The sequence below is a fragment of the Dermacentor andersoni genome, chromosome 1 (genome assembly GCF_023375885.2).
Source record: "Dermacentor andersoni chromosome 1, qqDerAnde1_hic_scaffold, whole genome shotgun sequence".
Taxonomy (NCBI): Eukaryota; Metazoa; Arthropoda; class Arachnida; order Ixodida; family Ixodidae; genus Dermacentor; species Dermacentor andersoni.
Window position 1 is genome coordinate 235374775 of NC_092814.1, and position 893026 is coordinate 236267800.

At 45.6% G+C, this 893026-nt stretch overlaps 6 protein-coding genes and 3 long non-coding RNA genes across 32 annotated transcripts; 4 read left to right on the top strand and 5 right to left on the bottom strand.

Annotated features, from left to right (window-relative positions):
• Positions 1–48030: 48030 nt before the first annotated feature.
• LOC126547941 (uncharacterized) lies at positions 48031–51189 on the bottom strand. 5 transcript variants are annotated; one of them, XR_008609140.1, is made up of 6 exons: positions 50377–50391; positions 50176–50240; positions 50014–50105; positions 49782–49940; positions 49065–49224; positions 48031–48245 (listed from the first exon to the last, which is right to left on the bottom strand). It is a non-coding gene; the product is annotated as an uncharacterized lncRNA (long non-coding RNA). The 5 variants fall into 5 exon arrangements; XR_008609138.1 differs by having other exon boundaries at positions 49782–49887; positions 50169–50240; XR_008609137.1 differs by having other exon boundaries at positions 50169–50240.
• Positions 51190–78845: 27656 nt separating this feature from the next.
• Positions 78846–170820, bottom strand: EndoB (SH3 domain containing GRB2 like, endophilin-B). Of its 7 annotated transcripts, none has more exons than XM_055063468.2 (10): positions 170531–170820; positions 169629–169770; positions 165714–165839; positions 159570–159703; positions 153397–153484; positions 151440–151483; positions 149743–149832; positions 143950–144050; positions 117794–117995; positions 78846–81548 (listed from the first exon to the last, which is right to left on the bottom strand). In XM_055063468.2, the coding sequence occupies exons 1-10, from the start codon at positions 170600–170602 to the stop codon at positions 81441–81443; spliced, it is 1107 nt and encodes a 368-aa protein (XP_054919443.1). In that variant the 5' UTR covers positions 170603–170820; the 3' UTR covers positions 78846–81440. The 7 variants fall into 7 exon arrangements, with proteins under 7 accessions (XP_054919443.1, XP_050051958.1, XP_072145935.1 ...); XM_072289834.1 differs by having other exon boundaries at positions 81413–81548; positions 117907–117995; XM_055063470.2 differs by lacking the exon at positions 78846–81548 and adding an exon at positions 81555–83172.
• Positions 170821–178309: 7489 nt separating this feature from the next.
• LOC140212797 (uncharacterized) lies at positions 178310–179884 on the top strand. Its single transcript, XM_072289836.1, has one exon. The coding sequence runs from the start codon at positions 178854–178856 to the stop codon at positions 179862–179864; it is 1011 nt and encodes a 336-aa protein (XP_072145937.1). The 5' UTR covers positions 178310–178853; the 3' UTR covers positions 179865–179884.
• A 5044-nt stretch (positions 179885–184928) lies between these two features.
• Positions 184929–192767, top strand: LOC126547934 (uncharacterized). The gene is made up of 3 exons (XR_011896105.1): positions 184929–186265; positions 191229–191344; positions 191877–192767. It is a non-coding gene; the product is annotated as an uncharacterized lncRNA (long non-coding RNA).
• Positions 192768–196917: 4150 nt separating this feature from the next.
• LOC126547922 (uncharacterized) lies at positions 196918–485935 on the bottom strand. 6 transcript variants are annotated; one of them, XM_055063464.2, is made up of 31 exons: positions 485716–485935; positions 484607–484628; positions 483650–483718; positions 472055–472095; positions 471884–471939; positions 467314–467436; positions 447001–447077; positions 437585–437672; positions 427915–427992; positions 416704–416970; positions 406107–406244; positions 391168–391293; positions 378011–378190; positions 368332–368424; positions 347775–348854; positions 347619–347693; positions 339211–339513; positions 336531–336834; positions 323309–323399; positions 323110–323226; positions 319128–319846; positions 315206–315369; positions 292048–292186; positions 287976–289380; positions 273652–273767; positions 263887–264330; positions 261262–261458; positions 240226–240366; positions 236125–236205; positions 210954–211002; positions 196918–197583 (listed from the first exon to the last, which is right to left on the bottom strand). In XM_055063464.2, the coding sequence occupies exons 4-31, from the start codon at positions 472092–472094 to the stop codon at positions 197462–197464; spliced, it is 6813 nt and encodes a 2270-aa protein (XP_054919439.1). In that variant the 5' UTR covers position 472095; positions 483650–483718; positions 484607–484628; positions 485716–485935; the 3' UTR covers positions 196918–197461. The 6 variants fall into 6 exon arrangements, with proteins under 6 accessions (XP_054919439.1, XP_050051934.1, XP_054919441.1 ...); XM_050195977.3 differs by lacking the exons at positions 483650–483718; positions 484607–484628; positions 485716–485935 and adding an exon at positions 478047–478297; XM_055063466.2 differs by lacking the exons at positions 483650–483718; positions 484607–484628; positions 485716–485935 and adding an exon at positions 478047–478295 and having other exon boundaries at positions 319749–319846.
• Positions 252785–271619, top strand: LOC129381020 (uncharacterized). Its single transcript, XR_011896109.1, has 3 exons — positions 252785–252874; positions 256557–256664; positions 271294–271619. It is a non-coding gene; the product is annotated as an uncharacterized lncRNA (long non-coding RNA).
• LOC129381021 (uncharacterized) lies at positions 476469–590927 on the top strand. 9 transcript variants are annotated; one of them, XM_072289843.1, is made up of 6 exons: positions 476469–476580; positions 494234–494377; positions 558950–559050; positions 566657–566743; positions 589067–589193; positions 590251–590927. In XM_072289843.1, the coding sequence occupies exons 2-5, from the start codon at positions 494305–494307 to the stop codon at positions 589070–589072; spliced, it is 267 nt and encodes an 88-aa protein (XP_072145944.1). In that variant the 5' UTR covers positions 476469–476580; positions 494234–494304; the 3' UTR covers positions 589073–589193; positions 590251–590927. The 9 variants fall into 9 exon arrangements, 5 of the variants coding, with proteins under 5 accessions (XP_072145944.1, XP_072145948.1, XP_054919449.1 ...); XM_072289847.1 differs by having other exon boundaries at positions 494261–494377; XM_055063474.2 differs by having other exon boundaries at positions 476469–476558; positions 494261–494377.
• LOC126547924 (DNA excision repair protein ERCC-6-like) lies at positions 504748–510581 on the bottom strand. Its single transcript, XM_050195981.2, has 2 exons — positions 510371–510581; positions 504748–508197 (listed from the first exon to the last, which is right to left on the bottom strand). Exons 1-2 carry the CDS (start codon positions 510423–510425, stop codon positions 504779–504781), a joined length of 3474 nt encoding a protein of 1157 aa, XP_050051938.1. The 5' UTR covers positions 510426–510581; the 3' UTR covers positions 504748–504778.
• LOC126547932 (ileal sodium/bile acid cotransporter-like) lies at positions 512816–757931 on the bottom strand. The gene is made up of 6 exons (XM_050195999.3): positions 756595–757931; positions 654302–654507; positions 569404–569608; positions 566716–566976; positions 547654–547804; positions 512816–513236 (listed from the first exon to the last, which is right to left on the bottom strand). Exons 1-6 carry the CDS (start codon positions 756763–756765, stop codon positions 513163–513165), a joined length of 1068 nt encoding a protein of 355 aa, XP_050051956.1. The 5' UTR covers positions 756766–757931; the 3' UTR covers positions 512816–513162.
• Positions 757932–893026: the final 135095 nt, after the last annotated feature.

An 893026-nucleotide genomic window follows, 5' to 3' on the forward strand; every position in this document is an offset into this window, starting at 1 on the left:
TGGTCGACTGTACATGTGCAAAAGCTAATGAATGAAGTCAAAAGCAGCAAACTTTGGACAGTGGCTGCAAAGAAGGTGAAATTTGAGGCACTGTTGCCCCACAAGGTGTTACTTGACTACGATTTACCTGGACACAAGGCTTTGCACTGTCACCACATTGCATAAGACATGCAGCTTCGCACCTTCAAAATTTCTGGCCGCCGTTTTTAGAACGTGCTGTGTGCTAAGCTCCCTTCAAGATTTCTAATGCACACGTTTATGTCTGTAAAAATGGCCCCGAAGTTCAACACATGCCACTGCTTTCGAAAGCAGAATCGTTTTACAATGTTGAGGGGCAAAGACAGGCTCAGCAGGTGACCAACCACGTGTGAAAGCTACTCGCACTCCAGGCTTTCCAGGCCACAGTGAGAAATTGGCACAGCGTCTTCTTCCCAGATGCTGAACACGTGTGTTCAGCCAGCTCTGGTGTTTTGAATGATAGCTGCCTTGGCAATCTTAAAATGCTGGCTGAAAAGGGATTCAGAGAGGATTCAGAGAGGGCTTAAAGTTGGACACTGTTTCTGGCACATGCACAGCATGCCAATTGGAAAATAACTTCGAAGAGTACTCATTTAAGGCAAGAGTGAATGTAGCAGAGTGGGCAAAAAGAAGTGGAAACTCAAAGCTATTCTCACAGAAGAATGCAGAATACAAGAAGGCCCCATGCTCCAGAGGAATTATGTAGACCATTAAAACAGACGTTTGGGCGAGTTGGTAAGACATATTTGAAACAGAACAGTGCGGTTTTCACGGGGACAAGCAGGCAGAAATGACACGGACGAGTGCTGACTTGCAACTGAAGTTTGTCGCTTGGAACGAAGAATATATAACAGCTCCAACCAACAGAAGAAACCAAAAAAACCATACATATATTCACAATCGATCATACACGCTGCACTGAACAGGGGAGATAACTGTAATCATCATATCCCCCCCCCCCCCCCCGCAATAATGCTAGTTCTTTGGATGTAATGGATAAGGAGGGGCTACTGACGCATGCATCTTTTGACCAGGCGATGTGCGCTGCTTCGATGATTTCATGGGTTAGTTGGTTACTATGTTTACTTAAAATTTGTGTTCTAGCGAAGTCAGGGTGGCAGGCCCTGGTGTCGCAGTCTCTACAGTGGATGCCCAGATGCCCTTTTACTGTATTATGCACATTGTTGTTGTGCTCCTTCAGGCATTCAAAGGGCATCTGGACATCCACTGTAGAGACTGCGACACCAGGGCCTGCCACCCTGACTTCGCTAGAACACAAATTTTAAGTAAACATAGCAACCAACTAACCTGTGAAATCATCGAAGCAGTGGACATCGCCTGGTCAAAAGATGCATGCGTCAGTAGCCCCTCCTTATCCATTACGTCCTAAGAACTAGCATTTTTAGCGGGGGTGATATGATGATTACAGTTATCTCCCCTGTTCAGTGCAGCGTGTATGATCGATTGTGAATATATGTATGGTTTTTTTTGGTTTCTTCTGTTGGTTGGAGCTGTTATATATTCTTCGTTTCAAGCAATAAACTTCAGTTGCAAGTCAGCACTTGTCCATGTCGTTTCTCCCTGCTTGTCCCCGTGAAAACCGCGCTGTTCTGTTTCAAATATATAGACCATACATGCAACTAGAATAATCGACATTTGGGCAAGTTGGTACTGGTTGAACATCTTGAAGGGGCAACGCAAGGCGACAAAAACAGAAAGCAGAAAAGACAGGACAACACTGAGAAAGCAAGAAAGACACAGGACAGAGCTGTCCTGTGCGTTTCCTGCTCTCTGTTTTTGTCGTCTTGCACAGCCCCTTCAAGATGTTCAACATGCAACCTCTCAACTTTAGAAGCCATTTTTCTGAGTGTTTTTTCACTGATGTTCTCTTTCAGAAAACCTATTGTTTTATATTATGCATGGTAGACTTGTTTGTAGGGCATTTTATGGTGTGAAACTTCATGCAGAATGCCACTGTGGACTCAGATTTCTAAGTTTTGCCTTTTACCTTATAGAACAGTTGCAATTTTGAGTGCAAGGTTCAAGTGACAGCTGTAGTGATGCCAAGCATACTTAATTTTTTTTTCTATGAAAACTACTAAAATGTGAAAAAATGGCTTCACAGTGGCATAAGTTGGGCCTTTCTAATGTTATATCAGGCACAAAAATGCTAAACTTTCCTATCTTCTTTAATGAAAGCTATCTTCATTTTTCTTCTTAACAGCAAAGAAAACTTGCCTGAGTTCAAACAAAAATAGTTTTTATGATGTTTAGAGTCCTCTACGGGTCTCTGGTTCACATAAAAGTGAGACAAGTTGGCCTGTGCCTGATATAATGTTGTAGATGGCGCAATGATCTGATGTATATATCGGGTAGATTTCCACGTGTCCAATTAAGTGTGAGAGGTGGTGACTGTATTAATGATTTCAAAAGAAGGCGGGATGATAGTGATTTTTCTTGTGATATCATAATGGTAGTTTTTGTGACTAACCATATACTCACTTCAACTTTTGAAGAACAAAAACTATTTGACCAAAAATTTTATAATGGTAAAATTTGACACCCGGCCCTATGCTGTTATTGCTGTAAACATGCCTTCCAGTTTTTTATTAAACTTGAGCCAGCGGTTCAAAAGTTAACTTTCATGGACCATGTCCCCCCTTACGAGAGCTGGATTTCCTGCACAAAACCAAGAGAGGTAGTTGTGCAACACAGTTTATGGTTCTTCTTTCCAACTGAATTCTCAGTATATGGTTGATCAATGCAGTAGCAGACCCCATTTAAAAGTCTCATTGCAGTTTTATTGAAGTAACATTAATAATATGTCTAATCAACGGCAGTTGTGTAACATGTGGTTTAGAGTTATTGTTTATAACGGAATTCTCGCTTCTAAAAGAACTATGAGCCATGTGTTGCACAGTTTTACTCAATGAATAAAGCTCCATCATTGTAACACCATGTGTGTAACACTGGTTTATGTTTCCCACCAAGATGCTATGAGGGGAAGTCAAACTGAACAAAAATATTGCCATGGCGGTGCTCAACTGAAAAAATATTTTTCTCTGTTATAACAAAAATAACTTTTCTTAAAATTTCTGTACTGAGTGTTATACTTTCCTATGATACTCACTTGTCGTAGCATGTTTTCAGGGACCCATCTGTGTGTTACTAACGTCTAACATAAGCCAAAATGACCTTTTTTCTTTTGAATTCGGGTTTGTTCTGCATCTGGTGTGCAATATCCAGGTGCAAATAAAGGTTTAGCAAAAAGTAAACATTAGGAACAGTTTTATAGAAGCAGCTTCAGATTTTCTTTCACAACCTTTTTTTTTGTGAATGATTTCTCAAAAATGGCATAATTTGGCCATTTTAACTTCTTGTTGAAGGAAGAGAAACCAAAAAAATTTGTCTGAAATCATCTTTTAGCAAAAGCACAATATCAACCATTACAAAAGTGCAGGCCTTGCAACCATATACAAAACACTTTATTTTTGGAAATGCTTTTTTTCTCGAGCCTGGTTTCCCGGCATTTTATGAAAGACAAATGACCCTCGCTTACCCCCAATTTTTTTTTGCTTGATATATCATAAGAATGCATTTTGTTATATCTAGTAAAAACCCACTATTAAAAAGAAAGACTAGATTGAGTTTTGGGCTGGTGCATTTGGTGTGAAATGACCCACTTGAGATGTTCTCACTGAAAACGTGCAATTCTAGTTATTTGCATACAAGCTTTGTGAGATAATCAAGCTTTCAAAAGTGAAGGCCAGCCTGTGGTTTTCTGTTCAGACTTTTAATGATCTCATGTCTGTTCAGGAACACACAATGCCTTTATGCTTATTAGATCATGTTAAGCTGCCAACCTGTATTAATTCAGAGCATAATCTATGAATATCTTCTATCATTAAAAAAATTTTGATGTTTTTAAGAGTACCTTGGTGAAGAAAGCAAACACATGGGCAGTATGCATATAGCTATTTCTGGCATTGACTAGAACTTGTGGGCAAGACCTATCAACGGTGTGCGGCGACTAAGCTAGGCTGACTGGATGGGCATTCACCGAGCATGAGAAGCTGCTGGAGTGAAGGTCCAACTCGTATGAGGTCTTCTGCAGCAAGGAAGCACTCAGTGGTTGAGACTTCAGGAAGGAGCCTAAAGTGCAGTCACAGGGAGCCCAATCGGGGACATCCCAGTGACGTGTGTTCAAGCAGGCGGCTCAAGTCCAGGATCTGAAAAGAGCATGGTTTACACAGAAAAATAGCTCTGGTGCGCTCACTTTATTTTCGACGTTACCAGTACAATAGTGGTTCCAGGAAATTGAGGCTTGCAAATGGCTATCAACATTCAAACTAGATATGATGTGTGGGGAAGCACCTTGATTCCCACAAAATAACATAGTTGGTCCAGGAATGCAGAGAGATGAAAATGCATATATTCAAATGTTCTTTAATGTTATACTCTTCAAGGCTGTTTAATGTACTATGAAAGGCTGTTTTCCTGTGTTATTTGTTCCGTAATTTTATAGATGGCTACTCTGCAAGTTACTGCATTGAAACACTTTGCTGTGTAACCATGCATCCTGTAGTTCTGGGTATGATTCATCCGGGAGGTATTTATGTCGTTATGGAGATAGGTTGTGCAGCTTAAGTATCTACTCATGAAAGGTGTTTTACCTATAAAAGAGCAGTACAAGGAAGACGTGCTTTCATTACTTCACCTTTCTGCAGTGAAGCAGTGTGCATAGCCCAAATATGTACTGCTGCGGCATTACCACTGGTGCAGTGCACCACTTAGCCTTCTTGTTTATGCATGTGATGCTGAGCATACCATATAGGCTTGTGTAGGAGCTGCACTTTTATTTCACAATTTTGGCAAGGTGGTGGCCCTTGCATAGGACCGAACCTTTTGGTGAAAATGGTGCCGGTGCAGCCGATGACTACTGCACACCCCAGATCCTCGGATGTATCATTGCACCAGTGGTCATTGCGCAGCCCTCATCATCTAGTAGCAGCACGCGGAAGTACGCAGTGCGCAAAAATTTGCCGATGCGTACACACGGCATCGGCGCACCAAACGCAATTGCTTCTCTGATGTAAATTTTGTTTACTAAATTTTGGGCTGCCAAGTTGGGGGTGCAGCACTTACACAGGTATGACCCTTATACGAGTCTATATGGTAGATTGCATCCCTTTGATAGCATTTGATGAACTGTCTTGCATCTTTCAACTTACGAAAAAAAAAAAGAACTCCACCTTTTCTTGGTAGGTTATTCACACAAGTTGCCTCTCACCTCCTTGATGCATGCCTGATGCAACACATTAACTTTTTTAAGCATGGATATTAGCACAGTGTGTAGTTATATGAAAATTTGGCAGCTAGTATAGTGTCACTGCTGTTGACTGTCACTTTAATATCATGCTTCATGGCATGAATGTAAATTTTTTATTTAATTGCCGTATGTTAGTGTCAGAGTGCAAGAGTGCATTTTTGTCATGGTCACTTATCAAATGCTGGTGTCATTAATATGTACTTAACATCATATTTACTTTTTCTGCTCTCTCTCTCTTGTGTGCATGTGTGTGTTCAAGTAAATCATCAAAGTATATGTAGTCCTAAATTTCCTCTGTTCCATTTATTTTCAGCTTCTGCCTAGGGCCTTAAGTGTTAATATCATTGGCATGGTGCCACATGAACTAGATTATTGACATTAGATTTAAAAGTTCCCTGAAACGGTTTGAACAAATTTTGCAGACACGTAGAGTACAGCTACAGTAAATCAGTCGCACCACAATTTGTGTGAAGCATCTCATATTAAGAGAGCTACAGACAATTACAAGTTACCCTGCTACATAGCCATGCATTTTCTCCAACACATTCGCCAAGTGATCAGGGCTAAGCTCTGCCTTCACTGGCCCTGCGTCATGTTGTCTACTTCCGGTTGTCTTAGAGCCAGCACGCGAAGCCTCTCCAACCTCTCCGCCAGCCGCCTGGCAGTTGATCCCAAGCGAAAGCTATCGAAGCAGCGTGCGTTGCAAGCATTCTGTTACAGTGCCAAGAGTGTTTGGTATTCCGGTAACCATAGGCGAGCTGGGTGTTTCGACGGATGGGTGGAGGCGTAAACTAAAGCCCCTTCAAACTACTATTACTGTGATGAAAGAGCTTTAGCATAGATGTACATGAGCAACCTGATCTGTCTAGATGGGTCTGCACAGTCCAGCCACTTGGTGGCGCAGAGCTTAACCAGCCAAACAAAGAGCTAATATTGCTCTAACCAAGTGTAAAGTATTTTAAACATTTAGAAAAAAACGTCTTCACGAATACGCTCATGCCAAAAATTTACACCACCAGCAAAGTAGAATACACTTCGTCATTGCTATACGAGTTCTGTGTTTTGTTGAGCTCTGTGCCACCACGTGGCTGCACCGTGCAGACCATTCACGTTTGTACCTCCATCTCGTGCAACACCTGGCCCAGTCTGCTAGCACTTACATTTACCCGAATACCGGACACGCGAAACACTGTTGCGGTAGTTAATCCTCTAGAGTAAAGTGACAGCCGCGAACATGCAAATCCTGCCGCCAATCGGATACCAACAGTTCGATGCGCAGCAGCCACTCCACTCATCTGCTGCCTTGCAGAAAGACATGATGTAGCAGCTTGACATATTGCCAGTCACTACATTTGCAGCCCACAACCTAACAAGGGTGAACCATGGTGCTCACGAAAAGAAAGATCGAGACCAACACAGACCACGTAGCTCTCGTCAACATGGGGCACGTTGTAACGCAAGCTGATGACGCTTTCTGTGTGCCAGAAGTCTTGAGTGTAGAGACAAATTGTTCTTGTGCATTCTTTTTCTGTTACTTTCTTTTTATAGAAACAAATTAACTAACATTCCAACTATTACAAACAACATTTATTTGCCATAAAGTTGAAAAATTTATCAATGATGCACCCTAGGCAGCCAATCGGATTGCTCGCCCTACTAGCGTCATATAGTCAACTCGCGTCACCTGGTCAGGAGCAGCTGAAAACTCAGCCGAGCAGTGTGCTCCATTCGGTAGCGATGTACATTTTTAAAACCTTATAATAAAGTACATGCCTTATGCAGAGCACTTAGATCTGTCAATTAATAATCAGAACTTACTCTAACGTCTTAGTATGTTTGTACAATATCATCAAAATCGTCTCAGGGTCCCTTTAATAACCTTATTCACGTTGTAAAGCTCTCCATAAGTCATTTGTCATCTGGCATACTCTTGATTATATTTCTTTTAACTGTCTGAACATTATATAAGAGCCAGACGCACCGCTGAGTTTCAGGCTGAACACCATTTTAATTTTTAATACGAACATAAGTTATTTTTGTGCTATAGAAAAAGCTGTTCTTTGCATACTTGTGGCCATAGAAACTTCATGCAACCTGTTGGCCATGGTGTGACAGTGCTAATAGCATGGAAGTAGCAGGCACCATCTTAACTGGTGGTGGGCTTTGTGTGTGACACCTATTGGCTGGTATGTTAACTAAAATTTGGAAAACCAAAAGATTGTGCACTATTCCCTGTGGACTGCCCACGAGTGCATTTTTAATAAACATGTGCATGTGCAACATTTCTGGTTTGCACACACCAGCTTAAAAGTCTGGATACCATGGTTAGTACAAGAATGTTGCATTTTTTTGCAGTATAGGCATGTTGCCTCAACTATATAGTAGTGCAGTGCACACTCACGGGTGTTACCAATTCAGTGCACTTCTCATTGACCAGCCAAACATGCAAGCCATGAATAAATCGGACTTTTGTGCAGCACCCATGTGGTACCTACACTACTGAAATGCAGCTCCTGTATGGTATTGACGTTTGCACCTGATGGTGCAATAGAGCCTCAACAAACATCTGTTTGATGAAATTCTTTCATTTATTTATTTGCATAGAACACTTCCGTAGAACGCACATTTTTCTCGATTTAGTGAAGTAGTTTTGCATTGAGAAAGGATAGTAAGTTACGTTAAGTCAAACTACATACAATAGGTCATACCTCTGGAACACAGCCAAGCCTGCTTGTGATTCATGGTTACGATACTTCAGCGCAAAGACAAGAGACAAAAGAAAGGAAGTGCACAACACGAGCGCCGTCTCGTAACTGAATTTTTATTGGGATCTACCCAGACTATTTACATATACAAAAAGAAACAAGAATCAAACCACTACGCAGCATCCTAGGGATAAAAAACAAAAAAAAAACAAGACATGATGTACTGTAGATCCGCACGTGCAGTCTAAAACGATTTATCAATGTAGTAGTATTCCGTGTCATGTAAAGTTAGTGATTCCTGGCTGACATATGCGCCCATGCACGCAACTGCGAACTAAACACCTCAGTGGTAAACGGTAGGAGCGGTGGTGGTTTCTTTCGTTATTTCATGGCATACGCAACAGATGGCTGGATCAGCGGCAAATACGATGCCATGGTGGCTTTTGCATGTTGCTACTTTCCAATTTTAGATTTTGAAGGATCGAAAAATTCCTTTCTTGATTTTACAAACTTCTCAATTTAACGAAATAATTCTAGCGTGGTCATCACTTCGTTGAACTGAGTTTCAGCTGTAGTTGCATTTCAAAAAATAGTCCGAGTAGCTCAAGATGATTGAAACAATACTCCATTCGCCATGTTTGCCTACCACTTTTTAAAAATGTTTGGTTTAAGTTATGTAAAACACCTAGTATACTGCACATATTGCGACATCAAGTGATAGCGACTCCAGCATGGAGCAACTTATTACAGTTACCAGATTTCTTTTTGTTCTTTTGGCAATAAAACACTGAGTTCTTTTCACTATTTTGGTTTCTTTATCTGATAAACATAAGATTTTTTTTACCACTGAGCAAATAGATGAAAGGCATTCGCAGTTCCCATTTTTAATGAATCTCAAAATTGACAATATTTTTCTTGAAACGGACATTGAAAAATATATATTTCATTAAGTCAATTAGTTTAAAGAAATCTTGCATCTCACATAAGGCCTGCTTCTGCATGTGTATTGCCTATGCCAACGTCAGTTTTCATGCAGTCTGTAACGTTTCCAGGTCTTCCGTTTTTACTTCAGCTAGAAAGAAAAATAGCCATTGCCTTTCAGGTTTTATTCATAGTGAGTTGCCTTTTATAGTAAGCTCAAAAGTGAGTTACCTTGTTTTCCCCCATCAAAATAGCTGTTTTGGTGATTGGTTGACCGCTATGGTAGCTGCAGTACTGGTGCATGCTTCTCATACTTGATGGGATGTGCTGTATTGGTGTAGGCAGCAGCCAGTGCAAAATACTCCTTTCACTCGTTTTTGTGAACTGACAATCTTCTGTGTGGTTCAGTATTGTGATGGCTTATTTTGCCCTTATCAGTAGCCTGTGAAATTGGAAGATTGCATCATAAGCATTTAAAGCCTCTCAGTCGCATGGAGAATCACGATTATAAAAAATCTTATAGAAGGACTTGGCCGTCCATCCTCCTTGGGGAAAAAAGAATTTTTAGCTTTGGTTGAGTACTGCTGTCTGAAATGGCAGACTAGGCTTTTCACTTGTGCAACTATTACCCTGTTTCTACTGTAATTACATTATAAAGTTCCTCACTCATATCATGTTAGCCAATGGGACAGTGCCTACTAAATCATGTAAATACTAATTTGGCTAAAATCACTATTTAACGAAGTTTTTAATGGCCAGTATGACTTTGTTAAATGGAAGTTCGTTTGCAATGCTGCATTGATATTGAATTGCTGTGAGCCTCAGCATAACTATTGTGTTTGTTGATGTGAAACCTAGACGAGTGGCACCAACTGCAAAAACAATGGCGTTAAGGAACTTAAGGCCTTCAACTTGGCTTATTACCTTGCTCCTTGACAGTAAAAGACAACTGATTATTATTAAAGAACTTTTTCTTTTTTTGCATGCATAAAGGAAGTTTGCATGTACAAAAGAAACTATAAATACATGAGCTACAAGCAAGCAAGCAAAAGAAACTGCATCAGTGGTCAACTGGCAGTGTAATTTGACCTAACAAAACTTCATTAGATTATTTTTTCTTGCGCCATGTAGCTGTTGCAGCATATTGTAAAGACTGTTTGCTGTGTGCTTGCAAGTTGGGCTTGCTCAAAGGCACCACTTGTTTTTCCTGTGCTCATTGTATTGATTTTGGCTTGCACTACTTGATTTTATGTGTTTGCCTCTGTTGGTTACCTTCCCTTCAACACCTTTCACTGCACTATTATTAATTACTTACTCTCATTTTGAAGCATAGCATTCTGTTCAGATCTTCCATGTGCCTTTGCTTAAAGCAGACAGGTGTGAAAACTTTGTTGTGTGTTGTCCTCCCACTCTGCCCTTGTAAGCTAGTGGTTGCTATAGTTACTGTCAGCAAAAACTTGTATTGTGGAAAAGGTTGCTTGGCAAGTTTGGCATCTCTTGTTGTCATTTATGTGCAATATTACTGTTATTCTTTATTTGTGTGGACAATAATTGTCAAACCTGTAATAAATTATTTGGCTGTATTATTTTGCTCTCTTGTGCATTTATAACGGTATATTTTCTTGAAGCAGCATGTTTTCATAATCTAGTTGGTCATACATATGACGTTGGCAAAAGCAACACAAAAGGTCGGTGACAAGAAGTGAGAGGCATTTATTCTAAACAATGTTGCACATAGGTAGTCTTATAGAATGGTTTAATCACGTTCATTCTCATGAATGCAAGATACAAAATATAGTGACTGGTACCTGTTGTTTGTGGGTACTTGTACCAATGTGACTTGCACCTAATTTAGCAGAAGTCGGTCAATGTGTGTCTTGGCTCTACACTTATGAGAACTGTTTGGAACATTGAATCAGCATTAAACCTGGTGAGAGTTTGAACCTAATAATGTTTTATTTTGGTCACGTACACTTTACAGAAACAGGCCTGCCAAAGCCAAACAAGCACTTGAAGGGCAGTGCATGGCACAGTAGCATATCTGGAATAAATTGTAGCATGAAAGAACATTATTATGTATTAATGGTATATTGCATAGGCAGTCACCCCCCCCATTCTATATTATATATTGACGCGTGTATTCTATGCAGACAACGACAATGGGGGCATTAACGGACTCCGTCTAGGGGGTCAGTGAGATTGGGCGAGGACAAAGAAGACGTGTATCTGTTCTGTTTGTTATTGAACAGGTTGTCCAGCTGTCCTTGAACATCTCCCTGTCTCCTGTCGGCGTTGTACCCCACACCTCCACCAGTGCCGCGGTACAGTGCGGACAGAAGACAGGGAGATGTTCTTCAAGAACAGCGGGACAACCTGTTCAAAAACAAACGGAACAGAGACACATCTTCTACTTCCTTGCCGAGTCTCACTGACACACGAGACGGAGTCCGTTAAAGGGAAGCTGAAACGGTTTTCAATTTCCATGAATTGCTGGGATTGGAAAGAACAGACCTAATAATTTACGGTTCCGTAATTTTTTTATTCGTTTTATTAATATAAGGGGAGGAAATCGGTTTCTAAATCACCCCCGCGGACACGCCCCCATCGCTTCCCGGAGCGCCGGGTGAGGTGGTTGCCAGAGGAGAGAACCGGCGAGAGTGACGTCACTGGCGGGGACCGAGCTGCCGGACCGGCGTGCTGGCATGCCTCTTTCCGTCTTGCGCTTTACTGAACGACGCTATGAGATCTCACGTTTGTTTTCTTTTGCGATTTTCGTAAGCTAGCTTGTTCTTTCCTTCTGTGCTGCGTGAGTGCCTACAGCCAAGGGCGCCCAACATGCCCTCGTTCTGTGCAGCATTCGGCTGCGCGAACACAGGCGGGCGAGAGGATGTGGTGTTTCACAGGTTCCCGAAGGACAAGAAGCTTGCAGCGCAGTGGGTCCAGTGCGGTGAGGAGAGATAAGTTCGTGCCGATGAAATCAACTGTGCTGTGCTCTTCATCTTCCATCAATACGCAGCACATGCAGGTGCACCTAGTTTAATGAAAGCCTGATTAGGCCCACATTGATGCACTCGAGAAATGCGAACATTCGCAGCCATTAACGTCTGGTAACACAGTTTTAGCGTAGCCGGATAGCCTTACGACAAATGCGGAAACGCGTTGTTGCTAGCGTTGCTATACTCCGTTTCATACATCAGGTGCAACGCTGTGGAGGCTTGAGATACTTCTTGCAGTGGCTGCGTTCGCACTTAGAAAAAGTTCGGTGTTGCTTGACCCGATTTTTGAGAAAATTTTCCATATATAAGCTCAGTTCTGAATGAAAAAAAGAAAATTTACCCATATAAACAATCTGTGTACTTATACGGCTGCTAACACGTTCTTTTAAGTCAATTTTCTTTTCGGTATTTTTTAATTGCAGCCCGTCGCGGCAGCTTCACGTGCATGCTCGCGCGAGCAAACGCCGCTGGCACGCTGCGAAGCATAGACGGAAACGCGCGCAGTAATAAATTTTGGTGACCGGACTTCGCGCGTAGCTTCCACAGCGTTGCACCTGAGGTATGAAATGGAGTATAGGCTTGCCTAGTGACATTCGACGTACGGTTGAAGTTTTCGTGTTTACCACACGGCGGTGCTAAAACTGCCTAATATCTTTATGTCAACACTAGCATGGAGCACGCATACCGATTCTTGATCGAGCCACAATCGCAAAGTCGTCGAACCATAGTATGAATATTGCACATATAATACCTCTGGCCATCTCTGCATTTGTATGATAAGCAACTTCCATGACTGTACCCCGCAGCACTGCATGTGCGCGCTTTGAAACGCGGCACTTATGTTCGCAATCGTGTATCAACACTCAAAAAACCACGGGACTACTTTAGACAAGCAGCGGCAAGGTGCTTGTCATCGCGGAATCGCACCCGTGTTCACAATCTAATGAGAAGTTAGTGCTTCGGCATTCTTTCAGCAGCATGTTCCCAGTGACACTTTAGCGCATTTTTTCTCCCGGCATTGGAACCTGCATCTACATGGAAAAAAAACAACATAAGTACCAGCTAAGATTTCCAACGCGCGAGAAGGTGCACACATCGCTCTCGCTGTTGGCACACTCAACATCGTCGTTGCCGCCGTTGCCGCCATCGTTTTCCGTATCGGCTGTCGGTTCGAACATGTACGGCGAAAATACAAGCTGTCCGAGACAGCGAGAACTTTCCATAATGCTTACAACTCGGCTATGAAGCCAGAACAGAACAGCGTGCTACGCTCTGAAACGGCGGCGCCGACCGGAGACTGCCGCGAAAGACGTCACAGCGGCCCCGACCAATCACGGGCAACAGCGGCGTTCGCGCGATGCCCTGAGGCGCTGGTGCGCGTTTTCTTGGAAAAACAGCCGCTTGCGTTTGTTTCCGCCCTTTGTGAACCAGATATTCGTGTTCAGGGGACTCAAAACTGTAGAATGCCGCAGAGAACTCATTTTTTTCGAAAAGTGTTTCAGCTTCCCTTTAATGCCCTGTTGTCGTCTACGTAGAATACATGCGTCAATATGTATGTGTACATAATTTCAAACAATGTTCCACGGGTCCAGTATGCCCACAGTTCAAAAACGAGGAGCACATTTACAGAAAAAGCATATTGCTTATGTTTCGGCCGTGGCACTACCTTCGTCACAGCACGGCCGAAACATCAGCAAGTAAATATACTTTTTTGCAAGTGTGCTCCTTCTTTCTGAAGTATATATATATATATATATATATATATATATATATATATATATATATATATATATATCATGAACATTAAGCCAACAGACAATGAAGCCAAGGAAAGTTTTTTCCAGACAAAAGCTCTTTCCTTAGCTTCATTGTCTGACCGCATACTCACATCAAACAATAATAGACACCCGTCTAACTTCCCACTCATTTTACAAAACGATATTGCACACATTATTCAAACTTCCAGCACAATTCAAATCATAGGTGTTTTCATGAATGCTTTGACTGTTCACTATGTTGGCATATACAATTGTATGCACAGTGCCTTATAGGGTTATGTTGCTCCTTCCTTTCTGAAACACATCTATTCACACATCCCACTCCCTCCTATCCTATCATGTTTCCGTCTCTTGTGGACGATGCCTTTGTTCCCCAGAAATAGAAGGAATCCTTCGTCACCTCTGTCCACAAGGGCCGAAGAAAACCCTCATTGTGAGATGGCCAACTATCGCCCAGTCTCTATCACCTCCATCCTTTGCAGGACATTTGAGCGTCTCGTCAACCGTGCCATTAGAGCCTTCCTTGAGAAGAATGGCATTCTTGCTTCCTCTCGGCGCGAATTTTGTCCAAATCGCAGTTGTGAGACAGCCCTAGCCACTGTCACACATTACGTCAGTTCCATCATGGACAGTGGCATGCCAACTGACCTGATCGTATTGCATCTCAGTATTGCATTTGATACACTCGACTACACCATTCTGGTGACAAAACCAGCTCAAGCTGGTCTTTGAGGCAAACTGCTCCTCTGGTTGGCATGTTTTGTAGTGGGACGCTCACAGCGGGTCTTTTACCATGGATCGCATTGCGAGCTACCCCGCCCTCTCTGGGGTCCCCCAGCCAGGGTTCTGTGCTAGGTCCAACTCTCTTTTCGCTCTATGTTAATGACATGCCGCAGTCGAATGACATTCTACTGGTGCAATATGCGCACAACATATTGATTTTGGCCCGTGTCCCATTATGTGGCAGCTCCTGTGCCCACCTGCGAGGCGAGCTCACCTGTTTCCTGATGCACATCAGTCAATGATCTCCATCAGCGAAACTGTTGTTCTCCATTTTCACAACAGCAAGAGTGGTATACCACATCCAGTTATGCGCTAGATGGCTCTGTCCTGCACAATGTTCCGTCAGCTGCAATCCTGGGAGTTCACTCGAACTCTTGATCTTTCACTCCATGTCTCCGACATAATGGTCAAAGTGTGTCACATACTCAATTTCGTGGTGCGCACATAGAGACCCTGTGGCCCGGAAGCTTTCCGCACACTCTAGACTGCCCTTATGCTGACAAAACTAGAATACAGTTCTGTGTGGAATCCCTTTCAGGCTCACCTGACCAATATGCTGAAGAGTGTCCAGCACTGCACCACCCAGATACTATTCATCCGCCTCGATTGCAGCTGCGACGTACTTCCACGACCTTGTATGGCAGACGCTTCAAGTGTTCCAAAGAACTGGAAGAATGCCAACATTATACGAGGGTTGATCCAGAAATAAGGTTCCCATCAATTTTAGAAATAGACAACATTGTTTATTCTCATAGAAATTACATCATTGGAAAGATGAAGCTTTGCTCTATTTTCCTACATAATCGCCATCTTTTTCTGCATTTTTGTAGACGGTGCTCCAATTTCTGTATCCCAATGTCGTAGAACTCCGTCGCCAACCCGTTGAAGAAGTGTTTCGCCTCTTCTTTGACTTCATCGTCGCTCCGTGAGCGCTGGCCACTCAAATGTTCCTTTAACTTGGCGAACAAGTGATAATCACTAGGCGCGAGGTCTGGACTGTACGGTGGGTGGGTCATAACAGTCAACCCAAGGTTTGTCAAAAGTTACTGGGTTTGACGGGAGACCCGAGGTCGGGTGTTGTCGTGAAGCAGCGTTACACCAGCTGCCAGTCGTCTGGATAACTCACCTGAGTTTTGTTAGTGTTGCACAATAATTGTCTCTTTTGATTGTTGTCCCGCGTTCCATGAAATCGATCAGCACTATCCCCTTACGATCCCAAAAAACACTGGCCATGACTTTGCCAGCAGAAGGAGTTTGTTTGAACTTCTTTGCTACTGGTGACTCCACTGTTTGGATTTTGTTTCGTTTCGGGAGTGAAATTGAACACCCACGTTTCGTCTCCCGTAACAATGGAGTACAACAATCCTTCCTTATCTTCTTGACACTTTTGAAAAATCTAGCGAGCACAGTCAAGGCGTTTCTCCTTGTGGTTTGATGTCAACAGCCGTGCTACCGGTCGAGCACAACACTTGTGATACCCCAATTTTTCAGTCAACGCTCTTTCCACTCTACCGTAAGAACTCCCAGGAATCTGAGCAACAAGTTCACGGACAGTGATCCTTCTGTTTTGAAGCACTTCGTGTTGGACCATCTCGATAATCACCTCCGAAACTGACGTTCTTCCACTCCCTTCTTTCATTGTGGACTTCCTTGCGACCAGTACTAAACTCCCTGCACCAGACGTGTTGAACGAACATACACTTGTCGCCATGGGGCTCTTGCATTGCCCAGGGGCGCTGCGAATGGGTGGGATGGATGTTATGAGCGTCCCCTTTGGAACGGGGCGGTGGCTTGCGCCACCAAGCTCTTGCTACTATGCTGCCTAATATCCTACCTAGGTTAACCAATGAAAAAAAAAAAAAACACTATGAACTACCACGTCCAAATTTTCTGATCCCCTATTGCGAACTGTGCTTTTGTACGTCTCCGTCTTTTGTCGTTTCCCTACTTTTCTTCCACCAATCCTCCAATCGCCTCTTACTGATGTCTATTGCGGACCTGTTTGCTTTACCACTGCTCCCGCTGAACCCAAGGGCTTCAAGGAGGCCAGTGGTGCCTAAATCGACCGCTGGGTACACGTCTTCACATTCTAATAAAATATGCTCCGTCGTTTCCCTAGCTTTACCGCAGCAAGCACATGCTTCTTCTTCCTTCTTATATCTCGCTTTATAGGTGCGTGTTCTAATTAAGGCATCCCGATCTCGCTTCGAAAAGTAATGAGCTTCCCTTTGAGTTATCATAAATGGTTTCTTTCTAATTTCATTTTTTCCTCATAAGTAGTTACTCATGGCAGGTTTCTTTTCCATTGCCGCCACCCATGAGATTAATTCAGCCTCTCTGACTTTCCGCTTGACCTTCTTTGTTGCTGTGTTGCCCACCCCACAGGCCGCATACTTGCTGGTAAGCTTCCTATAGTTCTTTTCCTCCACTGTGAATCAATGTTTTGCCTGTATAGATACCTGAACACTCTCCCAGCCCATTTACTTTCCTCCATATTCCTCAGCCGTTCTTCATACTCAATTTTACTGCGAGCTTCCCTCACTTCAAAACTAGTCCAGCCCATATCCCCTTGCACAGCTTCATTTGTTGTCTTCCCGTGAGCGCCCAATGCGAGGCGACCCACTGACCTTTGGTTCCCGTCGAGTCCTGATTGTACCCCTGATTTAAAGCAAACAACCGCATTTCCAAAAGTAAGTCCTGGAACCATTACCCCTTTCCACATACCTCGGAGGACCTCGTACCTATTGTATCCCCATAGCGCTCTGTGCTTCATTATGGCTGCATTTCTCTTCCCCTTGACTGTTATGGTTTTTTCCTGTGTTTCCATATATCCGTTGTCTTCGTTTATCCATATACCAAGGTATTTATATTCTGTTACCCGAGGTATTTCTTGGCCCTGTATCTCCACTGTCTGTTCACTGTTTTCATTGAATACAATAACACCTGATTTTCTAACACTAAATTTCAAACCTAAATTGTTGCCTTCCTGTCCACAGATATTAGGCAGACGTTGCAAATCACTTTGCTTGTTTGAGAGCAACACAATGTCGTCCGCATAAAATAAACCTGGGAGTTGCTGCTCTATTACTGTACCTGCCTGTTTGTATGAGAGATTAAACCCGATATTACTTCCTTCTAGCGCCCTCTCCATCCTCACTATGTACATCATAAACAGCAGCGGGGATAAAGGGCACCCCTGCCTCAGTCCCTTGTTGATATGAACTTTCTCCGCGCTCCTCCTCCCTTCCCATTCAACGCAAACAGTATTTTCTAGGTAAATCTCTCTCAAAAGCTGTAGACAATCGTTACCTAAGTCTTCCCCTTCCAGAATATCCCACAAAATGTTGCGGTCTACGTTGTCGTAGGCTCCTGTAATGTCCAAAAAGGCCACATACAACGCTCTGCTTTCTGCTTTTGATATTTCAATACACTGAGTAAGAACAAACAAGTTATCATCCAAACGCCTACCTATTCTAAAGCCATTCTGAAGCTCTCCCAAAATGCCATTATTTTCTGCCCATGCTTGAAGCTTTAATTTGATTGCCTGCATTGCTAGCCTGTATACTACCGATGTAATGGTCAACGGTCTATACGAGTGAATTCTGTCTTTCTCCCCCTTACCTTTATAAATTAAATTCATTCTACTTTGTCGCCAACTGTCTGGTATTCGTCTATCTTTTAAAGTTTTTTCCACTGCTTTCACCAGAGCTTCCTTACTTTTTGGTCCCAGTTCATTTATCAGCCTAACGGGAACCTCGTCTAGCCCTGTGGCTGTGCGCTTAGGAATTTTCTCTTCCGCTTTCTTCCAGTTTAAGTTTGTAAGCACCAGTTCCTTTTCCACTTGGGTCTCTTTCATGCTCTTTTTTTCTTCAAATACAACCTCGTCCTTGCCTTGGAAAGATTCGGCTGTTACTTTTTGGATGTAATTTATTGCTGCCTCTCCTTCCAGTCTGTTTTCATCTTCGTCTAGGATATGTTGTTGTATTGTTGTTGACTTCCTGCCTAATAATTTTATGTGATTCCAAAATATTCTAGGTGCGGCCTTCTTTTTCTCACGTATTTCTGACAACCAACGTTCACTTTCACCTTTTAATTTTGCTTGCACCACTATTTGAACCATAGACTTTTTCGCCCGGTATATTTCCCATTTACTGGTTACTTCATCCTGTGGCAACTGCGCCTTCTTTGCCTGCCTGTGCTCTCGAGATGCTTTCTGTCGTTCGGCGATCGCTTCTCGTATCTCCTTGTTCCACCAGCTTTTCGGTTTTTTTCCTTTCCAACGAACATGTTGTTTCCCTTTCCGTATTTCTGTCGTTACTACACTTAGAAGCTCACCATATTCCCACCCCTTACTTGGCCACTTGCCAAGTTCTTCCTGAACTCTAGTGACTATATTTGCAGTTTGTTCAGCGTTCAAATTTGGACTGGCCATTGTGCTTTCCTAGCTCTCTTTCCCAAATACATATCCCATTTTCAAAATGATGCGTTTATGGTCACTCCCTATGCTGCTAAACCCTTCCTCATCGATGACCATTTCTCTCAACTTATCATGAATTCCTTCCGTCATCAGACAGTAATCAATGGTCGATTGCCGGTTTCCCACTTCCCACGTGATCTGTCCTTCACACTTAGGCCCTGTATTCACGATCACGAGGTTATGTTGCTCGCAAAGGTCTAGCATTGACTTCCCGTTATTGTCGGTATAGCCATCTAAATCCTGTATGTGGGCATTCATGTCACCTAATAGGACAATCTCAGCACCATTCCCGAAACCCTTAATATCAGCGCTTATGCATTCCACTAACTCTCTATTCTTCTCTGTGCAATTTTTTCCGGTCCACAAATACGTAACTCCCAGCCAAGTTTCTTTCCCACTCATTGTACCTGGTAACCAAAGATGCTCTTGACATTGTGAATTTACTCTTTTCCATTTGGCTCCCTGATGGATGAGCATTCCGACTCCCCCTCCCTTTCTTTCCGGCTTAGTTCTGTTGCACCCTTCCCATACATAATTCTCAATAACTGGCGGCTCTTCTGAGTCTCTAAGGTGCGTTTGTGTAACCGCATACACCCCTATTTGTTCTCTATGTAACTGCTCCTCAATCTCTGCCCACTTTTCCTTTCTTCTGCCGCCCTGCATGTTTATGTAGCCTATTGCATGGCGAGCTCTTGTTCTTGCTTTCCTCCTTTTTCTGTTATCGACGGCGATGCTCTTCTGATGTTCCCCTAGAGGACGTTCTTTATTACTACCTACTCTGACCTCCTGAGCGCCCGCGGGCCCCCTAAAAAAGCAACAGCGCGACCCCCAAGTCGCCAGCCCACTTCTCGTGCTAGCCTGTAATTGAAGTGGATCCCATCTCGTTTAAAACTACCACAACTTCTCACTTCCCTGTTTACTTCGACAACCTCGAAGCCTTTCTCTCGGCTCATTTTCCATATTGCCTCATTGGCAGCCATTACGTCTCTTTGTACGTGACTGTCACGCACAGGCACCTCCGGCACCGTGCACACCACGATCTGCACCTGAGGGGATAGCTCGCGCAAGTCGTCCACCCCCTTCGCCAAACGCTGGGCTAGTCCTGGCCCTTTCCTGTTCAGGACGTCATTTAGCCCACCTGCTACTACGACAAGGTTGCGCACGTGGGCATTTTCCGTGAGCTTTTCTTTTGCTCGCTCCATGACAGAACTCAGTGTCCGCCCTGGAAATATCCCTACCGCCACTCCTTTGTCGCCTTTCACCCTCTTCACAATTGCTTTTGAGCACCCAGCCATGTCTGAGTCGCCAGCGATAATCACCCTTTCACTCTCTCCTACCTCTCCCTGCTTCCCGGTGTCCTTTTCCGCCTGATTCGGACTCGACAAAGGGCATTGTCCCCTGGGCTCCTGCTTTTTCCGCATGGTGGCCTCAAGGTAGGTGCCGCTCTTTCCAGCTTCCTCTGGCTGCAGCGTCGCCTCACTCGGGGCGTGTTGCGCTGCTTCACTATAGCTACGCCGATTCACCGGCGGCGAGCTAGCGACCGCTTGCTTTGGCTCCCTGCCTCCCACTTATCCACCGCTTTGGCGTCCTGACCCGACATTATCCGCTACCCGAGTCTCAAGAGCGTCGAGCCGCTTTTTCAGTTCGGCGCTCCTTTCTTTCGCTTCCTCAAGCTCGGCCACAGTCCTAACTGTGCGGCCTGGGCCGCCTCCACCTTGACGAAATTTTCAACTTTCGCCTGCAGTGCTACCCGCTTCTCCTGCTCCTCCCTCAGGTTTGCCTTAAGCTCTTCAAACTTAGCCGCCCAATTCCCTTCCAGTTTTTGGACGGCTTCCCTGACGCCCTCGCACGACCTGCACGTGAAGCTAGACCCCACCGCGTCTGCTAAATTCTGGAATTTAGTCTCGTCGAGGAAGCACCAGCGCAGGCACTCGTCGCACTGCACTTGCTCCCCGTCCCCCGCGGCCTTCACGTTCTTCGATTTCATCGCTAGGCCTACGTCCCTAGGCCCAACGAGCAAGTTCGCCAAATCACTCACGCAAACCCGACCTCGACCGCTATCCCAAACAAAAATAAAAAATTATCACTCCCTACTCCTTGTAAGAATCCGAAGAGCTAGCTGAAAGAATTAAATAAGCCTATCAAATAGGTCCCTCCTACCCCCTAGGCCTAACGGGGGAGCCGCCAGACCTAGACAAAGCCGGTACGTTTACTACTCCTACCAAGAATTCAAAATTTGCGCCAGGCCTACTCCAGGCAAAAAAAAAAAACACTTCAAAACACTAGCTAATAAAGATAAAAGAGTACTTAGCTACGAACGAAGTCGCTGAAGCCTCGTCCACAGGAGCGTCCGCGAGCCACGACCAACCACGACCACCTCCGAAAAAGGTGCTAAAAAGCGCCCTCTGTGCTAAAATGGGTCGTACTACCGTGTACTAGACAGCTCACTGTAGTCGTACCAAGCTCGGTCGTCTGCTTCGGAAAGCACGTTTACAATATGGACCCGCCACTTTCGGTTGTGTTGTTTCACGACCTGCAGCGAATATCGGGCGCCGAAGATTTTTTCAGGGGTGGCACGCTGCGTAAAGGCGAGAAATTATGCAGTGCCGAATACGTGTTCGCCGTTCAAGAATTAGGCGGCGAAGTTTTAGCACCGTGTCAATTGCAAGTGAAGCGAGTCGCGTACGAAGTGGAACTTCAGGTAAGGTTTGCACGCTAGCTGCTAGATTCAGGCGCACAAACGCGAAGAAATGCTTGCTATAAATGAATCCACAGCAGCGATAAGCAGGCATCATGTGTACGGAACTGCTCGAGCACACGACGGTACGCGCCGTGATGTACGAACTGCTCGAGCGCACGATCGTACGCGCCGCGACGGCAGCGGTCTTTCGACACGCCGCGAAACGGCGGGTCTCCTGCAATCTTTGTTGACTGCATGCCGCTAAACAAGTTATGCCTGCGTTGTAGTAGCGGCCATCTGTCCCTTTTAGTAACTGGTAATAACTGATGCAATGCATATGAGCTCGCACGTACGTGCGAATCGCGCTGCAGCGCGAGCGCGTGCGCTGCTCGCTTGATGTAGGTTTTAATGACAGCGCTCGAACATCGATGTGCTGTAATCAATACTGCCTTGCTGCGCTGCCTCAACGTGCTGGCTTGAGATCAAGGATGAGCGCATTTAACTCTTAACCTGTGCTGCTCGTAGTGGAGTAGTGAATTGTCATTGAATGAGCCCGACCATTTGTGCTCATTTGCACACACTTGGTCACCTCACAACTTCGCATCGGTCGAGTTGTTAATTGTCGCGGTGGCCGGGTCTCGAATCGTGAATTACCAGCCATGCCTGCTGCTATGTCGGTCTGCTGTCGGGACTGTAGGTGCAAAAGACCGAACTTTAGAACGCAGATAATCAAGCAAGCTTCAAGACAGGCGAAGCAGTCAGTATGGCGCGAAGTTTCGCTTACTCAGCGCGACGAACTGCAGCTATGCAGCGCGCCCGACGCTCCACTTCGTGAGGCCTTGGAGGAAAACGGTAGAATCTGATGGGATTCAGGCCTTCTTGTTGATGCCAGCCCACGACGCAGAAGTAATGACGGTGACGCCTTTTCGAGGCTGGGCTAGGTCTCTCCGGATCGGCGTCACCGATTCCTTCTGCTCCTAGCATTACGTCCCACGGCACACGGAGAGTCCGTTTTCGTTAAGCTATAGGCTGCGGCGAGCTCGCAGCGTGGTCGGCGTGGTCTGTGAGAAGTGACGAGCCTTTTCGCACTCGCAACAGGACAGAAAAAAGTGCGAATCGATGCAAAACTCGGCCTAGAAACGTGCTTCGCCACAGCCAGGGTTCAATACGTCCCAAGCTGGTACGACTTCCCGCGCCGCCACCAGGCGCCGCTACTATACCTCAAACTCCAGCGCAAGACGCCCATACACCTCTGTCAACTGACGATGAATACCCACGGGTGGAGTCCCTTAGCGTGCAAAAAGCGAATTACGGAACGAATCTTGCACTTGGCGGGATCAACATTGGGAACCTCCCTATCCAACGGCTCACGGAGGAAGGAAACTAAGGAGAGGCCCTGACGTCACTCTTTGTGAAGCAAAAGTGAAGCCGGAAGTTGGCGTTGCTCATGGCGATGCTCCGCCTTTTGTGCCACCCTCCTCTCTTGTTTACATCTTTCGCGAAACCACGCCGCGCTGCGCGTGGTTTCGCACGCGGAGCGCGCGCGCTCGCGCAACATCCGGCAGAGCACGGTGCAGGTAACACAGCGCAACAAGACACGGTGACTAACGCAAACCCGCCCACACAGCGCCTTTGCCACGGCACGAAACCTACCAGAGCAACACGTGTGCGCGCTCAAAAAATCAGAACAACGCCGCAATATTGTGGCCCAAAAGGCGTGGCCATGCAGCAAAAAAAATAAAAAAGCAGCAAAAGAAATGAGAACCTATACGTCATTTCCGCCACACTTTTCTCCTAGCGCGCGGAGGGGGTAGGGCCTCTCCTTAGTTTCCTTCCTCCGTGCAACGGCTGCTGAGCCAGAGCACATAGACATATGAGCTGAGAATGAGCGGCGCAGCGAAGCACGGCCATTCCGCCTTTTTCACGGTGCGACGGCGCATGCGCCCTACCCTAGCGGATTAGTCGCGAAACGTTTTGGAAGGGACGCGTGCGCGGCCAACGTTCTTAGACATACTAGTCTAGCCACCCTAGACATACTTCAGTTTCACAGCTCCGCTCGAGAGATGGCCGAAGTGGTGGTCACGCGAACTAGCGGCGCTGCGATCACGTCTTTCGTCACTTTTTGTTTCGTTTCTGATTGAAGTTGCTCCATTTCTGGTAGATTTCCGGTTTCCATTTTGAGAAGTAGTTATTTCACAGTTCTTAATTTTGAGCCTCTTTGTGAAAACTTGTGATATCTGAGCTAGGTATCGTAAATGCGTTTCTGGTAATGAACTTGAAACTTGACTTCTGCTTTCACTTCTGGTTTCATGTTGGTTGCGCAGCATCGTCTGCCGTTATCCTTCTCCGTTCTGTAGGTGTTGTGTGATGTGTCGTGATTTGCTCTCTTGAAAAGCTTCTCGAAGAAGCGTTTCCGCGTCTCATGACAGCAAGAAGTTCCCTATGCCGTGCTGTTTTGCCCCCGGCTGCACCAGCGGCCTGAGACACGATGCCGCTGGTCACCATTTTTTCGCACCGCCGCAAGGTGCTGGAGAGTTTAAAAGTTGGGAACGCATGCTACACCGAAAAGACAAACGCCTCACAAACAAATCAAAAGTGTGTGAACGCCACTTTGAGGACGACGACATTTTGAGATACTACAAGCATGTTGTGGGTAACAAAGAAATATTGATTCCTCGCGGGAAATGGATGCTTGTTCCCGGCCCACTTCTTCGGCTCTTTCCTGGGCTGCCCGAGCACATTTCAAAGCCAAAAAATGTGAAGCGAAAGCGACGTCCACCAAAAGAACGAACGCAAGAGCCGGCAAGTACATCGGGCGAAGCTTGTAGTGACAGCGCTTCAACTTCAAACCTGCTGTCGTGCTTGGAAGAAGGAACTTCAGAAATATGCGCTACACACTTTGTGCTCAACGAGCTCACGAACGTGACACTGCCTTCTGCGCTCTGGAAGTTCGAAATTGTTGAGGACGACGTTACACAGAAGCGATGTGGAGTATTTTATATGAGGCAACTGGTAGCCGGGCATTGCGAGTAATGAAAACTGTTGTGCTTGAAGAGGAGGGTACTTGCTGCATAAACGGCTACAGCAAAATTCACAAGAGGCTATTTCGAGCTGCGACTAGCATTGCAAGTGTGGAAAGAATCCTGAGAGAAGCAGACAGCTTGAACATATGTGTGCGGGCGTGAAAGCAGGCCAGCGTGACACGGCGACATCAGATAATATGCACCACAAGCAGTGCAATGTACTTACAAAGCAACTAGTCTGCGCGCGTTGTCTCCGTCTACAGAGTAAACTTCGACTGACCATTAAGGCTCCGAGCGCAACGCTCAAGCGATATCAGAAACTACGCAATGTGAAGAAGAGGCTGCTTAGGGCGGCTGCTCCGCATCAAAAGCAAAAAAAAAAAGAAAGGAAATTTTGGCTCTGAAGAAAAGGTTTTCTGAAATGCCCGATAACAGAATCGAGGAAGCGTTGGCCGAACTTCCGCCTTACAGCGACTTGCATTTATGACGTCGTTTAAACAGTTCAAAGCAAAGTCTCCGTGTGGCGCGCGGTACAATGCGGACTGGCTTCTGAATTGTTTAATGCTGAGGATAGCGAGCCCTCGAGCATAAGAGATTCTATCTGACATGAATATGCTGCCCTTGCCCTCCCTGAGCCGCCTCACACAAATTCTGAAAGGAATGCAATGGAATACCATGCAAGTATGGTTTCAATCCTCTCTCTATTTAAGCTATTGGAAAACAGCTGGGCAACAGAGCAGATGGGAAGAAATTCGGCACACTGATTTTTGGATGAAATTAAGTTACGCCAGGCGCACAATTTCAACAAGTCAACCTTCAAACTTGATGGTTTTGTCGACTACGGTGGTATTTCAAATGAAGGAACTGACCAACTTCCAGAGCATGCGCTCGTGCTGATGTTCGTACCACTTCTGGAGAGCTGGGTGCAACCGATTGCCACCTTTGCCACGAAAGGTGCTGCGCCTGGCAATATTTTAGCAGAGCTGGTGTTGCAAAGCAGTAATGCAATTGCATAAACATGGTGCTATGATGATCGCCGTAGTCAGGGACGGAGCTGGGAACAATCGCTCGATGTGGCAGCAGATGGGAATCAGCGGCAGCGTAACCTCACATTCTCACAAGATTCCACATCCATGCCTGCCAGAGCGCGCGTACCTTTATTTCCTGTGTGATGTGCCACATGCCCTGTAGTGCGTACGCAACCATTTGCTCAAGCACAAATATAGACAGGTGAGCTAGCGTAGTTTATTTCATGTATAACCTGTGCTGATTGGAGTCGATAACTCATTGACAGAGCAGGTGCAAGTAGCCAGAAAGAGGGCAAAATTGCTTTGAGCAAAAGTAGTTCATAATTACTTTTTGTGCACAAAGTAAATAAAAAGTGTCACTGTGTTTGTTTTGTTCGTCAAAAAGAAAATGAATTAAGCTTTGACCTGAATATGTTCATAGTATTTAACTTCGTCCTTGTCACTGCTCACAGATCACTTCTAACTCATTTGCACGTCCCATAATATCCGCGAACAACTATAAAAAATACATGTGTCAATCAAATTTATTAGGCGAAGAAGCGTTGACGGGGGTGGATCAATTCACCACAGCGATGTCTCAAGCGACTACTGGGCGTGATGCGTTAATGTCCCTACGTCTGCACAGGCGCTCGCCGTCTTTAATTACGACACATCTTAAGAATAAGCAGCAAAAAATAAAGCCCCTGCTGAAGGGAGCACCGTGGCGCTTTTATAAGTAAAAAGTTGGTTGAAAAGCGGAATCGCAGTGCACGACCGCTCATTTGCGGTGTAGTTGCAGCCTCTAAAGACTAGCTAGACATATCATTCAAGGGTCCTTGGCATAAAATATTGTGCGGGCAGCCAAAGCACAGTCGTCAAGGAGCGAACGGCACAGGCCAGTTGGAGAAAACGACCCACCGCAGAGATGACATCGCAGGAGTAGACGATGCGCGCTGCGTGACAGATGCGTCACTGCAGCGCCGATAGCGCAGACACCGTGAAGTCCCCGTTACTTACGCGCGGCAAGTTTATCACAAAACTCAGACTGCGTATCTAAACTACGGATAAACCGACGGATAAGCGCCTGCAGGCCAGTTGGTGCAAACGACGCGTCGCAGCAGGAGCAGACGACGCGAGGCGCATGACGAAAGACGCGACTGCAGCGCTGGTACTTTCAGTGACACCCGTTGCGGCCACGTCGGCCAATGGGCTCGCATAGGGAGCTGCGAAACTGAAGTATGTCTAAGAACGTTGCGCGCGGCCGCGCGGCCATTATCGGGGGAAAGTACCCCTATTCTATGGTACCCCGGAAAAAAGTAAGCGCTTGGACGCGCGCTGTTGCAAACGATCGTGCCGTGTACTGCGTTGAAACTCTACTGGTAGCTCGACGTCGGTGCGGTCCCGAAAACGCGCGTAAGACTGCAACTCCACTTTGAAACAGGAAAGGGCCAGGGCTTGGTCCGGACTGCACCGTGAACCACGTAGTTGCCGCCTTGCATTGACGGCTGTCAAATTTATCGATAAACCCCTGCGTTACACTTCGGCGACACTTCAAAAAACACGTTGCTGACGCAGTCTTCTTGCAGCATCGGCCCATTGTTGCTGGTGGTGGCAGCGCGTGCCTGAGTTCATATGTACTCTTTTAAACTGACAAGACGCTGACGCCGACGATTGGCCGACTCTTCAGCACTGTGTCACTGAGACCATTTGATCGTAATAGGCCGACAACGACGCAGCCGACGGGTGCGAGTTCTCATATAGCGCGACGGGCTTTTGTGTCGACGGCACCGACAAAATCGGCGTGCCGACCGTGATGGCTCGACCGAACCCTACGTGATCAGCCGTCGAACCGTCAACGCGATAGCTGCAGCTCATTCACTTGTAAATAAAAATTCGCGCTGAAAATGCGTCGACATGCCTTCGAAGTTGAAATGCACGAGCTTCAGTCCTCTCAAGCCATGCACGTGAAGTTTGAGTCAATGTTGATCCTGTTTAGCGAAGTTTGGGTTAGGCCTGACCCCGTCGAGTTCGTGCACCCGCTACCGATGGAGCTCGACTTAAAAAAAAATAAGCAGTCAGGACGAAGGAAAGCTGTTATAGTTAGGTTGTGGCCCTATGGCGATTTGATAACTACTCTTCACTTCCCACGCACGCGTACACAATAAGCGGCAAGCGGCGACACAGTGCTGTGCCAACATCTTGTACTTTGGTCGCATTCCCGTAGATGGTGGGTCTGTGCGTTTTGTTATGATGACATTTCTTAATTCCAAAGAAGCACTGTTTACCTCTGTGTGAAACGGGAAAGAAGAGACAGTGCATTTGGTACAGCAGCATAAACTCGCTCAGTTACGTTCCAATGGTGTCAGCGATGGCATCCGCGTTTTCGCGAGATAACTATATACGGCCTATAAATGAACCTATGCCGAGCAGTTGTCTCTAATAATACTTTATAGCACGCGCAAACCGTAAGTATGATGAAGTTAAACAAAAGCGAAAATCAGTAGTAAGAGCCCGTAATATACATGTGTCTGGATCACAGTTGCAGTTGTTTAAGGGACTCGGCCGCTCATACTGACTCGTCTGTATGTTTTGCTACGTTGAGATTATTTCACATCAGCGATGCGCCGTCTCTACAATAACCGTAGCTAACAGCGATTATGGGGCTGTAGAGGTAAACAAATGCACCGCTTTGGCTAATCCCACATGGGAAGCTGCGCTCGAAGGCTTCTTGAATATGCGAAATGTTTAATGAATGTGTAAAAGGAGTACAAAAAGCGATGTGCAATTGCAGACATCAGCGACAACGAACTCACGGTAGCCGCGTCGGTTGACGGGACTCGGCGTGCCTTTTTTTTAATTTATCGGCCGCGCTGTTACCACAACTACAGTGTACTAGAATGGTACCACAACAGCGCACTTCCCGACGCCATTCCAAAACATTTCCAGCGGTGTGCGTCAGAGGGCAGCCCAGGAACATGAAAGATAGAATCACTGGAAAAAATTTCTGAGTACCGCATTCGTTTTCCCCGCGCCGCCGACGCGTTCATTGGTCCAACCGTACCATGTGACCTCTGGGGTGCCATATACCTTCCAAGCGCCGGGCGGGCCGCCTGAGAGCGCAGGCAGCGCAGGTTCCCTACGTTTTTTTTTTTGTGTGTGTGTGTGTGTGTGTGTGTGTTCCGATTGTCGCGCTCGCATTTGACTGCAAGGAAATCATGCCTGGCTGCTGCGCCTTCGGATGCAGCAACCGAAGTGAGTCTGGAAAGACTTTTTTCTAGATTCCGACCGGGAAAAATGACCGAGAGCGTCGTTCTGCGTGGTTACACAGAATCGGCCGGGAGAACTTCAAGCCTACAAAAAATACCTGCGTGTGCGAGGTATAAGTACACCTTGCTTGTGCTTTCCGGCAATGTTTTAGAAGATATTTAAGCGAAGTGCACGCGGTGTTAGCGATGCTACGAAAATAGGAGTTCATTGCAGGGATCGTTCGCGTCTTGCACGCTTGACGCCGGTACACGTGTACGCGTTTGTTGCTCAACACACGCGGTTATTCCGTGCTCGTGGCACGCGAAGGCACACTTGTCTTGCGAGGATTCCGCGTCCTCACGTGCACCAGGTACTCGCATGATTTCTCCGCGCACGTGAGTGCGCTCGCGCCTCGAGTCACTCGACCCATATGGCACTTGTTTTTCGCAGATTGTGACGATCGCAGTCAATAAAAACATGGTCAATACGAGGCCCATGATACCTCCTTTTTTCCACTTATCCTTTGCTCATTTATACATACGCATTTCGAGCTTGAAACCAATGGCCAGGTGATATTTACAACACATGCTTCAAATTTTGAGCTTGTAAGCCGAGCACATGCAATGAACTGAAGTCAGCATACATTTTATGTTGAAATGCTACGGTGCATATCGAAATAATGTTGTGCTTGATGCATAACAAGAAATACAAAACAACAGAACACCCAGTAGCTTTAGTTACACTCTGTCACTATATGTTACATAAGCCGTTCTAAAAGCACAAGAATTTTATACATCGCCTATGTAACTTAGAAAAAGAAGTGCTGCGTCAGCAGCGGCCGCTCCTGCTTTTTTTTTTTTTTTTTTTACACAGGCAGCAAATCTTGGCAGTCTAAGAAAACAGTCATAAATAAGTTGAGAAGAGTAGCCGCTCATGAACGCACTAGACAGCCGCGTTCATAAATCGCAATGTAGCAAACTCGCTCATTATCAGTGTACAGAAGTACATATAGGTAGCTGTAATCACTCAAGTGGCTCATATTGGCCTTCCACAACATTTAGTGCGCAAAATGGTCATCTAAGTTGGTTTTTACGCCTGCTGTGCACAGATCGTCTTACGATCACGTCCAAACACCGGTGCGCACACGGCAGTCGCACTGTGTCGTGCGTATACGGCGGACAAAGTCGCCCTGCAGAATCGAGAACGCGCGGTATCCGTTTACAAACTAAATTAGATGTATCCGATTTAGCCTGTGAAACTATACAATAAACGTACGTGCCTGTGACACTGTCAGGTGTTAGTTTCGTCCTGTTTGGAAACCTTCAATAGAAGCCGACGGCGGTCCACGATGTTCATGCCCAAAAGCACAAGCTTGCCTCATTCCGGCTCGAAGTGACGAAATGTTTCCTTCGTAGCTCGCTCCGCGGAAGGAAAAAAAAAACGAGTGCATAAGCTCCCGATAGAACCGCTAAGCTGCTGCCCACAATCGTAGCACAGTTCCAGCAGTAAACACGATCGGCGTGCAAAACAACCACCGGCTGCATTACTTCGCACAACATAACATTTTATTTTCGTTCTTAGCAACCATTATCTCTGGGCACAAAGTATTTGTACTTCAGTAAACACTCAACCCGATGTGTCAGCGAATATCAAGCTCTTCCAACACAGCGGCCTTACCGCGACGCAGTCGGCTTGGAAGGTATATGGCGGTGGCCGCTCAGTGTTGCCAGTCAAAGTCCGACCTTTGCGGTACTCTGAAATTTTTTCCAGAGACTCCAATGAAAGATAAAATCCCTTGATAATTTGAAAGTAGCGACACTCTTTGAACTCTGCCACCGCCGCGCGACCTCCTCGCCTCCTCCTCGCCCCTTGGCGATCCCCCGCGGCAGCCAGTGTTGCCCCCGTTTTTCAGCACCATGATTGGTCTCCCTGCCGTTGCCCTTGGAAACGCGCGGATCTTGAGTTTTGCTTGTGTTTTTCTTTTTCGTTCGCGCCATTTTCCTCCTGAGCACGGCTTGCTCGGCGCTTTAGCTCGGCGTAGCGAACGTTGTACGCTGAGTTTCCTGCTCTGTGTGCTAGCGCTATGCCGGGCTGTTGCGCATATAACTGCAGCAAGAAGCCTGAAGATGGTTATGCCGTTTGTATGATACCACAAGGAAAGCGTGACGGCTTGCGCAGGAAGCAGTGGCTGCGTGACATTGGCCGAAAGAACTTTGTTCCGACAAAGAACAGTGTTGTTTGCGGGCTGAGGCGTCCTTCTTACAGCTCGTAGCAAGGCATCCCGTAATGCTGCATTTCTTTTCATTCTTCCGGCCTGCTCACCAGCGTTTTTGTTGCGGTTGTCCTCAGTATGCTTAATATTCTGGGGCGGCTCCATCAGCTTGCATGTCGCTCACTGTTGTTATTCAGTCGGAAGTGCAGCATTATAGATTCTGCTTTGCGCCCTGAAAAAATTAGTGGCAAGTATACCCGTGGTATTGCAGGTGATGAGCGTTAGCTAGTGAACATTGAGTTTTTTTTTGTTTTAAGGCGAAAGCCTTTGGATCTCTATGTTTCAAGGTCGCGTTGTAAACTGGAAGTATCACGTGACCCAAGGAAGGCCAGAGGTGACCCAAAGCATGTCCACCCCTGTATAAAAGAATGATTACCCAAGTTAATTAATTAATCATTAGTGATTGACATAAGGTGGATTACGGAAGATTAAGGTTGATTAGAGTGTATTGAAGAAGATTAAGGTGGATTAGAGTGCATTAAGAAGGATTAAGATGCATGAATAAAGATTAACCCTTTGAGGGTCGAATTATTTTGAAAAAAACTTTCCCAGGTGGTCAAATTATTTTTTTGCGGATCTTGAATGTCCAAAATGTATTAAGTTGGGAATAAATAGTCAAATATAATTAGGAACAGTATTTTGGTGTCGGCATCACTCAGAATTGCAAAATGTTCAATAGTATTTCCGAGCGTGGTACTCGTTGTAACACGGGTCTACGCACAGCGCCTTATCGAAGTCTGCACACCTAAAATGCGTGTCTGTTCTCTTGAAGCGAGGAGTTGTGTTGGCGCACACATGCCATCTCTGCGTGCGGCTGCCTTGGGCAGAGGTCTGAGGCACCCTCTTGCGTAAGCGCGTTGCCGCGGAGAGCGAGAATACCTCGTGAACGGCGCTGATAAGCAAGTGGTGATAACCAAGCTAAGAAAAGTGCCAATCAAGATAGAAATCAACTTCCGCCGCCCCTGCGAGAGCGTGCCGACAAAGAGAAAAACAACGTTTCGCGCGCCTCCGTTGCGATCACGCGGCGGAACCGAAACCGCGAAAGCGCGTTGCCACTGAGAGCGGGAATACCTCGCGAACGCGCTATAAGCAAGCTAAGAGCAGCGCCAATCAAGATAGAAATCAACTTCCACCGCCCTGCAAGAGAGTGCCGACAAAGAAAAAAATGACGTTTCGCGCGCCTCCGTTGCGATCACGCGGCGAAACCGAAACCGCCAAAGGGGCGTTGCCGCAGTCTGAACGACGCGCTGAAGCTAGCAATCAGCTCTGTTTATCTCCCCAAGAAGGTAGCACCAATTTCAAACGCATCTTGTAAGTGCTAAGAGGTGGCAGCACCTCCCGATGAGCGCTAATCGTCATTATGGCGCGAAATTTCAAACGGAGGGTCGGAACCGTACCCGTACGGCAAAGACCTTGCGGGACAGAAAACCGCCGCCGTACATGTACGGCTAAAACCTTCAAAGGGTTAAGGTGGGTGGGGAGGATTAAGGTGAAAGGTTGATGAAAGGGTATTAAGACCGATTAGGGTGCATGAACAAGGATTAGGGAGGATTAAGGTGGATAAAGGAAGGTTAAGGTTGATTAATGTGAATTAGGGTTGATAAAGGAGGATTAAGACCGATTAGGGTAGATTAAGGTGGATTAGAGACCATGGAGCTGGATTAGGTTTGATAGAGGTGGATTAGGGTGTATTAAGGTAGATTGGGACTATTAAGAAGGATTAAGTTGGATTAAGGTGCATGAATAAGGAGTAAGGTGGATGAAGGAGGATTAAGGCGTATTATGATGGATTAGGGTTGATAAAGGAGGATTGAGACCGTATAGGGTAGGCTAAGGTGCATTAGGGGCGATGTAGATTTATTCGATTGTATTAAGGTGGATTGGGAATATTAGGCTGGATTAAGGTGGATGATGGAGCATTAGGGTGGATTAGAGTGGACTAAGGTGAATTAGGGATCATTGAGTATTAAGACCGATTAGTCTACCATAATCCTCCTAATGCACATTAATCCACCGAATCCACATTCATCGACCTTAATCCACCTTCATTCACTTTAATCCGCCATAATCCACGAAAGTCCTCCTTAATACCCTAAACCACCTTCATCGACCTTAATCTACTCTAACCCTCCCTAATGCACTTTAATCCTCCTTAATCAGCCCTAATGCTTCCTCATTCACTTTAATCCACCATAATCCACTATAATCGTCCTTAATTCACCTTAATCCACCCGAATCCACATTCATCTACCTTAGTCCACCCTAATCCTCCTTAATCCACCCTAATCCTCCTTCATTCACTTTAATTCACCCTAGCCCACCATAATCCTCCTTAATATAATAATCTTTATTTCTCTCTTTCCACATAATACACTAATGCGCCTTAATCCTTCTTAATCCACCCTAATCCACTATAATCGTCCTTAATGCACCTCAACGCACCTTCATCCACCCTAATCTACCTTCATCGACCTTAATCCAACCTAGTCCTCCTTTATGCACCCTAATCCACCTTCATTCACCCTAATGCACCTTCATCGACTTTAATCCACCTTAATCCTTCTTAATACCCCCGAATCCATCTTAACCCAATCACTAATCAATCATTACTTTGCTAATCATTAATCATCTCTTATACGCGGCTGCACATGCTTTGTTTAGCTTCTCGCCTTCCTTCGGTCACGTGATATTTTCTGTAGCTCACAACGGGACCTTGAAACAGAGGTCTAAGGCTTTCGCTTAATAAGCCACACACAAAGGGATGTGTCACAAGCAATACTAGATCAGACGCACGCAGTAAATTATCTGATCTTGTGGCAGAAAAATTGTCTGGAGTATAGAACTCGCCTCAAAGCTCCCTTTACATCGGTGTACCCCGTTCATACGGCTTCAAGAAAAAACCAACCTCCTCATAAACGTTGTCTCCAGCATTATCGATGCTGTTATTAGCATTTCTAAAAATTTTCAACCCCACTGGGGCGCGCAACTGGCCCAAAATAACACGCCTCAATGGAATCCTGCGGCCCGTCCGCGAGAGCCCAGGAGAGAAGGAGATTCTTGTTGGTGGGAAGGAAGGGTTGGGGTAAAGTGCAGCGCAGTAACTGTCTCTCAGCAGAGGACACCTCAACCGCGCTGCACAGGGGGTAGGGAATGAAAGTAAAGGGAGAGAAAGTGTACCAGAAACAGCAGCACTCCGCGGAAATGCGATGGAGCTAAAGGCGGTCGGAAAAGCGCGCCGTGCGCAGCCAGCGGGCGAGGAGAATCGAGGAGGAAAGATAATGAAAGATAGGGTGCCTCGATCCGCGCTACGGCGGGAGGAGGCGCTCACATCGAGGCACAAGAGGCACAAGAGGCGGGATTATGGGGGAACAGCCGCGCGGCAGCAGTGTTGCCGGATTTCGCCTCGCACCTTCCCGTGTGTCTGGAGCTCTTTGGGAACCTTGCTTCTGGATCAACCCTCGTACTAATACGCAATTAAGAAGGGAGACGTTAAAAATAATAAAAAAATATAGGCCCATTAGCTTGCTTTCAGTATTGTATTGTTGCCCAAGAATAAGGGCAACACTTCAGTGAAAAAAGAGAACCGACTGGCGTCGGGAGGGATATTCTACAATGGATCGCATCAATGTCATCTATCAGGTAATCGAGAAATCTGTAAAGTAGTCAACCCCTCCATATGGCTTTCATAGATTAAGAAAAGGCATTTGATCCAGTCAGTGCCTCCTCTATTTTTCTGTGCCTGTGAAATGGAGCGCAGAACAAAGGGAACCGGCCGTCAGCTCTAGTACGGCTTTTCGCCGCCGCCGGAGTTGGATCGTCGTCGCTCATGGAAACGCAGAGCGCGACTGTATTCGCAGCTGTTAAATGGTCGAGCTTTCTACTGTATTCGCATTATTTCAAGTACAATCAAGACCAGGGCCGGATTAAGAAAAATTGGCAGGGCTGGATTAAGAAAAATGGGGGCCCTGGGCTCAGTGGCGTAGCTAGGTCGTCTGGCACCCGGGGCCCATAGGTCTTCTGTCACGCCACCCCCCCTTCCGGGTGTAGCCCGCGGAAGGAGGGGTGTCTTCAGACGTACATGACACCCCCCCCCCCCCCCCACTGGCCCCTTGCACCCGGGGCCCACGGCCCCCCGGCCCCCCTCGTCGCTACGCCACTGCCTGGGCTAATGCGCATGCAGGCCCCTTTCCCTTTACTGACCCCCCCCCCATGTCTCCTGCTACGCTACTGGAAATATGCCATGTTTCATTTTAATTCCACCAAATTAAAAAGAACGAAGTGCTATCAACGGGATTATTATTATTATTGTTATTATTATAAGGAAAATAACACTTGCTTGAAACGCGTGCTGTTGTAAACACCAACACATATGTTTTAAGCAAAAGCTAGGCTTTAAGGAAAAGTTTAGTGCACTCAAGACGAACAAGAACGTAGAAAAGACAACACAGCTCAGATGTCGATCCTTTTGAAGCTAGGCTTTGTTATTTGCATCACTAAGTTTAATCCCGTGAGGAGACGCATGGCTGTATCCAAAACATTCTTTATTAAAATTCAAGCATCAGACTGCAGTATATAGTCGTTATACACGTTACTCTATAAATTTGCAATAGGTATATACAATACTTAAGGCAATACAAACACACAAAAATTGCACCAGAATGCTGATGAAAATTACCAACCGTAACTACAAAACATTATTTGAAAATATTTTCGTTAAAGGTAAGACAAGCAAGGACGACACCAAATAAACGTGGCACTATCAAAAACAACAAAAATACAGTTCTTTATAAGCACGCTAAATATCACAAGAAGAACAAACAAGAGACGAACAACGAAGATTTGCATATCTTGAATTACACTGCTCAGCCTTTCATTGGCAACGTGGAGGCTGGGAGGCGACACAAAGAACTTATTGGAACAGTCCTTTTTTAAAATGGCATCTTTCGCGCCTTCGCTTTGGCGAAATCAGATATATAGTCTGTTCGAAGGATAGATCGCGGAGGAGGTCACTTTCAATGGACATGATAGCAAGCGAGTTCACTTTGTCGTCAAGGAGGCTCGAACGAAGGCGATTTTTTATCAGTGACAACTTGGAAAATGATCGTTCGGTCTCACAGTTTGCCACGGGTATGCTTAAGTACATTCGCAAAGCAATAGACATGTTCGGAAACACATCAATAAGCTTTCTTTCGTGCAGCAACTTCATTATTCCCAGGGGACTCGTGTCCTGGCACACAGAGTTGTGCAGAAAGTTCGCAAACTGAACGATTTCAGCGGAAAATGCTGGCTCCAGATTATTTTTGTAGGTTTTCACCAACTTAATTCTCAACCTGCTGTGCCAGAGAGGCCTCGCTCCCAACTTTTGTCAGCAATTTTCAGAATCCAAACCTTTCGCAGAGTTCAGTGTAGGCAGCCTTTCGCACTCGCAAAGCAGAGCCTAGACTGTCAAGTACAACATTGTAGGTCTCTACGATAAACTTCTTTTCTACCTTGTAGCGCACTATCGCTTTTTCCGTCCGGGTGCTTACTCAAAACGATGCGTTTGCCCTCATCCTGATAACATTGATTGGTACTTAGCGTGCGTGCTCTCTCTTCGAAGGTATCAAAGAGAGGTCGCAAGGAATTCACAAAGCCTTCTAGAAAGCTAAGCAGGTCTACAGGAGTTGAAATGTCTAGGCCTGGTTTCTGAAGTGCTACGTTCGTTTTGTCAAAGCGCTCCAAGATTTCACTCCAGAAAATCGCCATGAATGCAGTCTCTAGTTTTGCCATTTTCTTGTAGAGAGAATGCGCTTCGTTCCTAGTGTCACCGTTTTCTTCCTCGTTCTTTGATATAGCTTCAAGGCGACACAAGACTGCATTTAAAATTTTCAGAATGGCCTTACATGATTCAGCGTGTCTTGACCACCTGGTCTCAGAAGACTTTTCAAAACAAGCTGCTGGCTAGTTCCGCGCATGCTGTCCAAAAGATACCTCCATCGCTTAGGTGAGGCAGCAAAGAACATTAGAACACGCACCTATAAGGCGAGATATAAGAAGGAACAAGAAGCATGTGCTTGCTGCGGTAAAGCTAGGGAAACTATGGAGCATGTTTTATTAGAATGTGAAGACGTCTACCCAACGGTCGATTTAGGCACCACTGGCCTCCTTGAAGCCCTTGGGTTCAGCGAGAGCAGTGGAAAAGTAAACATGTGCGCAATAGGCATTAGTAAGAGGCGATTGGAGGATTGGTGGAATAAAAGTAGGGAAACGACAGAAGACTGAAACGTACAAAAGCACAGTTCGCAATAGGGAATCAGAAAATGTCGGCGTGGTAGTTCATAGTGTTTCTTTTTTCTTTTTTCATTGTTTAACCTAGGTGCGACATTATAGGCAGTATAATAGCAAGAGCTTGGTGGCGCAACCCACCGCCCCGTTCCAAAGGGGACGCTCATAACATCCATCCATCCATCCATTCATCCATCCATCGATCCACAGGACGCTGACTGACCGCGGGCAGTACGAAGCTGACGAATTCGTGTTTGCACCCGCGTTTTATTGCATTCCTGTTTTTCTCAGGCTTTTGCAGGTACGTATTCCGCATGCAGTCTGCCCGGCTGCGCTGACAGTGCGAAACTTGCATTCGTGTTTCATAGTATTCGTTTTTTTTTTCTCAGGCTTTTGCACGCACGTGTTGCACATGCAGCCTGAACATGTAGCAGGATATATAGTTGAACGCCGGCACTGGCTCCGTCTTCGATGACTGTTTTGACAGTGCCCTTTGACTCAAATCGCAGTTTCGTTGTTAGCAGTGTATTTGTGAAGGCGCTAGGAATCGCCCGATACCCAACTTTCAATGTAAGGCAAGTATTTCGCCGTTTTCTGGAACTTGTTCGCCGTCGTCGGTGCGGTGGTGAGCTAAGCCTAGGCTTGCTTCGCAGCCGCCGGGATTGGGCTTGACCCCGGCGTGGAACCATACGACATGGCGTCCGAGATGGAGACGGCCACGTCTCTGACGACATCGAGCCCTGGCCCCGGCCAGATGTGCGTCGAGGTGCAAGGGGAAGAGATTTCTCCTGAGAAGGCATCCCGATCTCGCTTCGAAAAGTAATGAGCTTCCCTTTGAGTTATCAAAAATTGTTTCTTTCCTGATTTCGTTTTTTCCTCTTAAGTAGTTACTCATGGAAGGTTTCCTTTCCATTGCCCCACCCATGAGATTATTTCAGCCTCTCTGACTTTCCGCTTGACCGTCTTTGTTGATGTGTTCCCCACCCTCCAGGCCATGGTGCACATACTTGCTGGTATGCTTTCTAGTTCTTTTCCTCCACTGTGAATCAATGTTTTTCCTGTACAGATACCTCAACACTCTCCCAGCCCATTTACTTTCTTCCATATCCCTCAGCCATTCTTCATACTCAATTATACTATACGAGCTTCCCTCACTTCAAAACTAGTCCAGCCTATATCACCCTGCACAGCTTCATTTGTTGTCTTCCCGTGAGCGTCCAATGCCAGGCGACCCACTGACCTTTAGTTCCCATCGAGTCCTGATTGTACCCTTGATTTAAAGCAAACAACCGCATTTCCAAAAGTAAAAGTAAGTCCTGGAGTCATTACATCTTTCCACATACCTCGGAGGACCTCGTACCTATACTGTATACCCATAGCGCTCTGTGCTTCATTATGGCTGCATTTCTCTTCCCCTTCACTGTTACTGCTTTTCCTGTGTTTCCATATATCTATTGCCTTCGTTTATCCATATACCAAGGTATTTATATTCTGTTACCCGAGGTATTTCCTGGCCCTGTATTTCCACTGTCTGTTCACTGTTTTCATTGAATACCATAACACCTGATTTTCTAACACTAAATTTAAAACCTGAATTCTCGGCTTCCTGTCCACAGATATTAGCCAGACATTGCAGATCACTTTGCTTGTTAGCTAGCAACACAATGTCGTCCGCATAAAATAAACCTGGAAGCTACTGCTCTACTACTGTACCCGCCTGTTTGTAAGAGATATTAAACCCGATACTATTACTTTTTTCTAGCGCCCTCTCCATTCTCACCATGTACATCATAAACAGCAGCGGGGATAAAGGGCACCCGGCCCTGTCTCAGTCCCTTGTTGATATGAACTTTCTCCTCGCTTCTCATGTATGCATCCCTTCCCATTCAACGCAAACGGAATTTTCTAGGTCTCTCAAAAGCTCTCAAAATCTCTCAAAAGCTGTAGACAATCGTCACCTAAGCCTTCCCCTTTCAGAATATCCCACAAAATGTTGCGGTCTACGTTGTCATAGGCTCCTGTAATGTCTAAAAAGGCCACATATAACGGTCTACTTTCTACTTTTGATATTTCAATACACTGAGTGAGAACAAAGAAGTTATGATCTAAACGCCTACCTATACTGAAGTCATTCTGAAGTTCTCCCAAAATGCCATTATTCTCTGCCCAAGCTTGAAGCTTTAATTTGATTGCCTGCACTGCTAGCCTGTATATTACCGATGTAATGGTCAACGGTCTACACTCTTAGGCAAAGTTACACCCTTTGGCTTGCCCCTTCTGCCACACAACAATAATCGTTATCTGCCTTGATGCGTTTCCTTTCTTTAACGCTGCGAGCCCGGAACTTTCCAGTAACGAACGGCACGCGCGTTATCAGAAGGGGCAATCCAAAGGGTGTAAACTGTTCTATGCTGATAACGGGCGTGCCGTTCGTTACTGGAAAGTACCGGGCTCGCAGCGTTAAAGAAAGGAAACGCATCAAGGCAGATAACAATAATTGTTGTGTGGCAGAAGGGGCAAGCCAAAAGGTGTAACTTTGCCTAAGAGTGTATACGAGTTACCGTTGACCCATAGAGTTTCTCACTATAACACCTAGAGGGTAATCTGGCGCCACCGTCTATGGGAGTTTCTTGAGGGGGCACCGTGCCGTCATGGGAATGAGGTTATATGTGTCTGCGAGGCTCGTGTTGGCTGGTGTTGTAAGAGGCTTCGTCTAAAACGTGGATATGGCTACGCAAATAACGCGTTCTCAAAGTAAAATCTTCATAAAATGTTTCCATTCACGCATATTACATCTTTACTCACCCACGATGCATGACCAAGCGAAGAAAAGCAAGAACAGACGACCAAATGTTTCAAAGCGACCGCGAACCTTGTCGTCTGTCTTCCAACTTTAGCGGCCCGCTGATACTTTTTTACGTAACATGTAGTCGTACACACAATAACAAGTTCTCATAGTTAAACAAAACATGTTTTCGCGTAATAATAAAGCTAAAACAGCTTTTCACGTGCTGTTCTAGTAGAAAATGAATCATTGTGACAGACGGAACGGTACTTGCCAAGCGCGTCTTCAAGGTGTCCTGTCTCTACGAGAACGATGCCAATCCGAATCCACAATGTACCGGCATTCCCATGCATACCACAGCGCAGCAGCGCCAGATTTCCCTCTAGGTAATGTAGTGAGAAACTCTATGCGTTGACCATTACGGATGGATGGATGGATATTATGAGCGTCCCCTTTGGAACGGGGCGGTGGGTTGCGCCACCAAGCTCTTGCTACTGTACTGCCTAATATCCTACCAAGGTTAAACAATGAAAAAAGAAAAAAAAAACACTGAACTACCACGCCCAAATTTTCTGATTCCCTATTGCGAACTGTGCTTTTGTACGTCTCCGTCTTTTGTCGTTTCCCTGCTTTTCTTCCACCAATCCTCCAGTCGCCTCTTACTAATGTCTATTGCGGACATGTTTGCTTTACCACTACTCGCTCTGAACCCAAGGGCTTCAAGGAGGCCAGTGGTGCCTAAATCGACCGCTGGGTAGACGTCCTCACATTCTAATAAAACATGCTCCGTAGTTTCCCTCGCTTTACCGCAGCAAGCACATGCTTCTTCTTCCTTCTTATATCTCGCTTTATAGGTGCGTGTTCTAAGGCATCCCGATCTCGCTTCGAAAAGTAATGAGTTTCCTTTTGAGTTATCATAAATGGTTTCTAACCTGATTTAGTTTTTTCCTATTAAGTAGTTACTCATGGCAGGTTTCTTTTCCATTGCCGCCACCCATGAGATTAATTCAGCCTCTCTGACTTTCCGCTTACATCCTACTCACACAGCGCCACCACGCGGCTGCGACGACGCGGGCGCCCGACGGCCTGGGTACAGTGGCCTACTGTAGCCTGGGGAGAGCGTTCGCCCAGGCACTGATCCAGTAGCGATATCAGCAGTCATAGAGGCATCACATAATCAACAAGTACAGGATGCATACTATTATATCATGGGAAATATCTACAAAGATTCCAAGCTACCTTGGTTCTCTACAAGTAGAAAGTTAACTATCAAGAAAGGAGTCAAGCATTAAGGAGACATAATCGATCCCTTCAATGCTATTCACTGCATGCTTGGAAGAAGTATTCAAGCTTGTAAAGCGGGAAGGCTTCGGAGTAAGGATGAACGGCCAATATCTCAGCAACCTTCGGTATGCAATGTTCAGCAACATTGGGGACGAATTACAACAAATAATTGAGGAACTTAATAGAAAAAGTGTAAGAGTGGGGTGTAAGATTAATATGCAGAAGACAAAGATAATTTTTAAGTTTCTGTATACTGTTGATTATTGTTTCGAATAGAGCACTGCCGAGTCCTCTGGGTGCTGTACAGATCAGTATAGAATTCTTCCGCGGCTTTTATTATACCTTCGAGATTGCTGATGATATTACCCTGCTTATATTTCAGTGCATACATCTTGGTTTGAGTATGTTTATCTGGGTCAATTACTCACAGGCGACCCCAATTATGAGAAGGAAATTTACAGAAGAATAAAATGGGTTGGAGTGCATACAGCAGGCATTGCCAAATCCTGACTGGGAGCATACCACTACCATTGAAAAGAAACGTGTACATTCACTGCATTCTGCTGGTGCTAACATATGAGGCAGAAACTTGGAGACTGACAAAGAAGCTTGAGAACAAGTCAACGACCGTGGAAAGAGGGATAGAACGAAAAATGTTAGGCGTAACTTTAAGAGACAGGAAGAGAACGGTGTGGATCAGAGAGCAAACGGGGATAGCTGCTATTCTAATTGACACACACACACACACACACACACACACACACACACACACACACACACACACACACACACACACACACACACACACACACACATATATATATATATATATATATATATATATATGGGGCTTTACGTACCAAAACCACTTTCTGATTATGAGGCACGCCGTAGTGGGGGACTCCGGAAATTTCGACCACCTGGGGTTCTTTAACGTGCACCTAAATCTAAGTACACAGGTGTTTTCGCATTTCGCCCCCATCGAAATGCGGCCGCCGTGGCCGGGATTCGATCCCGCGACCTTGTGCTCAGCAGCCTAACACCATAGCCACTGAGGCTCTAATTGACATTAAAAGTGTTGAATATTATGCTCCGAAAAAGAAGAGAAGAAGACGAAGTGAAAAATGAGCGTGGAGCCGAGCGCGCGCCTGCATTTTTTAGTTGTTTTTGCAAGCGTCGAAGAAAGAAGACGTTCTCTACTTCGGCTCCGCTTCCTGGTTTTCAACATATGGTGCCGTGACCAGGATATCAGATCTACAGTTGAAGACCCCTGACGATTAAGCGAGCTACCTGAAGAGGACGACCGACCGACGCGATCAACGCGACGACGCTGCGACAGAATCGAAGAACGATCCACGTCATCACGAAGCCACCGATTCCCGACGTGACGACATGGAAAGAATACGACGGAAGCGTGCTACCGTTCGAGCGGCGGTCACCAGGATCATCAACGACATGACAACTCTTATGCAGACGGAACCAACGCCATATGGTGAGCTGACCGACCATCTTAACCTATTGAAGATAAAGGAAACTATGCTTACGGACCTTGATAACCAAGTAGAAGAGCATGTTACGGATGATAACCTTGAGGATGAGCTTCAAAGCGTCGGACAGTATCAAGAATCTATCGTCCTCGCGAAATCCCGCGCTGAACGCATTTTATCCGCTCAGCAAACAACGGCTGCGCACGCATCTCACGATGACTTTCATCAAGCACGCGCACACGTTAAGCTACCGAAGCTCGATGTGCCGAAGTTTCATGGTGACCCCATTAAATGGCCAGAATTTTCGGATCAATTTGAGTCTACTGTTCACCAGAACCGATATATCACCGACGTAGACAAATTGAAACATCTTCGGACCTACTTGATGGGTAAAGCGGAAGGTGTCATCAGCGGCCTGTCGACAACTAACGAGAGCTATAGCACAGCTATAGAACTTCTCAAAGAAAGATTCGGTCAGAAGTCACTGATTGTTAACGACCACATGCGTCGCCTTCTAAACCTACGTAAAGTTCGTTCTTGCGAAGATTTCGAAGGGCTTCAAAGGTTGCACGAAGAAGTGCAGACGCGCGTGAGATCCCTGCATAAGAATAAGAATATGGAGTGCTTCTGAAAACTGCTATAATACAAAATCTTCCGCAAGAAATGGTACTCCGTTATAATCAGCGCATCTTGTCTTCGACAAATACAGGCGTTACTAGTGACAGGCTAAATGAAATGTCTGTTCTTCTAGACTTCTTGAGTCTTGAAGTAAGAAGCCGGGAACAGACTATAATGATGACTTCTGACAAGAGAGAACAAGCCTCAATAGCAAAACGACAATCTAATGAGCATTTTCAAGGTTCTGCATCTATGCTAACTGTGAAACTGACTCCAGAGAGTTGTATATTATGCGGAGACAAAAATCACTCGGTGGATGTTTCCACAACGGAACTAACATTAGACGAAAAGAAAGACAAACTACGCAAATTAGGGTGTTGTTTCCGCTGCGCTCGACAATTTCACAAAGCTAAGGAATGCCGAAACTGGAAGAGATTAAGCTGTGCAAAATGCAGGGGGCGACATATCACCACAATGTGCGACCCAAAATGGAAGCAGAAGAATACGGAAACGCAGACAATTGTTTCCAGCTCGTCAACAGATTCACCAAAGTGCACAGTTCTTCTGCAGACCGCACAAGTTTGGGCTCTGGGCACTGGAAGCAAATGCTTTGTAAGAATGTTGATTGATGGTGGTAGTCAACGCAGCTTCATCACGGAAGAATTGTCTAGGAAGCTGAAAGCCACTGTGTTAGCCGAAGAGCAGCTCACAATCTCGGAATTTGGAAACGTTTCAGCACCGCGGAAATATTATTGAAGAGTACGAGTCACGCTGCTTGGCCAGTACGACTCAAACTCACTTGAAGTAGAGGCTATAGAAGTTCCCGAAATATGCAATGACTTGTCAGCATTGACAGATACAAATGTACTTGCAAAGTTGAAAAGAACTTACGTTTGGCTGACGTCAACGCAGTTCAGGTCTCGCCTGAGCCTGGAATAAGCATCCTTATAGGTGCCGACTATTACTGGCAGCTTGTCAGCGGAAGAATTCATCGACTGGACGACTCCTTGACCGCCATCGAAACTATCATAGGATGGACACTTCATGGAGATACCAGAAGTCCACCTAAGTTCTACAAGCCGGAAACCGTAAGGAACTTCAACATATGCCTAACGGAAGCCAATGTTTCCCAGCAACTGAGGTCTTCCTGGGAAATAGAACATCTGGGACTGACTAACGAAGACAGACTTTCGAAAGATGACGAACACGTCCTGAAGAACTTCGTGGAAACAACTATTAGAAACAATGGTCGCGATCAAGTTGAACTGCCGTGGCGCAGCAATTGTTCCCAGCCTAAAAATAACCGGGATATCACGTTAAAGAGGCTGGAGTCCTTGCAGAGAACGCTACATCGAGAACCAGAGTTTCAGAAGGAATATGACACTGCCATAAGGAGCTACTATAACAAAAACTACGCTGAGAAGGTTACAATGAACAGTACGAGTGAACATATCACGTACTATATGCCACACCGAGCAGTAGTGCGACGCGATAGAACTACGACTGAAGTACAGGTGGTATCCGACGCCTCTTCTCATGCTCCGGAGTCACCTTCACTCAACGACGTCTTGTGGACAGGGCCGAATTTGAACCTCAACATCATCGACTTATGGCTGAAGTTTCGCAGCTTCAAGATTATAAATTCCGCTATCGAAAAAGCGTTTCTTCAAATATCGCTGGCTGAACAAGACCGAGACGCGTTTCGTTACTTCTGGTTTGAAGAAGGATCTTCCAATATTGAAGAACTGCGCATCACAAGGGTTCCTTTTTGTCCCTGCAGCAGTCCCTTTCTCCTTGCTGCAACTCTGCGACACCGCTTCCAACTAGTAGAAGACAAATACCCTTCTACTGCCAAACTATTGAAAGATCTTCACAGACTGGCGGTCACCAATAGTGTGTCGGCTACTCAAGGACAGTCATGGAATTCTTGGGCCGAAACTATCTGCTTCAAGAGTCCAGAAAACGAAGAAACCGATACAGAGGCAGAGACAGCGAAAAGAGAAAGCGATGCCATGAAATTAAGAAAAGAGGATATGGGACTTTTCGGATTTTTTCTAGCGTGGGATGATATTTATTTCGTTGTGTGTGAAATATGTAACCAAGTCACAAAACCACAGGCTCTGCGAAAGCACTTGGAGCAGCGGCATGGGAGCCTCGACACTTTTGGTATAGGGTGACCACTCTGCTGACACGTGCGTGCTCCACCCGGCGGGTGTAGGGAAGTCGTCGGGGCACAGCTCCTTGTCATCGTCGTCCTCATCGTCGTATTCAACGTTATCGTCTTCCGCCTTGCGACACTCGAGCGGGCTTGCCGGGCGCCCGTCGTCAACAGCAAAGGCTCCATCTGGGTCCTCACTGTCAGGGAGCCACAGCAGTGGGGTGAAAAGGCTAAAACGCAACAACCACACGCTGGCCCTCGTTGTCCAGGTGGAGCGAATGCCACTTCCACGACAGCCTCGAGCCATGGCCGCCCGCAACAGCTCGCCAGGCCTTGAAAAGGAATTACCTTCACCCCAGCAGCCACCACCTTTAACCCCTGGAGGGCTAGGAATGCTGTCTGGGCCGGGGCCAGGGCAGGCCAGTCACATAACACCCGACGCATCCACCAGCAGCACGTCAGCAATGGTGGCTGCGACGGCTTCCACTGCGGCACCTACGCCCATCAGGAAGACACATGCCAGCAATGGTTCCACCACGAACACAGCAAAGTGCTCATGGTGCCGACGGCAAATTTCGCTCATGCAAATTGCGCACTTCTAGTGGCAACACGTTGCGGAGACCGGCACAGATGCGGTACCACCTAGAATCTGCTGGACAAGCTCCGTCTTGAAAAGAAACAAGCATACGCAAATTGTTCGGCCGGGAGCTGTTGAATATTATGCTCCGAAAAAGAAGAGAAGACGAAGTGAAAAATGAACGTGGAGCCGAGCGCGCACCTGCATTTTTTAGTTGTTTTTGCAAGCGTCGAAGAAAGAAGACGTTCTCTACTTCGGCTCCGCTTCCTGGTTTTCACCAAAAAGAAAGAGATGGAGCTGGGCAAGCCATGATAGATAAATGGTGGACCATTAGATTTACAGAATGGGTGCCAAGAAAAGGAATTAAAGCGCAGTAGAGGAAGGTATAGAGTAGGTGGTGCTATGAAATTAGGAAATTCGCAAACGCAAGTTTGAATCACTTGGCGCAGGAGAGGGGTAATTGGAGATCGCAGGGAAAGGCCTTTGTCCTCCAGTGGACATAAGTAGGCTGCTGCTGCTGATGATGATGGCAGACGCTGCAGCACTGGTGCACTGCTGCCTGGATGGATCCCTTGGAGATTGGAGACTCCTACATCAGCACAGTCGTCCGCTATAGCAAACAAATGGGTCAGCCCGAACTCGTGTACGCGAGGACAGTCCGCCACCAGAATTCTCTCATTCCGGCTGCAAGGAGGGACTTTCCTTCCACACCCCGAAGTGAGCGAACACCCCTCCCTTTCGACCATGCAGCATTTAGGGAGTCGTGCAGAGCACTAGCGAGAAGCCTCCATGACGGAGCTCAGTTAATTAGTTAGTTCAATTAATTGCCTCGCGTCTACCTATCCGTCACGGCGTCTTCCGCAGCCATTCCCCCCCCCCCCTCGGGGGGGCAGATGGTTGGCACCTAGGCGCTTTGCACACGAGTTTGTACCTATCTGCTACGCCTAGTACGCCACGCAGGGCGATACCCCTCTTTACTCCTCTACAACCCCCACCTTTTTTTTTCTTTGACATTCAGCACAAATAAGGATTATTATTATTAATCTCTTCCTTGCTTTTTCCACCACTACTTTAAATGTATCTTGCTAATCTGAAATGTTGACTGGTTGATGCTTCCACCCAAGCAACAAAAAGACCGCGGCAAAAAGTCGGCCCGACGTCTCCGGCCGACTGCAAAACGGTTGGCCCGACCTCGGCAACCGAGGGCGGCCCAGCTTTGGGGATTGACATTGGCCTAACGTCGGCCGATCGTCGGCAATCGATGTAGGCCCGACCACTGTGGCCGACTTGGCCGACGGCGTCCCATACGAGGGCCTACCAAGGCTTTAGGTACGTAGTCAGTCGGCCAGCCGTAGGGCCATTCTATTTGGCCAACGCAGCCGAGCGCATGCCACACGCGGGCCAGCCATGGCCCTGACGACAATAATGGTCGGCATTGCACCGGCCCGGTGCTGAAAGCCGACGTTGCTTTTGACGCCCCGAATAATCGTAGCTTTTGCATCATGCATTTACAACAGCATGCGCATCATGCATCATGCTTGTGTGGTGGCCGGCATAGAAGTAGCACACGAAAGCGAACGCTTTTTTGTACTTTTCATGCCACATAAGTGCCAGGCAAAAGATTCTGATACAGGTCTTTATTTCTTGTAATTGTATATGTACACCGACACGTTCACAAGTTTCAAACACTAGTTCATATTTGGTGGGCTTGAAGCAGGGTCACGGCGCCTTCTTTCATTCCGGCCTCCATCCCTGTCAGCTGCTCCAACCAACCGGCGTTTTGCGACTCCAGCCACTGATGCTAGTGAAGCGTCAGGGAACGTGCTCCTCACAGATGCTGCAAAAAAGCGGCACATATAAGAAAGCTGCCCCCGCTTTATAGTTCAGTTGGTGAGTCGCATTCCATTTGAAGAAGTGAAACAATCAAAAAGATCATAAGTCAGATATTCACGAAACATTAAAGAAACGACAACAAAGCAATATTAGGGACGTGCAAATCAGTATCGAAGCTGTCAGGAAGAGTGGCTGGACGACACAAATCGTGTAAGTACCGGATAGTTGGTAATTTATATGTCGTTAGCAATAGGGGGAACTGAACACGGAACCATAGCAAAACACGCATACACAGTGGCTACTGTGTCTATAGGTAGCGCGGCTATTTACACCACGATAGGTCTTGTTGCTTCCCGTGAGCACTGTATGAAACAGCCGAGTTGAAACGCTGAGACAAAGAACGCGCCGGAGCCCGGAGCGCGCCAAGCGGCACAAGGAGGTGAATAGGTAAATGTCTGGAGAAGCAAGAGGGGAAGCTTATGGCATGATACATATACTTGCTGACATGATGGCAACGATTATAGGTCTATGTTTTGCAGAAAACAGTTAGCATACATGGGTTAAAGCAGAAACAGCATATACAGCATATATTATATGGTGAAGCAAAACAAACTCCTCAAAAGCAGTGGCAAAATATGGACGCCGCAAGTAGAACTCACTTATTACGGCATTATTTTATTAAAGAAAATGCTAATACTGGACGCAGCAAGATGCAATAAGCAGCAGCTTGTTTGAATGAAGAAAAAAAAAAAACTAAGCATGCAGTTGGTACCGATGTTCGCAACGTGCACTAGAAAGCTGATTGTTATGCCATATTTCTTACTTATATTCGTGATGGCCATGAGCTTCACGAAGGCGTGCTTCCTCCCCTGCGACCCTTTCCAGCTGAACTGCAGTGCAGCTTCATTTGTAAGTATGCCCTGCAGAATAGTGCTCACGGCACGACCGGTGTCCGTTCCTCCGTATCTGGAAAAAAAGTTCACCTGCACGAACCAGCGCACGTAGAGTTAAACCAGACATCCAAATACGTGGTTATCGTGGTCTGTAAAAAATAATGGCCAGGATAAGAAACGCTCTCGTTTTAAATGTTTTAACCACATAAAACAAATATATCTAGAAACAACGTTCTATGACAGAATGGCATATGGCTGCGGTATTGTATGAATGACAAAATGAAAATAAACCAAATATTAAACATGAATACATAGTTTCTCTAAAAAGAAAACACAGCATGTCATTCACCATCTGTTCCATGCGGGAATCTGAAGCTAAATATTCCTCTAAGATACGCTTTAGAGCCGCCCAAGGAAACATGAGGACAGGAAGGATAGGTTTATCGACTTTGGTCGGAATATCAGTGAAAAAAAAAACCATCCAAGCAGCTCGATAAATGAATACAACACATAGTTGCACAAACAAAATAGCACGCAGACTGCCACGAGACAAATGTATAGGTATACATAACGTCGAGACCGCGGTGACAAAGTATTACACGTAAACTACGAAAATGCAACAAAAGAAAAATTGAGGAAGAACTTACATATGGGCTATCCGCAGGGTTTCACATACGTGTCTTCTTGTCTGATGTTCCTAGATCTACTCTAGTCCACATGCGGTGAAGCGCGCCACACACAATCCATTCTTACCTGCAATGCACCAGACGTATATCATACAGGTATTTACAGTTATGTTTTTTCATCTGTGGGAAGGAACGAAAGCAACTTCTAATTAATTATGACTTTTCCGCAATAATAACCAGACAAGCGTCTTACCCAATTTCTTCCCGAATGGTGATAACAGTTCCGAGCGTAGCAGGTCATTCGCACACTGTGCTTCAATTTAAGCAGTGTCGTTCCAGTGTTTCCTAGAGAAAAATTAACGAGAATACAAGACGAAAAAATAATATTAGAAATATATGCATACGTACGTCTCACATTTCCCTGTCCCAACTCTCGAACGCTTGATCCGTTCTAATGTAAAGCCTCTTTTTTTTTTTTTCCTGTCAGAAAAAATAAGCCCGAAAGACAAGGAGTTTATCATACGTTGCAAAACCATTTACACAATACAAAGCGACCTTTGTTCACTTGAAAAAGACAGTCATGCATTACACAACGTGAAATTAAAATGCCACTTACGAGTACGCATATCTTGAACGGCGAGATACGGCGGCTCCACTGCATGTAAAGGGCTTGCGCTGTTCTTGTACATGTCACTTTTGTGTAGCTTGCGTTTATATGCGCAGTCCATGATAACAGAAATGCACCAACTAGTCTACCATGAGACGCGGAACGAGCTGGCATCCAGAGCTAGCATTTGGCGGCAACTCACGCACCCGCGCCATTTGGCGGGAACTCGCCTGCGCCCCTGCAAGCAAGCGGCGTTGGCCTGACGAAGAAAAAATAGACAGCAAGGAAAGTCCCGTTTCGCTTTCTCGCCCCGTCCTCGCTGGTGGGAGCTGATGCTGACAGAGAGAATCGCCCGTCCCTGCTTTCCAAGAACCTCTTCATTCCTTCTGGGAGAGGGAGAGGCGACAGCCCAAGACGACCTCGGTTCCCCACACTTTTCCTTTTTTTTTTCGTTTTTCAGGCGCTTCCTGTGAGCGCGTTGCCGTTTCCTTTTGGTGTGTGTGCTGTGCACGTGCGTGCGTGCGTGTGTGTAATGAAAATCTGCGTTCTATATTTTGCAGGGATTGGTAGCGCTATACGAATATGTATATACCTTATGTGAACAATAATTTTGACTTCTTCAACGTGTCGAACAGTACTTTGGGTGCTATGTACGTTAGCATGTAGGTTCTGTTTTCTTGTTTGGGAGTATTGTACAAATACCGTATAATCTTGATTGGTTTCCTTTTGTACTTGCTCAGTATTGTATACCTGTTATTACCGGGTGCAATTGTCTTTGTTTTAAAAGTGTCGCTGTAAAGGCTCTGCCAAGCGAAAGGGGGCTGCGGCTTTGTCAATCAGTATCTGACAGCTTTTTCTGCGCCTCTGCTGTCTGTACCTTTACAAGGCAGAAATAAATAATTTGAATTTTAATAAGTATTTATCGTCAAAGCATCACGTCTATATGTGCACGAAGTTCGATAGATGCATGCATGCATACACAGTCAATACGCTTTCCAGAGAGCTTTGCACGAAAATGGTAGATATGCTTCACAGGAGACGGCGCTTGAAAAAACACTCATGATATACCATGAATTTATTAATTCTTAACTGCTTGATTGTTGAACGTCATTAGTTAATTGAGCGAAAATTGGAAGAATTTGATCTAACTCTAGTTCTTCCCAATCAAATCCACGTCGACAGCAGAAATGTTCTATTTTATGATTTACATTGATTGGCATGCAGCCTTAATTATTCTTAGACGAATCGACAATAGCTAGAAAAATTGCAGATTTTGACATCTCTTCACAATTCGCCTTCGTATAATCGCTTCTTTCACCCTCCCCAGTGAAAACATTCAACTGAAATGTTTCCTAGAACTGTACAGTCCACGAGTCGCCTGCGCTTAGTTCGTTTGACGATTTTTTCTGTGCTGCGACAGGGCCGTTTACAATTAACGCGCCGTTCGCGAACAATTTTGCTTGACTCTTTCTGCAGTTCAGATGACTATTACGAGAACTGTCTAATGCAATATCCACTTGATTAAATTTTGTTCCCCGTTAAATAGTTATTTTCTCGATAGTTTAACTACAAAAGAAGAAAGCAATAATGAACGACACAATAGTGTTGCAAACATATCCGTTTTTGAAGTATTGAAATCTTGTGCTTTTTGGTAAAGCAAATGTAATACTTACGCGATATGTCTTCTTCTTGCGACTTGCACACTGGTCTCCACGTACTCTTGCTATCATAATAGTGGTCGTTGCATGCGCACCCGCATATATGGCGAAAATAAATTTGATTCTGATTTCATTATTCACTCTAATTACTAGAGTTCTATCAGTCCAGAACAAAATACAGAACCATCCTTTAGCCGGAAGGTGATCTAACTGCCAGATGAACTGTCACTGACGTCTGTATATGATGGTTGCTGTTTTTCCCCGTGTGATGAACCGCCGTCATCGCTTTTGTATAGCTGGTATATATTCCGTCATTATATATATTCGTCCTTCAACATTTGTTACGCAAAAGCAACAACAACAAAAAATTGCTGCCTCTCACTTCTTCAAAGGACTGCGCAGCCTGTCGGAACGCACTGGCGCGTGTGAACGCATGGCCTGAAGGTTCAATTTCAAAGTGTTGTTCAATTGCTGCCTGAACCACTCGTGAAGACCTTTCGTGCCCCGTTACTTTATTATGCTAGCTTTTCTTGTGACCGATGACAAGACATAAAATTTTGCGGCCTCTGCAAGACTAAGCTGCATCAACACAGCTTCTTAAATATACGAATTGGCTCAGCGGCTGTCGGACAGTGTGCATGGTCCCTTGTGGCACGTCACTAAAGAACCAATTAAACGCTTAGCGTATATGCACAAAATGATGCGACCACTAATATAACATGAGAGGGGACTTTCGGTCTCACAAAAAAAAACGATATATATATATATATATATATATATATATATATATATATATATATATATATATATATATATATATATATATATATGCGCATGATGCGCATGCATCATGCATCATGCTTGTGCGCATGCGCACTTCGTGTAATATATATATATATATATTACACGAAGTGCGCATGCGCACAAGCATGATGCATGATGCATGCGCATCATGCATCATGCTTGTGTGGTGGCCGGCATAGAAGTACCACACGAAAGCGAACGCTTTTTTGTACTTTTCATGCCACATAAATGCCAGGCAAAAGATTCTGATACAGGTCTTTATTTCTTGTAATTGTATATGTACACCGACACGTTCACAAGTTTCAAACACTAGTTCATATTTGGTGGGCTTGAAGCAGGGTCACGGCGCCTTCTTGATACCTGATAATATTTTTTTTCACTGGCCTCTTTCTATAAGAAGGACGAACATTCTAGGCAGCGAAAAAAGTACGAGACATATTTCGTCCTGGGGTAAATCTTTTATTCATAATATTCATTCCCAGAAAATATGATACAATGAAACGTTGATGCTTAAAAGCAAAACTTAAAGTTAAAGCGTTTTCAGATGACTGAGAAAGCGTAAGTCTATACGAGTTTGGTTTAAATGCGCAACGCAGTAAACAAATCCTTTAATGTAGTTTGCACCCATGATATTTCTTTGCTTGTTCTTGGCTTTAAGTTGGTTGCGCTAAAATTGGCCATATGCCGCCGGATATGTTACATATTGCATACCATTAAGGCATATGCACATCACTAGTGCCTTTTCTAGGGATGTGTCATCGCTCATCTCAGCGTTTTCCTGCTGACGGCCGCATATGAGGAGCCTTGTTTCCCCCCAGACACTGCATGACCTTATAAGGTCGCTTAGCGCTATCTGAAAAAAAAAATTCTTTATACGCAAAGTATAATACTTTAGAGATGAAAATATGTTTCCTTTAGGCTAAATGTGTTTAAACTAGTACCTCTTGCTTTTTCACTGCTTTAACATTGATTGCACTTCCGAGATTTCTCCTACTGACTGCTCTTAAAATGTTGCGGTCCGGAAGTTTTTAGAATTTGGGGATATGGGAAAAATGGTCAAATCACCGCATTAATGAGAGCATGCATTGCAAGCCTGCTTCTGAAGCGACGAATGAAGGCTCAGAAAATTTCAGTATTTTTGATAAGATCAGAAGGAACATTTTCAATTTTGTTCATTTTTATCAATCCTACTTCCAAACATTTATTTGCTTTCAAATGGGACCTGAAAAACAAAATAACGATGTGCAAAACGCAATTAGGTGAGTCACATAGCTGCAACTGATATTATTCCATTATGCTCTTGATAAAAATAAAGTTTAAAAGTTCGAAGACAAGTGGCAACGCTTTTGATAGAAGCTTTCATTATAGAAGCAAAAATGAGCTATAAAAACGCAGTTACGCTTAATTCTAAACCCAATGGAGATGGAAATTCTGACAAGAATGGCATTCTACGTGAACTTATCACACGTGAAATTTCACTGTGGACATAGACATGTTTGTAGCTGGAAATCAAGAGCTGCAACGGGCAGAGTACATTCGTGTTCATCGAACACAGTCACACTTCCTCTTTTTAAAGCTAAAAATGTAAAATATGCAGAGCTACACAAGATAGATACCCTAATGCAGAGTGCAATTGAGGTTACAAATTAAGTAGCGCGTGTGGTTGCAACCTCGCATGCAGCGCTTCGGAGATGCAGGTTACTGTCAGTCGACAAATAGCTCACAAAATTATGAATTTTCACATTATAGGCCGCAGTATACTATGAGCGGCATACGCGGCAACTACACGGCATACACGGCACACCACATCGATGCGTCACTAACAGAGTTCTAAACCATGAGAAGAAGCACAGTGCAAAATGCAGTGACAACTCCAAGCTCGCCACCCTTGCCCGAGGCGAAATGGCAGCGGGCACAGAGAGAACGGTGAGTTGGCGAAGATAAATTAAAAACAATAGAAATGGTGTGAATTTGGTACTTCAGCGCAATTAGCTGAACAATTCAGAAAAATCCAACAGCCCGGTGTTAAAACTTGTTAAACAAGCACGATGATGACTGCTATCTATTTCGATCAACGCTACTGCTCGCTTTTCAATAAATTCACCATTACGGCAAATTTTGCACCACACATCATACAAGCACATACCGGAAATCATGACCAATTGGCAGTCAGCCGCTATTTAACAAAAGCGAACCATGAGTATTGTTCTTACCTGTATATTTAAATCGTCCATGAATAGCAGGTGAGGGACCGCTACATATATCCATTATCCATATGGCGCTGCAGCCGTCAGACCGCGGTGGATTCTCTCTCGTAAACTCTCGTAAACTCGGCACAGTGCACAATGTCTGCAGACACCACCGGCGTTGTACGCCATGAAGGTCTGTAGAAGTGAGCGTGGCGATACTATGGCGATACACACCAACTCTGACAATTAGACCGGAAGCTCTGCGCTGCAATGAACGAACGTCGCTCGTGGCAGTCCGCCGGAAAATCCACACGAAAAATGGCCGGGTGCAGTCTTCAAAACACCACGGTCTCCTTCAGCCCCCCCCCCCCCCCCCCCCCAAGAAAAGTTTCGCATTCACCGCAGGGCAGTGAGAAGACACACAGCGTTGTTTTCCCTCGCCCACGCTCCGCGCAGATCCCGTGATATAAAACGGATCCGCTATTCGGATTTTTTATATGGGTGATGGAAAGTTCCCACGCGAGCGCTCTGCGGGATGTTAAGCGTGTAATTTGCGTTTCTCACGCGTACGCGGCTCGCTCACGCTCGCACAAGACAGAACCATGGCAGGCAGTCTTGTCCTCACGCTTGCACAAAGGAATGTCACGCTTATTTTCGGTCACGGGTGCCTGAAACGTCATCCGCGCCTCACTTACATGCGCGTCACGCTAAAACTCACAGTTTAGCGTGAGATTAAGAGTGGATTTTTTTTTTTTTTTAGTGTATACTGAGGTGTTTGTGTTCTTTTACTCGAGGTATTTCCTGGCCCTGTATTGATACTGTCTGTTCACTGTTTTCATTGAGTACTGTTTACCATAAAAGCTGATTTCCTAACACTAAATTTCAAATGTTAAATTCTCACCTTCATGTGCACATATATTCTACAGGCGTTGCATAACACTCCGCTTGTTAGCTAGCAACACAATGTCGTCCGCATAAAACGAACCTGGAAGCTACTGCTCTACTATTTTAACCGCCTGTTTGTATGAGAGATAAAACCCAAAATTGCTTCCCTCTAGCGCCCTTTTCATACTTACCATGTACATCACAAACAGCAGTCCCTAGTTGATATCAACTTGCTTCTTGCTCCTCATCCCTCCCCATTCAACGCAAACTGTATTTTCTAGGTAGGTCTCTGTCAAAAGCTATATAAAGTCGTTGCCTATGCCTTCCAGAATATCCCACAAAATTTTGCGGTCTACGTTGTCATACGCTCCGGTAATATCTAAAAAAGCCACATAAAACAGTCTCCTCTCTTTGGATATTTCAATACACTGAATAATAACAAATAAGTTATCATCCAGACGCCTATTCTGAACCCGTTCTGAAGTTCTCCCATACCATTCTCTGCCCATGTTTGCACTTGTAATTTAATTACCTGTATTGCTAACATGTATATTGCCGATATAATGGTCAACGGTCTATATGGGTGAATTCAATTCTTTTCTCCGTTATCTTTATACATTAAATTCATTCTACTTTGTCTCCGGCTGTCTGGTATTCGCCTATCTTGTAAGCCTTTTTCTACTGCTTCCCACAGAGCTTCCTTACTTTTTGATCCTAGTTCGCTAATCAGCCTAACGGGAACCTCGCCTAACCCTATGGCTGTGCGCTTTAGAATTTTCTCTGGTTCTCGTTAACGCTCTTCTTCTTTAAAACTACTTCATCATTGCCTTGGAATGATTTGGTCGTTATTTTTCGGATGTAATTTAATGTCGCATCCCCTTCCATTTTTTTTTTATCTTAGTCTAGGACATGCTGTTGTGTTCCAGACTTTCTGCTTAATAAGTTTGTGTGTTTTCAAAATATTCTAGGCGCGGCCTTCTTTTTCTCACGTATTTCCGACAACCAACGTTCACTTTCACCTTTGAACTTTGCTTGAACCAGTATTATAACAATAGATTTTTTTTTCTTCCGGTATACTTCTAATTTTCTGTCTACTTCAACCTGTGGCAACTGCACTTTCTATGCCTGCTTATGTTCTCGTAATGCTTTCTGTCGTTCATCGATCGCTTCGGGTATCACGCTGTTCCACCAGCTTTTTTGACTTCCTTTTTGTTTTCCAACAAACGTGTTGCTTCTCCTTCCTAATTTCTCTCGTCATTACATTTAGAAGCTCATTGTATTCCCACTTTTTGCTTGGCCATTTGCCGTGTTCTTTCTCGACTCCCGCGGCTATATTTGTTATTTGTTAAGCGTTCAAATTTGGACTGGCCATTCTTCGCTCCGTGCTCTCCTTCACAACTACATATCCCATTTTCAAAATGGTGCGTTTATGGCCAGTCCTTGTGTTACTACAGTCTTACTCGCCAATGGCTCAACTTATCTCAACTGATCTGAACTTATCATAAATATCTTCCGTCATCAGACAGTAACCAATAGTCGATTGCCTATTTCCAACTTCCCATCTGATCTGACCATCAGATTTACGGCCCGTAATTACGATAACGAGGTTACGTTGCTCACAAAGGTCCAGCGATAACTTCCTGTTGTTGTCCGTATAAACGTCTAGATCCTGTATGTGGGCATTCATGTCACCTAACAGGGTAATTTCGGCATTATTTCCGAAAACGCCTAATATCAGCACTTAGGCATTCCGCTAAGCCTTGGTTCTTCTCTCTGCAATGTTTTCTCGTTCATAAATACGTTAAGCCCAGCCAAGTTTTATTTCCACTCATTGTGCCTGAAAACCAAAGATGCCCTTGACACTTTGAATATGCTTTTTCCCATTTGAACATTCCGGCCCCCCTCCCTTTCCTTTCGATTTAGTTCTGTTGCAACCTTCCCAAACATAATTCTCAATGACTGGTGCATCTTTTAAGTCTCTAAGGTGCGTTTTTTATAACCGCATACACCCCGATTTGTTCTCTATTTAACTGCTCCTCAATTTAAAAGCGCTTTTCCTTTCTTCTGGCGCCCTGCATGTTTATGCAGCCTATTGCATGGCGAGCTCGCTTTTTTTTTCCGCCTTTCTCTGTGGTACTAATCTGAGGTACCGCCACCTACCGGCCGTGGCCACTCAGACAGACCTCAAATGGCAGCTAGAAAAGGGCTTTGTCTTTCAGTTTCCGCGTAACAGAATTATGTTTTCCCGCATACTCGATTTGCAATCCGAAGTTATCATGCCTGAAGCTTGTGCTTAAGTTGTATTTTACGCATTTTCTGACAATTTACCCTCAAAGATTCATTTAGTTCCATAAGGCTCTTGCGCTTGGCGGGGGCCATGTATGCTGCACTTCCGTATACATGCGTGCACGCGTTACGTACGTCGCTTGTGGTGTTAGTGGTGGTTGGTTTCTGAGTAACGTCGTCTAACGTCGGCAATCGTTTCGTTGTACATCCACTTTCACAGGGTGCAATGGAGGAGGGCTTTTTTTTTTTTTTCTAAGAATACTGCAGGGAACCTGCTGAGAAATATGCGCACAAAGCCACAAACGTGCGAAACCCGCGCACAGCGTAGGCAGAATGTAGCTGTGATACCTTACGTTCACACACTATCCCACAATTTGGAAAAGGTGGCTCAGCGTTACGAGTGTTCGCTGCTCCCCATAAGCTGTAAAAGCTTTGTAGAATGACCGACCCGGAAGCAAGCCAGTAACGTGACTGCGGCATAAAGCACAGGCCGCCTTTTATTGAATACGCATAAGGGGTAGTCTATGAAATTCTTTTAAGGTGCGGAATAGTGTACATTGGCCATACTGGGAGATGTGTTAATGATAGGTTAAGGAAGCACGCAAACAATGTAAAAAAATCCGCGTGAAGGAAAAGATTTCGAAGGTTTTCTGGCAAGTCATTGTCTGACTTGCAGGGACTGTTCGCCCGACCTTGTAAACACTTTCGTTATTAAGAAGAGTAAAACTCGTGTTATACGGGAAATCGCAGAATCTGAACCGATTTCTAGAAGTGAACTTGAACTTTATTTCCATCATCGATGGAGGAGAGGAAAAGAAAGCTGTGTAAGCATGGGGATGTGTCAACATGGCATCCATCACGCTGTCAGACAAATAGTTGGCATATTTACGAATGCGCAGATGATTACACCGGGCTCGGACAGCATGTATATATCCGTGATTCATTCACAATAAATGTTTTTGGAAGTTCAGCACTCATCCTTGTCCTCTCGTCTCCATCCGTGTCTTCTTGCGCTACCGCCTTTTCAAATTCTTAGGATATATCACGCACTTTCCACTGTGTGTTTTTCGGGGCAAGGAGTAGTATACGCGCGCCGGCGCGTTTCGGCGGCAGGAAGCCCGCTCCTCTCCCCAGCCCCGCTGTAACATGATCGCCGCCTGCACGGCATGAATGGTCCCCGCCTGCTCTCGCGCGACGTGTTGGTGGGGAGAGTGAGGGGGCTGTGTTCGTCTTAACATTCGGGGTCGCGGAAACCAGGCGGTTCGCTTGCCGCCGAACTCACAACTTTCTTTACCAGTGATCCAACAAGAAGCTGAAAAAGAAAGAAAAAAAAGGCCAGAACAAGTTTCGTCCCCTCAGGCTCCGGAGAAAAGCATTCCGTCCGCAAGCAGCAGCGCGAGTTCGAAAAGAAAGGAGACTTCACAGTCTCGAGCAGCGCCGCGCCGTCCGTCACGAATCACCCGAAGAAGATAATAATTATGGGGTTTTAACGTGCCAAAACCACTTTCTGATTATGAGGCACGCCGTAGTGGAGGACTCCGGAAATTTCGACCACCTGGGGATCTTTAACGTGCACCTAAATCTAAGCACACGGGTGTTTTCGCATTTCGCCACCATCGAAATGCGGCCGCCATGGCCGGGGCACATGCTCAGTCTGAAGGATTAGACTGAATTGCGCGCAGCCAGTGGCACATAGCGAATGATAAATCATGAATCTGAACATAAAGCACTATTCCATTAAGAGGTCGGTGTGCTGTAGATATACATATGAGCCGAAATCATACGTGTTAGATTTTTTATGAAGGAACGTATTTTTTGTTGCACCGAAGAGAAACGCGCTTACTGCGAGGATACAGTTGTCTGTTATGTATGAGTGCCTAACAGAGCGCTTGCCAGCCCAACTGGAACACCGGAAAGCGGCGTGCCGAGTGTCAAATCGGCAGCCCGCACCATGAGGGAAAACCTTGCATTGCTATTTGAAAATCGCCCACGCGGAAACTATGCGAGAAAACCTGGGCGAGCGCGAAGTGCTGCTGCAGAAGCGTGCAACAGAGAAAGTCTTGCTGGGACGCACTCGTAAAAAGGGATCCTCGAGCCTTTGGCAAACCATTTCTTGAAAGAAGAAACAAAAATTTAGAGAATGGGTAGTGGGACTCGGTGCCGTAGCAGATGAATTGCGCCGTCGTAGCAGCCAAATCATTTCTACTAAAAGGAAGAAAAGATTGGCTGAGAAGATTTCGAGATTGTGTTGCTGTAGGTGCAACACCGAAGTTATACTATTGATGCATTTACGTTACACAGTCCCGTAGCAAAGCAGGAACAGAAAACCCCTGGCGCTCCCCAGTCATCTCCTGCAAAATGAAGACATCAGCACTTTTATTAGGGGAAGTTAATTCTTAGTATGTCGCATAACGTTTGCTTGGGCTATTTGGCTCATGGGAAACATCATGGCGTGAAAGACGAGGACACAGGGCTCATTCTGTTTCTAGTCCTCTTTTTTTCTTGCGCCACTGTTTTTTTGTTTCCAGCGGTTTCCACATAATATGCATTTTCCTAACCGTAGTTCTATTCTTGGTTCAATACAATTCGCGTTCGCCTTTTGGCAAATGCTCAGCGTGCGTTCAGTGTTATCACCTCGTCGCGCATGTTCTTCCGAAATTTTAAATTGTGAATTCATATCTGACCAATTCATTTTGAGTAAACAATATATCTGCGCCAGCTGTAGTAAATAGATGTTTAACTAGTTTTCTGACACTTTCCTTACGTCAAATATCCAAAAGAGGAGGATACGAATAGTCTTGCCGTGATAAATGAAATATAAAAAATTCACTGTGGAGCAAGGCCTGCATTAGTTTTTCTGTTTGGGAATGAAAGCATCACCGCTCGGTACTGCCTGCTGAGCGGAATTCAAGGACTCCTAGCTCCACAGTCTGTAATAATTCGCATAAGTTAACTTCAGGCTGAGCATACGTATGTTCTGGTGCACTTGTCGTTCACACGAGTGAAAGCGCTATTAGTTGATGCATAAAGGAGCTTGAGGGAGGCAAAGAAAGATGCCAAGCATCGTAAAACGCGTCTCTTTTTAGTGGTGGCTGAATGCAGTGGGTGGGGAAGGCGCTTCTGTGTTGCAGCTCTTGGCGCGGAGGCGGAGAGTCCGGGTGGAAGAGGGGGGTGACATTTCTGGAGAGGATACGCTTGTGGGAGGGAGTAGGAGGAAAACTAGCAGTGCAGCGAACGTGGCAGCGCGCCGAGGGCAGCGCTAACAGAGCGATGCGATGTCTGGTCGCACTAACCGCTTCAGCGCTCCGCCCCAGAGATTCGTCGGCGCTCTATGATGGCATCTCGGAGGCCATGTTTAAGGCGGTAGGTACAAGTTTAATTTAGTGACGTATGCTTTGTTAAACCCCAAATATTTCTAGAAGTTTAGTGTTTAAATTACAGTAAAAAAGAATTAGCGAAAATTCATAATATATACCACAGCCCACGTGAAATTCCGCATGTTTACAGAATTAATCCTTGCAAGCATCCCGAGAATTTCCCTTAAAGAAGCATGGCCGGTTAATTCACATATTTACGCGTACGACGAGTTTCATATTGCTTCAGAAAACGGTCCCACACACATATATCGCTGTTTCTGAACGCATTGCGCTATAATGCAGCTGTGTATATATGTAATAGTCACGAAAAGTATAAATTATGTAAGCATAACAATGTATTACCTTCACCTATAACAAATTTCCCTAGTGAGAATTTTATAAGTATAGACCGACAGACAGGAATTGATATAAAAATTAAATTATGCTACTCATCGGCCTCGGGCGTTGGTCCGACGCGTTGCCATCGTACCGAGCCGGCGACCAACTGGCGGGTCGGGAGTCAGTCTGACAGAGAGGTTGGCAAGACGCCCTCTGCCGACTGCCCGCCGGTAAAGGCGGCGGCCGTTGTCATACCGACCTCTCGCCAACCTTCGCTGGCCAATATAGTAGTCGTTTGACGATCATTTCCCGACGATCGGCCAAGCAGCGGCAGTTGGCCAAGGTTGCTTGGGCATCCACTTTAAACCTAAGTGCTTCGGGAAGGTGTACGTTACCTATGGGTCTCACTGGGTGAATGGCTTTGCATTACAGCAGGATGTGCTGAGTGGTGTTCAGATTTTTGCTGCCACATACACATGCGTCATACTGTTGCGAATACTTGCTCTGGTTATTATTATTGTCATTAACCTTTTCACTTCAATTGCTGAGGGTATTTTTGTTCAGTGCGGATGTGCCGTGAAAAATCTCGGCCAACAGAGGCTAACAGCTTCGCTGTAAAAACAAGCACAGCACTTTTATTTGATTGAAGGAAAGGCAAATACCATCTAGCCACGTTTCAGGGGCACGCAAGTATTCTTGCATGCGCTCGCATAATGAATGAATATCCCCTGCGGAAGTAAAAAACTTTGTCATCAGCGTTAAATGCAAGTGCTAACGTTTTGACCACAAGGGATTGAATTAAAAATGTTCTATAAAAGTGGAGGTGACACCACACGTCTGAAATTTTCTGAAGAAATACCAGTTTATGTATATACAGTAAAACTCCCTGTCCTGTAAGGACTCGGAAGTCCACACTACAATATATCCAGGCAAACTAAAGTCATGCATCCTCTCCACTAAGGTGGAATACTCTACAATATTGTGCGATTACAAGAGTTATGTAATGTCTCTGATGTGCCAGCTGTAGCCTGCTCTCAAGACCAATATGAGTGCACCAGATTGTTAATTCCAGGCCCAATTCCAATTTGACGAGGGCTCAGCAATTCTCTACTGGTTAAATAAATCTTCATGTGGATGTTTAATATCCTTTCTATCAATTTATCAAAATTTGAAACTAAGGATAATGGCTAAATATTAAAGTCTGTATCCTCCACTGTTACTTATATAGCCACACTGGCTAGCTTCAACAGGAGGAAACCGTGCATTCTTGATAGAACGATTAACAGTTTGCAAATCAGGAGCGATTTCAAATAAAACATTTAACATTTCTGTTGTGATTTCATCAGGACCTAAAGCTGTGGCAGGCAAACTTAAAACAATAGAGGATAGTTATATAGCATAGAAATAACCTCAATATCTGCTCATGAGCCATACATTTGAGAAGAGGGTGGAAGACTGGTTGAGAATCGCGTCTCTAAACCCCCATCACCCGAGAGACTTAGCAATCTTACTGGTTGTTTGCACCATAAATCGAAAGCATACAGGTCACATAACGAGTTTTTGAAATCTTAAATACCAAAAAAGTGCACCCTTGGTTTTTAATTTAGAAAATTGAAGTAGCGAACACTGCATTAAGGGGGGACGTGGCTTTGAAAATCAACTTCCTTATTTATTCATGGATATTGATGAAAATTGGCACAAATGTTTAGAATGTCTCCCTGATGCTTCCATAAAAGTTTCAGAGCGATATCTTGAGAACATATTATTCAATTTTATTTAGCAGAATTTTTCTTTCTCTTACTTTCTGGAGAGCCTAGGGAACTCAAGAAATGTGATAGAAGGCTTGTTAAGTATTGAATGCATAGCTAAATGCGTGCTGAAGGTCGTGACATTCTTGCATTCTTTTTTTTCGCGACACAAATTTTTTGGAGTGCCATATTTTATGTTACCTTCACATCAAGCACACTTTCAGGGTAGACGAATAGCCATATCGTAAACTTACAAAGGGTCAAGATAAGAAAGCAAGAATGTCACGACCTGCACTGCAGCCCAAGGAACGTGACAAAAAAAAAAGAGTAAAAATATGTTAAACGGTAACGAAGAAATCAGCTCCAGAAACTGAGCAGAAAGGCAGAAAAACAGTTCTGAGAAAACGGCACCAAATTTGTAGTCTTTGGGGTGTTTTGTGATGTGGGGCTTCTTGTACATGTGGCCTCTGGTCTAGGGTGCTCCCCCCCGCCCCTTTGTCTTTTTATAGGGCATTTTTCGCTGCTGCTGCTCTACAAGAACATGGTGCCTAGGTTTCAAACCAAGTGATGTGTAGAACTCTGTGTGGGCATGAATACAGTTACAGTGTGCATTCAGGCAGCCTGTACCCGCAGGCTGCCAGACTGAGAGCAATCTCCAGTACAATCACTGAGGCTATTTTTTTTTTGTGTGTGGAATTGACCATGTTACTGTATGAAGGCTCTGAGAGTCAGCAGCCTCCCAAGTCATCTTTACTTGACAATGGCTGTAGAACTTAGGGTCAGAGAGCCAGTGATATATATGCAGCTGCTAGGTGCTCTCCAGAATTTTACTTTTGTATGATGCCTCAACCACTTCTGCAGCCACGTGTCTGTGCCAGCCCAAGGGGCCTAGTGAACAGAGCTCATGATGAGGTTCTCTTTAGAGAGTTTTAGAATAGGGGCCCCAAACGTTTTGGGGCCCCAAAGAAATAGCGTCGAAGCCACTGCGCATGCGCGAGACGCAAACTGCCTTTGGGTTTTGCGTTGGGAACGCTATTTCACCGATTTAGCGGGAGCTCAAATAGCGTTCCCAAAAGCTTTGCGTCAACAAACATGGCGGCACCCATCGAAGCGACGGCTCTAACCTAGCACCAAACCGGGTTCGATTCGCGGTAATGCGTGAAGTTCGCAAGCTAGGAGAAGTGACTGCAGTTATCGCTTTCTCTTAACTAGCGTGTGTTATCAAGATTGATTCATTAGACGCCGCTGATTCCGAATTCGAGTGTGGATTTTATGGCTCGTAGGCCTAACACGGCTAAGCTTGGCTGGTGAAGGCACGTAAAAGTGGTTTTGTTGCTCCAAACTAAGCACAACTAATTGTTTGCTGCTTGAAGAATAACCTCTAAATTGTAAGTAAACGCGAATACACGCAAGTCAAAATTACTATTCATATCATAATATGGTATACTTTATTTAATTATTTTTAATCGTTTTTCTTAGACGCCGTAGTGGCGCTGTCAGCGCAAGACGCTATCTGCAAACGCAAAGCCCTATTCTAAAACTCTCCACTCCTGCGTGCCCCAACGCTAACACCCGCAAAGCTCTTTGGGGCCCCAAAATATTGGGGCCCCTATTCTAAAACTCTCTTTTATGAAGGGGTGGTGTGATATTGTTACGAGCTATCGTGACAATATGATAATAGAGTGAAAGCGCAATATATGCTTGGTTGCGGGCCCGAGGTGCCGATGTGCGAAATGCCTAGCCGCAGATACAAGGAGCCGACGCGCGATGTGCTTAGTCGCGCAGTTCGAGGTGCCAACGCGCGAAGTAGCTAGCCGCGCAGTCCGAGGTGCCGACGCGCGAAATGCCTAGTCGCGGGCTCGAGGAGCCGACCCTCGATGCGCTTATTCGCACAGTCCGAGGTGCCGACGCGCTAAATGCCTAGTCGCGGGCTCGAGGAGTCGACACTCGACGCGCTTATTCGCGCAGACCGAGGTGCCGACGCGCGAAATGCCTGTCGTGGGCTCGAGGAGCCGACCCTCGATGCGCTTATTCGCGCAGTCCGAGGTGCCGACGCGCGAAATGCCTAGTCGTGGGCTCGAGGAGCCGACCCTCGATGCGCTTATTCGCGCAGTCCCTGGTGCCGACGCGCAAAATGCCTAGTCGCGGGCTTGAGGAGTCGACACTCGACGCGCTTATTCGCGCAGTCCGAGGTGCCGACGCGCGAAATGCCTAGTCGTGGGCTCGAGGAGCCGACCCTCGATGCGCTTATTCGCGCAGGCCGAGGTGCCGACGCGCAAAATTCCTAGTCGCGGGCTCGAGGAGTCGACACTCGACGCGCTTATTCGCGCAGTCTGAGGTGCCGACGCGCGAAATGCCTAGTCGCGGACTCGAGGAGTCGACACTCGACGCGCTTATTCGCGCAGACCGAGGTGCCGACGCGCAAAATGCCTAGTCGCGGGCTCGAGGAGTCGACACTCGACGCGCTTATTCGCGCAGACCGAGGTGCCGACGCGCGAAATGCCTAGTCGCGGGCTCGAGGAGTCGACCCTCGATGCGCTTATTCGCGCAGTCCGGGGTGCCGACGCGCAAAATGCTAGTCGCGGGCTCGAGGAGTCGACACTCGACGCGCTTATTCGCGCAGTCCGACGTACCGACGCGCGAAATTTCTAGCCGCGGGCTCGAGGAGTCGACACGCGATGCGCTTATTCGCGCAGTCGGACGCGCCGATGCACGAAATGCAGAAGTCCGCGCGCGATGTGCATGATCGCCGAGTCGGAGACTCCCTATGCGCGAAATGTTTAGCCGCGTGTCTGAGGATTGCGCGCGCGATGTGCTTCGTCACGAATTCCGAAACACCGAGTGCTGAAAGGCTTAGGCGCATGTCCGAGGATTCCGCGCGTGAATCTTGGTCGCGAAGTCCGTGTCGCCGATGCTCGGAATGCTGAGCCGCGAGTCTGAAACGTCCACAAGCGTAGGGATCGGCCACGCTACTGCGATGTCCGCGTAGCGCTCGTTTTGACACGTCGAGATTACGGCGAGTTGAGACGTCCATACCCGCGAGGCGCGAAGAGCCGAGCAGACGACGCGAGCGCCGGACCAATGGCGAACCGCGCTGGAGTCACGTGGCGGGCGCGGCCAATCGCAGACTTCAGCACGACCTTCAATCATTTGCTTTTTGTGCGCTTCTTTCTGTGTGCAGGAGATCGCTGAAGCGGCAGATTTGAAGACTGAGCAATGCGCTTTCCAACGATGCCAAGATGGCGTCGCTCGGTTGTGCCGTTCCAGAGATAGTGTGGCTTGAAAAACACCGTTCTTTCTTGATTTCCGCGAACTTTTTCGCCACCTTGGCTGATAAAACATTTTTTTAGAGCACTTCTACGTGGTTTATAGTGACGATCTTTCGGAATCAGATAGAGTTATATAAACTGAAAAAGTGATTTAAAAAAAAAATCGATTTTTTGGCAATATTTCGCGATGCGAAACCCGTACAGTACCCAGAGGAGTCGGAAAACCTCCATTCTAAGTAGTAACGAACAGGATACAGAAACTTCTCCTATAACTAGAGGTGAGGCCAGAAGGGCCTTGCAAGGCATGAAACGGGGAAAAGCGGCAGGAGAGGATAGAATAACAGTCGATTTAGTCAAAGATGGAGTAGACATAACTATAGGCAAACTGGTGGCTCTCTATACGAAGTGTCTATCGACTGCAAGGGTCCGAGAAAACGAAGAATGCGAACATTATACTAATCCACAAAAAGGGAGACGTTAAAGAATTGAAAAATTATAGGCCCATTAGCTTACTCCCAATTATACAACATTTTCACCAAGATAGAATAAGACAGATAGATAGAACCTTCAATAGAATAAGGGCAACACTGGACTAGCCAACCAAGAGAACAGGCTGGCTTCAGGAAGGGATTCTCTACAATAGATTGCATCCATGTCATTATTCAGGTAATCGAGAAATCTGCAGAGTACAAGCCTCTCTATATATGGCTTTCATAGATTACGAAAAGGCATTACATAATCAAGGAGTACAGACTGCTTACGTGAACATCTTGGAAAATACATGTATCTACAGAGATTCCACAGCTACCTTAATTCTGCACAAGTATGAAGATAGCTATAAAGAAATAAGACAAGGAGAGACATTCTCTCCAATGTGTTAAGAACGGCCCAGCTGAGGTGCAAGTTTTGCTAGCCAGTTGCGACAGGGGCGTCAACTTTCCTGGAACGCCACCGCAAACCTCTAGCCACGGCGTCACTAAGTCGACTGTGTGTGAAGAACAATACGCGCGTCCTCGACTCTCCGTCGCTGGAGCCAATATGAGTGCGACGAAGCAGGCTTTGTGCCTGAACCCACCACCGCCAACCTGGTCTGCTGTGAACGAGGGAGTCCCGAGGGAACGTAGTTCGAGGCTCCTTCCCACGTGCCGTTCAAGAGGCAAGACAATGCGCACCTGGCGGCGCGCTGCGGGGTTCAGCTCGGGGAATAAAAGGCGCCTTTCCTGGAGTAAGCCCCGAGTTCTACGAAGTCAGTCTGATGTCGGCTCCGGATCGTGAAACTGTGCGGAAGTGTGTGTGTGTGTGTGTAAGCCGTCCCGCAGAGAGGCGGCTTGTTTACGATGTCTGGACGAACGTTTCCCTCACCTTGGGATCGAGAGAGGACCGAGTGTTTATAAACCGCTGTTGTGCGGCTGCTCAGTACTTTCTCTCGCAGTCATGCTACACTGATGAACTGCAACATCCCAATGTAGATACTGTAAATAAACCCATATTCCTCGTTCTCGATGAGAAGCAGTCCTTCCCTTCAACAACGTTCTCAGCGAGGATAAGTTGGACGACGGCATGGGCCAGCTACCTTCTAATTCATGCCCGACTCCAATCTTGACAACCGATTACGAGCGATGGGATTGCGCCCCCAATCCTAACAACTGGCTGACAGCGGTGAGATGGACTTTGCGACGTGGTGCTGTGTCTGCGGTGAGTGCTTAGTTCTTGCTTTGACTCTCTAGGCTTCATTTTGTGGTTGTTCTGTTTAGAACAGTAGGGAAGCTAGATTGTTGAGTGTTAGCTAGGTTGTTTTCCTAGGTAGATTTAGCGAGCAGGACCAAGGCAGTAAAGCAGCAATCATGGAGTTAAGGACACTGCTGAGACGAATTGTTGATTGTTGGTGAGGAACCTGGCCTACATGTACACAAGGAAATGCTAAAATCGGAATTATTGGAGCTAATTTCCGAACAGGCCAGTGAGGAAGAAATCCAAATGGGAGAGGGCATAGTACAGGCATTGACCCGACGCCAAGCTCGTAAAATCGCGTCGCTTTCGGCTGAAAATGCACAAGCTGCTCCAGCGGAAGCAGAAAAAGGGATAACTTCAATACCCGAATCCGAGCTAGGCCCAAGGGTAAAAAAAAACAGTTGAGGAGAGCCTGCCAGCTGACCAGCTCAGTGAGAGCGTATCGCGAGTGTCAAAGTACAAGCCTGCAGGAAGAGCAAGCGGACGCAATCGCAAGCGAGACAGGGTCATTATTATCACCGGCCTCAAAGAACTTTGATCAGCTCTTACGTATGGATAGAGTCACTGGCAGCCAAACAAAAGAATGATGACAGCTTAGCTAAATTACATCACACAGCTAAAGAAGGCATTGCTAGGCGCAACATGACTATACATGAGAGAGGAGGATTGTTGTATCGGCACTACAGAGATCGAAAGGGTAGGATTTCAGAGCAGTTAGCCGTACCTACTAAGTACAGGGAGGACCTTTTGAGTCTCTGTCATGGAAATGGGTGGTCCCGCCACCTAGGCATAAACAAATCAAAGGAAAGATTGCTTATGGAATACTACTGGCCTGGCTGTTTCAAAGAAGTAGAAAATTTTGTAAGATCATGCGATGCCTGCCAGCGCTCGGGTAAACCAGGAGAGACATGGAAAGCTCCACTAAAGGTAGTGCCCTTAATAACAGAACCTTTCAGACGACTTGTGATAGACACGGTAGGGCTACCAAAAACAAAATCGGGTTACAGGTACTTGTTTACTATGCTGTGTCCGGCTACCAAGTTTCCAGAAGCAATCCCTTTGAAAGAGCTCAGTTCCACCGAAGTAGTAGACGCGCTTTTGACAGTGTTTGCACGAGTTGGGTTTCCAGGCGAAATTCAGGCAGATCAAGGGTCAGTATTCACGAGCGCACTGACTTCCACATTCTTGCAAAAGTGCGGGGTAAAGTTAATACACAGTTCTGTCTATCACCCTCAGTCACAGTGTAGAGAGGTGGCATTCGGTGCTTAAGCGAGTTTTGCGTGCGCTCTGTTACGAGCACAAGGAGGACTGGGAGAACTGTCTGCCGGCAACTTTGTTTGCTTTGCGAACGGTTCCACATGAAGCGACAGGGTTCTCGCCAGCAGAACTAGTGTATGGGAGGACACTCCGTTCTCCACTGAGAATGTTAAGAGATGTGGGAGGAAAGAGGGGAGAGTTCAACAGTGGTTGAATACGTGCTAAATTTGCTGGAATGGCTAAGCGCAACCCAAGAACTAGTCGGAAAGAACATGGGAATAGCTCAAAAGAACGCCAAATTCTATTACGACAAGAATGCGAGGCTTCGTACGTTTAACGCCGGAGACCAGGTAATGATCCTCAAACCTTCAAGAAAGAACAAGCTTGAAGTTCACTGGGACGGGCCCGTTAAAGTGTTGCACAACCTTTCAGATACTAACTATGCTCTGAAAATGCCAGGCCGCAGGAATGAGGTGAGGATATATCACTGCAATTTGATGAAGCCGTATATAGAGCGGAGCGGAGTCGTTAACTATACCATCAAAGAGCAGGATGGCACTAGTACCAAGTTTAAGGAGTATAGGGCGACCTCCAACTCTGAAATCGGCCTAGAAGAAGTAGTAAAACATTCGGTAAGTTCACACGCTCTTAGACCTGAGCAGCTAAATGAGCTAAAAGGGGTGTTAGGGGAATATCTCGACAGATTCAGCGATCGGCCGGGTAGAACCGAACTAATAACGCATCAAATAGAGCTGACATCGACCGAACCCGTAAGTTCAAAGCCTTACAGGGTGTCTCCAAGACAGAGAAATTATGGAGGTAGAGATACAGCGCATGCTAGAGTTGGGAGTTATTGAGCCTACTGAGAGTGACTACACGTCACCGCTAATACTGGTAGAAACCCCTAACAAGGACCCTCGTCCGTGTGTTGACTACAGGAAGTTAAATGCCATCACTAGGGATCAGCTGTACCCGATACCCAACATCGAGGAACGAATTGAAAGAGTTAGCGCTGCTAAATACATTTCAACTATAGATCTCGTGCGGGGGTACTGGCAAGTTCCCCTTTCAGAAAGTGCCAGCCGCTATGCCGCATTCATCTCACCTGTGGGCACTTTTCGCCCTCTCGCACTCAGCTTCAGGCTGAAGAACGCGCCGTTTAGCTTCTCTAAGTTAATGGATATTGTCCTAAAAGACTTGCAGGAGTTCGCCTTGCCATATCTGGATGATGTAGCAATTTTTTCGGACAGCTGGGAACAACACGTATCGCACCTCAAACAGGTGTTCTCACGGTTGAGGGAAGCCTGCTTAACGATGAAAGCGGAAAAGTGTAGATTTGGTTGTTCACAGGTTATTTATCTGGACCATGTTGTCGGCCAGGGCATGAGACGGCCGGCCGAGCTGAAGATAGCTACGATTGGAGAATTTTCTCAGCCGGGCACGAAAACAGACCTTCATTAATTTTTGGGACTTGTGGGGTACTATCAGAGGTACATTCCGAATTACTTGCAAATGGCAAGTCCATTAACGGACGCCCTCCGAAAGGGAGCACCGAGTAGCGTACACTGGGATAAGGACAAAGAGAACGCTTTCCAAAGTTTGAAAACGCTATTGATTTCTCGTCCTGTGCTTCGCGCGCCAGACTACACAAAGGAATGCATAGTTCAATGCGACGCAAGCGACAGAGGTATTTAGTCAGGTCGGCGACGATAACGAGGAGCATCCTATCCTCTATGCCAGCCGTAAACTAAATGTAAGAGAGGAAACCTACAGCGCTTCAGAGAAGGAATGCACTTGTTTAGTTTGGGCTGCCCAGACGTTGTCGTGTTACTTGTACAGAGTGAAGTTCATCTTCAAGTCTAACCTCTGTCCTCTGACGTGGCTCAATCAAATGTCACACAAAAATGGCCGCTTGCTCCGATGGAGTCTCACTCTCCAAGAGTACAGCTTCTCCGTTAGATATAAGAAGGGAAAGTTGCATAGCAATGCGGATGGTTTGAGCAGGCTAATTTGAATTCTGCGTTTAAGGGTCCCGCCTAAATTATAGGGTTATTATTGTTAATTTCGTTAAGCCAAGAAGATCCCCTCTCATTTAGCAGGATTCTCTCCGTGATTGCTGAATTTGTCAGCACAAAATTGCTTCAAAAATTGGCATAGCGAAATGCAGCATTTTTTGTTTTTATGCTTATGTTTTCTTTGAAGCCTAGCGGGTCTAAAGTGAGAGCCAAGGTACGTCATCTCGGCGCAGAGCCGTGTTGTGGGGTTCGTTTTGCAGTTGCCTGTCCTAATTGTTGGATGTTTTGGGGCGGTGACATCATTACGCAAGTGGTCGCTGCGAGCCAAGGCATCACCCCCTGGCCACCAGCCGTTCTCTTCCTGCCCAGCGGTTGTCAGCGCTGGACAGTCGAGATTTTCCGGGCCATGGAGGCGCTGTTAAGAACGGCCCAGCTGAGGTGCAAGTTTTGCCAGCCAGTTGCAACAGCGGCGTCAACTTTCCTGGAACGCCATCGCAAACCTCTAGCCACGGCGTCACTAAGTCGACTATGTGTGAAGAACAATACGCGCGTCCTCAACTCTCCGTCGCTGGAGCCAAGATGAGGGCGACGAAGCAGGCTTTGTGCCTGAACCCACCACCGCCAACCTGGTCTGCTGTGAACGAGGGAGTCCACGAGGGAGCGTAGTTCGAGGCTCCTTCCCACGTGCCGTTCAAGAGGCAAGACAATGGGCACCTGGCGGCGCGCTGCGGGGGTCAGCTCGGAGAATAAAAGGCGCCTTTCCTGGAGTAAGCCCCGATTTCTACGAAGTCCGTCTGACGTCGGCTCCGGACAGTGAACCTGTGCGGAAGTGTGTGTGTGTGTAAGCCATCCCGCAAAGAGGTGGCTTGTTTACGATGACTGGACGAACGTTTCCCTCACCTTGGGATCGAGGGAGGACCGAGTGTTTATAAACCGCTGTTGTGCGGCTGCTCAGTACTTTCTCTCGCAGTCATGCTACACTGATGAACTGCAACATCCCAATGTAGATACTGTAAATAAACCCATATTCCTCGTTCTCGATGAGAAGCAGTCCTTCCCTTCAACAACGTCCTCAGCGTGGATAAGTTGGACGACGGCATGGGCCAGCTACCTTCTAATTCATGCCCCACTCCAATCTTGACAACCGATTATGAGCGATGGGATTGAGCCCCCAATCCTAACAAATGCTATTCACTGCATGCTTGGAAGAAGTATTCAAGCTATTAAACTGGGAATGCTTAGGAGTTAGGATCAACGGCGAATATCTCAGCAACCTTCGATTTGCAGATGACATTGTCCTGTTCAGCAACACTGGGGACGAGTTACGACAAGTGACTGAGGACCTTAAAAGAGAGAGTGCAAGAGTGGGGTTTAAGAATATGCAGAAGAGAAAGATAATGAATACCCGGGCAAGGGAACAAGAGTTCAGGATCGCCAGTCAACCTCTAGTTTGTGAAGGAGTACATTTACCGAGGTCAATTAATCGCACTGCAGGGAACCCTGATCATGAGAAAGAAATTCATAGAATAAAAATGGGTTGGATTACATACGGTAGACATTGTCAGCTCCTGACTAGAAGCTTATCATTATCATTGAAAAGGAAGGTGTACAATCAGTGCATTTTACCAGTGCTGACATTTTGGGCAGAGACTTGGAGACTGACAAAGAAGCTTGAGAACAAGTTAAGGAACGCGCAAAGAGAGCGGTTTGGATCAGAGGGCAAACGGGTACAGCCGATATTCCTATTGAGATTAAGAGAAAAAAATAGAGCTGGGCAGGTCATGTAATACGCAGTTTAGATAACCGCTGGACCATTAGGGTTTCACAATAGGTACCAAGAGAAGGAAAGTGCAATCAAGGATGGCAGAAGACTAGATGGGGCGATGAAATGAGGAAATTCGCTGGCGCTAGTTGGAATTGGTTGGCACAGGACAGGGGTAATTGGAGATCGCAGGGAGAGGCCTTCGTCCTGCAGTGGACATGAAATGGGCTGATGATGATGATTATATTTGTTTACCATTCATACAGCGCATCTCTATTTAGTAATGCTGTGACGAGGGTTTGTTGATATAACATCATGGCTAGATGCACTGCTTCATAGCAAAACAGAGGAGTGGATAGTAACAAAGAGATACAAGATAATGCATGACATTTCTTCCTAATTTTGGGAGTACAGCAGAAGGTGCAAATTCCTGCTGTCCCAAATTCATGACAAAGTGAAAATCCAGGTATCCTTTTGCTAAACTTGCATTCTGGTCGAAAACAAAAGTCACTACCAGGCTAGTTGTCTTGATGCGTGCTTGCTTACAGTTCAGTTTATTGCCTGAAAGTGGCACTCCAAGATTTACATTGAAAGTGCCACCTATGGAGGACACACAAAGGCCAAAATGATCCCAGAATTTTTGCATGGCATACAGTCGAACACCTTTATAATGAAGCACTTGGGACCCCCAAAATCATTCGTTATACAGGTCACTTCATTGTAAAGATTGTGCACAATACTGCTCACTATAGAGCAGGCTAAGCACATTTGGCAAAAGAAAATCTTAATTTAGCATGAATTCAAGAGATAGTTGATAAATTAACTCCCTTATTTTCTTCTCGACACTTAGTTTGATGGAATGTGCAACTGAAGATGATGCAAGGTAGAACTGCAGAGCATCAAATGCCGCTATTGTCTGCCACATCAAAATTCTTGGCTAGTGTGAAAGCTTCTCACTACTGCTGCTTTTGTTGACCTTCATCTCCATCCCATACTATATGGCCTTGATGATGTCATCAGTTGTCAGTTTTACATAGATCGTTGGTTGAAAGCAGTGGGGCGGGCATAACATCTTGTCCCAACTCTCCCACACAGTGGCGCTCATGTGTACTGCAACTTGACGACAGCTATGGAGGAAAGTAGCGGTGCTACTATGTGCGTTCACTGTAAAGCAACGAGTTAGCCCTCAAGGACAGCCATACTACTTCATTGTACAGGCAAATTCGTTGTAGGGGTCTTTTTAGAGGAGTAGGGTTGTAGAGGTGTTCACAATACACATGACAGGCAGAAGTTCACCTCGAGCATACCAAATCCTTCGTTATACAGATCATTTCGCTGTAGATGCATTCGACTACATTCGGTACGTAACAAATCGGCAACATTAGGCATTAAGGGGTGAAGTTACCCGGAAAAGTAAAAAGTTTGCTGTTTGTCGTAATGCACCTATGAACCTCATTGAATTTGATTTGATGAGCAGAGTTCTTTGTACATATGGGCCATCTGCATTATAAACTAATCATAAGTGAGCACTTCTTCAGTCCTGTCTTCATTTTGGGCTTGTTTTATTTATTACAACATTAATTATGGTTTAGATAATAGGCACACAGCCAACACTGTACAATGCCGACTACACATTTGCGCTGCTTGACTGACAAGCTTGCAAACACCAACATTCACACCAGCAAGCCCGACCCACAAGTCACTACGCCGAAGTGTATTGTGAAAAATGAAACATTTCTGCATTAATGCTGTTTGTACACTTATATCTACTTTTGCACTGAACAAGTTTACATCTTCATGACTAAACAACACTAAAGAAGACAGGAAACCAATAGATTACTCTGTTTACATCTTTTTTCACTTCAGGAAGGCAAACATTTTTACTGCCTTCGGCTCAATTTAAGTATTTTGACAATGGTCTTGTAGAAGTTGTTGTAAAATGTATTGTGATGATGTTGGCTCTGGCAGCACATGGGCAACTGATTTTGTAGTGGCAGTGAGGCAGCCCAGAGTGAGGATGGCCGGCCCTCTGGCCTAAAGAAAGGGAAAGAACCTAGCAGTAGCAGTCTTGCAGTCCAGCTTTACATACGTAGTTCCACAACGACATCAACATGCACGAAATGTCAGCCTGAGTAGCCGGCTCAATCCTGTCATCCAAAAGTGGATGGGGGGCCCTCTGCGTTTCTTTCCGATGACTTCAAGGCCACAGTGGCATTCCCACAGCAGGTGGTGCGAAGTGGGGTGTGCTCCGATGTCACAAGCTCAACAGATAACAACAGGTGCAGTGAATGGCATATTGTCCCACAAAGGGGGAGCTTATTTGATGCTGCCTCTGGAATTGTGTGTTCTCCTTGAGATGGGCAGCTCCTGTCTTAGCATTATTGACCCGGATCAGAGAGCTGCAGGGGCACCTTTTGGGGAGAAGGTAGGCATGGTGCCGCACCGTTGCCTGAAGTTCCTTTTTAGCTGCAATCTTGCTCGACATGTCAAGGGTAGACCAAGTGCCAAAAGTGCCTTATCGGAAGCCGGTAAATACGCATCTTCACCCCATGCAAAGGCTAAAATTTAGGAGTGTGCAAATATTTTAAATTGTCAAATATTCATTTCTTTCAAATATTGGAGCCTTGAGGGAGGAAGAATGATTGTAGTAAGGGCTGTTCCGAATAATTTCACTGTAGAACAGCTGCAGTTGCTGTGCGGACACCAGTTCCTGAGCAAACACACCAGGCAGGTATCTCCAGTAAGAATACTTCAATTTTAGGCAGCCTGTCATTGAATTTGTTGTTTCGATTTATTATATGGACAGTCTCAGCAAGTTAGCATCTCTTTAAAACAGTGTTTAGTGCAGTAGTATCTACACTTCTCTCCTTTGACAAATGCAATTTTGTATGTGCATCTGGTGATGTGCTGTTCCCTTGTTTCATTACTGCAATGGTCATGGTGCCCTTGATAACAAAGCAGTTGCTATGTATTTACAAGCTCCTCAGTTGTCCAGATGTCTAATTGCAAACAATATTACTTACACATGTCAGTACATAAACCTAATTTTCTCATCAAAGTGGGTCTACATGAACTTCATACTTCAGTTCATTTTGAAATAAATGATATTCACTATTCTATTCAATTCAATATATGAAGGTAGTTCTTCCAGAATATCTGTATTTGATTCAATTAGAAAAATGCGCTATTCGAACACCTACACATTGGAAAACAACAAATTTATTTTCCGGCGTTTCGGCAGAGGACCACATGTGGCTTTCTTGATGTAGTGCTCCAAAGTACCAAACCATAGAGGTCTACAAGGCCTCCAGCATGCCAGTAAACATGGTCATAGTTTAGCCATTATATGTGCTATCACTGTTGCCTGTTTCATTCTCACACCCTGAAGATATTACACTTGTTTCTAACAAGATTAATCCAGATTTTCTATGCTACATTTTAGAGATTGCGTGTTTTAAAAACTTTCTTTTAAAGCCCATTTGCACTTCACACACTACCGATGATGTATTAATACAAGCCAATTATACATTAATACACAATCATGAGCAAGGTGCTGGGATCTTTATTATGATATGTGATACCAGAGTTGTGCAAGGGCTTCAGCTTGGCTTGGCTTCATTACTTTGCAATGGCTTGTTCGCTTTGATTAAGCTTGAACATAACAGTACTGAGAATGAAGGACAAGAGTTGACATGTATCAAGCTAATATGATGTAACACAGTTACGATTATGCTGCACCACGTGTTTGCAATTGGAATACTGTTGTTTTTATTTCAGATTATTTTCATATGCTTCATTTCTTGTATATACAGGGTTCTCGAAGTTAAACTATGAATAATTTCATTAAAACTGCTGCAACAGCTATGCAAATACTGTTTGTACAGGTGGTTTATTTGCTTTGGCAGACAATTTTTGTGAACAAATGCAGTCGGCAAATCTATAATGAACATTATGTTACTTTTTAAATTTTGCAGTTATGGTATATGAATATATGGGAAACTTGAACACAATTGTATTCGAGGGCAGCTCCATTTTATTTGACAATTCTGAAGTATTTGTGTTCCCAGACATTTGTAAACAAATGTGACACTCAATGTGCTTCACATTCAGATGTGGGAGTCTCATCACAATAATGAACTCTCCATTCCATGAAGCACGTAAGTCTAGAAGCCAGGCAGAACTGATAAGAGCTGCGGTCTTGCTCCCAGCTGGCAAGAACACGACTAGCTTCCCCCTTTCCTCTGCAAACAGCTGTGTCACAAGGTGTTCACCTTTGCATCGAGACTACTGCCTCTGAATGCAAAATTAGCATACAGAGCTTTAAATTTGATAATGAACATCTCGGAACACAAATGCTTTACAAAAGTAAAATGTTGTTGTCTTTGTATACAACTGTCTTCATGTGTCTAATATAAACATACACCATATTCCCAAAAACTTGAAAACCTAATTAAAAAAATTTTGTTAACCTCCTTAGTCATGGCAAAGCGACCTATTTTTGTCATTTCTGCCAATGACGTGCCAAATCATGGAGAGGTAGGCAAAGAAAGCTTCTCTTTAAAAAGAGAACCAACATATGGCTCACCGGTTCACTTGCTTTTAGCTTTGCAACTGTTTATGCATCATTTTTATTGACTGCTGCACCGGCACCGCGGTGGAGAGCATTAATTTTTTTTCACCGAGAGATGGCTTTCGGTAGCATGCGCTAACATTATCAGCTGGAGCAATTGAACTGGGAAACTACAGGACAACTATTTGTACGCAGGACTGCACAGAAGTAAAGTTGGGGGTGTATTTTATTATGTGAATGCATTCATTGTGTGCATAAATACGGTAAATAAAAAAGTGGAATTCACTTTAGTTTTTTTTTTAAAGTGGCCGCAGTACTGCAATTAAATTTTTCTTTATTTGTTCCTTGTACTTTTTGCCTTTATAATACACGCTTCTCTATGCTTCTCTCATAAGTACGTTATTCTGCATTCCCTTTCTAAATCATGTCTTCGTATCACCAAGCTTTGATCCCAAGCAAAGCTTGCATTTGAGAAGACTTGGCTGGGTCATGTGATCGCCAAGGGGTCTAAGACAGCAGAGTATAGGCTTGGGCTGGTTGGTAATACATAGTTACACTGGAAGCATAGCGCGGAAAGGACGATCGACAAAGACTAGACAGGACAAGCGCTAACTTTCAACACAGCGTTTATTGTGAAGAGGATCATATATACGCAACTGATTTTGCTCAGGTAAAGAAGGACATGTCCTTCTTTCCTGAGGCCCCCTTCTAAAGCAAGGCCCCCTTCTGAGGCCCCCCAGAGCCAGGCCCCCTTCTAAAGAGGGGGCCTGGCTCTGGCAGCTGACAAGACAAGCTGCTCGGGGGAAACCGCCTGCGTCTTCATAGGGGCCTGGGGCCCTAGTTCTTGGACTGTGTCGTAAAATAAAGACCCTTTGTAACCTTCACAGAGTTCGTAGTCTATACGTTCGTTTCGACACCTTATAGAAAATAATGCTCAGGACTTCAAAAATCTGGAACATGAATCTACACAAAGGCTGTTGAAAGTGAGTCCAAGAATGCATTGATACTACTCAGGGGTATTATATCAGATGTACTATTTTCTGTGATAAAAGTGAGCAAGCTTATGTGCAATTAAGTAGGGATCCATGTGACAGATGTACACTCACTAGCGGATGATGCTTGTAATGCTCTTGGCAATAGCAGAAAAATTTCAGTGGTCACGCAGTCAAATCAGTGTTTCAAATACTGTTATGGGCTGAACAAACGCCAATATCAAGACAGTTGTGCGGTCAAAATAAAATGCTGATCTAAGAGCACACAGGCATAATAAGTCTTGACAACCGCAGCAAAAGTATGTTAACAGTACTGCACACCTTGCAGCACCTCAGCAGGAGGGTGCCATCTGACCCACTTAGGTATATTTTAGCACAATGTATAGGGCCGCTTGCGCATGTGTCAGGAAATGCCACACATATTGCTCCTGATGACAGGGGGCTTTCATTTCAAAATCTTCTGAAAGTGAAACTATGACTACGTGCATAAGATAGAGCATTAAAGACTGAGATACAAATGTAAACCAGGAAGCGAAATTGACATGCCAGAATAAGGGGGTAAAAAACCAAATTTTATAAGTCGATTCTTGTATTACTGAAGAAAAGTATTAAAATACCAGAAATGCATGTAACAATTTTATTTGCACCTGGTAGCTTTGAGGTGTTAATCAGCAACTAGTACCACATCCAGAAATGTGCTCAAGATTTTATCATTTCTTAAAATGCAAAGCACTGATTCCCTGTGATTATTGGTTTAATGTTCAATAAATGTCATTACCTTTCTTTCTGCCAAACCAGCTACACTGCTTTCTCAATGCTACATGGGACTCTACAGAACTTTTCACCATCTTTAAGCTCAACTTTTTCTTTAGCCTTTTTATCTTCTTTTTATATACAGTATTTGTGACTGCGACTAAGGGAAATACCAGCATTAAAAAAAATTGTATGTTCATATCAATGTGGAGAAGGAAGGGTGCTTTATGTGAGGTGAAGCGAGTCACTGATACAAAGATTTCGCACTTTCACATGTTGCCTTTCATAGTGCTTACTATAGCAGTATGTTCTATAATTGACATTAAAGGTGCACGAAGAACCGGTATGTCCGAAAGAAGAAAATAGCCTTCAAGCATGCAACCATTGGAACAGTGCAGTAGTCTGCTTCACATGCACAAGTGCAGCAATGAGGAAAGAGAATGTTTTAAATAATGTGCTTCCAATAGAAAACAACTCTAAGCAATTACTAGTTGATATCGAATCACCACCTCCACCAGTATCATAACTACAGACTGAACTTTCATTTTTTACTGCAAAATTCAGCATGGTATTTGTAAGTTGGCCCACATAGACACAAGTACCTAGAGAGATGTATTAAAGCCATGTTTATTCATAATATAACCAGTTCTTTGAACACTCAAGAAAGATGGGAAGCATTGACTCATTCTTTTCAGCACTTAAAGGCAGCATGAGTTTGCATTGTTAGAATAGATGACAATTTTCCTACACACTCACTCAATAATGTAAAGTTGCATGTAAAGTATGCTAAGTTATGTACAAATGTGGGAATACTACTACCTTTTTCTTATAACTTGGTTCCAAGGATCATGTCAACAGCTTTTTTCTGATGTTTCCAACTATCTGTATGGTAAGCAGAATAACACTGTAAAGACTACTACTGGCAAGCACTCCTGTAGCAAGCCTCAACTAGCAGAGATTGAAAAAAAAAAAAAAGCACCAGGTTCATTAGGGAATGCACATTGCATTCTTGTTAACAGACAGCAAGCTGGAGGTCATGACCAAGATCCTGTTCATATAGTCTCCCAACATGTGGAATGCATGCACCACTAACTCTAAATAAGGAATGACTTCTATAACTTGTTAGTGCCGCTATGTACTGACATATCAGACAGTTGAACAATGAGCATTAGCAGTTTTGTAGACGTGCTAAATAGAGAACTAGCATGAAAGGCAATGGACTATGAAAACAATGTAGAAATGGCATCAAGAAGCCTTACAGGCCTATGTCAGAATTAAAACTGCTATGCTTTTCAAGGGCATTGTTGTTCTTCACTGTCTTGTCTAAGTTTGATTGAATAGATGTGTTGCATAGAAGCACAGGGAAAGCACTTAGCAAACAAACAGATCTGCCATATGGTTATGACTGTATCAACTATGCAAGCACAGTAATTTTTACAGAAAAAGCATGTTTATCTAGTCAGTTGAGAATTTCCAGGTATGCAATGGGGACCTTTCCCTTCTGTAGTCCTCGCTCCCCAATCATCCAGTCAGGGTCCATGTTCTCAGTCTGGGATATGATGATCACCTGCAATACATAAACCCCAATGCGATTTTTGTTTGAAAAAAGCAGCTATATAATCATGCTGCTTTTATACAGGTTCATTCATTTAGAGTAAGCTTGACAAACATAGGTTATTAGTCATGTAGTACAGTTGTATTTGTTAGTATGAACTCAACTCTATTTAAAAAAAATTGTATTGTGGGTTAAGGTTCCCACTCAGTGCCCGCATACACAGTTGAACTTGGATATATTCACTAAGTACAGTCGAGCATCTCTACAACAAAATGACCTGTATAATGAAGGAATAATTCTGTCCCAGTTCTATTGTGAGTTGTTCAGTGTTCAACCTTCCCAAAGAAGTGACTTGTATAACAAATGATTTCGAAGGCCCCAAGCACTTCTTTATAAAGGCTTTCAACTGTACTTGATTTTTCAAAGATAACAGCCCTGGCTTCCACTTTTGCCAAGATTTGTCTGCTGAAGCAATAGAGCAAACGGAGCCATGGGTTATAGCAATAAACAGTGCATAGAAATTCTTGAAGCCCTGCCAGCTTCTTTCTGTGACAGACTGCGTGCGTGAGGGGGTTATGGGGGGTGGATGGTGATGCATCTGAGGCGGCGGTTATTGAGGCATCCATTGCCTCACAACCACAATTTTCACATGAAGCCTATTATGTTTAGTCTACATGCAGCCATGATAATTCATCTGAAGCATGTTTGAAGGAATTACCTCTTTCAGGGTCAATGACATAAATATATGGCGCCGTGAACAAGCTCAAAATGGTCGATGCCGTATATTTACAACGCCGTCTGTACGTTTAAAAATCACGCCTATTTCCAAACTTTTTTCTTTTCTGGCATGTGCTGCCACTATGTGGGAATACAGGGAATTTTTTTCTCGCTCTTCCTTCTTTCGGTTTTTGTGTTTGTTTTAGAGCTAGTTTGCTTCGGAGCGTCTATATACTACTGCTCGCGCATTGGCGCGTGCGCAAGCTAGCGGTGGTTTGGGTTTTGTTCCGGGGGTGGTTTCGGCTTCTTGCGCTCGCAAAACTTATGGCCATCTCGTTACTAATCGCTCAAAGGGCGACCGCCTGTTTCTCGCTTGTTTAGTGCTCACAGGGGTGCGCATAGGAAGGATGCCGCCATGCATGTGTTTCCTCATCTTTTCTTTTTTGGAGACACGTGAAAACTAATTGCCTCTGGTTGGCAATAAGATGAAGACTAGAGGAAGTTTGTCACACTTTTTGCTTTTTTGACGGGCACACAACCACACAGTTTTCTTGAGTGCGCTCACCTACGCAGTTCGATTACGCTGAGGACATCAATATTAGTGCAAGAATAGGAACATTTGAGAGTTGCAAAATATTCTTGTGTGCGCATTTTCTAAACCTTGAACAATGTGTATAACAATGCATCAAATTTCTAATTCTTACAAGTTTCCTTTTTTCCTTTTTTTATTGCTGTTATTCATGAATAAACAGTACATATATACCAATGCAAAATATTTTTTTCTGACTTTATGGTGAGAAAAACTTTACCCCGGGCAGTCGCATATGACGAAAAAAATCGACCATGAAAGGGTTAATGTCACTACTGCAAGTACCTAGTCACAGTATACTTTCAGATTTTGCTTGCTTTCTTTGGAGCCCTGAAAAAATAAAACCACAACAGTTATCCACATAGAAAAAATTCACCTGGATATTTCTCAATATGCTCTACAACTTTGCACTGAAGATATTGCATTGAAATTATTACTTTGAAAGTTTGTTAACTGATTTACATTAATGACTTATGCTTATAATAAAAAACACTATAGCAAACAATAATGAGTTGGTTGCATTCATGTACTAGAGCACACAAGTTTTTTGAAGCTTGGCACAAGTTAGCTAAAATGCCCAGCATTTTCGTAGAAACATGTCTTGCGATGCTCATGCTGGTCACATTATTACCAGTGTATTGAAACTACTCAAAATACAGCAAAATATAGTTTTTTCTTACAATGTCTTCCATAAAACTGCACCTTTATAATGCCTTATTGATGTGTCATCTAAATTACTAAAGTACTGTATTTACCTAAATCTAACGTGCACCTTTTTTCTAAAAAATTGGGTCTGATATTGCCTGCATGCTACAATCGGGTACGACACCAGAACCGCATTGGCGGCGCTAACAACAGTCTACTGTCAGAGCCATCAGACACAGCGTCATTGTCATCACTAGATGGCGACAGAGCAGGTTTTTGTGAAGGTTTCTGTGGGTTCATTTTGTGCTCAACTAAAATCTAGAGTAGTATTCTTGGTCAAATCACTTTTGAAGATTTAACTTTCGCAAGATTTCATGCGACTCGGCAGCAGATGTGTCAGTGTATACGATTGCGAGCATTACTGGTGCTGTGCCAAGCTTGCTACATGCACACAATGCCAGGAATGCTGTCTGCTGTATACTTTCAACAAGTCCGGTGCAGAGTCTCGCAAAAGTGATAGTAGCATCTTCACAGAATGAAAAAAAATTACCCACTGTAAAGGTAAATTCTGCATGTCTTGTTTTTCCTGATTGCGAACATGGAGGGCATGCTATATTTTTCTTTTCAAAAGTTTCAAAATTCCAAAAGAATGGTAAGCTCGCTTGCAGCATTAACACCCAAAAGTTATGAGTACTATACCTCACGATCAACAAAAATTTGGGAAACGTACATGCTGAGACATCTGCTTCCTGGTTTACTCAATTACCTTCATAAACATACTTGTGATGTTAACGCATTCGTTAGTTATTTCGAATGCTTGGTTAAAAAATGTACCCAGTGTTTCATTCCATTAAAAACAAGAAAAATATGAAAATTCCCTGGATGACGCGAGATATATTACACCTAACATGGTGTGTTAATAGGCTAAGGTGTAAGAGGCGCTCAAACAATTATGCAGCCATGATAAGTTTTATTAAAGCCAAGGAGGAGCTTAGACTGAAAATTAACTCGGCTAAGGATTTCTTCTTCCGTGTGCAGCTGCAGGACCTACTAAAAACTAACCTGCATAAATTCTGGTCATCTGTTTTACCACATGATACGATAGCTACTTCTATGGTGATTAACAATGTTTCTACTAATGATCCATTTCATATATGAAATGCATTTAATGAGTATTTCCAGTCCGTTTTCACTCGTGACAACGTCATCCAACCAGACACCATTGCTCGTAGTAACATGCCCATCAATGACATTAAAGTTACCGAAGGTGTCTTGAATTTATTTTTGAAACTTGACAATAAAAGATCTGCTGGCCCAGACGACATTCCGAACTTGTTCTTGGTACGGTACTCATTAGGACCTGTCGTTACCTTACTGTCATATTTCGCAACTCCCTGGCATCCTCTACAGTGCCCTCACCCTGGAAAATGGCTCATGTTCTTTCTTTATTCAAGATCGGTGACAAACACATTATATGAAATTATAGACAGATTTCTTTAACATCTCATTCGTGCAAAATGTTAGAACACATTATTTACAAACACATTATGAAATACCTTCAGTCACATAAATTACTGTCTAATGTCCAGCATGGCTTCAGACATGGATTCAGCACATTAACACAGCTAAGTGAAATTACACATGACATCTGTATTAACCTCGATGCGGGCAACCAAATTGACACAATCTTCCTTGACTTTCCAAAAGCATTTGATAATGTGATTCATACGTAACTGATATATAAACTTGACACCATACTTAATAATCCCCGCCTTCTCAGCTGGATTTCTAGTTTTCTTTCCCATCGATCTCAATTTGTGTCCTTTAACAGAGCTAATTCCATGGTAGCAGAGGTGCCCTTAGGAGTGCCACAAGGTTCAGTGTTGGGTCCGTTGCTTTTCTTGATCTTTATGAATGATTTGCCTCATCACATAACCTCAAATTTACATTTGTATGCTGATGACTGCGTATTATATCATAAAATTTCCTGCATTTATGATTATTTAGAGCTTCAAAAATAACTTTCTGATTTCAGCTCTTGGTGCACATGCGCTACCTGGCAAATGACAATTAACATCTGTAAAACCATTGCTATGAATTTCACTAATAAAACCATGCCTTCCATTTTTTCTTACAAAATTGGTAATAGCCCCATTCAGAGCATTAGTGAATATCAATACCTCGGTCTTGTTTTCACACCCAGTATGTCTTGGTCCAAACACATAGATTTAATATCCTCAAAGGCACTGAAAAAGGTAGGCTATCTGCATCGCACATTGACCACGGCCCCAAGGGATGCTAAACTACTGATGTACAAATCTCTAATCCGATCTTTACGAGAATATGCTTCCCCTGTCTAGAATTTGCACAAGCAATGAGACATCAATCAAATCGAGGCCATCCAAAAGAAAGCGGTTCACTTCCATCCCTAGGCTTCTCAGACTGCTCTCAGATCGGCGACGAATGGAATCGCTCAAGTTCCTGCAATGCATTATTAACTCCTCTCGCCGGATTTCAACAGATAATTATCTAACTCCTGCTAAACCATCCAATACTAGAAGTTACCATCACCTAAACATCGCGCCTTATTTTGCCCGTACAGACACTTTTGAATACAGTTTATTTCCCCGTGTTATTGAATACTGGAATTCTTTGCCTGGTAATACTCGTTCTCTGCCTTTAAGCTTATTTTTAGCGACCATTGAATGGGGTAGTTATTTTCATCGAGTCTGTATTGTTCGTATTGCCTTTGTTATTTGACATTGTTCTGTTTTTCATACCCACTCCTGAATTAGCCCAATAGTGCTGCAAAATGTGCAAATTACAATAAATAAATAAGAGCAACTAAAGTTATTTAACATTTTTCTTTATTGTTAATATCTTCCGATTTCAATTGCTGTTTTGCTATCATCTGTGAAGGTGTTCCACATATTTCCTATTGTGTACCATTGTTTAGCTAGCTACAATATAATGTATATCTGCAAACAAGAGAACTGTTTTACGTGTACATCTGGTGACTATGTTGTGCTGTTTCATTACCATTTGCATAGCTACGTACTAAATGTATTTCCAAATGTGTACAAGTGTGTATTTGTAAATTACCATATGTATCAACCGACCGTTGTCCTGCCTTGTAAAGGGAGCCCAGAACTCATCAAGCTAAACTTTCTTTTTTTTTTCTTCTCTTCTGAACCCCATCTAGAGGTCTGCTGTGCAAACTCATTAGCTCTGCTAGGCCTAACCTTGGCTGAACAGGATCAACATTGGCTCAAACTTTATGTGGGCAGCTTGGGAGGGCTGAAGAATGTACATTTCAACTTCAGAAGTATGTTTTGACTCATTTCGACCATCTTTAAATATATAGTCAATGATAGATTTTTCGGACACCTGATTTTTTGGACATGCCTGATAACTGAGATGCCTTTGTGGCACCACCATGTGCCCGATAGAGCCATTGTATAAAAACTTCAGAAATTTCAGAACCTGAAACTCTTCACCGTCCGATTTTTTGGACTTCTTGTGATCACTGCATGTCCGAAACAGCATTAATTGAAACCACCACCACTGCCATTTTGACTACCTCACAGCCTCGAACAAGCGCTCTTGCACGCCAATCTACTGGCGGCCTAAGCATCGTTTTGTGCTGTTGTTAGGCCTAGCTGCTTTGACGTTCGCTATCAGGATTCCTGCTGTACAGTGTCGTGTTTTTAATTTAAAAGATTTGCCACTGTTAGCAATGGTGTGAACTCTGCCTTCGCCCTCCTCACCAGTGGCATCGAGGCACGGAAACCATGGCAAGGGTCTAAAGCACTGTATAATGCTGATTCCCAAAAGTCACCTTCCTCATAATGCAACAATGTTAAGCCTGTTTAACATGCTGCGACTGGAGCGAAAAAAAATCGGTGCAATTGCATGTGTCACAATGCGATCTTTAGAGGGCTCATTCCATACCATTCCACCTCATTCCATTCCCGTATCAGTTCCACCTCGTTAGGAATGACTTCGATGCGTGAGACAGGCAGCCGAGACCATGAGTTGTTTGCTGTACCGCCGTCAACACGTGACTAGTAAATTCCTGGTAAGCGCTGAAAGTTTATATTTTTCTCATTCTCTTTTTTTTCCCACACTACATCTAAGTATTGGTCAGGTTTGCCGAAAATTTATCGTATATCTAGCCGCGTTCATGGCCGCATGCGTACGGGTGACTCCGAAACAACGATGTTAGAACCATTGAGGAATACTATGCTGCGTCACCTACTGCGTTCAGCAAAGCCCCTATTGCACGGAAAATTTCAAGCATGTTTTCAAGCATTTGAGATATACGCAATTGACTTTGACTGACTCGAAGTGAGCGCATCGTGCACAATATTATTATTTTTAACTGGAGTCGGAGTCGGCTGTATAGTTTTTACCTAGCTGAGTTCTTGGCTGTCTGCGCCTGTGCGATTCCAGAACTACGCGGCCAGAAACGTTTAGAAATCGTTCTATATTGAGTTACCCATTTCGATCAGGCAAACAATTCTATCGCGGATAAATTAAAAAAGTTTTTAGGCATGTAGGGCCCTCGCGGCTGTACTTGTGGCGATAAGGTAGCCTCGCCGCCAGTGGGATTATCTGACTGAGCTATGTCAAATGCTCGGTTGCCATAGTCGGAAGTTCGAATCCCGTTATAAGAGGTTTTTTTTTTGTACGATGGTGAGCTTGAAGTTCACCTCCTCCAGTGCGCAACATCTGCAGGCTTGGAGTGACGCCTGTCACCGGCAAAATGTGCCGAGAGCAAGGGGGGCTATACTAATCCAGGTACAACCAAATAGGAAGGCCCACTAAGCTTCAACAAGACACTCCCTCACCAGAACAGGAATTGGCCTCCCTGGTGCAGTATTAGGCCACCCCCTCCCAAATGACTCCAACAACTAAACCATGGCCCTCAGTCCCCAGCAGCTGCGGAGCACCTGACTAAGGTGGCGGTCAGACCTGTAACACAGCAGAGTGTGCTAAGAATCTCTGGACTCGGACAGGCCGCCAATGGAAACTGACCCTGGCAACCTTCAACAGCTGAACTCTGTCGAATGAGGCTAGCTTAACAGGACTCTTTCAGATATTGTTTGGGATATCATTGACCTTAGAGAGATTAGAAGAACTGGTGAGGCTTATACAGTGCTGACTAATGGCAATGTCCTCTCCTATAGAGGTCTGCCAGATAAGAAGCAATACAGAGTAGGATTCATAATCCATAAGGACATAGCGAGCAACATTGACAAATTCTACAGCATTAATGAGAGGGTAGCAGTAGTCGTAATCAAACTTAGATGTATAGATTAAAGGTAGTACAAGCCTACGCTCCAAAATCCAGTCACGATGATGATGAAGTAGACCAGTTTTATGAAGATGTTGAATTAGCAATGAGAAAGGTGCCAACTCAGTACACTGTAGTAATGGGCGACTTCAATGCAAAAGTGGGGAAAAAGCAGGCTGGTGAACAAGCAATTGGCAACTACGGCGTCGATTCTAGGAACGCTAGAGGAGACATGCTGATAGAATTCGTAGAAAGGAATAAGCTTCGAATAATGAACACCTTATTCAGGAAACGTGGTAACAGGAAGTGGACCTGGAAAAGCCCTAATGGTGAAACAAGAAATGAAATTGACTTCATACTTTCTGCTGATCCCAGCATAGTGCAGGATGTAAAAGTGATAGGTAGGGTAAAATGCAGTGATCATAGGTTGGTGAGGGCTAGGATTCACCTCAATTTGAAAAAAGAGCAAAATTGGTAAAGAAGAAACAGGTAAACCTAGAGACAGTAAGGGTGGCTACACGAAGTGGCTATTGACTGCAAGGGTCCCAGAAAACTGGAAGACTGCAAACATTATACTAATCTACAAAAAGGGAGACGTTAAACAATTGAAAAATTATAGGCCCATTAGCTTACTCCCAGTATTATATAAAATATTTGCCAAAATAATATCCAATAGAATAAAGGCAACACTGGACTTCAGTCAACCAAGGGAACAGGCTGGCTTCAGGAAGGGATACTTTACAATGGATCACATCCATGTCATTAATCAGTTTATCGAGAAATCCGCAGAGTACAGTAAGTAAGCCTATCTATATGGCTTTCATAGATTACGAAAAGGCATTTCATTAAGTACAGATACCAGTGGTCACAGAGGAATTGTGTAATCAAGGAGTACAGACCGCTTACGTAAATACCCAGTAAAATATCTACAGAGATTCCACAGCCACCTTAATTCTACACAAGAAAAGTAGGAAGATACATATAAAGAAAGGGGTCAGACAAGGAGACACAGTCTCTCCAATGCTATTCAGTGTGTGCTTGGCAGAAGTATTCAAGCTATTAAACTCAGAAGGTTTAGGAGCAAGGATCGATGGCGAATACCTCAGCAACAATGCAGACGAGTTACAACAAATGATTGAGGACCTCAACAGGGAGAGTGTAAGAGTGGGGTTAAAGAGTAATATGCAGAAGGTGCAGCGGTGGCGTAGAGGTAGAGCATCTGCCTCGCGTGCAAGAGCACCATCGTTTGAATCACAGTGTCGCGAAATTTTCCACTGGAAACAAAAATCTGCGTGTTGATATAATTCCATAAACAGGCCTGGAGTGCGGCCTTATCCCGGTAACCAGAACCGGTAACGCACTCCCTCAATACAGCAGGATTGGCCACCCTGGTGCAGTATTGGCCACAACCACCTATATGAATACAACAATCAAACACCGGCCCTCAGTCCCCAGCAGCTGCGAAGCAACTGACCACAGCGGCGGTCAGACCTGTGCCGCAGCAGAGGGTGCTAAGAATTCCTGGATCGGGACAGGCCGCCATTGGAATCTGAACCTGGCAATGTTTAACGCTAGAACATTATCTCGAGAGGCAAGTCTAGCAGTGCTATTCGAGGAATTAGCGGGCAGTAAATGGGATATAATAGGGCTCAGTGAAGTTAGGAGGACAAAAGAAGCATACACAGTGCTAAAAAGCGGGCACGTCCTGTGCCACCAGGGCTTAGCAGAGAGACGAGAACTAGGAGTCGGATTCCTGATTAATAAGGATATAGCTGGTGTGACGAAGAAGATCGGCAGGCTGAAAAGCCCTGTTGCCATCGCGTGGCTCGTACCCAGTTCGTTCGCTGGCTGCGCCCTACCTGCTCATGCCGTGTTGGTCGCTGCTTCTCTACGACCCGAATAAACCCCCTTTACAATTGGTGGAGCTGCTGGGTACAACCAGAATTCTGGAACTTCGCAATCGGACACTGCAGCCTGTCTTCATTATGCCGGAAGAAGGACCACCGCAACCACAACCCGCTGCCCCGGTAACTACCGTGGTCTGCCCCGGCCCGTTGCGTCAACGCGACCCACCCATCTTCAGCGGTACCGAAGACCATGACATAGAAGACTGGCACGCTGACTACGACCGGGTGAGCATCCACAACCACTGGGACGACACCAAAAAACTGAATTATGTATCGTTTTATTTGAGCGGTGTCGCCAGCGTGTGGCACCGCAACCATGAACGTGATCTCACGACGTGGAAAGCCTTCAAAACAAGAGTGAGGAAGGTATTCGGGGCCCCGCTGTTTGCAAGCTTCGTGCTGAGCAACGTTTGCGCAGTCGTGCGCAACAATGCAGGGAGACATTTACAAGTTATATAGAAGATGTTGTCGACCTCTGCAACCACGTTGATGTCACAATGGCTGATGCTGAGAAGATCCGCCATATCTTAAAAGGCATTGAAGACGACGCCTTCCAGATGCTGTTGGCAAAAAATCCGGCGACAGTCTCTGAACTCGTCAGTCTCTGCCAAAGCTTCGACGAACTCCACAAAAAACGCATAGCCACCCGCCAATCTCCTCCTCAGGCGACTTCAATGTCGAGCTTGGCTGTTTCCCCGGATAACACGTCGCTACTGCTACAGATAAAGGAGTTCGTCCGTGAAGAGGTGGCTCGTCAGCTTTCTCTGATTCCCCTTACACATGGCCAGTCGAATTCTCCGTTGGGGCCCGCTCTCCAATCTGTCATCAAGGAGCAGGTAGCCGACCACATTCCAGATTCTCTCCAGCAGACTCCGGTTGCCACTCCCCTGACGTACGCCGAAGTCGCTTCGAGGCCTGCACCACAGACCTACAGTCCCCTTCGCCCGCCTTTGCGCCCGCCCGTATCCGCTCCAGTCCGGCCACTGGCGCAGTATGCACGACCTCAAGATCATTGGCGCACGGAAGACAATCGCCCGATTTGTTTTTATTGTGGCCGTGCTGGACACGTAGCACGTCACTGTCGCCTCCTTACACCAAACGTCCTCAACAATGTGCATCCATATGCGCCACGTTTCCAACAACGCCGCAACTATTCGGACACCTTTGAATCTCCTCCTGTCGTCGACACCGCATTCTCAGCCGCTCGCCATTCACCTTCTCCTCGCCGCCGCTCGCTTTCCCCCATGCGCCGTCGGCGGAGCCCTCTGCACCAGTAAAACTAAAAATCGCAGTTCAGGAGGCGAGAACTGCGATACCAGCGAAATGTATAAGGCCTCACACTTCCCCAAAGAACGTTATTGAAGTCACAATAGAAGGAATATTGACGCTAGCACTTGTCGAAACCGGCGCTGCAATTTCAGCGATAGATGCCCACATTTGCCGCAAGATAGGAAAAGTGACGACGCCGCTTTCTGGACTGTCTTTTCGAACTGCCAACGCGCAGCACGTCGAGCCATCCGGCGCCTGCACTGCTCGTGTCGTAATTCAGGAGGTCCTCTATATCATAGAATTCATCGTGTTGCCATCATGTTCACACGACGTCATATTAGGTTGGGACTTTCTCTCCGCACATCATGCGATCATTGACTGCGCCCGCGCCGAAGTCGAGCTGTTTCAGTTTTCGATCGATATCATCACTCACCATAAGGACCATTGTCGCAAAATCTGTTTCAGAAGACACCGTTATACCTGCCTGGTCTTCCACTCTTGTCAGTATCTCTTGTGACTATGTAGATGACGGCACAGTACTCTTCGCTCCGTCTGAACTCTTAGTTTGCCGCCATTCACTACCACTGCCGTTCGCCGTCCTCGAATTCAAAGCTGGCGCCTCTCTCATGTGCGTCTAAAACCCATCGGCTGAACCAATTACTTTACGCCGCCGTGAAAGCCTTGGCAGAGCAGAGCCACTGACCTCATCTTCAATATTTGACATGATGGACGACTCCACTTATATTGCTGCTCTCGAGGCATCGCGTCCTCAGTCACTGCCGCGTTCTTTTACGCCAGCTATTGCCAGTGACCTTACGACGACGCAGCGCGACAAACTTCTTCGCTTGCTCCAAGGCTTCTCTTCCTCTTTTGAGTGCCAAGCAACATCACTCGGCCGCACAACGACTGTTTCGCACACTATCGACACTGGGAGCCAGACACCAATTCGACAGCGCCCCTACCGAGTATCGGCGACTGAAAGACGCATTATCAATGACCAGGTGAACGATATGCTCAATCGCGGTGTCATCCAGCCTTCTAGTAGTCCTTGGGCATCACCAGTCGTCCTAGTTTAGAAAAAAAAGATCGCACCATACGATTTTGCGTCGACTATCGAAGGCTTAACAAGATTACCCGAAAGGATGTATACCCGTTGCCACGTATTGACGACGCACTTGACTGTTTGCAAGGAGCGGAGTTTTTTTCCTCCTTAGATCTCCGCTCTGGCTACTGGCAGGTGCCCATGGCTGACGCTGACTGTTCTAAAACCACGTTTGTAACACCAGATGGCTTGTATGAATTCACTGTAATGCCGTTCGGTCTGTGCAACGCGCCCGCCACTTTTGAACGCATGATGGACGGCATCCTGCGCGGCCTGAAGTGGCATACTTGCCTCTGCTACCTCGACGACGTTGTCGTCTTTTCCCCTGATTTTCCGATCCATCTTCGCCGTTTACATCAAGTTTTGACCTGTCTCCGGAATGCTGGTCTCCAGCTTAACTTAAGAAAGTGCCGATTTGCAGCTCGAAAACTGACTATATTAGGCCACGTTGTCTCCAAAGAAGGCATTCGTCCTGATCCTGATAAACTTCGTGCCGTATCTGAATTTCCGAAGCCCACTAACTTGAAAGCACTACGCAGCTTCATTGGCCTATGCTCCTATTTTCGACGTTTCGTTCGCAATCGCTACTGTGATCGCACCACTTAACCAACTTCTCCAATGATGCCTTTACGACTCTTCGTCACCTACTCACGTCTCCGCCAGTCTTGCGCCATTTTGATCCAAGCGCACCTACAGAACTTCACACTGACGCCAGTGGTGTCGGCCTTGGTGCTGTGCTCGTACAACGCAAGGACACTTATGCCGAATACGTAGTTGCTTATGCCAGTCGTGCCCTCACGAAACCTCAGGCCAATTACTCAGTCACAGAAAAAGAGTGCCTGGCTATCGTATGGGCTCTTCAAAAATTTCGTCCATATCTCTACGGTCGACGCTTTGACGTGGTAACGGATCCTCACGCTCTTTGCTGGTTGTCCAACTTAAAAGACCCGTTGGGCCGCCTCGCTCGGTGGGCCCTCCGAATCCAGGAATATGATATTCGTGTCGTCTATCGTTCTGGACGCAAACACTCTGACGCCGATGCCCTCTCGCGCTCCCCAATTACTTCAGACAGCAGCACTTCTACCTACAGACATGACATCTCACCACTTGACATCCTGGACATGGCATCGGAGCAATGAAAAGACCCATGGATCGTCATGATATTCGACTTTTTGTCAAATCCTCCGGCAACTTCGGCACCTCGAGCATTACGCCGACAGGCGCAGCATTTCACAATCCGCGACGGACTTTTATACCGCCGCAACTACCACAATGACGGCCGCAAATGGCTCTTAGTAGTGCCTCGCCACCTACGACAAGATTTATGCTCCGCTTTTCATTCTGACCCGCAGTGTGGTCACGGCGGAGCGTCAAAAACCTACACACGGCTTCGCCTACGATATTATTGGCGAGGGATGTACACCTTCGTCCACAAATACGTACGCTCCTGCATTGCCTGCCAGCGACGCAAATGTGTCCCGCATCTCTCCACCGCACCTCTCCAACCACTTCCTTGCCCAGCTCAGCCATTCGACCGTGTCGGCATTGATATATACTGGCCTCTTCCATCTACTGGCGCTGGCAACCGATGGATTGTTGTCGCCGTAGATCATTTGACACGGTATGCTGAAACCGCCACCTTGCCTGCCGCATCAGCAAAAGACATCGCCTCGTTCATTCTAAACAACTTCGTTCTTCGCCATGGCGCCCCTCGTGAACTGTTGAGCGATCGGGGCCGCGTATTCCTCTTGGACGTCCTGCAGTCACTCCTATCTGAATGCCAAATTATTCACCGCACTACTACTGCTTATCATCCACAGACCAATGGCTTAACAGAACGATTCAACAGAACTCTTCGTGACATGCTATCAATGTATGTTGCATCTGACCACTCCAACTAGGATCTTGTACTTCCGTTCGTCACTTACGCATATAACACTGCCTCTCAAGCCACTACTGGATTCTCACCATTCTTTCTGCTTTACAGCCACCATCCCTCCAGCACCATTGATACCGTTCTCCCGTACCGGCCGGACCCTGCTGAATGCTCACCTGTTTCTGCGATTGCTCAGCACGCTGAGAAATGCCGACAATTGGCCCGTTCTTTGACGTCCACTTAACAGTGCCACCAAAAAGAGCGCCATGACCTCAATCCTCCTCCTCACCCCTTCCCCGTCGACTCACTCGTGTGGATTTAGGTCCCGCCTGTTGCTGCTCCTGGCCTTTCATCCAAGCTCCTCTCGAAGTACCACGGGCCCTACCGCGTGGTTGCACAAACATCACCAGTGAACTACGTGGTCGAACCCGTATTGCCATCTCCCGATCTGCGTCGTCGGGGGCGAGAGACTGTGCACATTGACCGGCTGAAGCAGTATTACGATCCACCCACCTCTTCCTAGGTCGCCAGGATGGCTACTCTTCAATTCCGGGGGTGATTGTGACAAAGAAGATCAGCAGGCTGAAAAGCCCCGTTGCCATCGCGTGGCTCGTACCCAGTTCGTTCGCTGGCTGCGCCCTACCTGCTGTTGCCGCGTTGGTCGCTGCTTCTCTACGACCCGAATAAACCCCCTTTACACTGGTAACATACAGGAATTCTATAGCATTAACGAGAGGGTGGTAGGTCTTGTTGTGAAACTTAATAAAAGGTACAAATTGGAGGTCATACAGGTCTACGCCCCTACATCCAGTCATGATGACCAGGAAGCCGAAAACTTCTACCAAGATGTGGAATCGGCGATGGGTAAAGTCAAAACAAAATACACTTACTGTTGGCCATATCATAAGAAGCCAACAAACACTGACACCAAGGACCACATAGGGGAAATTACTTGTGCTTAATATATGAAATAAAGAAATGATAAGTTAATGGAAATTAAAGCGGATGAAAAAACAACTTGCCACAGGTGGGAACGGAACCCACAACCTTCGCATTTCACGTGTGATGCTCTACCAATTGAGCTACCGCGGCAACGTTTTCCCATCCACTTTCTTGGGTATTTATGTGTCCTAGTAGAACCCTGGGAGTGTTAGCCAGCGCCACCACTCACAGACCTTGGCGGCGAATGTGGAACGTCCTTTTTGCCGCAGGCATCACGAGAACGTGAACTTTTTGGGTGATGACAACTGGTCAATAAAATCACATATGCTACCTGAAGGCATCAGTGTTGCCGGATTCGAGACCCTCGTTATGTAATAAACAAGAAGAAATGGGGTTAACCGAGGGGCCCGATTTTTATTAGTCATATCATAAGAAGCCAACAAACACTGAGACCAAGGACAACATAGGGGAAATTACTTGTGCTTAATATATGAAATAAATAAATAATAAATTAATGGAAATTAAAGTGGATGAAAATACAACAGCGTTTGATTCAGTCGAAACCTCAGCAGTCGTGGAGGCATTACGGAATCAGGGTGTAGACGAGCTGTATGTAAAAATACTGAAAGATATCTATAGCGGCTCCACAGCCACCATAGTCCTACATAAAGAAAGCAACAAAATCCCAATAAAGAAAGGCGTCAGGCAGGGAGATACGATCTCTCCAAAGCTATTCACAGCGTGTTTACAGGAGGTATTCAGAGACCTGGATTGGGAAGAATTGGGAATAAGAATTAATCGAGAATACCTTAGTAACTTGTGATTCGCTGATGATATTGCCTTGCTTAGTAAATCAGGGGACCAATTGCAATGCATGCTCACTGACCTGGAGAGGCAAAGCAGAAGGGTGGGCCTAAAAATTAATCTGCAGAAAACTAAAGTAATGTTTAACAGTCTGGGAAGAGAACAGCAGTTTACGATAGGTAGCGAGGCACTGGAAGTGGTAAGGGAATACATCTACTTAGGACAGGTAGTGACAGCGGATCCAGATCATGAGAGTGAAATAATCAGAAGAATAAGAATGGGCTGGGGAGCGTTTTTTTTTTTTTTTTATTTATAAATACTGCGATCTTAAACAAGATCTTAGCAGCGTGGTACACGAGTAAGTTCACGAAACAATATAAATACAAAAATGGGGAATTGTACTCAAAAATTCTTCAGACAAGCGCTTTAAACAAGCGCTTCACACAAGCGCAAAAAACAGGCACAAAAAAAAGAAAAAAAAAAAACACAGGCGCAAAAACAAGCGCTTTAAGGTTACATCAGCGATGATCTGAGCAGGCATTCTCAGATCATGAACAGCAGGTTGCCATTATCCCTCAAGAGAAAAGTGTATAACAGCTGTGTCTTACCAGTACTCACCTACGGTGCAGAAACCTGGAGGCTTACGAAAAGGGTTCTACTTAAATTGAGGACGACGCAACGAGCTATGGAAAGAAGAATGATGGGTGTAACGTTAAGGTATAAGAAAAGAGCAGATTGGCTGAGAGAACAAACGCGAGTTAATGACATCTTAGTTGAAGAAAAAGAAATGGGCATGGGCATGTAATGAGGAGGGAAGATAACCGATGGTCATTAAGGGTTAAGGACTGGATTCCAAGAGAAGGGAAGCGTAGCAGGGGGCGGCAGAAAGTTAGGTGGGCGGATGAGATTAAGAAGTTTGCAGGGACAACATGGCCACAATTGGTACATGACCGGGGTAGTTGCACAAGTATGGGAGAGGCCTTTGCCCTGCAGTGGGCGTAACCAGGCTGATGATGATGATGATGCAGAAGACGAAGATAATGATAAATAACCGGGCAAGGGAACAAGAGTTCAAGATCGCAAGTCAGCCTCTAGAGTCTGTGATGGAGTACGTTTACCTAGGTCAACTAATCACAGGGAACCCTGACCATGAGAAAGAAATTCACAGAAGAATAAAAATGGGTTAGATCGTATACGGCAGGCCTCGTGAGCTCCTGACTGGATGCTTACCGTTATCACTGAAAAGGAAGGTATACAATCAGTGCATTTTACCTGTGCTGACATATGGGGCAGAGACTTGGAGACTGACAAAGAAGCTTGAGAAAAAGTTAAGGACCACGCAAAGAGCGATGGAACGAAGATTGCTAGTCATAACGTCAAGAGACAGAAAGAGAGCGGTTTGGATCGGAGAACAAATGAGTATAGACAATATTCTAATTGACATCAAGAGAAAAAAATGGAGTTGGGCAGGTCATGTAATGCGCCGGTTAGATAACCGTTGGACCATTAGGGTTACAGAATGGGTACCAAGAGAAGGGAAACGGAATCGAGGACAACAGAAGACTAGGTGGAGCGATGAAATTAGGAAATTCGCGGACGCTAGTTGAAATTGGTTGGCGCAGGACGGGGGTAATTTGAGATCCCAGGGAGAGGCCTTCATCCTGCAGTGGACACAAAACTGGCCGGTGATGATGATGATGATGATTCCATACTATTGCAATTTCAAGAATGTGGCTGGTATGACGCCCAGGGTTGCCTGCTGCCAGGTTTTGTAGCATACATCGCTTAACTTTTCGAATGTGATGAAAGATACCTGTGCATTATGATGTTATTGACCTATCTTTAACAGGAGTAAATGATAAGCATATTTTGTAATTCAAAAACCCTTTGAAGTTTCAATTTGTTTTTGAGTGTGCAACAGTGCTTCCTGAAGTTCAGTGCGAGGACACATGGTGGACGTTCACAGCTGTTTGCAGCTGGTCGTTCAGCGCTGTGTTGTCTCATGTGCCTTCTATGTCCGTGTTGATCTGCGTGTGTTACAACAAATTGCAACATGATCTATCAGCAAGCCTATATACAGGGTGTCCCAGATAACTTGGACCAAGATTTTGAAGAACACCTATGCGTTCTTCAGAACAGAAATCCTGTGGATGTTGTTAGCGTTTACCTGAACTTACAGTACAATTTTTTTGCTCATCTTCTTTTGAGTAAGTAGCCAAGATAAATTAATTAACTTTTTAAATATAGCTTGAAACATTCAGGCATCAATAGGAAAGTTGTGGAGCTTCACAAATATTGCCCAACCCAGGTACTTCCAACGAGATAGACTTGGCGTGGCCGTTTTTATTCGGGAAAAGCGAAAGCCCGCGGAGTTTAAAAATACCACATGACAGTGTGCTTCAGCCGTTTATTCCGATGTGATGAGAAGAGCAATTTTTTTTCCAGCGTTCAAGTCGATGCAGAATAGAAAAAATACACACAAAACATGCACCATACATTTGAAACCTGTGCGAGAGAGAGCATCATTTGTTATGACGCTTTTCTTCCAAGCTGTGCCAGTGGCTAGATGCATGTGAGCTTGACTGTCTATTACTGTCGTGCCATACAACCGTTTCGAATAATTTGTTTGCAGTGCCTAAAGCATGCCGTACTCAAGCGAGCAGAAGGCGAACATGGTCTTAGCCTTCGGAGCGGCACAGGGCGACAAGAGGAAAGCTGCCAAGGTATACCGAAATTGGCAATGTGGGAGAAGACCTAGCACGAACACAATTATCAGCAGTTACTTGACGCTGAAAGAAACAGGTAGCTTCAAGATGATGCGGCACAGAAAGGGGACCATCAACGAAGAGGCTGAAGGAGACAGTTTGGCTTTTACGACTGCAAACCCTCATTCCAGCGTGCGTGATGTGAGTGGTCAGGTTGGCATTTCAAATTCTTCAGTGTGAAGAGTTCTTAGGAAAGCTGAAGTGCAGCCGTATCACTTTCAACTGCATCAAAAGCTGCAGAAAGATACTTTCAATGGCGGCTTGATTTCTCAAATTGGATCCTTGTGAACAGTGATGAAATACCGGATTTTGTTGGCAAAGTGCTCTGGACAGATGAGGCAACCTTCTCCAGAAATTCTGAAGTCAACATCCATAATGCGCATTACTGGAGCGATACGAACCTGCATTGGGTGGCGCAGACAAGACACCAGTATCGATGGTCATTCAGTGCGTGGTGCGGTATCTTTGACGGAAGAATAATTGGCCCCATCTTTTTTTTACTACATGCTCACTGCTCAGCGGTACATGAACGCCATCTTGGAAGGCCCAGTCAAAGGTTTTCGCTGTGATCTTCCTCTTGCGTTTTTAAAGCAAACTTGGTATCATCAGCACAATGGTGCACCAGCTCACAGCAGCAGCCTTGCCCGAGCCTGGCTTGACGAAGCCTTCAAATGCCAGTGAGTCTGGCAGCATGGACCAGTGGCATGGCCTGCAAGGCCATCGGACTTGACACCTCTTGACTTCTTCTTGTGGGGACATGTGAAAGACAGAGTGTACTGCAAACCTACAACTGCACCAGAAGCGCTAAAGGCAGAGATTGCTGAGGCCTGCAGTGAGATACAGTCTTGTGCATCTGCGCACAAGACACATTTCGCGACTGGACACAAGGGGAACTGATGATCGCGGCTCAATCTCGCGTGCTGTATGCGGAGGAAAGCGGGGAGGCAGTGTGGAAGGGAAGGGGGGCAGCTTCGACTCCGCCAACAAGTGCATACTGTGCACATCTGTGCACGGTCGCGCACGCCACATCTTGAAAGTGATCTGTAGAAGGCTCATATGCATGTGTTCTCGCCGCTCTTGCATTGAAGTGATAGACAGCACGAAGGTCACTTCCCTCATTGCTGCTGCCACATTTGCTCACACCAGCGTTTTGACAGCCGAGTGTGATGTGTTCATGTTTGCATGTGCGTGCTGACACCATGCTTGTTAATGATAGTAAGCAAATATTTCTAAGTTTACACAGCTGATAAAACTACTATCCTTACTTTGTATAGCTGTCTAATATTTTGCTATCGCAATCGATGCTTCGCCTTTCACGTGACACAGGCTTTTTTTGTTCTGGTTTTTGTTCGTTCCACTGAAAGAAGTTCTGGTTCTGCTCCGTTAAAAAAAAAAAAGAAAAAGAAAAAATGATCCGCAATGGTTTATAACGGTTTTGGTTCGCATGCAAAATTTTTCAAACTAACAATAAAAACAGTATTTATTTTTTTCAATAAGTGAATTATGATTTCTGAGATCATGCTCAATGCCTTGACTCAAGGCACTGAGCACGAATTCACAAGCAGCACGTCATCGATTGTACTCGATGAAATGCAAGACTGCTGCTCCAATAAAACAAACATGAACGATAAAACTTCGGTAACAAAGCATTGTACCCGTAGAAAACGAAACAATAAGCTCTTCAGTGCGCAAGCTCTGGGTTTTGCGATGATACCAATCTGCTAGTGCACTGAGTGGCAGGCTTAGATTAGCGGAGCACTTGACCGGGTATCGGTCGCACTATCCTTGCCTGAGATGCGCGCTTATGTGGACCCCTGAGATAGACGTTAATTCTGACGTTGCCTGATGTCGGTTGTTTCGGATCGCAGGCTTTTCCTTTGAACCTAAACCTTATTAAAAATATTTTGGTTTCACTCCGAAACAAATAATAAATTATGTTTCGGTTACGTTTTCGTTCCGGTCAAAAATATCATTTTTGTTTTTGTTCCAACACACTGATCTGCTCCTTGCCCTGACATACTTGGCCTTTAAAGCAGAGGCTCTTCTCAAGCTGAAGGTTAAAAAAACAGGCCTGCCTCTTCTCTATTAAACACCTCTTGGGGGCTCATATCCCGGAATGAGCGATGGCAACACAGTCGCGATCCAGTCACTCATGACTGACTGGTCGTCTTTTTTTTGCTTCACCGGAAGCCTCAAACCCATTAATGCCTAAAGAAAGCGTGAACTTGTTGGCTTTTTCTCGAAGAACTTTACCGTCGATGTTCACACCGGCTGCAGTCACTTCTCTAAACCATGTTAATACGGGCTTCCTTCAGCTTAACGTGGCGGGCTGTCTTCGCCTCCTTTGCATCAATGCTGAAACGGAGCACATTCTTCATTATTTGATTACGTTGTACAACAATCGTGCACAATGTCGACAGTGCAAGGTTCAGCTCTTTCGCCAAGTTTGTGCGTTTTCTTTTGGGATCCTTGTCCACCTTTTGTAAAAAGTCAGACTTCTCTTTAAAGGAGAGGGCATTCCGCTTGCGAGACATGGTTGTTTGCTAGTGGGCACTGGCTGAAGCAGCCTAGCTATCACAGGGCACAGAGTACGGACGTGAACAGAAAGAATAAAAGAAAAAACTACAGGGCTGGAGTAGCCTGTCTCAGCTTGTACCATGACCTACGTCTGCGTGGCCTGTGCCATCTGTACTCGCAAAGCGAAGGCGCAGCTAGCAGGTGAGGCTCGCAACCCGCAAAATGCTGCACAGCCATTTAGCCAGACTGATGACAGCCGGCGCTGCTGTCCGTGCCGCAGCGCCGTTGCCTTGTCGTAGAGTCGGTGGAGTGTCTTCAGCGACCACGACTGTTCGTATCAAACGCTGCAGAACGAAAAGCAGTTTGTTACATCACAATTCTAGTATGTTGTACTCTAACAGAACATGGATGGGGCCAACAAAACATTCGTATCACCCCGAAATTCATACAAGCCATAATTGTATCACCGAGGTTCTACTGTATAGCGCTCATAATTGGCATAAGTGGTGCTTGCTTCTAGCCATATTCTTGCAACAAACGCAGCAGCAAGCACTAACCCAAAAGCTCACGTCTCCCCCAAAAGGGGCCCTCAACTACTTTTTATCGAAGTTGAGAAATGCATTTAAAGTTTAATTAGACTATTTCAGAAATACTTTGTTGCAAAAAGTACTTCAATGCGTTCAGCAGAAGCGAAGGTATTGGCAATCAAGATCGTGTTAGTGGTGCTTCCATTTCTTCTTCAATGACTTGCAATGCAGAGGCTGCGGTGGAGCAGGGCGTGCCCACAACGCTTTGCCTACTGAACATCACCATGGTGCACAGTTCAAATTTGATTTTGGATGTTCACGTAGACGCCACTATTTCCGATTTTGGTGCCTACAATGCGCCAAACCTGGTTGTCTTCAGCAAGCTGCAGTGTTCTCAGTGAACGGACTCATCGCGGCACCCCACCGCGGCTACGACATCTATGCTACGTAGCAGACCACAGCTACATGCAACTGCAGTGTGCATGCGCAGCGTTTGCATTGTGCACGACACGGTTCGGGTGCTTGTTCATGCTCGTATGCTTCAGTCTGGCTGTGCTGCGTGGTGTGGATTGGCTTTGTCCTGCACCTGCTTGACTGACAGATAGTAGCCACATCAACTTGCGCATTTTGAAGCGCTATCAATAGTCAATACGAAGCAAAGTCTACCAAGGCAGGAGCTGCCAGGAATGAGCGCATATTGGCAAGCGTGCTTGTGGTCCGACCTTATGTCTCCCGTGGTTATAGGCTGGTTGAGTGTTCAAAACTAGTTGAAATCAGCGAGACTTGACGGCTACGACATCAATAAGTACGGTGGCCAAAGTTTCATTCCTACGCGTACGGCCGCAGCGGAACGTGAGCAGGCGATTTGACTTCTTCCGGAGGTGCATAATTATTACCCAAATTTGAAAGCAGATTTTTGCTTATTTCAGCCTGTTTATTAAACTGCGTCAATAAATTTATACAGTAACAACAGGAAGAATCGCACTGATCCAAACGCCCTTCCGATTGGCCAATAGCAGCTGTGCATGGGAATCTGCTATATTACGAAATAAAGCATCCAGAAAAAAGTGAGGAACAGGCTTGTGTTTAAAAGAGAGCGTTTTAGAGAAAGTTGACTTTGCATTCTACTTGCAAACTCCACGTGCCGCGCATGAATGCAAAACTTGGCCGAGATGTTCACAGCAGCGTATGCTATCCGTGGACTGTGTTTTTTCACCAAGCCCGAGGGGTGGTTCAGAACCCCTTGAAGGAAGCTGCAAACGATTTGTGATTACTGAATGTGGAATGGCATTTCTATTGTGAACTTCAATGTTAGTACTAGCCTGGTTTGTCCATCGCAGCATCTGTGCTGTAATTAAGTATAGAAGTCCTCTCTGAATATTTTGAAAGGCGTAAAAGCCAACACCAAAAATTTTGCAGGAGCTGAAGTCACTTGTGTACATAGCATCACAGACATGGTCCTAATAGACATGGCCATTGTCTACTATCCAATGCAATATGGACTCCCATACAATGTTTGCTTATGCACCGCACAGGTCGACTCTTTAATGTCATGGAATGTATACATAGGTCGGTGAACTCTCAAGAAGCAGCTCACTAAGACTGGGACCAACTTATGAGGCTGAGTTCGTGTGAGCCTGGCTGAGTAGTATATTCATGAATATTGAGTCGGAGCAAACTCGGCTGAGCAGAATTTTGGGGAGTGCAGCACACACATGCCATCAACTCACACCATGGAATAAATCAGTAAGCAGCTGCATCTCACAATCTAGCAATAAGAAGATTCAGATACACAAATGTCACGCTCTCTTTGTACAGATATCTTGCAAGTTGCACGATTTAATTATAAAGGCAGTAATAACAGAATATGGTTATGCAAGTTTATGCAGTAACACATCTAAGTGGAAACTCATGAGCAACTTTCCTTCGCTCTTGTTGGGCATGGCTTATGCCTCGTGATACATCTGATACTTCATTAGCTGTGGATGTGCAAGAAATGTCCACACTTGAAAGGAAGCTATCACTCACAGGAATGGATACAACTGGCCGACTTGAATGTACGATTTTGATCTGCTTTCGTTTAATGTGTTGTCTACTGTTTATAAAAAGATGTTAGCCTGCTTTGTACATTTTTGCATGTGTTTAAAAGGAGGTAGAGAGAGAGAAGGGAGGAAAGGCCGGGATGTTTATGGCGAAGTATTAGTTTCTTAGAATATTGTGATATGTTACAACCAGCATAAACAAAAACAATTCAATGCACTGGAGTAAGTGCAATATGCAATTACGCTTTAAAGTGAGGGTTAATACAGGTGCAGTAAGGATACAAAGTCTGCAACATATTGAAGGTTTATTGGTTTCAGAGCAGAAATAAACATGATAATTCAGAAAAAAGAGATAACTGTTTAAATTATGCTTATTGTGCATTAACGCTTCGAAAACAAATTTATGATGCTGTTTATTCCTAGTCAAAGCATTAAATATGCTAGTGTAGAAAATTCATTAAGATATATAGTTTGCATATTTGCTTTGAGAGCTTGATATGCAATCGTATCTTGCACTGGGACTAACAGAACCTTGAAATGCCGACATGAACAGCCTGCAACAAAATGGCTGGGCATATAGCACAATGTTCAAACGTGGCATACTATGCTGTGATATCATCTTCCCTTGGCACTGCATTTGACCGTATTTGCATATTCTTTAAATTGCTCAGTCAAAAGCATAACACGCTACAACTGTGGCAATTTTGTATATGGCAAGCAGCTTGCATGCAACAAATCAGAAAACTGGGATGACAGCCAAAGGCCATGTCTTCTCGTGAGGGACACCTCGTAGTATTTACAACTAGCAGTGTGTGTAAATGACAGAAAGGCACGCAAAAGTACATATTATCAGCACCAGAAGCCAACGTGGAAAAAAAAAAAAAGAAAAAAACGTAGCTTGATTAGCAAAGCAACGTGTCAACAAACGCATGGAAATCACAGAACTAAATCTGACTTCAGAGTGCAAAGGGGCCACTGTCACAAGACATAACATGTGTTCCTTAATTACAGTGAAACATTGTTACTACAAACACCACATTAACGAACTTTTCAGATTAAAAAGCTTTTCATAAATCCCCTGCCGACTGCTTATATTCTTGAAGCACACTTTCACCAGCACAAAGAAGTCAAAGTCAAAGACGAGGAACACGAAAAAACTGTGTTTCTTTGTGTTCCTGAACAGCACTCATCTGTGTTTCTTTGTGTTCCTCGTCTTTCGTCTTGTTTTCTTCATGCTGGTGAAAGTTTGCTTCAAGATCATGAAGCAACTAACTCGCACCAGAGTCTTGCTATGACTGGTTATAGTTTCAATGTAAAAATACTTCAGTACTACGAATTTCAGAACAGCGACCTTTGCAGAATAACAATCGTTATTCAGTTTCTGTGTCATGTTAACAACGCCTCAGTATTGCAAACTAATATTCTGCAATTCTTCATTTTCATGTACCCTTTATGGCAGCCGGAACAGTAGGCTAGCAGATGACAAGGCACAAAAGCGGACGCTGTGGCATATAGGTTTGGAAAATGTGCAGCCGTGCCGGAGGAGAAAAACCCCGGGAGGAGACAGATTTCTTTCTATTGCAGAAGTGATGACGCATAAGGTTTTGCAAGAGTATGCTCCGCCAAGACAAGTGTTGCCTAGCAACAGAGGCGAGTGGCTTCCTTCTTTCGCCCTATATATGCCTGTACCAGCTACGTGCATGGAGAAATGTAACATCTGTGGTCGCGAGAATGTCACACGTTTGCACTTTCTTGACGGTGTCATTTACACACGCTTGCACTCTGGAATATGAAATTTACTTGAATCTAGGCCGGCCCTGATTCTAAGCCGACCCCCGAAAGTTCGAAGCCAGGAAAAAAGAAAAACAACTTACCTCAACTGTAGGCTGAACAAAAAAGCAAGGACAGCGTTTACAGAATGCAAACAGCATTTATTGTGTGCGAACAACTCGGTCCACGCCAGCGGCCCCAGTCCCGGCCGGCCGCACCCAAGAACACCTAGCCGAGCCTCAAACCACCGCTTGTGCTCACAAGTCACTTTGTCCTCCACTTCTGCGACTGTTGTCTCCGATGCCGGGGTTCCCACACTGCCCCTCCCTCTGCGAAGGTGATGATGGCACTGGCTCATGGCGGCTTGCAGCGATGGCACTGCACCCCTGGCGGCGGCCAAACCTTGCAGACTGCAGTACCAAACGAGGATCTGCGGAGCAGGCAACGTCTGACTCACCAAGGTCTTCCAGGAACCCGCAGGCCCTAAACCTGGCTGGCTTCCTGGACATAAGCTTCGCAAAGATGCCGCAGACCAGGTGGTGGAGCCTCCAAGTTGTCGAGGTTTTGCAGGAAAAAGTAGAGGCCCTAAACCATTTCCAGAGGCACACCTGGTCAGGTCGCCGGAAGTAGCAGCCGCCTGCTCTCTGCCATTCCATCGTACAGAGACCACACGTCACCGCACCATGCAGCTAACAGGAAGGGAAGATCACAGTTGTTGATGATCGTCGCTCGAACATTGCCGCTTTCACAACCATTGACAACTGATCTCAAGCGCCCATGAGGTTTTCGTCATAGCCGTCATCGATCTCCTCTTCTTCAGAATTATCGTCATCGTCATCTTCACCCCCACTGCCAGCCGGCGCCAAGGAGCCGCCACCAGAGTCCGAGACATCGCCCTCCTCGGGCTCGGACAAGGACGACACGCCGCTCTTGTTCTCAGCTTCGCTACCTGATGAGCAGTTCTTCCGAGCAATTTTCTTTGACAGCATGCCTTCGCATGCCTTGGTGGCTCTCTTACCGTCAACAGTCCAGTCGTCGTCGCTCTCCATCTCTGAGTCGCTGGACACGGACGCGCCGCCGGATTTGGAGCCATGCGTGGTCTCCATGCTTCGACAACTTGTTGCGTTGATGCAGTATTGCATCGTGCTGATGCAGTAACCGTGCCGACAGGTCCCTTCTCCAATGGTAGCGCATGGAGCTTCAGCAGCATGCAGGAAACTGCTCTGCTCCCATGTCCCATGCCAGACCCAATGACGGTGACAGAGGAGAAGCCAGCTGAAATGCTCCTTAACAAATGCCAGAGCTGCAACTCACACCTCGGAGATGGTCATGCATCAGGCCAGGCAGGTGTCACTACTGGCCGTGGAACGGGCGTCGCCCGCCTTCCCCACGATCATGGTCTATCCTGGAATGCAGCCGGGGCCCCATGTTACGGGCGCCAATGTGGGAACGGTGTAGTCCCTCTGTCCACGCCAGCAGGCCCCAGTCCTGGCCGGCGACGCCCAAGAGTGCCCAGCCAAGCCTCGAACCACGAGTCACTTTGTCCTCCACTTATTCGACTGATGGCTCCTATGCCGGAGTTCCCATAATTGAATATGAACATGCAGAGCTCATTTTACGTCATCATCGCTGCTGTGGTTTAGTAAATGCCATCGTCGTTGCGGCGCACGCAAAAAGCATCTCCCATTGCCCCCTTCAAAGATGGATGTTTTTCTCATTGATGCCAAAGTGTCGCCCGGCTTGAACATTTGACGATGCCTCTTGCGGCTAGCACAACTTTTCGTTTGAAAGCGCCATTATAGTGGCATCGCTGTTCGGTGCCATTATGATAACGCCGTGCCGCATGCCGATACGACACAGGTCAAAGTGGCGACATCACTCGTGTACTTCAGTTGGCTACTAGTGTGGCTAGTAGCGGCTGTGATACTGAATTTTCTAGATGGCTCTAGCTATGCGCCATATTTATCAAATTGAATAAATAACTGGCGCTTTTTAACATCCTCAAATCTAAGCTGACCATAGAGTTTGGTATATTATTATATGAAAAAAAAAAAAAAGAAAACTATCGGCCCAGGTTTGAATAAATACGGTAGTTCAGATGTCCATCTAGAGCGAGATAGTTGCGGTGTCCATGGCAAGGAATGTAAAAAAGAATCAAACAAAAAGAAACATTACGCTTTATAGGCGACATGGAGCCTCTTTGTTAATGATTTTCTCGGTGTCAGGGTCTCTTTTGCATGCGCCACTTTATATACACTGGTGCGTGGTGGTGAAATCTATGGAAAATAGCAACGGTGCGAGCCGAGAGCAAACCGTGACGTTTTCGTGGATAGCTCATACGGTGACAACTGATAACCGGATGGGTTGATGGGTGAAATAGTCAATTTTGGGGCTTTCACTATAACAACCTTTCAGAATAACGAACAATTTGCCGCGGTTCCTTGAAGTTCATCATATCGAGATTTCACTGTATACATGTGCGCACCCGCGTCACCTGTCGTCACAGCATGAGCACCAAGATGCCTACCAAGTGTACTGGCAAGCTTTTAAAGGGCCCCTCACCAGGTCTGGCCATCTTGAGCTGACAAGTGTAGTGCATACAATGTGTGCTCACAATCGTGTCTGCTAAGAATTGCATCTCTACATGCCAAGGAAAGAGCTGAAATTTCAAACTGAATGCTGTTTGCTTTTCTCCTCGAGTATGCCGCAGTCCAAGCTGGAGAGTCGACGCATCTTGCACAAGTGTGCCTACGTAAATGGCAGTGCTGTGACGTCGCTCATAGTGGCACGTGATTAAGAGAATTATTCAAGGCAACATCTGTTATTTGTGTAATCTGTTGCTTCAACAGACGAATTAAAGTTTAGATAAATAATAAAACACAGAAACCAAATGTATTCATGTTTTTTGTTTTACTTCGCACCGCATCAAGAGAGATGTACTTCTGTTTCGTCTACTTATTCACACGTGTAGTTGCGTGCACTGAGAGCGAAACTATGTCATTTTCTACTGTGTTCCAACGTGCGATCATGCTCTGTGATCAGCTTGCATCTGCCTCAGTGTTCGTGTACCACTGACTTAGGTATACTGGTAGTAAAGTGTTCTTGTGTACAGCACACAAAATCGTGTGCTGCGTGAAACGAGACAGACATAACAGCACGTGCACATGACTATCAGTGAAAGTGCGTTGCGCAGCCAAAAAGCAGGAGGGGGAAAACAAAGAAAAAAAGAGGAAAAACAAGGAAAGAAAGGAAAAAAAAAAAAACTAAGGTGAGATCCTGTGACATATGCATCACGTGATCCTCCAGCTCCGGTATGGGAATACGCAGGGAAGGAATTTCTCTTGCAGAGGCTAGACGGGGAAAGTGGAGAGAGCGTCTCCATTGGCAGTAGTGCTTGCCTCCCGAAATCACGGGTTTGCGGCACTAAACTATTTCTATCTCGGCTATTAATAAATATGGCAACACTGCCGTGGCAATGTCACCGACTTTGCCGCTCATTGTGCAGGCTCTAGCTGCGCGCTTTTGCATCAGCGCTGCTGCAACTTTCACGGTTGATGGACGCTGCCAGCTTGCATCGCTTTTGGTCTTGCCGGATTGCGTCTTAGGTGCACCCTTCAGTGATACCATCACATCACGGCTGCCACACGTGGACTATGGCCACAGCGCATCATCAACATGCACCATGACGTCTCCCGACCATCTTGGACCTGCTGACTTTCTGGCTTTAAAAGGGACGCCCGTTTCAGCAAACACCAGTGGACACGGCCATAGAGTTTCCTACAAAAATTACTAGAGGGAACTCTGGCGTTGTGGGAAGTACATGGATTTCCCTAAACTTCGTCCTTTTTGGCTTCAAACGGCTTTGTGACTTTGTAAACTTGTCATTTTCAACAGTGTATTGCGTAATAAATAATTAAATAAACATAATTAAAATTGCCCGACGGCAGGATTCGAACACAGGAACTTTAGCACAGAAGCCTGATATTGAAACCATTAAGCCACGGACGCATGTATCGGCAAGCGAATGAAGCACCCTTATGAATTTATCGCAGGCATGCCAGTGCCTTGAGATGCTTGGCGCATTTCAATTTAGCCACCTGGACAAGCTCAATCATTGCAATTAATAGCAATTGTACGCGTTCCCAGCGTCTTCTACACTTCGAAGAATACAGATTGCGCTGAAATATACGACAATAAGATTTATATAGCGTAATATACAAAGCCACAAGAACGTCTGAATCCACAAGCACGAAGATCAGACAAATCCATGTACTTCCCATCATTCCCATGGTAAGACAACGACTGCAGCACCAGAGTTCCCTCTAGTAATCTTTGTAGGAAACTCTATGGACACGGCAACACTACCGTGGCAATGTCACCGACTTTCCTGCTCATTGTGCAGGTTGGTGATCGAAAATATGGTTTTCGCAGCGATTTTCTATGCTTAGTCGTGTTGCCATGTCAATATACTCTCTTATGTTGTATATCTGAGTGTTTTGACGTTGCTTGTTTGCTAACGGCCCGCTTGGGAGATGTTGAAGAAAATCCCGGACCTATCACTGAAGAAATGTTTAACGAGATGATTACGACACAGAGGGCGGTCTTGGAAAAAGTGACTAATATTGAAAAAAACCAAGCATCTTTTGAGGCTCGAGTAGAGGGCAGGATTTCGAAAATAGAGGAACGATTAGAGATCTTGGGCGAAGCCTCAACCAGACTTGCTAACCTTGACAAGTTTGCCAATGAAACTGAAACTGCTATGGCAACTCTTGGTAAAAAAGTTGACCACTTGAACCGTAAATCAAATTCTGACAGTAATGCTCTCGTCAAACGAATTGATGACCTCGAAAATCGCTCTCTGCGAAATAATCTCATTATCAGAGAGATAAAGGATGATGTGAATGAAACTGAAGAGGCATTACGTAAGAAGGTCAATGTTGATGTTTTTCATACAGTCTTAAACCTAAAAATGAATTCAGTCGAACGGATTCATTGCTTAGGAAAGCAACAGGATGGTAAAGATTGGCCAATCATTTTGAGACTCTCAGATTTCCGAGATAAAACTGAAATCCTGCAAAACTACTTTATGATCCGGGGTAAAGAGATCAGCATTAACGAAGACGTTTTTAATCGAATTGTCGAGATCCGCAAACGGCTATGGGACTCTAGTTCTGAGGAGAGGAAAAGGGGGATCAAGGTGAAACTTATGTTTGACAAGATGAAAATAAATGATGTGGTGTATGGTTGGAATGAGGCTACTAATTCCAGGTACATATGTAAGGCACCTTCCGATAGAGATCACAAGCACGGTAACAACGATTGGCGGCGTCACAGTGCTTCTGAACAGTTTAAGATAATAAACATATACGTAAGAAGCATATTTAAATAAAGTTACGGTCATTGAGGCTCTAGTACTGGAACGTGATCTTGATATTCTGGCACTTACCGAAACATGGCTTAAAAAAGACATACTAGATGCCGAAGTCACACCTCCTGGATACAAAATCGTGAGAAGAGACTGCGAAATGAGAGGAGGAGGCATTGCGCTGCTAATTAAAGAATGTATTTTGTTCAGTATTCTCCTGCATGTCAGTGATGTTGAAGCTATTTGGATTAAAACCAAACTTATTAATCGTACAGTATTCATTGGTGCTATGTACAGACCACCAAACTCCCCAGTGAATATGCTTAATAAATTAAGAAGCTTTATGAACGCACACCTAAAGCACGAAGACAATATTATTTTATTAGGAGACTTCAACCTTCCTGGAATTAATTGATCGACACTTTGTGTAGAGGGACATGACGTCCCTAATTGTGAACAACTACTTGAGATCACTTTCTGTTATAATTTGACTCAGGTCGTCTCAGCTTGTATATGTGTGGGTCCAACTAGAACTTCCTCAATCCTTGATTTAATATTCTTATCTGGTTGGTTGCTCCCATTTCTTAACATGTGTGAAATTGATGAAGGCCTCTCTGATCATAAAATGGTTATGATGTCACTAGATGTGTATGTTAATATCATGCGTGAGAACGAGAAACTTGTGATTCCAAACTTTAAAGCCGCCAATGACCTGGCAATACTGGAATATCTGGAGCAGTCATTTTATTCTTTTTTGGAGTTGTACAGATCATCTGGTACTACTGAAGAACTATGGAAATTTTTCCATGATATGAAAGCGTTTTGCATACATTTCATTCCTCAGCGTTCTAAACGTGCAAGAAAAAGAAACCCCTGGGCAACTCAGGAAATAATACACACTAAAAGAAAGCTTAAACGTATGCGAAAGGCTTGAACCCTCAGTCCTAGTATCGAACAGAAACATGACATTCATCTTTTAGGTAAAAACCTATGGTATAATCTGAAGACATCTAAAGATAACTTTTATAACTCAACGCTGAAACAATTTCTCAAGGAAGCCCCAGATAAGTTTTGGAGGTGCTTGAATCCAACGGCTAAGTCGTACAAAAGTAGCAAGGATCAAGCGGAGGTATTGTGGGGTTCTCCTCCATGCTCTTGGGACAAAGGAACGACAACACAGTAGTGCAAACAATCACAAGGGCATTTATTGCACGTTTCATAGATCAATGCCTGCTAGCCGAGTTGCTATCCCCAAAACATGCCGATGGGCGCACGACAAATCTAGGAGTCCGACTCACCGTGACCGGATAGCAAGCGAATATGTTCGCCCCATGCTGGATCCCAACGCCTGGTCGTTCGCATGTACGGTCACGTGAACGGTGGCGCGTTCCAAGGCGGCCACGCGAGACGGTCTCGCAGAAGCATGGATCGGCGCACGCGCGGTATGGCACGTCCGTACTGCTTGCTGTCCCGAACCAAAGAGGAAGCGCCTTGTCTTTCGGCGCCCAAGTAACCTCGCCTGTCGGCGGCGTTAGCAGCGCAACACTCGCACCATTCTCTTGTACCGCGCCTCAACCACTCCGACCGCCACGGGCGCCAGGCCACGCGAGCCGTGCGGGAAAACAACATATCAGGGGACGCGTGAGAGTCGCGCATCCCCACAGTATTTAACTCCTTTTTTTCCTTAGTTTTTACCATCGATCACGGTATCTTGCCTACCATCAATGATTATGCGGACATACTTTCTATTCAGAATATCAAGATTACAGAAGAGGGTGTTTTCAATCTGTTGCTTCACATTAATATAAAAAAAAGTCCTGGTCCTGATGAAATCCCCAATGAATTCCTTTATGGATATGCTGAATGAAGATCCAAGTTTTTAACACTAATTTTTCAATCATCCATTTCTAGTGGCTCGTTTCCCACTGCCTGGAAGCGAAAAAAAATTGTGCCCATACATAAAGGTGGTCCAACCTCTGGCACTAGCAACTACCGACCGATATCGCTCACGAGCACCTGTTCTAAAATGCTAGAACACATTGTATCAAAGCACCTGTTCACCTATTTAGATGAACTTAAATTAATTTTTCCAGATCAACATGGCTTTCACAAAGGATTGTCCACTGTCACTCAGCTTATTGAACTTGTACATGTCCTTTCTAGCACAATTAATGCCCGGGGCCAAACTGATATAATATTCTTAGACTTTGCAAAGGCCTTTGACAAGGTGTCCTAAAGAAAGCTTTTACTTAAAATCAGTGTCAGTGTACCTTCTAAAATTCTTCCCTTACGCGGTGGTTCACTTCCTACCTTGCACATAGAGAACAATATGTTCAACTGGGACATCAGCAATCTAGTTTATCTCCCGTGGTATCTGGGGTACCTCAGGGTAGTGTCATAGGGCCCCTTTTATTCCTAGTTTTTATAAATGATCTGCCAAATGACATCATTACTCAAATAAGAATGTTTGCCGACGACTGCATATTGTACAAGAGAATAGCGTCACCAGGTGATCAGGCCTACCTCAATCTTGACTTACAGAAAATTAAGAACTGGTGCGATTGTTGGCAAATGCAGCTTAACCCAACTAAATAGGTTTTTATGTCCATCTCTAGAAAAAAGAATATTCTAAATTTCTCATACAGTATCCACGGTCATGAACTTGCTCGAGTTAATATATATACCTAGGTCTTATATTTACACCCGACTTGCGTTGGAATCTTCACGTAAATGAGCTTTGTGCAAAAGCTAACAAAGTATTGTGGGTGCTAAGACGTAACCTACACTGTGCCTCACCTGAAATTAAAATTTTAGCTTACAAAACCTTGCTAAGACCCATAATGGTTTATATTTAATAAATACCACCGTTTTCACTCTCCAACTGAATTATGTAAACTTGCAGAGCTACCACCTCTGCAAAATTGTACCGAGTATGAAAGGCTTAAATTCCTGTTCTTAGTAATTCATAACCATGTCAAAATAAGATACAAGTACTTCCAAATCAAGACACAGGAAACATCACGGCACAGACACAGTAAGTATATACCTCCTTCCACAGTGCACAATGACTGCTTCAGGTATAGTTTTTTTCCCAGGGCAATTCAGCAGTGGAACTCTTTGCCTGATTCAATTGTCCAGTTAAAATCAATTAATGCATTCTTGGAAGCAATACACTGCCTTATGTACCCTGATGCACCCTGATGTTCTGCACTAACATTGTGATATAATAAGTCAAATTGTGCTCTGTAATTATACTGTTAATGTGTTTCATATCAGCAGTGCTACTACATTTTCTTTTTCTTCTTTTTAGTGCATTGTTCAAGCGCACTAATGCACTTCTCTGTTTATGTATGTTAAATCCACTCCTGTAATAGCCCGTCGTGGGCTGACAGTATAAATAAATGAATAAATAAATAAACAAACAAACAAACAAACAAACAAACAAACAAACAAACAAACAAACAAACCAATTTGAAATATTTTGCGGGAGAACACTTCCTAGAGGACACATAACTTCCAGCATATAACTGAAATTTGCTATGTGGCTTGGTGAGGGGCCTTTTAAAGCTTTTGAGGCGTGGCTGTGGCAATTTAAGCCCTTGAGGGCAGTTAAAGGCACGCATTCATTTTTTTCGGACATTTTCACAGTCCTTAGGGATTCAGAAAAATTGGATGCTGACTGCATATACAAGCAAAGCTAAGCAGTTTGGCTATTGCATTGTCAGTTCACTAAGCGGCATTCGCACAGGGATATGGGACTATCAGCAGACTGATTTCGTAACGGCGTTGTCGGCTCAAAAGCCCTTTGCTCTATGATGACTAGAAGCTGTCAGTTGCATCGCTGCTGGCCTAGTATGATAAAATGGTCTGTCAACGACACAGTATGCTGACTGGTTGGCCTATCATTGGTGTATCGCCCCTTTAGTGTACCGCATCTCATGGAATATTCACACGACATACCAAAATCCGCAGACAAGCACTACACGGCTCAGCCACGCCATGCTTGTCCACGAAATTTGGTCCATAGTGTGACTACCCCATTAAGAGTCTGGAGGTCTGAAGGAGACCCGTAGAGGTCTGGTCTAGATTAATTTTTTTTTAAGTTCATTTAATGAAATTTGGTAATCTGACCGAGTTCTTCAAGCTGCTTTAAAAATTTGATTACCTTTTCTGTAGGTCAACTATTTCCAAAGATAATGAAAATGAACAGCACATGCCTAGATACTACAAAGCATAATAGATGCAATGGTAGGAGTATTCTACAGATGTGATAACTTTTTGTTACTTTAGAGCACTTTGAATTTCATGTTGCAAACATTGTCACTTGATGCTCTAGTTGAAGGGGAAATGCAAAATTTTCAGAAGCCAAATTTAAAAATTAACTCCTACCATTGTGTGCTCTACACATTCAGTGACATGCCACAACAAAAATTACAGCTCAGGCTGCTCTTAAGGCAGAGATACAGCTAGTGAATATTTGCAACCAAACCAAAATTTTAATTATCAGAAACTGAGAAAAAAGGTAATTTTTAGTAAACACCGCGGGCAACAGCTTCATCTTCAAGTGTCCCTGCCAGGTCTCAGTACGCATGCCGCCGTCTGATACGTTCATTATTGAAAAATATGTCATTTAGTGCCATTTGCTGATTACCGGTGCTCTGCATTTTATACACAGTGGGAATTTTCATGAAGAACAGGCTGCATGTTGAACTGGCTGCAGGCCACCATAGCATCACCGCAGCTAACCATCTTCATGGCGAGACAATAGTCATGTTCACCTTTGCCCTCTGTCACATTGCCACCCCACAACCTGCACATCACACAAGATAGAAGAGCACTTATATCGAGGCTTACGATAAGAAAGCATATCTCCATCATATCTGGACCAGCCGTGGCGGTGTCAATGCGAGCAAGAAAATCTGCTTTTTACTTGGTAGCCGACATTGAAAACAAGGTCTTGTAATTTTTCTTGAGTCTCCTTCTCTTTCTGCAAATCTCCAGGCTGCAGCAGTCATGCTGAAATGCCTGCTGAATGTGGCGGCTGTTGGAACTGCTTCCACCTCCCAAGCCTAGTCACAATCACGAGGGTGGGGTGGGCTCGGCACAGGAAGCAAACTGGTATTGCTGACATCTTTCGAAGCGACTATCTACTTCCAAAAGCTCAACATCCTTCATTTCTTTTTCTATTCACTGAATTTATGCTTTGTAGCAAACCTTGGCTATTAGTTCGACATAGTTGCACGTAGAGTTCTGCAGGCCTGCGACGTCCAAGCAGATGATGGCTAAAATCTGTCAATGGCATGCCGCACTTACGTCAGTCGACAAATTGAATTGGGCATAAGGACAGCTCTTTTGTGGGCTTTACCTTCATAGCCATTCGACGCACGTAGTAGTGTCGAATGGCTAAAGAGGAAGAGCGGCTATTTCACATAAGATCAAGATGGCTCCGATTGGAAACATAGAATGGCAGTTGCACGTTGGGAAACGAAGGCTTTTTTTGCATTTGTTGTGCTCTTGAAGAATTCAGGCTTTATAGTGCAACAATTGGGTCTACAGCTCTCCAAATTTAGCTTGCCAACATGATATAAAACACTATTATGACTAAAACATTGATTGAAAGCCTACGCCGCTTCTCGTTTTAAACTTGGGGTTGCAGCCTACAATGAGCACGCTGTTTGCATTGTACAAACGTGAAGCTATGAATCAACCTGCAAAGCAGCATACAGCATGCTAGTTTGCAGCAGCACACATTTGTGCACGTCCCAAATTGTTCGAACCTTTCAATTGCCTCCGAGATTGGGCAGCATGCGCTGACCCTTCCATTTTTTTATTTTATTTTTTACACTTCCTGCAGGGTAGAGCAAATATGCCATTGCAACGTGAAAAAGGCAGATGGGCAGCCTGTTTTGAACTGGTTGGATTGAAAGCTGGTGTAATCATTTGTTGTGCTCTTGAGGAATTCAGGCTATAGCACAACAACTGGGTCTACAGCTCTCCATTAAAAAAAGATGTAAATTTTGTAAAATCAAGGTTATATTCTATCCGCATAGGATTAAAGGGTACAGGACACAGAGGTACAGTTACTGAGGCATACTAAGACAAATGCAGAGCTTGTGAAACTTACTTCATCAGCCATCAGTGATAACTCGGAGTTGTCATGAGCATCATAGTCATAAAGGACACGTGCCCGCTTCTGGTTGCTGTTGATAAATGTGCTGACATCATTGGATGGACTACCTGCACTGGCTGTAGGTGATGAGAAAGCACCCTGGAAGCCACTGCGACTGCCATCACCACTGCTACCTGTTCCAACGGCAATGGACATGCTGCAGAAAGAAAAGGTGCCAATGATTTTAACAAGGCAATTGTCAAGCTTGAAAGCCTGTTTTAGTTCCAGTGCTTGTACATGAATCCAAATACAAGATTTAGTGTTTTAAGTAATATACCTGCTTCCCAAATACTTCGAAAGAGAAACTAATAAATGAGCACAAAGCATTTTGAACTATTTTAAAGGCCCAAACATGTTGGTTTAAACGCATACAAGGAATAGACACAGTGCTGTCATAGAGCATGCAAGCAAGAACACCAGCTAGCATAGAAGTATAATGACTAAGACAGGGCTCATTGTAGCTCAAAAATTACATGTAAAGTGTAAAACTTGTGCCAGTTAGCCATAAATGACACAGCAAATGAATGTTTTGTATGAAATTCTAAAGTCTGGCTAAATGTTTAAAGATGCTTTGAAACACTAGCTGAACATGATAAGTACACCTGTCCAGCTGTTAATCTCATAGTGATGAACATTCATGCCAATATTATTCTTCCATAAAAAGCATAGATCACAGAAAGCTCACTTAGAAGCTTGCCCATTCGTACGCTTTCTGAAATCATAATTTTTAGGACTTTTGTACTCATTTCCACGTTCAAGTAATAACACAGTCTTGCAGTTTCATCAGCACCAGAATGCAGCATGAGCTTGCATTGGTGAAATGTATCCGTTTCAGGTGCCAATTAATTCTGTTGGTTGAAAATTTAATTTCAACATATTCTTTATGTCTTCAGAAAAGGGAAAAGCATGCTGCTTATGGAGAACGTGCAGTCCATACCAGAAATTTCTACAGGAACGTCAGATATGAGAACATCAACTATTTCATGTCTGTCATACTTGGAAAGCACCCATCCAGCTAGCCACTAGAACCATATGCCAATATGTAAAAAATAGTAAAAAACAGTGAAAGAAGTGATCCCATTACAGTCAATGACTGATTTTTCGGATGCCAGGTAATTCAGGGGCCTTCGCGGCATTGCCACACACCCGATAGAGCCAAACGTATAAGAACATCTGAAATTGCAGATGCTGAAACCCTTCGCCATCTGATTTTCCAAACTTTTTGCCATGACCACAGGTCCGAAACAGCATTAATCGAAGCCACCACCACCTCCATTTTTATTATGCCACAGTCTTGAACCAATGTTCCCAGATGCTGATTCGCTGGCAGCCACAGCCACTACCGCAGCAACACTAGCCCTAGCTGCTTCAACATTTTCTATCAGGCTTCTTGCTGTTTAATGCCTTTCATGTTTTTCATTTCAAGGATTCACTGCTGTCGCCTTCGTCCTCCTCGCCAATGACGTCGAAGCACAGATAGCATAGCAAGGGTCTAAAGCACTGCATAAAGCTGGTTCCCGAAAGTCAGCTTCAATGCAATGCAACAGTGATGTGCGGTCAAGCATATACAATGTATTGCGGTGAAGGAAACCAAGAGTGGAAAGGAATCGCCCACATGAGACAGTGGGCCTCTGATTATTCGTCCTTGACAGTTACGAACTGCCTGAGGCAGTGGTTTCAGCCAATGAGCGTTGCGTGTGCAGCATTTCGCACAGTCTGGAACTGTCAGGGACAGATAAAAGAAGAGGCCCACTATCTAGTCAATTACACACGCGTGAACCCACTGTCGCCTGTCAAGTTAGGAGCACCAATATGCCTAATAAATGTACTCACAGGCCTTGGCAGGCCTTCAGAGCTATTTCAGACGTGCCTGTGGCAAACTGGGCCCTTGGGGGCAGTAAAAGGCATGCAATAATTTTTTTTTGGGCTGCTCAATTCTTTTGGACTTTTTTGTGGCCCCTAGACTGCTTGAGAAATCAGAAATTGACTGTATATCATGACATAATACATAATAATAGAGTACTGCAGGGAAGCTGCTGAGGTGGATGGTTACAGTTCTCATGATGTGCACCTCACGCCTTTTCTTGTATACATGGGATCTAGCAGACGAAAAACATAATACGATCCCAGTTTGGCAATGTACTAAATGTTGGTGCCGAAAGATTGTGTTTTCTGGAAATGTATGAACTAGTAAAAAAGAAACATATCTGTGCTGGTTCATTTTATGCATTCTCAATAGCGAACATTGGCGCCAGTAAATCATATGTAACAGGATCCTATCAATGATGTTCTACTGTACACACAATCAGATAATGTAGAGCAGGCACACATGCCAGATAATCAAACCATGTGGTGTAGTGATATCACTTATTGCCCTTTTCATTGAAGAAACAACTACAAAAATGGGCAAACAAAATCAACTTAGCAAAATTTCAAGTGTAACCATGACCCTCGAATGGTTTCACTATTGAACCATAGCGATTCACGTAAGCACTTGGTGCCTGCCTTGCTCATCACCAGTGTTAATGACTTGGAATTGAGCACAAAAGGCCCTGTAACCATTTCAGTTCCACCACAATCATCTAGGGATGCCCTAGGATTCTTAAGCTCAGAGGATCAGTCTTTGTTTCTTCAAGAACACTGTACAAGATCAATGCTTGGCTGCTCCCTTTGAATGCTGCTCCTAGTGCTTCTGCCTGTCTACCCCACATATCAAGCATGGCCAAGAGGCTGGCTTTATATTTGTGCATACTTTAGGCTACTTGATCCATGCCATACCTTCTGGCAAAAAGGGCAGTAGAAGTCTGGTAGAATGGTGCCTGTAGTGATTAAGCAACTGTTGGCCTCAAAAAGACTTTCTTTAGGAGCACAAAACAGCTAGGCCTTGAAGGCTTCAGTTGTTTTGGTTGCACGGGCAATGTGGCGCCTTAAAGAGATAATAAAGGCAAATATTAAGTCAAGCTAAAGTGATAGATCAGTGCTCGAGAATCTCCAAGGCAACACTGTTATCGCAAACAGAGCCTTAGTAATCAAGAAATTGAGGTAAATGGAGGACACGATTATAGACTCCTCCGGGACATTCAAGTACTTGCCTGATGATGAAGGCGCTCCTTATTTAAATTCTATCAATAGTCCTGAACTACTATTTATAAAAACATCATTGTATTGCATTATAAGACGAAAGGAAACGCTACTTGTCCAGTTCTATTTCATCTTTAGAAAAGAAGAACTCATTGACGTCGACATTGACATGACGCAGGTGGTCGAAAGGTTTCATTTTCACTTGGCTCTGCACCGCCCACGCTTTCGTGTTCCAGTAGTTTCGTTATCGTGTAATGCTGCACTGGTTTTGCTGGCTCGTGAAACTTGCACAAACTGCAAGTAGCAGAGAATTCCACTTCCACGTGATGTTGCGGGATGCCCGAACGGTCCATGCCACTTGACCAAAAGTAGCTGCAGGGGCGGATCGACCGCTCTGTCTTGGCTCATTTTCCCCATGACCGCGTGTTTTGTGCAAAAAACCATACCACCGTCTGTCGGCCGCCGTTTTACTCACTGAAGGCTGCAAAGGGCAGGGATGGCGTATGCAACGTCATCACTCCCCGGTTGGGTGGTGGGAGATTTGAGTTGCGATAAAGGTATTAAGACCATTCAGATGCAATTTTCTTGTAAACTAAGTCTTGGCACAAAACAAGCATTGCGAGGTTTTGTGGAATGGTATTCGAACAGTTCACATCGACTTAGTATTTGCCTTTAGTGTCAGTTTAAGTGTCTGCATATCAGTAGATACTTTGAAGGCATCATAGGTGCTGCTCTTTGTACATGCTGTCTGGTACATTTCCAGACAACCATCAACAAGAGTAACAAGTCGCTCAAAGTCACTAAACAGATTCACAAGCTCTAGCTCAACACTTTTCAACTCCTTGGTGCCCTTGGAAGAATTGTGATTCTTTCCAGCTAGGCTGCTGAAGTATCACAATGTGAAAGTTACAAAGAAGCCCACCATCCCAAACAGCACAGTTGGTGCTTTCTTTATTATAAGGCCTCAGCCAGCTGACGAGAGCTGAAGCTTGAAGTGTTCCTTTATGCAAGAACTAAAAGACTTACTGACATGTGCTTAATGTACAAACTTCATGGTTATATTGTGCTCAGTTTTACAAACACGATATTAAGGAAGGACAGGACTATTAACTATTAACAGTGATTTGTACTTGAAATATCACACTAACCAGCTTGTACGCAAATCAAAACTCAAGTTTCTTATTGTTGCATTTCAAGAGAATAATTTGTGGTCAGAACACATTATTTATTTATCCACTAAACTAGCTTTTTCTATAGGCATAATAAATAAATTTCGTTATGCATTACCCATTCAAGTAAAGCTGCTATTGTATTACTCTATTGTTTACTCTTATTTTTATTATTGCATACTAATATGGGAAACGACTAAGAAACTAAGCTAATGAAACTTTCCATACTCCAAAAATGAGTAGTATGTTCCTATTGAAAATCTGTCACTTGGTGACAGCACAAAGAATTCATTTTTAAAACACAGCTTACTGAACATTTCACAAACATATCTAAAAAAATTATCATTTATTAACAAGTCAGAAATTATAAACAATGTTTTGAGCAAAAGTTTTTAAATGTTAACACATCCTATAATTTTTGACAAACACTATGAGTTTGATACAACACGAACAAATCATGGCTTTCAAAAGCTTTCAGTTATTATAACTTGTATTTTAAACATTCATCTAGAAATTGATTTTCTAATTAGAAAAAATTTAAATGGTAACCTTCCTTGTAATCATTTTAACAGTTTGCTATTAGGAGAGATGTAACATACCAGTATCGTTACTTTTGTCTTGTTTTCATCTTCAGTGACTATGTTATGTTTCTCTATCAACCAATGATAAGACTTTTTTTTTTAACTTTTGTTTGCCATACTAAATATTGTTTTGAACAGCTGAAATGTATTTTAGCTTTGTACAGGCTTTTTTTGTATTTGTTCTTGTTATGTGTGACATGGATCATGTTCGAATTACTCTTAGTGATTTTGCAACCATTACGTGTAACCTTTTGTTAAATAGTATGCTGTAACCGCATGCGCTTGAATTACCGAGGAGAGGCTGGGCCTTTGTCAAGTGTCACAAAACACCTTTAGCCAAATCTTCCTCAGTTTGCAGTGTACACTATAACCAAAATAAAAAGTTTGTTGTTGTTTTCCAGGGACACAAGCAGCAAAAAAGCATGAGCCTCAAGCAGAACTGCTGTACTCTATGTAGCAATACATATGGACAAATGCCATGGCATATGAGTCATTCGCTGTGGCATGTACATGCTTGAGGGGTTGGAAGACGAGGACAACATTGTCGACGTATGTTTTTCTGGTAAAGACGTGGACTCCTAGCTGTCTCTGTTGTCTCGCCTGTGACATTACAGGTGGAAGTGCTGGGTACATGCACCTTTGCCCCCAATTTTCCGCTGTAACTTCTAGCACCTTACAGACAGCAACAGCTCCCACAGCAAGAAGCAGTTACTGCCTGCAAGGACTACCACCTGAATTCGGTCCCTTGCATCGAAACTGGAAATAAGGATGTCAACGACAACTACAAACCAGGTGAGCCAAATCTACGATGCCCAGTTTGCTCTCCCGTATGTTTTTCATGTGTCACAGACACACTTTTGAGGATGTTGAAGAATGGCTCGACCACTTCAATCGGGTTGCCAGCCTCAACGAGTGGGACAATGCTCGCAAGCTGAGGAGAGTTTACTTTGAGTTGGAATACTCAGTAAAGACGTGGTACGAGAACCATGAAGGGTCCTTTGTGACATGGCAAGAGTTTAGTTGACAGCTCCACGATGCGTACCACAACGCTGAAGCCATCTCTTCGAGGAACCAGCGGCCAAACAAGAGAGTCTCAATGTTTGTCGAGGACATGCCTTGTCTTTTCAGGTGCGCAGACCCTGTAATGCCCAAGGAAAAGAAGGTGCAACATTTAATGCATGGAGTCAAGGAACAGCTCTTCGGCGGACTCGTCTGCAATCCACCAACATCCGTGGCCGAGTTCGTGAGTGAGGCAACCACGATGGAGCGCACTCTTCAGTAGCGGTTGTCACACTACGAATGCCACATCACAGCTACTGCATGCCCTATTGGATTCGACGGCGAGAAGCAGGCCCTCGCAGACTTCACACGAAGTGTTGTGCATGATTAACTGCGGCAACTCCAAGCAATGGGACCAGTGGGACCCAAACGACCTGTGACAGCACTTGCGAACATCATCCGGAGTGAAATCAGATGGGCGGTGCAACCACTCGTGCCACTCGCACCACCAAGACCTGAGGTCCCCATCCCTAACATATACGGCAGCATTGAGGGCTTCTGCGCCACCATCTACACATCCTATCATGTGGACAGTGGACGAGGTTACACCTCTGTTCCCGGGCACCCCTTCGCATCCACTACTCAACTCAAGGTAGCCGAACGTACCTACATATCTACCACCTGGCACAAGAAAGAGCGCTAATACGGCAAGTGTATGGCATTCGTCGGCTAACCATCCGCACTGCTACCACTGTGGCAAAGCGGGTCATGTGTATCGCGAGTGCCAGTACCGCCAGCTAGGTCTCCGCGGCTTCCACCCTGACGCGCGGTGCCCATGCTATGGTGAGCGTCTCCGCGAAATCAAAGCGTATCTGACAGGCCAGCAGATTCCTGTCCAGTGCCGCCAATCGCGATCACCATCCCCTCGTCGGTCTGTGTTACCTAGCTTGCCCTCGTCATCCTACGCTCCCCTCAGCAACTGATCACCGAGTCCCCACAGGGGAAACTAAAAACCCCGACTTCTGGGGGTGAAGTCCCTTTCCAACGAACATTTAAAGAACCTCCCTCGACGCAACGACTCGACGATGACCGTTCCGATTACAGTCGAACTCACTTATAACAATACCTGTTTTAACAATATATCGGTTACAATAATAAGAAGCTGCTGCACCGTCAATTTTTGTATGTTTTCCATGGTGAAATAACCCACTTACTACAATGTCTCGATGCTGCATTATCGGTTATAACGATGAAGTCTGGCTGCTGGGTGTCTGATCTGAAAGGTAGTGAAATGTGAAATCTTTAAAAGGAAAATAACTAAAAATTTGAGCCGCTGCACAATGGGTCACTGCTTCAACAGCCGCCGCGCGCTCATTTTCCAGCCATCTCCGCATGCCTCTCTCCCGTCGCCCTCCCAGCTTTCTGAACACGAATACATAGCTAATACATAGCTAGAATACATACATGAACACCAGCCCATAGCTCTAAGCCGCCCCGCCCTCCGAAACACAAATGGACCGTACCAACTGCGCTACTCGTTGATTGCTCGCATGTTGCTCTCTAGCTCCTCATTTAGCACAGTTCTGCAAACAGCTTAATCGGTCATGTTCGTCTTTCTTGGTTGCGTCGAAATTGTTCCTGGCCATGCGGTCCTTGGCCATACTTGTGCGACCAGCAGTTGGTTTGACTCACAGCCAAGGGAGACGCTGCTAGCGCGCGACGGCGTAAGACGTGTGGTGTGTCGGCTCCGTCGATTTTCGGCTGGAGCCACGACTCAATCCTCTGCACCCCAGCAAGACCGACGTCAATCAACGCAGCAAACCGTCTGGACCACATGGATACTAATGTTCACCAGGTGGGACCACTTTTGAAGATTTTATGACCGAATTACATCCGCCTACGTGGGCGACGCCGTTAGGCCACATGGTGACGCCGATGCCCGGCGGCGTGGAACCGGCCTCCCGAGGTAAAATGGTGGCTCCCGCGTCATTCCTGAGGGGTTACGATCCCGACGCCATGGCCTGGACGACGGTTTCAACATTAGAAGATCAAAGCTCCGCTCCCATTCCGACATTTCAGTACCAATCTCTCAATGAAGCGGTCGCGCGTCGCTCGCTCGTCGCTTGCTCGTTCAAGCCAGGACGGTGGCGTCCATCATCGCCCCGGCCTTCGGCACACCGGCCGGCACGACGCAGCCTTCCGCCTCGCACGCTGTGGGAAGCAAACAAAAAGGCCCTTACCAAATGGAAACCTCGGCCATTTCCGAAACCGGGCCCTGACAACTTCGTAGTCGTGCTCAAGCCACGCGAACATGTGTCGCAGCACCAAGCCTTTTCGGAGAACCGCTATGATGCTGCCATTACGGCCTACCTCGGGCCTGAGGTGGCAAGGTCTGTTACGGTTCTGCTGTCCCGTGAACAAAACCTGATATTGATCCACACCCCGAACCCGGCGGCGGCAGATCGGCTCCTCGGGAACTTCTCAATCAACACCAACCGTGGGGTGATTCTGCTCCACGGATACCTTAGGCAAGACGGAGGCGATATCTGCCACGGCGTCATTGTCGTCAGCAACTCTGACACCACTGAATTGCTTCGAGAGCAGGTGCAATGGACAGCAGGCACCATTGTCGAGGTGAGGAAATTCGGCACCTCTAACAAAGCTCGGGTAACCTTCGCCGGGAGGGAGAAACCGCGTTTTGTGCACTATGAGAACATGCTCATCCCAGTGCAAACCTACTACCGGACAATCCCGGCCTGCGGCCTGTGTGGGGCTGTCGGCCACCGAGCGGATGCTTGTCCAAACACGCAGCAGAACACGTGCGGACTCTACGGGCAACAAGCCCCACTTGTGGAGGGGGTGCGGGCCCCTCGCAAGTGTGTTCCACGGTGCTCTGTTTGTGGCGGTGGACACGCCACAAACTCACGTGAGTGTGCGGCAAAATTCCGCCCACACAAGATGGCCGCCCCGAAGGGCGGCACAAAGAGGAAAATGGCAGCCAAGAAGAAGAACGGCCATCATGGCCTCCCCAGTGAGTCACCGAGCCGGACGACAGCAACACCGAGAAGCCGGCGCCATCTACCGGAGGAGCCGACAAGCGACCGCCGACGCAGCCGCCACCACACGGCGGCACTGGAAAGCTGTCGACGTCGCCACCACGAGGCGAGGCCAGGGCCTGGGCCAACGCCGTGAAACACGGAATGCAGGTGAGCGGTACAGGCAGGGCTGCCTCCTCTTCCCCTACCCCCCCCCCCCCCTACGGCACGCAGTGCCGAGCAACTCCAGATAGCAGCTCTCAAGAGCCAAATTGAGATGCTGTTAAAAAAAATTACGCTCCTGGAATCGCAGTCAAAACAGCTTACCACTCCCCCCTCTACCCCCGCAACTGAGGCTACGGAGAGTGAGCCCGCGGCACCGAATGCAGCACTGAGCGCGGAAGCTGCACTTGAGGCCCGTCTAGAGGCCCGCATAGATGCCCATTTCAACAGCCTAGAAAGTCAAATTTCCGCCGCAATCACCTCCGTCATGGCCAAAATAACTGAAAACATACTGACAATCATCGCACAGCACATCGCGCAATCCTCGCGTGGCGTCCGAAGAACCAGCGGTCTTATCAAAGGCGGTCTTATCAAAGACGTGTCTAGCCGCTGTCTGAAAACGTCGCGACGCACCATTGAAACTGAAGTAGAAGACAAGACAGCTGCTCGCTCTCCGGACTGGAGGATGCTCCCCTCCCCGCGAGTGCTGGCTCCGGAGCAGCGTCCCTGCAATCGGTCTTTCCCTTCAATGACCATGGCGGACAGCCCTCAAATTAGGCGCTCTCCCCGTACCAATTCGGCCACCCCCATCCAAATTACCCAATGGAACTGCCGGGGATTCCGCTCCCGTGCCAAGCGGGCGGACCTCCGGCTTTTCTTGTCAACATTCGTTTCACTCCCAGCGGTGGTTGACCTCCAGGAGCCAGGGAGCGGTGCCACCCTTACAAATTATACCACGTTTCAGCAGGACCCCTCTTCCTGTATGTGCGTAAGCAAAAATTATACAGCCAACCAGGTTGATTTGGAACTCAATACTGATTATTCCTATGTGATGGTCACCCTTCTTCCGCTTAAGAAACAAAACGCACCATTACATATACTCAACATCTATTGTTCTCCCAAGCTCAAAAATGTAACTTTCGCAGCCCTCTTCAGTCGCACCCTGAAGGCTGTGGGCAGGGACCCCCTGGTGATCGTGGGCGATTTCAACGCTCACAGCACACTCTGGGGGTACGTGCGTGAAGAAAAGCGCGGGCGCAAGCAAGCGGAACTTGCGTCCATGCTGGGCCTGACTCTTCACACCGACCCTGCATATCCAACGCGGGTGGGTAACTCCGTGACTCTGGACACGTGTCCGGACCTTACCTTCACCAAAAACATTAGACAAGCAGAATGGGCCAACACCGAGGGAACCCTCGGCAGTGACCACTGCATACTCAACACAACCGTCAGAAGCAAACCATTGGCAAGATCCCACGCCCAAGCCCGCCTACCTGACTAGACCAAGTTCCGGCAAAACTACACTAATTCGGCCCCTATCCACGAACAAAGTTACCACGCGTGGTCACAAGAATTGGTTGCACACCTTCGTTCGACTATCGGAGGCCACGCCGGAGGTGGACAACCACCTCCTGCACCTATGGGAGGCGCGGCACAGCCTCGTCCATAGGTGGCGCCGCCAAAAACACAATCGGAGAATCAAAATTCGCATCACCGAGCTCACCCAACGAGCAGCAGAGTACGTGGCCCAGCTCACCGACTCGAATTGGGTGGACCGATGCAACACGGCCGCTAGACAAATGTCTAGCCAAAGCAGAGCACCTGGCGTCTCTGTCGCGCCTTGATCGATCAGACTCAAACCAGAGCCGAGACACAAAAACATCTCCAACGGGCTATCCATAGCTTCGACGGAGACATCTCAAAATTAGCATGCAAACTATGCGATCAATACCTTTGTATACAACAGGACTCCTGAGGGCCAGCGTACTCGTATGCAGGTTCCGAGAACGTGGAGCTGGACCAACCGTTCCAGCTCCACGACCTGAAGGCGGCCCTCACTAAAATGAAGCGAGGAACGGCGCCAGGAAGAGACAAAATAACAGTGAAATTGCTTGTCAACCTTCCCGACCCGGCCTACGAGGCGCTCCTCGCATACATAAACTCAATCTGGCTCGGTGAGGCAATCCTCCCAATCGAATGGAAGACCGCCCTGGTCACTTTCATTCCGAAAGCCGGCAAAGCCATAACCACGGACAACCTCCGCCCCATCTCCCTCGCATCTTGTGCGGGAAAGCTGATAGAGACTATGGTGCGAGATAGGCTGTCCAAGTTTCTGGAAAACCAAAACGTTTTCGCAGACACCATGTTTGGGTTCCAGCCACACCGGTCCGCGCAAGATGTTCTGCTTCAACTAGACCTCGAAATTCTAAATCCCGTCATATACCCCCTCAATGACAAGGCAGTACTCGCCCTCGATTTGAAGGGGGCTTTCGACAATGTCACACACGACATAATTCTGACACAACTCTCCCACGACATAATTCTGACACACCTCTCCCAAACCCACTGTGGACACAACATGTTTCAATATGTTAAACAATTTCTCTCCGACCGGCAATCGTACATCCGGATACAAGATGAAGAACACGGCCCCTACCAATTAGACACCAGAGGTACCCCGCAGGGCGCGGTCCTCTCACCCCTACTATTCAATTTGGCAATGCTGAAACTCCCGGCTCAGCTGGAGAATGTAGAAGGCCTACAGCATGCGCTGTATGCCGACGACATCACCATCTGGGCTAAAGACGGATCGGTAGGAGACATTGAAGCCAACCTGCAGCAAGTGGCGGAGATCGTGGATGCCTACGCCCGCTGCTGCGGCCTTCAATGCTCCCCGGCCAAATCGAAATTTGTGCACATTTGCCCCTTGCTGAAGTGCACTACCAAAATCGAACTGTCCCTACCAAATGGACCCATCACAGAACACCATCAGATCAGAGTACTGGGTCTCTTTACTCATAAACACCGCCGAGTCAACACAACACTGGCCAAACTACGCAAGGTGGGGGATCAGGTGGGCCGCATGGTTCGCCGAGTTTCCAATAAATGCGGGGGGTTACGGTGCAAAGACACTTTGTGGCTGGCGCACGCATTCGTAACCAGTCGAGTGTTGTACTCGACTCCTTACCTCCACCTTCGCAGGTTTGACGAGAACGCCCTCGACGTGATTCTCCGTAACATTTACAAGCGTGCTCTCGACCTCGCGATCAACACGTCCAGCCAGCGCCTCCTCGGCCTCGGAATGGTCAACACCTTCGCGGAACTCCGAGAAGCACACTTGACGAACCACTACACAAGACTCTCAAAGACGCCGTCGGGTCGCCGCCTTCTTGCCCGACTACACATCCACCATCCAACACTGACAGAAGAGCGTGTGCGCATCCGGGAAATCTGGAGATACGCCCTGCACGTCCGCCCTCTTCCGGCCAACATGACACGAGACGACTATAGTAGCCGGCGCCTCACGCGGGCAGAAGCATTGGCACGTCACTATGGGAACAAGCACGGAGTATTCTACGTGGACGCCTCCGGCCTACACCATGGGGGTTGGTTTACGGCCGCAGTCGTCCACCAAAACACTGCGGTGAACGGCCTTATGTTCAAAGCACAAGACATAACACATGCGGAAGAGGTGGCCATCGCGCTCGCCGCCGCAGATCAGGACTCGCGGGTCATTATTAGCGACTCACGAGGGGCCTGCAGAAACATTGAAAGGGGCTTTATTCCCTATTTGGCGTACCGCTTACTTCAAGGCAGCAATTATCTCGGGGTCCCCGCGCCCCGCACGATAGTATGGACTCCCGCGCACGAGAGTCTCGAGGGCAATGAAGCGGCCGACGCCGCTGCCCGCGCGCTTGCTCTCCGGGCATCGCCCTCGCCTCTTGTCGCTGCGGACTCCGACCCCAATCCGGTATTTACCTTCAAGGAAATCACCCAACACTACCAATACGGCCATGCAATCTTTCCTAAGCCCTGTAAGGGCCTCACGAAGGCGGAGGAGCGTTTACTCCTTCGACTCTATACTAAAACACTGTTGTGCCCGGCAGTCCAAAAACATTTCGACCCTGCCTGCACAGGGAAGTGCCCGCACTGTGAGGAAAAATCCTCGGACATTTTCCACATGGTGTGGGCATGCCAATCAACCCCTCACCTTCCCCCTATACCCAACCCTGCCCGGGAGGAGTGGGATGCGGTTCTGCTCAGCTGCTCCGACCTGGCGAGCCAGAAGGCACTGGTCGGCCGTGCCCGAGCCGCGGCTACAGCCAATGGGCTCCTGTAATGGGGTGCCCACCTAGTCTGTATAAGGAACGGCCCCTTAAGGACTGCTCCACACGCTCCCTGTTAATACTTCGAACAATAAAGTTTTTCAGTCAGTCAGTCAGCCGCAGCCAAAACGGAAGATTGTTGATGCGCCCGCTGATCATCGGCAATGCACGACGTTGCTGGTGAAAAGAAAGTGCACCACTATAGATTAGGAAACTAAGTGCTTCTAACCGATGAGGCAATCGTCGCGAACGTGCATGCATCAGATAGCAACGACGGCAGCGATGGCGCGGTAGGGCAGGCTGCCTCAATGTTGTCCTCACAGGAGGCCTGGCAGATGATTCAGTCCCCCCGGGGCTTCGTTTTCACAAGAAACGTTTCGCTGCACTACATGGAGCACCTGGATGCCTTGGAGAAGGATGTAGGCAAGCTTCGCGTAAAGCATGCAAGGCTGACAGACATAGGGTTTTCTCGTGCAAGCCAGTGAGAAGTAGGTGGCAAGATGCTTGTGGCGATCTCGCCTCAGTGTTTCTTCTGTATTTCTCAAGCTGACAGGCTGCCGCGGCAGTCTCCTCGCAATTTTGAAAAGGCCCTTTTTGGGGCCACCAAAGCGATGCCTCGGTGGTGCTTGCATATCGCTTGCCACCCATGACCCCTCTTTGCAGTTGTTATAGCAGTGCCATTCTTTAACGCCGACAGCCACGGCTTGTTACACGTGATTGGAACACCTAGGAAGCAGCTAAATGAGTGAACACAATCAGCAACTGCATAGAAGGTAGTAGGGAGGGCACTGGCTTCCCCACCATTATAGTTTTCTCATATCAGCTCTGCCATCCGCCTATTTTGATTTTTTTCATGCAACCCGGTTATAACAATTATCGGTTATAACAATGGAATTTTCGTGGCACTTGAATATTGTTATAAGTGGGTTCGACTGTATTTTTTATTTTCCGACAGTAATCGTCGTATTTGTTGATAATGCTGTCACTGCTTTCATCGACAATGGCACCAATTATTCAGTTATGAGCGGCACACTCACATCTAAATTGAGGAAAGTCACCACGCCATGGCAAGGACCCGAGTTGCGCACGGCAGGTGGCCATCTGGTGATGCCAACTGGAATGTGCACGGCACGTATTTGAATCCGTGCGTTAATGTTCGCGGGGTTTTGCCTCCTATCACCTGTGTATTCCCACCCTGTAATCCTTGGAATGGACTTTCTTCGTGAATACGGTGCAATCATTGACCTACGTGAGTTGCTGGTGTCGTTCGAGGATCCTTTTCCTCCCGAACCTGAGAACGCCAAATTACCCAAGACAGCACTACGTGTGTCCGATAAATCTGTGGCTCTGCCCCCGCGAAGCAGCCTCTTTGTCAGTGTGGAACGTGAACAGGACGTCTGTGACGCTAATTGGGGAGGCAAATTTGTCTTTCCTTCTTGTACGCCAAATCTGCGTTGCCCGAGGCATTATTCAGCCTAGAAACAAACAGGCTCACCTGCTGGTCACGAACTTCAGCGAGGAATATCGTCATCTTACAAGACACACCACCATTGCATACTTTGATGAAATTGTCAATGCTCACGGTCCGCCAATACTTGCTGCTCTTTTGCCGTGTGACCATTCTGCCACTGTTGAATATTATGCTCCGAAAAAGAAGGGAAGACGACGAAGTGAGAAACGAGCGTGGAGCCGAGCGCGCCTGCATTTTTTAGTTGTTTTTGCAAACGTCAAATAAAGAAGACGTTCTCTACTTCGGCTCCGCTTCCTGGTTTTCAACATATGGTGCCGTGACCAGGATATCAGATCTACAGTTGAAGACCCCTGACGATGAAGCGAGCTACGTGAAGAGGACGACCGACCGACGCGATCAACGCGACGACGCTGCGACAGAATCGAAGAACGATCCGCGTCATCACGAGGCCTACCATTCCCGACGTGACGACATGGAAAGACTACGACGGAAGCGTGCTACCGTGCGAGCGGCGGTCACCAGGATCATCAACGACATGACAACTCTTATGCAGAGGGAACCAACGCCATATGGTGAGCTGACCGACCATCTTAACCTATTTAAGATAAAGGAAACTATGCTTACGGACCTTGATAACCAAGTAGAAGAGCATGTTACGGATGATAACCTTGAGGATGAGCTTCAAAGCGTCGGACAGTATCAAGAATCTATCGTCCTCGCAAAATCCCACGCTGAACGCATTTTATCCGCTCAGCAAACAACGGCTGCGCACGCATCTCACGATGACTTTCGTCAAGCATGCACACACGTTAAGCTACCGAAGCTCGATGTGCCGAAGTTTCCTGGGGACCCCATTATATGGCCAGAATTTTGGGATCAATTTGAGTCTACTATTCACCAGAACCCATATATTACCGACGTAGACAAATTGAAATATCTTCGGAGCTACTTGATGGGTAAAGCGGAAGGTGTCATCAGCGGCCTGTCGACAGATAACGAGAGCTATAGCACAGCTATAGAACTTCTCAAAGAAAGATTCGGTCAGAAGTCACTGATTGTTAATGACCACATGCGTCGCCTTCTAAACCTACGTAAAGTTCGTTCTTGCGAAGATTTCGAAGGGCTTCAAAGGTTGCATGAAGAAGTGCAGACTCGCGCGAGATCCCTGCATAACCTTGGCGTCGAAGAAAAAGAATATGGAGTGCTTCTGAAAACTGCTGTAATACAAAATCTTCCGCAAGAAATGGTACTCCGTTATAATCAGCGCATCTTGTCTTCGACAAATACAGGCGTTACTAGTGACAGGCTAAATGAAATGTCTGTTCTTCTAGACTTCTTGAGTCTTGAAGTAAGAAGCCGGGAACATACTATAATGATGACTTCTGACAAGAGAGAACAAGCCTCAACAGCAAAACGACAATCTAATGAGCATTTCCAAGGTTCTGCATCTATGCTAACCGTGAAACTGACTACAGAGAGTTGTATATTATGCGGAGACAAAGATCACTCGGTGGATGTCTGCCCAACGGAACTAACATTAGACGAGAAAAAGCAGAAACTACGGAAATTAGGATGTTGTTTCCGCTGCGCTCGACAATTTCACAAAGCTAAGGAATGCCGAAACTGTAAGAGATTAAGCTGTGCAAAATGCAGGGGGCGACATATCACCACAATGTGGACCCAAAATGGAAGCAGAAGAATACGGAAACGCAGACAACTGTTTCCAGCTCGTCAACAGATTCACCAAAGTGCACAGTTCTTCTGCAGACCGCACAAGTTTGGGCTGTGGGCACTGGAAGCAAATGCTTTGTAAGAATGTTGATTGATGGTGGCAGTCAGCGCAGCTTCATCACAGAAGAACTGTCTAGGAAGCTGAAAGCCACTGTGTTAGCCAAAGAGCAGCTCACCATCTCGGGATTTGGAAACGTTTCAGCACCGCGGAAATATTATAGGAGAGTACGAGTCATGCTGCTTGGCCAGTACGACTCAAACTCACTTGAAGTAGAGGCTATAGAAGTTCCCGAAATATGCAATGACTTGTCAGCATTGACAGATACAAATGTACTTGCAAAGTTGAAAAGCAAGAACTTACGTTTGGCTGACGTCAACGCAGTTCAGGTCTCGCCTGAGCCTGGAATAAGCATCCTTATAGGTGCCGACTATTACTGGCAGCTTGTCAGCGGAAGAATTCATCGACTGGACGACTCCTTGACCGCCATCGAAACTATCATAGGATGGACACTTCGTGGAGATACCAGAAGTCCACCCAAGTTCTACAAGCCGGAAACCGTAAGGAACTTCAACATATGCCTAATGGAAGCCAATGTTTCCCAGCAACTGAGGTCTTCCTGGGAAATAGAACATCTGGGGCTGACTAACGAAGACAGACTTTCGAAAGATGACGAACACGTCCTGAAGAACTTCGTGGAAACAACTATTAGAAACAATGGTCGCGAGCAAGTTGAACTGCCGTGGCGCAGCAATTGTTCCCAGCCTAAAAATAACCGGGATATCACGTTAAAGAGGCTGGAGTCCTTGCAGAGAACGCTACATCGAGAACCAGAGTTTCAGAAGGAATATGACAGTGCCATTAGGAGCTACTATATCAAAGACTATGCTGAGAAGGTCACAATGGACAGTGCGAGTGAACATATTACGTACTATATGCCACACCGAGCAGTAGTGCGATGCGACAGAACTACGACTGAAGTACGGGTAGTATCCGACGCCTCTTCTCATGCTCCGGAGTCACCTTCACTCAACGACGTCTTGTGGACAGGGCTGAATTTGAACCTCAACATCATCGACTTACGGCTGAAGTTTCGCAGCTTCAAGATTATAATTTCCGCCGATTTCAAAAAAGCCTTTCTTCAAATATCGCTGGCTGAACAAGACCGAGACGCGTTTCGTTACTTCTGCTTTGAAGAAGGATCTTCCAATATTGAAGAACTGCACATCACAAGGGTTCTTTTTGGTGCCTGCAGCAGTCCCTTTCCCCTTGCCGCAACTCTGCGACACCGCATACAACTAGTAGAAGACAAATACCCTTCTACTGCCAAACTATTGAAAGATCTTCACAGACTGGCGGCCACTACTAGTTTGTTGGCTACTGAAGGACAGTCATGGAATTCTTGGACCGAAACTATCTTCTTCAGGAGTCCAGAAAATAAAGAAGCCGATACAGAGACAGAGACAGCGAAAAGAGAAAGCGATGCCATGAAATTAAGAAAGGAGGATACGGAACTTTTCAGATTTTGTCTAGCGTGGTATGATTTGTATTTAGTTGTGTGTGAAATATGTAACCAAGTCACAAAACCATGGGCTCTACGAAATCACTTGGAGCAGAGGCATGGGAGCGTTGACACCTTTGATCGGGGTGACCACACTGCTGACACATCCGTGCTCCACCCGGCGGGTGGAGGGAAGTCATCGGGGCACAGCTCCTTGTCATTGTCGTCATCATCATCGTCTTCAACGTCATCGTCTTCCGCTCCGTGACACTCGAGCGGGCCTGCCGGGCGCCCGTCGTCAACAGAAAAGGCTCCATCTGGGTCATCACTGTCAGGGAGGCACAGCAGTACTGTGGAAAGGCTAAAACGCAACGACCACACGCTGGCCCTCGTTGTCCGGGTGCAGCGAATGCCACTTCCACGACAGCCTGAAGCCATGGCCGCCCGCAACAGCTTGCCAGGCCATCAAAAGGAATTACCTTCACCCCAGCAGCCACCACCTTACACCCCTGGAGGGCTAGGACTGCTGTCTGGGCCGGGACCAGGGCAGGCCAATCACATGCACCCGACGCATGCACCAGCAGCACGTCAGCAATGGTGGCTGCGATGGCTTCCACTGCGGCACCTACACCCATTAGGAAGACACCTGCCAGCAAGGGTTCTACCACGAGCACAGAAAAGTGCTCATGGTGCCGACGGCAAAGTTCGCTCATGTAAAGTGCGCACTTCTAGTGGCAACACGTTGCGGAGACCGGCACAGATGCGGTACCACCTAGAATGTGCTGGACAAGCTCCGTCTTGAAAAGAAACAAGCATACGCAAATTGTTCGGCCGGGAGCTGTTGAATATTATGCTCCGAAAAAGAAGGGTAGACGACGAAGTGAGAAACGAGCGTGGAGCCGAGCGCGCCTGCATTTTTTAGTTGTTTTTGCAAGCGTCGAATAAAGAAGACGTTCTCTACTTCGGCTCCGCTTCCTGGTTTTCAACAGCCACGGCATTTGCGAACACTCTGAATGTCAACCCGAGCTTACCATCATCACAACGAGAAAGCCTTCTGGATGTACTCAGTTCTTTTCAAGATTGTTTCGCTACAGTGATGAAGGTTAACCAGATGCCGCTTGCCCAGCATTGCATCATTACTGAACCTACCAAAAGGCCTGCTCGACAACATGCCTATAGGGTGTCGCAAACAGAACAAGACGCTATACGTCGCAAAGTTCAACGGAAGCTTACAGACAATGTAATCCAGCCATCGACCAGTCCCTGGGCTTCGTAAGTTGTGTTAGTAAAGAACAAAGATGGTACCTTGTGCTTTTGCGTCGATTATCGAAAATTGAATAAGACCATGATGATAGACGTTTATCCTCTGCCCCGAATAAATGACTCCTTGGATTGTATATGCAATGCTTGATACCTTTCTTCCATAGGTCTATGCAGTGGCTATTAGCAAATATCAGTTGACGTGCGTGATCGCGGTGAGACCGCTTTTATTACTCCTGATTTCCTCTATGACTTTAAGTTCTTCCTTTTGGATTATGCTCGGCTCCAGCTACTTTTCAAAGAATAATGGACACCATTCTCTCTGGGCTGAAATGGCAATCATGTCTCGTTTACCTAGACGACATGGTGGTCTTTTCAGACAAGTTTGAACAGCGCATCCAGTGGCTGCAGAGAGTTCTTCGGGCAATTCTAACGGCTGGACCTCCTCGAAAACTTGAGAAATGTCATTTTGGGTATGAAGAACTGAAGTTTCTTGGTCATGTTGTGAGCCATGCTGGCATCCACCCAGACCCTGGGAAAACGAGCGCTGTCACCGCATTTCCCGTGCCAAAGAGTAAGCGCGATATACACCAATTTCTGGGGCTCTGTAAATACTACCGACATTTTGTCAAAATTTTTTCTAATGTCGCTGAACCCCTCAACCAACTTACAAAAGAAGGCGTCCCGTTTGTTTAAGGTCAGGATCAGCGCCACGCCTTCGATACCCTCAGAAACCTCCTCCAGGCCCCACCTGTACTCGGTCACTTTGACAAGAACGCCGACACTGAGTTGCACACAGAAGCCAGCAACGTTGGACTTGGAGCTGTCTTGGTTCAGTGGCAAAATGGTGAGGAGCGTGTGACTGCCTGTACGAGCCGCACATTATCCGCTGCCAAGAAAAACTGCTCTGCAAGAGAAAAAGAATGCTTAGCCGCTGTCTGGGCCATCACAAAGTTTCAGCCATACTTGTACGGTCGCCCATTCAGAGTAGTCACTGACCACCATTCTCTTTGCTGGCTTGCGAATCTGAGAGATAGCTCAGATCATCTGGCCCGGTGGAGCCTTCGACTGCAAAAATTTGACATCACCATCATTCACAAGTCAGGACGCAAACACACCGATGCTGACTGTCTTTCCCGTGCACCAGTCGGAAGTCCTCACGCTGACCTTGAAGAGGATGTCACTTTTATTTCTGCTGTATCAGCAACTGACTTGGCTCAACAACAATGCGACGACTTGGAGCTCAGTCCTCTCATTGGCTAGTCTTCCTTGCAGTTTCACGCGCTTGCTAGCCTCGTTTTGTTTCCAGGATGGCGTCCTTTATAAAGAGAACTTTGACCATATGCAAGCTACATAGCTGCTAGTTGGGCCAAGCTCGCTTCATGACGATATTTTAAGCGCCTGTCATGACAAACCATTGTTCGGACACCTAGGCTACACAAACACACTGGAACACATTGGCCGCTCTTGCTACTGGCCACGTCTCGTAAAGACTGTGAAGCAGTACGTTCGCACATGTTGCGACTGCCAACGATGTAAGACTCCACCTGTGTGACCACCAGGACTGCTACAACCAATAGCCACACCGAAGACACCATTTCATCAGGTTGGTATGGACTTGTTAGGATCATTCCCTATGTCTTTGTCTGGAAATCGGTGGACTGTGGTTGCTACCGATTACCTAACATGGTACTGCAAAACAAAGGCACTCCCAAAAGCTACCGCAGCAGACGTCCCCCAATTTTTGTGCACAGCATCAACCTCCGTCACGGAGCACCAGCGATCATCATTACTGATCGTGGGACAGCTTTCACTGCAGAGATGCTACAGGAAGTCTTAAGGCCAAGTGGCACTGCACATCACAAAACGACGACTTACCACCCCCCAAACAACACCCAAACACCTGAACAAAACAATTGCAGATGTGCTATCAATGTATGTAGACATTGCCTACAAGAAATGGGATGATATCCTCCCTTACATCACTTTTGCGTACAATACCGCAATTCAAGAAAGTACAGGATTCACCCCTTTTCGCTTAGTCCACGGTCGAGAGGTCACCACGATGCTTGACGCCATGCTCCTTCCAGACAACTTGGGAATGTTTTACACGGATGCTGCCATGTTTGCTCAGCACGCCGAGGAGGCCCATCAACTCGCGCACTGCCATATTCAGTGTCGCCAAACCACAGATGCACACCGCTACAACCTTCGTCACCAGGAGGTTACTTATAATCCTGGCGGTGAAGTGTGGGTGTGGATCCCCGTTCGACAGCGCGGCAGGTCCGAAAAGTTGCTGCGTCGCTACTTTGGTCCTTACAAGGTTGTACGGTGACTCAGCAACGTTACCTACCAGGTTCTCCCAGAAGCCACCTCAAGAAACTCCCGTCGGCTTCCTCAAACTGATGTCATTCATGTTTCACGACTCAAACCGTATTTTTTTCGCTGTGACTCGACCGTCGGGTGACTTTACTATATTGACGACTTAGTGCCGTTATTTTTATTGTTTTCTGTTTGTTTTTGTTGTGCCCTGTCTTTTTTTTTTTCTTTCATTCCTGCTTTGACAGGCACAGATTGTTATTTCGTGTGACGACACATTTCTTTCATTTTTTTTTACCCTCATATACAGCATTGAGACGAGGCTTCTTTAGGTGGAGGGGTAATGACACATGCCATGGCATCTGAGTCATTCCCTGTGGCATGTACAGTGCTCACGGAATGAAACGCGTCAATTTAGGGCTAAGTAATGCGCATACTTTCACTTCAACCGGCTGCAGTTCGTGTCACATCAACGTAATTCTGGCGCGTACACTTACATCGGAGTCCTCGTCACCTTTGGTGACCAAATTCCTAGCGACATGACATTGTGCTCTCGCGTACTTTGCACATATGTAGAGTTGTACTAAATGCTCCGTGTCCTATTTCAATCCGTGAGCACTGTACATGCTTGAGGGGTTGAAAGAAGAGGAGAATGTTGACATTGTCTGTTTTTCTGGTAAAGACGTGGACACTTGGCTGTCTCTGCTGTTTCGCCCGTGACAATATGCTCATGACTGTCCAAGAAATGTGACTAACAGGCAATGTTCTGTTATGCAACTAAGTAAACATGTGAAGCAAGTTTCTGTTACCTTCCTTTTATTGCTTCCGAGTGTGTAACAGCAACAGTTCAGCATTCAATGCGAAACATACAGCAGCACTTCTTGATAAGGTCTAATAAACCACTACATCATCAATATTTAACATATTGCTACGGAATAGTATTACGCATGTTGTCCGTGTCGCCGATGGCGGAATAGCCCCCGTAATTGGTATGTGTGCCGCCCGTGTCTCCTTCGCCGACCGCTCCACAATTGTGCTATTCACAGTCATCGCCCACTGTCCCCACGACATCATCCTCGGCTTAGACTTCCTCTCCGCACATTCTGCTCTCATTGATTGTTCCGCCAGTACTCTCCGCCTTGACCTTCCTGTTCTGGATCCCGCTGAACCACACCACAGTCGCCTCAGTTCCGTTGACTTCGTTCGCTTGCCACCTACGGCACTGACTTACGTTGACCTAGTGTCATCCCCACCAGTGCCCGACGGTCACTATATCGCGGCTCCTATGCAAGACGTCCTCCTTACACACGGGATCACGGTACCTCATACTGTTTTATTTATTACGGCTAATTGCGTCTGCCTGCCAGTGGTCAATTTTGGCTTGACGACACAAGTGCTGCCACGCGGGATGTCTCTGGCCCAGCTTTGCTCATTCGAGGATCACTCAATAGCATCTATTGAGGTAGACGACAATTCAGCCTGATCCTCCTCTACCATCTCAGTCGACAACTTGTACCATCGCCGACTTACAGAAAATGATTGCGCCCGACATGCCGTCCGAGCACACTCGTGAGCTCTACCGCGTTCTGGTTTCCTACAATTATATTTTTTACTTTAACGATCGTCCTTTGGCCCACGCTACAACTGCTAAACATCGCATTAATACCGGCGATGCCTCTCCTATTCATCGCCGCCCGTATTGAGTGTCACCGGCTGAGCGTCAAGTCATTCACGCAGAAGTTCGCAAAATGCTTGCCAAGAACATCATAGAACCGTCATGTAGTCCATGGGCGTCACTTGTTGTACTGGTAAAAAAGAAGGATGGCTCATGGCGCTTTTGCGTGGATTATTAGCACCTTAACAGGGTTACCAAAAAGGACGTGTATCCCCTACCTCGGATCGGTGACGCCTTTGACTGCCTCCATGGTGCTCGCTACTTCTCCTCTATTGACCTCCGCTCCGGCTACTGGCAGATTGCCGTGGACGATCTCGACCGCGAGAAGACTGCTTTTGTAACTCCGGACGGTCTTTATCAATTCAAAGTGATGCCGTTCTGTCTATGTAACGCTCCTGCCACTTTTGAACGCATGATGGACTCCCTTCTTCACGGTTTCAAATGGTCCACATGCCTGTGCTACTTGGACGACGTCATAGTATTCTCCCCAACGTTTGCTATGCACCTCGAGCGCCTCTCGGCAGTCCTGGACGTTTTTCGTCGCGCCGGTCTGCAACTGAACGCATCGAAGTGCCAATTCGGCCGTCGCCAGATTACTGTCCTTGGGCATCTCGTTGACGCGAACGGAGTGCAACCGGACCCAGGCAAGATCCATGCTGTTACGCACTTCCCTGTTCCGAAGTGTGTCAAGGATGTGCGCAGCTTCATCAGCCTTTGTTCCTACTTCCGCCGTTTCGTGAAAAATTTCGCGGCCATAGCACGACCACTAACCGAGCTTTTGAAAAAAGACGCCCCTTTCCAGTGGGGCGATAACGAGGCCTCTGCATTCTCGCATCTAATCGACGTTCTCACAACGCCTCCCGTTCTGGCCCATTTCGATCCTTCTGCGCCTACCGAAGTCCGTACTGATGCCAGCGGTCACGGAATTGGCGCAGTACTGGCACAACGCCAGCGCGGCAATGACCGTGTTATCGCTTACGCCAGCAGGCTCCTCTCACCCGCGGAGCGCAACTATTCCATCACTGAGCGTGAGTGTCTGGCCCTAGTTTGGGCGGTTGCGAAGTTCCGCCCATACTTATACGACCAACCCTTTTCTGTTGTCACAGACTATCACGCGCTTTGCTGGTTATGCTCACTGAAAGAGCCTACAGGAAGAGTTGGTCGCTGGGCATTACGCCTCCAAGAATATTCATATACTGTCACCTACAAATCTGGCCGACTACACAAGGACGCTGACTGCCTGTCTCGTTACCTGGTAGACGAGCCTGACGACGCCGACAGTAGTACCTCCAACAGCATTTTCTCTGTGTCTGCCTTCGCTAACATCGCCGATGAGCAGTACCGAGACCTACCGCTGCGAGCACTCATCGAGCGTCTGAGCGTCTGCACCTACCGACGCGTCCGTTCGCCGCTATGTTCTCCAGGGCGGCATTCTGTACCGAAGGAACTTCCTCCCTGACGGATCTTATCTTCTTCTTGTCGTGCCAAAACATCTACGACAGACTGTGCTCTTTGACATGCATGACGCACCTACTGCAGGACATCTTGGCGTAACCCGCACGTACGACCGCGTCCGCCGCCGTTTCTATTGGCCTGGTCTCGCTCGCTCCGTCCGACGCTATGTTGCTGCCTGTGATACCTGCCAGCGTCGGAAAACACCTCAGGTGCTACCTGCCGGTCATCTCCAGCCGATCACTGTCCCTGTGGAACCGTTCTTTCGTGTTGGATTAGACCTCCTCGGTCCCTTTCCCACGTCATCCTCTGGGAACAAATGGGTAGCCGTCGCAACTGATTACGCCACCCGATACGCTATCACGCGCGCTCTACCTACCAGTTGCGCCACTGACGTCGCGGACTTTCTCTTGCGTGACATTATCTTACTTCATGGCGCCCCGCGACAGCTGCTCACTGACCGTGGTCGTAACTTCTTCTCGAAAGTTATCGCCGACATTGTACGTTCCTGCTCCACTCAACACAAGCTGACTACCTCATACCATCCTCAAACCAATGGCCTGACAGAGCGGTTAAACCGTACTCTTACCGATATGCTGTCCAAGTATGTTTCCAAGGACCACCACGACTGGGACATTGCCCTTCCTTACGTCACATTTGCTTATAATTCTTCCCGGCACGACACCGCCGGATTTTCTCCCTTTTATCTACTCTACAGTCGTGAACTGACCTTGCCCCTTGACACGGCACTTCCTCCTGCTTCGATCTCAACAAGCGAGTATGCGCGCGACGCCATCGCCCTTGCCGACCATGCACGCCAGCTTGCCCGTGCTCGACTGGCGGACTCGCAAACCACTCAGCAGCGTCAGTACAACGCTTGCCACCGTGACGTACAGTTTTCGCCTGGTGCGCTCGTGCTCTTGTGGTCGCCCTCTCGTCACGTCGGACTTTCACAAAAGCTCTTTTCGCGATACACACGGCCCTACCGCGTGCTGCGCCAGGTGACGTACGAAATTGCTCCTGTGAGCTCAACCTCGTCATCTACTCTGGCATCTAGTGATGTCGTGCACGTCAGTAGGCTCAAGGCCTACTACACTGCTTCAGAGTCCGGCCTTTAGTCGCTCCGGGACGGCGCTTTTGCCGCCGGGGGTAGTGCTACGGAATAGTATTACCGATGACGAAGAGGCGAGCAGTAAGAAGACGACGACGACGATTGGAGGCTAGCGCGGGCTGTTACCTCTTGGCCAAGTGCGACGTATTACGTTGTAAATATACTTGTATACAAGTAAATAGCTTTTCATCTGCGTCTTCTTACGTAACAATATGAAATGAACAGCATGAACTCAGCCCTTTTAAAGCAATTACAAACTCAATTATACCAATGAACTGGGCTTGTCTTGGTATGTGTATAAGAGGTAAATGTGTGGCCACTGCCCATTACTTGCATTTTTGTTTCTGTAGAAAGCACTCCTAAAGGCAAAAGCTGGTGCAATACTTAGAAAAGAACTTACTTGGCCAGTTCTTTCTGCAGGTCTGCCATGTACTGCTGACACTGAGCATAGTATGACATTTGGGCCTCTACGAAGTCACTAAGGCAGCGTAAATGGTTCACCTGGAAGCAGAATGATCGTGTAAGACTCCAGATACATCAACCTGTGAAGTTAATATCCCAGTCTCACACTCATCAGAAACAATTCACTGTGATCAATTTCTACTGGTGGAAGAAAACAAATCTGCATGGAACATTCAGAAACATCCATTTGCAGTGTGGGGATCGAGTGCCTTCCCATGCCTCATCCCCCAGCTCACGCATGGTGCTTTGCTTGATCTTCAGAAACCGCTGCCCCAGTCACAACATGGCAGGCACGGCTTGCATGCTGGAGCCAATTTTCCAGGCAAACCATGCTTCTCCCTCCTGGCGTCAAGCCACTACACAAGCATACATCACCGGGACGCACCCTAATTGGACTCCCAAGTGGCGGCCCCCAGGCACCCTATCCACCTGAGCTCTCTTCCGCTGAGCACTTCGTCGCCGTAGCAGATGCTCACAGGCCCGCAATCAGTTAATTATGTGGGACCTTTGCCCTGCGACTTCTCGTTCTCGTGCTTGATGGACTGCTACTCGACTACTCAATACTCGATTGGTCTTGCAGAGAGCTTTTGCTCATATGCGCTGTGACTGTTGCAGTGCATTGTATCTCGGGTAAATTACCCGTGTGTGTTTGTGATCTGATTCAAGAGCCTTTTCTGTGCCATGTCAGAGAGTTGACGAACCTTGCTGCAGCGCCTTTGTGTGTTGCGGAGTGGAGGAGTGTCATGCTCTTTCCTGACTGTCGCTCGTAAAATAAGTTTCATGTAAACCAACCTCCACAGCGGTCAGACAAAAAATTTTGATGCAGACACCAAGACAACTAAAAAAACTGAAGCACTTATATTGAGGTTTATGGGTGACTTTGCTTCAGCCAGACAATGCCCATCCTTACACAGCCCTAAAATGAAGTCGACTCTGAAACTTGGCTGTATACCATTGCTTCCCCCATGCATATCTCCTTCAGGTGCTAATTAATTGTCCTGAAAATTTAATACAATTCTTTCATCTTCAGCATCATTAAAAAACATGCAGCAGCAGATGATAATAATAATTTGATTCTTTAAATTAGTTAAATGTAAAGGTGTGGGAATGTCAAAACTTTTTAATACGAATTGCATACGAATACTTAGCATTGAATAATGAATCGAATTTTGAATAATGATATTCACATGAATTTTTTAGCAAATTGGTTTATTTTAACATGATGTTGGAACATTGTAATTCTGTTGTCATTGGTGAAAAAAAAAATCAACTATTAAGCCACCACAACCAGAACTGCCGGACCATTCTTTTCATTGAAATTTGTTTTCTTCTTCTTCTAGTGGCTGTTATACTAAGTTATTGTATATTTGGCACATGTAAGCCTTGGAGACATTGACTAATTTCCGCTAGTTACGTGTTCTCGCCAACCTGTGCCTTATTATACAGCATTAATTTACCATATACTCAGGGGCATGTGACCCTGCACCAGCCATCACTCATTGTATTTGCTGTCAAGCAATAAGCTCAGGATTGGGTATGGAGCTTGCAAAAATTTGGAGGAGCCTTAGCTTTGCCTTTAAGAGTGGAATGCGATAGCATTCAACGATCCCTGACTGCTTCTCACGTTTCCCGGCAACTGCAGCTTATGTAACCGTAATGTTTACCGGGAAACGTTGGTGGTGAACACTACGCACGAAGGCAAGCTTTCTGGTAGAAACGCGGCCTCTTGTGTGGGCCGCGATGTGGTGGAGGAAAGCGCCATCTAGAGATGTTGCAAGGAACCGGGCATGGAGCTCTGTGGCCTCCAAGATTTTTGCGCGCAGGCATGCACAAATCTCGAACGCCGTAGTCAGTCTATGAATGGTACAAATGCTGGAAAAGGGGTTTGTGTTTGAGTTTCTGCATAATAAAACTGTTTTCTCATATATTCAAATTACAATCTGACGCTATCATGTCTGTAGGTTGTGACAATGTCGTAAGACAATGTTGTATTTTACCATTTTTCTGACATATTTTACTTTGAGAAATTCAATTAGTTTATTAACTTCTTTGTGCTACACAGAGGGCCTGCGTGGTTGGGTATGTGTGGTTAGGTATGCGTGGTTGGGTTTGCATGGTTCGGAATGATTTTTGGCGTAACGACGGTCGACACTGGAAGTGGAAAATTTCGCCAGCAGCATGAAATTATAGCAAAAATCAGCACAATATCAGACACACTCTCTTAGATTAGATAGGAATAAACGCTAAGAACTATGTTAGCTCCTGCACAGGCAGCAATATATTCGATTTGTTTAGAATATTTGTACGCAATCAAATATTCGAAAATTTTCTAATACCTAGTTCTTGAATCGAATACGAATATTAAAAATATAATATTCAATAATATTCTAAATTTTGGAATATTAGCACACCCCTAGTTAAATGTAGACTCCATGCCGTAATTCTGAAAAGACATTTGAGGTATGGAAACACATTGACTATATCACATGCAGTGAGCTTCATAAATACTCAGCCATAAGAGAAATTAGCATGAGCAAATAATTAATTTAATGTAGAATGGAAGAGCAGAACCCACTACATGACCATGCTGGTGCTGTGAACAAATGGTCAGACATCTGTTCTCTTTTCTCTAACAGAGTTTGTGCATACTAATTAATTTTGCAACATGGGTCTACAGAAGTGTATTATGATGTATGCTGGACTTACCAATACTATGGCACAGCAATAAGGTCACGGACGATATAAACTACACATACAGGCACACCTTTTCGTGTTGTTTCTATCATCTGTGTCCTTATTGCTCCATCACAATTCTAGTCAAGATCATGCAACAAGCACATGTTTTTTATTTGTATGCAAGACACTTTAGATACCATTATTTTCATTAAGATAATTCTGATATTGAGCCATTGTTTTGCTGTGTCCACATATATACTCAGCACCTGAAAGGAATCTACTAATGATTTGAATAAAGATTTTCACTTCTTGGGCCCTTCTGTGGTGAATTGCATGGAATAAGGCTTTTGAAGGTCAATGTGTGACTCGCACAGTGAGAACATGGCTTTGTGCACAGATTACGATGTCTTACAGGGTATGCATGTATGCCCTAGTTTAATGTTTTTAGACTTGTATATGTGAAATAACTGCAAGCACAAATACATGATTACACCCTCTCCAGCTCAATATGTATGGCTGCAAAAGCTGATGAAAAAAAAAGAATGTTAGTCAGCCAGAAAGGAACATACAAAAACTAAAACCAACCGATTTGCAAAAAACATTGATGCTTAGGTAAGGACCCATGAAAGTCGTGAAGAAACTCGTATATTTTCTATTTTCTGCTGGAATGAAAAACCCATGGAAGTTCTCACAAAGAGATTGTTGCTTTCTCTACCTCTCCAAATGAAGTGCAGTGGCATGTGACAAAAGGTGGGTGCTGAAAGAGAACATGTGGCTTCCTGAACCACCATTACTGTACTAGACATGTTTTACATAATCTTCTGTCCAAATATTCCGCCTTTTTTTCACACATAACATAGACATGCAAAAACACAAAAACAAAACTTTCTGAGAGAACAAGGAGATTTAAATGCTTATCTCTCCCTATAAGAGAAGCAACAAATATGTGACAATAACACACAATTGTGTTGTTTGTCGGCTATTTATGGTTACTATTTCTGACAAATTCCAAATGAATATTTACATAACTGGTTATTAATCCCTGGACAATCATTAAAGAGGTACTGACATTATATTTCTGACTATTCATTTTTTTTTTCATCAATGAAAGACCTCTAATCTATACAAAAAATAGTGACAAGCTTCAAAGCCACGTAAATAATTTATTATAATATCCTTTCTACAGCCAGTGGGAGCCGGACATTGCGATATTTTGACAATCACTCCAGCTCGCTCAGTTACCTTGTATGCTTCTATTCATTGTAAGGGCTCATGTAGCAGCATACCAGACAACCAAATGAGCTGGAGCGAGTGTCAAAACATCGCAATGTCCTGTTCTTACGTGACCCCATACTGCGTTATGACATCACTACACATTAGAAACGAAACTGAAACTGGCTGTAAAAAAGCTATTAAATTATTTAGGGCGCTGCAAGGCTCGACAGTACCTTTTGGGGGGTTAGGGGTACCAGATCTTCACCAAAAGAAAAAAAAAGACTAAAAAATATTGTGTCGGTGCTCCTTAAAAATCCTGCTTTAGCAGAATTTGTAGATGCCTAAAGGGGCACAGTCTAACAGATACATACAAAGCAATTTTCTTTTCTTGCTGGGGTCCTTCGCTCTTCGACATCCTGCCCGAATCATTACAAAACGTTAACACATGTGGCAAAACAGCTGTGTGAAGTCCGAGAGAGTGGCACAGCCTCACTTTTAAGTGGCAGTGAGAGTTGGCCACATTTGTCAACTTGTATTACTCCAACCCTCAAAGAACAAAGTCTGCTAAAATTAATTCGTAAAGGTGTTTCTTTCACAGTGAACATGACATTTATGGGTCCAGTGTTCCTGATGTAACAGTGCCAGCTAGTGCAGGAATGCAGTGCAAACTGTGAAAGTATACATTACCCAATATTTGCACAAGAAGCAGTTCATGATGTCCACATTTTTCTGCAGTGCATCACTGAAAAGCCAATCAAGTACTCTCTCATTTGCCTCTAAATGCTGTACACAGGGTGTCCTAGCTGCTATGCACTAAGTTAAAAACATTTGAAGCCTTCGATGTGGATGAAACCAACTGCATTTCATTAACAGCCACCTAAAGAAGGCTCCACTATTTTTTTTTTCTCCTTAACTGATTGGTAGTGATTAGTTAATTTTCTAATTGTAAAAGCTGCGGCCAATATGTCAATACGAGGTTACTAAAGCATATTTGTAAACACAGTTACAGTTGTTTGCAGTGCAATATCTTTAGCGTAGCTCTATTTTCCATTTTCAGACGAAAGCTAGTAAAACTTGAAAAATGCCAATGCGGCCTCTCGCTTGCATCACCGCACCAGGGCTGCTTTCAAGTATACCACTCACAAACTAAACATGCTCCTGCCTAACTCAACAATTGCATCAATTTGATCAGCTATTTATGATGGTGTTGCTCATAAATCCTGCTAGCGGCGATTCGTGCATCTAGCTTAAGCAATCTGCAAAAGCTAAGCTACCACAAACCATGGTGCAGGCTCTTGATTTGCTGTGTGAAGTCAAAGCAAACAGCAATATGTATGCCGTAATTATAAGTAAGGCTGGCGATTACACGGGCAGAATTAGTTCATTCGCAGCATATTTGAGACTGCGTCAGGGTTTTTCAAATTTCACACGATCTTTGGCAAAGTAATGATTAACTTTATTTCTGCACGTCCTTTCATTAGGATTGTGTAAGTGGAGCTCCACATTAATCTGTGGGCACATCACAATTCTACTTTGAACTATATTTTATTCAAGTTCAGATAATTCGAACCCAAATCTATGGTTCTGAGGAGTTTGATCAACAAAAGTTGACTTAATAACATGAAAAAAAAAAAACTATCATTTTAATGCAAGCCACACAGTCCATATTTCAATGGAATTCTAAGTTTATACCCAGCATAAATTTACACTCTGGTGAACTTAATGATGCAAGTTTACTCAAGGCCAAGTCAGATGATATGGATAAAACTAGACTTTTATAAACCACTCAACAATTCATGAGAACTTTGATGTAACAGTGTATATAATCATGAATACATACATGAGTGCTTGAGATTCCTTCAAGCAGGAGCCTAGTGATTTCAGCTTGACGGTCAAAGTCAGACTGGCAGGAACGCACATCCTTCTCTGCCTGTTAACACGAGCAATGCAAATGTGCAGTTTTAAAATAACTAGAGACAGTGATTACCAATATCATGCAGAATAGCTATAAGCAAGACACTACATTTAAAGAATATTTTGACACCTTAAATGCAAGTACGTAATTGATAATCACAGACTCTAGAGGCTCTTTGCTGAATTACTGGGAAAAGCACTTAGGTACACTCAACTGCTCGACACATGTAGACACTCATATGTGGTCTTAAGAACCCTCCAGTGCTCCTAGAAAACTCCAATGCCACTTGAAAAGCTAATGAGGTTGCCCTCTTGGTTAATCATTACTGGGGATACATTTGCTTTTGTCCGTCATGGCATCTGGCACATCATTGGAGCTACGAACATTTTCGCCACAAGCTTTGCTGATTAGCATAACTATAAGAAAAGTGACATCCCCAAAAGTGATATGCTACCCAACTATCCAGAATATGGCCCTTAGAAATTCTGTGCAATGGTAAGAGGCTCCCCCGCAACCTGAAGAAGCATGCGGCTTGCATAAAGCAGTAGGTTGCACACTTGTCAGCAGTACTTTTCACTGACAAGCAGAAAGACATGTAAGACACACTCAGTCAGGGAGCCTACCATGAGGTAGCTTTTACGAAGTTTGCCTTTTACTCCTGGTACCTTATTTATTATACTTTGCACATGTGCTTCATGAACCTGCATTTGCTTCGTGAACCTGAACATGTGCTTGTCTTCTTTATGACTCAGCTTGTCTTCATCATGTTTCAGCACTGCTCCTCTGTAGCAATTCAGACCGTAATTATGTTACGGAGTCGACAGCTATCCATTAAAGAATAAAACTAGATAAATATTTATGACAGCACTCTTTAAAAAATCACGAGCCATTCCACTCTGAAGGGAATGACCATCGAAGTTGTTTAGCATACGACACAGAGGTGACACAGAATTTTTGACAAGGTATGAACTCGTTTACTGTCTTGATCCGTGGTCGTGATGAAAGGTATGCACACACATTTATTGTCATTCGCGTGGACGATGGGACCGCTGCCCTGTGGAGCCGTAGGAAACTAGACAAGAGTGATGTTTCAACGGGACCGCCACCATGGGAGAGCAAAAGGAAACTACACACACGAGCACTTGGAACGCCGACAAAGAGAGGGTGGTGCAAACACAGACATGGCCGACACAGGTTGGCCATTTGGGCTAAGATCCGATCGTAGTATCTGTTCTGACCCTTGTGCCTGGAACCTCTTTGGGTCCCAGGTGTGACAAGGTAGTTCAAGGGTGCGTTACAGGTCCCGGAGCCCACCACCTGGAGTCCACAGGGGTATGAGCCATTGCACTTGGACCCTTTCTGCACTATCCTCAGGATTAGCCCACAGTTTTTGCACATGCACGTGAAAAATGGACGGAGGCCTAACCAGAAACTGCTTCACTGTAAAAATTGACTCACCAACTCTTAATCTGGCCATTAATCACACCCCTCCAAATGTGCAATGCCTATTTTCTATAAGCAACAAATCCAGGCATGTGTTAAAGGATCAACAAAAACATCTCATCTAAGACAACTTGTTCATGGAAGTAAAGCTAATTTGTGTTGACAACAACCAGTTTTACCTGTTGAATTTCTTTCTCAAGAACGTCAGGATTGACTTTGGAGGCCAGTAAGCAGCAGGAAAAGATACAACACACAACAACATAAATAGTGACATATATACTTCAAAGAAATCAATGTTCACCAATTAACAAACCATGGTTATCAATGATAGAATTATCTCAAAATAGGATGCTAGGCAAGTAATTTTTTCATTTATTTCACACGTTATCTTTTCTGCTTTGAACACACACACACACACTTGTACACAAAAGGAATAATAATTAATTTACCACTGCACTTTGAATGAAGATTCTTGCTTACGTTACTCATGCTTTAACTCAAGAAGAAAAAAAAAAAGATCACAATAATAACACATGAATTGCATTCTAATTCAACCTATTATGTAGGTAACAGCTGTACAACAGGAAATCACATTTATTTTTTTGAACCAGTAGTGCTAGTGGTTGTAACTCTCCGAGATTCGCATGGTCTCAAGCTCTTAATCAGATGGTCTTGTCACTTCCCAAAAATCAAACTGCTTGCTTCTGCTCATCATCATCAGTTAAACTGTGTCCTTGCTGGTCTCCTTTCTCTGATGGAACAAGAAAAAGTTACTAGAAAAAAAAAAAGTATGGGAGTACAAGAAAGTAACTGTAAGCTAAATGGTCACATTCAAGTATGTATAGGAATCTAAGTTGGTGCAGGGTGCACTGTGATCTGGCACCAGAGATCAGGGATCTCAAACATGCAGTCTGCTGGCCACATGCATTAACTTGAAGATTAACCCTTTCGCTGTCACGGACGTACCGGTACGTCATCGCGCTTCCCCCCCACGGTGTCACTGACGTACCGGTACGTTCTCTATCGTGCGTTCAAAATTTCGCGCCTAAACGCAAAGCTGGCGCTCATGAATTGGCCACGCCATCTGTTGACTCTTTCTACAAGTTCGTATATTCTCCCCGACCTGTGTTAACCCATGTATTGAAGAGCACTGTGCGACTGCCACTCCCCACTTTCTCTTTGCTGAGTGGCGCGGTGGCTCCGCGTTCGCTGGATCATGCGTCGCGCGCGCGTGGTTATGGGTTCAAAGGTTGTTCTGCCATCTCTGCTGGTTTGAAGGTTTTTATTTTTCTTCTGTTGGTGTGTCTGCTACGCCGCGTCAAGTTCAGGCGCACGTGCCGTTGCCTCTCCGAAAAGGGTGACTCGATTGCTGCTTTCGCTCTCTCGCCGAACCCTCGCTTCCGATTTGCAGCAGTAAACGTAAAGCCCTTCGAACTTTGTTTAGCCTTTTTCCATCTCCCTCTGTCTTCTTGATCGCGCAACGTCCCATTTCTCTCCGTTGTGCGGGCGACTGAAAGCGCATCCTCCCAGCGCGTGGTTACTTTCGGATGGCTGAGCGCGCGGGACCTTCGTCTGCTCATTGGTGCGGTGGCTCAATTCCGATTTAGAATACGAGCCGAGCTCGGATTCGGACTCGGACAGAGTCGCATGCGAGGAAGAGGGTTCCGCATCGTCAGATTCGGATGTTGAACGGATTTTATAGTCAGGCTGATGATGATGATGATGTTTACTAACAGCAGCTGCAGAACACTGAAATGTGCATATAGCATTGACTACGTTATTTGTATACCAATCATAATAAAAAATAAATTGCTATGTTCATTCCCTGTTATGCTCGCTCCCTGAAACCAAGCCGACACTGGGGGTGCGTCACGGACAGAAAGGTCCGACAGCGAAAGGGTTAAAGACCCCCCCCCCATCTTATCAAGTATTGCTCTTTAGTGCCCCTTCTCCAATACAAAAGTTATGCTTGATTTTCTTTTTCCTTGGTGTACTGAGAGACAATGTAGTTGTGAACTGTACATTTTCAGTTCAAAACCTGTAGAACCTTAATTAAAATTAAGAATGCCTGGAATGTATTAAGTCAAGGAAGGATGAAGCATAAAACAGACAAAGAACAAAATCTGTCACAACTCACTGCTGGATCAGTAGCTTTGGCCTTACGAAGTCTGTTCTTTGCAGCATCTAGATCCAATCTCTTGTTTCCAAGCAGCCGACGCTCTTTCTGCATCAAGAAACAACACCAATATCAAAGCTCCTCTTTCCAGGCAACACATACTTTGAGCATTTAAAAAATGGGAGTGTAAGACAATAAGTAATGGCAGGGTTCGTGAAGTCGCTGCTTTTCACAATGCGCTGCTGCAAAGGCATTTATTCCATGCAAGTGCTACAGAACAGTCACATTCTCACAGACAAATGAGTAGGGATGTATAAGGCTATAAACATCACTTTGACAAACCTCTCTTGAATGAACATTTCAGTTGAAATCGTCTCTGCACAGACATTACATTGGAGCCTATTCCCCAAAAGTTTCAGTTGAATGAACCCAGTATGAGGCAACCCAGTATGTATGTAGCCTGATCCAGTTCATTAAGTTCCACGGAAATAACACTGTTCAGCAGTGCTGTAAGCTCTCCAAATGTGTAGTCAACTTAAATTGCAAATGATGCCCCGATGAAAGCACGAGCACTGTAAAAGAAACAGCTGTTCTTTCACTGGTTTAGGTCACTGAAATGTGCCTGAAATTTCCCAAGATTGTTTTTCTTGACTATTCTACATATGCTTTGTTTCTTAACACATTCAATGCATCTTGAGTCACCATTCGGTCATGGCCTGTATTCCTGCTAGGCGGCAGACAAATTACATGCATTCATCTGCTTGCACCTGCGATAACATTACGACACTTGAATCCAAAGGTACAATTTTTTGTTATCATCATCAGCAGCAGCTCATTTTTATGTCTAATGCAAGACTAAGGCCTCTACCAGCGATCTCCAATTACCCATCTTGCACTAGCCGATTCCAACTTGCACCTGCAAATTTCCTAATTTCATCACACCACCTAATTTTCTTACGTCCTCGACTGCACTTTCCCTCCCTTGGCACCCATTCTGTAACTCTAATAGTCCATCGGTTATATGTCCTATGCATTACATGGCCTGCCCAGCTCTATTTTTTAATGTGAAAGCATCAAATGTCCCATTGAGCAAAAAATCCCGCATCTGTAGCCGCGAAACGGCACCTAAATTCACATTGGCTGCGACACCACGTCATGTGCGTGCCTTGACGGAGCAAAGCGGCTGAAAGGGGACACTGCTGCTGCGCTGGCATGCAAGGTGTTGCGTGAAGGGAGATGGCATCGCCATGACACCATGTTACCCTTACTCTTGCTCTCGGAAGCCTGTGTTATCAGTGCATTCCTTCTCTGCGCAAGCTCTCACTTGCATTCTAACTTTGCCTCTGTAAACACTATAAATAAATTAATGTATAAAGAAACGGAATAAATTCGAAAGGAAAAACGTTGATGGTAGAGAGTTTCGAACCTGTCTTACCCACTGGGCTAGACCAGCGCCTCCTAAATAGCAGGCTTATGCACTCTGATTTATGACATCATGCTACTTGGACTGAAATTTCCATTGCCAAGCCCAGCGTGATGAAAACAGTGACGTTAAAATTGCCGCAGCTTACTCAGTAGTGTCCCCATTAGATTCTATGCCAGTTGGGAACGGTAGCAGGATGTCATGGATCAAAGCATACTGGCCTTGGTCATGAGTCTCGACGCGCTTGCTTGTCCGCGAGGAGTTCATAACTCGAAGGACCACTCAGCAGCATTCAAATGGACATTAATGCTCACGCATTCAGAACTTATAAGAAGTGCTTAGGTGTCTTCAGATTTTTTTTTTTTTTCTTTTAATGTCAGCTAGAATATCTGCTATCTCCATTTGCTCTCTGATCCACACTGCTCTCTTCCCGTTTCTTATCATTACGCTAGGGTCCTTCAACACTTTTCATCTGGTCATGAAGCTTCCCCGAAAGTTTCATATAGGGACAGAAGGTGGCACCAGAGGTGCTGGCATAAGTAGAAGGCAAACAATCTGCCACGCAAGATGGCCAGGCAGCGTGATAATGCAAATCTTTCACTAGGAAAGGCACCTCTCCCACATTTATTTCAGCATGTTCATAGAGTGAACACGCAAAAGGAACTTTAGGCATAATAATTTAATGTGCAATGCATTTGTGTTTAAATTAAACACATTTATGATTGACGTCGCTCCCCTCCCTCTAGTATCCTTCCTTGCAAAAACTTTTTCGTTTGGCTGTCTCCATTTGCACTTTATCTAGTTAGTTAGTTGGATAAGTCAGTTATATTTGGTTAGCTAGTTCAGTGTGTTAGTAATTAGTTGATAAGTTAGTAAGTCAATTATATTTGCTTGGTTATTATGGTTGGGCAGGTTACTACTAAATAATTTTGTTATTTCAGTTAGATAAATTAGTTAATCAGTTAGGCTTGTTCATTTGATTAGTTAATTTTGTTAGTTACCTTATTTAGTTAGTTTAGTTGGTGTATTACTTGGTTATTAGTATGTAATTAATTTATTGATTGGGTTGGTTTTGTTACTACAGTTTGTTATGTTACTTACTATTGAGTTTAGATAATTATTAGTTTGATAATTATTTTAACAATTACTAATTTGTATGGTTAGTTAATCAGCTGGTTAGCGTTGTTAGTTTAGTAATAAGTTTATTAAAATAGTAATAATTTAGTAATCAGTTGGTTAGCTTTGTCCGTTCGAAATGCAGGTTTTTTTACGTGCAATTATATAAAAGCGCAATGTGAACTTGCTCTGTAGTCAGTCTCTTAACGATGTAATCCACGTGTACAGTTAGAATTATGAATTAAGCCGTTGTTGCGAACGCAGTTGAACCTGGAAATAAAATAAGGTGTTGTAGTTGTTTCGACATTGTTCGCGTTTGAGTTTCTGAACACTGTACAGAAACAGGGACGCGATTTGCACGTTGTGTAGGCAGTCGACCCTTAATGTGCTTGTTCGTTGAATCCGAGGGGCCAATGTGCAAAATGCTTAGCCGCGAGTTTGAGGAGTCCACACACAATGTGAATTGAATTGATTTCTAGGGTTTTACAAGCTGAAATCATATGACATGATTACGAGGCATGCCATAGTGGGTGACTCCGGATTCATTTTGACCATCAGGGGACCCTTAACATGCCTCCAATGCATGGCACACGGGTGTTTTTGCATTTCGCCCCCATCAAAACGCGACTGCCTTGTCTGGGATTTGATCCCGTGACCTCATGCTTAGTAGCACAACACCATAGCCACCGCAGTGGGCCACGCACAATGTTCTCAATCGCCGAATACGAGGTGCTGCTGTGCGAAATGTTTAGCTGCGGGTCTGAGGAGTCGGTGCACAATGTGCTCGATCGCCGAATCCGAGGCGCCGATGTGCGAAATGCTTAGCTGCGGGCCTGAGGAGTCCGTGCATGATTTGCTCGATCGCCGAGTCCAATGTGCCAAAGCGCAAAATGCCCAGCCATGGGTCCAAAGAGTATGCACGCGATGTGCATGGTCGTGGGTGCTGAGGATTGCGTGCGCGATGTGCTTGGTCACGGCACCGATGCTTGAAAAGCTTAGCCACAAGTTTGGGGATTGCTTAAGCGATGTACTTGGAAGTAAACTTGGAAGCGAAATCCGAACTCCAATGCTCAAAAGGCTTATCCACGTGTCGTGTCCGACGGTTTCCCCACGCAAAGTGTTTGGTCACAAAGTGCTTAGCTCGGAATGCTTAGCCGTGAATCTGAGACGTCCAGTAACAGAGGAGTCAGCCGCACTTCTGCTATGTCCATGTCACACCCGTTCCAACACTCATCGGTATCATGGTGATGGCGACATCGAGAGCTCGCGAGGTGCAAAGAGCAGACGATGCCCCAATGGAGCGAGTGCCAGACCAACAGCAAACCACGCTGGAGTCACGTGGCAGGCACGGCCAATCGGAGACTCCAGAACGGCCTTCAATCATTTGCTTTTTGTGCGCTTGTTTCTGTATGGAGGAGATAGCTGAAGTGGCATGGTAAATTTGAAGATGGAAAAGTGCACTTTACATCAAGACCAAGATGCAGTGCTCAGTTGCACCATTTCGGAAACATTGTGGCTTGAACAATACTGTTCTTTCGTGATTTTTGTGAAATATTTTGCCCCCTTGATTGATACAAATTTTTCAGAGTACTTGTATGTCGTCCTTCGTGATGATATTTTGGAATCAGATAGACAAAGGGTTATAGAACTGAAAATGTTATTTAAAAAAAAATTATTTTTTTGGTCATTTTTCGTGATGCGAAAGCTGCATCCTGTCCCCCCTTAAGTGGCTGTCTGTTTAAATTTTCCATCCTTTTTGTGAATTATTCTTTCTTCAACTCTACAACAGTCGATCCCAGATATATCAAACTCCGATCTATCAAATTATTATAGATCTTGAACAGTTGTAAAATTGCCTTGAAAATCCCATGCGAAAGTATACCGATGTACTACGCAAACATTGAAATCCCGTTCACCAACACATTCAATATATATTGAGCACTGCACCGTGCCTCGCCCCTGCAAGTGCACTTCTAATGAATATACAATCACTTCTCACGTTGGCGTAAATATTTGCTGCCGACGAATTTGAAACGGCACTGTTTTGGCAGATGCTGTCAAACAAGATATTGACTCTGAAGGGCAGTACATGCCATAGAGGAAAAATGAGCAGTATGCTCCAGTTTTGCTTGTTGTACATATGGATGGCTTGAGCAAACTGTGGCCGTTTGTTATCAGCAAGAGCAGATCGCTACTCTGCTTCAAGAATGAGAAAGGCCTTCCAGTCTCATATGTGTTCCACAAGAAAGGGTGGATGACACCTAATTGTTTCACTGAGTGGCACCGTGCATGGGACGCTGAACTGGAAATGCTGTGCCACCGGGTTTGTCTTCTGGTAGACAAGAGCTTTCCATAAACGGCATTTTAGGATTCCGCAAGCAACCTCAACCTCCACTTGGACAGGTCTTTAGAATGGACTAAACCTACTGAATGCCACATCTGCCCTTCAGAGAAAGAGCCATTGCAGCAACAACGTGCAAGACTTGTCGCTGTGAGATTCATTAGTCCATGCTGAATGCGTTTCATTCGTGCACGCACAGTTACATGTCAGTAGGAATGGCCCCGAATGTCCTGAAAAGCTGAACAGCACTTTCTAAACTCACAGCGTGTGTGTAGTGTCGGGAGTCACCGACGCACAGAGGCCAGAGGGGAACGGCTCAGAACAAAGAAGGCGTCACGAGTGCTGAGTAGTATGCAAGAGACCCGCGGACTTTCTAGGATGGTCGAGAAGCGAGTATGGCTGGTTCCAACAGAAAGCCGGTTCCGAAACCCGGCACAACAGTCCACCCGGCTCGTTGCCCATGTATGACGATTGGCCTTTTAAATGGTGCATACTGAAACGGCCATGAGGCCAAGCACGTTCAAGCACGATTTGCAGTACAAGTGCACTGACGGCTGCAAGGTGCATATACATACAGGGTAGTTTGCTTCTGCAGTGTGTCTTTCTACCTTTTCTGGAATAAAAACAAGCAACATCCACTTCGATGCACACAAGATGCACCCCCACAGTTGTGTGTCTGAGCAATGAAGGCTTTTAGGGCTAGATTCCAAAGACCATTTCGCAGCATGTGTGACTTGTAAAGTTTGTGAGCAAAACATAAGCAATTTCTGTGCAGTCTATATTGTCTTGGAGAAGCAAATTGGTAAGTTCCAAGAAACTGTCAGGAATGTGAGGATATCTCTGATAAGATTCAGATAGTGATATTCTATATTTCGAATTATTGGTACATCAAACTATTTTGCAATTCCCTTCGAGTTCGACATATCCGGGATCGACTGCATTTCCTTTCCCCAAAGTGAAGTGCTGAAAACAAGTTTTGTCTTATAAAAAAAAACAAAGAAGACACCGACCATGATAAAAAAATTATTAAAGCTCGACATTTCAGCCCCCACAGGGGAGTTTTGTTCACAATGAGGGGGAAATTAGTTTTTTGTCAGACTCTTCACCAACCTTCACAAGGCACACAGGCCGACTAATCAAGTTTTGAATAACTTCTTCCTCTTGGTCGAAGTCTGTTTTGTTTTCTTGACAATTCTTCCCGACCAGATGAGATTTCTTCATACTCTTCCCCAAGTTTTGCCTTATTTTGACCAATTTTTGGCCATGGCAGTAATGGCCACATTTAGGAATGAAGAGTATAAGGGTTTATTTACCAAGATTGTCTTCATGTCTCCATCCAGAAACCTCCTTAGTGGCTGGACAAAGTTTGTGTGCACCAGGCGGCCAAACTCTCGCTCTGCCTGGCCCAGCTTCTGTTGAGCCTGCCCAACTTTGATGAGGGCACTCCCTTTAACCAAGTCAGATAACCAAAACCATCACATTGTAGTCAAGATGCACATGCTAATGTGATATAAATGAGCTCAGCAAAAACCTTCCTGGATGCATGTGAATCCAAGCAACTTACACAATCAAAAACGGCAGAGCTGTATAAAGGAGCTCTCACATCCGTTGGAAGTCCTAGGGGCCTGGCCTCCCACTGCCTAAAATCTACCCAAGACTTTGCAAACACATCACTATATTTCATGCAAATGCCCTGTTACACCCGATTATTTTTAAGTGGCTCACCATATCAGATCTTAGTGCTTCTATACTTTCCAGTATCGCATGTTCCTGTGTGTTCTGCCAGTGGCCATATGCCAGCACGACCTGGTCATATGGCCGTTAAGGGGTTGTTATGCAGGTTGCATTGCTGGTTGCTCTTAGTGATGGTCTGCGCATTTTCATCGACTCTCTGGTCATGCAGCCACTTCAGAGCTGCGACACAGGCTGTGTTGCTGGCTGTGTCAGCAACACAGCCAGCAACTATTTCACTATTACAGCTTTGCTGTAATAGTGAAATAAGTTACATTTCCTAATCGAATCAAATCCCAACAGTCAAGAAAGATAACCTGCGAATATTAAATGCAACACAGAATTTTTGCCAATTTCTAAACAAAGCAAAACAAAGTTTGCACGAAGGTCAATTTTAAAAAAAGACACTTATTTAGATTATTCGACACATGCATGCATGATGCCATTTGCAATTGGATGTACAGCCAACTGAGGAACTTAAAAATGAAAATCAACTGCTTTCAGTTATCAGGTATGCCATGACAATGACAGTAATGAAATAAGAGGACAACACGTCACAAGATGTGTGCAGTGTTGTGCTTGTTCAAAGAGAGAGGCCCGGTGCTACAGCACTGCGCATTGTTCTAAAAGAATGCAAACGTCGTAAGACTGGCCAAATAATAGATTGAATTGCTTAAATTACAACAAGTTCGTATTTAGGCTACCTAAATTTTTAGTGAACAACTGGAAATTACTGAGCAGAAGCCCAGATCTGCCTATGTGTTCGGCAAGGCAAAAATTGGGAATGTGCTGCGTTGACCACCATGTTTCGCGACAGTAACCATGCACTTTATTCAAAAGAAGCTAAAAAAATGCCAACAATTGCTGCAATGCCTGACAAAACAAAAGGTATAAAACTCATCACAGGTAAAACTATGGTGTCATCTTGGTGGCAGGAAAAATACCACTGAATTGATACAATGGAATTCAAGGTTAGGCAGTGCAGCACAAGTTCTTGGTCCGGCCACCCAATCTTGAACGCCATGCTGATACCAAAGCTCCACATTATGATAGGTGGAGCATCACAGGCAACCATCTGCATCAGCAAAGTGACAGTGCCGATGCAGATCATGTCATCTGTTTTCCAGTAGTTTGTTTAGTGTATCGTATTTGCATGATTCAAACGTGCCCCCGCACCTAGCGCACATTCAATTTTTATGGGCTTAATGCAAGAAAATAGAAGTGCACCTGAATGCAAGATGTACCTGAATGTAGCATGCACCAGAATGTAACATGTGCCCCATTTACAAAAGAAAAGTATAGCATGTCCCCATGCAGAAAAAACAAAAAAATGAGACATGCAGAATTTCACTTCACAGAAGGTAAAAACATTTTTTTAATGAACTTTCATAATAAAACAGTGCATCATGATCGCCATTTGTGCTTCATTGATCACAGATACCAAACACACATGGCTGTGTTCTCGAGTGATCACCATTTAGAGATTTTACTATCACTTTCACTCGATTTTATGTGACTCTGCATCAGACTTGTCAAAATAAGCGGCTGAGAGCGCTCCTTACACTCTGTACAGATAGTGAGGTTGGCACAGCACCAGAAACGCTGGTGGCTATATACGCCGATGCATTCAGTGCAGAGTTGCACAAAACCTTGCAAAAGTGATAGCACCTTCGAAAGTGATCGTAGACGTGCACAAAATGAATCTACAATTTAAGAAAACGTGCTCTGCCACCATAATAGAGTTAGTTTACTAAGTCTAGAGCAAAAGCTGGCCGAAAAAAAGTTGCAACCGCAAAGGTGGCGCCATGTTGCTATGACTTGTTTTTGTAGAACTAAGAATATTCATAATGCTATGCAAAAACAAGCATTTACAAGTATTATATATGCATGGACAATGTTTAAAGGTCTTTCCATATGTTTTTCAGAAAGATCGGATGGCTATTTATAAAATTTACAGTGCCTGAAAGGATGTGTTTGCAGGCACCTGAACTAGATGGCGCCACCATACTGAAGGAGGCTCAAGATCGTGTTGATCGTGCGTCTCGTCTGAATCGAATCTCGTCGCCTGCGCCTGCACGGGTAGCAACATGGCGGCGTCCTTGCAGTTGCCGATTTCAATGCATGGGCACTATGGGGAGCTTTTCCTCAAGAGTTGGTTATATTAACTCTATGGCTGCCGTCTCATGATGGCAATGATGCTACATCCAACAGCTCTGATGGTAAGCTGTTGCCAATGCCACGAACACCGTTTTGGTTTTGCATCCGATGCTGACGCACAGGCAATTGTCAGACCTATTTTTACATTTTATTTACATTTATTACATTCATGTAAATATAGCATGTATGTAATAACAACTTCCCTTTGCTTCACAGCTACAATGCGTCCATAAGTGCTCGTCTCATTGTTCTGATAAAGGAAATGATCCTGCTTCCTGCAGTCATCTGCACATTTTAATGTAACGAAAGTTATTGCCTATGTTGGGCATGCACTGTGTGATTGTCACATCCTTTATACGCCTTAGAAATTCCAACTTGCTTGCCACTTATAGTAAAAAGCAGAACAAAAGTTCAATGCTCTGCTAAGGCATCTGTCTCAAAGGAAAACTTTGGCCATTTGTACCTAATCCCACTGATTTACAAACTGACATTAGTTACTGGGCAGTGCAACACAAAAAAAAATAATGTTATTTGCATGCAATGGCATTATAATGTTAAAGAACAAAAGCTGGCAAAACAGTCACAGTGCGTGCAAAATGCATTTTCAACTACACATGTTTTTATTAAGATAACAATGATAGCTTTATGGTATGTACCTTTAGATCATCTTAACGCAAATAATCGAATTAATTTTATATCGTGTTAACGTAAATAATCAACCAGCATTTAAAGACACAAACTCGTTACAAGGCTCGAGCCTGGTATCAATTCATTAAGTTGTCAATAAAAAATATGGCAAACATTACAATTGTGATGAGAGTGCACAAATTCAGATTATCACTGACAACATAAAACACATAGTAGCTTATATTTGAAGCATTATATTTTGTAATTGTACCCATTTTTGTTTGTCTCTTTGCTGATGCACATTGTTAAAATATGCGTAAGGTTCTGAAACACCTCCAAATATATTCTTGAACTCATTCAATTGTGAATGTTTTTATCCAATGATGATCCCTGCATAGCAGCTTACTCTGATGGAATGTAATGGTAAAGGAAAAGAAGGCACTGTACTGCACAGCTACAGGCTTTCCCCCTCAACTTAAGAGGAAGCTTTAGCTCGGGCCCAACTCCGACGCGGCCTATTCAAATACATGTAAAAACGCAAAAACGTTTTTCTGAGATAACCCCTGGACCGATTTTAATGACATTTGTTGCATTTGAGAGAGAAAGTTGAATTCTAGTGACTGTTGGAAGCGGAATTTCGATTTAGGGCTTGAATTTTGTTAAAAAGATTTTCAAAAATTCAGAAGTTTGAAAAAAATAGAAGCACGAAGTTTACAAACTAATAGCTCTGCATCAAAAACAGATATCGCGATTCTGTAAACGTCATCCATTAGACCATTCAAAGCGGACAAATTTGATATGTCATTTTACATCTTACGTGAATTTGTTACGTTATTTACGAGGGTTTTGCAAAAGTTGTAATAACACATTGACACATTTTTTGAGGTTCATGTGTAACGTATCAATTTTGTCCGCTTCAGATGTGCTATCAGATACAATTCACAGAATTGCTATATCATTTTTTCTTGCTGGGTTACGGAGTTGTAAACTTGATAGTTTCGTTTTCTGAAAATTTGCGATTTTTGCCAATTTTTTATAAAAATATGACAACCTAAATAGAAAATTCGAAACCAACAGTCACTAGATTTTAAGTTTTTCTTTTAAATGCAGCAAACCCCGTCAAATTTGGTGCAGTGGTTGCCGAGAAAAACGAATTCTCCTTTTACATGTATTTAGATAGGAGCACCCGAGCTAAAGCTTCCTCTTAATCCAAGTACCAGTCAATTTAATCCATGCGCCAGTCATTTTAATCTAAGCGCCACTCAATTTAATCCAAGCCCCATTGAATTTAATCCAAACGCCAGCCAAAATAATCCACATACCTGTGAATTTAATACAAGAGTAACATGCTTCAAGAACCTTGTTTCAAAGCAACTGAAATTTTGTGAAAATGTTAGGAGTTTATGTTTTAATTAAAAAAAAGAAAGTGGGGACCAATAGCGTTCTTCCCAATTGACTAATGACAACTTTTGGATGCTTTTCTTTGTGTGTTGAAGGCGGGTCAGAACACAAATTCTCGCAGACAAGTCCAAGGAAATGTCAGCATAGGATCGTTAACTGAGTTAGTGATGTGGGTGCAATGTTATCTTGGGTATCAACTGAAACACCAAAGAGTTACTCAATGATGATCATTAGGTACTGATAGGCCTTGGTTACTAGTGAATACGAATAACTCTTTCTGCTGGTGCTATCAGTAGCTTTCAATCGAATACGTTGTCATCGACATGATTCAAATATTCATGAAATTAGCAATTAAGTGCATGATACACCTAACTGACAGGGTCAAGTCACTAGCAAGCACAAGTTACTTACTATGCTCGGTTCAGTGTTATCGTTTAAACGCGATAATGTCATGGATATCAAATGAAATGTCATGAAATTAGTGATTCAACACTGCCTTAGGAACTGGTGTGCTAAGTCACTAGTGATTATGAACCACTTATTTTCTCTGAGAGTGGCAGCTTTCATTTGTGCATGTCGTCAATGGTATCAATCAAATTGTTATAAAATGAGCTTTTTTTGTTATCATTGCCAATTGATAACGCCGAGTCATTAGTGATCACTAGTGATGCGCTTGGTTTGGTGCTCTCCTACTTTCACGCAGCATAGTGTCATTTATTAGTATGGTGTTAGGTGATGAATTCAACTGAAAGCGACCGATAGCGGCAGCAGGAAAAGCTATTTGTATTCACTATTAACCAAGGCCTGCCAGTGCCTAGTGACCATCATTGAGTCACTCTGTGTTTCAGTTGATACAGAACACAACATCGCACCTGCATCACTAACTCTGTTAATGATCCAACACTCGCATTTCCTCAGATTTGTCTGCAAGAATTTGTCTTCTGAGTTGCCCTCAAAACATAAAGAAGTGTCCAAAGGTTTTCATTAGTCACGTGAGAAGAACGCTATTGGTCCCCCACCTTGCTCTTCTATTTTGAATAAAATTAACAACCCCTAATATTTTAGAAATACTTTAGTTGCCGTGAAATTTGAATGTTCTTGAAGGACACTATGTTTGGATTAATTTGGCTGGTATTTGTATTAAATACAGTGGTTCCTTAATTAAACTGATTGGCACTTGGATCAATTGACTGGCAGTTGGATTAAATTGAGCAGAAAAACCTGCAGGTGAGTGTGAGAAACTTTAATGAAGTCAATGTATGCATCATAAAGCTAGGATCATGTGTAATTAGCATCAGCGCTTATCATGTGAACAAGGTCTCCAGTCTACCTCCTTCTGTAGTCTTCACTAAAGAAGGGTAATTCAAGTTGCTGTAACACACATCTCCTCTAAAGAAAAAGACAGCATAGAAACACACACACACACAAAAGAAAAGGCCCGTTAGCCACTGCCAGCAACAGCTGACTGACTTTCACTTTCTTGCAATTGGCTGTACATAGCAAAAAAACAAAACAAAAAAAGCAAAGAAAGTTATTAGTACCGTAAGAGGTGCCAGGACCAAAGTCGGTTCCAGCGTCTATCATGTCTTGGCCCAGTAGCTCAGTATTATTTAGCCTGTCTCGCTTCTTGTCAAGCTTTTCAAAGAGATAATCTTCTACCCGCACATCTGCAGTGAGTATGAAAGAATGAAAGGGTAACAATGTTATTAGGCACTTTTTGTGAATACATGTCAGGTCTGTACATGACCATGTTTACATTATAATGGTATACATGGTTAATGGCAGACATTCAAGATTTCGTAAAAGCAAAATGTTGCAGCCCATTTCGTTTTCAGGATCCACAAAGTGCACTTCATTAAAGCATGTCATATGCTAAAGAGTTTGTCAACTGGAACATACATTAAAGCATTAAACATGAAGTTCTAATGTCACATTTGACATCCTATGGCTGTTATATCATGAGAAATACTTGTATTTCCGGTGCATTACATTCATGTCACGTTGCCAAAGGGTGAGCATGGCTATTATATTTTACTATTCATATGCACTTCTGATAATTGTTGCCATTTGCTGAATAACTTTCTGTGGCAATGAGAGGAAAGCTACAGGGAAGTTTTACAATCGGAGGTCTACATTGTATTATTTTGCTGTTTTAAGATGTTTATGCTTTCTTTTGCCCGGCTTAAACTAATCCAGTTGAAAATGTAGGACTTTTTTCAGGAGTACTCTTACTTGTGCACGCTTTACCCCTGTAGCTTTCTCTTCATTGCCCCAGAGAGATGTCCACGAGCATAAGAGCAACAGCAACCAATTGTGAATGTAGTCCTCCGAATACTAATGAAGTTAATGCGTTCAGGAAATTAAGTATGAAATGAACTCCCAACATGTCATTTCTTTTTTTCTATAAAAATTGCAGTGTACCAACCAGGTCACTCAGGTCATCGTCACCAACAATACATACATTTTTAATGCGAAAGCATATAAGCCCCATTACACGAAAATCCGACATCGTAGTCTGTGACGTGACTGAATGATAGTACCAATAATGGCCAACAGCACAAACAGTAAAAACACGTAGTGTTCAACCATCATCCAGTTTTGCTCAACCAGTCAATCAGCACGCGCCTGGTGGCTGAAGTGACAGTATAGCCAAAAGTGATAGTCCAGGAATGCGCCCCCTGATTGACTAAAGGTGTAGCCTAGTGCGTGCGTCATTGGGCACGTGAAGGCGCAGTCAATGGGGAGGAGGTGGCCCCACATTATGAGTCTATAAAATGAGCGTATAAAATAAAACGCATTAATGTCCAATTGAATACCATTAAGCGGTCCTTCGACTTAGGGAACTCCTCACAGGCAAGTGGGCACGTTGAGATGCTTCGCGCATATTGATTTGGTCTAACCGAGGTGCAGTTAGTACGCAGGCGAGAATTTGCACAGACAAGGAACGCACGGAAAAATAGAAAAAAAAATTCACCAAAGGAACTATAATGCTGTTGCATTCCCATACTTAAGCAGTTTTAAGTGTCTCTGTCGAATTTTTTTCTCCTTTAGTTTATTGCAGTGTCTACAATTTTACGTAACCTATGCTTAACAAGTTTTTAACTTTGCAGCATTTTTCTTGTTGTATAGATACGGTATTAACATTCTTTGACTTCAGCCTATGTATTGTTGGGTTGTGTTCCTGCAGAGCGTAATGCCTCAGGTAGTGCAGGGAATTCTGTCTACTGGCTTAGTCAATCAACACTCTGTGAGACAGAATATGGTCCGAGGCTGGTTGATAAATTGCCAAGGCAAAACAGTCAGAGCTGTTTCGTGTTCAGTGCCTCCACTGTTCTGCCTTAAGTTTGTATTATAGTTAGGTTCAATTATGGTTGTCGGTTGTATTATGGTTATGTTTGTTGTCCTCCCTTTCCATCATCCTTGTGCCTCAAAAAGCACTGTATACACTTATGTAAATATATGTAAACTGCTGGTTGGCATCCACACAATGAAATAATCTGATATATTATTAGAAAAGTGAGCTCGCACATTAAAGCATGCACACCGAGCATATTTTAAAGGTCATGTGAACAACAAAGTATGTATGTGCATGACAATTCCCTGCACAGTGCAAGGCTAGATAAACCAGTGCTGGCTTGAAATAATGGTTATTTTTGTTCCTGTCACATAAGCGTCTGTCTGCTGCCCAAAATGCAACAACTGGAACAATAGAACAACTAAGGTTATAGATAATACGCACAATTGTACAAACATTGAGGCAAAAAAAAATGCACTGCACAACTGCAACACTCAGAAGCTTTCAGATTAGTCTGTTAAATGCAGTTGAACAGTATGCATGTACACAGATAAACATGAAAAATAAAGAAAAAGCAACAAAAGAGGAGACTGCTTAGAAGGATGAATGAAAAAAGAAATTCAGCACAAGAGCCACTATAGATCCCCTGCAAACTATTCCACAACTTAGCCTCCCTGCACAGCAGAAATTCCTTGTGTGGCTGCCACAGTGAAGAAATTGAGGCTGAAATTTGATGCAACAGTCTCCTTTAAGTATTAGGCAGATGGATGTGTGATCAACACAGATATATGCCACACAGTGGGTTGCCACCGCTGCTTTTTATATGCATCTGAGTACCACTGGCAAGAAAGTGCACCCCCTTATGGAGAGGTAGAGATGTCCGTGGCGTGGCAAAGGGTCATGCGTTACAAGACTCCATGCTGCACCTACAATACCTGACGTCATGGATTTTTATGGTGTATACTCAGATCTAGTTATTTGTTTATAGGTAAAAAGGACTTCATTTATTCTAAAGAAACCAGAGTCAGCCTAGCAAGTTTCTCTTTTAAATTTTTCTGTGCAAAAAATTGATCAACGATTATGATACTCTCTAATGCAAAATATGAGCATAACTCTATACGCATTTTCATTTCCCGATATATTGAGGCAAAGAATTTGAGAGAGACATGTAGCAGAGTCAGCAATCGTCTAAAATCTGATCTTCTAATCTATGAGTCAAGTGCATTGGCTTTTATACATGACTCGTAGAAAGTTCCAGTGTAATTGCTGGCAGCACATGGCTTCCAGAAAGTACTACACGATTTGTGGTGTGCATACAATCAGATTACAAAACAATTCCACACCATGACCATCGAAGTAAGTGCGAACGAGACCAAACCAAGCAAATCAAACAAGAGCGCACGACAGCTGATGCAAGCAGGCCATAGGATGAAATGAGCAGTCCGGCTACCATTACGAGTATACATCGAGCTGTTGGGTGGGTCCGCATGACACCAGTTTCCCGCGTGCACGTCACTGAAGGGGCAGCTCTTATTGGTCTCCGCCGTTCGTGGCTCGTGTCTTTCATATCCCGCTAGACGTTCACTCTTTCAAGTTTCGCTGTGCTCGTTCGCTTGGTTATGCCACCACAGCCGCTTGTCGCAGGAATGGGCGCCTAAGAGCGACGCTCTAAAACGGCCTAAATACAAGAAAATACTTTGATTTCTCAAGTAATACACTATAAAGTTTAAACCCTTTGGGGGATATCTTGTCCTCAAACAATAATTGTCATCTGTTTTGCTTTCGTTTTCTTACTTGAAAATTCTGCACTCACTACTTCCCTGTGAAGAATGCCATGTCACGCTGATAACGCACATGCTTTTCATGACCTGTAAGTACCAGGTGTGCAGCATTAAAAAAAGGAAAGGGATGCAAGGTAGATGATTATTGTTTGGGGACAAGATAAGCCCCAATGGGTGAAAACATTTCTTAGAGTGTAGTCAACCTTCCACAAAATGAATGAAAAGATGAATTTGAAAGAATAATTTACTAGCCTAAATTGACTTTTGTGTTGCTCTTTAGTGTCTCTTTAATAGGTCTCTATGAAGATGGAAGTGGGTGCACATCTGTTTTAACATGAAGGGCACTTCATTAATCTAATCTAAGCAGGAATTTCACTTACTTGGATTGGGTTGAAGGACTGCTTCTGTTTTACCAACCAGCCTTTCAGTCCAATACTTGGTTCTGTCAGAACGTTGAGCCAACGTCTCAAAGTGTGCATCAAGTTCAGTTTTGTCTGATGTTCCCAGTCGTTCCTCGGTGTACTGTTAGAGAAAAAGAGGTTACAAGCCTCACTGATATATTCAGGCTTCATCTTTTTCAGCTTCCGCGAGTCACCTCCAGCGTAATCTTCCCAGTTAACCTGTCTGGTTGGATGAATCAAAAATGTATCAGCCAGCATGGCAATCAGAAAAACAATGCACAATTTAGTACTCAGTTATAAACAATGCAGATGAAGAGTAACTGTAGTGCTTGATGAGCTAATTTTTTAATAGCCCTGTCGCTTTCACAGGTAACAGACAAACAGTAAAAGTTATAAAAAGTAGCGAGTGGCTGAAGTGATGCTTGGGTGCTGATACCAACATGCGACTGCTTTCAGTGCCACAATATGTAAAACATTGAAGTACAATAGGTTCTGCTATAAAAATGGCGCCTTCAATACACACGAGGGACATGGGAAAAACATGAAAAAAGAAAGTTGAACTCGTCTAGGGTCCCTGTGCCTGCTGCGATAAGACATAAGCGGTCGTTCATTAGGCATCGTTAGTTGGCTCAGACAAGACGAAAAATAGCGCGTACAACACCTTATTTAGCAACACGCGTTCTTTCCTTTTCATTAAAGCAGATGTAATCCGCGGTGCTCACAATAAACGCTACTGATGCTCACGATCATGCGGCGATCTCTGCGTTCGAAAGTACCCGTCATGTCGAACAGTAACGATAAGGCGTGCATAACAAACCAATAAGGGGCGCAAAACCTGATCACAGCGCACGTGGAATGGTGCATAACGTTGTTACTGTCACCTGAACGGCTCTGGTGAACACGGTTGCAGCTTCTGTCGCAAAACCTTTGAAAGACTTGACGCTAAAGTCCATCGCTCAGCTGCTCCAAAACATGCGTCAACACCAGCTGAATCACGCTCAACGAGTCGATGCGAGGACCTTGGCCGATTCCCTCCTAAGTCACGTCTCTTCAGAAGCTTGCTCTAAAGTTGGGTCAATAGTAAATTCAGTCTGAAACAAGAAATGACAATGATAAAAAATTAACGAGGGCCCCACAGAGGTTCGCTGCCGGATGGCCATAGAATTAAGAACCAACTTAGAGAAGAGAAACTGTACCTTTCGCAGTGGTTCGAAAATAAGCAGCGGCAGCGCATGGAACTTACTTAGGTGGACGCCAGATGACGTTGCTCAACCTAGGTAGGATATTAAGCAGCATAGTAGCAAGAGCTTGGTGACGCAAGACACCGCCCCGTTCCAAAGGGGACGCTCCTAACATCCATCCACATCCATCCATCCATCCAGCGGAAGTGCACTTTTTTTTTTTTAGAACAAAATCCAATGTGGCCGCTTTTCTGCGGTCGCGTACGCTGGTACGCGCCGTGCTTGTCCTGCCGGCTATGCGGCATGCCTCAATGCCTTCGCTGCCGCGTAGCTGGTGCGTCCTAAGTGCCAAGAGCCTCTACTGACGCCCATACAAACAAGCCACAAGTGAGTGAACAGAACGTGCGACTTTATTGGCAAAAGACAAGCAGTGTACATTCTCGTGCAATAGCAGAAATAAAATTTGCATGTCGAGATACACTGGAATCATTGACGCGAGCCCGTAAACGGCTCACCGTCGTCGTCGCACGTGGTGGTCAGGTTAACGAGCGACACCCAGCAGCGGAAACAGATTGGACAGTGTGCCACCTGTTTGCAGCGACAGTCGCCGTTAAAAATGCCCAAACTGCATTGCGAAGCAATCGGGTGACCCACGCATCTGCTGCCGCAGCCTACACAGCGACATGGACTACCCCGGATTTTAGCCGTTCACTCCTTTCCAACCTGCACGTTTCTTTTCATTCGGGGGCCGCTAATGTGTGGCTCACACTTCGTGTCTCACATAGTCTGAATATGGAGAAGTCGCTTTCGTGGGCATCGCTTTCATCAGCTACTTTTGCGCGCTTTTCCAACCATGTGGCTATCAACTTCATACGCATCGTACTATGTAAGCTCGTATGCTGGTCTCCGTTCATGCCTAATCGCGGCCGAGAAAGGCCAGAGGCACAATTTGCCCATGGCTGCAGCAGGAAAGGGCGAACGGGGAGCACGAATCACGGTGCATGAAAATTGGGAGTCTATGTCGCTGTGCAGGCTGCAAGAGCGAATGCTTACTTCGAGAGACTGCTTCCCAATGCAACTGAGCAGGCCGCCACATTCGAGAAGCATAACACGGCGACCATAACCAAGTAAGATAACATCGAAATTAAACAGCAATCAATCACCACATAAGGTTCAGACAATACATTATACATTGGCTACGAACCATATGGCAACAGTGAGCATTCACATACACGGGTCTCTTATGGTACATTCAGCCGCCCACCTACAGGCGTAGCGCTTGCCTTCGTCACACGTGGTGGTCTAGTAACGAGCAACAAACAGCAGCAGAAACAGATTGGACAGAGTGTCCCACCTGTTTGCAGCGACAGCCGCTGTTAAAGATGATCAACTTGCAGTGCGAAGCAATCGGGTGACGCAGGCATCTGCTGCCGCGGCCTACACAGCGACATGGAATACCCATCATTTTAGCATTGACTCCTTTCCAACCTGCATGTTTTTTTTCTTTCGGAGGCCGCTAATGTGTGGCTCACACTTGGTGTCCCACATCGTCTCAATATGGACAAGTCGCTTTTGTGGGCATCACCTTCATCAGCCACTTTTGCGGGCCTTTCCACCCAATTTCATGCACGTCCGACCATGTAAGCACATATTCTGGTCTCCGTTCGTGCTTAATCGCAGCCGAGAAAGGCCAGAGGCACAATTTGCCCATGGCTGCAGCAGGAAAGGGTGAACGAGGAACACAAATCACGGTGTGTGTAAATTGGGAGTCTATGTCGCTGTGCAGGCTGCAGGAGCAAATGCTTACTTCGAGAGACTGCTTCCCAGTGCAACCGACCAGGCCGCAATATTCAAAAAAGATAACACTGCAACCATAACCAAGTGACATAACAGCAAAATTAAACAGCAATCAGTCACCGCATGAGGTTCAGACAATACATTATACATTGGCTACGAACCATCTTACAGGCATAATGCTTGCCTTTGTCACATGTGGTGGTCTGGTAACGTGCGACAACCAGCGGTACAAACAGATTGGACAGAGCCTCGCACCTATTTGAACCAACAGTTGCCGTTGAAGATGAGCGACTTCCATTGCGAAGCAATCAGGTGACGCAGGCATTTGCTGCCGCAACCAACACAGCAACATGGACTACCCGGCATTTTAGCGTTAACTCCTTTCCAACCTGCACATTTATTTTCTTTCGAGGGCCGCTATTGTGTGGCTCACACTTTGTCTCAATGTGGACAAGTCGCTTTTGTGGGCATCCCCTTTCGCAGCCATTTTTGTGGTCCTTTCCACTCATACAGCCATCAACTTCGTACACTTCGAACCATGTAAGCACATATGCTGGTCTCCGTTTTGAGCAAATCATGGCCGAGGTAGGCCACAAGCACAATTTGCCCATGGCTGCAGCAGGCAAGAACGAACGGGGAGCACCAGTTACGGTGTGTGTATACTGGGAGTCTATGTCGCTTTGCAGACTGCAGGAGCAAATGCTTACCTCGAGGGACTGCTTACCAATGCAACTGACCAGGCACCCACATCCCAGAAACATAACACAGTTACCACAACCAAGTGGGGCAGCAAAACCAGATTCTGCAATCAAACACTTCAGTGTAGTTTGCGCAAAGACCCAGGCTATCGAGGAAGAAGAGAAATCATCAACGAGACTAGGAATATGGAAAATGAGAAAGCTTTCATTCAAGAGAGAAGCCACTCCGCTCTGCAAGCATTGAAGGCTAAAAACATCAATAAAAGTAAAATGGTGTATAGCACACGGTGCATAGGTTAATGCAAGACACATGCCGATGCTGCATCAGCTATTTCAGGAGAGGAATTGTGCATGACAACATACACTAGAAGATACTGCTACAGATATGTAATACCCCTGTCACACGGCAAATCTAATGTCATTTACAACGAATGACATTCGCTGATAATGCCATTTGTTTGCTGTCACATGGTAAAACGTAATGACATTTGTCGAAAATGACATTCACAAACGAATGAGTTCGCCAAACTCATTCGCATTCGTTTGGAACTGAATGTGTATCCTCGACATCATGAGAGTACCAGTGTTTCACAAAGGGTACATGCTTCTTTTTCGTTTTAACAAAAAATCACTATTGTTCTATAAATTTTATTACCTAATTATTGCTTTAACGACATTGAAGTCCATCACGTGCGTAAATACAGAAAACTACTCTCAGTCCAGTGACCAGACAACCGTCTAACTTTCGCTGCAGCAGTTGTGGACAAAAGTGGGTTTGAGGCGTGTGTTTTTTTACTATCGTCATTGTCATCATTTTCAAATGACATTAGTTTTCGCCGTGTGACAGCGCGCTGTGATAATGACATTAATGGCACAAATGTCATTTGTTGGAAATGACATTAGATTTGCCGTGTGACAGGGGTATTAGGCTACTAGACAGTGACTGGTATTAAGTATCAGCGAAGAATCGGTTGACTTTTATGTTTGGATGAGGATGAATGATCTCTAACAAAAATGGGCAATGAAAAAGCTTGCATTTATAGAAGAAAAAATACACTTGGCACAAACGGAATTGACATGGCTAGGAAGCTGATTAAGGGCAAACTGACGGAATTCTATCTTTTCGCCAGCATCGTCCGTGCTTGGTCGGATGTTGCAAGTGCATCTGAAGACGAATTTCTAGAAAGTCCTTTTTGAGTTACCTGGATGACTCAGCCAAATGTCCGTGCAGGTGGAATGGTGGCTGAAGCTCTTTTCAGTCTTAACACAGTCCTCTGCAAACTTGATATCTCATCCATATTCTTCTGCATGCGCTTCTTTGTTCGTGGTGTGAAAGCCTTGCAAATTCGGCTCCAGCCCCTTCCTGTTGGTGCAGATAGGAGCTCCTGTGATGGCCAAGATGTGCTTGGCATAGACTCTGTTGGGGCAGAACGGTGACACATGAGATGCAGCACAGATTAGTCAAACTCATGTGTGTTTTCTTTTATGTTTGAACCAATTATACTGAACCATAAATATGAACAAACATTCATATCTGCTGCAAACAGCAAGCCAATACAGCATATATCAAACATATTTATTTCTGAGCCACGTGTTGTTTACCTTGTAGTAGTAGCCAACGTCCACACAACGACCTTGTTGTAGCAGGCAGCAGCTTCTGTTTAGTGCGTGGAGTGTGTTGCTTTATACTGGTGCCGTCCTCATTACTGCATGTCTGGAACAGAAATTTTGACTGAATCAGAAATTGAAAAAGCAAAATTTTGCAATATGAAATGCAAAAAGGTGTGACATATATATTGTAATGGTTTGCTACTACAGAACACATGCAAATGTACGCTGTCTGTTCTAGGGTGCTTAAGCAGCATGTTAAATAAATATTGCTATTGTCCATAAAATTGATGTCTGCCTAACTACAATGCATGTCAACAACTTAAGTATTATTAAGATCACAAATGAGAACATTTGTGCGTTCATCTATACACTAGAAGAGATCACACTGCTTGTTCCACTAGCAAATGCATGAAAGTCATGAAGCTATTAGAACTGATGCATTATTTTTCTGCACGAACGTGATGCACCGCTTCACTACTGCGAAAATAAATGCCCTACGGTAAACCAAACTGAACAGCAAGAACATTTGGAACCAACAAGTACGAAATATGGGTGAATTATCATGCTTGCAACTGTTTAATACATTAAATTCTGTACTTTCACTTCATTTTACCAAAGGATTATTAGGTTTTGTGGACGAAAGAAGTTGCCGGCGGACTCGAAAAAAAAGTTTAATATGTATATTGATAAGGCTACTCAGTCACCTACGACCTCGGCTACAATAAGATGAAAAATGAGACGCGCGTTCCGATATCGCTCTTTCTTTCCTGCTTGTGTGTGTATAACGACAGCCTCGCAAGTAAAGGTTTATTTAGGAAACAACTGAGATCCTGACTGCCCATATGTAATTCAGGATCTAGTTCGTTAACTCATGCCCGCCTGGAAGGTAATGAGACGGATGTTATATAACGATTCAAGTAGCGGTGCGACTCACCGTTATTGCCGTTGTCAGCCGCAGCAAAATCCAGCTCCCGTTTCGATGCAGACGTGTTCCGAATGGCTCACGACCGAAACCCAACTTCCGGGCTTACATGTCCGCTTGCAAGCACGTAACTTCACCCCAAGTTAAATAACGCGAGACATCGAAGCGCAAGAAACTAGTTTTAGAAACAAAGAAGCAACCAGTCTGAGTGTACGAACGAATGAATGCGTGCAGCCCTGCACTCGAAAATACCGGTAAAAATTTTAAATCCAGGCCAGAGGTCACGTGAAAGATCGATGATGCTGAACGCTATTTGCGTTTATAATGACGAAGAAACAATAAACTTACTAACAAAGAGTACAATATCTAATTAGCAATGATAATTTTGCCCTGTTTTTTATGTAACAAAAATGCTTCGGTAATTGTAAGAGAAAGTTTGCAAGATAAAATTGCGCTTATTACGACGCCTCTAAAGGGAAATGTTGGAACTAACGTAAGCATCCCGAAGTGATGCTACTACGCTGGCTTTGTTAGCAGCGGCGCGCAGTCGATTTTTTCACCCTCTGTGGCCATTTGTTGAACTTGAGAGTGTGGGCTATGGATGTCACCCCCCCCCTCACCCGCAACAGCAAGTGCGGTCGGGGCCATAGAGTTTCATATTAGTATACCTAGAGGCAAATCTGGCGCTGCGATCGTTCAACCATCATGGGAATGATGGGAAGTACAGGCTTCGGATTGGCATTCTATTGACTGGCGAACTAGTGTACAAGTATTTTTTTTGGCAGTTTTGGTTTCGCTCCAAGCGCAATTGCTATAACCTGCAGTTGGACAGTGCAACGCAAAGCTATCTGCCTTTGTTATGTTGCTCGGAGTGGCGATAGCGCGCTGGGCCAGCGACTGGGACGATGCTTGTGTCGCGGTGTGGCGTCGAAGCCGTGACGAGAAAGCGGCGGCATCGTAAACGTTGAAAGAACATGTTTTGAGCGTTTGGACCTTTGTTTGTTAAGTGTGTTACGTTGGCACTGTAGCGTTACGTGCTTTATGAAACTTCAGAATAGGACAAAGAAGGCACTACTGATACAAAACATATACAGTTGTACTTCTAGTGGCTTGACAATCAAATTTTATTGAGGGCTTCATTATGTGCTCATTTATGTGCTCATTGAAATGCGTGTCTTAGGACTGTGAGAACACAAACTTACTTGTGGTAGGAAAGATAGCTGCTTCCTAGCTGTAGTCTAGTGTCGCACAATGGGTACCCGCAAAGCCACGCTGTAACGCTTCGGAAGCGGTACGCCAATATAAAATATGATGCAGCATACTCGTAGGAGGCCACTAGCGTCCTAGCTAGCACTGCAGCAGATGTGCTGAAAAGTACTTGAAGACGTTCAGCAATCGTGACAGCCGACGCAACCTTTCGAAAGAGCGAGAGAGTTCGCAAGTGCCTGTCGTCTGCGAGAAAAGACTCGCGTTTGCAGCGAGCAGGCGTCGTAGCAGACGACACTTGTAGCATTCCACTCAAGGGCGCAACACTTTGTCACAATACAACATTTTTATTTCCAGAAATACATGATGAGTATTTTATATAAGTACTTGCACGGTTGTTTTGCTGTTGAAAAAAATGAATAAATAATTATTCTTTGGCGTTAAATTAGGAACAGAATCGCACAAGTATGCATACCCTGGTGTGTCCTGGTGACAAACCATAGTAAACCATGCTTCCATCTCAAAGTCATACAAAGTTTATGCAGCGTGTTGTACATTATATAACATACTGCAAAATAGAATTAGATTTTACGCGATAATATTTGAGTATAGCTTTGTTTACTGCGCCAGAAACAAACGCCACTAGTCTAAAGACCGAAGTCAATCCGAAGCCTGTACTTCCCATCATTCCACGGAGGAAGGAAACTAAGGAGAGGCCCTACCCCCTCCGCGCGCTAGGAGAAAAGTGTGGCGGAAATGACGTAGTGGGTTCTCATTTTTTTGCTGCTTTTTTATTTTTTTTGTTGTATGGCCACGCCTTTTGGGCCACAATGGCGGCGTTGTTATGGTTTTGAACGCTCACACGTGTTGCTCTGGTAGGTTTCGGGCCGTGGCAAAGGCGCTGAGTGGGCGGGTTTGCGTTAGTCACCGTGTCTTGTTGCGCTGTGTTACTTGCACCGTGCTCTGCCAGATGTTGCGCGAGCGCGCGACACCACGCGCAGCGCGGCGTGGTTTCGCGAAACATGTAAACAAGAGAGGAGGGTGGCCCAAAAGGCGGAGCATCGCCATGAGCAACGCCAAATTCCGGCTTCACTTTTGCTTCACAAAGAGTGACGTCAGGGCCTCTCCTTAGTTTCCTTCCTCCGTGCATCATTCCCATGTAGGTTGAGGCAACGCGCATGAGAACCCCCGTAGACACTAGCGCCACATTTCCCTCTAGGGTATTTTTAGAAACTCTATGGTCGGGGCGATTCGCTCGCGCGCACCGGGTGTTCCAAGATGCGCTTTTGCTGTTTTGTTATGCTAATCATTGGAACTTATTGGTTATTTTATATTTTTCCAATTAATACCAAAAATGTTCCAGTGTACTAACATGGTACTATTCTAAATTTGTTTGGCTATGGTAATACTACGCAACTGACGCAACGAGCCACTTGCCATGTCTTGCGCTGTAGTTGTCGCGTGTTGTCGTTCGTAGTTGACATGGTAGTTGACCACGGTTGACAAGTTGTTCCTTTATTCTATGGGTTGACCATGAAATAATTCAAGTACTGAAGTGGGAGTACCTGCGCCGTTCCTGTTCCCTTGAACGTCGTGAATATAACATTGGAGAAAAACCCACGCAAGCGCTTCACCATTTCAAAGCGTACTGTGTGAAACGCCGCAAGTATTGTTAAAAATGCGTTTCTGAAGTTTTCATGAGGTCTTCGGCACTGCCATCGTATCATCACCGTGTGTGCATCACTGTGCAAAGAGTGGTCTTTGAGTGACTAGCGTGTGAAGCAGTGCAATGAGTGATAAAGACACTCATCTTGAAGAATGGGAAGCGCCCGACAAGTCATTTCGCAAAATAATTGTAAAGGCCGGGCACATTGGAAAGAAGCCTTTGCATGAGTCGTCTTGTCGCTGTAATGTTTTATCGGACGAGGAAGGAATTGTTGGTCTTGGAAGTGGCGTTCGGACTAAAACCTTAGTCATCGGGGATGTTTCGAGCGAAGTGGAACTGATCCTTGAAAAATGCTTGATGACAATGAACACTGAAGAGGTTTGCGATTTATTATTTACTCTTCCGCTAAGCATCACAGTGCCGTACGTACCGAAAGCTGCCTACCTCCACTGTGGCAACCGGCCAGCGACAGACCGCAGCAACGTCTCACGCGCACAAGGGGACACTATGAAAGACAGTAATAAGGAAGCTGGTGACGTGTCGCATAACAGAGGAGCACCACCAGAAAAGCCTGTTGTGACTCCTAAGAGCTACAGAGTTCGAATAGAACTGGAAACGTTTAGCAATGTTCCCCATGTCTGCGATATGACTAGTGCAGACAAGTGGCGACATGCATGTGAACACAGGGATAAGGGCAGTCAGTTATTCTCTACAAAGCACTACAGGTGGGCCTTCAGACACTTTAGCTGGTCATACAAGTATGTAATTTCATTAGAACATGATAATGTACCTGATGATGTGACCAGACAGCTAGAACTAGACATCCAAGGTTTGAAACTAAAGTGTCTGCTGAACCTTGCAGCATGTCAGCTACAGAATTATACCTACGATCACGCCGTTGAAAATTGCACGCTTGCCCTGGAGATAGACCCAAACAATGTCAAAGCCTTATACCGACGTGGCACTGCACTAATCCAATTACAAGAGTACGAGCGAGCTAAATGTGACCTTGAGCAGGCCAAGCATTTGGACCCTAAGAATACTGCTGTTGATACACAGTTGGAGATTGTTAAGGAGCGCACATGCAAGCTAAACAGATATTTTGCTGTAGCCATGAAGAAACTGTTTCAATAAAGCTGCTTAAATAAATGCAATTTACAGAAGCTTCTTTTATCCCTGCATACAGCTTATAATTGTGCATTGCAGTGGCTAAAAATGGTAGACGACCCTAATCTTTGACTTAGGCATCTATTAGTGGCACTTGCAGCACGGTGTTGGTGTTCTTTAGGTTAAGCGACTGAACCATAGAATAAAGAACGTCTTTCCCCTGGCAAGGTGTAGGCCCCAGCGAGCGGCGCACGAAGCGCATATTATGCGCCCTCTCCAGTGCCAACGTCAAAGCACGTAACGAGCGCACGCGCAGCTGTTGTGAGCAAGCGAGCAGGTGAGCGCTGGGAGAGAAGTGAGAGAGGAGGGAGTCGCATAACATCTGCTTTGCTAGGCAGATGTTGTCTATGCCAGGTAAGTTTTCCATTAATTAGCTGGTTAAATATGCCATATTCCTTTGTGTGACATCATTAGTGATGTCGTTACTTGTGCTTTCTACTTCCAGATTTCTAGGAATTTTGCCAAAGTAGTGCTCATATGGCTGGTCTCTAAAATCTATGATTCCGCATTTTGGTGTGTAGTAATCGGTGATTTCTAATTCATTCTAATTATTCCAGACACTTCAGTAACTCAACTTCTAACTAAACTTATGCTCTGATATATCTATATGAAATCCATGAATTTTGTACTGTACTATTTATTTTTCTATGTTTTTAAGATTTATTTTTAATTTTGTTTCTGGTCATCTTTGGAGGTGAACTGGAAGTGCTGCAAGGAAACAAGAATGTCAATCGCTGCTCGTGCCACTAAAATTGTGAAGTTTGTTTTACACGTTGCCATTTTACTTGCAAATTTGCATCTCCAAATTGCAAGTGCGAATTCTGCCCTTTTCTGCAAAATCGCATGTGCAAGTGGACTAATAATGTGGATCGTTAGACACATCACTGTGGCTGGCCTGCTCAGTTCTTGTTTTGACAGAGTAACAAATTCAAACACAAAAGAACTTTTCATGAAAAGTTCCTAGTTTGTTTTACTTTGTTTTTAACCAAAGCAGACTTAATAAGCTTACGCAATGTACTCTTCCACTAGGTGCTCAAGAATGCCAAAATTACAGCTGCCGTGATCGGTGCACATGAAATGGGCATTTGTGACAAATGCAGTGTAAGATCGCAGCATGTGAAATGGGCATTAGTGCTTAGTGGTTATGGTGTTGTGCTGCTGAGCACAAGGTCGCAGGTTTGATTCCCGGTCGCAGTGGTGGCATTCCGTTGTGGACGGAATGCAAAAGCACTCGAGTGCTGTATAATGGGTGCACATTAAAGAACCCCAGGCGGTCATAATTAATCTGGCGCTCTCCACTATGGCATCTTTCATAACCCAGTGTCCAGAGTTAATTTTTAACAGACATTATTTAGTCCGTGGTTGGGTAAATTTGTTTTGCCTCCCAACCATTCTTTTCATTTTTCCTCACATTTCCCTGCACACTTAGTGAAAGCAGTCAGCAATGAACACTGCATACTCCCTTGCATGAAGGTAAGAAAAAAAAATGTTAAAGTGAAGTAAGTTTGGAATGTCGTGTTATTGGTGGATACAGAAAAATATGTAATGCTCTGCTTCAGTTTTTCATAGTTTACAGTTTACTTTGCACGTGATATGGGCTGTGCATTCATGCACAAAACATTGTCCAATAATTTGGCACTGCAGTCAATGTGAAAGTAACACTGCATGATTTCAACTCCATTCATTTGCAGTTGGTCTGATACTGTAGCACATACTGGATCATAACTGTCCAGATAATCATGAGACTTGTTGTTTGCGACTTAATTTGTCACTTTGATGCAATTAATAGTGTTGATGTTTATCATCGTATCTAGCATTAGTGGTTTACACAGTCGCTATTCAATTTGTCCCCGTGACAGTATGCAACAAAAGGCGTACACTAATAAGCTGAGTAGGCATAATGCTGCAGAGGAGCCATTCAGATAACACTGGGGCAATCTGCAGTCAAAAGAGATTTTCTTGACTCTTTAGCATCAAGTTTCTGCTGTTCTATATGTGATGCAACAGCTGGTGGAAGTTGTGGCAGCTTTGGTACATGTTTTGCTAACCAAAATTTACAAATAAATGTTTAATTATAGTATCTAATCAATGTGCCTAAGGATAGTCAACTAAAATTGTTGTACACATTTTGTTTGTTGAACTGTTCTGTTTAAGAAATCTTTATTTAATGCTGTCTTTGTGGTTAGGCAGAGAAAACTGAATACTTTTTTATTGAATTAGAAAGTGCTGCATTGTTTTTTGCAATTTTCAGAATACTTCTATTTTACCTCAGTACCTATATTAGCAACAATGAGTAGGGCATAATATATCAAAGCTACATGAAAGATTTCTAGTTGAAAAGTAGGATAACTTACTCTTGCTTCCCAGCACCATCTAGAGGCGGCTGCGGCAGCCAGGATGAAACCATTATGTTCACTACGAGAAGACTAGCCACTGAGCTACCTCAGTATATTAACCTTGTTACGGCCTTAACACATTTCAGTGATGCATTCGTGACGTGCACACAAAGGTATAGTGCCTCAAAAGCAAAAGCACCAATTAATATAATGATGCTTAAAACGTGTCAAAACACATCTTGAGACATTTCCGGTTGGGTTTTGCTGCAAAACTGATAAATAGTACACGAAAAGTGCTTTAGGAAAAGGAGATGAAAGGTAGACATCTGTATATTTGTTCTCGGTGCCAGTATATTACCATGTAGCAGGTTTACTTCTTTCATTGTTTCTAACATCAAGGACACCACATGAACCGTTTATAAATCCTAGTGAACACTTCAACCATTCAAAACTTATTGTAGCACATTTGGAATACATAGTGTGCCAAAGGTTCTGTCACGTGTGCTTAGGGAAGAGTTCTCATTCACTAGCTTTATGCTGCTACATCTTTAAGTCCCATCCACAGAAAAACGTGCAACAAAATGCTGCCTTGAATGTGTATGCAGGACAGGCCTAACAGTCATTGCAGCGTAGATATAAAACATACAACGCCTTCATTGAAAATACACACACACACACATATTGATACAACTTTAGAGAATGTTTCTTGTCTTGCTAGATTACTGGTCAATCCAGAGGGGAGGCCCTCGGACGCCCTTCCCCGAGACATGCTGGCACTTTAGTGCCGACAGCGTTGTGTCATTGCCCCCTCCCCTTAAGGCTACCCTGGATCTGCCCCTGTGGTAGATGATAGGTGTCCACTTTTGCAATCTATAGTTCACTTGGCTTGGCTTTATTCAAAGGTGTTGGTGAACATGCTTGGAAATATTTTTGTGCGAGTGGACATGTGGGCAATATTTGATGGACCAACAACGGCTCCCACATGCACACCATTTTTTAAAGGCCCTTCATTGGTGTGAAACAAACTCTTCGCTGATCAAGAACATCCAAAAAATTATCATTTTGCCAAATGCAGCAACCCACAGTCAGTGTTCCTGCTAATTTTACAATCCTTGCAAGGGATGTGGTTTTGCCCGAGAGTGTCCAGGCAGTGTGCAGGCTGTGTAGTTTCTTCCCAAAGGCTGGAGCACACAAAGGCAGTTGCAATCTGAGCAGGGGCTACTAGTATTCAGCTTCAATTTCAATCCAATTTTATTGATAAGTAAATTAATATAAAAACAGTTATATACAGGAAGGGGTCCCAAAGTAAAAACAGCAGGCTTCTGAAATGTAGTGCATGGCAATGCACCTTAGGGTGAAAATTGCTCACATTTGCACAGAAGGAATAGGAAATAGTTTGGCAGTGACAGTGGAGTGGGCTGCGAAATGAACAGGGATCTTTGCTTTGTTCTTGTAGAAAAACCATAAATTTACCACATTCATAGCTGGAGCTGTCTGTACGTTCTACAAGCTCTCGTTTTTTTATTACAGAGCTTGTTTTAAGCAATTGTTTTGTGTCAGTGTTTGACTAACAGGTTGCCTTCTTTTCAAAGCACTGGGTCTTCAGTGATGGTCGTCCTCAGAAATGCTTGAAGCCATACTACTGGATTAAATCATTTGTATAAGCATTACTGCAGTAGAAATAGAGACCTTTGGGCAAAACAATTATTTACATAAGCTGATAATAAAATGTGTTATCAATAATTATTTAAGTGGACAAAATTAATTCATTAGATAACTTTTAATTAATTACTTTAGTGTGCATTCTGCAAAATTGAAGTCACTAATTGAACACACTCATGTTCCCTATATTGCGTCTGCGGTGGATAAGGGAGGCTATGTGGGAAAACAAGCATAATGTCAAATACACTTTCCCTGAAACTTAAGCCATTCGTGAACTGGTGCCAGACTTGGAATACCCCCTAAATGGACATGCCTTGAGCACTGACTGGCTTCAGTTCCATAATTGTAAGATGCGGAGTGTAGTCAATTAAAAATTTGTGAATTTCAGTGTTAAGTTTGGGTGCTGTGATATCCTGTGTCGGCTTTCGGTTTCGAATCGTTACGTCGGGGCGCCACTCAGTGCCAAACGCTGTAAGTATACCTGCGGCATTTTCCCTCGCTGCAATAAAGTCATCTGGTTGTTTATGCTATGGTCATTACACCAAAGATTCCACAGAATACCTATGTCATTCTTTGTTTGGTCCCCCGACTCGAGCAGTCCGGCTCTTCTTTGCGGTGCATCGCGCCCCGGCCATGCCGTAGGGGGGAACTGGCGTTTCCTCTAATGACCGTCTCGTGATCTTTCCACCTGTATTATGACATTTTCTTTTTGCTAGACAATACATGTACATGCACAAAACTCAGCATCACATCTTAATTGTTTCATGAAAAGGAAAACTGTCATCCATCCAGAAGCAGCTCAGTAGCTTAAATATACAAAACGGGTTTCCTTCGCAATTTTGTAGTGTGCATGGTTCTTATCCCCTTTCATAAGCTTCCTCCACCTTGCATATTTCCACAGAAGCCTTTGAGTTTATTCACTCTCACCCGGCCTCCTAGTTAGCTCAGTTGACAGAGCGACTGCCCTGGAAAGACATTGATGCCAGCCTGCCAGGTTCGATTTGTGGGACAGGGTGACTGTGAATAAGAACAAGGGGGGGCTGAGGGGCTCAAGTTTTGTTTGCCACAATCATATGAAGCCAAAGAAACCAAAAGGCAAATTATTTGTAGTTTAAATTGAAGTGTAGAAATGACAAGCTGAAGGAAAATTAAAGTGGATGAGACAGCAGTATACCGCCAGTGGGAACCGAACCCATAACCTCTGCATTACGCATTCGCTGCACTACCAATTGCGCTACAGCAACAGCTGTTCCCACATCCGCATTCTTGTGCATTTGTGTATGTGTACAAGATGTAACCCACCACTCATGGCCATGGAACATTCTTCAGATCGATGTCATCACATATGTCAACCTTTAGGAGCAGGCAGCCGACCAATAAACACTCTTTTGCTATTTGAAGGCATCACACCTGCCAGAGTCAAGACCCTAGCTATGCAATGAATGAGAATTTAAGAATGAGTATCAAGGCACCCGATTATCGTTGGTCACAACCTGACTCTGCTGCTTTTATAGTAGGTTTCTTTTGTAATCAGGAACCAGCAGTAATGTGAAAGAAGTTGAACAAAACTTGTGGCACAAAGTAAAATATGAATAGAAAAGAAAAAAAAAAGGCAAGCGGGAGCATCATGTGACAACCTAGAAGCCTAGTCATAAAAAAATCGGTGAACCTCAGGCATGTGTGGGAATCGGTGGATAAGTGAAGCTTGCTTTGATGTTTCCTGAAATGTCTTCTGTTCACTTCTCCTTCACATCTATGTAGCTCAATGCTTCTCACTCGATGCATGCTCTGGTTCCATTTTGTTCACTTTAATTCTTTTACACTTGGCTGCTTCCGTTGCATACTTCGACACTCAGATCTACAATGAACCAACATGATGTTACTAAGATTCAACACGCGATCTGCACATTTGCCATGATTTCCCAAGTGACTGCAGGGAGAAAATGGCATTAGAGGAGATTGCCTTGTAAAGGCTGGATGCCTAATGTCATGCTCCCTCCTAGTATTCTCTTTCCTCCATGGAAATTTGAGATACAAGAGAGGAAGGAGTGTCAACCTGCTTAGTTTTAAAATTTCAGGAAAATGGATGACTGCATTGGTACATAGCTATGGGTGCGACATCAGTGTGAGGAGAATCATTAGTGTTTGTGACGTGACGTCTTGCATTTTGTTGCGAGCATGACAGTGTGGTACACTGTTAAAGGAAGCACTGTTATGTTTGGCTCTGACTTTGCTGGTGCTCTAGCTGCAAGTGTAGGCTGAAAATATGTCAATGCACTGCACAGGTGTGTAGAAAGGTGCCAGTACCATCAACAAGAAGTCGTGCTGCAAAGCCAGGCAACTACATTTGCTAGGAGGAAACATTTCCAGGTGCTCTTTACTCAGTTTCATATGTGGTAGGCAATACTATGAAGGCTAGAGACTCGTCTCACTGCTTGCATTCACAACCAAAAATTGTTGGTTACATATGAAAGATATAGGTATGCGTCAAGGAATTCGATGTCTCATACTTCTAAGTCTTACAATGAGCAGAGTGGCGTGCTTTAGCTAGGGAGCTCTTATCTAAATACATGAGAACAGAGAAATAATTTTTCTTGGCAACCACAGCAGGCACGTACCCAGAGGGGGGCCGAAATAATTAAGCAGCATCCGGATGGGGAGTGCTTAACGCCTGTTTCACCTCTGCCGTGGGTCGGCCCGGCATTGCACTACCTTGGGGCCGAGCCGTGGCGGAGGTGAAGCACTTTGCTTTTCATTTGAGAGCTTTGACTGACTGTCATCAGCTTTCGCTGCCATTCCATCTTCACAGAGTGGAATGGTTGTCAATTTTTTCGCTCCTTTTGGATGGCGGTAATAATCGGAATCTCCTGGGGTGTGAAGGCCAGTTTTCTCCTCAATTTGGTGCCCGCCCGCGCGATTAACTCGAGATGAGTTCAGTTCTTACCATCTATTCAACAATCACGCGCATCACTGTTGCTTTGTTAGTTCAACCTTCTTTGTTTAGACTGTGCCTGGGACCAGGAAAGCGATTCGGTTCGTAGTCAGCTGGTCTGTATGCTTGTGCAACAAGTTGCGGCCGGAGAAAACACCAATTGCATTGAACTTTTCTTTTTGCTTCATTATTTCCTCGAGTAATGGCTCGCCGCGACGCTGGCAGATCTTCGGAACCATATACCCACGATATGGGTTAGATAAGGTGGAAAATAAAATAACGCAAAACAGCGTTCATCATCAGAGTCTGCAATAACCGTTAAACCCATAAGCAATATCATCTGTCACCCGTTACCTTGTCTGGCTTTTCCATAATCGTACAGCCCTTTTTGTGCGAAATAGGCAACTGGAAACAGTTGCAAGGAGTTGATAAATTAAGCGATCTACTAAAGGAGAAAGCCAAGGCAACAGCCAAACAGGAAGGAAAAGCAAAAATTAACAAATTTAACTGTTGTTTGTGAAAATATTTATGGATTAACATCTTTTTATTTAAAAAGGAAGTAGAGAAAATGCCACCGGCAGTGAGAAGTTTTCCGTGTTTTTTGAATGTCACGTCTACAGTCATCAGTCGAGCCATCTGATGTAGCCGCTTCTCTGCTGTACTAATGTGGGTGTTTTTCTAACCTTCCGCGGCGGGCGCAGTACGTCTAGAACCGCAGCGTCCTGCGCTCTATGCGGTTATACGGGACTGGTGACCACGAATCGTTAACCAACTTCCCAAATAACAACACGAGTCAGTTTTGGCACTTAAATTGGTAGAGCAGTAAAGGGATCCAAAAGAACTGCGATTGTTCCGCAAATATATATCTCTATAATCCTTCCAGAGCTAATTCAAGAAATGCTACTAGAAATCTTTATTCTACACTTTTGCTTGTTTACTTGTTCTTGGCAGTGTTCTTCCTGTGCTTCTTTCATGCGCAAGTCCATTTGATGTGGTTCCTTCTTTGCCAAGTAAAGGAGAGGTGTATCTCATAGGCGTACCTGTGAGATCACCTTATTTCAATTCTGTTGCAGGTTTACTCTTTTTTATGGCGAATGGTGGGCATTATTCACATTTGTACTAGTAAAGGTACCCCCCCTCCCCCCTAAAGAAAATTCTGGGTACTTGCCTGAACCACAGCACTGATTTTGACAAGGTTTATTGCATATTAAAGAAAAAGTTAAAATCTAACAACTGTAGGAAGCAGATTTTTAATTTAGGCCGTCAATTGTTTTAAAAAGATTGTTGAAAATTGCAAAACTGAAAAAAAAGAAGAACCCCCAAGCATCAAGTTTACAAAGCTGTAACCCTGCTTTGTAAACTGCATCTAAACATGCATCTAAGGTGGGCAAAATTAAGTATACACCACCCTGAAATACCATACCGCTAATTTACGAGTACGACTTCTGCAAAACACTCGTAAACATTTCTCCACTTTAGATGCTTTAACAGGTGCTGTTTACAAAACTGCAATACCTGTTTTTAGTGAAGAGTTATATTTGTAAACTTCATTCTTCATTACCAATTTTCGGAAATTTTTCGGGAAATGCTTAGACTGGTGGTGTTGTGCCGTCTATCCGATACTGTGAAAAAGACTTATCGCCGTTTTCAATCACACAGGTTCTTAAAAGCCTAATTATGTATCGTGCAAGGCTCACCTGCCATGCGAGCGCATACGCCGCTTCCACCATGCAAATGAGCTACAGATAAAGACTACACGTGCTTATCATGCAGGGTACTATATATGCATACCTCGTCTTGTTAATAAAGGTTCTTTGTTGCCGACTTCCCATCGTGCGGCATCTGATACATGGTGTCAGAAGTGGTTGCGTCGCTTCGCGACGCACACGCATGAATCGACCCCGGACAGCAAGCAGCAGCTGAGGAATACGACGCAAAGTTTGGGCAGGACGAATCAATTGCTCGCCAAGGATGGAACTACTTAAGGCACCTGACCCCCTGCTGCTATACGGAAACATAGCAAAGAATTGGGAACGATTCAAACATAAGTTTGAGCTGTTCTTGGAGGCTACGGCAGTAGTGAAGGAACCGAGGACTCCAGCCGTAAAGACCGCGCTTCTGCTGAGCTTTGCGGGAGACGACGTGCTCGAGGTATTCAGTGATTTTTTCTGCGGAAGAAAGCAAGCAATATTATGAGATCGTAGCAAACAAGTTCGCTGAATACTGCCAAGAGCAGCAGAATGAAGTTTTTGAGAGATACTTGTTCTGCTCGAGAACACAAGCAGAAGGCGAAGCTTTCAAGCATTTCCTGCGTGACCTCAAAAGACAGGCACGCAGCTGTAACTTCGATCCCTTGACTGAATCCTTAATACGCGACCAGATTGTCTTCGGTAGAAACAACGCCAAGCTGCGTGAAAAGATGCTCAAAGAAAAGGACATCGCGCTCCTCAAAGCTGTACAGACATGCCGTGCGGCGGAAGTATCTGCCCTACAGAATGAAGCGTGGTTGCAGACAGACGGCCGAGTTGCTGTGGTTAAAAAAATTGCAAAAGTACAGTTGCATCAAATGCAATCGGTCTCATGCGCAAGCAAGGTGCCCAGCTTCCGGAAAGACATGCTTTGTGTGTAAACGAAAGAATAATTTCGCTCTGTGCTGCCATAAACGAGTAGATGAGGTACACAAAGATTGTGACGACTTCGGTGTTCTAGATGTAAAAATCTCCAACGTCAGCAGCAGATAAGATTGGACGGTTAAGGCAGAAGTTGCAGGTGAAACGGTAGTGCTCAAAGTTGACACAGGTTCCCAAGCCAATTTGTTGCCCTACTCTATCTGCAGAAGATGCAAGGGAGACCTCAAGCTAAAGCCAAGTAGTGCAGTCCTTCGGTCATATAGTAGTGGCGTCATTAAGCACATTGGCGTAACAACTCTGCAAGTTGCTGTGAATCATCGGTCCGGCAGCGTTTCCTTTTGCATTGTAAAGAAGAGTAACCCAGCAATCCTTGGACTAATCGCAAGCAAAACGCTGGGACTGGTGTCATGCACAGTGGATACTGTCAGCAAGGATGGCACCGCTGACATCCTGAAGGAATTTCCAGATTTATTTCGGGGAACCAGCTGCTTGCAACGAGAGTACCACATGGTCTTGCGCAAGGATGCAACACCAATAGTAATGCAAGCGCGACGGGTACCACTGGCACAGAGAACCACTCCGGGATGAGCTAGATCGGAAGGAAAGCAGCAGCATCATCGAGAAGGTCAACGGACCGACAGACTGGGCGAGTCCTCTAGTCATCGTTAAAAAAAAAAAAAAAAAAGAAGAAGAAGAAGAAAGAAACGGAAAATTCTGTGTGTGTCTCAATCCCCGAAACATCATTGACTGTCTAAAGCGGGAGCATTATAAAATGCCAAAACGAGAAGATATAGAAGCACAGTTGGCAGGGGCCAAATACTTCTCGCGCCTTGACGCAAGCTCCGGTTTCCACCAAATCCCTGTAAATAATGCAACGTCAAATATCTGCACGTTTGGCACACCATTTCGGCATTACCGCTTCCTAAGGCTCTCATTCGAAATAACTTCAGTGCCAGAAGTATTCCAGAAGGCAATGAGTGAAATCTTTGACCGCGCCATTGGAGTGCACGTGTACATAGGTGACATTTCAATCTGGGGAGCTACTGCAATTGAGCACGATGCGCACCTCCGCCATGCTTTGCAGTTGGCCAGACAGGCTGGATTGATGTTCAATGCTGATAAATGCAAGTTCAGGCTGACTGAAATCGATTTCTTGGGTGGGGTCATATCTCAAGACGGCAAAAAGCCAAACCCTTCACTGAGCAGATTACTGGACGAAATGCCTCACCCGACAGACAAGGCGGCAGTGCACGGGATGCTAGGAGTGGCAAATTACTTGGGCAAGTTCATACTTCACCTGTCCGATAAAACGAACCTTCTACGCAGTCTTTTAAAGAAAGGCACTATTTTTGAATGGACTCAGCAGCATGCTCACGAATGGGCAGTTATTTGCAAGCATTTAAGCAAACCACCGTTGCTTGCTATCTTTGACCCGTCTAGAGAAACAAAAATCTCTGCAGAGGCCTCAAAATGCGAGCTAGGGGCTGCACTTTTGCAGTGTTACGGCGACGATTGGTGGCCAGTTGCCTATGCATCTTGTGCTACGACTGTCGCAGAACAAAGATATTCCCAGATAGAGAAAGAAGTGATGGGGGATTACATTTGGCTGCGCAAAATTTCACCAGCTTGTATATGGTCACAAGATTCTTATTGAGACCGACCAATGCCCGTTAATCACTATCGCTTCAAAAGTGATCAGTGACATGCCGCCACGACTTCGTTTTTTTTCTGCGCTTGCTTACATATGACTATGACCTTCATTTGGTGCCAGGCAAAAAGCAGCTCCTGGCTGACATGCTGTCAAGATCGTCGCCAGCTGCAGCTGGGGATACCACTGGGTCCAGCGAGGATGTAGAAGTCCACGCAACAAGCATTGTCTCGGATTTGGTAAGCTAAGTGACAATGGATCGCCTAGCGAGGGAAATCGCAGCCGATCCCGAGTTTAAAGTTATCAACTACCTAAACGGCAAGGGAAGACTCAAAGGCAATTTGAAACCGTTCGCATCCGAGTTAACTCTTGTCGAAGGCATTCTGTTTAAAGGATGCAAGGTAGTAAGTCAAAGGCAAAAGCTAGACGTTTGGTTTTATGGCGAGGTCTTAACACTGACATCGAAAGGATGCTACAAAGCTGTGTAGCTTGCTGCAAGTATGCTTACACGCAGCAAAGTGAACCTCTAGTATTAAGGCCTCCACCATTGTATGCATGGTACAGAGTGGGAGTCGACATCTTCCAGCAAGGTGGTAGTTCATACCTATGCGTATTTGATGCCGTGTCCAATTTTCGATAAGTCGAAAAACTGGTCGAATCTGTCATCGAAAAACCGAGTGCCATTTTTTCCAGATATGCTATCCCAGTAGAAGTTTGTAGCGATAATGGTTCTCAGTTTTCGTCTCACGAATTCGCATTTTTTGCTTCTAGATACGACTTCCATCATGTGACTTCATGCCCACGTTTCCCCCAGTCCGACGGCCTCGCCGAGAAACGTGTTCAAATTGTAAAACGAATTATGAAAAAGACTAGGGATTCGAAACAGGATTTTTGGCTTGGGTTATTAAGCTACCGTTCGTGCCCTCTCGAAAACGGTCGCTCACCGAGTGAACTCCTACAGGGAAGACGCCTACGCACAAGACTTCCGGACTTCAGCCAACGCTCAAGTATTCACGTGACTAAACATAAGCAGTCCGAAGCTCGGGGCCGATGCCTACCAGCACTCCAGAAAGGCGATGTCGTAAGGATCAAGGACAAGTCATAGACTCGCAAGGCACAGGTGCTAGGGCCAGCCGCACCAAGGTCATATGAGGTAGCTACGGAAGATGGCAGAAAGTCACGACGCAACCGGCGACACTTGCCGAGGACGTGCGAGAAGTATCGTAAAAAACCATTGAAAAGTGAGCTCTCGTCGAGTGACGATAGTGATGGTGCCACCGAGCTAGAATTTCCCCAGTGCGTACGCAACGAGGAAAATCGAAATCACACACCAGCTTTAGGGCAGAGTGCGCAGGCTGATAGCCAGGATTATCAGAGCCAGGATGGTTCTCAGAATTTCATTCCTCATCCAGTCCTACGCAGATCAGCGCGGCAGACACGACCTCCTGACCGACTATGCTACGATAGTAACTTTAATCAAGTAGCATAAACTGTTATGTGTCCATAAGGAGATGTATCATGCAAGGCTCACCTGCCATGCGAGCGCATGCTCTGCTACCACTATGCGAATGAGCTACAGATAAAGACTACACGTGCTTATCATGCAGGGTACTATGTATACCTACCTCGTCTTGTTAATAAAGGTTCTTTGTTGCTGACTTACGATTGTGTCACATCTGATACAACTTCCAAAGCTTTTTATTCACCCTTTTTATGTGTGTGCGAGGGGGGAAAGGCATGAGCATTGTGAACATGCAGCGAGTATATCTGTCTAGCTTCTATAACATTTTCTCACTTTGACCATACGCACTAGAAGGAAAAACACTGACAAAAAACACAGTACCACGTGCTTGTAGAAGTGAACAATAAGCAAGCTAGCAATTTGGTTGCAACCTTGCACTAAATAAAGCGGTCATATGTCCGTTCGAGTTGCCTGCACCGTGCGAACTGGTTCACAAGGTGCTGTACCCTGCAATTTGTTTCAGCGATGCAGCAATAATGCCCTCTAAATTATGCCATTCATTTCAAAAGGTGCAGGAAACATGCAGGACTGGTTAACGATTTTTCTGCACCCTCCCCACTGGTTGCACCTATTGGTGCAGGCACCCGCCGTGGTTGCTCAGTGGCTATGGTGTTGGGCTGCTGAGCAAGAGGTCGCGGGATCGAATCCCGGCCACAGTGGCCGCATTTCGATGGGGGCAAAATGCGAAAACACCTGTGTAGTACTTAGATTTAGGTGCACGTCGAAGAACCCCAGGTGGTCGAAAATTTCCGGAGTCCTCCACTACAGCGTGCCTCATAATCATAAAGTGGTTTTGGCACGTAAAACCCCATAATTTAATTAATTGGTGCAGGCATACAGGTGCGAAGCAGCAGTGCAGCAGATGCCACACATGGGCATAAGCACCACTGAATCCACGATTTTGTACATCAGCTGCATCCATGCATGTCTGTTGTTTACAAGCGTGTTTATGCACGTGTATACTAGTATCTTGCATATTTGCCAAAATTTGCTCTTAAGCTGTCTATGCTGGTCAAGCCAATGTTATTTCGAGTTAAACGTTTCTGTCAACAGGTCAACACTGGTGGTTATCCTTTTATTGCCCTAAAAAAAAAAAAAAGAAACTGCTCGTAGTTGAAGATATGTTCTGTGGTGCACATTGCTCTTAGAAATAAGCTGCTGGATCATTTGTAGTGCAAGAACGGTTGCATTCTGGCTGTTTTTAAGCTCAAGTGCCTCAGATGTCGGCTACACCTGTTGTTCGGGACCAGTAACTGTGCTGTAACCCACCTTACAAACTTATGCAGGTGGCATACATCAGGCAGACAAACATAAGAAGTTTGTACCGCATCTGGACCTCGGCATTAAAAATGCTACTTCGGCAGTTCTAAGTGTTGTGTTGTGCCTGCACCGCTGAAATTGAGCTGCACAATTTCTTAACTTCTTGTGCTCGGCAGTGAATTTATTTAGAACGCTACATCGAAATGCATGTGCAGTAAACCATTGTTATAATGAAGTGAACGGGATGGCGAAAAGAAATCGACATAAGCGCTAATTCGATAAAAGCAACTACTCCATAAAAGCTAAAGAAGTACTATAACTGAAATAATAGAACTCCGCGGAAGTGCAATATGGGTGTCACATGGTGCATTTTTGATCGCAATCGAGCCAGATTGAGATCGGAATCCAATTTCTCGGTCACAATTGGCTCCACTGGGCAAGCTGCGTGAGGGAGCCAATACGATCTTGGTTTGGGTGACCCTATGCGCACTACTTTCACAGCACCACGGCCATGGAAGGGTGTGCCGACGGAGAGGGTTGCTAATTTGTTTGGTGCGAATAATCCCCCTGAATAATAGCAAAGATAGCGACATTCTTTTATCTTTCCGCCCGAGCCGGCGAGCGAGGGGCTGTGAGGAGGTCCGAGGCTTATCGGCTTCTTTCTGTTGATGGAGCAAAGTAGCATGGTTGTGCTTGCGCAGTTTCTGCGGAAGCTTACGAGTGCTCCTGAGCACTGCTAACTGTGCCTTTTGTTTTCTTTCTTGCTTGCTTTATTTTTATTCTACTTTTTTTTGTTTTACTTGTGCCGGCGCCATGACAGTTGCTCTTGATCGTGGTGGACCCTGCGATTGTGATAGTCGGCATGCTGTGCAGCGCAATCGCCACAACAAAAAAGAATGATCTGAAAGGGTGAGGGTGAGTGGACACAGCGTGGAGGAAAAAGAGTGCACAGGCGGCACGATGGCATAGCTGGGCAACGAAGAGAATAGTTCGCTCGTCCAGTACAGAAAGCTTCGCTCGGTGTGAAAGGCACGGAGCGCCACCGCGAGTATTTGGGTCAAGGCTGGGGAAAATCTTGCATAAAGCGGGTTCATTATAACAAGGGTTTACTGTACGTGCACAAAATCCCCATTTTCCTGCATCACAAAAGAAAATTAACGCAACTTTGCAGCAATCAGTGCATTTATTTTTCCAGTGATGGCTGTTGTGGGCTCACTCCCTTGGTCGTTTTGATGCCTACCGATATCTATCGCAAGAATTGCGAGGTGCTTTGCAAAAATATCATTTAAAAATGAAAAGGCTAGTTATTTCGAGTGATTCAAACTATAGTCCCACAGATTCGGAGGTACTCCTTCTCAGCCACTTGCTGATGCCGCAGCAGAGAATACTGCACCTGGAGATCGCAGTCGCACCTCTAGCTGCTACGATTGGCTGACTCCACACTTTGCAGCTTACCTATAAACCAGCACTGAGGTGAAAGAACTTAAAGTCAGTGGTAAAATGCAAAAGCTAAGATGGAAAAGATGAAGAAATAGATTTATCTACATGCACCTGTGAATGTTTACTCCTACTAATGCTGCACGAAACTGTGCAAGACTTGCTGCACATAATATTGCGCTTCTGCCAATGCTACAGCAGAAAGGAATAATGTACCTGGACAGCTATAATTGCCCGACGCCACGACTACATAGACTAGAGTCAACAATGAAACAAGTTTTCTTCTCGTAAGCAGATTTTTTTTGTGCTTCTGCATATGTTTACTCCAGCTGATACCAGACAAAACCATGCAAGACTTACTATGCATATTCCATCGCTGCTTCTTGCATTACAGGCAAAATACACTTTTTTAATGCTAAAATAACCACAGCACACTGTTTTATGGAATTAGCATAGAGTAGACAAGGGGATGGTGCCAGGATTTTTCTATTGGAGAGGCAGATTGATTCTCCATTTTTTATGGGGATGCAGGTGAGCATTCCATCACTTGACACTATATAGAGGAAGGAGGGGAAATGGGGGGCAGGAGAACATGCTGGGGATTCAGCCTCTGGCCCATACCCCCCTTTAAAGTCACCCCCCGAGTAGATGCCCTACTGAACAGCAGCGTTTGCACACCAACACACATGCATGCATGGAAAACAAGAAAAAACCATTGTACAGCTAAGCAAAGCAATTTTCTTGAACAGCAAAGCACCACTGCAAGTGGCTGCACATTCCAGCACGGCAGCAGAACCCAGCCATACGCTAGATGGCACCACTTTCCCAAGATGACTGCACCAACTTAAAAAGTTTCATACACTGTTTGGAAGAGAGAAGGTAGCTGTGCCACAAGGATGTCTGAATAATTAAGCAGGTCTGAAAAATCAATTGGCGATTCCGAAGAAATTAGTCTGTCTTTGCTATGAGCCATGTCAATGGCAATAAGACTTGTTCACCAAACCTGAAACTGTCAATGGGTGATATGCAAAACGTGGCGTCCACAATTAGTTTCTGGCTTGGCAATTGCTTTCGGTGCACGCAGTCAGCAAAAGCACATCCTTTAAAATTGATTTGTTACATGGTGGGAGCCGTTACTGAGGTGTGGGCTTGAAACCACCTATTCTACTTGTTTTCAAGTTTATATTATATTGTTCCAAATATTCGCACCACCTTAGTTTTGTGCTCCTCATGGACTCCAAGAGTGGCGCCATTTGTATGTGTACTTCAGAAGCCTCAACAGGCAACACTGTAGCAGATAAAAAACAATGTGTGCAAGTACAAGAGATGGCAGTGTCCACTGTGAACGCCTGCTGTCACAGTAAACGAGTTCAGCAGCAGAAAAATTGCTCAAGTCTGCCAATTCTTTTTCCCCCTACCCTGTTTACCCGCCACTGCAACAGTGCAAAAGGCTGCATGAAGCGCATTTTACTTGTCCGAGTTGAGTGTGCTGGGGGCTGTGCGAAAAATTAGATTTTATCAAAAGCCATCAGCGATATGATTAGCCAAGAAGTCTTGGACAATCATGAAACAAGATAAACAAACAACACATAGTACTTCTTCAATGTTTGGCGTATATTTCTTTTGTGAATACATCTGTTATGTACAATGAGACTATCTTGTCACTGCAGTTAGTTACAAATGTTGCAGGTCCCACAGAATTAATGTGAAAATTATAACTGCCTACGTAAGATTGCATGTATGGTTGCTTAATATGCAGTCATGTGCATTAATACATGGGAACACTATGAGAGCTAAATGTTTCCTAATGTACGAAGCAAATTCCACAATTACAAGATAAAAATTAAGACAGAATGCTTCACAGAATACAAACATAGCTCCAATGAAGCTCACTGCAATAAGTAGGCTTTTAGCACTAAATGCACTAGACCACCAAATTGTTCTTAAAAACGATATGGCTAGAAATGATGTGGCTTTGTGCTATCTTTCCTCTTCTTTAAGAAAAAGAAAAAAAACTTGTGTATGAGAAAAACTGCGAATAAGAAAAAAAACTTGCATATGGTCTAAGTACACCTAACTAAAATAAAGAAATTGTAGTTGTCACCACTCCGTTATCTTTTACTAGTGTGACAGAAAATCATTTTTTTTCAGCCTTGGAGTTCCTTTCAGCCTTCGGGTCCCTTTCAGGTTTGGAGTCCCGGCTGCGCATACTCGTCAAGTTGCCCCTTGTTTGCTTAAGCACCATCTTTGTCTTGTTCACTGTAAAGACACCCAATACATCAATGTCAGTCCAGAATATTGAAATAACTAGCCAAGGAAAAATGGCACAGTGGCACCAAGTTTACTGCGCCATGTACACATTCTCTCTCACGTGCACACTAAAGGCATGATTTACTGACCCCTTAACTGCCATGATAAATTATGTTTTTCACAACTCTACCTTATTAATCCACCTGGCTCTAATATGTACCAACTTTAATCCACCTTATTCCAATTTAATCCCCCTTAATCTACCTTGCTCTAACTTTAATTCACTTTACTTCTCTCTAATGAGCATTAATTAACATTAATTACCAATAATTACTACTAATTAATGTTGTTATACCATTTGCTATCTTCTGTATTACTACTGATGTCATACAAGACGCTCTTGACATCACAGTGATTTTTGGTACCACTTGCTGCGGACAACGCCGACTTTTCTGCTTCATGGGACAGAATGCTTTTGCATTAACAGAGCGTTTTAGCTTGTCCGGTATTCGGGTAAACGCAGGTGGACTGGGCATTTTACCGGAGGGCCAGAGAAGTAAATGTGAGTGGCCTGTACGGTATAGCCACCTGGTGGCGCTGAACTCAACCAAACACAGATAATATTGCAGTAACCAAGTGTATTTTACTTTGCTGCGGGTGTAAATTTTACGCAGTTACGCAACTGCCGAAAACTTACACCAGCAGTGAAGAAAAATACACCTTGTTACTGCAATATTAGCTCTTTGTCTGGTTGAGCTCTGCACCAGTACGTAACTGCACCGTGCAGGCCTCTCGTGTATATGCCACTTCATGCCTCCGCCCTTCTGTTAAAACGGCCAGTCTGTGTGTGCTTACCTGAAAGATATTCAAGCGAAAGTGGTAGCTCACAATTGAATGATTACGGTGTTTACCCAATTCTAGAGCCTGCCTTTTTGCCCCAAGAAAATTGGTCCGAAAGTTGCCTGCACGGTACAATCGAATACAAAACCAAAATGATGTTCACGGCGTTTGCAAGAGCCTAGCATCAGAGTCAGCCAAGCCAGCATGATCCCCATTGCAATCACAAGATGTCAATCGAAGTTGCTCTTGCGCATGACATAGAGTTAATAGGAAACTGTATGGCATACAACATCCTCCATGTTCTAGTCTAGCGTGCTGATGATGGCACATCACTCTCAGTCTTTGATTATGAAAGCTCATCCAAAAGAGAAATTATTTTACATGCTAATCTAACAGCAACAAGTCGTGTCAGGTGTTTTTGGCATTCCCTAGAATCGCATGCATCCCAACACAAACTAGAGAAGTGGTTATTCTAGGCTTGGGCCAGAATCCCATCTGAGATGGTTGCAGTCATTTGATAAACATAGAATATCAAACGCACAATGGATCATATGGGCGTCAGGTTGTGATTCATACAGCAATAGAGTGCTATCCGAGAGTTCTGACGATGGACATTAGGTGCAAATAAATGTCTATTATGTGAAAGTGCAATTCGCTGTTCTGATCTTTTTCTTTTCTCATCACGAGAATCAAAGACGCACTACATTTTTCTTGCTAAAAATCGATGTGCGTTTGATTTCTACGTTGTTTAAAAGCTCTAATGTCATTTATACATTACTTTTCTACTTTGCACATACAGAAAGCAGGTACGCATTAGCTTCAGGGGTTTGTTAGAATTATTTAATTCGGCTTATCGCACAATTAGCTCAATTTGTTGGTCCTGTCAGGGTCCCATTAATGAAATTTAACTGTATAAGGAAAAAAAAGACCAACTAAGGCAGAGCAACAAGAGAAGCTCATGAAAAGTATCTTTGTTCAAGGACACTGTACTCTTTTATTCTTCATGAGTGTGGTAAAGCACTAGTCCCATTTACAAGAATTGGCCACATTCCCTTTTATCACCCAATCACAAGTGTTTTCTGAAGCTTAGACATTCCTGGACACCCAAAATGAGGTGGTTAAAGAATGCGCTCTTCCAATGGGGAAGCATATGGCCTGCAGAGTTAAAATTACCTAGACAGAGTAAACCTCCTCCTAACCCTCATAACTTCTTTGCACTCATTCTGCAAAAAAGAGGTGAGGCGTGCAGACAGGACACAAGAGTAGAGAAGTGGACAACACGAACGCCGACTATCAACTGAAGGGTACACTGAAGCGAAAAAGAAAGAAGACACAAAACTCATCTGCGCACGCTCAGGAATGGTATCACCACGTGCCAGTTGGGTACATGTGCCGGTCTACGTGAGAGATAACTGTTAAGGCACTTAATCTCTTCCTTATGTAAAGTAATCAAAGGCTGACTCACGCACGCACTTCCACCATTATAGATATGCCATGCCTCTACCATAAGACGCGTATCTACATTCTTATGCCTGTACAATATCGCGCATTCATCTAACTCTGGCGTGCAGTTACAATCTTGGCAATGTAGGGAAAGATTAGAAGGCGATCCACCGGTTAACGACCTTTTATGTTCCATTAGCCTCTGATTGATACACCGTCCCGTTTGCCCTACGTAGAACTGGCCACAGCTAAGGGGAATTTTATAAACCACACCCATCCGACAGTCATTAAAACTGTTGTTCTTATTGTGCTTCACTGGACAAATATCTGTTCTTTTTTTGCCTTTTACCTGCTCCTTTTTCCTCTGTACAGCAGCGCATATCTTACCTAGCTTATTGGGAGCAGTGAAAGCAACATTAACATCATATCTACTTGCAACTTTTTTAAGCCTGTGCGACACTGAATGAATGTACGGAATAGCCACTACTCTTTTTTTGCTATTACTGCTTTATGCAATCATGTCCGTTCCCCTCGAAACCGACTTCTTTAGGCACTCAGCCACAGTGGCCACTGCTACACTAGGATAACCTGCTTCTAATAGGCGCCGGACCTGCGCATTAAAACTGGTGATCATTTTGTGCATGCAGGACCTGGTGAGAGAAGACTTAAGGCACGACATGGCAATTACGTTTTTTACTACATTGGTATGCTTGGATTGAAAGTTTAGCAACAGCTTCGAAGATCTTGGGGAGTAGTGCCAACAAACGTGATTTTGTTCGAAGACCAAGGAAATGTCAAGAAACTTAATTACGCGTCGCTGAGGAAATTCCTTGGTAAACTTTAATCCTCCTCCATAAAGTTTAAATTGCTCACTTACTGAGGTAGCGGCGGAATCGAATTCTTCCCTATTGCATAAAATCAGGTAATCATCAACGTAACGAAATATCTTGATAACACTATCACCTAAGGCTTTCTCTAGGCAGCTGTCAACCTTACTCAGGTAAATATTGCTAAGAATAGGGGCAACCTTTGAGCCAATACAAATTCCTGATTTCTGCAGAAAAACGTCATCTCTCCACCCAATCAGCGTCGACTTCAAGTACATTGAAAGAATTTCTAGAAAAGCTCCTGTGGAAACACCGCATCTGTCAATAAAGGCCGACTCTTGCATTTGTTCTTTAATGCACTCATTTACGAAATTTAGCAATCCGTCATGCGGCAAGGACTAATACAGGTCTTCGATTTCCATACCAAAAACCGTAGAATCACCAGGACTTTTCTCTCTCAAATACTGAACTAGTGCCTGAGAATTATGCAAGCAAAAGGGGTCTGAAAAAACTAGTGGAGCTAAGCAGTTCTGTAGGTAACTAGCGACACAGACCTTAGAACGACAGAAAGCTGAGCTAGTTGGTAATGATTCATTATGCAAAATAGAAGTGAGGCGTGCAGACAGGACACAAGAGTAGAGAAGTGGACAACACGAACGCCGACTATCAACTGAAGGGAGCACTGAGGCAAAAAAAGAAAGAAGACACAAAACTCATCTGCGCATGCTCAGGAATGGTAACACCACGTGTCAATCGGGTACACGTGCCGGCCTACGTGAAAGATAACTGTTAAGGCACTTAATCTCTTCCTTATGCAAAGTAATCGAAGGCTGACTCACGCACGCACTTCCACCATTATAGATATGCCATGCCTCTACCATAAGACGCGTATCTTCATTCTTATGCCTGTACAATATCGCGCATTCATCTAACTCTGGCGTGCAGTTACAATCTCGGCAATGTAGGGAAAGATTAGAAGGCGATCCACCGGTTAACGACCTTTTATGTTCCATTAGCCTCTGATTGATACACCGTCCCGATTGCCCTACGTAGAACTGGCCACAGCTAAGGGGAATATTATAAACCACACCCATACGACAGTCAGTAAAACAGTTGTTCTTATTGTGCTTCACTGGACAAAGATCTGTTCGTTTTTTGCCTTTTACCCGCTCCTTTTTATTCTGTAAGGCAGCGCATATCTTACCTAGCTTATTGGGAGCAGTGAAAGCAACATTAACATCATATCTACTAGCAACATTTTTAAGCCTGTGCGACACTGAATGAATATACGGAATAGCCACTACTCTTTTTTTGCTATTACTGCTTTCTGTAATCACGTCCATCCCTCTCGAAACCGACTTCTTTAGGTGCTCAGCCACAGTGGCCACCGCTATACTAGGATAACCTGCTTCTAATAGGCACCGGACCTGCGCATTAAAACTGGCGCTCATTTTGTGCATGCAGGATCTGGTGAGGGCAGACTTAAGGCCCGACATGGCAATTCCGTTTTTTACTAATTTGGAATGCTTGGATTGAAAGTTTAGCAACGGCTTCGAAGATCTTGGGGAGTACTGCCAACAAACATGATTTTGTTCGAAGATCAAGGAAATGTCAAGGAACTGAATTATGCGTCTCTGAGGAAATTCCTTGGTAAACTTTAATCCTCCCCCATAAAGTTTATATTGCTCACTTACTGAGGTAGCAGCGGAATCGAATTCTTCCCTATTGCAGAAAATCAGGTAATCATCAATGTAACCAACTATCTTGATAACGCTATCACCTAAGGCTTTTTCTAAGCAGTTGTCAACCTTACTCAGGTAAATGTTGCTAAGAATAGGGGCAACCTTTGAGCCAATACAAATGCCTGATTTCAGCAGAAAAACGCCATCTCTCCACCCAATCAGCGTCGACTTCAAGTACATTGAGAGAATTTCTAGAAAAGCTCCCGTGGAAACACCGCATCTGTCAATAAAAGCCGACTCTTGACTCTTACATTAAAGAACAAGTGCAAGAGTCGGCTTTCTAAATTCTAAATCCAAGCATTCTAAATTAGTAAAAAACGGAATTGCCATGTCGGGCCTTAAGTCTGCCCTCACCAGATCATGCATGCACAAAATGAGCGCCAGTTTTAATGCACAGGTCCGGCGCCTATTAGAAGCAGGTTATCCTAGTGTAGCTGTGGCCACTGTGGCTGAGCGCCTAAAGAAGTCGGTTTCGAGAGGGACGGACGTGATTACAGAAAGCAGTAATAGCAAAAAAAGAGTAGTGGCTATTCCATATATTCATTCAGTGTCGTACAGGCTTACAAAAGTTGCTAGTAGATATGATGTTAATGTTGCTTTCACTGCTCCCAATAAGCTAGGTAAGATATGCGCTGCCGTACAGAATAAAAAGGAGCGGGTAAAAGGCAAAAAACGAACAGATCTTTGTCCAGTGAAGCACAATAAGAACAACTGTTTTACTGACTGTCGTATGGGTGTGGTTTATAATATTCCCCTTAGCTGTGGCCAGTTCTACGTATGGCAAACGGGACGGTGCATCAATCAGAGGCTAATGGAACATAAAAGGTCGTTAACCGGTGGATCGCCTTCAAATCTTTCGCTACATTGCCGAGATTGTAACTGCACGCCAGAGTTAGATGAATGCGCGATATTGTACAGGCATAAGAATGAAGATACGCGTCTTATGGTAGAGGCATGGCATATCTATAATGGTGGAAGTGCGTGCGTGAGTCAGCCTTCGATTACTTTGCATAAGGAAGAGATTAAGTGCCTTAACAGTTATCTTTCACGTAGGCCGGCACGTGTACCCGATTGACACGTGGTGTTACCATTCCTGAGCATGCGCAGATGAGTTTTGTGTCTTCTTTCTTTTTTCGCCTCAGTGCTCCCTTCAGTTGATAGTCGGCGTTCGTGTTGTCCACTTCTCTACTCTTGTGTCCTGTCTGCACGCCTCACTTCCATTTTGCATAACGACACAGACCTGCCATGTCCCTTTCTCTGACACTATAGCACGAAAAGGAATTTCTTGCTTATAGGTCTTCGCCGAGAAAAACAGTTCTAAGGTGAGGGATTTTGCTTTCTTGACATTAGAGACAGCCCTATCAAGATTATGTCTTGACAGGAGGTCAACCGCACGTTGCTTAACTGCCGACAGATTGAGTTTTACTGGCCGGAAATTTTTTTCTACTGCTGAAATCGCTTTTTCTGAAAACATGTCATCTGGCATAATTACGAAATAACCTTCCTTGTTAGATATTACTGGTCTGAGTTTATGCTCCACAAGGTAATTAACTAACGGTCGGACAGGGTCAGACGTCTTAAAATGAGAATTTGATTGTTTAATGCCAGCAATGCAATCTGAAATACAGCGCGAGCGTTCTTCTTCCGGAACGAGTCTGGTTATGCAGCGCCGTATGCTTAAAACGTCAACAGGCTTTACGTTAGGCTTAAAACAGTGTTTAGGAGCTAAAGCAAGGGTTTTTTCTATGGGTATCACTTACGATGGCATCTCCAAGAACCAGTATGTTATTTGATGTTAAATGAGCGCCAGTTTTAAAGCGCAGGTCCGGCGCCTATTAGAAGCAGGTTATCCTAGTGTAGCAGTGGCCACTGCGGCTGAGCGCCTAAAGAAGTCGGTTTCGAGGGGAACGGACATGATTACAGAAAGCAGTAATAGCAAAAAAAGAGTAGTGGCTATTCCGTACATTCATTTCGTGTCACACAGGCTTAAAAAAGTTGCAAGTAGATATGATGTTAATGTTGCTTTCACTGCTCCCAATAAGCTAGGTAAGATATGCGCTGCTGTACAGAGGAAAAAGGAGCGGGTAAAAGGCAAAAAAAGAACAGATATTTGTCCAGTGAAGCACAATAAGAACAACAGTTTTAATGACTGTCGGATGGGTGTGGTTTATAAAATTCCCCTTAGCTGTGGCCAGTTCTACGTAGGGCAAACGGGACGGTGTATCAATCAGAGGCTAATGGAACATAAAAGGTCGTTAACCGGTGGATCGCCTTCTAATCTTTCCCTACATTGCCAAGATTGTAACTGCACGCCAGAGTTAGATGAATGCGCGATATTGTACAGGCATAAGAATGTAGATACGCGTCTTATGGTAGAGGCATGGCATATCTATAATGGTGGAAGTGCGTGCGTGAGTCAGCCTTCGATTACTTTACATAAGGAAGAGATTAAGTGCCTTAACAGTTATCTCTCATGTAGACCGGCACATGTACCCGACTGGCACGTGGTGATACCATTCCTGAGCTTGCGCAGATGAGTTTTGTGTCTTCTTTCTTTTTCGCTTCAGTGTTCCCTTCAGTTGATAGTCGGCGTTCGTGTTGTCCACTTCTCTACTCGTGTCCTGTCTGCACGCCTCACCTCTTTTTTTGCATAATGAATCCTTACCAACTAGCTCAGCTTTCTGTCGTTCTAAGCTTCTTTGCACTGCATTGTGATTCCATGCCACCAGCCACACTATTTCACCTCAAATTTTTGATGATTAGTGGCACTAATATTTAAAAGCACACTCAAAATAAATGTAGTATTTTGGCAATACAATCATGGTTGATATGAATTTTAGAATGAGAGGCATTCTGAAAATTTTCCAGCAAAGGTTCATTGTGCACAAAAGCTTTGGGGTGATGTATGAACACTTTCACGCTGCTTTGGAGGACATGAATCCACCAATCACAATCATGAGCACTAACATAATGAGCAGGCCAATACACGTCTGCAGTTTTTACCACTGCAGCAAGAATGTAGGCTGTAACGTATAGATGGCCAGTCCCTTTGCTGTTGCAATGTCTTGCAGCTGTGTTACCACACAATAATAGAGTTTTAGAATAGGGGCCCCAATAGTTTGGGGCCCCAAAGAGCTTTGCGGGTGTTAGCGTTGGGGCACGTAGGAGTGAAGAGTTTTAGAATAGGTTTTTACGTTTGCGGATAGCGTCTTGCGCTGAAAGCGCCACTACGGCGTCAAAGAAAAGCTATTAGAAATAATTAAATAAAATATACCATTTTATGATAGGAATAATAATATTGACTTTCGTGTATTCGCATTTAATTACAACTTAGAGGTTATTCTGTAAGCAGCAAACAATTAGTTGCGCTTAGTTTTGAGCAAACCAACTTACTTGCCTTCACCAGCCAAGCTTAGCCGTGTTAGGCCTACGAGCCATAAAATCCACAATCGAATTCAAAATCAGCGGCGTCTAATGAGTCAATCTTCATAACACACGCTAGTTGAAAGAAAGCGATAACCGCAGTTACTTCTCCTAGCTTGCGAACTTCAAGCGTTACCGCAAATCGAACCCAGTTTGGTGCTAGGTTAGAGCCGTCGCTTCGATGGGTGCCGCCATGTTTGCCGCCGCAAAACTTTTGGGGCCGCTATTTGGGCTCCCGCTAAATCGGTGAAATAGCGTTCCCAACGCAAAACCCAAAGGCAGTTTGCGTCTTGCGCATGCGCAGTGGCTTCGACGCTATTTCTTTGGGGCCCCAAAACGTTTGGGGCTCCTATTCTAAAACTCTCTAATGTCTTTGCTTAACAGCCCGGCCTACGGCTCAAGCCCTATGGTCTGGCCATGGCACTCACTTGCCCTACCCAATCACCCCAGGCACACATGCATCACTAACACCGCAACTGCCATCCATGCTGTATGCAGTCTGTAAACATTGTACTGAAGATATTCACAGGCATACGCACACACAAATCCAACTGGCGGTCAGCTTCAGAGCTGTACTTCACTAAGTTTCTGTGTATGTTTATCGAGAAGAATTCAGAAAGTCAGACAATACAAATTATTTACCTATGAAATTGTGTTAGACTCATCGCAAGATTTCACAGTAATCAGCCAAGCTATTCGACGTGAGGACAGAGTGTAGTGCCGTCTTCCACCAGCGCCTGAATGACGTGTAAAGTTGTATCACATGCCGAAACATATGCTTCAGTGCCGTTGCACTGCCCACTGCCAGTTGGTGCGGTGGTTTCAGTCTCAAATTCCTCAATATATTGCTCGCGCCTTTGTTGTTGTCTTCCACAGCTGGCTCCGATGCCGCTCATCATTCCAGCGTTCCCACACTGCCCCTCCCTCTGCGAAGGCAATGATGACATCGGCCCACTGCCAGCCGGTGTGGTGACTTCAGTCTCAATTTCTTTGCCTCAATATATCGTGAAATGAAAACACAAATGTATACTGTTGAACCTCGCAATAACGAAATCGGCAGGTAACGAGAAAAAATTCGCTTTCATGAGAATTTCGTAGATGTTAAATGAGACAGCACAGATAGATGAGACATAGGGACATAAGGGTTGTATTGGGCAATAAAAATTAATAAAAGTAAAATAATTAAAATAGGAAACTAAGCCCTGCCTGCTGCACCGAAAGATAGATGAGACAGCACTTTACTGTCAAAATTCCGTTAGCCTACTTTGGGAAGCTTTGCCCGAGGATACAGAACTGCATTGCCGACAGTACAAAGTGCGCCGCATGTGTTGACCACCAGTGGCAGCACTGCCGTGGAGCAGTATTCTCAGTCAATTGCTTTTGGAGATACGATAATTTTTGCGAGATTTTGCGTAACTCAGCACCGGACACAGAGTGACAGCGCTCCACACACACAACAGCATTTCTCTAGCACACGCTGTCGCCCACAGGCAGCGATGCGTCTGGTGCCGAGCACGAAAGTGATCGTATCTCGTATACCAGAAGGAAATTGAACGAGATTGCGGCCCCTTTGCGCAATTCTTAGTCCGGCACTGAATTCGCACATGATGCCTGTCTGGTGGCACCATAACCAGCGTTCTTGAAGCAAGGGATGCGTATTCCCGGACGATAGTTCAATCACGATCCGATGTGTGGCACTTCATGGTTTGACTACCATCTAAGCGCCATAAACAATTCCACAATCGGTGGGGCGTGTATTTCCTTGTTCTTGCTGCATTTTTCTCATCGAGGCGCACATTATGCACTGCACCACATGTGCAAGAACAGTCGTCACACGTCAGTAGCAACATGCGCGCCGCTTGAAACAGGCGATCAACAAAGAAGATGGCCATCATGATGTGTTTCAGGTGCAGCGATCGCTTTCGGGGCTGGGTTGTTTTTATAAACAAAAATAGCGGCACCCATGCAAGTGTAATGTGGTGGTATTTTACGCAATTTTAGTGCAAAGCAATAACATTTGAGCACATTTTGCAGCTTGCTAGCCTTGCACGAGTAGGTAATATGCGGAGTTACGTTCCAGCAAATTTCGTTGATAAGGGATTCTAGTACAGTGACATTTTGTTATCGAGAAGTATGGAATTAATTGAATCCTATGGGCGTTCGCTGGGGATACGAAAATATTTCGTTGTTGCAAGAATTTCGTTGTCATCGGTTTCGACTCTATAACGAATGTGTATAATGAATGTACAAGACGAATGAACGTGAATCTATAAAAATAAATGTGTGTGTGCACCTTTCATCATGATGACCACCGATAAAGACAATAATATGTGTTCGTACCTTCGTTCAAAATTCTGTGTCACCTCTTTGTTGTTTGCTACACAGTTTCACTGGTCATTCACTTTCACAGAGTAGAATGGCTCACAATTATTTTTTTGTTGTTGTTGTACTGCCGTGGAATTTCAGTTGGCTGCAGTAGATTTACACAAGGTGCAAATGAGGAGTGCCTTTGTAATCGGGCAATTACGTGAATGTCTCAGAGGAGTCTCTTGATTACTAAGACTCTGTTCGCGATAATATAGCCGCCTCAAGCACTAATCTATCACTTTAGCTTAATATTTACCTTTAGTGTCCCTTTAAGTCCCGGTGGCAAAATTATGTACAAAATAACAAGTTCCATTTCAAGCAAGATATACGTGACTAATGCAGCCAGTCTGGTGCGTCGCAAAAAAAAACATATTTCGTAAATATACAGCCTTTGGTTGCTTTGAATATGTAAAGAGATGTTGTGCTTTCTTGCAGCCAATGTGTGCACATGCCTGTGTCGCATTGTTTGGTTCAGTTAGATCGTTACCATTGGCAGTCTGTACCATGAGATGTGGCTCCATTATCTGCATAACTTTATGCTGCAAGTGTACCTTCCTCATTTAACTTACTAGCAATATCTTCACCGGATCAACCTCTGTAGTGGCTTCCTCAAGTTTTATCACCCGTACAATGCAAGGCCTTCACGATCAGCGCCTGCCTTTATTAATTTCTAGCATAAGCGTGTCGTGCCACATAGTCCTGTCTCGTTCGCGAATGCAGCCCAGTGCAAAATAACACAGACAATGACACTTGTGTTAATCTTCCATTCTTAGCATAGCAGATGTCCAAAGAGAACAAAAGAAACAAAAAGCACAAAACTAAAATATAATGTGGGGAGCGGCCCTATTTTTGTTTTGCACTGTAAAAAATACATAACTTTATCTGCTTTTTGTATGAAGGCAGTTTTTATTTACGCTGATGATAAAAAATACGTACAAAAATATTAATTTCTGTTCACTACAAGAAACGCTATCACAAACTGTAAACTGGCTGCATTACAATCAACAATATTTAACACCTTACTCGTAACAAAATTCCAAAAAGGAATCTTTAACCCATTCAGGCTGTTGAATATTCTATGACCAGTTTACTTCTGCATAGACCAGGTCTTGTCGCTGCATTCCAAATTAACAATCTGACCAAAACATTACCAATCCCAGCCTTGTCTGGATATATTCCACAATGAGCGTAATTAGAAGCATCTCGAAGGCCCCGAGCAACTTTGTTCTGTTCTAATCCAAGGGCAATGTTTATGAACAATGAAAATGAAATGCACTTCCTAAATCGCAGAATAAAACTACCGCGTGCACTCTCGCTGTGGTGAAGCAATGTCAAACAATACTACTTTCGACACAAAAACTACTGCAGTGCCGGCACTTGCAGTCATGGCCCTCATGCCCAATATTGGTATATTATGCTTCTGTGACTGTTAATAGGCATATATTACCATGAGTAGAAGCTTTGAAATTCTTGTGCCTACTCCACATGACATCTGACATTTTGGTAGCATCTGCTCAACACTACTTTATGTTTTGCCAATAAAAAGTGATTCCATTGAATTTGTAAGCGATCATACACTCAGCCTGGCAATTTTTGTACTTTTCTTGCACAAAAGGGGCCCAGATATGCCAAACAAAATACTGCAAAAGCTGAGACTTCAATATGACAGAATTGACACTGTGGTTTGGGTGAGGAAATTAAAGAGCAGTTTGACCTTCAATTTCACTGCTACCAATCAAGCTTTTTCCACTAAAGAAATGCAAATGGGATTTTGAACCAACTTTTATCAGTTTAGACTGATTTAGTGCTCCCTAATTATTCACATTAATGCAGGGCAATAAATTTATTCCTAGGATGTGACTTGATGCAGGCAGTTGAGGCCCAGGTATTAGATACAAGAATGTACATTCAACAACCAATTTTTCAGACTTGCCGATAATTCGGACAGCTTTGCGGCACCACCACGGCACCCTATAGAGTCGATGTATAAGGACGTCTGAAATTTCGGACGTAAAAACCCTTCACTGTCCGATTTTCCGGACTTTTTACCATGACCACAGGTCCCAAATGGCATTGATCAAAGCCACCATGGCTGCCATTTTGATTATCTTGCTACCTCGAACAGGCGCTCTCGTATGCAAATCCGTTGGCAGCCATAGCCACCACTGAGGCAACGCTAGCCTAGTTACTTCGATGTTCACTACTAAGCTTCTTGCTGTGCGGTACCATGTTTTTCATTAAAACAATTCGCCGCTGTTAGCAATGGCACCAACTCCGCTTTTTGAATCCTCGCCAATGGCTTTGAAGCTCAGAAAGCATGACACGTTGCATAATCTGGTTCCCAAAAGTCAGCTTGCCTCAATACAGAAGTATTACGCGGTGAAGCCTACAAAAAAATGGGAAGAGACAGTTGTCACGGGACACAGTATGTATTCCTTAATTATACACATGTGCATCCGCCCCATCTCCTGCCACAGTACCAGCACCAATACACCTAGTAAGTGTACTGGCAGGCCTTCAGCGCTATTTCGGACTTACCTGTGGCGCTTTCAGACCTTGGGGCAGTAAAAGGCATGCATTAATTTTTTTGGACTGCCCGATTTTTTGGACGTTGACGGTATTCTAAATCTGCAACTTAGTCAGCAAAAGTAAAGTGGCAGTAAAGTGGCATGCACTAATAAGGTGCTACTATTCAGTAATCCAAGTAGAAAAGACTGTAGCCAAGATGAAAACTTACATTGGCGAGAAATGGCTTTCTCCATTCCTTCTTTTTTCTCCTTGAACGCCTGAAAGAAGACAAGCGAGCGTAAATAATTCACATTTTAATTAAATTATGGGGTTTCATGTGCCAAATCCACGACATGCCAAAACCACGATCTGATTATGAGGCACGCCGTAGTAGGAGACTCCAGAAATTTGGACCCCCTGGGGTTCTTTCATGTACATCTAAATCTAAGTACTACACAGGTGTTTTCGCACTCTGCCCCATCGAAATGTGGCTGCCATAGCCAGAATTCGATCCAGCAACCTTGTGCAGTAATTTGCATTGATAAATGAGAAAACCACTTGCCATAGTTCTCTCATCCAACTCTGCATTAAAATTAGGTGACGAGTTGGTCAAACATTACAAGAAAGAGCAAGTGATTTAAATTGAGCGGTATGGTATCAATGGTCTTCAAAAGTGCACTAAAGGCAAATATTAGGCGAACTTAAACTGTTAAAATGTTTTTGCAGGAATCTCGCAACATCTGATTTGTGCCAAGAAATGACTTAGTTGCAGAGAAAATCGCAACTGAAAGGGCCGCATTCCTCTGCCTCAATTCTAATCGCCCACGACGAGTGATGTAGTGTGACGAAGCATACATTATCACAACCATTTGCCACTGTTGGTGAATAAAACGGCACCTGAAATCCAGCACTATGGTTTCTTGTGTAAAACATGGAAGGGTGGGAATTAATCAAGCTAGGAGAGTGCGGTATGTGTGTTGACAAGGCCTAAAACAAACTGCATGTTTATTGTGAACATGACCTGCCAATCATCTTCAAAGACTCGTAGCGATCGGCCCTGTTGATTCCCTCAGTAATGATACTTTGGCTCGTGATGCTGGACTCAATTACAGCAATTTAAGCTTGCTGAGACAGCATATTTATTGCTGTTTGCAGTCAGGGTGAGCTTTGCAAGCCAGCAGAACCAGTGCAGCACTACATGATACCATAACTACTTAAACATGAAAGCACAGGCGGTGTGGGGCTAAGCAAAAACTAAGCTTTTTGACCGCCTGCAGCGTAATGTGAATAAGTTATTTTTGAGAATTGAATAGAAGTGGACAAGTAGCATTTTCTTCCATGTTAGAATGCAATGCAATAATATTGTGACGGAGGGGAGATGTAGGCAAAGGATAAATTTACAAAATATTTACAAAGAAAGCTATGGCAAGAGAAGATGTCTGATCTGGCCCATGTGGAAGTGTCCTCATTGTCGTCTTCATCGCTCTGCCAAACCTCGCGTTCATCCATGTATCGATCGATCCATAACATCAGCCCTTGTGGCAGAAGCACCGTCCTGGCACTTGCTACAAACGTGAGTGGCTAGAAGGGCAATATGGCTACAGCTGGGAAACATGAACAACATCAGTTGGTAGCGAAGAGTCGAAGAAGCAGTTGATGTCACTGAACTGATGCAGCACCTTCTAGAGCCCAGTGTAATGTGGGAGAAGCTTCTCTGATAGGCTAATGCGGTGGCATGGCGACCACAGGAGGTCTAGAGAGCCAGGCATGAAATGCACACTTCTGTGTCAGCTGTCGTAACGGGACTTTTGGGATTGTTGCGAAGCACAGAGTCGGTTGTGGGCTAGCTGACGAGCTACCCGAGCTTGAGCAATGACGTCACTGGTGTATTCAGCAGGCAAGTGAGGAGTCGATGGAAGGAGAGTCTCAAATGGCAATGCAGGATGTCTGCCAAACAGTAAATAAAATGGTGACTATCCAGCAGTGTCATGCTGTGATGAGTTGTACATGAAGGTAACAAATGGTAACGTGCTGTCCCAGTCACAGTGATCAGGTGAAGCATACATGGCCAGCATCTCAGCTAGCGTTTGATTCAGGCGCTCGGTCAAGCCATTCGCCTGTGGATGATAAGCAATGGTGAGCTTACGTTCAGTGGAGCAGGCACGAAGGATGTCATCTATCACTCGTGAGAGGAAGTACCTCCTGCGATCAGTGAGGAGCTGCCGAGGGGCACCATGATGTAGAATTACGTTGTGAAGGAGAAAGTCAGCGGCGTCTGTAAAACAACTTGTCAGGAATGCCCTGGTGATCGCCAAGCGCATGGCGCAGTCTGTTGCGACCGCAACCCACTTATTTCCCGAGATGGACAGAGGAAAAGGGCCTAGAAGGTCAAGGCTGACGCAGAAGAATGGCTCTGCAGGGATATCAATAGGTTGTAGCTGGCCTGCAGGCAGCGCTGAAGGGCACTTGGGGCGTTGGCAGCGTTCACAAGCAGCAATGTAGCGGTGTAAGTACACGAGACACCCAGGTGACCGGAAGTTGGTACGTCATGAAGCTAGTGAACAACACCGGAGCGTAGATGGCGAGATAGGACAAGCAGGAGCTCTGGGCCATCTGAGCCGAGATTACAGGCGAATGATGAGCCGTAAAGACACGTCTTGTCCCTGTTCGGTGGGGATATCATCTGAAGGAAGGATGGACAGTATGCAGGCGTCTGAGTCAGGGTCAATGAGGTCGGGAACATCGACAGGGTGGTGTGGCAAACAATCTGCATCTTGGTGCAATCATCCAGATTTATAGTGCACAACAAACAAGTATTCTTGGAGCCGTAGTGCCCAGCGGCCGAGATGTCCAGACATATTCTTGAGCGACGAGAGCCAGCAGAGAGCATGATGGTATGTAATCGTAGAAATAGTTTGGCCAAACAAGTAAGGTCTAAATTTGGTGACAGCCCGCACCAAAGCCAGGCACTCACATTAAGTGATGGAAAAGTTCCGTTCAGAGGATGAAAGAAGGCAACTGGCATAGGCGATGACACGTTCCTTGCTGTGCTGTTTTTGGCTAAGGACAGCCCCAATTCCATGACCACTGGCATTGGTGAAAAATTCTGTAGACAATGAGGGGTCGAAACAGGCCAGCATTGGCGGTGTAGTGAGTAGATGGACGAGGGCAGAAAATGAAGCTTCTTGTTCGGGTCCCCACACGAAAGGACCATCCTTCTTCAAGAGTTCAGTGAGAGCATGGGCGATGTCCACGAAGTTCCGGATGACTTTGGCTGAGCACGGTGCAGGAAATTGTTGCACTGCTCGCACCTTGTTGGGGTCTGGCTGAACACCAGCAGCACTGATAAGGTGACCAAGCATAATTAATTGGCGTCGCCCGAAACGGCACTTGGCAGAGTTCCGTTGAAGATCGGCTGGGCGCAAGATGGCAAGAATGGCCGATAAATGGGTGAGGTGGCTGTCAAACGTAGGCGAGTAGACAATGACATCGTCGAAACAGCATAGACAGATGGACCACTTATATTCCCGCAGGACACTCCAGGTGCATTTTTGCTGTCAGCGTTGCCGTGATGTTCCGTCATATGACCAACATACTGATAACATATGCTGCAATGCACGTTAGGCCCTATGGAACATTCTAAGGAAATCGTCGAGAGCTCCGATAAACATGAAACTTACTGCGTATAAAGCACTGGTCAGACCCATTTTGTAGTATGCGTCCTCGTTATGGGACCCTTACACTAAAACAAACATAGATGAATTGGAAAAAGTGCAGAGAATGGCCATTGGCTTCATTTGCAACTGCTGCAGAAAGACAGATGGCGTGACAGATATGATTAATATGCTAGACCTTGAGACTCTCCCGATCATGATGTACAGAACACAGGCTTAAGTTAAGTTCTTATATCTGTCATACAATAATAAGACGTAGGTTGACAAGGCTCGCTATCTCACCCCTGTATCACAAGCAAACACTCGCTATAACCATGAAAAACTCTTACAAGAATACCGGGTTTGTACCGATTCATATAAATATTCTTTATTTCCTAATACTGTATCCCATTGGAATAGGCTACCACAAAGTGTTGTTGACTCTAAGGATGTAGTGCATTTTATTTGCCTGTTTGAAAAGTGTAAATGCATTATTTTTTGTTCTTTGCCTTTGTACTTTTGTTTTGATTATGTTCCTGTGCCCACTCCTGCTTGAACTCCAATCGGAGTCTGCAGTATTGTCAAATAAATAAATAAATAAACTCCAAGGGTGATAACACCGGCGCTGCGCACCGTATGCTGTATGTGCGAGTGAAAGCGTGCAAGGGAAGCTGATGATCGCGGCTCAATCTCACTTGTGCAAGGGAGGAAAGCAGGAAAGAAGCGCACTGTATTCTATCGTGCACTAGGTTCCAGGGAAAGGGGAGGGAGGTGGGGGCGGTGGCATTATACTGCGTATTCTATGGCCACACACGCCATACAATAAAAGCTCGTTAATTCCAATTCCACAGGGATGCTACGAAAATTTGAATTATCAAAATTCGAACTAATGAAAGTCAAAGAAAAATATTGATTGGTTAAGGCGCGCGTGTATAGTCCAATGTAGCGTGAGAACGCGTGCACACACGGTCCTGTTGGCGTGAACAACAACGTCTACACTTCGTTACTGGCACAGCCAACATAACTGGTTGCGGACAACACAATCTGACGTGCCCGACGTTGAGATGGCTCTTGCTCCATCTGCGCATTCGTCGCACTGACTGGCGCGGAGAAATAAAAATTATGCAATTTCGCCCAAAAAGCGAAGCACTGATTGCGATAGCAAATTAGTAGATAGCTATACGAAGTAAGGATAATAGTCTTACTGGCTGTATAAACTTGTAAACGTTCACTTACTAAGTTAACAAGTATGGTGTCACACGTGCACAGGTAAACATGAACATATCTCGCTCGATGACCGCGGAAACTCGCTGAAAAACACTGGAGTGAGGAATCGCGGCAGTAGCAGCGAGCGAATTGACCTAAGTACAGCTCTTGCTTCAATGCAAATGAAACATAGAAAGCACATCGCATTCGAAGCTACCAGCACTACGTGCACTCTGCAAACATCGCAGATCGCTTTGAAGATGAGGCCCATGCGGGTGCGCACTTTGGCCATGTCGCAGATCGCTTTCAAGATACGGGGCCCGCATGGCCGCGCGACAGGAGAGGGTGCACATCCGCCCCACCTTCCTCGCTTGCACACGCGAGATTGAGCTGCGTTCACCGGCTCACCTTCGTACGCTTTCGCTCACACATACAACACGGTGCATGGCGACGATTTTATTGCCTTTGAGCTTTAGGAACCTCACAGGAGAGAAGTGACCTGCAACAGAGGCGTTGGCCATGCCATGACCTGGCACAAATGCGTCTCTCTGCAGTCAGGCCTAAACAAAGGGCCGCAGATGGAAAAAGCAAAGCTGCACAGCCCGCGCGGCGATGCCAGCGTCGCCAACGTGCTCTCGTGCACTAGCACTCTCCTCATCCACGATGGCACGGAGTTCGAATTATTGGTGGCGGCGCGGATTTCAGTGTGAATTAGTGGGATGTGTTACATATTGCTTTCAAGCTGATGAGGAAAACGAGAACAAGGTGAAAGCAGGAGCCAACGTTTCTTGCTTGAAGGCCCTGAAGAAGACAAGTCCACTTGTCGAAACGTTGGCTCCTGCTTTCACCTTGTTCTCGTTTTGTTCATTGTCTTGAACTTCCATCTCCCGCCTTACCCGTATTCCCTGGATATTGCTTTCAATACATTGCTGGATAGACCGCGGCAGCTACTTTGAATTATACAAAATTTTGAATTAACAAGTTGTGTATTAACGAGCTTTTACTGCATCTTGAAAGCGATCTGCATTGAGGGAAGAGTCAAGGCGCTTCGACGGCTCATACCTTTGTGCATGCTGCTTTCTGACCACTCAGTTTGCATTGAAGTGATAGACAGCACAAAGGTCACTTTGCTCGCTGCTACCGCTGCACTTCCTCACACCAGTGTTTTGACAGCGAGTGTCTATGCTCATCGAGTGTGATATGCTCATGTTTGCCTGTGCACAATGACACCATGGTTGGTAATTTAATTAGCGAATGTTTCCAAGTTTATACAGCCGATAAAAGTACTATCCTTGGTTGTATAACTGTCTATTTGCTATCATAATCTGTGCTTCACGTTCCAGGTGAAACTGCAACTTTTTTGTTATTGGCAGTAGACTACTAGTCATAGAATTTATAAGAAGGCAGTGTGATGTCATCGGGCTAGTGCTGATATGTCCCTGTCGAGTCCTGCGCACTTGCCTAAATTTCTCTTATACTAAAGCTCTGTCCTTGGTAATATTCATGCCTTAGACATTTTTGAGCATTACTCTATCACTTTACTTAATATTTGCCTTTAGTGACCCTTCAAAGGATGAAACTATATGAACATCATTTTAATTACATCATTTTTCTGTTAAGCTTTCTTGGCTCTGACTGCAAATGATGCAGTATGCACTTGCTACAGATTCTCTTTAGGTTAAAACCCATCTTAGCTATTTGTCACACAGCAAGTAGAACAACTTCCCAGAATATCAGTGTTGGTGATTTATTTATTCCTGTGGCAGAACTTGAGTCACACTGAGTGATAAAGGACAAGGCACTTGAAGCACAGGTATTAGCTACAAGGAGCAAGCTATTCTAAATCTAAGGGCTGAAGTTCTATCTTTAACACGTTCTGCTTCACCGAGATAATTCTACTGGCTTGAAAGAAGCACATGCCAATCCTGCCCATCAATCATTTTGTTTACGTGAATATTGTTCACGCAAGTACTACCGATGAGATGTGTCTCTGCTTCATTATTTAGTCACACCACAAGTACTGATAGAAGCAGACTATATAAATGCAGTTTATATTATAAATGTGAACATTTCATGAGCATGAAGACTTTGATGAAATAATGAAAGTTTAGTTGGTATGACATCGCACTGCCGAACTAAAAGTCACGGGTTTCATCCCGGCCGTGGGGGCTGCACGTCGTGAAAGAGCTCACTGCCTTGATAAGGATGAAAGTGAAAGGCATATGCTTAGCTGCCAATGGGAAACACATTCAGCAGAGTCAACATTAAAGTGAAGCTTTCTTTACCTACTTTCCTGGGTTTGGCGTGGTTACTGTCCACTGGGTCGGTCAGTATCTCAGCAGGTATGTTTGTGGATATACATATGAAGGCTATACGTGCGCCGAATGATAGTACGAGTGAATCAGCTTATATGCTTATATAACCCTTGTACGCTGCTGACCAACAAAGTAGTACGAGTAAGCACACCTCTGCTTTGCATAACAAAAAAATACATTCCGTCATAAGATCTGAACAAATAACAGGTATCTTAAAGCACATTGACCTAATAATGGAATGATAAATTATATTCAATGGATTCTTTGATTTACTTAATCTTCTATGTTTTATTGATTGAGCATAGCCAATGGTGTGTGCCTGCTCTTGGCCAATCCTCCAGAATGGATATGTGCCACTGTGACAAAAATTTAATAATTCTGTCACCACTGTGGTGGAATTCTTAAATGTAGCTAGACATGTGTCATACTTCTCTGTACACACACCTGCCATCATTCTTTTTCCCTCAACGAGTGCCATGCATTGCCTTCATTCTCGTGACATTGCTGCATAGACGTCTTACTGTGCATCCGCCAGATTTGGTGTCTCCATTTCGGCATGGTTTGTGATTGGTGCAGGGCATAAACATTAAAATTGCATGATATTAAAGATATCGCCTTTGTTATGGATAAATGTAAACATTGCATGACATTGCACACTGTACAGAATGAAAGTTAGTGCAACTGTACGTACTGTTGTTAGTTATACAGCATTTAATTAGCCACTACACTAAAGCTTCGTTTCACATTGATTCCAACATGTGTGTCGGATCTGCATCTTCTTTTTTTTTTCTTTTTGCACAATTTTTGTGCAAAGAGCAAAAAATATCTCAGTCGGCTCGGTGGCACCGCAAGGCGCACGATGCTAACTTTCGCGCTCTACTGTGTACAGGTTGGTGAAAAATATCGTCTTACGAAGTGTTTTAGAACTAGCTGTACATGCCTGGTGGTGTTCCCGAGCCCTGCCTGTTTGTGGTCATGTTGTATGAATGTGTCTCCCATGGTTCACTTATTGCTAATTAATTATGTGTGGCGCCATAGAGGAAAACCCAGGTCCTGATTCTGATGCACAGGGTAATCTTGATCCTGAGTCTGATGTTCTGCAACAGATTTTACATACCGTCACAGAAATTAAGGCTTCCCAAACTGAACTTCAAATAGGTATGCAGGGTGTCCAAACACGACTGTCTCTCAATGAGAACACGCTTGCAACACTCAAAGACTGCAAAGAACAAGTTGAAAAGTGTGAAACAACTGTTAGTGCGGTTCAAAAGCAAGTCGCACATTTATAAAGTAAAATGGACGACTTAGAGAACAGAAGCCGCCGGAACAATATTGTGATATATGGTATCCCAGAAAGTAGTGATGAAGGCCCTGCATCTTTGAAGAAATATGTCGAGAACGAAATCTTCAACAATTTGCTGAAAGTAAAAGTAAAGACTGTGGAGCGTGTCCATCACGTTGGCAAAAGATTAGCTAATCGACATCGACCTTTCATACTGAGGTTTTCTTATTTTGCAGAAAAAATGACAGTTCTGCGCTACTGTTCAAAGCTCAAAGGCACAGACTTGTTGGTGTCGGAGGATTTTTCATTTGCAGTTCGTGAAATGCGCAGGAAGTTATGGGAGTCCTCAAAACCAAACCAAGCATGCGGTGATAGAGTTGTGCTTCTTTTCAACAAGCTGAAAATAAATGACATGCTGTACGCATGGGATAAGCACGTGGAAAAGAGGATACCTCTTAAACAAGTGCGTTCTGAGATGACTGGTTGCGAGGGTAATAGTTCAAATGCATGATGCCAAGAAAGTACACCGTTGTTTTCTTTATTGTGTGTCAACGCTCGAAGCATAGTGAACAAAACAGATAAACTAGAGGAGATTTTATTGGCTTACGAGCCTGACATTTTAGTGATTACAGAGACGTGGCTACATCCCTCTATCCACGATTCAGAAATAATTCCAGAAGACTATAGCCTAATTCGCAAAGATCGTGATAGCCGTGGAGGCGGAGTGGCCATCGCTATAAAGAATGGTCTAAAGTTCCAAGAGGAACAAGGTATACCTAACGACGAGAGTCTCTGGTGCACTGTCACATTTCAAACCACACCTCTACTAACAGGTGGAGTATACAGACAGACTGGGGCACCTGAAACTTACCTTACGGAATTACACAACTACCTCCTCGAGAAAATGCATTATCGGACGAAGCTGGTACTTGTTGGTGACTTCAACTTGGCAGGAATTGACTGGGATAACCTGACCGCCAGCAATAGGGAAGCAAACAGCTGCAAACGACTTTTTGATACCATGCTAAGTTTTTCTTTATCCCAATGTGCAACGCAAGTGACACGCGTCCAAGGGCTTGTTTCTAATATTTTAGACCTTGCTTTGATTTCCTGCACAGTAGATACTGAAGTTAAGGTGGAAGATGGAATATCTGACCATAAATTGATTCTAATTCATTTTCCTAATCTTAGCCTGGCAAAAAGTAACGCTGAAAATTCACATATAGTTATTAAAGATTATTGCAGAGCAAACGATGAAAGCATTATTGATTACCTGGAAATGAATTTAGACTATTTTTAAGCTGAACAACTGAAGCGAAGCAACTGACCACGGCGGCGGTCAGACCTGCGACGCAGCAGAGGGTGCTAAGAATCCCTGGTTCCGGACAGGCCACCATTGGAATCTGAACCTGGCAACGTTTAATGCTAGAACGTTATCTAGTAAGGCAAGTCTATCAGTGCTATTGGAGGAATGAGAGGGCAGTAAATGGGATATAATAGGGCTCAGTGAAGTTAGGAGGACGAAAGAAGCATATACAGTGCTGAAAAGCGGGCACGTCCTGTGCTACCGGGGCTTAGTGGAGAGACGAGAACTAGGAGTCGGATTCCTGATTAATAAGGATATAGCTGGTAACATAGAGAAATTCTACAGCATTAACGAGAGGGTGGCAGGTCTTGTTGTGAAACTTAATAAGAGGTACAAATTGAAGGTTGTACAGGTTTACGCCCCTACATCCAGTCATGATGACCAGGAAGTCGAAAGCTTCTATGAAGACGTGGAATCGGCGATATGTAAAGTCAAAACAAAATACACTATACTGATGGGCGACTTCAATGCCAGGGTAGGCAAGAAGCAGGCGGGAGACAAGTCAGTGGGGGAATATGGCATAGGCACTAGGAATAACAGGGGAGGGCTATTAGTAGACTTTGCAGAACAGAACAATATGCGGACAATGAATACCTTTTTCCGCGAGCGGGATAGCCGAAAGTGGACGTGGAGGAGCCCGAATGGCGAGACTAGAAATGAAATAGACTTTATACTCTGCGCTAACCCTGGCATCATACAAGATGTGGACGTGCTTGGCAAGGTGCGCTGCAGTGACCATAGGATGGTAAGAACTCGAATTAGCCTAGACTTGAGGAGAGAACGGAAGAAACTGGTACATACGAAGCCAATCAATGAGTTAGCGATAAGAGGGAAAATAGAGGAATTCCGGATCAGGTATTTGGCCTTAACTGAGGAAGAGGACCTTGGTGTTGAAGATATGAACGACAATCTTATGGGCATCATTAAGGAATGTGCAATAGAAGTCGGTGGTAACTCCGTTAGACAGGATGCCAGTAAGCTATCGCAGAAGACGAAAGATCTGATTAAGAAACGCCAATGTATGAAAGCCTCTAACCCTACAGCAAGAATAGAACTGGTAGAACTTTCCAAGTTAATCAACAAGTGTAAGACAGCTGACATAAGGAAGTAAAATATGGATAGAATTGATCATGCTCTCAGGAACGGAGGCAGCCTAAAAGCAGTGAAGAAGAAACTAGGAATAGGCAAGAATCAGATGTATGAGTTCAGAGACAAAGCCGGCAATATCATTACTAATATGGATGAGATAGTTCAAGTTCTATAGAGATTTATACAGTGCCAGTGGCACCCACGACAATAATGGAAGAGAGCATAGTCTAGAGGAATTTGAAATTCCACAAGTAACGCCGGAAGAAGTAAAGAAAGCCTTGGGAGCTATGCAAAGGGGGAAGGCAGCTGGGGAGGATCAGGTAACAGCAGATTTGTTGAAGGATGGTGGGCAGATTGTTCTAGAAAAACTGGCCACCCTGTATATCCAATGCCTCATGACTTCAAGCGTACTGGAATCATGGAAGAACGCTAACATAATCCTAATCCATAAGAAAGGGGACGCCAAAGACTTGAAAAGTTATAGACCGGTCAGCTTACTGTCCACTGCCTACAAAGTATTTACTAAGGTAATTGCAAATAGAACCAGGAACACCTTGGACTTCTGTCAACCAAAGGACCAGGCAGGATTCCGTAAAGGCTGCTCAACAATAGACCATATTCACACTATCAATCAGGTGATAGAGAAATGTGCGGAATATAACCAACCCTTGTATATAGCTGTCACTGATTACGAGAAGGCGTTTGATTCAGTCGAAACCTTAGCAGTCATAGAGGCATTACGAAATCAGGGTGTAGACGAGCCATATGTAACAATACTGAAAGATATCTATAGCGGCTCCACAGCCACCGTAGTCCTTCATAAAGAAAGCAACAAAATTTCAATAAAGAAAGGCATCAGGCAGGGAGATACGATCTCTCCAATGCTGTTCACAGCATGTTTACAGGAGGTATTCAGAGACCTGGATTGGGAAGAATTGGGGATAAGAGTTAATGAAGAATACCTTAGTAACTTGCGATTCGCTGATGATATTGCCTTGCTTAGTAACTTAGGAGACCAACTGCAATGCATGCTCACTGACCTGGAGAGGCAAAGCAGAAGGGTGGGTCTAAAAATTAATCTGCAGAAAACTAAAGTAATGTTTAACAGTCTCGGAAGAGAACAGCAGTTTACGATAGGTAGCGAGGCACTGGAAGTGGTAAGGAAAACATCTGGTTAGGACAGGTAGTGACTGTGGATCCGAATCATGAGAGTGAAATAATCAGAAGAATAAGAATAGGCTGGGGAGCGTTTGGCAGGCATTCTCAGATCATGAACAGCAGGTTGCCCTTATCCCTCATGAGAAAAGTGTATAACAGCTGTGTCTTACCAGTACTCACGTACGGGGCAGAAACATGGAGGCTTACGAAAAGGGTTCTACTTAAATTGAGGACGACGCAACGAGCTATGGAAAGAAGAATGATGGGTGTAACGCTAAGGGATAAGAAAAGAGCAGATTGGGTTAGGGAACAAATGCGAGTTAATGACGTCTTAGTTTAAATCAAGAAAAAGAAATGGGCATGGGCAGGACATGTAATGAGGAGGGAAGATAACCGATGGTCATTAAGGGTTACGGACTGGATTCCAAGAGAAGGGAAGTGTAGCAGGGGGCGGCAGAAAGTTAGGTGGGCGGATGAGATTAAGAAGTTTGCAGGGACAACATGGCCACAATTAGTACATGACCGGGGTAGTTGGAGAAGTATGGGAGGCGCCTTTGCCCTGCAGTGGGCGTAACCAGGCTGATGATGATGATGATCCTCAACAAAGCCATCATGGACTACCTAGAGTCTAACAATATACTGTACCCTAAACAGCACAACTTCTGTAGAGGGCTATCCACGGTAATGCAACTTGCAAAAATAACTCATGACTTCGCTCGCATAATTGATTCTAAACTTCAAGCTGACGCAATACTCCTATACTTTGCAAAAGCATTCGATCGCGTACCTCATTCTAAATGAATAGCCAAGCTTGAATCGATTGGCATTAATAGCAAAGTAATAGGATGGATTTCGGCTTACCTTACAAATCGTACCCAGTATGTAAGTTTAAACAATGTAGATTCTGACTGCCTAAGCGTTTTGTCCAGTGTACCCGAAGGGTCTGTTTTAGGGCCAACATTGTTTCTTATATACATTAACGACATCTCTTCTTGTGCAGAACCAGGTGTAACATTGCGACTTTTCGCAGATGATTGTGTCATTTATACTGCAATTCGCAGTACTGACGACCAACTAAAGCTTAATTCTTGTTTACAAATCATTGCCCAATGGTGCAATACGTGGGGGATGGAAATAAGCGTCTCTAAAACAGCGTTCATCAGCCTAACCAAGAAAAAACGACCTTTATCATTTACGTACAATCTTAAAGGTTTGAATATTACACAAGTCGACAAAGTAAAATAGTTGGGTGTCACATTCTCGCAAGACTTAAAATGGAATAAGCACATCACCGATAGATGCGCCAAGGCATTCAAGCAATTAGGGATTCTACGCGGAAGACGGAGTAAAGCACCTCAGGCCGTAAAATTAACTGCCTATAAAACTCTGGTCCGACCTATTTTAGAATACGGAAGCATAGTGTGGGACCCTCATCAAAAGTACCTTCGCGATAAACTTGAAAGATTACAGAATAGGGCTCTTAGGTTTATCTATTCAAAGTATTCTTGGCACGACAGTGCAACGGACATGCACAATCAAGCGCATTTGGCAACTCTTTCCTGCCGGCATCATGTTGCATCTATGAAGTTTTCTGATCTCCTCTTTAACGAACACATCAAAATCAGAAATGACGACTATATTGATCCGCCTGGCCGTCAGTCTAGTAGGACAAACCACGATAAGTGCATCCGGCCATTTAATACGCATTGCAATACGTTTAAGTTTTCCTACTTCCCTCGTGCTGTGAACGCTTGGAATGCGCTACCAAGCGAAGCTTTAAGTAATCCAAAATTAGATCAGTTTTGTTCTCTAGTGGAGCAGCTAATGGACCCTGTATAACTACATTTCCTGTTGTAAAACGGCAGAAAGTATCTTGTAGTGTTGTATTGTTTTTGTCTGTACATTTTTCTCATGTATAGCATACGATCTATAATGCTAGATTTTCTCTTCTCGTGTATGCGAAGCGTAACCATGTAGGTAATATAATATTGATGCACTTATTGAAAAGTGTTCTGATCTACCTCATGTTTTCCTGTTGTCTTTTGGGGAATTTGTTGTATCTTATTACATGCCTATGATGATGTAAGCCCGCTCCCTGTATGGGTCTGCAGAAGACCTACAATATTGATAAATAAAAAATAATAAATAAATAAAATAATTTTTGGCCGAAAGTTAATAAATAATATTAGGGATGTGCAAATATCAAAATTTTTGAATACGAATTGCATACGAATACTCAGCATCAAATATCGAATCGAATATTGAATAATAATATGCACATGCATTTATTAGGAAGTTGGTTTACTTTAACATGTTGGAAAATTGCAATCACACTCTCGTTGGTAAAAAAAAATTAAACTAAAATTAAACTAGTAAGCCGTTATACTACAAGATTGTGTATTTGGCTCATGTTGCTTTGGAAAATTCAGTATGTACTAGTCGTCTGTTCTCGCCAACCTGTGCTTTAACATACCGCACCAATTTCCCCTAAACTCAGAGGAATTTGACACTGTACCAGCCAGCATTGGTTGCATTTGCTGTCAAGCAATAAGCTCAGAATTGGGGGTGGAACCTGCAAAAGAGTGCACCCACGCTGTTCGCAAACCCATGCACCTGGCGTCTGACAGGCTGGCTTTATTGTATAGCTTATACATCCAGTGCCTAAGAGTGTTCTATACGCGAAATTTCGCCAGCAGCATTAAATTATCCCAAAATTCAACACAAAAAAATACACTTCCTTAGATTAGATAGAAATAAATGCTAAGAACCATGTCTGCTCCTGCACGGCCAGCAATATACTCTATTAGTTCCGAATATTTGTATCCAATCGAATATTCAGAAATTTTTTTATACATAGTTTCTGAATCGATGCAAATGTTAAAAATATAATATTCGATAATATCCGACATTTCTGAATATTCGCACACCCCTAATAAATATGTATTCTTGAATTTTTTGCAGTCATATGTCTATAACACTTAAGACGATGAGCAAAACGAAAACATGGTGAAAGCAGGAGCCAACATTTCGACAAGTGGACTGTCTTCTTCAAGGCGACATATGCTTTCCTCGCCACAGTACATATAGGTGGGGTTCTTCTGAAGAGGAGAGGGAGTAAGGCGGGTAGGTGCGGCAACAAGCGAATGTGTTAGCATGTCAAATTGAGAATAAAGGAGTGCTGTGCACAAGGCCAGGGAACCGACCCTCAGTCAATAATGTGTCAATGCCCGTGTGTCAGCCGGCGTGTCAACGGCGCGCACAGCAGCCCTCTATTACCTGTTCCAGTGGTGGTCATAGGCTATCTTGTCTCTGAAAGAGATAATAGAAGGAGCGGCAGAAACCGGTGCTCGTAAAAAAGGAAGAAAAAATAAAAAGAAAATACTGAAACGGTTGTGATGTGTGGTGCGCGATGTGTGTATGCTCAGTGAACTGTGCCACTCTGTGAACTATGCATGCAACCTTACAGTGCAATCTCGTGGACAAACCATGACTGTAGTGTTGTGAACTATGTCGCGCACTGAGCGGCAGTTTTTCTTCAGAAAAACTTGTTAAAAAAGGGGCTTGTGTGATGTGTGGTGCGCGACATGGTGCGGTGATCACGACGGTCAAGAGCAGACGACACTGAGTGCACGCGCGCCGAGGTGGAAGAAGGAAAACAACGACGACGAAGAGCGTCCGGCACGAGAACGCGCGGCGCATGAAAGACAACTAAAAGAAGAAAAGCCTCACCAATCAAGAAAGACCACGGAGCGTCGGGCAGCCAATCCGAAAATGCCAAATCGGCCAGACCAAAAGAAAAAGCGTGGTGCGCTGGCGCAAGGGGGGGACACGCAAGAGGACACGCAAGAGCACACGCAGGGAGACGCCGGGGAGACGCCAGGAGAGTCCCAGAAACCGACGGTAGGAGGAGGTCAACCACCGGAGCGGGCGTTGAAGACGGGCCGTCGGGTTCCGGACCCGAGCCCACCAGGACTTCACCTGCCCGGGGCCTCCTGCCAACCTGTTCATGTGCGTCGCCCGTCTACCCGAGCGTGCCGTCAGCTCCTCAACGCCGGTGAGCTTCTGCGCCAGTGGGCAGGACGAGAACAGTCGGGCTTCGGGCCCGAGTTCTATGCCAGCTGCCCGGTCAGAACGCCACCCCCGTCTGCCGTGCCGCCTGCTGCCCGAGGCCGGCGTTCGAGCTTCCGCGCCGTGGGCGAGACAGGAGCAGTCGGGCTACGGGCCCGAGCTCTACATCCAGCTGCCCGGCCAGAACGCCGCCGCCGTCCACTCCTGCCACCAAGCCGCCCACTTTTCCTCGCCAAGCCAGAGCTGGCGCGCGCCGGTCGCCCGGTCGATCAGCTTACACCGCGACCCATGGTGAGACCGGCACCACTCCTTTCGCCTGCTTGTCGCCGCGTCGAGACTGTGACGCGTCCCCGCCCTCGTGGAAAGCCCGGACTCGTGCACCCGTTAACCTCATGCAAGCTCTATGTGTGTTCCTTGCCGCAATGTCTGTTTGAGTGTTTAGTTTAGGCATGCTTTCTATTTTCTTCTGTTTATCTTAAGCCTTTTTTAGTTTGATTAAAAGTATTTGTGTGTGTGTGTTCAAACCAACGGCTTTGTCCTCAATTGGGTTCTCGGAGGCTCCGCCTAAGAGAACCGTTAAAACATTGAGTACACGAACCTTTGCCCCATATTGGGGTCGTCACAAATTGGCGTCCGAGGACAGGACAAAGCCGTTCGTTTGGATCTTTTTTGTAAAGGCTAGGAACTATGGCTGCTAGCACACGAGATCTGTTAGCCCTAGCCGAACGCATGGGCCTGGAAGGTGCGGAGTTGAGGGCATGGTTGAACGAGCAGGAAGCGCGGGCACGAGAAGAGCGGGCAGCGGAGCGAGAAGAGCGAGCAGCGGAGCGCAATGCTAGGAGGGAGCAACTTGCATTGGAGGAGAATAATTTACAACTGCGGCTAAAAGTCGCAGAGGCGGAAGGCGCATATCTGGGCAAGAAACAGCCAGAAATTAGTTTGTCTGACTTAGCCACCGTCGCCCAGCGATTGGGTTTGCATGGGGCAGACTTGCACAGGTGGGTGCAAGAGAGATGGCTATTAATATGCGAGAAAGCTCAGAGGGAGTGCAACAGGCGAGTGGCAGAACAGGCAGCCGAGAGGAAACGCGTGGAGGAAGAGCTTCGCAGGGTGCGCGTTCGCATCGAGGCACTCGCGGATGCTTGCCCCGAAGGAATAAGATCCGCGGTTGAGGATGCAGCACAGCAGTGCAGCGGCGACCCAAGGGTTCCCTCCGACATGGCCTCAGGCCTCGGCGACCAAAAAGTGTCTCAAGGAGAGACACCTGGTAATGATGCCATGGTAGGCAAAGATACTGAGGTATGGTCACAAGATAAGGAGCATATTGCTTCCATACCTCAACTAGTGCCGCGTGAGAACAGCGCAGGCGATAACTGGTTCGTGCAGGGTTCAGAGCCGCCGTGTATGGGCCTGGTTGAGAAAGTTAGAGCAGAGAACCTCCTACAGGCTACATATAGTACGCCGGAGTGTTCGCACCATGGGCAAGATGAACCTGAAAATATCAGGGCTCCTGTGGAACCGTGTTTGGTTGCCACACAAAGTATTGAGGGGTCTTTACTGCGTCCCTCGAATCAGACAAAAACTATTTGTGAGACTATGTGCACTTGGGAGGGCTCAGGCATGTGTACCCCACCAACTTATGGCTTTGAGTATCCAGAACATCCTTTGTGTTTTCATGCACTCGTATGTGGTTCGACCAATGGCACTGATGTGGCAACCACGCGTTATAATGTTCACTACCTTAGAACGCAGGCAGTGATTTGGTCGACGCCATGCAAAGACATTAATGCCTGGAGCGTTATGGCCACAGACGGGCCAGTGTACTCTAAACGAGAAGACAGATGTCTAGTCCGCTTAATGTGGGAGAGGGTCACCTGAAGGAGCCGATGCTTCGCTTATGGCTCTTCACGGACTTTTGACCTCGGACTTGGTGACTTCAACTTGATTGTTTATAGAGTGTGTTGTGATAGCCTTTGGTGCTACAGTTTTTACTCTTGAGTTGTTGGGGTGGTTTTGAATGGTTAATGTCTTTGACCTGTATGCTCAGTGAACTGTGCCACTCTGTGAACTATGCATGAAACCTTACAGTGCAATCTCGTGGACAAACCATGACTGTAGTGTTGTGAACTATGTCGCGCACTGAGCGGCAGTTTTTCTTCAGAAAAACTTGTTAAAAAAGGGGCTTGTGTGATGTGTGGTGCGCGACATGGTGCGGTGATCACGACGGTCAAGAGCAGACGACACTGAGTGCACGCGCGCCGAGGTGGAAGAAGGAAAACAACGACGACGAAGAGAGTCCGGCACGAGAACGCGCGGCGCATGAAAGACAACTAAAAGAAGAAAAGCCTCACCAATCAAGAAAGACCACGGAGCGTCGGGCAGCCAATCCGAAAATGCCAAATCGGCCAGACCAAAAGAAAAAGCGTGGTGCGCTGGCGCAAGGGGGGGACACGCAAGAGGACACGCAAGAGCACACGCAGGGAGACGCCGGGGAGACGCCAGGAGAGTCCCAGAAAGCGACGATAGGAGGAGGTCAACCACCAGAGCGGGCGTTTAAGACGGGCCGTCGGGTTCCGGACCCGAGCCCACCAGGACTTCACCCGCCCGGGGCCTCCTGCCAACCTGTTCCTGTGCGTCGCCCGTCTACCCGAGCGTGCCGTCAGCTCCTCAACGCCGGTGAGCTTCTGCGCCAGTGGGCAGGACGAGAACAGTCGGGCTTCGGGCCCGAGTTCTACGCCAGCTGCCCGGCCAGAACGCCACCCCCGTCTGCCGTGCCGCCTGCTGCCCGAGGCCGGCGTTCGAGCTTCCGCGCCGTGGGCGAGACAGGAGCAGTCGGGCTACGGGCCCGAGCTCTACATCCAGCTGCCCGGCCAGAACGCCGCCGCCGTCCACTCCTGCCACCAAGCCGCCCACTTTTCCTCGCCAAGCCAGAGCTGGCGTGCGCCGGTCGCCCGGTCGATCAGCTTACACCGCGACCCATGGTGAGACCGGCACCACTCCTTTCGCCTGCTTGTTGCCGCGTCGCCGCGTCGAGACTGTGACGCGTCCCCGCCCTCGTGGAAAGCCCGGACTCGTGCACCCGTTAACCTCATGCAAGCTCTATGTGTGTTCCTTGCCGCAATGTCTGTTTGAGTGTTTAGTTTAGGCATGCTTTCTATTTTCTTCTGTTTATCTTAAGCCTTTTTTAGTTTGATTAAAAGTATTTGTGTGTGTGTGTTCAAACCAATGGCTTTGTCCTCAATTGGGTTCTCGGAGGCTCCGCCTAAGAGAACCGTTAAAACATTGAGTACACGAACCTTTGCCCCATATTGGGGTCATCACAACGGTATAAATACAGGGGGAAAAAACAGAACCAAGGACGACAAAAAAGAAATAAAAAAGGGGGGGGGGGGAAACGCTAAGAAATCGAACTAAGTGTTGTTGCCTATAGCTTGAAATTTAGCATAGCGAATAGATTCTAAAGCTCCCTTTGAAATGTTTATGCCTATTGGTTGCAATGTCTTGAACTTATGGATAAGGTATGCTTCTCTGTATTTTCTTTCTCGTTCAGAATGGAAATTTGACTGCAAGATGTAGAGTTTAAGTTCATCAATGTTATGACTTGGTTGGTTGAAAAGTTCGGCGACGGCTTTGGGAAGCTCTTTAGCTGTGTCCGCGCGATGTCCGTTTAGTCTGACGTTCAATGATTGTCCTGTTCCACCAATACATTGTTTCTTGCAGAAGGAACATTCAAGCATATAAATCATATCCGAACTTGTACAAGTGAAGCTAAATTTCACTTTGTGTGTATAACCATTTGCGGTGCTTTTAACTCATTAAAGACCAGCGTGACCATATGGTCACGTTAGTCTGCACAGTGGATTTCAATTAATTAAGATTAGCAAAACGGAACCAAAATCGCCTTTGGCATGCCGTTAGACAGATTAGGGTTCCCTTTATGGATGCCAAGTGGCAGCAGGTGTCAGTCGTTTTGTGGGAGCCCCTCGCAAAGGCGGGAATAAGTATTGCTGTGCGAGTAGCGTCGCCATGCATCACTCCAAGGGATAATGTTTTTTTTTTTTCGCTACTTGTCTGAGCTATAGTCGTATATCCTTACCTCCATATTGCTCTTTGAATATGTGACCTTCGATGAGCATTTGTGAAAGATTAATGTTTGAGTTATCCATGAACGAGCGTGTTACCTTGCGTGTTGCCATATGGTCACGCTGGGCCTTTAGGCTACCTAACTTTTTATTTTTTTAAAAACGGCATTCTCATCTCTTGCATGGCTGCTGGCATGGTCCCGCAGTAGTTATTTCTTATTTTATTGTCTGAATAGGTTGATGTTGGAATAAATAGCGAAGATACTCGAAGAAGACGATGACGATGTGTCAGTGATTTATATCGACCCGCGAGAGGCTAGCACCTATTCGGAAGAGTCGACTGATGAAGACTCAGGCGGGCTAATTGACAATCTAATCGGGCAGCAGCTATGAGCCGGCGCTGAAACTATTTTCTGTGACGCACGCCGCATTTGTGGATCCGACTCGGACGATGACGACTCTGGCAGGCTAGGTGACGGAACATAAGAGGTTTCTTCTGCTGTAGTTGGTGCGGCCATTCCTGCGAAATTATCCACTGCTTCTAAGAAGACGAACGGTCATCTCCAGAAAAGCCTTGGCATATTTCCCTACCCAAACTTTGCTGCTTACAGGGACTTTCACCTGTTGAGTTGTTCGAAATCTTTTTTGACGAAGCCGTCGTGGAGCTGCTAGTCAAACAAACAAGAAATTATGTGTTATTTTTCAATATGCCCGATCCAGAGGTTACCAACGAAGAATTAGGTTTTCTTGGAGCGCTCGTTTTGTGCGGCTAAAACTGCTTGCCAGGGAGAAAGTGCCATTGAGACAGCGGCTTGGATATGCGCAACACGATGGCCTACAATGCTATGCGAAGAAATTGCTTCGTACAGATAATGCGATTCCTGCACTGTGTGAAATGCAAGCCTAACGCTTAATGACAAGTTGGCAAAGTTGCGTCCATTGATGGCACTATTAAAAGCAAGGTTTCTGGAGCACTTTCAACCTGTGTGTCACCTGAGCTATGATGAAAGTATGATTGAGTATTATGGTCGTCATGGCTGTAAACAGTTTATACGCAGAAAGCCTATCCACTTCGGGTATAAAGTATGGTGCCTAAATGCCAAGAACGGATACCTTGTAAACTTCAAAGTGTATCAAGGCAAGCAGGGGATCCCGGAACATCTGAAATATATGAAAAGGACTTCGGAAAAGCAGCGGCGCCACGTCTTCAAATGGTGGATGAACTCGCAGCAGAGACGCACGACCTTCCTTTCTTTTTCTATTTTGATAATTTATTCACAGGCATGCCGCTACTCAGCCATCTCAAGGCACAGGGCTACGAAGGCACGGGCACAGTGAAGCAGAACCGTGTTCCCAAAGAGTGCCCTATCGCTTGACCACAATTCGTCAAGCGCCAACCTCGCAGCACGAAGAGCCCGTGCCGAGCGACAATGGGATAATTGTTGTCCACTGGATGGACAATTCTGTAGTAACGATCGTAAGCACCATTCATGACGTAGACCCAATGTCATCTGGAGAGAGGTACTCTCGTGTTCAGAAGAAGCAAATCAAGGTGGCCTGCCAAAACACTGTTGCTTAGTAGAAGTTTTATGGGAGGTATGGACCAGATGGATGCAAATGTAGGTGCCCATAGGATTGTAATCCGTGGCAAAAAGTGGTGGTGGCCGATTTTCCTTTGACTTTGTGATGTATATATCAGCAACGCTTGGGCGCTAATTCGTAGCACAGGGTTCAACGTCATGCAGGTGGAATTCCGCAGGCAAATTGCACAAAGCTACCTGATGCGATGGGACAATAAGCATAGAGGACCTGGTCAACGCAGAATCCCAAAGACTGGTGATGTCCTGACTGGTACACGGTATGACCAAGTGGCCCACTTTGTTGCACCAATAACCACTGGCAAGATGTGGAGGTGTTCATGAAATAATTGCAACAGCGCAGTGCACACACAATGCACAAAGTATGACGACGGCATGTGTATTCCATGCCAAATAAATGTTTTTCAAGTCGCGTATTTTACTGTAGCGTAAGGGCTCAGTGTGACCGTGACCATATGGTCACGGGCTATATTTCAAAAACTAATTAGGCAAGAGTAATAATTTTTTGCATGTGAATTATTAGTAAAAAGGTAAGTTAATATATTAGATTTATTTCAAGATAGGAAGAAAAAAAAAGAAACCGGTCCCTAACGGGTTAAGTTTAATGTCACATTGAAGGTGCCTGCAGGTTTTGCACCTGGTTATGTTAGAAAAAAAATTATTTGGCGATTTAGTGATAAATGCGAGAGAAATGCACTAGCATAATGTTGCACTTCTTTTAGGCCCCAGATCCATGATTTAAATCTCATTCACCCCATTGCAAAGTGTTGTTCAGGAGCTCACTCGACAAGCGTTGTCCAAAGTGAGCTCGACCAAAGTTGTCGAGTGAGCTCGAGAACATTGGTCGCAATGTCTAACAATGTTATTGCAAACAGTGAGTAAGGAAGGTCCAAAGTAAAAAGTAAAAAAAAAAAGTTGCAGTTTTGCCCAAGAGGCGAAGCATCAATAGCTATGTGAAGCAAGGATAGTAGTTTTATCTCGCTTGATAACCGCGGAAAGTGGCTGTAAAAATGTTGGAGTGAGGAAGCGTGACAGCAGCGACAAGTGAATTGACCCTCGTGCCATCTCTCGCTTCAATGCGAACTAAATGTCGAAAGCACAGCACATACGAAGCTACCGACACTGGGTGCACTTTGTCCACATTGCAGATTGCTTTGAAGATACGGCGCCCGTGCGGGCGAGCACTTCGTCTACAGCGCAGATCACTTTAAAGGTACAGCGGCTGCGCAGCCGCACCATAAGCAGCAGCTGCCAGAATGGGGCCCTGCTCTCTCTTGCCTCTCCAGTGCCTCACACGCAAAAGAAGACGGCACATTTCCGCCCTGCCTTCCTCTCTCACATGCGCGATCGTGGGCTGACCCTTGCAAGTCAGTTTGTTAGCCTGTGTCGACCCGGCAAAAGTACGTTTTATACGCCCGATTTTGAAAAAAATTGCCACTAGTTCTGTCCGCTGTAGCCCCGATAGTATGTTGTAGTGCAGTCCGTTAAAAGCGAACTTCGTTGCATTAATAAAATAGGTAGAACAAACTAAGGCTGAAATATGGTCCGTTATATCCGAAAGTCTGTTATACACAGGTCCGTTGTAACGAGCATAGACTGTGTGTGTGTGTGTGTGTGTGTGTGTATGTATACACACACACACACACACACACACACACACACACACACACACACACACACACACACACACACACACACACACACACACACACACACACACACACACACACACACACACACACACAGATACATACATATATATAAACACCTCTATCATGTGACCGGCTTCCTACACTTCACACGCATACACTTTTTTCCACTTTGACATTCCTAATGCTAATGCATCAAAGAGCTGATCATTATGTACACAATATGTCACATCGAATAAGGCAGCTGCACACTACTATGCGAATGTTGTGTTTTCTGCACAAATGTTGGCTCGCATCTGCTAGCAGTATCAAAAGGAAGTAACATTGCTAAAAGCAGGGACAACAGTAATTGCAAATTGAACACAGCATGTGCCAGTTTATGCTTTGCACGTCTGTGGTGTACTCGGTGCCACTATATTGTGGTGCTGCTTGTATTGGCCAGACTGGCAAACGTGTAAACACCAAAATAAACGGAACATTGAAATACTCTGAAGTGAAGTAAAGGATCATGCTCATCTGGTGGCTGGCTATTGAAAATGCAAGTGCAAAGTATGTTTCACACGATGCGACCATCCTTGCAACTTCGCACTTGTGATGCTGTAGGTGCAGCAAATATGCCATTGACCCCTTTGTGTGCACAATTTTTCGGTAAATTTTTGGAGAGGCTGAACTTCCCTGCAAAATCACACATGCAGCATGAACGGGCAGCAATGTCGATCGCTAGACACAGCACTATGGCCTGCCTACTTGTTTTTTATTTTGATAGTGTAATGAGTCAAACTCGAAAAAAGTTTTTACAGAAACAGTTTCTATTAAGTTTTACACTGTTTTTACTGAAGTGGACTAAATAAGCCTGTGCCAAGAATAATTCAGTCTTCCACTAGGTGCTTGCAGATGCAAAGATTGCAGCCATAATCGGTGCCTGTGAACAGCAATACAGAGTCCACATGTGTGGAAATTGCTGCAAAATACACAGTGCAATATCATTGCAAGCCACTATTTCAAAAAAATTTATATTGAATGTTGCTACCTCGACAAGACAATGCAGGAAATGCACGTTACCACATGAAAAAAGAAAATTAATTGTATATTAGCCAACCATCCTTGGCACTTCATGATAAATAAATAGTCTTTTCCCCTAATTAATTACGATGGTGATGTCTCTCCAACTGCAGTTTCATCTTTTTGTAGCGTGCTGATAAATATGGCTGTTTAAGGCCAGTTTGCATGTAAGTATGCTTGTACCATCACTTTCATAGGTTTTTCGAATAAACAGTCACTTGGTCAGTCACTGATCCTTTCTGATCCCCCTACATCTCTCCCTCTACATCTAAATTAAATTACGGGTTTTTACGTACCACAACCCCTTTCTGATTATGAGGCAAGTCATAGTGGAGGATTCCAGGTGTTTTCACATTTTGCCCCATCGCCGTTTGGTATTCGATCCCGCGACCTCGTTCAGTAGCCCAACACCACAGCCACTGAGCAACCACGGCGGGTCCCTCTACATCTCTGTGTGGTTGTGTTGTTTTCTTCTACCATGTTTAATGCTCACAACCTCACCCAGGTTTCACTGCTACAATGTGGTAAACCTCGCGTGCCACTGCTTTATGTAGAGTCGGGTCATTTTGGAATGGCAAAACTGCAGCTTGCTCTTTACTATTACAATGACAACATATTACATCCAGTTGCATGGACACCAATGCACAGGTACAACTGACCACATTGCACAGATTTTTGCTTCTGTAGCCCTCATAGACTTCTTCATTGCTAGGACATCTGCTCTAAAGCGTCTCTTCATACAGGTTGAGCCATCAAACATTTTCCAAAGATTAAACAACCATGCCCAGCGATGCTTCTCTACAGTCATATGGCAACAAAGAAAAAAAAAAAGAGAGGTTTAGGTATGTTAAGTTGCACAGCTATGCACTCACTGCGATCTCTTCATGCGCACTCTGAAGTTCAGCAGTCTGCTTGGTGTATTTGTCCTGGAGTTTGCTCAGTTCCAATCGCAGCTGCATGTGCCGAGAAAAAACAAAAAACAAAACAGATAATTAGCAATAATTTTTGGTATTACATATGTCAGCTCAAAGCCAGCACCACCTATGTGGCCCATGTAAACACAACCTCAAAAGCGAGCCTGGCACCCAGAGAAAAACCTTCCTCGAAGGTGATATGCTTACTGAAGGAGATCTTTGCCAGGTTTGACATACAGTAAAAGCTCTTTAATTCGAATTGAATTCCGTGGGGATGCTACGAAAACTTGAAGTATACAAAATTTTGTAGCATTTTGTAGACGTAGCATGAGCATGGTTGTTTTGCGCTCAGTTTTACACAGACGATATTGAGGAAGGACAGGACGTGGACGGACGTAGCGCTACGTCCGTCCACGTCCTCTCCTTCCTTAATATCGTCTGTGTAAAACTGAGCGCAAAATAACCATGACCGTTCACCAACTAGCCCCCTTCATTGCTTTACTAAACGTAGCATGAGCGCACGCACGCACACGCTACATCATGTTAGCAAGAAAAACAAGCACTGGTGCAGCCAATGCAACCAGACAGGGTCAACGCAGTCCGATGTGCCCGACGTCTAGATGGCTCTAGCTCCATCAGCATGTTCGTCACGCGAACTGCGCTGACCCACAATGCATGGTGCGGAGAAAAAAAAGTGCCCACACTGATTTGCCGAAGGTCACAGACAGCCTTTCAAAGCAGCGTACGGGTTGGGTATTGTTCTGCGCATGCTCCGAAGAGAGCAGCCTACGGTGCGCGCATCGAAGTCTAGAGGGGACCACATTTCGACTGGCACAGCCCAAGCGGCGTAGCTTGAGTGGCCGCAAGCGATGCGCGCTGACAATGTCAGAGTATAAACACAATTTTGTGCCACCGACACATGCCATAGGAACAAGAGCTGCGCTCTCAAATGCGCTCGCGAAACGCACCACAACCTGCTGCGATGTTGATCTCCACTGTACTTTCGTAGCTGCACCGGCTGCATGCTGCAGACTTCCACTATATGTATAGATGGCGTCCAAACATGTCCAGGTATTTGTACAGGGAAAACATAGATTCACAGTGGAGGAAAAGAACTAGGAAGATTACCAGCAAGTATACGACCTGTATGGTAAGTAACATGACAACAAAGAACGTCAAGCAGAAAATCAGAGAGGCTGAGACGATCTCATGGGTGGTGGCATTGGAAAAGAACCCTGCTATGGGTAATTAAGAGGAAAAAATGAAATCAGGAAAAAAACAATTCATGATAACTCAAAGGGAAGCTCTTTACTTTTCAAAGCAAGATCAGGATACCTTATAACACGCACTTATAAAGAGAGATACAACAAGGAAGAAGACGCATGTGCTTGCTGCGGGAAAGCTAGGGAAACGATGGAGCATGTTTTATTAGAATGTGAAAATATCTGCCCAGCGGTCAATTTATTTATTTATTTATGCCAAATACCTGCAACACCCAAAGGCATTATTGCAGGGGGGGGGGGTGAGTATATAACTAAGGCGAGTAAAAAAAACTACAAGGCATGAAAAGCGAGTACTAAATGAAGACAACTGCACTCGTTCATACATCTGATAACAAGGCCTGAAACATTGGTTCAAATCGGCACTCGACAGTTTGGGCAAGCAGTTTCATTCACAAACTGTAAGTGGAAAAAATGTGCTTTGGTAAGTGTTAGTTTTACATTTAATTTCTTTTATTTTCCATCCGTGACAAATCTATTCGACCTAAAATGTGCTGGAAGCAAATAAATATCTTTGTATATTTTTACAAGTACCGTGATAAATTTTATACAACATTTCTAACTGGAAGTTCATTCGGCGAGTACATAAAAGCTCCTATTCCAACGTTAGTTTAACGTCAGTAACACTACTAGGGAAGTTATAATCTCAATATAAATCGAACGGCACAGTTTTGTACACGTTCATGCATGTCAGTTAAATATAATTCCTTTCATCACTTTCCGCACTTACTTCCATGAAAAAAAAAAAAAAAGGTACAACCAAACTTGCCTCGGCTTTATTATTTGTAGGCTTCATAATGGTTTTGCTCAACAACAACAAAAACATAAAGGGCGCCTTTCGATTCTTCTCGTCTGTACTCGTGGGCACGCAACAAATCACTAGCGGCAACGATAGCAGCCACGTTTACACTGATACGTCAGAAGTGTACCCTATTCATACGCCGACGCTTGTAACACAGCTAAGATATTCACCCACCTTTAGCGAAAACGTGCCGTATTAGGATAGTAGTGAAGACAAATGCCGCAGTTTCCGCAGCATACCCACCATGTGTTTCAATGTCACTGGCAGCTAAGCACGGCCATCTCTGTTTCTGTCCTCTCAAAGTGGACATGGCTATGTTATTGTCGAAAACTTGCCGATACTAATGATATTATTCATTACTGATACGGAAGAAACTGTTTCAATGCACGTAATGTACTCAGGAGAAGAAAAATAATCGTGTTCGGCGCGTTCGGCTTGCTCTGTCGGCCGCCATTTTTGTTTTGGTCTCCCGCACTAACAGCGGCAGCCGCCTGCTTGTCATCCCGCAGCAAATGCGGGATGAAAAAAGAAAATATTTCTTTTCGTGGGAAATTTAACCCGCATAATAATCACACCCCTGAATCTGCATCAATTTTTTGTTACAAAGAGAAGTGCGATCATTATGCGAGTAAATACGGTATCGAACTCCGCCACCCCAGACCATGTGCGCTCTGTTGACAGGCGGTGAGCTTTTCCGCAACACCCTCGAAGATAGCGGTGGTGCGATGGGCGTTCCCAACTGCTGCCCACCATAGCTGCACCCATCGATTGCGCTGAGGGCGCCATTTGAACGTAGCAGCGTACGCACGCAGCAGCTCGGCTAGTTGGACAACATCAACGACACATTGCATAACGTTAGCATCGCATTTGTCACACAGACTCCTCCTCGGTGCCGCGCTCTGCACCTGCCACGCCTTGCGAGGACTGGCAGTTTGCATCCACAAAGACGCACGACAGCACGCGCTCATTGGGCTCACTCATAGATGCCTTGGCAGACGCCACTTCATGCTTTGTTATTGACAGTGTTTCAAAATGCTTCGATTGACGGACATGGAGATCATAGGAGAAGTAGTGGCCAAACGAAGACGCTGCCGAGGTTGATCCCGCAAGCGCTGATGTTGCCCCACTCCCAACTGCAACTGAGGCTGTAGAATAGAAGGCACCAGCCTATTGCTTGTGGATTGTTTAGACTATGTTGAGGACTCCGTGTTTAAGCACGCGGTTGTCAATAAGAAGCAGGCTACACTGCTGCAGTACATTCAGCAAAAGAAATACTTTGTGTGACGTGAGCATTTACTGCACTACAATTGGGGTGCAATTGGGGATTGTTGTTCGGAGTACGCATTTGGTCGCGCCACGCACGATTGGCCTAGGCCACGCAGACTTCGCGCGGCTGATGAAGTCGGCGCGACCTAGGCTAATTGCATGCGGCACAGTGGACCACACGTTCACGGCGGACGTAGTCGGCATGGCCTAGGCCAATTGCGCGCGGCCCAACCGAATGCACGTTCCAAACACCGATCCCCGATTACACCCTTGTTCATTTATTGAGTTGCGGAAGTTTTTGACGCATTTTTACGTGATTTTATATATAGAATTCTGGCTATATCGAACTATTTTGCGATCACCGCACTGTTCGATACATCGAGGCTTGACTGTATAAGTAAAGACGGCTACACATACTGACACAACCGCTTTCACATCAAGCCAGCCAGAGGTTATTCCTGTGAAAATACCACAGAAGACTACTATCCACCAACTGAAGATACCCCGATATAATGCCTGATGACACGCAGAGCAGGCACCATCCTACACTCAACCACCCCACAGTGCTCAAGGACTCCATTGTGTCAAACCGCCCATAACTTATCCAAATTAATTGCCTGAAAACTGAACAAGCACAGAGCACAAAACAGTGGGATGGCTGTGGCACTCTTCAAACACCTGGCATGCTTTATATAAGAATGCACAAGTCACCTCAAATGCAGACTCATCCCTTTGGTCTGGCACTGGGGCAATGGTGAAGCTGCAAATCAATCTGAAGCTATCAATGAGGCAACCTTTGATGGTCTGGCACCCCTTTTCAGCATCCTCAAGGAGGCTCTTGCATTCTGGAGGCTGCAGCAAGTAAAATACAAAATTAAGCAAAACAATGTGGCTACTAAAGAAACAACAACATACATTTTCATGAGTGGACATTTAAAATTTTAAATTTATAGACACTGGCCTAACAAATGTGCCAGTGGCTCTCTCTGTTCTGAAATATTCTCACTCCAACAAATATCTGCCTTAAAGCACATAGTTCTTTAATTAAAGTGAAGCTTCTTCTGTCTTTCTCCCCAGGATTTTGCACGTCTGCTTGGTCAATTTCTCAGAGTAAAGTGGGCAGACCCCGGAGACAATGTAGTGTAAACTAGGCCGATTTTGGAGAAAGTGTAACAGTAAACTGGGATGATCCTGACGATGGTGTAATGAAAACTGGGCCGATTCCAAAGACAAATCCACAGTTACAAGGGTCACATGGGTCGTGTGGTGGGTGTTGCATGGATGGGAGGACGTAGGTAAAGCTGAACATATAAAACCCTCATTGTGAAAGTGGGTGTGACATTTGCACCTATGTCATGGGACTGAAGCAAATTCTCAAAGCCAAGAAGAAGCATCTTGCTGGGCACGCATGTGTTTGCATTGCTGCAAAGCACAATGTAGAATATGAACAGTCACATGTGCGTTGCTGTGAAGCCAAGCGACAAAAAGATTCTGTGATGAGAGAAGAATGTGGCAGGCTCTGGCCTCATGTGTCTCTTTGCATAGCATTCAAGTGCAACATTCCAGCAAAGCTATGCTTAAGAAGAAGAAGATTCCAACAAGTCGTTTAACTCTTTAGTAGAGTAAAACCTTGTCAATTTGGGGAATCGAATAATCCAGACTTGCCCTCTGGTCCCAGTAGGCGTATGCATTATTTATTGGAATCAAACTCTCATTAAGGGATGTATTTGGCTGACACTGGTTAGTTCAGCCAACTCATGGAGCTTGGCATGCGTAGAGTGCTGCAAATGTTTGATGCAAAAGAGCAAAAGCGGCACTAGCGTCCAACTGAAACGAAGCGGCGGAGTCCACATTGCAATTGTCATCAGCAGAAATCATACATGAACAACAAGAACGCCAAATGCTTTGTGCCTATTGATGGCCTTTATAGCCTTTATTCTTGTGTTTACCACCGCGCATAACACTGCTGGCCACAGCCTACAGAATTGCGTTGTCATCGTCTATGATCGGGTTGATGGTGGCCACGGTTTTATCTGCAGCGGTTGCGGCCAACAGTAGTTTTGTTTTGACTCAGTGCAATGGCTACGCGTGCAATGTCACAAACACATATGGCGGAAGATGTCAAGGATGAAACGCGCCAGGTACATTGTGATAGACAGACGATCTGTTGGCAACCAGCTCACTGGCAAAAAAATAATCAGGATGTGTGCGTTGTAGTGAAAAGCGCATCTTCTAATAACGGCATAGTAATCGCCAACTCTTCTCAACTTTGCATGGAAGCGGTGATCCGTGCCGTATTAATGCTGACTCGCGTCACGTGAATATCACCAGCAATGATAACATAGCAACACATGAGCTGCCACACGAGCCAGTAGGCGTAGTGCATGTGGTGCCACATGAGGAACTCTGCAAAAACGAGTGTGTCGCTGTTGTGACCTCCAAGCTTGCTGTTAGGAATGGCCTGCCGAGGTGGCAACATGCAAGTTTTCTCAACCAGCTGCAGCTGCGAGCGTTGCGAGCTTCCCCGAAGCGAACCATGGAAACCTACCACAATTGCTGTGGTAACTCATTTCATAGAGACCTCGAGGTGCCGCTTCAACACCGCCTTGGCGCCGTTGTGACTAAATGCGATCGGCGGACCAACTATTGTTACTGAACCCACCACCGCCGACCTGGTCTGCTGTGAGCAAGGGAGTTCCCGAAGGAATGTATCTGGCGGCAACGTCGCACGCGCCTTTGAAGACGCAAGACAATGGAGAACTGGGGGCCACGTGGTGGGGGTCAGCTCGGGGAATAAGACACGCCTTTCAAGACTCAAGATAATGGACAACCAGCGGCGACGCTGCGAGTGTCAGCTTGGGGAATAAGAGGTGCCTCCTTTGGTCAAGAAGGACTGGTGATATGGTGCTGCTTCAGTAGGTAAGCGTTTGGTTTTAGCTGTAAGATTTACCAGGCTTCAATTTCTGTGTGTGTGTAGATTTTATTCGCTGGGATCTTTTACTTGTATTTTGATTTGCGTGGGTATCGCAGCAAGTATTGTGTGACAGCAGAGCCAAAGCTTAAAGTAGCGACCATGGTCCTATTATGTTTGACGAGAGCTGACCTGTTGTGGTTGTGTGAAGAGGTCGAGGTAGACGTAGAGGAGGACTTGACGGAATCAGAGATTCGTAAAACCATTCTCCAAAGTGACAATGATTTGAAATTCATAGAACAAATGGTTAAACGAATTCTAAGCAAAAAACAGAAACAGGAAGCAATTAGGCAAGAACAGGAAGAAATGAGGCAGAAACAGGAAGAAGCTAGCAGAAACTGAAAGGGATTTCGCAGGAAGAAGGCCTAAGAGAAGTAACAAGACAGTACGTTGCTGCATTGAACAAGGAGATTCAAGGTTTGGAGCAGTCAATCGAACGAAGTCAACAGCGGCTTGAGAAATCTGTAGGCTGGACGCAGCGAAAGTGGGAGGAAGTAGATAGCAGATTTTGGTTGAAAGCCGACAGAAGTAGTAGCACCTGCAAGATTAGCAGCACGTTCATAGGTGAACTCGAAGTGCTAGCAGCTAACGATGCCTTAAAGGCAGCAGAGGCCGTTAAAGGCCATAGTGAGAGCGACGAGGTGCTGTGCCAACAGAGCACTGTAGAGACAGCTAGGCCAGCTGCGAATGAATTGGCACAGTTACCGCGCGTGTGCGTCACTTGTAACGTTAGCGAGGTTGCTAACGAAGTACAGAGTACTGCTGACCCGACAGACGCGAGCACCCATGTCAGGTCAGATCTGCGTGCAGAAGTGAAGTGCCAGCTGGACGATGCAGTTGAGGGCAGGTTGCAGGATTGCGAGCTGCGTAGCTCAAGGGAAGTCAATTGCATTGTTCAGGGATCGGTGCAGCTGTCCGCCAGTCTAGGTAGCCGAGAGAACGATGATTTAGTTAGGAATCATTCGGACTGTGCGCGTGAGACAGCGATCGAGACCGACGGGCTGTGTGCCGAAGCACAGCGTGAGCTGGGCGATGCAGTAGAGGGCAATTCGCAAGAGTGCGAGTTGCATAGCTCGAGTAAAGCCTGCTGCAGTGTTCCAGAGTCGGTTGAGCTGTCCGCCAGTCGAGGCAGAGAGAGAGTAGATTTAAATGATAATCACTCAGACTGTGCGGGAAGGAGACCAATCCGGGCCAACGAGATGTGTACCGGCCAGCACGAGGCGCCAGAGGACGGCATGAAAGGGAATTCAAAGAGAAAGCGCCGTATAAAGAAGCGCGGTAAAAATTGGAAAGCGGTAAATAAAGAAGCGCGGCCAAAAACGGCGAAAGACGCAAAAAGCCAGGGCGTGAGGAAAAGAAAGGTGTGGTCGTCGTTGACGACATTGGCGCATCAAACACATTCGAGCCACCGGTCTAAAAGAGACCGAGAAGCATGTTCTGCACGGACGCGGACAAAGGGCACGGGGCAGTTAAATTCCTCATCGTTCCGTTGTTCTTTTCGGAATGCAGCATGTAGTACAAAGGAGCGCAAGGTGGCAAGACGAGACGAGGTGGTAGGGGGTCACGACGCGGTCAGTCGAGTTCGTGATAAAAGCGTGGCGCCAGGACGCAAATTGGCAGGAGACTAACATCTTGAAGCAGCTGATAGTGCGTCAGCCCTTTTGTTGTTCCTGGGTAGCCAGAGTAGCTTTCGAACCGCGACCACCTCGAGTACGGCTCAAAAGTATGAGTCAGACATAAACGTTTGGAACGGGAGGCCAAGAGAGCTTCCGTAAAAGGAAAACGTGTTTTTATTTTTTTTTTAGCATATTTAAAACTTTAGCGTTTTAAGTTTCTTTCAATATGTAAAGGTATGAGCTCTCTTTATGTTTTCGTTTGAGAAGCTCCGAGGTTTGAAAGAGGTGTTTTATGTAAACCTGTAGTTTCGCGAGGTGTTAGTTAATGAGTAGATAGGCTTTCTTTTTTTTGTGAGTAACCTGAGTGTCAAGGTTATTGGTGAGAGGCCTATGGTAACGTGCATGTGTATTAGTTAACCTTCCTTATTTTATAAGTGTTTATGAATTTTCTAAGGTTAAGCGCGTAGATTTTCAGTTAGTGCATCATTTGCACTGAGAAGAGCTCTTAGTTCCATTAGCGCGTGTCCTGTGCGGACGGAGGGAAGCAGATGATTTATGACTGGGTTGCTCGTGTGTGTTGAGGGTGGCCGTGTTCTGACTTCTTTAGTGAGCGTGCGTGGAACGAGTTATTATCAGACGCATTTTTTTTAGGGTTCTGCGGTGTGGGTGAGTTACGCAAGCTTAGTTGCTCGGTTAAGTTACGTGTCCTGTATGGGCTAAAGGAACAAATGTGAGTAAGCGTGATGAAATGCTTACATACGACGCAAGTACGCGTTCGGAATAGGGACCGCAAAGCTAGTGCGATTGTGATTACGTACCTGTGGAGTTGACCAGACTGTTCAGTGGCACCAGTTTGTGTGATAAGTACGCCACTGCGATAGGGTAAGAACAGGCTGTTCGTGAACTTAGGCTGCTTATGTTTGGGTATTGGTGGTTGAGAGCCTTCGGTTCAGTTCTGCATAAACCTTTGCTCTTGTGCAGCACGACAGTCAGATCTGGTTAAGCTCAAGGGGAACGTGAACGCTCGCTTTGGCGGCATGAAATTTTGGGGCAAAACTTGGGGTTCCCAGTTGAGTGGCTTGAATTGAAATTTTGGTAGGAAGCCTGGTAGGTTAACAGCTGATTCCGGGTGTTTGAACGCTGAGCGGCATTGTGTTGCCAGGATCGACTCTTCTGTGCCCGTTGCTGTGAAGATGGTTGCAGGCATTCCAAGTGCACAGGGGTTGCAGAGAGCAAAGCCATATTCTTGCTCGCCAGCCATTCTCTTCCTGCCCAACGGTTGTCAGCACTGGTCAGGCGAGATTTTCCGGGCAATGGAGGAGCTGTTAGAAAAGGCCTGCCGAAGTGGCAACATGCAAGTTTTCTCAGCCAGCTGCAGCTGCGAGTGTTGCGAGCTTCCCCGAAGAGAACCATTGAAGCCTACCACAATTGCTTCGGTGACTCATTTCGTAGGGACCTCAAGGTGCCGCTTCATCACCCCCTCGGCGCCGTTGTGACTAAATGCGATCGGCGGACCAACTATTGTTACTGAATCCGCCACCACCGACCTGGTCTGCTGTGAGCAAGGGAGTTCCCAAAGGAATGTATCTGGCGGCAACGTCGCACGCGCCTTTGAGGACGCAAGACAATGGAGAACCGGGGGCCATGCGGCGGGTGTCAGCTCAGGGAATAAGACACGCCTTTCAAGACTCAAGATAATAAACAACCGGTGGCGATGCTGCGAGGGTCGGCTTGGGGAATAAGAGCCGCCTCCTTTGGTCAAGAAGTAAGCCCAGAGTTCTGCGAAGCCCGTCTCACCTCGGAGGGGCAGTGAAACCTGTGCGGAATGTGTGCGTGTAAACCCCCTACCCCCTTCCCTCAAAGGCGGGCTGGCTACGATGACTCGAACGTTTCTCTCACCTAGGGATCTAGAGAACACGGAGTGTTTATAAGCAGCTGTTTGTCGCTGCTAGTGTGTGCTCGTCAATGTACTCGTCAGGGTGCTCGTGCTTGTGAGCTGCGTGCTAGACCAGCAGTGTGCTGGGTGTGTTTGGAGCTTCGTGCTCATATGCTATATGCTTCGTCTCACATGCTTCATTTGGGAGCCACGCTAGACTGTTGAATGTATCTCTTGTTTAAAATGTAAATACTGTAAATAAACCCTGTATGCCTAGTTCCACCCAAGTTCCTCTCTACGACCTACAACCCCTACAACTGGATGCCAACAGTGGGATCGACCTCTAAACCCTTACATTGCACGTGATGGTGCACAGAGAACTGTGCAAGGAGTGCTGTCGCCGTGGCCTCTAAGATAACACCGGCGTGCCTGACAGTGCTATCTCGGAGGCCACCACTGCCATACGCTTAGCTGCCTCACCCTGAAGCACGCTGGAGACATTACCTAGAAAGCATGGTTGAAACCGAGCTATTTTCTTTGCGGTTTCTGAAATCCGTGTGCGGCGCTCATTCATTTCACCGGTCGTATTTTCATCGCGGTTGAACAGGAGCAGGGGATGCACTACCGTGCACAAAGTCGCACTTCTGTGCTTCAGTTGTGTGCACTTTCCTTTTGCAGCAACAGGATTTGAAGTATTCACTGTAACAGTACGGCACTTTTGGATATGTTCATTGTATCTGGATGCAGTTTCAATAGGCACGGTCAGGAAATCTTAAGTGCAGTGAAATGTGGTCGTCCCAACTGATAATTTGTTACATCTGGGATCGTTATAAGTGGTTTTGACTGTACTAACATTAGAAGCTTGATGCTCACGCTGCAGCAGCAGTGCTTTGGTGCCACTACTATAGCTGATATACCCATATCTGTGTTGGTTATTACACAATATAAGAGAACATCAGCCAAGCCTTCATTATAGATGCTGATTTACAACTTTAGCCAACAGGATTGTCATGGAAACATAACTGCTCACAGCGCTATAACTGAGTAACTGCAATGTAACAAAATTTTGTATGAAATGTCATTTTTCATTCGAAGTTCCATTATCTAGCATGTTGAGTAAGAACACTGAAAAATTGCACACACTGGTGCTTGGGAAGTATAATCCCCTGTGCATCAAAAGTGTCAAAATACAGTAGAACATTATTGATACATTCCCATTATGCACATTTTCCCAGCACCAATGTTCGCAATCGAGAACACAAAAAATGACCCAATAGAGTCATGCTCATTTTTTACCGGTTCACACGTTCCCGTAAAACAAGATTTTTCGGCAACAATGTTGAATACATTGCCAAACTGTGATCGTATGATACGTTTGCCAGCCACTAGATCTCATGTAAACAAAAAAATGCGGTAGGCGTGCGCACGATTGATAACAGTATATAGCTGCCCGCCACGGCAGCTTCACCGCAAAACTCGCCCACCCGTCTCGATTGAAAATGCCGTCGCGTAGTCGGTTTCTCATTTCGGTACCAGCAAATCTTCTCCAGGGTTGTTGCACATGTTATTCACAGCTATCACAGCCAATCCTAATGTGATAAGCATCTTCGATTATCTGTTTCAGAGGGTGTGGTGCCGTCGGAAGCGTAGCGCACAGTTTTAACAGGCAATAACCGAAACTAGCCGCCGTTCCCTGCTGCAAGACTACGATAGCATACATTTTCTGGCTGCTAGATCCCATGTGAACAAAAAAGGGAGCGAGGCACGTGCGATCGAGAAAAGTATATCCATCTCACGTGAAAACGACAATGCGCACAGTTTCTTATTCCAGTACAAGCGAATCTCCGCCCGGGTCGTTGCATACCGCATTCACAGCTATAGCTGCCAAACCTACTGCAATAAGCATCTTCACCTATCTGTTTTACAGCGCGTGGTGCGCAGTGCCATCGGTAGTGTACTGCATGCTTTTAGTAGGTGTTAATCCCAACATGCCGCCATTCCTTGCCACAGGTGGCGCGATGTGAGCATCACGTTCCGCTTCAGTGGCATATGGTGTCGCCCACCGATTTCGTTTCGGTTTCCCATTGCCCTCTTAAAAACCACACAATAGGAAAACAACAAAATGCGTCTAGGGCCGCCGGAGCACCACCAGCTCAATGCGCGTCAGCATCTCGTGCAGCAACGATCCGCGCGACGCTTCATGTTACGTAGAAGTCAACAATAGTTGAATCTGTCAAATCTTTTTAGTTACTTCGGATCGTACGTTCTCCCGGTTAGTACGTTTTGTCACAATTTTTTTTCCAGAACATATGACCGAGGTTCTACTGTATTATTCATGTAATCCTATTCTCGAGCGTATTTCGACTAGCTCACGGCTCTGTCATGCTTCTCTATTTCTACTCCCAGTGACAAGCTTCTAAGTATAACTATGGATGTTTGTCGGAGTCATAGTGCCACTGGGTCTTGTGATGGTAAAAATTAAATTATGCGTCTTACGTGCGAAAACCACAATTTGATCATAAAGCATGCCATAGTGGGGGACTCCGGAATAATTTGGACCGCCAGGGGTTCTTCAACGTGCACCTAAATTTAAGTACACGGGCATTTTCGCATTTTGCCCCCCATCGAAACACAGCCACCATGGCCGGGAGTCTTGTGATAGTTAAGCCTGCTATCTTTCATAAAATCCTAACAGTTTATAAAAAGAAGCCCTTGGCTTTCAAACAAATAAACGTGCATGATGGTTAATTTGAATTAGAAGCACATCATGCACACTGCTTCTTGCAGATATCTGATATCTGAATACAAATTTAAATGTTATACTGCAGACTTACATTAATTAGACTTCAGTTAATTTGATCCTGGCCAAAGGTCCCGGCTGGCGCCCATGCATTTTTATGGGCCCAAACTTTTATTATTTCAATCATAAAATTGGCCTTCACCGGACAATTAGAACTTGGCAACAGCAGGAAACCTTTACTGTACAAAATATGACCAGCGGTCTTCAGGCTGGCCAGAGCTCCTATTCTATGGCTCCACTGGCATGAGCTCTTCGGTCCGCTTGGAGTATGACAGCCCTCTGAGCTGCCTCCTTCGAGCTGGAATCCTTCTAGCATAGTAGTTTCATTAATGTTTTCTTGAGGTGCCTCGGTGCATTCTCACATGATGTGGTCCAGCGTGGGCTCGGCCCTGCACTATGGGCACGCATCTGGATATCTCTCTCTATCTATTTTGTCTAGGATGATGATGAATGTGGTGTTTTGTGGCACAAGGGCCAAATGTGGCCAAAGAGTGCCAGGCCGGTGTTAATGTGATCGCAGTGGAGCTATGAATGACGAAGGGAAGATGTTACATGGCTGTAAAGGGGCCTAAAAAAAAAACAGTCGCTGTAAAGTGCATAAAACCTATATGATACAAAATTATGCCAATGGTTAATGAGCTGTACAATAGACATGAAAGATACATTGTGAAATAATCATGATATAGTGAAATATATCACAGATAAACATTTGCAAGAAGCACTACTGCCTTAACAGAGCCCTTGAGATGCATGGGCCTGGAGGCATGTGCTATACAAAACTACCATCACAGCGGCATCCTCTGGAAAGAGGATGTGCTATTAATTTATGGGGCTAAAAACTTGCTAGTCAACATCGTTCAAAAAACCTCGAATTGCTTTGGTGCCAAAGAACAGTTTGGCACCAAGAAACATTGGAGGATGGAGAGGGGTGTGCTGGCGATATACAAGAGGAAAATGTTTCTTTCTCTCAGCTTTGGCTTCCCGACACTCCAAGAGGACGTGGAGGACGGTCAGCCTCTCACCACATCTACCACAGGTTGGAGGCTCATTTCCAGTCAGTAAAAAATTGTGGCATAGGTGTGTCCTATCCTGAGTCGACAGAATAGGACATCAGTTCGTCATGTTTTCATTTTCGGGGGCCAGAAACCTAACTGTGGCTTAATCAAGTGAAGCTTATTCTTTGTTTCCACGTCCCACAAGCATTGCCAGTGGCTTCGCAGTTTCTTTCGTAAGAAAAGCTCCAGATCTGTGACAGGGACAGCAGCCATAGGAATTATAACTTGCAATGTGAGTGATGTGGCCATTTGGTCAGCTAGTGCATTACCCTTGATGCCTCTATGGCCAGGTACCCGGCATATAATGATATGCTGGTAGATATGTACGCTCTACACAGAACGGAGTAGAGCTCAATAAGTACAGGGTTTTGGTGTTTACAGAGTGAGTTCAGGGCTTTTACGATGCTTAGGGAGTCCGTAAATATGACCGTTTTTCGAAGTTTTGGTTTCATTATATGCTTCACTGCTGACAATAGTGCATGGGCTTCTGGTTGTAAATATACTAGTTTTTGGGTGCAGTGCACCGTATTCCGAGAAAGATGGGCCGATGACTGCATAAGAAACCCCTGCATGCGATTTCGAAGCGTCTGTGTAAAACTCAGTGAAAGAGTACTTATACTGGAGTTCTAGAAAATGCATTTTAATATGTGCCTCAAGTGCATGTTTCGTGACATCTACAAATGACATATCACAGTCTGTGAGCTGCCACTGCCATGGCGGTAACAGTTTCACTTGAGTCATAGTGCAATGTTCAAGCATTGGAACACCCATTTCCTCACTAAGGCTCCTCACACGTAAAGAGAACGGCCTTCTCGCTGCAGGTCGTTTATTGAAGAGTGTGGCAGTGGTCATATCGTTTATGGATGAATAAGAGGGATGTTCACGGTTTGAATTTACTTTAAGGAAATATGTAAAACTGCTATATGATCCAGTAGATGGAGTGACCATACATTTGCTTCTGCATAAAGGCTTTGTACGGGGCTTGTCCTGAAGGCGCCGGTCGCGAGGAGACGCAGGTGTAGGCAAGTTTTAGCTTGCAATCTCCTCCATGTTCACAATCACAAAGAAATCACGAAGGCAGAGGACTGTGCCCTAGAACTGGCTGAAAGCAATAGCAAGAAATTCTGCGAGTCTGGATGGAATGCTGAGTACGAGCAAAACCTGGTGAATATTCAGAGCCATCACAGACCCCACCAAAACTAAGGGCGAGAACAATGAGGCGCTAGAACGCCTGCTCCATATGTACACAAGCACGAAGGAAGAATTCCTGACCGAGGTGGAGGAGAAATGATTTGGATGAGGCACAGCATGCCCACCCTATGTCGCAGAATATCAAGGGAAACCGAACCATATGCTGAATGCCCCCATTAGCGAATTCGAGGTCCGCGCAGCCATTGGGTGCATGACAAAGAATACGGCAGCGAGAGCGGACAAAATCACCAACGCAATGACCAGAAACATGAGCAGATGCACAATCACGGCCTTTACAAAATTCATTACTGAGCACTGGGCACGAAGCAGCATCCCACAACAGTGAAAAACATACCAACAGTGAAACATGCTTAATCCTAAAACCTGGCAAGAAACTGGAGGTATCAAACCTGTGGCCCATCTCCTTCACGTCATGTTTAGGCAAATTATATGAGAGGGTGGTAAGCAAATGGCTGGACCATCTTGAAAAAGATAACCTGATGCCGCACAACAGCTTTGGCTTCAGTTCCACCTCTCAGCTCAGGACATCCTCCTCCAGCTGAAAGAGCAGATGCTGACACAACCCAAAGCAGGATGCGAGCACATTGTCAAGAGAGTCGACATAAAAGGCGCCTTTGGCGGTATGAGCCATCAGGGGATCCTGGACGGTCTTGCCGACACAAATTGCGGGGGAAGAATCTACAAATACATTAGGGCCTTTTTGCGTCATCGCACAGCTGAAATCAAGATTGGCACCCTAGAGTCAAGATTAATACAAGTGCCACATCACGGAACACCACAGGGGGCAGTAATCTCTCCAACCCTCTTCAATGTAGCTATACTAGGCCTAGCTAGGACACTCCAGAACCAGCCGCATATAAGGTCCACCATGTGTGAGGACAACATCACGGTCTAGATGACCACAGGCTCACTGGGGCAAAAGGAAGAGCAACTGCAGGAAGCCGGAGGCCTCATCAAGGCATACGTAACGGAAAACGGCATGCAATGCACCCTGCAAAAATCAGCGTTGATTAGGATATGGAAAGGCAAGGGCAACTGATTGGTCCTGACATACGTGCAACACAAATTAGAGGTCTACATGGCGGGGACGAAAATAGAGGAGAAAACCACCATCTGCATCCTGGGCATGTGGATTCAGTCAAACCAAAGGTGTGTTTTCAACCTCCACCGCATTCAGACATCCATAAAAGAGGTGTCTCAGATCATTAATACAAAGATGATTATGATGATGATTGGAGTTTATTGGCGCAAGGGCCAGAAGTGGCCAAAGAGTGCCAAGGCTATGATAATAAACTGTCATTGCTGAATGAATAATGATCATTGAGAAGTGGATGAAACACGGCTGTATAGAGGCCTAAAAGACATTCTTCGAAATGTGTGTAAATATATTCTTAATAAAACTGGACAATGATAAATGAAAAGTGCTATGGAAAAATTATGTACTACGAAGAGGTGGTATATTAAAATATGTCGCTACAGGTAGCACTACTGCCTCGCCAAGGACCTTGAGCACAAGGACCCGGAGGCATGTGCCATGCAGGTCGCTACTATTACAGCATCAGCCTCTCGTGATAGGATACGCTACAAATATTGTGGGCTTATAACACGCAATGCATCGACATCTTGTAAAATATTTTAAACTGATTTATGATCAAAAATTGGTTCTGCTCCAAGAAGCAGTACCGGATGATGGGGAATGTTGCATCGGTATGCTAGAGAAAAGTGCTTCTTTCGTTCAGCTTCTGCTTCTCGACGCTCCACCAAGATGTGAGGAATGGTCAGCCACTCACTACACCTGGCACAGAGGGGAGGTTCACTACCAGTCAGGAGGTAAGAATGCGTACTGTACGCGAGTCTTATTCTCAGTCGACAGAACATGACATCAGTTTGTCGCGCTTTTGTTATTGAAGGCCGATTTCATATGTGCGGCTTAATTAAATGAAGTTTATTAGAGGTTTCACAGTCCCAGAGGGATTGCCAAAACTTTCTCAGCGTTTTGTACAAGAAAGGCTTCAAGTCAGTGGGAGGGATAGCTATGGTAGTGTCACAGGTTCTCGTTATGGGTGTAGCAAGTTTGTCTGCAAGCATATTGCCCACTATGCCTTTGTGGCCTGGCACCCAACATACTATTATATTTTGGTTAGATGTATACATAGTGCACAGACACGAACAGAGGTCACTGACTACAGGATTGAGATGTTTCCGTAAAGAAACTAAAGCTCATACTACGCTCAGAGTCTGTAAATATGACAGCTTTTTGTAGTTTCAATGCCTTTATGAGTTTTACAGCTGAGAGTAATGCATAAGCTTTGCCGTAAAGGTGCTTGTTTCTGCGTGCAGAATATTGCATTCCGAGAAGGATGGCCCGGCTGGTGCATACGATACGCCATTAGGTGACTGATGCATCGGTATAAGATCCTGGACAGGAGTACTTCAACTGGAGTTCCGGAAAGTGCATACGGTTGTGCATTTCTGGAGCATGCTTTGTAACTTCGACAAAGGACGTGTCGCATTCTATCAGTTGCCACATCCACAGTGGCAACAGCCTTGTTGGAGCCATCAGTGGATGCACACGTAATGGGACATTCATTTCCTCGCTCAGCTTCCTCACGTATAGTGAGAAAGGTTTTCTCATTGAAGGTCGGTTTTGAAATACTGTGGCAGACATTAAATCATTAACGGCTTTATAACAAGAGTGTTTAGGATTAGATTGTACTTTGAGGAAGTATGCGAAGCTTATATATGTTCTTCGCAGGTGGAGTGACCACTCATTGGATTCTATGTATAAACTCTGTATAGGACTTGTTCTGGAAGACGCCTGAGGCCAGGCAAATACCTAAATGGTGAACAGGATCCAAAATCTTTAATGCACTTGGAATGGTGGTTTGATACACCGTGGAACCATAGTCCAGACGTGACCATAAAAGGCTCCTGTACAGGTTCATTAAGCAGCCCCTGTCACTGCCCCCCTGTAGTGTGTGCAAGAACTTTAAAAATGTTCATTGTTTTTAAACATTTGTCTTTCAAATGCTTTATGTGTCAGTTTAAAGTCAAGTATGACACCAAGAAATTTGTGCTGCGTGTTCAAAGGCAAGCGATCACCGTGTAGCTGGATATTGGGCTCTGGGACAAGGCCCCCTCTTCCTTGTAAGGAAGATGCGGGAGCTTTTTTTGGAATTCAGCTTAAAGCCGTTCTGATTTGCCCATGTTGAGACTTTGTTGAGCCCAAGTTGAACGCGTCACTCGCAGACTGCAATGTTACACAATTTAAATCCAATTTGCACATCATCGACATAGGCAAAATAAAACATACTTTGCGGAATATACGAATGTAAAGAATTCATTTTAACAATAAAAAGGGTCCAGCTAAGAACGCCACCCTGCGGTACCCCAATTTCTTGTGTAAATGAGTTAGACAGGGCATTGCCAATTCTAACACAGAAAGTACAGTGTGAGAGATAGCTTTCAATTATGCTGAGCATGCTGCCATGGATGCCACAGGAACAATTGTTTATGGCCAAATGCAGTGCGGACATTTGCCTCAATGCACACAAGATGATCGGTTGTGGATCTGCCTTCTCGAAAACCACATCGGTAGGGATCAAGTATGTTGTTTGATTCCAGGAAATGCAAAAGACGGCGATTTATAATTTTTTCGAGAAGCTTACACAGGCAGCTTGTAAGCACTATCGGCCGGTAGCTTGTTACCAAGGATGGGCCTTACCCTGTTTCAAGACTGTGACGATAGCTTCTTTCTTCTGCTCAAATGTTATTAAGTGTGAGCAATGTCATTTGTGTATCCGTGTGCATGTTCTTGGTCATGTCATACATGATCCTGTCTGCTCCCTGCGCAGAGCTTCTGCAGAGGTTTAATGCTGCTCTAAGCTTAGCAATGTTGAAAGGATGGCAATGTTGAAGGGGACGGCCCATTTAGCCTTCTGAGCGCATTCCACACTTTTTCCTGTGTATACGAATTGATTCCCGAAAGAAACTTCTCCCAGCTTGCTCTCCTAGCCTGCCATCGTGTGCGCCTTCCCTGCGATTTAGACTGCTTGAACTGAACAAGGTTTTCTGCAGTTTGATATCGGCACAGAATGTCCGATGCTTTGTTTTGCTTTTTTCGAGCTTGTCTATAGTCATCGTTCCACCAGGGAACTCATCTTCCATGTGAACGACCTTTTGTTTGAGGGATGAACTTTCCTGTTGCGTCAATGATAAAAGCAGTAAAATATGATACAGCATGATCTATACTAAGATTTATAAAATCTGTAGATATGCAGGCGGATTCTTTAAAACATTTCCAATTAGCCTCGGCTAGTTTCCAGCGAGGGACATGCGCAGGGGACTCATGTTGTGTTACTAGGTTTAAAGTTACTGGGAAGTGATCACTTCCGAATGTATTTTTAATTGCACACCATTCTAAATCGGGGAAGATAGAAGTAGAGCCAATCAAGAGGTCTATAGAGGAGTATGAATTATGGTGAGAATTATAATATGTTGGTTCCTTCTAATTGAAGAGGCACGCCCCGGAGTTTAAAAGGAAGTTTCCAATGAGTCGACCTCTTGCGTCGCATCCAGAGTCTCCCCACATAGTGTTGGGGGCATTAAAATCGCCTATGAGTATCTAGGGGTCCGGAAGCTGATCAATTAGGTTATAAAAATCGCTCTTTCCGAGATGATAATTTGGGGGTATGTATATGGAACATACAGTGATCAATTTATTAGAAGGAATCACCCAAACTGACACTGCCTCAAGGGGAGTCTAAAGGGCGATGTGTTGGCAAGTTACAGACTTCTCTGCTACTATTGCTACACTGCCTGACGAGGCGTTTGCCTCGTTGCGGTCTTTATGATAGATGGTGTACTGACGAAGAAAGTTTATGTGTGTGGGTTTCAGATGTGTCTCTTGAACACACAGCAACTTTGGATTATGCTTGTGTAGGAGTTCTGTAATGTCGTCTAGGTTATGAAGTCCTCTAACATTCCATTGCATTATTTGTGTCTCGATGATGATAAATGTGTTTTGTGTTGTGTGTTTAAGAGACGAAGATTAGCTCATGGGCCCTTTCCAGCCACTGTGACTCAAGCTTTGTCTTTTTTGGAGCCATCGCGAGAACCTTGCCGCTCTTTAAGTGCTGGCGGTGCCGTCTGGCTGTTCGTTATGTCCATTGCCTCTTGCAAGGCGCTGGACACGTGCTCTTCTGAGTGCTATGTTTGATGTGAAGGCCTCGACACAATGGATGAGACCTTTGAGGCCACCTGCCCGGAGGTCCATGGACCCTTCTGCTGGGGTGGTGGATCAGCGCTAGCTGCAACCGTCGAGGGGGCAGATGGCGTCGCTGCCGGCTCACTGCATGTGGGCCGGACAGCCACCGGAATCCGTTGTGTCGCCGCCCCCTGACGCGTCACATTGGCAAAGCTGTTTGGCTGGTAGAACAGCCGCCTCCGTGCTTCCTTGAATGAGAGGTTCTCCTTCACCTTAATTGCTACGATATCTTTCTCTCTTTTCCAGGATTGACAGGACCACGAGTACGCAGCGTGCTCCCCATCGCAGTTTGCACAGTGTAGAGGGTTATCACAGGATTCAGTGGGATGTTCGTGTGCACTGCATTTTGCACAGGTCAGTCGGCCTCGGCAGTTTTGTGAACTGTGGCCGAATCTTTGGCAATTGAAGCGACGGAGAGGGTTAGGGATGTACTGCCTTATTCAGATCTTAATGTAACCTGCTTCGATTGTTTCTGGCAGTACACTGAAACTGAATGTGAGAATTAGGTGCTTGGTATTGATTTCTTTCCCATCGCGCCTCATTTTAATTCGTTTTACATTGATAACATTTTGTTCCTTCCATTCATCCAAAAGTTCAGCGTCAGTCATGTCCATCAAGTCATCATCGGAAATCACACCGCAGATGGTGTTCATAGTGCGGTGTGGAGTTACTGAAACTGGGGTGTCCCTAATAGACACTAGGTTACTTAGTTTTTGATACTGGTTTTTCTCATGAAATACTAAGAGGAGGTTGCCACTTGCTAGTCTAGATGCCTTATAGCCTGGACCTATAGTCTGAGTTAGACATTTGGAAATGAGAAAAGGCGAGATCATTCTCGTTGTCTTTCCTAGTTTCTCAGAGTGAATGACTTGATAGTGGGGGAAGTTTTCAGGGTGTCGGCCAAAAAAATTAAATACTTCATCGGTGCGCCCTCGCTTCTGAGGGCTATCAGGGAGTGTTAGAAATGAACTATTCATAGTAAATGTTCAGTTTTTGGCAGTAACGGCAGCTGCCCACCATGGAACCCAACAAGGGGACGCCACAAGTCTTATAAAGGAGCAAGTCCTGCGGACACCAACTGTACGTTTCCGCTATAACCAAATATGTACAACCAAGGTTGGTTGTTCCACACAAAGTTAAACCCTTGCTTCCTGGAAAATTGGAAGTAAGGGGAAACCAGGAGAAGACAGGAAAGATGGAAAGTGAGAGAAAGATGAAAGTTGGAAGGAGAGAGACAGGAAAAGGCAACTACCGATTTCCCCCCAGTGGGTCAGTCCGGGGGTGCCATCTACAAGAAGCCAAGTCCAAAGAGGTGTGTTGTCGCTGCCGAAGGGCCGTGAAGTTCCAAACACCCAGCATTAGCTCAACCCCATCCCCTCTTACCCGGACACGGTTAAGACCCGCACGGTTAAACGTGGTAGGGTCCAACCCTCGTGTGCTCGGGTATGTGGTGTCGCAATGCACCAAACCCCTGCTGATGCAGACGCCCCTGTGGGGATTAATACAAAGATGGGACATAAGAGAAAACGGCCAATTCGGCTTGCCTGGTTGAAATTAGAATTCTATACAGTCTTGCCTACTACAGCTTGATAAAGTAGGAGAAAGGCTCCATAGAAATCTGTCTGCGGGGAGCTTATAAAACAGCCCTGCAGCTCCCCCAAACAACCTAAATGGAACTCCTTATGGCCCTTGGGCTCTCAAATACCTTTGATGAAGTCATGGAGGCACAGCTCAATGCGTAAAAGTTAACGCTCACCCAGTCAACAACGGGAAAAGACTGGGTTTCAGAGACTGTGCAGAACTCCAAAACAGACAGATGGACCTCACACCTACCTAGAGGGAAAAAAATCACCGTTGCATCAATCCTAAAAGGGATGCGTGCTGTCCTAAACCCGGGACGCGGAGAAGCTAGGGCTAGACGTTACAAGAAAACATATGAGGGCAGGAGTAACACATATTACACTGATGCCACAGTACACAGAACAAATGTACCATGGTTTACAGCGACAGCGATAGATAATAGTAAGAGAAGCCACCAGCACCACAGCGTGGGCCTACAACTTCTGCAAGGCCGAGGAGATAGCCATCGCTATGGCTATTACAGTGCACACAAAGACAAGTGAGGAAGCCCACACCCTGACGGACTCCATGCAAGTGTGTAGAAAATACCGAAATGGTAGGTTCTGCATGGCAGCTGTCAAGCTAATAAATAAAAACAAGGACCTCAGTGCAATCAAACCCATCTGGATACCAGGTCACACAGGCATTAGGGGAAATGCATTCGCCCACTTGGTGGCCACTGCGCACACAACATACCAATGCCACCCCAACAGTGAGGCGAGCATTGAATAGAGCCAATCAGCAATCCTCGAACATTACAAGAGGGCTCAAATTAAATTTATCTCAAACTTGGCAAGTCAGCATGCACACACCTGACCCCTACAGTGACTCCAATAGCAACCCCTTTAGTGGCAGTGTCTGTCTCGGCGGATCTTATGGAACAATGAATGAGCTGAACACACATGATCTCCAGTCGAAAACGACTATTATCCACCTGCCATAGGAAGATTTTCAACCAATCACCGTAGCTCACAATGTCTGATTATGGTATTTATGTGATTATAATGTGCACATTTTCTTTCTCTAAAAAATTGGACAGAAAATTGCCTGCATGGTGCAATTGGATACGAAACCATAACCACCTTTGCTGCGTTCAAATGCTTTACCGCATAACTAATATACTGCGGCGAAGCTGACTTTAGGAAACCGGCAGCCATTGGGCAACATATTTTTCTTTCTAAAGAAATCGGGTGCGCGTTAGATTTCTGCTTTGTTCAGCAGCTTTAATGTAATTTCTACATTAGTTCTCTACTTTAAACACAAAGCAAGTGAGCACGCATTTGATTTAGGGGCGTATATTAGATCCTGGCAAATACTGCCAAATGAATTGGTGGTGTGTTTTGATGTTTTTTACGAATCTTCTTTAATTCGACCCTCCGGATAATTAAATCAATTTTGTCGGTGCCATCAGTGTCAAATTAACAAAAGTCAACTATACTGTACTGTTGAATGCTTTGCCACATGAACATATTTCCTTTGCACCATCAACCCTCTCTGGTACAGTGGCAGACTAACAGATTCGTTTACAGCAGGCTCTGCAATCGCTTTGCAAATGATCAACGCTGTTCTAACTGCTCAAATCTAATTGTTTAAAACTTGCCTTGTAAATGTGTTTCTGAATATCTGTGAGGGTTTTAAATCTAGCTTCATAATAACCATTGTCCAGACTCGCAGCCAGCATTGCCCATTGGGGAGGGAGGGTGTTATCACTGGGTAAAACAAAGTCAATGCAAAGGCCCACTGTGCTCCACCAAAGGACCATGAAAGTAATGAAAAAAGAGCACATGTGTGTATTTATTCTTCCTGCATAAACAATTTCTTACCCTCGCTTGTGTTACATGCTCTGCTGTATCACCACAGATGTGTTGGACTGCTGCATAGGCGTAACTAACTGGACAGATTTGCGGGTTGGTGCACTGCTCTCATGTTCTCAATGATTTAATTCTTCTATGATAGTACATAACACTCAACCAAGACACATGATGTCGTGTGCACAAAGTTTACAAGTTGGCAGTGGTGCAAGTGTGTGGTGGCAAGGCAGCAGCAGCAGTAGCAGTGCGTGGAAGAGGCAGGAGAACAAGGGGGAAGAGAGCGGTCACCAACTTGGCAGCATGGACAGATTGGTGCAGTGCTAAAAGGACAACAGCTCACTGGAGTTTTGAACTGCTGCATCGATTGGGTTACAAGCAGTGTTACATGCCACCATATTTCAGCCTTATCAAATTAAACATCAGTAAATCTTAATTCTGAACTAAACATGGTTCATTATAGGCATTTAGGAAAATTTTTGCTTTGTTAAATTCATTTCATAATGCACGGGTTATTAATAGAACTTCAGGGGAACTTACTTTTGTTATACCCATTTCATTATAACGAGGTTTAACTGTACACTGGCCAATCAAATTTACGGACTTGCTACGTTATTCAGTGTCACGGCACCACCATGTTCTCCAAGAACTAATATTTAATGGTGGCCCAAAATTCAGACACCAAAATCTAAATAAATTGTGCTGCCAATATAACTCTTGTAAATAATGTAACTAGCTGCATTTCTCATAGTACTGAGATGTCTTGGCTTTTCCATGCTCTGCTTCACTGTTAGGCCAGATGCCAGAGTAGCTGATTGCATGAACAGTAAAGTGTACTTTTGCTCGCTGAAGTTATCATCCATGGTAGCAAAATCTCGGGAACATTCCTCTGGGTGTTATTTTTTTAGTTATTCAAGCCAGAAGTATTATGACATTGAGCACATTATATGTCACCATGTCGCACAGTGAGTCACTGTACTCAACAAAGACAGTCAGTGAATCGTGTGTCCTTGCCTGGCAATGCCTCATCAGAAGTGCAGGAGGAGGTCATGATCAGAAGTAGTTTGTTGATCTGCCACTGACAAATGGCAGATTTGTCTGAGCTTAGAGGGGGCCCAACAAAAACCTTGCATTTCATCTCCAGCATCTGCCAGGGCTCATGAACTACTGGCAGCATACAGCTGTGTCACTTAATTGTGACACCACCAAACTTTGCTGTTCTACCACAAAGATCGGACTGCGTATCTAATCATGTAAAATGGATACCTAACAAAAAAATTAAAGCAGGCATTGTTGCATGTGAGAGCAAAACCAAGCAAAATGTGCATTAGGTTTTCCTGGTTAAAATTAAATTTTCCCTATAATTTCGTTTTTTGGACTGCATGACTTTTAGCTATTCTCTTTGCAAACAAAAATATTGGTGGGCAACTGAGTACAACAGTAAATCTTTTCCACCTGTCACCTCATTAGTGTATGTGCACATTTTACATGTTGAAAAGAAAGCACAGAAAGCACGAACTAACCTCTGTACAGTCAGAAGCAAAGTCAGCAAGAGCGTCCAGTGCTTTTTCAACAATGCCTTCTACTCGGCGAATCAAGCAGATGCTCTCATCCACACGCTTCTTAAGCTGTTCATGATCCAATAACTGGACAATGGCACACATCCGAATACCAGGTGATGAAACGCTGCAGGACATTGCAGGAAGTCCACTCTTTGAAGCTAGACAAACAGAAAAGGTGACAACACAGTCATCAAATAGCCTCTCTTCCAATGCTGCAAATTGTTTTCTACCATTAAGCCGTCACCATTATATGAACCTCAAATAGCAGAGAAATTGAAAGCAACAATTATAAGAAATTGACTCTACAGAGTGACAAACGCTCATAAATTACAAGCTGTGCTTGCTAAATAAGAAGGGCCATTTTTCCTCAAATTTATTTACCCACTGCCCCTTCTCCCAACCCTTATTTTCAGCACAAACTGGACAACAAAAAATTGCAAGTAGGTATTGTGACACTAATTCTGATAAATTATAGCATTTTTCTCACTTCAATGTAAGACCTAATTATCACTTCTGCATCTCTGCATTTGCAGTTGTCATGGGAAAACATTGTGCATGACATTCCATAAGGTGTTCACATTAAAGATATCCTTCCGAACCTGAAGACAAGTGATGGACATATCGCTTTTCAAGTCTGTTCTTATTACCAACTGGTACGTTTGAACATGACAAACACATTATATATATATAGTCATATCATGAGAAGCCAACAAACACCGACACCAAGGAGAACATAGGGGAAATTACTTGTGTTTAATAAATGAAATAAAGAAACGATAAATTAATGGAAATTAAAGTGGATGAAAAGTGGCTCATCCACTTTAATTTCCATTAATTTATTGTTTCTTTATTTCATTTATTAAACACAAGTAATTTCCCCTATGTTGTCTTTGGTGTCAGTGTTTGTTGGCTTCTCATGATATGACTAATAAAATCGGGACCCTCGGTTAACCCCCTTTCTTCTCATTCATTATATATATATATATATTGCAGTTGGATACTGAAAGCAGAATTTCCATGCACACGGAGAAAGTTAACAGTTCTCTCGTGATTGTTATGGTAAAAACGGTATTCTTTGCCCAAACACAGGAATGAAGATGTAACATAGCGTGGTGGCTTGGCATGTAGATGCTACATCCTGTATTTTGCATCATATTGCGGTACTCGAAACACACTTCACAGGTTCTCTATGCCGTCTGTCCAATACAATGGTCTAAAACCAGGTAGTGCGAATTTTCACGAAAACTGGTAGCAAAAATCTGATTAAACCACTTCCATTAAGTTACGCAGGTACCCGGCTTTCTATCATGGATAAATATTTGATATTTTACGCAATAACTTCCTAGTTAACTTTGAACGGGATTGAAGGCAATGTGCAATATATAATGTACAAGGAGTTTCAGGAGGATATGCTAAATATAGTACTAGATCAGAGCTGGCAAAATGCGACACCAAGAAAGCATTCTCACTCTATAACATCCTCAGCTAAAGCAACTATACTTTTTAGCCATGATGCTCGTCAAATGGCACCTGTACGGCAGCAGTCTAGAATATAGTACTAGATCTAGTACTAGATCAGAGCTGGCAAAATGCGACACCAAGAAAGCATTCTCACTCTAACATCCTCAGCTAAAGCAACTAGCTATACTGTTTAGCCATGATGCTAGTCAAATGGCACCTGTACGGCAGCAGTCAATCACCTTTTAACTGGAATCTTCAAATAGCTGAACTGTTAAGGGTTGCTCCCAGCACTATGGCAACTTATTTCTTCTTTTAGTGAAAAGGAAAGTTGGCATCAGCCTGAATGCATGAAACTACAAAGAAAATCGTACAGGTTCCTCAGGAAAGAAGCCTCCAACTGGCTTTCATTAGATCGCTTGATTGCTCCATTTGATCGGTCCAACAGTTGATTGCTCCACAAGCTCACTCAATAAATATGTGTGCAAGAATGATGCCTCCTGCAATTGATCAAAATTTTTCACCCAGAAACGACGGTGCAAACAGCAAAGTTTTTCTGGCTGGGTTGGATTATCAGTGGGCATTTGAATCTACTGTTAAAAATTCAAGGTGCACTTAGTTATCCCTACGCGGATTAATGCAAAAGCATTGCGACCATCATGTAGACATTATGTCACGTAGCTTAGATATTATGCCACAATGCAAGGTCGTGGGTTCGACTCCCAATAAAGGTGGTAGGTTTGAGTGCTTTAATTTTATTTTAATTGACTGTGCCTTAATTAACACCAAAGTTCCTGGGATTGAGTGCCTTAATTAAGTTTACCCTAACACCAAAGGTTGTGGGTTCAAGTGCCTAAATTAGCCCTACCTTAATTAACTGTGCCTTAGTTAACTTAATCTTAATTACTACTAAAGGTCGTGGGTTCGACTCCAACCAAAGTTTGAGGGTTCATAGCCTTAACACCAAAGGTCATGGGCTCAATTCCCACCAAAGGTCGAGGGTTCGTCGCCTTTTTAGACCATCGTTTGGTCACGCCATGGTCACGCCATGTTCTTGCGTTAAAGCTCAAACCTAAATTTAAGGGCCACAATGCAAGCCAACTGCCACAGAAAAAAAGAAATGCCTACGAGACTGGGAGTCGGACCGGTCCAGCAGATCTCCAGCCGGGCATGTTGCATTGGCCTTCAGCTTCCATGAAGAAGCATTGTCCTTTCCTTGCTGGCAGAGCTGGCAGTTACCTCCAATGCCGTCAGGGGCCGAGTGTACAGTTGAAAGACTCCAATCAGCCCTCATGCGGTGCTGCCAGTGCTCGTTGAATGCTATCATTGAGTCAGCATGTGTTGAGTAGAACTCATGCTCTGGCGTTGGATCTGAATCAATACCCAAGTCAGGAGAGGTATGCTGCGACCTGGAGTGGGAAGTGGAATGACGACTGGCGCCCAGAGGGGTCACAGGCTGCCTCAAGGAAGAATCTGGAGTGGCCTGGTGGGGGCTCAATCGAGGAGGCGAGCTGCTGCTAACAGCATTGATGAACCGCAGTGATGCATCTGACATGCTCGAGTTTCCTGCACCTGGAGAGCACGACCATTTCATATTAAAGCAAGCGCTGGTTTACCAAGACATTCACACTGAATTACGGTCATACATGTTCATAAGAAATTCTGGTTGCTCTATTTTCCAGACAAGAACTATTGCTGTCTTGAAAAGGCTTGAAATCAAACTCCACGGAATACAGTTTTGTACTGACAGTAGTAGCATAGAATGCAGGATCTCTTTTTAGAATAAAAACAGCACAAAAGACGGGACGAAAAAGAGACACAAACACAAAGCCTTGTGTTTGTTTCTCCAGTCTCGTATTTTGCACTGTTCTTGCTCTAAAATGTTATGTAACAGTTAACCTAATAATAAACTCTCCTGCAGGATTCCTACTGCACAGGTGCCATTTGACGAGCATCGTGGCAGTAGAGCAGTAGGAATCCTGGCACTAGACATGCTTTAATTTCACAACAGCAAAGCACGCCATAATATAAGAGCCCCAATTACCTTTGTTACATCACTATTTCTTCACCATGCAAATGTCCTCCTTTTCAGGCAATCTAGCTGAAGTGGCAAAACTGAGCTATTTGCTGCAGGTGGTTTCTCTCCTTCCAAACTGAGGAGAAAAATTATGAAGGTGGGCCTGTGACGTACGCGCCACGTGGTCCTCGAGGTCCGGTATGGGGGAACGCAGGGAAAGAATTTCGCTTGCGGAGGCTAGTCGGGGCAAGTGGAGAGAGTCTCCCTTTACAGTGGAGCTTACCTCTTGAAATCATGGGTTAGCAGCACTAAAATATATATATATAGGCTATTAATGAGCCGATTTGAAACATTTTTGAGGCAGAACGCTCCTTAGAGGACACGTAACAACTTCCAGTGTATAACTGAAGTTTGCTGAGTGGCCTGCTGAGGGGCCCTTTAACCAATATGCCTGATATAAGCTACTTCCACTCATTCAAATGGCTGCTTTCCTAAACCATATTAGTGCAATTTTCTTGCACGCCTCGGCTAAACATATGCAAAGTTTCACTTTCTCTGTAAGTTCAGTAAAGTATTTGCAAACACTGTTCAAGGGACCCTGAAATAACTGCCAATTGTATTTGAATGCTGCATTAGGTTGTTAGATATATTGGTGCAAAGTCTGAGCATCTTGCAAAAGCCCTAAAATAGGTTATAGTCAAGCGCCTTTATAAAAAAGTGCTTGAGGCCTCCGAAATAATTCGTCATACAGGTCACTTCGTTGTAAAGGTCATGCGTCACACCACCCACAGTAGAACTGGGAAAGAATTATTGCTTCATTATACAGGTCATTTCGTTGTAGAGACGTCTGTTGTAGAGACGTTCAACTGTATTGCACTTCTCACCTGGTCACAATGATGACACTTCCCATGTTATTGCTTGCCTCTGCCCATCTCAGCTCAAGTGGGAATTCACAAAACTTCTACTACAGAAGTTCTATCTGCAATCAGCCATTGCCCTTGTGATCATCTTGTTATCACACCATCTGCTATTATGAGTGGCATGTGCTCGAACATCGGCCGATGAGGAAATGCTCTTATGCAAGATAAAGTTTTATGAACATGGAGTCCAACATGAAGCTGGCGAGCAATTTCTGCGTAAGATGACCGCTAAATCAAAACAAATAGGTGCGGCCTGCTGTGCTGCGCCGAAATGCATGAGCGCGGGCAGGAAAGTTTGTGTTTACAGTCCCACCTGCATTGACGCTAGTAGGCATACACTGCTACAAAATGGCACACAAGTTTCCAGTATGAAAACGCACATTGCAGCATGCGCAAGATATTTAAAATGGCGGTATTCATGATGAATCCTTCACATCTTGCCATATTTTAATATGCAAAGAATGCTGTGTATTGTTGTGTATTGTTGTATTGCTGTGACGCAACAAAGAGTCCTGTCTTGGGCTACCACAAGTTTTCGGCAGATGCTGAATGCCGGCAAGTGTGGCTGACTGACACATCTAGACAGGGATCTGTAGGGAAAGGAAACCAGATGGACAGTGTGTTATCTGTTCCTCTGTGGCTTTAAGGACACGAGCATGACCAACGTTATGACCATGTTGATGTGCCATGACCATGAGGATGGCCCAAAGTCTGGTTTTCTTTTCCTTTTTCTTTTTTACTTTTCGCACCAGAGACATGCACATTACCACTGCAAATAAAGAACACAAGCCCTTGTAGCAGAAAGGGAAGAGCTTTGCCTAATAAATTAAACAATTCAATCATTCACACCAAGCATTTTCTTCATTGTGGGACTACAGCTTGCACGGACACTGTGTAGAGCATATGCAAACATTATTTTTTATGGGCAGTACGGTTTATTTATTTATAGGTAGGGCTTCGTCCTGCGCTTGTCCTGCTTACACCTCCTTCTTGGTCCATGTTATTGTGCACTACCATGCCTTTACTTTCATAAAGAACCAATTAGTCCCAAAAAAAGTTATTTTAATTAATTTATTTTTCCTTTTTCATTAATCTTTTAGCTCTTTTCATTTCTTTCTTGTATTCGTTTTTATAGGCTCCCTTCAACGATGCATGCTAACTAGCCCAGTTGTCGAATGTGCTTTAAGGGTAATAAGCAAGAAAGAATGTATGTACAAGCTTACCAGATTACCAATATATATAGGAATGCATTCACTGTTTCGTTATCGCTAGAAATGTGCTCATTTTCAGTGCTTTTATGTTTGACGTTTTATTTCTCGACGTAGCAGTCGCAATGTATGCCGTAATACATAAAATTAAAGCCTGATAACTGGTGTTTAGAATATTTAGAATAGAGGTAAGTCAGTAATAATTAATTGCTCAGACAGTTTTTAGAATTATTATGTGAAACTTCACAGAAGCACCTCAGGGAACAAGAATGAAAGTAACAATTTGCTATTTTTAGTTTAGGTACTGAAAGTGAAAAAAAATCTAAAATATACAAAACATGCACCTGGTTCCTAGTTCTCAAGTATGGTAATTCAGATCACGCAAGAAAATTATTATGAGAATTTGTTGGCGTCAATACTACCCACAGTGATACTTCTACTACATGGGAAAGCAGTAGCTTTTCAAATGTGAAAATGGGCAAGTTCACATTGTACAGGGAGCATTTTTTTTTTTTTCATTGCAGCAGGCACCTGGTATGTCTTTTACTGAATTCTTTATGCTCGCAAAGCAATGGCTGTCAGGTCAGGAAGCATGTAGAAGCACCCTCATACTTGATTATTGTGTTCGATCAGCTTTTCTGTGCAAGCAAGGTGGTCTAGAGTGTGTTCAGCTGGTGCTGGAACCTCCACATGCTTTGTTCAGTTCCTGTACAGTGCTGTACAGTAATGAATAAGTACACCTGCACAGGTGGTGTTCGAAATGTAAGAGATTAGACAGCTAGTCAAGCTTTGGTCGAAGGTCAGTCTGAAATCGACTGCATGCTCTTGTGCGATTGAAAACCCCACATGATGGGGAAGATTGCTCGTAATGATTTGTACATACTGTCGAAGTGCTGATGGATAAAAGCAACCCTCGGTGGGGAAAATAAAATTGCACTTGATATTAGACCAACACAATTCTCAAAATAACATTCACTCAAGAGCATCTACCACAGTTTGAGACATTGTTAAAACAGCTTGGACGTCAGAGCAAAAAATGAGTCAACCCAAGAGAAGTTTCTGTGTCCTCACTGCTGCTGTCATTTCAAAATTATGTCACCGATTCAACCAAAGTGTAAACTTTGCGTCATATTATAGAGAAGTGCTAGGAGCACCTGGAGGCTAGCTTCGATGATACTTCCAGTCAAAGTTTTTATTTTTCAAGACTCCCCCCAATCTGCAAAACAGTGCAGTCATTTCAGATACTGCAATGACATCACTAGAAGAATTCCAACAGAAATGTTTAACAGCACCTAAAAAAACTGTCTCAATAAAGGCTAAAATAAATGTAAATAACTTTATTATCAGTGCCCAAATCCACTACGTTGTGGCCACTCCATGTCAACACGAGTGCAAGAATAAAATATACTCAAATTGCGAAATGCCTTTATATGATTGTGCCAGACAGCTTGTAAGTAATTTTGATGAGAATATAAGATTCACTTGTTGTAAGCTCACAGACAAAACAATGTCTTATTTTTAATGATTTCTAAATGAAATCATGAGAGCTGACAGTCACAAATAGTGTGAGTCCGCAGCGCTAAATCAGTTTGAGAAAAAGAGCTTTGATTAGACAGTACCGCTGCAATTCTAGCACACCTCTGTGCACTGCCAACTTGGCAAAACTAATTTATCTGCTCTACACACATTGTAAACTGGAGAAACATCTTTGAGAATGTGTTTGCTCCGCGACAATGCTGCTGCTCCTTTACCACCAGCCCATGGTGCCACCAGTCCTGACAGAAAGTGCATCCTGTGCTCCTGGCGAATTCGGCGCACACAACAGGCCGTACCTTGTGCATTTTGATTGAGTGGCTGTGCTATTACTATCAAAAACAACAGTGCGTAAATGTTCTTTTAAAGATGTAGTCCAGAAGACATGAGTGTGGCATGTAGTCTTTTTCTTCTTGGCCACCATTATCACCACCAAGTAAATGGCGCCTTCAGCAGGCAAGAGCTACTAAAGGCTCAGCAGAGCAGGCTGTTTTGTTGCCAAATCATTGACAAGTTTAAAGAGCTGAGCTCCCCAGAGGAGAGGGGAAGCAATGCCGTTGGGTGCACACGGACAGCTGGTATAGCTGTTGGCACCGAGTGTGACGCAACTGGTACTGTTGCAGGCACACTGGATATGTATCTACTTGACGCCAATGTATGAGCCATTCCTGATTATGTCGTTCTTTCTTCGGGAATGAGCTATTGCTGCTGGCATTTTTTGTACCATCCATCTACTTTTTTTTTGTATCACTCTTCTACTTTGTATCACATGGAGTTCTCGTGCGCTATATCCCCTGAAGAGGCTCCCCAGGAGTCTTTCGAGGTGTCGATACCCCGCAGTAGAAAGAAAGCCACACTGAGCTATTTTCATGACTCGTGGTTGGCCGGACATGTGAGTGGCCTTAAAGGGACCCTGAAACGCTTTTGACGATTTTCTACAAACGTATTGAGTCGTTAGAGTAGGTCCTTCTGATCATTAATTGACACATCTAAGTGCCCTGCGTAAAGCGTGTAATTTATTATAAGGTTTTAAAAATGCACATCGCTGCCGATCGCAGCGCACTGCTCGGTGGAATTTTAAGCCGCCCCTACCCATATGACCGAAATCACCCATACGACGTCAGTGGGGCGAGCTATCCGATTGGCTGACAAGGGCACGTGATCGATAATTTTTCCAACTTTATGGTAAACAAATGATCTTCGCAATAGTTGGAATGTTAGTTAATTTGTTTTTATGAAAAGAAAGTAACATAAAGAGAATGCACAAGAACAATTCTTCAGTACACTTAAGCACTCCTGGCACACAGCAAGTGTCGTCTGCTTGTGTTACAACGTACTCCATTTTGACGAGAGCTCCGCAGTCAGAGTCGGTCTCAGTCTTTTCGCGAGCACTATGATTCGGCTTTGTTGCCTTGTGGACTGCAAACGTAGCGACTGGCAATATGTCAAGCTGCGACATCGTGTCCCTCTGCAAGGCAGCGTACGAGCGAACTGGCTGCTGCGCATCGGACTGCCGCTATCCGATCGGCGTCAGGATTGGCGCGTTTGTGGCCGTCACTTTACACCGGAAGATTACTAACGCAATAGCGTTTCGCGAGTCCGGTATTAGGGCAAACGCAAGCGCAAGGGGACAGAGTCTGGCCGCTTGACTGGGCCGTAACGGGATGAGCCATGAGATGAGCAGAAGGGCAAATGTGAATGGTCTGCACGGTGCAGCCACCTGGTGGCACAGAGCTCAACCATACACAGTAGCAGCAACGAAGTGTATTCTTCTTTGCTGCTGGTGTGTATTTTTCGCAGGAGTGTAATCATCAACACGTTGTTTTTATAAATGTTTAAAATGTTTTACACTTGGTTAGAGCAATATTAGCGCTTTGTTTGGATGGTTAAGCGCTGCGCCAACAAGTGTGTGGACCATGCAGACCGATCAGGCCGCTCACGTATGTCTACGCTAAAGTTCCTTCATCAGCTTGAGTTTATGCCTCCAGTCATTTGCTGAAATGACCAGCTTGCCTGTGGTTACCGGAATACAAGACACGTTCGGCGCTACGACAGAATGCTCGCAACGCACGCTGCTTCAATAGCTCTCGCTTGGGGTCGACGGCCAAGCGGCTAGCGGAGAGGTCTCGCGCGAACAGGGGCGGGCTCCAAAACAACCGGAAGTGGACGATGTGACGTCGCGTCGTGACGCAGAACCAGTGAAGGCGGAGCTTAGCCCCGCTCGCTTGGCGAACGAGTTGAGGAGGAAAAGCGTGGCTAGGGAGGAGGGTAACTTCTAATCGCTTGTAGCTCTATTAATACGTAACGCTTCACTTAAATTGTGGTGCGAATGTTCTACTTAAGCTGTACCCTACGCGTCTACAAAATTTGTCCGAACTGTTTCAGGGGCCCTTTAAGACTTTACAAAATGTAGTGCCGTTCAGCTACTGGGCCAGGCATGAAGCACGATGCTCTTCACTACACCTGCTCATGCCGCATGTATTGCGTGAAGCCTCATGGGCACCCTTTCTGGTGATATAGGCAAGCATCTGGACTCGCATCAAGTGAAGTGACATATTCGCCTGTTTGAACTGCTGTGGCACCTTCTTCCTGTCCTGACCCTGACAAAGATGACAACGCCCTTTTAGACTTTGTCCCGCTGGCTTAGCCTTTCTCGCTGAGTCAACCTTGCCACTTGGCCTCGGTCAACCTCCTTGGCAGGCTGGCCTCAGTCTTTAGGAGGGGGAATGTGGGTATCGAGGTGCCTTCCTGTGCCTCATCCCCCAGCTTGTGCATTGTGCTTACTTCGATCTATGAGAACCGCTGTCCCAGAGGCAACATGGCAGAAAAAACTAACACACCAGAGCTATTTTCCCAGGCAAACCATGCTTCGCCCTCTCGGCGTTGATTCATTGTGTGAGCGGACGTCACCGGGACATATCCTGATTGGCCACCAGAGTGACGGCCCCCGGGCACCCTCTCTACCTGAGCTCGCTTCCGATGAGCGCTTCATTGCTGTGGCAGATGCTCACAGGCCCACTATGAGTTGGTTACGTGGGACTTACTCCCGCAACTTCTCATTCTCGTGCTTGATGGACCACTACATGGGTAGTTCTAGCGCAGTGGGCACACATACTAAATCAGTCTTGCGGTGAGCCTTTGCCTGTTAGCGCTGCGACTGTCACACTGTGTTGTATTTTTGGTTAATAAACCCATGTTTGTTGGCAATCTGATTCCAGAGCCTTCTGTGCCATGTCAGAGAGCCGTAGTACCTTTGTGCGTTGTGAAGTGGAGAAGTGTCACGCCCTTTCCTGACTGTTGCTCAAATGGTGAGCCTCGCGCAAACAAATCTCCACAAACAAAGCAGATGTGCAGGACGATGCTCATTCATACGACAACAAGTAGACAGCACTCATTCACAAGCTGGATTTGTGTGCTTAGTGGACAACAGCCGCATAAAGTAACATCTTAAGAGGAAGGAAGTAGGGGAATTTCTGTTCACATATGGTTCTTTTGGTGCACTGCACTGTGACAAGATCTATCATGAATGGCAGGTATTTATCATTTTATTTTATATTATAGTTATTTAAGCGATACACTTCATGTTTAAAATTATTTTGTTCGGCCAAAAAAATACAGTTATGTCTCATTAATATGAATACTGTGGCTCCTGACCAATACTGTCCATAAAGAGAGTTGTTCCCAATAACGAATCTTGATGGAAAACAAAGAACACCTACTAAGAAAAAGTACAGTAATTAGTGTTTCTGCTCATTACATTATTATGGTCGCCAGTGTATTCAAAATATTGTGGTGCAATTTGCAGTGCCTCACAGGTCATGAGTACTGTGACAGCAGGCTTCACGTTCATAGAATTCCAAAAAAGTGGTACTTTTGCTTAAAGAAAGTTACTACAAATGCAGTAAGGACAAATACAGCTTGTTGGTGAAGCTAGCACATACAACAAAGAGCTGTCATGACTGACTTCTGTGCATGAGGTGCCAATAGAACAGCTGAAAGAAATGGGAGACACAGCCCAATTTTCCTCGCAGAAAGCGTGTACACTTCAAAGAGCATGTGAGTACTCAATCTATCACATGGTTTCTGCAGCGGTAGAGGTGCTGGCCAATGCGGTAGCACCGACAATGGCATGTATTGCCACTACTAGCATGCCACACATTTTGCACCCAATGTGCATGAGGCTTTCAGCTCGTATCCTTTCTACTTTTTGTGCATTTCTGCCCTGTCCATTGTCCAGACAGTCGCTTTCTATATTAATGAAGTGCAACTGTGTTCAGTGTCCAGGAACACTGTCTATAATTCAAGTCATCCATGTTAACAAGGGTCATGATAATGAGGCACAACTGTAGTTATTTCAGGGGCCCTGGAAATAAACCACACTAGTCTATAAGCAACAGTTCAAGAAAATTCAATTCAGCTATAAATCTATGTAAAATCTTGCTCTGAAATACAAATGGGATTGACAAAATAGATTTTACTATGTAACGTTAATTTCACAATGTGACAATGCAATGCATTTAAGTTCTTATTTAAGCCGCGAATACTCAAACTTTTAGCCACGACCAGCCTTTCATTATTAGCTGTTGCTGCACCAGCCAAAGTTTAAGGTAGCAAAGCAACAAACGCACACTTTAAACTCAGAAGACAACTTTCGCCATGATATACAACAATCTGCACGTATGATGCTTAAGCATCTGGTTAAGCAACAACCAGATGTATGCATTCAACTGAACTATTATCTAATGTAAAACATTTTACTGTTGCATTACAAAACAGAAAGCATGGTGTACTTGACAGCTTAAGTAATTTACATGTACTTTTGATCATCTGCGGAGAAAAGGATAGGGTGAGGGGGGGCTACCACATTTGTATTGAAGTCTTATACTGCTAGTACAAGTGCAACTTTATTTTGTTTTATGCAATTTTCTGGGCTGACTTAATAAGGAAATAGCTTACATAACTATGGATATTGTGCTTCCTTCTACCAATGCAATATTCATTGTATAATAAATGTGTAGAACTCTGTCAGTGTTTCCAGCACAATTTCATAAAATGTTTTGTCCTGTTGTTGGTTCCTTTAAAGACAACAATATCGCAAGCTCATACTAGTAAAGTGATCAAGAGAAAGAAAGCTAGCATGAAAGGCAAAAAAATATAAATTAATTAAAAATGTGGAAGAGGGTAGTAGGAATGCAGAAAATAAGGAAAGTCTTACCTGTGGTGTTTCCAACTTGGAATTGTTCTCTTGCTTTGAGCTGAAACCTCAGGCATTTGTTTTCATGCACTGCCTTTTCTAACTTGAGCTCGAGCTCAGTCACTGCACTCTGCAAACTGGAATGGGAAGGTGGGAGGCACAAGAGGAAGAAAAACAGCAGCTGTAGAAAGTCAAGGTACCACTGCTTCCAAATGAAATGCTGTCCACACACTGAGTTTTAACTGAAATAAACTTTGAAAGACTCTGCAGGTATGGTATTTACTATGGCTTCCCGCTACACTACTATGAACATTAATATGTTCATAGGTGCAGGTGCCATTCAGCGTGTTGTATTTACTCTCATGAATGCATGTATACAGTCAGCTGCAAAAGATTGCGGGATCTGCAATGCGTGGTGGAGTGACGTAAAACTGCATTGCTGCGCCGTCTACTGTCATAGGGCGTGGTGTCGAGGCTTCCAGTACTTCTGCGCCAGGTGCACTTTGCGCAGCTTCGATACCACACTGTGTGACAGTAGAGAGCATAGCAATGCAGTTTTGCGTAGCTCTGCCACGCAGTGCAGATCCTGCAAATTTCTGCAGCTGACTGTACATGTGGATAAATGTCACCGATAGTCACACAGTATAATATAGGTACATAAAAAATGCTACAAAATGTTTGGGAATACGTGCAGCAAATTTACAAAGTGAGGCACTGAATTAGGTGCATAAAAACCAGTATGCAAAATGCAGAACACTTGAACTTCATCCTAGACTGAAATTATGGAGTGGAAACATTGTAACAAAATGGCCAATTGCATTCTTGGTGTCACAAAGTTGCACGAACAAGTTAAGAAAAAACATGCTTGGCATTGTTCCTATCAAAGCCAAGTGGAAATGTTATGCTTGTCTGAGTGAACATTTCAATATTAAAGCCAAAATGTGCTAGGTTGCAACTACAACCAGTGTAAAGTGAAAAAGTTCTCTAACACTACAAAGCGAGGCAGGTATAAATGAGGGGAGAGGGAGCAGACACAGGCTGTAGTTTATTACAAATTTATTGCTTCAAAGTGGTTACAAGTTTTGACACATATGAAATTGGTTTTTCACAGCATATCTCTTTGAGACGTTGAAATAACTGTTGAGGAAGGCATATCAGATCATCAGCTTGTGTGCTTCACATGTCGAACAGATAGTTCAAACAATAACGCGCTTAAAGACTGCAAATCCATCAAAAACTATACTAAAGCAAATGACGAGTCCGTTATCAATTACCTTGAACTAGCAGTGGAAGACTTCTCTGGCGATGATGTTGACTACCTATGGCTAAAGCTGAAATCCATTTGCCACTTTTGTATTGATAACTTCATCCCTAGTAAAATGAAGAAGGTGCACCAAAAAAATCCTTGGATCAATCGAGATATAATCTACCTCGTTAGAAAAGTAAAAAGATTCCGAAGGCAAAAGAAATTTGGCCCAGTATTCGACGAGCTAAAACAAACACTCACTAAAAAAATTAGAGCAGGTAGGCAGTTTTATTGCTCCCACACGCTCACCCAATTTCTTAAGACTGACCCTGAAAAATTTTGGCGACATTTGAACTATAAGAAGAGGCAAGCTCTTGACCACCTAAAGATTGATGGTCAGATAATTCAAGATAAGCAACACCAGGCATCCAAATTTAATCATTACTTCCATTCTATCTTCTCTGAGTCTAATCTGTGCTCTCCGATCATTGCTGAAGATGTGGAAAATGTAAATTGTGATTTTATAACATACGAGGGTATATTTTCTATGCTCTCAAATCTAAACACAAGAAAGACATGCGGTCCTGACGGCATTTCTAATGCTTTTCTTCGTCGCTATGCAGAGTGGCTTTCACATTTTCTTCTCGTAATTTTCCGCGCGTCCATATCTTGTGGCATCGTTCCATCAGACTGGCGGGTCGCTCATGTTGTGCCTGTATTTAAGAAAGGCGACCCTACATTACTATCAAACTATCGCCCTATATCACTGACGGTTATATCTTGCATGCTTTTAGAGCATATTATCTCAAATTACATGACGGAATTTCTTGAAAAACATGGTATTCTGTCCCTGTGCCAACACGGCTTTCGTAAGGGGCTGTCTACCACTACTCAGCTTCTCTCTAGCGTCCACGCTTTTGCCTCAGTTCTTGATAAAGCCGACCAGGTTGATGTTATATTCCTCGATTTCAGCAAAGCCTTCGATAGGGTCACTCATTTTGGTTTAATAACAAAACTAAGCAACTATGGGTTTCCACCTAACATTGTAAACTGGATCTGTGCATATCTGAGCATGCGCAGACAATTCGTCGATCTTGAGGGCCATTACTCTGGACGTCTCCCCGTAAATTCAGGAGTGCCGCAGGGAAGCGTGCTCGGACCGCTACTTTTCCTAGTATATATTAATGACATAACAGCATGCATAGACGATAGTGTGAGTATTAAATTGTTCGCGGACGACTGCTTACTTTACAAAGAGATTAAAGATGCCAATGATCAAGTGATCCTGAATAAAAGTCTTACTGCGATTTCTGACTGGTGCGACACCTGGGAAATGAAACTTAATGAAGAAAAAACTGTTTTTATGCACACTGCCAACAAAAAACACCCGCTAACATATCAATACACTATTACTCAATCCGCGGTTTCTGAAGCAGACTCCTTTAAATATTTGGGTGTAACCATCAACAATCATCTAACCTGGTCGCAACACATTGATAATGTTTGTGCGTCTGCTCGACGTAAACTCTGCCTACTGAGACACAAGCTGAAACATTCTCCTCCATCCGTGAAACAATTGGCATTCAACACACTCGTAAGGTTGCGATTAGAATATGCTTGCGTTGTCTGGGACCCATTCACGAAAAAAAAATATTAAAAAACTGGAAAACATAAACAGGCTTGCCGTCCGCTACATATATAATTGTTATGGACGTTAAGACTCCCCCTCTCAATTGATTAATGAAAATAATATTGCCACCCTAGAATCCCGAAGAAAGGTAGCACGCCTAACATTGCTTTTCCGCCTTTGGAAAAGGGAACTACAACTTGGTCATTCACCCTGTCTCCAGCCGCTACCAGCTAGAGCTACTAGAAATTATCACCCCGACAAGATGACCCCTATTTTCACGCGTACAAATTGCTTTAAATATTCCTTCTTTCCTAGAACAATAAATGATTGGAACTCTCTGCCGACCGATGTATTCCTGTCCAATAACATATTGCATGCCATTGAAAAACTGCATTTAAAATAAACGTGTGACCGCATGAGTACTTTCATGCGTGTTAGCATGAAAAACAAAAAACAAAAACAACCTGTGTAAACTGTGTAAAAACTGTGTAAACTGGTACTGTAAATATTTCTCTTCTTTCAATTCAATCCCTTGCATTGTATGCTTGCAGAATGTGTTTTTTTATGTATTTATATCATCCTGCAATGTACCTCATATGATTCAATGTATTTGATATTTCATATGCACTCCTTTCTTTGAACATATTTAATTGCATTACTGTATGAACGTATTCCCTCCTGCCTGGATCACAAGTTGGCCTGCAGTATTCTGTAAAAAATGTAAAGGGAGGTCCCATAGTCAGACTGCATTGAGACCTCCGTGCTTGGTTTTGTTTTTTGACCTTACATAGCGAATGCAGATTTAGAGGTTTGGTGGTTAAAGTTCGCATCCAAGTAGAGGGAACAGTACTGATTAGGGTTGCCAACCATCCCAAATTTAGCAGGACAGTCTCGACTTCCCTAGTAAATGTCAAGCCTCTTGATTTGACCTAGACTGGATGGCCAAATGCCCAGACGTTTTTTTCTACTGGGTAACAACAAATAGACCACATTTTCTATTTATAATGCGTGACAGCTCGTTTGCATATTCTTTTTTTACTGTTCTGTTACAGTGTTATAAACATAAAGGTGGTTTTGTTTTTGTCGTGCCTCTACTTCTGTCGTAGGTCATAACCGTTCACAATACCTCTGCTCATCTTGGTAGCCGCATTAGTTGGGCAAGTATACTGCACCTGTCTTGTTGTAAATGATGACAATGTAGGACTAAAAAAAAAGTTTGTTCAACTTCATTGCATGTACAAAATGGCAGCTCCTGGCACTCACGGTGCCAGGAGCTCAATGACTGACGGAGTCAGTCATTGCAGTGGCGGCAATGACTGTGTTAGACTGTGCAGAAAATTACAACTGTGTAGAAAACTGCATTATCTACACCACACAGTTTTTAAGCTGCAACATATTGTGACTTGATAACGCAATTTTTGCACTTTGTCTCAATTAAGATTTTTTTTGTGTGTGAAGTAGATGTATGTGGGAAAGGTAGTCTCGGTTCCATTGTGTGAAAGGGTTTTCCTGCCCAATATAAAAAAATTTTAGATAAAAAAAAATATATATACATTTGGCACGCCTTTTGGGACTGTCCTTATTTAAACAGATTCAGCTGACTCCTCCACTGCAGTGGTGTCATCGCGCTTTTCCACTAGGCTGGTGCATCAGTCATGGAGGATTTCCGATGGAAGGTGTAGTTAGAGAGTAGTGCCAGATTTAGTTTCCCCATACCAGCCTTAAACAGCTCACTGTGCATGCTCTCACATGCTTGCTACCGTAATGTACCGTAGCAAAAATATGGATACAGGAGCTCTAAAAACTCAAGCTCATTTCATTATTCAGAAGAAGCAAAATGATACAATCTGAGACTTTTTAATGCGATAGCGTTAAGGGTCCCGTGTCACAGAAAATCTAGTGTGGGCATCCGGCGCCAGGTGTCTTGTGAGTGAAAAATCATTCCGAACCACGCATACCAAACCACGCAGGCCCTCCTCATGGCACAGAAGCGTTACTGAACTAATTGAATTTCTCAAAGTAAAATGCCTGAGAAAAATTGTGAAGTATGACTTACACACAACCTACAGGCATGATAGTGTCAGATTGTAATTTGAATATATGAGAAAACATAATTCTGTTACACGGAAGCTCAAATACAAACCCCTTTTCCAGCATTTCTACCATTCAAAGAGCAGCGCACCCCACTCGGTTCCTTGCAACACCATCCAGATGGCGCTTGCCTCTGTGCGCCGCTGCCGCAAATGAAAGAAAGACTCTTGCCGCCAGCGTTTCAAAGTAAATATTATGGTTACGTAAGCATGTGCTGGTGGGCTAGTTGGTTAAGCATGATTACAAAGACGGCGCCGAATAAAACAACACACGAAGAAAGGAGACACGAGACAAGCACGTAGGCGCACTTGCGCCTACGTGCTTGTCTCGTGTTTCCTTTCTTCGTGTGTTGTTTTATTCGGCACCGTCTTTGTAATCATGGTTACATAAGCTGCTGCTACTGGGAAGCCTGAGAAGCAGTCAGGGATCTTGGAATGCTTTCGCGTTCCACTCTTAAAGACAAAGCTTAAGCGTCCTCCAAGTTTTCTTTAATACCAAAAAACAAGCTTGGAATGCAATATGAATGTAATTTTGTTTTACTGCATTCGCATTCTTAGGGTACTTCACGCACTTTCCATAGGCTATCTATCTGTCCGTCTCTGTGTGTGTGTGTGTGTGCGTCTATGTATGTAGAGTAAACCTCTTTAATTCGAAGTCATCAGGACCGCAAAAAATCTTCAAATTAAGCGGGTTTTCGCATTAACCGAACACACACAAAAAAAAATGCAACCCAGGCAAAAAATTTTGCTGCAGGAATTTGCTACCTTTATTCAGCTATCTTTGGATTAGTTAAAGTAATCAGAGATGCTGGTTTGCCGTGTCCTGTAGTTCGAGGCTCCAAGGGTCATGTTTTCTAGTTGGCCGACTATGTGCAGCATTTGAGAATTTCCACCGTGGCACTCAACAAAACTGCGGATAACGTTCAGCGATCTGATAACTCCCCGAGAGCGGGTGCTCGGGAAGGCTCGTTAGTATCATCATCATCGCTGTCATCGCACGTGGTCGCATCAGCGGTAGCTTCACTCTCTAAGTATGAGTAGCACATTTGTCGATCATTTTCAAAGTTCAGATATTCGGCAAAGCCAGCTGCACTGGATTCGCTATCCTCTGTGCAGAGTGCATTGATGCGGTCGCAATACTCTGCTCCTTCTTCACCAAGTGCACATGAATAGTCAGCATCAGCATCGACGGTGCTTTTCTTCGAGAAGTCAGCATGTTCAAAACACCGCATGATCAAAGTGGGTCCACCTTGCTTCCATGCATACACAATAAGACATATGGCCCCGAGGAGGTCGATGGAGTACTTCTTGCCATTGTTGTAGCAAAGCAGCACGTGTTGAGCAGGTGGTGGTGGTAAACCTTTCTCGTGTGGTGAATGACGCCTTGGTCTATTGGCTGCAAGATCGACGTGGTGTTCGCAGGAAGAAATACCATCCTGATAGCTTTCAGGTGTGGGATGTCACCATGTGGGCAATTATCAGCAACGGTAATACAGTCCTGCTTGTGGCAGCGAACTTGTAGTCAAGATGCCAAACGTAATCTTCAAATATTGTGCCTGTGACCCAGGCTTTTGTGTTGTGCCGGTAGATAAGCTCATCCCTTGGCGGCAGCCGTGCATTTTTTAAAGCAGCAAGGCTTCCCACTCTTTCCAACTACGATTAGCGGCAGCTTGTGTTTACTGCACATGTTCATGCTGAACAGAATGGTAATTCTTTCCTTGCCCTGCTTTCGACTCTTGACCACGGTGCCCTTCGAACGTTTTTGTGGGCAGAATCTTGTAAAAAAGGGCTGCCTCGTCAAGGTTGTACACATCGTCTGCATTGTACTCACTAAGCAATGGAGCCAACGCGTGTTTCTTCCAGTCGCCGATGACGCTCTCATTTGCGCTGCCGCTCTTGCCACAGACGGCTACGAAAGTCAAATTATTGCGCTCTTTAAAACAGCTGAACCATCTATTGCTACACTTGAACTCTTCGTGCCTAAGTTGTAGAGCCAAGTCGTTGGCCTTCTCCAGCAGTATCATTCCATTGACGGGAAGGTGGGCTGCGTTTGCTTTCTGCAGCCAGCGAAGTAAAGCTGATTCCACATCTTGGTACGTGAAAGCCCGTACGCACGACCGCTTCGAAGAATATGTCTTGCTGTAGGCCTCCAGTACCTTCGACTTGTTCTTAAATATTGTGGACAACGTCGAGAGGGGCACGCTGTGCCTTTCAGCCAACTCAGTCTTGGAACATGTGTTCTCACCTGCTTCTTGGATCAAGCAGAACTTCTGCTGCAGCGTTAAAGTCTTATACTTTGGCATCTTCGCTCACTGGCACTTCTGCACAGTTCAGAAAAAAAAAAGAAGAACACCACGCTAGCTGCAACACTTCTAACCACCACCACACAAAGAAACGGTGCAGACCGGCGTTGCGTATACATACGTCGCCGCAGGAGCGGAGAGAGAATGGGCGAACGGCAGACAGTGACAGCGGCACGGAACACGCACTGACGTTGCGACTGCGAGGAGCATCCGAAGTGGGGGATGAGAGCATGTGACAAAAACCGGTATGCTCGCTGCGTTGCAGTGAAGCAGGTCTTCTCTGCTGCAGGCGCGCGTTTCGGCAGTGCATGGGACGTACCGTGGACTGATTTTTGTGCTAGCAGTACTACGGGTCAGGTGCTTCGTCTATAAATAATTGCGATTGCTATGTGGCATCGCCTCGTGGCTCTGAATGGTCGTCGTTTCGTCAGGTTTGAGGTGAAATGGGGATTGGGAATTGCCGTATAGCACCCCAAATCTTTGAATTAACCGGGTTGGCCTAGGCCACCGGTTCGAATTATCCGATCAAATTTACATTGTAATATACGGGACCACAGAAAACCTTCCAATTATCCGGGATTTCGAATTAACAGAGTTTGAATTAACGAGGTTTTACTGTATGTATGTATGTATGTATGTGTGTGTGTGTGTGTGTGTGTGTGTGTGTGTGTGTGTGTGTGTGTGTGTGTGTGTGTGTGTGTGTGTGTGTGTGTGTGTGTGTGTGTGTGTGTGTGTGTGTGTGTGTGTGTGTGTGTGTGTGTGTGTGTGTGCATGCATGTATGTATGTGTGCATGTATGTATCTGTGCATGTATGTATGGGTGCATGTATATATGGATGTGTGAGTGTAACCGATTTCCCACCTACTTGGGTCACTGTGTAGTCAGTGGTAGAATGGGCAGTGCATCAGGCTGCTGTGCTAAGGTAACAGGGTTCGAAACCAAGCATCACACCAACTTGAGTCACTGAGTACGTGGCTATGTGTACATAAGTGCCGCTCTTCACGAACCTCTTTCATGCCAACGCGGGTTACTGTACATGCGGGACTGGGCAGGTACTGCTGTTCAAGGAAACTCTTTGATGAAGACTTGGAATACTGGGTATGTTCCACTAGGTCTGTGGTAGTCTCCAATGAACCTCTTTGATGCCAACTTGGGTTACTAGGTGTGTGCCAGTAGGTGCGTGCCGCTTTTCAATGAAGTCTTTGATGCCAACTAGGGCAGCTAGGTATGTGCCACTGGGAATGTGCCGCTCTACAATGATGAAAAAGATCTCTAAATTTCTCTGATGCTGAGCAGAATCGAATCCATATCACAAGGGATCCTCATGGACAGCAACCCGACGCATTAGCAGGCTGCACCACTTTTCATGCCACTTTTCAATGAACATCTTTCAGTGAATGCTTTAGCGAGCTGCATCATGAATGCACTAGGTATATGCACCTCTTCAATGAACCTTTCGCCAACTTGGGTTACCGAGTGTGTGCCACTGACTGTGCGCAAGCGAGGGAACAATTCTCAGCATTTGGAGGCACTGGTGCTCTACACTTCTCATGCGGACTTTGCGGCAGTGCCACTAGATGGTGCAGCGTGTCTAGAAAGCAGTGCAAGAAAGGAGCCTGGTTGCTGCATGTCATGTTTCTCAGTGTTCACACACACCGGAGTGTCATGCATTTCAGAGGTTACGTGCAGGCTTCGCGGTGCTGCTGCTAGATGGTGCCGAGTCTTCTTAGGGAAACGCGAAAGAGTAATCCCACTGCAGTACACGTCTCGTACATAATTCATTCCTACGTTGGCAATACATTGTGTCACTATATTGATGCAGTGCTAGTGCATTACCATTGACAGTCATTGCCAGATGGTTTCTGCCCCACTTTCTTATTGTAAGAACTACAGAGGTCATAGGAAAGACGATACAAGGTTCTAAAAAATAGAAAAAATAGAATAGTACATCGTGTTCTTGTGGTACTATATTTATCAGTCCTGCAAGAACGTTCAGTAAAATTTTAACGAAAATCAGCGACTTTTTTTATACACCCTTAAAATTAGCCAAATTTTGCTACTATTGCAATGTATGCATTCTCTGGATTTTATTATGCAATAAATATGTAATGGAGCTGCAAATTTTTTGCTTTAATTTGCAAAAAACTACTTGAAGATTTATCAGAAAAATTTTAAGCTTCGTCGCCACAGTTAAACGGCCCCACAATGCCACTGATATTGGGGTCAATGAGAAGCGCTTGCTCAAAACACGTTTGGCAATTAAAAAAAAAAAAAAAAAAAACGTTGGGGATGGCATAAAGTGTAAGCTTCCTTGGGCTAGTAGTTTTAATAGCTTAAACTACAAAAAAAAAAGAAATGTTTGGGGATGTACAATGTTTTAGTTTTGGAGTGACAGGTCTCCAAATTTGTAAAATCTGCGAGTTGCAAAAATGTTCTCGACCTCTAATGAATTACAATATTTTTTTCTCGAAATCCTCACTGCGTTTCACAAAAGAAAGGCTGGTTCCTTTTTACAGAGACATTTGCCCATTTCGTATAAAGTTTTCCTGAAAACAAAAAATTGTCAGTACCGCCTAAGTCTGTCCTTATCTGAACTACTGTTGAAGGATGCTCAGTGTAAACAGCACTTTTGTATTGGAATTAGCCTTAAATCTGTAGTAGCCACTGACACCGCAACGCAGGGTGCTTTCATCGACGTTCGGAAAAAAAATTAAGTTGGGCAGCACGTGCTCGAGGCGCAAGCTCGGCACACGCAGTGTCGTTCTAGAAGCCAGCCACGCTGGTCGCCGCCGCCGCTCCACCTTGAATTAAGTATAGGGACGATGGCACAGCTCAGTGGCCACCGTCACATCCTCCTACAGTGGTGACCCGGGAAAATGCACCTTGCACCGAGCGACATGCTGCTATGGCTCACTGGCCGGAGCCCCAGATCGACCCACCACTACGACCTTTCCAACGCACTTCGAGGCAGTTCTGCAGCTGAACATTATATGGCTCCACGAGTTCAAGTACCAGGTACTCCTCTACGTCCTACCGCTTGATCTCCAACTCTGCCTGAGCGTTACGTTGCCTGGCCCGTGCCCCTACGACGAGCTGCGACAGTCTGTCTTGCACTTCTACGGCGCTGTGTACCGCCCTCTTCCAGAGGTTGACCGCACAGTGCGAGACTCATCTCTGTCAGTGCCCTCAAGGCCAGCACCAGGCACCTCTCTTTCTGTGTCCGTGGGCCATCGTCAGCCAGCCGGCGTTCTTCCTTTGCCTTGCCACGACGACGTCTCGTCTGCCGACAGATGCGCTACCGTGCGATTCCTGGTCTCATCGTCTCTAATGCCACCAATGATGGCACGTGCCAGCTGTGACTTTGCCATCCAGACGTCGGCTCCCATGCTTGGGGCTGTCGTGAACACCATCGCTCCTGCCACTCGACCCCCGACCACCTCTTTACCTGATCCGTCCACGCCAGCCACTGAGCCAGTCTCAGAGTCGGCGCACAAGCTCGGCACCTGGTAGACTCCGCTGCCTCCGACCGTGTCAACCAACTTCACCTCACGCGCCTTCCCCAACGCTACACCGCGGCACCTAACAGCCAGCAAGAGCGCCGCAGCTGCAGCAGCGATCTCCTTCCTTTCCCAATGTTGCCAGTCCTCTCCTTCGGCCAACTTGCCGTCCAGCTCCTCTGGCGATAGCTCTGACAAGTCGGACACTGGAAACTGTGCACAATTGTCATGCAATGCGGATAGGGAAGATGGACTGCCACCACCATCCCGCGACACGATTCATGATGGTGTCTCGCCTCCAGCTCCTCATCCTGTCCTTTAAGTCGTGCCCGCATTGGAGCTAGGCAAAGAGCATGAATCAGCTGCTGCTGCTCTGGCTCTCACAGTATTTCGCCAAGTCGCACCGGTACTGTCATCAAGCGTCTTTTGACGACGACTTTCTCGCCAACACGAGCGCCACTCGCGTCCAAGGACAACACCAATGGTCAGACCCAACCTCCGCCTGGCGCATGCCAGACCCTCTGCTCGTGACAAGGGTGGTGTTGCGTGCAGAGGTCTGCAGCTTACGGCGGGTCCCCGTTTGTTTCAAATGGCCTGTGTCACCTGCTGCAGAGGCGTCTGCCTTCACTCTCTCCGTGCGGACGTCCTGTGTGCCGTTTGTCCACAGGGCCAGAGGGATGTGCTCGTCCCCTTCACTTTCCATGGACTCGCTTTACTTGGACTGCCCACGGACTCTTTTGACTCTCGGCTTACCTAACTTGCTTTATCACCGTTCCGTGTGGGTGGAGGGTCCTGTAGCGCCCACCAATGCCGCAACACGGGGCGCTTTTGTTGATACTTGGAGAAAAATAATATTGGGCGGCGTGTGCTCGAGGCGCAAACTCGGCACACGCAGTGTCGTTGTAGAAGCTGGCCACGCTGGTTACCGCAGCCGCTGCCCCACTGGCCACCTTCGCTCTTCTCCTGAATTAAATGTAGGGATGACAGCACGGCTCAGTGGCCACTGTCACGTCCCCCTACAAATGAAATGCTAATTACATAATTTTACATAAAGTAACAGAGAAAGTCATACTGCAGGATAACAAACTTCAGCTACCTAAGGTTTCTTTTTAAATGAAAAAACAAAACAGAAAGATCTATAAATCAAAAAAGCACTTGAAATCTTTTTTGTAAGGACTGCTACAGAGAAGGCATGTAGCATGACTGCAGTGCATAGATGGCACAGTGCACAGTAGGCATGCAGTGTACAGAAGGCCTGGACCTCTTTGCCTTTTCTTCAAGCATTTTGTACACATAATATATGTACTTTTGTGCTTTGTTCGCGAGATGTACCATTGAGTATACTCATTTGGACGCTGTACGACAGTTCAAATTGGATTGTAGGTTAATGAACACTCCTTTTAGCTTCCATAAATATGTGAGCATTGTGGGAAAGCTGACCTCTCAACATTCTAGCAACATGTGTGCAGATACACACATTGTCAGTATGCAACGTGAAAGTGCAACAATATTTAAAAGGAACATACAGCAGTCCAAAGGCTATATCTGCTCCAGCAATGTGTTTTTGAAGAAATACACACGACATCTTCAACTCTTCATTAATATGATGGTGTCAGAGCACACTAAATAATTTACAGATATAATACTTGCTTCAATGAACCAGTTTCGGTGTCCAGGAGATGAATGTATCATGACATCCTACATTAGCGTGTTTCATTTTCGTAATTGCCGTGGCTGCCCCATATGAGCACAGAGTGAAGAAATGCACGAAGCACTGTTGTACTTACTGTTGTACAATGTTGGCACATTTCACTTCGGGTCATGAAATCACAATAATGTGTATTCCTCAACATGCATACTTGTTATGTAGCATCCTTTTATGTGCGAGAAGCATGTGGTAAATTTTTTACATAAAAAATGAGTCATAACAGTAAAACCTCATTATTACACACGCGCTTAATAAGTATTTCCTGGTTAAATATAGTCGTGATGAATCCCACATCCTGTCGCCATTGAACTTAATGTATTGGCTGACCGCTTAAGCCGTAGTCACTTACTGCATGCCAAATGGTTAGTCCACAGTATTTACTTCATTTTTGGGAGTGTACAAGCCCGGAATCAGGGAAATGTTTGTGCAGACCCATAGATAGTCAATTTGCGGCGCATAAACTTTTCATGGACAGCATTCCTTACCGATAGTGACATCAAAACAGGTGTCATGGTGCGTTTCCTGCCCCCATCGATTCTGGCGCTTCCATGTCGTTCACAACAATGATGTGGAAGTGGGTGATGGTCCTTCAGTCTCTGATGCAGCATGCGCGTTAACCATCATGAGGGTATTCGCAGAGAAGTGGGGCCAGATGGAGAAACTGACTTGTGGCCTTGCCGAGTTTGAGGATGCCATCGTCGTTGCAAGGTCGCCACGGTGGCAAGCGAAAATCACAGACTTTTTGCAGCCTGCTTGCAAATAAAACTTGAGTTCGTGTGTGTTTGAGGGAGAATAAGGGGGGCACTTCTTTTCTCGCCGGTAAGTCTACACTGCTCTTGTACCCAGATCGGTTAATTAGTACATTGCTTAGTGCACACCTGAGCCATGCTTCTCGCCAACTATGTATTAAGGTTTTACTGTATTCCTTTAAGCCCCATCTGCCAAGCAACAACTGTCAATTTGCAAGTGCATATCACCCCTCAATGCAACGTGCCATTTGCTATTGCGACATGTGCACACGTATACACACATGGCCCATGCAGCTGGCTGTTGAGAATGTTCTATCCACTTCTTTTGATTACATCTCTGTGTGTCAACTAGGGGTGTACGAATAGTGATTTTTGAGACCGAATCGAATACGAATTGAACAATACCATGTACTAATCGAATCCAACTTTGAATAGTTTTTGAACAGCCCTTATCACAATTAATATAAAACAATGTTCACATCCTAGTATTCTTAATGTTATCAAATTTCTGTCGTTACATAGCACGTTCTGAAACGCTGTTTATTAGGAGCATAAATGTAGCATTAGGAGCAAACGAGTAATTTCTTTGCATGCACAGGAGTCTTCAGAGAGTGGGAATGATTGCTGTACATATAGCCTATAAAGTATGGTAACTTAAGCGACAAGCCTGAGAGGGTATTCTGTAAGTGTCCACCTAGTGGACACTTACAGTATACCCCCTTTCCTTTCCCCGCTCCACTACCGAGTCATCATGTTTTATGTCTATACTATGCCCAGAATTTACTGTACTTTTGCTCCAACTGTATGTTTAATTGGGTGCAGTTGATGTCTACAAATATTCTAAAACTATGCGAAAAATTTTCACATTTACGAATAGTGACTATGCAACTCGAAGACCAAATCGAATAGGACACTATTTGATTCATTATTTGAAAGTTTCGAATATTCGCAAACCCCTAGTGTCAACGATTAGTCAACACGCCAGTACACCCACATGTGCACTATGAAAATGCACTAGGCTAAATGGTTCAGATATAACTCACACCTGTAACTTACCTTCAAGATTCTGAAAGTGCAAGTTATACACATGAAATTGTGGTAGTTACAAGGAACTAGGCCTACCTTTTTTTACGATCTTCAAGTTCGACGATCGCCATCATATGCTTCTTGTCAGCCTTCATTCTTGCAAAGCTCTTGCTTTGTTGAGCCTCTCTCCCAACTGCCTCCAGTGTCCTTTGCAGCTCATCATTTTTCCACACTAGCTGTCTGTGTGCCTCCTTGGAAGCACCAAGTTCTTGTTCAAGATGGTCACAACGCGAGTTCATTTTCTCTAGTTGTACCTTTGTAGCACTGAGTTCTTTTCGAAGTTGCTCACTCAAGTGCTCAGATTCTTCAAGCTTCTCATTGGAAGCTTGCAAGACTGCCTCCAGCTCAATCTTTTGTGTCCTGAAGTTATTGCACTCCTTTTCACAATTTTGAAGTTTACTTGTGATCCGCTCAACCTCATCTTCCCCTGCACTGACTTCAAGGATCAGCCTCTGTTTCTCCTCATAAAGTGACTGCTTTTCACATTGCAGGCCATCCACATGGGATGATAAATCAGCTATTTTGGCAGCTAACTGGTCCTTTTCCATCCTCAAAAGCTTGTCGCTTTGGCTGTACTCCTCCGAAATTTTTTTCGTAGCCTGCAGTTCACTCATGGCTTTCTCTAGCTTTTCTTGCAGCTGACTCTCTTGCTTTCGCAGTGCCAGCAGAGAATCTCTTAGATCCTGGTTTTCTACTCGCAGCCCTTCCAGCTTTGAAAAGGCTGTATCAATATCAAATTGCAGGCTTGCCTTTTCTTGAGATAAGTTGTCACATCTCTCCCTCAGACCCCTGATCTCATCTTGTTGGTTCTTGTTCTGTGTGGATAGTGGAGCCAGCTTAGTCACTAACTCGGAAATCTTGTTGCTTGTGGAGTCAGCGAGTACTTCGTGTTCATGTTGTGCTGTTTCCAGCTTTTGTAAAAGCATTGCTTTCTCCTCCAAGAGGTTCACGACCTTCTCCCTAAGCAGTGCTTCTTCTTTGCCCAGTCTTGCAATCTCTTGAGCTTGCTGCTGAACCTGTGCTACCAAAATGCAATTACCATCACACACCATCCTTTGTTCAGAGTTGGACTTCGCAATGCTTGAACTCTTAGTTTGCTCCAATCTGGTGGGGCCGTCAAGCCTCTCAAGAGACAAATGGTGCTGGAGTTCCCTTGTAGTAGAATCAGCCCTCCTCTCAACAAGGGCCTTGTAGTCTCCTTCGAGAATCAGGTGTACTTCATGAAGAGACTGTAGTTCCTTTTGACAGTCTGCCAGCTCTTTTTCCAAATGCAATTTTGAGTTTTGCTCACGAACTATGGCTCTCTTCAGGATCTCCTCCCTCCTCTCCTTGCACTCGAGCTCCTTCTTGCACTGGTTCAGTTGCTCAGTAGCACTCACTCTAGCATCTGCTCCAACTCCTGAAGGAGTGCTGGCTTCTGCAGCAACCGCTTTTTCAGATGCTGCAATGAGAATTGCCTTTGTCAGATGCAAAGGAAAACCAACCCTGAGGTAAAAATTTATGAAGTTTAAAAATGTAGTAATATTTTTCCGAATGACAGCATATTTTGCAAAACATCAATTCAAGCTGGCAAAAATGACTGCCACACAGAAGCAAAAAATTTCCAAACCATAACACACCTTAAAAACCACAAGGCACATTTTAACCTGCTTTTATCTTTTTTTTTCTTTTTACATATAAATCGGTGCTATTATAAGTAACGCTGTCTCTAACTTGGTGGGAACATGCAGCTAAAGTCTGCACAGTACTTTTCATAGCAACAGAATTGGTTTAGCTACCGCTTATATCATGCCCCTCAGTGTGAAAATATTCATTTATTCCAAATGTTTGTGTCTATAGCTAACTCTTCACTTGCAATGCGTATTTTACCAGGTCAATGTCAATGAAAATGAAAGTCAAACTGCAATAAAATTTCACTTTGGCTAAATTTGTCATGGATGAGTATTACAGTAGAATTTCATTAAATGGAACCTCAAGGGACGAAAGAAATATGTTCATATTAAGAGGGATTCTGTTTGCTGAGAGATGTGCAGAGGTGTAGCACTATATGGCATACACCCTCTAAACACTGTTACACATGTTACGAATAAAGAAGTGAATGTAGCAGCTAGCTGGTCCCATGATTTGAGCATGGTAGGCATTTCTTTTATTTAGAGGAGGCAACGGCAACGCATCAGAGCAAAAACACCGATTTACTGCTCAACTCTGTGGCTGAATTAGCACAAGGTCGTGCTGATGGAGTTTAAATTATTAAACAGTGCGTTGAAAGGTGTCGGAAATTTCAGTCGTTATTTTGGTCGTCTATGGGGTGAGCGATGGTGCTGCAAAGCTGTCCAGACTGCGCATGCTGTGGATTAAATATCTATCGAATTTTTCGCTTGTTCAAGTCTTTTTCATTGCTTTTTAAGAATGGCTTTCTACGTAGAAGACAGGTGTCACAAAATAAAAATCATATTTTGACTTTTTTTTTGGGGGGGGGGGGGGGGGGGGGGACATACAGGGGACAAAAGAGAGAACAGAGTGCTGTTCTGTTGCACTTTCAGCACTCTCTCTTCTGTCCCCTCTGGTGTCCTTGTGCTGTTAATCAAACTTTAAAACATGTTTCACCAACAAGCCCAATCTTACACCCTTCTTAAATGCTTTAGAGCTTGTTTCTGTTGTTCCGTTTACTGAGAGTTGCAAACATTTTGGCTCCGATTAACGACAGTTTTCTTGCATTATCCACATACCAATATATATATATAGCAAATATTCAGTTTAATGAGCAATTCCGTTTAAGTGATTTCCTTTTACCAAGATTCTATGTATATACCATCAAAGAAATCTTGGTGAAGCCGTAATGCTGGTAATTGTCCTAATTTTATCATTAACTGCCTCTAGCCAGCACCTAAGCGGATGATGCAGGCACCTGGCGGTTAGTGGATATGATTTGGAAATCCCAGACAAGGTTCCTGAAATTTGCAATGTCCCGCAAGTGCTGCCCAATATCAAAGCTAATGCCTAGGCATATGCCATTTCTCAACGTTCCAGGTTTTGTGTCATTTCGAACAAGCAGAATGGTGGCATTTTCTTTGGGGAGGTAGGTGGGGGTTTTGGCATAAAATATTTTATGTGGTTTTGATGTACTGAAATTCCACAGTTGCTTAAGACTGACACCTGAGTGAAGAGTACTGGATTTTCACCACTTGTGGTTCTTTAACCCTTTGATTGTCAGATATTTTTTGCTGACTGCACATCAGCCTCTGCTGGGTTTTCATAGCATATTGGTTCAGCAAACATTTCATGCTACATTGAGGCAACTTCATCCTCACTTTCTCCCAATTGAGACGTCATCAACAGTTCCTAAGTTCCCTCGTCTGTCAAAGATCGGACGAACCTGGCAAACTATATTGCCATAGCTGCCCTGCCAAGTAAGGGAGAGAGACCCGAACGAGACATGCATTCTACCTACTCTCAGAAGTTTAGCTTACAAGTTTTGTTTGTTTAAACCACCTCTCCATAGATGGCACAACTGACACACAAAGGTCCTTGTTGCACGAGTTGTTGCTGTAGAGGCAGTAGGTGAGCGAGGGTCGGTCATCAAGATATCTTGGGAGTGAAAGGTTAGCGTGCACCCAATGCATGATTTTTGCATTTTGCCCCCATCGGAATGCAGCCACTAGGCCAGGATCGAACCTGCAACCTCATGATGAGCTGTACAACATCATAGCCACTTAGCTATCTATGTGAGTGGTATCATAAATGTTTATTTTGAAAGCTTTTCGAGAGTCACCCACTAATGTTTCAATTGTAAAATTTTTGCACGGATACTGCTCCATATCTACAAATATCTGAAATTACACTTATTATGCCGTCAACAATTTTGGTGCAGTTGGCCTTGAAGTGCTGCAAGAATTAAGAAAACTTATGACAAGGTATTGTTATTTGGCCTTGCACACAGCTCTCTCCATTCTGTAAACTGTAAAATTTTGCACCAAGGCTGCTCCATATCTACAATATCTGAAACTAGACTTCCTATGTGGTCAAAAAATTTACTGCAGTTGGCTTTTCAGTGCGGCAAAAATTAACGAAATTAATGGTACGGTAGTGTCATTTAGTCTATACACACCAAGATGTTCAGTGAGAAGTTCCTGCAGAACTTGGTTATTTATGAACATTTCCTCCAGACGAAACTGTAGTTTGCGCATTGAGTTGGCATGAGATTCTGCCAAATCTGTTGGCTTCAGTTGCTGTGACTCAGTGGCATCCTGAAACATAACAAAATAAAAATATGCTTCAACAATCACAGGAAATGGGTGGCTCGATTCAGTGATTAAAACTACTGAAATTTACAACAACATTATTATTCACAGTCATTATAAAGAGAAACGGAAAGAGAGCAAGACACTACCAGGGAGATTTGAACAAATATGAATTTAAGAAATGCAGACGTGATCATTTTTTAACAGATAGTGAGACTTTTAAGTCCTTAAATCACACAGTTTTAGCCATTTGTAAAGCAATGAACAATAATGTGAACTGCATAAAAGCACATCTCTTGTCCATGATTCAAATGTGTACAATTAAAAAAGATTATGGGGTTTAACATGCCAAAACCACTTTGTGATTATGAGGCACGCCATAGTGGAGGACTCCGGAAATTTCGACCACCTAGGGTTCTTTAGTGTACACCTAAATCTAAGTACACGGGTGTTTCCGCATTTCGCCCCCATCGAGATGCGGCTGCCGCAGCCGGGATTCGAACCCGCGACCTCGTGCTCAGCAGCCCAACACCATAGCCACTGAGCAACCACAGTGGGTAATGAACAACACTTAACTATAGCCTAAAACATAAATAACATGTGTCCTGTTTATGGGCAGCAAGTTTGCCACAACGATGAAATGCAGAGAGGCAGCTGCTGCGTAAAAAGTGATGAAAGAGCACTCTTTGCAGAGAAAAAGTACTTGGGCTGATTCCATTGTCATATTTTCACAGCACAGCTTCCGGTTTTTGGTAAGAATTTCTTTAGGCTTCAGATACAACCTAATTCATTATGATGTTAGAAAACATGTGCAGCTTTCCTTGCTACTCACCATCAGCTGGATAAGCTTCCCTCTGAAAGCAGGCTGATGTAGTGTTGAACACTGGACTACCGCAGAAGGTTCTAAATTACATGTTCAGCATTTCATAAATGTCTAAATCTGTTCACACAGTTAAGATTGCTGCAGGGGAAAAAAAACCGCTACAGAGAGTCACACCTTTCATTTGAGTGAAAACTTCACCATAATGAAACTTGCACACAATTATGTTGGATCACATGCTTGCTATAAGTGCCGCTCCTGTCATATTTTTCAGCTCTGCCTCTATTAATGAAATGCAAAAATAAATCTGGGTTTTTAAAAAAGCAAACTTTGCAGTTGCGGAAAAATTCGTTGGGGTCCGAGAATCAAACGTGGAACAACCGAAGATGATGTACTGTAGTGTGACTTGACAAAGTGAAGGTAACACAGACAGAATAAGTGCTGCACTCTGGAGCATTGCGCAGTCCGTTTTTTCTGGCCTGGGCCCAGCTTGAGCCTGGAAGCGCAAGCCCAGCCCAGCCTGACCTGGGTCCAGCTTGTTAGCTCTTGAGCCTAAACAAAGCATCATGCAATTCTCAATGGTCATGGAGAAGCCAGCCGTGTAGAGATGCTACAAACAGATTTGACTGTCAGGTTTTACACTGGAGTTGTTGCTGATAAATGACCATGCCGACAGCCGCCACTGATCTAAAATTTTGTGATGTCAATTTTTACAGTCGACAGCCTTATAAAGTTACAAATACCATAGCCAGGCCTGTTACAGGCCCAAGTGAAGCATGAGCTCCACCCAGGCCTGTGTCAAAACTTGCATTCCTGGCCCATGCCCATGCAGTGCTTTACTACACTTACAAATAAGGTTTATTCAAAGCGTCGTTTATGTAATAAACATGTTTATTCTCTCTCGAAGAAATAAAACACTTATGTACGCAAAGAATGCTGAGCAAGTAGATACGAGAAACTAAAAATAAAATAAAAATAGGAACAGTCTTGCACCACGTGTGGATGTCAGCCACAGCCTGAACACATCCATATTCTTGATCATCATCATAGCACAAGCACAAGAGAGATCATGGAAGTATACTTCATTCATTCTAGCTATGACACGTGTGTAAGTCAGTCTTCAGTATCACTGTATACCAAGATGAAATTAACTTTATAGACACCACATGTAGTGCATGTCTCTTGTTTTTCTTTTCCTTTTTTCTCGTATCTACTTATTCAGCATTCTTTGCATTTATGTGTTTGGTTTCTTCCATAAACCTTATTTGCAAGCAGGGTTTTCCCCAGAAATTTTTGAAGAGTAGACATCCTATGACCGGAGAAAGGGGAGTGTATTGTATTTGAGCCATTGGCACATACATAATAATTTAATTCTGGGGTATTGTGTGCCAAAACCAAAATATGATTAGGAGGCATGCTATAGTGGGGGACTCTGGATTAATTTCAACCACCTGTGGTTCTTTAACGTACCCCCAATGCACGGTGCATGGGGACATATATTTAAATCTGCAACCATAGTTTACACTTTAAGCCTGCTATCAAGTATGGCCCACTTTTCTACCATGTTGTTGAATGGATAGTTCTTGGAGTCAGGTCCTTAGCAATTCTTTTTTGTTTCTTAGGCATGCTTTGATGAGCTTAACACTGAGAAATCTACGCTGACGATATCAAGTAGCTTTATTTACATAGATTCCCTTATCTTTTGATCCCGTTTAGGAGCAACTGGGATGCATTAATGAAATGTGCACCTGCCAGGCAGGCCTTGAAGTGTTGGCTTCCCGTGATAACCAAAGGTTGTCGGAACAAAGAAATGTGCAGTTCGCTGATGTTAATATGTGCTTAAGGGGAGATGTGGGGCTCAAATCGTTACTTTCACCAGAAAATTGCATTTTCACATTTTGTTTGTTTTGGGTTCCTAAACAAATAAAGAAGCTTCTCACTAAGTTTGGTTATTACCTTCGCTGAGCACGTGCTGGCGGGCGAGTTGGTTATGCATGATTATAAAGACGCACCAAATAAAACAACAGACGAAGGAAGGTGACATTCGTGATAGCAAAGATCAAAATAAGCTTTTTTTACCAGCTTTTTTACATGTTTCTTGTCAAAGGTGCCTATGAGCAGCATTTTCAAGATGTGAGCGTAAAGTAGGAGAGGAGCCAAACATGAAATAAACTCACTCGTCAGAAATTTTGTTTTTCACGCTTCCTAGTGATGAAAGAGTTTCTGTTGAGAATACGGAAAGATACAGACAAAATGAAGAAAAACGTTTTTGGGCACGGCAAGTTAGGATTGCCTGCGAAATTGAAAGTGAAGCTTGGATTGGAGACATTCCACGTTTTCCACCTGTGGGGTTTTTGTGCCCAGCCTTGTTTTCATTATTGTTGGCACTGGTCATCTTTGTATTGCTCCGCATTTTTCTGCTAGTTCATTGTACTCAGTAGGTGGTCGGCACTGTGGTCGTCTATGCTCACCACGAAGTCTTCGACATGGAAAAGCTTTGAGACATGAAAAAGCACCTCAAAACAGACGTAACTGCCGCTTAGCAGCGTCGAGTTGAAGCAGAGGTCCCAACCTATTCAGCAGGCGGACTCGATTGAGCACAATTGAATGGAAAATAAAATGGCATGTTCAGGGTGTCTACCAAGTTGACATTTCCAAATTCCCTGAGTTTTCCAAGTTTTCCCTGAGTGCCTTAGCAATATTCCCTGAGTGATGCAGAACTATGTTTTATGTCAAGACGGGCTGAAACCATATTGCCCAATGCTGTCACACTCTAGTGGGCATAATAAAAAAAATTATAGAAAAAAACGACTTAATCCAATTTGAATACTAAGGAGTAGTGCTTGTTATTCAAAAAGAAAATAGAAGGGAGGGGTTAGTAAAATGCACAGCAAATAAATGTCCTTGAAAAAAATTGCAAATCGAGTCGGACATTCTCAAATACCAATAAAAAGGAGATGCATACAGAAGCAAATATTTTCAAATATGAGCTATTTCTATCAACTGACAGAAAGCTCAGTGGTATGAGCCCTGAACTTTGTCACAATTGAGATTCTCTCTCAACAACTCGTAACTCAACCTCAACTGTCCTGACATACTCTCAGCCCACGCACGACGCCTCAGTGTTGTGTTTCACTGCTTTAAAGAGATTATTTTGGTTTGGATGAGGGGCACCTGCATCTCAGCATCAGCCAACACTTTGTTTTTTGAGCTCAAGCTCCTTCAAAACAGCGGCAGCACGCTTCCTTTCCCGTTCATTCCTCAATGCATAGGTTCTTTCTGTTCTTGTCCTCCTTCTGCCACTCATTCGCCCCCGGACCATTTGAAGCATTTTCTTGGTCAGTTGCACAGTCCACGTCTGATTTTTCGAACTCCTTAGGGGCCGCAAGAACGTCCGAAAAATCGGCCAGTTCGAAAAAATAAATGCATGTCATTTACTGCCCCTAAGGGCTCAAACCGCCATGCGTACATTCGAAAACGCTCTGAAGGCCTGTAGGCACACGTACTAGGCATATCGGTGCTCGTACTGTGACAGAAAATGCCGGGTGCATGTGTGTATAATTAAGGAATACATACCGTGTACCTTGGCAATAGCCCCTTCCCACGCTTATTATGCTCGACTGCAATACTTTGCGTATGCTTCACCAAGTAACATTCCTGTACGAAGGCGAAGCTGACTTTTGGGAACCAGCATTATGCAACGCACCGTGCTTTCAAAGCTTCTAAACCAAGCGCGAGGACCACAAAGGCAGAGTCCGTGCCACTGCTGACAGCAGCGAATTCTTTCAATAAAAAACATGGCACCCAACGGCAAGAAGCTTCATAGCAAATGTAGAAGCAGCTATAGGTCTAGCGTTGCCGCAGTGGTGACTACGGCTGCCAGCGGTTCTGCATGCGAGAGCGCTGGTTCGAGGCAGCAAGGTAATCAAAATGGCAGCGGTGGTGGCTTTGATTAATGCCATTTCAGACCTACAGTAACGGCAAAACGTCCGGAAAATTGGACGGCAAAGAATTCGTACGTCAGAAGTTTCAGACGTTCTGATACATCGACTCTATGGGGTACGCGGTTGTGCCGAGAAGCCGTCCAAATTATCAGGAATCCAGAAAGCCGATAGTTGACTGTACACTGGCAACTCCTCCAGCCGATGACAGGACATCACAGACGATTCATTACGATTCCTGTCTGTTACTCGAGCCAGCATTACCGCGGCTTTCGACCTTTTCAATAAAATTACAGCTAATTTTCTCTGATAGAGGCACAAATTCCCTGAGTTTTCCCTGAGTTTTTCCAGACTACTCGAAATCCCTGAGAATTCCCGGTTTTCCCAGTTGGTAGACACCCTGATGTTTCACTTCTTTTTTCTTTTTGCACTTTTTTGGCCAAGTCGCATGTTTAGGAAAACTATAGTTTTGAAACTGCAATGACAAAAACTGTTTGCAAGATTGTTTTTAAGCTGAAAATTTGTGAGGAACAAGATGGATGCTTTGAATTTCTAAACTGCTTCTATTAAGAAAAAAATATAGACTATGTATAATATATATATTAGTATAATAACACATATATAATAAATAATATATATGTCGGAAAGAAACTGGAGACTGCCAAGATAGTCAGATTTGGCCAGAATATCTTTGGGGTCAAGTATAGGAAAGGGAGCCGAAATAAGAATGTGGACGGGCTGAGCTGGGGATGTTAGGCAACATAGCTCAGAGTATTTTATTAGGAATGTGTTTTGCACGAATCGCTATTGATGTTAATGAGGTAGGAAACCTATTTCTGTCTTGCAGAGAGCTGACCTTCGCAAGAAAGGAGAGAGACAGAGAGAGGGGTAGAACATTGTAAAACGATGTGGGGATCATAGCCTCTGGTATGCTTGTCGCTCAGGCACGTCTACCAGTATGTATGTGTGTTCCTGTGTATTCCCAGGGAGATGGACACAATGAAGCGAGGGCTGGGCTCTTGAGCTGCAGTGTCACATCAGTCATCACTACTAGAACAATCCCTGAGGCTGCGACCGAACATCAACACCTCAAGCAACCTGACAGCTGGCCACCCTCAGGTTGAATCTCTTGGCAGCAGAGGTGTTTGTTACGTGTCAACATGGCCAAAGGTGTTAATTAGATGTTTGCCACGAGGCAACCTCCACCCATCCATCAGTGCCTACCAAGTCAACGCAGTGTTGACCCAGACTGCTGACGGGTCCACAAGAGGCACCCCCCCACCACTACCTCACAGCCTGAACTAATGATGAAAAGGTCCAACATCAAATGCTACGGAAGAATGGTGCAAACCTTGGATTACTAGGGTGCTATCCTGCCATAAATTCCATACCATCAGAGGGAGGGATGCTTCGGAGGTGGGGTGCTGCAGAACTTTGCAATAGCATGAGCGTGGTATCGAAATCGATTCGACGATTGTGATTGACTGCGATACAGTAATCAGATTACCTAGTCGAGTCGCCTAGGGAAGACGGCGGGATAAAGAGGAGAATTTTCGTGCAGGGGAGCCAACGTGTACTGATGTGAACTCTGACGTCAAGTTGCTCCTGCACGGAGTGGGCTTTCGTAACTGGAGCCATGTAGCTAATGTCAAATAAACCCTTTTTCCTTCATTCCTGCTACTGGACGTATTAGTCTATGGGCTTGGTGAATTCCTTGCCCTAACGCCACCTCAAGCCGCAACACCCCTTAAAACAACGGGACCTGCGATTCAAATATGAGTCAGCCAATGGGAGCACTCCCTGTGCATCACGTGATGGCAGTAAAAGATCAAGATCAAGACCAAAGAACCTTCTTGATCTCAAAGCTAATTTTTCCTCTTTATGCTTACTTCTTTTGAATTAATTTTTAGGAGACAAAATATGCAAGTTTGGTTATCTGAAGCCTCAATCTCTCCTCTTTAGTATGATACAAAGATAGCGGCACAGCGTCAATGGAGAAACCAGTTATCTGCAGTGCAATGGCACCTTTTGAAACTCGATTTCCTATCCAATTTATTGCCCCTATTGCTTAGATTGCATAGCCATAGGAAGCTGCTCGCAAGTATAAGCAGGGTTTCTACTCTGAAGCAATCTTTTGGCAATTTATTCTAGGCTTGAAGAAATCCCTGCCACATCTGTTACAGAACTGTGTGCTTCTCTATAGCTTAAGTGCATAGAAAAAATGCGCCCTTTTTGAAGGCTCATGTAAGGATTTTTTATTCAAAACACCATCGGGCTTACAATAAAATGCTACATATCAATAGAAATAAAGAAAAGAAAACTTGCTTTTCAAAAAAGCAAGTTTCAAACACACATCTTAAGGTATAATGACTAACATATTGTTATGGAGGAGATGAATTTATTTACAAGATGATCGAGGGGACATAGAGATGAGATTGCTGGCAGTCAGGCATTTTCTACACTCTGTGCAGTTCTTCAATCTCCTCTTCTTCAGCTCCGCAGCAGCAGTGTACAATCTTCTTCCAGTGCAGACGAAGCTCACCGAGCGAGTTAGGGAACCACATGATTGATAGTGCTTGATTCGGGAACCCTATGATGGTAGTGCTTCAGGTGGGCCACACGAACCACCTCAGTCTTCTTCAACCGGCGATTAATGGAGGTCAGTTTTGCTATGACCTGGTTGACGTCACTTAATCAGTTGAGTGGTACGAATGGGCCATTGTACATTGAGATAAACTTGCGATACAAACCTTTCTTCTGTAGAGGTGTCCACAGTAAAACGTTATCGCCTGGAGCGAAAGTGACATGTATATGCCAGGCATCATAGCGCGCCTTGGTGGAACCTTGTGGAGAGTGTTCTTAGGCAAGCAAGCTGACAGGCTTCTTCGGCACGACATGTCTGTACCATGGATGCGTCTTTGTTCAGTGTGAATGGCAAAACTGTGTCCAAAAACGTTTGGGGACTGCGAGTGCCGCAGGGGTTCACCGCCAACTCCACGAAAAGTAGTCTTTTGGTCCCACGCGAACATCGCTTTGTGTCCGAAACGATTTTGCAATAAAACACTCATTACTGAAACTATACCACCGGTATCCAATAAGGCATCAGTATCGAAACCACGAACACAGACACACACTTTGTTTTTGAGCATGGTGAAAGGCGGAGGACAATGTGACCGTCCCGTGACCTCACCTCCATCGTTTGCACCATCTAGTTTCCCAGCTGGGATGGTGGTGAAAGTGAGCAAGGGCGAGGCAATGGCAAGTGGCAATAGCCCGTCAGAGGTGGAGCAAAACTGTGGTCGGAAGCTGGAGACTCACGCCGGGATACACGTTCACGCAGACGTCGTCGAAGAGGTGCAGCGGTCTGCCACGGCTTGCTGTCTTGGCCTCCAGATTGATAATCAGGGATGGCTGAAACATGGAGCTGCCTTCGGCGACAATACCTGGCAATATTTCTATGGATTCCGCAGCCAAAGCAAATAGGTGGATCGTGGTACACAGGGTAGTCATAAAATTGGGTTTGAGGCTGGCTTTATCAGGGAGAAAGGTGTTGGGGTGGTGTGACCTGACGGCGTTCGAAGGTACGCAAAGGATGCCGGAACTCTGATGTGTCGATGTGAATGCGTTCATCATGCAAGGGCCAATTTTCATTGTTTGTTTGCAACTGACAAAATACCGGCAGTTCAGGACAGAATACGCCAAGTCTGCATTGGTGGTACTCTCGTGCTGCATCTCTACCAGTGTTGCGGAGTTACCACTCCAGAATTGGAATGACTCGGGAATAATTCCACATTTTGATGACGCCGGAATGGAATGGGAACAGAATTAAGTGCCTTTAGCCCGGAATATAAAATGGGATTGCAATTGTCCTTTTTCGAAAATAGAGCACTTTTCCGTGTACGCGCTGTTTTTTGTCAAAATATGCCTTAGAACCAACCAGCCCACATTCAAACATAAGTAAGTAAGAGCCTCGAATTTAACAACAAAGCAGTATTTTTAATATGGCTTGGCTGATTACAAGCACGGTACATTTATAAGCAAGACGCCTACTACAATTCTGTCCTTATAGGCTGAGTTGCTCTGAAGTTTGTCTCGATTATTTGCGTAACCTTGGCTATATGCTGTTGGTTTCCATTGCACAGAACACGGTGGCTGGATACTCCCTCCCAACGCTTACGCCTTGAGATTTTTTTTTTTTACCTCGGCGGTGCCTTTGCCCGGGCCACCTGCTGTCTCCTCACTTCTTCGTTTTTGCTTCTGTTGCCGTTGGCAACTTGGACGCATATTGGAAAGAGCACTTCTCTAAGTTGTGATGCATATTGACGCTAGCGCAATGCTTGTGTTCACTGCAAGCTTTCGCATACCAGCTTGCAGACACACGGATGCCTCTGCCTGAAACTCTGTCGAAGAAGTTCTGCAGGTCAGCGCAGCACACAGTTGTACACGATGAACGGTGTGCCTTCTCCCTCAATAGAGAGAGAGAGAGAGAGAGAATACACTTTTCAAAGCATTGGTTCAGGAAGCCAGCCGAAGCAGGAGGGTCCCCGTAACTGCAGCCACGGCGGCGCCTCCCAGAGCCTCGACGCGACGATTTGCGTCGAAGAAAACCCACATTCGCTCTGTTCTAGGGAGCTCTGTTCTATGGTGGGGGGAGGTCCGGGTGGCGCCACTGCCGCGCTGGCGACTGTTGGCAGCAAGAGAAGCCCAGTGGTTCATATAGTAGCTAGCTCATACTGTGAATGCTAGACAATGCTTTGAAGCACCCTCCTCGGCTTTCTGTGCTACCACCCCCACCCTCCTTTCCAGCCTTCTTTTACAAATAAAAAGCACTTCCATAACGCACTGCCACACTGGCTCCTGTGCCCAGCGGCTCACACACGCAGTAAGTCTGCCAACATGGCACATTGGAAACAATTTTATGAAATTACTCGCAAAGAAAACAAACAAGCTAGACGCTGCAAGCTTTGCTCCGAAACTATACATGCTGTTGTTGGAGTTTCTACTAATTTGATTCGGCACCCAAAAGAAAGCATGAACGTGAGTACACGCAACAAGAGAAAGTGCTGGCAAGCCAGCCGAAGATAACGTCGGCCTTCACTGCTGGGCGCAGCTCTGTGCCTGTTAATCGAAAGGCTGCTCTTGACGACGCCATAATCAACATGATTTGCACTGACATGGAGCCCTTTCGTGCTGTCGAGAGGGAGAGATTCAAACAATTCGAAACGGTAAGTTTGACAATATTATAAGCCAATATTATAAGTTTCACCAAAGTAACTGTTTTGTATTCTTTCAGATTCAGGTCGTCGTCACGGCCTACAAGTTGCCATTGCAGGATGGCCTCGGAGAGAAGTTCCTGCCTAGGAAAGTATCAGCGCTGCAGACCAAAATATCGTTGTCTTTGGGGGGAGTGGAGTACGTCTGTATCGCACTAGATGTGTGGACGTCGCGGTCTACGGAGGGCTTCCTGGCTGTCGGAGCAACATTCATGGACAGCGACTTCCCGGCTCACATATATCTCCTCAGTTTCACTTGCTTGACGGGGAACCACACAGCTGCTCTGATCTGCTCGGAGTATGATGCAGCGTTGCTGCAGTGGAACATTGCTGACAAGGTGAAATATGTATTTCCGTACAATTTCGCCTGCGTTAATTGTTTTTATTTCATTTTCCAGGTTCTTCTCGTGGTGACAGATAACACTTCATCAATAATAAAGGCATTTGCACTTTTTGGACGGGAGACTGAAGAGGACGATGATGATGACAATTTCGATGACTGCCTGGAACGCTTAATCACAGAGCTCCCCAGGAGGAGCAATTTCGATTTGGCTGCGCTGCCCAAAGCCTGCAGTTTGCCGTAAAAGACACCATTCGACAGGTACGCGCTATTAAATAACATATTGGCTTCATCATATGTGCACTGGCACATCGTTCATTTATTACTATTTTCATGAACAACTGTTTGGGCCAAGCTTTGTTAACTAATTTTCCATGAACGCATGGGCGAAGAATGTATGAATATAATAATTTCCATTTGAAAAGTAAGGGCAGACAACTGTGCTTGTTACAGTTTCGTTGCTTTAAAGCTTTATTATACAATTACCTCCAGCTCATGTTTAGCTGAATTTTCGAGCATGCTTCGCTTTTTCATCTTGGGGATTTGTGGTGCATTTAAATTATGGGGTTTTACGTGCCAAAACCACTTTCTGATTATGAGGCACGCCGTAGTGGAGGACTCCAAAAATTTCGACCACCTGGGGATCTTTAACGTGCACCTAAATCTAAGTACACGGGTGTTTTCGCATTTCGCCTCCATCGAAATGCGGCCGCCATGGCCGGGATTCGATCCCGCGACCTCATGCTCAGCAGCCCAACACCATAGTCACTGAGCAACCACGGCGGGTGTGGTGCATTTGCTGCCATGGCCGAGGTCCCGAACTCTACTTCACATCAAATAGTGGCTGTAGATCATTTTTCTACCACAGGCCAGGCATCAAGCATACGCGAATTCGAGGTAAGCTCTCACCACGTCAACCAACCATTCTGAAATACCTCTAACGACAAACAAAAACAAAACCGGCACATCATGTAAAGAATGCCCACGGTGTCCCGAAGTTACATTTTAAAAGATTTTTATTTGGTTGATTTCTTGTTCAAGCTATTTTGTCTTATGTATTTTGTGCTTCTTGCTATCATTCTCCTTTCGTGATCTCCCTGTCCGTACAAAAATGCAGTGACATCATTGCATCTATACGAAAGAGCACCACCGACACGGAAGAAGTGTTGAATGTGACCGGTCTTCATATGGAATTTCACAACGCAACGAGTTGGCACTTGCAGCTGCGAATGATGAGAAAGCTCGTTACCACTTTTTCAAGTTGTCCAGGCCTGACAGAAACTGCACGCATGCAAAAAGGCTAAACTGTCTAAATATGAACTGAGGCTGGCAACAGACTTGATTGAGCTCCTCTTCCCTGTAGACGAGGAGCAAAACATGAACAAGGCAAAAGCAGGAGCCAACGTTTCGACAAGTGGACTTGTCTTCTTCAAGGTGACCTCAAGACAAGCAATCCACTTGTCGAAACGTTGGCTCCTGCTTTCACCTTGTTCTCATTTTGCTCATCATCTTGACTTTCCATCTCCCGCCCTCCCCCTGTTTTCCCTGGATCTACCTGTAGAGGAAGCCACGGAGTTGCTGCAGAAACGGCACGAGACAGCCAGGCTTTTGCTTCTCGTATTGAGAAATATCAGTTTCCCTTGTGAGAATCTTAAGCAAAGGCACACTTCTTTGCAGAGAGACGGCTAAAGGCCTACAGCATAGCCTGGAGAAGCGGTTCGGAAGCATGTGGATTGACTCTTTTTTTGATGGGTGCCCTCCTAGACCCACGTTTTAAGTCTTCTGGGGTTCAGGTGTAACAGCCGAGCAGATGCATTCTGCTGTGCTAAGGAGGGGGCCTCTTTTGGTTAGGTCAGGACAGTGCCAGCATTGTCACGAATGCAGACACTGAAGCAGGGCCAAGCAGGCTGATCTTGAAAAACATCAGGCGAAATAAAAATGCCCACCGATATGCCTGGATCCATTGCAGGAGAAATTTCTCTTTACCTTACAGAGGGAACTTGTGCAGACACGGTTAAGCCGCTGACCAATTGGAAAGCGAATGCTAGCCACTTTCCCTTGCTTTCCCACATCGCAAGGGCAGTTTTCCCTGTGAATGCAAAGTCAGCTGACGTGGAACGCGTGTTTTCTATGGCATCCCTCATAATGATTGCGAAACGAAATTGGCTGTGAAGCACCTCTTTCGAGCAGCTCATGTTTGTAAAGTGCAACACATAGGTAGAAGGCAATTGTTTTATCTCACTTTTTTTGTTTTTAGAACTAACCGTTGAAGCAGCCGTCATTTACACTTCGGGTTTTTAAAACTAAATGGCGAAGCGGCGATTTAGCTCATGACATTTTGTTTCGAAATTTCAATGAATAAAGCAAAATAAAGCTTCTTTTTGCACCTTGCACTGCTTGCAATCTTTATTGCAGCATTTGAAAGTCATGAGGACACTTAAGCAAAAATACGCTACGTCGTCATTTTAGCATTAACACATTTAAGCTCAAACAGTATTGACACATGTACTTGTATATCTTTTTTGGGTGACCACTTTTCACTGTCTAACAAACAAATGTTATTGCTCAGCGCAGGACGTGCTTGGTTGTATCAGAAGTTTCTTGAATGTTATTGATTGTTCTTTCTGCTGTCTGTTGTCACCCAAGCTTGTGTAATCTGAGTGAAGGTACAACGTGCATTGTGTAGAAATTTCTGGAAGACATGCGGGCACCAGCGATTACTTTGGAACCTTCGATGGCTCGTACAAAAGCCGATGCACTTGACCCACTGATCAGATTTTCTACGATCGCCGACTGTGTTCACCGCTGTCGCTGCTCTCTGAGTGTAGCCTGTTTTTGAGAGCACATGTTCGCTCAATAAAATGCTAGTTTCGTCATTCCCAGTTTTGCTACTTTCTTCACCGTCACTATTACGTGACACATCTGGTGGAGGCGCTTTGTGTTCATGTACCGGACGCCCCCACAAAGCTGTGACCCAAGCCCGAACGTGGAAGACAACACCAACGTCGCCAGAACCAGCGAAGTAGCCGCAGGCTGAAAAGACTACCACCAGAGCACGGACTTTTGTCTGAGATGACAAGGAACATCGTCGCCAAGTCAACCCCAATGGCAGCCCCAGCGTCCCCCATCGTGCTGCAACAGCCCAGGGAGCCACCGACCTTCCGTGGATCATCATTTGAAGACCCGGATATGGCTGGAAACATATGGAAGGGTCGCTGCATTCAACAACTGGAACTCTGACAACAAGCTCCGACATATGCACTTCGCCTTATAAGATGCCGCCAGGACTGCAACGCATGACAAAGAACCACCGACCTCGACATGCTTCTCGATGGCCATGAAGTCACCGCACTTGTAGACACTGGTGCTGACTAATCCATCATTAGTGGATTATTGGCTGCCAAGTTGGAGAAAGTCAAGACTGCATGGGACGGCCCTCAAATTCGCGGCCTTCGAATTCGGACAGCTGGACGACACCTCATAACACCAACTGGAATTTGCACGGCAAGAATTACAGTTCATAACTGGACCTACCCTGCGACGTTGGTTGTCCTCCAACAATGCTCGCGAGACATAACTCTTGGCATGGACTTCCTGAACCGAAGAGTGCGCTCAAGCACTATGCCAGAGCCCTTACCGAGTTTCAACGTAAGAATATGGAGCTGTAAGACAAGTCGGCGAAATGCTGCGCGACGACATCATCCAGCCATCGAAATGCCCATGGGCATCTCCTGTAGTCTTGGTGAAGAAAAAGAATGGAACCATAGGTTTATGCGTCGATTATCGCTGACTGAACAAGATCATGAAGAAGGACTTATATCCCCTCCCACGGATAGACGACGCATTGGACCAGCTCTGCAACACTCAATACTTCTCGTCGATGGACCTCAAGTCTGGCTACTGGCAAATAGAAGTCGACGAAAGAGATTGCGAAAAGACCGCCTTCATCACGCCAGACGGGCTCTATGAGTTCAAGGTTATGCCATTTCGACTGTGTTCGGCGCCTGCAATGTTCCAGCGCGTGATGGACACGGTTTTAGCAGGATTGAAGTGGCAGACCTGTTTTGTTTACCTAGATGACATCGTTGTCTTTGCCAGAAATTTCGACGACCACCTTAGGTGGCTTGCGATAGTATAGGGGGCGAGGACTTATGGAGTCGCCATCCGTCGGAAGGGATCATGTGGCGCGCTCCTCATAGGTTTCGCTTACGGCGCTTAAAAACACCGCGCGTCAGCCCTCCTGGACATTTATGTAAATACACTCAGAACGAGGGAAGTTTACGCTGTCGATATAATAATCTTGGGCAAACTGAAAAAGCATAGAATCGCTTACAGACGCTATCTCATTACCGAATACGTACAGTGAATGCCACTGGGCGTTGTCGCCGCGATGGAGTCTCCCGAACCGGCTTCTTGCGTGAAAGCTAGGGAAACGCTAGCTTGTTGTTATAGTGGGCTGTCTGTATAACCAAATGGAGCATAACAGAATGAAGCCTTAATGCAGTGATCGCACGGGTTCGCAGCGACCGACTGCACGTCTGCATGCATGTCCGCGCACAATGTTTTGCTTTCGCTGTGAGTGCGTTTTCGCACCGCGCCGTGACCTTTAGGCAGCAGCATATGAGCATTTGACAGTACACTAGCAACCATTGTTGCGTGGACGCTATCAGAACTGTTCAAAAATATTTTCGTTGTAAGACTGACACCTACGGCGACTGTGATGTGCCGTCGCGACGATTCAATCCTTTTTTGTCTTCTAAATTCTTGGACATTTCAATATTATTTCTCAAGTTGCATCGCACTGCATGTTTATCGGTCTTCTCAGTGTGCGATTTCCCTCTGCTTCTTTTTCGCAATCCAGTGCATTAATTCATAACACAAACATGACCATATTCCATGCCTTTTTTTTAATGTGCGGCTTACCGCTCCCTTTCTGTTCCAGTGAACTTGCTAGTATCTAGTATCAGCAAGCTCATAGACCAAACCGACATGACATTGGCCGGGGAGCGGGCACGGGCGAGCGTCTCGGTGCGCATTTTCTGCTACTCACTGAACATCGCAGTCCCGGTGCCGTAGCAGAAATCTTCCACGTGTCTGTGCTTTCTGCATACCTGAGTTGTAGCCGATGGCTGTCTGCTGGTTCCAAGTTTTGCGAGCCAAGCTTCACACAGCTCTTTGTCCTGCAGCTATGTGTGAATAAAGCTGACACCGGGCTCCGTTGTGTACGTCCGGAACTGCGGCGCCAAGCAGCAGCCTACCATGCTGCACGCCTCCAAAGGCAGCCACTACCTATTACAGCCCTTTCAAATATTGTCAAGCAGACACCAAGTTGGTAAAGCCTTACCACTTAATCAGAACTGCAATGCAGGTGGGACTTTAAACTTTCGTTCTCAGCTTGCTTCGGACGCCAACACGGCTGCTGTGTCCATGTGATCCCTCATGTCACGTCACGCCGACTGTGGCACCAGCTTTTCCAGTGGTGGAGGTCGCCCCCAAAAGAGGCCATCAAGTGATCAGGGCTCCCTCTGAAGCCTGAAAAGTGCCGCTTCGCTTATGATGAGCTTCTGTTCCTAGGCCACGTCATCAGCAAATCTGGAGTCCACCCCGACCCACAGAAAACAGCTGCCATCGCAAAGTTCCTGCAGCCCATTGACAAAAAGGCAGTGCGTAGGTTCCTTGGCATGTGTGCCTACTACAGGCGTTTTGTCAAGGACTTTTCATGCATCGCTGAGCCGCTGACACATATAACTAAATGTGATGTCGAGTTCAAGTGGGAAATGCCGCAGGCCGAAGCACTTAAGGAACTGAAACAATGCATGTAGTCACCACCAGTACTTGCATGCTTCGACAAGGACACCGATACCGAAATCCACACTGACACCAGTAGCCTAGGCCTCAGTGTTGTATTAGTCCAGAGGAAAGACTGACTTGAACGGGTGATAGCTTACGCTAGCCGGTTGCTGTCAAAAGCGGAAGGAAATTTTTCTACGAACGAAAAAGAATGCCTCGCCATTATTTGGGCTTTTAGCAAAATTCCGCCCTTACCTCTATCGCAGGCCATTCAAAGTCGTCAGCGACCATCACGCATTGTGTTGGCTAGCGAATTTAAAGGACCCTTCAGGACAACTGGCGCGGTGGAGCTTCAGACTGCAAGAATATGACATTACTGTAATCTACAAGTCTGGACGAAAACACTCTGATGCCAACTGCCTATCACACGGGGCCCCACTGACTGACGGGGCCCCAAGATGACGAGGATGACGATGCCTTCCTTGGAATAATAAGCGCGGAAGACTTCGCTGACCAGCAACAAGCAGACTTGAAGCTAAAAAGCCTCGTTGAGTATTTGGAAGGGAACACTGACGTTGTCCCTAGAGCATTTAAGTCAGGAGTGTCTTCATTCTCGCTTCAAAACAACCTACTCGTAAAGAACTTCTCACCAGTCCGCGCAAATTACCTTCCTGTTGTTCCTTCAGCGCTGCATCCAGAAGTACTGTACGCCTTACATGACGATCTCACCACTGGGCACCTCGGATTCTCCCGGACACTATCGAGGATACAGGAAAAGTATTACTGGCCACGCCTGACCACCGATGTTGCCCATTACGTCAAGACATGCCAAGACTGTCAGCGACGCAAGACATCACCGACAAGACCAGTGGGATTAGTACAGCCGATTGAGCCTCCTTGCCAACCATTTCAGCAGATCTGGATGGATTTGTTGGGACCCTTTGCGACGTCAACATCCGGAAATAAGTGGATCGTCGTGGCGATGGACTACCTCACCCACTTCGCTGAAACGAAAGCTCTGCCGAAAGGTAGCGCAGCCGAAATGGCGAAATTCTTTGTTGAGAACATCCTGATGCGACCTGGCGCTCCTGAAGTTCTCATCACCGACAGAAGAATGGCCTTTACAGTGAAACTCACCCAAGCCATTCTGCAATACAGCCAGACAAGCCACAGGAGGACAACTGCCTACCACCCCCAGACAAATGGTCTTACGGAGCGCCTGAATAAGACCCTCGCCAACATGCTAGCAATGTACGTCAACGTTGAACACAATACCTGGGATGCCGTCCTGCCATACGTCATGTTCGCTTACAACACAGCAGTGTAACAAACAACACAGATCCCGCTGTTCAAGCTGGTTTATAGCAGGAACCCGACGACTCTCAATGCCATGCTGCCGCATGTCATCAACGAATAGAATCTTGACATCGCCACCTATCTCCAGCATGACAAAGAAGCCCGAGAGCTCGCCCGCCTGTGGATCAAGAACCAGCAGGGAACCGACAGCCAACACTACAACCTTCGACGACGTTACATTGAGTACCAGCCCGGCGACTGTGTTGGGTTTGGACCCCAATACGCCAATGAGGACTTAGCGAGAAGGTTTTACACCGCTATTTTGGACACTACAAGATCATCAGACGCATTGGCGCCCTCGTCTATGAGGTTGTGCCAGACGGCATTTCGCTATCACAGCGCCGCCGCTCATGACCTGAAATAGTCCATGTTGTGCGACTTAAGCCGTTCTACCAATGTTAACGAACTTTGAGACATTGCATGGCTCAACTTTGCACTCCTTTTTTTTTTTGGACTGTATTACTTTGGACTTTGTTCATTTGTTGTTTTGTTACTGTTTAATAAGTGTCCTTTTGTTTTTTCGCTCTCCTGTTATGTTTGTAGCATCGGGACAATGCTTTTTGAGAGGGGGGCATTGACACGTGTACTTGTATATCTTTTCAGGTGACCGCTTTTTACCGTCTAACAAATGTTATCGTTCAGCGCGGGATGTGCCCACATGTATTGGAAGTTTCTCTAATGTTATCGATTGTTCTTTCTGCTGTTTGTTGTCGCTTAAGCTTGCGTAATGTGAGTGCATGTGCAACGCGAATTGTGTAGAACTTTCTGGAAGACACGTGGGCACCAGCGATTACTCTGGAACCTTCGATGGCTCATGTATAAAAGCTGACGCGCTCGACCTGCTGATCTGATTTTCAACGATCGCAGACTGTGTTCGTCGCTGTCGCCTTTCTTTGAGTGTAACCTGTTTTTGATGTCACAAGTTCGCTAGTTTCGTCATTCCCAGTTTTGCTGCTTTCTTCAACGTCACTACTACATGACAATATTAAAACATCACAAGCCGGTAAAATGTGCTGACCATGCAAATACTATAGGTAGCGAGAGAACTGCCCCTATGGGAATTAGTAGGGTGGTTGTACTGCACGAGACATATCACCAAGCTACTATCCCTCGACCTTGTTAACGTGTTTTGCGTATTTTTGCTGTGTTTAACGCGTCTGATGACATCAGCTTTATGGTGCGTCAATCGGTAACTCGATAAAGCTACCAAGATGCCTTTCCTACGTTGAGGAATTAAAGGAATGGAACTGAACTATGCGGCCATTCCCGGAGTGGGAATGGGCTAAGTTTTTTCATTCGAACGAATTGAAAGGAATGGAATTGCAGCAAGTTCTAATTCACCAGAATGGAATTGGAATGGAATGGGGGCGCCCATTCTGCAACACTGCTCTCTTCCTCCACCTTGTACTTGAAAGTGTGCAAATTCTTTTTTAACGAGTTGACGTACTAAAAAGGCGATGTCATGGGAGGTGACGTCCACGCCTGCGACTGTGGACACGTTGCCGAGCCTACCAAACTTTAGCAATATCGTTGTGTCTTCAGCGCCTCAAACGCATAACAGTGACGTCTTAAACCAGACGGAGTACTCAGGTCTTCCTTTGATATAAGAAAATTGTAAGACATCTTCCGAAATGCCCTTCAGGAGATGTCCAACTTTATCTTCATCCGAAACGCCCATGTTCACAATTCTGCCCAGTTTCAATACTTTTTCAATTTAAGTTGAGGATGTTCCCCCAGGCAACTGTGCTCTTTATGAAAGCTTATGCTCTGCCTTATTTCTTTTTAAAAGTGAGTCCCCGAAGCAGCTCTTGATTTCCACAATGAACCTTTCCCACATTGTCATCGTGCTCTTGTTATTATCGAACCACAGAAGTGCGGTTCCGGCGAGAAAGAAAATGACGTTAGCAAGTCATGTCATTCAGTTTCACTCATTGTGATTGCTTAACTCTTTCACTACTCCGCCTATTCAAATCGATCACCGGTGAATGATGCTTTAGATCGCCAATTTCGACTTATTGGAGCCGTTTCTTATCCATATAAGGCCATCCAGTAGTTAGTACAGACACTGCCCTTTCAGAATCAGTTTAAATTTTCGGACTCCAGCGATGTCGTGATTTTTGACAGGCCTTTTTGCAAACTAATGTGCGTATGTCGTAGCGCAAAGAGGAGTGGCTGTCACCTTCTGCCGCGCTCGAGAAAAAAGCATGCCACTAACGATTACGCCCCCACTAGCATGAAAATTTTGTAATCAAATGACTCCCACCATGTCTTATATCGCCGGCTTTGCCGTCCAACAGTGATGAGCGATGATAATTCGCCGAAAATGACACCACCTGCTCACTAGTGAGTTTTGGTTTGGACTTGTTTTTAAGTCGTTTTATTCCACTAAAGTGTATTTCTGAAAGTCCGCCGCACATCCAACATGTGGACCCAGCTTTTGCAACCAGTTTCCACAAGTTTCAGTAATGCTTCTCTCGTAAAATCCTGGCAAGGGGCGCTGCCAGTGTCACTGTGCAGTGATCGAAAGTCGCTCCCATGGCGTCGTCCCGTGTGGCTGCATCGCGAGAAAAGCATTTTGCTCTAAACTATGCTGCACCCGCATTTGAATTTAGTGATGAGGACTCGAGTTATGATTCTGAAGATGACAGTAAAGAAGATTTAAGCTCCGACGGAGACAATGCTTTGAGTCAGCATAGGACATCCGCAGCTGTTCACCGGCGAGTTTCCTTTACGGCCTTGAACGGTCTCTTTCCTTGTGTGCGCTTATCTGCCAATCTATTTCCCCAACCTGAGAGCTCTACTGATTATCTTCAGAGTGCATACTTCGTTTGGTCATGATGTGCTGCCATCGGCAGCAAAGAAACTTCCGTTCACGTTAAGAAGGCTGCTTGCTTGTAGCGTATCTCGGCCCAGCACTTGGGATCAGCGGAAGACAGCTTACAATGGCATGGGATATCTTTCTACTGTTCCCTACAGCGTTGATAAAGACAGTGTGCAAAAATGAAAACAGATATGCTTGGATGCCTAATCATGTAGTTGCCCAGCTACGCTGAAAGTGAAGGTGCATGACTCTAGACGAACTAGTGAAGTACGTTCCTTGGAGTTCTCATCAGACCATCCTCAGAAGATTCCGAAAAAGGTGGAACTGCAAGGTGTGTTACAAGGACCACAAAGTTGAACAAAAACCATACGTCTTGTGGGAAAATTACACCTATGCTTCACAAAATTCAAAAACTGCTTCACCGCATGGCGTGAGTGATGAACTTGTTTTAGTTTCTTTTTTGTATCCGAAGAATGGCAGTTTTTCAGACACTATTCCTGGGTATGCATATTCTGAATATAATTATTTTTGTACATATGTTTTCATTGTTCTTTTTATGAATTCCTGGGTATGCATATTCTGAATATAATTATTCTTGTACATATGTTTTCATTGTTCTTTTTAGGAATTTGCAGCAAAAATGGCACTTTCTAGAATTCTTATGTTTTACCTAATAATTTTTTTTTTTGGCAACATGTTTTTAGAAGGAGCATTTCATTATGCACAATATGCTATGCTGCAATGTGTGCTGAAATATTATTCGTAGGAGTAAATCATTTTTTTCGGAGACCTATAAAAAACTACCATTTTCTCGTGGTAACAAAAGAGTTAACCCTTTGATAATACTTCGGCCAGTCGTCGGCATACTCATCACCTTTGCCGGAAAAGGTGTCTAGTTCTGAGAGATCCAGCAGATGACCTGCCTTGAGTGCTCACTGTCATCTTGCATGTTTGTGTCACGACTTCCGCCAGCTGCTTGCGGTTTGTTCATGTCCGTGTCTTCAGGCGGCAGTCCAACCAAGCGCCGGCTTCACCGGAGGGTGCAAAGAAGGAGGTTTTCCAGAGCGATTACCAAGGACCTCCACCAAAGTTGTTACGGATGAGATGGATTTATTTACAAGATGATCGAGTAGGCATAGAGACGAGACCACAGGCAGTTGGGCATTTTCTACACTGCACACAGTTCTTCAATCTCCTCTTCTTTGGCTACGCCATGCAGTGTAACAATATACTTCATGAAAAACTAGCTTTATTGAAATGTATAGGAAATGTTTACAATGTTGCACTGCTAAAATAAAAAGAATAAGAGAGAACATATTTTCAAATATATACTAAGTGTTTTCACTCTGATTTTTCCTTACAGCTCATGAAAGTTTCAATAATCTAGTTCCTAAGCAACATGCTAAAAAAATATTTTCTGCCTAGAGGAAACTGCCTCTTTCTCATAGGACCCACAAATATTGGGCAAACATCGCAGTATGCTTGGCTGATGGCAAAAAACCTCCACTATATCCTGTAGAAACACTGTAGATAAGATATTTAATACTGCCAACATCTTTACGACACCTCAATCGGCACAAGAAATTAGTCAGCTGCTAAAGGCCTGAAAATTAATTGCCGGACAGCTAACGACTGTCTGGGCTGGTTGCCATAATCAGACATAATCAGACAGCTTCAGACCCTGCTTGCTATTACTTTATATACTCGTGTAAGCGTGTAAGGGCCGCACTTTTTTTCCAGAATCTTGGCTGGGTGCATCTCTTACGTGAATCAGACTGATGACGACCTGAGAAAGGTTCTTACTGTTTCCGCAACTGTAGCAGAGGGTAACGGGGGCGCAAATGACATAACACTGCAGTAAACGACCTTAGATGTCAGCCCATCATCCCTGATCATCGCTGACTCAAACAGGGCTGCCTTCCCCAGAGCTGAAAGGCCACCAATCTGGCTGGAAACATTGCCAATACAACCAAGATGACACGCCACATAAAGAAATAATGGTGCAGAATTGCCGGCCTGAGTGGCATCGACGGAAAAGCAGCTAGCATCATCTAGCAGCAACGGAATTTGCTTTACAGCAGGATGCTTTGAATTTTTTTTCCACAAATTTTGCCCTCCAAAGTGGGGATGCAGCCCTTACACGAGTATATACAGTATTAGCACCTAAACAATCATTTGAGAGTGCAGCAGAATCACGAATATGCTGTCGTTCTCAGAATGCTTAGCACTCGGCTACCGTGCCTGCCATCTTTGCGATCAATGAGTGCACAGCTCTGCGCACTTGCTAAAAAAATTGGCTAAAAAAACACTTGCTTAGAAAACTACCTAAATAACAAGTTTACTCCTTAGACTATGTTGCAGGTGTCGCAACAAGTCCATAAGTGTGTCGAGATCGTAGAAATAGGGCACGGTGCCCATGGGTCACCCGTGATCTATGTTCAATGGCTACAGTATAGCAAGAGTTAATAGAGGAGCTGAGTTTTAAAATAACTAAATTTCAGCAAAAATGACATGATGGAAATTAAGGACACACCTTACTACTGCAACAGCTTTATACATTCTTCAGTTAATGTGAACATATAAGCCCCAAATATTATCAAAGTAAGCAGGTCAGTGCACCAGTTTTGTAAAGACATTACATCAATAAAAACTTGAACACCAAAAAGTAAAAGAAAAATAGTGACCTTTGGGCTTTCTCCCAAGGCAGTCCCCAACAGTTTCTGGCATGATTCCTTATGCACAGCCAAGGTGTCTTCAAGTCTGGAGCTGCATTGTTGAATTCTTCGCAGGAGCTTTTCAAACTCCCGAGTTTTTATGTAGCTGGTTGGTGTGGCTCGCTTGCTACGCCCTGAAGTAGACAAAACTTTTAGTCAAGTTCCAGTCCGAGTTCAAAAACAAGAGCCAGCAACATCCTGGAACTATTGTATGACCAAAGCTTTAGACACTGGAGCTACAGAAGACATTAGGAAAATGTATTTTTTTTTTTTTTTCATTTTGGGTCATTGCCGAACACATGACGCAGGCTTGGCTTCCACTGACCACAAATTGTTTTCTTTTTTTTGGCAAGCAGAGGTGAAGAAAAAAGAAAGAAAGAAAGAGTGAGAGAAAGGTGTAAAGAAGCATCAGTGCAAGAAAATAGACCAGAGCAACTCCTAGGTAAAAGTGTGATGCAAGTTAACAAAACAGTTTTCCCACTTAATACTGAAAATGCTTCCTGTATACAAGGCAAACATTGCATTACAGATCTGCTCATGTATGTATATTAGGGTAGGCTTTGCCTGACACTGAGTGGCAGCTAAAGCATCTGTTCAACATGACTGACAAGTAATGAAGATACCAAAACTCATGCATTTAACAAGATTATTAAAATGACAGCAGTGGCAGTATGTGAAAAATTTCAATCGGCTCTGTCTAGAGCAATATTTCGTAATAATGATTTTTTTCCGGTCTAAGTGGCTCCTTCTAGTTTTACAGTTTGTAAAGTACCAAAAGGGGTTAGGAGCACCTTAGAGGTCAACTGCAACGAAACTTCACTTGGGCTAAATTGACTATAAATGCCGATTGTATACTCTCAAAGTAATCTTGGCAAAGCTGCAGGGCTGGTAATTGCCTAATTTTGTTGTTAGCAGCTCTTAAATAGCACCTATGCAGACGACGCATGCGCCTGGCGACAAAGCGGTAGCAATGCGGATATGGCAAATATTGAACTGTACGCAACTGTTGATCTCTCAGTTGCACCATGTTGCGCCTAGGCAGCCAGGTGCATTGCTCGCTTATCACTTATGAGTTGACGAGAGTCTCTCTCAGCGTGCGTTCTCCCTGTTTCGCTCCTGATTTGAGCTGTTGCAAAAATGTCAACACGTTGCATGGCCATTGGGTGCTTGAATACATACTCAAAGACGAGCAATGGCTGTGCAGCACACAATGCTAAGTAGAGGAAGGCCGAACACATCATTCCTGTCCCAGCTTTCAGAGTGGAAGTGTGCACCGTGGCGCAGCAGGCAAGTGCGACGCGGACCAGCAAATGTGCACAAAGCATATAAACTGCAGTTGACAAAGCTGCACAAGCTACATTTCAACAGCACAGTCACTTACCCATCAAGATCTGCTAGGCAAGCGCTTTTTCAGGTTGACAATAAGTCCTATATGCCATGATGGTGCACGCCAACTGAAGGTAGCTTTCAAAGGTAAGGTGCATATTCAAGGGCGATATTATGTAGCAATCATTTCCAGTAGTGCATCATCTTCAAGATATTTCGTGCATCTCTACATTGGACGCGTCAAAGTAGAAGAACGAAAGCTTTTCTGACACATCAGAAACGAGCAGGAACCGCATGCTGCATTCGTCAAGGAGGAGAATGTGACGTGGCGGCCATGGTGTAGATGCGGCAATAAGTCATGCAGGAATGCAGTGCCGCCAGAGCGAAATGGGTGAAGCTTTATCATGGCCGCAGTCTGGCCTGTCTGGTCGTGAGTTCACGCACACTTAGCACCGAGCCCCTCTAGCCCGGCCGTGCCAAGCCTCAGCTACTTATCCTTTACTACAGATGGCAGTAGTTGTCTGATCGGTTGACGAGTCCGGCACTTCCAGCTTGCCAGGCAGCGGCCAGTGAAGTTGGATACGCTATGCCAGAGAAGTGGAGATCACTAAAATTATACCCTGTGCTTTAAATGTCACCCGCAGGAGCGCGGCGATCAGTTGTTGCCGCTCGGACAAGTACACAGCGAGTGAGCACTTCACTTATCGAAAGTGCGAATGCAACACGTTCGCTTCAGTGAACCTGAACAGCATGCTGCTGGTCAGCCAAGCTAGCGCACAATGTTCCAGTTGCTCTGGAGTGCGATAGGACATGTTCTATTCCCGTGCCAGCTACACTAGACTGTAGAGCGTCCAATTTTCACCGATGTAGAGTAGCTGCGCCACGTGTGGATTGCATCTGCGTTAAGCCGGACTATACTGCACCTTTAGCTTGGCCACCCCTATGCACTCTTCGAGCGGAGGCAGAATGCAACAAGGCCCTACTTTTGAACGTAGAACACCACATAGAGAAAACCGGCTGTACTCGGAGAATACTTCGCATAAAAAAAAAAAAAACATTACGGCATCACAGGGCATGAAGCAGCTAACAAAGTATACTAACTTTGTGGCTAGCAGATGTGCGGGACCTGTTCACTGATACACCGGCACGGAATAGAAGTAAGGAAAGCCATATCCTCCTCACGAGGAGGCCTTGGGAAAGCAGGCAGCACAGGCACTGGTTCTCCACATTCTTCACTGTACGTCACTTCCACCAGGCGATAATGACGGCATTTTTTTTTTTTTTTCAGTTTCGGTATGGAAAACATCAATTTTTGTGAGCTCTTCATGACCCATTGACCTGTATTTCAAGCGCAAGATTTTGCACAGAGGCTACTGCAGGTCTAAATTATCTGAAACAGGGCTTCTTACGGGGTCAAAAATTTTGTTGCAGTTGGCCTTTAAGAGCTTTATAAATGCAGTGATTACGATGCGTGGAATATGAAAGGAAAATTTTCCACAGAGACACATTTTTGTTGACAAGTTTCACCAGTCTTTGTACAGCAGACGCCCATAAAATGACACACTAAGTTTAAAATAAATAATCATGCAGAAAAGCAGCAACAGGTAAACGACCATGCAGCTAATGTCAGCATAGGTAATCACATAAATGCAAGACAAGCAACATTAAAAAAAAAAATCACTTTACTGGAATGTAACTCTTATGATATGATTTAATGTAGCCATTAATTAAATAAAAAAATTACTATACCATTTTATCCCCCCCCCCCCGATAAGCAATGACATACAGATTAAGTATGGCTGGAGGCTTGTTAGAACTTGGCTGTGCTGAGCAGCTTGACACAGTGTGGTGATCCTCCCTTCCAGCCCCCTCCACCGCCCACCACCCGGACCTTAGCTTTTTATTTCATAATGAACTCCTTCTCCAGCTGAAAACCTGAGGTGCAGCTCTCACAGAGAAAGCTATCTAAAAGGTTGCTGAAATGTTTTTCAGTAAGCATGTATTCATATCTTGGAGTACATCTTGATACAATTAAGCACCTCTGAACAATTAAGCACAATCTCCTTACTGGCCATACATGGATGACAACACTGAATGTACTTAAAATGCACTGCAAGAGTCCAGCTATTTCATGCATCTACGGAGTAGCTGTACAGGCAATTTAAGTAGTAACAAAGGCGGTACCCTTAAACATCGCATCACAACACAAGCTTTGCTAATCGGGTTGCCAGGTCACATAATTAGTGAGAACCATTTTCATCATCCAGTCATGCTTACTTTGCTCCACATGGGGAATCACAACTGAAGCACAATGTCTCAAGCATTGGTAACCAAACAATAGGTAAGCAACTGACTGCAAACAGAAATAAAGAGTGCCTGCAACTTCCTTGTACAGGCATGTGAAAACCAGAAGTTAATCAGTGGAGGGCAACCAAGTACATGGCAGCAAACCAAAAAGAAAACAAAGCTTCTAGGAAATACAGACGCAGGTAAACAAGTCACTAGCATTCCCTCAAGGCAGTGCAGCAGGCTTGTGCAAACATGACATCCCCACCCCCTCGACTACCTCCATCTGCTGTTGGGCAGCTGAGCCGTTTCCCTCGGGACACATCAGGCAAAGTGTCCTTGGCTTTCTTGACACCTGTGTCTGAGCCTGGCTCCTGCCGTCCACCAACAACAGCCTTTCTTGCCTCCTTGGGTGACCTACGTGGCTGCTTGCTCCACTCTTTGTGGCAGACACCACCCATTCGCTGCTCAGAGACACTACGATCTGGCTCTGACCATATGTCTGAATCTGAAGACCAGCACTGGAAACGGCCAATGGGCACTAGGGGCTCTTGTGGTGCATTGTTTTCCAAAGCCGAATTGTGGGAGTCTTTCCATCGCAGCAAGGAAGGAGATGAAGAAGAGGAGTAGTCTGCATCTGCATCAGCCTCTTCTGCAGCTACAGCTGAAGCCACTGCTGGGAGGTTGGAGCAGTCTGTGTTATTCAGGGCTTGCTTTTGCCAAGTGCTCCGCAGGTAGACATTCTCGGGAAGGCCCCTCTCATTCAGCAGGAGTAGGATGTCATCACTGTCACTGGCTTGCACCAGAACTACCTGGTCCTGATAACGCCAGGATGCATCTGTGTCCTCCCCTTCACAGAGAGATGCTGGTGTGCCAGGATGGCGACGTGAAGGGCACCTACCTCCAGTTGCTGACGATGCCCTCTCGGGACACTCTTCCTCCAGACGCCTAGTAAGGGTCGAGATCTCACTCTGCTGCTGCTCCACTCGGTCTCGCAATCTGGTGATGTGCAGCAGAAGCATATAAATAAAGTTACCGAGTTATTGTGCAAGACATGGCTTCAATGTGTCTCCAGAATAATGATACAAGACAATAGGATCATGACGCTTTGGACTAAATCGTATGTTACAAAAATGAATAAGCAAGAAATATGTTTTTTTACAAGGAATATTTTCATAATTTCACAACGGCATGCAATTTTCAACTCATCTTTGAAATAGTAAAGATCTAGCAGCACGTAACACACTGACATGCTTATTATGAACGCCATTGCATTGACAAATTTTATGTCCCAAAGCTGCACTGCGAAGGTAACTGTAGCGGAAAACTCCAGATTTACTTTGACCATTTGGACACCTAGGTTTCGGTATATAATGTGCACCTAAGTCTCAGTACATAGGTGTTTTACGTTTCACTTCCACTGAAACAGAAATGCAGTAGTGGGGAATTGTATCAGAGGCCACATGCTTAGCAGCAGAACATTGCAGCTACATAGCCACTGCAGTGGATCGCTGCTTTACATGTCAAGGTTGAGTTTACCCAAGACATCAAACACAAAAAGCTTAACAAACTGGGAACAATAGGCATCCATGGTAATAAATGTGCTTGTTGAATATGTTGAACTTATCCCTCAGTCAAGTGCAATGTCTGCAGTTATGTGCAGCATGAGAGATACCTTACAAGGCAGACTAAAAGAGTACTTAACTGCAACAATAACTAACAAACTGAAAATGAAGCCCAAAAAACCACAGGGAAAATTTATTTTCCCTTTACTAATTTCTTCTGTTATCACCCACTTTATTGTTTTGTGGCTTGTTGCTGCTAATAAAAACTGGGCTTGTGAGGAAGAAGATCAGGATGTTTAAAAGCCCCATTGCCATCGCATGGCTCATACCCAGTTCGCTGCTGCTCTACAACCCAAATAAACCTCCTTTACAGGCTTTTCAATAGTCAGGAATTTAAAATAAACTGGAAATGATTGAAAATACAAATACAGCTATGAAGCGTATAAAACAGTAATGGTCACCAGCAAGGCATCTATAGGTGCTCAAGTTTCACCTTGCCCGGCGTCGGTGTCGGGCAAGGTGAAACAGTCGGCGTTGACTGTTTACATACCATTCCAGAAACATCGCAATGCTTGTTTCATGCGAAGAAAAGACTTAGTTTACGAGAAAATTGCATCTGAAGGGTCCGAATACCTTTTTTGAAATTCAGAATTCCCGCCACCTGACCGGGGGAGTGGTGACGTTGCATACGCCATCACCACCCTTTGCTGCCGTCTGTGAGTAAAACAGCGTCCAACAGACTGTGCCAGAAAGAGCGGTGGATTCGCCGCTGCAGCTGCTTTTTGGCCAAGTGGTGTGAACCATTCGCGCATCGCGTGACATCCCATGGAAGTTGAATTCTCTGCTACTTGCAGTTTGTGCGAGTTTCCGAGCCAGCAAAACCAGCAAAGCACTATACCATCAGGAAAGTAGTGAAATGCGAAAGCATGGGCGGCGCAGAGTCGAGCAAAAACGAAACCTTTTGACCGCCCGTGTCGTTGTCAACGATAATTTCAACGAATTCTTTTTTCTAAAAATGAAATAGAACTGAGCAAGTAGATTTTATTTCATCTTATAATACAATACAAGGATGTCTTTTGCAACGAGTAGTTGAGTACTAGAGACAGAATTTAACCGAGGAGTGCTTTCGTCATCGGGCAAGTGCTTGAATGTCCCGGGGGAGTCCCTAATCATGTCCTGCATTTACCTCAATTTCTCTATTAGTAAGGATCTGTTTCCGATAATTTAGATGCCTTAGAAATTCTCGAGCACTAATCTATCACTTTAGCTTGCATGTATTGCCTCTAGCGTCCCTTTAATAGGATTGGTGCTGTTAGCTGTGAATGCCACGAGCGACGATCCCGGAGAAGATTTGCTGGTACTGAAATGAGAAACTAAGTGCGCGCCGGCGTTTTTACATGCGACGGGCAGGAGAGTATTGTGGTGAAGCTGCTGCGGTGGGCAGCTATACACTGTTCTCGATCGCGCACGCGCCTCGTGCATTTTCTTGTTTACATGAGATCTAGTGGTCGGGAAATGAACCATACGATAGCAGTTTGACAGCGTACTGACCGTTGGTGCTGAAATATTGTGTTTTACAGGAACGTATGAACTGGTAAAAAATGAGCATAACTCTATTGGGTCATTTTTTATGTTTTCAATTGCAAACGTTGGTGCCGGGAAAACGTACGTAACACGGTATTTAGGTCTCTATTGTAAGCCATCTAACATCTGCTTGCATTCAAAATAAACAAATAAAAATATATTCATGGAAAGTGTCCCATTCCCCCCGGCTCTCCCCTATGTTTGTTACGACTTCAGGCACAAAATAAGCAAGCCATGTTTTCTCACTTTAGGTCGTCGCATTCAGCTGACCAGTTATACCATTTATTTTACCTAAAACAAAATTTTGCACAATAAAGGGAGTCTCATTTTTGAAAATGTACACACAGAAGAAAAGGCTTGGAAAAAATTCTACGTTCAATATGAGAGTAGATGCATCAGAAATGGCTCAGAGAAATCCCTACTTCTGAAACCAACTCTGAAAATGCCATTACCATTTCTGAAAGTGTTGCAGAACACAGTAACCAGACTTCTGTTTTAATGTGCCAAACAGCCTTTAAAAATATATTTTTCTTGGAAACTGCAACTACACAGAGGTGCCATTCAGGGACCCAAGAGTGGTAAATTTTCCTTTATTATTAGATGCCTAAATATATTGTTAGAAAAGCTTTCTTTCATTTGTTAATGTGGACTGCAGGTAAAAGTGGTATGCAAATACACTACTTCAATTATGAATATCCAGCCTTTGAACTTCTTTGCTGATGCCAGTAAATCATGCATTAACACATTCACTGTGACAATTTTTGAAGTCCAGATTCCAGTTCGGGATGACCTACCAGTGGGTCACTAGTCATATTTCTCAGGTACGTCGTGACCCACCTGTGAGTCACCGGGGAGTTGTGCTTCTTTGAAACTACCTCAAGCTGCGGAGGGCTGGTACCACAAGTCGTCAAATCAGAAGCAACAAGAATTTTCACTCTCCTTTGATTTCTAGCAAAGCCTTTACTTGCGTACTGCAGGAACACCTTGCACATCCGCACAGGAGGACTAACTGTCGTGACCCATGCCACAGTGAACTTGTTAAAATTAATGCCATAACAAAAATTTCAAGTCATTTGAGGTGCTAGTGCATAACTTTAAACTACGAACACATACATTTTCAGCTCATCTTCCATGAAGGCAAAATCTTCAGGAGAAGGTGGGATCATCTTGAGATCCAGTTTGCCCATTGGTGTCGGTGGCTTATTCACGAAAGCAGCCACGTCTTTACTTCTACGAAATAAAAATAAGAAAGAGCTAAGCGTAATCACACACTAATAGCACTTAACAAATTAAATGTCAGTGTGAAACATACTTTCTTGAAAGAGATAAGAAGGACTGCATAGTTTTGTCCAGTGAACCTCTCTTTGACAGCTGATCACTCAGAACACTGCTTGTGTCAGAACCTGCAACGAGAACATACGTAAAAAACACTGAATGACATAATAATTGAAGTTTAATTTTTCGAGAGTGCACCATGGGCTATGACTATAATCTCCCTCCTCTGAATGCAGCCATTATGAAAAAATGCAACGCTTCGCTAAGCACACATCTTGCAACAACCATATGGTTACAGTACAATAAGTATTCTCCAATTATATCATTAATTGGGAGCACTTCAAGCTTGTTTGTGCAAAGCACAAACACATCAGTCAAGTGTGAGCATGTACTTTGTCTGCATTCTTAGCATCTTCGTAATCTCTATTAAAATTGCTTTCATTAGAAGCATCGGAAAAACCTGATACTGAACCAATTCCACCTTTTTGTCCAGTCACTGAAATGAGTACAGAAAAATTTCTACAGGCATGCCATCAAGTGGAACTGGACATGTAGTTGATACCTTACATATGGAACCATACAGAGCTCCCTCAAATTACCTAAATGCTTAAGGTGGTGCAATTACCAATTACATCGAAATGCAGAACCAGAACTCTCAATCAGACTCATTCTTATCAACATTTTTAGCAGAATCCGCTAAATATTGCAACCCTGTTCAGATCAAATTAACAGAAGTCAACAGTGCAGCTGCAGTACTACTAGATACGTTTTCAGTAGCTGGAAAGGTAAACACCATGGCCGCCCAAGTGAAGGCCTCAAGAAGACACACACATTGCTTCATTACTCCACGGTATGACCAAACATCAAAATCACCGCCTGCCTGCTCGTGCCATGTTCAGGACTGTCTTCAACTATTTCCATTCCATAGGGTCTGTCCCCGTTCAGAAAGGAAAGTGTCCTGCCAACAAAAGTGAGAATGTGGCCATAGTTGTTCTAGTGTAGGCCAGCATTAATCTGGGCAAGCGTAAGAGAAATCACAAGGAGCTCTGGAAAAAGTAGAACTTCCATTTTGAAGGCTTTTTCCAGGCACAGTTATCTATCGAATGCATGCTACATCATGCCCAGGATCACAGAATGTTCCTTGGACTGATGAGGTGCACTTTTGTAGGAATTTCTATGTTAACTTGCACAGTGTACAGTGTACACTACTATACTTTATCTTAGTAGTTATCTGCAGCACTGTGGAAGCTGACGGACTCCTTAGCCAATAGGAAGGCCAAATGGCTCTCAAGATGTGTTCATCCACGCCACATCGTCTGTCCAGCATCTGCTTGCCATCCTGAAGATACATGCTTCACGGTTGGTGAATTCACACAACAAATGTTATGGCGTTGTAACAATAAGCTCTGTTTACATGAATGTGACAGAAGGGTTTCGATTCATATACACGCTTTCTCAGTAGTTTGTTGCTATCTCCTTAGCCAGTAGTAAGGGCTAAGTGTATAATTGTGCACCCAAGCTGCATCATCTTCTAGTGCCTATTTGGTACATGCTTGCCACTATCATCATGTATACTGAGTGTAGCAGTAAATTAATGAAGCAGTGAACAATTAGATCTTTATAGCATTCTGTGTTGTCAATGCATCACCAGTGCTAATGCTGTGGCACCATCTGCTAACTGGAAATCAAACCATTTCTATGGCTCTGTAGTCCTAGCAGCATCAAAACCAGCAGCTGATCTCGATAACAATGATAAAACATGCCTAATGTTTTGCCCTAAGTGCAAAATGAGATTCAAGCGACTGCAAATTTGGCCATTTATTTCTTGCTGTCAGGGCAGAGAGCCGGTAACAGGCATGAATTCGGATCGAAGCAGGCAGTTTGGGTTGTACGGGTGCTAGCATGTTGCTATGTTCAGGGTGTCTACCAAGTTGACATTTCCAAATTCCCCAAGTGTTCCAGGTTTTCCCCGAGTGCCTTTGCAAAATTCCCTGAGTGACCCAGAAATTTGTAAAATGCAAGAAAATGTAAAGATGGGCTGACACCATGTCGCTCAATGCTGTCACTCCTAGCAAGCATGTTGAAAAAAAAACGATGACTTAATCCAGTTAGAATAGTAAGGAGCTACATTTATTTTGCTCCAAAAGAAAACAGAAGGCAGGTGTTAGTGAAATGCGCAGCGAATAAAATATTTAAAAAAAATGGTAAAACCCATTGCAAATTGATTTGAGCATTCTGAAACAACAATAAATAGGAGATGCATACAGAAGCAAATATTTTCAAATATGAGCTATTTCTATCAACTTATAGCAAGCTCATTGGTATGAGGCCCAAACTTTGTAACAAGTGAGATTCTCTCTCAGCAGCTGGAAAGTCAACCTCAACTGTCCTGACATACTCTCAGCCCGCGCACAACGCCTCAGTGTTGCGTTTCACTGCTTTTAAGTGTTTATTTGGTTTGGATAATGGTCACCTGCATCTCAGCGTCAGCCACCACTTTGTTTTTTGAGCTCAAGCTCCTTGAAAGAAGCGATGGCACGCTTCCTTTCCCGTTCATTCCTCAATGCCTAGGTCGTCTGTGTTCTCGTCCTCCTTCTGCCACGCATTCGCCCCATGGACCATTTGAAGCATCCTGTTGGTCAGTTGTACAGTCAACATCCGATTTTTCGAACTCCCAAGGGGCCGCGAAAACATCTGAAAAATTGGGCACTTCGAATAAAAGAATGCATGTCTTTTATTGCCCTTATCGGTTTAAATCGCCACAGGCATATCGGAAAAAGCTCTGAAGGCCTGCGAGTACACTTATTAGGCATATCGGTGCTCCTACTGTGACAGGAGATGATGGGTGCGTGTGTGTATAATTAAGGAATACATAATGTGTTCAAGGGAACAGACTGGTGGGCTAGTTGGTACTACATAACTAGCACTGAGTCTTCGTTTCCTTCTCTTATCCTCGTTTTTGTTGTGCTTTGTCTCAACATAATGTGTCCCGTAAGAATTGCCTCTTCCCACACTTGTTAGGCTTCACCGCAATATATTGTTACATGTGGAAAGACGCAGATGAAAGAGGCTATTTACAGGCTATTTACACTGGAGCCAGAAGGCCAGGCCGACACTCGCTCGCGCCAAGGGCACAGACCCACTTCGTCGTCGTTCTCGCGGTGGCTCGTCCCTTGAGCATCACTCGATGATATCGTAATACTACCTCCCGGTGGCAACAGCGCCGTCACGGTGCTGTTAAATATTCAAGGCACGTGGAGAGTTGTAGGGATTGAGTCGGGCGACGTGGACAATGTCACTGGTTGTCACAGTGGAGGACGTAGTGGGCGTGGCTAGAACAATTTCATAGGTGACATCGGTCACTTGGCAGAGCACGCGATATGGGCCTGTGTAGCAGGAAAGCAGTTTTTCACAAAGGCCAGCTTTATGCGATGGTGACCAAAGCAACACGAGGGTGCTGGGCACAAAATGGACATCAAGATAACGGAGGTCGTAGCGTTGCTTTTGTTTGCCTTGAGAGACTTGTAGACGAGCACGCGCAAGTTGGCGAGCATGGTCAGCATGGGCGATAGCATCACGGGCATAAGCGCTAGTTGAAGCTGTGGTGGATGGAAGCACAGTGTCCAGTGGTAGCGCCGGTTCACGGCCATACAAGAGGTAAAAAGGCGAAAAGCCAGCAGTTTCGAGACGGGAAGAGTTGTACGCAAAGGTAATGTAAGGTAGAGCCTGGTCCCAGTCGCGGTGGTCGTCTGAAACGTATTTGGATAGCATGTCTGTAAGGGTGCGGTTCAAATGCTCAGTGAGGCCGTTTGTTTGAGGGTGGTAGGAGGTGGTAAATTTATGCTGTATTGAGCAGGCATGCATGATGTCGTCAATGACCTTGGCCAAAAACGTACGGCCACGGTCTGTTAGCAATTGACGCGGAGCACCATGCATCAAAATCGTATCACGTAGAAGGAAGTCCACATCAGTTGCGCAACTGGTCAGAAGAGCGCAGGTTACGGCTTAGCGGGTCGCGTAGTCCACCGCGACTGCAACCCACTAGTTTTCTGATGTAGATTCCGGAAATGGGCCGAGAAGGTCTAAGCCAACACGACGGAAGGGCTCAGCAGGGACGTCGAGAGGCTGCAGGTAACCAGCGGGGAGCTGGGAAGGCTTCTTGCGTCGTTGGCAAAGTTCACAAGCGGCGACGTAACGTCGTACGGAACGGGCAAGGCCCGGCCAGAAAACACGGCGACGTACACGGTCATAGGTTCGAGATACGCCGAGGTGTCCTGCCATTGGTGCGTTGTGAAGCTCTTCTAGAACGGTTGAATGGAGGTGTTTAAGTATGACAAGTAGGAACTCAGAGCCGTCCAGATGAAGGTTACGACGGTACAGAGTACCGTCGCAGAGGCAGAAGAGGTGTAGAGTGGCATCGACCGGAGAGTGTTCAAAACGGTCATGAGTGTTCTAATGTAGGCATTATGACGTTGCTCGTCGGCGAAATGAAGCAGCTGCGGTACAGAGAATACGCAAGCAGCACTGGTAATATTGGAGGAATCAGGGTCGTCAAAGGGGTAATGCGACAAGCTGTCAGCGTCTTGGTGCAGGCGGCCAGACTTGTACACCACGGAATATGAAAATTATTGTAGCCTCAAAGCCAATCGACCAAGCCGGCCTGCAGGATCTTTTAGCGATGAGAGCCAGCAGAGAGCATGATGGTCAGTGACTACGGTAAAAGGGCGACCGTAAAGGTAAGGACGGAACTTCGCACCGGCCCAGACTACAGCAAGGCATTCACGTTCCGTAATGGAATAGTTGCGCTCCGATGGTGCGAGGAGGCAGCTCGCATAAGCAATAATGCAGTCCTGGCCACGCTGACGCTGGGCTAAGACGGCACCTACGCCATGACCGCTGGCGTCTGTACGCAATTCTGTAGGGGCATCAGGGTCGAAGTGGGCGAGAATGGGTGGTGAGGAGAGAAGAGTGACGAGACGAGAGAAGGCGGCGGCTTCTGCAGTACCCTACGAGAATTGTATGCCTTTCTTCAAAAGATTAGTAAGGGGTCTAGCAATTGCCGCAAAATCTTGAACAAAACGAAAGTACGAGCATAGCCCTACAAAACTTCGAACGTCTGCGGCTGTCTTCGGAACCAGAAAGTCTCGGACAGCGCGAGTTTTGTCGGGATCAGGCTGTACTCCGGAAGCGTCAACGAGGTGGCCCAGAACAGTAATTTGGTGGCGGCCGAAACGACATTCGGACGAGTTAAGTTGCAGCTTCGCCTTTCAAAATACATAAAGTATAGCTGTTAAGACGCTCAAGGTGAGTGTCGAACATGGGCGAGAAGACGATGACGTCGTTGAGGTAGCAGAGACATGTGGACCATTTGAAACCTCGGAGCAAGGAGTCCATCATACACTCAAAGGTGGCAGAGGCGTTGCATAATCCAACCGGCATTACTTTAAATTGGTATAGGCCATCAGGTGTGATGAACGCGGTTTTTTCTCTGTCCATATCGTCAACAGCAATCTGCCAGTATCCAGAACGAAGATCAATAGAAGAGAAATAGCTGGAACCGTGGAGGCAGTCAAGGGCGTCATCTATACGTGGGAGCGCGTAGACGTCCTTCTTAGCAATGTTGTTCAGATGACAGTAGTCTACACAGAAGCACCACGTGCCATCCTTCTTCTTAACCAACACTACAGGAGACGCCCAGGGACTCGAAGAAGGCTCAATGATGTTTTTATCTAGCATTTTGTTCACTTCACTTTGAATTACTCAGTGTTCGGACGCAGAAACTCGATACGGTCATCGGTGAATAGTAGCAGCATCGCCAGTAAGAATCCGATGCTTGACCGCGAGCGTCTGGCCTAAAGGGCGATCGTCGAAGTCGAAAATATCTCGGTAGGACGATAATGCTTGGTAAACGTCTTCAGCCTGCGCAGAAGACAGGTCCGTCGCAACCATTTTCTGTATCTTGGGATCGGCGGCCGAGGCTGGCACGATGGGTCTGCTAAGCTCGCAAGAAGCATCAGTCGATAAAGTTGCCACGTGATGGTCGCCGAGACAATCAACGTTGGCAAGGCAAATACGTTGCGGTAGAATTTGCTTTGCCAATCCAAAGTTAAAGATAGGCATGAAAGTGCGGTTCGCAGTAATAGTAAGTATACCGTGAGGCACGGTAACGTCATACTGTAGTGGAATGTCGGGCAGAGGTGTGATGAGGTACTCGCCATCAGGGACTGGAGGGGAAGACAAAAGTTCAATATAGGCTATTGACTTCGGCGGCAGGTGAATGAAGCCGGCGGGGCGTAGGCGGCACTGGGGTGCGTCAGAAGGTTCTGCGAGAATCGGCAACTCAAGGCGAATGGTACTGGCAGAACAGTCAATAAGAGCAGAATACGTGGAGAGAAAATCGAGGCTGAGAATGAGGTCGTGGGGGCAATGAGCAATCACGGTGAAGAAGACAGGAATGTGGCGGCCGGCGATGCTAACACGTGCCAACTGGGGTGAGGAGCTTGTTCAGTCGTCGTCAGAAGGCAGCACTCATAATAGAAAGATGTGCTCCTGTATCGATGAGTGCCGTGACAGGATAGCCATCAACGTCAACGTCAAGAAGGTTTTGGTTCGTAGGTAACGTAAGCAGAGGATTTGAGGGCAGGGTGGACAACGCAGCTTCACCTCCAGAAGCTGCAGTGCCTAGTTTTCCGGCTGGATCCGGGAGGCGATAGGCGGCGGAGAGAAGCGACGGGGTTGGGGCGAACGAGACTGATGGCATCGAGGTGAGGGCGAGCGGCTGTAGCGAAGGTTCAGGGCAGGAGCACCAGCGGCAGTGGGTTCATGGCGGGAGGCATAGGGAACAGAAGGTCCAAAGGAGCGGGAATAAGCGGCGGTGTATGTCCGAGGAGGTGGTGGCCATCGGTTGCAGCAGTGACAAGTGACGTGGCTGATGCGACAACAGTGGAAGCAGATTGGCCTGTCATCAGGGGTACGCCATTCGGACGGCTGCGGCGAGGTATGGCAGAAAAGGACTGCCGGGGACGAGGAGGGCTGCTAGAGAACTGGGGAACCATGGGTGGAGACGACGAACACACAGAGTTGAGACCCATGTTCTCAAATTCCTGTCTGACAACGGCCTGAATCATCGCAATCGTGGTTGCTGGTGGATCGGGAGGCGTTGCGGAGAAAGCTGGCGAAAGGGCGGCCTCAAGCTCGCGGCGAACAATACGGGTTACGTCGTCACAGGGGGTGGTCTGACGCGGTCGACCCTCACATGTGGACGTAGCAGCAGTGTTGGGTAGCCGCGTGATGTGATGTGTGATACGGCGGTTCTTAGCTTGTTCAAGGCGACGGCATTCTTTGATGATGGCGTCGATAGTAGAGACATGGCCAAAAACCAGCAAATTGAAAGCATCGTCGGCGATGCCTTTTAGCACATGCGACACTTTATCTGCTTCAGACATAGTATCGTCAGCTTTGCGGCATAGAGCCAAGACGTCGAGGATGTATGAAACGTACAGCCCTGTAGATGTACGAGATGCAAGAGCCTTTCTCGCGGCAGCCTTGCGCCCAATGGGGTCGCCAAACAGTTCCCTGAGCTTTTCTTTGAAACTGTCCCAAATGCTTATCTCATCATCATGCGTTTTGGTGCCACCCGCGTGGGGTGCCGCCGAGATATAAGATGACATTGGCGAGCATGATCATTGGGTCCCACCTGTTATTAGCACTGGCGTGTTCATAGAGCTTGATCCATTCATCAATGTCCTCTCCCTCCAGGCCAGAGAACACACCAGGGTCGCGATGTTGGGAAACCGTGATGACTGGAGCAGTCGGACAAGCCGAAGCCGTTGCAGAGGCAGTCTCGTCACCGGGAGGCATGGTGACAAGCTCGATGTACCAACCACTCCGGTGTTCCGTGGTGAGGACGGGGATTGCTGACCACCAGAATGTTATGTGCGGAAAGACACAGATGAAAGAGGCTATTTACAGGCTATTTACACTGGAGCCAGACCGCCAGGCTGACACTCGCTCGCGCCAAGGGCACAGACCCACTTCGTCGTCATTCTTGCGGCGGCTCGTCCCTTGAGCATCGCTCGATGATATCGTAATAATATATTTGCGTATGCTTCACCACATGGCACAACTGTATTAAGGCAAAACTAACTTTTGGAAACTGGCTTTAGGCAACGCATTGTGCTTTCCCAGCGTCGAAGCCACGAAATAGCGATGACCACAAAGGCGGAGTCGGTGCCATTGCTGACAGTGGCAATTCTTTCAATGAAAAACACCGCACCTAACGGCAAGAAGCTTAATAGCGAACGTCGAAGCAGCTAGGCCTAGTGTTGCAATGGTGGTGGCTACGACTGCCATCGGATCTGCGTGCGAGCGCCGGTTCGAGGCGGTGAGGCAATCAAAACTGCAGCGGTGGTGGCTTTGATTAACGCAGTTTCGGACTTTCGGTCATGGCAAAAAGTCCGGAAAATCGGACGGCGAAGGGTTCTTGCGTCCAAAATTTCAGATACGTTTTCAGAGACGTTCTATGGGGTACGTGGTAGTGCTGCGAAGCCGTCCGAATTATCGGGCATCTGGTAAGTCGGCTGTTGAGTGTACACTGGCAATTCCTCCAGCCGATGACATGGTGTCAAAGACAATTCGTTGCGATTCCTCTCTCTTACTCGAGCCAGCATTACAGAGACTTTTGTTCCCTTACAATAAAATTACAGCTAATTTTCCATGAGAGAAGCACAAATTCCCTGAGTTTTCCCTGAGTATTTCCAGACTACCTTAATATTCCCTGAGAATTCCCGGTTTTCCCAGTTGGTAGGCACCCTGTTAATGTTACCATGGTTAGGGCGGCTATTACGATTAGCGGCACTAACTGCCACACTGATTCACACTATATGATATGCATGCCGAAAGGGCCTAACGTGCAACGTATCGCTGTCATACATCATGTACAAAGCAAAAATAAAACCAACTATTCCAGCCAAAATAAGACAGTTACACCTGGAACTAGTATATTCCGCTGCACAAAGATGTTGCCTGCGTACACCTCGTACCTTTGGCAGCGCTGCAAATTACTTGCGAGATTGAGTATAGTGTGATACCAATCCATATGTCTACACTAATACAAGCATTCAGTGAGATGGGCAGCGAATGCGTGGTGCAGGATTATTGAAGGCCATATTCTCACTCTCTACTTTAGTAGTAGAATTAAAAAAAAATACTTTAAGTACATTTTGAAAAGTGTGGTGCCCAACATCCGACATAGACATGGTTCCAGCACTTTTCCAATTCAAGCTTGAGTGTTCCTCAATCAAGTTTCAGGGTCAGAGGTAAGGATGAAGCTATCTACCAAGGTCACCAGATTTATCGCCGTTGAATTTTTAAGTTTGGGAATACAGTAAAACATTATTATAACAAAATGGGTTACAACAAATTAACGAATAATTGTAATTCCCCCTGAAATGCTCATTGAACGTTGTGCATTTAAAATCTTATTTTAACAAAGCAAAATTTCTTTTAAATGGATATAACAAACTTTTTTAGTAAAGAATGAACGTTTACTGGTTACCTTACACCAACTAGGCCGAAATCCGGTGTCACATGATGCTTGCAACTCAACTGATCCAACAATTGAACACTGAGAGATTTCGCCTACCTGGCAATGTGCCCAACTGGCCAAAGCTGTAGAGTCAGTGGCCATGCACACACACTGCTGCCACCCCTCCTCTCACCAGCCTCTACTAATGCTGCCAACTCCTGCACTCTGCTCACACAGCGTGGAGGCCCCTTGGTTGAAATTTGTGCACTACAGTGAAACCTCATTACTACAAACACCACATTAACAAACTTTTCAAATTAACTAACTTTTCACAAATCCCCTGCTGACTTCTTATACTTTCAATGTAAAAATATTTCAGTACTTTAAACTTCAGAATACCAAACTTTTTAGAATAAAGATCATGATTCAGTTTCCTTGTTATGTTAATAATGCCTCAGTACTACGAAATAATATTTCAAAATCTGTAGAGTTCTTAGACTTCCATGTATCCTTCACGGCAGCCGAAACAGTAGGCTAGCAGACGACAAGGCGTAGAGAGCGGACATCACTGTGCATGGGTTCAGAAAACCTCAGACGGTGCCCCTTGAGAAAAAAAAAAAAGAATGCGGGTGAGAAGAGGCAAGGAGGCATCAGGTTTTGCAAGTACATGCTCCGCCCAGAAAAGTTTTGCCTAGCAATGAAGGTATGTCTCTTCCTTCTTTCACCCTTCTTTCTGCGCACGCCCCTTCTTTTTTGCACTTCTTTTTCGAGCCGTACTCACTATGCGCGCAGTGAAATGTAACCTCCGTACTCGCTGGGATGCTATACAGTTGCACTTTACACTTTCCAGATGGTATCGCTTACACGCACTCGCGCTTTGGCATAGTTCAGGCATCCACCTCAAGCAAGATGGTTGCGGTGTCCACAGCAAGAAATGTGAATAACAAACAAAAAGCAAGAAACGTTGTTCTTTGGAGGCGAATGAAGCTACCTTTCTGTCGGTAGTTTTCTCAGCATCAGCGCATTTTGTGCGCGTCACTCTTATTATACGGTGCTTTGGCGGTGTGTGTGGCATGAAAAATAGTAACAGCGCGTGTCGAGAGCCAACATGACGTTTTTGTGGATAGCTCATATAACTTATAAAGTGATGGGTTGATGAGCAGAATGGTTAATTTCGGGGCTTTCACTATAACGATCTCAGAAAAACAAACAATTTACCACGGTTCCCTGAAGTGTGTTATATCGAGATTTCACTGTATTACGCCATAATGAAATAGAAACAGTGGAGCGCATAGCTTGCAATAGATGAAGAAAGGATTCTTCAATACATGCTGTGCCATCTAATCGTGGCTGCAATAATGTGCTACACATGCATAGTCAAGAGCACTCTGCATACTAAGGCCACATTATAATGATCCATTATCTTTATCAATAGTTCTCCCTTTGTCATTGGCTCAGACGAAGCCGTGCTGCTGTTATCGCGTTATCACTGGGATCACAGGCGCGGCAACTAGTTAGCATGAAAAAAATAAATTACTTTTTATAAAATACAGCCACTGCCCATATTCTTGGCAATCGCTCAGCTTATCATTTCCTGAACATGCCGGCCTAGTGTAGCAAACCTCCAACTTTGTACAACGCTCGTCACTGTATGCAAGGGGAGGCAGAGCTCCTGCAAGTCTTTTAATTTGCACTATGACTGTCGCTGGATTTCAGCATAAAGATATGCTTCTTTGTTTAGAAGTGTCTGCTTGTGAACAGTGACAAGCTTTGTATGAAATCGTAGGCTTACGACACTTGACCGGCATGCTCGCTTAACACTGCAACACGATATAATGCAACTATTTGTGGGTGCACGAGGATGGAAAAGATCGATTAGCATTCACAGCTGCAGAACAGCTGTATTTCATTAGAGAAAGGAGTCATCTCACTGATGAAGACATGGCAGAAAACTATCTTTACAATCCTTTGATGGTGCACAGCAAATTTTGCACCATTTTACTAAATGGTTACTAAGAGCAGCCCCCTCATCCTTTTTGGTGGCCAGTGTTAACCACAAAACCAGACAATCATTCTAACAAAGTAATGGATATAATGAAGTAAGTGTGGCTCCCCCTTCAACTTCGTTATAGTGAGGTTTTACTGTATGTGAAAAGTTCTTGCATTCAAACCCAATCTAAAAGCACTTTCTTCTTTATATTGCAATGGAGGAAAAACACCGATTGCCTCTTGTGATCATGATGCCGTTAGTGTTGCAATTCTCATTGCTTTTGTCCTGTAGTATAAAGAAATAAACTAATGGTTGCCATGACTGCATAGTGCTACCTCAGTGGCTACAAGTATCACTTATTTTAAAGAAAAATAGAACAAATCTTATCTTGCACAGTTCCTCTGCTTGAAGTTACTAAGCAAGAAAATGGGAACTTTTTACTCAGAAGCTTGTATTCCAAGTTGATTTGGTGAAAGCAAAAATGCAGTCAAATGTTCAGAAAGGGTGCAATCATTGCTTCTTACTCTACAGTGGGCAGATAGTGAAGTGGGGGAAAGGGGGGAGGGGGCTGTTTATTTCAGATTAAGAAGTGCAGGGATGCAATGCACTATGAAGCAAAGTTATTGGCAAGGTCAGCCCCACAGCTTATACACAGCCCCATACATCGAGACCAAAGGCAAGGATTAAGACTCATGGATTAATCTCGGGATTAAGACTCGGGATTAAGACTTGTGTCAAAATAAGGGAGATTGGCAGATGTCACTAACTGACATTTCTTGCATGTGTTGTTCCTTGTGCTCCCCAGGTTTTCCCATGGAGAAAAACGAGATTTCTTGCAGCAGCTGCGTGGGCCTTAGAGCGACTTTTTGCGCATTTTGAAACTGATAGCACATCAAGTTGTCAGCAGCCACAAACCCTCCATCATCAACAGCCACCTAAATACATTAACACCTAATAACATTAATTAAGGTTTATTATTATAAAACATGTTGCTGGGGCTAGCTTATGCCTGATTAATTGCCAGAATTGTGGCACAGCTAGAGATGAGGGACAACAGAAGCAACATATGACAGAGGCAACATATATGTTGCTTCTGTTGTCCTTTGTCTTTAGCTGGACCACAATTCTAGTAAATTATTATTTTACTTAATTACCAATAACATCACAACAAATTATCTGTTTCCTGAATGTATCATGAGAAGCCAACAAATAAAGACACCAAGGAAAACATAGGGGAAATTATTTGTACTTACTTATTATATTAAAGAAACGATAAATTAATGGCAATGAAAGTGGATGAAAAAACAACTTGCCGCGGGTGGGGAACGATCCCACGTCCTTGCATTACATGTGTGATGCTCTAACCAATTGAGCTACCGCAGCATGGTTTCCCCATCAACTTTCTTGGGTATTTACGTGTTACTACGAGAACTAACCTTGGGAGCGTTAGCCAGCACCACCACTCACAAACCCTGGCAGAGGATGTAGAACATCCTTTCTGCCGCAGGCGTCATGATTTTAATTTTCACTTTCACTTCGTAAGTACAAGTAATTTCCCCTATGTTTTCCTTGGTGTCTGTTTGTTGGCTTCTCATGATATGATTATAAAAACTGAGCCCCTCGGTTAACCCCCTTTCTTCTGTTTCCTGAATGGTCATTTAAGGAAGCCCTGCAATGCTACATGTGGATAGACAGGAACTGAGCAGCTCAGTTGTCTTTCATGGATATATGCACTGAGCTCACCAAGAAAGCTTTGTGAAATGGAGTGGAAGGAGTTGGAGATCTCCTTGCTGTCTGCGACGAACTGGCGTATCTTGGCCACCATGCCTGGCGAAAGAGTCACGGACCCCAATGATCCAGTCTCGTCGTAGGCCAGCAGCTGCCCTAGGAATTTTGCCAGCTCTTCCAACCGGCACAGAAGCACTACTGACATCTCCTGCATGTCTTGTAACTGCTGCTCCAGGGCAGCATTTTTTTCCAGCAGATGAGCATCTGTCAAGACTGCCTGCTCATATGCAGGTTCATCCTTACGCTTGGAGACCATCATCTGCAAAAGCACAGATGACTACTTCAATTTTTTTGTCACATTTCTTGGAAAAAAGCTACCAGGAAATGCTTTTCCCCTACTATCTTTTTTACAAAGTTCTAAAAGTAGACAGAGCATCTATAAACATTCTGTCACTGTCAGCCATGTTTCATGTTTTTAGTATTTATCTGTCGCTTATTAGTCTTCGATCCATCCTTACCCGCATACCCACTTAGTTCATATCACAAAGAACTAGCATGTATTACATCACAGCAATTTTGCCTATCCAAGGCCATTTGGAACAGATTTAGCACATTCATGGCAGACATTATTACATAACAAAAAGGCGTGCTCCAAATAATCACCCCGTCAAATGAGGACATTTTTTAGTTCAGAATATCAGATCAGAAAGAAAAAGAAAGCCTCAATTTATACAAGAAAGGATCAGTGCATTACTGAACAATGGGCTGCTGCAAACATGGTGTGGCAAGTTCAGCAGAGTTTTAAGGACAAGTGGTTTGACTATACCAGAGTTGCAGAGAGAAACCCTCCATCCATTTCTGGGGAGTGGAGATTATTCAGCTACTTTCAACTCCTCGGAATGGTGAGAGTTGGACCATACCCACTACTGAAATGGCTGAGGTGATTCATTCCATTCCTCTAATTGCAGTAAATGAATGCTTTCTCTAATTAGCGACTACTTGCATTGGTCTGCATATAGCTAAAAAGATATTTTTGAAGTGTTAAGAGCCGTAGTGCGCTAAGCCAGCAGACTCACCGCGGCAACCTGCAACGGACATAAGTGTTATAGACAATGTTACGGATAATTTTTTTTCGCAATAATCATGCCTGTTATTTGTTAAGCATGTTATTGCCTGTAATCTCTCTAATATCTACTGTAACTGAGAAGCCGTTTCTCAGTTGTGGTTCCGCTAAAAATCTCTCTGCCTACGTGTTGGCAAAATGACCATGAGCACTCAAAAGAGGCATTGCACGAACACTCGGATGGTAGAGCACATGTCTGGTCAATAAAGTACCCATACTTAGAGTCCTTATACACAAACCATATACAAGATGTACTCAGGAGAATGACGTGTGTAATAGTACTAGACAAAGAAACACGTAAAACAATATTACATAAAATTTATTCTCTCGCTTGTCAAATAGCATCAACAAACATATCTTAGGTGTGCAGGTTAGAAGTCATGAATATTTGATGCTGCTGCAAGCTATATTCAGTTCTTACGATCAAAATAACTTCCAAACATGTCACTTTGTGGTGACAACTTGTCATACAGTACCCTCTTCTGAAGTCCTCTGTATATAGGCTTCTTCAAAACCATAATGCAAAAAAGAAAGGTTTATAATCATTAATGCCTTCAGAAGTGAAATGACACTTCGCCATGTTTACACTGGCTTTTTTCAATTTAGCATTATGTTAGACATGACGCTAATTTCTGACATCATGGTGAACCGTTTTTTGAAATACTTGCCTAAGGCTCCCCACTAATGAACACTGAAGTTAGCTTCACTTTAGCGGAATCCGTGTTAGGTGGTTCACTACTACATCACACGCTATGATATGAGCACGGCTTGCCTTCTAAATAATCCACCATTTTCAATAAGCCTTAATTTTTCCTAAACTATTTTTATAAGAGTAAAGAAAACTACGAAATAATATTACACTGTTGTGCATGCCATGTATCCACCTATATTATTCTGTCACTTTTAGAATTAACATAAAAGCAAAACACGATATGTTTTGCAGGGCAACATTTTTTTTTTTTTTTGCCCGCTGGCATATTAATGGGCCCCATTTCTTCCAGGATTTCACTCAGACTACCTGTTATTCTGCATTCTAGATATTCGATAGCTTGCAAAAAAAACATGGCGCACATTGCAAATTATCATGGACTTGCGTAAGGTCCATTTGAGACTTCATTCTTGGCCTCAATCCCTGTGACGTAAGTCATGCCTGCTCTTGCTTAACTGAATAGTTCTTGACAATGCAGAATACTGTGTTATCAAGAATACTGTGTTGTCAATACTGTGTTGATACTGAAAGAACTGGTAGGAGAAATACAATATATTGGTAAAGTTTAGACTAAATGGCAAATTTATTGGTTTTGTAGTCTCACATAAAATTGACAATTAATGCTACAGTACTAGGTGCCAATTCCATTCTAACTACATTCCGGAATCTTGGGTTACTATTAAATTCCCATTCCATCTGTCCAACTCGTGCCATCATTCTATTCCCATTCCATGCCAGGTGCTCAAATATGTGAAATAATTTCAGAATCATTCAAACTCCAGAGTTGTCCCTCCACAACTCTGGACTATAGAGCATAAACAATAAAAACAATACAAAGTCACACGTTCAGCAGCATACATCACCTCAGAACATTCCTTCAGTTGCCTCTCCAAGTCTTCAATCCTCAGCACAAGAAAAAATATCTCCTCCTGGAGTTCAAACACATTTTCCGACAGACCAAACTCTGACATCTTCTGATTTGTGAGCTGCTTTCGCCAACGCCGATTGGCTGACAATGCAGACTTGCGGGGACTCTGACTGGCTAGTGAGCCATGATGGGGCAAGTTTTGGTCTATTTCAATCAATGGCTGTGCATTTGGACCAGTGGGGGACTCTGTTATCTTCACTGAGAATGAGTCCTTCAGGGACCTTTGTAAAAACTTGACCTATAGATATGGGACAGTGGGAAATGAAGATGAACAAAGGAAGAAGTCAGTCAAAACAAGAGGACACATTAAGCCACTCATAAGAGAGACCATCCCATGCTGCTGCAGCAAGGAGCTTGTTCTTTGCTACAGTTTAGCAGCTTTTACAGCTGCCCTGATTTCCAACTGTTGTCCTGTCCACTTCTTTCTTTTCCCCATTTCAACTTGCACTGGCTGAAATGTGTGATAACTTATGACACTAACTAGAACTGACTTGGGAATACTCCTTATCTGAAGAGAAAAAATGAGTGCCAGCCCTTTCAAGTAGTGACTAAACATTGCCTCAGGCCAAATGTGATAAGATGAAGCACCAGAAAGCTGCATCCTAATTTGTACCCTAAAACATTGATGTTTTTAGAACTTTGTTTCCCATTACCTATGCCAACAAAAGTGCAGCATTCTTAGGTAGCAATCTCGGCTGTGATGACGCTTTCATTCCTACAGTATAATATTGCAAAAACATTGTACCACATGATGTACATGCTCACTGACATCAGTTACTGCCATAATGAACAGTGGAGAGTTTTTGCATAAACTTTCAACCCTGTAAGACCTGTCACCATGGAGTGGCAAGACCTTCAATATCCTTGGTAGCATCAAATCCATAAACTGTTTCTTCCAGTGTACTGTCTCTGACAAGGTTTCACAGGGTTGGATTAAACAAGTGTTCAGACTTTAGCGGTACCTCTGCATTGTACAGGCAATTCACAGCAGACATCATACAGAGGCACTGCCAGCCAGCCCTGAATGATAGCCAAGATTTTAATGCTCTTAAAGATACAGTAGCAATATCACATTGTAATACTCATAGTGGTAAACACTGAAGGAGTGAGTAACTTAATTAATAATAACCACTATCATACTACAACAGTAAGAGTCAATGCAATGTTTTTCCATAACCAAATATTCAATGAATGCAAAAACAGTGTTTTGACAACTTATCTCTAAGAAATTTCAGCTCTCCCTCAGCCTTCCCTTGTTTTGTAAGAAATCCTTTTATCTCCCACTGGAAGAAGAGCACATGGCCACTACCTCCTATCGCGTCTCTTCTCTACTCTTTGTATGACTAAGTAAGAAGCCAGGGCCAATTCCTTTCAACTAACCAACTTTGCATAAGTGCTTTGCATAACGTGTTTGGATGTTGGTAACACAGTCAGAAAGCCAAGATCCAACAAGGACACTCACTTGACAGGGAATCAAAACTTATGGTCACATGCCCATTGGAGGAAAACAAGACAGCTAAACATAAACTGACATGAACAACACTAAACATGCACTGACTGAGAAACTATTGTATATCGGCGCCTGTGCGAACAAGCGAAGACGAGGCTGACGAAGTGGTGCCATCGATGACTTAACTCTAGACTCAGTTGGCCCTTCTTTGCAGTCACTAGGCAAGTGGTCCAGCAATGCAATAAAGGAGAAGACAATAGAAGCATGCATAATTTTAGCAACTGATATCAGATGACCGTTAAAAAAATGATTACATATAGTAAGGCAAGCAAGCACACACACTTCTGTCACCACAACACAGGCACATCTTATTGAAGGAGTAATGTGACACTGACATTCTGAAGACTGTATCTGAGCCTGCAGTCAACAAAATACTGCTCCCAACACATGTAATGTGGCTACAGATGCACGTGCCTATTTAGTTTGCCATGCTTAATCTTCTACTTCCGTTTCATTGTCACCTGACCATAGTACCAAAAATTGTTCCTGAAACTTATGTATCCCATAACATAATAAACTAAGTCAGTCGGCACTTGTGTTGCCTTGTCAGCACTTGCCCTTAGTCTAGTCCACATATTCACACACTGTTTCTAGTTTCCCTGAAAATAAGTCACTAGCGCACATTACACCTACTCAAGCTGTCTTAGCAGGCTGTCTCACATGAACAGTTAACAGAAAAAGATGTTATATTTAGAGTATTATGTCATGCATAGAAAGAGCCTTTTCACTTCCAATAACAAGGTGAAAGCATAAAGCCCAGACCCCATGTACCCTTGCGGACGGACGCAAGCTCGTGTCTACGGGCCTTGTGCCTGCCACACCTCGCGAGGAATGGTGGTTTGCATCCACAAAGACGTGCTTCCATGCGCACGACAGCACGCATTTGCTGGGCTCACTCATAGACACCTTGGAAGACGCCACTTCGTATCCTGTTATTTACAGTGTTTCAAAATGACTTGATGTCTATAAACCTAACTTTTATATTTTTAGAGCTCTTAGATCTGCATAAAAAATAAAGTAAGCACTTTCTTGCATGACATAATCTGCTTCACTGAGAGTTGAATGTACTGCGCTGTAGCTGTGTAGCCAGGCACGTCAACGCAAGGCAGGCCAAGCGCGCAGTAAGAGACAGCAGCTATTCACCAATATCACGCCGCGTTTAGATGCATACGAGCCATGCCGTACTGTCCGCGCATGCATGGGCACGTGGACGTGAGCTTGCGCGCATCCACAAGCATACGTGTGGTGTGGGCATAAGGGTGCATGAGCTGGTCGCATGCTTTGTCCCACTGCCTGCAGCATGCATGCATTATTGTGCAAAATGTGCCTAATCTCATACACTTGAATTATATTTAATGTGTGGGCAGCTGCACTTGTGAATGCTACAGAAATGTGTAGAACATACAGCCACAACTAATATATGCAGGCACATGTACTAGAATATTGCACATGCACCTACAATTGACTTCCCACTGAGTACTGGGGCTCCTATTATAGCCACAATGCTCTAACACTCCTTTGTGTGAAGTAAAATATAACCATTCCTACCAGACCTTTGAAAGAGCAGCAGCATCAAAGGGGTGCTATCAAAAAGCACAGAAACAGATGTGGTCATGCAAATTAAAATTACATTGCCAAAAGTGCCAAAACCACAACCTGATTATGAGGCACACCGTAATGGGGGACTCCGGCTTAATTCTGACCAGCTGAGGTTCTTCAACGTGCCCCCAATGCACGGGACACGAGCATTTTTGCATTTTGCCCCATCGAAATGCAGCCACCGTGGTTGGGATTTGATCCAGCGACCTCGTGCTTAGCAGCGTAACACCACAGCATAAAACATAAAAGTGACTACACAAAGTAGTAGTCACAAAAGACAATAGGATGAAGTACAGAACAAAAGTATGTTAATTGAGTTTAGCTAGTAAGGAACAAGGTGTACAAAATACTAAAAATTGCAATAAGAAGTAATATACAGAGCACAATCATACGGGTGAAAAAAATCTGCATGCTCACATAGTCTATGGTATTAACAGAAGTATTTAATAGTAACTCACAACAAAAAGAAAAACATTAATAGAAAGGCAACTAATTAACAGAGAGTAGCATGTTGTGAAATTTTACAGGGTCAGTTTCAATGGCAATATCAGAGGGCAAGCTCTTTCATTCAATGATGTATGACACATTATGCACTTGATTTTGAAATGGCGATCCCGTTGTGGAGAGATGACAGGCAGTGACTGAAAGAAGTTGTCATGAAGAGAAGTATGACGATTTGTTTGCGAGTTTATGAAGCAGGCAAAGACACATTGCTTTGCAGTGAAGAGATAGCACTTGTAAATTGGCATGTGCTTTTAATGATGAAATGCTAGTAAGATGAATAGACGGAAAAGATGAAGCGAGCAGCCCAGTTTTGAACAGATTCAATGTTGTTGACGATCTATGCCTGACCCGGATCCCATACTGCCAATACATATTCGAGCTTTGGGCGGATTAGTGTAGTGCAAGCAAGTTTACGCATGTTAACAGCAGCGTGCTTTAGGTTGCGTTTGATGATGCCAAGAGAGCAATTAGGAGCTGCAAGGGTGGAATAAATGTGATTGTTCCACGTTAAGTCGCAATGTAAAGAACACCTAGATACTTGTAAGTTGGGACGAGTTCGACACTACTATGTTCTAAGTGTTCTCAGGCACCTCAGTTGGTAAAAGACAGACTTAGTTTTAGCAAGATTTAAGGGCTTTAACCAGGAATTACACCATGTCCTAATTGTGCCTAAATCATTATGGAGAGTTACAGGGTCATTATCACAAGCTTTTTTACAATAAAGTACACAATCATCGGCAAAAAGTCTAACATGAGACGAAACACAGTTAGGCAAGCCATTAATATATACACAAGGAACAGTAACAGCCCAAGCACACTCACTTGATGCACTCCGGACGTGACGTGACTAATGGTTGAGTAAGAGCTGTTAACAGAGGTGTACTGTAATCTAGATACTAAGAAATCAGTTATCCACTCTAAAACACGGGAATGAATATTAAGTCCTCATAGTTTAGCCAGAAGTCTGTAATGAGGCACATGACCGAAAGCTTTGGAGAAATCTAAGAATACGGCGTCAACTTGGAATCCAGTGCCAGTAGATGAATACAAGTCATGAAGAAATACAGCAAGCTGTGTGTCACAAGAGTAGCCTTTTCAAAAGCTGTGCTGGTATTTAAATATTAAACTGTGATCTTTGAGATAGTTGACGACTTGCAAATGAATGATGTGTTCAGTAAGTTTGCAAATTGTACTAGGTAACTATATTGGTAAGTAGCTAAGGGGTGAGAAACATTCACCTGATTAATAAAATCGGATGACTTTAGCTACTTGCCGGTCTTAAGGAATGGAACCAGTGTAAAGTGATTGCGTTGGCAGTACTCGAGAGAGACCCTGTGATGCATTCTCGAGAAGCTTGTTATTAGATCCATTGTGATCCGATGCCGATAAAAGTTATTAGTTTGTTTAGTAAGGTAAGAATGCCCGACTTGTTAATAACAATTTCAGACATGTTGATGTCAGATCGTGCAGGCAAGTCAGGGCATGTAGTGACGTCTTTGCAGGTGAAGACTGAACAAAATGCGTCATTTAGTAACTGTGCACACTGTAACTCAGCAACTACATTGCCACCACCAGAACGAGTTAGGATTTATTATGTGCCAGAGTCACTGAGGGCTATTCATCAGTAAGGATACTAAATCACGGCTGTAAAAGTGCCAACGTGTGTATTTAAGTATGTAGCAATTGGTGTTCATTGTCAAATATCTTATATATTTGCCATGTCTAATTTTTGTCTGCTTTATTTGCCGATCTATAAAGGCGCTTCTTTTTATTATTGAGGCGCTGCAGGCATTTATTGAACCAAGGAGTAGTATTGTTACATCTAATGATAGGACAGGGATGCATGTTTCGATAACATTTGCAAAGGTGTTGCTAAACATAACCCAGTTCTCTTCAATAGTTCAAGTGGAATATGTATAAATGAAAGTGTCTGCAAAGGTGTCTAATTCAAAGTTAAAGCATGTTCATTCATTTTTTTTTAGCAGTCACAGCTTATCACACTAGACTGAATGGCCAACATTTTGAGTTTTAAACATTGAGAAAGCATTCTCTAAAACTAGGGTGATAAACAGAAAAGAAAGGGTGCATATTAACAAAAGAAAACCTAGGTAAATACATGTGTGTGTATTTTGGTCAGACTAAGTACTAATCATGACATGAGTGGAAGTGAAATGTACAGTTGCTATGTGAACTCAATATTGACACATGTACTGCTTTATCTTTTCATGTGACCGCTTTTGACCGTCTAACAAATGTTATTGCTCAGCACGGGACGCGCCTGCATGTATCGGAAGTTTCTTGAATCTTATCGATTGTTCTTTCTGCTGTCTGTTGTCACCAAAGCTTGTGTAATCTGATCGCAGGTGCGACACAAATTCTGTAGAACTTTCTGGAAGACATGCGGGCACCAGCGATTACTCTGGAACCTTCGATGGCTCATGTATAAAAGCCGACGCACTTGACCCGCTGAGCAGATTTTCAAAGATCACCAACTGTGTTCGCCGCTGTCGCCGTTCTTTAAGTGTAGCCCGTTTTTGAGGGCACAAGTTCGCCCAATAAAACGCTAGTTTGTCATTCCCAGTTTTGCTGCTTTCTTCACCGTCACTATTATGTGACAATATCTCACTTGTTGGTACTTGTGTGTGTATTTCTTCATTCCTGTTCCAGTTTGATGTTTATGCATGCCATTTGTTAGGCCTGTCATTTTACATTATTTTATTTCAACATCAATGCAAAACCAGAAAACATATTCGCTGAAAAAGAAAACTGAAAATGTGTTTAGCTGTACATAAGTTCACCGATAGAAACTTAAAATATGTGTTAAAAATAAAAACCAAAAAAGTTATGCCAAACTTCAAAAAAATTTACAATCTAGCATGCTGAACCATAGTTATAACTAAAAATGCTGAGAATCCTCACATACTGTTGTTGCTGCTCTACACTACACAGATACAATCAAAACCAATGACATAAAACCCAGTTAAGTAACATTATTGTTTAGCAAGAACAATATCTGAATATTGTGAGGCTGCAGTGAAAACACGTGGTGTAATGTACAATTACATGAAAGAAAAACCATGTCCACACTGAATGGATAACTCAATGCAGAACTCAATAGTCAAGTAATTTTCCACGCAGACATGACACTACCATGTCTACGAGGAAGAAAAACAACACTGTTCCTTTTGCCATGGCATGCACAATGCGCAATTCGCTGCAGCTGTGCACCAGATCATGCCACACCAACAAGCCCTCGAAAAACACACGCACACACACACACACACACACGAACATTCATCAGCTGGTAGCATAAAGCGCATGGGTCCACACACGCTGGTCAATGAACATGCGATTTCATGACATCAGAGTGCTCGCCTAACAGCCAATAAGTGTGTGTGTTCTGGTAAACGTAAGCACCATTAGAAAATTCAGTAGTCCACTTCAGGGTTTTAGTAAAGCGTCATGACTTTTATACCCGATTACACACTCCATCAAACTTATGGGGGCTGTTGTGCGAGTTTGATGTAAAAAGGTTTGGCTGTACACCCATGAGCAAAAGTATACGGACCACAAACTTGCTGAATAAACAATTCATAATTCAGATGCACAAACTGAAATTGACTAGTGCACTGGAAATTTTGCAATGGCAAGTTTGAACTACAGGCCTCAATTTCAAGTCACATTCATAGGTCGAGAAGCAAATTAGTTTTTTCGCGGAAGCCATAGGTGGCATACTTTTGCCTAAGGGTGTACATAAGCATCACTAAACTATTATAGTGTATGTGTCACAATGTCAAGCAAACAAGAATTCTGGCTGTAGTACAGAGTCTACAGGCTTGTTCTAAGAAGCAATGTCTATGTTTCATTCACACGGCAAATTGAATTAAAATTAAATTGTAGGTTTTAACATACTGAAACTGCAAAGTCAATTATGAGGGACACCTGGAGTTCTTTAACATGCAGATAAATCTAGGAGCATGATCATTTTTGCACCTCACCCCCATTGAAACGCAGCCTCTGCAGCTGAGAATCGAACCTGGAGCGGGTAGCCAGAAGGCATAAAAGACAAACCTTCAACCTCATGGTGCAGTGCAATAATAAAATGCACGATAAACTAATGTTCTAGCTAGTGAAGTCGCAAGTGGTGTGCACTTTGCTGTCTGTCCATCTGATTTTTTTAAAGTACAGCCACACAGTTGAATTGACTCACACAGTCGCATTGACTCACACTGCTGGCCACTGTTTGCGGTAAATTATGAAAAAGAAAGAAATTTACTTCTGTTAATGCTCTAGAACAAAACAGATCTATTATTGCAGAATAAATCTGCAATCTCATGAGTACTATTAACATTGCATGTAATTAAGCAATAAATTCGTCACAGAACAAGTACCATAGAAAATATTTGAGAGACCTTACTTTTATGTAATCCCCCCTCCCTCACACAATGCTCTGAAGTTTGGAGCCTGTGAGGCGACGTGAATAAATAAATAAATAAGCTACCCAATTATTAAACAAGACCTGCATGTACCGTTCCCACCAGCTTTGACTTTTTGGGATTATCAGAAGCAAACTAAACTGTTGCCAACATTTTGTACATCGGCCAGCTTAAAAGAAAGGTGTCAAATGCACATATACTTCAGCCAAAGCCAAGGTTTCCTATGAAATATTTCAGCAAAGAGAAAACATTATCCTAGCACAGTGTGGGATGTAAGAGAGCAAACAAATTTACCTGTGCTTTTGCATTTGTGAGCTCATTCCTCAAAGACTCCATATCATTTGCTTCTTCAGTCTGCACAGCCATTTCCTAGAAAAAATATGATTAGACATGGTCATCATTTCAAAAAGAGTTGAGAAGAAACAAGAACCGCTCAGTTCTCATGCTCACCTTAGCAAAGTGCTCATTTTGCTTGACAGACTCGAGGGGCACTGGAACCAACTGTCCTGTGGAATCAACAGCAAACACCAACTCATCTGTGCTTCCAGCCATTTTCTTAAGCATGCTTGAGGAAGGTGTTAGAGACAAAGCCTCAACTTCATTGTGCAGCTGTCCAACACATTCCAATGCAGAGTCAAGTTCCCCAAGCAGTTCCTTCTGATAATCTGCAGCTTCTGAATTGCCACATTCATATGAAAGATGTGTGGATGACATGTTATAGGGGGTACTGTCGGCTGGCTGACCTGGACCCTTCGGTGGCCTTGGATCACCAGGAAAGGCTGCTGGATCCTTTGAGTTGTGGACTGACTCTCGCTTTGCTTTCCCAATGAGAGCATCAACGACACCGACTACATCCCTCAGACAGACTGGTAAAACAGAGTACTCAACCCCAAGCAGGAGTGACAGCTGCTGCAGCTTTTCTCCAAGCTCTATGGGCATGGCTACCTGTGAGGCATCTGACCCACTGTGCACATGCCTGGTGCTTTCCAAATGTTCATCATTCACAATGCCACTCTGACTGGGCATGCAGAACTGCAAACCCCTCTCTCTTGCACTGCTCAAAATTTCAATGAGCTCTGGAACAGTACCATTCTTAGGAAAGTCGAATGTGGATAGTTCAGGCAGAACTTCAGACTCCTGCGCCAACTCACAAACAGCCTGACACAAATCCTTCACTTCTGATGTGCACTGAGAGAGATACATAACCGTGGCTGTATCTGATCCATCAGGTGACGTTGGTGACGCAAAAAAGAGTGCTCTCCCACCATGCTCTGGTGTGGATTCCACAGAATTAGAAGCAGGTAGGCTTACATGAGGCTCATATGAAAAGCCAGTCAAGTTCTGCTGTTGAACAATCAATTTCTCACGGGCCGCAGCTTCTTTCTCAAAACGATTTAGCTTAGCCTCCAATTCCTTTATAGACTCATCCTTCTGCTTCAGGAACTCATCCTTCTGCTTAAAGGACATAAGGAAGTCTTGCAGTGTCTTTTCAGTTTCCTCTACGGCCTTGTTCCTCTCTGAAAGTAGCTCCTGCACAGAGAAAACATTTCAGGGTTTCAAAGAAAAATGCAAATGCCATAGCACAGTTGAAAAGATATCATTAACAGAGAAAAACAAGAGCAAGTTTTTCACAGCTGTGAGCATAACATAATACAGTTAAACCTTAATATAACGAAGTTGGTAAAAACAGCAATTTGCTTCGTTATGTTTAGATGTCGTTATATTGAAATTAGACCTTTTATGCAAATAAGTACAGTCGTCAATGAATTTTTCTTACCAAAAGAGCTGCAATATTTTCTGACTTAGCGGGCAATTGGAAAAAGCAAACTTAAATGAGAAAAAATTCACATCGGCGGTACAAAGCGAAGCCAGCCACACTTTCGCGTTCAATCCACCTCCACGGCTGATAGTGTCACCCGAAGTGGGACGATGCTATCATGGAAAGCACAGGCAATGGGAAGTGAATGCTTCATCTGCTTCTCACTTCAATGCATCTCCAAAACTAGATATTACGCAGGCTCCAGTACTAAATGTGCTGGAAGACAAAACGCATGATGCCACTCCATCTCGACATGCCCACTCTTTGCACATGTGGCAGATTACCTCTAAGACAAGCTGCGAAGGGTGCATACGTGCTCAGTCAGGCTGACAGCCATGTGAAGCTACGACAGTGCTAAAAAGAGACGCACAGCTCCGATTAGGCTTAATGGGCTGGACAGTGTAGCCAGCGGTGCGGCCGTGACAAAAATTTGGTTATTGGTTATTTGAGAAATCAAATATTAGATATTTGATTCGCAAGTCAAATTATTCAAACATTCACCATCTCATTTGAAATTGAATATTCGAGTATTTGCACACCCCCCATAATAAACACACTTCATAATATTGAGTTTCTGAATACATCGTGTTGCATGGACAAGAAGTTATATGTTAAATACTTCATTATGCCCCGAATTTTCATATATTTAAGTTCGTAATGTTGAGGTTTAGCTGTACTATCTTGCATGTAGTATAATAATTTTAGCTTGCTTCGGCTAGGAGAATAATGGTACTAGGTGACACCTGATCATTTCACACTTTCAAAAATGCACTTTCTGCACCAGTAATTCAACATATTGTATTTTTCCGCATATAACCCACCACCAGGTAAAACCCACACCCCCAACTACAACAACCCGAAGAAAGAAAAATTGTGTGTGTAGCCTCTGAAAATAACTGCAAACAACGCTGAAATATTTGCAAGAACAGTCTCCATTCGCGGTTGCACAACTTGTCCACATGGTATCTTTGGCTAGCAGCTCTGTTCCACCCTTCTTCCACAATGCTGATGAAGCTGGATTCACACAATAGACGTGATCGCGGGCGAATCAGTCATGTGACATGTGACGTGAATCAGATCACTTCGCAGCTAGCATTCACACGACAGAGGATGACAGTGCGAATGGAGCCACCCTTGCATGGGCAACGGTGACGGAGCACACGCGACCAAGCCGAAAATCCCAGTAATGATTTGGCTCTTGGCCATATTGCGAAGCGCTGACCGAGGGAGTGCTATGGTAACAGGTGATGTATGATCACGATATGCAAATCACAACTTGCTCTAGCTATTTGTCAACTATTAAGTGTAAAATTATGATCCGTAAAGAGGAAGAGAATGGGCAACCATCAAGGAGGGGAGAAGGAAGCTTCCACAAGCCGGGGCGGGGAGAGGGTTGGGTTCCCTAGGAGGTAACAAAACTTTGAATGGTGAAGTACCTTGCCTTGAGGTGTGACTTCACAGCAGCGCTCGTTACGCTGCCGTGAAGCCACACCTCAAGGCAAAATTTGCATTTAACCCGGCACCCCGACATACTATTACTATTACAATGTCTTGAATTTTTGGTATGGGCTATACATGCAAAAATACATTAACATGCTCCTACCGTGGCCTGAAACGGTTGGCTTAAATGTTCTCTATTGATGAATTCCAATGGCAGATCGCGAGCACTCGGCCGGATCACGAACGGAGTGCGTCGTTCCAACTGAGATCACTGTCATCAAATCTGCGAATGGAATGTGTGTGCTCCTGCGGGGGCACTTAGTACAGGGGAATCAAGCGAGAGGGTGCTAGACTAGAGGTGGATCAGCTAGGCCTCATCACCACCATCATCTGAATCATCCCGACATTCCGTGCGTTTGTTTTTCATTTTGTGTTGGAAGAATCGTCACTGGACTTGGGAACTTATAGTGCCCGAGTCGGAGCTGTCACTATTCAGGAGAAGGAACAAAAACACACGGCGCAACGTAGCGCCCATGTTTGCCATTTTGTCCATGGCTGCCCGCGACTGGAAACAGGCAACCGTGGCAGGAAGCAGAGGCGGATGAAGGAAATACGTCACATGGACTTCCGGTCAAGTCTGCCGATTTCGGTGGAGCAAATATTTTTGCTCCGCAGAGCGATCCAGAGTCGGCAGCTGGTCCCAATCTGCCATTGGAACACACAACTCATGCTCTCATTCTGCCATTGGAATAGGATTGCTCCATACAGAGCAGAAAAACTTGATCTGGATCTACTATTGGCATTCAACATATGCCTCTGCCACACATAAGATAGCTGTACTCACACAAACAGGAATAATGTTACAAAAGGAAAAAAGAAATGCACGAAGAGCACTGCCTCTCATGATGTCAGTGGTCATAGACCCTTCTCGCGGAGTATTTTGCTCTAGAGAAATGAGATCACGCTAATGGCGGTGCACTGCACATTGCCTCAGGCAAAAACAAGCAAAAGCACACGAATGTGAAACCATTACTGCATCTACTCCGCTACTGTGCAATCAGCTGCCAGAAATGCAACAGGGTGATCGCTAATGCACTGTGTGTCATTTGTGCTGCAAGACGTGGAACGGAAGGGGGAAGACCTGTGCAGTAGTTGGCTGCAAGAATAATGACTGGCATAGGGGAGAATGGAATGAATCGCTATGACCAAGTCCACGGACTGCTGCTACACAAGGACTGCCTCTGTTGTCAGCCCTTCGCAATGCATGGCTTTCCTCAAGGATAAAAAAAGTTCACTCATTCACCAACATTGTATCACTAACCTCCAGAGAAAGAACTTCAATTTTGTAATGTGAACAAGAGTTAGTACCGCTCGTTACACAGTGACAAAGAAGTAGCACTGTTTGCTGGCATAGCAAATTCCTCGCACTCTACATTCTAAGCCTTAATTGTGCATAGCAAGGACAAGCCTACTCCAACTGATCAGAACCACACGCGATTAGGCAGAAAATAATCAGATAGCGACTGCACCGAGGAACGTTACTCACTCAGAAACATAAGCTGCTGCTTCAAAGTTATTGGGAAATAAAAAACGAAGAGCATAAGACACTATAATCCCGATTTAATTCAGAAGCACGAAGTTTGACCAGCTTGGAATATATTTCTAACCCCGCTTCTAGTACTAGCGTTGTATATGTTGCTAGGCATAACGTTAAGAGACACAGAGAGCGGTTTGGATCATAGAGCAAACGGGTATAGCCGATATTCTAATTGACATTAAGAGAAAAAAATGGAGCTGGGCAGGTCATGTAATGTGCCAGTTAGATAACTGTTGGACCATTAAGGTTACAGAATGGGTACCAAGAGAAGGGAAACACAGTCGAGGACGGCAGAAGACAAGGTGAAGCAATGAAATTGGGAAATTTGCGGGCGCTAGTTAGAATCAGTTGGCGCAAGACAGGGGTAATTGGAGATCGCAGGGAGAGGCCTTCGTCCTGCAGTGGACATAAAACAGGCTGATGATGATGATGATATGCTGCTCACAATGTTACGGCAAGGCGTAATAAGCTCAGAAAGTGTTTACATGTCCTCTAAAGCTGTGGCCAAAGCTTCATGTCATCCACTCAGTCACTGTCTACATATCCACCAAAACAGAGGTTTGCTGAGCCGAAGCAACATCATGCACCTCCATTGTAAACACGAAGGCAGCTGAGGCAACCAATGGACACTTCACCATGTGATCAAACATGGCGGCGCCCATAGGATCACCGTGAAAAGGGTCTATATTAGAGCAGGCGTTCACCATGAACAGGAGTATTAATAGCAACATCATACGACATTTATTTAATTAATCATAGAATGGTCCCACTATTAGGCCGTCGTCTCACAAATCTCGTGCCGCAAAAAATTTGCGGCATGAGATTTGTGAGACTACAGTATAAGTGGAGTATAAGTGGAGTTATTGCACTCATAAGCACGTGGCTTTCTCTCTCTTTTCACCTCTGCTAGAGCCCTGGAAGCTACACAGGGAAGAAGACAAGGAGGCAAAGCCCTGTACAAATGTTCAGTGTCTTGGCAGCAAAAGGGCTTGTCGTGGCATCCTATGGCGGCTGCGGTAGACTATGGTATGCAGAACACCACAGCTATGCAGCACACCACTGCTACCTGAGACAGCACATGCAGCAGACACAGATACCAACTGCTGTGTACAGACTGGCAGCGCAAAAGTGAAATAATTTTTCTGTCGTTTCAAGATTGCAGACATATATAAGTTTGATTTATTTAACTCAAAAGTGGCAATTACGTATTACTGAGAATGTTCTCACAATCATGAAATCAGCTAACAGCAGTGGTTGGGTCCAGCTGCTTGCGATGACACTGCATGACAACATTGCAGAAGCAAGAGCAAGCGACTCATCGCCGTTTCCGATAAGAGATTGTAAATTCCCTGCTGCATGCAGTGCAATAATATTGCTACACGGGTGTGGTATTTGATTGTTCGAACAAGGTGCGTGCACGCCATCACTCGAGAAAAGAGGAGAAAGAACAAAATGGGCTCGCGCTGTGAATCTAACCGGTCAGCGCTGCAACCACTGTTATAAATATAACCTGTAAGTAATTGCTCGTCTTACTGACTCGTCCCTTGCACAACATTGTGGTGGATAGTTCAGCACAATGCGTTGGCGGGCTAGTTGGTGCGAATCCATTAATACTTTGTTTAGCGCAAAACAAAATATTATTGTGGTGGAGGTGGAACGTTCCCTGCCCTCGCCACGGAGCTCCGTAGCGGCCACACCGTCGTTTTCTCAGCTATGGCTTCCGATGGAACCACCCCGTCGCCACCTATACCTGCAGTGCCAACCACAACGTACATTACCGTTCCTAGTCTTCATGATCCTGGGACATTCTTCGCCCAAAATGACATTGACGTCGACGACTGGCTCAGCATGTATGAGCGTGATAGCTAAAGCCACCACTGGGACCCTACCATCATGCTTGCCAATGTGATCTTTTATCTGGACGGGACACCGCGTGTCGGGTTCCGCACCCATGAGATTGAGCTCTCCAGCTGGGACATTTTCAAAGAGTGGCTTCGCAACCTATTTGGCAACCCGTCAGGTCGCCAACAGGCTGCACGAAAAAAGCTTGCCACCTGTGTCCAGTCGTTGACCGAATCGTGTCTCCTACATACAGGAAGTGCTCGCGTTTTGCTGGAAAGTCGACGAGCACATGACCGAGGTTGACAAGGTGGGCCATATCCTAAAAGGCATCGTGGATGACTCCTTCAATTTGCTTGTGTATAATGACGTTTCTACTGTCAACGCCATCGTCAAAGAATGCCACCGCTTCGAGGTAGCCAAAAGCCGCTGCATCGTCCCATAATTTTCCCGGCTCCCAAACACCCCTGCCACGTCCTCTTGCTCTGCTCTTACCGCCAAACACCCATTTCAAGAGAACGTCACACGTATCGTTCGCCGTGAGATTGTAGCGGCGAGTCCGGCCCCCCTTCATCCACGACCCCCTGACGGTACCTTTGACCAAGCGGCCCCCACTATTTCCATTATTCAAGCAGTTGTGTGGCAAGAAATTGCAAACCTTGGCATCCCTACTGCCTGCTCTGTCTCCCGACCTGATTCGGCACCCATTCCCATGTCCACAGCCTCTAATGACCAGTATTTTGCTCCCAGACCATGCAATCCTGCTGAATGGCGAACCCCACACGACAAACCGATCTGCTTCCGCTGCCACTGCGTTGGTCATGTATCCCGCCACTGCCGCACCACCTGGATGCTACCGTACTGGAGCTCATTCCCTGCTCCTCACCCATACGCCAACGCTTGCTGTTCCTCACCTCGCCGTCTCTACCCTACTTCTGATGCCCCTGACAGCCGCTCCTCCGTGCGATCGCCATCGCCTTAACACCGTCGCTCCAAGTCATCTCAACCTCACCGCTTTTCCTCGCCAAACCGACGGATGGAAAACTAGGCCATGCAGCTCTTGGAGATAGTGCTGCATCACGCTCGTCCTGTCCAAATCCTCCGTTGATGCTCCTCACCAACATGAACCTAATTGAAGTAGACATAGATGGTGTTCCGTTGCCGGCATTATTTGGTACTGGAACCCAAGTGTCTATAATGAGTGCTCACCTATGTCATCACCTCAAAAAAGTTCTTATGCCTGCCATCACTCGAGCCGTACGTGTCGCCGATGGGGCCCCTGTTGCCGTCAGGGGTATGTGCACTGCTCGCATAGGAATTGCTGGCTGCCAAGCTCCAGTTCTGTTCACCGTGCTGACCAGTTGCCCTCATGACCTAATCTTCGGGCTCGACTTGCTGGCGATTGATTCTGCCCTCATCAACTATTTCACTGGTACGCTGTGCCTCGAGCTTCCTCTTCTTTCAGACGTTTGCCCCGCACAACCGAACACCCTCTGCACTACAGTGTTTGCTCGCTTACCTCCAAAAGCCCTAACCTTCGTCGAATTCAACCGTGCCTGATGGCGACTATGTCGTCGCACCTATTCGTGATGTCCTCCTGGCGCGCGACATCTCTGTGCCACACTCCGTCATAACCCTTGCCGCTAATCAGATGTGCCTCCCTGTCATCAATTTCGGCTTGACGAAGCAAGTGTTACCTGAAGGCATAGTGGTGGCCATGCTCCAGTCAGTGACAGACGGCCACGTCACTGCTTTTGCAGCCGACGCGCCTCCAGATCCTCCTGATTACCCGCAGGATGCCTTGAACCTCGACGGCCCATTACGTCCCATGGTCGCTCCAACCTCGCACCTGACCAAGCAGCCGCCCTACATCGCCTTTTGCTTTCCTACCGCGACATATTTGACAATGACAATCGACCACTTGGCCAAACATCCATTGTAAAGCATCGGATGAACACTGGTGATGCTGTTCCCATTCACCGCCGACCGTATCGTGTGTCCACGGTAGAGCGGCAAGTTATTCAGCAGGAAGTAAACAAGTGCTCGCCAAAAGCATCGTTGAGCCCTTGTCGAGTCCTTGGGCGTCGCCGGTCGTGCTCGTCAAAAAGAAAGATGGCGCGTGGCATTTCTGCGTTGACTACCACAAGCTAAACCAAATTACTAAAAAGGATGTTCACCCTTTACCAAGAATCGATGACGATCTTGATTGTCTTCACGATGCCAAATACTTTTCGTCCATCGATCTTTGATCTGGTTATTGGCAGATTTGTCGATGAGCAAGACCAAGAAAAGACCACTTTTCTTACTCCAGATGGCCTCTACCAATTCAAGGTTATGCCGTTCGGTTTATGCAATACCCTCGCCAAATTCGAACGGATAATCGACTCTCTGCTTCAAGGTTTCAAATGGTCAACTTGGCTTTGTTACCTTGACGACGTCCTTGTGTTTTCTCCTACATTTGAGACGCACCTTGAGCGAGTCGTAGCTATCCTTGACGTCTTCCGCAAGGCTGGGCTCCAATTAAACTCATCGAAGTGCCACTTCAGGCACCGACAGATTACAGTGCTAGGCCATCTCGTCGATGCTTCCGGAGTACATCCCGACTCGGAGAAGGTTCGAGCAGTAATGGCTTTTTCTGTACCTCAGTCTGTCAAAGATGTCGGGAGTTTTGTGGGGCTCTATTCTTATTTCCGACGGTTCGTGAAAGATTTCGCAGCAATCGCTCGACCACTCACTGAACTTCTGAACAAAGACGTGCCTTTTACGTGGGGTTCCCCTCAGGCTGCCGCATTTTCACACCTTATCACGATTATCACCCATCCACCAGTCTTGGCCCACTTTGATCCGTCCGCACCTACAGAGGTCCGAACCGATGCCAGTGGTTATGGGAACGGCGCCGTCTTATCACAACGCCAACACAGACACGACCGCATTATAGCCTACGCTAGCTGGCTTCTGACAACTGCAGAGCGTAACTATTCAATTACCGAGCGCTAATGTCATGCTGTCATTTGGGCTATTTCAAAGTTCCGCTCATATTTATATGGGAAGCGCTTCTCAGTCACAGACCATCATGCGCTCTGTTGGCTTTCGTCGCTCACGGATCCTACTGGCCGGCTCTGTCGGGCCCTCCGACTACAAGAATATTCCTACACAGTAACTTACAAGTCGGGGCGCCAACACCAGGACGCAGATTGCCTCTCTCGCTACCCATTCGAAGACGTGACCTCTACGTCTGATACTGACACCGACGCCTGTGTTCTGTTTTTTCACTGCTCCATGTCGCCGACGAGCAGTGCCGTGACCCGTCCTTGCGTATCATCATCGACCGCCTGGAATCGTCACTTGCTGACAGTTCCCTTCGCTTATTCACACTTCAAGATAGCGTACTCTACCGCCACAACGTTCACCCCGACGGCCCTGCATTACTCCTTGTGATCCCTAAACACCTTCACTCGGCTGTTCTCCACGAACTTCACGACCTCGCCACTGCCGGTCACCTAGGTGTGTCACATACCTACGACCGGATCCGCTGACGCTTCTTTTGGCCAGGGCTTCCTCGCTCCGTTTGAAGATACGTAGCTGCGTGTGAGAAATGCCAGCGGTGCAAGACACCATCGACGCTCACTGCTGGGTACTTTCAATCACTCGACATTCCCGTGGAACCATTCTTTCGGGTTGGTTTGGACTTACTTGGCACTTCTCCTCTTTCGACCTCTGGGAACAGGTGGATCGCTGTGGCCACGGATTACACCCCGCGCTACGCCATCACTCGAGCGCTTCCTACAAACTGCGCCACAGATGTCACCGATTTTCTTCTAAGCGACATGATTTTATTACATGGAGCTCCGCGACAACTTCTCACAGACCGTGGCCGGACATTCCTATCAAAAGTTATTGCGAACATCCTGCAGTCCTGTGCCACGAGGCACAAGCTATCTACATCATACCATCCGCAAACAAATGGCCTCATGGAGCGTCTCAATCGCACTCTCACAGACATGCTCGTAAAATATGTCTCTTCAGACCAAACTGACTGGGACGTTGCTCTACCGTTTGTCACACTTGCTTATAATTCCTCACGCCATGACACAGCCGGTTATTCCCCATTTTTCCTTCTGTTCGGCTGAGAACCAGCACTGCCCCTCAACACAACCCTCCCTGTTCACGCGGCACCGACCAGTGAATATGCACTTGACGCCATCGCCCGCTGTGCCCACGCAAGGGAAATTGCCCGTGACTGCCTTCTGAAATCCCAAGAGAGTCAAAGGCGTTTGTCCGACCGGCGACCCCGAGACGTGCACTTCCTGCCTGGTTCTTTGGTGCTTCTTTGGTCTCCGTCGCGTCAGGTCGGTCTGTCAGAAAAACTGCTGTCTTGTTACAAAGGCCCTTACCTAGTGCTTCGTGTCCTGACTCCCGTCACCTACAAGATCGCCCCTGATGCCCCATCTGCTTCGCAGTGCAGTTATATTGTGCACGTTACACGACTGAAGCAGTATCACCCTCCCAGTGATGGCATTAGGCGCTCCGGGACGTCGCTTCTGCCACCGGGGGATTATGCTACATGCGTGTGGTATTTGATTGTTTGAACGAGGCGCGTGGGCAGCATCACTCGAGAAAAGAGGAGGAAGAACGAACTGGGCTCGCGCTGTGAATTTAAGCGGTCAGCGTTATAACCGGTGTTGTAAATATAACCTGTAAATAGTTGCTCATGTTACTGACTTGTCCTTCGAGTAACAATATTTGGCTCAAATGTTTGCAGGGGCCTCTTGTACAGATTGGCAACATTTTCTAACAATGTCCAAAAAGTGCTTCAGGACCCCTTCAACTACAACTAATCAAAAATCGTTTTTGTCACATAGCTCTTCGTACAGCAGGATGCAAAAAGACTGCATTATCCCGGTTACACCACTGCTGGAGCCTTTACACCAGCAGTTAAGTTGAATGCAGATGCTCATGGCAATAAGAGATTTGAATGAAATATGTTCTGCACTGACGCCATAAATGCCAAGCACTGGGTGGTTAGTAGAAACAATCCGCTTGAGGCTATGAACAGAAGTGTGTACAGAAAGATTAATTTGAAGAAAAATTACACAGTTCTCAGTGACATCGTTAGGTGCACATGACTGCAGGCCCGGCAGAATAAGTCAAATTGCACAGTGATCCATGCACCTAAAAAAATGTCAGTTGGTCTTTAAAATATTTCCACAGAAGCACATAGATTCTTGTCCAAGCACTATATTGTTCTCTAAACACAGGTTTGACATAACGAAAATGCCTAACTACCTCTTGCACTGCCTTTTTTTGGCTAAATAATTACTCCACAACGTTGCATGCTGTGAACATGATGTGGTGTGGCTGAAACTAGGAAAATAATGTTTTGCAATGGAAATGCAGTGCACCTGCTTGCATGAAGCACCAGCCCACACATTAAAGTAGTTATTTCAGTTTAAACTCAAAAGTTCTCAAATTTTACTTCAAAGGCACTTAAAAGCTCCAAACTGGTCTGTTGCATCGATCCATTGTTTGTTACATCTACATCATCATGCCACCGTTTTTGTGTCATTGTTACGGAGGTGTCATTGTCGGGCCGCCTCATCGTCTTAAGCTTCACTTTCAATATATGCCCACCGACACTGGGAAACGAACTCTGGTGTTGTGTCAATATGCTACCATGCAACACCTGCACTAGGTAACTTCTGCAGCATTTTGTGTGCCAAGCAGACTTGGAGAGTATTGTGGCATCTATGTATTCATTTCAGAGGTCACACCAAGCAATATTAATATTGTAGCAGATAATGTAGTGGACATCACAAAAAAGTTGTTCTTGAGAAGATAGTGGTGTCTGCTGCGTGAACCTGCTGCTGTTGCAGCAAATGAGTTCAGAGTCAGTGGAATTAGTTAGAATATTTTTCTAGATGAGCTTTCGCCGACTTTCTTCACTGGAAAATTTTGTGTCAAACTTACCATATATGCTACATATTCTTACCTTTTTAGTGAATACGTATCTGGTTCATTAAGTGACACTCAGGCATGTTGTGCGACAAAACATACTGCTCCTCAACACTGTAGTACATCTAATACACAGAACAAAGCTTCCCAGAAAAGAGCACAGCGCCACACAGTAAATTGACTATGCAAGATATGAGAGTGCACTTCATATATGAGCCCACATAGACTGATCCGTAGTGGTCCAGCCAGTTTAGGATTCGAAGCAATATTTGGAGCAGGAAAAAGGCAGTTATGGGGCAGTTTAGGAGCAGCCACACCAGGCTTTTGGAATAGTTATGGAGCAGAAAAATGGGCCTTTTTGGAACACTTCGAGCAGTAACAAGTAGCCGTTTAGTGTAGCTTGTTATTGCTGCACAATCAGTAAATGCTGCTTAACAGCACAGGAAGACAAGGACCAACAGTCAGCAGCAGCCAATTAAGCACGTCTTCTCAGAGAAAGTATACCACACATGGTATATTGAAAAAGCTTTTATTTTGGTAGGGAAGAAACTTTTGTAAAAAATTACATGAAACTTTGTAGGCTAGCAAGCACAAAGCTATGCGGCCAGGCATAAGTCAGACAAAAAAATTACAACTGCCTTAGAGAAATTTGGGCTGTCACGCATCAGAGAAAAAGCAATGGCAATTGTTTTATATGCATTTCAATGACAGATGAGCTTTGATATGCTTCACCTCAATACAAAAAAGGTATATTGTGTTCAGTAACAATGCTCAAAGCTACAAGAGACCTATGTGAGTCTATGAACAGCATCGAGAACAAGGTGTTGCTGTATGGCTTGTTGCAAAGACGATGATGGCAGCCGTGAACAACGCTGGTGGTCCAGCTACTTGTGCGCTTGTTTTAATTACAAGCTGAGATTTCCGAGTGTCATGCAGCCTCTGAGAATAGATATGAGTCGATTCGGTGCCAAGCGAACTTTAGTCACTGACATCTGACTGACCAGACGAAGCAGTGCCGGTTAGGCCTAACAGCCTAGGCAGTGTGCCCATAATGAAAATTCGTCATTGGCTGATATGGTACAAGCCGCAAGCCATCACAGAAAGCTTGCCGTTACTGTGTTGCAACGAGTGCAACCGCTAACGAGAAGCTAATCAGCAACTTGTTCTGAGATCCCACGTACAGGTTTCTGACAGCCATTACAGCATCACTCAGGTCCACAGGCGACTGGCCGGCAACTATCATGAGTGGGCGTAGAAGTTTATTTGTGTGCTTAAGATGTGTTGAAAGAAAGTTCCAAACTGCATATGCAAATGTATGAATCTGTGGGCGTGAACATGCATATCTGATGCAATCTGTGTGCCTTATTCCAGTGGCCAATTGGTCTCATCTTCCGACATGCTATCATACTTTCCATAGTGTGCCGCTTTTGTCCCCGTTCCCTCTGTTGACGTCGCATATGGGAATCAATGTTGTTGACCCAGACGAACCTTGCACAGACACAGATTGAGCACCGTGGAAAGGCTGTGTGCAAGGAACCGACCTCAGCCGGGTGTTGGTTCAACAAATATTTCAAAAATTGAATAGTGTGGACAATCGATTCACCAATTGAATTATCTGAACGTTCACTATCCAGCTCGTCTTCATATACAGCCAAACTCATTTATAACAATACTCAAGTGCCAAGAAAATTAAATTGTTATAAGCCGGCTTGCACAAAAAGCAGAGGGGACAAACGACAATATTTTTTAATTAGATGGAAAGAAGTACAGTCGAATACACTTATAGCATTACTGGTTTTAACAATACTCAGATGTAACAATGCGCAGCCATGGCAACTTGAGCTTTTGTGGGTTGTAAGTAAAATAAATGGCTTACTACAACATTCCCACGCAGTATTATTGGCAATAACAATAAAATCTGGCTACTGGGTGTGGTAGCCCAGCTACCCGGGAGTGCTAGTTTTCGGACGCCAAGGGACAAGCAGACGCAACGAGCGGATGATATGCGACTCGGGGCCTCTCGGTAAGCGCTGAAAACTTTTCCCTTTTTTATTTTTACACACAAGTGTTAACTGCTGTTCAAAAATTCAGCGAAAATATATCGTGTACGTAGGCGCGTTCAAGACCGCATGAATGCGTGAGATTCGGGAAACAAGAGGTTAGGGTCACCGAGAATTGACACTATATCGTGGAACCTATGATGGTCAGCAAAACCTGCAAAGGGCGGACAAATCAGCGGATCTCTTAAGCATGTAGGGCCCTCTGGGCCGTACTTTTCAGCGACAACGTAGCCTAGCCGCCTACGGGATTATCTTACTGAGCTATGTCGAATGCTGAATTGCGATATTCGTCTTTTTTTTCTTTTTAAATTTGAGATTCTTTATCACACTATATTTGCAAGCTTGGAGTGATGCCTGACACCGGCAAAAGATGCCGAGAGCGAGTGGGACTATACTAATCCAGGTACAACCAAATTAAGAAGGCCCACTAAGCTTGAACAAAGACACTCCCTCACCAGAACAAAATTGGCCACCCTGGTGCAGTATTCGGCCACAACCTCCCTGATAATATCTACAATTAACCAATGGCCCTCAGTAACCAGCAGCTGCGAAAAGCACCTGACCAAGGCGGTGGTCAGACCTGTAACGCAGCAGAGGGTGCTAAGAATCTTTTTGTCCGGACAGGCCACCAATGGAAACTGACCCTTGCAACACTCAAACCCTCTCGAAGGAGGCTAGCTTAGCAGGACTCTTCGAGGAACTATCAGACATTGTTTGGGATATTATCGGCCTTAGTAAGATTAGAAGAACTGGTGAGACTTACACATTGCTAAATAACGGCATGTCCTCTGCTATAGAGGTCTCCCTGATAAGTAGCAATACGAGGTAGGATTCCTAATCCATAAGGACATAGCGGGCAACACTGACGAATTCTACAGCATTAATGAGAGGGTAGCAGTAGCCGTAATCAAACTTAATAAGAGGTATAGATTAAAGGTAGTACAAGCCTACACTCCAACATCAAGTCACGACGATGAGGAAGGAGATCAGCTTTATGAAGATGTTGAATTAGCGATGAGAAAAGTGCAAACTTGGTATACAGTAGTAATGGGTGACCTCAACGCAAAAGTGGGGAAAAAGCAGGCGGGTGAACTGGCAATTGGCAACTATGGCGTCAATTCTAGAAATGCTAGAGGAGATATGCTGGTAGAATTCGCAGAAAGCAGTAAGCTGCGAATAATGAACACCTTTTTCAGGAAACATAGCAGCAGAAAGTGGACCTGGAAAAGCACTAACGGTGAAACAAGAAATGAAATTGATTTCATACTTTCTGCCGATCCCAGCATAGTGCAGGATGTAGAAGTGATAGGTAGGGTAAAGTTCAGTGATCATAGGTTAGTGAGGGCTATGATTCACCTCAATTTGAACAGAGAAAGAGTAAAATTGGTCAAGAAAAAACAGGTCAACTTAGAGGCAATAAGGGTAAAAGCAGACAAATTTAAGCTGGTACTTGCAAACAAATATGCAGCCTTAGAACACAGATGATGATGATGATGACATAGAGGTAATGAAGGAAACCGTAACAAGGCTGGCTTCAGAGGCAGCAACTTAAGTGGGAGGCAAGGCCCCAAGGCAACCAGTAGGCAAGCTCTCCCAAGTAACAAAGGACCTAATAAAGAAATGACAAAGAATGAAAGTGTCCAACTCAAGAGGTAAGGTAGAATTCACGGAACTGTCAAAATTGTTCAACAAGGCCTGTATAAGTGATATTCAAAATTATAACGCGAAAAAGACTGAAGAAGCTGTAAAAAATGGACGCAGCCTGAAAATCGGTGAGAAGGAAGCTTGGCATAGGACAAACCAAGATGTCTGCACTGAAGGATAAGCAGGGTAATATCATCAGCAATCTCGAAGGTATAATAACAGCAGCGGAAGGATTCTATACTGACCTGTACAGTACCCAGAGGACTCAGGAGTACTCTATTCAAAACAATAAAGAACAGTATACAGAAACTCCTCCTGTAACTAGAGATGAGGTTACAAGGGCCTTGCAAGGCATGAAACGGGGAAAAGCGGCAGGAGAGGATGGAATAACAGTCGATTTAATCGAAGATGGAGGAGACATAATGCTAGGAAAACTGGCGGCTCTCTATACCAAATGTCTATAGAATGCAAGGGTCCCAGAAAACTGAAAAAATGCAAACATTATACTAATCCACAAAAAGGGAGACGTTAAAGAACTGAAAAATTATGGGCCCATTAGCTTACTCCCAGTATTATATAAAATATTTACCAAAATAATCTTCAATAGAATAAGGACAACACTGGACTTTAGTCAACCACGGGACCACGCTGGCTTCAGGAAGGGATACTCTACAATGGATCATATCCATGTCATTAATCAGGTTATCGAGAAATCCGCAGAGCACAGACAGCCCCTCTATATGGCTTTCATAGATTACGAAAAGGCATTTGATTCAGTAGAGATACCAGCAGTCATAGAGGCATTTCATAATGAAGGAGTACAGAACACTTACGTAAATACCTTGGAAAATATCTACAGATATTCCACAGCCACCTGAACTCTACGAAAGAAAAGTAGGAAGATACCTATAAAGAAAGGGGCCAGACAAGGATACGCAATCTCTCCAATGCTATTCACTGCGTGCTTGGAAGAAGTATTAAAGCTGTTAAATTGGGAAGGTTTAGGAGTAAGGATTGACGGCGAATACCTCAGCAACCTTCGGTATGTCGATGACATTGTTCTATTCAGCAACACTGCAGACGAGTTACAACAAATGACTGAGGACCTTAACAAGGACAGTGTAAGAGTGGTGTTAAAGATTAATATGCAGAAGATAAAGATGATGAATAACTGGGCAAGGGAACAAGAGTTCATGATCGCAAGTCAGCCTCTAGAGTCTGTGAAGGAGTACGTTTACCTAGGTAAACTAATCACAGGGAACCCTGACCATGAGAAGGAAATTCACAAAAGAATAAAAATGGTTTGGATCGCATATGGCAGACATCGTGAGCTCCTGACTGGAAGCTTACCATTATCATTGAAAAGGAAGGTGTACAATCAGTGCATTTTACCGGTGCTGACATATGGGGCAGAGACTTGGAGACTGACAAAGAAGCTTGAGAACAAGTTAAGAACTGCGCAAAGAGCAATGGAACGAAGAATGCTAGGCGTAACTTTAAGAGACAGAAAGAGAGCGGTTGGGATCAGAGAGCAAACAGGTATAGACAATATTCTAAAAGACATTAAGAGAAAAAAATGGTGCTAGGCAGGTCACGTAATCCGCAGATTAGATAACCGTTGGACCGTTAGGGTGACAGAATGGGTACCAAGAAAAGGGAAGCGCAGCAGAGGACGGCAGAAGACTAGGAGTTGCGACGATATTAGGAAATTTGTGGGTGATAGTTGGAATCGGTTGGTGCAGGACAGGGGTAATTGGAGATCGCAAAGAGAGGCCTTCGTCCTGCAGTGGACATAATATACGCTGATGATGATGATGATGACTGGGTGTCTGTGCTGAAAGAAAAAGGAAACCAAAATCCTGAAAAAGAAAAAAAAAACATGCAAGCTGCCCAAACTGTCTTGCCGCACACCCCGTACGACATGAATTCTCCGCAGAATCGGCAACCTCGTGCACCTCTCTCCCATCCCCCTTTCACTCCTTCAAAACACGAGTCACGTGCGCCAACTTCGAAGATGTTGAAGCGAGACGAGAGAGAGAGAGGTGTGCGAGGATGGTGTGAATGCAACGAAAGCATGGCTTGCAGCTTGCGCAGCACAAAGGCACATGTGGCAAAGGTGTGTGACAAGCATGCAGGTGCATCATGGCACTTGAGTGGGTGCAGACATACAGAATTGTAGCAAAATGGCGCAAATGGCGAGGCTGGACCCACCTCTGAATGATATATTAATGAAACATTACGCAGGTACAGAGATCCAATGAACTATAAAAAAATGATAAGATAGGCAAAACTCCATGCTACCATCACTGAACTTGCCCAGTTCAGTGTGAAGACTGCCAAGAACAGGCTCCTCCCTAACCTCTCTGCACACTCCTCCCTACTTCTCATTTTCGTTGCAGCAACAGACAAAATGGAAGCAAATAAGCAAAAATAAATGTAAATACTATTACTTCCGTCATTTAAACATCAGCATAACGGTTTCATTTTTAACCAATAGCAAGGTTTCCTCACACATTAACCTTTGAGATAGACCTGAGCTTCACCTTTTTGTGCTAATGAATTATTTCATGTGTTTAAGTACTGCAGTCGAACCCACTTATAACAATCCCAAATATAATGATCCATCGGTTATAACTAACATATTTAAGTGCATTTACGATTTTTTGAGCCTACCTATTGAAATTGACATTCTTTTTCTTTACACTTCCAGATATAACGAAATTTTTTAAAAGAATAGCCATACTATTACAATCAGTGCTTTGAACCTGGCCCTGGTAAAAAGAGGGTGCACTTGAAGTATCAAAGCGCGGAAGCGCAACCAAATTGGGTGTGCATATGCGCACCCCGCTTAAAGTCCTACTGCAACAGTAATATGGCCTTCAGAAGCTGTGAAAAAGGTCACTTGCTTTCAAGGCGCACCTTCAGAAAAGAGCGTACAGCACATCATACAGCACATATTTTGCTACAATAATGGTATGAAACTATATGGTACAGCATAAGCAGCATGGCGCAGGGCATGCAGCAGACGTGTGCGCCAGCACGATATTGGATGCCATGATGGCAGCACTCTGTTCTTGCGCCATTGTCCGTGCAGCACCACGTGCATAATGCCTATTTCAAAGATTTGAAAAAACCATTCATGTCCTTCCACAATGGGAACAACGGCTACTCAAGCATCGCCATTCATGCAGTCTGAGTTGGCGAGAATGCTGCACCACGCACTGTGGCCACGCAATGTTGCAAAGGGTCGGCAGTTATCCGGAGATCATGGTTCGAGGACACTTTGTTTACGCGTTGCCGATTGCTGATAACCGTTCACAGTAACATTCTACGTTTCGAACATCACACTTTTTTCACTTGAGGCGACACAGACAACCTATCTTTATGACTCTTATGTGGTTGATGCGCAGTCGTAACGCCGGGACCACGATGTTAGAGACATCTTCACAGAATGGCTGCATGCCGCAGTAGTTTCCCCGAAGTTTACGCTTCCAGCAAAATAGAAGGCTTCACTTTCTCATGCAGAATACAGTCATGTCCCGCTGGTAATGAAATATATCACAAGCCCTCAAATACAATATTGTGGCTGCGCTTGCAGTTTCGAAATGACAGGTGATCAGAACCGGGCGCCGTTTTGAGAGAGCTATACGACGCTGCATTTCGTTCTTTAGATCAAAATTTCTAATTGAAAACTGCAGCTAATGGCAAGATTGCACCAGGAACAAGAATGACACTGGTTTTCGGACCAAAGTGCTACCGAATTGTAACTATCAACGCCAGCTTCAATGCTGTGAATTTTTTAGCATATTTAAGAGTGAGTCCATATATATTGCAGTACTGATATAACAACCAGTTTGATTGGTACTATCGAGTTCATTATAAATGGGTTTGACTGTATTACTGTGCTATTGTTTGTGTAATATGTCAACTGCTGGTATTTGTATTAATATTTTTTCTTACTGTGCATGTGTGTGTATTGCCTGTTTAGCAATATTTTGTTTTCTTTAAACATATATGAAATGCCCCCCCCCCCCCCCCCCCCCTCCCCTGTGTTTCACTATGGGACCTCTTTCTGCATGACCAATGTACCATAAATATTCAACTTCAACAACTTGGGTGGCAGGCTGAAGCATGACTTTGACCTCGCTAGCTTGTTTGCATCGTAGCTCACATCAGCTTAGAGTGTATTTCAGCTCACAGCTGAAAGGCTATTGTCATCTTAGCTCTCAAGTAAATTTGCTTTGACCAACAGGTTTAATCCAAACATGATTCCCGAAATATTTGACCATATGTTTCTTGGCTCAGAGAGAGAATAAACTTTTAAATGGCAAACAAGAAGGAAATTTTCCTCAATGAGTGGCATAACCGAAAACACTGAACCCTAGCTATGAGGGATGCTGTAGTGGAGGGCTCTGGTTTAATTTTGACCCCCCAATGCACAGTACACGAGTGTTATTGCATTCCGCCCCCTTTGGAATCCGGCCGCAGCAGCTAGAAGTCAACACCCGACCTCATGCTGAGCAGTGCAGCACCATAGCCACTGCGGTACTGTGGCGGATACAAGTTTGCATTAATGAAAGTGAAGTATGGATTCTATAATAGCAAAATCAATCTTGTCAATGATAAAATACAGGAAATGTATTTTACAACACATACCTCGATAAAACTTGCTTTCTCACGAATAGCAGCATGTAGACAATTGCATTCAGATTCAAGTTCAGCCTGACGACTTTTCAGCACGACTGCCTCCTGTAAAAAGAGCACATACCATTGACGATGCAGTCAAGCATGCATATACTACATTTAAATATTATTGCAAGACACACTAAATTACATTTCACTTTCAAGGTTGATATTTAAAATTTCGGGCCAAATTGAAATGTAGAAATGATAAGGTAAAGGGAAATGAAAGCGTACGAAAAAGCTACTTGCCACCAGTGGGAGCTGAACCTACATCCTCCGCATTATGCGTTCAATGCCCTACTAATTGAGCTAATGCGACGCTTGGAATACTTTCATTAGCTTCATTATCTGTTGGCTTCATATGGTTGTGACTAACGAAAATAGGGCCTCTCAGTCTCCTTTCTTGTTAAGCTGCCATGGTCTGCGAAGCGTTTCAGAAATACGGAATTTCAAATGCCATGGATGGCACCAATAGTGATAGGGCTGTTGAGAGTGATGAACTGCAACAATGAGTAACCCCCAGTCCTACCCACTATGACTCGTATGCAATAAATTTTCTTATTCAAAGTGAAAAATCACCGTTAGTATACCTTTTAGAATGAAGCGTTCAAAGTAAAAAGCATGACTATTTTTCTGAAACATGAAAATTCGGGTGCGTGAAATGCAAACTGTCCCTTTCTTCAATCAAGCAAATATGCAGCAGCAATGCATGCACATTACCAAGACTTTTCTGCAAATGGTGCAACCCATGTGAAGTGTCGCTACTGCAAGTTTTCCCGCTAAATTAATCCAAGCGCCAGCTCTTTTAGTCTAAGCGCCAGTCAATTTAATCCCGGTGCCACACATGTAATCCCAGTGCCATATAATTTAATCTGCACGCCACGTATTTTAACCCAAACGGCAGTGAATTTTATCCAAAGTAAAGATGCATTTGCAGAGGTGTCCTAAGCAGTTCAAAATGACGACGAAATGTTATAATGTTGTGCTGACCAAACACAACTGAGGAGCCTTGATGGGCGTTGTCATGTGCAAACAAAAAATGCCTTTCTTGCACGATACATCATCGAAATAATACACTGTATGGAAATCATATTATTGCTATGGACAGGTCATGCAAAACACAGCTATATGATTTGATGACTTTGCTGATATGCATTGAAACAAAGTAGATGCAGCAACAAATCAATTTCTAAAGCTGATAAAAACAGGCCGAAAAGAGTGTGACATGATATCTCATTATTCTGTTTTCTACAAGCTCCATTGCCATGCATATCAAATGAATGAGCTTCGAACAATCTCAGCGATTATAACCACGTAGCCCATCTCAGATCACGTGGAAGAGGGCGTCACGGGATCTCGCGTAACATTCACCAGTGTTACGATACTGACGTTTAAGCACCATACAAAATCAGCGGAACCAAAGCTGACAAGTGCCCGCCTGGACAAGAGTGGGCCCAACACAGATAGTGACACGCCAACAAAAGCACTCTTGTCGAGGCAACAGAACCTCTGCCCCTCGTAGAATCGATGACTGCCATGAAACGGAGCCTGACCCTGACAAACAGACCATCACAAATGAACCCCTAATTGATCAAAGGTGCCAACATCGAGGACTTCCATGGGAACGACTTATATATCGTGTTCCCAGCTTGCCACGTCATTGCCTCGCATGCAGGGGCTTACGTGCAAGACTGGAGGCAGAGCCCGGCGGGATGATGTGACATCATGGGCAGCATTTTTTGGACGGATCAATGATTCTGGTTGGCTGAGAAGAACAGTGAATTCCCCCAATGAAAGAAAGGGGAAAGAGAAGGCATAAAAAGTGGATCTTGAGTGTTGTGGGGGTGTGCTCTGTAGTCATAGGTGTGCTCCGAATCATGCTTGTACTACATATTACTCAAACTCGTGCTGGTACATGTAAACTCGCAACATGTAAAAATGTAAATAAGCCCTTTTCCTCATCTCTTGGAGGTCAGCCCGGACTTCTCGATCACCCAGCACCTGGCATATCACCAGCCACGGAACCATAATGGCCACTCAGACACTGAGTCGCAATAACTGGTTGACAATGATGGGCTACGCTACCCTGAGTCCCAACACCAGCTTATTCCTGATTCCCAAGCACATTGACATGAATATCAAAAGATTGGGCTTCAAAGAAGCTTTGTGATAGTACCCGCACAAGACACGTTATACCTTGTGGTAAAGGGTGTCACGGGACCTAGTGTAACTTTAGAAAGCCCACACATGATTCACAAACACACTAACATGGGTGTCAAACAAATGCTAAATTCAAAAGTTATGCGATACTACCCATGTAAAGAACGTCAAATCACACGGGAAAGGCTGTCACATGACCTCAGATATCTTTTGCTCACCCATCTGAGATTCCCAAGCATACTTCGGATATCAAACGAACGGACTTCAAACAAGCACTGCGATGGTATGCACGTCACGCACATCAAACGAGGTGGTAAAGTGTGTCACGTGACCCAACGAAACTTTTGAAAGTCCACACGTGATCACAAACACATTGACATGGGTATCAAACGAACGAGAATCGCAAATGCTATGTGACAGTATGTACATAGTAAACGTCGAATCAGATGGGAAAGGCTGTCCTGTGACCTTACATATCTTTTGCCAGGCCCATGGGTCATTACCATCCATACTGACATGGATATCAAACCAGTGAGCTTCAAAGAATCTCTGTGATAAGTACATCACATACTTCAGACCACATGAAAAAAAGTCACGTGACATCACGTAACTTTCGCAAGCATGAATATCAAACGAACGGGAATCGAAGAAACTGCAGTGGCACCCATGTAGCGAACGTCGGACCACATGGCAGAGGGTATCATGCGACCTCGCGTAACTTTCGCTGGCCCCTGCGTGCTTCCCAATCATATTGACATGAATATCATACAAACTGGCTTCGAAGAAGCTCTGCAATGGTACCCACAAATAGCTTGTCAGACCATGTGAAAAGGAGTGTCTCCAGTCACGGGACTTTCTCCAGTCATTCGGTGATTCCCGAACATAGTGACACGCATACTAAACGAAGAAGGATCAAACATGCCAGTGCGACTTGTCATGCAACACCAGTGAAATGGAAGTGAAAAGCACTCACGTCCCTTCATATAACTCTGCATTGAATGTGAGTGACTGCCGAACTGACTGATGTGGATATCACGGTGAGAGGAATTTACCTTGAAAGCGATGTGGTACTGATAGAAGAACTGAATTGGTAAAGCTTGCCATAATGTTTTTTTCTTTCCTTGCACACACACAGGAAGACAGAAATATTTGCCAATGCTGGCTTCGGTAGTTGCTCTTCACACATTAACGATGCTATCAAATTGTTGTCATATCATAGTGCACTATGATATGACACACTGTTGCTATTTAAGCACCTCGAATATATCGCAAAGTGCGCATGCAGATTAAAATGGCAATCTGAAATATTACAACAAATTAGGAAATATATAGTACAACACTGCACGAGTCCAAGCATTGTGGTGTTTGAAGTAGAGAAATTTAATCAGGATTATTCTCACCGATCTTTATTCTGTTCACATGTTTGTTCTGTTCCATTGAGTGGCCAATTCCGGTGAAAGCGGGCACGCAACTTATTCGAGCCAAAAACACACGGCAAAGATAAAAAAAAGAAGGAAAGTAACTTCATATATTACGCCTAGTCATGTTACTGCTCACCCAGGGTTCAGAAAAGCATGTACCTCTTTTCACATAAAAAGGAATATTGTGCAGTAATTGCACCCAAAGCAGCACAGCATCCCGAGCAACGAGAGCATTAGAACAATTCGATAGCATCATTAATGTGTGACGAGCAACTACCGTAGCCAGAATTTGCAAGTATTTTAGTCTTCCTGAGCATGTGTGAGGAAAGAAACAAAAATTACGGCAAGCTTTACCAGGTCTTCTATCAGTACCACATCGCTTTCAAGGTAAATTATTCTCTCTGTGATATTCACATCAATCAGTTCAGCAGTCAGTCACATTTAATACAGTTACGTGAAGTCGCATACGCTTTTCACCTCTGTTTCCGTGGTGTTGCGTGGCAACAGTTGCACTGGCTGTTCGATTCCAGTTCGTTTAGTATGCCCGTTAGTATGTTTGTGAATCACCCTATGACTGGAGAACATCCAATCAGGTGACATTAAAAATTAAATTATGGGGTTTTACGTGCGAAAATCACTTTCTGATTATGAGGCACGCCGTAGTGGAGGACTCCAGAAATTTCGACCACCTGGGGCTCTTTATTGTGCACCTAAATCTAAGTACACGGGTGTTTTCGCATTTCGCCCCCATCGAAATGCGGCCGCCGTGGCCAGGATTCAATCCTGCGACCTTGTGCTCAGCAGCCTAACACCATAGCCACTGAGCAACCATGGCGGGTATCAGGTGACGTGACACTCCACTTCATGTGGTCTGACGTGCTCTTCCTGGGTATCATCGCCGAGCTTCTTCGAAGCCAGTTCATATGATATCCATGTCAATATGGCTGGAAAGCACCCAAGGCCTGTGAAAGCTATGTGAGATCACATGATTCGATGTTCGCTACATGGGTACCACTGCACAGCTTCTTCGATTCCCATTCGTTTGATATCCCTGTCAGTATGGTTGGGAATTACCCATGGGCTGGCAAAAGCTATGTGATGTCACGTGACTATATTTCACGCGGCCTGAAGTGCACGATGTGCATGCCATCATAAAGCTTCTTCATAGCCCGTTTGTTTGATATCCATGCCAGCATGGTTGGTAATGACCCATGGGCCTGGTGAAAGATAATTAAGGTCACGCGACACCCTTTCCCACCTGATTTGATGTTCGCTAAGTGTATCTCGTCACATAACGTTTGTGGTTCATGCATTTTATACCCATGTCAGTTTGTTTGTGATCACATGTGGGCTTTCGAAAGTTATGTTTTGTCACGTGATAACCTTCACTACCTGGTCTGACGTGTCTTGCATGCACATCATAGCAGAGCTTTTTTGAAGACTGTTCGTTTGACACCCATGTCAGTATGGTTGGGAATGACCCATGGGCCTTGCAAAAGTTACGTGAGGTCACATGACACCCTTTTCCACTAGGTTGGACATGCACGACGTACACATCATCGCTAAGCTTGTTCTAATCCGTTCGTTTGATATACATATATGGTTGGAAACCACGCATGGGCTAGCGAAAGATACACGAGGTCATGTGACAGCCTTTCCCACTTGGTTTGATGTTTGGGGCGTGTATAATATCGCATAGCTTTTGCTATTCCCATTCATTTGACACCCATGTCAGTGTGTTTGGGAATCACATGTGGGCTTTCAAAAGTTACGCTAGGTCACATGACACCCTTTACCACCTGGTCTAACGTGTCTTACATGGGTACTATCACAGAGCTCCTTCGAAGACCGACTGCTTGATATCCATGTCAATATGGTTGGGAATCGGGAATAAGCTGGCGAATGTTATGTGAGATCCCGTGACACCCTCTTTCACATAATCTGAGATGGGCTACGTGGTTATAGCTGCAGTGGTTGTTCGAAGTTCGTTCATTTGATATCCATGACAATGGGGCTTGTAGAAAACAAAATGATGAGATATGATGTGACGCTGTTTTCAGCTTGTTTTTATCAGCTTTAGAAATCAACATTTTTTTGCTGGATGCACCTTTGTTTCAATGCATGTCTGCAAAGCCATGAAACAGCTGTGTTTTGCATGAAGAGTGCACTATTCCAATGATGTATCATGTGGGAAAGGCATTTTTGTTGTCACATGACAATGCTCTTCAAGATTCTTCAGTTGTGCTTGGTCAGCGCAACATTATAACATTTCGTCGTTATTTTGAACTTCCTAGAACACCTTTGCATATGCATCTTTACTCTGGATAAAAAAAATATGTGGCATGTAGATTATTTGGCATTGGGATTTAAATGCGTGGCATCTAAATTGAATTGACTCGCGCTTGGACTAAAATAGCTGGCCCTTGGAATAATTTGAGCCAGAAAACCTGTAGTTATTACATTCCTACTGCAGTCAAGACAAATTTGATTAGCTGCAGCTAGACCAACTATTAAGTTAAGCTGAACTGACAGGAATGCGCAATGATGTCTAAGGCAGTATTAGAGGACAAAGTTCCGATAAGTGAGAAATTGAGATAAGTAAGTTTAAGCACTAGTACAATGATGTCAAACTACCTCATTATACAGTCAAACCTTGATATATCAAATGTATATGTAGAATTATTGCATATATCAAACACTTTCTATATCACCTGGAAAATCGCATGCATATTCAATTTTTTATTTCGTACGGGGTAGGACGTAAAATGGTCGAACTCCGCCACCCATGACCACATGCACTTTGTTGACAGGCGGCAAGCTTTCCTGCAACACCCTCGAAAATAGCAGTGGCGCGATGGGTGTTCCCGACTGCTGCGCACTATATGTAGTTGCACACATCGATTGCCCAGAGGGTGCCATTTGAACATAGCGGCTTACACATGCGGCAGCTTGGCTAGTTCAACATCAGCAGCGCATTGCATTTGTTGCACTGACTCCTCCTCGGTGCCACACTCTGTGCCTGCCGCGCCTCGCGAGGAATGGCGGTTTGCATCCACAAAGGTGCGCGACAGGGCGCGCTCACTGGGCTCACTTTGCAATTTTTGGATGGTGTCGCTTGCGCTTAGGAATAGTTCAGGTGTCCACCTCGAGGGAGACAGGTGCGGTGTTCCCGATAAGGAATGTGAAAAATAAACATGAAAAAGTGGCCTTGGCAGACGCCACTTCATATTTTGTTATGGACAGTGTTTCAAAATGCTTCGATTGACGGGTGTGGAAATCGCAGAGGAAGTAGCGGCCAAATGAAGACACTGCCGAGGTTGATCCCGCAAGCACTTTTGCTTCGCTCCCGACTTCAACTGAGGCTGTAGCTGCTTTGGCCCTTCTTCGCCGCTACTGCGGCACAATTGAAGGCACCGGCCTATCACTTGTGGATCGTTCAGACTATGTTGAGGACACCGTGGTTAAGCACATGGCTGGCAATAAGAAGCAGGCTACAGTGTACTGCTGCAGTACTTTCAGCCAAAAAAAAAAAATACTTTGTGTGTAGCTTCAAGTGAGTATTTACTGTGGCACAATTGGGGCGCGATCGGGGATCGTTGTTCCGAGCGCACGTTTGGTTGCGGCACACGCAATTGGCCTAGGCCAATTGCACGTGGTGCAACCAAACGCGCACTCCGAACAACGATCCCCAAGGTGCTCTTGGTTCATTGATTGATTTGTACAAAGTCTTGATGCATTTTTTACATGATCTTATATATCAAATTCTGGTTATATCGAACTACTATTTCACCGTCACTGCGCTATTCGATATATCGAGGTTTGACTGTAGCTGCATGACTATCACTTAGTCACAGAGAATCAAGATATCATTTATATTTACAGATAAATAACATTCAGATTTATCTTTACAGATTATAAAAAGAGAATAAAAATAATGTGCACTTGAAAGGGGCACAGTTTGCATTGTTCACCAGATTGAATGTGGTGGTGTGAAGTCATTGTAAAATATGTGAACGCCCGGCACCATTGCACGGGCATTCACCTGTTCTGTCATCCTTATGCCTCTCTCCTTTTCACTCACTACAGTTGTCAGCGGTGGCGCTCCACTCGCGATGGTTTGTGATTGGGTGCGCTCACGTCATGGGGTAGCCGCTGTTGGTTGTGACGAGAGCATCTCTCCAGGACCAGCACTGGTACATACAGGCTTTCCTCTCTTCCATCAGCCCCTTTGTGCTTCAAACTTGAGAGCTTGTGTACGGTGCCTTTGCCCATATGGCAAGTGCATACTTTGTGCTAATTCTTTCAGGACGCTAAGCTGAAGAGCGGCGCCTAATGCTCGTGTGCGGTCAAATTGCGCCGAGCAGCACTTATCGGAGGCCCAAGCTAAAGGATATTGCCCAAGCTCTCGCGAGTTGGCCCACTAGCAAGACCATAGGGACAGCGATGTGCTAGCATAGCACAGTGACATGCTTATAGGTGCTCCTATCTGTATTTTCGCCCTTGGCGAGAGAGCCCTTTGGTTTCCGTGAACCCCAGGACTGGGCATTGGTGCAGTGTTGGGTACCACAGGAGACAAACAGTTTTCACTAACTCAGGGCAATACTGTGTTCTCTAGTGTGCATAGCGCTCTGTAGCCCCTTTGCAGCCTGAGAGTGTGCTAGGTGACGGCTGACGCGGCCCTGTGGCTTGCTAAGTTCACTCAAACACACGGTGGTTGGTACTCCTGTGAGACCCTAGGACCCCCATAGCATCAAGCCTTACTTCCTGTGAAGCTGATGATACGTTCACATTATGTTAGTTTGAATACTTACTGGGAGTTCCCTTTACAGCTCAGACTGCTTATAACGTAACCGCTTATAGTGAAAGACCACATATAATGCAGTCTTTACTGACTACTATTGATCTTCCCATAGAAATCAATGTATATGTCTACCACTTATAGTGTAGCTGCGCGAAACAAAATACCAGTTACAATGCAGTTGCCGGAAAATCCTGCAGACAAGCAAGGCACTGAGCACGCTTCCTTACGAGGTTTGCCGACCGAAGGGAAGAGCAACAAGGGCGATTCGGAGGAGGAGAATACACGAATCGAGCAAACAAACAAACAAATGAGAGAAAAAAAAGAAAGGGAAGAAAGAACTCAGTGGCAGCATGCTGGCTCAGCGGGAATGCAAGGTTGCCTAGGCGACGAAGAAGCCTTTTGCTACAGCTGCTTATAAGCAGAACACGGTCTGCACCGAACGCATGCGCATAGTCAGGCCGGAAAAACGAATTTCTACAATAAAATGAATTTTTAGTTTTTTTTTGCGACTTCAGCACAGTGGAAAAATTTATTGAGTCCATGTGTGCGTTTCACATTAGCCCACTGCCGTACGTGTTGTTGCAAAGTGCAGATACCACACACTTGACTGTAACTACGCAGTGTTGTCAGTTTAAACTTTGTGCCGCAAGTTCATCAGTGCGGAGTGCTGTCCACACATAAGCTTTTGCTGTTCCTACCAGTATGCACACATAGAAACATTTGCTACAGGCGTTCACAGTAAATGCCAGCTGATCACCTGCAAACCCCGCTTCACACACGCTGTCATTAATTCGGCCTGTGCGCATGATATCGTGCAATATCTCAGTGTATTCATTCGTCTATCGTTACAAGTCAAGGGCGAACTTCCCGCAACAGCATGCCACCCGATACCCCGTCGGGTGTGCCGAACCAGCGCCATCTTGTCGGGAGTCGGTGGCCTAAGTTGCAATTTAGTGCTGAGTCAACAAAATGCTTCACAGTGGCTATATGGCACTTGGAAAGCTGAGAGACCGCCTCCCTGACGAAAGTGAGGGCACATCCCAATCATATGCTTCGATTCGCAGACAACGCAGAAGTGCACGTGCACATTTTGCACATGCAGCAACCTATGAAAAATGCTGTTTTGGTTACAGTACGGTATCGCTTATAGCGCGGAAATTCGCAACACTGGCAGCTTACATCATAAACGGTCTATGCTGTAACAGTGTACCATACTGCACATACACAGGTGGAAGACCCCATTCAATGAAGTTTATAAAAAAATTAACACCTCAGCTTGTCTCTTCAATTCATGGATCTCCATATTAGCAGACTCCAGAAGCTTGTCTTTCTGCTTACACACAGTATCGTGCAATTGGGAAGCCGACCTAATCTCCATTTCAATTTGTCGCCGTCGAGTCTGACTTGCATGAAGACGTGATTTCAGATGCGTTATTTCGTTGTTCAAACTCTGAAATGAGAAGAAGGTTACGGATGTAGGTGTTGGAGAGAGATGCTCAAAACACCTGAAAGCAACATTTCACAATAAGGTATGCAGTAGAGAATTTTCCCAGAATTCAAAAACTAAGCGTGTTTAAATATTGAAATTTTTAAATTGAATTGAATAAAAATATTTGAGAATGTTGACCTGTGAATATTGAATCAAGTACTGCACTTTTTTTCTAAACACAGTGAGCTATAGTTTGCACGGAGTCTTCTTCGATTTACACGGGTTATTTGTAGGCCTATTGAAATGCATGTAATGCTTTTCGCAAATGGACATCTGGTCAACTGGGAAGCTAGTAAATGAGAAAGCTACTTTCAGTTATCTGGTGCACCATGACAATGACACTAATGAATAAAAAAGGAACAGTCCATCACCAGACGCAATTACTGTGTTGAATGCATTCAAGGAGAGAAGTTTGATACTACATCACTGCATGCTGTTTTAAAGGGATGAAAACATGATGCAAATCACCAAATAATAAATTTGCTTGCCTAATTCGACAAAACACATTCACATATAGGCTGCCTAAAATTAAGACATTCACAGTGAATGACTAAATTATTGAGCAGAAGTTATCTCCCCATGCATCAACTCAGAAAGTGGTGCCCTTGCACAGGAACAGTAGCTTGCCTACAGCAGACTCCTTCAAAACAGTCCTTACTTACATTGTTCTCTCTCCTCTGAGACTCCAAGAAGTCTGTTATCCCTTACATATTTAAAAGAAATGAATATTCGACATCTTCAAATAGTGAATTCTTGAATCAAATTGAACAGCAAGGACTATGTATTCGATAATCAAATATATAGTCATTGCTATTCAATTTGATTCGTATTCAAAATTTTAAACGTTTGCACACCCCTATCAAAAACAAATTGGGGTAAAAAAACAAAACAAGGCTAGCTACAGCACAGCAAAAAAGCGTGTATAATGGACTGAAAATAATTACGTTGTGTTTGAGTTAGGAAGAAAGCTCAAGATATTTAAAAAAATCGGGCTGCAGGAAATATCACCTTATGTCTGCACATCAACAGTGTTTTTATATTGTGTTTTATTAAAAAAGATTAAATTATGGGGTTTTACGTGCCAAAACCACTTTCTGATTATGAGGCACGCCATAGTGGAGGACTCCGAAAATTTCGACCACCTGGGGTTCTTTAACGTGCACCTAAATATAAGTACACGGGTGTTTTCGCATTTCGCCCCCATCGAAATACAGCCGCCGTGGCCGGGATTCGATCCCGCGACCTCGTGCTCAGCAGCCCAACGCCATAGCCACTGAGCAACCACGGTGGGTTGTTTTATTTTGAGTTGCGTTTGAGTTAGGAAGAAGGCTCAAGATATTTTTTTTTTAAATCTGGCTACAGGGAATATCACCTTATGTCTGCACATCAACAGTGTTCTTATTTTGACAGTGAAAGGAATACATAAGATGCTTCACTACTGAAATATTAAAAGGTGAAGCAACCCATTTCTCGTATTCACAGACACTAGCATTTCATTGTTAAAAGCAGCATCTGACATGACAACTCTTATTTTTCATCGCCACATTCTTTCACTTTCCCTTTATCTCAAATATTTTTACGGCATGCTAAATCACCCACCTCACATCATGCCACCTTCACGCATATTCCAGTGCACCAGCTATAGACTGCAAGTTGCTCATCCTCGCACCCAAACCGTCACATTTCAAGGTACATTTTTTCCTTGGGTAGCCGAAGCCTAGAATGACCTTCTCTACTATATTGCCGCCATGATAAGTCATTTTAAAATTATGGAGACTTACCACTCGTATTTTACATTAATCACTTGTTTATTTCCTATGTAATTGCTATCCACCTTTATGTAATACCCTGAATGGCTTCTTTAAGGTAATAAAGTAAAGCGAAGTGAACTGTCACTATAAGTGAAGTCACTGTGAACATGAGTGTTGCAGAGTTCTTGCTGTGCAGCTTGGAGGGTGACAAGCATTCAACCACCTTCCGGGAATCTTTTGACCACTGTGGTTGCAAGAGGAGGCCAAGCAGGCCCAGAGTTAGCTGCAGTTATGCATGCAATGACTTCATTTCTTTAGACCCGTGTTTCTCAAACCACGGACCACACCCTCAAAGGGGTCATAAGCCTTTTTCTGGGGGGTCATGATGGGTCGAACTATATGTACGTTCTGCTTGACGGAATAGAGATGAATTTTCAGTCTAGGTGCCCATACTCTTTCAACACTGTTTTCTTTAAGAGTACTATATTGACACAGGTACTTGTTTATCTTTATCAGGTGACTACGTTTCACCGTCTAACAAATGTTACCACTCTGCGCAGGACGTGCCTGTATGTATTGGAAGTTTCTCAATGTTATCGATGGTTCTATCCGCTGTCTGTTGTCACCGAACGTTGTATATTCTGATTGCATGTATGCGCGACGCAAATTGTGTAGCACTTCCTGGAAGACACGCCATCACCAGCGATTACTCCGGAACCTTCGATAACTCATGTAAAAAAGCCTATGCGCCTGACCCGCTGATCAGATTTCGATGATCGCCGGCTGTTCGCCGCTATCGTTCTGCTTTGAGCATAGCCTATTTTTGTGGGCACAGGTTCACCCAATAAAAGTTAGTTTCGTCATTCACACTATCGCTACTGTGCTTTTTACCGTCACTACTACATGACAATATCAACCCTGAAATCATGTTTGTTATGCAGAGTATAATATTAGTATTGGCCACACAGTGGACGGCAAACAGCAAGACAAACAGCGATCTAAACCTTCGGTCGCAACAAAGAAAACTCCACTGAACATGACCTCCCAACCACACCCAGTTTTGTCTTGCTGAAACTGTAGGATTGGGATTCAGCAGATATGGTTGTATCAAGACAGCAAATACATCCTTCTCATTAAAATACAATAATAAATCAATCCTCGTTAAAAAAAATTAAGCACTTTTGGTACCTCTCTCTGCAGTGCTTAATGTCTTTTAAATAACCTAAATGTAAATTTATCTGCATTATTGAAAAACAAATTTTCAGAAGACTTATAGAGGTAGCGGTGGTGGTGGTGGTGGGGGGGGGGGGGTCAAGGTAGGTAGGGAACTACTAAAAGGGGTCAAGTGGTGCAAATGTTTGAGAAAGGCTGCAAGGGCACAAGCAGCTTAAACCTATTAGCACCACTCTGCCATAGTAGTTTATAATGCATGATAAGGTGTTTACTGCAAACTACATTAGCTATGTAGTATACAGGATGATCATTTTTGTATTACATTTTTTTTAATTGCCTGTTTCAGATAACATAATTCTAGTACTTGAGCTGGATTATTTAGAGAGGTGGACATTATTTACACAAGAAATAAAAATAATACATTAATTAACAAGAAATCACTAATTAACTTATTGATTAATTACATTATGGCACATATCGCAATTTACAAATTGTAGCCAGTGAGCTTGCAAGGTGCATTCACTTGGAATGCATTTCCAGAATGACATCAGTTTGGAGATATGTACCATCAAACTCACCATAAAAATGCACTGATGTTCCACTTACTTTTTTAACAAGATGTTGTTTTATGCGTTGAAGCACAAAAGTAACTGGAACGCCTATGCATTTTGTCCCAGACATTGGGAAATATCTCGAAACTGGTGTCCTCCTGGAAATTTATTTCAAGTGGATATGTCTTGCAAACTTGCCGGCTACAATTAATAAGTTGCAATACAGTCAAACCCACTTATAACAATATTCAAATGCCACGAAAATTCCATTGTTATAACCGATAATTGTTAAAACCGGGTTGCTTGAAAAAATCAAAATAGGGGGATCGCAGATCTGATCTTTGCAAACTAGAATGGCGGGGAGGCCAGTGCCCCTCCCCACTATATCCCAACCACCTTCTTCCATCCGGCTGCTGATTGTGCTCATTTGTTTAACTGCTTCCTGGGCGCTCCGATCACGTGTAACAAGCCACGACTGTGGGCATTAAAGAACTGCAAAGAGGGGTCACGGTGGCAAGCGATATGCGAGCACCGCCAAGGCAGCACTTTGGTGGGCCCAAAAGGAACGTTTTAAAAAATGCAAGGAGGTCGCCGCGGCATCCTGTCAGCTTGAGAAATCCAGAAGAAACGCTGAGGTGAGATCGCCACAAGCGTCTCGCCACATACGTCGCACTGCATTGCACGAGAAAACCCTATGTCCGTCAGCCTTGCCAACATTTTTCTCCAAGGTATCCAGTTGCTCCATGTAGGGCAGCGGAAGGTTTCTCGCGAAAATGAAGCCCCGGAGGGACTGAATCATCTGCTGAGCTTCCCGTGAGGACAACGTTGAGGCAGCCTGCCCTACCGCGTCATCGCTGCCGTCGTCGCCATCACTATCCGATGCAAGCACATTCGCGACAATCACCTCATCGGTTAGAAGCACTTAATTTATTACTTAAATGATATTGCGCGACAAAAAACGACACGGACGTGAGAGAAGACGACACACCAAGCGCCAACACATAACTAAATTTATTGTGCCACTGCGTCGATTTCATACATGGGAGGCAGCAGTGTAGACTGCGCATGCGCTTACAAGAAAATGAAGTGCGAATTCATGTAACATAGTTAAGAGTCATGTGATGCCGCGTCCAAGAAACTTAATTATTTTTCTGTGAGAGCCAGAGACGGGAAGCTAACACACTTATCACCCAATTTCGCGGTCATCTGCATTTCAGATATTTCACGGATGAGCTGTGTGCTGCCACGGGAAACAATCGTGCATTGACCCTCAAGAGGTTTGCATCCATGATCGCGACAGTGGATCGCCAAGAAACCACCAGAGCCAATCATTGAGGCAACGCCCAGTTTGTCAGATATATTTCTTCCCACATGAAAGCGGGAGGTTGTACACTACTGTGATAGGAGTTTGGACTGTTTGAATGTCGCGGCCGAATGCGCGTGACTGCTGTGCGGCGGCGACGGACGAAGAGGAAGACAAGAGCCGGTGTCTGGGCGGAGACGGCAGCCGTGCGATCTGCCTGAGCTGCCTGGGCTGGCCTTCCGAACGAGCCGAGCAGTCATCTACCCAAGGCCGGTGTTCCTGGGTGTGCTGGCAGAACAGGCCGGGCTGTCCTTGGTCGTCAACCGGCCTGCTCCACTGCTGGGCGAGCATCCGACACCGGCATGTTCCGGTGCAGCTAAGCCTTCCGAACGGTCTACCCTGTGGCGGGCCGACGTCCCGACCCTGCTGTCGCGCGAGTGGCTCGTCGTGTGCCGGGCACCCGCCCCGGCCTCCAGCACCTGCGCCACTCGCCGCTCGAGATTCATCTCTGCGCCTCTTCGTGCCGTGAGTGTGTGATACCGACGCGCTATCGGACGCCTTCCTACATTGACGCTGAGCGTGACGATACTTACGCGACAGACATTTATGAAAGGAACTGTGTGTGTGTTATCGTGTACGTTATCCTAGTCCCGTCCCCGTGTCATTAAAGCCTCTCTGTGTTCATTGTGCCATCCCTGTGTGCTTGAGGCCTGGGCCCACATCCTCCTACCACAACTACCCAGTGGACACACTCGACAAACTTTTTGCGGTGATGCTTTCTGCACTTATCCGAAGGGACGGCATTTGGATCGGTCAGCCTGCAAAGCCTGCCGAGCTTGTTGGGAGCAGAAAAAACAACTCTTACATTCGCCCTTGGGGCCATCTTTTTCAAGTTATGGGATATCCCGTGCATGTAAGCTATGACACTGACTTTAGGGCGTATGCCGGGAGGGGCATCGGCAACTGACTTCTGCGTGCTGGATCGCGCTTCTCTTGAAATGCGTTCCGCGACAGACACTAGCACCACCCTAGGATATCCAGCCAAGGACAAGGCGGTTTGGCTGTGTTACCTGCTGAAGACTTTAACGCCAAGGCTCTAGAAGCCATCAGTGCCACGTTTAACTGTCATAAGGAGGTGTCGCTGGCCAAGGTAAAGGCTGTGGCAAAGCGCATGTACAACAGACTTAATCTGCAAAAATTAACCAAGGCCTTTGAAAACAGCAAGTGAGAACATCTACAAGTTTTCTTCAGTGCCAAAACGCATAAACCCGGTGTTCCGTTACGGGTTATTGTGTCAGAAATTGATAGTTGGCAAAAGCCGTTGGGGGTGTTTTTACAACAAAAGTTGGGCCTTCTGCCTGTCAGCGACCCTTTCCTCGTTAAGGGCTCAGATACTGTGATTGATTTTTTGAAATCACATTCTGACCGTGGTCTTCAGGCGTTTTCTATTGATGTAAAGGATCTTTATTATTCCTTGCCGCATAGAAGTGTACTGTCCTGTGTTGAGCAATGTATTGATAAGTATGGTGCTGTTTCCTTCCAGAATGAGGCCGGCATGTCTGGCAGTCAATATTTAGAACTTTTGCAGATTTATCTTAATTCCACTTTTATCACTTGGTATAACCAATGTTTTTTGCAGAAGAGCGGATTATGTATTGGCTCTTGCATTGCTCCCATTCTTAGTGACTTGTTTTTATCCTGTTTAGACCGTGACATTTCATCACAAGTGCAAGGCACTGCAGTTTTTAAAATATTTAGATACGTTGATGACTTTTTAATTTTCATTGACTGCTCTTCTGATGCCTTCATTCTGGAAGCTAAGAAAGCGTTAGAAATGTTTCAGAAGTGCTTAGTCCCCTTTCAAACTACTCATGAGATGCCAGTAGATAGGTCTCTTCGTTTCCTTGATCTTCACCTGAGCTTTCAAGACAGCCACACATGTTGGTCGTATGAGCCGCGAGCCAACAAGCCACTTCTGCCATATACGTCCGCACATTCTAAGCTTGTTAAGCGGGCCATTATCAGTTTGTGCTTCAAGAATGCCCTTAGCAAGTCTTGCTGTCATGTAGTGGACATAAGCTTTGAAAGGCAAACTCTACATTTGTCCTTGGCTGGATATCCTAGGGTGGTGCTAGTGTCTGTCGCGGAACGCATTTTAAGAGAAGCGCGATCCAGCACGCAGAAGTCAGTTGCCGATGCCCCTCCCGGCATACGCCCTAAAGTCAGTGTCATACCTTACATGCACAGGATATACCATAACTTGAAAAAGATGGCCCAAAGGGCGAATGTAAGAGTTGTTTTTTCTGCTCCCAACAAGCTCGGCAGGCTTTGCAGGCTGACGGATCCAAATGCCGTCCCTTCCGATAAGTGCAGAAAGCATCACCTTCCGATAAGTGCAGAAAGCATCACCGCAAAAAGTTTGTCGAGTGTGTCCGCCGGGTGGTGTACAACCTCCCGCTTTCATGTGGGAAGAAATATATCAGACAAACTGGGCGTTGCCTCAATGATTGGCTCCGCGAACACAGCAACAATGTAAAGAACGGCTCTGGTGGTTTCTTGGCGATCCACTGTCACGATCATGGATGCAAACCTCTTGAGGGTCAATGCACGATTGTTTCCCGTGGCAGCGCGCAGCTCATCTGTGAAATATCTGAAGCGCAGATGACCGCGAAATTGGGTGATAAGTGTGTTAGCTTCCCGTCTCTGGCTCTCACAGAAAAATAATTAAGTTTCTTGGACGCGGCATCACATGACTCCTAACTATGTTACATGAATTCGCACTTCATTTTCTTGTAAGCACATGCGCGGTCTACACTGCCTCCCATGTATAAAATCGACGCAGTGGCACAATAAATTTAGTTGAAAGTTGGCGCTTGGTGTGTCGTCTTCTCTCACGTCCATGTCGTTTTTTGTCGCGCAATATCATTTAAGTAATGGATTACCAACTTGCCCAGAATGCTGCTCTCATTAAGCACTTAATACTTAGTTTCCAAATCTATAGCCGTGCACTTTCTTTTCACTGGCAACGTCGTGCATTCCGATTATCAGCGGGTCAGTCATCTTTCATTTCAGTGGCGAGCCAAAGAGGCTGAGAAACCACGTGGCCAGGAACGATTTCGACGCAAAAAACGAACACAGGGCTGTTTGGAGAACTGCGCTGAATGAAGAGCCAGCGAGTAAGAAGTGAGCAGAGCAGTTGGTGCGGACCATTCGTGTTTCGGAGGGTGCCGTGGCGTAGACATATGGGCGCAGACCATTCGTGTTCGGAGGGGTGGAAGGGCGATGGGAGCGAGGCGCGCGGGGAAGGCTGGAAAATTAGTGTGCGGCAATCGTTCAAGCAGCGGGCCATCGTGCAGCGGCTCAAATTTCTCGTTTTCTTTTTTTCTTTTTAAGGATTTCGCATTTCACTACCTTTCAGCTCGGACACCAAGCAGCCAGACTTCATCGTTATAACCGATAATGCGGCATCGGGACGATGTAGTAAACAGGTTATTTCACCATTCAAGACGTACAAAAGTTAACGGTGCAGCAGCTTCTCATTGTTATAACCGATATATTGTTAAAACCCTTATCGTTATAAGTGGGTTCGACTGTATGTGCCGTAAAGTAATGAATTAAGAAGTTTATTAGTGAATTTTCCTTAGTTAGTTGAACATGTATGTCAATTTCTCATGCTAGTAATGTCCGCCTCTTCAAATAATATAGGTCAAGGACAGAAATTGTGCTATCTGTCATCGGCAATTTTTTAAAATTCTGTAGAAATTATAAATGATCACCCCGTACAGTGTATAAACATGAAAGAGATAACTAAATTTACATTTAAAGAGAGTAATTTTTCTTTTTTCCTGTGCTGAAATGAAGAGAGAGGATTCTTTAACACGAGAAATAAAAAGCAAATAGCAGTGGGTGAGATTCTGACCTTACATGTGCTAAATTAAAGTGAAATATACTACAAGTGACATGCACACATATGACAAGTTCTCCATGGCAAGACTTTTGATTGAAGTGCTCTTGTATGTGTGAAGGTCATAGAGCAAAATTCTTTCACATACAGTAAAAGCCTGTTAATTTGATTCATTACTTTAGAAAATCGGATACCTGGATCAGCTGTCTTGTTCCAGCAAACGTACATATTCTGTAGCACTATTCAGGCATGCTTTGCCATGGATTGGTTCATTTAGACATGCTACATACAGAGCATGGTGAGTGTAGAGTGCTGCTTATGTGATGGCAGACAAGGAATGCAAAAGTGATGCTAGCACCTAACCAAACAAAGTGACTTTGTATGAATCACTAAGATCATCATTCATAAAGGAACTATTCTTGCATTGTGTGCATGCAGGACTTTTAAAGGGACAACAAAGGCAAATATGAAGTCAAGCTAAAGTGATAGATTAGTGCTCCAGAATCTCTAAGGCATCAATATTATCGCGAACAGAGCCTTAATAAGTGAGAAATTGAGGTAACTGCAGGACATGATAAGAGACTCCCCCAGGACATTCAAGTACTTGCCCAATGACGAAAGCAACTCCTCAGTTAAATTCTGTCACTAGTACGCAACCACTCATTGCAAAACATCCGTGCATTGTATTATTAGACGAAATAAAATGCTACTTCTCCAGTTCTATTTCATTTCTAAAAGAAATAACTCATTGAAATTACCTTTGACAACGACGCGGGCGGTCGAAAGGTTTCGTTTTTGCTTGACTCTGCGCCACCCACGCTTTCGCGTTTCAGTAGTTTCGTTATCGCGTAGTGCCACACTGGTTTTTCTGGCTCGCGAAACTCGCACAAACTGCAAGTAGCAGAGAATTCAACTTCCATATGATGTTGCAGGATGCCCGAAAGGCCTATGCCAGTTGACCAAAAAGCAGCTGCCGCAGTGAATCCACCACTGTTTCTTGGCTGGGTACCATTGGCTGTCGGGCGCCGTTTTACTCACCAATGGCAGCAAAGGGTGGTGACAGCATATGCAACGTCACCACTTGCCCCTTTGGGTGGCGGGAGATTTGAATTTAGAAAAAGGTATTCAGACGCTTCAGGTGCAATTTTCTCATAAACTATGTCTTTTCTTGGCACGAAACAAGCGTTGCAAGGTTTCTGAAATGCATTTAAATAGTCCACACCAACTTAGTATTTGCCTTTAGTGTCCCTTTAGGTGAGGTAGCAGGTGCAACAAGCAGTTCTTCCACTTTCATTCACTGTGAGACATGTAATGGTGAGACAGATGCCATGGAAACAATCACTGAATAAAATGAAAGGCACTATAGTGGTGCCCACACTAACACTCAGCTTATTTATTACAAGCAATTGTTCATTATATTTCTTCAAATCCTGGAGGACAAATGTGTTGTGCCAACACTATCACACTCTGAAGGTCATGATGCCATCATCAATGACATCTGACAGGTGAATGTAACGATGCCTACATTGTAGATGACAACATTAGTCATGCAGCAACAGTAGGAGGGCTGGCAGACATGTTTCATTATAAGATCTTTCAAATTTTGAGCAAGCCAGTACAGAAAGCAACACAGTGCCCAGACATGCTAATTGCCATAGCTTAGTTTGACAATATTCTGTAATTAGAAAGCAGAAGTGATCTGCCTTGACAGCAACCAAGTGACAGCAACCACATGGCACATTTATCACGAATAATTTCTTCAACATACATTTTTTACCAGTGGTCAACAGTAGTTGAACAAAAAAAAAAATGTCACTGGAACCAATGTTTAGACAAGGGGACTTTTGATTTTTACAGGTGCAGGTTGTTTCAACAAGTCCTTCAGTTGACATGTGTATTAACTCTTATATATATTTTTAAATTTTCTGGTGAAAAGTCTCACCTGAAATAATTGCAGCAGAACTTTCAGGATATGAATTAAACAGTAGTCACGTAAAACATTCTTATCTTTGATCATCACTCACGACAAAAAATAATTGTATGTTGAGGCAGCAGCATTGCCTTCACTATACAGTCAACTCTTATTACAACGGACCCTGATAACCCGACAAAAAAAGTCTGTTTTATCTGCAGTTCATATCTGAGAGGCCTTACTTCCAAAACGTTTGTCGCGATGTCTAACAACTTTACTGCAAAGAGTGAGTGACAAACATCCAAAGTAAAATGCAAACAAAAATGTTGCAATTTCGCCCGAAAGGCGAAGCATCAATTTCGATAGCAAATTAAGCAAGTGCAGCAGCAGCAGCGAGCGAATTGACCTTCAAGCTGTCTCTCACTTAAATGTGAACTAAACGTCGAAAGCACAGCCCATACGAAGCTACCGACACTGGGTGCACTTTGTCCACATTGCAGATCACTTTGAAGATGAGGCCCACATGGGCGTGCACTTTGTCCACATCGCATATCGCTTTCAAGATACGGCGACCGTACCGTTAACAGCAGCCGCCGGAGTAAAGCCACCTCTTTCCCTCGCCTCCCCCTCCTTCCCTCGTGCCTTGTACGCGAAAGACTGCATGCTTCCAGTGCACTTCCTCCCCGCTTTCCTCCCTCACACGCAAAATATTGAGCCGCGTCGTCGGCTGACCTTCGAAAGTCAGTTGCCAGCCTGTGGCGACACAACAAAAGTAAATTTTATGCAGCCGATTTTGACAAAAATTGCTGCTAATTTCGTCCGCTGTAGCTGATAGTCCGTTGTAGTGCGGTCTGTTAAAAGCGAACTTCATTGCATTAATAAAGTAGGTAGAAAAAACTAAGATTGAAATATGGTCTATTATATCCAAAAGTTTCTTGTACGTGGTCTATTGTAACGAGCGTAGATAGTGTTCTGCCTTTTTAGTTTAAACTGAAAATAACCATAAATGCTATGCTAATTAATTTTTCTCCAGCATTTGGCTTTAAATGGACACTAAATAAAAAATATTGAGCCAAGTTAGATGGATAGGTTATTAGTCTAGAAGTCTGTCATCGTTTTCCAAGTGCCAATATAAGAATTTATTGCATAGAAAATTGCCACCGATTTTCAATCTGAACTGCCCACAGCAATAACAGCAGAGTTGACGTAATCCTCATGTAACCTTCCTCTCTGCTGCTCTCTGTGAATTGATCAGTGCTGATGTCACATGAGAGATACCGCAGTTCAATATAGGTTGTGCCACTCCAATTTCCCATTTTCGGCATTTTCTTGCTTTTGAAACCTCTGTTCTCACTACAAATGATGAATTCGTTATTGCAGAAGCCTAATCTTCTTTCAATCTTGCTCGACTTAATATTTTCCTTTAGTGTCTTTTAAGAACGGTCAGTGGAAACAAATTTACTAGAGGGTTAAGACTGCAAATGGTGTGCAGCCGCTAGTGTACATGCGGTCAGATGCAAGAAGCCTGAAAGGTCATAATTATGCATCAGGCTACTGCCTAAGAAATGAAAAGTTAAGGTATGAATGGCGTAACACAGCAAACTTCAAGGTTCAGTTTTCCTCAGGGCTTTTAATGTTGAAAGTTTCATTCTTTTTATGCAATGACTCTGAAGACCTAGTGGTACTTATAACTATCCCACCCATAATTTTTTTTCTGTATTATGAGAGCTCTGGACCCACAGAATGTAACAAATTAAATGCCATTTCATTTGTGTTCATATCTCAAATGCACTCACTCTGGATTCCTGTTAGTTATCGCCATATCGTGATGTGCTGTTGCCAGATGGCTTTTCTGGAGCTTGGTTATTCTATGTACCGAATGCAACTACAGTGTTGGAAAAGCATGATCTGCAGTTATGCAGCATCTTTCAGCATCAACAAGAGTGTCGAACCAGGTGTTCGCCAAGGAAAAAAAAGTACACTAAGCTAAATGTAACAAATTGTTTGCTGAAAAAGCCGCTGAAAATTCACCTGGAAAAATATGTTCACCGGGAAAAAAAGTTTTTAGGCAGCAATAAAAACAAAAAAAAATAGTGACGAATTTTGGAAAAATAAAAACTGGAAACGCTGGATCGTACTTATATCTTGTATTCGTTATAAGCATCTATTCGTTACATGCTCAATATATATGCTTATAACTTGCCAGAAACATCTTACATTTACTTTGCTATATATATGATAATCCATGTCCATTATATTGATGTTCAATTGTATAAGAACTTTAATAAACAGGGACTTATTTTCTTGAATTATAGCAAGATTTCAATGCAAATAGAGAACTTACGTCAATCAGCCTTTCATTTCCGTAGTCAGCTTCAAGACTGGACATTTCACCTCGGCCTATAGTAACAGAATCTGGTACAATAAATTCTGTGGCAGCTGACCATGATGAGTAACGACTCTTGGCAATCTGTTGAATATAAACCACAAATTTATATATGGTAAAAGAGTTCACTGCCAATATCACGCATCCTATAATGCCTTTGCCTACAAGAACGTAAGGGTTTAGAAAGAAAACACCAAGGCATGTCAGGTGTAATGTTTTGGTCAGGCTTCATACCGCCATCTACAGTGAGGCCTAATCTAATATGCCCACCAAGTACCTGCTGCTATTACGTGCAATAGCTACAAATCTGACTGACACTTCCTACATGTACACGAATTTCTGCGCAAACAATGTTTAGCACTAGTGAAAATTCCAATACAAATATGTAATAATCTAAATAGTACTAGCGTTTGACGTATAAGATATTTATTAGTCCGATAGGAGTTTACATTTGTCCAGTACAATTGCTTATTAGTTTGTCAGTCCATTAGGAACTTGCATTGAGTGCATACTATCTATTTATTTTTATTTTATTTCTTTATTTTTTCAAAATACCTTACAGGCCCAAATGATGGGCATTAGGTAAGAGGAACTTCAAGATAATACATGGTATAGACAGCATGCAAATGTATTAGTCGATAGGTAGCGTGTATTAGTGCATATATAATGCAATAGTCCTTCCTGACAGGCTAAAAGAAATACATATTAGGCCCACCGTCAATCTATTATGACTATTACAGACAAAGCTGTGTTGGAATCCCCTCAACTCGACTATCCCCTCATTATATTTCATGCCTCACTTGAGTAGAAACGAGTTTCAGAAGGCTTCAAACAAAATCTCTCCACAACAACCCAAATCCTTGAAATTATCGACGACTTCAAGTGTGCCTTAAATAACGAAACTCATATTGATGTTGATGTGCCTTAATTTCTGCAAAGCCTTCGACAAGGTTCCTCACACTGAGTTAATTAAAAAATTAGTGCACCTAGGCATAAACTCTAACATATTACAATGGGTAGACCCGTACCTCCCAGGAAGAACACAATATATGAAAGTAAATGGCTGCAAATCTGATTCATTAAATATTACCACAAGGCTCCATCATAGGACTGATACTATTTTTAATTTATATAAATTACATTACACAAAATACTGATATGGACACAATGGTGCAAATTTTTGCAGATGACTATTTTACAAACAAATAAACAAGCAGATGACCAGAAAGCGCACTCTTGAGGTCGTTAGTGATTGGTGCACTACATCAAAAATGGAAATAAATCAAACAGAACCGTTGCTTTAAGCATGACAAATAAGAGTAAAGAAGTCCTCACCTACAATTATACTCTAGGCTCTATCCCTATCACTACAGTAGATGCAATAAAATACTTAGGCGTAACCATATGAAGCAACCTAAAATGGCGGAACCATATTGAAGAAGTTTGCTCAGCAGCGGAAAAAAAAAGCTACGGTACCTACAACGGAAGTTGAAGCTTGCTTTGACTCCTGCTAACAGCGTATCTTGTGTACACATGGCCAATTTTGGAGTATGCAAATATTGTATGAGCCCCTCCGAAACTGGGCTGATAAAAATGCTACAAGAGTGCAGAGGCAAGCCGCCAGATTTATTCTTTCAAAATACTCTTCAGCCGAGGTCAGTAACAGAAATAGTGCGAATGTTGGAACTTCCCACATTAGCCGAACATCAACAACTGGCCAGGATAAAATTCTTCTTAATGTAAAAAATTAACTAACCATTAACATAAAGTACTTCACACCACACCGAGGAAGAATCCCAAGAAGAATAAATGAATATAAGTACAAAGTACCCGAACAACGTGTCAATGTATACGCTTTCTTCTTTTTTTAACAACATGGAAATGGAATTCATTGCCATTTTCACTGCTTTTTTGATGTTCACTAGAAATTTTAAGAGCGGAACGAATATTTTTTTGCAGTCTGCTTTACACTGTTTACATTTGTTTTCCCTAATTAATATCTCAAGCTTGATGTGCTGATTGTGCTGCTGTCTTGTACTGTGCCATTTGTATTGCTGTAATTGCACTTATATCTGGAACTTCATACTGAGTTGTTTGTATACTGCTGTATGTGTGATATGTATTGATACTTGGAATTCTTACTGTAACCCACCCCTGTAATGGCCCAAGGGCTAACAACATGGTGAAATAAAAAAAAAAAAGACTGTATTCCAAACCTTCTGTCGCCTACAGCACCTGATGACATTTCGAAACTTTTCTACTTTAACATTTATAAGACCACACAATACAACAGTGCTTCACCAACGTAAAGAAAACAGAGTCCCTTATCTTGCGCAAATCATGTCCTTATCAACATAAGGCGGCAGCTACGATGCAGCAACTAAACAAACTTGAGATAACCAGGCAGATCTCGAAATGTCAGCGTGGAAACTCACTTAGTGCGCACCTCGTTCCAGACATTCACGTCAGCTAATAGGAGTGCTCCCTGCATGCCATCTGACAGCAGTAACAAATTGCAACTATAGATTTCCCTTCTCACACTCACTTTTGATCATTGCATTTCTGTATGGAGAAATACAAAGTTGTAGCTATCTGAATCTCTGATCTCTCGTGCTGACGGCGATACCAAGATGGTGGCACTGTGTCAATGGGAAGCCATGCTTGCATAATCAACAATGCGATAGCACGTCCCCAAGCCAGATTTTTTCCCCAATTTTGAAGACAACATACCAAACAAGTGCAATTTAATCAAATTCTGCAGCATATTTCTTCCAAGTATTTCACCATGAGATAAAAGGTCTCAGGATTCTGCAAACAAATTTTTTTAATTTGAAATCTTTAGCTGTGTCCCCTCATGTCTGCGCTTAATTTCATGATTTACATTTTTGGGCAATACGAATTTTGGGTGATACCAATTTCGGGTGACAAATTTTTGCACCATCCCAAAGGATTCGTATCATCGAGATTATACTGTAATGGCATCTTCAGGTGGTCGCTGTGATCCTCTGAATCTGAGTTGATCAATTCCGGAAGCACTCCGAGTCCGTATAGGAGATGTCTTACGGCATCTTAACAAGCGGCAGCTTTTTGGAACAGTGAGAGGGAAGGAAATGGAAGATTAGGGGAGCTTCCGGCAATACGGCAGCACTGCCACCGTCCCTGTGTTTAGATGAGAAACGTGGCAGTGATGGCAACATATGTGGATGATAATCGTAGTCACTGTGAATGGAGCTAGCACTGACCCCCTTTCGCAAGTGCAATCATGAGAACGGGTGGAGTCATTTGAGTAGAAATCAACCCATTTCCAAGCTGCTCCATCCGACTGTAGTCGAAGTACCCCTTTCAATGTGACAGCATTCTTGGAATACTTTCCGCCCTTTCTGAGGGCTATCTACATACCGTATTTACTTGTATAATGATTGCACTCGCGTAATGATCACACCCCTGAATATTGTCTTCAAAAATCGATTTTGTCTTCTTTCCCGTGTAATGATCGCACCCCGAACTCACCGAAGCGATACATTGTGTGGCAAGTCTAGCTAATGATGATCACACTTACCATCTGTTGAATGCTGTCGAATGCTATGCGAATGACTTTTTAAGACATACCAAGTGGTCTGTACGCACCAAACATTTTAAGCAGATGCCCAATTTTATTCCTTTCATCACTTTCCGCACTTCCATGAGAAAAAAAAAAAAAAAGCTACAACCAAACTTGTCTTGGCTTTATAATGGTTGTGGTCAACAACAAAAAAGGCGCCTTTCGATTCTTCTCGTCTGCACTCGTGGGCATGCAACAAATCGCGAGCGGCAACGATAGTTAGCCACGTTTACACTGATACATTAGAAGCGTACCTTATTCATACGCCGACGCTCGTAACACAGCTAAGATATTCACCCACCCTTAGCGGAAACGTGCCGTATTAGGATAGTAGTGAAGACAAATGCCGCAGTTTCCGCAGCATACCCGCCATATGTTTCTATGTCACTGGCAGCTATAAGCACGCCCATCTCGGTTTCTATCCCCTCAAAGTGGACATGGCTATGTTATTGCCGCGGACTTGCAGATATTAACGATATTACGCATTACTGATACGGAAGGAACTGTTTGAATGCGCGTAATGTACTCACGAGAAGAAAAATAATCGCGTTCGGCGCATTCGGCTTGCTCGGACGGCCATTTCTGTTTTGGTGTCCCGCACTGTTACAGCGGCAGCCGCCTGTTTGTTGACCTGTTGTCATCCCGCAGCTAATGCAGGATGGAAAAATTCTTTTTCTTTTCGCGGGCAATTTAACTCGCGTAATGATCGCTCCCCTGAATTTGCAAAACTTTTTGACAAAAAAGTGCAATCATTATGCGAGTACATACGGTATGTATGTACATTTGTATGTTCGTATCTAAACGTTTTCCTGCCTAACTGGGTAACTGGGTTGCCCGTGGCTGAATGGTTGGCACATCAGGCTGTCGTGTTGAGGTAACAGGGTTCGAAACCAACTTGGGTCATTGAGTACATGCCTCTGTGTACGTACGTGGCCCTCTTCCACGAACCTCTCTCACACCAACATGGGTCGCTGTAGATCCGTGACTGCTTGGCACTGCTGTTCAAAGAAACTCTTTGACGCCAACGTGGAGCACTGGGTATCTGTCACTTGGTCTGTGCTGGTCTTCAATAAACCTCTTTGATGCCAACTTGGGACACTGGGTATACGTGACAGTGGGTGCATGCCACTCTTCAAAGAACATATTTGACACCAACTTGGGTAACTAGGTATGTGCCACTAGAAATGTGCCACTTTACAATGACCAATAAGATCCCTTAAATTTTTTCAATGCTGAACGGAATCGAACGCACGTCACAAAGGTTCCTCAAGGACAGCAACCAGACACATTAGCAGGCTTCGCCACAAATGCACCGTGTATGCGCCACTTTCAATGAATCCTTTGATGCCAATGCTTTAGCGAGCTGTGCTTTGAATGCAATGGACATGTGTTACTCTACAACGAACTTCTCGCCAACTTGGGTCGCTGAGTACATGCCAGTGAGTGTGCGGCAAGTGGGGGAACAATTCTAAGCATTCGCAGGCACCGGCTCACCATGCTTCTCATATCAGAGGCTGTGCGCAGACTTCTCAGCAGTGCCATTAGATGGCGCAGCACATCCAGAAAGAAGCACGAGAGACGAGCTCAGTTGCCGCCCAACGCGTTTCTCAGCATTTGCACGCACCAGCGCTCCATGCATGTTGGAGGCCCTGGTGCAGGATTCGTGGGGGGAACGCTAGATGGTGCCGAGTGTTCTTAAGGCAGCGCGAAAGAGGAATCCCGCTGCAGTACACACCTCATACATAGCTTGTTTCAACAGTGGCAATAAGCTGTGTTTCTACAGTGATTAAATGCTAACGTATTACCATCGACAGTCATCGTGAGATGTGTTCAGCTGCAATTTTTTTACAATCTGAACAAAATCAGCCTCTTAGGAGTGGCTGCACTTGGAAACAACCATCTGAAGATGCCACAAGAAGGCTGTGCCAGCCCGAAAACAACCCCCAGCAACAGCAGCCGAGCATGTGCCTGGTATACAGCACAAAGCTTTCACCCAAGCCAGCATGGTGCGCACTGGATAAAACAGTGTGAGGAGAGAGTGGCGGTGTAAGCGGACCGAGAGCTCCAAGTGAGGCGAGGCTAGGCGCAGTTCTCGAAGGCTGTGCACGCGCGTAGTTGACTGTAGTTGCCAGAGAGAGGACCAGGTGGTGCGAGTGCAGTGGCGAGGGAGAAAGGAAGACGCGGGTGGTGCTAAGTGTGGTGTGGTGTGTGCAGAGGGACAGCATGTGGACAGCATGGGGGAGGAGTTGCAGAGTATGGTAATAAAGTGAATGTTGGCGACGAACGTGTCAGCCTGTCATTGTTTGTAGCAGTGGTCATAGCATGTGAAAGAGATTGCACCCAGTGAAGTAGTGGGTAAGTCATTGGAGTAAATTGCAATTATGTGTTTGTGCATGGTAGTATAACTAGCTTCATGAACTGAGGGCCAAACATTGCTTGGACCAAATGGGGCCAATGGATCCCTATGGGTCAAAGAGGAAATCCCAATGTTTCATTAGGCTGGGCTATTGGTTGTCAACAAGCAAATAACTAATGGTTTTTCCTAAAGAACATATTAGGCTAATAGGCTATTAGTTGTCATTAACCTTAGAAGCTACTAGTTCTTCTATGTGAATTTTTGCTAGGGAGGTGCATTAAGTATTTACACATTACTAAGTTTACGTTACACTAAGTATTATTCTTCTATACTCCTAACCACGACCACAATTAGCAAATTATGACGCATCAGTGACCTCTGAAATCATTTATTGTGATGCAGTTAATCATAAATAATTCAACTCAGTGCAGTCGTAGTAGGCCAAAACCATGACACCAAGTGCATCATCTGTGTAAATGTGCGTCTAATGCACTGAGTGGGAGGAAAGAAAAAAACCTGAGCGCTTGAAATCCTGCACGGTTCAAACACACAATGATTCAGCTGAGCAGGAAAATAATACAGTTCATTGCGATCAATTTCAAATTACAATGTCCTAAAACTGCACAGTGCATTATGAGGGACACTGTAGTGGAGAGCTCCGGATTCCCCCCACCCAGGATTCTTTAGCATGCACCTAAATCATCAAAGTTTCACCCCTATCGAAATGTAGCTGCCACAACTGGAAATCAAGCCCATGAACTTGTACTCAGCAGCAGAATGCCATAACTACTGAGCAAACATGGCCGGCCACACATGGACAAGGAGGAATGTCAAATTAGAATTGATTATAAGCCCGTTAATACCTGACATAATAAAGATTTAGAGAGATAGCATTTTTCAATGTTCTAATCCACTCAAAAGTTTTTGCAGAGTTTTAGGGAGCCACTGAATAGGGGGCTAACGAGATCTCCTTAGTGTATAATAGTTAAACAACTGCCAAGTTGGTTACCCCTGTATTGCAACTTTAACCCTTTCAAGGTTGATTTTTTTTGCCATATGCAACCGCCCGGGGTCGATTTTTTTTATTGCAGATTTCAATTCTTCTTAGGGACCTATTTCGACAGAAATTTACCGTCATTTCTTTAGTGTGACTGTAAAGTGAGAAAAAAAAAAATTTGCACTGGTATATATGTACTCTTCATTCATGAATAACAACAACAAAAAACAAGGAAATAAACTTACAAGAATTAAAAATCTGATGCATTGTTATACACATAGTTCAAGGCTTTAAAAAAGTGCACGCGAGAATATTTCCCAAGTCTCAAATGTTCCTGCTCTTACCCTAAATATGTATGTCCATAGCGTAATCGAACTGTGTAGGTGCGTGCACTCAAGAAAACTGTGTGGTTGTATGCCCGTAAAAAAAGCAAAACGTGTGACAAATTTCCGCTAATCTTCATCGTATCGCCAACCAAAGGGAATTAGTTTTTGCGAGTCTCCAAAAAAAAGAAAAGAAACGGAAACACATGCATGGCAGCATCCTTCCTATGCGCGCACCCCTGTGAGCACTAAACGGGCGAGAAACAAGAAGTCACCCTTTGAGTGATAAGTAACGAGATAGCCATCAGTTTTGCAAGCGCAAGAAGCTAAAACCGCCCACGGAACCAAACCCAAACTGCCGCCCGCCTGCGCACGCGCCAATGAGCGAGTGGTAGTATATAGATGCGCCGGAGCAAGCTAGCTCTAAGACAAACCATGCAACGAAAACAAAGGGAGAGGCGCGCGAAAAAAATTGCCTGTATTCCCACATGGTGGCAGCACATGACAGAAAAGAAAAAGTTCGGGAATTGGCGTGCTTTTTTTAACGTAGAGACGTCGCCATAAATATACGGCATCGACCATTTTGGACTTGTTCGCAGCACCGTATATTTACGTCATTGACCCTGAAAGGGTTAATTGGCATAGTACAAATGCCCTCTTGACTTAAACCACATGTCTAACGGATGAACCAGGGCATGTTGGTACAGATTGGGCACTATGTGCGCTCTTAGAATAGCACAAGAAAAACCAGCAATAAAATCACTATGAGATATTGATGGTTAGCAGGTTAACATGGCAATACCTCCAATTTAGGCCTGTGCAGTTAAGGGTGCTGCTGAGCATTACATTGGACAGTTCATAGTAAGCTGCAAAAGTGGGAGAAGCTCATGTACAACAATGTCACATAGTAGTGACGGTGAAGAAAGCAGTAAAACTGAGTGACGAAACTAGCGTTTTATTGGGCAAACCTGTGCCCTCAAAAACGGAGTGCACTCAAAGAACAACGACAGCAGCGAACACAGTCAGCTATCATTGGAAATATGATCTGCCTGTCAAGCGCATTGGCATACCTGCCAACCTGGCGAGATCAAAAATCGGGAGACCTTTTATTCGCGCGCCGACAGGGGGGGGGTCGCATTCACTGTTTCAACTTCCGGTGGGACCGGTGGGTCTGGGGGAGGTTCATTCAAACTTTCAGGCAGTGTTCGACGAGTCCTTTTGAGGACCCTGCAGTAGCAGACTTTGCTCACTTCAAAAAATTTGTCGGAGTTGCTTTGCTCAAAACATGGTCCAGACTGACGGCCCTTCACTAGCAGCAGGTGTTGGAGGGTTGTGTTGCACATTGATGAGCGGAACTGAGTCCTAGTTTTTCACGCCGTGCTAAAAATCCTCTCGCACTCTGCGTTGCTATGCGGTATCACGAGTAAATCCAGCATCACCTTGGCAACTCAGTTAAACATGTTTTCCATCAGTGTTTTTCATTTTTCCAACCATAGACCACTGCATGTCCCAGCTTTCTTCATTCAGAATGTCCTCTGAAAGACTGTACGCCTGTAGTGTGGCGAACTCAGCTTTGAAAGCATCTAAAGCGTCTTCAGCAGATTCATTGGAATCTCGGGACAGCAGCTGAGGGAAACTGAATAAAAAAACGAAGACTCGCGAGAGATGCCTGTGAAATACATTTCAGGTTGGCCACATCCACATTCTTCAGAGTTGCATTTCAGAGTTGCGTCCACATCCAAAGCGCTTTGCGGCGTCGCATTTCGGAAACATTTTCCGTAGAAGAGGCCCAACGTAGTCGCTGACACTAAGGTGTAGGTTGTGTTCGACGAGAAATCCCGTAAACAGACACTCCTCACGTATGACACTGTTGTCACACTTGTTCCGGAGAAAGTTCACTATGTTGCCTTGCTGCTCAACGGTGCGAACATAGCTTTGGTACTTCGCCGTGGAAACGTGCAGTTTAAGATCGCCTTTGACACCATGAGCCACGATGACGTTGCATCCACACGTTGTACAAAATGCAAATTGTTCTCTTTTTCTTGATGTCAAAAAGCACAGCAATTCAGAAGTATAAGATTGCAAAAACTTCTGCAAATACCTTTTCTTGGGCTTTGATAGCGCCATGGCATCAAGCACACGAGGATTCTAACTTTACACAGTGCACCGCACATAGACAGCCTAGCCAACACTTATCCTACACACAAGCATCAGCAACAAGATGCACCACGGAGGAAGGCATGCATGAAATGCAAGAGCAACATTGGCTCTGGCTTTGGTCGGCTTACTGGCACCGTAGTCTGCTGCTTAGTCGATGATACCGATGGTGCTAGTGCGGCTGTTGGTGATGCTCATGATTACGATGTGGCTGTAGATTCCACGGTGCCGGTTTTGCAAAAACCATTATTGCGCGAACAGAGACCACTTTTCGGGAGATATAAGACAGTGATCGTACAATCGGAAAGTTTAGTCAAAAATCTGGAGTCTCCCAGGCAAATCGGGAGAGTTGGCAGGTATGCATTCGCTTTTATACATGGGTCATCGAAGGCTCCAGAGTAATTGCTGGTGCCCGCGTGTCTTCCAGAAAATTCTACACAAGTCGCATCACACATGCAATCAGATTACACAAGCTTCGGTGACAAGAGATAATGGGCAGAAACATCGATGACGTTCAAGAAACTTCCCATACATGTGGGCGCATCCCACGCTGAGCGATAACATTTGTTCGATGGTGAAAAGCGGTCAACCGAAAAAGACATACAAGTACACTTATAAATGCCCCCCTCACAAAAAGCATCGTACCAATGCTACAAACATAACAGGAGGGCAAGAAACAAAAGGACACTTATTAAACAAAAGTAACAAAATAACAATGAAACAAAGTCCCCCCATAGTAATACAGTACAAAAAAAAAAAAGAAAGTCCAAAGTTCAGCTATACAAAGTCCCAAAGTTGTTAGCGCTGGTAGAACAGCTTAAGCCGCACAACATGGACTATTTCAGGTCGTGAGCAGCACCACTGTGATAGCGAAATGCTATCTGGTCATACCTCACAGTTGAGTGCGCCAATGCATCGGATGATCTTGTAGGGTCCCAAATAGCGGCATAAGAGCTTTCAACTAAGTCCTCATCGGTGTATCGGGGTCCAAACCAAAACATGGTCGTCAGGCTCATATCCACATAGCCCCGTCAAAGATTGTAGTGCCAGCTGTGGTTCTCGATGCGCAGGTGGGCGAGCTGTCGGGCTTCTTCAGCACGTTGGAGATAGGCGGCGACATCAACATTTTCTTCATCGGTGACGTGTGACAGCATGGTGTCGAGAGTCGTCGTCAGGGTCCTTCCGTAAACCAACTTGAATGGTGTGACCTGTGTTGTTTCTTGTAGTGGCGTGTTGTAAGCAAAGGTGACATACGGAAGCATGGCAGCCTATGTCTTGTGTTTGACATCAACGTACATCGCTAACATGTCGGCAAGTGTTTTGTTCAGTCATTCCGTTAGGCCATCCGTCTGCGGGTGGTAGGCAGTGGTGCTCCGGTGACTTGTCTGGCTGTACTGCAGGATGGCTTGAGTAAGCGCAGCAGTAAAAGCCGTTCCTTAGTCAGTAATGAGGACTTCTGGCGCACCATGTCGCAGCAGGATGTTCTCAACAAAACGTTTGGCTACTTTAGCCGCACCACCTTTAGGCAGAACATTCGTTTCAGCGCCTGTGTCCGAAGTCTGTAGTCTGTGGCCATGACGATCTACTTGTTTCCAGATGTCGATGTCAGAAAGGGCCCCAGCAAATCCCTCCCGATCTGCTGAAACAGTCTGCAATGAGGCTCGACCAGGCTGGGCCACGTGACATGGCCGACTACATCGCCACCACTCAGTGGAGCAGACGACGACCGTCCCGTTCCCCGTCACCTGGCCTCTACCTGTCCCCACAACACCGACAATACACTGGCCCAGCCCGGGGCTACAAGGTCAACAAGCCCATATCCGAAAAACTAAAAGCAGCAACTGATGGAGGTGCTGTTGCTGTACGTTGAATTGACAAAGATCCTCCGTTGCCGCCCAAGACGCCACCACAACTATCTCAACGACATAGCCACAAGACACCGCCATCCCGACTAAGCCTGGAAGCAAAGAATACGCTGACAAAAGAAGAGCCGAAGACGAGACCCTCCTGCCACACGTCAACACGACGCAGCCGTGATCCGACGCCAAGACCCAACTGCAACGCATGACAAAGAACCACCGACCTCGACATGCTTCTTGAGGGCCATGAAGTCACCGCACTTGTTGGAGAAAGTCAAGACTGCATGGGACGGCCCTCAAGTTCGCGGCCCTCAAATTCGGGCAGCTGGACGACGCCTCATAATGACGACTGGAATCTGCACTGCAAGAATTACAGTTCATGACTGGACCTACCCTGCGACGTTGGTTGTCCTCCAACAATGCTCGCGAGACGTAACTCTTGGCATGGACTTCCTGAACCAACATGGTGCAATCACTGACTTGAAGTCGAAGTCACTAACGCTATCCGAAGATCGAGCGATACCACCGGAGAGCACTCCTAATCACCATGCCTTGAATGTGCTCGAAGATCAAGTCAGCATCCCGCCGCGCTCCAGCATTGTCATTTGCGTCGGCATCAAAACGCCCACAGGCATAGAAGGCCTCATCGAGGGCGAGCAACGCCTACTGCTCGACCATGAAATTTATGTTGCAGAAGGGCTCGCTCAACTGCACGGAGGGAAAGCGAAAGTGATGATTACAAATGTCAGCCAGGAGTTAGAGCACATTAACAAGGGCACGACGATCGCATACATTGAGGAAATTGTGGAAACCAGCAATGTGCTTGTCCTTTCGGATTCTGTCGCATCTACCCTGATGACCATAGTTCCCAAACCAGACTGGCATAAATCCAAGTCTCCCCATGATTGAGCAGCAACAGCTCAGAAGTCTGCTCCTACGATACAGACTGCTTTTCGATGTCATCGAGGATTCGATAAACATCAGTCGCAAAGCATCGCATAATAACCGTAGAGTGCGCTCAAGCGCTACGCCAGAGCCTTTACAGAGTTTCGACGCGAGAATGTGAAGCTAAAAGACAAAGAAGTACATGTGTCAATAATTTTGTTATAAGCCTTAGAAAATCACAAGCAGGCCAGTACAGCAGTAGAAAAAGCATTAACTTATTTACAATAGGCAAAAGAGTGCTAGAAGAAGGACAAAAAATAGAAACTTTGTGCCAGTTTCACAGAGAGCCATTTCCCACTGCATTTATGAAACCAGTGATATTCATGCATTAAGACTGTATTTTTATTCCACATGCACCTGTCATGGTGACCGATTTTCACATTTGCAAGCATGTAGTGGCAGACTGAATTTACCATAGGCTTATTCAGTCCACTTCAGTGAAAAAAAATAAAGATAATCAAACTAGAAACTGTTGGTGTTTGTACCCATTACTCTATAAAATAAAACAATTCGCTGTGCGCTGCTTCGATGCTTGCATCTCTGAAAACCTAACCTTCCATGCGAGGGCTGCGCATGTGTTGACGATACAATGATAGTACAATGGCAATGGCACCGAGGGCACAAATGCGCTTCAAGAAATAAGCAGATAGGCTACCACGTCATGTATGACGTATGACTATCCATATTGTTATTAATTTCCTGTCCATGCCCCACATGCAATTTCACAAGGATGTTCAGCACTTCCAAACAAAATTGCAAGCATGAAGGGGTTGATGCCACAACCAAATTATGAGCACCTCAGAACCAAATGCTCACCCAATTTTTATAGTATAAAAAAATGTGCACTCAAATTTAACGTGCACCAGATTTTTTATGAAAAAAAAAAAAAAAGTAGCATGCTGCCCACTCCAGCCAATCACAAATAAGATGAACCCTTATAGAGTTCACCTTCACCTAATGTGTGTGTACGCTTAATGTCCATCATCATCAATCGCAGATTTTTATTGCTGTATACGAACTACATCATCATCCTCCGTGAAGCCCCCTGCATCTGATATTCTTCATTTCTTGAAGGACTCTGCAACCCATCATGAATGAGATGGTGGCCTACACCTAGACGAACCACTCTTACTTCATCCTGTAACACATGCAGAGCACCAAGAAGACATGGCGTGACTCTGTTACCGCTAGCTTAACACATAAAATAACTTAATTTTTGAATGAGCCTTTGTAATTAAGGCCTGAAAGCAATGTCTGTTGCCACCGCAATCCTACATAAAAACTTTATCTGCCGCCATCTTGTAATGGCAATGATGCTGGCTCTGATGGTAGACTGTTGCTAATGGCACGAATACTCTTTCGGTTTCATATGCAATTTTAATATGTAGGATTTACTGGCCACTTGTAAAAAAAGGCGCACATTAGAATTGAGTAAGAACGATAATCATTCATTGTGAGCTGCCATTTTCGCTTTGAAATCTGCCGAAAGAAGCACAAATCAGTATTCTAACAGTCCACGATGACTTAGTATTTGCTTTTAGTGCCTCTTTAATGCTGTCTATAAACCATAACATGTCATGCTCCATAAACTACATTGCACATTTGATATTCTGCATTTATCAAATGAGTCTGCAACAATCCTAAATGGGATGGTGGCCCATGCCACGACTAAACATTTCACTAGTTTTGTCCAGCGACCACACATCTCTCTAGAATGCCAAAAACAAATGGAGACTTGTTGCTGCTAACTTAGCATGTCAAATACAGTAGAACCTTGTTTATATTTTAGAAAAAAACATGGGGAAAACTGGGAAAACGTACGATCTGAAGTCACTAAAAAATTTGGCAGACTCAACTGTAGTTGACATCTATATAATGTGAATTGTTTCAGTATAAGACGCCAATGCATGCCGAGCTGATGGGTCCTGAGTGGACCAATGTTCTCAATCGTGAACGTTGGGGCCAGGAAATCGTATCAAACGGGATCATATGAATGAGCTTCTACTGTAACTTCTCTTTTAAACAACCTTTTGTAATCAAACACTAAAAGCAGCGTATTGTCATCTTCATGCCACACAAGAACTTGTTCTGTCGCTATCTTGTGAAGGCGATGGTGATGATGCTGGCTAGGCTGGCTCTAACAGCAGGCTGCTACGAATATTGTTTTGGTTTCACATACAAATGCATCATGCAAGTCATTTTACGGCCAAATTTATTGAAAAAGTTGCGTGCATCAGAATCGAGTGAATACTGTATCATTCATTAGGAGCTATCATTTTCGCTTGAAAACCTTTCTAGGGCAGACAAAAAATAGGAGTTTTTGGCAGAAGATAACGTGTGTTCTACATATTCACTGTCCCCTAAGCATCAACAAGACGGACTGTGCGGCTATTGGGGTCATCATTGGGGTCAAGCATTCGACCATTCACCCACTGCGGTCAGGCATATGCATCTGACCAGTCAAGCTCAAATTATCCACCAAAGGCCAATTTCAGGGTTGAAATAACGAAAGTTTGGGCTTGTAAAAATGTATGGGCACCGACATAGACCTTCAGTCAGCATAAAATCATCCGAAATGTTTGATTAACTGGATTCCAATTAATGGGAGCCTACAGTATATTCTTTCGTGCAAAAGGCTTTCATGAAAAAGATGCCTTACCTCCATTGTGTCTTCATTGGAAGGTTTGGCCTCAAACCTGCTCATCTGACTACTGCTCTGCATGGTAGTGGAACTTTGAGCCTCAAATTCTTGTGGACTTTGCAACAGTGAGAGGGATGAGCAGCAACTGTCAGCAATCTGTTTAATAAATGCAACAAATTAACAACCAGTACAACAGACCACTTGTGACATGAGGGATTCGACTAATACTTTTACAAAAGAATCCTGCTTTAACAATAACAGCTCCCGTTAAGAAAGTAGGAGCCTCACACAAAACCATTTCCACACATGTAAGGAGTCAAGTTGAATTGGTGTGGCTTCTTAGACAGATTAGATTTCACCTACATTGAAAGTCAGTTACTAGATGGTAAAATAATTATTGCAAAGTGGTTTCTTTTCACAAGCCACTGCACAGTGTGTGTGAAATTTAGGAACATTAATACTTATTTATGCAGTACAGGTACCCTCTTCACATTAACTATCATTAATGACATTAGTGCATTAATGTTTCTTACAACACACAGTACAACCTCAATGATACAAATATCTCGGGATGATGCAAGCATTTGTATCACCCAAAAGCACACAAAAAAGGGGTAAATTAAGATGGGACACGGCAATGAAATGACGACTTGCTCAAGATTTTCTATCATAATTATTTGTCCCACACTCCTAAGACCTCACGGCAAAATATTTGGAAAAAAAAAAAAAACGCAGCAGAATTTGAGAAAATTTCGCTTTAGTGTGTTGTCTTTGAAATTGGTGGAAAAATCGGGCTTCAGGAGGTGCCATCGTGCCGATGATTACACAAGCATGCCTTTCTACTGACACAGCACCACTGTCTTTATATCGACATAAACACAATAAAACTGAGAGTCAGACGGCTGCAGGGCTGTATTTCTGCATGCAGAAATAAAAGAAACAAAAGCGAGAGCAAATAGGGAAAACTATCATCGCAATTCGTTACTGCAGTCACATGGCATGCAGGGAGCATTCAACTATTGGCGCGCTTGTTTCTAACACATTTTGGCAAGAGCGAGCTGCGCACTTCGTGTGTTTCGAGGCCGACATTTCAAGATCTGCCTCATTATCTTGAGTTTTATTTGTTGCTGCATCCTAGCTGTTGCCTGATGGTAATGAGGACATGATTGGCACAAGATAAGGGAATCCATTTATGTTTCTTTGCGGCTGTGAAGATACTTGATATTGTGCAATCTGACACATGTAAATGTAGGAAAGTTTGGAATTGTCATCGGGTGCCAAAGAATATGGAAGGTGTGGAATACAGAGATAAGGCTACCCATAAAAGTAAATGCCGCCGATCTTGCTGACGTGGCAAGATTGGGTCGCCTGTGATAGTCAGCTCCTGATAAAAGTTGCAAGGTGTTTAAAAACAGCTGCCAAGTTGCATGATACTGAACAAAACATTGTTTTGGGAAGGTGCAGCTACGCAGGTCGCCCTGGCAACAGGAATGCGATCATACGCATTAATGCAGCCGCTCTGCCCAACATTGGCTCTGTTAGCCTGTGTCTGGTGCTACTGACACGCCGGAGCCTCTTCACTGGGCATTGCGCAGTGGCTCGACTGATCGTATGGTTCGCTGAGGCACAAAAAGGGGTTCACAACATTCGAAATTTAGCACATGGAGCTAATGGTCTGGGGCCAAGACTTTGGAAAATTTGTATCATCCTGAAATTCGTATAAGGCGTGATTATATCACCAAGATTCTACTGTAAACACGCGGATAACTTCAGCGTATCTGTTGCAATCCATGTAAATTTTCCCTAAGAAAGGACAAGACAACCAGCAAAATAACATTACAGTGATATTATCGCAAACATAAATGGTCATTTGCCAAACAGGTAAAAATTATGGTCAGAAATGAGCTCAAATGGTGGCCACAAATGACTTATCAGTACAGACTTGATATCTGACCACAGCAGCTGTTTCGATGCACCAAGCAAACTTTTGATACAGAACTGCAAATCAGCAAAACAATTTTGCTACAGGAACACAAAGAGAGTTGCTAAAGATTTTACAGTTGGTTAATGAAAACTGAAAACAAACTTCATAACATAGCTGTCCCATAATTTTTTTTATGCACTTCCACACTGACTGACTGAAATAGCGCCTTTAGCTCAAACTTTTCATAACCCACCCAAAAGTGGGCGAAGCCAAGATGTGCATAATAGGCAGTTTTAGAATTGGAGCCCCAAGCACCTTGGGCCCCAAGAATATAGCGAGCCACAACTGAGCATGCGCAGAACACAAGGCAGCCTTGGGTTTTTGTGTTAGGGTCAACCCAAAGCCCCAAAACTTAAAGGGTAGCATGGATTCCCAAGCCGCCTTGGGTGGCTCATGCGATTAGCAGTTGCGCAATAGCCAAGAGAGACATACGAGCCGCAGCTATTCCGAGCTCAGATCATTCAGTCAAGTTATGACGCCAAGCATGACTGGCCACAAAGCTTTGTATGTGTGGTCGCATTTCACTCCAACTTAAATCAGCATACAACAGCTGGTTGCAGAGCAAACCTGCCATGTTCCGAGTGAATTTCAACATGTTTAGTGGCAACAGACACAGTGCAATGCAAGAAGACGCTAGCTAAGGTCGGGTGTCGGCGTCCTTCAATCCCACCTTCCCACCCCCCTGGCTTAGAAAGGGCAGAAACAAGTCATACAAATAATAATACAGTCATTAATTTTATTACGAACTTTACTTTAAGCCTTTTTTGTTGTTGTTAAAAATGAATCCTTTAGGTTTCGCTTGTGAAATTACTGTTCTTGTTCTTGTTTTTTTTTTTTTTTTTTTGCTTTCAAGCGTTTTCTATTTTCACTACTGCAGTGTCTCGAAAGTGCAATCCAACGCTGCTCTTGTCCCAATTCTAAAGCCCTGATGCTCCTCCGAATCCAAGAGCAACCAACGCAACGCGACTTGGGACTTGGGGCCTCAATTCTAAAACTTTCTAATGAGTTCAAACCTTCGGAGATGCTCAAGTTGGACATTCAAGCTTAAAAGCCAACTGCAACGAAATTTTGGCTGTGTAAAAAGGCTTGTTTAAGAAATACAGATACCGAGGAGCCTACGTGCAAAATCTGACATTTGAGATATGAGCTCGTAAAAATAGCAGCTTTTGATACTGAAACAGAAAAACACCACCATTACCGGCACATGACCTAGTACACAGCTCCTCGACATGACCTTTGAGAATCTCTGAGACCAAGGTAGTTCCTATGGTAGGTACCGCGGATGCCGTGTGGTGCCATGACAAGCCCTCTCGCTGCCGAGACGTTCTGAACTACAGCATCGTCTGATTGGTCTCTGTGGTTCTCCAGGCGTGGCAACACAAGCAAGCCCCAGTGCTCCGCAGCTGCCCGGAAAGAGCTGAAACTGGCTGAAAAATCTCAGACATGGCGTGCCGAGATTCACATCATGGCAACCCCACCAGGTGAATGCACCATCTGCCAAGCTGCTGTTTAAAGGGACACTAAAGGCCATCGTCTAGGGTGCCACTGCACGCACACACTCAGGCCACAAAGGGGCTACCCGATCACTATGCACACAAGAGAACAGAGTATTGCCCTGAGTTGGCGGAAACTGTTTATTGTCTCCGGAGGCACCCCAACACTGCACAAATGCCCGGTCCTGGCACTCGCAGTAACCAAAGGACTCCCGCGTCAGAGCGAAAATACAGACAGGGGCACCTATAGCACATCACTACGAGAGGAAAGGCTCCCACATCATGCCACTGATAAAAGTCCCCATAGCTATGCTGCTTGCTAGCACTCACAACAACCAATGGCCCAACTCGGGAGAACTCGGGCAATTTCCTTCAACTTGAGTCTCCGATAAGTGCAGCTCAGCGCAGTTCGACCACGTGCGAGCCCTAAGCACCGCACTTCGGCTTAGCGTTCGGAAAGGATCAACACAAGGTACATGCTCACCATACGGGCAAAGGCACCATATACGAGCTCAAGTCCGAGACAGAAAGGGGCAGACGGACGAGAGGAAAGAATGTACCTACACAGTGTTGGTCTTGGAGAGAAGAGATGTGCTCCCGTCTTGAACAGCTGACAGCGGCTATTCGCTGCAACACGAGCGCCCCCACCGCAAACCGTCGCGAGTGGAAAGGAGGAGAGGCATAGGGATTACAGAATAGGTGAATGCCTGCGCAATGGCGCCGGGGTCTACCTCCATCAAAAGATTTAGTTTTAGAGAAAATCACGTCTGAAGGGTCTGAATACCTTTAGCGAAATTTAAATGGCCTGCCCAAGAGCAGGGAGTGACGATGTTGCATACACCATCACCGCCATTTACTGCCGCCAGTGAGTAAAACGGCACATGACAGATGGCACTATGGTTTCTTACGCAAAACACAAATGTGCAGCCATGGAGAAACCGAGCCAAGACATAGCGCTGGATTCGCCGCTCCAGCTGCTTTTGGTCAAGTGGCGTGGGCCATTCAGGCATCTAGCGACATCACAGTTTGTGCGAGTTTCGTGAGCCCGCAACACCAGCCCAGCACTATGCAATAACAAAACTACTGGAACGCAAAAGTGCGGGTGGCGCAGAGTCTAGCAAAACCGAAACCTTTCGACTGCCTGCGTCATTGTCAAGGGCATCGTCAATTAGCCTTTTTTTTAACATTGAATAGAAGTGGACAAGTAGCATTTTCTTCCTTCTTATAATGCAATGCAATTATCTTTTTATTACAGGAGGTTGATTACCAGTGAGGGAATTATAATGAGGAATACCTACATCATCAAGCCAGCAATTGAATGTCCTTGGTGAGTCGCTAATTGTGTCCTGCATGTACCTAAACTTCTCTATTACTAAAACATTGTTCACAATAATATTGACGTTTAGGCGTTTGTGAGCATTAATCTATCACTTTAGCTTGACTTGATATTTACTCTTAGTGTCATTTTAAAGGCTGCAAACAAAAAAATACCATACAAATACGATCTCTGCAGCTTTGCCAAGATTGGTTCATTGGTACTACTACTCATTCATAACAAATTTAGCCAAAGTGAGATTTCGTAGCAGTTGGCCTTTAAAAGCACAGTAAAAACGTTGAGTAAATTAGAAGTTTAAGCCATAGCAGATAGTTTACAAATCTTGTAAATCTTTTCATATATCCAAACAATTTGTCATAAACAGAAAAATAGTGGAGGTGGGTGAATATAAACAATTTTGAATATGAATTGAATGTATATAGTAAGTATCAAATCAAAATATCAAACAGTCAAACAAGGAGGCATACATTTACAGCAGGAATATTCGTTTAGGTATTATTAGGTACCATGCCTCTAGTGACTAGGGTAAATATGACAGCTATCAGGGACAAAGAATCAATTTTAAACACGTCGCCTATTGTCATTAACAAACTGCATGAACAGCCACACAACCACTTCAGAGCCTCATTGCAAGCAAGCCTTTCAAAAAAAAATGATTGCTGTATGATTAGTTTTCAAATTCTCTAAATAAATGGTTGCAAAAAAAGATCAGAAGTTGTTTAAAAGGAAGAAAAAAAAAAGCTTAAGGATTTGTTTGCTGTACACACATGTAAAAGGGCCTATTGTGAAGAAAACATCACAGCTCTTGGATTGAAAAAAAAACAAAAAAAAACTGCTAAACGACCGGACTGCCAAAAAAATTACAAGGTCTCTTAACCAGGGTGTCTACCAAGTTGACATTTCCAAATTCTCTGAGTTTTCCAGGTTTTCCCTGAGTGTCCTTGCAAAATTCCCTGAGTGATGAACTATGTTTTATGTCAAGACGGGATAAAACCATATCACCCGATGCTGTCACTCTCTAGTAAGCATATGACAAAAATAAAAAAAAAAAAACGACCTAATCCAATTTGAATACTAAGGAGTAGTGTTTATGTTATTCAAAAAGAGAATAGAAGGGGGGGTGGGGGGGGGGGGGTAGTAAAATGCACAGCAAATAAAATGTCTTCGAAAAAAATTGCAAATGGAGTCGGACATTCTCAAGTACAAATAAAAAGGAGATGCATACAGAAGCAAATATTTTCGAATATGAACTATTTCTATCAACTGATAGCAGCAAGCTCAGTGGTATGAGGCCCGAACTTTGTCACAACTGAGATTCTCTTACAACAGCTCGTAAAACAACCTCAACTGTCCTGACATATATATCAGGACATATATATATATATATATATATATATATACACGTCAGGACAGTTGAGGTATACTCTTATCCCGAGAATGTGGACTCAATGCGAAAACTGATACAGCAACATCAAATACGAGGACATAAACTATTTCCTGTTTTGAAAAGCTTGAAAAGCACTTTTCCAGCCACTTAAGAATTATGTTTGGTGCATGACATTGTGAAAAACAATCAAAGAAGTGAACCCGCCACATACAATATACAGAGACAGAGTAAAAACACCCAACCGTCTACTTTCTGAATCATTTGCTAAAACATTCTGCTTGTTATTCAAAATTGCACACAATTCCATTTATAAGTGTTTCAAGATGTATGCAACACATTTTATTATTACTTTCATCAGTGCTTTTGCTGTTGACGCACTATCTTGCTTTACACAATTGTGTACACAGTGTCTAAAAGGGTTAATACTAAGGAGTAGTGTTTATTTTATTCAAAAAGAGAATAGAAGGGAGGGGTTAGTTAAATGCACAGCAAATAAAATGTTTTCGAAAAAAATTGCAAATCAAGTTGGACATTCTCAAATACGAATAAAAGGAGATGCATAAAGAAGCAAATATTTTAGAATATGAGCTATTTCTATCGACTGATAGCAAGCTTAGTGGTATGAGGCCCGAACTTTGTCACAATTGAGATTCTCTCTCAACAGCTTGTAAGTCAACCTCAACTGTCCTGACATACTCTCAGCCCGTGCACAATGCCTAATTGTGTTTCGCTGCTTTAAAGAGTTTATTTTGGTTTGGATGAGGGACAACTGCATTTTGGCATCAGCTAACACTTCGTTTTTTAAGCTCAAGCTCCTTCAAAACGGTGGCAGCATGCTTCCTTTCCTGTTCATTCCTAAATGCGTAGGTCCTTTCTGTTTTCGTCCTCCTTCCGCCGCTCGTTTGCCCCACGGACCATTTTAAGCATCTTTTTGGTCAGTTGTACAGTCAACGTCCGATTTTTTCAATTCCCTAGGGGCCGAGAAAACGTCCAAAATATCGGCCAGTTGGAAAAGAATGCATGTCTTTTACTGCCCTTAAAAGACTCAAACCACCATGGGCACATTCGAAAAAGCTCCGAAGGCAGGTTGGTACACGTATTAGTCATATCGGTGCGCGGACTGTGACAGGAAATATTGGGTGCACACGTGTATAATTAAGGAATACAGTACATACTGTGTCCCGTGGCAATAGCCCCTTCCCACACTTGTTATGCTTCACCGCAATACTTTTGCGTATGCTTCATGAGGTAACATTTCTGTACAGAGGCGAAGCTGACTTTCGGGAACCGGCATTATGCAATGCACCGTTTCTTCCGAGCTTCTAAGCCAATCGTGAGGACCACAAATGCGGAGTTGGTGCCATTGCTGACAGTGACGAATTCATTCAATGAAGAACACTGCACCCAACAGCAAGAAGCTTAATAGCGAACGTCGAAGCAGCTAAGCATTGCCGCAGGATCTGCATGCGAGAGCGCCGGTTCGAGGCGGCAAGGTAATCAAAACTGCCGCGGTGGTGGCTTTGATTAATGCTGTTTCGGACCGGCGGGTCCCGGCAAAAAACTCTGGAAAATCGTATGGCGAAGGGTTCTCGCATCCGAAATTTCAGACGTTCTGATACATTGACTCTATGGGGTACGAAGCCGTCCAAAAAGTCGGTCGTTCACTGTACACTGGCAACTCCTCCAGCTGACGATGGGGCATCAAAAACGATTCATTACGATTCCTATCTGTTACTTGAGCCAGCATTACCGCAAAATTTCGTTCCCTTTCGATAAAATTGCAGCTAATTTTCCCTGATAGAAGCACAAATTCCCTGAGCTTTCCCTGGGTTTTTCCAGACTACTCAATATCCCTGAGAATTCCCGGTTTTCTCGGTTGGTAGACGCCCTGTATAACTCTCTTCCTATCTGATTCTGAAATAGCATCCCCATAAACCACGTAGAAGTGCTCTAAAAAATGTGTTTTATTAGCCAAGGTTGCGAAAAATTTCGTGAAAATCAAGAACGAACAGTGTTTTTCAAGCCACAATATCTCTGGAACAGCGCAATCTTGGTCTCGTTGGAAAGCGCATTTCTCAGTCTTCAAATTTGCCGCTTCAGCTATCTCCTCCATACAGAAACAAGCACACAAAAACCAAATGATTGAAGGTCGCGCCACAGTCTGCGATTGGCCGCGCCCGCCCCGTGACTCCAGCGCAGTTTGCCATTGGTCCGGCGCTCACGTTGTCTGCTCGGCTCTCTGCACCTCGCTATTCTAGTATTCTGTACCTCGCATAAAACTATTCTAGTACACTGTAACCTCGCGAGCCTGGAAGTCTCCACTCGCCGTAACCTCGACGTGTCAAAACGGGTGCTACGTGGACATTGCGGTAGCGTGGCGGATCCCTATGTTTGTGGACGTCTCAGACCCGCGGCTAAGCCTTCCGAGCATCGGCGACGCGGACTTCGCGACCAAGATTCGCACGCGGAATCCTCGGACATGCGGCTAGGCCTTGCAGCACTCCGTGTTTCGGAATTCGTGACCAAGCACATCACGCACGCAATCCTTGTACCGTGGCTAAGCATTTAGAGCATAGGAGTCTCCGACTCGTCGATCAAGCACATCGCGCACGAACATCTCGGGCCCTCGCCTAAGCATTTTGTGCATCTGCGCTTCCGACTGCGTGTCGGAGGCACCGACTCCTTGAGCCCGCGGCTAGGAATTTCGCGCGTCGGTACCTCGGACTGTGCGAATAAGCGCATAGAGTGTTGACTCCTCAACTTATATCCAGGCATTTCGGGCGTTGGCACCTGGGACTGCGCGAATAAGTGCATTGAGTGTCGACTCCTCGACCCCGCGTCTAGGCATTTCGGGCGTCGGCACCTCGGACTGCGCGAATAAGCGCATCAAGTGTCGACTTCTCGAGCCAGCGTCAAGGCATTTCGGGCGTTGGCGCCTCACACTGCGCGAATAAGCGCATCGAGTGTCAACTCCTCGAGCCCGCGTCTAGGCATTTCAGGCGTCGGCACCTCGGACTGCGCGGCTAGGCATTTCGCGCATTGGCACCTCGAACTGCGCGAATAAGTGCATCGAGTGCAGACTCCTCGAGCCCGCATCTAGGCATTTCGGGCGTTGGCACCTCGGAATGCGCGGCTAGGCATTTCGCGAGTCGGCACCTCGAACTACGGGACTAACCACATTGAGCGTCGGCACCTCCGACCCGCAACCAAGCCTATTGCGCGTTCACTCATTATCATATTGTCACGATAGCTCGAAACAATATCTATCATACCACCCCTTCATAAAGAGAGCCTCATCATGAGCTTCTGTTCACTAGGCCCCTTGAGCTGGCACAGACACCTGGCTGCAGAAGTGATCGAGGCATCATACAAAAGTACAAAAAAGTACAATTCTGGAAAGCACCTAGCAGCTGCATATCTGTCACTGGCTCTCTGATCCTAAGTTCCACAGCCATTGTCAGGTGAAGATGACTTGGAAGGCTACTTACACTCAGAGCCTTCATTCAGTAACATGGTCAATTCTACCAAGTGAAAAAATGCCTCACTGACTAAACTGGAGACTGCTATCAATCAGACAGCCTGCAGACACAACACTGGAACTATATTCTTGCCCATACAGAGTCCTGCAACTCGGTTTGAAACCCAGGCACCATGCTCTTTGTGGAGCAGCAGCAAAGAATGCCATACAAAAAAAGGGGGGGGGGGGGGGATGAAGGCACGCCAGCCCAAAGGCCACATGTGCCAGAAGCCATACAACACAAAACATCCAAAAGACTACAAATTTGGTGCCTTTTAGAGAACTGAAGCTGAAACTTTGAGAGCAGTTTTCTCAAAACTGCTTTTTTGCCTTTCTGCTCAGTTTCTGGAGCTGATTTCTTTGTTACCGTTTCACATATTTTGACTCCGTTTTTTTTTTTTTTTGTCACGTTCCTTGGACTACAGTGCAGGTTGTGACATTCTTGCTTTCTTATTTTGACCCTTTGCAAGTTTACGATATGGCTATTCTACTCCGAAAGTGTGCTTGGTACGAAGGTAACATCAAAAAATGGCACTCCAAAAAATGTGTTGCAAAAAAAAAAGCAAGAATGTCGCGACCTTCAGCACGCATTTAGCTATGCAGTCAATACTTAACGGCTTTACCATGTTTTTTAATTTCCCCAGGCTCTCCAGAAAGTTGTAGGGAGAAAAATTCTGCTCAATAAAATTCAATAAAATGTTCTCAAGATAGCGCTCTGAAACTCTTATGGAAGCATCACGGGGACATTCTAAACATTTGCGCGAATTTTCATCAAAATCCATGAAGAAAAAAGGAAGTTGATTTTCAAAGGCACATCCCCCCCTTAAGACATGTCAAAAAGTCAATTAATGCCATGTGCATATCTGATAGCCAGGCTTCGCGCAAAAGGTCACTGTACCGTGCTTAGCTGCCTCTTAAAGTCCTCCTTCGCTTGACGAGCCCGCTCAATGTGACCTGCTGCGAGAGAGTCGTCAATCAGCTGCAGGAAGGCCTCAACTCTTGGTTGAACAGAAGACCACATTACATCCTGGCTGTTCGGGGACTCTCCCATTTTCTCCAGCTTCACAGCATGCACAGAAACCAGCTGCTGGGTCTTGGTTTTATTTTTTGCCTCTGCCTTCTGGCTGAGAATGTCCTTATCCTCAAGCTCAACAAGACCCCGGCCCTGCAGAGTAGAAGAAAGAAGCAACACTTGCTATCTGTGGCACTATCACAATTAAAAGTGCAACTATTAAATTTTAGTGGAAATTCAAATTCATAGAATGGCGCAAAAAGATCAAATGTTAAAATAAAATTCCACAAGTATACAAAAATGTCAAATGCCTACAAAAAATTCTGAATTTTACATAAATTTGCAAAACAAGCAAACACTGTTTCCACAGGACAACATGCACATTTGTTCCTTCCTAGCACAGACACTTGGACCACCTCTTCGTAATCTATGACTCACAACAATCAAAACACTGCAAAATGAATGACATTGGTATACAACCGACTGCAAAAATTTCCCAAGAACAAGGAAGTACACACTGCATCTTTTAATGTCAGAGGGGACACTTTAGCTGTGACCCTTATACTGGGCTCCAAAGAATTGCCATTGGTGTACATTCGCTGAAACATTGCGTGTAACCAGATAACGATTTGAACATTTTCGTGTATACATGTCAACCTGTGAACTTCAGAATTTGTAACAATCCTGCAGACACAATAATGAGGGGAATAATGCGTTTTTTTTTTTTTTTTTAGTTATACCTTTAGTGGGATACATATGAACTTTATTAATGCAGAATCCCTTTTAGACGCAGCACACAAGCAGTAGCAAACTTTGAACAGCAGAGAGTGGCAGCACTGTTTTTAGATTATAGTGAATTTTAAATCACAGTGAAGACTGATCACATAGCACAGACTGAACTCCCTGATTGCTTAGTTTTCCAGATTAAGCCATAATGATAAAAATTTTACTGGTAACTATTTCCAACTAAATTTTTTTTTCAATTTTTGGCTTAAAAAAGACGAACAATTTTACTTGTAACTAGCATCAAGTTGTTAAAAGCATCTCAAAATCAGTTCAGTTAAGTTCAGTTTATTGTCCTTAAAGACCCCCAGAGGGGGTATTACATAAGGGGTGGGTTTAACATAAGTTCCACATTTGGTACACTTTATTAGTTATATTCAAAATGATCAATCACACGCTGTAGGAATAAAGACAGGCAAGTGATGCTAACAATGTCAGCAGGAAGGCCGTTCCAGTCTTTAGCTGCTCGAGGAATGAACGAGGACTTGCCGCGGATAACTGGTGCGGTGAGAGATGCGTGCCGCAGGAACGATGTACGGCGCATGACGAAGGGTACTGAAAACGAACTTGTGATAGAGCTCAAGACTAGCAATGCGTCGGCGATTAGATAGTAGTGTTAGTCCGGATTGTGTTTTAAGTGCAGAACTACTGACATCATATGAATATTGTGAGTGAATGAACCTAGTAGTGCGGTTCTGAACAGATTCAAGTGAGGTGATAAGATATGTTTGGTGCGGGCTTCAGATGGCAGACGCATATTCAAGTTTTGCCCGAACAAGGGACTTGTAGGCAAGCAGTTTTACATTTTGAGGTGCCTGGCGGAGATTATGTTTTAAAAAACCTAGTGTTTTATTAGCAGATGATATGATGTTAGAAATATGTTTATGCCAAGGCAGATCATTACATACAGTGACACCTAGGTATTTATAGGACTCTGCTAGTTCGAGAGGCATGCTTCTAATTTGGTAGGGAAATACCAGGGGATTACTGCTACGAGTGAAAGACATAACTTTACATTTTTGTACATTAAGTTTCATTAACCAATCGTCACACCATGTTAGTATGTTGGCGAGGTCTTTCTGCAGGGCTGTTTGATTACAGGTGTTACGTACAGTGCGATAAATGACACAATCATCGGCGAACATTCGGATATTACAGGACACATGTGAAGGTAAGTCATTAATATATATTAAAAATAATAGAGGGCCAAGAACCGATCCTTGAGGGACGCCTGATGTTACTGGCACAGGGTTAGATAGGTGATTATTTATAATGACAGATTGGGAGCGGTTGCTAAGAAATTCAATGATTCAATTCAAAACATCAGGATGCAACTTAAGTCTTGTAAGTTTCAATATTAGACGTTGATGAGGAACTTTATTGAAGGCTTTAGAGAAATCAAGGAAAATTGCGTCAGTCTGTATGTTACTGTCAAGGTTAGTGTGAACATCGTGCAGGAAAATGGCCAGCTGCGTTTCACAGGAGAAACCTTTGCGGAATCCGTGCTGGGCGGGATGGAAAAAGTGATTCAAGTCAAGAAAATTCATGATAAGAGAGTAGATGACATGTTCCATGATTTTGTAGGGGACGCTTGTTAGGGAGATGGGGCGGTAGTTAAGAGGCGAGTTTCTGTTACCTGATTTGTGGACTGGAACGACCTTCCCAATTTTCCAGTCATCTGGAATGAAACCTGAAGAAAGAGACTGGGGAAATATCAAAGACAAATATGCTGCAGAAATAAGCTTAGTGTTTTTTAAAATTTTTGAGTTAATCTCGTCCATGCCAGAAGATGATGAACACTTGATTTTGTCAATGATCGCACAAATACCGTCTACATTGAAAGCAATGGCTGGCATTGACGAGTTTATACTAAGCAATGACGAAACGGGAGGTGCATTAGATTCGTTTGTGAACACAGAAGCAAAGGCCGAATTAAACACGTCGGCGCAATCGGAATCATTATTAATTTCGTTCGATTTGTTAGTTATCTTAATAGTGCCCGTTTCGCTATTGTTTATAACTCTCCAAAATTGCCTCGGGTTATTGATTAATAGGTTTGGTAGATTATTGATAAAAGGAGTGTTTAGCGTGACGTAGTGCGTGAACGTAGCTCTGTTCGGCTTCATAATATTTATCCCATGCGCATGGGCGTCCTCTCTGTTTGGCGGCGCAATACAGACGCTTTTTTTGTTTTCTAGGCGTTTTAATGCCTTTGTGAACCATGGTTTTCGCTGATAAGAACGAAAGGTGACTTTAGGAATAAATATATTTGCAAGATCACTTAGTTTGTTTTTGAAGCGCGTCCAATTGCTGTTAACGGAATGGTCTTGAAAAGTTGATTCGAATAGAAGAAAGAATGTATTCATAGCTTCAGTTACAGCTTCGTAATTTCCTTTGTCGTATAGACATATTGTTTTCTTAAAGGTATCCCGTGTCAACAAATTGAACGAAAAAGTGGCATGGATGACTTTGTGATCACTGATCTCAGGCAAATAAGAAATGGATGAAAGGCTGTCAGGATGGTCGGTTAGTATGAGATCGAGGACGTTAGCAGTTTGCTGCGAAATCCGTGTTGGTTCAGTTAATAGCTGGGAAAGGTTAAAGTTAAGGCAGAAATCGACAAAATTCTTGGCCTCTGTGTGTCCGGATACCAAGAATGATTGTATGGTATGCCAGTCTATTTGTGGGAAGTTAAAATCACCGAAGAGCAGGATTTGCGTGTTTGGGTGGGTGGTTACCAGTTCGCTTATGACGTTAAGTTGATGGCAGAAATCAGAAGTAGCACTGGGCGGTCTGTAACAGATACCAAGTAGCACTTTTTCTGATAGGTATGCATTATCACCCATAACATCTCAAGATCTGATGTAACGTTAATTAGCGAGCATGGCAACTGCTCGCGAACAGCGACTAGTACACCACCACCACGGGTTCCTGCGCGGTCGTTCCGATAGAGGCAGAAACCGGGCAGGTCGGCTAGAACTTTGCTATCAGTAACGGCGCTGCTCAGCCATGTCTCAGTTAGTAATAGTATGTTGCTACCGGTTGATAAAACTATGTTCGACACCAATTCACTAACACTACAACAATAACACTAAGGGACACTAAGGGAACTTTATTTGGACCATAATGGGGCCAGACAAAGTAAGTACAACAGTGCAACGAATCCCACCTGCACTACTGATCTGATGCTGCATGTAAACATGTCTTGTTATGATCAGTCACAGAAAAAGTTTTCGTACTGCAACAATCCTGCTTTGGCTACTTAAAACAACCTGTAGCATGTGTTACAGACAAGCTCCAAAAACATCATGACAAACAGCAGCCAATAGTATGCTCAGTCCTTAAAAAGACACTAAAGTGAACGAATAAATCAGTTTCGACTCATTAGGTATTTTGTCAAAACTGTATTTTCATTATAGTAATCACGATAAGAGGTTGGTTACCAGGTGAGAAAATGAAGGCAAACTTTCCATTAAAAACAAATTCATGCTGAAATCATAGCACGGGTACGTCAGTGTGACATCACAAATTTCAAAGCATTCTTTCCGTATTTGGGCCATTGTGACACCAAAAGAACTTCTTGAAACTTTGAAACTTGCCAAGTTCAGACTTTCAGAATACAATACACCCCACATTTTTATTATGAAAAATTAACTAAAACCAAGAAGAAGCCATCAAAATCCATGACGTCATGGCAAGCTGGTGCAGATCCTCAAGGCAGCATTGCCACCCATCTTTAATTTTTGTGTCTTGTCTGGCCTTACCAAACCTCCTCTCATGGTAACAGTTCCTTTATTGATATTGCAGAAAGGTAATCTTACTAATACAGCTAAAATATTTTTCTCTTTAGTGTCTCTAACTTCTTTCACACCAAGGACGGGTCTAATTGATCCAGGTGTTTTCTTCAATATGTGCCAGCGATAAGCCTCACTCATCCATGGATTTCCTTTCACCTACCAACACCATAGAGACGTTGCAGTCATTCTATCATTTTGATATGAACGCTGCACTACTAGATGGCGCCAGCTTCCCAGAAAACAAAATTCTTGTGGGTGTCGTTGGCGGAAACATTGTGGAAACGGTGGAGTTCTAAGAATGGCAGCACAGAGTTGGGCAGCTGCAGCAACGATGGCCACATTTTTCAATGCCGGAATCGTTGTGTTCTTGGACATTCCTTCACCTCAAGTAAACAATTAGACTGGGAAAACTCTAAAGAGATGTGTTCAGAGCTTCAACTACTTAAGCAGTTAAAGGGCCCCTGAAACGGTTCGGACAAATTTTGTAGACGCGTAGGGTACAGCTTAAGTAGAACATTCGCACCACAATTTAAGTAAAGCGTTATGTATTAATGGAGCTACAAGCGATTACAAGTTACCCTCCTCCCTAGCCATGCTTTTCCTCCTCAACTCATTCGCCTAGCGATCGGAGCTAAGCTCCGCCTTCACTGGTCCTGCGTCATGATGCGACGTCACATCGTCCATTTCCGGTTGTTTTGGAGCCCGCCCCCACCCGCGAGAAACCTCTCCGCTTGCCGTTTGGCCGTCGACCCCAAGCGAGAGCTATTGAAGCAGCGTGCGTTGTGAGCATTCTGTCGTAGCGCCGAACGTGTTTGGTATTCCGGTAATCACACACTACCTGAATATTTCGACGGAACGATGGAGGCATAAACTCAAGTTGATGAAGGAACTTTAGCGTAGACGTACGGGAGCTGCCTGATCGGTCTCCACGGTCCAGCCACCCATTGGCGTAGAGCTTAACCAGCCAAAGAAAGAGCTAATATTGCTCTAACCAAGTGTAAAACATTTTAAACATTTACAAAAACGTGTTAACGATTACACTCCTGCGAAAAATTTACACCAGCAGCCAAGAAGATTACATTTTGTTACTGCTACTGTGTGTGGTTGAGCTCTATGCCACCAGGTGGCTGCACCGTGCAGACCATTCACATTTGCGCTTCTGTTCATCCCCTGAAACCACACGCAAGGTGACACGGCCAGGCCCTGTCCCCTTGCACTTGCGTTTACCCTAATACCGGACTCGCGAAACGCTATTGCGTTAGTAATCTTCCGGTGTAAAGTGACGGCTGCAATCGCACAAATCCTGGCGCCGATCGGATAGCAGCAGTACGATGCGCTGCAGCCAGTCCGCTCGTCTACTGGCTTGCAGAGGGACACGATGTCGCAGCTTGACATATTGCCAGTCGCTACGTTTGCAGTCCACAACGCAACAAAGTCGAATCATAGCGCTCGCGAAAACACAATCCGACACTGACGGCGGAGCTCTCGTCAAAGACAGAACACGTTGTAACACAAGCAGACGACACTTGCTGTGTGCCGGAGGTGCTTAAGTGTACTGAAAAATTGTTCTTGTGCATTCTCTTTATGTTACTTTCTTGTTATAAAAACAAATTAACTAACATTCCAACTATTATGAACATCATTTGTTTACTATAAAGTTGGAAAATTTATCGATCACGCGCCCTGGTCAGCCAATCGGATAGCTCACCCCACTGACGTCATATGGGTGATTTCGGTCATATGGGTAGTGGCGGCTTAAAATTTCGCCGAGCAGTGTGCTGCGATCGGCAGCGATGTGCATATTTAAAGCCTTATAATAAATTACAGGCTTTACGCGGAGCACATAGATGTGTCAATTAATGATCAGAAGGACCTACTCCAACGACTCAGTATGTTTGTAGAAAATCGTCAAAATCATTTCAGGGTCCCTTTAATACTGATGCTTGCTAGGAAGAATTTGCATTTCTGGCGGCCTGTCTTGCGCAGAAATGGCTCGACAAAAACACTTTGCCACTGGTGCTTCTGTGACTTTCTTTCCTCACGGCGCCAGCAATGATGCATGCCCTACTTCTGCTCCCAAGAAAAATAAAACTTCATCTAGTCTGTGTCTATGGCCTTACCAATCTGCATTTCAAGAACATTAAAAATTGATAGCAAAGAGCAAATACCAAATGAACTTCCGATATTGCAATAATGAAACCTGTTCACAATGAATGAATCAGTCGTTAAAGATTGAGCAAGCGTCAGCAGTTTTCAGAGAAAAAAAACTCGGCATGAAATAGGTTAAAGCAGAGCAGGTAGGAACTATGACTTGATGACCAGGTATCTGTGTCCTCCCTTCTAGCAGCAGCATTTTGATTCAAGAGGAGACAACCAGAACGAGAGAAAAACCACAATGTCATCCTACAGAAATGGAATGTGTTACAGAAGATGTTACTGAGGGGCAGCTGAGGTGTTTTTCAACTTGTAAATCTCTATTGCTTCTAAAATTTTCCTACTTTGTCCATTATGTTCCTTGCATACAACCTGTTTGTGCGGGTGAGCAGCCGCAATCTCTGCAAGGCCAAGTGTGCCAAATCTTTAGCTGTGCAGTGATAGTTGTGCTCTGCAAGCCTCACATTAAGGCATCTGCCCGTGTGCCCAATATATACCTTGTCACAGGTCAGTGGAACCAAATAAACTACTCTTTCTGTGCAAGTGACATAGGGGTTTCTGTGCTTGATTGGGCAGAGATTTTTTTTGTTTTCCCCCACTGACCTTTTTGCACAGCTCTGACAATTGCAGAGGTGTCGAAAACACCGCAGCGACGCCAGCCATTCTACCTATCTTTTGCAGATTGTGGGAAACTGTGCATGTATAAGGCATGACCACCATCTTGTCTTTACAGTTTCTATCACTGCATGTGGCTCCGCCTGCTTTTTTCTCAACTTTTTCAGTAAGCCTTCTGCTACTGAAACCAAGAGCTTCGAGGGGCACCCAGCGTGCATGATGTGTAAGCTACAGAGTAATGAGATCCCTATGCAGAAAACAGTTCCATTTTTAAAGGAAAAATCTTTGTACTTGTTAACAGCAGACAAAGAAGGCGGCGTCGCTGCAATTTAAAAAAAATTAAATTATGGGGTTTAACGTGCCAAAACCACTTTCTGATTATGAGGCACGCCGTGGTGGAGGACTCCGGAAATTTCGACCACCTGGGGATCTTTAACGTGCACCTAAATCTAAGTACACGGGTGTTTTCGCATTTCGCCCCCATCGCGGCCGCCGTGGCCGGGATTCGATCCCGCGACCTCGTGCTCAGCAGCCCAACACCATAGCCACTGAGCAACCACGGTGGGTGTCGCTGCAATTCCGAAAGGCCTGTATGAATTGAAGGCTTCGGGGGCTGTCCGTATTGCCTTTCATAATTGCCCTGATGTTTCTCAGGAAAATGTAAAGAACGCAATGAAGCTGTGCAGGCAGCTTGAACTGGAACACCTTGGGAAGTCCATTGGTGCTAGAAGAAAGCTAACTCTAGAATTATTTTTCGCTGCAAAAACGCACAAACCCTAGTGCCCACTGTGAGTGATAATCTCAGACAGGAACATGGCAAAATGTCTCGCCAACTTCTTACAAGAAAAACTTCTTGTAAGACAATATCTTTTAACCATCGACGACCTTTCCTTGTTTATAACTTGGAACAGAAAATCGGCTTTTTAAAAGATCTAATCAAGTATAACGAATTTTTAGCCTTCTGTGTAGATATTAAAGATTTATATTACAGTATCCCACAAAACGACCTAATGATGAACGTTAGCGAGTGTAATGATGAGCATGGAATTACGAAATTTCAAAACAATGCCGGTCTTTACAGCAGCAAGTTTCAGGAACTTCCCTCAATTTACTTGCATTCCACATTTGCCAAATGCGGAGGAAACGTATACATCAAGAGCAACAACATTTACATTGGTTCTTGCACTATGGCTGTGCTGTGTGACCTTTATCTCATGGCACGTGACAGGAAACTAAAGAACACTTTTGACAGTAAGCAAGCAAGAACTTTCATATATGCAAATAATATTTGTGATTTTATACTGTGAAAAATTATTTTGAATTCAACCACTAGACCGAAAAAGAAGAGACTGAAGTACAAAGAGAAGCACCTATGGGAAGAAAGAGTCTAGAACGAGCTTTGTCTTCTTTAAGAGTTCAACATTTACTGTATTTTTCCGTGTATAACCCACCACCGCATATAACCCGCACCTGCCAATTACAATAGCCCAGTGTTGTGATCGGGCGTTCACGGTGCAAAACCAGTAACTTATGGAGAATGCAACAATGGTAAACAAGCCAACGCCTTCGTCAGAGCCTGTTCCAACTACGGACTCTGTGCCAATTCCTGGTGGACAGTTGGACACCACCAAACTGGTTTGGGAAGTTTGCAAGAGGAAATTTCTTCAGACGACCTCATAGTGCCCATCTCTCCCATCAAGGAACTGTGTTTCCTTCTTTCCCTGTTTGTGCACATTGACGTACGTGTGTTTTTGCAAGAAGCTCCTTGGAGGGAAAAGGCTACAAACCTATGGATTGGTGGGGGTGATGTCACCCACCTCCTGACACCAGATTGGGGGAAGATGAAGGGGGTGACGGAGGTGTTATAAGATGAGACGGACACTTGGTAATCAGGAATTGGCAGCTACATCTTGAACTTGAACACCTTTTCTGCATCGTTTCTCATTCTTGTACAAGAAGTTAATACAAGCCTGTGTCTTAAAATGTCCTGGATGTCAGGCCTAGCCCCACATTTCTTCCTTCACCACGGTGCATTAAGTTCCCATATTATCGGACCCTTGCTGCAACACCGGAAAGAAAATTTAAAAGAAAGAACGAATCTGCGCATATAACCCACAGAAATACCTGCACACAACAATGCTAAAATCCTTGTAAAAAGTCTCTGTTCGTAGATGCACGACTTGTACATATTGCATCTTTGGTCAACGGCTCTCCCCCGTCCTCCTTCGGCGATGCTGATTAAGCTGGATTAACACAACAGACATGATCAAGGAAGTATCGGTCATGTGACATGTGACGTAGATCAGATCACTTCACAGCTAGCATTTGCACAACAAAGGATGACAGTGCGGACAGAGCAGCCGTTACATGGGTAATGGCGATGGAGCAAACGCAACTGAGCCATATCGCAAAGCGCTTTGCATAGACCAAGGGAGCACCGCAGGCACGGGTGCCATACTTATGATCAAGTTATACACAATCTGCAAGCTTAAATCCCAATTTGCTCCACTGTATGAAAGCTTTATCATCAGCCTCTGCTGCACTAGGACGGCTGTTGAGCACGGCTCATCGTAATCCAAGTTCTAGTTTGCCGGCTCCACGTGCACTATTCGCTTACTATTAAATGCAAAATGGCAATCCGTAAAGAGGAGGAGAATGGCGACAATGGAGGGGAGAGGGCAGCTTTAACACGCAAGAATGGGGAGAAGATGGGGTTCCCTATGAGATAACTAAACTAAACGGTGGAGAACCTGGCCTTAGGGTGTGGCTTCAAGGTTAAATTTAGAACCCACACGGTCGTGAAGCCACACTTCAAGGCGAAATTTGCATATCACCCGCACCCCTACTTTACTGTTAAATTTTTTAAATTTTTTGTTGCGAGTTATACATGCAAAAATATCGTACAACATTGAATAGATGGCTCTGTGTATAGCTGCTTCGCTTCTTGGTCTTCAACAACATGGTGCCATGACCAGGATTAATACTGTATACCGTTGAAGACCCCTGAAAACGAAGCAAGCCTGTTGAAGAGGCTGAGGTTGCCAAAGATTAATGTCGCAATGCAGCAGTAGTCGCAACACTGTAGTGAACCAGCTGTTTTTTGCTATATCCCACACAATGCCTCACCACGGAACAAGTCAAACAAAAATGTGGCACCATCAGAGCTTCCTTGACACAATTTTTCATATCATAAGAAGCCAACAAACACTGACACCAAGGACAACACAGGGGAAATTGTGCTTGCACAAGCAATTTCCCCTGTGTTGTCCTCGGTGTCAATGTTTGTTGGCTTCTTATGATATGACTAATAAAAATCGGGCCCCTCGGTTAACCCCCTTTCTTCTTGTTTATTACATAATGAGGGTCTCGAATCTGGCAGCACTGATGCCTTCAGGTAGCATGTGTGGGTTTACTGACCCGTTGCCTTCCCCCAAAAAGATCACATTCTCGTGATGCCTGCAGCAGAAAGGATGTTCCACGTCCACCGCCAAGGTCTGTGAGTGGTGGCGCTGGCTAACACTACCAGTGTTCTACTAGGAAACATAAATACCTAAGAAAATGGATGGGGAAACAGCGTCGCGGTAGCTCAATTGGTAGAGCATCGCACGCAAAATGCTAAGGTTGTGGGATCATTCCCCACCTGCAGCAAGTTGTTTCTTCATCCACTTTCATTTCCATTAATTCATCGTTTCTTTATTTCATTTATCAAGCACAAGTAATTTCTCGTGTTGTCCTTGGTCATGCATACCTTTACTTCACCTTCAAACTCATTGTTGTGTTTGTCATCCTGAACACCATCCCCGTGGGCACCATGACTATTTGTCACCTGCAAATACATATAAATCTACAATCTATATACATGATAAACACAAAACATGAACTGGTAAAGAGGATAAACAATCACATATACATTGACGCAAATGCAGAATCCTGTCACAACAAATTAAATTAATCCAAGATAGAAATCCAACTTAACCTTCACTTTTGGAATATCAGGAACTGAACAAGAAAATGAATACAAAGAAAATTATTCTATTTACAAACTGAGCAGCAAGCCTTAACACAAGCCACTGCATTTCATGCACATTCTTTGAAAGGAAATACTGAGTTTTGCATGGATAGAAGTGTCAGGTGTACACAACTCTTCCTGCTAAACTGCTGGCTCAGCTCCACTCAAATCCTTTTGCATATAATTTAGTTTAATAGTACTGCATTTGTGGGCATTACTTGCCCTTCAGTCTCAGCCACAATAAATCTGAAATGGGTGTTGCTTGTGGTGACTACACATAAAACATGTGAATTCCACTGCAACGAAACGGTTGCAACATGTATCATGGTTATGATGAACACAAGTTTTTGTGTTGCCATTCCACAGCATTGAATTGCACCATTCCATTGCAGTAAAATATAAAATTTTTGAGCAGCATCACTGCGAACAATGCCCACTTTGAATTTATCATGGATGTAACTGGTAAGCAATGCCTGCGTACGTGGTAATAAGCTAACCTTACGTAAAGTGGTATCTCCATGCAAAATTTAAGCATAGATCAGCCAGCAGTTTAACATGATGAGGCATATACCTAACGCTCCTGTTTATGGAACACTCAGTATTTTGACAGTCAGAAATGTTTAACGACATGTGCAGATCATGTAGCACTAATGCTTGGTGAATCTTATTGCTTGATAAAACATATAAAAAGGTTAAGTCTGAATGTATGTGCTAATTTTCCATCCTATATCTCAGTTGTATTAATGTATTAAGCATGCTAGTGTTCTTACTTAATTCTACCAATGTGACCAATATGCCGCAGAATGAAAAAAGCAGCAAGCGCATACCACAACAAAAATCAAGTTAATAAACAGAAATGAACACAAAACTGTTGCAGTAATTGGATGCAACTGTCTCCCATGTTGTGCATGTTCATGGTAGTTTTGTTACAGGTGCATGAGCACACCCCAATATATCCATGTACACACACAATGTATCCACGTACACAGATCATAAATGCCATGAATAGTTGTTTGACAGCCAAGCCATACAGCTTGAAAAGAACTGCAGCTTAGAAGAACTCGTTCCGTAGAACTCAGTGCACTCATGAATTTCAAGCTAGCCAGTACAGCATTTTGCAGCATCTGTGGTCGGTACACTTTTACTCATGGATGTACGAGCAAAGCTACGTACCTTCTTTATTTTCCAAATCAAAATGCAATGACAATATACCTGACGTACAACCACATTAGCACAGAAAGCAATGACCAGTGAATTAAACAACAATTACAACACTGTCTCAGAGGATTTATGTTGTGCTTCTACCTTTCAATAAACATGTCAATGTCAAAGGCTAATCAAGCTCTAACCTTTTAGGAAAATAACAATAAGTTTCTGAATTTATTTTTTAGGCACTGCAATGGCAAATTAGGCAGGGAATCTCCTGCCATCATTTAAGAAATAGAAAGAGCTTACCTGCGTTCCTTGGTTCAACACATTCACCACACAATACTTCATATTCATACAAAAAAGTATGAGGTAGGGAAAATACAAAGAATTTCACTCATTACGTCCAATATCTGTGTGTACATGAAGCTTAATACACAAGCTCTGTTGGTAACATTATTTTCACTGCCAGTCTATGCTCACAATGGGAGCTATCAAGGGCAGTTATTTTGCTTACGTAGCAAATTATCATCCATCATGTTATGTGACCAATAGGATGCAGAATTATAAAAAGGAACGCAACAAGCACATAAATTAACTAACACAAGTGGCATACTCATTGCACACAGTGCATGAATAAGATGTTCAAAAATTCTTTAAAGGGTTCCTGGAAATGATTTGGACAAATTTTGTGGACACGTAGGGTACAGCTACAGTAAAACATTCGCGCCACAATTTAAGTGAAGCATCTGATATTAAGAGAGCTACGGACAATGACAAGTTATCCTCCTCCATAGCCATGTTTTTTCTCTTCAACTCGTTTGCCGAGTGATAGGAGCAGGGGCGTAGCCGAGGGGTGGGGGGGGGTGGGTGCTTATGAAGCTTCAGCCCCCCCCCCCCATTTTTACGTGCTGTCCATGCACCGTCGACCACGCTGAAAATCATTCTAGATTTTTTCTAGAATGTCTTTTTCCCGCTCGAAAAGACATTTCACCACGAATATTGCGAACTCGGCTGGATTTCACGGCAACGCCCATGCACCGGGAGTCACATAATACAAGCAGCCCCATCCGAGCCCAAAGTTTCAAGAGCGTTTTGATGGCGAACGGGCTTGCCGTGGAATCGCGTGGAGGTCGCGGAATCTACAGAGCACATGGATGTCAATTCTGAAACTGTATGAGTATAAAGTTCTCATAAACTTTTGATGTGAAAGGTGCACTGACATTTCCAAAGTTGTGCTTTAGACATTCAATTGCGGAAGTTTGTGGGTTTAATGTTGTTTTAAACATTTGACACCAAAGGTGCATTGACTTTTCTAAAGTCTTAGATTGGAATATACAAAGAGACAAGCCAAATCAACACACTATCAGACAAGTTGACAAAGCACGCAGCGAGGTCCGATGAGAAGAAGCGTTGTGGTGGTTCATTTGTGCCGCCATGTCGCATAAAAAAATATCAACATTTTTTTTTCACCTGCGCCATAGCATCCATGTCAAGACACTAAAGCCAGCCAGGGTAACTTTTTTCTTATTTATTTTTTCTACTTTGACATTTATTCGCGAGGGCACATTGAGCCTCTTCAATTTTTTTATTCTCGCTACCCACAGGCTGCCAGAGCCAGCCAGAGGGCATGCGTTTTTCTCGTGTTGCCCCAACCACTGTACAGTGCACTTCGGTGTGCGTTTGGTTTTCTCTGGCCGTGTGGATTTTCGCCTGGCAGTTTTGGATGCCTTCTGGCTAGCAGATGAGAAAAAGAAACAATGGTCGCTCACCGCCATCAGTGCGAGGACACGACGGATTGCACCACGTTCGCTTGAGCACAACCTCTCCAGAAAGTCTTGTTTCACAGGTGTAGGATACCAAACACTATGTGTATGGTTCTCGGTGGACCAAGTGTCTCACATTTTTTTCGATATTCATTCGGTAGCCACATTAGGTGCCCAAAGTAGGCATTGGATTGTGGCCAACATACTCTTTGCATTTTTTTTTTTTTTTTCATTTCGGTGCCCCCGCCCCACAGAAGGAAGGACAAAAAAATACATTGTTTCGGCGCAGCGAATTGTTGCATGGTGAAAGTTTGATTTTGTTACTTCTTTTGAGGAAAGTAATTGGCCACGGGACGCTTCAGTTGCCGGATACTCTTATTATATTATTGCGATAGTAATTATATGGACGCTCCAGGCGCATTCCTGCTGATGCCGTCGCTCTCATGTTTCGTATGAAGTCCAGGGGCCATAACATGGTGACCGCGCACCGCATGCTGTATGTGCGAGTGAAAACGTGGGGGGGGGGGGGGGGGGGGGGGCTGGTATGGGTGAGCCGACAATGGTGGCTCAGTCTTGTGTGCGCAAAGGAAAAAAGCGGGCAGCAAGTGCGCCACCCTCCATCGCGCGCGATACATCGGGGGGAGTGGATGGAATGGAGGAGAGATCTAGGATTCTGTGAATCTGTGATTGTGCAACATGTTTATTTGCCTTGCTTGACACATTATACACAGTGAATTTTTCTTAGATACGTAGATTTATTGGAGACTTATACGTATATTTAAATATCTTGTTACGAGGTTTTGTGTATACATGCAGTGAACTTTCTTTCCAGTGACACTTTCTTGCCCTTTATCAAGCATTTGTATATTCCATTGTATCTTCGCATTTCTAATGAACGAGGGCAAGTCAAGTGAACGTGAGCCTACCCACCCCGCGCAATAACGGTTCGGTTCATTATCTGCGAGGCATGCGTGTAGCACACAGGAATCTCTCCTTTACAAAAGTGACATGCAGGTGTGAGGGTAAATGTTCGTTAATGCCGTCATACACTGGATTGAACATGGTTGCATGACGTAATGGACGCTTCAAAAGTTGAGCAGCATGGTGCCGTGAGGTTTTTGACAGCTGAAGGCGTTTCCCAAAACAAAATTAGTCGCTGTATGGCTGCCGTGTCCGTTGAACATTGCATTTCATTGGCCACTGTAAAGCGTTGAATCAAACGGTTGAAAGAAGGACGTGAAAGTTGCAAAGACAATCCAAGACCAGACCAAAGCCATCGTGCAATCACCCCCAACAAAATTGCAAAGGTTGATGAGCTTGATGAGACTAGAACGGAGGATAAGCATCGATGAACTGGCAGAGCGTGTTGACATCGGTCACGGTTCGGTTCGCGCCATAATTCCTGAACATCTCGGTTATCAGCTCTTGTGTGCACAATGGATGCCCAAGATTTTGAACCACCGCCAGAAGACGGAGCGGTTCTGCGCTGCCTTGACTCATTTGATCCGGTATCACAATTAGGGTGACGACTTGTTGTCTGCCATTGTGATCGGAGATGAACCATGGTGCCACTACTACAAGCCTGAAACACGACAGCAAAGCTTACAATGGAAACATTCGAATTCACCACCCCCAAAGAAAGCAAAGGCTGTCATTTCCGCCAGAAAGGTGTTGCTGACTTTTTTTTTTTTCGTTTGTCAGGGACCATTACTGATAGAATTTGCCAAACCCGGAGAGACTATCAATCGTTTCCGATATTGTGAAACGCCGTATCGGCTGCGTGTCACATTCAAGAACCAACGATGTGAAAAATTTACGGATGAGGTCATCTTGTTCCACGACCTGGCTATGGTGTTAGGCTGCTGAGCACGAGGTCGCGGGATCGAATCCCGGCCACGGCGGCTCATTTTGATGGGGGTAAAATGCGAAAACACCTGTGTACTTAGATTTAGGTGCAGGTTGAAGAACCCCAGGTGGTCGAAATTTCCAGAGTCCTCCACTACGGCGTGCCTCATAATCAGAAAGTGGTTTTGGCATGTAAAACCCCATAATTTAATTTTTAATTGTTCCACGACAATGCCCTTCCCCACGTCGCTGATGTGGTTAATACAAAACTGGCCAAGTTCAAGTGGGAAACCCTGCAACATCCGTCATACAGCTCAGACCTGCCCCCTTGCGACTTCCACATTTCGGGGCAACCGAAAAACAGCTCAACGGAACTAGATTCGTGCCGGACGATGACGTGAAAGAGTCAGTTACAGACTTTTTGAAGCAGCAAACTAAGGAGTTTCATGAGACGAGAATCACACGACTCGTTAGTCAATGGGGCAAATGTCTAAATTCTCATCAAGACTACTTTTTAATAAAGTACCCCGTTTGTCATATATTCGCATTCGCTCACATTCACTTGACTCGCCCTCGTATAGCTTGCAAACTCCAGCTTTTTATACGTGCTCTCTGTTGCGACTATAATTTCGGTGCAATTACTCACAATTCACGACCGGTGACAGCTGCTCCTGCGTAATACATTGGAATAAATGACAGCGTAATTTAGATTTTTCACTGGTCATTGTACAAGAATGTAAACAAGGTTCTTGAATGACAAAGTTTCATTAAGATATTTGTCTTCAACTTCATTTCATGGCCTTTACATTTTTCATATCTGTGGCATGCACTGCTTTGCTGGTTTCTAACTGATATAGTTCTAACGATCATGTGATATTTTCTTTACTTATTCAATAGACAAAACCATGGAAGCATTGATATCATTTATTTTGAGCCCAATTTTTGGCACATACGAGTATATTTTTTTATGAGAAAATACATATTTTACTTGTTTGACAGTGGGTAGCGTTCAAGAATTCGTTTGCAGCATCTTTGGCAATGGCAATGCAGTTATTATTGATGTATTTGATCCCTCAACAAATTGCTTAAGAGGTAGCTTTAGCTCGGGCCCAACTCCTACGCGACCTATTCAAATACATGTAAAACGCAGAGACGCTTTTCTGAGATAACCCCTGGATTGCTTTTAGTGAAATTTGTTGCATTTGAGAAAGAAAGTTAAATTCTAGTATCTGTTGGAAGCGGAATTTAGATTTAGGGCCTGAATTTTGTTTAAAATATTGTTAAAAAGTTGAAAGTGCGAAAAAAATAGAAGCACGATGTTTACAAACTAATAGCTCTGCATCAAGAACAGATATCGCGGTTCTGTAAACGGCATCTATTATAAGAGTCAAAGCGGAAAAATTTGGTATGTTAATTTGTATCTTACGTGAATTGGTTACGTGGTGTACAAGGGTTCTGCAAAAGCCGTATTTCCATAATACTAAATTTTTTGAGATTCATGTGTAACATCAATTTTGTCTGCTGCAGATGTACTATTAGATGTGACTCACAGAATTGTGATATTATTCTTCATTGCCGAGTTGCAGAGTTTCAAACGTGATAGTTTCGTTTTCTGAAAATTTGTGATGTTTGCCAATCTTTAATAAATAATTGACAACCTAAATGAGAAATTCGAAACCAGAAGTCAGTAGAATTTAAGTTTTTTCGTGCAGTGGTTGCAGAGAAAAACGAATTCACCTTCTACATGTATTTAGATAGCAGCGACCAAGCTAAAGCGTCCTCTTAAGGAGGAGGCGAAGCTGCAACGTGAGCCGAGCCCCGCCCCCCCCCACCAAAGGAAATTTCTGGCTACGCCACTAGATGGGGCTAAGGTCCCATTTTCACTTCCTCTGCGTCATGATGTGACGTTGTGACGTCTGCTTCCAGTTGTCTCAGAGCCAGCGCTTGAAGCCTCTCCAAACTCTCCATCAGCCACCTGGCCATCAAACCCAAGCGAGAGCTATCCAAGCAGCGTGCATTGCGAGCATTCCGTCGCAGTGCCGAGCGTGTATGGTATTCTGGTAACCACGAGCAAGCTGGGTGCTTTAACAGATGGCCGGAGGCGTGAACTAAAGCCCCTCCATGCTACTACCACTGTGATAAAGGAGCTTTAGCGTAGACATATGTGAGCAGCCCAATCGGTCTGCACGGTCCAGCCACCTGGTGGCGCAGAGCTTAACCAGCCAAACACAGAGCTAATATTGCTGTAACCAAACAAAAAAATTTTTAGATATTTAGAAAAACATGCTCATGATTACGCCCCTGCCAAAAGTTTACACCAGCAGCAAAGTAGAATACACTTGGTTACTACTATATTAGCTCTGTGTTGGGTTGAGCTCTGTCTCACCAGATGGCTACACCGTGATGGCCATTCGTGTTTACACTTCCGCTCATCCCGTAAAACACCCAGGCCCAGTCCACTTGTGCTTTCCTTTACCAGAATACTGGCCATGCTAAACTCTATTGTGCTAGTAATCCTTCAGCATGAAGTGACGGCCGCAAATGTGTAAATGCTGGCGCCAATCGGATCCCGACAACCAGCTCTGCAGTCTCTCCGATCGCATGTTGCATTGCAGACGACACGTCGCGATCGCTACATTTGCAGCCCTCAACGCAAGGGCAAACCATGGTGCTCGATAAACAACAGATTGAGACCAACACAGACTGCACAGCTCACGTCAACACGGAGAACATTGTAACACAAGCAAACAACACTTGCTGTGTGCTGGAAGTGCTTGAGTGTAACACAAAATTGTCCTTGTGCATTCTTTTTCTGTTACTTTCTTTTTCACCTACACAATCAACGTTACAACTATTACAAACAACATTTGTTCACAATAAAGTTGGAAAAATTATCTGCGATAAACCCTGGGCAGCCAATTGAATAGCTCGCCCTAGTGACGTCATATGGCCACTATACGTCACTTGGTCTGGGGCGGCTGAAAACTCAGGGGAGTGGTGCCACTGCGATCGGTAGTGATGTACACATTTAAAACCTCATAACAGATCACACACATTACGCGGAGCGCTTAAATGAGTCACCTTAATGATCAGAAGGACCAATCCTAGCAACTTAGTACGTTTGTACAAAATCATCAAAACCGTTTCAGGGTCTCTTTAAGTATGCAGTCAAATCTCAATACAATGAACCTTGATTTAACAAAATTCATGATGTAACTAACTAGGTTTATTTCCCGATCTTAGTTCCACTGAAAACTGTGTATTTTTTTTCGATTTAAGGAAGTAATTTCGTGACACAGTTTCTTTAACAATGTTTTCGACCATTTCAAGCATGTACTTGGAGCTTGTATGGCTGGTAAATTTAGCAAAAGATATACTATAAAAATGTCTGCCGAGGAATAAGTCATTTGCAAGCATCCTTCTGCATGAAAAGTTCCACCAGCAAAAACGCCGTCGAAGCGCACGCTCTCGTACACAGTATGCAGGAAATAGCGTTGCGCCAGTTGTCGCATAACAAGTTGCAGTGGCTGCAGGGCATGCAGCAGCTCAGAGCACTCAAAGAAACGTGAGAGCCGATGATTTCTTCAGTGCAAGGTGGGTGGGGAAGGGGCGAGTGCATGGTAACATGATCAAGCAAGCACTAGAGGAGGCAAAGGACGCGTGCCTATTCACCCTCTCCCCCATCGCATGTGTCTCCCCTTCTTTATCCTTACTGTAGCTGCGCATGGCTTTCTATATGCAGGTCACACGCCGTATGAGGTAATCTTCAGCAAGTGCAAAAGCCGAGCTGAGATGGTTGGTGCCTTCATGCGCATTTTGTTCCCATGCGTCTAGTGCTGGTGGTCGCGTAATCTTAAGTTTCCGGGGCAGAATGCGAAGCATTCGCTCGTGTTGAGGCAGGAAGTGTTCCTTGTCATTGAGCGATCTTTGCCTAAGTGCGCGTGACATTGATAAAGCTATTGATTACACTGATTAAGCTAAAGCTAAAACTTCATGTAGTTGTATCTTTGCTATCACAATCAATGCTCTGCCTTTCTCGCACGACTGCAACCTCTTTTTCTCAGAACAAATATGCATATCTTTTTGCAGTTTCGTTTTTAATTTGAGGGCACCATCTGATGATGGCTGCGGGCACTAAGCGCGGTCAACCATAGCATCCAAGATTTATGGTGCCACGCTACACAACACGCTAGTATCGGATGCCGTGAGCCATGCCAATGCATTGCTCTAAGCGCTCATAACCACGTTACTATCACCTGACCTTTTGGTTTGTCTAAAAGTGGTTACCGACAAGATACTACTCACCAGGAATGTTCTGGGAATTTGTAAAATGATTTCCACTACTGAACATCTAAAACCTCAAATGAACTAAGTTCATGATTTAATGAAGTTTTTTCACTGCAAGTAGTTCTTTATATCCAGAGTCGACTGTATTTGCATATCTTGTTTACTGAGAGAAGTCTTTGTTGGCGCAAGATAGTGTTAAGTAAATTGTGGCACAGTTTGCCAATAAATGTTAACTTCGTACTGAGCAGTGATTGTGCTTGTGACAGTTCTGTGTATCTATAGACCTTGAAAGGAATAATGATCAGTGGAATTACGATTATTAGTGCCACAGCAGAATAGTATGTATGAGCATGCTATATACTCACCCTTTTCCATTTATGCAGTTCTTTCTCAATCTTGTACTTATCTTGATATGCACACTCTAGGAGTTGCTCTAGTTCATCAATCTTCTTCCTATAAAACAAAAACGGGAGAGGCTTTTACAAGACTGCTTCAAGACCTTCCATGTGAGATATTTAAATGGCCCCAAAGCACTAACGTCATCTAGTGTAACACAAGTAATAAATCATGGGGCCACATGCATCATTCCACTGTCCCTTGCAGGCAGTAGGACAAACAGGAAGTGGACAATGTCCACTCTGCCTGTCCGCAGACACCGAATGACAAACTTTCCTTTTTACGATATCATTATAGGGCCCCTCACCAGGTCTGGCCATTTTGAGCTGACAAGCGCAGAGCATACATTGTGTGATAATGATCCTGTCTGCAAAGTATTACATCGCTACTGGCCGCGGAAAGATCTGAAATTTCAAACCGAACGCTGTTTTTCCTTTTCCTCGTGGCTGCCGCGCTCCAAGCCGGAGGATGACGTACTTGTGCCCCTGCGCCCACGTACTCGAGTCCGCACTGTGTGACTTCGAGAATTATTCAAGCCACCATCTGTTATTTGTGTGATCTGTTGCTTGAATTGACGACTTGAAGTTTAGAGAAATGATAAAACACACAAACGGAATGTCTGCGTGTTTTTTGCTTTACTTCACACTTGCGTAGGCTCGCTCTATCACAGATCGCTTTCAGGATAGGGGTAACGCGTTCATGCCTAGGCAGCAGCTGCCAGAGTAGAACGCCTCCCCTGTTTGCGCCAGTCCCTCACGCAAGTTTCGAGAACTCTGAATGCCCGTTATGCAGCCTGGTTTCCACCCGTCCCTGCATACGTGATCGATTCCCTTTAATTGCAGCATCATGATGAAAACTCGGCATGTCTTCACAGTCGGCACTTCTGTGCTGATAAAACAAATGCAGAATACAGGAAGACGGACGGTGGACTAACCGTCGAATTACTAGAAGGAACTGTGGCAATAGTGTCTATGGGAGCTGCAATGGGAGTGGTTGTACCAGCATGGGAATTACGGGAAGTACATAGATTTGCCTAAACTTCGTCTTTCTGACTTAAAACGGCTTTGTCACTTCGTAAACTTGTCATTTTCAACGTAGCAAATTAAATAAACATTATTAAAATTGTCCGATGGCAGGATTCAAACAAAGGACCTTTAGTGCAGAAGCCTGATATCGAAAGCATTAAGCCACGGACGCATGCATTGACAAGCGATGTGAAATGCCCTTATGAATTTACCGTGGACAGCCAGTGCCTCAACAAGCTCAATCATTGCAATTAATAGCGATTGTGCGTGTTCGCAGCGTCGTCTGCACTTCGAAGAAGAAACTCTATGGACTAGCCTAAGCATACGAACATGGACATGTGCACATGGAGGAAGCTACGGCAGCTAGGCTCGAAGCGTGTACGAGGCAGCCATTTTGAAATGCCGATGGCGATATGGTAACACAGATTGAGGGTCATACTTGACTCTACCGTACACACAATTTTTGGACCAGTTCTATCAGGAAAAAAGTGCGCATTACATCCAAGTAAATACAGTATATATATATATATATATATATATATATATATATATATATATATATATATATATATATATATATATATATACATATATATATATATATTGTAAGCACTATTAACGTACTTCGTTGTTTTCATTTGTACATAGCTATCATCTTCCCTGTTCTACTTCTTCACGCATGAGCTGGGGCGTTTCCTTTTGTGGCATAAAAAGCGCTTGACAGCTTGGTCGGTCTCGGTCTTATAAAGTCGTGGAGGTACGTCAAGACCTCGACGCCCTTTCACGTTCCCGTCTTCCCTGGAGCTACGTTCCGGTCGCTGCCTGCACCCGGCTACCCCTACAACGATAGACACTTCCAACGATAGACACTTCCAACCCCGGCTCTTCCAGCGCCTCTAACCCTACCACCCAGACGACTCCACCTGCGGTGCCCTCTTGAACTGTGACAAGCCCTCAACACGATCCCCCTGTCTATACGGGACTCCGCGGTGATGACGTCGACGATTCAATCTACCACTACGACCGCGTGAGTTCTTGCAATAAGTGGAACGACACCTAGAAATAAAGGCATGTTGCATTCTACTTGACTGGTGTTGCAAAGACGTGGTATTTCAACCATGTATTCGACATCGCGGATCGGTCCACGTTTGCCTCCAAGCTACAGCAAATCTTCGCTTCCTCGTCTGGCTGTGCAGAAGTCACCAAACAGAAGCTGGGCACGCGCCTCCAACTTCCACAAGAGTCTCAACACCTCATACATAGAGGATGTCTTGGCTCTGTGCCGCCGTGCGTTCGACACATTAAAAAGCATTGGGTCTGTTGCGTTCAACGTCTTAATCGTGCAAAATCCGGCTTCTGTCCAAGACATCACTTCCACATGTCAGCACCTAGACAAGCTTCAGTCTCTTCGTCTTCAACATGACAGCAGCAATTCTCAGGTTCCCCATTCTTCAGATCTACGTGCTCTTATTCGCACCATCATCCGCAAAGAGCTTCAAATACAAGACCTGAGGCGTTCACCTGCTGCCTGTGCCCCAACCCCCACCTTCGACTTGCGTGAGGTCGTAAAGCAAGAGTTGACAGCGATGACTACACCCACGACGCATCTTGCTCCGGTAGTGCGCCAAACACCTACCTACGCGGATGTTGCTTCGCTAGCCACCCCTACCGTGACCTCCGTGCCTACTGAGGTTACCTATGACCATTTGGCTTCGATGGGAACCAGAGCACTTGCTATGCCATCCTACCGTCAGTGGCATCCACCTCGTCCGGTTTGTTTTTACTGTGGCATACATGGCCATATATCTTGCTTCAGCCGCCGTCGCCAGCAGGATGAAAGACGAGGCTATGTTAAGCACAAGAGAGACCGCACTCGCCGACCAGACGCATACTATCCCGGATCATACATGTTCCCTCAGCAGCGTCCTCCGTCTCCTACAGATGCTCCCAATCTGCCTCATAGTTCCCGTTCGGCCAGACGTCGTTCTCCTTTGCCTTAGCGGCACTCTACGTCACCGCTTCGCCCCACTTCCCATCTTGCCGACCAGCACTCGGAAAACTAACTGTTGCAGTTTTTGGAGGGGAAACTGCTTCCTATCGGCCTTCAAAAATTCCTCCTGTTCGCACGGCCAACACGCTTTATGTAACTGTTGAAGGTGTTCCAGCGTCGGCTCTCATCGATACCGGTGCCGCCGTTTCTGTTCTTCATAGTGATCTGTGTTCACGGCTCCGAAAAGTAAGAAGGCCTTATCTTGGACCTATTTTGCATGGTGCTAATAATGCATTCATTCACCCCGACGGACAGTGTACTGCTCGTGTTCTCATCGACGGCTTTTGCCACCACATTGAGTTTATCATCCGTCCAACGTGTATCCATGAACTTATCGCGGGTTGAGAATTCCTACATTCTGCTTCAGCCGTCATTTCATGTAGACAGGAAGTTGTCTATATCACAGATAAGCGCTTGCACCTGTTACGGACTCTTCACCTTCATGCATGAACTTGGCCATCGCTGTAGACTACGTCCTGCGTCCTGGTCACGAAGACGTTGTAGCCGTAACATCCAGTCAGATCGCCAACGGAGATGCTCTAGTCGCCCCTTCTTCCTGCTGTACTTCTCGCGGAATTCTGATTGCCACCTGTCTCGTCCGGTTTTCACGTGGCTGCGCCCTTCTGTCTGCTTGCAACACGACCCCAGATCCTGTGATGCTGCCGAAAGGGATGATTGTGGCAACCCTCTCTGACACTCAACCTATCTCTTTTGTCACGCTCTGCCCTTCTTCATCGCCAGCACCAACCTCAGGTTTGGATGATTCTTTCCCTCCCACAGCCGTTATTGGTTCTGACCTAACAGCCGCGCAGTCTGAAGCTTTACTCGTGGTCTTGGTGAAGGACAAAGCTTGTTTCAATAGCTATTCCCCTGTGTTAAGCCAAACTTCTGCGGCTACACACCGCATCGAAACCGATGGCTCCGCTATAATACGACGATGCCCCTATCGTGTATCGCCGTCCGAACGAAAGGTAATTGAACAACAGGTTGATGACATGCTTGTGCGGAGGATAATACGACCTTCATCAAGCTCCTGGGCTTCCCCCGTGGTTCTGATAAAGAAAAAAGATGGCTCCGTTCGCATTTGCATCGATTATTGAGCACTCAATAAGATCACGCGCAAGGACTTATATCCAATACCTCGAATTCACAACGCTCAGAACAAGTTACAAGGGGCGGATATTTCTTCAGACTTGATCTTCGATCATGAAATTGGCAAATTCGACTGAACGAGACTGACAAAGAAAAGACTGCATTAACGACACCAGACGAACTTTATGAATTTAATGTGATGCCTTTTGGCCTTTGTAACGCTCCCGTTACATTTGAGGGCATGATACATAACATACTTCGTGGACTAAAATGGAAGACATGCCTCTGTTATCTGGACGATATTGTCATCTTTTCGTCTAACTTCAGCCAACATCTTCATCGATTAGACGAAGTTCTCAAATGGCTTGCAAATGCTGGTCTCCAGATCAATACAAAAAAATTCAAATTTGCAAGCAAGACAACAAAAGTATTGGGCCACGTCGTCTCAAAAGATGGCATTCAGCCAGACCCCGAAGAGATTAGTGCTGTTCTCCAGTTTTCTCGCCTTCAGTAATAGAAAGATCTACGTAGTTTCCTCCGCTTGGTGTCATATTTTCGTCTATTTATACGCAACATCGCTGCAATAGCAGCTCCTGTACACAAACTACTGGTTACCGGTGCCTCTTTCACATGGACTAACGACTGCGAGTCGGCTTTTCAAGCTCTTAAGCAACATCTTACTTCCGGACCAGTGCTTTGCCACTTCAATGTCGAGCCCCCACCATACTCCATACTGATGCAAGCGCACAAGGTATTGGCGCAGTACTTCTGCAACGTAATGCAGCCTCTAAAGAGCAAGTCATAGCATATGCCAGCCGAACACTTTCTCCAGCTGAGCGGAACTACACCATTACGGAACAAGAGTGCCTGGCTATCGTTTGGTCAATTCAGAAATTTCGCCCATACCTTTACGGCCACCACTTCACCATCGTCACCGACCATCATGCTCTGTGTTGGCTGTCATGAATGAAAAACATGTCAGGACACTTAGGACGTGGGATACTCCGCTTGCAGGAATATGACTTTACAATAACATACAAGCCTGGAAAAAGTCATCATGATGCAGACGCATTGTCTCGCTGCCCACTCTCACTCTCTCCCGGTAACCCGCCATCGTCTTCCCCACCATGTTGTTCCAATGCTACGTCTGCCTAACACCAGCTCTCAATAACGCCCCTGGACCAAGTTACACTTTCATCACGCTCAGATTTCGTCTTGCTTTAGCGGGCCAACTCCTACTGTAGAACTCTTATGGATCGCCTTAGTGGGTTCGCCGAACCACTCAACAGCCACTTGCGACGCCAACTTCGACGATTCCGCCTTCAAGGTGGCGTGGTACACTGCTACGTTTACCACCCAGCAGGTCACCGGAGGGTCCCAGTTCTACCTCGTTGCCTTCGCCTGCGAGTATTAGAGGCACTTCCCGACGACATATCGGCTGGCCACTTAGGCTTCCAAGAGACTTATGACCGCATCAAGACCCGCTGCTTCTGGCCTGGCCAATCCACAACGGTGGACAAATACATTGCCTCTTGTGCGTCATGTCAGCACCGCAAACGCTCGACATCCCCTCCTGCCGGTTTATTAGAACTTCTCCCTTGCCCGGACGCACCTTTTGAATTTGTTGGCATTGATTTATATGGTCCCTTGCCTTTGACGCCCTCCGGTCACCGTTGGATTGTCACTTCGGTCGACCATTTAGCAAGATATGCCGAGACTGCCCCTCTACGATACGATACCGCTTCTGAGGTCACTGACTATTTCTTGTGCTCCATCGTCTTGCGCCACGGGGTTCCTCGCATTCTTCTGAGCGATCGTGGCAAGGCGTTTATTTCACAAGTTCTCGAGGAAGTTCTTCGGGCCGTTGATACCGTTCACAAATCTACTTCTACCTATCATCCGCAAACGAATGGCCTTACTGAGCGCTTCCACCGTACGCTGTCTGACATGATTTCCATGTACATCCGTCCTGACCACACTGACTCGGATAAAATTCTTCCTTTTGTGACATTCGCATATACTAATACTGCTATTCAATGGACTACCGGCTACAGCCCTTTCTTCCTTATGTATGGACGATCCCCTTTCACTATATCCAACAGAGAATTATTTTTAGCACCTTCTTCGCCTAACGCGTCCCTTCCAACAGATTTTTCTGCCCGAGTTGCACACTGCCATCAAATCACCCAGCAAAGCACAGAAACTACCCAAGCTGAGTGCAAACGTCGCTTCGACAACAAACGCTGTGACCTCCGTTTTCACCCTGGAGACCAAGTTCTGCTTTGGACTCCAGACCACACTCCAGGCCTCTGAGAGAAGTTCCTTCAATGCTACATTGGCCCATACACCATTGTGCAGCAAAAATCTGCAGTGAACTACCTTGTCTGCCCAGTACACTCCGTCACTGACCGGCGCCGCCGGAATGCCAAAGTTGTTCACGTCTCGCGGATGAAGCCCTTCACTCTCCGTTCAGATAATCTCTAATCTGCGGCCAGGCTGGCCGCTTCCATGACGGGGGGAAGTTAGTGTAAGCACTATTAACATACTTCGTCGTTTTCATTTGTGCATAGCCATTATCATCTTCCCTGTTTTTCTACTTCTTCGCACATGAGCTGGGGCATTTCCTTTTTGGGAATAAAAAGCACTTGACAGCTTGGTCGGTCTCGGTCTTATAATATATATATATATATATAGCAGGTCCCAGTAAACTTGGACCAAGATTTAAAAAAAAAACAAGAGCTCTAGAGAAATTGTAACGATTGCATTGTAGCGGCAGTCATGTGTACTTACAGCCAGTATTTCTTTCATCACGAACTATTAATATATATAATATAACCTTTGAACCAAGCATTTATTTCGTGCTGAAGTGTGCCTAGTTGTTTTTCCAAGAAAAAAGAAAAGCCCGCAAAATATGTGCACTCGTGTGCCGCTGCTCAAGCACCTCCAAGCAACCAAGCAACTTAGTACTTAAGCAGCCAATTACCCTTTCTGTCTCTATAACTCCAGAAAAGAGGCAAAGCAAAGCAGTTTTTTACCTATTTCTATCTTTGTCGCAAGCTTTTTTTTCATGTAAGGATAAGGTGGCATCATGAAAGTGCATTAAACAGTCACATTTTACACCAGTTTTCAGCAGTTATTTTCCACTGCCACTTATAGCACGTGCTCAAACAGGTGACTGTCTGAAGCAATACAGTATTTGCTTCTTTCAAACACTTGTGCTGTTGCAGTTTTCACCAACGACGTTTGTAATCTTGTGGCAGACTCTGCTTATTTTTGCCTTTAGGACATCCGGTGTGCTAGTTTCGCTGCTATACATGCAATCTTTCACATAGCCCCACAAGAAGATGTCCAGCAGTGCCATGTCCGGCGACCTTGCAGGCCAGGGTACAGGTCCATGCCATACTGTCCAGGAAAAAGCTTGTCACGCTCAAGACTGACTACTACTACTATGTGCAGGAGCACCATTGTGCTGAAACCAGATGTTCCGAAGGTGTGCAAGTGGAATGTTGCAACTGACATCGTTCACGGGGCCCTCGAGGATGTCGACGTAGCGTTGCGTCGTTAGTGTGTTGTCAAAAAGGATGGGTCCAATGATGTTGCCATCAAATATACCGTACCACACATTAAACGATCACTGGTATAGGTGTTGTGTTTGTGCCAGCCATTGGAGATTCCTATCACTCCAGTAGTGCGCGTTGTGAAGATTAACTTGTGCATTTCTGGAGAAATTAGCCTTATCCATCCAAAGCATGCGAGTGAGGAAGTCTCGTTCTTCTTCACATTTCATGAACATCCAATTGGCAAAGTCAAGTCTGTTTTCAAAATTTTGGTCTTCAAGTTTTTGATAAGATGTACATGGTAAGAGTGCATATGACCTTTTTTTTTTAAATCCTGCACACTGATGACCGTGAGGGTTAGTAGCAAAGAATGCCAAAACATTCCTTTCCGCTTCTTGAACTACCGTTGCAGTCCTGTGTCGCTTTCTTGTGACGCTACCCGTCTTGCAGAGGACTTTGTACATTCTAAGTATCGTTGACGGACTAGGGCGTCCTCCCCAATGCCACATCCAGAATAGCTTGGCTGTCTTCCTCTTGTCGCTGTGCGCCGCCCCCACAGGCAGGATCATTTTAGCCTTCTGATCATTCGTGAAGGGCATGATTGTCTTCTTGAAGAGAAGGTTACTGGCATGGTACCGTTGAGATCTACTGTTATTACTTACGCATTGACACGTCAAGCAAAAATTATTTACGTAATCGACAACAACATATGCTGGGCATACAGATCCACCAAAACGCATCAGATGGACATAGCCTGCGCAAGGTTTGTTTCTATTGCTGAAGGGAAGAAAAGGAACATATGTTCCAGACGTGCCTTTCTAAAGAACAAGATGAGTCCCAAGTGCGCGGTCACAGTTTCCCGGCTTCAAAATCCCCCCCTCCCCTTTATGGCTACGCTACGCTTATCAACGCGTCAGCAGCGTGTTCTCATGATGCCGTGACCATCACATAGCGTGATGCCCTGTATCGAGATGCCGCCGCTAGTAAAGCCATGTATCCGTGGCTATTCGCTCGGGAGCGCTTGATTAATGGCACATGAGTGCGTATCCATTTCATATTTTGAATGTTTCACACGCCTTTGCTTTTTATCGGAAAAACCAACGAGGCAAAGTTGAGCATGAAACAAATGCTTGATTCGGAGGTTATTTAAGTGCCCTACAACTTTGTAATTGATATGCTTGAGATTCAAGTAATAATTCTGCTTGTTGTACCAGTGACTTTTAGGCTTATGGCAAATCACATAAGGGCAAGCCCTTATTGCAATAAATCAATACACATAGCCATGACCACTACAGTTTCCGTCTTGTTTACAGAAGAAAACTGGGGTTGTGTTTTTGCATCCAGGGAAACATGGCCATTGCATTTGGGACTAAAATGACAGCTTAACATGTGGAAAATAATACCTTCCATCATCACAACACAGTGGTGAGTAAGGTTCAGTGGCACAGGCAAACGCGAAAAATATCGGCAACTGATTTTGGATCCCGTCACTGTAGCTTTGCCAGTTTATGTTGCTACAGATCAAAGCTAGAAAATAAAAAGAAAGAAACAATGATTTTGCAGAACTGCTTTAGCTCATTCTGAAAAACTAGCATACTTTATTCAGCTAGAAGGAGCAACAAAAACTGTGTTCATAACAATGAAAAGTTCTTCCAACTTACCGGTATATGTCCAAGAGGGCATCCCGTTCTTTGAGAGCTTCCGAAATTTTTTTCATTTCCTTGTCAACAATTTCATGCTAAAGCAGAAAAATAGTGAAAGTTTTAAAAAATTCATTTGAAATGTCCTTATATTAGTAAGCGAACTAAAAGTATGCAATACATTTGTATATCCACAAAAAACTATAATCACTGTATTTACTCGCAACATGTTTGCATCCCCTACATTGGACATCAAAAATTTGATTTTTTTTTTTACCTCGAGTCATCGTACTTTCAGAAATTGCTGCAGTGACAGTCTGCTTGTTCTGATGTCAGTGTTGACACGAAATCTGAATAAGTTGGGCCTAAGTCACTTTATTCTAGGTTCAGCTAGTGCCTGGAAATAAAAGGTCTTTGCAGTTCCTGCTTGTGTAGAACTTGATTTCTTGTTACAAAGTGTTGCCTATTTATTTCAAACACTGCTAACTCAAACCATAGGGGTTGTGGCAGTGTGGTACAAACAATATAAGAAATACATGAGAAATATGGAATTTGAACTTGTCAAGAGAAAAAAATAGATATGAACAAGGTACCATTCTTGGCAAAAAAAAAAAGGCAATATAAGTAACAAGGAAACAAACTAGAAAACACACGCATCAAAAGCACCTCATAGTTCCAAAAGATCTGCAAATTTCTCCAATTCATTTTGCTCAACTATATTAGCGTTAAGATCATTCCACTCAATTACTGTTCGAAGAAGAAAGGAGTCCTTAAAAGTATTGTTTCGGTATTGAAAGGGAACTAATGTAAATTCATGTTGGCACAGAGTAGCATATTAGGACCAAAATTCAACATTGTTCAACTGCCTGCCTGTTTACCAGACTCTTGACTACCTCCAACATAAAAGTTTAATAGGCCACTCGATTCCTCCGATAGTCACTTCAGATTAGCTTTCGCCAGTCATCATCATCATCATCAACCTGTCATCAGCGCACGAGATCTAACGCGCCGCGGTGGTTGGGGGCCTTATGGGGACAGGATGAAATCCAGCATAACGATCTGCTCCTTACTTTTCACAAAATAACCTCTCACTATCGGCTTAGTAGAAGGGCCTATCCTCTTCCTCACCAGAAGTTAGACAGGTCTCAGTCAGTTACGCTTAGAATGCTCCAGACGGGCTCATTTCCCTCGCGGGACTTTCTCAGCCGTATCTGTTTCTCAGCCGTAGCTGTCCGGACTGTAACAAAATTTATTGTTCCTTAGCGCACATACTCTGGCAATGCCCCGTGTTACCTAACGGCCCTCGATCCAACGAAGCCGACTGGAAAGAGGCACTCCGGAGCCCATCGCTCCAAACACGACTACAGGCAATCTAGAGGGCCCAAGAAAGGGTGGAACATCACAGTATTCCTGCCCCGACTTGGATGCAGCCAATGGCTTCCGTGGGTCAGCTAGGGGCCCCCGCGGAAGCTCCTCAGGATCAAATAAAGTTCACTGTCTGTCTGTCTGTGAATTTCCTTCTCATGGTCAGGGTTCCCTGTGATTAGTTGACCTGGGTAAACGTACTCCTTCACAGACTCTACAGGCTGACTTGCGATCCTGAACTCTTGTTCCCTTGCCCGGTTATTCATCATTATCTTTGTCTTCTGCATATTAATCTTCAACCCCACTCTTACACTCTCCCTGTTAAGGTCCTCAATCATTTGTTATAGCTTGTCTGCAGTGTTGCTGAATAGAAAATGTCATCAGCAAACCGAAGCTTGCTGAGGTATTCGCCATCAATCCTTACTCTTAAACCTTCCCAGTTTAACAGCTTGAATACTTCTTCCAAGCACGCAGTGAATAGCATTGGAGAGATTGCGTATGCTTGTCTTACCCCTTTCTTTATAGGTATCTTCCTACTCCTCCTGTGTAGAATTAAGGGGGGACGCAGCAATTGAGGTGGTCTAATTGTCAAAATTTTAGATATTCTGATTTATTTTATTTTCACGATCCATGGACCTTTATTTACCTCAGAGTGAAATATTATAACAAAATACGCAGTAGAAATAGAGAAAACAGCACTTTCGTAGAGTGCTGTCATCCAAAATTGCCAAAAAAACTGGCTTCAGAAGGCCCCGTCGCACTGCGGATCACCTGGCTATCCATTGACGCAGCACCACCATCTTGGTATCATCATAAAGAGGAGAGATGGGAGCTAAAAATAGCTGGAGCGATGCATTTCTCCACTGAAAAATAAACCAGCAAACGCAAGCGAAAAAAAGGCAAACGTGGCAGTGCAATTGGGCGTAGCAGTCACGTGGGGCACATGGCGCACTCCTATTGGCTGTTGTAGATTTGAATTGACGAACCTCTCTTGCAGTAGCAAGCTGCGCGTTCCTATCAACGTGATTAACGATCGTGGCAGCTTACGCACGTTTTCTGAGATGAGCCCCAAAGAATGAAGCTCCGAACGGCCCACGTGTATGGAAGACCACGAAAGCCGCCGAAAAGAGGGAGAAAACTACTTGTAGAAGCAGATGCCGCCAAGCTTGTTGACGAGGCACGACCGGCGCACGTCGGTGACTGGGAAAGCGTGCCCGCGTGCGCTGCTGACGACGCGACCACAGACCACCTACGTAACCGCGAGCGATGATGAAGAAGCGACCGCGAGTGACAGCGAACGTGCGACCGCGAGCGATGGTGACGTTACATCCGCGTGTGGTCGTGACAGCAACGTGACATTGGCAGAACAGAAGTTTTCGCGTCAAATATTCAACTTCGGATTTCAGCTCCAACTCCACTAATAAAGAGGTTGCACAATGAGAGACATGAGCAGATGTTTTGAGTGCGCTGTCACCTGCCTCTGCACGACGGATGGATGCACGATGACCAAAAAGGCAACTAAGGTGCACTAAACTGCTGCAAGAACGCAAAAACTACATAAAAATGCAAAGCAAATGTGTCCCCACAGGCAAAGGACTATATCCTAAGTGGGTTTTAGGTGCTCAAAATAAAGATTTAAATGTTTACAACAAATGAAACTTTGAGCTCCGTTTAATCAGCTTTCATTTTTTTTTTTGCAGTTGCTTTCAGTCATCCCAGTGCCATTTTACAACGAATGAAGACAAAATCATTGTCTTTTGCACTTATATCCTGAAACATTGACGAGTGCAATAAAGCTGTCCATTTTTAACTGTGCCTTGTAAAAAAAAAAATTTGTTATGGGCCGTTTGCAAAAGTCGTTAGTAAGACAATATGCATAGGAAAGCTGAAAAAAATTTTATGCTCATTTTGGCATTTAAAAAATAAACCATAGCTTTATTGCACAGAATGGACCTTTGTGAACATGCAGATGTGAAAATCTTGGCGAACTTATGTGTAATTAATTAATTTGGGGATGACCATTAGAGGCTGTCAATTGTAACTCGAAAACTATAATAGTTAGCACAAAACTAATTTCAGTTATGATATCTGCGTAACAAATCACACCTGCATGCCGAATTTCACCAATTTATTCCCATAAATAAAAAAAAAAGTTTTCATTGCTACGTTCCCCCTCTTAAGGTGGCTGTGGAATTCTGTAGATATTTTCCAGGGTATTTACGCAAGTGGTCTGTACTCCTTGATTACGCAATGCCTCTATGACTGCTGATCTCTCTACCGAATCAAATGCTTTTTCGTAATCTATGAAAGCCATATAGAGAGCTTATTGCACTCTCTGGATGTCTCGATAATCTGATTAATGACGTGGATGTGATCCATTGTAGAGTATCCCTTCCTGAAGCCAGCCTGTTCCCTTGGTTGACTAAATTCCAGTGTTGCCCTTATTCTATTGAAGATTATTTCATATTTTATATAATATACTTATATATATAATAGATATTTTATATAATACTGGGAATAAGCTAACGGGCGTACAATTTTTCAGTTCTTTAACGTCTCCCTTTTTGTGAATTAGTATGTTTCCATTTGTCCCGTTTTCTGGGATCCTTACAGTCGATAGACACTTCGTATAGAGTCGAAAGTTTTCTAAGCATTATGTCTCCTCCATCTTTGATTAAATCGACTATTATTCCATCTTCTCCTGCCACTTTTCCCCATTTCATGTGTCGCAAGGCCCTTCTGACCTCACCTCCAGTTATAGGAGGAGTTTCTGTGTCCTTTTCATTATTGTTTCAAATGGAGTACTCCTGACTCCTCTGGGTACTGTACAGGTCAGTATAGAATTCTTCCGCTGCTTTTATTATACCTTCGAGATTGCTGATGATATTACCCTGCTTATCCTTCAGTGCAGACATCTTGGTTTGTCCTATGCCAAGCTTCCTTCTCACCGATTTCAGGCTGCGTCCATTTTTTACAGCTTCTTCAGTCTTTTTCGCGTTATAATTTTGAATATCACTTATACAGGCCTTGTTGAACAATTTTGACAGTTCCGTGAATTCTACCTTACCTCTTGAGTTGGACACTTTCATTCTTTGTCATTTCTTTATTAGGTCTGCAAGGAAGAAGAAGTGCGCCGTGCAGAGCTCCGCAGTCGGATCGCCAATGCTACTGAAGTGGGGCTCGGGCTAGACGCTGTCCCTGGTGTGACTGGCTAAGCCTACGCTGTTGCGTCTTCTTGTCCGCGTCCATCGTGCCGTCCACAGCCGTGTCGGACTTCTTTGCCATGATTGGTGGAGGTTTGCTGGGTCTCCTGTCATCCTTGAATTGCGCAGCCGGACTCTCCCTGCCATCATGACCACCGCAAGTGCCACGAGCTTACCACCACCTGCTCCCCAGTCCTCCGTATGCCCCGGCACACTCCGTCAGCGGGACCCTCCAATCTTCAGCGGCACTGACGACCACGACGTTGATGGCTGGCTCTCATCATACGAACGCGTCAGTCTGAACAACAAATGGGATGACATCAGGAAACTGAACACCGTCCCTTTTTACCTCACCGGAATTGCCCACTTGTGGTTTCGGAACCACGAAAGCGAAGTTCCAAGCTGGACGGTGTTCAAGACAAAGTTCAGCGAAGTCTTCGGCCGCCCTGCTGTTCAAAAGCTTCGCGCCGAACAGCATCTGCAATCGCGCTCTCAGCAGCCTGGTGAGACCTTCACCAGCTACATCGAAGATGTCATCAATCTCTGTAAACGCGTCGATGCATCCATGACTGAGGGCAATAAAATCAAGCATATAATGAAGGGTATCGACGAGGACGCATTTCAGATGCTCGTTTCAAAGAGCCCCTCTACTGTTGCACAAGTTATTGAACTGTGCCAAAGCTATGACGAGCTCCGCCGTCAACGCATCCTCACTCGCCGTCCTGTCCCCCATCACGAATCGTTGTCCGGCTTGAGCTCCCCTATTCAAGATTCCACCCTCCTCTCGCAGATCAAGGCTTTCATCCGGGAAGAAGTAGCTCGCCAGCTCTCCCTCATCTCCAACCCGCCGGAGTCAAGTTTGTCCCTTAGTCCGACCCTACGACATGTTATAGAAGAGCAAGTGTCCGAGGTCCTTCCTCTGGAACGGGCGCCTCAACTCACCGGCCCATTGACTTACGCCGACACCGACGCACGACCACGACCGCCGACCTTCCGGGCTCTGCCTCCGATGCCTAGCCCTGTTTTTACCCCCCCGCCGCCACGACCTCCAGCCCATCGAGTAATTAATCCCTGGCGCACACCGGACAATCGGCCCATCTGCTATTTGTGCGGTATTCCCGGACATGTTGCACGCCTGTGCCGGCGCCGTCCACTTCATCCACGTGACGACCCACGCACAGCCGCGTACGACCATCCTTTGTCTTACGCTCCAGACCGCAATTTACCCCTTCCCCGCACAAGCCATCGCCCAGTTTCCGACCGCCGTTCTCCTTCTCGTCGTCGCTCGCTCTCCCCGATGCGTCGACGTCCCTCTACCGCTGACACGGAAAACTAAGTGGCGCAGTTCCCGAGGCAAGAACTGCGTCATCATCACAACGCCCAAGCCCTCTTCTTTTGCCGCCCAACGTTATTGATGTCGCTGTTGAAGATGTCTCTGTGCTTGCCCTCATTGACACAGGTGCCGCCATATCTGTAATTGCCGAAAAACTATGCCGCTCAATACGAAAAGTCACAACGCCTTTCTTCAGTCCTTTACTCCGCACAGCCACAGCACAGCACGTCCAGGCGGTGGCTGCGTGCACCGCCAGACTTGAAATTCAAGGAGTGGTCTACACAGTCGAGTTCGTCGTTCTTCCCCACTGTTCCCACGATATTATTTTAGGTTGGGACTTTCTCTCCCGTCACCAAGTTGTTATTGATTGCTCCCGTGCAGAAGTCGCCTTCTCTTCGATTGGCAATGCCATATCTGGGCCGCTATTTTGTAGCGATGCCTTATGCCTTATTCTATGTTATTCTTATCATCCACCACACACGGCCGCCTGATCCCGTTGATAATGTGGGCAGACCGTCGCTTTGACCACTGGCCAAGCGCGAAAAGCCAGAAAAAGCATAGAATGGGAAAAGGCATCGCTACAAAATACCAGCCCTGATGACGTTTCGCTTTCCTGCACCAAGTTGTCCCTCACTGACGACATCCATATACCTCTGCACGCATCCGTTCTGGCACCTGTATCCTGTTCCGTTGCCTCCGACTCTGCCGTACTCTTCACGCCTTCCACTGCTTTCGTTCACCGCCACCTCTCACCACTCCCAACTGCGCTGCTTAGCCTTCAAGCTGGTGCTACTCACGTTCCTATACACAACCACTTTCCATTCTCAATTGCGTTGCTTCGCGGTGAATCTCTCGGCACTGTGGAGCCTTACGACACCATTACCACGTCGGAACTTCCTGTTGGATTGTCAGAGGTCAACACCCTCTACTGTAGTCCCGTACCTGCCACATCGCCTGAAGACGTTTTCAGCCACGTCATCGACAATGCCTTAAGCCCCACGCAACGCCGTGACCTTCTCCGTCTCCTCGAGAAATTTCGCCCTGCTTTTGACAGTCATAGCACTTCTCTGGGCCGAACGACGACTGTATGTCACAGTATTGACACCGGTTGACAGAACGACGCGTCATTGATGAGCAAGTAGGTGACATGCTAAAGCGTGGTGTCATTGAACCGTCCGACAGCCCATGGGCATCGCCAGTTGTTTTAGTTAAAAAGAAGGATGGCTCGATCGCTTTTGCGTGGATTACCGCCACTTAAACAAAATAACCCGAAAGGATGCTTATCCATTGCCGCGGATCCACGACGCCCTCGACAGCTTACAAGGTGCAGAGTTCTTTCCCTCCCTCGATCTATGCTCTGGTTATTGGCAGGTGCCTATGGCTGCAGAAGATAAGCCTAAAACTGCTTTCATCACACCAGATGGATTGTACAAATTTCGTGTGATGCCATTTGGACTTTGCAACGCGCCCGCAACTTTTGAGCGGATGATGGACACTATTCTTCGAGGCCTCAAATGGAACACATGCTTGTGTTATTTGGATGATGTAGTTGTGTTCGCACCAGATTTTCCTACTCACCTTCATCGCTTGGAGCAGGTTTTACGCTGTCTCAGTGACGCTGGCCTCCAACTAAATCTGAAAAAATGTCACTTAGGGGCACGCAAGCTGACAATTCTCGGACATGTCGTGTCGAAGGACGGCGTTCTCCCTGATTCCGCTAAGCTCCGTGCTGTTAAAGAATTCCCGAGGCCAACGTCTCTAAAAGACTTGCGCAGTTTCATTGGCCTCTGCTCGTACTTCCGCCGCCTTATTCGAAATTTCGCTTCGATTATGGCACCTCTGACAGAGCTTCTTCGGGGAGACCCCAATCTTTCCGCGTGGTCCCCGACTAGCGATGATGCCTTCACGACGCTACGTCGCCTGCTCACAACACTACCGATACTGCGCCATTTCGATCCAACTGCTCCCACGGAAATCTATATGGATGCTAGCGGTGTTGGTCTTGGCGCTGTGCTCACCCAACGAAAGCCCGGCTGCCAAGAATATGTTGTTGCTTACGCGAGCCGCACTCTGGCGAAAGCTGAAGCGAACTATTCCGTCAAGGAAAAAGAATGTCTCGCGATCATCTGGGCCATCACAAAATTTCGCCCGTACCTGTACGGCCAGTCCTTCGATGTCGTTACCGATCACCACGCACTTTGCTGGTTGTCGTCTCTCAGTGCCCACCGGGCTAGGCGGCCCTGCGGCCGCCTAGCCCGGTGGGCACTGAGGCTCCAAGAGTACGATATCCGGGTTGTCTACCGCTGTCGATGCCGATGCTCTTTCGCGCTCGCCTGTCCACACCGACATTGTCAGTGTGTCCGTCCTAGACGACCCACTTCCATTCACTTCTGTCGACATGGCTTTGGAGCAGCGCAAGGACTCCTGGATTTCATCTTTGATAGATTACATCTCTAATTCACCTACATGCCCACCATCCCGAGCGCTTCGCCGACAAGCTTCGCACTTCGCCATTCACGACGGAATTGTCTATCACCGTAACTACAGTTCCGACGGCCGCAAATGGCTGCTTGTAATAGCTCGGCAGCTTCGCACTGATGTATGCGCCGATTTCCACACCGACCCTCAGTGTGCCCACGCTGGTCTCTTCAAGACCTACACCAGACTACGTCATAGGTTTTATTGGCGTGGTATGTACACATTTGTGCAAAAGTACATTCGCTCTAGCACAAAATGTCAACGCCGGAAGCCTGATCCTTGCCGCCCTTCTGGACCAATGTAACCTTTGCCGTGCCCTTCGCGACCCTTTGACCGGGTTGGGATAGACCTCTACGGGCCTCTGCCATACGCAGCTGCTGGCAATCGCTGGGTCATTGTAGCTGTAGACCATCTCACGAGGTATGCAGAAACGGCCGCTCTGCCAGCGGCGACGGCTCGTGACATTGCCTCCTTCCTCCTTCAACGCTTCGTTCTACGTCACGGCGCTCCCCGCGAACTCCTGAGCGACCGTGGCCGCGTCTTTCTCGCCGATGTCATTGAAGAACTTCACGCTGAATGCCGCATTATTCATCGCTGTACCACCGCATATCACCCGCAAACAAACGGATTGACAGAACGCTTTAACTGAACTCTTGGCGACATGCTTTCGATGTAAGTCGCCTCCAACCACACCAACTGGGACCTCATCCTTCCCTATGTCACGTACGCCTACAATACGGCACCCCAGTCAATAACGGGCTTTTCTCCTTTCTTTCTTCTGTATGGCCGCGAACCATCATTTCCCATTGACACTATTCTTCCTTACCGTCCCGACTTATCGGAGGGTACACCTGTTTCCGAAGCTGGCCAGTATGCAGAAGATTGTCGGCAACTAGCTCGCTCCCTTACAACGCAAGAACAAGCCCTACACAAATTTCGTCATGACGACAGGCACCCCCACCACCAGTTTTCGCCTGACGCTTTCGTTTGGTTGTGGGTGCCTCCTACTTCGACCCCAGGTGTCTCCTCCAAGTTTGTATCCCGATACCATGGGCCCTACCGGGTTCTACAGCAAACTTCTCCGGTGAACTACGTCATCGAACCTCTGACGACCCCTACGGACCTGCGTCGCCGAAGCCGCGAAACTGTGCACGTAGATCGGCTCAAGCAGTATCACGAGCCCTTCGTCCTCACGACACCTTAGGCCTCCTGTGCGGCTCCGTCTTCAGCGAGGGGGGAAGTTGTAAGGAAGAAGAAGTGCGCCGTGCAGAGCTCCGCAGCCGGATCGCCAATGCTACTGAAGTGGGGCTCGGGCTAGACGCTGTCCCTGGTGTGACTGGCTAAGCCTACGCTGTTGCGTCTTCTAGTCCGCGTATTTTGTTACTTGGGAGAGCTTGCCTATTGGCTGCCTTGATGCCTTGCCTCCCACTTCAATTGCTGCCTCTGAAGCCAGCCTCATTACGGTTTCATTCATTACCTCTGTGTCATCATCATCATCTCTGTGTTCTTAGGCTGCATATTTGTTTGCAAGTACCAGCCTAAATTTGTCTGGTTTTATCCTTACTGCCTCTAAGTTGACCTGTTTCTTCTTGACCAATTTTACTCTTTCTCTGTTCAAATTGAGGTGAATCTTAGCCCTCACTAACCTATGATCACTGCACTTTACCCTACCTATCCCTTCTACATTATGCACTATTCTGGGATCGGCAGAAAGTATGAAATCAATTTCATTTCTTGTTTCACCATTAGGGCTTTTCCAGGTCCACTTTCTGTTGCTACGTTTCCTGAAAAAGGTGTTCATTATTCTCAGCTTATTCCTTTCTGTGAATTCTACCAGCATCTCTCCTCTAGTGCTTCTAGAATCGACACTGTAGTTGCCAATTGCCTATTCACCCGTCTGCTTTATCCTCACTCTTCCATTGAAGTCCCCCATTACTACTGTATACCGCGTTTGCACTTTTTTCATTGCTAATTCAACATCTTCATAAAACTGATCTACTTCCTCATTGTCGTGACTGGATGTGGGAGCATAGGCTTGTAGTACCTTTAATCTATACCTCTTATTAAGTTTGATTACGGCTACTGCTACCCTCTGTTATGACTTCGGGGTGGAGGATGAAAGACGGACTCGTTCCGTAGACGAAGAAGAAACTAAAAGCTTTATACAATATTTACAGATAGTGGATGATAGCGTACTGGTAGCAGTAAGAGCGCATCAGACCGACTGGGCGGCTGGAAGCGACTCTCTCATCTCACAATGGACCAGTTCTCCCTTAAATCCCTTCGGCGACCCCTCATCGGCAAGAACCAGTTTGGGCGAGTTCTCGTCGACAGGAACCAGGCGGGGCAGGGTGATGACGTCACCCAAGTCGAATTCTTGATTCGTCGCGGAAATGGCTGGGTACTTCTTGAAGTCGCCTCCCGTGTCGAATTCTCGATTCGTCGCGGAGAAGTGGGAGCTCCCATCGCCTCGTGGTAGCCATGTGGTGCTCATAGTATGGCACAACAGTACCCCGCTGCCAGATAATACATCCGGAAGTCAAGCTGTTCGACGCAGCTGATTGTGCTGATTGAGTGACGTCCTTGATGGGGCCAAGGAAATCGCTTTGCCACTCTTTCATCCGCTGGTCTTTCCTTTGCTTGGATCTGAGAAAGCTCACGGAGTGACCGGAAATCAACACCAATCACTTCGGTGAAAGTGAGCACCCTCCCAATGCTCTCCAAAACACCAGACCAAACACCATGAAAACAAACGCTCGAACCCCCTCTATGCTCTCAACAGTACCATTATGGTTGTTGTACTAAACATGAAACATGCACCCGATAAAGAGCCCGGGATACAGACCTCTACAAATGGTGCTCTCAAAGAAGACACATTCAAAGAGAAAAAACAGCTAAAGAATAGATTGCAAAGCAATTCCTAATAGTCATTCGGGCAGGCAAGACACAGCTGAGGCGATCGAAGAAAGTTTATATTTTGCGCTGTCTCGTTCCGAGTGAAATTCTGTCACTTGTCATTGGATTTACCAACTTGCTGACATGCGTCGCATGACCGAACAAGTGTTTCAACCTTTTTCCAGCATCCTGGCCAATAGGATTCTTGCGCTAGCCTAGCCTTTGTCTTCTTGATACCGAGTGACCCACCCAAGCATTCAGATGCGCTAACCCGAAAAGTTATGGTCGATACTTTTCTGGCACGAGTAGTTGGTTGTATGTCCGACCCTTGGAATCCTGATATTTCCGGTACTTGAGACCTGACCTAGTGTAGAACGAGACATTCTTTTGGGTCACGCCTTCATTCACATTAGCCTGCAGCGCAGTTAACGAAGGGTCACTTAGCTATGCCGCGATAAGCGCCTCTCATTCAACCCTACTAAGCTGCTCCAAGCAAAAAAGATGCGGGACTAGGCAGTGAACCTTCCACTTCAGCCCTAGGCGCCCCGTTTTCCCGAGTCTCAAAAGGCTCCTCACTCACTTTCACTGATCCGATAATTGATCCGTCAGTCCTCTGCTTTTGATCAGCTGCATCTCCCGGCCTAGGCTGCTGCTGTGAGGACTTTAAATTGTCAGTTTCCTCATTTGAAGATGAGCTTTCCCGTTTCTTTGAGAGGGCGCATGACAGCGGTCGCGTTAGTGCCATGCAAGCGAGACTGGTAGAGAACGACCGGCCCTCCTTTTCTAAAAGCTGCTCCGATTTGTTCAAAAAAAGATATGAAAAGTGTTTGGGTAAACTTGGACTCACGGCTGCCTCCGTTTGCAACCTTCCAAAAGCGCCCTCAAGGGTTACACCCTGGCAACTGGCAAGCCCGCGCTCTGCTCTTCTGGGACTTGTCTGATCCAGGCGCATTCCCCTGTATAGTCCCCGGGAGAAACACAGGATGGATGAGTAACATCCATGGTGGCAGCTGAATCGCGAAGTGCCCTGCACCTTTTTCCCGTTTACCACAACATCCTGCATATATGGCTCGAGCAGCCTCATATTTTTGTCCGACTGGCTAATGCTGGCGAATGCGATTTGCTCCTTGCAATTTGAGGAAATATGGTCTTCCTTTCCACAACGGAAGCAGATAATTGGTCTCCGGGCCTCGAATGTGCACTCTACGTCTGCCTTAGCTTTAACGGCCCCAGCCGACTGGGCTGTCTCTGCTAGCCCTTCCCTCGCCACCTCAGCCTTAGTCGATACTCCTTTGGAAATTAATGGGTTTTACGTGCCAAAACCACTTTCTGATTATGAGGCACGCCGTAGTGGAGCACTCTGGAAATTTCGACCACCTGGGGTTCTTCAACGTGCACCTAAATCTAAGCACACGGGTGTTTTCGCATTTCGCCCCCATCGAAATGCGGCCGCCATGGCCGGGATTCGATCCCGCGACCTCGTGCTCAGCAGCCCAACACCATAGCCACTGAACAACCACGGCGGGTGGTCGATACTCCTTTGCTGAACTCGTCACTCATAGATGATTCCTTATTCGGCATAATTGGGTTGCGAGGGGAAAACCACTTTACAGAATAGTCCTTTTTTTCTAACCTATCTTCCTGAATAGGTTTTCTGTGGAAGTTTCGGCGTGTGTAATATTCCCCCGTGAGCTGTGCTGCCTTCTCTAGGTCTACCTCTAGGAGCCTGTCCTGCAGCCAAGCCAAAGTCTAACTTCCTCTGGAAGAGCTCGGTAAAACTGCTTCAGTGCTATGCATTCAAGCACCTTGTCGTGGTTGCCATACACTTCTGCACTATTGAGCCACTCTTTTAAGTTAGACTTTAACTCATACGCGAACTCAGTGTGCGACTCGCTGCCACGTTTTGCCTGTCTAAACCGTTGTCGAAATGCCTCGGCAGAGAGGCAGGTATTTGCGAAGAAGCGCGGCTTTTACCTTTCCATAGTTCTCGTAGTCTTCTTTAGACAAGCGTGCGAGAACTTCCGCAGCCTCTCCTGGGACAACTGAAATAAGTTTTTGAGACCAAAGGCTTTTGTCCAGCCCTATCTTTTCACATGCATGTTCGAAATTCACGAGAAATCACCGCCTATCCTGTATGGTAACATAAGGTCCTGTATTCTCAGTTTAGGCGTGTCGTCTCCACCGGAAAGAGGACTTGAACGCACCGAGCTGATTCAAATTTGCTTTATTTCCAGTTCTCTCATTTTAAGAGCATAATCTCGCTCCTTGCGCCTTCCTCTCTCCTTCTCGTGCCTTCTTCTCTCCTCTGCCTCGTCGCACCTTTTCTGCTCCTCTGCCTCTTCACGCCTTTTTTTCTGCCTCGTCGCGCATTTTTTTCTCGCTTGTCTCCAAGATTCCTCCCCAAATCTCTTCGACTTCCTCCTCACTTACCTCTGGTGCCCTCATAAAGTCCAGAATGGCTTTCTTTCGTCTTGCCGTGACAACCGAAATGCCCATCTCCTGACAAACATCAAGAAGGTCCTGTATCCTGAGCTTCTAGATCACGATCTTACGGCTCATCTCCGGTTTTGCCTCTAAATTGGCTTTGCTTCCGAAGCCGGAAATCTATGCAAGGCCTGAAGCAAACTAAGACAAAACCACTACAACCCTTTCAGAATACTTGAGCAATGGTCCTTAGCATTTACGTGTGCGAGAAAGGTCTGGCGATGCGAAAGGCAAACGGCAGGCACTCACCCCCTCCAAAGTAGCTGACGCCGGTGGTCCTCGTGGCTGTCGTTGAGCGGTGTAGCGGGCATTATCTGGCTTCGAATCCCACCGCTACCCCCACTGTTGTGACTTCAGGGTGGAGGACGAAAGACGGACTCGTTCCGTAAATGAAGACGAAACGAAAAACTTTATACAATATTTACATATAGTGGATGATAGTGTACTGGTAGTAGAAAGTACAAATCAGACCGACTAGGCGGCTGGAAGCGACTCCTCTCACAATGGGCCGGTTCTCTCTTAAATCCCTTCGGCGACCCCTCGTCGGAAGGAACCAGTTTGGCCGAGTTCTCGTCGGCAGGAACCAGGCGGGGCAGGGCGATGACGTTGCCCACGTCGAGTTTTTGATTCGTCACGGAGATCGCTGGGCGCTTCTTGAAGTCACCTCCCGTGTCGAATTCTTGATTAGTCGTCGAGAAGTGAGAGCTCCCGTCGCCTCGTGGTAGCCACGTGGTGCTCGTAGTATGGCACAACACCTCTCATTAATGCTGTAGAATCCTTCAATGTTGCCCGCTATGTCCTTATGGATTAGGAATCCTACCCCGTATTGCTTCTTATCAGGGAGACCTCTATAGCAGAGGACATGGCCGTTATTTAGCAATGTATAAGCCTCACAAGTTCTTCTGATCTCACTAAGGCCGATAATATCCCAAACAACGTCTCATAGTTCCTCAAAGAGTCCTGCTAAGCTAGCCTCACTCGACAGAGTTTGGCTGTTAAAGGTTGACAGGGACAGTTTCCATTGGCGGCCTATCCCGACCCAGCGATTCTTAGGACCCTCTGCTGCGTTACAGGTCTGACCGCCGCCTTGGTCAGGTGCTCTGCAGCTGCTGGGGACCGAGGGCCATGGGTTAATTGTAGATATCATCACGGAGGTTGTGGCCGAATACTGCACCAGGGAGGCCAATTCCTGTTCTGGTGAGGGAGTGTCTTTGTTCAAGCTTAGTGGGCCTTCCCAATTTGGTTGTACCTGGATTAGTATAGCCCCACTCGCTCTTGGCATCTTTCGCCGGTTTCAGGCATCACTCCAAGCCTGCAGATGTAGTGCACTGGAGAATGTCAAATTCAGATACACCATCGTCAAAAAGAAACATGGGGGGGGGGTTGAACTTCCGACTGCCGCAACCGAGCATTCGACATAGTAATAAGATAATCCAGAAGGCGGCTAGGCTACCTTGTCGCCGAAAAATATGGCCTAGAGGGCCCTACATGCCTAACCAATCCGCTGATTTGTCCGCCCTTTGCAGGTTTTATCATCATATGTTGCACAATACAGTGAACTCTCACTTGAGTGAACTTCAAGGGACCGAAGGAAATAGTTCACTTAACTGAAAGTTCACTAAACTGAATATTCACTAGACCAGCATAAGATATGGCATGCAGAGTCACAAGGTTGAAGTGCAATTCATGGAGCAAATGGCATCCATAGTGTTAGAAATGTGTGAAATAGAATTTGTACATATCAATGAAAAACACACCACGTGGGTCGTTTGTGTGCACACGCGGAGCCGACGAGACTGGAAAGAAAGAGACGACGACCATGCCGCGACTAGCCGGTCGGAAAAAAACACACACCACGTGGTTTGTGCTGTGACAGATCGCCACTGTGCTCTGGCGGCGTTGAAGCACCAGTCATGTTACTTTGTTCATGGCCTCCGAGATTACATGCTTGCTCGTTTTGTGCGGGCGATCTCGGAGGCCATGCCTTGTTGCCGTTCATTTTCCGGGCCGCCGCTTTGCCCCAGGAGCGCTGTAGCGCCAGCCACGTTAAGCCACGTTACATTGCCGCTGGAGCGGCGGTTTGATGAGGGCGGGCATCGGTTACGCCTGCAGCGCAGTGCAGTGCAAGCCTTGGTCCTCTGAGCGAGTTCGTTAAACTGAAATATTGACTGTTCAGAAATTCGTTGAAGTGAAACATTTTTGCATAGAATCTATAAGAAAGCTGCCGGGGATTTTTAAAAAGTTCGTTATTCTGAAATATTCGATAAACCGACGTTCGTACAACTGAGAGTTTACTGTAGTGTAAATTCTCCATGGTCCTAACCTCTTGTTTCCCAAATCTTGTGCATGCACACGATCTTGAACGCACCTAGGTACATGACATATTTTCGCTGAATTTGAACAGCACTTATCGCTTGCGTGTAAAAATAAAAAAGGGAAAAGTTTTCAGCGCTTACTGAGAGGCCCCGAGTCGCGTATCCTCCGCTCGACGCGTCTGCTTGTACGTTCGCCAGTAGTTGAGAAATTGATGTTCATCGAAAGCTATTAAAAGAACTGTACTGCCTTACTTTGTACTCTCCAAGAATTTACATTAATGCTTGTAAAAAAGTCCCAAACCATGCTTGCATAATCAAAAATTCGTACTATAAAAGAATTATATGCAAGAGGTTTAGTGTGTCTTGAAGCATCATGACGAGAATGTTTCAAAAAATAAAGTTCAGTTATTGCCTTATTACAGATGTGAGTAATATGCTGACCCCATTTAAAATCGTCACAAAAGTGTAGTGTTTATTATTACCCGCCATGGTTGCTTAGTGGCTATGGTATTGGGCTGCTAAGCACAAGGTCACAGGATCGAATCCCGCCCACGACAGCCGCAATTCAATGGGGGCGAAATGCGAAAACACCCATGTACTTGGATTTACGTGCACGTTAAAAAACCCCAGGTGCTCGAAATTTCTGGAGTCCCCCATACGGCGTGCCTCATAATCAGAATATGGTTTTGGCAGGTAAAACCCCATAATTTTTTTTAATTATTAGTTATGGACATAATTACACATTTCTGGTAATTAACAAACATCTGCCATGTCTTACACCAATGCATCAAGTTGTCTACTTCTGAACGGAGACTCAATCATGGATGGAAACAACTTTATTTTGAATCTGGCAAATTTGACGACCCGGGCTCAGGTCTCCCATGAGGGGACTTCGAGGCCTTGCCTCGTCGCCGCCTCTCGGGCTTGCTGGACAGCCTACTCTTGTGTCTTGAGGTTGGAGCTGCGGAGAGCGGCAGCCCACTTCGACGCAAGAGCCTCCAGAGCTACTGCCATTGTAGCTGATGTAACACGACACTCCCACAACATGTGTGACAGCGTCGCTCTAGTTTCCTGACATAATTTGCAAAGAGCAGTCGGGTATTGCGCGGGGAAAATGTGCTGCAGTCGCACCGGACTGGGGAATGTGTGTTCGCAATTGTCGCCAGATGACCGCCTGGCGACATTTCAGCATGGGGTGAGGTGGGGGCAGCAACCGCCTGCCTAGCTGGAAGTGCTTGGTGATGTCATTGTACCTGACCAGGCGTTTTCGCGTGTTTTAAACCAGGAGTTCCGAACTCGAAGAGGCGGTCTCTGATTCTGCGCGGCGGGTCAGTTCTCGCGCAGAGCGGTGTGCTACCTCGTTCAAGTTAGGGGGGCCCTCATCGGTGGGGGTGGCGACGTGCGCTGGAAACCACATGATCGCGGTGTTCTCAAAGTGCTGTCGACCAGCTTTCCTTAGAATCTGGAGAGCTTCGGAGGGAATGCGCCCCCGCACGTAGTTGCGAACTGCGGATTGTGAGTCGCTAAAAACTACCTCGCAGAGGGGGTCGGTAAGCGCAAGCGCAATCGCTACCTCTTCCGCTGTTTCGGGGTATTCCGTTGCGACACTACATGCGTGCGTAAGCCTCAATCATAAGCACACAATCAGATAGGGACCGTCATAGTGTCAACAATGTTATTAAGATCATTCCTAGCTAAATGTCTCAGACATTGGACTCGACAGCCTCCAATTACATTCCTAAAAATTGTACTCAATCATCCTGGTGCATTATTTGCTCTCGTAAACAAGTTTAGCAATACAAATTTTTTTCTGTCTCTTACAGCGACTTGAATGTTCCCACAGTGGGTGAAACCTGTGTTGCAGAACAACACCTGCAAAAATACAATACTACATAGAAAACCTTAAAAATCTGCTGGTTGCTAGAAAAGGAAATGTTCTTTCTTATTCCCTCCCATTGTCGGCTGGAGTAATTTTTGTTTTAAACAGGAAAAAATGTTGAGTGTCCTTGTGTGCAAGGCCGTAAGTCCACTTCACTGCGCTCGCACTTCGCAGGAGCAACAAAATGATGGGGCAAGATTGTATGCTGCTTTGTGTTTTCATGTTGTTGGCAACTTGGAAACAGTGTGGCTGGCTGGTACAAGGTTTTGGACGGGAATTAAAGGCTGCCAATTAGTACTAGGAGCTGCTATTTCACAGCCACATCACTGCATTGGTGCTGGTACGACGGATGCAGTTGAACTTAGTTTATGTGCCCGGCTTGGGTGTTTTCAAGAGGTCGCAGTCTTTACTACCATCACCGACATATGGTCTCTGCTACTTGAAACATCTTTGTGGTTGCGTAGGAGGTGAGCCCAGCATTAAGTCGTCAGCAATGATGGCATGAAATTATTAAAGGTGTGCTACCTTTGAGGGAGATCGTAGACTCAAACCTGGCTGAGAGTTCAGCTTTCTTATTTTTTTTCTTCAACCCTTCTCTCAGGCACCCAAAGCAGATACTCTCTCACACCCAGGGTACAGAGCATCTTTGATATTTTTTTTTCTGACCATGTAAAAAGCTGATGGGGTGTAATCATACATCCCTTGTAGGGTCTCTGGAGACTTCCCTGGCCGCCAAAGCCATTGCAAGCACTCTTGCACGTTGCAAGAAAGTTCTACTCTGCAGCTAAACAAAAGCTGTTTTCATGATAGCACAAATTTACAAAAATTTTCTTGCTCTTGTACTGGGATAGCACACCGCCGGAAAAATTTTTCTGACATCAGGAAATTCACGTTTTAGGACTTCCAAACTTAATTTTAAAAAGTAGTTACTGCAGCTGCAGTATGCTTGAGACAATCCGAAATCACAAGTGATTTTGCACAAAGGGCACCAGTTTCTTCAGAGCGATGGTATGTGAAAAAGGGATGCAATGTGGCTTGCATTTTTACCCAGTGATAGGATTGGGGAGAATCTTGCATAAGGAAGCTATAATCCTCTGTGAAGTCCAATTTAAGAATCAACTTGTCACCCTTTAGGTTCGTTTTGAGCTCTCAAATATTTTGCTTGCTGCTTGCTCATGAAGTAGTGCAATTTGAGCTCTTGTACATGTCTAAAAACTTCTCGGAAAATTCGGCAGGACTTAAAATTATTGTTTCGAGCCTGCAGCGAACGCCACTTATCCAATGCTAAAACATGAAGGCAGTCAACCTCATCACTATCTAGGGATGATCCAGCATCCTCTGAAGGGCCTCGATGCTTGGGCACACACAACAGCAGCCATGCATGCAGTGTTCATTTTCAGCTTGGTGTACAATTTTGCATAACATTTCTTGTGTTAATTACGTGAAGCCTGCAGCATTGAGCATGAGCTTGAAGTTCTGGTGCGCCATGCACATGCAAGCTGCGTGGGTGTCACTTCCTCCGGCCAGAACATAATGCCGTGGGTGTAAAGCTGTGAATGAAGAGATGGCTGCCAGATAAGTACTTCAAACATTTCATCGAGAACCCATTTGAGTTGCATGCAGTGCATATTGCACCCCTGCCAGACAGACAAATTTAGTGTCACTTTGAGCAAGTGCACTTCACCGTTAGTGTCATTTCCAAGCTGTCACATGGAAAGGTGTTTATGAAAATAGCCATTCTCTGTTATCTAATGAAATCCATGTTGTTTTTTAGGTGTCTGTGCTTTGCCACTGTCAGGATTTCCAAGTGCATAGCACATTGTTTGACTGTTGGATGCAATGTGATCTGGTCTTTGCTCTTGACAATTGATAGTGTTGATGTCATTTTATTATAAATACTGGCTAAAATAACAAGTATATATGTATAATGTGCTGGCTGATTTATCAATTCACACTGCCACCATTCCAAATTATATTCCTTTCTCGTCTAGCAGTGCACAGCGATAACGACATTCTCTGCGGCAAAGTACATTCACTCAATTTGCCCGTCTGACAGTTGTTGCTGCTTATGGTCACACAAGCTAAGGCTGATCTTGACAATCATCTCTGATGGTTCGTACACTAACGTTTTTTTTTTTTCTTTTTGAATGTCACCCTCTAGGTTCATCAGCACTGTAGCTGTTTTTTCTTCACCTCACGCATGTAAGTCCAACCTGAAGATAATTTTCTTTTAGATTCCCGGTATTATATGTTCTACAACCAGCTCATGAAACGCTCATATTACAACATGTGCAGAAAACAAAAGAACTCGCATTGCCTATTTCTGCAAGGTGTCCTGAAAAACTATGTGAGGCTGTACAAGTCAAACATGAACATGCTCACCAATTCTGCAAGCTCTGGAGTAGCACCAGGATTATTTTCTATGGGTTCATGGTGATCCTGCCTCACTATGAAGTACAATCGCAGCCGTAGCCGTAGATTCTCATGCCGGAGCGATATGATGTGCTGCAATCATATAGATTCAATAAAAGCCAAATCATAAACATGCCCTTTCCGATCAATGAGTAATACTGTCACCTTTCCTGTGGCAGTAAGTGTGGAACATTCCAATGATGCTGTTAGAAGGGTGCATTTTAGGACCAAAGAGCAGGCATTTAAGGAATTTCACTTGCCGATTGGCAAAAGAAAGGTTTTAGCCAAACGGTGCTAATTACACACAAGAACAGGTGCTTGCTGTATATCTAGCAAGAGGTGGAAACAGTAATATATGAGAGAAAATTTGATTATTTAAGGAAGCCATGTCCATTTGACATCAATGAAAAAGGCAATTATCTTGATCAGCTGCACTCATCCCACACATAAGCATGCACCTACAGTAAAAAAGGGTACCACTAATCCCACAAGTTAACCTCTCAACTGTTTTGAATAAGCCTAGCTCATCCTCGTGAAGCTTTGCCAAAAATGGTCTAACATGCTGTCACATTGCGCCAACAAAACACCAATGCAGACAAGATGTCAATGTGGATGATAAGCAAACAATTTCCTGGTGGTCTGCAGACAATCTGTGGCAGACCAAGGCCTGTTTGAACAAAGATGTTTAACCCAGGACTAAATTTACACTGTTGTAAAATGGAGAATAAAAATTAATAGCATTGGGCATCCTCCACATTAACTGTACCAGGAGCAGTGGCTCTCTATGACTTGGTGACTAGGTTCTAATGCCCCATACAGCCATGCACATGGCTAAACCATAAAACCAAGAAAGCAACCACACTACTAACAGTGAAGCTGATGCAGCTTTAGCATAATTTGATACCCGGCCATGCAAGATCACGTGCACCCATGCTTAAATAGCTCCATTACCAGAATTTACCAGGAATTCCTCCATTCACCAGGAAAATCATGACCACTATACTCGCAGACAACTTTCTGTGGCAATGAAGGGAAAGCTACAGAGGCAGAGGTTCGGTACATGTGTTCCCGCGCCAAGTAGTCAGTACACCAGCATTTTACAGTGCTTTTGGTTGCTCGGAACAGATGCTGAATCGACGCAGCTTCCACCTGCGACGTTTACATTCAGTGGCGTGTTTTACCTTATTTAACTGTTGATTATAAGGTGTTTACGTTTTCACTTACCCAGCTTAAACTAACATGGATGAAAACACGGGGCTCTTTTCAGAAGCACTCTCACCTGTGCGTGCTTTGCCTCCGTATGTTTCCCTTCATTGCCACAGAAGGTAGTCCGCAAGTATAGACTACTTTCTTACACTGCATTATTTCCCTTTCATCCCGCTCATCTATGACTGCTCACACTGTGTGTCAGTATCTTCCCTTTGACAATAGCTTAGCATGGCACATTTTAAAGCATATATGTAGAAAACAAGAAATAATGTATTCAAGGTATGGTTACAAATACAGTAGGCTCAATTTTCACACACAAGGTACAATGCTTAACATTTGGTTAGACCAAATGTTAAGACCAAATGTCATAGACCATAGACCAAATGCCTAAAAAAATTTGCTTAACCCAAAGTGCTAATTTGGTTAAGCTGAAGTTCCACACCCACCACTGATGCCTGCTACTTGTCTTAGCCAGAGGCCTCGATCAGTAGACTTGAGGGACACAAAGCTGCTAGCCACACGAGAAGCAAACGGTGCTTCTGTGGACATAAACAGCTACACCAGTGTCAATAATGATGTGGAAGTCTACAGTGCTGGCATCATAGAAACAATAATTGAGGAAGTCCTCAATGTGCACTTGCAAACTGGTAATTAGGTGAAGATTCTGGGTACTGTGGGGTACCAAATTGCTTTTGTGCAAGTGGTCGCCTATTCCGTTCCTGTTCCCTCTCCATTTCCATCTGCAGTGGGACGAAATGAGAACTGGGATGTCCAGTTTTCCATTGACCGTTTGTTATAAGGATCGTGCCCTTGCTCTTCTGCACATGGGAAGGCAACTGGTGGTCAAGCGCAGAAAAGACCTCGAGGACAGCGCAAGTTGTGTATAATGCTATTTCTCTCATGCACCGGCCCTTTTTGGAAATATTCAGCCTTGAGCTCATCTATGGTTTTTTGCACTTACGGTGAGCGTATACTTTGTGCTGCTCCTTTACAAATGCAAACTTGAAGAGCAGCGCCTAGTGCTCATGTGTAGTCATACTACGTAAGGCCGCACTCATCGGAAGCTAACGCTGATGGAGATTGCCCTTTGCTCACCATGAGAGACTGCAGCATAGCCACGGGGACACTTTTCCCTTCCCAGTGTGTTGTTGGGAGGCTTTCTCCTGCAGCAATGTGCTAGCAGCATTAATTCTGTGTTTTTGCCCTTCACAGAGAAGACTTTGCTTCCCGTGCGGCCCAGGATCGGACATTTGTGTAGTGTTGGGTGCCACCAGAGGCAAATAAACCTGTCCTTGACTAATCTGGCGATACTGTGCTTCTTGCCTACAGCGTTCGGTGCACTTTGGAGGCTGCGTGCATGCATGCAGTGGCGCACCAGATTATGCTCGGCTGACATGGCCCTAAGGCTCCCTAAGCCTTAACGTGCAGTAATCAGTATTTTTACGAGTATACGAGTCACTACAAGACACTGCCCAGGAGCCACAAAAAATAACTTTACATATAGCACAACTAATAATTCCCTGAATACTTTGGTGCATTTTCTTTTTCTTCAACCATATAAGGGCACTGAAGAATTTTTGAGCAAGCTAGGTGAAATGCTAGCTTTTGTAACAGCACAGACTTGCACAGCACAAATAAGCAGCAATTATGCAATAATGTAAAGGGTGCGTAAAGCAACATTTTGTATCATGCAAATACAACAAATGTCTCTTCTTACATCTGCCTTTTGGTTTATTATATTGTATAGTGAATATCTGAGTGCACCAGAAATATCATCTCTTGAATTCTGTGGATCACTTCTGTTAAGAGAAGCTTCGAATAAGACAAACAGATTTTCTTGGTCCCTTCTAATTCATTTTAACGGGACCCTGCTGTGTAATGTAAGATGGTTTTTCTTAAGCTGATAACTGGGAAAAAAGAATGAACCTGCATTGTATATTTTTATCACCAAGAACAGCTAAGTGGAGGCCACAGAAATGAATTAATACGAATTTAATCATGGCTCAAAAAGTCTAGTACATCAGTGACCATTTTTTGAATAGCACGAACCCAGAAAATACCAAATGCTTCACTGGCACTTGAGAGAGAGTAAACATCTTTTATTTATCACCTAGTCAATGCCTTATGGTTCCAGGACGGCCCTGATATGCGATACCAGGGTTTCCTAGAAGATTACAGAGAGAGCAGGGTAGGGAGTGAGCCAGTTCGAAAGGGAAGTGGGTCAAAGGCAGCAAGGTATTTTCAACAGGGAAGTTTCGAAGAATGTTCGAGAGTGAGGGCACTTGAGGTTATGCTGCGGGACTTCATTTTGGCAATTACTGTTTGAACACAAGCTTCCATTGTCCCTTTCAATCAGCACACAAATGTAGTAAAAAGACCATTAGGCATGCTCATTAGGCATGTTGGGTTGCTCCTGTGAGGAGCTCTTTTGTGAACTGGATACTTCTGCTCACATGACCAGTGAACAGCTGTGACTATCTAGCATAAGTGACATAATCCAGGAATTCACGGTAGCTAGGCAGGTACTTTAAGTCAATCAGTGTCTTAACAGGCTGTGGGCTGAGCTGGCTGTTCCATAGCGCCTGTGATTGTGCCTTACCTCCCAGTTGATCATAGTGGTGGCGGTTGTGGATGCTGATCCACAGCCCTTATGAGCATATAGCCCATAAGCAAGCACCATCTACCTTTGGCATGTAAAGAAAAAAAGAAATCCACTTTCCTACCAATTCTTATTCCAATCCTATTATTTCCAAGTACAAGCATTGTTTGGGCATTTAGAGGGTTCTCTCTGCAGTGTTTTTGCCACAAACCAGTCCAGCTCACCATCTGGGTCCATGATAACCCACTCATAAGCTTATTGTGTCCATTGATGGTATGACGTATGGGAGCTGTGTGTGTCGCACTGATGCACAACCTGCCTGCTGCACAGAGGATTATCAAACACTTTTCTGCACGTGAAATGCACCATGCATGGCCAATAAGTTAACCTATGTACAGCAGCACAATTACATATCTATAGACAGATGCTTACAGTGCTTCCACAGGTACCACTGCTCACTGCTCAAAAAAAGAGGATGTGGACATGGACAAAAGGGCCATGAAGGGCCAGCAATTTTGTGATCATGTAAGCCCATTTGTGAGACAGCTAATTACAGAGCCTTCACAGCATGGTTTATTATGCAGTTTATTGCACGAAATTTAACACAAAAATGATTTATAATATTATATAATATATAATGCTTTATGTATTACAACGCTTTATAATACTTTACATCCCAGCAGGTGCGAGATGATATAAGTTTGGTAAACATGAGAATGTAATGATTATCACCTGTTCATAGTCCCGCAGCGACCGGAGTTGGGTAGGAATCCAAAAGCGAGAGCTCCCTGAAACAAAAGCACATATCAGCCTCTAGAAGAAGCCACAGATACTGTTCTAAAACAATATAACACAGGCACTTCAGAAGCATGCTAAATACTAACAGCAAAAGGTCAAGCTTACCGAATGGGTTCATCTTGCCCATTAATGTGTCATCATCCATCCTGGAAAGAGAAGAAAATAAAAGAACAGTCCAGCAGCTTTTCTAGGCACAAGTACTCTGTGTTTTCACCCTAATGTCTAGTAATTATTCTCTTTAAGGTGGAAAGTTGGGCGAGTTGGTATACATTTATAATGGTAACAGCGCGAACAAGACGACGAAAGAGTGAAAGGACACAGGACAGCGCTCGCCTTGTGTCCTTTCACTCTGTTGTCGTCCTGTTCACGCTGTTACCATTATGAATAATTATTCTCTGTTCAGGACCAATTCTCCACAGTTTCACGGTGCATTCACATGAAATGACCAGTGTTTTTTAGACCAAGATGCATTGTTGAGACATCAGCTGCAATGTGCAAGGTGCTTAACACTACATCCTGAGAATGACAGACACTACAGGTGACCTGTAATTTTACATAATGTAAACAGACATCCATATTAGTAGACACCCACAGAAGAGGAACAAATTCTAGGTACTCCTGGTTGAAGAGTTTAAAAGAGACCCTGCAGCACCTTTTATGAAAAGCAAGGAATGTGTTTGGTATTAAAGGGCATCTTCTCTTAAATCTTTTCCATCAAATTGTTTTTCGAAGCACTTTGTATGAATGGCATTATTGGCAATCAAATACTGCCACTGCCACACCCTCATGGCCTTCCCTCCTCAACCTCTGAAGTGCTCTCTGAGCTGTCTCCTCACCAATGTAAAAATATGCCCACCATGTTCCACCCATTATCGCGTCGAGCTTTCGTAAGGGCATGATCTCAACAGAGTGTGGCACCAACTTCCAACAAGCCACCAGCCTGGTCTCGAAGGCCATAGTATCGGTGAAGTGGTATTCTTCTTCCTCAGATTTTGCCACTGCTGTGTCGCATTCAAAATCTCTCTTGTTTTATGGCAGATGGGTCATTACTGTATAGGGCCAGCATAAATTAAAATGCAAACAGGAAATAACTGATCAGAGAACCTGTTATGCATAATTACTTGGAAGTGTGATATGTAATCGCTCTTAGCCAGTTTTTAATAATGTAGCAGTCTCAAGTGTAAGTCTTGAAGTCTGAATTAAGCCCCGGTTACATATGCAGCTGAACCTGGAAACGAAACAACACATTTGAGCAGTTTTGGAATTGTGATACATTTTTATAGTGGCCCTTTGGATGGCAGTCCACTAAGTTACAAAGAGCACTTACAATTAGTGGAGTTCACTTCAAATAATTTACCCGTTTTATATCACTTGTACCCCGATTTAGACAAATTTTACTGTTATATGCAGTTCATTTTCATCACTGAAGTCGCTATTGTTGCAGAAATATAGTTATACAAGATGGTAACAAAAAGTTTGCAAGAGTAGCCCCACCTTCAAGAAAGTTATTTATGTATATTCAAACACTGTCACCTTCGAAATAGTCTTCTTACACAGTAATACAGTGCTCAGTGTTCCTTCCACTTTGCAAATATGTTCCTTTTGAAGTCTTCTTTCCTGTACGAGTTAAGAACCTTCTGCAATCTGCGCTTGATTTCAGCAATCCATTTCACAATGGCAACCTTTGAGCTCGGTTTTTAATTCGGCTCCCACCGACTTCATTCTCTTTCCAAAATGACAGGAACGCTGTGTGTGCTGTAAAGGGGACTATTTAGAAGGTGGCAGTAGTTGAATGTACCAACCTAAAAATTACTTATTTGAAAACAAAGCTAGTCTTGAAACGTTTTCATACTACCTCGTATATAGTATAGTGGTATGGTACATTGGATTTCACTGTAATTGAAAAAAAAGTTCGGCAGCATGTTATGCTCCTGTAACACGTGAAGGCAAAAGCCTGCAGCACATTTCGTAACGCATTAAACTATATGATCGGAGGGGTCAGACTTCTTGGAAGACATAACAAGCTGCAGTGTGAAGTAAATGTGTGGCAAGCCGTTGTCTGTGAGCTTCAGCCTCCTCTCTACATTGTCATCTTGTATCGTTGCATTGCTGCTTTTGCAATTCAGCTCCTTCAGCTCGTTTTCGATGCTTAGCTGTGGCTTTGTGCACTAGTATAGCGGGGTCAGACTTACGCCAACGATGTCTCTTCAACTTTACGTTGCATCCTCTCAGCAGGGAAAAGCAGCACTTGCAGTCAAACGTCTTGCTCCCGCCACTTCGCACGTTGCACCTCGTTTCTTGTTTGGCGAGCATCCTCGGCCATAGCGTACTTCCGAGGGATGTACGCAATGCTTACGGGGGTATGAGCCATATCTGATGATAATTTTTGTACCACTCAACTAGACGCCGCATTTTTTAGGTATGAGCCATTGCAACGAGCTACTTAAGACTTTCGCCTTAATAACAGCCATGAAGTAGGTCGACAGCGACTGTGATGCTGTCTTGTCAGCATGTCGTCCTGTTGTTCTTATTGTCATCCCGTTTCACCGCTGTTTGAGTTGTCATGTACCATCTAGCTCAAGGCATCAATCATTCTGAAGATTGATTGCACTGTATCCGAGTGGGACGTCTTGGGCATGAGCTAGAACATCATATTAACGACCTTTGTTTCAAGCTCACTTTCCAATCACTTACTTGTCAATGCAGATTACTCAAACATGGCTAAATAAACATCCCAAAATTATCTCAAAATGTGAATAGGGGCTATCCAAACCGATACTCAGTTTTTCCTTCAGAACATACATCACTCAAGCATACATGCCTTATAACACATTGACATATATTGATCAGCATTTTCTTTGTAATACTCAATAGTATTAATATACATATTCTGACACTCTTACTAAATTCTTTTTTTTTTTAATTCCTTAATCTCTTCACAAATGTCCACTGCACCTTGGCAGATCCTTATCAAGCCACGATCTTGCTCAATTTATTGCTCACCCAACAGCGAGGCATAAACAATCATGTTACTCAATGGTGTCTGCTATGGGCGTGGCAGATGCGTTCAACAGTTGACTTTCAATTTTTAAGTGGCTACAATGCTCTGCTTCTCAGCATGAAGTCATGCATTCAGTTCCTGACCGTGGTGGCTGCATTCGAAGTGGGCGAATTGCAAAAACGGGCATGAACTTAGATTTGGCTGCACATTAAATTTTGGCCACCTGGGGTTCTTTAACATGTCCCTAAATACCTAAGCACACGAGTATTTTTGCTTTCTGCCCCCATTGAAATCTTACCATCGCAGCCGGGAATCAAACCTGCGACCCCTTTCTTGAGGAACGATGTTGATATGTGATCTTCACATTCTGCACATTTGCGACTGCCTTTGACGTTTTGAGTGCCAACAAAAAAGTTAAATCCCACATGAGCTTATTAAAACACACAAAGCCCTCAAACACACACAGAAGCCTAGTACACTTTACAGGGTATACTCACAATCACTTTATAGCAGCACTAAAAAGACAAAAATCAGTTTAGTGAAGAAAATATTGTGTGCAATAAAACAAAAAGTAGACAAATGCATAGAGAAGTGCCTGTCAAGTTGATACATTTCCTAACTTTGGTTACTGATAGATCAAAACCTTCAGGACCATTTGTAAAGAACTGGCATACTTTCTCAATGGAATGTTCATCTGATAATTCTTTACAGCTAAAAATCATGTGCATTTAAAATTATGGTGGTCCTGAATGGGTTATATGATGAAGGACAAGTTGAGCTGCCCCATGTCAAAATATTCAATTAATGAGTACTAACCACGAGGAAGGGCTTTGCTCATAAGTACGAGCGCTTCAATTATTTGTTAGCTTTGAGTAAGCATTCAAAGCTAACAGGCACACGTTTGCCAGGTAGGAAGAGTTCCAAGCTGTAAGCAAACATTTTCACGAGCTTAGGGGCCCATGGACTAAGAATGTCTCCTATTGGATGAATAGGGGAGCAATTTTTCCTTCCACTATACAAGCCTTACCATTACAATTAATTCCCAATAGTTATGGTGGCCTTTTTACACCGACTACTCGTAAGGTGCCCAACGCAAGTTATGTAAGAAACCACAACCTAACAACTGCGAGCGCGGTTTAAGAATTGTCAGAAGTTCAGCTACACAAACCGAAAGCATGCGGGGGCTGAATCGGTACTTACAAGCGCACCTGCTGCTGCGTGGGAAATGACAATGTGATCACTAAGGTGCCGAATACAATCTAGATGCATTCTGTGTTTGTCGCCAGCATCGGCGAACATTGCGCACACCACCTATTTCGCATCAATGTCGACGGCAAGATGCAGTGGACGCCTACAACACAAGGTCCCATCATTAAAAACCGCGATACCGCGACGGCTGACCAGTAAATGACGCAGAGAAGATGCAGCGGATAGCGAGCTTAACACAACAAAATATCCAGGAACGCTTCCGGTCCTCTTCTGCGCCTGCGCAGTTAACACCTCCCGCCGTGTTCGAGACGTCGTCATAGATGTTGTGTTCGATGCTACGTCACTACGTTTCTTCGTGCGCGCATGGTGCGCGTATCTGCATATCAGACCACATTATAGGTACGACAAACAAGCCGTCACGGTAAGCGGGTCGCAAGATCGACTGAGTTAAATTATATGGATTGATTATATCGGCATTATCGAGCCGCGCAATAAAGGTCAACAAACAACGACACTAATTTTACTGAGCGTTAATTACTTCTTTAAGAAAGAATGAAGTGCAGACAAGCGAGCAAAGTGACGAATAATTATGCTGGGAAGAACTTCAATTTGGGTCAGTTAGTGCGACATACTGCAAATTTAACCAGGGCAAATTAAACGAGGACGTTGTATGCTTTCGCCTCTATATACTCAACTACGATAATGCATTCAAATTGTGTGCCTAAAATACTACAAAGTGTGTTTCAATCTTGTACGCCTTTAGATAAAAGCCTGGAAGCTCAATAATAGAAGTGAGTCCAACAGTAAAACTAATACGTACGCGTACGTAGTAAAAAGTCTTTAACCAAAATAAGGCGCATCAATGTTCTTAACGCATGGTTCCTGCTATCGGACATAACAAAAAAAAAAAAAAAAAACCCTGCTGAGCACGCGTTCGCGCGCATTCAATTCCTGGCCGTGGCAGTCAGATTGCGACAATGGTCATGGGGAAATGCAAATGGCCCGTGTGACGAGAACCGACACGCATCCTTCGGCGTATTGCAGTCATTTCTGCTCTATCCAACGTAAAACAGGCACATTCATACGCAAAAGGCCCCATCTCGACGCTTAAAACGCTGAATAACAAAAGGCGAGGTTTGATATGTGCACGAAATCAAGGTGCCTATAGCGGCAAGGTGCTGACTGGTGTAGAAGTCGCGGGACGCTTTCTTCGTTGCTGGCTGCTTTTCTCTTCGCAACGATGTATTATTGAATTTTTTACAAGTACTGCTCTAGGAGGGCACATGTAACCGGCCAATTGAACCGGCAAACGGAGGCCTCAGGAAAACACCCGAGATTATAATAACGCCGTGTCTAAAGGTAGGTCGCGCGTAGCTGCTGTGCTTCCGTTTCGCTAACTCCGCGGCTCACGCCTACCCATTTTTGAACATCTTTTTTTGAGGAGGACGTTTATTTAACTCAAAGCAGATCATTACAAATGCTTTCGAGAGGTCACAGTGAGCAGCATATGAAAAGCCTGGCACGATCGACGATACCTCTCCAGGAGAGCAGGCCCGGTCTCTACTACGGCCTCTACTGCTCCCCCGGAGAAATCAGTCATGTTAAATTGAAGGGAGAGCACCGTAAGGCGCGAGAAAGATATAATCCGGCATGATTGACTCAACACGAGCGCCGCAGTCGCGAGAAATTTGTTCGACGTACACCCAGCAATGAAAAAAGCGATCCGCGACTTCTACAGCACCAGTCAGAGCCTTGCCCACATAGCTGCACATAACCCACCAGAATCGAGCGATGAGCATCCTCAGAACAAAGTTTGCGGTTGTAAGTGATCAAGACGTGCTACCTAGACATCTCCAGCGATGAATGTAACGACAAAACTGTACTTACTCAAAGCAGCTAGACTCCGCGAGAGAACTCTCGTCGACTCGCGAATCGTCCATCGCTAACCCTGCGTTCACAGTTTTGGCGTAGCGATATTTATGAAAGACAACTGGCCGTTGGAACTGCTTGAAACTGCTTGCAACACGGACGTGGGCCTCAACGCGCACGCCGCGCAACGTTCACGTTGTGTCAGGCGGATAGGCACGAGCTGCCACGCGCAGCGACTGTGCCAGTCATAGGTTTTAAAATTCCGCCATAACGGTTGGGATGGCTGGAACGCGCAAGAACCCGGCAATTCGCGAAGCGGCGTTACCAGATGCTTGCCAAAAAAGAAAATTAAATCATACGAATTTCATCGATTGAACACAAATAAAATTTTTAAATGCAAAACATACTTGTTATTAAAACATTACCGCGACTGCTCTAAAGCTGTCAGCCAATGAAAACGCTTTTTCCAAGTGCGACGAAGCACCACAAGAGCACAACAAGCGCAAGAGCCGCGAGCTCCCGAGAGAGTGGATGTGCCGTGGTACCATAGAACTTTTTTCTTTCTCTATGGTGGTACCGCTGGTTCTTTTCTGTGGTTGCACTTGTGTGGTTGTACCATGGTTGTACTGGTTTTACCTCGTTGTACACGTTCCGCATAGGTGTTCTTTGGTTCTGCCTGTTCTACGTTTTGTTTCTGTCGTGGTTTCTGGTGTCTAACATCCTTCTGTGTTCTGTGCCTAAAGGTAGCAGTTCTCGCGGACGATGTCGCGTTAAATCTACATAACAAAGTCAACTTTGTGACGTATCGGGACTCGTGGGGTTTTCAAAACGTCAAAGAAGTTTTGACTTGGCCCAAAGCCAGTGCATTGCGTAGTTTTGTTGGATGGTTACAGGTCGAAGCAACCGCCGCCGTATAATGGTATTTAATCATTTGACCCATGGACGCCGAATGCGTGAACACATGCCGAAATTTGGAATATTCATATCACGTGAGATTTTGTGGCACATGTAACCATAATTAGTGAAATATGCTTTAAAAACATAGGCAAAGCAATAAAAAAACAGTAAGAGCCACAAGTGATGCACATTTGCAAATTTTCATAAATGTGCCATGTCAACTGTGTAACCACTGGTCTATGAATAACAGGCAAATAACAGCACCTGGTGGTGTATGGAAAGCAATGCAGATCAGTCCCTAAATATAAATGGACATTGTGCAACGTAGTGACTGCACTTTTCATTCATGATGTGCAATCCTGTGGGATATTGCTGTACAGATAAGTGTTCTGAATAAGTTTGGCCCAAGCAACAATTTGACATGGAAAGCGAGTGCCACATTTGAGAGTATTATGCACCCCCAGATACACTGAGGGAAGACTGATAATGATGTAATGGTCACATTATAGGTTCAAAGTAAGTTCATTACCCATGCCAATGTGTTTGCTCTATGTTTTATCACTCTAATGTCATCCTTGTCCTTCCATTCTTGCAACATATTGTGACATTCTTACCTTGCAACAATGTGTTAAGTGTAGACCTGTGTACTTGATAGAGTGTTTTCCACAAGGTGATTTCATGAAAACTGCACATGCACGAAAACCTCACTATACAGGCAGGGTCAAACGTTTATGGGATGCAGAATCTGAGAGAAAAAATATTTCTTCAGCCTGGGCATGTAGCCTGTATTTCAAATGTGCTATGTGTAAAAAGAATATGTGACCAACCTATTGTTGTACTGATTTAATGGCTGCAAGCTGAAATTGTGCTGACATGTAAACTTTTGTGGAACGTAATCCCATAAACTGTCAACCCTGCCAGTGCATATTGATTGCAAAGAGAAAACGCAGCAACTCTAGTACACTAGTAGCAGCTGGTGTATTTCCTTAACTGCTCTACTTTCTATTTACTTTCATTGGTGTGACTACACTACGTCGTGGGTTATGCAGGAAGCATTCTTTTATTCTGTGAATCGTTAATATCTCTATCTTTTGTTGTTGTTGTTGTTTACGAAGGAACTTTGAAGTTTTGCTTAATTTGATGCACAAAAATTTTGCGAATTAGACAGTAACAACACAAGTGTTCCCTCTTTGCCCTCACTGTGCAGCCATGGTGTAATGGTTTGGCTCCTGGCTGTGGACCCCACCATTGCTACTTTGATACCAACTACTATGACTCATTCTTTTGAATCAATGGAGCATTTGTGTGACATGCATATGTGGTTCAGATTTCTGTTGGAGCCAGGCATATAGACTGTCACAAAATCTGAGGGGCTACAGCTGCAGTGTAACATGTTAGTAGACCTGAAGAAAGTTGGAGAGAGAGTTTGGCTGCAGAGAGAGGAACTGAAGGGAGATTTGGGCTGCTCCATACATGTTGGAGCAGCCCAGGACCAGTACTTTATTTTATAATGTGCTGTGGTGAATCTCACCTGTATTAAAAATTATTGCATAAGGGCAAAAATGTGAGCATGTGTATCATTAAAAATTATATTCTGGAGTACACCCAATGCACAGTACACAATTGTTCTTGCATTGCACGTAAAATTCTTGCTCGTGACAAAAAAAAAAGCTTTTATTTTCTCACTTCAAAGTAATTCCACCATGAATAACATGAGCGGAGAGGATAAGGAGAATGTGCAGCCACACTCAAGGCTCTATGCGTTTCATCGCACCAGCGCAGGGAACTGTAGAAAATATGTAACACTTCTGGCTACTTAATTACATCATATGCCGAGTGCACTTTACATATGTCCTTTAGACGACGCGTTGTAACCATATGCGGGGTGCTATAGGGATGATTGAGGATGCATTTGTACACAACGGCGGTGCTCGGCCTGCGCAGACAGACTCGCCAATACCCGTCAGCCAGCTGCTGCGTTCTTTTTTTTCTTACATTTTGTTGCGAACTAAGCGATGAAAGCACAACGCATGTGAAGGTACCAGCACTCGGCACACTTTGTCCACATTGCTGATAGCTTTCAAGGCGGTCGCACCGTACGCAGCAGCCGCCGAAGTAGAATGCCCCCCCCCAGTGCTTTGCGCACAAGATTGAGCCGCGATCTTTGGGTGACCCGCACAAGTTTCACTCTCACATATGGCATGCAGCGACGATGTTATCATGCTTGGACCTTATACAGGACATCACACAGCCACGGTAGAAATGCACCTAGAGTGTCCACATAATTGCTATCGCAATAACAAAGGAAGGCAGATACGAATCTCCCTTCACATCGCAACTATTTCTTGTGTTTATAAGCTGTCTCATGGGTTTAAGAAGGTAGTAGGAAAGGTCAGAGTAAGAGTATTGTTAGCAAACTCTCCAATCTCCCCCCCCTAAAAAACAAATAAGGCCCTAAGAAACAAGTGTGAAAAGAAACTTACACAAAGCCATGTTTACATCAGTTGGTTTGCGATTGTTGGTGCGCTGTTTTACTAGACTTCTTTTACCTGCAGGCGCTGCTATATAGGCCAAATTGGCCAATGCAGAAATGACAAACTTGGGGACCGTGCACACTAGATCTGTTGTGAACTAATTGGCAGAACAATGTAGAAAAATGTAATGGCAGTCGATCAGTGTTTGAAAAATGCACTATTTCACAAAGATATTTAGGTGAGATTTGTGAAGCTTATCACATTACCAAACTAATTATGCTTCCTCTTTCACTGCACTGCAAGTGAACTGTGCTATTTATTGAGCATGTGACAACTCATGTGACTGTGACAGCATAGATTATTTTCTTTGTATTATTGCATGCTTCACACATGCATACACATACACACAAGTCAACAGGCAATAAGAATGGTTGTTCAATGCTGTGTATAATCTCTGTTCTACCTTTCATGCTGTTGCACCTGATTCTGCAATTCTTTTTTTAATGTTATAGATGGTCGGGAGCTTTGCACCTTGCAGTAGTTAAAGCTAATCACTGCTTCAAGACCCACTCTTACAATTCAGGATAGCTTTGGCTTGCTTTCAGTTGTGCATGAAAAACAATCCATTGTGTAATGTTGATAAACATTAAGAAAGGAATTCGACGGGGTTGCTATAGGGGCTTGTTAGTATGGCATCATCTTTACTGTAGTGCAAGCAGAATGATCGGGACACAAAAAGGCACATGCCTCGCAAAAGAGCTTCTCTTACGGCTAGGACAGATCCTATTGCAACATGTTTGCTAAACTACAAATTATACTAAATCTCAGTTATTGGGAAACTTAATTGGCAATTATCACAATTTCTGATGTGTGCTAGTCCAAATGTGTTGCTCCCCAAAATGATCACTTTGTATCTGTTCTTTATCTCTACGGTACTTTCTCTAAGCACAAGTGATTCAGTCATTTTGAAAAGGATATCTTTTCAAAAGTATTACACGTACACACGTGAAAGATATATGAAAAGAACCACAAGCTCGCCAAGTTTATACACCCTCTACAATTAAATGTTCAATATGTGCCCCTTTGATGACGCGACACATCCAGACGATAATCGAGCTCATTCCATACATTTTGTAGCATAGTCTTGTCAACTGTCTGCACTGCAGCACTGATGCGTCCTTTGAGCTCGATTAAGGATTGCAGTAGTATGGGTACGTTAAGTTTACGTACCCATACTATTTACCCATACTACGTACCCATACATATTATTACTACTACGTACCCATACTACTACCCATAGCTATTTTGACAAGGGGACCTGTCTCCATCAGGACGAGCACCCAATTGTCAAAACATTGGCTCCAGGCACAAAGCTTCCCCTGTGCATGCTGTGTCAAGTTTCCATTTTCCTGTGACCCCTTTGTCATGCGCTAAACCTGTAATTTGTAATTGGCTTAAAGATTAACATCTCCACTAATCAAAGTGACACATCTTTATATGTTTTCTCCTACCCCTGCCCACTCTACGTAGAATGGGTGAGTGATGTCACTCAGAAAGTGAACTCATTTTCCAGTGGCACATCATCTGGAATACAGCAGGCACAGCATTGCTCAAATCTTTTTTTTTTTAATAACGTTTTATACATTTTAATTTGTTTGCCTATTACAAATAAAAATACAATAAACACAAACACTTCAAAGCAGTGGCATACTTCTGGCTGAGAAAGTGGACCGTCTACTGCAACTGCTATACCTGTAATGTATTTGTGCAATATGTGCAATAAAAGGAGTAGAGTAGAGCCTGTTGAGGAAAGCTTGGCTCTGTGGAAGACCTAGTGAGCTGCATGAAGGAAGGAAAGGAGGAGAAAGAATGCGACAGAGATGAAGGCTACTGCAGTGGCAACAGCTGAACGAGGTGCGAAACAGATAATTGCATGTGAACTTGTACTTTGGTCCTGTTCCATCATGAACGAATTGGCCTCTGCAATGTCTCCTCCGGTATGAGAAAAAAACATTTCTGGCCACCAGATGCACCTGTGACATTGCGACTTCTCTGTGCTGTACTCTTATTTCCATCGCAAGAGCACAGCTGAACCAGCATTTCTCTCCTTACACTGTAAGTACTTACAGGGATTGCTCTGCAGCGATTGCATGCTGTAGGAGATGTGACAGCTGCACCTAAACTTTAATTTGAAGCCATCATCACCACAGTGACGAGAAATAATGCTTCGAAAGAGATGTGGAAACATACTTGGTTTAAACTGAAGTAGGCACATGCATTACTGGATGACGTGCCCATGGAGGCAGGACACAGTCATAGCTGCACGGAATAAAAATTGGGGAGAGGGGGAAGGGGAATACCACAGCTTGAGAGGAAGGTAATTTTTTAACAAAATTTATCTCCTTTAATGGAGCATGCTGTCGCAAATCTTTTTACGAGAATGCTTTCAGTGGAAAATATTAGTTATACCAGAAACTGTTTTTGAACCACTTTAAGGAGTTCATTTGTATTATCTGTTGTTTGGGTGAAGCCAGTGTTGGTAATTAACTGGATGCGGCACTATTGAACACTGGCTTCCATAAAATGACAGCAGGATTGTGGTTGTAATACTGGACAAATTCACAATAAATTTAGAACTTCTGCTTATGTCACTGAAGAGAGAAATTTGGCACATGCCATGCTTTGTGAGGACATGCAGCAAGTTTCAAATGCAGGTAATAGTAAGGGCTATTTTGACCTGGAGCCTTGCTAGCACAATTCACTTCGGCAGTACATACACAATGAAATAAGAGCATGTGTGTCCTGCCAGATGAGTTTTTTCATAGGCATGGAGTAGGCAGAGGGATTGATGTGTATGGGGGGAGGCGCTGGAGGATCAAGTTAAGAAATAAAGAGCCTGCTGGCCAGTAGCGAGGTTGTAAGGGTTCATCACGGCCTCGAATACAGTGTACCCTGATGCAGGTAGCTGATTTGTGATTAAACGTATGTGCAGAATTCCATTGCCTTGTAAACCTTTTTTGAGACCTTGAATGGCTACTGGGGTGCCTGAAACATCTCACAGTTGGATCATTGGCAACTTAGAAATGACAACTTGCACAGTGATGTGGAATAAAAGTATCATTACCAGGGAACTGGCTTCTTGAGATGCATAGCACTCGTGAACTCTGATGAAATCATGTGTTGACCTGAAAAACAATGTGCACTCACCTTCTGAGCAGGGTAGCACGACCTGTATAGACAAGACGGTTGTCGTCACTAAGAAAGTCAGAAGTGAAGCTTGTCGATGAAGCTGCTGAAATATAACCTGGTGCAAAGTTTGCATTCGGAAGAGTTCATATACCAGCCATTGCGCTATGTCTGTATGAGCTGCACCTCCTTTTGATGCGCTTCAATAAATAAGTGCACTTGTGGAAGTCTGCTTGATCTTATAGAACCAGTTGGGCCCCATTGCTAACTAAACATAAACAATTTACAGGAAGAACAGTGTAAAGACCACCCTGCCTTGTTCAATCATGATATAGCTGGATTTACGAGGTGAAATTTCGGATGCAGCTTCTGCATACATAATTTGACGAAATATAAATTGACAAAGTGCTTTTGCGTCTTTCTGAACAATTAGTTGACAGAAGAGATAGCTGCTTTTTTGCTAAAATTTAGTGAGGTCCATTTTTCATGGCGCATTTTTTCCCCAAAAAAACATGCATAGCTAGCTCATTTCAATTTAAACAACATCAATTGCCTCTACTGTGTAAAAGCAAATAAATTTCTGTACATGTGACAACTTTGAGATGTACTTCAGAGGGCAAGTATGCTGGCACTCTGATGTATGCTTGACAGTGCTATATACTACACAGCTAGCCATTGGTAACTTATATACGTGTTATTTATGTACGTAGCTAGCTTTTTTTTTTCTACACTATAACTCTAAGCAGTACCTTTGCAGTTAACTTTATGTATTTTTTTTAGCAGACAAGGTTGAATAAAGAAACCCTTGTAAACTATCCTGAAAAGAAAGAAAGTTTGTCAGTGTGAACTGGTCCTTTAGGAAGTTACGATTGCTATCTAGGCAGTTGGAAAACAGTGATGCAGTACCGAGAGAGACATATATATTTCTGTCCACTGTAGTGCAGCTGTCGAAGGTCTGAACGCCACACACCATCATCACCTTATTTAAGTACACTGCAGGACAAAGACCACTTCCAAGAATCTCCAATGACCTCTATCCTGCGTCAGCTGATCCCACCTGTATGCATGCAAATTTGCTGATCTCATCGCTCTATCCAATCTTTTACCACATACAACTGTGTATCCCTTACCTTTGCACCCATTCCTTTGCTCTAATAGTCCAATTCTTATATGTTCTATGCAAATACATGACCTGCCTAACTCTTCACGATTACTTTCTTAAAGGGACCCTGAAACAATTTTGTACAAATGCACCGAGTCGTTAGGGTAGGTCCTTCTGATTATTAAGTGACGCATTTAAGCGCTCCGCATAAAGCATGTAATTTTTTATAAGGTTTTAAAAATGTGCGTTGCTACCGATCGCAGCGGCGCTGCTCCCGAGTTTTCAGCCACCTCCTCCCAATTGACGTAGGTAGCCTAATTGAAATCAGTTGGGCAAGCTATCCAATTGGCTACTCAGGTCGCGTCATCGATAATTTTTCCAATCGTATGGTGCACTAATGTTGTTCATAATAGTTGGAATGTAGGTCAATTTATTTTTATAAAAAAGAAGATAACAAAAACAGAATACACAACGACAATTTATCACTAAACTCAAGCACTTCTGACACACAGGAAATGTCTGCTTGTGTTGCAACATCCCTCATCTTTATGCAAACAGCGCAGTCAGTGTTGGTCTTAAGCATTCTTTTTGCAAGCACCATGTATCACCCTTGTTATATTGTGGGCTGCAAATATTGCCAATATGACAAGATGAGACATCGTGTCCCTCTGCAAGGCAAAATGCAAGTGGTGTGGCTGAAGTGCATCAGGCTGTTGATATATTCAATCAGTACCACCATCTACGCATTTGTGGCCACCACTTCATGCCGGAGGATTGTTACCAAAATAGAGAGCTTTAGTATGTCCGGTACTCAGGTAAATGTAATCACAAATGGACTGGACATTTTAGTGGATGAGTGAAGGCACAAACGTGAATGGCCTGCACAATGCAGCCACCTGGTGGCACAGAGCTCAACCAAACACAGAGCTAAAATCGCAGTAACCAAGTATATTATACTTTGCTGCTGGTGTAAATTTTCGACAGGAGTGTAGCCGTGAACACATCGTCTTTTTAAATGTTTAAAATGTTTTACACTTGGTCATACATCAATAGTAGCTCTGTGTTTGGCTGGTTAGGCTCTGCACCACCAGGTGGCTGCACCTTGCAGGCCGCTAACATTTATGCCAAAGCCTCTTCATCATAGTGGTAGTAGTATGGAGGGGCTTTCGCTTACGTGGTCGCCCATCTGTCAACGCGCAGGTCGCCTGCGGTAACGGAATATCGGACACGCTCAATGCTGCGACAGAACACTTGCAACGCATGCTGCTTGGATAGCTCTTGCGGGGGATTTATGGCCAGGTAGCTAGCAAAGATGTTGGAGAGGCTTCGCATGCTGACTCCAAGATAACCGGAAGTAGACAACTCAACATCATACCATGACACACAGCCAGTGAAGGCAGAGCTTAGCCCAATCACTCGGTGAACGAGTTGAGGAGGAAAAGCATTACTAGGGAGGAGGGTAACTTGTAATCGTCCGTAGCACTCTTATTATTATACGCTTCACTTAAAATGTGGCGCTAATGTTTTACTGTAGCCGTACACTCTAAAATATTGTACACCCTTTGGGACTTATCTTGTCCCCAAACAATAATTGTCATCTGCCTTGCTTGCATTTCCTCTCTTGAAAACTCGGCGCTCGCTACTTTCCTGTCAAGAATGCTGTATCAAGCTGATAACGTGCAAACCGTTCATGACTAGGAAGTACTGGGCTCATAGTGTTAAAGAAAGGAAATGAGGGCAAGACAGATAACGATTATTGTTTGGGGACAAAATACAACCGAAAGGGTGTAAAATTTTTTTTTGGAGTGTACCCTATGTGTCTACAAGATTTGTTCAAGCCGTTTCAGGGACCCTTTAATGAGATGTGTTCAACAATAACTTAGCTGCTGTGTCACATAATTAGTATTTTTCGATGAAAAAAAAAATTCTTGAATTTTAAATGAATGGTTGCAGGTGGCCAGCATTAATGTTTATTTTTCAACTCTAAAAATGCTACTTTTTTATCAGCATATTTACTCTTTATTTTATTTCCTAATTCACAATTACCTGTACCACATGGTATATGTGACTAGCCATAAATCAAAACAGAGACGTAGGAAAAATATCTCAGGACACCTAAGCACTTCTCACGAGCTGCATATGCAAAAGCATTAATGTCCATTTGAACACTGCTGAGCGTTCCTTCGGGTTATGAACTCATAGTGGGCAAGTAAGCATGTTGAGAACACCTGGTGCGCTAACACAGCATCAGGTGTTCCAATTCACCTGCTCTACTCCTTAGAGCCACACTCGTGACGTGGCGTCGCAGCCAACGGGAATTTAGGTGCTATTTCACTGCTACAGATGCAGCCAGCTTTTTGGCTCATAGGCCATTTGATGTTTTCACATCAAAAACATTTGCCAGCAACTAAACTGAACATTGATTGTTGTATTCATATAGGAGGTTGTGGCCAAGTACTGCACCAGGGTGGCCAATCCTGCTCTGGTGAGAGAGTGCGTTACCGGTTCTGGTCACCGGGATCAGGCCGCACTCCAGGCCTGTTTATGCAATTTTATCAACACGTGAATTTTTTGTTTCTTTTTTTATCCGGCGGAAAATTGCGCGGCACCGCGATTCGAACCACAGTCCTCTTGCACGCAAGGCAGATACTCTACCCCTTCGCCACCGCAGGAGTTGTATGCCTCATTTAACCTACAGTGGTGCCTTCTTCGATCAGTCAAGGTCGACCAATCTGAGCTCGGTTAAACCGCACAGATGGCACTCAACTGGAGAAACCTGGTAGTTTATGACCTGGCATAGGCGGTCATAAACTATTCACAGCGTGTTTACAGGAGCTATTCAGAGACCTGGAGTGGAAAGAATTGGGGATAAGAGTTAATGGAGAATACGTACCTTAGTAACTTGCGATTCGCTGGTGATATTGCCTTGCTTAGTAACTCAGGGGACCAATTGCAATGCATGCTCACTGGCCTGGAGAGGCAAAGCAGAAGGGGGGGTCCAAAAATTAATCTGCAGAAAACTAAAGTAATGTTTAACAGTCTCGGAAGAGAACAGCAGTTTACGATGGGTAGCGAGGCACTGGAAGTGGTAAGGGAATACATCTACTTAGGACAGGTAGTGAGCGCGAATCCGGATCATGAGACTGAAATAATCAGAAGAATAAGAATGGGCTGGGGTACATTTGGCAGGCATTCTCAAATCATGAACAGCAGGTTGCCACTATCCCTCAAGAGAAAAGTATATAACAGCTGTGTCTTACCAGTACTCACGTATGGGGCAGAAACCTGGAGGCTTACGAAAAGGGTTCTGCTTAAATTGAGGACGACGCAACGAGCTATGGAAAGCAGAATGATGGGTGTAACGTTAAGGGATAAGAAAAGAGCAGATTGGGTGAGGGAACAAATGCGAGTTAATGACATCTTAGTTGAAATCAAGAAAAAGAAATGGGCATGGGCAGAACATGTAATGAGGAAGGAAGATAACCGATGGTCATTAAGGGTCACGGACTGAATTCCAAGGGAAGGGAAGCGTAGCAGGGGGTGGCAGAAAGTTAGGTGGGCGGATGACATTAAGAAGTTTGCAGGGACAACATGGCCGCAATTAGTACATGACCGGGGTAGTTGGAGAAGTATGGGAGAGGCCTTTGCCCTGCAGTGGGCATAACCAGGCTGATGATGATGATGAAACTGAACTTGAACATCATGTTTCGTAGCACATTTTGATTGGAAATCGGGAACATCGATATGTGGTCTATGTATTCCATTTGGCAATGACATGCGCAAGAACAGGTTCTTAAAAACACCAGAACAGCATTGCATTTTCGAAAAATTAATATCGTGCACTTTTGCAACAAGACAAAATGAGAAGAGAAAAGGTAGCACTCCCTCTCTATCAAAATCTTTTCAAAGCACAGTCAGTTTCCCTGAGTTACTGTACACACAAAGGAGTGCATCATGAGCTGGTTTTTATTAAAGTGATGCTGGGGAAAATATAGTGATTCACCATAAAGCTGGCAGCTCTATTCTGTATTATGTCCAAGCATAGCACACAAATTCACAAAGTGAGGGTTTCAAATCATGGATACATTAGAAAAATAAAGCAGCTCTTATAGTCTCAGTGATGCATCACTAAAATTATTTATAAATTTCAGCATTCTACTAACTTTCATGGACATATTCAATGAGTCTATTTCAGGTAAAATTAGATAAAAACAGACATTAAACATTTATACTTTGAAACTTTCGTCGGGTTAACATTATCAATATTGTATGCTGCTAAAGGTGCAGTGCGCTTGTGCATAATTGGTATATGTTGACACATGGAGATTTTCGAGTGTCTTCCACTTTATGCACACTCATTAATGCAGTGCATGTGTATAAGGGATATTCTTAACCGTGTAGTAGATTATAAAGTTGCCAGTGTAGAATTGTACATGTATATCGTTATTCCATGTGTGATATATTTTATGTAAACCATACAACGCAAAGGTCCTAGGACTGAGCCTGGGGGACACCAGATGACACAAGAATTTATTTATTTTGCAACAAGGGTGCAAGCCAATTCCATCAATGTCTTCCTCTTTTGCCGTGTTAATAGTCTGTCTGCTGGCACCGATATTCTTCACTACAATCTCAATACTGTCAGCTGCCTTTTTGAAGTCCAGGCAGGTATGGTTACATAATATGACAAGAATGCATACTTTCCCTTCAAGGAAGTAAGAATAAAAGCATAATAAACCAAGTAAACACTTCCAAGCACACATGTCATGAACAGTAGTGACAGTGTGGTGTCAATGTGGTTACATTTCCTGTTAAAAAGAATGGTTAAAGGAGGGCTCATGACACCAAACATAAAAGAAAAGGAAAACCAACCGCATTTACAAATTAAGTGCACCTACACAGCAGATAAAAAGGATTTGGGAGTGACGGAGTTGACCAAATTTTGCAAAGGGTCGTTCAATTTACTTATTGTTTTATAAAAGTTATTGAAATTAAATGAGAATGAGCCATTTCATTGCTTTGACCCTGGTCTTTCTTTCCTTTCATCACTGCAACCATACTTGTTCAGGCCTTGTGCAGCACATGTACAATTCACGATGTTCAGCTACTGATGAGCAACCATTATCAGTCTTTATTTTTGCTAATCAGCCAGTGAATGCGCTCCACTCAACTATTCAAGCCCACCAATGGTTCCTTTCAATATATTTAACAAAGGTATAATAGACATTGTCATGCCATTTCATCAACATCAGCCTATTTCCATGTCCACTGCAGGATGAAGGCCTCTCCCTGCGATCTATAATTTTCCCTGTCTTGTGCTAGCTGATTCCAACTTGCGCCTGCAAATTTCTTCATTTCATCACCCCACATAGTTTTCTGTTGTCCTTGGCTGCACTTCCCTTTCCTTGGCACCCATTGTGTAACTATAATGTTCCACCAGTTATCTACCATGCATTACATGGCCTGCCCAGCTCCATTTGTTTCTCTTAATGTCAACTAAAATATTGGCTAATCTTGGTCTCCGATCCTCACCGTTCTCTTCCTGTCTGTTAACACTATGCCTATCATTTTTCATTCCATTGCTATTTACACGGTCCTTAACATGTTCTCGAGCTTCTTTGTTAACCTCCAAGTCTCCGCCCCATATGTTAGCACCAGTAGAATGCAATTATTGTACACTTTTCAATGGCAGTGGTACGCTCACAGTAAGGATTTGGTAATGCCTGCCGTATGCACTCCAACCCATTTTATTTTTCAGTAAATTTCCTTCTTATGACCAACGTCCCCTGTGAGTAATTGACCCAGGCAAACATACTCCTTCACAGACTAGAGGCTGACTGGCGATCTTGAACTCTTGTACCCTCGCCAGGCTATTGATCATTATCTTTGTCTTCTGCATATTTATCTTCAGACTTGCTGTTACATTGTTAAAGTCCTCAATCATTTGTTGTAATTCGTCCCCGGTGTTGCTGTATAGGATAATGCCATCTGCAAACCGAAGATTGCCGAGGTAGTCACTGTTAAACCTCACTCCTAAGCCTTTCCAGTTTAATAGCTTGAATACTTCTTCCAAGCATGCAGCATTGGAGATTATGCCTCCTTGCCTGACCCTTTTCTTTATAGGTATCTTTTTACTTTTCTTGTGGAGAATCAATGTAGCTGTGGAATCTTTGTAGGTATTGTCTAAGATATTTACGTAAGCCTCCTGTACTCCTTGATTACACAATGCCTCTATGACTGCTGGTATCTCTACTAGATCAAATGCTTTTTCATAGTCAATGAAAGCCATAAAGAGAGATTGATTGTACTCTACAGATTTATTAATGACCTGATTGATGACATGGATGTGATCCATTGTAGAATATCCCTTCCTGAAGCCAGCCTGTTCTCTTGGTTGATTGAAGTGTCACCCAGAGTCTATTCGAAATTATCTTGGTAAATATTTTATACAATACTGAAAGCAATTAAAAAAAAGAAGCTAATGGTCCTATAATTCTTCAATTCTTTGAAGTCTCCCTTCTTATGGATTAGGTAGTATAATGTTGGCACTCTTCGAGCTCTTTGGTGCACTTGAAGTCGTGAGGCATTGCGTATAAAGTGCCGCAAGCTTTTCAAGCATGATGCCATTATGATGCCAAAATATTACAAAGGAGTGACAAGAGAGAGCAAAGAGGGTGTCGCAGAGCCCCTCTAAATTTGAGTTTACTGTGTGTGCATGTTTATAATCATTAATGAAGAAGCACACTGTGCTGTTCTTAATGGCTTCAATGCAGTGGATTTCAGAAAATGTGGACCATGCAAATTCAAACTCAGTACTAATAAATACTATGTACACTAGCTCCCATATAGTGAATAGGGGAACTGAAAATTACATTTCAGATAGCCTATGGTGCAATGCAGTAGCAGCTATCTACAAGGGCCAGCAATATCAGTCAAGTGTTTAATGTTTGTGAGAAGTCTTTGCCATCAGACTGTTGCTAATTCAGTAACTTAAAGGCAGCATTATTACCTTTTCAGCCAAGTGTAATTATGTTTATCAATGATAAATTACTGGATTGTCAAGGTTACCAGTAGTTTATAATGCAGTCGAGAACCCACGAATAATCACTAGTGGGGGAGCAAATTTTACAGTAAATGACACAGCCATTGACAATTTAATACCATTTTGTGGTTTTATCTGGCAGTTCACTTGAAGGTTATGAACAATATAGGCCCTAAAGAGTGTCCTGCAGAATGCCAAAGGTCATGTCACTGTAAATGAATGGTTGCCTGCAGCAGTAAGCTTACGAAATGAAAGTTTCTAAGCCAGGATATTAAAAATTCAAGAGGCCACGTTCTGACCGCTGTGACCAGAAGCCACACTAAATTCTTTTATGATTTGAAGCATCAATGCACAGACTATGTCAATGACTAATTCCATGACCTCCAAGAAACAATAAACCATGCTCTTGGATCTCGTATCTCTGCAGCTGATATGGCAAAGCTTCTCTTCAAAGGGACACTAAAGGAAAATATTAGGTCGAGCTAGATTGAAACATTAAGCTTCTGTAATAATGAATTCATAATTTTCAGCGAGAATAGAGCTTTTGTAAGCAAGAAAGTTATAAAAATGTAAGATCAGAGTAGTGCCAGCTGTCATGGAGTATGGTACGTACCTCTCTCTTGTGATGCATGGCATGACATCAAGGCACAGGGCGGTTGGTGCTGCCAGCCAGCTGGGAGACGAGGTATGTACAAACACTACAAGCGAAGGGCGAGCAGCAGAAGATAGAGCAAGCAGAGGCGAGAGATTCGAGGAACGCCGCCGACACAAGTTGAGAGAGGGGCCAATTCGCAGATACAAGGGGCAGTGGTGGTGACATGGAGATTATGTCATGGCCTCATTTTTTGTGTGGGCAATTCAAATTTAGGAGTGGCAGCCAGATGTTCGGTGGCAATTTTCTGTGGAACAAAGTCATATATTGGCTTCAAGAAAACGATGATAGAATTCCCGACAGATAAGCTAGCAAACTAATTCAATATTTTCCTTTAGTGTCCCTTTAAACTTCAGAAAAAAAAATATAAATTCGAGCTAGATTGAAACATTAGGCTTCTGTAATAACGAATTCATCATTCACAGTGAAAATAGAGCTTTTGTAAGCAAGAAAATGATGAAAATGTAAAATCAGTGGTGCCACCTGTTATGGAGTATGGTACGTATATTTCTCTTGCGATGCGTAAGCAACTGTAAGCAATAGATGCCCCTAAAGCTCATTTTAAGTCATTTTATTTGCACATGAGGTGTCACCTTGATGCCCTTGGCAGTGACACTCAAGCCACTCACAGCAGAAAGGTCATGCAGCCAGATAAGAGTACTGACAGTTGTAGTGATCCCACAGGATCAGCGGGAGAAGGTGATAATGAAGGACCAGCAGTTCCAAGGAAGAAGAAGAGAGGATTATGAACAAGTTCTAATAAATGGCTAAAGGCATAGTGTTTTCACCGGTACTTTATATTTGGCACAGCCGATGACAGTAACTAGATGTGGGTAACCTTCTACCTCGCAGAGTGAGACAGCCATCTACTGATTGCAGGCTATGAGCTGGACGGTGAGGACATCGTTGCTGCACTGAAAGAGATGACTAGCCCTGGTAGCCCTGAAGCCATCGCCGCCAATTCCAAACATCTGATCAACGATGTCATCACTACAGGTGTGTGAAGCTCAACATACCTCTCAGATTTTGAAACCTGGAATAAACAAAATGTTGATAAGGAGTTTGTTTCAAGCCATAATGATGCAAGCACAGAAATGTCAAGCTTGTCAAATGCGTTAACCCAGTTGGCTCAGTTGCAAAGTAACAACTAGAGCAGCAACAAGCATTGCTGACGATAATTGCATTGGACAGGGCTAATTGCATAGCAGTAAGTCCGGACATGTTCGACGGTAGTTCATCCAGTGTATACGGTTGGTGGAACGTATTTGAATACGCATGTGAACAGAACCATTGGTACAGAGACCCCGACAGAATATTCAACATGCGAGCCTACCTTTCTGAAAATGCCAAAAAGTGGTTCAACTTGCCTTTTGTCCAACACAACGAAGATGCATGGGAGTCATAGAAAAACAGTGTTCTCCTTGCTTCCAGAAAGAACCCAGTAGAACACTGGAACAAGGTGATTATTTAAATTATGGGGTTTTATGTGCCAAAACCACTTTCTGATTATGAGGCACGCCGTAGTGGGGGACTCCGGAAATTTCGACCACCTGGGGTTCTTTAACGTGCACCTAAATCTAAGTACACGGGTGTTTTCGCATTTCGCCCCCATCGAAATGCGGCCGCCGTGGCCGGGAACAAGGTGATTATTTATAAACAAAAAGATGATGACATAGTTGATTATTTCTTCAAGAAGTGACAATTGCTGTACAATGCGGAACCAAAGCTTCCAGAATCATATATGATGCCTCTAATCATATGTGGCATGAAGAAGGACCACCAAAAACAAATGCAAAAATTATGCAGATCCCACACACTGTGGGAATCAATGTAAGCAAAGCTTTCTGTGCAGTTTGCTTTGATCGACAATAATTAGCAGCGATGTTGATAGCGAATGTTTAATTTCTTCCAACGTTTAGTACAACACAAGAGTTGTAAGTTGATGTTAAACATTACCTTGCATGCACCGCTGCTGTTTGTCGTGTAGTACACAAAACACACAGGGGGAGGTGTTTGCTTGAGACGGTGTCTTGCACCATACTTCATAACCTCTGAGAGGGTTGAACATATTCATTGCCTCATATGGCACATCACATCATGGCAGAAATATTAAACTTTAATTGAAGTATGGAGCTGTGCATGTCGAAACCGCAGTCGGATTATGAAGCACGCTGTAGTGTCGGACTCCGAATTAATTCTGACGCTGTGGTGTTCTTAAACGTGCACCTAAATCTAAGTGTACAAGCATTTTTTTATTTCGCCCCCGTTGAAATGGGCTGCCGCGGTAGAGATCAAACTCGCGACTCCAAGACCTATGGTGTGCTTTAATGCGGCTCTGCTTCTGCACGCCCTGCACTAGTTGTCCGCTTGACAAATTTGCATGGTGTTTATTTTTCAGAAATAGCAGAAACGTACCGTACTGTACCTTGAACTGAAATTTATTCTGTTTGCCTGCAACCACTGTCATGTCTACAGTAGCAGTGTTTCCTTGGATTCTCACGTCACCTTTTCCCTATCCCCCGTCCCCTTGTATGGGAACTGCAAGTGAAGAGTGGCAAGGCTGTTATTCATGCATTTCGCGACTGTGTCGGTTCTACCCCTCCCCCCATTCCCTGCCCTCTCTCCCCCCTCCTCTCCACAATTCTATCTAACTTCCCTCTGAACTTGCATGTTAGTAGAAAGGTAAGCACTGCAATTTCCGAGATGCTTTTGCAAGGGGGGAGGGGGTGTCACGGATAATTACACCAGTCAAGAGGCTATGTGGCGATGCCCAGGGAGGTCTAGAGGGCATTGTGCATATTCGATGCAGTGTGGTCGAAACGAGTTTCTCGCATCTCCTTTCTTTTCTGCCACACTTCCATGTATGTACACGCTCTGAACCACCACCCCGACACGGTGTGCCAGACAGCAGCAGCAGCAGCAGTGGGAAAGTCAAAGGAAGAGGCAAAGAAAGAGGCAAAGAAAGCTTCACTTTAATAAAGGCTCCCTTAACCTCTGAGGAGCTGCTTCATTGTTTAAGGTATGCAACATCCGAGCCTACAGCTGAAGTCATGTTGGAACAAAAGTCGAACCTAAGCCAAACGAGATAGGGTCATTAAAAGATGTTCTGCCTTATCCGAATCACTATGCAGCAAATCAAGATCAACATCAATCAAGTGAAAACCACGCACTGTCTCAAAAGTGGTCGCATCATTGTTCGCAGGGGTATGTAATTAAAGAACAGGAGACTGTATTTATTGTAAGCCCAAATATACTGTTCGCTGACATGGTTGTAAATGGTTCCCATGTCTCAGCAGTGATTGACGCTGGTGCTTCAGTTAGCCTAATCAATGAGAAGATGGTCAATAACAATGACATCCGTCCTGGGAAACCGATCAGGGTTTGCAGCTATGATGGAGCTCGCAGGGAGTTCACGAAATGGATGGAGGCAGAAGTTACCTTTAGAGACAAAATAGTCCATGTGAAGAGCCTCGTGATGTCTTGTGTCGATTTTAATTTCCTTTTATCCAAACCCAACATGAAGCTTGTCAAAATGAATATACTATGGAATGATGTCATCACAGCTGACAACATGGGAAAATGCTCTCATATTAGTGAAAAAGAACCCAGAATGGTTACGTGCATTGACTAAGTGACGAAGTATTCAGAACTCGTCTCTATTGGCTACCACAACGATCAAAGTGCCCTTTTAACTGTGAGACAAAAATGTAGTCAGAAAGAAGCCATATGCCATGAGCCACCAGAAGAGGACTTGGCTAAAACAGGAGCTTCAAGGAATGTTGGTCGCTGACATCATCAGACCGTCCACATCATCGTTTGCCTCGCCGATTACGATCGTGCCTAAAGAAGATGCTTTCTGCTTATGTATTGATTACCAGATCATCAACAGGCAAACCGATTTCTTTCCTTTTCTAATGCCAAGAGTTGACGAGATAAGTGATGAAACCGGTGGGTGCGAATGGTTTTCAAGAATAGACTTGTGTAAAGGATATGTAAAGGCAAGTACCCTTAAAGGAATTTACAAAGAAATTCACAGCATTCATTACACCTTTTGACTCGGATGCATGGTTTCAGAAGATGACGAATGGTGTACTTAAACATTTCAGTGGGAAATTCTGCAATGTATAAGTGGACGGCATTCTAGTTTATTGAAGGACCAGAAATGACCACGTAACTCTCCTTTCAGCAGTACTGCAAGCACTCAGTAATGCACGGCTGAAAATCAACATGAGGAAGAGCGAATTCTTCTGTCACACCATGGTATTTCTCAGCAGATGCTTTGATGGAAAAACCAAGAGTTCTAAGGAAGAAAGTATGCAGCAGATCAAGTCTCTTGCGAAACCTCACGACGTTCATTCCCTGCGGCTATTTTTAGGCCTCGCTGGGAATTTCTTAGTGTTTATTAAAGACTATGCTAAAGAGACAAAGTGTCTAACAACCTTAAGTCAAGAAGGTGTTTCAGTCATGGTCTGATAAATGTGAATGCTCTTATTTGGAGCTGGTTAACATCACCTCATCTGACCCTATACTAACACTTCCCCACTTCATTTTACCTTTTGAGCTATACACTGACGCTTCACGCCCCAGAACTGGAGCTGTTCTTTACTAGAGAGTGTGGGGGAAGCACATGCATCCATTTCCTCCTGCGTACTCACATTGTCACGTTCACACGCTGTGGATGCGTCGAGAGCCGGCGTAGACATGGGAGAGAGCAAACACCGAGTGCTGAAAGGCTTAGCCGCATGTCCGAGGATTCCGCGCGCGAATCACGGTCGTGAAGTCCGCGTCGCCGATGCTCGGAATGCTTAGCCGCGGGTCCGAGACGTCCACAGATGTAGGGATCGGCCATGCTACTGCAACGTCCGCGTAGCGCCTGTTTTGACACGTCGAGATTACGGCAAGCGGAGACTAGGTTATCTGCCTCGTGCGCTTGCTCAGGCACTGATGTGTGCATGCAGCGGCCACAGCTCTCCTACCATGGAATCATTCAGAACAGTCCTCGCACACCACTTCTCTCACTCAAGGCTCCAATATTAGAAGAAAAAAATGAATATTTTAGAATTTTAAATAGTGAATTATATAATCAAATATCAATCAAATAGCAGTGGCTCTTCGATCCGTATTTGAAATTTCAAACATTTCTCACCCCTAGTAAATGACAGTTCTGGAAAACCAGAAATGTCAGTCTTACCGTGAGCAGTCTTCGTTAGCCAGAAAAGACAAAGACCAAAGACTGGCTTGAAATTCCTGCACTAGTTCTTCAAAAAGATATTAAAATCTGGGGTTTTATGTGCCAAAACCATGATACGATTATGAGGCATGCCGTAGTGGGGGACACCAGATTAATTTTGACTATCTGGGGTTCTTCAAGATGCACCCAGTGCACGATACATGGGTGTTTTTGCTTTTCGGCCCCATCAAAATGCAGCCGTCATGGCTGGGATTTGATTCCACGCCTTCGGGCCTACCAGCGCAATGCCAATGTTTCTAAACCACCATGGCAGTCGGTGTTGGGGCAGCTTGATAGTTTATAGATAAACAAGAATTACATTTCATTCTAACGGATCAAAAAACTCAGCCTAATGAGTTTTGAGAACTTTTATGAATAAGGATGGCCTGGACATATGCACAAATACTTTGGGATTCAATATGTACTAGTAACGTTACTGAGCTGCAGGTAAAGCAAGAAATTTAGAAAGAAACCTTGTAGTCATTCTCTGCTAATAACCAACATTTTTCCATCACATTAAATGTATACAGTCTTGAAAGATACTACACTGGAGCACCAGTAGTGTTGCGCTTCAGTGTATTCGCATTGCAATCCTCGTTACGACAGCCTCCCAGCCCCATGCCTGGATTGGCTGTAGCAGTTAAAGTGGTAGGTCTAATTCAATTACACACTTGCTAACTCCTAAATTTTCCCTACTGTTTACAAATTTGGCTTCATTTTATGATTTACTAACTTTGCACGAAGTCTTCTGAAAAATAAATTATTTTCATGACAACGTCTAACTTGTTGGTCTCCAAACTCTACCATTGGGAGTCTTCGGATGGTGAAATGACGCCAGACGAGTACTTGAGTTGAGCAAGTTTATAAAAAAAAGTTCTTGAAGCTGGCAATATCTGCAACAGCAGAGTCACTGGAAAAGACACTGTAATCTAAAACAAACGTGTTGCTTATCTGTTCTTGCTGTTCTAAGATTGCTGCTGTTTATGTCCTGTGTTAAAAGGTAAATCATGGTTAACAAAGTGCTTATGTATCCTTACAAAGGTGTGTGCTCAGGGGAAGCGTTAAGGGGGGGGGGGGGGGGACGCGGCTTTCGCATCGCGAAAAATGTCAAAAGAATCATTTTTTTTTTAAATCACGTTTTCAGTTTCTATAACTCTTTTTCTATCTGATTCCGACATATCATCGCTATAAACCACGTAGAAGTGCTCTAAGAATTTGTTTTATCAGCCAAGGTGGCAACAAATTTCACGGAAATCAAGAAAGAACAGAGTCTTTCAAGCCACAATATATCTCGAACGGCGCAACCAAACGTTTCCATCTTGGTCTCATTGGAAAGCGCATTTCTCCATCTTCAAATTTGCTGCTTCAGCTATCTCCTGCATACAGAAACAAGCACACAAGGAGCAAATGATTGAAGGTCGTGCTGGGGTCTGCGATTGGCCGCGTCCATCACGCGACTCCAGTGCGGTTCGCCATTGATCCAGCGCTCGCGTCGTCTACTCGGCTCTTTGCACCTCGCGTAAAATCAGTAATGCCTGGCTTCGTGACAGCATATACACGAATTTCTTGTTTTATTATTAGGCGAGTCTCCCTATGTTAGCATCTCCTTAACACAATGTGTACTGCTGTAGTATCTATACTTCAACAAACACTATACGTGCACCTGGTGACATGTTCCCTTCTTTCCTTACTGCCTTTGTTATTGTGCTCCATGAAGCTCTGCAGTGTTCTGTAATTGCAAATGGTACTGCATATGTGAAATGTATATAAGCCTAACTTTTTCACCTCACAGAAATTCAAATTTCACTTTGTTTAAAAATAAAGGAGGAAATATTCAATATTTGGAAGTCATTTTTCGCTAATATTCGTACAGGATTTAGAAGTTTCGCTATTTGAATACCCCTATAATTCACCAATCCAGCTTAAAGTACTGCAAATTTGAACAATTTTCTTTGTCAACTCAGTATAATTGCACTATGAAACCTCAATTTCTCGAGAACATCACAAATAATTACATCACCTTGTAATGCAACCAGTTCAAAATGTCCCAAAGCAGTGTGGTTTCATATGTTAAGCTGGAAACATGCAGGCCTGCCAACTTTAAGGTTTTAGAAATGGTACAGTCAAAGACACAAAATACTACACTTTGCTTAAAAATACTAAGGATTGCTTTAGTACTCACGATGGGGACCACTTACTAAAATAATTCACAGAAATCGTACCGCAGGAACGCTGTAAACAGGCACACTCTTATATTCGCAGCTAGAATGATATGTGTTACAGACGGAAATATTCATGAAGTTTATTCATACAACAGCAACCTAAAATGTGGTTGCCGTTATCCGCAGCTTCAGTGGAGTCCATGGGTGGTGCTGCTGTGGGTACGTGTCTGAATAATCAGGCGGGTCCGAGTAATTCTGCGCTGAAAATCAGTCGGCGACTGTATTTATATTTTTAAAAATAGAATGTGACCTAAGCTGGATGAAAACCATTAGCGTCTATACAACAGTCGCAAACAAGCTTTAAAACCCGGGCATATTACAATAAAATCGTAGAAGTTGGCAGCTATACATATGTTATAGAATCCCGAGGTGTCTGGCGTTCTCACCCGTGCTCTTGGGACCAAGGAACAACACAGTAGTGCAAACAATCACAAGGGCATTTATTGCACTTTTCATAGACTAATGCTGCTAGCCGAGTTGCTATCCACAAAACATGCCAATGAGCGCACAACAAACCAAGGAAGTCCAACTCACCGTGACCGGGTAGCGAGCGAATATGTTAGCCCCATGCTGGACAGTAACGCCTGGTCGTTCACACATACAGTCACGCGAATGGTGGCACGTTCCAATGATCCTATTCGTCCATTCTGGTGTAGGCCTCACGAGACTGTCTCGCAAACCTCCTTGGTCTCGCAGAAGCATGGATCGGAGCACGCGCGGAACGTCCGCGCCTCTTGCCGAACCGGAGCCACAGAGGAAAAGCCTACTCCCTGTCGCGCACGACCAACCCTGCCGATAAGTGGCGCTAGCATGGCCACACTCGCGCCATCTCTCGTAATGCACTGCTATCCGGCCGACCACCGCCGGCACTAAGCTATGCGGAGAAGCCGGATTACAGGAGACACGAGACACGCGAGCAAAACAATATATCAGGCGACGCGTGAGACTTGCGCATCCCCACAGGTGATGGTGGTTTCGTGATACCATGCATGTACTCACTATGACCATACCACTGTAAGCTCAATCCGTGAAGCACTTAACAGGATAATAGGGGAAGGGAAGCTGAAAAGGTCCCCCTGCATTCTAAAAAACACGACAGCAGCAGAGGACAAGGCTTTACCAACGTTTGAATGCAAAGCAGAGAATGAATGATGGAAGGGCCAATTAGGTGGGATACAGCAAGCTTCCAGCAGCATGATCATTTTGTGGCCTTCAGTGACTTCACAGGGATGACTGGCATACACAAGTGGGTTGTGGTACACCATGTTACCGCCATGTCCTGGTTCTGCGAGTCCAGCTTTATGTCCAGAGACGCACTGCACTTCGCAGTACAGCTTTAGACATGAAAAAAAGAAATGTATTTCCATGTCGGTACTCCTTTAGCTTCACATTCCTCTTTAGCATTCTTTTAAGTAGGAGTGTACGAATAGCAATTTTTGAGACAGAATCATAACAATTTTTGAGAAAGAATTGAATATGAATCTAATAGTGCCAGACGCAAATCGAACTGCATACTTTTCCAATAGTGCGTTTTAGTTTGGTATTTTTACACTCCGCTCAGCATCTCTACCCAGCACCAGAAAGGATTGGATGTAGAATGCAAGCTCGCTGGCTATCACATGGCGTTCCCCAATTCGATGTTTTATTTGCCACTCGACAAAATGGGCCAGTAACGCATTACAAGTGCACGTCTAGATACCTCATGGACAAATAAGTTAGGTACATTCGTTTTACTTTATAAAAGTGACTAATGTTTTTTAAATTTTGTTTCACTTCCCTGAATTTGGCCAGAGGAAGCTGCAACTACGAAAGGTCCGGCCCGCTTTGCTAAGCGCATAATTAAAATGTGAAAATCGCCTGCCACTTTGTTGTGGCTTAGTGAGGGTACTCTGAGTGGAGCAGACCGTAAGGATGCTCAACTAGTAAAACACTAATAGCCTTTTTCACAATTCATAAAAACTTATGTTAACATGATAGCACATACATAATTTTAGCAAGATTATGTTAATACATTACATTGCACATTATGTAGCACAAATTCAGCATTATGAACAAATCATCACCTTGTTCACTTACTCCGGACTCTTTGGCAAGTGCAAATGCTAGAGGTTTAGCCAGAAAAGTCTGGCGCCCTGAGTGCTATAGTGCGCTCCACTAAGCAACTTATCATACTTTGTCTACTATGGCCACATAGTGAAATTTACCACGTTAGCGCCAATTTTATGTTTGATCATGCACAACGAAAATCAAATCGGACAAAATTCAAATCATTATTCAAAAAGTTTAAAATATTGACATCCTCTGCTTTTACATGTAGGGATGAAACATAGCTATTAGATGACAATGGCCAACACAATAACTATCCAAAGAAAAGAGGAAAGGCAGGGAGATCAAATGAACGAGCGTCCGGTTTGCTACCCTACACTGGGGGTAAAGGAAAGGGGAATAGAAAGAGGGAGAGTGAGCTCTCAGTGCACGTGGGAGGATGCACGGGGACACCATAAGCAGTCTCTTAAACCAGTGCAAAACTATCATAACTATCCGGAGAGGTCTACTAATGAGCAACTAATAGAATTAGTATTTTCGATCTTTTAAAATCAAGAATGTTAGCCAAGCTGCAATTTGCACAGTCAACCACTGCAGTGCCCATGAACTTGTGCTGCTGCATTGTTATAGGGATGGAATACAATAAATTGTTTTTATGCAGAAATTCAGTGCACATCAATGCTTAGCATACAAAACAGCCTTTTAGTACAACCCTCCCCCCCCCCCCCCCATTTTTTTAGATAAAAAGAAACAATTTCCGAAAGACTGTGCAATAACATATGGTTCTAGCAGTCTCTCTTATGGATTGCTCACTCATGATATGGGATATTAGGCATGAACTGAACATTTATTTTCAATTTTAAACACAGGAATGACTGCACAAGTTTTAGTTGCATGGAACCCAGCAAATTCACATTTGCCAAGAAACAGGATAGAGTGAATGTTGTATGGTGCCATTTTTCAGAGCACCAACCTTTAAACCAGGGTTAGGACAATGGTCTACCCAGATTTAGTGTCAATTTTTCTGGAACTCTCACACAAGTTACCAAGCCAATTTTAAATACAAAGCCAAATTGATATGGAATCACAGGCAAACATGGTATTTGTCTGAAGTTGGCAAGCAGCACTCAAAGTAAAGCAGTCATCAGCACTCCTAACACCACTTCCAGCAAAATATTTTGTGCAGCCTGTTTCTTGGTACATGTCAGTACAAAAAACAAAAAATCTGTAGGATGCACTTGAGAAGCAGCAGCCTTCAAAGAGCATGCACGCATAGCGTGACCCATAAAGCCCTCCAACATTAAACAATTTTGCATGCAAAGGAAAAAGCAACCATCACTCATTGTCAGCAGAACATAAAATACTTGTCATTACGTAAGATACTTAGAACCAGATAGAGTGAAGAGTTGAGATCAGAACATAGGAGTGGGGAACAAATTGTAGCACTCGTTCCCTCCCCCTCCTTCCCCTGGTCTGTCTTCATTTTCACCTTTTCCATTCCAGCCAGGAAATGAGGCTAATGTGGGACAGGTGTATTTGGGAGAATGCTGGGGGAAGCCTCTTCGCAGCAGCAGCATGACAAGGCTACCAGCAGTGTACAAAGAAATTACTCTGATCTTTTCAGAGCAGCAATATTCACTTTAACCACATGGCAATTACAAAAAATCACGGTAGAGGTGTCCACCGTTGCAGGTATCATGCTTTTTCGTTTTTTTAAGAACCACTGCTACTACTTATTGCAAGACATCCACTCAGAATTTTAGAAATGGACAGAAATGAACAAGCATATGGCAGGAAATTTTTGTCATAATTTTGTCTTTAGCATTTACAATTTTTGCAAATTGGGAATAGAAGCTACAGTCAGCAAAGGCAATTGCAAAATAATTTATTACAAGGTATTCAAGGCGTTTCATCACCACTGTCAGTGATCACAAATGGTTTCTTCTTTGAACGTCTGCGAAACACCACATCATCATCAGAACTTAATTCAAAGGCATCCTCTTCATCCTCTGAAGACACAAAATGAACAGAAGTCTGGCTTGAATGTGCAGCTGAGGTTTGTTGCACCTTCAGGGGTGTCACATCCACTTCAGCATATTCTACAGACTTTGCAAGGGCCTCCTGGAAGGGACTTGGTGGCATCTTTTGGCATGATGATGGTGAAAATCGCTGTGGTGAGCCTACAAAAACTGGTGCAATTCGCTTGGGAGGAGTAGACAGTGGTGTACTGTGAAGCCTTGGCTGGCTGACAGATGGCTTGGCAGGAGATGAAACATTGCTTGTTGCCATTCCGGGCAATTGATTTTGCAGTGTGTCAAGATCTTTTTGTGTTGTTCTGGTATCACTGTCACCTTCCTTTTGCAGGACAGATGGAGAAAGCTGAAAGTGCTTTGCCTCTATCTGAATAAAGGATGAATGGCTGGGGGAATTCCACAAACGCTTCTTGATAAGCCTCTTTCCATGTCCCATGGTATGGAAATATTTGCTATGGGTCTCCTTTTTGAGCTTCCCACTGCCTCCATTATCGCTAAAAGAGGATCTACATGCTGACTTTTGAGCACCTTTGTCAAAACTGCCTTGTAGAGTGGCCTTGCTAGTGGGGTTGTCTTCCCTTTCGTCTAAAAAAGAAGACGATTTGCTTTGTTCCGATGTGCTTTGTTTGTCCTGCACTTCAAGCAAAAACTCTGCAGGCGATTCATGCAGTTCTTGAAATGAACGGTCAGCCATTAGATCTTGTTCATCCCCGGTGTGGGGTTCCTTACCTGGCTGTTCAATATTCACAATTTGCACATCACACTTTGCGTCATTTCCAAGCTGATCTTCAGCCTTTGCAAAAACTCTGTTGTCAGCTGTGCTCAAAGCAAGAAAACCTTGCTTCTCTATCTTGGAACTTGCAGTACTGTCCACTTCTTCCAGAGAGTCTGACGACTCTTCATCTGTGTCTATCACAATAGACTCCATATCTTCACTAGATGAAAAGAGCTCTTCCTCAGAATCATCAACTATGATGCTATCACCATTTTCTGAGGTCTGAAAAGTCATGCTAGCCAATGACTTGTTAAGCAAGTCGACACCATCAATGTGGACATCATCATCAGGCACCACCAAAGCCTTGTTCCACTTGGACGACATACCGTCATCTCGGTCGTTGGGCACACCAGGCAACAGATTCCTCTTAGGTGACTGTGCTCGCTGCTCTGTTGGTCGAACTTTCACAGCATTGTTGATGGGCACAGTGTAGAATTCCTTGTTTTTAATCTCCTGTAGTACCATGTCACTTTCTACTGTGATCATATGTTGTGCCATCCTGGCACGCTCCTCTACACGCTCTATTTCTCCAGGCACGAATTCATCTTTCGCATTTTCCCGAGATTCCTCAGAGAACATAAGGTCATGATGACTGACTCCAAAGATGTTCTTCATTTGCAAAAGAGCAATGTGATCTTCAAGAGCAGGGTTCGTGTCTTTGTTCCATGAGTGCATTTGAGAAAGCTGAACCTGTGTGCCAGAGTAGTTGGGGTTTTCAAGAGCAAAAAGTTCCCTTAACTCTTGCTTTGTGAAATAGCGGATGGGGTCTCTTTGTTTCCCCGTTGTTTGCTTTATGATAGAATCTTTAAATATCTGGCGGCGATAGATCTTTTCCTCAACTGTACTGCATGTTATCAAGCGATAAACCACAACATTCTTTTGTTGCCCTATGCGATAAGCACGGTCGACAGCTTGAGCGTCCGTGGCTGGGTTCCAGGATGGGTCATAAATAATGACCCTGTCAGCAGAAGTCAAAGTGAGCCCAACTCCTCCAACCTGAGTCGTAAGTAGAAACACATCAGCATTGTCCTTGCTTTGAAACTGTGTGACTATACGGTCACGTTCACAAAGTTTGCCGATTGTACCATCAAGTCGAGTAACTCTGAAGCTCCTGTGAGTGAGAATTCGATTAATAATGTCCAAGATCTTCCTTGACTGGGAGAAAAGAAGTGTACGATGACCTTCAGCTCTGAGAATTGTCAAAAGCTGCAAAACAAACGTCATCTTTCCAGACTCTTCAAGCAGTTCATCATCTGATACATCACCAATGGACATTGACATTCCTTCTTCCCTTTGAAGAAATTCTTCAATTTCTTCTCTTGTCATGTCATCATACATACCCATTTGAACACATGCTCGCTTTGAAAGAAGTCTCGGATGATCACAAATTTTTTTAAGCACAGTGAGTTGCACAAGGGGCGACTTTTTGGTCATGAGGGTATTGGCTACTTCATCAGACTCAAGGAACTCTCGATATATTTTCTTCTGTAGCTCGGACAGGTATATCCAAATGACAAGGTCATTTTTTGTTGAAGTGAATGTCAGCTTAGGGCGCAAAGAAGCCTCGTCGCCTTCGCTGTTCTCTTTGTTCTCAAGCACTTCTGCCTTTGTTCTCCTCAAAAAGTATGGCTTTATCAAGTTCCGTAGCTGATCTGCTATCGTAGCACCTAAAAGTCTCTCTCCTGTAGTGGCATCTTTTTCACGTGCCCTGTTGATAGGATTCTCATATTGATTCCTAAATGTTGTCGAAGAGCCCACAAGTGCGCCTTGATGTGCAAAGTTGAAGAGTGCCCACAGTTCTTGAAGATTGTTCTGGACGGCTGTACCTGTGAGCACAAGCCGGTGCTTAGCTGGAATCTCGTAGATGGCTTTTGTTGTTTTCGTCTGGTTTTTTATCTTGTGGCCTTCATCAAGAATCAGATAGCACCACACAAACTGTTGGCCATTTTGGGTGCAAAATGCTTCCTTGCTTGTTTGTGCCATGCCATAGCTTGTCAAGAGGACTCCACCACGTCGCTGCACCCTGGCCAAGTTTCTCTCTCGCTCTTTCTTGGACACCGAGTGGTATTCATACACATTGATGCCTGGTGCCCATGCTTCAAATTCTTTTTTCCAGTTGGCAATTAGGGACACAGGCATAATAATTAAGACACTCTTAATCATTTCGCCGTCAAACATGCCTGAAAGAAAGGCAACAACTTGAATAGTTTTGCCCAAGCCCATGTCATCTCCAAGAACACCACCACGCTTGTTTAAGTGCAACCCCCACATCCAGAGCAAGCCCTCTTTTTGGTATGCATAGAGCTTTCGTTCAATGGCTTGATAAAGGAAGAATCCTTTACCGATTTCAACCATGCCAGTGTCACAATCTTCTTGGTCGTCTTCATTCTTCAAAAACTCTCGCATTTTCTCCATCTTGGCACGGAGACGATCGTCAGCCTGGCACTCAACAGCTCTTTCAAAAGCCTGTAGTGCTCCACGGACATTGCCTTCCTTCAGCAGCTTCTTTCCTGAAAGAGTTGATTATGAAACATTTAAATGAACAACAATTTTTAAAGGCTCTGTCTATTCTTACGACAGTCGTGAGAATTTCTGTTTATAATTTCTCATGGCAGTCACCTCCCATTGGCTGCCTAAGAGAATGTGGTGAACTGTCGATAGAATATAAACGTTCTTAGTTTGCATGAGCCGAGATCGCGCCCAGCTCTAAAAAGAGCCCCTTGTGTGCACCTTTTCATTTTATGGCTGGCCCACGGGCACAGCACTTTACGCCTGATAATTCAGCCACTATCACTTATAAAGGGTGCTTCAGCTTCCATAGGAAATTAGACAGAAATTCTTGCAAGGTTCTGACTGGTGTGTTGCAGAAGTCTGTTGCCAGACCCCAGGGCATTGGCAAACAAAGCCTCAGGAGAGTACCCGAGAAAATAAAGCAGGCAGCGCCAAAACTCCAGAGCACCTAAGGGGCAACGGGGGTATCAAAGCTGGACCCAGGGAGATCCACAGACTAGGGCTGCTGAGGCAGGAGCAAGCGGGTGGGGGCGGGGGGGTTTCGCATACAATATACACCACCAGCATCTGGAGGATTCGGCAAGCTCCTAACCTACAGACAAGTCCAAGTTCCAGCTTTGGTGTCCAGGAAATGCCAAAGCGGCACATTTTTTTTTTTAATACTCATAATTGTGAGAAAATACAAGATTGTTCCTTGAGTTCTTGCCTTCTGCAGTAGAAATTATGGCACTGAAATTAGCATAAGTAATAAATAAAAATTATCTTTAAGAAGTCAGAAAGAAAACCCCCAAAAATAATTCATTGCTTGAAAATGAGGCTCTTGTAGTAGTCCTCATGGGCCCCCATGCAGGCGTCGCTGCAGCTTGTGCACTGAATTCATACAGAACATCCACAACTTGCATACCAAGCACTGCCAGTGTGATTTGGTGCAGGTCCTGCGGATGGCAAAACACCGTTTCTTAATGTGCATGTTAATGAATAGGTGTTTTTGCATTTGTTTTCTTTAGCCTTCGTCAATTTCTACTTTTCTCAGTGAGCAAGACTTCAGAACTCCTGGTGCTCACCTCTGCATTATTTGCTTTACCTTTTATTATTGTTGGCACCAGAGAAACTTCATGGAAGTTTTTATCACTTTCTGTAATTATTGGGTTTTACGTGCCAAAACCACAATATGATCACGAGGCAAGCCGTAGTGGGGGACTCTAATATGGGCAACCTGGGATTCTTTAACGTGTACCTAAATCTAAGTACACGGGCGTTTTTGCATTTCGTCCTCATCGAAATGCGACTTTGAGTAGGCTCAACATGCTTTCCCGAACGCCTCTACGACGCACGAAAAACTTTAATCTTAGTTCAAATAAAGCGGTTCCGCTGATGGACGTTCAAGTGCTCGTTGCATGCTATTTTCGGCGAAAACAGCATTGTATGTCTTTTTCTTGTAAGCCTGGATTGTCTTAGACAAAAATAGGGAAAGTATATGGAGGGGCAACCAGCAATTAATGAGCTCCATAAAAAGGATATTAGGGATCACGAAACCTTTCATGGCGCATTTTGCCCGTCTTAAAGAAAAGCAGGAACTTTCGTTGACTGATAAGACAAAAACAGTACTGGGACTGCAGTGTACTCGCTCGAAATATTGAGCTGATTTCTCGCTATGTATAGGGGGCCACTAGAATAAAGAAACATAAATCGCGGACACTCAGACCGTGTAAGCGATCTTTCGCGCGACGGCGAGGCAACGACAAGCAACGCAATGGAGATGACTGCCCCCATCCACTCATCGCCTACAAGCCGAACCCCATGCGAGCGACTACTTCGAGCGACGTCTCCTCGGTGTTGTCAGTATCTCTTATGTCAATTGCCCAATCACGAGATTTCTAGTAAAGCAAATTGGATATGTAGGCACATCTGTACGCAAAATATCAAGCCACTTAGATGGCGCAGTTAGAATATAGGGAGCGGTAAGTTCAAAATGACGCGTTTTGTCCCGTCTCACCCAACATTCGCAAATTCTGACTTGTCTCGTAGCCTGGCAGCTCGATTTACGCACTTATGAAACGCCAGTCAGGTTCTTCAGACGCGACGTTTGGGACAATGTACGCGACGAAAGAAAGCGCCCCGGGACTTCGGCAACACCAGTCAGAACCTTGCTACAACATCTATGTTACTTACCTTCCGACTTGTGAAGCTTGAAAAGCGAGCCGGTTTCGCCAGCGGAAGCCATCATTTAGCTGCACCAGGTGGTAATGTCAGCAAGATTTTGCTGCACAAGCTTTGACCTGCATATCTTCGGCGAGCGTTTTCAGTGTATTCACACCAACCGCCAGTCCGCTGCACGGGCCAGCGCCGGTCCGCGCGGTCCGAGCTTGCGCGCGCTTTTCGCCGCCGCTAGGTGAAAGCAGTGAAGGCGATAGCGATGATGAATGTGCGCCTCGTAACAGGGCAACGGATCACGAATCGCTTTTACCCTTCAAAATGGTGCTTTATTTAAATATATTTTATGTTTTGATAATTTAGGAATCTGTAGACATTCAACATTGTGGTGCAGAAAAAATTACGTCTCCATCTTACACAAGCCTGTAGACATAGAGTTTCTCACTATGTAATGTAGTGAGAAACTCTATGCCTGTAGATGACATCACACATAGAGTTTCTCACTATAACACCTAGAGGGTAATCTGGCGCCACCGTCTATGGGAGTTTCTTAAGGGGGCACCGTGCCGTCATGGGAATGACGGTATATGTGTCTGCGAGGCTCGTGTTGGCTGATGTTGTAAGAGGCTTCGTCTAAAACGTGGATATGGCTATGCAAATAACGCGTTCTCAAAGAAAAATCTTCATAAAATGTTTCCATTCACGCATATTACATCTTTACTCACCCACGATGCATGACCAAGCGAAGAAAAGCAAGAACAGACGACGAACTGTTTCAAAGCGAGCGCGAACCTTGTCGTCTGTCCTCCAACTTTAGCGGCCCGCTGATACTTTTTACGCAACATGTAGTCGTACACACAATAACAAGTTCTCATAGTTAAACAAAACATGTTTTCGAGTAATAATAAAGCTAAAGCAGCTTTTCACGTGCTGTTCTAATAGAAAATGAATCACTGTGACAGACGGAACGGTACTTGCCAAGCGCGTCTTCAAGGTGTCCTGTCTCTACGAGAACGATGCCAATCCGAATCCACAATATACCGGCATTCCCATGCATACCACAGCGCAGCAGCGCCAGATTTCCCTCTAGATAATGTAGTGAGAAACTCTATGTATATATATATATATATATATATGTATATATATATATATATATATATATATATATATATATATATATATATATATATATATATATATATATATTTATATATATATATGTATATATATATATATATATATATATATATATATATATATATATATTTATATATATATATATGTATATATATATTGCGTGTGAGCGTTCGCTATAGGGCCCACAATGTTGTTAGAAGCCATTGCTCGGTGCTACCTAGTGTGAAGGTATATCACAAAGTAAAAAAAATAAAAAGTAGTTTCCGGTCCCATTGCGTGCATGTTTTCCGGCATTCCTGCGTGCTTGCATGCATGGCAAGGACACGGCAAAAGACTTCTGCGCTTGCCGACGCGCACTTCGTCTTTGATCGCGAGCAGCTAGCGATCTCTTAAACCCCCAGTATAAAAGCAGGCGCGCACTAATCAGTGGTTATACAGTAAGCGCACGGCAATAAGCACGTCTGCGCTAGCCGACGCCTTTTAGCGCGAGCAGTGAGCGCCCTGTTGTAGCCCAGTGGAAAAGCAGGCGCACGCCACTATGTGCTGGAAATGCGAGCGCAAGCACGTAGCGAGCCGCGCCAATCCAATGCAGAAGACTGAGGAGGATGGGGAGCGCGGCGCCAACTTGCGGCACTAGTAGACTAAGCTCACTGTTGCGTTACAGTGCTCCGTGAGGTTGCATATTAAGAGTCCGTGAGCTGCTGCTATGTCTTCAAGCGTAATAGTTGCTGGCCTGGCCCTTGCTGCTGTGGGTTTCACAGGTCGTGCGCTACTACGCTCATCGAGAGCGTGGTCGAAGACATTGCAAGAGAGCTTGAAGAACTTGCCAACCGCCGAATCTTTTGCGGGTTCGAAATACTACAGGGGTGGGTTTGAGATGAAGATGAGCAAACGAGAAGCTGGCCTTATCCTTGGCGTGAGCCCGTCTGCGAGCAAGTCGAAGCTGAAAGACGCGCACAAGAGGATCATGCTACTCAACCATCCGGATCGTGGAGGCTCTCCTTACCTGGCTGCGAAGATCAATGAAGCGAAGGACTTACTTGAGAGCGGCAAGTCAAAATAGCTGCAACATTGCGTCGCAGTTGCGCAGGTTGAGTGATGGACCGTAGTATATTTTTTTCCCTGCGAGTGATGTAGACGCTTGAGCAGACGGAAGACCAGTCAGCTTTGATTGGGATTGTGTTACGAACTTTATTAAGTGCCTTTGGTACTTAAATGTAAGCTTCTGTAATTGAATTTCGGGAGAAAATCGAGTCATCAAAAGTAGATCAAGCCACATCAGTACATTGGCTATGGTGTGTGTAAATTAAAACATATTCCCTTACGCAGTCTTTGGCACGTGTTTATTCATTTTCAGCGCACATACGAATTTTCAATGTCACGATGTGGCTCAGGTGTTTTGCTGTAAGACGTTACATGCTGCAAGCATTTATAAAGCTCAGAGTGACACAAGCCAAAGCAATACTGAAATCATGATGGGCATCACCAAAAATGACATTTCACATTTATGTACATCGTTGGTATTGTGCACCAGTGCATTTTTGTGCAGCTCCGTTTAGGTCAGTAACGCAAATTTGTAGACCACCAGCATTGCTTGTTGAGGGGTGACCAATAAAACAGCAGTCTTTCCAAACATAGTAAGTGCACACTGAAGTCCACTTGTGAAAGCTATATCATCCCTGAAATGCTGCATTGAAAACACCATGGCTTGGGACTTGCACAGTGGACAGCTGCATCTTTTCGTTATCTGAAAACAGATTTGAAAGTATCAGTTGGAGGGATGCATGAACCAATTACTGCAATTCTTGTGAGGATCTGCCACATAAGATGCTCTAGTGCAGCATTATTGGCAACATGTCGAAGTTTTTGTGAACAGGATTATAATGCATCTATTGTTAGGCTCAGTTGTGCCTTTTTCAATTCGGTGCGAGGCCATTTGGGAGAAAAGCGTGTACTGTGATGTGTGGCAGTAACTGGGTAAGGTTCCACTTGTTATGTTCCTTTCTACAGGTGTTCCTCGGCACCACTGATGGTTTTCACCAGTGCTCATCATGATCATCATCACCCTATTCATGTCCACTGCAGGATGAATGCTTCGTCCAACGATGTCCAAATGCCCCTGTCGTGTGCTTCCTGACCCTATCTCATGCCTGCGAAGTTCATAACTTCATTAGACACTCAGTTCTCTGCCTTCCTCGACTGCATTTCCCACGTTTTGGCACCCATTTTTCAAATCTAATAGACCACCGGTTATCTGCCCTACGCATTACATGGCATGCTCAACTCCATTTCTTCCTCTTACTGTCGACTAGAGTATTGACTACCTCCGTTTGCTCTCTAATCCACAGTTAGAGAGCAAAGCCACAAAATTTATATATACATTATTTCTTTGTTCATAGTAGAGGCACTGTTCTCACTCCCATGAGACTGCTGGGAAATATGGCAAAAGTTGAGTTAATCTAGACAATGTTGCCCCCATTAGTCACTTAAGTGCCAGTAGCAACATCATCATGAGTGAGGAAGACAATCACACTTGCTGCTCATCTTTCAAAAAGTCATTAATAGAAAGATGAGTGCATAAGCTCAATTTATACTTAGTTGTTCAACAGCTTTGTGGGTGTAACGAAATAGTGGGCTTGGATATGTGCTTGTAAACAAGACAGATTGCTCCGAATGTACAGAATGCCATTGCCACAGAAACATGGTGCTTCCAGCAAAATGCAAGAATGACCATGTACTGAGACATGCATTTTCCGAATTGACTTTAAATTATGGACTGAATTGCAAACATACTATGCGTAATGGGCATCCAGTGAACAAGTGAAACTGAACCACCATGGAGCACGTTTATGAGCAGCAAAACTAATTGCCACCTAGTTCACAGACTGTCAATCTGGTCCACATGCAAATTCACCTCTTTAGAGGCCACAGAATTTGTGCATAGTTTGTCAGCCTGCCCAGTTAGCCCATGCATTTGTAGGCACACGAGCCAAGTATGGTTCCTCTTTTCTCAACCGAGAACCTACAATGTTGCTCGGAACATTTTACTGCTTTTCAAACTCTGGTGTTGTTTATTCAGCTGAAAAATGTTGTTCACCAATGGACAAAATGAAGGCCAAAGTTTTCCTTTTTGACTTTCTTGTCAAAATTGGAGCATGTATGTCAATGATGTCGTAGCGTTCAAAGCATTTTCACATCTTCACATTGTTTTTGTGCCGTGAAAGTTATAAAAACTAACAAATTTGTTTTTAGCTCCTTTATAAAGTACAAGGTAATCCTGATATGTCAATAACCCTTAAAGATGTCCGAGTAGATGCTATACTATAATGTATATATATATATATATATATATATATATATATATTTGCACAAATATAATGCGTGCCTATTACAAAAATTTTAGGCCTCAAAATGCACCTCGTGTTTTATTTGGGTTCATAACATAAATATAACATGCCTTTTTTTTTCTCTAGCACTGGTACTATGCCTTGCACAAGAGCACGCAAGCTGTGTGTGGCCAATGCACATTTTGTGCCGTCTTTCTTCACCTGATGTAAAATGCTGTTAGTGCCACGTCAATATATTAATTGCAGCCTTGATCAAGATGATCAGCGCTGTTGTGCAGGTGCATCAAGCGAGAGGTCTTCAATGTCGCACAGTGGATTACCGTGCAGTGTGTGAAAGGCTTTGCCGTGTTCAATTGTGCCACAGGTGTTTGTGAAGTGCTGCTTGCCAATAACATTGGTGGCATGGAGGATGACACGTTCTCGCTGGCAGTAACAAAGATGTCAGCAGTGACAGTGAATAAATTGTGCCTGCACTTGTGCTTTCACATTACTTTGCTAGGGCAGTTCGCAGTTACGATGAAGTCCTATAGGCATCCGCCTTTATGCGTCTTTTTCTGTTTCATTGCAGCATCATGTAGCATTATAATCCTGATATATCTATTTGTTCTTTTCCTGAGATACCAAAAGTACCTCCTCGAGTTACATTTGTGGTTACGCTTTTATGTGCAAACACATATATACAATTGAAATATGTAAAAGTTATATATGCTGAATAAATGATTAGTGAATCATTAATTACATAATTTATGACGCCTGCCAGCATAAATCATATTGTGAAAAAAAAAAAAACTTGAATATTTCTTTTTTCTGAAATTATCATTACGAATGCTTGCTGTATGACAATGTGTTTTTATCTCCAATGAGGCCATTGTTGTGTTTGAATTTAAAGTGTGTTTTGTGGTATTTATCATGTAGCCAGTGATGGTAGCTTGAAGTGCTGTACAGGGTGTCCCACATAACTTGAGCCAAGAATTTGAAAATGAAAGGCATGTCGTAAGCGAATTGAACCGAACGCATACTATTCGCACTAGCCTATAGTAACTCAGCCAATTATTTGTTTTCACCATAACGCACTAATTAAGTGTAATTACCCAACTTTTCAGTTATTGGCTGAGGACCCCAAGTATAATGCACAGATTTGTAGAGCACCCTCAGAAACCACCGATCGAGTAGTTTCCTTTACTATACGTCTCACTTAGTCATTTTTTCTGGGTTGCAAAGAAAGCCCGCGAAATATGAAAGAAAGCCACGTGACAGAGCACTTGCGCAGTGGTATCATGCCGCTCTCAAGCGTGCGTTGTGCGTTTGGTGAACAAGGTCGGCTCGGGTCGGATGACGGCGAAAATGCATGCTGCTGGTCGAGCGCTGTCGATGAGATAAAGAACGCCCTGCTGCTTCCTCATGGCCAGTCACGATGCAGCCGGCCTTGTTGAGTCAATAATTAAAAATGTTTGGTAATTAAACTTAATTAGGGAGTTATGGGGCAAAAGAATTGTCTGAGTTACTGTAGGCTACTGCAAATAGTATGCGTTCGGTTCAATTCGCTTCCGACGCGCCTTTCATATTTCAATTCCTGGCTCAAGTTATGTGGGACATCCTGTATGTGATAATGTATGCGTCTGTACTCTCTTTATGCCCGTATCACCGTTCATTCCAGAGTAATCGCTGGTGCCCGCATACATTAGAGAATCGGCTGCGCTGGTTAGGTCACTTGCGCAATTTGGGGTGCTATTCTCTACACGCATGGCGGTTGCACGGCCGCCATTATCCGCCATGTTGACTCTCTGATTGGCTGTGGCGAGCTCACGTGCCTTGAAATTTGAGCCGGGAAACGGAAGTTTTGCGAAATGTCATTTTGCGTTTTCATCAAGATGACGAAACGTGACGTGGAGCTGCAAATTTTGTGGACTAATACATTTGTTTGGTCCTTGGCAGATATATTGTGATGTTAGCGCTTCAAAAAGAATGTGAGCGGTAGCGGGCAGAAGCCAGTGCAATGCATCTGCAATTGCGCGAATATGTGGTGGCGATCCAACATATGTGCCATGCCAGCTTGCCGATTGGCTGAAGGAATATCTAGTGAGGAGCGTCACAGGAATGGCTGTTTCGTAAACGTCATTTTGACGATGCGTGACGTTGCGCTGGGCCGCCATTGCTGAAATTTTCCGCCATAATTTTTGCTGCGATGAGCCGCGCGAATTATGCTAATGAGCAGCCATATGCAATGACAGCCGAGAGGAATGCGTATCGCCATATTTTCCCCGCCGTTTGGCGCCACGAAAATATATTGTTCATAACGCGTGCTCATAGTATTTGCATCGCTCTCGGGTAGTGTTGGCATTTGTGTTTGGGGCCATCATTTTTTAAAAGAACGCGTTTATACGAAATAATATTGGTTGAACATAGCAAACTTTCGGCATTGTTGTCCAGTTTTTCACTGCTGCATTTGTATTGTAATCAAGATTAATGCCGTTTGGCACAATCAAAAGTTATGACAACGGCTTCCTTCTAATTTATAAAAAGAAATGTACGCAAGGCGGCGCCTTGAAGTTTCCTCCCGCACCAGCGAAATGAACAAGAAATGGCAGCGCCGGCGCTTGCGTCGCGCTAGTGGATATCTCTGGCGCGCGCAACGCTATCGGTGATATTCGGCCGTTTCTCAGCCAGCCGAGTCGGGCTGAGTCACTTGCGTTCCACGAGATAGCGATAACGTGGCCTAGAACGTGCGCGCATCACCACTGGTAGGTCGCGTATGTTGTCTCAAGCAAGAAAAGCGCGTTGGCACCAACATGCGATGACTCATTCCATTTTCCGTGGACACGCATCCTATCTATTGAAGTAGACGACGAAAGCGAGAAGCCTTTTCGACGGAATAATCATATGCCTTGAGATAGCTGCTTTGTTTTTACTGCGGAGGAAAACTGTTTTGCTTTACTGATAACGCTACATTCAGTGCCTTCATTTCAGTTTCTTAGGCAAAACCTCAAGTTGGCGCATGGAGGAAGGAAACTGAGGAGAGGCCCTTGCGCCTACGTCACGCACCGAAGAAGATGGCGGAATGTCCAGAATAGCACCCTTGATTAGGCGAGACCACGGAGGAAGGAAACTAAGGAGAGGCCCTGACGTCACACTTTGTGAAGCAAAAGTGAAGCCGGAATTTGGCGTTGCTCATGGCGATGCTCCGCCTTTTGGGCCACCCTCCTCTCTTGTTTACATCTTTCGCGAAACCACGCCGCGCTGCGCGTGGTGTCGCGCGCGGAGCGTGCGCGCTCGCGCAACATCTGGCAGAGCACGGTGCAGGTAACACAGCGCAACAAGACACCGTGACTAACGCAAACCCGCCCACTCAGCGCCTTTGCCACGGCCCGAAACCTACCAGCAACACGTGTGAGCGCTCAAAACCATAACAACGCCGCCATTGTGGCCCAAAAGGCGTGGCCATACAACAAAAAAAAATAAAAAAGCAAAAAAAAAATGAGAACCTACTACGTCATTTCCGCCACACTTTTCTCCTAGCGCGCGGAGGGGGTAGGGCACGGAGGAAGGAAACTAAGGAGAGGCCCTGACGTCACTCTTTGTGAAGCAAAAGTGAAGCCGGAAGTTGGCGTTGCTCATGGCGATGCTCCGTCTTTTGTGCCACCCTCCTCTCTTGTTTACATCTTTCGCGAAACCACGCCGCGCTGCGCGTGGTTTCGCACGCGGAGCGCGCGCGCTCGCGCAACATCCGGCAGAGCACGGTGCAGGTAACACAGCGCAACAAGACACGGTGACTAACGCAAACCCGCCCACACAGCGCCTTTGCCACGGCACGAAACCTACCAGAGCAACACGTGTGCGCGCTCAAAAAATCAGAACAACGCCGCCATTGTGGCCCAAAAGGCGTGGCCATGCAGCAAAAAAAATTAAAAAGCAGCAAAAGAAATGAGAACCTATACGTCATTTCCGCCACACTTTTCTCCTAGCGCGCGGAGGGGGTAGGGCCTCTCCTTAGTTTCCTTCCTCCGTGGGGTAGGGCCTCTCCTTAGTTTCCTTCCTCCGTGGGCGAGACCATGGGCGAGACTCTTTGGGTAATAGCCTCGTGCGCGACCGACGGCGGCGCTGCGAACGGCGCTCCAACGACGTCGGACGGGGGACTCGCCTTCGTCGTCTGCTACACTCTCGCTAATAGCGTCCTCGATCACCTTGCCCCGGGGTTGCCCCGAAACCAGAATGGTGCGCTTTGCCCCGCCGTGGTGCCGCACTGCGGAGGGTCAACATTGAGGACAAAACTGCACCCTGTGCAGGGTGCTTGCATGCAGCGCTACTTTGCCCCTGGCGCGCAAAACGTGCGCGCGCATATTTTATTGTTTGCAGATGCTGAGCATCTGCGGCAAGCGCTCGAACCTTGTCAAACTGCGTGCTCCGACATACCTGGTTGCAAGCAAACACCAATGGATTTTATAATTAATCCTGACGACCCGTTCAATGAACCTGTCCACTTTCGGGCGCTCTTCACCACACTGTTTTTGGACGAGGTCGAGCAGCATGTCGTCTTCGCTGTCAGACGAACGTGAAGAATGCTCATCGATTGCGGCAACTAGCAGCGCTTCCTTTCTCATTGCCGACAAATCCACTAGCTAACTCCGTCAACTCCGTTGCAACGTACCGCAGCTATCGGGCCAGAGCGTGCGCGGTTCTGCAGTTGGCTTTACGCGCGCACGTCGCGCGTCCCGCAGTGCTTGCTGGGATTGCACTCCGGCGCACCGCCGATTTTCTCGGTGCGAGACGGGGCAACGGAAAACCGCTCCAACAGGGTGCGCTTCCGGTGATCGAGGATGGTCAGTGCGCACCGGTGCGGTTGATCGAAGATGAAAGTGCGCACCAAGGCGCCCCGGTGCGCACCGGTGCGGGTGATCGAGGACGCTATAAAATAGCTCTAATTTTACGGCTTGCTCGCGCTCTGATTGCATGCTGGCTTAGCACGGCGCTCTCCTATTACTATCTGTATTTTTTTGCAACTGTTAGATCTATATATGCCAGTACTAGGAGGACAACAAACGTTATATATTTAATGTATCTTCTATGTAACCACCCGATGTAGCTCAGTGGTTATGGCGTTGCGCTGCCAAGTTCGAAGTCGCTGATTCGACACCGGCCGCATTTCAGTGGTGGCAAAACACTCGCGTATATTTAGAAGTACGTTAAAGAAACCCATGTGGTCAAAATTATCCTGCAGTTCTCCACTACGGCGTGCCTAATAATTATATGGTGGTTTCGCCACATAAAATGTTAGAATTCTTTTTTATGTAAAGAAATTTCGTATAACCGCAGCCCTCGCCGGCAGGGACAGTCATAAAATGTGTGACTCAGTCATAAAACATCGCGCCGAGCTACTAAATGAGAGATAGCCTACGCACGTTTGGAAATGAAGCCCTATCCCAGGGCTCATTCGTGCGTCGGTTAAGCGGCACTGTAGTTGAATACAAACTTTAGATTTCGCACATAATTCTAGCCACTTTGTGTTGCAAACATCAAACTTTTTCCGACAAGAAAAATATCGTAATTTTACTGACAAGCGGTTTATGTCGAACATTAGATGCACCACGATCTATCACGTTTTGCAATCGTCAAGCATGCTTTACACTATTTTCTTGCAACTAACTCGCATTACCACTTTCTAACGCAAAAATTTTATGCCTTTAGGTTAGCATAAGACTATTTCTGTTCAATGCACTTTCAGACTGCACGCAGCGACTCTGAAAACATCACTTTATCAGCGTTATACAAATAGGTTGTAAAGAGCTACAAAACGACGGAAAGCCTTTGAACATCTTATTGTACCTTTGTGCGTGTGTTTAGCGCTACAGCTACTTGTTCGGTCTAGTACCAGCAAAACTAAGCTTCTCAATTTTCTTGTTATAGTTCTAAATACGTATGACGCGTTTACAGAACAATATAATTTGAGAACGCTGGTCTAAGCACAGGTTGCCGCTTGTTTTTCTTACGCAATAATCACTAATTCTGATCGATGAACGAACCTCACCCGTGCAATGTGCTCGCTACCCATGGCAGGATCAAAGAAAGGGTTGCGCTGAGTTGACTAACATGCAGAGTTGAGCTGTGTTACGGTGAAGGTGACCAATAGTAAATGAAATCGTCTTGCGAAGGTCAGCACTGCAGCACGAGACTGCATAACTTTGTTTTCCCCACTAATTTTGTCTGCCCTCGCATCAGACGTTCCTGACCGCATTTTGCTGCAATGCCGCTAAAGCAGTGCACGCATTAAGGCGCCACAGAGACCACATAGTTCCCTAAGAATGACATCAAACTGTTCGACGAACCTGCCGACTCGCATTTCAAATACTCGAGCAGAGCGCCTTGGGCGAATGTTTCAAGTTGCCTTCATGTAGCGAACGCACACGCGGCAGCGGAGTCACCCCCACTGACGTCACAGGCAAGAGGGCGCCACTCAGAGATCTCGAGGCGTCAACCGGTCAGCAGTCGAGATAAGAAAGAGACGTTTAGAGTATTGGTGGGAAAAAAAAAAAGCAGGGAAGAGATTGATACAATCGGGTCTCTCACAGTCATGGCCAGCGGTACGAAGTAGATGTTGAAGGGGGAAAAATATTAAGGCGATGTATACAAAAATGCTAGGTAAAAAACATGTACAGCATACCTGACTAAATCAAGCAGGCTAGGTGACTTTCTCATCGCCCCGTTTCAAAGGGGATGTCATTAAAACATCATTGTCAATATCGGGGTGAATTGAATCGGTGATAATATTAAAGGAATATTGAATACAGTATGTATGCGCGCGTATCTTGCGCTGAGCGACAAATTGATAAGAGTGACAGTCCGGTGAAAAATGATCACCATCACAAAGCAAAACAATGTGTGCGTGATAAGTAATGTACGGACATAATTTAAATGCATATAGATTGAACTATACACACCTTGGTGAGCTTGCGGTCAAGCAAAAATTTTGACTGACACCAATTACAAGTAAATATTATTTTCAATTGAATTGACTTATGGGGTTATACGAGCCAAAACCACCATTTGATTATGAGGCACGCCGTAGTGGGGAACTCCGGGTTGATTGCGTTCGCTTGGCGAACGCAGCGAAATACCTCAGGATCCGCAACATTTCCGTAGGAGAACAAACGTTTGAGTCCACTGCATATAGGACGGCGTCGCGCGAAACGTGCAAAGGCGTTATAAGAGTCCCGCTCGATGGGACGCAGGACTCCATAAACCGCAAGATCGTCAACCACGCAACCCGCTCGCACTGGCGGCAAAGAGAATCGAGGAAGCTGGCACGGTCATCATCGCCTTCGACGGCTTTCGAGTCCCGAACTATGTCAGATACGACAACGCCCTAATCAAGTGTTCTCTTTACCGCAAGCAGATCGCCATGTGCCACGTGTGCGGCAAACTCGGCCATCGTGCCGACGTATGCCCCTCGCCTGACGATGCCATTTGCAAAGGCTGTGGACTAGCTAACCCTAAAGCCTGTTTCACATGTAAGCGAAAATGCTCGCGAATCCTACCGCCGCGCCGCAGAAATCTGTTTCGAGCGGCGGCGGCGGCACTAGCGGCGGGAGCGGCGAGGTTCGGGCAAGTTGGAATTTCATCGCTGCGGCAGAGCGGCAGCACCGCTTCCGAACGGCCTCGACACGTGACCAGTGGTGGACTAGTGCGGGAAAGCCTGCGCATAGGACGATGTTTGTTTACTTGCTACACGGGGTACGGGCAACATGCCCAGAGAGCTTTTCAACGAATTGTTAATTGCTAAGCGCAGGATATGTATTTATAAAATAAAAATTTGATAGGCAGGGACAAAGCAATGCTTATGTTGGTAGTCGCAAACTACCGAAACTGGCTGAAAGTCCCATGTTTTTTGCCAGCAACATTTCTATTCGCAGCGGCGGAAAACGCGCGGCGGCAATGCATGTGAAACGAAACCTCGCGAAAAGCTTCGCAGCGCCGTGCAGCTGTTAACTCCATTCGCTCAATCGCTTGCATGTGAAACAGGCTTAACGCAGACCATGTGTGCACCTCGATCAAGCGTGCGTTCTGCTAGGGAAATCACGTCACGGCCAGCAAGGAATGCACGAACCGCTTCCAACTCCCCTACGTCGTCCGAAAACGAGCTGAAAGAAGAACCGCAGCGAACGCAAGCAAAAGCACCATGAGATCAGGACCAATCGCCCTGAGTCAGCAAGACTTCCCGCCGCTCAAGAACGGCGAGAGTAGCGCCATCAACGACAACGTGGCCGCCGCCAACGCAGATGCTCGCTTGTCCGGCGAGCGGGGGCGCTCGAGATCGAGGAACCGCGGCCGCCCGTCGTCACGGTCCGGAGGGCGCTCCAGCAACCCGTGCCAGAGATCCACGTCAAGGATACGATTCGCCCCCAGCCCACGAGTTGGCGGTGATGACCGGTTGACGTGGGCCCAACGAGCTCAGCAGCAGCACCAAGAGCAGACCGTCAGCCAGGTGAGTCCGACGGCACGGCCAGAGCAAGTAGAAATAGCAAATACGATTAAAAGAGCAGAACATGAAAACAAAGAGTTAAGGCAAACAATCACACAACTTGCCGAGGAAATCAGACAACTCAAAACGCCGCCAACGCCACCACCCTCCGACTAATCAAACCGAAACCACATCAGAACCAATGGTAGTGGAGGTACCGGTCGCGGAATCCACGCGCAATCCGCATGAGAGAAAAGCCGTGACAAACACATCTCTCGAGCTCGGACAGCGACATTAAGGAAATCAAGGAACTGCTCGGCGGGATTGCAACTATATACCGTCGCGTCACTGAAGGAAGCGCAAGACAAACTTGCGACTACAGTAGGGACCCTCAAGGAAGGTTACGACAGGATAACGCTACAAATTAACCACATGATGGAAACGATCTACAGCCACGGGGCAAGGCTCAACGCGCTAGAAATGGCAGACCACCCGTCTGTGATGTCACAATCTACTATCACCAAGCTACCTCGGGCGTTGTCGCTCGAGACAAAGCAACAACGTGGCCTCACAAAGGCCACCCAACGCCAACAACGATGGCCGCGCAAACTGAACCGTTTCACCTTTGGCAATGGAATTGTAGGGGCTACGTGCGCAAGAAGGCCCCCCTGCAACAATACATTCGAGCCAAAAAAGACAAACCTCAAGTCATTCTCCTACAAGAGACAAATACCGCTACACCCTCGCTATCCGACTATGACTTGACCGCTACGACACTTCAACACAAATGCAGAGGTATCGCCACGTTGGTCAGCAACAAGCTAGCCCACACGACACACAACATTAATCACGACCGCAGCAACTGCGAATTCATTCTCACGGAAGTCTTTCCTAGAGCCAAGAACGCCAAGAACATATTCATCCTAAACGTTTACAGCAGCCCCAAGCACAGAGCACAAAAATTTAGGCAAATACTCCAGCTCGCCCGCAACCGTGCCGGTGACAACTCCATGACCGTGGCCGGGAACTTCAACGTCCTTAACATGGCCTGGGGATACGTCGCCAGCAGGGCCAAGGGCAAGGACTTACTAAACGACGCGGATGGACTTGACCTAACGCTCATCACGAACGCCGCATACCCCACAAGAGCGGGTAACTCGGTCAACCGCGACACAACGCCGGATATCACTTTCGTCCGCAACGTTCCAAACTATCAGTGGAACAACCTCTTCGAGGATCTGGGCAGCGATCGTTACATTGTTGAGATAACGATTGACACCCCATTCAGAGAACCCAGAAAAATGACGTACGTCGACTGCGACAAGTTCCGCGAGTTAAGACACGAACGCCGAACAGGCAAAGAATCAATGGAACAATGGACGTCGCAACTAAAGGCCGACATTAAGGCGGCCACGAAGGAAATAGGGACAGATCTCCCCGTTCAAAGCATGGACAGCCGACTGGCTCACATGCTCGAAGCCAAACAATCGCTCACCAGGGGATGGAAAGAACAAAGACAACCGAAGGCTGAGTAAAACAATTTCTTCCCTCAACCGGCTGATTGCAGAATATTGCACGCAACTATCTAACCAGCAATGGAACGAAGTGTGTGACGCCGCGGACGGCCACATCAACAGCGGGACGACGTGGCACCTGCTCAAACAGAACCAGAACCAAAGCGGACCAGGGTCGCACGCTGAACAGGATCATGCACGAAGAACTAAAGATTACCACGGAAAATGACCTCATTGACCTTCTCGCCGACAAGTATCTCCCGCTGGCCAAAAATGCTAGAGGCACGACCGCCGAAGCATATCGTGGCAAGGCCAACCCAGAGCTAGATCGGGACTTCTCAAGCGAAGAGATACGCACGGCGCTTCAGAACCTAAACAGCAAGTCAGCGCCAGGGCCGGACGGCGTAACTAACAAGGCACTTAGAAACCTAGATGTCACCTCCATCGAAACCCTCACAGAGGGAATCAACAAAATCTGGAGGAACGGAGCACCACCCGAAGACTGGAAAACGGCCCTCATCGTGCTCATCCCAGAGCCTGGCAAGGCGTCCAACATGAATAACCTCAGACCGATCTCGCTGACGTCATGCGTCGGCAAGGTAGCCGAGCACGCGGTCCTAAACAGGCTCTCGAAACATCTCGAAGAAAAAGATATCTACCTCGCAACAATGACCGGCTTCAGACCCGGGCTATCCACCCAAGACGCCATGAAGCTCCTCAAACATGAGATCATTGACGCAGACACGAGACGCGAGAGTAATCCTAGGGCTAGACCTCGAAAAGGCCTTCGATAATTTATCACATGACTACATACTCGACACGATCTCTAACCTCGACCTCGGCACTAGACTCTACGCTTATGCAAAATCGTTCCTGAGCGACAGAACGGCCACCCTCCGTCTAGGGGAAATCAAGTCCCAGAAATACAAACTGGGCAGCAAGGGCACCCCGCAAGGTTCTATCATCTCTCCGACGCTTTTTAACCTTGCGCTAGCCGGCCTAGGCAAGAGACTGGATCAAATCGAGAACGTCAAATACACCATATACGCAGATGACGTAACGCTCTGGATCCCCGGAGGTGGCCTGGGATCAATCCGACTTTTGCGACGCCGAGCTGCGCATGCGCAGCGCCCTAGCGGCTGAGGACCGAAGCAATTTGGCAGGCGCACGGCCGGACTCGACTCTCCTCCGAGTGAGTGGAGCGAGTGGAGCACGGCCGTGGCAGGCGCGTCACTTGTCGGTGGAATGGGGCGCTAGCCGTTTTTCTTAGACTCTACAACCCAGCACATATATCCGTGTCTTGCTGTTCTACACGGTTTACCCCGACCTATATCGCGACGACGCCTGCCCGTCCAGCGGGCAGATATCCACTCTAGCACACATGCTCCGGGAGTGTGGGCCGAGTACCTCAAGTTCAGCAAGGAGGAGTGGGATTCGCGTTTGCGTAGCCCCGCTCTAAACAAGCAAATCCTGGCTGTCCGGCGTGCCCGTGACCGGGACGGTGGGCTAGACCTGCCAGTCGCGACGTGGGACAGGCCGGGTGCGCGACGAGCTCGCGTCCTCGCTGGAACTCCAATAAAGTTTTTTCACTCACTTGTCAGCCTTGCCATTTTCGCTGCCGCGCGCATGGAACGCCTTTCGAACATTATTGTCATCGAAATTTGGCGCGATGCCAATCCATGGTAGAGTGTATAAGCGCGACTGGACGAGGACGTAGAAAGAAACAGATACACAGACAGAGCGCTTCTACACAGATAAACAGATACACAGACACAGTCGCGCTTATACACTCTACCATGGATTCTAACCAACTAGCCCGCCAACGTGTTTTAACCAAGCGATGCCTATGTCGTGTCTCGTTCACGGTTACACTTCCCGTGACCATCCCAGCAGGGCAATGTGAATTTTCTGATTTCCGTCGGTAAAACGCGATCGACAGCGCCGTGACGCCTGGATTAGCGCTGCACTTTGTGACAGGTATGTATTGGAATATGCAGTTTACCTCTCTGTTTTTGTCATTACTGACTCATACGAATAATTTCGACGAAGACGCAAATGTATGTTTTAGCTAGCGAAACAAACGATCTCTGAGCTCGCGCGACCATGGTTGAGTGAACCGCGAAGTATTGTTTCTTATTTTTTTTTTCTATGCTCTCTGTGTCCGTCGCTAAAACGCCGTCATTTCGCAACTTCACACCGTGTACACTTGAAGCTTTATAAACGCTCAGCGAATGCTCGTGATGTCGGCGTGGTTCTGTGTCGGAGCCAAGCTCACCTGCACTGCCGGGCTGATGTGGGAAACAACGTACACTGTGGAAGTAGCTGATAGTGCTAGTTAGCAATTGTTGCTAGTTGTCGTTTTGTCATTCTTGTCGGCAGCAAATAATATTTACTTGCAGAAGGCTTTTATGTTCGTTTAGCAAATCGGGATGTTGTACGCTATGTAATAAGGCTCATTTTCCTGTGCGTCATCTTCTGGAGTCGAGTGGCGCGTCTTAATTACTGTGTAACTGACACATTTCAGGGCCGCCTTCGCTGTCGCCCAGACATAGGGACTTCATAGTGACACGTGACTTGTTTATCTTTTTCGGGCGACCGCGTTTCACCGTCAAACAAATTTATCGCTCAGCGCGGGACGCGCCCGCATGTATCGGAAGTTTCTCGAATGTTATCGATCGTTCTATCCACTGTCTGTCGTCGCCGCACCTGATTGCATATATGCGCGACGCGAATGGTGTAGAAGTTTCTGGATGGCACGCGGGCACCAGCGATTGCTCTCGAATGATCGATGGCTCGTGTATAGAAGCCGACGCGCTAGACCGGCAGATCAGATTTTCGGCGATCGCCGACTGTGTTTGCCGCTATCGTTGTGCTTTAAGTTTTTGTGGGCACAGGTTCGGCCAATAATAGTTTCGTCATTCACAGTATTGCTACTGTCTTCTTTGCCGTCACTACTACATGACAATACCGACGATGTTTGTGTACACGCACCAGTTCAGAAAAATGACGCGGTACGCCGCTATGTTCGTACGGCGGCGCGGTCTGAGGAAGACAGGCACCCCTCAAACAGGGGTTATCACCAATTTTGGTCATTCTGACCATTTTTTTTTGCCTTTTTGTAGATGTACATACACCTTATGTGGGTAAATAACGTGTATGCAACTTGGAATTCTGTTGGCCTTCCCACTGCCTGTGTACGTATGCGCGCCTAGCACATGGTACACTTAAAGCAAGCCATGCAGTGGTGAAACGTGATATTCGCCCTAAGAACAGGCACCTCATGCCCTATTCGGGTCATGCGTCTTTGCACGTACTCATACTGTTTTATTACTTATTGACTTTACGCCACAAGTGCAGCGGTTTCAGGCCAAGGATGAGCTTGCAAAGCGTTGCCGAAGCTCTTCCAGCCGTTCGTCAAGCTGAAGAAATATCCGAGTACAAAGCATTCACCAGCGTGCTCGATCGCTAGCTGGCGATGAAAAAATATGACGGCGCGTACACGTTGTTTCGGTCTTCTCTCACACGCTGCTTGTTTGGTCGCGAATCTCGCGTGGGGCGGCTGTCGGCGGCGCGCAACGGCGCCTGCCAAATTGTTTCTCGGGGCCACCGCACGATGGCGTCACAATGCATCGCAAAAGGAAAAACAGAAAAAGGCGGAAAGCAAGAACAAGAGCTCGCCATGCAATAGGCTACATAAACATGCAGGGCGGCAGAAGAAAGGAAAAGTGGGCAGAGATTGAGGAGCAGTTACATTGAGAACAAATAGGGGTGTATGCGGTTACAGAAACGCACCTTAGAGACTCAGAAGAGCCGCCAGTTATTGAGAATTATGTACGGGAAGGGTGCAACAGAACTAAGTCGGAAAGAAAGGGAGGGGGAGTCGGAATGCTCATCCATCAGGGAGCCAAATGGAAAAGAGTAAATTCACAATGTCAAGAGCATCTTTGGTTATCAGGTACAATGAGTGGGAAAGAAACTTGGCTGGGAGTAACGTATTTGTGGACCGGAAAAAATTGCACAGAGAAGAATAAAGAGTGGAATGCATAAGCGCTGATATTAAGGGTTTCGGAAATGGTGCTGAGATTGTCCTATTAGGTGACATGAATGCCCACATACAGGATTTAGATGGCTATACCGACAATAACGGGAAGTCAATGCTAGACCTTTGCGAGCAACATAACCTCGTGATCGTGAATACAGGGCCTAAGTGTGAAGGACAGATCACGTGGGAAGTGGGAAACCGGCAATCGACCATTGATTACTGTCTGATGACAGAAGGAATTCATGATAAGTTGAGAGAAATGGTCATCGATGAGGAAGGCTTTAACAGCATAGGGAGTGACCATAAACGCATCATTTTGAAAATGGGATATGTAGTTGGGAAAGAGAGCAAGGAGAGCAAAATGGCCAGTCCAAATTTGAACGCTGAACAAATAGCAAATATAGCCACTAGAGTTGAAGAACTTGGCAAGTGGCCAAGTAAGGAGTGGGAATATGGTGAGCTTCTAAGTGTAATAACGACAGAAAAACGTAAAGAGAAACAACATGTTCGTTGGAAAGGTAAAAAGAAACCGAAAAGCTGGTGGAGCAAGGAGATACGAGAAGCGATCGCCGAACGACAGAAAGCATCTCGAGAGCACAGGCAGGCAAAGAAGGCGCAGTTGCCACAGGATGAAGTAACCAGTAAATGGGAAATATACCGGTAGAAAAAGTCTGTGGTTCAAATACTGGTGCAAGCAAAATTAAAAGGTGAAAGTGAACGTTGGTTGCCAGAAATACGTGAGAAAAAGAAGGCCGCACCTAGAATATTTTGGAATCACATTTAAAATTATTAGGCAGGAACTCAACAACAATACAACAACATATCCTAGACGAAGATGAAAACAGACTGGAAGGAGAAGCGGCAATAAATTACATCCAAAAAGTAACAGCCGAATCTTTCCAAGGCAAGGACGAGGTTGTATTTGAAGAAAAAAAGAGCTTGAAAGAGACCCAAGTGGAAAAGGAGCTGGTGCTGACAAATTTAGACTGGAAGAAAGCGGAAGAGAAAATTCGTAAGCGCACAGCCACAGGGCTCGACGAGGTTCCCGTTAGGCTGATAAATGAACTGGGACCAAAAAGTAAGGAAGCTCTGGTGAAAGCAGTGGAAAAAACTTTAAAAGATAGACGAATACCAGACAGTTGGCGACAAAGTAGAATGAATTTAATTTATAAAGGTAAGGGGGAGAAAGATAGAATTCACTCGTATAGACCGTTGACCATTACATCGGTAATATACAGGCTAGCAATGCAGGCAATCAAATTAAAGCTTCAAGCATGGGCAGAGAATAATGGCATTTTGGGAGAGCTTCAGAATGGCTTTAGAATAGGTAGGCGTTTGGATGATAACTTGTTTGTTCTTACTCAGTGTATTGAAATATCAAAAGCAGAAAGCAGACCGTTGTATGTGGCCTTTTTGGACATTACAGGAGCCTACGACAACGTAGACCGCAACATTTTGTGGGATATTCTGGAAGGGGAAGGCTTAGGTGACGATTGTCTACAGCTTTTGCGAGAGATTTACCTAGAAAATACCGTTTGCGTTGAATGGGAATGGATGAGGAGCGAGGAGAAAGTTCATATCAACAAGGGACTGAGGCAGGGGTGCCCTTTATCCCCGCTGCTGTTTCTGATGTACATGGTGAGGATGGAGAGGGCGCTAGAAGGAAGTAATATCGGGTTTAATCTATCATACAAACAGGCAGGTACAGTAATAGAGCAGCAACTCCCAGGTTTATTTTACGCGGACGACATTGTGTTGCTCGCTAACAAGCAAAGTGATTTGCAACGTCTGGCTAATATCTGTGGACAGGTAGGCAACAATTTAGGTTTGAAATTTAGTGTTAGAAAATCAGGTGTTATGGTATTCAGTGAAAACAGTGAACAGACAGTGGAGATACAGGGCCAAGAAATACCTCGGGTAACAGAATGTAAATACCTTGGTATGTGGATAAACGAAGGCAATGGATATATGGAAACACAGGAAAAAACTATAACAGTCAAGGGGAAGAGAAATGCAGCCATAATGAAGCACAGAGCGCTATGGGGATACAATAGGTACGAGGTCCTCCGAGGTATGTGGAAAGGGGTAATGGTTCCAGGACTTACTTTTGGAAATGCGGTTGTTTGCTTTAAATCAGGGGTACAATCAGGACTCGACGGGAACCAAAGGTCACTGGGTCGCCTCGCATTGGGCGCTCACGGGAAGACTACAAATGAAGCTGTGCAGGGAGATATGGGCTGGACTAGTTTTGAAGTGAGGGAAGCTCGCAGTAAAATTGAGTATGAAGAACGGCTGAGGAATACGGAAGAAAGTAAATGGGCTGGGAGAGTGTTTAGGTATCTGTAGAGGCAAAACATTGATTCACAGTGGAGGAAAAGAACTAGGAAGCTTACCAGCAAGTATGCGGCCTGTGGGGTGGGCAACACAGCAACAAGGAAGGTCAAGCGGAAAGTCAGAGAGGCTGAATTAATCTCATGGGTGGCGGCAATGGAAAAGAAACCTGCCATGAGTAACTACTTAAGAGGAAAAAACGAAATCAGGAAATAAACCATTTATGATAACTCAAAGGGAAGCTCATTATACTTTTCGAAGCGAGATCGGGATGCCTTAGAACACGCACCTATAAAGCGAGATATAAGAAGGAAGAAGAAGCATGTGCTTGCTGCGGTAAAGCTAGGGAAACGACGGAGCATATTTTATTAGAATGTGAAGACGTCTACCCAGCGGTCGATTTAGGCACCACTGGCCTCCTTGAAGCCCTTGGGTTCAGCGGGAGCAGTGGTAAAGCAAACAGGTCCGCAATAGACATTAGTAAGAGGCGATTGGAGGATTGGTGGAAGAAAAGTAGGGAAACGGCAAAAGACGGAGACGTACAAAAGCACAGTTCGCAATAGGGGATCAGAAAGTTTGGACGTGGTAGTTCAACGTGTTTTTTTTTTTTCATTGGTTAACATAGGTAGGATATTAGGCAGCATAGTAGCAAGAGCTTGGTGGCGCAGCCCACCGCCCCGTTCCAAAGGGGACGCTCATAACGTCCATCCATCCATCCATCCATCCATCCATCCATCCATCCATCCAAAGGCGGATTGAGAACGCTCTACAGCAAGCGATCGACGCGATCGAGGAATACCTCGCTCCCACGGGCCTGCGATGTTAGCCCGCGAAATCGGAGCTCCTCGTCTACAAACCATCGAGAAGCGGTCCTAAGCCAAAGAGAGCGAAATCAGGGACACACACGCCATTATTCTCAGAACAAAAGACGGAGGAACCATTCCACACGTCAGCAAAATCAGAGTCCTCGGTATGCTCATTGAGAGAAACGGCTCTAACGCCGCGACAGTGGAGAAGATCGTGACAAAGTCGAATAATGCCACGAATCTCATACGACGCGTAGCAAACAGACAACACGGCCTTACGGAAGAAAATCTCCACAAGCTAACATACGCCTTCGCGTTATGCCACTTCACGTACGAGGCGGCCATGCACAGATGGAAGGTAGCGGAGAATGACAAACTCAATGTGCAACTGAGGAAGCTAGTCAAACTAGTGCTGGGAATCCCCAAGAGCACCGGGACAGAGCTCCTGCTGTAACTGGGGGTACACAATACACTTGAAGAAATCGCCGAAGCTCAAGAACGGGCTCAATTGACAATACTCTCTGTAACAAAACCGGGTAGAGAAATCCTAGCCAAACTAGGTCATGACACCACAGCAATCGAGAATCTATACCAAAGCGTGCCGACGGACACACGCAACTCCTACACGCTTCGCCCACTCCCGCTGAACATTAACCCCGCGCACCATCAACACAGAAGGCTGGCACGCGTATCGTTCATCCTGCGCGAAATACGTGATAAGAAGATCCTAGCCTGTTTCGTAGATGCGGCAAAGTGCCCGTCCAGGAAGGCATTCGTTGCCACCACGGTCAATAAGTAAGGTCAAGTCACAAACGCTCTCACAGTCAAGACCCACAAGTCTGAGATAGCAGAACAGGTCGCCATCGCACTCGCGCTCACAGACCCGACCACCACCCACGTCTACAGCGATTCACGCTCGGCCGTCAAAGCCTTTCAGAAAGGAACCGTTGCAAGACAAGCACTACAAATAGTCAATGCATCCGCTCCGCTGCAGCATCACACCATCTGTTGGATCCCGCACACCTCGGAGAGATCGAGGACGCCCCTCCCAATCTCAATGAGATGGCTCACAGGAGCGCGCGAGACCTAACCCTCCGCGACGCCACCTATTCTGGTCGTGACCATCCCAACGAGAATCGGGACCCTCCCTCCACATACCACGAGATCACAAAGCACTTCTATCTAGACCTCAGAATATACAGCACACCTCACAATAAGCTCACCAGGCCTCAAGCCCTCACGTTCAGAATGCTTCAAACCAACACGTACCCCACGCAGAACAGACTACATCACTACATGCCTGAGCTATACACAACATTATATTGCGAAAATTGCCTTAGCACACTAAACGTACATCACTTGCTCTGGCCGTGTGGTCGGACCCACGCAAACAAGAATCAGGACTCCGCCAGGCTACAAGAAGCATTACGCAGCACGGACCTGGCGGAGTAGCTCTGGGCCGTCCAGCGAGCACACGATGCGGCTGCGGGGCCTTGCGCCCCGTAGCTTGCAAGACCTTTCAGTAAAGTTATTCCATCCATCCATCCATTCAACTATCTGATGCCACTAGACGAGCTGCAATTCTAAATGCGTTTATGAGTAACGTAGAAAGAGTCGGGTCTTAGCTTTTGATCGAATGATTTATTTTTGTTAGGATACAAAAAATTTCACCGACGAGCACGATCCTCCCTAATGGGAATTCGAGCGCAGCTGTGTAGGCGTTTTTTTATTCGCAGTATATTATGACACAGAATTTGATTCCGAAGCACGAGGCGCTCTCGGCGGCGGTGTTGAGCCTCTGCTCGGGCAGCAGCGGCAGACGAAGCATTTCCACCGGTTGCGGAGTGCACTCTCTAGCGACTGCGGCGGCACCGCAGGTGAATAGCGCATGCGCAGTGGGTCCGAAGCCTACGCCAGCACTTTGTTTCTGCGCTGGCCGCATGCCTGGTCGTTCCAGCAATCCGCTTTCCTCCTCACCCTTTTTCCCATACCATAATCCGCTTACCGCCTCCTGGTTACCCTCCCCTCCGCTTTCCTCCTGTCTTTCATCCCCCCCCCCCCCCCCCCCCCGCAGCGCTCTGTGTTCGCTTTCAGCTTTTTGCTGTGCTCGTTCGCTCGGTAACATCGAGGCCGACGCCGACGCTCGACGCAGGAACGGGCGCCCAAGAGCTGCACTCTAATAAATGAAAAGAATCTCTAAATAGCAGGTATGTTTCTTTACCCTCCTCTACAGTGGTGGCCATCACTATGTCAAATGGCAAATGCTCAAGCACGACATTTGCAGTTTCTTGAAGCACGCGCATGAAATTAAAAATTTCGCTGTCTTCAGGGTTAAAATATTGCATTGAATTTTTGTATGCAAAAGCAAAAAAAAAAAAACAAAAACAAAACAAAACAAACTAAATGATGTTTTCTAGCGAGATGCACTTGTTTATCCACACCTTGCCTTTTTGATATCATATTGTAACGCCGCATCGGAGGAGCGTGGAAGAGAAGGAAGCAGCGGCGCGAGGGTTTTGGAGTGATCGCCTGTTTCGGACCGTCCCATGTCTTCTCTACCCTTTTCACTGTTAATAAATCCATTCTACATACGTAACAAGTTGTGGAAGTGTTGGGTACTGGACGCCCTGGACAACCCAGTCCTACAAGATCTTCGAAGAAGCAGACGCCTGGCTGGATTACCACCAGAGCCAACAAGCATGACCGACGCCCAAGCAGGCCGGTCATTGAACACCATCGAAGAACAAGCCAGCCCGAGACCAAGACATCCTAGCTACTGGACGCCGGAACCTCGTATATTCTCAGGTAAAACAGATGAAGACGTGGATGACTGCAGCTGAGACACTACGACAGAGTAAGCCAGCATAACGGGTGGAGTACGTCAGCGCAGCTTGTGAACGTTTCAAGTTTTCTCGCCGGTACCGCTCTACTTTGGTTTGACAATCATGAACGCGTACGCGCTGACCACTTGGGAAACTTTTGTCCAGGAACTGAAAGCCTGCTTTGGCGACTACAATTCCAAAAAGAGGAAAGCGGAACACACGCTTTCGCGCAGAGCCCGATTGCCCGGTGAAACGTGTAAAACGTATATTGAAGAAATATTGAAGCTATGCGGAATTGTTAACGCGACAATGTCGAATGAAGACAAAGTAGGACATCTGTTAAAAGGCATCGCTGAAGACGTCTACAATTTTTTAATAACGAAAGAAAACCTGAACACTCCTTCCGAATTCAGGCAGCAATGTCGCGCGTTCGAAGCTCTGAAGACACGAAGGATCTTACCGAAGTTCGGGCGCTTGGACAACGTCACCACAGTTGCAAGTGTGGACGTCGCTGCCTGCGATGATATCACCTCAAGCGTGCGTCGAGTGGTTCAAGAAGAGCTAGCACGACTTCAGGGAGTAAACCCTGGTTATTAGTGCGTGTTTGACGAGTGTATTCCCGAACCACCATCCTAGTCGCGAGAACATCGCATCGAGCGACGACCGCCTTCTGAAGAACCACACTTAAATCTTTCGGTCTGTCCCGGCGAATCTCAGTCGCTGCCAGTCCTCACCAGTCCGTCGTGACACTACGGAGTACTACCCAACATTACGACGTGTTGCTGCGGAATACCCGATGCCAAGGAATGCTCCCGCGGAATCATACCCGGCGTGTTAAGAACGCCCAGCTGCAGTGCAAGTTTGCCACCCACTTACGACTATAGGCGGCAGCATCCCGGCGCTGTTAGGAATGGCGAGCTGCAGTGCAAGATTGCCACCCACTTACGACTATGACGGCAACATACCGGAACGTCGCCGCCAACTTCTAGCCACAGCGTGACTAAATCGACTTTGTGACGGAATGAGTTCGGCGGGCCAACTATTGTTGCCAAACTCCCCAACGCGCTACTCGGAACGGCTCCGAGTTCTACGGGGCCCCTCTGACGTCGGTTCCGGACCTTCGAACGTGTGTGCTTGTGTGCGTGTAGACCGTCCTGCGGAGAGGCGGCTAGTTTGTGATCACCAAACGAACGTTCGCGTCGCCTTGTATCGCGGGAGGACCGAGTGTTTAAAAACTGCTGTTGTGCGGATGCTGGACACAGTTCTCTCAAGCAGTCATGTTAGACTGATGTACTTTCTCAAACAGTCATGTTACACTGATATAAATACTGTAAATAAACCCATATTCCTCGTTCTCGATGAGAAGCAGTCCTTCCCTTTATCAACGTCCTCAGCGTGGATAAGTTGGACGACGGCATGGGCCAGCTACCTTCGAATTCATGCCGGACTCCAATCTTGACAACGGATCACGAGCGATGGGATTGAGCCCCCAATCCTGACAACTGGCTGACAGCGGTGAGACGGACTTTGCGACGTGGTGCTGTGACTGCGGTGAGTGCTTGGTTCTTGCTTTGACTCTCTAGGCTTCATTTTGTGGTTGTTCTGTTTAGAACAGTAGGGAAGCTAGATTGTTGATTGTTAACTAGGTTGTGTTCTCTTATCTAGATTTAGAGAGCAGGATCAAGGCAGTAAAGCAGCAATCATGGAGTTAAGGAGACTGCTGAGAGACGAATTGTTGATTGTTGGTGAGGAACTGGGCCTAGATGTACGCAAGGAAATGCTAAAATCGGAATTATTGGAGCTAATTTCCGAACAGGCCAGTGAGGAAGAAATTGAAATGGGATTGGAACTTCTCAAAAAGAGGGAGAAATGGGAAAGAGAAAGAGAAGAACGGCAGAGAGAGGAACGCGATAAAGATCGCGAGTTAAGAAAAATGCAACTGGAACTTGAAAGCAAACGTTTGGAGTTGTCTCAAGGAAGTGAAGGCGCTCTGGGACGATCAAGTGAGGCAGAATCGTACCGCATGGGCAGGCTATTAAAGCCATTTGAGGTCGGGACCGACATAGGCTTGTTCCTAAGCAATTTTGAAAGGACTTGCGAGAAGATGAACTTCGGCCCGAGTACATGGCCACAGCGGTTGCTGTCTATGTAGCCGTGTGAGGCGGCGGAAGTAATCGCCAGACTGAGTGCACAGGATGCATATGATTATGCAAAAGTTAAGGCTAGCTCTTGAAGAAATACCGCCTTTCAGCCGAAGCTTTTCGGCAAAGATTTAGGAGCACAGGCAAGAAAGATAGCAAGGGATATCCGGAGTTTGCATATAGCTTAAAGGCCAACCTAGTCGAGTGGCTTAAAAGCGCGGAAGCGTACGACAGCAGAGACATGATCATTGAATGCATGTGTCTAGAGCAGTTTTACGAAACCATCCCCCAAGCTGTGAAACTGTGGGTGCAAGACAGAGGGAATGTAAACACTGTGGAAAAGGCGGCTGAATTGGCCGAAGAGTACGCAACCCGTAGAAAGTTGAACGCCGAAGACGGAAACTTGGACGGTCGAAATGGACCGCGGAAACCATTTCCGTTCAAAAGGGGTTCGCAGACTAGACGATCGGAGCCTGTAGACATGGAGGAAAAGCCCGCAGAAAAGAGCGAGGAGAAACTTAACGGAGAAACTGCACAAAAAGAACAGAAAAGAAAATTCGAATCTTTTAGACCAATTCGCTGTTACAAATGCCACAAACTGGGACATATAGCTGTAAACTGCGGGAAGCCTAGCGTAGTTTTCTCCTACGTAGAGGAAAAAGACGAGAATATGGAACTTTTAAGTCCATATCTTCACGACCTGCAAGTTAATGGCAAACCATGCCGAGTGCTAAGAGACAGTGCCGCCACGATGGACATTGTCCATCCGTCTTACGTGACGGTAGATGACTTCACCGGAGAAGTAGCATGGATAAAACAGGTTGTAGAAGAACACAGCGTGTGTCTGCCCATGGCCAAAGTCAAAATCAGTGGACCATTCGGGGAGCTAGAGACTGAGGCTGCAGTTTCCAAATTTTTGTCACAGCAGTACCCTTACATCTTTTCGAATCGTTCGAATCAGTTACTGCGTGACAAAGGGCTCAAACTGGGAGAGGGCATAGTACAGGCACTGACCCGAGGCCAAGCTCGTAAGATCGCGGCGCTTTCGGCTGATAATGCACAAGCTCCTCCAGCGGAAGCAGAAAAGGGGATAACTTCAATACCCGAATCCGAGCTATGCCCGAGGGACAAAAAAAAAAAAAAAAAACAGTTGAGGAGAGCCGGCCAGCTGACCAGCTCAATGAGAGCGTAACACTTGAGTGTCAAAGTTCTAGCCTGCAGGAAGAGCAAGCTGACGCACTAATAAGCGAGACAGGGTCGTTATTATCACCGGCCTCAAAGAAATTTGATCAGCTCTTACGTGTGGATAGAGAGTCACTGGCAGCCGAGCAAAAGAATGATGAGAGCTTAGCTAAATTACATGGCACAGCTGAAGAAGGCATTGCTAGGCGCAACGTGACGATACATGAGAGAGGAGGATTGTTGTATCGTCACTACAGAGATCGAAAGGGTAGAATTTTAGATCAGTTAGTCGTACCAACTAAGTACAGGGAGGACCTTTTGAGTCTCTGTCATGGAAATGGGTGGTCCGGCCACCTAGGCATTTACAAATCAAAGGAAAGATTGCTTATGGAATACTACTGCCCTGGCTGTTTCAAAGACATAGAAAACTTTGTAAGATCATGCGACGCCTGCCAGCGTTCTGGTAAACCAGGAGAGACCTGGAAAGCTCCACTGAAGGTAGTGCCCTTAATAACAGAGCCTTTCAGACGACTTGTGATAGACACGGTAGGGCTACCAAAAACAAAATCGGGTTACAGGTACTTGTTTACTATGCTGTGTCCGGCTACCAAGTTTCCAGAAGCAATCCCTTTGAAAGAGCTCAGTTCCACCGAAGTAGTAGACGCGCTTTTGACAGTGTTTGCACGAGTTGGGTTTCCAGGCGAAATTCAGGCAAATCAAGGGTCAGTATTCACGAGCGCACTGACTTCCACATTCTTGCAAAAGTGCGGGGTAAAGTTAATACACAGTTCTGTCTATCACCCTCAGTCAAACAGTGTAGAGAGGTGGCACTCGGTGCTTAAGCGAGTTTTGCGTGCGCTCTGTTACGAGCACAAGGAGGACTGGGAGAACTGTCTGCCGGCAACTTTGTTTGCTTTGCGAACGGTTCCACATGAAGCGACAGGGTTCTCGCCAGCAGAACTAGTGTATGGGAGGACACTCCGTTCTCCACTGAGAATGTTAAGAGAGATGTGGGAGGAAAGAGGGGAGAGTCCAACAGTGGTTGAATACGTGCTAAATTTGCTGGAACGGCTAAGCGCAACCCAAGAACTAGTCGGAAAGAACATGGGAATAGCTCAAAATTACGCCAAATTCTATTACGACAAGAATGCGAAGCTTCGTACGTTTAATGCCGGAGACCAGGTAATGATCCTCAAACCTTCAAGAAAGAACAAGCTTGAAGTTCACTGGGACGGGCCCGTTAAAGTGTTGCACAAACTTTCAGATACTAACTATGCTCTGAAAATGCCCGGTCGCAGGAAGGAAGTGAAGATATATCACTCTAATTTGATGAAGCCGTATGTAGAGCGGAGCGGATTCGTTAACTATACCATCAAAGAGCAGGATGGCACTAGTACCAAGTTTAAGGAGTATAGGGCGACCTCCAACTCTGAAATCGGCCTAGAAGAAGTAGTAGAACACTCGGTAAGCTCGCACGCTCTAAGACCCAAGCAGCTAGGTGAGCTAAAAGAGGTGTTAGGGGAATATCTCGACAGATTCAGCGATCGGCCGGGTAGAACCGAACTAATAACGCATGAAATTGAGCTGACATCAACCGAACCAGTAAGATCAAAGCCTTACAGGGTGTCTCCAAGACGGAGAGAGATTATGGAGGCAGAGATACAGCGCATGCTAGAGTTGGGAGTTCTTGAGCCCGCTGAGAGTGACTACACGTCACCGCTAATACTGGTAGAAACCTCTAACAAGGACCCTCGTCCGTGTGTTGACTACAGGAAGTTAAATGCCATCACTTAGGGATCAGCTGTACCCGATACCCAACATTGAGGAACGAATTGAAAGAGTTAGCGCTGCTAAATACATTTCAACTATAGATCTCGTGCGGGGGTACTGGCAAGTTCCCCTTTCAGAAAGTGCCAGCCGCTATGCCGCATTCATCTCACCTGTAGGCACTTTTCGCCCTCTCGCACTCAGCTTCGGGCTGAAGAACGCGCCGTTTAGCTTGTCTAAGTTAATGGATATTGTCCTAAAAGACTTGCAGGAGTTCGCCTTGCCCTATCTTGATGATGTAGCAATTTTTTCGGACAGCTGGGAACAACACGTATCGCACCTCAAACAGTTGTTCTCACGGTTGAGGGAAGCCGGCTTAACGATGAAAGCGGAAAAGTGTAGGTTTGGTTGTTCGCAGGTTACTGATCTGGGCCATGTTGTCGGTCAGGGCATGAGACGGCCGGCCGAGCTGAAAACAGCAATTGGAGAATTTTCTCAGCGGCGCGCGAAAACAGACCTTCGTTCATTTTTGGGACTTGTGGGGTACTATCAACGGTACATTCCGAATTCCTCGCAAATGGCAAGTCCATTAACGGACGCCCTCCGAAAGGGAGCACTGAGTAGCGTACACTGGGATAAGGACAAAGAGAACGCTTTCCAAAGTTTGAAAACGCTATTGGTTTCTCGTCCTGTGCTTCGCGCGGCAAACTACACAAAGGAATTCATAGTTCAATGCGACGCAAGCGACAGAGGTATGGGCGTGGGACTTAGTCAGGTCGGCGACGATAACGAGGAGCATCCTATCCTCTATGCCAGCCGTAAACTAAATGTAAGAGAGGAAGCCTACAGCGCTTCAGAGAAGGAATGCGCTTGTTTAGTTTGGGCCGCCCAGAAGTTGTCGTGTTACTTGTACAGAGTGAAGTTCATCTTCGAGACCGACCACTGTCCTCTGACGTGGCTCAATCAAATGTCACACAAAAATAGCCGCTTGCTCCGATGGAGTCTCACTCTCCAAGAGTACAACTTCTCCGTTAGATATAAGAAGGGAAAGTTGCATAGCAATGCTGATGGTTTGAGCAGACTAATTTGAATTCTGCGTTTAAGGGTCCCGCCTAAATTTTAGGGTTACTAGTGTTAATTGTTTTAAGCGAGGAAGATCTCCTCTCATTTAGCAGGATTCCCTCCATGATTGCTGAATTTGTCAGCACGAAATTGCTTCAGAAATTGGCATAGCGAAATGCAGCATTTTTTTTTGTTTCTGCACTTACGTTCTTCTTTTTTGAAGCCTAGCGGGTCTAAAGTGAGAGCCAAGGTACGTCATCTCGGCGCAGAGCCGTGTTGTGGGGTTCATTTTGCAGTTGCCTGTCCTTGTTGGATGTTTTGGGGTGGTGACATCAATACACAAGTGGTCGCTGCGAGCCAAGGCATCAATCACCGCCTGGCCACCAGCCGTTCTCTTCCTGCCCAGCGGTTGTCAGCGCTAGACAGTCGAGATTTTTCGGGCCATGGAGGCGCTGTTAAGAACGGCCAGCTGCAGTGCAAGTTTGCCACACACTTACGACTATAGGCGGCAACATCTCGGCGCTGTTAAGGACGGCGAGCTGCAGTGCAAGATTGCCACCCACTTACGACTATGACGGCAACATACCGGAGCGTCGCCGCCAACTTCTAGCCACAGCGTGACTAAATCGACTTTGTGACGGAATGAGTTCGGTGGGCCAACTATTGTTGCCAAACTCCCCAACGCGGTATACCCGGAACGGCTCCGAGTTCTACGGGGCCCCTCTGACGTCGGTTCCGTACCTTCGAACGTGTGTGCTTTTGTGCGTGTAGACCGTCCTGCGGAGAGGCGGCTAGTTTGCGATCACCAAACGAACGTTCGCGTCGCCTTGTATCGCGGGAGGACCGAGTGTTTAAAAACTGCTGTTGTGCGGATGCTGGACACACTTCTCTCAAGCAGTCATGTTAGACTGATGTGCTTTCTCAAACAGTCATGTTAGACTGATATAAATACTGTAAATAAACCCATATTCTTCGTTCTCGATGAGAAGCAGTCCTTCCCTTCATCAACGTCCTCAGCGTGGATAAGCTGGACGACGGCATGGGCCAGCTACCTTCGAATTCATGCCGGACTCCAATCTTGACAACGGATCACGAGCGATGGGATTGAGCCCCCAATCCTGACAGGCGTGCCACGCGTACCTGCTCCATTTAGTTTCAACCGCGACCTACCTGTCTGCTACGCCTGCGGTTACCAGGGACATATTACGCGCTCTTGTTGCCGCTGCCCGCAGCGATCGCCACGTTTTTCGGCGTACACAGCTCGTGTGCACGATGACGCGCCCGCGCCATCCATCCTCTGCGGCAACAGTGGTCGTACCAATCGCCCTGTCTCCGAGCGCAGCCTACACCGCCGCCGACCCGACTGCGCCGTTCGCCTTCCCCGCCGCAGCTGGGAAACTGTGTGTGTGTGCGCGTATGTGCAGACGGTGTAAATACTACTGCTCTTGTCGATACGGGTGCTGCTATTCCTGTTATAAGCCTTCGCTTTAAAGATCGCTTAGGACAGAAAGTTGTGTTCGCGTGGGATCGCAAAGAAACTTTTCGTGAAACTTTTGCGAACGGAGGACAGAACTTTAGAGCAGAGTTCACTGTATTGGTCCACACAACACATCATGTTATTTTGGGCATAGATTTCCTACGTGAATGCAGCGCTACACTTGACTTTGGGACTGGAGATATTTTATTAAGGAGCGCATTGCCAATCGCCATACTCGACGATTTGTAGACCGATCAAGCCGACGTGTTTTCGCTGTCTGAAGATGTGTTACTGCCTGGTCGCACAGCCATGTTTGTTCCCGTGAGTTCTTCACGTGTCCGGATGGGATCATGCAGCGCTCTTGTCGAGCCATAACAATGCGATTAAGAAGAATGTGTTGGTCCCTCAATCTATTGTTCAAGCCATCGACGGGCGCGCTTTCCTGTATACAGTGAACGCTTCCATGATCTTGTTACACTGCCAGTCGGACTTAAACTGGCAACATTTGAGGAGCAAGCCACAACTGATGTACGAACAGCTGCAGCGCCTTCAGACATCAGTCGACTATTGCCCAACTATTCGGATCACTTGCGACGTATGCTAAACTATCGTCTTCCGAGCAGGAGGTACTCCAACAAGTGCTCGCGTGCTACAGTCGGCATTTGATTTTACTCAACGCGTGCGTTCTCGGATGTTGCCGAAATCCCGTATGCACCACTGCATCAACACAGGGCAAGTGACTCCGATACGTCAGAAACCCTATCGCGTATCTCCCACGGAAGAAAAGTGATCGCCGAATAGGTCGAAGACATGCTGCAGAAAGGCGTTATTCAGGAGTCTTGCAGTCCTTGGGCAGCTCCTGTTATACTAGTGAAAAAGAAAGACAATACGTGGAGATTTTGTGTCGACTACTGCCGCCTGAATGCCGTCACAAAGAATGACGTGTATCCCTTACCACGCATTGACGATGCTGTTGACTGCCTTCACCCCGCATCGTACTTTTCGTCGGTTGACCTCGGGTCCGGGTAGTGGCAGATACCGATGCACCCGTCTGACATAGAAAAGACCGCTTTTGTTACGCCTGACGGACTCTATGAGTTTAACGTCATGCCGTTTGGCTTATGTAATGCCCCAGCTACCTTCGAGCGATTTATGGACTGCATCCTCCCTGGTCTCAAATGGGAGATTTGTAGGTGTTATTTAGATGACGGGATAATTTTCGGCCGAACTTTCCACGAGCACAACCAGCGGCTCCGCGTTGTGTTGAACTGCATCCAACTGGCTGGCCTCGTTTTAAACTCTACGAAGTGTCGTTTCGGTGAGCGTCAAGCCCTTGTGATAGGATATCTCGTCGGCAAGGACACTATATACAGCCAGATCCCCGAAAGATTTCTGCTGTTCGCAACTTTGAGCAGCCGAAGACAGTGAAAGACCTCAGAAAGAAGTTTCCTGGGCCTATGTTCTTATTTTCGCAGTTTTTTTAAAGACTTCGCCCAGCTTGCTTGTCCACTGACTGATCTGCTCCGCAAGCACACTCCCTACATATGGTCTGCTCAGTGCGAAACTGCTTTCCAGCAGCTGAAGATTTTGCTCCCCTCTGGGCCACTTCTCAGCCATTTCGATCCGGAGGCGTTCAACAAATTGCATACTGATCTAAGTGGTGTGGGTGTTGGCGCTAGGCTCGTCCAGTTTCATGACAGACGCCAACACGTTATCGCGTACGCAAGTCGTACTTTGACAAAAACAGAGAGCAATTATACAATCACGGAACTGGAATGTCTTGCTGTTGCTTTCGCCATCCACAAGTTCAGATCTTATTTGTATGGCCGCCATTTCAAGATTGTCACCGACCATCATTCTCTCTGCTGGCTCGTGACCCAGCTGGGCGGTTGGCTCGGTGAGCCTTGCGTCTTCAAGAATACGACTTTTCTGTTGCTTATAAGAGCGGTCGGTGCCACACTGATGCCGACTGCTTATCTCGCCTTCCCTCTCAGAGCGAGGGTACTGATGATGACCATTTCGACGACTACTTAACTAAAATCTCATCGGACTATCTTGACTTTCCCGTCTTCAAGAACGAACAAGAGCGCGACCCTTCACTAAAGCCGATTATTGATGCGACCCACAGATCTGAACGGGATACGCCATTTGTGATTCGTGACGGTCTGTTTTACCACAATAATTATTCAAACGATGATTCTCCACTGCTGCTCGTCGTCCCAAAATGTCTGCGCCTTGCAGTACGTCGGGCCATGCACGACGACCTTACATCCGGTCCCCTTGGATTCGCTCGAACGCTGCACCGCCTCCGACAATGTTTCTACTGCCCTCGCGTGGAAGACGACCAAGCAGTATGTCGCCAGCTGTGATGTCTGCCAACGCCACAAACAACCGACTACAGCCCCTGCAAGAACTCTGCAACCGGTTAGACCGCCGACTTCTCCTCTTGAGATAGTGGGTATAAATTTACTCGGTCCCTTCCCCAAGTCTTTCACTGGCTACCGCTGGATAATCGTGTGCATGGATTATTTAACACGTTTTACTGAAACAATGGCACTTGTCTCAGCTACAGCATCCGATGTCTCGGGGTTTCTTCTGCATTCGATTATCTAACGCCACGGAGCTCCTCGTGCGGTGATAAATGATCGCGGCCGGCAGTTCACCGCTGACGTCGTGGAAGAGTTGCTACGCCTTTGTGGAACTCAATATCGTCGTTACACGCCTTACCATACGCAAACCAACGGTCTAACGGAGAGCACCATTCGTACCCTCGTCAACAAGCTTTCAATGTATGTGTCAGTGGATCATATGAACTGCGATGCGGTGTTACCATTCATCACGTATGCCTTCAACACAGCCAAGCATGAAGTCACAGGATACGCACCTTTCTTTACGCTCGCCATCCTCAAAGTTTTCTCGACACGATACTTTCTTTTTCACCTAACGACGATGCTTCTGTCACGCAGAGATTGTGTCGTGCCGAAGAAGCACGTCGACTTGCGCGGCTCAGAACCCTGTCGTCGCAAGTTCATGCTAAAGCTCGCTACGACGCACAACAACTGTTCGTCAGATTCGCCACCGGTGACTTCGTGTGGCCGTGGACACCGGTTCAGAAAAGGTGACTTTGCCAAAAGCTCCTCTCCAAGTATTCAGGCCCGTTCGTCATTCTCAAATGCTTGAGTGAAGTGACCTACGTCATCGCTAAAGTGACGGTTGATAACCGCCGTTCACGTAAGACGCAAGTTGTGCACGTCGCACGATTGAAACCGTACCATCAACGCGCACTCTGACTCGCTCGGTGAGCTTCGTCTGCCCCGGAGGAAAATGTAGCACCGCGTCGGAGGAGCGTGGAAGAGAAGGAAGAAGCGGTGCGAGGATTTTGGAGTGATCGCCTGTTTCGGACCGTCCCATGTCTTTACTCTTTTCACTGTAAATAAATCCATTCTACATTCGTAACAATATTACAGAGATCATAAATGATTCTTCATGTAGTGCAGTTTATTTGTTCCTAACTCAAAATGTCCCTGAGCAGAAGAATCTTTGACTCCAGGTGGACTTCTGAATTCTTTCTTTCTTTCTTTCTTTCTTTCTTTCTTTCTTTCTTTCTTTCTTTCTTTCTTTCTTTCTTTCTTTCTTTCTTTCAGAACTTTAGACTTTAATCCCACCGTGCATACAATCTGAGTGACTTCAATAATATGAATCACCTTTTCTTTATTTAACCTCACCTCATCACTGCACAGTTCCTCGCCCTCACCTCATGAAGTCTGCCCTCCCTCACTTCACCCTCACCAATCTTCGCGAAAGCGATCGTCACCTCACTCTCACCTCACTACGTGAGGATGAGGGCAGATGATGGTGAGGAAAGCCCTCGTGAGGATGCTCATGTCTGGTCATTAGTGCTTTAACTTTTTAAATCTACGTCTGCTCCTCCCATGAAAGAGTGTTATTCTCAATCTAACAACTACAATGATGCCACGAGGCAGAGTTGATTTATTGAGACAGCTAAGAACTTTCAGGTATGTGCCAAAAAAATTTGTTATGTATGCCAATGACAATGTTTTTACCGCACGTGAGCTTCAAAAATATTGCAAACGCACTAATGGGAAATTTAATGAGGAGAAAACTTTGCACAGTGCTTTACGTATGCATCCGTTGATGAGTGAGCCTTTGCAGACATTACACATGAAAATGTTCAAGGGGGATATATAGGTCTTCGTGGATTTTCGCTTACCATACTTTCCTGAATGTATGCAGTGTATTCTCAGAATGAAAGGATCTAAAAATTTTTTGTGTGCGAATTTATAAGTGGTACCCTGTGTTCTTCAACAGGCTGTATTGTTATGAGATAGCGATAGCAAAACAGGCACAGTAGCCTGAGTGGCACTAATGTAAGAGTATTGAACAGTGCAAGTGAGTGGTTAGAGCCAATCGGTCAGTACTGTACAAAAACATGCCATACCAAATGCAGCAAACAAAGGAAAATATACAGAGAATTGCATTTTTTCGCACAGTTGCGTTAACCTGCTAAAAATATTAAAACACAAATTTTCTCAACTTGACTTAATGTTAAAAACTCTGCCTTATAATTTGGATGCATGACTTTCATACTCAAGCTCTGTATCTTGCTCCCGAGGTTTATATGCAATAAAATTGGACAGAACAAAGCAGCAATCTTTTTGAGTTTTGAGTGACTCCTGTGAACAACACAATGAGCATTCGTGAATGAAATATCAGTGGAAGTTCCAACAATAATTGCAAGATCAATGTGCTTAGAGACTGCCATTAGAGACTACCATGTACTTAGAGCCTACCATTAACCTCATATTGTGTTAGACTTCCCCAATGAGTACGGATATGCAGGAAGTTTCTAACTCAAGATAGTGATCCACTAACTGAAGACATCGTTAGTATAGTGCCTCATTCTGCTTGTAGCTTCCATCAGATAATGCAGTCTGCAGGTTAAGGTACAGCACAGAATGCAAGCTGATTCTTCTGCACACATGCTATTGTCCATCTGATATGGTTCAAGGCTGATATAGTAACTAGCTAACATAAGGTATTACAAACCATAGTTGGTACATTCCTTTCTTGTCATGAGCTGAATGTCTCAAAGTATTTGTAATCCTTGTGTTCTAAAAGTTCTGTGCAATGTATTCATTTTTTCGTCCATTTTCACGTGGCTAATGACATTTTTTTGCATGCAATGCAAACCAAGACTTACGCTTTGTAGTTTCAGCTTCAGCAGCAATATTGTGGGAGCTTGATTTTGAAAAGAATTTTTTGTATATTCCATAAATGCCACACAGAAGGAAGCTTAAAGCTATCATTGTGAATCCATAAAGCCATGGGAATAGTAGGGCTTGCTTTTGTTCCTGAAAAGAAAGAAAAACATGCAATTCGCATTAATCAATGCAGCTCATACGTTTCACTTGTGCACTTGTACGCTTGGCTGTAGTAACTGAAATAAACTTAAGCAATAGGGGCGATAAATTGCGTGTACCAACACTAATGAACGTAATGGACTGATGAGCATACATACAGTAACAGAACTTAGTGCTAAGATGAAGTACAAAGAAAGAGAGTGCATGACACGAGCGCTGTTTTCCTCCCAAATTAATTTTTATTTCGGTCTACCCAGAACACATGTACAGATCAAGAAAAAAGAAATATATGCAGAATGCAGCATAAAGCCATGTAAAATCACATGGGATGCACTGTCAAGCAGCACGCGCTGGCTATAGAGATTTATAGCGAGTAGTGACACAACACTCGTGTTGTGTAGTCCTTTCTTTCTCCTTGGTCTTAGCTTGGAGTTTAGTGCATCACCGTGAATCCAATCCAATTAGCCTGATTTGCAGCCATACTTGATCGCAATGTTGAAGACAAAATAGGCAGGCTACACGGCCTTTGAAAGGTATACCGATAAGCCTTACTCTTAAAATGTGGCTTTACTGTTATGCTTTAGGTTTAAACATATACTGAGATTTCATTTACACTAAATGAAAGTTGTATAACACAATTAAGGACGCTTACGGGGCAACTCTGGCAATTTTTTAGGCACATGGATATGAGCAATAACTTTTTTGTAGATTCTTATGGGTCATTTCATCATGCAACATATGGCGTGATTGAGTGTCATGTAGAATTATAGTTAAATTAATTTTAAATATCGGCACGCACACTCAATTCTTGCTCTCACATGAAGGGCGTGATCTGACAACGACTATGCTTGCTACTTCAGCGTGTACAGGACTCTTAAAGGCGTCAGCAAATGTGTTCAACTTAGCTGCTGGTGCAAAGGTTGTGGAGGTTACTTTCATGTTTTTCATTTATTTTTTCTGCCAAGAAGAGTCATGTACGTAGCACACGAGAACATCTAGAATTTGCAGTAGTTGAACACATTGTTCATTGAGGTTGCTTTAGTGCTGCTGTCCCTTGTCTTTGCCTGCTTTAATGTCACCACTGTGGTCACTATAGGCGGAAAGTTTTCGTTGTACCGGGGGGGGGGGGATGCGGCCTGACCAAGTTTCCGGACTCCTTATATATATATATATATATATATATATATATATATCATCATCAGCCTAGTTACGCCCACTGCAGGGCAAAGGCCTCTCCCATACTTCTCCAACTACCCCGGTCATGTACTAATTGTGGCCATGTTGTCCCTGCAAACGTCTTAATGTCATCCGCCCACCTAACTTTCTGCCGCCCCCTGCTACGCTTCCCTTCCCTTGGAATCCAGTCCGTAACTCTTAGTGACCATCGGTTATCTTCCCTCCTCATTACATGTCCGGCCCATGCCCATTTCTTTTTCTTGATTTCAACTAAGATGTCGTTTACCCGCGTTTGTTGCCTCACCCAATCTGCTCTTTTCTTATCCCTTAACGTTACACCCATCATTCTTCTTTCCATAGCTCGTTGCGTCGTCCTCAATTTCAGCAGAACCCTTTTCGTAAGCCTCCAGGTTTCTGCCCCATATGTGAGTACTGGTAACACACAGCTGTTGTACACTTTCCTTTTGAGGGATAGTGGCAACCTGCTGTTCATGATTTGAGAATGCCTGCCAAACGCACCCCAACCCATTCTTATTCTTCTGGTTATTTCAGTCTCATGATCCGGATCCGTGGTCACTACCTGCCCTAAGTAGATGTATTCCCTTACCACTTCCAGTGCTTCGCTACCTATCGTAAACTGCTGTTCTCTTCCGAGACTGTTAAACAATACTTTAGTTTTCTGCAGATTAATTTTCAGACCCACCCTTCTGCTTTGCCTCTCCAGGTCAGTGAGCATGCATTGCAATTGGTCTCCTGAGTTACTAACCAAGGCAATATCATCAGCGAATCGCAAGTTGCTAAGGTATTCTCCATCAACTTTTATCCCCAATTCTTCCCACTCCAGGCCTCTGAATACCTCCTGTAAACATGCTGTGAATAGCATTGGAGATATCGTATCTCCCTGTCTGACGCCTTTCTTTATAGGGATTTTGTTGCTTTCTTTGTGGAGGACTACGGTGGCTGTGGAGCCGCTATAGATATCTTCCAGTATTTTTACATATGGCTCATCTACACCCTGATTCCGTAATGCCTCCATGACTGCTGAGGTATCGACTGAATCAAACGCTTTCTCGTAATCAATGAAAGCTATATATAAGGGTTGGTTATATTCTGCACATTTCTCTATCACTTGATTGATAGTGTGAATATGGTCTATTGTTGAGTAGCCTTTACGGAATCCTGCCTGGTCCTTTGGTTGACAGAAGTCTAAGGTATTCCTGATTCTATTTGCGATTACCTTAGTAAATACTTTGTAGGCAACGGACAGTAAGCTGATCGGTCTATAATTTTTCAAGTCTTTGGCGTCCCCTTTCTTATGGATTAGGATTATGTTAGCGTTCTTCCAAGATTCCGGTACGCTCGAGGTTATGAGGCATCGCGTATACAGGGTGGCCAGTTTCTCTAGAACAATCTGACCACCATCCTTCAACATATCTGCTGTTACCTGATCCTCCCCAGCTGCCTTCCCCCTTTGCATAGCTCCTAAGGCTTTCTTTACTTCTTCTGGCGTTACCTGTGGGATTTCGAATTTTTCTAGGCTATTCTCTCTTCCACTATCGTCGTGGGTGCCACTGGTACTGTATAAATCTCTATAGAACTCCTCAGCCACTTGAACTATCTCATCCATATTAGTAACGATATTGCCGGCTTTGTCTCTTAACGCACACATCTGATTCTTGCCTATTTCTAGTTTCTTCTTCACTGTTTTTAGGCTTCTTCCGTTCCTGAGAGCCTGTTCAATTCTATCCATATTATAGTTCCTGATGTCTGCTGTCTTACGCTTGTTGATTAACTTAGAAAGTTCTGCCAGTTCTGTTCTAGCTGTAGGATTAGAGGCTTTCAAACATTGGCGTTTCTTGATCAGATCTTTCGTCTCCTGCGATAGCTTACTGGTTTCCTGTCTAACGGCGTTACCACCGACTTCTATTGCGCACTCCTTAATGATGTCCATGAGATTGTCGTTCATTGCTTCAACACTAAGGTCCTATTCCTGAGTTAAAGCCGAATACCTGTTCTGTAGTTTGATCCGGAATTCCTCTAGTTTCCCTCTTACCGCTAACTCATTGATTGGCTTCTTGTGTATCAGTTTCTTTCGTTCCCTCCTCAAGTCTAGGCTAATTCGAGTTCTTACCACCCTGTGGTCACTGCAGCGTACCTTGCCGAGCACGTCTACATCTTGAATGATGCCAGGGTTCGCGCAGAGTATGAAGTCGATTTCATTTCTAGTCTCACCATTCGGGCTCCTCCACGTCCACTTTCGACTAACCCGCTTGCGGAAAAAGGTATTCATTATCCGCATATTATTCTGTTCTGCAAACTCTACTAATAATTCTCCTCTGCTATTCCTAGAGCCTATGCCATATTCCCCCACTGACTTGTCTCCAGCCTGCTTCTTGCCTACCCTGGCATTGAAGTCGCCCATCAGTATAGTGTATTTTGTTTTGACTTTACCCATCGCCGATTCTACGTCTTCATAAAAGCTTTCGACTTCTTGGTCATCATGACTAGATGTAGGAGCATAGACCTGTACAACCTTCATTTTGTACCTCTTATTAAGTTTCACAACAAGACATGCCACCCTCTCGTTAATGCTATAGAATTCCTGTATGTTACCAGCTATTTCCTTATTAATCAGGAATCCGACTCCTAGTTCTCGTCTCTCCGCTAAGCCCCGGTAACACAGTACATGCCCGCTTTTTAGCACTGTATATGCTTCTTTTGTCCTCCTAACCTCACTGAGCCCTATTATATCCCATTTACTACCCTCTAATTCCTCCAATAACACTGCTAGACTCGCCTCACTAGATAGCGGTCTAATGTTAAACGTTGCCAGGTTCAGATTCCAATGGCAGCCTGTCCGGAGCCAGGTATTCTTTGCACCCTCTGCAGCGTCACAGATCTGACCGCCGCCGTGGTCAGTTGCTTCGCGGCTGCTGGGGACTGAGGGCCGGGGTTCGATTGTTGTATTCATATAGGAGGTTGTGGCCAAGTACTGCACCAGGGTGGCCAATCCTGCTCTGGTGAGAGAGTGCGTTACCGGTTCTGGTTACCGGGATCAGGCCGCACTCCAGGCCTGTTTGTGCAATTTTCTCAACACACGGTTTTTTTTTTGTATTTTCCGGTGGAGAATTGCGCGGCACCGGGATTTGGATCACGGTCCTCTTGCACTGGAGACGGATACTCTACCGTCCCCGTAGGAGTTAAATTAAAAATTAATTTATGGGGTTTTACGTGACAAAACCACTTTCTGATTATGCACGCCGTAGTGGAGGACTCCGAAAATTTCGACCACCTGGGGTTCTTTAACGTGCACCTAATTCTATGTACACGGGTGTTTTCGCATTTCGCCCCCATCGAAATGCGGCCGCCGTGGTCGGGGTCCGATCCCGCGACTTCGTGCTCAGCAGTCTAACACCGTAACTACTGAGCAACCACGGCGGGTCCCGCAGGAGTTGTACGCCTCATTTAACCTACAGTGGTGCCCTATTTGATCAGTCAAGGTGGACCAATCTGAGCTCGGTTATACCGCATGGATGGCACTCGGCTAGAGAACCTGGTATTTATGACCTGCACATGTGAGGCCATACATATTTGAAGATGTATATCTTTCTTTTTTTTTTTTTAGGAGGGTTCCAGTACAGTGATAAAATAAAAGAAAAGACATTAAAAGAAAGAAAAAAAAAGAAAGAAAAAGGGGCGAAAAAAAAGGAACATAACAGGTGATTTGAACTCGTGACCCTTCGATGTTGCCCGGAAATATAGCTCAGTCGGTTGGTTCGTTAGGCCCCAGGCTACTTTCAAGCGCTACAGCTCCTGCTCCGAGCCTCCCACTTACGTGGAAAGAGACTCATGTTGTCCGCGATAGTCGGTTTGCGATAGTGGTTGGAAGGCATACTTTCTAGGAAAAATGGCCGCTCGAGGAGAAGAGCGAACTCGAGCGGCTTTAGAGGCTAGGAAAACTGCCTTAAAATATTTAGACTTGAGGGAAAGCTTCGTTAACAAACTATAACACGGCAATCAGCACTCGAATACGACGAGAGAAATTACTGAGACGTGGAAAATTCCCTTGAAAAAAAAAATCTGGTTTGCGAGACAAATGCTTGTATGTATTGAACCTCTTAAAAGATGAGGGGGGAAATATGCGCTCACCGAGAGGGCATCTTCAGCACGAGACCACCACAAGGCGCCTTACAGAGATGTGGAGAGCTTCGCGGCCGGAACGAAGCATCCCCTCTCCGCCGGCCAAGAGGGGAAAACGCGCTTTCCGATCGCTCAAGGTTGCGCGGACAAAGCATAACTCTAGCGTCTAGGAAAAGCTTAACCAGGTGCGATGGCGGCACGCATAGCGTGGGAAGCTAGCCGCCAGAATAACTATATCAAGGACTGCTGCTGACGAGGGCGAAATACCTTCGTGTAATTATAATAACCCTAATAGGACTACTTTCGAAAGAAAAAAAAAAAAAGGAAACGGCCCAGAGGGCTATACTACGAGAGCTATGACTGATAGTTTTCTATATATATATATATATATATATATATATATATGTATATATATTCATCTCATCTATGGGATCGCATGCGCGCGCTGTTGCTTTGTCTCTGCGTGTAGTAGTTAAGAGAGCCAGTTTAAGGGCGGAGAAGAAGAAAGGAAAGAAAATTAAAAACTGCAGCGCCGTGGTTTTAAAGCGCACCCGTGGTAGAGAAGCGGAATGCGATATAAGCGTGCGTAGCCATGATACGCACACGACAAACTGCCTTAAAATATTTAGACTTGAGGGAAAGCTTCGGTAACAAACGATAGCACAGCAATCAGCACTCGAATATAATTATAACCCTAATACTAATTGTAAATATTCATCTTATCTATGGGATCTAATGCGCGCGCTGTTGCTTTGTTCTTTGTGTAGTAGTTAAGAGAGCCAGTTTAAGGGCGGAGAAGAAGGAAGAAAAGGAAAGTCTCTGAAGCAAAATTACAGCGCCGTGGTTTTAAAGCGCACCGTGGTAGAGAAACGGAAGGCGATATAAGCGTGCGTGGCCATGATACGCACACGACAAACTGCCTTAAAATATTTAGACTTGAGGGAAAGCTTCGTTAACAAACTATAACACGGCAATCAGCACTCGAATACGACGAAAGAAATTACTGAGACGTGGAAAATTCCCTTGAAAAAAAAATCTGGTTTGCGAGACAAATGCTTGTATGTATTGAACCTCTTAAAAGATGAGGGGGGAAATATGCGCTCACCGAGAGGGCATCTTCAGCACGAGACCACCACAAGGCGCCTTACAGAGATGTGGAGAGCTTCGCGGCCGGAACGAAGCATCCCCTCTCCGCCGGCCAAGAGGGGAAAACGCGCTTTCCGATCGCTCAAGGTTGCGCGGACAAAGCATAACTCTAGCGTCTAGGAAAAGCTTAACCAGGTGCGATGGCGGCACGCATAGCGTGGGAAGCTAGCCGCCAGAATAACTATATCAAGGACTGCTGCTGACGAGGGCGAAATACCTTCGTGTAATTATAATAACCCTAATAGGACTACTTTCGAAAGAAAAAAAAAAGGAAACGGCCCAGAGGGCTCTACTACGAGAGCTATGACTGATAGTTTTATATATATATATATATATATATATATATATATATATATATATATATATATATATATATGTATATATATTCATCTCATCTATGGGATCGCATGCGCGCGCTGTTGCTTTGCCTCTGCGTGTAGTAGTTAAGAGAGCCAGTTTAAGGGCGGAGAAGAAGAAAGGAAAGAAAATCAAAAACTGCTGCGCCGTGGTTTTAAAGCGCACCCGTGGTAGAGAAACGGAATGCGATATAAGCGTGCGTAGCCATGATACGCACACGACAAACTGCCTTAAAATATTTAGACTTGAGGGAAAGCTTCGGTAACAAACGATAGCACAGCAATCAGCACTCGAATATAATTATAACCATAATACTAATTGTAAATATTCATCTTATCTATGGGATCTAATGCGCGCGCTGTTGCTTTGTTCTTTGTGTAGTAGTTAAGAGAGCCAGTTTAAGGGCGGAGAAGAAGGAAGAAAAGGAAAGTCTCTGAAGCAAAATTACAGCGCCGTGGTTTTAAAGCGCACCGTGGTAGAGAAACGGAAGGCGATATAAGCGTGCGTGGCCATGATACGCACACGACAAACTGCCTTAAAATATTTAGACTTGAGGGAAAGCTTCGTTAACAAACTATAACACGGCAATCAGCACTCGAATACGACGAGAGAAATTACTGAGACGTGGAAAATTCCCTTGAAAAAAAAAATCTGGTTTGCGAGACAAATGCTTGTATGTATTGAACCTCTTAAAAGATGAGGGGGGGGGGGGAAATATGCGCTCACCGAGAGGGCATCTTCAGCACGAGACCACCACAAGGCGCCTTACAGATATATATATATATATATATATATATATATATATATATATATATATATATATATATATATATATATAGGAGACAGTTCAATTTGACAGCCTGAGTCCTCTCCCTCCAACAAGAATCTGGCGTCTCTCGGTGGTGCAATCTTCCTTCGTGTAATTGCACACTTCGCAATCGTTAATACTTCTCCGCTTTTCCGGCGAAAGTGCAGCTTCTCTCTCTCTGTCTTTTTCTTTTTCTGCGAGTTCGAGTATAAGCGATCCTGCGCATGACTGCTGTTGATTCTGATTTCGAGTTAATCCGGCTTGGCCAAATTTCGGTTACTGAGTGAATTATACAGGGTATCCCAACTATCAAGCACCAAGAGTTAAAAGAAGAGCAGTTGCGTTACTCGAAGAAAACCTAGTGCATATTCTTTCCAGTACACTGGAGTAGCCGCCAGTTATTCTCTCGTTCGGAAATTTAATTCGATAATTGCAATTAATTATCTATTTGAGAAGTACTGTCCTAATTATCAAAGTGTCAATGAGGCATTTGTAAGCACTCCAGGCACGCCCAAATGACATCTAACTGCTGTGTTTTCAGCGACGTATACTAATTCAGGGCAATTTTTCCGTCTGGCAAACAAACCTCACGAGATATGAAAAATACCATGTGACTGCGCTCCCACCCGCCTCATAAAGCACCGCCCTCAAATAAGCTGATTGAAAGCAACTGCATTGTATGTCGCAAACCCGAAGAGACAGCGCATCCTCTTTGATAATGGTACGGAAGGAACACCAACAGCAGGTTTCGCAGCTTCGCAGCGATTCCTTCCTTTCTACGTCACACTTATTATCAGTCTCTCAAGACCAAGTGATCACATGGACAATAAAAGCCCCTTGATAACGCGGCCGAAGCGCCGCTCTGACCACGCACGAAACGCAGAAAGCAATAGGCATGGAATATTTCAAAATCCTGGCTTTGCTCGCACCCCATCGACAGAGTGCGCACGCACCTATATTACGCGCCAGAAACTTGCTTAGCACCAAAGCCAAATTAAGGTGATGGTTTTAGCTTTCATGAGAGTGTCTACGTGCTGTGAAAACAGGTTCATGCTAGAACATCTGTGCGTAGGCTAGGACTGAAAAATAGAGTCCTACGCCGCTGTTTCTTGAAGTTGCCTGTTTGTCTCAGGTTTTCATCATTTCTGATGATAGTCGACGCGTTTGGTCTACCGCCACACTTTCATGACTGATACAGATTTGCGACCTTCCTCTTGTTGTCATTTGCAGCTCCCAAGGTAAAGATCATTTTTACTTTCTGCTCATTAGCAGAACTACGTACCGAGGATCCGGCAGCCTACCAAGCCGTCGTTTAATGAACCGTTGGGATTAACCCAGTGATTAACACCGGGGCCGCACGTTTCAGCTTCGCTGGTTAACTAGCTTAATGGAGTGCTTGGGCGGTGATTTTTTTTCTTTATTTCCTTCATTTCGTTCTGGCTAACTCTGAAGGAGCCTCTTCGAGGGCGCTGCTTTATGACGCGGGTGGGAGCACAGTGACGTGGTACTCGCCATATTTCGCAGGGTATATTTATCAGTCGAAAAAAATTAGTACGCAATTAGTACGTCGCTGAAAATACCGCAGTTAGATGTTCCTTAGCTGTGCCTTCAAATGCCTCATCGACACTTTGATAATTATGATAATACGTCTCGAGTTAGATAATTAATTACAATTGCCTAATCAAATCTCAGTAACGAAAAAATTACTGGCAGCTACTCCACTGTACTGCAAACACTATGCACTACGTTTTCTTCTAGTAACGCATTGCTCTGTTTTAAATCTTTTTGCATGATAGTTAATTGGACACCCTGTATATATTTATGACCTTTGCATGCAAGTGACGATGTTTCCATCGCTAATATATGCAAGTGACGATGTTTTCATCCCTAATATATGTTGTAAATTATCAGAAATGTTTTTAATGAGTCGTTAGCTTTGCTTACTGGAAAGAGAAGCGATACTGACACACATATCATTCACATGCATTTCACACGTCATTGATAAAAGACTGTGCCGAAGGGGTCACTAAAGTCTACAGGTTTTTTTCAAGGTCAAAAAAGCACACAAAGCATTTTGAAGCGAGGTGAACATACAGCAACATATTCATTCTCTAGGCATAAGCTATTCATACCTTTAGAAATAATTGTTAATTGGGAACCTCCTTCTACTGAAAAATATAATAAACTTTGTCCCGTATATATACTTAAATATATTGTGTACGTGCGTGGTGCTTACAGTGGAAATTTAAAACAATGTTAAAGTGAGAAAATACGGATGAGGCAGCCGCCGCTGGTACTTCTAATGTGCTTTTTCTTCTATTGTCAGGATTTTCTGAAATAATGCAAAGTATGAATTAAAATACGTGCACGTCCGCGCCAACAATGATGCAGTAAGCTATTAGCCAGAATAAAATTGTAAGTTATAAAGTCGAGGCAAGTTAAAAGAAACCTCAAATGATGTGCGTGACAAAACTCTGGCAATCGCATGTTAGGTGGAAGGGGGGGAGTGGGGGTTAGGCTTCGGCGTCGCCGGAGGGGGCTCGGGCCCTTTAGTCCCCCCGTAGTCGGCGCCTATGGATGCCACGATAGGCAGCGCATGCTACCGAATTTAGTATCAGTTCTAATTTAGTGTTTTATGCTTATTTAAATTCTGTGTTTTTATACAAATTGAACTATGTGACAGGAGGCACAGAGAAATTTAAAAAAGCCACTTCTCTGACATGGTGAAAAAAATCACTGGAGTTGCCATATAAAGGCGCAGTTATGTGAAACTTCTTTGTTTGCTTGCGAAAGCTTCTCTATCACATTATCTGAGCCTCTAAAATGTGTATTTGCATCATTCATCCATTAGATTAAAGTATTCTGCAGCAGCTGCGACTTTTTCAAATGTGTCACATATAGCACCTGAGCTGCATGCAGAGATTGCAAGTACTAATTGCAACCGCATGCACTTTCATTTGGTCTAACATTATATACGGGGAGAAAGAAAACATTTTCTAAGATGGGGTGTTTATAGTTTGAGACATGCTCTTTCTAGGTCAGCACATATGGTGCATATGTGCTGGGCTCCTAATCAAGTTAGTGTACCAAGTGAAGGGTGGACAGGCAAGTACCCCAAGCAATAATTTACAGTGCTATGTAGTTGAACGTTAGTGCACGTGGTGAAATGACAACTGCAGGAAGAAAGCTGTTCACTATATCTAATATTAAATAAGTTGACAATAAAACAGCACATACAAGAATTAGGCATATGCAAAAGGACTGCAAGTGTCAACAACACTAACTTACAAATATGCAGTTTTGAAGAATGCGAGATCATTGTAAACATGTGCCCTTGCCTCTACAATTCCTATTTTTTTAAATAATTAGCATATTGCTTTATGCAATATTGTTGTGTTTGGTGTTTTAGCCAGAGCAGGAACGCCGACGTCATTGAAATGATGACATTAACAGCATTCCGCTGAGCCAGCGTAAGCACTGACATGCTGACGAATTCCGCACCTTTGCAGGAGGGAGCGTCTCGGTTCTGCCAATGGTTTTACTGTCTACCCAAGCTACTCGCCCGCGAGATCATTGCAAAGCCGTCTTCCGAGGCCACGTGCTTTTCAAGGTGTGGGCTAACTGCTGTCGCCATTTGTTGGGCTTCATGACGATCCATTCATTCAGTCAAGGAGTGGTTGGGCATTTTGGGGGGGGGGGGGTGGGGATTTCCTTCTTGTGAGCATGTGCCATTGACGTCTTCCTTGTAATTGCTAGAACAGTGTGTCTGGTATACTTGCTTCCCCATTCCACGATAATCTCAAGGGTGGCGCACATGCTTTGTGTGGACCTTCTCCTCCTCGGAGGTAAGTTTTACGACGTCTACAAACTTCAGGATTGGTCGATTCTGACATCATCTGTTTGGCTGTTTCCCTGTATCGTGGTGATCTGGGTAATATTAGTGTTATTTAAAGAGAAATCTGGCAAGGGCGCTCCGTCTAATGTAGTGCACCGACCTTATGTAGTTTACTCTCCAGAATGATGTAGAAGTGCCCTCAGAATGACATAGCTGCATGATACGATGTAACATGTACTGTGCTCTGTACTTCTGCCGGTACAGAAGAATTGTATGCCTTTACCCATAAATAAGCTTGCCCTAAATTCTGCTGTAGCAATGTCGATGGACACCCTGATCGTTCCTCCAACCTGTCCTCGCAACTAATCATCAAGCAAGCAACTCTCATCGTGAAGGTACGGACGACGGCATAGGCATGCTTTACCTCTGTGAGACGCCCGGGTAGCGTAAGCCAGCCACCCGTTTTCGAGACGCGCCGGCGGCGTTGGCTAGAGAGCGACCTTCATTGTGATACCCGACTGCCAGATGACGGCACCCCAACCCTTACAATATGAAGAAATATCTTTTGCGCTGCCAGAATTTTCCACCTGTCACCTTTTCTCATTTTCTTGTTGATTCTTGCATGCACGTGCACACGCGTGGATATACGTATATTCACTATAGTTTCTACATTGACATTGCACACTTATTCTGATTAGATGCTGCCAAACTGCGTACACCTGCTGAAAAGGGCCACCTTATTGTTCACTAGTGGATCGCTGGACGCTGCGGACTACACGGGAAAAACTTGGAGGACGCTTAAGCTTCGCCTTTGCGAGTTGAACGCGATAGTATTCCAAGATCTCCGACTGCTTCTCACGCCTTCTGGCAACTACAGCTTATGTAACTATAACGTTTACCGGGAAACGCTGGCGGCAAACGCTATGCACGAGGACGGGCTTTCTGGTAGAAACGCAGCCTCTTGCGTGGAGCGATCCCGGTGGTAGTGCACAGCCACGCCAGAAAATTACATCATTTTCAGGTTTATGTTATTGTATAGCACTTTTAACATTTGTCTGAGAAGATTTAACATAAAAGGAATGCGCTGTGAGTGTTTTGTTTCATGACATTTGTTTATGGGCTGTCATTCTCAATATTCCGAGGAATAAATTTGTCAGGAATCTAAGACAAGGTATCAGCAACTTTGGTGATAGAATGATGTGGAAATATAACCCGCATATACTGCATGTCATATATCAAGGCGTGGCATATAGTTATACCTAAATATATATGAATCTTTCGCCCACCGACAACTTTGCCGACGCCGACATTGACACCAGTTTTTCTGCGACATGGGGCCCTTAACGCGGTCGCGTTAATGATTTTAAGATTTTGGGAAGATTGCCGCAAGCAAAACACGAGACTTGAAGGAAGGGACAACACGAAGCGGTACTGACAACTGAATCTATCAATTATATCATGAATCACCATATGGCCGACACCCACACTCTGCTACGTTAATGATTTTAAAGATGCAACAGCAAAAATGGCCATAAACATTTTTGGTATACTTGTCGTGATCCCATTCTCAAGACCAAACTGCAACTTCTTTCCCGTTGAGGCTATACAGAACACAACAGCAACACATTGGGCGCAAGAAAATTGCTACAACTATCCTTAAAGACTTGATTCTTGTATGAAAATGTGGATGCCATCTGGAATCCAATATAGCCTTGGATTGTCTCAAGTTTCTATTTTATTTATTATTTATTTATTTACATATACTGCGGCCCATATAGGGCTATAGCAGTAGTGGAAACATTATACATTACTATACATTACACATTAAAAACACATAATCCCACCCACACTATACAGACCATTGTTCCAATACTTTGAATTTAGTACTAACGTCACAGCCTGAAAACCTTTCCCCTGTCACGTATCTGGATGGTTGCAAGAACCATAAGATACTGCGCACTACTTTTTTATGCCATCTATCCAATAATAAAAAGAAAAAGAAAAATGAAAACTGAGGAGAAAACTCGCACTTTATGACAGAGGCGAGTATAACAGCATGACTCGAGATTTAACAGCCTTTTATGATAATTTCACGCCCGACTTCTGTCTTCGTTCATTTGCGTCCATCTGGCTACTGTTCAAATCGGAATTCTTGCGTCTTCAAAATCAACGTTCCTATCATAAGAATTAATGAGCTGAAACAATCCCCATGGTTTAATAGCACGCGGAAATGTCTAAACAATAGGAAAAATATCGCTTTCGTTCTGCCAACGCTTTTCATTCCGAACTTAAGTGGGAAAAACAACTTTTCGGCTTGGAGCAAAGGAAAGAAAGGAAAGAAACGCGCTTGCTTCGATGATGCAGCAAATGCAGTTCGTCTGCCCGTCGAAATAAATGTCGCAAAAATGAGTGGCAGACGAACTGCATCTGCTGCATCTTCGAAGCAAGCGCGCTTCTCTCCTATCCCCCGAGCCGAGAAGTTGTTTTCCTCGCCGTCCGCCAGATGGCGCAACTTGTCAGATCAGCAACTTGGCTCCCGTCTGCAATATCTGTGCTCATAGCCGAAAACAGTTTCTGCTTCATTCTGCAAAATGCAGGCAAGTACCGATGTTTAAGTACAGGGTCGTCCTTTTTGAAAGGGAACACGCGAGCGCGTGGCCTGTGCTCTGCGGCGGCTGCCTAGAGCGCCGGTCAGTGGCAGCAAGAGGAAGCACGTCCGCTTTTGGCGTCATCTATTGACGGTCAGAATGACTAGGCATGGCCGATTGGAAGCGCCTACTGGACTCCCGTCCCCGTATTACTGATGCGCAAGCAGCGGGGCCTGCAGCGCGAGCGCGATTTGCTAGCAGCAGACGCTGCGCTGCAGGCTCCGCTCCTTGCGCATCAGTAATACGGGGAAGGGAGTCCAGTAGGCGCTTCCAATCGGCCATGCCTAGTCATTCTGACCGTCAATAGATGACGCCAAAAGCGGACGTGCTTCCTCTTGCTGCCACTGACCGGCGCTCTAGGCAGCCGCCGCAGAGCACAGGCCACGCGCTCGCGTGTTCCCTTTCAAAAAGGACGACCCTGTACATCTCAAACAACTTAGACTACAATATGCTACCCTGTGAGCGATGTTTTCTCTCGATTAGACGAGTAGCTTGTGGACAGGAATTTTTTAAAAGTCCACCGACCAAATACGGAAAACCCTGTATATATTGTTTAGCGGTGGGCGGCGGCCGTGTGAGTCTACAGCGAGCTGCTTGGGGCCATAGGCGCCGACTATGGGGGGGAGGGGGGGCGCTCCGGGGCCCGAGCCTCCTCCTAAGTTCTTGGGGGGGGGGGGGGGGGGGGGCTGAGCCCCTCGCCGGTCAATGCCGAAGACCCCCCAGACACACACACCTAAAGTGCCATCATCACCAGAGCTTTGTCACCCACATCATTTCAGGTTTCTTTTGACTTTCCTCAACTTTTTCCCTCGAAACTTTACTGGGGCTAATAGCTTACTGCATCATTGTTGGCACGGACGTGCGCGGATTTGAATTCATACTTTCGCTTTATTTCTGCAAATCCTGACAATAGGAGGACACGCGCATTAGAAGCACTAGCGGCGGCTGCCTCCTCCATATTTTCTCACTTCAACATTGTTTGAAATTTTCACTGTAAACACCATGCACATACACAACATATTTAGATATACACACAGGACAAAGCTTATTATATTTTTGAAAGAGATGGAGGCAGCCAATTAAAAATTATTTCTAAAAGTATGGATAGCCTATGCCTAGAGAATGGATATGTTGTTGTATGCTGACCACGCTTCAAATTGCCTTGCGTGCTTTTTTGACCATGAAAAAAAACAAAAAAAAACTATAGACTTCAGTGACCCCTTCCGCAGAGTCTTATCAATGGCGTGTGAAATGCACGTGAATGTTGTGTGTCTCAGTATCGCTTCTCTTCCAGTAAGCAATGCTAACGACTCACGAAAAAAAAACATTTCTATTAATTTGCAACATTTATTAGAGGTGGAAACATCGTCACTTGCATGCAGAGGTCACAAATATATACGGGGTGTCCAAATTAACTATCATGCACCAAGATTAAAAAAAAAATAACAGTGCCTTACTCGAAGAAAACCTTGTGCATATTGTTTCCAGTACAGTGAGTAGTTTCCAGTAATTTTTTCATTACTGAGACTTAATTAGGTAATTGTACTTAATGATCTAACTCGGGACGTACTATCATAATTATCAAAGTGTGAATGAGGCATTTGTAGACACAGCCAAGGGACATCTAACTGCGGTATTTTCAGCGTCGTACTAATTGCGTACTAATTTTTTTCCGACTGATAAATAAACCCCGCGAAATATGTAGAGAACACGTGGCTGCGCTCCCACCCGTATCATGAAGCAGCGTCCTCGAACAGGCTCCCAATGAGTTATCCAGAACGAAATAAAGGAAACAAAGAAAAACATCGTGATCGAGCTAGTGCCTTATCTGCCGCGCCTCGGCCGAAGTAACACGTCGCGTTTGGTGTTAATTGGAAGCAAGCTGTGATAGCTGTTGTCTTAGCGTTGATAAAGTGCACGGTTATTTTTTTTTTTTTTTTGCCACAAAACCTATCACCACAAAAGCGAATTGACAAAAGTCAGAGCAAAGGTTTAAAGGTTCGTTTTGTTTCGTGCCAGTCACCATGTCTTTCTCTAATGAGCAGAAGATAAAGATGATACTTGCCTTGGGATCTGCAAACGGCAAAAAGATGAAGAGCACAAATATATATATATCAGTCATGGAAGTGTGGCGGTAGACCAAACTCATCGACTATCATCACAAATTATGAGAACCAGAGAAAAACAGGCAGCTTCAAGAAACAGCTGCGGAAGACTCCATCTTTGAGTCCTAACTTAAGCACAGATTTTCTAACATTTATGGCCTCAAACCCTCATGCTAGCACGCGGGACGTGGCCGCCCAGGTACGAATTTCCAAGTCATCAGATTGGAGAATTCTAAATGACGGCCTTTCACCCCTTCCACCTTAACCAGCACCAATGCTTACAAGAGAGGGACTTGTAGAACCGTCTAGGTTTCTCGAATTGGGTCCTCACAAAAGCCGACGAGTCACCGGACTTTTTGAGCAACATCATGTGTACAGATGAAGCCAATGTTTGCAGAAACGCCCAGGTAAATTTACATAATGCACACTATTGGAGTGATTCCAATCAACGCCGGGTAAAGCGCACTCGGCACCAGTACCAGTGGTCGTTCAACGTGGGGAGGCAGAATTTACGCCGGTGCTATAATCAATCCCATCTTCTTCGAACACACACTCACTGGACAGCGTTACGTGGACGAAATCCTTGAAGGAGTGATGGATCAGCTTCTCAGCGAAGTCCCGCTGTCACGTCTTCCACTTCTGTGGTATCAGTGAGATGGAGCACCAGCACACAGCAGCAGCCGAACACAAAACTGGCTGGATGCGACTTTTCATGCGCAATAAATTGGAAGGCGCGGGCCAGTAAATTGGCCGGCTGGTCACCTGACCCTTCTCCAGTCAATTTATTTCTTTGGAGTTATGTGAAAGATTGTGTTTACACGATCAAGACGGACGTCAGGTTAGCTCAAACAAGGATAACTGATGTCTGCCGTAGAATTCGAGCGTCAGTCTTCAAGACAGCCACTAAAGATGTGATAAAGCGGACTCAGTACTGCGTAGATGCAGAAGGAGATCTATTCGAACAAGTTCTCTACGCAGCAGCTGGTGTTCAATGGCGCTTACGAATTCATAGATAATAAGGGCACACTGAAATCTGGTTTTTTGTTTTGTTTTTTGTGCAGGCGTTTCGGCTGCATTCGGCTGATTTAGAAGTGGTTATTTACTTTCTTGAACGCATCGGTTTTGCCTTTTCTCAACACGTGGGTTGCTTCCCCGGTCCGTTTATTTGGCTTTTATTTGATGCCATGAACCTGTTTTTGCAGCACGTAGACACTCTCATGAAAGCTAAAACCGTCACCTTAATTTGGCTTTGGTGCTAAGCAAGTTTCTGGCGCGTAATATAGGTGCGTGAGCACTCTTTCGATGCGGTACGAGCAAAGCCAGGATTTCGAACCCATATTCTATGTATGCCTATTACATTGCTTCTTGCATTTTGTGCGTGGTCAGAGCGGCGCTCCGGCCGCGTTATCAAGGGGCTTTTGTTATCAATGTGATCAGTCGGCCTTGAGCGATGGATAAGTGTGACGTAAAAATGAGAGGAAGGAATGGCTTCGAAGCCGCGAAACGTGCTGTTGGTGCTCCTTCCGTGCCATTATCATGCTGATGCGCTGTCTCTTCAGGCTTGCGACAGGCAATGCGGTTGCATTCAATTAGTTTATTTGAGAGTGCTGCTTTATGGTGCGGGTGGCAGCGCACTCACGTGGTATTACCATACTTCGTGAGGTTTCTTTGCCATTCGGAAGAAATTGTACGCAATTATTACGTCGCTGAAAACTTCGCAGTTAGATGTCATTTTGGGTGCCTACAAGTGCCTCATTGACACTTTGAAAATTAGGACAGTACTTCTCGACTCAGACATATAGTTTCAATTACCAAATTAAATCTCAGTAACGAAAGAATTAGTGGCGGCTACTGCACTGTACTGGAAACACTATGCACTAGGTTTTCTTCAAGTAACGCAACTGCTCTTTTTTAAGTCTTGGTGCATGATAGTTGGGGAACACTACGATTCACTCAGTAACCGAAATGAGGCCAAGCCGGATTCACTCGAAACCAGAATGAAACAGCAGTCATGCGCAGGAGCGCTTATACTGGGACTCACAGAAAAAAAAAAAAAAAGATAGGGAGGCTGCAGTTTCGCCGGATAGGCGAAACAGTATTAGTGATATCCATCTTGTTATCTTGTTATGCAGTCACTTGAGCGCTCAATTCTTCGAGGTCAAACGAAGTTTCTTCAAGTGCAAGAAACACACACACACACACGCACACACGCGCACGCACACACGCACGCACGCACGCACGCACGCACGTACGCACGCACGCACGCACGCACGCACGCGCACACGCACGCATACAAGACGAAGGGTTTCGCGCCAGACCTGAATGTATAATATTCAAAAAAGAAAAAGACGAGCGTTATGGCATATAATTTTACTGACGTTTAGGCTGGTCCGCCGGCCGAAACGTCAGTAAAGATGTATGCCACAACGCTCGTCTTTTTGGTCTTTTTTGAATGTTTTATATATGGGGTTCAGATAGCTGGTCGCCCCCTCCCCCCCTCCGGAACAATGAAAACTCTCCGCTTATGTTTGGGGATATGAAACAAGTGTAGTGAGGGCCATCTGGAATGACGGGCCCTGTGTATGAACGTTGACGAGGGACAATATCTTTTTCTCGCGGCAAAAACAGGCTACAGATGAAGCGGGGCTACTGTCGGCGACCAACGCGTGCATCGCTAAGGGGCTTACCTGGAACTTGAAGGAGAGCGAGACGATGGTGAGTCCCATGCCGACGTTCTGAATGCCTGACTCGATGGCGATGGTTTTTCGAACCGCATCTGGTCGCTTGAAGAGCCAGCTGATGAGGTAACCGATCATCATACCTGCTGCCGGCATGACCACCGTGGCAGCGTATAACACGGGAGGGATGTTGTGGAAGATGTCGGGGAAGATGAACACCTCCATGATTTGCGTCACCACGATCAGCAGGCCGCCAAGAGTGCTCGACAGCTGCACACAATGAAGGCGGAGAGGTCTGATTTTCTTTCCCTGCTCCGTGTATACGGGCAGTGAGAACAGTGTAGTTCCTCATGAGCCTTTTGCACACATATTGGCGTCATCATATATATATATATATATATATATATATATATATAGATAGCCTCGGGTGATTAATGGTACCATGCGGCCGGCATTAAAAGAAAAGAATGATGGAGTGTGTGAGAGAGGCGCCTTCATACAAATTAATGAGGAGAATAAAGGCTACCTGGAAGAAATAAGATATTATGAAGTGCTGCACCCCGCACCAATGTCAGAATAGAGTTAATGCTCTAGCGCACTCCAGAAATTGTAGTTCGGCCATGCAGTTGACGCCCGTCCTGGGTATATTTTGAACAATTGGGGAGGTAGAAAGGACAATTAATTGAGGGGCATTGCTTTGTGTGGCCAGAGAATCTTCAGAAATAGCATGTAATCACAAAAGCATCCCAAGTTGGCTCTTCAGCAACAGGGCTCTTCTTATGAGAAACCCATGTGAGTATCCTTTGTAGCTTCATCCTACTTTACAGTTATATTTCAAATATTACTTTCACGAAACCGCGTACGCTTTGGGGAATCCCGAAATAATTTGGCGACTAAAGTGCAAGCACCGTTACAGACGCCCCAGAGGACGTCCTCGTATTCCACAAGGAGATTTACACATACTTACGGTAATGTTTCTTGCTCGCGAAGCACTTCACGGGCGTCTTCGTCGTGTATATGTTTTACTTCAGAACAAAGGCAACGTAATAAACTCACAGCATAGAGTTTCACTTGATCCGCAAGTTTGTCTATGCGGTGCACACGCTTTCTAGAAATTGTCAGTTCGATTCCATACCTCTAAGTGGTCTCATATCAAAGATGCCATATGAACGAATGAATTTCGGTGACCAAGCGGACAGCGTCCTGAAACTAGCTCAAGTAAGCCAAATGAGCACGTCGGCTTGGTCAAAAAGAGCCCGAAACGAGCGGAATATTTTGTTCTTGCGCATAGTTAAACATCGGTCTCGTTTTAACAACAACAACAACAACAACAACAACAACAACAACAACAACAACAACAACAACAACAACAACAACAACAACAACAACAACAACAACAACAACAACAACAACAACAACAACAACAACAACAACAACTCGCTATGATAATTTATGCACTCTAGGGAAGATGGCTGAAATTCATTAAAACATTGAGGGATAACGATGAAAAACCGCTTGTCAACGTTGATTACTACGCTTTTTCGGTAACGAATTAGGGTAATGGCTTGGTTTGCACTTATTATTTCCTAAGATATTTACGGATCCAAACGAGTGCCCTAGTCCAGACCACATAACAATCTTGCTATTAGAAATTGCTAATGACTACGTTGGTTGTGCATCAAATTACTGTTTATTTACTGGTCCGTCCTAATCCGAACACCTCCGCAGGGTACAAAGCGTACCTTGAACGCCCCATGTCGCAGAAGGTCCGGCGTCGGCGCGTGGCGTCACGAGTCGACCGTCGTTTCAGTAATAATCATTCCGAACCACGCAGGCCCTCCGTGTAGCGCAAAATTACTCAACTAACTGAATTTCTCAAAGCAAGATTTGTCAGATAAATCGTAAAGTACGACTTACACACAACCTTCAGACATGATAGCGTCGGATTGTAATTTGAAGATACGAGAAAACATATATCTGTTACGCGGAAATTCAAACACAAATCTCTTTCGACGCGATAGCGTTTTCCAGCTGCCGTTTGAGGTCTTAGTAGGAGAGGCGCGGCCCCCTCGGTTCCTTGCACACCATCAAAAAAGAAAAAAAAAGAGAAAAGAACCACAAAGCTTGCCTTCGGGCATAGCGTTCGCCGCCAGCATTTACCGGTAAAGATTACGATTACATAAGCTGCAGTTGCCGGGAAGCGTGAGAAGCACTCGGGGATCTTTGAATGCTGTCGCGTTCCACTCTTAAAAGGCGAAGCTTAAGTGTCCTCCACATTTTCTGAGTCTCAAACGCCCCATCAGCTTTATTCTTCATCTTATTGCCTCGCTGACACTGTTCTATAGTAGCTGCTGCGACATGTGGCTACGATGCGCTTACTGTCACGGCATGTACAACGATTCATGGTTTAAAGCAAAAAACAAACAAGGGCGCCCGAAGAACTCACCGAAGCAACCGTCACGACTTCTTTGGCCATCCTGGTTTGTTTAGCGCTTTAAATCATGAAACTACGTCAACTCGCCGAGGTCGCCATTTTGCTGCGCTAATTTCTCACGTTCACGGAAACTTTCAAGTTCTTTGCCATCAAGAAACAAACAAGAAAGGACAGCACTTTTTTTTTCGCTAGAGCGTTGCTGGGCGGAGAGTCGTCCCTTAGAGAAACACGATCGTGCGCCTCCACGCTGTGTGCTTGCGTACCTTGGTGATGTAAGGCGCCAACCGCGGGCAGAACCAGTTGAACAGCATGCCGAGACCGGCTGGGAGCGAGATGAAGACCAGACTCATAGCCATCTTGGAGTAGGGCACGACAATGTCACCCGTGTCCACGTAGTAGCCGTACATCAGCATGTTCACCGGCATCATGCCCATGGCCAGCACCGTCGAGCACAGTGTCATGGCGATGCTGTGCGAGAAAGCGGGAGGCGGTAATAAATTTGTGGTGCACATATACTGTACACAGCATGCATGGGCGTCTCCCATTGACTCCGACTACGGGAGTCTCAGACATATTTTGTTTTGTTCTGCATCACTGGCGATCTGAGATGACGTGTTTTCGTCATTTGAGCTTTATGGGAAGCCCATAGGAGGCCTAGCAATAAGCCGCATCTTCCGCGGTAAAAAATAAATAAGATCACGATGCCTAGGATTGAGTGCGCAGACAGAAATATAGGCACATTTTTGGGTGAATTGCAGCATCTCTTAACGACACTGGAGAAAAAAAGACAACATAGTTCTTGTAGGTGACCTCAACATAGATACCTCTTCTACTACTAAAAATTATATCAGTGACTATTCGACTCTCATTTGTAGTTATGGCTTTGAAAATAACATCACATGATTTACGCGAGAAGAATTTTTGGGGAAAAAACAACGTCATGTATTGACCACATACTAAAGCATGTTTCTAGCATGCAACCTGTAACTATTGTAAAAGAAAAAGTTGCTGACTATTATTTCATTGCTCTCACAATGTTCAGTGAAGACTTAACCATATGACGAGGGAAAACTAAACAATAGTTTGATATCTTCGATAATCAGAAGATTGATATATTAATTAAGGAATATCATTGGGATACCTTATTAACACTAAATCATTTACAAGCATACGAGAAGCTAACTGCCACATTGAAATCAATTTATGATAAATGCCGAAAGGTAATTGCTATAAAAAAGGAAAATCGGAAAACCATAGATTACTAATGAATTTGAAGAGTTAAGTTACACCAAAGAAAAGCTGTGGCGCCGAAGTCGGGCTAATCAATCAGACGTACAGTTAAGAGAAGAATCTAGGCAAACAAGAAATAAGCTAACAGCTTCACTAAGGCTAGCAAGGAATAAATACTATAGTAATACGCTAAATTAATGTACATTTAATTTGAGAAATCGTGGAACATAGTAAATTCACTAACAGGCAGACAAACGAAACGCAACAAAGACGAAAGCATAAGAAATAATTTTCTCAGAAGACAAATGGATGAAATAGCAAACAAATTTAATAACTGTTTTGCTAATACTGTTAAGAAACTTCGGGAAAATTCCACTAGTGCTGCATATGACATAATCAAATCAAACGTCAACTCTGCATATTTGAGTGAGGTAACTGATCTCGATGTTCGGGATGTAATAAGGTCATTTTCCATTACTAGAATGCCAGAATATGATGGGATTCGATTTCGTGAGATATTATTCAACTTCGCTTGTTTAAAGAGTGTGCTGCTATTATTTACTCAGAAGTATTTAGGTCAGGTCAGATTCCCAACGCAATGAGAATAGCTTTAATTAGACCAATTCACAAGAACGGTAAAAGGCAACAGTGCGAAGACTACAGACCTATAGCAATCTTGCCCGCATTGTCGTGTGTTGTAGAAAAGCTTATGCACAACAAAATGGTTTCTTTTTGCGGAAGTTTCGCCCGTTGTCTAATTCACAGTATGAGTTTCATTGCAAGAGAAGTACAATCACACTACTAGAAGATTTTGCAGACGTAGTTAACAGTGAAATAGATAAAAATAAAATAGTAATTGGGCTTTTCTTACATCTAAAAAAGAAAGCGTTCGATACGTTAGATCATGAAAAAAACTCTTTGGAAAATAAGCTCAAATAGGATTCCGCGGGCCTTTCATAGAGGTATTTGAAGACTACTTCAAAAATCGATATCAGGTCGTTTGAATTCGAAATATAGTCAGCGAGTTAATACACATAAAGCATGGAGTCCCACAAGAATCAGTACTAGGCCCACTGCTCTTTAGTTTGTATGTGAACGATTTAGCCCATCTATCGCTGCACTCAAAGTTATACCAATTTTCTGATGATACTGCTTTAATACTACCCCATAAAAATTTTAATGAATGCCTTACTTTGTTACAGGAAGATATATACAAAATAATGACATGGTTTGAGAACAAATACATATTTGTGAACAAAGAAAAAACACCGTTAATCTGCTTTCACAGCCCGTACAAAAAAAAAAGTGCAGCTAACTGAACATCTATACTTGTATAGTGAGCGCTGCATTGGGTGCTCTTGCCAAAGTATGCAGTATGCCACAAAAATAAAGTACCTTGGTGTTATTTTCGATGAATATTTCTCATTTGTCCATCACATACAGCATGTAGCTAAAAGACTCCGAGCAGTATGTGCAGTCATGTACAAAGTAAGATCAGTATGTGATGTTAGGTTAAGAAAACTCATCCACCTTGGCATACTCTCAAAACAAAGAGTTCCGGAAGCTTTCTTCGAGGGAGTATCTACTTGTTCCATATTTAGCTTCCTTTTCCAGAGTAGATCGACCTGCTTTGAGAGAGAGCAGAGTACTCCCCCTCCCCGACAGAACTTTCTTACTCAGCCGCTTCCATCTTCCGAATCTCAACGCCGATCGGGTCAGCTTCGCTGGTCATCCACCTTCACACACTCTGAAAACAAAGAGTTCTCTCCGAGGGAGCATCTACTTGTCCCATATTTCTAACATCAACATGGTACAGTTGATGTTAAACAACTTTTTCTTTCGGTGGTAATTACGAAGCATCATTTTGATGAATCCTTAAAAAAAAAAAAAACACGTAAGAACTCATGATCTGCGCAAGACAGACATTTGTTCGGGCTAAAGCGTTCCCGAACTATGGTAAGAGAACGAGATCATTTTATGCACGGTTCTGCTTTAATAAAATACAAGAAGTTCCCGACGTATCGTCATTCGGGAAAATAAAAGACTTTGTACACCGCACGGTTCTGACAAATGGCTGGGAATAATCGAACTGTGCGACAGGACTTTTTCTGGCGAACTTTCGCTAACAATTGTATAAAACAGACTAGAGTATTGTGTTCTTTCTATTTATATTGTGTGCTTTCACTTTCTAATAGTGACTGGTGACTGCTGCTCTTCCAGAATATATACAACTGTATATGATGAAATAGAGGGTTGTGCTGTACATATATTTTGCTGCTGTAATGTCTTTGCTTACTTTATTACTCGTGCAGGAACATATACTAGAAATTAGCCCAGCGATGGAGGAAAAGGGAGAGAGAATAGTAGGGAGGAGGGAAAGAAATTGTGTACTTGTATTATGCTTTGTTGAAGGAAAATATAGAGTAGTCTGCATAAAAGCATCGATGCTTTCGCGGACTACAGGTTACTGTTTTTGGCACATATAAGACATTTATTTTGCTATTGTACTTTCTTTTCTATTGTTTCTTCTGTTCTTAGAGCACAAGACTGTCATTCGGGCCCTAGCACTGCCCAGTCCCGCTCAAAAGCATCATTGCTTTGGCGGGCTGACAAAATATTTGATTTGTATGTTTTATGTTCTAATAAAGAATAAAGAAAAAAAGAACATACAGGAAGTCAGGGGGCGAATTCGCAAAGCTCTCCGTTTGTAAGTCCTCTTCGCCATGAGCCAGCCACCTTCACTTATGATAGGGAGCTTCAGAAACAGAAGACTGAAAGTTAGGGACCGCAAAAGAATTCGTTCACGGGCTATAGTTGGTACATTACTCTTGAAAAGTGAGCTTGTATAGGGGCAAATAGACAGGGCACAAAAGCGCCCGTCTACGTCGTTTGTGTTCCTTTATGTCCCGTCTATTTGCGCTGCACAAACTTAGGGAACACAATCCAGCGAGCGCACAAACAACGCAGAGTGGATACAAAAAAAAAATTATAGCGTAAGAGCTCTTTATTGTGAATACGGACCCAGGTTTGCGGGTTCCATAAGAACATAAGTTTCAGTCTGATGGGATCAATTCATATAGTTGCTATGCCTTAGGTGACACATCACTCGGCCTCTGCGATTAAATAAAGGCACCGACGTGTTTCATTCAGAAAATGAACCTGCCTCCGTCGCGGGCGGCCGCGGCGTAGGCACATGTCGCATGTTTATCACAGACGAGGTTCCTCATCTGTTCTCTCCCCCTTCCCACTCCCTCGTTTTTTTTCTTTTTTCTTTTCAAATGCTTCTTCGTACGTTTCACTAGTTATTTTCGACAATAACCGTGGTGAAAAAATACATGGATATGCCCCAAAACCGCCATAGAAGAACTATGCAATAGCGTGATTATATATTTGTATTCGTATGCGATACAAAACCCACATGATCAAACAGGATTTCGGAATATGGGGCTGACGGGTTTCTTCGATAGCGGTCACTGTGTCCCTTTGTTTGCCATCAACAAATCGTGTGTCTACATGACCTCGGACAGTTCATGAAAACAGGCTAATCGCCTGTTGTCTGCAAGATACACGAGGTACTTGTTAATATATGTGGCAGGCAGTTTGCTTGAACCAAGCGAGGCAGCAGAGAAAAAAAAAAGTGATTGTACTCCTTTACTTGAACAAAGAATCATGCAATCTAAAAAAATGGTGAATGCGCTGGTCTATACTAGCGGTCTGTACCATATTTTCTGTACCACGCAAGCTTATTGGTCTTTGTGCAAAGGTCAGCTCTGGCATGACACAGCAAGGGTGCACTATTTGGCACAGGAACGAATGCATGTGCACAGCATATACAGGGTGTCCCAACTATCACCACCAATATTGAAAAAAAAGTAGCAATTGCGTTACTCGAAAACCCAGTGTGTGTTGTTTCCAGTACAGTGGAGTAGCCGCCAGTAATTTTTTCGTTACTGAAATTTAAATAATAATAATAATAATAATAATAATAATAATAATAATAATAATAATAATAATAATAATAATAATAATAATAATAATATTAATAATAATAATAATAATAATAATATTAATCATCAGCAGCAGCACCAGCAGCCTGTTCATGTCCACTGCAGGACATGATCATTTACCCCAGTCCTGCGCCAACCGATTCGAACTCGCGCCTGCGAATTTCATAATGTCATCACCCCACCTAGTCTTCTGCCGTCCTCGACTGCGCTTCCCCTCTCTTGGCACCCATTTTGTATCCCTAATGGTCCACCGGTCATCTAACCTACACATTACATGACCTGCCCAGCTTCATTTTTTTTTCTCCTAACGTCAATTAGAATATCGGCTATCCCCGTTTGCTCTTTGATCCACACCGCTCTCTTCCTGTCTCTTAACGTTACGCCTAGCATTCTCCGTTCCATCGCTCTTTGCGCGGTCTTTAACTTCTTCTCGAGCTTGTTTGTCAGTATTTGCAAGTTTCTGCCACATATGTTAGCATGCACTGACTGTAGAATCACGGTAGAATGCACTGATTGTACACCTTTCTTTTCAATGATAATGGTAAGCTTCCAGTCAGGATCTGATAATGTCTGCCGTACGCGTTCCAACCCATTTTTATTCTGTAAATTTGTTTCTGATGATCAGGGTTCCATGTCAGTAATTGAGCTAGGTAAACGTACTCCTTCACACACTCTAGAGGCTGACTGGTTATCCTGAACTCTTGTTCCCTTGCCAGGCTATTGATTATTATCTTTTTCTTCTGCATATTAATGTTCTACCCTACTCTTACACTCTCTCTGTTAAGGTCCTCAATCATTTGTTGTAATCCGTCTGCATTGTTGCTGAATAGAACCATGTCATCGGCAAACCGAAGGTTGCTGAGGTATTCGCCGTTGATCCTTACTCCTAAGCAGCTTGAATACTTCTTCCAAGCACGGAGTGAATAGCATTGGAGAGATTGTGTCTCCCTGCCTGACCCCTTTGTTTATAGGTATATTCCTGCTTTTCTTGTGCAGAATTAAGGTAGCTGTGGAACCTCTGTACACATTTTCCAAAGTATTTACGTAAGCGGTCTGTACTCCTTGATTACGTAATGCCTCTATAACTACTGATATCTCCACTGCCTGAAATCCTTTTTCGTAATCTTTGAAAGCCATATAGAGAAGCTGATTGTACTCTGCGGATTGACGATATGGATGCGATCCATTGTAGAGTATCCCTTCCTGAAACCAGCCTGTTCTCTTGGTTGACTGAAGTCCAGTGTTGCCCTTATTCTATTGTAAATTATCTTGGTGAATATTTTATACAATACTGGACGTAAGCTAATGGACCTATAATTTTTCAATTCTTGAATGTCTCCCTTTTTGTGGATTAGTATAATGTTGGCATTCTTCGAGTTCTCTGGGACCCTTGAAGTTGTGAGACAGTTCGTATAAAGAGCCGCCAGCTTTTCAAGATTGATGTCTCCTCCATCTTTGATTAAATCGACTGCTATTCCATCTTTTCCTGCCATTTTCCCCCGTTTCATGTTTTGTAAGGCCCTGCTAACTTCATCGCTAGTTATAGAAGGAGCCTCTGTAACCTGTTCATTATAACTTCGAATGGAGCTATCGTGGCTGCTCTGGGTACTGTACAGGTCAGTATAGAATTCTTCCGCTGCTTTTACCATATCTTCGAAATCGCTGATGATATTACCCTGCTTATCTTTCAGTGCATATATCTTGGCTTGTCCTATGCCAAGTTTTCTTCTCAGTCATTTCAGGCTGCGTTCATTTTTTGCTGCTTCCTCAGTCTTTCTCACGTTATAATTTCGAATATCCCTTATTTTTTCCTTGTTGATCAATATTGAGAGTTCTGCGAATGCTATCTTATCTCTTGAGTTGGACACTTTCATTCTTTGTCGTTTTTTTTATTAGGTCCTTTGTTAGTTGGGAGAGCTTGCCCACTGGTTGCCTTGGTGCTTTACTTACCACTTCAATGGTTGCCCTAGAAGCCAGCCTAGTTACGGTTACATTCATTACCTCCACGTCATCTTCACCACTTTGTTCTAAGGCTGCATATATGTTTGCAAGTACCAGCCTGAATTGGTCTGCTTTTACGCGTGCTGCGTCTAGGTTGGCCTGTTATGTCGTGACGAATTTCACTCTTTCTCTCTTCGAATTGAGGTGAACCCTAGACCTCGCTAACCTATACACTTTACCTTAACTAACACTTCTACATCCTGCACTATGCTGGGATCGGCAGAAAGTATGAAATCTATTTAATTTCTTGTTTCACCATTAAGGCTTTTACAGGTCCAGTTTCTTTTTCTGCGCTTCCTGAAGAAGGTGTTCGTTATTCGCAGCTTATTCCTTTCCGTGAATTCTACCAGCACCTCACCTCTAGTGTTCCTAGAATCGACGCCGTAGTTGCCAATTGCTTGTTCACCAGCCTGCTTCTTCCCCACTTGCGCACTAATGTCGCCCTTGACTACAGTAAACCGAGTTTGCACTTTTCTCATGGCTAATTCAGTATCTTCATAAAACTGATCTATTTCATCATCATCATGATTGGAGCGTAGGCTTGTACTACCTTTTTTTCTATGCCTCCTATTAAGTTTTATTACGACTACTGCTACCCGCTTACTAATGCTGTATAATTCGTCAATGTTGCCCGCCGTGTCCTTATGGATTAGGAATACTACCCCGTCCTGCTTCTTATCTAGTAGTCCTCTATAGCAGAGGGCGTGGTCATTAGTCAGCACTGTATAAGCATCACCAGTTCACCTAACCTCACTAAGGCCAATGATATCCCTAAAATTGCCTGATAGTTCCTCAAAGAGTCCTGCTAAGCTAGCTTCTCCAGAGAGAGTTCGGGTGTTAAACGTTGCCAGGGTCAGTTTCCATTGGCGGCCTGTCCGGGTTTAGAGATTCTTAGTACCCTCTGCTGCGTTGCAGGTCTGACCAGCGCCTTGGTCAGATGCTCCGCAGCTGCTGGGGACTGAGGGCCATTGGCTGAACGAATGAGTCATTTGGGAGGTAGTGGATGAATACTGCACCAGGGAGGCCGATTCCTGTTCTGGTGAGGGAGTGTCTTTTGTTGAAGCTTAGTGGGTCTTCCTAATTTGGTTGTAGCTGGATTAGTACAACCCCACGAGCTCTCGGCAATCATTCTTTTCTTTTTCGCCGGAGTCAGGTGCCATTCCAAGCCTGGATAACTAAGAAATTAAGATAATTAATATAAGTAATTGCAGTTGATTATCTAGCTCGACAAGTACTGTCCTAATTATCAAATTGTCAATGAGGCATTTGTAGGCACAGCCAAGGGACATCTAACTGCGGTATTTTCAGCGACGTAGTAGTTGCGTACTGATATTTTCCGACTGATAAACAAACCCCGCGAGATATGAAAAATACATCGTTACTGCGCTCCCACCCGCATTAGAGTTACTGTATGTGGCTCCCGCGGGGTTCCTGTGGGAGCCATATAGAGTAACTCTAACCCGCATCATAATGCAGCGCCCTCGAACAGGCTCCCTCTCAGTTAGCTAGAACGAAATAAAGGAAATGAAAAATATCGCGATCGAGCTATAGTGCCTTATTGCCGCACCCCGGCCGAACTAACATGTCGAGTTTAGTGTTGGTTGGAAACAAGCTGTGATAGCTATTGTTTTAGCTTAGATAAAGTGCACGAAATGTCATTTTTTTTTTTGCCACAAAACGTAACCACCAAAGAGAATTGACAACGTTAGTGCAAAGGTTTAAAGGTGCGTTTTTTTTTTTTTCGCACCGCCATGTCTTTCTCTAATGAGCAGAAGGAAAACATGATCGTTACCTTGGGAGCTGCGAATGGCAACAAGAGGAGGGCCACAAATATATGTATCAGTCATGGAAGTGTGGCGGTAGACAAAACACATCGACGATCATCAGAAATTATGGAAATCCGAGAGAAACCGGCAGCTTCAAGAGACAGCGGTGGAGGACTCCATCTTTGAGTCTTAGCCTACGCGCGGATGTTCTAGCGTTTATTGCTTCAAACCCTTATAGCGTGCGGGACGTGGTCGCTCAGGTACCAATTTCCTAATCATCAGTTTGGAGGAGTCTACATGACTCGGCCTTTCAGCCGTACCACCTTAACATGCACTAGAGCATTGAAAGATTCTGCCTGCACCAATGTTTGGAAGACAGGGACCGGCAGAATCGTCTAAATTTATCGAATTGGGTCCTCAGAAAAGCCGATGAGTGCAGCACTTTTTTCACAATTTTCAGAAGGTGTGGCCCTTACACGGGAACGAATCTTTTGGTCAAAATGGTGCCGGCGCAGCCTTGACTTGGGCACATCCATCAGAAGTCAACGCGTAGCTCTCACCATCTAGTTTTGAATTGACTTCTGGGGTTTTACATGCAAAAACCAGATCTGATTATGACGCGCGCCGTAGTGGCGGACTCCGGATTAAGTTTGTCCACCAGGGGTTAATTAACCCCAATGCACGGGCCACAGGCGTTTTTGAACCTATTCGAACACGTCCTCTGTATTATCGTCCTCTGTGCCCGTATTATCTGTGCATTCGTAAGCGGTGGTTACGAATGCACAGATAATACGGGCACACTGAACTCTGATGTCTTTTTTTGTTCTTTTGTTCTGTGCAGACGTCCCAATCCCCAATTAGGCACATTTGGCAGTGGTACATTTACTCTCTTGAACGCATCGGTTTTGCCTTTTCTCTACGCGAGGGTTGCTTCTCGGTCTGTTTATTTCGCTTTTATTTTTTGCCACGAACCTGTTTTTGTCGCACTCATGAAAGGTAAAACCTTCACTTTGTGTTTGGTCCGAAGCAAGTTTCTGGCGCGAAATATAGCTGCTTGCGCACTCTTTCGATGCGGCGCGAGCATAGCCGGGATCACCATTCTATGCCTATTCCATTATTTTTGGCGTCTCATCTGTGGTCAGAGCCGCGCTTCGGCCGCGTTATCAAGGAGCTTTTGTTATCAATGCGATCAGTTGGCCTTGAGAGACGGATAATAAGTGTGACGTAGAAATGAGAGGAAGGAACAACTGCGAAGCCACGAAACCTGCTGTTGGTGCTCCTTCATACCCTTATCATCAAGTTCATGGGCTGTCTCTTCGGGTTTGCGACAGGCAATGCAGTTGCTTTCAATCAGCTTATTTGAGGGTGCTGCTTCATGATGCGGGTAGGAGCGCTGTCGCGTGGTATTTTTTATATTTCGTGGGGCTTCTTTACCAGCCGGAAAAATATAGTACGTAATTAGTACGTTGCTGAAAACACCGCAATTAGATGTCATTTGGGGATGCCTACAAATACCTAATTGTAATTAATTACAATTGCCTAATAAAACGTCAGTTACGAAAAAATTACTGGCGGCTACTCCACTGTACTGGAAACAACACGCACAAGGTTTTCTTCGCGTAACGAACGCAATTGCTCTTTCTTCAAGTCATGCTACATGATAATTGGGACACCCTGTATAGTGTATTTGTGATCTCTGACGTTTGGTAAACAGTACGTCGACCAGTCAGGTATCAGTGATAAACTATAATACCCCTGATACACGGGCGAACTAATGCCCTCTGACGTATGAACCCCTTTCATTTACGCTGAAGGACCTTTCACTAAAGGGAGTTTCGCCGCTAAGACGCGGAACGATGCGCTCTCCTTTGTATGTTTTCAGCAAGCAACACAGCAAAGCATATGCCAGTGCTTTTTTAAACCGAAACTGACAAAACGATAAAAAAGGTAGTGTTTCTTGTCAAATTACGTAATTGCTACGCACAAAATTGTTTCTACAAGCACTAAATTATTAATAAAGTGCCATAGTGTTTCGTCAATTTTTGTGTTGTTAAACTGAGCACGAGCTCACATCTTTAGGCCTAAATCAGTTAGAATATGTGCCCTTCCGCAAGAATCTTCACCAAAAAAGAGATACTTCCTTGTCGTGTGTCACCCTGTGTGAATGCCTTATCAGCAGATGTCCCCTACTCCAAAGGGCTTTGGAGTGTCCGTGAGTCAGGAATGTAAGAGAGCGCAACAGCAACGTAGGCAAAATCACTATCTCTGGGTCTTACCTTACGTCGTCGCCATTGAAAATGTACCCCCGTGTTCTCCCAATGTGTAAAGCTGTTTAAGTCCTGTGATCAATCCACAAGACACATATTATTAGAGATCTTCCAGATTGACAAATCAAAGACGAATGTACCAGCAGATTTTTTTTAATTTTATGGAAAAAGAAATCGAGCTTTCCTTTTGACCTTACAGGAAAAGAAACTGAGTTTCTTGCCGCGGTGTTCTGACCAGTCGGATGAACACGAGATGGGAATGCGTCGTGCGCCTCGCCTTATTCTTCCCCCCTTCTTTTAGTGTTGGTGTTGTTTTCTGTCTGTATAATAGGCAAAAGCGACAATGAATGCCTGAAGTTTTTTGCGAGCGCTGGCGCTGTGCTTCTTCTCGTATCATCCTGTCAGGAAGCACTATCCTTTCTGCAATGACTCACCCGCGGTCAGCAGACGAGATAAGCAAGAGACATTAAAATATTGGTGGAAAAAAATTCAGGAAATAGATTGATACCACCGGTGCCGTTACAGGCATAGGTAGCGGTACAATGTAGATAAAGAAGTTTTGAGAAATAGAAAGCATATTAAAGAGATGTACACAAAATGCTAGAATTAAAAGCATGTATATAACCTACGTGATTAACCCGAGCAGGCAAGGTGACTATTTGTCACCGCCCTATATCAAAGGGAATGCCGTCAAATCACCGCCACCACCACCATCATCATTATGGCTTGTGAGAATTTCGGTAAATGACACATAGATTGTGAAGATTGTAAAATTTAGCGCCTCTAAAGCTGAGCGACTTTCAATTGTATTATTTCGCACATAGAACGTTACTAGAGAGCATGTATAGAATCAGCACAATTGGTACGTAGGTTCCCAGTGACTCCCAGGTAATTCCTTTGCACGACACGATTAGAATAAGTTCTAATCTGGGTCATTCCACGCGAACTGTCTCAATCGTGGCGCTCGACCAATATCCATTTCGCTCAAAAAGTTACAGATTACATGTATATAAGCGTTACTTGCACAATATTTTCCCGCAATATCTTGAGCGGATTATTTCCCCTTTTTTTTTGCGCCCGTGAGAGCCATTTGAACTTCATGAAACGGCGGAAAACCAGTCGCGAAACCCAAATTTGCAGAACTAGACTGTTTCGCGCATGCTTTCAAACTGCGTTTTTGCGTTGTCTGGACATTGTGCTTTCGTTACAAAACAGTTTCACAAAATGCTTTTATGTTTTTCAATCCTTAGCACCGAGATAAACACGCGCAAATTATAGCGCTTTTGGGAAATTCTTCACAAAAGACGGTCAATGAAGGAAGCCTGGAATTACTTTTATAGAACTGTCCCTAAGACATACTATTTTCTCAAATTGTATTTTCGTCTCTGTGCTGCGCACAGGATCTAAAATAAGACTGAATTTGGCACAAATGCTATTTTCGCCTACGTTTAGACGTCGGTAACACACTAAGGGGACGCATAAAAAATACGCAGGAAAGCGGATATAATTGAGAAGCATAACTACTTTCGCCACTAAAATTTTAGTCGCAGTAATTTGTGTTTTCACCTAGAAAGAAATTTTGAATTTGAGTACCACCATTACAATATCTTGGTGCGTGCTTCGACTTCACCTTATAGCATATTGAAGGAAAATACAAACCAGGGTGGTGCAGATGGTGATGTGTGCGGATAGAAATAGAAGCCGTGGTCACTAGAAGTTCGTAAGAATTTAAATACTGAAGAGATGCCTACTTAAGGCAGGTGGACATTGCGTACTTCCGTGCTACTGGAAGTATACATACGAGGGACGTTCATAAAGTTCATTATCATTGCCATATATTTATGAAATGCGTACACGATAGGCATGAAAACGAGTGTGCGTCTGTCTATGTTTTAACGAAATATATTATTTGTGTTCCATCTAGTACAGCGCATCACCGCTAGGGCACGGAAACACAAATTGCAGCTCTCATTGGGTAAGTTGAAACACGTGCAGTGGTCCGCTTTCTGTATTTGAAGGGACAAGATGTCAAGAAGAGCCACGCCCAGCTGGTAGCAGTGTACGGTGACAATGCCCCGGCTTATGACATTGTTGTCAGTTGGAAAACACTGGGAAGGTGGCAGATGGAAATTCAAGACGATGAGCAAGACGAGAACAAGGTAAAAGAGGGAGCCAACGTTTCGACAAGTGCACTTGTCTTTTTCAAGGTGACATAGCTTGAAATTCAAGCTATAGGCAACAGCACTTAGTTATTTTTCATTGGGTTGCGTAGTGCTTTGTTTTCTTTTTTCCCTCCGTTTCTTTTGTCATTTATTTATATATTTCTTCAATTTTTTTCCACGAGTACCATTTTGAGCCGCTTCTTTTATTCTCTGTTGCAGAGAGACAATAATTCACTGACCTCCAGTGGAGCAGATAATCCCCCCCTCCATCGCCCAGGCCCCTTCCACGAAAAGAGGAACCAACAGTGACACGTCAACCGGCTGACACACGGCGCTACCTCACATCCCTCCACCGACGTTGAATAGCACACTTTTCACCCTCGCCGCTAACGCACCCTCGGTCGTTGCCTCGCCCCCCTCCCCCCCTTGCACCCTCTCTCCTTTAGAAGAGCCCTACCTATATACACTGTGCCGAGGGAAGCATATGTCGCCTTGAAGAAAGACAACTCGCCGAAACGTTGGCTCCCGCTTTTACCTTGTTCTCGTTTTGCTCGTTGTCAGATGGCGCAGACGATTTCACTGCGGTCAAACAAGCCTGGACGACGAAGAACGAATTGGCCGCCCGTCGCTCGATGGTGAACCATTGATTGCTGCGCAAAAGGGGGCTCTAGTGCTCGCTGATTGGCGGATAACTGTTGAAGAACTAGTAGAACAGGTTAACCCGAGTGCAGGCTCTGTGCACAACACACTTCACGACAACCTGCGCATCACGAAAGTAGCCGCGCGCTGGGTTCCGCGTTTGCTGACGCCAGTGCAAAAGGACTTGCGGAAGGAAGCAGCCGCAAAAATGTTTTAAGCTTTGCGAGAGCGACTCTGGCGACTTTTTTGACCGCCTGATAACCATGGATGAGTGTTGAGCGCACAATTATGACCCAGAAACTGAACTGGAAAGCACACAATGCAGGCACGGAAACTCACCCGGACCAGCCAAGGTTGTGGCGTCATCAGGTAACGTCATGCTGAACGTCTTTTGGGACTGCCGTGGTACTCTTCTCACAGATTATGCCCGCAAAGGCCAAACTATTACAGGAAAGTACTAATGCAAGCTTCTCACCAAATTACGAGGTTCCATCAGGGCGAAGCGCAGAGGAAAGCACGCGAAAGGCGTCCGTCTCCTCCCTGACAATGCACCGGCTCACTCAGCACAGGTGACGGCGGCACATGCAGCCTCCTTAGGCTAAACGAAATTCTGACCCACCCGCCATATTAACCTGACGTCGCACCAAGTGACTTCTTCCTCTGCCCTTGCATGAAGAGCACACTGCGCGGGAAACGTTTTCGGGACGACGACGAAGTGATCGCTCAAGTCGAGCTCTTCCTGAACTCTCAAAATGAGGAGTTCTACTGCGATGGCCGGCGGCAGATCATCCAACGTTGGAAGAAGTGCGTGACCCTTGGCAGGATATTATTTGAAGAAAGAATAAACTTCCACTTAAATTTAATTTCTTCATGCCAATAATACGAACTTTATGAACGCCCTTCGCATGCGGCCACCTACGCGTAAAGTGGTAGAGCGGGCCACAAATCGACTTCGTGAGCGTCAACTGGGAGCACCACTTGCACGGCACACGTTCAGTCACCGTGTAGCCAGCGAAAGGACAAATACATTTAGTGAATATGGTTGATAGGCAGCTTTACTGAGCATATTTCACTAGTTCCGTGATATGTCTCTAATATTGTTCCAGCTATTTAAGGCCAGATCGAGAGGAGTCGGCAAAGTTTTTGTTGGGACACGCAGCACAGGGACTTTGTGATGTCAAGCCTGAAGAAGCCAATAAGTACAGCTGTTTATAATTGGGGCCATTGTGGTACTTAAGTCAATGACATTGTTATATTTTTCACAGTGTTTGTTGTCACCTTTATATACGGGGTGATCATTTTTAAGCTTTACGGCATGTTTAAATATAGGCTGTTGTAGACGACATAACTCTAGTCCTCGAGCGGGATTAGTCAAGAGACAGACATTACTTGCAAGAAAAACCAAAACACATATTCAACTAGTTAAGAAAATTTCACTAATGAGCTTCTTAATTAGTTACATTACAGCAAATATTGCAATTTACGAATTGAAGCCGGTGAGCTTACAAGGCGTATCCACTTGAAATGAATTTCCAGAATGACACTAGTTTCAGGATATGTGCCATAAGACTCGCCGCAGTAATGCACTGTTGTTCCGCTTACTTTTTTTAAAAAAACGCTCTTTTATGCATTGGAGCACAAAAGCAATTTCATCCCACATTTTGGGCAATAATATATCAAAACTCGCGTCATCCTGGAAAATCATTTCAAGTGGATACGTCTTGCAGTTTCACTGGCTACGACTTGTAAATTGCAATATGTGCTGCAAAGTAATACTTTTTTGTTAGTTAGTTAAATATGTCTTTCGATTTCTCGTGCTAGTAACATCCACCTTCTTAAATGATCCAGCTCAAGAACAAGAATTATGACATCTACCACAGTTGATTCTTAAAAATTACGTAGAAGTTAGAAATTATCGCCCCGTATAAAATACAAAGAATACAGTACGAAGAAAGGAGCAGAAAGCCATATGCTGCGATTGCACCACCCATTATTTTTACGCAGCAAATTAACTTGGTTTGTGCTTCCCGCCACCATGCTATGAGGTAAAGTCGAAGCGCGAACCAAGATATTGCAATGGTGGGACTCAAGTAAAATTTTTTTCTCGGTAAAAACGCAAATTATTTCAATTAAAATTTCCGTGGCGAAAGTTGATATGCTTCGCAATTATATCCGCTTTCTGCGTATTTTTACACGGACCACCTTAGTGTGTTACCAATGTCTAGATATAGACCAAAATAGCATTTGTGCCAAATGCAGTCTTATTTTGGATCCTGTGCGCAGCACAGAGGTCATAATACAATTTTAGAAGATAGTACGTTTTAGGGACAGTTCTATAAAAGTAATTCCAGGCTTCCTTCTTTGACCGTATTTTGTGAAGAATTTCCCAAAAGCGCTATAATTTGCGCGTTTTTACCTCGGTGCTAAGGATTGAAAAACATAAAAGCATATTGTTACTGTATTATAATGAAAGCACAATGTCCAGACAAGGCAAACACGGAAAGTTTGAAAGAATGCGCAAAACGGTCAATTTATGGCAAATTTTTGTTTCGAACCTGGTTTTCCACCGTTTCGTGAAGTTCAAATGGTTCTCACCGCCGCAAAAATTTGTTTTCCGCTCAAAATATTTCGGGAAAATCCTGTGCGAGTAATGCTCATATAGGTGTAATATTTTTGTTATTTTTTGAGAGAAATGAGTATTGATCGAGCACCATGGCTGTGACAGTTGGCGTGGAATGACCCATCTTTTTGTAGCCGCTCAAGATGATCGCATTCTTCAGTCTCATGTTTTATTCGCGACATGTGTGGGCATGCGCGACTCTCACGCGTCCCCTGATATGTTGTTTTTCCCGCATAGCTCCCGTCTCCTGCAATGCGGTTTCGCTGCGTGGCCTGGGGCTCGCGGCGGTTGGTGTGGTTGAAACGCAGTACGAGAGATGACGCGAGTGTTGCGCTGCTAACGCCGCCTACCGGTGGGGTTACTTGGGCGCGAATAGGAGTAGGCTCTTCCTCTTGGGTTTCCGGTCGGCGAGCGCCGCGGACGTCCCGCGCGTGCGCCGAACCATGCTTCTGCAAGACCGTCTCGTGTGGCCTTCGAACGCGCCACCGTTCGCGTGACCGTACGCGCGAACGACTAGGCGTTGGTGTGCATCATCCGTTATCTCGTTATCCGGTCGCGGTGAGTCGGACTTCTAGATTTGTCGCGCGCCCATCGGCATGTTTTCTGGATAGCAACTCGGCTAGCAGGCATTGATCTATGAAAGGTGCAATAAATGCCCTAGTGATTGTTTGAACTGCTGTGTTGTCGTTCCTTTGACCCAAGAGCACGGGAGGAGAACCCCACACATGGTATAGTCTCCATCACGCTTCTCTAGAACGTGGGATCCGCACGCTGACTGTTGCGCATAAACCGTCTACCGCAAGCTACTGGTTGGAGACGACATGCGGTGCTTTGATCATGCGCTCACAGAACACCTATAATACTTACAGAAGGGGAACTGACCCCGCCGTGGTTGGTTAGTGGCTATGGTGTTGGGCTGCTAAGCACAAGGTCGCGGGATCGAACCCAGTCCACGGCGGCCGCATTTTGATGGGGGTGAAATGCGAAAACACCCGTGTACTTAGATTTGGGTGTACGTTAAAGGGCCCCAAGTGGGCCAAATATCCAAAGTGCCTCATAATCAGATCGTGGTTTTGGCATGTAAAACCACATAATTTCTTTTTATGAGAGAAACTGTACCTTCCACAGTGCAGCAGAAATAAGAATAGCGCTGGCGTCGTGAACTAAAATATATAACCGAGAGATGGCACTGTGAAAATCAGAACTAATATAATCGTCATTACGTACTAAGCAATATGGCCGCTGTGGTAGCAACTGGTGAGGCTGGTTGCGCTCGCTGGTTTTGGGCGTTTTGTTACCGCTCTTGGGACGGTATCCGTGTGTACGGTACTCTAACGTGAGTATAGATATCTTTATTATGTCACCAGGTGACCGAGAGGCCTCAACTGGCAAAAAAACTTTAAACAAGTAAGCTTACATTGTTTATTGTCAGTGGTGAATGAAGCTGTACATGCCCACGATTTTCACACAGGTCAGGTGGACTTAATGCTGTAAGTCACTGAGTTTACAATATACAGAAACACAGATAGCCAGCTATTTAATGGAACTGAAAGCTGAAATCGAGCCAATTTTTCCCACCGTGGTCGGCGTGCCGCTTAAAGCAGGGAGAACAAAGCTTCAGACAATGATATTTATGCTGGGCTGCCCTCGTACTGTAGTTGCGTACAGTGCTGCTAGGCGTGTTTCACACTACAGATATATTGTCTGCGTTCGACGATATTCAGCTAGATTAAAAAAAGAAACAAAAGTTCTCGACAAAGACAAATGTCAGCAAGATAAACTCGAGCTGCAATGCCTCATTCTTTTCATAAAACTGGCGAGCGACACGTAGTGTCGGAAAGAAAAAAAAAACAAACGTTATGCTAAATTTTCCAGCACATATTGCCTGCTCTTGATATTTCTACTGCACATTTAGTGTTCAGGTGCGGCAGTAAAGTTTTTGACACAAGTGAAGTACTCGTAGGAAGGCAAGGAACATTATGGAGGAAAGAGTGCTTAAATGGACTTCTGCAAAGATTGGGTGAATAAACAAGGAGACTAAATAAAGATATAAGTAAACCAAATTAATGCTCACAGGTCCTTGGACAACGCAAGTGACGGTTTCATGTTGAAATACAAAAATATCCGTTTATGTATTTCAACAAGGCACAGAGGTTGCAAGGAGATGAACACTTCAATTGAGTAACAGAGGTCAACAGGGGAAGCCTCAGCCTGCAGCCAACGTTTCGACAAGCAAACACATTTGTGAGGGCCGTGACGAACACAAGGTCCCACGCTGTGGCTTCCCTTGCTCGTCCAGTGTTAACTGGCTGAATGTTAAGTGAACTTACTATTCTGCGAGTATATTTCAAAAACTTTTTGGAAGCACACTGTGCTGAGGTTTTTCATCTGGTCTTTGAAGAGAAAGAAAAATTGTTTTTAGTGATTTGTCATGTTTGTGAAGTGTGGAGTAGGCCAGTTGCGTGAGCTTGCCTTTTCTAGCATTTCTAATCTTACTGTGCAGGGCTAGCTTAGTTTTTGATTTCATGCTAACTTTGTTCAGAAACCATGTAAGAGTGACTGACAGAGATTCAGTCACCATGAAGTGCAATTTCCTGAAAATTGCATTTAGCGCTTTTTATCATATTAAACTTCATTGCATTTCCATGTAACAAATTATCGTTGTTAGGGATCATGTGATACATGATGGTATTGCCCGTTAAGCTGATTTGCAAAGAGCAGATGACAGAGTTTGTGCATTACCATGTAGGAACTTGCTACCTTGTTTTTGTTCTGATTGTCATGGTTGTAATGACTAGAAAAGGAATAAGTTGGGTCTCAATGTGTACTTCTCGTTTGTCATAAAACGGCCTTAAAAGCAAATAAGCTTGTATGTCGAATTTTAGCATTACCGCTCGGTACGATACAAAACTGCACACTGTTTCTTTCCTGATAAGGCTCACACTTCTCTATCTGGTGAACCTGCAAACAATTCCTGGTGAGGCCCATAGTTCACGAGGACCTGTTGTCATTATGGTGACCGCTGCGCTTCTTATGGCTTGGCATAGGCAGCTTGCAGACCAATAATCTCTCTTTTGTCCTTCTTCCTAAAAAGAAAAATGATGAATCCATGACAAACATGCAAGCAATAAATGGTGAAACAAAAGTTAGCCCAATAAATGAACAAATCACAGTTGCAGTTAAAGTGTTCAAAAACATACCTTAAAAGATTCTGGCCCTTGATGTTACTTCCAGGGGTGAACATTCATTGTTGACTTGTACGTCCAGAGACAATAGCGTCCAAATAGGTAAACAAATACGAGCAGCATCTTGGAGGCTGGAGTGGAAAAAAAAAGAAGCCTGAATTACTATGGTGGAAGTGGTGAGTTTGTGATTCAGTCCTGACTAAGAACTGTGCACAGAACGCTCCACGACAGAAAAACACACCCACACAACACTGTTTTGCGTGTGCATTATTTTATCAATAGTTTCCTTGTGTGCGCGGTGCTTAGTCAAACCTCGATTAGGTGACAATTGTTTCTGCCAGGTACTAGTAATAAACACAGTCATTTTGTTATGTCTCAAATGCAATTAATCTAACTGTATCACCGGAAGTACATTTTACACTAATCTGCAGTGAATATATCGCGGTGTATCATTTGTGCAGAAACAGCCAAAACTATTATTGACGCTATACTCCGTGTTAGGAATTTGAGCAACGTGGCAAAATAACAAGAGCCTTGTTTGAAATTTCTTTGAAGGGCAATAACTATATAATTATTATTTTCCCCATTTAAGAAAGGATTACAGGAATCTGTTTTACCCGCCTCGCACGCAAAGAAATTGAAAGTTGAAAATGCGAAGCACCGTTTTTTACTCACCGGTGCACACGCCCACGGGCTGCATGGTTAATCCGCTTTCGTAGGTAGTCTCCAAGCCGACTCTGGTCGCTTCCAGCGATGAATTTTCGAGCCAGCTAGCACTTTTTAAAAGCAACACGTCATTACGCGGCCAGACGCCGTAGATCACTAACGATGGAAGCCGTGTGGCCGTTATGCCAGTGAAACGCCGCAGCTTATAAAATTCACCGTCGTTGAACACGTTCGCTTCGTGGCGGCTATAGAATGTTAGGCGCATAAACTGGCTGAAATACTGTTATAAAAATATAACTGCTTTAAAACGAACCTTCGGGGTGCTGCTCAAAGAAAACGGCCACCCCGTTCGCAAATATTACCGCCGTACAATTTGATTCGTTAAATGGCCCGGAGTGCAATCGATACCAATGGACTGCTGCTTATCGCACGTCAGTGAGGCTTCAAAGCCTTTATTCAAGTAGTAAGGCACATATAACAGAAGTCCAATAAAAACAATGACCTACTTGTTTTGTAGAAAATGACATGTTTAACTATGTTTGTCGTTTACTATATGCACATTTACAGATCAAATAGGATGGATGGATATTATGAGCGTCCCCTTTGGAACGGGGTGCTGAGTTGCGCCACCAAGCTCTTGCTAATATACTGCCTAATGCCCTACCTAGGTAAAAAAAAAAAAAAAAAAAAAAAAAAAAAATAAAAACACACGATGAATTCCCATAATAAAATTTTCTGACCCCTATTGTGAACTTTGTTTTTGTACGTCTCCGTTTTTTGTTGTTTCTCTACTTTTCTTCCACCAATCTTCCAATCTCTTCTTACTCATCTCTATTGCGGACATGTTTACTTTCCCCTTGCTCGCCACAGTCGTGTCTTGGCTGCCGAGACGCACCTTGACAGCACAACACTCCCGGCAGGGGGCCTCCTACGAATGACCAGGAAAGCCATGGGACTCCTCCAGCCCTATCCAGCTGGCTCTACGCCTCGGGAGGCAGGTAGTCCTGTGTGGCGACTTCAACGCCCACCACACAGACTGGGGAAGCCGCTGCTGCTCCAGCGGAGGCCGAAGCCTCCGCGGCGCCATCAGCACAGCCGGACTGGTGATCCTGAACAGCGGAGGACCCACCTATATCCGCCGAGGGGTGAACTCAGCCATCGATCTCTCCCTCACCATAGAACAGTGCTCCTACTCCTGGGACACAACTCCGGACACTTGGGGTTCGGACCACTTCCCTGTTGTGATCACCTCTGTGCACGGAAGGAAGCCAAAGGCCAGAGATTTCTACGTCATAGACTGGTCTCTGTTTAGGAATCACTGTAGTGAGGCGGCCGATCGCTGTGACTTCCTGGACGCCATCGCGGAGTGCGCCCAGGCGGCTATCGTTCAGTGCTCTGCCCCTCCGGACACCCCTTCCCCGGATCTCCGCCTACTCAATCTCCGTGCCTCCAGGTGCCGCATGGAGCGCAGAGCAATTCGGACAGGGAAGGCAGAGCACTGGACTGAATACAGACGAGTGGACGCCTGCTGTAGAAGACAGGCCCGGCGCCGGAGGAACCACAGCTGGGTGAGCCTGTGCTCTAGCATCAAGGACCGTTCAAGGGGCCCCCTAGCCTGGCGACTACTCAAGTCACTCACCGGCAAGAGGACGAGCCGTCAACCCGTCCTCGCTGTGGCCATCTCGCTAGGAATCAGCGAAGAGGCCCTCGCGGAACTCGTGGCGGACCGGTTCGCCCCTCCCATGCCACAGAGTGCAGCCATTCTGCCGGTCGGACACCCCCCTGCCCAGCTGCCCACCTGTCTACACAGCCTCCAGCCTGCTTGGACGTCCAGCCAGGTCGCTGCCCTCTGCCAAGAGCCACTTGCCCTGCGCGAGCTCCAGGCGGCTCTGAGGCGTGGGAAACGCCGCAGCGCACCAGTAGCAGACGGTGTAACGCCACAGATGCTCCACAACCTGACCGCCAGCGAGCAACGACGCCTGCTCGAGTGCTTCAATGAGGTCTGGTGGTCAGGGCAAATGCCAGAGACATGGCGCACAGCCATTGTGGCACCCATCCTCAAGGCCAGAAAACCGGCTGGGGAACTGTCATCCTATCGACCGGTCTCCCTCACCTCCGCTACCTGCAAGATGATGGAGGCCATGGCCCTGGCACGACTGGACTGGGTGGCCCGCATTCTCGGCTTCCTGGTAGACCAACAGACGGGCTTCCGGCGGCGGCGATGCACTGCGGACTCCATCGCTGACATGGTGTCCACCCTGGAGGACGCCAAGGCCGGCGGGGGACCTCGTGATGCTCTTGCTGATAGACGTACAGGGTGCCTTCCGAAGCCTCCCTCACGCAGTCATCCAGCAGGGCCTGGACCTCCACGGCAACTGTGGCAACCTGCGGGAGTTGCTCTCGTCGTTCCTGCACAATCGCACCCTCAGGATACGTGTAGGTCGATCGAAAAAGCACCCCCCGTCCAGTCGCTGCAGGCGTGCCACAGGGGGTCAGTGGTGAGCCCCTTCCTTTTCAACCTGGCCTTGGCACGGTTGCCTGCTGCCCTGCCGATCGACACTTACGTCCCCGTGCAGTCCTCAATCTACGCGGACGACATCGCCCTATGGGTGCGGGGACCATCGCAACACATCCGCAAGGCATGTGGGGCCCTACAGAGAGCCCTGGACACTGCGGCTGCCTACTTGTACAGCATCGGCCTTACCATCTCGGCCAGGAAGACCAAGGCCTCGCTGCTGCATCCCAGAGCAGCAGCCCACCGCTCAGCTGCCCGGCTGCGCTTGGAGGGCGTCCAGATCCCATGGAGCAAGGCAGTCACTTATCTGGGGCTGCGCATTGACCATCGGCTGACCTGGCTGCCGGCTACCAAGGCCCTGTGCGCCCAGACACTTCGGGTCCGCAAGCCGATCTCACAGCTCCTTGCCCGTGGACAGGGCTGTACCACCAGGTGGGCCCTGCAGCTTTTTGAAGCTGCAGCCACTTCACGGCTACTGTATGCCCTCCCTCTTGTCACCCTCCCGCGTGACAAGTGGTGGCCCATCATTCAAACTATCACGGAAGAAAAATGTCTCGACCTAGCGACCCCCAGTAGCTGGTGTACACCAACCCCGTGCTCTATAGACAAGTGTGCTGTGGGCAGCCCATCACACTTAGTCCGTTAACTGTGTCAATTTTGGTGCATTTAGCACGTTGCTAAGCAACTAGTTCCCATCAAACCCACCTGTAAGCCTATATACCAAAGGCAAAATTTACAACGCTTTTTTTAAAAAGTGCATTTTCCCTCCAGCATCAGGATTGGTTGGCATTTGCCCTTACGAACCAATTCCAATTTCAAGAGACTGTTTCAGGACGTGGAGCTTGGTCATAGTAGCTCTGTCTGCGATCGACAGCTTCGCTGGCTAATCCGCCACCATGTGAATGGTTCGGCCCGAAATTTTTACGCTACAGCTGTTCGTAAGAGCAGGTGCAGCCAGTAGTGATTGTTAAACTTATGGTTAGCTGACACGGCCCAAGCAATGGCCAGTAGCACGTTGAAACGGAAAGCTTTGTGAATTCGGCCGCTAATTTAGACGTTGGACATATCGGATAAAACCTTGTAGAAATTCGCAAACAATTTTGCCATGTGAATGAACGGGAACATGAATAGTATAAAGCAGTGGCATTCGCGCCAATTCAGACTACTCTTGACGTATATTATGTAATGAATGAAACAAACTTTTGAAGTATTTTGTTGTACTCTGTAATTAACGCTGCACATTGACTCGCGTAATTTGTTTGTAATATGCCTATAAACGCAGTGTCACAGAAATGGAGCGTGTTAACTTCACGTAGATGTATGCAAGAAAGTGGAACTCTTTTATAGTTACGGCATGGAGGGGGCGTTCACGTCTGAACACAGGATCGAGCCATTCATCCTTACCCTCCCTAGCTAAGAGAGCATAAATATATGCAGCAGCGGTTCAATCGCTGACCGCATACATCAGTATGTGCTGTGTTCTGTTAATATCCACAAAAGTCGCTTACTCTTGATCGCATCTGCCATATTTGATGTCGTAAAGCTTCATGATTACAGTTCTGGTTTTCGAAGTCAATTCTGAACCAGATGCATGGTTCAACTAGACAGTCAGCTAAAGCATTGGTGCAGTGGCCCACGTGATCACATTGTAACAGATATTTAATAAATGGGACAGCCGTCAGCGACTTTACAGGAGACCCGACAACGCGACATCAGTATCCTGAGAATGCCGTCGTCGAACAGGAAAACAGACAGACAGACAGACAAACGTCGAGGAGTTTGCTGCGAGGAGTTTGTGCAACCGTGAGCAAACTGCGGCGTCTGTCTGTCGAGAACGAGATAAAAGACAGACGCCACAGTTTCGCACTATTTCACAACAATGCGGCACTTAAGCGCAAGCTACAGCTGGAATCAGCCAATCAGGAACGCGATCATGCACGTTTACGTGTCCTTATAAGCGGCGTGTTCAGCCGCGTGAGAGCGTCGACTACTCATTCTTTATAACGCCCGAGCACGCCTAAATAGAGCAGCCGCCATTCCGATTACGTGTTATCGTGAAGCAGAGTATAATCTAGCTAGCTCTCCTGCTACACGTACCACCTTCAAGAGCAGAGTTCTGACCACCATGGGTGTCAAGATGAAAACGGGAAACGAAAGAAAGAGATAAGGCTGCGCGATACGTGATGGCGCGTGGCGCACTGTGTGTCCGACCAATTTATTCCCGTTCTCGATATCACCCGCAGCTTCACCCGCGGCTCCCGTGTGCGCAGGCTTTCACTCCTGACAAACGCCAATGCTTCTCGTCTAACGCCGAGCATAAGCTCAGAGCCTCGCAGGGCGCCCTTCAGCCAGAGCCCGAGGAGCATTTAATTAGAACGCCTTTGGGAGGCACTACAGTTCCATCTCTCCGTCATGCGACCTCGAATAGCACCTGCGGGCATTTACCTCTAGGTGGCGAGAGTTTCCTCACGGTTGCACAAACTCCTCGCCGCAAACTCTTTGGAAGTAGGCGCATCCCCGCTCGCTCGGAATATAACGTCTCCACCGTGATTCATGGCGATTCGCCTTTAATAAAGATGCGTGCCTATAATATCACCGTCGTGTTCTCGTGAGTGCGCGAGGGACAGCATATCTACCGAAATGGCTCAGGCCGACTCCTGTTTTCAGCCGGAAACTGCGAAACAAGCCAAAAGCAATTAAAATATGACTGCACGAGTTCAATCCTTGGGGCTATTAAACTTGTTTCGAATGCACCCCACTCTTGCTTATCTCGGGCGAGCGAACGGGAACGCATGCCCGTCCGTAGGTGTACACGAGAGCGGCTCACTCTCCTCATTTATTACGTCCCTGACCACTTTTTCGGGCTCGCTTTTTGGGGCCCCCGCATCGTGCGCTCGTGTCGCACCCTCAGAAAAAGCAGTTTTTTTAGTTGAGGAAGATAGCGAAATCTGGACATTACACAAACCCCAAGGCTGAGACTCACCGACGGAGTGCTTGGATATTGAAGCGATTGCTGTAGATGTGTGCTGACTGGCACAACACGAGAGATTAATAAATAAACAGAATTGGGCGGTGGGGAATTGAACATCTGCAGGAGGATATGGCCTTGCCGCAGCTGCTGGCAGTTGTCCCGTGTGGGTGCCTTGTACGGGGAATGAATGGTCACTTAATTTTCACATCGCAACTCAGTGTCTTCGAAGAATGCATGAAATGGACGCCAGACATCCGATATTGTAAACGCAGTTTATACTGCACTCCAGGAACAGCGTTTCGTGCATGCGCTTTAGGCACGAGATTAGCTGGTTGTATGGACACTTCATCTGAGAAGTTATTTTTCTTTTCCAGAAAAGTGCACCGTTTTTAACAAAGTCGGCCGGATGAAGAAGAGGAAGCAGGATGGGCCGCGGTGCCGCTGGCTACGGACGGCGTGCGCACGCCGGACAGTAGCGCCAAACATGACATGCGACGCAGGGATGGGTACGCGTGGGCGCACGTTCCGATCAATGTAATGCGCCGTTAAACATCAGCAGAAAAAGAAGAAAAAAAAAAAGAAAAGAGTAAGGTAGTGGAGAGACTGTCTATTTTCTAAATTGCTTCACTTGTATGGGTGCCGCTGTCGCGCGCGGGCTTTGATTCAATCAGCAAGTACTGTAGGCACATATCGCGCGCTGCAGACTACAGTGAGCACGACAGCATCCTGCACAGCGTCACATACAATGAATATACGTATAGCAAGTTATACGGGTTTTATAGCAAGCTTCGAAATGTCACGCCGTATACTCAGCGGTAGCGGAAGTGTGAGAAAGCAGTGTTGTAGTCGTACACGCACTTGCCTTGGCGATTCCGACTAAAGAACTGCCGACGAGGCTTTAAATACAATTTAGACGTCTTTATCTACGGCGACGGTTGAACACCGTTGTCGTTCCTCGTCGTCACCACCCAGCGCATTCGAAACGCAGGCGCCAGTGCGGCTTCGTTGTCCTCAGGCTCAGTGCCAAGGTGCGTTATGTTTACACTTTAGAGTGCGAAAGTGATTGCCTGGTACGCTGCAGAGAACATAAAGGCTGGCACCGTGTGACAGGCCTGGACGACGATCTTCGTGTGCTCCGGCAAAACGTTGGTCCCTCTGTTCAGTGAAGGTGAGCCTTGCAGCATAATCAAAGGTCGTCGAGGCAGCAACAGGCGGCCCTCATAAATTAGGCCGCCCCACCCCGAGACACGCGGTGACGATGACCCTGGAACCAACAGCAAGCCGCAGCATTCCCGTCTACTGTCGCAGTAGCGCTTGCAACGTGACACTCTTGCTCCGAAGCAAAGACCCTGGTCGTTGTGGGCAAAGTGGGGTGCAATAATTTTTTTGCGGAAAAGGTTTTGGGCTATAGAATGAGAGACGGAACTATTCGCCCAGAATAGTACTAGGCTTGTGGCTGCGACGGATGTTTACACTGCAAAGTTTAAAAGTTCTGCTCTACTTTTTAAGCATGACAGGCTTATGCGAAGGGCTGGGGCTGCACGCCAGAGTGACTGCCCTCTTACATTGCTTACTTTTGCATCCCCATATTCATCCTCCTCATTCTTTACTGTAACGAATAAATATACAAATGAGAAAGAAAAAAGAACTCAGTTGACTGAAGAAAGAAATACCATGCCCGCCCGCTTATACATATATATATATATATATATATATATATATATATATATATATATATATATATATATATATATATATATATATATATGAGAGAGAGAGAGAGAAAGAGAAAGTCACAGCACAACACATCCCATTTCACATTTCACACAGACAAAAGAGGTACTGCGAACGACAGTCGAGCCCCATTGGCTGAAAAGGATTCTACAACAACTATGTGAGCTTCGAATAGACCTGAAGATCGGCCATTTGGGAATAAGAAGCCAGTGAGGGGAGGATTGTGAAAGACCCAGCTCCCTCACAATGTAGCAAACAAACCAGATTTACTCTCTGTTTAAGCTTCCTGTTTTCCCTTTTGCTTCTTTTCCGCTTTCTCTCTTGTAGACGGATATTGACCGCCAGAGAAATGCGTGCATATACGGGGTGATCATTTCTAAGTTTTCAGGAATTTTTAAAGATCGCCTGTCGCAGAATCAGAATTCTAGTCTTTAAGCTGAATTATTCAGAAAGACTGACATTATTTTTACGAGAAATGGAAACACATAATCAACTAATAGAAAAGGTTCACTAATGAACTTCTTAATTACTTTGCGGCACATATTACAATTTTACGAACTGTAGCCGGTGAGCTTGCAAGCCGTTTCCACTTCGAAGGAATGTCCAGCATGACACCGGTTTGGAGATAGTCGCCATCAAACTCTCTGGTAATATACACTGTTTTTTTCACTTACTTTTTCAACAAAACATTCTTTTATGCATTGAAGCACGAAAGCAACTGGAACGCGCCTGTATTTCATCCCACACTTTGGAAAATAATATCTCGAAACAGGTGTCATCCTGGAGATTCATTTCAAGTGGATACGTCTTGTAAATTCAGCGGCTACAATTATTAAATAAGAATATACGCCGTAAAGCAATTAATTAAGAAGTTCATTAGTGATCATTTTAAGTAGCTGAACATGTGTTTCAATTTCTCGGGCTAGTAATGTCCGCCTCTTCGCGTAATCCATCTCAAGGACAAGAATTATGCTATCTGCCGCAGGCGATCTTTAAAAATTCCAGAAAACTTGAAAACGGCCACCCCGTGTATCTTCCGATACTTTCCTTCGCATAACATTGAGACCGAACGGTTTTATATGATTGCAAAATGCACGACGAGGAAAGAGCTGTACATGAAAGGTGCGCGAACACGGATATTTGAAGTTGAGTGAAATAAACCGAATAGTCGCATCACCGTTTTTTCGGGTAGTTTTTTTTTAATTACGAACAGCTAACTTGCCTACACTTGGCTTTCAAACAAAGAGACAGATTATTTCCTTTTGTTAAAAAGCAATTTCGCCCGTAATACGAAGCAGTGATGCGATAGCTGGCAGAATATAATGCGCAGTCGCTCGTGCACTGTTTAGCGCGGTGTCGATCCAGGCCTAGAATTGGGCGGATCAAATCAAGGCAATAAGAAAGGAGAGAAATAAGAAACAGGAAGGTGGAAAAAGGGAAAATAAGAGGAAAGAACAGTGCGTTATTGACAAATCAAACCAGATGAATGCGCAAATAAAAATGATCCAGAAGAGAGAGAGAGAGAGAGAGAGAGCGAAACATTCTTTAATGAATCCTGGAGATGAGAGGAAAGGTTCATGTAATGATTCAGATAAAACTATTTGGTCCCGCTTTTCGAGGACCACAAATTTAGTTAACTGTACCCAAGCTAATATAGTGACAAGCGCTTGTAAATTATTGAGTGAAGAAAATGGTCAAGCAAGACCTGGTTTTCGACCACAGCATTAATAGGGCATCAGGCAGCAGCACCGCATATACAGAGTGTTTTAGTATCATTTTTTTTTACTTCGAAGGCTTTAAAGCGAAGAAACAAAAAAAAGCTACAAAATTTACTCGAATCGAGAGGAATTATCTGCCCAAGAGGACATCATTTGCCAGAAAAATCAAAGTGATTCATCACTAATTAAACCAATTGTAAAAAATAAACTCTTAGTTACAAACTTTCTGGCACATATCTATATGGGGAAGTTGAAGGGAATCGTCATAGAAGTCTACTTACGTGTCTGTACGTTTCAAAATATCTCCGTAGACCGAAATAGCTGGCGTAAACTTATTCCTTGAACTTACCTGGGGCGGCTTGCACGAACATTCAGTAACGAAAACAATAACAAATTTAAGGACGCTTTCTCGATTGTTCCCCAAACAACTCCCTGTTCGCACTAGAACGCGTTCTTAAATCCGTTATTATTTTTGTTACTAAGTGTTCGTGCAAGCCGCCTCTTATTACGCACGTGGCACTGCGAAGCGCGGCACGCGGTGGGCTTTAAAAAACGCGCCGAAAAACGAAACCTCTGCATATATATGAACGAGCACTTTCATTCGCCGAACTTTTAGCACAAATCGTAATCGAATCTTCCTACGAATAATTGCAATGAAGATTAGGCTACAGATATCTTTCACGCCTACTGGCACAGAAGCGTTTCCAATAGCGAGTCGAATACATCGATACTCAATTAGCTATTATATATGCATGTCACCTAAAATCGTGTTTTCCGACGAAATTATATCTAACTACGGTTCGTGCCGCGCCGGGTCGTCTGAATGGGGAATGTGCATGCGCCCGCCATTGTGCTGTGTATACAAAATATTATTTATTCCGCAGTCATCTGTGCAATAAACTGTGCTTCAATTAATTCGTCTGTGGTATTGTGGATACCGAGTTCAAGTAGTTTTACTGTTTTAGTTTTTTAGTTTTAGTTTTAGTTTTACTGTTCTTTTTAAGTTTTACTCCAGGCTTTCGTCAACTAAGCCGGGCATCAAAATTCTTGATGAAGCTGGTCAACTCCCTATACAGGCACCGCTCGACAGACACGCCCTGTCTAAATTAGCCCGTGAAAGTATAAAGGTTGAGCCCGTACCGAGGAACATCCACCCAATATATAACGAAGGTCGCAGAAGAGCGCGGGCTAGAACCATCCTTCGACGTATCGATCCTTACGGGGCAGACGCATTCTTCGTCGACGCCGCCAAATATGGCAGCGAAGACAGGTTTGCAATCACGGTCGTTGACGCGCGCGGAACACTTATCAGCGCCGCATCAATTTCCGCTAAACACGCGAACGAGGCGGAGGAAACCGCGATAGCCTTGGCTCTTCAAGCCGCAAAAGGCCCGGCGACCATTTTCTCAGACTCGCGCACGGCGGTTAGGGCTTTCTCGTCCGCTCTAGTTTGTAAACACGCAGCCGACGTCGTTAACAGATCCTTTCGTATTACTACGCGAGAAGACACTGGAGGTCATACCATAGCGTGGTTCCCGGCGCACGTGAACGATGTAACTAACCAAGCGGGTTGCAACCCTAACGAGCGGGCCAACTGCCTGGCGCGTGAATTCACGAACCGCGCCCGAGCTAACGGTCCGGCTCTCCCGCAGGATTGCCCCTTCAAAGATAATCTTACGACCTTTCACGAAATTACGTCACATTATAGACACAGCAGGAGGAAATTCCCTCCCCCCAGCCCGAAACTGAACAGGGCTCAGGCTGTTACTTTCAGGCTTTTACAGACGAGATCCTACCTCACCCCGAGAGCGCTTAGTTGGATAGACCCGACCTTCCCGCAATCGTCCTCCAAATGCGGTCATGCGTGCTGCTCCTTGGACCATATGCTCTGGCTGTGCCCGTACAACGCAGGCTCTGACTTTCATAACAAGTCCAAGTGGGACGCCTTGCTGAAGAGCTCGGACACAGGCCGTCCAGAGGGCCCGCGACGTCGCGGAAAGTCACCACCTCCCTGTCCCCTCGTGGGCGGAGCCACCAACTTGTTCGGGGAGCCTTCGGTTCCCCCCAATCGAGTTCCTCAGGACACTCTAATAAAGTTCTTGTCACTGTCATTGTCCGCAGTCATCTTATTGGACCAGCCTTTCTCTATTTCCCTTAATTTTTCGGACTTTTAACGACACCGAGGTCTGCAAAAGGTGAACGAATCTCACAACATCCTGCGCTCATAATACGGATAATGCCCATATTATTCCGCAATCGCTCAACAACTCTTAATCCCCATTTCTATCTAGCTGACTAGTCTAGTTAGCGGAGCGTTAAGCACCGTAGTTTGGCGGTTTAGCTATAGCCACACTGTACGCAGTTCTACCTTGCAAAATAAAACATTGACGAAGTGGCAAATCATTTTCCCGACTAGACGACGTTTACAAGTAAACGTTGCACGTTTGAATCGCACACGGGCGCGCCCTTTTGTGCGTGCGGGGGCGTTTGTGCAGGGCTCGCTTATAGCTCACCCGAAACGATAGGTCGGATCCATCAAAATAGTACTTCCTTCCCTTGCAGGCATGAGGCGCGCTTATGCAAAACGCGGATCTCCTTCGCGTGTGTGTGCGGTCTCCTTATTAAACGATGGAAGCAGGCTCAGGCGTTCCGAGGAATAACAGCTTTTCACTTTTCCACGAGTATGTGCCCGTTGCATCAGCGCTGCAGCTCTGGCTGGCGAGGCGCGTCTTATAGGCAAGCGTGCTCGCAGGCCCTTAGCAGCACGACCGCCCCGCGGCAGGCAGCTGTGTCCACGCGCAGCACAGCCGAGACGCTGGGCTTGCTCGAGTCACTTATCCGCACAACTCTGGCAATCACGCGTTGCTCGCGACTTTGATCGCGGCAATCTACACGCCACATGGGCCGGCTAGGCAGGCTGCTTCGGTGAGACGACACGGCTATGCACGGCCCCGCGTACGCACTGCTATAGGTGTAGCAGATCGCGGCAGTGGCGTTTCGGCAGCAGTGACGTAAGAGGCTCTAGCGAAGCCAAGGTCCCGGCTGACCCGGAAAGTGCGCGTTCACGCTGCGCCTTCGCGCACTGGACAACGGCGCGGGTCGCGGTCCAGTAGAGGAGAAAAACGCGACGCCGTGACTCCGCCGCGTTCGGCTCGCTTCAGCCATCGTGCATGCGTGCACTGACGAAGCGCACCGCGACTGAGCGCGAGCTGTGTCGTGCTAGTCGGCACCACAAGACACGCGGTGCTGTATGTACTATCGGCGCGAAAGGGAATACATGGGACAAACAAAAACGCGTGCACAGGGTCGTTCACTTTTAGGGGCAACGCCTGATTCAGTATTCGGTATAATTTGAGCACTATGCGGGAAAAATGGCCAGTATGACGCAGTGAGCAGATTAGACTGCAGGTCTTTTTGCCGAATTTAAATTGCCATGAATGCTTGAACACTAATGAGACGTTTCCCCTGAGGATGGACGATCTGGCATTTTCTACTCTTGCTGGTGGTGTGCGTGACATGAGATGATTCAGCCTCGCACACGGAATTATATGCTACGCGAATGGCTATATACAGAGACGCGGCATATCACTCGGGCATGGATGGTTACTCGCGAGGAGTGTACTGTTGTTTCCGCCTGCTCGCGTTTGTGACGCCTCTCTAAGGCAAAACTCGAGCTGTTCCGCGCCGACAAATGGCAGCAGAAGTCCACTGAGTGAGCTAACGATTGATTGTAAGCGGAGCAGCTACCCACCTCGCACGTGGTATCGCGCTGATGAAAACCTGACACCCGGTATCACCTGAACGAGGTATTCTACCCGTGAGTAATATGACCCACGGTTGAAAGACTTCGCACAAGTGAACGTAAGTTGCCACACAGTAAGTTTTCGGTGGAGAGAAAGAGAGAGAGAGGTCATAAGTGAGAGACAGGGAGGTCAGCCTGGCTCAGCCCGATAGGCTACCCTGCACTGGGGAAGGGGGAACGGGGGGGTTGAAAGAGGAGAAGGGGACAGAAGTTCACACTTCGCACTGGTACACACACGATCAAGCGTTCATCGCTGAGTGAGTCGCAAGCGGTCATATAGGCTGGTGCATTTCAAGAAAAGCAGCGGCGCTTTTGTGGCCTTGCACATAGCAGGTGCACGAGGGCATGACGCCAAGATCTTCTGTCAATAGCATGTCATCCAAGTACCCTTAATCTGCCCGAAGGGCACTCCTCTCATCTTCGTATGTTGGGCAGTCATACAGGACATGTTTGACCGTTTCTCCAACACCACATGTGCTGCAATTGGCACCGTCCGCCATTCCAATTAGGAATGAATAGGCGTTTGTGAAAGAAACTCCTACTTTCAGGCGGTACAGTAACGTTTCTGGCCGTCGAGTAAAAGCGGATGAAAGTCGTAGTCTCATATTTCAGTCCATGGCATATAGGCGCCGGTTGGTGAACTCTGGCGCATTCCATTTTCTTAGAGTAATAATATGGGCAAGTCCTCTGAGGTGCCGCGCTGCATCCGTTCTCGACAATGGTATCGTGGTGATTTCACATTCTCCATGTGCCTCACAGTCAACTTTGTGGCACTTTCATTGCCAGTAATGTTGCAGAGCCCAGGTAGTCACTGAAATAAAATGTCGTAGCCTCTATCCATCGTTTGATGGTAGTGTAATCCTATCTCTGCCACCAAGTACTTGCGTATTTGCCTGGTCTTAGTGATCATTCTATAATCCATGCATCGTACTCCTGTCAGCTTACACAACCTACAAAGATAACCAAAGTGATCAAACTGTATGACAAAGGGAATTACTCGGCAATTAACTCGGAACTCGCACATTTTGCTGTTTCATTCCACACCAGTTTTTTTATGCGTTCTGTCGAAACTAACTGGCTGCTTTTTAAAAACAAGATGCTCGATGTGTTCGCGAGATACGTTCCCGTTATCACCCTAACCGAAAAACAGTCATCCCCATGGTTTAATATCACACTAAAGCGTCTTAACAATAAAAAGAAAAGGCTTTTTCGCTCTGCTAAACGATTTAACAACGCAGGCGCATGGAATAAGTATTACCTTGCAGAAAAAGAATTCGAAGCTCTAGCAAATAAAGAAAAACGCACTTTTTTTTCGCAAACGCTACCGTCTATGTTAAGAAATAACCCCCGAAAATTCTGGAAAGTTATTAACCCTAATAACTCCCAGCCATTAGCTCTGTTTGACGATCAAAACCATCGTATTCCCGATTGCGAAATTGCTGAACAACTTAACCGTACTTTTTCTTCCGTCTTCACAACTGAACCTGTTAACATATTACCTCGCTTCCCTCTTTCGGATCATGCAGTCATGCCTGATATTACCTTTTGTCCTTACGGCATTGAGAAACTAATTGATTCATTAAAACTTACATCATCGTCTGGCGTCGATGAAATAAATGTTAAAATGTTGAAGAACACCAAAACAAATGTGAGCGTGATGTTATGTGCTATTTTTCAGCAATCATTGTCATCAGGAGTGGTGCCGGAAGACTGGAGAGTAGGCAAGATTGTTCCAGTCCCCAAAAAAGGTCCTCCATCGTTGTGCTCTAGTTATCGCCCCATTTCACTCACCAGTGTTTGTTGCAAACTAATGGAGCATGTTATTTACTCTCAGATGGTAAACTTTTTAGCATCCAATAACTTCTTTCACCCAGCTCAACATGGCTTCCGTAAAGGTCTTTCATGTGACACCCAACTAGCTTTATTTTTTCATGATCTAAGCTCTAACCTCGACTTGAACGTACCTGTAGATGCTATTTTCTTAGACTTTGAAAAGGCATTTGACAAAGTTCCACACCAACGGCTACTCCTAAAACTTTCCCGTCTCAAGATTAATCCATTTGTACTAGACTGGATACATAGCTTCCTCACTAACCGACAACAGTTTGTATTTGCTAACACACAGTCATCTAAAGGATCTTCTGTCCTTTCGGGCGTACCACAAGGCACAGTTCTCGGACCACTACTCTTTCTAATTTACATTAATGATCTTCCTACTGAGATCTCTTCTAACATTCGATTGTTCGCAGATGATTGTGTAGTTTATCGACGCATAACTAACACTTCAGACATGCATTTGCTTCAAGATGATCTAAAACGCATTGAATTATGGTGCAACAAATGGTTGATGTCTTTAAATACTAAAAAAACCTCGCTAGTTTCTTTCCATCGCAGACAGCATCACCAATCAGGGAAATACACCATATACGGCGCCGAAATCTCATCCGTAGACTCGTATAAATACCTCGGCATAACCTTTTCAACTACCCTAAATTGGTCACATCATGTCATTAACTTAGCCAATACCGCGAATCGAACCCTCGGTTTTCTCCGCCGGAATCTAAGACTTGCTCCCCCATCAGTAAAATTGTTAGCTTATGTTACATATGTCCGCCCTAAGTTAGAATATGCATGCTCTGTCTGGGATCCTCATCAACATAACCTATCTAATACACTGGAATCAATTCAAAACCGTGCAGCCCGGTTTATCTACTCTGAATATTCTTATCATGCAAGCGTGTCTGAACTAAAATCCCGTGCCGGTCTTACTAATCTAGAATCGCGACGTCTTATTTCTAGACTGTGTCTTTTTCACAAATTCTATCATTCACCACTCCACATTTCAGCTATATTACCAGCTCATCGTCAGTCCAGCCGCATTAACCACAGCAAAGCCGTGTATCCTCCCCCGGCGCAGACTACCTCTCATCTACGATCATTTTTTGTGAAAACCGCCAGGGACTGGAACGGTCTGTCTGCCGACATCACGCACCACTCCGACACTCATCACTTCAAGCATGCTCTGGAATCACTGTTTTGTTAAAGCCCATCCCTCATGTAATACCCCATCTCTGGGGCCTTTGAGGTATAATAAATAAATAAATAAATAAATAAATAAATAAATATGATTTCGCGTTCGCTTCTACGTCCGCAGGTCGTCCCACGTCCTTGTCCTAGCACAAACAGCAAACTTTACGTCCCCTGTTCCTCGAAGTATATCCTTGCTGCTATCAAATGTCCGAAGCATAACCAATAAGCGAGATACTTTATCGGCTGTAGTTGACTCATGCTGTGCTGACGTTGTGGTGCTAACAGAAACATAGCTTTCTCCCGAAGTAGCCTGTAGCGAATTATTTGACTGCGATAAAAAATACACCACCTGTCGATGTGATCGTCACACCGGAGAAGGGGGCAGGTGTACTTATAGCAGTAGCCGATAACCTAGCGTCACATATGATACCAGTGAATTCTTGCTTAGAAGCTTGTTTGTGCGAACATCCCTTTGCGCCATCAAAGCTCTCTTTTCTGCGTGTGCTACAGGCCTCCCAACGCGACACCTGACTTTTTATAATGAATTACACGAAGTGTTGAACTCATTAGTTATACAGTTTCCGCATCCTCCCTTGTCTCTGTTAGGAGACTAACTTTCCGGAAATTGATTGCTCAGGTACCAGCCCTGCGAACACTGAGACGACAGTCGAGAATAAATGATTTGTTAATTTATGTTTAGATTTCAATTTAACTCAACTGGTCACCAAACCAGCAAGAGTAGGCATTATGCCTGCTAACGTGCTGGATTTAATCCTGACCACGACACCAAACTTAGTGCACTTAATGACCTATTTTCCTGGTGTTAGCGACCATCGCTGCCTTGAATTTACTTTAAATGTTGACATTTCACCCCGAACTACTGTTACCGAGACAATAAGAAACTCCAAGAAAGGAGACTGTGCAGCAATAAACAAAGAACTGGAACAGTTCATCGATAATTATATGTCTACCTTTTCTGACAGGTCAGTCGAGCAGAATTGGAGCCTTTTTAGAGACAAAGTCGCTTCATTAATCGCCAGGCACGTACCACTGCAAGTTACATAAAAAAGCAGTGAGCGCCAGGGTTTACAAGAAACCTAAAAAGGCTTCTAAATAAGAAAAAAGAACGCCTCTTCCGTTCTGCAAGGCTCGGCAGCAGTGTTTTTCGTTGGTACACTTATCGCGGAGCTCTTTCCGCATATTGCTCTTCTATAAAAAATGCCAGGAGTGACTATTTCAATACTACGCTTCCCTCGCTGTTATCTACTAACCCATCCAAGTTTTGGAAATCTGTTAAACCAATGAAAGACACCGCCATAACCCTTACTGATACCGATGGCCATCTGCGCAATGAAGAATGCGTTTACGTTCTTAACGACGTTATTTCGCAATGTTCTTCGGATTCACGCGCAGTTTCGGTGCCGCAGCTATGCGACAGCGGGCTTTTTTCCAATGAATTTTCTCGTGATTGAATTTGAAGGAGTTAACTTAATCCGGAAACTTAGGCTGTCGCCTGCCTGCGGTACTGATGACATAAATAGGAAATTTCTGAAAAACACTGAAGTGTACTCTTCAATAATTTTGTCACGTTTTCATGCAGTCTCTCCAGAGCTCCACTTTGTCACCTGATTGGAAGGTGGGAAAGGTGATTTCGGTCTTTAAATCCGGTAATCAACACTCTGCCCTAAACTACCGACCAAATTCTTTACGAAGTATCCCCTGTAAAAGAGTTGAGCATGTAATCTATTATAACCGTATAACATTTCTTGAAACCAACTCATCCTTCAGTAGGTTCCAACACGGCTTTCGTAAGCACCACTCGTGCGAAACTCAGCTTCTGTCTTTTACGCATGATGCCATCTTAGCACTAGATTATAGAATTCCGGTTGATTATATGCTTCTAGATTTTGAAAAAACCTTTGATAAAGCGTCGCACTAACTATTACTACTTGAACTCAGTACGCTGAACATCGACCCCAATATTCTGAAATGAATAGAATGCTTTCTGACTAACCGCACTCAGTACGTAACAGCTAGATTACTCCTCACGTTCATGTGCAGTTGAATCTGGCGTTCGGCAAAGTTCAGTACTAGGTCCTTTGCTCTTTTTAATATATACCAATGACATTCCGGCTAACATTATGTCATCCATAAAAGCGTTTGCCGACGACTGTGCGCTGTGCCGTAGAATAACCAACAAAAACGACAACTACGTTTTTCAAGCCGACCTAAATCGCGTTTCTGACTGGTGTACTACTTGGCTAATGACCTATAACGTACCTAAACGTAAAAGTATGGCAATGGCTCGTTTTTTAAAAACATTTCTGAACTGTTTAACTACACATTGAATAGAACGAAATCAGAGCAGGCTAGTACTTACAAATACCTTGGTGTTTACATATCGAATGAATTAACATGGCACTTTCACATTACCTACATTACTAACAACGCTAATCGTACTCTTGGTTACTTTCGCCAAAACTTTTGCCAAGTGCCAGCACACCTTAAACTAAAGCTATATCAAATATTAATCCGCCCAAAGCTCGAGTACGCTTCGGCCGTATGGGACCCAACTCATTCAACGTCAATTGACACCTTAGAATCTGTCCAGAACCGTTTAGTTGAATTTATACTCAATAGTTATGCTCGTACTGCCAGTGTAACCTTGATGAAATGCACTCTTGACCTTCCAGCCCTTGTAATGAGAAGAAAGATTTCCCGTCTCTTGCCTTTTCATAAAATTTTCTTCCATAATAAAGTACTATGACAGGAATTCATCACAGCACCTGCTTACTTTTCATCACGTGTTAACTACCCAAATAAAGCAGCCTTCCCTTTGTGCCGCACTAATCTCTTTTTACATTCTTTTCTTCCTAAGCCAAGTAGAGAGTGGAATCACCTTCCCCACTCCATCGTTGCCACTGAGGACCAAGCGTTGTTCAAGTAATTACTGTACACTTTCTGGTGTAGCTGCAAACTAATGTTCCACAGCGAAGCTGTCTATGCGGACCCTGTGCCATCGTTGTCGGAGTTCGCCAAAACTTTCACCATCAGCAATGGTTCGAGCATGGTCGTCTTCTTCCACAGCTAGCTCGTTGGCGCCGCTCGGCGCTACCGCGCTCGTGCCACTGCTCCCGCGTTCGTCATCGTCGTCTTCTTCCACAGCTGGCTCCCTTGCCGCCCGTCATTCCAGCGTAGAATTTCACTTCTCTTCTGTGGTCGTAATGGGGAGGCCGCGTTTACTGGGGTATGAGCCATTCACTGTCTTACGTGACGGACATAATTAATTTAGAAGCAATTTAATTTTGAAGAATCGCAAGCGGCAATGCCGGGCGGATGCTGCTAACCACGCCACCGAACAAACTCGAGACATCGAACGCAAGCGACAACAGCGCACTGCGGGCATACCATCACTGACGTCATTCTCTGCGTCGCAGCCGAACGTGTGTGTAACCTTATTAAAAAACACAAAGACGTCAGTCGTCAAACCAATTCAACCAATCGTCAAAACGATTGCAGCGCCCGCATCTCCAGTGGTGGGCCTTGCAGCCCATATACGGAGCTTTGGATTAGTGGGTCCGCACATTCCATCCTAGCTACAATTATGGGAAGACCACGAGTAGTGCGTACTCCTGATGAAGAAGCTGCCTACCACGAGCGTCAGCGAGAGTTGGTTCGTGAACGGGATCTTCGTCGTAGGGCCTGCCTCACGCGCAAAACACTGGGAGAAAAGAAAAAAAGCACTCCTAAAGCATGCTCACCACGCGAAGCACACAAAAGCGAAAATGCTCACGCACTGGAAGGGGTGGTGATTTTTTCCCTTTGAATCCTTGCTATTGTTTTGGTTTGTATTTATATTGTACCCATCCCGTCTGTAACGCCCTCTGGGTCTTGAGGGTATATAAATAAATAAATAAATAAATAAATAAATAAATAAATAAATAAATAGTTCCTGTCGGTCACGGCGCAGACCTGATAAGAGTGATTGCTAAGCTGCCTTTGAATTACAGAATATAGCCCAGTGATTTGGTGACTGTTGCTGCACATACAGCACTGCGCTACCGAGGGAGGCAAGTTCGGACCCTGTCGATGTTGTGACGTGGCTGATCTTGAACTTCTTGCAGATTGACATCGACAGAATAACGACCGCACCAGTAGAGCTGGTTAGAGTCAAAGAGTCATCGATATAAATGTGAACTCGATGGGAGTAGGAATCATGCAGCAGATGTAGAGCGGTTTGATTCAGGGCACAAGTCGGCAAGTCGAACTTCTTTCCAACTCCTGTAATGGAGAGCCGCACTTGTGGTTGCCGGGGACACCACAAAGGACAATGTGATCTTACTGCAGGCGTGAAATCGGATGGAAGAGAGGATCGGTAGTAGGACAATGCTCGAAAAAGTTGCGTCTGATCTACTTTCCGAAAGAGACGCAAGCCATTGAGACTGGAGTCGAGAAAAGCAAGTTGCTGAGATTTTACGAATGATTTGCAGGACATTGGATCGAGCTGACAATTAACTAGGTTTATTACCTTCATTGAAATATGTACAGATATGTGCTAGTGATACTTTCTGCTGTACCGTCTGGTAAGAACAGCTGCTTGGGGCACGCCTTGCAAGTGGCTTCCCCGGACTCTGCTTCCTTCTCACCGCGTGCCTGGTCAAAGTGCGGTTCACTGCGCGGGGGGCATGCATGGACGGTGTTGTCTTCCTTGCGTTCCTCCGTCTATGGTGGTTTCTCCCATTTAATGTACCACAGCAGTCGACTTTCGCATTTGCCCCAGAACCGTGATAACGTTTACTACTATGCTGCCAGAAGCTTTGTGCAAGCGGCCTCTGGCATCGTTTACCGGCGACGCCGAAACTGCGTGAGTCGCTTTCGTTGCTCACTTATACCGATGTTGAAATAACCCTAAATTATTCAGCCCCCATAATCATTTTCTCGAGAATCATTACATGATGGCAAAAGGAGCTTGAACGTGTGCGCCGTAACAAACACTTGTTGAACGTGCGACCTTGAATGTCTTCGTTTACTCGCGGCTTGCGTGTCGGAACGCCGCGAAAACGATTGCGCGACGTTGTGTTAACACGGATAAATACGTACACGTGTATCAAGCGCATTCAGCCGTGCAAGATTATTGCAGTACTTCTGTTGCTACACTTGACATTCCGTTGCCGACAATATACGAAAAACGTTAAGGAGAAGTCAGCCGAGCTTAGCTTTAACTACCTCGGCGTAGGGTGTGCCACGTAGACGCACGCCTTGCACGATGATGCTATTTAAAAGGTAGCCTAATCCAAGCCAATCCGTGGGCTACGTCTCTTCAACAGTATCGCTAGATCGAATAGGAAAGTATTTGCCCCTATTTTTCTTTAGCCATATTACGGCGGTAAATGCGAAGTCAACATATTCATACCCAGCTGTGAACCTTTCTTGGACTGGCCTGTTTCTTGGACTGCTGTCAGTTGTTGAAGATAGTGGTTGTGCTTCACACATCCATGGCGTACGAGCAACGAAGTGTGATTCGTTTTGTATGGAGCAAGGGACCAACGCCCCATCGAAATCCGCAGGGATTAAATGCACGCCACGTATGGGGAAAGGTGTCTTGCTTTGAGAAGCGTGAGGTGGTAGTGTTGCGAGTTCGCAAAAGGCCGTGAAGACATGTATGACAATGAGCGTTTGGGGAGGCCGCGCGCGTCGCTGACTGACGACAACATTTCTGAAATCTCGGGCTGCGATGAGACAAATGTCTTAACCGGTGTGGGGACTATGTGGAAAAATAGTGTAAGGTACGTAGAATAGCAGGTATATTTGTAGTTACCTGTACGTACCTTATTTTGGCTAATAAAAAATTGAGGCAAATAGTTTCTGGTTTACCCTCGTATTTGGATATAATCAATGTTCTTTCAGGTAACAGAGTGATTTAACATATCGCTGTCTCTGTGCTGAGGTTACAGTGCTCTACGGCTAACGCTATACCGCACGGCCACTACTTCCCAGCTTAGTCCGTTTCATGTCTAAAGCTTTGCTAAATAAGATAAATAACTGCAAACACTGGGATTGCTTTAGGGCACATAGGGCATAACAAATACGGTGTGAACGAAAATTCTCGTCATTTGGAAAGAAACAATTAGGTGTTGCTGGACACTTGTGGTGGTGCTACTGGTGGAACACCCTGTAGCGCTGTCGGTTTGGCAGACGGCACAAATGCATGTTGTATTTCGCGCAGTGGACAAAAGTGTATCCAGGTGGGGAGTACCTTGGATCTGGGTGAATTCGGGCCAGTGGTTCACACCGTAGTACCTCATGTAGGTTGTCTCCTAGAATGGAAGACGACGAAGTGGCTGTTGAACACATCACTGTTTTGGTATGTCTGGAATATTATAGAATTTCTGCTGGGAGACGACGCTCCCTTTTTCGGTGATAGAAGTGGAATCAGTCGAGCGCCGTCCAGACCTGTCGGCGTCTGCGGTAGCTACTCCAAGGAAGAGGAACTGCACTCGGATCCAAGCTGAGAGCGATGCTACCGCGCTGTACTCTCTCTCGAGCGTCGCCACTTCGGACGCTGAAGGCTTCGAGGCTTACACACGCCGAAGAGCAAAAAGGCCAAATGTCAGCGGGTGCTCTACATCAGGTGAGTCGATCGTGACTCCTACGCCGAGAGCTCCAGAGCATACAGTTCTCTTTGTTCCCGAGACGGCTACGGACAATCTCAACTCACTCAATAGACAGGGCATCCTTGTTTATCATGGAGGCTCTCACTCCAGACGAGATAGACGACGTCAGAATTAATAACCGCAGGAACGTCCTCACTGTCGATAACCGAAGCGCCTAGGATTCGTTGAAGGAGATTACGCAGCTAGATAACATGAAACATCAAAGTGCGCTGCCACATTCCACAGAGCTTGGAAACCACTGCAGGTGTGGTTTACAACAGCGATGTCTCAATCTGCGACAGTGACCTGCCTATTTTGATTAAAACGAAAGTTAGCATTTTTATATTACAAGCTCTTCGTATTGGCAAATCAACTTGCGTGAAGCTCGATTGCCTACCATCGCATGTGAAGGTCGGTCATTTTCACCATACTGTACGACCTTTCGTCCCCAAGCCCCTAGTGTCGAATTGTCAGAGAATTGGTCACGTGAGTGTTGTCCGTAAGAACCCGGGCATATGCTTATGGCATTTGGAGTCGCAAGTTGAGATTTGTAGTGTAACGGACTTAGAATTGCTTCAACTTCAAGGGTGCGCACGATGCGACTTCGTAAGATTGGCCGTTCCAGAAAAATGAACAGATGATCTTGAGGCAGATGGTTAGAGACCATTCGGCACATAAAGAAGCCGCAACTAAAGTGAGACGCCGAAGTTCCTGGCACCGCAAGTCCAGAAAGTACAGTGGTAGTTCTAAAGAAGTGCGCAATCCGGCGAAGACTCCGGAGCACATAATGCTATTGCGATATACTCGCTCAGGTTTAGGGTAGGGCCTGCAAGATTTTTTTCGCTTTCTTATTGTTTTTTTTTTTTTTTTGACAGCTTGGCGTTTTTTGATGATATATCGACCGACCAACAGAAGGAAGTCGTCATTACACGGTGCTGACCTCAGGACACAAGTCGTTGTGAGGGCTTCTTTTTCAGACATGATTCACGATAACACGGGGAAGGTGGGAGATGGAAATTCAAGACGATGAGCAAAACGAGAACAAGGTAAAAGCTGGAGCCAAGGTTTCGACAAGAAGACTTGTCTTTTTCAAGGCGACATGAACCATGACACGAAGAATTTGTGCGCGAATGCGTTCAAAATGGCGTTTAATTCTGTGCTACATTGTCGGACGTATCCTTCCAAAGCCTGTCTTCCACAAGTACTGAAAATATACACCATGAATATCACGTATCTTGCGCTCATAAGCCAAAACACCTATTTACATATGTGCGACCACTTGAAACCGTCGAATAGCATCGGAAACGCTCGGTCATAGCAGATACTGCAACTAAGGAAGTGCCTCTTTTGTCCTTCTTCGTTACTCTTTACAAACTTACGTAAGTTCATTTTATTTATAGCCGCAGAACGCATGTTCAAAGTGGTAACTTAAATTCGGCTGCTAAACACGCATTGATACATAATTTGTACCCAGATTACCATATTAACTGGCATCATGCTCACGCGATTTCCCGCGGAAGATTGATGTGAAGTTGGGCGGTGCGATAATAACGTGTGGAACATTTTCGCAGAGACAGTCCTAGGTGCTAAATAGAAACATGAAAAATGAACTGGTTGTAAATCGGGGGGGGGGGGGGGGGGGGATCCTCACGCCAGCCATTGTAATCTCAAACAAAACCTTACTTTCTAATAAAAACACAGGTTCTACACAAGCAGGAACTGTCCAGGCCCTTTATTTGCAGACGGTGGCTGAATCTAGAGTCACTAAACAAGAAAACAAATTGATTCTAGTCCGACCTACTAGGAGTCGATGTCGACACCGATGTCGCTGAGCGCTACTCATCATTAGGTGCGTTATCACTGTCGCTGCAGCAATTTTCGAATGTGCGATGATCACACGAAGAAAAAAATTCATTCTTCCTTGTCTTGCGACGAACCAGATTTAATATCGTGTTAAGGCATTTTGCCTTTGGTACTAGGCATCAAAAAAATCATCTGGGGGTCCGGACAGTATTCCTATGCCTTCCTGCGCCGACATGCTGAACCAATCTCCCATACCTTGACAACCATATTTAGTCTATCTTTGACCTCTGCCATATTGCCTGATGATCGGCGTGGGGCGCGGGTGACAGCGATTCACAAGAAAGGCGAGCTTCTGCATCCCGAGAAAACTGCAGACCCATTTTCCTAACTTCCACTTGCTGCAAAATACTAGAACATGTTATCGCTCATTTTATTGACAAATTTCTGGAAGCTTACAATTTAATTTCTGAATTCCAGCATGGTTTCCGTAAGGGGTTATCAACTAATACGCAGCTTGTAACCATTATTCACGAATTGGCACTGGCTTTGGATTCTTTGGGACAGGTTGACATGTTACTGCTAGATTTTAGTAAGGTGTTCGACCGCGTACCGCACGGAAAACTTGTCAGAAAACTTCAAAAGTTCGGTCTTCCAGATATAATAGCTAACTGGATAGGATCATATCTGGCCAACAGAACTCATTTCGTATATATTGTCACGTGGTAGTGACGGTGAAGAAATCAGCCCAACAGGGAAAGACGAAACTAGCGTTTTATTGGGCAAACTTGTGCCCTCAAAAACAGGCTACACTCAAAGAATGGCGACAGCGGCGAAAATCTGATCAACGGGTCAAGCGCGTCGGCTTTTATACATCAATCGTCGAACGTTCCAGACTAATCGCTGGGACCCGCGCGCCTTCCACAAAGTCATACATTATTCGCGTCGCGCACACATGTAATCAGATTACACAAGGTTCGGTCACAGACAGTAGATGGAACCATCGATAACATTCCAGAAACTTTCCACACATGCAAGCGCGTCCTGCGCTGTGCGATAACATTTGTTAGGCGGTGAAACGTGTCGCCCGATGAAGACAAGTACACGTGTCAATACCCCCCTCTTAAAACAAAGCATCGACCCCATGCTGCAAACAAACGAAAGTAATAGAGAAAAGCACTCGTAGCAACGAAAACAAAATAAGGAAGTGTGTCAGCGTCCGTAAAAGGGTTTACGACGCACCACGTGGACCACTTCAGATCGTGCGCAGCGCCGCTGTGAATGCGAAATGCCGTCTGGCACGACCTCATAGTCCAGTGCGTCAATACGTCGGATGACCTTGTAGGGTCCGAAATAGCGTCGCAGTAGTTTCTCACTGAGTCCTCGTCGGCGTATCGGGGTCCATACCCAAACACGATCGCCGGGCTGGTACTCGACGAAGCGTCGTCGGTGGTTGTAGTGTCGGCTGTCGGTCCTCTGCTGGTTCTTGATCCGCAGGCGGGCGAGCTGTCGGGCTTCTTCGGCGCGCTGGAGATAGGTAGCGACGTCAAGATTCTCCTCGTCAGTGACGTGCGGCATGCAGCATGGCGTCGAGCGTCGTCGTCGGGTTCCTGCCGTAAACCAGCTTGAACGGCGTGATCTGTGTTGTTTCTTGCACCGCCGTGTTGTAAGCGAATGTTACGTACGGCAGGACGGCATCCCAGGTCTTGTGTTCGACGTCGACGTACATTGCTAGCATGTCGGCGAGGGTCTTATTCAGCAGCTCCGTAAGACCATTCGTCTGTGGGTGGTAGGCCGTTGCCCTCCTGTGCCTTGTCTGACTATTGCAGAATGGCTTGGGTGAGCTCCGCTGTAAAGGCCGTTCTTCTGTCGGTGATGAGGACTGCTGGGGCGTCATGTCACAGCAGGATATTTTCGACAAAGAATTTTGCCACTTCGGCTGCGCTACCTTTCGGCAGTGCTTTAGTTTCAGCGAAGCGGGTGAGATAGTCCGTCGCCACGACGATCCACTTATTTCCGGTTGTTGACGTCGGAAAGGGTCCCAACAAGTCCATGCCGATCTGCCGGAATGGTCGGCAAGGAGGCTCGATTGGCTGTAATAATCCGGCTGACCTTGTCGGTGGTGTCTTGCGTCGCTGACAGTCTCGGCATGTTCTGACATAACGGGCGACGTCGGCGGTCAGGCGCGGCTAATAATATCTTTCCTGTATCCTCGATAGTGTCCGGGAAAATCCGAGGTCCGGGAAATCCGTCGGCTTTTATACATCAATCGTCGAATGTTCCAGACTAATCGCTGGGACCCGAGCGCCTTCCACAAGGTTCTACATCATTCGCGTCGCGCACACATGCAATCAGATTACACACGGTTCTGTCACAGACAGTGGATGGAACCATCGATAACATTCCAAAAACTTCCCACACATGCAAGCGCGTCCTGCGCTGTGCGATAACATTTGTTAGGCGGTGAAACGTGTCGCCCGATGAAGACAAGTACACGTGTCAATATCAATGGTTTCTCCTTTACATCCTTACCTGTTACCTCTGGCGTACCCCAGGGCAGCGTACTGGCCTCATTCTGTTTTAAATATATATCGATGACATTACTTCGGCTATAGCTCCCAGTGTTCACATTAGGTTATTCGCGGATGACTGCGTGATACTTCGTAGGGTGGTGTGGCACGAAGATCAATCCAGTTTAATTAGCAGTCTTGCAGGTATTACTGAATTGTGTTCAGAATGGTCGATGAAGGTAAATTCAGAGAAAAGTGTCCTACTACGTGTAACGAACAAAAAAAAAAAAAATCCTGTCCACTTCACCTACACTATAAACGCTTCTCCGATAAGAGAAGTCAGCGACTACAAATATTTGGGAGTTACCATAAGCAATAGCCATTCCTGGTCCAGGCATGTCGATGGCGTTTGCGCGTCTGCAACCCGCAAGCTTAGTTTCTTAAGACAAGTTGAAATCTACGCCTCCTGAGCTGAAACGTCTAGCTTTCGACACTTTCATTTAACCAAAATTAGAATATGGAAGCTTTGCATCGGATCCATTTTACAATAAAACAAACATAAATTGGAAATGGTGCAAAGGCGTGCTGTTCGTTTTATTTTAATACCCTACAACCTATAGATATGTGAAGGGTCATTGAGCCTTGACTCGCGAAAGTATATTCAGTCGTGTGCAGCGCGCCCATCGCGTCAGTCTCGCAACTTACTTCCATATTCGTCTCGCACAAACATCTTCAGACATTCATTTTTTCCACGCACATTCCAGGAGTGGAATGCCTTGCCTGCCACTGCCTTTTTATCAGATATGGTCACTGCAGTTGAGCATGCTCTGTCCCCCCTTTAGATATTGTGTGGAGTCTGTTCTACGTTGTTATTATAACGTCCTAGCTTGTTATTGTAATGTGTTCATCCATTCTTGTTCTATGCGAGTGCCGTTTTGTTTTTCATACGTTTGGATAGTGAAAAACTAATATTGTATTGTTTGTATAGAATCCCACCAGCTTGGTCTCATTTAAGACCGCAGTATACCTGTAAATAAATAAATAAATAAATAAATAAATAAATAAATAAATAAATAACAGCAATAAAAATTAGTAAAATCAGCCATCGCTTAGTCTCATCTCATGATGAGGGCGAAAACATTATGTATGTTTCGTTGTTATTATTGAGATCAGCTCTTTGTTTTTGACGCTGTAAGGCCTACAGAGGCGATACCGAGCCGTAGATGTGGTTAGATCTCAACTTAGTAGATGGCGCCACAGCATTTGCTCTGATGATATGCCGAAGATTCGGAAGGCTCGAAAAGCCTAATTGTCCACTGCATCATCAATTTGCTACTCCGCCCTGCTCTTGTACGGGGCGTGATGACGGTGACGAGCAAACGCCAACGAGACGGGAGAACATGCTCAGAGGGGCATTCATCCCTGCCGTTAGATAAACAAGCTGCAAGGAACTGCTGAGAAAATATACTGTAGATGAAGCCAAGCCTCACAGTAACATTCATGTAAACGTGGTTTATGGTTAGAGCGCCAAAACATATGTTGCGTCAACGCACCAGGGGAGCGTGCATCGACAGGACGGCGAGCTGACGCGGATGGAACACTGCAATCGATGCACCCTCACAACAACGAGCACGCACGGGGTCAAGTATTTACGCACGCAAACGCGGCTGGAACGCTGCAAACGATGCCCCTTCGTGGCTTTGGGAGAGAGAGAAGTGGTTATTTATGAAGAAGAGAAAGGTAAACACTGTGTTCTGCAGCTCTTGAAGGAGTACGGCTCAGTGCCAAACTTCGGGAGGCATTCATCGGAAACGCCTTCTCTCCTTGAAGAGAGCCGGTGTAGGGCACACTGTACAGTATATTATGTCTGGGCTTCGATTACGTCTTTCGTTCCGGCGAAAATCCGACCGGATCATGGGCGCATGCGCACTAGTTTGGGACCTTCCGCTAACCTCTTAAATATCACCGATAGCTGTTTGTAACACCATGTGCCAGCAGTACACCAATCACAGATGCGAAAAAGTAGAAAAAGCGAGTAAGTGTGAGAGCGAGGAGGATGGCGGCAAGATGGAAGGAATGGCGCTACTTTGGAATATTTTTTCTAGGGACCTTACTCATCCAGGGACAAGTAGAAGCTGGCAATCATTCTGTATCCACACAAGGGCTGAAGAAGAGTTGATAGTTGGGCTCCAGTTGGTTTCCCATAATTGAACTAGTAACTTAGCGCAACAAGCACCGCAGAGACAAGGAAGGTGGACAAAGACAAGAAGATGGTCAGTCAGGTCGGTGTGAAGGTGTGCTTTTATTTTTTTCGGCACTGGGAAAGCTAGACCGTCTGTGTTGGCTAACTGACCCTGGCTATGAAAAACCCCGAGAGAAGAAGCACCAGAGCCCTTCCATTCTGTGCGCAGATGGACTGGTTTACAGTCTACCACTGTGGCGTGGCCGAAATTACATTGCCCCGACAGGCCGCTCTGTAAATGACCGGTTAAGAGAGTTCAATCAAAACGTTACGCGTTAGAAAGACGTGCACTTGTCAACACATTGCAATGACTGTGGTTGCTTCATGATATATTTTAAGGCCACCCCCTATCGCTCTACAGGGTACGTGGTTTGTCTGTGATCCGCTCTCTCTCTCTCACTCACTCTCTCTCACTTCCGCTCTCTTTCTCTTTTTATCCCCTTACTTCCCCCCCCCCGTGCAGGGTAGCCAACCGGAACTACCTCTGGTTAACCTCCCTGCCTTTCTTTTCATACTTTCTCCCTCTCTCTGCAGCATAATCAGCTCCCGCAAAGATAAATGTATGCATGAAATTATAGAGGCAGAAGCAATAACCAGCGAAGGTGCCGTGTGTGTCAGCACATCACCTGTTTCGTTCTGGAAAAAAAAAATCGGTTTCTTAATCTCAACATTAAGATAAATAGGGCACATCACGCGATTGTACGATGATGTGTATACACGAACACGTGAAATTTTCAATAAAGGTAAGTTGCTAGAGCACTTCCGTATGTCTGTGTGCTTTACTCTCTCCTTGTCTTCCAAGCACACCCGCAGCACAGTGTTTTCTCTGTATAGCGTTTTGACGCGGTTAGCTGGCAGGCAAAATTTTCTTTCGCAACAGCCGATATTAGGTAGTATGTGCTTCACTACGTAAAGCTTCGAGCTGGGCTTTGATATGGTCTGTTATTTCGCTTTCAAGAAATACGATTGGCCATTGGTGCCGCTTTATAAATGAACCTCGCGTAAGAATTGTATATTTTCCCGTATGGTCGGTTCTGATAAGAGAGCAAAATTTGTTTCCGTCCGCGTGGCATCCACCTACCGAGAGATATGAAATTGTGAAGACAGCATATCCAGGCTACGAATTCCCGTGATCTTGATTGATTGATTCGCGGAATTTAAACGTCCCGAAGCAATAGTGGGGCTACCAAGGACGTCGTAGTGGAAGGCGACTGATTCATTTTGACTCCATGAAATTCTTTTAACGTGAACCTAAATATAAGTATACGCGACTTTTTTTCTTTTATTCCGCGCCGATCACAATATGGTCGCCGCAGCCCGGAATTGAACCCACGACCTTGTCGTGATATGCAGGAGAACGCCACAGACACTAAGCTGTGGTGTGATGCCACGGGCATTCGAGCACCTTCGCCCTTTCCGAGCTAGAAATTGTAGAAGATGAACAAATGATTGGGAGTCAGACAAAAATGCGTTAATTGAGGAAAACGTTGCAGCTTTAGTTAAAAATGAAATGGTAAGGGGGAAGAAGAAGAAGAAGTTTATTGACCACATAAGTACGCTGATGTATACAAAGCGGTGGGGATGGCAGGATAAAAGCTGCATAACGGCAGCTTGACTAGTCCCATCTCCCCATAGACAAGTTGTCTAGTCATACTTTAGGCATTGTAGTGGTATTTACAGGATAGCTCATCGGCAGGTTCCTAAATACTGGGCGATTATCTTAGCGTCAGGAAAGTTCACATTTCAATGATTGCCCCATACTCTGACAGACGAGCAAGAGCTCACAATGGTTGAATGGCACGAAGTAATGCAGAGCCGGTCATTATGTAACAATTCCTTTCATTATCACGCTTCGTCAATGGTTCCAGCAGTGATCCGGCTATGCGCTATCACCATGATCGGTTGGTGGTGAGGAAGGCTGAAGAAAAATAGAATCGAGCAAAACAATTATTTCGTCATACCGGCTCTCGTCACATTCGACGCAAATAACTCGACAGATAAGTTCGTGACATCATCATAGGTGCATGGTGAAATCGGATTTATCTTCCTCTAAAGAATACATTTTAGTAGACAGCGTATAGTTTCTTCGGAATGAAAAATCCTCCACATAAGTAAAGATGCTTCGAAATGTTGGAAATGGAATGATGTAGATATCGTGCTGCAAAATAGGTAAGGTCGTACCCGTCCACTGCAGAAACAATGGAAATGGTACACAACAGTGTGCGTGCGAAACAATCACTAGAAATTTCGTAAATGCCGTCAAAGGACAGCTTAACGGGAGACTGCGTTGCATCATGATAATGCGTCTGCTCGCCGCAGCAAGCATTCAATTCCTGTAATCGACAACAGTTATGGTATAATTATGAGCAAAACACCCTACAAGCCCCACTTGATCGGATGTTACTGTTTTGGGCTCAATAAAATAAAAAATTGCACGTAAGATAGAAGATTCTTTATAGCTATGAAGAGGTTTCCTCAAGCTTGAAGGAGTTTCTCTGGCCTATACGAAACAAAGGTGGCAGGACTTGAAGAAAACGAACGGAAATAGTGTTAAAAAAAGAAGAAAACGTTTACATGTGGGAATTGAAAAGCGCACAGAATGTTATGGCAATTATTTTCACCAAGCTACAGTGATTGCAGTAATATTACGTTTACATATTGTGCACCTCAAAAGCAAAACTTTTGTAACGTCCCTCCCACAATAAGTCGAAATTAAGCGTAGCGTTACGGTAACGTTACCGCACCGTTACAGTTACCGGCCACACTAGATGCCATCTGCGCATGTGCGCCGCGAATGAGCTAGAGCGTGTGAAGCTATAGCATGACAGGGGCACCCCAGTTCCTCAATAACATACCTAATCACATTTTATGTTGGTAGTTTAGGGACGGTGATCCTACCTCGCATGGATGTGGCAATACGAACATTGCGCCATCTAGCTTAGTTAACATCCGGCCTTATACGATCGGCCACTTGGAGCGCTGTTGGCCAATTTGGCGCATGGCTTCAGATCAAATATAGCGCAATAGAGGCGGGAACGAGAAGTTTCTCATGCATCATTATTGGTTGTATTGGAGAACGAAAAAAAAAAAAAGAGTACCGCTGGCCATGCCTATATAGCTTTCAGCTTAGCACCTGAACATCGGCTATATTGGGATCTTGCCATTGAGTGCGGGAGTTGGCCGACGTTGAGGAGGACTTAGAGAAATGAACGTTTATTTGCATTATGTACGGGACTAGAAACAGGTAAAATATCAGTAAAAAGTCATCGTTAACGGCCGGAAACAAATCGGACGATGCGGCCCACGGCAAGAAGAACCTCTCTCTCTTTCCGATTGTAATCGGGCTTATAAACCCTTCAGTCCGTCCGGGTCACGTAATTTTCATCCACTCGGCGAGCCCGTACAGGGGGCGTCATTTTCATCCAATCGTAGGGCCCATGCAAGTGGCATGATGTTCGGCCAATGGGGAGGGGACACTCCATGGGCTCTATTCTGCTATGGCTGCCTCCGTCCGGTGGTGCCTCCTCGCCTCGTAGACGCTCAGCAGGAGGGTTCGGTAGTCCTTCAACAACCTTCTAGTGGTGCAAAGCAACTTCTCTCGTGACTAGGGTCAACTACCTCGAACCGTGCCGGCCTCCAGTTGAACTTTCGGGAAACGTCACACAGGGGGGAGACAAAAGCTCCACGCGCGGCACACGAGCGCGGGACAGCCAACTTGTCTGACGGGCCCTTTAGAATGGTCGACGCGCACCTAGGCGCCAGAATTGGAATGCGACGGCGAGAGATTGCGTTCGGAGAACTTTACTGATGCTAGTTAATGGTCCTTATCTAACAGCTAGTAGAGGGAAAGTGGTTGAACAGTGGGTAGAGGTTAGGATTGAAAGGACAGGAAAAAGAGAAAATGAATACAGGAAGTGAATAAAAACTACGTGTATACAATAGTTCCGGCGCATGCTTTGCGGTACTCCGGGTCAAAGCTTGAAGTAGTTAACGACAAAGACGGGACAAGATTTTTTTTCGCATTGCCGCAGTGTGCGGATGTGAGCCGCTCGTCAGCGAACAGAATTAAGATACAGCTGGCGGCCATCGAGTGCACCGATATGCGAAAAGTTTAATGAGATTAGCTGCCAGTAGTCGCTTAATATACGCAGTTATAGTGCGCACCGAAGGCTGTTGCCACGGCAAATACACGGCGACTGCGCGTGTCTAATCGCGCACAGCCAGACACCGACAGCCTTTCGTCGGCTGTGTGCATGCCCACTGATGTATCTCTTCCCCGTTGGCCAAATAGCGCTCAACTGCGCCGCGGGAGAAACAGGGCACGTACCGCGAAACTCTCAAGGCGCGCGTTTGAGGTCATTGAGCGCTTCCGCAGATTGTATCACCGCTTTAAAGCGACCTCTCACTACCACTGCTGCGCGCGAGCGCCTGCTAAGAAAACGCGCGCTTTGAGGAGACTGATAGTCTACTTATAGTCACCCCGAGAAAGCGTTTGCCAAACAGATCTTGATGGGTAAGTGACTGTTCTGTTGAAATGTAGCAGCATCTGCAGCTTCGGCAAGTGCAGTTTGCATGTCTTGTGCGCGTTGGCTGGTCAGCGTCGCACTTGCCTGCTTGCGGCACGGTGCACGCTTTCTCTCTGAAAGCTGGGAGAGGAAAGATGTGCTCGGCCTTCCTCTACTCAGCGATGTGTAACCGCGCAGCCATTGCTCGTGTTAGGGTATGTATTCGAGAACCCGATGGCCATGCAACGCATCGGCACTCTTGCGACAGCTCCAATCACGACCGAAACAGGGAGAACGCAGGCCGAAAGAGAGCCCGCCATCTCGCAAATGATGAGCGAGCAATGCGCCTGGCTGCCTAGGCGCAACATGGCGCAAGTGAGAGATCAACAGTTGCGTATGGTTGGTTCTTCAATATTCACCATATCCTCATCGCTACCGGTTTGCCGCCGGGTGCATGCGTCGTCTGCATACGTGCTATTTAATAGCTGCTAATAACAAAGTTAGTCAATTACCAGCCCTGCGGCTTTGCCAAGATTACTGTAAGGGTATACGCTAAGCATTTATAGTCAATTTAGCGAAAGTGAAATTTCGTTGCAGTTGACCTTTAAAGCCGACTTACGCTCGATCCGCATCGCCCGCGTGCCGCACGCATGCGGTCGTGCGAAAAACTGCACATGTCGCACACTGGTGCACAAATTTCGGTTTACACTGAGGGACCGGCCGCTTGCGGTGCGGCTTGCGGCGATGGGCGGCTCGAGCGTAAATCGGCCCTAAGTCGGCCTTGGTGGCCGCTGCTGCTTCCTCGGCCTCTCACCGCGCAGGTCCTCCGAGCTGTGATACAAAGGGCTCGAAACATTGCCGGAATCATCTTAGGGACCCTGGACTGAGGGTTCCTCCCACACTGCTCTCGCCATTCAAATATTATTAATAAAGATGTTTTACTCGCTCTCTCACCGCGCAGGGCGTCGGGGGCATGCAGGCTGCTGCTGCTTGCTGGCTCGCGCTGCACGTACCGCTATCGCACATTACTCGAAGCGCTATACTCGAAGGACCGCTCAGCGACGTTCAATTGGACATTAATACTTTCGCATTCACAACTCATACAAAGTGCTTAGATGTCCTGTGCTTTTTTTTCCTTACTTTTGCTCAGATAAATCAAAACATATTTCTGACACTTAAATGTACAATCTCCCGTACTTGTCAGCAGCCTACGTACAAATTGCCGCATATGTTTAAGTCGCGCGCACGGCTCGGCTTAACGCGCTCACGGATTTTGCGTACGTGCACCAGTCACTTCGGGTACATATTGTAAGCAATTCATTGCAAGGCACATCCACTTGAAAATAATTGTGTGTATAACGCCATTTACGAGATATCCGCCGTCAAACTTACGGTAAAAATGTACTGTCGTTCCACATACTTTCTTAACGAAACGTCGCTTTATGCAATGAAGCATAAAAGTAACGGGATCGCCAATGCATTTCTCCGCAAAGTTCTGCAATTAATACCTGGAAACTAGTGTCATCCTGAGAATTCGTTCTCAGTGGATCCACCTTGCGAACTCCCCGGTAAAATTCGTAAATTGTAATATGTGCCATAAGGTAATTAGTTAAAAACTTAATTATTCATTTTTTATTAAGTAATCGATTATGCACTTCATTTCTTTTCAAAGTAATGTCCGCCGCTTCGAGTAGACCAGCTCATGGACTAGAATTGTGCTATCTGCAACAGGCAAATTTTTACAGCGATGCTGTATATGGCTAGGGCTCTATGCATTTTTGTTCTTAGTGAACAAAAATTATCATCAATGGCTCATACCCCCGTAAGCATTCATGCTCCCGTAAGCAAGCAAAAAATGCAATGACTCATGGCCCCGTAAAGCAGAGACTTCAAGTACTCAGCAAAGTGAAGCCAACAGTGCTTAACTTCTTTCTAATCACGCATACAACATACAGAACAGCATACTGTTGGAACCTCAGTGCTGACGCCCGTTATTGCAAATGGGTCGCAAGCCCCAAGGGTAGCGTTGGCCTGGCGGCCTGGGGCACAACTGGAAGCATCCGAAGGTCCCGGCAAAGCATGAGTCGACTGGTAACAGAACAACTTGTTTATTCTAACATCGCAAAAGAGCGGCCGGTCAGGTCGACCGAAGTGAGAGACGGGAGAGCACGTAACTCAGCAGAAGAAATCGGAGCCTCTCTCTTGGCGTCCGGGGGCAGCTGCTCTTATACTCTCGGAGTTGAGGGCAAGAGGAAAGCCTCGTGACGAGACCACGTGACGGCGGGTACGGACAGACTGAGAGACACGTTGAGACGAGTGTAGTGACGCATCGCCAAGCTGGCGCCTGTCAGACCTCCTCGCTTCACACTTGGGGAGCTCCTCTCCCCGGCTGCCGCGCTTTGACAAGCGTGGGCACACACACACACACGCACACACGAAGACACGTGGCACTGAAACACGCCTGGACGCGCTTGGCGGGGAGGCTTTGCGGGAGCTCCGAACGGGCCAAAATGTCCGCCGCTTTGAACGAAGCCCCGGCGTCCGTTGCATCCGCGCCGGCTATACCGCGCGTCGTAGGCGAAACGTAACAGACCGCCCCGCCGGGGGAAGGAGATACCGATGGTCAGGGGACTGCATCCGCTGTCCGGAGGGATGTCGCTTGATGATGCTCATAACCGAAGTCGGTCGTCCTTCGGCGTTTCTTGAGCGCAGCGCAGAGAAGGCCTCGTTCTCTCGTTCAGGTTCACACAGGACACTGCAAAGTGACTTCGGGAGAGTTGACATTTTTGTTCTCATTCCCGGCAAGCGTTAGAACTACGCCGAAAGTCAACCGCTCAGTCAGCAAGCACGGCACAACCCTCACTAAGCCCTGCCAGGCTCTTTCCCCTTTTATACTAGTGCCTAGTTCCTTACAGTAGTTTAGCAGCACTCAGAACGCGTCCACAAATCGGAAAATTGCACTAGAAAGCACATCATCGCTTTGAAACACTACACAAAAGCAATAGGTTAAAAATCCTGCCTCAGGAAGAAAAACATCAGTAACAAGCAATTTTGAGGCTGATTCCCAGGTTAGGGGCTTCGACTTAAGCCATCGGCGTTACCGTTGAGACTCCCCTTTTTGTAACGCACCTCAAAGGAATATTGTTGCAAAGCGAGGCTTCAGCGCAGGAGGCGGCCATTTTTGGGAGATGGTTTGCAGCCATTGGAGAGGGCAGTGATCCGTCTCAATGATAAACCTCGAGCCGGCTAGGTAGCATGACAATTTCTGAACGGCCCACACGATACACGCACACTCTTTCTCGGTGGCGCTGTACGCCTGCTCACGACTGGTCAGCTTACGACTAGCATACAGGACGGGGTGTTCTACTTCTCCATTTTCCCGTTGGCACAGTACAACGCCCATGCCTCGCTCACTAGCATCGCACTGAACAACGAACCGTTTTGTGTAGTCGGGCGATCGTAGCACAGGCTGGCTTGTTAAGGCGCTCTTTAGGGCGCTAAAAGCTCTTTCCTTTGTCTCGTCCCAGACGACTGCTTGCGGCTCTGTCTTTCTTAGAGCATCCGTCAGGGGAGCCGCGATATCAGAGTACCTGGGGATGTACCTCTGATAGTAGCCGGCGACACCTAAGAACGACCGAATATCGGTCTTCGTGCGCGGTTGCGGGAAGTCTCGCACAGCGGCCACCTTTATTTCAGAGGGGCGGCGACGACCCCGACCAATCACGTGACCGAGGTACACAACCTCGGCCTGTGCTAACTGGCACTTGGGAGCCTTGACTGTCAAGCCCGCATCGCGCAGGCGGGTTAGCACTGCCCGCAAGTGGGCCATATGCTCAGGCCAGGATGCGGAGAATATCGCTACGTCGTCTAGATACGGTAAAGCGAATTCTTGTTGTCCCCGCAACACTTTATCCATGAGGCTTGAAAAGCAGTATGGCGCGTTCTTCAAACCAAAACTCAAAACTTTAGGACGCAATGTCCCCATTGGTGAAATGAACGCCGCATACCTACTAGCCTCTTCTGTAAGTGGAACCTGCCAATAACCCCTGACAAGATCTAGGGTGGAAATAAACTGAGCGCTACTCACTCTCTCAAGGCGCTCCTCGATGTTAGGGATCGGATAAATTTGATCCTTAGTGATGGAATTAAGCCTGCGGTAGTCGACGCAAGGACGAGGTTCCTTGCCCGGTACCTCAACTAAAATCAAAGGGGAGGTATAATCACTCTCACCCGCCTCAATAACACCGAGCTGTAGCATTTTCTTTACCTCAGCCTCCATAATATTGCTCTGGCGGGGTGACACCCGGTACGCCTTGGATCGTACTGGCTCTGGGGAGGTAAGTTCTATGTCATGAGTAAGGACAGAAGTCCTACCAGGCCTCTCAGAGAACAGACCTTGAAACTCTTGTAAGAGCTGGTGTAGTTCGGTTTTCTGCTCAGGCGACAGCGATGCTTTACTTATTAAGTCACTAATGACTTGATCGGTGTCTTTCCTGTTCGTCACTGAGCCTAGTCCCGGAAGCTCGACCGGAAGCTCTTCGGGAACGTTTACCATCATGCACACCACTGCTTCCCGTTGCTTATAGGGTTTGAGCAGATTACAGTGGTAAACTTGCTGTGCTTTCCGCTTTCCTGGCAGACTCACCACGTAGTTAACGTCCGACAGTTTTTGAACAATCCGTGCTGGGCCCTCCCACTGCACGTCGAGTTTGTTCTTTAGCGACGTGCGCAATATCACGACCTCATCGCCCACCTCAAAACGACGGGCCCTGGCTGTCCGATCAAAATAAACCTTGGCCCTCTGCTGGGCCTTTGCCATTGCTTCACCTGACAACTCCTGTGCCCTTCTTAAGCGTTCGAGGAGCTTAAGCACGTACTCCACCACGACTGGGTCGTCGCCCCTGCCTTCCCACGATTCTCGAAGCATGCGAAGCGGAGATCGCAGCGAGCGACCGTACACCAGCTCAGCTGGCGAAAACCCCGTAGCCGCATGCGGCGCGGTCCGTAATGCAAACATCACCCCAGGCAGACACAGCTCCCAGTCAGTTTGATGTTCAAAACACAATGCTCTCAACACGCGCTTCATGACGGAGTGGAGCTTCTCAACGGAATTCGACTGGGGGTGGTGCAGTGAGCTGTGTAACAGCTTTACCCCGCACCTTTCGAGAAAGGCTGTCGTCAAAGCGCTAGTAAACACTGTGCCCTGATCTGATTGGATTTCCGCAGGAAAACCAACTCGCGCAAATATGGACAGTAGTGCATTGACTATCTCAATAGAGCTGAGTTCTTTAAGCGGCACTGCTTCAGGGAACTTTGTCGCTGGGCAGATCACAGTCAAAATGTGTCTGTACCCCGTGGCTGTTACCGGCAGAGGTCCCACTGTATCAATAACGAGCCGTCTAAAAGGCTCCGTAATGATAGGTACCAACTTCAACGGCGCCCTCGATTTGTCCCCTGGTTTGCCCACCCGCTGACAGGTGTCACATGTCTTCACAAAGTGGTCTGCGTCCCGAAAACACCCTGGCCAATAGTACTCCTGCAAGAGACGGTCCTTAGTTTTCTTAACTCCTAGGTGTCCGGACCACGAACCCCCATGCGACAAGCGCAACAGATCCTGACGATAGCATTGAGGCACGATCAGCTGATCGAACTCCACTCCCCTGCGGTCTAGATACTTCCGGTACAGGACCCCACCTCTTTCCACAAAGCGAGCATTTTTCTTGGCGATACCTTCCTTGACAATGCAGCGTATGTTTTCTAGGCTGCCATCCTTCTTTTGCTCGGCTATCAAAGCCGCCCGGCTGACTTTTAGCAACCTATTAAGTCCGTCTGACGTAGGCGCGATGAGCAAATCTGCAGATAGCTCTTCTAACTTTCCCGTGTCGGGCATTTCCTCTCCAGTATCTGGTGCCTTCAACGCTACAGGCTCAATTTTATTCAGTTCGGACGTGCTCTGAATATCAGCTTGCTGCGCCTCTGACCCTTTTTCATTGTTCGACAACGTCGGCCCCGCAACTACCGCCTTTGCAGCGAGCTCCCGAACCTTCGATCTGGTTAAGGCCTGAACGCTAGCCTCACCAAACAAAAGCCCCTTCTCGCGCAGGAGGTGATCGGACCTGTTCGAAAATAGGTACGGGTACTGGGGGGGCAGCATAGATGACACTGCGGCCTCCGTCTCAAGCGCTCCGAAAGGTCCCTCAATAAGCACTTTTGCTACGGGCAGACACACGCTATGCGCTTCCACGGCTTGCTTGATCCATGCGCACTCGCCGGTGAACATATCGGGTTCTACGTAAGAGGGGTGAACTACATCCATCGTAGCTGCGGAATCGCGAAGCACTCGGCACTCTTTCCCGTTCACGAGGAGGTCTCGCATGTAAGGCTCGAGAAGCTTCATGTTCTCGTCAGTGCTGCATAATGACAAAAACACGACTTTTGTTTTTGTTTCCAGACACTGCGCCGAAAAGTGACCCGGCTTCTGGCACGTATAACAAACGCGCGCTTGCCTCGTCTCGAACCGCTTTCTGCGTTCGGCTTCGGCTGCCGCCGTCTCCTTAGGTTCGGTCGGACTGCTTTCACTCGCATCCGCACTACGTGTGTTCCCCCTTGCTCTCATGGGTGTGAACTTCGGCCTCTCAAACTTGGAGCCAAATTCACCCTTTTGACCGTCCTTAGCTCCGCGAGCCCGACGCGTCACAAACTCCTCGGCTAGCTCAGCGGCTCGAGCCACCGTACTAACGTCTGGCCTATCCAAGACCCAGTACCGCACGTTCTCAGGTAACCGACTATAAAACTGTTCCAGCCCGAAACACTGCAGAACTTTTTCGTGGTCACCAAACGCTTTCTCTTCTTTGAGCCACTCCTGCATGTTTGACATAAGCCTGTAGGCAAACTCTGTATATGACTCACTTCTGCCTTTCTCATTTTCCCGAAACTTCCGACGGAACGCCTCCGCGGACAGCCTGTACTTTTTTAGCAGACTCGATTTCACTTGGTCGAAATCCTCTGCCTCCTCTCTCTTCAAGCGAGCGACTACGACGGCCGCCTCGCCGGGTAACAAAGTGAGCAAGCGCTGTGGCCACGTTTCCCGAGAGAACCCCTGCTTCTCGCACGTTCGCTCAAAGTTAACCAGGAACAAACCAATGTCCTCTCCAAGCTTAAACGGCCGCATCAGGTCAGTCATTTTGAACGATACTCGTTCTCCTGCACCGTGTGCCTGACTTCCATTACGAGCGCGTTCCATCTCTACCTCGAGACGCTTCATTTCCAAAGCGTGTTGACGGTCGCGCTCTTTTTCTTGTTGCTCTCGCTCTATCTGTTCTTTACGTTCACGCTCTTCTTTTTCTTTCTGTTCTTTAAGTTCACGCTCCTGTCGTTTTGCCCGCTCCTCAATGGTCTCAAGGCATTCCGACAGCTCGTCATCCTCAGCTTCTAACTCAAGAATAGCCCTCAGCAGTTCTGGTTTTCTGAGTTTGTCTGAGACATCCAGACCCAACTCTCTTGCAAGCTCCAGCAATTTCGGTTTGCGCAACGACTTCAAATCCATGGCTGCTCTGAATGCTGCTTTCTCTACTGCCTACTATTGTCTTGCCGCAAACTAACCCGGCAGCAACGACAACCACAATTACCAGCTCTGTTTCTGACACTAACAAAAGCCTGGCAAAACTCAGAAGAAGAAAGTCCCGCACTCACCAAACCTCGCAGCCAAGAATTCAGCGCAGTCGTTCCGCTGCAGGCAACTAGTCATCACACAGGGCTCGTTGCACTGCTCCCGGATGGTCGTTGTGCTGCTCAGCATACAGTCAACCGCATCTCTTCGCTGCTGGCCTCCGTTGTCGCGATCTCACCGCTGGCAACCAACTGTTGGAACCTCAGTGCTGACGCCCGTTATTGCAAATGGGTCGCAAGCCCCAAGGGTAGCGTTGGCCTGGCGGCCTGGGGCACAACTGGAAGCATCCGAAGGTCCCGGCAAAGCATGAGTCGACTGGTAACAGAACAACTTGTTTATTCTAACATCGCAAAAGAGCGGCCGGTCAGGTCGACCGAAGTGAGAGACGGGAGAGCACGTAACTCAGCAGAAGAAATCGGAGCCTCTCTCTTGGCGTCCGGGGGCAGCTGCTCTTATACTCTCGGAGTTGAGGGCAAGAGGAAGGCCTCGTGACGAGACCACGTGACGGCGGGTACGGACAGACTGAGAGACACGTTGAGACGAGTGTAGTGACGCATCGCCAAGCTGGCGCCTGTCAGACCTCCTCGCTTCACACTTGGGGAGCTCCTCTCCCCGGCTGCCGCGCTTTGACAAGCGTGGGCACACACACACACACGCACACACGAAGACACGTGGCACTGAAACACGCCTGGACGCGCTTGGCGGGGAGGCTTTGCGGGAGCTCCGAACGGGCCAAAATGTCCGCCGCTTTGAACGAAGCCCCGGCGTCCGTTGCATCCGCGCCGGCTATACCGCGCGTCGTAGGCGAAACGTAACAATACCGAAAACTCATCATCAATGGCTCATACCCCCTTGAACAACAGCTCGTACCCCGTAAGCAAGCAAAAAATGCAATGACTCGTAGTCCCGTAAAGTTTATGGCTACTCACTTTGCGTGAATTAGCTGCGATTACACTGCCCCTGCTGTCGTTGTCAGTGATTTCAATGTGGATGTGTCGGTACCGAAAAGGGAGCAGTTTACGCGTTCCGTGTTGCAGACATATCCCTTGCGATGCCGCACCGATCCGACCCAGCCGACCACCTAGCGGCGTACGTGCATCATTTGACACTATCAAAGAATGTGATTGCAGTTGCGAGTGAAATAATGACCACCGATCAAGACAATAAATGAGTGTGCGTACCTTTCGTCCCGATGACCACTCATCAAGATAATGAGTTCATACATTTGTTCAAAATTATGTGTCACCTCCGTGTCGTGTGCTAAGCAGCTTCGCTGGTCAACCACCTTTACAGAGTGGAATTGTTCATTAAATATTGTCTGAAAGTGTTCGCTGAAAAATCTTATATACTACAGCCGTCCGTATACTCACTGGCGCTCCTCTGAGTGACATGAATCTAGACAACCGAGTGCATTCGTAGATGGTGCAAATTGGCACGTTATTTATCTCTAGCGAAACGTTCGCGTTTCGCGTCTAACAAACAACAAGTGGTGCCACTGTAATGTAGCTATAGTTAAGCAAACAGGGAACAGTTACCACAGCATACGACGCGAGGAGCGGGTCGCGCGGTTTTGGCTGTCAGCGGCTGCGGATGAACCAGAGTCGCCTAACTACAAAGGCAAGGCGTTCAGAAGTAAATGAGAAAAAAGAATGTCTCGACCACGATATTTACTCATATTTCACAGAGCCGTCATTCGGTATGCGTTGAACACTGCGAGAGGAAGAGTTGCAGCGCGAAAATGTGGTATCACGGCCCCTTCAGAGCGACTGAATCTGAGTGCCCGGGCGTTTTCGCGGTCTGGCCCCAACCGAACGGAGCCGGGAATCGAGCTGGTGGCCTCGTGCCCAGCAGCAGAGTGGCAAGGCCACTGCGTCACCGCGCGCCAAATTACGGCTTTCCAGACAATATGAAAATATAGATGAGAGCTATAGAGGCGTCTGAACATTTACGACATTTATAAACCACGGCCTTCTTGTGGTTAGCCAAAGCAGCTTCGCAGCAAGTAGCCATAGGAACTTGAGAAGCAGCGACAAAAAGTTTGTCTCGCTTTTTCTTTTCTTTTTGCTGTCGACCCAGTAATTTCCGCATAGGTTTCCCCGATTCCTCGACAGCGCAGCAAAGTAATTAATTGCATCGCTTTTTAATGGTACCAGTTGAAAGCGCGTTCCAAGCGCAGGGTGGCTTCTGACGCGAGAAAGAAGGCTGATTACGACACGCTAATATGAAGTGGTGGTCCCACGGTGCCACACGCCACTGAAGCATGCGCCTACACCCTGTACTGCGGTATGGTCGCTAACCATGCGTCCGTAAGTCAAGTCAATTTTATATCTCCAGCAGAAACACTAGACGTTGTTCAGGTATCTCGAGGTAGCTTGACAGAGGACCCAAAAACCCCCTACCAGAGAGAGAGATAGAGCGAGGCAGAGAACGGAGTAAAAAAATCGATGCACAAAACTTTTGGAAATTATAGAAAAAAATTTAGAGCAATTCTACTCTGTAAAAGTGGGTGACCAGCGGAGCTATATATATGGTGATAAATATGTTGATTGAAAATAAGACACATACTACAATGAATTTCGTTTGTTCAAGATTTTTTGGTTGTTTTAATAAATTGCATACTCAATGTTTTTTTTTCTTTTTTAACCTTCCTTTGTTTGCTCTTTTGGATTTATTATTTGGTCACCAAGGTGACTATCGCTTTATGATCGCTATGATATACGGCCAGTGGCTCTGTGGCGACACTGGAAAGGTCCTTGGAGAATGTGAGGTCTATACACAACCGATGACGCATCGTGGCTACACTGATGTTTGTGTAGCATTGAATGCCGAACCTTTCCAAGAGAAACGCCACGAACCGCTTTCCGTCTGCCCGAGACGCCTCTGTGTTGAAATCACCCACAATTACGATGAGAGTGGAGTCAGTAGTGGTGATCCAACCAAGGTGGTTAAAGAAAAACAGCTAGATTGGAAGCTCCCGTATAGCGTCTTACAAGGAAAGGTGAAGTGAACGCTTGCCCCTCCTTCACCTGAAATAGAGCCTTGACGGGTGATTTCCGCTTACAAATTAAGTTATTTGACTCTGTTATTTTAATGCCAGGCTAATTAGAAAATAAAAGCTGGTTGCTCCCAACGAAAATAATAACTTCTGAATATTGACGACGCTCTTCTCAACACAATATGCCAGGATATTCAGATTTCACACTAAAACCAGTAATACAGGGATACACGCAGATACGTATAGGTCTGGTAAAACAAGGCACGATTAACCAAGGAGGTTGATTAACCCGTGGCAAGTGTGCGAAAAGCGCTTCTTCGCCATTTTTTATCGTTTATTTATAGTTTTATCGTGGCCTTCCTGTGCGGCTTCACCTTCGTTTCCACTCCAGCGGTTTTTCTTTAACATCCTTGGATCCAACCCAAGGTGCTTAGCGTTCGCGGCACGATGTTCGTCCGCAGTGCCGCCGCGCACATTCCCGCTTCTGTTCACGACGGTGTGCTTCGTTGGCACGCTGTGGCGCAGTCCTCGCCTCCTAGCCATTGCACGCGTGGATGGGAACTTAGATAGGATTACGTGTGTTGGAGGGTCTATAGAACCCGTGACGACAAACCACAATCAGTGTTCATTCCGGTTTTACTTTTTTTATTGCGGTACTTTTTTTTTTTATGACAATACATTTTGACACTTCTCGCAATTAAACGCAGCTAGGGCATACCCGGCCATACGCTTTTGCTTTATGCTTTCGCTCTTTTCGCTCTGCGGTCAGCCATCTTTTCTGCCTACGCACACAAACCGCCAGAACCTACACTGAAAACAGTTGCACCCTTCGGGGTGTATATGTGCCACACAACGATAATCGTCATCTGTCTTGCTTGCGTTTCCTTTCTTGAAAGCGTTGCGCTCGATACTTTCCTGTCGAGAATGCTCGGTCGTACTGATAACGCACATGCCGTTCCTGACTTCGAAGTGTACCTGGCTCGCAGCGCTAAAGAAAGGAAATGCGGACAAGACAGATGATTATTGTTGTCCGGCAAATATACACCCCAAAGGGTGCAACCGTCTTTAGAGTGTAGCGTATGCACTCTAAAAAAAGTTTGCACCCTTTGGAGTGTATCTCCGCCACGCAACAATGATCGCCATCTGCCTTGATGCGTTTCCTTTCTTGAAAACGCCGCGCCCGCTTCTTTCCTGTCGGGAATGCTATGTCATGCTGATAACGCGCATGCCGTTCGTTAGTGGAAAGTACCGGGCTCGCAGCGTTAAAGGAAGGAAAAGCATCAAGGCAGATGATTATCGTTGTGTGGCAGATGTACACCCCAAAGGTGCAAACTTTTTTGGAGTGTAACAGCTCCGCTGTAAAACTCAAAAATGAGAAATTAGTACCGTATATTATCGTAATATTGGCGTGATAGTGCGCAGGCATGCAGGCAGGCAATCTAGAAAAGTTTATCCCCTCGAAGCAATACACAGATCGACGACGATGATAGCAGTTAGCGACGTCGGCGGTCGTCGAATCAAATGTCGCAACTATACCATGCATGATGTCCCCTATCTATAGAGGCCTACGCCGTCATACATTCTAGATTATCTTGATTTATGCGCTAAAGCTAGAGAACGTGCTACACTCTTAGGCAAAGTTACACCCTTTGGCTTGCGCCTTCTGCCACAGAACAATAATCGTTATCTGCCTTGATGCGTTTCCTTTCTTTAACGCTGCGAGCCCGGAACTTTCCAGTAACGAACGGCACGCGCGTTATCAGAAGGGGCAATCCAAAGGGTGTAAACTGTTCTATGCTGATAACGGGCGTGCCTTTCGTTACTGGAAAGTACCGGGCTCGCAGCGTTAAAGAAAGGAAACGCATCAAGGCAGATAACGATTATTGTTGTGTGGCAGAAGGGGCAAGCCAAAGGGTGTAACTTTGCCTAAGAGTGTACAGTAATCGGTTCTGATGCGTACACTCTGATAGGACGGGCCTGCTTTCTACACGTGGCTATCAAGATGCACGAACACCCTTATATCGCGAGTGCATCTCGCGCGACGACGTAAATGTGAAACGCGTATCGCGTTTAATCGGGCAAACGGTACATAGAGAGATGGAAGGAAAGGCAAAACAGACGCACATCCGGTTTGCCACTCTGCACTGGGGTAAGGGGTAATGGGTTGAAACAAGCGAAATAAGGGAAGGGGGAGAGAGTACCACTCGCGAGCACACTCGAACGAGCTCACCAAGTCTACACACGGTCGCAGAGACCTATCGACTTCAATACCGTAACAGCACCTTCGGTGCTTTCTGCACCAGCGATACGCACGACCGTGGTACGTACAAGAACCTTGGCTTCTGAAAACGTTCTTGAGTCTGGTCGGTTCAGTGCTCTCAGGAAAGGGTGTCTCTGGACGTAATAACGAGAACAAAAGCACACGAGGTGTCCAATATTTTCTTCGATGCCGCAGGAGTCGCACTTAGGCGTGATCATACATTTCAATGCAGAACGTGTATGCTTTCGTGAATGCAACCCCGATCCAGAGGTGGCATAACAACGTTATATTGGAGCGAGAAATTCTTAATAGCGGTTGCAGCTTTAACGAAGGATCAGATTTATGTATGCGACACTTCGGGGAGCTAGGAGACCACCAATAAGCGTACGTGATAGTCCGAGCCAGGAAATAAAGACTCCTTATAGCGTCCGTTCTTGATAGTGGGATAGGAACCGCACGAGCTCCTTCATGGGCGGATCAGGCCGCTTCACCGGAGAAGTGAGTACCAGTTTTATTACCCTCAAACTTTATCATAAGGTATCGCTTCATGACGATTTCTTCGCTCAACCAGCAGCTTTCTTTCAGCGCCGATACCATCCAAACAAAATAAAGCTTCCAATTATGTCGCACAATTTTTCTTTAGGTCAGATCACTTCTACCACGTACAATAAACGATTGGGATGACCTCGTATCAAACACCGCATTCGAAACTGATCTAGGTCTACAGGGTGTCCCAGCTAACTTCAGCCATCGTTTAAAGATAAGCGAATGCCACGTAGCTGGACAGAACCACGGTAATATTGTTTACCGTCGCTTGGAGATACTCAAATAATTGTTTTCATTCCGCCTAATTATATAATTAGTATTAATTATTCAATCAACTTCTCAAATATTATAATTAGATGAAAAGTGTCAATGAGAAAATTGTAGATCAACATGAAAAACTCTCGATGCAGCTTTCTGTTGCTCAATACCTGCTACATAAGTGTTTTTTTTTTCAAGCGTGAAAGAAGCTCGCAAATACACGCGAAATTGCCGTGCGACTGGCCACTCGAGGCACTTTGCGTGCATTCGCGGGCTTCTTTCACGCTGGGAAAAAAACACTTACGCACCACGTAGTGAGCAACAGAAAGCTGTATCGGGAGTTTTTATAGGTTGCTCTACAATTTTCTTATTGACACTTTTAATCTAATTATAATACTTGAGAAGTTGAATAATTAATTAAAACTAGTTATATAGCTAGACAAAATGCAAAAATACTTTGAGTATCTCCAAGCGACGGCAAACATTACATTGGTTCTGCCCAGCTACTTGGCATTCGCATAGTTTTAAATTCTGGCTAAAGTTAGCTGGGACACCCTGTACGTAAATTTTAAGAACCTATGCGCATTGATAACACCTGACCTTTCTTTTGACATAAATTCCTAGGCCATTCTTTTGGAATGTTTGCACTGTTTTATTGTATTCTTTCTCTGTTAACGCTTCGTACGCGTTTTCTTTTTCTTTGTTTTTCTTTCGTTTATTTTTTGGCTGGTCTTTTGACTTTACAATTTAATGCTCCTGACGTGTTCTTTCTTGGTCGTTATGCTGGCGTTACAATTTCATTCGTATTTTTTCTATTGTAGTTGGATTGTTCTATGAAATTGCTGTGGAGGCGGTAGTATTCATATAGGAAATGACCCCTTTGGCATAAATCGTAACGCCTAATAGGTCAGCGCTGCCTTCCTGGCTTAGTGACCCCCTTCTATTACTATATATGTGGGTGAGCTCATTCATGAGTTGGCTCTCTCCGTCACACACCTGTGAGTCTGAGTGAGCCTCAGTGAGTTCGAGTTGGTGCGAGTCTAAGCAAGCCCGAGTGGTTTGGAGTTTGAGTGAGTTCAAGTGTGTACAAGTGTGCGCGAGTCCGAGTGTGTGGAACCGAGTCTGCGTAGGTCCGAGTACGCGGATCTGAGCATGAGCGAGTCCGAGTGGGAGTGGATATGGGTGAGAGTGAGTATCAATAAATCGTAGTGTTTCTGAATCTGAGTGAGTTCAAGTAAGTTAAAATTTCACGTGATTCCATTGTTTTTGAATCCACGAGACTGCAATTGAGGCTGGGCCCATAAGAACCCGAGTGAACTCGACTAGCGGGAGTCCCTTCGGAACAGCAAGCCTAAATAAGGACATGCGAATAAAGGACTTGCATAAACTCAAATTTTACGCATGTAAGGTGTCATGTTGTGCACTAAATTGCCCCCGCCTAGTTCTGTGAAGCACAGATTTCAGCAAAGATATGTAGCTTGCACACTAGTCGACATTAACTGCATGCGTTCCCTGCGCAGATGTCTTTTTCTGTGTATGTAGCTATTGGATATGGTCAAGCGGCATTGTGTATTTGTAAATGCAAAAAGAAAATGCTTTCTTTTATCGCACAGCGAAATATATCGGACTGTATTGCGAGATCGATGACCTAAAACATATTCCTGCAAACTACATAACGCAAGATAAATGCAGCTCAGTGTGATCAGCCCTGAAACACGCGAAACGCACGTATTGCAGAAAAACGTTTCGTTAAACATTTCTGACTGAAACGCCCCACTGGCCTGTCTCATCGCCGGATAATACTATGCGCCACAAGCCTCGGTCGCGGCATTAGTTATAGGTCTTTTTCTCAACATTTAAAATAATACTGTCCGCAATCACGTGTTAGCGGAGCCGATACTGCGTCTGCTATGTCCTGGCAGTCTGTTCAACAAGAGCGTCGCGTAGGCTTATAGGTGTCAGTTCATAAGGCATGGCCTCCAAGATCGCAACGGCGCACTGTTGCACCATTGCAATCTTGGAGGCCGCGCTAGCGGCCGCGCAGAACGGCGCTTCTCTTACGTAGATGGCACCACCCCGAGTTGTGCAGCTCGATTAGACTATACCACGTTCCATACATAGCAGTCGACGCTGTGGAAGCTACGCAAGTAGTTCGGCCAAGAAAAGTTAATATCACTCCGCGCGTTGCGTTCATGCTTCGCTGCGCGCCAACGGCATTTGCTCGCGCGAGCGTGCACGTGAAGCTCCTCTCGACGGTTTGCAAGAAAACACGAAAAGAACAACCAAAAGAACAACGAGATAAAAATGATCTAAAACAATGGATTAGCAGCCGTACACCACAGTGTGTTTGTTTCTAAGGGTTAAAACTTGTTTCGTTCAATATTGAACCTATATAAAAAAACACAGTTGCGCACAATTGCGGTCAAAAAACATCGAACTATATCCAAATGAACGAAACCTCTGCAAGAAGTCTCTCTGTAGCCGCCAAAGCGTTGACTGCTATGTATGGCACTGAGTATAGGTTGCCTCAATGCGCACCTCCTCCCCGGCGGGCGAGGGAGATATCGAGGCATCAGACTGCACGCGCGCGCGCCGCAGCCCCGCAGTTCTTGTGTGGTGGAGGCTGTAGGCGCTTACGTGAGGCCGCGTTCATTTGCGTGTTTTCTATAGCATTCTAACTGAACATTCAACTGTTCTTGAACGCTCTTGCTATGCTACGAAAGTTGTCAAAAACAGCTTTGAAGCTGTGTTGCTAGAATAAGCGGGTATACACCGATAACGTGAGTTTACTATCGCAATCGGAGACTGCTCATGCTCACACTGAAGCTCTTCTTGCTGTCTTACGCTACTTTTGCGGCGCTGCCGAAGAACTCTAAACAGAGCACTTGAACTTGCTACCAGTCTGCGAACGACCACATAACAGTCACGTGTACGTAGTCATTTTATTCTGGCAACAATATTTTTAACAATATTTTACACTTACTGCATCCTCAGCTTAGGTCAAACTTAGCTCGAACTGTTGAGAAAGAGGGGAAGGAAAGCACTTACAAAGCTAACAAAATGTCAGGAGGTGCGGAGGATCCAGAAAGTGAGCAAAGGGAAGAAAGGGCTACATACACGACTGCAAGTGGGCCTTTATATGCACGAAAGAGAATGCATTGACAGATCGGCGCTCCGGTCTTTCTTACCCCTTGCTTATTCTTCCCATATTTGCTGCCTCCTGCCAGCTTAGTGCATCGTAGTGCTGTTTCTGCTGGCTGCGGCCGCCGACCGGGGTTCTTCAGAGGTGGCTGACAGTAGAGTCACCAGAAAAATTTTCTAGCGATTGTAGCTGACTGGTGCCAGGGGAAGTGCCCGGAGCGACGCTATTCCCTGTAGCCGAGTGCGAAGATGGCCAAAGGTCCAAGTTGACAAGGGAACCACAGCTCGCTACTTCGCCTTGCGAGCCTTGTTGTCGTGCATGCTCTCATTTCATCTGTCTCTATAAATTGATACTGAAGTGAATTTCACTTTTGTATGTACGTCGTAGACCCCATTAGGTAGCTAATGCAACACTCCGCCGGAGTGCATATATCGAGAGAGAGAGGGACAAAGAAAGAAGGAAGGGCGAGGTTAACTATGTTGCACCTACTTGGCTGCACTAGCCAGCCTACATTGAGGGAGGGGAAGAGGTCAGAGGGTTCACAGAACAAAAACAATACTGAGATAATGGACTCGACCTTCATCCGCACAGAAAGCCGCCAGAGCACTGCTGCACTATTTAAAGACGTCTCGGCTCTGGAAGCACCTTTGAACGCTGGGGGAACGCTGCTGTGTGGGCGTGTTCGCCAATTCTCATCCTTTTCCCTTTGCTTTTCTCTTTCCTCTCACAGATTAAATTTACAAAAAAGCAGTAAGACGAGAGACTGCTGTGGACGTCATCGACGCTCGCGTCGACATGCTGCGAACCCCCGATTCCATAAAACACATTAGCTCCTGCCACGATATTTTTTTTGTTTTGGCAGCGCCAATATTGCGCGCAGTCATGTTTTCGAGTAAGACGCGTACATACACCGCGTTCGTATCTGAACCTCAAGATTTACATATGCAAAAATGAACAAGTTGCTGCACCAGCACATTGATAAACTGCTTCGTGCAAAACTTCTCGGCTCCTATCAATAGGTATCTCGTGGTGCATGATTTGGAGCCTTGATGGCACGTCGACTACGTGCCGTGGAGTGAAACCATATGATGACCCTGGATTGGAGGGCACAGGATCCTGGACTCGTTTGCGCGAAAATTAAATAGTTTGCGAGCTGGCGTCTTGCGATGCAGGAATGGCATTCTTTCGGCCGTGTTGTCGTATAGGCCGTCAACAGCGCCATTTATATGAATGCGACAAGTGGCACGTCGCATGGCATTTATAACGCATCGCATTCATAATAACGGTGGTAATGCGCTAGGAAGGCGAATCGCATCGATGCGACATGGGAGGTCAAAGACGGTGTAAGTCGTCTCGCGCATTGCAAGTAAAGGCTGTCGTGTACGGCAGCGTTTACTCTCTTCATCAATGCAATATATCGCATCGAGAAAGAGAGACGGCTACCGCCGGTGGACACATATTCGGCTTTAATTCGTGCAGCGTGAAGAAATGAATAAATAAAATGACAAATACATCAAGGTTAGCGGTTCTTACCAATTTGCATTGCAAAAGCTTTAGAGTATTAGATTTTTTATTGACCAGTTGGCGGTTCAGTGCAGTTTTTTCTGAAAGACATGCATCTAAATCGTCAGCAACTCTCACAGAATTTTTTGAAGTCCTCCAAAATCATGGCGTCAGTTAACAATAAGGTGCGTGTAACACTATCTTCATCGTTTTCTTTTTTTTTTTATTCAAAAGTATAATTTTATCAGAGGACGTGCTAAACAATGTGGTGCATTTATTCTTCCTTTCGCTTCACGGAGAGAAAAGTCCGGCTAGAGACGGAGCAGCGTTAATTTAATAAACACTTACAATCGAGACACCAAACTATCCGATTAAAGGGGACCAGTGGCAGCATGTAGGTGCACCTGTATGTTCTAACTTCAACTTATCTCAATGAGTTAATAAATTATACCACTGTCGATGAAATTGCCGAAGCACAGAATACGAGTAGAAATAATTTTGCCGCTGCCAACACATGTGCGATAGAATGAAAATGAAAAGTGTGTACTCCTCCGTGGGAACATCCCACTGCGCCAATTAAATGAGGAAATTTGCGAGGATACGCAATATCTTTTTTTGTGATTTCCATGCGCCGGAAACCTTTCTTGCTTGGCGTACATAAATGGGAATGCTCCAAGGTAAAGCCGAAAATTTTTTTTTAGCTGAGATCCGGTACCCTATTTTCAAAGGCGGACGAGATTGAAAATGCGATGTCATCCTATAAAATAAACTTTTGTACACGAATAAAAGAAGCAATGTAATAAAACAGGAATAGTTGCACGTAAGACTTACATGAGGGCATGTAACACTTTGTTGTTGTCAAGTTGTTTTTCTTCAAAAGTTAAGTTCAAATTCAATTTTCTTTACTCATAATTTTCAGCCAATATTGTCTAATAAATTAAACCTCCCGTCCGGAAATGCCCGGCCGACGTATTTGAAAACGCTTTGGCGTTCTTTTATGCGAAAGCTGCTACGTTGGACAAGACTATAGCAATAGGCTTTCCGTAATGGCGTACAAAACATAGATCAGGAGTGACTCAACATGTGTTAAAAACGATAAAGGCACCTAATAATTCCTGACTGAAGCAGAGCTGTATGTCAGGAGATCTACTACAGTTAAAATTCGACCTAACGAAACCCAATTTTACCAAGTTTCCGGTCTAACGAAGAAATTTCCATTCCCCGGCAAGTACTCAAATTTCAACGTTGTCATCAACACGAATTAACAAAACTAGCTGGCTTATTAAGTCCGATTTAACAAAGCTTTTTCAGAAATAAATGATTAAAAAAAGCTCTCATTTCTTTCCAATTCTGACGCAGGCGGGTTTTTCTTCAAGCGTGCATTCTAAGGTTATCGCATAAAAACACCTAGGCACCCTAGTCACGGCCCAAGCTTTATTTTGACAAGGCTGCACGCCGCGCCCATGCACGGAACAACGGACTCGGCAGTCACTAGCGTTCTTACGTACGAGATGGCGCTAGGAGCGGCGGTAGTTGGGCCGTCCGCGCGGACTTTCTACACGCGCAGGCGTAGGTTAGCGGCAAATACAATGCCGCGGTAGCATTTGGGTGTCGCCGGGTTACAATTTTAGATTTCGAAGGACCAAAAAATTCCTTACTCGATATTCCGAAATTCCCGATTTAATGAAATAATTCGAGCGGTGTCATCACTTCGTTAAATCGAGTTTCAACTGTATATGCAGAACCGCTCTGAACGGTTATTTAACCTCACAGAATAGCCTGAAAACTGAACGATATATTTATAAACCAATTAACTGACCGTGTAAAATACAAACGTCGATGACATCTTTACGGGTTAAAAAAAAGAGATATGCTTTGTTTATCTAATGTTTTTCACTAGAGCGGGAACACAAATGCAGCTGAAACTTGAAATCTATCAGCAATCTACTCTAGTATTCGTTCTCCCCGACGATCAGGCAAACCTACATGTTTTCCGAACATCAGAACAGTGCGCTTTCAATGGGCAGTGCCCTCGTTTCAACCCGCAAAGAGCAGCCCTCACGGCCACGCTAGACCAACTGGACAAGCGCCCACTAACGCAACATCCTTGGAAACTGGACTACGCGAACTTCAGCACGATCCGCAATGAAGGCACTGCTGCGTTATTTAAAGGACACCGGACTTTGTGACAAACTGTGACTGTACACTGTGTGACGTAGGATGGGACGGTGACACTGTAACACTAGGAACGCCTTCGCAGACTCCGTGACAGTGCCCACCAAAACAGTTCTGTATCGTGTGTATGTGTGTGTGGTTTTCTTTGTTTTTTTTTTTATTTTTCTCTCCCTCTCACCTAACGCACCACTTTGCCCCTCCCCCAGTACAGGGTAGCCAACGGGATATAATCTCTGGTTAACCTTCCCTGTCTTTCCTTTTGCATTTATCTCTCTCTTCAATGTGGATCGAACAACTCGAGGTGATCAGCTAGAACTCCCCGTGCGCAATAACCGAGCACAATACAAAGCGCATCATGTGTGCATGAAACGTATACCAGAGCTCCAGAAGAGGCGTGGAGACGACCCTGGGGCAATGCTTTTCGAACCAAGACAATTGGTGACTGCGATAGCCGCAAGTCATAAACTTAGCCACAATAATGACGGCTAAACGTAAGGTTGGTCAGTAAAGCATTGCATACGTTGCATAGCATCGACAAACTCGCCAAGCTCGTAATTTAGCCTTTCGCCTTAAAAAAGCACCGGCGCTGGTGTTTACAATAGCGTTCCTTTTTTCGGTTTGTGCAGCTAACAACACCGCGTTTTTTTCTCTCTATATACAGCCTAAGAATTCAACCGCGAAATCGGCACTATCGTTTATTGTCAGTAACAGGAGCTTTATCGCATTAAGAGTTATTATATATTTGTTTTCATGACCAGCGCCTTTTACTGGAACCCTATGAATAAAGCTTGATACCATTTGTTGCTTCCGCGAGAAGGCATGATTCCCTATGCGTCATTAGCATAAATTAACACGCTAAAAAACATACCGAACTTCCCTTTCGTCTGATTTATTCAGTGCGTGATCTGTAATCGCTATACAGCCGGTTTTAAAACATGGTGCAGTCCTTAAAGCTATACACTTGTCGCAGCCTGAATAACGCCAGTGTGACAAAAAGAGCTAGCAAAATCAAATACGCGAAGACGTGTTGCGACTGACTGTGTTGTTTACGTTTCAATTCATAGTGGTGATCTTTATAAAGAGCGCATTCATAGAGATCATTTCATGGGTGGCATGCGCATCGCTCTGAGGTAGAAGTTGAAAAGCGAAAAAAAAGAAACGCGGGTAAATAATTCCTGTGGCTAGCCATATCGATTAGGATGCTCGGCTCGTCTCCTATGCGAAACGAGAGACCGCCCGGCATTGACATCAGTTTCTGCTTTCGCGTGCCGCCCGCATGCAAGTACAACACGTCTTTCTTCTTCGATCACGTTTTTGTGTAGCTTGCATCAGTCGTGGCTTTTAACACGATACTTTATTAATTGAAGTTTGACATCCCGAGAGAGAGATTGATAAAAAAGAAGGCAGGGCCGGAGGTTAACTAGTCAAGAGCCCGGTTGCGTATACTCTATGCTGAGGGAAGGGAGAACGGGGAAAAAAGAAGGAAGAGAGAAGGGAGGGGAGGGAGAGAGACATGCACGGAGAGCACTACGGAGTCAAAGGCGCTCGCACAAGCCAGATGTTCTCAGGAAGCACAAAAATGCCGTCACTGCCTTCTGAGCCGATGTTCAGCGGGCACGGTGCTCTAGCATTTTCTGTTCACTGAGACGTCGATCACCTAGTTTTCTGAACGCGTTGGACGTCGATTGTCTTTGGGTTTCAAATTGAGGACATCCGGAAGCTGCACCACAGGCGACGGGAGATGCCGCAGTAGAGGACTAAGAACTAATTATGACCATATGCGTTTGAGAGCCCAAAACGTTAACTTTACACCAGCGGTGTTGCACTCCGCCGTCAGAAGAATGTGCTCGTCGCGGCCAAAAATTGAACGGTGGCCTCGTGCTCAGCAACAGAACGACATAGCCATCCAGGCACGTCGCTTCGTGTAATCGGTAATATTCATCACTATATGCTATGATGAAACGCAGCGAAAACAGAAAAATCAAACAAACAAATGAAAGAAGTAAGGAGAAGGCGGAAGGACTGAGCGATGCACTCTCCACTAACACAGCGGAGAGTGTATCGGCACGCATGCATGTGTACTGCACGTGAGCACCGCCACACCAAGGAATCACACTCATGACTGTAGGGTGCATGGTTTGCTCGGCTAAAGTGGCGTACACAGAGATCCTGACGCGCAAAGACGAAACGAGCGCGGAGACACTTAGTCATGTCACACCAACTAGCCGCCGTTGAGTGCAACGTCAGCAATAGGAATCTAAATATTCGTATTCTCCGTGAAAAAGCGATGTAGTGCAAAAGTGATTCAATTCGCATCGTATATCTAACTCCGAAGTGGTCGCCACTTCTGCTTCCTTTCAAAATCCTTGCTTCCCATAAGGTTTTCACGTGCTTTGCTTGCAGTGATACGGTAAAGCTGCGGGTGGTCTTGGGTTGTATTATGCCGCTTGGAAGGAACGATAAAAAGAAGAAGAAAAAAACTGAACAGACACTCGTAGATCTGAAATTTGCATTTCACTGAAGCTTGTTCAATCGAACATTACTTGTTCGATTGCAAAAGCATCCGCCATGGTGGCGCAGTCACTATGGCGCAGCGCTGCCGAGGCCGAGAGCGCGGTGTCAAATCGCCGCCGTGGAGGCCGCATTTCGATGGGGGAGAAATGCAAAAATCCCCATGTATTTAGATTTAGGTGCACGCTAAAGAACCCAAGATGGTGTAAATTAATCCGAAGTCCCGCACTACAGCGTGCCTCATCATCATGTCGTGGTTTTGGCGCATAAAACCACAGAATTAAAGAAAAAAAAATGCGATAGCCTTTCACCTTGAGTATTTACTATGTCGCTTCATTAGCGCCACATTACTTTTATTTTTCAAGGCAGGCTCTACTGTTGAGGCAAACGAAAAGCCTACCGTCGAAACGTGATTGATAATTTTACGTGATGTCATGCAAGCTTTCTTGCCTACCTGATACCGCGCTTGTTAAGGCTCAACCACACGCAGCACGAGATACGCGTCTCGCTACGCGTACACGTAAGCGTGCGCGTACGTGGGTGATGAAGGGAAGGGCGGTCAGCCACACGATACGCGCACACGTGCGCGCTTCGCTGCGCGTAGCACAGGGCTGACAGACCAACGATGGCGGAAACGTTCGTCTTTGGTTTGAGAAAAGTTTATCCTTAATTTCATTATGGCCAGCCATTTTTATTTAATTCATCAAAGTTAGAGATGGTACATTGCTTGTAAGTTGATAAATGCACGCCGTTTTTATCTACACATCCTTATGACAAGAAAAGCTACATCAATGATCAACATCACGCGCGATAGCGTCTACTTGCCCACGACTGCAGCTGACATCCGCGCGCGACCGCAAACGACGTTGCTGTCGAGCTGTTGCTTAGCCGCTTGCTTCGCCGGCATAGGCGTTCTCTTCCCGCAATGTACCACATGAGAAAGAAGCTTTTGCTGCGGCTACTCTTGCAAAGGCGGCGGGAGCGCAGAAAGCGCCTGCGGCGACGTTGGAGGGTCCGGCGAGTCTTTCAACTGCGTAAAGAAGAAGAACTTTACGGCTGTGAGTAATTTCTTTCCTTTCGATGATCTACGGTGGTAGAACTAGGAGCCAGTGTTTGGACATGGGGACTTATCTTCGTCGGGACAGCAATTACTTAGCGTCTTTAAGTGCGCGCATATAGGAGACATAAGTGAAAGGGTTAAAGTAGCAATGCGGGGATCGTACTCGCAGCCCGCGAACGCCCAATTCGCAGAACAGCATCGCGTCGTCGGTACAAAGTTCGTCCAGGTTGACAGCACCGATCGAAACGATAACGTGACGTACGCGAACAGAGGGAACGACAAGAGCAGGGTGTAGTTCGGAAAGCGCGAAAGCATGGGCGAAGATCGGGCTGATTAGCCGCCGAAAGCACACAGATCGTACATTGGATCCGTGGTGACACCTCACGACGCTTCAACAGCAGTCTGTCTAACCCGTGTATGCAGTACAACATACCGTCACTAATTCTTCAGTTTCAGAGGGGAAGAAGCACTTGATTCTATTTAACAGACGATCTGTAATACTAATTTGGGGCTTCCTTCATTATTAACAGTAGACCATACTGTTTATACAGATCTTGTGTAGCATCCTCTTGCACAAAATTTGTAAGGATTAAGTTTTGTAATAAATTTTCTGCTATTCGGTATTTTATTTGATATCCAGCTTATTTTTTCTTCATTTCATTCGATATTCTATTCTAAATCTACTTTTCGGTATTAGCACACCCCTACAAAAAGTTAAGGACTGCTAGTTATATTTGTGCCATTAGTATAGCATATAGATTCAAGAACACCTTTTTGCAAGTGTTGGTTGTCGTATATGAATCTTGTGGATGAGATACAATTTCCTATATTTTCTGTCTCTCAGAAGTGTGACTGTAGAATATGAAGTGTAATGTAATTAAATTGTGACCTGACAGGTTTACATGCTGTGCGACTAATTTCGGAAGTTTCTTGGCAGTGGCCGCACGATTTTTCTCTAATATACCGTTGACTGACTCTCCTGTTTTGCCGACACACTGTTTGTATTCAACCATATAAACAAAGCAGAGGGTAAAGTTAATCATGGATAGTGGCTATGCGTGTGTGTGAGTGAAAAGTGTACAGCTCCCGGTACCTGCGAGTGTATGCAGGCAGGGTACCGTCCTTCTGCCAGGTAATAATGCAAGATTTTTTACAGATGCAACGGATACGTCAGGATGACCACGGATTTTTCTACAAGTTCTTTCACAAGACACCACAGCTCTTTGACAAGCTATTGAGCTTTGTCGCAGAGGACCGCACACGGCAGCACCACATTCGAGAAACCCCTGGAGCCTGGAGAACGACTTGCTGTAGCATTGAGGTTTTTAAAGGATAGTTGCCCCTAGAGTAATAATGTGCGATTGCAGGAATACAGAAGAACACTGTTTCTTTGTCATTTAATGTATCATTTATTTTATTTACACAATACTGCCCGCCGCCTTTTGGCAGCCAAATCACGAAGGGGTCACAAAACATTGAAGCACAACAAAAGAAATAATAAGATGACTGACAATGAGCACGCATAAAAGATATTAATACATAATCTAGTTCATTATACACAACTAAATATTTATTAACTCATAAACAAATAAAAAAATGGGACACAAAATGCTGATACAAAACGAGAAATAGTAATGAAGGTACTGACAATGCGTGTGAAAGGAAATACCAGAAAAAAAAAGATCACATGATCACAGAGACAAAGTTTCAACTTAGTGCATCACCAGTGTAGCAGTTATGGCTAACTATGGCTAGCAGTTAGCTAACAAAAAAATGCCATCGAATGGGATCACACGAAAGCTACCTCAGTGCTTTTGACCTTGCGCAACCTGTGACACATGCTTTGAGGAATGATTGTACATGTAGTATTAAACAAAGGTAGTAGCTAACCTACACAAATGAATTTTGATCGTATGTCACTCAAAAAGGGCCCCCACAGCCATGCAGATCATTGTCAAGAAAAGTCATATCATAATTAGTATGCAAACAATTGAGACATGGGTACTAATTTTTTTTCATGCATTCAAGCTACTTGGCATTCGGGCAAGACGTGTGGGGATTGAGGCGGCTAGACTCTGCAGTGGTGTGTAAGTCGTATAGTGGCGATCGTGCCTACAAAGTATTAAACAACTGCAGAACAGCACGACAGCCGCAGAAATTTCTTACGCTTTTTTCAGTTTAAGAATTTTTTTAAAGCTCACATGCTGTTCACGGCTCCCGTCAGGTAGCCCTGCTTCCTGCCAGAGAAGCAGGGTCATACGTATACATGTCTCATTTACGCACTGCCTTCAATGTCACTAATTACGTACAAAGATTTTGGCCAAACATCCAATGCAGAACATGCAAAACGAACTTTGGAACTGAGCCATGGAACACACACACACAAAAAAAAATGCAAGGAATGTGGCTTGTGGATGACAGTTGTGGGAGAGGTAGAGGTTGTCTATGTTGGCAGTGAACCTTGCCTCCTGGCTATGTGGCAGCAGGACTTTTCCCTTTCTGCTACTTCTTGTAATAATAATAGAACAATTTGAAAAATACTTGCGCTGCTAGAACGCCCCGACAGGCTTTACAACTTGCAGCATATAACCAAAATTTTCAATGGGGACTGATTGAAGGTTCATTACATTTCTTTTTATTTATAGGCATGTACAGGCATCTCTAGATGCATGCACAAACTCTACATGCACAGGTGGTGAACTCAAAAAGGTTCATTGCTGCAAGACAGCATGAATGAGCAAAGACAGATGAAAGCGATAAACATCTGTCTTGCAACAACAAACCTTTAGTTGCAAGTCAGTGCTTCTTTCTCTATCGTAGGTGTGTTGCTAAAACATGTTCACACATCTCTACAGCAGCAATGGCCAACCAACCAGGCCCACAGATATCAACTTTATGAAATTCTTGAATAATACCGCACAAAAATATGGTTACAACACAATGTAAAATGAACAAAAGAGAAGAGCTGAGGGGCTTTGATATGTCAACAATAGACAAGGAAACGTATAGAAAGCATAAAGGAAAATAACTGTCGTTTTATTTGTAATATCGACATCACAAGGAGAAGGGAAATGAAAGTGAACAAAATATAACTTGCCACTGGTGGGAGCTAAACCCAAAACCAATTGAGCTGGAGGCTATTCCACCACCTATTTCTTAGAATGTTTATGTGTACTAGTTTAGGCTCTTCCAGTGCTCTTGCACGAGTAACACTGGGTAACGCTACCAGGGTGAGATCTAGTACATGCACATACAGGCTCAAATAGCCATTGCTGCAGCTCTACTGGTAAAGCAATGCAAGCAGAATTCAAAGGTTGTGGGTTCGTCTCCCATCAATGGGAAGTTACCTTTTCATATACTTTCATTTTCCTCCTTGTTTCTCCATTTCGATATAAAGTAATTAAATTAATCAATGATTTCCTTTTGTTTCGTTATCTCTTGGCTTTATTATACAAAAAGTATACATTAAAAAACATTAATCTTTGAATTACTTTACTACTTGCATCAATTTAATTTTCATATCGAGATTCTTATCCTCACTGACCTCTCTCACGTGTTTGAGCAGAGAGACGGCAAAAGTTTGAGGTCATCCTGTGGTTTGCATCTTTTGATTGCACTTGAAACATTGCCTAATTCCTCTAATATTAACTGACTCTCATCTTTCTTTTTCCTTTTCCTCCCTGCTGACGTTGCTTCAGAAGCAATGCTTCCCAACGTATCCAGTCTGCTACTGCCTGCTGAAGCCAGCGATGCTTGTGACTGCGGCCTGCTGTGGTGTGCCTCAGAAGCCTCAGGAACCAGAACTTCTTGAAACATCGGTGATTCAAGAGATTCCAAAATGTCCTGACACTCCACAGACTCATGCGACGCTGAAGACAGAGTCGATGCTGGCGCTTCTGACTCTTCACTTGATGGTGATGGCACTTCAAGTGTTGCCAGATTGAAAAACTGGCACATTTTTTGTTAAGATGTCTGCAGCACTTCCCTCCTCACTCGATGGGGGCACTGGTGGAAGGTTGGCGGACACCCTGCATGTGAGTGTAATAAGGTTTGCACATATTGCCAATGTGTAAATAATGGCCAGTCTGAATGCAAAAATATATGAAGGCTCAAATCCGTCCACATTTGTTTTAATGTGTGATTTTATTAGAGAACACCGAAGCTCTGAGTCAGTTTTGTAGGGACAAAAGTGGTTTGCCTACACAACCAGAATGAACAGGTTCTGCATGCGCTAAAGTGTAGCTTTTGTATCTTTTTCTGTTTTTGCTTGTGATGCATTTAAGCAGTTCTTATGAGATCTGCATGCCTAAAGCCTAGTGATAACTTCTACTCAAAACAGTGCATGATATTTGCAATGTTTCAGTTTTGAAATAATTAGCAGCAAGCATTCTACTACATTTAATCAGTTAAACCACCTAATAAATTTCATGTTGAACGATCTACGCTTGCACTTTCTAAACATAGAGTAGTAGTATTGTTAGGTCTTGCTTTAGCACAAGGCTCTCTCCTGTTCTAGTTTTTCTACTTGAAACGTTCTTGGCTTGTAACTTTGTTTTCCTTTCACTTGTTTGTAAACTTCATCTCATTCTAAACTGTTTTTCTTAACTGAATGTACGTCTAAACACAGTGTGAAGCTGTGTACGTAGTAGTCGGTGCATTTGTTGTTTGTATTTAGAAAGTTACGTATAATAATGTTTGTCATCTTGCCATCTGCCTTGTAAAGGGTGTTTTGGCCCAGTAAAGCTGATCTTAGCTAGCAAACCCTTCCAGAAGGTTTTTTAAAGCCAAGCTTTTCTTGCCTCTTCTCTGGACTTTCCCACCGCTGCTCCTACTGTCTTGCCAAATAGCTCTTACTGAATGCCTCATACTGATGGTAATGTAGTCGTTGAACCATTGTCATCCCAGCTGACTACTGGCTACTGTCTTGCACGAGTGACCAGTACCGGACGTAATGCAAATGCCAATTATAATAATGTAACTAGATCGTGGTTTTGGCATGTAAAATTTCAATAATCATTTTGTGCACAGTGTGAGTGTGTTTAACTGGATCATCTAGTCTTTCCTTGGAAATTTTGCTAAGCAGGAACAGCATTCTCCACAAACACTGTGAAAGCTTCGCTTAAACCAGTAACTACAGCACCTGGGATCTGCATAATAACCGCAGGCTGATAATTAGGTAAGGACACTGCTGAGCAGACACAAAAAGAATTATCAATTTCACAGCTGACAATGTCGTCAGTACTATGGTGCATTTATTCCTACAGGATGATGACACTGAATGAATGCCTAAGCAAGCTAGGTAATATTTGAGGGTCTGTGATGAAGCACCGATTTGCACACTGCTGGCAAGCAACAAAACGCAAAATTAAAGCTGTTCCTTGCAGTCACCAAGATACGTGAATATAGCAACATTCAATACTCGGTTAAATACTGGCCATTGACTTGCATGCTGCCTTCTAGGATCAGTGCACAGAATCAAAAGAAACTACTGGCATCTTTTGTGTTTTGTTTTTGTGTGTGCATCATGCAAGCCCTTTTCTTTTTATTCGTCCTGCTAATTTGTATGTGATATTCTCTGTACTTCTGTCTTATGCTTTATTGTTAGGTCTTTGTGTGGTATTTTACTTGTTATTTCGTACCTGTATTTCTGCTTTCTCTGCTCCCCACTGCAAAGCCAAACTGGATTTGTCGGTACCTAAATAAATAAATATACAAAGCTATCCTTGTGCTGCTTGTATGTGCCCATACCGGATCACATTTAACGAAATATGCGATAAGCGGAGCAGCGATTCCGCACAAATATTTTATCGCCAATTAGACAAAGCTGAATATAATGCACACTGTGCGTCGATTTACTTGTGTAAGCACAATTTTGAGTCGATTCCCACGAGTGCGGTGCATTTCCAGCTATAATACAAACATACGGCATCTCCGGTCAACGTAGTAAAGGGAAAGCACTAGAATGCCGTGTTTCATTTTTAACACGCCGGTTAAGATGGAAACTTCAAGATCACTTGCGGTCTACACTCCATTGTGTAGCGCAGGAACATCATCTGGTCGAAAAACAGCCGGATGACGTCGTCCTGAACGTCGTCTGGCACGGCGCGGCTCTTTTCTTTCTGAGATGTCTTCCCAGGCGCCGAAATTTATTCCCCAAGGACTTCCATCACTTCTGCAGCGCTGTGATAACGTCATCTGCACAGATGAAACGCGTTTTCGACATCTGCGAGTCGGCTGATGAGATAGGCAGCTTATACCAGTGCCACACAGCTAAGCTTTCGATCGCGATCGAGCGCGATCAAATTTCTCGATCACGATAAGTTCTACGTAGATTGCGCAGTACAGGCAATCGTGATCACAAAATCCGATCCCGATCGGGCTCGATCGCGATTGAAACTGCTCCGGTATGACGCCCGTATAAAATTCCGAGCACTCACCTGTTCGGCATCGTTGGGCATGACGATCCACGACCACCTCGTCATGTGCTTGTTCTTGTGGCGCTTGTGTTTCGCCTACTACCAAAGCGCAGGTCGAGCCTCAACGCAGGCGATCAGCGCTTCGTTGTTGATCGCCTTCATAGCCTCAGTGCTTTATCGACACGAAACCAGCAGCGACTCCCGGCGTCTCCGCACGATTCTGAAACTTCAACAACCTTTCCGAACCGCCGGAAGTGTACATGCGGCCCACGTGACGTCGGTGCACAAGCTGCCACTTCCGTCGCGTACGCTCAAAATGACGCCCAAGATCAAGACCTCCTTGACGCGCGCGTTTCCTGCGCGTGTGCCCTCTCTAGACGCGTAGGACAGGCGCGTACGGCCTCGCAGACGCGTGACGCGCAGCCAGGCGCGCACGATTCACCGCGTGTGGTTGGGCCTTTAGAAAACGGCTGTTGTATGCGGTGCTTTGTATGTCAAACTAAAAAAAAATATATATTTTTTATATGGTAGAATGTGGCGCATTCCTTCCAACGCTACTGGAAGCTTACGAAAAGTTCCGTTCCTTAAGGTGGCACACTTCACCTGAGAGGGACGTCCCCGTCGACGAAATATGCGAATACGTTGGAGACAGTCCCGCCGGGGCAGCATGCCATGATGAGCATGCCGATGGCGTACAGGCCACTCAATCGCATGCACGTCAACAGGCCGAACGCCAGCAGGGGCATCATCACGAACTGGCACAGCATTCCCACAGCCACGCCGAACGGTCGCCGCAGGTGTGCCCACAGCTGCAGAAGGATCGCAGCAACAGCTTAGAGAGAACATGGCAGCAGCACATTTTACGCACACCGTGCTGGATTTGTCCAACGAACACAAACTCTACCGCCCTGCCATTGTCGGCCAGCCGGTTGATGGTATGCTTAAGCGAAATCTGAGTGGTTGGCTGCAGAAGAGTGAGGAAGAGAGAAACAAACATCAACCCCCCCCCCCCCCCGGAGATATGTACTGGTCTTGCATCGGAGCAATCTCAGGGCTAATCAAGCCTGACGCACCGTTACCAACCATGCAAATTAGGCGCTGCGTAGGAGACAACTAGCACGGAGCATGCAACTTCAGTCACGTTTCCTAAGAATAAATGGGCAATGCCATGTTCATCCTAAAAAAAAAAAAAAAAAAAACAACATAGGACATAACTCATCCAAGTAGGAATGACGGCAATGGTACGAAAACGATGGTATGACAACGACGGTCTGATAATGGATGCGTGATGGCGACTCTCCGACGACGACGTTATGACGACGATGGCAGACTCAGTTGCTGCGCAATATTTGGTTAGCATCGATATTCGAAAATACCGAACAGTTTATTTTCAAATACGAATGAAATATTAGGCACCAACTATTCCTGTTCGAAACTTTCAATATTCGCCCACCCTATAGTAGATACATTTGTGCAGTTAGAACACTATGCCCTGCTGATAAATGCACTCATATATATATATATATATATATATATATATATATATATATATATATATATATATATATATATATATATATATATATATATATATATATATATTCTAATAGACATTAAGAGAAAGACATGGCGCTGGGCAGGTCATGCAATGCTCAGATTAGATAACCGTTGGACCATTAGTGTCACAGAATCGGTACCAAGAGAAGGGAAGCGCAGTAGAGGACCGCAGAAGACTAGGTGGTGCGACGAAATTAGGAAATTTGCGGGTGCTAGTTGGAATCAGTTGGCGCAGGACAGGGGTAATTGGAGATCGCAGGGAAAGAAAGGCCTTCGTCCTGCAGTGGACATAAAATAGGCTGATGATGTTGATGATGATGATGATGATCGTGAACAGTTTCCTGTTCATCCTCCTTCAAGCGATGGCGCAGCGGACATGTCAGGTTTCAGCGATAAGTTTGCATAGGCTGAGCTCGTCGCAGTCATTGAAGATAAGCGGAAGGACTCGCCTCCTGGTTATGGCAATATTCCTTGTCATCAGTTGAATAACCCCGAAGGACGCACTGTTTTCGCATTCATGCAAGCTATGAGCGAGATATGAGCCTAGCGAATCATTCCACACGAATGGGAACGTTTTATATTGGTGCCAATACCGAAATCTGGCAAGACAACCGGAATATTTGCGCTGCTCCGGCCCATTCTTCTGACGCCAATACTATAAGACTTTTTGAGGGGATACTGGTAACTCATTTTTCATGACGACTACAGCATCACTGTGCAGCCCCAACTACCTTCTGCTGACCATAGACCATGTCTGCTGACATAGCCATAGCCAAAGCATACGAAAGCATACCACACAAGATACATTCTTCGTAACATAAATAGTCCTGGCCCACTCCATATAGTAAAAAAAAAAGAAGCCACATTCGTCTTTTGCACTCTGACGTACTCAATGTGTGTGGATAGAGAAGGGGACCCAAAGGATCTGTGCAGGTATCTGTTGCTTATTATATACTTTTCCTGCCTCTGGCATGGAGGCTGCACGACTTCCTCAATATCCGCTCTGTCATGCATGAGAACGATATCATATGTGGTCTGCCCACAAGACCTGGATTCGAAAATGCGAATATTCGCAGGAAGTTCTGCATCTTTTTCATGAATAAGCACAGACTGCCGAGCTCGATGTCACGACTGAAAAGTCCTGCTGTACGCTAGTATAGCCAAGGCCGCAGGATGGTAGCGTCAGAGACGGACTTTCATCTCAGTATTAGTCCAATGATTATGCCAGAAAGTGGAGTGCGGCTGCTTGGACTCGACATATCTCGTTGTGGATCCGTTGCCTCACTGCTTCGAAAGGTTCACAGAACGTCGGCTACAAATCTGCACTTGGCGTGCAGGTTTGCACGAAGGAATGCCGGGGCGCGCACTGAGGTGGCTCGCCGCCTCGTGCGCTTCGCTCTGTAACCGCGTGTTATTTACCAGACGCAATTTCACCGACCTGCTGCTTGGAAGTGGGAGAGTCTAGAGGTGATAAGTAAAGACGCACTAAGAACTACTATGCCACTTCCTCGTCCGACACCCATTCAAGATTTGCAGCAACTCACTCGAGTTGACACTATCTTAGAGCCGGTGACTCAGTAAGAGAAAGCCAGAATTTTTAAGACAGCGCGTTTTGGCTGCCGAGGCTAGTAATTATCACTTCAATGGCAGGCCCCTTCTGAAATTAACAAAGAATGACCTCCCACTGCGACGAGCAAAACGAGAACAAGGTGAAAGCAGGAGTCCACGTTTCGACAAGTGGACTTGATGCCTTGAAAAGAACAAGTCCACTTGTCGAAACGTGGACTCCTGCTTTCACCTTGTTCTCGTTTTGCTCATCGTCTTGAATTTCCATCTCCCGCATTCCCCGCGTTTTCCCTGGACTTCCACTGTGATGCTACACGAACAAATCTACCTAACTTCAAGAGACTTTAAATTTAATATCCCTGCTACAATGAAGGTGTACACCATAGTTAAAAGATATGAAACGTAATACGTCTTGGAATTTAAATGGATAATAGCTTTCCTTTTGCTTTTAAATATATATTAGAGTGCAGCTCTTAGGCACCCGTTCCTGTGGCGAGCGTCAGCGTACCTCGTAACCGAGCGAACGAGCACAGCAAAGGATGAAAGAGCGAACGCGGAGCACAGCTGAGTATAAACACTGCGATAACCAAGAGAGCGTGAGGAGGAAAGCGGAGGAGGAGGGTATGGCGAAAGCGTGAGAAGAAAAACGTAGTACCGTGCAAGACTGTCTCTGCGACGAAAATGGCTGCGAGATGGCGCCAGAGTAGCGCGCATCGTCTTTATGGAAACTTGAGAAAACCAGCGAAATAGAGACGCAAACATGAAGGAAAGAAGAGACACCACAACGCTGGAACAGCTACTGACATAGATTTGAAAAAAGGACCATCCTTCAAACACTAAACCAATGCGCGAGCATTGCGCTTTTCACTGTCGTCAGTGGGACTTTTTGAAAATGTAATTATCATTGGCATAGGCAGGATGAAAGCCGAAAGAGATACTTGAGGCGTTTTATAACAGGGTATAAGAGGAAGGAAATGCATCAGTGTTCCTTCTATCTATCTTAACGATAAAGAGATAGCTTTCTTGAAAGGCGGAGCTTAAAACATATAGAAGTAGTAATAGATAGGCCAAATTGTGTGTCTATCAAAGTAGAGAATTTTGTACATTGCTAAGAGCCTTGCGCATGAGTTGGCGGTTGGGCGTTCGATGGATTGTCCGTTTTTCAAATATATGTCTGTTGCTAGTCCAGCATTCTGGTGTCTGTTCTTTCCTTCTTGTTTGCGTCTCTATTTCGCTGGTTTTCTCAAGCATTAGTATGAAACAACTGCCTCAGCAAGCAGCCCTTCTACAGTCTGTATGGAAACAAAGCGCGGCATGAGCAGAGTTCTGTCTGCGGCGGATGCTGTGGAATCGCGCCCACGTGTCACCCACGCGCTGCCTCTCGCGATCTCCCGAATAGCGAGGCAGTCGCGCCACACTTCGCTCCCTTTGGAACGTGCCGCACGAGACAAAGTGTCCGCGCCAGCCAATATATCGCGAAATAAAAACACGTATTGAGCTGCACTCAAATTTAGTATTACAGAGTATCCTAATCGTCGGTGAATTTTTTCGCAAATATTTAATGCCACTGATGTCGATTGATTATTTGTGTAGTTATTTCACTTTCACTTTACTCCTTCTTTAATTTCCTCCATAGACTGACTGTAGCTTGGAGCGCATTCTGTTTGATTGCCGATTTGTCAGTTTTTTAAGCTTTTATTAGCATTCCTAATTTGACTAGCCTTGTATGGATGTTATTTGATTTTCTTGTTTCAGTGTTATTTAATCATTATTTGAATGCGCGATATCTGGGCTGTAGTTCAGTACGATGGTTATAGTGTGATCACGGGCCTCCACCAGCTTCGGCTATTGGCTGAACTTTTTTGTGGAGTAGAATTTTCATGATCAACCAAAATAAAATAAATGAAGTGAAAGCGTTATGGAAATGCACGTCTACCACGACTCACTCAGTGCAGGGACGGAACTGAAGAAAGTTACGAACACAGTGCAATTCTGCCAATAATTTCAAAGGCTGCACGAGCCATACCTTGACATTACAGTGGTGCACTAGATTCAGGGACATGGTTGGAGTCTTGGCCGCTGAAATGGTGAGAAATTAGGCCGCTGAAATGGCTCTCTCAAAATTGAAGCCAAGATGTAGACAGAATATAGGTGTTTATAATAGCAATAAAAAGGGTTTAAACATAAATATTAAGAATATTTTAGCATAGCAGCCTTTTACTGCACAGGAAATTGAGTATATTACCAACGGTTCCTATGACTGAAACACACAACCAACGCCTTTGTAACAGAAACCGTCGACATGAGCAAAAAAGCAATTCGCTTGATTTTTAATGTCATTGCTGAATCTGGTACCCAGGAGATATTGCTTCAACAGATCCGTGCGAATAAAAACGGAGCGGAAGTTTCCGGCATCGATTATTGCAAGCGTCACTTCAAACTTGCCCACGGAACACCACTAACTATACGAAAGAAAGGGGGTGTGCCCGAAGTTAAGAGAAAATAACACCGACAATTTGGACAAATTCTCAACAACTGCTGTTTTTTATATGCATAGTTATAGTAAGTAAGTAAGTAAGTAAGTAAGTAAGTAAGTGCTTTATTCCCATATACAACATACATTTGAATATGGACAGGTCTTGAGGAAAAAAGCTGCGTCAGCAGCTTGACTAAGTCCTAAGACCCATTTTATGGCAGCAGCAGGGGGGAAAACAGTGCATATAGAAATGATAACAATTAAGCAGAAAAGGGCGAATAAATTAACGCAAAAGAAACAAACACAAATAGATAAACACAAACATTGATAAACCAAAACAAGTTACTTAGCTTGCATATTAAGAAATCAGCAGTATGAAAAAAAAAAAACCACACTCAGATCAGTCACACATACTAACAGCAGATAGTGTTGCAAAAGTAATATTGTGATCTACAAGTACAAAGTATTAGGCATAAAACCAGCTCTAGCAGCAATAATAATTATACAGACTAGTTAACGAAGACTGTAAAACATCGATATCAACGGCGATCAGTGTGTTAAGCAGGACAGGCAGCGTATAAGCAATCATTTGCTTTCCATAATTAGTGCGCGGGTGCATTACGTGCCAATATTCTGGAGATCGTGTTTGATAATGGCGTATGTTCTGTTTAAGGTTAGCTATGGAACGGATACAGCAATTATTCGATTTACACTCTCTAACGTATGCACGGACTAACCTGTAAGTGTACAAATCATGCGCTTTGTGTATTTTCAGTTCTTGGAAAAGAGGTTCACTTGGGGAGTCCCATGGTACATCACATATCACAAGGAGTATTTTTTTCTGAATTATGAATAGTCTACCTATATTTGTGACAGATGTGGTACCCCAGACAAGGGAGCAATAATTCAGATGACTGATGAAAAGGGCGTTATATGTTAGCATTTTTACATGTCGTGGAAGTTACCTAAGGGAGAAAACCGCGGATCAGAGTTCAACAGCGGATCAGTAAGGTACGCAGAGTTCGGCAGAACAGCCAGTATCAGGTCTTCAAGGAGCGCCACAAATGGAAAATCGGTTGACTCAGTGAAAAAAAAAAGCGAATTGTGGCCTAGCCCTTATACCTAACAGATAAAAGACAAATGATCAGGCCATTTTAGAGAACAGCCTTATTGCAGTTACACGCGGTTCGAAGTTAACAGATAGTCTGTTACGACAACGGCGGAGGAAGCACTCGGAAAGTAGTTTGCCGTACGCATAGGGTTAGTACTATTGTCTCAAAACCTCTGCTTGAAACATTGAGTTTAAATCTGGAAGCCGAAATGAAAAGGAGCTATGATGAGAAAATTCCGACACGTGCAGGCTTTTCACGCAAGGAAGAATCAGTGTCGATCAACAACTTATTTGAAGATAATCCAACATGCAACTACGGTAGCGAGCAGGCAGAAGGTTAACATTGTTGGCGAGCATGTCATCAAACGCGATGTCATTCAGCATTCTTGAGAAACAACCATCAAACTCGAGGGAAATCTGTGGAGCGTCCTCTTTTGCCGTGTTCGTCTTGTGTGTTCAAGTGTTTCAAGATCCAAGTCCGACCAGAGGAGACGAGCAGGCGCAATACGTATACCATAGGAAATTGTACTGAAAAGATGGAGTAGTAAAGACAAACATGTCTGCGTATTCGTAAATGGGCCGCTGTTTTATTGCTGAAAGAAAGCGTGGAACCTGTGTCATTAATCTGCATAATGGCGCTTTGGCGGCATAACTGAGAACTGTGTTGGCGTTCTGGTTTCGATAAGCGCCAAAGACACGCATTATACGTATTATGGCTGCCATTGCATTAGCATGTGAGCCATGGAGTACACACGAGACTCCCTTCAAGATTTATCGTGGTTGAGTTATTCGCGAATGTAAACATTAAGTGCATTTGATCGAAACTTTGCTATTGGCTCATGTGTGCTGGAAAAAATAGGCCAATGTGGGTATCGCGCAAAGCCCGTGCACGGCCGGCTGTGGTGGTGGCATTAGCCTGAACTAGAAACAACTTCTCTGTGCTCCCTCACCGTAACATTAGCTTAAGCAGAGCAAATTATGTAATCAAGCCGCACAGATAAAGTAGCTATAGCTCAGCTCATCCAGCACTGCGGAGCTAAGAGTCACACGAGCACCTCTGCTCCCTTGAATGGAGGCCAGTGGCGGCAAGGTTAATGCATTCGCATGGGATTCCCGCGACAGCCGCCACAGTCCTGCATTTCCGACACTTAGTGTACAAGCGCCTTTTTCCTGTGATCACCATATCCGAGTCGCGAGTGCGTTTTCAAGTTCGCCTCTCTGCATACGTGGTCGTGCAGCCATGGATCGGTGCCGCTCCCAGCAGAATCATTCTAGCGATCTCACCTACGTGTGTAACCCATATAAGTTGGTATTTTGTACGAGTTCGGGCAGCCAGCACGTGAAATTGACCTTGCCGGGATCATTGTGCAGATAATGTTTCAGTATCATTTTGGTGGGGGCCCTCTTCAGGGCCTTACTCGAAACGTGTTTCAAGGAGTCGTCAACGCTTGCCCCACATCCGAGCTGGTGCTAAAACGTTTAGTAAGGGGGCGGGCGCGCTACCCTTGTGTCTTTTCTAAGCGCCATAATTTGTCTTATTTCTAACAATGGAAAGCTAACCTTCTACTCGGGGAGCAAGATCCGGTGACCTTGGGCTACCGACAATGGGCTACCGGCTGCGCTGCAGGGGTCAGCTCGGGGAATAAAAGGCACCTTTCCTGACACAAGCCCCGAGTTCTACGAAGTCCGTCTGACGTCGGCTCCGGACCGTGAACCTCGCGCAAGGAAGTGTGTGTGTGAGTGCGTGTGTGTGTGTGTAAACCGTCCCGCAGAGAGGCGACTTGTTTACGATGACTGGACGGCCGTTTCCGTCACCTGGGTATCGGGGGAGGACCGTGTGTTTATAAACCGCTGTTGTGCGGCTGCTCAGTGTACTTTCTCAAGCAGTCATGTTAGACTGATGTACTTTCTCTCGCAGTCATGCTAGACTGATGTAGATACTGTAAATAAACCCATATTCCTCGTTCTCGATGAGAAGCAGTCATTCCCTTCATCAACGTTCTCAGCGTGGATAAGTTGGACGGCGGCATGGGCCAGCTACCTTCTAATTCATGCCGGTCTCCAATCTTGACAACGGGTTACGAGCGATGGGATTGAGCCCCAAATCCTAACAACGCTTGGGCGTCGCATTCACCAATGCATATACGCTTTTGATATACGCTGCATATACGCTGCTGCGATATTTGAAAGCTACCGGATTGAGTCAGCGTCTGTGATCCGGACTGAGTGACCGAATGATATCCCCAGTGCACTTTCTCCTCCTTTAATCTTTCCGTCCCCCTTTCCTTTTCCCCAGTGTAGGGTAGCCAACCGGGCTCAGTCCTGGTTAATCTCCCTACCTTTCATTTATCATTCGCTCCTCTCCCGTTGCACAAATCGAAGGGTTTGCGTGCCATAGCTGAACACTTTGACTTTCCACCTTTGACTTTTTAGGAATCCACACACCCTCGCCCCCCGCCTAGCAATAAACTTCGAATAAACTTATGGCAAGCTTATAGCAACAAAGCTGTCGAACTCGCATCCAGCGACGAGCGTTGATAGGCTCAGAGAAGATGTTATGGCCTATTTTGTTTATACTTACCGTTATAGTGGCTACGGCTCGTACCGACTACTTGGTAGTGGCCAAGAATTGGGTGGGAAATGCAAAATGATAGAGTAGAATGAATTATACTAACGAAAGCATAGCGTAATGGAGAGGGTAAGTGCAGGTTTGCGTTTTCTTCCGGGAGACAGGAATAGCAAAAAAGGAAAGAAAAAAAAATTGATCAACACGAATTGGACAGTGCAGTAAAACATCAAAATAGTCGAATTGAACAGGGCAAACGGCAGCAATGGATAAAAAGAATTCTTGGTTGAGAACCGAACATTCCTGCGGCTGAATTCAATAGCCGACGCTACGCAAACAGGAGCCGTCAAGTGCAGGCTATGCGTGCCACCAGAAATTAATATTTCACAGCAGTGACGAGGCGGAGTGCTGCCAAGCAAAATTCATAAAATCCGCAAGTTGAGCCTTCGAAGACTGCTAAACCTCGCAATTCGAACCTCTCAAACCGCAGCCAACACCCCTAAATTCAAGCTACGATTCGAATCATATTCAGCGTATAAATTTGCTATCCGGCCATTATAGAATATAGGTCACTTTTTCTAGGCTTCTGCGGTACAGCTTGCTCTGACCAACGCATCCAGGACAGCCTACGCATCATCAGATTTCTCTTGGTCTTCCTCAGAGTGTGTCAATAGTGACAACAGTCGCATTAACTGAAGATCTCATTACGATCCAAATTGCAGTTGAAGCCCTTTATAGAGTACACATAATAGACCTCCATACACCATAACATAGTAAGACAAGTCCGTATTTCCGGCCACCTTCTCACTTCTCTATCTGCAGAAGTGTCACGTAGCTCGTTTTGGCGAACAGTATCAGCTCATCGTGACTCGTGACCTGTGTGTTTTAAGCCAGCAACGAGAGCTTCGACACATATCTGGAGCTTCATTCAAACTAGAGCATACTGCAGTGTACCTAATGCCCACCCCCCACCCCCCCAAAGAAAGAGGAAGAAAAAGAAGAAGAAAGCAAACCGGATTTGTTGTCGCCCTTTCTCAAGCAGCTTAATTACTCTACTTCACTTATATGAGGTGTACAACGAGTATTCGCACATATACGCCTACTGCTCGGTCATGGCCAACAGTTCTACCGCAGCTGGGGTCCTCCGAGGTAAAGTCACCGCCAAGTTCAATACGTCTTCCTTGACAACACCGACGGCAGCAGAACTTTCAGCTCCTGGCGTATCAGTGCGTCTTATAAACAACGAACAACCCCACAACTTCAAGTTGACGATTTTCTGCTACTTCAAAGCGGTACTGCAGTGTTTGCCATAAGCCTAGCAGGGCGGAACGCATGAAAAATTGGTGATTTACAATACAGTGACGGTGCATCTGCTGGCTGACAAGGGACACGAGTTCAATTTTTCTTCAGTGGCTACCAAGCCATTTGGGTGTCGAGTATGAGGATGAGCGTGTCGATGAAATTGATCAGCCCATGAGGATTAGAGGAATCTAAACACTCCTTCAAGGATGGGCGCCGCGATAGAACTCCAAATGTTTGAATGCTTGCGAACCTCCATGGGGGGCGCGCTGTTCAAGTGGAACGAACCGTACTTCAGACATGTCCAACTCAATTCCCTTAACCTACCTTTAGCCTTCGTTTTGCATCAAAACTACTCCGAAAGGATAAGGCCATTTTTGTGTCGACTATGATTGGGCGTGGCATTCACGAATACCTATGCATTCCGTATAGGGATGGCCGACACCGCAACCTGTGGCCACTGCGGTGATGAAGAATCTATTACTCGCATTCTATGCAACTGACCGCAGTACAATACGCAGAGACGCTCACTATCTACTGTGCTCATCCAACAGGACGACGGGCCTCTCTGTCGAAGAGATACTTTTTCGGCATCGACATGACTCATCATCAAGTCCGAAAGGTATGCAAGCATCACTGCGCGCTTTGCGATTCACCGGCCTCCGTGAACGCCTATAACGTTTCCTCTCGTGTTAATGCTTTCTCTCTTACTTCATATCGTCTTTATAACTACTTTTCTCTCATCCACGTTCAGGGCAGCAAACCAAAACTTGCATCTAGTTAACCCCCCGCCCCCGCCTTTTCTCCCTGTCTACACGAATGGCCTTTGTGAAACATGAAAACTCCCGCTTCCTCTTCCTACAGGAAATGATAAAGAATGTAGACGATAAACAGCAACAAGTGTTCCTTTCTGTACGAATATGAACTGCTGATAGCAAAAGAAACAAATTCTTGCTTTGAAGCAAGCTATCCTCGGCTAGCGTTATTGTGAAGTTTCCAATAGGAAATTTTAAATCGCGTACTGCGGTAGTCGTGTTCTTACGTAATTTTTGTGCGCACTGTGCCTGAGTCATTCAAGGCAATATTCCTATGATACGTGCACCCCCCCCCCCCCCCTTCCTCTTAAGAAATATATGTATACCATGAGCGAGATTGTTTTTCAATCTGAACCCTTCGAATTTCCTTGACTTCTGGAGACTTTGTCGAAGGAAGGCACAGACACATACCAAAAGAAATATTAAGCCCGGTAGCCTTTGACGTTAAGGATAATTGTTCTCGTTCCCTCGGAAAGGGAACGTATGAATATCATGTGTAAAGAAAAAAATGAAAAATTATTTTGCCGCAAAAAAATAAAGCAAACGTTACTTTACACCGCCAAAAAAAAAAAAAATATCGCCGCTCTTCTAAAGAACATCTCCCGCTAAGTACCACAAAAAAAAGTTTAGTATTACGACAGGACAGAAAGGAACGTTTGATTGGTTTGTGTTCATTATATTATGAGGCCAGAAACGGAGAAATAACTTTATGAGCCCAGAGAGCAGGGCATCCCCCCCGAATTACGTAGGTAAATGTTAAGCAAGGGAATATGGCAGCATAGTCTAGAAGCTCCGTGTCTTGCAGAGTTCGCCGCGCTAGATAAATAAAAGGTGTCGACAATCGAGGAAAGTAGGCGAGTACAGGGTCTGACAACGCTTCCGTAACTGCACGCCTCCTAACCTAGCCACAGTTACGTACATTAATAATAGAACAGCAGGAACTACTGGACTACAAAGTGCAGCTTTGAATAACCAGTTTCATTAAAAAGCAAACCTGTATGACTATATGCAAAAATTAGGTGAACACCGTGCAAATTAGCATGGTACGTGCTAACAAATGAAATTTGGGCTGTTGGATGATGAGGTCTATAACAGCAAAACGTTATTCAGTCTTCATAATTTAACATATTTTTGAGCTGCTTAGAGGATTCCTGCAACATATTTTATAAAAGGTGCGGAATTTATCTGGAATCTGGAAAGGGCACCTTGTTACCAATCTTTGACACCAAGTTTTTTTATTGCGCTTCGATGAACGGATGTATCGCCAAACAAATGCTTCCACTGCCACGCTTTTGACCTGTCCGTCTATTTTTCTAAAATGAAATTAAAAGAAGGATGTAGTCACTCTATAGTGATGACGGCTATACATTTTCTCTTGGCAGAAATAACAATATAGGAAGAAAATGTATGAAAATGAAAAGAAACGACACCACAGGGTCACAAATCCACAGCACACAGTCGTATATATCCACGAACATATAGATATAAAAGACAAACGCAAGTCGCACTACAATGAGTTTGTAAACAAAGTCAGAAACAAAGTCACACATGCGGCCGCAATGTAGACTGCGATAAGCATATGAACAGATGAGCAATTACGGAGTTAAAACAATACACGCACAGAATATGATAATCAAGAGTGAGTTTCAACTTAGAATACAAAAGAGTATGACGCGCAATATACAAACGCGAATAATGACAAATAATGAAAGAAAGTTACAGTTACATCGTGTGTCTATTCAGTGTGATATCTATTACTTGTTGAGGATGCTTGTATCTTTGTAAAAATGTTCTGGTGCATTCAATGCTTTTCGCTGTGTAATTTTCGGTGGCCAAAAGCCCAGCAATTTTGCGAGAGAGGAAGGTCGGTGAGGATCAACGGAGTGTAGTGCTTGTTCTAGCTGCCGTCTCTGCGTCGCATGTTTGGGGCATTCGAGGAGGAAATGGCGAACATCCTTATCGTCGTTGCCACAAGAGAAAGCCGGGGAAGGAGCCAGTTTTATTCGATACAGAAAATGTATGGTGTATGCTGCCCCGAAGCGCAGTCGATGAATGAGTCTCTCGGTACTTTTCGAAAGTTCTACATCCAGCCGGTATCTGAGTTAAGGGTCCACTTCGTAAAGAATCGATTCCTTACTATTTGCATTGAACCAGGTTGACATGCACAAGCCGTTCTTTAGTTCTCTTGATATGTATTGGGGAGAAAGGGATTAGCTGAATTTCGGCTGTACGGGCCGATTTTGCCAACGAGTCCGCTAATTTGTTGCCCGATATACAAGCATGTCCTGGGACCCAATTTAATATCACCTCATGTTTTCTTTCAGTAGCATAAGTTAAGCACATCAGTACTGCGTATGTTATTCCTGCGTGTGGGTGGTTGTGATCAATATTTTCAAGACATGCTAAAGCTCATAAGGAGTCCGTACAAATTACCCACTTTGGTGGTGCCTCATATGTTTTGATAAAATAAGTGGCTTGCAGAATTGCCACTAATTCCGCTATTGTAGGTGACGACGTGCGTCCTACCCGACACGCGTATTCTACCTGTAAGGATGGTATAACATAAACTGCAGTCGCACTTTCTTTGATTACAGAACCGTTCGTGTACACGTGGATGGACTTCTGGTACTTGTCAAGTAGCGTCAATTTCGCTGTTCAAGCTACGTTCGAAGCTACGCCCTTATGGCCACCGTGCTCTGCCCATCACTGTGCCGAGCTTCAGCGTGGTGACGCGCGACCTGGTATACCCTCGGTCGCGCTGTCCGGTCTCGAGGGCAGTCGTATCAGCGCAACGGTATTGTTCTCGCCCACTAGGTGGCGCCATTGCCCTGCGATTTCCCTGTCATTAGGAGGGATGCCTGTACGATAAGACAAAGAGCGGTGCCTCGCTATTTGAGGCCCGAGCTGGCTGTCTGAGGATACCGGTGCTCGCAACGAGATGAGGCATGTGTCTGCTGCAGCAAAAGTACCACAACGAGTCGCACATCGTAATGGAATGCGAAGGGATTAACTCAGCAAGGGCCGTCCACTTTCCAGAAACGCTGGCATTCAGAGAGGATGGAAGCGTTAACTGGTCAGCAGTCGATATAAGCAACATACGTTTAGAGTAGTGGTAGAAAAAAGTCAGGCAAGAGATTTATAGAACCGCAGCCGTTACAGGCATACGTAGCTGTGCAGCGTAGAAATAGAGGTTCTAATGAAGCCATTAAACATCAAGGAGAGATACGCATAATTATAGAGTGAAATAGATGTAGTGAAACCTGAAAAACTCAAGCAAGTTAGGTGACTATTTCTCACTGCCCCGTTTCAAAGAGGGAGGGGGGGGGGCATTAAAATCATTATCATCGTCATCATCATCTTACTGTTCCCGTCCTCTACCACGCGAGTAAAGGGTATGCTTGAACACAGCAGAAGAAAATAATCCTTGCTCGTATGAAGAAGCTCTTTCCTGTAGCTTTCTTCATAATCTTGTGTGCAATCGTTATCCCAGCAAATTCAAAAATCATTACGTTTAGCTCACAGGGCATGCACATTCAGCATACCCAGGACAGGCTTTGATGCTGCGGTGGTTGAACTTTGAAAATGAGGAGGGGAATGTGAATAGCCTGTGGTGAAGAGGCCGTGAGAGGGGTAGGAGGACATAAGCAGGGCGCAGAGTCGATTGATTGGTTACGCCAGTGATGTTGCCATCCCTGCCGCTCGGATGCACACCTGCGATCGTTTGCGACAGAAGGCACGCACCTCAGTGGCGTGTGTTGCACAACCACTCTTCTCAGTTTGCGCGCTGCATGTGTAGCACTACGAGGACGGCACCAAACGGCGGTGTGTGAGTGTGCGTGTGCGGGAGATACACATCCGCAGATTGGACTACACTCTAAAAAAAGTTGAGACCCTTTGGGTTGTATTTTGTCCCCAAACGATAATCGTCATCTGTCTTGCCCGCATTTCCTTTCTTTATTGCTGCGAGTACGGTGTACTTCCTAGTCATGAACGGCTTGCGCGTTATCAGCTTGACACGGCATTCTCGACAGGAAAGTAGCGAGCGCCGAGTTTTCAAGAGAGGAAACTTAAGCAAGGCAGATAACGATTTTTGATTGGAAACAAGATAAGGCCCAAAGGGTGTAAACTTTTTTTGAGTGTACACTCTTAAAAAAGTTTACACCCTTTGGGGCGTATCTTGTCCCACAACCATAATCGTCATCCGTGTTACCCGCGTTTCCTTTATTTGACGCTGCGAGTCCGGCACTTTCCAGTCACGAACGGCATGCGCGTTATCAGTGTGACGCAGCATTCTCGACAGGAAAGTAGCGAGCGCTGAGTTTTCAGGAAAGGAAACGCAAGCAAGGCAGATGACGATTATTGTTGTGGGACAAATATACACCCCAAAGGGTGCAACCGTTTTAAGAGTGTACGCCAGAGTGACTCCCTTGATTATGTCGGCGATGACGTTCTGTAGCGAATTTCAACACACCGAATTTCGGTCTTCATTTTCTACACTTCTAATCAATCCTTTTCTGCTTCGAAAGAATACCTTACCAGCATAAACAACTTAGTGTTGCTCTTCAGCTTTTCTTTAAGGAAGAAATGTGCTTGACGGTACACTCCCATAATCGAGTACCGCGATAGCCCGTCCTTAATCTTCATGACACTATGATGCGAAATAAACTGATCATCTTTTCATTTTTGCAAAGAGAGAGCACAGGATCAGAATGTTTAGTATTCTGAATGGCCATGATGAAAATAAGATTAATTATATTAAATGATGATAACCCTGGAGATCGGGTTCTATTGCTGAAATGTAACGTCCAGGAACCTCGAGGTGAACATGGAAAATTCCATCTGATGATAAACATCGCATTTGAAGGGACGACCTGAAAGAAAATACCGACGATACATGCAATAGTTCTTTTTTTTTCTTCTTGGAAGTAAGCAATGTTCTTTGTAATTGACTATGCGGGGGGTAAAATGAGAAGGAAAATATAAAACAATAAATAATAAAAAGTGATATAGCTCTTTATATTGTACATGAGATAACTAGACATAGCATGTTTTATTGTCTATGAACAACAGGAATCGCTTCCACGAACTGAACAAGAGCAACTGAATCTTATTTTGTAATGGATCCTCTAATATAGCCATATCGGCTGTGGATCCAGATGCTATCGGTTTTTTTTAAATGCTTTTTATAGCATTAAGCGTGCTTCTTTGTGGTGTGGTTCGTTTTTAATTGTCAATAAAACCAAACCAATTAGATTGTGCTCCAAATAAGTATAATACACATGGCTATTCTCCTGACGACATTGCAACAACTGTAAGGCATTGTGCACGAGAAAGAAAATTTAACCGTGAGGTCGCAGGTCCTTCTTAGCGCATATGCCTTACAGTTGGCACAAACGTGGCTCGTAGCCGCTATTATTTGCACGCGAACACGCATCTCTACCATCATCAGCTCTTCCCATTTTGTCTGTGCTCCTCTGCACGCGATCATCAGCGGCTGTGGCGTTTGCGATTCGACCCCCCCCTCCCCCCCATCCCTTCCCATTTATTCTGGCCGGCCTACGTAGTATGCATACATATTCACTAGGAGCGCGCGACCGGGCCATCACAGGTTTCTACACGCGCTGAAAAGAGGGCCGAGACCTTGACCGGCACGAGCTCTTCGGCGACGTGCAGAACGCCGGGTTGCGCGGCGGCCCGGTCCGCTGCACACGTAGCATGCTACCGGCGGGTTGGCACGCCGCTGTCACGCGTACAGCGTGAGCGAAACGAGGAGCCGGGATGCGCAGACGCCCCTTCATCGCGAGCCGCGGCGCGTGGTGAAAGCGACAGCCTGGGCGGCCGCCGTCGGGAGGGTACCTCGTCTGGCATGCACGCCGAGGGAGCGTTGCGAAACGCGCAGTGCCGATCGACGCACAGGGTTTCACAAGGGTCACGCAGAAGTGGCCGCTCGGGCCAAAGTGTTAGCGGCGTCCACTGGTGCGGCAGCCGAGATGACATCCGCCGCGATAGCTCGGCGGCTTCGGTGACCTGCGCTGCTGGGCACAGACTACGGAGTGGCGGGTCGGACAGCAGTATCCGCATCCCGATGTGGGCGCACTGCGCAATATTGTCGCGCGTACCAAGATTTTGGTGCGCATTAAAGGGACCCCCAAGTATAACCAACGTTAATCCGACGCCCTATATAGAGTACAGTTCATGAGTTGTTTTTGAATCTTTCCACGTACATTCTCTCTCTCCTCGCTCAAACAGCTATGAAACATTTGCAGCAGCCAGTCCACGTGGTGTCAAGCTCTACATTAATAATTACCATTCCGCTCTCTCTCTCTCTCCCCGGAGTCCTCCACTCCAGCGCCTTTCACAGCCCAGGTGTAGCTTTAAGATGTTACACGGGCTCTGCAACACTTTTTAACAAACCCGCTAAATGTACTCGAGGTTAAAGGGCATCACTTCACAAATATAATAAAGCAGGAGTATTTAGACGTTGTTTACGATGAGTATAATTGGCAAACAAAGTTCTGTCAGTATACCGTGGGCTCCTGCTCCTTTTTCCACACCGTGCACGGTGGAGAAGGGCGCTGCCTGCAATCGCTACACGGGTGGTGGCCCTTTGTAGATTGTACGTATGTTTAATGAAAATACTATAAGCGTAGCGGAGATATTTTTGCAGAGGAGCTTCTAAAGGCAAGGCGGATATACTTTGCCACTAATAACGTGAGTTACAGCACAATTAACGAAAATGTGCCAATTATCTTTTTTTAAGAGCCTTGCGAGCAGTTACATTTCAAAAGGCAAATTTGGAGGCATTCACATCTTGATGCAGCTCCATTAAACAAGAATCTTGAAAATCGCGCCTAATTTGACATATTCATAATCCGATTACAACACTCAATATTGCTAATATCGAAACCGAACGCTCCGGGAGCGCAGAAAAGGCCGCCCCTTTCAAACCAGACGGAAGCGCTTAGTGACGAAAAGCGCGACGAAGTTTTAAACTGAATGTCCAGGCCAGTCGCAGCAGATACCGCTACGCCACGTTTTGCTTGTCAAGCATCTGCTGCGACATACCGTAATCACTATTTGCAACGAGATGCTATCATACAAAGTTCGTCGCGCACTTCGTCACGGGGTATTTCCGTCTGACATAGAAGCGGCCGAGGCTCGCTCGGTCTTGATATTTCCTAGATAAAGCGTTGAAATTTGATTATGAATATCGCAAATTAGTAGCAGAGTTTCAAGATTAAAGAAGAATGGAGGTGCATTAAAATGTGGCTGCCTCCAAATTTGTGATATGAGCAAACTGCCCGAATAATAGAAAAAGCTAAGTAACGAATTTTCTAAATTACCTTTCTGAAAGTTACGTTACTAAAAGCACAATATATCCTCCTCACCTTTGAACTCTCCCACAGAAACTGGACGCTGGCTACGCGCATAGCCTTCTTATAAAACTCTGCGTTATCTGAAAAAACAATTAAGACAACTTATCTCACGCTGACGGTAGACGATAATGCGAATAGCAATGGGGCAATGTAGTGACAGACCATATTCCTGAAGTACCGTTTATTTAACATGTTTAGTGGTAATTCTGAGACTAGCCGATTAGGCTGTATGCTACATACTCCGATATCATCCCACTTTGCTATGGCACTCGCTTGCCAAGGTCGCGCATGAGCATGGAGGCATTACGACAACTGTATGACGCTGACGCATTCACGAGGCTGATGCATTCACGAGGCTGAAATCGTGACGCTGATGCATCACGATTTAATGACGACAGCATGAATACTATAGAATGATGAACAAGGTGTGACGTCGATGGATCGGCGAAGGTGGTGCGAGGACGATGGCATGACGACAACGGGATGACGATATGACATTGACATGATGGCGATGTTGAAACGGCAGCTGGACAACGATGGCATGATGACAGCAGTAGGCCTATCAATGCATGACGACGACTGTATTACGACGATGGCAGTGCAATGACATGAGGACGACGGGATGCCGATGTGTGTATGATGACAATGGCGTGACGATGACTGCATCACGAAACCTGTATGGCGACGGCATGACGAGAGTTAGATGATGACGAGTGACGATTATGGCACCTATACAACGGCATTTCGACGAAGGTTTGATGGAGGCGTGATAGCGGCTGTCCAGCGATGACGGCATGACAAGGGCGGCATAATCACGATGGAATTGCCACAGTATGATTACAATAAACAGACGAAGAAAACTTTACGTTGATCGAACGACGAAGGCGGGAGACAACGATGGCGTGACGACAATGGGGTAACGTTACTCAAGTGATGACAATGATAGAATGACATCGTGACGGCGGCATGACGACTGCCTGACGACGATGGCGCGATGACGACGGTATGACGAGAATCGGATGACAAAGCCGGAATGACGACGATGCAATGACCCCGACAGCAAAACGACCTCGAACCCATACGTAGTTACACAAGTTCTAAGTATGACGATTGAACGAGCACTGTGGAAACGCTATGGCGGTGTGACAACGAATGCACAATAACTGAATGACGACGATGACATAACAAGTGTCGGATGACAAAGCTGGACTGACGGTGAGGCAACAAACACGATGACATCGTGTCCCCGATTCCATACCTATTGAGTCGAGCTATTAGACAACTTAACAATCTCCACCAGGAGCAGTCCAAGCAGGTAGACAACTTGGGGCACTGGGTTGGCGTAAAAGGATTACACACACACGCAACACACACACAAACAAACACGCACACACACACGCAACACACACACAAACAAACACGCACACACACACGCAACACACACACAAACAAACACGCACACACACACGCAACACACACACAAACAAACACGCACACACACACGCAACACACACACAAACAAACACGCACACCACACACACAACACACACACAACACACACACAACACACACACAAACAAACACGCACACACAACACACACACACAAACAAACACGCACACACAACACACACACACAAACAAACACGCACACACAACACACACACACACACACACACACACACACACACACACACACACACACAAAAAAAAAAAAAAAAAAAAAAAACGGATCAAGTAGGCAAACAATGCTATTCGTACTGAAAGAGACAAACGCCCTGTATATACGTCACCGTGCACATGTTGCTCTTAGAGCGCAGCTTTTAGGCACCCGTTCCTGTGGCGAGCGTCGACGTTCCCGGCTTCCCGGTGTAACCTAACGAACGAGCACAGTGTTGCGGTGGATGAAAAAAAATCTCAGTGCCCTTTCACACTGAAGAAGGATGACTAGCGAAGCTGTGTATGTGGGCTTCTTAATGGCGAACTGCACCTCCGCCGCGGGTCGGCCCGGCATTGCACTATTTCCGGGATCGGCCCACGTATGGGGAGGTTTTTGCTTACCACAACGACACGAAAATTTCCTTGGACGATACAGCTTCGATGTAAAAATTGCGAGAGAAGAGGCGCGAGGAGGAAAGAGGAGAGGAGGCTGCAACGGAACCATAAGGCGGAAGGCGGAGGAGGGTATGGCGACAGCGCGAGAAAAAAGGCGTGGTGGCGACGGCTGTTACGAGATTGCACCAGAGTAGTGCTCGTCGTCTTGGAGGCTTTTCGGCAGCGGCTTCTGTGAATCGCGCCCACCCGTCACCCGCGCGCTGGCCCTACGCAACGGCTCCCGTGATCTCCAGAATAGCGAGGCAGTGGCGCCACACTTCGCTCCGTTTGCAACGCGCCGTACGAGACCGATTGTCCGCGCGAGCCAATATATCGCGAAATGAAAACACGTATAGAGCTGCGCTCAAATTTCGCATCGTTGTCGTCGGTGAACTTTTTTCATTGTATTTTTAATGTTTTTAATGCGAAAGCATCATATGGCTCATGAAGCGAAAAATCCGGTGGTGTGGCCGGAGATGGTACAAAAAGTCACGTGGTCACAGAGACGCGCTCGTGCCACTGCTCGCGCGTTCGTCGTCTACTACAGCTGGTTCCCATGCCGACCATCATGCCAACGCTCCCAACTGCCCCTCCCTCTGCGAAGGCGCTGACGGCAGTGGCCCACTGCCAGTCAGTGCGGCGAGTTTTGTCGTGCGCTTCGATTGACGAACCTTCGACGGAGATGGTACAAAAAGTCATGTGGTCACAGAAACAGACCACGCCGGTGGCCGGTCTATACTCATGGCTTCTCAGTCAAAATTCCAGAATAATGGAGGTTACTGCAAAAGAAACGACTCAAACACGTGCATGCGTAATCGAAAAGTACAAGTTTACTTCCGTAACATTGCATGAGTGAGTTAACAAGTTTGGCAACGTGAAAACAATAACATTACGTTTCGTAAAACGAGTCGTCATCGGAGAGAGGTCGCAATGCTTTCGCGTTTATCCACGCAGGGATACCTAAGTGCCCTTTACTGTTTATTGATAACGTGACATCCAGTATTTCCGGCTCTGGCACGTGCGACTTGCTAACCTCAAAGGTTCTCGCTCGTCTCAGAGGAGTAAATTGTGTACATGCTCTCACATGCACGCGGTAACGCTCAGGCAGCGCTACAATTTCCTGAGCTTTCAGCAGACACGTAACCCACGGTGTAGACATGGAAAGAAGCAGCCTTTAACAACAGACGTTGAGGGTTTGAGACGTTGCTTATAACAGCTGGTCGACGCGTAAATGTCATGCTTCAGCCAAAAGGGGGTAACTGCAAGTTTTTTTTTTTTTACAGCGAAGCTGTTTATGGTTAGGCTACCGCGCATTTTTTTTACCCGCGTGGTTGCTTAGTGGCTATGGTACTAGGCTGCTAGGCACGAGGTTGCGGGACCGAATCTCGGTCATGGCGGCCACATTTCGATGGGGGCGAAATGCGAAAATACCCGTGTGCTTACGATTAGGTGCACGTTAAAGAACCCAGGTGGTCCAAATTTCCGGAGTCCCCGCTACGGCGTACCTCAATCATATCGTGGTTTTGGCAAGTAAAACCCCATAACTTAATTTTTCCATGCATTTTTCGTGTGCGTGTGCAAAAACCATGGTACGATGCCGAAGATAATGCAGAAAGGGTCCAAGCGCAATGGCACATACTCCTGTGGACTCCGGCGTACTCCAACTCCACGTGCATCAGCAGCGCATACCTAAAGTACTTAGCATCCGTATTCTTGACTTGTGCATCCAACAAAAGGGCAGAAACACGGAGATACTCAAGCAGTTAGATACTCATGTACACCAAACCACTCGCCTAATTGCGCGCATCGCAAATAGACATCACGGCATGAAAGAAAACCTGATACGCCTGGTAACCATCTACGCCCTGAGTAGGATCACCTATGTCGCCTGTACCTTAGCCTCAGTGCAACTGACAAGCTCAAACTACAACTCAATACCATGATCATGAGGGCCTATAAACAAGCTCTAACAAGGGCCTCTAACAAGAAACTGGACGCCCTCGGCATTCACAACACCATAGACGAGTTTATTGAAGTCAACGTATTAGCCTATACGATCGGCTCGCCACTTCCACCACGGTCAGGCACATTCCAGGCACCCTAGGCATAACCTACACCGACCGATTCGTACCAAAAGTACCCGTCTCTCCGAACGTTTGTGCTCAGCTAGTTATCCCGCCCTTACCTCGCAATATGCACCCTGAACACAATCAGCAGCGACGTGCAGACGAGCTCAACGACGACAAAAACGCTACGACCAAGCCGCAGACGTAGCCTATGTGGATGCAGCGGAATACCCCAACCAGAATGCCATGGTGGTCGCCGTAGTCACGGGCTCGCAGTACTGCCTCGCCGCGATCGCATGAATATTCACCACTAAACCCGAAGAAGGAGAAGTAACGGCCATCGTTTTGGCTTACGTCTCTACCAATGCACACTGCATCATCAACGATACCAAAACGGCTATTCACACCACACAAGTGGACTGATAGCACCCCAAGTGCAGAAGATGCTCTTCGTCACTCCTCCTTGAAGGCAACACCGTGTCCAGATCACCCGAGCCCCTGGTCATTCGAGTCTGGCTGGAAACGAAGCCGCCCACGATGCCGCCCGAGCTCTCGCACACCGAGCGCATCATCCTTCTGTGTCTCCCGATCCTGACGAGCCCTCTCTTCGGCATCACGATCCCGCGCGGAACCGAATGGTCACGTTCAGAGAAATCCTCCTGCTCCACTACCGCGGACAGCGGTTACGCTACCCCCCAGCACACAAATCACTGAAATCACTGGTCTTCTGTAGCCACCTGCGGAGGTTCATCTATTTCGAGTGACGTTCAACAGATTTTGAAAAACGGCCTGAAATACTTTTACCAACCTACCTAAAGCCGGACACAATTTCTAGCCATGGTCCGAAGTGTTGCGAGCCGTGCGTGTGAGCAACACCAGGAACGAGCCATTCGCGAAGAAGTCGACTGCCTAATACGCACAGTAAGTGATAAGCCACAGAAAAAAAAACTCAATTTAAGAAGATTGTGAAATGCCTGAAACAAGAAGTGACCCATCACAGTGGTCACTGATTCAGACCGCCTGCAGGACTTTGGCACAAGGGAGGGTGACACCCTACACACACCGCATCCTCACATCATTACACCACACAGCGTTACACAGGGTGCGTATAGTCTGGACACGCCTCTCTCCATGGTAATGAACGCGCTAATGCGATAGCCCGACAGCTCGCTAACCGGGTGCCATTGGAAGAGCTGTCCAACCCAGACGACGCACCGACAGAACCAGTGAACTACACTGAAACTCAACAATATTACAGAGATACTAGGAGACACTTCCCGCCACCACATTATTCCCTTAACCGAGAAGATGCCGTCGCGTGGCGACAGCTTCAAACTAATTCATTTCCCTACCTCTTATCTTCACCTCTTCCACCCCACACAATATCCCTCATACTGTCCCTATTGTGGAGCAAAGCCCAAAGTATATCGTTGCACCTGGGCGTACCCACACCCTCAAAATCAAAAAAATCAAAATCATGTTTATTTTTCCAAAGAACTTTGGAAGGAGGCCCGAACAAAAAGTGGAAGCTAGTCCACTTGACGGGGGCTCGGGCCCCCTTTTACAAGGCACAGCGAAGGTGACAAGTCGAGAAACAATAGAATCAATTATACATAACAAGATAATAACTAGTTTACAATAGCACAGGCGCACAAATGAGAAGAAAACAATCTTATCAACATATAAGTGAATTTTACATTTTCTTATAAAGTTGGTATTCGGCATGTACAAAAAAGTTGCGGAGTCTTGTTCTATTACTATTTTTTGTCGTTAATGTGTTTGTGTAGATAATTTATTAGCTTAGGAAGAGAACAGCGAAGCATTTGCTCCCCATAGGACGTTCTCGAAAATGGTATTTGCCAGGGTTCCGTGCTACGAGTGTCATGTATCGGCGTTCGAATTGTCAGGTCTGCAAGGGAAGCTAATAAATTTCCAGGATTGTTGATGCTTTGTTTATATCTTATCGCCAGATGATACGAGTAAAGATTGTGAGTAGAACGATGAAAATTAAAACGATGAAAAAGTGGTTTAGTATGAGCGTGGTAATCTGCATTGGCTATATGTCGAAGAGCTTTCTTTTGGAGTACGAATATGCGATTTAAGTTCGTTGTTGTGGTTTTCCCCCAGACAAGGATACAGTAATTAAGATGAGAAAGGAACAGAGCATTGTACATTTTTAGTTTAACCTCTTGTGGTAAAAAGAATCGAAACTTTGCTAAAATACCAACAGACTTTGCAATACGGGTAATAACGTGATTGATGTGCAGATCCCAGGACATGTTTTTATGAAACTGGACACCAAGTGCCTTAACAAAGTCGACAACTTCTACAATGTCATTACTGAGGAGAAGATTACCTTCTAGCACAGCACGTGATTGTTTGGGTGAAAACAGGATTGCCTTTGTTTTATTAACGTTTATCTTCAATGAATTTAGTTTGCTCCAGGAGTTCAATTTGTCAAGGCAATCGTTTATGTCGAGGTGAAGTGTCGTAGTGTTAGTTTCGGAACAGTAGTGTCGTGTCATCCGCATAAATAACAAATGTCGGTTTCGCGCTTATCTTAATTATGTCGTTAATGTAAAAGTTAAATAGAAGGGGACCAAGGATGCTCCCTTGGGGAACACCAGCATTCACATTTTTAAATGAGGAAAGAGAATCACCTATCACTACGGCTTGTTTACGAAATTTTAGGTAAGAGGTTAGAAGTCGTAGGGGTGTGCCTCGTATACCATACAGCTCGAGTTTTTTTAGCAACGTTATGTGGTTCAGGCGATCGAAGGCCTTTGAAAAATCTATATATATACCAGCTATAAATTCCTTCTCTTCAAAAGCTTTTAAAGTTATTTCCTTTTGCTTTAATAAAGCGAGTTCTGCTGATCTGCCCTTACGAAAGCCGTATTGAGCGTTAGTTATTAAGTTGAAGTTAGAGGCGAAATTTTCGATTCTACCATGTATTATTTTTTCTAGTGCTTTTGAGAACACTGGGAGAATTGAAATAGGGCGATAGTTAGAAAACTGGTTTTTATCACCTCCTTTGTGAATAACAATTACTTTAGAGAGCTTCATCCGCTCGGGGAAATTTCCAGTACTAATCGCTTGGTTATAAATATGTGCGAGTGGTGCTGCAATTATATCAATGGTGTACTTAACAGGTTTTAATTGTAGGTTATCCAGATCGCAGACATTACTATCTTTAAGCAGGTTAAATGTCATTTTAACCTCATGCACACTCGTAGGGTTTAGATATATAGTATTTTTATTACTCTGGATTTGATTAACAGCCTCAGGATAGTGGGACGTGTTCACTAGATTGACACAAAAACTATTGAATGCTTCAGCCAATTGGCTGCCCTTTAAAACCAGACCCTTTTAAGCTTATCTCTTGAGCACTTTGAGCCGCCGGTGAACGATTCAACAATTCATTTATCCTTTTCCATACTACATCTGCCTTTGCATTACATTCCAAATTGAAAGATGTAAATAGGTATTCCCTTTTCGCATTACGAAAACCCTCCAGGTTACTCCCCCATTCCTTCACCTTCACCTTCCTCCTGAGAGACTGCACTGACCAGCTTAGACCCACAAGAGCAGCGATGGCTGATCCGGCGGGCACGCGGAGTGGCACGAGCCGATGGGGCCCTGAACTAAGGGCTCCACGCTACGAGGAAGTCACCCAATCTCATCACAAATAAATGTTTTCTCTCTCTCTCTCTCTCTCTCTCTCTCTTGCCATTGTTGAAGCCCACAAGCACGGCGGTTTTGTGTTGATGCCTCAAGGTATGTTCTATGCCAAAGCCCACGAGGCAATTCAGAAAAATTTTAAACAGTCGCACGCCCTAACTAAGAATCAAAAGGCCTTCGCCTTCCGTTTGCTAAGAGACAGAAATTTGGAGCACCTCCGAAAGGCAGTAAACAAGTCGGATAAGAATAGCCTTCAAGTCTACTTCAGGGGTAGGACAAATAAGCCTGAGTGCCCACTTAGAGTGATAGTGTCCGAGAAAGGTAGTCGGCAAGACGGGGTTAGCAGTTATCTGCAACGCATCCTCAGCAAGCTGGACAGTTCGACAAATCTTGTGCAAGATTTGGCAGAAGGCAAGTTGGCTACCGCAACAACTGGTTTTACAGCGAAGCTGTATACCGCTACCGTCCAAGGAAATTTTCGTGTCGTTAGCGTGGTAAGCAAAAAACTCGCCAAACGTGGGCCGATCCCGGAGATAGTACGATGCCGGGCCGAGCCAGGCCGAGCCGAGCCGGAGGTGAAGCAGGCGTTATGCAGATCCGAGCGATCGCGCGACATGACCAAGCGATCTGTTCACGCGACGGCCCGATCCGTCGCAGAAAGCCGTCGCTGTCGCGCACAAAATCGCGCTCATGAGGTTTAGCCTTTAAGCACTCCCCATCGTGGGCCGATCCCGAATATAGTGCAATGCCGGGCCGACCCGCCGCGGAGGTGAAGCTAGCATTAACTGACAAAGAAATGTCGCTAATAAATGATAGCCTGTAATCGCCGCTAAGATTAGAACGCGCAGCTGCCACATTTGGTTTGATGCTCGGATTGCGCCTGCAATGCACGCGTGCTCATATATACCCACCATGATTATTCAGTACAGATCACTGGCCTACGAGCAGGGTTAATTCCTATCACCCCTGCCTTTCTCTACTGTGATTACTTTTCACTTTGGTCTCTTGTATAAATTTGCGTTGGTTCTGGTTAATAAACAGTTGGAAGTTGGCGCCCGTATGTGTCGTTCTTGTTTCATTTCGTACTCGTCTGCTTAGCGCCGTGACCTTTTTTAACTGAATTCACCACTTGGCGACTACTTCAGACGCGAATTTTGCCAAATCCCGTGCTATACAACCGCATTTATCCCGATGTATGCTCCCCACTCTGCAAAGCGTGAAAGGCCCGCGCTGACCTCAATCACATTATCTGGGCATGCCCCAAAGCCTCACCCACCAACGCCCACCGCATTAACACTACACGCCCCACAACTGCGGCCGATCAGTGGGAGACTTTGCTGCTCAGCTTGAACCCAGAAGAGCAGCTCTGGGCCGTCCGGATGGCCGAAGACGCCGCCAGAAAGCAAGAACTGGCCGGCGTCTGAGGAAGGGGGAGGGGCGGGACTGGGAGCTTCGTCTTTTAACCCCCGCTGCCCCTGGGGGGGAGGGGTATTCGGTAAGCGTCCACATCGTGGACTGTCCATTTCGGCCGCTGCTGATTGGCTAGGGCCGCTCGTCTCCTCCTATCTCGTAGAGCTGCATCCAATCAGCAGTGGCCGAAATGGACCGTCCACTAGGTGGACTCTTGCAGAACCCCCCTGAACAACATCAAGGGCACAATAAAGTTTTATCTCTCTCTCTCTCTCTCTATGGACTCCTGGACCTGTAACGCGCCCTTGTGAACTACCCTTGTCACACCTGGGACCCAAAGAGGTCCCAGGCACAAGGGTAAGAACAGAGGTTTTAATTTTAATGTTAAATAATAATAATAATAATAATAATAATAATAATAATAATAATAATAATAATAATAATAATAATAATAATGGTAACAAAACAAGAAAATATGAATTGTAAAAGTAAACAGAAAATGACACAAGTGTCATTTCATATTTCCGGGTATGGTGTCAATATTAATGATGCGCCACTTGGTGATGGTATATCTCACATGATGCGGAAATAACTTCGCCCTCTCCGCCTACGACCCGCTTTTTGAAGTAATAAAGGCAAGGCGCAGAAGACCAGGACTCAAGAATAAGAACACAAACGACAGGACCGGCGCCAGGACCGGCGCCGGTCCTGGCGCAACTTTCAAAGCCCTTGTCTGATCTATTAACTTGTTTAATTCATCTGTATGACTACAGATGAACGTTAAGCATTACTTTATTGTAATTTTTTATCATTGAATACGTGATAAAGATGGGGGCGAAATGCGAGAATACCAGTGTACAGTGCATTGTGTGCGCGTTGAAGAACCCCAGGTGATCAAAATTAGTCTACGGCGTGCATCATGATCAGATCGCTGTTTTGGTGCAATCTTATGAATTTTGACCACCTCGGGTTCCTTAACGTGCACGTAATGCACGATTCACGGGTATTTTTGCATTTCGCCCCCTTCCAATACTATTTCTCTTTTTCTACCCACCATAAATAGGAGGAGCCTCAAGGTGCAGAAGGCCGTAGCATAAATCACAGCTTGAGGTAACTTAATTATATGTGTATTTTTTCACTTTTGCGCCGTTTTTCAAGCTCGTGGAAAGGTAGGTGGAGGTACATGCATGTTGAAATTTCAACCTTTGTGGATGGCGTCCGTCAACCTTCGATGCTCTCTCTCTTTCGCTTCCCTTCTCTTTGACGTTGACACTTTGCTTATGAACTGCACGGTCACGTTCGCTGAGCAGCAGATCGACGCAGGATAGAAACTAGAGGAAGTTCAAACCGGGTGCCCGAAGGCGACCACAATGAATACTGAAGTTCTGCCCACTCGGCGGTGGCTTTGTTCCGCAATGAAACTGGATTGCCGTGTACGTACGGGTCGCGTCGGCGCCTCAACAACTCGTTCGTAGTAAGCGCAGCAAGTTTTGGTGGATTCCCCTCGGCCCCGCTGTTGCTGCGGCCACCACTTCGCGCATCACTGATCGCACGCCGTTGCCGCGCCTGAGTTCACCCGGTTGTTTTGCGGACCCTGTTGATGTAACAAACGCCGGCGTGTCAGCGTCGTATCGTTGTGCAACTAAGAGGAAAGCACGATGAAGGCATGTAAGGCTATGTTGTGCGCTGCTTGCCCCATTTTGTTTTGTTTAATTTGTAGAAACACGCTCAACAGCGCGACCGGAGCTAGCACACCTGCAATGAGGGCGGCGTCGGCCCGACAAAGCGCATGCGTTCGTTTTTCCCCACGTTCATTCTGCCACTTCGTAATGCTCGCTTCCCACATCTTTTTTGCACTGTCTGTGTGACGTTATTGTAGCCTTTTTCCTAGCCGCCCCACTTCATTGTAAATCGTACACTGGCCGATTGTAAATATTTCAGTACGCCATAATAAAGGCGCTCTTTTCCTGACACTTCCGTGCCCGTCGATCAGGCTGGAGACTCTCGGACCCTTTTTTATCGGGGCAGTGCCCTCATATTTTAGCATAGGGTTCGTTGAACTAGTAGAGTACTTGAAGTGCAGCATGTACGTGTCTGACCCAGGGGCGCCGCGTGATACCTCTTCCAACCTCAAACGCGGCTCCCTCCCTCTCTGTTCTTTCCTGCGCTGCCGGCATGCGCCGTAGGTGGAAGGCGATATTGCAGCCAGGGGGGCGACCGCGTTCACAATTACTCTCGAGAGGAAGAGAGTGCCGGCGGCAGGCAAGCAGCCAGGACCGGCAGGCGAGCAGCATGCGCACCCTCCTTTCCTACGACTTGGACGTCGTCCTTGCGTCCAGACTTGCGTCACTACGGGGGGGCTTTTTGACCAGTGCCGGACGGCACGCGCAGGCCACGAACAGAATACGAATATTTCGGCCGGGCCCTCGAAACCAGCGCGGTATCTCTCCTCACGCGGCGCCGTCTTCGAAGGCGCCCGGAGATGCCGACCGCCGGGAAGAAACGTCTCCCGTGGCGGTGACGTCGGCCTGCGGAGGCACCAGCGTTTAATTCAAGTGCAAATCGATTGTTTCGTCCTCGCTGAGCGCCACTGACGGGGCTCCGTCGCGGTTGCAGAAACACGGATAGGAGCGATATAAAGCGAGTCCGTCACGGTCTGAATAAATAGAAGGCCAGCAACGAGTGAGCGCCCGTTTGTTGTTTGAGCTCAAATAGCGAAGAAGGCGGAAAGCACAGCGAAGGACACCAACCGCTCAATAACACGCTCTCGGGCTGGCATGCAGGGTGTTGTTTTCTAGCATAATCGGATCACCCGCGGGCTTCTTCGATGTGCGCAAGTGTACATGGGCGTATAAGCAACACGCGCAGCTGACGCTGAAGCGTGGCCGGCTGAAAAAGTCAAACGTCGCGCCCACGACCTTGGCACAAGGTATAGTCGCAGCCCCGCCGTGACGAGCGAAGCTGCGTTCCACTTGCGCGCAGTTAGAACCACGGGAACGGGTCTTACGCTTATTGGAATGCTGGATTTTTTACTTATTCCCTCGAAGCGAGAGCTACACGACTGCCCACTGCGACCTAATGCCGGAGACGCAGCACGGTTTAGCACGCTACGTGTCAAGTTGTTTGTAAATGAGAGCAGGAATTAGACAATCTCCGAGAGAAAAAGAAAGGTGCAGAGCCAACACACGCGTTAAACTAAAATTACATTGTGGCGTTTAACGTTCCTATTGAATCTGCACGGTGGTTTACGAGAGGCGCCGTAGTAGACCGCTCCGGAATATTTATGACCACCTGGGGTTCTTTAACGTGCACCTAAAGCGTGGTATGTACGAGCGATTTGGCATTGCGCCCCCGCTGGAATGGGTAATCAGACCCGGGACTTCGTGCTCAGCAGGACAACACCATAGTCATATGGGCTTATACCTCGGCAGGAAACGTAGGTGCTGGAATGTACGTAACGCGACGCTTTAGAAAAGCAGGTAATTACATGCTATACAACTTAATGCGACGCAAAGAAAGCTGCACTTTAAAACATACAGAAAATCAACGCCACTTAAAAAAAATCGGTGGAGATTTAGCGGTAAATGCGAGAGAAATGCGTCGCACCTCTCTGAGGTTCCGCATCCATGATTTTAGACCGCGTTCGCCGCAATGCAAAGAGCTGTTCAGGTGCTCATTCGACAAACACGTCCTGTCTCTTCGAGGAGCGAAGTGCTGCAGATGGTGGTCCGGAGCAGATCACCGTCAGTTGCAAAACACACGCACACCTTCTTTTAAGCTATCTCCCCTCTCTGCCTCTACCCCTTGACCAGCTTCCCACACCTCACACACATATCTTGCGCTTTCACACTCCTAACACTAACGCATTAAAGAAAGAATAGAACGGATGATAGAACGCGCCAACGCCGCGTGCCTGCGCCGGCGATGGGCTCCGGCGCTGCACTTCCTGGGGAAGAGCGACACTTTTTGAAATTCCAACGCGCAGGGGATACGCCATGGCACTGAACGCGAGCGTCCAAAATGCAAACCGGTGTAACTCGCTACACGAGCTCACACAATGCATTCTATTGTGCGGAGAATGAACTGCCCTTGTCAAAGTGCGGGCGCACGTAGCACCCTGTTAAAGCTCCGAGAACAGCTGGGAAACCTCGTATTGCCATGGCATTGTTCTGTAAACTTAATGAAAAAGTTATTAATTTATAACTAATTATTTGATGAAAGAGACAACAAATACCAGTGGAGGCTTCTTCAAGTGGTTGCTAAAAATATCAAGTTTCATCAAAACAGAAGCCATTGCTTAGAAAAAAAAGCAGAGAAAAACTTGGTGCACGTTAGCCGGCCCAGCCTGCATGCAGCTTGTGTCGCGGCAATTACGCTGCCGGGAACGAGTCAGATTTTTCTTATGTAAGGAGCAACAAGGCCAGACGTATTCTTAAGGCTTATTCAGCATTTGTTTGTATGGTAAATGTGATTACTCGAGGGTATTATATAAGCGAATAAGGAGATTTTAAATAAATGCAAGAGAAGAAAAAAAAAAGCGAGAAATTTTTGATGTTAACGACAGCGTGGGTATAAGAAAGCGTACATAATACATATTTAGTGGCAATTCTTTTTTTCAGTAGTGGTGACATGAAGCAGCGTGTAATTGAGGAAACCTGCTTCGCAAACCAAATGTTTAATTGCTCCTTGTTTGTCCGTTGAACTTTGCGACCGCGCGGTGAATTAATGGGAAATGTCCTCTCGCTTGGGTTGCTTCGCGTGCATCTCTCTTTATGCCCGTAGTATTCTCGCCTGTTAAGTAGTGCACGAACAAAGGTCGTTTTTAGGGAAAGTCATGAGGTAAATTTCCACTGCGCACGCTGCCTCTTGTGCATCTCAAAAGAAGTCTAGACTGCTGCCCTAAACAAAGAGAAACCATTCACCACGGCAGAGGTTATATGCACACAGCGTGGCGTCTTCCAGCCGCGATCGCTACATACACACCTGTTCGACGCTAAAAGAGGAACCTAGAGAGATAAGTTGAGTTGCGTCGATAAATTACGCTTCTGCGGCATCAGAAAAAGAAAGAAAAAGTCACTCTTATCCTGAGAAGGGGCTTGGTAGGCCACAAAGGACGGGTGGTGACGCAGTCTTGACGCTCCCGCCTCCGCTCGTCGTGGCGTCATGTTTTTTACAGCGTCTGCTCGGGCCCATTTAATAGTTTTTGAACGGCAAAGATGGACAACAAAGTATTACAAGAGAGTCAAACATTGATCGAACGATTGATTCGCGGGGTTTAACGGCCCCTAGCAACACTGGCGGCCATGAGAGACACCGTGTAGTGCAGGGCTGCGGATTAGCATGGACCATCTGGGAGTTCTTTAACGTCCACCTGAATCTAAGCCCACGGGCGTTTTTGCACTTTGTGCCCATCGAAGTGCGGCCGGCATCGAACACGCGACCTCGAGCTCAGCAGCGCAAGATTGCGACCTATTGCTTCTGAAGTTGTAAAATTGCTAGGAATGGTGTTTTCCACCCGCCGCGGTTGCTCAGTGGCTATGGTGTTGGGCTGCTGAGCACGAGGTCGCGGGATCGAATCCCGGCCACGGCGGCCGCATTTCGATGGGGGCGAAATGCGAAAACACCCGTGTACTTAGATTTAGGTGCACGTTAAAGAACCCCAGGTGGTCGAAATTTCCGGAGTCCTCCACTACGGCGTGCCTCATAATCAGAAAGTGGTTTTGGCACGTAAAACCCCATATATATATATATATATATGGTGTTTTCCCGATAACGTGTTCGCCTGATTATACAACGCTGAGCCCTTGTCAGGTTGGATTTAGGTGTGAATGCTCTCTATATATAAATATATGGTGTACCCATGTCGATCTGTAGGGACGTTATAAACTTGTTTGACACAGCCATGCTGCCGTGGTGACCCCTATGGAAACCACGTGAAAGCGTAGGGCATGTAAATCTCAATGTTCTTCATAGTATGATTTTTCTAAAATATATCGCAGCTTGGATTTACGAAATTTTGAGAGACAGGAACTGTTACTTCTCCGAAGAGCTTTCTTTCTCTTTTTTTTTTGGAATCGAAATGTAATCGTGCAAGAGGGGCGCCACAAGGTCCGGTCTGTTTAGTTGCATTTTATATTTTGTTGTCTCTTTGAGGCTTGAGCTTCACTTAACACGCTTCACAATCGAGCTTCGTTAAGTTAAATTCGTTTATTTGATGACGTGGGTGTGTATGTCTATGCGGATGACAGCGTTTTTTGCGTCTGCCGGTGATATGCATTCCGTATAACCCATTACAGCAACGAAAGGGAAGGAAATGCCATCCACTTGAATGTAGCATAAAAAAAAAATCTGGGTGGCTACAACAAGAAAGAAAAACACCTTCGAACTTGCAGCTTTCTCTTGAGAACACTGTATATGTTTCCTCTGTGGGAAGTCCCGCGCTTACAGTCCGTACAAAGCCCTCGCCTTAAAGGAGTAGAATACGCTCCAAGTACTTGCGAAATATTTTGTGGATTTTTGTCAAGGAGTTGCGACGACGATACTATGATGTCCATTGGACGAACCACCAGGTCCATAACATTACTTGAATGTTGACGCCTAAAGCTTTCTGAAACAAGGACAAATTGAGGTGAGCAAACGTTGCCCAGTTCTTGGCCAAACCGCTTGAGTGGGTAGGCGCTACTGACTAAGTCATGACACCTTCCGCTCCGGGAGCTTGCTAATATATATATATATATATATATATATATATATATATATATATATATATCTATTACTGCAAAATCACACTGCACAGAAGCGGCGGACGGTACGGACGAAGAGCCGTTTCAAATAAAGTTTTATTCAGGTGATGGCGATGATCTTCCATCCTTGCTCCAAGAGTTTGATTTGAGCGGCGGCCTAGTTGGGGAGGGCGGGAAGCCATGCGATGCGATGACGATGGGCATGCCACCGCTATGGATTCGAGCTCGTCTTTGCGCACTAGTGCCTCTGCGCTGTATTGTGGGACGCACCACGTGATCTTGGCGGTGCTTGCATTGCCCTGCTTCTCGAAATGCGAGACCATGGGCTTCGACACCGACTAGAAAGTCGTGAAAGACAAGAGGTTGAATAAGAAATGCCGCAGAGCAACTAAAGGAGTGACTGAGGGAATCCCGGGCAGATCGTTTTCTCCGACTTATAGAATTGCCGACGTGTCTCTCGGCCCCTGGACGAATACGAATACCATACGCAGGCAAATCCCCAACTTGTACTATGCAAAAATGGCTCCCAAAAATTAATGGAGTGATACCTAATACCAGGAAGGACACAATTAGAGTACATGCAGCAATGCAAGTCACCGTCGAAAATTCGGTGCATTTCACGCATATGTGGGAATAGTGTGAAGCGAAGCTCTCTGATGTTTGCGTGGGCATTATGCAAATAAAGCCCCAATTCCGCAAATGCAAATGTAACGCGGCGAGGCAAATGTAACACACTGCACAAACGTTGCGAGGTAGTTGCGGTGTCCGTTTCCGTGCGACACAAACGTCCATTCAATTTGTTAGATGCGACGCACGTGCCTGATACTATATTGCGCTGAACATCACTACGACCACTCACAAGACAATTTTTCCATGATACGTGTTGTCAGAAATGACAGTGTTCGTAATCGCCTGTGCGACTTCAACTAGCCGCACTTCATGTAGTTGCGGGGGCGTCGCGTCATGAATACATGCCAGGCGATGCACCAGCCGAACGTATGCCTCGCATCTTGTCGAGTGTATTCATGGTGGTGTTGCTGAGTTGGCATAACGGTGAACAGCGGCGCGTGCTCCAAGAAGTATTATTATTATTGTCAACAGATGTTCCGGTTTATTTGATGACACCTTCAGAGTAGAGCGCAGCGAGAGGTCACACAGCCGAGGCAACACAGGCACAAGGCTTCGAACAACTCGTTGTCGTAGTCTTTCTCGAAAGAGTGCATGCTGCTCGTTCTTCTCCAGTACAATTATCTCCCCAGAGAAGAGGAGCCGTCCCGGCGACCTACGGGCAGGATAGCACAGATGGGTCGACGGACGGCTTTAGCCGCTGAACGGGCACGATTTCGCGCCTTCGGCGGCGCTTATCCGAAGGCGGCTCAAGGGGTTCTACCAAATAATTCACAGGAGATGGTTGACTGATGACACGGTAGGGACCCCGGTACTTGGAAACGAGTTTGGGTGGAATTCCAGGGCTAGTAGCGGGAACCGAAAGCCAGACTAGTGAGTCAGGGACATAGGGTGCAGGAGAGACGGGAATATCCCGAAGGTACTTCTGTTGCTGCTGATCTTCCGTAGTAAATGTGCGGGCGAGCTTTCGGCACTCTTCCGCGTGTGCAGCAGCTTCGGACAGGATAATAGCCTCCCTTGTATCAGGGCGATACGCAAGAATCTTATCCTTTGTGCAGGAAGGCTCGCGTTCGTAAAGAAATAACGGGGGAAAATCCGTAGAGGTCTGTGCGGTGGTATTATAAGCGTCCGTCACGAAGGGTAGAACACGATCCCAATTGGTCTGGTCAGATGCGACTTACATGGTGTCAGGATTGGGGGTTCAATCCCATCGCTCGTGATCCGTTGTCAAGATTGGAGTCGGGCATGAATTAGAAGGTAGCTGGCCCATGCCGTTGTCCAACTTATCCACGCTGAGGACGTTTATGAAGGGAAGGACTGCTTCTCATCGAGAACGAGGAATATGGGTTTATTTACAGTATTTATATCAGTCTATCACCTCATTGATAGTGTGAATATGGTCTATTGTTGAGTAGCCTTTACGGAATCCTGCCTGGTCCTTTGGTTGACAGAAGTCTAAGGTATTCCTGATTCTATTTGCAATTACCTTAGTAAATACTTTGTAGGCAACGGGCAGTAAACTGATCGGTCTATAATTTTTCAAGTCTTTGGCGTCCCCTTTCTAATGGATTAGGATTATGTTAGCGTTTTTCCAAGATTCCGGTACGCTCGAAGTCCTGAGGCATTGCGTATACAGGGTGGCCAGTTTATCTAGAACAATCTGCCCACCATCCTTCAACAAATCTGCTGTTACCTGATCCTCCCCAGCTGCCTTCCCCCTTTTCATAGCTCCCAAGGCTTTCCTTACTTCTTCCGGTGTTACCTGTGGGATTTCGGATTCCTCTAGACTATTTTCTCTTCCATGATCGTCGTGGGTGCCACTGGTACTGTATAAATCTCTATAAAACTCTTCAGCCACTTGAACTATCTCATCCATATTAGTAACGATATTGCCGGCTTTGTCTCTTAACGCCCACATATGATTTTTGCCTATTCCTAGTTTCTTCTTTACTGCTTTTAGGCTTCCTCCGTTCCTGAGAGCCTGTTCAATTCTATCCATATTATAGTTCCTTATGTCCGCTGTCTTACGCTTGTCGATTAACTTAGAAAGTTCTGCCAGTTCTATTCTAGCTGTAGGGTTAGATGCTTTCATACATTGGCGTTTCTTGATCAGATCTTTCGTCTCCTGCGATAGCTTACTGGTTTCCTGTTTAACCACCGACTTCTATTGCGCACTCCTTAATGATGCCCATAAGATTGTCGTTCATTGCTTCAACACTATGGTCCTCTTCCTGGGTTAAAGCCGAATACCTGTTCTGTAGCTTGATCCTGAATTCCTCTAGTTTCCCTCTTACCGCTAACTCATTGATTGGTTTCTTATGTACCAGTTTCTTCCGTTCCCTCCTCAAGTCAAGGCTAATTCGAGTTCTTACCATCCTATGGTCACTGCAGCGCACCTTGCCGAGCACGTCTACATCTTGTATGATGCCAGGGTTCGCGCAGAGTATGAAGTCGATTTCATTTCTAGTCTCACCATTCGGGCTCCTCCACGTCCACTTTCGGCTAACCCGCTTGCGGAAAAAGGTATTCATTATCCGCATATTCTTCTGTTCTGCAAACTCTACTAATAACTCTCCTCTGCTATTCCTAGAGCCTATGCCATATTCCCCCACTGACTTGTCTCCGGCCTGCTTCTTGCCTACCCTGGCATTGAAATCGCCCATCAGTATACTGTATTTTGTTTTGACTTTACCCATCGCCGATTCCACGTCTTCATAGAAGCTTTCGACTTCCTGGTCATCATGACTAGATGTAGGGGCGTAGACCTGTACAACCTTCATTTTGTACCTCTTATCAAGTTTCACAACAAGACATGCCACCCTCTCGTTAATGCTATAGAATTCCTGTATGTTACCAGCTATGTTCTTATTAATCAGGAATCCGACTCCTAGTTCTCGTCTCTCTGCTAAGCCCCGGTAGCACAGGACGTGCCCGCTTTTTAGCACTGTATATGCTTCTTTTGGCCTCCTAACTTCACTGAGCCCTATTATATCCCATTTACTGCCCTCTAATTCCTCCAATAGCACTGCTAGACTCGCCTCGTTCTAGCGTTCTAGCGTTAAACGTTGCCAGGTTCATATTCCAATGGCGGCCTGTCCGTAATAACTTATTACTGAAATACATGAAGTAAAGGATATACTTAAACATGAGCTAGTTATATCTTGAATAATAATATTAATAAGATTATAAGTGTGAATTTGTGTTTTTACTTTTTGAATTTTCTAAACTGAAGTAGAAGTACAAATATATTATGGAAACTACGAAATATTAATAAGGCAGTCTTGTTGTGTCACATAGGAAACTATAGATGGCTAGGCAAACGTTCCTGTGGCTGTATACTAATACCGTTGCTCCAAGGGAGAGTATAACTGTACTGCTAGCTTCGAACAACTCGTTGTCGTCGTCCTTCTTGAAGCAGTCCATGCTGCTCGTTCTTTTCCAGTACATTATTAATATTATTTGGTTTGAAAACACATATACGCTTGACAGGAAAGGGAAAGCGAGGAGCAGGCGGGCAACTGCCAGTGGAAGGGGCACAACGCCTGCCTGTCTTCAGAAAGGAGAAGACAGAAATAGAAATGGAAGATAGGATGAAGGGTAGGAAAGATTAAAGAAAGAGCAAGATGACAAATCCCGAAAGAACAGAACACACAGTACAGGCCACGCACAGTAAGTCACGCTACTAAAGATTGTTACAATAGAAGAAATAGTGTCCGAAGCCTTGTCATTTGAAAACCGAAATAAGCTACAAACGTGAACCGAAGTTACTTCAGGAAAAGTACGAAGAACGCGATGAGCCTGATAGCGTCGTGACGCACAACCGCTGGGGTACGAACATTCTTCGAGTGTCATACACCGCAGGCCGAGGAGATGATAGCCCCTCACTAGCGACGTGTGCTGTGCAGTGAAAGCGGGGCACTCAATAACAGGTGCTGAAGTGTCTCGCAGCAACCGCAAGACGCACACGATGGACTGGCCACACGTCCTTGTCTGTATAAACCGCACGCATTCGCATAGCCAACCCTTAGCTTGAGTAGTTGCGCTCTAGCGCGACGAGGCAAGCCTCTACCGCGAACACGAGGCGGCAAAGTTCCATTTGCGACGCGCTGGTCTAGATGCTGCTTGAGTAGGTGGCGACGAATCAGCAGGTGAGCGTCACCAAGCTTGCATAAAATTTCTGGGCAGACATAGTCGTTATGAGCGTAAGTTGAAGCCAGCCGATCAGCCTCTTCATTTCTGGCGATACCTAGGTGTGAAGGTATCCACTGAGCAATGAGCAATACCCCGCGTGATGCAATTTTGTTGGCCGAGTCAGTAATTCTGCGCAGAACTGGACAATAAATCTGACTGCGTTGTAATCTGCTAGGGGCAGCGCGGGAGTCCGTAAAAATGACACTCTTCGATGCGGTTAACTCCTCTTGCACGTATTTCAGTGCATCATTAATCGCTGCTAGCTCAACAGTTGTTGACGAGGCTGGATGGGGTATATGAAATACACGTCGTACTTAAGTCGAAAGGCAGAAAAACCTGCAGAGGCGCCTTGACCGTCGCTGTTTACAGATGCATCTGTGAATACTTGAAGATAATCTGGAATTCTTTCGAACACGTGTGACTGAGCCAATTGGAATATTGCCGAAACAGGCATATCATGATTTTTTTGTATGTCAGGGATTGCGAGATAAATGGGGAACAGGTGTTTGTTCATATCTTTCGGAGGCGTAACTGAAGCAGCATGTTCAGAACTGCTAACAGTGTTAATAAAAAATGCCGCCATTTTTCCCATGTGCGAAAATGGGCGATGAATCAGGCGATCATGGAGCGATTGACAATTCGATGCGCGGTGCAGACGCTCAATATGATACAGAGCTGTCTGGTACGCTTGCAGCCCCAGATGTAACTGATATGCTTCAGTTAGTAATGCAACAGATTGCACCTCACAAGGTAATCCAAGCATTAGTCGCAGGGCAACGCGATGATTTCGTTCCAGTGAGACAATCAAACTAGGTGGCACGTTCAGGACTGGTAACGCATACATCATGCCTGAGAGTAGAGATGGATGGTACAACTGCAGATCCGTTGTTTGGTCACAGCTGGCGTCTCTGGCAGCCAAGGCAGTCGCATACTTATGAAGGGATTGCGATTTGCTTCGTACAGATTTAACGGCAGGACGTCAAGAGATGCGGTCATCCACAACTAGGCCCAAGTAGCGGTGTAGTCGCACCCAGCTTATCGGCGTCTGATCAAGTTACAGCGGGCTCAGTTTTCGACGAGCGCGTTGCTTAGCATGATATGCTATTGCAGCCGACTTAGCGGGTGATATCTGCAGGCCAACTTCACCCAGGTACTCTGAAGCCTGAGCTCTTTCCAAGCTCGCAGAAAGCCGCAGACCGGGTGCTAAGGGCCGCTTATCCACACATCAATATGAAATGCATAGATAGCTATGCGAACAGGCAAGTCACTGTCCCGAGGCAAGTGACTTGAAAGCGTGGCGAGTGAAGTGTTAAACAGAAGCGGCGATAAAACGCTGCCCTGTGACACACCGCACTTCACAGTGCGGGATGCACTGGTTATTTCTCCGACACGCACTTTCGTCCAGAGCTCCGATAGAAAATTGTGCAGAAAACGGAGCGGACGACCCGAAATTCCCGTGGTTGCAAGAGCGAAAATATTCGCCTTATATGCGGAACCGAGTCGAAAGCTTGCTGTATGTCTAAGAAGAGCATGTTGGCGGAGTGCGTGTTTCCTGTAGAAAATTCAAGCGCTGAGACCAGGCCTGAAATCCTGCCCAGAGCTGAACGACGGTGACAAAAGCCACTCATGACATCAGGGAAAAAATTCAGCTTCTCTAGCCTGACATCCAGGCGAAACGGGACCTTTCGCTCCATTAACTTGACATTTGAAGTTAGTGATATTGGCCAGTTTCAATAAATACAAGACATAACTAGAAACATTCAACGTATCAAATCCCTTGGCAAACACGTGGCATCACTAGTTTTCGACGTGGCTAGTGATTACTGGCCCCGAAGAAGAAACGTAGTTCGCACCGTAGAGGCAGTCAGGGGCGTTATCAATACGAGCTAATGGGTCGACGTCCTTCGTGGTGACTTTGTTTAGGTGACGATAATCTATGGTGAAGCGCCAGGTGCTAAATTTTTTTACCAAAACCACAGATGACGCCCAAGGACTGGAGGAAGGCTCAATTAAGTTTTTCGAGGCCATTTTTCTTACCTACGTTTCAATAATTTAGCGCTAAGCCGTAGAGACACGATATGGCCGGCGATGGATAGGGTCACTTTCGCAGGTGTTAATGCGGTGAGCGACGACTGATGTTTGGCTTAATCGTCGGATCTTCAAGTCAAGGGGGTCGCTATACGAGCTCAATATGTGGCAAAGGTCTTTATTCTGCCGAGGCGAAAGATCCGATCCATCAATTTTTCGGAAGGCATCATGGTCACAACATAAGCTTTGCCTAGTGTATTGCGACTCGGATGAAGCGTCCAGGGTAAAAGTTTCCATAAGCTGATCCTGAATAGCGCAAACTGGGGCCACTGATATCCCTTCAGGTAGCACTTGAGGCGACAAACCGAACTTTAGAAGAGGAAGGTACGTGTGGCTGTCATCAACGGTCAACACGGTGTTGGGCACAGTGATGGTGCGCATGAGCAAGATGTCAGGAAGAGGTGATACTGTGTAGTCACCGCCAGGTGTGTCAATGGACAACAAGGAAACGTAAGTCACAGTTTGAGGCGACAGGTGGACGAAATCTGTAGATCTTAGGCAACCGGGGCCTTTATCACTGGAGCCAGAGAATAGAGACAGAAACTGCAGCAATGGGCCGCCCAGCAGGCTCGCGCAGCGACTGCCAGGTACTCCTTGTCGGTACCTGCGTGCGAGACGCCCACTACGCGCTGACGTGCGTCCTGCAGGACCTTCATTAAAGTTTGTCCAATCCAATCTAGGCGAAGGGTACCAGCCGAGTAGTAGATGAGCACAGAGTAAGAGGAAGAGAAACCAAGGCCGAGTATTAGGTCATTTGGGCAGTGGGGAAGGACGACGAAAATGATTACCGTGGGACGACTAGCCATACTTACACAAGCAGAGAACATGCCGACGACTTCGGCCATCCCATCACCGGCACGTATGACACGTATCGTGGAAGATGTGTGGAACTTCTTGAGGCGGCAGCGCAAGTCGGCCTTCATGACATATATGGGCGCCAGTGCCAGCGACAGCTGAGATACGAAAATCATGTTCTTGACTTGAACTTCTTGTGGTCTTGTGTACTTGTGGTCGCAGGGTTACAGGGTCGCATAACAGTGCAGCCTCTAGCTGCAGAGGCTGCACTGTTTGGTTTCCCGGCTGGGACGGTCCGAATAAGTTGGAGAGGAAGAGCGGCGGGGCGGCTGAGAGTGAGATGAACGACACAGCTGGGGACCGGGCGTGGCGTCTTGAGCGTCTGGCATGCGATGATGGTAGTGCGGTGAGTAAAACCGAGAAGCACGTCGGCGTGTACAAATGTCCATGCGTGAGTAGTAGGTAAATTTCTCCGTTGTGTTGAACTCCAACAGCTACGACAGTGGCGAGCAACGTGACCGATCCGGCTGCAGGAGAAACAGATGGACATGTTGCAGGCACGTACGCAGGATTTTTTTCGGGGGGGGGGGGGGGGGGGCAACCCAAGGTAACTTTCCTATGCAAATGAGGGCGGGGGAGGTACTTTTACTAGTAGAAATGTGAATAATGCCCACCATTTGCCATAAAGACGCGTAAACACGGAAAATAGAATTGAAATAACGTGCATCTCACAGGCACGCCTGGGAGGTACACGTCTCCTTTACTTGGCAAAGACAGAAGCACTTCAAATGGACTCGATTATGAAAGATGCAAAGGAAGAACCTTGCCAAGAACAAGTTAACAAGCGAAAGTGCAAGATAAAGATTTCTAGAAACGTTTTTTTGAATTAGCTCTGGAAGAATTATAGAGAAATATATATTTGCGGAACAATCACAGTTCTTTTTGATCCCTCGTTTACTGCTCTACCAAGTGCCAGATTCGACTCGTGTTATTATTTGGGAAGCTGCGTAACGATGCGTGGTCACCAGTCCCGTACAACCACGTATAGAGCGCAGGACGCTGCGGTTCTAGACGTACTGTACCCACCACCGGAAGGTTAGAAAAACATCCACATTAGCACAGCAGAGAAGTGGCTACGTCAGGCGGCTCGATTGATGACTGTAGAAGCGTCAATCAAAACACACGGAATTATTCTCCACTTCCGGCGGTATTTTCTCTACTTCCTTCTTAAATAAAAAGATGTTGATATATAAATAATTTTAGAAAAAATTTTCGCTTTTCCTCCCTGTTTGGCTGCTGCCTTCGCTATCTCCCTTAGTAGGTCGCTTAATTTCTAAACTCCTTCCGACTCTTGTTTCCAGTTGCCAATTTTGCACGACAACTGCTTTACAATTAGGGAAAAGCCAGACGAGGCAACGGGTGACAGTCATATTGCTAATGTGTTTAGCGATTGTTGCAGGGTCTGATGATGGACGCTGTTTCGCATGATTTTATTTTCCGCGTTATCTAACCCACATCGCAAATATATGCTTCCAAGGATCTGCAAGGGCTGCGGCGAACTGTCAGTCGAGGAAATAATTAAGCAAAGAAATGTTAAATGCAACTGGCGCTTTCTCCGGCCACGACTCGTTCCACGAGCATACCAACCAGCTGACTATGAACCGAATCCCTTTCCTCGCTCCTGGATAAGCATAAACAAAGAAGGTTGAACTAACGAAGCAACAGCGATGCGCGTGAATATATGATGACATAGAAATTGTGCTCGGCATTATAAATAAAATAAGATATTATAACTAAAGCAATAAACTACGCTCTGCCTGCTCCAATAGATGGCGACAACTGCACCCATCTTGAGTTAATCGCACGGGAACTGAATCGATGAGAAAATAGGCCTCAGCATACGAGGAGATGCCGACAACGACCGCCGTCCAAAAGGAGTGAAAAAATTTACAACCAATCCACTCTGTGAAGTTGGAACGGCAGCGAAAGCTGACGACAGTCAAAGCTCTCAAACGAAAAGCAAAGTCTTTCCCCGCCGCCGCGGGTCGGCCTGAAGACAGTGCAATATCGGACCAACCCGCGGCGGAGGTGAAGCAGGCGTTAAGCACTCCCCATATGTGGGCCGCTCACGAAGTTAGTGCAATACCGGGCCAACCCCCGGCGGAGGTGAAGCAGGCGTTAAGCACTCCCCATATGTGGGCCACTCCCGAAGTTAGCGCAATACCGGGCCAACCCGCGGCGGAGGTGAAGCAAGCGTTAAGCACTCCCCATACGTGGGCCGCTCCCGAAGATAGTGCAATACCGGGCCAACCCCCGGCGGAGGTGAAGCAGGCGTTAAGCACTCCCCATATGTGGGCCACTCCCGAAGTTAGTGCAATACCGGCCAACCCCCGGCGGAGGTGAAGCAGGCATTAAGCACTCCCCATATGTGGGCCACTCCCGAAGTTAGTGCAATACCGGGCCAACCCGCGGCGGAGGTGAAGCAGGCGTTAAGCACTCCCCATACGTGGGCCGCTCCCGAAGATAGTGCAATACCGGGCCAACCCGCGGCGGAGGTGAAGCAGGCGTTAAGCACTCCCCATATGTGGGCCGCTCCCGAAGTTAGTGCAATACCGGGCCAACCCCCGGCGGAGGTGAAGCAGGCGTTAAGCACTCCCCATACGTGGGCCACTCCCGAAGTTAGTGCAATACCGGGCCAACGCGCGGCGGAGGTGAAGCAGGCGTTAAGCACTCCCCATATGTGGGCCGCTCGCGAAGATCCCGAAGGGCGCGTTATAGGTTCCGGAGTCCACAGGGGTATGTGCCAGTGATCTTCGACCCGTTTTGCACTACCAGGATCGGCCCACGTGATAATTTGTTTTGTTGAAGGACGCCGAGAAAGCTACGGAAGTTACTCATATACTGCTTTCGCTGTAAAAGGCAGCAGAATGTTGACCGCCGAGTAGATTGATTTGTCGGCGCTTTAGGAATGTGTGTGAAGAGTGGTGGCGTGGGCAGATGGGGGGGGGGGGGGGGGCGGGCCCCCCCGGGCCCCCTTTTGGGTACGTGCCTGACATGTCAGCAGTTCTCGAAGCAGAAGGGCTGGTGGACCCTGGTGGATCCACCAGCCCTGGTGGACCAGAAAACCTGGTGGACCGTTCGGGGAATGACGTGGACGAAGCGTGGAACTTGTTCTGTCGGCAGCGGTCACAGACGGAACAGATCGAAGGCCAACATTTGCAAACACTTGCATGGCGGCTTCTTGGATCAATGAAATTGCTGGCGCAGATCTTGATGATGATGATGTGTAGTGTTTTGTGGCGCAAGGGCCAGGTTTGGCCAAAGAGCGCCATGACAAGTGGTAAAGTTGACGATGTATTATGGAAGATGTGATTTGGCTGTAAAGTGGCCTAAAAATAGTCGCTGTAAAGTGCGTAAAATCTACTTGCTATAAAATTATGGCGATGACTAATGACGTATAATATGAACAATAAAATCCATCGTAAAAGAATGACACAGAATAGAAAATATATGAGATAATAAAAATACCTGGAGCACTGTTGCCTCACCGGAGCCCTTGAAACACAAGGGCCTAGAGGCACGTGCTATACAAAAGAGCTATCACAGCGCCATCCTCCGAAGAGAGGAGACGCTACGAACATGTGGGGCTAACAACATGCAACACAACATCTTTCAGGAAACTTAGGACTGCATTGGTGTCAAATAGCGGTTCTGGGCCGAGTAGCATTGCAGGATGAAGGGGGATCTGCTGCCGGTATGCTAAGGGAAAATGTTTCTTTCTGTCATATTCGGCTTCCCGACACTCCAGGAGGACGTGGAGGACGGTCAGCCTCTCCCCGCATCTAACGCAGGTTGGAGGCTCATTTCCAGTGAGTAAAAAGTTATGCGTGCCAAAAGTGTATCCTATTCTTAGACGACAGAATAGGACATCTGTCCGGCGTGATTTTGTTACAGGAGGCCAGAAACCTAATTGTGGCTTTATTACATGCAGCTTATTTGTTTCCAGGTCCCACAAGCGTTGCCAGTAGTTTCGCAGTTTTCTTCTTAAGAAAGGTTTCAGGTCTGTGACAGGGACTGCAGCGGTAGAATTAACAGTGTGTGATGCAGTTGATGTGGCCATCTGGTCCACTAGAACGTTACCCTGGATGCCGCTATGGCCAGGCACCCAGCATATAATCACATGCTGGTTAGATACATATGCTTTACATAAGACTGAATAGAGTTCGATTATTACAGAATTTTTGTGCTTACAGAACGACATCAAAGACTTCACAACACTAAGGGAGTCTGTATATATAACTGATTTTCTGAGTTTTGATTTCCTTATATGCTTCACGGTCGACAATATTGCGTAGGCCTCAGCCGTGAAGATACTAGTTTCGGGATGCAGTAAATCGGATTTCGAGAAGGATGGACCGATGGCTGCATATGACACCCCCTCGCGTGACTTCGATGCGTCTGTGTAAAACTCCGTGCAGGAGTGTTTGTATTGCAGTTCCCGGAAATGCATCTGGATTTCAATCTCTGCGTGTTTTGTAACCTGCATGAAAGATATATCGCATTTTATCGTCTGCCACTCCCAAGGAGGTAGCAGCTTAGCTGGAGGCATTAGGCGGAGCTCGAGGAGTGGGACATGCATTTCATCGCTAAGCTCCCTCACACGCAGCGAGAAAGGCTGTCTTATTGAGGGACGATTACGAAAAAGTGTAGCATATGTCGTGTCATTAACGGTATTAAAACACGGATGTTGAGGATTTGAGTGGACTTTCAGAAAATATGCTTGGCTGATGTATGTTCTCTGCAGATGAAGTGACCACTCATTCGATTCTACATATAAGCTTTGTATGGGACTCGTTCTGAAAGCGCCAGTGGCCAGTCGGATTCCTAGATGGTGCACTGGGTCTAGCATCTTTAGTGCGCTCGGGGCGGCAGAGTGATAAATCACGGCACCATAGTCAAGTCGCGATCGAATGAGGCTTTTATAGAGATTCATTAAACACTTCCTGTCACTACCCCATGTAGTCTGGGATAGAAGTTTCATTATGTTCATTGTTTTCAGACATTTTTCTTTAAGATGTTTAATGTGGGGGACGAAAGTGAGTCTGCAGTCAAGTATAACACCTAGGAACTTGTGCTCTTTGTTTACAGGTATTTGTTGTCCGCCCAGTTCTAAGCAAGGGTCTGGGGTCATTCCTCTCTTTCTTGTAAAAAGGACACAAGAGCTTTTGTTAGGATTGATCTTAAATCCATTCCTGTCTGCCCACATTGACACTTTGTTCAGGCCATGCTGTACCTGTCTCTCGCATACAGCGAGGTTACAGGATTTGAAAGCTATTTGTATGTCGTCCACGTAAACAGAATAAAAGATTGCCGGTGGTAATGAAGCGCGAAGCGTGCTCATCTTCACGATGAAGAGTGTGCAGCTGAGCACGCCTCCTTGGGGTACACCCGTTTCTTGCGTAAAAGGACGCGAAAGTACATTACCGACTTTTACCCGGAAGGTACGACTGGACAGATAGCTTTCTATTAAGTTTAGCATATTACCATGGATGCCCATTTCTGACAAGTCTCTTAGGATTCCGTAACGCCACGTCGTGTCGTACGCCTTCTCCATATCAAGGAATATGGATAAGAAAAACTGTTTGCGAACAAATGCGTCTCGGATATTTGCTTCTACACGTACGAGATGGTCAGTTGTGGAGCGCCCTTCTCGGAAGCCACACTGATAAGGATCAAGCATTTTGCTCTGTTCAAGGAAATGAACGAGTCGCCGATTAATCATTTTTTCGAATACCTTACAAAGGCAACTTGTCAGGGCTATCGGGCGGTAACTTGCCACTGAGGAAGGATCTTTGCCTTGTTTCAAAACCGGGATCACAATGGCTTCCTTCCACGCGGTTGGAAGGTACCCTGCATCCCAAATGGTGTTGAAAAGTGTGAGTAGTGTAACCTGCGTGTCATTGTGTAAGTTTTTGATCATTTCATACATGATTCTGTCAGATCCCGGTGCAGAGCTCTTGCATGCGCTCAAGGCAGCTCTCAACTCGGCAATGCTAAAAGGACAGTTGTATGGTTCATTCTGTTGACATTTTCTCATGAGTGGCTTACTTTCTTCTATTTGTTTATATTTCAGAAAGGATTGCGAGTAATGGTTGGCACTTGACACGCTCTCAAAGTGCTCCCCAAGTGAGTCCGCCTGATCTTGTAGGGTATCGCCTTCTGTGTTTACCAAAGGGAGTGCATGTGCTTGTCGCCCTCTTATCCTATTGACCCTGTTCCAGGCTTTCGCCTCATCTCTGAACGAGTTAATACTCGATAAAAACTTCTGCCAACTTTCTCGTCTGGCCTGTCGGCGGGTTCGCCTACCTTCGGATTTTACTTTTTTTAAAGTTTACTAGATTCTCTGCAGTGGGAGAAGCGCGTAGCAACCCCCACGCCCTGTTCTGTTTTTTACGAGCGATCCTACAATCGTCGTTCCACCATGGGACACGCCGTTTGCAGGCCAAGCCTTTTACTTCTGATATGCATTTAAATGCGACATCTATTATGAATGCTGTAAAAAGCTCGACTGCAGCGTCAATTCCTAACGAAGACAGGTCAGCCCATGGGATACTAGTTAGAGATCGAAATTTCTCCGAATCAGCTGTCTCAATCTTCCACCTAGGAGCGTTTGGTGGATATTCGTTTTCTTTATGTGATCTTAGCAGTATAGGGAAGTGGTCGCTACCGTAAGGGTTGTCGGTAACTTCCCATTCAAGTTCAGGCAGTACAGACGGGGAGGCTATACTAAGATCTATTGACGAAAAGGATCGGTTTGCAAGAGAGTAATATGTGGGTTCTTTCTTATTGAGAAGGCACGCTCCAGAAGAAAAAAGGAACTGTTCAACAAGGCGACCTCGCGCATCTATACGAGAGTCGCCCCACAGGGAGCTGTGCGCATTGAAATCGCCAAGAACAACAGCATAAGATTCTGGCAATTGATCGATCAAAGAGTGAAATTCATGTTTGTTCAGTTGGTAATGCGGGGGTATGTAAAGGGAGCAAATGGTGATGAGTTTGTTTAGTAGGACAACTCGAACCGCCACTGCTTCAAGGGGCGTTTGTAGCTGTAAAGGTTGACACGCAATACTTCTATGAGTAAGAATCGCAACACCACCCGATGATGCGATGGCATCATCGCGGTCTTTGCGAAACGTAACATACGTACGGAGAAAGTTTGTGTGTTTAGATTTTAAGTGTGTTTCCTGTAAACACAGCACTTTTGGATTATGTTTGTGGATGAGTTCTTGCAAATCAAGGTTTCTAAGGAGACCTCTGATGTTCCATTGAATGATTTGTGTATCCATGTTAAAGGTAAATTGGTGCTGTGTTTACGGAAACGGAGTGGATGCCTTATATTACAGAGCCCTTTCAAGGCCCTGTAATAGGTGTTTTGTTCTTTCTGAAGCGTTCGAGTGATTCTCGACGCTCCTTAGGCGTTTGGTGCGCCTTGGGGACAGGTGTAGTGTCCATTGCCTCGTGTGAGGCGCCGGACAAGCGCTCTTGCGAGCGAGAGGTTTTCAGAGGGAGTTCCGCCTTGGAGGGCAAGACCCCTGCGCCCACCAGCCCGGAGGTCGATGGGGCTCCCTGAGGGACTTGGCTGCGCTGGCCGTTGCCAGCGCTGGAAGGGGCCTCGGAGGTTGGGGCAGCCTCGGCTGCACCCACCTTCGGGGTGGATGGTCCCTTCTCCTCGGTTGACGGAGCAGCGCTAGCTGCAACCGCCGCGGGGGCAGATGGCGTAACTGCCGACTCACTGCCTGTGGGTCGGACAGCCGCCGGAGGCCGTTGTGACGCTGCCCCCTTACGCGCCACATCGGCAAAGCTGCTCTTAGACAGGTATGACACCCGCCTACGTGCCTCCTTGAAAGATATATTTTCTTTGACTTTGATTGTCACAATCTCTTTTTCTCTTTTCCAGGACGGGCAGGCGCGCGAGTATGCGGCGTGCTCGCCATCACAGTTGACACAATGTGGAGTCTTCTGGCATGTTTCGGAGGAATGTTCAGTGTCACTACACTTGGCACATGTCAGCCGGCCTCGACAGTTCTGTGAACTGTGGCCGAACCTTTGGCACTTAAAGCATCTGAGAGGATTGGGCACGTATGGCCTAACTCAAAGTTTGATATAACCGGCCTCGATGGACTCGGGGAGGACACTTGAACCGAAAGTGAGTATCAGGTGTTTCGTATTGATCTCTTTACCGTCTCGCCTGATCTTAATTCGCCTAACATTTATGACATTCTGTTCACTGAAGCCCTCCAAGAGTTCAGCTTCAGTGAGCTCTAGCATGTCATCGTCCGAGACAACGCCGCGGGTGGTGTTCATGGTACGGTGCGGAGTTACTGTTATTTGGGTTTCCCCAAATGACTCTAGTTTCGACAGTTTTTCATATTGCTTTTGATCGCGGAGCTCCAAGAGAAGATCACCGCTTGCCATCCTCGATGCCTTATAACCAGGACCAAAGACTTCGGTCAATGACTTGGAAACAACGAAGGGTGAGATAGTTCTTACTGGTTTTTCAGGTTTTGCAGAATGAATAACATGGAAACGTGGGAAGTTGTGGACTTGGCGTCCGAAAAACTGAAAGACTTCATCGGTGCGCCCTCTTTTCGGAGGGCGATCAGGGAGTCGAGGAAAGGAGCTATCCATAAATAGATGTGATATTTCGGCAGTAACGCCAGCCACCCACCGTGGAGTCCTACAAGGGGACGCTGCAGGGCGTGGGAAACACGGCCTGCAAACGCCAGCTGTACTTTACCGCTATAACCAAATATGAAAGAACCTAGGTTGGCTATTCACACAAGGTTAACCCTTGCTGCCTGGAAAAATTGGAAGTAAGCGGAAGCTAGGAGAAGACAGGAAAGATGAAAAGTAAGAGAAAGACGAAGACTGGAGGGAGAGAGGGACAGGAAAGGGCAACTACCGATTTCCCCCGGGTGGGTCAGTCCGGGGGTGCCGTCTATGCGAAGCAGAGGCCAAAGAGGCGTGTTGCCTCCGCCGGGGGGCCTTAAAGGTCCAAACACCCAGCATCGGCTCAACCCCCAGGATCCCCTTTTCCCCAGACACGGCTAAGCCGCGCACGGCTACACGCGGGAGGGTCCAACCCTCGTGTGCTCGGGTCCGTGGTGTCGCAACACACCAAACGAGCGCAGATGTTAACGTAGGCTGCAGAGTAAAGGACGTCGGTGGACACATTGTAGGATATGCGGGCTCCAGCTCACGATGAACAATGCTTGTGTCGTTGTCGCGAGTGGTTGCTTCGGAACATCTTCACATGTGGACTTTGTGGCGGTATTAGTAAGCCGGACGAACTGACGCCTGATTCGGCGATTCTCGGCTTGTTCAAAGTGGCAGCATTCCTTGATTATAGCCTCAATGGTGGACACGTTGCCGTAGACGTACAAGTGAAACGCGTCATTATCGACGCCCATCAGTACATGGGCCACTTTGTCGAACTCGGCCACTTTATCGTCCACCTAACGACACTGAGCCAATATGTCCTGGATATAACTGACGTACGGTTCTGTCGAAGTCTGGACACCGGTGGCAAGGTCCTTCTCCGCAGCGAGCTGACGACCAACGGGGTTGTAGAAAAGGTCGCGGAACTTTCTTTTGAATGTATCCCAGCTGGTAAGGTGGCCTCGGAGGTTTCTTACCAGACGCGCGGTGGTCAGCCAAGATGAAAGATGACGCTGGTGGGCATAATAGTATGGTCCCAATGGTTGTTAGCACTCACACGTTCATATATGCTGCGCCAGTCGAAGATGCCAGTATCGTACAGCACATAAAAGCCATCAGGATCAGGATGATGAAGGTAGTAGCCGGGGCAGCGGGTTTGTGAGTCGAAGGTTCTTCACCAGGAGTCATGATGGAAAGCGGGACTGAGCGGCCGCTGCGAAGCTCCGTCGTGAGGACCATGGATATCCAGCACCTCCGCCAAATATGTTACGCGCAAAGAACAACAAACGCGAGACCATTTACACGGTATATTTACACAGGATACGCTACGCTCAGCAAGAGGGACTCCCGCTTGTGCGAGAGCACTTCAGATTCTTTCCTAGGCTTTTCTGTCACCCGCAACTGTCCCGTAGCAATATTATAACGCTTCATACTCTACGCACGTGATTATGCTTGTTCGCAGACGTACAATAAAAATAATGGAACATATAGCTTAGCGAACACTATAGAGTCACGCGAAATTTATGTTTGGCATTAGGCTGGCTTTCACATCGGGGCTAGAAAAAAATTTGTCAATCCCTCTTTCAGAGGAATTGGTCACAACGTGAAAGTGAAATGTGTGCTCCAAGTAATAGTGGCAGCTTCGTTGCCCTTTACAAATACAAGTCCATAAATGTCCCCAGTCCTTTATTAATTACTAAAGGTGGGCGAATATTAGGCTTTTCGAATACGAATCGAATACGAATAGTAAGTATCATGTCCAAGTGAATATCGAATAGTCAAAGGCTGACACATATTTACAGCAGGAATATTTCTTACCACGCCTGTACTGACAAGTGCAAAAAAGACAGCTTGCTATCAGGGACAAACGATCAGTTTTTAACACAAGATCACTAATTGTCATTAAAAAACTGCACGAATAGCTTCTCAACATCTTAAGAGCCGGGTTGCAAGCAAGTTTTCTAAGTATCAGTGGCTGTTGTATGAGTATAGCTTTCCAAAAACACGAAATATATTGTTGCCGGAAAAAAAATCCGATGTGGGAAAAGAAAGCTTCTGAAGGCCTTGTGTGCCGTAGACATGCAAAGGAGCTTTTGCAAATAAAACATCACTGGTTGTAGCCTTAAGAGAAAACTGCTTCATAACTAGACTACCCAAAACAGATGACTGCGTTGATGTCGCGACTACCATCGTCGAGCCTATATACCTGACGGCACTAGTCCAGTCTCTTCTTCCACCGCGGGGCTCTATCAGTGCTGTCCACTACACACTAATCGACAGTCTAAAAGCAAAAATCATAGGTTATCTTGTGGGCTTCCGCCACGAAACCGAAGACAAAGCTTGCATCACCCATTTTGCTTAGTCATTGCTCCGAAAACTTTCCTCATTGTTTTACTTCTGATAATTTGCGATGATAAGTGACCACGCCTTTAAAATACATTTTTTGCGAAGCATTTGGTTTGTCTAAAACATTCGAAAAACCGAATAGTTCTTTCTCTTATACGAATGCAAGGCTGCAGGCATGCCAAACGTCCTTAAGGGATCCGAAATGTCTTTAATCTTCTCGTTTCTTAGAAAAATGGGAGGTTCCTTTGGTGGCGACGGCATTCGTTGCTTACATATGTGACATGGGTTTGATTCCGCTTAACACCAGAGAAATTGTAAAGGAATCTTTTTTTCATTGAAAAAGGAGGAGGAGGACTGAAAGAGAGAAGGCAGGGATGTTAGCCAGAAATGCGTCTGGTTGGCTATCCTATTCTGGGGGAGGGGAAAGAGGGAATAGAAAGGGGAGGAGACCCGCGGCGAGCTCACGCACGCGGAGGGCCTGAGCGAGTCAAAGGCGTTCACATAGGCCAGTCGCCCTCAAGAAAGACAAAAGTGCCTTCATCGCTTTGTGGGCCGACGAGCGATGGGGACGGTCTTGAAGTAGCACCTGCACAGACAACGTCCGGTCGTCCAGTCGTCGCAATGCAATAGATAATGTTTGTCTTTCCGGCTGTAGAAGATGACAATGGCACAATAAATGTCCGATGTTCTCTTCCACGTCGCAGACGTAGCAGGCAGCACTGTCAGTCATTCCAGTCGGAGTAGTGTGTGCCTTCGTGAAAGCCCCTCCCAACTACAGCCGGTATAGAAGCGATGCCTCACGTCGGGGAAGCCCGGGTGGAAGTCGGAGTTGGAGCGAAAGGTTCAATTCGTACAACTTGGTGGGCCTTATATTTGGGTTGTTCCACTCTGTTAGAGAGAGCTTGCGTGCCAGGTGACGAAACTGTCTTGCAGCGTCTGTACTGGAAAGAGGAATGGGAACGCTGTGTTCTTGATGCGTCTCTGGGGCAGCTTTGTCTGTTTGATCATTTCCACTGATCCCGCAATGGCCAGGTAGCCACTGGAAAATAATTTCGTGCCTTTCTGTTCGACGTCATGATGAAGTTTGACGATTTCCTATCTTAGCTGTTCGTGAGCTCCACGTCTGAGAATTGACTCCATGCTGTGCAAAGCCGGTCTCGAGTAGGAAAACACGACCAATGTACCAAGACTCTCTGTGTTAATAAATTGAAGTGCACCGCGCAGAGACGTGAGTTCTGCAGCCATGGATGTCGTGACATCTGACGTCTTGAATTGCAGTGTTACTCCTCCTGTCGGTATAAACACAGCACCCCCAGAACTGGTCGGTGTAGTCGATCAGTCAGTGTAGATGTGTACGTGGCTACTGTATTTCTCGTACAACAGGAGTAAGCTTAATAGTTCTAGTCCAAGCGGTGGCAGTCCTGGAAAGTCCTGGAAGTCCTGGAAATCTAAGGTGTACTTTAGGACGGCACACACACCATGGATGAGACACCGACCTAGCCGCAGGTGTGTACCCCGATGTAAGCGAGGCACGATATGCACTGACAGTTGTGCTAAATGACGTGCGGGGTGTTTCCAAAGGGAGTACGGCGGGGTGGTGGCAAGGGCTCCGGCAATGTGCCTGACATGTGCACACATTGTATCGACGGCGATGTGCGTCGTTATTGAATGATCTTTAGCAATGTCAATAGTTTCAGCCGCTGACGGACTGCGTGGTAATCCGAGGCATATCCTCAGAGCTTGGGCTTGACTGCTCTGAACTGTATGCAAATTGGTTTTGCAGGTGTTGGATATAGCAGGTAGGCTGTATCGCAGGAACCCAACAAACACCCTATACAACTGTAACATGGATTGTGGGGTCATCCCCCAGTTCTTTCCTGCAAGGAACCTGAACAGATGACCTGTAGCAATCAGTCGCTTTTTCACGTGGTTCACGCAAGGAGCCCAGGACAAGTCTCCGTCGATCAGAACAACCAAGAACCTGTGACTTCTTGACAATATCACTTGCCCGTTGATTGATATGGTGTATGCAGACATTGGCGTCGGGGTAAACCCCACCACTGCGCTCTTTTCCGACGGCACCTCCAGACCTTGTTTACGAAGGTAGCACGATGTCGATGAGGCCGCCTTTTGAAGCCGCGTCACCCCCGACATCCAGATACAGATGTCGTCGGCGTAGATAGAGAGTCGAACGGTGCTTGACACATATGTCCTCGAGTAGTCCAATAAGGGCTAGATTAAAACGCGTTGGGCTTAGTAATCCGCCCTGAGGGACTCCGCAGCTACTGTAATACTTGAGTATCGGGTCATCCCTGATGAGCACGTATAATGATCGCATCTGTAGGTACCTACGAACCGAGAGACATCTTGCCACGAAGTCCTATTTTTTCTAACGCTTTAAGGATGGCTTCATGGGTAACGTTGCCGTAAGCCCCTTTAACGTCTAGAAAGAAGGCAGCAGACAAACGTTTACAAGCCTTCTGGAATTCGACGTACGTTACCAAAAGGACAACGTTGTCTATCGATGAACGGCCGCGCCTGAATCCTGTCAACGGGTCTGGATGAATTTCATAGTGCTTTAGGTACCACTCCAAACGCGTTAGAACCATCTGTTCCCTTACTTTTCCTACACAACTAGCAAGTGCGATTAAATGGTATGATGCAATGTCCAAAGGAGACTTTCCAGCTTTGAGAAGCGGAATCAGTCGACTTGTATTCCATTCCTGGGGAACCATGCCAGTCTGCCACGAGTCGTACAGGAGCAGGAGTGCCTTTCGAGCCCGTTTACCAAGGTTACACAGAGCGTGGTATGTAATGTCATCTGGTCCTGGCGCTGAGGAACACCTGAATAAAGCAAGAGCAGCCTCTAGTGCGTCCAGAGAAAAAGGGCACTCCACACGGGGATGTAAGAATGCTGAGTGGTCGGGAGCCTGCATTCCCGTGGAACTTTCTTCACCGGCAATCCTCCTATGGAAGGATTCTGCGACTTCAGTCTCTTTGCATTGTAGGATGCCATGAACAGTTCTCCATATAAGATACAGAGGCTTTCAGAGATCCAGAGACTCACAGAAAGACACCCATCGTTGTGAAGCCAGCTTGTTTTTTCAACGGTGTATTTTCTGTGTGCGTCTGGCCAATCTCAAATCACGAATGGACTGTGTGCCTATATCTTCGTTCGGCACGGCGGCGAATCGCCTGAAGTTTCTCTAACTCGTTGTCGAATTCGGTGCGTGCGGAGCTTTTCAAAATCGAATGTGGGGTAACCTGTAAAGCACCTTTTATTGCGTCCCCTAGGCTGGATGGTACGCCGTCTCGACAGCAGTCTTCCATGATTGATTTAAATTTCGGCCAGTCGATGCATTGGACGGTTCCGCAGAACTTGGAGCTAGTGAGCCCCTCAATCGTGAAAGAAATTGGGCTGTGGTCACTTCCCCGCGTTTCCAAGTTCGAGAACCAATGAACCCTTCTGTTAAAAGAGCGCGAAACAAAGCTAAGGTCGAGGCAGCTACTATACGCTGTTCCTCGCACATAGGTGGGGCTTCCATCATTTAACAAACAAAGTTCCCGTTCAGAGGTAATGGACACCAATCTTCAGCCCCTCGAGTTAATCTTGAAGCTTCGCCAGAGATAGTGGTGGGCATTGAAATCTCCAGTGATCACCCAGAGCGGTGGAGTCGTCAACATTTCCCGTAAGCGCTCGCAGTTTATATGACTTGACGGTGATAAGTAGGCTCCCAGAATTGTGAGAGACCTTGCTCTTCATCACAGTCAAACACACGTACTGGTTTTCATTGTCAGGTGACACGGGATGATGAACTTACGTCAAGTCACGGCGTATAAAAACAATAATCTTACTGCATTGCCCGTGGGTGGAGGACATAATGCACTCATACCTGGACAGTCTGATGGGAGATTACAGTTTTGGCTCACAGATGGCAATAGGTGAATCAGTTTCCCACAGTACAAACTGTCGAAAGTCGGACATACGCGATTTAAGTCATCTGGTGTTCCATTGAAAGACAGGTGCATTCTGGACCTCCTCTCGAAACGATGGTATCTGGCGGGCCAATTGCTTTACCCTAGAGCCGCAAGCACTGGACCCAGCGTGTCTAGCAACTGCAGCGCTCTCTGCGCCGACGGGGTTTTCATGTTGCTGAGTAGAACACTCATATCATTCACGAGTGACCGCAACGCTACTATGAACTGGCGTTCATCAGATGTCGTTGCATCAGCGGTTTGTGAGGGTGTCGATGGCAGCGGTATCCGAGGTGTCTTCGTGGCAGGTTGTGCGCTTGGAAGTGCGGGCCACTCTACACAATGATGGAGTCTTGCTACTTTCTTCGTTTTCGCGGTATTTTTCATGGTGGTGCTCCGCGCTGATGTAGCAGCCGTTTTGGCGCAAGACGGCGTGTTGCTTGTTGCGGTGTTTCGTTGCGCTCTTCGGTGGCGATACCGTCGCCGCCTAAGTGTAGCGGCAGCCTCGCTCTCTGTTGAATAGTCCCGAACCATGCGCTTTAGAATCGCGAATTCCTTCCGGACCTTCGGGCAGTCCTATGAGGCTTCGTGAAAACCAGGGCAATTAGGGCACGTCTGGAAAGTTGCGCGGCAAGCGTCTTCTGAATGGGATTAGGCGCACCGCGGGCACACAGCATTGTTCACACAAACGCTTTTTACATGGCCAATCTTGAAGCACTTGTGACATTGTAGGGGCTTCGGTATGTAAGGTCAAACTGCAAGGCGGACATGGCCCACTTTGACGTGAGAGGGAAGGCAGCCTCCCTCAAACACAAGCTTCACGCAGCGTGTGTTTCCGAGTCTGGTGAGGTGCGTGATGATAGTGCCTTCTGTTGTTCACTTTATTAATATCGGCAAGTCGTCGACCGGAATGAACACGTCGGCGTAATAAATGACGCCAACAGTGCCGTTTACCGCCTGCAGGGATCATTGCTCGCACTTTTACTTAGTCGACTTCCGTGACATTCCGAAGACTTTGCAGTGCGCTAGAGATGTAAAACCTCTACAGCCTGGACATTCCTCCGTGAGTTTGTTCTCCCGACTTTAATCGCATTCGGTGCGATGCCCTGTAGTAACAAAGACTGCTACGCTGAAAGCCGCGGTTCACCCAGTTCACTAAGAAAGAACCTGCCTACTTAGGAGCCACAAATTGGTCGCAGGGTTCACGGGCAAGAAGAGAACAATGCGCGGCCAGCGCTGTGGCATATCCTTCACGGCTGAAACACTTGCTGGCGATGAGGCCCGCAGCAGCCTTCTTTTTGCCTTTCGGCTCATGACAACCTTGAAGTAGTCGTTCGAGGGGTCGCAGCTGTCCCAGTACAACTCAGTGGCTTCGCTGTCTGTGTCGCTTGACTTGCTCCCGCGTTTCCTGGACGTAGGCAGACCGGACGGCTTCGCGCCAGGACTGTCCTCGGAAGTTTCTTCATCCATTGCCGCAACAAGGGAGCGGGAGCTACAAGAATTTGCAAAGAAACAACGCTAAAATGCAGATACAACAGTGCCAGCGTTCAACTAAAGAATCATTTCGTCGTCGTGGCACATACCCAGTGAGCCAAGTTGGTGTTGAAGAGGGTCATTGAAGAACGGCACATACCCAGTGCTCTATAAGCTGGCGTGAAAGAGGTTCACTAAAGAGCGACACATAACCAGTGTCACATACTCAGTGACCAAAGTCGGTCCAACAGTTGTTTCGAACACGGTACCCTCAGCGCAGCAGCCTGATGCTTTACCCATTAGAGCATGGACAGTGACCCAGGTTGATGTCATATAGATTAGGCGTCGACAAATAAACAGAAAGACATAAAGCAAACTAGAGAAAGTTGCAAAAGAATGCTAATCGCAGTAAGGGAACACGACAACATGACGCGCGGAAGAACTTGCTTTAATGCTGCATAGGCGAGCGGTACCAAGCGCAAATGAAAAAAGCGAGCAGTCCGAAAGCACTCCTCATTTTCCTGGTTACGCCACTTTATTTCTGATTGCTTTCTGATTCGCTTTTAATGGCCATAGCCATTACAAAGATCACAAACGGATCTTCAGACGATGCCTCCCTTCCTGCACTACAAAACGCCAATAAGGAATAAGAGAATCATTGTCTCGGGAAGTGGTTCGCGCTCATTACTTTAGTTGCAAGCCATGTGCTTCAACTACTGCACCACGGCAGTTCCACTCAAGGATCAGAATAGTAGGAACATGTTATCCACGTGCCCCGAGGCAATTAGACATGCCACTTTACGCATTTTTCGAGGATGGCTATAAAAGCCTGGAGTTTCAGGTATCGAAATGCTGTGCGCGACAGCGAAAAGACGACTACTGGAGTCTGGCGTCGCGAGCGCTTTGAACGACATGCACGACAGTGAAAAAGGTTGATTTCTTTGATCGTGCAGCTGTATTCCTAGTTTGACGAATAGTAAACATGAAACATTTGTCGGAGGAAATGTGAATGAAAAAGCAGTTTCTACATATCGTAATACGCTGTTAACTCATGGTAAGGGACATGAACACGTTGTGAAGTGTTTGTGTGAGCGCATTTGTCAGAGGAAACGGGATTCTCCCTCTGCTATTGCCATTACTTCTCGTTTGCCGTGAAGAGCGAAGAGTCTCGTAGTTTTTTTTCTTTTTTAGGGATGCAGCACAGTTCAGTATTAAGACGACTCTTTAAATTAGAACTCGAGTGCATTCTGTGAGTGTGTGTTAATGCATGTCGAACATTAATGCAGCAAGGATGAGAGCGAAGCGACAAATTATCTTGGAAGACTAGATTTTGGCGTGTTGGTACCTCGTTGTAGCAGACCGACACTCAAGAAAGAGGGGAACAATTCGCAATGAAAGTGAAGCAGAGACGGCCAGCCCTCTGTCAGCTTCTCTTTCGCCACATCTGTCTCATGCGCTCTGGTCCGTTGCAATAATCTGCGAATGCACTGACGACGATACAATAATGTTTCCAGTGTGAGTGTGCCGGCGGCAGTGTTCGCGTGTTGCTGCGAACATCAGGACAAGTTTATAAAAAGAGTGATTAAAGAGAGACAGGAACAGAAACGCATTCAGCATCTGAGGCATCACCAATAAACGTTTCCCCGCCTTCGCCATGATGAGTCGGTCACGTGATTTTTGTGTACACGCGAGAGTGTTCAGGGGACAAAAAGCACGCTGCACTTCCGTTGGCACGCACTGACAGCTCCGTGTATTGCGGTTTTCTTTTTCTTGTGCGCGTTTTGTGCGCCTCCGCCGAGCCAGTTCGTCATGCCGGCCAGTTGTTGGACAGTTTTATGAGCACATGGCACGAAAGAAGGCAGTGGGATACGCTTTTGCGTTTCCCATGAAACGAGAAGCAGCAATAAACGTTGGTGCCGGCAATGCTCCGCGACCAATGGCATCCTTCAGACGCCGACAGAATCTGCGGAGTTCACTTGGGATTTTAATGTGAAAATATTATATGACCCTTACGCCAAAATCCGGCATTGTAGTCGGCGGCGGGACCAAATGATCGTACCAAAAATGGCCGACAGCAGTGAGTCAAACCACATAAAAAGATACTCGAATTGACGTCGCATTTGTTACGATCGGCCTGTGGGGGCTAGCGATCTTCGAACCTTTCCCGGTCCACTGCGACGACTCGCTTTGTAAAGACAACAGTGCGCCTCCTCGACAGCCCAACGGCGCCGGCATATCTAGCCACGTTCAGCGGACCGAGTATCGTCAGTTGATTTGCTGTCGTCTTCACGGTTTGCTTGGAGCAACATAACTCCTGGAAAAGGGTGTTTTGCGGTGCTTTCTCACGGGCCCCAGAAGTCGTCACAGTCAATGGACAGGCGCGGCAGCTAGCGGCGGGGTCAGCTCTGGGATCAAGAGGCGCCTGCCTGGTTCAAGCGTATAAACCCCTGTCTATACGAGAACCCTCTCACCTCGGTGTGTTCAGTGAAACGAAAGTGCGGAAGTGAGTGTGTGAACTCTCCCCGTCAAAGGCGGGTCGACTACGATGCCTTTGGACGCTCCATTGGACAAAGGTTGAACGGAAGTTTTCCCTCACTTAGGGATTTAGGGAGGACAGAGGGTTTTTAAGCAGCCGTTTCCGGTTGATCGGTATGCTTTCTCTTTCAGTCATGCTAGACTGCTGAAATGCAACGTTCTCCCCCCTTCATGTAGATATTGTAAATAAGTCCCATATTCCTCGTTGTCGATGAGAACAAGTCCCTCCTTTCAAAGACGTCCTCAGCGTGGATGAGTCCGACGACGGCGTGGGCCAGCTACCACTTATTTCATGCCCGACCCCAGCTCTTACAACTGGCTGGCAGCGGTGAGACGGACTTTGCGACGTGGTGCTGTGTCTGCGGTGAGTGCTTGGTTCTTGCATTGACTCTCTAGGCTTCATTTTGTGGTTTTTCTGTTTAGAACAGTAGGGAAGCTGGATTATTGATTGTTAGCTAGGTTGTGTTTACCTAGGTATGTTTAGCGAGCAGGACCAAGGCAGTAAAGCAGCAATCAGAGTTTACGACACTGCTGAGAGACGAATTATTGATCGTTGGTGAGGAACTGGGCCTAGAGGTACGCAAGGAAATGCTAAAATCGGAAATATTGCAGCTCATTTCGGAACAGGCCAGTGAGGAGGACATTGAAATTGGGTTACAAATTTTTGGAAAAGAGAGAAACGGGACAGATAGCAACGAGAGAAAAATCGCGAGTTAAGAAAAATGCAACGTTAGCTTGAAAGCAAACGTTCGGAGTTGTCTCAAGGAAGTGAAGGACCTCTGGGACGATCAAGTTAGGCAGAATCATATCGCATGGATAGGCTGTTAAAGTCATTTGAGGTCGCGAACGACATAGGCTTGTTCCTAGGAAATTTTGAAAGGACTTGCGAGAAGATGAACGTCGGTCCGAGTACATGGCCACAGCGGTTGCTGTCTATGTTGCCGTGTGAGGCTGCCAAAGTAATCGCCAGACTCAGTGCACAAGATGCATATGATTATGCGAAGATTAAGGCTAGTCTTTTGAAGAAGTACCGCCTTTCAGCCCAAGCTTTTCGGCAAAGGTTTAGAAGCACGGGCAAGAAGGATAGCGAGGGGTATCCGGAGTTTGCATACGGCTTAAAAGCCAGCCTAGTCGAGTGGTTGAAAAGCGCGGAAGCGTACGAGAGCAGAGACATGATTATTGAATGCATGTGTCTAGAGCAGTTTTAGAAAAGCATCCCACAATCTGTGAAGCTTAGGGGCAAGACAGAGGAAACATAAACACGGTGGAAAGGGAGGCTGAACTAGCAGATTAGTACGCAACGCGTAGAAAGCTGAACGCCGAGGACGGAAATTGGGACAGTCGAAATGGACCGCGGGAACCATTCCCGTTCAAGAAGGGTTCGCAGACTAGACGATCGGAGCCCGTAGAAGTGGAGGAAAAGCCCGCAGAAAAGAGCGAGGAGAAACTTAACGAGGAAACCGCACAAAAGGAACAGAAAAGAAAATTCGAATCTTTTAGGCCGATCCGCTGTTATAAATGCCACAAACTGGGACATATAGCTGTAAAGTGCGGGAAGCCTAGCGTAGTTTTCTCTTACGTGGATGAAAAAGATAAGAATATCGAATTTTAAGCCCATATTGTCACGACCTGCAAGTTAATGGCAAACCATGCCGGGTGCTGCGAGACAGTGCCGCCACTATGCACATTGTCCATCCGTCTTACGTGACGGTAGATGATTTCACGGGAGAAGTAGCATAGATTAAACAGGTTGTAGAAGATCACAGCGTGTGTCAACCCATGGCCAAAGTCAAAATCAGTGGAGCGTTCGGGGAGCTCGTGACCGAGGCTCCAGTTTCCGAATTTTTGTCGCTGCAGTACCCTTACATTTTTTAGAGTCGGTCGGATCAGTTACTGCGTGACAAAGAGCTTAAACTGGGAGACTGCGTAGTACAGGCGTTGACGCGAGGCCAAGCTCGTAAAATCGCGTCGCTTTCGGCTGAAAATGCAAAAGCTGCTTCAGCGGAAGTAGCAAAAGAGGTAACTTCAGTAACCGAATCCGAGCTAGGCTCGAGGGACGAAAAAACGGTGGAGGAAACCCTGCCAGCTGACCAGCTCAATGAAAGCGAATCACTAGGGTGTCAAAGTTCACGCATGCAGGAAGAGGCAGCTGACGCACTCGCAAGCGAGAGAGGGTCGATACTGACGCCGGCCTCAAAGAACTTCGATCAGCTCTTACGTGTAGACAGAGGGTCACTGGCAGCCGAGCAGAAGAATGATGACAGCTTAGCTAAATTACATCACACAGCTAAAGAAGGCATTGCTAGGCGCAACGTGACGATACATGAGAGAGGAGGATTGTTGCATCGGTACTAGGAGATCGAAAGGGCAGGATTCTAGATCAGTTAGTCGTACCTACAAAGTACAGGGAGGACCGTTTGAGTCTCTGTCATGGAAAGGGGGCGGTCTAGCCACCTAGGCATAAACAAGTCAAAGGAAAGATTGCTTATGGAATACTACTAGCTTGGCTACTTCAAAGACGTAGAAAACTTTGTAAGATCATGGGACGCCTGCCAGCGCTCGGGTAAAACAGGAGAAACCTGGAAAGCTCCACTAAAGGTAGTGCCCTTAATTTGAGAACCTTTCAGACGACTTGCGATAGACACGGTAGGGCCTCTACCAAACACAAAGTCGGGTTACAAGTACTTGTTTACCATGCTGTGTCCGGCTACAAAGTTTCCGCAAGCAACCCATCTGAAAGAGCTCAGCTCCACCGAAGTAGTAGATGCACTTTTTCCATATTCAAACGAGTTGGGTTTCCAGCCGAAATTCAGGCGGAACAAGGGTCAGTATTCACCAGCTCACGGACTTCCACATTCTTACAAAAGTGCGGGGTAAACTTGATACGCAGTTCCATCTATCACCCTCAGTCAAATAGCGTAGAGAGGTTGCATTCAGTGCTTAAGCGAGTTTTGCGGGCGGTCTGTTACGAGTACAAGGAGGACTGGGAGAATGGTCTTCCGGCCACTTTGTTTGCTTTGCGAACGGTTCCTAATGAAGCTACAGGGTTCTCGCCAGCAGAACTAGTGTATGGGTGGACACTCAGTTATGCACTGAGAATGTTAAGAGAGATGTGGGAGGAAAGAGGAGAGAGTCCAACAGTGGTAGAATACGTCCTAAATCTGCTGGAACGGCTAAGTGCGACCCAAGAACTAGTCGAAAAGAATATGGGAGTAGCTCAAAAGAACGCTGCCATGTTCTATTACGACAGGAATGCGAGGCTTCGTACGTTTAACTCCGAAGACCAGGTAATGATCCTCAAACCTTCAAGAAAGAGCAAGCTTGAAGTTCACTGGGACGGGCCCGTTAAAGTGTTGCACAAGCTTTCAGATACTAACTATTGTCACGTAGTGGTGACGTTAAGAACACAGTGGCAATACTGCGAAAGGCAAAACTAGATTTTATTGGGCGAACCAGTGCCCACAACCAGTGCTACACTTATAGCACAACGAAAGCGGCGAACACAGTCGGCGATCGTCGAAAATCTGATCAGCGGGTCAAGCGCGTCGGCTTTTATAGAGCAGTCATCGAATGTTCCAGACTAATCGTTGGGACCCGCGTGCCTTCCACAGAGTTCTACACCATTCGCGTCAGGCGATGAAATCAGATAACACAAGGTTCGGCGACAATAGACCGCGGATAGAAGCATCGATAACTTTCCAGAAACTTCGGATGCATGCAGGCGCGTCTCGCGCTGTGTGATAGCATTTGTTAGGCGGCGAAGCGTGGTCGCCCGATAAAGATAAGTACACGTGTCAATACCCCCCTCTTAAAAAAGCATCGACCCGATGCTGCAACCAAACGAAAGTAATAAACAAAAGCACTCGTAGCAAAGAAAACAACAAAAATAACGAAGCTCATCAGCGGCCGTAAAAGGGTTTAAGGCGCACCACGTGGACCACTTCAGATCGTGCGCGGCGCCGCTGTGAATGCGAAATGCCGTCTGGCGCGACCTCATAGTCCAGAGCACCGATACGTCGGATGACCTTGTAGGGTCCGAAATAGCGTCGCAGTAGCTTCTCACTGAGTCCTCGTCGGCGTATCGGGGTCCATACCCAAACACGGTCGCCGGGCTGGTACTCGACGAAGCGTCGTCGGAGGTAGTAGTGTCGGCTGTCGGTCCTCTGCTGGTTCTTGATCCGCAGGCGGGCGAGCTGGCGGGCTTCTTCAGCGCGCTGGAGATAGATAGCGACGTCAAGATTGTCCTCGTCAGTGACGTGGGGCAGCATGGCGTCGAGCGTCGTCGTCGGGTTTCTGCCGTAGACCAGCTTAAATGGCGTGATCTGTGTTGTTTCTTGCACCGCCGTGTTGTAAGCGAATGTTACATACGGCAGGACCGCGTCCCACGTCTTGTGCTCAACGTCGACGTACATCGCTAGCATGTCGGCGAGGGTCTTATTCAGGTGCTCCGTGAGACCATTCGTTTGCGGATGGTAGGCAGTTGTCCTCCTGTGGCTTGTCTGGCTATATTGCAGAATGGCTTGGGTGAGCTCTGCTGTAAAAGCCGTTCCTCTGTCGGTGATGAGGACTTCTGGGGCGCCATGTCGCAGCAGGATGTTCTCGACGAAAAATTTCGCCACCTCGGCTGCGCTGCCTTTCGGTAGAGCTTTTGTTTCAGCGAAGCGGGTGAGATAGTCCGTCGCCGCGACGATCCACTTATTCCCGGATGTTGACGTCGGAAACGGCCCCAACAAATCCATCCCAATCTGCTCGAATGGTCGACGAGGAGGTTCGATCGGCTGTAGTAACCCTGCTGGCCTTGTCAGTGGTGTCTTGCGTCGTTGACAGTCTCGGCATGTCTTGACGTAACGGGCGACGTCGGCGGTCAGACGCGGCCAGTAATACCTTTCATGTATCCTCGACAGCGTCCGGGAGAATCCGAGGTGCCCAGCAGTTGGATCGTCGTGTAAGGCGTGCAGTACTTCTGGACGCAGCGCCGACGGAACAACAAGAAGGTAGTTGGCGCGGACTGGTGAGAAGTTTTTCTTCACGAGTAGGTTGTTTTGAAGCGTGAACGAAGATAATCCACGCTTAAATGCCCTAGGGACAACGTCGGTGTGCCCTTCCAAATACTCGACAAGGGGTTTTAGCTCCGGGTCCCCTTTTTGTTGATCGGCGAAGTCTTCCGCGCTTATTATTCCAAGGAAGGCGTCGTCATCCTCGTTATCTTGCGGCGGCGGGTCAATGGGGGCGCGTGATAGGCAATCGGCATCTGAGTGTTTTCGTCCGGACTTGTATGTTACAGTGATGTCGTATTCTTGTAGTCTGAGACTCCACCGTGCCAGCCGTCCTGAAGGGTCCTTTAAGTTAGCTAGCCAACACAACGCGTGATGGTCGCTGACCACTCTGAATGGCCTGCCATATAGGTAGGGGCGAAATTTCGCTGTAGCCCAAACGATGGCGAGGCATTCCTTTTCCGTTGTGGAATAATTGCCTTCCGCTTTTGACAACGACCGGCTAGCGTAAGCTATCACGTGTTCATTTCCATCTTTTCTCTGGACTAGGACGGCACCGAGGCCTAGGCTACTGGCGTCAGTGTGGATTTCGGTATCGACGTGCTCGTCGAAGTGCGCAAGTACGGGCGGCGACTGCATGCGTCGTTTGAGTTCTTCAAATGCGTCGGCCTGCGGCGTTTCCCACTTGAACTCGACGTCACATTTAGTTAGCTGTGTCAGCGGCTCAGCAACACGTGTCACTATGCTCTGAAAATGCCCGGTCGCAGGAAGGAGGTGAGGATATATCACTGCAATTTGATGAAACCGCATATAGAGCGGAGCGGAGTCGTTAACTATAACATCAAAGAGCAGGATGGCACTAGTACCAAGTTTAAGGAGTATAGGGCGACCTCCAACTCTGAAATCGGCCTAGAAGAAGTAGTAAAATATTCGGTAAGCTCGCACACTCTTAGACCCGAGCAGCTAGATGAGCTAAGAGGGCTGTTAGAGGAATATCTCGACAGATTCGGCGATCGGCCAGGTAGAACCAAACTAATAACGCATAAAATAGAACTCACATCAACCGAGCCCGTAACATCAAAGCCTTCAATTATGGAGGCAGAGATACAGCGCATCTTAGAGTTGGGAGTTATTGAGCCCGCTGAGAGTGACTACACGTCACCGCTAATACTTGTAGAAACCCCTAACAAGGACCCTCGTCCGTGTGTTGACTACAGGAAGTTAAATGCCATCACTAGGGATCAGCTGTACCCGATACCCAACATTGAGGAACGAATCGAAAGAGTTAGCGCTGCTAAATACATTTCAACTCTGGATCTCGTGCGGGGATACTGGCAAGTTGCCCTTTCAGAAAGTGCCAGCCCGCTATGCCACATTTATCTCACCTGTAGGCACTTTTCACCCTCTCGTCCTCAGCTTCGGGCTGAAGAACGCGCCGTTTAGTTTCTCTAAATTAATGGATATTGTCCTAACAGACCTTCAGCAGTTCGCCTTGCCATATCTTGATGTAGCAATTTTTTCGGACAGCTGGAAACAGCACGTATCGCACCTCAAACAGGTGTTCTCGTGGTTGAGGGAAGCAGGCTTAACAATGAAGGTGGAAAAGTGTAGTTACTTATCTGGGCCATGTTGTCGGCCAGGGCACGACACGGCCGGCCGGCCGAGCTGAAAATAGCTACGATTGGAGATTTTTCTCAGCCGCGCACGAAAATAGACATTCGTTCATTTTTGGGACTTGTTGGGTACTATCAACGGTACATTCCGAATTACTCGCAAATTGGAAGTCCTTTAACGAACGCCCTCCGAAAGGGAGCACTGAATAGCGTGCACTGGGACAAGGACAAAAAGAACGCTTTCCAAGGTTTCGAAACGCTATTGCTTTCTCGTCCTGTGCTTCGCGCGCCAGACTACACATAGGAATTCATAGTTCAGTGCGACGCAAGCGACAGGGGTATGGGCGTGGTGCTTAGTCAGGTCGGCGACGATGCTGAGGAGGAGGAGGAGGAGGAGGAGGAGGAACCATCCTATCCTCTATATACCAGGCGTAAACTAACTGTAAGCGAGGAATCCTACAGCACTTTAGAGAAGGAATCTGCTTGTTTAGTTTGAGCAGCCCAGATGTTGTCGTGTTACTTGTACGGAGCGAGGTTCATCTTCGAGACCGACCCCGGTCCTCTGACGTGGCTCAACCAAATGTCACACAAATATGGCCGCTTGCTCTGATGGAGCCTCACTCTCCAAGAGTAAAACTTCTCCGTTAGATATAAGGGGGGAAAGTTGCATAGCAACGCGGATGGTTTGAGCAGGCTAATTTGAATTCTGCGTTTAGGGATCCCGCCTAAATTTTGGTGTGTATTGTTATTGTTTTCAAGGCAAGAAGATCCCCTCTCATTTAGCAGGACTCCCTCCATGATTTTTCAATTTGTCAGCACGAAATTCCTTCAAAAATTGGCGCAGCGAAATGCAGCATTTGTTGTTTCTGCTCTTATGCTTTCTTTGAAGCCTAGCGGGTCTAAAGTGAGATCCAAGATACGTCATCTCGGCGCAGAGCCATGTTGTGGGGTTCGCTTTGCAGTTGCCTGTCCTTGTTGGATGTTTGGGGGCGGTGTCATTTCACAGCTGGTCGCTGCAAGCCAAGGCACCTCGTGCTTAGCAGCTCAACACCAGCGCTGCTAAGCCACCGCGGTGGGTGCTTCTTGATCGCGATCGTAGATGTCAATCATCTGCACTCTCAATGCATACCCCCCCCCCCCCCCCCCCCCTGGATTTATAAAGCGTCTTAACTTGAAGCTCATATTTGACTTGGTCGAAATGACGCTTGGCGCGAACTTGCGCAGGACGACTATTGCGTGCCCAAGGCGCGTTCACTACAGGCGTGATTTAAGTGAAGCATGGGCTTGAAGTTAAAATGTATTTCTGAATACGGGGGTTAGGGAACTCAACCAAATGTCCGCACATGTTCCGCCATGGCGAGGCCGTACGCCTTAAGCGAGTGGGATGATTGCATTGCTCATGTATAGTACATGTTCCAGGCGCGTTCAAGAGGTAAGCTTATATGTCGCCGAATCGCACGCTCGGCCAGCACTTCGGATCATTTTTCCAGCCATCTATGAGGAAAGGATAAAGGCACGTACTGCACGCCACAGGCGAAGAGTTTCTCGACGTACCGCTGACGGGCAGCTTCTGACAGCGAACTCGCCTACTCGGACCAATGCATCGCAGTGGATGCCATGCCGCGAGGGAAATGCTTTCCCCACCAGCTCTATGCACACGTCTCGTACTTCGTTTTGCGGAAAGGCTGTGACGTCACACTGTTTACGAAAGAGAGGTCCATTGTACGCGCCCGCTCATCGCGCCTTTATTGCCTGTATTTCAGACTTCGGGCTGGAAACGACGCAGGTTTGCTCAACTTATTGCGTATCTGACCGTGGCGTTTGGTACTACAGCGCTACAGCTAATGTGCTATGCTGCTGGAACAAAATCGCACGCTCCTTTATGGGCCGCGGGACCGCGACTCGCCGCGAGAAAAAAGAGTGAACGGCGGTGGGACGAGGCATTGGTGCACGCACACAGGTCCCCAGGTAGTCGCAACGAATGATGCCAATGCCGCGCACAGCTGAGTTGCGACGACGCTCATTGTATGGGGAGTATTGTGGCGGCAAAAATGAAAAACCTCAAGTACTAGTGTTACGGTGTTTTCCTGCAGAACTGTTTCGCTGTCATGTGATTCAACTTTTACCACCATTGTTACCTACGGCCGAAAACTATTCAACCGATACTATGATACATGAGTCAGTTGAACATTAAGTGGGGTTCGATCTTAATCGAAACATGTTCGTGAGTTTGATGTTCTGTTTGTTGGAATGTTTGGTTATGACCGAAAATCCGGGCTCGCTGTGAATAATGGAGTCTGCCAGCTTTAAAAAATGGCCATACACGTTGTGGCAGCCCGAGTATTCAGAAAAAGACTGGTCTTTCCGCTAACTCAGGCTCGTCCATGGGAAATGACATTTGCTGCAGGAGAACATTGTTGCGCAGGCGGAGCAGCCCTTGCTATGAACTCGTATTTGGTAGGGTTCTATTTTATCTTCCATTCTTCTTTTCATAGTACCCGTTGCGCCGAGTGGCCGATCCCAGCGATAAGCGCGGCTCGTTGGCGTCCGAGTCAATGTCATAGGACGGAAAGAAGGGGAAATAAAATGGGTCGTTAGTAATTGCAGTCGCTTACTGAAATTATGTCTATTTGCTCAAAAAAGACCGCTGGGAAAGCGTTCTGAGTGAAATATAATCTACTACAGGAGGCATCGTCGCTCCACCAAGGGCACCAAGGGGGAGATAATGAGATTTGGCGACAAGCACAGACGTCGCAAATCGGGCGATATTACGTGATTACGCATGTTCTATGGCTAAGAAGCTTTGTTCCTATTGTTTGATTCTGCGAGACTCAGCATTTACGTATCACGCGTTCACTACTGCGCAAGGCGAGATCACAGCATGATCGCTGCACGAGATTACATGCCAACTGATAGGTTACGAGCACTGTAGCTAGCGATATGGACCCGTCATTAACTGCTGCGTGCGACGCAGGTAAGATATTCTCGGAATAATGCGACTACCGTCTGTTTATCGAAAAATCGTGCATGTACAACGGTGAAAGGCCGATGAGAGCAGTGTCATTCAATTCGACAACCACCGACCGTACTGCCAATGCCTCCTAGATAGCACAAGGCCTGTGCACTACGATCCATGACGTCATGCTGCCTTGCCTGACCGCCATAGGATCTAATGGGCATGCTTCCGAGTAAGCCGCGGTGATTTTGACGTCACCGCTTTCGTCACAGCGGGCTTGACAGTGGAAATTTCGCTCTAAGTAGCACGACGTTATAAAGCAGTGTTCACAGGCCTGCTATCTAGGAGACGTTGGCCACGTTGATACTGCCCGCTGGAACACTCTCAGTACAGAGTTATTCCTTTTCTTCTTGCGTCACAAGTTCGCCAATAAATAGTTTCCGTCTTTGACGGTCTTCGTCCTCTGCTTGTGTACAACCACCCCTTCACGGGACTATATATAGTTTATTATCATGCAACCCGCCGTGGTTGCTCAGTGGCTATGGTGTTAGGCTGCTGAGCACGAGGTCGCGGGATCGAATCCCGGCCACGGCGGCCGCATTTCGATGGGGGCGAAATGCGAAAACACCCGTGTACTTAGATTTAGGTGCACGTTAAAGAACCCCAGGTGGTCGAAATTTCCGGAGCCCTCCACTACGGCGTGCCTCATAATCAGAAAGTGGTTTTGGCACGTAAAACCCCATAATTTTTTTTTATTATCATGCCGCTTGAATTGTTCAAGAGGTGAAAGGCAACATAAAAAGGCAGTAAGCGAAGGCAGCTGCAGCCGACTGAAGGCCTGAATATGATATCAAGTTGCGCGAGGACGCCGAGACCTTGTCGCCAGCTATCAAAGGAAAGACAGAAGATACAGAAAATGAGTCAAATATTACGAATATGTGTGGAAGATTATCAAAGGCCAGGTGAAAGAGGAAAAAGAAAATCAACGTGAGTACTAGCATAAGCCGTACATTTTAGCGTACATGTTGCGCCTATCCGGTGAACTCTGCTGGGCAAGGCGTACGTCTGTCACACTGTCCCCATCTGTGTCCCTATACTTCAGCTTGGCCCATGCAGTCCTGACCGCCAATAATGTAGCAAGCGCGATTGTTTCATTCAGTTACTTCATTAAGATGGGAAATCGTAGAAATTGTAAGCTAAGTGGCGTAAAGAAAAAACAAGGAGCAGACATGCTTCGGTGAACGCACAATCCCGAATGATCTCCAGAAGATGGCGCCTTGACCACTGAGCCGCGCCACCGATGTACCTTCTGCTACGAACGGCACTGCCTCAATAATTGTAACGCTTGTTTTGATCAGGAATATGATAATGGGAAACTAAATGAATGCACTGCCATGAGTTATAACGTTGGGATTAAGCAAAGCAAACTAATGAAGAGTAAGGAACGCAGCCTATGACGGAGGCCTCCTTGGGTGCATCTATGATGGCGAAGACCATTGTAATGCTTCGTGGTCACTTCTTTGTAGACGCTGAAAAGGCGAAGTCATCAACTGTGCGACGCCGTATCCACCAGCCTCAGTTCATTTGCTAAAATTCCCGCCTCTCTACAGGGACGCCTCCGCATCTCTGAGTGAACTTACGAGAACGGGGATAAGTATGACGCACGTTTGTCTATCTTCACTGCGCTTGCGTTCGGTAACAGTATAACGCAGTTCAGTACCAGTATTACGCAGCATTAGAGTCAATGAAAAACAATCTTTTGTGTCATGCCTCCTAACCTGTGCTGTGATGTGCGTGCATAAATAATCATACTGGGAACCTAAATAGCGCTTGAAATACAGGGACAGACATACGAACAACACACGGCGCTAAGTGTAGCACCGTATGTTGGCGTTATGATGTCTGTCCCTGTCTTTTTAGTGCTATTTTAGATCCGAGTATAACAGACCAAATAGCCCGAATTACCGCCTTGGTCATAAATATCCGGCAATGCGTGCTGCTTGATTCTCTTTGTCCGAAACAGATACTTTCTTATACTATTTCTCGCCATCCGTTCTTATTTTCATACTATTTACAACAACCTTAATAGAACCTTAGAAAAACCGCAACCCGCATTCAATTCGATATTCGAAACCTGTATGTTTTGAATATTCGTATTCGATTTTAAGCCTTTAGTGTAGAAAAAATTGTTAAGACACTGACAAGCTGCAAGCTGAGCAGTGCTCATCGCGATTTATGAACATGCTGAGCCATCGTCGACATGCTTTCCATCCGAAGCCCTCTCACCCTTGCTCACTTTGTGACCGCATTCTTCCTTTTTCTTTCTCAATGGGGAGGAGTTCCCACCAACCGCGTGCATCATCTAACTAAAACTCATTGCATGTGAGAGAGAGGCGGAGTTTGTGTGTGGGGGCCGCCAAAGAGCTAAAAAAAAAAACGGCAACGCTCTGGGCTCTGCAAAAAGCACTTATCTATATTTATTCATGGCATCCCCGTGTCGATGGAAAAGAAAACTCCCCTTCAAGGGCATGCAACACGCCTTAGCAACACAATATGCATCACATGTTTTAATAGGCAGGAAACGCAGACAGAGGAATTAAGGTGGCTAAAAATAAATTATAAAAAATGAGTAGCAAAAGCCGGTTAATAGCGGGTATGATAGTGGTGTTCCAAATGGGTACATGCAGCTTCGTCAAGGAGGGAAGTTGTTGGAAGCAACATCGTAGCGCTTCAACACTCCGCAGGCAACATAGGGCACTGAGAACAATGAATCCCCAAGCCGTGAATACAATGCCAAGCGAAAGCATTTAACTCATTCAAGTGTCCTTCCGAAAGCCACACTCATCACTTGCAAGCCACTTGAAGCGTGTGACTTGCGACTATGGTACATAGATCGCTCACTGCTTGCCGAAGTTTTCCCAAATACGGGCGCTAATATCTTCATTGTCGCTAATATGTTCATGGACCACATTGGTGACTAGGATTACGCCGAGTCTCTATCGTATTAATACCTGTGCGAGGACGAAACTAGCTCGCTGTACAGCCTGCTCATTTGACGTGCGGTAGCTTTGCTGTGCATCATCCCTTCAAACCGATGTTTCCCGGACAGAAGGCATAAGCGCACGTTCAGCATTGTTCGCGCATACACAAGAAACATCAGGCAAAAGCTTAAGAGACGTTGGATCACGTTATTATCATTACTCGCACCAACTGAATTACCGCCAGATATAGCGTTATATGGGTAGGTGAACGGAAATCTCCAAGCGGGGAGATTTCGGAGTATATAGGTATACATATCAAAGAGAGATGATGACTTCAACGAAAACCTGGAGAGGTTAGCCTAGCTCATCGTCTGGTATGCTATTGCAGGTGCTGGTTGATAATTATGACATGCACAGTGAGCACATGAGCACATAAACAGCACATGCACTCTCACCAGTGCTGCCAACTCCAGGGAAATTTCCATAGCTCTAGAGATCTTAAGCCTTGTTTACGGAAAGAAAGGAACTTTGCGCTGAGACATTAAAACACCGGAGTATCACGTTTGATCGTAAACTGATGCGCAGTGAACGCAATCTCGCCAAGTAAATGACGGGGTGTGGATACACCCTGGGCTCTTTGAGGAAGTACTGCTACTTCGATTTTGCCATTCGTAATTCTAGCTGTGCGGTTGATGTCTGTGCACACTGAATCAAATATTTATCTGCAACCAACAAAACGAACCTAAGCTGTGTTACGTTTCGCCTACGACGCGCGGTATAGCCGGCACGGATGCAACGGACACCGGGGCTTCGTTCAAAGCGGCGGACATTTTGGCCCGTTCGGAGCTGCCGCAAAGCCTCCCCGCCAAGCGCGTCCAGGCGTGTTTCAGTGCCACGTGTCTTCGTGTGTGCGTGTGTGCCCACGCTTGTCAAAGCGCGGCAGCCGGGGAGAGGAGCTCCCCAAGTGTGAAGCGAGGAGGTCTGACCGGCGCCGGCTTGGCGGATGCGTCACTACACTCGTCTCAACGTGTCTCTCAGCCTGTCCGTGCCCCGCCGTCACGTGGTCTCGTCACGAGGCCTTCCTCTTGCCCTCAGATGCGAGAGTATAAGAGCAGCTGCCCCCGGATGCCAAGAGAGAGGCTCCGATTTCTTCTGTTGAGTAACGTGCTCTCCCGTCTCTCCACTTCGGTCGACCTGACCGGCCGCTCTTTTGCGATGCTAGAATAAACAAGTTGTTCTGTTAGCAGTCGACTCATGCTTTGCCGGGACCTTCGGATGCTTCCAGTTGTGCCCCAGGCCACCAGGCCAACGCTACCCTTGGGGCTTGCGACCCATTTGCAATAACGGGCGTCAGCACTGAGATTCCAACAACTCGTGCCAGCGGTGCGATTACAACAGCTGCAACACCAAACAATGTAGCATGGACAAATCTAGGTGTCAGCGGACACCTATACCTAGCGCCGAGCACGCGAAAAGAGTCGTAGCGCAAAACTGGCGACTATGGTTGCGAATACTAAAATTTGCTGAAAACTCCCATAGGCAGAGCAACCTTCAACAGAGCCCCAGTGGTCGTGTGTTTAGGCGAGTTGTGTTCGGAGAAAAGATAAAAATTCGCCGCTTTTCTGTGTGCTTCGCTGCAAATAACGTAAGCGCGCAAGTGTGGTGGTGCTACGTCAGTGTACGGCACGCAAAGAAAATTATTCAAAACCTTTGCATGGTGGTTGTGCAGTACGTGGCACACTGTTTGGATATTGTTACACTCTTTAAGGAAGGTCCGGCACCCAACTTGATTAGAATTCGAATAAAGTTCCGTGTAATCGTGACACTTCGCTCAACGTGCAAAACAAGCTTCAAGAACAAAGTGTCAACGTGCTGACGTCGTCTTCTGTGAATATGGGGGGGAGAGAGAGAGAGAGAGAGAGAGAGGGCTCTCTCTCTCTCTACGCGCCGGCAAGAACAGAATTTTGCCGGCGCGTATATAACCGCTGGCATGCTACTCTGTATAGGGATGGGGAATGGGATTAAAAGATTCCAGAAAAGAGTGGGAGAAAAAAAGGATAAAAATAAATATGAAATGTCCGAGTGGACCTGATACTAATATTTACAGGTGACATGGCGGGTAAATTTGGGCTTTTGTATAGGAAGGATGCAATTTTTAAAGCTTTCCTATTTGATCAATTTCTGTCAGGTATTTGAACAATAAATCCAAAACCCGTCGCTTTTGTGAAGGGCCTGGCATTGGACCTAAGATATTCGGTAATGTTAACGGTTCGTGGCAAATCATGTCCATTTGGTGCTCAAATATGGCTTAAGTAGGAGCCATACTTGTTTGCACAACCATTTGCAGGGCGTATTATTTTACCTTCAGTGCATTCACTTCATTATTGGAATATTTTAAAACTAGCTGATAAATAAATTTAAACTACGAAACTTGTCTTTTTTCATAATACAAACAAAATATTTATCTTTGCAGACATCATATCGACAAAGTGATTAACAAGCGCACTGTGCAAAAACTATAGGGTAATTTAGCGAAAGTTTTTATCCGAGTTTGCAGAAAACTGACTTCGGAGGTTGGCAGTACTGACTCTCACGCACACACATACACAACAAAGTTATTCACCAAGTTTCGAGAATGTCTGTGTACCTCAGAAACACCAGCAGCACTGTCGTTACAAAACGCGGCTGGTGTTTCCCCACTGGCCGATAATGTCTCACAGCTCTGTATTCGAATCGCGCTGCTAGTGCGGTGTTAGATATGGCCAGCCAAACGCTTGCCGTTGCTTCATGCCAGAAATCACGCGCTGCCACAGCCACATTCCAAAGCTTTTGTGTGAGCTATTTGTTGACCCACCGACGTCGCGCTGCACACCATCGATTTTCAGCATCCTGTGCACGTGTGCACGAAAGACGTAGGCACGTGGTTTATCGGGTTCGCGTTCCCCTAAATATGTGCCATTTGACGAGTGGCCCGAACGTGGACCTCGCTCCGCTGTCGTTCTCAGTGATTTCGTGAACATCATTCAAAGAAGTCATCGTCCAAGAACCACCAGGGAAACAGTTTGTTACCGTTACAGCAAGGCTGACGTCACGTGCGGGGCAGTGGACGACGGGGTGGAGGAGGAACAAAACAAGAAATATCCCTTTTCCCTCCGGCGGGAAAAAAGGACTTACAAGCAGCAGCGTGAATGTGTGAGAGGGGATTCGTGAGACTACTTTTCGAGAGCAGCTCTCATTCTGCTGGCGTAGCTCCCTCAAAAGCAAATCATGTTGCTTTATATAATATTCCCCCATCTTGGCCTAATGGCTCTACATATGTAGACTAAACTCAAGTTAAGTATTCCACCTTCGAGCATCAATCTCCTTCAGCACGGTTCAACATTGCTGGCCAGAGAACGTTGGAGCACACTGACCTGGTAGAGAGAACTACCAGGCATCCAGGATTAAATGTCCCGACCTCTCCGGAAATCCAGTAGCGGCCCTCAGAGATTGTCTCTGATAAGAAACTGCTTCAGTCACGCAGCACATGTTGCGAGTCCCCAAGCACGTTACACAAAGAGCCCATTGGCGATTTATGTCCACCGAATTTTGCACTTCAAGCAGTTAGTGTAGGCCATGTATAGTCTGACAGGATTAAGACATGCTTGATATTGCGTACTTAGGTTTAGTGGTATAAGAAGTTCACAAAACTTAGATTTAATGCAGGGGTCCGTACTAATGGCTTGCGTCACACAAATGAGCGAGGCTGCTGCGAATGCCAAGGGACTGTGGATACCAGAGTCAGCGCGTCTTTTCTCGATATCAGTATCTGGGTCGATTCTGTTGAAAAACTGTGCTACTTCAGTGCAGCTAGTTCATTAACTGCAACTGAAGTTCGCTGACTGAACGTGGCAGAGATGGTAGCACTCGCAGATGGATCCCACACACCAATAGAAGATGATGTCTAGGTGTAACAGGACCATCAGTGTCCTGTAGCAGTAGTGTTATATGCTCAAGAGCAAGATATGCATGCGCTGGCCCGGGAGTATTTCTCTTGTTCTTGAAGCCAGGACTCGACATGATTGACCACGCGGGAAGTTTCAACAGTGGTTCCGTCGACAGAGATGGGCGCTGACAGTTCGCATGGAGCAAGCAGGTGACCTGGTACTCTGGCAACAAAACGCACATGAGCTCGAACAGAGAGAGAGAGAGAAATGAAGTAGAAGAAAGGCGGGGAGGTTTGATACCCTACACTGCTGTGGGTTTAGGAAAGGGAAATAGAAAGAGGAAAAGAGAAACTTCTGGGCATCAGAAGCACTGAAACTGAAAGGCGTCCGATCTTCTTTTCAGGAGTTCTTACAGCCGAAGTGTTTTTCTGTAGGCCTGGGAATATCCTCGGGGCATTTGCTTGCGTGCCTGTACGAGCGTTTATGTTGGTGGTTAGCGAATGCAGTACCGCAACGCGCGTCCCCAACGAAGTTCCCCTTCCACAAAGGAGGCGCTTGACAAACCTCAGGTTAGATTCAAACGAAAGGTGAGACGCAAGGTTTGTCCAGCACTTGTTGCAATCTAGACTGGGCTAAGCTGCACTCTACGCACAAATTGATTTTTAACTGAACGGAGTGCAAGACTGCGCGGAACGCGGGGGCTATCGCATGAACGTGTTCAATCGTCTGCATAGCAGCACTCGACAAATGCGATTGTGTTGTGCAACCATAAACTTTTCTTAAGCAGGCCTTTGGCAAAGGTCTATACAACTAGAAAAAAATGCCGTTCCCTTAAAAGATGTTACTGCAAGACCAGAAGAGGGACCGAAATATGGCCAATCAGAAGAAGAAAAAATTGGAAATGGGCAGAAAAATGTATTGGGCAGCCGCAAGAAATTTCTCCTGCCGAGTCCAATCGGCACGATACTCTCAAGGCAAGCGGAAGTAAAGCAATAGTTGGAGTAATGGGCCACAGCACAAGTCATAGAAGGCGTATACAGAAACGCGGGAGTGAGAAACATATGCATCCCGATCATTGCTAAGAGATTAAAAACGGGTGTCACTTGAAAATCGAGGACATATAACCCAAATAAATTACACGTAGGTCATTTAATATTTAAAAAAATACTGCGAATATTCGGCCAAGATAAAAGCGAATACATCCCACTTTATTTCCTTTCTCTACGCACTTGCTATCTTGAATATTTTCCATGTGCGTTTATTTTGTTTCTTCAGGCACATTTGATTTTGAATATATTAACACAATATATTCGCGCTGTTATCGGTCACACCCACACGGGAATATTATAGGGCAGACACGTTATCCTCCTGCATATCAAAGGACCCACCATGCCGCTTTTTCACCGACCCAAGAACAAGCACATATAGATGACGCATATAAAAGGAACAGATAGCGCAGGAGCAAACTTCACGGGAATGCATTGATATAAACGGCGCATGAGGTGTGATAAGAGACGGACAGGCCGAATAGCGTGGTACAGTTGCATGCCTCTCCAACGAATGTCTCTAAACAAATGACCTGCCGAAGGAACGATTCCGTATATGTCCCAACCGAATCCACCACGTTACGTAAATGCATCGTTGCCTTTCACTCTCATCGAAATGCAGCCGCCGCGACCGGGATCGAACCCGCGACCTCGAGCTCCAGCAGGGCAGAGCTATAGCCCTAAGCTACCGCGGCAGGTACCTCATAATCAGATCGTGGTTTTGGCACCCAAAATCCCAGAATTTATTTTAATTCATTCCCATCTTTCGAATGTATGGTCAAAGCCCATGCAGCGAAAACCACCACAACGAATATACATGTACAATGAAGAAGTTCAGGAGTTCCCGACAGCCGATTTGTTGATTTGAAACGAATGCACATAGTGGCACTGCCACTGAGCGGCATTGTGCATATCGAGCGCCGGTCGAAGCCGCAATGAGAACCGTACGGGAGGGTCTGGACTCCGCAGTGTCTATGTTAGGCTCCTCTCACTCAACGGAAAAAAAATATGTCCAGCGGGTCGCACGAGTGAATACCTTGACGAGTGGAACACGCATTCTGTGAACCTCCATGACATAAGGGAGGAGCACATTCGTAGGACGATGTGTACAGAAGAAAATTAGTGGGCTTCTTCCAATAAGTACCTCTTGAATTCACGTTAAACGCGGATTTTCTTTTGGTAAACATGCTTTGCCTGCTCTATTGCGAGTGCGACGGGGCGCGGTTTTTACAACGAAGTGACCTGTATAACGAAGAATTTTGGAAGGCCCAAGCCCTTGGTTGTAGAAGCGTTATACTGTAATTGTATTTTCATAATTTGAGCATCATTGCTAATTCGATGCGTAAAACTCCATAAATACAGCACATGAATCAAGCAGTCTGCTTCCATATAATACCACTGCTCCCTCTTCTTCCACATGTGGTGAGTATTTGGCTTTACGAGGTGCTTTACGTACACGTCCGTGACGCTAGCTTTGTTGTGACTCCTTTGTCATTCCCATGTTCCCGTTCCTGGCATGCCCTAGATCTATAGAAAATTCACGACGGGCCTTCCTCGGGTGTTGAGTAGGAAGGCAGGCCACAGCCTACCCACGTGTGCAGCGATTGTCGATTATGTAGAAAATAGGCGTCAAGTCAATCGTAAGAACTCCAATGACCATGTTAATGCAGTAGAAGAAGGAATCGACCGTCAATTTTCTGCCTCAGCAGTCAATCTGAGTTTCACACCATATCTGTCGCGTCTGCGTCCGTCACATACGTGTGTCGGCACATGCTCAGCGATTTTTTATATACATTTTTCTTGCAAAACTTGGTAGAATATGCTGATTTGTTTTCATGGTGATTTGATTACAGTGATATGTTTGTTACGATCCCATGTATGAAATGCTGTAGTGTCACGTTTGCTTTGTACGCCCACCCCTGCCTAAAGCCTGGCACTCAGGCTGGCAGTATTCTTTTAAATAAATAAAAAATAAATAAATTTCAAGAGATTGCTCCAGACAAAGGGTCGAATTCACGAAGCTTATTGTTTGTAAGTGCTCTTTGTCACTGACGGGCCGCCACCGCTAATGATATGTCGCAACATCGCCATTGGCTTGCATTGGTTCTTATGAACAGTTTTAGCGTAAGAACGTTTTTGCGAGTACTAGCCAAAAAGAATTGGAGTAGCTAGCTGAAATTCTTCACATATCTGGCGAACAGTACGGAAAGGCTGAAGCTTTTTCGGAAATGAGCTAAGGTGATTAGACCGATTGCAAACTTACTAAAAAATTCAAAATTACCTTTCCACAGATATAGTATCACAGTGTGGAGACATTGACTTCAATGTGTCTATTTAAGGCGCTATAAAAAAAAGGCACAAACTCTGTTCGAACGCACACTAAGGCCCGAATCGTATTTGCGATATTTTAACGATCCCTGCAGACATGAGATAAAGCTATGTTTATCTGTTTCCTCTTAGGAACGATTCTACCGTAAGAGCTTTCTGTGAATACAGAAATACCCTGTTTTTTCTTTCATCAATTGCTTTGTTCCCTAATAAATCCGCCCGAGCCATCTCTTTCTTCACATAGATTGATTATTCTATTTTAATTACAAATTTTCTGCACAGACATCAGTTAGAAAATAGTGCCAGATATTCCGAGTGGACTTCTACGGTCATGCTTCGGCATACGCGTGTTTATATCGTCTTGTACGGACGCTTTGAAGACATCGAACGATGCCCTTGTATAGCAGTGGTTCTCAAGCTTACAGTAGCCACTGGGCCAGCTAACGCGATGACAGATCACTCAGGGACCTTCTTCTGGCACGTTTCCTTTCTTTTTTCAAAACGTACAGACAAAACTAATCATAAGTAGTGGTTATTGAAAATAAAGGAAGTTATACTTACAGCTGTCAGGATTATTATGCTTTTTGGTGATTTTGTGCATCGCACTGTCTACAAGTGCTAAAAAACGCGCTGCAAGCCGCGCATTATGCTCAGCATCAACCTTGCTCTAGACTCCAGCAGGAAAAATCTAGGAAACACGGAGATAGTTTGTCGCGAATGTCTCCCCAGAGGTTTTGTTCGCGCTGTCAATAGGTTGTGTTCCACAATGGCGCGTTTTCAGAACTGTTCATACAGACTCCCTTAAGGTTTCTCGAGGAAACGTGGAGGCACGCTGCTGGTCGCACTTTGATAAAGAAGATGCTGGGCACATGGTGAGGGTGTGCGACGTACTCCGTTTCTTACCTGACGTTATCTGCGAGAGCTACAGCACAGTTGAATGGGCGCCAGAAAGAATCAGCTCGACGAGCAAAATAAAACACCCACAGTCAATCTAACTAAAGCCGAAACGTTCGGCAAAAGTGAGCTAGATGATGCCGCTCACTGCCCCTTCCGGATAGGTTGCCGTGAAGAAACCTCGACAGATTACTTGGTTATGGAAGACAGAGTGGCGAAAATTTGGGAAAGAAGCGACGGCTCGTTATAGGAGCAGACATCCAACGATAGCTGCTTCGAGAGCAGCTGTTGTAGAGCGCTTGAGGACGCTTTCGTTGTACAAGACATTCCGCAGACTGAATCCGTGCCTCGGGCAAAGATCGCCCAGTGGCTTGTTACCTCGACAGGGCACTATACACACACGCCCTGCATGTCGGCGTTTCAAGCAGTGTTAGTTTGGCAGTCAGTTGTAAAATTCTCGACCGGGAACTCAGCTACCTAACCGCGCACTTGGTTAAAAAATTTACCCGAAGATTATGATACTCCCTAATGTGAAATTTGAGCGCAGCTCTATGCGTGTTTTCATTTCGCAATATATTGGCTGGCGTGGACAATCCATCTCGTGTGGCACGTTCCAAACAGAGCGCTGTATGGCGTACCGGCCTCGCTAAACGGGAGATTGCGAGAGGCAGCGCGTAGGTGCGATTTACAGCAGCCGCCGCAGGCAGACCTCCGCTCATGCAGCGCTTTGTTTCCATACAGACGACGCGCGCTAATCTGGCGCCATATCGTAGCCATCATCGCCACACAGCCCGTCTTGCGCGGCACTACGATTTTCTTCTCACGCTTTTGTTCCACCAATGACGAGAGTGGCTTTTCGTTGCGGGGAAGTCGTGCCATCGCCCCTTGCGGAACAGCGATCCCCATCACACACGCTGGTACAGCGGACTGACCTCAGCAGCAGACACCACCCTCTCCACCTCACGGCACCCTGCCCCCCCCCCCCCCCCCCAACGGAAGCGCAGATGAGATTGCCCACGCGTCTCCGGATGCCTAGGCCACCGGCAACTCTGCGCATGCGCAGGCTATCTCCCCTCCGCTCCCTTTCCGCCTCATGTTTCCGCCCCACCCTCCTCCCGCGCTATCGCGTTTTTTTCATCTCCCGCTGCGCTCTGCGTTCGCTTTCAGTCTTCGCGACGCTCGTTCGCTCGGTTACGCCACCGACGCCACTGAATTATGGGGCTTTACGTGCCAAAACCACTTTCTGATTACGAGGCACGCCGTAGTGGAGGACTCCAGAAATTTCGACCACCTGGGGATCTTTAACGTGCACCTAAATCTAAGTACCACGGGTGTTTTCGCATTTCGCCTCCATCGAAATGCAGCCGCCATGGCCGGGATTAGATCCCGCGACCTCATGCTCAGCAGCCCAACACCATAGCCACTGAGCAACCACGGCGGGTCACCGACGCCACTGACGCTCGCTGTAGGAACGGCCTATTAAGAGCTGCGCTCTAAAAACTCGATCTTGTCAACAGCGACCGCGAATATACCACTGTGGACCAGAAACACGTGGCGCGAAGTAACGCACACGCGAACACCCGCCCTACGTAAGCGGCTCCCACGCAAAAGGGAGCCTCGCGAACTTGGGGGAGCAAATAGGAAGAGCGCGTTACTCCTCGAAACTCAGTTTTACTCCCATCATCAGCTAGATTAAACAGGTTCGTAAAACTCGGGGCTCGAGGCGGAGAGAGATGTCTGCGGTCAACAAAGGGGTAGGGCCGGGTGTAGCGGCGAGGCTGCAGGCATGCAGACCGCCCCTTGAGGGACTGCCTCCGCAACGTCTTCCAGGCGCCTCGTTTTCTGATAAAACCTGGGCCTGGTGGTGACTGCGTTTGTTGCTTAGGCAGTGCTGGCAATTACCCTGCTTTATCGAGCGCCTTTCCGAGGCGCAAAATACGCTAACGCTTGTTCATGAGTGCAGTGTCACGGAAATATAGAAGGCACTGTAATATACCCAGCCAAGTGCAAAAAGAGTGCACTTGGCTGGGTATATTACACATGTCCACATGTGTAGTGCACATGTCCTTGAGCTTTTCGAAATATTTTTTCTTTGCTTTTCAAGTTTTATACACCCACTTCATAGCGTCCAATCACAGAAGGTTCTCGGAAAATGAAAGCTGTGAGAGAATCCAGGCCGAATTCGAAGTTCTATGTTCGTAAGTGCTCTTTGCCATTGGCTGTCCACCTTCACTAATAATTTGTCTATCATCAGGATTGGCTGCAACTTGATTTTACGAACAATTATAGGGTAAGAGCATTTTGTGACTACGAACTCAGGACGCTATAACGTACACAGGAGTTCGTACGCTACAGCCTGGCTCGTAAGAGGAGGTGCCAGTCAATCGAGCTAGCTAACAAACAGTTCTTACTAACGAAAATTCTTGATTATTCGGCGCCTAGACAGAATTCACACAGCCCTATGTGCTTAAGAAGTTGCCGCCTTCCCGAGCAATATGTCTGACAAAGATTGGCTACCACCTGTTATTACGAAAAGTTATAACGTAAGAAAGTGTCCCTTGACATGCAGCCAAATTAAAAAAAAACACCTTTCGTTAATGTGAGCTTTCATTTGGCAGGCTGCTTGCTCTAATAATATGCCTTGTTTTACTGTTGACTGGCACTTGCTCTTACCAAGTGACATGGGCCCCATGTTCACAAAAACATTCTTACGTTAAAACAATTGGTAACAGCATATTCCAGCCAGTCTTGATGCTGGACACATAATTAGGAAACGACCAAACAGCACTTATCTACGAACTAAATGCTTTATGAACCTGGCCCCTGGGGACTTCACAAGGACTTCGTATTGCTGAAGTGGTTCGTAAAAAGGAGCGCCAGCCTATTCGTTAAATCCTCATCATCATCATCTTCTTTTATGTCCACTGCACGACGAAGGCCTCTCCCTGCGATCTCCAATTACTCCATTCCTGCGCCAACCGATTCCAACTAGCACCCCCGAATTTCCTAATTTCATCACACTACCTAGTCTTCTGCCTTCCTGTACTGCGCTTCCCTTCTCTTGGTACCCATTATGCAGCCCTAATGGTCCAGCGGTTATCTAACCTGCGCATTACATGACCTGATCGGTATGGTGAACATATGATTAACAATGACGGCCGGCCAGTTACAAAATGTTCTTACGAAAGAAAACCAGAGTTAAATTTTCTTTTGTAACAAATGTTTGCCATTGATCGATCGCTATTCATATGCTCGACGCCGCGATTGGCAGGCGCCTGTAATTACGGACCGATCTAGCGAATTAAATGCTCTGGTAATACGGGTCCAGAGGATGAATTCTCAAAAGCTTTTAATTCTTAAGAGGGAGCTTTAGATCAGCACTAACTCCTACTCAAATACATGTAAGAAGCAAAAATCCTTTTACGCGACAGCCGCTGGAACGACTCTAATAAAATTAGCTGCGTTCGAGAGGAAAAATTCTTTAGTGACTAGGAAGCAGGGCCCGTGTTCACAAAAACATTCTGGTATAATAAGTTCATAAAAGCAAATTCCAGCCGAGCCTCATGTTGGACACATCATTAGCGAAGTCGGCTCACCTTTGGCAAAGAGCACCTTTCAACAAAAAGCTTTGGGAATTCGGTCACAATTTTGATTAAAGGCCTGAAATAGAAAGGTAGGAGGTGGAGGCTGATTAAAATTAGCGATAACTGGTACGTTAAAAAAAAGTGAGCATAAAGTTCACAAATCTGTAACTATGCACCAAAAATCGATATCGCACCTATTGAGCAAACTGCACCTATTAGAGCATCTAAACAGTACCAATTTGATATATAAATTTACAGCTTTTATGATATTGTTACGAAGGTAATGCAAAGCTCTTACTCACAAGTTAGTAGTATGCTTCAGAGAGGTGTATAACGCATGAATTTTGTCCGCTTTAGATATCCTATACGTATGGTTTAAGGAATTGTGATATCACTATTTTTTTACAAAGTTACGAACTTGAAAAACTTCGTACATCACTTTTTTTCGATTTTGCAATATTTAATCATTTCTGCAAAATAATGACGGCCTTGAGGAAAAATTCGCCTCCTACAGTCAATACATTTATTTTTCATTTTAAATGCAGCAAATGTCATCAAAATCGGCGCAGCTGTGGTTTCTAAGAAAAACGATGTCTCCATACCCATGTGTTTAGATTGGGGCTCCTGTGCTAAAGGTTCTTTTTAAAAACTTTTTGCCATTTAGTAGTAGATTTTACTAATCATACGTTAGCTATACCGATAGCGCGGTGTCTATGAATAAGAAAGATTTTAGCGTACGAACTTGTTTTGTCAATATTGTCCCAGGACAAGTACTCGCTAAACGGTTCATACGCCAAAGAGATTCGCGAGAACCGGCGGCCGTCAATCGCGTTGGCGAGCGCATTATTAAGTAAGGCAACCTGCCAATGTCAAACGCTTCCTACAATCGTAAAGCTCTGAACTTGGTTTCAGGACCCGTATCCATAAGATACTTCGTGCACAAATGCACTTCCCAAGAGGAGCCTACATATGATGACAGCAGATAAAATATTAGCGAATGTGCTTTGGTCAATGACGAGGCGGTCTTCTTACGAAAGAAAAGCTTTGAGAATTCAGGCCACGATTGCGTCGCCTTTTGGTTGCGTGGCCACAAATCAGCGGGCGTATAGGTTATACTAGCCTCCCACCTACCGCGTCGTCGACTCCAGGGTACGGTATACTAAGTGAAAGCAAATTTTTGTTTTTTTCTTTCCGCACGTGCTGTGCATAATTACTCTGCATACAGTCTAAGCCTGCGCACGCGACATTATCAATCTGGCGGTTGCATGAAGCGACTACTTTCTGCGAGAAGGGCGCGTATAGGTTTTTCCAGTTTAATGTCTGACGTGCGTCCTCCTTTGGTGCCACTTTACTGAGTCAAGTTTGCCCCTGCAGTTTATTGAAGTGCGCGGGGACGTCTCACTCGAGAACCAGGAAGAGCATGATCAGACGCATATTATATATATATATATATATATATATATATATATATATATATATATATATATGCGACGACGTGGGTTCGTAACCCACCTGCGGCCAGTTGTTTTATCATCGATTTTCATTTAATTTATTCACGAGTTCTTTACTGCACTTAAAAATTGCAAATAATTTCCCCTTTGCGATCCTTGGCGTTTCCGCATGTTGGCTACTTATGATTGTGACTATATATGAAGTGTGCCGAATTAAGTGTAGAAGCCTGAATTAACTGGGCATACAGATATGTTTACATACACTCTGGAGCCGCCTCGGGTGAGGACTGTCGCCGGGGGCTCCCCCGCCTTCGTCCTCGCTGTTCATCGGGCCGGGTCGAAGTGCATTACAGTGCGGGGCACGCGGTCGCTGTTAAAGGGACGTTAAAGCAACACACTACGTGAATTTAGACGGATAACGTGTTCTTTGAAAACTGTTGTCGTTCATTTCGAAATAATAGATTGATTATTAGAAGCGAAAATGAAGGTCAATGTTTCAGTTTTTCAATTTTGCGTCAAATCGCCAACACCGGTATGTCGCTGTGACGTCGCAGATTTCAAAGAATCTTTTTTTCGTATTTAGGCCACGTTGGCGCAGTAAGAGTTCTCGAAACTCGCCATGTTAAATCTTTGGCTCTTTTAGAAGACAATGTGGTCTACCTTAACTGCTAATGAATTAACCAGGCCGCAGAACTGTCAAAATTCGTGACGTCACAGCGAGCTGACGCGGGAACTGCAAGGAGGCATCGCCACCCGTCTTTTGTTATTGCACTTTTTCTCACTTATCAAGCGTGTTGTCGTGGTAAGAGTGGTGTTTTTGATATTGTGAAACGGTAATTTACTGACGCCGAAGAAATGTTTCTCTTTAGTGTCCCTTTATTGTCTCCTTTCTTGCGCTGTTCCGTTGCCCCACAGTATTGACTAGTAGTAGTCACTGATAAAGTGAAAGGAAGAGATAAGTGCAGCGCCGTATCCTTCCCTCAGAGGAGGACACTTCAACAGCACTACACGGGGAAAGGGGTGTGAGGAGAACAGTATGCACAGCACATCTTTGGGGAGTATTTCGAGCTCGTTTTGATCTTTGTAAGTAGACTCGCGGAGACGCCGCTGATGTTGCGAGTTTCGGGTCTCGCGTTTCGTCGTAGCTTTTCTTTTGCTGTGCGATCGTTTCTAAAGGAGGCTCACTTGTTTTCGGTTTATGTATGACCTTTGTTGTTTTATTATTGTATGTTTGCGTACCTTACCTATCCGTTTCCAGATCCTCCGATTCCAGATTCTAGTCGTTTCGAATGCTGTCAGGCCGCAGCTGTTCTATATGACGTTTCCACATGTTCCCGTCTTGCGGACGTACCTCATATGTTGTTTCTAAGTACGCAGCTCATAATGCCTTTTTTTGTACTTTTTATTATATGGTACTTAGGCGATGTTGTCGCCTTTAGTTGGCGCTGGCTACTCCTTTTCACGTAGAGATTAAAAAAAAAAGATTAACTTAACGCATTCAAATTAAAAGTAAACTCCAAATCATAACACAAAGTCCAGTCACGTTGGTGCACTAGTCCCCTTCGTGAACACGATGCTCCTTAGCTGGGTTCGCAGGATGTTTCACAGCGAAGCTGTATATAGCTAGCCGATTCGTCCGTCCGTCTGTCGCCTGTATGCAGAAAACTGCGGAGCAACCCCGTGCGCATGCGCGAAAAAAAGAGGCGCGCGATCGGCTGCGCCAGTAGTGACGTCGTTGCTCCGTCGCAACCCAGTGCGCGCGCTGCAGTTTCTCTCCATCTCCGAAATGGTAGACAACGCGTCATACGTACTCCTGAGAAGCAGGCAGCTTTCGATCAGCAACGCCGCGAGCACAACCGGGAACGAGCACGTCTACGCCGTGCCGATGCTGCAGCCCGGGCACAAGAACAGGAGCAGACCGCAAGCAGCAACTGCATATACCTATGATCCGGCAGCCTACCAAGCGTGTTTAAAGGGGTGGAGACATCAAAAGTTTCGTTCATGCGTTTGTTGATTCAAACGTTGCGTCATGCTTCAGGAAGGAAGGAAGGAAAAAGTGAAGGAAGGCAGGGAGGTTAACCAGTTTTGCCTAACCGGTTTGCTACCCTACACATGGGAGCGGGATGGGAGGGATGAAAGATGGGGAGAAGAGATAGAGGGCACATAACACGGCACACACATCGTTGGTTACAGTCTGTCACTCTTGTGCGGTACGTGACATCACTGTCACAGCCGCTTGTCCAAGCCCGTATCCTTCATAAACCGAAGTAGTCCCTTCGTCGCCTTCAGCTGCGATGTCTTCATGCTTCAGGGAGCACGATACACACAGCGGGATTAATATATATCCGATAAATAATTTAATAATAACATAATTATACCGAGCGATTTCGGTTTCGGTTTCTGGGCTCCGGGGGGGGGGATGCTATGACGTCACAGAGGAGGAAGCGCAACATGGCTTGGTCACGTGGGCCGCAAAAAATAGTGACGTAAAACTATGCTGCGTCGTCTGCTCGCGCACACGCGTGCTCTGCCAGCAGAGGTCAACAACTGGCGATTCGAAGTGCATGTCGCGATTAACATAATTATTGCGAAGAGCGACAACAACGGTAAGAAAATATTGCGGCTTGAGAGAGTCGGTGATTCATTCCGAAGCGCCGTAAGCTTTAGCTTTGAAGTGAACCGGAAAAGGCCTAGCGACGATATCGGCGGCGTCGAACGATCAGAGGCGGTGAAGCTGCCGTCGGCGCCAGAGTGACCAGTCCTCGGTCGCTGATTGGCCGCTTCGCCGTACGGCCGCCGCACAAATGGGTCCTGGGCCCGTCCTCTCTACGGCAAGGAAATCTCGCCGTTCGCGAGCAAAACCGTCGTCGCACGGGGGCTCGCGAACGGCAAACAGCGAGTTTCCGTGCCGGTACCGTGGACGGGCCCTCAGATTGAGAAAGGCCAAGCGAACGAGAGACCGCTCCGAGCTGCCTAACTATGCGACTATGCGACGAGAGAAGCGGACAACACGAACGCCGCATATCCTGGTCCCTTTCGGAGTCGGTCGGCTAGTGTTGCACGCAGTTTGCCGTTCGCGGGCCGCCGTGCGGCGTTCGTGCTGTCCACTTATCTCCTCTTGTGTACGTGTCTGCACGCCTTACCCCTTCTTTGCATTAAGAAAGGATTTCTATATGCCTGTAGCTCGGTCATAGTGGAGGCTATGCTCGGTCGCTCGGCTCAGCAGGCTTCGTAATCGGCATTTCATCGCTACTCATCATACGTCACGTTTTTGTGCTAGTGTGCTATGACGTCAATATTTTCGTTCCTCCTCTGTGACGTAGTAACTGCCGCGCTAGCGATGGGTCTCGACTACGAGAAGGAGTTTTTTAATGACTTTTTGGAGCTGAATTAAAATTTTGAAATGTTTGCAGCGTCCAATACCTCGTTCTGGGTGTCCTTGCATACGGAAGCAGCCTACAACATGCTTTTTATAGCCTCAAGATTTGTTGTTCCAACCCCTTTAAGGAACCGTCGGGATTAACGCAGTGATAAACAGTGGGGCCGCACGTTTGAGCTTCGCTGGTTAACCATCTGCACGGAGTGCTTGGGCGGTGATATTTTTTTTTAATTTTCTCGTGGGGAGCGACCGACGTTGCGATCAACGCCGCGTGCACGAAGCGCATGTGCGAAGTAGGGAGAGTAGGTGCATTCGACGCAGACTATCCTCCTGTGCGTGCATCATCTTCTTAGCCACTTACAACGTTAGCACAAATGTACTCACCCGTGCTTTTAATGCGTAAGCATTGTTGGTCGAGTACGCCGGAGAAACCGTGTCTCTCCTGCAACGCCTTGTAACTTGGAAATAAGTACGTGATGGGTCAAGTTAAGGCATCTATTTAATCGTTATAAGAGTAACTGTAGATGATGGGCAACTTTAGAAGCAATAAAAAAAAAAAACTGGTCACGTCGCTGTCGCCTCCATATAGTCATTTGATCCAGTAAGAAAAGTATAATATAATACTAGCAAAGATGATAATCTGCAGAAGGAACAACGAGTACAGTGACAAACCTTGTACGCTCAAACCAGCATAGAAGTGAAAGAGATGACTGAGATGAAGAACAAGCAGCTACGGCTACGCAGGCGACATTCAAACCGAAGGAGAAGCAGGTTCGCAGCTTCCAGAGAAGAAATGCAGGTTTTCCGATACCGAGTAAAACATTGTCCAGAACGCGGCAAAAGAAGATTATAATCCCCGTGATTGCATGGAATGGAATTACGCTGGGAACGTTATGGTATGGTCTAAGCAGGATAGACCCCCCCCCCCCCCTCATGATAAGCAACAATAAATCTACAGTAACTATGAGAATTGCCTACTAAGGCGTAAGCATTCTTTGGCTCCGGAAACATTGATGAGTAAACAAGCACACTAAGCTACCAACATAAGTAAGCAAAAACGAAGTCACAACAGAGTCAAACAATGCTTACGCATTAGTAGACAATTCTCAAAATTTCTGTAGTTTCGAATTTTTTTTTTATTATGCGAGTGCCACGTAAGCCCTGTACGTTGCGTTTGACCGGCGTTTCCCGTGGCTTTTGTGCGCCCGCAGTAGTCACAATAAGCGTTTGCAAGCGATAGACAAGCTGATAAGCAGCAGGGGCTATGCCGCGCTGAATGGAATAGCCTAGCAAACAAGGTTGGGACAGGAGAAGACTCCGCGTGCATGCGCCTGCTGTAATTATTGGATGCGTGACACTGCACTGACCATGTCTGTCGACGCTCCTGCGATATTATTAAATAACTTTGAGAGTTGTACTTATTCTCTAACCTCATGCAGGAAGAAGATAACAAAGGCCACCGCGTCGAATCATTCAGGAAGAGGGGGGTGTTGAGGTGAGATCGTTGAGCTGTTTTGCATATTTACAGAGCCGCGTACGATAAAACTGTAGCCATTGACGTAGTTCACAAAACTAGTCACGTCAACAGGTACAACCTCGCTTACTCAAAGCACCGCGCAAGAAGTAAGACAGTGGCTTGCTTTTTCTTTCTTTCTTTTCGTGTGTGTGATTCGATAAATCTGGTTGCCCTCTTCGAATCTGTGCCTCTGTGAACACGCGGGCAAGGCTATGTATGTTCGTTTTTCATTACATACGCTGCTTTTGTTGTTAATTTGTGTCGCACCTTAACCAGTCCTTCCCTGGAATACGTATTAGTGCGTGTGGGCCGCGGGGACTATGCGTAACTTACCGCCTTTCACGGAAGGCACGGTCGACGGGTGTGCAATACGGCACGTGCCAATTTAGAACACGGTCCACTCCACCGACCAAAACAGGTTTTCGCAAATACGTAAGATGCAGTTACATTAACTGGGGAATAACTTTCCATCCATACGAAGCAGCATTTACTGAAGTGAAATGTAGTTGCAGCTACCCGCATGGACAAAGGTACGTCGAGTCGAGCAATGCACAGCGAAGCGCTTGTGCAGGCAACCACTTGCACTTGCGCCACATGTGTCAAGCGACACTCATCAGACATGACTTCGTCGCTCGTTGCTATCACGCACTTTGACTAGTAAAAAATGCAACTGAACCTGCGCCTGCTGAAAAAGTTCCGAGTATTAGTAAAAGGTAATGTGAAAGGTAAGAACGAGAGTTTACTATTTTAGAGTGCTGTTCATTAAACTAGAAGGATGTCGACTACCAAACATTGTGAATGAATTCTTGCTGTATTGCATGAGAAACTATAGCTAAGCTATTGCCATATAAAACAAGTCCACTTGCGTTGTGAGAAGAAAAAAAAAAGCTTGCAGTGATCGGGACGCTACTTTACATTTGGCATTTATTATATATTTTCAATATGTTTTACATATCCCTAGGGGTGGAAGCATGTTGAAGCTTTTTTTTCCCACTTTCTCACAACGTCTCGCACTGTGGGTCGTAAGAGGCGGAATCTCGTGCGGAATTCCTCTCCAGTCGCAAGTTTAGCGGGAGTGCAGCCGGTCGTAACGTGAAATGTTCCGTGCTAATTTCTTTGCTGGTCAGCGGGGAAATTCCACACTCGAATACGCACGCTGTGTGATTTCATTAACACTTTCATCTTCTGGGTGGACTTTCTTGGCTATGGGTAGTCTGGACAGCGTGTCCAGGCTATTTATATATATATATATATATATATATATATATATATATACACACACACACATATATATACACACACACACACGTTCGGGGTTTTTCATTTTGTTGTCAAGAGAACTTTCTAAAATGTCACCCGTGACATGTACAAGAATTCTACTTCTAAGAACTAGAGTACCCTCAGTCGTACATAATTGCCACAAACAATGAAAGTTATTATTTGGCTAATCAACATTGTTTTGCTAATGAACTTTGATACTAATTACTTTACGCCAGATATTGCAATTTACGAATTGTAGCAGGTGGCTTTTGTTATATCCACATGTAACGAATTGTGAGGATGACACCAGTTTCAAGATATGCGTACCCAAAGCTTGCGAGGAAATGCACTAGGGTTCCAGTAGCACGCACATTATATATATATATATATATATATATATATATATATATATATATATATATATATATATATATATATATATATATATATATATTAGATAGATAGAGCCGTGAGTGGTGACGCTGGGTAACACTCCCTGGGTTAGTTCTAGTAGGTAAACATAAGTACCCCAAGAGGAAAAAGGCGCTGCGGTAGCTCAATTGGCAACGGCGTCGCAAGCGTTATGCGAAGACGTGGGTTCGTATTCCACTTGCGGACAGTTCTTTTTTCATACACTTGAATTTCCATTTTTTCATCATTTCTTCAATTCAGTTAAGAACTATAAGTAACTTCTATGCTGTCCTTGGCGTCATTGTTTGTTCGCTTCTTATGATATGACTAATAAAAATCGGGTGCCTTGGTTTCCTTTCTTCTCGTTCTTTATATGTACAGGCTGTCCAAACTATCACGCACCGAGAATTAAAAATACGCAAATGTCATGTAGATGGACAGAACCAAGGTAATTCATATTGTTTAAGAACAGCGAAAGGGCGTGCAGGACAACAGAATAGAGCATGGGGCACACACGGCTGTTTGCCGTCGCTTGGAGATACTTTCATTATTTTATGCATACCGCCTAATTACATAATTAGTCTTGATTGATTAATCAACTTCTCAATTACTATAATTAGATTAAAGTGTCAATGAAAAAATTGTATAGCAACATGACAAACTCCCCATACAGCTTTCTGTTGCTCAATACGTGATGTGCTACATAAAATTGTTTTTCCGAGCGTGAAAGAAGGCCGCGAATTGACGCAATATTGCCGCGCGACTGACCGCCAGAGCTGGGCAAAGAAATGTTTTCCTTGTATCATGATACGATGCAAGATACTCGGGCAACAAGTATGTGAAATACAGGTACAAGATACTACCACAATAATTGTATCTGATACAATAATTTCCATTTGTATGTTAAGACACTTCGGCACATTTGAATATTTCTTATTACAGATCTATATAATGTAGCAGCAAACGCGTATGCAAAAATGTATACTTGGAAATTTCTGAACTCCGATCAACCTTGTTTCATTTGAATGAAGTGTCTGTTAGTACCTCAAAACTTTTGTCTTTCTTACTCAAAGTATAATATTTTCATTCCGAAATAATTTATTAGGGTAATTCTAGCTGCTTAAAGTAAAACCTTTCTAACGCTGCACTGTCAGCGGTGTTTGCTTGTCACTTTTGTAATTGATGGGAGTCGCTGCTCGACTTGCTGGCCAGCTAGCAGGCCGCCATCTAATTACAAGTACATCAGCAAGAAGCCTCTGCGCGAGAGCGTAAATACCGCTGTGGACGTTCACCTCGCCCGTAAACGCAGTCCAAAGCTTTAAGTATAAAGCGTAAGAGAGCACGTAGGACAACAGAAGGGAACGAAGACTATGTGCTCTCTCGCACTTTACCTCAAGTTATGCAGTACCAACTAGACCACCAATCTGTTGTTTTGTAGTCCAAATAATTGCTTTTGTAGTCTAAATAATAGCCGTCTAATGCACGTCTCACGGAAGCAGCGCCATCCACGCTCCGATTCAGAATAGCCAAACTGAAATCCACGAGATACTTCAAATCGCTGATGTTCTAAAGCGACTAGACGCGAGGCAACCCCATTCTTGCATTCTTCAGACTTCGAAGCAAAGCACCATGCAAGATAAATTTCGATAACGACGCTATAGCGGCATCAGAATTCGTGCGAAAGACGTCGCACGCATTGGCGTACGCGGCACAGTACGGTGGCTACGAGCAAGTGTGGTGGCACTGACGCAAGTAAAAAAATCAAGATGGCAGAACGTCGGCTGTGCGCAGACATTCGCACGCTTGTTTTATTGCGATAGCAATGCAATGTAAACTCCGGCGTCGCCATGATGTCCCGCATAAAGAGCGATAACACCGTCACCGCGCGCCCTACGCTGTACACGAATGTCGTTCGCTGCTGCTGGCGTGCTTCCTGACGCCAGCGCTGTGACAGCGAGTGTCCGTGGTTATCAAGTGTGACGTGTTCTTGTTTGCTGCGCTCGCTGGCACCATGATTGTTAAGTTGGTTAGCAAGCGAATGCTTACATGTTCATATGGCCGTTAAAAGTACTACCTTACTTCGTATGGCTGTCTGCTAATTTGCTATCGCTATCGATGCTTCGCGTTTCGGTAGAAACTGCGAGTTTTTTGTTGAGACTTGCGGTAGCAGCAGCGCGTGACTGTGCTGCACCAATAGGAACACACGGACCTCATCGCCAGTCCTCGCTGGAGTACTCTGGCGGAAAGATAAAAGAATGTCGCTGCCTTTAGTTTTATTCAGGTGGCTTATAGTGGCAGGAATATTAGCTTGAAAAGCTGAGTTCGGCCAACCTTCCCAATTTCGCACGGCGACGTTGCGACAGCAGTATCTTGTACGAGTATCTCGTATGTTAAGATACACGATACATTATTTCATGTATCGGAAATACAGATGCTGATACAAGTCTTGCCAGACGTGTCATGACACATATACAAAATATCCAGAGAGTATCTAAGATACATGCATCTTCGATACTGCCCAGCACTGCTGACCGCTCGAGACACTTTCCGTTTATGCGCAAGTATATATATATGGAAACGAGGGAGAACAAGGGAAACCGAGGGGCTCGGTTTTTGTTAATCATGACCATATAAGGTAAATTAAAGTGCACGAAAAGATAACATGCCGCCGGTGGGAGCTGAACACACAACCTCCGCATTAAGCGAGCGTTGCACTGCCAATTGTGCTACGGCGACGGCTATCAGCCTGTCCACCGGCTAAATATATATGTAATATAGCTGCCCGTGGGTGTCTATAGGAAACGCCACAAACTGTGCAACAGGAATGAGCAGAAGGCACTTATAACGCTGATTATATATATATATATACATATATATATATATATATATATATATATATATATATATATATATATATATATATATATATATATTCGCCTGTTACTATATCTTTATGTAAATAGTTTGTCAATATCGCCATTTTTCTATTACAGTCAACATAAGATGTGCGTAAGACGTAGTGGTGGGCTAGTTGTTTAATCATTATCGAATATGCCAGCGCACTTCAAAACAAGGACGTAACACAGAGTGAACAAACACGAGCACTGTATGCAACATAAAATTGCATGCGATCTGTCCGGCACTTTCTGCAAAGAAATGGGCAGATGAGTGAGGCGGGGCTATGCTGACAGATGTTTTAAGTATTACGAATGGGCTTAGCGTTAGGAAATTTGGGCTTCCGCAACGACGTTAACAAAGATTTGCATGATGATCGCTTTCATTTAAGAGTTGAATACGAGTCACTGCTTGGTTTTACTTCGGAAAAAAGGATTACGCAAATGGACCGTGCTTAATAGACGTAAGGTACAGACGAAGACACGAGGGCTTTGTTTATACGCATAACTCAGGGTTCCCACCGTGCAGACAGAATAGACAAAACAGACGGTACAGAAAGATAACACAGCCTAGGAAGCTGCACCAAGGACTGCGCCAAGCTTATGCGCCAAGTTCGCAGGAGCGTGCACGTATGTAACCTGCACCTTTGAAAATCATGTAGGACGTAAAAAAAAAGAAAAACGGATAAGAAAAGTGGGCTATCCGTTAAGAAACGTACTGTTAATTTTATCACGCCGTATTCAGTAATCAAGCCGTGTAGATCGCGTACGCACTATTGTGCCTTGTCAGTCGAGGAAACAAAGCAACAAATAAGTGTCCGTATAGAGTATGCAGACCGCTGGAGCTACGCAGCCTGATCTATGGTTTGCACTGCATCGCAGCACATTCTTTCCGGGTTGGTTGCCCTTCGGCGGGCGGGAGTCTGCATTGCTCATGCAGGTTGTAGCATTGCAACCTGCAACAGCATGGCAGCATAGAGCAGCTTACGCATGCAGGTAATGATGGCAAGTGTGGCCCCCATAATGCGCCACAGGGAAAAAAAAGCTGGCGTGACACATCCTGCGCGCCGCCATTTCAGCAGAGCTCATGCACCGGCGGTGCGTTGCAGTGCGAGGCCTGCATATCTATGGCATTTTCGGGCCACCTTTACCGGTAAAATTAGCAAACTGAAGCGCATCGCCTCGCTGAATTCTTTACGAGAAGCAATCGGCCTGTTCAGGTGGTCCTGGTGGACGTTCATCGCGCGACAAACTACAGTGGCCATCTAGTTACACATTATATTTATTTATTCATTTATAGAATACTGCGTACACGACATCCAAGCAGGGTGAGTAAAACACAGAATAACAATATTGTTTGCACGAATGCACACACACAAGAAAGAAAGGTTTGTCAAGGACGCTGGGGAAATGCTTGAGTTAGTTGGTTCCAGTGAGCTATTGTTTGTAGAAAGAAATACCTAAATGTATCAATCCTTGCGAAAATTGAGGGTAGTGGTGCCGAGTAATTCCGCTTGTCAAGGGGGACAAGTACGTTGCGGGATCAAGGGCTAGCTTCTGATTAAGTAGGCGTGAAATAAACTCTGATCGACTTTTCCTCCTTCAAATTCCTATTAGGTCAATTCCGTTAGCTGTCAGTAATGTAGTCGGGAAGTCAGTGGCCGTGAATTTACTGTAAATGAATCGCACTGCTTTTGTTTGGGTTCTTTCGAGGTTTTTAGTGTTTGTTTTTGTATGAGGGTCCCACTCTATAGAAGCGTACTCGAGTTCTTGCCTAATTAATGAGAAGTACGAGAGAAGCTTAATGCTAGACGGAGCAAATTTGAGCTTACGACGCAGAAGGCATAGTTTCCGGAAAACGGTAAAGCAGATGTTTATGCGCATGTTCAAAGTTACTTGTTATTGTTATACCTAAATATTTATAGCCGGCAACTTTTAGCAAGGGCGATGATTCCAGTTCGTATGTATATTCCAAGGGGACTTTCGTGAGCGTTATTGGGATGTAGGCACATTTATTTACATTTAGAAACATTCCCCATTGCTGACAGCAATTTAACACATTACCCACGTTAGTATTAAGGTCGCACTGGTCATTATCGCAGATGGTTTCTCTAAATAAAACACAATCATCGGCAAACAGTCAAATCTGTACTGGCGGATCAACCACATTGACAATATCGCTTATATGAACGAGAAAGAAAAGCAGTGGGCCGAGCACACTCCCCTGCGTAATACCAAAAGTTACTGGAAGGCAGCTAGAGCGTTGTTTTTCCACTTGAATATGTTGAGTGCAATTATCCAATCCAGGAAATAAATATTTCTGGTACGCCAATTAACCAAATCTTTATAATTAGTTTATCGTGGGGAACTGTATCGAACGCTTTGCTGTAAACTAGGAATGTTATATCAAGTTTGACTGTTAGCGTCAAGACAAACTGCAAGGACATGAACTATGCTAACCAATTGAGTCGTAATAGTAATGCCTATAGATATCATGATGATGATATACTATGCTTAACTACATATATATGTATCCAACCTACGGCCACTCGTTTTTTCATTCGCTTTCATTTTCAGAAATTTATCATTTCTTTAACTCAATTAGTATAGGTGCAAGTAATTTCTCCTATGTTGTCTTTGGTGTCTTCGTTTGTTGACTTCTTATGATATGATGAATATAAATCGGACGCCTAATATATATATATATATATATATAATATATATATATATATATATATATATATATATATATATATAGCGCATGTGTTTCCTACGGGACGCAAAAAGAAATTGGCAATGCTACGCAACGCATTGCCAAGGATACCGTAGTTCTGCTTTCTTGCTTTGTCCCGGACACTCAGTGGGGCATCGATGCCCCGGAAAAGCGTTTAGCGAGGTGCGGGTGGCCAAGCCTTCGATCTGCAATGTCTGGATACAGCAGCTTGACTCGCCGTGCGTCTTCACGCGAATCAAAACTGCGGCGCAGAGGGCCAGCTGGCTTTCCGGCGAGCGTGGAGACGACGGACACCAGTCCAGCGTTTGTCGTTTTTTATTTAAGAAACGAACAACGTCACTTCCGTCTTTCAAGGTTGTAAGGCGGACTTTAGCTAGCAATAAATCAGAAGTAGTTCATAACCCAACGCAACAGTTAGTTTTGCTTCCGCATCAACTACAATTCATAAATCACAATATGTACTGTAAATTAATTGAGACCTTAATTATAAATGTTTATTAATTAGTTGAAGATGTGTTTCGATTTATCGTGCAACTAATCTCCCCGTTCATGAATAATCCAGTGCAAGCACCAGAATTTTTTTATCACTCCCCCCCCCCCCCCCCTGCAACAGCTGATAAAAAAATTCCGGGAGATGTAAAGAAGACGATACCGTATATATATATATATATATATATATATATATATATATATATACGGGATCACCTTCTTTACGTCTCCCGAAACTGTGAATGACGAAACTAGCGTCTTATTGGGTGAACCTGTGCCCACAGGAGCAAGTTACCCTCAAAGCCCAACGATAGCGGCAAACACAGTCGGCGATCGTCGAAAATCTGATCAGCGGGTCAAGCGCGTGGGCTTTTATACATCAGTCTTCCAGAAATTTCTACACCATTCGCATTGCGCATACATAATATCAGGTTACACAAGGTTTGGTGACAGACAGCGGGCGGAACAATCGATAACATTCGAGAAACTCCCGATACATGCAGGTGCGTCCTGCGCTTTGCGGCAACATTTGTTTGGCGGTGAAAAGCGCTCACCCGAAAAAGATAAAGTGCGCGTGTCTATATATATATATATATATATATATATATATATATATATATATATATATATATATATATATATATATATATATATATATATATATATATATATATATATATATATATATATATATATAACCAGGAGTTTTCTTAAGGGCATCAGTTCAGCGCTGTGCAGATAGTCCTTAAGGTTAAATATAAACCAGTATAAACAGAGGCACAGCGATAAAAAGAAGAATAACAATTAAAGAAAAATAAACGAATGGATGCCCTGCATAAGAGCGATTCCCCTGGCTTGCACTATTACGCTGCATTGTTCTCTCTTTGAGGAAGTTATCTGCCGAAGGACGCGAGTCGTCTGATGGTTCTCTGTCGCTGATGCGATTCTGTTTACGAAGGATGGGACTGCCTGCACGCTTTGCGGTTGAGCAGCACACGCGACGCGAAGTGGCGTCCAGCGCGCGCATTTTCTTGCCGATAACACTGGTGCAACCGCAGGAAATGAAGTAGCGGGGTGCACAGGATTATGGCTGGTGGGCGTAGCGTTAACGATCACCTGCAACGTCCTTAAAATGTTTTTTTTTCTCGTGCTCGCACGCAGATGTCATTACAAACTACACGGAGAAGAATCGAGGGCTTTAGAGGAGTATCGAGTATCACAGCTGCGGAAAAGCGTCAAATGTCAGTGTGAAAGCCATTCGCATTTTGTTTTTGGGAAACTAATGTTGCTGCTTGTAGATAATTTACACAAGCACTATCGCATATTCGACATTAAGGTGAGATCTTGCCACCTTTGGAGGTGATGGGGACAAAGGACATTCATAGGTTCGCGTGATAAGTCATGATCATATGTTAAAATCGCAATGGTAATTGAACATTGAGGACTTGTAGGCAATCTTTTGCAGGATTTATGTTACAATATGTTTGCCTAATGCTTTCCCAAGATGTTCGAGTGAGAAACATAATTAGAGCTAAGGCTGACATAACATAACAGCTAAGTGATTCCCTGAAAAGTGACCCCGATGCCAAGCATTATCCGAACCCATGACTCGCGAGTGGCTGCATTGCGCGCTCGAACGTTGCATCTCCAGGTAGCTGGAGCCTCGCCCTTCGTGAACATTTGGTGCCTTTATACGCGAACAGCTATGCCGGCGTCACACGTGGCAGAAAGCGGACGGTAGGAGCCAAGAAACCGCCTACTACACCCAGTATGCGCTGGCGAGATATTACAAGGTGTGAACAACGTCTCTAATGAAATGTTGCATTATTACCAATGAATTCGCCCACTGAGATTGGCCATAACGGTACTGAGTGAGACTGCTAAAATTTTGTCACGCGCAGCTGGGAATTCTGTAGAGTACAGCGATACACAGATCATACTGTCACGGGACAGTCAGTCAGCGATGCCCACATACGACATGAAAACGCGCCTAGCTCGTGCGCGGATTCACCATATTGAGCGTCGCTGTGAAGAATCGATGAGAACATATTCGACCTCTTTCCTTCCTCATTACAACATTTCTCAACCAACAACTGGAGTAGAAAACCAGGAAATCAGTCAGGGTAACCTTTCCAGCTTAGCTTTAAGTCAGCATATCGATGATTCCTCTTGAGCTCATGAGGAAGTCTCTTGTACTCGGCGTACCGTATTAGGCGTGCGACAAAATTAAGCATGCTCACGGGCCATAGCGCCCATTCAGGGATGCAATGCGGACGCGTGCTACAACAAAACGAGTGCAAGGACTGTTGGCGCCTCACGGGACAACGCCTGTCAGTTTCTAAGCGCACTTTTGTCTAGGACGACTGCGAGTGCCCTTTTACGAATTGTTCCCACCTTTGTGGCTCGTTAGCCATTGAGGACGCCTGAGCACTTCCCACTTGTAAAACTCGCAATGCCGGCGTTTGCGCAAACCCTCCACTCATATGTAGATATGAGATAACGTCAAGCCCACGATACCGATACCGGTGGAAAAGCTCAACTCGAACAACTCTAGGTGTATTGAAAAATACTGCGGATTGCCTTTTTTTTTTTTACCCTCTTGCGCATGCGGCTTCCAAGTTTACTGTCAGACTTTAATTCCGAACATATTAGAACGAGATAAAGCTTATCTGCCCGCAATATCGCCGATCACAAAAGGAGCGCAGTGTTGCTACTACTTACTACTATATTGCGCACTGATTTCAAGCATGTTCGGGGAGGCTTGTCAGGACCATCTGAAGAGCACAAAGCACAGTAGCGAAGTATACATTGCAAAGGAAACGTAAAAAAAAAAAGAAGAATCGAATAAGGTGCCGCACGGGTAGTCCCTTTCATCGGCAGAAAGGTGTTGCGCAAGAGCAGCGGAAATGCAAATGCGATAACAAGTTCACTCACCTCAGACACCTTGACGTGGCACCCCATTCCAAACATGATGGACACCAAAATGCCGACGATCAACCAGTCGTGGATAATCTTGATTAGGGGGTACTTGACTGGATTGGCTTCCAAGCCATCAGTCAAGTTAGTCGAGTTGGAAAAGTTGCTGTCAGCACTCATGTTCAGCATGACGGAAACGGTGTTTGTCGACGCAGACAAAAGGAAACGCCTACTAAGAGGGGCTAACGGCGAGGTTCCTTGTGCGGCGAAGATCGAGAAAAGCTGAGAGCGGCGAACTCGCCAAGAAAGTGGGGCCGTTCTTCTCGTCTCCTTAGCTGCCAAAGCAAGCCCGTTTGTATTCCTTTCGCACAAAGAAATGAAATAAAAATGTTATTCGCAGAGAGCACTGCAGAGTGATAATGCACTGTTGCGAATGCGTCCGCACTGAACGACGCGTCCAAAATAAGGAAGGCAGGAGGAAGGCAAGCTAACCTTGAATGTTGGCAGACGCGTTTCTCTCTGGCCGCGTGTACACCTTCAGAAAAGGGCGCATGGTGTGAATGCTAGATGAGCTGCAACAGTGAGACTCGAGAAGTTCGCTCAGTTAATGAGAAATAGAAAAGGGGCTAGAAATGCCGACAGTTGAACGGCTGTAGCAAATTATTGGACCCTATCGGAGAAGCAAAGGAGAGCCTCGTCAGCGCGCCCGGGCAGCGGTCGGCACACATCCGTAGCACAAGGGAAAAGCGAGGGCCGCAGGAGTAGCGAGCAGTTGTGTATGGAACGCGGCACGCTACTTAAGTCGGGGTGCGAGAGGCGGCAGCAAGGAAAGCCGGTGAGCCAGGTCTTGACGGGAGCGCGCCGGAGAGAGGACTGCTGCCTACGGGAATGTCACATCAACGATGCCGGCAGTGGGGCACGCCGCGGTGGAGAGGGAGGAGCGCACTCACCGCGGGAAAGTGAGAAAAGCAGCACTCCGTAACGCTCCAGCAGCGCATTGGAAAATCGCCTTGTTTCTCTCACAATCAACAGGCGTTACCTCACTGCAGGAGGACGCGCGGCCGCTCATCCGGGTAATGGACCGCTGCTCGGACTGTCTGGGGCCGCGCCAAGGTCGGATCGGAGGCCGCCGAAAGCGAACGGATGAACGCCTTTCAACGCCGGCGATTAAGTTGTCGATGAGGATGCGATGTCTGTCCGTGCTGTACATTTGTGAACCGCCATCAAGGTGCAACTGCTACAGCCATAGGGTTAAGCGTTTTTGGATCCGATGTGCCGTTTGAGCATCAAGTATTTAAGGGCCGAGAACTCGCAGATGCTCGCCAAATGCCATCTGTCGCCGGTCATAGGCTGATAGCAACATAAGTTCGCACCTATGACCAAATTGGTAAACGAATCGTCAGCCTTTAAATGCCAAGACAGGCGCTACGGCCTACGTCATGCGCTCGCGTACCACGCAGCGCTATCTCAAGTGCAACAAACATCCTGCGGACGAATGGGAATTGACGGAAATGCGAGACGACAGTTGTTATTCAATTCAGTAGTACAGAAAAAGACGGCAATGACGCTTTAAAGCGACACCAGGGGCGCGATCGGAGATATTTTGTTCGATACGCGTTCTGTTCAGTTGCTGCAACGTCACAAAGTTGTAGTATGCAAAATTTGTGACAGCGGGGCGGAGAGAGCAGTCAATCAGGAAGCGGTGACCTCCCCGGAAGTTTACTTCCGTCGTTTGTCGTCTGCTTGCAGACAGTATACTACAAAACGAAATGTTTCTCGTCTTCCAAATGAATGAAATCTTTATCTAAAAAATATATTTTTTTCTTCTCAAGCCCAAACACGTTTTCAAATAATAGTACGTGTGACTACTGCAATTTATAACTATTAGTTTCTTTGCGTCGTCCCTAGGTGCTGTCGCGCACAGCGAGAAAAAAAAAAAAAAAGGGACGGGAAGAGTGGCGCACTTTTCAAGTGGCAGCGACAACATTTCAGTGGCTCGCTGGCACCGATGATGGGGTCGATTTCTCTGTACAGCCAACGAATTATTTGTTTCGAGAAACAAAAACGACGCTGGAGTTCACTTTCTGCCATTTCTTCAAAAGCGTTTCGCACCGCCACCCGCTCTCCTCCTTCCTCTAGAAACGCCAGCGCAACAACCTAAGTTCCCAACGGAAGCGCCATTTTCTCGAATTAAACTATGGATTGGATTCAAACGTGCCAAGCCGCAGCCGCCTGTTGGATCCAATCCAATCCACCAGACGCGCCATGCGAAGCCGTATGATCGCTCCAAACTTCCCAGCTCCCGTCGGATTCGGCGCCTAGCAGACGAAATGCTCGGTGGGAGGATGATTGACAGGAGCGTGTCGTCATTTTGACGTCACCAAAAACGTGGCCGCGCCCCGCGGCTGGCGACGTCGGCGCGGAGTAGGCCAATCGCGCGCGCTGGTAACCGAACGAACGCGCCGAACAACCATCTCCGATCGCACCCCTGGGCTGGAGAAACGCACAAGGAGAACGAAATGGACCGGCAAGGCGTAAAGAGAATGAAGCTGACGGCGGTGAAGCGGCTATTTGCAGTGGGAGGGGCACACAGTGATTGTGTCATCGCTTAATGGATCTCCACGAGGAGAGGAGAATCAGACACTGAGAACTTCCTGGAGCGCTGATGCCGGTGGAACCACATTGAGCGCTAGAAAGTTGGTCGCACTGCATTACAACGCACCTGCATTACAGTCGCCGCCTGGGAAGACGCCAGAGGCTGCAGGACACCTATACCACAGTTTCGTCGCAGCGTCAGCTCTCTGCCGCGGTCCTGAGTGGGCCCCTTTCTCTGGTAGGCGTTATGCAGAAAAAGAAGGAAACGAGCTAGAAATATGCAATCCGCCTTTTTTTCATGGCGCGACGACCGATGCGCCCTGCCCTAGCGGATTAGCCGCGATACGTTTTGGAAGGGACGCGCGTGCGCCTGAAATCGGCGGAAAGTCCCCCGAAAAAAAAAAAAAAAGCGCACAGACGAGCACTGCAGCAAACACTCGTGCCGTGTACCACGTTGGAACTCCACTGGTGCCGGAAACATGCTGACTGCAACTCCACTTCAAGGCAAAAAGCGGCCAGGGCTTCGTCCGGACTGCACCGTGAATCCTATAATTGCCGCCTTGCATTGATGGCTAGCTAATTTATCGATAAAACCCTGGGCGACACTTTAAAAAGATGACGTTGCTGACCAAGTATTCTTGCAGCGTCGGCCCTCTCTTTGCTGGTGGTGGCAGCGCGTGTCTGACTTCAGGTACTCGTTTAAGGCGTGGTGACAGTGGGTCGATACGAGACCGACAAGACGCTGACGACAACTATTCAGCAGCACAGTGTGTCGCTGAGACAATCTTATCCTAACAGGCCGACAACGACGCAACCAATGGGCGCGAGTTGTAGCGCGACGGGCTTTCTTGTCGACGGCACCGACAAAATCAGCTTGCCGACCATGATCGCTCTACCGAACCGCACGCGATCGGCCGTCGAACCGACAACGCGGTAGCCGCAGCGCCCTGAGTCAAAACATGCATTTGAAGTTGATATTTTCAAGCTTCAGTCCTCTCAAGCCGTGTACATGAAGTTTAAGCCAATGTTGATTGTGTTTAGCGAAGGTTGGGTTAAGCCCGGCCCCCGTCGAATTCGTGAACCCCCTACCGATTGACCTGAACTTAAAGATAAACAGTTACGACGAAGGAAACTGCTTTTTTAGTTCAGTTGTGGCAATATAGCGATTAGATATCAACTACTGCTGACTTCGCACGGCGCGCCCACAATAGACAGCTTTAGCAGAGCGTTTGCTTGCGCTCCGCACACGTTTCACGCGCGCCGGTGGCTGCACAGAATGCATTGATTTCGCTTATCTAACAAGAGCGCCTTCCAGAGATGCCACGCCACTGCCGTGCTCTCAGCTTGGCGGTAAAACGATTACGAAAGCAACTACACGCTCCCTGTCGCACCGCTAAATCAGGCTCCTAGCGGAACGTGGTCAGCGTCTCACGTTCCGCTGCCGCTATGTGTGCTGTGCGCACGCGCGTCAGTGTTCCCAGTAGCGTTTTGCTGAGCGGCTGCCTGCCAATTGTTGTGATAGGCCGGTTCGAGCGGAGCGGACCGTAAACGCTCTGCTAAAACTCTCTAATAAGCGGCGGCACAGCGCTGTGCCAACATGCATTCGCTACGTAGATGGGTGGGTCTGTACATGTTGTTATGCCGACACATTTCCTAATTACAGAGAAGAACTGTTTACCTCTGCGTGAAGCGGGAAACAACATATAGTGCATTTGGTACATCAGCCCAAACTCACTCAGTTACCATCGGTGTCAGCGATTGCATCCGCGTTTTCGCGAGTAAAGTACACGGCCTATAAGTGCACGCTTATGCCGAGCACAGCTTTCACTAGTAATACTTTATGGCACGCGCAAACTGTAAGTATGACGAAGTTAAAGAAAAGAGACAATCAGTATTAGCAGCCCGTAATAAATGTGTCTGGATCACAGTTGCCGTTTGCTCAAGTGCCTCGGCCGCTCATATTGACTCGTCTCAGGGTGGAACAACGCGGCCCGTATGAGCAGATATGTATGTTTCGCTACGTTTTGAGATTATTCCATATCAGTGAGGCGCCGTTTCCTCAATACCCGAAACTGTGGCTGTATATGTCGATGTACACAAATGCACCGCTTTCGCAAATACGACGCGGAAGGCTGCATTCGTAGACTTCCTGAATTTTCGAAATGTCTAATGATCGTGTAAAAAGAATGCAAAAAGCGAGGTGCAAGACCAGACATCAGCGACAACAAACTCCAAGGTAGCCGCGTCTGCAGACGGAACTCGGCGTACCTTTACCGGCCGCGCTGTTAGCACAACAGCGCACTCAGGCCTGATCACCCAGCAGTCAATGAGTGCTACATGATTTCCCGGGAAAGGCCCTTAATAATTATTCGCGACCCACAAAACGCACGACCAACGCACACTCAACATGGATGGAGGTACACAAATCAACCGGCGAAAGCCCTTGCACGTACCCTTCCAAAACGTTTCCAGCGGCGTGCGGCAGAGGGCAGCACAGGAACATGAAAAAAAAAAAAAAAAGGTGGATTGAGCTTCCTTATTGGACCGCTCTTTTCCGTGAGTAGTGATTGTCTTGAAAAGGCCATCGCTTCTACTTTTTTTTTAATAGCATGCCCGCGCTACGTATTAATTAAATAGAACACAAATCCTGTCCTAATTGTTTTAAACTGTCTCTACTAATTGTAGTTACAAAGAAACCGCACTAGTGAAGCCACGGTATAGTTGCCATGAAAGATGTACGCAACCGACCCGCCGTGGTGGTGTAGTGGCCTTCACGTTGCGCTGCTAAGCCTGAGAGCGCGGAAGCAAATCACGCGGCCGCGGCTGCCACATTTCCATGGGGGCGAAATGCAAAAACACCCGTGGTACCGTGCATTTGGTGCACGTTAAAGAACCACAGGTGTTCAAAATTAATCCGCAGTCCTCCACTGCGGCGTGCCTATAATCATATCGTGGTTTTGCACGTAAAACCCAGAATTTTTAAAATATACGCAACCGCTGTGTGAAAGCATGACGAGCTCGCAAATATTGTGGGTTCCCAGAGGTACCTGTGATAGAGAACTCAAAAAAGGTCGCGAAGCAGCTCGATTTGTCGATGTTCTGAAACGAAGAAATTTGCAGATGTAATGTTTAAACGAAACCTCCTTTTGCTTGTGACAATTTCCCGCGATCGCAAGAAAAACCGCAGCTTCGTGATTATTGCCCCTGCAGGATCAGCAAAACTCGAAGTTTCGAGTAGGGTGACGGTGTAACTCCAGCATGCACCTGTCACGTGGTCAGTAGCACGTGCTGCTGCGCGACGAGCGGCAGCGGTTTTGCGGTACGCTTGAATGCGCGATGACGGGAAGCATCTCAAGGACCGCTTTCTCGCGTGCAACCCACGTACGAAGGCTCGACGTGTCCAGTTGACGAAGTCAAGTGTGCCGCTCTTCTGTCGATCGTGTTGGCTGCCATTCCACGCGGGCAAGCTGACGCAAAGAAAGTGCCTTGGCGCGAGACAACTCATTTCGCGCACAGGGAAGTTGTGTAGACGGCTCGCAAACGTAGCGGAGGGTCGGCGCAGGCTTGTTTTAATGCGACAGCGTTAAGGGCCCTGTGTCGCAGAAAATCCGGCGTCGACCGTCGTTTCGGGAATAATCATTCCGAACCACGCATACCCAGCCACGCGGGCCCTCCGTGTAGCGCAAAGAAGTTACTGAACTAATTGAGTTTCTTAATGTAAAATGCGTAAAAAAAATCGTAAAGCACGATTTATACACAACCTACATACATGATAGCGTCGGATTGTAATGTGAATATACGAGAAAACATAATTCTGTTCCGCGGAAACTCAAAGACAAACCCCTTTTAACGCGCTAGCGTTTTCCAGCTGCCGTTTGAGCTCTGTCTTAGTAGGAGCAGCGCGGCTCCCTCGATTCCTTGCACACCACCAAAAAAAAAAAAAAAAAAAAGAAGAAAAGGAACCACAAAGCTCGCCTTCGTACATAGCGTTCTCCGCCAGCGTTTCTCGGTAAACATTACGGTTACATAACCTGCAGTTACCGGGAAGCGTAAAAAGCACTCAAGGATCCTTGAATGCTATCGCCTTCCATTCTTAGAGGCGAAGCTTAAGCGGCCTTCGAATTTTTCGTTGACGGTAGCCAGTCATGGCACCGGTTCGTTACGGAATGGCAAAGCTGATGTGGCGGTTCAGGATCAATCGGCTCTTATAATTTTCAATACTATAGTGTGTGCCCACGAGGTGTCATTGGACAATTTAGGAACACGATAGAACCGCCGTTGAAACCTAAGAACGTTCGAAACAAAGATGAAGAAAGGAGACAAAAGGAACACACTAATAAAGTAGAATGATTTACTAAATTTCTGGAAATAATTACGAACATAACAACAAGCGAAATAGAAATTTAACGTAGAAACTTATCATTGGCACGAACATATATAGTCATGGATTGATTGATGCAAATTGGGGAGGGGAGACGGAAGGTTAACGTCGCGAAACAACACACGGGTTATGAGAGGCGACGTAGTGCAAGTTTCCAGATGAGGGTTGTTGCATCCTGGCCCCATAACAGTATAGGTATAGACATGGAAGCAAAGGGATATAGCTTTCCGGTGCGTGACTCTGGCTGCTTGCGTCGAATTAAAGAACATGCGGAAGGGAAACACTCGCTACTATTCGAACCGAGGCGATTACTATACAGTTCATTCTCAGAGTCAAAAACCTCCGGATATAGTGGTTCAGAGATTCCGTGACACCAAATAATCCACAGAGGGGCCACTGTCTGCACCCGCACCAGCTCAGAATCCCTGCACCGGAAGAGCTTCGTGCAGATATTCCGAGTCAGCGCAACGAGCAAAGACAAACATTACTTGTCTACGCAAAGTGCTGATCATCTGCCGGAATGGGGCTAATGGCTTTGGATTTGAAGAAAGCGATACTGGCGGCGGAATCTTCCGATTGATAGTAAGTTCACCCGCCACGGTGGCTTAGCGGCTATGATGTTGCGCTGCTGAGCACGAGGTCGCGGGATCAAATCCCGGCCGCGGCGGCCGCATTGCGATGGGGGCGAAATGCAAGAACGCCCGCGTCCCGTGCATTGGATGCACGTTAAAGAACCCCAGGCGGTCGAAATTAATCCGGAGTCCCCCACTACGGCACGCCTCATAATCAAATCGTGGTTTGGGCACGTAAAACCCCATAATTGAATTCAATAAGTTCCTGTTCAGCGATTGCTCAAGCGTACCGCGATCCTGTTTGGCAGGTTCAGCCGCTGCTGCGGTCGGTGATGATGATGACACTACACCGGCTGCTTGTCACAGCTGAGGGCAGTTTTGGATGCCTCATCGCCACGCTGGGCCGGAATTCGCCGACTTACTGGCCGTGAAATGCCCTCTAAGCGAGTCTCCTCCGCGCGTTGAGCCAATCGTGGTTAATCGTGCCCAAAGCCTTGAAAGCAGTAAGGCAAACCTTACGGGGAACATGATGCTTCGAGTTATTTGAGTTCTCTAACGCGTCGACCAAATAAACTGAAGCCTTCCAGTCGACTGACTTCCTGACTGACTGAAGCCTTCCTGAAGCCTGACTGAAGCCTTCCAGTCGACGGCCTTCGAAACGCCACAACTCTATCGACTCAAAGGAGTTGTCACCCTGCTACACGGCACTTTTAAAAGGCCGTTCAGTGGTTCAGGCGTTTCTCGCAAAATTGTGTGGCGCTGTAGAACTTTATTTTCGTTTTCACGTCACGAAAAGTTAAACAACATTAAAACCACTATAATTTATTTTATGTTTGTTTACACATTTAAAAAAACATTTTTATACATTGCCATACATATATGTTTAGTTTTTAAGTTGTTGAGTAGCGAAACTGCGGCAATGTTTTCGCGCTCGATGCGGCTGCCGTTTTTGTGTGTGTTCGCACATGTCAAGTGGCAAAAAATATTTTATTGAATAACTAATAACCCTCATATATAGTATTTTCAGAGCCTTTTGGTTTGATTTGTTCTTTATAACCGTGAGTACAAGCACAATGTGAACGAGAGGGCATGTTGGCGCTGTTTCCGCTTTCGTTGCTCAAAGGCCATCGAGATTTCGATAGAGTTGTAGGGTGATCCGTTGACTCGCTAGACTGTTGAGTCGGCGGCCTTCGAACGCGCCCGTGTAGCAGCTCGAACTTGACCTTTGAGTCAACTGACTATCGGTTGGAAGGCCTTCCAAACGCCCGTGTGACACGGGTATTAGACTGTTCCATCTAGGCAACATGAAATGCCAATGATTAGACGGTCTCGGCTTATATGCGGTCAACGTCGAATAACTTTTGTTATTCGACACATAAAGTGACTTTCAGAGTGAGAACAGGTCAACAAGAGATTCACACGAAGAAAGCTCTTGAATGTTCCCCAAATCATAATGAATGTCACAGCTATTTTGTCCCCATTCCAGATTGAAGTTCGCTTGTCGACAACTGTGCTTGAGGACACTGCGGTAGTGGCGCGCAAGCCAACAGGCGCGGGAGGAGTTCTCGCGTTGGTGCTTTCTTTCTCATGAAAAACAAACAAACAAACAAACAAACAAAACAAAACGATTGAATAATTAAATTAACTAAAATAAAGACCGCACAAAAATGCAAACGCATAAGAAGTGTTGCACAAATCATATAATTCAATGTTCTTGACTGAAGTCGAAGTATTTTCCATTTCAACGTAGCTCAAGATTTTAACATTGAAAAAGATCGTAATTAATGTTAGACAAATATTTATCTGGAAAGAATGCAAAGAAAAAGATCAAAGAAAGCCTGAGTTGCGCAAGCCGAGCGTGAACAACATCGCATAAATTTTATTCGCATAAATTTTACTAGTATTTTTTTTTGCATAATTGCTAACCTCATGCAACGAGAAGCAGTAGAGACAAAAAAAAAAGCTGAACTGAAGCAATGTTTAGGAAAAACCCTTCGAGCCACTAAAGTACATCACCAGCAGTTGTAGTTATTTTTTTTTTGCCTGCCAGCGTGAAGCATGCGTCAAGAAAATATGCAAGTCAAAAGGAAGGTGATGGCTTGGGGCACGCCGGGTTGACTGGAATACACTTGAGAGCGTTAAGGAAAGTCGATCCGCACAGACTCAGGGTGGTGCAACGCGATCCAACGCTTATAAGGCAAAAGCGTCTGCTTTGGCATCCCAGGTTGCTCACCTTTCTGTTTTTTTTTATTGCGACAGCGTGCCTTTTGGCATGAAGAAATATTTACAAGTATAGATACACGCAGTATTCCCGTAGGAAATCCAGCAGGGTCCAATGGTTGGGCTCAAAGATTCATCTGTATACATCGGGAAGCCGACCTGGGGGTGGTCCACATCGAAGCAGGTGTTTTTGTCGGAGGGTGTGTAGAGAAGGGCAAGTCTAGAGGAGGTAGAGTACACCTCGCAGAGAGTAGCGGGACAGAAGGGACAGGAATCGCTGACGGGGGGGGGGGGGGGGGGGGGGTCACTGTTCCAGCCACGACCACGTTATCGCAGGGGTAAGGGTGACACGGAGACGTAACCTTCGTAGCAATACCTCTTCCCAGAGCGCTAGGCCGCCAGCGAGGTCGGTGCCACACAGAGGAAGAAGTGCTCACGTGGCGCTCCCGAAGGCTTTCTTTTTCTGAGAGGAGTCTTGGTCTCCGGAGAGGTGGCGGCCGATGGAAGGGGGCGAGGAGTTTTGTTGTAACTTGCTTCATCAACCAAGGCTTTTGTGGGATGTGCATTGCGACGTATCGCGTGTGCACGTATTGTAACGGAGCATTCCTCAAGTGTGTCTTGAAACTCCTGTACCTAAACATCGGCATTCAGAACAACTACGGTTATGGTAGCTGAGGAATGGGTGATGATGTCAACGTGCGTACTAGACGGCAAAAGGAGCCGACAAAGGATGGATATTATGTTTCGAATGACCAAGAGCTCCACCTGTGTCGACGACCAGACAGGGGAGGAAACGTACGAGCAGGTTGCTATTTGTGGGCCAAAAGGATCCCACATTGTCTTTATTGATGTGGATGGCAAATTTACGAGATGTAAGAAAGGTGTAAATAAACTTGTATATGTGGGTGGGTAAGTGAATCTAGCGTAGCACTTTAACGACGACAGTTTCACTGATGTGGTCATATATGCCTTGTGCACATTCATGCCAAGAACGGACCGGTCTCGGGTCGAGCGGCAGGTTGCTCGCTTGCTATGCAAAACAACGTTTACGTATAAAGCAGCCGTGACGTGGACAGTGTTGTTATTTATTTGTATAAGAATTTTACTGAAACACACATTACCCGTCCTAAGGAATCCGCTAGAGACTTAAGTGAATCCGCTAGAGCTTTACTGTGAATAAATTTAACGATGAAGAACATGAGCGATAATTACAAACATGTATGTTGAAGGCTTACAATCACAAACGTATGCCAGAAAAATCGGGACGTTCCCGAAAATCTGCGATGATAAGTTTTGTTATCGGCCATCTTTTCTTCTTTTTGAACAACGAGGCAGGGCGCTTTGGAAAGGTTAGCAGGAAGATTTCATTCTCTGTTGGCTTCACATAATTTTGTATGCGGGAAAGATAAAGAGCATGCATACTGTTGTAAAGTGACGTCAGCCGCAATCAGACTGCCTTGCAAGCGCGGACGGCGCGTGCGTTTATCGTTTGATATCTTTCCCTTGTCATCCCTTTCCCCCTCCTCCGTTTCGTATATATACGATCCGAGACGGAAGCAATAAACATTCATGTTCCAACCTTCGAAATGCGTGCTGTCGTGTTCAGTAAGACAGGCCACGTGTGTCGTAACTATGAAACACATACGTTGCAGCATATCAAAAGTATGCGAACCTTGGCCGGTATTTTGTAGCGATGCCTTTTGCCATTCTATGCTTTTTCTGGCTTTTCGCGCTTGGCCAGTGGTCAGAGCGACGGTCTGCCCACATTATCAATGGGATCAGGCGGCCCTGTGTGGTGGATGATAAGAATGGCATAGAATAAGGCATAAGGCATCGCTACAAAATAGCGGCCCTTGCTTAGGGACAGCTCAGACCTTCTGGGCACAGTTACAAGCTGCAGTCGCTCCAAACGCCCGCTGCACAGCTGCAAATGGCTCGTAGGGCGGAACTTGCCTCGGGATGAACACTGAAACCTGTTGGCTGCCGAGAACTTTTGGCCCCGCGATAGGAGCCCATTCTTCGTACCTTCCGTCGGTGCCATATATCGCTAAACGTCGTAAACACGGCCCGTCGCGATGGTTCAGCCTCAGTGATGTTCTGCTCCTGAGCATGCTGAGGACGATAAGATGCGGAATGAAGAAACGCTCGTGTATCAAGCATGTGCGCACACTAAGAACCCCAGCCGCGCCACTACTGCGACGTCCCTCCCAAAAGTCAGATTGTTGGTTTAGGATGACAGGTGTAATGCACATTTAAAAAAAAAATTCGTTGAAACGCAGGAGTCTGCCTTTACGAGCAACGACATATGCAGTCGTGGATTATGATTTTATTATTTCGCATGCCAGGCTCATAATATATTGACTGCTGGCTTGCGTGCGCGCAGCTAGCCTCATTATACAGGTTGTCCCACATAATTTGAGCCAAAGTTTTAAAAAGGATTGGCACTCCGGACGCGAGTTGAACCGAATGCATAATGTTGGCAGTGGCGTAGAGTTACTCAGGCAATTTGTTATTTTCTCCTTAACTAATGGATTAGTTATGTTTAATTAATCAACTTTTTAAGTATTGGCTGCAGACCCCAAGTGTGATATGCAAAGTTGTATAGCACCTCGAGAAACCTATGAATAAATTGTTTCCGACATGACATATATCACGTGGTCCTTTTTTCCGCGTTCCAAAGAAAGCCCGCGAAATATGAAAAAAAAAAAAATACCACGTGACGGGGCGCTTGCGCACTGTTATTGTGCTGCTGCTCTCAAGCGTGCGATGGATGAACAAGGTCGGCTGCAGCGAGACTGGCCCGCGACAGGGCGTTCTGCCTGGTGTAGGTACCTGGGCATGCGGCTCTTATCGCATTACGGTGCAAATGCGTGCCGCTGGCCGAGCGTTGGTATTACTGGTATTACAATATATGATTATAAGACTTACGGTGTTCGGGCACGAGTTCTCTTGTTCCACGAGGGTAATTACCAATTACCTTGCTAATTATATAATATTAATTGGCCAACGTTAAAAAATTTCGTTGGGAAAGATGTTATTGCGTCCTAAAACTTACGATTTAGTCGTTTTCAACGGGCTATATGCTCGGCGTAATCTTTTTTTCGCGAATACGAAAAGTTATGCGCCAGCGCGCCGCGACGCCAGTCGCCCCAAAAGTGATTTGTAGGTGCTCACTGCACTCATTGCCCGACTTTGCAACTACCTGGTCATAGATTAGACAACCTCGGCATGGGGGCTACAGTATGAGCAGCTAGGAACACCTACGCGAAAAACACGGTTGTGTCGGCGTTCCCTCGACGCTTTATTTACATTGTGGTCTCATGCTCTTTCTCGTGCTGCTCGGGGTGTTCGCCGAGTAGTTTTGCTGCTTCTTTTGTTTGCGGCTTAGGTCGTCGAACAAAACGTGAGCAAAGACGCAATAAAAAGTGCCAAATGTGCTTCGCATGTCAGCAATAAGGTCTTCCACAACATCTGGCTTGAGTGTAGGGAGCATATTAGAGCGACGTGGAAACAAAGACTTAGCGAGAGGGAACAGGAAGGAACAAAGTCGACAGCATGATGTATATTATTCGAACCAACTCGCCCAGCAACATATTCTACTCATCTGGCTAGAGGTGTACGCCTATTTAATCGCTAAACATCACAAATTTAAATTATCTGGTTTTACATGTCATAAGCACGGTGTGTTTATGATCGGGAGGAACTCCAGGTTGACTAAGTTTGACCACCTGTGGTTCTTTAACGTGCATGAAATGCGGAGTACACGTGCTTTTTTGCATTCGCCCCCATCTAAATGCGGCCGCCGCGGCCTGGATCGAACCCGCGACCTTGTTATCACCAGCGCAAAACTCAATAGCCATTGAGATACTGCGGAGGGCGGTGCGAAACAGAAACCACCGTGTTTGCTAGTATGTGAACAAGTAAAACTGAATTAGCGGAATTGTCGTTCTGCGTCGTATGACGCCGTTGCGCGTGCAAAGAAAACGAAAAAACAAGAATGAAGGACATGAAGTGTTATATAACTAGCTCGTGCTCCCGACTTTGCTTTTCTGCGTGTGGATGAAAAGCGCGTAGCGCGGCCAGAAGAGCAGCAAATTTATCAGAATGATAAATGGCAGTTGAATGGACGACAGCTACGGGCTAGAGAGTGCAGAGATTGGTAAAGGCATGTGACAACAGACAAACTTAAGTGCTTAATGAGGAACTGCTTCGAAACTGCGTACATTCACTTACCTGGTTTAAGTAACCTCCTACTTCTGGAATTTAATATTAACACTGCTATTTCAAAAAAGCACGCGAGTACTAAAGTTATATTGGATTACAGAAAAGCAAATTTCGAGGCAATTAACAATGAATTATCGAATTCTCTCGTCAACTTTCTTACTAACTTTGACGACCGGATTGTTGATGATAACTGGCAGCTTTTCGAAACTAAACTTTATGAACTCGTCAAGAAGTACATCCTCTCGCGTAAGCTCTTCTGCAGTGTCAACGCTCCTGGGTAGAACGCTCACTTAAAACGCCTAGCAAATAGAAAAAACGCAGACATACCGTGCCGCCAAGTCTGCTGCTTCTGAAACATGATGGGAAGCCTAATATATGGCTAACAGTACATACGTGTCAACACTAACTCTAGCTAGAAGTAAATTTCTCCAAGAAATGTTACCTACCATGTTAACTAACAAACCCAAAAAATTTGGGTGAGTGATTAACCCTTCCAGTCGAAATTCTATTAACCTAGTTAACGATACCGGTGCTGCTATACCACATGGTCAATGTTCCTCCGTTCTTAATGAAATTTTCTGCAATAACTCCCCATCGTTATTGCACAAAATAACCATCTATAAAAACAATTCTATAAAAACACTACCTTGTATTCATCCATTATTCATCAATTATGTCTGCACGACAGTACAAAGGGTAGTGCCTTGCTATTTGAGGCGCGAACTGACTGACTGAACACAAACATATGCCTGAGAAAAACTCATCGGGGAGGAGTGATCAGCTGCCCATTCACAACCAGACTCAGTGCCTGTCACGGGATGTTGACGTGAGCAAGATCCCGCCTACGACTTTAGTGGGCCTATTTAAAGGGCCCCGCAATGTACTTTTTCACTTCATTCTCTTCTTCTCATCTTTCACCAACCATTGAATAAACCGTGCAAGTTTTGCACTAGAAATTGTCTCGTCCCTGCCTGATCGCCATCGTTTACCGGACGCCTGCAGCCCGCTGACAACGCCACGCTACCCAATAGTTACGCCGGTCCAGGTTGAAGAGCCAGGCGTCGGAACAACTGGTCGGCAGCGGTGAGGTACGCTACCCTGGAGAACGCGACAACTGGTGGCAGCGGTGGGATGCGCTACCTGGAGAAAGCAACAATGCATAGGTAACTGTACAATACAGATATATAGGTTTTAATGAAGATAGCAAAGATCACGGAGAGATATGCAACATGATAGACTGTTATGCATTTGTATATACCGGTTTAGCTCAAACAGGCTAAGTGACAATTTGTCGCAGCCTCACCATGGTCAAGTTCGCTGACATAAATAGCTTTGCAAACACTGAACGCAACTGCACGTTAAAACCCAAGAGCTCCATGCATGACATTCGCGCAGTTTTATTTTTTCGCAGCCAACGGCATGCCATTACTGTTCGTAGGACTGTGCTTCTCTCCTAGGCAGAGACCACTGAGGATAGTCACGCTTCCGCTGTGGTTACGGAGATATATGGACACTTTAAACGTTCGAGCAAGTGCATGCAACGCGAGACGACCCCGCAGACGCACCACCGGGCGCATGTCGCTCAGCGGCATCTAGAGTATCGAAGTCAGGTGCGATATTTTCCCTTGGAACGCGATGTTCTGAAATAACATAGCAGCTGACGAGGTTATCTCCGTTGCGGCGCCAGCGGTATAAGTGCAGACAGTTTACTTCGTCGAGAAAACGCCGGTAACGGGAGACCTGCCTGCAGCAACCTCGCTGCGCGCGTGCTATTCTGCGGCATGCTCAGTGTTCGTGGATAACGATGCGATTTACGCGCTCGCAGGCCATCCCATGGCACCAGGCCAGTGGCAATCAGGTGTTTGAACTTCAAACAATAGAACCACGTGGCGTTTCTTTGAGTGTTGGGTTGTATATCACAAAAACCGGACTGGGGAAAATGGCGGCCACAATGTAGACTGTTGGTGGTCCCATCTACTTAGAAATGACATGGCATGTACAAGACCTGAGTGGTACAATTTGAGCATGGAGAGTTAAACTGAGGGAACCGCCCCAGTTCGCAAGTGTATTTAAGCGAGTGTGCAGCGATGAGGACGAAGAAGCGAGCGAGCCGATAATGGGCCGCCGCTATAGACAAAGTATCCTACTTTTTCTTAACAATCTCTATGAACAAAGTAACGCCGGATGGCAACGAGGGCGCTTTGAAGCATCGTCTGCCTGGAAGTCTAGGAAAATTCATCTGCCACCATCGCGACATCATTCTTTAAAACTGATGGTAGCGCTAAAAAGGACGAACACCCGGTGAAAAGACGACACGACGACGAGCACACGTCTTTTCACCGTGTGTTCGTCCTTTATAGCGCTACCATTAGTTTTAAAAAATGCATCAGCAACTAGCCGAGCACGAAGTTTCAGCCTCAGAGTTGAATAATTCCTAGTCAGGACTTCCACAGCGACGCGTCGAGCCTGAAAAGCAAGAAGGCTTTAGTACACAACTACCTTATCACTGGTTGAACATCATCTTTACAGAAACAGTGAATTTCCAAAATGGTACGAGCAGGCACGTACCCAAGGGGGGGCCCGGGGGGGCCCGGGCCCCCCCCCGAAATCAAGTGGCATACCCCCCCCCCCCTCCCAACCCACGCCACCACTCCTCACACATTCCTAAAGCACCGCCAGATCAATGTTGAGACTTGGCAGCTGTTCATCGGTCAGCATTATGCTACCTTTTTCACTCCTTTTAGATCGCGGTAGTTATCGGCATCTCTTGTAATGTGAAGGTCCGTTTTCTCATAGATTCCGCACGCGCGCGATTAACTCGAGATGCGTTCATTTGGCACTATCTATTCAAACGTCACGCGCATAGCTGTTGCTTTTGTTAGTTCAACCTTCTTTGTTTAGGCTGATCCTGGGACCAGGAGAGGGATGCGGCTGTTACTCAGCTGGTCTGTACTCTCATGGAACGAGTTGCGGCCGGAAAAAAACGCCAGTTGCGTTTAACTTATCCCTTTGCTTCATTATTTCCTTGAGTTACGGCTCGCCGCGACGCTGGCAGATGCGCCGGAAGCGCTGCCCGGAACCATATACACGTGATATGGGTTAGATAAGGTGGGAAATTAAATAATGTGAAAGAGCGTCCATCATGAAACCCTGCAATAACCCTTAAACCCATAAGCAAGATGACTGTCGCCCGTTACCTCGTCTGTTTTTCCCTAATTGTATAGCACTTTTCGTGCAAAATTGGCAACTGGAAACAAAAATCGCAAGGAGTTGAGAAATTAAGCGATCTACTAAGGGAGAGAGCCAAGGCAACAACCAAACTGTGAGCAAAAGCGAATAATAAAAATGTTAACCGTTGTTTATGAGAATATTTATGGATCAACATCTTTTTATTTAAAAAGGAAATAGAGAAAACGCCGCCGGAAGTGGAGAACAATTGCTTGTTTTGAATGACGCTTCTACAGTTATCGGTCGAACCGCCTCACGTAGCCGCTTCTCCGCTGTGCTTATGTGGGTGTTTTTCTAACCTTTCGCGGTGAGCGCAGTACGTCTAGAATCGCAGAGTCCTGCGCTCTACGCGATTGTATGGGACTGGCGGCCGCACAGCGTTATGCAATTCGCGGAACTGTCAAAACTGATCAACAAGGCGAAAATAACTGATATTCAAAACTATAACATGAGAAAGACTGAAGAAGCCGTAAAAAATGAACGCAGCCTGAAATCAGTAAAAAAGAAACCTGGCATAGGACAAACCATGATGTATGCACTAAAAGATAAGAAGGATATTATCATCAGCAATCTCGAAGATATAGTAAAAGCAACGGAAAAATTCTAAGCTGACCTGTATACAGTACCCAGAGGAGTCACGATACCTCACTTAGACACAGTAATGAACAGGATACAGAAACTCTCCTATAACTAGCGATGAGGTCAGAAGGGCCCTGCAAGACATGAAACGATGAAGAGCGGGAGGAGAAGGTGGAATAACAGTCGATTTAATCAAAGATGGAGGAGACATAATGCTTGGAAAACTGGCGGCTCTTTATACGAAGTGTCTATCGACTGCAAGGGTCCCAGAAAACTGGAAGAATGCAGACATTCTATTAATCTACAAAAAAGGAGACGTTAAAGAATTGAAAAATTATGGGACCATTAGCTTGCTCCCAGTATTATATAAAATATTTACCAAAATAATGTCCAATAGAATAAGGGCAACACTGGATTTTGTCAACCAAGGGACCAGGCTGGCTTCAGGAAGAGATACTTTACAATGGATCACATCCATGTCATCAATCAGGTTATCGCGAAATCTGCAGAGTACAATAAGCCTATCTATGTGGCTTATATAGATTACAAAAAGGCATTTGATTCAGTAGAGATTCCAGCAATCGTAGAGGCACTACGTAATCAAGGAGTACAGAACGGTAACGTAAAAAGCTTGGAAAATATTGCTACATGCGTGTGGTATTTGTTTGTTTGAACGAGGCGCGTAGGCGCCATCACTCCAGAAAAGAGGAGGAAGAACGAACTGGGCTCGCCCTGTGAATCTAACCGGTCAGCGCTGCAACCGTTGTTGTAAATATAATCTGTAAATAGTTTCTCGTCTTACTGACTCGTCCTTCGCGTAAGAATATCTACAGAGGTTCTACAGCTACCTTAATTCTACACAAGAAAAGCAGGGAGATACCTATAGAGAAAGGGGTCAGACAGGGAGACACAATTTCTCAAAAGCTATTCACTGCTTGCTTAGAATTCAAGCTATTAAACTGGGAAGGTTTAGGAGTGAAGATCGACGGCAAATATCTCAGCAACCTTCGGTTTGCCGATGACATTGTTCTATTCAGCAACAATGCAGACGAGTTACAACAAATGATTGGCGACCTTAACAAAGAGAGTGTGAGAGTGGAGTTGAATATTAATATGCAGAAGATTAAGATAATGGTAAATAGCCGGGCAAAGGAACAAGAGATCAGGATCGCCAGTCGGCCACTGGAGACTGTGAAGGAGTACGTTTACCTAGGTCAATTAATCACAGGGAACCCTGATCGTGAGAAGGAAATTCACAGAAGAATAGAAATAGGTTGGATCGCATACGGCAGACATTGCCAGCTCCTGACTGGAAGCTTACCATTATTATTGAAAAGTAAGGTGTGCAATCAGTGCTTTTTGCCAGTGCTGACATATGGGGCAGAGACTTCAGAGCAAGTTAAGGACCGCGCAAAGAGCGATCGAACGAAGATTGCTAGGCATAACGTTGAGAGAGAAAAAGAGCACTTTGGATCAGAGAGCGAACGGGTATACACAATATTCTAATTGACATCAAGAGGAAAAAAATGTTGCTGTGCAGGTCATGTAATGCGCCGGTTAGATAACCGTTGGACCATTAGGGTTACAGAATGGGTACCAAGAGAAGGGAAACGCGATCGAGGACGACAAAACACTAGGTGGAGCGATGAAATTAGGAAATTCGCGGGCGCTAGTTGGAATCCAGGACAGAGGTAATTGGAGATCGCAGGGAGAGAGGCCTTCGTCCTGCAGTGGACAAAGAACAGGCTGATGATGATGATGATGATGATGATGATGATGATGATGATGATGATGATGATGATGGAGGTGGTGGGCCCCCCCCGAAAAAAAATCCTGGGTACGTGCCTGGGTACGAGGAAACTTTGTATTTAGAAGTAATATCAAATACCACGATGCCTACACGTTGGGCAGGCTAGTTCTTAGAGCTTCTCCTACTGAATGATAAACAGCAAATGTGGTTGTTTTACGCAACTACTAGAAGCTTATTTCTGTGACCACAAAGCAACCTCGCCATGGTGACGCACAAAAGAAACCGTCATAGGCACGATGAACTATGATTCTCCGTATCAAATATTTCAAAGAAGCAAAATTTGTGCTCCACAGTAAAATGTTGGACCACCTTGAACAAACGAAAATAGCATAAGCCTTTGGACAAACAGCTGCAAACACAAGGTTTCATAAAGCTATACATTTGCTCTAAATAAATTTAAGTTAATTAATGCAATGGGCAGTCTCAGAGCGCTAAAATCTGTCCATGTGGTTCCCATTCTCCAACACGCATCATTTTACCATACAGAAAAGAAGTTGCGCACATCACGAAGAACATAAAGTCACACATTATTTATCTAATCAACCATTTTATCTAATATAACACAAGTGTTTTCATTTAACTATAATTCCAAGTATTCTTGTAAAATTCTCACTTCAGAATAATACATTATTCTTCGTCGACCACACCCCGCAACCATCAGCACTCTAGGCTGGCTGCTGGGCCATTCTCAGGTTGTGTGCGAGCGCAATTACGTGCGCAAGAAGCAGGCAGCTAGAACAAGATGGTGGTATTCATTGCGGCGAAATGCTGTTGTCGCAGTAAATGAGTCAAAAGCCGTAGGAATCCCTGAAGTTCGTTGTCTTTTTTGTTCTTTCTTCAGTTCAAATGACTGTTCAATGAATGAAACAATGTTTACCTTAAGGCAGTCAACTCGCGGCCCTTGCAGGACACTGTTTGATCGTGCAAGCTTTGGAAATACGTGACACACTGACCCTGTCGCTTGCCAACAAGGACGCGTATAGGCAAAAAAAAAATTTTTTTTTTTTACAGTGGAACTGGTCCTAAGAGTACATCCGAGACAACACTATGGTGTTTGACATAGTATTAATGAAAGAGGCCGGCCCAATTGCAAAAGGTACTTAAGAGCGAAAATCTTCGTGAATTCGGCCCCGTGTCATTGCGGCTGCATGGAAATACAGTGGCCGTCCCTATTCCACAGGGTGCACCACGTACATTCAGCCAAACCTTAAAAATACTGTCACGAGCCTTCAGAATTTTCTTGGGGTTTTTAATAAACCCGAGAGCAGCGGGCTCTTGGAAAGCGCGTCCGTCGGGGTTGGCTCGGTAGCAGGGAAGGCGGGCGGTCTTCTTTGTTCTTTTGGGCTCGACCCTTTCTTGCCCTCGACCCACTATCTACATGTGGCGTTATCCCCCCTTCCGAACAAAAGCATCGTCTCGATGCTGCAAAATAGGCGTAAGCAATAAAAACAAAACAAATGAACGAAAAAAGAAACAACGCGGACAAAGCGAAAGTACGAAAAAAAGAAAAAAGAAGCGTGCCGTTGGCACAATTCAATGGACAGAGAGGCAAGCTCACGAAGATAAATGAAAAACAGAAACAAAGAAGGGTGAATGAGAGAAAAAAAAATGGAACGCGCAGTGTGCGGCTTCATGCTCACAACATGTATTATGTCCGAGCTTGGCTGTCTTTGTGTCCGGGTCCGTGTCTGCGATGCTGTGTCCGGGACGACTTCGTAGTTAACGTCACTGACGCGGCGTAGTACTTTATACGGACCAAAATACCGGCTCAGTAACTTTTCACAGAGGCCACGGCGGCGAACAGGAGTCCACACCCAAACTTGATCTCCGGTGTTATAGGATTCATCTCTGTGGCGGATATTGTAGCGTCGTGCGTCCGTCTGCTGGTGCTGGTCAATGCGCAGCCGCGCGAGCGTGCCGGGCTTCCTCGGCACGCTCAGCAAATTCATAGGCGTCAGTTGTCAAGTGGTCGCCGTCTTGACACGGTAGCATTGCATCCAGCATCTTCTAGACTTCGCAACCATAGAGAAGGCGAAATGGTGTGAATCGTGTCGTCTCTTGCATGGCGGTGTTATCGCGAAGGTTACGTAAGGCAAGATCCGATCCCATGTTTTGTGTTGGACGTCAATGTACATGGAAATTATGTCTGTGATCGTCTTATTCAGTCGCTCGGTAAGTCCGTTGGTCTGTGGATGATACGCGGTTGTTGTTCGATGCCTGGTGTTGCTTAATTCCAAAACTTCATCCATAAACTGGGCAGGGAATGCTGTCCCTCTGTCTATTATGACAGTGGAGGGAGCACCGTGACGCAGTGCTATGTGGCGCATGGAGAATTGCGCTACCTCTGAAGCCGTGGCTCGTGGGATCGCATGCGTCTCAGCAGAACGTGCTAAATAATCAGTCGCGGCGATCACGCATTCGTTGCCGTCGTCAGAAAGAGGCAACGGTCCGAGAATGTCCATGCCGATTTGGTCGAAAGGCGTGTGAGGTGGTTCGATTGGCTGAAGGAAGCCAGCCGGCTTAACAAAAGGTGTCTTTCGGCGCTGGCATTCACGACAGCCTTTAATGTACTGTTTGACGTTTGCCGAGAGCCCGGGCCAATAGTACATCTCGGTTACTCTAACGCGTGTTCGTGAGAAGCCTAAATGTCCTGATGTGAGTTCGTCAAGGCAGGCGAAGAGGACGTAATCTCGCATGTCTCTTACAACAGCCTGGAGGTAAGCACGGCGGTTCGAACGGGCATTCTTCTTATACAGTACGTTGTCTAGTAGACAGAAGGACGTCAACGAGCGGGACAGATGGCGTGGTATGACTGTGCTGCGGCCCTCTAAATGATCGATGATCGGTCGAATCTCAGCGTCGTCACGCTGCCGTCTGATCAAGTCTGACAAACTAATGGCGCACAGGAAGCCGTCATCGTCCCCTGTTTCCTGACTGACAGGATCAATGGGTGCACGGGACAGTGTATCAGCGTCTTCGTGATCACGGCCAGACTTATAAACGATAGTGACGTCAAATTCCTGTAGCCGCAAGCTCCACCGTGTCAGTCGTCCTGAAGGGTCGCGCATGCTTGCCAACCAACAGAGGGCCTGGTGGTCCGTCCCTACTTTGAAGGGTGGACCATAGAGGTAAGGGCGAAACTTGATAATCGCCCACACGACTGCGAGTCACTCTTTCTCCGTTGTCGAATAATTCACCTCTGCGCGGGACAGTGAGCGGCTGTCATAGGCGATAACTCTTTCCACTCCATCTTGATGCTGGACGAGCACTGCGCCAAGGCCAATGCTATTTGAGTCGGTATGCACCACTGTATCGGCATCATCGTCAAAATGTGCAAGAGCAGGTGCTGACTGTAGGTGCTGTCGTGATTCAGTAAAAGCTGCCTGTTGCTCACTATTCCAGACAAATGGCGTGTCGTCCCTCGTAAGGTGAGTCAGAGGCTCTGATATCTTATAAAAGCCCTTAATAAAACGGCGATAGTAGGCGCACAAAGCCAGGAAGCGCCGGACGGCCTTCTGATCGGCAGGAGCTGGAAATGCGGACACAGCGGTAAGCTTGTCTGGATCCGGTCGGACCCCTTTGGCGCTTACTACATGCCAGAGGAACTTGAGCTCTTCGTAACCGAAGTGGCACTTCTCCGGCTTAAGTGTGCCGATCGGATGGCTTCTAGCACACTCCGCAGGCGGTGAAGATGCTGCTCAAACATTTCGGAAAATACGACCACATCATCAAGGTACCCAAGACAAGTCTGCCACTTCAGTCCAGTGAGGACAGTGTGCATCATTCGCTGGAAAGTAGCCGGGGCTGAACACAAGCCAAAACGAAGGACTCGAAATTCGTAGAGACCATCTGGAGTCACAAAGGCTCTTTTCTCGCGGTCTCGTTCGTCTACCTCGACTTGCCAGTAGCCACTTTTTAAAAGATCGAGAGAAGAAAAATAGAGGGCACGCCGTAGCTTATCTAACGAGTCGTCGATACGCGGCAGCGGGTACGCGTCCTTTTTAGTCACGTTGTTAAGCTTCCGGTAATCGTCATACAAGCGGAGCGTTCTGTCTTTCTTTTTGACAAGAACGACCGGAGATGACCACGGGCTGTTGGAAAGTTCGATGACGCCATCGACAAGCATCTCCCGGACCTGCGTACATATGGCTTCGCGTTCTTTTGCCGACACGCGGCAAGGCTGCTGGTGTATCGGGCGTGATGATCCTGTGTCTAGTGATGGGAGTCTGGCGTACCTTTGAAGAACTCGCGAAGCAGATCCGGAATTCATGCAAGAGCTTGCGCAGTGCTGTCGGTGGACCATTCAGTCGGCTATCGGTGGACCATTCAGAATTGATGTCGATATGGCCCAGAGGCGTGTCCGCTGTCTCCACTACTTCCGACGTGAAACAGTTGTTAATGTTTGCTACTTCGTCTGCAAACGCTATCGAAGTGCCGCGGAAATGATGTCGGCGTTCGTTGCTAAAGTTGGTAACGAGCAATTGCGACTGGCCATCACGAAGAATGCTTCTGGCCACACAAACAGCTTGCTTCAGGAGGTGTTCCAAATTAGTTTCGGCCACCGCTTCGCCATCACGTAAGCCACAGCATGTGATGTCGACGAGGACACTGGCTCGTGGAGGAAGCGTTACACTGTCTCCAGAAACACGAAGTACGTCGACACGCTGTTGTTCATCCTGCACGTCGATTGCTCGGTCGGTTGAGAATGTGATACGACGCTCTTGAAGATTAATAATAGCGACATACTCCTGCAGGAAGTCAACGCCAAGAATAACGTCGCGGGAGCATTCGCGTAACACAGGGCAACACGTTATAAATGTAGATCCTTGAATTTCAACTTTAGTCGTGTAGGCGCCCAGTGGGGTAACGATGTGGCCGCCAGCTGTTCGAATACGCGAGTTATCCCAGGGCGTGATTACTTTCTTCAGCTGCGTTGCCATTTTCCGACTTAGTATGCTAAAACAACCACATTTGCTGTTTATCATTCAGTAGGACAACCTCTAAGAACTAGCCTGCCCAATGTGTAGGCATCATGGTATTTATATTACTTTTAAATACAAAGTTTCCTCGTACCATTTTGGAAATTTACTGTTTCTGTAAAGATGATATTCAACCAGTGATGAGGTAGTTGTGTACTAAAGCCTTCTCGCTTTTCAGGCTCGAAGCGTCGCCTTGGAAGTCCTGACTGGGAATTATTCAACTCTGAGGCTAAAACTTCTACAACTGATGTCACGATGGTGGCAGATGAATTCTCCTAGGCTTCCAGGCAGACGATGCTTCAAAGCGTCTTCGTTGCCATCCGGCGTTACTTTGTTCATAGCGATCGTTAAGAAAAACTAGGATACATTGTCTATAGCGGCGGCCGATTATGGGCTCGCTCGCTTCGTCCGCATCTCTGCCCACTCGCTTAAATACACTTGCGAACTGGGGCGGTTCCCTCAGTTTAACTCTCCATGCTCAAATTGTACCACTCAGGTCTTGTACATGCCATGTCATTTCTAAGTAGATGGGACCACCAACAGTCTACATTGTGGCCGCCATTTTCCCCAGTCCGGTTTTTGTGATATACAACCCAACACTCAAAGAAACGCCACGTGGTTCTATTGTTTGAAGTTCAAACACCTGATTGCCACTGGCCTGGTGCCATGGGATGGCCTGCGAGCGCGTAAATCGCATCGTTATCCACGAACACTGAGCATGCCGCAGAATAGCACGCGCGCAGCGAGGTTGCTGCAGGCAGGTCTCCCGTTACCGGCGTTTTCTCGACGAAGTAAACTGTCTGCACTTATACCGCTGGCGCCACAACGGAGATAACCTCGTCAGCTGCTGTGTTATTTCAGAACATCGCGTTCCAAGGAAAAATATCGCACCTGACTTCGATACTCTAGATGCCGCTGAGCGACATGCGCCCGGTGGTGCGTCTGCGGGGTCGTCTCGCGTTGCATGCACTTGCTCGAACGTTTAAAGTGTCCATATATCTCCGTAACCACAGCGGAAGCGTGACTATCCTCAGTGGTCTCTGCCTAGGAGAGAAGCACAGTCCTACGAACAGTAATGGCATGCCGTTGGCTGCGAAAAAATAAAACTGCGCGAATGTCATGCATGGAGCTCTTGGGTTTTAACGTGCAGTTGCGTTCAGTGTTTGCAAAGCTATTTATGTCAGCGAACTTGACCATGGTGAGGCTGCGACAAATTGTCACCTAGCCTGTTGAAGCTAAACCGGTATTATATACATACATAACAGTCTATCATGTTGCATATCCCTCCTTGATCTGTGCTTCTTCATTAAAACCTATATATATGTATTGTACAGTTAGTTATGCACACAACGATTTCATATCTATCCACCGTTTTCCTGCTTTTTCTTTTACCAATACTCTAAACATGACTTGCTTAACTCGGTTGTTGAACCGTTAATGATTCATTCTACTTTGAATCCCAGCATTTTTTGGAGGTGGGCGTTCCCTACGGTTCTTGTTGGTTTAATATGTAGGCATTCGATTGCGATGTGCCGAGTCGTTGCCGGACATTTGCTGCAGCGGACACATGTGTCATCCTGTTTCGAATATTTTCTCAGGTATATTTTTGTTTTCAGTCAGCCAGTTCGGGACTCAAATAAAAGGCATTGCTGATTGTGCTCTCGTACATACTTTCCCTTCTGATTTCTTTCTGGCCGTACCTGTAAATGTCTATGGAAATATATAAGCGATTAGCATTCACTTGGAACATCGCCCAGTTTGCGGTATGTATGTATGTATGTATGTATGTATGTATGTATGTATGTATGTATGTATGTATGTATGTATGTATGTATGTATGTATGTATGTATGTATGTATGTATGTATGTATGTATGTATGTATGTATGTATGTATGTGTGTGTGTGCGTATGTATGTATGTATGTATGTATGTATGTATGTATGTATGTATGTATGTATATGTGTGTGTGTATGTATGTATGTATGTATGTATGTATGTATGTATGTATGTATGTATGTATGTATGTATGTATGTATGTATTATACCGAGACCGATCAAGTTGTCCAGCGCTGTTTATTCCAAGAAAGGCAACGCCCCACTTCATGCGCGAAGAAGTAGAACAGGGAAGATGATGATGGCTATGTACAAATGAAAACGACGAACTACGTTAATGGTGCTTACACTAACTTCCCCCCGTCATGGAAGCGGCCAGCCCGGCCGCAGATTAGAGATTATCTAAACGGGGAGTGAAGGGCTTCATCCGCGAGATGTGAACGATTTCAGCATTCCGGCGGCGCCGGTCAGTGAGGGAGTGTACGCGGCGGACGGGATAGTTCACTGCAGATGGTTGATGCCCAACGGTGTATGGGCCAATGTAGCGTTGAAGGAACTTCTCACAGAGGCCTGGGGTGCGGACTGGAGTCCAAAGCAGGACTTGGTCTCCAGGGTGAAAACGTAGGTCACGGCGTTTGTTGTCGCAGTGACGCTTGCGCTCAGCTTGGGTAGCTTCTTTGCTTTGCCGGGCGATTTGACGGCAATGTTCAACTCGGGCAGGAAAAGCTTCTGGAAGCGACGCGTTAGGCGAAGAAGGTGCGAAAAAGAGTTATCTGTCGAATATGGTGGAAGAAGATCGTCCATACGCAAGGAAGAAAGGGCTGTAGCCGGTAGTCCGTTGAATAGCAGTATTATATGCGAATGTCACAAAAGGAAGAATTTTATCCCAGTCAGTGTGGTCAGGACGGATGTACATGGAAATCATGTCAGACAGCGTACGGTGAAAGCGCCCATTAAGGCCATTGGTTTGCGGATGATAGGCAGAAGTAGATTTGTGGACGGTATTAGTGGCCCGAAGGACTTCCTCGAGAACTTGTGAAATGAAGGCCTTGCCACGGTCACTGAGAAGAACGCGAGGAGCCCCGTGGCGCAAGACGATGGAGCGCAAGAAAAAGTCGACGACCTCAGAAGCGGTGCCGGATCGCAGAGGGGCAGTCTCGGCATATCTTGTTAAATGGTCGACTGAAGCGACAATCCAATGGTGACCGGAGGGTGTCAACGGCAAGGGACCATATAAATCAATACCAACAAATTCAAAAGCTGCGTCTGGGCAAGGGAGAGGTTGTAGTAAACCGGCAGGAGAGGATGTCGAGCGTTTGCGGTGCTGACATGACGCACAAGAGGCAATGTATTTGGCCACCGTTGTGGATAGGCTAGGTAAGAAGCAGCGGGTCTTTATGCGGTCGTAAGTCTTGTGGAAGCCTAAGTGGCCAGCCGATACGTTGTCGTGAAGTGCCTCTAATACTCGCAGGCGAAGGCAGCGAGGTAGAACTGGGACCCTCCGGTGACCTGCTGGGTGGTAAACGTAGCGGTGTACCACGCCACCTTGAAGGCGGAATTGTCGAAGTTGGCGTCGCAAGTGGCTGTTGGGTGGTTCGGCGAACCCACTAAGGCGATCCACAAGAGTTCGACAGTAGGAGTTGGCCCGCTAAAGCAAGACGAAATCGGAGCGTGATGAAAGTGTAACTTGGTCCAGGGGCGTTATTGAGAGCTGGTGTTAGGCAGACGTAGCATTGGAACAACATGGTGGGGAAGACGATGGCGGGTTACCGGGAGAGAGTGAGAGTGGGCAGCGAGACAATGCATCTGCATCATGATGACTTTTTCCAGGCTTGTATATTATTGTAAAGTCATATTCCTGCAAGCGGAGTATCCCACGTCCTAAGCGTCCTGACATGTTTTTCATTGATGACAGCCAGTACAGAGCATGATGGTCGGTGACGATGGTGAAGTGGCGGCCGTAAAGGTATAGGCGAAATTTCTGAATCGACCAAACGATAGCCAGGCACTCTTGCTCTGTAATGGTGTAGTTCCGCTCAGCTGGAGAAAGTGTTCGGCTGGCATATGCTATGACTTGCTCTTTAGAGGCTGTATTACGTTGCAGAAGTACTGCGCCAATACCTTGTGCGCTTGCGTCAGTATGGAGTATCGTGGGGGCTCGATTATCGAAGTGGCGAAGCACTGGTCCGGAAGTAAGAGCTTGAAAGGCGACTCGCAGTCGCTAGTCCGCGTGAAAGAGGTACCGGTAACCAGTAGCTTGTGTAGAGGAGCTGCTATTGCTGCGAAGTTGCGTATAAATCTACGAAAATATGACGCCAAGACGAGGAAACTACGTAGATCTTTTTATTACTGAGGGCGAGAAAACTGGAGAACAGCACTAATCTTTTCGGGGTCTGGCTGAATGCCATCTTATGAGACGACGTGGCCCAATGCTTTTATTGTCTTGCTTGCAAATTTGCATTTTTTTTATTGATCTGGAGACCAGCATTTGCAAGGGACTTGAGAACTTCGTCTAATCGATGCTGTTGTTGGCTGAAGTCAGACGAAAAAATGACAATATCGTCCAGATAACAGAGGCATCACTTCCATTTTAGACCACGAAGTACGTTGTCTATCATGCGCTCAAATGTGGCAGTAGCATTACAAAGGCCAAAAGGCATCACGTTAAATTCATAAAGTCCATCTGGTGTAGCGAATGCGGTCTTTTCTTTGTCAATCTCGTTCATCGGAATTTGCCAATATCCTGATCGAAGATCAAGGCTGGAGAAATACTCCGCCCCTTGTAGTGTGTCCAAAGCGTCGTCAATTCGAGGTATTGGATATACGTCCTTGCGTGTGATCTTATTGAGCGCTCGATAATCGACGCAAAAGCGAACGGAGCCATCTTTTTTCTTTACCAGGACCACGGGAGAAGCCCATGGGCTAGATGAAGGTCGTATTATCTTCCGCGCAAGCATGTCAGCAACCTGTTGTTCAATTACCTTTCGTTCGGACGGCGATACACGATAGGGGCGTCGTCGTATTATAGCGGAACCATCGGTTTCGATGTGGTGTGTAGCCGCAGGAGTTTGGCTCAACACAAGGGAACAGCTATCGAAGCAGGCTTTGTGTTTTGCCAAGACCACCATTAAGGCTTCGGACTGCGCGTTGTTTGGTCAGAACCAAGAACGGCTGGAGGAGGGAAAGAATCATCCAAACCTGAGGTTGGTGCTGGCGATGAAGAAGGGCAAAGCGTGACTATAGAGGTAGGTTGAGTGTCGGCGAGGGTTGCCACAGTCATCCCTTTGGGCAGCATCACAGGATCTGGGGTCGTGTTGCAAGCAGACAGGAGGGCGCGGCCACGTGAAAACCGGACGAGACAGGTGGCAATGAGAATTCCGCGAGAAGTACAGCGGGAAGAAGGGGCGACTACGGCGTCTCCGTCAGCGATCTGACTGGATGTTACGGCTACAACGTCTTCGTGACCAGGACGCAGGACGTAGTCTGCAGCGATGGCGAAGTTCACGCATGAAAGTGAAGAGTCCGTAACAGGTACAAGCGCTGTATCCGTGATATGGACAACTTCCTCTCTACTTGAAATGACGGCTGAAGCAGAATGTAGGAAGTCCCAACCCAGTATAAGTTCATGGATACACGTTGGAAGGATGATAAACTCAATGTGGTGGCGTATGCCGTCGATGAGAACACGAGCAGTACACTGTCCGTCGGGCTGAATGAATACATTATTAGCACCACGCAAAATAGGTCCAAGATAAGGCGTTTTTACTTTCCGGAGCCGGGAACACAGATCACTACGAAGAACAGAAACGGCGGCACCGGTATCGATGAGAGCTGACGCGGGAACACCTTCGACAGTTACAGAAAGCATGTTAGCCGGGCGAACAGGAGGAATTTTGAAGACCGATAAGAAGGAGTTTCCCCCAAAAAACCGTAACAGTTAGTTTTCCGAGTGCTGGTCGACAAGATGGGAAGTGGGGCGAAGCGGTGATGTAGAGCGCCGGTAAGGCGATGGAGAAGGACGTCTGGCTGAACGGGAACTATGAGGCAGATTGGGAGGAGCTGGTGGAGACGGAGAACGCTGTTGAGGGAACGAGTACGATGCGGGATAGTAGGCGTCTGATCGGCGAGTGCGGTCTCTCTCGTGCTCTGCATAGCCTCGTCTTTCATCCTGCTGGTGACGGCGGCAGAAGCGAGATATATGGCCGCGTATACCACAGTAAAAACAAACAGGACGAGGTGGACGCCACTGAGGGTAGGATGGCATAGCAAGTGGTCTGGTTCCCATCGAAGCCAAATGGTCATAAGCACGGACGTCAGTAGGCACGGAGAGCACGGTAGAGGTGGGTAGCGAAGCAACATCCGCGTAGGTAGGTGTGGGGCGCGCTACCGGAGCAAGATGCGTCGTGGGTGTAGTCATTGCTGTCAACTCTTGCTTTACGACCTCGCGCAAGTCGAAGGTGGGGGTTGGGGCGCAGGCAGCAGGTGGACGCCTTAGGTCTTGTAGTTGAAGCTCTTCGCGGATGATGGAGCGGATAAGAGCACGTGGATCTGGAGAGTGGGGAACCTGAGGATCGCTGCTGTCATGTTGAAGACGAATAGACTGCAGCTCGTCTAGGCGTTGAAACGTGGAAGTGATGTCTTGGACAGAAGCCGGATTTTGCACGATTAAGGCGTTGAACGCAACAGACATAATGCCTTAAAGATGTGGCAAACGCGTTCGGCTTCCGTCATGCTAGGATTAGCACGGCGGCACAGAGCCAAGACATCCTCTATGTATGAGGTGTAAGACTCTTGTGGAAGTTGGAGGCGCGTTCCTAGCTTCTGTTTGGCGACTTCTGCACGGCCAGACGAGGAAGCGAAGATTTGCCGCAGCTTGGACGTAAACGTGGACCAATCCGCGATGTCGGATTCGTGGTTGAAATACCACGTCTTGGCAACACCGGTCAAGTAGAATGCGACGTGCCTCAATTTCTCACGCGGTCGTAGTGGTCGATCCAATCGTCGACGTCATCACCGCGGAGTCCCGCAAAGACAGGGGGATCGCGCTGAGGGCTCGTCACAGTCCAAGAGGGCGCCGCAGGCGGGGTTGTCTGTGTGGTAGGGTTAGAGGCGCCGCAAGGGCCGGGGTTGGAAGGTCCATCGTTGTAGGGGTAGCTGGGCGCAGGCGGCGACCCGAACGGAGCTCCAGGGAGGACGGGAACGCGAGAGGACGTCGGGGTCTTGACGTATATCCACCACTTTATAATACCAAGACCGATCAAGTTGTCCAGCGCTGTTTAGTCCAAGAAAGGCAACGCCCCAGCTCATGCGCGAAGAAGAACAGGGAAGATGATGATGGCTATGTACAAATGAAAAGGACGAAGTACGTTAATAGTGCTTACAGTATGTATGTATGTATGTATGTATGTGTGTGTATGTATGTATGTATGTATGTATGTATGTATGTATGTATGTATGTATGTATGTATGTATGTATGTATGTATGTATGTATGTATGTATGTATGTATGTATGTATGTATGTATGTCCGCCTAACCTCTTTTCTGCCAACTCGGGTGACTGCGAAGTCCATGGTACAATGGGTAGAACATCGGGCTGCTTTGCTTAAGGAGACGGGTGCGAAACCAGCCATCGGAAAAACTCAGTGCCCTTCCACTCTATGAAGAAGGATGACCTGCGAAACTGTGTATGTGGGTCCCTTAATGGCGAACTGCACCTACGCTTCTGGTCGGCCCGGCATTGCGCTATCTTCGGGATCGGCCACGTATGGGGAGTGCTTAACGCCTGCTTCACCTCTGGCGCAGGTGGACCGGCATCGCACTATCTCCGGGATCGGCCTACGTATGGGACAACTGCTTCACCTCTGTCGTGGGTCGGCCCGGCATTGCACTATCTTCGGGATCGGTCCACGTATAGGGAGTGCTTAACGCCTGCTTCACCTCCGGCGCGGGTCGGCCCGGCATTGCACTATCTCCGGGATCGGTCCACGTATGGGGAGTGCTTAACGCCTGCTTCACCTCCGGCGCGGGTCGGCCCGGCATTGCGCTATCTTGGGGATCGGCCCACGTATAGGGAGTGCTTAACGCCTGCTTCACCTCCGGCGCGGGTCGGCCCGGCATTGCACCAACTTCGGGATCGCCTCACGTATGGGGAGTTTCTTTTGTGCTTACCATGCCAACGGGACACAAAAATTTCCTTGGACGGTAGATGTATACAGCTTCAATCTAAAAACTTGGGTCACTGGGTATGTGACGCATTTCAATGAACCCCTTTGACGCCAGCTTCATTCACTGGGTGTGTACCACTCTTCAAGAAATAAGATAGGCAGAACCAATCTCACGATGACTGCCAACGGTAATGCGTTTAGCATTGAACCAATATAACGACGCTACGTATTGCCACCACTGAAACGAGTTATGAGGTGTGTACGGCAGCGGAACTCCTCTTTCGCACTTCGATGGGTGGATGCATGAGTGGATGGATGCTATGAGGATCCCCTTTGGAACGGGGTGGTGGGTTGCGCCACCAAACTCTTGTTATTATTTTGCCCAATGTCCTACCTGTTCAAAAAAAAAAAAAAAAATCCGGAATAATTTTTATCATCACACTTTCTGAACCCCTATTGGGAACTTTGTTTTCGTACGCCTCCGTTGTTGGACTTTCCTCTATACTTTTCTTGCACCAATCTTCCAATCGCATTTTCGATAACACTGAGCTCCATCTAGCGGAGCCGCCGCGAAGCCTGCGCATGGCCTACGAAATGCATGACGCGCCGGTGCGTGCGAACGCCGCGAAACGCGTGCGGGAACCGGGCCCCTCCCTCGCGCTTCTTTCTGGATACTATGCACCATCGGGTGGGGCAGCCGAGAAGTCCGCGCGTGGCCTCCGAGACAAGGTGGAGCGCCGGTTCCCGCGAAGGCTGAGAATTGATCCCTCGCTTGCCGCACACCTAGTGGCACATACTCAATGACCCAAGTTATTGACATGTTCATTGTAGAGCAGCACATACTCAGTGCATCATGGCGCAGCACGCAAAAGCGTTGGCGTAAAAGACGTTCATTGAAAAGCGTCACATACCCTGTTCATTTGTGGCGCAGCCTGCTAAAGTGTCAGGTTGCTGTCCTTGGGGAATCCTTTGGACGTGCGTTCGATTCCGCCGAGCATCGCCGAAATTGAAGATTTTTTGTCGTCATTATAGAGGCAGCATATTACCAGTGGCAAATACCTAGTTACCCAACATAGCATCAAAGCAGCTCATTTAAGACCAGCACAGACCAAATGGCACAAACGAAGTGCTCCAAGTCGGCATCAAAGAGTATCATTGAATAGCGGTATTTACCCTGTTCCGCGTCTACAGTGACCCATGTCGGCGTGAAGGAGGTTCGTTGAAGAGGGGCACGTATGTACACGTCGCCACATACTCAGTCAACCAAGTTGGGCTCGTGGTTGGTTTCGAACCCTGTTAGCTCAGCACAACTGCCCGATGCGCTACCCATTCGGACCCAGGTAGGTGGGAAGACGGTCAGAACCAGATCTACAAGCATACATAGATAGATACAAACATAGATAGATAGATACCCCCCGGAAAGTTGGTGAATGGCATCATGTGCTGATCAAACAAACACACTATTACAGCGCACGCATCATGGCTGAAGGCCAAATCCTGCAGTTCATTCTCGAAAAAAGGTGTCGACAAACAATTATGAGTGCACCATGAAAACGGAACAGCAATGGCGAGAACCCAACGCGTTACACACTCCTGTACACACTGATGACTAACAGGCGACGCCAGGAGCAATCCAGACTGAGCGTGATGACGACGACTACACCGCTTGATTACGTAGGGAATAGTGTCCTGGAACATTCTGTGCACACTGGTTGAAAAAAACCTGCAGACTCTCATTTCAAACAGTCGAGAAGAGCAGGTCGGCCGACAGTTTCAAGTTGCCTTCACGTAGCGATTGCGCGCGCGGCGCGGCAGCGGAGTCCTCCCACTGACGTGACACGCGGGAGGGCGCAGCTCAGAGATCTCGGGGCTAATAGTGACCCATGTGGGCCCAGAGGTTCGTTGAAGAGCGGCACATGTGTACACATTCGCATATACTCAGTGACCCCTGTTGGTCCGATGGTTGGTTTCGAACCCTGTTCCCTCCGCACAGCAGTGCGATGCGTTATCTGTTCGACTACGGACCACCCAGAGGCCAAGGTAGGCGGGAAAACGGTTAGGCACAAACATAAATAGATACATAGATGCAAATATAAATAGAAAAACCCCGAAAAGTGCGTTAAATACCATAAGAGTGCTAACGCCACTAAAGGATTCTTTAAATTTCGCCGATGCTGGGCGTAATCGAACCCACGTCACACGGCTTCCTCAATAACAGCGATCCGATGATTTAACAGACTGGGTATGTGCCATTTTTGAATGAACGTCTTTCACGCTAACGCTTTAGCGAGCTGCGCCATGAGTGCACTGGGTATGTGCCACTCTTCAATAAAACTCTGGCCAACTTGGGTCACTGTGTATGTTCCCCTGAGTGTGCGGCAAGCTGGGGAACAATTCTCAGCGTTCACACGCACCGACGCTCCATGCTTTTCGTCTCGGAGCCCACGCGCGGACTTCTCGGCAGTGCCACTAGGTGGTACAGCGGGCTCAAAAAGAAGCGCGAGAAAGGAGCCCGGTTGCCGCATGATGCGTTTCTGCGTGGTGCGTATCTCGTATGTCCCACCTAACCATGTTAGGTGCGGACATACGTAGAGATACCCCACTGCACCGCATCTCATTGTGGCAAGTTGGCCCAGCACGACCAACATTGTATCGGAGGTCACAACGCTTGTAAATACAATTGGCATGCTTGTGGACAAGATCCAGACAGCAACAGCTAGGTGCGTACTGTAAGTGTTGGACTCCGTGAGTCCTGTGCTTGCAAAGCTTGAGTAGGACCGTGGATTGCCCGCTGCCTCTGTTTCGTGATGAAGGTGGCAGGGCATCTATTCTTTAATGGTACGGCAGAGGACTCATGTGCCGAATTTCATTCAGCCCTCATCTGAATGAAGTCGCCGCGGCCGGGAATCGAACCAGCGACCTCGTGCTCAGACAAGGACGCCATAACCACTGAGCCCCAGTGGCGGGCGTCCACCATCGTCTAATGATGATGTATTTTTTTTAGATTTGGTTCAGTGAATAAAATTTTCATGCAGTGTACAGCGATGAAACAATGCAGACTATTTTTATTCTTTTTCTTGGCGCCGTCATGAAGTATTCGGAAAGACGCCAGCATCGCAATGACTTTGGTTCGGCACAATGTATACCGTACCAGCTACTTTCACTCCACCGAAGAGTTTTTTGTTAAGTACGCTCACGGAAGAGAACTTCGGTCGGGCTACTCTGTGCGAACGATCTATCGCACGAAATTACGGCCTATATCGTGTGAAATGAAATGCGTATGATGACACTCGGAAGGAATTTTACGAAGCTTCATCATGTAATTTCATGCTAATAACTTTGAGTCAGCATTCTGTAATTGTGCGCATAATTTCTAAACGACTTTGACTACAAGTACCCTCTCCTCTACGCTGAACTCTCAGGACTTGGACGCCTGGCGCTTCCTCACTGATACACCCGAAAGACAGCGCATCATATTACAGTCATTACTTATTTTTTTTTACGCGGCGCAAAAATATAGACGGCAATTATTAACCTACCTCCTGCTTTTTTCCTCCGCCCGCGCTGTTGAATCCACTTCCTGGGGGTGGAAACTTTTAATTCCTATTATTTAAGGTAAATAAACATTTCAACGACAACAGCTGTTACTTCAGGTAGTTCCACTGTTTATACGTGGGCGCTTCTTTCGTCGGAACTCCGTTGTTGCGTTTCTCACTGCCACTCAATTCATCGTTAATTAGCAGCACCTCGTCGCCGTCGGAATGCTCCTCACCCATATCAACGCCCTCAACTTTCGGTACAAGATTGCATTGCTTTTGTGATTATTATCTTCTTGAACTCTTCGTCAGAGTCAACGCATGGTTGACTTCTCCTCGAGAGCGGAGGTATAGCATAAGGTGACAATTATGCATGTATTTGCCACAAATTCACGACCGTAGTTCTGTGGTCATTGGTATGATTGTGAACATTCTGAACTTTTATTCTCTGTCCAGCATGCACCACGTATTCTGGTAGGATCAGGGCTGTACCCCATACGGGAACGAGCCCGCCCGCCCATCACTGGAAACCTTTTTATAGGGAAACTGGTCACACCGACCGTCTGGGGTGTGGGGAGGGGGTTAGGTAGATGCCGCTTTCGCGGCCGCAGACCAATGAATAATGACACGTTCCTATTGCGAATTCTTTTTTCATTGTACAAAATTCGTGGGGCCGCAACATTCATATAGGGACGGATCGCCTGCGAAGCTGTTTAGGATGCATACACGGGCTGCATACATGGGCTGAAAACATTATGAAATAATGCTTTTTCTTAATTCGGCACCACCCTACGTCGACCCAAGCGCCGCCGCGGTCGCCGCACCTCCCATGCCTATGCCGCAACCGCTGCTGCAGCCGCGCCGGCACCTCCGGCGTGCGTGACGTTTTAACCGCAGAAGCCCAGGCAACACGCACAGGCGCCGTCGCCACACTCTTTCCCCCTCTCATTATTCGTCAAGCAAGATTTGAAACAAACAGCGCATGAAGGCCAACTTGCTAGACTAAGTGAACTTTCTAATATATATGCGCGTATAATGTTTCTCTTACAACGCCGAATTTATGTGGTTCTATTTGCACCCAAGATAATAAACTTATTTGTGGAAGTTGGCGGAGTGTTTGAAGCCTGCTTAACCTCTGCCGTGGATCGGCCCAGTATTGCACAATGTCCGGGATCGGCGCACACGTTCCTGTCGCCTATACGTACGTAAGCCGGCCAGGGTACTTCACCTGCCCCCCCCCCCCCCACCCCCTTCTCCCTCCGGGAACTTATGCGGGGTTTGCATAGAGGGGCTAGAGGTAAACAGCTTCGCGGTAAAATACATTTGCAAGTTATACTAAAGTTCATGTTCATGGCTGGGCGGAGCAAACGCAAAGCAGGATCATGTGTGGGGCCCATTCTTATGTGTGACAGCTGATGTGTAGCAGGCAAAAAACGAATTGCTCGTTATATCGTAAATCCAGCTCTTTAGTTTCTCGTGTGACAACTAGTCTGGTGGTACGAGAAATCCTTGTACGACATGCCCTACGACAAGTTGGCCTTCCTGAAAAGTTTAACTACGACGAGTTGGCCGACGACGAGTTGGCGGCCTATGACGAGTGACCTTGTAACGAGTGGACTTGGACGCACACACTTATCATAAGGGACTACACGTCATAGTATAATCCGTCCGCAAATACAGAAACAGTGATGTGCTCTTGCGAAATCGCAGTCCGAGTGGCTACGGAGGCTTCAGGTTTTGTGTCGTGCCAGGTGCCAGGCGAAAGAGAGGGACGAGAAAATGAGCTTGATGTACAGTTTACGTGTCGGGGATCAGAAGTAAGAGCCAGTGGGTGCGTCGTACTCCTCGATTTCAAATAACTTCTTGGTTCCACAGATGCCATAGGCTTTCCCGAGTTGTTGCACAGCATTCTTTTCCAGCCACAGGGCCAGAGAAGTGCCGTTGAACTCTCGCCGTCGTTGTGTTAAGCGTTTGACCTTTGAGAAAGTCCGCATTCTTCGCCAGTAGCAGGGCTGGGGTGGTTCCGTTGAACCCTCACCATTGTTGATTTGGGCATTGAACTCTGGGAGGTGTGACTATCAATCACACACACAAGGACTGTCAATAATGTTGATTGCAGTGCTTGCCTTTATACCAGCTCTCAGGCGTTGAACAGTCGTTGATGCAAGAACGTCATTCAAGCAGCACGCTCGACGAAGCCCCCCTGTTGAGAGTGTAGCGCCACGTTGGCAGTGTCAGCTTCGTAATCGGAAAGCCGGTTCGACTGCTGGCTCAACTGGTATCAGCGTCAGTGTTGTTTCATTGAATTACCTGACCACCATTGATACGGGGGATTTAAAGCTAGATATGAAAGATATTTACAGCAAATGCTAAAGCCCTAGCTCCTTTACCACATCATGAGAACACGGTATCGTCTATGTGAACCAAAATTTGCCAACTTTGTCATCATTCTCCTTTTTCATCCCCAGGCGTGGCGCTGGTATATGACAAATCCACCTATAGTGACGACGATGAAACAAAGTCATTTCGCTTGCTTTGTCACTTTTGGTCTGCCTGGCACATTTAGTTAATGACCAAACCTGCTACGTGGTACAGTTATTTGATCATTGGTTTCTTGATCACTGCGCTGAGAGGTCACCAATGCAAAAGCTTGTACACAACGTGTTGGCCGGGCCTTGCCGGCTCGTCTCCAGCTTTGTTGCATGCACGGGCACGGATCTTAACATTTAATACGAGGCACGAAAAATGCGTTGCAAGTCCTCGTAATGATGTAAGGCCCAACGGATGATAACAAACGAAAAAGAAAGGGAAAGCACTCACGGAATAAGCCCATAGTCCGACTTTTCGATACAATTTTAAACGTGCGTGAATGTGGCCAACATTGGTACATGATACAGTCAGCAGAATGGTCCTTGAGACGTGAACCACAGTTACGTTGAATTTTGTTGCAATGCAGGATTCACTACATTCCAAGTTAACTAAACGGAATTGGAGAAAATCGCATAGTGTTGCGTAAGGAGCAGTCATATCATGGTAATTGATGGTGAGTCAGAAAAACCGCGGCAAACCGTGCATATGTGGCAAAAATAAAACTCATGCTTGAAAAGCAGCAAGCGTTAAGCTTGCTCTCGAGGGTATATGAGTTGGTTACTTTATGTTCGGTATATTCAGTTGCTGGACAGGTTTTTATGTTCCGTAAGTATACAGAAGGGCTAATAGGAGCAGTATGAGGACGTCAGGATTAACTTCGACATCACATGGTTCTTACAGCACGCTGAAATCTGAGTACGTGGGTGTTTTTGTATGTTCAGCAACAGTAAGACGTATGCAAATCCCTTGAAGCCGACGGAAACACCAAATCACTTTATTTCCTTACCGGACGGACGTGCTGTCTGCTTCGGAGAGTAGCGCTAAGACGGCCGCGTGACTTCGTTTCGTCTGTACCTAGAAGTCCGGTGTTTCGTGCCTAAACCACGAGCTTTACTACCATCCTTGTGGCTGAACGTTTTCGGCCGGTGCGTAAACAAAACTTTTGCATGCTATCACGCATTCTAGTCTTTTTTTAAAGGAAAAAAAAACTTGTTATGGTGCTAAGGCTCCTATGGAAAAGAAAGCTGCGTTATTAGCTAGGTTTAGTTTAATGAGGACTAACTGGCAAGGTTGGAAACAGTACGCCTCCGGCTACTGTCATTTCACTCATATGGAAAATTAATCTTGGTTCTTGTGCATGGGGTTGCGGGTCGCTCCCCAGTCACGACGCTGCTGACTCTCTTGGGCCGGGCCGACGTCTTGAATGCAGGTGCTGGTGGTGCATGTTTTTTGCGGCCCGCGCTGTGAGCGTGACGGCCGCACGCACAACCAGACCGAGCGATCGTCCAGCCCAGCAAGACGAACTGCGAGCTTCGACTGCGCAACACGGCCGAAACGCAGGCGGCAGTGCCAATTTCAGACTGAACTAGACCGAGGCATGTAAGCACGGCTGCAGTACTCGCACAATACGCGTCCCGCCGCGGAGTCGGGCGTTGTCCGGCGTCCGGTCATGCGCGCGCTCCGCGTGGAGAGGGTGCCTGGTGCCTGAGAATTTCGAAGCGCGCTAATTTCCGTGGGAAGTGGGCATTTTTCCTGCGCCAATATTTTCTCCTGAACAGAACTGGGCTCCCCTGGCTCGGAAATTGGGCCCCCAACTTTCGGATTAGTGGCACGAGGCACACTGGCTGTCTTCTGTCGTGTAACAATGACCCGATAGGGATACGCCGTTGTGAAGCGAAACGCTGCGCGAACGGACGCAAATATGCTCTCAAGTACAGCGCTGTGTTGCTTTACGTAAAAAATTAAAAATGAGAAAATAAGGATTTGTCACACTACGGTGGTGATTGCAACTTCTTTTTCATTAGGATGCTTCGAAATTTAAAACAGCAATAACTTTCGCGTAACGGGGCATATAATGCTTTCGCATAAAAAAATAAAGAATAGCCCAGTTTCGGCCGAAGTGCGAAGCATTCAAAGCAATATCAAGGTTTAGCGTTGCGCTGAAGTTTCTCAGACGGTGTTCTAAGAATTCGCGTGGCGCGAATTCGCATGCTGGCGTGACACAGCACGCTGATTGACTGATGCTACGCAGCAGAAACAGCGCCCTCGCGACCATTGGGCGTCCCACAGTGCTGTCGTTATGAGCAGCGTCGTTACCGGCGTTGCAATCGTGGCGCCTCAACGGCGCGAGAGATTAGACCTGATAGAGATTATATTAGACCGAGTTTCTTGGTCACACAGGGCTAGTATGGTGGAGGCTCAAAGGAGACTCAAAGGAGCGGAAGTGGTTCACAATAGCTGCTCTTTATCATCACTGCATGTCTTTATGTACACCAGCTTGTGGCCTGTACGACAGTGCTTAGCACGCAATACTACTAAAAGCCTTGTTTGCAGACATTCCTATGTGCGAGGGAAGCCACCGCTAACAGACGTCGAACATAAACATTTGCTTCCATGCTTGGATTGCTGTCTTGCAGCCAGATAAATATCAGAGTCGGTTGCACTCGGCAAGATTGAAGCTTTATCAAGGCACCCTCAATTGTTACACATTCGCTCTCCATACTAGACACAATCAGCTCATGTACGGCAACACATGAGCTATCTATAAATGGTAACCCAAACGCCGTAACACTATTTCGCGCTTTACCACAGAGCGTCGCTTGAAAACAAGCTTCAAGATGATCTGTAACTTTTCCAGATGGTCCAGTATCCAGGATTTGGTTTCTGCCACAGGTGTAGAACGTTCGGCAGCAATACCAAGGCTATTTGGATAACACTCAAGGTATGCAAAGGAACATGGCAGCTACGGTCGCTTTCTTCTTCGAAACAAATGGGGGCGAAAGGCTCTGGGGATGTTAATGCGTTAGCATTCTTAGGATACTTCACGCACTTCAAGGGGCTTTGTATATATTTATTCATCTATGTTTTTGTATGTGTGTTTGTATGTAACCAATTTTCCGTCCACCTGAGTCACGGGGAACGTCGTGGTGGAATAGTTAGTGCACCGGGCTGCTGTACTGAGGTACCGTTGTTCAAAACCAACCGGGCCAACAACATGGGTCAAGGAGTATGTGGCAATTTGTACATGCGTGCCGCTCTTCCACGAACCTCCATCACGCCGACTTGGGCCACTGTGTGCGTGCGACTGGGTAGGTACCGCTGTTGAATGATACTCTTTGACGCCAATTTGGAGCGCTGAGTATGTGCCATTGGGTGTGGGCTGAGGGAACAGGGTTCGAAACTTTCCATGGTTTCGGTTGGTGTCGAAGCACTGCAAACTTGCCATTGCTGCAAGCAGATGTTGTTGTTGTTGTTTCCTATCAAGCATGTGACTTCCACTCACTGTATAGGGAATTGGCCAAGAAAATCGTTCATATTCCAATTTATAATGAAAAATAAATTTTAAAACATCTAATGCACCTAGTGCTGTAGAACACGAAATTGTCTGTGAAAATGCGGGAATGCGATGACGAAGGAGACGAGGCTGTCCACAAGCAGCATCGTTAATTTGCGTCTTGACCAATCCCCCGTAGTGGGTAAAAAGCTTCATGAAATAATGAGCAAAAAAGCAAGCAAGTAAGTCATTGCAAGGGGCAGGGCTTACCAGAACCAGGATCTTACCGCCGAGAAATTCAGCAATGGAAGGGGTCGGCGCCGCCCTCTACAAGAACATACTCATTCGCCATTTGACTATCTAACCGGTCGTGCTACATCTGTCACCTGAAATCTATGAATCGCTAGTACACAACACTCTCAGAGATATCCACATGGGTCGCGTAACGTGCAACGGCCAAAAGAGCGCCGTCGCCGCCGTCTACGTCAGTCCAGAGGCCAACAAGGAGATATAGCAGCGATTTATGTCAGCGCACCTAACAGCTTACAAGACTGCCGTCATACTGTGTTACAACAACGCTTGCAAACGAGACATGCCGCTTGCCATCTGCAGGGACTTCAACATCGACCTATCGAAGCCTCAAAATTGTGGTTTCCGCAGTATATGTAGGAGGTGCTTGACGCCGGGCGCGCCTACCTCGACATGCTACCCGTGGCTAGGACTGGTGGTGTGCTCGACCTTTTCTTTGTCTGCGGATTAACACACTTAAGACCTCGCACGTATACACTGTACTCCTCTATTCACCGCCCTCTGCTCGTCGCTATCAGAGACAAACGTGAAGGCCGTGCACTACTGTATATTAGCGCTTCTGGAGCGATGGACATTTCGTCCTAACCTATACAAATTTATAGAACATAGATGTATATTTATATTCATATGCACATTATTGTATTTAAAGATGTCTGCAGAAAGCAACTAAACCACATAAATAAGTAAACATTCCGCAACCGAATATATCATAAACCCTGCCTCTGTCTCGTAAATTCCCCTATCAGAGAGAGATAATTTTTAATGGCAGAAAGGTGGAGAGGTCGACCTGAGTAAGTTTCTCTAGCCTGCCACTCCACGCCGGGGTAAGGGCTTGGGGGAATAACAGAGAAATGACGTGGAGAGGAAAGAGGGTGGTGGTATGGTGAATATGATGATCATGAGGGCTCCACAGCACACTGTTTCTATGCAACGCGTACGTGCACACTTCACAGCACAGCACAGCACAATCATATTCGCGGGCAGAAATAGAAGTTATTGAAGTGTAGCTAGGAGGCTGTCTATAGCTTTCATAATTTTTGCCGCTGTTAGCGCCACTGGCGTACTTAAACCAGACAGTTGCAGCTGCAAGGCGTCGATTATTTGTCGCAGCAAGACTTTGATGACAGAGTCCGATGGTGATTTTTCAGTGCACTGTCCTCGATCGCTTTGACAATCTAAGACTCGCGTGCGTGGCGGCAATCGTGGCTATACATTCGATTCCGGGCTTGCGCGGCTCACTTGAAGCAACGGTTTGGAGAGATCTATCGATGCCGATTCAACTACCTTCTGCTAGACCACGATCAGTAACGTTCGCAGGCCATGCATTTTAGAGGCCACGTGCACCCTTCGCGTCGGCGACGCTAGATAATGCCGAGTGTTCTTAGTGATAAGCGAAAGAGGAGTCCCACTGCAGTACACACCTTATACTAACTTGTTTCGATGGTGCCAGCCCGTTGTGTCGCTATACTGAATCAATGAGAACGCATTACCGTCGTGAGATGGACTCTGCCACATTCTTTCAAACCAACAAAAGCCCGAGACTTGGTCCCTCTTGAAAGGCACCAGAGCTGATCTGTCCCAATATCTGGCTCGCTTAAGCAGCAAAAACTGCGTCAGCTATCCTTGAGAGACGAACGGACGCAAAGGGGATAGATGGGACTCATAGAAGGCATTTTTATTTGTTGCTGCATATGACACCACCATAGGAGTAATTTTGAGGCCTTACGTTACAAGATTATTACAAGATGTTATTCTCCATTTAGGCTGCTGACGTCAGAGGCAGCTGGTGAGTACTCGGTTGACAAGAGTTTTGCGGAGCTTCATTAGGCACTTCACATAGCTTCCCCAATATGTGTGAGTGATCGTCTTATTAACGTTGAGAAGCGGGACAACCAACGAAACGATTGCTTTCAAGGAGCGCCAACAGTGCATCCTCCAGCCGAGCGTAGCTACAAGAAAACGCCAGTGTTTTCACTGTTCGATTGGTAAGCCTAAGCAGTTCAATGTTACGTTCGTTGCTTTTCTGCGCAATCTAAAGAACAGAAAGAATGAGTGAGCCAATGAATGAGAGAAAGAATGAGCCAACGAATGAATAAGCTTATTTAGAATACGACAACTTGAGGCATAGTGGGCAGGAAGCAGATTAATGCGAGATTTGTCCAATTATATGTCCAAGGCGACTGTCGTGATGTAAGTCTATGGGGCCAAGATAACCCTTTGAGCCATCTTTTCTAGACGCTTGTGTTGTAACCACTGAAAAAGATATAAATAGGTGCATACATTTAGATGTAGTATATTTATAGACTGTGTTTAGCGCTACGTGCACACCGTCAACGGCAACGTTCAACGACAAAGATGACCAGACATTTTCTAGAGTCTGTACTCGCGAAACTGCCCTTTTGTCGTTCCTCTAACTTTCCGTGCGTTGCCTTGCTGTACAGGCACGGGTGCACAAAACACTGAAGATGACTTGTCACTCTAACATCCAGTAGTCGAATAATAATGGAACATGCATGGGTCAGTTTGTAGGTATTCATGGCTTAGCACGAAGATAGAACACACAAAATTTGAGACATGCAAGCACTCTCTACAAGATAATGCCATTATTTCTTGACCTGACGTTGTGCTTGCATGGTAACGCAAGAACAATTTCCACCTGGATCAAGAAATCCGATATTAGGTTTTTCGTCCAGCCACATAAAGGCACTAAAATCAAGCATTAACCGTCAACCTTTTGTAGTCTGCAGTTGCGAAGTCTTACGAACCGAGTACCACATTACCAGGCTGCAGAAATGTAAATGTCTTAGTGATGTAGTGGTTCATGCGCCAAAGAAGGTGCTCAGAAGAATTCAATTTACAGCTTATGACGTGATCGAGCCGGCACAATATACGGTCATTCAATATTTTCATGCTGTAGGATAAAAAAGAACGGCACAAGTTAGTTTTTGACATTGTTTTTTTTTGTTCTAGTAAATACTAAACTTAACAGCAAAAACTGAAATGAAGGCGGTGAGTCCAGGTAGTGACTGAGGTGTAAAGCATGGCAATCATTGCGTCAGGTATATATTCAATGTGGTGCACAGACTTTCTGTATATATACATCGGGAATTCTGGCTCAAGGCGACGTATACTGCTTCAATGTGTACCTGTAGTATGCGAACATTAAAATGCTTTCAACTGCACTTCTGGCCTGTACTTGTCAGCCCACTCCTCGAAATGTTGCTACGGTAAGACATCTGAGCGCCACTTCACTCCCTTACACATACAAATATATGAGAACACGGAAACCTCCAAAAAATCCATGCCCCGAGTAGCTATTTTGCTGCTGTATGAAGGGCGTGTTTGTATTCAAATTTGGATAACATTTTCGCGCTGGCGAACAAGGATAGAGAGGAATCTCTCCTCTGTCCTTGTTCGGCAGCGCTTGAATGTTATCAAATTCTACAGAGTATTGGATTATATGTGTATCAGGGCGGAATACTTTAATAAGACAAATAGCTTTACTGATGGCTCATCATGGCCATCTTGCGGTTTGTTTGTACCCTCCACAGTAAAAGTATTATCTTATCTCTAAAACAACATTATCAGCACTAGCCGAGCTTTGTGTTACCGAAGAAGAAACTAGATACCTCTTCCTGCATGTCCCTCGACTTTGGACCATCTTTACGGACTCGAAAGGCAGCTTTGCAGTCTCCACACGAGAAAAAATACGTCAGAACTGTTAGGATCGGCCTGCAGGGGGACTGCTCTGCAAAGCTATTTCGGCCCGCTGCACGTGCTTCGATCGACCCGCGGTGCGGGCGCCTTTCGGAGAACCAGCGAAGACAACATCGCTAATCCATCATGCGCCTCGTTCGGAGAATCGGTGACGACAGCAGGGCAAGCTACGTTTGGCACCCAACGTATTGTTGGTTGATTTGCCGGGTCGTCATGATCTCTCTGCAGCAAGAAGAGCTTTCCCTAACAAAAGGGGGCTTTGCGGTACGGGGGCCCCAGGATTCGTCACAGTCTGCTGACACTCGTGGCGACTACAGGAGAAAGGCAGCTCTGGAATTTAGAGGCGCAAGACAATGGGCAACCGGCAGCCGCGCTGCAGGGGTCAGCTCGGGGAACCGACGCGCCTTTCAAGACTCAAGATAACGGACAACCGGCGGGTCAACTTCGATGACTGGTCGAACGGTTCTCTCACCTAGGGAACTAGGGACCAGTGGAGTGTTTATAAGCAGCTGTTGTCGGCTGCTAGAGTGTGCTCGTCGTCGTGCTCTGTGCTCGTGTTCGTACTCGTAAGCTGTGCGCTGTATGTTCGTCTTGCGTGCTTCATTTGGGAGCAACGCTAGACTGTCGATGTATCTCTTGTTTAAAATGTAAATACTGTAAATAAACCCTGTACGCCTAGTTCCTCCTAAGTTCCTCTCTACGACCTACAACCCCTTCAAATGGTGGCAGCGGCATTAATGAGTAGATAGGCTTTCTTTTTTTTGTGTGTGTGAGTAACCTGAAGGTCAAGGTTATCGTTGAGAGTCCTATGGTATCGCCCGTGTGCATTAGTTACCATCTTTTTTTTATAAGTGTCTTTGAATTTTCGAAAGGTTAAGCGCGTAGGTTTTCAGTTAGTGCACAATTTGCACAGAGAAGAGCTCTTAGGTCCATTAGCGCGTGTCGTGTGCGGACAGAAGGAAGCAGAATGTTTATGACTGGGTTGCTCGTGTGTGTTGAGAGCAGTCGTATTCTGACTTTTCTAATAAGCGTGCGTGGAATGAGTTATTAGCAGATGAATTTTTAAGGGTTCTGTGAAGTACGTAAGTTACGCAAGTTTAGTTTCTCATTTAAGTTACGTGTCCTGTATGGACTAGAGAAAGACACGTGAGTAAGCGTGATGAAACGTTTGCGTGTGACGCAAGCACGTGTTCGGAATAGAGACCACAAAGCTAGCGCGATTGTGATTACGTATCTATGGAGTTGACCAGACTGTTCAGTGGCACCAGTACGCACGATAAGTAAGCCACTGCGATAGGGTAAGAACAGGCTGTTCGTGAACTTAGGCTGCCGAAGTTATGTTCGGGTATTGGTGGTTGAGAGCCTTCTGTTTAGTTCTGCGTAACCCTTTACACTTGTGCAGCGCGACGGTCAGGTTTGGTCGAACTCAGGGGGAACGTGAAAGCTCGCTTTGGCGGCACGAAATTTTGGGGCAAATTTTGGGGTTCCCAGTTGAGTGGCTTGCATTGAAATTTTGATAGGAAGCCTGGTGGGTTAACAGCTGATTCCGGGCGCTTCCACGCTGAGCGGTATTGTGTTGCCGGGATCTACTCTTCTGTGCCGGTTGTTGTGAGATGGTTGAAGGCATTCCAAGTGCGTAGGGGTTGCAGAGAGCAAAGCCATCTTCTTGCTCGCCAGCCATTCTCTTCCTGCACAGCGGTTGTCAGCACTGGCCAGGCGATATTTTCTGGGCCATGGAGGAGCTGTTAGGATCGGCCTGCAGGGGTACTGCTCTGCGAAGCTATTTGAGCCCGCTGCACGTGCTTCGATCGACCCGCGGTGCTGGCGCCCTTCGGAGAACCAGCGAGGACGACATCGATAATCCACCATGCGCCTCGTTTGGAGAATCGGTGACAAAAGCAGGGCGGGCCACGTTTGGCACCCAACGTATTGTTGGTTGATTTGCCGGGTCGTCATGGTCTCTCTGCAGCAAGAAGAGCTTTCCCTAACAAAAGGGGGCTTTGCGGTACGGGGGCCCCAGGATTCGTCACAGTCTGCTGACACTCGTGGCGACTACAGGAGAAAGGCAGCTCTGGAATTTAGAGGCGCAAGACAATGGGCAACCGGCAGCCGCGCTGCGGGGGTCAGCTCGGGGAACCGACACGCCTTTCAAGACTCAAGATAATGGACAACCGGCGGGTTAACTTCGATGACTGGTCGAACGGTTCTCTCACCTAGGGAACTAGGGACCAGTGGAGTGTTTATAAGCAGCTGTTGTCGGCTGCTAGAGTGTGCTTGTCGTCGTGCTCTGTGCTCGTGTTCGTACTCGCAAGCTGTGTGCTGTATGTTCGTCTTGCGTGCTCCATTTGGGAGCCACGCTAGACTGTCGATGTATCTCTTGTTTAAAATATAAATACTGTAAATAAAGCCTGTACGCCTAGTTCCTCCCAAGTTCCTCTCTACGACCCTACAACCCCTTCAAATGGTGGCAGCGGCGAGATCGTCCGACAACTCCTACAATTGGTAACAGCGGTGGGATCGTCCGACAACTCTGACAGAACCCATCCATCTGAATATGACTGTGGATGTTATTGCAATCAGCATTGAAATAATGCGTCGACACACCATATTGCATCCGCCGAAGCGCGTCATGTATAAGCCATGTCCAGGCGGGCTGCTTTCTCGTGCTATCCTCCGGACACACTCCGTCATCTAGTGCCGCCGCAGCGAAGTCCCGGCATGGCGCGTGTGTGATTATATATTCAAAGAAGATTGTTTGAATATAACTGACGTGGGTTAGACTCCGCTCAGTCCTGGGGAAACTTAAATAATATTTTGGTAATTGAGGAGCAGCACGTGCCCCGTGGCTCATACCCAGTGACCCAAGTTTACGTCAAAGAATTTCGTTGAAGAGCTGCACATATCCAAGTACACTTAGATAGTTACCCAAGTCGGCGTAACAGACGTCAATTGAAGAGCGGCACATAACGTGTGGCATATACCCAGTTGCCCTAAATTGACATCAAAGAGGTTACTTGAAGTATGGCATGTACCTAACTTCACATACTCAATGAATAACAACAACGACTCAAGTTGGGGTGAAAGAGGCTCATTGAAGAGCTGCACATCCGCTGTGGTTGCTTAGTGGCTATGGTATTGGGCTGCTAAGCACGAGGTCGCGGGATCGAATCCCGGCCACGGCGGCCGTATTTCGATGGGGACGAAATGCGAAAACACCCGTGTACTCAGATTTAGGTGCACGTTAAAGAACCCCAGGTGGTCCAAATTTCCGGAGTCCCCCAATACCGCGTGCCTCATAATCAGAAAGTGCTTTTGGCACAGAAAACCCCATGATTTAATTTTTTTTGAGGAGCGGCACATGCCTATTGCTACATATCTGCTAGTCCAAGTTGGTGTCAGGTTCATTTAAGAGTGTCACATGCCCAATTGCACAAATCCAGTGACCCTAAGTTGACATCAAAGAGGTTACTTGAAGTGTGGCACATGCCTAGTTTCACATACCCAATGACTCAAGTTGGGGTGAAAGAAGCTCAATGAAGAGCAGCGCATGCCTAGTGGCATATATCTAGTGGTCCAATTTGGCGTAAGGTTCAGTGAAGAGTGGCACGGACGAAGTGGCACATGCCCAGTGCTCCAAGTTGCGATCAAAGAGGTTCATTGAGATGCGGTGCATACCCAGTGTCATTCGGTCCAACGGTTCTTAGTCCGACGATTGGTTTCGAACTCTGTACCATCAACACAGCAGCCCGATGCGCTACCCATTAGATCATGGAATATACCCACTCCCACTGACCCAATTTGGCGGACAAGTGGTTAGAGATAGATAGATAGATAGATAGATAGATAGATAGATAGATAGATAGATAGATAGATAGATAGATAGATAGATAGATAGATAGATAGATAGATAGATAGATAGATAGATAGATAGATAGTCCCCAGAAAGTGCGTGAAGTACCTTAGGAATGTTCATCGCAATAAAACAACTCTAACTTCCTGATCGCCATTAGCAACAGTATGTACGCAAACCACTTGGCCTGCAAAGCTGGCCATCTCGTAACTTTTCAGTGAATTACATTGCACTGAGGCATATCGAGAAAAAAAAAAATAGACGAGGCGGCTCGTAAGGCCACAACCTCAGAAATTCACCGAATGCAGTAAAAAAAAGAGAACTGAGGCATCGGCATTGGCAAAGCGGTACGTTCTTAAAGGGCCCCTCATCAGGCCCCACAGCAAATTTTGGTTACACGCTGGAAGTTGTTACATACCCTTTAGGGAGCATTCACCTGCAAAAAGTTTTCAAATCGGCTCATTAATAGTAGAGATAGAAATATTTCAGTGCCGCGAACCCATGATCTCAACAGGCGAGCTCCACTGCCAAGCGAGACACTCTCTCCACTCGCCCCGTCTAGCCTATGCAAGCGAAATTCCTTCCCTGCGTTCTCCCATACCGGAACTCGAGGATCACGTGACGCATATGTCACGGACCCCACCTTCATTTTTTGCTCTCATCGCTTTTTTGCGGCGCGGCGCACTTCCGCTGACAGCGTTGTGCGCGAGCGGTTGCGGTTGTCTCGTTTCGCGCAGCGCAAGATTTTGGGCGCTGTGCACGAGGACAACTGACTAGCGGTATGAGACAGTGCTACATGAATACTGAAGCAGATACAAGCGGATCACAGAGCATGATCCCACGCTGGAACACGGTAGAAAATGACATAGTTTCGGTGTCTGCGCGTGCGACTGCACGACGTGGGAACAAGCAGACGAAACGGAAGTACATCTCTCTTGCTGCGGTGCGAAGTAAAACAAAAACGTGCAGACATCAAGTTTGTGTGTTTTATTATTTCTCTAACCTTTAATTCCTCTATTCAAGCAACATATTACACAAATAACAGATGCTGTCTTGAATAATTTTTGAAGTCACGAATCACCACGAGCGACGTCACAGCGCGAACACGTGTACGTAGGCGCACTAGCTCGTGTGCCTCATCCTCCGGCTTGGAGCGCTGCGGTCGTGAGGAGAAGGGAAAACGCCATTCAATTTGAAATTTCAGATCTTTCCGCGGCGCGTAGTGATGTAATACTTCGCACAGGTTATCGTTATCGCGCAATGTATGCTCTGCACTTGTCAGATCAAAATGGCCTGACCTGATGAGGGGCCATTTAAGACACGGAAGAAACTCTGGTCTTGCCCCCTCGGGCACAATACATTTCTGTGGTATATTGACACCGAATTTTAAACAGGGCTCGCAAGACGACTACGCGGGGACTTAGAGGAACTACTGGGCATTGGGCGCACGTTAAAGAATGCGAAGTGGCCAAAATTCATCCGGATTCCCCTGCTATGGCGCGTCTCATAATCACATAGTGCTTTTGGTACTTAAAATCCCAGAATTTAATTTTAATGTTTTAGAGACACTATCAGCTACGACCTAACGTGGCGTACACAAAGTCCCTCCTTTACCACCTTGATTAAACTACAAGCTCATAGTGGGACAACTGTGGCCCTGCGGAATTGATCGAACATGTTATATTGGACTGTAGAGCGTACAATGATGAACGGGCTATATACAGGACAAATATGTCACAAAGTGTCAATGCCTTTTCATAGTATGGTGCATATTAGGTCCCTAACATTGCAATGTCAAGTACTGGATTTGTTGTTTGTTTAACTTCGATGAAATGGCTTCCTTTCAAAACATTAAGAAGCACCTTGACATTCGCGTGACCTGTCAATCTATAGCGTTATTAGACTGCGAGTTGTGATAACTTGACGGTATCTTTATTCATTCCATTTTATTTCCGCTTTGCTTGCTTGTGTGCTTTTTCTTCTTTGTGATGGCGTTCTTTGTTGTGGCGGCTATATGCGGTGACTGTTCTTTGTGACTGTGTCCACTATAAGCTTTCTCATCCATGTTTCCGAAAAAACAAGTTTCAGCCAGCACTTCTCCTGTTTTTTTCTCGTGTGTTATGTTCGCGCTTTAAAGCTTGAATGACGAATACTGGAGCGCATAGTCTGGAAACCAGGAGCGCCTTGAATAATTAATCAGTACAAACACAGTAGGAAAGCCATATGCATGCTGGTGTTGTCTGTGACGTATTATTTAATACTAAAGACGTTTCCGGAACCAAATGCTTGGATACTTTGCCACCTGAGCGAAAAACAACAACATATGCTTTCTTTCTTCCAACAACGCTTGGAAAAAAGGTGTCCTACCATAATTATGGAAATTGGGAGATCCAGGCCTTGAAGACATCGGTCATATCTGAACCCATAACAGACCTGCTATCCTGACATCTTGCGTTGCAGAGTTAAAAAAAAAGAACAATTCAATTCTATCATTCTACGTGCTAAAACCACGATATGATTATGAGGCACGCCATAGTGGGGTATTCCGGATTAAGTTTGGCTACCCAGGGTTCTTCAACGTGCACCAAATGCACGGTACAAAGCATTTTACATTTCGCCCCCATCGAAATGTGACCGCCGCGGCCGGGATCTGATCCCACGTCCTTGGGCTTCTAAGCGCCACGCCTAGGCCACTACGTCACCACGGCGAGTAGTTCCAGAGTTTACGCAGAGTCTCCCATGTACAAAACTAACAGGGTGGCTGGAGCATCACAAGACATTTCAATCGTCTGTGACTGGTTCCCGCCACCGGCTCAGTTTGTGACAGGACAGAGAAACGTGAAGTGGATAACACAAACATTACCAATAGTCTCTAACCTTGCAAAAGTACTTAAGTCAACAACAACAAAATAAATTTTTTTCTGTCAATGTCCGGTACGTAACAACACTGAAGTAAAAAGAAGTAGTGTCGGAAAAAAAAAATGAATGTCCCTTCTCATGTTCTTCTCCAAGAGAAAAGAGGTCACTGCGAGTTTTCTTCTCTCCAGAATAATAAAATGCCAGCAACAAGTACCTGTCCCCCCCCCCCCCTCCCGTCCCCGTCCCCGTCCCCGGTCAGTTTATCTGGTTGGTAGCTCTAATAATTCACGCGCCGCAATTTTAACTCCCTGGGTCGAGCATTCAATCATAGCTCCAAAATATATTTTCCGATCGCCAGTACAGCTCAGTTACTTCGTGATAGAAAGTTTAACCAGAGTGCCAATGCATTTAATTCCATCGCATGTCATGTCAATAAGACGTTTTCATGTTTGTCATGTTTTGAACAGCTTTATGGCATCAAGTGTTCTGGAGAATGGAAGCCAATGTCAATAGATTCTTATCTGGCACCTATGTTTCCAACATCATCGAACGTGTTTGTTATTTAGACTCTTACTTTTATTACCCCATTACGCCATAAAATAACAATAATGGTGAAGACGGCATTAAGTGACCGCAGTTGGAAACGTAACAGAGTTTTGTCTTGTGCTTTTGATGGCACACTTGAATGCAAAACGCACGTTGCTATGGGTGCTGCAGCGCAAGACGGCCAATTAAATTTCGGCTGTCCTGTGTACTTAACGGCGCGCTAACTCCCCTCCCCCTTTTTCTTTTACACATTACGCGTATTGAAATGCGGCCGCTGTCATTGGGGTATCAAACTGGCGATCTCGAGCTCACCAGCGGAAGCCCACGGCGCCGCCATGGCGGGCGCGCTCGTACGTTAGAGCTGTCGGCACCAATCTACGATTGCGCGCCCTGATTTGGGCTATTCGTGACGAAGACCATAAGCGAGTATTCAATCGCTGAAGTAGGCGCGCACGCATTGCACACACAGGGGCACACGCATCGCAGAGCGTACCAAGAAAATGCCTCGGAACCATTATGTCGGTGCTTGAGGAAAGTTGCACGCAGCAGGACCACAGACGCAGGAGACAGAAGTTCGTATTTGTCCACACCTGAGCCAATATTTGATATTTCCCCTTGTTATACTAACGAGGAAACGAGTGAGACCTCTTAAAGTACACTACAGTGAAAGACTAAAGAAGTGTTATCAGTGCCTCACTCTACTAAGTACGGCTTGTGCTTTCATATCAATCTTTTCCTATGAATCTCCTACTATAAATTTATTCATAGAATCCCAAAGGGAAATAGGACAGTATATCTTGCGATAACCTTCAATATTTTCTATGGTGTTTTCTCGCCAGTACAAATGCCTTTTCTCGGAAGACCTCAAGTGTTACGTTGGCACGCAAAGTGCTTGGAGGGGCGAGAGAACACGCGATCCGTGAAAAATCTAATAAGATTGAAATAATATCTACGGTGTTTAACGTTCTGAAGTAACACGATGGATGGATGGATGGATGTTATGAGCGCCCCTTTGAAACGGGGCGGCGGGTTGCGCCACCAAGCTCTTGCTATTATACTGCCTAATGTCTTACCTAGGTTAAAAAAAAAAGAAGAAAAAACCCCTACGAACTCTCACAGCCAAATTTTCTGGCCCCCTATTGCGAACTTTGCTTTTGTACGTCACGTGGGCTGCAGGGGGCGCCGCGTAGGGGGGGGGGGGGGGGCGCACCGGATTACCTGTGACCACCTTGGATTCTTTACCGTGCAGCTATATTTCTAAGCACACGAGTATTTTTTTTTTGCATTTCGCCCACCTAGGAATGCGATCGTCTCGGCTGGAAATCGAACCCAGAACATAATTAGTGCTCAGCAGCAGAACGCCATAAGCCGCTCAGTCACCGCGACGGGTTAGCTTCGAAAACGACATCGGTGAGCCGTTTTCCATTCTAAGGTAATCAGAGTAAATTGCATGGTCACTTCATGCTTATGCCTAAAGATGGATAATGAAAGGAAGTGCGTCGAGAATATTGCGCATAAGAGCATCTGATTTGCTATTGTGCGCTATAGTGGAAGTATGCACGATAAAGAAAAAAAAAAGGCTGCAAAAATTAAAATTAAATTATGGGGTTTTACGTGCAAACACCACGATCTGATTATGAGGCACGCTGTAGTGGGGTACTCCGGAAAAATTTTGTCCGCCTGGGGTTCTTTAACGTGCACCTAAATCTAAGTACACGGGTGTTTTCACCCCCATTGAAATGCAGCCTCCGTGGCCGCAGATTCGATCCCGCGACCTTGTGCTTAGCAGCCCAACACCCCAGCCACTAAGCAACCGCGGTGGGTAAAGTCAGGGCTCAATTTTCAATTACTAATTGCAGAGAAAGCTAACAAAGGCTGTTGACAAGGTATGACAAGTAATCATTATAATCAAAATTATCATTACCATAATAATAATCGTCATCACCACACCAGCATCATCATCCTACTTATGTCCACTGCAGGACGGACGTCTCTCCCAGCGATCTCCAATTACCCCTCCATTGAGCGAGCTGACCCCATCATAAGCCAGCATGTTTCCTAATTTCCTCACGCCACCTAATTCTCTGCCGTCCTCGACTGCGCTTCTCTTCCCTTGACACGCATTCTGTAACTCTAATTGACCACCGGTTAACTGCCCTACGCATTACGTGGCCTGCGCAACTACATTTCCTGCTCTTAATGTCAACTAGATTCTCGACTACCCCCATTTGCTCTGTAATCCGCACCGCTCTCTCCCTGTCCCTCAACGTTACGCATATCTTTTTTTTTTTGTTCCATCGCTCGTTGCGTGGTGTTTGAATTCTTCGTAAGCCACTTTGCTGGCCTTCAAACTTCTGCATCATATGTTAATACCGGTAGGATGTAATGATTGTCAACTTTTCTTTTCAAGAATAGCGCTAACTGCAGGTCATAACTAGGCAATGCTTGCCGTATACTCTCAAGCCAATGGTATTTCTTCCGTAAATTTTGTTTTCATGATCAGGGTCCCCTGTGAGTAAGTGGCCTGGATAAATGTACTCTTGCGCAGATTGAAGTTTTTCGTGCGTAAAGGAAATAAATGAAAGGGACATAAAGAGCAGGAAGAAACAACGCGACGCTAGCGGGAATTGAGGCCAGAGCCTCCGCATGAGGCGTAGAGTTCGTTAACAGCTCAGCTATACGTATATGGCAGCTGCTGTACGCTATGCTGGAAGTCGAAGCGCACTACGTTTTCTTATCGATAGCGAACATCTCTGACCCTTTCAGTAGTCCTATTGAGCTTGACATTTAGAATAATGTGACGATTTATTATTGTCTCGTAAGAGGAAAAAAAAATTGTTTGCGTGTCGGCGAGCTTAGGTATGCAAATGGCGTCTAAGCGCTTAAAGGGTCATTGACACCGGCGACTGACAATGGTCGCGTGACCAAATTGGTCGCAAAGCGACCAGTCGCAATGGTCGTAAATGGTCCCTTTTCTCGAAAAGCGACTATTCTGGTCTAGTCGCTCGCTGCCCTATTTTTCAGTCGCGCGACCGTGGTTGCAAAACTGCTAAACCAATCAGTGGCGTGTGGAAAGTTATATTAACATGTGTTTTCACCCATGACGCCCTGCTGCTTAGCACCAAATACAAGGTCCACGCCACCATGGCAGACTACAGAAACGTAATTGGTGTCTTGCCTTGTGATGCTGGGGCGCAGTAGTTCCAGCAACGTGTCGAATGTACGCGGTAGCATTCGCAGGAAGCTCAAATGCAGCAAAAGAAAGCACAAATATTATGCACCGATTACCACGCAACGAGAACTAGAAATTACAACTTCCTCTCGATAATTCCCCTCGTCATGCGCGCGGAGTTCAGACAGGAGGCAGCTTGCGTGACCGGCCACTTAACGCGCATGGAGGCACGGGCACGCGCACCAACGACGCTCTTTCTTCGGAGACTTCTGCGCTGCCACAGCTGACACCACACATGGCACAGCACATCAGCACAGTGACGACGTCTTCCTCTTCGCTCGAATCAAAATCCATGGCTGTTGCCGGAGCGCGAAACCAGCAAAGTGCGCGCGAACTGCGTAGATACGTATAGAGTTCTCGCTATGAACGATCGTCTCCGGGATTGCGACGTGTAGGTCGCGCTCAGCCGGGCTTGCCGTTGTGAGCATCGGTCGCCTTCAGTCGCTTTTTGGTCACCAGTCAAAAATGGTCACGCGACTTCCTGGAGTCAGCAGTGTGATTGAGCCTTAAGCGTTGTAAGGATACGTCGGCACACGGCACAGACTTCAGCGGCTGCCTCATAGCTGTGCTATGCAGACACGATTATCTACTGCATACTGCCATATTCGCCGACACCGCACAAAGGGTTTATGTTCCTGAAAGCATGACTGAAATTTAAGACTAGATTCACGGCACATGTTTGCCGTAAGTTTTGTGAAGCTGCACTCTTTGCACATGGTTTTAGTTGATGAACATGTCTTAGTTAAAAAAAGAAGCGATATTCTCGACTACGCAGACACATAGCGTGTGCAGTCTGGTATGTGCAGCGCCTGCACATGTCCTCAAACGTCGCTAATTAAGGCGCATTTTCTTTCTTCTGCAGGAGCAGAGGAATGTCAAACACTAGCTGCCTCGAATTGAACTGAATTTTGGGTTTTTTATGCGCCAGAACCACGATTTGATTATGAGGCATGCCGTAGTGGGGGACTTCGGATTAATTTTGACCACAAGAGAATCTTTAACGTTCCTCCAATGCACGGGACACAGACATTTTTGCATGTCGCCCCTGTTGAAATGCGGCCGCCGCTACCGATATTTGATCTCGCAACCTCATGCCTCATTCCTCGTGCCTCGTACCTCGTGATCCCGCAACACCGTAGCCGTTACGACACCTAGGCGGTTTCACTAGCTGCCTCCCGTAAGTCCTGCGAATGTCTTTTCCTGGTGAATAGTGCCTCATGCAGCGACAGGACCATAATAGAACCAATCCCCATCTATTCGTCTTCTTTTCACAATAAAGAATTGACACTGCGTACTACTTAATGTCGACTGGAAGACAGAGCGTTCTCAGAAGAAAGAATACTGAGACCATGGTACGCAGCGTTCCACAAGAGCACTGGTGCATTTGATTGTGAACAAGGCTCCCATGCGGGAGCAGAAACGTTCCTTTTATTTTTTTCAGTAGACGTCCTTATTTCTTGGTCGGCGTTCTTTTTATTCATCATGCTGCATTTTTCGAAGTAAACTGAGCTCTGCGACCACCTTTGAATGTGCGGTGAACGCTGTTGTTTGTGCGCTCGCATCAGTTCTTATTCTGTTCCTTCTCCCATTCATTTTTTTCATTTGCTTCCCCGTCCACCAGTGTATGGTAGCAAACCAGGTGCAGCAGCCTGGCTAACCTCTCTTCAGCCGTGGACATCGCTTCGAGGAAGCGAGAAAATACATCGAGCGATAGCGAGAATACAGAGCTGTACTCCGCATCAGGTGACAAGTCCTCGGAAGACAGCTTTCGATCTGTCCTGTACAGCAAGACCAAACGAAGAATTATCAACACATCTTCGGTATCAAGTTCGACCACCATGAAAACTGCGTCTCAACCATGGCCTCTCTCCATCCTGTTTGTGCCACAGAACACTACTGAAAAACTACGCGTTCTCAACAGGCAAGCACTCTCCGTGTATCTAGAAAACACCGTGCCGAACGAGATCAAGGATGTCAGAATACACACCAGGAGAAACATCCTGGCAATCAATGTGATGAAGCCGTGCGCGCTGAACACACTACAAGCTCTAACGCAACTGGGTAACATTAAGGTCCGATCCATCATGCCAGCGAATGGTGCCACAATAACAGGAGTCATCTATGACATTGACAATGAAATACCTAACGCAGACCTGCCAGTTCTCACAAAACCAGCAAGTTAACACAACGTCATTGTGCACGTTGGCCGCCTCGGTAACACACGTTGTGCGAGGATAATGTTCAAAAGTGACTGTCTTCGCCACCAGGTTCGACCATTTATTCCAAGACCAATGCAATGCTTCAACTGTCAGAAGATTGGCCATGTGAAGGGTGTTTGCAGAAATTCCGCAGTGTGCCCTTGATGTGCCGAAGAAGGCAACTGCAGCGCAACCACGTTGAAGTGTCCTAACCGTCAAGGTCATCATTGCACCTCTTCCAAGGACTGTCCCCAGATCAAGAAAGAGATCTCCATTCTCAAACAAATGGTGAGAGACAGCTCCACTCACAAAGAGGCGGCTGAGAAAGTCGGGCAAAGACGACGTCACCATCGAAGGTCTTCAAGACGGAAAATATCAACTTTATAAGAAAAGTCGTCTCGTCAAGCAGCACCGTCAGCGGAAGTTTTCAGCACCTCAAACACCGATGTTGGAAGGGAGAAAACTGCCAGATCTCTCTCTACAAAGGAATGGCCGCCGCTTACGCGTACACAACCGGCAGAAGAGCCACAGTAGAAGCCGCCCACAGTACAGCAAGGGGCTGCATTTGAGGAGTCGCGGAAAACAGATGACCGAGTGATAGCTCTTCTTAGGCCTTTAATGAATGCCATTCGCCGTGTTGCTAAACAACATGCGCACACCGTCGGCCAGAAGTGCGCTTCAAGTACTGGACGCTCTAATTCTGGTGCTGGCAACCCTTAAGTAGATCATGGCTCCCCAGCCACTGTCTTTCAGGGATGAGGTCCGAAGAGCAACTATTTTTCAGTGGAATGCCTGCGGACTCAGAGTGCGCTTTTCGGGTTTCCGTCGCTTCGTGTATTCCAATGTTTCCTATTATCGTCATTTACGAGCCGAACTTATCGAACACGATCACACTTTCTGGATATGAATCGTTTATGTGTCAACTGTTGGTGAAAACAGTAAGGTTTTGGTGTTTATTCGCCATGACCTCACTTACGTTCATCAGCCTGTGCCACCTAATGATGATAATCAATATATATGTCTAACAGTATAGAAAAAGAATTTTACCTTTACTGTTGTGGGCGCCTAGTTATCTCCGTCAAGTCGATTTGGTCACAAAAGACTACGAGACATGCTGTCGTGAACTCCCGATCCGTGGGTCATTATTGGTGACTTCAACACCCATAATACACTCTGGGGAAGTTCGAAGATCAACGCTAGATGCTTAGCTATGGTATCTTTCGCCTCCAGTAATGAACTTTGGCCGTTGAATGATGGCAGTCCTACGTTTCTACGTGGCTCCACATACAGCCGCTGTCTTGACTTTTGTCTCACGAAGCCTTGTAAAACGTGCTGGGTGGTTTGCGGACATCGAGACGCACGGATGCGACCATATCTTCACGTACATCAAGATCAGAGGAGTGTCTCTTTCCGAAATATGGCATGCGATCCAAAGAGTGGACTGGACTAATTTCAGACTGTTATGGAAGAACACTGCGAAGCCAATCCATCTTTCGACTTGGAAGAGGCAATCCAGAGCGCGCTGCAAGACACTATGCGTATTCTCACATGCTCTTCGAAATTGACGGAATTTGATGTAGAACTAGAATGAATTTGAGCAATCCGACGATGTGCTGAACGAAGATACCGACGCACGAAGGCAATGGACAATTTATGAAGCACCAGACGCACGCAAAGAAGATCCACGGCTGGTTCGACAAGCTCGCATCGCAACGTTGGACTGCCTTCTGTGGGTCGCTAGAACCACGAAAGCCTTTATCGCAACTATGGAGAACGGTGCGAGGTCTCCGGACACCCCCTGTACAGTGGTTCCCATTCAAGGCTCTAGCCCTCTCTCAAAAGCAACCGGATATTGACGTGGCAGAGGAGTTCTGTGCCAGATTATCCGGCCAAGTCACAGCTCCCAACATTCCACAGCCTCCGAGTAGTTGTCCGCCACCACGTGATCACCGCATGGATCTACCATTCTGAATCCACGAACTTAAGGCAGCATTAGCTTTGTGTGGCCGTACATCAGCGTCAGGACCTGATGGAATTTCATACCGAGCTCTGTGTCACCTGGGAGAGCGATCGAGAGTTGTTCTCCTTGAGCCGTACAATCAATCTTGGCGAGATGGCATGCTCCCCATAAGCTGGAAGACAAGTCGCCTTGTTCCCCTGCAGAAGCCTGGCAAGTCGCCGTAGGAACTTTCATCATATCGGCCGATTGCTTTGGCAAGTTGTGTGGGCAAAGTAATGGAGAGGATGGTCCTAGGACGTCTGGAGTGCTACACTTAGAGTACCACAACCCCTACCCAGATGCCATGGCGGGCTTTCGACAGGGTCGATCATCGATCGATAACATCGTCGACCTGGTCACCTACGTTGAGCACCAGAAATGCCGTAAGCGTCTCTGCGTTTCTTTGTTTATCGTCAATTATCATGTTTAATAAACATGTATAAATAATCAGATAAAGGGAAATGAAAGTGGACAAAAAGATAATGTGCCGCTGACGGCGACCGAAACCACATTCTCCACATTAGGGGTGCGGTGCCTTATCAATCAAGCTACCGGAACGGCCATAATCTCGCCCACTTTCTTGTAGTTTGATGCTTGAGATTGGCCCTTCAAGCGTTAGCCATCACTGATCACGACCAAGGTGGGACACGAGGAAAGAAAAGGAAGGAACATGGAAGCAAGTCAGGGGAATGTGGGGGATGTGGAAGAGCAATAATATATTATTTCGTCAGATATTCTTGGACTCGTGCAGCAGTATGGCACCTCACATCGTCGTGCAACAAGAACCACTGTCGAGATGACGGCAAATATTCAGGACGACGCCACCGAATTGCTCAGCGCAGACATTTTAACACTTCATTGTACTATATTTAGTTTATTGCTTGTCTTTCAGACAGATGTGCACCAAGATTCTATCATTAAACATGTTTTTGATAGCTATCGCTTCACTTGACTACATAGGAGGAGGTGAACAGTGACCTTGCCATACGGCACTCTGTCGCTTCGTCGAAAAGTCATACTGATAGCACCACCTTTCATCTCCGGCAATGAGTCTTAACACATGTAGGATCACCTCTAGCTCTTTCCAAAAGCTCAGAAGCTGTTTTTCTTCGTCCCTGGCACACTAACTGGCAAAAAATTTTTGCATTCAGCCTCCGTTTACATAAATGATTGTGTAAGTTCTGCTGACACAAATCCCTATTCATTTTCAGGTCTTATGATATGGGCAATCTAAGACGGCTATTTTAATGCAGTATAACTGCCTCACACACAACACATTTGAAGTGGTAATGTTGACGGGCGGCCTACTCTGGGATCGTCTTGTACCGAATCTCTCCAATAGTCTCTACCGAAAGACGCGAATTCTCGATAATGATTCGTCATCATATACTTGCGGAATCATGTTTCGTGTCTACATAGAGATTTTCTCTAGCCTAATGCAGAGCTGCATTTCCACTCACTGCTCGGGCTTTGTTTCCATCACGCCTCTCGTCTATCGTCCAACTAATTGCTTCAACAAGCCGAACAGTGGGTTGCTAAAGACAGCCATGCCGCGTAGTAAATTTACATGGATACCTTTCAAAAGCTGTGTGTACTCTGATAACGTGCAACGCATCCCAATAACATTAATTTCTTGAGTTGGAATATAATAACAAAGTTGGTCGTGGAAATTTTCTCACAAAGCTACGGTAATAAGACTGCATGATACGAACATGTTTCATACATAGTGTTTCCTGCAAAATTTACTAGAGAGTGACGATACCGACAAAGTCATTCTTCTAAAGACCACGCTGGGTATGTGTCACTTGCAAACAACAACAACAACAACAACACTTTTTCCTGCTGCATTAGTTTTCGATTTTTGTCGCGTTTTACTGGGGGACGCCGCAACCACCGCTAAGGCATTGTAAGTGGAGTAGGCAGAACACCGACGCGTCCTGACTGTTTGGGCAGGAACCGGCCCAGGCAAGACCAAACTACCCTCAAAGTCAAGCTGACCACGAGGACACCATGTTGTACTCCTGCTCAAATGAAGATGTCTCACATGAGTAAGGCTCGTCTTCAAAGGTGACTGTCTACTATTACACGTAAAGGTAGGGCACTTTCAGCATGCAGTTCGGCCTTTCGCACCCAAACCTCTTCACTGGAGAAGATATCAAGAGATTGGACTCGTAAGTGTTGCCTGCCGAAAATCAAGAGCATGCCCACGATGTTCCGAATCACACGACGCGGAGCCTTGCCATGCAACGAAGCTAAAGTGCTATTGCTACTTCCTTAAGTGAGGTGTCGAAGACAGTGAGGTGTCGCTGCCGAAGACATGAAAAACATAAGAGCCACATCACAGGAATCGACAGCTAAACTCCAATGTCGCTGCGGTTGACTATACGCGAGACAAAGATTCACAAGTGATTGCTATGCTACATTCTCTCATCAATGTAATGCGTCTACTACTGGCAAACATGGACGCTCCAGCTGCTCGTAGTGCGCTCCAAGTACTGGACACGTTGAGTCCAGTGCTTGATTGCTCCGCATAGCACCATGGCCCATTCTTCACTCAGCTTTCACAATGAAGTCAAGCAAGCCTTTTTATTCCAGTAGAATCGCCTGGACCTCAAATCCAGAATTGAGGATTTTATACCATTTGTCTTCAAAAACCGGTTTCCGAACCTCGTAATTTGTGAACCGAATGTTCAGAATACCATCCGCATATCTGGCTATGAAGCATTCGTGTCCTCTCCCTGAGTTGACGTGTGTAAGGTGATTGTATATATTAGATGTGAATTGACGTACGGATTGCACCCAGTTTTACCTCATGACAACAACCAGTACGTATGTTTGTAATTGTAAGAACAAAGGAACTTACGTTCATTCTTGTCGCTGTATACATTACTTCTTCAAGTCGCTTTGACTCCAAGCGACTGCACGCCCTGTTATCATTGACACCCGGCTCTTAGATTCTCACAGATAAGCTAATGTTCACCCTTTGCTTTGGAGGAGTTTGAAGATTGACTCTGGGGGAAAGAGACTAGCATTGCTCGCCACGCGAACGATTTTCGCAATCTGAATGATGGTAGTCCGACATATTCACGAGGGCTTACATACTGCAGCTGCCTAGATTTTACCCTGGTATCTCGGCGTCTTGAAAGAAGCATGCAATGCTACCCATACATCGAATGATATGAAAGTGACCATATTCCAACATATCTGATGATCAAGGGACTATTTAAGTACTCCTCTACGGCTCTCCAACGAAGTGACTGGTCTGCGTCCGGTCACAGATGGAGGAACTATGTCTGGAAAGAAAACTTTCAAGTCTGGAGCACGAGATTTAAAAAAATCATGCGAGAGACTACGTGCGCGCTTCAGCCTTTCCCGAAATACGAAGAATTTGAAGCTGAACTGTAGCGACTACGAGCAATTCGCCGGCGGGCTGTAAGAAGACACAGGTGAAATAAATACGTCCACGATCTTGAAGAGGTAAAGCGAACGCGAAAAAAAAGAGAATCCAGGGCCGCATTGACGAGCTACAGTCTCAAAGGTGGAAATGATTCAGTGATCGTTGGATCCACATCAGCACTTATCTAAAATATGGAGAACCATGCGTAGACTTGGCGCATCACTGCAACAGCGCGTTCCTTTCAAATCTCTCGCTCTGCACCAAGGTCGACGAGAGATCGAGATTGATGGGGAAGTTTGTTCAAGACTTGTTAGCTTGCAGCCACAACGCGCACTTACACCATGCGTCACTCCTGTGTCTAGGGACTCCTGCATGGATGCAATATTTTCTGTGGAGGAGCTTGAAGCGGCGGCTGGTGACTTGTAGACGTTCTTCGTCGCCTGAGCCGGATAGTGTTACCAATGCGGCGCACGGCAATTAGAGGCAGAAAGCATGACACGGGCTGCTAAACCAGTAGAACGAGTCCTGGCGGAACGGTCTGGTTCCACATGAATGGAAATGCAGCCGCTTGGTTCCGCTTCTCAAACCTAGTAAATCGGCGCTAAATTTGTCATCGTACCGCCACATTGCTCTGGTCAGTTCCTTCGGAAAAGCAATGGAACGAATGGCGTTGACGCTCCTGCAATGATACCCGGAAAGTTACAACGTGTATCCAGGTGCTCTGGCATCCGGCGTGGGTGCTCATCGATATATTGCTACGGGATAGTATTTCCAATGACGAAGAGCCGAGCAGTAAGAAGACGACGACGACGATTGGAAGCTAGCGCGGGCTGTTGCCTCTTGGCCAACTGCGGCGTATTGCCTTGTAAATATACTTGTAAATAGCTTTTCGTCAGTGTCTTCCTACGTAACATATCTGGTGGAGGTGGACATTCCCTGTACCTCGTCACGGAGCTTCGCAGTGGACGGTACGTCGAGCCTTCCATCATGGCTCCCGGCGACGACAACTCGACCCCGCCGGCTCCGACACCTGCTGCCACTTCGACGACCTACATCACTCTCCCCGCTCCCCGTGATCCTGGCGTACTCTCGGCAAAAGATGGGGAAGACGTCGAGGACTGGATCAGCCTGTACGAACACGTCAGCCGCAATAACCGGTGGGACCCTACTATCATGCTCACCAACGTAGTCTTTTACCTCGGTGGCACACCTCGAGTTTGGTATCGGACGCACGAAGATGAGCTCACCAGTTGGGATTCGCTTAAGCAAAAGCTCCCAGACTTGTTCGGCAACCCCTACGGTGACCAACTTGCCGCGCAGAAGGCGCTTTCCGGTCGTGTGCAGACGTCAACGGAGCCCTACGTCACGTACATTCAGGACGTCTTGGCTCTGTGCCGCAAAGTTGACGCACACATGACTGAGTCCGACAAGGTCTCCCACAACCTCAAAGCCATTGCCGATGAGGCCTTCAACTTGCTCGTATTTAACAACGTGACGACGGTGGATGCAGTTATAAAAGAGTGCCGCCGCCTGGAACTCGCTAAAAGCCGACGTATCGACCAACAGTTTACCCGTCTGCCCAACACCCCAGCGACATCTTCCTGTGCCGACGCTCCTCGTCCCAACAACACTGGCGATGTCACCAGGATTGTCCGGCGTGAGATCGAGGCCGCCTATCCGGCTGCCTTCGACTCCAGCCCCTCCAATGCACCTGCAGTCACTGTTTCCCTGATCCAGGCAGTTGTCCGCCAGGAGTTCGCCAACATGGGTATTCACACCATCTGCTCGGCCCATCGCCCTGATACCCACCCCGCTTCTTCCATTCCGCCCCGTCCCGCACCTTCTTACCCACCACTGTTTCCGCAAACCCTCTGAATGGCGCACTGCAGACGACAAGCCAATTTGTTTTCACTGCCATCAAATTGGGCACATTTCTCGGCAATGTCGCAGCCGCTGGAGTTCCCCGAACCAGTCTACATATACTGCCTACTCTCACCCCCCAGGTGGCCTTTCTCGTCCCTATGCTGCCCGCTCAGATAATGCCGCCACCGTCTCCTGCGCCGAACCGCCCCTATTCTCGTTCGCCTTCGCCCCAACGACGACAATCTCGCTCTCGCCAGCCCCGTCGCTCCTATTCGCCGACTCCCTTCGGACGCCGATCCCAGCCGGAAAGCTAGACGATGCAGCGCCTCGAGGTGGCGCTGCATTGCTCCCTACGCCGCCAAATCCTCTCCTGACGTTGCCCACTCATCTGAACCTTCTTGACGTGCAGGTCGACGGTGTTCCTGTATCTGCTCTCATAGACACTGGGGCGCATTTGTCGGTAATGAGCGCTGACATTCGTAACCGGCTGAGGAAAATAATCACGCCCGCCACGACGCCTGTTGTCCGTGTCGCCGATGGCGGAACAGCCCCTGTAATTGGTATGTGTGCCGCCCGCGTCTCCTTCGCCGATCGCTCCACTACCGTGCTATTCACAGTCATCGCTCACTGTCACCACGACATCATCCTCGGCTTAGACTTCCTCTCCGCACATTCTGCTGTCATCGATTGCTCCGCCAGTACTCTCCGCCTCGACCTGCCTGTTCTGGATCCCGCTGAACAACACCCTACTCGCCTCAGTTCCGTCGACTTCGTTCGCTTGCCACCTTCGGCACTGACTTACGTTGACTTCGTGTCATCCCCACCAGTCCCCGACGGTCACTACATCGCGGCTCCTATGCAAGACGTCCTCCTTTCACACGGGATCACAATACCTCATACAGTTTTATCTATTACGGCGAATTGCGTCTGCCTGCCAGTGGTCAATTTTGGCTTGACGACACAAGTGCTGCCACGCGGGAAGTTTCTGGCCCAACTTTGCTCATTCGAGGATCACTCTGTAGCATCGGTTTCAGTAGACGACAATTCAGCCGATCCTCCTCTACCATCGCAGTTGGCAACTTGTACCATCGCCAACTTACAGAAAATGATTGCACCCGACATGCCATCCGAGCACGCTCGTGCGCTCTACCGCGTTCTGATTTCTTACCAAGATATTTTTGACTTTAACGATCGTCCTTTGGCCCAAACAACAGCTGTTAAACATCGCATTAATACCGGCGATGCCCCTCCTATTCATCGCCGCCCGTATCGAGTATCACCGGCTGAGCGTCAAGTTATTCACACCGAAGTTCGCAAAATGCTTGCCAAGAACATTATTGAACCGTCATGTAGTCCATGGGCGTCACCTGTTGTGCTGGTAAAAAAGAAGGATGGCTCATGGCGCTTTTGCGTGGATTATCGGCACCTTAACAGAGTTACCAAAAAGGACGTGTATCCCCTACCTCGGATTGATGACGCCCTTGACTGCCTCCACGGTGCTCGCTATTTCTCCTCTATTGACCTACGATCCGGCTACTGGCAGATTGCCGTGGACGATCTCGACCGCGAGAAGACTGCCTTTGTAACACCCGACGGTCTTTATCAATTCAAAGTGATGCCGTTCGGTCTATGTAACGCTCCTGCCACTTTTGAACGCATGATGGACTCCCTTCTTCACGGTTTCAAATGGTCCACGTAACTGTGCTACTTGGACGACGTCATCGTATTTTCCCCAACGTTCGCTACGCACCTCGAGCGCCTCTCAGCAGTCCTGAACGTTTTTCGGCGAGCCGGCCTGCAACTCAACGCATCGAAGTGCCAATTCGGCCGTCGCCAGATCACCGTCCTTGGACATCTCGTTGACGCGAACGGAGTGCAACCGGACCCAGGCAAGATCCATGCTGTTACGCACTTCCCTGTTCCAAAGTGTGTCAAGGATGTGCGCAGCTTCATCGGCCTTTGCTCGTACTTCCGCCGTTTCGTGAAAAATTTCGCGGCCATAGCACGACCACTAACCGAGCTTTTGAAAAAAGACGCCCCTTTCCAGTGGGGCGATAACGAGGCCTCTGCATTCGCGCTTCTTATCGACCTTCTCACAACGCCTTCCGTTCTGGCCCATTTCGATCCTTCTGCGCCTACCGAAGTCCGTACTAATGCCAGCGGTCACGGAATTGGCGCAGTACTGGCACAACGCCAGCGTAGCCACGACCGTGTTATCGCTTACGCCAGCAGGCTCCTCTCGCCCGCGGAGCGCAACTATTCCATCACTGAGCGTGAGTGTCTGGCCCTAGTTTGGGCGGTTGCGAAGTTCCGCCCATACTTATATGGCCGACCCTTTTCCGTTGTCACAGACCATCACGCGCTTTGCTGGTTATGCTCATTAAAAGACCCTACAGGAAGACTTGGTCCCTGGGCCTTACGCCTCCAAGAATATTCGTTCTCTGTCACCTACAAATCTGGCCGACTACACAAGGACGCTGACTGCCTGTCTCGCTACCCGGTAGACGAGCCTGACGACGCCGACATTAGTACTGCCGACGGCATTTTCTCTGTGTCTGCCTTCGCTAACATCGCCGATGCGCAATACCGAGACCTATCGCTGCGAGTACTCATCGAGCGTCTGCGCTCTACACCTACCGACGCATCCGTTCGCCGATATGTCCTCCAGGGCGGCATTCTGTACCGAAGGAACTTCCTCCCTGATGGCCCTGATCTTCTTCTTGTTGTGCCAAAACATCGACGACAGACTGTGCTCTTTGAGATGCATGACGCACCTACTGCAGGACATCTTGGCGTAACCCGCACGTACGACCGCGTCCGCCGCCGCTTCTATTGGCCTGGTCTCGCTCGCTCCGTCCGACGCTATGTTGCTGCCTGTGATACCTGCCAGCGTCGGAAAACACCTCAGGTGCTACCTTCCGGTCATCTCCAGCCGATCACTGTCCCTGTGGAACCGTTCTTTCGTGTTGGATTAGACCTCCTCGGTCCCTTTCCCACGTCATCCTCTGGGAACAAATGGGTAGCCGTCGCAACTGATTACGCCACCCGATACGCTATCACGCGGGCTCTCCCTACCAGTTGCGCCACTGACGTCGCGGACTTTCTCTTGCGTGACATTATCTTACTTCATGGCGCCCCGCGACAGCTGCTCACTGACCGTGGTCGTAACTTCCTCTCGAAAGTTATCGCCGACATTGTGCGTTCCTGCTCTATTCAACACAAGCTGATTACCTCATACCATCCTCAAACCAATGGCCTGACAGAGCGGTTAAACCGTACTCTCACCGACATGCTGTCCAAGTACGTTTCGAAGGACCACCACGACTGGGGCGTTGCCCTTCCTTACGTCACATTTGCTTATAATTCTTCCCGGCACGACACCGCCGGATTTTCCCCATTTTATGTACTCTACGGTCGCGAACCGACCTTGCCCCTTGACACGGTACTTCCTCCTGCTGCGACCTCAACAACCGAGTATGCGCGCGACGCCATCGCCCTCGCCGACCATGCACGCCAGCTTGCCCGTGTTCGACTGACGGACTCGCAAACCACGCAGCAGCGTCAGTACAACGCCCGCCACCGTGACGTACAGTTTTCGCCTGGTGCACTCGTGCTCCTGTGGTCGCCCTCTCGTCACGTCGGACTTTCAGAAAAACTCCTTTCGCGATACACAGGGCCCTACCGCGTGCTGCGCCAGGTGACGCCTGTGACGTACGAATTGCTCCTGTGAGCTCAACCTCATCATCTACTCTGGCATCTAGTGATGTCGTGCACGTCAGTAGGCTCAAGACCTACTACACTGCTTCATAGTCCGGCCTTTAGTCGCTCAGGGACCAAAGATCTAAAAACACTGCTCCGGGACGGCGCTTTTGCCGCCGGGGGTAGTGCTACGGGATAGTATTTCCAATGACGAAGAGCCGAGCAGTAAGAAGACGACGACGACGATTGGAAACTAGCGCGGGCTGTTGCCTCTTGGCCAACTGCGGCGTATTGCCTTGTAAATATACTTGTAAATAGCTTTTCGTCGGTGTCTTCCTACGTAAGAATATAATGCCATCCATTTGGTCACGTTTGTTCAGCATCAAAAACATTTGAAACGGCTCACTGCGGCACGGCCCCTTGACGTAAAAGGCTCCTACGACAGTTTAGCATATTATTCCCTTGTAGAGAATCTGATTGAAGACGGAATCGATGGCCGTACTTTTCAGTGGCTCTGTAGTTATTTGACAGAGAGAAATTTTTTTCGTGATGACCGATGATGGGCACCAAACATACCATGGCACCAAACATACCATGGAGTACCGCAAGGCGGTGTGTTGAGCCCGACACTTGCCCAACACAATCCGAGTATCTACCTATGCTGATGACATCTGCATCAAGGCGTCTGCCGTGACACGTGTGCAGCTACGAGAAAGGCTGGAAAAGGCAACTACGTTAACATATTTATACCTGCAAAAACATAACTGAGAGCTGTCTTCAGAGAAATATTCAGTTCAGTTCATTTCAGTTCAGTTTATTTCCAACACAATGTCCGGGGGTCCTCCAGGAAAAAAAGTTGTCCTGTTTATTCACACGCAAAGCAACTTTAAATGTGCAAGCAGTTGCAAACGCACGGAAACACCGTCTTTTAGGAATACTGATCGACCGCGACCCATCATGTTTCATGCCTCAAGAGGAGGGTAAATAAAATGACACCCCTCCTCAAATTTCTCTTCAGACAGTAATGGGGCGCATCAATACGGTAGAAGATCCAGCTTTATAATGCTTTCTTCCTCGACGTTGCAAGATACAGCCTTCATGTGCTTGGCAACACCTGCAAAGCAAGCTTACGTGCACTCCAGGTAATAGAAGCTCAAGCCCTAAGGACGTGTCTGGATCTTCCGATGTGTCAGTATACAGCGGCAATGATTGTCATAGCGCGAGATCTCAGGGCGCTCTCAGGACGAATATTCAGCACGTTAACCGGCTACCTTCTCACCATCTTTTCGTTACCCGCAATAGGGCCACACACAACTTTCCAGCGTATAATTGTTCGCAATCGTACTTCATTGTCATCGAACTGCATGCCTGTAGTAAGACCATCCTCACCTTATGGCGACCTGCAAAGATCTGAAGTACGCCTCACCATCTCAGGAATTACGACGGAAGCTAGGATGCCGTCATTTGCCCTCAAACAGCCCACATTACAACTTTCACATGGGGTGCATAATGGCCGCCTACGTGTTTACACTGATGACTCAGTCATGCCTACAAGTTCGGCTGCTGCAGTGGTGATTCCAGCAAGATACGTCAAAATGAACCGAAATAGACCCAAAAACATCACATGTAACATCACCGACAGCTGTTGAACCGGTAGCCCTCCGTGTGGCTCTTCACTTCATTCAGAAGGAGCCACCGCAACCATGTTCAATCTTCTGTGATTCCAGGGCAGCCCTGCAGAGTTTAATCTCCGCACTACGCCATGGATCACATGAGCAGCACGTCGAATATATCCACGGAGGAAAGAAACAAAATAGGAGAGGCACTGACGTCATGTTGTTGAAGCCGGAAAAGCAGTAATGTTGGTGTGCCGTCTCCCTTTGTGCCTCCATTCAGCTCGTGGGAGCAGATAGGCGTGAGCTTTGCACTTACATTGCTACGAGCCGCTGGAAGTGTGTATTGCTGAGGCGCATCAGAACAAAGTCTATGAAACTTTTGTAACAGGTTTAGTGAAGCAGAAGTGCTCCTGTGTTTTTCTGTCGCACGTTGAAGACGACGACGATGATCTGCGCCCTGATTGCTTGAGTGTCTCTGTTACTGGCTGACGCTCACATTAACTGACGCAAAACACAACGTTCAAGCTTACACACCCCACTCCAAAGTCAGCTTCCCTCGAGAACGTAATGTGCTGCGATAGAGGCACGGGCCGAAAAAATCTGATGTCACTTTTCAGAGGCCGAGATGTTGATGTTTGGCATATCAGTCCCAGTGCTTCTTTACGAAAAAACAACACGTGACTTCCGCCGCACAGCCTTCAACTGATCCCAGCTAGGCAGGGTCTCTCCAATGATTTCATTCCTCCATGCAAAGTTCAGACAAGTACACCATCGAGTAGATGACGAAGGACACGATATAATATTTCAATGGTTGCCTAGTCACTGTGGCATTCATAGAAATGATCAAGAGGGAGTAGCTGATCGGTCATCCCATGACGCGGTTAACTGCGTTGCCATTCCTCTTTCGAGAGCTGAAGCAGCCAAAAAGAAACTTTGCGTGCTTGCGCTTAACCTAACATTAAATCAATAGAATTCATGCGAATTCACAAGCGCACCCCTTCGAACCCTGGAACCCAATTTACAGCTCTGTATTCCGTTCAACCTCCCACGACGTGACTGCACCCTTCTAGTCCGTCTATGGCTTGGAGTAGCATTCTCAAATGCGTCATCATCATCATCATTATCAGCCTGGTTATGCCCACTGCAGGGCAAAGGCCTCTCCCATACTTCTCCAACTACCCCTCCTCAAATGCGTACTCCTTTATGATTGCAGTGCCCAATAGTCTACTTTGTGACTTCTTGAAATGATCGCGAATCTTCTTTGCGAGTGCCCTCGTTTCAACGTGCAAAGAGCTGCCGCTCTCATCCACGCTAGACCAACTTAACAAGCTCCACAATCACGGAAAACAAAATTCTTGGAAACTGGTCTACATGAACACCATTGAGAGCCGCTATGAAGGCGCTGCTGCGTTGTTTAAGAGATACCGGACTATGGTGACGAGATGCGACTGCGAAAAGTGTGACGTCGAATGCACTAGTAGGACATTGACACTGTGTATGACCGTGTGGTGCCTTCGCAGACTGTGTGATAGCACTCACAGAGACAGTTCTGCATTGTTTCCTTTTCTTTTCTTTCTACCTCATCTTTAGCATCCGTTTCCCTCTACCTTGGCACAGGGTAGGCGACCGGATATTTCCCTGGTAAACCTCCCTGTTTTTCCTTTGCTTTTGTCTCTCTTTACTAGAGGGAACTCTGGCGCTAGTGTATACGAGAGCTGTAAGTATGGCGGTTCATCCAACATGGGAATTAAGTGTAAAGTGCATGAATTTGATTAAATTTCGTCCTTTTGGACTCGAGTGGCTTTGGGAATTTGCAACTTGACTGCCTTCAACAAAATATTGGGTCATAAATGCAACAATTCGCAATGGTTACGAGCGTGCTCAGAGGCTAATTACATCGGTGTGCTCATAAAACTATGAGTGCTTGGAAATTTAGAAAGATAAATCGCAATAAATAATATCATCGAAACGCTCGATGCGACAAGCAGAAACATTCGACAAATTCGTGTACTAACCACTATGTTCATGGTCGCTGAACGATTGCAGCGCCAGAGTTTCCTCTAGACATTTTTGTTCGAAGATGTATGGCTTCGTTGTAGACACGTAACACCTAATTTGTTGTAACACAGTAGGTGTCACATATATGAATTCAGCAAACTTGCGGAAAGCATAAATAGGAGCTTACGTTCATAAAAAAAAAAGCATTACTAAATAGATCTTCGCGTCTGATAGCAACGTTGTGACAACATCCGCCTATGTTTCGGTGGATTGTAAACTTGCCATCCTCCTGCTAAGACTCTTATCGTGTGGACTTAATCCTCGCAGCGGACGATATTATTCACGATGCAGCGCTGATTGTACCATAGATCAAGGCGAAGGTAAGTGGTGTACCGACTAAGTGGAAAATTACGTACTTCCATAGTTTCATGAAAAAAATATGCAGCTACAAGATTGCTTGCTGTATCGAGTTACGTGCTTTGACGCTCAGTATGATCTACAACGCACGACCGCTTTGTCGCACACTTCCGCGTTGAAGCTCATACTGAACGCGTTTTGTTTTTCGTTTTCTTTTTGCGTGGGAAGTCAGCACGCGGCTATCATCTCAGGTCCGCCGACATGAGTCAGCGGGGCACCCACCACCACTTGTCACGTCTGTGGACGAGGTACTTTACAAGAAAATCAAGACAGATGTCTGTCGTGCATTTCAACAGGAAGGGGCAGAGGAAATCAGCAAAATGAAACGCTGTCTTCATGATATATACAGTGGCTGATTTTCCCAGTACCTAAAGAAACTCTGACTGAAAGTTTGTGCGGATGTGGTGCTCTCAGCTCCAAAAAGTTATCAAGACTGCAACCTGGCAAGTCTGATCGAGAAATAACAGCGCAAAGTAAATTATAGGGACCAGTATGACTCAAGTGGTACAGGTATTGTCTTTACCCATTGCCTAGTATGTGCGATATTTGTGAGATAGGTCGCTTTTTGAATAATTGACTGCGTGAGCAGCCTAATCTTGACGGTCATTTGGCAGCGCACTGTTACACGTGTGGCTGTAGAGCGCAGCTTGGGCGGTGTGCGATAGTTCATAATTCTTCTTAACAACGAAGAAATTATCCCTATAGCCTAGCAATATAGGCCAACGGACCAAATATTTTTGTAAGTATTTATCCTGTGCGTGTGTGTGCGTGTGCGTGTGCGTGTGGGTGTGCGTGTGGGTGTGCGTGCGTGCTTTACAATAAACTCCCATTTGATTTGACACCTGTTTACAAGGTAACTTAGCTTGCAGGTACCGGGTTGAAACCTCACGTTACGTCCGTCAACTGGTGGCCCACTCGATAGAGACAAGGGCATGACGCACATAATGCACGGGGCTGATGTTTCTGTACTCTCATAAAGACAGGCGTGCAGCTTTATGCAGCAGCTTACTTCACACAGCGTAATTATCGTTACACAGCGTAATTACAGTTAATTGACGTATCCATACAACCGTCGCAGCGATCGGCGTTGCAATCAGCACCCCATCGCGATTGGAAACCGTCCGCTGTGTGGATGACAGAAGGCCATATAGGATAACTGTCTTAGCGGAAGTATGGAAAGTTTAAACTCCTCCGAAGCCCACGCGAAGGTTGTCGCAGTGCGGCCCTCTCATGTTCGATTTACATAATGTTTTGTTTTTCAGTCCCACCAAGTTATCTAAGATATCGAGGAAAACGGGAGTGCTAAAAAGTTTACACGTATTCACTGTCGGGAAAAAGAAGTACGCGTGCGTTTCCAGCCTACTAATTTTATAATATGGTGTTCTAACCGCCCGCTTATAAAGATAGCGATGTGTATAAATAAAGTCAAGTTTAATAAATAAAGCAAAACGCAACGGAAAGATGCGAAGAGATGACCATGAAGAAAATAGCGCCCACTGCTCCCGAAGGTCGCAGTATGCGCGAGTATTAATGGCAGGACACGGTCGTCTGCCAACGGCCGCGCTTCTCTTTGTTCAGTGCTGCGTCTGTAAAGTCTCCGAAAGACTACGACTTTAAAAGCATGCGTTTGGGAAAAGAACCGTGATTACTCTTCGCCGAGGAACGGTACTGCTGTACCTGTAGCCAGACGTAGCGTTGCGAATGCTGCCGGCAATTTCTCTGCCGTTTCACTGTCGACGATTGTTAGAGTGATTATAAAACGAGCGAGTTCGGCGCAGTTGTGCCTTATCAGACGACGGAATACTGCGACTCGGCGGTCGGTCGGTCGCCAAGTGCGTGGAGGAAGTGAGACAGCAGCACATCCGGCCAGCCCGGGAAGCCTCTCGACAAGATGACCCTCCGCGAGATCGCATTTTCTCGTTGCTCGGCACGACGTTGTTAGGAAAATTACAGCCCCGCCAGACAAAGCAAGCGGAAGAAAACTTGTGTTCACTGGTCCTTGGCTTACTAGCACGCGCCGGCGCGTAGTTGTCCTCCGAAAGTGCTCGCTTGCTCCTCGAAGAACGTGTCCCTTACGGTATACTTTCCTGTCTCGCTTTCTTTCTTTTTTCGAAGTACTTATATGCGCTTCGAACATCAAGCACGGCTGATAAGACAAATAGAAACACAACGGGCTCGCTCGTGCTACCCGAATGGCGAGGTTCGCCATACGCTTGCCGCTCACACTCATCATATGCGAGTTCCTGTGTACTCAAGAAGGAGGAGGCATGTTTTTATGACTGTAACGCAGGAGGCACATGGTACGATGCAATATCCGATACACGCTTGAAATAGGGCGACTCTGGTCGCTTGAAACTTGCTGGGGGCGGCTATTTCTACGTCAATACGCCGCCACTGATCCGTCTGTCCGTGGTACGAACCGGTATACCTTTTGTACGCCGGATCAGACACCAAATCGAACTGCCCGTTTTCGAATTAAAGCAGGTGCTGGTTCATATTATTACGATATGCTCAAGCGATGCTCAAGAAATGAGCCGCCGCGAGAACGACGACGAAGTTGGTCGGTGCGCCTGGCGCGAGCGAGTGTCAGCCTGGCTGCCTGGCTCCAGTGTAAATATACTAAAGGCGGCAGTTGCCGCTGCTGTGCGTTCTACACCATTGGACAGTTGAAAGTGCTGCAGTGGAACTGTCGTTCTATATTTTCAGCTTCAACAGATTTATCTTGCCTATCTATTCAATTCAATCCAGATATCTTACTTCTTCAGGAAACGTGGCTTTCACCAGAGAAAAATTTTCATTTAAAAGGTTTTCGGTCCTTCCGATTAGATAGAGACTCGCGAGGTGGAGGATTAATGATACTTGTTTCCAGTAAAATTTGTCACAAGGCGAAAATTTCTTTTCAAATCATGGACTGCGACTGTGAAATATTGGCCATAGATTTATGCCTCCCAGGATACCATCCATTTTCAATTATAGATGCTTATTTCCCCAGCGGCGTGCAAAGTACACGTCAACTTGATAGGGCTGTGGCTGCCTGTAGAAAAGAAATTTTGTTTGTAGGGGATTTCAATTCGCATCACGTGTCGTGGGGGCAAAAAACAGATGTGTGCGGTAAGCGACTATGGGAGTGGACGATTGATAGCCACCTTTCATGTCAGAACACAGGACAAGTAACGTTTGTTAGAGGACCCTTCCGTTCAGTGTTAGATTTGACATTTTGTAGCGCTGGCATCAAGGTTTTGTCGTGGGTAGCGGTTGAATCAGCAACCAACAGTGATCATCTTCCTGTTTCATTTAAAATCAATTGTCCAATAACATCTTTAGAATACCAGGCATGCACATTTATGGACCATACGAAATTTAAGACTTTCTTGCGTTCTGCCGTTTCGAAACTTGCCAATGCCAATGATAAGGAAATCGCTTCAACCATTTGCTCAATTCTAGAGGATTCCCGGAAGCAAGCTGAATTTGTCATCCCTTCGGTTAAAGGCACCGCTTGTCGTTGGTGGAATAATGAGTGTACGCGGAACTATAGAAAAAGAAAGGCCGCTTGGAAAATGCTTCTGCATAATCAGTGCCCGACAAATTGGAAAAATTATCAGTTTCATGCTGGTGTATTTAAGCGTACTGTTAATAGAGCCAAAGAGGAATACGATATTAGGCATTACGATTATCTATCTAATTCAAAAAATAAGCGTGCTTTATTTGCATTCCTTCGTGCTAGGAAGGTGCTACCAACACCCTTAACATTAGATTCAATTGTTTTGACCCCGCAGGAACTGAGCGCCTCCCTAGAAGAGATTGCCGAAGGCTTAGAAAATCGATTTACGGCCAGGCTTCCGGCTACTCATTCTACATTAGGTCCTTGGGATGGCTTTACTCCAATTTCCTTAGCTGAACTAAATGAGACTGCACTATGTTTACCGAATTCAGCCCCTGGCCCTGATGGCGTCACAAATGCAATGTTAAAGATATTGTTACAGGAATCACCTAACGTTCTTTTAGACCTGGTGAATTATTCAATTAAATATGCTTGGATTCCGTTGCACTGGAAGCTTGCCAAGGTAATATTGATGCTTAAGAAACAAGAAGGAAGGTATGTATTGGAGAACATTAGGCTCATTGCGCTTACATCAAACGTAGTAAAATTTATTGAGAGGCTTCTTCACCGTCGCATCATGAAATTTATTAATGATAATTCCATTCTTATTCCCTGTCAGATTGGTTTCAGGGCCGGCTGCTCCATCTGGCATGCCCACGTCGACTTAGAAAGCCGAATACAACTCGCTCGACGTCATAAGCAATACGCTGCCTTAGTGACGCTCGATATCGCTAAAGCATACGACACTGTGGAGCACACTATATTGATCAATCGGTTAACTTCCTGTGGTGTTCCTGGGTATATAGTAGCGTGGATTCAGTCATTCTTAGGTGAAAGAGAATTCTATTGCTACGAAAGCGGCGTTTCTTCTTCTAAACACAAACAAACGAGAGGCGTACCGCAAGGCTCAGTGCTTTCCCCGGTACTTTTTAATATTCTCATGAGCACACTACCTTGTCATCAAGAAATAACTACTTATGTTTATGCAGACGATATTGCGTTTTTTGCATCTGCAAACGACATCCACACGCTATACCAACGACTGCAAACTTACCTTTATGATCTGGAGAGGTGGTTAGATGCTAGTCACTTCACACTCAATGCCAGCAAGTGTGCTGTTCTCGTTTTTCCGATACGTGACATAGTGCACATTTCATTGTCTTACCACCTTCAAGACATACCACAGGTGGAATCTGTTAAATACCTCGGAATTATTTATAACGCCTCTCTCAACTGGCGCTCACACATAGATCTGTTGACTGGGAAAGGTACCCGTGCAATTGGCATATTGCGTAGGCTGAGCAGTCGTCGAATAGGATTGAGAAGAGATACACTCCTAATGATATATCGTATGTACGTTCGCCCTGTATTAGAATTTGGTTGCGTGCTCTTCTCTGGAGCTCCAGCCTACATGTCCCGTCCTCTAATCCTCTTAGAAAGAGAGGCATTACGTCTGTGTTTAGGTCTTCCTAAATTTGTTGCAAATTCTATTCTTTATCTAGAATCCCGTGTTCCGCCACTTTCGTGCAGGTTCCGGCTTTTGACGGTGCAGACGATCTTAAGGATTTACGAATCACCACTGCGTCATCCCCAAATAATCTTTATTTCACAACCTGCGTTGTTTTTTGGTGTCATCTGGCCGCGACTGCATAAACCGCAAATTATATTCGTGCAACAATTACTTGACTCCTTGGGCGTGCGCATATGCGATGTACTTCCTATTACCGACAGAGCTGTTGCCACGGATATTCAATTTGATGACATCTTTCCTAATAATGCAAAATTACTTCCACACCGTATTCTCGACGGTATATTACAAGATCACCTGAAATACCTTCAAACAAACGTTGTAATTGCTACAGATGCTTCACAATGTGAAGAAAAGTCAGGTGTAGGAATATTTTCCCCGATTCTCGATTGGACATTTTCTCTTCGGCTGCCAGATTTCATACCGATTTTTTTAGCTGAATTCATGGCCGTGGTGCTGGCATTACGCAAATTAGGACCATCAATTACGTCAGCCGTGATAGTCACTGATTCTTTACCATTGTGCTCATCCCTTACTGCTTCTAGTGATTCTCGCGTGATGAGGACATTTCAATCATTGGTACCTGGTTACTTGAGAAGCGTGCGTTTGATTTGGGTGCCTGGCCATAAAGGACTAATCATTAATGAAATTGCAGACTCTCTAGCCAAGGCATCGATAAGTGGCCCGATTCTTCCTTGCTGCCCTTTGACTGCTTATGTTACTGCAGCTAGATTTCGCAGGAGTATCATTGTACAGTCCGTATCAGGCTCCGCAATTACTAACTCTGAGGATTACGGACATCTCCTGCACCCTTGGAACAGAGATTTTTGCCGAACAAGGAAAATTGAAGTGTCCATCACGAAGCTGCGCTGCCGTATACCTGCATTGAACTTCTACCTCCACAGGTCTGGTCTGGTCCCCTCACCATTATGCTCATTCTGTGGCGAAGCGGAGACAATCGACCATTTCTTGTTGTCTTGCAGACGTTTTTCTATTATAAGTAACGACTACTCGAAATGCCGCTTCGCTCTATTGGTCTAACTTTATCAGTGCCTGTGATCCTATCTTTTGGAGCCTCCATTGTTGGGTTCAGCCACAGAAATGTTTCCTTGGCGATCCAAAATTACCTAATTGAAACCAATCGTTTTCCATGTTAGATTGATCGTTCTCCCTCCCTACCATAGCTTTCTTTTATTTCTTATCTATTATTAATTATTATTGTTATTATTATTATTATTTTCTTATACCCAGTTTTCATCTGATTTTCTTTTTTTTTTTCTCCAGACACAAAACGTTTACTTTTAAGCTCACACGCCCGAATTGTTAACTCCCTTGTTATCATTATTATTTTTAGGCACCTAATTAAACCGCCCGATTCTTGGCCAATCCCCCACTGTGGGTATGTGCCACGGCCACATAGGACAACAACAACAACAACAGCCTGTAAGTAGCCTCTTCTGTCTGTGTCTTTCCACACGCAACATTCTGGTGGAGGTCAGCGATCCCCGTCCTCACCACGGAACTCAGAAGTGGTCGGCACACCGAGCTTGTCACCATGCCTCCCGGTGACGCGCCCACCTCTGCAACGGCTTCGGCATGTCCCACTGCTCCAATCGTCACGGTCGCCCCACATCGCGACCCAGGTGTGTTCTCTGGCCGGGAGGGCCAGGATGTTGACGACTGGATCAAACTCTATGAACACGCCAGTGCTAATAACAGGTGGGACCCAACGATTATGCTCGCCAATGTCATCTTTTATCTCGGCGGCACCCCACGCGTGTGGCACCAAACGCATGACGACGAGATAACCAGTTGGGACAATTTCAAAGAGAAGCTACGGGAACTGTTCGGCGACCCCATTGGGCGCAAGGCTGCCGCGAGAAAGGCTCTTGCGTCTCGTGTAGTCATCTACGGAGCCGTACGTTTCCTACATCCTCGACGTCTTAGCTCTATGCCGCAAAGCTGACGATGGTATGTCCGAAGCCGATAAAGTGTCACATATTCTCAAAGGCATCGCAGTATTACGATATGCTCAAGCGATGCTCAAGGCGACGGCATTCTTTGATGATGGCGTCGATAGTCGAGACGTTGCCGAAAACAAGCAAATTGAAAGCGTCGTCGGCGATGCCTTTTAGAATATGTGACACTTTATCGGCTTCGGACATACCATCGTCAGCTTTGCGGCATAGAGCTAAGACGTCGAGGATGTAGGAAACGTACGGCGCCGTAGATGACTGTACACGAGACGCAAGAGCCTTTCTCGCGGCAGCCTTGCGCCCAATGGGGTCGCCGAACAGTTCCCGTAGCTTCTTTTTGAAATTGTCCCAACTGGTTATCTCGTCGTCATGCGTTTGGTGCCACACGCGTCGGGTGCCGCCGAGATAAAAGATAACATTGGCGAGCATAATCGTTAGGTCCCACCTGTTATTAGCACTGGCGTGTTCATAGAGTTTGATCCAGTCGTCAACATCCTGGCCCTCCCGGCCAGAGAACACACCTGGGTCGCGATGTGGGGCGACCGTGACGATATGGACCGCGAAAAAACCGCGTTCATCACACCTGACGGCCTATACCAATTTAAAGTAATGCCGTTTGGATTATGCAACGCCCCTGCCACCTTCGAGCGTATGATGGACTCCTTGCTCCAAGGTTTCAAATGGTCCACATGCCTCTGCTACCTCGACGACGTCATCGTCTTCTCGCCAACGTTCGACACTCACCTTGAACGTCTCACAACTATACTTGATGTATTTCGAAAGGCGAAGCTGCAACTTAACTCGTCCAAATGTCGTTTTGGCCACCGGCAACTTACTCTTCTGGGCCATCTCGTTGATGCTTCCGGAGTACAGTCTGATCCCGACAAAACTCGCGCTGTCAGAGAGTTTCCGGTTCCGAAGACAGCCGCAGACGTTCGCAGTTTTGTAGGGCTATGCTCGTACTTTCGTCGTTTTATTCAAGATTTTGCGGCAATTGCTAGACCCCTCACTAATCTTTTGAAGAAAGGCGTACAATTCTCGTGGGGTACTGCAGAAGCCGCCGCCTTCTCTCGTCTCGTTACTCTTCTCTCCTCACCACCCATTCTCGCCCACTTCGACCCTGATGCCCCTACAGAATTGCGTACAGATGCCAGCGGTCATGGCGTAGGTGCCGTCTTAGCCCAGCGTCAGCGTGGCCAGGATCGCGTAATTGCTTATGCGAGCCGCCTCCTCACACCATCGGAGCGCAACTATTCCATTACGGAACGAGAATGCCTTGCTGTAGTCTGGGCGGTTGCGAAGTTCCGTCCTTACCTTTACGGTCGCCCTTTTTCCGTAGTAACTGACCATCATGCTCTCTGCTGGCTCTCTTCGCTAAAAGATCCTACAGGTCGGCTTGGTCGCTGGGCTTTGAGGCTACAAGAATTTTCATATTCCGTGGTGTACAAGAGTGGCCGCCTGCACCAAGACGCTGACAGCTTGTCGCGTTACCCTGTTGACGACTCTGACTCCTCTAATATTGCCGGTGCTTCTTGCGTATTCTCGGTATCCCAGCTGCTTCATTTCGCCGACGAGCAACGCCGTGACGCTTACATCGACCGTTTTGAGCACTCTCCGGCCGATGCTACTCTACGCTTCTTCGTCCTCCGCGACGGTACTCTGTACCGTCGTAACCTTCATCCGGACGGCTCTGAGTTCCTGCTTGTAGTACCTAAACACCTCCGCTCCATCGTTATAGAAGAGCTCCACGACGCACCAACGGCAGGACATCTCGGCGTATCTCGAACCTATGACCGTGTACGTCGCCGTTTTTTCTGGCCTGGTCTTGCCCGTTCCGTCCGACGTTACGTCGCCGCTTGTGAAGTTTGCCAACGACGCAAGAAGCCTTCCCAGCTCCCCGCTGGTTACCTGCAGCCGCTCGACATTCCTGCCGAGCCCTTTCATCGTGTCGGCTTAGACCTTCTTGGCCCATTTCCGGAATCTACATCAGGAAACAAGTGGGTTGCAGTCGCGGTGGACTACGCGACCCGCTACGCCGTAACCCGTGCTCTTCAGACCAGTTGCGCAACTGATGTTGCGGACTTCCTCCTACATGATATTATTTTGATGCATGGTGCTCCGCGTCAATTGCTAACAGACCGTGGCCGTACGTTTTTGGCCAAAGTCATCGACGACATCATGCGTGCCTGCTCAATACGTCACAAATTTACCACCTCCTACCATCCCCAAACGAACGGCCTTACTGAGCGCTTGAACCGCACCCTTACAGACATGCTATCCAAATACGTTTCCGACGACCACCGTGACTGGGACCTGGCTCTACCTTACATTACCTTTGCATATAACTCTTCCCGTCTCGAAACTGCTGGCTTTTCCCCGTTTTACCTCTTGTATGGCCGCGAACCAACGCTACCACTGGACACTGTGCTTCCGTCCGCCACAGCTTCAACTAGCGCTTATGCCCGTGATGCAATCGCCCATGCTGACCACGCTCGCCAACTTGCGCGCAGTCGTCTACAAGTGCCCCAAGACAAGCAGAAGCAACGCTACGACCTCCGTCACCGTGATGTCCATTTTGTGCCCGGCAGCCTCGTGTTGCTTTGGTCACCTTCGCGTAAAGTTGGCCTATGTGAAAAACTCATTTCTCGTTACACAGGCCCATATCGCGTGCTCCGCAAAGTTACCGATGTCACCTATGAAATCGTTTTAGCCAGGCCCACTACGTCCTCCGCTGTGACAACCAGGGACATCGTCCACGTCGCCCGACTCAAGCCCTACAACTCTCCACGCGCCTTGGATATTTAACAGCACCGTGACGGTGCTTTTGCCGCCGGGGGGTAGTATTACGATATGCTCAAGCAATGCTCAAGAAATGAGCCGCCGCGAGAACGACGACGAAGTTGGTCGGTGCGCTTGGCGCGAGCGAGTGTCAGCCTGGCTGCCTGGCTCCAGTGTAAATAGCCTGTAAATAGCCTCTTCTGTCTGTGTCTTTCCACACGCAACAATATAAACGGGCTCCAGCGACTGCTTGTGACGTAGACGTAAGACGCAAAAGTAATGTCGTAGAATGGGCAATATGTTTTGAAGAACACGCACCGAGTTCGTGCGACGTCACCAGACGTGCAGTTCACATCCTGTAGCACTGGAACCAGAAAAAAAAAAGGTTACGCACGGAAGAAAATGCCACCGCACAGAGGAAGTTCCATGCCGAGTTCAAATTAAATGCGAACGATCGAGTGAAGTAACGCACAAGATAGCTTTCTCACCACTGCGAGATTTGATGAATAGTACTGACCAGACAACACAAGTCCAGTCTAATCTCTCAGCGAAGTAATCTCAACTACGTGCGTTGTTCATCCGAACACCAGCTTTTCCCTCGCCCACCACCGTCACCCTTGTCTACTGCCCTGAACCCTGGCCGACCCCCCAGAGTGGGTTGTGCCATTTTACGGAGGAAAAAGAACACCAAGCAATAATTTTTTTGTTTATCATGTTACCACCCCTCTCGTGGTCTATCTCCCACAGTGGGTTTGTGCCATTGTACAAGCAATCATCAGCACTCAAACAATTGCCATTAAATTAGTGGACAAGGGTGGTGCAGTGGTGACATTGCACCAGAACGTAGCCGATGATTTCCGTTGATTCAGCAACTCTAATTATTATGCTAAACTTCCAAGTAATCCTACCGACAAATTCGAAAGGCAGTTGAAGGACGTCCTCGCCACTCTTCTTAAGGCAGCGAAGATACCGATGCAATATCCGAAGTGTTCCTAGCGAGAAACTCTGGCCCCGGCCATTTCTATTTACTACAGAAAGTTCCCAAAATAAACAATCCCGGCCGGCCTATCGTTTCCAGCAATGGAACAGCGCCTAAAAAAATATATCGACCTTTATTGATGTTCGCATTAAAAAACAATCCAGCTCCATTTCATTCTTACATTAAAGACGCAAATCACTTCCTCCGGGACGTATCGTACCTGACTGTGCCAACCGGGAATTACTTGGTCACTATGTATGCCACATCTTTGTACAAAAACATACCTCACAACGAGGGCCAAGCTGCCTCAATTTCCGCGTGCACCAAATCCAGCCCCCTTACCCACTGGGAGACATATACAATTGAGACTTTTGAATCTACCACAGAAATATAACCCCTTCGAATTCGACAGCAAACATTATCTGTAAATCAACGGAACCGCGATGGGAACCAAGATGGCTCCTATTTACGCTAATATCTTCATGGGTTCGTAAAAAATTTTCTTCCTCGAAAGTTCGGTCGTAGTACCAATATTCTAAGGATATTCCTCGATAATTTTATTGCGGGCCAGCAGTTATTAAAGCATCATGTACTTCATCTGTAATTTCATTTCCCTGCACTCGTCTGCTAGCTTCATGCACAGTTTCTCTCAAGTTAGTGTTCACTTTCTCGACGACACATTGTCTCTTAGTGGAGGTCGCGTTTCCACGTCATTGCATACAAACAGACAGAAAGAACATCACCAATATCTTCACTTCTATAACATCCATCGCCACCTCTATAAAACATGCATCCCCCGCTCCCAAGGTCACAGATACAGAATTTTCTCCAAATCCGCAGAATCTGAGAGACTCGCGGAGGAAGTGAAATCAGCCCTTGTGCGTCAAAAATACTTTCATCAAACAGTAAAAATTGGAATCCAGCGCTCTAGTGTCTCAGATTGAGAAGGCGTAATAGGAGAAATGGTGAACAAAAAACAACACTCAGTCTGACGCGAACTTGGACCTCAGATACAGTGCCAGTGCTCCCCGAGTCAATGTCATTCTCAGAAGCCACTTTAATATCACCAAGCAGAGTAGCCGAGCTATTACTAACTTACAAAGGTCTCCTCATATCATATAGTATGTAGAAGAAACAATAAGTTGAGGCATTTGTTGGCCAAGGCGAGAAAACAGAAGCCCCACGTGCCCAAAGGATGCAATATGTGCGGCAAGCCTTGCTGAATGGGGTGTCGTCCCTTAACGACAGATACGGCTGAAGCATCGTATTGAGACTTTGTACATAAAGTTAACGAAAATCTTCATTGTGATTCGAATAACGTGGCGTACGAAATTCGATGCAAGGTGTGAAAACAAGACTGTATTGAGCAAACAGAAACGCCTTCTCGCCTGTGGTTCAACAACCATCGCCTGCATGAGAAAATCGCCCCGAATTTATATGTCTTCAGGCATGTCCGATAGCCAGATCGCTCCTTTAAACGCATGAGCGTCGTGTTCTTGCACTCCAACACACCCGTGCACGCGAGCAGAGATAATCTTTTTTCATACATAAATATAGAACAATCGCTAATGGAATTAATGAGAGTCTGGGGAGGCTGACGTGTCACCGGGATGTGCAGTCAAGGGGGAGGGTGGGGATACATGCTCTCTGCTCAAAAATAGAAGCTGGCCGCCGCTCACTGCTTCTTCCGCGTGTGCCTCAGGGGGCGAGAGAAAGAACTGCTAAATCCACACAGTCATTAGTCCTGTCACCCAAGCAGTCATTCTAAGTTACTTATTGCCCCAAACAAAAACGCGGGTCAGCTGACGCGGTGTCAAATGTCCGGTAAACATTCTTGAAGCGGGCCGCCTGCCCGTTCTCCTACCAAATAGCCTCGCCTGCCTAAAACTGGCAACCGAAGAATGTACCCCCCCCCCCTCCTCCCCCCCCCCCATATACACGGAGTTTTTTTCAGCTGCACTAAATTTAAAAAATTACCTGTGGCACATAGCGCAATTCTAATCCTTGATCTAAATAACTCGATCAGGCGGCCAATACTTCTACGAGAAATAAAAATACTTAATTCAAGATTTAGTATAACTACGTCAATTACGTATTTTTTAATTATTAACATTACGGTCGTTATTTCAACCTACGAATTATAGGGCGTGAGTTCGCAAGGCGTATTCAATTGGAACGAATTCCCAGGACTGCACTAGTTTTGAGATATTCCTTTTCAATGTCTCCGACGAAATGTGTTGGTGTTCCAGCTATTTTTGTGCTTCAATAAATAAAACAACGTTTTATTAAAAAAGGCAGTATTGCAATACTAGATGACGCCTTTAAGGCTACAGAAGGCTGCAATAAATATGATGTAATCATTAATTATAATATTTTCTTTTGTTCTTTATTTTCTTTGGTCTTACGAGCTAAACCACAATATAATTATGAGACCCACCGTAGTCGGGGACTATCGGATTAATTTTGACCACTTGGGGTTCTTTAACGCGCACCATATGCACAGTACATGGGTGTTCTTGCGTTTCACGAAATAGATGTCCATCTCTGCGAAGATCAGCTTTTACTCTTTCTTGGAGATTCTGCCCCCAGAAGCGATGACTAAATTAATTCAGTTCCAACTTGAAGCTAGCTGCATGCGGTGCCATGTATCAACAATTTATTAATTCGTTTGTCGGCACAGGTGTTTATGAAAATGGGAAATACTTTGTGTGAGACTACAGTATAACCACTGACGACGGAAAGCGCCCTTGATTATACATGTGTTTAAGTAAGAAGCTGTTTACCAGAACAATGCTCGGAGATGTTCACTTCGCCTACGTTCATGGTGTTACCGACGTGCCCCTTCAGCCGTGCCATTTGACAAAACAATGGTGTTTTTACCTTCCTAAGAGACAGTTCGGCAATAAGAACCCACGATAAACACATTCCGGCAGAAACCGCCTCAGTATGGGCCTGTCAACCTCGATGCCATTAGCATTGAAGCATTGCAGCTACACAATGTATTGCCATCTCCGAAGCGCCTCATGTAGGATGCGGAAGAGCTTGAATGAGGCACGTATACTGCATTCGGGCTTCTCTCGCGCGCTCCACACTTAATGCCACTACTATCTGGAAAGCACTGCAACCGTAGGAGTGTTCGTAGGCAACACTTTGCCGTTGTTGCCTAATGTGGCCCAACGCATCTCTCCGGTGGCAGCAGTCAGCTGTGAAGCTCCGTTTACGGCGGTTGATATCGCAAATCAGCGCATTTATTCAGCCGTTAAATATAACATGAGACGCTGCATCTACGATTGCGTGCTAAAAGCTTGTACAAGTATTAGAATCGTAAGCTGATAGCCAAAGCACATGAAGCGACACGACCGATAGGACGACTACTCAAGCTCCCTAAATAAGAAGCGCTAATTGTTATTGTTTGAAGCATTTATACGTCGCCGGATGAGTCGCGCTTGTCAAACACATTGACTGGTTTGCTCGTTGCTTATTCGTAGCTGCACAACGCGCTGTGGAAAGGGCGAACAGGCCTTCGCGTTTCCTATACTTGCGGCAGTGAAGAATAAAAAAAAAAGACCGCGAGGAAACTTAAGCACTTCTTACGAGTTGTGAATGCGAAAGCGTTAATGTCCAATTGAATGCCGCTAAGCGGTCCTTCGAGTTTCGCGCAGTTTGCAATTTACCGTAGCGGTACGTGCTGCCTGAATCAATAAATCACAACGGCGTCAATCACAACCCAGTGTGCAATTTCGAGAAGTTAGACCCCACGATTTAATTTAGCCAATGGGAGGGGACATGATGCCAGTGGGCCGGATTGGCTTCTAGTGGCAGCGTTGAGGGCCGGGAAATAAAATGTTTGCAAAGAAATTATTAAACATAACTAGTTGTACTGGGCGAAAGCTCAAAACATTACTCCAATTAATCGACGTACATTTTGAAATAATTCCCTATTTTAATTAGTCGCGTTCGCATTCCGGCGTAATGTGCAGAAAGGAAGCAAAACAACAATCTTAGTGTAGGAAAATTCACCGACGAATACGCCATCGCCTAATGCGAAATTTGAGCGCAGCTGTACACGTTCTTTACGCTTCGCGATATATTGGCTGGCGTGGACAATCTGTCTCGTGCGGCACGTTGAAAATGGAGCGAAATGTGCGCGACTGCCGGGTGCGAACCGCAGAAGCCGCCGCTAACAGACTCCCGCTCATGCAGCGCTTTGTTTCCATATGTGGTATCGGTGGCATCATCGGTGAATAAACGACGCGTGCTACTCTGGCGCCATATCGTAGACATCTGCGCTGCAGAGCACGTCTTGTGCAGCACTACGCTTTCCCCCTCACGCTTTCGCCATACCGTCCTCCTCCGCTTTCCGACTCATGGTTCCGCTATAGCCTCCTCCTCTGCTTTCCTCTTCACGCTCTCTTCGCTATCGTTGTCTTTCATCCCCCGCTGGGCTCGGCGTTCGCTCTTTCATTCTTCGCTGTACTCGTTCGTTCGGTTACGCCGATGATGCCGACGGCGACGCTCGCTGCGGGAACGGGGACCGAAGAGCTGCGCTCTAAAATGATATCAGCAATTCGTGGTGTTTCCGATTCCACGCATTTTCCGGTACCACGCTTTTTTTTTGTTCACAGTTTTAATCAACTTGCACTAAGCAGAGAGCGCTCGGGCTGTTTAGTCTTGCTCTGCCCTGTGTATTGCGCAATTTTATCCTTAACAACATTTACATTTTAGGATTTAAGGCGACTTCTGTAAGCATGAGTATAGGATTATTATTATTATTAGTAGTAGTAGTAGTAGTAGTAGTGGTAGTAGTATTAGTAGTAGCAGTAGTATTAACCTTTGTTAATCCATTAAAATTAGAATTAGAAATAGTGAGACACTACGTGTTGAAAGGCCACCCCAAGTTTTTCTTTCGGTTCTCTGTGATTGTGGCCTTGTAGCTGTTATTTCTATACTTTGTGGCTTGCTGTTTGTGAATAATAATCACTGCCGCACTGGATGCCCTATTGTCTTGAAGAAGAGTTCCTTGAAGATCTATTTTCAGGTGCACACAAGCATTTTTTTATGGCATGCTAAGCTAATTTTCCTGCGGGGTTGAATCGCTTAAGCTGGTTGAAAAATTTGCCGCGACTGAGCCACTAATTTATTTATTTATTTATTTTTACATACTGCAGCCCTTTTAGGGCTATGGCAAGAGTGGGGAATTATACAGTCGTATATCGTACAAAAATGGGCAAAGTAAGCAGCATGAGAGAGACAAAACAACAACAACAAAAATAGATCAATAACATTCAAGTTTAAGCAATAAATCGTCAAACGGAAGAGAACGAAAGGCACCAGGCAACGAGTTCCAATATTCAGTGGTTAACGGCAAAAACTATATTTAAACGCATCAGTTCGTGACCGATAGGGTACAATATTAAGATGCTGATACCTCCTAGATGAGATAGGTTCAGCAAATTTTATGTATCTACTAAGGGAGGAAGTGTTTGGTGAGTCAATTAATAATAAATAAATAAATAAATAAATAAATAAATTACTCGCTAGGTAATTGACCAAATCATCGAATCTTAAACAGTCAGCCTTTCATCGCAGCTTCTCAAGTGGGTTAGAAAAACACTCAGGTGGATGGTTGCAAGAAATTTATGTAAGAACTCCCTATTTACATAGTGAATAAACACATATTTGTGACACAGAACACGTCGAACATAACTAAAGGCCTTCTAGAACGCGTGTAAACCTTGCAATATTGAGAGAGAACAGAAGATACGTTTGAATAGCACACACGGCAATAACAACGCGCGACAGCACTCAAACAATGCACGAAGGACAATACGTATAAGGTCGGTGAGATTTAACATACTTACGAAGACTTTAAATTTTCGTCTCAAAACGATGGTGACTGCGGACTACAACGTACCATATATAAGCCACTTTACACAGAATGGCACCGAACGGAACAGATACAAATTGCAAGATACGGATTCAGAAGCAGCTGATTAACGAAAATATCAAAAGGGGCAATCACGCCACTTAATAAAGCTGGAGTGGAATTAGGACCAACGAAAAAAAGAGTAAGAAAGAAAAGGAAGTCAGAAGAAAGAGAACATTTACATATTCGCATTAGTACATACGCGTATTTGCAATAAAACACATTGCAAGCAGTGACTCATATGACAAACATTCCGCCCAGGGCACTAAACAGAATGTACTATATTTTGGATGCATGGGAGTTGCGTTTCAAGGATGGAGGCTAACATGAGAGGTGGACATGATACTTTGAGTTTCTTATTAGCTTAGGATATACATGTATATCTAAAGACTTAGACACACGAAGCGATTAAAAGAACGAGGTTGGTGACAAGCCACCACCCGATTTCAAAGGTGGTGCTCACATTACCGTCATCAAAAGAACGGTACAGTGGATTTGCACAATTCTTCGAAGTGCACGTACCTTTAATTTAAATTTGAAGTTCGAGGTGGAGCAATGCGCGCCGCCAGTACTGGTCTTGAAAAAACGCGCCTCTTGAGTTTAGCTTGTGCCCGTCGTCACACGAAGAAACGGGATAAGTCACGGCTGATAATGTTCCATATAGGATAGCACACCATCTATCATTAGCAGCGCTGAGCCATTTGCTACAAACTCCCAGGAAATATGTTCTCCAACGTATGCGGGAGATATCGGCGATCGCCCGCATTTGTCAAAAGACTCATCTTTCACTTGATAAACGGACTGCGCGAGATGCGCAAGAAAGCTGCGCCTGGCCCTGTCCTCTTTCTATTACACAGAAAGTATTATTGCAACATGTCAACTTTCACATTCTCAAGAGAGTGCATTGAAAAATAGGAGAAACCATTGGGAATTTTCGAAAAACGTTGGCTCACAGTGTAGAAAACGCATAAATGTGTCACTAGACTAACCAGCGGTTATTAAACTAACAGAGGCAACAACAGCGACAGACGAAAAGGTGCTAATCCTGAAATCTGAGACGGACAAGCACACTATGCATATTGACACATGTACTTATCTTTATCGGGCGACCACGTTTGGGTATGGACCCCGATACGCCGACAAGGACTCAGTGAGAAACTACTCCGACGCTATTTCGGACCCTACAAGGTCATCCGACGTATTGGCGCTCTGGACTATGAGGTCATGCCAATCGGCCTGTGCTCGGCGCCTGCAACATTTCAGCGCGTCATGGACACGGTGTTAGCCGGACTGAAGTGGCAGACGTGCCCTGTTTACTTGGATGACGTCGTTGTCTTCGCCGGAAATTTCGACGATCACCTTAGGCGGCTTGCGACAGTGTTAGAGGCCATTAAGTCATCAGGGCTCACTCTGAAGCCGGAAAAGTGCCGCTTCGCTTACGATGAGCTTTTGTTCCTAGGCCACGTCATCAGCAAATCAGGAGTACGCCCCGACGCACAGAAGACAGCTGCCATCGCAAAATTCCCGCAGCCAACCGACAAGAAGGCAGTGCGCAGATTCCTTGGCATGTGTGCCTACTATAGGCGCTTTGTCAAGGACTTTTCACGCATCGCCGAGCCGTTGACACGTCTAACTAAATGTGATGTTGAGTTCAAGTGGGAAACGCCGCAGGCCGACGCATTTGAAGAACTCAAACGACGCATGCAGTCGCCGCCGGTACTTGCGCACTTCGACGATTACGCCGATACAGAAATCCATACTGACGCTAGTAGCCTAGGCCTCGGTGCCGTTCTAGTCCAGAGGAGAAACGGAGTCGAACAGGTGATAGCTTGCGCTAGCCGGTCGCTGTCAAAAGCGGAAGGCAACTATTCTACGACCGAAAAGGAATGCCTCGCCATCGTTTGGGCTACAGCTAAATTTCGCCCTTATCTATATGGCAGGCCATTCAAAGTCGTCAGTGACCATCACGCGTTGTGTTGGCTAGCGAATATAAAGGATTCTTCAGGACGACTGGCGCGGAGGAGCCTCAGACTACAAGAATACGACATCACTGTAACCTACAAGTCCGGACGAAAGCACTGCCGAAAGGTAGCGCAGCCGAAGTCGCGAAATTCTTTGTCGAAAACATCCTGCTGCGACATGGCACCCCAGAAGTCCTCATCACCTATAGAGGAACGGCGTTTACAGCGGAGCTCACCCAAGCCATTCTGAAATACAGTCAGACAAGGCACAGGAGGACAACGGCCTACCATCCGCAAACGAATGGTCTTACGGAGAGGCTGAATAAGACCCTCGCCGACATGCTAGCGATGTACGTCGACGTTGAGCACAAGACGTGGGACGCGGTCCTGCCGTATGTAACATTCGCTTACAACACGGCGGTGCAAGAAACAACACAGATCACGCCATTTAAGCTGGTCTACGGCAGAAACCCGACGACGACGCTCGACGCCATGCTGCCCCACGTCACTGACGAGGACAATCTTGACGTCGCTATCTATCTCCAGCGCGCTGAAGAAGCCCGCCAGCTCGCCCGACTGCGGATCAAGAACCAGCAGAGGACCGACAGCCGACACTACAACCTCCGACGACGCTTCGTCGAGTACCAGCCCGGCGACCGTGTTTGGGTATGGACCCCGATACGCCGACGAGGACTCAGTGAGAAGCTACTGCGACGCTATTTCGGACCCTACAAGGTCATCCGACGTATCGGCGCTCTGGACTATGAGGTCGCGCCAGACGGCATTTCGCATTCACAGCGGCGCCGCGCACGATCTGAAGTGGTCCACGTGGTGCGCCTTAAACCCTTTTACGGACGCTGACACACTTCCTTATTTTTGTTGTTTCTTTCCTACGAGTGCTTTTGTTTATTACTTTCGTTTGTTTGCAGCATCGGGTCGATGCTTTTTAAGAGGGGGGTAATGACACATGTACTTATCTTTATCGGGCGACCACGTTTGGCCGCCTAACAAATGTTATTGGTGTTAGGCTTCTGAGCACGAGGTCGCGGGATCGAATCCCGGCCACTGCGACCGCATTTCGATGGGGGCGAAATGCGAAAACACCCGTGTACTTAGATTTAGGTGCACGTTAAAGAACCCCAGGTGGTCGAAATTTCCGGAGTCCCCCACTACGGCGTGCCTCACAATCAGAAAGTCGTTTTGGCACGTAAAACCCCATAATTTAATTTTTTTTAAATGTTATCGCGCAGCGCAGGACGCGCCTGCATGTAAAAGAAGTTTCTGGAATGTTATCGATGGTTCCGGTCACTGTCTTTCACCGCAACTTGTGTAATCTGATTGCATGTATGCGCGACGCGAATAATGTAGAACTTTGTGGAAGACACGCGGGTACCAGCGATTGCTCTGGAACATTCGACGACAGATGTATAAAAGCCGACGCGCTTGACCCGCTCATCAGATTATTCGACGATCGCCGACTGTGTTCGCCGCTTTCGTTGTGCTATAAGTGTAGCCTGTTTTGTGGGCACCGGTTCGCCCAATAAAATCTAGTTTTGCCTTTCACAGTATTGCTACTGTGTTCTTAACGTCACCACCACGTGACAATACAGCGGCTATGAAAAAAACAAACAGCTATAGTATAACTATATGGAACAGCACAAAATGAAATCAACACTTTTACAATATTTACAAAAGTTTTACAATAGTATAATATTACAAAAGTTTTACAATATTTGAAAGCGCTGAAGGCTACTCGTCGAAACAATACAAGGGCATATGATTATCTGAACGAGGTGTTGTAGGAGAAAATTTGCCAATGACAATTGTTCGTCTGTAGCATCTGGAAAAAAGTGCACAAATCATTGTGTCAAAGCATCCAAGTAGAGGTAAATATGGAAATAGTTACTCTGTAAAAGGCGGTGTGTATTAAAGATAGTAGGAGAAAAGTGACATCGACCTGCGGTAGAAAAAAATACGGAGATCCGACAGACAGGTTGCAATATCCGGGAAGCAAAGCTTTCCTGAAGCGGTAACTGAAATGCTATAAAACTAAATGTGATGCGCACAATTGCCTTTATTGTCATCTGTGCAGCGTATATCACGCTATATGTTTATGCACCGTACCGGTCACAACTTTAATGCGACGCAATGTTATGTTTGTGGGCTGAACCGTTCAAAATCTAAGCCAAAATGCCAACAGCAGTCCCTGCGAAGCACATGCACTGTTAGACGTCGACGCAGTGATGTTAAGAGGAAGCAAGTAATGTTTGTCGAGGGACGAATGGTGAGGACAGATGTATGTAAACGCGAAAAACCGGGTTTAAGCTCTGCTATCATTTTTCTTGATTCATTGCTGCATCATTCTGACCTAACGAAAGCTGACGCGCGCGCACGTGCTACGCCTCGTGACGCACGCACCTATTCGGCAAGACAGCAGCATCCGAAGTCAGGAAAGTCTGGCTCGCTAAGGGAGCTTCGCTTTATCAGCAATAGGCGGCTGGAGTCAGTGAGTTAGCACACAGAGCGACAGCATGCTCCGCGTTCCCTTGTACACCTTCTAACGTTGCTAATTGCGACAGCAGCCGTGTTGTTTCGACTCATGTAATCCACATAATTCCTCATGATCAACTACTGACTAAATTTCGTGCAGCTGCCGTACAATAATCTGGCAAAAGGGTGCATTTAACTCACGTGACTTCCAAAAGCGTGCCGGCGCGGAGGAAGGTGTGCGAAAGTGACCACAGGGTGATCACTGAAAGCATTTTATGTTCAATAAACAATTGTACCTTGTTGAGCGCCTGCTCTTGCCGCTTTGAATTATATTCCGGTGTATCTGTGCGGGTATTTAGCAGGGGCGGGATCAGCGATCACAAAGTGCCGTCGAAGTGCTCGAAATCTGCGGCTACATGCAGTACAATTCTCTAAAATATATTTCTGCATTGTGCAAGATGATGTATGTAAAAAGTTAACTGGAACAGATATGCATTTTCCAATGTTAAGAACACTTCTCTCGAAACTGCATGCTAGCACAGCAGCTGGGCTCCCATTCTCCAGTTGGAACAAATTCCACCACCACCATCATCATCATCAGCCTGGTTACGTCCACTGCAGGGCAAAGGCCTCTCCCATACTTCTCCAACTAGGTCATGTACTAATTGTGGCCATGTTGTCCCTGCAAACGTCTTAATGTCATCCGCCCACCTAACTTTCTGCCGCCCCCTGCTACGCTTCCATTCCCTTGGAATCCAGTCCGTAACCCTTAATGACCATCGGTTATCTTCCCCTCCTCATTACATGTCCGGCTCATAGCCATTTCTTTTTCTTGATTTCAACTAAGTTGTCATTTACCCGCGTTTGTTCCCTCACCCAATCTGCTCTTTTCTTATCCCTTAACGTTACACCCATCATTCTTCGTTCCATAGCTCTTTGCGTCGTCCTCAATTTCAGCAGAACCCTTTTCGTAAGCATGCAGGTTTCTGCTCCATACGTGAGTACTGGTAAGACACAGCTGTTATACACTTTTCTCTTGAGGGATAGTGGCAACCTGCTGTTCATGATTTGAGAATGCCTGCCAAACGCACCCCAGCCCATTCTTATTCTTCTGGTTATTTCAGTCTCATGATCCGGATCCGTGGTCACTACCTGCCCCAAGTAGATGTATTGCCTTACCACTTCCAGTGCCTCGCTACCTATCGTAGACTGCTGTTCTCTTCCGAGACTGTTAAACATTACTTTAGTTTTCTGCAGATTAATTTTCAGACCCACCCTCCTGCTTTGCCTCTCCAGGTCAGTGAGCATGTATTGCAATTGGTCTCCTGAGTTACTAAGCAAGGCAATATCATCAGCGAATCGCAAGTTACTAAGGTATTCTCCATTAACTCTTATCCCCAATTCTTCCCAATCCAGGTCTCTGAATACCTCCTGTAAACACGCTGTGAATAGCATTGGAGAGATCGTATCTCCCTGCCTGACGCCTTTCTTTATTGGGATTTTGTTGCTTTCTTTACGGAGGACTACGGTGGCTGTGGAGCCGCTATCTTTCAGTATTTTTACATACGGCTCGCCTACACCTTGATTCCGTAATGCCTCCATGACTGCTGAGGTTTCGACTGAATCAAACGCTTTTTCGTAATCAATCAAAGCTATATATAAGGGTTGGTTATATTCCGCACATTTCTCTATCACCTGATTGATAGTGTGAATATGGTCTATTGTTGAGTAGCCTTTACGGAATGCTGCTTGGTCGTTTGGTTGACAGAAGTTTAAGGTGTTCCTGATTCTATTTGCGATTACCTTAGTAAATACTTTGTAGGCAACGGACAGTAAGCTGATCGGTTTATAATTTTTCAAGTCTTTGGCGTCCCCTTTCTTATGGATTAGGATTATGTTAGCGTTCTTCCAAGATTCCGGTACGTTCGAGGTCATGAGGCATTGTGTATATAGGGTGACCAGTCTTTCTAGGACAATGTTCCCACTATCCTTCAACAAATCTGCTGTTACCTGATCCTCCCCAGCTGCCTTCCCCGTTTGCATAGCTCCCGAGGCGTTCTTTTTCTCCGGCGTTACTTGTGGGATCTCAAGTTCCTCTAGACTATTCTCTCTCACATTATCGTCGTGGGTGCTACTGGTACTGTATAAATTTCTACAGAACTCCTCAGCCACTTCAACTATCTCATCCATATTAGCAACGATATTGCCGGCTTTGTCTCTTAACGCAAACATCTGATTCTTGCCTATTCCTAGTTTCTTCTTCAATGCTTTTAGGCTTCCTCCATTCCTGAGAGCATGTTCAATTCTATCCATGTTATAGTTCCTTATGTCAGCTGTCTTACGCTTGTTAATTAATTTAGAAAGTTCTGCCAGTTCTATTCTACCTGTAGGGTTAGAGGCTTTCATACATTGGCGTTTCCTGATCAGATCTTTCGTCTCCTGCGATAGCTTACTGGTCTCCTGTCTAACGGAGTTACCACCGACTTCTATTGCGCACTCCTTAATGATGCCCATAAGACTGTCGTTCATTGCTTCAACACTAAGGTCCTCTTCCTGATGTATGATATATCGAAAATACAGATACTGATACGCGCCTTGCCGAATCGGTCATGTTGCAGATAAAGGATACTAAAAGGGTATGTTAATATAGTAGCTCAGATACATTTATCTTCGATACTGCCCAGCCGTGGTTTATCCAAGTATGCGAATAGCATCAGTAGAAGCGCTTCACGTATGAGGCGTGCTCGGCTCCTTTCTCACTCTTCCCTCTGGACACGCTGCAACATAATAATAATAATAATAATAATAATAATAATAATAATAATAATAATAATAATAATAATAATAATAATAATAATAATAATAATAATAATCTTTTTATGTTCACTGCAGGAGGTCGTCTCTCAGCGACCTCCAATTACCCTTGTATTGCGCTAGCTGATTACAACTTGCGCCTGCAAATTTAGTAATTTCATCACCTCATCTAATTTTCTGCCATCCTCGACTGCGGCTCCCTTCCTCGGCACCAATTCTGTAACTCTATTTGTCCACCGCTTATCTGCCCTACGCATTACATGGCCTGTCCAGCTCAATTTTTTCTCTTAATGTCAACTGCAATATTGGCTACTCTCGTTTGCTCTCTGATTCACACCGCTCTCTTCCTGTCTCTTAACGTTACGCCTAACGTTTTTCGTTCCGTCGCTTTTTGTCCGGTCCTTAACTTGTTCGCGAGCTTCTTTGTTAACCCCCAAGTGTGTGCCCCAGTGACGCATACACGGTGTCAGTGAGGTTCATCGAAGAGCGACCCATACCCATTGGTACGTGCACAGTTACACATACTCAAGTTGGCCTTAAAGAGGTTTATCGAAGAGCGACCCATACCCATTGGTACATGCACACTTACACATACTCAAGTTGGCCTCAAAGAGGTTCATCGAAGAGCGACCCATACCCATTGGTACATGCACAGTTACACATACTCAAGTTGGCCTCAAAGAGGTTCATCGAAGAGCGACCCATACCCATTGGTACATGCACAGTTACACATACTCAAGTTGGCCTCAAAGAGGTTCATCGAAGAGCGACCCATACCCATTGGTACGTGCACAGTTACACATACTCAAGTTGGCCTTAAAGAGGTTTATCGAAGAGCGACCCATACCCATTGGTACATGCACACTTACACATACTCAAGTTGGCCTCAAAGAGGTTCATCGAAGAGCGACCCATACCCATTGGTACATGCACAGTTACACATACTCAAGTTGGCCTCAAAGAGGTTCATCGAAGAGCGACCCATACCCATTGGTACATGCACAGTTACACATACTCAAGTTGGCCTCAAAGAGGTTCATCGAAGAGCGACCCATACCCATTGGTACATGCGCAGTTACACATACTCAAGTTGGCCTCAAAGAGGTTTATCGAAGAGCGACCCATACCCAATGACGCACCCACGCGAATAGCGCCCGTTTGTAGACGGCAATACCTTCGACACCGGCCGACAATTAGAGACTCCACATCTTCGGGATAGGCCCACATTTTTCGTGGGATAGCTAGATTGCCAGATGACTAGACAGCCCGAAAGAAAACTGGTCTGACAGTGCCAAGAATGCTACTCGCATTAAAAACTGACGGGCACCCGTGGGCAAATTGCTTTAAGAGAAAGCTTTAGCTCAGGCTCAACTCCGATGCCGCCTATTCAAATGCATGTAAAATGCAGAAAGGCATTCCTGAGATAATCACTTAGTCGATATTAAGGAAATTTATTGTAATTGAGAGAAAAAGTGTAATTATAGTGGCCGTTGAAAGCGGAAGCTGGATTTAAAGCGTGTATACCTTTAAAAAATTTTCAAAACTTCTTAAATTTGAAGAAAGTAGAATAAAGAAATTTAGAAATTCGCAGATCTGCGCCAAGAACAGATATTGCAGTTCTGCAAACTGCATCTATTAGAGCATCCAAAGCGAACCAATTTTTTACATCAATTTACATTTTACGTGAAATTGTTATATTCTTTACAATGGTTTTACAAACGTCCTACGCCTCACGGCGATCTGTATTCCCCTCCCAGATACCGCAACCCTACCGAGTGGAGAACTCCTGACAAGCCCATTTGTTTCCGTTGCCTCCGCATTGGCCATGTCGCTCGCCACTGCCGCACCTCCTGGACGTCGCCGTATTCGAGCTCCTTTTCCCCGTCTCCTCACCCATATACCGACCTGCGCCGTTACTCGCCTCGCCGTATGCCTCCTACCGCTGACGTATCCGTCGATGTCAGTCGTCCTGCTCGCTCGCCGTCACCTCAGGGCAGACGGTCCCTGTCGCCCTAGCCACGCCGCTATTCGTCACCGACCAATTATGGACCCTACCGGACGGAAAACTAGACCATCCAGCTCCTGGAGGTAGTGCTGTATTATCTTCGTCGTGTCTAAATCCTCCATTGACGCTCCCAACGAACCAGAACTTACTTGATGTTCACGTCGACGGTGTCCCTTTGACGGCGTTAATAGATACTGGAGCCCAGGTGTCCATAATGAGTTGTAACCTCGGTCGTTGACTGCGGAAGGTTCTCACGCCTCCTACTACTCGAGCCGTACGCGTGGCCGATGGCAGCACTGCGGCATTTGGCAGTAGCGACGAGCGCGTCGGAAGCACCCTAATCTCGTCTTGCCTTCATCGCAGGTTAGTGCAAAAAACCCATTCACCATACGCATTGCTATTAGTCGCTTGTCGCTGCTGCCAAGTGTTTCGCCAACTTTTACTATTTTGTTCACCAACTTATTGAGTGTGTTTCTTTGGCTGTGGGGGGAGAGGACACACGTTCTAAAATGACTGGCAAGGAAGTAGCAAAACTGAAAGACGATTTCAAAGCTGATTTCGCAAAGTTCAAAGAAGAAACCAAAGCTGAAATCAAGCTATTTCATGAAAAGATAGAGCGGGAAATGCGAAATGAAATTCGAGAACGAAAGAGTGAAAAGCAAGGCTCAGTTAAAAGCCTCGAGCTTGCACATGACTCTATTAAAGAGCTTGAGGGAAAACTAAACGTGGAAATCGCTAAAAGCAACAACCTTGCTGCTGAAAATGAGACGCTTCGATCAATGCACACCAGCCTGGAAAGAAAGGTGCTCGATTTGGACAAGCGACTTGTTCTGTCCGAGCAATATTCAAGAAGGGCGAACCTTGAAATACAAGGAGTCGTCAAAAGTGACAGCGAATCTATGGTTGACATCGTCTCAAAGATAGGAAATGCAATAAGTGAGTCAATTCAAGAATGTGACATTGAGTCCTGTCATCGGGTACCAACACGAAAAGCAGATAAGTCAAATATTATAGTTCAGTTCCGGTCTCGAGCCAAACGTGATACTGTCCTGCAGAAAGCCAAGAAGATGAGGCTAAAAAACGCTGACATTGGACTGGAAAATTCTGATCCTGTATACGTCAATGAGCACCTCTGCCCGGCACAAAAGAAACTGCTTTGTCGCTGTTAAAAAAAAAGTATGAGCATCACTGGAAGTCTGTGTGGTCATAGAATGGAAAGATTTTCATGAGGCAATCCGATGGCTCAGCGGTTGTGCCGATAGCCAGCGAGAGAGACCTTGTCAAGCTCTTCTCGCTGGAAAGCAGTCGTGCAGAGCCAGTAATAGGCGATGATCATAGCTCACCTGGCAATTGAAATCTGTCGTCGTTCTGCTCTTTGATCACAAAACAAACAAACAAAAATGACTTATCACGAATTAGCCCTACCACAACAGGTGAAGATAATAGACCCAAACTGTGAAACCGCTTTGCACCTTAACGCCCACTTGGTAGGCAACAAGCAAGACGAAATCGTTCTACTTCTAAAACAATTCTCTTTGGAATTTACGGTTTTTATGCTCACCGAAACGTGGTATCAATCTGATAGCAATGCTACAGCTGCCTGGTTACGAAATGCTTTTCCTTAACAGATTTAACAAACGCGGTGGCGGTGTTGCTATCTATACTCTCGCGTGCAAAAGGTGCCACATTCTGCCTAACCTTAGTGACGTTACCGATGATTATGAAGTTCTAACAATACAAAATCGAAATCAAATCATTTCAGTGGTATACCGCCCCCCAAATGGTAACATGAAACATTTTACGGATTATTTTGACCAGATTCTAGAATATGCGTCACTAAACAAATGTTCGTTTTTGTGCAGCGGTGATTTTAATATTAATATTCTAGACCATAACGCTACTGTACATGATTTCAACATGACGATTCTCTCCTGTGCTTTTATCAACTTAATAGAAACAGCAACACGTGTCACATGCGCTACTGCGTCGGCACTAGATTTAATAATTACGAACATTGAAACGAGTGTGCTCTCTGCTGGTACAATCGCTTCTGACGTGAGCGATCACTGTCCGGTGTTCGTCGTTTTTCGGCATGAGCATGCTAAGCGAAATACTGTTAAAGAATCTGTTACTGTGCAGCGCATAACTGATGACTCTTTGGAAGCGTTTAAGCACGACATTATGAACTTCGACTGGTCCTGTGTGCTGCAGAAAAGTGATGTCAATGATGCGTGCGACCTTTTTTTTTTCACCATTTCCTTCGTTTCTATTCCAAGCACTTTCCGCTCGAAACGTACACGAAAAATACGAAAAAGATAAGAAAACCATGGGTAACAAAATAACTTTTCAAAATGATAAAGGACAAAAATCGTCTCTATCAAACGTTCCTTTGAACACGTGCAGAGGATACACTCCTTCACTTTAAAAAGTTCAGAAACCAATTAAACTGTGAGCTACGGAAAGCGAAGACATCATATTATCAGGAGCTCTTTTGTAACGTCAGTTCAAGGAGACCAGATATTGCCTGGAAAGTTTTAAACGATGTCCTAGGTCGCCGTGCGAATAGCTCTGTCACAAAATCTATGCTAGTAAATGGCAACAAAATAAAAGGGAGGGCACTTGCAGAATACTTTAACAAGCGTTTCCTTAATAACGTTTCATCTCAAGACCTCAGCGACATTACAATCACCACTTATCCTAGCCAGCTTAGTGACACTATATTTTGCGAGCCTACGGATGCAAATGAAGTGTATAACGTGCACATGGGAATTAGTAACAGTAAAGCCTTAGATATCAACAGTATGCAGATGAAACCATTGAAATATGTGCTACCCATAATTTGTCCCTTGATTTCACACATCTGCAATCTTGCATTTGAGTGCGGGGTTTTTCCCAACGCAATGAAAACTGCAAAAGTATCAGTAATTTTTAAAGGGGGCGACCAAAACGTACTAACAAATTATAGACCGATTTCAGTACTCCCTGTGTTTTCCAAAGGTCTGGAAAAAGTCATTTCTTCAAGAATAAGTAAGTTTTTTGACAAACATAAAGTAATATCTGAGTCACAATTTGGTTTCAGAACTGGTAAATCTACAGAAAGAGCGTTATTAACCATGAAGGAAATAATTTTGAATAATATTAATAAGAATTTGTATACGGTGGGCCTTTCCTTGATTTTAGTAAAGCTTTTGACTGCTTAAATCACACGATTCTTGTGAAAAAACTTAAAATGTACGGAATCCGTGGTAGACCACTCACATTGCTTGAAGGATAACTCGAAAACAGAAGCCAGTCGGTGTCTTTAGATAATGAATTTTCATCTCTTTTGCCTATCAATTGTGGCGTCCCACAAGGGAGCATATTGGGACCCCTTTTGTTCAATACGTACATAAATGATATTGTAAGCATAGATACTTCCTTTGATCTTGTAATATACGCGGATGATAGCACACTACTTCTTTCAGGCCCTAACCTTAATGATTTAATGGTGAAATGTAATGACCTACTGATTAAATTGTCTAGGTGGTCAAGGATGAATAAATTAAGAATTAATCCTACAAAGTCCAAGGCTATAATATTTCGCGCAAGAAACAAACCGATAGTACCGCATTGCATGCTTCACTTTTAAGATCACCAGATAGAAATAGTTGAAGTGCACAAAATACTTGGAGTACATTTTTCCTGCTATTTAAACTGGGATGCCCATACTGACTTTGTCTGCAAGAAACTCTCTTCCGTCTGCGGGGTTTTATCGCGATGTCGTGAAACTTTACCTTTAAAATGTAAATTACAAGTTTATTACGCACTTTTCTTTTCTCCCCTTAACTACTGCAATTTAGTATGGGCCACAATGACCAAAAATAACATAAATAAGATTCTCGTACTACAAAAGAAAATTGTTCGAATAATCGCCAATATTGATAATACAACTACCTCCAAGTATGCTTTTGAAACACATAACATTGTCCGGGTCAACCATTTGTATCACTTTAAGTTGTTAAAAAAAAAGTATTTTTCGACGGCATCCATTGCGATTTTTATTCGACTCTAGCATCTTTGGACATGCGTCATGCTAACATACACACAAGAACTATTAATATTTGGAATATACCATGTTTTCGTACTAACTATAAATTACAAATGTTGTCTTACAACCTGCCCCATGTTCTAAACACATATCAACACCCAATAGGATATACTAAAGCTGAGCTGCGGAAACATTTTGTTGAAATGTGATTTTATGTTCGTTATGTTTTGCTTGATTATTCCTATTTCACTCTGAACATTTGTATGACCATTTGAGCGTCTCTATTTTCGATTTTATTGTTTAATTTTTTTTGCAATAGATTGTTACACTCTGTATGTATAACTGGTGAATGTTTTCTCTTTATTGACTATAACTATTGTATGTGTGTCTGATTTCTGTACCACTCGTGTGCTACTGCTTGCAGGGGTTTTCTGGACATAGTCAAGCTGCTCATGCAGCTTTTTGCCAGAAAACCCTCCAGTTGAACCTGGAAAATAAACTTACTTACTTACTTACTTACGTCACTGAAATGTGCACTTCCCGTATAAGTATCGCAGACCGCCACGTTCCTGTTCTTTTTACAGTGCTGACCAATTGTCCTCATGGCCTAATTTTTGGACTCGACTTTCTTACGGCGCATTCAGCTTTGATTGACTGCTCTGCCGGTACCCTTTGCTTTGAACTTCCTTTACTCGCGCATATTCGTTCCGAACTGCCGAACAGCTTTAGTACGACCGCCTTCGTCTGCCTGCCGCTTAAAGCCTGGACTTTCGTCGATTTGCTATCATCTTTTCCTGTGCCCGATGGCAGTGGCGCAGCGAGAAATTTCGTTCGGGAATTGGGGGTGGGGGGGCTCACATTTCAGCTCGGCCTGCTTTTTATAGAATTTGTCGAGGGGTCAAATACATCAACGATAACTGCATTGCCATTGCCAAAGATGCTGCAAACGAATTCTTGAGCGCTACGCACTGTCAAGACTTGTAAAATATGTATTTTTTCATAAAAGAATATATTCGTAGGTCCCAAAAAATTTTGCCAGAAATAACTTATATCAGTACTTCCACCTTTTCTGTCGATTTAAAAGAAAATATCACAAGAAATTTGGAACATATTAATTCGAAAGGAGCAAAGGTGTGCATGCCGCTCATATGAGAAATGTGAAGCTATGAAATGAACAAGTTGAGGACAAATACTTTGTCCTCAATTTTCTAATTCAAGAACCTTCTTTACATTTTTCTACCTATGCAACGGCTAGGGAAAAATCTCGATGGCACTGTCCTTCGTTCCAATGTATTCCGCAGGAGTAGCTGTCCCCGGTTGCGTATTGTGAGTAATTGCACCAAAATTATAGTCTCAACGGAGAGCATATATCAAAAGCAGGAGTTCTGCAAAATATACATTAGAAATGCGAAAATACAGCCTGATAAAGGGCAAAAATGTGTCACTGGAAACAAAGTTCATTGCATGCATACACAAAAGCTCGCAACGAGATATCTATATATACGCATCAGTCTCCGATAAATCTACGTGTCTGTACAAAAGCCTTTGTATATAATGCATCAAACAAGGGAAGTAAGCATGTTGCGCAATCACAGATCGCAGAATTCTGAGCCCCCTCCCCCCTCCTCCTCTATTCTCCCCGATGCATCGCGCACGACGAAAGGCGGCGGACTTCTTCCCCGCTTTTCTCCCTGGCGCACACAAAACTGATTCACCATCATCGGCTCACCTATCTCCCCTCCCCCCTACGCTTTCACTCGCACGTACAGCTTGCGGCGCGCGGTGACGACGTTATCGCCCTTGAAGTTTTATCAATAAGCGCCAAAAGACGCACCGACCAAGATAACTGAAAATTTAATGACGTTTCGGCTCCCCATGCATGCGGGAGCCTTGTCCACAATGAAACCGATAACAGATATACAACGTATTTAAGTACGTTTCAGTACGTGACGCAAGCAGCGAGTGTACACCGTCGGAAGTGTCCCGTCATGCCTAGTCAGCGTGTGCGCCGTGGCCTGTATGTGCAAGAATTCTCGATGCAGGCGTGACGCAAGCTTCCTTTCCTTGGCCAGAACACGTGCACTTGCCCAGTAAATATTGTGGCATGTAGATTCCATATGTTCAAGGGCAGTCGAGGCCACACGCCGTTTCTTGACGTCCTACCCACGCTGTTTCACATGTTTCTTGAAATCACCTGTCTAGCGATATTCTTGTAATCACAATTCTCGCACGTTATGGCGTAGACTACACCGAAAAAATTTCCCCGTGTCAATTTATCTTTTACGTTTACTAAAGCGTTTCTTAGTTTGCGGGTTGGCACATGCGCAATTTTGACGTAATACCTGCGCATGATACTAGCGATGGTCTCATTTATGCCAGGGACATATGGAACGGCAGTTCACTTCTTCGGAGACTACGCAGAACGCTGTCTTTCTGGGAGTGACACTCCTTTCCTCACCGTGGAAGAAAAGCACGGAGGGTAGCCACAGGTTCTTAAATCTTCACAGATGCTCCAAATATCACGCGTGCAGTCCTCCTGTCTTGTGCAAACGGTTTTTGCTCTCTGGAACAGCGTAGCAGGAACAGACCTTCTGTGTGAAGGCGGATGTACCGACTTGAAATTCAGGTACCGGCCTGTATGTGTGGGCTTCCTGTAGACGTTGAAAGAAAGGCCAGAGTCAACGCGCTTGACAATAACATCAAGAAATGGTAGACAACCGTATAATTCTTGCTCGACAGTAAACTGAATCGCCTGTTCCGCACTATTAAGACAAGAACTATAGCCAGCGGGAGTATCGTTGTCAATTATGCTTAAGCAATTGATCATCTACATATCCCAAGAAAACCTTTGGAGTCGCGGTAAAAGATGCAAATGCCCGACGTCCTCCATGACCAGATTTGCAGCAGAAACTGACATAGATGCACCCATAGTTGTAGCATGCGTTTGCAGGTAAAAATTCTGTTGTAAGAGGAATATATATATTCGACAAACAGAACCTAAAGAGACGGAACAGGTCTAAAACGTCAATCGGAGACCTATCGGGCAGCGACCCGCCAGCTTAGAGGGAAGCGGTACAAACCTTTACAGCCAGTTCTACTGGAAGGCTTGTGAACAGTGACTTAACTTGAAATGAGACCATGACGTCATCATGAGCAGGAACGACATGCGTATCTGTTGAATAAGGTCGCCAGAATTGCGTACTTGAGTGCCACTTTTTCCAATGAGTGGCGGCATGATCCTGTGTAAGAAACCGGAAAGCTTGTACAGGGGTGAGCGAGTGTATTCGACAATGGGCAGCATAAGAACGCCTCGCTTGTGTATCTTTGGTAGGCCATGTAGTGCAGGAGCTTATCCATTGTGACAAAGTAGCCGGTAATAGAGTGACTTATGCTAGGGTGGGGCCAAATGGAAGTCGTCAGTTAGAAACTTCTGGAAGTCCCTTTGCAGTTTTCCTGTTGGATCACGCGTCAGGTGACTATAGGTATTGGCGTCACTAACCAGTGTCACTATTTTTTTTTTGGTGTAGTCACCACTATCAAGCAAAACAGCTGCGTTTACTTTGTCAGCCGGAAGAACGACTATGTAAGGATTTCTTCGAAGCCGGTTCTTCGTAGCCTCATGTTCCTCTAGTGACAGCGCGGAGTTTCAAGAAGGGTATGGAGCCTAGAAGGCACGTTACAACACGCGTGCGAGCTGCGTCACGTCTAGTGTAGTCGACTTGGCTTAGAGCCTTTTCAACAGCACAGCTCAGCTACTTCGTATCTCGTGTGGGCCCTGTGCTAAAGTTTAGACCAAGGCTCAGAACAGAGTTCCGCTTTGTCAGGTTTATGGGAAGAAAGATTGTGTACAGCCTCTCTTGGTAAATTTCGGGACCGACCGTTTCAGGATGGTCGCAGCCTTTTCAGCTTGGCATGGTGCATGACGTCATTATTTCGTGTTCTCACGCTTGCTTGAACGTTAGCGTGTAGCTGAACTGAAGTAAATTCGGCAGGCACAGGAACTCTAGTCGGCCACAGGCATAGAAGGTACCATTTTCCAGCATACTGACCTTAGCCTTGCACTCCGATATTCTTGCTTGTATTAGTAGTCGTTCAGCCCGTGAAATCACGCAGTCTTTTCGCGTTTATGCAACATGTATTTTTCCGGCCAAACGGGCTGCCGTCACACTTTCGATTTCAGCTCTTCGAGTTTACACGGAAGATGATGGCGATGGCCACGGCAGGAATGCGCCTGAAGTGTCTATATAATTGCTATCGCAGTAATATATAGTAAGAGTATCAGAGTCCCGTGGCCCATCACATTCCGGAAAAGAAGAAGTAAGAAAATCTAACTTTTCCCATGCAACGATTCGCCCGCCGCAACAATGTCTTTCTTTCTTTTGTGGGGCGGGCCCGGGGCACCGAAATGAAAAAAAAAACACGCAAAGGAAAGCATGTTGGCCACAATCGAATGCCTACTTTGGCCACGTAATGTGGTTACCCAAGGAATAATGAAGAAAACGTGAGACGCTTGGTCCACAGAGAGCCATACGCATACTGCTCGGTACCCTACACCGGCGAGATAAAAGACGTTTCGGAGAGGTTGCAATAACATCAAAGTGAAGGTGATGCTCTCAAGCGGATGCTTTGCAATCCATCGAGTCCCCACAGTGATGGCGGCGAGCGAACATTGTTTATTTTTCTCCTCTGCTAGCCAGAAAGTGCCCAAAACTCTGGGAGGCCAAAATCCAATCGGCCCTAGAAAAACGAACGCGCACCAAAGTGCGCCGCGCGATGGTCGGGGCAACAGGAGAAAAAACGCATGCATTCTGTATGGCTCTGGTAGCCCGCTAGTAGCGAGAACAAGAAAATTGAAGAGGCTGATTGTGTCCTCGCGGATAAAAGTCAAAGTAGAAAAAAAATAAAGTAGTTACCTTTGCTGGCTTTACTGCTACTGCCTTGATATCGATGCGTTGGCGCAGGTGAAAAACATATTGATATTCTTTTCTGCTACATGACGGCGCAAATGAATCGCCACAACGCTTCATCTCATAGGACCTCGCTGCGTGCTTTGCCCACTTGTATGATAGTGTGTTGATTTGGCTTGTCTCGTTGTATGGTCAAATATACGACTTTAGAAAATTCAGTGCACTTTTGGTATCGAATGTTTATGAGAATTTCATGCCCATAAAGTTTCGCAATTGAAATATAAGCGCTCGTCAGATTCAGCGGCCTCCGCGCGATACCGCGACGAGCCCGCGCGCCATCAAAACGCCCTTGAAATTTTGTGCTCGGATGGTGCTTTTTGCGTTATGTGACTCCAGGTGCATGAGAGTTGCCGCGAAATCCACCCTGAGTTCGGAATGTTCGTGCCAAAATGTCTTTTCGAGCGTAAAAAAGATATTCTAGACAAAATACAGCATGATTTCCGGCGCCAGGGTTGTTTTGGTCGGCGGTGCATGACAGCACGAAAATATTTCGGGGGAGGGGGGGGGGCTGAAGCCCCATCTCCAGCAAATATAGTTGTATCATCAGCGTAAAGTATGAATTCTAAGTTGTTAAGGCAATTAGGCAAGTCATTAATATACAAAATAAAAAGAAGAGGGACTAAAATGGATTCTTGCGGAACACCTTGATTAGTAGTTATTGGCTGCGATATGGCATCAGCGAATTGGACAACCTGGGTACGGTCAAGTAGGTAACTCTGTAAAAGGGCTAGAGCAGGTCCAGTGATACCCAGTGACTCTAACTTAGAAGAAAGTATAATGTGTTCGATTGTATCAAATGCCTTAGTAAAATCAATAAATAACGCCGTGGCCCAGCACCCGTTGTCAATGAAGTTTGAATGTGGTCAGTGAATTCTATTAGAGCAAGTTCCATGGAAAAATTAGGGCGGAAACCGAATTGATGCGGTGTCAAAAGGTTAAAAGAGCGTAAGGTTATCAAGATGAAGTGAACAAGATGCTTTCCAAAGGCATTGTTGAACCTTCGTCGAGCCCTTGGGCGTCACCCGTGGTGCTTGTTAAAAAGAAAGATGGCACATGGCGTTTCTACGTAGATTATCGTCACCTAAACCGCATTACCAAGAAAGACGTCTACCCCTTGCCTCGCATTGGCGACGCCCTCAATTGTCTCCACAGTGCCAACTACTTTTCACCATTAGACCTGCGGTCTGGTTATTGGCAGATTTCTGTGGATGAAAAAGACCAAGAGAAGACCGTGTTCGTCACTCTTGATGGTCAATATCAATTCAAAGTTGTACCATTCGGTCTATGCAAAGCCCCAGGCACGTCCTAACGTATGATGGACTCTTTGCTTCAAGGGTTTAAATGGTCAACATGCCTCTGCTACCTAGACGACGTTCTCGTATTTTCGCCTACATTTGAGACACACCTTGAGCGCTTATCAGCTGTTCTTCAAGTCATCTGCGAGGCTGGGCTCCAACTAAGTTCCTCGGAGTGTCGATTCGGTCGTCGGCAGATTACAGTGCTGGGTCACCTGGTCGACGCTTCCGGTATTCAACCAGACCCGGAGAAAATTCGTTCTGTCACGTCTTTTCCTGTACCTCAGCCTGTCAAAGATGTGCGAAGTTTTGCATAGGTCTCTGCTCCTACTTCCGACGCATCGTTAAAGACTTCGCAGCGATTGCCCGACCGCTTACTGATCTAAAGAAGGACGTGACGTTCACGTGGGGCCCCGCTCAAACTGTCGCGTTTGCCTACCTCACCAACATTCTATCCACGCCACCTATACTGGCCCACTTTGACCCGTCCTCTCCTACAGAGGTGCATACCGATGCCAGTGGTCACGGTATCGGAGCCGTCTTAGCCCAGCGCCAGCAGGGTCAAGATCGCGTTATCGCATACGCTCACAGCAGCGGAGCGCAACTATTCGATTACATATCGTGAATGCCTGGCTCTCTTCTGGGCGGTTTCCAAATTCTGCCCGTACTTGTATGGCACGCACTTCTCTGTAATCACGAACCACCACGCGCTCTGCTGGCTTTCCTCACTCAAGGATCCTACCGGCCGGCTTGGTCGCTGGGCTCTGCGGCTGCAAGAATATTCCTAGCCAGTAGTGTACAAGTCGGGCCGATTGCATGAAGACGCACACTGTTTATCACGCTATCCCGTGGACGAACCACCCGCCGACCCTGACTCCGATACCGACGCTTGTATTTTTTCCGTTTCTCAGCTGCTACATGTTGCCGACGAGCAACGCCGTGAAGCCACTTTGCGCGCCATCATTGATGGCTTGGAATCGCCTTCGCCTTCTCCAAGAACTTCACAATTTACAAACGGCAGGTCACCTTGGCGTCTCCCGCACCTACGACCGGATTCGCCGACGCTTCTTTTGGCCAGGCCTTGCCCGCTTCGTCCGGAAATACGTTGCGGAGTGTGAGAAATGCCAGCGCCGAAAAACACCATCGACGCTCCTTGCCGGGTGCCTTCAACCGCTCGACATTCCTTTGGAGCCGTTCTTTCGCGTTGGCTTGGACATACTTGGCCCTTTTCCTCTATCCACGTCTGGCAACAAGTGGGTCGCTGTGGCTACAGTTTACGCCACGCGTTACGCCATCACCAGAGCGCTTCCAACCAGCTGCGCCTCAGATGTCGCCGATCTTATTTTACGCGACGTGGTTCTGCAGCATGGTGCTCCGCACCACATGCTCACAGACCGTAGTCGGACATTTCTTTCTCACGACATCGCCGACATCCTGAAGTCCTGCTACACCAAGCACAAGCTGACTACGTCTTACCATCCACTGACTAATGGTCTCACTGAGCGTCTGAATCGCACCCTAACAGACATGCTTGCAAAGTACGTCTCGCCCGACCATACTGATTGGGACCTTGCCCTACCCTATGTCACTTCTGCATATAATTCTTCGCCTCACGATACTGCCGGTTATTCCCCGTTCTTTCTGCTGTTCGTCCGACAACCCACATTGCCACTGGACGCATCCCTTCCATCCGCCGCAGTAGAGACCAGCGAGTATGCACTTGACGCCATCACCAGGGCAGCCCAAGCACGCGAAATTGGCCGCGCTCGCCTCCTGACCTCTCAAGAGAAGCAACGGCGCTTGTACGATCGCCAACACAGAGACGTCCACTTTTCACCTGGATCTCTGGTACTCCTGTGGGTCCCGACTCGTCACACTGGCCTGTCAGAAAAGCTCCTGTCTCGGTACACAGGCCCATATCGAGTGCTGCGGGCCGTGACTCCAGTTACTAACGAAATCGCCCCAGTCAGTACCAGTGCCTCATCTGCCCCAAATTCCACTGACGTTGTGCATGTCGCACGCCCAAAGCCATATTACTCTCCTGTTATCACCGATATTTAGACGCCCCGGGACAGTGCTTCTGCCGCCGGGGGCAATAATACATGCATATTGCGTGTTCTTATGGCCGATCCACGCGGGCGCCCCGACGAAGACGACGAACGCTCTCTGGCTGTCGAGCTGTCGGCTGAACTGGCCAGCGCTGCAGTTACCCCTTGTATATATACTTTGTAAATAGAACCCAGTCTCAATCCTTCTTTCGCGTAACAATAATGATACATCCATATTGCGTGTTTCTTGTGGCCGATGCACGCGGGCGCCCCGACGAAGACGACGAACGCTCTCTGGCTGTCGAGCTGTCGGCTGAACTGGCCAGCGCTGCAGTTAACCCTTGTATATATACTTTGTAAATAGAACCCAGTCTCAATCCTTCTTTCGCGTAACAATAATGATACATCCATATTGCGTGTTTCTTGTGGCCGATGCACGCGGGCGCCCCGACGAAGACGACGAACGCTCTCTGGCTGTCGAGCTGTCGGCTGAACTGGCCAGCGCTGCAGTTACCCCTTGTATATATACTTTGTAAATAGAACCCAGTCTCAATCCTTCTTTCGCGTAACAATAATGATACATCCATATTACGTGTTTCTTGTGGCCGATGCACGCGGGCGCCCCGACGAAGCCGACGAACGCTCTCTGGCTGTCGAGTTGTCGGCTGAACTGGCCAGCGCTGCAGTTACCCCTTGTATATATACTTTGTAAATAGAACCCAGTCTCAATCCTTCTTTCGCGTAACAATAATGATACATCCATATTACGTGTTTCTTGTGGCCGATGCACGCGGGCGCCCCGACGAAGCCGACGAACGCTCTCTGGCTGTCGAGTTGTCGGCTGAACTGGCCAGCGCTGCAGTTACCCCTTGTATATATACTTTGTAAATAGAACCCAGTCTCAATCCTTCTTTCGCGTAACAATAATGATACATCCATATTGCGTGTTTCTTGTGGCCGATGCACGCGGGCGCCCCGACGAAGCCGACGAACGCTCTCTGGCTGTCGAGTTGTCGGCTGAACTGGCCAGCGCTGCAGTTACCCATTGTATATATACTTTGTAAATAGAACCCAGTCTCAATCCTTCTTTCGCGTAACAATAATGATACATCCATATTACGTGTTTCTTGTGGCCGATGCACGCGGGCGCCCCGACGAAGCCGACGAACGCTCTCTGGCTGTCGAGTTGTCGGCTGAACTGGCCAGCGCTGCAGTTACCCCTTGTATATATACTTTGTAAATAGAACCCAGTCTCAATCCTTCTTTCGCGTAACAATAATGATACATCCATATTACGTGTTTCTTGTGGCCGATGCACGCGGGCGCCCCGACGAAGCCGACGAACGCTCTCTGGCTGTCGAGTTGTCGGCTGAACTGGCCAGCGCTGCAGTTACCCCTTGTATATATACTTTGTAAATAGAACCCAGTCTCAATCCTTCTTTCGCGTAACAATAATGATACATCCATATTACGTGTTTCTTGTGGCCGATGCACGCGGGCGCCCCGACGAAGCCGACGAACGCTCTCTGGCTGTCGAGTTGTCGGCTGAACTGGCCAGCGCTGCAGTTACCCCTTGTATATATACTTTGTAAATAGAACCCAGTCTCAATCCTTCTTTCGCGTAACAATAATGATACATGCATATTGCGTGTTTCTTGTGGCCGATGCACGCGGGCGCCCCGACGAAGACGACGAACGCTCTCTGGCTGTCGAGCTGTCGGCTGAACTGGCCAGCGCTGCAGTTACCCCTTGTATATATACTTTGTAAATAGAACCCAGTCTCAATCCTTCTTTCACGTAACAATAATGATACATCCATATTGCGTGTTTCTTGTGGCCGATGCACGCGGGCGCCCCGACGAAGATCACGAACGCTCTCTGGCTGTCGAGCTGTCGGCTGAACTGGCCAGCGCTGCAGTTACCCCTTGTATATACACCAGAAAACCGCTAATTCAATGCGCGCCGCCATATTGATGAGCGCCGGTCGCGCCATCTATCCCAAGCGCCGCGAAGTAGCAGGCCTGGGCTGCCACGCCGGGAGATGCGACCCGGCGCAAAAGCGAAACTTGCGCTGTTTAGCTGGGCGGAAGGCGTGTTTCGCGTTTTTTCCAACCTGTCATTTTCGCTGTCTCGATTCAATCAAACTTCAAGACCTCATGCAAGTCCGCAATGGCCACACTGAGTGCTGTGCAGACTGCAGAAGCGAATACATCGGGTAAGTACGCGATTAAGTTTGTACAAACCGCGCGCTATATGGTAGAACACGTGTGAGCTGTAACATCTCCGCATTTTTGGCACGTAAGCTGTGAAGGAATATACGGCACTGTGTTGGTGCCATATATTATTAAAGGTTGCACGATAAGGCTTTACGAAAAGTCTACTTTTCAACATGCATCCCGCGGCAAAATTTTGCCTGTGCGTACGCTTTCCGACGAGTACGCTTTCCGACATCGGACAGTTTCTCGCGCCTGCGGCGCTCGTGCTATATCAGTCATGCCGGATTATACCATTCTCGCGCTTTCCAGCGCTACCTCCGAAACAGCATCACTGATTTTCCCGAGGGAGCAGTAGGGGCCGTTGTAGAGACAGGGCCTGCTCCCCTGGAACAGTATCTTTGCTTGTGCCGGTCTTTTCGTTTTGTGCACTCCGTGACTTTTCAAAAGCCTTTTTTAATGGTCCACTTTGAGTAAAATGTTTTGAAAGCATGCAGTTGCCGAGCATCACCTGCGATTTAGAGTTCCAATAGAAGTGTATCGTTCATCAATCCCTTTCAGAAGCTACCTGTGACATCCTAATCCTGTGACAGCCATTTCTTAAAATTTAAATTGCACTACTGTTAGCCAATCTGGTGCTGCTAATGTGCAGAATCCCACCATTCCTCATGATAACAGGTGTGCTATGCGAGCATAGACTAATAATTTAGCCATTGTTAGAAATAGCGCTTTAAAATTTGATAACTGCGTCTGCGAGCTAAAGGGCATTGCCTTGAGTACTGTTTCTTTATGTGCCAATCCTATGTATTCTGTACAGGTGCCTTGTATCCGCCTGAATTCCATGAAATCAAAGACTGGACCGAAGACATGAAGCTCTGGCCTCCTGTGCAGGAATACAATATCATTTACTACCTTTTGAAGACAAAAGCTTGTGACCTTGAAGAAGTGAATGCCATTAAAAGCACTGAAGCCTACAACTATGTTGAAAGTGGCAAGGTAGGCTGCTTGCTTGTGCACAAGGACATGGCCACAAACTCCATTTTTGTCAAAGGAGAAGTCGAAAGGTCTCAGTCGTTAAGTGCGCCCCCGCATAAAGCTTGGGTCTGCCTTCAGCCCAGTGGAAGTGTCATCACAGCGGACTGCTCTTGCATGGCAGGTGCAGCGCATGCTTGCAGCCACATTGGTATGCTAATTATTTTACATGCTACCAACCTATGCATTACAAAGCCATGCAGTTTTGCTGCGTGAATTATGCACTTAAATGCAACCATCTACCATTTGCCTAAATGCAAAGTGAACTAAAAGTGAGAGAGAGAGAGAGACTATTAGAAAAACAGATTTTTGCCGGTGCGTATACAACCGCTGGCATATTACTCTGTATAGGGAAGGGGAATGGGATTAAAATATTCCAGAGGAGGGTGGGAAAAAAGGAGAATAAAGATAAATATGAAATGCGCAAGTGGACCTGATACTAATATTTACAGGTGAAATGGCGGGTAATTGTAGATTTTTCTATGTGAAATGGCGATTCCTTAAAGCTTTCCTATTAAACCAATTTCTGACGGGTATTTGAGCAATAAATCCAAAATCCGCTGCTGCTTTGAAGGGCTGGGCATTGGACCTAAGATGCTGGGTAATGTTAGCGGTTCATGGCAAATCATGTTCATTTGTTGCTCAAAAAATTGCCTCTCGTCGTGTTACGCAGGGCATTCAAATAATATGTGCTCCATTGTCTCTAAGTTGCCACAGTTATCACTGTAGGGGTTAGTGGTAAGCCCTATGCCGTACAGATAATTGTTCGTGTATGCCACGTCCAGTCGAAGATGATGGTACAATGTCTCTAATAACTAAAGGTAACTTGTACTTTGATAAGTCTCAGTAGCGCAAAAGTTTTAAAGGAGTGTCTCTTATGAAGTATGAATTGGAACAAATTTTTTTCAGGAGCTCTACTCTGGAAGATGGAGTTTGCCGTCAGACTTGGTTTGACTGGCACGGCATGTACAGACAAGAGTGCTGAATGGAACCGTGGCACAAAGAAGAATGTAGTTCCAGGAGAAATACAAGACATAGACTTCAGGTTAGGAAGGCGAATACAGACTGGGAAACCTGCCCCGAGGCGACATGATCCTCAGTTTCAGAAGTTTAGGGACCATAATTCGCTTGTGAAAAGCTTTGATACAGTTCCTTTGAAAGGTCTTGCATCAGTACCGAGCACAATTTTAAACTTAACGCTAAATGTACCAGCTGTAGAAACTACAGATGAAATACTTGCACCCCGTAGTGTCCCGTCTCATGGCTTTCATAGTGGTGCTGGACCTGACAACTGCCAGTGCTGTACTGATTTCTATAAAAAGTATGCAGACATACCTCTAGATGCACAGGTTAGACTGGCCAAAGGAACAGTGGAGCAACGTGGCAGTGTGTGGGAAGGCAGTAGAAAGGTCAGAATAACAGCCTCAGTCACGTCAAAGATACCTAAGCGCAAGCAAACTTTGCCAGATAAAGCACTTGCTTCCCTATTGAGGCCTAGCTTCAAAGGTAACAAGGCAACTATGCATGGTACACAGTGTTAAACTCTAGCCAGGGAGGCGTTTGAGCAAGAAACTGCCCTGAAAGTGGCAAGACTAGGAACTGTGGTGTCGCAAACTGAACCGTACCTATCTGCAAGCCCAGATGGACTTGTTGGCACAGACTCCATTCTTGAAATTAAGTGCCCTTACACAGAAGACTGCTCCTCTTTGTTGGACAGCGGAAAATATGATGTAAGGAAGGGAGATGATGGATATTTTCTTTCTAAATCAGGCAGTGGGGGCTACTACAGTCAAGTACAATTCAATATGTACTGTTGCCAAAGGAAACATTGCTTTTTTTATGTGTGGACAAGCAGGCGAACTGTCTTGGTTAATGTGAACTATGACCCAGCATACTTAAGCTCCAGCCTTGCAAGAGTGCCCAACTTTTACTTTTCTTTGTACCTTCCAGCCTTGGTAGACGACTCTCTCACTCAAAGGTCGACAGCACTTGAAGCATACAACATGTTTCTACGTACTGCTACTTAATGACAGTATGGCAAAAGTGGTTAATTTGCAGCATATTGTTTTTTATTGTAAATATTTTATAAGCTAGAGTTCTACAGCTCAGAAAAACACCAGCAAGACATATTGTGTAATAGTTCGTTTATTTTAATTTGGAACTTTGCCCTGAGGCATAAAACAAGTGACGCATCTTAGATGTGCACACAAAGTTTGTTTACAAAGTCCAGGAAGGATTGATTGTGGGGACCATATATCCTTGCTGCTGGTGTTGCAGCTGTTGCCAATGCATTCAAAGCAGGAGGTGCAACAACATATATGTACAATTTCTGGAGACAAAAAAATAAATAAGTCCACAGATGTCACCTTTGAAACACAAATACCCATCATTTATGTTGATGAGTCAATAAAAAAATGGTTTCCAGCCTTTACTTTTCAAGAAAGTGAGATGCACTATCCAAACTAGTGCTAAAATTTTGTTTCATAGAAAACAAGAAGCTACACAGTGGTGACTCGCCTTGGTTCCTCTTTGTGAACATTTATGAGAACATCATGCAAAAGCCTTCCAAATCACATGAGCGCTTGTGCGATATGACCTTAAATGTACACTAGAAAATTGTACTGATTACAACAAAGGTCTAATCATATATATTAAAAATGCTACTACACATTAAGGACAACTGGCAAATACATCTTGCATGCTTTCCTCCTGGCATACCTCTGACTGAATCTACCAGAGTAAATCTTGGACTTCAGAGTGAAATCACTTGCAACAAGAAAAAAAAAAGGTTATCAGGCTCTTCTTTGTGAACATCTATAAGAACATAATAGAATGATCTTCCATATCCCATGAGCACTTGTGTGAGATGACCTTACGTATACACTGGCAAATTGCACTTAGTACCACAACACAACTATAAAAATAAGCACAAAAAAATGTCAATACACATGATGGACAACTGGCAAAAATAGCATCATGCAGGTTTTTTTCTGGCATACTTAGAATAAATCTCGGAGCTCACGTGAAATCTCTCGCAAGTCTACCAGACTCTCCATGAACATTAATAAAAACATATTGCAAGTCTCAGATTTTGAAGTGAAATCACTCGCAAAAATAAAAAAAGCTTACCATACACAATAACACAATATTAACACAGCCTTGTTTTAGAGCAAGTGTTGCAAGACCAATCCTGCACCTACAACTAAGTCATAGCTAGCAAGTAATGCACCTTACACAGGTACTTCTCTGAGAAGTACCACAGATTCTGCGATTAAGCTGATTTTTTTCACCTATGCATATAACTCCAAATAGAGGACTGCAGTACAAACATGACATTGCAAGCTTTCCCGGCCACTTGTCAGTTTGTATGTCGGAATTACGAATAAATTCAGTGTTTTTCAGCAAGCCTGTGGCCATTTACTTTTGCTCATGGGGTACCTTCTTGAACTATGACATCACTGCGAATCAGGGGTGACTTCAAATTGCAAAGTCCAGCACAAACTACAACAATCTCATTTACAAGTTTCTTGTGATGAATTGGGACACTGTGTTTTAGTATTCTAAATGTGTTAATACGATTAATTGCTCTTTCGACATGTATTCTTAACGAAGCAATTCGCCTTGTCCTCGACACCTCCACTTCTTCAAGCCTGTTCCTTCTTTGTGTAAAAGCGGGCATATTTAGGCGAACACATTTTGCTTTCATCTCCTCATTCAAGGTGAAGCCTCGATCTGCCATTACTTCATCACAATTTTCGAGGTAGTCGCAAAATCCTGAATCCTGCACGATAAACCGATCAGAAGCCCGCCCACCATACACTTTAGATACAAACATAATGAAGCCTGTGGGTGCTATGGCTACTAGAAATTTTGTTTCCCCCTTTGTACTGGCTGTATGTCTGGGCACGAGCATACAGCTTCTTAGGGCGCTGCATATGCACCTCTGTGCAGTCTATTATGCATCTAGTGCTCTTATACATGCTATCTTTGAATGTTTTTGGAAGTGACCTTTGTATGGTCTCCTGAGATAGCCAGATGATCAAATGTCGTCTGGAAATTTCAGCTAGTGCTCGAAGAACTGTGCGAAAAATTTTACCAACAAGAGATACCGATATAGCAAACCGAAACGCCAAATCAGCATAGAGCACACCCAGCCTAAGCCGCATCAAAGTTAGCAGAACAGCGTCACTAATGCTTAATTTGAATTGAGTGCTGACCTTACTCTCCACAAGTTTGACCAATTCACAGAAGGTGCAATAGCTCAATCCAGTGTAAAACTGGTACTGACTAGGCGGTAATGAAACTGTACTGTAAAAAGATGTTTGGGGTCCTGCATCAACATTTTTCACACTGCAAGAAAAGTAGCAGTGTTCATGCAAAATTCTTTGCGCACACTCAGATGAAACGTCCATTGGTACTGTTGCTTGCTCTGGCTCTGAAAGTGGTGACACTGTGGACAGCTCAACAGTATGGAGATTCTCTACGTCATAATATATCTCAAAATAAAAATCTGGGGCTGCCTGTACCTCTTCAGTGCTTTCAACCACTACCTCGTATGTAGCAGGGTCAATACCAAGCCGTTCGGATGTCGACTGCTGCAGTTTGCTGTTATGCAGTTCTACTGTGCTTGTAGCTTCTACACTTGCTTTAGTGTGACCTGGTGTCTTCATTTGCGCTGTTTCACTCAGGGCATCCACTGCAGCTATGTGAACAGACGCTACCTGCTGTGATGTGTGCCCTTGCTGCTGAACGATCTGTTGCTCTTGTTCTGGACAGGCAGCAGCTAGTGCTTGGGTATCAGCATGCAACAACGTTCCTATGTTTCCACCAGAACGCAGAACATTGTCCTCTGCACTTTCAGTTTCGTCTGGGTTGCCATGGTCGCTACTGGGTTGGCCGCGTTTGGCAACCAACTGGCGAGGTCGACTGACTGGGCTTACAGCCTGCCTGATTAGCAGACGCCTTGCCCTTCACCACCTGCACATCGAAAACAAAATACATGTTATAGTAAGAAGGGCTGTAGTTCTTTCCCATGCCATCATTTTTGCGAAGATATAAAGTATTCTCAAAATGAAATAGAAAATACACCAGGCCAATTGTACCGAGCAACCACTTAAGAGTACAACATTCAGAACACAAGCCTACAGCACTCGAAGAAGCAGCATATGATGCTAAACCTGCACTCATTGGAAAATGAGGAACTACAGTAGTTATAATGTTCAACTACATGTGCAGACAAAGGCCGTATAACACGGTGAGCATGACAGATGCAGGTGTTGTACAGTTGTTGCACAAACCATGACAGGGCACATAAAATTACCATCCCTACTTAAAGCTGCATCATCAGGGACCCCTTTGGTACAAGAAAACAACCGCACCTGCATACCAAGAAATTAGCCCCACCAAATGCAACTACCTGGTATCAGATACTGTTTCGCTTATGCGAGGCCATATCGGATTGTTGGCGCTCCCTTAGAAAAGAAAACACTAAAAAAAAAAAAACGGTGAGAGCGAGCAAAATTTTGTTACAAAATACAACAAGAATTAACCACTTTATTTCCCTCGCTATATGAACGGAAAAAATTTGCGCTTTGCCCCGCATAACAGTTTAGAGCTCAGGAGGCTCAAATGAATTCATTACGAATGACACCTGCAACACCAGCTCGTAAAGACTGGCGCGCTGCAAGAACACCTTCGACGACGTGCAGTCGTCGTTTACGTTTTTGTGGACGCATGCTACGTGACGAGCAGACATCGGTTTACTTTCATTAGCAACAACGCTCACCAGCAGGGCAACATTCTATTGCCAACAACTTGTCGTTCACGCTTAATGGTCATGAAGTGCACCAGCTGCAAGTATCGCTAACCGCAAACTCAACTGTTCCGCTTAACCATAGGGAGCTCTGCAGGAATGAAAACACGAAAAGGCTTGCCTTTTTGTTATAGCCAAGGCGAAGCATCGGCACGGGATTCTGCTCGGTAGGCTGGTTGTCAAGAAAGTGCTCGGAGCAAACCTGCGTGTTACACATATTACGTTCGTAGGGCGCAAAGTTGAACGTGGCACAAAATTATACACAGATCGAATACTCACTCGTGCATTTTCACTGGGTTGGTAGTTCTTTCTGTTTACTGCAGCTATCCACCGGTGGCGCAGTTTGGCATTCTTTGTTGCGGACGGAAATCGGTGCAGGCTGAAAACACCGCACCGCCACGATTCCCTACGTGTGTTGTGATCTTCGCAAACAGTGCTAAGCAACCTGCTCCTTTTGCGCTGGTTGTTTTGGCACCCAAACACGACGCAATGATGCCCAGATGACTTCCTGTATCTTGTATCCGCGTGAAGGGGCACATTTTCGCACTTTGGAGTCCTGGAGCTGGTGCTTGCCATGTCTACCGGTGGCCGGCGAACACACTTTGGCAGCCCAGTACAAAATGGCGCTGGTCGACCGGGCAACCCGGGTGCGAGAGTATGCGTTCGGTTAGTCTGGGTGCGAGGCTAGCGTATTCTGGTCTATATACATTGTAAATAGAACCCAGTCTCAATCCTTCTTTCGCGTAACAATAATGATACATCTATATTGCGTGTTTCTTGTGGCCGATGCACGCGGGCGCCCCGACGAAGACCACGAACGCTCTCTGGCTGTCGAGCTGTCGGCTGAACTGGCCAGCGCTGCAGTTACCCCTTGTATATATACTTTGTAAATAGAACGCAGTCTCAATCCTTCTTTCGCGTAACAATAATGATACATCCATATTGCGTGTTTCTTGTGGCCGATGCACGCGGGCGCCCCGACGAAGACCACGAACGCTCTCTGGCTGTCGAGCTGTCGGCTGAACTGGCCAGCGCTGCAGTTACCCCTTGTATATATACTTTGTAAATAGAACCCAGTCTCAATCCTTCTTTCGCGTAACAATAATGATACATCCATATTGCGTGTTTCTTGTGGCCGATGCACGCGGGCGCCCCGACGAAGACGACGAACGCTCTCTGGCTGTCGAGCTGTCGGCTGAACTGGCCAGCGCTGCAGTTACCCCTTGTATATATACTTTGTAAATAGAACCCAGTCTCAATCCTTCTTTCGCGTAGCAATAATGATACATCCATATTGCGTGTTTCTTGTGGCCGATGCACGCGGGCGCCCCGACGAAGACCACGAACGCTCTCTGGCTGTCGAGCTGTCGGCTGAACTGGCCAGCGCTGCAGTTACCCCTTGTATATATACTTTGTAAATAGAACGCAGTCTCAATCATTCTTTCGCGTAACAATAATGATACATCCATATTGCGTGTTTCTTGTGGCCGATGCACGCGGGCGCCCCGACGAAGACCACGAACGCTCTCTGGCTGTCGAGCTGTCGGCTGAACTGGCCAGCGCTGCAGTTACCCCTTGTATATATACTTTGTAAATAGAACCCAGTCTCAATCCTTCTTTCGCGTAACAATAAGATACATCCATATTGCGTGTTTCTTGTGGCCGATGCACGCGGGCGCCCCGACGAAGACCACGAACGCTCTCTGGCTGTCGAGCTGTCGGCTGAACTGGCCAGCGCTGCAGCTACCCCTTGTATATATGCTTTATAAATAGAACCCAGTCTCAATCCTTCTTTCGCGTAACAATAATGATACATCCATATTGCGTGTTTCCTGTGGCCGATGCACGCGGGCGCCCCGACGAAGACGACGAACGCTCTCTGGCTGTCGAGCTGTCGGCTGAACTGGCCAGCGCTGCAGTTACCCCTTGTGTATATACTTTGTAAATAGAACCCAGTCTCAATCCTTCTTTCACGTAACAATAATGATACATCCATATTGCGTGTTTCTTGTGGCCGATGCACGCGGGCGCCCCGACGAAGACGACGAACGCTCTCTGGCTGTCGAGCTGTCGGCTGAACTGGCCAGCGCTGCAGTTACCCCTTGTGTATATACTTTGTAAATAGAACCCAGTCTCAATCCTTCTTTCACGTAACAATAATGATACATCCATATTGCGTGTTTCCTGTGGCCGATGCACGCGGGCGCCCCGACGAAGACGACGAACGCTCTCTGGCTGTCGAGCTGTCGGCTGAACTGGCCAGCGCTGCAGTTACCCCTTGTGTATATACTTTGTAAATAGAACCCAGTCTCAATCCTTCTTTCACGTAACAATAATGATACATCCATATTGCGTGTTTCTTGTGGCCGATGCACGCGGGCGCCCCGACGAAGACGACGAACGCTCTCTGGCTGTCGAGCTGTCGGCTGAACTGGCCAGCGCTGCAGCTACCCCTTGTATATATGCTTTGTAAATAGGACCCAGTCTCAATCCTTCTTTCTCGTAACAATAATGATACATCCATATTGCGTGTTTCCTGTGGCCGATGCACGCGGGCGCCCCGACGAAGACGACGAACGCTCTCTGGCTGTCGAGCTGTCGGCTGAACTGGCCAGCGCTGCAGCTACCCCTTGTATATATGCTTTGTAAATAGAACCCAGTCTCAATCCTTCTTTCGCGTAACAATAATGATACATCCACATTGCGTGTTTCTTGTGGCCGATGCACGCGGGCGCCCCGACGAAGACGACGAACGCTCTCTGGCTGTCGAGCTGTCGGCTGAACTGGCCAGCGCTGCAGTTACCCCTTGTGTATATACTTTGTAAATAGAACCCAGTCTCAATCCTTCTTTCACGTAACAATAATGATACATCCATATTGCGTGTTTCTTGTGGCCGATGCACGCGGGCGCCCCGACGAAGACGACGAACGCTCTCTGGCTGTCGAGCTGTCGGCTGAACTGGCCAGCGCTGCAGTTACCCCTTGTGTATATACTTTGTAAATAGAACTCAGTCTCAATCCTTCTTTCACGTAACAATAATGATACATCCATATTGCGTGTTTCCTGTGGCCGATGCACGCGGGCGCCCCGACGAAGACGACGAACGCTCTCTGGCTGTCGAGCTGTCGGCTGAACTGGCCAGCGCTGCAGTTACCCCTTGTGTATATACTTTGTAAATAGAACCCAGTCTCAATCCTTCTTTCACGTAACAATAATGATACATCCATATTGCGTGTTTCTTGTGGCCGATGCACGCGGGCGCCCCGACGAAGACGACGAACGCTCTCTGGCTGTCGAGCTGTCGGCTGAACTGGCCAGCGCTGCAGCTACCCCTTGTATATATGCTTTGTAAATAGAACCCAGTCTCAATCCTTCTTTCACGTAACAATAATGATACATCGATATTGCGTGTTTCTTGTGGCCGATGCACGCGGGCGCCCCGACGAAGACGACGAACGCTCTCTGGCTGTCGAGCTGTCGGCTGAACTGGCCAGCGCTGCAGTTACCCCTTGTGTATATACTTTGTAAATAGAACCCAGTCTCAATCCTTCTTTCACGTAACAATAATGATACATCCATATTGCGTGTTTCTTGTGGCCGATGCACGCGGGCGCCCCGACGAAGACGACGAACGCTCTCTGGCTGTCGAGCTGTCGGCTGAACTGGCCAGCGCTGCAGCTACCCCTTGTATATATGCTTTGTAAATAGAACCCAGTCTCAATCCTTCTTTCTCGTAACAATAATGATACATCCATATTGCGTGTTTCCTGTGGCCGATGCACGCGGGCGCCCCGACGAAGACGACGAACGCTCTCTGGCTGTCGAGCTGTCGGCTGAACTGGCCAGCGCTGCATTATCCTTTGTAATTGCACTTTGTAAATAGCCTCCAGTATTTATCCCTTTGTTCGCGTAACATTTTCGTGGAAGTGCGGGGTAGAGGCAGACGAGGTGTCGTCACCGGGAGCCATTGCGGAAAGCAGGACGGTGCTGCCCCTGCGCAGCACCGTGACGAGGACGGGGAACGGCACCCTCCACCAAAATGTTACGCGAACGAAGACCTCATCAAATTTGGGGAAGTGGTTGCCGAGAAAAACGATTTTTCCTTGCCCATGTATTTAGATCAGAGCCTCCAAGCTGAGAACTGTTCAAATGTAATCATTTATTAAAATTTGTTATATGTTTTCTTTGTAGTTGTACTTGAAAATGTCGTTTTACCGAAGTTCAATTACTTATAATTGAAAGGAAGCTAACGATGCATCCCCATCACAGCTAAATGGATTTTGAACATTTGTAGTTCACCCTTCTTGCCATCAAAGTTATAGTATAGCTCTTAAAATAGTGTGTGCAGATTGCTGAGGAATCTTGCCGCAAATAGGGAAAGAAATGCCGTATTAATCTCCGTACTAATCCTTTAACAGCAACGGAAATTCTCCTATATAATTTTGATCTTGCACCAAACACTAACAAGTGCAGTTTTGCCTCGAAGCCTTATGTCCTTGTACAGGAAATGAATGAGGTGTGCCTTTCTTTGAATCTCTTACATTGAGCTCATTCATGAGGTCCGTTAAGACGACTCAAAAGGCCATTTCCCAGAGCGCTCGTAATTTGACAATAGAGGCTGGGGCGAACTTTGCGTGCAAGTGACTCGTTATTTCTTCCCTAAAGTTTAAGAATTAACGTGTGTGATACGTCCCGTCTGCGAACTCAAACTCTGTCGCATTTAGAAGTTTACCGAACTTTCGGTGCTTGTATACATGCGACCTCGTAACATTTACAGCGGAAACATCAGGCTTCAGAACATAGGACAAGCCCACGTATTTCGCAGAGACGAGCTGCTCATGATTGATGCAGAGCAAGAAGATTGGCTTTGAGTATCCACCAATTTCGGCAGCTTTTATTATTTGCCGTACCTCTTTCTAATTCTTTAAATATGTTATAAACCTGTTACCGTATTATGCCTGCTGTGTACTGAAGCCCGCTGCATCCTGTGGATTGATGAAAGCAGCTTTATACTAAAGATAGATACTTACATGTTGTAGTTTCGCAGGAGACCAACTGGCGATAGAAGGCGCTTACTTCATTAAAGGGTGCAAGGATGCAGTTTGGTATGCGTTAAAAGATCCACTATTGTTTTGTCCCCGTCTGTACGAAAGCATCTCAACAGCAGCCACGCGAACACGGCTTTGCAGAATTCATGGTAACAAAATTCGAGTCACATTAATAACAAGGTCTCTCTGATAGGCGACTACAACTCGTCCTGCAAAAAACAAAAATCGGCTGCTTCACGTGACTGCACACTGAAATCATTCTTTTTCCCTTGGTGTCCTTGGTGCAGCGACGATTCCTCCTGTAGTAGATGATATTTCACTCAGAACGCTTTCCCGGCGATGCCTTTTAGAACAGATAAATATCATCTTAATAAGCGACTGCAATTACTAACGGCCCATTTTATTTCCCCTTCTTTCCGTCCTATGACATTGGCTCGGACGCCAACGAGCCGCGCTTATCGCTGGGATCGCCCACTCGGTGCAACGGGTAATAAGAAAAGAATGGAAAATAAAATAGAACGCTACCAAATACGGATTCATAGCAAGGATTGCTCCGTCTGCGCAACGACAACGTTTTCCTGCAGCAAATGTCGTTTCCCACGGACGAGCCTGAGTTAGCTGAAAACGCAGACTTTTTATTAATAGTTTGACTTAACGCCGGGAACATACACAGAGGGGTCAACAGGCAGCCACAAAATGTATGGCCATTTTCTAAGGCTGGCAGGCTCCATTAATCACAGTGACATCTAATTTTCGGTCATAACCGAACATTCCAACAAACTAAATGTCAAACTCACGAACATGTTTCGGTTCAGATCGAACCCCACTTAAAGTACAACTGACGCATGTGTCATTCTTGGTTAAATAGCTTTCGGCCGTAGGGTAACATTGGTGGTAAAAGCGGAAGCTCATGACAGTAAAATACTTGTGCAGGACAACAGCGTAATAACCGGACATGAGGCTCTTCATTATTGCCGTTGCGAAACTCCCACAGACAATGAGCGTCGTCGCAACTCAGCTGTGCGCGGCATTGGCAGCATTCGTTTCAACTGCCTGGGGACCTTTGTGCGTGCCCCGAAGCGTCGTCCCACCGCCGTTCACTCTTTTTGCTCGCGGCGATTCGCGGTCCCGCGGCCCGCAACGGAGAGTGCGATTTCATTCCAGCAGCATAGCACATTAGCTGTAGCGCTGTAGTACCAAAAGCCACAGTCACATACGAGTAAGTTGAGCAACGCTGCGTCGTGTTCAGCCCGACGTCTGAAATACAGGCAATATAAAGGCTCATTGAGCGGGCGCATACAATGAGCCTCTCTCTTTCGTAAACAGCGTGACGTCTCGGGCCCTGCGCAAAACAAAGTACGAGACGTGCGCATGGAGCTGGTGGGCAAAGCATTTCACTCGCGCCATGGCATCCACTGCGATGCATTTGTCCGAAAGGTGAGTTCGCTGTCAGAAGCTGCCCGTTAGCGGCACGTCGAGAAGCTCTTCGCCTGTGGCTTGCAGTACCTTATTCCTTTTGTGATAGACGGCTAGAAGAATGATCCAAACTGCTGGCCGAGCGTGCATTTCGGCGACATGTACGTTTACCTCGTCAACATGTCTGGACCGTACACGATACGGGAAGAATGAAATCGTCCCCCTCGCTTAAAAGGCGTACGGCCTTGCCATGGATAAGCATGTACGGACATTTGGTGGAGATCAGTAAGTATTGAAAGTGCAAACGACTGACATCTACGATCGCGATCAAGAATGTACATGTAGATTAAACGGATCTGGATCGAGCTAAATCACGATCGGAAACGCTCGTGTAGCAGCCCTTCATCCGGTTTTGGCTCGGCCACGACAGAAAGTGCCCGTGTGACATCAATCGATGCGGCAGGAGGTTTAAATATTTGTTCGTTGCAGTAACAATCCGCTGTTAACGTAGTTCACATTGACTAATACAATATGTCAAGTAGAGAGCTGCCTACTTGTAATGGAATGTTTTTACCACGTAAACGTGAATTTTACCACATTGGTCCGGGTGGTTGCCTCCTGTGTTCGCGTTCTAAATCAACGCCGTCTAGCATAAAAGCAGCAGGACACTGCCAAGGCAGTAGCCAATTAGTTAGAATTTCCGAGAAAATCCCAAGTGAACTCCGCCGATTCTGTCGGCGTCTGAAGGCTGCCATTTGTTGCAGCGCATTGCCAGCACCAACGTTTGTCGCCGCTTCTCAGGAAAACGCAAAAGCCGATACCACTGTCTTCTTTCGTGCAATTTACGCAGAAAAACATGCAACAACTTGCCCGCATGACGATCTGGCTCGACGGATGCGCACAAAACGCAAAAAAGTTCAATTTCCAGTTGAAGTCAATGAAAGACATAGTCTTCCTGAGCGAGTTGCGCGTGAGATAGGGGCCAAGTCACTGTGCGCCGCTCCCAATCGGGTCACTCCTCGCGTGAGGAGAGTAGAAGGAGCGTCGAACTGGACAATTTTATTGATTTAATTACTTTAAGAAATCTCAGTTTCGTCATAAGGGTGAAGCAGTGATTGTGATAGCAACATGTTAGAATATTGATGCGAGAGTGCCAGATGACTCATTGAGCGAAAAAGCCGGCGTCTGTCGTCTGGACAAGCAAAAAACGACACCTAAATTCCCATTGGCTGAGACGCCACCTCATGAGCGCGCCTCGACGGATCAGAGCGGGCGAAGGGGAACACCTGGTGTTGCCTTAGCGCGCTATGTGTTGCGTGAGGGGTGAGGGGAGAGCGCATCACTGCGACGCCGCGTCAGCCCCGCTCTCGCAAGCCTGTGCTATCCGCGCGTTCCTTGTCCGCGCAAGCTCTCGCCTGCGTTCTAACTGCGCTTCGGTAATCGCTCTAAAGAAGTTAGTGTAAAAAGCAGAGAAATTCGAACGGGAAAACGTCGGCGGTAGTGTGTTTCGAATCTACGACTCCACGGTCAGAAGCCGAGTGTCTTACCCACTGGGATAAACCGCCAAGCGTCTTAACGCGCTCGCTTACCCGCGAGGAGTCTATAACTCGAAGGTCCGCTCAGCGGCGTTCAAACCGACATTAATGTTTTCGCATTCACAACTCAGAAGTGCTTAGGGATTCTCGGCTTTATTGTACGAAGTGTAGGGCTCGTAGCTCTAGTGTCAGTATGAATTGCAGTAAGCATAGGCTGACTATACACGCGGGCTGAGGCGCGCATACACACATGATAACCGCGCGAAGCATCGGTCTTTAAAACTACAAAGTCATGTCGGTATTGTCGCCTTGTCTTCTCCTCGCGTTCCTGTATTGCGGCATGCTCCCGGCGGGCACGCGTGTGTCCGCTACGCGCTTTTGAACAGAAGGGCTTTGTCGACGTTGTCGCGAAGCGTCGACCTCCTGTTCCCCAGCGTCACGTCTGGGGGCCTCCAGCATTGAGTTGCAGCGTGCGCCGCATACGCAGCTTGTTTCTGGATCTAGACCAATGGAGTGGTCTTGGTGCGCATGCGGGTCCGCCTCGCTTCAGTGCTATTATCGTTTCGATGGAGGCCCTCTGCTAGCGATCTGACAACACGCAGCGGCATGTGTGCGCGAAGCGCTGGTCGAGGGAGGCACTGTGCGAGGGACTCGGTGCTTCGCTGCAGAAGCCCCGCATCGACAGGTGCTATTCTAGCCACCCTACCATGGCTACTACGTGTGCCAAAATTGTGGAATGAGCCCTCAGGGTCTGCATCGCCTGCATAGGTTGTGTTACAATTCGTTCCTGCAAGCAAAGCTATCTAACTCGAGGTCTTCGAATACAGCTTCTTCCGTGCTCAAGTTTCTGCGCGATTTCAACGCGAACACGCCTAGTCTAGACCTAAATTACAACTAGGCTGGACTAGATATTTAGTGACCTGGCGTTCTAATCTGGGACAAAGGGGAATCGCGCAGGTAAGGTGAGGAATGTTCTTCAGAAAACGTATTAAACTAAAGAAATCAGTATAAATATGTGGAATTATTGACGACAGCGAAAAATCGCTGGGTGTTCATAAAAGGCGCCAAGTGTCTGAAAGCGCTGGTATGCACGCTGTAAATTCTTAAGGATGTTCTATTCCGACTACTGCGGCATCCACCCGTGGCCTAGGTTGGAACATCGGGCTTCCGTCTTAGGGGTCCTCTGTTCGAATCCTGCCGTCTGACTGGCAATTTTATTGTTGTTTATTTATTATATACTTATATCCGCGACATCAGGGTGACCACTGGTACATAGCAAATTCGGCCCTCTTTTTAATAATACCAATAATAATGTTTATTTTTCGTCATGATACTGATGAAGGAAGCTGTAAGTAAAAGCTGCTCTCCGTAGAGGCAGCTTAACAAAGGTCCACAACTACCTTTGTACAAAATAGTCAGCAGCTGCAATTGCAATAACATGCAACATACAGCAAGAAAAGAAAAAGAACTACAGAGGATATCTTAGTTTCATAAACAAATAAAGCACAGGAACAAGTATAAGGGTAACCAGAGAAGCAATGCAATTTAAAAACCTAGCATATGGAGTTTTCGCAATTCAAACGGTGTACACTGCAAAAAATCAATACCAGCTTTCACATATTTATTAAGTAGTGTAGGCATTATGTAGGATAAGTTATCTTTTGAATAATTTGTTTTCGGGGTTAACAATTTCCATATTTCTTTATATCGTGTATTAAGCGATGTAATGTTTTGTTGTAGATGTGAAAGGTCGTGTAGAAAATGTAGATTTTCTTTCACTTAGCGCCTAATCGCTACGGCTAACTTATAAGTGTAGAGGTTGTGCACACGTAAAATTCCAGCCTGCTGAAACAATTCACCCGTGCGGGCATCATACGGTAAGTTAAAAAGTATTCTGATATATTTCTATTCTGTCTCCGGGATCGGCCCACGAAGGTGGCCAAGAAGATACCCGATACAGAAATGTGGCGGTAAGTCGCTAAAAAAGACGGTCTTTAAAATAGTTTGCCCCTAAAACAATTTCCATCAAAGAACGACACGCAGAATATCAATGGATGACGCTTGATATCCTAGGCGCTAGCGAAGAGAAGGGCGAGCTAGGGCCGAGATGTTGCTGCGCCTAAAGATGACGTTTCGCGTGCGCATTTTACAACTGCCAGGAACTGAGAAACTTGGGCGATCCGATCAGAGTGCAGCCATTTTCTACGCAGGACGAAAACTTGGTCCCTCGGTAAACATTTTTGTGGCAACCAGCGCAAATAAATCTCTGACGTGATCGAACGCAACTTTGGTTCCATTTTGGCAAGGCTAGCGGATGATTTCAATAACTGCTTTACTGCTGGACAGCGTAAAGCATTTCAGTAGTAAAGTTCAACTCACCATGAAGCGTAAAAAAATGAAATTTCCAATTATCGCTCCATGTCTATCTTGCCGTCATTATCTCAAATATTAAAGAGGCACGTTTTGAGTACCATGAACGCCTTTGCAGTGAAGCATAATCTACAGACTGCGCACCAACACGAATTTGTAGCAGGCTCAGGAACTCAAGTGCTTTTATAAGCTCTCCCCGATTATCTACACTCTATTCTGGACGACAATAAAGTGGCATTTGGACTTTTCTTTGATTTTAGAAAAGTGTTTAACACAGTTATTCACTTGATCTTGTATAACAAACTTTATTGTTACAGATTCCGTAGTCCATTGTTGTCTTTCATACACACAGTTACCTTTATGACCGCTCACAAGTTTTGTAACTCGATTCTGTACCAAGCAGCATTGCCCATTTAAAGAGCGGGGAACCACAAGGTTTCATATTGCCACCTGTATACTGTTTAATATGTTCGTTAATTACCTTCCGACCTCACTAACACTAATACATTCGGAAATCTATCAGCAAGACGACGACACGCTGCTCGTCGCAAAAGATGCTGACTACTCTCTGCACCATCTCGCTTTAAAGGAAGATGCGGCCAAATTTTGTCAGTGGTTTGAACATAACCTACTGCAAGTTGATCCTGATAAATCATCACTTGTTTGTTTTCACAAGCCTCACAATGTAGTATCGCTTGATGGCGCTCTTTTTTTTTTACATACTTCAGTGTGCTCAGCTTGTCTTTGTATTTCTGATTCCCGTGCTTCGCCTGTTGGGATCTTGGTCTGCATAGCGACAGCAACTTATCCTGGAGTTCTCATATGATACATATTTCAAAGAAACTCAGAAATGTTTAGTGCACGTTATATAATACGAAAATGTTTTAACCTTCCCGATTAGAAAACTGTTCATAGATGCCCTGGGATACTGCGTCCTAGGGTATGTCATGTGTTGTTTGAACTGTTCTACTACGTGTAAAAAAAAATAAACGTATCAACAGTGTCTTAAAAAGTATACAGTCCAACGTCTCTAGAACGAACGTCCCCACAGCGAGATGGCCTGTATAACGGAGGACTGGTAATTTCCTACCAAATTTATTTCTTACGTATGTGTTGTCAACGCCTCTAATCGAAGACCTATACAACGAATTTGCCTGTACAACGAAGAAATTTAGGCGCCTCCGACCGCTGATTTGTTGCTTTAAAACGAACGCCACATAGCGGTGTGGTTACTGCCTTTCGCAGACGTCATTAAGGTGCGCTCTACGCTAGCGCTAATGGCAGCACTATCGATGTACTTTAGTGCGCCGATGTCCTGCTGGACTGCTCCAAGAATCCCTCAACTCATACGCTGCTTGTTGTAGAGCGTCAGCGGGTGCGGCGGCTGACGAATACGTCGCAGTTCATGACGACGTGATGATGTCATCGTGACTGACGACTGACGACGTCTTCAAAGCCAGTTAAGGTGTAAACTACACGAATGTCAAAGAAGACAACAGCGATGAAGACCCTGTATATGAATCAAAGATTTTGACTTCGCGATAGCGGCATTCGACCATCTGCAGCCTTATTTTGCGCAGCTCCTGTGTTTCGCTGCGGATCATTCCGTGAAGATTGGCTGCAGTCGCACATTCTGCCAGTCAAATCGTACGCAATAAAATGGGCGACTTGTTTCAGTACGTCTCTTTTCAATGCATGTTAAATAAATGTTTTCTTTTGTTGAAAGTTCTTAGGCTGCTATAGTGGGAGTGGTACCGTGCGCTACATTTAAAACGAGGTGACATGTTTAACGAAGAAATTTGGACGTCCCGAGCACTTCGTTATAAAGGCATTTGACTGTATTTCGAAATGCTCTTAATTATAGAAGCCTAGAGCAATCGGAGAGAGAGAGCGTACGAGACATGCCGCTTGCCATCTGCAGGGACTTCAACATCGACCTATCGAAGCCTCAAAACTTGTGGTTTCCGCAGTACATGAGGGAGGCGTTTGTACGAATACGAAAATACGAATATATCATACGAAAAGTGCGCAGTGGTGGCATTTACCAGGAAATCAATGTCTCCATACGTGATATCCGGCGACAGAAAACTGATCTCGTACAGCACGAGTCACAGATTCTTGGAGGTGGTCATTGATAAAAATCTCTCCTGGATCCCTCATGTGAATTATCTGAAAAAACGCCTGCCAGGAATTTGCCATGTGTTTAAGTTCCTTGCAGGAAAGACCTGGGGAGTGCCAATACACTCTATGCTTCAACTGTACAGGGTCCTCTTTATTGGATTCCTGCGGTACAGCCTACCGGTCATGTCCAACACCTGCAGAACTAACCTAAATATAATCCAAAACATCCAAGCCCAAGCCTTCAAGATATGTCTTGGTCTACCGCGGAGTGCGTCAACGACTGAAGTTATTGCAGTCGCTCAAGATTCTACTATTAGAACGTACATTAGTATTGAAACAATGCGTGTGTACATAAGACAGTCCGCCCGGACCCCTACCCACCACCTAGCAAGTCTCCCAGTAGATAGGCCCCACACGACATTCAGTGCGACTGTCTTCGCACACCGTGCCTCTTCCAGGTCAGGTTACACACCTGCGGCAAGGCCTCTCATTCCTCCATGGTGTATGTGCCGTACTCAAGTGAACCTTACAATCCCAGGACTTCAGAAAAAGTCGGACTTGCCATCATCAGTGCACAAGCAACTAACTTTACTTCTCTTGTACGAGAAATACAGCGACTGCACAAACGTCCACACTGATGGATCAACTACACCAACCAGTTCCGGTGGCGCTGTAGTTATACCAGCAATGAGAATAACCAAGTGGTTCAAGACTTCCCATGTCACTACGTCTACAGCTGCAGAGCTCGCGGATCTCTGCGACGCGCTTCAAGTGATAAATGCTGAAAGTCCGAGAAAATGGGCAGTCTTCTGCGATTCAAGGCCGGCCTTGCAATGTGTGCAGTCGTTTCTCCGACATGGAACTCACGATCAACTCACGTGCGAAATCGCGGAACTTGTCCATCACTTAAGAGAAAAAGGCCATGATATCTCTTTTCAGTGGATACCAGGTCATTGCAGTATCATTGGAAATGATGACGCCGATAAGGCAGCTCGGACGTCAAACCAAGAAGACCGCTGCGTCCCCATTCCTCTCTCAAGGACCGACGCCGCGAGCCAACTTGGCATTCTAGCACGCACGATCTCCTTAGCAGAGTGGAATACCGTACATACAAGGCGCACAAGACTGCACAGACTAAACCCATCACTTCAACTCAGACCACCAGCCGGTCTGCACCGACGTGAAGCGTCTCTTCTGTGTCGGTTATGGCTGGGAGTTGCCTTCACGAATGCCTACTCAGCGCTAATTGGAATGGCTGATAGTCCTGCATGTGATGTTTGCGGATGCGAGGAGAACATTGAGCACTTATTGTGCCATTGTCCTCAATCTCAAGCCCAAATACAATCTTTGTCCAACACATTGAGGAAATTAGATGATCGTCCTCTGAGTGAACAGACAATACTAGAGCATCGTCCCGACCGATCATCGGCTCAGAAGGCAGTGAAGGCACTTTTGTGTTTTCTCAGAACTTCTGGTTTGAGCGAGCGCTTTAACTCAAGTGCTGTCCGTACACGTATCTACACTTTCTCTCTCTTCCCCTTCTCCCATCCCCCTGCGTAGGGTAGCCAACCAGACTATTGACTGGTTAACATCCCTGCCTTCCTGTATTCCTCTCTCTCTCTCTCTAGGTGAGTTGATATTTGATCTCACAGCTAATTTCTTGTTTTCGCGGGCCAGCGTGCCTATTTCTGAGAGCGCGACTGTTCTCGCTGTCACTGCTGTCGTGGTTGCGGCCGGACGCTGGGGTAAAACACGACTGAAAGGACAATTTCGCTAAAAGGAAGCGCAACATGTATGGTGGTGTCTGAAACGGCGGCCTGCGGCGAGGTTTTATCCTCGAGACGAGTGACCACTTAAAGCGGCGGCGACCTCGCCTTATCCGCATTCAGTGACAGACTCGCCCCCGGGCTCTCTCCTTCACCAGGTGATCTGCGGCGCGAACGGGAAACATCAGCAGCCGGTGATGTGCTCTATTGAGGCTGGTGCGTTACACTTGGGCTACGGCAATCGGAATGCATCATTTCATTATTAAATAACCCCTGTACTTGCCACAGAACGCGAGCTCGTGGCGTTTGTTACCATAGGGGACAAACTAACCTCGAAATAAATGCGAGTGCATTGGCAAAGAGTGCCTTCCGCAATCTAGACACGGACATCCTTACTTTCAATAAATTGCGCACAACGCAAATGTTAATGGAAACATTGGAATAAATTTACTCCCCGTGTACAAGGCTACGCGACAAAAAAATATATGCTTGCTTAGCTTTCTATAGATGTTGTCTTGACACTTTATTGTCGCTGAATATGGCTCTTCGGTTTGTTTGTCGAACGGTGGTTCTATCCGACTCCTATCACTCGCCGAGCGCAATTATTCAATCACAGAGCGCGAGTGCCTCGCTCTTGTGTGCGCTGTTGCGAAGTTTCGTCAATACATGTACGGAGGCCCCTTCTGTGTCATCACTGATCACCACGCTCTCTGCTGGCTATCCTCAGTCAAGGACCCCACGGGACGACTCGCTCGCTGGGCGTTACACCTGCAAGAATATACCTTCTCCGTGGTATATAAGACGGGATGCTTGCACCAGGATGCCGATTGTTTGTCCCGCTACCCTGTCGACGAACCGGCTGATGCGGACGCCATCGCTTGCGTTTTCTCTGTGTCCCAGTTGCTTCAAATCGGCAACGAGCAACGGCGCGATCCTTCATTACGAGCCCTCATCGACCGTCTGGAGTCAAATCCTGGCGACGCCTCTCTCCGGATGTTTCTCCTTAAGGAGGGGGCATTATACCGCCGCAATTTTGATCCACGCGGCCTTGACCT

What these genes read in the sequence shown, in the direction of transcription:
- LOC140212797 (XM_072289836.1), top strand. Translation starts at nt 178,854, where the DNA reads ATGAGTGATAAAGACACTCATCTTGAAGAATGGGAAGCGCCCGACAAG.
- LOC126547922 (XM_050195977.3), bottom strand. Translation starts at nt 478,099, where the DNA reads ATGGACGATTCGCGAGTCGACGAGAGTTCTCTCGCGGAGTCTAGCTGC. An exon ending in CCAATGAAGACACAATGGAG is followed by an intron (nt 391,294 to 406,106) that starts GTAAGGCATCTT and finishes TATATTCAACAG; the next exon opens with ATTGCCAAGAGTCGTTACTC. An exon ending in AGAAAGCAAGTTTTATCGAG is followed by an intron (nt 348,855 to 368,331) that starts GTATGTGTTGTA and finishes TTCTCTGTGCAG; the next exon opens with GAGCTACTTTCAGAGAGGAA.
- EndoB (XM_055063467.2), bottom strand. Translation starts at nt 170,602, where the DNA reads ATGGACTTTAGCGTCAAGTCTTTCAAAGGTTTTGCGACAGAAGCTGCA. An exon ending in TTGAGAAAGAAATTCAACAG is followed by an intron (nt 149,833 to 151,439) that starts GTAAAACTGGTT and finishes TCGTGTTAACAG; the next exon opens with GCAGAGAAGGATGTGCGTTC. An exon ending in AAGGAATCTCAAGCACTCAT is followed by an intron (nt 144,051 to 149,742) that starts GTATGTATTCAT and finishes TTCTGCTTCCAG; the next exon opens with GTGAACCATTTACGCTGCCT.
- LOC129381021 (XM_055063474.2), top strand. Translation starts at nt 476,480, where the DNA reads ATGTTGTGTTCGATGCTACGTCACTACGTTTCTTCGTGCGCGCATGGT. An exon ending in CATATCAGACCACATTATAG is followed by an intron (nt 476,559 to 494,260) that starts GTACGACAAACA and finishes TACTGATTGCAG; the next exon opens with GCTATGAGCTGGACGGTGAG. An exon ending in GAGGCCACGTGCTTTTCAAG is followed by an intron (nt 559,051 to 566,656) that starts GTGTGGGCTAAC and finishes CGGCAAAAACAG; the next exon opens with GCTACAGATGAAGCGGGGCT.
- LOC126547924 (XM_050195981.2), bottom strand. Translation starts at nt 510,425, where the DNA reads ATGATGGCTTCCGCTGGCGAAACCGGCTCGCTTTTCAAGCTTCACAAG. An exon ending in CAAGCTTCACAAGTCGGAAG is followed by an intron (nt 508,198 to 510,370) that starts GTAAGTAACATA and finishes CAACTCTTTCAG; the next exon opens with GAAAGAAGCTGCTGAAGGAA.
- LOC126547932 (XM_050195999.3), bottom strand. Translation starts at nt 756,765, where the DNA reads ATGCTGAACATGAGTGCTGACAGCAACTTTTCCAACTCGACTAACTTG. An exon ending in GACGGGGACGTCCCTCTCAG is followed by an intron (nt 569,609 to 654,301) that starts GTGAAGTGTGCC and finishes TTTCTCGCACAG; the next exon opens with CATCGCCATGACACTGTGCT. An exon ending in CGCTCTCCTTCAAGTTCCAG is followed by an intron (nt 547,805 to 566,715) that starts GTAAGCCCCTTA and finishes CTTTCTTTTCAG; the next exon opens with GAACAAAAGCAAGCCCTACT.